Source organism: Ptychodera flava, chromosome 21 (genome assembly GCF_041260155.1).
Source record: "Ptychodera flava strain L36383 chromosome 21, AS_Pfla_20210202, whole genome shotgun sequence".
NCBI lineage: Eukaryota > Metazoa > Hemichordata > Enteropneusta > Ptychoderidae > Ptychodera > Ptychodera flava.
Genome location: NC_091948.1, coordinates 12,398,306 through 13,422,919, shown reverse-complemented (window position 1 = coordinate 13,422,919; position 1,024,614 = coordinate 12,398,306). Strand labels below are relative to the sequence as shown.

General features: G+C 37.6%; 33 protein-coding genes and 3 long non-coding RNA genes across 82 annotated transcripts; 22 read left to right on the top strand and 14 right to left on the bottom strand.

Moving 5' to 3' along the window:
* The first annotated feature begins 68,746 nt into the window (after window positions 1-68,746).
* Window positions 68,747-84,120, top strand: LOC139122208 (fibrillin-1-like). The gene is made up of 11 exons (XM_070687631.1): window positions 68,747-68,750; window positions 69,147-69,242; window positions 70,099-70,296; window positions 71,517-71,633; window positions 73,988-74,128; window positions 75,614-75,709; window positions 78,584-78,781; window positions 79,854-79,979; window positions 80,620-80,754; window positions 81,296-81,419; window positions 84,054-84,120. The coding sequence occupies exons 1-11, from the start codon at window positions 68,747-68,749 to the stop codon at window positions 84,118-84,120; spliced, it is 1,302 nt and encodes a 433-aa protein (XP_070543732.1).
* A 9,547-nt stretch (window positions 84,121-93,667) lies between these two features.
* Window positions 93,668-128,252, bottom strand: LOC139121465 (uncharacterized). 2 transcript variants are annotated; one of them, XR_011549282.1, is made up of 4 exons: window positions 127,331-128,252; window positions 118,213-118,344; window positions 117,434-117,565; window positions 93,668-93,776 (listed from the first exon to the last, which is right to left on the bottom strand). It is a non-coding gene; the product is annotated as an uncharacterized lncRNA (long non-coding RNA). The 2 variants fall into 2 exon arrangements; XR_011549281.1 differs by lacking the exon at window positions 127,331-128,252 and having other exon boundaries at window positions 118,213-118,476.
* A 15,438-nt stretch (window positions 128,253-143,690) lies between these two features.
* On the top strand, window positions 143,691-150,182 carry LOC139121444 (ubiquitin-like protein 7). Its single transcript, XM_070686311.1, has 9 exons — window positions 143,691-143,867; window positions 145,050-145,169; window positions 145,897-145,976; window positions 146,613-146,697; window positions 146,971-147,028; window positions 147,794-147,879; window positions 148,054-148,088; window positions 148,681-148,911; window positions 149,872-150,182. Exons 1-9 carry the CDS (start codon window positions 143,729-143,731, stop codon window positions 149,992-149,994), a joined length of 957 nt encoding a protein of 318 aa, XP_070542412.1. The 5' UTR covers window positions 143,691-143,728; the 3' UTR covers window positions 149,995-150,182.
* Window positions 150,183-152,136: 1,954 nt separating this feature from the next.
* Window positions 152,137-166,823, bottom strand: LOC139121464 (bcl-2-like protein 1). The gene is made up of 4 exons (XM_070686362.1): window positions 166,322-166,823; window positions 159,220-159,364; window positions 155,273-155,503; window positions 152,137-154,655 (listed from the first exon to the last, which is right to left on the bottom strand). The coding sequence occupies exons 1-4, from the start codon at window positions 166,591-166,593 to the stop codon at window positions 154,539-154,541; spliced, it is 765 nt and encodes a 254-aa protein (XP_070542463.1). The 5' UTR covers window positions 166,594-166,823; the 3' UTR covers window positions 152,137-154,538.
* Window positions 166,824-167,072: 249 nt separating this feature from the next.
* Window positions 167,073-199,315, top strand: LOC139121463 (PWWP domain-containing DNA repair factor 3A-like). 3 transcript variants are annotated; one of them, XM_070686359.1, is made up of 14 exons: window positions 167,073-167,201; window positions 168,151-169,934; window positions 170,753-170,807; window positions 171,369-171,523; window positions 172,133-172,200; window positions 174,971-175,044; window positions 186,212-186,272; window positions 187,981-188,047; window positions 188,471-188,518; window positions 189,275-189,449; window positions 189,987-190,053; window positions 190,904-191,032; window positions 191,301-191,408; window positions 192,235-199,315. In XM_070686359.1, exons 2-14 carry the CDS (start codon window positions 168,188-168,190, stop codon window positions 192,421-192,423), a joined length of 2,943 nt encoding a protein of 980 aa, XP_070542460.1. In that variant the 5' UTR covers window positions 167,073-167,201; window positions 168,151-168,187; the 3' UTR covers window positions 192,424-199,315. The 3 variants fall into 3 exon arrangements, with proteins under 3 accessions (XP_070542460.1, XP_070542462.1, XP_070542461.1); XM_070686361.1 differs by lacking the exon at window positions 167,073-167,201 and adding an exon at window positions 167,263-167,388; XM_070686360.1 differs by lacking the exon at window positions 167,073-167,201 and adding an exon at window positions 167,516-167,644.
* Window positions 199,316-201,170: 1,855 nt separating this feature from the next.
* Window positions 201,171-276,320, bottom strand: LOC139121443 (neuronal acetylcholine receptor subunit alpha-9-I-like). The gene is made up of 7 exons (XM_070686310.1): window positions 275,970-276,320; window positions 248,633-248,739; window positions 231,480-231,622; window positions 219,193-219,237; window positions 208,678-208,787; window positions 207,662-208,195; window positions 201,171-207,243 (listed from the first exon to the last, which is right to left on the bottom strand). Exons 2-6 carry the CDS (start codon window positions 248,676-248,678, stop codon window positions 207,739-207,741), a joined length of 801 nt encoding a protein of 266 aa, XP_070542411.1. The 5' UTR covers window positions 248,679-248,739; window positions 275,970-276,320; the 3' UTR covers window positions 201,171-207,243; window positions 207,662-207,738.
* LOC139121442 (neuronal acetylcholine receptor subunit alpha-10-like) lies at window positions 276,095-340,279 on the top strand. Of its 2 annotated transcripts, none has more exons than XM_070686308.1 (7): window positions 276,095-276,468; window positions 308,918-309,041; window positions 325,341-325,486; window positions 331,254-331,298; window positions 332,110-332,219; window positions 333,023-333,555; window positions 334,566-340,279. In XM_070686308.1, the coding sequence occupies exons 2-7, from the start codon at window positions 308,993-308,995 to the stop codon at window positions 335,123-335,125; spliced, it is 1,443 nt and encodes a 480-aa protein (XP_070542409.1). In that variant the 5' UTR covers window positions 276,095-276,468; window positions 308,918-308,992; the 3' UTR covers window positions 335,126-340,279. The 2 variants fall into 2 exon arrangements, with proteins under 2 accessions (XP_070542409.1, XP_070542410.1); XM_070686309.1 differs by lacking the exon at window positions 276,095-276,468 and adding an exon at window positions 286,151-286,281 and having other exon boundaries at window positions 334,566-335,917.
* A 3,651-nt stretch (window positions 340,280-343,930) lies between these two features.
* LOC139121462 (carbohydrate sulfotransferase 11-like) lies at window positions 343,931-348,378 on the bottom strand. The gene is made up of 3 exons (XM_070686358.1): window positions 348,129-348,378; window positions 346,869-346,945; window positions 343,931-345,050 (listed from the first exon to the last, which is right to left on the bottom strand). The coding sequence occupies exons 1-3, from the start codon at window positions 348,355-348,357 to the stop codon at window positions 344,214-344,216; spliced, it is 1,143 nt and encodes a 380-aa protein (XP_070542459.1). The 5' UTR covers window positions 348,358-348,378; the 3' UTR covers window positions 343,931-344,213.
* A 33,633-nt stretch (window positions 348,379-382,011) lies between these two features.
* On the top strand, window positions 382,012-399,821 carry LOC139121441 (histamine H2 receptor-like). The gene is made up of 3 exons (XM_070686307.1): window positions 382,012-382,220; window positions 383,489-383,724; window positions 397,693-399,821. Exons 1-3 carry the CDS (start codon window positions 382,095-382,097, stop codon window positions 398,645-398,647), a joined length of 1,317 nt encoding a protein of 438 aa, XP_070542408.1. The 5' UTR covers window positions 382,012-382,094; the 3' UTR covers window positions 398,648-399,821.
* Window positions 399,822-420,403: 20,582 nt separating this feature from the next.
* Window positions 420,404-478,151, bottom strand: LOC139121460 (coatomer subunit epsilon-like). Of its 2 annotated transcripts, XM_070686355.1 has the most exons (12): window positions 477,994-478,124; window positions 476,489-476,500; window positions 474,519-474,581; window positions 474,171-474,271; window positions 472,887-472,989; window positions 471,036-471,085; window positions 467,823-467,876; window positions 464,781-464,862; window positions 445,612-445,767; window positions 437,161-437,229; window positions 422,162-422,236; window positions 420,404-421,435 (listed from the first exon to the last, which is right to left on the bottom strand). In XM_070686355.1, the coding sequence occupies exons 1-12, from the start codon at window positions 478,090-478,092 to the stop codon at window positions 421,391-421,393; spliced, it is 909 nt and encodes a 302-aa protein (XP_070542456.1). In that variant the 5' UTR covers window positions 478,093-478,124; the 3' UTR covers window positions 420,404-421,390. The 2 variants fall into 2 exon arrangements, with proteins under 2 accessions (XP_070542456.1, XP_070542457.1); XM_070686356.1 differs by lacking the exon at window positions 476,489-476,500 and having other exon boundaries at window positions 477,994-478,151.
* Window positions 478,152-478,652: 501 nt separating this feature from the next.
* LOC139121456 (tubulin polyglutamylase ttll6-like) lies at window positions 478,653-512,332 on the top strand. Of its 19 annotated transcripts, none has more exons than XM_070686332.1 (21): window positions 478,667-478,827; window positions 479,540-479,590; window positions 491,717-491,959; window positions 493,370-493,410; window positions 493,722-493,840; window positions 494,457-494,587; window positions 495,123-495,279; window positions 495,772-495,915; window positions 496,298-496,383; window positions 496,627-496,852; window positions 497,294-497,475; window positions 497,872-498,060; window positions 498,567-498,753; window positions 499,505-499,717; window positions 500,695-500,742; window positions 500,978-501,136; window positions 503,187-503,628; window positions 504,702-504,990; window positions 505,589-505,641; window positions 507,027-507,078; window positions 508,826-512,332. In XM_070686332.1, the coding sequence occupies exons 3-20, from the start codon at window positions 491,727-491,729 to the stop codon at window positions 507,047-507,049; spliced, it is 2,922 nt and encodes a 973-aa protein (XP_070542433.1). In that variant the 5' UTR covers window positions 478,667-478,827; window positions 479,540-479,590; window positions 491,717-491,726; the 3' UTR covers window positions 507,050-507,078; window positions 508,826-512,332. The 19 variants fall into 19 exon arrangements, with proteins under 19 accessions (XP_070542446.1, XP_070542447.1, XP_070542444.1 ...); XM_070686334.1 differs by having other exon boundaries at window positions 508,702-508,942; XM_070686338.1 differs by lacking the exon at window positions 500,695-500,742 and having other exon boundaries at window positions 498,567-498,744.
* A 968-nt stretch (window positions 512,333-513,300) lies between these two features.
* LOC139121461 (pygopus homolog 1-like) lies at window positions 513,301-520,876 on the bottom strand. Its single transcript, XM_070686357.1, has 3 exons — window positions 520,473-520,876; window positions 519,248-519,357; window positions 513,301-518,858 (listed from the first exon to the last, which is right to left on the bottom strand). The coding sequence occupies exons 1-3, from the start codon at window positions 520,507-520,509 to the stop codon at window positions 518,325-518,327; spliced, it is 681 nt and encodes a 226-aa protein (XP_070542458.1). The 5' UTR covers window positions 520,510-520,876; the 3' UTR covers window positions 513,301-518,324.
* Window positions 520,877-520,905: 29 nt separating this feature from the next.
* LOC139121458 (uncharacterized) lies at window positions 520,906-544,193 on the top strand. Of its 5 annotated transcripts, none has more exons than XR_011549279.1 (10): window positions 520,906-521,045; window positions 525,282-525,582; window positions 527,768-528,753; window positions 530,469-530,641; window positions 530,908-531,107; window positions 531,792-531,839; window positions 536,525-536,661; window positions 537,570-537,639; window positions 537,838-543,622; window positions 543,979-544,193. XR_011549279.1 is itself a non-coding variant. In XM_070686351.1 (10 exons), exons 2-10 carry the CDS (start codon window positions 525,295-525,297, stop codon window positions 537,934-537,936), a joined length of 2,049 nt encoding a protein of 682 aa, XP_070542452.1. In that variant the 5' UTR covers window positions 520,906-521,045; window positions 525,282-525,294; the 3' UTR covers window positions 537,937-539,329. The 5 variants fall into 5 exon arrangements, 4 of the variants coding, with proteins under 4 accessions (XP_070542452.1, XP_070542451.1, XP_070542453.1 ...); XM_070686351.1 differs by lacking the exon at window positions 543,979-544,193 and adding an exon at window positions 534,024-534,071 and having other exon boundaries at window positions 537,838-539,329; XM_070686350.1 differs by lacking the exons at window positions 520,906-521,045; window positions 543,979-544,193 and adding exons at window positions 523,340-523,473; window positions 534,024-534,071 and having other exon boundaries at window positions 537,838-539,329.
* A 995-nt stretch (window positions 544,194-545,188) lies between these two features.
* LOC139121459 (putative zinc finger protein 66) lies at window positions 545,189-554,998 on the bottom strand. 2 transcript variants are annotated; one of them, XR_011549280.1, is made up of 3 exons: window positions 554,837-554,998; window positions 549,878-552,093; window positions 545,189-546,110 (listed from the first exon to the last, which is right to left on the bottom strand). XR_011549280.1 is itself a non-coding variant. In XM_070686354.1 (2 exons), the coding sequence occupies exon 2, from the start codon at window positions 552,041-552,043 to the stop codon at window positions 550,247-550,249; it is 1,797 nt and encodes a 598-aa protein (XP_070542455.1). In that variant the 5' UTR covers window positions 552,044-552,093; window positions 554,837-554,983; the 3' UTR covers window positions 545,189-550,246. The 2 variants fall into 2 exon arrangements, 1 of the variants encoding a protein (XP_070542455.1); XM_070686354.1 differs by having other exon boundaries at window positions 545,189-552,093; window positions 554,837-554,983.
* An 8,276-nt stretch (window positions 554,999-563,274) lies between these two features.
* On the bottom strand, window positions 563,275-581,667 carry LOC139121455 (DNA-directed RNA polymerase III subunit RPC3-like). The gene is made up of 12 exons (XM_070686327.1): window positions 581,435-581,667; window positions 574,976-575,097; window positions 573,935-574,068; window positions 569,651-569,830; window positions 569,081-569,184; window positions 568,795-568,899; window positions 568,333-568,506; window positions 567,697-567,748; window positions 566,348-566,475; window positions 565,031-565,266; window positions 564,258-564,407; window positions 563,275-563,428 (listed from the first exon to the last, which is right to left on the bottom strand). The coding sequence occupies exons 1-12, from the start codon at window positions 581,579-581,581 to the stop codon at window positions 563,356-563,358; spliced, it is 1,605 nt and encodes a 534-aa protein (XP_070542428.1). The 5' UTR covers window positions 581,582-581,667; the 3' UTR covers window positions 563,275-563,355.
* Window positions 581,668-581,678: 11 nt separating this feature from the next.
* Window positions 581,679-594,806, top strand: LOC139121454 (uncharacterized). Of its 3 annotated transcripts, none has more exons than XM_070686323.1 (4): window positions 581,679-581,776; window positions 586,597-589,904; window positions 591,627-591,753; window positions 592,101-594,806. In XM_070686323.1, the coding sequence occupies exons 2-4, from the start codon at window positions 586,614-586,616 to the stop codon at window positions 592,139-592,141; spliced, it is 3,459 nt and encodes a 1,152-aa protein (XP_070542424.1). In that variant the 5' UTR covers window positions 581,679-581,776; window positions 586,597-586,613; the 3' UTR covers window positions 592,142-594,806. The 3 variants fall into 3 exon arrangements, with proteins under 3 accessions (XP_070542424.1, XP_070542427.1, XP_070542426.1); XM_070686326.1 differs by having other exon boundaries at window positions 591,627-591,764; XM_070686325.1 differs by lacking the exon at window positions 581,679-581,776 and adding an exon at window positions 582,391-582,506.
* A 9,418-nt stretch (window positions 594,807-604,224) lies between these two features.
* On the bottom strand, window positions 604,225-618,770 carry LOC139121439 (uncharacterized). Of its 4 annotated transcripts, none has more exons than XM_070686303.1 (9): window positions 618,500-618,770; window positions 616,604-616,730; window positions 614,752-614,829; window positions 613,829-613,906; window positions 611,885-612,717; window positions 610,766-610,875; window positions 610,251-610,307; window positions 609,730-609,795; window positions 604,225-606,754 (listed from the first exon to the last, which is right to left on the bottom strand). In XM_070686303.1, the coding sequence occupies exons 1-9, from the start codon at window positions 618,756-618,758 to the stop codon at window positions 606,404-606,406; spliced, it is 1,959 nt and encodes a 652-aa protein (XP_070542404.1). In that variant the 5' UTR covers window positions 618,759-618,770; the 3' UTR covers window positions 604,225-606,403. The 4 variants fall into 4 exon arrangements, with proteins under 4 accessions (XP_070542404.1, XP_070542406.1, XP_070542403.1 ...); XM_070686305.1 differs by having other exon boundaries at window positions 609,730-609,792; XM_070686302.1 differs by having other exon boundaries at window positions 611,885-612,720; window positions 618,500-618,766.
* Window positions 618,771-633,548: 14,778 nt separating this feature from the next.
* Window positions 633,549-661,778, bottom strand: LOC139121453 (glutamic acid-rich protein-like). 6 transcript variants are annotated; one of them, XM_070686321.1, is made up of 6 exons: window positions 661,649-661,766; window positions 641,875-644,038; window positions 638,372-638,737; window positions 636,367-636,513; window positions 634,149-634,257; window positions 633,549-633,696 (listed from the first exon to the last, which is right to left on the bottom strand). In XM_070686321.1, the coding sequence occupies exons 2-6, from the start codon at window positions 643,819-643,821 to the stop codon at window positions 633,611-633,613; spliced, it is 2,655 nt and encodes an 884-aa protein (XP_070542422.1). In that variant the 5' UTR covers window positions 643,822-644,038; window positions 661,649-661,766; the 3' UTR covers window positions 633,549-633,610. The 6 variants fall into 6 exon arrangements, 2 of the variants coding, with proteins under 2 accessions (XP_070542422.1, XP_070542423.1); XR_011549275.1 differs by having other exon boundaries at window positions 633,674-633,696; window positions 636,354-636,513; window positions 661,649-661,778; XR_011549276.1 differs by having other exon boundaries at window positions 633,674-633,696; window positions 636,354-636,513; window positions 661,491-661,771.
* Window positions 661,779-665,579: 3,801 nt separating this feature from the next.
* LOC139121450 (transcriptional regulator ATRX homolog) lies at window positions 665,580-671,072 on the top strand. Of its 2 annotated transcripts, none has more exons than XM_070686318.1 (2): window positions 665,580-667,329; window positions 668,030-671,072. In XM_070686318.1, exons 1-2 carry the CDS (start codon window positions 665,580-665,582, stop codon window positions 668,035-668,037), a joined length of 1,758 nt encoding a protein of 585 aa, XP_070542419.1. In that variant the 3' UTR covers window positions 668,038-671,072. The 2 variants fall into 2 exon arrangements, with proteins under 2 accessions (XP_070542419.1, XP_070542417.1); XM_070686316.1 differs by having other exon boundaries at window positions 665,580-667,445.
* Window positions 670,040-701,412, bottom strand: LOC139121449 (protein mono-ADP-ribosyltransferase PARP6-like). The gene is made up of 22 exons (XM_070686315.1): window positions 701,198-701,412; window positions 694,435-694,527; window positions 688,831-688,920; window positions 686,549-686,655; window positions 685,217-685,285; window positions 684,225-684,328; window positions 683,975-684,035; window positions 683,580-683,670; window positions 682,870-682,936; window positions 682,275-682,436; window positions 681,522-681,656; window positions 680,855-681,020; window positions 680,159-680,308; window positions 679,482-679,700; window positions 678,421-678,557; window positions 677,948-677,996; window positions 677,335-677,447; window positions 676,731-676,803; window positions 676,242-676,376; window positions 675,857-675,920; window positions 675,167-675,251; window positions 670,040-674,886 (listed from the first exon to the last, which is right to left on the bottom strand). Exons 1-22 carry the CDS (start codon window positions 701,280-701,282, stop codon window positions 674,784-674,786), a joined length of 2,358 nt encoding a protein of 785 aa, XP_070542416.1. The 5' UTR covers window positions 701,283-701,412; the 3' UTR covers window positions 670,040-674,783.
* Window positions 701,413-701,660: 248 nt separating this feature from the next.
* LOC139121451 (BTB/POZ domain-containing protein 2-like) lies at window positions 701,661-712,109 on the top strand. Its single transcript, XM_070686319.1, has 4 exons — window positions 701,661-702,931; window positions 705,388-705,475; window positions 707,381-707,527; window positions 708,227-712,109. Exons 1-4 carry the CDS (start codon window positions 701,928-701,930, stop codon window positions 708,383-708,385), a joined length of 1,398 nt encoding a protein of 465 aa, XP_070542420.1. The 5' UTR covers window positions 701,661-701,927; the 3' UTR covers window positions 708,386-712,109.
* A 3,387-nt stretch (window positions 712,110-715,496) lies between these two features.
* On the bottom strand, window positions 715,497-722,233 carry LOC139121448 (UNC5C-like protein). The gene is made up of 7 exons (XM_070686314.1): window positions 722,111-722,233; window positions 721,237-721,460; window positions 720,615-720,968; window positions 719,155-720,132; window positions 718,171-718,323; window positions 717,488-717,694; window positions 715,497-716,235 (listed from the first exon to the last, which is right to left on the bottom strand). Exons 2-7 carry the CDS (start codon window positions 721,447-721,449, stop codon window positions 715,621-715,623), a joined length of 2,520 nt encoding a protein of 839 aa, XP_070542415.1. The 5' UTR covers window positions 721,450-721,460; window positions 722,111-722,233; the 3' UTR covers window positions 715,497-715,620.
* A 3,741-nt stretch (window positions 722,234-725,974) lies between these two features.
* On the top strand, window positions 725,975-740,214 carry LOC139122207 (stimulated by retinoic acid gene 6 protein-like). The gene is made up of 18 exons (XM_070687629.1): window positions 725,975-726,030; window positions 726,403-726,469; window positions 727,410-727,495; window positions 728,414-728,556; window positions 729,221-729,387; window positions 729,949-730,077; window positions 730,617-730,705; window positions 731,185-731,261; window positions 731,883-731,944; window positions 732,386-732,473; window positions 732,699-732,774; window positions 733,514-733,607; window positions 733,880-733,928; window positions 734,275-734,383; window positions 734,812-734,913; window positions 735,646-735,809; window positions 736,245-736,403; window positions 738,908-740,214. Exons 1-18 carry the CDS (start codon window positions 725,975-725,977, stop codon window positions 739,096-739,098), a joined length of 1,908 nt encoding a protein of 635 aa, XP_070543730.1. The 3' UTR covers window positions 739,099-740,214.
* Window positions 740,215-753,765: 13,551 nt separating this feature from the next.
* Window positions 753,766-755,824, top strand: LOC139121438 (uncharacterized). The gene is made up of 4 exons (XR_011549274.1): window positions 753,766-753,834; window positions 754,229-754,314; window positions 754,554-754,684; window positions 755,656-755,824. It is a non-coding gene; the product is annotated as an uncharacterized lncRNA (long non-coding RNA).
* Window positions 755,825-759,030: 3,206 nt separating this feature from the next.
* LOC139122206 (uncharacterized) lies at window positions 759,031-762,375 on the top strand. The gene is made up of 5 exons (XM_070687628.1): window positions 759,031-759,145; window positions 759,694-759,782; window positions 760,502-760,578; window positions 761,308-761,369; window positions 762,283-762,375. The coding sequence occupies exons 1-5, from the start codon at window positions 759,095-759,097 to the stop codon at window positions 762,373-762,375; spliced, it is 372 nt and encodes a 123-aa protein (XP_070543729.1). The 5' UTR covers window positions 759,031-759,094.
* A 2,354-nt stretch (window positions 762,376-764,729) lies between these two features.
* On the top strand, window positions 764,730-794,263 carry LOC139121430 (stimulated by retinoic acid gene 6 protein-like). Its single transcript, XM_070686289.1, has 7 exons — window positions 764,730-764,969; window positions 765,822-765,870; window positions 766,269-766,377; window positions 767,028-767,109; window positions 784,292-784,311; window positions 790,346-790,507; window positions 791,851-794,263. The coding sequence occupies exons 1-6, from the start codon at window positions 764,883-764,885 to the stop codon at window positions 790,377-790,379; spliced, it is 381 nt and encodes a 126-aa protein (XP_070542390.1). The 5' UTR covers window positions 764,730-764,882; the 3' UTR covers window positions 790,380-790,507; window positions 791,851-794,263.
* A 39,758-nt stretch (window positions 794,264-834,021) lies between these two features.
* LOC139121429 (receptor for retinol uptake STRA6-like) lies at window positions 834,022-837,380 on the top strand. The gene is made up of 3 exons (XM_070686288.1): window positions 834,022-834,178; window positions 835,004-835,171; window positions 836,016-837,380. The coding sequence occupies exons 1-3, from the start codon at window positions 834,085-834,087 to the stop codon at window positions 836,243-836,245; spliced, it is 492 nt and encodes a 163-aa protein (XP_070542389.1). The 5' UTR covers window positions 834,022-834,084; the 3' UTR covers window positions 836,246-837,380.
* A 7,356-nt stretch (window positions 837,381-844,736) lies between these two features.
* Window positions 844,737-866,330, top strand: LOC139121431 (stimulated by retinoic acid gene 6 protein-like). The gene is made up of 19 exons (XM_070686290.1): window positions 844,737-844,865; window positions 848,271-848,331; window positions 849,573-849,639; window positions 850,804-850,889; window positions 851,826-851,965; window positions 853,369-853,535; window positions 854,061-854,189; window positions 856,043-856,131; window positions 856,433-856,509; window positions 856,948-857,009; window positions 857,558-857,654; window positions 858,216-858,291; window positions 859,198-859,291; window positions 859,981-860,029; window positions 861,888-861,987; window positions 862,529-862,630; window positions 863,189-863,352; window positions 863,614-863,772; window positions 864,597-866,330. The coding sequence occupies exons 2-19, from the start codon at window positions 848,318-848,320 to the stop codon at window positions 864,788-864,790; spliced, it is 1,866 nt and encodes a 621-aa protein (XP_070542391.1). The 5' UTR covers window positions 844,737-844,865; window positions 848,271-848,317; the 3' UTR covers window positions 864,791-866,330.
* LOC139121436 (stimulated by retinoic acid gene 6 protein-like) lies at window positions 858,422-900,107 on the top strand. 3 transcript variants are annotated; one of them, XM_070686300.1, is made up of 19 exons: window positions 870,583-870,676; window positions 879,020-879,080; window positions 881,817-881,882; window positions 883,058-883,143; window positions 883,367-883,507; window positions 884,331-884,497; window positions 887,034-887,166; window positions 887,411-887,495; window positions 888,156-888,232; window positions 889,859-889,920; window positions 890,348-890,444; window positions 891,051-891,126; window positions 893,075-893,167; window positions 894,036-894,084; window positions 894,374-894,473; window positions 894,956-895,057; window positions 896,275-896,438; window positions 896,816-896,974; window positions 897,791-900,107. In XM_070686300.1, the coding sequence occupies exons 13-19, from the start codon at window positions 893,159-893,161 to the stop codon at window positions 897,988-897,990; spliced, it is 783 nt and encodes a 260-aa protein (XP_070542401.1). In that variant the 5' UTR covers window positions 870,583-870,676; window positions 879,020-879,080; window positions 881,817-881,882; window positions 883,058-883,143; window positions 883,367-883,507; window positions 884,331-884,497; window positions 887,034-887,166; window positions 887,411-887,495; window positions 888,156-888,232; window positions 889,859-889,920; window positions 890,348-890,444; window positions 891,051-891,126; window positions 893,075-893,158; the 3' UTR covers window positions 897,991-900,107. The 3 variants fall into 3 exon arrangements, 2 of the variants coding, with proteins under 2 accessions (XP_070542402.1, XP_070542401.1); XR_011549273.1 differs by lacking the exons at window positions 894,956-895,057; window positions 896,275-896,438; window positions 896,816-896,974; window positions 897,791-900,107 and having other exon boundaries at window positions 870,603-870,676; window positions 887,034-887,162; window positions 887,407-887,495; window positions 894,374-894,444; XM_070686301.1 differs by lacking the exons at window positions 870,583-870,676; window positions 879,020-879,080; window positions 881,817-881,882; ... (7 more) ...; window positions 890,348-890,444; window positions 891,051-891,126 and adding an exon at window positions 858,422-858,473.
* Window positions 900,108-905,837: 5,730 nt separating this feature from the next.
* On the top strand, window positions 905,838-929,049 carry LOC139121435 (stimulated by retinoic acid gene 6 protein-like). Of its 3 annotated transcripts, XM_070686298.1 has the most exons (18): window positions 905,889-905,996; window positions 906,550-906,615; window positions 907,925-907,991; window positions 908,616-908,700; window positions 909,326-909,465; window positions 910,969-911,135; window positions 916,489-916,617; window positions 918,935-919,023; window positions 919,429-919,504; window positions 921,853-921,914; window positions 923,520-923,604; window positions 924,251-924,326; window positions 924,809-924,902; window positions 925,724-925,772; window positions 926,080-926,179; window positions 926,727-926,828; window positions 927,670-927,832; window positions 928,891-929,049. In XM_070686298.1, exons 10-18 carry the CDS (start codon window positions 921,885-921,887, stop codon window positions 928,975-928,977), a joined length of 786 nt encoding a protein of 261 aa, XP_070542399.1. In that variant the 5' UTR covers window positions 905,889-905,996; window positions 906,550-906,615; window positions 907,925-907,991; window positions 908,616-908,700; window positions 909,326-909,465; window positions 910,969-911,135; window positions 916,489-916,617; window positions 918,935-919,023; window positions 919,429-919,504; window positions 921,853-921,884; the 3' UTR covers window positions 928,978-929,049. The 3 variants fall into 3 exon arrangements, with proteins under 3 accessions (XP_070542400.1, XP_070542399.1, XP_070542398.1); XM_070686299.1 differs by lacking the exons at window positions 921,853-921,914; window positions 923,520-923,604; window positions 924,251-924,326; ... (4 more) ...; window positions 927,670-927,832; window positions 928,891-929,049 and adding an exon at window positions 922,649-923,013 and having other exon boundaries at window positions 905,838-905,996; XM_070686297.1 differs by lacking the exons at window positions 905,889-905,996; window positions 906,550-906,615; window positions 907,925-907,991; ... (4 more) ...; window positions 918,935-919,023; window positions 919,429-919,504 and having other exon boundaries at window positions 921,603-921,914.
* An 8,529-nt stretch (window positions 929,050-937,578) lies between these two features.
* LOC139121432 (stimulated by retinoic acid gene 6 protein-like) lies at window positions 937,579-968,864 on the top strand. The gene is made up of 18 exons (XM_070686291.1): window positions 937,579-937,644; window positions 942,871-942,931; window positions 953,644-953,729; window positions 953,977-954,116; window positions 955,765-955,931; window positions 956,500-956,628; window positions 958,460-958,548; window positions 958,931-959,007; window positions 960,330-960,391; window positions 961,074-961,158; window positions 961,777-961,852; window positions 963,391-963,484; window positions 964,102-964,150; window positions 964,552-964,651; window positions 965,169-965,270; window positions 965,799-965,962; window positions 966,393-966,551; window positions 967,564-968,864. The coding sequence occupies exons 5-18, from the start codon at window positions 955,833-955,835 to the stop codon at window positions 967,755-967,757; spliced, it is 1,479 nt and encodes a 492-aa protein (XP_070542392.1). The 5' UTR covers window positions 937,579-937,644; window positions 942,871-942,931; window positions 953,644-953,729; window positions 953,977-954,116; window positions 955,765-955,832; the 3' UTR covers window positions 967,758-968,864.
* A 389-nt stretch (window positions 968,865-969,253) lies between these two features.
* On the bottom strand, window positions 969,254-973,917 carry LOC139121434 (uncharacterized). Its single transcript, XM_070686296.1, has 3 exons — window positions 973,445-973,917; window positions 970,331-970,915; window positions 969,254-969,852 (listed from the first exon to the last, which is right to left on the bottom strand). Coding segments are annotated over exons 1-3 (876 nt in total). The 5' UTR covers window positions 973,446-973,917; the 3' UTR covers window positions 969,254-969,562.
* A 182-nt stretch (window positions 973,918-974,099) lies between these two features.
* On the bottom strand, window positions 974,100-984,924 carry LOC139121433 (cyclic GMP-AMP synthase-like). 3 transcript variants are annotated; one of them, XM_070686294.1, is made up of 3 exons: window positions 984,414-984,924; window positions 977,901-978,073; window positions 974,100-976,612 (listed from the first exon to the last, which is right to left on the bottom strand). In XM_070686294.1, the coding sequence occupies exons 2-3, from the start codon at window positions 978,019-978,021 to the stop codon at window positions 975,543-975,545; spliced, it is 1,191 nt and encodes a 396-aa protein (XP_070542395.1). In that variant the 5' UTR covers window positions 978,022-978,073; window positions 984,414-984,924; the 3' UTR covers window positions 974,100-975,542. The 3 variants fall into 3 exon arrangements, with proteins under 3 accessions (XP_070542395.1, XP_070542393.1, XP_070542396.1); XM_070686292.1 differs by lacking the exon at window positions 984,414-984,924 and adding an exon at window positions 982,019-982,647 and having other exon boundaries at window positions 974,148-976,612; XM_070686295.1 differs by lacking the exon at window positions 984,414-984,924 and adding an exon at window positions 981,080-981,340 and having other exon boundaries at window positions 974,148-976,612.
* A 9,070-nt stretch (window positions 984,925-993,994) lies between these two features.
* On the top strand, window positions 993,995-1,007,379 carry LOC139121452 (alpha-N-acetylgalactosaminide alpha-2,6-sialyltransferase 2-like). The gene is made up of 11 exons (XM_070686320.1): window positions 993,995-994,374; window positions 995,038-995,109; window positions 1,000,008-1,000,133; window positions 1,000,513-1,000,942; window positions 1,001,726-1,001,894; window positions 1,002,913-1,003,090; window positions 1,003,701-1,003,839; window positions 1,004,766-1,004,869; window positions 1,005,314-1,005,394; window positions 1,006,097-1,006,187; window positions 1,006,860-1,007,379. Exons 2-11 carry the CDS (start codon window positions 995,084-995,086, stop codon window positions 1,007,013-1,007,015), a joined length of 1,500 nt encoding a protein of 499 aa, XP_070542421.1. The 5' UTR covers window positions 993,995-994,374; window positions 995,038-995,083; the 3' UTR covers window positions 1,007,016-1,007,379.
* Window positions 1,007,380-1,011,400: 4,021 nt separating this feature from the next.
* On the top strand, window positions 1,011,401-1,014,687 carry LOC139121428 (uncharacterized). The gene is made up of 2 exons (XR_011549272.1): window positions 1,011,401-1,011,636; window positions 1,012,530-1,014,687. It is a non-coding gene; the product is annotated as an uncharacterized lncRNA (long non-coding RNA).
* Window positions 1,014,688-1,017,989: 3,302 nt separating this feature from the next.
* LOC139121427 (uncharacterized) lies at window positions 1,017,990-1,024,284 on the top strand. Of its 2 annotated transcripts, none has more exons than XM_070686285.1 (3): window positions 1,017,990-1,018,211; window positions 1,019,703-1,020,932; window positions 1,022,952-1,024,284. In XM_070686285.1, the coding sequence occupies exons 2-3, from the start codon at window positions 1,019,705-1,019,707 to the stop codon at window positions 1,023,269-1,023,271; spliced, it is 1,548 nt and encodes a 515-aa protein (XP_070542386.1). In that variant the 5' UTR covers window positions 1,017,990-1,018,211; window positions 1,019,703-1,019,704; the 3' UTR covers window positions 1,023,272-1,024,284. The 2 variants fall into 2 exon arrangements, with proteins under 2 accessions (XP_070542386.1, XP_070542388.1); XM_070686287.1 differs by having other exon boundaries at window positions 1,017,992-1,018,211; window positions 1,019,436-1,020,932.
* Window positions 1,024,285-1,024,614: the final 330 nt, after the last annotated feature.

The following is a 1,024,614-nucleotide window of genomic DNA, read 5'->3' as shown; positions in this document are numbered from 1 at the left end:
TAATTCTAATGATACTGGCTTCCAGATACATGTACTAACATGCATATCTCTCTACCGATGGCGTAGGCTCAGAAATGGCTTTCTGTACTGTACAATGATATTCAAAAGAGTAGACTTATTACAATAGTGATTCAGCCTTTGAGAGAAAAACACAACAAATGAAACATCCCATGATTCATCATCGAAAGCTAATTCGCCACGGTTATTTGGCGCTATAGGAAGCTACGCTCTTTAAAGCTCACGCTGTTGACGTCCTCTAGCGCCATTTGGAAAGCGAACAAATATACCAGGTAAGAAAGGAGGGTGATTTCAGTCCGTGTCGTATTTACGTCGTGCCAGTACTTCGATTTCCAATGTGGCAAAGAGTTCGGGAGGACCGACCAATCCGAGGTATTCTTACGGCATAGAAGAGGAGCATCTATAGTCTGCAATCTGGCCTGAATTGCTCAAATTCTACGCGCAACAACCCCGGACGGTGCACGCTAATTGAGATACGCATTTACGCAGGTCCCGAGGTCCCATGTATCGCGTTTTAATCTCTAAAGCGAAGGACCGCTTTGTCAACGCGACGGTGATAGAATACGAAAATACAAAGCGCCTAATAACCGTTGACGGCATCTCATCAATGCCATGTCAAGACGATTTGTTGTAAACCCAACACAGTCAAGATGAACGTGACGATTTTTCGGTACAACTATAGCTACGAAGATCGAACTAGCGTTTATCAGGGAAAGCCAAACAGCTGATTTTCGGAAACCATGTCGAGGAGATTTTCATTTTAGGCATTTTGTACAAAAGATCGTTTTTTTTGGAGGGGTAGAGGATTGAAAGCTGTTCACAACTGCTCTACCTACCGTAACCACTGCAATATAAAAATTGCCGCTCCCGCCCGCTAGGTTTTCCCTTTCCTTATTTCCCGATCAGAAACACGCCCCGCAGCGGGGCCCATGCAGTTGGCCATCTCCCTCTTGCACGAAAATGCCCAAATGCTCTCTCCTCACTACAAAAGCCATCGTTGATTTTCTCACCATCCCGGGATTTTTGAAACCTATGGACAGGTTTACGGCGAACAGACACACGCTAAAAAACGTATAAGGTTCTTGAAAGACAAGCTACTTCAAAGAATGATTTTTCTCTGCGAACTATCAATGACTGTGTAACAAATTACTCCTGTGACAATGAAGGTAGAAAAAATTTGCACTTTCCGAGCCCAAGTGGCTTGCCTTTTACAGATATTTCCCACTGACACCTTTGCGCACGACAGGTTAAATCTTCAGTTCGATAAAGGATACGAGGGGAAGAGGATAATACAAGAGTCAGTGGTGGACTGGTTGCTCATACTCTTTGAAGTTTTCAATAGTCATTCTCACAAACTGAATAAAATGTCCATTAAAAGAGTCATCACGAGTCACTATGTCACTGACCGATAAGATATAAGATAACTATTTCATCAAATCGATGTAAGGCAGGCAGCAAATTTGTCACCCAAAATTTAAAGAATATTTACGAAACAAATTATTGATGAATCTCTCTCTCTCTCTCTCTCTCTCTCTCTCTCTCCTCTCTCTCTCTCTCTCTCTCTCTCTCTCTCTCTCTCTCTCTCTCTCTCTCTCTCTCTCTCTCATTACTAAGTCGTCAAATAATTTTTTTTCTGTTTGCTAAGAGGTAGAAGTTTCAGAGGTGGTGACACAGTCGCATCAGAAGTAATGCATCTCACTTACTTACTGAATGATATTCGACAAGGAATAGATTATATTTTCTAACAAAGGACTCTCTGAATACCCCCTCTCCTCTCTCAAGGACTTCCGGAAATAGATTACTATCTCTTTTCTGATAGAACTACATGACTGCTCTGCCTGTCTCTCTCTCTCTCTCTCTCTCTCTCTCTCTCTCTCTCTCTCTCTCTCTCTCTCCTCTCTCTCTCTCTCTCTCTCTCTCTCTCTCTCTCTCTCTCTGAGAATGTTATCTTTCTTCTTCACCATGCTCATAACTCAAACAAATGTTCCATTCTTTGGTTTATTTTGATAGGATAAAGTTTGACTGAATCACATACATTTCAACGATTCTTTTTCTAATCGTAGCGGGACGGCAGCTACACACAGCTACTATTCCCCGAATTCTGATTGTTTTCGAAATACACTATAATGACATGTAAGCGCACCTCTTTAAAATTTCCGATTGGCTGCCTCTAGAGTTTATTCACTATCAAATCGTTGTTTTTCATGAACACTCTAATTGCAACCCAGCTTTCACCCATATTGCTGTTGAATGCGTACTGTCGGAATCAAAACCTGCACTACATGTGTGTCTCATCGATACTTAGAACTACTGAGCGGCGAGCATAAAGATATTTTGTAATATGAAACGCCAACATTGATATTAGCGAAGGCCGGGAAATTCAATGATACTTGCAATCAATTATGAAGGAAAAGATAACACCCATCTGTTTAAAACACCACTGACCAATTTTATGGTCCAAGGTTATTGCAGATGACATTTTACTTTGTTTACTCGTCCTATAGCCCACAAATATGGAGCTCAGCTTTCATCCAGGCAAGTGTCATGTGATTTCCGTTGTCATAGAAATAGCAATTTAATGTGACAACAGTATCGCTGCTCCTTTGGCGTATTCTGAGTGTGAATAGCACTCACCACGAGTATGTTATCGAAACAAGTGGAAAATAATGTAAGGCGAATTTCATAAAGTTATGTGTTTGTCGTGGATGAAATGATGAAAGTAGACACGGTGTTCACGTTATCATAAATCAAAAATGTCTATTTGCTTTACCTGCTCAAATAAAAACATTGGAAAATTAGTATCATTACACGTATTGACATTGCTTTTTTCAGTGTTTGTTTTTTTGTTGGTGTTGGGAGGGGGGGGATTTTACGTGGCAGGAGGGTAGGTTTTAGGAAAATTTGATGACGGCAAACAAAGAATGTTGGAAAAGGTGCCTAAACAAATTTTGTGTTATTTAATGTACAAATTCACCAAAATTGTCATTCTAGTTACTGTTCAATCGAAGAGCGACATATTACGTTTCACTTAATAGTCTACTAAAGCTTCCGTCTAAATTCAATACGGTCATAAACCTCATCCACTGAAGAACGTCTGAACTCTTTTGTGATCTTATATAATATTTATGACGGTGTTCACTGATAACACAGTAACCTAAAAATCCGCATCATAATGGCGGCGAGTCATCTTCTCGTCGAAGCGCGTGAGCACTTTGCTAGAACACAAGCTTGTCAGATCGTAGTATGTGCACAAAATATGCGATTTGATCTAAATTTATTACAGCTTTGATAAAAACGCGTGGCAACATAGCACATTTGCGGTCGCCAAATCACTCATTTCACTTATAAATGTACTTTCCTGCTGGATTCACGCAGGTGAAAGTACGAACATGTCACCCTGTGGGGAAAGTCTGATATCTGATTGGTGCAATGCATGCATATGAACAAAGGAGGTACCCGCTTCTACCTCCAGGGTTTCAAAGAAAGATACAATGTATGATGGCAAAGTCACAACTTCAAATACCTTCGACCCTCCCCTGCACGAGATACTTCAATTTGATCGCGAAGAAAGAAAAACACGCCGTGCAATAACAAGATTATTATATAATAGCAAATCGAAGTTCATGTTGCTTCAGTAAATAGGGCTGCACACATAACAATCAAACAGTGATCATCGTTGCTTTACCCTGTAAGGCCAAAGTAATTAAATTCTGTTTTGCGTCCACTCTAAATGGGAAAAGGTACGCGTCTAAGCGGCTGAAAAACACACACAAGAAAATTAACACAATTTAATTTGATTGCAGCAAATAAAAAATTGTAACAAAATTTTAGTTCAGAAAAGCTAAGCGGTCATGTCCTAAAATTTCCTATTCAAATACATTGTGTGTGTTGTTCATGAAAACCTTAAAAACCTACGCGGGTGGGGACGCAAAACAAAGAATTTAATTACTTTGGCCTAATGAATTACAAGAAATCGATGCTCTTTGATGAAAGACTCTATTGCAACGATGTTTTTGATTTGTAATGAACAAAGCAATTAGTAGGATCGGAGTTATTCTTCCGTCCGCTTTTCAAAAGCGACAACTTGTAAATGCACTCATTATTATGCTACTCAGAGTATAACCAAAGTTGTAAAATAGGAGTATTTCAAAACCGATAACGACACCGCATTTGTGCACAGAACACAAAATACGCCACAATGGTTAAAAAAGTAAAACCTTCCGGGGACAAACTCTTATAAAACACAATATTGATTATTCATAATATTGAATGAGTTAATTAGCACAAGTCGATGAAATCTTGTTTGATATAAGTGTAAACTTGAACACGTTCTCCATAAATCTATCGTTTAATAAGCTTCACTATCCTGACATTATAGCTGATAAATAAGTTATTTTTAGGGTTCTCGTGCGTTCATTTCAATTTATTCATGGCAGGCGGGTGGTACTTTTCATTGAAATTTAGCTTATGAACATTCACCCAACACAGAGATTATAATAGACACTTTGCAAAGGGAGAAAGCGGACATTTTCCTCGCCATCAGCGTCTTGATTAATTCTAAAGCAATTAGAGAGGAAATTTACATTAAGCAGGCCATTACAAGTGTAAATAGAGGTATGATATTAATCACCCAGCTAAATATTTGCTTGAGGGCGTCGACGTCCTATTGGTGGACGCATCATTTTCCGTACCAGGAGACGCAACGGTGGAGTTAGTTTTGTACAGAATCTGTAAAACGTCTCCATTTTTATACGGCACCGCTTAAGCCTATCATCCTTTTTCCAACTATTTTACGGCGCCTCTGAACACTTATTCCCTTTACGATTTGCTTTAAATGGCAGACAACCGCGCGGAAAACCGAAATGTAAGCCAATATGCAAATATGTCCAAGTTAAAAGGTATATATGAAATGGTGAAATCATCTTCCATCCAAATTTTCAAATTGAGGTTATTAGGGTAGTACGCTTGCATTGAAATTGAAAGAATTAAACTTTTGCCCTAACTTTCCCCCAATAAACTCTAAAGGCCGCCCTTTCAAAATTAAGAGTACAAATTAGGAGTCAAAATGCAAAATTTGGGACAAGAGAAACGAATTACCCAATACTTACCAACACTTGAAATTCAAAATGGCCACCATTCCTGTTTTATCACTATAGGAAAAAATGAATTTTCGATTTTCACAAAAATTTACGTAAGTGGGTCAAAACTTTATTCATTCAATGAGCTTCAAGATGAATCTCCACGAGAAACATACCAAAAATGTACTCATAAAGTTTGAGAGTCGGAATATCTATCCCCTAGCTGCATTCTATCTTAAACACGATTGGAACTAATTTGGGATAATTTGATGGTGAAGTAATGTCTATTTAATCTGCCAATGTAAGCTCATCTGCTTTCCTTTTCACGTTATACACTTGTTTTTATGAGTAATTTGTAATATTGTAACATTCAGCTACTAGGGCACCTAACACTGACTTTTGGGAAATTTGAAAAATATGAAGATCCAATTATTCCAAATTAGTTCCAATCGTGTTCTTAATAGAAACTGTATTTAGATTGCATTCTCTTACTCGCTCCCCCCCCCCCCCCCCCCCCCCGGGCCAAGCGCAGAAATCAATTGATACAGTGCGGATACGAACTTGATTCTTTTCCACAAAGAGAATTATCTAGGCCCTAGTCAGGTTCTAAATGAATTGTAAAGTTCACTTTTCTCATCGTCTACCTATAGACTAACCACAGAAATATAAATGACTTGAGCAAATAAGTGACCCACTGCCGGTCGAGAAAAAGGGACTCATTTTTCATTAGAGGTTAAAGAGATTGGCGCATGTCAGGTACTAGCTTTGACTTCGGCAACGCCACGTACGTCACGAAGAGAATGAAAGCTGCAACACTGTACAGATATGACTGGTAAACCAGCAGCGCTATGCTATGGCGTCTCTTTCTGTTTTCCTATTGTGAGGGCAACACGGAACATAATAAGGGGTAAGCCTAATTCAAGCGCCACGAGCGACGTGCCACGTGCCGCGTGCCAAAATTCACGATTAACAGTTTGCATTTTAAGCTCCTCACTCTAATTCACTTTATCGATTCAGCTTCACTGTTAAATCACATTTAATAGACGCCCTGTATGTGCATAAAGTGGTGACCTGCGATATGTGTGTTCACGAATTCAACATGTGCTGGCCGGTAAGGGATTGTAAAAAAAATTATAGGGAGGGAGGGCGAATTTTCAAAATGATGCTGGGAAAAGTGACTCTCCCCAATAGTTATGTCCAACAAACATTGACCGTCCCTGTACGTCCCATAGTCAACATCAATGATATTTTATTTGACAAATATTTACTGATTCACAGTGTGACGCCTCATCCCACCAAATATGAAGGCTGTTGCACTAATATACTGGCAAATATGTTAAACTCAGGTCAAAGGTCATCCCAGTTACTTGATATTTTTGCTGTAATCTTTCCTCCCAAGATGGCCGTCCAGCGAAAATCAGACCTGTAGCCATATTTGATAGTCGTGAATAAGACATGTGCATAATTAATAAGATAGGGGATGTTGCACCATTGGTTGCCTCATGCCCATAAATATCAATGGTAAAGAACTTGTAGTTAACGATTTATTGGAATATTCGTTAAATCGAGGTCAAATGTCATCCTGGTCGCTTGACATTTTAACAGAAATATTAGTAACATAATCATCTCCAACCACTAAACTTCAGACCTCTCCCTCTGTTAGCTAGCCTATAATTTAAAGATGTGCATAATTAGTAAGGTACAGGATGATTTGAGGGTCGAAGGTCGGTGTCCCATACCAGTCATAGTTCGATAGACACCAGCCGTCTTTGACTCTTACGTAGGATAAGATATTGCGACAGCTTAGTTGCAGAGAGGGGATAGGGCAGGTCAAAGGTCATTAATTCTCAAATATAATATTGTAAAAATCTTCTTAATATTATCATGGCTTAAGACCTAGATATTTGAAATATAGCAACCTTACCATATGGTCTACAAAATTAATGTACAGAATTTTGATTGATCAATTTTTAATGTTACAATTTTACGTGGTGTTATTTTGAAAAATACTGGCCCTCCCTCCCCATAATTTCTCTCGAATCCCTTTCTGCATATGCCCCTTGATGTAGAATTCGTAAACACACATTCGCTGGTCACCAGTTTATGCATTTAGAAGGCGGCGTTGAAGCCCGAATTTTGATTTATCCATGAAAATGAATCAATGAATTAAATTAGAGTGAAAATGCACCTATTTCTAACTTAACATGCTAATCGTGCATCGTGAACTTTGGCTCGCGGCACGTGGCTCGTGGCGCTTGTATTAGGCTAACCTCATATTAAAAAAGGAAAAAACGGCAATGGCTAGTAACCAAAATTATAGAAATAATCGTTGCCTGGGGGAAAGATGCCCCGTAAACCATCTCAACTCGCAATCAATGTAAATTCGGTCTTCATTGATGGCGCCTATTTTCATCATCTGCTCATCTGAAACACAATTTGCGAAAAAATCTAACATGATTGGATGTAATTAAAGAAAAGATATCACTTACTGTTAAGGATAATGAATTATCCGTAACGTGACGTTAAGCTGCAATTAGATGGACAGGCTTCCTCATCAAGCTGGAACACTGCTGCTGAACCATTTCGCCGCTGTTCACTTAGGTGGCTACTGATCCCCGATGAATCGAATCAGATAGATAGTAATGCACAAGAGTATCGTTCCTATGACCTATACCCCGTCCAATTTATCAGGAAAGACTTTCTTCATCTTCGAGTAGAACACCCTATAGGTATCGACATCTGATCGATAACACTTCGCGGACTACACTTTACGTCGAAATCGTTTTCTTGGTTTCTGTATATTTCACCTTGGACGGTGCATCGTTTTATTCTTCCAATTTTTTGCACCCAAAAGCGGACTTTCCTTTACTCAACATGTTCATCTCCTTTTTGTATGATCACTCATTGTACTTTTTGGCTGATAAATACACGTCTATAGAGGTACGGGTGTAAGACGTTTTTCAAATAGTTGAAAACGCCATTCCGTAACGTCTTTCTGTGTATTCTTTTAGACGTTTTAATGATTAACAATTTTTTAGTATTTTATATCTGGTATTTTATAACTGGTCTGTCTGTCTTTTTAGATTGTACTTTTGTTTTGTTTTTATTTGGCTTCAGACGGGACCAGAAAACGACAAAGCTTTATTCAAATGCCGTAAGTGCCCCTTTTAAGCTTTTAATTGTGTTTACTCCTTGAGTTAATCGAAAGGGATAGTTTTTGAATTGGCAATTGAGAGCGTAGTAATTTAACGTTTACTGTGATTAGCCTCTTTGTGTCAGCGTGTGAATTGTCATCTTGTGAGTATGAATTGAAACATGGACATTCGATAAAGTGATAAATGGTGAAAATTTTCAACGCTTTTGTATTTTCATATTATTTTCTTGACTTTAGTAAAAGTTACGCCATGTAATTATGATTGTTTGTTCTGTGATTATGAATTTTACTTTCCGTAAACACTTATCATCACCCTAGGCGCTCATTTAAAAATTACTTTGGAGAAACTATAACTGTTAAATTGTATTCGTTTGGATTTGATTTTGCGTTCTATGATCAACATAAAAGTAATTATAACTACTGCAAACGAGTTAATGTATCGATGACACAACGCATGGTATATTTGAAGAAAGCAAGCCAGCACGCCGTTCCTTATATTGACAAGTGCTTTTATTTGCATCCTTGTGAAAACTACGGAATTCCGTACACGTGTCATTTTCGTAATGAAATATTTAAGAAATCGTAATTATGAGTTTTCTATTTTCATTATTGCAAGGTTTTAATTCTCGTAATTAAGATAATTAAAATCCCGTAATAACGAGGATCAACATATATACCTATGCAATAATGCCAATGGACGACACCCTGACCATTAAGCTTAACGTTTATTCATGGGCAACTTGGGATGAGAAGAAAGCCAAAAACTAGAGTGATTTTAGCTGGTTTGGTCTCGAACAAATATTATTAAAGTCCATAATTTTTTAAATGTTCAAGAGTATCAAGGGTGTAAATAGTCACTTTCTGCCATCTGGCCATGGAAGGAAACAATGTTTACTTTTCCCTATACGGTTTCTGAGTTAATTGTTGTATGTTGAAATTTCTCCATGTATCTGGTGTATGGGCAAAATGTAAGCATTGGTTGCATGTTAAGTATTTTACTCTATGTCAAATATTGTTCATGAGAAATCAAGAAAAGTTTGCTGTGTCTGTAAAAGATAAAACATTCTTCAATGCATATTAGCTGTCTTTCTGGTTGATAGTCTTAAAATTATCACATAAGTGGAAAGAGGACAAGAAACTAATCAAATTGATGTAATATATTTACCCTGAGTGCCTGTATACCAGCTGTTTGTTATATCTTTATCACTGCCCATGGGCTAAGGCACACTAGGAGTACTAGGCGCGCCAAATGTTTCAAAAATATTTATCGATTCTGTGCAAAAATAAACTGTCTTTCTCGATTGAAATAAAAATAAGTGTCATTACGGAAAGAAATAAGTAAGAAAAGTATAATTAAAAACCAAAAGACAGAAATGTCATTTAATACTTCATTTTAACTTGAGAATATTCGTTAAAGTGTAATTAGGAAATAAACAATTTGCAACGATTTGAAAAAGTCATACATCCATACCTATCGACATACATACACGTATAATAGTTCGCGTAAAAGGTACAATTAGTGCTGATTTTACAAAAAAAGTATAAGATGTTTACAGTGTACGTACACAAAAATCACAGGAAAATCACTAAAAACCTCTACTACCACTCGGAAAAAATATTACAAAAAATTAAAATGTGAACCACATACAGAAAATCATAATTATAAAAGAAAAGAATCAGACAAAAAAGCCATGCATACATAAAATTATTTATGTACTTAAGAAAATTAAAAAGCAGTACGTCTCATAAAAAAACGTATTGTAGATTAATCAAAAATATAATATGAACCACCAGCCGCTTTAACAGTAAAGAGAGAAAATCAGAGAAAAAATTCGGCAGTGATGGCTCTAGACAAAAGTGGACATCCTGTACTAAAAAAAAAATAAAAAAAAAATAAAAATAAAAATAAAAAATGCCATGGACACAGCAAATACAAAAAACGCGTGGGCCTGTGGAAAGAAAAAACAAATGAGCACTCGCCACAGCAAAAAAAAAGAAAAAAAGAAGAAAAAAAATACCGTCAAGGACAGTGTGCTCACATTCGGTTTGAATTGGTCCATTCGAGAAATATTTAAACCAGGAAAAACAAGAATGACAAAAGCAAATAAGGTCTCCAACTTAGGTACTGGAGGTCATCTTTAGGAACATGCATATCAACTTCTATAGCAATGGGACAGGCAGATCCTAAATACATAAGCAAATGTCAACAACAAAAAATAGACAGAGAAGGTTTGATAAGAAGAAAAGGTGGGAGTGGGTAAAAAAATGTACAAGGGATCTGGTACAAAAGTAATGCTACCTCATCAATCTTCTAGACCCTACCCCCTCCTGAATATCAAATGTTCCATCCCTTGGTATTACATAACGCAAGATGACAGGAAATATATTTACAACCTTGGGGAGTTTTTAATTAATGCCATGAGTGTTATCATTCTAATGTAAACAGCACTTAAGTTAGTTACAGATCATAGTGGTGAAATGCCTTCCACTGTGGATGGTGATTACAACATCTGGAATTATCCCGGATCCAAATTTCTCATCAGTTCTTGTATGTCTTACATAGAAAAGTTGCAAAAATTGGTCCGCAATGAAAAAATTCAACTAAGCTTTGTTTTCTGGATCAAATTTTCCTACAAATTGATACCAAATATGACAAAATTATGTTCACAGCCTTCAAAACTGTCTCACAACATATCCTGGGTTGGTGTAGGTCATTTAAGGTCACAAACTGAGAAAATTACCTAAAATATACAAATTTGGGGGTTTCCCAACACTTTGAGCAGAAAATGTATCTAATAACATCCCTCGGGACTTTATACCAAATTACAAAGCTATCAAACAAGTAATTTTGAGATCAAGTTTTCTTGACCAAAAATGACAATATTGTCTTAAAAATACAAATTTGTATATTTCAGGACAATTTCCACATATCTAACTATTGTCATCTCTGTACATCTGTGTACCAAATACAAAAGCTGTCTGTCCAGGGTTTTAAAAAGAAAATACTGTTTAAGATTTTTTGACCAAAAATGACAAAATTGCTCCAAAATTGTAATTTTCCCAATTTTGTCATAATTTTCAACAAATTAGAAGCGTAACACCCTCGGAAAGATCAAACCAAATTTGAAAGCAATTGGGCTGGCGGTTTCAGAGAAGAATTTTTACTGAAAATGAGAAAAATCACCAAAAAATTCAGTAAAAATACAAAATTAAGGATATCTTCACAATATTCATAAAACTGTATAAGGTTCACCTAAGGTACTTGCACACAAATTTTCAAAGCAATCAAAACAGCGGTTCTCGAGATATTAATTCTTGACCATTTTCACATTTTGTAAGCTCATTTGCATAATTTTGGCAATGCAGACTTCATTTGAACAAAATCCCATCTATAGCCCAGGATGCATCCACACACCAAATACAAAGCTGAAATGTGCAGCGGTTTGCGTGTTTTTGATGTTGACGGACATACTGTACATACATACATACATACATACATACATACATACACACATACATACAGACGCCATCGACTTCAGCTTATACGATAAACTCACATTGGTATAACCAAATGTGAGCTAAAAACGAAATAAAAACGAAAAAAAAACGAGCACTCGCCACACAAAAAAAACCCAAACGCGTGAAATTACAATTAAGGGAGCGTTCAGTTTTTACGGCTTGGGGGGGGCGGCAAAATCTTGTCGCCGGTGTTCAAAAAAATATAGACCCCCCTGCATTTTTCGTGAAAAAAGATGACCCCCCCCTTTGTCAGACGAAAAAAATTGATGACCCCCCCCCCCCCCCGCTTAAAAATAACTAAAACCCATACGTCAATTTACCCGCATGGTTTGGATTTGAACTCCGGTACGCCGCGCACTTTATTCGTGTAGCAGAGATGCCAGTGCACAAACTTTTCAGCCACATCCATTGAAACGTCTGTTAATTAGGACGACTGTAAGGCAATTTTTAACTTCATTTCAACAGACAACTCTTGTCCATGGACATTGTATAAAGTGAACTTTATTGGAGTGGTTCGCCAAAGGCAGCCCTCCGGTTAAGAGGGTCATGGGCCATTACGTAAAGTCAACTTTATTCTAGTGGGCCACCGGTACCACCGGTAAAGAGGGTCGATCATGGCTATTGCATAAAGTAGACTTTACTGGACAGGGCTGCTGAAGGCGCACGGCCATTAAGATTGCCGTGGGGTATTACATAAAGTCAATTTATTGGAGTGGGCCGCCGTAGGCGGCCCGCCGGTAAAGAGGGTCGATCATGGCCATTGCATGAAGTAAACCTAATTGGAGTGGGCCGCCAAAGGCGTCTGCCTGTTAAGAGGGTCATGGGTAATACATAATGTATATTTATTGTAGTGGGCTGCCAAAGGCAGCCCGCCGGTAAAGAGGGTCGATCATGGCAATGGCATAAAGTGAACTTTATTGTTGGTATTATCTTTTTGAAAATGTGGTGACCCCCCCCTTTCTTACCAGTGAAAAAGCGATGACCCCCCCTTTGCGGATTCCAAAATTTTGATGACCCCCCCCCCTGGATTTTGCCAGCCCCCCCCCCCCCGGCCGTAAAACTGAACGGTACCTAATTTATTCAAAAAAACTCATGGTTCACGTTTCCTTCGATCGATGAATCCCCAACAGCTGGGAATCCGATCACCACATACTCATATGTTTGACGAAATATTAATTGAGCATTTCAGTGATAACTTTGACATCTTGAATCCTTGCTCTGTTTGGCTGGGCCTGCCAAGCAGAGCTACTTGAAACCGTACTTGATGAAGTGAAGTGCAATATCACCTAAAGAACGTCCAGGTTAACAGTGAATAGTTCCAGAGAGTCAAGTTAACTGAGCCAATTTGAGACAGTCCACAGTTCAGATCACGAGCGAGACGTACAACCCATGTCCCTTCATAGCAACACTGCGAACATATGGATGCCTTAGGTGCGGTACGGCAGGGAGCTCACTGCAGGCCTCCATCGCGCCGCTCTGTCATCGCCGTTATATGATTTCTACACGGTTTCGTGTGGTTCGATACATAGCGGCCACCGCGTGGTATGCATACCACGCGGCGGCCGCTATGTATCGAACCACATGTAACCGTGGATTTCTACGATGGAATGAATTCAAATACCATGATAATAAACCACCTCGTTGTTTGGTAATTCCTCGTCAAAGATCACCCAAATCATTAAAAATGAATAGTTTTGAAGAAATCTGCCGCGTGTTGAGAGAACGTCCATCGTTATCCGTGTTCGACAAGACGAGCAACGCAACTATAAACACGCACTATGATGCAACCGCGATCCCTCAGGACCGGTGTTCTGCCATCTATACTCGTTGCCATCTACACTCCGTTTGACCTTTGATACATACACTGGCATGTCACTCTATCGTTATGCAAATAACTGCCAGTGTGAGTGTTGATGGCAGTGTAAGGTGCCATCTATGCTCTCTTGCCATCTATACTCCACTTTTATTAACAGAAAAAAATATCGTTTTCCCAATATTAAAGAAATTGCAAAAGGATATAAAATGTTTGATTTCATTGCAGAACCCACTGCACTGTGCACACCTAAGCTCACCAGTTTCCAGATCGGATCTCTATGTACGAACTTCACAGGGTGTACAGTGCATGGGTAGTGGCCCGGGTCCCGTAGCTATACTGGCGATTGGTTGATCCGTGATATTTTTGTGTGAACTCACATTCTGAAGTTTGGTAGTTTTTTGTGTTGTCAGTCATGTTTTCATTGTTTTTTTGTTTTTGTTTTTAGTTTTGTCTCCGTAATGTACTAATACTTTAATATATTTCAGATCCATTTCTAACATTTTTTTCTTGCAAAACGCCCGAAGTGAAAGGCATTGTTTCTAGTTTGTAATCTTGATTATTGAAAGCAATTGCCAACTATCCATTTACTAAAATCGCTGACTGGCAGAATTTGTCAATGATTCAGTTTTTTTTATTTATTATAAAAAACACACCTCATTGAAGTTTTCATTGTTCTGAATCAAAACAGTATATGATTTAAATGAATTGGCCTTAGATCAAATGAATTAAGTTTAGAATACATTGTGTACCTTTCCAAAACCTCTCTCTTGTCATGGTAATGAATAGAAATAGCAATGGAGTAAAGATGGCGATGGAGTATAGATGACAATGGAGTATAGATGGCAATGCACTTGCCATCTATACTCCTGCCATATATACTCCATCCATTGCCATCTTTACTCCCTGCAACCATTTCTACTGGCCATAGACTATACTAGCCTTTGATTTGTTGAGTCACTGTCAAACATAATGTCTAAAATAAATTGAATCTTCAGGCCCTTGAGCAAGGCACTTTACTTCTCAGTGCTCCATTGGGGTAGAGGGCTGTGGGTACCTCATCCTGTAAATGGGCTAGCGCGTTGGATGATGGACTGAACAAAAATTAAAACAAAGGAATCTGTTTTACTTGTTATAGAAATAAACCTCAGTGAAGTTTTCATTGTCTGAATCAAACAGTGAATGATTAAAATCAATCGGCCTTAGAGCAAATGAATTCGTTCCTTTCAAAACTTCTTTCTCGTGCGCAATAATACTTGTTTTATTGTAATTTAAATGGGCGGGTTCGAGGCTGTGCTGGATATCGTGGGAACGAGGCTACCTTGAGTATTCATGTAGCTTTGACCCTCGAGCGTTCGCACGTACATAGTACTTTGTCCACAAGCTATTGTTCCCGCCAACCAACCATTCATAACTTACAACAATGGGAGACACCGAACAAACTTTCCAAGCATGGTGCGAGGCAGCAGGCCTTACGGAAGACACATTCAGGATACTAACGGCACAGGCCATCCCATCGAAGGACGTACTCAAACGCCTCAGCGACGAAGACATCATCGCTCTTGAATTGCCTATCGGTCAACGCGGTATGCTCCGCCACGCACGGACCAACTTACGCGAAAACCAAGCTCCTCTGGATCCCCAGCAACAGGCAATTCCAGACCAACCTGCAGGTGCGGCGGCGACAGCAGAGGTGACTACGAAGTCCCTGGCGTATCCGTACTCATTGTGTACCTTTCAAAACTTCTTTCTCGTCAAGGTTTAAAAATATAAATAGCAATGGAGTATAGATCGATAGCAATTGAGTATAGAAAGCAATTAAGTATAGATAGCAATGGAGTATAGATAGCGATGGAGTATGGATGACAACAAAGTATCAACAGCAATGGAGTATAGATGGTAATGGAGTATAGAAAGCAATTGAGTATAGAAAGCAATTGAGTATAGAAAGCAATTAAGTATAGATAGCAATGGAGTATAGATAGTGATGGAATATAGATGACAACAGAGTATCAACAGCAATGGAGTATGGATGGCAAGTATACTTGCCATCCATACTCCTGCCATCTATACTCCACCCATTGCCATCTTTACTCCCTGCAACCATTCTTCTGGCCATAGACTATACTAGCCCTCGCTTTGTTGAGTCGTTGTCATGGTTCTGCTTGGGCAAGTCAGCCCGTTGATCGTAAATTCAACTTGTAAAAGATGTTTCCTCCCGATTTTCCTGAGCCGTGTCAAGGGCAGAGTATAGATTGAATGCGATATTATATTTGCATAACCATTGAGTGATGTGCCAGTGTATGTGTCAAAGGTCAAACGGAGTGTAGATGGCAATGAGTATAGATGGCAGAACAGGTGTTAGGTGTTGGGGCACAAGCCTTACGAGTATGGCGAGAGTGTTCGGCCTTCGCAACGCCGGACACTCTCACTATACTCGCAGGGCTAGACCGGCACATACACGACATGTAGATCCCCATTGCAGAAAGCTTTATTTCCACACAGTCCAATATATGGAGCTACGATATTTGTGCAGTAGCCTATACATAGCTCTGGGTGGCAGGGCGGTGAGTTACCGGCGTTATACGGCCTGGCCGTGTAACGCCGGTAACTCACAGCCCTGCCACCCAGAGCTACATTAATCAGTATACAGAGAAATAGCGGCTGCTTGATCAGTGTTTGTCAAGTCGGGCGCGTTCGCGTTCTACATGTACTACAGAAAACGTTGCCTCGAATCTAAACGGAGTGTTTTAGCCTGAGTAATTTTTCCTTTGCCACACTCCGTTTAGAGGCTAAACCCACGGTTATGTGTGGTTCGATACATAGCGGCCGCTGCGTGGTATGCAATTTTACAATGCATACCCACACGGCGGCCGCTATGTATCGAATCACAAACGTAACCGGCAGCTAGCCATCGTTTTGTTGGGGTAGGACTCCATGGTTTTGGCACAGACTGTCTATGGTTTGGGAGAATCGGCCCTACTCTGTACAGCGAGGGAGGATCGCTGGTCGCCGGCGTGTACTGTACTAGCGACGGGGCCGCCGGCTTACCACCTCAGGGGGGTACATTGAGGCACGCCATGAGCGAGGGGACCGCTGGCAGCCGACGAACCACCACGAATGTTTTGTCCACTTGTAACTGTTTAACATAGAATGGGACGTGTCGGTAACTTGGACGTCCATGAGATGATATTGAAGACTAGAAGCTGAGAGTTAGCGCTGAAATACCCAAAATATCTTGTCGACGTCCAACATCCGATTGTGATAATCCAAAACCCTCTGGCACTAAACTCTAACAATCAAGTTGAGAATTATTCAATTTACATGTTGGCTTTTTCTGCGGGTATCCCACTCTGTTTTCTTTTCTCGAACGGGTCTATTTTTTTTCTACTGGTTTTTTTTTTTTTTTTTTTTTTTGGTAACCTCGTTTTCGTGTTTTTTTTGGAATTTTTTGTAATCTCGTTTTGGTTTTTTTTTCAAGCTGACCTCGTTTTGGTTTCTTTTCAGCTTCAACGCCCGCGCGATCTCGGTCGACTTTTCAGTTGTGATCTCTTTCTTTTTTAGTCAGACCTGATGGTGGTTCGCTTTGTTTTTTGTAGTAGTGAAAGTACTATTTTTGGTTTTGTTTTAAGCATTTCAATATTTTTTGTGTGTGCTTGATTTTTTTTGCTTTTTTCCCTTGTATCAGTATTCATTGCACCTTTATATCAAATACACGTGTATGTACGTCAATAAGTATGGGATTGTGGTATTTTCAAATTTTTGCAAACAGTTTATCTTCTCATTACGGTTTAAAGAGTATTTTACAATTAAGTATTACATAACATTCTCCCCTTTTTTGCAATAATACCTTTCTCGTTTATTTTCTTCCGTAATTCCATCGAATTTTTATTTCAATCGAGAACGACGGTTGCACGTCATCTTTATCTGTACAGACACATTCAAATATTAATTACACATATTTTCAAATGAATGTTATTTTTGTGAAAAAGTACATTAATAAAATACAATGATATGGACGAAAGAAATGTTTTCTTTATTATTTATACACATTTTATACTTTATTTAGAAAGAAAATTTGACAGTTTATTTTTACTTTATGACGATAAATATTTTTGAAACATTTGGCGCGCCGTACTAGGAGGTCAAGATGAAGTTTTTGGAGCTTATAACGTAATAATTTTTGCATTAAATGTGGCCAGCTTCAAAATGTGGAATGCTGCTTAGACGGTGATCTATAAGAGAATGGAATCTTGTAGATGTTGATAAAGGAATAAGAAAAAAATTCTTTATCTGCAATATTTCTATTGTTGTGAGAGTTGTTACTTTGTTATTTGGTACATATCTCGGCAATGACAATATATTTGATATTTTTGTTGACAAGCATAGTATTGGTATTTATGTATTTTTGAGTTTTTTTAATTTTTGGTCTAAAGCATTGTGTTCAGGAATTACATATCAGGTAGCAGGTATCAACTTTGGATTTTTAAGTTTAAAATATTGGTGAAATTTGGCTAAGTAAAATTAGAAGACAGAAGTTTTTTTTGTTACATGCAATATTAACCAGTGCAGCTGACACACTGTTTTACAAAAACTTATCATGGAAATATCTATTTGTTGTGTTTAAAAGAAGTTTTTGGGCACAGATCTGGTAAAGTTTTGACTGTTCTATTGAAAAATGTGCCATATATGATATTCTTGAAGTCCCTGGTCTAATTGCAACAAATTGAGAATTGCTGCACATTTTACCTGTGTATTTGTGGTAGATACATGCTTAACAATAAATGAGTATTTGTTCAAATGAAGTCAACATTACCAAATAAAATTGCTAATAAGCAACAAAAGTGTAAACTCAGTGAAAATCTCAATAAACATTGGTCAGATTGTCTTGGCACGGCAGCCAACATACCATATTTTACAAAAAGTGTTGCATTGAAGTCATCATGAGTGAGTCTACAAGAAGTGGTATACAGATCTTGTGAACAACAAGCACTCACGAAAACACTACAGAAAACTGGAGTGATGATGTAGTCTCTCGCACATACGATGGTGGGGGATGAATCGCACGCGTAGCGCTAAAGCCTGCAAAGGCAAGCAAGTAAGGCAGATTATCAGATTGTCGTAAAGGCGTCGTCTTGGTGCATTTTAACCCGATTGTTGATCGTTACCATGATTGTTTGCGCTAAAACGGGCGGTAGCACGTCTTTCAGACCGCTTAGAGCCTCAATGCAGAGGGTGATTATCAAGTACAACAGTCCGATATTTGTCTGCTTCCTTGACGCAACGAAAGCCTTTGACCGTGTGAACCACTGGACCCTTTTTAAGAAGCTTATTGACAGAGGTGTTCCGTGGTATGTGATACGTATCTTGCTTGTTTGGTACCGGACACAGAAATTTTTCGTCCTATGGGGTACTGTGAAATCCTCTTTGTTCAATGTAAAGAACGGTGTTCGCCAAGGAAGTATCCTTTCGCCGTTGTTATTTAATGTCTACATGGATGAGCTGAGCACTCGTCTTAAATCTTCAAAAAAGGGTTGTAATATAAGGGGACAAATGATAAACCACCTCATGTACGCTGATGACCTGTCACTTCTATGCCCATCTATCAAAGGTTTACGTGAGTTAGTCGCAATCTGTGAGAAATATGGTATCCAGCATGACATTATCTATCATAAAATGAAATCCAAGTGTATGTATTTTATACCGCGTAAGAGTTCTGTCAAATTAGGGAAGCTCCCTTTGGTAAAAATCGGAACCAGCCAACTGCAAGTTGTGCAACACCATGTGTATTTGGGTTATGACATGACTGATGATTTCCTTGATGACCAAGCAATTATGCGGCAAAATAGGGGCCTTTATATCCGCGCAAATACCTTGCTTCGTAAATTTTCTTACTGTTCAGATCATGTTAAACTGTTTTTGTTCCGAATTTCTGTACCAATATGTATTGTTCGAGTCTCTGGTCTTCTTACACCAAGAAAAAACTGAATTCACTTCGTGTAGCTTACAATAACGCTCTCCGAATTATTATGGGCTATGCTCGTGACTGCAGTGCCAGTGCTATGTTTGTTTTCAATAGTATACCGACATTTGAAGCTCTCAGACGTAAATCGATGTACAATTTCTATGAGCGTCTTAAAGACCATCCTAATGCTCTTATTTTAACCGTCCTCAAGTCGGATGCTCTATTGCATTCTAAAATCTATCTGATGTATAGGCAATGGATGTATTTTTAATAGTTTTAGCTCTTTTTTACTACAGTCTAATGCCTCTTTTTGTGTGTTGTGTATTTTTAAAAGTCTATGGGATTGCGTACTTTTTTTGGTATGATATCCTGAAATAAAGCTTAAATTAAATTCAATTAAATTAAATATCAGCGTTGAGCCTCAAGATCGAAGGTCAAAGCATGTATAGAAATTCATTGTGCCATTTTCCACCAATCAACATGATCGACAGAAAGACCTTCCTGTAGATATGTGTAAAATTGCAATAAAGCTTTCAAAAGCAGTTCACTGATTGGCTAATAAATTAACTCATTAATATTTATTATAAGTAACTTTCCTTTTATGGCATTATCGTAGACTTATTAGGTAATTACCAAGCAACTTGGCTGAGTACTTTGCTATTTGACCTGGCGTTTACCTAAACAAGAGTCTGTTTTATTGTCTGAAGACTGATAAGAAATCCACCAAACTCAGCAGGAAGCTCCTCCACCGAGTAACCTGATTTGCCTAAAATGGAACAAACAATTTTCGACTGGCATCTAGTTCACGGGGGAGTCATGAACGGGGGGAATAAAGTGTAAAATACAATTTGCCGTCGTCATTCTGTGTTGTCTTTTTATATATGCATAGTATTACTAGTTTTCGAATCAGAATTACATACATCAATATGGGACTGTGTGCTAAAGATCTGAACCAAGTTTCATCAAATTTGCTGCAATATGTCTAGACTTATCACCCTAATTACAAAATTCATCAAATATGCAAATTAGCAATTAATTGTGCAATAATGACTGTATGCTATCAGAGCTCTGTGTGAAGAATATCTTTACAAAGTTTCATCAAATTTAGTGCAGTCGCTCTAGAAATAGAGCTCTTTTTTCAAAAAGTCACTGTCAATGACATAGTCCCTGCTTTTTTAATAAAATGTCCGTCACACAGACATATGAGATCGGATCACAAAAAAGTCGACATGCATATGTATGACATAATGAGTAATCCCTGTACTAAGTTTGAATAAAATCGCTCCTGGAATCTCTGAGATATCTGCGTGAACGGACGGACGCACGGACACAAGGACATGACCAAACCTATAAGTCTCCGGACGGTGTCCGTGGGTACAAAAACCATACAGACAAATGGTTTAAAAAACTAAATATTAAGTAATATCATTTAAACGTCAAGAGAAATAAGTCCCCGGACGGTGTCCGTGGGTACTAAAACATACAGTCAAGTGGTTTAAAAAACTAAATATTAAGTAATATCATTTAAACGTCAAGAAGAAATAAATAGAAAGATGTTTCAGACAGATGTTTTTGCCGATAAACAAACAAGTCGATCAAAGGTTATTGATGTACTAATTGTTTATGAATAGCAAAACATATCACAATGATTGTTAACTATAGACATAAAAGAAAATGATGATTTATCCTACGCATTTCTTTTGTAACTTTTTTGAAAGAAAAAAAATCGAAATTTTGTATTTCACTCACTAGCACATAACGAACAACAAGTAAAATTAGTACACTGCTCTAGTCAATAAGCTGATTGTAGCCGCTTTCACGTGTTGGCTGATAATAGGTAATTTCAAAAAGCAGGTGCACGGTTGACCCGAAAGTCCTTGTCATTGACTCCAACAAATCAAGGTCCACACATAGCTTACAGTACAACCGATCGATGCGTTTCTAAAAACTGATCTATGCACACTAGGAAAGTTTTGATTGCTGTATCGAAAGCAAAATGACAAGAAAATAATAAGAAATGGAAACGACGTCTTTAAGACTCAATGTCTACTGCACATTATTGTGAAAATGTCTTTGGACACATCAACAAGAATAAAGTGACATGTACAAATATAGCCAGAACAAAAACATTTTTTTTTTCAGAAAGGTATGCCTATATTACCTAATTTGACATAAAAATGGCTAGTTTACAAATCTACAACATCCGATTTAAAGGCTTACCTGCGTAATTTCAACATGTGGGCAACTGATTTATACAAATAGTTTTTTTTAAATAGACAGTTATCGGTCTAAATCGCAATTTTGTACGACATTAAATTGTAGATACTTAAATCGACATAAGTGGTGTCCTTTCTTTCCACGGCACAAATGCCAACCGTTCTCATTAGGAGTGGTTATAGGTGATACAGGAAATGAAAAATTAATAATTTGCTTCCCACAACCATATCTCTGATATTATTGTTTGGCATGCTCTGAATAAATACCTTCCAACGAGAATCAATCCAATGATTGGGATTAAATTTAACACATTTCACATGGAATCCCCCAAGCTACGCCGCCAAGATTTTCACAACATTTCGCCTTGCTATAACCAAGCCACCATAGCTTATCCTTACAATAATGGCGAAAAGTCATGTAGCAAGGACCTCCTCTGAAATCTGTGGAGAAAAAAAACGCGAACGCTTCAATAAATATATATATATATATATATATATATATATATATATATATATATATATATATATATATATATATATCGAAGTATACAGCTGTCCTCAGTGCTCGATGCTAAAACACAGCGTTATAAATAATACAAGAAATTACTTCAAGTACAAAGAAATGATAAGTGTCAATGCATCCTGCAATCTACAGATTTCAGGATGCATGAAACGTAAGTCACAGACATCATTACTTTTTGCTTGAAATAATTTGTGATATATATATATACATATATACATATATATATATATATATATATATATATATATATATATATATATATATATATATATATATATGTATTATATATGTATGTATGTATGCATATATAAGCAAATATGCATACATACATACATACATACATACATACATACATACATACATACATACATACATACATACATACATACATACATACGGGACACACAGAAAGACAGACACATACTGAGCCAATTCTCTCATTTGTACATACGTACAGTCAATGGTAGCTAAAATTTATCTCTTCAAAAAAAGGTTACAATATGAGGGTGGCATTTACAGAAACATGACTTAAGGAGCTTCAATATACATTCCTTGCTAACGGTGCTTACCTGTCTCACAACTTCTCCCAGAGAAACCATAAGAGCAGCGACATCTCTGTGGACGAATGCATATGCCTCCATTCTGGCAAGGAGGGGTGCAGATAGCTGTAGACCAAATGAATAAATTTTATGTGGGGAATATGACCAGGTCTGAGTAAGCAGTCGGGAGACGAAGTCGTCTAATACTATAAATGACTACTTTATTCTATACTAATATAATAGACAGTGGCTAATACAGTGAAGCATAACACTTGGGTGAGAGACCGTACATAGAGTCCAGTGACGTGAAGTGTCTCTGTCGAGGGTGGAAAAGTCTCTGATTAGGGAAGGCGAGGTTCCCGTAGATAAAGCACTTTTGGCGGGAAAAGTGTCTATGAGTCATGAGAAAGGCACATGATGGATTAGAGACATATTGTCATATTGGAATCTCTGGTTGGTAAAATAAACAGTGATAGGAAGCGGTGCCTCAAAGCTTAGTCTTAGCAGGAATGTTATCAGAGTATCTATAGTAAGACACTGTACTAATAATGACGTAATACAAGAATATATTTCCTAACAAAATTACACCATTGTTTGAGCAGTGATATTATGAGTGTTCTCAAAGAACAAAACGGCACAGTACTATATTTATGGGCAAGGGCGAGAGGAAAGCTTAACGCGTCTGGCTTGCCGAGCTCGTTAATTCTGGCTTTCCTCTCGCCCGCGCCTATAAATAAACGTCCATAGTCAGCGCGGAGTCTGTTATTCCTATTATTTTATCAACGGACCCAAGAAAACTGACAAAAAGTTACGAAAATTTCCCACGCGTAAGACAACAGGGCCCAAGATCTTTTGCAATACGCGACGCATGGTCACGCGCTCTGTAAAAAAAAAATGAAAAAAGTGCCTTAATCAGGCCCATATGCGCTTCATTTTTTGTGATTGATTATGATCTTGTACAAACCACACTTTATGTTTTAGCTGTAAAGTTACGATGTCGACATTAGTATTCATATTCGAGGGCATGTAAACAAACCATTACTGAGGTGTATATGTGGTTAGTCATGTGGTTAAGCTCGACCAATAATACTGCGACGGACAGAACATGGTAATATAATATAACTTCACTGTTAGCATAGGAAAGACCATCAGACAATATCGACATCATCAAATCGAAACAGAATAAAACATAAACCTGAATGCATTAGTTTGTAACCATGCAATAAGTTTGATTATTACTAATAGTCAAAGTTCAACTACTATTTTAACACAAGTTTAATACAAATTGAAAGAAACTGTTGATGCTATTTGGCCATGTACATTCCATAGATATGTAGTCACAGATCCGTTTTGGAAAAAAAAATAAGAAAGAGTACATTTTATTGTCGCACTTATCAAATACGGAGTAAGTCATTTATAGACATCAGCATACCCAAAATTTAAATCACACGAATTGATTCAGATAAATTGCAACGACCAAAAGGGAGGGAAATCGATCATTAAAATTCCGCATCGATGTATAATATATATATATATATATATATATATATATATATATATATATATATATATATATATATATATATATATATATATTTATATTTATTTATTTATCACGTGAACTGGCCCGTATCTCCACCTGTGTGACGTACACCAGCACAGATAAGAAATCCATATTACCCCTGTTGTACGTCATCAACCGGAACTTTTTTCCAGCATGGTACCGTTCACATCTTCACGTACCCCTGTTGTACGTCATCAACAGGAACTTTTTTCCTGCATGGTACCGTTCATATCTGCACGTCGCGACGGACACAGACCGATTTGTCGTGATCGATGCCATGCTCTCATTACAGTTTTGCAAAAAGTGACCCGACAAATCCACACTTGGAAACATTGAAGGCATGTCCGACGAAATTTTGAGTCGCTAAAACTATAGATATTCCCGAGAATCGAATGGGGGATACCGTCGATCGTTTTTTAATGGCTCAGTAACGTCGTAGCTAGGCTCCAGTCGAGTCGTAAAGGCAAGGCTCAGTGTGGACGTCGTACCTGGCGATCCCGGTTGGCGATAAACCTGAAATGTACACCTCAACGTAAGTTCAACTGAATAAATAAGTACCGTATTATCTTCGGGAAAGCGACATAGGAGGCAAAAGCATAAGGTCATTCGACTAACAACGATAGATGTCCTTCATCACACAAAAAGTTCCGTAAAATTCTCGCTCGGAATCAAACCTGCAGCGTAAGGCTGTCGAGCTGTAGTCTAACTCTTCAGTGCAGCGCTGTGGAATCCGATGTATTTCCAAAGTTGACTCAGACAACACTGACAACAGAACAGAGTTTCCGCCAAATAATAAAATTAGGATGTATCTACGGGCGAGATACGTGTGACTGCAAACATCAAAGTCCGTTAGACGAAAAAATTGACGACCGAGATCGGGATCCGAGTTGACACCGGCGGAGACTGGTGACGGCAGCGTTGTGGCCACAAACAAACATGCAATGTGGCCTTCTATGTGTGTCATCGAACTGAATCTTTCGCGCTCGCGAAGGTCGAAAACTTGTGTGATTTTTTTCAAAAGCCACGGTATCTCTAAGAATGAGAATTACTGTTTCGATCGTGTCGTTGCATTTTACTTCATAAATTTAAATATTCTAAATAACTATGGCTATCCGTCGCTAGCGCGGTGAAAGCCATGTCCGCCGATAGACGACTTGCCTGGCATCGACAGCGCGAGACAATGATTGACACGTTCACGTGACCGAATCCGTATGTCTGATTGGTAGAGATACCGTTCGATGTATCAAAATTTAAACTAAATGGGATTTATGAATGAGAGTATCTCCTGGGTGACGGGCCGCTTTACCCGTTAAATGAAAGTAATCCGCGTAAAGAAAACATAACTCGCGACGAAATTCATGCAATTTGTTACAATAATTTTGATCAATCTACGTCAAAAGAAAATTACGAAGACTGCTCATGTGATAAATATGTAATCCCATGGTATTTTTCTCTGTTTGACGTCATCGTACACTAGTGGTCTTCGCGGAGCCGCACAATTTTTCGCCGTGGGCTAGAAATTGTACGGCTCCGCGATGACGTCGTATGATGGCGTATACGATGACGTCAAACAAAGAAAAATACCATGGGAATATATATATATATATATATATATATATATATATATATATAATATATATATATATATATATATATATATATATATATATATGTGTTTGTGTGTGTGCGTTTGTGTACTAGTACTATCGAGACCATGTAGTAAGGAATTCACGTACTTATCGAGACCAGACTTGCGTAATAAAGCCAAAAGCCCTGGCTTTATAATGTTAGCCTTCCAATGGCCTAAGAACTGCCTAAATAGTGCTTACTAACGTTTTTATCGACTGGCCTCATTTTTCTACGCACCGGGAAAATGAGTGTGAAATTTTGTGTGTGAGGTGCGTGCCTCGCCAGGATCTACGCACCCGTAGTTTGCCTGAACGAGCGCCACCATTCGACAACGGTGATGTCAATACGTCCGCCATATTGCTATACTGCTTGCAAGCGTACAGTTCGACACGTCTGGGATCTGCCTCTCCTGCGCTGTGTGGTGTGCTTGTTGGACACGTCGTAGGTCCAAAGAGCTTCTTTCGTTACAGGTTAGTACAACATCATATTTAACTTGAACTAATGTTGTAAATTTCGCCGATTTTGCTTTTTTAATTAAATATGTGCCACCAGCTCTCAACCAGCGATCGATGACTCCTGACCAGCGCGATCAAGTTTAGTAGGGGTACAATTTCGGTGAACAATTTTGTCAGAAAAATAACTGAGTTTATCTCATTTTTGTCCGTTATAGCAAAGTTTGATACCTGATGTGTATGTCTATATACGAGGAACTGCTCGATGTTGCATGGTCATCATTTGAGCACAGTTCTGTGACAGAACTAGCTTCTAAATATAGGACAATGCGCGCGACATTGGCACTTTGCATCAAAATGCAGACAACTTTGCTTCGGTTCATTCTGCGGCTATGTCTCAACTTGATGCAGGAGTTGCAAGCATTTTATATGCTTGCTTGCAGTGTTAATGTCGTCGGTTTCGATAGACACCAAGCCCAGTTTTCAACATTGTCATATTGCCAGTACAGTCTGAGTGTTTTGTCTAAATTTGCAGACAAATGCCGATTTGTATGTGGTCGATGTATACTCTGACTTAAGCAATTACCATGTTGGACTAAATCACATTTATTTCTATGCAATACACTGTACAACTCAACAGATTTTGAAACTAAAGTTGAACAGTATTTACAGGGGTTTTCGTTAAAAGCCGGCCACCGGTCATACGGCCGCCTGTTATTACCTGAAAATCGTGTAATTGTTGTGCTTCCTACAGAAATGAATAGCTAGTAACAAACAGCATGTTGCCAAAAGTTTACAATGATCTGTATCCTTAATGCTGAATTACTTGTTTTTCAACACTTTTGGGGTGTTTTCAACGAAAATTTTGTGTTCATTCGTTCGCATTTGTCGATCGCGCAATGCCTCGCTAAGCTTGAAGATGTAGGTACCGATAGTACCGCACGGAATCACAGGCGCTCCTTAGCTGGGTCGTCTGCCAAGTAGATCGATTTTCGGATCGATCTATTGATCCCGTAGTCGATATGCCCGCCACTGCAACCTAAATAGGTTAACCTAATTAGGTTGCAGTGGCGGGCATATCGACTACGGGATCAATAGATCGATCCGAAAATCGATCTACTTAGCAGACGACCCAGCTAAGGAGCGCCTGTGCATGGAAAACGTCAATACAACGTACACAGCTGGTTGGAGGTTAGAGGTCATTGAGCTTGTGCCATAACGCAACATTGCGTTGGCCATGAGATGTGAGTGAAGTGATTCATTGGGTCGAAATGGAGAAATACAGACGGTTGATGACGAAAGGTACAGTTTATGGCAATTTCTCAGATCATATTGATACTTATGCGGCGTTTTATGAATATTTATCAGGAAATGTTTCTTCTGAATGCATCAGCATTCGCCCCTACAGCGATCCACCAGCCTCGGGTTGTAAAATGTAAACAACACCTTGGCATTGGTGGTCGACGTTCGCTCTCGGATTTTAATGATTTTCTTTATGTTTGACTTGCCTTAACTCCGTGGGCATATAAATTTCAAAACTGAATAAATGAAGGTGTAAACTTCAGCAGACTGTGACGTTTAGCGGTTGGCTGTAGCACAGTCGTCATACACGGCAATGCAGGAAGTCCGGAAATGGAATAAACCGGCCATGGCTGCTATAGCCTGCACCTATCACTAAAGTTCGAAGACTGCTTTCCTGCACCAAAAGCCGCAATAATTCATTCAAAAACCCCCGTATCGATGGCTTCCAATACATCTCTAAATTCATATCTTGTATGCTTTTTGTGTTGAAGACGATGCATTTTGAGTGTGGTTTCCAAAAAACGAACACTTTCATAAAACGAACACTTTTTTACAACAGCTGCCGTTGATGATTTTAAAGTAGATCCAGGCTGTCTAATGTTGGTCCCTGATCCTTTGAAAAATGTAAATAAAGTAGAAATGCGGAGCGACTGAGGGCTAGTGTACTAGGGTCAAAGTCAAAATTCATAGAAATTTTCATTCTGTTCTACCAACAATCACTTGAAATGACTATTTTCAGTGGTGAACCATAGAGGAAAACTGCATCAATGTTGACCACCAAGTTTTCGGAGGTCACACTAGTGCTGCAAAGCTGTAAGTCTTACATTCCTCTCACAGTTTATTGCTAGGAGTATCCAGAAACAATATATTATCCTCAGAGATAGATATAGCAGTTATCTAGTAGTACACATCTTGTCTGTTCAATCACAGTCCCTCCACTTTGGTTTAATGTCAGTCCTTCAACCCCACTCCAATCTACCCAAGTGAGGCGTTCCTTTGGATAGACAATGTCTCTCTTTGTTTTACTGTTTACTGCTATGATTATTGTGATTAAGTCTGCAAATGTTGCATAACATCTCATTGTACAAAACTCTGACAAAACTTCATAAGTTCAAAAAATGCAATAATTGTCATGTTATCAGCAGTAATTGTCATTTCTTGATTACTCAGTTTGTAATTCTGTCAAAACTTACAGTCAGTCAGTCACTCATGCACTCATTTCAAGTTGTGAAAATACTGAAAATTTTCTAGTGGATTTTACTGGGCATCCAACATAGACCAACGTAACACGAGTAGCAGCATAGTGGAATGGTTCCAGAACAAGATGTCAGCCCACTATTCACCCCTATGGGCCTGACCTCCACAAGAATTACACTCTGACAATGAAAATTATTTTTGACCACCAGAATTTTGCAATTGACCACCAAAATTTGAATCTGGTGGTCAAACTTGACCACCAAACAAAAAAATAAATTTCGAACCCTGTTTGTAGATGATCATAATGACATATTTCTGTAAGCAATGCTTGAAATAAAACTTGTAACTTACCGTTTGGTTGATGAACTGTTTTGTCCAGTTTGTAAAAAGCTAATTTGGAACCGTGTATTGGTGGGTGAGGGGTGGGGGTACGTACCAAACATCCACATGTTTGCTGGTTGGTATGGCTTGGCCCCCTGTAATTTTCATATGGCCCCCTGTTTCAAAACTTAGTGAAACCCCTGCATTGTCTTTTGCAAAATCTTTTTTAACATCACCATGATTGCTATAATACAAGAGGTCCAATTGATGGCTTTAAAATATTGGTTTCACAAAGTCTGTTGTTGAAAGGGGTATTGACATTGAAATTGACAGTTTATGAGCTCAGCTGATAGATAGCACACAGCCATCTGTGTTTATACAAGAGATGAAGTATACCGGTATGTTCACTGCGGCCCAGCAGCGCCCTGTTTTGTCCAATGCTTCGTGGAGCGCGTATACCTATATTGGGGTCATGACTGAGGTCATTTACCGTAGTTACTGTAAATCAATATGGCAGCGCCCATGTTAGTCATCGCTACAGCTGTCAAGCGTAAGCTACGCAACGCAAAGTTTGAGCTTATGAGAAGCAAGGGCGATTTCCATTGTGACCTACCGGTACATGGCCTTTTCGATGAACTAGATGCCAATGTTGACCCTGCAATCAAGAAACATGATAAAATCACAGCTGACAAGGTAAAGCTCCGCCAGATAGAGGTGTACCCAATATTTGAGTGTGAAATGAGACATTGGCGATCAGCAGTGACCCAGAAATTGAAACCCTCTTGCTCAATGCGGAATCCATGGAAGGGAACCTTTAGCAGAAATATCCCAGCAGAAGTGTTTGAGCTCATTCGGCTGTATTCAACCCGCAATTCAATGCGCATTGAAGAGTCTGAAACACCGTGTACAGTAACTCTGAAATTTACCTGGTTGAACAAAGTCAACTATCCTTGGCCGTGGAGCCCGCTACGAAAATCAGCAGCTGTTACTGAGGTCAGTAAAGGTTCAGTGTATGGAAGTTATCTGTACCGATGACAAGCCCATGATCGTGCGGTATAGGAAGACATCAGAAACAGCGACGATCAACTTCCACTATGGCTGTTGGAACAAACATGGGGTTCCTCAACATGTTTGAATGGTGAGATGTCCTGGAGAAATTTTGAACTGCTGAGGTTTGACGTTCTTGTTCAAGTTTTGAAATCATTTCATAGCTGTGAAGAGTTCAATTTTTTGGCCTTTTTTCAAAGCATGAAATCAGCAGATGTTTCTGCACATGTTCAATCATACAGAAATAAAAAAAAATTGATATTTCATCAAAGTTTGTGATCTTTATGACTTTGCTTGAAAGTTAACTGTGGCATACAGTAAATTACAGTCCATATTCCTTACATACAATGGTGGTTTCAGAATGAAAGGCATCCTAAATATTAACAAGATAACTTGTCAATAAAAACACTACATGCATTTATTTCTTAACCATTGGTCAAACATGTATTCGAGTATCACCTCTTTGAAAGCTCTGCTGCAATGTTCAACTCAGCAAATGAAGTGAACTTTTGCAGTCCCATGAAGAAATTTTTTTTACACTAAATTTTACAAATTCAGACTTTACAATTTCCATTAAAATGCGGCCAAAATATTAAAATTACATTACTTCAAAAACCTTTGGATATAGGCTCAGCAGTGATTGTGAAACTAAATTATGATCTCACGTAATTCTAAAAAATTGAAATTCTTTTATATATTTATCAAAGCACAAAGATCATTCTCAGACAAAAACTGAATTCAATCTTACACTTAACTGTTTAAAAATTTCATTCTCAGCTGTTTATGATTTTCTAATAATCCTACAAAATGTTTAACAATTAGCTTCTAACTTATATAGGCAAAACTTATCAACATCTTTGTATACCTATTATATCCATTCAAATTTACACTGTGAAGGCATGCACAATTTTGCATCCAAAGCTCATCACTTCAATGTATTTTCAGAATTTTACTTATTTTCCCACTCACTGCAGACCGTTTAATTTCCCCCATAAATTTGCTGCTGCAAATTTCACAAGATTCAGAGGAACACTGCTTCTCATTGCCACAAAAACAGTAACTCGGGTCATCATAATATCTGTCTGGAATATATTTGGCATTCTCTATGGCTTTCAATCCCATATGACCCCCCCCCCCCTATAATTATCAGAACAGGGGTCTTGTGTGCGTAGCCAATACAGTAGTACGTATTCATGCCTGAATATGAGAGACCATCTGTTCTGGGGTGTTGATTTACAACTGTATTCAAGTAAGCGCAAATGCTTGGCTTCTCTTCCCTCCATTGTATTAAGACCCAACCCCATATTGAACTTCCTTTGTAACCTTCTGCTTTTTGCATGAAGCACTGTACTATATATATATATATATATATAATATATATATATATATATATATATATATATATATATATATATATATATATATATATACAGTGTGTGCATGAGAGAGAGAGAGAGAGAGAGAGAGAGAGAGAGAGAGAATTATCTTACCTCGGATATAAGGGTATACATATATATATATATATATATATATATATATATATAATATATATATATATATATATATATACAGTGTGTGCATGAGAGAGAGAGAGAGAGAGAGAGAGAGAGAGAGAGAGAGAGAGAGAGAGAGAGAGAATTATCTTACCTCGGGATCCTGCCTGAACCTGTCTGTTTTCTGACTAAGTAACACACAGCCCTGCCATGCACAGCTTACATACATACATACATACATACATACATACCGGTACATACATACATACATACATGCATACATACATACATACACACATACATACATACATACATACATACATACATACTAGCTCTGCATGGCAGGGCTGTGTGTTACCGGCATTATGTGGCCTGTCAGCCTGTGGTGGGAGGCCGTATAATGCCGGTAACACACAGCCCTGCCATGCACAGCAAACATGTATACATTCATACATACATACATACATACATACTGGCTCTGCATGGCAGGGCTGTGTGTTACCGGCGTTATGTGGCCTCCCACCACAGCCTGTGGTGGGAGGCCGTATAACGACGGTAACACACAGCCCTGCCATGCACAGCAAACATACATACATACATACATGCATACATACATACATACTAGCTCTGCATGGCAGGGCTGTGTGTTACCGGCGTTATGTGGCCTCCCCGTGACCACAGCCTGTGGCGGGAGGCCGTATAACACCGGTAACACAGCCCTGCCATGCACAGCTAACATACATACATACATACATACATACATACATACATACATACATACATACATACATACATACATACATACATACCCCCGGTACATACATATTAGCTCATGACGGGACGCTTGCATCTAAAAAACAGTGCACTTTTTTGAGCTCTTTCTGCACTGATAATATGCAATCTACAGTAGTTATATCAGATATAATCAGACATTACATAACGCTTAGTCAACAACTTCAGATACCAATAGCTTCGCTGGTACTACTTTATGCCATTGCAAGGTATTGTACAGCGAAGCGGCACAAACTCAGTCTCGTGTAAACCTTGACAACAGTATTATCATTTCAGGACATCGGAATTTGTTCCTACTTTTATTAATTTGAACTAAAATATGGCGTGTAGTATATTTATAGGTCCTATTCTGTGAAAATTAGGGTACAATGTTCAAAGAAGTTCAAGGCGAACGATTATCTGTATGAGTGAAGTGTGTAAGGCAAAGATGTCTGCCCTGTACACCCACTTAATTGCTATCTCTAATCACATATTGCAAACAGCTTACGAGATGGCAAATAACTTTAATTAGGAGCTCCATACCCCTTCAAACCCCTATTTCAAGTGGTGAATGTGCATTGAATATGCATTGTTTTTAGATGGAAACGTCCACTAATGTCTGCATGGCAGGGCTGTGTGTTACCGCATTATACGGCCTCCCACCAGAGGCTGTGGTGGGATGAGACATAACGACGGTAACACACAGCCCTGCCATGCACAGCATACATACATACATACATACATACATACATACATACATACATACATACATACATACTAGCTCTGCATGGCAGGGCTCACTGTGTTACCAGCGTTATCACTGTATGAAATCGGGCGTTTACACTTCCGGTTTAGCAACGGTTTGTCAGCGGTTCGTCACCGGTTCAATGGCTGATCCGACTGGACCGGAAGAGAACCGTCGGTTGTTTACTTACCAATACGTTACTTAACCGTCAGCTTATCCGCTTTGTAGGCCGACGTATACGACATGGCTTAAATGTCCTTTAACCGGCATGGTTAAGCCCAACTTATACATCGGTTAGGGCCACGTCGGTAACGTTGAATCAAATACTCGTAACCCGTTCACAACCTCAAAATTCTGCCGAAACTTTTGTAAAACCGCAGTACTTGCTAGCATAACGTCATTTACCACTGATACCAGTTGTGTAACATAAGCTAGGTATCCGTATCTGCGCGTGTGATTTTTACTGGGATTTACAGGACATGGTTCATGATTGCATTATCAATGGAGGTATGGTACCTCCATGCTACCTCCACGCTGCATTAATGTAGAGAGTGGCAGCGAGACCTGACTTCTACTGTAGCCTATATTCGCTAAAGAGTGAGCTTATCTAGGCATGGATGTCTATTTTTACATCCATGATGTAGGCCAGTTTGTGGAGGGACAGTGTGTAGGCCTACGTTTCGAGTATTCTTCAACCAACGGAACGGCTATATGCCGTGAAACACACACGTTTCATAAATTACAACATTAATGTTTGTCAGTCAGGCAGTCTGTAAAAGAAATCTTACACTGCATACCAAACGTCGGTTTCGAAACTATCGGGAATCGAGCGCAGTCTTATATAGAGCGCTCAATCTGGGGGAAAGCTTTATGACCACAAATGTAGTCGACTTATCACTTCAGACTAACAGGATTAATGTGAAAAAGCAAAAAGCAAACAACGCTACCAGGCGGCAACCGGTAACCAGCTAATTTCATATGCATTTATGCAAGGAATGCCGTGACGCGGTTCAGCTTTGATGCAAAGGGGCAAATAAAAAGCTGTCACTCATGGATCATGTGAGTGATTATTTACTTCGATCATAGACGTGTTTTAGAGGGTCTATGCTTCGATGCGAAGACAAGTATCAGTGACAAGCGTAATATACAGTATGGCCACATGGTTCGTTGTCCACACGTGCAGCCTCATCAGCTTGATCTGTCGAAGGTGATTAATATGTGTCTGATTAGCCTTAGCTATCAAGTGTTGGCACGCACAAAACACAAAACTTTCAGATGATCACACCACAGATCCAATTTTAAATGCTGGGAAAATGCCAGGTACGCAACAAATATGCATGAGTTAGGTATATAGACTGGTCCGCAGCACAAAATCTCATGAACCAAACTGCAGGGACTGACGCAAAATTTATCTCTTTACTAATTGTGTCAACAAAAAAACACATTGATTACACAACAAACAAGGATGAGCGCAACAAATCTCTAAACCGAAGCAATCCGGTTGTTTCGTATCAAAGGCATTTTTCGTTCGGATGTAAAATTTTCGAAAAACTGACGCCAAATTTCTCTCCCTACTTGTGCTGTCAATATTAAAACACATTGATTGCACAGCAAACAAGATAAAAGCGACACACCTAACCGAAGCAACCCATTTAAATTCTCTAAATGCAACTTTATTTCGTAATTCACAACACTTTGTAAAATTGTGTTAAGTCTTTTGTAAACATGGAGTTTTTACAAATCCCTGTTTCAGATTTTCGACTATTCATCAAAGTTTGGGTTGACGTTATGATTGGGAAATGAATCGGATAAGCATGAAGACATGCGTTTACGGTAGTTCTCTTTTTGGAGGAGGTGATTGCCCTGTATGGCCATTTACTCGGTTTCAGATAAACATAGGAGGTGGAGCATGCAGACATATTTGCAATCGGAACTGCCGATTCTTTATTTTGTTTTGATAGTCCTATAGAATATAGTTGCATTTTGCCAAGGTCGGTGCCATTAACTTTACCGAAAGCGACATAGCCATTCAGTCGCCCGAGATATAGTCTTAAACTGCAGAACTTGCAATTGTTTCTTTCGACTTGCTGATTCCTGCTTCTTCAAGGGCACGTGTGACAACGTAATTGTGGGATGAGCTACTACTAGCCCTGCGTACGATGCTGTGTGTTCCGCTACAGCTAACCGCCCCGCTGTGGTGAGCGGGGCGGTTAGCTGTAGCGGAACACACAGCATCGTACGCAGGGCTAAGCTAACTACAAGATCGTGTTGAAATTTTGCATCAATGGCGACGTCATGACTCAAATTATGAAAAAAACCCGCAAAATGCCTTTGCTCAAAACCCTATGGCTTGCCTACGAACCTGACCTAGTCCGACAAAGCTGCACGAAAACAACGTTTTCAACGCCAGCTTTTTCATTTACCCGTGATAACCAAGCCTTGCCATTCCGGGAACGTTACTCGGTTGATCTTCGGCATTGTTCGGCAATGGTCGGTACCCATAGCTACAGGGTATCATTCATACTCGGATAGACACGATTCAACCGTCGGGGGAAATCGGATGGGGATCGTGACATCGTCATCGTCGCTTGCATCATGACGGCATCGGAAGATATTTCAATTCACAAAAGGTGAAACAGCCCAAACTGCGGTCAAATTTAATAAGTAGCCATAACTGTCAATTTTACTTGTGGTCAGCTAATCATAAGCTTGCCGCACCGGACGTTGTCAGTTCTTTTCGCGCTGGCTTTGCTCCGAGTCATCTATTTTGCATTGGTCGATCTCTCATTCACATTTTGGAAATGGCATTGTCACTGTGTCAATCGTTCAAGAAGAGCAAGCTTTGAAAATGCGAACACTGACTGCAAAATTAAAATATGATCATGGAGGTAACTGCGCGATACGATATTAAATTGTTCAGTACAAAAGACACTGACGTGCGGATAAAGAAACAACGACGGACGTGAAAACTTGAGTAAGTGGAGATTTTTTGGCTATCGGATATGTTGTCGAGTTGATTAATCAGATATCGGCACATGAAAACGGTATCGGGCTCGATACGCTAACAAACCCCTTTGAGTGAACACTACATACGTACTGCCGGAATCAGTATAGGAGGGCTTCGTATCTTGGCTAACCTAAAACAGGCAAAACATTTACACTGTAAGAAGTACCGGGTCGTTTGTTAAAACACGTATTACCACCCGACAAAATCGCTACATTTACGAATCTCTGAGTAGTTTCCCAGTCTACCCATCATGGAAAGGAACTGGCGAGTGAACAAAAGAGAATAATCGATCTGGAACAAGCCTTTGTTTATCAGCTAATCCCAATTAACGAGGATCAGTTAGCACCTCCCGGCAACTGAAAGAAACTGTACTTGACAGTCCGACGTCATAGGCTAACCTGCCATCACACTAATTTATGTGAATACACAAACTGCCATGTAGACGGTTCATTTTCTGGCGGAAACGTACTTTTTTCATGAAATTTGAAATAATTGTGACATTAGCCGTCTCCGCAATGCGATTTTCACATCGTAGAAATTTGGATAGGAATCCTAACTGATAAGGGCACAAAAGTAGTTTTAAGGGGTACACCCACCTTCCTTGAGTGATTTTGGTCATTTTTTGTTTTATGATAAATTTTGAATCCGTGTAATATATAGCCTTTGAGTGGACGATAAGTTTGAAATCATAACATACTCGGAAATGTGTTAGATTTTAACAAAATGAACATTGTGAGCCAGTTCGCGTGCCATCGTTTATCTTATGTCTTAAGGTAGATAAATACTAAATTGGTCATTTTTCTGTCAAATTTTCGAAATTCTCAGAGAATACGCCTTGAAATCAAGGCCATCATTGAGCTGTGTCGCTCATTCATAATAAGTAATTGTTTCCGTGTAATACACGATTTTTAAAATTCAAAACATATGCACGTGGCTATCCCGGTCAAATCGGGGAGCTTTTGTAAACATTGTGGACACATTTGCATTCCTATTTGCATAATTCCCCTTGAATGACACAGCGTTGCGTAATTTACATAGTACGTTGTTGGGCTTCTCCAAAACCCATGATCACTCCCACCTGTCAACAATAAACCGTAACAATAATGTTTGTTGAAGCACCGTCCCTCCACCCAGGAGGGACGGTGGTTGAAGCCTAGTCCAATAAGTCAGTTTTCGACATACGGAAGTGTCTCCGCTCAAAACGCATTGCGGCCAAAAACTACCTGTTTTACCGGTATGTTTCACGTCTAAGCTTATCCATACCCGATAAGAGACAACTGTTCTCCATCCAACTTAATATTACGACCTCAAAACCCCAAAATACGTCCATTCTGTTAACATTTTACATGTGAGTCGACATGCAACAAAGTTCCACACTCAAAATTCTTCGATCCTGCTCTGAATGAAATTAGGGTCGAAAAACTACCAAAAACCACGACTTTTTCTGGTATATTATTATGTCGGTCAATACAATGTCTGACATTCAAAAACTGTTCCCAGAATCCCAACCTATGATGCAGAACACCAAATTATTATGTCCGTTTCTGAATATATTTAGCATATCTGCTCAAGTCCGACATCCAAAATTGTACCTACTCCGGACTAATTGGAGCCGAAAAAAACGAACATCTTTTTCTGATGCAGTGATTGTGTTTTACACATCGGTCAACCATGGTCAAACTCGGTAAACTTCGCGTTGTAAGCTTATGCACCTTCCTCAATGCATCTGAACGTAATCACGGTGAATAAAGATTACGTTCACGTACCTCACCAAGGGTTTCAGTGTCGTTTTATTTTGGAAATGGTTGCGATGTCATACAATTTGACAGTCGATCGGGCGACATCCCCCACGAACTCTTTTGAACTCCCCCGGATTGTACGCGAAAAAATATGCCGACCGCTCCTCGGACCCTATCGGCAAACGTTGCCAGGGTATTCGTCGATTGTTTTACATTACGTTCGAATGACCTTGCTTTGGTTTGGAATCTCCACCCTCTGACCGGAGCTCAGAGCAATTCAAAAACCTGTTTGTTGAAGGCACGATAAAGTTGCTGCGCTACTTGCCAAAATACGGAAACATCAGTCGGTACCCTCCAAACTTCGTATGATAACCCTAATTATACAAGTAAGTTTAGGCTATACCTCGAAAATACCGATAGTTGTGGTTGGAGGATGAACTAGCCGCTTTGCGGTGCTTGACGGTTCTAGTCATTTATTAGATTACTTCTCACAACTTGTGAACAATAAACATTAGTCCGATGTATCTGGGGAACGTAGGCAAGCTTATATTATGAATTAGGACACGTCCGATCTCAGTAATGACTCATCGTCATTTTTTTTGCCTGGTAAAGCCATTAGCTCTGGCGACGTGCCGAAACGAAGGCTCCAAAAATCGGTAGTTTTCCGTGATTTATTTTATTTATTTATTTTATTTTTCTCGGAACTTTTCTTTGAACAATTGTCATTCCCGATCGACATTATCACTAGGTAATAAAATATGCCTGCGTTTAGGTTAATGCACGTTTAATTATCAAATACCGTCGCGTCGAAGTAACAAAACAGGTTTTTTGCGTTTTTTCTCGAATTGACGTGGTCTCTATGCAAAGTATAGTCTGACATTCAAACTGACCCCGTCTCAATCAAACTTGGCCTACTTCGAAAATCCAAAATTACGTCTTTTTCTGATAACACTTTACATGTTCGTCTGCACCTAATGAAGTCCGACATTCAAAATCGATCCGCTCCGAACTAATTGCGACTGACGATAAAAATGTCAGATGACTTTTATGTCTGCATATGCCCAGTGAAGTCTGGCAATCAAAACTGTTCCCGCTTTATACTGTACGGTTTAAAGCATGCAATGAACATTACGTTCCTGTACGTCACCAAAAGTTTTCTGCCTTTTTTGTGAGAATGGTTGCGACGTCTTTTTGTTTCGACAGTTGAGCGAGCAACATGCCTCTCAGTAGAAATTAGAAATAATATCCAATAGTTCGAACTTTTAAAGCGACAAAATATCGCACCGGTGTCTGCTCTGCCCGGTTTGGAAAAGCTTATTGTTATGTAAATTCTATGCGGGTAAAGAGGGAACGTGATACGGGTAACGCACGTAAAGTTTTGCTATATTACATTAGAATGATGCTGTGATTTACAATGTAAACACAATGTTGACCTAGCATTTGTTTTTCAATTTGTACCGGCGCTCTTATAGAGCAGACCACGGTCCCTCTATCACGAACAGTTATATAGAGCAGACATAATTTGTCATTGGCGGACTGCTTATGAAATGAGTCGAAGTCCAGGGTCGAAGTAAATCTCGATTGAAAAGTATGCGATATTTCACAGCACAAATTCATGTCAGTATAGCTTGAAAACGATATTGAATAAGGTAATTATACACTTATGCAATAAATTTAAAGAAACCAAAATAGAAAATAATAGAATTATTTCCATGAACTTGAAAAAACTTAAACAACCACGAAAGTGCTTTTTTCGAATCACCAACTGCATTTTCCTGTTTATAAACTCAATCACGCGGACAAACAGCGTGCTGCTGGTTGTCTATCATCGTTATTATAGTAGTTCAACGGCCAGTCGCCACCGAAGAACGACGAATGCTCGATTCAACATATCAGAAAACGCGATATTCAACTGTTTGACTGAAGTTCACGTATTTCTTTACTTGTACAAGACTCGAACCTCACGATTTTAGAATGACGCATTCAGTTATAAGCAGTGTGCGAAATTAACGTCGGTCCGACGGTCCGAGACCGACAGATTTCTCGTCGGGCCGAAGGTTTTTGGCAACATGTCGGTCCTTATGACCGACTGAAATTTGGAATAAATGATGAAATTTCTCCGTCAAGACCTGTATCAGATGCAGATGATGACTGACTCTGAATCATGCGATTCAGACTTGAATGTCATGCACCTATTAATGTTTTCCACCGTGGGAGTGCGGGGCAACAGGGATATTGATCGCACTTCGTGTCCTGGTAGTGGGAATTTGATCTCTATGGTACACCAGACCGGGGTGGTGGGAGTTGACAATGTCGCAACATAGTAATTTTTTGTCTTGCGACTTTTTACATTTACAAAAAGTCTAACCCCTCCGATCGACGCGCATAGCACGGTGCAACTGATTACATTCAGATCAGTATGAATTACGTCCGTGCATGCAGATTCTAGCAATGATGGAATGGATTGATTTTGGTGCAACAATGTGATATTATAATAATACTTGTCTAGAGAGTGTAACCCTGGTAATGTTAGCATATCTGTGTCATATGATAACAACACCCAGTACTACTTCAATAGTTCCACACTTTAAGTGTTCGGAATTTACATGTACACAAATGTACATAATACAGCCCTTCGTTTTATCAAACTGACTCTATTTTCTTTGCTTTGATTTTCCATTGAAGCGTTCAAAACATAAACGGTTCATAGAAGAGTTTAAGACAAAAACCTACTACGAGAACAGTGCTGTTGACTAAACATATTTGGTTTTGAACATGGAGGTATTTTTTTACCTCAAGTTTTGAACAAGGACTAGATGTTACACGACAGCCCAATTGCACTACCTGCAGTCGACAGTCAAGTTCAAGTTTCGCTGCGTTTGTTTGTGGACCGCTAGAACATCTTGCTCGCTTGTTGGTTTTTAACCAAAGTTCACAAGGCCGACTCTTACCACGACATATCGTGATAACAAGTGTGCATTTTATAAAACAGAGCGACCTTATCATTAACAGTTTTGTCGAGTTGCACTGTCTGTCGTGTATACTCTCAGAGGCCGAGAGTAGGGCTTCAAATTGTTTCGATGTATACCGTTTTACGACAGGCAGGCAAAACTCAGCGTCATCATGGACTGTAGGCCTAAATGTCGCAAAAATTACGTCTTTTAAGATTTTACGGTATCATTAACTGATTGTGTCGATGGTTTTCAGCAGTATCGAGGTCTGTCAAACTTTTCAGAGTCATTTTAATAACTTTACGTCACTGTTCTTATTAATATGCAAAAATTAATATTTGTCCGCATTTTTAGAAATTGAAATTGCGCATGCAAAATCGACGAAAACAAATCTTAGTAGGCGACTGCTAGTGTAACAATGAATAATAAAAGGCATATTCAGGACTCAGAGTACAACCTGCAAAAACGGCCATGTGTGCAACATTGATAAAATTTGTCCGCATTTCAAGCTGTGTGTCCGATGTCGCGCGCGTACAGCTATATTTAGGAACAAACGTGTAACCGTGAACAGCGCTATTGTACACAGCAATGTAGAGAACACCATTCCCCATAGAAAGTTACGATAGAAAAAATTTCTCGCTATCATCAGCCACATGTAGCCATGCCAGTGCATGAGCCTGTATTCCCCGGCCCCTGGGTGTTTGACATCATTTTATAGTCCGAGAGTAGGGGATTTGACATGGCTAGGAAAAATGTCAAATTCTCCTGTTAGTCCCGTTGTCTCCCCCCCCCCCCGGTGATGGAAAACATTGATAAATGTGTGCGCATGACCTTGAGGAAGATGAGGGCTGTGATCTTTTTCAGATTCCTGATCATGTAGATGAATATTTCATGATCATTCATTTACACTATTCTGCAATCTATGTGAAAAATAGTCCTTTGGAGTGAATACTTACTGACTCTATTGATAAAAGGATATGAAAAATTAAATATTACAACATTCAAAAGCATAGTATCGGTGGAGAAGTTGACTTTAATGGTCGTTAACAACTGCATTTATTGAGGACCGGCAGTTTTCTGTAAGGACCTGAAGCTTTGGCTTGGTGCAGGTCCTTATGACCTGAAGCTATTTTCTCTTAATTTTTTACATGCCTTTCACAAAAGTAATATAATTATTTCTGTTCAAGGGCGACACGCTTCCTCCATCGATAGTAGTCGATCGCGACCTTTCACAGGTAGCTTGTAACTGCGACCTTGTTGATTTTTTACATGATTCCCATATTCAATATGTTTTAATTTGTGATTTACGGCATAGAAATACCTGATGAAGAATTAGTCGATGTCGGGACCTCAAAATAATACTCTAATTAATGGGTGACCATCCTTTGAAGCAGTCTCTTCTACCGCCATGCACTTGATTGACCTTTCTATTTTATATCGGTGGCGTTATTTTCTTATTTACTTCGACGATTTTGAATTTCAATCGTATTTTGTGATACAATCATGTAGCGTTCAACAGTAATATTGGGTCAGTACAAACTGAGTACGCTGGGTTTTTAACGCCCAATTTGGCAATAAAGTGAATACGTTTGTCCATTGACGCACATGCATAAATTTCAGCCTTGAGACAGGAAAGTGAACATCCGCGTGGCCCGACAAACGAAACTAGCTATGAAATGGCCACGACGTCGATGGCTCCTGAAATCTTTATCACATGATAGATGTTCTAACAACTACTAAACCGCGATTTGTTATCATAAACAGTACAGTTGGCTCCCTCTACTGTCTATAGTTGAATTGCGTTAATTTGGGCATCTTTAGAGGGACGGTGAGAGGGTAATAGAACCAAACTCATGATCTGTGACACAATTTTGTTTACTTTACTATTTTACCATGGGTTTGGTTTGTGTTGATCTGGTTGGTTAGCCGTCCCAGGGCCTGGGAACAGTAGCTGCAGGCTTGTCAAACACTAACTGGTGTCATCAACAGATTAGTCAATTAGGGGCTACTTATCTAACCGGTACACTGTGCCAAAAGTGAGAAATCCATTGAGGATTCTTCTGTATATTGTTCTGGATACTTCAAGAATCCACCAGAATACTAAAATATACATTATGTATGCCAGTGGATTCTGGTGGTCAATGGATTCTGTCGGATACGGAACAGAATCCATTGCTTAATCCATTGCAGGATTCTGCTGGATTCACGTGTTATCCATTATATATGTATTTCAGGATACTACTGGATTCTCTAATTTATAGAGAATCAAGGGACCAGTACTTTTGGCTTGATTGATTACATAATAATGGAAGGGACAGTTGCCGCATATATCCATACTTATTATTCACCAATTTTTACATAATTATCCAACACTGGCTTCGGGGGACCTGGGGTGTGGGGGTGGGTCCTCAAATAACAGTAATGCTTTGTAGCTTTTGACTCATGTATTTCTACTCATACAGGCATCACATACACTATATATATATAAATATATATATATATATATATATATATATATATATATATATATATATTATATATACATATATATGTGTGTGTGTGTGTGTGTGTGTGTGTGTGTGTATACGCAATGAGTATTCTTTTACAAGTGAAGACACCAATGTAATGATGCTTTCTACAGCAAAATAGAGTACAGATTGCATCTGAAAACTATACTGCAATTTAGATACACTTAGATACACAAATCCAAGATCACTGTAAATGATTCTTCTTTATTCCAAACGAATGTGTAAATGTTAGTAAAATAAATAAAAAATACAGACAAAAAACATTCAGAACAATTTTCCTGAGACACATTCAAAGTTATCTTCAATACTGTAAAAAAAGAATTTCCATAGCCTTGATAACTCTAATATCAATTAATGCAGTCACTTTTAAATATGCCTGAGCCTAACAGGGAGAAATATGGTTCATCAGAACAATTTGATATCTTACCATTATCATCCCTATTGACCTGTATACAAAATTTTGAAGCAATCTGTTGACCTGTTTCAGAGAAATTATTTTAAACAAAAACAGGAAAATAACCCAAAATACAACAAGCAACTAAAATCAGCTCAATTAAACCCATATGACAATTTTAAATTATAATAGAATTCATTGTTTCACGGCCTGATCTGTGAAAATAAAAACACAGTGAATCATGTGTCCCAAACAGCAAAATAGTGAAATTAAATCCTGGTGAAAATTAATGCTCTTTACAGTATGCTGTAAATTTTGGCATACGTTAAAAGATATACATGTGTAGTATTCCTAAGTTTTGTACAGTAAGTTTGTGTCAATTGAGATGTGTCAGCTAATGACTGTGTAATTCACCAAATTACAAGATCAACTATGTGTACCTTTAAATATAGGAAAAAAATCATTTCAAGAGTTTCTTGATTGAATATGAAGCACTCAAGCTATCTACACAGCAAGAAAAGGCAGACACATGCCTGTAACAGAGGATAATCATTACCTGTAACAGGCCAAGAGAAATAACCTTTTTTGCAAGACCAGTAAAAACCTGTCAAATTTTAGGGTTGTGTAAATTCTGATTCATGGTGGTACAGGATTGTATACAATGCTGTAAATTCTGACTGTATCAAGACCTATAATTGCAGCACTGAACCACCGGTGTGCGTACAGTGGTGTGTCAGCTACAGGGCCTGAAAATTTGGATGGATTTCAGGGTGTAAATTTGTTGTAAAAATTGGCAAATTTTGATGATTGAAGCAGAAAGAAATGTTATTGTTTGAACACTGAAAAATTTCAGACCCTGTTAGAGATCAGTGTTCACAGCACTGTGTACAGGTGCTGTAATTGGTAGAAATACAGCCATGTGTTTACAGTACTTGATACAGACATGTGCATCAGCCCCTGATAGAACTCCTTCTGTATTTGCTGACACAGACCTGTAACACAGTTTGTATCAGGGCCTGTGCAGGAACTGTCTCAGGGGTGAATTTTTTGTAGTGTATGTTTAATTAACTCTTACTTATCACATACATGTATGTGCACTGTTAAATTGTAGCTTTTGTTCAGTTCATCAAAATCTAAAAAAGTAGGAAAAATTGCTCTGAAAAACACAATATTGCATATCTCAGGACAACTGATTACTGCTTCAATTATATTATCCTAAGAGACCTGCATTTAAATTTCAAAGCAATCTGACAAGCAATTTCAGAGAAATTTTTGGACAAGAAATAGAAAAATACCATCAGTAACACGGTGTGGCTCACATTTGTTTCAGCATGTTTAAACACTGTAACTGCACCTTGATAAATTCTTGAGGGCACAAATCCAGATACGTCAAAGTGACAAATTTCAGCAGTACTTCAAAGATGTACTTGTGAAGTATTTGTAAGTTATGCCTTGGTTATACTAAACTTTTCTTGGTGTAACTGACCTGTGCCAGCTAATGACTTTATATTTCACTGAACTTACAACACCAGCTCTGTGTACTACTTTTCAAGTAAAGCAATTAAAATTGAGAACAAATCAGTTGTTGACCAACAGAGGGATGATGGATAATTACTCAGAAAAGCTATGCATCACTGTTCTGTCTCACACAATTGTCACTGAACTGTTTTTATCAGGTGGTCTCTCACTGGCTCTGCCATACTTCCTCTGCAGTATGTAGTGTCTTGAATTAGAGTCATTAAGCATTCGCTGATTGAGTGTGTCTATCCTGTCAGATCGCCAAGAAGGCCTGGAGGCAATTATCCTTCCATCTGGTGGGACCTCCTCATCAGACATCAGGTCTGCAGTTACATCATTCCAGAAACCCTTCTCATCTGCATTGATCACTGCACTTCTCCTCTTTAAAATCTGTAGGTAGAAATGATAAATGATGGTTATTTAAAATAATGCAAAGAGTGAGATAAATGATGGCATAATACTTACAGTCACTGCCATAACTAACAATATGGTACATTTGATATTTTAAGATCAACTCTGGTATCATGACTTATTACTGATTTGAACATATTATGTTGCCTTCCATTCCACCTATGCTTAGGAACATAGGGAAATTCATGTATCATTTTAACATTGTCATCCTTGTCAAAGACCTTTGAGCACATCAGAATGGAACTGTCAATTTACATAACCCTCAACTAAAGTAAGTCTTGCTTTGTTAAATTTTATTTGAACCCATTAGTACATTTGTACAATTATTGTGACAAAATTGTTGACTCTGTATATCTAATAGTGCTAACTATGCAAAGACCCCAACCCATACTACAAATATCCCATGATTCATTCTGATTTGTACCAACAGAGATTCCCTAGTCAAGCCAGGCATAGCTCACATGTGTAGAGAAAACTGTAGACTACTAAAAATAAAAATTTTGAAAAAATGCTTTGAAGGAGACTCATTGTCAATAACCATTTCAAATGATTTTTCAATATCATGCATTATTTAGAGTACATATAACACAATGGAACTAATTTGGGATAATTGGATGAAGTAATGTCGATTTCATCTACAAATGTAACCTCATCTACTTTTCTTTTATGTTATGCACTTGTTTTTATGAGTATTTTGTAATATTGCAACATTCAACTATAGGGCACCTAACATATTTGAGAAATTTGAAAAATATGAAAATCCAATTATCCCAAATTAGTTCCAATCGTGTTATATACATTTTATATAATTTTCAAGAAATTATATAGACAGCCATACAGAAAAGTTTGAAGTATAATAGAGATACTTGAAGCATGGACTGGCTGTTGTTGAATACTGTTCAATAACTGTCAGTTCAGCCACTAAGTAAATACTAGTTCAAAACTATATCCTTGTTCCCAGCGGGTGCAACACTGAAGCTGTTTTGACTATGCAAAATGTTTTTATGAAAAAATGTATATAAGTTACATTTTGTGAAATAAGGCAAGAGTTTTCTTGCACACAGTTGGTTGTTCCAAAAACAGTTTCGTATAATGTTAATAAAAGATAAAACTATGGTTTTTTAGCACATCGTGTAATCTGGAACATGTTATCAGAGCATAAGCTTGTTTCATCTTTCAATATTAAATTTGCAACAAACTCTTGGACATGAGTGTGTCTTGTGATATTGTTTCAAAGTTGTGTTCCCTGGCAAGGTTCATAAAATACACTTCATGGATTCCTTCAACAATATTTTGGCCAGTTAAAAGCTGTTAAAAGTGTTAAAAGCTCATCCTGAGTTTGACTATGCTATTATTGTATGTTATGTTATGTACATTTGTGTTTTGAACTCAATCTAAGAGCCCCTTTAGTTGTTTCAACACTACAGATAAAGTATGGCATAAAACTTCGCCTCAGATCGCCTCTGTATCGTTTCCGACATTGCTGTCGCCTAAGTTTGTTTATTTTCTATATCGTTTCATTACCGCCTCTGTATCAGCCTTGCATTGCTTCCGCATCGTATCAGCCTAAACATCGCCACTGCATCGTATCAAGTCAATTATGGTCCCAATTGGCCACGGCATATTATTCACTCAAAAATGCCACAGCAAAGTTGCCGCCTTCGGAAATTTCGCCGCCTGGCATTGCCCATGTTTTTGAGAGTAAAGGTATACAAAATGAAAGATCAAATACATGTGTCCAACCCCATATGTCCAACATTATCCATTCATGAAATGTTGCTTCAACACACAAAAATGGGAACAAAGTTGAAACATATTGTGATTATAATGCGCTTCTTTTACGAATTGCTTTTATTTGATATGAAGTTTGTATACCGTTTTATTTGCGAACATTTTTGTAACAAGATAGCACTCTACCAGGGACAGACATTAACGGTTGCAAGTGAAAGTCGCGTTTGGACAACTGCAACTGAAACACCAGTACGGGTTGCCCGATGAGACAAGTGTCAAAAAGTGACGTGGGACAACTTTTCCACTGACTAGAAACCCAGAAATGTGTGGTACTGTGTGCGGATTACCATTTTAAATGACTGAAATTAGTATTTTTAAGCTTAAATACATGTACGTCCTTGAAAGCGCACAAGAAAAACTGGCCGTACAAAGTAAGGACAATTGCTAAAATAATAACTGCAGTGTATCATATACTAGGTTAACACATATAGTGATGCCGCCATGAATTCTCCTAACGCTTTACACAGTGACCTTTAAACCCGATTGACGTGAATAAATTATGATGTAGAGGAAGTCCGTGACCTTTAGTCACAACACATTGATAACACTCTGATAGCGGGAACTTCCAAGTGTTTCAATAATTGCTACGCAATTCATACTATAGAGTTACACTCCGCAACCAATTATCCATCACAAATAAAATTAATTTTAGGCAAACTATCGCACCATGCGCATACGGTATAAATCTGAGTTGGCCTACATATGTCACGCCGCGCCAATCACTCTAAATCACGTACCCACATCGTCCAAGACGTTCAAATTCATGATTATTAACCGATCATTTACCTTCAACTAGATAAAATCTTGTCTATATTCTCAATTTTCGATGACTTTTGACGAAATGACATCGACTTTTCATGCCCGATATCTCATATCCGATGTCTTTGAGTTCCGTGAATGAGGCGATGCGCTAGTGAACGATACGGAAACGATACCAAACAACCGAGTGAGCGATGTTGGATTTGGGGTTGGGCGATGCGGAAACGATACGGAAACGATAATGAGGCTAAAAAGCGAAGCTTTGGGCGATACTTTATCTGTATGTTTCTCCAAAATAATTTGCAGGGTTTACACATTTCATTGTGATCTCAAAGTTTGACATTGAATAAGCTGCATAACTATCGATTACATCTGTATCTTCAGGGAAGGTTAACAAGCGACCTAGCGGCCGATATAGCTCCGCTGTGTTTATGTAGAGAATAACTATTTTTGACACTGTTGGTGAAGAAGGTGGAAATCTTTGATAGCTCATTTCAATGGCCAGAAAAAAGAGGCTAAAATATCTGCAAAAATATACAATTGAAGATTTCATCATAATTTGAATTTTTACATCGGATCATTCCAAAGAACACGTCCACTAAAGCTATCTGACGAGTAGTTTTTAGAGAATAAAATTTTCTGACCAAAAATGGCAATGATTGTCCCCTAAAATAAAAATTGCAGATTTCACCATAATTTTAGTATATCACATATTACAATAATCCCTTGGAACCTGTATACCAAATATCAAAGCTATCCACTTGCAGTTTTTGAGAAACAAATTTTTTTAACAGAAATAGCAAAATTGCCCCAAAATATACAAAATTGCAGATTTCATCATAATGTCAAAATATCAAATTTAGTTATTCTGTAGGAACCTGCATATCGAATTTCAAAGCTATCAGACCAGTACTTTTTGAGAAATACATTTTTCAACAAATGGCAAAAATTACCAATAAATAACAAATTGCAGATTTCATCATAATTTCAATAAATACCATTAAGTTCATCGGTAGGAACCTGTATAACAAATTGCAAAGCTAAGTTACCCTAAGTAAACTGCACATCAAATTTCAAAGCAATCCGACGATCGGTTTCAGAGAAGATGACTTTTTTACCAAAAACAGGAAAAATTGCCCCAAAATACAATTATGGAAATTTCACCACAATTTGAACAACCTTGACTGGGGTTACCTCCAGGAACCTCTATACCAAGTTTCAAATTAATCTGACTTGAAGTTTCAGAGAAGAAGATTTCTTGACCAAAAACAGGAAAATTGCCCCAAAAATACAATTATGCAAATTTCACCACAATTTGAACAAACTTGAGTGAGGTCACTCCTATGAACCTCCATACCAAATTTCAAGAAATCTGACTTGCGGTTTCAGAGAAGAAGACCATAGTTGACGGACGGACGACGACAGACAATCAGTCTATCGGATAAGCTCCGCGTCTCTGACAGCGGAGCTAAAAAGGCAGATTTTGTCGCTTAAAGCTGTTAGGTGCTCTGCAAATGTATAACCAAATATCAAAGCTGAACTAAGTAAAATTGATTTTACTTGTGTCATGATGGTTCTACCATGTACATGTACTATAATTCACCAACACTGGTGCTTTGGTTACCTTGTCCTTCAAAGTTCACTGGTTTAGACTAAAAATTATCAGTGCAGACTTTGTAGTACATACCTCTCTTATTCTCCTGTTGTTGGCATGCCTTTTTGTGTAACTCTGTCTTTCCTTGAGACACTACCCTTTTCCTACTTTTTCAGTGCCTAATAAACATCTCCAAGGGCCTGCATCTTGCAAGGATATAAATAAAAGAGTTAAAAATCTTACTGTGAAAAATCAAAATATCTGAAACACAGATGATGAAATCATCATATTTCATGTGACAATAATGACAATGAATAATCATATTAATCTGAATATCAATTGGTATTCACATTTGAATCAGACAATAGCATTCCCATGGCCTACAAAGGCTTGACATCATCGGATTCCCACTGCACTAAGCATGGATGAAAGATTGACTCTTTTTACATCCATGGTTATACAATAATACAAAATGTTCATGTTGAAAATAAGACCATATTTCATTTGATACAGAAATTGCATTAATTTAGAAAGTTAGAAATCATTAATGAAGTGATGCAAAATAAAATGACATACCATGTTTAGGTAAGATCAGAATTATTCTCATGTTTACTTTAAGGCAGATGAGTTGCAACTTTTGACATTATTTTTATGATTTTTATATTTAGATTAAATCAGTTCATAGCAAATTTCTACAACTCAGAGATGTTTACTCTAGTATAATTATTGTTACGTGCAGAGAAAACGAACAAAAGGGTGAACTCAGCAGTTAACGTTTAAACAAAATTTATTACAAAAATAAAACTAATTGCTAAGTTAGGGATAGAGTACAAGCTTTAAAAGTGTACAGACTACTTATCTCAGCTGGGACGGCAAAGCTCCAGTCTCAGAGTTGTAACAGTCAGTGGATGAATGAACAGTCCTTGCAGGCTTGAAGCTGCACAAAGTCCACAGTATAAATCCAGCGTTGGCAGTGAAGGTCTTGAAAAGTCTAGAGAATGACTACTGCTGGAGTTTAGTAACACACAAGAGACACGATCCCAAAAGTCTGACTGGAAGCTGTGCACGTCCCTTTTATATACACATGCATATAAGAACAATCTAGAACTTTTATTGACATGCTAATTACTGTTCTAAAATTATCTCCCTTACACAACTAATCAACTTTCCAGAACATTCCAAACATGACTAATTGAATTCAAGGTTGTGAGGTCATTAAGGGCAGTGACCTTGAGAATGTTCTAGACTAATTGAACTCAGGTCATGATGAGTGTGGGGGAAATGACCTACATAACACACCCCCTCTTCAAAAAAAGAAAATTTTTCAAAGAAAAATCTTTCTTTTACAAATGTAATCTTGAAAAGGATTTAAGTACTCAAATTTGTTGTACTCTAAAGTAAAATTTCTTGAAAGTGAACAACAATAAACTCTAAATACGAGAGAGACAGTCTGCAATTAAATTGTCTCTGCCTTTGATATGTCTAATGTCAAGATTAAACTCCTGTAACATTAAACTCCATCTTAGCAATCTCTGATTTTTGCCTTTGAATTTCTGCAGAAAAACAAGAGGGTTGTGATCAATATAAACCACTATTGGCTGATTTGAAGAAGTAACATAAACTTCAAAATGCTGTAAAGCTAATATCAAAGATAAACACTCTTTTTCGATTGTAGAGTAGTTCTCTGGGATTTGTTAAATTTGCGTGAAAAATAGCAAACAGGATGATCTACACCATGACTATCCTCTTGCAATAAAACAGCACCAGCAGCCGTATCACTAGCATCCACAGCTAATTTGAATGGCAAAGTGAAATCTGGTGCAGACAACACTGGAGCACTTTGCAGTATGGCTTTAAGTGTATCAATGCCTGTTGGCATTGCTCTGACCAAACAAACTTTACTTTCTTTTTAAGTAAGTTAGTCAAAGGCTCAGTAATTGTGGAGAAATTTGGACAGAATTTTTTGTAGTAACCAGCCATACCGAGAAAGCGCATCAGTTGTCGTTTGCAGTTTGGTATGGGAAAACTTGAAATGGCACTGATTTTGGCATCAACAGGTTTTACCTCACCCTGTCCTACAGTATGTCCGAGGTAAGTTACCCTCGCCCAACCAAACTCAGATTTGGCAAGGTTGACAGTCAACATTGCTTTACTCAGTCTCTCGAAGAACTTCCGCATGAGCTTGATGTGTTCCTCCCAGGTGTCACTATACAGGATGACGTCGTCAACGTAGGCTGCACACCCGTCTAGCCCGGATATGACGTCGTTGATCATCCGTTGAAACGTTGCCGGAGAGTTCTTCATTCCGAATGGCATCACCTTGTACTGGAACAATCCGTCTGGTGTAACAAAGGCGGATATTTCACGAGCACGAGCCGTCAGAGGGACTTGCCAAAATCCCTTCAGTAGGTCAAATTTCGTCACATACTTGGCTTTTCCCACTCGGTCGATGCAGTCATCAATCCTCGGATTGGGAAAGTGTCTGTCTTTGTTAAAGTGTTGACCTTCCTAAAGTCCGTGCACATACGATAACTGTGATCTGATTTGGGAACAAGTATACACGGCGAACTCCAGTTACTTTTACTGGGTTCAATAAAGTCATTGTCCAGCAGGTATTTGACTTCTTCCTGGAGATATTTTGCTTTTGTTGGATTCGTCTGTATGGATGTTGTTTTACAGGCTTACTGTCCCAACATCAACGTCGTGATAGATGACGTTTGTCCTCGTTGGAACATCTTGAAACAGGTGTTTATATTCGTGGAGCAGTTCTTTCACCTGTTGTTGTTGTTCTGGCTGGAGGTGTGCCAACTTTGTAGACTCCAGCTTCTCCAGGATTTCTGAGTTCTGAAGCTTGACCGAGCCCAGCTTTGAGTTTAGAGTATTTTCACTCAAGTCAGTTTCAGTATCACTATCTTCATAATGGCTTGAACTGACTGCACTGACAGGCTGAGTTATAGTAGGATTATCCCTATCCAAATATGGCTTAAGCATATTTATGTGACATAGCTGTTTTTGTTTTCGCCTGTCAGGTGTTATTATGATGTAATTTAAATCACTCAATTTCTTATCAATTAGGTATGGCCCAAAGTAACGAGCATGGAGTGGTTTGCCAGGAATTGGAAGTAGAACAAGAACTTTTTGACCTGGTTCAAACTTCCGTTTTGAGGTGCTTTTATCATATTTGGTTTTCATTGACTGCTGAGATGACTCAAGATTTTCTCTGGCTAATTCACATGCTTTAGAGAGTTTTGTACGAAAATCTGACACACATTGCAAAATATTCAGACAATCATCATCGTCTGATAGGAATTTCTCTTTAACGAGCTTAAGTGGGCCACGGACTGTATGTCCAAATACAAGCTCAAATGGGCTAAAACCAAGAGACTCCTGAATTGACTCTCTAACAGCAAAGAGCAAAAAATGAATTCCTTCATCCCACTGCTTCTCTGTGTCAAAACAGTAGGTCCTAATCATGTTTTTCAAAGTTTGATGAAATCGCTCAAGAGCACCCTGACTTTCTGGATGATAGGCGGATGACCTATACTGTTTAATGCCTAGCTGATCCATTACTTGTTGAAAAATTCCAGACATAAAGTTGGAGCCTTGATCGGACTGGACACATTTAGGAGGCCAAATAAAGTGAAAATTTGACTAAAGCTTTCACTATAGTCTTTGTCTTTATATTTCTCAGTGGTATGGCTTCTGGGAACCGAGTTGATGTACACATAATTGTCAACATGTACTCATTTCCTGATCTCGTTTCTGGTAGGGCCCAACACAGTCTATTAGTATCCTACTAAATGGTTCTTGAAATGCAGGAATTGGCTGTAAAGGGGCCTTTGGAATGGTCTGATTTGGCTTTCCTACCATTTGACATGTGTGACAAGTTTTACAGAAATGTGCTACATCCTGCCTGAGATTAGGCCAATAAAAGTGACTGAGATTTTATGATAAGTTTTCCTGACTCCTAAGTGACCAGCCCAGGGGGTTTCATGGGCCAGGCGCAATATTTCAGCACGGTAGGGCTTTGGAACCACAATTTGATGTTTTATAGCCCAGTCGTCATCAACCAAAACGTCTGGAGGTCTCCATTTACGCATGAGAATACCAGATTTTGTATAATAGGAAACAGAGCTATCTGAAGTTTTACCTTCATCATCTACTCTGTCAAACAAAGACAAATATCTGGGTCTTTGTGTTGTTCTGCAATGAGATTTGATCTAGAAAATGTCTGACTTTGGTCAGCAGAAGTTTTACTGGAAGTTTCAAATCCACGAGGGATAACGGAATGATCCGTGTCAAACACCTGACTGAGAAAGGTGTCATTTAAGTCAACATCTGTGACATTATTTTTGAGAGTATTTTGATTCTCGGAAGTTTTCTTGGACATGGCTCGAGTAATAGCACATGAAGGGAAAAGGCCGGGAATGTCTTCCTCTATTGGCTCTGGATTTTGATCTAAACTAGGATTATCAGTCACAAGTGGATTAGTAATGACCTTGTCCCCAGCAAGGTCGTTTCCAAGAAGAAGGTGAATCCCTTCAAAAGGCAAAAAAGGCCTAATACCTAAAGCCACAGGTCCAGAAACAAAGTCCGAAGACAATAGACATTATGGAGAGGAACAGGAGTAAAGTCATTGCAATCTACCCCCTTAATAAGAACTTTAGAACCTGAAAATGACTTTTCGGAAAACGGCAGGGTATCTGCCAACAAAGAGACTGGGAAGCCCCGGTATCTCTTAAAATTTTGACAGGGGTAGCGGAAGAGAAATCACTAGAAAGTGATATAAAACCATCATGAATAAATGGTTCGAAAATACCCATAATGCTATCTTGAGAAGAATTGACCTTGACCTCATTAATTGGGGATAAGAGGGGTTTAACCTCAGAAAATGTGTTGCACACATTATTAGACTCTAATCGAGTTGATGAAGAAATAAACCGGTTGGCTTAGATCCACTTTGACCACTTTGACCTTCACGTTTTCTTTTCAATTTGAAACAATCTGACATTAAATGGCCGTCTTTCTTACAATAATTACAAGAAAGTGTACCAAACTGTTTGTCAGAAGGAGATTGAGACTTGGGATCTGATGATGTGGGAGTGTTACTTGAATTTTGTGAACTGTTGTCATTTGATTTTCTACTGTCCTTTGCGAAATTCTTGGATGAAAAGGAGGAGTTAAATTTACCTGCATTGTTTCTGTATGAAAAGGACTGGGATGGTTTGCTGAGAAATGAAGATTTGTGTGTCAATGAATAATCATCGGCCAAACGTGCAGCAACCTCCAATGTATCTGCCTTTTGTTCATTGATAAATGTCTTGATGTCACTCCGGATGCACCTTTTAAATTCCTCAATCAAAACAAGTTGTCGTAATTTGTCATAATTCTGACTGACCTTTTCAGAAGAACACCAACGATCAACATTGTTCTTTTGTTCGAGCAAATTCAACGTAAGTTTGATCTTTCACCTTCTCACAATCCTAAATTTCTGACGGTAAGCTTCAGGCACCAACTCATAACCCTTGAGATTAATTCCTTCACAGAATCATAATTTGAAGCCTGCTCTACTGACAACTGAATGTAAATTTCTCTGGCTTTACCCACCAAAGCACTCTGCAAAAGCATAGACCAGGACTCCTTAGGCCAATTCAGACTCTGAGCAATTTTCTCAAAATGAAGGAAATATTTATCAACATCCTTTTCTTGGAAAGGGGGAACTAACCTGAAATGCTTAGTGATGTCAAACTTGTCTGAAGGGAAGAATTTTCCTGACTGTCCAAGCTCTAAACGTTTTATTTCTACCTGCAATCGCTGTTCTTCTAATCGCAATTCTTTTTCTCTCTGTCTTTCTTCCATTTCTAATCTTTCCTGCCTTTCTTTTTCTTTCATTTGCAATTCTTTTTCTTTCATTTGTAATTCTTTTTTTTCTTCTGTCTTTCTTCCATTGCTAACTTTTCACGTGCCAAATCTGCCTGTATTTCTAACTCTAATTTTCTGAGTTCAAAGGAAGACTCAGGTTCATAATCTTTTAGGGCAGACTCCTCAAAATGGCCTGAATTAACTAAATGTTTTGCAATCTTGAACTGTATCTCTCGCTTGCGCATAGATCTTTTGACATCTACTTTAAGGAAATTTGCCAGTGCTATGAGGTTGTCTTTTCTGAGGGAATTAAATGTGTCCTGATCAAGGTCCTCCATAAATTCGTCTGGCTTAAATTCCGCCATGATTAAATTTCGCTGAGTTCACAGTATATAGTAGTTTTGAAAAGGTAGGCAAAATGTTGTCAAACGGCTCAAATGTTCGTATCCCGGACAAGCCCCAATTTGTTACGTGCAGAGAAAACGAACAAAAGGGTGAACTCAGCAGTTAACGTTTAAACAAAATTTATTACAAAAATAAAACTAATTGCTAAGTTAGGGATAGAGTACAAGCTTTAAAAGTGTACAGACTACTTATCTCAGCTGGGACGGCAAAGCTCCAGTCTCAGAGTTGTAACAGTCAGTTGGATGAATGAACAGTCCTTGCAGGCTTGAAGCTGCACAAAGTCCACAGTATAAATCCAGCGTTGGCAGTGAAGGTCTTGAAAAGTCTTGAGAATGACTACTGCTGGAGTTTAGTAACACACAAGAGACACGATCCCAAAAGTCTGACTGGAAGCTGTGCACGTCCCTTTTATATACACATGCATATAAGAACAATCTAGAACTTTTATTGACATGCTAATTACTGTTCTAAAATTATCTCCCTTACACAACTAATCAACTTTCCAGAACATTCCAAACATGACTAATTGAATTCAAGGTTGTGAGGTCATTAAGGGCAGTGACCTTGAGAATGTTCTAGACTAATTGAACTCAGGTCATGATGAGTGTGGGGAAATGACCTACATAACATTATCCACAGAGTTGGACTGCATGAGGAGATTCTTGTAAGACAAATAATAAATGGGTGCTGCACCCAAATATGGCTGCCTACATGCAACTACATGATAAACAGCGTAAATGGTGGATGTACACATTTAAATCTTTACAAATACAACATGGTGCAACCCACTGAAAGGAAGGGAAAGGGATTCACTCCACTTAGAGGAAAAATTCTTGTTTTCACCTATTAATTATGGCAAGATTTTGAAAATTGCGGGAAATTTAAAATTAACAAAGATGTGCTCAATTTCTTGTCTATTCTGCCACAACCAAATGCTGTTGAGGCACAGTTAATGACTATATATCGTTCAATTTGTAGATTGCAATGAATATCTGAAGAAATTGAAGGTACTTTGAGGTTGGACAAATTTCACAGTGTTGCAGCTCACGGCCTTTTAAAGCCCCAATAGCAGTATCTTTAAGCATTATTTTATGCGCTAACCTTTTCCTGCCAAGTCCATATTTCACCATCAGGTCAAGATGGTTAAAATTAATGAAACACAACATATTCCATATGGTGTATTTTAACATAATATTGTACATTTGAAGGCTGTAGAAAACATAAATATTGTAAGCTTGATTTTTTTGGACTAAAGATGCTATAACAGGCCAAGCCAAGCAGGTGAAAAAACGCCATGTTTGGGCTCAATACCGCGTTTTACTGACTTGGCTGATTGGGAAGTAATAGTCTTAATACTGTCTGGCAGGAAAAGGGTTAACTTTCAAGTTGAAATAAGTTTGTGAGAGTGTATAAGGTGGTGTGTAAGAAGCTGGGTAGAAAGGACTGATGTAGTGTAGAGCTGTGTGCATGTGACATGGCTAATGAATGTAAACAAGACAAAATAGACTGTGCATAATGGCGATAGGCTAGTTGCGACTTGGATTTTTAATGCCAGTAGTTGATGCACCCCTGTTTTAGACAAAGGTGATGGGGCATGCCCTCAAATTGAAGCGTCTGCAATGTCTACCACCCATACAAAGGTTGAACACTACAAGGCAAGCATCCATGTAGGGCCAGCTATGATCGTTTTGAACAGCAATATTTTAGGTCGGACATATCTGATTTTCCAGAGAAACAGCGCTATGTAAAACCCTTAGGTCAGAACCAATGATCATTAATTTCCAAATACATACAAGTTAACAGTATGTTTAAGAGTTGATATATACTTTATTTAAAGCTCCATAAGCTGTATCTTTTGGCTATTTTTTCAGAACTTTTGTTTTGTGGTTTTCCTACACTTTCTGCATTGAATCCCTAATTCGTAATTTAATGCCAAGTATTTAGCATGTCAACACAACTAAACGAGTATAATATACGAAATTACGGTATTGTTGAAAATTGCATTCAAGCCTGGACTAGAATTCATTTGTAAACAATAAACAATGATCACTACACACATACAAGCTGTGTTGACAAAAAGAATACTTGAAATTTCAGCATGACAAACTTTTTAGGATCAGACACAGTAGTTGATATACAGAAGCAGAACACTGAAAAACTTGCAACAAGTTACAGCTTATGTCCCTTTAACCCTTTCACCCCCAGTTCCCTGTATACAGGTCCAACTTTACCATAGAAAACAATGGATTTGGACAAACCATGGTGGTGAAAGGGTTAAATCCCACATTGACAGAATATAGTAATTTCCACAGAAGATTCAAGGTTTTACATGTGTGTTGATGTCCCCCGAATTTCTAAAATGGTCCCTTGGGACAGGAGTAGGGGTTTACAGTGACCCCGTTTTGACATCCCAGATTGAACACTGACAGAGGTGAATGTTTTCACCTGTGACGTTGCATGTTCTGTTCCTTAGGAATATTACCAAAATCAAAATGACTGTTAAAATTTGAATTTACTCATCATATGTTTCACAAATGTATGGTTTCCTACTGCAGTAAAAGCCAACATCCTTCAGAGCTGAAGTAAGTTTGTGAAAATACAGTAATTTTGGTGTATGTGCAATTTTGCACAAGGTAAAGATTGTGCTGTGATTAAATATTTGCCCAAACATGCAAACACTGAGGATACTGTGCATACCTGCACTGAAATCTTCACATAAAGTGCACAGAGTAGTCTAATGTATAATGCAGAGCGCTGAATGTTTTCAACTTAGACATTGTATGTTCTATGTCCTTAGTAATTTACCTATTTTTGAAAATGGGGAATTGCGAGGTGTAAGTCTTCCTAAAAGTTTATTTTCTAGAATCGATTTTCATTCTAACATTACTCAAACCTAGCGGCCGATATAGCTCCGCTGTGTAACTAAGGGATACTGTCGCATACAGTTGTCTAGCATCATTACTTGCAAGCTCTATTTTGGAGGCCAAAAGAGTACGCGACAGCTTTGAAAAGAAATGAATTTTTAGTATAAAAATGTGAAAGAACCTTGAGGCTCCCACCTCAATATCAAAATGTTTATGTTACAAAATATTTTGGTCTCGACAAGTTTATCCAGCAAAATCGCTGTAGTGAATATCGCCATGCATTCTGGTCATTTTGGATAAAATTAGCATATTTTTAATGCAAATTCACGTACTTGTCACATTTAAGGTGTCAGAGATTCAGAGATTTTTTGTAATTGATATATTTACCAGCAACGCGGCTCGGAGCAAACAGGAGCTGTTTCCAGACCGGTGGGTGGAGGGACGGTGATTCACTTCACATTGTATCTATGAGGAAACCATTAAATCTTATTTTCAATACAGAACTAGCCACATCTGTGTATTTATAGATGCTTGATTATTGATATTAATGTACTTAAATTAGACTGAGCTGGTTACTAGTGAATCATGAATGTTGGTGCACGAAATTTGGTTTTTCGAATAGTACCGGATGGTGAGAATAGCGTTTGAAAGCAGATGTGAACAACAAATATGCTATTGGACTTTCACCAAGTGATTACATGTTTCTAAAGGTTTAGGGTATTCTTTGAAAGTTCAAAGGTCAAATAAGAAATTTTAGGTCAGTTATTAATAAAACATCAAATAAGACTGTGACACAAAAGACAAATGAAAGTTGGGGGCAATCTTTTCTTGAAAACACTTTTGAAGGGTGATTATTCTATATTTTCGAAACACCAACACCAGAACCCTAACCCCCCCCCCCCGTAATTTCTGTACAGTCCCTCGCCACGAAAAGGTTACATTAGCATGAAGTTGCCTGGGAATTAGATGTTCATTGTTTATTGAAATTTTATCAGCAATATCGATGATTTAAACAACACAAACGTTAGACATTTTTGCAAGATAAAGACATTGCTGAACACGTTTATACGAGAAGGAGTAGACGTATGTACGAAAAGACACTTGGGCTGGTTACATATGGCTGGTTAAGAATAAATAAGACAAAGAGGACAAGTTAACTATACATACCTGTACCTGGTATACTGTACACGACCTCCGTCCAGCTGATGCAGGACTCAGCAGCGATCGAGGGGTCGACCTTTCGCTTGTGCGAAAAGAGTTGCCCTCTTCCGTCCAAATTGCTAAAATGGGTTGTCGAGTTTCGTCCCGATTGAACGGAGAATAACTTGCTGCTTGTCGAACCGTTGAGCTTCTGGTAGTAGCTCTAAACGTAACTAAGTTCATGACATCGACACGATTGGACTCTCCAGTTGTACTAGATTAAAACGTACAGCGTAGTCGTCGAGATGGTCCAGGATTTCAAGGTAGACTGTAGACATTCCTAAACACGGGCGGGACATGTCAGTAAACGCTAAAAGATGAACGACTGGAGATTTTGATCATTGTTGGCGGTACGTGTACGCGACGCGACGCCACGCCGACACCACACTGGGTCTTCTGATTGACCTTTGACCAATATGGCTTACGGCTCCTAGGTTTTCAAATATTCACGAAACGAACTGCGAAGAATTTGATGATAACTATCATTTTTTACTCAATCTTGAAGAAAATGTTATTTTTTCGCTCTCGTTAGACAATAATATTGCTAACTTAGCCCCATCTTTGTCTTACACCAGATAAATGTACAAACTCAAGGGCAGCAGGCTAGAGGGTCAAGTTTTGCCGTGCTATCAGACTGCGGCTTGTATTGTATTTACGCAATATTATCCTCATGAATATTCTGTGTTACGCACACAGACGTGCCAAACCCGTGCACAGAACAGGAACATCGAAAAAGCTGTTCCGAGGCGATTTTTGAGGGCAGAGGAAATTTTAATTTTGCTCAGGCAGGGAACATGTTTTTAAGTGGCAGGGGAGCAAATTTTAGTGTTGTTTTGTAGGGCAGGGCAGATATCGGTTGATTGTCCTGGGGACAGAGCTTGGCGAAAAACGAGGAGAGAGAAAGCTACTTTTAAAACGGGGACAGGGGAAGTTGAGTCATGGTGTTTCTGGGGATTGGGACACAGGGCTAGTACTTATAACTTTTCATGTCTGCAGGGGAAAAGGAATGACAACATTTTGAGGGAATTTTTTTCCAGGGCAGGGGAAATTGGCAAGTTTTTTTTCGCCACAGGGCAGCTTCAAAAATTCACAGTAGGGAGGGGAAACGGGCAAAAATAAGTGGGGAGTGGGTTTGAGTGCGGCAGGGTAGGTCGAAAAAGTTTTAGTGGGAGGGCAAATTATGAATTAATTACCCTCTCGACTGAAAATTAGTCAGTTCACACTATATACCTTATCATTAGTAAGGACCCCTTTAAAAGTGAATTGTTCGTTGGCTGCACCTGGCTGAACCGGATATTTGGCGAGGTCTTTTTCAAAATAGTAAAACTAGCAGCAATTAGGCCTAATTAAAACTTTGGGTAAGGCCTGCAATCGTGTGTCAGTCATACTAAGAGGTACCAAAACGACTGAAGACAGTATTTCCTAACCAAAAAACGGGGGTGTCAAAGAAAGTCGATAACTAAATTTTAAAAGTTGAATAAAATATTCATGGTCGTTGCTCACTGTTGATTAATTCGTGGAAAGTATCGTGTCTCCCGACTTTGATTCAACATACCCTCTCTTTCTTTCTTTTTTTTTTTTTTTTTTTTGTCGATCGATAAAAGTATTTAATCTTTAATATTCCATCATTTGTAACCGATGTCATATCCAAACCTACTGTATTTAGTTTCTGACGAAAATACAAGGACGTGTCCAATGCGCCAACGTGGTGCAATATGTTTTGAGACATTGAAGAAATATTGTAGTTCGGTCGCGCTCAACCAGGTTGCTCCAGAAGTAAGGATGTCACAACAAGGTCTAGGCGAAAAGATAACGAATCAGTTGTATAAAACACGGTTTTTAGTTGGATATCGTATCTGTTTCAATTTCTAAATAAGCTTTGGAATCAGCCTGGTATAATAACTATCACCTGTAGGCACCCCCCCCCCCCTATGACGGGAAAAAGCGAAATATAAGCACTTTTTTATGCAATTCATCATCATCGGGTCACGGTCGCGATTTCACATGCGGAACTGAGCTCGGTGTTCACCACAACTTGATGTGGGATTTGATGGAGCTTGGAGGTACCGTGTATGAGTTAGGTAGTCAGAATAACAATAAATCACAAAGATTTATGCATCAAAATGTACAGATTAATGTGACTGAACTATCTTATGATTTGTTTGCTGATTGACGTTTGGGGCAAGGCGGCGAAAGTCCAAGGCCAAAAGAAGAAGTACGCAGTCGAATCACATATTTTGTAAGAAATAACCACCGGTTTCCATAGGTACTGTGCTCAATCCGGCCCTGACTTATGCTCCCGTCCTGTTTCCAAGAATAAGTTTCTGCGTTGCTAAGCAATGTCGCTAAACAACCTTGACTCACCCCCGAGCCGATTTTGATGTCGTTGATGCCCCTGGTGAATGTTAATGAGAGTGTATTGGCAATATTCGAAAACACACCGGTACAAATGTAATGCAGCTCTCCTATAGTTATGTGTCAATTAATCAATTTTCGTCGCAAGTCACATCAATTTTAACAAAGTTGAACTCAGAAGAGAGTGTCGTCTGCTGACTGCACATATTTGTCATATAAATGAGCGACATTTGCGATGGCAACCCTAACAAATCGAAACGAGAGCATTTTGCTAAATATCATGATCTTAGTTGTCCGCGGATTATAAGATTATAAAGTTGTTATAAAACGTGCCTGTCTATAGAATTCTTTGGAAGTCTTGATCGCTTACGTCGTACAATGATTCATAATAAACTGGACAAGTAGAATTCGGACGTCCGTCAATTCTAAATCTCTCATGCAGGATTTTTTTACTTAATCAGGCAGTCTGGTATAGACCATCTTGTAAAACGCTCCATCTCTATATACTCGCTAACTCTTTGCAATTGGAATGCTATGCCTGGGAAAACAATACGAAAAGTTCAGACATGTCGCCATACGGTATATTTTCTATACACTTCGGGGAAGAACAAATATAAAAAGCTTCATACTTCATAATTGATTTTATTGGTAATATAAACAGATGAAAGTCGATGTACATCAGCTCTCCTCAACTTTATTACATTTTGACTGTATTTTGGATAGTGTGCGGTTGTTGGTGTACTCTTTACATGTAGCTACCGAGGGACACATCTGACTGCGTTTCCGCTGTATATCGTAAATGTTCTTGTTCTGTACAAGTTTACGAGCATTTTCGTCTCGCCAGTCGTTAATAACCCGTTCCAAACGCCAATCATGTGATTTTACCCACCCAGCAAACAAAATCTGCCACACATCCAGTTAAAATATTGTTTCACTGCCCTTAAAATATCCACTGCCATTAAAAAATAAAACGATTCCCCTGCCCCTTTTCGATGAACAGCTCCGTTGACTACCTGTACCTGAAAATTTAGCGTTCTTTCAACTGTCACTATGGGTCTGGTCAGTTTCTTCGGCCTGGGGGATCCAGGCTATGGAACTTTACCCGAATAACCGCCGTCACCCCACAAAATGGAGTGGCAATGAAATTAACAAATCACACAAATTGCGTAACTTCTCACCCGTAGGATGGGACCGTTAGAGACTAGTGACAACTGCTTCTGAGAATTAGTCTTTGACTGTTGAGAAGATTTTGCGGTCATGTAACGTCTCTTGTCTTACATCAGATATTGTTCATTTATATGTTTATCATCAAGGGAGGCGTTAGAATCTAGTTTCGCCTTACAGAAGTTTAGCTATGTTTTGTTGATCCTTTGACAAATGCTATCGGCGCGTGCCATGGGACCGCAAAGTCATGCAAACACGTGCTTTGATGCAAATACTGTATTGCTGATGCGTCAGTTTTCGGTGCGGAGCTAAATCGTGGCGATCAACAGTGCTCAGTGAACGATGGCTTGAAGCAGGGGACCTGGGCGATCTTCACCGCTCCTAAAATTAAAGGCTGTTTTTTTCAGTGAAAACCGACTGTTTTGGAGAATGCCCGAAATGTCACCACCATTATCGTTTCACCTCTTTGACACTGATAGTACTCGCACCATACACCATAGGCGAAAGAAATCAGTCCCTGGGGTAGGGAGGGGGGGTTTATTTGTGCAACGGTTTACCTTATTTTATTTTATTAATTTTGACTGTGATATTTCAATAAAGTTCAACTCCAAACCATCTGACTGCTTTCTTGATCATCGAAATCTTTATTTGAAATACCACAGTCAAAATTAATAAAATTACTTTTATTAATTTTACCACAGTCAAAATTAATAAAATTACTTTTATTAATTTTGACTGTGGTATTTCAAATAAAGATTTCGACTCCACACCGTCTGACTGTTTTATATATTACCCGACAAGTCCTTATCTCCTCTCCAACGTGTGTATACACCATTGTAATTGCTCCGAAAACATTGCCAACTTGCTAATCCGTTGTCGGTATCAGCGGATTAAGTGATTGAGTCAACACCACAGCCGCCCTACACATGTGGGACGAATGTGGTGTTGACGTAATTAATAAGCCAATCCGCTGATACGCTGATACAAGTTGGCAATGTTTGCGCAGCAATTAGAGTGGTATGTGCACTGGTTGAAGAGGAGATAAGGACGTTGGAAACACAGTCAGACAGTTTGGATTCGAAAGCTTTATTTGAAATATCACAGTCAAAATTGATAAAATCAAATAAGGTAAACCGTTGCACAAAAAACCTCCCACCCCGGGGACTTTCATCTGCCCCTTGTGCATACACAATGAACCATTAATTACAACACCGTCCTCCACCTAGGTGGGTGGAGGGACGGTGATTACAACATCGCTTCAACCCGTGAAAACGACAGGTTGAAATCTCATTTCACATGCATATGTGCAAATCCAAAGCCAAGACGGCTTCATTTAGATGCAAATGAACGAAGGGTGCAGTTGCTAATCATAATATCAAACAAAGGACAGCCGACTTCTAAGAATACCTAACATTAAACTATTTCCCCATCGATCTGCGTATCATAATATGAAAAGTTCTCTGGAAGGAAATCAATTCTATAATTTTAGCGTAGCATTACGGTGTTTTTGTCCAACAGTAAAACCATATACAGAAACAAAGCCTGTGGTTAAAAATGAGCTTACGCGGACCACGGTCCCTTGGTGGAGGGACTGTGCACGGACAAGTACAATGAGACATACACTGATTTTCTTGATTTCGTTAATGCTTTCCTCTGACTAATTTTTCTTTGATTTTTTTCCTTCTGAGTCCACCAGTAGAATTGAAAGCCATCTAGTCGATCGACACCCGTGACACACTTGTCAGATGTTATCTTCGATACCTCTAATGTCCGATGCAACATTCTCTTCGACAAGCTTGCTTGACTTATTCTACCTGCAACTTAAAACTTATAGTGATTTTGTAGCTCATTCCACTGTCATTCTTTACTATTTTGCGTAGTATTTGATAGCCGGTACGTTCTCTCGATACCTCGACACACTTGTCCGACAACCTCTCAAATGGGTTATATCTCCGGGGAATATATTGGCTATGAAATGCGGACCTGTGAACTTTTATCTCATTTTTGTACTAAATTGAACTGACTTGGCTTCAATGTTTGTCGGCTGAAATATTTTTTTCATGATTGTTTAGAGAGTTTACTGGCGCAATGGTAATTGACACGTTTTGTACAAAGAAAACACCGTTTGAAGGACTTCCTCTGCTGGAAAAGCGTACCCGTTTCACACGATCTACATTTGTTCACCGTCCCTCCACCCACGGAGGGACGGTGATTTGTTGCATAATTGTTCATGTCAGTGGCTTTTCTGCATTTTGGAAAAAAGTTATGTTTCTATCATTTGTCTTTCACTCGTAGTTCTGACGTCGCGAAGGTCGGACGAATTCTGATCGCATGGTTTAGATGTCAACGGAAAGTTTCACAAACGGCGATTTTCAGAAATTCTCTCGGATATTTGAGGACGCCATTAGGCCAATTACCTCACAGCCATGATATAGCTGAATGATCTGGGCCTGACCTACACTTTGACAACTGTAATTACCACGATAAAAATTTGCGTTAAAAAGACTGATAGCTTGTGGAATAAAAGGGTTTGCGTAGCGCTGGCTACCGGTGGCCTCCAGCCAGTCGTTTCAACCCATGTCATTACGATCTCAATTTCCGGCCGCAAGTCACATCGCATCGTGACCTAAGTCGTTTCAGCATCCCTGTTTCGATTTGTTTTGTTTTGTTTTGTTTTTCTTGTTGTTGTTGTTTTTTTTGGGGGGGGCAAACTTATCAGTCATTGACTGACTAGTTGTATTCGTAAGCTTGATTGACCTTTGCCTTCTTACCTTTACTTTTACGTGCATTTTGTTTTTTCTCCAACGGATTCGCCTTCAAGCTTTTGTTTTATCAGCGGCTAGTGCTATCGATAAACTTGTGTCACAGAATTGAAAATGATGTGAAGATATTACTATGTTTTACCATGTTCCCTGTAAGATAGAACATGCTAGAGGCCGACACGAAACGGCTTGCGGTCGGAATTTACGACTTTATGCCGAAACATCTAGAAATTTAACCCGGAAATAAATGTTAAAATACGTGCCAGGAGGGACCGTGGCCAGTATCATGGCGTTTCCAGTCAGTGGACTTTTTCAGGAATTTCCCAGTTTTCACTGAAGCGCCATTATAAATTGACGAAAGTCCATCATGTGTTTTATGATAATTGCTTATTGCATCTGTCTTTGAGGTTGCGGTATTTTGTAAGTATATCATAGTTCCCAGCGATATAAACATTATAGTGCTGGTTTGCTCACAGTGGCAAGAAAATTCATATCATGCAATCGCAGATTCCATCGCGAAACATGAGGTGTCAAGAGGTTAGAACTACATTTACACATAAGTACCAGATACACCTCCATGCTCTATTGTATTTCACATTCAGAACAGGCGTGATCGGCGTTTGCGAAGAAACGCTTTGCGTTGTTCATGTAGTTATGTGTTTAGGGACTGTCGTTGTACATATGATTGTCAAATTGATAAATTGATGTATAAATTAGCGACATTTCCTATAGTATATGTATTCTTGGCAGCTATTCTATTCATTCGAGGAGATTTTCAGGGGGATAATTCACTTCACTCATGGAAACACGGTCCCTTGATCGTTCGAAACGTCAGTCGTACCGGCTTACTGTCACTCACAACTTTTTATCCTGTTCGTCCTGTGAAACATCGGAACATCGTTCCGTCGCAACTTACTGAAACCACGGTATTTAGCGGTTCACTGACCTTCAAAACAGGAACAATTGTTTTCGAAAGTTTGCGTAATATGCCTTTTTTTTCTATAACACGACCCTAACTTACACTAAACTTTTTTTCGCATTTCAAAAATTACTAGTGAACTTTCTTAATTTTATAGTTTTTTTGTGCGTCCCTATTGACCAGCCAGCGTTTTTGAATGTAAGTTTCGGGAAACTTCTTTTAGGCTCAAATCAAAAGTAGCTCGCGCGCACCTAAGGACCACAGTAGGTAACGACATCGTCCAATTACTGATCAACGTCCAGCCAGAATTATTGCCACTTCGATCCTGATCATTCTGACCGCCAAGCTGTTTGTGTGAGCAGTCAATCCATGGCTAATTACAAATCAAATCAGAGTGGGTTGAAATGATTCAAAGTTAAGTACATGTATAGTTATGAGGTAAAGAAGGCGCTAGGCGATAATGCGTGCTGGTAGACACTAATGAATGCCATGCTACCGTGCCTCGGAGTGAGAGTTAACACGTTCTTGAACGTACTACATGTAGTACCTAGAATTAGCTTCGCCTTAAAACGTGCGTTAACATGAAGAAAGGAGTGAAATGAGAATTTCCCTTGTTGGAAGTGACTAAAAAGGGGAATCAATGTGGCCGCGGCAAAACTAGACGTCGAATAACTCCTGTCGAAATGGTCCGGGTGTCCAAGTGAAGCTGGCTACCGTCAGCCTTTAGTTACTGGGAAGACTACATATTTACTGGGAGACATTCTGTGCTAAAATTGACCGAGGCTGCTCCACTATTAATGTTCCTTTATATACCAGAACTAAAAGAGTGTGGTCATAGTATTAGTAAGGCACGTAACCGAAGCGATTCATACTTCCCGTGTGTTACCCGAGCGCGTTGCTTATGTAATCACAACGGACAGTGGTGACAATTGCCCCGCCTGTCCACTGACGCCACTCGCTAGCAACTTCGACATAGTTGAGTAACCCTGCTCAAAACCATATTTTCTATCCAGTTTTAGCTCCGTAAACCACAAAAGTGCATGTTAAAGACAACGTAGATCACTATGTTAGCACTATAGTTGAAAACTGCAACGAATCACCCTGCTGAAACGTACATTTGGGCGTATTTGTAGATTCGACGTACACGGCCTGTAACAGCTTAAGTGTGAGATTTAGGATGTGTAAGTTTCTGCCGGTCACAACCCTAGGAAATATAAGCTGGCTTAATCGACGGGACAGGAAGTGGATAAGGCGCGTTTACGTTAGCTTATAAAATCGTAAACGCCCGATTTCATACAGTGATATGTGGCCTCCCACCACAGCCTGTGGTGGGAGGCCGTATAACGACGGTAACACACAGCCCTGCCATGCACAGCTAACATACATACATACATACATACATACATACATACACACATACATACATACATACATACATACATACATACATACATACATACATACATACATACATACATATCTCTGTCTAGCTAGCTAGCTAGCTACCTATGTAATACTTACCTACTTAAAAGCCAATAAATGCTCACACTACTCAGTGTTTGATTTACTCCATGCAGCTGTCTGCAGTCCACCTTGCCGGAATGGAGGTCGATGTGTTGGTCCACAGAGATGTTCGTGTCCACTTCATTTCTTTGGAAACACTTGCGAGATAGGTTAGTCGCCACAGAAAATGTTATGGTGCTTCATCCCCAGTAGAAATCACTCATTGTGTATTAATATGCACAAACTGACTAACTTTGGCGGCAACAGCTTAAGTTTGTTTGTTTGTTTGTTTGCTCGAGTGCGTAAAACAGTCTGTTTCGTGTTGCCGAAGGCCGAGGGAAACACGTTTCGGCTACTCACAGTCCCGACAGAAATAAACGCATTCTTTTATCCTAAGATGGCCTGTCAAACGTGTAAAACATTCAGTTTTCCTGCTGAAAGACTGATAAATATTCCCTACTTTCCTACTTCGGCGGCAGACGCCGCTGCCATTATCTTCTTTTTACGCGGTCTACAATATTTGTATGCGTACCCGTGAACAAGGGGAATGAAATTCATCCAGCTACTGTTGAACCATAGACCCTATACAGAAACTAAGGTCTATTATCTAACACACTTTATGGCACACACTTAAGTTCAATCGTTATAATCACCATTTTCATCTCAATAAAAATGCTCTTATGATTTAAGGCACAAAAAAGTAAATTTGTAGCTGTTTTTTTTCCAATTCAATTAAATAGAACTTTATTTATCCCAAACATGGAAAATTAAAAAGTGTTGCTCGAATGCAATGCATTAAAATATCAAACATATACAAAAAAAGTACATGGACACAGAATGTTATAAAAAACAATCACACAAAACAGTTTACGAATCATCTGAAAGACCTTCAAATCACCTTCAATCGCCATACAATTATTATTCAGAAATAGTCGTAAGCATGGTTAAAGTTTATAACGTCCAAAGGCGTGTTTGTTTTGTGTCATATAGGCCCTATATAGCATGCGTCTTTATGTTTGTTCGCAGATGATAGGAGGGGCCCGTGCTTCACCAAGGTTGAGAATGGTACTTGTCAAGAGCCGCTTGAGGGCGTGATCATTGACAAGATAATGTGTTGTGCAACTGTTGGCAGAGCTTGGGGAACCCCTTGTGAAGTGTGTCCACCACATCCATACCCATGTTACAGGGGATTCATTCAAAACGCAGAAAACACGGACTGCATAGGTATGGCACAAGTGATAGGAGTCCACATACAGCAATTTATTAGAGTTTATGAGTTACTGACGTGTTTCCGTGCTATTTATGCTGCGTCAGACAGGAGACAAATTTGAATATCTCTGTTGCATTTACAAATGACAAGAACAATGATACGACTTTAAGAACTGGTGATGTGCCCTGATAATCGATTAATCATACACCGACAGTCAGAACTTTACAGATGACCACAAACTTCTAAATTTGAGGTCTCAATTGACCTTTCACATGTCACACAAGTATGGAAATATTCATGCAAACAGCCACCGTAGTATCACCACGTACACGCAGTTTGAAATTGTACAAAATTGTGGTTCGAGCCGCGTTGACCGTATAATAATTACATTTTTTGCAAATTCAATGGTGAAAATATTTATATTTGGTCTAGTTGCTGATGATGACTAGGAGAAGACGAGACTCTGAACAAATTGGGATACTGAAGACCTACTGCTCGCTAGTTTGATGTCAAACAAGATGTTGCGCGCTTTGTTCGATCTATCGTTGCTGAGAAATGCGATTGATCGAGCTAAGACCAAATTAGGGAACCTTTTTTCCCCCACATCAATGCGCGTCGTTGTAAACTAGCCGCGTAAGAACTTTTCAGGTTTGCTAGAGGGAATTCATGGATGAAATAGGCCAAGAATAGTAATTAAGATTTCAAGCTCGAAGCAGCACGTATTTGCACTTTATAGTTCTGGATTGCGAAATTATTGTCGTGATCTTGCTGCCGCTGCATACTCACGTTTCTGTTGCTTTTACTCTGCAGTTGGATCTTGCGAGCTTATAAATAAATAACCCACTTCAAATAAAAATAGTAAACCGCATTGACGTTTAGTTTTTTTAAGAGACATTGGACGACGAACAAAGCTATAACTTTCGCTCGTTAGATATTCAGTCGACCGTATGTATTAAAGTATGTATTTGATAATGACCGTAGCATCATTCGAACCTCTAATAGTATGTGATTTTCTTGGTTTTTTTATATTTGTACAAATGTACATGTATATGAGAGATCTTTTTATAACATCAAGATCGAGATATGTAAAATCTTTAGCTCTCTTTTCTCACAGTATTTCTTCACTTTTTTGGGCTATTTTCAATGAAAAGTATGTATTTCATACTAACCGTAACATTATTCGAACCTCTAATAGGATGTTCTTTTCTTGTTTTGATATTTATTAACAAAACAGATATTGATGAGTGCGTGAAACTCCCTGACATTTGCAATGGAAATCAGTGCATCAACGTGCTAGGATCGTACAGGTGTAAATGCGAAGATAGAACTAGAGATACCGGGGGATGTGCAGGTATTCCTAAAAGCTCCTTAAGAAAATATTACTGGTTTCCGTTTTCACTCTGAAAAGAACGTGTCTGTAGACGACCCTTTCGATACCTCTTCCATAAACACCATTTCGCCCGGTTAACCCTTTCACCACCATGGTTTGTCCCAAATCCATTGTTTTCTATGGTTAAGCTGGACCTGTATACAGGGAACTGGGGGTAAAAGGGTTAAATTACTCTAATGACACAGCACAGCAATTGCTATGCTAACGTTATTATGTAACCATCATTTCTATTGGCTAAAAAGTTATCCTTACCTTTTTGCTCACGTGTTCACAATGTCTTATAGTTTGTCGTCTGTCTGTCAGTGTCTGTCTGTCAGTGTCTGTCTGTTTGTTTACACGATAACCGAAGAACGCTAGAACGGATTCAAGTCAGATTTGGTAGACAGGTACTATATGCTAGCAAGAACTGATTAGATTTCGGTTAGTGTGGCTTACATATTTCATGCGTATTTACATAATTAATGATTTAAAAAAACCCAGACATACAGTTAGAATGGCTGCACAAAATTGGATGGGATCTGCTACAAATGTTGATCACACTAGGATTTATCCCCATGAAAGACATAAAGGTGTGACATGAAAGTTAAAGGTTAATTTGCATATTTAATGAACTTTCCCTATTAGGGTTATATATCTGGATTGATTTGATCAAAATTGACAAAACTAAAGAATCTATAATGACCAAAAGTCGGTTTAGATATTTAAGAACATCTAATAACTAATTTGCATATTCAATGAACTTTCCTAATTAGAGAGACATATCTGGATTTGCTCAATCAAAGTTGACAAAAACGTGCTACGTTCATTGAAGATACTACGATATAACATTGTTTATTTTAACTATTTACTAATTTGTGTATTTGGCGAACTTTCCTAATTAGGGATGTATATTTGGATTGACTCTACCATAATCGACGAAACTTGCTATGTATATTGTAGATATTATGATAAAATATTACCAACAGTCAATTTTGATTTTTAGAACAACAAACTTTTCTAATTAGGGATATATCTTGACTTCATCAAAGTCGGTGAAACCTTATATGTACATTGAAGAAATATGATAAAATATTAATGAAACTTATTAAGCATTTTAACATCAGCAAGTTGCTTATTTGCACATCAACTAACTTTCCCAATTAGGGATATATGACTGGACGGACTCTAAAAATGTAGATGAAACTTGCTATGTATGTTGATGAGACAATTATGTCGTACAAGTGAAAGGTATTTTGCATTTTCATGTATACTAATTTATAATTTGGATATCTCATGAGTTTTCACAATTTGGCATATATAGCTTGAAGGCAATTACATTTGTTATATAAGTGGTGATACAATGACAGCAGTCAAAGAGATTTTGTATTTTTATTTCAGCTAATTACTTATTTATATACACTATGACCTTTGGAATTACTCTGTGGTGAATATTGTTTATGATGTTGATCATAACACTTTCATAGAAGTTGCAAACATGTGGCAAAAGTTTAGATTCACAGACAAATGTCATGTGTATACTGAAGACGTGAGTATTTCCAGTTTATATCTGGTTTGAAATGTTACGGCATTTAGAAATTTAGATTTGAGAAAAGTTGTTGTGTAGTCTTTAGAGGCAGGTTTTCCTTTCAATCCAGCAGTCTACATGCCCGTTGAAGGGTAACTGCCAGGTCAAAGGTATGGTTTACAAGGCCAAGGTATCAGCGGGGGATAAGGCGGAGAAATTTTACATCGGTATCACTGACAACACCTTGAAGACGCGCTTCGCTAATCACATGCAATTGGTCTTTAACGAGAAATACAAAAATAGTACAAAAATAGTACAAAAATAGAGTTGTCAAAGTTTGTATGGAACTTAAAATATAAGGACCAAGTCACTGACATTTCGTGGTCAATTATTGACAAAGCATCGAATTACTCTAACTTAAGCAAGCTATGTAATCTCTGTACATTAGAAAAGCTACACATTATCAATGCTGACAAATGTAAGCTGTTCAACAAACGCTCTGAGATGGTTTCAACATGTCGCCACCAAAACAAACATTATTTATCAAATTTTGACCCCCCTAGAAATAGAATAGTACGTCAAAATCATATACATAAGAGTCGAACTAAGATTACTTTCACTTCTGTCTAAGGATTGCAGGATGCATGAAACTTAATTAACAGATATTATTCAGATATATTACTTTGTAACTGTATATGAATATATATATATATATATATATATATATATATATATATATATATATATATATATATATATATAATATTGTAATTTTATGTATTCTTCTTCTTCTTCTTCTTCTTAATTGCAGGCAGAAATGATTGCACAACAGTCCCTCTTAGTAGTTGTGAGAATGGTGAATGTATCGTTGGACGAGATGGCTTCACTTGCAAATGCCGTCCCATGGACTTATTGAGTGAAGATGGCACAAAGTGTAACGATGGACAAGATCGTAGGTTCAGACTCAGATAACTAACCGCTAGAAAAGAAATGCCTTTCATGCAATATTTGTTCATGTAACATTGTAATTCTCTCATATATGGCTGTATCATGGGCCAATGCTGACCATGAACAAAGTCTAATTCTGTTCTGTTGATTCGAATGTCAACGGCTATACAGAAGTCTGTTGTAAGCATAGATCTGTTCTGAATACGCATCTGTTGCTGCCTCTGACATATCACGTGAACATGGTTTCTCGTTGTAATTATTTTTGGAGAACGCTTGGTTAAGTGTATGAATGACGAGGACGTTTAGATTACCATGCCTCACGCTTGCTTATTGCAAGTTTTATTAAATTACTGATAGACAAGCCCACAAGTATACACTCAACTCTCGTCCCCGCTCGAAATATATAGTCCTTTAGAATCTGCGAATGGCACATGTCATTTTGCCGTGTGAGAGACTTCGGGAGAAAACATTTGCTTATATAATGTCTCAATTCTTAGCTGCATTTAGCTGCATCTTTTGCTCAAAACACAGTTGACGTATAGTGCAGGAAGGTGGGCAGTTGCAATCCTTCACAATCATGTTTCTCCAAACTGCAGTTGGAAGACTTGGAAATGTTGAAAGAGGATGTAAAATTAAGACGTTTTCGGCCGTCTTACTCCATCATTGTTGGATTCGAAATCTTGTAACTGATTATAAATGTCACATCATATCTTACATTCGATCTCTATCATTTGAGATCGATGAAAACATCGCCATACGTAGTTAAACTATCAGTAACTGCTTCCATAATGATATCTTACAGTGCAATGAGTAAACGCTTTATATCGAAATCATCTGAAGAGATGAAGAGTTTTAAGAGTTTTTAAGAATCTTTGAAAAAAGGTTTTGCTATATATGAACAATTTTATGAAATTCACAAGTATAATATATCAGGAAGAAAATGAAAAGATAAAATGAAAGGGAAAAAGTTTAAATACGCTCGATTGGTAAAATGCTTAAGAACACAAGAAAAAACTTGCTTTCTTTATCTTGATATTCATAATATAATATTTGTGATGACAGGATGGTTTTCAAGCACCTCGTAGTCATGACACTTAGGGTACTGGTAATATGCAAAAGGCAATGCTTCATGAAACATGACAGTCACACTCGCTTTGGATGAACTCGTGATAAAGATTTAAGTAATGTATAAAACAGAACGCCAATATGTCAGACATATTTGCTATAAGTGATAGTTAATAATTTCCTTGAGTACTTAACCTGTGTCAAATATATGATAATGGAACTACTAGAGTGAACATCATTGAAATTTTGCTTGCCTTTCTCTTTGGATTAAATTTTGATGATGTCAGATTTGGCTCACAACCAACCCCTTATTCCCACAATCATTACATGATAGATAAGATATAGAGCACAGTGCGATTGACTTGACGGAGTATCCCTGCATCACTGCACACACACAATAAAGTATTTTCTGTATTTAATACAGGTTTCTGCAGTCCACCTTGCCAGAATGGTGGTCTGTGCACTGGTCAAGAGACATGTTTCTGTCAGCCTTATTTTCATGGAAGAAACTGTGAGATAGGTAGGTTAAAGGGACATAGTCGGTCATTTTAGCTCACGTGTGTAAACACGTGGGCTAATGTCATAGCGATGCCTGTCTGTCCGTCCGTGTGTGTGTTTGTGTGTGTGTGTTAGTGTGTGTCTGTGTGTCTGTGTGTCTGTCTGTCTGTCTACACGATAACTCAAAAACGCCTTAACGGATTCTAGTCAGATTTGGTACACAGGTACCATATGCTACTTGCAAGAACTGATTAGATTTTGGTTGGTGTGGCTTGCATATTAATGAAGTTAGGCAATATCGTTTTTTTTTCGTACGATAGTTTCCCTATGGAGAGGTAATGACAATGTAGACATATATCAAGAAATACTACACAAAATTTAATGAAACTTTTCACAGATGACAATCTAAGAACATTATGATGATACTGTGAGTGTCATGTCCATTATCTTCTCATTTGCATATTTAATGATCTTTTGTCATTAGTGAGATAACTCTGAAATTCCTGCACCAAACTTGATGATACTTGCAACAAATGTTGATCTGATATATATCTAATTATACTTAGAAGCATTAGTTAACAAATAGCTCATTTGCATATTTTATGAAGGTTTGTAACTAGTGATATAACTCCAAAATATCTTCACCAAATACTGATCCGACAGATATCTAATTGTGGTGTAGAGCATTTAGTTGTGTGAAGTTAATTAAGGGTTCATTTGCATATTTAATGAACTTTGTAATTAGTGATATTACTCCAAAATTACAGCGTTAAATTTGATGAAACTTGCTACAGATGTTGATCTGATATACATCCAATTGTACTGAGAAGTATTAAGCAGTGTCAAGTTAATAATTTGCTCATTTGCATATTTCATGAAGTCTTATAATTAGTCCTATAACTCCGAAATAACTGCAACAAATATGATGAAAACTGCTGCACATACTGATACAACAGATATCTAACTGTGTTGTAAAGCATTTAGTAGTGTAAAGTTAATTAAGGGTTAATTTGCATATTTAATAAACTTTGTAATTAGGTATATAATTCTGAAATTTCTGCACCAAAATTTTGTTAAACGTGCTACAGATATTGATTTGATAAATATTTAATTGTGCTATGAATAATTGAACAGTGTCAAGTTAATTTAGGGTTTATTTGCATATTTAATGAACTTTGTAATTAGTGAAATTACTCTAAAATTACGGCATTAAATTAAATAAAACGTGCTACAAATGTTGATCTAATGGATACCAAATTTCCAATAAAGCATTGAGCAGTGTCATGTTAATTAACAGCTCATTTTCATATTAAATAAAGTTTTGTAATTAGTGATAAAACTCTGAAAGTACTGTGCGAAGTTGAAAAGACCTGCTACATATTGTCATTGTTCCGTGAAGCGTACTACTATTAATGAACCTCTTGTAAAACACGTGAGCATATTCAGTTCATATCAGGTTAATGAATTTTGTTTGATGCTAGATACTACTTATATTGTTTGACATGTCGAAAGATACTGAATGAATGGATGACCATGCATATATTCGTCCCCGGTTGTACACACGATAAACGAAACCATCGCGAAAATGAATGGTCATAGCCATTAAATTATTGTCATGATGGTTTCATTGATCGTGTCTAAAACAGAATATATGCATGGTCGAATATATGCATGGTCACCTATTTATTCAGTATCTTTCAACATGTCAAAAAATATCAGTCGTAAATTGTATCAATCAAAATTCATGAAAAATGGCCGACTTTATGACTTTAAGAACAAAATGAAAATCTACTTAATCCAACATACAAATATGGCCTTAAGGTTTGCAACATTCTAGTTAATTCTCTTTTGGCGGAGTATAATTTACTTAATATGTTTTTACTTATGATATCCAAATAATTCTATGAGACTATTTATGATATATGAAGCCTAATTCTAATTTTTGCTCATATTTTTCACAAGTAATCGATTTTCTACGGATGTCTGCGTGCGTGTGTCTGCCAACCTCTGCACATATACCTATACCCACATGTGCGTAAATACATACATACATACATACATACATACATACATACATACATACATACATACATACATACATACATACATACATACATACATACATACATACATACATACATACATACGTACATACATACATACACACACACACACACACACACACACACACACACACACACACAGACGCCACCGACTTCAGCTTATATCCTCACATTGGTATACCAAATGTGAGTTAAAAACTTAATCAGCAGAGAAAAGATACGTTAATGAGCGTAAGGTAAATTAATTTCAAACATAACTAATTTACCCTTTCGATTAGATTTTGACGGCCGTTGCTGCAGCTTTAACATTTCTAATAGCTAAAGACTGGTAGTTTATAAGCTGTACAGACCAGTGGCATTCTTTCATATCTGAATAATCACTGCTCACAAAACAGCTTGTTTGCCTTTTGGTGTAGGTATCTGTGTTCCAGTCGTCTGAATTTCTCAGGAAATATTGTGAGATAGGTTTCCGTAGGTTGATAAACACGTGAAATCATTCTCAAACCACACCACAAGCCTAGTCTCATGGTTTGAAGTTTTCTGTTTTGAACCCTTGTGTGACTACAAACCTACAAGGTATATTTCTGATTTTAGAACAACCTCACTTGCCTTTTTAACGAACATTTACAATAAGATATATACAACTGAAAAGACGATACCAAAGTGTATGAAATGTGGCATATATCATCTTTTTCTGAAAGGTTACCTTTAAAATAATGCACAAAGAAGAATTTTGTTTTGTGTTTTTAGAGTTAAAATTAAGGGCTTCAGTTGATATTATATGGGTTTAGCAAAATGTACATTTGTAGAATGTGTGGAAATTTTGTTCACAGATGACAGGAGGGAACCATGCTTTACAAAGGTTGAGAACAGCACTTGTCTAGAGCCACTAGAAGGTTTAGCGATTGACAAGAAGTTGTGCTGTGCAACTGTAGGTAGGGCGTGGGGAACCCGCTGTGAAGTATGTCCACCACATCCGGACGAGTGCCAGAGGGGATTCATGAAAAGCGCCCCAAACACCGAATGCTTAGGTATGACACAAGTAATTGAAGGCTACAGACAGCGTATTATTGGAGTTTATACCCTTAATGACCGGTTTCTGCGTCGAATCAGCGTGATGTTTAATTGTGAATTGTCAAAGAGGAGAAAGATTCGAGAGTCTAATGGGATACAAATGACAGGACAATTGTTATCACTCTTCGAACAGGGGAGAATCTGTAATAATTGATTAATCATACACCCCCTGGTCAGAAGCTAGCTAGCAATTGGAAAAACCAGATGTAAGGGCTCTGCTTTTGTCACTCCACTTCCATAAATACGAAAATATTACTGTAGTGCAACATCTCCACTGTACTTATTAGTACCACGCCTGCTCAATCGCTCAACGTCATACCAGACATCATGAATGCGGTTAAGGGACTCATTGAAGTAATTTTTGTCACAATATTCCATCAAACGCATGGCTGTGATAAAAACTTACACTGTCATGCTGCATGCCCGCTACTTTGTCCACGTATACCTTGATTGGCAGTATATGGAATGTTTTATTCAGCTCTTTGTAGACTGAATTTGAATATTATTGCAATACTTAGCCTCCGAAAAATCATCTTGCGCTGATTCAAGATTCAACCTGTTATGAGTATTTTCATATAAAAAAGACAACACTGTTCAACAATTTGTTTTCATGCGGTCAACACAACGTCACCACGGTTGTTCAGCATCGAATCATGAAAGTAGTTTCAATAAGAATTGTGAAATACAACCAAATAGTCGATTTAATCTACAAATTATCCCCTTCATTGAAATTATGCAAATATTTCAAGCTACTGTCTACATAATAAGTCAAGCGCGTGTATTTACAAACGATACTTCCGACCAACTGGACTACTGATGGCCTACTGCTCGCTATTTTTATTGTCTTTTTAATTTGAATAAGTTGCAGAGCAGATTTTCCGATCTCATTGTGCTGAAATAAGAAATAGATTGTTCTATTAAGTTCGATATCCGGTAGATCGTGTGTAATGCATTTGACATTGACCAATGCGTTATTCAAACCCTTTAGATAGTGCATTTTTTAATTTCGTTTTTCTATTTGCGAGACAGATATTGATGAGTGCATTAAATTGCATGGTATTTGCGGTGCAGGCACATGTATCAACACTATCGGATCGTACACTTGTGATTGTGAGCGTGGTAGACGGAGTTTTTGGGATTCAATTGGGTGCAGAGGTAATCGCGCATGCTCAACTTTGAAATGGTTTAGGTGGAACGCTCCTCGGGGACAAATATTGGGACTCTCAAACTTTTACAATATTTTGATATACTGATATGCCATTTGTAGGGGTTCATTTTAAAGCTCATAATATAAGGAATCTATTCACCGGTTTATTTTTTCGAAATTCAAACTTTTATTTTTCGCCATAGAGTTAACACAAGGATGGCGACCATTTCGAATTATAATATTCGTAAATCTTCTTTATTTGTTTCTCTGGTACCGAAATTTGCACGGCGACCCCCCCCCCCCCGATTTTCTTTGGTCTTGATTTTGAAAGAGAATGGTTGAAAGATTCGTTAAGGAAAATTTGAGCAAAAGCTTGTCTTTCACTTTCGAGGTGCATACTACTTTAAGATTTGTTATGAAGGAAACATAGGAAAAATTACAACCTCGTCAAACTGCTTTCTAAAATTCCAAATTGACCCTTTTCTGCAGTGTACAAGGTGTGATGCAAATTTTAATGGTCAAAAAATCCATATCATTCCATTTGTCAACGATTTTTCTCAACTCCGATGTTATTTTCTTTCTTTTGTTGTCTGATTATTATTAAAAATAGATTTACACGGTATAGGTGATAGATGTTTCCTTTTGCAGATATTAATGAATGTGAAACAATCCCCGGTATTTGTGAGAATGGCGTATGTTTAAATACAGAGCAAGGGTTTGTATGCGAATGTCCGCATTACGGCTATTTTTTGAGTGAAGATGGAACAAAGTGTATAGAAGAAGGTGGGTTATGGAAATTTTCATTTTTTATTGATTGGTTTGGCAAACGATAGCTTCTTTCCCCAACTTGTAAAGGGTTAGCATCGACTTGAAAGATGCAGGATTTTGACGTGTTTGTTGAATGTAGCCATTAAGTATACCACTAAAACAGTTTTGCTTAATATGGATACGGAAAATTTGATTCAACCTCCAGTGAGTAGTGCGAGTCACATTTAATCTTTCGAGGGAAAATAACCTTATTACTATGAATCTCAAAAACACACGATAGGATTGACTGACTTGGTTTCGCTGTTTTGTCTTACTTTATATGGGAAAAAACGTGACTTAAGAACGTTTTCGGTCATAAGCTTTAGGATAGCTATGATGTTTAAAATATAATCTGAGCTCAGTGTAACATACTTGTACATTTACCTATAATAAAAATCTACCGCTGCTATAGCTTTTTCTGCTAAGTATGAATCAGGATTTTGCATCGGACCAATCCTTGTCCATTCATGATCGCATTTGTTACTAACCCCACGGTATTTGCCTTTGTTTACTGCAGCAGTTTGCAATCCGATGTGCAAATATGGAGGAAAATGTATTGCTCCGCAGATATGTTCATGTCCTCGAGGATTCACAGGAAAAAGTTGTGAGATACCTACATGTACGTGTGCAGACAAAGATATGTATGTATGTATGTATGTATGTATGTATGTATGTATGTATGTATGTATGTATGTATGTATATATATATATATATATATATATATATATATATATATATATATATATATATATATATATATATATATATTAGGTTGGTAGGAAGGTAGGAAGCTATAGGTAGCTATAGTATAGCTATAGCTATAGGTAGGCATTTATCATATATACATTTATCATACATTTATCACACACACACACACACACACACACACACACACACACATACACGTGTACTATGACTTGTGAGACGCCAGTTATAATGACACTTATGGACCCCTATGTTGCTTTAGTGTTAGAACCACAAAACAAAATAATTCTAAAGTATTCCAGTCAGACTACACATAAATCATAAAATTTTTAGAAATAAGCATAAATGACATTTCTGTAGCAGTGTAGACTTATGAAGCCATCCTGGGCTGACCTGAATTATGGATCCGATGGGTGTGATTTATATGCACCCCATAAGCAGTAAAAGTGTGGCCATTTTACAATATAGTACATAGTAAGGCCTTTGAGAGTTTATTTTTCTGCATATGTCAAATTTGACAAGAACCACATCAACTTCCATTGTTGTTGCTATTTCCTTGGCAAAATATTTAGGAACTTGATTGGTGGTCATCCACTCTCTTACTTTATCATTTTCCTGGAGTCTCTTAGTACCGCCTTTCTCTATATATAGTCAGAAGAGTGAACATAGGGACGTAGATGAAAAGAAAGCACTGCAGCAATGACTAGTCAATGTACATCACCAATTTCACCAATCTACTTTCTGAGAATCCTTGCCTCACTAACTTTTGTGCTAACGTCCGTGTCTCACTCAAAAGTCTTCATATGCATTGAATGCTCTACTGTATCTAAGATGTTATGAAATATATATATCATAAGCTGGAGATGATGGTATATTGGTTGACAAAAAGGAAAAGTTTATAATTTCAAAATTGAATGTGATATGCAACGAATTTAAGAGGAAAAGTGGGGACATTTATACACTCATGGTATTTATAGTACGCAGTAAGGCCATATGTGTGTATTGGAAGAGGAAAAGTAGGGCCATTTATACACTCATGGTATTTATAGTACACAGTAAGACCATGTGTGTGTATCTGTAAGAGGAAAGGTGGGGCCATTTATACACTCATGGTATTTATAGTACACAGTAAGACCATGTGTGTGTATCTGTAAGAGGAAAGGTGGGGCCATTTATACACTCATGGTATTTATAGTACACAGTAAGACCATGTGTGTGTATCTGTAAGAGGAAAGGTGGGGACATTTATACACTCATGGTATTTATAGTACACAGTAAGACCATGTGTGTGTATCTGTAAGAGAAAGGTGGGGCCATTTATACACTCATGGTATTTATAGTACAAAGTAAGATCTTGTTGTGTGTTTTAACAAGAACATACCAGATTAAGAATAAAATGTAACTTCAACCTTAGACAGCAACCAACTACACACATGATGAATGATTTGTTGGTCTTATTTTTGATATCAGTTGATATGTTATCTTTGGCAGAAAAAAAGGTGTTTCATCCTTGACATCTTTCAACCAGATATGAACTGAAAATGCTCACGTTTGATCACAAATACAAAATATCAAATTTGTTGATAGGAAACTTTGGAGAGTCTCTTCATACAGTTTTAGATAGGTACAAACAATATTCTGGCGTTTTCTTGATTTGCAATGTGAAAGGTCTCTCATATAGTTAACTATGTACACAAACAATATCGACAGGAAGTTCATGGCGTCAGAAGCAAGGGTTTTGATTAAAACTGTGAAAAGTCTATTGATACAGTTTAATAAGTACACAAATAATATCTCAAACGTTAAATGGAGTTCGGAGTAAAGGTTCTTGGTTTTAAGTGGTAATTGCTTAACCCATTTAATATGCAAATTAGCTTGTAGTTGATAAAAACCTGTAACAAAGTCTCTAGCTACAGTTTAATATTTACACAAATAATATCTCTAACAAACTTCATGGAGTTCAGAGGTTTTTGATTTTGAGTGCTAATTACATAATCCCATTAAATATGAAAATTAGCTTGAGGTTAATTATAAACTATGAAATGTACACAAACAATAGCACCAGCAAGTTTCGTGGAGTTTAGAGTACAAGTTCCTGATTTACAGTGCTAATTTGTTAAATTGATTAAATATGCAAATTAGCTTGTTATTAACATGATACTGCCCAATGTCTCACTTCTCAATAAGAATTTATTTGGCATGATGCTTCTTGAGCTATATTGCTATTCAGATAATAGCTGGCATGGTAAGTTTCAAGGTGATTGGTGCAGTAAATCATGCTGTATAACACTATAGTCATCATGCTTCCATACACAACCACGTATCAGAAAAATTAAAACTGTGATAGCTTCATTAACATGAAAACCACGCCCATCAAAACCTTTTAAGTTTTAGCCATTTTGGTTCTGAACATGTGTACCAAGTTTGGTTGAAATCTTTTCAGCCGTTCTTGAGATATCATGTATACACAGACAGACATAGCTAAACCATATGCTCACGTGTGAACACGTGAGCAAAAAATGATGCAGCAACATAGTTTTCTAACTTTTTTTATTTTTCAACCAACAAGAACGTACAAAAGGCATGAAAACAACATAGGAATGAATGCAGAAATTATGCACAGCAGTGATGCCTGAGGGGATTTTGTTGCACAGCAACAGTTCTGTGGTTTGATTTTTTGTGCACTAATGCATAATTTTGACAGCTTAATATAACAGTGAGATATCTGTACAGCTTTTTTTCACTTAAATTTTCCTCTTGAGATGAAGAAATAAAAGGTTCACTTGGCAGATCTATATTGACATGAATGAGGATGAGAAACAAACTTTTCTTTTGGCTGTACTTGAAAAACATAACAGGATATACTGGTATAAACATGAATAACTATTAATCATATATTTTTACTGCAAATTGCCGACGAAGAAAGAAATTTTCACAGCCGTAATTTTCTGTTTTGGAACAAGTCATCGTTGATGACACAGTCCCCACTTGTTAATGGGTACTTTGATTACAGGTCCTGTGATAAAAATACTTTGATACAGATGGCACTCAATGGCCAAGAATGAGTTCCATGGTAATGAAAAAACATAAAACCAATGAAGACCACTATCCAAAGGTCATTAAATGAGTCAACCGGGAATTAGTTGACAGGATGTTGCAAAACATTTTTTCATACTATTCTAACACTAATAGATTATCACCGGTACCATATTTCATAAAAGTTTAATGCAGTATTTACAACACTATGAGATCAACATCTGTATCAAGTTTCATCTAATTTGAGGTTGTATCTGTGGATATATCACTCTAATTAGGAAAGTTCATTACATATGCAATTACAAACTAATTAAAATGACACTGATAAATGTCTTTTCACTGTTAAAGCAATGTGACCTTAACATCTGTACAAAGTTTCATGAACTTTAATGCAGTATTTCTGACATATCAGCCTAATTATGAAACTTCAATAATTGACATGATACTGCTACATGATGTGAAACAAATTGACGAGCATGTATGAAATATGTCAATGTCCTTGTACCAACTTTGAATGATACTGGTGGAAATATGTCTGAGTTATGGCTCACTACATGAGAAAATCGTATCCGCCGCCACGCAGCGATATTTGATCTTACTGTTTAAAAATCAACACGTATATGTATGACATAAGTCAATGTCCAGGTAGAAACTTTGAATAAAATCAGTTGAGACTTGCCAAAGTCATGGCTCTCGACATGAAAAAAACCATAACAAAATTGCCACCATGTGGCCATATCGGACCATATCGAGAAACAAATCAAAGTACATATTTATATCGAAGTACATATGTATACTATAAGTCAATGTCCTTGTACCTACTTTGAATAAATTTGCTTGATACATGTCTAGTTTAGTTCAGGACATGGAAAATCGTAAATAAAATGGCCGCCTGGCAGCCATATTGGATCGTATCACAAAACAAATTGATGTGCATATCTATGACATTGGTTAATGTCCTTGTACCAACTTTGAATAAAATCCGTTGAAACATGTGTGAGTTATGGCTTTGTACATGAAAAAATTCTAATAAAATGGCCGTCTGGTGGCCATATTGGATTGTATCGCAAAATAAATCAATGTGCATCTGTAGGTCATAGTGCTATGCCTTTGTGCCAAGTTTGAACAAAATTGGTTAAGCAGTGTCTGAGAAACTGTGATGACGGACGGACGCACACATGGACGGGACCCAATCTATAAGTCCCAGCCGGACTTAGTCCGCGGGGACTAAAAAATAGTGTCAGGGACACTGTGCTCACATGTTTTGAATTGGTACATTTGAGAGTGATATAAACCAGCAACCTAGCTTTTGTATCCTGAAAAGTTCTTGCAGACATATCAAAGTGTGGGTACTGATGAACGTTCACTATTTGATTTGAACTATTCATAAATATCTATAATAAGATAAAGATGACATCTGGCCTAGAAGCTTAATATCTTTTATCCTTGGCACTGGGCGTGGGAGGCACGTCACATTGGAAGGTGTTATCAACTATCAGTGTACATACTTAGTGGACAAGCGGCCTTGGGACCAATATAGACCCTTTGTGATATATAGGACAATTGAAATGATGACACCCCTAGGAACCTCCATACTAAGTTTCAAATGAATTGGACCAGTGGTTTCAAAGAAGACTTTTAAAACCACAAATTGGAAAGTTGCCCAAACATATAATTATGCAAATTTCATCACACTTCAAACAAATATGACAGAGGTTACCCCTACGAACCTACATACAAAGCTTAAAACCAATTAGAGTGCAGTTTCAGAGGAGATGATTTTTTTTTACCAACAATGGGAAAAATTGCCCCAAAACTACAAATATGCAAATTTCATCACAATGTCATCAATTCCGACTTAAGATCACCCGAAGAAACCTCCATACCAAGTTTCAAATAAATTGGAATTATGGTTTCAGTAAGAAGATTTTTTTAACAAAAATGGGAAACATTGCCCAAAAAATACAATTATGCAATTTAATCACAATATTTGAACAAGTCTGACTGATGTAACCCTAGGGACCTCAATACCAAGTTTCAAATGAGTCAGACTTGCGATAACAGAGAAGAATCTTTTTTACCAAAAATGGCATTTTTAAAATCTAATTTGCATATTTTTGAAGAAATCACCAAAACGAAAATATCATCCGGGCATTTACACATCTTGCATTCACACTCCAAATATCAAGTCTATAGGTACTACGGTTCTCAAATTATTTGAGTGGACAGACATGACATACATACATACTGATGCCAACTTCAGCCTATACAATAAGCTCACATTGGTAAAGCAAAAGTAAGCTATAAAATCTTCATCAACTCCATGAACTCTAATACATAAAAATGAAGGAACAAGAATTAGATAAGGCTAAATGTAACTCTGAAAACTGTTTTACATGTGAAAGAAAACCTATTTGAAAAAAAAAAGCCAAGTGAAGAGTATGGTACTTCATATATTTTGTTTCTACGTTATCAATTGCAAGTTACCTCATGAGGGTTCATCACACGCTAAATTCCTGAAAACGTTGGTTTTGCTGTGTTAAAAGACAAAGTGTTTGAACAATTTTGAGAGAAAAAATTGAAAGAGTACAGTATTTAATTTAAACATTTAATCAGAATTCAAATTTTGGAGTTACCTCATTTGTTCATCACATGGTTAATTCCTAACCCTGTTGGTTTTGCTTTGTGAAAGGCGAACTGTTAAGACAGTTTGAAAGATAATAAAAGTAGAATATGAAGAAGATGGTATTCACATATTTTGTTTTTCAAACTTAGGATTGTGGAGTTACCTCATGAGGTATATCAGATGGTAAATTCCTAACTCTATTGGTTTTGATGTGTTCAAAGACAAACTGTTTGTAATTTTTTGGAAGATAACAAGTGAAGACTATAGTGCCGCTGGTAAACATTTTCTTTTCAAAGTTAAAATTTCGAATAACCTCATGAGGTTCAACACGTTGTAAATTACTAACACTGTTGGTTTTGCAGTGTTCAATGACAAATCATTTGAACTTCTGAAATTTGAAAAGATAAGTTGGTTTTGATGTTTTCAATGACAAACTTTTACAACATTTAAAAAAAAACGAGTGAAAAGTATGGTACTTCATGTAAACATTTTAGTTCAGAGTTAAAATTATTGAGTTACCTAATAAGGTTATCACATGGTAAATTCCTAACTCAGTTGTTTTGCTGTGTTCAAAGACAAAGTGGTGGGATTTTGAAATTTGGAAAAATACAGGTGAAGTGTATGGTATCTGCTGTAAACATTTTGTCAAGAATTAATATTATGGCGTTACCTCATGAGGTTAATCACATGGTAAATTATGAACTCTTTTGATGTGTTTAAAGACAAACTGTGGACATTTTTGAAAGCTAACAAATGTAGTATACGAAGAATATGGTACTTCATGTATTTTTACCCGAAAAATAATAATTTTTGAGTTACACCATGAGATAATCACATTATGAATTCCTATCTCCTGTTGGTTTTGATATGTTCAAAGTCAAACTGTTGGGCATGTTTAAAAGATAGCAAGTGAAAAATTAACATATTTTTCCAAATAAAATTATTGAGTTACCTCAAGAGGTTCACCACATGGTAAATCTCAACTCTATTGGTTTTGCTGTGTTTAAAGACAACCTGTTTGGACATTATTGAAAGATAACAAGTGAAGAGTAGGGCACTTCACATACTTTTTTTTTCAAAGTTACAGTTTTGTCATTACCTCATTAGGTTCATCACATATAAAATTTCTAACTTTGTTGGTTTTGCTGTGTTCAAAGAGAAGTGTTGGGATATTTGGAAGATAACAAGTTGAAGACTAATAGTGATTCATGTTGACATTTTTTTCAAAATTAAAATTTGGAGTTGCTGTAAGATATTCATCACATGGTAAATTCCTACACTACTTTGTCTTGAAGTGTTCAAAGACAACCTGTTTGCATATTTTTGAAAGAAAAGAAGTGAAGAATATGGTATTTCATATCCTTTTTTTCAAAGTTACACTTTGGAGTTACCTTATGAGAGTCATCGCATGTCAAATTCCAAATTTTGTTGGGTTCTTGATATGGCCAAAAAGAATCCTCATGAGGAAACTCAAAAGGTCTAATTTTGAAAAAAAATGTGGTACCATAACTTCACTTTTTATATCTCAAAAATATCCAGTTTGTCTTCGAACACACCAAACGCAACAGACCAAGTAGGAATTTACCATGTGTTGAACGTCAGGGGGTAACTTCACAATTACATTAATTCTGAAAAACATTGTACACACAGAAACTCAGAGTCAAGGTAATCTAACAATCTGAATGCAAAACAGCTATCATTATACATCTCCTACAACTGTTTCTTTGCTCTCCTCTCATATGCTATTGCCCTGCTTTTAACATGTGCCATTTCAGCAATTTCAAGTTTCTGTTGCTCAAAACATTTTTTTATTTGCTAAGCATTTTTCAGCTTCGGCCTTTGTGACTATTTTATTCTTTCTAATGTGTGACATGAAATGGCTGTCAATGGCGGCTTCTTCTGCTTCAGTTAAAATTTGGAATTACCTCATGAGGTTCATCACGTTGTAAATTACTAACACTGTTGGTTTTGCAGTGTTCAATGACAAACCATTTGAACTTCTGAAATTATGAAAGATAAGTTGGTTTTGATGTTTTCAAAGACAAACTTTTTGTAACATTTTAGAAAAACGACAAGTAAAAAGTATGGTACTTCATGTAAACATTTTAGTTCAGAGTTAAAATTATTGAGTTACCTAATGAGGCTAACACTTGGTAATTAATTCCCAGCCCTGTTGTTTTGCTGTGTTCAAGGGCTAAGTGGTGGGATTTTGAAATTTTGAAAAATAACAGTTGAAAAGAATGGTACCTGTTGTAAACATTTTGTCAAGAATTAATATTATGGCATTACCTCATGAGGTTCTTCACATGGTAAATTCTGAATTCTGTTGCTTTTGATGTGTTTAAATACAAACAGTGGACATTTTTCAAAGCCAACAAATGTAGTATATGAAGAATATGGTACTTCATGTATTTTTACCCCCAAAAATTATAATTTTGGAGTTACAACATGAGATAATCACATTATGAATTCCTATGTCTGCTGGTTTTGATGTGTTCAAATACACACTGTTTGGACATGTTAAATTAAAAGATAGAAAAAAAAATTAACAGTTTTCCAAGTTAAAATTATGGGAGTTACCTCAAGAGGTTCATCACATGGTAAATTCTCACATTTCTGGCCGCTGGGAGTGCGGGATCGACAGTGTGGGAAAAATTGATCCCACACTCTCAGAAACCGTCCCACACTCTGCAGTAAATACTACACGAGCTCTGATTGGATGATAAACAGTCTGTTTTGTTCCACGCGCAAAATGTTATCCAATGGCACGACGAGTAACACACAGACAGAACTACAAAGTAAGCAGGTCAAAGTACAGTGGCAAATGATAGACTTGTCACGATTTTGGAAAATGTTGTACATGTCCAATGTGAATTTAACGCATTTTGTGGTCATGTGAGAAAAAGAATCTCACACACCAAGGACCTGGGATCAGATTTCTCACACCAGTTGGGGATATTTTGTCTCACACGAGCCTGCGGCTCGTGTGAGACAAAATCTGATCCAAGGTCCTTGGGGGTGTGAGATTCTATCATTCCCAACTCTATTGGTTTTGCTGTGTTCAAAGACAACCTGTTTGGACATTATTGAAAGATAACAAGTGAAGAGTATGGCACTTCAGATTCTTTTTTTCAAAGTTACAGTTTTTTCATTACCTCATTAGGTTCATCACATATAAAATTTCTAACTTTGTTGGTTTTGCTGTGTTCAAAGAGAAAGTGTTGGGAATATTTGGAAGATAACAAGTTGAAGACTAATAGTGATTCATGTTGACATTTTTTTCAAAATTAAAATTTTGGAGTTGCTGTAAGATATTCATCACATGGTAAATTCCTAACACTATTTGTCTTGAAGTGTTCAAAGACAACCTGTTTGCATATTTTTGAAAGAAAAGAAGTGAAGAATATGGTATTTCATATCCTTTTTTCAAAGTTACACTTTTGGAGTTACCTTATGAGAGTCATCGCATGTCAAATTCCAAATTTTGTTGGGTTCTTGATATGGCCAAAAAGAATCCTCATGAGGAAACTCAAAAGGTCTAATTTTGAAAAAAAATGTGGTACCATAACTTCACTTTTATATCTCAAAAATATCCAGTTTGTCTTCGAACACACCAAACGCAACAGACCAAGTAGGATTTACCATGTGTTGAACGTCAGGGGGTAACTTCACAATTACATTAATTCTGAAAAACATTGTACACACAGAAACTCAGAGTCAAGGTAATCTAACAATCTGAATGCAAAACAGCTATCATTATACATCTCCTACAACTGTTTCTTTGCTCTCCTCTCATATGCTATTGCCCTGCTTTTAACATGTGCCATTTCAGCAATTTCAAGTTTCTGTTGCTCAAAACATTTTTTTATTTGCTAAGCATTTTTCAGCTTCGGCCTTTGTGACTATTTTATTCTTTCTAATGTGTGACATGAAATGGCTGTCAATGGCAGCTTCTTCTGCTTCAGTTAAAATTTTGGAATTACCTCATGAGGTTCATCACGTTGTAAATTACTCACACTGTTGGTTTTGCAGTGTTCAATGACAACCATTTGAACTTCTGAAATTATGAAAGATAAGTTGGTTTTGATGTTTTCAAAGACAAACTTTTTGTAACATTTTAGAAAAACGACAAGTAAAAAGTATGGTACTTCATGTAAACATTTTAGTTCAGAGTTAAAATTATTGAGTTACCTAATGAGGCTAACACTTGGTAATTAATTCCCAGCCCTGTTGTTTTGCTGTGTTCAAGGGCTAAGTGGTGGGATTTTGAAATTTTGAAAATAACAGTTGAAAAGAATGGTACCTGTTGTAAACATTTTGTCAAGAATTAATATTATGGCATTACCTCATGAGGTTCTTCACATGGTAAATTCTGAATTCTGTTGCTTTTGATGTGTTTAAATACAAACAGTGGACATTTTCAAAGCCAACAAATGTAGTATATGAAGAATATGGTACTTCATGTATTTTTACCCCCAAAAATTATAATTTTGGAGTTACAACATGAGATAATCACATTATGAATTCCTATGTCTGCTGGTTTTGATGTGTTCAAATACACACTGTTTGGACATGTTAAATTAAAAGATAGAAAAAAAAATTAACAGTTTTCCAAGTTAAAATTATGGGAGTTACCTCAAGAGGTTCATCACATGGTAAATTCTCACATTTCTGGCCGCTGGGAGTGCGGGATCGACAGTGTGGGAAAAATTGATCCCACACTCTCAGAAACCGTCCCACACTCTGCAGTAAATACTACACGAGCTCTGATTGGATGATAAACAGTCTGTTTTGTTCCACGCGCAAAATGTTATCCAATGGCACGACGAGTAACACACAGACAGAACTACAAAGTAAGCAGGTCAAAGTACAGTGGCAAATGATAGACTTGTCACGATTTTGGAAAATGTTGTACATGTCCAATGTGAATTTAACGCATTTTGTGGTCATGTGAGAAAAAGAATCTCACACACCAAGGACCTGGGATCAGATTTCTCACACCAGTTGGGGATATTTTGTCTCACACGAGCCTGCGGCTCGTGTGAGACAAAATCTGATCCAAGGTCCTTGGGGGTGTGAGATTCTATCATTCCCAACTCTATTGGTTTTGCTGTGTTCAAAGACAACCTGTTTGGACATTATTGAAAGATAACAAGTGAAGAGTATGGCACTTCAGATACTTTTTTTCAAAGTTACAGTTTTTTCATTACCTCATTAGGTTCATCACATATAAAATTTCTAACTTTGTTGGTTTTGCTGTGTTCAAAGAGAAACTGTTGGGAATATTTGGAAGATAACAAGTTTAAGACTAATGGTGCTTCATGTTGACATTTTTTTCAAAGTTAAAATTTTGGAGTTGCTGTAAGATATTCATCAGATGATAAATTCCTAACACTGTTTGTTTTGATGTGCTTAAAACAACCATTTGCATATTTTTGAAAGAAAAGAAGTGAAGAATATGGTATTTAATATATTTTTTTTTCAAAGTTACACTTTTGGAGTTACCTTATGAGAGTCATTGCATGTCAAATTCCAAATTTTGTTGGGTTCTTGATAAGGCCAAAAAGAACCTTCATGAGGAAACTCCAAAAAGGCTAATTTCGAAAAGAAAAATATATATGGTACCATATCTTCACTTTTTATATCAGAAAAATGTCTCGTTTGTCTTCGAACACACCGAAAGCAACGGAGCTAGGAATTTACCATGTGGTTAACCTCATGGGGTAACTCCACAATATTAACTCTGAAAAACATTTTACATACAGAAACTCAGTGTCAAGGTAATCTAACAATCTGAAAGCAAAACAGCTATCATTATACGTCTTCTACAATTTTTTCTTTGCTTTCCTCTCATATGCTATTGCTCTGCTTTTTACATGCCGTTGCAGCAATTTCAAATTTCTGTTGCTGAGAACTTTCTCATTTGCTAAGCATACTGTTCAGCTTCGGCCTTTGTGACTGTTTAATTATCTCTGATGTGAGACATGAAATAGCTGTCAATGGCGGCTCCTTCTGCTTCAGTTCACGGTACTTACTGGCCAACAGGCTTTTTCGACTATAGTGAGGAAATATAGAGAAAATGGTTCATAAAATCAGGCCTTAACAAAATTCAAATATCTGTATTTCTCTGAAGAATGGGACCCTTCCTCACTAAAAAGTTGTAGGGGTCCTAGTGCGAAATAGGGAGTCTGCAAAGCAAAATTTGGGGTTAACGCAATCCCTACATAAATACAAACAAACCCCACAAGGCAGCTCAATATGCTGCACACCAGTATCTGTTTGTCTTTAGCTGATTTAACAGTTGTGGGGTCACAGGTTCATGTGGAAAGCTATTTTCCCCTAGGTATTACACAAGGAAGACAATCAAATAATATTAAACTCTATGCTATGCACATGATGTTCTGTTGATCTACTGTTACATGCTCAAGGAACAGATTTGTGATGTCACCTTCATGGCAAGTCATCCAATAGATGTTTACTGGTTACAGGTACATATATGTCAGTATATCATTGACTATCACTGACCTTCAGAAGTTTCATCATGTTCACATTGCTTCTTGTTCTTTTCTGCAGAGGACTCCATATGACTCCCTGGGTGGATAGTGTTCCTTTGCATATTCTCACTCGCAACTAATAATCATAGGAAAGAGCACCATCATGTAAGACCATGCAACACATAATACTGAACTTGCTTTTTGCAGATAATTTGCACTAGCGAGCGGCTCTCTCTGTGGCCTCTCTGCTAGGTGACTGATGCCGTATGTTGTGGGTTCGGACCCGATTGAAAACTAGCCGTATACAAAGGATATTCAAGATGAAATCTTAATTTCTTATTGCCATCTTTCCGACAGTAATCATAAATATGTGAGAGAGATAAATCATGCTGTCACAAATTAATTTCCAATTATATGACTGCCACAGATTCTGTATATCCCTGTATTTTATGGAAGTATTTAGCTGTCAATTGATATGTCAATCAATCAATCAATCTATCAATCAACCAATCAATCAATCAAAGCAATTTATAAGTGCTAGAATCAATTACACTGTTATTTTTGAAGGCACTGAAGTTAAAATACGTGAATTCTGTTACCATTGGAAGCAGATGGCACCTAGTCCTCACAAAGTAGAGCACAGGGCAGCACTTATTTTTTTTATCAAAGTTAACAGGCAGGCCACTACCTTTAATTGCTTGGTATTTTCAGTTTTTGTGGGTGTGTGTGGCAATGCCATTTTCTTGCTCTCCATAGTGAATTCCAACATACCCAGTTTTTTACAAGTCAACATATGTTGTGTCAATATATTAGTTTCGTTGTTCTCATTTACAAATGCCATCAAATCTGGAATGATAATTTTTCAGACCTGATCTGTGTCAAGAAGATTAAAGCCCCAGTAACTCTTGAAAAACTTTCAAGGTGTATTGTCTCAGTTTTGTGTGTATTATAACAGTGGCCCTCGTTGTATTCTGCAAACAATTGCTTGATGTAATTTATCAACACACCCATTCTGTAGTAATCACCATTGTTATTGTTGAAGTCATTGTCAATGACATAGTCCCCATTCAGAATTGTGACATCAGTCTTCATAGAGCATTCAAATGAAGTCTGTATAATATACGGATAGTTTTCAATCGGATGCGAACCCACAACATACGGCATCAGTCGCCTAGCTGAGAGGCCTGAGACAGAACCAGTCGGCTAAATCTCCACTCCCAAAAAGAGTGGTTCAATAGCCGGCTAAGTTGTTACATTTTTCTGACTGAGACCTTTCAACACGTTGTAGAGTTCGTGAAGCACTCACGCTCGCATGCTCACTATCATACATCGCACATACACACTTTATCGAAGCCAAGAAACAAATTTCATCGCTTTAACTGGGCGAACAATAACCTCGGGGACAATTCTGTCCACCAGCAGTGTTACCGACCCAGGATAGAAAATACGGATAGTTTTCAATCGGATGCGAACCCACAACATACGGCATCAGTCGCCTAGCTGAGAGGCCTGAGACAGAACCAGTCGGCTAAATCTCCACTCCAAAAAAGAGTGGTTCAATAGCCGGCTAAGTTGTTACATTTTTCTGACTGAGACCTTTCAACACGTTGTAGAGTTCGTGAAGCACTCACGCTCGCATGCTCACTATCATACATCGCACATACACACTTTATCGAAGCTAAGAAACAATTTCATCGCTTTAACTGGGCGAACAATAACCTCGGGGACAATTCTGTCCACCAGCAGTGTTACCGACCCAGGATAGAAAATACGGATAGTTTTCAATCGGATGCGAACCCACAACATACGGCATCAGTCGCCTAGCTGAGAGGCCTGAGACAGAACCAGTCGGCTAAATCTCCACTCCCAAAAAAGAGTGGTTCAATAGCCGGCTATTGTACTGTGAATCCAGTGATTGTTTTCATGTCGAGGCATCAATAAATAAGTGTGATTGGATTGTATCATAAAAATGTATGACACAGGTTAATATCCTTGTACCAATTTTGAAAGAAATCAGTTGAGACGTATTGAGTTATGGCTAAAGGCATAAACAAATCATAACAAATGGCCAGCTGGCAGCTATCAATTGCATCATATGACAACAAAATTGAGAGGTACATGTATTACAAAGGTTTATGTCCTTGTACCATATTTGGAAGAAATCAGTTGAGGCATGTCTGAGTTATGGCTTAACCCTTTTCCTGCCAGACAGTATTAAGACTAAATATTACTTCCCCATCAGCCAAGTCAGTAAAAAGCGGTATTGAGCCAAAAACATGAAGTATTTTCACACACTTGGCTTGGTCTGTTATAGCATCTTTAGTAAAAAAATAAAGTTTATAGTATTGATGTTTTCAACAGCTTTCAATTGATGTACAGTATTATGTTAAAATACGCCATATGTTGTGTTTCATTAATTTTAACCATCTTGACCTGATGGTGAAATATGGACTTGGCAGGAAAAGGGTTCTGACATGAAAAAATCATAACAAAATGGCTGCCTGGTAACTCTATTGGGTCGTATCACAATAAATATCAACATGACATGTATAACATAGGTCTATGTCGTTGTACCAACTTCAAAAGAAATCAGTTGAGACATGTTTGGGTTACGCTGTGGGTTACGGCTGGAAACATGAAAAAATCGTAACAAAATGGCTGCCTGGAGGGCATATTGGATTGTATTTTAACAAATAGAGATGCATATGTATGACATAGGTCCATGTCCCTGTACCAATTTTGAAAGATATCAGTTGAGACACACTGGGTTATGGCTCAAGACATGAAAAATTGTAATGAAATGGCCACTGGGCGGCCATATTGGATTGTATCAGAAGAAAAATCTACAAGCATATGTACGACATAGGTTAATGTCCTTGCACCAAATTTGAAAGACATCAGTTGACACATGTCTTGGTTACGGCTCAAGACATGAAAAACTTGTAAAAAACTAGCTGCTAGGTGGCCATCTTGGGTCATATTGTGAAACTATTAAATCAACGTACATCTGTATGGAGTCTGGTGCTATACTTGTGCAAAGTTTGAAAGAAATTGACCAAGCCTTGTCTGAGATATCTGCGTGAACAGGGGAAGGCATGCATGTGCGCGGACTTACAGACGGAACTCAATCTATAAGTCCCTGGAGTTCGTTTGTGGGGACTAATTAATGAGGTATATGATAGTGTGCCATTAGGTGCCTTACCTGCCATACCGGTATATGAACCATTTAGTCCTTTTAGTTATTTAATTATTCACATTTATGTGATATTAAGGGTAATGACCTTTGACCCCAGCATAATTGATGAGGTGTATGACAGTTCATCATAAGGTGCTATAACCTACCAAATATGAACCATCTAGCCGTTTAAATTACCTAGTAATTCATATTTATGTGATATTTACGGTCAATGACCTTCAACCCCAGTTGACATATTGGCGAAATGGTTTGATCCAACGTTTCCGCACTCTCGAAGTTGGGTCCTTCATTTCATGCATAATAAGGGATTTCCTTCAAATGAAGGGCGCCCTCTCTTTAGTTTCGATGACCGTTACACCATGTTTCACGGCTAGAAAAATCGGCAAAAAACACTGCAAAAGGTTAGTATTTATGGAAATTTTCCATATCCTTGCCATTTATATTGCCTCCAGTCGTGACCTATGTAAATTTTTTCAACAATCAGGGCAAATCTTTTGTAGAAATCACCAGATACGATTTTTGTAGACATGTTGACCTCGCCTTATACAGCACTGCGTCGCTTGCGTTGGCAAGACATTTAATTTAATTTGCAACCAGGTTTGGTCGGATTTGAATCTCATGACTATGATTTTCTGCAAAGTTTTGGTGTTCAAAACGGACAAATATGAATTTAACACGCCTTTGAAATGAGGTCTGTTCGGTGTTGAATACCGTTAAATCCAATAAATATGGTGGCCATGCACACGCAAACAGCTTGAGACGCGTTGGTATCACATATCATTGCGTATTTTCAGTATCCCAGTTGTTGTAATTTTTATTTTTTGAGCAAAATTTGTGATCAAGAATATATATAATGATGGTTTTGTTTGTTTAAGTATGATCCAGTTACCGAAATACATGTGTCTTTACATTTTGTTGCAGATATACTGTGGCTGATAACCTACCACAGCCCGTTCTGGCAATGGCACATGGCTTACAATATTCACCGGTATTTTGTACCTGTATCTATGTTTACTAACAGTTTGAGTTTATGGTAACGTTTGGCCACAAGAAATTCACGTACTTTGAAATCATTTGTCATAGTTTTGAAAAATAAGAATTAAATGTTTGAAAGAAATCTATTTGTTGAAAAAAAGGAGAGTGTTTGGATCCTTAGCCATATCAAGCAGTGCAAGTAAGGATGCTTTATTGAGAAGTTGCATAAACTACGGTATGCCATATGCCACAGAGCATGGAAGGTTGCCCCTGACAGAAGTAAAACTTGCGGCAGCAAGTCTTCTTAAATGGAGGGCAACTTAATAATATTACAGGCCAATCGCAAAAGTGGCATATTAAATTTTTTGCCAATTTTGTGACTCAAAGACTGCAATATGCAACAGCACAAAGGTTGAACCATGTGAATATTTCTTTGTCCCTGAAAAAACATCTAAACAGTGTACACAGAGCCTGGGAAATCTAAACAGTGTACACAGAGCCTGGGTCAAGATTTCAAAAGCTGTTTCACATTGTCAGAAACTCCATAGTCGAGGGGTTTAAGTTTGAAACAGGATGCTCAGTGCACAAAAAACACATTCATTGTCAAAGAAATGATACTGTTGAAAAAGGATTGATGCAGTTATGTCATGGAAAGTAAAAGTAACATTGGCCTGCTCTCTGATATTGAAATACGGTTGTCCAGACTTGGCCAGTATGTGCTAAAAAGATGCCACAAATTTGAAAAGCACCATGTAACTGTTGTGCTAGAAGGCAAAGAATTTATTCTTCCTTTAAAATCATCGCTTTCATGTGATATTCAGAAAGAGGTGGCCCACAGTCTCGGTTTACAGGAGACTACCATAGTTTTAAGTTATTCTCAGAAGACCAGCCATTGTATTGCTGTTTCAAGTCACACACATTGCACAAGAAAGTGCTTTTGATCAATATCTCTGGACTTGGAGGTGTGAGGTCACATAAAGCAAAAACTCATCCAGATAAGAATAAGTGTGGTCCATGTGGTAAATGTGGGATAAAAAAACAAACAGATGGTACCATGTTGTGGGAAACCAGAGGAATATGTCCGAGCTGGTTAAAATCTAGGGGCATGAATGAACAGTATGGTTTCTGCAATGCGTGTCGCCTAGCTTTATATAGATAAAGAATTTTCTGGAAGAGATGGAGGGGATGATGAGAAAGCACCAATAATTGATGTCACAGAGGCCAATGGTTCTACTCCGGAATAAAAAGGACGCGATGCATACGCCATTCTACATACTCAGAACGCCCAAATAATCACGTGATGCCGGTACAAACAAACCCACATGTGTACTGAACGCGTATAGAAATACACGTACGTCTGTGCGCGTTTGCGCACATGGCTTTGTTTGTACCGTGGTCGATTCGAATCCGGGTTTGGCCTATTGTTTAATCTGTACTTTAACTGGCCCAGGTTTACACTCCACTGATGTTGATGACAAAAACCTCTTTCTCACACAGTTTAATCTCTACTCCAGTGATATCGATACTTCCGTTCCTGACATAGTGTGTCTTTGTCCAGAACACTTCAATACATGGATGGAAAAAAACTGAAAATACTGCAGCATGCCAGATTGTAGAAAGCGCATTACATCGAATGTGCGGTTTCCGTCAAATGTTGACTTAATCAATGGCTTCTCTCATGATCATGGTGACTACATGAATTTTAGTTTTGATGGAAAAAGTCAACTGTGTGGAAAATGTTACATGCAACTTTACCATATTGTTGAAAAAATGAAAAAAACATCAAGTGCAATCTCTCAAGACTTATAATGACCTTTAGCAAGTCATTGAAGACATTGCCTCCAGTATCAAAAATACAACTGATATCACTGATATAGCCCTGAACAAAATGTCACTTTTTATTGCGCTAAAATTATTAGAAAAGAGTCTGTCCTTCTTCAAGAGGCTAGAGCTATGTTTTTCTTATAACCTCGGTGGTCTTTAATGCTCATACAGAGACTAAATAGAATTTAAACCAGCAACCTAAGGCGTCGGTGTTTTTCAATGTATTTTGGAAGCTGAATTTGTCGATGTCAATCTCGCTCCCATTGCTTCTTGACAGTCATTTTAGAATGGGAAAATTCACAAACAGAGAGGTTACAATGGTCGCCACGGACAAGTAACTTTTGGCTTATTGACCTGAAAATTAAGTCAGTGTTCATTGAAAATTCAAGACTGGACCCGTTGACATCTAAGCTTGCTCATGACTTTCATTGCATGCGGTCTTGCCACGATGCCATCCACTGTCACTCAACAAGTTAACATTGAAGAGTACGTCTTAGTAAAAGTCCCATTTTTGTGGTGATTTTTCACCACTGCACTTTATTTTTACCTTATTATAAACGCTCATACAAAGCACAAAAACTGCTGTGTGTTTCTTTTTTTACCGTATCGACATATTGTGAGACACCGTAACTCACAGTCAATGCAATGAACTATGGTGAACGTACGCTCCACCAGCTGAACAGCTTTTTCATATGCAAAATCAGCGTACGGTATTTAACCGGTGGTATTGTTTGAATTGCATTTTATTGGAAGTGATTATATGATTCTTTTCATCAATTCTTCATGCAATTTTACGAAAAAATCTTATGGAAATGTTCACAATGACATAATATGATACCGTGTTCCCTCGCTAGAAAATCGCTCTCGTGAATTCGATTTCTAGGTAATTACTTTTTTCCACTTGTCCCGTAGGGCAATTGGCATCGGAGGTTCAATTGCCCGAACGTGACTTTCCCTTGCCCTGGGCAATCGGACAACCCTTAGTGTCTTTCCCTACCCTTGTAACTTACGATTTTTTGAGTGAACCCATCTCAGATTCCTCCGACCTCCCCCCCCGGGCCATAAATAATGACGGCTCCCTAATTACCCTACGCAACTCTTTTGGCATGATTTGTTCAAAGTCTAAGGCCAGAGATACCATGAATAGGACAGTTTTGAGTACCCCACAAGGAAAACTTTGCCGGTTGCTTCACCCCAGATAGTTTTGTCATAACAAGTCTTGAAAATATTGATGTAGGTCAACCCAATGTCAGTCCACTTCACTGTTTTAGTGTTTTGCAATAGCTGCACATCCTGTACTCAGAAAACTAGCCCATCAGGGCAGTTTAAAGCAAGATCCTACAAGTCTAGCTGTGTTGAAATAGCTAGAACTTGTGATAAGAAATTATACTGCTGTCTTGCTTGGCAGCTAGTGATGAGACACGTATTTTGAGAAAATATTGCCAAGCGATGAACAAAACATCTTGTTGACCATTGATTTTTTTTACTTTTTTGAAAGGTCACAAAAGGTCAAACTCAGTACAGTACCTGGTGATTACGCAGAGCTGCTCTGTCTATGCTATGCCCTGAAATGTCCTGTTCAGATATATATACCCATGACAAAATGCTATTGTACACATTTGGCTCAAAGTATCAGAATGTTGAACCTTTCGAATCATTTGACAAGGGGATGGTCTGTATTCATTGCTTTTACACACAGAATGGCTTGATAGTGACTAGGACCTCTGTGACCTTGACAATGAAAATATGCCCTTAAATCCATGGTATCAGGCTAATGCCAGATTGGCTGGACTGCAGGTGATACAAAGTAAAATGAATGAGATCTTTTTGTGTGAGATATTGTTTCCCTGAGCACAGAGGTTGTTTTGCTTATATCTCTCTTTACATGGCTTTCCGTAGCAGTAATTGGCAACTGAGAATGGCATCAATCAAGCAGCTAGCCCCTTTGTATCATGCTTTTGATTGGTCAACCTAGTATCTTCGTCTCCTACCAAGGCATCTCCATGATTTGCTGCAAGCACCATCTTGCATCCTAGATCACCTGCAGTCTGGGGGATTTACAACAAGCATAACTGGCTTCAGCTGGAGAGAGCTTGCACTTGATGAAGCCCATGAACAACTTATCAATTTAAGTGTCAAAACTGCAGTTCATAAGCCCTCTCTGAATTGCTTGACAACATGGCAAAGTATTTGCCTTTCAGGGCTTCATGCCTTAAAAATCTGCATTCTGAAATAACCCCCGAAAAGAGTGGCAAAAGTGTACAGATACAGATAAATGCAGAAGGAATGAGGGAGACTGATGAAGGGTTGTGCCGAGTGTATTATAAACAAGCGACCTAGCGGCCGATATAGCTCCGCTGTGTTATGTAGAGAATAACTATTTTTTACACATGTTGATGAGGAAGGTGGAAATCTTTGATAGCTCAATGCAGAGGCCAGAAAAAAGTGGCTAAAATAAGCTGCAAAAATATACAATTGAAGATTTAATCATACTTTGAATATATCACATCGGATCATCCCTAAGAACATGTCAACCAAAGCTATCTGATGAGTAGTTTTTTGAGAATAAAATTTCTGACCAAAAATGGCAACAATTGCCCCAAAAAATGAAATTGCAGATTTCATCATAATTTCAAGAGATCAAATTTAGTTCATAACTTTATCTATAGAAACCTGTATACCAAATTTCAAAGCTGTTAGACCAGTACTTTTTGTGAGAAACACATTTTTTGACCAAAAACGGAAAAAAATTGCCCCAAAAAATCAAAATTGCAGATTTCATCATTATTTTTAATAAAATCATTAGTTCATCTATAGAAACCTGTATACCAAATTTCAAAGCTATCGGATGAGTAGTTTTGGAAATACACGTTTTGACCAAAAATGGCAAAAATTGCCCCCAAAATACAAAATTACAGATTTCATCAGAAATTCATTATATATTACTGAACTCATCTGTAGAAACCTGTATGCCAATTTCAAAGCTATCAGACCAGTAATTTTTGAGAAACACATTTTTTGACCAAAAATGGCAAAAATTGCCCCAAAATTACAAAATTGCAGATTTCATCATAATTTCAACAAATATCATTAAGGTGATCTGTAAAAACCTGTATACCAAATTGCAAAGCTATCAGATGAGTAGTTTTGGAAATACACATTTTTGACCAAAAATGGCAAAAATTGCCCCAAAAATACAAAATTGCAGATTTCATCACAATTTCAATAAATATCATGTAGTTTATCTGTAGGAACCTGTATACCAAATTTCAAAGCTATCAAATAAATAGTTTTGGAAATACACATTTTTTGACCAAAAATTGCAAAAAATGCCCCAAAAATACAAAATTTCAGATTTCATCAGAAATTCAATATATATTACTCAGTTCATCTATACAAAAGTGTATACCAAATTTCAAAAGTATTAGACCAGTACTTTTTGAGAAATACATTTTTTGACCAAAAATGGCAAAAATTGCCTTAAAATGCAATTTTGCATATTTCTGCACAATTTGAACAAATCTGAAATAGATCATCCCTAGGGACATATGTACCAAATATCAAAGCTATCTGACTGGTAGTTTTGAAGAAGAAGATTTTTAAAGATATTTTTACCAAAAATGACAAAAAATTGCCTTAAAAATACAAATATGCAAATTTCACCATAATTTGAACAAATCTGACTGAAGTTACCCTAAGTAAACTGCATATCAAATTTCAAAGCAATCGGACAAGCGGTTTCAGAGAAGAAGATTTTTTACCAAAAACACCAAAAATTGCCCCAGAAATACAAATATGCAAATTTCACCACGATTTGAACAAACTTAAGTGTGGTCACCCCAAGTGAACTGCATATAAAATTTCAAAGCGATTGGACTTGCAGTTTCAGAGGAGAAGGCAATTGTTGACGGACGACGACGACGGACGACGACGATGGACGACGGACGACGACGGAAAATCAACCTATTTGATAAGCTCTGCGTCGCTGACAGCGGAGCTAAAAAATCTGTGAGAGCTCTGTTTTTGCTGCAACCCCTGAAAAAAATCTTTGGAAAAGTTGTTCAGGAAGACTTGATGACATTTATGAAGTAGGTCAAAGAGCTCTAGCAGACTACATCTCTACTAGGCTTTACATAAACCTAGTACAGAAGCTCCTGTGAGGAGGAGAAAATTAAAAACATTTTCAGGGAAGGTTGTAGTAAAAAGGAGAACACGTACAGCTGATGCTGACAAAAAAAATAGTTGACGCCTGTTTAAAAAGGCAAATTGCTCACTCAATAAAATCTGGTGTGCCATAGAAGGCTTTGTGCAATTTATTCCCCTCCCACGTGCAATCTGTGATGCAGATGGGTCTATGCACCATCAAAGCTCAAAATCAAACACAACTTAAGTATTACAAAAAAGATATGACACATGCAGCATCATAAGTGAGGCACTGCCTGAGAATTGGACAGCTGAAATGGTAATACTTGAAGGTATGTTTTGATTCAGTGTGCGCCAATAAGACAGTGTTTTTGCTAAGGTTGGGGAAAAGAGGTAAATGATTTGGGAACCCCGGTAGCAATTCTGTGTCCCCTGATCTGATTGCAATGATACCAAGAGGAACCCCGGTAACATTTACTTGGGTACCAGCCTTAACAAAAACACTGTAAGATCCCATCATCAAACATTCAAAGACTACTTAATCTATACCATAAGGGACTGGACGTAAATTAGCAGGGAGGAGGGCCAGGGGGATTTGGGGGAGGGTCACAAATTTTTGAGCCTGGGGAGGGTCACAATTTTTTGAATCCTCTAAGGGGGGGACACAAATTTTTGGCTTGTTGTCGGTGCACTAAAAGAAGAAAAAAAATTGTTGTGTAGGCAATTATGGTCACATGACATCACTCACACACTGCCTCTTACTTTTTATTAAGTGCTCATTCCCAACTCGCTGTGTATCTCTTCCCCACCATTATCTTAAACAGGATTGTCTCTCTTGTTGCCATTCTTATCGCCATTAAGTTTATAGCAAATCCAATCTATTGTTTCACAGCTGACCCACCATATTAAAAGGATATTATGATTCATGGCATTCTGGCTGCACATTGTACCATGTAGTGGGTTTTGTTAATAAACACTGGACAGTGTTTTTGCTAAGGTTGGGGAACAATGGGAACCCTGGATAAATTTCTGTTGTCCTCTAGTAAGACTGCACAGATATACCAAGGCTAACCCTGGTAAAATGACTGGGGAACCCTGGTAACATTTACCTATAGGTACCGCCCTTAACAAAAACACTGCTGGATATTACCACAATATCTTACATTGTTCTACTGATGTAGTCAATCTTGAACCTCTATTTGACAATATTATTTCTCATTCCACTTTTTGTTGATCAACAAAAGTTCCCTCTCTTGCATAAGTCACTTCCCTTTAAAGTTTAAGGCCAAGCTCCACCCTGCATCAGTCACTTTTTAGGTACATGAATTTAGTTTTTAGAGATACTATCGTTTGAAATTAAGAGCAAGCTTTGGTGTGATAATTGATAATTTGATTCTAGAAAAATGATTTTAGTAAAATTAAATATTTAGGTACAGTCATCTGATTGGTATGGCTACTTGTGGCATTTTTCAAGTTTATATTGGCTTTACTACGTGGGTACTATCTTGGAATGGATAGTGTTCATTTGTGTTGTTGATGGCAGGATATATGACATTTGTTGAAATTTAATGTGGGTAATTTATACAGTGAATTAGCCATGTTGATCACTATTCAGATTGAACTTGGTTAAATATGGTGAAATCCCAATGTCATTTCAGAATATGGAGACTTGATTGATCATGAAATAGTGTTTGCCACTTCTGTGTCAAATCAGGATCAGTCTAATCCTCTCTTATCTAGGCTGCTCTCCGTGATATGTTTAAAATGCAAAGAAACGAGGCACAAAAAATTGACAAAAGAAGACTTGATTATCATGAAATAGTGTTTGCCACTTCTGTGTCAAATCAGGATCAGTCTATCCTCTCTTATCTAGGCTGTGCTTTCTGTGATATGTTTAAAATGCAAAGAAATGAGGCACAAAAAATTGACAAAGTATTTTCAATGTTAAAACATCATAATTTCACACTATAGCATTCAATCTATTACGATACTTTGAATTGTTTGCTTAAAATATTGCATGAATAGGAATAGCCTTTCTGTTGACCTTTCCCCACAAACAGGGCAACATGAACAAAACTTTCATTGTCTACTCGAACACATAGTACATTTTGTAAAATTGGATTTGATATGAGTGCAATGAGCACATGTACATGTATTTTCAGTTCTCTGACTACACAGGTCTATTGGAAATATAATAAATTCAGTGAATAATGGGGTCATGCACACACATGTAGTTGTATATCTGTACCAGGAATACATTTTAAACATACTTTCCATTATTTCCTCCCCACGTAGAGATTTAAACTGCTCAATATATTGTACATTGAACAAATTATATTGCTGTGGAGATCAATATGTCACATCGTGTTTCTGCAGTATTCCCTCAATGGTCAACGTGATACATTCCAAAATTATGAATTTCACTAATATTTTGATAAATGTTAAATTATAATTCATAAGAAAAAATGGCAGGCACAATTGTGCATTAATATAAAAGAAAACATTTGAAGAACATTATTTATTACAATCATTCTTAGTGGAGTATAAGTGTGCTCTACTCCATTATAAGCCAATTTGGGCATTCATTATATGAATTGTTGGACAGCTATTGAATCACAGCATTCCACATCTGCACTTCAAAGCCAAAGTGAAAGGGCACAATATTTACTGCCTACTTTACATGATATATGCCATTGACTTGGTGTAGCAGTCTAAGCCCTAGGAGAATGGTTAGAGTATTCAGCTATTGGCTGCTTTGATTGCCTCCAACAATGGCATACTCATCACACACAGGTGCAACCACAATCGCAACGTAAAGGCCTATGCACCCAGTAGGGAGAGCTCTTCTGGGTAAGTACATGTAGCCTTCGCGTAGCGACAGTGGTGCACATACGGTACAACTGTATCCTCCTAGCATAGGGCAATATTGCTGTTGTACCTCAATATTTGGACTGGTGTTTAGGTAGGACGTCAACTTGATCAAATCCTAAAAACTAAAAGCTTAAATTTGAAAAAAGGCAAAACCTTCAGCTTCGAAACTGCAGCTACGTAAGGCAATATATGATACCACGGTACTACCAAAAGAGTGTGGTAGCTCCTAGCTTTGCTTGGCAGGGCTGTGCGTTAATTACCAGCGTTATACTTTACTTTATTGCTCAACAACACACTTAAGGAGTGTGGTAAAGCAGAAATTGCAAAACTCACCAAACACTGGATGAAGCTGCTGCTGGGAGAGGAAATAAAGTCCAAATATACGGCCTGTGGTAGGAGGCTGTATAACGCCGAACACACAACTTGATCCTTAATATATTTTTCATAAACCAAGAAGTCAATCATTTAAACATACAGACCTTTATTTCCTGAAAATGATAGGCTAAAATGTACAGTGTACGTCCAGAGAACTTCTTGGTACAGCGCGACACTTGTAAACAAACTTGAATGCGTTGAAGTTATTTGTATATATATACAGAATGATGTTCACAGTCACACTTGGAAGTTGTGACAATTTAGTCCAGTTGTAAGTGAAACATATTATGAAAATCATCATTAAATTAAGTACTTTCAATACTTAGACCTCAATCAATTTTGACAGTCAGGAAGAACAGACAGAAATAATTGAGTGAAATTAATGACTTGTATGACGAATCTCTGACTTAAAATAATGTAAAAGTTACTGGCATTTCCAGAATACAATGTACGTACCAAGCTTGCAGGTCAAGTCCAGAGGGTCAAGTATGATATCAAATAGGCCCAGAAGAAAGCTTTTAAATAGCTTTGAAACAAGCAGACTGCCAATCTTGTTAAGCAGTCATGATCTAGTACAAAGACTTTAAATTTTTTCACATAATGCTATGCTTGGTGTCTGCCTCCATGGTGTACAACATACTGGTACATGATTCGGCGTCACTCATCAGAGGACCTGCACTTTCATTGAAAATATTTGTGAGTTCACATGGTGGTGTAATCTTACATCCTGTTCAGAAATGGCTAATATTATGATACTTTGGACAAAGCTATTTTTGTCAACATTTTACAGTACTGTCTGTCAATGCACCAATTTTAAAAAAATATTCATTGCCACCATTTTAATACTTCAATAGTGTAATGGTCATGCTGCTTGACACTTGAATTACAAGAATCTGTACTAGATATGTTCCAAGTTAAAGGGACAAAGTTGCTCATTTTTGACATTATTTTGCCATTTAAATTTCTTTTGATGGATTATTCTCACTGAAATATGCTCACTCTCTGGTTATTGCAATTCAATTTTCATCTTTAATAAGACACATTAACATGTGAAATTAACTATGTTAAAATTTTTGGTAAATACCTTCCATGCATGCATATGAGTTGAGCTGTGACAACCAGAGATTGCAGTTTAGCCTATTTCAGTGAGCAGCAGAAAAGCATATATACAACAGAAATTAAAAGGACCAAAATTTGGTCAAAAATGAGTGACTTTGTCCCTTTAATGGCCAATATGAAAATGGATAAAATTCCATGTTTGCTGTTTTGTTATTTTTGCCTGTCAGTCACTGTTATTTTTAACAATGGTGTGGACAAGATGTTGGTTTTGTTGTTTACTTTGCAGTTCTGAGTTACATAAATGCATAAGATTTCAGAATTTTTCAGTATTAGCTGCTGTATTTTAGCATGATATGCTCTGTATTGATTCAGTTTGTCAGCCTAGCCTGATGACACTTGAGCAGTGGTGTCATTATTTGTGTCCAGTGAAGTCTTAAACTGTTTTTTTTTTTGTGGTTTGTTCCACATTTACAAGTGTGCTGACAACATGGAAAATTGAGAATTTCATCAAACTTGTGCAGTAAATCAAACAATGAATTAATTTAATCATAGAGTGTTTCCTATGGTGTTCCCCAGAACAATCCGCCCCTACCAAAATGGAAATAAGAATACCAGTACTCATTTATCTGGTGATTGGTTACTAAGTTTAAACAGTGTAAGAGTTAAACAGTATATTAAACCATTATCATAACAATCAAAATGCATATTGTGTAGGCAGAGAAATCAGGGTTTCCCTTTTATTAAAAGTACTTATCTATAGCATAGAATTATCAGATTTTTGTCTACAAGATTAGTTTTACCCATGCTGGTCAAATGTGACTGACACATCATTGAAAGTATTCTTAGGTAAGGCTGACATCCATATCTAGACTTGTTCTTGTCACAAGCAGAAGCAAATAAAAAAATTTGCTGACATCCCTTGCTGGTGTCCATCTATTTTGCCGTGTGTTGTAAATCCCCAACTAAATTTTGAACGTTGAAGATCCGATCAATTTGTAATATTATATTTTTTGAAACTTTACCAAGTCCTAAAGACTTGGAAAAGAGCGCGTAGAGATGGTAAAGCAAAAAAAATGTACAGCATATATGAATCAATTGACCTGCAAACAGTACTTCCAAAAGAAAATGGATGTTTTTTTGGTGACGAAAAACTAAGCGGTTATTGGTGAATTTTCTGTGTGAAGAAATTCCAGACTTTCTGAAGCCCTACCTTGGAGTTGACAAGGAGTTTGTCATTGCAGGGGGGTTTGATGGGCAAAAGAAAGACAAAGCAATAATTGTGAGTGGAAATTACCCTTCTCATGAATACCCTGCATATTTTTCAAATCATGAAGAAACTGATACACGTATATGGCGCCATGTCCCTGTTTCAGTAAAAAAGAACATACTTATATACTCGCCAGATACAGATGTTTACCACATCGGATTACCTCTGATGGCATCTGAGCTATCAGACAGAAACATCTTTATACAGCTCAGTGCATGTGCAGATGATCAGTCATATGTACATTTAAATAAATTAATTAAAGCCTTAGCAAATGATCCAGATCTTGCTTAAATTGATCAAGACATAAGAGCAAAATGTCTCCAAACTCTCTATATCACATCTGGTTGTGACTTTTTTGTCATTTTTGTGGCTGTGGAAAAGCAGCATTTCAGAAAGAATTTTTCCAATATTCAGAATTTGTTTCTGGTGGAATTGCCACCGCGACCTCAGGCACTCTTGCAGACACAGAGAGTGGCATCTGGGGAGAAAGGCCTATCTCTCTTTCTTTTAATTGGAACTATTTACTACCAGAAACATCACAGTGAGTTGAATCACAACATGACAGCCATATGACCAGTTTAAAGCCATGAAATGAGATGAAACATTTGACACTGAATTGGAATTACATATTCAGTGGCTTGAAAAAATCAGAAATACCATCCAAGTTAGAATTCAGAGGGAGGAGGATCTAATTCCAAACCCAACAGCTTTAAAATACCATTGGCTCAGAACTTGTTTCATCTCTGATTCATGGTCACAGTCAGAAAGGGGCCAGATTGTCTTACGTGGATATGACAACTCTGGCTATGTTGTCAATGGTAACAAGTTATCACCCATATGGGATTCACCAGAAAATTTGTCCAAGTACAGGAAAGGATGGCATTCTATACCAAAGGGTGTAATGTTAAAAATCTGGGTGCAAAAATAAATTTTGCAAATGTACAAAGTCAAATAATGCTTGTGGCCCAGGGTGCATGCAATTGTTTAAATTGTGCCAATACTGGAGATCAGAGTGACAGCTTAATTGATGACATTGTTTTTGACAAAACCAACAAAGGGCAAACCACAGAAGCATTGGAAATCAAAGAAATTGATGAGATCAATATCAAATGATCTTGCTGAAGAAAACATGGTTGAAGTAGTAGAATACACAGATGAAGATGACGAAGAAGAAGATGGAGACAGTTCGATGACTGATGTATATCCTGATCAATTTTCTGTCATTCACAAACTGTTGTCTGTACAATTACTACCATGGATGTACATCCATGTTACTACTAACACCAAGGTGGCTGATCATTAAAACAAATGATACACATGTGTATATACATAAAGTTCAACTGCGTTCTCATTGAATTTAAACAATTTTAATTTAGACTGAAAAATGACTGCTTCTAAGCTTAATAAATTCATATGTCTAATAGGTATGTCATCACGTATTCACGCATGGAGCCGATAGTCCGGTACGGTTATACCAACACAGTGTGAAACCCACACAGTACATGCTGTACGGCGTACACTTCCCTCGGCGATGTTGCCGTGCACAAATGGTATAAAACGGGTTTCATGACATAAATTCACTAATACTTCCTACCAAGGAAGTAAATAGCAAAACAAGTATCATTGTGAAGAATGATAGCCTGGTATCTTCAAATAAACAGTCGCTAGAGCAAAATACTCGTAGACAAGTTACTTCCGCATTTGCCCCTACTCAGTGCTGCACGCCAGCATTAAACACTGCGTCGTTTTCGTTGGCAAGGTCAGAAAGCATTCAAACTTCCAATCAGAATGCAGATATACACTATGAATATGTATACAAACTATGAACTCTGCACAAGACGATTTACTTGGGGATAAAACCAAATTTACATACCCGAGTATGTAGCCGAGTTCAGCTGAGGCAGCAGCGAGAGACCGTACGCAAAATTCACAAGATAGTTGGATAGTTAGGTGGGGAGCCTCTTTCACAGTTTTACATAAAAATGAGACTCAGTAACGTTTGGTCGCTTTACTTTTGATCAAAAACCTACCAAACCCATCAGACAAGGCCCTACTCTTACGCAGAAAACCAAAGCTCTCAAGCGTCGACTTTCTCTTCCGCGTTTGAGACTCGTTCTTCTCTTTCGCATTTGAGAGAAACAAATGTCGACTTTATTCGGCAATGGTCCGCTATTCGTGGGCGTAAATTGCTAGACTACATATAGCCACATCGGCACTTCTGAAATGTTATCTCCGGCTTGCAAGACAACAAAAATATCAAAATATTATCATCAAAACCAGAATTTCGGGGGCTAGAGAGCGAAACATCGCTGAAAAGTAGCTGGCCAAAATACGGAAGTAGCCGGTCAATTTGGCCGGCATCTGGCTAAAAGTGAACACGCTGCAAACAGAGGGGCTTGTTGCGATGGACAAGTAGCCTTTGGCTCTTTGACCAGAAAAATAAGTGAGTGTTCATTGATAATTCAAAGACTGGATCCGTTGACACCAAAGTTTGCTCGTGACTTTCATTGCATTGCATGCACCTTTCCGCAATACCACTCATTGAGTCTGAACTGAAATTGAAAGAGTACGTTTTAGTAAAGTCCTGTTTTGTTGTGCTGATTTTCGCTACCGTACTTCTTTTATAGGGTAATAAACATTCATACAAAGCAAAAAATCTTCAGTTGTCTCCTTTCGATCGTACAGAGATATTGTGCGACAGGAAAACTTTAGCTCAAAGGGCAATGATCTTTGTGAACGTACCCTCAACCAGCTAAAATAGCTTTCTATATGCAAAATCAGCGTACATTAATTAACAGCATTTTATTGAAAGGGATTCTATAGTACCATTGTTTTTGTAAACTCTTCATGCAATTTTATGAACTAAATGATGACCTCAAAGTAACAGCAAGTGCTAGACGGCACTTTTAACGCTGGTCGGAAATCCAGAATGCCGGACAAGGGAGCCATCATCAAGTCAGGCGCCGACTGGCATTGGCCATGCTAAAAGTAGTTCAGGCAGTGCTAATGTTTTGTTTACACTAAAAGGTAATCTGTTCGCATATGTTGACATAGAGATTAATCCTCTGATAACAAGCTCGGGTTAGTCGGGTACTTCTAAGTTAATGGAGCGTTCCCCTAATGCTTGGATTGTACCTGCGGATGACCAAACCTCATTAACATATTATTTGCATAGTTTAGAAATATGCAAATTTCGGACCCAGATTCGAGAGTGTCTGCATGTGCACCAAAAATTAGTGCACTAGCCTTATTGGTTAGCCTAGAATTAGGTATGTACATAATCTATGAGGTATATGTTAATTTGCAATAGGTGCTGTAACCTATGAAATATTAACCATCTAGCCCTTTAAAGGTATACAACCACCTGTAATCTAAATATCCCCATGTATGGTCAGGGCATTCCTTGGTATTCAAAATGCCCATGTGAGGGCGCTGTTTTTAAAAAGTGGCCACCGCTTAAACTCTGTGGTTGGTTAGATTTCTCTTTGCATAGTAACTATTGCACAATTGGAACAGGTGACAGTATATCTTTAAGTTACCTAGTAATTCGCATTTTTGTGATATTTAGGGTCATTGACCTTTGACCCCAGTTGACATGTCGGCGAAATGGTTTGATCCCGTGCTTCGCACTGTGTACCAAAAATAAGCACTGTAGCCTTATTGGTTAGCCTAGAATTAGATATATGCATAATAATTAAAGGGACATTATTTGTATCTTTTGACTTTTTTTTCATTTTTTCGATGACTGAAATCAACTGTCAAATCAATGGAAGACCTAAATTGTGACTATGGATGGCTTCAAGGATATGTAAAACCACATTCTTGCTCTTTACGGCAAGGTTCAATGTTGGTAAGGGTGTCAGCACGATTTGAACCAACCGCCATGATTGAACCCCTGCACATAACCAATTTACTACGCATACGTCAACCATCAAAGTACAGCTGGAACATAAAAGGCCTGTGACCTACATACTAACTTCAGCACAATGGATATCGAGGAGCACACGGTGCATAAACAAATGCACGTATCACAAACTACTGTCAAATAGTGAAACTAAGCAGGGCATTTGCTTTAAGTTTCATTTTAGTATCGATGACACGGACTGTGGAACAAATGAAACCATAGACGCAATTGGTTCAATGGTAAAACTAAAACGATCGATGTCAGATTGCTGTGGTAATAGTGAAACAGGTACAATGTAATGCATTTCCTGTGCATTTGATCATTAGCAAAACTTCGTCAATTTTTAAGATTTTTAGGACATTTTCTTGTCAATACGTTGGTTCGTTTTACAAACCGACATGATCACTTGTTGAACCTGGAAACATCACACTCGGACTGAACACTGCACGGTGTGTAGCATCGGTGACATTGTGACACCGCGCCGGGCGAGTACGTCATTGATACTGCTCGCGATTGGAGTCACCTCTCGACACACAAGATCTGTTTGAAAGTTGTTATTCTCTGTGCATCGTGTAATTATTTGTATCAGTTGAATCGCATTTCGAACCAAAAGTGAGTACATCACAGTTACAGTTGCCTAGACCCATTCGCTTACGGCCTCTGTGCCTCCGACCCACTCCCAAAAGTGGACTTTACGTAAGAAGCGCAGCTGAGCACATCATGTACCTACATGAGTAAAGCCCTCCGTACGGCCTCCACGCCCTATAACGCTGGGAACACACAGACCTGTACGCAGGGCTAATCGTGCACCCAGGCGAGGTGGGTGTGCTTGAAAACAAAACTCAATGCAAGTTTTGGATTAAAATGGGTTGTTTTTGGTGGAGAAAACTGCACGCCGCAACCGAGGTGCTGCCAGCGGTTTGGCACAGCCCTGCCACGCAGAGTTAGCTTTCACCCAACAATGTACCGGTACATAATGTAAGTGTCAGTCGCCAAAGTACCGGTACATTGCTCAATTTCGCAATCACCTCGACAATAACATGACTGTCTACTGAAGTTAAATATCCCGTCATTTTACTCTGTTTTCACATTTCTATGCACAAAGGCTTTGGGCAAGTCTACATATGCATATGGAGGAACAAACGAGATGAAAAAGATCCGCAATTATAGACCTTGTCGTTGTCAGCTGGTACTGGTAGGCATTTGAAATGCCCATTCTAAAATGTGCTCTGTAGCAGTAAAGAATGGTGTATCTAAGAGCAGGATTGGCCGTCAAGATCTCCATCAAAAAACTGACCGTCAAAATGTAACTGAGCAAACTGGATTAGTAATAGGGAATCCCGAAACTGCAATACTGCACTTTTGACTTTCACTTCGTGTGGTTTATTTTTTTACACGCGGATGCTTACAGTGGCCCAGATAGCAGTTTGCAGTGTGGTTACTGATCGCAGGTCAACCTGCCAACTCTGAGGTTAACAGTAACCTCATAAACCTCAGACCCAAGGGTTTTTTAAAGGTGTACGCAAATGGGATGGAAGTTGTCTGTGGTCGGCTACTGCTTGTTTGCAACAATATGAGGTCAAAGATGCAAATAATGTCCTTTAATAAGGTATGAGATAGTTAACCATTAGGTGCTGTAACCTACCAAATATGAACTATCTGGCCCTTTAAGTTATCTGCTAATTCACATTTGTGTGATATTTAAGGCCAATGACCTTTGACCTCAGTTGACATGGTGGCGAAATGTTTTGACACCATGCTTCGCAATGTGTACCAAAAATTAGCACTCTAGCCTTATTTGCTCTAAAAATTGAGGTAATAAAACTGTGTCACTGCATCATTTTTCCAATATGAATACGATGAGAAAGTAAATTTTTATTTTGTGGCCCTTATACAAGGAAGTCTACGGAGAACTGTCTTATACATAGGAGTCTATGGAGAACTGCCTGATAAATGGAAGTCTATGGAGAGTAAAACTAAAGAGTCCTCTAACACGGCCAAATTTAATTCCATTGTGAAACAAATTAATTGACGTGCATCTGTATGGGGTAGGGTAATATCCTTGTGCAAAGTTTGAAAGAAATTGACCATGGCATGTCTGAGATATCTGTGTGAACGGACGGACGCATGACATTACAAGATCTAAAATGAATTAAAGTCTATAGACTAAAATTCATTTGTCAATAATAATAGTGGCCATTACTCATGTACAGGCTTTCTTAAGAAACTTATGATTGAAGCTTTTGTAAGGTATCAATAGTAGAACAAGAAAATGGAGTTGAGACATGTAAGAAAAATACTGAGAAAATAGCAAAAAGTTGGCATTGCTTGGGCTTGAAGACTAATATGCCTTCAAGTCTGCTTCAGGGAGCAGAACAAGAAACTGGTTTATGCTACGTACAGAAAAAAATATACCGCCAAGGGCATGCAGTGTGATGCTCTCATCAACAAAAAAGGTATTATATGAAAGGTATTAGCTGTTCAAAATCCCGATAATCCTCACTAGAAACCAAGTCAAAAGTGCTACAATGTTAGCAGAGATTAGGTAGCTTTGAATTTTAAATTGTTACAGTTGAATCTGAACACCAAAATACCCTGAAACTTGGCTGAGCACTTAGCAATATGCAGCAGAGTTCCCTAAACCAAAGTCTGTTTTACTGCTTCAGAGTTTTAGACAACTCAGCAGGTAGCCCTACTGAGTCAACTGATAAGCGGCTGTTGCTATAAACCATTTACCACTTACACAGTCCAAACACAGTTGAGCATTGGATGATGTATTCTCAAAGTAACCACAAATTATTGTTTTACTCACAGTATTTACTTCCCCCTTCAAAAATTCTTCCATTTACATTTGTAATATTGCCAGTCAAAAATGGTTTGACCAACATAAATAGATCAGTTTACTCAGAGGGGCTGCCTACTGAGTTGTATCAGACTTCCCACACCCACACACTAGACTTTGTTTTGGCAAATGTCTTGGTATAAAGCTGAATGCTCTGCCAAGTTGCTAAGTAATTACTAACTTTGGTGTTCAGATAACAAGGGCAAATGCTGCAAGCCGCGAGTTCAGATAGAACACAATCTTTCAACTTGCTGGTGAAATTTTTTGCATCGAAAGCTGAAGCTTTAGAGTAATTTTAAAGTGTATTTTTAAAAAATAGCGTCATGGACACTGTTCCCACATTTGTTTTGAACATTTTTTCACGAGTGTTATGAATTAGAAATGTAAGATGCGAATAGCAAACAAGATCTTGAATGAAAATTCATGAAAATTATGTACATTTGCCATTATGTTATTGTGTAACTTTATAATTTATATAAATTTCACTACAATTTTGACAAATCCTACTGAGATCACCCCTAGGTCCACATTACCAAGTTTTAAATGAATTGGACTTGCACTTTCAGAGAAAAGACTTTTTACCAAAATCAAGAAAAAACCATTTCACCATAATTTCAGGCAATCTGACTGATATCACACCTGGGAACCTCTATACCTAGCTTCAAATGAACTGGACTTGTGGTTTAAGGGAAAACAATTTTTTGACCAAAAGTGGCAAAAAATTGCCTCAAAAACACAATTATGTAAATTTCACAACAATGTTGACAAATCAGACTGAGATCACCCCTATGAACTGTGATACCACATTTCAAATGAATTGGAATTTGGACTTGCGGTTTCAGAGAAAAAAAGGCTTTTTACCAAAAAACAGGGAAAATTGAGCAAATTACAATTATACAAATTTCAACAACATTTCCTCTTATCTGACTGACATTATCTTTAGATACCTCCATAGCAAGTTTTAAATGAATAAGACTTTTGGCTTGGGGCCTGAGATGAGCAACTGATAAACAGTGTGACCATACAGTACTGAACATCACACCAGGCCTACATATACACATTTAATTAACCCTACATGGTGTTTTTATACACATAACTGTTAGTTGTTTAATTACATGATGAAACTCCAGTGAGATAGAAATATTATTTATGTGTCGCTGTAGTTGTCACTACTATTTATACACAACAATGACATAAAATTATACCTTTTAACAAACATGTGTTATTCCAAAAAATTTTGATCTAACAAAATCATGCGAGTTTTTGAAAGATATCACTTTACCTTCATTTCATTGTACTCATTAATTAACACAATCAAATTAAACATTTATACATACCTTAATTCTGAACGGAGTATTGGGATGACAAATTGTAATAACCGGATGATAACTACACTGGATTCAGACAAGGAGACATCATCCAATACAGTATCTACACTGTCAACCTGCACAGGAAAGGTTGCGAATAGCCTTCCCGAGAACAAAGCAAAATCAGTGAGAATGTACTGGCCTAAGTGGGTAGCTGTAAATTTCACAACAATTTTGACAAATCAGACTGAGATCACCCCTATGAACTGTGATACCACATTTCAAATGAATTGGAATTTGGACTTGCGGTTTCAGAGAAAAAAGGCTTTTTTACCAAAAAACAGGGAAAATGAGCAAAAATTACAATTATCCAAATTTCAACAATATTTCCTCTTATCTGACTGACATTATCTTTAGATACCTCCATAGCAAGTTTTTAATGAATGGGACTTTTGGCTTGGGGCCTGAGATGAGCAACTGATAAACAGTGTGACCATACAGTACTGAACATCACACCAGGCCTACATATACACATTTAATTAACCCTACATGGTGTTTTTATACACATAACTGTTAGTTGTTTAATTACATGATGAAACTCCAGTGAGATAGAAATATTATTTATGTGTCGCTGTAGTTGTCACTACTATTTATACACAACAATGACATAAAATTATACCTTTTAACAAACATGTGTTATTCCAAAAAATTTGATCTAACAAAATCATGTGATTTTTTGAAAGATATCACTTTACCTTCATTTCATTGTACTCATTAATTAAACAATCAAATTAAACATTTATACATACCTTAATTCTGAACGGAGTATTGGGATGACAAATTGTAATAACCGGATGATAACTACACTGGATTCAGACAAGGAGACATCATCCAATACAGTATCTACACTGTCAACCTGCACTGGAAAGCTTGCGAATAGCCTTCCCGAGAACAAAGCAAAATCAGTGAGAATGTACTGGCCTAAGTGGGTAGCTGTAAATTTCACAACAATTTTGACAAATCAGACTGAGATCACCCCTATGAACTGTGATACCACATTTCAAATGAATTGGAATTTGGACTTGCGGTTTCAGAGAAAAAAGGCTTTTTTACCAAAAACAGGGAAAATTGAGCAAAATTACAATTATCCAAATTTCAACAACATTTCCTCTTATCGGACTGACATTATCTTTAGATACCTATATAGCAAGTTTTAAATGAATGGTACTTTTGGCTTGGGGCCTAAGATGAGCAACTGATAAACAGTGTAACTTGCCAATTTATGCATGAACAAATGGCTCTGACTTTTTGCCTGATGAATGGAACAATACCTATCTAAAAAATCAAGTCTCACTTAACCGATAAGTTGATAAAACAAAATAATCACTGCATGAGTAAAGCAAATACTGTACTACAATCACTCCAACTATCCTGTACTTTGAATGTACAGTCATGGTCTCTTATCTACACTTATTGACATAACTATAGATCTACATGCACACTACAATCACTCCACTATCCCATATTTTGAATGTGCAGTTATGGTCTCTCATCTATACTTATTGAAATAACTATCTACATGCACACTACAATCTATCCAAATATCTAATATTTTGAATGTGCAGTCATGGTCTCTCATCTACACATTGATTTAACTATCCACATACACTCTACATCCATCCAACTATCTGATATTTTGAATGTACAGTCATGGTCCCTCATCTAAACTTATTGACATAACTACATGTATCTACATGCACACGACAATCACTCCACTATCCCATATTTTGAATGTACAGTCATGGTCTCTCATCTACACTTATTGAAAAGTATCTACATGCACACTACAATCAATCTAACTATCCAATATTTTGAATGTACAGTCATGGTCTCTCATCTACACTTATTGACATAACTATCTACATGCACACTACAATCACTCCACCATCCCATATTTTGAATGTGCAGTCATGGTCTCTCAACTACACTTATGAGACATAACTATCACATACACACTACAATCTAACCAACTATCTAATAGCTATCTAATATTGTGAATGTACAGTCATGGTCCCTCATCTACACTTATTGACATAACTGTCTACATGCACACAACAATCACTCCACTATCCCATATTTTGAATGAACAGTCATGGTCTCTCATCTACACTTATTAAATAACTATCTACATGCACACGACAATCACTCCACTATCCCATATTTTGAATTTACAGCCATGGTCTCTCATCTACACTTATTGACATAACTATCTACATACACACTACAATCTATCCAACTATCTAATATTTTGAAAGTACAGTCATGGTCCCTTATATAAACTTATTGACATAACTGTCTACATCACACAACAATCAGACTATCCCATATTTTGAATGTACAGTCATTGTCTCTCATCTACACTTATTAATAACTATCTACATGCACACTACAATCATTCCACAATCAGATATTTTGCATGTGCTGATATGGACTCATCTACACTTATTGAAATAACTATCGACATACACGCTACAATCTCTCCACTATCCCATATTTTGAATGTACAGTCATGGTCTCTCATCTACAATTATTGACAAAACTATATACATACAAACTACCGGTACATCACTCCAACGTTCCCATATTTTGTATGTACAGTCATGGTCTCTCATCTACACTTATTGACACAACTATCTACATCTACACAACAATCACTCCACTATCCCATATTTTGAATGTACAGTAATGGTCTCTCAACTACACTTATTGACATAACTATCTACATGCACACAACAATCACTCCACTATCCAATATTTTAAATGTGCAGTCATGGTCTCTCATCTACACTTATTGACATAACTATCTACATGCACACAACAATCACTCCATAATCCAATAGTTTGAATGTGCAGTCATGGTCTCTCCATCTACACTTATTGACATAATTATCCACCTACACACGACAATCACTCCGACTATCCCATAGTTAGAATGTGCAGTCATGGTCCCTCATCTACACTTATTGACATAACTATCAACATACTGGCTACAATCTATCCAACTATCTAATATTTTGAATGTACAGTCACGGTCTCTCATCTAGTAGATCTACACTTATTGACATGACTATCCACATGCACGTTACAATCTATCCAACTATCTAATATTTTGAATGTACAGTCATGGTCCCTTATCTAAACTTATTGAAATAACTGTCTACATGCACACAACAATCACTCGGCTATCCCATATTTTGAATGTACAGTCATGGTCTCTCATCTACACTTATTGACATAACTATCTACATGCACACAACAATCACTCCACTATCCATATTTTGAATGTGCAGTCATGGTCTCTCATCTACACTTATTGACATAACTATCTACATGCACCCAACAATCACTCCATAATCCAATAGTTTGAATGTGCAGTCATGGTCTCTCCATCTACACTTATTGACATAATTATCCACCTACACACGACAATCACTCCAACATCCCATAGTTAGAATGTGCAGTCATGGTCCCTCATCTACACTTATTGACATAACTATCCACATACTGGCTACAATCTATCCAACTATCGAATATTTTGAATGTACAGTCACGGTCTCTCATCTAGTAGATCTACATTTATTGACAGGACTATCCACATGCACGTTACAATCTATCCAACTATCTAATATTTTGAATGTACAGTCATGGTCCCTTATCTAAACTTATTGAAATAACTGTCTACATGCACACAACAATCACTCGGCTATCCCATATTTTGAATGTACAGTCATGGTCTCTCATCTACACTTATTGACCTAACTATCTACATGCACACACAATCACTCCACTATCCCATATTTTGAATGTACAGTCATGGTCTCTCATCTACACTTATTGACATAACTATCTACATGCACACGAAAATCACTCCACTATCCATATTTTAAATGTGCAGTCATGGTCTCTCATCTACACTTGTTGACATAACTATCTACATGCACACGACAATCACTCCACTATCCCATATTTTGAATGTGCAGTCATGGTCTCTCATCTACACTTATTGACATAACTATCTACATGCACACAACAATCACTCCACTATCCAATATTTTGAATGTGCAGTCATGGTCTCTCATCTACACTTATTGACATAACTATCTACATGCACCCAACAATCACTCCACTATCCATAGTTTGAATGTGCAGTCATGGTCTCTCATCTACACTTATTGACATAACTATCTACATGCACACGACAATCACTCCAACTATCCCATAGTTAGAATGTGCAGTCATGGTCCTCTCATCTACACTTATTGACATAACTATCCACATACTGGCTACAATCTATCCAACTATCGAATATTTTGAATGTAGCAGTCATGGTCTCCTCATCTACATTTATTGACAGAACTATCCACATGCACGTGTACAATCTATCCAACTATCTAATATTTTGAATGTACAGTCATGGTCCCTATCTAAACTACTTATTGACATAACTATCTACATGCACACTACAATCAATCCAACTATCCCATATTTTGAATGTGCAGTCATGGTCTCCATACTACAACTTATGAAATAACTATCTACATACACACTATAATTTATCCAACTATCTTATATTTTGAATGTACAGTCATGGTCCCTCACTACACTTATGACATAACTGTCTACATGCACACAACAATCACTCCACTATCCAATATTTTGAATGTGCAGTCATGGTCTCTCATCTACACTTATTGACATAACCTCTACATGCACACAACAATCACTCCACTATCCAATATTTTGAATGTGCAGTCATGGTCTCTCATCTACACTTATTGACATAACTATCTACATGCACCCAACAATCACTCCACTATCCAATAGTTTGAATGTGCAGTCATGGTCTCTCATCTACACTTATTGACATAATTATCCACCTACACACGACAATCACTCCATATCCCATATAGTTTGAATGTGCAGTCATGGTCCTCTCATCTACACTTATTGACATAACTATCCACCTACTGCCACAATCACTCCAACTATCCAATATTTTGAATGTACAGTCACGGTCCTCTCATCTACATTTATTGACAGAACTATCCACATGCACGTCTACAATCTATCCAACTATCGAATATTTTGAATGTACAGTCATGGTCTCTCTCTATATCTACATTATTGACATGACTGTCTACATGCACACTACAATCACTCCACTATCCAATATTTTGAATGTGCAGTCATGGTCTCCAATCTACACTTTTGAGATATAACTATCTACATACACACTAACATTTATCCACTATCTATATTTTGAATGTACAGTCATGGTCTCCCATCTACACTTATGACATAACTGTCTACATGCACCCTATAATTATCCACTATCCCATATTTTGAATGAACAGTCATGGTCTCTCATCTACACTTATTAAATAACTATCTACATGCACCCGACAATCACTCCACTATCCTATATTTTGAATTAACAGTCATGGTCTCTCACCTACACTTATTTACATAACTATCTACATACACACTACAATCATCCAACTATCTATATTTTGAAATTACAGTCATGGTCTCTCACCTACACTTATTGACATAACTATCTACATACACACTACAATCACTCAACCATCCAATATTTGAATGTGCAGTCATGGTCTCTCATCTACACTTATTGACATAACTATCTACATGCACACTACAATCACTCAACTATCCATACTTTGAATGTGCAGTCATGGTCTCTCAACTACACTTATGAACATAACTATCTACATACACACAATCATCCACTATCCTAATATTTGAATGTGCAGTCATGGTCCCTCATCTACACTTATTGACATAACTATCTACATGCACACGACAATCACTCCACTATCCCATATTTTGAATTACAGTCATGGTCTTCTCATCTACACTAATTATACAACTATCTACATACACACTAAATCACTCAACTATCTAATATTTTGAATTTACAGTCATGGTCTCTCATCTACACTTATTGAATACACTATCTACATACACACTATAATCTATCAACTATCTAATATTTTGAATGTACAGTCATGGTCCCTCATCTACAACTTATTGACATAACTATCTACATCACACAACAATCATTCACTATACCATATTTTGAATGTGACAGTCATTGTCATCTCATCTACACTTATTAAATAACTATCTACATGCATACTACAATCATTCCACTATCCCATATTTTGAATGTACTGATATGCACTCATCTACAATTATGAAATAACTATCCACTACATACTACAATCATTCCACTATCCCATATTTTGAATGTACAGTCATGGTCTCTCATCTACAATTATTGAAAAACTATATACATACACACTACCGGTACATCACTCCACAATCCCATATTTTGTATGTACAGTCATGGTCTCTCATCTACACTTATTGACATCAACTATCTACACCTACACAACAATCACTCCACTATCCCATATTTTGAATGTACAGTAATGGTCTCTCATCTACACTTATTGACATAACTATCTACATGCATACAACAATCACTCCATAATCCAATATTTTGAATGTGCAGTCATGGTCTCTCCATCTACACTTATTGACATAATTATCCACCTACACACTACAATCACTCCAACTATCCCATAGTTTGAATGTGCAGTCATGGTCCCTCATCTACACTTATTGACATAACTATCCACATACTGGCTACAATCTATCCAACTATCTAATATTTTGAATGTACAGTCACAGTCTCTCTCTAGTAATCTACACTTATTGACATGACTATCCACATGCACGTTACAATCTATCCAATTATCTAATATTTTGAATGTACAGTCATGGTCTCTCATCTACAATTATTGACACAACTATCATACATACACACTACTACATCACTCCACTGTTCCCATATTTTGATATGTACAGTCATGGTCTCTCATCTACACTTATTGACACAACTATCTACATGCTTCACAACAATCACTCCACTATCCCATATTTTGAATGTTCAGTAATGGTCTCTCAACTACACTTATTGACACAACTATCTTCATGCACAAACAATCACTTCACTATCCCATATTTTAATGTACAGTATCTACACTTATTGACATAACTATCTACATGCACACAACAATCACTCCACTATCCAATATTTTGAATGTACAGTCATGGTCTCTCATCTACACTTATTGACACAACAATCATCCCACTATCCAATATTTTGAATGTGCAGTAATGGTCTCTCATCTACACTTATTGACATAACTATCTTTACGCACACAACAATCACTTCACTATCCCATATTTTAAATGTCAAGTAATGGTCTCTCAACTACACTTATTGACATAACTATCTACATGTACACAACAATCGCTCCATTATCCCATATTTTGAATGTACAGTCATGGTCTCTCATCTACACTTATTGACAATAACTATCCACATACCATGACAATCACCCCAACTATACCATAGTTTGAATGTGCAGTCATGGTCCCTCATCTACACTCATTGACATAACTATCCATATACACGCTACAATCTATCCAACTAACTAATATTTGGAACATACAGTCATGGTCCTCTCATCTACACTTATTGACATGACTATCCACATGCACGTTACAATCTATCCAACTATCTCATATTTTGAATGTACAGTCATGGTCCCTTATCTAAACTTATTGACATAACTGTCTACATGTACACAACAATCAATCTAACTATCCAATATTTAGAATGTACAGTCATGGTCTCTCATCTACACTTATTAAATAACTATCTATATGCACACTACAATCACTCCACTATCGGATATTTTGCATGTGCTGATATGGTCTCTCATCTACACTTATTGAAAGAACTATCCACATACACACTACAATCTCTCCACTATCCCATATTTTGAATGTACAGTCATGGTCTCTCATCTACACTTATTGACACAACTATCTACATGCACACAACAATCACTCCACTATCCCATATTTTGAATGTACAGTAATTGTCTCTCATCTAAACTTATTGAAATAACTATCTACATGCACACGACAATCTCTCCACTATCCCATATTTTGAATTTACAGTAATGGTCCCTAAACTACATTTATTGACAAAACTACAATCTCTCAACTATCCAATAATTTGAATGTACAGTAATGGTCTCTCAACTACATTTATGACATAACTATCTGCATGCACACAACAATCACTCCACTATCCCATTTTTAAATGTACAGTAATGGTCTCTCCATCTACACTTATGAGACATAACTATCAAACATGCACACAACAATCACTCCACTATCCCATATTTTGAATGTACAGTAATGGTCTCTCATCTACACTTATTGACATAACTATCTACATGCACACAACAATCACTCCACTATCCCATATTTGAATGTACAGTCATGGTCTCTCATCTACACTTATTGACATGACTATCCACATGCACACGACAATCACTCCACTATCCCATATTTTGAATATGCAGTCATGGTCTCTCATATATGCACTTATTGACACAACTATCTAAATGAACACTACAATCTCTCCAGCTGTCCTGTATTTTGAATTTGCAGTCATGGTTATAGGATATCAACTCAAGCCTACACAAATCTGACCATCTGTAAAATGTTTATTGTGTGAGTAAAAATGTGTGTATCCACATAGAACAACACACCAGGCCTACACAAATGTAATTTTCTAGATACATGTTTACTGTGTGAATCAAGATGTGTGTCCACATAGGACATCACACCTGGCCAACACAAAAGGAATGTGTACATGTTTACAGTGCGAGTCAAAATGTGTGACCACAAAGGACATCACACCAAGCCTACACACAAATGTAGTTATATCTATATGTTTATAATGTTAGTAAAGGGGTAAAGGGTGTCCACATAGGAAGTCACACCACGCCTACACAACATCAATTATGGTAACTGTGTAATCAAGATGTGTGTCTACATAGGAAATCACACCTAGCCTACAACATTAACTATTTTTACATGTTTATTAATTGTGTGAGTCAAGATGTGTGTCCACATAGGACATCACACCTGGCCTACACAGCATTAATTAAGTATCTATACATGTTTATTATGTGAGTAAAGATGTGTTTCAACATAGGACGTCACACCTGGCCTACACAATATTATTTATTATCTGTACATGTATACTGTGTTATCAAGATGTGTATCCACATAGGACATCACACCTGGCCTACACAAATCTAATTTAATCTCTACATGTTTAATGTGAGGGTCAAGATGTGTGGCCACACAGGACATCACACTTAACCTTCACAACATTAATTATCTTTCATGTTTATTGTGTAATCAAGATGTGTGTCCACATTGGACATCACACCTGGCCTACACAATATTATTAATTATCTGAACATGTATACTGTGTAATCAAGATGTGTATCCACATAGGACATCACACCTGGCCTACGCAAATCTAATTTAATCTCTACATGTTTAATGTGGGGGTCAAAATGTGTGTCCACATAGGACATCACACCAGGCCTACACAAATCTCATTATCTCTATATGCTGTGTAAGTCAAGATGTGTGTGACCATACAGTACTGAACATCACACCAGGCCTACATACACATTCAATTAACCCTAAACCCTACATGGTGTTTTTATACACATAACTGTTACTTGTTTAATTGTATGAGGAAACTCCAGTGAGATAGAAATATTATTTATGTGTCGCTGTAGTTTATACACAACAATGACATAAAAATTATACCTTTTAACAAACATGTGTTATTCCAAAAAATTTTGATCTAACAAAATCATGCGAGTTTTTTTAAGATATCACTTTACCTTCATTTCATTGTACTCATTAATTAACACAATCAAATTACACATTTATACATACCTTAATTCTGAACGGAGTATAGGGATGACAAATTGTAATAACCGGATGATAACTACACTGGATTCAGACAAGGAGACATCATCCAATACAGTGTCTACACTGTCAACCTGCACAGGAAGGTTGCGAATAGCCTTCCCGAGAAAAAAGCAAAATCAGTGAGAAAGTACTGGCCTAAGTGGGTAGCTGAATTAGCGTGGTTGGAAAAACAGAAACTGAATAGACTACAACATACACAGAATTATTCAAATTCACAACACATGTAATTCTATCAGATGTGAGATTGTCCAAATGAAGTTTCTGGTGACTGTAATTATCCCCATCCATATCGGGGAGATATCTCAGGTAAATATACAGCATTCATCACAACAATACTTCTCTATTAAACTTTGTACATTATTGGAGCCCTGGATGATATCATTCTATTCAGATTCTTCCAAAAAGGCTAGTGTGGTGCTTACATTTTGTCAGAGAATCCCAAGGAAACCAACTTATAACTCACATTGTTTCTGTACCCAGAAAACTGCACATTGGTGAACGGTCAGACACAGTGCTATTTTTTTGGCAAAAGAAATGCCTTTCAGCCATGAAACAGATTTACAGCCACAGTAGCTATAACTTTTGGTGATTTTCAGCATTTTGTTCTGTATACCGGTATTTACTGAACTAGTTTATTGTTAAACGTATAAATCATGTAGAAATGTCCACTATATAGCTTATCAGCACAGCTCATATGTGTATAATGAACATTGTTATTGATAAATAAATTTTAGTCCGGACTAAAATTAAAATGTAAACAGTAACAATGCATTCTACACACATACACTTTGAATTCACAAGCTGAACACTGTGTATTTGTATATCTTTTGTTTGCATTGAGGGTCCGCTTAATACACATTACAGTTAATAGGACCTGTGTCTTTAGTTTTTTTCCTTGGCATTTGGTCATTGAACTGTCACAAGGTCTTCAGTGTTTTTACCTGCAAGATTATATAATGGTTTAGACCTGTGACATGCTCAATGGAGCCATTTTCCCATGATTCAATTTTACAGGACGTTTAAGAAGCCCAGCAAAAGCATTCGTTTTTATGATTTTACGGAAACCCTATGATTCAAAGTTGGTGGAAATGACTGTATTGGGTAACAGCCTCCCCTAGAGGACATTTAAAAAATACCGCCAATAAGACGGTGTCACTCCCATATGATCAGAGTTGTTGTATAATAACTGTGGCACTGGGTCACATAGCCCATGGTGAACTGCATTAAAAATCAGTCAATAGGATTCAGAGATGTTTGCTCAAAAATGGGAGAAAATGACCCAAAAAATACAATCACACAATTTACTTCAATTTGAAACAAAGCATATCTAAACCAAGGAGTTTGAGTATTTACATTCTTGATGGATTTCACAGAAATATTCTTCCAAAAATAAACTTCAAGTTAGAAGGAGCCACGTTGGCCCAGGAGGCACCCTCTTTGTCCAATGTAAACATCCCCCTATTTTCTGGCTCATGAATATTAATTAGGCCACACTTGTCGTGCAGCGGAAGCAAAAACGACTCCGATTGTTGTGAGTGTTTATAATTATTGAAGCCAGGTATGTATATTTACATTGATACTTCAAAGAGTTTGTTAACTACATGTACTTTCCCTTGACAAATCTGGCAATATTCGATTCGGCAGGTTGCCAAATGTCACTATTTCTCACTGCTATTGCCGGTTACCAGGCAAGCGCTAACTTCATAGCAACAACCACCTTCCCAAGAAAACCGTTTAAAATTGATAGTTTTATGCCATGATTCAAAATTTTAAAATCATACGATTGTTGTTTGATAATTCTGATCCTTACAACTATAATTTCAATCACTATTGATAACTTTTGTTGAAATCAAGTCAGGCTGAAATTTCCGTTTTCGCCGTGCAGTCAATGAATATTGCTACCCCATTGACGGCTATGGCAGATTACACATCGATTTCACCAACTGTAGAAAAGATGGTTGTTTTTATAACGCGAGTGCCGAAATTCAAAATTCTGAAACCAACAGTTGTTTTTAAATTCCCAAATGAACTCAAGGACACTAAATTTCGCCATTAAATAGAGAAATAAAAAACTTAACCTGAAAGAATTTTCATATCTTGATTACTGTGCTCGCGTCGAAATGGCCACGCGTATATGCGCTTACAGACCTGCATGCATACGCGTGTCGCCGTGTGTCCCTTGGGAAATATACTATGTTAATGGCAGCGATTATGGATAATGACATACCGGTATGTGCAGGGACTCTTTTTCCCGGCAAACACCTCGCATTTGATCGATGAACTATGTATGTATGTATGTATGTATGTATGTATGTATGTATGTATACATGTATGTATGTATGTATGTATGTATGTATGTATGTATGTATGTATGTATGTATGTTAGCTGTGCATGGCAGGGCTGTGTGTTACCAGCATTATACGACCTCCGACCACAGGCTATGGTGGGAGGCCACATAACGCCGGTAACACACAGCCCTGCCATGCAGAGCTACTATGTATGTACCAGGGGTATGTATGTATGTATGTATGTATGTATGTATGTATGTATGTATGTAAGCTGTGCATGGCAGGGCTGTGTGTTACAGGCGTTATACGGCCTCCCACCACAGGCTGTGGTGGGAGGCCACATAATGCTGGTAACACACAGCCCTACCATGCACAACTAAATGTATGTATGTATGTATGTATGTATGTATGTATGTATGTATGTATGTATGTATGTATGTATGTATGTATGTATGTATGTGTGTATGTATGCATGCATGCGTGTATGTGTGTATGTCTCTATGTCTCTATGTATCTATGTGTGTATTTCATCTATGTGTGTATTTCACAATGGCCCCACAATCGTCACTGTCTCTCTGCACAAGACGATGTCACATATATGATTGTTTCAAATTGCAGGAAATATATGTGCATCAATTTTACGTCCGAATTCAAGCAAAGTGTATATTGTTGGTGAGTCATCTCGATTTGAAATCAGTAATTCTTTTTTCGAACGTTGCGTACTTACGAATCACACATTTCTTGTATGTCTCATGTAACGACCATCCCGCACAGCAATGTGGTCGAGTAGGAGGTCCACATACATTAGGACGGAAAAAATCCAGAGTTATATCTGTTTATGTTTGCAAAAGGGGAGACAACGATGGCAGTATTGTCAAAAGTGTTGACGCATTGTTCAGGTATGAGCTCTTACAAGGAGCTTTTGAACACAGTTCACCGTCTGTGTTCATAAGCTTTCCCTCTATATTGTTACAGTAAAAAGACAGTGGGCAGGAGATAAATCAGTGTTATATCTGGTGGGAGAGAAAAGAAGGCCCGATTTCAGAGCTGGATAAACATTATACTCATAGTAGAGTGGTGATTACTGGTCCACGTGATGATAAGAAGGAGGGACGTTTCAGTTCTGTTAGTCAAGAGGTCAAACCTGTGGAAGAGTGCAGTTGATATATACTCTAAACAATTCTTAATTTTTTCACCGATCCCACCATTTGTTGTTTCTTTACCGTGGAGGAAGCACCGCATTGCATTTTAAGTCACTTGTTCATCAGATCGCTCAAAATCTCGGACGTATTCAGAGTATGTTTTGCAAAGCATCACACCAGCCGCAAATTGCATCATTCAGTTACAGTCTTCGGCCGCCCATTTGGCGGAATATATATTATATATATATATATATATATATATATATATATATATATATATATATATATATATATATATATATATATATATATATATATATATATATATATATATATGTATATATATAGATCAAAGGCCACATATGTCCCCTCGGGAGATCAACGTAATCCTGCAATCCTCAGACAGAACTAAATTGTCCTCTGGTCTTCGCTCTCATTTATATGGTTTGGACATTACATTATAGTGTGTCTTGCCACCTAAATCTGTTCTGGCTAAATTGAAGTATACTCCAATCTGATGTAGAGTACGGCGACGTTTATACTTACGCGGTATTCTCTTGCTGTCCCCTGACAGTGAGAGGCGACAGCAAGAGAATACCGCGTATATACGCGTAAGTAAACGTCGCCGTACTCTACATCTGATTTGAGTATACTCGTACTCTACTTACCCGTTAAGAACTGGAGAATCGCTGCCACTGTTAGAGTCTTGGGAGCTGTTTGTGCTTTGTGTACGCACAATGGAAGCTAGTGCAGCAACCACAAAGACGAGTTCAAGCCATTGAGGAAACATGTTTTCGTACGACCTATTATGGCCCTGTAGTCGAGGAAAGAAACAAGCCAGTTAAAATCCGGTTCTCTGAGTTAAGATTTTGGCATAAGTTTTGGGCAAGTGCATTCGTTTGTCTACTGCGGTTCAACGACACTGTGAGGTCTGTGACCAGGGGTTTGCTCACTGCAGATCTGTGCCCGTGACCTTATTGCAGAGCTGTTTTCTTTAAAGTGACGTGAACCATCGCGTGCCGTGAGTGTAATACAATTCGCCAGAGGCTGGATTCCCGGACTTTACAGCTTCACCAAATGGACTTCAAATCCAAGCCAAATAACAATATAAACATCTCCGATGCGGAAACTTGACTACTTGGCAAGCACCACTCCTTACATCCCGCCTAGGCTATTGCCGTACTGTGAATTCAATTAGTGCATCCATTGCACTTTAGGCCAGTCATACAATTGCCACAAAGTTTGAGACTATCACAAGCTCAGCAATTCGCAAATGTTTACGCCGTAAATGATCAAACTTAGAAGAAAAATGTACTTTAAATAGCCTCACCGTATATTGAAACAGAACCACCGTCACTGCACACCAAATAGTGTATAGTTAATAGTAGATATCGCACGTCGGACCTCAGAAACACACAACAAGTGCTAGTTTTTGGGAGTTCACAGGCCTCGGTCAAAGCCCTGTATGCTTGTGTTGACAGCAATGCTATGCCAACACCGCCAAACCGTGAATACCTATTGGTACGGTAGCAGGACAATGTACGATTGTCTGAGGCGGGTCATCCCGCAAGACTTCACAGTGTCGTTAAACCTCAATGGACAAGTGGATGCACTTGCCCAAAAGTTAACTCAGAGAACCGGGATTTAATGTTCTGTTCTTGCCGTTTCTTTTCCTCGACAACAGGGTCACAATATGTCATACGACAACAAGTTTATTCAATACCTTGAACACGTCTTTGTGGTAGCCGCACTAACTTCCATTGTGTGTTCACAAACCACAAACAGCTAACAACATGCTGAGTATAGGTAGAGTAAGTAGAGAACAAATATACTTTAGTTGGGCCTGAGCGGAATTAGGTGAAATAAGACAGTATAATGGTACGTCTAAACCATATAAATATGAGCGAAGACCCATGGAAAGTTTTGTTCTGTCTGAGGACTGCAGAATACTTACAGCAACATATATCATTACTTTGTATTTGAAGTAATTTGTGTTATTATTTATAATGTTCTGCTTTTATTATCATCGACCTCGGTAATTTCCCGAGGGTACATCTGTATACTTTCATATATATATATATATATATATATATATATATATATATATATATATATATATATATATATATATATATATATATATATATACATATATATCAAATTACTGCTGAAATGTGGGGGTGCTAGAGGCATCCATTTTAGCTTTTTCGCAGCGAACTACCAGTAAGAAACCGTACCTGATTATATATATATATATATATATATATATATATATATATATATATATATTATATATATATATATATATATATATATATATATATAATTATATATATATATATATATATATATATATATATATATATATATATATACAGTGCGTTTCACCTAGGTACCGCAACTCAGCGTATGAGGCGGACACAATCCACGTACGAAACACACAATTAGCTTGGTTATCACGGATACATTTCAAAGCACCGACTCGTCGATTTATTACAGTAAACCAGCATGGGGCAGCCGCTGTCTAGACTGAGAGATAAACAGTTGACCAGACCTGATCTACAATGTAACTTTTTCTTGTACAATTTCAGCTAAGAGTTCAAGAGGTGAAGGTATTCTCAACAGAAACTAACTAAAAAGCCATACATTGTAGATCAAGTGTATCTCTCAGTCTAGACAGACCGGCTGTCCCATGCTGGTTTACTGTAATAAATCGACGAGTCGGTGACTTTGAAATGTGTCCGTGATACCCAAGCTAATCGTGTGTTCTGTACGTGGATTGTGTCCGTCTCGTACGCTGAGTTGCGGTACCTAGGTGAAATGCACTGTGTATATATATATATATATATATATATATATATATATATATATATATATATATATATATATATATATATATATATATATATATATATATATATCAATTACTGCTGAAATGTGGGGGTGCTAGAGGCATCCATTTTAGCTTTTTCGCAGCGAACTACCAGTAAGAAACCGTACCTGATTAAACAATGCACATGGCAATCGAGACTCCTTGTAATTAGGACGTTGGGCTTTATTTTGATCATCGAAAATTGAAATTTCAACGTATAATATATGCAACTGTTATTTTATATGTATTTGCGTGATACCAAGTCAAAGTTTAAGGTTCAAAGTTCATTTTGAAATGTTGTTGCTCAAAACCCTGCAAGCACTTTAAAGTTCTGACAAGTTATGTCAACATTTTATGACGTTTGAGTGACATAAAATCAAACTTTCCAAAACTTTGGTAATCAGATTTTCTCACATTCTAAGTTGTGTTTAGGGTTGGCGTGTGAGGTCAAGTGTGCTATGTTCCGTTTACCATACACGTGTAACGTTGGAGGGGCATGTTAAAGACAGTTCCTGATCTTGGCATTGCGATACTGTAACTTGACGGAGAACCTTCAACTTTGGTCAAACAGGATCATATTAATCTACGTCAATTATCACTGAATAATAAACCACCACCAGCACCACTTCAGCATAAGGATATTAGAGTTGCGAAACATGTATACCAATGCTGACTGAACACTTATAAAAGTTGCAAACTAACTCAGCTTATTCACTGGCATGTGTAACACCTCGCCAAGATTGCCACGATCAAACTCAATATATAATTTTAAATAACGCCAGCACACGTGAATGCCATGTAATATTACGGACAATTATTTTACACAGTGTTGTGATCTTAAAGCTTCATAATCAATGAGCTTTTATGCATTTCACTATATATCATTTTATTCTCTGTTTGTTAAATATACATTCTATTGTATTGCTAAATCATGCTAGAGTTCCCAGTGTTCAGCTTGTCAACACGTTCTAAATAGCATATATGTGTGATGAAAACGGATTCATTATAAAATTCATAGATTTATTCAGATTTGCTTCAATGATGGCAAAATTTCAATGTTTAAATTTTAGGGCAATTTCGACAGTTTCGGTCAAAATGACATTTTTCAAAAACAATTCGTCACATACATTGCAAATTTAATGTGACTCTAGATGCATATTTACCATTCTTGATCCGTTCTCCTAGTTTTGTCACGTGATCACTTCCTTTCCTGTTCATAGGTCAAAGTTGCAAAGCAGACCGTGTTTCTGCTCTTACCCTACTTATTTTCTTATTGGTAATATTATATTTCTCATTAGTTTTTACTTTATTTCTTTATTTTTTTACTTTGTTTCTACATTGTTGTCGCTCGATCTTTGCAAAGCATTCATCGAAATTAAAGGTATACTGTCACCTGTCCCAAATTTGCCAAAGTAAACATGAAAAGAAAAAAAATTACCAATCACAGATTTTAAGCAGGTGGCCGCTTTTTAAAAACATCGCCCTCACATTGGCATTTTGAATACCAAGGAACGCCCCTTTGACCATATATGGGCATATTTAGATTACAGGTGACTGTATACCTTTAAGGAATCAGTTGTCCCTGAGCAAAGTAGACAATCCAACAGCTGTTTTGCTGCTTTATTGGCAGCAACCTGAACATATAGCGACAGAATTGTAAAATCACAATTAACATTGCCGTCAAGAAAAAAAACACACAACAAGAAGAAACTTCATAGAAAAATTGAAAAGAACAATCATATTATAATTTCACCACTAACTTGAGGACGTTTACATTTTTGCTTCAACAGCACATTTTCTCATGAGATTTTGACACAGAGGTAACCTCGCACAAGCAGATCCGATGTGTGTGTATCGTTATACACACGACATGAACATATGTGTCAGGAAAAGCATGACATTTGAATAGGCAGTGTTGAAGAGGTGAAGTATAGCTGACACATGTGCTAAGCCTGCTTAACACAAAAGGGGAGTAATGTTGACAAAGCATCAGAAACTGTGACGTCTCTCTGCGACCTTTGACTATTTGTGCAACAAACGCTGTCTGAAATATACACCAAAACAACGCCGCCTTGCCAAAAATTGAACATATTTATTTACAAACTGCGCGCAGAACAAGTTTTGTGACTCCACCTTCAAATTAACACGTGACCATTGTCCGCATTGCAATCACACCTTGGTACACTGTAGGTCATCTTGGGCGGCGTATTCATATATCAGTGAAATGGAGAGCTCCAATTTCCCTACTCCATGCACAAGTATTCCCAAATCGGAACACGATTACCCAACAGCAGAACTAAAAGACCAGGACATTTTGCGAAGGGAGAAGGGGGCTGAGGAGGAAGACGTTTGCTTCAGCTACATCGTAATTTGTTGACACAAACGCAAAGTCTATGTTTACTTTACAGTATTTGTTGAAATATTTTTTCTTCGGAATCTAAGTTTCGAACGGCGTGTCAGGAAGATATGTAAAACCAAATTTTGTGAAAGGAAAGACTTGACGGAGCTGGTCGACTGGTCGAAATTTATTCGTAATTATGAATTATGGATGTATAGGACCCCAGAGTGTTATCTTGATCTCATATTGCTGTATAGTTACAATATACAGAAATCAACGATTTTAGACGATTGATTTGCTCTGTTCAGTTCGACAGAAATAGCTCTAGAACACAATTGGAACTCTTTTGGAATAATTGGATTTTCACATTTTCAAATTTCTCAAAAGTGTTACATGTCGTATAGCTGAATGTTGTAATATTGCAAATTACTCATAAAAACAAGAGTGTAATGTAAAAAGAAAAGCAGATGAGATTACATTTGGAGATTAAATCGACATTACTTCATCATTCAATTATCCCAAATTAGTTCCAATCGTGTTTTAGGTACCTTTCTTGAATTCGACACAATAAGTAGTTATAGAACCAAAGCCTTAAGAAGTAATGTGCTGCACGTACAATGAACATTCTGCTTTCCTTATAAACCTTAAGTAATTTCTCTCTAGAATTCCGATTATACATCAGTCCTGTTGGCAGGGAAAACCGAAGTACTATCTTCTGCGAAAAAGGCGATACTGTAACCACACTCATCGGACGTATTCGCAAGGAGTTTGATCTTACTAAAGACAGTGATATACTGATTTATGAACGCGTAGAAATTCCGGGGAGTATAAGCAGACCACTCGAATACGACAAAGTGGTACATGAGTGTTCCAAAAAAGACCTTGTCTTCCACGTCAAAGGAACAAACCCCGATCTCAGTAAGTATTCATGAGCATATCTGGTGTATTTGATTCTACATGGTGCTGTACATGTAAGTATACAACTGCAATGCATAAAACAAAGCGGATATTTAGATGAAACAATTGTCATAACAGCGTGTTCAACTTCAATATCCATCGCAAACTAAAATGATAAATTTATAACTTGTTGACAAGATCATTTCTATACAATAATTTAAGCTTTTCATTTGGTGTTTTGTAAGTGAAATAAGGTACTAAAAATTGTATGTTGCTTCTTTTTTAGAGTGTGAATTTTGAAAAAGTGTTTCACTGTCCTCGAAGCACGAGTATCAAACCTTTTTTTTCTGGAATACTGTCCTTATGGATAGCTTTTTGTCAGATTTGGAGATGAATACCTAGATTTAAGTACTTCCGATCGTCTCGTATCAGGACTTGAATTGGAATTATTTGCATGAACATAGTACTTGATTTTATTGGAGTTCATCTTCTATTATTCCAAAGAAAAACAGTATTAAGGATGAATATCATTCTTTGCAGACTTTACAGAACTCGAAAATGCTTCAATTATACAGCAAAGAACGTTAGGATACTTTCTTGACATGTATAGACTGGCACATTAATGAAATATATCGTAGAAAACTGACAAAAAACTAGAATAGACCTCTTGGCAACCCATGAACTACCTGCATGACAGGTACTCTTGGCAATTCCATCTACAGCTGGGGGTCTCTCGATCTTCTTCATTACAAGCAATCTAAAATGCAAATTTACAATGTGCTTTTTAGCAAAAGAATGCAACTTATTCACTCATGTATCATGTTGCATATTGTAAGGTACTTCGGAGAAAGTCCAAGTAAGCATTATCCATATTCACATCTTTCAAAACTTCTTATTTCTTGAGAAGTATTCGCTAATCGGGCACTGCATGGTCTTCCTTCTAGAATATATGTTGCAATATACATCAATATCTTGGCGTTCGCCCAATTAGACAAACACTCTCAATTTTGCAAGCCGAACTCAATTCTATAATAACCTACTGTTTGCCTCGCAACTTTCTTATACATTTGCATATTTCCACTTACTTGTCAATATATCCTGTTGTCATGACAAATGTGACAACCTTCTTGCACAATCATCATTGTCATTAGTCGTATTAGAATTTTAGTTTTCAAGAGCATTTTCATTACTTATAAGAGCGACAACAGTAGCCCTTGTATATCCCAACTGCTTTCTAAGCCTACCCTACTGGTAAATCTATGTGTTTTTGTGGAGATATTTTACCCCCGACAGTAGATAAAATGACAAATGAGCGATGTTGGCTTCTATGGACACAGGGAAGTTAGTAATGTGTCGTTCATATTTATATTGTAACAGTTATACGTTTTCAAGTAATATTTTTTCATATGATATGTTAAAGGCAGATTAGAAGAGTTTTGTTGCCGACAAAATATTGCCATAGTCGGGTCACCGTCACATGGAAAGTCATCAACAATCAATACCATAAGCAAGGTAGGTGAAGGGTATCTGCACAATCATGTCGTCAAAACTAAACATTGCAAGACAGGCGCGCGAGTTCATAGTCACAGTATAAACGCATCGTTCTGGTCACGTACAAAACCATAAATTTGTACATGAAGATCGGACCGTTCCTGTGAGTAAATGTCTTTACATGTAGACGTGTCTAAAACGTCATCGCTCTCAAGTATCATGGCTAACATTTTCACAATTTTGCTTCTTTTGGTCACAGTCTCTGAGACGGGATACTGGGACACCTATTTCACAAACCTACTCAATAGAATCAGCAGGCACCAAACCATACACTAAACACGAACTCTATGTCAACCAATCGTCGTTTAGGCTGTGGGATGTACCTGGCCAAGACGATTCCGGAGATCTGAAGAATACATTCCTCAGCATATTTCAAGGGAGGGAGACTCCAGACCAAAAAATTGGGCAATGCACCAGATCAATAAGTCGCCATCATCTTAAAATTCACACGGTTGTCGTTATTCAGAAGGGAACGGCGAATATTGAGAAGTTGCCAACAATTGCACTGTCGTCTGCGAAGGAATCAGGTAAGATCTAGACATTAGTCCACATAATATTGGCAAAGAAATGCTAAAAGTGCAAACATGAAATCCACATCTTATCTCGAGAATGGGTCTTCAGTTTCCATATTATGCTCTTGAGCTAACCTAGCACCTGGCATTCTCACATTTTCCGTTATGATGAGCTTCAGGAAGAATGCGCCTCGGGCACAGATATTTAAAGTTATACTGTCAACTGTTCCAATTTTGCCACAGTTACCATGGAAAGAGAAAATCTAACCAATCACAGATTTTAAGCGGGTGGCCGCTTTTTTTAAAACAGCGCCCTCATATGGGCATTTTGAATACCAAGGAACGCCCTTTGACCATATATGGGCATATTTAGATTTTGAATACCAAGGAACGCCCTATGACCATATATGGGCATATTTAGATTACAGGTGACTGTATACATTTAATTTAGACTCTTAAGTTTTTCCTATTCTTTGCTGATTTACCTCTTGTTTGGGCTCATTTTGAAGCCCTTGGAGTAAGAAATACTCTCACAGTCTTAGTATTTTGAAAATCGATGATTTTGTTCTCTCCATAGAGTTAACAAAGGGATAGCGGCCATTTTGAATTTCAAATATCGGTAAATTTGGGTAATTTGTTTCTCTAGTACCAAAATTCGCTAGGTGACCCTCGATTTTTATTTTTGACTTCGAAAGAGGATGGTTGAAAGTTTCATTAAGGAATGTTTGAGCAAAAAATTCAAGTCTTTCACTTGGCGGGGGCGCATACAACCTTAACATTCCTAACCATGGCAACAAAATAATTCATATTTGTGCTTGATATACCAAAAACACATACCCTGAAGAAAGTGATGACGGAAAAAGTGTTCATAGCTATGAATACCCTACCGTAGAGAAAACCATCAATAAACACGATAACCCAATACAGTTTAACAAATATTACGTTTGCTTATGGTTTTCTACTGAAATATAAAAAACGATGTAAATCATTGTCGTTATGAAGCAAGTTATCGGCGCTCTTGCGATCGCAGCAATCACTATCTTAAGGTTAAATACGCCTCGGAAACAGATATTCGGACTGTCAAACTTTTAAAATTGTTTTCTGATCTACCATGTGTGAGGGCTAGTGTTAAAGCTTTAGGTGTGTAAGAATAATTATCTCCGTGTAAGTTTTTCGAAAAACGAAAATTTTATTTTTCTCCAGAGACTTAATCAGGGATAGCGGCCATTTTGAATTTCAAATATCGGTAAATGTTGTGTAATTTGTTTCTCTAGTACCAAAATTTACACGGTGACCCCTAATTTTCATTCTTGATTTCAAAAGAGAATGGTTGAAAGATTCCTTGACGAAAATTTAAACAAAAGTTTTTAAGTCTTTCACTTTCGAAGCGCACACTACCTTAAAACAATTTCTTCTTTCAAACAGGGCGAGGAATACCGGTGTTCATTATCATCACCCACTTGGATAAAATAACTCAGGCCTCACTGGCGTCTGTTAAAGAGGAGCTATCGAATCTCATGGGTCTCGATCAAAATGTCATGTTTCCCTTAGCAAATGATGACTTCGAAGACAGCCATGCACCCGAGGATCCACAGAAGAAACAATATGTTATCTCCATGCTGGAAAAAGTCTTGGAAGCTGCCAAGGTACACAAGGAAATGCTTGGAAACGCTGGACTTTGTGAATTTCAATAACCGAATCAAGATGACCACGTCAATGTCATGTTTTTTCTTCACCAAATATGTTGTTTATCTGTCCCGCGCATCGAATTAGAATGTTAATTTGAGGTTATAGAGGATAATATCTTCAGTCTTCAATTTTTCATTCAAGTGCTTTGCTCGTTTATTTTACTTCTTCGGATTTGTCTCTCACATCTTAAGAAAAAAAGTGTGATTACAGTACTTTTGAAAATTTAAAACACTGAGCATTTCCTAGAAGATACCGTCTATTATCATAGGATTTATCTGCATTAATAATCACTGAATGGAAACAAAAACACAATTTCTTTATGAATATTAGGGCTGCAAAATAATTATATCATCACTAGAACATTGTTTTTATAATTACCTTCTAAAATAAAGTCATTGACCAACTGATCCTCTGACATTTATTTGTCCCCATGCAAAAAATTTACAAACATCAATGTGAACAAAAATTTGAATGCACCCAGTAATAACATGAAGTGTCATGTGAAATGACAGGCAGTAGTTTTTTTCAAAAGTATTGTCGCATAGAGCTCTGTGGTTAGTGGTATCTTTTAAATTAGTTCACATTATTTCTGATTTGCTATCATTTGAAATGTATATCACATGTCTTGTCTTGCCCCAAAATGCCGGGATGCCTGTAGTGTACAGTTTGATAAGAGTTCCTGAATCTGTGTGTGTGTGGGGGGGGGGGGGGGGGTGTATGTGTGTATGTGTTTAAATTTGGTGCATTGCCGGGACCAGTGCTTTTGTGGAGGGACCGTGTTTAAGGTTATGAGCTTGTACGTTTGCTGAGTTACATGTAATCATCTGAGTGTAATTCTACAAACAGGTCATCGACCGTATACACGAATCAAGAAATTCATATTGTTCGAATGCCCTGACAGGCATGCCGTATTCATTGGGGTCTTCCGAGTGTATATTATGCTCACAGTGTCTGCAGTGTTGATACCGAATCATGATCACGGGCAGAAGAGCTTTTATGATGGCTGGCTTTGAAAGGCAACGTTGTGAACAAAACATTGAATAAACTTTTACAAAGAATGGGTATTTTTGTTCGTCTCTTTAAACAAATGTTAATATTCAACTTCCATTACTCCAAGTCTGACAGCGTTTCTTTATCAACAGAGAAGCGAAAATAGAAAAGAAAGATGGCGATATTTATCACGGTCTCAAATATATGATTCTTAGATAAGCAATTGTATTTCAACGTTCTGGAAAAGGTACCAAATGGTACAGTCTGATGATTTAATAGACTGAAAGAACATCCTGGCAAGTGAGTAGTGACTGAAGACGATGACTTTTGAAATGGTTCACAATTTCGCACTGACTCGAACTTCCACAATTCTGCAATTCGAGTAGATCAAGCTGTAAAACTCCATTAGTTATGATATATGATGCATTCTCCAGTATTTTTTTTTCATTTGCACGACATTCATGCACTTTCATGTTCAATTGCCGAAATAGAGTCGAGTGCCACGTCTTCTAGTTGTCAACACAGCTAGCATGTGTGAAATGTCCAATATGTTATTGTTGACAATTGAATTTTGGTTCGGACAGAGAATTCATTTGTCGACGATGTCTTCGCATATCGACACAATGCATCGATGTCGCCTAAACACTGCAGATTTTCACTGGATAGCAGGGTTAAACGAAGTTGCTTCACTGTGCTAACTAAGAAAGACAAAAGTCCAGCAAAGATACTTTGAGTTGAAAGAGGGCGCTGTAACTTCTAAAGTGTCTATGTAACCGGATGGCATTGCGCTACAAGACGGGGTTACTGGGGCTGCGAAGACAGATATGCTGAAGAGGATTTTCAGTTCGTTTTGATAATTATGCAGTAAAAGCTCGTTTGTTTTACCGTTGCATTTCACATTTTCGAGTCTCAATGGTTACTTTTAACTACTAGCAGATCCATGAGGAGATCCTTTTCACTAATTGAGAAACAGTATCGACTTCAACAAGGATTTCTAGCTCACCTTTAGCCCACATTTTGTCTCTCATATATCTCTTCGTATTTGACAGCATATTCCTTCTCTTTTAATTCAGTCTCCCTGTAAAATATTACACGGTATTTTTAAAGTTTTTAACAGATACTTGGTAACCTGTCACCAGTCATGTATAGGGCTTATATTAAAGTATGTAATGAATTGCTTGAATTAGGAAACTCATTTATAGAAAGCCAATTAATGATCTTTTAGTGTTTTTACTCACCATTAAATGTAGAATGTTCACCCATTTTGTGTTTGTACTTAGTGTATGTCTTTATGAATGTCCCTATTTCAATCCTTGGTGATGGATTTGGTCGATTAAATCCACGTGCTTACATGTATATTTGCGGTTGAAATACAACGAGTTGCAACGTGAAAGTTATTTGGCTTTTAAAACGTTACCTTTTGCGTTCATCACTAATTTTTCAGAAACGTTCTGTGGTCCCACTTCGGTAAAGCATTTTACGCAAGTTGCACTTGATTTTAAATTATCTTATAGAAAACATGCGGAGATACAGCTAATGCATTGGGCTTTAATTACCATGGCACACCACACTCAGATTCTTATAGCACACTGTCAATTCATGAAGATAGTTCGGGTAAAAAATTGCGCTGACCTTTTGGTTTTGATATCTGCATTGTTTGTTTGGTTTGAACTTGTATCTAAAATACTTTTGCAAAGAGCACAGTCTGCTTGAATTGTCGTGAAAGATAGCTTTTGCATTCTGTGGTAATATATTGACCTATATGGGGCCTAGATAAAAATTGTTGCATCACTGGAGTGTTATTTTCATCACTAACTCAAAATTTCAATGGACTTGCCCACACGAAAAATCAATAAGTACTCAGTTTTACATTGATCTAATACCTGTCAACAAGATTTGTGCCGCTGAATGTTTTAAAATAGAAAAAAATTATGTCAACGCTACTGTGGTGACCTCTAGGAAACTCTTGAGCCTTTTACACAGCGCCCATGTGCTTTTAGTATCGACGAAAGAAGATCCAAAGGTCACCATAGGTCACCGATGGCGCTATGTCGCTTCATTTGTGGAGTCATTTCGAACAAGATGGAAGCTCCATGTATGTCTGTGAAATTTCCTGAGAAATCAGGACGGATTCAGCTGGAAGGTGTAGAATTTTCGAACAACGTAGAGCATTTAAAGGGCATCGTTGCGGACAAGATATCACTCGGCACTTCCCAATTCGGTAAATGTGTATTTAACCCTTCGATTCAACCATAACATTGCTAGAAGTGTGTACGACTACGAGTTAGGAGACATTGTGGACTAACACTTTTGGTGTTTCTGAGGGGTCTTCTAGCCCTACCAGCACTAACACTAGCCCTAATGACTCCCAAGATTACAAGTGATAAATGAAACGACGCAATTCCGTTCGCATTCCGTACTCTCGTCTATTGTAATTGTGTATGGCCATGATGATTTGGAGGATTTAACATTCATTCACCATTGAGGCAGCAAACACTCAGGCCTTGTATCCTTGCCTTGTCCCTGGGTCATGGCGTTATTGTTATTCCAAGTACAGTTTTCTGTGTCTGCGCGTATACAAAGATCATCTGTTGCTTCCACTTTTATTAAATTGGTTTGACTTTAAAAGTACACGGCGAATTTTCCCACAATCTGGGCATGGAGTTCCTTCCTGAATCCAATGATCTGGGTATACCTCGAGTGCTCAAATTAGACTGCCCTTTGTGTAATGGGGAAGCGACACATCTCGCTTTTACTGTCTATGATTTTCAGGATGAAGGATTCTAGCACCTCTTGATTCCAAATAGTGATTATGCTTTACCCTGCATATCAGCTCAGAGTTCATTCTGCCACTTTAACCAACATTATTTTTAATAAGCCCCAAATATCCATCCAAAACAGTTGTACTTTAACTGATCTAGATTTTAAATCTAGAATCTGTACGGCAAGACTGAAGGTCAGTGGACACAAAGAAATTTTGTTTTAAATTAATAGTATAATCCAGGAAGTCCACGTACCATCACTTTTATTGAGAACCCTTTTTTAAGAAAATCCCTTTTAGTTCTCAACCAAAGGTGTGTCCACAAATCTTCAGTTGTCCCATCATAAATACTAACTACAGCACACCAAATGTTATAACTTTATAATGAAATGAAACCCCTTCGCACACTTTACCAGCTGTAGTCTAGATTGAAGGCCGAACATTGCCAGAGAAAGCAGAACAGGTGTACCAAACTGATGCTAGAAGTGGAGGAAATTCTTACATAATTTGCATTTCTTTAATTTGTATAAATTGTATACTGACAAATATCCTGCTGTCTGTAAACACATGTAACTACATGTACTGATGTATTGTAAACAGTAACACTGTTTTTGCTTAATTGCTTTTTTCTTAATTTGACAGATTTGATATTCTGCGGACGATGTCTTCGAGATGAGAACTCACTACAGAGCTATGGCATTAAACCAGGTGTCACTGTTCATGCACTCCGTAAGAAAGAAACAGAGCCTGTGATGGAAGCTGGTGAGTGAGAGTACAGCAAATCTGCCCCCCCCCCCCCCCCCCCCCCCCCCCCCCCCCCCCCGGAAGACAGATTGAAGTAATTTTCTGTACTACTGCAGCTTGAATGTCCCATCATTACTTCATGTGTAGTCCATGTCAGAGTGGTCGACACCTCTCCTTGATATCGCAAGGCGGAATAACCTTTTGTACACATCAGTTAAACACTCTGTCAGTTTCTGAATAGAAAAAGGACAAATGATAGAGTCAAAAGATAAGTGTTGGATGTAATAGCTTGTAGTATTGAGATTTACATTTGAAAGTGATGGGGTCTTGACCAGAGAACTCAATTGTACATATCAGGCAACGTATGTGTATATTTTCTGGTATTAAGCTGTATCAATGTTGTACAGATGTAGTATCACTTATCAAAGGATATGCAGGCTTTAAAGCCAGATGAAATTGAATTGAATTTGAATGTAGAATGAACTTTTGATTTTAACTCTACAGTGTTGCCCTCTGCGCTGTTGAGCTCTACACTGTCGACCACGGAACCAGTGATTCATTCCTAAATTTGTGTGAAATGTCCACATGGGCCCTAGTATTTCCACTAACATACAAATTTCTCTCATAGTCTGATACCAGACTTTCTTGTGCTTACCCAAACATCAAATTTATTATAAGACTATAAAAAGGAAAAAGGACCAAATGGAAAAAAGTTGTTGATGTTTGTATTTCTTGCATTTCACAGAACCAATGGATGAAGCTGGAATTCAACAGTTACTGACCGCCCTCCACGCAGCATTAATAAACCCAACACAAAGAAATACTGTGAGTACCATAAGCAAAGATGAGGCTGCTCTTTACATACAATTTTTCATGTAGATCTCTGCACAAAGTGTAGCTTGTTACACTAGAGACACCGCTCCATCGTCTATGGTTACAGAGATCATCTGAATCACATTGACGGAGACAAACTGCTGCTATTGTGTGATTGTCTGTGCTGCTTGTCGTGACGTTTGTCACGTTTTTTTCTAAATGGGTATTTCTTGTGTATGTTTTTGTGTTTATATTTGCATGTATGGTAGGTGTTCTCGCAAGAAACTTAAAATCAACTGTCGTGATTACCAAGAGTGTGATTATTCAAAAGGAATATTTAGCTGATTCTGACCGGGCCCTCTCGTAAAGAATGTGCAAAATTTTTTATCATTTAATGCATACTAGCTTTGAAATCGCATTCACAGTAATCAGCCCTTTCCTATACTGATAATAACCCTGTCACCCCCATATCCTTGTGTATTGGTTCAACCATCCTTTTGATACAATAGAGCCCTGCTATATTTATTCTCAAAGTGTTAGGCACTCTATATGCCTTTCTAATTATAGTATATTCTGACTGTGAGTTGGCAAGTAAGCCAGTGTGCAAGTAACGTTGAAGGTTTTCACTGTTTTTACTTCTCACTGCAGGTTCTCAAGATTCTTACCAACCGTGAAATGTTGGACAATGTCATTGTCGCCACTCCTTGCTTACAAACAGATCCGCAGGCACTGGGTAAAATTTTTTACTATTCAAGTCGTGATTTACAATGCTTCTTTCACAGGTAGACATTTAAAGTCTGTGACTCTATGAAATGACCTGTCATTCAAAAAAACGAAGAAGCAAGGGGAAAAAATGGCAAATTGTGATGCTGTATGTTTAATTGCTTTGATATCATGGATGTTTAAGTGTGCTAAATCTTGTTCTTCAAAACGGACATATTTATGAACGACCCACACATTTACCATTTTTTTCGCAATTTTAAATTTCTTTTTTGTTCTACATCAGCTATGCTTCAGGATCCAGAACTTCTAATCCAGTTGGCTGATCCCAAGATGGTCCATAAGTAAGTTACTGACAAAGTCTTTGTATTTCATCCACATCGATCAAACTTTGGGAGATTTTACAACAGTTTCTAGGACAGCAGTAAAAAATTAAAGTCAGCCTATGTTCAAAGCATGAACTTTCCAAGGGTTTGCAGTACAGTGTGAATGACTTTATCAGTGAAATGGGCATTTCAAAATCTAAATTACAGCAGTTGATCATAGAAAAAGCCAGGGGCTGTTTTCTTGACATAGTTAAGATCCATTTACCAGTTTGCAAACTCATAGCAACATTGATATAGTACAGTATCATCACTGTTCTTGTGCGAAAGCATGAAGTTCTTTGAATAAATGCCTGTCAGAGACACCAGTGTGTAGGAATGTTGACCTATAGTAGGAATAGTACATTTTTGTAGCTTGTTAGCATCAAAGAATCAATTTCTTTCCATGTGGCACCATGGTCACCAGTTCCTCTGCTCACAGATCCTCGTATAGCAGTAATGATTTGGTCCAGTGTGTTGGTTCACCTAACCATCACTCACTTATTACTGTGTTGCAGTACAGTATGAAATGTGAACAGCTCAACTACCATACGTGTACGTCAAAGTGAAGAATGAATAAAATGTTCAATGTTAAGTGTAGTAACATACAACCAGGGTTTTGACAATGAACATCTATCAGGTAGAAATAAACTTTTATGCCTCATTAGTAATGTGCCGTAATTGTAACACTGTCGGTAATTGGCAGAAAAAAATGTGATTGACTTCCGATCCTTTATTGTTTTACAGAATAGTCAAAGCTCACCCAGCACTGGGACAAGCAGCACTGCAGCTGGCGGCCGCAGTCAATGAAGAGAGTGCCAATGAACGTGGAGGTAATTACAATGCTGATTCACCATTGTGTTGTCCTGGGTTATTTTGTTTAAACACTGCTTAGGGACAACTCTGAACTGTTTCCTGGCTCTCATTTTCCGCTTTCAGTCAAGTGTATAGCAAATAAATATGTTTCCGCATCTTGGAAAAATACCAATTATATTGTTTATTTTCAGCTGCAGGTTCAGATGACGAAATGGAAACTGATGCGGTAAGTGTCATACACATAAATCAGTTTAGTCTCTCATCTTTCATTGACTCCTGTTCCTCAATCATTTTCACCCCTTACACTTTGTGTTCTAAGTAAGTAAATGCAGAAAACAGCTTCACTGTGATCTTTTGATTTGCTTTTCTGTTGTCATCAGAGAATACATTATGTACAGTGCTTGCGTGGTGTGTGTGTGTACTGTGTATAGTATGTGGATTTGTTCTTACATGTGTGCGCTCATGCTGCCCAAACAGATTTGTACCATTCTGGAAATAATTCCCTAAATGTTTGTATGCCTTTGTAGTATGGTGTTTAAAAGAAACTGTAAGCATTTGAATTTCAAGTCTAGTATTTTAACCCTTTCACCACCATGGTTTGGCCCAAACCCATTGTTATCAATGGTGATTATGAACCAGTTTACATGTATTTTGGGAATGAACAGGCTCATGGATATCAGAGGTGCATTTTTACTGCATTTATGCTTGTGAAAGTCACCATAATTTAGTTCTGCATATTAGAGCACCTGTGGAAGACTTTTGACCATATCTTTCCTTTGTGAGCCTGTTTGATTAATTTTCTCACCTTACTCCACTAGGCTCCCAGCCGTCCACAGCGAAGTCAGCAGTCCACCGGTACACAGACCATCACGTCAGCTCAGCTGTCGGCTGCCCTGGCCACAGCGGGAGTAAGCGGCAACCAGCCTTCTACAAGCAGTGGTAGGGGAGCCGCTCCAAGGAGACTTATCACTGTGGATCTCTTCAGTCAAGCTATGGCCCAAGCCATGGCAAGTACTGGCCAAACAGCCGAGAGGTCAGCCCAACTACAGGTGACTATGAAGAAAAATCCCTTCCTTTGCACTTGCAGGGAACATTGTATTTTTCTCAGATGATGTACAGTGTATTTGGGCTGTGGGGGGAGGAAGGGGTAGCAGTGGGTAGAGTGGACATTTTCATCGCTCTGAGTCTTATTTAGTGATTGAGGAAGGTGTGAAGGATAAAGAAGAGTACCACTTTGACATGTAAAACCATCTTAAAACAGAGCTTTTACCAATATTTGGATAGGTCAAGCCAAACCAAAATAAATTCTGAGCATTAGTGACAGTGTTGGGAGTACATAGTATCAATCTTTGTAAATATTTTTCCAAAGCCATGGAGCTGAGAATCTTCAGTGTTGTGTCAGGTAGTTTTACCAATGCATCACCTGTATTCAAAGATTTCATGTTTTATTGTGCAATCTCTGCATATGAGCAGATGGCCTTGAAAAGCAAAAAAAAAGCATTACACAACCAGAAATTGGCTCAAAGTGTGCAGAATGTCTTAAATTCTTGGATATACTGCTACACTATACACTGGTATTGCCTCCAACAACATGGAAAAAATATGTTGCTGTGTTTATACCTTTAATACCATCCAGAATGTTCCAACAGCTGCATGTAAGCCCAGTAATTGTCAACCTGCAAATTACAGAGTATTGTCAACATCAGTCAGTGAGGACTGTAAGAGGAAAACCCATGGTAGTTTGTCCCAAGCTAATATTTCTGTGCCAAAGCCAATGGGGTGTTCAGCTGAATGCAAAAGCGCCCCCAACGTTCAAAAGGAATCAATTTGTTTCATACCTCATTGCAGTGTTGAGGGAGGAATGAAAGTTGGATGCCTCAAACACAAGAGAAAGGCCATTTGAAACTGCTAGTTGTAAACTTCATTAGGGAGAGGCCAGTATAAGTTTTTCTCACCTTCCGTCTGACATTCTAAAAAAATTTCTCTCCGATGAATTGCTTCCTTTGCAGGCTCAGTTACAACAACTTCGAGAGATGGGCATAACAGATGATCGGCGAAGTATCCGAGCATTGCAAGCAACAGATGGCGATGTCCAGGCAGCATTAGAACTAATATTTGATGGAAGTGTGTGAGAGTGCCAATATACATGTAACAGATTAAATTTACATATTTAAAAGATAGAAAAACTTTTTATGGTGAATCTTCAAAGAGAGTAACTTGAATTTGAAAGCTGTAATATATATTCATTTATCATTTCATCACTCATGTACAACCAGTCGAGAGAAAAAATACAACCTTTTTTACCACTATGAGAATAAAATGGCTACTGTTGTTGGTTTTTGCACATGCACATACACACAGATACACACAAACAAAAATAGTGTAATGCGAAAAATGCACCCAACATTTTATATTTTGAGTTCCATATTACCCCGTTTTATGGGATCCTTGGTGTTTAGACTGAACACTATCATCCCCACAACCCTGTAAATAGGTCCATTTACCCTATTGAAAATGATGGGGGATGTACCAATTTCTGTTGGTTGAAGGAGGAATGGCATATTCAGACTCAAATTTTTAGCTCCGATGTCAGCTTATCAAATACGCTGATTTTCTGTCATTGTCTATAGAATCATTGTGAAGCTTGATGAGTAAGTTAAGTTTTTGAAGTCCCATTTTTGTTGAAATGAAAAATTTACTTTTTGCCAATGAAGTCAGATCAGAGATATAGCAGCCAATTTTAATTTCACATATTGATAAATTTTTTGGTCTTTCTTCTCCTGATACTAAAATTTGCAAGGTAACCCCCGAGTTGCTCTTGTTTATGAAAGAGAATTCTTTTTTCTTTTGAGAACGTTTGAGTAAAAGTTTAAATCTGTTAGTTCTGAAGCCCATACTGCCTTAAATGATAGCCAAGATGGAGGTTTTGAGATGCTTGAGACTTCATGTCTTGTTCCCTTTCGTCTTAAAATGCAACCTTTATAAATGTTGCCTGCTCCTGAAACCAACAAATCTGTTAGTTTGCTTCTTAGGCTGTGGGGTGAGGGGGGGGGGGGGGGGGGGTGCTGTCTCGTAGCTCTTTATTTTGATATTACTGGTATACCCCAAAACTTGTGTCATGCTCTGACTTTTCCTTGAAAGCCGTACTGCTGCTTGTTTGACTGTGACGTGAGTCAATCCTAGAGAAATAATGGAACTCGCATCCCCATGTAACTCATTCATACAGAGGTACATGTACATACCGGTAGGACCAGCATCCAGAAGTCTGAGCTGTGTGCCATAATTGGGTGTAGTGCATAAGAACGAAGTAACACTCATGGCATTCATAACCAATTACTATGTTTTGTTCACAAATTTGCGCAAGCTGCAGGACATGGTTACACCATGGAAACCATGTGACATGTGCGATATTCAGTCAACATCCTGATCTTGTTTTGTAAAACTAGTCCAAAACCTGTTGGCAATTCAATTTTCCAATAACGATTTTCTATTGTTCCTGTCATTATTTCGTTGCAAGAATGTTATTCTGGTAGACTCTTTGTTTAGGGAAAGGGTGTTCGAGGCGATGAAGCACAATGTTTTATTTGCCATGGGAGTGTTTTTATTTTGCATTTTCTTTTATAGTCTGGCTTAAAATATTCACATCAATCTCCCATACACTGTCACACGGTCTACAACAGAAAGTTCACATACCAGACTTTGAATTTCAACATTAAATAATTTATTCACCTGCGTATAAAATTCTAAAAAAATTACTGTGATTTTAAGTTGGAATGATGAGATACAATTTCGGAGATGTTGCTACAAAACTAGATTTCATCAAGTATGACCTTATTTAATAGAAAAGTACAAATTTGATTCTCTTCAATGCACAGAAGCATTGAAAGTATATTTTAAGTATAATAATTGATTTAAGTCACAGGTAGATCTCAGGTATGAAATGTCTATCTACAAGTCTCATACAGAAACTCTAAATGAGAAATAAAGAACAGATATCTACTGGCTTGGAATGTCATACTTTGATCAAAAAGTCTCAATGCTGAACTCCTAATGACAACTAAGATAAATCATAACAAAACAAGTAAGCTCAAAGTAGCTGGGACTCGTCAGATGAGAGTAAACAAGGAATTTCCAGAGAGATATTTGCATCTTAAAGAAATTGTCACAGAAACAGTAAGTTTGGATATTATTCAATGTTATAGAATAAGTTTTGATTTTGGGAGGTAGTTCAATTTTGACCTGTATTCACTATCAGAAATTTTTTGGGGGGTTGGGGGTGGGGGGGGGGGGGGAAGGGGTGATCTCAAGAATTTTGCTGATGGATGATAATATATTTGTTGCATGTGTCGTTCACACAGAGCTAAACATTTGAAGTCATGCTGTTAATAGTCCAATGTCAAATCAGAATATATTTGTTGCATACATGTCGTTCACAGGGAGCTGAACCTGTGAAGTAACTCATGCTGTTGATTGTTCAATGTCAAATGCAAATCTATCCATCAAGGTATCTCATGTCAAGCTGTGATAGCGTCAATATGGTAAACAATAGGAGTCCAGGCCACTTGAACTTGCACAGAACGACTTTCTGCAGTTTTGTTATGATCGTAAAAGAGATGAAATAAACATTTTCATTATGGTTGACTAAATGTACAACTATATAAAAAATATTCACACACTAGAATTCAAGAAGGAATGACTCATTGAAATATCCAACACTGTATAATTTCATCTTTCTTCGATATTGGACCCATGAAGTAAGAGTCATTAAAAAAAGTACAGTTTATGTTGAACGTTTGTCAGAATAATGCGATGCTTTGAACACTGTTGTACATGGACTTTATAACAGATTCAGGATAGGGGACAGTCCCACTCAAACCAAACACATATTACATAAATAAATAATTAAGAATCTGGAAAAATACATGAATACCGAGAACAAATACAATGGCAGGCTAAGTAGTGGCAGTATGCATGTAAAATTTGCATAAATTGTAAATATTAATTAATTTTTTTCTTCTGAGCAAGTTAAAATTGAATTCTCAGAATCAGTAATTCATAACTAAAATAACTCTGAATACAAATTATTGAAAATCAGGCAATAATCTGGATATTCATCAATAATGGAATAATTCTTGGACTTGATGTCAATCACTCAACAATTCTAAATGCATTATTTTTCAGAGGAAAACAAAAAAACACACGGAAAGAGATCAAGGTGAACAACTGTCCTCTACAGTTTTTATCATTGTATTTTGTGTAAAGACTAAAATGTACTCTTCTCTTTTAGAAATCACATGCAATATAGCAGGTTTTACCCCTTACACCCCCATTTTATAAATTGGAGAGTCCAACCTTAAGAGTAGAAACATGGTAGGTTGTTCACAAAAATGGTTGTGTAAGGGGTAAACCTCCTTTTTACCTCCCCTGCAAACTCAAGACTACCTGAGTTGTTCTTGGAATTGGACCTGACATATCTACACTTTCTGAGAAGTTCAAAAGGCCTTTTGAAAAATTTACTTCAATATGGAAGGACAGAGTGAAAAAAAGATTTACCTCGGTAAAAGATCTGACTTCAAATACCCTTAAATAGCTGTTACTGTGTTTTCTTTTGAAGTGGTGTGGTCCTTGCAAATAATTAGCTGTAATTAGTTGTGCTTTCGTCATTGCTCTGTTCTCAGAGTACACAACAAAACCCTGTCATAGTGTCATCTTGGAGTGAATCTAATATGATTCCATTCTTGTCACTGTATGGTTCAACCTGTTTCACTTCTCATCTACTCATACATAGGTTTGAAAACACCTCGGAAAACTGACCTGGGTTGTGAGGTTTGAGCACTTTTCCTTGTAAAGCAATTCAAGTTACAAATTTCTAGCATGCTTCGCTCACTGGTTTCAAAATAACGATGCCAGTACATTAAGTGATATTGCTCTTTCTTGTGAATGAGTCGCATAATTTGCGGAAGCAAAACTCTGAGTGACTATTATCTACATTCCATATAAAAATGTATCAAGGCTTTCAGTTCCTTGCTCTACCAGATACACATTGGCTGGCAAAATGACACCAGGAAATAGTTTGGTCTCATTTGACCTTTCACCTTTGAACCTAATCAGATCTAGAAATATAATGCAACCTCTACATGAATACTTGGTATGAAAGGGTTCAGTCTGTGTTTAAGTACTGATAGTTGGAACTGTTAAAGACAGTAAAGATTTTGTATTGCTGTATTTATAGTACCAAATTTTAGTTCGTGAATTTCCACTTTGGTCCTTTCGAAGAGTACTGACACTAAATGACTGCGAATAGCTGTACAATAATGTTGACAGAACATGAAATGGTAACAGAATTGGAAGGATAGTATTAAGCTATATTGAAAGTAATCATTTTTCTGAATAGGCGATCTTAAGTATATTAAAAATTATCATTTTTGTTGAAAATGTTCAAACAAAAGTGTAATATCAATCTACTTTGGCACTTAATCTAAAGCTGAAAAAAGCTATGAACGCCTTGCCAGAAAATGTGACACAAAAGCTGACCTTGATGCTTTTATGTACTGCTGACAATAGATAACGCAAAACTTATGTATGCCTACATATCATGACCACAGGCACTGCACATGGCATAACATAGGCACTGGTCAAAAGTCTGCTGAGTGTTTGTTGTTCTAAAAGGTTTTGTTCAGTTGCCAGATGACCTCTTCTTCATCCACATGTATCCCAGGACAAGAGATCCCACAACGACGGCAGCTGCCGCTGCATACTTCAAGTAGTGGAAAGATCCATAGATGACAGCCTCCTGTGTGCAACAATTTAGAAAGAGAAAAACCTGACGATTTCAGAAGCCACTCTTAGGCACAATCACTTTCGATATTTTGTCTTTTTTATGTGACTGAAACAGGAATGTATTTATATACAGATTACGTCAAACTAGTTCTTGAAAAACAAAAGCCTTAATTCAAGGGGCTAGGACAGTCCTAATAAACCTAGAGGACAGATGTAACATTACCAATTTGAAAGTAATATTTTGTTTTGTTATATTTTCATACATTTCAATGACTTTATGCCGTCGTGATGCTCAGTTATACATTTCTATCCCCACTTCCCTTGTAGACAGGTCCAACTTAGCTGCTGAAAACTATCAGGTTGTACCAACTTTTATTGAACAAAGGTACAATATCCATGATGTAATCAATAAGACAATTAGAATCATGTTTTTTCTAACTCCATGTAGTACACATTCAGAAATTCCCTACACTTTATAAATAAATAGTATACTTGCTATCAACACACACAAATACTAGACCAATATTCCATCATCCAATAGTATACATGTATGGCACTGCTTTGTTGTATGTTGCCTTTTTTTGTTATCATTACTTCTGTATCTTATTTTTGTTTAACAAAATAGCTTACCCAGCCACCATGGTCTCTGACCCATGAGCAGACAGTGTCACTGATATATTGTAGTGACCAGCTCACAATTCTTTGGAAGAAATCTCTCATATTTTGCGACAGCATCAGTATGGCCAGGTCGCTGCAGAAGAAAAACAGCACGAGGATCCTCTCCCTCGTCATCCCACGGGAAAACAATGTGGACAGGAGGTCTCGGAATTGCTCATAGGAAAGCTCTTCAGAGACAGGGACCTGCAGGAAAGCAAATCAGGTAGAATATGAGTTCAAGATGGAAGGAAATGAAAGATCAGATCAGGTCTGCATGATTTTTACACTACACTAAAACTTTTCACTGAAATAACATACATTTACAATTTGACAGATTTTATACATGAATCTTGCAAGAAAATTTGCATAGTTTTCAGGTATGTGAAGTCGTACAAAAGAAATTAATTTTTTCAATATCTGCAAACACAAGGCCATATTCATTCCAGATTTGGGTTGGTGAAGAAGAAAAAATACACTATAATATTATGAGGAAAGTTCCAGTTTCATTTTGTTCAAAGTCCATTTTCTATCTCATAATTTTTTACAGCACCTAATAAAATCAACTTCATTTTGTAGGTAAATTGTGAGTAAATTGAACTTGTAGACAAAAAATATAAAATATGTACTTTTTAGAATGATCTAGATGCGCCAAACATTCTTGAATAAAATCACCATTCATGAAAATTTGTATAACTGCTTTCAATGCAGTCAAGTGGAATTCTTTTAAAATGTACATCACATGGTTCACGTGTGGTCAATCTCATTTTGACCCCAAATAATATGTCTGGACTTTGTATTGAGACTGTCTGGGTCAAAGGTTGATCCACATGACATGCTTCTGTCTACCAGTTTAATACAATTTGCTATTCAAGTTTGCAAGCCAACATATATTTCACAACATAATACCACTATGCGTATTTATCTAAAACCATTGAAACTTTTCAAATATGAAAAACAGCAAGTATTAAACGTTTTTTTTCAGATACCAGTGGCATGAAATGTCAATCAATGCACTGAAATAACTATGATACCATTTTTTTCTGTCAGCTAAGTGTAAGTTTTGATTGCTCTAACGGTCCAGTCTCAGTCCATTAAACATACAGTAAATTGAGACGTTGTTTTATAGATGTAGCTTAAAAAGGAAATTATAGAATCTACCATTTTCTATTAACCCTTTTCCTGCCAAGTTCATATTTCACCATCAGGTCAAGATGGTAAAAATTAATGAAATACAACATATTCCATATGGTGTATTTTAACATAATATTGAACATTTGATGGCCATTGAAAACATTAATACTGTAACTTGATTTTTATGGATTGAAGATGCTATAACAGACCAAGCCAAGTGGGTGAAAATACGTCATGTTTTGGCTCAATACCGCTTTTTACTGACTTGGCTGACAGAGAAGTGATACTGTCTGGCAGGAAAAGGGTTAAAATGGACGAAAAACCTTGAAGCTCTCAAACAAGTTCTCTCCAAAATGATGGAATCCATAATGTTGATTGGATATACAGTATATATTAACAAAACTGAACTTGAATTTTAATATGTTGACCCTATAGAAAATGTTATCTCTGTGGAAATTACATGTACATGTACTTTGTTGAGTAATATATTGCTGTGAATATTTTCAAATCAATTTGCTTTGATCCCACCGAACTCTTTAAACACGTACGCCATGGAGTTTGGACCTTTCTATTTGCATAAATTGTATGCATAAAGCAAACAACACAGCTAGAAATGAATAGCAAACATAGTTTTATATCCTATAAATTGTCTATAGTGAGACTTTCGGACAAGGACAGGACTGGGCTGCTATGCACATTCAAGATGAATATGTCCGGCACACACTATCCATTCATGATGAGTAAATATTTCTGATATACTCTCAGGTATTTAATTTACATTTTAAATTTAGTGATGAAAGAAGCAGAATATTACGAGTGTGACTTTAAAAATCCCTCACACTATGAAGGGAAATTTTCTTCCTTATATGGTGTTGCAATAACACCTTGACTAATTACTGTCATGCCCAAATATGGTAACTGTTTGTCACATCTTGCAAAATAAGGTCATTAATAGTGAGGGACTTTTGTAAATTTGTCATGAGACTTTGTTTTTATTTTATTCTGTGTCCCGCTTCTTGAGGTTATCCTGACAAGAATCTTTGACAAAAATAATCATTCTTACAAGTGTTAATGCGTGGGTGAGGGTGAGTCATTTGTTGAAAATAGCACTTTGTCAACTTTCAACTTGTTTGTGTGGTAAGAGTTGCTGCGAGATGCTATAGATGGCAGTGATGCAATCTTTGTTTTGATCCAACAGGTGGGCTTGGCAGTGTACCAAACTTTTACATTGATCTATGAATTTAACATACATGGGACACAGCACGCAGATAAAAATACAGTACCAACCAACAAAAACATGTCGTGTTACAGAAATGTTTCATTCCAATAATTGACCGATCATTTATATTCTACATGTATATCATTTGCATAAAAGAAATACATTTTTTACAAATTTTTTAGAATTATCATCCTTTTTGTCCTTGAAATACACCTGGTCATTTTTATTAAAATATTAATTTGAATACACAGACAAGTTCGCTTTTCGCTGAGAAATTTCAAGGCCAATTACATCACTCAAATCCTGCTTTCAACAATAGCCTTTTATGATTGTGTTTGTGCATACCCATTGTGTTATATTTAACTCATTATAATTAGCCATTAACAAGACAACAAAACACCAAAGGATGAGATTCCTTAAGACTCGCTCCTAGTGAAAAGTACAAGGACATTATCAGTTTATAGAAAAATAAGTGGATTAATTTTCTATGGATGTTTGACCTTGTCCCCCTGGCTAAGGTCAGGCTGATCTAATGATCATAAATTTTCATTTTAATATGACAGAAATCCTATCACAGACCAGGAAGTTTACACTTTATGGCTTTATTTCTCTTTGTCCTGTCTTAAACCTCTTTTACACACTTGTTGCTTAAGGAAAAAATTGATTTTTAGTGTTTGTATGCAAAAAGAAGAGTTTAAAGCTTAGGGAGTTTTTAATGTACAGTATTATGTCATAGTGTGACCTTTGGTGTGTTGAAATCACCTTGATTTGCTATTTATGGGTTTGACAAGGTTTCAGTCATTCAAACACCACTTAATTTGCACGCTTTGAAGACTAGTAAGATTAAGTCATCAGCTTCTAATATCATCTTTATTATAAACCTATTAACAAGCCAAGAGCTGCAGCTGCAACCGTGTCACGTGCTGAATTAATCATTCAGGGGTATCAATGAGATACGACTGCTCACAAATGTTACAATAATGAGTCATGAAGAGTAATACGTGAAATAGTCATAAAGCTATTCACAACACAAACATGATTAAAAGCTATCACAAACTGTGTGTATAACTGCTCATCCATTTTGCCTCATAAATATATATACAGTTCAATTGTACTTTTGTACATAAAAATACATCAAAACACTCAAAACTCTTTTTTTAAAAGTCCCAAAAGTTTATACAGCACACTTCCTCAGGCGCTAATCTTGAATCACTCCCAAACTAAACTTCAATGATCACAAGACTGAGTTGGCCTGAGTTCTTGTTTGTTCGGTAAACACTTCTGATAGGTTAATTGTACAGAAATATCATTTTCAAGTGGCCTTCAAAAGAATTTCATCGAATTCATCGAACTGAAACAGAGATAAGGGGAAGTACTGATGGGCCATTGTAGGTCACAGGGAAGTGACCTTTCATTTCATTTCAGAAACCAGTAGCCTGTGGTGGCATGCTTATACAACTTTAGAAACAGGATGGTAAACATGGAATGAGCTGCCACACAAATCACTTCCTTTCTATAAATAAAAGTATCCTGCTAGTACAAACGGAATAGAAACCATTTTCATGCCCACCTCTTGTGCTTTCCTCTTTACTTCTTTCCTCTCTCTGGTTTTGGCAAAGTCATCAGCCAGCCTTCGAAGGTCCTTTCCGGTCCTTGCCCACACTGGATGGGTGTAGAACTCTGCAGCTGGTGAGTTCACCCCTGAAGAAGACATCCTATGAGGAGGCAAGAAAAAACAAAATTGAAGAGTGTATACAGATGAGGAACTGAAAAGTCAAATTTAGACTCATCATAAAGTCAGATTTATCCTGTTTGTAAAAAGATGGTGAAATACGTGAACACATCTTGATTAAGGAAATGCTTACACACTCAGGAATTCTCTTATCTCTCTGCAAAAACACATTGGCCCTCAGTCAGCTTTGATCAGTGTATGATGACTGCTCTTGTCTTTGAATCTCTTTACACTGATAGTATTGTAGCATTGCTTTAACTATATGCTTGGTACAATAATGATGTATATCATCACCATCATCACATTTTATATCTACATGTGCCAAGTTTCCCTGCTGCCCATAGCTAATTTCTTAAAATACACACCTAACTTGGGATGTACCCAAAACACAGTTACTTTTATTAGAAAGGACCAAATTCTATGAATTTATACCACTTGCTTAGCTCTGAAAATAAACCCCATTACACCAGATGTTATTTCAATAAATTTGGGGAAAACCACATCTGGGAACCTTGCTGACAACAAATTTGGCCTGTCAAAATGTCAGTTTGGGTCAAGTTTGCTTGTTGTTGCTATGACAGCAGACTGTTGATCAGGCATGACCTAATTGTCCTATTGTGCTATGCCTTTGGCAACCGTCCAAACCATGTTTTCACAATTATCTTTTTCATCATTTTCTTATGATTAAAAATGTCATTCTTTGAAATGTGAGAATATATAGAAGTAATTTCTACAAGGCACATCATCAATATTGAGATGGACTTAGCTTTTTTTCATATTTCTTAGTATCATATACATAAAATCCTTTGGTTAAACAATAATGGTATTAAGGTAGCGACTCAGGTTCATTGTCACTTATTTTCAATCCTCATTTTCACATAGAAGAAGTGGTCACACACTTGACATGTGGTACTTTTTTAATCTGCTCGGTCACCGGTTTCATATATATTACTAGGACATGACTTCCTTTACTTATATTTAGCACAGACAAGAGTTGTGATAAAATCTAGCGCACTTAAAAGCAGTTCAACTTTCAAGGACATCTCATGAACTAATTATCTTGAGTGTTTCCAAATTATCAAGTGATTAGACAAACAGAACAGTACTGATAAAAGATAACGGAGATTCTAGAACAAGAAAAATATTTGAAGAGTGATAAATATTATTCTCTATTAATGATGTTGACATACATCAATAGGTGCTAGCAGCAATTGTTTTCGTTTCAAAATTTGCTCTCATAAATTTGTTTTTCTTTTTCTGTGATGTCATGTTTAACTTGATCACTGGGGTGAAGGTAGTTTGTCTGGGTCTGGGGATTGGGAATACCCATAATGATGAATTACATGTATAGATGTGACAGTGCAAACAAGACAGAGCATGTTCAGACATGTTCTATGCATTCATTATTTTACTGCTTTTGTTTGTAACAAAACATTGGACATAACGATTTAAATATACTTAGAAATTATGAGTCCAGTTGTGTGTATACGTTCAAGTCTATATACGTCCCAAGTCTATCGATTTATCTATATATATATATATATATATATATATATATATATATATATATATATATATATATATATATAAGTATACAGATGTCCTCGTGGGAAATTAGAGTGTTCAATGTGGAAAGCAGAGCATTATAAATAATAACACAATTAATTTCAAGTGCAAAGTCCTAATATCTGTTACTTAAGTTTCATGCATCCTGCAATCATAAGATGATTTCATCTTTTCAAAAATACCTACATATTTTACACAGAAATTAAAACGGAAATAAACATTTTAGTCATTATTTACTCTCTCAATCTTCATTTTACTCGACACCACGGTCCCTTCACAAAAGGGATCGTGTCGACTCATACTATTAACAAAGACTCAGTATGGTGTCCAATCCATGCCAAATTACTACTTTGATTTTGCAACACAACATGCCATTCCGAATTCTATTTTACAATTCAACATGCTATTTCACAACTCAACATGCTATTTGACAACACATCATGGACTTCCAAATCCTATTTTACAACTCAACATGCTCTTCCCAATTTCATTTGACAATTCAACATGCTATTTCACAACTCAACATGCTATTTGACAACACATCATGGACTTCCAAATCCTATTTTACAACTCAACATGCTTTTCCCGATTTCATTTGACAACACATCATGGACTTCCAAATCCTATTTTACAACTCAACATGCTCTTCATTTGACAATTCAACATGCTATTTCACACTCAACATGCTATTTGACAAGCACATCATGGACTTCCAAATCCTATTTTACAACTCAACATGCTCTTCCCAATTTCATTTGACAATTCAACATGCTATTTCACAACTCAACATGCTATTTGACAACACATCATGGACTTCCAAATCCTATTTTACAACTCAACATGCTTTTCCCAATTTCATTTGACAACACATCATGGACTTCCAAATCCTATTTTACAACTCAACATGCTCTTCATTTGACAATTCAACATGCTATTTCACAACTCAACATGCTATTTGACAAGACATCATGGACTTCCAAATCCTATTTTACAACTCAACATGCTCTTCATTTGACAATTCAACATGCTATTTCACAACTCAACATGCTATTTGACAAGACATCATGGACTTCCAAATCCTATTTTACAACTCAACATGCTCTTCATTTGACAATTCAACATGCTATTTCACAACTCAACATGCTATTTGACAACACATCTGGACTTCCAAATCCTATTTTACAACTCAACATCCCATTCTAAAGCTAGCTCTGCGGAGCAGGGCAGTGTTACTGGCTATCGAACAAGATTCAAAATGGCGGACGCGAAATGGTCCCTCGCACAGAGAGAGAAATGCGAACTTTGCACAAGTCTAAAACGCAGCTTAGTACATTGTGTATCTAAACAAAATGAGCGTGCTCGAAAACTAGGATCGATCACGATTATAAATTAAAAATTGCCTGTTTTTGGAAAAGAAACTGCGCGCTGCAATCAGCAGTTTTGTCTATTGTGCACCGTGCGTGGGAGGCTTATCGTGAAAGACCGAGATTTACTATATGGCGCATCTGATATGGTCCCATCGCATAGAGAGATGAAAATAGGCTTTGTCTAAGTTCAAAAGCACAGCTTAGCTCATCGTGCATCTAGACAAGTTGAGCGTGCTCAAAATAGGAGATCGATCACGATTTTGGGTGAAAAAAACCGATTGTTTTCGGTGGAGAAATTGCGTGTTGCAACCAGTGGTTGGTTTTGCCTATGGCGGTCAGCAGGGCTGTGGTGGGAGGCCTTTAGCCGGCAAGGGGTGGACCATTGGGGAGTGGAAAATTTTCGAAAAAAAATTCCCCACAAATTTCAATAAAAATAATCAGCCAAAGAAACTTGAGAAAAACAGATGACGCACTTAGGTAAAGGAAAAAAAATCCGTCAAAATTCTGAAACATTTTTATTTTAGTCTGCATCAGATATACTATGATTCTTTGGCCAAGAAAGGGGGGGGGGGGGAAGGGGAGATCTGAAGGGTATAATCGTGGCCAGTAAATGAAGTAACTTTTTTATTTTATAACTTTTTGTTTTGTTCATCATATGTTTTTCTTTCACTGAAGTTTGGCATCGTAAAGTAATTCGAGATATAAGATAATATAAAAATCATATCTGTGATATCGATTGTTAACAACTGTATTGTGGGTCTTTACACTATGATTAATTAACAAGAATTCAACAATTCAGGCAGCTTGCATCGGTACATAAAATGGGAAATATTCACCAACCATATGACAAACAATCACTTTCTTTGTATTTCACTATTCAACGAAACTGATTTCCATTGTAATGTTTAAACTTTATTTTACAATTAAACATTACAAATCCGTATTTTTCTTTTCAAAATTTCATTTGTACACTTGTCTTGACGGTTTCGCTTTTCTTTCTAATTCCACATAATATCCCTCGTCATATACACAGGCTTGCAATTGAGATATTCATACTCAGCTTGCTGGAGATTGGTCACTACATCATCATTTATGATACCATGACCAGTGCCGTTCAGAACAACAACAAGCCGGAGCAGTGTTACCATTCTTCGGTGTAGCCCATCATAGAATGATCGGTACTTTCTAACTCTCTTTCCAATAGCTGTATTTTCTCTGTGATGGTCTGCCTGATGAAGGCTGTGTTACGTGAACGATTCATTTCAATGATTATCATAAGTAGCGAGCAGCCATGACAACTGACAACTAAGCCTCAGCAAGCGGAGATGTAAAATACGAATATGGGGCCAGACAAGGGTCAAAGCTCTGTTGGAACGGACTTCGCGAGAAAGACTTGTGGATAACAACCGATAGAGGTCGCTGTAATGTCGCTATCCGTATTCTTCTGCACTATTGCATTTCACACGCACGGTATTCAACCGTCAAGACAAGTGTACAAATGAAATTTTGAAAGAAAAATACGGATTTGTAATGTTTAATTGTAAAATAAAGTTTAAACATTACAATGGAAATCAGTTTCGTTGAATAGTGAAATACAAAGAAAGTGATTGTTTGTCATATGGTTGGTGAATATTTCCCATTTTATGTACCGATACAAGCTGCCTGAATTGTTGAATTCTTGTTAATTAATCATAGTGTAAAGACCCACAATACAGTTGTTAACAATCGATATCACAGATATGATTTTTATATTATCTTATATCTCGAATTACTTTACGATGCCAAACTTCAGTGAAAGAAAAACATATGATGAACAAAACAAAAAGTTATAAAATAAAAAAGTTACTTCATTTACTGGCCACGATTATACCCTTCAGATCTCCCCTCCCCCCCCCTTCTTGGCCAAAGAATCATAGTATATCTGATGCAGACTAAAATAAAAATGTTTCAGAATTTTGACGGATTTTTTTTTCCTTTTACCTAAGTGCGTCATCTGTTTTTCTCAAGTTTCTTTGGCTGATTATTTTTATTGAAATTTGTGGGGAATTTTTTTTCGAAAATTTTCCACTCCCCAATGGTCCACCCCTTGCCGGCTAAAGGCCTCCCACCACAGCCCTGCTGACCGCCATAGGCAAAACCAACCACTGGTTGCAACACGCAGTTTCTCCACCGAAAACAATCGGTTTTTTTCACCCAAAATCGTGATCGATCTCCTATTTTGAGCACGCTCAACTTGTCTAGATGCACGATGAGCTAAGCTGTGCTTTTGAACTTAGACAAAGCCTATTTTCATCTCTCTATGCGATGGGACCATATCAGATGCGCCATATAGTAAATCTCGGTCTTTCACGATAAGCCTCCCACGCACGGTGCACAATAGACAAAACTGCTGATTGCAGCGCGCAGTTTCTTTTCCAAAAACAGGCAATTTTTAATTTATAATCGTGATCGATCCTAGTTTTCGAGCACGCTCATTTTGTTTAGATACACAATGTACTAAGCTGCGTTTTTAGACTTGTGCAAAGTTCGCATTTCTCTCTCTGTGCGAGGGGACCATTTCGCGTCCGCCATTTTGAATCTTGTTCGATAGCCAGTAACACTGCCCTGCTCCGCAGAGCTAGCTTTAGAATGGGATGTTGAGTTGTAAAATAGGATTTGGAAGTCCATGATGTGTTGTCAAATAGCATGTTGAGTTGTGAAATAGCATGTTGATTGTCAAATGAAGAGCATGTTGAGTTGTAAAATAGGATTTGGAAGTCCATGATGTCTTGTCAAATAGCATGTTGAGTTGTGAAATAGCATGTTGAATTGTCAAATGAAGAGCATGTTGAGTTGTAAAATAGGATTTGGAAGTCCATGATGTCTTGTCAAATGAAATCGGGAAAAGCATGTTGAGTTGTAAAATAGGATTGGAAGTCCATGATGTGTTGTCAAATAGCATGTTGAGTTGTGAAATAGCATGTTGAATTGTCAAATGAAATTGGGAAGAGCATGTTGAGTTGTAAAATAGGATTTGGAAGTCCATGATGTGTTGTCAAATAGCATGTTGAGTTGTGAAATAGCATGTTGAATTGTAAAATAGAATTCGGAATGGCATGTTGTGTTGCAAAATAAAGTAGTAATTTTGGCATGGATTGGACACCATAGACTCAGTATGGTAACTATGTGGTAAGTTTAACTATACATCAAGATGTCACGATAATCTGCTTAATTTAAGGAAGAATGCACCTCGGGGACAGATATTTGGACTCCCAAACTTGTTCAATTCTTTTCTGATATACCACTTGTAGGGGTTCGTTTTAAAGCTCTTGGAGTAAGAAAACTTTTCAACGGCTTAGATTTTCGAAATTCGAAAAATTTATTTTTCTACGTAGAGTTAACACAGGGATGGCGGCCATTTTGAATTTCAAATAGCGGTAAATCTTGAGTTATTTGTTTCTCCAGTGCCAAAATTTGCACGGTGATCCCCGATTTTTATTCTTGATTTTGAAAGCAAATGGTTGAAAGATTAAAGAAAGTTTGAGCAAAAGTTTAAGTCTTTTACTTTCGAGGCGCGAACTACCTTAAATACAAGCTGCGCGTATTATCTCCAAACTTTTCTTGGTATAAGTTTCTTTAATTTTTTAATGATTATAAAAACAAAAAGTTTTCAAGCATTGAGGTGGTACAAACAAGCTGTTAATTGCCCCCCCCCCCCCCCCACCCCCTCATGTGTTGCGATTGTGCAAGAATATTTGTTTGCCACATGTCGGATCCACCTTGGCTACATTTTTAATATCATTTCAGAAAATAAACCGTCAAACTCAAATTTATGGTGTGAGTATGAATGTTATGTGGAACATTATTTGCAATGTCCGACAGTCGATGTGCAAAAAGATATTGAAATATGCCTTGTGAACCACTCTTTAGCCATATATTCCAACCAATCCTCGACAAAAAAGATCATTTTGATGTACGGAAGAGTACTAAACAAAAAGCGCAACCAAATTTTTTATCTGACAACTCACCCATTACTACTTCCACAACAAGGTGTTGCTGCGCGAGCGCCGACGCCATTAGGAATATTATTCTGTCCACGGTCGTCGGGCATCACATACGGTGTCAAACTTGCCGGTTCATTTAGACCTTCCCGGCGAATCTCGCTCGTCAAAAAGACCTGGAATAGTTCTCTTCCTTCTACGACAACCTCGTCAATTTGTTCTGGGATGTTCAGTCGTAGTCCAACGCTCGAAGTGCGCTTCCTGAATTTACTCTCTTCGTTTGGCCAAGGAGAAGCCATGGCCGGTCGGTGTGTACGTTTGCTCTTTGCACTAAGTTGCAGCAGTACGCTTCAGATTCAATATTACAGATTTTCTGACTTGCGATTGTACTTGGAATGTTTTTGGAATTACTGTCGGTGTTTCTGGAGCTTGCAAGCTTAATAGTCGTTTGGCAAAACCGTCGGCTGCAACGAGATTTTTATAGGAGACGAAAATAGTGATGACGCATCAGTATTCAAATGCCAAATGCGGGAAATCCCTGTCGCTGTGTGTCATAATTTGACCTTTGGCTTTGACCATTTTCATATAGGGAGCTAACAGCAGTATTATTTCATACAATTTGCCATATGGAATAATTTTCCCGGTATACTTTACAGACAGAGGATATACATGTAATTGAAACCAAAACCCTATCATGTCGTAACTACTTTACGCCATTTTAACTCCACTTTCAAAAAACACCCAATCAAAAGTGGAACATACTGACCCGGAAGTAAAACCTAGACGCCATATTTACAAGCAGTGTGAAATCGAAACAGGAAGAAAGAGACATTTGCGAATTACGCTTTTGTCTTGTCACGTTTGTTGGATGTCAGTGTGTGCAACAGATTAAGCACTCCTGCACGAGGTGAGTGAACGTTTACAGGGCACAAAGGGAAGAAGAAACCGTCAATCACGGAATATCTGCGGTGACACAGACACTGTGACATGACAGTCGCTACTTCAAGACATCGACAACCACTTTGCGTTTGCGTGTTGTGTACACACACATACATTGTACATGTAGGCTGGTTCTGTAGCGATTCGGATCAAAGGTTGAGCCTTTATCTTGTTCAAATCTTTACAACGATGTTAAAGTAGAAATGTAGCCGTAATTCCAACAGTGACCAGAATGCTTAATGTGTAAATCTCTGAAAACAGGAAAACCGATCGTGATATCGTTTAAACGTGCAGTGTCGGTGCATCGGAGTCACGCAGATTACTATAAACAAAATTTCTTTGTGTCCAGTCCATATGTAATCCTCAGTCTTGCCAAACGACAAACTGTAAGCACTGTCCCTCAACATGGAGGTAGGTATGTAGAGAAGCCTTGCCTTCCTACCTCTATGTAAAACAAAGATAAAAATATTTTTATTTTTGCAAAAGCAAATTAGGGCGTGTTTGTTTCAATAGAACATAAGCTTATATTTTGGCAAATATTTGTTTTCGAAAGTTGTGCAGAAAATGCTATCTCTGCTTGTAGAAAAGGATTATTGATTTTGTTGTTTAAGTCCTTGGTAACATGGCTTGGGAACGCAGGTAAAATTTACCAGGGTACCACACTGTGCATGCCACTTTTTGCTTAGCTGTGCATCACATACAAATGCTGTTTTTGTTTACTCTGAGAAGATTTGCTCTAGCTTAATGAGGCACGGGCTTGTAAATAGCTCGTACTTTATCCAGCAATAGTTTGGTGGCCTACCCCTCAATATCCCCTTGTGGATAGGAGAATTGTGATATGTCACCTAAGGTTGTGATTGCGAAATTAAATAATGTGATTTCAAAGTTGATTAGTTTATGTTTCATTTCCATTCTAGTTGTGTTAACCGTATGGTTAAATGAGTTTGTGCACCGATGGTAAACACAGCCATCATGGAACAATGTAACCCTCCAGATGATACCACTGCTGTCAAGAATGTAGAATGCACCATTGACAGATCCTCATCTGATGATCAACACACTCTGAAAACTACCCCAAGGAAGCGTGAACAGAAAAAACAAGAATTGACAGGCGAAGCAGCAGATGCAAAAGCAATTCGCAAAAGTCCGCGGAAATGCAAGCCAAGTTGTAGAAAATCTGCTTGTTTCCTGTTTTACGGAGCGAAAAAAGGAAGCAGCCAAAGGATTCAGAAATCACTGGCTTTTGCAAATGGGAAACTGAACAGCCCAGACTTTCCAAACCCCACATCAGACAAACTGCCGAAGTCTGTTCCAGACAGTGACATAGGGAGCACGCAGATTCTGGACGGCTCTGCTAAGAGTGCTGATGTGTTAGCCAATGGCATGAACACAGCAACATGTAGTTCCAACTCCAGAGTTAATATAGACATAGGTAAGAGAATTGGATTGAAGACACCTGTTGATGAACGTGTTTTTGATGCAGATTTATGCGACAGTGAATCAGATGAAGGAAGAAGTACAGGACAGAAGACAAATCTTAACAAAAGTGTTTTTGAGAAAGATTTGTGTGATGATGAAGAAGAAGTCGAAAGCAATAGACTTTTCAATCATTGCGGTTCCCCTCATGGAGTGATTATGGACTCAAAAGAACAGATCAGAGCAGATACTTTACAAAATGAATGCTCTGGCGAGTCAAATGGCATGAAATCACATTGTAACAAGGAATCAGTAACAGAAGTGAAACTTTCCAAAATGAACACAAAGTCCACTTTGACGAAGGAAAGGCAGTCAAAAGCTGAAGGTGGGAGTATGCGCTCTGAAAATCCAGGCAGAGAAGTCAAATGCAGTGATAACAGCCATAAGCATGGAGTGGAGGAAAGCCATACTCCCAATACATCACTTAGAAGGAGTGGAAGAAATTCTGTTAGAAAAACAGAGGAGCAGAAGACTTGTGATGCAGTCACATCCAAGAGAAATGAGTCTCCATCTTGTAAACCTCTGAGAGGGAAAACAAACTTACAAGAAAAAGTCGAAAGAAACCCTGTGAATCAGGTATGTACCAGTACAGAAAATAGAAGGGTTCTTCCACCCAGAGGAAAACGGACATCATCCAATGTTGAGAGTACTGTAGAACTATCAAACAAGAAGGCAAAAACGCAAACAGGCAAGTCTTCATCAATAACTCAGAGAAGCAGTGGTTTTAAGGGCACCAACATGGGAAAGGAGCAGTGTAGCAAGGCCAATTCTCAGTCTTATGATGCAGACAATGATCATCAGAGCGGTAGATTGAAAGTAGCTGGGGTGGCCGGTAGAGGTAAGCAAGAAAAACAAAGCCGGGTTAGACGAAAATCAACAGGCAGTGATAACGGGAAGGAGAAGGAATTGCCATCATCCAGAGGCAAACGAACCAGGTCTGCAAGCTGTTCAGGCGTCAGGAAATCAGCAACAAACTCACAAGAGAGACAGAAGCCAGTTCAAGCGAACAAACCAGTGGCTGGTTCAAGGTCAAGTGCCAGGAAAAGAAAACAAACCAACACAGAAACTGGGAAGAATGACTCAGCAGTTTCCAAGAATGTCAAAAAATGTAGAAGCAAAAGTACTGCAAGGGGCAAACCATCTGACAGAGTTCCTGATTTTCCATCGTTTGATGACAGCATTGATAATTTTGCAAAAATAGCGCTCAGTACTGATCTCAGTAAAGGCAAGTAGTTTATAATATTATGTGAAGACATAACACAAACTGTTGTAAAGATTCTGTGTATTATGTGATATCTAGCATGGGATTGTAGTTGATAGATATATTTTACAGCTAAGAAGTATTGCTAACAACCAAAGAAGAAACTTTCATCTAAGCTTAGCTGTACTGTATGCATGTACGAAAAGAGTGAAGTTTCTTTCTAGGTCTTTTCAAACATTGATAACAAATAAGAAAACTCCAACACTATATGAAACATTTTGATTGTTATTGTGGATACGAATGACTTACAACTGCTTAATAATTTATGTCAGGGACAATTCTAAGGTTATATTGGATTAAGGTTAGTGTAAAGAAGAGCACTCATTTGATAATGTGCAAAACAGTGACGATGATGATAAAATTAAGCTTTGTTTGGGCAAAGTTTTAACGCTTTGAGTGCTGTCATTTTTCCCACCAAATTTTAGTGCAACATTTTACCAAATTTTGTGAATTTTTCTGTAACTTTTTTTGATAATTTTGGACCAAAAATGGAAATCACGTTTTCTTGGCTACAGTTCTTTATCAAAATGTCGGCAAAAATCTGAAAAAATTTGACAGAGGTACATGTATATTCTGTAAAGGAGAAAAAAATTGACTTTGGCGCTCAAAGGGTTAATTTGAGCATGTCAACATCAAAATGTTTGACTTCAAATTTAATTGCAGTACAAGACAAACCTGTTCATATACATGTAGGCAATGCTTCCTTATAGGACAGTAAAATTGTCCATGTGCTTACCATATTCTGACCGCCAACACTAACAGACTGTACACTTGATTTTTAGATCATAGCATGGATGACTTGAATGGAGGAAACGGTGAATCTTGTGGCAACTCAAGGTAGGATTTTACTTTTTCCAAATCTATTCAGTTTTCCCTTTTGTACCCACAGAAAGTACAATCTACAACACAATACGTTACATGACATGTACATAAAAGTAAAGAATTATCAAATTATCCATGTAAATAGTTGAACCATTTAAATTGCCCTTTGTCAGTCGTTGCCAAAAACAAATACAGTAAACATTTTTCTTACCCCAAGAGCTTTAAAATGAGTACTCACATGTGGTAGATCAGAAAAGAATTGTAAAAACTTAGTCTGAATGTTTGTCCCTGAGGTACATTCTACCTTGAGTAAATATGAGAAAAGGCTGCTGGGATGGCTTGCTTGCAACTGAGTCTTCTTCAAGAACTGCATGTACAATAATGACACACATCATAATGCACTGTCAGCAATCATACATATAAGGTAGGCATACGGGCATACCATCATGCACGGCCGCTGTTTTATCAATCTACATGTACTGTACTTTGATCCAAAGCTTACATGTATTTCCATATGTAGAAATAATATCAACAATCAGCTTGAGGTCGACAATTATTTGATTTCCCCTCCATCAGGAAAGAAGATATACCCTTCTACTTGGAGAGAGACTTAAATGACGTCGGCGGTGAGGAGGATGACAAGGAGCTGTACTCACCATCTGTCATGAGTGACGATGACGATGATGACGATGACTTGCCGGATGTCTTCAATACACCAACATCTCAAAAAGGTAGAATTTCATCATTGATTTCAATGGATATATATTTCATATTTTACTACAAAACAAAAACATGACCACATGTTTAGACATAATGAAAGTCATTCTTTTGTAATGTATTTTATCAATTGAAAATATTTGTGATATTGTCATAATATATAATTCATTCATGCCTGACAATTATTACTGAGCTGTGGCACTTGTATCATATTAATAAAGAGACAGTATAAACTAAAATTAATATTAAAGTCTGCAAAGTCTTACTTCCTCTCAACTTCACAAAATATTAATTTTTCAAACTCCTTTTTATTGGTTGATGAAAATATATCCAATACTTCAAGTTACCATTTATGACACTGGCTCAGGAAAATACTTTAAGGCTAAGGGGAATTACAACCAAACTTTCTTCAGAACAACTGAAAGGGTGAAAGTAAGATCTATAGGAAGAATTATAAGTAAAATGTTCAATTTGCAAACCCCAATATGTTGGAATAGTTTGATTTGGTGGTCTGAATAGACTATATTGATTTTGAAATTTACAGTTTTAGATTCTTTGACATGACAGGTAAATCTCAGGATTCTTAAGGTCATGTTCTTTCTTATTGTGTTTCCATCTTTCAGGGTGTGTTTTCAAACCAGAAGAAATTGTTTGGGCCAGAATACGCAAAGCCCCGGCATGGCCCGCAATTGTAAGTAATACTAACAATTGTGATCGTATAAACATATACTAGTATATGGAAAGGTAAACACTGATATTTACGACCAAAAAGTGTGTTCAACCAGTCTCTGTTAGGCATCTTCAGCGAAAAAAGTTGGTGCTTTGAAAGGAGCAAAGAATCAACTATGTAGTGAAATGCAACCTTGGTTCCAAATAACCAGAGGCCTGTGTTCCTCTATCAAGCAAGCAACTGCTATGAAGAGCGCCCTCTACGTCATATGTATTTCCTGATAGCTGTATACCCGGATCACTACTTCCAGCTGGCGCGGTGAGTTATGGAAATAAAATAGGGGTCACGGGGTCATTCATGCCAAAGACGCTCTCAGCGTCCGTAGTTACAGAAGAGCGGCACATCGTTTCGCGGCAATTCAAACTGTGTCAAGGCAAAGTAAGTATCTTTCACTATTTATCAGTACGTGACAGCAAATCTCATGACAACAGATATATCGAACATAACTCCCCTCTCAGAATACTTTCTCTGTGAATCCTAGCAAAATTTCTTTTCCTTTGCACCGTGACATTTCAGATGACGCCGCCTTCATGTCTTCTGCTTTGTTTACATTCACTTTGGGTAGCGCCGGCTACGCCAATATACGGTACGCTCATTACAGAAAACAAATAAATTATATTTTTAATCAAAAGTGTACCGTAACCGACTGACATAATGTCACAGAAATCAGAACATATTTTGTTTACAGTGAAAAAAGCTGCGGTAAACGATCGTGTGAGCACAGTCCCTATAGGGACTGTGTTGCTGCGAATCCGTAGCCTCTGCCACTCGGGAACCACTCGGGTAGGTTGGCCAGCAGAACACGTCAAGGAGTGGCAGGGCTCGTTTTTCGCAGCAAGTACGCTGCGTGCTGCCTACCTTCAGCCTACACGGTTAAAGTTGGTTTTGCACGGAATTTGTAATATAAAATGGTTCAGTATAGCCATAATCATCCCAGGTCAAAAGTAAGTTATGTCAGTCGGTTACGGTACACTTTTGATTAAAATATAATTTGTTTGTTTTCTGTAATGAGCGTACCATATATTGGCGTAGCCGGCACTACCAAAGTGAATGTAAACAAAGCAGACGACACGAAGGCGGCGTCAATCTGAAATGTCACGGTGCAAAGGAAAAGAAATTTCGCTAGGATTCACAGAGAAAGTATTCTGAGAGGGGAAGTTATGTTCGATATATCTGTTGTTATGAGATTTGCTGTCACGTACTGATAAATAGTGAAAGATACTTACTTTGCCTGGACACAGTTTGAAGTTGCCGCGAAACGATGGTGTCGCTCTTCTGTAACTACGGACGCTGAGAGCGTCTTTGGCATGAATGACCCCGTGACCCCTATTTTATTTCCCATAACTCACTGCGCCAGCTGGAAGTAGTGATCCGGGTATTCACTCATGCTCACCCATGCTATGGCAAGTGCCAAACCCTAACTTTGATGACAGTTTTGAATCCAGGTTATGTTTTGACAAGCACCCTTTTCCATTTTTAAATGTTTTTGAGAGGAATGGGAAAGAAATGTCAAAACTACCGTTAAGTGTCGTTCATTCTTCACTTTGGGTTGTATCACTGAGTAGTTGTCACAGTTTGAAATTGAACAAATTTGATGACACATGAACATTACGCATATGTCCCAATTTTTCTGCCTTTTTGTCGCTAACACTGAAACCAAGAACCTCAAGTAAAGTTTATTAAGTGCTTTAAAGCCGCACTTTTCAATCCTAGGTTCTCGCATTAGTGGAGTTCTCCTCCCAGTCAAACACTTGGGTGGTATGATGTCTGATTTCTATAACATTAATTACACAAACTGAACTCAACTAATTACACAAAGTGATCTCAACCTTTTTTCACCTTTTGCTAATCCTGCAAACAGAGTTTATACAAGCATTTGATTGATGGTCGGTTCAAATCGCCAACGGTCATTGATTCCCCGGCACAAACGCTCGAATTTTCTAAAAAAATGTCTTCCAGTGGCGTTAGACTGTCAATATAACCACAGAGTTCGATCGGCAGCAACTTCGCGTTGACCGCTTGGCAGTCTGTCTGCGTTTTTGCGGCCGGGGAAAACTGAAAAGTGGCATTTTCTGGAGATTGTGCCCGCGTGTTGCCTGTTTGGTGTCCACTTACACAATGAACGCCGCCATAGCTTCGCGTCCTTTTAAAGGAGGCTCCGCCTTTAAATGAAATTCTTTGTTTGCCATTGGTGTGTTGGTATGTAGGTTTCCAGAAAAAAATTAAGTAGACAAACACAATGCTAACACTATAAACAAAAAAATACTATTTTTCCAAAAGAAACAAACTAAAAATTGAGCTTAGGAAACACTTGTGTTTTTGTCTGTGTTTGTTTTTTCCCTGGCTGGCTGGTGGGTTTTTCAAAAATCCAAGGACAGCAAACAAAGAATTTTTTTTAAATGGCTTTAGTCCATAACCATCTGCATATCTGGGTCCAAGCAAGCACAAACTTACATGTACCTGAGAAAAATACATGCCCAGGGACCCTTGACGCCTACACCAATAAGAATGGTAGTGTCATTATACTGTGCAGTGTTTATGCAGTGTGAAGTACACCAACGTAGTAATATGCTCTACATGGGATCCTTCATAAACAAATCATTTTCTTTCTGGAATGTAAATTTGTATGTTGTGCAAATTATCTGTCAAAAGGAGTCATGTGATACTCTGAGAGTTTTTCTTTTTGTGAAAGCTTTACGATGGACATAATTTTAAAATATTCTCATTTCAGGTCAAATCCATTCATAAAAAGAAACACAAGGCATCAGTGTATTTTATTGGATATCCCCAAACCAGGAAAAGAGGGTAAGTGGCATAGCTGAATTAATGGATAGGGCTCTTCACAGTTGACATCATTGTTCTCCCATTACCATGCAATAATAGATACCTGTCTGCATTTTTAGATTACGCTTTTGAAAATCACTCATGCAAGAAGGACAAAAATAGATCTTAGTTAGCGACTGCTAGTGTAACAATGAATACTAAAAGACATATTCGCGACTCGGAGTACAAGCTACAAAAATAGCCATGCATGCAACGTTGACAAAATTTGTCCACATTTCAAGCAGCAGTGTCCGATGTCACGCGCGTACAGCTATATTTAGTAACAAACCTGTAACCATGAACTACACTATTGAATGAAATACCCTGTAAAACATGTCAAAGCCAGTTGACTGTGGATGTTTTAAGCCCTTCACCCCCAGTTCCCTGTATACAGGTCCAACTTTACCATAGAAAACAATGGATTTGGGACAAACCATGGTGGTGAAAGGGTTAAGCCACATTCAGTACTTATTTCATGAACACTCATTACAAAGTTTTGACTGGAATTTATTTCAAAGGTGACAAAGAAACTAAGATAACTATTTATATTTATCGGATGAAATTCTCAAATCGTTTTGCAAAAATGTTTTTTATTAGCTCCACATTTGTAATGCCAATGTGAGGTAATCCGTATAAGCTGAATCAGTTTCATTTGCATCCATTTGCATGTCTGTATGTATGTATGTATGTATGTATGTATGTATGTATGTCCGTCCACGTCAAAAACAGCTAAACCGCAGCACCTATGTCTTAGTATTAGGTGTACAAGTGCACCTAGGGGTGGAGATGTGAATTTGTTCAAATGAACATGTCAGTGTCAAAAATATGCAAATGAGGGGAAAAAAGGAAAAACCCTGCAAATTGCTAAAACTCTGTAACCGTTGGTCAGATTGGGTTGAAACTTGGTGTGCAGGTTCCTTTAGGTATTCTAAAGTAGGTGTTTAAAAATTGGGATGAAATTTGCATGTTTCTATTTTTGGGGTAATTTTTTCAGTTTTTAGTCAAAAAATGTTTTTCTCTGAAACCACTCATCTGATTAGTTGAAAGTTGGTATACATGTTCCTCAGGATGACCTCAGTCAAGTGTATACAAATTGAATTGAAATTTTAATATTTGTAATTTTGGGGCAATTTTCCAAATTTTTGGTCAAAACTTTTTTTATTGAAAAATTACTAATCTGATAGCTTTGATATTTGGTATACAGGTTCCTAAGGTTGATCAAAATCAGTTAATGAATATCGTGAAGATATCTTGAATTTTGTATTTTTGCTGAATTTTTTGGTTACTTTTCTCATTTTAAGTAAAATTTCTTCTCTGAAACCGCTAGCCCAATTGCTCTCAAATTTGGATTGGATGTTTGCAAGGGTGTTACCCTTCTAATTGTTGAAATTACGACAAAATTGAAATATTACTGTTTTGGGGCAATTTTGTCATTTTGGTCAAAAAATCTTAAAAGATATATTCTTTTTAAAGCCCCTGGACAGACAGCTTTTATATTTGGTGTACAGATGTCAGAGATGACAATAGTTAGATATGTGGAAATTGTCCTGAAATATACAAATTTGTATTTTTAAGACAATTTTGTCATTTTTGGTCAAGAAAACTTGTTCTCAAAATTACTTGTCTGATAGCTTTGTAATTTGGTACAAAAGTCCCGAGGGATGTTATGAGATAAATTTTCTGCTCAAAGTGTTAGGAAACCCCCAAATTTTTATATTTTAGGTGATTTTCTTTTGTGACCTTAAATGACCTACACCAACCCAGGATATGTTGTGAGAGAGTTTTGAAGGCTGTGAACATAATTTTGTCATATTTAATATCAATTTGTAGTAAAATTTGATCCAGAAAACAAAGCTGAGGTAAATTTTTTCATTGCGAACCAATTTTGCAACTTTTGCATGTAAGACACACAAGAACTGATGAGAAATTTGGATCCAGGATAATTCCAGATGTCGTAATCCCCCCCCCACAGTGGAAGGCATTTCACTATCTGTAACTGATTTAAGTGCTGTTTACATTCGAATGATAGCACTCATAGCATTAATTAAACATCCCCAAGGTTGTAAATACATTTCCTGCCATGCCAGCTGGTCTTATGTAAGGGATGGAACATTTGATATTCCGGAGGGGGTAGGGGATAGAAGATTGATGAGGTAGCGTTACTTTTTACCAGATCCCTTGTACATTTTTTCCCACTCTTTATTTTTTCCCCACTCTCCCACCTTTTCTTTTTGTCAAGCTTCTCTGGCTAATTTTTTTGTTGACATTTGCTTATGTATGTAGGATCTGCTTGTCCCATTGCTATAGAAGTTGATATGCATGTTCCTAAAGATGACCTCCAGTACCTAAAGTTTCAGACCTTAATTAGGGGCCCAAGCCGACCGGCTGGGACCCTATTGTTATTGCTCAAGTTCTACTACTTCCTCTTCTTCCTCTTTTTCTTCTTCTTCTGCCGATTCTTTGTCGACCTAGATCTCTGAAACGGCTGAACAAAAACTTCTCAAATTTGCAGGGCTAGTAGGTATGAATTAGTACTCGTGCACCCTGACCCTTGAAATTTTGATTGGTCACGGTGAACTGGCGGCCATATTGGATTTTCCAAAACCTAAAATGGCTTCTCCAGAAGACCTAGGGGTCTAGTCGATTTGAAATTTTTTGTATAGTAAGCATGACCTAAGGTCTCTAGAATTTGCAAATAAAATCGCATGCGGTCACGTGACCTTGGCCGCCATATTGGATTTTCTGAAATAATCATTTAATCTTTAAAAATCTTCTTCTCCAGAACCGAAACATCGATTAAGCTCAAATTTTACTCATGTCATCCTTACAGTGATGTCTTTTAAGTTTGCAAAAGACATTTCGATTGGTCACGTGGTTTGGCCGCCATATTGGATTTTTTGAAATCGCAATTTAATCTTTAAAAATCTTCTTCTCCAGAACAAATTCACCAATTGAACTAAAATTTAATAAATATCATCTACAGTGTGATCTATTTCAAGTTTGCGAAAAGCGTTTCGATTGGTCACGTGGTTTGGCCGCCATATTGGATTGCGCAAAAAATCGTAATTTAATCTTTAAAAATCTTCTTCTCCAGAACCAAAACACTGATTAAGCTGGAATTTTACTCATGTCATGCTTACAGTGATCTCTTTCAAGTTTGCAAAAGGCATTTCGATCGGTCACGTGGTTTGGCCGCCATATTGGATTTTGTGAAATCACAATTTAATCTTTAAAATCTTCTTCTCCAGAACTAACACACCGATTGAACTAAAATTTTACATCTATCATCTAAAGTGTGATCTCTTTCAAGTTTGCAAAAGGCGTTTGGATTGGTCATGTGGTTTTGGCCGCCATATTGAATTTTGCAAAAAAATCGTAATTTAATCTTTAAAAATCTTCTTCTCCAGAACCAAAACACTGATTAATATGAAATTTTACCCATGTCACCCCTACATTGATATCTTTCAAGTTTGCAAAAAGCTTCTACATCTATCATCGATAGTGTGAGTGTGATCTCTTTCAAGTGTGCAAAAGGCATTTTGATCGGTCTCATGGTTTCGCCGCCATATTGGATTTTGTGAAAATCGTAATTTAATCTTAAAAATCTTCTCCTCCAGAACAAATACACGATTGAACTAAGATTGAACTAAAATTTTACACTTATTTTCTTTAGTGGTAGTCCTTTAAGTTTGCGAAAGCCATTTTGATCAGTCAAGTAATTTGGCCGCCATATTGGATTTTGTTTAAATCACAATTTAAATCTTTAAAAATCTTCTTCTCCATGAACCAATACACACATTCAACTGAAATTTTACTCATATCTTTCATAGTGCGAGCACTTTCAAGTTGCGAAAGGCATTTGGATAGGTCAAGTCGCCCCAATGTTCATAAGGCTGCAGTTTAAAACCTCGTCAGTCAGAAGATCGATCAGTGATGTATGTTATATTGTACCTTGAAAGTCAAGAACGCACGACAGATTGCAATGCCCGCTGTCAAATTCAGCTAGCAGTCACACGAACCCTAATCTCGGCCCCTTGTGTAAGGCAACTTTTGCGACCAGCTTTTGTACGCCAGGTGACGTTGTCGAGTATACTGCGACGGAAGTACTTAGAGGAGTGTGCCACTAGCTTTAAGGGGTGGCCGACCGGTGTGATCGACTGAATGGCACAATTACTGGGGTCTATGCACAGCTGATATGTGAGTGTCAAGGACCATAAATGAAGCTATTCGGGTATTTTATATGTAGGTGTCTGAATGCACGCTCACTTGTTCATCATGATAAAAAAGACAGATACATGACATTGCAAGGTGTGGTGATTTGTTTATGTTTCTCTATCTGACATGCATGGAGTGGCCCTGGTGTGTTGTGTAACTAACAGCATGTAGCTGATTAAAAATGTAAACAATACCACATCAAGTCCAGCCGTTAATGTCGTAAAAATCGCTGATACATATCTATTGAAACAGCACCTTAATTGTTAAATGAAGTTCTAGCAGCTTGATCGAATTTCACTGTAATTGCTTTGTGCAGTTGCATGCCCGGTCTAAGAGATCGCCGAAATTTACCCGATATTTATCAGGGATTTGGGGACTCTGATATCGATACTGGACAATAGTAGAATGACTTGCCCTGTGCTTCGGTACGCCAGATCTGTGAAATCGTCGATATTTAATTGGATGTTTATCGGCAATTTGGGGACTCTGATATCGATAGTACACAATACTAGAATGACTTGCCCTGTGCCTCGGCACGCACGGTCTGTGAAGTCGCCGATATTTACTAGATATTTATTGGCGATTTGGGGACTCAAATATCGATAGTAGACGATACTAGATTCTATCAAATCCCGGTTAAATATCCGATACATATCGTGACCTTGCATTTCTGGTCAAACCCGACTTCCAAGGACTGACTCTACTTCGATACTGAACGATACCAGATTCTGTCGAATCGCGGGTTTAGGCCTATATCCAATATTGAAGAAGTTGGACGCTCTTGCCATAGTTCTAGGTCTAAATAGGTGCGACCTGGCATCTTATGTTTGTTTGCACAACTTATTATAGTGGAAACACTCAGTAAACATCCACTTCCTTCGGGTCTTTGCCTGCTTTGTTTTGTGCGCGACTTCCGCGCTGTCAGTAACTTTACCAGGGCAGACAATGGCTCGGAAATGCGCGATTTACGCAATCGCGCAGGCGAGAGAAAACCATGTCCACCATCGTAAATTATGCCGGTTCCATCACTGTTACTAATGAATCAAAAATAATCCTTATATCAGCCATATTATCGACATGTTTTGTCATTTAATTGTCTACTCTTTGAACAAAATAATTTGTCGCTTTGTCGTACGTCGGCCGATGACTGACGGCAGACTTCTTGGGCATGCAACCAACATAGTGAGTTGATAGCGTTGGAATTTGACAAAAGCTTAAATGAGCATGCGCGAAAAAGTTTCAAGATCCCCCATTTTTATAGTCCGGCCATTGTACGCTTTCGGTAGTTTCGAGACATCCAAACAATGTAAATGTATTACAAATGCACGGTACGATGAGTGAAGTCGGTGAAATGTTAAAAAAATTAAAATAATTTTTAAAATCGTAGTTTCTTTGGTGTCTCTCCTATATCCATACGAACCTATTTGGAATTAGGCAGCGCAGGCCAGGTTTCCTAGCAATGGAATGCGTTATCTGAGTCTGTGCAGTAGTGAGTTAGTTTCAGTCGGGGATTCGATATATTTCGGTCATTTCACCACCTTACATGTACATGTTTTCATAACACCGACGTCATGGACTGACTGTAATTTCGATACTAAACGATACTAGATTTTGTCAAATCGCGGTAAATATCCGATATATATCGGATATTTCACCGCCTTACTGTTCTGGTAAAACCCGACTTAATTCCAGCATGCTATTTTTTACATCCATAATTCCAGGGACTGGCTCTAACCTTGATACTAGGCGATACTGAATTCTGTCAAATAACGGGTAAATATCCGATATATATCGGATATTTCACCACCCTATAGATCTAGCCGAGCCAATCTAACTTCGATATTGTATAATCTAGTAGCCGTAATTATTGGATATCATATAAAAAGTGCAATGTTGCGGTGTCCTCGGGATTCCGGGATAAACTCCTTTGCGTAGCACTCATGCCGCCCGCTATCGCGTTCACCACACTCAGGTGTCTCACATCGCCTTCATCCCACTAAAGCATTCACAAATCACAGTTTACGATGCAGCTAGAAGGCAGCTCCATTTTCATACCAGTTCAAAAGTAAAATACTCATAGACTTGAGATATTTGTGCATGTTAGACTTTCGATACATTCGCTTTACGCTTGAATTTAGCATGGAGCTTTAATGAAATTATATCACTACATAATTTTCTAACTTTGTTCCTGTCGCTTTGAATGGTGTCATTTTGACCAACTTTGGCGAATAAAATCCTGACATTTGAATACCATTTAGTTTACACTTTTAATAAAAGGGTGTTTGGCTGTAGGTGACTGTGTGATTATGGATAATTGCGGTTTCCACCACGCGCGATATATTGAACAAAATCTCCAACTACTATTGCGGAAAGTCTACCGTGAATTTGGAAAGTTAGGTAACGGCAAAAGCATACGACTTATTTTACAAAGTTGAGCGAGTAAGGCACTCCTGAACGGCGAAAATGTTGGTGGTGTATTGCTGGCAACAAGACAATATCTTTACTGACGTTAGGAACTTGTGTTGATTGACTTCCATAAAGATGAATTCGCGAGATTTTTCAGTGTATTGTGACGTGATATCGGAAACAGATTTTCAGAGAAGGCGCTCGCTCGTCTGCCGAGTCAACGTACTTCCGCATTCATATCGTGCAAATGCGCAATTCTTGTCGCGATATTTGAGCATTAAACTTGATCGTCAGTGAAAGAAAAAGATGGTTCGCAATATCAAACATTATGTATTTCATATTTTAGGGTTCTGTTTAAGTAATAGACATGAACATTTGGATTTATGATCCATGATTTCCGCGATCCGTGGCATGATTCAAGCTGGCCGTGAATACGCACTGATTTTTACCTTCTCGTGTCTATTTGGACAGAGAAGGTATTAGAGTTGAAAACCAATATGCTGCGTCAAGAACTTCCGTCTGTCAAGACTTCCGTCTGTCAAGATCCGTTGACGTCATGCCATTGTGATGGGTCATATCATAAACTGGTGGGGGTGTTCATGGTTCAGGTTGAGGTGTGGGAGAACGATTTTGAGCTATGACAAAAATCAAAAGGGACTTAGCGGCATAGCCACAGTGTAAGCCTTTCTCCAAGGTTTCTTAGTTGACTACAATCTATTACAGACTACTGAGCTGACGTTAGGGGTACTCACTTTGTGTTTGCTCACTCTGTGAGCGCTAGTGTTTGGTACTGAGTTGCGTGGATATCCCCTCATGGCCTCACGTGATCTGGGCCTGTTGCATAATCTGCAGAGATGATCATATGCCTCCGAGTCTGAAAACTGTCATTGTGTAAGCCTGTCGGCATTTTCCTTGCATTTTTTCTCATTTAATTTTGCAAAATATCGGCGAGTACCTCAATATTTCAAGATAACCCTTTCTTCCCAATCGTTTCCTGGAGTTTCAGAGTCATATGAACGAAAATGAGTGAAAGTTTTAGACAGGAAAATCGGACGTCGGCCATGTTCAATGTTTACAGTACAATCAGAAGTTTACGTGGAGGAATTAACCAACAAACACAGGAGTGTTCATGATGCCCGGCCCTCTAGAGGCAGACCCTCCTATATGAAGTACCACATTTGATGCTTGTGGAAAGCTTGACCACACAATGGAGCATTTAAACTTTTAGAAAATGACAAACTGAATAAGAAGGTATTCAGAAAATGTCAAATACTGAGGAAAAATGCGCAAATATTCAAAATAAACAGGTTAACTGATTGGTCTGCTATAAAAAACAATGAAAATGTTTATGATCAAAGTTTTTGAGATGCGCACATTTTAACAAATACAGAAATTATTAACATTATAAATATAAGACCAAACTATTTTTTCAGGGATGGGACAGGTTGGAAATGAGGGGTGAGAGACAAAGGCACTCCTATTGCTGCATGTGGATGCAGCCACACCATTTCATTTACAGCATACTTATTCACTGTGTTGTGTTCAAGTTCCAATTGTACTGACTGTCATACAAGGATAACATAAGCAAATCAAATCAAATTAGAAAGGATCAATGCTGTTGTGTGGATTTTGCTGAACATGACTGATATTTCGCCCTATATATTTGGTATCCAGCAAAGGCATATTTTGATGTAAAGTCAAAATTAACACTACATTGCTGACAATATATTTTACCGTTTCTGCATGAATTTTTCTTTTTTAAATTATAGTATATTAGTACTTCAAACAGATTAACAGTTATCGTGATGTCAACCCATAATTTTACATCACAAAGACTGTAATTCTGCCAATTTTTTTTGTTTTTCAGTCATTTTATAAATTTTGCACTGCACAAGATGATTGAACAAATTGCAATGTTTGAATTTGTAAACTCAAAGAATAAAAATCCTTTGGTCACAAATTAAATTATTTTTGAAAAGAAATTTACTCTTAAACACTTTTAGCATATATTCTTTACACGGTCATGTATTTCAAGGAAAATATGCCTATTAAAAACAGTAATTTCTTCACTTTCAATTTTTTTTCAATACTATGACAATTATCAGCCATGAGGTTATACAAACACAAGACCAGATAAGCGTTTTTCATCATTTCCACAGGACTCTTTGGAAAATCCATTAAAAACAGTTAAAAGTGACTGGAAATGATCACTTGGTATACATTTAATTTACAATGCCAGGTTGTGTATTTCACATGCACTCAGGTCAGTAAGGAAGTGTGTCATTACTATTTTGGACTGTTAATTCTTATTTCTGAATTGTTTAACTTTTTTCCACATTGAACTATCTTTAGGCAGTTTATACTGTAGCTTAGAATTTTTTTTGATTGATGTATTTAATCATCTTTTGGGTTCTTTGGGTCCATATCCCACCTCATGCCCCTACATCATCAACTATTTACCAACAACTCCATGCCAACAACCAATTACCTGACCTGGCCACACATTAGAGAAGGTACAGCGTCATTGACGGTATTTTTTTGTGATGACCCTGACCCAAGTGTCATCGATACGTTGTGCGAATGTCGCGCGCTGTCCGAGCATCGCTTGCTAAATCGGAGCTACCAAAGCTCCATGCTAAATTCAAGCGTAAAGCGAATGTATCGAAAGTCTAACATGCACAAATATCTCAAGTCTATGAGTATTTTACTTTTGAACTGGTATGAAAATGGATATCTATTCGTTTGAAAAACTGGTGTGCTGAAGCAGGTTTCGTGCTGTTAAAGCGCGACATGTACAGTACAGCACTGATAGCGATTGCAGGTTTGTTACCAAGGCTGCGTTCACAAAAAAACGGTTAGGGGGGCTGGAGAAATTCAGGAACGGTGATTCGAAAATTTTGAGGGTAGTAGAGAGGGAACTTGAAATATTGCCCCACCTGTAGGGGGCACTTGAAAATGTTTTGGTTTCCTTTTATGTTTTACATTTTCCGATTCCAAGTTTTTGTAGGTAATTTAATGAAAATGATACCATTTTTATGTCATTCAAATGTTGTAATGTTAGTAATAATTTAACAGAATCTACAACCATATTTGTCACATTCCATGACTTTTATCTCGAAAAAATCTAAACATTTGTGATTTGTGATGATTTTGCAAATTTCTGATCCAATATATCAACTACAGTTTCTTGCTGTCTCCCTACAGCATGCTCAAACACACAATGTTCAGTTTCTCGACAAAACCAGTATATATAAATATGTATTAGGTGATGGTTTAATTAGAGTCCAGACTGACAGTCAGTTGTCAGCATTGGTGCATGGTACACATACACTGGCTGTGCTAGCAAACTGAATACTGGACAGTTCAACATGCTGTAGAGAGTAGAACACGAACGCAGTTGTATAAACTGAACATATATATTGTCAAAATTATCAAAGATAATACCACTACTGCCTATGGGCAACTGCCACTATCAGATACTGCCCTGTTACTGGTACAGTAGTGTCACTGTTACTGCATACGTGAGCAGTGACAGAGAGAGCTCTGACTCTCATGTACATGGTAGTTGAAGAATAGTGTGTGTCAAATGACGCTCATGACAGTGAAACATTATACCTAAACAAGATCAGGCCAGAAAGCAATACAAGGAAGAACACATGGAAAAATGTTTGAATTCTGGCATATGAGAATAATCAAATATTACAAACAAAAGATGGAGTCACCATGCTTGATTTTCTAAATTTTCACATTCTTGTCATAAAATTATACAAAAGTAAAACTTTGAACACTAAAGATGAAATGAAAAAATATATGACTAAATGGAATTACAACAAAATTTGCAATTATTACACTCAAAATTTCAGAGATGAATACATTAATTTGATGCAATATTTCAGCCTTCCAATATTGTCAATTTTGAGTAGCATCTAATTCATATATGTCTTGTACTTTTGAAAGACATTTTTGGTAGCTCACCATGCTCAGTTTCAGACTCCACATTTGATTTTGCGAAAATCGCAATTTATCTCTAAAATCTTATTCTCCAGAACCACAACACTGATGGCAATGAAATTCCACTTTTGTCATTCTTAGTGAGAGCTCTTTCAAGTTTGTGAAAGGCAATTTGATCGGTCACGTGGTTTTGCCGCCATATTGTATTTTGCATAAAAGATACGATTACGATTGAAACAGACAGTAAATATGAGATGATGTTCAAAATTGTTCTTTACAAGGACTTGACTGTTTTCAAGCTGAAATTTTGCACATAATAAAATCACTGCACGAACTGGAAACCATGTTCATCGCTTGGGCCCCGCCAACGCTGCTTGCAGCTTTAATTTGCTTTTGTAATTCTTGTTTTTCTGGTTTAAATATTTCTTGAATGGACCAGTTCAAACCGAATGTGAGCACACTGTCCTTGACGGTATTTTTTTCTTTTCAGTATTACCCGTAAGTGTAACTGTAATGTAGATGCCTTACTTGAAGTGATTTTCCTGTAATAAAGTATGTTTCTGTTTATTTCATATAGTTTTGGTGTCAACATCAGGAATTTGAAACCCTATAACTGTTCTGAGCGAGACCATTTCATCGTAAGTGTTGTTTCTCAACGATATCAAAACATCTTCAGATATTTTAAAAGTGGCTTTGCATTTGTTGCCTTGTTGTGCCAAATATGGTATATTTTTCTCATCACTTAAATTGCTATAAGACTCTATCCAGCTGCCAACGCATGCTACTGTATGAACGTTTTATTTCACAATGACATGAAACACTCACAAAATGTATGTAGGCCCTGTATGGAATGTGGAATAGTATGTTGGTAAGGAGAGTGGCAAAATACATGATGAAATATGAAGAAATCATTACAACTAGACTGTTCCACTGTCACCATGGCACTATTTTTTTTATCATCCATGATGTCGTGACATGGAGAAGACGCAGTTCTGTAATTGTCATTTAGCAAACTTAAACAGGAACTTCCCCTATAAAAGCCATATTATCGTAAATCTATGCAAATGTAAAAAGCCATGCTACTGATCAGACGTGCCATGTTTGGTCCCAGAATTACATAATTTTGCCATGTTTCAGACATTCATTGTCATTGAATCTTGCATATGATGTCTTTGAATATATAGCGACTAAACTTGAGTAAAAAATAAATTGAAACCTTGTTCCTTTTTTGTCTGAGAACGCATGTTTCAAAATGTGTTCCCTGTGCGACCATGTGACCCCACTTTGCATATGTGTCAGGAAAGTTCCCATCATGAGTATTCAAATTTATTACACGGTCAAATCCACGGTATTAGAATTCAAAAACTCCCGCCCAGTGTATGCAATTGCTGAATCATCAGTAAGTCCCTATTGTGCGCGACAGTCCTGTAACTTCCCGTTTAGGGTAGTATGTGCCTTGATAGTGAAAGACAAACTTTTGCTCAAACTTTGCTCAATGAAATTTTCAACCATTCTCTTACCAAATCAACAATTAAAATCAGGGGTCACAGTGCAAATTTTGAAACTAGCAAAACAAATTACCCAACATTTTGCAATATTTGAAATTCAAAATGGCTGCCATTTCTGTGTTAACTCTATGAAGAAAAATTAAATTTTGGATTTTCAAAAAATAATATGGTGAAGCTTCTCTTTCTCAAAGAGCTTTAAAATTAGCCCCCACAAGTGGTAGATCAGAAAAGAATTGTAGAAATGTAAGAGTCCGACTATCTGTCCCTGAGGCATGTTCTATCGGTACCTTAATTCATACCAGTGCAGTCATTTGCATTGGTGCTTTTCAACGCCAGGAATGTACATTCAATTACTGATTTTATACTCTCATTGTACTGATTGGCGAAATCCAATTCTTGGCAATGAGAAGAGAGAAAGAAGTTGATGTCGTGGTGGAACAGTTTAACCCTTCCACCACCAAGGTTTTGTTCCAACCCTTTGTTATCAGCAGAGGTTATGGATCAGTTCACTGAGAATTAGGGGTGAGGAGGTTAAGGAAATGTAGTCTTTTAATGCTATCTAATTCCTTGTAACATTCCAGTTTAATACCTGTACATAATACTTCAATGTCAAACTCTAAGAGAAATGTGCAAAGTGAAAATTATTTAGCTTATACCAATTCATCTTTTATGACAGGCAGTCTCATATGAATGATCCTAGGCTTTGGAAAAAGATTTTTATATTAAAAATTGTGAGGTTAGCTTCCCAACAATGATTTCTCAAAGTATCAGCCATTCAGGCTCTTCTGTTGCCATTGATGTGATTATTAATCAGAGATTTGCATCCATTGAATTCTAGGACAGTGTCGACACTGAAAAATTCAAAGGATGTGTGCAGCAAGTGGATGACTATCTCAGGAAGAGAGGTGAGTAGAGTTGTGAGAGAGAGAGAGAGAGAGAGAGAGAGAGAGAGAGAGAGAGAGAGAGAGAGAGAGAGAGAGAGAGAGAGAGAAAGAGATGAAAGCAAAGATTAACCTAGGCCGGTACAATGCAGCATAGGAAGATCTTGAAACAATTGTAGGAGTTAAATCGTACAAACAAAGTCAAAGTAGAAAAGCATTCATTATGACTTATTTTGTATGATTACAATGAGCAACAAGAGTAAACGAAAAAAGAACATTTATTTTATGGATGTAAAAGTTCATCTCCAAAGAACAGGCGAAAGTGAGCTTTTGCACAATAGCTCTGAATTTGTTATGTCACCTGCTTCACAAACCATCAGTTTTCACAAACATATAGATGGGATCTGTTGAAGAGGTCAACATTACCACAATCCTGTTTTGTTCCAGGGCTTGGTACGGTGAATGTAAGCAGCCCTTTGGAGTTTTTCCAAGAAGGTAATTTTTTCTTGTCTTTTATCTTCCCACGAGACTATTTCCTGTTGTGAAATTTTTATATTGAAGAAAGTTTCGAAGTGTACTATATTATTATACAGCTACCATGGAGAACAATAGAATTTTGCCTACGCTAAAAAAGTCTTACGGAATGCCCAGGTGCCCCATCCCCTGCTGCAGTATCTGCATGTTCACTGTTGAACGGTTTCAAGGGACTCCTTGGACGAGTGCCAGAACATGTCTCGCGTATGCTCGGTACGTACATGTGGAATGCACACACTATTCAGAAGTTGCAGAAGCGCATCTGAGATAGCGTTCCACACTTGCGGAAGAAAAATTGTTGACATTGCACGAAAACGGTCATTACTCTGATAATTTGATGCCCCAGTCACGAATGTTAGATGTAATAATAATAAGGTTATAACAAAAAAATGCTGCAAAGGATGCACTCAAACATTGACGCCTCACATCGCCATCCACTTCGCATCGGGCAATACGTGGTGCCATTGTCCTCATGCATTCTTTACAGTATTTTTGTAATAACCTCATATTATTGCTTTTTAGTTTGTGGTGCAGAGAATTTCAGAACATCATGGCAGAATGTCACAAATACAAAAAGGCAATTTTTAGAAATCATTTCCTTGTATCTTTAACATTTATGAAGTTATGTATTAGTAATGAATTACTTTACAGCACTAAAGTGAAATTGTACAACCTGAAGTACAATTTCTCAGAATCAGGTTTTCTTTTTTACATCAGAGGACTCACAGAGTTTCCAAGTAGATGATGATGCATTCTTTGACCTGCCAGAGGAATCAGAAGATGACAATGAACCTGAGATGAAAGAGGAAAGTGTCAACACAAGAGATGGACCGAAGAAGGACAATGTGAAAACACCAATTGCCAAAAGAAAAAAAGTGTATGCAGAGAAACGGTGAGTTGACCTTTTTAACGAGGCAAATGACAGGTAGTCTTTTTGTAACTGGAATTTGTATAAAACAGGGACATACATGGACTGGAATGTTGCTTGCAAACTCCCTCCTTAGAATGGTGGACAGTCACATGGCTTCACAACAGTGACCTTGAATTTGTTTTCTGGTTTTTGAACTGACTTAGGTAGTGAATCTCAAAGAGTGCATCCTTCCAGACATGGAGAAAGTCAAGAATCTACTTTTAGTTTGTCACATTTATTCCACTGGGAAAAGTAGAATGGAATGATTAGGGTAGAATACATGTTGTGAAGCAATGATGTAGTAAAATCAGAGCAAATCAAAATACAAACAGTTAGAACCAGATAGAAAAGGACAAGAACTCCACACTGCCAATTCCCTACACTAAACACCACCCTAACCCTTTCACTATCATAGTTTTGCCCGAACCCATTGTTATCCATGGTGATGTGTGAACCTGTTTACTTGGAATTAGGGGTGAACATGTTAAAATATTATCTTGAAACGTTCTTGCTTTGCAGAGGAACAGCATGTCAGCGCAAGATGCAAAAATTCCTGGATTTCATAATGAAGAATGATAAAGCGAAGGTAATATTATACCATTACCAATTCATAATAGAGATTTTCAATTTAGGTAGTTCGCGCCTCGAAAGTGAAAGTCTTAAACTTTTACTCAAACTTTCCTGAAGGAATCTTTTAACCATTCTCTTTCAAAATCAAGAATAAAGATCGAGGGTCACCATGCAAATTTTGGTACTAGAGAAACAAATAACCTAAGATTTAACAATGTTTAAAAGTCAAAATGGCTGCCTTCCCTGTGTTAACTTTATGCAGAAAAAAAAATTTTTGAATTTCAAAAAACTAAGCCGGTAAAAAGTTTTCTTACACCAAGAGTTTTAAAATGAGCCCCACAAGTGGTATATCAGAAAAGAATTGTAAAAGTTTGAGAATCCAAATATCTGTCCCTGAGGCGCATTCGCAATTTTCCTAAAACTCTATGGATGAACAGGATTGAAAATGGATTTTGTAAGTGGTTCTTTCTGTCTTGAATATTACAAACACTAGTGTTTTGAAGAGAATTTTCACTGCCCTATAACCCTAATCCTGCTTAACAGTGTAACCTCCCTAGGTACCAAGTCAGTAAAGATCGACATTGAGCAAATCTATATGTATTTTCACCTACTTGGCTTTGTATGTCATTATACTGTAGGTATATCCATTAAAATCAATTTTATAGTATCAAGGGGCCTTTTAATACTTAAGTTTTTGTAAATGCAACATTTGGGACCTGTGATGCCTCAGTGCTTTTTAGCCAATTTGACCTGATGGTGACATATGAGCTCTGCAGTATAAGTGTTAAACATGTAGTTATTATTCAAAAATACATCAAACATGATATAATGATCTCACATGAAATTTCACTACTCCCGATCAAAAGGACCAACTGATAGCCATAGCGAATGGTACCCAGTACAGTGAAAGACATCACATCTACATGAATGGTCCGAATTCCAAGAAGATGCAACTCAAGTTCACAGGATTTGGTCCAATAGTGGATGAAAATCAGGTAATTTGTCTCTCTGTATCTTTTAATACACAGGAGCTGTAAATACGGAGTGTTAATAGTCATTGTTCTGTCAAAATGTCTCTTTAACAGGCCATCATTGACATGTATTGTCAAATACTAGCTTTTAATTATCCAAATAGTATGTACAAAATTCAAAGTAAGTAAGGCATAGTATGTGCAAATCCTTTTCAAATGTATTGAAATATTGAAATACTGCAAGATTTTGAATTTTCAGTATGAATTTGGATCTTTTATTGTCATTTCACAGCAAGAGGACTTGTATCACTACCTGCTAGAACTGTATGGAAAACACATTCTGGAGAAAACCGGAGGATTTAGTGGCATTTCTTATGTCACAGAAGTGTGGATTCCTGAGGTAAGGCCAAGAAACTTTTTATCTCAGGTGTGGATTCCTGAGGTAAGGCCAGGAAGCTGCATATCTCAGGTGTGGATTCCTGAGGTAAGGCCAGGAAGCTGCATATCTCAGGTGTGGATTCCTGAGTTAAGGCCAGGAAGCTGCATATCTCAGGTGTGGATTCCTGAGGTAAGACCAGGAAGCCGCATATCTCAGGTGTGCATTCCTGAGGTAAGGCCAGTAAGCTTCATATCTCAGGTGTGCATTCCTGAGGTAAGGCCAGGAAACTATATCTTAGGTGTGGACTCCTGAGGTAAGGCCAGGAAACTATATAGCTCAGGGCAGATTCCTGAGGTAAGGCCAGGAAACTCTATTTCTCACTATGGAGGCTGGACTTTGGAACAGGCTTAGTGTGAACAGAATGTAAACAAGTTCTTTTTCAGCCCATAAGGGCAGAACAACCTTGTTGGTTTCAATAGTGTTGTTGGAACTACGTATGAATACAGTGCTTGATAATGAGGGGTTAATTTATCATTTTATAATATTCCAACAGTACAGAATTTTGAGTTCAGTAAAGGCCGGCACAAGCCAGATTTTTGACATCTTATACCATTGCTTTTTACTGAAAAAGGTGTGTAATTTTCAACTTTTTCCAAAACAAAACTCTTCATGTACTGAAAGGTTATTCAAAGTTTAAATGTTTTATTTTTGAGGTACACGCTATCCTAATCGTGATCCAAAAATCGAAACTTAACCAGACTATGTTGTAGGTCTGTGTTTTTAGAACCTGTTTGTCTTGGGGGCATTCAGTGTAGCCTAACAAATTTCTGTATATTGTTGGTTACAGGCAATCCTTATAGCCATAGAAAATGTCAGAAAAGTCTCTCGAAAGGAAGCCGTCAAGATCTTCTATGAGGAAGGTGACTACCAGCAGTCTCACAATCGTTTGCAGCTGTTTGATTTCCCACAGCAAACAGAACAACAAGAAGAGGTTTTGGACCCTGTCAACAGATATGCCAATGACAGCATAGACTGAAGATGTTAGGTCACTGCTAATGTGTATCAAAAGTTTCTAGTCTGTAAGTTTTGGGAATGGTATTCATTTCACATGGAGATGTTAAGTCCATACAAAGTTTGTGTTTTGCCATGTGTCCAGTTTCATTGTCCTGGAAGTGAGTGAAAGCTTGGAATACGGAATGGGATTTAAGTAACTTGTCGATGGGAAAGGGTTGGCAGAGAGATAAAAGTGGTAATGTACCAAGCTTCATGGCTGTGCCTTATGTGAGTGTTAATTTGACAGAGCAGCCTCAATCAGCTGGGAACCATCGATGCGTTTACCATTACCCTGATAAGATATTTTATTGAGATTTCTGTGAATGTTAGAATGACCATTTGTCTCCATTCACCTTGATTGGTTTGTGCATCGATTGTAAACCATGATTATCAGATCCTTGCTGTAGGTGCATTGCTACGAAAATGAATTTTGCCAACAGGGGAGAAACCCAAAGTTTGCTCCAAAAAGAAAATATGGATCACCTTGCCAACGTATACATTGTTAACAAGTTCTTAAATTTGATTTGTGCAATGCAGTGCCAGTTGGGCAGTTTTTCTGTGTCCATGTTCAATGGTCATTAGCCATCCATTGCCACTTTCTCATAAGGACAAAATAGTGCACAACAGGTGCCACCTGTGTTGCGATTTGAGTAATTCTTTTGTTTTCAGTGAGGGTACATTGAGGACATACGACACTGTTTTCTATGGCAAGCGAGCAAGGTATCTGTAGTTGGTGTTAATAATACAACCTTATTGTTGTTACCCAACCTTGAGTTCTGTTCACAAGTGGCACCTGCTCTTGTGTACGATTGTACTTTAACACTGCTTTGGGATGAAAACTAAAATTACTGGACTGCATACAGTAACTACATGTATTCATCGGTCACAGTACTGCACTGGGAAAAAACCCAGCAACTTGGAATCTTGTTCTGTCATTTCAAATGAACCATATTGATACTTTGGATTCAAAATCTTTTTATGCTCTGCATAGTTTTGTTAAATTTTTTGCGTTAAAAAGGTAAAATATTCTCAAAAAATTCATCTTTCAAAGTTGAAAGTGGTTTCAAAATTAGCCGGTTTTTGACTTTATTAGCTACTATAGACTGTAGTCTATAGAAGCTATTGGGATGGGATCCGTCCGGCGTCCGTCGTCAGTCTGTATGTATGTATGTATGTATGTATGTATGTCCGTTTGTGAGGCGTCCGTCCACTCAAATATCTTGAGAACCGCAGTACTTACTGATTTGATATTTGTTGTGTAGATGAAAAATATGATTTTGAGAAACTGTTTTTTTTAATTTTTTGATATTGTTGAAAATAGGCAAATTAATGCCAAAAAGGTGTTTTTGGTAAAAAATCTTCTTCTTCATAACCACTGGTCAGACAGCTTTGTTATTTGGTATACAGGTCCCTAGGGATAACCCAACTTAGATTTGTTCAAATTGTGATGAAATATGCAAATGTGTATTTTTAAGGAATTTTTTTGTCATTTTTGGCCAAAGTTTGACTTACATTGTATGTAATTCTTGTACTGTATAAACCCTATCAATTCACCCAGAAAAAATAATTAATATGATTTTAAATAATTGAATTAATTAGGAAATTATCAAAGCCAAAATAATTTTAGTGTGGAATTATCAGAAAGTTCAACTTTTTTTGACAGTTCATAGTGAATTGAGGATTAAAACATGTAAAGGCAACTTTCCTGAATCCCAACTTTGATATATTCTGAACCACCATTTATGTTATCTAAAAGTAATTGCTCATAATAGTTTGTCATGATAGGGTGGTCAAATAAATAGAGATAGAGAAAGTTCTAATTTCCATTTATGGTTGACTTGGTAAGGATAAAATAAGATTACTTTTTGAGGAAAAAAATAGAGTGGTCAATTAAAAGAGTGGTCAAAGTGATAGGGTTTTTATGGTAAAGCTGGGCTGTAAGATTCCTCATGTGCTATTTATAGCAATTATGCAATCTGTGTAAACAGTGCAATGAAAGTGTAACATGATTCCTTATAATGCTTTTGATGACCTTGAACTTCTTAAGTTTCAAACATTTGTCTCTTCAGTGTGCTTTCTCTGAGTACGTACAGTCTCATTTTATTCAACAGAACTTACTTACAATGTTAATTTAAAAGTTAAAATGTGCTTGGTTAATAGGATGAAAATACTGATATTAAAAGATAACCAGCTCAAGATTCTTCATAAAAACCTTACAGATATGCTGTTTTTTTATGACGTAAATCTTGATTTAAGCAAGTCTTGTTTACTTTAATTAGAATGTAATGAACTCTCGTTTATTTGCTATTATAGACTAATATAGTCTGATGAAATATGCAAATCTGTATTTTTACGGAATTTTTTCCATTTTTGGTCAGGCCATCCTGAAATGAGCTATCAAAGATATCCACCTTCTTCATCAATACATGTGTCACAAAAGGTTATTCTCTACATAACACAGCAGAGCTCTGTCAACTGTTGAGTCGCTTGTTTTTCAAAACTGCTGGTCAGACAGCTTTACTATTTGGTTTACATGTCCCTAGGATGACCTTAGTGAGATAAGACCATACAGTCAGGAAATACTTAATTTTGTATCCATGTCTGTAGTAGCTTCAGGGACTTTGGCCCTATGTTTTCTGATGCCTGATTGAGGTTGTAACAGTGAACTTGTTTGATGATAAAAGCTCATATGATTTCTTTTAAGAATACTTTCAGATACTTCATGACTTATGCAAGATTTTGTGAGCAATACAGTGGATATGACAGGGATTTTTTGTGTTAGAATTTAGAGTGTTCTCCCCATGATTTTATGGTAGAGTGGTGGCTAATTTGCATAACAGTGAATTCAACTGTTATGGTAATGAGTCTATTGTTTACCAAAAATCAAAGAGTTGTGGCCACCACTCTATAATTGCTCATGGGAGAACACTGATTTAAATTTTTGACATGGATTTGGCTGAGAAACGTTGACAACAAAATATGTGCGAGTTAAATTTGCTAATGACACGGAAGCTTGCATTTCACCTGAATGGAAATCAATACTGTATATACAAAAATAATTACTTTGTGAAGGTAGTGTCAATGAGAATTGTTAGGCAGTTATTATGATACTGTACCTCTATGATTATCAGTGTCGTATCCACAGAAGCTCTGTATACATTTTTAGCTCATATTTGGTTTTATATATAAATACCAAAAAGAGCTTATATGATGAGTCTAAGTGGCGTCTGTGTCTGTATATTTGTGGGTATGTGCGGATGTATGTCCGTCACACACAAAGGCTCCCATACCGCCAAAGCTACCGTCTCAGTATTTGGTGTACAGGTAGATGTAGGGGTTGAGATGTGAATTTGTTCAAATGAACACATCAGTGTCAAAAATGTGCAAATGAGGTAAGAAAAAGCGAAATTCTGAAACAGGCTTGAAACAATCTTACTCCACTGACTTGAGTCATTTCCTGTCATTGTTTATGAACTGTTACATATTAACAGACCTGCTCAAACCATAGACAGTAGAGGGGAGGAAGACCGTCAGTAGAGGGGAGGAAGACCGTCTATGGTCAAACTAGGGGGGGCTAGCTGCCTTTCTGCTATGCATGTTGCTAAAGTTGACCTCCAGTACCTAAAGTTTCAGACCTTAATTACTTTTGTCATTCTTGTTTTTCTGGTTTAAATATTTCTTGTTGTTTTTCTGGTTGTACTGTGCAGAAATCATTGTCATAACATCAACGTAGAATTTTCCTGCACTGAACAGATAGAAACAACATTTATTGTTGATCTTTGGTACCCATACTGGTATTTACCAATTCTGATCAAATTTGAGCGACACGGTATAATTGCGGTATTTTTCACAATTTTCAGTACGACAATTCCATATGCCCAATAGTTAGCCAAGCCCTGTAAACATCCAGTGAAACCTAATTACATTGGTCAATATGTGAAGTCGTGCTACATTTGGTGGAAAAGTGAGGGAAATGTTTTGTGTAAATAGAAGAACACTTCTGTATATTTCAGCATATGTTTGATCTCGATGATAAGAGCTCCAGGAATATTATCCTGGAATGTATCAACAAAATTTCAAAGGTGTTCTTTGGTTCAAAGTTCTTGAATGTGTTATTATTGTCCATTTGATGTAAATTTTTGAATGGGAAAGTTTATAGACAATCAGCTTTTTCCCTACAGGGGAATTTTAACATCGACAATTGTTGCTAGGTAGTGTGAAATATCAGAAAGCAGAGCTCTGAAAAATCTTCAAGCTTGTAACACTCTTGGGATCGAGTGTTATTTTTTTAGGTTTTAAACTTTACCTTTCACACTTTTTAATACTGGGAATACATGCAATCGAATTGCCCCATGTACGGTAATTTATTGGAAATTCTGTGTTCAGTTATACTGTAAATGCGGAAATTTCCCTTCAGTTTATGCAAGCAGTAACCTTCAATTATTCACAGACAACCTTCAAAGTGCAGACATCTGTAGATATGACAGTTGTAGCTCATATGTTTTCTGTAGTTGTTAAGTGTTTTCACCATATGCATAGGTGTTTACTCACGTATATACACATATACTCAGGTGCCTAAAGTAAAGCAAACCCTAATGTTTCACTTTATAATAATTTATTCTGAGAATAATGAAAACTTGCTCTTCAAAATGTTGCCACAATTTTTATTAAAAGAGAGGGGATCATCCCTTCTGCAGCTTGTTGATAAAAATTGCCTCTTCCCAGAATGTAGCTATAAATGTTGAGCAAATTCATCATCTGATGCATGTTCGTAGTTCACCAGTTTTGCAGCTTTCCAATCACTGCAAGACTGTGCCAAATATCTTAAGTTGCATCCCTTCATTTATATAAAGTCGCTTCAGACAAGGTCACCATTTTTGGTACGATCACCATTTTTAAAATTTTGGATATGCACATGGGATGTAGGGATATTTCTCCATATCTTAAGATTCATTGTCCATGGTTGCATATGCAGAGCCACAGACTGAACAACCCCCTCCCTTAAACATTTTGATAATCAAATATGACACAAGACTAGTAGCCAGGCAAGATTTTTCACAAGAGTTCGTTATGACAAATTTTCACTTTTAAGTCAAGTTAGTTTGCGCTATTTGTTTGTTGCCTTTGATTTAGATTGGGAAGTTGCAATCATAATTTCTTCAACATAGTCATATAGAAAGAGGAAGGGCGGGCTTCTTAATTAGATGTTCATCATCAGCTATACTGAAAGATTTAATTGTATGTGGGTCTCTACCAACTTCAACTCCATCAATGACTGAAGCCACAGTGTATGTCACAGAGTTGAACTCAAAGAAATGATGTACCACCCACAGCTAACATAGCAGGTTTCTAAAACAGGGAAAATGGAGTTTAGCAAAATTTGAATAGTTTATCAAGTCCAGTTTACATAATAAGAAATGGATGTTATCATCCACTCTGCGGGGCATGTTAGTGTCACTGCTCTTACCCCCTATATACTGTCAATGGACTCAGCCGTACAATTTGATTGGTTCCAACATAATTCTGTCAGAGTACATATAATCAACACTGCATCTTCAGTTGCGGTTTGGTTTGGAGTTAGCAGACACACCCATACATGACTGAATCTTTCAGTGTATAATGAGCAGCCGCGGTAGTGTTGCTGATGTTTCCGTATGCAAACTCAACAGCGCCCTCTTGAGTTCCCAACCAACATTTAGTGCACCATTGATCAAAACCTTTTACTGCGTTCAATCTTTAGCTTAAAGATGTTTACTTAAAATCCTCAGTTTAGAGGAAACTTTCTTCCTGCCTGTAAGAGAGATAGTAATTTACATTGTTTCAGGCTGTGAGATTCCCGCGATATTAGCAAGCCGTGCACCCTTTCTAACTTTAAGAGAAACTAGTCCAGCAATTTGATGACACCATACATAATAATACACTTTTATTCTGAAAACCAGGCAGCTTTGTAAAAAGCATGTTTACAAGTCCCTCAGAAAAATAGCAATTTGGTACCGTCCTTGATGTCGCTACTTTTTATGACATGCCCCAACAATCTGATGTACCCCCTGATTCGTGCCTTATTTGTTGAATTGTCTTTTATAAGACAATGGTGTAACATTTTCTTGGATTGAACATGATTAGTTATATCATTATAGAAACCTTTCACTGGTACTATTCTTAGGCAGTAGAACATTAGTTCGTTTGATGCATTTTCACCAAAAAAATCAAACAGGCCACAGTCAAAACAACAGAGAATTTCTGTCAAGACTATAATTTCAGATTCCCAGCAATAATCAATGTATAAACAATCCCACAACCCCTTTGTGATTGTGATAAGGGGAACCATTTTGTATGTGCGCTCAACATATTTACTCAACGCTACATTTGTTTCTCCTGGTACAGAATCCATAGACTTGTTTACCAAATTTGCTCAAGGCAAAATTTGTTAACACGACAACTCTGCTCTGCACTCTGACTGTGGATCATTGTGTCTGAAATCAGTCAGCTGTACCAAAATCAAAACTGCAGTTTGCCACACTTATTATCAAGATAACTCTTTTTAAAGTCCTGATGCCCTTTGTAATTCATTTCAGTTGATGTTCAACAAAAAGAAAGGAACAGTTCACAAACTGGTGTGACGCCATCTGTGATCGTAGTACTAGTGATTTTACACAGCGTAGATTTGAAATGTGTACTTAAGGTTGTATGTTTATATTTGTGTGTTGTCAAAAGAGTTGGTACATTATATTTTATGCAAAGAAAATTGTGATATCGCACTGCTTTCAGACTCTGTTTCTAGTTTTGTACATTTTTCACCATTGCCTCGAGGAAAGCCTTTTTTGTAAGAATGCTCATTTTGCTAATAAAATTCGATCTTGGTTGCAAATTGCAAAGTGGTGACAGTGTTTTACATACAGTATTTGATGATTTATATTTCAACCCAGAAAGTGGTTTGATCCTCTTCTCATGTGCCTCTGTAGTGGAAAAACTTGTCCAAGTCAGACCTGATCGTATTTTTTAGTATTTTACCAGCTTAAACTTGATGGAAAAATTCTGTGTTCATTACTTTTCCAAATATAGAAAAATTCAAGTTGAAAACGTACGTGTATAATGTCATGATCGAATGAGTGCCCTCAACGAGTGCATGCTACAATTTGACGGTGTATTGCATGTGGTTTCATGAAGGTTGTTTGGACTGTACAGAGGTGAGATTGAAAAAAAATACAAACTAACAATCAATAATGACCATCAATACTCAAAGTGTCCGAAGGCACTGATTGGTGTCTTTACAAATTAAATGAAACTTGTTAGTCCCTGCTGGACAAAGTCTTGAATGGGGACTTATGGTGTGGATTCTGTTAGTCCGTCCGTCCGTCTGTATGTGGTAGTATGCATGTCTGTCCGGAGCCAAGTCTCAGACATGACTTTACCAATGTGTCTCAACTTTGTATAAGGACGAGAAACCCTGACATACATCCACACATCAATTTATTTCATCATCCAATCCAATATGGCCTCCAGAGGGCTATTTTGTGTGAAGAGGTACAATTTACATACACTTTGACTGGTTTCATTCAAAATTTGCCCAAAGACGATACACTGTCTTTTCTATTGCAACATGGTCATGAATGGCCAATTGATGGCCATCGTGTTTTATATTTTTGTTGGTCTGGAGCAAGTATTCTTACATGACTGAACCGATTTCAATAAAACTTGACAAACGGCATAGCACCATGAAATACAGATACACAGCAATTGTTTTATATGATATGATCCAATATGGCCATTTTGTTTCCATTTTTGTCAGGCTAGAGCCATAAGTAAGACCTGCTAGGGCCAATTTTATTTGAACTTTACAAAAAGACAAGGTACTATGACACACAGCTATGACTATACATGTCTAGGCTTACCAGTCACACAATCTAATTGGTGCGTTTTTTTAATTAAATTCAGTTGCATCTAATAAAATCACCTAGATTACAGGCGGAGACTGTGTTATTTACAATGACTCGTTGAAGATAGGATAAGTTCCAGGGTGCCTCCAGAGGGCGCCCTCTAGCTCTGGAACTTGGTTTTGCTAAAGTTCTTTGGATATTTCTTCGTTTGTCGGAATTTTAACTTCATTATAAGGGGTACCCAGCTCAGTAGCATCAACTTATTGAAAACTGATTTTCAAGTTGTTGAAAATGTGTCACTGTTAATTAAATTCTGTCCTGTAACTGTCAACAGCAACATCAAACAATAGATCAGGCAAAGGGATTGGCCATCGGGCAGAGGGGTTGGCAATCAGGTATCCTTGGGGGGGGGGCCTTTTTAAGGCTTTTGAAACGGAGATTTAATCTTAGCCCTTTCTGGAAGAACGTCAAGCCACTTTTGGCAATAAGAAATACCATATACCAAGAAAACACAACCAATATAATGGTGTAAGGTATGAAATAATCTGTCATACATCAATTTTGGTGGGAAAATGCGTAAGATTATTAGTACTGTACCTAGTTAAAAAAATTTGTGTCCAAAATTAATCCTTTTCATCAAGATGCACAAGTTTTTGATTGCGTAACATTGCAATCACCCATGATATTGAACTTTTTTTACTAATTTGGCAGAAATTCGCTAATGGTGAGGGTCGAGATGTCGGAGAGATTTAGAGTCCCAATTCAAAAACTTGAGCAGGTCCGATTTCTTTCCAAACACACCCACCGTTTTCTGTACATACCATTACAAATCAATTTTCGAAATCCAAATTCATCTTTTCCAAATGAAAATTTATTAAAAATACGAATTTCATGTCCTTTCTGAACGCATTACATCGGTGTGAAAATCGCAACAGCAGTTTAAACAGCTAAAGGCAAGTAAATGAATCAAAAGTTGTAAGTCTGTTACCAAGCTGAAATTGAAGTATGTGCCCGTACAGCTGTAGTCTACAGCGATCAAAAGTGAAGTGTGTGTGATATGTTAAGTTACAGAGATTCTTTGAATTAAATCTACTATCAAATCAATCATATTAAAAATCAAAGGGTTAACACAGCAATTCGGATATTCTGAGGAAATAAAAACAAAATGGGAAACCTGATCGCGCGTCTGGTAATTTTCTTCCTGCTAGTTTTAGGACACGTTCTTGTTGCCAAGTGCGGGCAAAACATATTACAGACAATAAATTCTTCGCAAGTAACAAGATTTTAGTTTTGACTTTTGCAACCGCATCGTTGAGCGCACACTCACTTTTGTAAACTGAAACCTGTGCTGAACTTTCAACGTGTAGCCATAAATGATGACGATGCAAAGATGTTTGGAGAGATCTTTGGCATAGACAATATTTACGCTGTTGATTATGCAAATTATTCTGGATTCAACCCTCTGATCAGTGATAAACGAATGGAAGAATTTTTTTTTAATATTTCAGCCGGTGCTTGAAAGACACATTTTCATGTGAAAAATAATTATGAACATTTCAAGAGATCAGTTAGCCAAGTCAAGTATATTCACTATTTAAAGCGAAAAATGCTACTTTGTATTAGGTTTGAGTTAAAGGTATACTGTCACCTGTTCCAATTTTGGCACATTTACCACGAAAAGAGAAAATTTAACCAATCACAGATTTTAAGCGAGTGGCCGCTTTTTAAAAACAGCGACCTCACATGGACATTTGAATACCAAGGAACGCCCCTTTGACCATATATGGGCATATTTAGATTACAGGTGACTGTATACCTTTAAAGGGTCAGTAGCTGTATTTTTTTATGATTTTCTACTCACTACTTGAACATATTCCATGACTCGCGTCTCGCATCTGCTGCAAGGTAAGCCATTGAGATGTATGGGTAGTTCGCTTTTTCTAAGAATATGATAAATACTTTTGTTTTTAATGTTAACTATACAGTTTCTTATTCTCATTCCAAAAGCATTTTGATGTACACAGCGTTCAGCTTGTCAACTCAGTCTGTACATGTGTAGACTACAATGTTATTGTTGACAAAAGGATTCTGGTCAGGACCAGAATTCAAATGTAAACAATATAACGGTGCATTTTACATGTATGATTGCTATATTGACAAGCTAACCAATGAATGAACAAGAACCTGCAGTTGAAAGAAGAAAAACAAGAGGAAACAAAATCATCAAACATTACAGCTACTGGCCATGTGAGGCCAACATGTAAATGACAACATACAAGAATACCGATGATAGAAGCAATATAAAACAGTACATAATGCCAGAAAAAAAATTAGTAAAAAGTGTGTGTGCGTTTAATACTGGTACAATCACTTCCATTGGTACAAAGTCTCTATGACAAATCAAGTACCGGTAAACAATGGACATGTGGTTCGGTAAAAGTTGCTTCTCAGACTTGGAATTTAAAAACACATGCAATAAGCGTAATTGGCAGAACAAAGTTGTCAGCCTTGTCGTATATTTCATACGGGAGGGGGAGTATACCTATACATACCTATTCGTCTACAAAGACATTGAGAATTGTCAAAAGCATGTGTGAAGCATCAAGTGCGCAGGGAAAGCGCATTTTAAAATGGGCGATCGCATTTTCAACGAAAAGAACTATCCTACATTTTATCCACAAGGCAAAGTCAGAAAGGTTCTTTTTCTCTCTTATGATGTCATTGCCTGGTATATGATCTTGAAGATTAGAGTAAGAACAACTTTAAACTAATCGAAAATTGAAGATGGAGTAATGCAAGCTTGACAATCATGATGACAAGCGATTTGGTAATTTACGGCCACGGTTACACTGTCATCCTGGAAATGACAAATGCCCGCTCTTAAACTTGCACCATATCCAATAATTTGAGCTAAACTAGTAGCAAAGAAATCGCATTGCGCATCATCCACGATGCCTTATTATTTGACACTTTTTCAAATCGCTCTTTTTCACAAAAGAGATAGTGACTCAGCCACATGTTAACATGTTAACTGCACATAAAACCAAAAACATTCTAATGGTTAACATGATTATTACAAACTATGACAAATATTGCAAAATCTAAAATTGTCAAAGGTTCGCGAACACAGAAAAAGACTTTGCTCCAAAAGTTGCGGTTCTGGCTCGGAGTAATGGTTGTAGTTTGCATCACAGACAAATAGAAAGACAGGCTGGCAACGGGTACTGTTCAAGGTGTGAGGTGGTTACGTGAGCCCTCCATGTATGCCTCGCCTCAGGTAGCTCTCGTCTCTCTTTTCCGAAGAGTGCCGACCATGCACCCTTCGGTAGTTTCCGGATTTTCGCCAATTTTTAAGCTAAAGTATGTTCGGCAAAGTTTGTGTTTTGTTGTCGTGTGGCGCTGAGCGGTATTGGCGTGCTGGCGAAAAAACGGGAAAGTTTTGAGCTGCGGAAAAGTGAGTTTTACCATTTTAAAAATTCCTCTCACAATTTTTATGAATATATAATGAGTGTGTTTGAACCAAATTTGAAAGTCTTCCATCGATACTGTCTGGTTTTACTCAATGTTTTACGGTCAGTCATATCGTCTTTTACAAGTTGGTCATGGAAGGACGTGTCAATGAAACTGCTGGCGTGTTATGTTTCGATTTGCGTGAAGCAGTGTTTCCGCCCTGAGAGCTAACAAAGTAAGTATGGTTGCTACGCGACTGGCAGCACGATGCCATCTCGTCGTACTTTTCGCATAATCTCGTGCAATTATCAACCACGAACAAAGTCTCCTAAAAATCTAACACCTGTAAAGCTCATTTTAATATGAAAAGGCCATAGTCTACCGAGACGAACATGGAACAAAAGGCATGCTGCGTTGCTAGTCTGTCTTTCTATTTGTCTGTGTTTGCATGCAGCGTCCGTAGCTTTGAATGTTTGGAAGTGCGCCCTCAAGGACACTCGCCACCTGGTTTCTCTATAAAAAGGAATTCCCATGGGCTTCGTTTCTGTTATAGCTGTCTCAAAATAGACGTCAACTCTTTTCTTTGCATTTTGAAGTGACGTCGTCATTCCTTCCCTATAATTACATATAGTGGCTTAATTAGATACAATGCGACTTTATGGTCTCGTGCCCCCCAAAATGAACCCAGAATATAAATGTATGCCGGGCCGTCAATTCCTTTTTTCGTCGCAATAATACTTTAATAAAATAATTTGTGTTTTCAAATTTTAATGCCATCGACACACTTTCCATAAGTAACGGAAGATCGACCGTCAGTAAAAACAGTCGGTAAAAACTGATATCATGTCTGTTTGGAAAACTGCATTTTTTGCTGTTATGGAAGATTCGGGTCTCTTGAAACTGTGAAATTTTGACTAAACTGACTTGTACAACCACGGCATCTCAAACTCAGTTGGTAGAAGACTTTAGTATCTCTAGGCGCAAACTATTTAAGCAGATTTTATTCCCGTACAATATATACAATCTAAATACCGGGGAAGAAAGTTTACATTCAATATCGCACACTACCAAATGATATACTGGGCTAACGTTTCTTTGGTTTCCCTGGTCGAAAAGGGGGACTTATATTTCGTTTTGATTCACCCAATCATTCTATTCTGCAGCCTACGCTACCTCTTATATATCAAAGCACCACTATAAAGGTCACGTCACTTTCCATGGGAGATAGCTATGCCTATTCCGTATTATATGATATATGACTCGGGTTGATAACTTTTCGTAAGATGGCCTCTTAATTACTTATTACCCTATTCAGGCCTTGATCTAGGAACAACTATAGATAGAAGGGGGAGACATTTGTTTTTACACAGAGACAGCAATTTAGCTACTTTCTATCCAGAAGCCCTATCGTGGCATTAACTCAAATTACCCCTCTCTCTCCCCCCCTCCCCCCCCGGCCATGATGGTTTTGCAGAGATTGGCGACATTAAAACTGCAACTACAAGAACAGTACACGGTGATTACATTGTGTTGGTATTGCTAGTGGAGTTCTTTATAAACTCTTTGGGTTTCTTTGGGTTCATTACTTCATGTTGTTTTGCTTGTACACTGTTGATTCAGTATCACGTGCGCAAACTTGAAGACGTTGTGATAAACATGGCGAAGCAAGTCAGATGAATGTGAATAACATTCCAGTTACTCATTCAAAATTTGTTTTCTCATTTCAAAGGCTGCGATTTTATTTATCCTAGTGCCTTGATCCGTTAAGTGTGAATAAGTTGGGTTACTGTTTCGGAAAAGACAAAATTTCGACGGATTTATTTTAAGAAAGCTATTACCGCATTGGCCAGATTGTTGACCATCGTTGCTATCATTAGCATTGAGGGGGTTCACGTGTACTTGCGTTTTACTGGTATGCTTCTTTTCAAGCGGTATTAATTCAAAAATGATCCATGGAGGGTAATTTTGAAGTATGGGAGACGTAGGACGGGGCTACACCCGACTCATTATCAGTATTCCACGTTCAGTCCCGGTAGGTTAAAACCCAGGTACCTTTCGTTTGACACCAGACAGGGAAACACTGAGATTAAATACCCGACTGCATGTCGACGTCTTGTAACCGGCGTTAAACACAATTTATTGAAGACTGCTACAGTGCAGTGATTATAGGAACTTCCCTAAATCTGCAAATGGAACAAATTTACATTCGAGAGATCCAGTTCCTTCCCTATGCCGAGACTCGATCCCATTGGTCTACAGTAATGTTCCAGTGTGTACCAAGCTGGGGATCTTACATTCAAACCTTTCAATCTAAGAATAGACCATTGAAAGGTAACGTTTACGATTGTGACAGGTTCCAGGTAAGTCTCTTTTTGTAAACGCCGAGAGCCTTAAGTGCACAGGATGTCTGACGTCACTGATGCGAATACGTTTACTACTACATCCATACCCATTTTTCTTCATTGCATGCCATCTTGTGGGCGCAATTCGTTGATTTTACTGACAAGTGACATTTCCTTGTCCAATCATGCGTCGTATTTACACTACATGGGGACAAATTACTGTATTGATTAAGTGTGTTCTTCGTGAAATTTGATAGATTGATGCACAGTTCATATGCCTATAAGATTAATGTTCGTGAGGACTGGCTCGTCACGTGTCGTAAGATTTCTTTTGTTTTCCATAGATGAAAAGTTAGGTTCATCCAAAGCTCTAAATTCTGGCAATATCTAATAGTTCTTGAGTTGATATTTTTGAATTTTCTAAACTATCGATCAGCCGAGGACCGTTAAAGCTCGATTACCCAGAATTCAGCGTGTTGATCAAGGATAATCATGGGGTATTCACCAGTCGAAACACAACGAAAATTTGACACTTAAAACGTCTTTGTCCCATTCCTTTCAACCCTCCAGGGAATCAGTCTTCATGCACGTGTCTATGACTGGCGCTAACTGCAAGCGAGCACAGGAATCCGATTATTAGAAAAACCAAAAGACTGACATAGATCATAAAGAAAGTTCGGTCGAAGATACGCGCCACTTCCCGCCACTCGCGCAGACGTTTCTCCTGTACTTCGAGATCGTGATGGTCGTCGACGCTGTCCGAGTGCGAGAACAGGTGGCTAGAGATGTTGTTCGCTTTGTTCACGCGGGTCTCCATGTCGTTGGTTTTGCCGGTCAAGTGACGTTCCTGTTCCGACATGTTGTTGTGTGGCTCCAGCGGTATCTCCTCCACCGTGAAGGTGGCCACGGCGTTCCTGCCGGAAGAATTTCTCCGTCTCTTTCCATAAATGCAGGAGTAGGCCCCCTTGACGCGGGGCTGGGTGCACGTGACTCTGGACAGGAACAGGAAAGCGAACCTCCTCAGCCAGTTTGGAACCGGTTCACAAAGGGGGCCTTTGAAATGCATGCTTAGCGACAGTGCCGTGCAGACAGCAGAAAGTACAACCAGTCCGATTGATATGAAGAAATATCTCTCTGGATAAAGAAAAGAGAGAAAGGGAAAACTTGTTATTGCACCTACCACACCAAATGTAGTTTCACACAAATGTTGATTTTCTTGCTAATTTAAAAGTGTTTAAAGTATTTTGCTTTTCTCGTAAGAACGACGACTTTTGAAATCATCATCATCATCATCATCATCATCATCATTATCATCATCATTATCATCATCATGAATATCGTCGAGTTACATGTAGCATTATATGTTCCATTTTTGTCGCTACTACTTGACAAATAAATTACACGGTAAATGTACTAATCTTCAAAAATCTACAAAGGGGATACACTGGAGACAGAACACGTTAAATGGTACATAGCAACCTTATACAAAGGGGATATACTGGGAACTACACGGGTCAACAAACATGCAGTAAGATCCTTAGGCAATACTCACGTAGATGAGGTATATATTCCGAATTTGGCGGCATGAAATCTCCCACGATTGTCAAGAAGACAAACTGTGACAGTATACTAGTGACAGCACAGCGTAATCCTCTCCCCGGAATCAGAGGGCAAGTAGAAACCAACCGCCACCAATAGGCAGGCCAGAAATGATGGGAATATGATGTTAAAGACATAGAAGAGAGACCTTCTTCTCAGGTGGATTACATACGTCACATCGGGGAAAGGATCCGGGCAGCAGACATACATAGCAACGTTCCTTCTGATGGGCATTCCCACTAGTTCCCATTCACCGTTTGGGATGAAGCGATCCGTGTTACTGGCGTTGTCCCTCTCCATGTCGATATACTTGATGTCGTAACTCCACGAGGCGAACTTCAACTTGCACTCCTGTTCGTCGAAGGGGAAGAAGGTGGCGTCGATGGCGCAGGTGGCCCGTATGACGAACGGCTGGAGAGACGTCACCAGACCGTTATATTCGACGATGGCATCCGTATCGTAGTGTCTGACGAATTCCTCAGTGACGCTAAATTGTCAACGGAAAAGAAGGTAAACTTTAGCCAACTGCACGAGGAAATATCGTTGTATAATTTGACAATTGTCCTGTCCGCGTTAGAGCATACAAACAGGACTCTGTTTACATCACCATGTATGCATCATGGTCTAAAGTATTCACGAAAGATCATAAAACAACAACAACAACAACAACAACAACAACAACAACAATCATAATCAGTGCCATTTTCACGATCACCATCATGATCATCATGACCTTTATAATCATCTCATGATTGTTTGTGACGTCATGGCAAGCATTTGCGGCCTCATCACCTCAGAGCATCATAAATATATAGATACGGTTCTATCCTATCTTACATCACCGCCACATTGAAGTGGTTTATTGTCCGGTATCGCATAACTACCCTTGAACGCATAGTTAAGTTCCCTATGCAATAACCTCATCATCAACCATATATGACACCTAGTCTGTAGCTTCACTGCCCTTACCTCCCGAATAAAGTAATGTCCGGTTGCCAAATCTCGCTGATCGGGATTTGAATCTGCATCATCCCACCGTAGTAACTAGGGTCCCAAGATAAGTATTCGTCAATCCATTTCTGCTTAATAAAGATGAATGGATGAATAAATTGATAAAAGTATCAAATACAGCATCATATATATATATATATATATATATATATATATATATATATATATATATATATATATATGTATGTATGTATATTCGTTTATAAGGTATTACAAACGTACCAATCTGCTGGTTCACTGGTTCAAATAGTTTATTATATCTGCATAACGTTTCGTCCTAAAAGTAGGACTTCCTCAGGTGCTACAGAACAAAAAGTTTGAATTTGAACCAGCAGATTGGTACGTGTGTAATACCTTATAAACGAATATATCATAACCACGCCACCGACAACACTGGGGACAACCTGAAAAACCACAGTCGAACATATATATATATATATATATATATATATATATATAATATATATATATATATATATATATATATATATATATATATATATATATATATATATATATATATATATATATATATATATATATATATATATATATATATATAAGCGTACAGATTTTATCTGAAAAATGAAAAGTGCTCAATGCAAAGAGCAGAGCTTCATAAACATAAAATTACTTGAAGTAGAAAGTAATAGTATCTGTAACTTAGGTTTCATGCATCTGCTGCAATCATGTGACAGACACCCCTAATTTAATTATCCACAGCCTCTCACGACCATTTTGTCATTGAGCGCCCTCTGTCATCCACTTGCGGTTCCAAGTCTTTGCGCCAATGTCTTCTTGGAGGTGGTGGGAGTGTTGGATCAGTGCAGTGGCACAGAGCTCACGAAGGTCAGCTCAGAATGGTTGAGCACGGTTACCCGCTGGCCAAACTTAACAAGGGTTCCTTCATCTTTAGGGGAGAGGGGAGACTATCAAAATTATTTCAAACATTCTATCAAGAGCTATCGGATTCCAGATCACAGATTCTGCCAGTCGGATGTGTCAATTCCGTTTCAGTCCGACATGAAAGATGACATGGCTCAAATGACCAGATTCCTGCAGACCGCTGAGTCAGCGATGCTCTGCAGAAATGCTTTGACAAATAAGAACACATTAAACGTGAACATGTGGGGGGGGGGGGGGGTTTGTTCCACGGATACCGCTATGTTACTCAATAAGATACATGCCTCAGGAAAACACCGCAATGAAGATTACAGAGAGAATATCCGGACTGGGGTTATCTAAACAGTGAAAATAGTAAAACTCGTCAGGAATTTTGTAACCACGGTAAGGCCGTACGAGTGATCACCGCGAGGCACGCGACCAAAACCATCAATATTCTGCACAGGGGAGACCTGTGCAGCCAGGCGTTCCGTTCATCGGTAAAAATAGCCGTAATCTATCTGTCTGCACATTCTTTTGCTAGCCACTCAAAATATCACTGACAAATGCATGTTCTACTAATAGGTACCTGGAAGTGACTGAAATGCATGGCAAACCTGTTTGTACCAATCACCATTTGATGACATAATTTGTTTTCAATGCGTCTGAACCACTCTCTAAATTAATTATGACAGTCTCGCGCTATGAATGAAAATGAATTCATATTTTGGGCATTAACTGTCTCTTGAGATTTGAATTAATTATGTGTAATTTTCAAATCAAGGTATTGGGAATCTATTTACGGGATCTTCCATCAAAATCGCATGTTTACGTGATTAGATCGGTTGCTGATGTTGAGAAAACGTGAGAGCGCGGGTCGTTAAGTTTATGTTTATTTCATACGATAATTGTCCATAAAAATTGATCACAACAGCAACCGACATATACTATCTACATGTGAACAGTCACGAGTCTGATATATTCTCGCTCTAGAGCTCGGGATTGTAAGTTCCGTCGGAAATTGCGTTCAAAATGATGATAGACATTCCACAAACGTGTTTACAAAAGTCAAGAATCTGGTATACAAGATTAATATTAAAAAATGAAAATTACTATAACACATGAGCATGTTGCATGCGCAAATCCGAACTCTCAACGCGAGCCACACTTGCCTGTGCACTGCACATGCGCAATTTATTTAGTTACTTTTAATCGTGAAATTTTGTTCATTCATTTGAGGTGACGGTCACCATTTTATGTAAATCAAGTGGGAGCTAGTCAGGATATATGCACACATACGAAATTAACCACTACGCATTGCTTATTTTAACTAAATCTAAATGAACTTGGCAAGAATAGGGTGACTGACAGTGCATACGTGTACAAAAACTTTAAATCGGAATTTCACCAAAAAATCAAATCACGATACATTGTGGATTATATTGCGAATTATCATAAATTTCCCTTAACAAAAGTAAAATTTACGCGGGGTGTCACTTTTTCCGGGAGTGAAAATTAGGGAGGGTCACTATTTTTCCTTCAACACTTTTGAAAGGTCACCATTTTTTCGCGCAGCGTCATTTCTGCCTAGCCCCTTACCACTAGAGCTAGCTGTGCTATTCTTTTGTTTTTCTGACAGCGCAGCGTCACCGAGCGACTTTCCTCTAACGTGACAGGCAATATCCAAACACCAGATTCATTATCACTTCACCTCAGATTTCGTCACTTCGATGTCTTACACCGGCCTATATCAGCTAAGCCGCGGAGTAATGGAATCTACCAAACGTCCTATCAAAAGTCCCGTGGGTTGCAACATAAAACTAGAAACTCATCCTTTTGACAAAAGAAATGCTGTTTTTGTTCGCTCGTAAAAGCAGAGAAGCCTTATCACTCATTACATTCTATTAATTCTGCTGGTTTGTGTTGTCCCCGGGAGAGCATGCACACTAATAGATAGAATTTATGCTACCGACGTATTACGATCAAATATATGCGACTTTGCTTTCCTAATCTGCAATATATTAAAAAATTAATAGAAACTTTTTAAAAATGCATATCATCTTGTCGGCGTCAAATTAGCAACTTCACATCGCAGTGTTAGACTCGTTCATGTCTTTCCAGCAATCAACTCTGTAAACGCGTCAGCCCGACGTCAAGAAACCATGCTCGCAGCTATTTACGTTGAGTAATCATTGTATACGAAGGACCAGCCATCTTTAAAAAGTTATCCTCCTAAGCTTTTCTTAATACTGCGGATAAAAGCTGGACAAGACAATCATAGACGACGGTTTGTCGTACAATTGACAGTGTTTCGGTCAGATATGATGATTTCTAAAATTAAGGTAGAATGCGCCTCGAGGACGGATATTCGAACTCTCAAACTTTTACATTTCTTTTCTGATATACCACTTGTAGGTGCTCATTTTAAAACCGAAAATTGTACATTTCTCCATAGAATTAACAAAGGGACGGCAGCCATTTTGAAATTCAAACATCGGTAAATATTGGGTAATTTGTTTCTCTGGTACCAAAGTTTGCACGATGACCCCCGATTTTTATTCTTGATTTGGTAAGAGAACGGGTCAAAGTTTCATTGAGGAAAGTTCGAGGCAACTACGGCCCAAAGGCGCCCCATTTTGTACGGTAATAGCGTCCCGAATTTTCGCCACACATAGGTGGCGTGCGCGTTCAGAGAGTCAATTTCACCTCCCGCGTCATGTAGAAAATCTCGCCGTATTTCCTTGCTGCACATCTAAATATTAATGAAAAAGCAACAGGTCCTATTTCCCGTATATGCTGCCCTAACAATTACAATATTTTGGGAAGAATTTCACGAGGGAATTCCAAAAATACGTAAGCGATAACAGACATATGCAAAATCAAGTAAGGGACGGACCATTAGATCTTGGGAGGGGGGTGGTCAAAAACAGAAAAAAAAAATTTTCAGAGCAAAAAGTTAGGAAAAAAAAAATCTTCAAACTAGTTTGCAAAATAAAAAAAAAATAAATCAGAAGACAAAGGCGTAAAAAAAAAATCTGCAAAAGTCTTTAAAATTTTGAATTTTTTTAGATTTTACCGACAGAAAGCAACTTTCTGTATTTTTAGTACATCCTCCAGGCACATTTTTAATTGTAATTTATACATTTAGAGTGACTGTATCCCTTATACTGGAAGTTGTGATTATCTTAGCTTTTCAGGACTTTGTATTCTGATCACTTGAAAATTATGAAATTATAGAGCCTGTTTTCTACTTGTTTCCTGCGTACAAACCAAGCAGGTACACTAGGTAAAACATTGAAACTATGGTATGGTTGTCAAGACAGAAAGTTGTATTTGCCTTTTAAGATCAAGGTAAACAGATGCAGGCTACATCAGTTTCATTTTTTTCACAGCATTTTATTGCAATGATGAATGCAAGAATGGGTGAACAAGTAGAAACACGTCAATAGTAATAAAACAACATATCAAGTCATTATATAATATGTATTATTTTGCTTTAAAAAGGCATTTTCAATTCTTTTTTCTCAAAAACAGCCTCAAAAACAACAGCAACACATGTTTAACATTCAACAATACACTATGTAGAATGCCATCTATCCAACAAATCCCAACACAAAAACACACAAAAGGGTTGAACTTTGAAAGTTTCTCGATAGCAAATACTGAATAAATCTGCATGAATAATCGTTTTTGTGTAGCAAATTTCAAAGAAATTGGACAAGCCCTTTCAGAGAATACAGATTTTTTGACCATGAATGGCATAAATTGCCCTAAAAGACAAATATTGAAATTTCAACACATCTATACACATCCAATCAATTTGACATGCTGCTACAGCGAAATAGATGTTTTGATCAAAAAGTGCATCAATTGCTCTAAAAACACAAATATGCAAATTTAACTATATTATTTAGCTTATTTTAGCTTCTCAGCTTGTCAAAATCAATTGTAAATCATGAGATATGCATGATGTTTGGTGGGGTGAATGTAGGCATTTCACCACGCAGTAGAAAGGGAAGCCAGGAAACCAAAATAGTCAATTTTCAAAACTTATAGGAAGCTACTGAGGAGCAAGAAGACCATGTTTCAGAGGAAGATGTGTTATCCGAAAAAAATGCTCCCAAAGTGCCACCAAATAACACCATTTTTATCTCTATTTTTCAAAAGCTCCAACAGCAGGAGGGGGAAACCCCTCCTGACCACCCCCCGCAAAAATACTCCCCAAGTGCCACCAAATAACACCATTTTAATCTCTATTTTTCAAAAGCTCCAACGGCAGGAGGGGACACCCCCTCCTGACCCCCCCCGCAAAAATACTCCCCAAGTGCCACCAAATAACACCATTTTAATCTCTATTTTTCAAAAGCTCCAACGGCAGGAGGGGGACACCCCTTCCTGACCTCCCCCCGCAAAAATACTCTCCAAGTGCCACCAAATAACACCATTTTAATCTCTATTTTCAAAAGCTCCAACAGCAGCAGGGGGACACCCCTCTCCTGAACCCCAACCCCCCCCCCCCTTGACCGCTTGCGTGGCCGCTTGTGGTGGCACCACATCTTTGCCCTCATTATCTTCAGACAGCGACGATCTAAAAAAAAATTATAAATCTGAAAATTTACTCTGAAAAAAAAAATTTTCACAGCTAATCTTAATTGGAAAAAAAAAAATTCAGAAATTTACAAAAGTAAAAAAAAAAATTTCACAATGTCATTGTGACCACCCCCCCTCCCAAGGTCTAATGGTCCATCCCTAAAAGCACAGTCAACAGCAAAACTATCTTCAACTCGTCATTTCATAAAAATAAGAGGGAAACTCAAAAAAATAAAACCATAGAGTTTTAGTTACCCTTCATGATATGTGTCATACCAAATATTATAAAAAATAACAGCGAAACGAAAAAGTTAAACCAACGGTTTTTTCAGATGTATTTTTCATTTTACGATGTGTCTAATCTGCTCGCTTACCCATAGAAAACAATGGCGTATAATGTACTGAACAGACCGTACAACTCTCGCTCGTTCAAATTTCTCAATTCTGAACCAATTATAGTGAAAAGTGGCACGGTGTTTCCTTGATATATATACAAAATTGCTGTCGTTTTAGTTTTTTGAATTTCTCGACGAAACTTGTTTTAGTTGCATTTTATTTTTCCGATCGCTGAATTTTTGCTCTTGCCCTCAATAAAATGGCGATCTTACGGCGTTTGCATGTGCAGAATCAGGGTCTAATATTGACCCATTTTACTCGGTTAGCGTCTCCTAAATTGTACAGACCAAATACCAGACAGGTTGTTGTAATTTATAACAAATTTTGGCGAATATCAACTATGAAAATTCCAGTAAACTGCAAAAATAACACAGAACATAGGCGAACGGGCGTAGAGTCTCCACTGTAATCGTGCAGTGAACGTTATCGATCGATATCCTTTTGTCCGAAATTGATACATTGTTGTCTCGCTCACTCGCGTGTAGTCCCCAATTCACAATGGCGCCAAACTACGCCGAGGTGCGCCAAAATGTGCTGAAACGTACGTAAAAGTATCACCAAAACTGAAACAAGTGTCGTAAATTTACTGCCAGTCTAGGAAACCAAGGGATACCTTGATGTTAAAGTGTGTAAGTCAATACATGGGTTATTGTGGAAATGTTTATGACGTGACCTCAACACACGAGCGCCCGGCACAAGCGGCGCCCAAACAGATTTTCGATCGATAATCTATTGAAAATGAATTGATACAATGTTCGCCGTTGTCAATAGCGACCGGCTGAGAGAGCTGTTCGATAGAAATTATGCTTCGCGGAATACCGTACACTGAGGCATACTTTTGGGCCGTAGTGGGCAAGTTCAAGTATTTCACTTTCGAAGCGGGTACTATACCTTAATGTAGTAAATCAAGGTGAGACTCAAGTGTCTCCCTTGTGTATGATATTCCTCAAATCATGAATAACAAATGATGACATATTTGACACCATTTCTAAGATCGAAGGCAAACCCGATCGGATTGCGTGCAATTTCTCTTGATTCATATCTCGATGTGCAATGAATAATTGCTTATGCAACCAGCATTTTTCGTATTTCAAGCACGGCGACATCCAGCCAGACTGAACGTTTTATGTGCAAATCTAAAAATCACGTTTTAACATTGCGTTCCGTTCTTCTGATACAAGGAACTGTGTCCCCAAAAGTTTTGTAAAAATACAAGTATAGGAATTCATTGACAAAGCACCCTACAGTGTCATTAATAATAGTACACAGTGTCATTAATAATAGTACATTATTGTATAATTACCCTAAGTGGGGTTCATCAAATTAGGAACAGATTACTGGATTTACATAATTGTCTTTTTAAAAAGTAAATTATGGAAATTAGTCTTAATCACATATACGTCATACCCATCCAGAAAACTTTAAGTCCATTTTGTCATTAAGAAGTGAGATTTACCAACCACGGAAACAAGAAATCGACTGAACAAGGAAAAACAAAGCATTCCTTATTTCCTTTGGCAATATTGTGATTTTGTATAATTTTTTAATTTTGTAATTTTATTACTTCAAGTCAATGCATCCATAAATGGATTTTCATGCATTGAATAAAATACATGGAAATATACAGAATAAAGATAAATAAATAACTCAATAAAAGAGCAGTAGTTAAAAAGTTATAAAACTACACATCGAAAAATTAGCATAAAAAGTTGGTGAGCATCATACATTCAATTAAAACAAGCGCAAGAAGTTGACATGCAGATCGGTCAAGAAATGGCTCAAAAAAGAATAAACAGGCACAGTAAAGAAGTTTAAATTATAGTATTGGCCATGATTGATGAATGATATTTGAATGAGCGACTGTGGGCTTTAGAAACATGATATTTACTTCTGGTGTTATACTGGTGAATCGTTGAATTTTTTGTGAGAAGGTCAGACAAGTAGACAGGAACTTTGTTGTTGATATATTTGTGAACTAGATTTTTTAAGTGTTGGTCGTGCCTTTCCTGGATAATTGGCTAGTTGACTGAATTTCTGTAAGATGTAACATGGTCTGACTTTTTGAGTCCACAGGTATAGGTTCAGCAAATATATTGCGCCGTTACGTGGTATGTAGAATACTGCCAGAATTGCCAAGTGGTAATCAGTAATACATATCATCTATCCACCCATCCATCAATCCATCCATCCACATACATACATACATACATACATACATACATACATACATACATACATACATACATACATACATACATACATTACACACAGACACACAGACACATACACACATATATATTATTTATTTATTTATTTATTTATTTATTTCGAGAGCCAGCTCATACACCAAAAATTACTATAATTTATATACATAATTTATATATATATATAATTTTAATATGTGATATATAAATAATATATATATATATATATATATAATATATATATAATATATATATATTATATTCAAATATTCAAACAGCCTCTATAGCTCTCATGTCACATGAACCGATCACATTCTAATATCTCACACTAAAATGTTTATTACCACGGTGTTGGTGATGATTATTCTTGTCTTGTACTTCTTAACTTTTCTCATAACATGGATTACGATCGATTATTTAGTATAACAGGCCGTGCTAGCAGTCCTAACGATAACTGATTTGTCCATAGCGCCCCGCCTCAGCTCAACGTTTCTACAAAGTCGGTGATACAACAGCGCACTATACTTTTTCTTTGAGCCCCCTTTATTGCTTGCTCCAAGTTTTTGAATCCGCAATAAAAGGCGACAAGGACGACACGAAAGTCAATAAATGCTTTATTAAAGCGATCTCGTTTTTCAATAACGGGCTACAGTGCTGCGCCATGGGAACAATTTTTAAAAGCCAGGAGATCATAAAACGCAGACAAAAAATCGATTGCAAGGCAAAGCTGTATGAAGATACAGATACCTCAATATTAACCTAGGTAATTTGAGGAAGCAGAATATTTATTTCTATGTGGGAAGATAAACTAAAGGCTGAGTCAATAAAAGCACACACCCTTGGGAACCAAAGACGAAAAGAAATTACTCTTGGAATAACTTTGAAAATCAAAACCATCTAGAAGACGCGTATCCACTATGTATCTGCTGTGTAAGGCAGATAAGAGTGTATTTGCGCCATTAAGTGCATTTTGGCTGGTACAGATATCAAGTATTTGTTCAGCGTGTACTGAGATTACTTTTTTCAGACGGCAGGAGTCGTGAGGAGTACACGTCGGCAAAACAGGACATTCGATCTACTAGTGTCGCGAAAGGGTCTTCTTGTTTGGCACCATCACGAGTCTATTAATTTTTGTATATACCACGTGTTTTGCTTAATTTAAGAGGAAGTTATGAAATTTACTGATATTTGCATATGAAAATCAACGATCAAGAAAGTCGTACAGGAAGAATTTTGCGAAAAAGGAGATATTTTCAACAGCTGTAATCATCGACTTTTCAGAGAGTAATCCGTAAAATAACATTTTATAGAAATTTTGTTCTGGCTCATGATTGCAGTGCAATGATTGGATGTTTTGTCCTTGAAGGTAGATTAAATGCGCGCGTGTTCATTATACTCTAGATCAGATTCTATTTAATATCGGAGAAACTAGCTTTTAAATTAACCCAGCACCGCACCGTTGTATTAAATTTGTTTCCCGAGCAATTTTGCGAATATTATTAGTCAAAAGTCTGAGTCGCTGAAAGGCGCATGTGTACACTCTATTTTAACACTCTATTCCTATTTAATCTCGAAGAAGTTAAACTAGCTTTTAGATTAACCCAGTACCTTTACAGTCGATTCGTATCTCAAGCAAGTTTGCAAATTCTCGATCATCAAAGATTCATCTCACCCAGCTGACTACTTCCTCTTGTTTATTTATCATCATGGAAAGATATGGGCTGATCTGTGATATATGGCTTCCGTTTCGAGTCAGCAAGCCTTCGCTGGTTTACATGTTAACGTTCACCTTTCAATTTACACGTTTGTTACTGGTGGACACAAGAACCTGCCGTTGCCGTCAGATTGCCAGAGAAGACTTTAAATCGTTGAGCTGTCAGTACTGAAATTCAAAGACCTTTAACCTCTTTTGAAAACCAGAGTTTCGATACCCTTTTTACGTACGCTAAAAGGATTATGATGGTTCTTAACTCCAAAGTTGTTATAAAACATTTGAGAAGTAAAGGCGTCTAGGCTGTATGATTGTAAAATAACCAATTCAAGTAGGAAAGAGGGAATAATGTTGGCGACAAAGTGTTTGGAACGAGAACATTATTCATAACGGGGCGCGTATTTATTAACCTACTCAAAATTATTGATGTCATATAATACTACAACACGTAATGCATTCATTGGCAATCATTAATTTTTAGATTTCGTTGACAAATTTTATAAAAATAATGAATAAATCACTCCATGGTTAAAATTTACCATGACATTTCACAGAAGATATAATAGAGTCAGCATTTTTAATGTGAAGAAAAGTTTTGATTGGGGAACAAAAGTTTTCGGGGTGCATTCGTGCTTGGCAGGCAAATGAAACGAGGGTTAAATAAAGACTCGTGATGAAATATTTACTCACCTGACTCAGCCAGCATTTAATGGTTATAATTTGATTCTTTTCATCCTGAAATAGAAACAGAGCAACAAAGAAAACAATTAATTCTAACAGTAATAGATGGCATTAAATGCACATATTCAGTAGTGGGGGCGGTGTTCTCAGTAGGGTAAACGTGGTTGTCTTTTATACTACAGAGGATTGAGTGCATTGTCCGTTTTGTGTGCCCATGTAAGTCATGGCATATTTCGTAGATTACAATAAATGAAAGGACTCCACATGTAATTTTGAAGGCTTTGGAAACCAAAAACCAAAAACTCAATCAGTATGAAAAGTGTACAATGAACTAGTAAGACTTCTTTGAGTCGACGTTGCTCAAAACTCTATGACGTAATTATCTATCATCATGGTTTTCAGGTGAAAGATGGGACATTGTTCTATGGACAATATTCTTACAGGGAATCTGATGTTACTGGTAAAATAACTTGGTCGTGGCTGAAGCTGGACAACTTATTTATAAGTATAACTTGCCGAAATCTCATTTTTCGCCAATTTAAGATTTTGTTATTGTAGTTAGCTGTCAACTGCACAGTAAGGTATAGTGAGTATCACTTCAGAAAGGAGCCCCTTTGCTTTTCAGTTTAAAACTTCTTGGGTATAAAGGAGCGTAGATTATCTAAATGCATGTCTAATAGCACACATTCTTCAAATGTAAGTTTTTGAGTACCCAATGGACCAAGCTAATGTTAGCATTTTGAATTGTTTGCGACAGAGGTGGCAAGAATGCATAACATAGCGCGATTTTAATCAAATGATGGATTTCAATGTCATTAAAATGTCCCGAAACTTAGTCTAGTTATACTCCAATGGGCAATGTTCGCGATCATTTTTGATTCGCTTCGTTTTAACATCCGTTTTGGAGATGTGATTGATTGCAGTAATGTGAAAACATTTATTGCTGGTAATCTGTCGAGATTCTGCGATGGAAGTCGTGAATCTTGACCTTGCGTGGTATTTAGTGTGATTGATGGTAACCAAAGTGGTTAACAAATTGGAGCTATTTAAGGATTATTAGGGATTATTCCGCCTGGTTATTATTCAGTTTAGTACCTTTACGTCATTTGTGGCACAGAAACAGTTATGATTGACATCTTACGACAAGTCTTGACATGATAAAAACATTAAAATGTAGATCAAATTTTTCTGTTGCCATTCATTGCCATCCAATTATGCTAAAATGATTCCAATCGTGCTACAAGTTTAAGTTCAATAAAATAACATGTCGCACAACCGACGACAGCAATGTATGTTATTTTTTTATGTTTCTTTTTGACATTTTACAGGTTATGAATCATGAATTATACCAAGAATGGCATGGCTGTGGTGTTCCGGTATAGACACTACCATAATACCTCGAGGGACATACGTTATGTTAACTTTTGACATTTTGCCGTATGACATGATTTTGAAAATTACTTGCTATCTATGGTTGTATTGATTCCTCTCGTCTCCTCTCAAATTTGTTTTGAAATACTCTTTGTTAGGCTTGTCAACATGTCAGCGTGCAATGTTGAACGGAGCCCGTTATTATTGAAGAGTAGGCTAAATCTTTACCGACCTGAGCGAGGATGTAATTTGTGAATACATACTGCCGTGCTCATATGCGCATACAACCAGATATTTCCACACTGGGCAATTCAGCACGCTTCTACAGAGTGACATACACCGGAATTATGGTAGTATTTGATACGGGTAGAAAACGAGATTACTACAGGCAATTCACCACCCTTCTACATTGGGACATAAACGAAATTGTAGTGTCTGACAAGGGTATAGATAAGGAAGGAAGGACTCATATAAAAATGACAGTGGCATTATTTTGGACATTCCACCCACACTTATGAACATTTTTACTAAAGACCAAAAATAAAAAACAGTAACATGATAGCGTAGAGAGGCTATTGAGCGTAGGCGACGATTGTGAAACGGTGGCCGAAAAGATGTCGATAAAACAACTCAGATTGCCGAATCTGTTTGGCATCTTTGACACGCATCACGGAAAGCCAATTGATCTGATAACACAAACGCAAGACCCGGGCGTCAGATCTATATAAAAGTGATGACGTACTTTAAAAGAACGATTACAACAGATAATGACACCGAAAGGTAGACATTTCAAAGTACACTTTTCATGGAACTTTAAGGGCAATGTACACAGTGTCGGATAATGTGTCACTTAATGACGATTTTTGTCATATACTTTGTTCCGTTTATTAAAACGATGACGGCGATAATTGCATCGGATGATATATAAATGACAACTTGAAGAAACGCAATATATTTTAAATGTTTTGAGTCCATTAAGACGTATGGGAGAAGGGAGATAGTTTGTATAAGGGAGGTACACCATTCAAACATCGCACAATTATGTCTCTAGAATTACTGGTGATGGAGTGTTCGGTTCCGATTGCTGATGTTGCAGGAAAAAACGTGACTGGCCAAAGATAACGAAAAAAAGATACGCTGGTTCAATGTGCGACCATCATGGGGCTAGCAGTCTTTAAGTTAAAATTATCGTTGGAAATTATCAGATGAAACTGTTGAGCATTATACAGAAATTGACACTGCTTACATGAATGATTGATCGACATACGTCACGATAACTCTTGTTTTCCTATGTTTCAGGAATACCTTGGGACTCACATCATGATAGGCGTCTTTGCCTTATTAGTTGTGATTTATATCAAACGCGGCGTCGTATGACAGCGTCGTATGACAGCGTCGTAAACACGCCAATAATAACCAAGGTGACGAGATACTATAATGCTTGGTGCCTCGCAAGAATTGACGTGATATAGAAAGCTTTAGAGAGGTAGCTAATGTGAAATTGAATCACTGCCTTATCGCTTTCTTGCTAAATTGGATAATACCGTGTTATTGATTAGTCGTTAGGCAAAATATCCTGCCATGAATTTTTTAGGAGAAGATGAAAGTGTCCCGACTGCGAGTTTGCTTACGTGGGTTGTGATCTTCGCATGGTTGTCATGAATGGGTATTGGGGTTTGAGGAGAATACCTAAACAAACTTTATGTAACGTTGCATCCAACAACTTGTGACATCAATTTCCTTCTTTTTTCAGCGAATAAAACCTCCGTGATCGATGTCGTCATGGAGACGATGAATGAAAAGTCAGAGAGTCGGTCGCCAAGGGTTGGTTGCGCAACACTGCAGTTGGGCCCCGGGACTAATGTATTTTCCATTGGCATGGTAATCCGTTGGCACGGTACTGCTGAAAACTTAACATTTTTGAACAGCGACTACCATGCCATTATCGTGGGTGTTTTTAAATTAGAAATGCTGTCGATAACTCCATTCTGAAGAAGTTGTTACACTACTTTACCTAGTTTTCTTTTACCTTCTAATTATCAAGTATCATTATCAGCGAAAAGGCACGACCATTTTAAAAACTGATACGCTAAAGGCTGCATGTTGTATCCATTTTTAAGAAGGATAGACTGACTTTCAAATAAAGGGTAACTATCAAACCTATTCTTAATTATATACCTTCGGTTGCCAAACAAATAAAAATCTATGTGTCGTGCAATTATTCACTGAAGAATCACGTGGCCGATACATCAGAAAACCGACAGATATGCGAAGCCTGCGGTGAAAACGCTGCAAGATTATGCACAGAATAAAATTCAATCCGGAAAGCCCTTGTGTGATTTTGCATTGCCTGTAGTCTTAGAATATCGACAAAGAGCCTAAACTATCTGTCAGTCTCCATCACTTTTCTTTTTTCTAATATCGATTACGAAGTCTTTGACTTATAGTTCTTAAGGGAGGGTAGTGACAATACACGTTGGAAATCGATTTTTCATCATGTTTCCCTGCACAGTGGTTTCTCGAAAGGTTACCCTTTCTTTAATTGAAATAAGGACAACCCGTTCATGCTAACGGGCATGTTTTTCAGACAAACGCTCTGGTGAGCAGTGACTGCAATATCGTTTGCGGCTTTGAAAACGATCAATTTCATTTTATGTATGTTCTTAAAAGTTCATATGCAGATTACCTAAGATATGAATTCAGGAAAATCCTAAATTAATGATAGAATTCTGAGCAGAAATCATTCTCTGCTTCATTTTTTTCTGCTTTTGTTTGCTTAAGGTAGAATGCACCTCAGGGGTGTATATTCGCATTTCAACATTTTTCACTCTGAATTTTCTGTGGCTTTCTGCTTCAATGGGTCATTCCATCCATGCATCTGAGGAAGGAGATTATACTTCTTTGAAAGCTCATGCTCTTGTAGCCATTCAGTTGATCACAGCGTGCTACCCAACCTTAGATTATTTGTTTTTTCTATTAACAAATTTTGCACGGTGATCCCTGATTTTTATTCCTGATTTAGAAAGAGAGTGGTTGAAAGCTTCCTTTGGGAATATTTGAGCAAAAGTTTTAAGTCTTTCACTTTCGATGCGCGTACTACCTTAGTACATTTTATGTTTTGGCCTAGCGCCTTTTGTTTGTTTGTTTTTTTCATTACCTTAGCTGCCAAAAGGTTTCAAAGAGTCAAATTGATGTCCAAATCCTTTGCCTGTAATCTTTTCAGTTCACGTAGGTTAACTTCGGTCTTCCCTTCCCGAAAATAGCTATCAATTCTCGATTTGTTACATATATTGGGCAAATTGTACATTTGTTTTCGACTTAGCCGTAAAAATCACATTTTTCGAAAAGGAGACTTCTCTGTTTCAGTCGCCAGCCATCTTTGCGATTTATACTCTTAACGAACAAAGTATACTGGATTGCTAATTCTGAATATGTTCTAGTAATGCACGTATTGCCATAGCGATGACCAAGGCTTTTAGCATAAAGCACAACGAGGCAAAATAAAATTTATCTGTTTCTGATATGCTTCCCGAAGTAGGTGAACGGTGCATTTTATCGGACGTGAGGCAATGAATCGAGATAAGTCGCACTGTAAAAGTAAAAGGTTTGATCTTTAGCCAATGTTTTGATCAAGTTATCTTTACTGCTATTCATTCATTATCAAGCATCAAAGTCCAGAGTCATCAAACAAACTTTTCGAATGGAGAAATAATTTGAGTAAATTAACCTAAATCTACCGGCATTTGAAGATAAAAATTGCGACCATTCGTTGTGTTAGTTTTTATTGGGAAATTAACATTCCGGTCTTACAAAATCAAGACAGCCAAAACTTGACATTTCTCTACTTTAAAATATTCAGTTCACATATCCATGTACATGTATATAGGCCGTAAAAGCTACATTTTTAAACCAGTTGACAGTTGACAGTTGCGGACAGAAATATTACTCGTACAGAAATATTAGCCGACAATTGCATGTGGAGTCGTATGATATTGTGGAAACCCGACCTTTTGGTAACCTGCTCAATGAACGAAAACGACAATAACCTTTGACCCGGACAGAAGGTAGAAATACCTTTATTACCGACATTACAGTATGTTAAGTCTGAGATTATGCGACCATATATACTTTCAGATGAAATGCGTCTTTCCAGACCATCTTCACACATTGTTTTCATTGGGCTGGTCAACCTCAAAAACTTATTGTGCAACGCTTTTGGTGTATAGGATGTTGAAAATTATGCGTCATCATTTTTGCTTTCCCGGGGTATAGCACGAGATTGGCGTCATTCGCTTCCACCATATGGTTTCAATACAATATCATATCTATAAATCTTTTGATATTTTGTAAGACATTGAAGGCATTACACATCTCTCGAGCGACTGGGATAGCTATTTATTATTTATTTATTTATTTATTTATTTATTTATTTATTTATTTATTTATTTATTTATTTATTTATTTATTTATTATTTATTTTATTTATTTATTTATTTATTTATTTATTTTTGTCTGTATATACTACATTTCTAAATTCTTTCGATTCAATTTGTCACCAATTTCCACAAGCCCACTCACAAAATTCAAGATGTGTGTATATCTCTAAGCCAGCAAGCTGTTATAAATCCCTTATCCCAAAATTGTGTGGTTTTAACGATCAATGACCGAAGTGTATTGTGATGCAGACCCCACAGGATATACATCTGAACTATAGTTAATGTAGTCATCTGTGTATAACAGGCTAGCTACCGATGAAGTAATTTGTCAGCGTGATAGAAACCCTTAGATTGGTTGTCGATGGTACAAACTTTGGTATCAACTGGGATTAAGATGAGCGGTTAACGGTTTCCATCTGTCTAATTCCGTATGCAAGGTCAATGAGGTTCCTGCCGAGGCCTTGAACTGCCGGTATAGAAATTGACAAATATCGTCTCGGGATGGACAACAGAAATACAGAAAATGAAGTCAAATAACACACAGAACGGCCAGCCAATCCATTACTGTTGGAGAGTGCGTGGGCCATATCACGTTCAAATGAGAGTTGTTGTTTGAATAATCAGGGGAAAATTAGCGCCATTTGTTTCCTAGAAATTCTACTTTTTCAGGATTTCGAACCTCTAATTTTACCCGCGTTTCATTGTCCTGCTCTTTTTGATGCCATCACATGATACCTGCGCATTCCTTTTTGTAAACCTTTTCAAAATGACTTGAAAATCAACAATTATAAAGCAATGTTGCACATCTATGAACCTCTTGTAATTGCTCCTGAATGTAACAAAAGAAAAGATTATTCTCTGCTGTTCGAATAATTGAACACTGATTGCAAGGTCATTACTTTATTTACATACGGCTATTGATAAAATCCGTGAAGTGACGTCATAAAGTTAATCCGGGGCATTTTAAGTCATAATTTACTATCGTCTATCAAATTTACATTTCTCGGTGACCATGTATTGATCCAAGCAGAGTTTGTTGCAAGGTTCTTTGTGATGAGTGTTACGTAAAAGTTATCATTTGAGGTCAATTGCATTGAACCTAGCTTGAGGCAATGACTTGCCCCGTGAATTTTGAGCTATTTAGTCTGTCAACAAAAGTATAGAAGTAACTTATCACTCACTCAGTCACTAGAGTTCTAACGGTTCTGACTTCATTAAAGTTTGTAGACTTTGCATGGCCACAAGTCAGTACAATTTAGCATACATAACTATGAGTACAATTGCATTACATTCCTGAGTTTTGTCTCGGAAAAAGTCTGAAATTTAAACATTCGGAGTGAAATGAGGAGTTCACTAATGACACATTGGCGGATTTAAAATGTTGACAGTATCCGATATTGCAAACTTCACACTTGCAGAACAAAACACTAAGGTTTACTACAATGCTCGACAAGTGAGACACAACTGAGTTCATAGGCGTGCTAAGCATTGGCATTGGCATAGAACTTTTCCCATTGATCTTCAAGTCGGTAATTTTCTACAAGAACTACTAATATCCGCTCCAACAATCAAATACGCCCTGCCAAATCCGTGACATGAATCAATTATTCATGTTGTTCTTGGAATGTTTTACGATGTAAAACAGAATCTCAGTACCATCTAATCTCAGCGCCGATAACATTTGACAGATTACCAGAGTACATAATAGAAACTTGGCCCGCGGCTTTCTTACCCTATCTGGACCGTAGCTCTTAATCGTGGGCGCTGTGCGTCATCCTCGTACCCTGGTTGCACATTAAAGATTAGAAAACATCATTTACACCGACGTGAGCTGTACAGCAGTACGGTCGTTATTGCCCGCAACAGAGCAGTGAAAGTTGTAACAGGACAACGTGTTATTCATTTATTACCCCATTGATTACCCGTGGATTATCTGTTCTGGGTTTATCACTCGTTAAACTTGGCAACAAAGCTGTAACCCGCCGTTTTTTGAACTCTCTTACCACAGTGCGGCGATCGAGGTCATGGAAGATAGGACAGTAAGCAAACCAAAAGACCAGCGTAACGTTAAGAGCATATAAGAACCCGCCTTCTACGCGGCTAACACCTTCTTTCCCGACAGAGAATATTATCGTCAGACATATTGTCAATATGGTTGTCAGACAGATCAGTAACGCAGGGGCCCATATGTGTGCGCTCAGCTGTAAAGACACATACTATCAAAACATCAAACTTGTGATAAAAATTCTGAAAAAGTTTGATTGAACACCGTAAAATGATCAAGGACACAGCTCATGTATAACCCGTAACAATAAACAACATTCGACTGAGCATTGATCAAGAAAAATAAAAAATATACGATTCGCTAATTCGACAGATCTCAAGTAATACAATAAACGAAAGGGATCCTTTCTGTCCATTTATCCCCATGGTGATCAAAAACTGTTGACAGCTTTCAACAAATGGAAATAGGTTAATTAATATGTCAATGTGAGGTCGCTTAACATTATGCAAATAGAAGATAGTGCTTTGATGTGTTAACGCTCTTGTTAATTTGACGTACACTTTCCAGAAAAGAAAGAATACGCTTTCATTGTTTACAATACCTTATACTCGTGAACTTTTGGTTAAGGAATATGAAATAATTGTTTTTTGGGTTTTTTTCAATTATTGTTGTTCAAAGGGTTTATTTACTTTGTGGTTCATTTCAGGCTTTAAAGTAACAGTATGTCTTTTAAATTTTCAACAGTTGAGTCCATTATTAATGAGGCGAGTCCTTGTTTTTTCAAAGAAAACCATGTATACTTATGATTTGGGCCTCTCAGAATGCTTTCATTGTGTTACATTTGCTTTTCAACTCCTGGCTTCTCTTTAGATTTTATCCCCTACCCTTTTATTTGAAATTAAAAACGTCGACCAGTTGTTATTTAATTTCGGTGAGATATCGTGCAGGAGAAATACTGTGTATTGGAGCATCAACGCAGCATCCATTACGTCATCGTCTCATTCCTCATCGTAATCATTGCAAAGGGAGACACCAAACGCCGATATACTTTTGTGATTATGTCATCATCGACGTCAGCTGTAGTGTGATAGTACAGCTCCGATCTTTTGACTAACTTTTAATCATTAGTCACGTTTGTGTTTATATAAATTGATACAATTATTGGACTTTTAAACGCTGGCGAACAATTAAAATTGTTCGAATATAAATACATTTGAAGACTCACGCAGTGCAGTGGCCTACTGACATGAGCTCAGTGATCCAAATAAAATACTACCAGCATAATTTAAGGTTATATTATTTACGATTTAATGCTAAGTGTAGATACAGCATGCTGATCTATTTCTGTTCTCGGAGAAATGTTTTAGGATTTTACCAAAAATTACGGTTGTCGCTAATATGGCTGCTTTGGTATATCGTTTGCATCCGTCTTGTTTCAAGGACGGCCTGGTCTGTGTTAAAATTGCTACACAGTTGAGGGGTACGCAATGGTAAGTGCATGGGACAATATGTCTTGAAAAACGTATTTATCATCGGGTCTGAATAGTCTGCTCACTGTTAAAATTGCCAATCGTATGCTCAACCTGGGAAAACTGTTAAAATGCAGGCAATATTTACAACAATTGTAGTATCTGTGGGCCGGGTGGAAAGCGCGACATTGTGTAATTTTGCGATCGACGCGTCAACATGTTCGTTCAGTTATTTGGTCCATGTAAACACTGGGTAAGCTTAAGATTACGAATGCTTCTCTAGCAGAATAATAATGATAGACTCAGCCTGAGACTAAAGTATGCTTTTCGGTTGTATCGTCAAGCATCATCTTTTAAAAAAAAACCTTGTGAACTGAGTATCACCTACAGGTTCTTGCTCCGTGTCCCAAAGCTTGTTTAAACGACTTGAATGGAGCATACACACACGCAGAAACGTCTAGTTGAAGGTTTAGTTGGAAAGATACTCATAGAAAGCAATACTCTGAACAAATAAAAATGCTTCATGTTGCATATTGACCGAGGGTAGTACAAAGTTATATTACATACAAAATCATGTTGTCTTATCCCGAGGGTGGTGAAAAGTACAAATTTCATTTTGATACCGAAAGTTGAATATAATATTGAATCACCATAGATCGCAAAACGAGGGTAAGCATATTATCTAAGTTGCAGATATCAGTACTGCTCTGACCTTAAAACAGAAAACGACGGTACGGTCGATGAAAATGCTATTTTTGTTTACGAGGACTCACGGTTGCTGGAATAAACCAAACCTGTGTTTTAAAGCCGGGTAAATTTATTTCATATACATGTATACAAAGGGTTCAAAATTGAAGATTTTGGCGTGAAAACAGCAAAATCATCTTAAGACAAACTCTAAATCCTGGCAGTGTACTAAAATAGTATACATGTACGAACACTTACACTTTAGCCCTCACGAAAATGTAATTGATACGTCATGACCATGTAATTGATAGCAAAGGGCAAAGATGTCGCTTTTAATGAATGTGAGAAGTTTTAAATATACAAGTTACTGGTTGGGAAATAAAGCAGTTCTATGTTTAAAAAGTGGCAACAAGACAAACTGAGAAGGAATGGAAACTTTATATATATGACGTTTGTAAATTTGTCATTTTACAGTTACTTTCATATGGTAATTACACGAAAGCTACGATGGAGCAAGTTTGTACCATGATGGTTATTTTTCATCAATATAGAGTATACTTAGATTTGACATTTAATGGTCAATGAGGTGTCAGGTAAAAGAATTACTACGACAAATCCATTTCATCGCAAGAAACACGTTTCAAAGGTTGTTTGGAAATTGAGACCTCATCAGACCAGGTGTTCTCACGGAGAGTGAAATTAAATCTCAATTCTGTTAACATTACATTTTGATTGAATCATTTCAGAGACAATGGCCTTTCTTGACGAATCACTAGAAGCCAATTTATGAAATAAAAATTGAAATTGGCTCGGAGTACAATTATCTCCTGATATATGATCGGATATGTAGGATATTTCACTTAATGAATCTCGTGATGATGATGTATTTCAAAATTTACAACGTGTCGGACTGTAATATCAATATGGATTTATGTCTCCAGAGAAGAATCAGCCTATGGAATTCAAAAAGGGGACGTAGAACCATTGAACATGATCGACGTAGTTATATGTGTATTATATTGCACATAAGTGTGTGAGTTGTTAATCAAGGCATCCTTACCGATGTTTTGCGTAGGTGTTACTATGATTTATATATTAAGCGGTGGGAAGTAGTTTCTGTTGAGTGGTTGTTAATATTTAAGTTACGTTCTTCGTGAAAGAAAATAAAATCGTTTCATCAGGGTCAGTTAAGTCGTGTATTGGAAGTTAGCTGTCTTTGTAACTAAATGGTTTAGCTAAATGGAATATAATGCTAAAGCAAAACATTTCACTTAATGACGCGATTATTGTGAAAAATAAAGCAAGGAAGGATGAGATGGTGCCTGTAAAAAGAAGAGCTATGTAAGTGCAAGTTCTACTAAGATTTGAAGAAAAATGCGCTATGCCACAGTGTAACTTTTTGTTTCGCATGGTAAAGTCATCTGCCAACATACTAAACGTAAATAAATCATTCACAGTTAAATGATCAATATTTCATGCGAGTATACTGAGTTTATATCCCGAAAATCATTTCACGAAATATTTCTTTAGTTTCGGATGAATTTTTGCGACATAGATAGTAAATGTCACGATAAACTGTATGTTTTATTTATGTTAGCTCAGCCAGTCCCCGCCCCCGGGGATCTCCAACCAGGCAGCATAGCCCCTGTGACAGGAGCACTTAGCTGCGCAGGATCATGGCGACAGTAATGTTTGATAATTACTTTCGTAAAAATTTATTCGAAGCCTCGAGTACCATTCCTAGCTGTTTTCCCAAGGGCACGATGAAATTTCTGGATATTATACCTGCCAGTTCGACCGCTGTAAATGTGTACCGTTACTGTTGTCATGATGAATTTATGTCAAATTTGTTTTGACAGCTATGATTCGTTAATACCTGTAATGGTTTGAGCTGAACAAGCGCGTAAAGCAAAGGGACTTGTCCATTGAATTTTCTATAAAGCTTAAAGGGACCACGGCAGTAATAATTTTGGTTCTAGAAAAAAGACATCTAAGCGTCATCTTCTTTATAAAGTATGACGAGATGCAAAGTAGTAGCATTGCAAGCGTAAAGGCATAGTGTAAAAATGATAAATATGCAACGGTATCGTTGGCAAGTGGATTTGAAGTCCGGACCAGAATTTAGTTGTCAACAATAGCAGACCGGTTTGAAGAGTTGAGTACTGGAACATTTCGATGTGAGCTGGGAGCAAGAACAAGAAACCAGAGTACTGTGGTACAAGCAGATCAAAATCTCTAGAAGATACATCAAAGATTGAGCTAGACAGCCAATGAAAGATGGACAAAATATGTTGTGAAATTATCACCGATATCAAATATTCTACATACCATATCAATCATTTGTATGGGAGTGAGCCGATGTTTGACCATGACCGCTGTGCTCTCGTTCTTGACCGGTCTGATGTATTTGGGATACTGTTCCAGAAGGTCACGAACCAACTCTGCTCCATACTTGGATGCTGTCACTTGCCCTGTGAAACACACAGAAATGAAACTGAAAGTTGTCACATAGTCATTGGATATCATGACTCTGTCAATGGTTCACACGAAATAGTGTTTAATGCCCCGGAGATTAATGTACGGAACAGGACTGTTTCGATTAATTTTGCTGGTTGGCATTAATCTTTTATAAAAGCATGCATCAAACCCTTCGCTTTACATTCAAGCAGTGTGTTGGTCTTAATGTTTCAGCTACATTTCATAAAACACGTTTTGTTGCCAGTATTGAAAGTATCTGTATGGGGTAAATGTCATTCAAAATGCTTGCTGAACCAAGAACAGGTAACAGCTTGATTAGGGCTGAATACACGACTCGTTTGTCGGAACCAAAACAGATAGCGCCCTTATCCGTTGTGATTCTTCGACTTCTACATTGCTTCCGGTGTAATTATGTAAAATTTTATTATGAATTGAAAACTCGGACTGATGACCAAATGAAGAAAATGTTAAAATATACAATATACTACACAACCATGTAAAATATCTACAACATTCGGGCAAGCAAAACGGGTAGGATGGGTTGAATCAATAGGCACGGCAGGAAGCTTGCTCTGATGAAACCTGCACAGTTTAAAACCATCCTCACGGGAAATCGGGCAAATATCAGACTCTCTAGGGAGCATTTAAACAATGACATGAGGAATAAGGTATTCCTCTGTTGTTTTCCGTTGTCACATGCCAGCTCTGGCAAGGTTAGACAAGGTGGAGTTTGAATCACGATCGCTGGGTTAGTCGTCTTCAAATAACGTGATCTTAGATGGTTTTTGCTCATAAGAAGAGTACCAGCAAAGATGTGTCAGCTGAATTTGCCATTTAGAAAAATTGTCGCTAAATTTCGCTAAATGTAACATGTTTTATAATAAATACGTTATAACTTTATTTAGGTGACACGTTTTTGAATGGTAATATTCTTGGGAAGGTGACATGTTAAGACCATTAACGTTCATTAACAACGGAGACAGCTTTGTGTGGTACAACATATAGCGTACAGTGATTCAATAAAGTGTTTTGTGTGGAAGGTCGATATTCATTGATGACTACAAGAATAACAAGATAAATGAGGAAAGACGAAGGCTACACAAGCGCAGCTTCGGTAATTGCGCTGACTTGTAACACTTAGAACGGTCCTTTGTACAAAAGTTTTATTGTCTCGAAAATGTGTCACGAAAACGGAACGACAGAAACGCTTGACTAAATTATCATTTGTACACTCTCATCTTAAGCCAACTATGGGCCCATTTTACTCTCCATCCCCCATCCTCCTCGTTTTTCATTGAGTCCCTTAAATCTCATTTCGCCGATCAATTTGAATCAGACACACGTCCGGATGAGCAGAGGTAAGTGATTTTTTATGTTTCACCGCGCGGAGTTCCAGTATTGGAAATGTCATACATTTTTATTATTTATATTCAGAATATTAACAATCTCGCGTATGATTGAAATTGTCAACGACGGCTAAGGCTGCATAAAGCGATTTAGGTTGAACGTTTTGTCATGTATGACATCAGTGGAGGAAACAGCGGGTCGGCAACACTCAACAATAAAACATCCATGAACTTTTCCCGTCGCCTGGGGATTGTTTCGGATAAATTGTAATCCGCTCGGCCCTGACATCGGGCGCTCCGGGAAATAAACAAGGAATAATTCATCAATTAACACGCCTTTTGATGACTTTGCGGAACTTAGCTCCGACAATGTCGACATTTTCTTGGAGTGAATTGCTCCAAGAAACCACAGCAGTTAAGTCAGGTCACGCTTCACTGATAAATTGTTCAAAAAACGGATGGCTGAGATTTGAGAGCAGAGCGAAAAGTCATCTACTACATCCGGGTGCGAGTGAATGTATATAAATAGGGTGTGTGCAAAAGCTACATCATATTTGACGATCGCTAATTTTTTCTCTTATTCCTGTTTTGTTTTCTAGTTTTTCGATGTGAAGTACTGACATCAACATTGTCACAAATAGCAAATGGCGCGCAATATTTTACGAAGACAGGTTGAACCAGCAGGCAACTAGATTAGTCTCTAACGATAACGATAATTCAAAAAGAATCGTTGCGTTTCGAATTCTTTGGGCGCTTGAAAGTTCCCCGTGCATTCTTCTGACAGAAATATGCCTCGTTAGCTGTTATTGCATATCTTTATCCACCACAGATTCAGATGAATAAGTTATCAATGTTTTAACGATAAAAACTTTGGGTAAAAACTTGAAAATGTATCGATATCATTCATGTCGTAAGTCAAAGATATAAATAAGCAAAAAGATATAAATAAGCATAATGATATAAATTAATAATTGTATTTGATATCCTCGATCATTAGTGTCACTATCAATTTAAAAGTTGTCCGACACTTTCGACATCACTGAAATCGTGTTGTTGTTGTTGTTGTTGTAGTTGTTGTTGTTGTATATCGTTTTGATTTGAGAGTACTATATTCTCGGTCAATTTGGTCGGACTACAAAGAGTCAACATCCGATGTTTGCTTCATGTAGCGAAGTAGATCGAACGCCAGCGGGCACAGTGTTACAGTTTATGCTGGGATCGTTTCCATTGAAACAGAATGCCAATCACGCAACTCGGCATGTATTAATTTACTTGAGTGTGGTCCAGCCATTGTCAAAAGCTATTAGTATGGATTCTGGCAGCAGTGCCGAGTCTCGCTTTAAATTTTCATATTCAGATTTATGTAAATCAGGAAGACTTTAATAATCCTGACATCAGAAAGGCATTAAAGCAATAGCGCTGTCAAGTTCCGCTTGACTAAGAAAACATTACCCTTAAATGAAGCGAATGCGAGCGAAATTCAGTGTCCTGTGACAAAGAAAACCTCCCATGCAAGCTCGTAAATTATTTTTATCTGAATTCCCAATCGTAGGTGCAAACTGAAGCCGGTACGTCTACTTGCTGTGCTTATCTGATCAATAAAATTTATTGCAGCTGGAATATCTGACAGACTGTTTATCTCAAGAGATAGGCAGAACACTTTGTGAGTGGAATTATTACATATCTAATACACTAAGATACATATGCACTTACCGCATTGCGGTACATACCTATCGATGCGTCGATGTGTGTTTTAAGCAGGTTTTGTGAAATGACGATGCTACATCGAATGACTTAAAAAAATAAAGTCACTATCAAAATGTAAGACATATTACACGTATTTAAAGCCAGGTTTTATCGAATCTATCATCTGCGTATGCAAAACATCTTCCAGTAATCCTGGTTTATAAGGGGCAAAATCTCTCCTTCTTCACGGGCCTTTGACGTCAAGAAAAATGAAATAATCTCTTAACACCTACCGCAAACACAAACAAAGTTGACTGATGTTATCGTGAATACCAAACTGAATTTCACTTCGTTTTCTGTCGAGATTTCAAGTTTAGTGAGCAGCAATCAGGTCATTTGCATAAATTTCTATTCAGAAATGCCACCACTTTCTTTATCCATTAACCTGTAAGAGGTACATTTTTCTCCTAATCTGCCGACGACATGCCTTAACATGACAAGCAACTCAACTAATCTCTCTGCGAACTAGTTTGATCTATTTTTGGCGATGCTTTTCATACAAAGGTGGCAGAGGACAGATTCAAGGACAAGTACTGGTCCATTAAAATTAGTTACCAGCCCCATGTCGACACACGTGTTACTCAATTGCTGAACTATGTCTGCAACTTTTGTTGTCAATGGTTGACGAGAAGGTTCTTTATATATTAAACAGTATGGTCATCATCTGATATTTCCCGTACAATACGGGCTAATTAAGTCTGAACACATCTTTTGCAACCATGAATATGCCCTAATCACCGGATGAAAATATGCTATGCTAACCGCGCGCAAGAGACACAAGAAGTAACAGCTGGCGAAAACCGCATTTTAAACGAGGGGGAAATCAATGTTGGACCGAGTATCGCATCTGAGTACTTGCGCTCAAACATTAAAACAAACCTTTCGCAAGATAGCTGAATCAAATACACAAAATATACAATAATCACAGGGTTGAACACCTAAATTAAAATTCTGTGTACATTTGAAATACTGTGTACACGACGTGCTGTCTGGGCTTTTGTCGGATCTTCAGAGGTTTTGCAATAGCAAATGTAAGTTTATCGGTGAATTTTGCAAATGCATAAAACGTCTCAATGAAATATTGCCTTAAGATGTAATGGCTATAACTAAAATGGAATTTCCTGGAAGTATATCGCACACAGAAAGAATATAAGGAACAATACAAATGTTAGAATATAGTTACACAGATTTTTTGAGATCGCTCCTTTATTTTTGTGATGGTTGTGAGCAGGTATTGACGTAATTATAGCCTGCACTGACGGAATGAATTAGAAAACGTCGTTAACACTTTCAGTCAAGGGAATATATCCTTCATTACAACAGGAAACGGTTGAAAATTGGGCCAGTGGCACCCAAAGATATATATACACTGCAAGTACAGCAAGGCTGCCATGACCGTTCTATTTTCGTCTCAAAATAGAGCGTGCATGTAGCAAGGCATCAGGATTTTCAAACAACCTATTTAACTTTTAATTTGTGTATGTGGTGACATTTACAATTTCCATTTGATGCACCTGGATGTACACGTAGTCACCTAACATACCCTACAAATTCATATAAATTGCGACATTCAAAACCGACGATTCGAGATAGCGACCTGGCCTTCTTTCGGTGCAACGAACCATAAATCATTATATTAACGAAGTGGATAAGTTTACATTTAAACTGACCTTGTTTATTTTCTGATACTCGCTATCAGGTAACCCTTTGTTTCGTCGAGGCAATTTCGTCATCAAAAATGATAGCATTCAGTTTTTAATGTCGACCGAATTAAATTTTATTCGAAGCACCCATACAAGCCTTATTAATTCTCTTGCAATTTGCCGGATATTAAAATGTCACGAAAGCTCCTGCTCTCCGTCGTTTGTACAGCCTTATTGTGTGTCACAGTGTCATTGAAGCGATATGTACAGAGGTGAGTATATTCGCTCGTGATACAAAAGTAGGGTGCCAATTGACATTTTTTTCAGTGAGCTGTTTGGCGCGCATACAGTGTTGATTCTGATTTCGGGGCACGGCTTTGGACAAACAAGACAATAATCGATACTTGGAATTGGTAATAAACGTAAATCGAGCGACAGAGAGACAAATTACATGGAATTCAAAGCCCCAAGCTTCAAGGAGCGATAAACCATGAATGTGTACGTATCTTAATTTTATTGATCTTTTATTTTAGATTCATTGTGGTTGAAACCGAAATTAGAGCCTTTTAACAAATGTCGTTGTCTTAGACAAAGCAATGATTCGCGAACCTGAAGGTCGTCGCCGGGACCGTCTTTCTGAGAGAATGTATGATAATCATAATTTTTCCCTTTTTCATACTTAGTTGTCGATTTTTTTAAATTACAACATATTTTCTTAGTTGGAAGTCCGGGATAACATTCATGGTACCAGGTCATGATTGTCTTTACAAATATGGCAAGACAGAAACCGGTATGAGAAGTTTTTGATTGTTCAAAATTTAGACTAGGGGTTATGTCGAGTTGCATCCGGGCTTTTTTGCTCATTTCGACATTGTATCAATTTATATTCGTCTGATATCAGATAATGAAATGCCTAATTAATGCCTAATTACCTGTAACTAGTAAAGAGGTATTTCTGTTCACTCTGACACAGGACAAATGCACAATGACGGAACAAGCAAACCGTCTTAATTAATTCGTCGATGAGCATTATGCTGCTCGCCGTTTGCTTAATACCGCTTCTACTAAATTGAATGGAATTTCCTGCTGACCTTTATGACAATGTGTCTTCTTGAGTCATGTAAATGCAAACATTAATATAAATATCGTCAATTCCGATTCAAAGCGCATCGATTTACATTATTTGTAATACTTTGGACACTTTCCATCATTTGAAATTATTTGTTTTCCTACTTTGAGGAACATGCAGAACACCTGTTCAAACATTAATTGGGTCACGACATCAAAAGACCCGCTAGCATAGTGTCAAAATATCGCCTCTCAGCATTTTAATGCGTAAAACTCCAAAAACGTCAGTAATGAATAGAAACATGTCTAGACGCTTTTCACTCAATTGGATGTACAATCAGTTTGAATGATAAGTCGGTTTCAGGGGTGAAAATAGACATATAGCCAGCGCAAAGAGAATGGCGGACGGAGGACCAAGCTGTAACAGACAGAAACACAGACAGACTGGTAGATGGGGGGAGACACTTTCAACCGTTGCCACAAATAATCTGTGCTAAGTATTTCTATGCATTCATTTCTCATTTCTCAGGGCTTTCAGACGTCTTCCTTAACCAGTTATTCTTGGCTTAGATCTTGTTGACATTTACTATTTGTATTAGCCATTTGTTTCCCTTTGACGTTTTATCGAGCCAATCAGCTTCTGAAATAAAGATTACGAATAACCTGATAAACCTTTGTCTCATTGTACTGTAATAGAGGCCCGGCAGCTATAAACTTTTGGTGATCTTTTTTTTCACTATTTTTGTTTTTTAAAGTCAATTACCCTCTCTTGTTTTACTCGAAAACATGTAGAAACACTCGCTAAATATCTTTTCAATACAGCGTTTATACATGTACATTAGAATAGCATTGTTATTGTGTAGTTTGAATTCTATTCCTCACCAGAATTCACTTGACAACAATTACAGCAGTCTGAACATGCACAGGCTGAGTTGACAAGCTGAATACTGTGTATTTCCGATGCTCTTTGGAGTAGCGCAAGAAACTATAGTCGACATTAAACACGTAATAGTGAACAAATTATCCGAAGTTACAACTGCTGGCTCTTTAATTAAGGCATTGTCTTAATATTTCAGTAAGGTAAACTTATTGCCAGAATACTGCAATCTACTTAATAGCAATCCTTCCCAACCACTGCGTTCGTTTCACTCCACTCTTTACAGTCGAGCGGACCTGCCTCTCGCTCAATAATCAGACTTCTCCTCCTAAAAGTTGGTCTGATTCCAAATATCTCAAAATATCTCCAGGCAATACTGTCTGGCAATGAGAATATAGGCAATCCAAAATTACAAATCGTCACGTCACCGTCTGTGTGTCTGATATTTATCATCCGCTGTCACTGTCTCTGTGATAGCTCTCCCATTGAGCATGCGCAGAATACTGGAAGTATCTGAAGGGGTGTCAGGGTTTCTTTTCAAAAGAGCTACATGATTATTCTGTCGTCTAAGTGATAAGTAATTGCCTAAATATCATTTCTATACCATGTATTATACCTTAAGGGCTATCCATTTTGTTTCTTTTAGGGTCTGATGCTATACAAGCAGTTTTGCTAAAGATTTGAGTTTACAAAATTACTTAACCTGCTCTGAGAGTAGAAAGTATTGAGATGTGTTCCCTGTCCGTCGTTCGAAAGTTCTGTTGTTGTTTTTTTAAATCGAGGTAAAAAAGAACAAACAGATATCAAACATGACATGTAAGAGTCCCGCAAGCATCCACCGTTTCATAACATGTGCAATAGGAATATTATGAAAAAGCAACTGTGTATTATTTTATGACACAGCAACATGCATTATACAGCCAGCACATGCCAGGGTAGTCATACCAGTGGTTGCGATTTACTGAAACACCGTGGTAGGTACGAGTATAATGAATACAGTGTTTGTATTGATAGAAAATACAATAGAATTATGAGTAATAGCACGGATCCTTTACTTAAAAATAAAAATACACCTAATTTGCATATCTTGGTGGGTAGGATGGCGGTGTACATGTGACCAGGGTTCTAAATTGCCCACAGAGAAATTTGTTGCCTATCAGAAGTATTGGGTGTTGTTACATCACAGCAAACTAGTGATGAAACAAAGGTACTGGTTTTGCGACTCCACAACCAAATGTGATGAGGGCGTTACCAAGTTCAAATGACCTCATGGAACAAAGCTGTTTGTGGTTGCCGTTTCCTTTTAAAACTGTATTAAACATGCCTATTAATAGGACTGAAATGTTATTTTAGGAACGAACAAAGGCTTCGATTCAACATTATTCGACCCCTGTGAAAATTAGAATTATTTGTAAAGAGGCCAAGTAGTTATTTAGCGGCCAGTTCAGAGTTCGAGAATTTGTGGGTTGTGCTGTTTTTGTCACGACACATGGGTTTCAAGTGTCGTGAAAACGCGTCACAGCAGAGCGCAACCGCCGCGACTCTTTTCCCATGACAGAGGCAGCTTAAAAGGCAATTGCGACAGCACGTTATGCATGTCTCCCCTAAAGTTATTTTCTGCAATCACGACTGCAAAGTCAAATTCTGTCACTACGTTGTTGGCATTACGTAATCATTGGAAAGAAACCTGGTTAATAGATATTCGTGGTCATTTTAAATATGAAAACGAGGCAGCTATTCTAACTGAAACCGCAGCCATATGATGATAATATCTCATCCAGCCTTGTTATTGTTTTTTAATGAAGGAGTTACAGTCGATATATGCTCTAGTTGTATTTTCTTACGCAGCATGCTCGGGGTGTATTCTACGCTGGTGATCCCAAGTTAAAATCCCCGCTGTTCATTTTGTTTCTCTGCATAAACATCCAGTGTTATATCGTCACCATAAAGTCTTCAAATGTTTAAACGAAGTCTAATTCGTATCGCTTTTTACTCCGCCACTCACCGAGTATGACAACCGTACACGATTTAAGATTGTTAACTGACGTTGTTTGCGCTCATTAATCCATCACCAATCCACTTGACTGTAGATGGGCGTTGACAGTTGAATGACCGATGTCTCGCTCCGCATATTGATACGAAATATACATGAAATAAAATTTTTCCCAGAAAATAGTGCCGTGGGTATTCCTACCTTCATGCAAATTAACAGCTAAAAAATTCCATTCTGCGCGTAATTCAGATGCAGTGTCATTAATTAACCCTTATGTCAATAAAGTTTGTAGAATATGACAAATGTAGTTTTTAAGTTTTTCACCGCAAAGTCAATTCGTGTTCAGAATCAGAATGAGGGTGATGTGTATGTATGCAGAAGGTTCCAACGGTTGTCCATTCAAGTGCATTTCACGATTTCAAAGTAAATCAGTATTTCCCCTTCCGCGAACACACAGGATGATTCTGTCTCTGATTTTTTATTGGATTACCTCTGCCCGTCCAAAAGATGGCGCACTCAATTTATTAAGTTTGACTCTAGCATTTCGGAGAGTGCTCTTATGTGTTGCAGTTCATGTATCACATCGACTCACTTAAAAGTTCATGCCTATCTGTGACAGGATACATCGCCATTACAAGCGCTTTTGACAGAAGTCACGCAGGCTGTATTTCAGCTCTCAAATCGTTGTATGTTACGGATAGTTGAACGTGAATGAACTACACGCATCCCATCAAAAGAAATTAAGGGTTTCAAACGTGAGGGATATGTGCTGTAATAGAACGAGATAATGAACTGTGTAATGAGAGAGAGACAGAATCTCTTCTGACTTACTTCCCTGTCTTCAACTATACGACTTAAATGGAAAAATCACCCTGAAGGATGTTAAGGGTATTTTTAAGTTAAATACCCGAATGTACACCAGTGCGATAGCCCTTGTAGTAATTTTTGCCAGATTCTCACATTTCGCTAAACCTACCGTTATCTAAATTTAACACCGATCAATCAAAATCAATTTTTAATATTTACCATCTGCTCAAATAGTGGAATCTATTTTGGCGAGCTTTGCCCGAGGATGAATACATTTTTTGCTATCCGCAATGAAGTGGACGAATATCAGATCCAATGTACAATGGAGCAGATGGTTCTAGTTTTGATCAAGCGTGCATATATTTCCAACCGTATTCCTCAATTACTCCTCACTAACCTTCGATGATTCGATGGGGTTTTCTTTGTAAAGCTACTTATGTTTGAAAAAACTGAATTCAGGGGCGAAAAAAGGACGAATGGAAAAGAACAGCAAGGTGCCGCGCTCATTATTGACATGCGCACTGTTAAACGTGCATTTAACTGTTCACTTCAGTTGCAAACATGGTAGAAAGAGAGCCGTGATTACATATGTGTACACGGAGCACCAGTTTGCCTTCGCCTAATCTTTAAATGGGCCGAGCGATCATCATGTAATCGGTTGTCTATCTTACGGACACGTTTTGGTGATAAGCTTCAACAGAAAAGAGGAAGCGATGAACTTTAAATCCTTCTCGCTCAAGTAAGTGATCTCGGAATCGGCTGGACAGGCTTTGCCACGCACACAAGACACAGAGTTACCAATTGTAATGACAAGATTGACATGGGCGTCTTGTACGCTGTCTGAACGAGTTACCCTAGACGAGGACATGATACAAACAGCAAAGATAAATTTACTAAGGTAATTGCTATCCAGGGACTGATTTAGACACTCTTAAAGAAAAAAAGAGCTATCAATGAAACGGTGGTGCTGTCAACGACCTGAACTGGCTTTGTATTCTCACTGGCGTGACTTCTCTTGTCCATCGATGACATTTTACACATGTACATCGGCCAGTACTCGATGTACATTGCGTTAGCCGCCAATTAAATCTCAAAGAATCCCCCCTATAGACCAAGCAACACTTAGCTTAAGCATTTGCATTCGATTTTTCAAATTCGCCAATTAACATGCCATTTGGATCTTCATTAAAACATCCTGCCCAGACTGTCGGCCTGTCTACACTAAAGAGCTAATTTATGTGGAACTGTCTTAAGATGCACGTAACGCCGGGTGATCAATGTCCCCCTGATGAAGAACATTACCCGACCTCGGCCAGTTATCGCGCCTCCTGAGCAATCCTTCCGGCGTTGCTTCCAAAGACTTGCCCGTACACCCGGTCAGTAAGACAAGTTCCGCCCAGAAAGTTGGATAATTGTGACGTGATGGTAGAGTCATAGGTGTTTGTAAAAAATGCACTTTGTCCAGTGAAATTTTGTTTCAAAACCCAAAGATTAATACTTAATATTAAACTCAACGGCATTGCAATGAAGTGAACATACTCGCAAATGTATCAACTGTAAAGTCGATTAAAAAGTTTTGCAAATATTAGAGATACGTCATCCTTTAATATTACGATACCCTGGCTTTGGTACATTGTTTTACCGTATAAACGCAAGCGTTTTTGTCTTGAAATGAACGGGACAATATGATATCAATCTTCAGCAGTAGCTGCTTCTGAAACGCCTGTTGGATATTAAACGCCGTATAATGATCAATAATTTAGATGTTCCAATTAGTCAAACTGGCGGAGTGACAGGTGGATATCAGGCACAATACAAGTACACAGGCGCTGTCGGTATTGATACAGTAACTTGCGTTGTAATGACACGCTCATCTCATACATCTGAATTAGCACCGGCATGGTGTTGATAATAAGTCATTATGCGAGGGCGGAAATTGAAAACTAACACAAATTGCAATGAATTGTGCGTGATTCCGTGAAGCACTGCAACTGATCACCTAACGATCGTTCAAAACTGTCCGAAGTGCAAATTACCTTACGGCGTGAGTGTGTTGTGCCGGGTAGAAAATATTGCGGCAACATATATTAATTTTCAGAGTAGCGACACATGGTTGACCATACAGACTCAGAGAACATACCACGGCCTCAGACAAAGAACGCGTTTAACATGTTTAAATATATCCTATATACATTCAGGTAGAATATTTTAACGTTTTGACAAGATCGCAGACACGGCAGCCAAAGGCTGAACATCAAGCTGTTCTTTGTAGACAAGTTGCAAAATCGCACTTCAGTCAGAACAAGTACGTATACCATAGAATGCTGCCATGAAGAAATACTCATGATTTGAAATTCAGTCCCACGGATATACAACATCATGTCTTGAGGGACTTTGTACCGCGGTGCACGCCATGTAATTGTTCATACTAAGAAACCATAATTCGAATAACGTGATCGACTGAGTTTGATCGATATGTGTTTTATCTAGTATAAGATTTGATATACTAGTAATGAAATTCCGGTCACAGAATTCGAGACATAGGGAGTACTCTATATACACTTCCCTCGGTGCATGGATTAGAGTTGAACGCCCTACTAATTAATATTTTTTTAATAGTTTGAGATAGTCTACTGGCAAAAATGCGAGTCTAGAATGCCAATGGCAACCTTCTGATAATTTTCTTTTCAGCGAAATGCCCGGAAGGTTAACTGTCAAATTGAAATTTCGTGTCGAATATTGGCCGGAAGGACAACAAATTTGCTTCGATTTTACTTAACGACTTCCATTTTATTGTATTGAAAGTAGCATGACTCGAAATATCCTTGTCATTCACAAAATTACAGGTTTCGCCCAAGAAGGCTCCAACAGACGCAGTTTGGAATGGACACTTTTTTCTGATTATTCAAATTTGTGAATATGACACAGAGATACTGTATATTTGCTATAGGAAAGTATAATATTACCTATATCCTCTTCTCTTCAATCACTTTTTCCACATTTGCACGCATGCGCGTGCCATCAACGTTAAAATTGTCCATGAAGCAAGAATCGGAATCTTTACATAGTATAATGTAATACGAAATTGACGGAAAATGTATAATTAGATTTTAAGCCGCCAGGTTGCCAAAAACAGGTTAACCTAATTTGGTCATTTAGTGGGCAAAGCAATGACAACAATAGGCAAGGCTAACATGATCTTCAAGGATGTCTTGCACAAATGTTTATTCAAGGCAATTTGATCGCTCTCGAGTGAATGTTTTAGCAAAGGTTAGAATTCGCTGTAGAACGGACCTTTCAGTCTTTAGAATTCAACTCTCTAGGGGCACATCTACATGCTTATAAATAAAATCAAACCTAATGATATTTGTTTTCAATTACCAAGCCGTAATGAAAGAGAAATAAATCGCAGTATAGTATTTCACGTTTTACGCAAAAACTACGTAATATTTCGTTTGAGTTTCCCACCACCGATGCAAAAGTTGGCATATTCTAGACCAAATCGCATATCCTTGATTCAAAATCGGTGATCACTTGAAAGCATCGCAAGCGAATTTTAAAGGAACACAGCAAATTAAACCACAATTGTTGTAATTTGCATGGTTTGTTTAAGCATTGTCCATCGCAAAACTCAGGTCGAAATGTACAAAGAAGCTAATGTGACGCCATGATTGCTATATTAATCGGCGTGTGCAACTAAAGAAATCGAATATGTTGTTTTTCAAGTTTTTATTTTTAATAGGGCCTATCGAAATTTTTTAAAACCCTTTATCAGCCAATTCCACTTTGCCGATGAAATATAGTTGTGTTGTCCGACGTTATGAATGTTGCATTCTGTCTCGCTGCTACTCTAGTAAATGTTTGGTAGACGTGCGAGCAATAGTGTTGCTGGCAAGAAATAATGTTTATGAGAGACAAAATACTATCGTAAACAATAGCAGTTGCAGTCATCGTCGTCATCATCATCATCTTGTTTATGCGCAATGTATCTGTCGAGTTTATAGGGTCGAAGAGAACACAGAACTAAAACTCATATCACAAAATCAGACAAAGTCACGAAAAAAGCACCGCGAATAATTCCGTTGTTGTTTGTTATCTACGTCACACTATGAAATGTTCCCGTCTAGTTTCGTCAGATTTGTTAGATTTTAAAAGATAATGTTGACAATTCCGCTGAAAGAAAAGCCGTTACCCAATCACGAGGAGGGACTTATCATGCATACTCTGCCAATCTTTTCCGCTCTTACAACCAGAGTACGCGAGCGAAGACGTATAGAGGCAGATCAACATGAGTTTTCACAGGAGCACGAATTCTAATACGCAGTGCTGTGTTTTCAATCTACAAGCTTCAATAATATTAGACAGCTTTATTCTGAAGACACAAAACACTAGGAATCATCACAAAATAAGACTTCAAACAATGAAAGCTCGAACGTGTGGTTTATATTCTATCTTCTGAAAGATTGATGATAAATCAGCTGATCAGAAGAAATTGCTCGATCGCTGTAACTTGATCACAAACTAAGAAGCAGAGGCCATTGACTTGCTGTGGAATAAAAGACGCGATGTTTTACGGACGAATTACAGCGAAGAATACTTATCGGCCCCAATTTTCACACAACCACACTGTTCTATTCGATCATAATATCAGTTTGTTTGTTTGTTGTTGTTGTTGTTGTTGTTGTTGTTGTTGTTGTATGCAATCATTGAGTTTGCGGTGCTATATTAATACGACAAAGTCCAAAAGTCACTTAACAAAGAAAGCAAGGAAGATGTTTCCGACAAGTTCGTGTTTTAATATTAATGTCGTACAATTAGCTTTCTAATTCATATTCTTGCATAATTTTGCACCCCGAAATAAATAGACCTGAAGTCTATGTATTAAGTACTGTTACGCGATCTCGTTTTCTGAAGATATAATCGTTCAGCGATATATCAAATCACAATGAAATGAAACGGCAACCGAATCATCACAGTGGAAATACAACTGTTTTCTTGGGACATTCAACCAGGGTTATTGCATATTTGTTCGAGAAAATGTCTCGAGTTGTTGGCTACACATTTCCAGTAGTACAATGTCCGACATTTTTTAAATATTATACCTTACATTACTATATTAAGCGAACTGAATTTCCCACCTATTGTGTACTTGCATTATGACGACAAATTGATACACTGTGCTCGAATACGAGCCTTTGATGGCTGATACCTTTGAACAAGGAACACCTGGATCCGCTGCGGTCATTCGACGCTGCAAAATACACCCGAAACTTGCAGCAGCAGCTGTAGGTACTGCCTCCTTGAGCTGTCGGATCTTGACATTTTTCTGTCATGTCCATGGGTACGCTCGCATTACTGTGTAACTTGTACCGTGTTTTATCATTCGTTCCTATCAAGTGTCAAAGATGAAAATGATACAGCTGGATTTTACCTGGGTAACTGTTTTTTGTATGGAACGCGAGGACCGGAGAAACGCCAATTCGCGACATAAATTCCCGTCCCGATGATAAAGTATATCTGTTTTAGGTTCGTGACATCGCATACGGTGGATAAGATTAATCGCCCCGCGGAACAACAACCGATAACATCACTGTCTATTCGCATGAAACATTGCCTTACTCAAACAGGTCTCTGGAGACGTTGAAATCAAACCGGCGGAAAGTTCTTTTTTGGCTCGACATAGCGTGGACACAGAAAAAAACACAAAACAAATTAACTTTCAGTCAGAAATAGGATGAAATTCGGCATGTGTTCACGCGTGCCTTTATCATAAAACACTCGGTACTGATATTCGAAATAATCTTCAAGGCTCGACATCACATCTTCCCTTGGAATGAAACGCCTGGCTGTCCCAGGGTGTCGCATCAGTACACGCCATAACTTCGTTTCAAATCGCACACTCGGGATTCTGTCGGCCGATTAAAATTACACGAAAGTAAACGCCGCTTGCTCCGGTGTGGATTTGTGTGGCTCACGTTTTTCAGCATCTCGCGTTAATGAGCCATTGATGTCTTATGTTGACTGATATGCACATCATGTGCACAGACAGCTAATAAATTCCAGTTGTGAGTGTCTCTGAGGGTGTTTTAAGTTTTCTGATAAGTTGATAAAGCTTCAGTCACAACTTCTATAAGAACGCTGAAAACATCAAAGGCTTCAGCGTGGCTGCTACATTGCTGCAATGGGGCTTCCAAATGGCTCCCATGCGTCGTATATCAAACACGACAATCGGGGTTTAATTGGTCAGGATGTTGAACCTTCGAGTTATAGCCAAAAGTTCTATTCTTTTGTAGATTCTAAAAAAATAATACCTCTTAAAATTTTATCTCGTACAACTTAATAAAAGCAACTCAATATACTGGTTTCATTTATTCTGAAACAGAAGTTTCTTCTTACATTTTATATAAGTGTAATCAATTGATTTTTTCGAAAAAACTGTCCTATATTTTGATGCTTGGCAACAACCAACCAAATGAAGATATATTTATCATGACGTTTCAATAAATAGTTGAACGTGAGGACATGACAGTTAGTGCTAAATTATGGATGTGTCTAATTCGCACGAGTATAATGATTACGGATCTAGTAGAAAAATTGAAAGTGATTGCAACACTCCCGTCATAGTAATGAGGAAATACTGTGTCAAGACTTATTTATTACAGTACCCGTGAATTTAATTTCTAATTTTACTGTCATATTTTTTATGTGATAATTTATAAATATCGCAAAGACACTTCAATTAGTACTTGGTGACCACAGTGGGTACGGGTCGCTGAAGAATGATGTAAATAACATAAATTTGCTGAGTTTGGAAGTAACTGATCGGCATAGCGTGATAAAGAGTACTAAACGGCGGTACCTCGAGCCCCCGGGCGCCGCGTGCACTTAATAACGAGTTACCCAGGCGCGACAGAAATGAATGCTTGTATAACCTAGCTGCTTGCAAAAGTGCTTTGTGTCCAAATATATTTAAACATTGCGCAATCACATTAGTTTGCTGACACTTTCAGGTGCATCGACTGGCACTCCATACTCTCACTATCTCTCGCTCTCTCTCTCTCCGATTCCAATTTACATAGACCCTATCTCCGGTTGTTGGGAACAAACGGATAAAACTAGGTTACCCCAACGCGGCGAGTTAATCCGACCTAGCCATACTATAAATATTTAGTCAAATCAAAGAAACGTCCCTTTGATATTGTCGTTGCGATTTGCAGCTGTCGTTTTCACAAAAAAGGACAAATTACAAATATGCTTACGCTATCGGTTTCAACGTTTGTTCAAGCTCATAACTTACCACCCCTCCCTACGTTCTGCGACGTGTTCAACGCCAGACCAGAAAGCGATGAATTACTTCACTAAGTACACATGTCGTCGATCCTCGCAACGCTCTTAGGACATTTAGTGACAGCGAGTGAAATAAAAAGTACAGATACTCTCTTTTTTTAATGAAATAGGTCGAGCAGTGTATGACAGGAGCTTTCAAAGGCTGCCCATGCAATGGGATGGTTAGCAATACTTACCAAAGACTATCGTCAGCAGCACGATTTGAGCTATGCTTCTGCACATCTCCGATTGTCGAGCGGGATGGGTCGCGATGCTTGAAGTGAGATATCGCTCTCCAATGCACCTTCAAATTAAAATAATAGAAGCACAAAGTGCAACGTGAGTTTTAGTATCCACAACAGGGGCAATTCGCAAGTGCGGCTAGCTGTGTACAAGCTGTGTCATTAAGTGAAGCGCGGAGGCCCCTCAAGTTGGTGTAAATTTTCACAGCATAAATTTGTGCGGGCTGTTCGCCTGAGCGCAAAGCTTGTAAAATTGGCATTCTTAAAAATAAATTGCAGATAATTCAGGAACACATTTTTTATTTGAACTGATATGTACGGAGCAGCCTACTCTTCCCGGGAAGAAGTAACTGCAGTACAAAAAAGTTGTAGAAGTACAAAGAAACTAAACATCACAAACTTGTGTGGAAACACTGCCAGTGCTATCAAGTGAGCGCTTACATGGGGCGTGGGTGATCTGACAGTAGACACTAAGATGACAAAAACTAACTTAATACCTGAAAACAATATCATCTCGTAGAACAGATGGATGCATTAGAGATGATTGCATCATCCATAAAATTTTGTGCATGTTTTCACATTGCATTGTAACTTTTTTAGAAACGATAACATTACACATTTACCACTGTTAAACAGTTATGTTTACGTTATGTTCAACATATTTAATAATAACCGGCTGCCTGTACCGTTAAACCGCTACCTATATATACAGTCCCTCATTGTGCACTGCTATCTGATTGTATAGAAACATGCATACGTACAAACAGACAGACAGACAATTACACACACACACACATACAAACTCAAGCGGGTTCCTGTCACACTCTCGCTAACATGAAAAATATGATGACCATATGTGGTTTCTGGCCCCTTCAAAACCGGTAAAAAAACAGCAGGGAAAATAAGTAGCCAAGCTGACACATCTTTCTTGCACCAGCCGATATTGTTATCACCACATTATTATGTCAGTTCAATGTCAAGGCACACCATAAATTCAACCGCGTGTTAACAAATGAGCTCAGTGTCCATGCAGCTTTGTGCAGGATATGTCGATTTTTTCCTTCTGAACGCTCGAATGATTTGAACATTTGAATGATCGCTCAAGGCGAGAGGCACAATAAATCTGTAAAAGGAACATCTATATTTCATCATCGCTTCATAGCAAAGGTCTAGAGTTTAAGCATGGAGATTAAGATTAAGTCTTCTTAATACCCCTGTGATTTAAGGATGGTCTTCCATGGTGGCGGAGGGATCTACAAGAAGGATTCAATAGAGGACCTACTCACTGCAATCACATTAGGCCTATCGCGTGTATTATATCCACAGAGAGCAACTGTCACTCACTCTGTAGATTTGAGATACACTTATCCTTCCGCGGGGAATTTATAGTTCGTCGATACACGTACTTTTCATCACAGGGCTATTTTGTATACAGAGATAATTTGGACATTTCGAAACGTGCGTCGAAAAGAAGGGAACCTTGATTCTGATTTCAATAAATAATTCATTAACGCCAACACAGTCGTCAGATAAATGAATTAATAAAACCCAATGGCCTCGCTTTAGTCAGAACATGTTAGGTAATTAGATCGATATTTAAAATGCGTTGAATCATGCAAAGTAACTTAATCCTTGTCTGTTTTGTCGGGCAAAATGTTATCAAAACTTCTGCCTACATTTCTAGTGACGTTACGAGGACATTTTATTCCTACCTTTAGACTAGGTCAATCGATGCAAGGCACTTGATGGATATTATGAATAAATTAAAAACGCGACATGTTATATACAGACTTCAAATCCGCATACGTGTTCGGACTTGTTGAAATCCGTTCAATATTTTAATTTTGTCGCTCATGTGTTTCTATTTGTTTGTAAAAATTACAAATAAACAAACCACACGCTTATGTACGTTCCCGTGTGCAATGTTCCCAGAAATGACCAAAAATATATAAATATACGAAGGGCGCTTTTATGGTAAAGAAACACCACCAGTCGCCAGATATAATTCCTTTCATTGAAGTTATAGAGTCGCTGAACGCATAAATGGCATAATCTATTTTTTTACCGAACGCATAAATGGCATAATCTATTATTTACCGTTTCATTTATGAAAATGTTTGAACAGACAAGAACTTCACCGCCAGCGAAATATTTAAATCCACCCCAGCCTCACCTTCGAATGTTTCTGTTTCTGTCTCATGAATATATTATGCATTTCCGAGTAGATGCACCTTAACATGGTGCATTACGGTCGAATTTTATGTATTATAAAAATTGGCATTAGAGATAACGTTCATCCGTGTGGCACATTAATATTGCAATTGGGATACAGAAAGATGGCCTCATGGGCGCCAAAAACGCCACTTTGAAAAAAGTTCCGGTACCTATCACAAACTCCAATATCACATATCACGTCGCCACCTAGCAAATTAAAAGAATGCGCAAGTGCCTGTTTTCCTTCGTGCGTTACGCTGTATTTCTACATGATAATAAAATCCGATAGGATTTTCAACACGCTTCCTCGAACACAAAGTAGAGATCGGACGTCAAATTTAATGGTAATTTTGCCATTTTTATGGAAAAAAAACCAGGAAGCCTTGAAATTAAGGTCGTCCAGATTTCTTCAATAGACGAACACTTCGTTGCAAAGCTCGAGTAACACATCGGCGAACTGGGAGAAAATTCATAAAATTGGCGCCTTTCCCTTTGATCATTTGACACATTGACATCAAGAAATTGTCGTTTCTACTGCACTCATTTCCCCAAGGCTACCGTGTGATTGCAAAGCAATCTGTGGGGATGTTTTCGTCAAAAGTCTAAAAGGTCAGAGGAAACAAAGGGTTCTTTAAAGATGTTTTCAAAGGAAGTCCTCTCGACGATTTCCCATTCCGAAACTAATTCATCTTACCGTAAATTGAGTTTTATCATTGCCAAGAAGCAGTGTAATGACAACTCACACTTTCCGGTTTCAGAACATCACAATCGGAGCCAGTGTAATTATTCTGGCCTTGACATGTTATTTTGTTAAAAAGCAAAAGAGAACGTCTGCCTTGTTGATCCTCCTTCAATGGACGTATCACAAGAAAGGAGAAAAAGATGACTAAAGGAACAGATCAACACGTCCCCAGGTTGGTTATTTCTGTTGGGTAACTTAGGGAGCCTCAGACATGAATTTAGACCATCAAAAGTCTCTGTGATGTAACCATGCAGTGTAATTAATGGACGGCAACGTTGCATTTCCACAACTGTAAGAACATAACTTTTATTAAACCCATGGTACTTTAAGCCTGGCAAAAACAGTCAACTGAGCTTCGCACTTTGCTCTCGTTTGACCATATATATTACACTCTAAAATCGCATCAAGTATTATTTGCAATATTATGAATATAAAAATTATACAATGTAAAATTTCTCGATGCAATGACAGACTGCTATTACCCTTGAGAAATATCGTATATACTATATCTAGAACAAAGTAACCGTTTTTCTCGCTCATTAAACCATTCTATGAATTTATAAATGTTAATGTAAACACAATCTAATACACCCTGCTATTTTGAATGTAGATTTGGCCAATTAAGGTTATTCTAATTTTCCTTATTACACATATTGAACTGGCATTTCGTAGCTCATTAGTGTTGTTGACACTGCATGGAATAAATTTCACCCGTGCTTGCTTCTCAGTATTTTATTTCCAAAGCACATCTTGACCCTACATCACTATTTGCAATGCGATCTTCTGACTTCAGCGAAGCTCAACTCAGTGACGTCAAGTGTAAAAAGTGATGGGCCCAAAAGTAAAACTTCACTGTATATTTGACCAGCAAAGCACGAGATTCCATTGCTGTTATATCTGCTCTTTCACTTCTGTATTTTCCACTGGATCTAACAAAAAATGGTACGCTTCAATAAAGGGAAAACTATTGCGTAGTTTGAAGGACACTTCTGTTTCGACATACAGAGCAAAATATCCGCGCGGGCATCGTCATGACATTGAATGAGTTCCCCGTGGAGAGATACGCTAATCTCACGGACACTGAACACGTTTTAACAACCCCTCCGGCAACTTTTTGACCTACATACTTACTATTGAAAGTTCATGGCGAGTGTGACTAAATCTGACGATTTACGCAGAAAGCGCTTAGTTCCCTTAAACATTAGCCAAACATTTTGAAAACAAGTTTGATCGAACATCTTACATGTATATAATGAATGCAATGTTCATGTTGAATCAACGAACAACTCACTAGTCGTGTTCTAAGACTTATTTGTGAGCAGGGCATTGAGATTCATTTCACACTTCTTCTTTGACTTAGACCATCCTCGTGAAATAAAGATGACGTCATTAGAAACAGCAGATGTTACCTTATTAGTGGTTTATTTCACAAGGAGACAGGATTCTTTGATATCCATATCATCAGACACTTCTGAAAAGTAGAGATGCTATCGCTAATATATATGATAAAATAAACCGTATGAAATTTGCGACGAAGCACACGTAATATGCGAGCGTCATCTTTCTATGATCAACATCACTGTAATCAGAGCGAATAGGGAATAGACCACTTGAGGCAAGATCCATTCCATTTTATCAAAAGACGGTCTATCACAAAGTGTTTGAACGCTATCTTCGAGTTGATCGAGTATACAATACAAGTATATCGTCACCCGAATGCCATGAGTTAATTACGATGCATGAAGATCTGTACTGATCGATAGTGTTGGGCTTACAAGAAATCATAGGTCGCACACACAAACACAAATCCACTCTTGTGACGAAAAATTACCACTTGGTTTGTAAACTACTCGTACATACGCGTCGACATTCACTGAGGTGCATCGTTTGTCCATTCCTTCACGAGTCACGGTCCAAAGGAACCACTGTGACAAGAGAATTTACAAACTTTTTAAAGAAAAAAATTTTATAATTTGAAGTATAAAACCATTTCAATGTTATTGCAGAGGTTTTCGTGTCAATACAGACGATTGTTTATTCCTTACGTACATCGATGGACCAGAAAGTCTACACAACTTGTTGGAGATACCTTGATGATTTGACATGTTTAACATCTTCCTGAGAAACGTTTGCATCATCAAGACACCAGATTCAACAACTTTAACTAATCATGCCAATTTGCTTTTTCCAATATTTGAATTTTGTCACTTCATCAGGGTTTCCTTATTTTTTGTATATAACTTCAGTTTATACTTACCCAAATGTCATTTAAGGGGGAAACATCGACATTCTTCGTAAAATATTCTTTCGTAAAGAAACTATAACCACGTGACAAGTGATTCATTACTATTCAAATCAGACATGAAATCAAAGACATGGCTACTGACAAATACGAACACGTAAATTTTTACCGGTAAAGAAATCCCTTACAACCACTGAATCTACAATATCACCATCAGCAAACTTTTATCAGCAAAAAAAAATCAAAGTTCGTGATATGTTGATGAAATAGAGCGACAAAAATCGGCGGTGTTTCAGCGACACAAATTTTGGTAATCAGCCTTCGGTATATCGAAAATAAAGGTTAAGTAGCGGGGCCATTATCCTTGATCAACCCGAGCCCATCATTCGATTTATCGCAATTACGCAACGTGTAAGTGAGTCTTGCTGCAACGCGGAACCTCAATAACATCTTGTAATTACCGGAATTTCCTCGTCTACAAATTCTATCAATTGGCCGGATTTCCAACTTCCTAAGGGCGACAGAGCTGCATGGACTTCCGAAAGGCGACAAATTACCGACAATTACTATTGTTTAAACTACGATGGCGCCTTTGCCGAACTGAAGGGACATCGTCCGTTGGTTGAATACGATTTCTAGAAAAGTGAGTAAATGCATGTGTTTTGTCGAGCTCCTTTAGTTCAACGAACAAACGAACCTGCTAACTTTTAGAGTCTTGCATTTGGTGATATTAAGTACCTACTGTCAGTGACCAACTTTACACAGAAAGTCAAGTGCATGCATACGAATACTATCATTAATGACAATAATGATGATAATAATTGGGCCACGTTGCCCTATCTGATGGAAACGGCAGGAACGTATCTTAGATGGCAAGAGCGTCGAAGCCTTCGGGGTATGTATTTCATTTAATTCTAACTTAAGACTGATATGCCATCCTACACTGCTCACACTGCTATAGAACTGATAAAAAGTTAAGCTATGCTGCGGCGCTTTTGTCGGAGTTCATTCATGAATTAGCACTCAGATACCCCCTCCGGTATAATGAGTCGATGACCCAAGAAAGGTTAAATTCAACATCAATTTAAATACTTTTCACATGCCCTCGGTACATACCCTGTTATTTAAAGCTTCGCAAAGCAAGGATGGTGTGTTTGCCAAGACACCATATACCATCTTCGTTAATTGGCTATTCGCAGTGTATTCACTCTTTTACTCTTTTAGCATTCACGTCAAGTGACCAATAGCATCAAATTTTACGAATGGATATATCTACAACAACTTTATAGCAAACGCTTTAATTAAACATGTCAGATTAAGCAAGTTCATTTTGTGTCTTCTTCAGCTGGTTGATGTCTACCCTATTCACCCCCATTCCGCACCAATGATTCCGTCAACCGAACCAGCATAGTTGTCGTCCCAGTGTGACGGTCGAAGAGCGATACTCATGTGTCGTTAATGCGATTAATATGCCTGTCACGGTGAAATGGACACGGGATGCCTGCAGGCACTTTGACACATTTCTTTCAGTTTACTCGACGACAATGGAATTCATATCCAAGAGGGACCCCGGTTTTTTGAAACCTTAATCGAGGCAATACACGACTTTTGATATCTCCCTTTATGAAAATGTGGATCTATCGGTGATTATTTCTAATGTAATGCCAGGGAATTAAAGTGAATTGGGATACGTAAACGTGGTACAAGTCATGTGAATATTATAATAACTTGACATTCAAGTCCTTTTTTGAATTCAAGTGTAGATATATCTGATGAAGATTGAGGCATTTCACAAAACATTATGCATTACAGTAATCTTTGGTACACATGAAAAACTTTTAAACGTAAAATACACAGTTACTGTACTTACTCCTCACGGTTAGTGAGGGTTACTGAACGTGGTAGGGGTTGGCCAGCAGACTTAGCATCTTGATATGGCAACCCATGAAGGAGTCATCCTCTTTTCAGAATTAGCCATTTTTAGTCGACAAAACAGTTGAAGAAAATAAATGTAAATTTTTACTATAACCCAAACGGGATTCGAACCCCCACACACTCACGGCAACATCGCCTAGCTGATAGGCCTCACACAAAACCAGTCGGCCACTGCTTCCAACCCAAAAGAGTTGGTCACAGCAACCGACTTAGATGTTGCAATTCTGTGCGCGACCGAACAACACGGTGTGCGTGGAGCAGACGACACACAGACACAGTACACACATATATAGTAAGAAAGAATCGGAAGAACCTAGTGGCATAAGACTTTCAACGTAATGAATGCATAGTGAGCGAAAAGGTGAAACGTAGCCGATTGATCATTGCTTGATTTTTGCCAACTGATTTCTCTGGAGACGATATATCATGCGAGGTTTACGAAAACATGACACGCTAATGCAATTTTAGGCTGTATTTCCATTGCGCTTCCCCTTACCGTTTAAAGTTACGGGAAGACTCTGCTATCTTTTTTAAAACATAAGCTACAAGTTGTATTTCTAGAATCCTGCATACTTCCATCTTTAGGTTTAAGAGTTTTAGTTACTATCTTTTGTAGATTATATATTTTACGCATTTTCTTGTTCTGAGTTACCTTGCACTATCCATCATACATTCACTATGACTTGGTGTTGTCAATATTATGTTCTCGCTGTTTCACTGGTTACATTATGAATAATAGTAATTAAGGTCGTACGCGCCTCGAAAGTGAAATACAAACATTTGCTCAAACTTTCAACCATGAAACTTTTATCCATTTTCTTGTCAAATTAGGAATACAAATAAGGGGTAACCGTAAAGTTTGGTAATGAAGAAAACAGTTATCAACATTAAAAGATGGTTGCAATCCTTTGTTAACTCTATGGGGAAAAATAAAATTTTCGAAAAACAAAGACGATAATTTTTTTCTATTCCTTAGAGCTTTAAAATGAGGCCTTACAAGTGGTAGATCAGAAAAGAAATGTTAAATTTGAGAGTGAATATCTGTCCCCGAGACACCTACTTTAATTTAAAACGGACTGCTGAGGCAGTTTTATGGACCCAAACCAACATAGACGTTGGCCCGTATTGGTTTTACTAGAACTTTTCTCATTTCCCTTCTTTATTTCTTTGTCAGCCTTGACAGATTATTTCAGACTATGTCAGACTATTTCACCTCATTATTTATGTACACATCTGATTTTTGGTGAACAATTAGACGTCTTATAGGTTCATCAGGGTTCGCGGATTGGTGTTTTGGACATTGACAGAAAGAAGACGAACTTTTATTCCAAACATTTCGGAATGACCCTGAATTCCCTTTACCTGCCTTTCAGTATTTCACATATTGCAACAGGTATAGATAGGATTAGGGTATATACCATTATATGCCTTGTCTACACTATTTCTTTAATGACTATCTAGCCTCACTAATTAAAGCTCACAGTATGAAACATAAATTTCTTCTTCTTCTTTTTCTCCTACTTCAATAAATGTGATTTATGCACAACCTGCTTGGGCCCTTACATTACTGCTTGAAGCTATCGTAATTTGATATATTCCACGGAACGGAATCGAAATTACCAACACGACGTTTTAGCATTGCAGCTGGGGATGACCTCATGAAGGGTAAAAAAATCTGTAACTTTTGACAATCGTTTTCAATAATTTAGTTTTTAGTTTTTGTATTTCTTTGGATGTGTGTTTTTGTGTCTATCTCTTGATGAAATGTCCAGTATTAGCTTTTTTAAAATACCTACTATCTGTACGATAAGAATAGTTATTACCGAAGACAGCGCATTTAAGTTTGGACTAGAATTCATCTGTCAAAATTACAAATGATGTTAACCATTATGCATAAACAAACTGTGTTGAGAAGTAGAACAGCGGACATTATAATATGGTATGGTGATAAGATTAGGAAAATGTAATTTGTAGACAAAAGAAAAATGCCTAGAAGTATTGACAAGAGTTCAAGTCAATGGTACCTGTACGTGTAAGATCAGTATGATCTAAACGATATATACAGTAATAATAATGAAACATAGAAAAATGTGCTCAACATATCAACGTACAGAAACATATAAAATCTATACGATTTACAAAACCGTGTTGCATTCGTAAGTATTGGTAGTTCCTTTCATATTCAGATTGCCTTTGTAGCTCTAAATCCCCGAAGAAGGGGGTCATCGTTCCTAACCTTCCTTCAGATGGGAAGGTCTTCCAACTGAAAATATTTTGATGGGTGAGAAGTTGGTTCGAGGACAACTTTACCGTCGCAGAAAAACAATTAACATTAATCGGCCCTTCCCCTAAGGAATGTAAACGCACAATTTATTGCTAAATAAATAAAAAACGCCACACGTTCTGGCTTAAAAACCAACAATATGTGCATCCGTGATTGATCATGACGTATACTTGATGATGACTTGTGAGTCGAGTTGAACGACATTGTATCAGGTAAATAAGACATGTCAGCCTAGTATAATTTCTCATGCTTTCTCTACCTTGAACAACTCCACTTTCTTTCCAACTGAGTGGTTACAAACAATGAACGCCTAAAAAGAAACAACATTTGTTTCCTGGTAACCTATCAATATGGGCGGGATTTTGCAGTTAAGGTAATATTGTACCCCCTTGGTGATATGTATATCACCCGGACACTCAGCTCTAACGGTAATTCTGACGCATGTCCCACTCTGCAATGCTGTCATGGTAAAAACAGATTCACAGTTGGAATGAACAGAAAAAGCCTAGCAACAGAAAGAGTTCCAGTTCCCTTGCCTCTGTCAAAACCATGGCAACCGATAAATGATGCTTGTCGCGATGGTCCGTCGGGTTCTGCAGCCCCCGTGGGTCATTTAGATTGGAAGGTCAAATTTCCTGTCAATAAATTCCATCAATTATCATCAACTTTATCTATCAATATTACCTAGAATACTCAGTAGAACATTTAATTGCCAGCCATAAAAATTCAATGATACCTTCCTACAGACCGTTAAGAGTGCAAGTGAACTTAAAAGTTCGTTTTCCAACGTATATGTATCTACTGTTATCGAGGGAATATAAAGGACCTTTTCGACCCTTTTTTCGTAGTGCGTGCAGCCTCAAAGGCAAACCTTATACGTTACTGAGCATGACGTGTTTGCATGTAGAAATGCAAGGAAACATCCTTTAATATCGTCATTTTTTTGTAAAATTTAAAACGTGGAATAAAAAATTCATTTTGAACAATGCAATCAAAAATTGGTGTATCCGTGCTAGATTTCACTATAAAATGATGAGATTATTCCTTTGTGTGCAAACGAGCACAAACACAAACAGATAGATCGGTAGTTTTTTATATAGCTTATAATAAAATATAATCGTGTGCCTTCATTCGGTGGTCATCGACAAACTTTTCTCCATACAATCTGAAAGACTTTTTGTAAAGCACTGTTTTAGAAGTCTACACTGCAGAAGATATCAATGCTTCAGTCTTAATCAATATGTCAAAAGGGTGAGATTTGTCTCAAAGCCTGCATAAAATTAAATGGTATGGAGTAAGATGTATCTCGAAAAAGTAAGACGTTGACTCTACATTTGTTATATTTTTCTTGTTTACTCACTCCTGTCTACGACGAAATAAAAATAGTTTTATCTTTGCGTAGTCAACCACCTCAATCATAAGTTATATTAACATATATAGAGAAATATGTGATCTCCCAATTGTTACGAGGGTAGTTTATCTCACATAAAAGTTTATTATCAAAACGGCCATCAGCACTAGTACAATAACAGACGATAATGATAATAATAATGAGTCGGTTTGCATACAAACCGGAAACACAGCATTTTGCGGCAAATGCACAAATATGCTAATTACCCATTAACGAGAATGATTTTGGAGGCTATTTCGCTAATTTCTGCCAACTTGTCCATTACATATTTATGTCACTGAACCAGATTTCCACCTCCTTTCCAGGTAGCATCCATCGTTCGGTACATGCTACCTCTCGTTGTTGCCTTTTCTAACCGAGATCTTGCTCTTTATGTACGGATTCTCCACCATGTATTACAGTTCACAATTGTCTTCGATCCAGATATTGCCATGCGAGAGGTCGTTGGGCGAGGGGTGCATGAACAAAGTAGGGGCTCTCAGTCTTCAAAGTTAATAACCGTTTATTTCATACGTGTAGAAGTTTCATTTCATCGGGGACTGAGATAGCGGAGCCCTCCCTCTCTCCCCGTGTTCGTGTTCGTGCTCGTGCTCCCCCTCCTGATTTTATCAAAACCTTGTTTTTATACAAAATATAAAAGACGTGGTTGAGGTTGTTAGATATGAAGTAAAGACACAACAATACATCCAACTACAAAACATCAATACAGCTCTTGGTCTTCAATTTATATGTCAGAAATAATATTTAAAAGTCACTGTAAACTCGTCACATGAAATTCTCATGTTCCGACAATAAGTGTGCACTATTTTCATTATTTTAATATCATTCAAAAATATGCTGCGTTCAAACTTCGAAAACATTATCATAAATGTTAATTAAGCATCTCTGTGCATTTGACATCGATATATAATGTGTGCCCGTGGATTGTATGCAAAGCCACTCATTATTAAGATCTTCATGCCTTCATTAATAATCGTATTTGAGTACCAAAAGAAGCATTAACTTTTATATGAGATAAACTAAGACTTCGTAACAGTATTTGTAATGTCTTTTGAGTTTTGATAGATTTATATTAAAATATTACAAATCATGGTCACATGGTTCATATAATAGTTCATAAGTTTATTCTCAGTTCAGCTTATAGCGTACTTCCGTGCTTTCGATACCCCGGGATGTGTTGGCGCCATCTTATTAATTAATGTGTGATTATGAATATCCATGGACTATATGCATATTGTTGTAAATCTTCTCCAATGGTACCTATGACCGTCGATGGCGTGCTATTAAGTGGACAGAAATGTACACCATTACATCTCAATGTAAGTTTTAAGCAGCGATTCTGCTTGAAGGAAAGATAGAAAAAACTCCGTTGCTGAAAGAGTGCACGAGGTCAAATCCCTGACTCAGTTAACAAGTAAACACGAAGCGCTGAAAGATAATTTTCTCATTATATTTGTAGTTATTTCATTAAACTGCAGAAAAACACTTTTACACTGTACATATAATGGATAAGAAGTCACCATAGCTAACGTACGTTCCTGAAAAATATGTGCTTTTCCTGCAACATACCTACAAGAAATATGCCTCTCGGGAAGATTGTGATTTCGCCCTGGGGTCGTAGAGACTGAAGGACAGAGGTAATGGCAAAATGGTGCTTTAATAATGAACATGTACACAATTTTTGGTAGGCCGGTCGAAGGATAATTTGAAAACACATTTTGCCGTCAGGTTGACATCGAAAGAGTCATACGTGAGTGAGCTATTGAGCGTGGAAGGGTAGGTTCAGTTGTGGGAACTTGCATACTTTTATTTGGCTTGTTGTAATGGAAATCGACAGTGCTGTGACGGTCTGTAGTGGAATATCAAAGACAAATACAAGGCGCTTTGGTTTCGTGGTAATTAAAGTAATAAGATTTACAGGACACCTGTGAAAACATTTTGATATCCAATTCCCGGCTCTTTAGTGTGTTTTACGAGACATTCCCACCGTCAAAACCACATGTATTAAGGTATTTCCACTTTTAGCAGTTGTACAATCATAAGCTATTTTTCTATGGTCTATGATATTACATGAATGTACTTCTCCCTTCAAAACAGCCAATGCCATCTAGAGGGTATTTTAGTCATTATCTAGAGCTTGCGGTAATGATAGGCGCAGGGACAAGTGGTGTAATATCTGTCACTATCGCTGTACTGTTCACATCAAAATGATGGACTGACACCCATTTTCCATAGAGAGTAGGCATCTATCAAACCAAACATGATTAGGGTATTCAAATGTTGCAAAAATTGATCGAAGGGCAACAAGTACAAGGAACGAGATATACTTAGCCGTATAAAGGACGGCTGGAAGCATTATCATTCAAGACTGAAAACAGAACACACCCATGATAGGATAGATTATGCTTTGCGGTCAATGGCAAAAATTAGAACGAAGTATGAGTAGCGCCAAGCTTAGATGCCAGAATATTTGTCACTCGACCTAGATTGACCCCGTATACCTCAAGCGTGATGGTATTCGCTTCAAAATAGACGCGAACGTCCTTTTTAGGTCACTTATTACTCCAGAAAAGTAATTAACCATACAGTCGCAGCATAGGTCCTACGAACACGCTATAAATGATTGCCTTGGGCCTAATTATCCACTAGAGTCACTGGTAGGGAGTAACTTATTGTTAATGGGCACCTAAAATGTAAAACTGTAACCTTATGACTATTTATATTTTCTTTTGAAGCATATGCAAAACCCTTGGTTTTGAACTTAAAACTGAACTCTAATAGACCCTACGGCAAGATTTGGGGTTCTTTTCTTTATAAGGCGTTAACTGTCTGGCTCTTACATCTTTGTCTCCTTATTCAGTTTGATGAAAAATAGTCGGTCAAATGCCCTGGTGGAATTCTTTAATCTTAAATGGTGGATCGACGTTGCTTCCAACACATGTAACATGAAGAGTATTTGTTTACATGGAGACACAAAATTACAGTTCAGTGTGCTTGCGGAATCAGAAGTGAAATACTAGATATTACATGTCAATCACTGGAACCGGTGTGAACTACAGGACGATGATATCAGGCAGTGGGAGGGGATATATCGCAAAGTTCAAATTTGGCATCAGCGTGACTGTGTGTGTTCACAAACACCGTATCAGTTTAGCGGTATCTGATTATTACTATTTTCTCCTTTAACATTTATGTATGGAATTCATGTAAACGTCCGGCCGAGTTAATCCCAGTCGTATCAGCCAGTTATTCAATGAGAAGAGCTAGTACAAGTTCTTGCTATCGTGTTAGGTTGCATTCGACGGTTTTGGTTCAGAATTAACGGATTACTTATTCTATGGAGAGAAAAAGTATCGTTACATGTCATATTACGGCAATGAAAGCTGCAACAAGGGTTAGTTATCTCTTTGTCCTACCGTCAAAATGCATGATCACATAGTGACAAAACTGCCGTGAAGTGGTACTCGATCTACTTTTACGTCAATTTTACGGCGATCTTACCGTAAATAAAGATTAATGACGACATAATCGAAATCAAAACAGATGACGTCCTATCACGGCAACGCTATTATTAATTTATCAGCGAATCTGATGAAGCATAAATAATGGAGAGGTCTCGATAAAATAATCAAGTTCCGAAATTCAATCTTCCCTCTTCTTCAAAGAAAGCTGTCATCAACAGAAGCGAGCCTATTATGTTGTTAAATTGATATGTGTATACTACTATGTACAATAGAACAGTGCAGTGTTCCTTCAAGCTAAATTCAACATTACAGATTGAAAGATCTCTAACATCATTATGAGTTGGGTTAACAACATTGGATTAACTTTTGATATATTATTATCATATCAGTGTGATGAAGGCAGAACAAATGAATTGTGGCATTGAAGATTGAGTGATATGAAAAGGAAATTATCTGTCAGTATAACGTTTAAGCTTTCGCCATTTCAACTCCTTGTGAACCAACAGAACTATGTTAAACAGTGCAATTGTATAAAGCTCTCCGACGTAAGTTTTTGTTTAAATTCTCAGACCGATTGCAAAATAGTGACAATAGCGTGTTAGCCACAATTCAAAGATCGGATGCTTTTGTTAATTCTAGCTTTAACGCGATATATAAAAAGTCAATGTATGTTTTAACCTAGTAGCTTTTGGACTTATGTTTTAGCTGTTGTGGTAAGTTTTTTTCTGTGTTATGTTCCTTTTTTAATTTATTGTTTATTCTTTTTTATATGGGATGCAACAAATTGTATTTTTAATACTTATTGTGCTTTTTTCCCGAATTAAACTATGTATATGAGGCGATAAACTAAAGTGAGCTTTTCAAAGTAATAAGCATTAGTGTGTAGACCTTAAGGAACTCTGAATGAGAGAAGGGGATTGCTGGCTGCAACAACTGTTGGATGCAAATTGAGGGACGCTCAATACGAGAGGTGATCTTACGTTGCGTACGAATGAGTATCATAACACTACAACATAAAACTGTGTCAGCTACATCAGCAGTCCTTTCGTCACAATTGAGAGGAAGATCACATCCTCCGAGTTTGAAAACTTTAAAAATGAAATTGCCAAGTAATGAGAGAAAATGAATACACTGCTATCGATCAGCGATCAAAATTTACTAACAGACATAAAATAACCTCAAGTGCAAAAATTGCACTTTCTCAGCATTGCTCAGACATGTTATTAAAGATTGCGTCGCCGTAGTTGTTTCTAGAATCCCGAGAGACGTGACAGTAATGAATGATAGCATCTCCCAAGCCCAGCACCTGCTGATACTGTCTTTTCCTTTTGACGACGCTCAGAAGGCGGGAAAACGACGCTGACGCGCAGACGATTAAGGTGCCTTTGGTGGTTAACTATTGTCATGCGTGGTGTGCATATTTAGCGAATAGCTTTACAATGTCATCGCTGAACGATTAATAATCCATGAACCGAGACATCTGACAGTCATGAATTATTTAAGGAAAATTCCATTTACATATTCAATTCATTCAAATTTGAAAAAAAAAAGTGAAAAATATGTAACATGACGACCTACTTGCTTCTATCGGTGTCTTTTATGAGAAGCAAGTAATTTATGAGTATCGGTTTGGGGCCAATATTGTAAAGCAGTCAAATGAATCGGCTTTGCTCCCAAACCCTCTTAAGTTAAGATTTTGATATTACATTCCTCACATTCAACAGAAACTCATCTAACCTTCAACTGAATCTTATTTAATCGTCAAATCGATCGAAAAAAGATTCCTCTCTCAATAGCTCGCTCACGCATGACTCTTTCGATGTCGACTGACGACAAAACGTGTTTTCAAATTATAATTCAACAGATGAAGCAAAAGTAGGTTCCACTCAAATCAAACATCCCTCGAAAAGATTTCTGCATATTGTGCATCTCAGCAGGCTTGAACAAGTATCAACTGCTATTAGAATTCTTTGATTGCTGGCAGATCGACTAACTGAACTAATAATTTGACTCAGAGCTCAGGCCCTGCATCATCATGGAGGGACTCTGCTCAGAAGCTTTATTTTAAGATCTGTAACCACTTTCACGTACATCTCTGTCATGGAATTCGTTACATCTTACATCGAGTTCACCCTTTATCGATAGCTTATGGTGTTTGCTTTTCTCTACAAAATATACGTATACCACAAAGTGGTTAAACACTGACACTGTGAGGCACGTTGTTGGCAGGCTAGATTGGTAACCGAACATGAAACAAAAGGTCGACCAACTTAGAGTATGAACGGGAAGGTAAGGGGAACATGCAGCTATGGCGAGCAACGATCACAGCATTAACATTGAAAAAGTGCAGAGACTACGATGGAAAAGAGGGGAACCGGCAAGATAGGGAATCTAACTGAAGATCTCAGCACCCATCACAATTTAAATAACGATACAAGTATAATTTTAAATGGCACTAGATTTCGGATTACCGATATATGTGACTTCTGGCACTAGGTTTCGGATTACCGATATATGCGATTGGTTCTTTCATTCGCACAAATCATCGCTGTGACCTCTGAACGGAGTTTTTCGGAGAAATCAAACCGTACGATGAATGACGGCAGATTTGCCGTCAGTACTGAACGTAAATTGGACAACGGCTTCCACAAATTCCCACTGGCAGCCGGTGCCCCACAGGGTCGCTTCATCGTATTCCCAACTTGGCAGGAGTCACGTCAAAATACACACGTTTTGATAGAACTCTTATACAATACCAGTGTACTCAATCTCGTCGATCAGGAGGAAGTCACGCGTAAAATGAACACGAAGATAAACCTCATTTCTTATCAAATGTATACACCTATGTTTAATAAACACTGACTATAGAAACGGACAAAAAGAACAGTCGCACTAACAGGTGTATATATGTCTTGTGTAAGTCTTTTTGTACTCGAGTAGTGTGAGCGATACAGATTCCAAGCTATTGCATGGTGTGGCGTTCTGATGGTTAGGTGGGCGTTTTGCTGGTGCACAGCTGTTTATAAAGTATTAAGAAGACAAACAGGCAGACAGACGACAGACTAACAGCCGACAAACAGATAGACAACAAGACTGTCAGATAAACAAATGACGGGACACACAGAAAGAGACATACCGATAGACAAACAAGCAGATACATGTAAGACGGTTGGTATACAAGCACTAGGTAAGTAAGTAGGTAGCTATGTAGATGGCAAGAAGGCAGGTAGTTGTAGGTCGGTACTCATGCAGGTATACAAGCAGGCAGGCAGACAGAGACTCATAGATCGAGCGATCGATCGATAGTTTGTAAGATAGATAGATAGATAGATATAGATAGATAGATAGATAGATGGATGGATGGATGGATGGATGGATGGATGGATGGATGGACGGACGGACGGACGGACGGACGGACGGACAGAAAGATAGACAGACAGACAGACAGACAGATAGATAGATAGATAGATAGATAGATAGATAGATAGATAGATAGATAGATAGATAGATAGATAGATAGATAGATAGATAGATAGATAGATAGATAGATTGGTAGGTGAGTGATGGTGAAGGATGGATGGATTTGGGTGGGTAGGTGGGCGGATGGATGGATGGATTGATTGATGATGTATGGATGGGAGGACGGATGGATGGATGGATAAGTAGGTACATCTGTAGCATAGTGTAATGGTGTCAATTGATGTTGATAAAGTTATTTTCGTTGGATCTAACTTGATAGGATAATCTCTCATTCGAGTATTATGGATATCAGAATCGATGCCCAGTGGTTCAACTGAAACGCTACCATAAATCGAGCGCACAAGCAGAGATGTATCGTCGCGTGGTCTTTTAATTTCCTGAAAGAAGATCAACTTTGGTTGGCATAAATCCTTTAAGTTTGATGAACTGGTAATCCAGGCCAACTACCATGACGTTAATGACCCTGGAGGAAACACACGGAAGCATACTGAACTGCAATCATTCAAACCTTATCCGAAATGTCAAAACTTACTTGTATCCGTCGAGTTGAGAAGATTTTAGGGGAATGATTTAAATCTGCATGATGACGCACGTGTTGGGGGACGAGGGTAATGCGCTATTGCTTCTATACGAGGCTGCTGCTCGTTGGTAAAGAACAAAATCGCGCATGGAGAGTTCACGTAAAACCAAATTCCCTCTCAACAGCCTCGAACTGATATGTTGTGTATGATCTCAGATATTAACATTGACCGCATTGTTTTCAAAGAAATTAAAACTCTCGTTGAGGCTTATTTTTTCTGTTTGATCTTTGGATGACCATAATTCAAAAGTATGATCACCAAACAGGTCCAATAAAAATGCACCCTATATTGATATCCAATAATAGACTTTTAAACAAGAAATACATGATATTTTATGCACTAGAACTTCTATATTTTACGTGTTAAGTTGGGTGAAGGTTATGATTTTGGATTCAATCGAACAGTCATATTAACCATGTGATTTTCACAATTTGGTAACATGTAGGAATTGAGAGACATATATGCGAGTTGGAAGAGCAGGAAGGCAGACTAATAAACACATAAATGTACAGGGAGATGGATACCCTGAAATTTTAATGAAGAAACGAAACATACCTTCTAATGCAGGTACGTGAACACTCTTTCTTGCAATGAGTAGGCCTGTAACTGTATTCTTATTTGATTACCCTGTCCGATACCACAGGTTCATCACTGCACAATATCCCTGTAATTTTGCACTAAACAAATGGCAAGAATAATCAAGTACACTATGTACCCATTGAATTTTCTTACAGCAAGCAGTAAAGTCCCATATGGGTAATTGAAAACATAATTGAATGAATGTGAAATGCAATATTTAGGGAAGCAAGTAGTGTAAGTTGAGGTGAAATGTGTATCAAAGTTTATTGTAAACTTTATGGTATAATCCATCCAGCAAAAGTTTAGAGACTGTCGACTGGCATCACAACATCTACAGAAAATCTAACTTTTTTCGTAGCCTTAACTTTCTATCTTAAAAGTTTCGTTCATTCTTTCGTCTATTGGTTAATGGGGTGTCACGTGAATCAATATCGCCCAACCGCATTAGTCGTTTAACGTGCATGTCTTTCTCGTTGATGTTCGCTCAGCCACAAAGGCAATTGAATGAGTTAGAAAAAAGTTTATTTTCTCAATTTCGAGAACTGATCTCCCCTTTAAGAGAAAAACACAAGCGCTTAATCATATGTAAATGTTGGTGCCAGGGATTTTGAAGAAATAAAATGTGTTTACGCATCACAAGACATAAGACTTTTTTACGCCAACGGAAAATTTTATACGACCACAAATCCCAAAGTAAGATATCAAGAACCAACCCTATTAAAATTTTATTACAATAGTTGCAATAAGAAAACTTTATGGGGTACTTTTGAATGAATATAGTTTACAGCAATTACAATTTTTACAAAACTGGCAAGAAAAGGCAGGATGTGAGCCTATAATAACTCGTAAATGTTCGATCGCTCTTCAAATGAAGGATTTCGCCTCTTGCGTACTCACTCAACGAGCATGCGTATTCAACTCGATTTTAAATCTTGCAATTGTCATAATGAATTATTTAGTTATGCTTTGCGTTTTTCTTAGTCAAAAACCTTTGCTTATTTTCTTACAATGTCCCAGAAAATTGTCTTTTCTTTTATATAGATCCATTAGCTGTCCTGTCTAAACACTGAGGTTGAAAGTCAAAATCAAGTAACAGTCGCTCTTACATCACATGTACAAAGAGATTGGCAACATACTTTACTGAAAATTTCTTGTTATAAACACTTAATGCTTATTCTTTTCAAAAGCGCCTCGGCTGACTTTAAAATTTTAAAATCGTAAATGAAATAAAGCTCAGGTCAACTGTAACTGCCTTAAATTTGACGGTTGACCTGTATTGATCAGATTAGAGGAGTGTTCCAGGAATTGGCTCGAAGATCGCGTTTTGTTGATAAATCGCTCAGTGCAGTGTTATTTTAACTCAGAAATGTTTGTACATGTAAGTCATACATATGTGGTTGTGTTGTACGTCACTCTAAAAACAAGCTACAGGATGTGTAACATATGTAGGCCATTCAATTCCAAATCAAAAGGATGTTGATACGACAGACACAGCGGAACAGTGATTTTAGATATTCATAGACGTGTGTGGACGGCAAAACAGACCAGAGACGTTTGCAAATGTCACAATGTATGATTATAGCAACAATCCACTGGGGAGTTCAGCACACATTTACAAAGTTATTGAGTCGACACCTTAATCAATCACTGAACAATGAACTTGCTCCTGGTGTAAACCGTCCATACCTACGAAACCATTTTTTTCACATCAGCACTGAGCACCAAGGCGCATACCCAGTTCTCCAAATTGGATAATAAAAATTTGTCCAATATTAAACACGTTATAGCAGGATACATGTTTTCCCTTCAGGGACGATGATAGGATTTTTCTTTGCTTGTTTTTTTCTCTTGGCTGTACTTTAGCATTTGATGATATTTGAATAATTCAACGTCGAGAACGATAACTTAATCAAGGATGCTCGACATGAAGAATAGGAGCCAATTTTTATTTCTAAATTAGACTTGCTGTGATCCTTACGGAGATTGTACAAAACGTCAATATTTTATGATTTTGAGGAAGTTGCAATGTCCCCAGTGGTAAGACGGATCGTGAATGTAGGATTGTTGATCGTAATATTTCGTCTTGTCACAAAATAATCCTTGTGAAAATTTCTCATGTCATCATATAATATTGCCGCCGACGAGCGAAGGACGAAAGTGATTACGGCAAGCACCTGGAAGGATAATTTATTCTGGCGATACAAATTGGAGCCAAAGGTGTTACGTCGCCGTTGAGATAAAATTACACACTTCAACGAGACCAGTATGGTCACGGACGTCAGGGTGCATGCGCATAGATAACATCTGCGTTTTTCTTGTATCTTTTCAACTACATATATCTGTTATATCTTACGTCACCAGAAGACATTGTTCGAAAAAACGTATTTACAGAGAGAGGGGGAAGGAAGAGGGGAAGAATGGAGAGAGAGAGAAGAGAGAGAGAGAGAGAGAGAGAGAGAGAGAGAGAGAGGAGAGAGAGAGAGAGAGAGAGAGAGAGAAGAGAGAAGAGAGAGAGAGAGAGAGAGAGAGGGAGGGAGTGAGGCAGGATGAAACTAGACTGCAAATGGAACTACAGGAAACTTGACTTGACTTTTTCCTCCTACGAACTGTCATAGTGTTTTTAATTATATATATATATATATATATATATATATATATATATATATATATATAATATATATATATATATATATACACATATGTGTGTGTGTCAACATTCATGACATATATATTTAATCATTTGAGGTCTAATTTCACACTAATGTAATAATTAAAAGATTGTACTATTGTACCCTTTCCAAACAATCTATACGTAGCTGTGGGGTCTTAAATGCACGACATGTAAATGTGTTCATTGAGACAATTAACCACTTGCCAGTGTGGGTTTGTCATCTTCGATTATCAGGAACCTGCCGCTGTCGAAACAGCGATTGCATCTCTGAGCAATTGTGATTAAGTGACCGATTGGAATTGAATAGCCAAAGACGCACTGAATGCCTTACGTTTGTTTGCAACAAAATGCCAGATATGTTTAGATAGTGTCCTACCATTTCCACAGTAGCAATTATTCTGTTATTCTTGTTGGAGAAAGATTGCAAATTAAAACCTTAAATTACTAAAAGTGGTGGTTTCTACTAAATAGCATTTTATGTAATATAATTGCTCTGCACCTTTTGTGTAAAAATAGCATTTCCAAACCTGTATCTACATACATACATACATACATACATACATACATACATACATACATACATACATACATACATACATACATACATACAACCATACATACAACCATACATACAACCATACAACCATACATACATACATACATACATACATACATACATACATACATACATACATACATACATACATACATACATACATACATACAACCATACAACCATACAACCATACAACCATAAAACCATACAACCATACATACATACATACATACATACATACATACAACCATACAACCATACAACCATACAACCATACATCCATACATCCATCCATACATACATACATACATACATACATACATACATACATACATACATACATACATACATACATACATACATACAACCATACATACAACCATACAACCATACAACCATACATACATTCATACAACCATACAACCATACAACCATACAACCATACATACAACCATACATACATACATACATACATACATACATACATACATACATACATACATACATACATACATACATACATACATACATACATACATACATACATACATACATACATACATACATACATACATACATCACAGATAAAGCTAACAACGGCCAATTACTGTTGAAGTGATCTTCACATGTGCAACTTACACAATAAGGTCAATCATCTGACAAAATGACTCTGTGCATGATTTTTTTAGTATTCTTTGCAAGCTATTACACAGAAAAATAACAGTGATTGTCATGATTGAATCATGGCGTGCTACGTAGCGTTATAATCGGCATAATGTGCCCGATCGTCATGTATTCTGGAAGTGATTGAACAAGGTTTCAAATTAAGTGAATGATTTTTTAATCCTGTCGTATACGTGTTTCAGAAAACAATGTTTTCTCCGCCAATTACAATCCCTCAAATATCCTTCGCGGTCAATTTCGAAACAAAGAAATCTATCCCTATCAGGGCCTTCTTTTGACTACAGCGAATTTATTGTGAGCGAGCACCATCTGAATGACAAAATTGAAAGTCTTGTAACGCGTTAATGCATAAATAAGTGATGTTAAATGCGAGCTTCAAGTTCAACGAAAAGACAATCTAATAACTTAAAGGAAGGGGTCGTTTCGTCTACGGCTGCGCGACTCGCTTGTTGATAAACATTACCTCTTCACAGAAATTGGCGATGAATGTGGTGCAAATAAGAAGAAAATTCAGCATTATATGTATGTTCGTACTTCACCAGTTTTACAGTCTCCCAAGCACTGCGAGACGTTACCAATAAACTTCGCTTGCGTCCCTTTGTGCAGATGAAGCTGCAGTTGCCACTGTCACCAGCTTAAGTACAGCCACCATTATAAACTGCTGCTCCCATACCATGTTTCTGATTCATTCCTTTTGATGCGCTGTGACCACCTAAGTCTTCCTTATAATTCAAATAATTACAACTAATTTGGTTTTGCCTTAATAACATTGGTATAATATTCCTGTCGTCAAATTACCGATGAAGAAAATGATAATACGACTTTCTGATCGATTCACCATAAGGACAATCTCAGAGACTGCTACGGATACCTCTGTCACCACTTTCTTTTTTTATCATGACCAACCCATGGGTTTATTTTATTCTAGGATATATCATATTACATAGGATTGAACTTAACATACTTATAAAGACAATTATTTTCGAAGAATTTTTTCATCTTGGATTTTCCCCTTTTTCCTTCTATATTGTCTCATTAATACACGATACAACAAGGCGAAAGTTAAATATTGATATATAGCCCAATTACAGAAATTAATTAAATATGTAAATAAACTAGTACTAATAATCGTCTGCTCCTAAAACTTAAAAAATAGACCTAAGTGTTATAGCAAAGGTGCTATTAAAATCGGTGCACTTGGTATTGATAGATAGCCTTATTACAGAAATTCATTAGATATGCAAATTAGCTTGTAGTAAGAATATCATGCTCATCATAGTTACAACAAGAGTTGACCTAATATGATCAGTTTAAAGTAGAGGTACGGTCCAAATCCGAGCTCCCAATATAGATATATAGCCTAATTATTGAAATTCACGAAATATGCAAATGAGCTAAAGATTAGCACGTCATGGTTATAGATCTTACAACATAATATATAGCAGGAATACAGTCAAAATCGGTATTACAGGAAATCATTAAATATGCAAATGTTCTTAAAATCTGTATGCTACGCCCATCAAACTTTCGGCAAAGCAAGAGCATAGAACAGTTTTAATACCTGCATATTTTCATTACATTTGGTGGAGTAATTCTTGAAATATCAGCCCAATGCATAGATTTATTAATTATGCAAACGACCCCTAGTTATGCAGATCACGTCTATCAAAATCAAATCAGATCTACGTTAGCTTTCACGTAGCCTGTCGTAATGACAGACACGCCCTCTACTAGAACCTACTCTGAGTAATAGACAATTTAACGTCATCAAGGCGTGATTGTTGTTTGTATTTACTTTATGAAGAATATTCCATATTAAAGCATGAGTAAAGTCTCATTTAGCCACTTTGTCCGACATATTTGGATCAAAGTCACGTATGACTCTGGGGCTGTAACGTAAATACGTTTCGTTTGTATTTGCGAATTTCCTCCGGTGTTCTAAAACCATTTTATCAGATCTGTTTAAGATGACATATACGTTTTGGAGAGACAGGAAATTAACGTTGTTAACGGGAACATACATTAATTATGTTGTTAGAGCTAAAAGGCGATTGGTTGTTCTGACTGCGAATCAGCGCGAAATGGGTAATGGCAGCCAAGCTCACGAGGTTGTCATGTTCGTACTTCACGCTTAAAGGTAATCGCATTATTTCATGTGCCTTTGGATCCTTGCTAGTCTAAGTTCGAAGTAAAATGGAGTGTTACCTTGTTATTATGCCAGAATTGATTGTGGTATGGTAAAAAGCCCCTAGCCAGAGAAAATAGGATTTACTACCTTTCCCAATACTTGGCTCAAGGAAAACCAGCTAAATTGAAAATGAAATGGAGGAAGATAAGATTTGCATTTAGAGTCCTGCACAAGAAAACCAAATCACGCCGAACTTGATTATTTACATGAGAAATGGTTTGCATCTCCTATCGGGTATATGTCCTATTGACCATCATGGATGCGTCTCGGTTTGATTGAAAACGATTTGGATTTCAATTTTCAAGGTGGCTTCAACAAAGGCTAATAAAAATACATAACAAGATTGTTGAGGATATTTACTTTTGTTTTAAATCTAATAAATTTAATAAATGCCCCCTTAATCACTGGTTTCGTGATCTTTTACACGAGATTATGCCCTTCGAATGCCGGAGGCCGAAGATTATTATCAATTTTATCAATAGTGTTGCCTCAATACTTTGAAGCTATAAACAAAGGCTGTAAAACATCGAAATACTGTTAGATTTTGATATGTCCGAAAACGCTTTTAAGACGCGCATTCTTTCCCAAAGGGATCAAAGCACGGTGACTGCCAACGTGTTATGTTGCCGACAATAGCATACACACTAATAAAATAGGTGCCCTATCTCCGATAGAAAAACACTGAGTGATCATACGGTGAATGTACCTTGGTTGAAATCCTATTCCCTGCTCTCTACACTTCCCTAACGCTCCCCATCAAATTATGCGAGGACAAATGTGTCCGCCTTTTCGCATGCAATGAAGTCTGTCTGTTAGCATCACACTTTGAGGCTTTATTGAGTGGAAAATATTAACTTAATTATCATTATTGATAGTTGAATGGATGATTTACACTTTGTATTAAAGCCCTGTTTGTCCCGGCCAATTAACCGCAATTAGGGCTGCCATCTTGACAGTTTGTCAATAGAGGCCTTCGAAAGATACATTTGATGTGGTGATGTAGTGAGATCGTTCAACTTTTCATAAATGATATTTCACAAGCGATGTCTTCTTAATAGGAAAATTATTAACATGTTTACATCTTCAAAATTGTGACCTTGTTATCAAAGAGTATATAAACAGAAAACTTGTAATTGACTTTGACAAATTCTGCGATCTATTAAAAAGATAATTGTTAAAATCTCTTGCCGAAACGAAATAGTCCAAACGCTATAGCAGTTACGTTGGTATGATATATTTTCATATCTTATTATCAAGCCGTCTCTAAAGGCCTTCAAAAGTCAGCAGGGACGGTCACACGGGATGATTGCTACACTAGGACAACGTCAAACCGTCGAAGATGACATCTCGGTGTCCCGCAGGGCAATCACAAAATTGACGTTGTCGAGTTATTCGCTCAGAATGTCGTCCCGTGTTGTGTATTTCACGGTTGACAACGATGCGCGCCGGAGCATGGCCAATGCAGCGGATTTTATTACGAGTGCCATCAAGTCCGTGCGTTAGCTGCCGCTTTCAGTTGCTGGATGCACGCAGGGCTTTCAGACTAAATCGATATGTCCGCATACGATACACGAATATCGGATAGCCGCATATTCTTCTAGTGTTGCGATGATTTGACGAGTTTTGTATAATCGCATGAAAACGGATCCTTGAAATAATCGGAAATTAATATGTACAAGGCTGACTACGGCAAAATAACAGGAACTGGAGACCTTACGAAATTAGGACATGCATATTTTTATGGTCCGTGCTTCAGGCTATATATAATATTCCAAAGAGTCAGACATTTTAGCAAATCTCAGACTCAGGACTGAAGGGACTAAACGTTGTTTCTTGCAATATGTGGCAATGACATGAAAAATTACATCATTTCCTACACACGCGCTTTAGTGTATGACTTACATGCATTTGTTATGGCGGCGCTCTGCAAGAAATTGATCGCACAGGTTCAGCCGGCGCTCTGCAAGAAATTGATCGCACAGGTTCAGCCGTGTTTGGGCCCGAGATCGGTATCCGCTGGAAAATTGTCTGTGACGATGGACCAACGTACCTGTTCCTGTTGTACTCATATATGTATGGAAATAGTGGTAACACTAATTAAGAGTGACAGACCGAAAAATGGAAAAAAAAGAAGTGCCTGCTACTTTCCCGCTTTCCATTTGCTCAAAACGGCGGGACTCTTATGGTTAATTAATATAGTATATTAATCGCCACGCATCTGAAAATGAGCGTATTTGTCAACTCTGATAATATCTACCTACCTCAAATAGTGAGATCACTGTCGTACGATAAATAGTGCGTGACTATCAAAATGAATACTTCGTTTGGTCTTTAGAAGCGGCTGTACGGAGGAGTCACGACTGCAGGACTGTTGCCGCCCCACGTCATTCGACCAAATACAGCGTCTCGGAGAGTCCTGTCCATACAACTCTCGCGCTCATTTAGATACCGCCATCACCAAATAGCAGAGCGGTGACGTCACAGCGCGAAGTCAGCGCGAATCCACGATATCCTGGTAGGGCAAGCTGACGATGAAATTGTGTCGTCGATCTCTCGTCAAAAGAAGGGGGCGATAGCGACTTCCTCGTAACAACTGAAGTTTCGTCGGAGTCAGACGAGAACCGTTTATCATATCCAAGTATATCTCTTACGTGCGAGCGTCTGAGAAAACACTCCCACGCTTCAGTGCGATATCTGTTGACCTGCCGATTCAAACTCGATGGCGTAGATATCCTCATTTAGGAATATGAAGCCTTTCAGGTGAGTAAAGAGCTTTTCACAAACGTTGATGTTTCCACGGCGGCGAGTAACTGCCATACGGAGTACATCACTCGTTGCTAATGACGTATAGAGTCTAAAGAAATGTACAATGAAATTTCTTTATACATAGACAGTGCAAATTTGCTCGGCAGTTCACAATGTATTGGTTATATTAGTAACAATTCCGGGAACACAACTAGTCAGGTTGAAGATTTCACAGAGCTGTTGACAGTCCTAATGCTTTTTACGCCCGAGTAGGTTAAATCGTCGGACTCAATATCTTCCATTGCCACGAATGAAATACTAAAATATGAATCTTTTACGATAGGCATGTGACCGATTTACAACCGACTGTTTTCGAAATGATAAAATCTGTAATATATTTTCCGCTTTCAACAGAAATGTCGCACCATATCAAATAACGACCGCACCTGCAATATAGCTTGGCTTGAGTTTGATCAAATTTAAGTGAGTTGGCGTGTCAAAATACAGAAACATTCAGGTAAGATGCGCCTCGAGAGTGGGAGACTTAAACTTTTGCTCAAATGTTCCCAAATGAAACGTTCGAACATTCTCTTCCAAATCAACAATATAAATCGGGGGTCACCGTGCATAGTTTGGAACTAGGAAAACAAATTACCCAACCTTTTGCGATATTTGGAATTCAAAATGGCAGACATCCCTGTGTTAACTCTATGGGAAAAAATAGATTTGAGATTTTCGAACAACTATAAGACGCTGAAAAGTTTTCTTTCTCCAAGAGCTTTAAAATCAACCCCCATAAGTGGTAGATTAGAAAAGACTTGCAGAAATATGAGAGTCCGAATATCTGTCCCCGAGGCGCGTTCTACCTTAAGGCACACACGACATCTTATATGTAGCATGAAGAGCAATTGAAATTACAAAGTGACAAGTTTAAAAAAAGCATCCTTCAATGAACTTTACAAAGAAAGTTTAATATTGAGAATAGGCAAAGAGGAGCAGAGTGACCTTTGACCTTTATTTGCAAAAGAACAAACTGCATTCTTTTTATGAGTCAGTCTTTATGATGGACAGATATGTTCATATATAAAAAACTAAGAATGAAAAGGCGCGATGCTGCTACAGAATAATATTCATGATATCTGGCAACGCATGCGTCGTAAAGTAATATGTGTATCGGCGTATAAACTTTTGGAAGATGAAATTTCTCACACTTATAACACTTTTGAGGAGTGGTTTCGAAAAGTATTAGAAATTACAGGTGTTGAGCACTTATCATATTATATCCGCAAATCGAACTTTCTGTTTATAATTGGATCTTACGCAGAGAAGACAGCAACTTTTGATTTCAAAATTCGACAAATTTTAGGCGCTGACTTACTGAGTTCACTTGGGAAAATACCTTGTAAATGTAAACTTTGAACATTTCAAAATGTGTCCGAACGAAGCAACGGCACAAACTGGTCAGGATCGCTGGCCGGCGGATAATTCCTCCTTTCTGCGATCTCGCTGAAGAATTACGTTGGAGAAACCGACTCCTGCACATTTTGGTGAAGTCTGTTTAAAATCTGTCTCAATGTTTTCTATATGGTCATCATTTCTTACATGAGCAGGTGTATTTATAATCTTCTTTGCTTGATTTGGACCCAAACAATCGAACGTCGGTGCCTCCAAAAACCTGTTGCAGGGATACGCTTAGAATGCAATATAGAATCGAATTTGAAGAGATGCAGCTGTATAGCTGTTACTGTACATCATGTTAGGTCTCAGTGAAACCACACGACATCAAGACTAACTGAGTCATAACGTGAGATATATAGTTACGCGGTACTACGTTGGTATAAGCTTATCGCTTGACTGTAAATTTAGAAGCTATGTTGTCAAAATGTATTAGACGCCGAAGTTATGCGCGTCGACAATGCTAGAAACGTCGGTTAAATATTTCTGTAACTAGAACCTGCATTCCTTAACAATATCCGTGATACTTTGATTTTTCGAGAGATACAGGATTACATGCTTGACAAGACTGCCTTGCTTTGCTTTTAACCGTTCAAAAGGGACTCGTTGAGGCTACAGAGAGGTTCGCTTTGCTAAGAGATGGTTCGAATTCTTTTAACCACCCACTGCATGCCTGGTTAGGGCCTGACCTTTCACTTGCTAGAGTATTTTTTAGACTTTATGAGCAAAAGTTACATTGGAAATAAAACAGTTAAGGTTTGCCGATGAAGCGGCCACACACGTCTTGTAAAATGGCGTTTTGTAGGCTCTCTTTCTCGGTCGCCCGCGGGGTTCTATGTTCACTGCGTGATCATGGTGAAAGGAAAACAGGTGAAGCGACCATTTCCTTATCTTCTGGGCAAGGTCATACTGCACGTCGACTGGGTAACTAGGCATTCCACAGCAACAGGTGCGACGCCGTGAAATTCAAACGATGAACCGCTATGGTGGTTCGGGGTTCGGGCGGCGTCGTAAAAATTATAGGTCAATGCCCCCGACTATGTAACATAAAATTTATGGTCGCGGGTAAAATAAACATGAAGCCATGAAAATTGACGCTTCCAGCTTCTCGTCAATGTTTTCCAGGAATCGACTTTTGCTCCGCATTTCCACAAAATGAACCTGACGCTGTTTCAAAATTTTGACTGTTCATTTACTGATAACGGTATTCAGTCTGTCGTACGCATTCAACTTGAAAATATTGTGATACCGTTCGACAAGCTCCTGACATAATGATAATATCGCCTGTACTTCATCTCGATAGTTTTGAAACAAGAGTCGTTCCAAAGTGAAAAGTTTGAGGTCTGTCATTTTCATAAGATCGTAGGAACATCAAAATAGCTATGAGGCCGAGAAAAATAAATAGTTTGTTTCTCATGCTAGACATATCGCAAAAATGATGCGGTGACGTGTTTTTTTTCCTTCTCATTTTGTTTATTCTTCAACCAATAAGAACGTGCAAAAAACATGAAAACAGCATAGGAATGCACGCAGAGATAAATGCACAGCAGTGTTGCTTTAGTATTTTTGTGCAGCAACAGTTCTGTGTTTTAACTTTTAGTGCAGCAATGCACAGTTTTGACAGCTTGATATAACAGTGACGTATGTGTACAGTTCTGAATGGAATTTTAGTGTCAGTTATTTTGATTACAGTTCTGTTTCATACAGCACTGTGTTCTGCACTATCGTCGCGTATTTTTGCGGTGTTTTTTTTTCATTTTATTTACTCATGAGCAGAAAAAAGGTTGACGCAGCGGGTCGGAATCGACGCGCGCGAGGATGAGAAACAAACTTTTCATTTTTATTGGCCTAATAGTCTACAATCAGTGAACAACAACGAAGACGACTCATTCTATAAGCTTTGCTCGTTTATCTGTGTCCCTCGGTTTTCTATGCTCTCATAAATTTTCACCGTGCATGTCAAAGATGACTGCTAGATAGAATATCTTTGAAAGTCAATCAGCCTCTTCTTTATTATTTACCTTGGACCCGTCTCTCAAAGGGACGTCCAAGCTTACGTTTGCGCAGAATGCCCTGAAGGTCACTCACCAGGCAATTACAGACGCTAATAAGATTTCCCTGGGTGATAAAACGTAATTCAATTTTCTTGCATGACAACTTACTGTACCTCTCTTTTAACGCACCGACACCTGACCTTTTTGGTTTCTGTTATCTTATCTATCAGCAGAAGCTATATTTATCAGCTAGAATCTTCAACTAAGGAGAATTTCTCTCTTGTGATTTTATGATGGTTAAAAACAGATCTTCACCACCGGGCCTTTCAACTTTTTAATTAGTTCTCACATCAGTGAACTTTTTAGGACTTTAGGAGGGAATGACATGTACGTGTAAGTAATACGACAACTCGGAAGTTTTATACACATTTCTCAGGGCGTTAACCTGATCATGCTATAGCATTTTAAACGATTCAAAAAGAAGCCAAATGGGAAAGGAAAATCTTAAATTTTCCAAAGTTACCAAAGTTTCCAAAGTTCTTAAATAAGTCTTAAGGACTTTGGTATTAATCGGCTGTCTCGGTTGCTTCAAAAACAGAAAATTCTTTCTGTACTTAAAAGCGGTCTTGTACTTATGATTTTTCCTGAACTGAATCTTCAAAGTTGCGAACACGCGCTATCAAAAAAAAAACTATATTAGGCCAGGAAGAAAAAATAAATAGTTCATCGGAATCGCCGCTTCTACTTTGGCATATTTGGATTTTTTTTTTTTTTTTTTGATCGCGGCAAATTCTTACTTCAGCATTACAAATATTTTTAGTACTGCCGCTGGTGGCGCCCTACACTGTGTCGGGTTTTCGCGGGCACGGGATTTTGAATGAGACTTCATACGTGTTCGGACTTAGTTGACCGCCAACACGTTGTTGTGACGTCTGAATTTGGCGAATCACGACGCGAAGTGGGTCGATTTGGCCAGAAATTTGCTCGTTTTGTAAAGGTTAGTACATGTCACATCATGAGTATTAATTTGATCGCCAACATTCGACGTGATGGCCAACAGTTAGTTCCAGAGACGCTATTCAGTGTTTGTCCTGATATTACGTTCGGCGATTTGTTCAACAAGATCGTGACAGCAGATGGATGGTGCATCCGATTGAATGAAAATTGGCATTATTGCATCGAAAGTATAAAATTTACGGCAATGACAAAACACATGGTTGCGTCGATGTTAAAGTACGATCTGAATAATGACTATATAACTTCATTCCAATCACGTGCACAGTACAGTGTTGTTAGACCATTGTGTAAACTGTGTATATATAGACAGTGGTAAAGAGGCCAAAACATGGGGCCAAAGTAAAATGAAAAAACTCAGATGCTAGGTCCCACCAGGACAATATTAAAGGACAATACTGAGTTGTTGAATTTCAGTGATTTGCTGTACATTTCAGTTTTATTCTGAGAGAATGTTGAAATGCTCAGAATATGTTGTGCAAACACTAATTGTGAATGTAATGGCCCATGTTATTGTTGGGAAATATAGTATTGAATTCAGTTACCAGTATCAGTGTTTTTTGTCTGAGATATTTCTGGTAAAAAGGGAAACAATTATCTTGCCTTGTCTGCATCTGTGCAAAAATGCCAGAGAACCGCGTTTACCTTCGGCCTAAAAAAAAAAATAAAAAAAATTTCGCTCGCCGCTCCTGGGACTTGGTCCAAAAAATCCGATGAACAAGATTTTTTTTTCTCTGGCCTTATGACAATGTATATGCGGATTATGGACCGGTTTATATAACCCGGGTTCAAGGTCTTCATGTAAGATATTTTCATATAACATTTTGGGTTTGGAAAATACAATAACAGTTACAGCTTTGTCTTGTCTATTCACCGTGGCGCTGATGCGAACACGACCATAGACCAGTAAAAGTGGTAGTTATTGTCACAGCAAAGCCATTTATGGGAAATAAACCATACATTGTTGCATAGTTATTGACAATCATATAATGTCAACACTATTACAAAGATGGACATTGAATTATGTCAGAAAAGAGATACTTAGACGCATGATCTATTCTATTGAGATAAATTAATGTTTAGTTACTGCTCAATTGACTCCACATATGATTTGGTAGTGGGTTCCATCGAGAGAATAATCCTTTATTGGCGAGCTAAAGAGTCTGGGATCCGGGTTTAATTCGTCTCTCCAGGATGTCATATTTCTCGTACAGCCCACTGCTTGCTAAATTTAATCCCGAACGTGACTTGCCGTTATCTATCTGTTTCACTGTGGAATGAACGATGAAACATACAGCAATAAAGACGATTTATTTTCTAAATCGATAAACCCCACACATAGTTGTGAGTAAGTTTTCTCGGAAAGTAATCTCTTAAGTTCGGAAAAATCAAAACATGATCTCTATTTAGATTCTCTCTGGATGGGTGTCTACACCAGTTCCGTCTTCCCTGGGCGGAGCTCGACTGATCCATTGCGTATGTGAAAAAGATTAAGGGGTCGCCTCTTTTGACATTAAGCAATTCCAGGACTCGATCAACTTTTAATTTAACTATGTGCCTCCGCTCAGTGAAAGTGATAGCGATGTGATTTCCTGAGCGCTAAATTATACCCATCAATGAAGTTTTAGAATGCGATCAAATGCCAATTTTTGTGCTGTTTAATGCAAAATTGACCGTTTGGCCGTTGTGACTGTATAAGGGGCACACGTTGATAGCAATGTGTTGTTCTAAGTGCACGGAACAGACCCAGATAAGAGTGTGATAAAATCGCACAAGTCGTTTGAATGCCACTGAGAGACGGTTTACATCGTTACTGATGAGACGCCGTCGTGTTCTGTGATGCTGTTAACTTATAAGTGCTATCGATGTCCTTTCGGACTGGCTATCAGTGGCGGTGAACTGTGATCGTTGAAGAATAATTAAACCACCGTGGTGATTTTAGAACTCCTTTCCCAGTGAATGTTTACGATCATCACACCCCTTGAAAAGCCCTTGTCTAGGTGTTTTGCTGAGTCGGACGGAGTCAGCGATGTGCAAAAAAAAAATCACAAAGAATCGTTACTTGATTCAAAAACGCAAACGATAGAGTTTTCGGTTAATAATTATAACTCAAAAACAAATAGAAGATAGCAAACTATCGTACAAATTTTACCCTTATGTCAAATGATCATGACATCTCGAGTAATATAGAGTATTGCGTGGTACATCGTTAAGTAACGTGACAGTCAATGTGCCCGGACGACATTGGTAACCTATACAGTGGTGTAATGAAGATTACTGTAGAGCACTTGGACATTTTCCACCTACTTTGGGGGGCTTTTCTTAAGGATGGGGTCAGGGCAGTGTCTTGTGGATCAGTACCGTGTGGTAAAACTGTGCATGAACTGTAACTCAGTGCCCTATATGGTACCAATGGCCACTGTAGCGAACCGAGCGGACGCTACTTAAAACTACTTATCCTTTGATTAAAGTCAGTAACAGTGGTCAGCAGATAATTTCGTCGAGCTGTGAAAGTGTGAATATGACAAAAATTACAGCATCGCAAATAACCATGATGCAAGAAGACTTAGGGATCGTAATGAAGCTGTCCATGATGAAATAATGAGGCGCTCCATCTGGCAAACGCGAGAGGAAGTCGACAATAGGAAATCGATAAATCTTTTTCCCCCGCAGAAGATTGACGATTACATTCCGTGAAAAGCTCTCTGTTTACTTCGACTGGCGACCTTATTTACTGGAGGAAATGAACAAAGATGTATGAGTTACAGACAGCTCTATGCAAATTGTGAAAAGAAGACCGAGCCAATCACGGCTCAAAAGGCTATAAATCCGTTGTTGAAAACGTTTCTTGGAAAAAAGTTGGAGGGACTTGATGATTCTGCGCAGAAGAGTTTGAATTTGGCCTACCGCAGAAGAAGGATATCTTCTCGCCGCTGCATGGGAGACATTTAATCTAAAAAAGTGCTTTTTTTGTTTTTTTTAAACTAATTCTGACACAAACTACAGAAAACGTCATTGTCGTCATAGGTACCGAAAGCATCAGGTGAAACGCGGTTTCCCATTGGTGCATTCCGTGCAATCTGTTCTCTGACACTATTACAGCTCCTACAGCGATACACGTGCAGCGTGGCCTTACCCAATTTACTGTAAGCCACGTGAAGGTGCACGTGGTTAGCATAGCAGTGGAAAAGACTCTACTTTGAAGTAAAAACGGACTTCTTGATATTCTAAATTATATTTCGTTTGCGAGTGTATTCAGTGATACAATACCTTTCTTGTAAAAGTACCATTGCAGTAAAATTGTTTTATCTATTTTCCAAGCAAGTCTACAACCTTTTGTACTTTGCTTCCCTGACAAAATTTTGTCCCCGACCATTATAGAAAGATTTAAACCTTTGCTAAAACTTTCCTCAAGCAAACTTTCAACCATTCTCCTTCAAAGTCAAGAAGAATAAAAATAGGGGTCATCGTAAAAATTTTGGTACCTAGAGAAACAAATTACGCATTGTTTACAGATATTTGAAATTAAAAATGGCCGGCATCCCTGTATTATCTTTATGGGGAAAACACAATTATGAATTTCCAAAAAAACAAGTCAGTGAAACTTGCTTCAAAATGAGCCCCCACAAGTGGCAGGCTAAAAGAATATTGTAAAAGTTTTAGAGTCAAGATACATGTACCTATCCCCGAGGCGCATTCTACCCTATAGCAGGTTGTAACTGTAACCCTAGATGTTTATCCCGAAAGTTTGTTGAAATAAAAAGTACAAGACTTCCCTGTGCGATACAGTGGGTAAATTTTGTTGACAATGAATGAATTGCATTCAAGACCTAAATATAGTCTTTAAACAATAATATAAACCATTGTAAATATACACGCCTTGTTGATAACTTGTAAATTAGGCATTTCGGCATGACTTTGTGAGTAGACAAGATGCTGTATTTCATAAACGTGGCAAAAATACTGAAATACAATAAAACTAAGGCTGATTGGTTTGAACGAGTTACTGGTCCCGTAGTCACAACTGTCAACTCTCGGCAAAATAATGAAACGTGTCCCAGAAGATTACAAAACGCTTCGATAGTGTTCGCGTAGGACTGTTCTCCCTCCGCTTTTTTTCTTTAGAGCGTTATTTGTATTGAGGTAGAACGCGCCTCCGGGACAGATATTCGGACTCTCAAATTTTACAATTACAATACTTTACGGCTGGACGACTTGTGTGGGTCTTACTCTGAAGCTCTCGGAGTGAATAAAGTTTTCACAGTTCTATATTTTGCGAAAATTGAAAATTGAAATCTTTCCATTGAGTTAACACAGGGACGGCGGCCATTTCGAATGTCAAATCTCCGAACTTTAAGGCAGTTTGTTTCTCTAGAACTAGACTATGCGCGGTAACCCCTGATTTTTATTATTGACTTTGAATAAGAATGTTTGAAAGTTTCTTTCACGAAAGCTTGAGCAAAGGTTTAAAGTTTTTAGATTTCGAGGCACATGTTACCTTAACGCTGCGTCCGCCAGAGATAGGTTATTCGCAAGGGTTAATTGCGTGATCATTAATAAGAATATAATCAATATGCAAACATTTATCTGTTTCGGTTCAGTATTGACATTAGGCGATGCTGTTACAAAAGATAAACGGTACCAAATGTGTCTACAACGAGGATGCATGGAAAATCGATAAACGCCCCGAGCTTTTTCATGGAAATGAGGACGTTCCAGTCGCGCAGCTGTTTGATGCATGAGAAATGCGATGGTACAGATTCGTTATATATGTCAAAAAGATTAAAAGTCTTGGAACGCCAACGGCAATTTTTTTTGGTTGGTTGAATGAACTCATACCAGCGGGTATAGCTGAAAGTTGAAATCAATCCGTATATTATCAGGACACGCCGTTTCAAAGGGTTCACGATAGAAAAGCAGTTCAACGGCCTGAATCATCGCCATGATACGCTGAGCCGTTTAGGATAACAGGATGTGGGCGAAGTGAAGTCATGGGGTCGTGTTCCGAGAATCGAAATGTTTGACTTTCGTGTCGACATTTGCGAAACTGGGAACGCGTGGTTTGAAAACTCCCACATAACTTTGAAAGGAAATATTGCGCGGCTCTTGGCTTTGTGAAAATGAAAGAGAGGCCGGCTAATTTGCTTCGGCAATATTCAAAAAAGTTCCGTGTCTTCGTTTTCTGGTTGTGTGATGTACTGACCGCTTGCTTACGTCATCATTCTGTACTGCTGGACCAATAAAACGACTGTATATACATAGCGGGCGGAGCATGGAGGTACTAATACAACGCTAATACAAACACACATGTATAACACTTGGTGCTCGGTTGAATTCAACACTGAATACAATAGTTAGGATTAAGGTAAGAAAACACTTCTTCCTACTCAGATTCGCAACCTCACATTCGAATTGAAATGTCACCTAAATGCTCGGTGTGTTGCGCGGGCATGCACCTTTCCAATAATGTTTTTATTGCAAGGGTCCTCCGAGATTTGTCAAAATATTCGTTGACGCGAGACGGGCATCGTGCTATGAATTACGAAATCATGTCTGTTTGTCTTACCAATATTAAATTTGCACTGTATAAATCAGCTGCTGTACTGATGACGAGGCGTGAACGCTCCAGTGTTATAAAACTACTCCAGTGTAGTTCACTGGAGTAGTTATTTTTGTCCGAATCGACGGCTTTTGCTATTTGACGAATTAGTTGAGAGAGATCTGCGGCGTCGAGCTGTGCAGAGACAAGATGTCTTTAACTCACTAGTAAAGCGAACTACAACATTTGTAGTTCGGTGTCAATTAGGCCGGTGTAAGTATTTTTTTTTGTTTTACGTCCGCACATCTAGGTTTTCGAAGTTTGTTCGAAACAGAACGCAAACTTTTCTCGCAGAATTCCTGGCGAAAGTTTTCTCGCAAAACAAAGCCGTGTCTTTTTATTGTGACAAAATACGTCTCCAAGACAGTCCTATCACAACCATTGTCTATGCGAGAGAACACCGCCACTGAAATTTATATTCTCTGTGACAAGACTGTAAAACAAAGGCAAATTCATTTGTTTGTATTTTACTATTTTCGATTCATACTCACCTACCTGTCTGAGTAGACAGAGAATGTACTTACTCCGGCCTCCGGATAGCAACAGTATGCATCAATATTTGTATATTTTTAATATGGTCTTACGAAATTTTACAAAAGCTAGCATTCCAAGCGCTATGCTACATTCAGCCCTCATGCACCGCACAAGCACCAACTACGTTAATATCGTACGTGCTTTGAATATGTTAACATCGCTGAAATTGACAAGGCTGTTTTGGACTCTAATTCGTTTAAATTGTGAGGTGTATTCACAGTGTCAATAAACTTTACACGCATTATAGGAATATGGGCAAAATGGTAAGTTTTATTCTAATTTTGATGGACTTTCAGTAATACATGAAAATACCAAAGCAGTACTAATACAACTGTTTTGTCAAAAGGGAAAAAATGTATAGTAAGTGAACACAACTAACAATCATTATCTATGACGCTTTTGCTTTGCTCTCCACGGTGTCACAGAGTCAAAATGGATTTCTAGTGCGCATACGACTTCAAGAATTCTCTCTTTTGCGACTTTGTTTTCATCCGTCAACGACCTGAAACACCCTAGGATGTGGCAAGCGAAATCAACCAATGTATATGTTTGTATTTGATCCTTGAACTGCCTGTATATGATAGATTATTCAGTCGTTTACGTGATAAGTGGCACTTTTTGATGCTGTAACCCCTATTTACACTAATAATTGCAGGCTGTGCATTTCTCTACGGAACGAGTGATCTCCACAATGAAACAACTCGTAGAACAACGCCATCAAATTAGTATGCGCCTAGAAAGTGAAAGACTTGAACTTTTGCTCAAACTTTCCTCAATGAAAAGTTTCAACTTTATTCTCTTTACCAAATCAAAGATAAAAATCAGGGGACACCGTGCAAATTTTGCTACAGTACCGCTATAGTGATTGAAACACGTTACCTAAAATTTACCGATATTTGAAATTCTAAATGGCCGCCATTCCTGTGTTAACTCTATGGGGTAAAATTTTCGATTTTCACAAAAATAAACTGGTAAAAACTTGATTTACTCAAAGAGTTTCAAAGTGAGGCCACACCACCGATTGATCAGAAAAAGTCTTGTAAACGTTTGAGAGTCCGAATATCTGTCCCTGAGGGGAATTCTATTTTAAACCAATTTAAGAAAAAACGTCTTCGGAAAATAAATAGTAACAGCGTGGTCCATCTAGTCATATTTTGCGATTAATTTGGCGAAGAAGTTTACAGTAAAACACGTGTTATAAATTAAGCGTATTAACGTTTGTCTAAGATATCAGTATTACTCTGGTTGGTGTTAGTACACTTTGCCTAGGCCTAGATCAGGCAAGGAATTGTTCCCCATTATTGCCTCTTACTCATGCTGATTCTGATTTCATCACAAAATGGTAAAATCTGTTGCGGACACTTAAGCTTCCCTGTTCAATTGCTTTCACCACGTGAGTTTCAAACACTCATTTGTGGTTATCTATCGATTAGCATTGACGGGAAATATCAGTAGTTCTTTACACAGCGGCAACAAAGCTGGGGAAAATCAAATACAGTCTTTTCTGCACATGGCTTTATTGTTGTGCTCTGAAACACATAAACTTGTGACACTAAAAGACCGTTATAAAGCGTAATTTGGTTAATTTCAGACCTAACTCCCTGATCATCTTTTGAATAAATTTTGACAAAGTCAACAACAATAAGACTTTTTGGTTTAAATTTTTATGGTACATTTCATTTATCTGAATTCCAGTCAAGTGGCTGCTTCATTGAATGACCCACTTTTAAAACAAAATACATGGTGTTCCTTATCGCGGCTGGTTTTGCTTTTTGCCCTTCTTTCATTGTAGGTTGATATGTGTACTTAAAGGTGAGACACGTGATATACAAGTCCTGGTAATAGCGCCCATCATATAAATTTTCAACGCATTGTAAATGAATTAGGCGTCTTTTGTGCTTTCAAAATCCAATAAGCAAAAAAGGAGTTCGTGTATGTTACGTCCCGTGGGGGAAACAAAGTGTTTCGTTGTTGAGTCGTCAGTATTATGAGCAGGGGGTCTGCAACAACAATTTCTACGTCGGGAAAGGTCTTCCTCACTGTGTGTCAAGGGTTCGTCGAGTGTGAGCACAGTTTTAGGTCGAAGCCCCATTCTCATTAACTGAATTTGATCCGTATTTTACACGTTCTATTCACTGTTCAGGGTGAATAATTAGACAATCAACGTCCACAAGGCTAGAGAGAACTTAGCCTGAGATCTCAAGTCGTTTTCGCACGGAGAAGATAAATTGTCTTCCAAGAAAACTCTGTTCTGTCACCGGGCGCCGTCTTTCTCGGCAGTGTAGGCGTAATTAGTCAAAGATATGTTGGTATCGTGACCAGGAAAAGCAGTATTGATATTGCTCATTCATCATTTTCGCGGCAGTTAATCATTGCTTCCCAAAAAAAAGAACATTTCATTAACTTAATGAGTTGACTGGGTTATAGTTGTCATAACGTCAGCATTGTATTCAAGAACGAGTGAATAATTGGTCTCATTAAAACTGTTCAACTCCAACTCTAAATGCGACTGTGAAATTTGAAACAAAGGAACGATCGGGTATTTAGGGAATATTATTATCACGATTCCATTGAAATTTAAAATATATACAATCTATTTTGGCTGGATTTCTATTTTGATGAGAATATGAAGGACCGGGACGATCGCAATTCCACAACAGAAATAGTGATAAAACAATTGCTCTGAGAGCGTTCGAATAAGTGAACCTCACGGTAACATAATGCATCGTGAACAAATTTGAGGCAGAATGTTTGTGTCGCCCACCGCAAGGTCGATTTACCACTGTAGCGATAGTGATATTAGATCATAATTCGTCAGTCGTTTCGCAACATTTGACCTCGTATTCTGAATTGAGCGCAATGCCGTCTAATTCCCCGGCTCCAGAAGAATAATTGATGCAACATCTTCTCTCAAAATGAATTAATTTTCAGCCGAAGTTGTCTTCGCCAACAAAGAGAGTTAATGATCCGAATCACCACAACAAGATGTTAAATTAGTTCAACGGAAAATTCTCATCAACTAATTAAGTCATGATTAAAAGATCCATCGTAATTAGTACTGATAAAAGTCATTGCTGTAACGTTTTAGGGGTGACAAAAAACTGGAGCAATCATATCCAAGGTCATGTTTGTTTGCCTATCACGCCATGCTTTGTACAGTACCACTCGTCAGAGAGGAAAATTAAACAAGACTGGTATGTTTGAAGCTGCATGCTGGGAAATGTGTTGAAAGAAATAGCGTCCCGACTGTGAAAAAGCTATCAATGTCGAAGCCCCATCACGATGCAGTATTAGTATAAAATGGGAAATTAGCCTACATTTCGAAATAAAACAGTAGCAGCAACAACAATAACAAAAGCAGTAACAACAATAACAATAACAATAGCAATAACAGCAATTGTAGCCTTACTCTGAGTAACTGTGCTTCCGGGTGCACAGTGAGAAAGCCTCGTTTACACCGAACATAATTGTAATTCTGAACAAATAATGATATTACGTCAGTGCTGTCAACATAAGCAGACGATAATGCAGGTTATATTTGCATGTATTGATTCCTTTTATTCACTGCGGCAGACGTGGCGAAATTGGTACGTGTGAGAAAACCGGATGGAATCATTTTTAAATTAAATTATTTGCATGAGTAGAAATTCAATCACCGATTGAGACAACAAAACGTATCAAAAAAAGACAGTGAGAAATGTTTGCCCCATGTGTCATCAAAGTACCGTTTCGTTTACATCCCGAGCATAATAATAGTAATATTTTTGGTCGGCAAACAAGGGCGACCATTTTGTCAGTTTATTTGACATTATCCAGTTCTGATATTACATATTCATAAGATTAACTTATTTATTACGTTGTTCTTTTTACGTTGAGAATGGCTAATATCGTTCACCAATTGCAGAGATTGCTATCATGAATATATAATTATCGATTCACTTTTTCACTCAGAAAAAATTCTTTGCGCATTGTATGAAATACAGAACATTTTCAGATCTAAAATTCAAACTTTTATTCAAAAACATTTTGTCAGTATCGCTTGATGCAAGTGCCTTATTTTCAGATAAGGGTAGTATTTCTTGCAATGTAAAGGGTGGAATTTCTGTCACTCGCACATGCCACTGGGAATATGCCACTCTTTTCAAAGGCCACCGACATTAGGTCATCACACTCAAACCCCTAGCTGAGTTAACAATATGATACTCAATAATCCGGGAATGTCGTCCCCATTAGCCTATCATTTCATTCAAAGTACAACTGTTCAATCCTAAATTTGCCATCACCAAAATTGAGGAGATTGCAAAATTGCCATTCAAATATTCTTGATGTGTGTTGTCACATCAAGGCTTCGCTATTGCAGGTTACGTAAATTTCCTTTCGAGAAAATTGTATCGTAGTTACAGACAGTTACAGTTTGAAGTAAATTGTACCAATGTTACTTGTTCTGTTTTTCTGAGGAGTTGCAGTAAGTGAAAGGTACGCGAATAGGTCTCAACCTTCAATGAGCCATAACATTTAACTATCATACTTTGATGTAGTTATGGATTATTGTAGAACAGCTCGTAACAATAAGAGTATGGCTCTGTCGTCAAAGACGGTAAGACCACTATTTACTAATTACAGTGTGGTACTGGTTATGTAAATGTCCTCGTGACAAAACACATTCATGTTTAGACATGCTACGTTAATGCAACTAACAATTTTGCAAGTATACGCCATCAGGTTCATGTGTTATGGGGTTTACCAAGCTTTCTTTTGAACGTTTAGAGTGTACACTTCCACACGTTGAGTAGCATTCGCTCGATTCTATCAATGCTCAGGCCACATGCTCATTCCGTGTCGCGATTCGCCAGAATACGTCACGTGACGAGAAAATAGATACGTCTAGTCCCCAGAGAATCGACAAAAGTGACATCAGAGGGTAATTTTTGAAAAACTATATCCCCAGGGAAATAGTTTTGACCAAATTTGGAAAAGTTGCCGGTCACGTGACCGTAGAGTCGCCTGCAGCTTTGACACAATGGCGGGTGACTAAAATGTGATGTGCGCCCGGGAAGAGCGACGAGCCTCTCTCTAAAGCAGATAGACTTTTAATCCCAACGGCGTAGGAACTTGAACAGCTCACAGATGAAAAAGATTCGAGTGCAACCAAGGATTTTGCTCGATTTGCTCAGAATATTTTTTGGAAGAAAGTAGTACCATATGCTACTGTAACCGCTATATCGCCAAGTAAACTTGTCACAATGGATTGTTGCGGTGTGAAATATCAAAACACATTAAAAACTGTAACATAACACAACATGAGCGTGTGATGTGTTATAAAATACCTATAACCTGGTCTTTATTCGGGTTATAGCGCGAGTTTATTACCCTGAGGGGCCGTGCGTTACCAGACCCCGAGACCGTCATGTTTCGCCGCACCCAACTACTTCCGATGGAGCTGCAGTGCTGAATTCTTTGGAAGGTATTTTGGATCCACGTGGCCATGGCATTGCAGCTCCATCGGGAGAGCATTATTATAAAGAGACGGTTCATATACCTTATTGATTTCATCAGATGCAAATTATTTAAATGCTGTGTCGTCACTTTCTGCGTTATTATTATTCTGCTCTGTTTTAGCGGGAAAGACCTGTAAACCGCTTACAACTCTGTCGGGAGTCTCAGAGTAGTTAGAAAAAGGCGGTACTTCTATACGTTTCATCCCTTTTCATCGATGCAAATTATTCAATTGTTGTGTCGTCACTTCCGGCGGTATTATTATTTAGCTCAACAGAAAAAGACCTGTAAGCTACTTTTTGTCGCGGTTAGTTAGCGGTCAGTTAAATATGAAAACATGTTGCAATATATTATAACTTCTGTCTGTGCACACGGCTAGTGTGACGTGTGTACATCAGCTATTGAAGTTGTTAATTCAATGAGAAAGCTTGTATGAAGTTTGATTCAGTAGAGTACTCCCCGCCAATAGATTATTTATTGTCGTTGCTAGTTGAGCAGGCTCTTCGACTTGTCAGCGCCACTGTAATGATACTCTGAAATGGATTATCATGAAACGGGCATCTCTAATTACCCGACTGAATGACACGCGTGTCGCGAAATTCGGCGTTGATTTTGTTAAATTGATAGATATATTGTGTACTTTAACCCCATTAAGCTATTAAAGTCGGGAGGCCGGGGGCCTGTTTTAATTATAGCTCGTTTGTTTTTCCTGGGAGAAATTACGAAATTGTTCTCCGAAACAGCGTTACCGCAAATGATTTTATTGTATAACGAACCAAGAGTAAATTGAAAGTGCGAATTTTCGAAGGATGATAAAAGACAAGAGAACGGTTCAAATTTAACTAACTTTATTCGAAATGCTGCATCGTTAAGAGAATACCGGATTACTCTTCTGTTATCTATCTACATATATGTATATTTTGCAGAGGTCGTCTCGGGAAGATCAACAACCCTGCTGGTGTCAACAAGGCAGAGCTTTTAAGATTGATTGTTCAATAAATTGAAAATTACCATGACGCATCGCGCAGTCGCAAACCAAATGGGCCTTGGGCACGTCTTGTACGTATAGCTAGTAAATGTAAGTTTAAGCGGAATTTAGTCCTCGCTGAGCGATCGTTGGAACCAACGAGGCCTTTCCAATATTCTGCAAGTCGTTCCCTTTTGTAAAATATGTACAACTCTGGACAATCAATGGTCTTGACTCAAGGAGCCAACGAGAAAGCAATGAGGATAAACAAAACACAGTAAAGACTATTTTTATTCGTCGACATGCATCTCTAAAATTACGTAAAGTTTTCAGAATTTACTTTGAAATATTCATGGAATAGATATGAGGTACGTTTTGAAGTGGGAAACCACAGTTCCGTGTGGCTCGATACATAACGGCCGCCGCGTGGTATGCATAGAAAAATGAGGGTAAATCCTATTTTTCTATGCATACCACGCGGCGGCCGTTATGTACCGAACCACACGGAACTGTGTGAGAAACCACTGTTTCGGACTCAAGCGTCTCTTGTGACTATATTTATCAGGTCACTCGAAATGTTGTTTTTTTGTTAGAAACAGGTCGGTGTCATCGAAATCCTCCAGAAATTGTGATTTATTTTTACTTTATATTGGTCTCTGATTGGGGCCATGTTAGCAGTCAATTAGCCCCAAAACCACGCCAGATTTGTGTCACAGTATTTGAATTAAATTCTCACATTTCTACATATCCGTGAGACCAGGGGAGGGAACGACCTTTAGTTGTGGCATGGAACTCGCAAGTCATCGCGTTTTACTATCGCATACTTGATACAGAGTGTATATTGTTACCAAAACTAAGTAGATTTTTAGTCAGTCGAAAAGCGAGCAATGACTGTAAGGCATGTTATTAGGGTGTGAAAATGTCATAATATAACAAACGTAATCGCCAATCAAAATTTCATTTTGAAATATTTAAAACTTCGTAAGGATTTTGTTCTACTTTTGTATGAACACGTAGCGAGCATGTTAAATGTTAGAACCCTCGGGGCTTAAGTACATGCAGCTGCTGGAAAGTCACTTCTGGCTAAGTGAAATGAGTAAAGGTGTCATTTAAGTGTTAAGGGTTGGGTACGCCTTTATTGGCATTGAATAGGTTTATAAAAAGTTGATGAGGTAAGTTGAATTGTGGCAAAACATCTTCGCCAAAGTTACAACAAATTGCGTGCAGTAAAGCTGCACGGGGTGTCACTATTACAATCAATCATCAAAGGCAGGAAGACGAAACAAAAAGCGCGTAGGGATTGTTGGTATTACTCGATAAATCGCGTGAACTGAGTAGAGAAACTGCTCTGCAACATTTGCACTCGACCATCACCCCTGGTCCTAAAGTTCAAGTGTAACTATCTCAGGATGATGACGAGTAAGGCCACAGCAGTAGTGGCAGCTGTAGTCGATATTTTTTACTTCAATTCCTCTAGACTAGCATTATACATATTATGAGGTTATTACGAAAATACCGCAAAGGATGCACAAGGACATTGGCGCAGCGTGTGGCCCGACGCGAAGCGGAGGGCGATGCGCGGCGCCAATGTACGAGTACATCCTTTGCGGTATTTTCGTAATAACCTTATTATTGTACATCTTAAATTTGTGACTGGGGCATCAAATTGTCAGAGTAATGACTTTTTCGTGCAATGTCAACAATGTTTCTTCCGATTTATAGCGCAAGTGTGGAGCGCTATCTCGGACGCGCTTCTGCAAGTTCTGGATAGTGTGTGTGCACTACACACGTACGTACAGAGTGCGCGCGAAACATGTTCTGGCTCTCATCAGTGAACGCGCAGATACTATATACGGCCGCAGGAGATGGGGCGCCTTGAAACCGTACGTGTTATGGAACGGGCGTTCTGTACGGCTTTTTTAGGGCACGCAAAATTCTATCGTTCTCGATGGTAGATGTATAATAATTACATATATTTGAAACTGTATCAGGAAAGTAATTTACTTTTTCTTTCTCTATCTTTGATGAGATCAATTATTTTATCCTTTTTTGCATTATTTTCCCTTATATTACGCGTGTTTTGATTGATTTCTTCACTTGTTTTTGTAATACTTTTCTTCTCTTCAGAGGGTAGTTTTTTGTAAAGTTTAAAGTTGAATCAACAGTATCAGACAGCGACTGACGGATTATAAACAGCGGGACTCACAGGAATTCATTAGCTGCGGAAGTTACCTTCAATAATCATTTACCTCAGCTGTCCTGCAGATTTTAAACCTTTTATTACACAATGACTCACCGGACACGTCAAGTGTGTACGCGAAAGATATTTTTGATATGTACAAGAATTCATATGGTCAGAAATTTAAACGTAAACGCCGTATGTCCGCTACAGCCGCCGCAAAAAAACCTTGTATGCATCAGCTGATGAAGTCTGTAACATGCTTTATTTCTTTGTTGATAGTTATGCCAGACACTTTGAATACAAGATTTATGGCAATCCCCGATTTTCCCACCCCATGCGACGAACACTTGTTTTGCACCGAAACCAACACCATAGCAAGGGTGAATAGACACCCTGAACGTATTTCGCCTTTGGTCCGACGTAAATTTTGATTTTTTTCACTCTTTTGTTTGGCATGTCGACCATTGTTTGTTGTCTTGTCCCTCAAGCATGTTGAAATATCCGGTATGTGGTGCCTACGCATGCCGTGTGCGCACGCATGCATGCACATAAGTAAAGGAGGTGTGATATTACTGTGATCATATTGGTGTATATATTATTAGATTATGAGTTACACTCTTAAGACTATTAACTATCAGTTGTTAAACTGTAGAACCTCAATATTTCCCTCATCATCTCATCAAAGATGCCCAGGAGAGTCATATGGATACAGGCGCCACCCAACAATACTAATAACAGGTGTAATTGCACTGTTGTAATGTCCTCGAGACGTGACGTGGGTTGAATTGTCAACTATAACAATTAAAAACATATATACACATTCAGTCTTTAAAATCTGCGTAACATTATGTGTTTTAAATTACATGTGTTTTTTAGTGGACCGAGAAGCCGTATTTGATACGTAATGAGCAAAATTACCGAAAAGACCACCAAAGTTTATGGTAATAATCAATGTGAGTTTATGACAGTAATCCCCTTGTCTTAGGGTGACTTTATATTGGAAATACCCCTAGGATAATGTTGAATTATAACATGGCTTATTGTAAACCTAGTATACACCTGTCTTGCGTTTCCTCTCCTTGTAAAAGGTTACTCTAGCGTACAGCTAGCACAGATATTCGTTTTTATTTGAACATGATAAAGTGTGCCGTCAAGAGAGCTATAGATGGCGATCGCATGATCACACATATCATTCCGCGAGATGCCAGCAAGTCGAAAAACGCGAGATGATATGATGTGATAAGTGTTTGAGCAAATTCTACAGATACTGGTGTACGAAAGATTGTTCTGATGGTCATTATAAGTGAACGTTAACTTCGTGCTGGTTTTCGAAATCTAGCATAAACCATTTGTGGAACTAGACGAATGCCAGAATGTCGACATCTAGTTTGAGAGGCCTACGACGCAAATGTGACTTACTTAACATGCAGCACAAAATGTTGCATAATGAATAATTTCATAAGTACATGTTGCATAAATAAATGCTTAAATTCGCGGTTTGTGCACATGATGTGTTCTGTGGCACATGGAATCAAATAGGTTGTATCTCATGATCCAATGCGTTATCTGTCACACTGATCTAAGACCACATTTGTCTGTTTCTTCCAGCTGGAAAAGAGTTTATGACGTTGAATGTTGCTTGTTGAACAAACTATATAGGACTATTAAATATCAGTTGTTAAACAGTAGAACCTCAACACTTTGCTCATCATCGCATCAAATTTATTACATGCCTCGATATCAGTGCAAATCAGTGCATTGATTTGAATAGGAACATCCGGGATGTTAGCGGGCCGGTGAATGATGTACTGACCGGTTTCCATGGTTACCCGGTCCAGTTAAGCCTTTCGACGTTTTCGACGTCAAAGTAGACGCTTAACGCTAGATGTAAAATATTCATGCGTGCACTGCTATTTTGACTTTCGTTAAAATCTGTTTGATGCTGGTCGATAATGGTAAAATTGTTTGAAAATGCCCTGCATGTAACTAAATGTTATATAGCATAAACTGTGAAGAGGCATGTAATAAAAATATTATTGCCTGAATACATGGGTTTATGTGCCCTCGCAGCAGGATATAATTTGCCCTCCTGGCGTCGGGCAAATTGTCACCTGCTCTCAGGAACATAAACCCATGTATTCAGGCAATAATATATAATACCTGAGAGTGTCATATTTAGACATGCGCCACCCAACATCAGGACATAAGATTCACAGGAGCAGATCATCCAGTCGATCAAAACGACCATTCAATCTTTACGACTATATAGCGTTCTCAACCCACGTCTCGTTTTTACCTGGGTGAAAGCCCCTTCAAACCTGTTTGACATTTAGTGCAATCAGACGATCAATATCGTTGATCAAATAATGTCATTTGTCCACCGGTACTGAATATGCCGAATGACATAATGCAGACGAATTATACGCAGCTTATTGCCTAGAATGACTCTATACCACTGAACGTATTTTAAGAAATCGTTCAAGACAAATATTGTACTTATCGGATGTGCACTTTAACTATTTCGGCAATTTGGCATTTTAGTTAGGATGGCCTGTGATGAGCTCGTAACAAGGTATATAAATTAGAAGCAGTTCTAACGTCACGCAGTTCTTGTAATACTTTACTTATTTTATTCTATTTCACTTAACAAAAAAGTGAAATATTTTTAATACATTCACTCAGAGTTTTGTAACTTTGAATCCAATCTCTTAATCCAAGAATCACCTTCTGTATCTGATAATTTTAAATATCATTGTTAATCTATTAGATAATTTATAATCAACCGGCTTAATCAACCGGATCGTGTTAAACTGTTTTTGTTCCGAAGTTTCTGTACCAATATGTATTGTTCGAGTCTCTGGTCTTCTTACACCAAGAAAAAAACTGAATTAACTTCGTGTAGCTTACAATAACGCTCTCCGAATTATTATGGCTATGCTCGTGACTGCAGTGCCAGTGCTATGTTTGTTTTCAATAGTATACCGACATTTGAAGCTCTCAGACGTAAATCGATGTACAATTTCTATGAGCGTCTTAAAGACAATCCTAATGCTCTTGTTTTAACCGTCCTCGAGTCGGATGCTCTATTGCATTCTAAAATCTATCTGATGTATAGGCGAATGATGTATTTTTAATAGTTTTAGCTCTTTTTTTACTACAGTCTAACACCTCTTTTTGTGTGTTGTGTATTTTTTAAAAGTCTATGGGATTGTGTACTTTTTTTGGTATGATATCCTGAAATAAAGCTTATTATTATTATTATTATTTGAGCTCAAATATCATTAGATCTTGAGTATTAACGATTTACTAATTGGCAGATGTCCAGCAACAAAATTACGTTTGTTAAAAGTTCAAGGTTCTTCAGTAAAGTAGAATGGTAAGTTTTTACATTTTGAAGAATGGTAATTTAAATTTCAATGCTTCCAGTTAAAGGACAAATGACCTAAATGCAGAATACTAGGGTATCATGATTTTCAAAGACAGAGAGAGACTAAATCATGGTAATACACGAAGGAGCAGTAAGTAAGAGGGCTATTTCTCAAAACTGTTATCCGGGACAGTAATCTTTGGTCCATTGGTACATCAGTGTTTGCGACTTTTGCTTCCCTGTCCCTATTCTACGCTGCGTATGGAGAATAGAGGATAAAATCGCCCTTTTCCCCCTTGAACTTCGTAAGTGTAACATCTGACGCTCACTTTAGTTGTCTTTGGAAGCATAAGTAAAAGCTAAGTGATTTGCTATAAAAATGAGATGTGCAAGTGTTACTCGTGTCATTTAAATATCTTTAGTTACAGAAATAACCAAAGATTCCTGCCACATTTACATTAAGTGAAGTTAAGCTCACTAACTTGCATAACAAAATCTATCATAAATCCCATTAACCACTATCTTAAGTAGCCTGCAGCTGAATATAAATTTGGCTTTAATGTTTGGATTAATGACGTCAATGCATTGTTGTAGTACTAAGCTTCTATCGACCATTCAATTTGTTCAAAGTCAATGTCGGTACCCTCTTTGATCAAGTAACTCCTTATGTGCATTAGCTTGTTATAAAACATTTACCATCAAAGTTATTTGTTCTCCTGACAGCAAAATAACATTGTTGAGGCATTCTGATTCCCTTTTGACATTCATCTCCGAGAAGTAATTTATGTAAATAAGTAAATTGCATTTCAACTATATCTCTGGATTTGACTTCGCGCGCAAATTCGTCTTTATGTCAACAATTAAAATCAAGGAAGCAAAAGAATTGTTATGAATCGAATTTGCATACCCTAGAATACACTGAAATGAATGTGGCAAAAGCAAACATATTGACATGTACTTCGTACGTGATATTACAAATGCCATTACATGGACATGCGATATATCTTACAAACATGAATCATGCAAAAATAAATTACTGAAAGGACTATGCTAATCCTGAGGTAAAACTTCCTCGTTATACGTTACCATGATAACTTGTATCTGGCACTAGAAACTAAACAATTTGGTCAGTGTATAGGGCGCTTGTATATCGTTTGGGACCACTCTCCTTTTTATTTAATCACGTGTTCACACACGTGAGCATATGTCGCAGCGATGTCTGTCTGTCTGTCTGTCTGTCTGTCTGTCTGTCTGTCTGTCTGTCTGTTGGTCCGATATCTAAAAAACGGCTGATCAGATCAGAATCAAATCTGGTACATAGATTCAGTTAGCAAATGGCAAAGACTGATTAGTTTTTGGTAGGTGTGGCTTGCATACTTTTTGCTCATTTGCATAATTAATGATTTTAGAAAACACGGATGTACATTAAAAACAACTGCACACAATTTGATGAGATTTGCTACAAATGTTGATCACATCAAGATATATCAGCAGTGGGAACCATTAAGGGGCGACATGAAAGATAGTTGCTAATTTGCATATTTAATGAACTTTTCTCATTAGGTATATATATCTGATTTGACACGATCAAAATTGACCAAACTAGCTACATGTATTGAAGATACTATGATACAATATTATTGAAAGTTATTTAGCACTTTCTCTTCAGCCAATCACTAATTTGCATATTTAATGAACTTTCCTAATTGGGGATATATATCTGAAGTGACTTAACCGAAGTTGACAAAACTTGCTACATGTATTGGAGATATTATAATACAACATTATTGAAAATCATTAAGCATTTTTACTTCAGCCAATTCCTAATTTACATATTTAATGAAATTTGCTAATTAGGGATATATATCTGAAGTGACTGGACCAAAATTGATGAAAATTGCTATATACATTAAAGATACAATGATACAACATTAGTGAAAGTCATTTAGCAGTTTTACTTCAGCCAATTCCGAATTTGCATATTTAATGAACTTTCCTAATTATGGATATATATCTAAATTAACTTGATTGTAGTGGTTGAAACTTGCTGTATACATCAAAGATACTGTGATATAACATTATTGAAAGTCAAAAGATATTTTTACTTCGGCCAATTCCTAATTTGCATATTAAATGAATTTTCATAATTAGGGATATATCTGAATTGACTCGATCAAAATTGATGAAACTTGCTATGTACATTAAAGACACTATAATACAAGATTATTGAAAGTCATTAGGCATTTTCTCTTCAGCCAATTCCTAATTTGCATATTTAATGAACTTTCCTACTTAGGGATATATATCTGAATTGACTTGACCAAAGTTGACAAAACTTGGTACATGTATTGGAGATACTATGATACAACATTATTGAAAATCATTAAGCATTTTTACTTCAGCCAATTTCTAATTTACATATTTAATGAACTTTGCTAATTAGGGATATATATCTGAAGTGACTGGACCAAAGTTGATGAAACTTGCTATGTGCATTAAAGATTCTATGATTCAACATTATTGAAAGTCATTAAGCATTTTTCCTTCAGTCAATTTCTAATTTGCATTTTCAATGATCTTTTCTAATTAGGGATATATACTGGGATTTACTTGATTAAAGTTTGCAAAACATGCTGTGTACATTGATGATTATACCAGGTTAAAACAATATTGAAAGTCATTTCACATTTTCATGTCAGCTAATTTATAATTTGCATATCTAATGAGCTTTCACAGTTTGGCATATATGGCTTGAAGGACTTGGCTAAAGGTAATTACACTTGCTATATAAAGTGGTGGTACAATGACAGCAGTCAAAGAAGGTATTTTTATTCTAGCTAATTACGTATTTGTATACTTCATGATCTTTTAGAGTTAATCGGCGGTGAATATTGTTCATTATGTTGATCATAATACTTTCAATGAAGTTGCAAACATGTGTCAAAGGTTCAAATTTACACATAACTGCAATAATAATGAAACACGTGAGCATTTTCAGTTCATACCTGGTTTAATAAGATATAAGATATAAATACTGCGACTTAGTGCAATAAGCTTTTAAGTGTAACAGTGTTCAACATCCTTTCACAAAATGTTGGAGCAGTGCTACCGTCGGAAAACAGATTCATGGTCAAATTTTCTCAAGATGCAATCATCAGGATTAATTTGTATAATTAAAGTATTTTATGGCAAGTTTAAGTTACATAGATCAATGCCAAGCGTTGTTACAAATTGCAGAGCAAAAAGGACCGACAGCCATCATCACACCTTTATTGCTTTTTATTCAGAAAACTGTAGTCGTAAAAAGGACTTTATGCCAACATAATTTACGGTTATGACTAATTTTTCTCTTAATTGGCTCAACGTTCTAGATCGGCTCAACAAACTGCATTATTATTTAAACTGCACAAGCGTCATTAATTTGTTCAAACTACTAAGAGAGCACATTGGTAACCCATCGTTCAGATTGTTTCGGATGTCAACTAATCGATTGGTACATAACCTAAGTCTCGCGAGATCTCGGAATAAGCGGTAAGCTTATGTCGCCTGTGATTTTTAATGGTTATTGATTACGTAATCATCATATAAATCAGAGGAAATCTAAGTCATTCAAACAATATCCCGTTTCCTGTCGATAGAACATAATATTTGATTAAACATGAAAAATATATAAAAGAGAGCGATCTCACAAGCGCCATTACACTCGTATCAGCATACCAATACCTCTCGAAAAGCACACGATAGCTAGCGATTTCTACTTGGTACATTTTCTCTTTCATGTCAAGATCATCCAAACACATTAATTTTTCATTACTTGGAAGAAAATAGAAACAATTAAATTACATGCTGTATTGTTAATTTACTGCGCTGTGCATTTTAATGATAATTCGATTGATCTTCGCGTTATCAAAATGAGATTAAAATGTCAGAGAACAGCGGTTAATGAAATTGGTGTCTGTTTGATCCAGATGTGCCTGGACAGTAACTAGAAAATAAGCCATCCTGCGACATTGACATTTAAATTGCTACGAAATCTTTTATTGCTGCCCATTCATCTTGTAAATGACGGTCACTGCCAAGAGTTATCAACATTGTCTCTTTATATTGGTAATTGACCGAAGGTTACCTGTCAATCATACGGTCTTTGTCATCTGAATAGATGTCAGAACAGCTCCAAATGAAAAATGTTGCTCCATGAATTTGGAATGCATCGTTAAATAACAAGATATAAAAGATACAGGTAAATTTGTCGAAACAAATCCCATGTGCATGCATGGAGTCCTACAGTTGTTTGTGGTGCTCTTTTGGAAATTATTTTGTCAGCATCGGTGAAGATCTTGGAGTTGTACGATCTTAAAAAAATTCTGATATTCACTTTACAAAGCGAGATTCCATTCTTGAATGTCAATATAGGTCCCGAGTCTGAATTTCAAATTCTAAAAAAAATACTAAAGCTAAATTCAAGTAAACTAAATATCTGTCTGCCTAACGTATACAGTGGATACAGATAACTTCGCAATTCGTACGTCTTCCTTTCTTTCGTAACTGAGTGCAACCCAGAGAAATGTAAACATTTGGAGCTTGAAATTTCTTTCTGTCAAACTTATTGTAAATATTTGTTTTCACATCTACGCGTTTTTAGTACGTTTTAAGATGCAATATTGAGTCAGCTAGGGAGTCACCATAAATAACAACGGCCGTAAACATTTCACCATTATAGACCGTCCTGGACATTTAATTCCATCACTAAACTTCCTATTGCAGATATATACGACAATTATGACGCCGCTAGTTTAACAAACTCCACTATGATCTTAGATAAAGATGCATAAAATGCCCATTAAATCGTGCAACTCTGGCTTCAGTGCCGTGCATAATGACAATCGATACGTCTGAAAGCTCATCATATATATATGTTCTCAGCATAAAAATTCAGTTGTCGCCACTTAAAAATAGTCACCAAACACTAGGTTGTTGAGACGTTCGATATAGTTTTGGATCCCCTCGAGATTTTCCTTGGAATATTTTCCAGGTTTTTTGAAGAAGAGAACTCTCTAACAACTGGAGATATCACCATACTTGCCGCAGTCATATCAAATTTTGTATTTATTTCCATCTAACCGTCGCTGATATTTGGAAGAGAATTCTCCGGACATTTGGGTTGAAAGCTTGTGTCTTCTTGTGGCTTTTTACCCATTGCACAGAAATACTTGAAAATCTCAAATTCGTCCACTGATTACTATTTCCTGATGATAAGCAATTATTTCCCTTGGCAATGAGCCAATTAGGCCAATAACTCCAGGCGCCCAAAACAGCGTTCGAAGTAGACGACACTTAGTGACTGAGGAACAGCGAGCTCCAGGCCTCACGCACTTAAGTGCAATGACACCTGTACTGACATTTAAATCCTACTATATCGACGCAATGTCCCGTGGGTGTCATTTCGTTTCGAATTTGTCACGCGACAATGTAGGCAAAGGGTATGTGGACAACCTTTTGTAATCTTGTAACGCTATTATTAAAACACTCAAAAACTATTTTAAAGCCAGAGTTATAATCTGCGTCATTAATCAACATACTTTGACAGGTGCTCGTCCCAAGACACACATACCTTTTGCCGGCTTTGAGATTTACAGAAAATGTTTGGTCTCAAAAGTAATCTATCATAGTTTCATACACTTTTCTAGATGATAACTGGATAATCTTTTACTGCATGACCAAAAAACTGTCATTGATCACATGCTTTCGACATTGACTGGAGAAGATCCCTTTGTTATTGATGCACTTACTTTATATCCAGTCCCACACACGAGTTGGCTTAAGGTATCTTCAATGTTCATCATTTCCACATTACATAGATTAGGTTTTGATTGGAGATTAGAATCGGAATCTGAATTCTTGATTTTTGCGACAGTATATTGACACACGTTCAAATGGCAATGTGAGTTTGTGTGCAAAAGCATTAGGGACGCTTCAATCTAGAGTTATGACGGGTGACTGGCACATGTTTGCAGGTACTCCAAACAGTCATTTCTAGCCTTTCGCGCACATGTGCTCTACTCTTGTCATCAGTGTACTAAACATTCAAGTGGCAATTTACCCAAAATGCTGTTCGCCATACTGTCATGGGAGGTCCATTTCAACTTGGTAGTCATAGAGATCTATTTCAGCGTCCCACATTCTTTGATATTTATGGACACCGCCGTGATGTATATCTATTTACTTCATTGATTAGCATTTACATTCCAAAATTCGATCACAGTGACCAGACATGCAAAGTAATGCATTACAAAGCTTTTTAACGAGCGATAAATTTTACTGCCTGTGGCTACCAGAGCTCTCAAGAATTCATTTTTGTTCATTTTTATTTTCGTTTTTATGAGACGGGATCTCTTACGTATCAATCGAGATTAATTACAAAAGCGTAATGTCTAGTTCAGATTGATATTTCATCTGTTTGGGATATTCGTCACTGAACATGATGAAATCGAAATTCAACGACACAAAATTTTCAAGTTGGTGCCCGACACTCACAACTTTAAAGTATGTGCACGTGACGTCATTTATATGTGAACGTGACACACTTTCGTTTTCCTTTCATCAGACATTGGAAGGAAATTCTGTTGTCCCTGAGAAAGAAGTCAGGTCACGGTATGTGGTAGCCCAGAGTCGGGAAAAAGTGTCTTTCTGCTTCCATTCGGACCCTTTTTATTGTACGTCATTGACTGCGAAAGCTTATCCGGTTGTAAATTTATCCAAAATACTGTGCACATACATATAACACCTGGCGCTTAATAGCTTTATTGAAACATCACTTGAAAATTTCAAGAAGCTAAAAGCGGTCTATCTTTAGAATCCAGGGTTGCAATTTTAATCTATAATAATTTAAAGTGAGTTGGTAATTGAAAGACAATGTCTCTTCTCGGTGGTACCATTCATAGTGTCGACATCGAGATATAAAGTATGTATCAATCACATACTCCATAGCACTTTAGTTGAACTTGCGGGTACAATGTTCGATTTCCGCTAGCGTTTTGTTGGTGGCTATGGTTAGTCACAAAGTCATAGTTTATGAAGTTGGCGAGGCAAAACCAATGAGATGACATGTAACCTTGTGTTAACTTATCGCTAACTGTAGGCCAGTCTTTGATACATGTAGCTTCAGTGGCGTTTCATTTCAAAAAATAGAATTTTTTTAAAAGAATGTCTAGACAAGGAAAAGGGCCGTCAGTTATACAAGCATGCGAGTGTCCATAACGTAGGATCCCTTACATGTTTATTTCGATGTTACAGAGTGATATATCGCTTTGCGTGGTATGACTTGAAATGCAATATATGATAAAGTGCAAAATAAGAAAGCTGGCATTTCACTGTGTGAATTTCCCCAGTAATGTTACATGGTAATCACATAGGTATTCGCAGTACAATAGATATCATTTTGCGTAGCCTCATCAGTGCAATCTATTAGGACAAGGATAAGAATTGTTGTCTTGTGTGATTTGCTAAATGATTGTTCCTTATCGAATAGAACCAGATTATCTTCGATCCCTGGTGGCCATTGGCCAATGACGGCGTGGTCGGAAATCCCCAAAGGAACGATTAATATTCAGGTGTAATTGGGACGACTGGTGACTACACACCACTCAACGTTTGGCATTTCTGATGTGACCCTCGAAAAAAAAGCATTTAATGATGAAGATTTATGGTTCGCGAGCATCAAACTAAATTACAAAGTATCGTATGAAATAGAAAGATAGATGGAAAGATAAATTGATGGATAGATGGATATATATATATATGTGTGTGTGTGTGTGTGCGTGAGTGTGTCTGTGTGTGTAGGTAGGTAGGTAGGTAGGTAGGTAGGTGGGAAGAAGATATCTAGGTATAGGCATGCATGTACCCGTTGCACTCGTTTCAATTAGAAAATATGTTCACATTGTCTTTGATGTCAACATTATCGTTCAGATGAACATATATCGTCTTTGTTCACTGCTCTCCAGGGAATGTTTACATATTTTTACACTGATACGAATGAATAAAAGAACCCCACGACTCTGATCTTGATCAGTGTTTGTCGTTACTTGACACCTACCTACCTTTCTCTTTTCCCTTCGACCTTCGGGAATGTTTGTTCTCGTACGTGTAGTACCGAGCAGTGTGTATTGTAAAATGTCGATATTTGCCTACACTCCAGGCAAGAAAACTTCGCATTTAAGAGTTAAATTCTCCTTTGGGTCTGCCACGTTAGCAGAATAAATGTAGCATGAGTCTATGGGGACATTAATGTGTTAATATAATCAGGGGGTACCAGCAAATAATTCTTACGAGTACATCCATGTAATGCAGAAAATAAAGGACGTATATCCAAGTATGACGTCAAGCATACAACCAGCAGAGCACGTATAGAGAACCCAAACATGTCGAAAGACTGGGGCTACAGGTAAAGCAGAACAGAAAATTATTTATGATGGCACTTTAGTGAAACATTTCACTATGGTCATTGCAAGGGATGCACAACAAAAGGGTCACTGATGAATCTTTAGATACCGTCTTCATTTATTTTAATAGACAGATACGTATAGGTATACGGACGGGTCAACATAAACACAGTAACTATTTTTTGTAACGCATAACCAGAGAATAATATCTCATAATTGTAACGTGGGTGCCTTTTTTCTAGGGCTACAAGTTCCCGCCAATCTTACGTTCTGGGGATACACGCGTATGCTTATTAGCAATTTCTAATTAAGTTAAAATGACTGCTGATATCATGAACGAGGACGTGTTAATTATGGTTGCTGTCTCCGTGTGTAGCTTTGTACATTGCAACGTGAAAGATGCATTTAAAGAATAATTTTCTTCTGAATGTAATGTGGCCTTTCAGTGAAGTAAAATTAAATTTTGACAATGACAACAACAACACCTGCAATAACGAAAGGAACTATCGCCATGATTCGAAACGGCAAAGTTTTAAATAATTTCATTTTAATTTCGGTGCACCGCATACAAACTGTATGTATTGTATCGACATATGCGATAAATAATAGCTTTTGAAAGCGCTGATTAAATTAGCCAGTCTAGACAGGCGGTACATAGAAAAGTAATCGCGTAAAACGTTAATGTTATTTTTTAATATGAATTAAGTCGTAAGCTGTCGTTGATACTATATATTATGTTACTATAAATTTTTTGCATTTTGTACATATTTGCGTGCGTTGAAATAGGCAATTTATTGAAAAAGGTATTGACAGTATAATTTAGTAGACAGCGTCATTGCGCTCTCTGCGAACATAAACTTTCAAGCAAATATGACTGCATTAGCAACATAAATCAGTCGTATGTAATAAGCAGATAAACCATAGGGTGACTTATGACTTTCAATGTGTTTCGTTTGTCACATGAATGACCAAGATGGCGCATAAGCTGAATATTTTATTTTGATTCCCATTGTCTTTTTTCCAAATACAAAGTAACATCTGTTCCAAGACTTGTTGCAGATGTCCAAGGTATGTTCTATGGCATTTTTGCTGGTCATTTTTGTTCAATTGTGTGAGACAAAAGCATGCTACTTATATAACAGTTAAGATGGGCACTTTTTCCCAATTGTGGCTTTCATAAACTTGCTTGCGTTGAGCCGCCGCCCCGTCGTGTTAAGCAACAGAACTTTCTATACGAGGACCTTTAACGTACTGATGACATCGGACGAACTAACAAGCGTAATTTGTCACGTTTAATGCGATCAGAACTGAAGCAACTGTTTGCTTTTTGCCATATTGATAATGTTCATTACCCTAGAGGGTTCAAAGTAATTTCCAGACCAGTAACACGTAGTCCGAATATGTGCTTTTCTTCACAGATTCAGAAGCTGATGCCAACATTGCCAAGTGAGCACACGATATTAGAGAAGCCACCACCGTACACTTGAAGGGAAATGTATCGCTATACAGTTTGTTTCATGTTTATTCTCTCCTCCACTGTCGGTAAGTATTCATACATGTATGTCATGGTAGTTTTGTGCATTTGTCGTGTGTCACAGCCGGTAGGTAGGAGTGTAGATGACAGCCAATTGACACCCGTTTGTCAAAAGCGATCGCCTCTATTTAAACGCTTGTGTCAGCCGTCACACTTTTGCTACTGATAACGCGTGTAAATAGAAATGATGGCTATTTAAGGGGGTTTAAATAGAGAAAATTAACAAAAGCCCTTTCGTAACTCATAAACCTTGGAACGAGACCTGGGTACATAGCGACAGCGAACATTGATCACTTATGCAGTAAGATCATGTTTAACAGTGTAATACTTGGTATTTTCTAACAGATACAAATGTGGCTTTACAGTAGCTGTTTGTCCGGATTTTTTGATAAATGCTCGAAATGTGTCAGCTTGTAGACTTGGTCCATTCTAAAGAGATGCTATACCATCAGTGATTTAAGTCGTCATGCATTTTGTTACCTTCTGTTGCTGGCCGATTTTCCCAATTAAGCAAAAAATAACTTTGCGCAAATTCGATCAAGAACTCTGAAAAGAACAAGCGCATTAACTTCGCAGCTCGCCTGAGTCCGAGAAGGTCAAATGCCACATCACTATCGACGGATGTTCTCATGGAAGACAGGCCCGTTAAATACCGTCTTTGCAAAACGTTTCAAAGAAAATACTAATAATTCAAAAGAGTGTCATCACTGACAGCTAAATGTGGAAAACCGGTGAAATTTAATGTAGGTCGTGCCTATATTATCGATTAAATAAATTAAAAGCGTGACATCCATGCTTCGATCATCAGATGGAAAGTTGTCAAGCTCTAATTATTTTTCGATTAGCACCAACCTACATGAATATCGTGTAGGAGAAAAAGAAGATTTACGGTTGATGACAAGAGTAATATAGTCATTGGTGTGTCTATGGTTCTCAGTCATAATTATTCAGTAGTTTCTTGATATCATCATTAACGAAGTAAGAATTTAGTCAGATTAATATATATGCATTTATATATATATATATATATATATATATATATATATTATATATATAACTATAGATAGATAGATATAAAGAATTTAGCCAGATTGATATATATAGCATATATTTATAGTGTCCATACAAAAATATAATTTTCTTAAACAACATAAACAATAACATTTATCACATATTATAGAATTTACTTCAACTACGAAGTAATAACATCTGTTAGTTAATTTTACGTTTATATATATATATATCTAATATATATATATATATATATATATATAATATATATATATATATATATATATATATATATATATATATATATATATATATATATATTTAAAATGCCAAGATTTACAAGAGATTTATGGGTAGAAAATATTCATTGTACAAAGTAAGTGAAATCGTACTCTCAAAGTTGTAATTACTAGGGATATTGACACCAGACTGTTACTTTACTTTCAGAATTAAAAGACAAAGAAATTGTGTAACTAGTCATAATAGACGTATAGTAAACCTTTTCCGGAAATTGCGTTATATAATTTTCATGTACTGAATTTCATTTTAATTGTTTTAATTAATGTAAACACACTTTTCCTTTTAATGAAAACATACTTTTGCGGTTACTTTCTGACCCCTTACATTTCGCTGACATGAATAATTAAATTAGTCCATGGTGAACACTGGCTACAAATTGGGACAACGTTATTGAAGTTGGGTAATATTATCAAGCGTGAAATATTATTAAATGTTGTGCCTGTACAAGATTAATTGCTTATTGATCGTACGTGCTGAAACAGAAACAAACGAACAATGAAACTTATTAGAAGGGGCATTTCTTTGTGTATTTCACTTTCTTTATTTTCCGTTTTAACGTCTATATATTACTCTTTCTGTCTTTGTTCACGGGCCATAGGCTCACAGTGTACCTGTCATTTTCACGGTCATATTTTTAAAGGTATTGAATAGTTAGTAGGTTCTTGAAATGTACACGAAGTTACGTAATACATAGTGTCGTTTTCCATGGGCACACAACAAACAAACACTGCGACTACAAATTCGATTAAACAATTGCATCCTACTTGCATTACAAAAATATGTCCGAGCTCAGGCAATATTTTAGAGTACAGATTCAGCGAGAGTTATACACCAATTCCTCACACGTTCCGAAACCCAGTCACTGCATACCTGCCATATACCTGGAACAGCTATTCCTTCACGTCCTTTCTCAACCTCCATCTGTCTACATTTATCGGAAAGTTAGCATAGACAATTCACTAAGCTTGTTTAAATATGCATATGGCGTTACTTCTACGGTTGATTTGGCACGAAACGAACATAAAGACTTAAAACATGTCAATGATGACCGTATGATAGCTCATGGCGCTTTCAACACCAGACTACTGAATGCATATCTACTCATGGAGGTAGCTTTCTGCCTCCATGATCTACTTAACTTCCGCTCATGCAGCCCCCGCCACACAAAAATGGCCCCATGTACTAATTAGTTGGTGTGGTCGAGGTCTGGTCGATCACCAATCCGTCGACTGCATATATGATTTTCATTAATTAACTAACGCTGCTCAATACCCTTCATTCACATCGAAAACCAAACGCTGGCCTTTAAGTCCAGTCGTTTGCACTCTCAGGGAAAATGGGTACCCTTACTTGTTCCCAAAATTACTGAAAAGGGGCGTATTTTGTTTATCAACACGGTCAATGAAAACAAGAAAAGCGGCTACTTTTCTAAAATATTTCACCGATTTCAAGGGAGGTTGTTTGTTTTTGTTTTTATTTGGGTTTTTTGTTGTTTGTTTATTCAATTTGTCGTTCGTCCGTCTGTTCGTGTCGCCATTGTCACCCACCGACTGTTCCTCTAGGTCATGAAGCTTTGGCTACAAACTAATAAAAGCAACTTGATTGAAAATTTACGACAAGCAAACTTAAATATTTACGAATACCAGCGAAAAATTACGCGAGAAAAGATATATCAATGTAGAGGTAAATATCATCGGGGTTAGTTAAGGCGGTAGCTGTGTCCCCGGAGACGAGTAAACTTGTGGGATTTCTGAGAAGTAATTGGTAGATTTGAGTGACTGTGAATTAGCCCGGGGTGGTAGTAATAGATTGTAGCTGCGCAACAATTACACGTCCCAGCTCGTATTGACTGCAACCCATCTTTAGCTGCACTTTCGGATGGCCGTGAACAGTGAACATTGCCTCGGGTGAAATTCAAGTCTTTATTGAGACTAATATTGATTTACCGCCCGTTAAACACAGCAGAACGAGACTTGGGCAAGGTAATGAATGGCGCATTAGCAAAACCAAACAACGGGAGTGTACTCACGCTTGCTATACTTGCTATTTCGGCGACAAACACGAGATTGATGCAGGTAATCTTTGCGAAATGGATTAATTGATTCGCGGAATTGCTGCTAAGACTTGTCATGATTGACCCCTCCCCCCTACATAACCTTAAATCTTGGTAACTTTGCCGGTACAAATCCACCTGTTTGATATTAAACTCTATGGCAAGTAATCATATTCAAGCCAAATAAAAATATATGTGTATTTCAGGTAACCCGACCTACCCTAAAAAAAACCAACCCTAAACATATTTCTTCGAATTTACATAAAATTTTGAGTGAATTCTCTAAATTTTTACCAAATTTTATGAGTCTCGGCCAACAAACATAAAAATAAAAAAATCTTCAGACCTGCCAACTGTAATTTTCGGAGGCTTGTTTACTTACCGGAAACACTTGTTTTTGTTTTGATTTGATTTTTTTTTGGGTTTGTTTTTTTTCTATTTGGCCTCACTGAAGTCCGTGTTGTTACCGTATTGTTAGGCAAACTTTACTAAAGCACGGGCTGAAATTTGAGTCAGTGTTGGGGTCATGAAAACGACCCATCCGGTCGTTCATCTATATTTTCTCAGCCACACATGCATGCATATTTCATTCATTATCAGTCAGATACCTTCATTTTTGAAGTGTTTACAATATACACAAGAAACAAATATTTTCAACGGCTGAGCAGCCAACGTAAATAAAGTACATACGCAGCTGACCATTGCCTACCATCCAACACAACATCACGAACAGTGTCAAATGGTGTCGCCAATAAACTCACAACATCTACAATTACGACCTCTGTGTATCGTAAATTGGACATGAAGCAACAAACATTGCGGGGCAAACTTGTTTTTGCGTGCCACGAATTTTTAAAAACGCAAACGTTGTTCGGTTGCAAATTTCGCCATGTATACAAGCAGAATCAGAATAGGTTGATGACTGCAAGTGGTGTTTCTGTATTATAAGGAATTTGCATGGACATTCCACGTGCCATGTTAATGTTGATGGCACAGATTATTTTAAATTTTACTTCTGTCGTGACACGAAGGTCCCGTTTTTATTACCTCCGTCTCCATCTGTCACCCAGAACGAACAGACAAATTTGGAACAACACGTTGTACGCGGATAGATCCGATAAATCCGACAAAATGTACACACATTGCCGGGTTTACTATTCCATAAACGAGAAGGATTTCCAAAATATAAATTTTAAGGAGCTTGGTCGATATATCAATCAAAATAATTGTGACCGTGATAAAATGTGGTCGTAGCTCATCAGTTATGATTGATAGTCATAATAAAATTGAGTTGAAAAGCGAACATTATGTGAAAACATTCAGGCAAGATATTGAGTAACAATGACCATGGTATGCAGAAAATGCAAACCGATTTTCGAATGAAGAATATTAAGACCTGCGGTAGTAGAAATAAAAATAATATTCAGTAATTGGTTTGAAAAAAATGATAAAACTTACAGAAATATTGACGTAGATCTGGTACTTTTTTATTAACGTTTTATACTTATTCCAACTTTAACTAACTTATGCCATTGGATGCTAACTTGTGTAGTTATTGCATATTTATTAATTCACACTATTTGTCGTAATTGCAACAGCAAAACCTTTCAACGCGCACCATGAACAAAGCAGTTCACTTCTTATACTCGATTTGCATATTCACTCCCTCCTATTTCGACGGACACGATACGTTAAACAGCCTCTGTAAACCCAACATTGTTAACTGGAGAAATCGGAAAGCTGTATAAAGAAAGGACTGCTCTTACGTGATATTTTACTCAAATCGTATAATGGAAAAAACGACATTTCACCTATAGCATATCTACTTTGTAACTTATTAGCATATTTGATTAAACTTTATGACAAGATGATTTTATTGCTTTCTTAATCAATGTGAATCAGGATAATACTTTCAACCTTGTGATATCGTCAACTTTGGTGGGCTTTTGAAGTTTGTCTCTCGTGACCTAAATGTCTTTTTCATTTTTACTAGTACTACAAAAAGACACCATAAGTAAACACGTGTGTGTTCATTTCAGATATTTCTTTACATATTGATAATGTCCATATTTGAAGTGTTCTCATTCTTTTCATGTGGTAAACTCTATAAAAGCGTATTAAACAAATTGTATTTACTCATGACGGGCATTAATACAGTGTGTGTATTTTGACGTCAAGGGAGCGAAATGTCCCAATTATTCCTCAATTCTAATGTCCAGATGTCTCTTCGAGAACTTCAGTAATTTCATTTTCATGAAATAATTGTGGGTATTTACTGAAAAAAGCAGCTGAATATACCAGATATCATTTACAAGTGTACATATTTATGATATGAATGAGAGAATGGAATCGACTTAAGATAATTAATCAAGTTAATTTCATTTTTTTATCAGACAGCGGGACATTAGACAAACAAATTTATTATATATCTTCGCGTCAAAACTATGGCGTCGGCGACATAATTAGCAAAATCATACATCTCTGTCTTCGCCGAAAGGGAAATTTAACGAGTCGCTCATCTCAAAACGCAGATCTTCTGATATTTGTAGCTATCGCCCAATGCATAGGCAAATAAAAGTAACCAATGGCATTCTCAGTAGCGGTTTGATCGATAAAACTGGTCTAGCGTGCTTTCACCTCATTAACTTACGGCAGAGAGCGTTGTACCTGCAAATTTGTCATTGTTGATGCACATATGGGCTTCGCAAATCAAACCATATTTACACAAATGGTCTCCTCGCTACGAAAGTGGGTTATCTTTCATCTGCTTATATACCATTCAAATATTCAAAGCGCCAATGACCGACCAAAGTATATTTTTTTAATTTGGAATTGCTCCCAATCGGTTAAAATCTGAGGACTTACGTTTCAGCGTGTGGTACTACTACCTTAACAAGCTATCTTAGGTATCAAGGATTAATATCCGCTCACCAAAACTCGCCGTGCGAGAGGAAATTTATCAACCTCTGGCCATCGCAGCGTTAGTGATTTTTCGTTATTGTCATGTTTAACTCCAAAATGGCGATGATGATGTTATTAGTATCTAATAAGCGAAAGAATAAATCTTTATTTTTGAACCGATACGGGCCTTGCAAATGTAAGCGTAAAATCGTGCTTTTTCATGCTTTAAAAGAGATTTGACTCTCAACTCTCGTTGAATAGAGTGAAAACAGCCGCGTCCTAGAGAGTGGGCAAATATTTCATAATAATGCGGGCTATGCGTTCGTTGATGCATCAAATATTGTAGTTGGCCTCTTGACCTCTCTGAAATCATGGGCTGATATTGTCACTGAGGTAAGTCGTTCCACTAAGATTTTTTAATATCTTACATGAATATTCCTATATCTAACCTTTGTTGACACCGATATTATGAATAGCAAATCGCTGATAAACCAAGCTTATTTTGGACATAACGTAGACAACACGTGTTTAAGCTAATTAACCACATTGGCCAGTATATGTTTGAATCATATTGCGAACAATGAAGGTAGTCCACAAGTAATGAACGAACATGAGAATTTCACTTGATGGTTTTGTAACGTGTCATTTATGAATAAGTCACTGTGACACTTGTAGTTTAAAGCCCCATTCGTCGACAGTATGACACGACGAGCACGCGAAAGATGACCAATGTAAACATTGGAGAAGGTGTATTTTAGGCCAGGGCATCTATAACCTTGTGCGCCCAGAAATATAATATTTAATTGAGACGATTTTGGCGTCTTCGTACCGTCCACACTTTGAATGAAGATCCAGAGTACCTCTTATCTAGCCGAACGAATACTCCATAGAGGTCACCTCCTGCCCTATTTTTACTTCAATCTGAATCGTAATAGCATAAAGGGAAATGATGGGTCTAATGAAAATTTCCTGCTGAAAGTCAACATTGATGAGAGATATCAAAGAGAACGTACGGTACCCACGTGACGTTGAACATGTAAGTTTATTGTCACATTTTTTACTGTGGTTTAACTTCACGAATTATGCACTTCAATATCACTTTTATTTTGGAAAACCATGGAAACGCACCTTCTTTGGTGTATGTACGGTATAGAGACATGTGAAGGCTTGGTTTTTTTTCTATCAATTATCCTTACATTTTGGCGGGAAGTGATTCGCGATCGAGGTATTGATAAAACATTGCAACGAAAATTCTCTTCCTGCTAACAGTGTCCGATGAATGGCGCAGTGAATGTTTTATTTTACCCATGGTTGCACAAAAAAGAGCGGATGTAAATTTAACCTTGACAAGTTTTGAAAATTTCGAATAATTCTGCAGTTTGGCGGGAAGCACTGCATTGCTGATGGGTTTGCGTGTTTTCGAAAAATTTAGTTGCTTGTATTTCTCTGACAAAAGTTCAAAGACGTAGATTATTGATAAATACATATAAGTCGATAACGGCAAGATGATTGGCAGAAAACGCTGTTTAATAATAAGAAAAGGTTCTTTGTATTTTTACACGGAATGTTATGGAGTATGTTTGATTGCATCTTGCGAACAATGTGGCTAATTTTCCGATTGAAAGAGAGGCCGATTATTAAACTGAAATAGGCGCATTTATGTGTCAAAAGTCATAACTAGGCTTCTGTATTTCATATTAATCTATTTCCCAAGCCACTTACTGTGACGTGTCATAGGGTTTGCAGTCTATTGAAATTAATGTGACATAAAGCGTTTTCAAAGTGATATGCGTTTTTGTGATAATTTTAATGTAAAATGTTCCAATTCTGTCTTGCAAGAAAAACATGTATCATAATGACTATTAAAATATGACCATCATACTTGAAGCAATCAAATAGCAAAATACCAACCAAAACACAATTAATCATGAGAGGAAAATTGCAAAATAAATGCTTGATTTACGATCAACGCCATCGATATATAGTTACGTGGCTCTTCTCGTTACGCGATTTCGAAAGCGCCTCATGATCATTCAAGGACATGTTGACCTTGAAGAAATATTCCATTTTTCATACTATATTCCTTGCTATTTCTTTGATATCGATTCCTACCGCCCGTACCCTGGGGAGAACACCGAGCAAATAGTAACAGTCAATGCATAAACAGACAAGGTTTTGTTCGCATGGTTACGTGATAGTCAGCGCGCTGAGAGAATGCCTTAATTAGCTAATGTTCGTTTCACTGGCGTCAATCAATACATTCGCAGTGATAATTAAAAGGTGCCTGTGATGAGAAGGTTACTTTCACTGATGCTGCAGCATGTGATGTTTTCAACCTAGCGAAATTGATCTGATTCCCCTCTTCCAAATATGCTCATTTGAAACAAAAGGATTATCCCAAATTGAGTAAAGTACAACAAAGGTTAAGACTAGCACATTAGGAGATGTTCGGTGATCGATCGATACCCGAGACGTTCATAGCCTCAAAATTTATGTATGCCATCGTAGTAGGGACTACACAGTCCGGAAGAGAAATATCAATCAAGCTTGACCTGGAAATGGCTTTCATTTTAATACGAAAAATGTTATAAATATTGCCTTACTGAAGAGCAGATAGGCTAAACCACCGTCTTAAAGACATCTGTTTGTCCAAGGAATCTTTCAATGTAAAAATATTCGCTCGGGTCAATGTGGAGTTGCAATGTACATGGCTAAATGTGATACCCAACTTCGCTTTAGTATTTTCTTTGCAAGCCTGGAAATGTTTGAAGCTACTATGCGCCTTGAAATTGAAGAACCTAAACTTTTACTCAAACCTCACCTAAAGGAAACTTAGGCAGGCAAACCATAGGCATTCCCATGGGCACAAACTGCGCCCCACTTCTTGCAGACTTATTTTTGTATTCGTATGAAGCGGAGTTCATGCAATCACTTCAGAAATCTGGGTGTAGAAGGATTGCCAAGCGATTTAACAACACCCACAGATATATTGATGATCTCATCAGTTTAAACAATCCTGGTATATCCAATTATCTACACCACATCTACCAGATGATTTAGAAATAAAAGAAACAACTGAAAGTGTGGACTCGGCATCATACCTAGATGTATTGTTCGAAATTAGACATAATACACTATGTACTAAGCTGTATGACAAAAGAGACGATTTCATTTTGAAATCATAAACTTTCCCTTTTTGTCGAGCAATATACCATCATCTCCAGCTTATGGTGTGTATATTTCACAACTCTTTCAGATACAGTAGAGCATGCCATTCATATGAAGACTTTCGAGTTAGACACAGCCTATTAGCTCAAAAGTTAGTGAGGCAAGGATTCTCAGAAAGTAGATTTAAGAAGTTCTACGGTAGATACGGAGATGTTGTATCAAAATATGACCTGTCTGTTTCTCAAATGATGAGTGACAGCATACCAAATTTTGACTCACAAAAGTAATTTGGTGAATTCACCAAATAACAATGAATTTGTCGCTTTGGGTCAATCTTGACGGGTGCGGCTAGCTGGCAGGGGTACTAGGTACGCTTACCCATTCCGGACACCTGGTACCACCACTATTTCGTGGTTCAAGATGGCCCCATTGCCTTTGTCATCATCTATATGTTCCTTGGACCTGGTAAATTTTACAGTTTACCTTGAATGATAACGATTATTGGACCTGATTGGATGTCTATTTCATACACTCTCTTTCAAAATCAGAATAAACATTTGGGTCACCATGCAAACTACCATGGAAACGACCACTTTAGATTTACCGATATTTGACTTTCAAAATGGCTGCCATCCCTGTGTTAACTCCAAGGGGGAAATGAAAGAATTAATTTTCACACAAATATATCAGACGATGAAAATTGTATTTACCCCAAGAGCATCAAAATGAGCCCACATGAGCGGTAAATCGGAAAAGCATTGTAGAAATTTGAGAGTCTGAATATCTGTTCCCGAGACGCATTCTACCTTAACCCTTTCACCCCCTGTTCCCTGTGTACAGGTCCAACTTTACCATAGAAAACAATGGATTTGGGACAAACCATGGTGGTGAAAGGTATTGGATAGGCTGCAATTTTTGATGATATTCACTTAGTTTAATCTATGAGAAAATGCTTACTCCTCTATCTTGAGTATGATGAAATATCAGGTATAAATCTTGCAAAATCTTTCTATCGTGTACACTATACAATATCTAGTTGATAAATGAATTCTACTCCGGCCTGAAATTCAGTTGTCAATAATACTCATTATTGGACATATCACATGCACAGGCTTAATTTGAGGGTTGATCACTATACATTTTGACATGATTCCTAGAGAACAAGTCTTCTCATAACGATCGAAGATAGCCGAACCTAGAATGAACTTATCCATATAATTACGTGAGCCAGGTCAAATTGCAGGTTTTGTGAACTGCAACTCGAATATAATAGACGAAAGAAGAAAGACTTGAACGATGGAAATTTAGCAAGCATTCATTGAATTGTCTCCATTTCATCGAATCGTTGCGAACGTAGCTGCGCAATTCTCAGATATTTTGATCCAAATCCTAGCATGCGTGATGCAGTGTGAGTTGTTCAACTTTTTTATGATGAGGATAGATGAGAAAGCAATTTATGGGAGTTTGTCTTATCCAAATCCCCAAGAAATTTCGATGACCCCAGCTCTAATTTCACCAAAATCCTGACATAATCGACATAGAGAGTGCGAGTAATGACAAATAATATTCATTGAATTGATCTTTACTCGGTGATTATGCTTATGCAATATTTCATTTTATTGAAAGAATTACTCGCATTCCCCGAACAAAGCCAACACAATTTACAGCGGAGAAACTTGCCACTTCGTTAACCTTGTGTGCTTAGACGCTTTTGGCTGTAATTTGTTACGATTCGTGTATTATTTGTTCTTCTCATGTTGGCACGAGATGTCACCCGTCACAGTGACTATAAACCCCATCCCTCCATATTACATGTAAAACCGAGTCCGCGTTCCGAAGACAAATTAGGTATGCTATCGAAGCGTGAAAGCGAAACCAACCGAACATATTCTCAACGTCCAACTTTCAGCTATGACCAGAAGTTTGAAATATAAGTATATTGCGTGTCTGCCTCACTCCAGGCAATGACGAGTCCGAGGTCAAGCGAATCGACGAACTTGTTAAGATCGCATGGTTTGCGGTCTCTAAACTTATCAATAGTCACCATACAAGCAATGACGCATAAAATATCTGGCACAAAATCTCCTCATCCGGGGCCTATTTCGATTCTTTCAGATATAAATGCTGTTAGAGAAGAATTAATATTCTATTACAACGTGTGATTGACGGTAGCTTATAATTATCAGCATTCAGAAAATATATACTTTGCATACGCTTGAAACTTTTCTTCCAGCTATGAATGTCGTGCAAAGTTCACTTGATTGGCTGCGAGCGGGTATATATTATTGCTGTTATTTCATAGTTTTGGTAATGCCAGTGAATTTGTTGAAGTACGAAACATCTTGGGTCACAATACTGGATAATCGGATACATTATCAGAAATAATATGGCAGAAAGAAGTCACAAAATTAACTGGTATTGACAAATCTATAATACATGTATAATATCATATAATTTTTTGTATTTAAATCAATATTTACTGATATTCGACTCTCCCGTGTTTGTTTCAATATTGCGCTTCTACGGGCCAAGTTATTTCAAATAGTTTGTTGCCAGTCGAAATTTACCAACTTGTCAAAGGCATTGAACTAATGACCCAGATGTTCATTTACAAAGCAGAAGATCCGCTGATACACAATAGTGTCAATAAACTATGCAAAAACAAAGGCACATCTGCTCGGTATTTCAAATATTATTAGACGAAGACAATAGCCTTAATTTTCCATTGTTTTCGAACTCAGTTTTGTGTTATTTTCAGTGTTGCTTAACTCAGAGTCCGTTACAGATTGTGACAACCTTGCAGTTACAAGGGATACTGGGCGAGAATTGTCTTCACTAACGTAAATTCAGAGTGTCTCGACCTTTGGCAGTCGTCGCATGTACAAGCTGCCGCGAGAGTCGCTCATGTTTAGGCCGAACAAAAAAAATTGTGCTGTGCCGATAACCCGACCTACATTATTTTTACCTGCCAACCCTAAACTTTTTAGAGCTATGTAAACACGGAAGTAAAAGAAAGAAAAAATCCGTAAAATCACGCGTTCGTTACTTGGTATTTGACTTTTTGCTCGAACGAGGATGTCTTTTATGGGTTTTTTTTTCTTTTATATATATAATGCATTTTTCTGGAAATGTTGTGGCCAGTGTTTGACCGCCCTGAACCCCTGAAAATGAATATTTAAAAATAAAAATATTTTGGAAAAAAATTCCGACCGACCTACCTACCCTATTTTTGAAAACCATTTTATCGAAATAGCACAATTTATTTATTTTTGGCCATATCACTGTGCGAATATTTTAATGTCATGAATAGGCTACGAAATCGTTAATATCCTTCTATAAATTATGGACAGTACCTAACTCAGATCAGGATCTCTACGTGATAAACTTGCCCTTTGTCATGTCACATTATCAAAAGCCCAGAACTACTTGATTTATTCTGGGATTAAATGAAACGACCTGACAATAGTAAACAGAGTGTAAGCTATTTGACATGTTTTATGAGATTTCCCTTCCTATGATGTCTACTGAAAAATCAGCATATAAAAAGCGGATTAATTTCACAGCGATATAACAGCTGAATACATTATCTAGGAAATTATTTTAATGGCCCGCCTCAGATAAATGAACACAATATGTTGCACAATTCGCGTATGTGATTTTTATCTACGACAAATTTGACCCGTAGGGCATCCGCATTTTTCACGGGGTGAAAAAACCGCCTTTCATTTTTCCAAATATCTTTCAATTCTATTGTATAAAAAGGGAACATTTCCACAACATACAATGACACTCTCTCGCTGAATTAATAACAGCTGTTGTCTTTGGTACTCGTAAATGTTCTGCCAATGATTGATGAGGCATAATACATGTTACTGTGGAGTAACATTCTCACCCCAAACACGTGTGTGCGACGTTTAAGGGAGAATGCACCTCGGGGACAGATATTTGGACTCAAACTTTCACAAATCTTTTCTAATCTACCAATTGTGGGGCTGCATTTTAAAGCTCTTGAGTAGTGCAAGAAAAAATTTCACCGTCTTAGTTTTTCAAAAATCCAATTTTTATTGTTCTCCTTAAAGTTAACACAGATATGGCGGCCATTTTGAATTTCAAATATCGGTAAATGTTTTGTAGTTTGTTTATCTGGTACCACAAAATTTGCATAGCGACCCGCGAGTTTTATTCTTGACTTTGAAAGACAATGGTTAAAAGATTCTTGAGAAAAGATTAAGCAAATGTTTATGTCTTTCATTTTCGAGACGCATGTTACCTGCATGTTCTTATTCTTCCTCCTCAACTATGGCGAAATACAGAGTATTGTCCCTGCCGACACAGAGCATCCTGTACACTACGCAACGTTATTGTTGCCAACTGAACGCTACCCTGTGCTAGCGTTCAGTTGTCAAAGATAGGATTGATCGTTACTGTCCGTTTTTGAAAAATTTCAGAGTGGGTATCTTGACATGATTCGGGGAGAAGAACAAGAAACTGCATTTTACAGACAGAACTAACACAATGAAACAATTCACTGAAACTTAGAGCTTTTGAGTTTCAAGTAATGGTGATTAACTCGTCTGACATATTGAGCCGATCACAGACGTATGTGTGTCGTGTATGCCAATGTTACAGCGACATCATCTTGTCACAGCGGAGGTGAATATCTTATGCGGATGTCACTGAGATCATAACATTTGCATCTATAAACGAAGTTGAAGCAGAAAATGAGTCAGTAACTCCTAACTGCTGTTGCGGACTTTTCAGAGATCGCCAAATGCTCACTTTGTGTACACTGCTGTGCGATGTTTTGAATAACGTGCACGCAAAGGGGCGTAGTTATACCGAGACTGGTGCATCATGTCTTCAAATGTTCCAAACGCTACCACCAAGGTAGCTTTGTACGCAATGATTCGTGTGTTCTGTCTGCATTCACTTACACGGCACTGGAAGACCTGTTCAGAATGTGAACATTTTAAGTTCACGGAGGTCAGGATGCCTTTTTAATTCGCCTTTCTTTTAAAGAAAGCAACATGATTTCGACATAATTGCAAAGGTTGCCAGACCAATGCCCTCTCCCGCATCGATCCAGATTCCAGCACGGACCTCACTCGGCGTGTTACCCTCATTAAATAATGGAAAAATTGCCATAAAGGAAAGTAATTGACATTCATGTCGCAATTACTAATGGCTCATAAGCTGAAATGGAGAAAAACTTATTATACCTAAGAGATATTTTTTTACAGTTTTATGACATAACGAGAGAAAAACACAGCCAGCCATGAAATTTGAGTAAAGAGAGGGAAATAAGCACAATGTGTTGAACCTGTTCAAGGACACATGCAATAGCCATTTCGTCTGGAACTCTACAAAGTCTTCGTGTTCTGATAACATGATCGGTGGGAATATTAGGACTTTCTGAGAAATGCTAATTCATCTACCATGACGTACAGTAAATGTCAAACGTATTCATTTCCCCTTTAGTATTGTCATGTCTTCGTGATAAGCAGGTCGACGTTACTGAGGCAGTGCCTTGGCGACGTCTGGTAAAAGATTTACACAAGCCAGTTTGAGTAAAGGAAAAATCGAACAAGCAATTCACAGTAAACCCCAGTGTTTGATTAAGTTAGATCAAATTTACTAATAGAAAACTCGTAAATCCTAGACAACCTGAGTGATTATAAATGTTCGAGTGCCGCGCTGCGGTTTTTAAAGCAACAGTTCCAGCAGGTGCGCGGGGGGGGGGGGGGGGGGGCAGGTTTTCTCTTTTCCTCCAAATTTAAACAGCCAAACTTTGCAATTAAGGTAGAATGCGCCTCGGAGACAGGTATTTGGACTCTCAAACTTTTCCAATTCTTTTCTGATCTACCACTTGTGGGGGCTCATTTTGAAGCCCTTGGAGAAAGAAAAACTTTCAGCGTCTTAGTTTTTTGAAAATCGAAAATTTTATTTTTCTCCATAGAGAGAACACAGGGATGGCAGCCATTTTGAATATCAAATATCGGCAAATCTTGGGTAATTTGTTTCCCTGGTATCCCCGATTTTTATCCCTAATTTTGAAAAAGAATGGTTGAAAGGTTCCTTGAGGAAACGTTTGAGCAAAAGTTTAAGTCTTTCACTTTTGAGGCGCGTACATCCTTAATGGCTGTCAACATAAACGAAACAGCTAGCCTATGCGACTCTACTGTGATGGAGGCAGTCGTTTAGCAATGCGTTGGTCTTACAATGCCCATAAACACTGTATACAAATCGCTCAGCCATGTATAACGTTGGACTCGAGTATTGAGCACGCGCAACTGCTGATCCAAACGCTTTATTAACATGATGGTGTGCATTCGTTGATGATAGCATTGTTTTTTAATTTTTTACTATAATACATTCTGGTCGTAATGCACGAATCTAGAGTGAAATCAGAGTGTCAGTAGCAAACAGGAAACTCTATGCCATTTGTGATCTGTAAATTTCAAAGCTTTTAAGGCTGTTCCGTATCGAGTTTTGAAAGTTTATAGTACATTTCACGTAACAACGGTTTCACTTCACGGGGTCATTTCACTTACAAATATACGTAGCCGGGAGTTACTTTTTACAGATATCCGTTTACTCGAGCAGTCTTTCCCAAGATGATATTTTTAAGAGCTATCCATCGCTTCGTGTCAGGTGAAATTTATCTAGTGTAAACTCAATTAGCTTTATTTGTTGACTCTCAAGTGCATGATAAACTTTCAGTCCTTTCTATACCGTCATTCATTGCGCAATCACGGGGTAATCTGACAAAAAGTGCCAAATACAATGTCATCATATGACGAATATCTGACAAAAGTTCAAATATAAGTTCAAAGAAAGAGGAGGAAAACTAACGAGTGGAACATTTTTATCGCAGGTCAAGTCGTCGCATCGCAGGAAGGAACTATGTTGGTGCAACACTTGATGGATAATTACCCAGAGTTCCATGTCCGACCAGTGAACAGCGAATCCAAGCCAATAATCGTGGAGCATCGACTGACGCCCATACAGCTGCTCGACATCGTGAGTTTTTATGAATACCTGGATTTTAATTTATACATATAATGTCATCAGTTTATGAAAAAATAACACAGCAACACGAGTGATGTTTCGCTGTTCTACTAGCATCCTGCATCCTCCCGTTGATATCGGCGCTATGGTCCTTTTATTCACTGCTTTCGATATAAACTACTGATATCTTCTTGTCAATAAGTTTCATCGAAAAGCTAAACCCATTAGTAAAACAACTGGGGACGGAAGAATAGTTTACTATGGAGTTTAGACTCAAATCATTATAGCCATAACTTCACTGTAGCAATTCTGAGCAGTGCAATTGAAAAAAAGTGTGCTTTCCATGTAAACCAAGAAAGGAAATCAATGATGTGATGACACAGACATAAAGTTCTCGTTTTTGATTAAGGGCAATAAAAACCGACAAAAACATGTGAAAAGCACCAATCCAAACAAAACAATCAAACACGTGAACGCAGAGAGTTCGATGAGCTGGAAATGAGACAAAAAACAAAACAGATATCTGATGCATTTTACAATCGAGATGCATCAACGAATCAACAAATGAATTTTTTTAGTCACGCAACCAGTTCCTCCAGGGACAACTGCAGAATGGTCTAAATAATACTGGTCTTAATTTTTTGGTATATTACGTTTCTCTAACCTTGATAAAAACGTAAATATATATATATATATATATATATATATATATATATATATATATATATATATATATATATATATATATATATATATATATATATATATATACGAAAATGGATTGCTTGTCAATGCAGGCAAAGTATAGTGCTCAATGCATTTCTGCAGGGCGGTAATACTGAGAATCTAGGAACTTGTAGTTGTCACTCTACAAGCTGTTTCATGCTAAGCAATTATCAGGAGATGATTGCTTAGCTCATGAAACAGCCTGTAGAGTGACAACTACAAGTTCCTAGATTCTCAGTATATATATATATATATATATATATATATATATATATATATATATATATATATATATATATATATATATATATATATATATATATATATATATATATATATATATATATATATATATATATATATATATATATCATCGGCGACAGAAAGATTGACTTCAAGCTCTGTACAAATGTAGCGGGCTACAGGCCAGGAAAACTTGGCTTGTCTTATCTTTTCCGTTATACTGATCGTTTGCAAAGTTCTACCCAGCTCACTGTGTGTAAGTATGTGCCTATAGTTTATTGTACGGAGGCTTGGGACGATGCTAGCCAGGAGTCAATGAACGGTCTTGCAGCATGTTTATGCTCACCAAAGCTGTTATGTGTTTAAGCGGGGCGCTGTGTGTAATAAATGTACATGAGGGATCTGAGCCCAAACTCAACAGTCATCAATAATTTTAAAGAGTGCTTATATGAAGTACGTTAATGGATTTAAAGGAGTACAGCAGGTGTGTGCTAAGAACTTTGACCCTTTCTTCGTCACCACGGACTTAAATATCATTATTTCATGGCTACAGAAAAATTTGATGATACTATTAATTTCTAGACATTTCCAGGAAAACTGACTTACGCGGAACTTTGAAGTTTGTCATACGGATCTCGTTTCGACTGTTGACGACGCGGGCGGAATTGTTGTCATGGTCGGCAGAAAGGGAATATCTTATTTTGCCCCACATGCATTCAAATCCAACACCTACTGTGACCTATGCTTTTTGCAGATGTTACATAGGCTACGAAAGACTGGCGCCTGCTTTGGATGTCTCCTTGTATTGGAAATCACTTCTGATCCTATTTGTGAGAATTTTCATAAGCAATGAGCGTCTACCAATGCAACGCATTTATCGGTAGTCTGGAAGCAGGGGGTTGCATTGCCGATCCAGACAATGGTACGGAGAAGTCGTGAAAAAAACTTGCATTATACCGACATTTTGTTTCAACAACCTATAAATGTTATTTGGATTATTCAAACTTAGACTGTCTCCACCATGAAACCATTGTAGACTGGAGTTACGTTCGGATGTCAAAGATCAAGTTTTTGAATGAAAAGTACAGGAATACGATCTTTACGTTCATTTGATACGCCGTCAGGTACACGTGCACACTGCTCTGTTTGCCTCTTTTAGGCATGTCACGAGAGGCTAGTGTAATAGTTCCGTTGTGTTCTATCGACTCAGTACGCCTACGAGATCACGTGATGGCGGTACAAACAAACCCAAGTGCAAACGCTAATGGAAATACACCTATTACTGTGCACGTTTGTACACGTGCTTTTTCTTCTCGGTACCATGGTCAGTGGTGAAAACGGTTAGTGCATCCAATTGCAATTTACGCAATCAATGAAATATGCTTGATAAGAACCGGAATTAGCCGAGCTTGATTGGTTCAGTGCCATACAATACGTTTTGTGACATAAGTATGCAGAACTACAAATAAATTCCATAAACAAGTTTTCTAATGCGTTTCGAAAAGAATGAATATAGTGCATGTCAAAGGATTGAACATGTGGCCTTCTTTCATGTCATGAAGGTCGATAGACCTTGGCCCTGTACGCAGTTATTCACACGCAATGAACGTTTAAAAAGTTCCAAAGTTAGCGTGACGTGAATCGATCCCTTGGGGTAGAATGCGCCTCGGAGACAGCTATGCCGACTCTCAAACTTTTACAGTTTTCTTTGGTCTGCCACTAGTGATGGCGCATTGCGAAGTTTATTAGGTAAATAAAATTTTTGTTTGCTTAATTTTGTAAAAATCGTTAATTTAATTTTCCCCCATAGAGACAACACAGGGATGGCGGCCATTTATAATTTTCAAAACGCTGATGATGTCAGCTTCATACATCCGGGTATTGTTAGCCTCTTGCGTGTGACGCTCGTGTTCTGTTGCAACACCGGGAAAGCAACTCTGATTGTTTTCGACCATAGGCCATTGAAATTTCTTTATCACTTTTTGAAAGTAAAATTGATGAACGGGACGCAATTAGACATACTTAACACGTACATATCAGCAGGGGCATCTTTATAGTCTGTTATTTGTCAATAATAGCGTTCAATGCTCTTGCAATGCGACTGAGGACGTTCCTCATAAAATTAATGACAAAATGTCTGGCTTTTCACGGAAAACGTGCACAACATGATATCCATATGCCCGCACGAATGCCACGTAAAATACCTTGACTCCCATTGGGCAAAGCATGTAAAGTTTATGCAGTCAATATATGCTACCCCCTGGCTCCCCTATATCCATCTGAATTTTGGTATTGAATTTGACCTTTTCATTTTTGGGGTCCACAACTATGGTGGCGATCTTGTGCCGCATCAAATGCTGATCAATAATTTGGATGCGTGCATTTTGTAATGCATAGCTCTTCATTTAAAAACTGTTACGAAATTATAAACCTACGTCGAGTCAACTAATGCAATACTTCTGTCGTCACTGGTTGTCTTATGGTCATAAAGAGGTAGGGCAAGGACTTTTAGGAACCCCTGTCTGATTTAGGTGCCGGTTGGTTGACCATAGCACGGTCCCTCTATACAGAGGGACCTTGACCATAGCGATAACGCGCGATTTGACTGGTGAATTCACAGGCCGACGCGGACATCAGGAGTCGAGTGAGAATCAAGTGATATACTAATTTGCCTCATGGAAAATTATCTGACGAGACAAAAAACGAAACTTGGCACAGATAACGTGATCCAGTGATAATTTGTGTCAGCGTGTTCTCAAAATATGTCAAGTAATGATAAAGTTTCAGACCTGCTGCTGTTGACACGAAGCACTTTTCCGATAAAAGGTAGTCGACCGTTTAATGAAATGCATGAACATTACATGATTATATAGCGCAGTGATAAGTCACTCGGGGGAACGAAAGGCGGGTCAAATACTAGAATCCCTCGCTAGAGCCTCACTGAATGTTTGCCGTTGAATTTACATCAATATTAGCGAAATTTGAATTTGTAGTGATTATATAATGACTTTGATGTATGTGACTTGAGAATAGAAGACATTCGCAAAATTTATACAATTGGTAATTTCCGTTACAGCCAAAAACATTAAGCGACTTAGGCAAGCTGGTTTGAACTAAATGGACTTCAAAATTTCATGTGGCACCGCAGAGTAAACACAGCATTGAATTAACTTTATCCATCATGAATGAAAGGGATCTATAAAGACGGGACCGACATGAAAAATGACGACATTTTAATGGTATTCCATGATGTAGTATTCTCCTATATTTGCCTGCAAGTGTCATTAGTGCTGTATTTTAAATTTTTGAAAGGTGATTCGAACTTGTCATGTAATCGAGTCATAAAAAGTTATCGTTACTGTCAAAATCGATTATCTAATATCGTGTGTCCCAGTTAACCCTTTTCTGATTCATATGACCTTTGACCCTGACGATAATCAATCTGACACTCTCCCACTTCAGGTACATATGTTACCTATTAATATTCAATAACGCTCTGATAGATAACGCCAGAACAAGAGGATTAAACACATTTCACGGTTCCATGACCGGGGAATGATTTATAAATTCGCACGCAATGACATCACAGATTGATTATTAATGTGTTGTCTGGATCGCTGATATGCTTTCCGCGCTTTTTTTTATTATTACACGTCGTCTGCGTTAGTGTCGTTCGCTACATTATTACGACATTGAATTTATATGACGTCACAGGCTCATTCGATATACAACAACCCTCAATGCAAATGCACAATCAGGAAATTTGACCAATTTTCGCATCTCAAGTTGGAAAATGTGCAACTGATCAGTCACCGTTGGATTTTTCAAAAATTCTGTAGATATGCAGTCGGTATTGTTGACCATCATAGGCTTACAAGGGCCTATGTGATGTTTACAGATAAATTTAATCTTCTAATATGTCGACACATGAACCCATGAGGCAGAGATTGTGGACAGTTACAGAAGTGCGTCTGCATTGAAGATATTGGGGATTGCAGTTTATTTGCTGGATTAAGGTAGTTCGCGCCTCAAAAGTCAAAGAATTAAACTTTTGCTCAAACTTTCATGGAGGAATCTTTCAACCATTCTCTTTCAAAATCAAGAATAAAAATCGGGGGTCACCGTGCAAATTTTGGTACTAGAGAAACAAATAACTCAAAATTTACCGATATTGAAAATTCAAAATGGCCGCCATGCCTGTGTTAACTCTATGGAGAAAAATAAAATTTTCGAATTTCGAAAAACTAAGCCAGTGAAATTTTTTTTTACACCAAGAGCTTTAAAATGAACCCCCACAAGTGGTATATCAGAAAAGAATTGTAAAAGTTTGAGAGTCCAAATTTGTGTCGTCGAGGCGCGTTCTACCTTAAGGGAAAGAAGGCCCATTTACAAACATGTACATTTATCATGAACGTAGAAGACTCAACATTTCCCCTACCCCGCCCCCTGGTGGAAATTCTGTAAGGGCTCACTACGATACCCATCGCCAATATAAGATCCAACAATGATTTCGAAAGGTATCTTATAGGAGGGGCGGGTACTTTTTATCTTAATTTTTCATTTTCTTCGTTTGGATTTTTTTAATTTGATTTTTATATCTTGTTTGGGTTGACGACAGAACAAATCGCCAGAGTCAATACGTTTCGGTAGGTCTACTCAGTGACAACATATTTAAACTCGCTAAGGGAGTACACATTGTCAAAGGTTCAAATATTATCACCCGGTTCACGATAACAACCACACGTAGTGTTTTCTTAAATTTATCGAAAAATTAAGTTATTGTTGTTGTTGTTGTTTTCATGATCTCTAGGACGAGAAGAACCAAATAATGTCAATAAAGTGCTGGCTTGGGCAGGTAAGTATTCCGACACCGACCCGTGGCGCAAATGAGTGGTGGGCGAGATCATGCATAGTCTCGGTTGCCCAGACTGCTCTGCGGGACTCTCACCCGGCCGTAGGGGCCGTCAGACTAGAGCTCCGCAGAGCATTCTGGGTAACCGAGGCCAGGTCATACGCATTTTACTTTGCCCTCCCTCTTCCCGGACAGTGGCTGGAATGAAGAGTATGGAGTGTGTATTTTGACTGCAATACGAAACGCAATTGAAATTTACGAGATGGCTTTAAAAAGTTTTACAAGTTTTGAGAGCTAAAACGGAATCTTGAATTATTCTGGAGACGTTAATGGCACGGAAAAATTACACACGTACAGCTTATGACGACATCAGCATGTCTGCAATTCGTAGAGATGAATTCAAAAATGCTATTTTTGCAGGAATTCAATTTAACACTAGAAAAAAAAATTGAGTCAGTAATGTGATTTTTTGGCACAAATTCGATAAATAAAGTAAAACGCCAGTAGAGAATAAATGGCACCAAATGATCAAAAGAGGTGGAACTGACAAGCGCCATCTCAGGGCTAGAAGCGGAAACAAGAATTTCTCCCAAGATCCTCTGCCGTGCAGCAAGGCAGCGCCTGCTGTTGATAGATATTTATAGCAAAATTGTAAGCGACACCAACTTCAAAATAGGTTGGTCATTATTTAATAATTCCTTTATCTGTTTCACCTAAACATTACGAATTAAAATTCTCTCTACACCAAAGAAAACACATTTTACCAAACAGAGCATCACCAAAAAAATGAAAATTATTTTCCCCTTTTTACTAGACCTGGCAAGATGATTATCTGTCCTGGGACCCCTCATCGTACGGCGGAGTGACACAGATACATTTACCAATTGATAAGATATGGCAGCCTGACATTGTTCTGTTTGGCAGGTATGTTCATCGCGAAAGGTTATCAGAGACAGCATCAAACGAGTGAAGGTCGTTATCCTGACCATATTGAGGTACTCCGCTATAAAATGGATGATGTACAGGCAGATGGGAAAGATATGAAACAACTGACAAAGCTGTTGGAGGCCTGTGCCATCATAATACATCATATTGTTTGAAATAAAACGCGGCATACTCGTTATAACACTGTTTCTATGACCTTCCATTCGCAGGTTACCTTCGCCTTTTCAAGCTTTATAATTAGATGCCGCTTTGAGATATTTTCTGTACGTTGATTTTTTCGAGTTGGGAGGAGCGTGAAAAACTATTGATGTTGTTTGTCTGGCGGTTTGCATTCTTGAATGTAAGGGCGTCGTACAACAGTCGACAAGTTTTCATGTTTTTCGGAGTTGGTGTTATTGAAAAATGACTGAATCCTCTTTGACAATCAAACAATGACGGTTTAGAGTCTGACATAGAATGCAAATGGAATATTTCACCCATATTTCGGTGATATTATTGGCTCCCCTGAGAAGCTACAGAAATCCCATAGCAACAGAATCTCGCTTTGATATGTTCAGCCATGAAACGGTAGTCTAAATTTTATAGCTGCAAAAAAATATGCAGAATCAAAACGTATTTTGGGCTTTGTCTAAAAGTGTTACTGCGCACCATATAAAATAATAGTTTAACTCCAATTTTGGTTAACCAATCACAACAAAGGTGAATGTCACATAATAATATCGTTCATTCAAAATGGCGCGAAAAACTTACACAAGTTTTACATGACCCAACTTTTTTTACAGCGTGGATGATGAATTTAGACGCCATTTCGACACCGACGCCATCATCACACACGACGGCAACGTGACGGCGCTACAGCCATTCATCCTCAAGGCGACGTGCGGCATCGACGTCTCCTACTTCCCCTTCGACGAGCAGCAGTGCAAGCTTAAATTCGCCTCCTGGAGCTACGACGGCAAGTTCATCGACATGATCATCAGCGCATCGAGCAGCAGCGACCGCTTCATGACCAACGGCGAGTGGGAGCTCGTCCACATGCCAATAAAGCGCCACCTGGAAAGATACGTCTGCTGCCCAGACCCCTTCCCGGATATCACGTACACAATCCACATCAAGAGACGGTCGATGTATTACATTTTCAACATCATCTTTCCGTCATTCCTCGCCTGCATCCTGGTGGCGGTTGGGTTTTATCTGCCTTCGGACTCTGGGGAGAGGGTCACCCTCTGCGTAACCAGCATCTTGGCGCAGTTTGTATTCCTCACCATCGTCAACGAATTCATGCCTCCCAACTCCGAGTTCATACCAAAACTTCGTAAGTATAAATTCGTGTCCAGTCAGTCTCTCAAAGCATTGAAAAGAAATAAGTCGGCCAAACGACGATCAAGAGTGAAAGATGACGACTATCTGCCGGTCTTAATCTGTCTGTAGGTTCTTAGTATACAGGATTTATTACAAAGGAAAAAAAGCAGTGCCACTGGATGTTCATGAACAAATAAAAACCCTGTGAAGAGTTTTCACGTACGCGTCTTCTCTCTTTGCCTTGAGTAAAGTATCAGCAAAATTTGCAAAAACTTTACATGTTAAAAATCGGGTTATTGTTATCACAAAACAAATAAAAAGATGTCCATTTATTTGACCCACTCCATTACAACCGACCGATCATTCGCATTGTCTCGCAACTGAACAAATTTCAGAAAATTTGTGGAGAGAAAATCGATAGGTTTCACTTTTACTCCGGTCACAGAGTTCTAAAATGATGCTAAAGATGAAATGATCCGTACTAATGGAAACATTGGTGTTTCTTTAAATGTCCACGCAAGTTTGCTACGGTCAAGGTCAATATGAGTCAATCAATCAACCAATGAGGGCATAAATTTGACACAGCTATTGCACTCTTTAAAGCTCAGTCTGATGTTAGTAGCTCCTGTAGTCGCTTGTCCTCCTAAACCAAGTCGAAAAGCTTGGCGGTTAACTCGACAGTACAGCCCGTAAGCGATGCCAATTATTGATGATAAAAGTACTTTACAAACATTTAATAACACTGCATGCTGTTTTTATGATTTGTGATGCTAACACTTTTTATTACAACACATACATTATAGGGAAAGAAATAATGTACTTTGCCTCTGGCCGGGAAATATTACTGCAGCCTCTTTGCCTATATCAGTGTCCCATTTGAATTTTCGTCTTTGACCCCGTGTCCAGGACTTTGTGAGAAAGTTGCACAAGCTGGGTTTGAAAATTGCTTCATGTAACTGATATTATTCATCCGATAATAGTAATTTAACACAATTCCTCTCTGTTTTTATTTGTTTTCACCAGAAATCTATTTCTTCATCCTGATCGGACTGGTCATTTTCTCGGCTGTTATGACTGCCTTCACGCTGCACATGCACTTTCAAGGTCCGAACTGCAGGGCAGTGTCCCCCTGGCTCAGAAAGCTAGCCTTCCAGTACCTGACAAAGATCACGTGCATGCACATACGTTGCTGCAAGTGCCCATCGTCCTTCGGCTGTTCATCCTCCAGGCCTCATTCCGCAGCCGCAGTCGGCGAAGCGCCGCCGATGGAACCGAACAACTTCATCGAACTGCAGCCTTCACAGGCGACAGACAACGGAAACCTGACTGTGAACTACCTGCCATCCAAAGAGAAACACAGGAGGGCGCTACAGATCGACGAGACGGACTCAGACGACGACGATCTCATGCAGCGCAAGCGAGTACAAGAATGGCGGGACGTGGCGAAGATAATCGACAGAGCCTACTTGATATTGTTCTGTGTAACACTGTCTTCCATCTTGGCGGGATTCCTTATCGCTCTCTACTTGGGAGCGAGCTATGACGTTAAGTCTGTCGAATATGACGCGTCAGGGGACGCGTAGTGAACCCGACTGACATTGCGTCCTCAGTAGTCATGACTACATGTATGTAACATAGATAACTGTGTGTACGTGTGTGTCCAAGTGTAGGCAATCCACAAACGAGTATTGTAGAGCCGGTTTCTTCATACTACGGTCTGTGAAGTATGATAACTCTTTCCGCGCCAATCTAACCCGCCAAAGCGAAATTTAAAATGCGACATGCATATAGGTGAACATAAACTGGTATCCGTTCCATCTCACCATACTTAAAGGTATGGCAATCGATCCAGGGCCTAGGAGTGGCACATGTAAAACAGTGTGTATCTTTGCATCAGAGGCGGAATAAACTATTGAGTGTATCTATTTACCCAGAAAATCTTAATCCTGACAGCTATGTGTGTACGCAACATAGAGCATAGAGCCAGTCGACTTTAGGGACACAAAAAACACGAGGAGCAAACAGGTAGGCTAGAGGTTTCGAACACAATCAATGTACCCGGTACTTCAACAACGTCTTTAACTCCGCACTTTGAACATAGCTCGTAATGAACAGTGGAAAGCACGTGGGACGTGTAGACCTATAACAGCCACTTATGTAGTTTGTGCACATTGAAGATTTTGCAGATCAACAACTTTGACGGAAAATGCACCGACGTTTCCTACCGTAATTTTTACCTCCTTCGATTCAGCACAAAATTTTCGTATGGACTATTGATGCAGGATTACAGTCGTTACGTGGTGGCAAATCCTTGTCGTATTGATGACTATACTGCGTAAACAGTCACTAAATAAACCGTGCATGCATTTACGAGCACTGAATATTTTTACCGTTTTTACTCTCAAGCCTTCCGTATAAGCGTATGACGGTGGCAAAACAACACAAGGAATCTGGCGTACATTATTACTGAATTACTTTGTCCAAAAAAAATTGAGTTAAAACACCCAAATGCCGAACGATCATGATACAGAACTTTGCAGGTTTCTGGACTGAACGACCCCAAACCGACCGGACCTCAGTCAACTGTGCCGGCCCGACGTCTTCTCTATCAGCGTCAACTCAACCTTTCTCTCTAGACAACTTTACCCAACAAACTGGGAATATACTTAATTTACCTTTAAAAAATTCAACGGTGTATCGTATGAAAAGATTTTACCGGGGCCACGGGGCAAATCATAAAACCAACAAACCCCAACAGAAACAGTGGAATGATCATTTGTGTGCAAGGTCACTGTGTAAAAAATTCTAGCTTTGAAATGTCTAGACGGTACAAAAGACGGGGCAGAATAAGAAAAGATTACGACCAATGTGAACTGCCGATGCCACAGCTGACTCTATAACTTTCAGGGGCGTACATTGGTATAGAACGTAATGTTGATAGCATGGTAGTTCTGCGTCCACTGTGATAAACACGATTCCCAATATACCACGGCTGTTGAAGTTGAGCTGCTGCCTTCGATCGAAAATTTTCAACACAAAGACATAATATCAATAATTTTGCACGATTATAAGAGCCCGCTGTCTTCTCGCCAAATAGCTGTGATCAAGATCATTATGATAGAAGCAATTGACTGCCGAACACCTTGCTCTTCTTATACACAATGCGTAAAAATGCGTTATTCCTGTTGAGAAATACGACAGCAAATATCGCAATGTGAATTTCTTACTATCTTCGTCGCAATGATTTTTTGCTCCCGAGTCTATTTTATCACGGCCACTGGACCATTTCTGACGATTTTTACTAACAGAGAATCAGTTTACACTCATCGTGGAAACACATTGCAAAGACGTTCACAAAATTTTATCATAGGAAAGATTACCGTAATCCCCCTTTCAAAGATGTAAGAAATGTATAATGGGTTGTTATCTTGAAAAATCCCGAGCTGCAGCCGCTAACTACAAAATGCTTTTTCTTCCGAACAACTTCCCGACAATTTACAAGCACACTCCGGTGATCACATGACGGTTGTAACCGTACATGTGCTGCCGCCGATGGAGAATCAAAAGACTTCAAATCAAAAGTAAAAAAATATAGAAAAATATCGATATCCAAGCAATGTAAAAACGAGTAATTTTGATAGGCTAAATTTATTGTATATTATAAAAAATGCCCAGGCTACTCGGAACAGCGTAAGATTATGATCTGAGTTGTTCGAATACTACACTCACACTGTAGGGTAAAAATGGGAACTCAGATCGTTATATACTGCTTCTCCCAAGCGAACCGCTTAGGCTAAAGACGGTAAAATTACCATACATGTAATTATTGTTGCTAATTTCTGTAAATTTTGCCGACTATTCGTTAGGCATTGTCAAATTTCTTGAGTTTGTCCGAAAACTTTTTCAGGTAATGACGTTAGTTTCAAGACACGTGATTGCGAACGCAATATCGATATCGGGATAGAAAAGTCAGTTACAGACAATCGAGGAAGAACAGAAAAGTCAGATAGTATTAGAGCAAGTTAGTAAAAAACAAAGCTCAGAAAAACGTACAGAGAAGAACGACATCACGGCGATCTTCAGACCTTTCATCGTGTTACAGTCTGAACGGTCAACATTTGATGCTATAGTCTATGGCAAGTGTCTCTTTTGGACAACTCCAACAGAGATGAATGGATCGCGATTTAGTTTCATCGCCCCGACCCGACAGGAAATAATGTAGCTTATGGGCACCTGTATAATCGTTGCATGAACGTATCCAATGGCCGGCCACTGCATTGGCCTTTGACCGTGCATCGCCAGCAAACAACGGTTTTGGACGTCACGAGAGCAATTTTTCGCCTTCTGTTAGCGGTTTAGTTATTTGTGTAGGCACAGATCGGAATCGAGTTGATTTCGGCTGAAAGTAGTTATAAAAGTAGTTTTTCGTGCTCGGTCCAAAATGGGTCCGCATGTCGCCGGTTTTGTCCATGTAACTGTTGGTCAAGTATTTTGCTCAGTAGATAGTAAGAATCGTTTATTCATTGTTGACATCGTAATCGATCCGATGTACACAACAAATGTTTGATCGTTTGCACCTTTGCGCGTCCCCTCGTGATTGGCAGCTGTTTGAACGCTTTCATCAATTGTTCTTTGGACGCTTCAACACAGCATCGAAGCAGTTTTAGCATCAAAAAGCAACTTAAAATAGAAAAAATGAGAGAATTTTTCCAACAAGGTGATTCCACAAGTATTCACAAAACGTAATATGTTGGGACAGTGCTTTAATTTACACCATGGTTGTTGAAGGATCCAGATTTTCGGGAGCATTCGTTGACGCTGCTACCATGTGCCACTCATGTTGGATTATGAATGCTCAGGGAGATAGGGGGTATTTATAGGCTCCCCTGCCTTTAACCAAAACCAGTAATTGGTCATTACCTTGTACCGCTGCGTAGTGGTTTTCGTCCAGTAAAGATATCATTATGCCCCCCTAGTGGCGTGCACGTCATGGATCCTGATGCTAATATCGCACTCACTGGACAGAGATGCCCCGTCTGTGGTCTGTATCACCATCGCTTGAGGAAAATGCAATGGTTTTCCGTTGAGGACGTTGAAACTGGTCTTTTCGTCAGTATTTCAAACTATTGTTTGTGTAAATTTGGTTTCGGTAGTTCAATGAACCCTAGACGTATCGAAATAGGTAATTTAAAATTATGAAGCTACACAAAAATACACGATGTAGTTTGATTGGCGACTTGCCTTCACGCTGATTGAAGCGCTTGGCTGGTGAACACTGTCGGTGCACGGAGATATTATTGCCACAGAAAGAGAGAATATATATATAGCCTCAGGCGAGAAGAGATACAGACAATGATGGATATGGGAAGCCAAAAACTCACCACTCTGTAGCGGGCGCTTCAGTATTATTAACACTGAGTCGATATTTTCTGTGGGCTGACAGAGTATCTGATATGGGAAAATTCAGTCTTACAGCAGAGCGTGTACATTTGGAGAATGCTTTGCTGAGTTTATTCGAATTTCCCATAATTCTAATAACATATAGTACATAATGTTTTATAGTGACATGAATTGTATACGCTCTATAACCTCAATTTTATTTTATTTTATTATTTTCACATATTCATGTATATGTTTGGACAACGCACTCACCTTTTTGTTTTGCTCGATGTAAAAGTCATGATCTAGTACCCGATCAAACACTCCACCAATGGAGTCACATCATTGTCATTCCATGTCCATGGTAACCGTTTACCCTACAGTGTCGCAATTGGTACTAACCGAATGGTAATATTAATTGCACTTGAGGTCATGACACCGTTGGGTCGTCAGGTGCGCATGCTCATGTCTTTTTCACATTAAACACCACTTAGCAGTAACGTAAAACACACCCTTGCAAAATGAAATGTCCGACAGCGTTCATGATAAAATTTCGAACCAGTTAATATTTTTTTCCGATCGCTGTGTGAGCGTGCCTTCCAACAATCAAGCTGCATAATTGGGTAAGACTACATAGAAAAGGCCCAACTTTCACAACAAATGTTCGTCGCACTCCAAGGTTGCACATGTGCATCTAACGACCTAATGGCTCTAAGAAAAACAAATTCAACTGATCATTGGACTAGTGTAAGATTAATTTTTTATCTTGTTCGTCTTGTTATTTTTGCTTAATCACAAACCAAATACAGTCGGTTTCAATGCGGTGTCACAACATTGTGTGAGGTAGTTTAGCTGAGAAAACATCTCACTTTCAGCTGTAATTGTTACCGAAGCAGCTACATAACGATTTGTAGACCAAGTACGATCATCTTATCAGCTATCGGTCCAGACAGTTGCCTCATGCTGGTTTACTGTAACTAATTAATGAAGTCGGTGACTTTAAAATGTGTGGTGATAACCAAGCTTATCGCTTATTTTGTACGTACAATGTGTGTGTCTCACATACAGAATTGTGGCACCTAAATGAAACCCACTGTATGTACTTCTGCAGTATACATTACACCTACATTACACTTTTCGAATGCAAGTAGATTACGGATGACATGCTACAGTAGACAGTGGAAGCCTCGCTTCTACAACGATACCACATGTTCTACCAGTAGTGTAGGCACCAGAGAAATCCCGCCGATGCCAGCATATTATGCAAATACGACGCACGCAAGCAGTAGTACAGCCTCAGGCACCAAAAGTAGAAGTATGTGTGAATAAGACAATATAATAAAGGTTCTCTACTCTTTATATACCACCTCACCAAAGTCAAACAACTATTGCCGTCTATCTGGCTCTTACTGCCTCAATAAAGACATTGAAAGGTGAACTGTGCTGTTCAGGTTAGGACGCCCCCAGGTGGACAATTCTCGGCAAAAGAATAGGTGACGACATTATTTTCGCAATGAAACAACCTACGAATGCAACTCCCACCATCATATACAAAAGACATACTTGTGTTGGGCTTATACAAAGATTTCGCAAAATGTAACATTTTCTATCGAAAGTGTCTACGATCTTGTTTTTTATATTTCCTTCGTTATTTCAAGTCTATGAGCAGTGAATGTCAGTTGCAAATGGACATCAAGTTTTAGCGCTTCTGTTTTGTCAGCACACACTTTGTTCTATATATCTGAGTCTAGCTATATATCACAGTCTTATTCTAGTGAAAGTTTCCATGTACACAGTTGATTTGCAAGGATGCTCTGTCGTGGAAGTCCTCGATAAAAGAAGATTTGGAAACATAATATACATGCACAAGTTTCGCTATGGGGTGCAACTTTTGAAAGATAAGTAGCCTACCGCGAGTTTGCCAAAAATCTCGTTTGAACTTGAAAAATGAAACTGCAGATTCGATGTGCGAGATTTCCTCACCAGTAGCTGTCAAGGTTTTGTACTGTAACAGCAATCTTGTAAAAGCAACGGCTCATGAATATAAATTAATGTAAATACCAAACTGTTGACTCGGAATGAGAGGTTCTGAGGAAAATAACCTGTAATTTTAAAGTTTATATGTTGTTTCTGTAAAGTAAATGCTGGGGCAACCTAGAATTGCAATAAATATGAGCATTGTCCAGCTATTTGAATAGTGCCTGTACTGAATCATATTTTTAAAAGCCCCGAATTGGGCCACGTCAAGTGGGCGAGCTGGAGTAAACTTGACTTGCCTACGTGTCCCAGAAATGTGAACAAAGTCACTGAATATATAGCTTTAGGGTTATTTAGAAGTGGCTTGCAACGTCCCTCTTCAGTAATAAGCGTGAAGTATGACTGTTATATCTTGGATCAGTTTATGAACAAGTACGATACAGCTGGTCCAGGATATAAAAGTCATACTTCACACTCATTAAGGTGGGACTTCCAAACTTCAACATAACCTTAAAAATGTTGAAGTAGTATTTTCCATGACTATGATTCAAAATGTACTAATTACATAACATAGATCAGTTGCTCCCAGGATGCCTCGCTGTTGTCCGTGTCGCGCCATCTTGTTTGCAAAAGGCTAATTCAATTTTATCAATTTTCGAACGATTTGAAACGTAGAATATAATTTCAAGATTATTTGTTAAAAATATGCTCCAAAATTATTGAGTAAATAAAATAAGACGCTGATATTTGCAGGTACTAGGACAATTTTCACGGTTAAGTTTATCAGCAACTGAGATGGTCTCATCGCACCATATGTTAGACATGTAAATTTCCTTCATGAACTTTCGAAAATCAGTACTCTTTCTCTTGCCATCACAGATGCGACTTAATTCCTTGGTTTCCTTAAAAATATTGTGTATTGCTGTCAGAAATGTCTGTTGGCAAAATTACAAAATTGCTATCTCCACCTGAAAGGGATGACTTCTCATTAATCAAAGTGCGAAATAGGAAAATCATGATTATCAAAACAATGCTGTTAAAAGTTTAAAATATGGACCGAGCTGTTCTGTAATTTCCAGGTCAGTGAATGATCTGTGTACAAATCATAGAGAATTGTGGGTAATATCTAGACTGGCCCCTACTGAATTGCGTGGCTTTTCTCGGCAGCAGTTACTTGCTGGTCATTGCGTTCACCTCACGATCTTTGCAGCAGCCTGCCACTGATTTGACAGTCTGCTGAAGTTTAGTCCTTCAATTTACTCAGTTTTGATATTTATATACCAGCAAATAAAGAGCAAGTCTTAGTAATATCACCTACTGTGCCACACTCACAGGGGCTCAGGGTTGTGCCCACACTATATGTATACCTTACACTGTTGCCATGCGTGATTTCGCATAATACAGGCTGCAGCATGGATACTTCCTCCTGCTGTCAGAAGATTAAAGTCTACAGATATTTACCAAATCGTTATAAACGTAAAGTTGAAAACCTTTAGCATTTTTCTTTGGTTTTCCATACAAACACGGCTATGTTGGCTGTTCAATGATCGTATCCACTCTACAGTCTCATCGCCACATTTGCCAAATTTTGGCCTTAATGTCTACCAGTCTTAGAGCGCCAGCAACGCCGAAATCGCGGTAGGCTCCACGATGCTGAAGTTGGACTCAGTTTCGGATTCGGTTTCGGATTCGGTTTCGGATTCGGTTTCGGATTCGAATAACTGAGAATAGTTTTATATTTCCAGCTTATGTTATTATTTTTTCGAAAATATGATAACTACTGATATACACAAGGAGATCACCTTACTGCACATGTAGTATATATTTCATGACATAAATGTTTCGCACATAATCATAATTTATACAGTTTAAAATACAAAAAACTTTAGGCAGTAGAGCAAGAAACTATAGTGCATGAATACACCAGACAAAACTGCTGGAAAATTAGTCAAAAGTTACAACTCATGAGCAATTATTGGTATTGTGCAGTTTAGACTATTCAAGCTAACAGTACTTCGCACAATACAAAGAAATGCATTCAATGCAATCTTTATTATACAACATATTAATGATAGTTTAGTCCAGGTTTGGTATGGTACATTTAAAATGAAATCTATGCAGAACAACATCAACCAAAACAGCAAAGTAATACAGCACATTAGCATTATACCATGTGACACACATTGTGACATATAAACAAATTAAAGTATAAATGTTTTTGTAAATGTCGTTGTCCTTGCTCGACACTTCCTTTCAATTCCGAATTAAAGTGCTTCGAAGTTTTCTGTAATGTCAATTATTACTATTTTGATTGTGAAAATATGCACACAATTTATGCTTAAAATATATACTACATATGCCGGTAGGTAATCCAGTAAAAGATTGTTCTTGACGACAAGTATTTAGCTTTTCATACGAAAGTACTGAAGACTATTTTATTTTCACTGGAATTTATTTTAGCTGAAAAACAGATTTTCGTTGTTTCACTGTCTTATTTTCACTTTGTCTAGTCTGATTGGATTTTATTGTAGCAGAAAAACAGGTCCGGCGAAAGTAATGAAAATAAAATTCCAAGTGAAAATAAACTATTCCACAGTATAACTTAATCGGCTGAAAATTTCTTTCACTCGAATTCGAAACCGAATCCGAAACTGAATCCGAAACCGAATCCGAAACCGAGTCTAACTTCAGCATCGTGTAGGCTCCAGGTGTACTCCCACTGATTTTATTTTATTTGCTCATCAACAGCGCCATCAGGCAGTTTCAAAATTTAATGAAAGCTCACAGTGCACACACCCGAGCGCATACGCTCTGATGGCATGTACACATTTGCTTTAGGCATCGAGTGACTTACAAGTATCTAAATTACTAAACACATTTGTCACCATTGGCAGTGCTATAGGCGGCAAACTATTCACACCATGGATATACGCGAGCAGTCGAGAATCTGATCTTAAACTGACCGATTTTTTCTGTAATCATGGCAGCCTTCAAAAGGGAAGCATTTGATGTACAAAAAAGTACTGTGGCACAATTATGTCAAATAATTTCATTTTTATGACTAACATGAAGTACATGTATTGATAATAACAGAATCGATTAATTAAAACTAATTAAACAGTCAAAGATAAGTAATTAAAAAACTTAAATGACAGGATCAAATTCAAAATAGTAAAATTACATCGTATTGAAATTAAAAGAAATCGAGATTTTAATTAATTTCCAACTTAAATGCGATAATTGGAACTTGTAAAACGTCTAAGTTGCATAGTGTCCGTTAGTTTCACTACAACGCAATTGTTCCTCCATGTACCCTCATGTGTAACTGCTGCCGTTCAAGGATTTGAAATAATCTGGGATGGAATACCCAAAAAGCTTGAAATCGTTTTCGTAAACGCGATAGAGTGCCTTTATCTGTTCGACGGATAGCTGTGAAAAGTACCGCAGGATGTTCTTCTTGGCCGAACTGTTGGTGGCGTGCGGGACGAAATTTGGGAAGTCGAACTTGGCGCCAATTTTGTTCAGAATGTAGGCAGCGTCTGCTTGCAGCGATTCGAAATTACCGACGAAATCGTACTTGATGCTGCAAGGCGCGCACAGTGCGTACATGGGCCTGTAATGTGTACCGAGTTGGTTGACATCTTCCATTTTAATCAAATAGTCTACGAATTCAGGGAATGTCAGCTTAGTCGAGTTGGAGCCCATGGCCGATCTAACATTTCTCAGAACGACACTTAAAAAGTTGTCGTCCGGATTGTCGACGACTTTGTCCACGAAACACGAGATTAGGCGGGAAAACGGATGTCGAACGAACATGAATTTAGTATAATCCTCCTCCATCAATTGCGCCCGCTCAGTCTTGTTGTATTGGGAGAGTTTTCTGTACGCGTAAGCCTGTCTCTTCCGGGGGTTAGCCGAGAAACTGATACTATTAGGTTTATATTGACCGTCGAGAATGTCAAACACCCGTAAAACGTTGGTGCTGGCTGCCTTCTCAACTTCACAGTACATCACTTTTCTTGCGGGATCGACAAGTATTCGTCCAATGGCGTGATGGAAGTTGCTCTTTGTAACATCATCCGAGATATCACTGTCACAGACCTCGTCGATTCGTTCCAACCTCTGACGATAGCGATCTTTACTTCTAGTGATCTGCAAATATATATCGAACGTTCGACCTGTCGGGTTAGTATAGTAATAAATAGGAGGACCATGTAAAACAGCCATTCTTGTTAAATGGACAACGCTAATATTTGTACATATTTTTGTTTTAATGTCGCACTAATACCTCCGAACTGCACCGACACAAGACGTTGTATACAACGTAAAATGTTATTGTTGACAAGTCTAGTCCCGGCCGGACTTGAAATTCAGTCGTTAACAATGACATTGGACATCACAAACAAGAAGGCTCTGTTTGTAAATTGAACATTTCGCATTTCGACGTGCATGATTTAAACGAAATGCTATAAGTGCATGTAGAATCAAATTGATGGAAATTACATCAAAAGTTACAGGCAGAAGAGCTTGAAGTATACAGTAAATATGATGGTTAAACTTGGGCAAAATCAGGGCCTCTATTTGAATTAGTGCAACATTTTCCTATATTCGCCAACCGATACTGATAACGTTTGTGATATCTCACCCAATCTCATTTCAATATTAGGGCTGGTGTGCAGCGTCTCGGAAGCAACTATCCAATTGGGGGCTGAATCTTACCGTTATAGTTGAATAATACAAATAGACTCCCTAAGTTTCTGTGAATAGTGAAAATCGACCAATCATATATGAGGTTCCGAGCACGCTGCACATTAAAAGGGAATATCACGTTTTCAAGGCAAAGGTCATTATCGGAAAGGTAATTTTCACCTCCGCTTTTCTCCATCGTTCCAATATCACCAGACTCCTTGTTGAATTTTCAATAGTCTACGTGTCACTACTATACACCAAAGTTTCACATATTGCATTATGTTTATTGTAATGTTCGTTTTCAATATCGACCAGTTAGTTTGAATCTCGTTATGTTTTATTTGAGCGCATGAACTATGACCCGTGAACCAAATATTGCGAGCGAATCACAATGATTTCCCGAAACGTCCGAACCCTAATTGCAACCCTGTCCAAGCCCTCTAAATCAGTGTTATATGACTTCTTCAGAACGAGTCCGCAGATCTTGATGCTCCTATCTCATCTGTCAACATATTCACACGAAGAGCATGGCAGTGTACAATCTAAACAATTTATTGTTGTCTGTGGGGACGTAGAACCATAGACCGTTGATTGTTACAGCAGAATGCGCCTCGGAGACAGATATTAGGACTCTCAAAGTGTTACACTAATTTTTTTTTCCGATCTACTACTTGTAAGATCTCTTTTTTAAGGTATATAGTCACCTGTAATCTAAATATGCCCATATATGGTCAAAAGGGCGTCCTTGGTATTCAAAATGCCCATGTGAGGGCGCAGGTTTTAAAAAGCGGCCACCCGCTTAAAATCTGTGATTGGTTAGATTTTCTCTTTCCATGGTAACTGTGGCAAAATTGGAACAGGTGACAGTATACCTTTAAAGCCCCCGGAGTAATAAAAAATTCTTCCTTAGTTTTTCGAAAATCAAAAGTTTTAATTTTTTCCCCATACAGTTAGTACAGGCATGGCGGCCATTGTGAATTTCAAATATCGGTAAATGTCAGGTAATTTGTTTCTCTAGTCTCAAACTTTGCAGGGCGACCCCTGATGTTTATTGCTGCTTTGGCAAGAGAATGATTGAAAATTCAGGAAAGTTTGAGCAAAAGTTTAAGTCTTTCACTTTTGAAGCGCATACTACCTCAATGGTAGAACAACTATACTGAGACTCCGATAAAATTGCTACAATGTCACAGAATATCGAAAATCATTACATTGCAGGAAGCTTTCAAAGTTGTAATGATCCTGTAGCCAACATGTAATAAACACACATATCGCGATACTTACACTCCTCATAATAGACCTTATCATAACGCCATGCCAGGGTCGTTCCGGTTCTTCTAGTTTTGTAGGGACATCTGAACCTAGAAAAAGATACCATAGGGTAGATCGGTTTGATTTCTGATATCGTGTCAAGTTTATCTTTTTATTTTAAGCATAGTTGATTTTCAAGTAGGCCTATACTTATTGTGTGTATCAAGCAGAATCGCTACTGTTGCAAGGCCCGAATACGCTTCCTAAGTGGTTTAAGAAGATGGTTCCGATGCCAACTATGGTGCCATGGTGTCGGGAGGTTATCTTCATCACTTCATGGTCTCGTGATTCTCAATCCTGCTCTGCCGTTGGCTGCGCTGTGTTACTTTGTCAAAGCACAGTATGCAGTGCCGTTGGCAGTGGGTCAAGGTCAGGGAATCAGCAAACCAAGGTAAAAGCTATATTAGGCATCGCATTCCACTAGATATTTTGTAAAAGGAAGTGATTATTACCAACTTGTTCAAATTTATACAGAGGAATAACAGCTGTTGTTGTTTAATTTTTTTCTAAAATTGTTATCAATTTATAATTATAATCGACTTTGAAATTCAATAGAATCCAAGACCCGTCAAAATACTGGCATTCTTCTCAGAACATGCCGAAATGTTACATTGCCAAGAGGTTCAATCAAGCAAGAAAGCTATGATAAGTTGGTGTTGTAAAGCTATATAAGCCAGACATCACAGGTGACCGGGAGAAACCAAGAGTTTGATCATAATATGGAGGGCGGACTCAGTACATCAAGAAGAATCAAACACTAGTGAAACTACCTTAATGCTGAACAGCATTCTTTGAACTCTTTTTCCGAGCATGATTGTGACAAAGAACAAAGTTTGCATAACACACATTCCTAGGCTCGTTTTCGTGGAAACGTAATTTAATGAAAGAAGGAAAAGTTGACGGCTGAACTTTGGTCAATTCTCATAGCATTCCAATCGCGTTGAATTTAGGATTTATCGAGGTATTGACTTACTGTTTATACAGTTAGCATAAAATAGAAAAATTATCAAGGACTTTGACCAGTCATGATGTATTGCAGGAGTTAATCTTGAAATTCTAGTGGAAAACCGTGAGAGCACAGGAAGTGATGTAAATGTGTGACTGAGACAAGCCATAAACTAAGCAGTATAACGTATGTGCAAGTACTGCCCTACTGGCTCATGTGTTCGTAATTGTCCTGGCAGCATGGTCGTGCCTCTTCGAGAAGGTCAACCTCTCGCGTTTCAAACTCACCGGTTTGTCGGAGAACAGAGATACATGCAACTGCAAGGAACGCGGTCAGAACGACCAAAAGGCGATGTTTCGTGACGCAGACCATATTCCACCTCCTGTTATGCAGACATGGCGTGTGTACCATTTTGTGTCGTTTGCCGCCAGAACCTCGATCTCCCGTTACATTGGGGAGAATCGAAAATCCTGCAACGCTACAAAAGCAACACCACTGAAGAGAGACATCGGGCATGTGCTTACCCCACAATGCCCGCTGAAGCAGATGGTTTGTGTTAATATTCAAATGAGAATATTGTGAAATTTCACAATATGAGTGAGTCGGTCAGCTGCAGCTGCTCTGTCATTTGATAAATGGGACACTGTCGCTCGGTCACAAGAATAAAAGATGACGACATTAACATGACGCGGATAATTTTCCTCAAGCGTGCGTGCAATTCTGGAGCATACCAGTGTGTGCTTATGACGCTACAAGCAATTTTACTGCTTTTATGATTTATCGAAAAGTCCATAAAGACAACTTGTCACCAAGCCGTCTCAATCACGTGACATATTACCCGTACATTGCCTGGTGGCACGTCGAATCAAGACCATTTTTCCTATCTGCCGGCGTCGAAAACAGAAATTACGAGTGCCATCAGACTTTGCGCAAGTAATTATTTGTTTATAGCGTCGTAAAAGGTGTACAAAATAAGCCCTCTTCCCGATCGACGATGTCAAAGTCCGCCTAGGCCAATAAACTGACTAAAATTTTATTCGGCGGATATGGCCCATTTCCTTTGATGTACCTGCAACTTTGATCGCCTTTGAGTTCAATTTCCACCTGTGTACTTTCTTGTACAAGGCCAGATAATTTGTTTTTATGAGACACTCAGTAACAGTTATGATGTATAATGCATGGTGATCATTAGACGTGTTAAGAGTGAACGATAACATACTTCAGTTCCCGCAACAGAAAAAAAACTTATGGAGTGAATGCAGCCATGGCAACTTTTCATCCAAATTTACTTTATTGACAGTCATATTTCATTTTAGACGGATTTCTAAAACATACATGTTTGAAAGGAGAGACTTTCTCAAAGTGACAGCATGGGCAGCAAGCCATTTAGTTTCTTCAAAATAATATTACGGCATTAAACGGGTAGAATAGACATTTAGTATTATTAAAGGTATACTGTCACCTGTTCCCATTTTGCCACAGTTACCATGGAAAGAGAAAATCTAACCAATTACTGATTTTAAGCGGGTGGCAGCTTTTTAAAACAGCGCCCTCACATGGGCATTTTGAATACCATATATGGGCATATTTAGATCACAGTGACTGTATACCTTTAAAACAGAAGGAATGCGTTTCCCGGATAAGAGTTGCAATCGGAAAGTATTTAAGGTCGATTTTTGCGGCAAAACAATCGGGTTATTTTGAGGAACAATGAATAGTCCCTCGCTTGAAGTAAGCATCTCTTCAATGAGAAGACGGCGATGTCATACATAGTCGAAGTTACGCCAACTCCTAGTGGATGCAATTCGGACAAGGTTTTAAACGGTCCATTCTCTTCATTCACCGCTGCGATTGAATATAAATGACAGTTACTGCAAAATGAACATTTCTGAAATGAAACTAAGAATTGTACATTTCACGCTCCAATATGTAGATATTATATACTCAATTATTGATAATACACTAAAAAATGGGGGGGAAAAATCATCTGAAAATCTATTAATTTGCTGTGAATTTACTGTCATTCATGTACATAACAACACTTAAACAACTCTTGACCGGGCCAGGCAAATATAAACTGGAAAAATTTACATGTTTATTACCCTCGATCGCATCGCTACCTTCAAGTTACGAGAATGTCAAGGTTTCGATCATGTTGACTTGCCTGCAACGACTTGTCATCATTTGAGCTGGTGTTAAATCGACCAACACGCTGCATTTTGATTGAGCGCCCGCTATCTCATTAAAGATTTCGCCCATTACTGAACAGTGCTACATTTGTATAAAATACCCATTCCTTTCACTAATGGGTGATTTTCTTGGTTTTGGTTTGGTTTGGTTTTTTTTTGTCCTACCGATTTTCTACGATCAAAGACGATGGGTCACGATAAAAATGTTGGGAGTAATCACCTTCGCAGTTCATATCTTGAAAATACAGGAATTTACGGGGCAAAAAAATTCACCCGGCTGTGGAAACAACTTCACCGAACCAAGGAAATGGCAATACTTAGGTATCAATGCTTTCATGATGGTTTACATTACCGGCACCGACTCTCCATATACCTTGAGTACTCGATGAAATGAACACCGGACTAATAAAACACACGGAAGAACGCATATCAATCGCTTTCTTTCTCAATTTTCCGTATAATTCGAGCCGGGCAAATGAACTCAAAATGACATTAGTAATGAAAGGCGCGCCGCACTTTAAAAAACCTATTCTGAACGCTTAAATGCTGCACTGATGTAAATACTCTCTGTTGGTTTAAAAGAAATTAACCAATGTCCCTTAGAGAAACACGTCTCATACAGTAATTACAAGCACACATGCAGCACTGCTATTCTTTCTATAAGTATGGACAGCGTTGAAAATGACTGTAATAAATCAGAGGATGTAGTGTACTTATTGTTGACTTTCTTAGCAAGAAATTCACTTGAACGTCAACTACAGGAGCTCACGTTTGTTGCCATTCCCTCGCGCAAATCCGTTACACGGTGGACAAATGCAACTAATTCGTCATGGCAGATTTGACCTAGGTTTGACCTCAGAGTCTGTCGATACTTAAAACATAGCTTAGAGGTGTACATGCTGAAGAATGCAAATTTGACCACGTACGACTCTCTGAAATGAATGATACACCTTTCTGTCGAAGGCTGTGCTGAAGTGACTGTGTATATCCAATAACGATTACGTGCTCTGCATAACGTATGCTTGAAGTCCCACAAAAGTGGCTGGCGTCGAGGCATGCTCATCAGAACCATCAAATGTCTAGCACCCCTTTTCTGCTTTTGGCAGCACATTTACTCGAGCGCAGTGGCATGGAAAGAGAAGCAAAGAAATTGACTCAAAATTCGAAGAGTCGCATAAGGTCTTACATACAGGGCCGCGGATACTAGTAAACAAACCAAAATATGCGCATGACATTCGAAACCAATTGCGACGTATTTCGATGATCATGCGCAAGATTGCATTGACTGTAGCCATATTACGCCACGGAAACCATTTAAATGCATGATTCTCGATCACTGTTAAGATTCTCGGCGCCTGTTCTTCAAAAACCCGCCTAAAGTTTAAACTGCCATCACCCTATTTCTGCAATTCGTCCTGTTTGGCGGAAGGTAAAGTCGTCATGTCGTAATGTCGTGTTTTTGCATTTCCAAAAAATTCTTTCGAGGACGGTGAGGGTCTTTGAGGTCAAATCAGTGAGTTCAGTTTACCTGGCGCGTGTTGTACCCATGGTCCTTAGCCATACATTTATCCAATCTATCAAAGCTGTCTGCAACAAATGCTCTCCATAATATCTTTAAGCTTGTCGTCAGTACACTTCTGAAATCGAAAATAGGCCAGTTCGCCGAAGTGGGGATACGACCATACCGTGAATCTAATAGATGAAAGCTTTCTGAAAGCATGTAGGCATGTACAGTAGGCACACACATATTCTGAAGCAAACATTCACAATGAAGCAAAGGTAAATCCATACCTTGAGACTTCCGCCTCACAAATTACCTAGCATAAAACGTTTAACGTCGGAAAAATTCCTACGGTAAGTCTTGGTGAGAGAATGGGAAAAATAAATGTACACACATGTGTGAGTTCTATAGTAGGTTAACATAAGTTATCTTGTTCATTTATCTGTTCTGCTCTCAATGCGTTTACGACATGTTTGAGCTAACGGGAAACTTCTCCTTAATGCGAAGCTAAATCCAGAACACCCTGCTTAAATCACCACAACATGTATGTAGGTAGGGTTGTGTATATATATATATATATATATATATATATATATATATATATATATATATATATATATATATATATATATATATATATATATATATATATATATATATATATATACACACACACACAAACACACACACACACACACACACACACACACACACACACACACACACACACACACAACAGCTTATCAAAACCTTTCCGTCTCACGGAAAAACGCCCAGTCTTTATCTTGAAAGAGTTCTTACTATTTGCTTAATTACGCTCTTCGTCATTTATGGCCTTGAACTGACATGACCGGCGTTTGGGAGTGAATCCTGTTTACTGCTCGATTATTTTGAACTTAGCCGTATGAGCTCTTGATTGATGAAGTGTTGCGTACAAGGTAAGGACTCAAGCCCATGGGAATCCTCACTTGCAACGAGTACACTAGCTGAAATCTGTTCTCCTAACGAGTCAACGATGAGTTCAACCTTTATCTCCCACGAGACGCGTCCTTGTCTGAATGCATTCTGCTCCAGCGATAAATCAATGGTACCTCACACGAATAATATTATGAATCGCGCAAAAGTTCGCACATTAATTCTTTTTCAAGATGAAAATGATAAGTGGAGTTTTGAGTATGCAATGCTTTAATTGACTTTAGAGACCTACAAGCATATCTACCGCAATTAACAGGGGACCATACGGCCACTAATGCCGGAAATGACAGTCGTTTTGTGTACATAGGTTCCTGAGTAAAAACATTTTGGTTGACCTAATTCTTTTCGCAGTTGTAACTACACGTTTCTGTGGAAGCATTTATTAAACAAAGATAACATAAACCTTCGGGACATATCTGTGTTGTATCGTTGTCATAATAACAGACACACCGGAACTTAAAGACAGGCATTGATGTAACATTATACGTGCAAAGAAAGATATACTCGATAATGCGAACAGATCTACCGAGACGTGAAGAATTAAATAATCGCATTAAGGTTTCATAAGATTCAGAACCACAATAGAGAAGTTATGAAGACTCAGACCTTTTAAAACAGGCGTCAGAGCAGATCTAATTTCAATTTTAAAATTCCTTCCGTATGATTAGATAATTTTTACACTTCTACAATCTCCTCCTCTGCGTGTAGCTTATGGTTTATTGGATTTCTCACTCGGTGATTGATCCGTGCAATGACGGTAACTGAGTCAGAACAATTTCTCAGGCGAATAAAAACCAAACAGCAGCAAATCTTTCTTTAACCTCTGGCCCCATTTTTATGCACCTCCAGTTCTCCGGGAACCGCACGTCGTTTCTGCTCAATAATGATTTTAAGGGGCTTCGGGAAAATCAAGTAAACTGCTCAGCGATAGGAGGTAGTCGACAGATAATTGAGCATGTAGGTAATACTTTCACAGCCTTAAGCGACTGGGATTTAAAGCTGCTAAAAGCCGATTGCTTTATTACGATATGCCATCATATTCCATTACCTTTAGTACATCGTACCTTTGTCGGGGTATTAGTTTTTGTCATACGTCAAGCTGAAATGCACGAAAGGAAGCTAACATTTGAAGATTGAACATAATAATGTTATATTAGCTGCGCTTTTCATTCCACAGACGTATATTTTATGACCAAATAACTTAAAGCAGTAAAACTATATTTATGAGGTCCTCACAAATTCACCTTTAGTAGTACACATAAACAAGTTTAAGAGAAAACTTGGCGGACTCAGAATAGGCGTTACATTTTGTTATTTAAAGCCCTATTAGTTGTATCTTTTATGAATTTGACTTATCAAAAATACTATCAAATCTTGGGAGAGATGTTTTGGATCTCCATTGTGAAGCCATGTTGTCTTTGAAAGATCACTATTTCAATCATTGGCAATTGATCTGAATTTTGTTGATTAAATTCAGCCACTCAGGAATAAATTTGCGACGGCCTTATTTGAGTTGCAGCTTGACAATTATTGAATTGATAAAATTAAAGTTGTGCGTTCGTATATAATGTTAAAAAAAACGTTCTGTGATGGTGGTCACTCCGATTATTTTTCAAGGAATTTGTATTTGATTTCAACCATTTAATCGAAAGAAATGCCAAAAGATATAGGTAATGGGACTTTAATGACAGGACACAAAAACTACCGCATCTACAGATTTTACGAGTGGATTCATAGCGCATGGAGAGAAAAACCTTTACTATGAGCGTTCATTGACTTTTAAGCCTTGAAAAGTGGTTTGAGGGGTTTTCATGAGCGCACAGAATCTTTTTTCCGCGTTTGTCTCTTCAAAGGTCAAAGTAACGGTGAACTGATATAGTTGTGTTATAACCCTCACAGGGCATCAAAATTTGTCGTTTGAAGATACATTGAACAATTTTCCAAATTAACAGAATCCTAGGGATTCCATTTTCATAAAATATAGAGGGGACCTCCTCCAAACAATTGATTTCGTTTTGAAGATTATGCCAGGTGTGGTTCGAAAACGTGTACACACAAAGTTTTAGCAATCCGTTCCAGAATACAAGTGCTTTGTTCGACGCAACAAATACGATGTTTACAGTGCTTAATAGTTCTTGGAAAAAAATCAGGCCATGCGCTTCAGGATCAAAAAATACTAAAGTATCCTAGCGAAATGTGGATCAAGCCAATTTGTCTACTCAACGAATCGATTTCCAAAGCAGGGAAAAGTACTTTTACCTTACCAGTAATCGTTTAAATATTCGACCTTAATCCCAAGACAAACTGGAGGAAATTTAAGGTAGTATGTGCCTCGAAAGTGTAAGACTTAAACTTTGGCTTAAATTTTTCTCAAGGAATATTTCAACCGTTCTATTTCAAAATAAAAAATAAAGATTAGGGTCACCTTGCAAATTTTGGTACTAGAGAAACAAATAACCCAAGATTTACCGATGTTTGAAATTCAAAATGGCCGCCATTCCTGTGTTAACTCTGTTGGGGGAAATATAATTTTCGATTTTCGACAAACTAAGACGATGAAAATATTTCAACCCTCAAAAGTTGTAAATCAGAAACGAGTTGTAAAAGTTTGAGAGTTCGAATATCTGTCCCCGAGGGACCTTCAGAGAACTTACTACCTTAAAGAACATTTGTTGTATCTGTCTCATATTTTGTCGAAAGATCGCTGAGATATAAAAAGTGGCGTTTGTGGTTATAACCTTATTAAAAGTCAAATAACCAGACATATTCAAAAAGGAATAGCGAGAGTGTTAGTAAATTTGGTTAGCGATAAGGCAAAATATGAAAAAATGACTCGTGTATAACGTGACTTTGTACATATATAAGTCGACATTCAAAACAAAGCCGGCAGACAAGACGTCAAATGGAATAAAAACATTGTTCCATTTACATTGAAAGATTGGCGAATGAATCAAAAATGGTGTTACGGCCGGCTTTGAGGGTAAAAGTAAAAGGTTTAATAAAACGTTGAAACTGCGAAATTGAAGGTGACGGAATTCTTGGAAAAAGTGAATTATCGAAATATTCTTCATCGACGCAAGTTGTGCCAGAAAATGTTCCAATACTTAAACAATATGACCGGCATAATATGCATTCAACCACAAAAAGTTCGACCATGTAAACAAAATGCTTTGCACTTTTTCGGCGCAAGACATCTACTGGAAATGTCAAAACAGTTGCCGTCAGATTTCAATCTGGGGCATAGCTGAAGCCATTTGAGAAACTCTTGTACGTGCACACAGTGGAATCGTGTGATTGTTTTGGTGTCGCCAAGTACAACAAGATTACATCAGTCGTTGTTTTTAGGATGACCCACATCGTTATTGAACCAAGATTGCTATCGCCGACTGAATGAAAAAAAACACATCTCAACGCAAGTACAAGAGATCCCACCGCCATATACGTCACTGCTTACGGTCGAATGGACACGCATTTCGTTTTAAAGCGCGAGCTTTATTTCTGCTGCAGGCGGGTAGTCTCGTACAGCGCATTTCCATTCAGAGATAATATCTGGCACACACAATATGCTAACGTCGAGAAGTTGTTCATTCTACCGGCTTGTTTATCCCTCCAGGAGACTGCCGTGTGACATTTTAAAGTTCGTTCATTTACGCCACAAAAATGTGTCATCGTCCGGCACTCATCATTGTCCATGCTTAAACCGAATTATTTCGATACCTGCTGTCATGGAAACGATATGAGCCGGCGGAAATAAATACCGATATCCGTGAGAATGAAAATTTTAAGCACACTAGATTTTTTAGATGTTTAATAACCGAGCATAATGAAATTGGATAAGATTATATTTTAGATTTCTAAAAATAAATAAAATAAGTCCATGGAAACTTTTATACAGACGGAGATTTAATTTGTCCACTACAAAGACAAGCTTGTAAGAGCATGTATCCTTTCTTTCGGATGTTCTATGACGCATACACAGACAACTCTATTTTGTCAAGTAACTCTGGTGAATTCACGTGATCCAATGCTGATCATCGCGTAGTGGGCGGTAATCACACATCTTTGTATCGCCAAAGATAAGTACAAGTCAGGATCTATAAATATTCTTTTCAATAATAACACTAGATGATGTTCTAGATCCATAGGATTGAGGAGCCGTAAGCCTACATGCGTTCTATTTAAACATCTTCCATAGAATTGAGCAAGACCATTGTACGTAGAACTTAATCATTCGAAAAAAAAAAGTCAATCCTAGGCTTACAGCTATATGAGTTTATTTCTTTGAATTATTCATCCTGTCGATATTTAATTCAGGTTCCGGCATAAAGTACATTTTATTCCTCAACGCAGCAATATTATCTATCTTCAGCCAAAAGTAAACACCATTATTTGTTCCAAATATACTCAGTCACAAGTTTGTTTGTGCGTTGCACTTTTCCTCAAATAATGAGAGTCACCTTGACTCCAATCGACAGTTTTCAGGAATGTCGAGGCAATGATCCCGATCAACGCACTTGACGTTCTCTATTTACTACTTTTTGCAGTAGAGCGGAATTCTAAATGCAGAATTATATAAGTTCAAGGTCAAGTTTATTAATCGCTCTTCAGATTACACCATACACTCTTCTCCCATCAAATGCTCGATTCGAAATTAGTTTAGTGCTCGTGTTCCGGTTACCGAGCGAGCAAGCGCAGTCTCTCAGGTGTTGGGTGCGGGTATTTTTATCAGTAAAGCCGCAAATAGCTCGCCGTTAAATTGAATGCAGATATTTACAGCATTGCTTTGGGGCTGCTTGAACGTTTAAACGGAAACGACATCTGTAAATAGTGATCGAGTGCATTAAAATACCACTCTGAAATTTCTTCATTAACAAATTAAATAACATGACAAGGTTGAAGGGTATTAGGACGGAAGGTAGGTCGGTTCAATGATGACTTGTTAGGAGAATTGATATAGCTAGGTAGGGAGAAGGTGGTTTGGAAGGCGAGTAGTAATTTCTTGGGTTGCTTGGTATGAAGTTAGGTAGGTAGACAATTGTAAATATTTGTCCTCTTCCGATAAATAGGAAGCAAATAAGGCTGGTCCGTTTGTTGTGAGAGATCACAGGGCATGACATAAACAAAAGTTCTCTTACGAAGCAGGACACAATGACGCATTTTATTCACTACTGATTTCTTTTCGTTGGAGTTTTGCATTCTCTAAAATGCACATTGAAGAAAATCAGATATTGAAATTACCATCCATCGTTCGTGGAAAGCAACCATTCTAAAATGTGTGATAGACATTAATTAATATAACCCTCCCAGCAGTCTCTTTTGGTTATTTCCAATGATTTTGGAGGATTAAACTTTGTATGATCTAAAGTTTCCTTTAGTTTATATTTACGAGATTCCTCGTTCTTCGCGTTTTTTGTCAGTGTCATGGACTTCACCTACGCCATGAACTTCAAAGGTCACGTCTCTATTAAATTTACGCCAGTTTTCTTTGATCGAATTCCAAGGCAATGTTCAATGAAAGTGCCAATGCCACAATTATGGTGGCTTCACTAGAAGTGTTTTCCTTCAACAACAATGTCACTAATTGTAGGCTGTCTTTACGTCGATGAAAGTTCGCCTGAGGTGAAGTTATTTGCAAATAGCTTCTGTGACATTGCTTCACTTCCTGCGAATCTGTCGACTTGGTCGACGCAGAACCATTGTGTGACGCGATATAGTGCAGTCCGACGCAAATTCAGCAGAACACGTTTTCCGAAACTTTACGTGGAAATTTATCCTGTATGACGGCGTTCGCTCAGTTCAAACAATTTCACACAAAACCGCAAGATAAAAAATGTACTTGAATGAGATATGAAGAACATTTAAGTAATAGTACACGTCTCAAAATTTTACTCAAAAGTTTCAGTTAGGAAAAATCATTTCCTTTCGAAACCATGAGTAAAATTCTAGGGTCATCCCGAAAAGTTTGATGCAAGAGAAACAAAACACCGTACCAAATATTAACCAACTCTTGAAAATCAAAATGGCCTCCATCCTTGTGTTACATGTATGGAGAAAATTAATTTTTCGATTTTCTAAAAAACTTGAGCGGGTGAGAATTTAAGTTACCCCATAAGCTACAAAATGAACCCTCATCAGAAGAACATCAAATGTTGTAAAAGTTTGAGTCCCCAGGATGTATTCTGCCTAAATTGCAAGTTGAAATCATGTTGTTACGTGCAGAGAAGACGAACAAAAGGGTGAACTCAGCAGTTTCCGTTTAAACAAAATTTATTACAAAAATAAAACTAATTGCTAATCAGGGATAGAGTACAAGCTTTAAAGTGTACAGACTACTTATCTCAGCTGGGACGGCAAAGCTCCAGTCTCAGAGTTGTACAGTCAGTCGGATGAATGAACAGTGCTTTGGCTTGCAGGCTTGAAGTTGCACAAAGTCCACAGTATAAATCCAGCGTTGGCAGTGAAGGTCTTGAAAAGTCTTGAGAATGACTATTGCTGGAGTTTAGTAACACACAAGAGACACGATCCCAAAAGTCTGACTGGAAGCTGTGCACGTCCCTTTTATACACATGTGCTTACATAAAGGCATATAAGAACAATCTAGAACTTTTATTGACATGCTAATTACTGTTCTAAAATTATCTCTCTTACACAACTAATCAACTTTCCAGAACATTCCAAACATGACTAATTGAATTCAAGGTTGTGAGGTCATTAAGGGCAGTGACCTTGAGAATGTTCTAGACTAACTGAACTCAGGTCATGATGAGTGTGGGGGAAATGACCTACATAACAATGTCTACTGTCATGTTGTCAGTATTCATACCTTTACGCGTTTAAAAACAGAAAAGACCAGTACATTTTGTTTTTGATGCCCAGATACAGTCTCCTCATTAATGCGTTCAATTCTTCACAGCGTGAGACGGTGAATCACAAGCTAGCCTTGTGCGATAAGAGAAAGCCATCGAACGAAATTGTCAGACCAATTCGAAATTCAAGTAACGCGTAGCACCACCTAATAGAAAACCAATAACACCTCAATGATTCTAAATTTAGAGACAGACAGACAGACAGATAGACACAGAGACTTAGACAGACAGACAGACAGACAGACAGACAGACAGATAGACAGACAGACAGGGAAGACAGACAGAGAGAGCGTCAATGGATCTAAAAGTAAATTGTGTCATCAGCTGTTCCGTAAGCAGCGAGATCTTTCTGCACATTTGGCATACGCAATGTATCTCTAGCTGTTGTTACTTTTATATCTAAGTTTGTCTGTTTATCTGCATAGTTTCTCAACGATTTCACACACATCCATCCATCCATCCATCCGATTAATCTCAGATTCCAGACCAAGAATAAATGTGTATTCATTATCAATCAAGGTACACAACGAGTCGGCTTCGTTAAGGTCTCCACGTACCCTAAAAGCTACTAGCCGAAGGGAGAAGTAAATGCAGTCGCTAATTGGAAACTCTAGACGGGACGCTCGGAAAGGCAACGAACGTTGAAGAGCCCCGAAAGGTCACCTTTGAAAGCAGCGGCGCTTTGCATGGTTTATTTATGGCAAGACTGCCTGAAGACTCGGAAATTCAGAGTGGCTGCGTCCACAAGTCCGAAATCAAACCGATGACATGTGCGGCTTACTGTCAATCCCGATGGCTTGCCCTGTCTTTTTGGGCGTCAGGTAAAGCCATCGGCGTGCTTTTATAGTTAAAAGAATTAAGCTAGCACACACGAAAAACACTTGCCAGAATTATATAAACAGTATGGGTACTGACATGAAGCAGAAGAGTTGAACAAAATAATTAACTAGTGTACAGTTCAAAATTCCGAAATTTCATTTCGGTCAAAATATTTACCCTCTCTTAAAAAGATAAATAAGTTCCAAAACTTTTGTTTCACTTAATACAATACTTGAGTAAGCAAATACCAAAAAGGAAAACAAAACAGACAATTTTCTTTATATTGGATTCTAGGCTGGTGAAAATATGGCCATGATCCTGCTTCTAGTTTTGATGTTGTTAGATGTCTTTTTTCATTGTGTTTCTTTGTTCGATTTGATTTGTAAAAAATATTCTTTCGTACACTACATTGCATATACCTAACCAGTTCTCACTTCGGCCATTTTTCCATGGGTAATGGGTTACAAAGATCACATTCACCATTAGGACACAATGCCCGGCGGGCGTAGTATCCTAATGGTGCCTACTTGGAGATTAGTGAACGCTTAGTCGCTTCAACTTTATACTTCTCCATATCCCGGTGCATGAACACGTCAGAAACGAAGCCAAAGAGGGCATAAACTTTGTGGTGACCTTGAAGGATCTGAAGTTCTCGGAATGGTGAACGACCGTGATCCAGTTCTTTTGAAGATGCGCGGCGTACGGTTAATGACATGCTCTGTTTTGTCGAATGTTGTCGACTGCTACATACCTTTTCACTGTAATTTTTAATGGCCTGGGGGACTTTTTGCGGAACGTGTGCTGTCTGACATTGGCGTCGGTTGCCATCGTTGGTACACTGTTCTACAAGGGATATGAAAATAAGAAAAACGAGTAAACAGAGCGAATCAAAAGTTGAAGACAACAACTAGCCTCTCGTCTTGAACATAGTCAACTGATACGCCATTGGACAATCTTGTATCGCAAGCGTTAAGTTTCGGTGTCAATTCACGAATTATCTCACGTTCTGTGAAGCATGAATGTTTGCTTGCAGGGGAGTTGGCTTTTAATATCTACGATAAGCGGCAATGGAGTTGGTCATTTTTTCCTTATTTCCTATTCAATACCTCCGTATTCAGGAATTTGATAATTTTTACTATGGTTTTAGTATAGAATATCTTACATAAATATAATATTTGTTTGTGCGTTCTTGTTCAGGGGATAGTGAAGGTCAAAGATAGCTGTTGTCTATTCGAACTCATTTTCAGTTTGGACTGAAATAAGATGGGTCTTTGGTCCCTATAGTTAATCACAAAACAATCTTCCTGCAAACCTTTGTCCGCTGTAGCGTCACGATAGCACGTCATTGAAGAAATCTTACGTTGTAACTACAGGTAGGTAAACGAAAACCCCTGCACTGGTGAGTGACGGACGCAACATGCTATATTTTAGTGGAGAAAATGAATTAGTTTTAGTGATTGATACAAATGAAAGGAGCAACGTAAGAAATGGACATCGATGATATGCCAAACGATGGAGACTGTCCCTATAATACTTGGGAAACAATTGCGCTTTGTCAGTATAAGTGTCATGGCACAGAGTATTGGCCACCTTCGGCAAATATCACAGGCGTATTGATAGAAAAACGGCAATGGTGTCCCTTTGATGTGAAAAAATGACAGGGCTGTGTCGAACATGTTAGGAATCAAATACTGATTTGTATCGAGCAATACTGTTATTGAGCCATACTGTTATTGTTGTCAAGAATTGGTCTCTGTAAGAGGAAGTATGGTGTCCATTTTAATTACAAAAGTTGACTTTCCATGGGAAGTTGGCGAAAGGGCTCCGTGTTTTGTAAAGTATCCTTTGAATGCATCGATCCATTGATTAGGCCAAACCTGAAACGTCAAGTTGCATCCGTATCCTGGATCATTTTGTAAATTTCTTCTTACACCAGAGTTAATGAAACTTTTCATATTTTCCTCGTCAGGTGTTCATTACGGTAAGCCGATTCTTCAATAATACGCAATGGATAATTTGGCTACTTCTCAAGACGGATAAATTAGGAAATTAATGAATGAGTATGAAATATTACCACCCCGACGAGGTTTCTTTCATCTTAATTCACTAGAAACTTAATGCGAGTCTGTCTTACGTCAAATCACATCTTGGATACAAAGCGTACAGCGCCCTTTAATTTGTTTTCTTCTGCATCGCATCTCTGTGGTCAGCTCTAGCAAAAACCGAAATAATAGGATGAGAATTGTCAGTCACTTTCCCATATTGCGGTACTTCATAGCTGGGGATGCATCATCTTCACAAGCCACGTGGCGTCGTCTACAGTAAGATGTAACAAATGTCCCTAATCAGCGCATTAAAGTGCTCAAAGAGGCGGCGGTTGCTTGAGACTCGTTGCGGTTGCCATGACAGTGATCTGTGTTCACACCGCAAGCTAATTACAGCAACATAAGTCTCAGCAATAATTAGCTTGTTACCTTCGCATCTTCCCGGAAACGTACTCTCTCAAGTATACAAAGACAATTTTATGATCGTTACAGTATGGCTTGCGCTAATCTCCCCCCCTCCCCCCACATGCGCGCATGATCAATACAATGCACCTAATACCAAAACTGTAATATCTCGTATACATAAGGGACCTGTATTTACGGCTCGGGGGTCGTCTCTGCGTGGTTTATTTATTAATTTCGAGCTCAGCATGAGTCACCTTTACATGTATATACCTTAATTAAGAAAATTTAATGGAAAAGACCCTCGACAAAGATATAACATACGCGATGGTTAGTTTGTGGACAAGATTTGTATACGTGAAGGCACACTATACCTTTGTAAGAAAATTTAAAGCACACTTGATATTGGTTGTCAGTGTAACTCAAACATGAGCTCTATATAGTCAGTGTAATTTTTTCAGAGCTCGATGTCTCTGATGTTTTTAGAGGGCCAGTAACTGTAGCTTTTTATTATATTTTCACTATTGTTTGTTTCTATTGTCAATAACATTTTGTGTTTCTGTTCCCGAAAGCACGTTGAGATTCACCATGTTGAGTTTGTGAACCCCAATTGTTATTGTTGACAATTTAGTGAATTCTGGTCCGGACTAGAGTTCAAATACAAACGATGCAGTATATTTACACGCAAACATGTACAGCGCTACGTTGGCAAGCTAAACAGTCGGTGTTCCAAATTGCTTTTGGGCGTGGAACATGAACTTGCAATTGACATACAAAACAATAATAGTGAAAAAAACCATCAACAGATAGAGCTACTGGGCCTGTATGGGAAGGAAGAGTTTTGGCTGGGAAGTGTCAATGTTACAGTGTTGTTCATACGAAACCTGGGCACTTGAATATTGGCATTCATGAAACGAAAATTTGCACAAGTCAGAGTCAAAAAACCTGGTGACGTGTATTTATTCAATGGCTATTATAGCATGGATAGTCTTCCATCGAATTCTCATCAGTGCCCGTACTTTCACGATGTCTCTCGAGATGAAGATACCACAACTTCGCGTGGCCACAACCATTTGATGATTTGCACGACTGATGCTACTATGACATCAGGAGATGGGCACCATTCAAGTATTGGCCTGTTCACAGTCCTGCATCTAACGTCTGTGTCACTTGAGAGACCAGTACAATGCTAAAACCATGATGCGATGATCATCAAGACGTAATGAATCTGGATTCAAACATATTTTCATTGAAATCCACATTGGCAGAAGGATTTGAAGAGTGTGAACTTATGGAGAGAAAAAATAAACAGCTTCAAAGCGTTATTTACTTTTTATCTATTTATTTATTTATTTACTAAGCTATTTATTAGTAATTATTTACCTATTATAATTATATTTATCATTGAGTTAGTTAGTTAGTTAGTTAGTTGGGTAGTTAGTTATTAGTAATTATTTACCTATTTTATTTATCTATTTATTTATTTATCTATTTTATTTATCTATTTATTTATTTATTTAGTACTAACTCGTTCATCTATCTATTTATTACAGTTGATCATTGAACAGAAAATTAAAGATTTCAAAAACCTTTGGTGGGCCCGTCACAAAATTCAAAAAGGGAAAAACGTTTCTATTCACTTAAATCACCCCGGGTGCTAGGATCTTATCAAGGAGAACACGACCGCGTCATTCTTTACTTATATGGCTATTCTTAGACTCTGGGAGGTTTTAAACAAGGGAGATAATTCTTCTTAAGAAGTCTCTTCGAAGAAATCAGTACACCCCGGAAGGAGTTGTGTAAGATGTACCCAAAGCTCGGGTTGAATAGAAGTTAAAAATAGCAAAACACGCTTATCGTGATCCGAAGTGATTTTCCATTATTTTATTGATGTGGCTGTTCTGCTTTGGAGAAATTCATTGTGATTTAATTTGATAACAGCTGTTTTGAACTCCTCCAGACTTCCTTAGCGTCTATAATTACCTAATTAAAACCATAACTTTCAGACCGAATCGGAGAGTGAACCAAATGCAATAGAGTTCTATCATTTGAACTATTTCCTAAACGTAAGCCACATTGTGATCCTTTGCATGCATATAAATACTGGACTTGTGTGCGTCTTTATATAATAGTATGTTACTCGTATACGTACATTCCCTGACATGTTCTGGGATGAATTTCATGATTTCTGGGTACAGACTCTAAGCCTCACTTTAAGACTATGCCTTTATCGTGCACTTTTCGTAGAAAGTGGAGTCCAAGTTATTTATCATCACCTAATATCTCCTGAAAAAAATTATTGATGTAATGGAAAGTAGGAAAAGTGGGAAATTGTTATTTTCTATCTATTTCCAGCAGATCAAGTGCAATTATCAATACGAATATGAAACTGCTCTTGGAAGAGCAAGCTCTTTTAATCGATGAAAGTAAGAGCAACATTTACCGAAAATTTGGCACTGTACTGTTTATAACTTCGAAACAAATATTGTAGCGTTTTAAGTGATGAAAACTTCTCATAAAACTGTAATGTACCGGCAACATAAATCCCTTTGTGTTTATCGCAGACGGAAATGATCCCCATGAACAGCCCTACTAGTGTCGTACTAGTTTCCTTGGGACTTGACAACGCGAGGCGTGTGAAATTTTCGGTAAACTAACTCATCACTTCGAAGGAAACACAAGGAACGAGACAATTGTCAAAGATTGGAGGTCAAGTCCTCTACAGTGTAATTTCAAATGAATCCCGGAGAAGAAAGCCTCGAATTACGAGTGAATTATCATCTGAAGTAGGTGTGATTAGTAAACAGGAAAAGAGATGGAGTTTTCAATGCAAACAAAGGAAGTGTCAGGCAAAGGGTATCAAAAGGAAAATGACTGACATCCTGTGAGTACGAATCTGACAGTGATTTTAAAAGTGACAAAAGCCTAAGAGTCCCCAGTGAGCCTTCTATTTACAGAGTCGAAGTGGTTCATGATATCATTTCCTTGTATTTTCCATCCCCTTCACCGGATTGTATTTGCTTTGAGACCTCTTAAGAACTGCCTCGGTAAAGTCAACGACGGAATATCCCGGTCCATGAAAAAAGCTCGCTTGTTGCTACTCATACTGCCAGAGTTGTAGCTGGAAGAAAATTGAACCGAAACACCACATCCTAAACTCGCTCAGAACCCTTTACATGTAAAACGCTCAAGTAAACACATGCTTGGTAACAGCAATCATGTTGTTGCAGGTTGTTGGCTGACCTGTATTTTCTAGTTTCAATGCCCACGGGACATAAAATTTGTTGTATTGCCGGACTTTTTATGAGATGCATGGTATTTTTGCTACACCCCATGCTGTCGAGTTCGCAAAAATGGTTACCTGTATCTTTGATATGATAAGTGTTTTGACATTCAATGTTTTTATGGTGATGATGACTCCAGCTTTGACTGTGATAACATCAGCGGGTGGTTTTGTTTTTGAACGAACAAATAACGACGCACTATTCTCTTCCCCCTCTTCCTTCCTCGGATGTTCATTCATGCAAGTTGTTGCCATGGTGACAAGAATCACAGCTGAAAGTAGGCCGAGTATTCTGTCGATCCTTCGCGGTCGAAGGATCTTCAGAGACCGCCGAATGATATGATGCTATGAAGGAATGCTGCTTTATTGCTGAAGGCCGATGTCTGTATCAGATTTTCACTGTTAAGGTTGTATGCGCCAAAAAAATTAAAAGACTCTGCTAAAACTTTACGTACGGAAGGTTTAAACCATACCCTTTAGAATTCAAGAATAAAAATCAGGGGTCACCTTGCAAAATTTGGAACAAGAGAAACAAATTACCCAATACCTACCGACACTTGAAATTCAAAATGGCCGCCATCCCTGTGCTCACTCTGTTGGAAAAAATTAAATTTCCAATTTTCACAAAAATTAAGCCGATAACGTTATCTACTGCATGATCTTTAAAATGAGCTCCACCAAGTGGTAGACAAAAATGATGGAATTGTAAAAGTTTTAAAGTCCCAGTGTCTGTATCCGAGGCGTCTTCTATATACCTGAAACACTATTGGAACTAATTTGAAATAATTGGATCTTCATATTTTTCAAATTTCTCAAAAATGTTAGATGCCCAATAGCTGAATGTTGCAATATTACAATTACTCATCAAACAAGTGTGTAACTTCAAAAAAGAAAAGTAGATGAGCTTACATTTGCAGATTAAACCGACATTACTTCACTATCCAATTCTTCAAAATTAGTTCCAATCGTGTTATTAAAGCAAATCGGTTATGCACAGGGAAATAATTCGAAGAAGATGATATACAATAACAAAACAGAAAGGACCGTTCTACAACACCATCTTTTGGATTCGGCGGGCATATAAAGCATCTCAATGCATTGATGACCTATTAACGAGTTTAAATTTAGCTACCATCTTCCCATTTCTTTGCGATTACGCGTGTCTCTCAATCGATAATTCTGAACTATCGAAGCTTCGCTATTGAAAGCTTTCACATCAAAAGACCATTATTCAAGCGAAGAAATGTGATGGTAGGTGATTTTCAAAAGGGGAAGATTCCCCTTTGTGTATTGTGTAATGTAAAACATTGGTGGAATACACAGAGCATTCGCGATTACGCACAAGACATTGAATTCATTTCAATGGAAGTGAAGGGTACCAAATGTCGGATTGAACAAATTACCCTCACGTGTTCAGATCGTGACAGTATCAAGTGAGACGAAATATGAGTGAAAGTGTGTTTCTTTCCGGTAACTTGGACCTATGCCATTTCGAAATCACGGACCTGCAGACCTTTGTATGAAAGCCCATGCACATGGGGCATATCTCGTGCGCACGAGACAGTATCACATGCGCTTGAATTAGTATGTACTGCGCACAATATAGTATCTTGTGCTCATGAGATAACATTTATTTTTCTCTTAAAGATGTCCCTTATCAGCTTTCATAGTTTTGCATTGTCAAACTTGATGCAAGAAATACCCGAAGGTTTACATTGTCTTTGAGTCATTGTACCTCTGTCAATAATAGAAAACAGAAAGTACCCATCAACATCTAATTCCGAGCCTTTTTGTGAACAGTGAAAGTCTGATTGAATTTTTGTCAGCCGAACGTTGGTTTATAAAAAGCAGACACTTGAAGCTAAACAGTTTTACGAGAAAATACCTCGGCACAGCTGCGTTGAACAATGATTTCCCGTAAACGAATGTAGAGGCGAAATTTGTTCAAACTGCGACTTATAGTTGCTTGGTTTTTTACCGGTTCACCGCTAATTCCCTGCGAACCGGTCAATAATCACCACTGGTAACAACTGGTTTGGGCCAGACCATATTGATGAAGGGGTTAAAAGAAATTTTATGATAAATCTTAGGGAGATGTAACCTAGGGAGTAAATGTCGGTGCCTCTAGAAATCCAATCTACAAAATACCAGTTATCGACAAAGATTGGCGATTATCATGCAGCTATATATTGATCATTATAATTGAAAATACCCGTAAATGACCTTCATTAACATATCGTTAATTCAGTATGCAACAAGTTAAAGATTGTGTAGCTTTTGAAGCTATTACACGCCAAGTTACAAATTTATTGGATTCTCAGTAATACCTATTGTGAAGCAAACTGTTAACGGTATATAGATTCTTCATTTAACAGGATTTTATGATTTCGCAATCCTATATGACTGAGGAAGAGTGGTGCCATGGCCAAGAACACTGATTTTTCCGATAAGTGTAAGCCTACCTGCCTAAATTATTTTCCCAGAATCTGAACTTTAAACCCATTGTCAAAAAAATCCCCCATCGTTTCGTGTTTCATAGGTGTCATACCAAGTAAAAACGCCCTTGCTCGACTTATACGGAGATATTGTAACAGAAGACGCATATTTTTGTTTTCGCCATGTTTCATCGTAGCATAAGTTTAAATGCGGTGCGGAAAGATAAATATAATTCATGATTTTTATGCTTTGACAAACGTTAAGGCGATTCTCCTGGCTCTTTTACAGCGAACGAAAGCAAACAAAATTCGATAACACTAATTGTACACCCGTCCTTGATTTGCAGTCCATTTTGACGCCCCTCGGAATCATGCTCCGATTTCGATAATCCCTTTGTGTGAAGCCTCCGTTAGGGGAGAATGACCCCGCCCGGGGGGTATCAGGATTAAACTTTGCTTCCCAATTACGAGTCTATCCAAACGCAAAAATAGACCCGAAAACGTGATCATTGAATCTAATTCACCGTGACAGATTGAGTACGCTTGCTCTAATTGCGTTATCCGCCAAATGGTGAAGTTCCTCCTCACAAAAGGTCGTTGCTTTCGCTTGGACTTGAAGCACAAGAACATCAGTCCGAGTTCTTTTTAACTTAAGCGGGTACTTATTTAGTTGTATTTTAGGACAGTTTGAACGTTTACAGGAACGTAAAGATAATATGCTGAATTTCTGTATGCCTAAAGATACACGGTCACCGTAAATTTGCATATTCCATATATGGTAAAGCTTAGCGTACTACCTCGTAACACTGTCGGTCCTCCATATTTGATACGTCAAAGGACATGCAGACGACGCTGCTAAGTATGCCACGGGTGGTCGTGTGGGGCGCCCTTTTTAAAAAGTGGCCATCCGCGTAAAATCTGTGATTGGCTAATAAAAAGAGGTGACCGAATACCTTTAAAGCGGGTAAATTATCCTTCTCTCATGTTGTATTCACAATGGCGTTGTTCGCCATGCACAAAGGGTATCGAGGAATGCGCCGCGGGAACAGGAATTCTCACTCTCAAACTTTTACAATGGCTTTCCGGTGAACCACTTGTGGAGGGGGCTCATTTTCAAGCTCCCAGAGTGAACAAAGTTTTTTTAAAGTAGGAAATTGTATTTAAAATTTATTTAAACTAAAACTTGCTGTGGTTAGATACGATGACTAAGAGCAGCTTTCTGGTTCCTCTGATTTTATTACGATTAAAGTCCGACATTCAAGGCCTTTCGAGCCCCTGCCTTATTCACACAGACTGTGTCAACAAATATGGGTTGAATTCGCTAATGCTGAGCATTAGCCATATTGCACAATACAACGTTCGATATTTCCCTTTACATTGTGTCCACTGTCAATGCAATCTTTCAGCGATTACCCCATTAGTCAAGGGGGGCCTGGACTTAACTGTAGCATTCATTAAAAATGATAACTACTCTCGGGAAGAAAAGGATCGAATTCATGAGTAAGTTTTTGAGCAAGTCTACGGAAAGAAGCCTGGGCAAACGATCCTTCAACCATATGGATCCTTGTGGCAATTCCAGGGGCGCTGAGCCGCAAATCCCGTGGGAGGGAGCGATTGTTTTTCACATAAGAGCCAAGTGAATATATAAATGTCACTCACTACATTTTTAGGGTAGGTAGATAACATTTTGCATTTCGTATACATCTTCCGGGCGTTCATTTCATCTAGCTGCTTTTTTGAGTAGAAAAGCTCTAAAATATCAAGACGTTTATTAATTATCCATAGTGTCACGTTTACTATATCTTTGTGTTTTAATTATATACTCAAGTCGCAAAAAGTAAAAAAGGTAGAACAGCATGTAGATTCATCCATTAACTAAGGGAGCGTTTAGTAATAATGGCCAAGAGTGAGCCGGTAAAGTATTCTTGTATCTCAGTCAAACTTAGTGAAACCCTCATAGTTTGATAGATAGATAGATAGATAGATAGATAGATAGATAGATAGATAGATAGATAGATAGATAGATAGATAGATAGATAGATAGATAGATAGATAGATAGATAGATAGATAGATAGATAGATAGATAGATAGATAGATAGATAGATAGATAGATAGGTAGGTAGGTAGGTAGGTAGATAGGTAGGTAATAGGTAGATAAGTAGATAGACAGATAGATATGAGAGAGAGAGAGAGAGAGAGAGAGAGAGAGAGAGATAGAGAGATAGATAGATAGATAGATAGATAGATAGATAGAGAGAGAGAGAGAGAGAGAGAGAGAGAGAGAGAGAATCTGTTGAGAATTATAGCATCATCTTTTCCGATATCCTGTTCTTCTTGCAGACCTTGTACACTGTAGTGTACTCCGAATGTTCAAAATGTTCGTCATCAATTGTACTGCCGCCTTTTTCATGAAATAAAGTATCATCATCTTCTTCTTGATCAGCAAATATATCTGAATGTAATGTAAATATAGTGTTTCTGCTTACATACTCAACAGAAACAGGCTGGGCTAAAACCTCTGCGGCCATTTTCATGATCTTTTCTTTCTGTTGATGTATGTCCATCAGGCTGATTGCAAGCGCTGTAACATGCAACCATATTTCCAGAATTCTGTACTGAATTGCCACTTGGTCTTACTTTCAACGCAAACTGCGCATTTTCCGCAACAAAATGTTGAGTTTGGATTTAGCATCATACCTCCAAAGATACCGGGATAGCAGGTAATAAGAGGTCATAAAAATGACCTATTCATAGGCCTAGATACCAACTGCCCCTTGGAAACGGAGAGGAAATGACAGCTAAAAGCGCTTGCGACTCCTTACTAGTGACTGGGATACTCTGATACCATACCATGATGCTATCAGAAATACGTTTTAGAGTCAAGTATGTATATATGCATTTTATATTCATTTTAGGAGTTACGATACTAAATGTATGTTTCAGTATATATCTTCCTCATTGCTAACTGAAATAAAACATAAAGTCAAAGATACTTTTTATTTATATCTTTTTAATGTTTCTTGATTAACGGTTAGAAATCAATAGTACTGCCATACAAGAGCACAAAGTGAGCCTCTGTGCGCTAGAACCATGCTCTGAACAAAAGCCGGGTCTTTGTCTATCTCATAGCGTGCACCTTCTAACGAATTGCCTTACCTCAGCCTAAGGCTGCCAGGGAATTGTTCATTGTCGCTTAGCGAGCACAACTTAAAGCAAGACAAGCCTTTATGGAGTCGACAAAGCAAGATGTTATAAGACGGACAATACATTGCCCTATACTTGCATTCAGATTGCACTGAAATGACTTAAGAGAATGAAAATACGAGGAAAATCACCCGTAGGCCTATTTCACGGAATACTTTGTACACTGGTATTGTTTTTTGCTATGATTGATACCTATCAAAATCACGTGACCCCCCTCCTCTTTTGCTGTTTGAAAAAACATAACGCCCCGATTTTGTCAACCCACCCGAGCAATGATAACAGAAAGTTTCCTAAAGTGATTTCAGTACCTGCATCGAGGCCAGTTTGACAATTGTGTGGGGTTTTTTTCACTGTACATAACAGATATCTCGTTGAATAGCAGCAGCTTCCACAATATCCCATCGCTTTACGTGTGCAGAGTGAGGATTGAATTTTTTTTCGCGGAATCATTGCGTAATTGAACGACTTCATCTTACAGTTCAAAAATAATAAGGTTACTTTTAGCTGATGTTTCGCAAGTAACCCAGTCGGTATTTGGTTCATCTTATATAATTGATATTCCTGCAAATTGATCAACTCTCCGATTTCGTAAATAGGAGTTCCCTTCCCTGACTCTCGATTGCTTAGCCTGTTCACCGCTGGACGTCCTCGGGCTCAGTTAGTCACTGGTAAATGGAAGAAGGATGCACCTGCGCCCTTCCACCAGAACCGGGCAAAACTTACGGGGAAGGTTGGTGGGGGGGCGATTGTTCGAATAATGCAGGCAGCCTGATATGCACAACATCCCCCGGGTTGCCATTGTACTGCCCTCGGCGTGGTCGCTGCGAACCCATTTGGGATATACATTTCACATACTGACATATAAATGTATGAAAAAATTCTAAATACAAGAGAGTGCCTAAATGTTTTCCTAAATAAGTAATTCGTACGTTACTGACACTAAGTAACGCTGACATTCATCAAGCTAATGGAACTATTGCGCAGTCTCGCCGATGTTGCAGGCATCACCGTCAGTTTAAATGTCACATTTTATTTGTTTTATTGCATGCCGTAATTCTAGCTCAAAGTCAATGCAACGACTGCGTTTTGAACATCCTCTACGATTTTCTTCAGTGATGCATAAACCGCTTCGCGACAGGAGACTTGTTTCCAGGGTAACGCCGGGTAATTAAAGAAATTTGGACTAGTTTTTGTACTCTCGGGATTTCTAAAAATACTGCAAAACGATTTTCGTGATAGACTGGCAAATCTTGTTACTACTATCGGGAGATTTAATGTCGACTTGGTTTTCGATGAAGGAGAGCCCAACAAGTATTGTCGCTGGTAAATGAGGTCCTCGGGCAAACATGTCCCCGTTAATGTAAATAATGAGGGTAGAATTTATTACCCAATCAGAGTTGTTGCAATCAAATTACTGCCAGATTCAGACGCTGCACTTCATTACAGAGCGTTTCGTGGAATTGAAATATTCTTGGAGGGCTGTGTTCCCGTGACTTTTGGAAGGAGTCGCAAAATTTTGGCTTGCAGTCGATAATTACAACCTCCGAATTATCACTCTTGTCTCCCGTTCCGTGAATTGTAGTTAACTGTGCTTTGTCAGCTCCGTGAGGAAGACGACTGGTTCCCTTACAGTTTTCGACTATTACTGGTTTGGACCTGTTGAGAGGAAGTTTGGCAGATATGGCGAAAACCGGTTTAAACTGGTTAAAAAGGTGTTGAAGAGCCAGTCATTCCATACAACTCCCCTAATAGCTCCAAGCGGGGTCTCCGGAGGGCTGGTTTGAACCGGTGGTGAGGAAGTTCGATAAAAATGATGAAAACCAGTTTGAACTGGTTAAAAAGTGTTGTGGAACCGTTCATTTTGTAGTACTAATAACAGAGAGTATGTGCAAGACAAATGGTCGGACATAACCCCTCACCACAATCTACCTTCTACCATTGATTTCGTTGGCATAGAGCTAAGGCGCATGCGCAGGGAAAAATAACATGGAATAGTCTTTGTCTTGAAGAGTACTGAAGCGGTACAGCATTTTGCATTAAAACAACAGTTCTGTCATTGTTTTAACAAAATTAAATCGCATGTGGTATGTAAAACTGTAGTCTATCATTTAAGATGAAATTTAACGATTTGTCATCTATAAGACTTTGCTAACTGGCGGTGCAGCGAAACTTCAAGTTGAGCACAATACTTCTAATATCAAGGTAGTAACAGGTCTGATATAATCAAGACTTGTTCAGAGCTTCTGTATTCATGTCACATTATTTTTCTTCCAGTATAACCAACTGCCGTTCAAATCTACCGATAAATTCCCCTCCTCCCTATGTCAGTGAAAACAAACTACATTTTGAAAGATGGACCGCAGTATCTCCAGTGAGGACCTGCGGATAAACAAACTATGCTCAGATTTGGACGCTAACAGAATCGCAGTCTAAGAAACAAATTTAAATACATAATAAAGAGAAAGAAAATTAATGATTAAGCTATACAGAGTATCCATAACATAGCATCTAAGTAGATATGTTTGAATGTCTCGACTCTTTGAGTGAGTATATGTATTTTATCTATGACTCGACATTGTACCTTTCACTTCTTTGGTAGAATACGGAGCGCTCATATTATACAATGAAATTTTCCTTGAATGTGCAGTTTTGAATTTTTTTTTCAAACAAGGTCATTTGATAATTAAGAGGCTAAGCAGGCGCGATGATTAAAATCGGCAATTAAAACGTCAAATGCTTTCCATTATATGACAAGGTTGTACAAAAATTGTGCGAAATGAGAAATGCTGAATTTGCCCTCACTTGCTTTTGACCATCAAAGTGCTTCACCCGTGTGCGGCCGAAAGAGCCTGAGGACAAATATGGAGATTTCGATAAGATGCAACCAGTATGAATCCGTTTCCGTTGCTATCCCGACAGTTCTCACTTATCAGTCACACAGTCAAAGCAAATCTATATGCCACGCGTATGGTGGCTTTGAAAAGCTTTCAGCGAATAAGAAAGTTTATAAGTTTAACTGACCTTGTATATAAGACCTAATGAACATCTCATTGAAACTGATAAAACTACTTTTTCATATATATATATATATATATATATATATATATATATATATATATATATATATATATATATATATATATATATATATATATATAGATAGATAGATATATATATATATATATAACAATGCCTACGAAATGTCAAGTTTCTCATATTCCACAAAAAGAAGACTAAAGATATTATCTATCTGTCGTTGTGCAGTATTCTAGAATGCTTTGCAGAGACGTTCCTAATTTTACATACTCCTGCCAGTGACAATATACTTTCTATATTACATGGAAAAAAGTCGAAGGTTGATGCAATACCATGCCTGGAGACTCATCGAAACCGTCAAGTCCAAGGTATGAGGATCAGATTGATTTGATGTTTATTAGTAATACTTTTATTGCTGTAGTCAAACATTCGATATTAAACAGAGCAGCTGGTGTATCTCCTTCGCCTCCTTTCATCATAAGTTCTTATTAAATTCGTATACGACGGGTTTTCACAGAGTACGCTCTACAGCTAACACGATTGGAACTAATTTGGGAAAATTGGATTTTCATATTTTTTAAATTTCGCAAAAGTATTAGGTGCCGTACAGCTGAATGTTGCAATAACGCAAATTACTCATAAAAACAAGTGTGTAATATAAAAAGAAAAGCAGATGAGATTACATTTGTAGATTAAATCGACATTACTTCACCATCCAATTATCCCAAATTAGTTCCAATCGCGTTTGCTGAAAGTATCACTCGAGCGACCTCTTCGAAGGAACTCCGTTTTCCTCCAAAGCAAAAATTTTCTATATACAGCAGACGATTAAAAGACCACCGGATTCTTTTTAAAACACTTTAAATCGAGTTGAATAGCATTTGACGTGCAATTTGTCAGGATTTTGAAATCCCTCGAGAATTCAGCACAATGTAGAATGTCCCATCATGACAATTATAATATAATCTCAAATTTACAAAACTGCCGACTTCTTGCTTTCCTCCTGTCCGACAAACATGGCGAAGGTGAAATATCATCGTTTAATTTGATAGAAATGGTAAAAAGTGGAAATCTGTGAAACATTTCCCGGAAGAATGCTAGTTAACCATTTAACATGTAAACTTAAGTCTTCAATACCGAAATGCTCTGGATAATGTTTCCTGTCAGATACATCAAACAAAAAAACCAACCTCATGACAGAAGATTTGACCTGCGAGATCAAATACTAAAATATCGATTTCGTCTGGAAATGTTTCTTAAAGCGCAATTTTTATCATAATAAAATGAAATCATTCCACCGCTTCCAAAGTTTCCAATGGAGACTAAAGTCAAGATTAATGTTGGACTTTTAATCGGTGAAGACAGCGTCATAACCTAGAGCTCTCTATTTAGAGTAGGTTCATTTAGGTGAGCTGACGTGGCTATTTTTAGAGGATGCTGCTAACCAACTTGAAATTAATTTTGGCATACTAATCATTTCAGCAACTGGTTGATATTTCAAGAATGATGGGACCGATACGGTATCAATATTGCCCTATTGTCGATGCATTGACATGTGACTGGTTTGACTGCATATTTTCTATTAATGAATGACAGCCACACAAATTAAATTACGAAGAAGTCGCGGTCGGTTCTTTCATGGTAGCGAGAGCTGTCAGAGTGATTTTCGAAAAATGGTCGTCGACAGCATTCGTCTCGATACACTTGGTCGCCATTTTCTCTGCAACCGTTAAGCTTCATCGACAGCGGGTGAAAATCATGAACGGCCCAACAATCCGACAAATTAAATTCTTGTAATGACTTAATTGGTCCCCGTTCACAATTCAAACGACTGCCGTCATGCCTGATGTACTCGCGCTCGCGCCGTAACATTATTAGTCTGGCTGCGTACAGATGCAGTAATAACGCAATCATGATAAAACACTTTCACTCTAGACAAGGGAAGTACCTGTGCATGATGGGTGAGGAGGGCAACATTGACGAAAAATATAACCGTCGGAAACTTACCTGACGCAGCAATTCACTAGTAACTCGGGATAAAAGCGCCCTCACCAACACAAATTCGCCTACTACTCCTATGTCTCACGTTTTCCAAAGTGTGAAGTCTGTAAACATTAAAGTGAGCTATATTTTCACGCTGTCTACGAACCGTTGACTTCATAAATGACGTCCGTAAAAATATACGCGACATTGTAAAAAAATATCGTTTGCATGTAAAAGTAGAGGTCACCAACTTTTACGTGTATAGTCGAGAACGCCTACAAGACTAAAGCAAGCATGCCTTCTAATGGGCGATTAATCCTCGAGGACATGTGGACATATGCAGTTTGAAAGTCCTCGGCACGCGCAAAATCGCTGTAGCCATATCAGAACCATTGAAATCAATGTCAATCCTTTAATTCAAAAATTGTCGATTTAATGTGTAGAGAAAGTGAGACGTGCGGTTAATGAAAACAAAAGAACAGATTTTGAGTGAAAAACAACTGTCCATCGTGTGATTACTCTTCTTGGGATAAGTTTTTTCATCCCTAAACGCTCGGTTAAGGTTGTCAGAAGTCAGCGATCTGCAATTCATTCCAGGACACTGTGGCGCCATGTTACCGGAACTTCGCCACCAAGCGGCGCCTAGACAGCAAGAATTCTGCTTTTGAATTGAATATTCCATAGACATCTATTACCTCAGATATTTATGAGTGAGAGTTCGTGAAGAGCGTACCAAATGCATAATTCTCGAGCTACCATGAAATATAACGTAAAAATTTATAGTTTTGATCGTCTCCTTTTAGTAATTTCTGATATCACCTACTGCGGCAACCAAATAGGTCTAATAAATAGTCATACATTGAATATATATGAATCTTGAAATATTTCAGAATGATTAGAACGCAATCATGCATTGGTATTAAATAGTAGCCGAAGAAGACGACCATATTTCATTTCTTTATGTATACAGTCAGTCACAGACAATGTCATTTGCTGAGAAACTTAGCATAATAGGCCTACAGCCCGCTACACTTGTATTATTTGTATTATTTTCTGTGTTCTGATATAAGCATACCAATAGTTTATAATAACACGATTGGAACTAATTTGGGATAATTTGGTGGTGAAGTAATATCGGTTCAATCTGCAAATGTAAGCTCATCTGCTTTTCCTTTTGCGTTATACACTTGTTTTTATGTATAATTTGTCATATTGTAACATTCAACTATAGGGTACCCAACACTTTTGAGAAATTTGAAAAATGTGAAGATCCAATTCTCCCAAATTAGTTCCAATCGTATTTAATTTAATTCCAAAGCTTGCGGTGTATGTTGTCAGTATTTGCGAGGCCGTGCGAGGCCGTGCTGGAGACTTGTAACTCCATCTGCGCATGCTCGACTATATCTGCGCAGTCAATGAGAAATTTTTAAACTATGCGAGTATGTACGTGTATACAGATGGATCATTGATTGATGGATATATGGATGTGCGAACGTACGTATGTATGTACATTTTTTCTGTGTGAGTCAGTATGTGTTAAATGATCTCGTAAAATTCATTAAGCAATGTGAAAAGTCCGTAAGCTGTAACTTTTGATTAATTTTCCGCTATTTTTGTGCTGTCTGTTAAAAAATTGTTTGTTCATCTCTACAAAATCGTGTCGGAATGCCTAGTGGCCGTACAACCAGCGAATGCGTAACGCCGAATGTTAGCGTTGACAAATGAATTCTAGTCCTGATTAGAATTCACGTTGTCCAGTAAATAAGAACATTTCATTTCGAACTCAGTACCTGTTGTTGGTAAGGTCAATGCTTTGTGCTTTGACAGGCCTTCAGGGGCAAATTAAACTTTTTTTTGTTTCATAAGGTAATAACAATGAAAATTTATTCAATAGTTACAGCTATGCCCCTTCACAGCAAGAGTCGTAATAAATACACGGTAACGTTGGTGTTCCCGCTCACGCGAGAAAAAAAAATCTTGTTTGTGCCATCATACTCGTAGGTTTCGAATGCTACTTGAGAATTTTGTGTAGTCTGTCTGAACACATTTATCTATTAAAGGTCATTGGTTTGGCGATTGAAGAGAGCAAATTAAGCGAGTATTCATTCAAATGTAAATATCCCCGTTTCGCTAGCATCTGTACAATGAAGTTCATATCACAGCAAAATGCTTATTCAATGATAAACGACGCAGAGAGACAAACAACCTGCACATTGTCGATTTTATGCACTCTGTGCATTATTGTGTGTATATTTTCATTAAGACACTTTGGTTTTGTCATCTATTTCCTTTCAATTATAGCCGAATGTCTTATTAAGTTTGCTACGCTCACTCGTAATGAATAATGGTTTCCAGTATTAAAAGTGAAAACGTAATTGTCGCATTCCTAATTGGAGACAATAGGAAATTTTCTAAGAGCGCAATGAAATGAAATATATAGCTATGCACGGATTGCAGTCCACAAATTCAAGTCATTAACGTATGGTATAGATTGGCTTCTAGTCTTGACAACGGTGAGTGTTTGCACGCCACGTTAAAAAGGTCATCGCGGACATCTGTAACATCTGTAAGCTCGACAGAATAGTAATCTTCATCTGTCTGTTTTTCGTAAGCTTTAAATTACATTTCTCGTAATGTGCGACCATCCGTTGTTCCTGTTTTCGGCCACGGCCACATTCAAATGGCTAGTCACGAAGATGGATTCGTACAGTTGGATGAGCACATTGACCTTAAAAATGTCTATAGTGGTAGTATTATTCATAATATTTAGATAAAAACCAACAGTGCAAAGGTGTACCATCAGAATACCATGTGAATTTTGCCATGGATGAAACCCTCGCGTCATCATCAATGACATCTTATCTGTGTGGCACTTGGATATAAAAAAAATTGTCAGTGTACTCTGAGCGACTTCTGTTCCGAAACAAACATTGCAATTCAAAACGATACATGTATTATCTAACTCTGGACTGAGCGCCGCGACGACCATGGCAACGGCAGATCTGTCATGTCAGTCGGAATTTTTGCCGATGAACTTTATGGTCTATATATAGAACAAGCTTTGATGATTAGTTTCTTAATAAAACTGAAATGAAATATTTCGCCTGCGGTAATTTTTTCATGCATTTATTCAACGTGTTAACGTAATAACTATGGTGACGAAAGATAATTGGTGTCATATGTTATCGTTTAAACAAAGTGTTTTTTATTCCCTTCAGCAGATGATTGTCAAATTTCGAATAAACGCTTTGACAAGAACCTAATACACGTGGTGCATTGTTGAGTTTTGTTACGACTTCTATACAAATATATTCACAATAGTAATAATACCTGGGTCTGAGAATCAAAGTACAATCCTAATAATAATACGAATGTTATAATTCTCAATTTTGAAAGTGATTTCTGGTAGGAAATAGACAAAACCGGTTTTGGACCTCTCCAACACACGCCGCCTCGCTAGATGAACAACTGCTTGTTTTCTAGTAGACCGCGTCACAAACGTTGTCGTCAATTTTAATAATCAACATTACTAAAACACTCAAATGATAAAAAAAATGTACAAAACAACAAAAACCCTCAACCTTGGACACGCACACGCCTGGTACATCCCAAAGGACGCAGTGAACATTGGTAATTAATTCCCTTATTTCCTGAAGTCCATCACAATACGTGTACTGCCTCAGGCAATGATTACTTAGATATTTACTGGGTCTTGGTATCATTGCAAAAAGCAAACACCTATGCACTGCAGCTGTGACCGTAAACAATTCTTCAGTTTCATGGATCCATTTGTCCAGAAAACAAACAAGGAATGAGGTTACGGATGGAGGTCGACGTACGTACGGATGTACCCTCACACAGACACGTTGCGATTACATACATACATACATACATACATACATACATACATACATACATACATACATACATACATACATACATACATACATACATACATACATACATACATACATACATACATACATACATACACACACACATACATACATACATACATACATACATACATACAAATGCCATTGTTAATGTGACGCTATTCATGTATTTATTTTTGTTCGATTACCTGGTCTAACATGGCCAGTTTCTCTGAATTCCATAAGACTTGTATCTCTATGCGCTTGGCATAAGTTGACGGTACTAGTTACCCCTAATAAAGAGCTCAGAATTATCCACTTAACACAAGTACGTTGCACAAACTGTTTAACAGTATCTCGATTCTGGGTGCCCAGTTCACGACATCTAAAAATTACTTAACCACTTACACATGGTTCGTGAGCACTGGCCACATTACGTCCATTCTTCATCTATCGATGCAAATTCCATGCTCGGTTTCTTTGCTGTGTGCCTCGTTTCTACAGCTATCTATTTAAGATTATCACAGTCTGTTCATCTTTGTAACATTCTATATGTCTCAAATTCCGTACATCAATTCATTTGCCTATTTATCCGTCTTCCTATCTATATAACAATTTGTGGATATCTACCGATACTTTCTTCCCCTCTACCCCCCCTCTCTCTCCCTCTCTCTCTCTCTCTCTCTCTCTCTCTCTCTCTCTCTCTCTCTCTCTCTCTCTCTCTCTCTCTCTCTCTCTCTCTCTCTCTCTCTCTCTTTCTCTCTCAGCATACTAGATAACGCAATTTTGATGACTTTTATACTTACAATGATAATTTTGTGTGCATACATAGATACATAGATACATACATACATACATACATACATACATACATACATACATACATACATACATACATACATACATACATACATACATACATACATACATACATACATACATACATACATACATACATACATACACACGGCGAAACTTTACTCCACATGTACTTTGTGAAATGCACAATTTCCCAGAATGTTTGCGTTAAATAGATTTTTTTGATTCACGCTATGGAACCATATGGTCACTATCAGCGACACATTATTGTCAGCATCGCACCGAGAGGGGATCAAGATGGTAGAATACATTATAAATGCAATGTTCGATCTCTCACGGACTCTGATTGTACCACTGAGAAAATCATAGGAGTATGAGTCGCGTTTGTATTGCCTTAGGTGTTCTGGAGCAAGCAATTAACATCGACAAGACACTTTATGTAGCATATATTATATCAAATTATGATATGTTAATATATACATCTGTCGCTCAAATATTCCTTGCCACTGCGGTTTTTATCGGCAATTGGCGGTTTTTTGTCTTCTCACGGTCTAGAAATCAGATCGATGCACTACCAGGAGAATGGTGTTGCGTGACTGCCGGGTTTTACATCACAACGAAAACTGGGGGAAAAATCGTACGGTCGCTCATTAAAGGGCAGCTGCGATTTGATTGGTCGAATTTATTGATGAGCTTTTTCCAGTGATCACTGGCTGAGCAGGTAGTACAGTGTTGGCCCCGTTGCGGCGTGTATGTTTGTGTGTGTCGATCCGTCGAGAACGGGAGAGACCACATCGCGAGAACATGCTTCGGTGAAAAAATGAATGATTCGCGCGGACTCGATGAAGGGTTTTACTTAGCCGCCTCGCCATCTCGGACTTATCTTCTCATTCAAGCCGTTTTTCTATCCTTCGTTATGGTCATGACAGTGCTAGGAAATATAGCGGTGAGTTTTGATCCTTAAAATCTTCACATGAACAAATCAGGAACATGTTTTTATAGCCTATTTTAAGTTTTCAATCATTAAGTGGTCTCCCGTTGATATATTACGGACAAGCCATATTTGCATTGACTAGAAAATGTAAATAAACGCTTGAGTAGTTTAAATTTAATTCAGGAATGTCTAAAAGCAGGGCATGTTTTTTTCCGACCTAACGACACACAAAAATTACAGGTAGTTACGAAATGTTCATTAAAGTAAATTTAAAGTATTTTCTGTGACAAAATTAGAGAAGATTCAGAGGTTATTTATCTCTGTCTTATAAGGAAGGACTTTCGATAATACGAGAGCCATGAACGATGTTTAAGTATCATCACCTGCAATGTGCTGTGACTTGATCATCACAGCCTGGCTGTTGTTTTTCAGTGATGTAGTTGAAGATGAAGTCTTTGCACATGTGAAACTTGCATCGTAAAATTTGCCCATCTATTTTGTAGTGTAGTCGCTATTCGCTTATAAATCCGCGACCTTAAACACACGCGTGTGCTTGAACAGGCGTGTAATAGGGTCGGCCGAGCGGCAGGAAAAAAATGACAGGCGAGGCGAATAATAACAACAGGGCAGACAAAAATGTTTTCAAACGGTTTTTCCGGCGAGGAAATTATCGGAAACATGGCATTGCTTCCGATAACAATTTTTACCATTCACTGTGATCGCCTATGTTGGCGCGTCATGTTAGCTGTGACAACGGCGCATCGTGGTATATTTTTTTTTCTGTTCACATAACTATTCGCGTTGATTTGGCATTTACTTTACAGACAATCAGAATGGTAATCCTTGTGTGTCCCTTTTTTAATTAGTAGGAAAGACACTATTGAAACTGGTCGCCATTGGCCGGCCATTTGTGATGAAGGCTTGCGTTCAGTCAGTATTGACTAAATGAACTAGTTCACAATTATTCGGCTTCATCTTCATGTGGTTCTGTAGGAATGTCTTTAAAATTGGAGATTCGTAAGCTTTTCTTTTACATAAATGGGCAAATGTGTTGCGCTATAAATGTTTGTCATGCACAAACTGTCCCCGTTGGTGTATTATTGTGTGCAAAAATAAATAGGTGATGGCTAACAGCCGTTTAGTGTTTCATCGAAAAAATAAAACCTTGCTGAAGGGGAAAAGTCTCATGATGTTCGGTGTCACTTCAACGGCATCGCAATTGTGCGAACCTAGTTTTATCAATCCCTTATTTATCATGCGTACCTTCATCGTGTACACAGGTTTGTTACGTAGTCTATCGGACTCGGAGCGTCGGCACCGTTACCGGAATGAGTATAACGTCGCTGGCGATAGCCGATCTTTTGCGGGGACTGTTGGTGCTACCGTTCGTCATCATCACGTCGTGTCTCGACGGAGAGTGGGTCTTCGGGTCCACGTGGTGTTCGATCAGTGGATTTTCGTACACGCTATTTAGCAGCGCCAGCGTCATGACGCTCGGTGCGGTCTCCATCGACAGGTAAGATAGTCTATGCAGAAATACCGAAGTCCAAATCGAAAACAATACTTGCTTTAATTTTACATCATCGATTTTATATTATTTCGTATGCTTGAAATCACATTCGTGCGTAAAAACACACGACCACGAGTAATAAGTTATATCGCACTAAAATCGCCGTATTGAGTAGGTCTGCTCCTCACATTACATCATTGTAGGGTAAATGGTATTGTGGATGTTGAAATCTCACGCTTGATAAAGGGCGCCGTCATTCTTCAGGCGTGTGTGGCTCTTCTATGTATGTATGTATGTATGTATGTATGTATGTATGTATGTATGTATGTATGTATGTATGTATGTATGTATGTATGTATGTATGTATGTATGTATGTATGTATGTATGTGTATGTATGTATGTATGTATGTATGCATATATGTATGTATGTATGTATGTATGTATGTATGTATGTATGTATGTATGTATGTATGTATGTATGTATGTATGTATGTATGTATGTATGTATGTATGTATGTATGTATGTATGTATGTATGTATGTGTGTGTATGTATCTATGTATGTATGCATGCATGCACGTGTATAACTAGTACATGTAGACAGAGATACACTAATAAATGCACACATATGATTTAGGTGCTAAATCTCAATAAGTGCGTACTCAATGGCTTTATCTGCTGGTCATGTCAATTATATATTCCCATCTGACATGGCTCTCCTCATAATCTAACCAATTATGATTGCAATTGAAGGCAGACGTTTTCCACGGTTAGCATTGGTAGAAATCACTACGGCGCTGTAGCGCCTAGGGGAATTTGTGCCCTAGGCAAAGTGATTTGTGATCGTGTGTGAGGTGTTATTCCAACACGGCCGTTTTAATCGTCTGCGTGAATGACAAAGCTTGGACAGTTTTGCATTATCTTGCCTTAATTTGTACTCATCGATGATATACGCCTGATTGGTTCATTGTTCGGTAACTAGGGTCCATTTCACCCCGATAGCAACGATTCGTACAGCTAGCATACAGTTCACATCATAAGGGACTGACGATTGACGCCATTATTGCATTGGCTCTTCTCATAAACAGGATTGTTTTACGACAACCGACAAATTTCCCTCGCATGGACTCATTTGATCGCGGTTACGTATTAATTCACGCTACCGTTTTGAGGAGAAGGCGGTACACCAGTTTGTCTTCATGATAAAATGAATTTTGGCATGAGAGTGCGTTCTCACTTAGAATGAATGTGTTGCTTGAATAGACACAAAAAAGGAAATTGAAGTATCGCAAAATCCGCGTTTCAGAACAACAAGGAGTCAAGAAGCCAAAGTTTCATGCTGTAAGATGGCACTTCAATTCTGAATAAGTACACAACAGTTCCAATCAAAGCAGATGGCGAAAACTTAAGTTGTACATTCAAATGAAACAAGCTTGTATTTGTCAATAGGCAATTTATTAAACTAGGATGCGACAGAAATGTCTAACGTCATTAAAAGGTAAGCTGGAATATATATATATATATATATATATATATATATATATATATATATATATATATATATATATATATATATATATATATATATATATATGATTAAGCCTGTATAAATCTAAGGAGTTCACTAGAAATCAACAAAGGAAACAAAACAATGATAATAGCAACAAAACAATTATAATGGTAATAAGAATGATTATTATTAGTAGTAGTATCAGTATTATTATTATAATTGTGATTATTACTACAGCGTCTTCTGATTGGCCCTCAGCCCGTATCTACTACAGCTCGTACAATTTAAGAATAACAAAATAGTTGTGTGCTGGAGCGAATTTCGTTAAACCTTTTTGGAATACTGCTGTTCACATCAACCTCACATTTCGATCGTGATTGACATCAAAATCAGCTCTAATGGTAAGAGAAGTAACCATTAATGCAAATTTTTTAGAATAATACTCTCGTAAACTGTAGTTAATACTTAAAAAGGCGCTTTACTTAGTAGCTTTTGGCATTTAATCACATATTCTGTCTTCATAGTTCATTAGTACTCTGTGTGTGTGTGTGTCTCTCTCTCTCTCTCTCTCTCTCTCTCTCTCTCTCTCTCTCTCTCTCTCTCTCTCTCTCTCTCTCTCTCTCTTCTCTCTCTCCTCTCTCTCTCTCTCTCTCTCTCTCTCTCTCTCTCTGATATACATTATTCGATTTCATGATGCTATCGATATTGGAGAAACTCCATGATATAGCCGACTGCATTTCGTAAAATTTCGGGAAAGGCTTCGGTACTTGCTAATGTACTTGGAATGTAAGACAGAATGTTCATGGCTCACAGAGTTTTCAAAACAAAACAAAAAAACTAATGTTCTTTCTCTTTCACTATGCTTTAACCTTAAGGATGCTTTAGCTTGCGTTCATCGTCGTATTTCCTAGAAAACGAAGAATTCAATATTTTAACTTAGAAAATGACTGTTCTTTTCAACTTGACCACGGTGAGGTATTTTGGTGCTCGATCGAAAGGTTGCACGAAAAACCTCTTATTTTAATTCATTCTCCATTACAACCAGAATAGTTTAAAGTTTGCTCAAATAACGTACAAGTAAAATTTCAATTTTGGGAGTTGAGCAAGCGACCTTAGCCGATAAATGGCTAAAAAAATGAGACAACACTATTTTTGGCTTCAGACCCTGTAATAGACTGAAAATTTAATAGAGCAACTCCGATGAAGTTAATATACTCCCTCATCAATATTCATTGAGGAAAGTTAGTTTGGTCCTGTGGTGACGCTAAGGTATTGTGTATGTGCCTGTCTATTTTGTCAAGCGACGACGAGTGATACCTCCCGGATGTGGTCGTGTTCACACGAATATGAATATATCGCCTCTTTCGGTAATCTGATGAATTGTGAACATGAAAGGGAAAGCGACGGGGATTCAGATCTGAGTAAACTTATACGCTTTGTATCTCCGAGCACACTGTTTACTTCTTGTCTTTCATACGGTGGAATAAGATACATGCCTGATTAAAGTCGTGACTATCGAATACTGATAGAAGCTGAATGTCTAGCCAATATTGCAATATATATATATATATATATATATATATATATATATATATATATATATATATATATATATATATATATATATATATATATATATATATATATATATATATATATATCTTGGAAGTATCACAACTAATGCTCTGCTATTGAATAGCATAGCTAGGATTCTTTTTCTTTTGTTTGTTGAATGCTGCCTTTGAATTTTTTACAATATGTTCTAACATTTTTCGTTGTGAACCTAACTTCTCGTGTCTTCATCTTTGATCAATTTCTGATTACAACTTCTCGTGTCTTCATCTTTGATCAATTTCTGATTACGAGAAAGTGTTGGAAGCATTAAATTCAAATGGGGCAACAGACAAACATACAATTTCCAAGAAATCTCTAACATGTAGTAACACGATTATTGAATCTAGTTCCATCATTAAATATGAATTTTTAAACCCCCAGCGGCAAGGAAGTTATGGACTTGGCTTAAAGATTTGAGAAAAAAAGGTTTGAGTGTTTTTAGGCCTTAGGAAGATAAAATGTCCCCGAGATAAGACTGGTATAACGGAATGTTCGGTCTTCTGTGGATATTTGCATATCATAGAAGCTATAGTGTGCGCATATGAGACTTTTCTGTCAATAATGATGTATTTTTCCAACATCATTTGGTGACAGAAGATAAAAATATTACAATGTGATAAGTGTATGACACCAGGAAACAGTTTGTTGTAAGCTTCCAGCCCCCTTCAATGTAATTAGTAATAGCTGTACAGGATACGTACGACCTTTAACGAAGTGCTGACGACGGTAGCTCTTTAAACGATACTAGGGAGTCAAAAGGACCGAGGAGATAAGCTGTTGTACAATGTCTGACGTTTTATACGGTAATCAAGCCATTGACGTACGCCTCAATAAAACTGTTATAGTTCTCGCAGCTGATAGAGTCTTTTTAAGCATGTATGGTTCATTTGCCAAATGCGGTCATTTGGTGACCTTGACGTCATTTGACATTTAAGTGTGCGAGAATAGAACGAGACGATCGTGTCCAAGGTCGGTCGTCACAATCGCTGAAGAACCCACCGTAAATAAGTTAACGTTATTCTGCCGATAGGGGGCCAAGCTTAACTGCCTTGCGACGGTACTCTCGACGGTGTCATAAACAGAAAAGGTTTTTGTGTTTGAAGACAGGGAGCCTCGCAGTGGTCGTCGATGCTTTGAAGTACATTTCAGCTGGTTGTATTTCCCGCAAACACACGTCCGTTCGAGCACGTTGTTTCCATGACTACGTGGTCGTAGAGCAGAAATAAACTCGAACTCCTACTGTTTATCGATAATATCCGGAATAATTTTTTTTGTAGTTGTTGTCGCTGTTTTTGTTTTTAAGGATTCTTTAAGAACTCCGTTGTTTGTGAGGGTTCTTGATTACTACAGTGTCTGATTATGTCATAGATTCTACAAAGGTGAGTCTTGAGTCACCAGGGAAACAGTTTGTCGAAAAGACAACTAAATCACATTTAATAATCCTGAATATAACTGATGCACTTTCCATAACATTTGGAAATGTAAGTAAATTAACGGAGCATGCGCATCGAAATTGAAAGATTTAAACATTTGCCCAACCTTTCCGTAAAGAAAAACTCAAACCATTCCCTTTAAAAATAAAAAATAATATGATGTCACCGACACTAGAGAACCACATTACCCAATATTTACGAACTCTGGAAATTCAAAATGGCCGCCATCCCTGTGATAACTCTATGGAGAAAAATAAAATTTCAGAGTTACAGAAAATAAGCTGCTGAAAACTCTATTCACTCCATGAGCTCCAATGAACTCTCACAAGCGGTAGACCACAAGTGACATGTAAACTTGTGAGAGTCCGAGTATCCGCCCCCGAGGCGCATTCTATACCTTACATTGAAGAAAATTAGTAAAGTTGATTCCAGGCTCAACAGGATGATTAACCAATGCCACGAGGATGCACTCTATGATCTTACCATCCAGTGCAGACGCAGATACCCGAGACGCGCAAAATCGATTTTCCTTCGTGGGTGGTATGGAACACGAAAATTTCAAAAAAAAATCACTAAATCTAGCGCTACACATTGTAAAGAAATATCGCCTGTAGTTCATCGAGAATTCAACTTACGTTAATTATAACTAGGCGAATTGAAAGATAAATAGTTAGATTTACCAAATCGTACAATATTTAGTGTCTTATTAGTTCATATCGCTGAAAAAGCGCGAAGTCAAAATGTTGTCTCGTGCGTTTTGACAGAAAATACAACTCATTCACTCCTGAATTTTCCGGTCATGCTCATTACATGTTTCTTCTCCAAGTTTGATTTTGTCACTATCCTTTTACGCAGACATCCAACTTAAACGCTGTGCCCTCAGTTTTGGCGATAAGGCCGTGAGACGGAAATGTTAACTTAAAATAGCACTGGCAGGTACAGGTAGTCCTTGCAAATCCCTAAAATAACAGCTAAAGCGCATGCGTGAAGGTTGCCATCTAGCGACGATACTCATTGTAGCGTTTCTAAAATATAATTTTTACTATAACCCAAACGGGATTCGAACCCCCACACACTCACAGCAACATCGCCTAGCTGCTAGGCCTCACATAAAACCAGTCGGCTACCGTTTACCGTTTCTCATCCTGAACTTTTGCGCCGGAGAAAGTATCTCCCCTATAAAAGTGCAGAAAATTAAGCTTAAAAAATGAGGCGATTTACTGAAGCCTTGTATCTCTAAAGTGGCCAATATAAATTTACTAAAAAAACATAAATGAACTATTACTGATTGTCACTGATTTTTCTGAAATGCACACTTGCATATTGAGCCAGAAAGGCAAAAAATTACAAGTATCACAGCTTCTAGGCTATACCTGATTCAGTTATTTTAACAATTATTGTTCTAAAAAGTACAGGTTTAAATTAATGATGAGGTTATGCGATTTACCTAAACTAAAATACGTATTTTTTATAAATCTTTTACAATTTGATGCAATAAGTATCTTATAACTCTATAGCCATGATAGGTATACGCCTCTTTTCACAAGGGTCAAACACAAAGAAAACTTATATACAGAAGACAAAGTACAGGATAACAACAACATTACAATACAGACAGGTTTCATGTAAAAGTGTCGAAAACGCTTTGTCGATAAAATTTGTAACAAGCCTGCTTAAAACCTCTAACACTTGTACAACTTCTTATTGCTGAAGGCAAATTGTTGTACAGGTAATTACTCAAAAAGACTGCTTAAATAATTCGGTTCTAGCAAATGTAACTTGTAGAGCTTTATTACTAATAAATCTTAAAATCTTTGTGGATCTTTGTACTTCGTTGTTATATCCCGGATGTATGGAGGAGACTGGCCACAACATACCCTTGTAAACAGACACTACTGGGTTGTACTTATAGCGATGGGATAGCAGATACCATTGTAGAAGTGTAAACATTTCAATGGATGAGGTACCAAAGTTACAATTCAAAATCAGTCACATTGCCCGCTTTAAAAGACAGTTCAAGTGATCCATATCCTTTTGATCACAACAACCCCAAATATCGAGACCATAATCAAAATATGGTAAAATGAAACTGTTATAAAATTGACGCCAAACTGAAACTGGTAAAAATGCTTAAATTCTGGCAAGAAGATACAGATTACTCTTATTTTTTTCACAATACTATCAACATGTAATGTTTATGATAAATGACTCTGAATCTTCCACACCAAGCAGCTTTTCGCTTTCTACATTTTCAATATCATTGCCACCATCTTATGATGGAACTTTGAGTTCATTTTCAACCAAATTCATAAAATTGCAGCAAAACTATATTGTAATAATGATTAATGTCTTTAACGGCAATAAATCATTGTTGTAATGACATGTCAAAAGAAATTTAAATGTTTCAGTCTTGTCACGCATAACGTTCACTGGCCGTCAGTCCATGTAGTGTTGATCTGAAAGAATAAGTTCACACCACTTATTGATATCCATGCATATTAAAAACCAGCAAATTTATCATTTATTATACATATGTTTTAAAAGTATTTGTCAATGATTATTTACCAAGTCCTCAGTCAATTGTTGGGACAATTTAGTGCGTAAATTGTATAAAGAATGACACTCTTTGAAAATTATCACTTCAATGGATAAACATGCATGATATATTAACAGATATCAGTAGCAGATATTGTTATATAAAACAGGATTTTCACAAAACATCCTTCCATATCAGCTGTTCTGTGGAATTGTCCGACTTAAATGCTCCCATTGTTTCTGATAGGATCTCATCTCACAAACTTAAAGCACATCAGATGTGAACTCCCAATAGACTCCCTATACTTGATATGAACTTCAGCCTAGTAATTAGTATACAGCATCGCCCTCTAGACTATCATTTTCTCTTGTATTGCATCGTTAGGAGAAAGTTGTCGGTATTATGTCCTGCTTTCTGATGTTAACATTTCCGTCACACGGCCTTATCTTGAACAATTTTGGTAATTTTCGTAACAGTTTATGTATAGGAATAGATTTTGTGAATATCGCTTCTGGAGGAGGTCAATCTCTTCCGCGGGTCATTTGAAGGGGACTTTGTTTTTTTCATGTTTAATACTATGTCACATTGTAGACACTCAGAGAAAAATCAAGAGAAGAATGGGAAATCGTACCAAAAATGCAAGAAGATCGTTATTGACGATATACTATAACAGGTATGGATTCAGAGACGTATTGGAAGTCATTAATGCTGGTTTTTTAAGTAAACTATAGCTTTTTGTCAGGAAAATCCGTCTCCGAACTCGGCTGTACGTGCGTATAGCGGTTATTCCATTTCCCGACCTCCTATGTTTCTAATGCATACCAAAGCGGTCATCGCCTTGTATCGAACAGCAAGTGACTGTGGCTCGAGGGTAACTTGCATGGTATTGTTTTTGAAATACCGCGACGGTTTATAGCTATTCTGCATGATAATACATTAAGTAAGCGACAGAAGATTGTCAACTTAATGCTTCCCTAACAAATAACTGGATTAAACGACCGTGATACTAAATATGAATATTGTGAACGAAGTTATCATCAATTATATCGCCTGGAAAGTTAATGTACTTCCGGTTTTCAGGTGTCTGCATTTCATACGCTATCGTACTGTCAAATGACCTCCTCCAGAAGCGATATTCACAAAATCTCTTCCTATACATAAACTGTTACGGAAATTACCAAAATTGTCAAGATAAGGCCGTGAGACGGAAATGTTAACATCAGAAAGCAGGACATAATACCGACAACTTTCTCCTAACGATGCAATCCACTATCGTCAGCAATGTCAATTTTCTTTGGGCATATCTACATTATTTAGAGGAGGATTACTGCATGAACGGTCGATTTTGATCGGAGACCAGTATTCTTAAAATAAGATTACTTAAAATATTCGATCTCAAACTTACTTGGCGAAATTAAACGAAAATTTGGAGAGCTCTACCTACCTGAACCGTCACCCAGTCAGTCTGATGTTGCTCTGAAGCGCACGCCAGGACCCCTTGGCAACGATGGAATTTGGCATAAGCATGCTTAGCAACAACGGAAAAATCGCATATCTGCGTCCGCACTGATCTGCGCCAGTGGGCAAATACTGAGTTGTCAGAGGAAGCAGAAAATTCGACGAAACCGAAAAAAAATATCTCAAAATATCCAAAGTTGCAAAACCAGGAACCTTATACGTAAAAAGATTAATGGACAGATAAAATTAGGACGACCATGCGGTTAAAATAGGCATAATGACATGCTACAGAATATCATAATTAACCCCCGAAATTCCAGCTTTTACTGTACCTTTCGCAATATTTTGTGCGAATATTTTTTTCCATGAATTACCCGTTCTAATCGGGAAATGCAATCGAAAACTTTCCCTGCTGCACTACAATTGTTGAACACTCAAGCGGAAAATGCGCAGCTTCGGGCCTCTTTGAAGAGGGTAATTAAAGATACCCCAGGTGTCGTTACGGAATATCGCTATGACGCAAATATGAATACATTTACACAGAAAGCGCTATGATTGGTCAGCCCGTGATTTCATCGAGTCACGTGTTTTAGAAAATAATCAGCCATGACGCTTGCTTTAAACCAGTGTAAAAGGTGATAAGCACAATTTTTATAAAAGGGATTCTGCCTTGAAAATAGTACATCACGTAATTTTTAAACTTTTATCAACGGGCAATGCTGAATGTTAGAGTATTTGGGCGTGCAAATATATAAACCGACGAACCGATGACCTAGAATTTGTAAATATTGGAAATTAAAAAATGACCACAACTTGTCTATGTTCACTGTACAAAAATTTTGTATTTTGCCGAAAGATAACCAAAAGGTTTAGACCTTATTTTTTGCAATTTCAGAATAACTCAATGCACGACATAGAAATAAAAAGGAACAAAATGGTCAGGTTTGTAGGGCTATTTCTCAAAGTTGAAGATTACTAAGAAGTAAAAGTATCCCATTTTGTTTATGATTGCATCTGTTGCAAGCAGCAGAGAATACAACAAATATGATGGGAAAAAGTAATATTCTTAGCTTACCTTTTGATATATTTTATAACACACCATACCGTTTCATTTTACGAAGCTTACTCTGCTCTTTGACGAAGGTGTATAGATCGAGAGCTAATTATATCCTTTATTATTTCAATATAAAGACGAGCATTTCGCGATTGGTAAATTACAAGGTGATCAGAATTATTAAATATGCAGTTTCAAATAACAAACACACCACTTGTCGATCAACAACAGTGCAATTTCAAAAATGACAGAAGCCGCCTCTGCAATGAGATATTCACCTGGTAGAAAATTGGTGAAGAATCCTCACAGCTGAGGGCACAAACGTATTTCTGGACCTGTTTGTGCGGCACATAATTGAGTGATGTCTGGTACTGGACCTCAGTTTAGTGAAATTCCTATTTATTGGATGATATTTGGTCAGTAAATATAGTTGTAGATTCGCTTTTATGGATTTCATGCACATGTCGTTAAAAACTAGAAAATGGTACGCCCAGAATATTCATAGCAGCTTTGATGACACGATTTATCTGATTTTGATCAGAAGAGGTAATACTACCGCCCCAATAGAAATTACAATAACAAATGATAGACTCAACCGTTGATCTGTAAAACATATGCAAAATGTTCCCTGATACATGAAGTCTGTGCAACTTACGGAGAAAATACAATCCTTGTTGACATTTACGGTTTAACGTGTTAATATGGTCATCCAAAGAATCATCCCAATATATTATGACAGTTTACTTTTTTAACCTCCTCACCCTTCATTCTTAACGAAGGTGGACTAATTTTGTTTTTCCCGAAGTCAATTATCATTTCTTTTGTTTTCTTGACATTCAAAAACAAGTTATTACCAACTCACCATGTGGCCAATCCACCAATCTGTTCACTTCTTGCTCGTTAACTGTCTCCTGATCTGCTGTAATGAAGCCAGCTAAAACCTTGTCGTCAGCAAATTTGCCAAGCTTATCATTCCTTTTCGCGTGTATAGGAGTACAGTCAGGTGTGAAAGTGATAAATAAAGATGGTGATATCACCGAGTCTTGAGGCCAGCCGATTTTGTCAATCGCACATGCGATCGCCTCAAGTTGACCTTGACAAACTGTGGTCTGCTAACCAAAAAATCTGCCATCCAACGGATAAATTAACTGTTTATGGTGTATTTTTCAATTTTCTCATTCACGAGTTTGGTGAGATAGTATTAAGCGCACTTGAGAAGTCCACAAATAAAATTAGAACAGACGCATTGGAAATATCAAGGTGTTGCGTAAGGATATGTAGAAGACAAAAAATGCATCTTCCGTATTCCTATGCGGGGGTCTTGCTACGGTAATATTGGAGAAAAATATTTTAGAGGGATTATCTCCAGAGAGATTAAGACTGAAGCATTGCTATTTCCTTTCATAGTAGAATTCTTAAAGGTATACGGTCACCTGTAATCTAAATATGCCCATATATGATCAAAGGGGCGTTCCTTGGTATTCAAAATGCCCATGTGGGGGCGCTATTTTTAAAAAGCGGCCACCGCTTAAAATCTGTGATTGGTTAGATTTTCTCTTTCCATGGTAACTGTGGCAAAATTTGAACAGGTGACAGTATACCTTTAAACGTCCCTTCACTAATGATTGTTTTTAAATTGTATGAAGAAAAGATTGTCGCTGACGAAGAAATAAAGATAAACGATGAGATATTTCTCAAAAGCCGCACTGGGGAAAACTGCTATGTCAGCATTTTCAACAGGTTCTTTTGTAGAAAAGGAATAATCTTGCCATATGATGATAACCTGCGTGAGTCATAGAATAGTGACCCCATTCTTGAATACATTTTTCCAAATAAGTTCTTGAAGGTTTCAAGAAAATTACAATATTAAAAAGTGAGGTTCTTGCATTTCTACATGCAAATCAATAGAATTGGTAAACGCCACACTGCCCATCGGCAGCCCTAGCTACCCCTACAGCATCAAAGTTAGTAGTTTACGAGACAATTATAATATCACGGTAACGTCATAACTCAATTCAAGGCTTGTAAATGGCAATGAGAGGCGTTAGATGTGCTCGGGAAAGACACTATAATGATTCTAAACTTCTGCCGCTGTCTCGACTCAATATACCGTTGTTGTTTTCCCCACCCACTCTTGCTAAGCTTCGCGCATTACTCTGTAGTTTATCGAGAAGAAAGAAGTTGTCGAGTGGTTGACTTACTCAACGATTACCGGTTTTCGTGGGAGTTTGCACAGTCTTATTTTTATCCTTTCGAGAACTCTATTGCGTTTTACCATGCCTCTTACCCGCGGCATGCTTCCTGTTGCGATACCGACAGTAGCTCGCCAGAACGTCAGCAAATAACCAAGATGTCTTCATTTTCCACCTATAATTACAGAAAGCTATAAGCCCTCAAGTAACATTATATCGTTGCACAACGTGATTACAGCGTTAGTCTGAACCGCTGATGTCAGACGTAGGAAGCTGGCGTGGTTCTTAAACGCACCGTACTCTTCCTTCACTGTCACCAAAAGTAGTGCAGAGGAAAGCAATTGCAGATTATCAAATTTAACCCCCAAAAAGTTAGAATTTTTGTTCTGGTCACTTCTTTCCCTTTCATCACCGGATAAACAAACTGATACCAAAACATTGTCATCGCGAGAAGCCTCTGAATTGAAATATAATGATCGTATTCTGGAGGTGGAAACAGCCGTTTGGTAACTTAACATGTTTTTTCCCCATTTTAATAGTCTATAGTAACAATAATATTCCAAGCACGGTTTCCCTAACAGCTATACAGCGAACCTTCAGTAATGTTGCTCGGGATTACTGAGGATCTAGTCCGATTTATCAACAAAGATCTCAAACTTAAATCAGAGACTATAATAGTTTTGGCTCTGTACACTCGTACCCTGTAGCAAGGTAAAACGAATGCCTTTACAAATATGATCGGCTTTACGAATATATGATCCAGGTATAGCTCTTTTCAAAATAGAAGCATGCGCACAATGGTCAACATCGTTGATTTATACATTTTTGGTAGCACGGCACGGTATCTGTTTTTCGTATTAGCTTTATTTTTCCCTATGTATAATCGCTCAGACTTTCTCCTATCATGTTGATAAATAGACCCCTAATCGAGTTAACATCGTGATTGAGTTTTCTAAGCTGCTGATATAATAAGTTGGGCGAAGAAACGTGCTACCAGACAATACTGAAATATTCGGAAAGAATTGACTATTGAAGAAAAGCCACTGGTGCATGGAAGCGACATGCTGATATTTATTTCACTCCCTCCGACTGCGTTTCGAAGATAAAGTAGTTATGAACGAGGGTTTTAATATCAGACACTTTGACCGACATAACTTTCTCGATAGAAATTTTATGGATCAGATCAAAAAACTGAGTCTCCAGACGGTCGTCTCTGACTATGCGATTACTGATACATTTATTGGAGTCTCCAATGTTCCTAATTGACACTAGCAATATATGATCTCATGGAAATTGGAAAGGTTTACACGAAAGCCTAAAATAGAATTCGTGTCTAGAATTATGTCACCATGCCTCGCACACAGGTGAACTAAAATTTTAGTTCAGTAATTTGCTCGCAATATTTTTCCCGATGGGATGACTTTCTCTTCTCGCATTGATTTTTCAGCCATTGCGTCATTTTCGACAAACTTGCAAGCTTGAAATTTTACGAGATCAGATTGAAGTAAATTGCATCGAGATTGCCCGAGGGAGACATACATAGGACCTCAGGTCATCTAGTTTCTTGTTTTTACGGAATGCCTTATACGAAATTTATTGCCCTTTTTCGTATTTCACAAGCATATGAATGCGACTGTATTACGTCGAACAGTGTACGCTTGAATAACGGTTACTCCAGAGTAACCTTGCTTGTATGTAGGTCTGTGTGTATATCTGTATGTCTGCTTGTGTGTCTCTTTGTGTCTGTGTGTCTGTGTGTCTGCGTGTGTGTAGTATGTATGTATGTATATATGTATGTATGTATGTATGTATGTATGTATGTATGTATGTATGTATGTGTGTGTGTGTATGTATGTATATATATATATATATATATAGATATATATATATGTATGTATGTATGTATGTATGTATGTATGTATGTATGTATGTAGTATGTATGAATGAATTTGTGTTTGTTTGTTTGTTTGTTTGGATTGTTTGTTTATTTGTTTGTTTGTTTTTGTTTCTATTGATTCGATGTCGGTTGGTAACAGAGCCCGTCGACGAAAAGTGGACATTGAACCTATTTTAAAGAATGGAGCGTTGTCAACAATTTTTTAACTTTTTTCGTCGGAACAGTTCAGAGTTTCAGATATAATTCATATTCCCTAAAGTACCACTGTTTATCATTACAGATACATCGCCATCGTTATGCCATTGAAGTACACAACTATCGTTACTACATTGCGAGCATCAGTGCTTTTGATAAGCCTGTGGACTCTCTCTGTCATAAACGCCACCTGTCCGGTTTTCGGCTGGTCCAGATACATCTTCCTGCCGCCAAACTGCATTTGCGTGCCCGATTGGACGACCGATCGCTCGTACGCTTACTTTTACCTGAGTACATCCTTCGGCCTGCCATTTGTTGTCCTGGTGTTCTGTTACTATCGCATATTTCAAGTGGCGCGGCAGCAGTCTCGGAGGGTTACCTCCTTGGAGGTATCCAGCGAGATGCCGACGACGCCGATGCCCGGGACATCACGGCAGGGAGAAGCATTCGGGACGCAGACCAGGAAAAAGAACAAGACGAAACAACTGAACATGCGGAAAGAGAAGAAAGCGGCCGTCACATTGTTCTTTGTGATGGGGGTTTTTGTCATTTGCGTGACTCCGTATTGCGTTATGTACTTGCTGATTTCGTACAACCACCGGACTTCGCTGTTGCTCGCGTTCGGCATCGCTTCGATGATTTCATTTGCCAACTCCGCCGCCAACCCGTTGATTTACGGGATTCTCAATCGGAAATTCAGGCACTGTTTTCTGGACGTTCTGCGGTGCACTTGCTGCCCGCGCCAGTCCGTCATCACGGCGACGGAGCTTCACTCAGGGGACTACGCCACGGCCAGCATCAGCCTGCGTCGGAACCGGCTGGTACCGCGTGACGCACGGGACAGTGGCTACATCACCACCAGCACTTTCACGCAGACGACAAGTCAGAACCATCCGCACCGTCGTCCGGGAGAGGTATTCTCGATATCGATAGCCGCGACAAGCAGCATGCTGTCTGCTCTCGGAGGAGTGGGCGGTAACATGAGAGAGCTCGGTAAACTGGCCGGGGGACATCTTCCACCCATTGATGACGTAGTCTGACTTCCCCTTTTTAATCGGATTTATATCCTCTTCAAAGCTTGTACAATCTTACTTGTATCAAGGCCCAGTCGGCAGCTGGATGTGACACCCGCACGAGGTTATATCAACTAATCGTGTTTTTAGGGTGCATTCCTCTGCAATACTGTTGGAATCAAACGGAAAGGAGGGACTGATGCTAAAACTTGAAACCAAAGACATTTTTTGCTTTATCAGCGAAAGTCACGAATGTCACGAACGGGAGGAATAAATTGATATCTACAAGCGCGTTGCAAGAGTGGCGAGTTTAGTGAATAATGGACGGTTACGAGAGGAGATCAGCTCGTCGATTCGTGATTTACGCACGTTGATGCGGATCAAATCCGAACACTTGCTTTCTGACGAAAGTTTATGTCTACACTAATTTCTGAAAAGAAGCTGCGATGTTCCAGTGACAAGAGCTGCATACGGGCTATCACGAGATTGATTCAAACCTCACAGGGTACTAGGACGTCGAAAATTCCTTTATGACCTTGTAAAAACGAATTTTCTGAGTACGCTATTTTCACAGTGCCATTTTACATTTTGAACGGGACCTTTTGTAATTGAATCTATATAATGGATGGGAAATTTTATAATACAAATCGACGTTTAAATAAGCACTTACACCATAGCGTTTTTCTTATTTATATGCTTAACCAGTGTCAAATATATGTGCTGTGTACTGAGAACGTTTGTATCGATGCGTTCTACCATTTGCATTTACAAACAATTTACATTCTTTTACGCTATCTTGTTCCTGAAATCTTTCCCTTAATTTGGTCAGGACTCAAGATGCTCAAGAATTTGAGACTTCACCCTCGCATCTGGTTTCGAAATACTCCAACCAAGGTTTTTTCTAAGCTTTTTTATCCTGGACAGGAAGAGTCTACGGTGTGCGAACTTGAGCTCGGTGGTTGTTTGCTGTGTTGAGCCTCGGCACAATGATTAGATTTTTCCCTAATCTGCCAGGCCGTCTCCGTCGGTGTCTTTGATGTGCGATACAATCTTGACTATGCTAGTTTGTTCGGCATACAAAAAACCGCAATACATCACTTGACCTGCATACAGCCAACATCAACGCACAGACACACAGAAACGTTGCTTTATTGATCAGATGCCACAAATGGTTACATAGGATATTAATACCATGCCACTCTTCTCATCAGAGTATATATATATATATATATATATATATATATATATATATATATATATATATATATATATATATATATATATATATATGTTATACAAATCACTTCAAGTTCAAAGTAATGATATCTATCACTTAAGTTTCATTCATCCTGCAATCTTCAGACTGAGTCTGACTCTCGGTCTGAAGTTTGCAGGATACATGAAACTTAAGTAACAGATATTATTTCTTTGTACTTGAATTAATTTGTATTGTTTACAACGCTCTGCTCGAGCACTGTAATATGCCATGAGGACATCTACATACCTTGATATATATATATATATATATATATATATATATATATATATATATATATATATATATATATATATATATATATATATATATTCTCACAGAGGTGCATAAAGGTATAATTACAAAAACTCTTTATAGTTCGGAACTCAAGTTTCTCATTTAAAGGTTAACATTATTATTTGGTGATAACCTCTATGCGTGAAATTTGAGGTTTCCGACATTCATGACTCTGAAAGTGTCTTGGCATTTTTTTATTGTTTTCAAAAAGTGATTTATTGTTATTTAGGATATTTATGAAAATTTATGAAAAGAAAGCTGAGATATAAATTTTTGAAATATTTTCATAAATTAGCCGTTTACGGTCATGATGGCTACATCGGTATATAACATTCAATGCCTTGTTAAAATGATTGTGTCAACAATTTTGCCAGTTTCGTCCTTCCCTGCGGACACCAGAGAAAGTGACGATAATGCCACACACAAAATATATCTGAGCAATAAATATCCATTCGACGGCATTGAAAACAGCGATAAAGAAGTCATATTATCTGCAAGTTCAATTTTTTATGACACAACCGACATCGCTCACTCTCTTCATTTGTATCAAAATTTGGAAAATAACGTTTAAGGAAATTTTAACTACTCACATCCGGATCGAAAAAATATCAGGTAAAATCGAACAAAATTTATACTTTATAACAGATCGGGTACATTACAGGGGAAGGTATACGATTTTCCAACGCACGGGCGATTGCGCTTTCGTCAAGCTTGGAGAATAGTTGGCAGACGATATTTATTTTGGTGGTTATTTATATCTTCACAAAAACAAAACAAAACATACGTCAATCAAGATTTAAAACATTAATTGGCCAATGTGCTCTACATGATTTTCGCTCCAAAGGCCGTATGTTCAAAAACTGTCAACCCGGTGTTGATGACGTAAACCAAATATGGTGTGAAAATTGTAGTCTCGCCGTCAGTATTGGCACGACTTTGATTTTTTATTCCTATCTTTTTCACGTGACATGGTGAGGAAATACTTTAGAAGGTGAACTCTTAACGTCGTTGGATCTGAATTGACCAACTGTGAGTCAGAAAGGGCTGTGTATGATGAGGCTCGCATATCACATACCTTTTCGATAACATCTCAGTTACGCGCGCTTTGCAGCTAGCGTGACTCCCTGTTTAACGCGCCTTGATGTACCGGCCCCGCCGCAAGATTTTCTCTAAATCCCCCATTATGTGACGTCATTAAGTCTGAAAGCGGTTGTGGGGATGATAAATATGTGGATCGTAAAAAGACCAAGAAATGTGAAGCTAAGGCCTAAACCTTTCTCGAAGGGACATCGAAAATCGTTGCGATGTTTTTTGCCAAAGAAGTTTCTATGCGTCTAACATTAGACCGCCATTAGCGCTAACGCTGTCTAAATTAACCTACCCACTGACAGAGTGGCAAAACGCTATAGCTTTCTACAACATAAATGCTTAGTTGAACAAGGTGAAAAATTCTGATACAATACTAAGTCATAAAGTATATTCTTTGTAATTAACTATCACAGCAACCAACTAGGTTGGACAAGAGAGAACCACAATACATTTTGCGGTAGAAGTTAGCATCGATTCAAAGATGATGTTCCACAAACCTGTATCTGAGGATTTTATGGTTTCGCGGCGTGTTTTGCTACACAATGATCTAAAGATAAAAACCGAAATACGAATAATTTGATATCTTTCATTTACTGTCACCGTCAACTAACTTTATCATCACCAAGTATACCTATATAACCATGCTCGAAAAATCTGATTCTCAATTATATGTGCACAGTATGGCGCGTAAAAGGCATATGCAATTACGTGTGATTGCAGAAATGACGATGGCGTAACGAAAATAAGTGTCAAAGTTCGCCGACTTCTCGTACATAATGTTCAAATGCATACAGTGTTTATAGCATTTGAAATGCTCTCCTCAGTTCAGTAACCCTGATTTGTGAGTCTCTGTTTATCACTATTTTGCAATGCAAAAGATGAAATTTATGCAGAAAAAGCAGATAAGAGTAGGAGAAGAGAGTAGAAAAGCGCTCTCAATGTTGGTTATGCTTATTTTAATCACTCGAATTGTTGTCGCCACCGATTTATGCGGCCCCCGATACTTGAGCAAATGGATCGAATATGTGAATGGATGAACCGCCGATAAATATGGAGCTCGCTGTGAACTGATCCGTTCTTCATGGCTCCGATCGACGGTGGCGATAGCTGTGTTAATGGCGAAAGCCCCGGAGCGTGGTTCATGACGACAAAACATTTACAAGGAGTCGTTTCCTGTACAATAGAATTAGATTTGCTGACTGAGCGCATCGCTTTGTTTGTAGCCAACGTGACATATCTGAGTATAAGTTGGTCGTAAAAGTAAGATTTTTAATTGACCTGTTTATGAACAAGCATGCAAAGACTCGAAAGAATGCTTTGTATCGCAGGTTCGGAGATCGTCAAACAAGAATTATCCATTCGTGGATTTAGAACATCTAATCTATGTGACTTCCATCTTATCACTTGCAAAAGCGATAGGACCGTTTCACTAGCCAAATCTCACGATTTCTACATTTACCCGCTACTAAATATACCTGTTAAAGGCAGGGTTCAGGCGTCAGATTGTCTTGCCAGGAAATTTACTTACTAGATTACAATTTCAATGGAAAACAAAAGGCTATGACACCTTCATAATCCTCTTACAGACTATAACAAACTCGATCCCTTGGATCGATTCCCCTACTTTGAAAGAAAACAGAAAACAAAACGTTGGCGCCTATTGTCCCATTCATATATAAGCCCCATTATGCACATGTCCGTTAATCACACACAATAGATTCCAAAACAGATATGACGCAGTTTCATGAAAATATAACGACATGACACTAGCGGAGGACATAAAAAGTCAATGAAAAATATTATTTTCTTTAAAGTTACTATGGTTGTTAATGGAATCAGTAGATAATAAAATGCTAGGAAAGAGTAATGTGCCGGGCTTATTTGTTTAGGTTATATCGCGTCTTATCCTTTGCTTTTGTGTGGCTTAAGTTGCTCGTTTCTTGAAGAAGCCTGTCCTTTAAGGTAGTACTCGGTTCGAAAATGAAGGACTTAAGATTTTGCTTAACTTTGTCTTGAGGAAACTTTAGGCTTTACCCTTTCGAGACCAAGAATAAAAATCGGGGTCACCTGGAAACCTTTGGTACCAACATTGAAATTCATAATGGCCGCTATCCCTTTGTTAACTGAATAAGGATTTTTTTTTTATTTTCACATGCTTCAAAATGAGCCCCAACAAGTGGTAGGCTAAAGGTTTTGTAAAAGTTTGAGGGTCCCCGAGGCGCATTCTAACTTTAAGAAACACTGCCACACCTCTACAGATGACGTTCAAGTATGGGAAGATACAAACCGACTAGGTATAGCAATGAATAATGGTGTTAAATCACATCTGAATTTGAAAAATATTATAAAAACACCTGCTAAGTGAGAGAGTGTTCACTTGACGTTTTACAAGCAAGGAATGCTCTCGCCAATTTTCCCTGAAATCTCATCGGGCGATGCCAATCTTTCGAAAGGATTTTTACCATGCCCTTCTTGAAAATTTCAATAGAATTACATCATTATTTACGACAGTGTCGCATTTCTATTTGCGAAATGAGCTGACGCCACACCACCAATGGCTGATGTAGTTTTGAGATCAGTACGGGCTTGATGGCAATTACTTGATATGATATTCTTTCGTAAGGTGGGCGTATTCTTTTCAGGATTACAGTTACTACTGTAATCCTAACTCTTGTATATCACTGGGATGAATCCATTCGGTTCACGACAACTGAAAAGCATCTCCTACAGGGTTCACCATCTTCAACCCTTGCATATCGTCTAAAAATGGGAAGTATAATTATCCCAAAGCGAACAGACAGGTGAAACCCACATTTCATTGATGCCTATACAATTGGTTTTTATTACGGTCACGACTTTTGGTGAAAAAAAACATATGTATATTTTACTGTGAAAAGTACATTATATGGTTATCAACTCCTTGTTACACTAAACATGTCGCTATTTTTCCAAAAAAGCTTCGTTTTTTTTAGGTTTTGTAACATTGAATGTGTATCCTCTGCTGTGACAACACACGTGTTGTCACACTGAAATTGCTATTTAATAAACATTTAATAATACCCGATATTAATGAGTTAATGTCCTTCGTTGCACGTCTTTTATGAGTGACAAAGAAAAAGGAAGATAGGGAGACAAGGAACGAGAGAGAGAGAGAGGAAGAGAGAGAGAGAGAGAGAGAGAGAGAGAGAGAGAGAGAGAGAGAGAGAGAGAGAGAGAGAGAGAGAGAGAGAGAGTAACAGCACATAAAAGATTGGTTCTTTCACTGGGCAACTTGAACGAGCAAATATCATCCGCCTTTGATAAGTAACACATGGCGGGCTTCTCACTTCAGATTTGAACAATGTCGCCGACCAAAACGTCAAGTCGCCTAAAATTTGAAAAGGTGCATTAACTTTACATCAGCTACCACAGAGGTTGCAGGTATCCCTTTTATTTTCTGAAAATGCTGAAGTTTCTCACTTTCCCCTTTATTCTTTTCGTCTCATCTTGATCAGCCATCATCCCCTGTCACGTGACATGTGATACATTGCCCGTGGAAACTACCGGATTTTTCAAATATGTTTTCCAATAGCTTGCATCGGAAAAAGGCCAGACTTTGTAAGGTTGGACGTACGCACCCATATGGCCCCTTCACTGTTGACACATCCTTTTGGAATCTTATCCCCCCCACCTAAAGATTTCAAGCCGCTCTCAAGAAGATCTTATCGTCCTGTCTGCAGACCGCTTCGAATCAATAAATTTGATCGTGCGAATCGATGAACCTCTCAAACTCTTCGTTGAAGTCACTAGGGAGAACAAGGAGAAGGACTGATGGATAGCATGCCCTCGAGGCTCAACCAAATTAAATAACAAGCTGACCAACGCACTGATAGCGCGCCGATGAAATCGGGTGTAACATACACCGTGGAATTATCTCGTCCACGTAAAGAATGATTTATTCTCACAATAAAATCACCGCGCAATTGTCAGTTAACTTTTTGAGTGCTTTAGTCTATTCCAAAGAATTGTATAAAGTCATGTAAAATTGATTATTTAAATTCCACCGGGCGTTCGTGTGACCCGGTACAAGAGTCGCACGCTAAGTATATTGCAGTAAGGCCTCTCGGCCTCATGCTGTCGTTCAAGAGCTGATCGCTGAGATTGATATGATCACGACAATGTACATATTCATTTGCTCATTAAATCTGGTGTTCCTGAGGATAAGTGAAAGCAAAGGTGATTTCATTCGATTCATTATGCAGGAAGGAAACTTTCAGTGTTTTGTCAGCGTTGGCGAAGTCAATACCTGTACGTCGGCCAGGTAGCCAAGCATGTTAAATCAAGGGTTGAAAACGTGTTGTGAAATACAATTGATGATTATGATGATAATGATGATATATGATGATATATTATATATGATGATATATTATATATGATGATATATGATATTATGATATATACATACATAACGCGATTGGAACTAATTTGGGATAATTTGATCTTCATATTTTCAAATTTCTTAAAAATGTTAGATGTCCTATGGCTGAATTTGCAACATTACGAATTACTCATAAAACAAGCGTCTAACTTAAATAGAAAAGCAGATGAGCTTACATGTGCAGATTAAATGGACATTACTTCACCATCCGATTATCCCAAATTAGTTCAAATCGTGTTACATACAAACATGTAACATACATACATACATACATACATACATACATACATACATACATACATACATACATACATACATACATACATACATACACACATAGTGCTTACACACGATGACCTTCTTAAGACATCCATTCGGTGACTATAAAAGTCTTTGCACAAAATCTCAAGTATCACCGGCAATCATTTTGCAACTCTTGCTTATACAAAGTCTGATCTCTTCAGATATGATTTACAAGAAAGGTTAAAGGGTCTTTGTCACATTCTACGAATCGCACGTCGCTTTCGTAATCGTAACTTGTGAGTGGTTTCAACGAGTGTTGAATTATTCTTGACATAACCCCCCGTGTTGTCTCCATTATACCAATTTCGTCCACAGACGACGATCAGTGCAATCAATCCCCTTAACCACAATCTCTCCATTATGCCTTATTCAAGGCCGCATTTGTGTGTTGTACACGTCATTTTAACTTCAGTGTTTTGTATTAAAAGTAAACTGTCTCGCTGTTTTCATTGTTATGGTAATATGGTAAACTTTCCACTGGTTACTAAGAAATCTTATGAATAAATTCAATGTAATACTATATATATATATATATCTAGTATTAGATATATTTAGTATTAGATATATATCTAGTATTAGATATATATATATATTAAACCTACATTTTATATATATATATATATATATATATATATATATATATATATATATATATATATATATATATATATATATATATATATACCTACATACGTATCGTTTAAAGTGAATCGTGCTGGTTGAAAATAAATAGTACAAGTTTTCCGCGAAGACAATGCGTCAGAGTTCTTTGAAATGTGCGAGACAATATTACTCAGACTTCAGATACAAATAATGATAACCTCGCCGCTAAAGCAATACGTTTGGAGCTCCAAGAAAATAAATGTAGCTCACGATTCATGCTGTTAAGAATAGCAAGGAGAAGATGGAGTAAAGAGGCGGCCTGGTTATCGTCTGCCTTTCCTATTCATGACGTTTCTGTAACAGAAATCTACTATGAGAAAAAGTGGATGAGTAGCCAATATCGTTTGCCTATCCGGCTATTGTCCATTATGTGCCACGTGTGCATTTAATAGGGGCGTGCTGAGAAATTGTCGGTCCTATGAGCCTGGTAAAGCCCTTTGGCCATGTTTATTTGATCTGATGAAACTGATGACCGGAACTACTTTGCTTCAGCACAAGCCAGAGAAAATAAGTTCTTCGTGTCTCCTTCTGTGTAACAGATGCAATTTTCTTGAATGCCCTGCCAGACTCGACGTTTGACGGAATTTTAGCTTTTAGGCGATCCCATGTGAAATCGTCAGTTTCATTGGTGTCACATTGCTGTTTCGTGTCAAGAAACATGTCCATTTCATACTGATCGAATGAAATGGAGTAGGAAGATAAATTGCCAGGTTTCACTCTTAATGTCAGATAGTTTTTTGCCGTCTATAGCACATGTTACTTATCCGTTATTTGCATGGACTGCTCATAGGTTTCATTTGACTACAATAAATGAACCGCATTCTGGTATTAATTAAATTCGGATGTGAAGTGAAGATGCTCCCATATTTAGCACACTAAGTGTGTGACGATGTCTTTAATGTGACACGCTTGTTTTCGCATACAATATCAGATGTCATCTTATGATCCGTCAATTAATAATGGGTGCAGTCACTTCTGACATAAAAGTAGTCAGTTATCCAATATATTTTGTGTCATTTTTATGAACACGTGTAGCAACATATAAGCTTATCAACTTTGATCAAGTTCTTTTCGCTATATGTATCCTTGCACTAATTGTTTAAATCCGTTAAATATGCTAATTACAAATTCATGAAGACGAAACTGTGACGCAGCTTTCGGTTCAATAGTACGTTGTCATGAGCAATGCTTATGGTAAGTTTAATCCAATTTTTGCCCTGCTAACGTTGATAAATGGCTTAGATAATATATAACATGTACATTACCAGTTGACTTACCTGAAATTTTCAAACAATAAGCTTAAATTCGATCTTTGCGCGACACTAATATTTGGTAGAAATCTCGGTCACCCGAAGAGAAAAATTAATTTCGGCTAACGTCCGGAAAGTTGCCACCTTCGTAATTTGTCGGTAGGAAGAATGATAGCGCAAGAAGGAACGTTTTGTTCATATAATTTCCTCCATGTGCCATTTATAGCATATGTAAGGCAAATACGCCTACATCTCATCAGCTACCCTTTTGTGACATTCTATGAAAAAGAAATATTATTGGAACAAATATGTTCCTCGAAAAGGATGTCTAAACAGTCCGTAAGGGCTACAATCACGCATGCGCAACTAATCCAGATCTCGCTCACAATGCCGAAGAAGAAGGGCGAATAAGGAAAATTCTCCTTTTCATGCTACATGTCTCAAGAGAGGCGAACCGATCTCGCATCCGATCGTGTTCACCATTGCATCAATGGATGTGGATAACTCCCCCAATAGTGTAACCTATCGTAGAATAAATGTCTTGATATTCGAGAACAAAAGCCGAGCATTTCTTGTTCGATGTCACCTGTCCCCCCGCCATCGCCTGGCGCGGTATCTTATTGAGACGTGGCTGACATTTAAGTGTGAACCCGGGTATATAAAACTCCGACAATAAATGATCTTGCTCACTCATTATTTTAGCCAGTGCCGCGTGACTTGAAAGGAATGCCGCGTTGCAAATTTCACGTTCGTTGCCGGTTGTTTGGAGTCGTTGTGGATATTAGGGGAGAATATCGCGGACCCTGCTGTAAAAAGATGATATAAATGGCGTAAATTATACAAAAGAATCTTGCCATCTTGTCTAATTCAGCAGCTACAATCAGCACCTACAAATTGGTATTACAAATACTTTTGCATACATTACAGCCCCGAATTCTTCCCTGACAGGTTTAATGACTTATTGCAGATCACGATGAATTAAACACCGGCTAAATCAATTCCTTGAATGAGCATGGCAGTATTCAATAGGAATAAATAAAATGCTTCCTGAAGAAATTCAGTTTGATATCAGAAGCTTATTCAGTTTAACGATGAAACTAAACCAAATTTTAAAAACGAAACACTTGGTTTGAGAAAATTCGTCTTTCTACAACCATGCATTCGTACTTCTCAATATTCAACTAAATTAAATAAAATGAAAAGTGGTTAATGAAGGGCGCAGGTGATGTTCAGAAATGCACTAATTTGCAAAAATTTAATCATGATAGTCTACTAAATAAATAACATAACGCTATGGTACCGTACTTGGAGTAAATGTTTTCATTTTTTAAAAATCAGATTAAAAAGAAGAAAATCGTTCATTTTCCCTCAATTCTGAAACATTTGATAAAACTGTATATTTTTTTTCTGTTCCCAACCTATTGATCAGCTGATAAATACGAAAGAACTGAACATAAAGAAACTCTATAAACATACAGAGCGGTTGCCACAAGAATTCCCTACGGTAGTATGTTTCTGAACTGTGTACGATGGTGTTATGCAGTTACTGCATGTGCGTGGCATAACATCCAGGTTGCTTTCCTTGTTACTCCCATATAATAAACCTTCGAGTAAAAACAAAAACAGGAAAATTTAAAGGACGAGTCTGTCTTATAAGGGAAAACAACTATTGAGAATTAGTTTTAGTTTTAGTGGTCATAAGGATTAGACAATTTTCCACGCGTCTGGCTTTGGAAGGCATAACGGAATTATAGAACCCGTGGGTCCTGTTTGTACGAGTTGCTAATAAGAAGGAGCCTTCGTCACTCATTTTCTAAAATCTATTTAAATCTTTACAATTAGTGTGATATTTCGAGATTCACAATTAAAGGCTATTACCTGTAATTTGATAACTGCAATGCTGCATTTGGGACCCAGTTAAGTAGTCCTTCGTTTAAAGCAGTATAACAGTGTCGATGTCTAGTTGGTTCATTTTGGGGAGATATTATTAAGGTGAAGTACTACGAATTACGTCAAAATTAGGTTGTGGTGTCATTTTCTTGAAACTTTGCACAAATATTCTTGGAAGTTTTGCAAGTGCAAAAATGAAATAAAAAATGGGGGTCACCACGCTCGTTTCCATGGAAACGGACGTTAAAATGGCGACGTTAGAAATAAATAAAAATGATATAATTCACTTAAACTAAAGAAAGCAATTATAAAACGCTTAGCAAATGAGTTAATTTTAATAAATACCAAGACTTAAGATCCATATCTATCGAATGTGTTATTTTCATGATGTTTGTAAAGAAATTTTAACATAAGTATCGATTACAAAATGACGATATCGAAATTAAATCACGACATAATTTTCGAACTTTCTTCCTGTCGCTTTGAATGGTGTCATTTTGACCAAACTTGGCGAATAAAATCCTGACATAATACCATTTAGTTTAAACTTTTAATAAAAGGGTGTCACCACGCTACTTTTTACAATATCTCCACGTGAATGGGTAATATGCGCCATGTAAATGGGAGAGAAATGTTAATTTTTCGCTCATATTGAATAAAAAACCAGCTTCCTAGGGGGTCAAAATATGACAAGATTACAGGTCAAATGTATTTCTAAGAGATTGGGTCAAAAAATTAGGTAAAAGCGCACTTTCAACAATGACATGTGATGTTAAATACATGCGCTTCAAAATAACCCACTTGCGGCAGGCTGAAGTTAAATCTGCGCAGAAACGTTCTAAACCGCGTGCGCGTCCGAATTCGTCGCCCTTTACCTTAAAGTATAATAACTATTGGCACTGTGCAAAAAAAAATTGCATTAATTTCAAACGTGATTCTGTTCAATACACACGCCGTTCATACTGTACGACTCACTCTAGAAACTAACCAAGTGGTGCGTTTAACAAGGTACCTGTAGCTGAGAATAGCAACATTGCCTTTCAGTGTGGAAAGCTTAAAACTGGGAGTCTATTGCCATTACGCACGTGGGTTTATGACCAGACAATGGACTGATGCAAATAATCGTAAAAACGCATTGTAAAAATGCCTGGGATAATGACGCGTGATAAGTGCGGCAGTCTGCAGACTTTCTTCGCTCGGTTGTGTCGTCACAATAACACTATATACGTCATCACGGCACCCCATTTAACCGGTCAATAGCTTGTCCTCCGTAACATTTAAAGTTCTATTTGTCTTGTAGGACTTCCCGTGAACGAAGATGAAATGAGGAGATCTTGGGATAACCTGCCATTGAAGGCGTATTAAAACGTTTGCTCAGTGATTTATTGTGATACCAAAACTTTTGTTTTTGAATATTTGCATTTTTATGAATAGTAAACGAAATCAGTACGTTTACTGGACATATTATCAGTTTACTATGTTATTCACATAAGTACAAAAATAACAACAAAGTGTGATGACCCTTGTAATTTCCTCTTTCCGTCACATGTATTCGTAATAAACTCATACAAAATTTAGCCCCAATGCATTTGCGTTAACTGACAAAAAGAATGTTTTATATTACGGAATGTAACGACGAAATTACAGAGATGAATGAACGAGCAGAAACAAAATAGTTGAGCTGAACTTAACTTGTCCAAGGTTTACTAAGTCTTACTTGTCTTATAGACTGGAATTGCGCATTCAACTTTAGCTTATCTCGTTCTGGCACTTTAATGTTTGTGTTTTCACAATTTCATCGGCCAATAAGATAAATTAATAAATATTACTTGGGTAAGTAAATAAGGCTAAAAATGAAAAATCCAATAAACAAAAATAAAATACATAGATACATACATAGATACATAGATACATAGATACATACATACATACATACATACATACATACATACATACATACATACATACATACATACATACATACATACATACATACATACATACATACATACACACATACATACACACATACATACATTACTGTTATTAAAGGTGTACACTATCAAGACAATAATAATTCCGGGTTGGTAAAGTATCGGTAGTTTTGATAGTGAATCACCAGAAAGATAGTGTCCTTCGCAGTATTGTCGCTTTTATCTTGTTAACATTATTGCCAGCGACGGCTGAGAAATACTTCTAATCAGACTGTAATTGCCCGATTGAAAGACGATAGCGCCGAACTGCAGATTCACATCTTCAAGTACTAACATTCACAGAGTGGATTACAGCTTTTAAAGAGGCTCTCGGTTGTACACTTTGCAGTCCGGAGACAGTCGATGTTGCACAATTCAGAATATTTACTTTGACTGTACAGAGACGTCTTCGTGTCAACTAAAAACGTAAATCTACGTGGACCCTAGGGCAAGTATATCGGGAATTATTTGGTAAACTAGGTGGGATTATCTCTGTCTGACGATTCGCAACGACATTAGGAACATCCTTTAACAATTTGTTTCACGAAGCTGTGTAATGGAAAGAAATTGTATGTCTCTTGGTATAGGCATTGTTACATAATGGTACACCCGCTCTTGTATTTCGGGTTTCGCTCGTTTAGTTTTCGCTGAGTCATTTCACGTTAAAGTTTGATTAAAAAAGACAAATATTGTAAAATAACGTTTTGATGGTAAATTTGCTTGACTTAATGGTAGGTGTACCCATGCTGAAACGTAAATTTATTCTTTCCCAATGATCGAATTTTGACTGTGATGACTAAGCAAAAGCTATATGAGCGAATCCTACATACATGAGCGGATATGTTTAAGTTCGTTTTTATGATTCGTCTTCCTGACACTCATTCAATTAATCGAATTTCAATGTCATGCAATTATACTCTCGGGGGACACTCTATTGGTTGCCATGGATACATCGCACCAACAGCGCCAGGCGCGGCTAACCAAGGATCTATAGTGCTTTCGTCGCGTAGGAACTGTCTCAGATTAGGAAGCCTTGTGTTGAATTCTTTACGGTCGTTTCAAGTTTATAGAATGCGTCTCGGGAACATATATTCGGACTCTCAAATTTTACAATTATTATTTTTGATCTAACACTTGTGGGAGCTCATTGAAGTAAGAAAATTTTCACCGCATTAGTTTTTAAGAAGTCGAAATTTTTATTTTTTTTACCGTAGAGTTAAAACGGTGATGCAATGGCGGCCATTTTGAATTCCAAACATGGTAAATGCAAAGACAGATGAGAAATGTTTGTTTCTGCAGTACCAAATTTGGCAAAGTGACCGTTGACTATTATTGTTGATTTTGAAAGAGAATGGTTGAGAGTTTCATTGAGGAACGTTTGAGCAAACGTGTAAGTCTTTCACTTTTGAGGCGCCTCGAAGGGTGACTTTGTCATGCGTACATGTAAGTGTCGATGAGACATCGGGATGTCTTTTAGAATGACGGGATAAGAACAGAAATAAAACGGTAGCTTTAAAAACCGATGGCACAAGACGCTTACATCAACTGTCAGACAAGGAATTCCTACCGAAAACATAATAGCCTGCTGCGCGTTGACACTTCATGGTTTTCTGCGGGATCGACTTCTTGAATTTGTCGAAGCTGTTGAAAGCCTTCTAGAACCGAATTCAATAATCGCTCAATGGATTCACCAATAACAATAGCAATGCACGAAGTTTCTCGATTCACTGAGACCTGAGACAAAAACAAACTAAAATGCATTTATTACATGGCCTCATATGATATATCGAATGTCGCATAGGATTCAATTGTAGCTCATTGATGACGTCGCGGGCCGCATAGTCATATCATTTGACTGAAAGTGAACCGAAGCTATTTTGAACTTGACAACTTCGAGATTTAAAAATTATAAAATTACATGCTTTACATAGAAAATACGTTTTTCACAAACTTATGCGAAAAACATATCAATAAACCGCATAACAGTGATTCAAAAATACCAATGCGCCGTTCGATGATGAAAATATTTTTATTGTTTCAACAGATTTTCGTCTAACATGGAAATAAAGCTATGGCTGTCATTGTATATAAACCCAAAAGTATGGAGTAAAAACTATATAACAGAGGCATGTAATAAAAATATTATAGCCAAAACAAGGGACTATGTACCCTCGAGGCAGGAGACGTTTGCCTTCCTTACGTCGGTAAATGGTCACCTACCCTCGGGCACATAGTTCCATATTTTCGGTATGTATATTCTAGTCTGTTTTCGGAGGTCGTGTGAGCAAACGAGTGAGAATTAAGAAGTCGCCCTTTCAGAATAACGCTGTCCCCATACCAGTAGTTTCACGAAGTATTTGTAAAAATGTTGACGCAACACTTGATAATGGTGCTGCCGTGAAGTGAAAATGTCGTCCGATTTTTAATGTATATAAAAGTTTTATTTTTACACACTGCTCTCATTTGAAGTTCGCTGAATGCACGACGCTATAACAGTTCAATCGATTTGTCGAGATTTGAATCAATGATGACACAATGCTGACCCGGTTCATTCACTACCCAGTCCGGGTCACGGAAATCAGGGTATTTTGCATCATTGCATGTCTGTCGACGACTTTTCCTTTTAGCCTAACATCTGATTTTGTTGTAATTCATCCGGGAGCTTTAAACTAGAGATAAATTTGCTGCAGTCTCGATTCTAAGCTTGCTCTGATTCATCGAATACATCTTGTGGGTATCTCTGTAACGAATGTGTCTTTCTGTTTTATGGTCTGCAGGTAGACCCTAATTAGCACGCAAATCAAATTTGATAACCCGATAGGAGGGGGGGGACATGACGAACGGTCACCAACTTGAATCGGTTGCAACATAGGTGTCAATGCAAGCAAGCGTGGCCGATAACTGAAAATGCTAAAAATATATCGATACCGTACCCACTTGAATGATTCACTCTGTCAAGATGGGTGATTTTCCTCTCACCAATCTGGATGAAGTGATAAGTAAAAGACACAAAATCACGACTGCAACACTTGCCACGTTTTTATGATTCATTTGCTGAATAAAATTGTTCACACGTTGAAACTGCCAGTCTGATTGCATGAGGTGTAAACTTGTTATTTTAGTTTCCTTACACTATAGTTGTCAAAACGTTTTATCTTAACATCTAATCACCTTTTCACATTCAATTTCAAAATACTTGATATAAGGAAACACAAAGAAAATGTACCCTGTCTTCTGTCATCGTTGTTTAATTGTCCAAAAATTGTTAAAATCGCGCTTGTTCTAGTTTTTAAAAGTACTTCTTGTAGAGGAAAAGCCGCCATTGACACCTCATTACTGTTTCCTGTAGACATATAAAAGACCCAATATCAATAAATCCGGAGAAAGGGGGAAAGAGTTTTGTTATAGCTTTTACCACCATCTAATTATCCCCAAATAGTTCTGATTGTATCGAATAAAGTCTGGCATGGCGACGACTACTTGTAAAACTAAGACTGACTTGCGACAACAGTAGTGCGCTGATTCGTCGTTGTTGGAAGACCGTTTGTCAGTGCTTTCAAATTTATCGAAATGCTCCAGGGTGTAAACCTAGAAGCAACACATCCTCTAACTTGATGGAACGAAAGAAAATGTGGCTGCTTCGCTGTACTTTATATGTGTCTCCTGGATGTGACCTCAGGAGCTACAACTGCAAACGTAAACCCTCACGATAAACACCCGTTACGTGCCTGCAAATATACAACACATACTTTAAGGTACCCATTGTTTTAGCCATTTAACAATGAAGTGTGGTTTTCTGAGAGTGAATGCTACATTTCTGCAATACTTATGGATAGCCAAATGAAACCGTGTCAGCTGAAAGTGGAATCGGGAAATGTTTTACTGTTTGTCGTCATTACTCATGGAGATAAATTTCTCTTCCGCGTCAGAAGTGGCAGTTACAATTTTCCGCACTGACATCAGCTAAAGGATACGTTTCCGTGTAAGTAGAATGTGTGTTTCTGGGACAGATATTTGGATTTTCACATTTTTCACAATACTTAGCCGATCTACTGCCTGTGTGGGTTCATTTTGAAGTAGGCCTAAATGAGATTTTTACTGCGGCCTTGTATTTTATGAAATTCGAAAATTTAATTTTTCCCCATACAGCAAATGTTAGGTAATGAGCTAGGTAATTGCATGGTGCATTTGTGCTTGATACTGAAAGAGAATAGTTGAAGATTTCATTGGGATAGGCAAGAGTTTTTCAGTTTTGAGGCGCGTACTTTAAAAGAACACGATTGGAACTTAATTGGGATGATTGGATTTTCATATTTTTCAAATTTCTCAAAGGTGTTAGGTGCCCTATAGTTTGATGTTACGATATTACAAATTACTCATAAACAAGTGTGCAACTTAAAAAGAGAAGCAGATTAAATTATATTTGTGGGTTAAATCGAAATTAATTCAGCATCGAATTATCCCAAATAATTCCAATCGTGTTAAAGGTAGAATTCTCCTCGGGGACAGATAATCGGACTCTAAAACGTGTACAAGTCTGCTTTGGTGTACATGTTACGGGGGCTCATTTTGAAGGTCTTAGAGTAAGTTAAGTTTTTTCCCGCTTAGTTTTGTGAAAATCGGAATTTTTATCCCATAGAGATATAAGCCCTACGCAAGGATGGAGGCCATTTTGAATTTCACAAAAACGGTAAATATTGGCTAATTTGTTTCCCCAGTTCAAAACATTGAACGGTCACCCCTGATTTTTATTTTTGATTTTGAAAGACAATGGTTGAAAGTTTGCTTGAGGAAAATTTGAGCAAAAGTTCAAGTCTCTCATTTTCGAGGCGCGAACTACCTTAATGTAATTTAGACTTTTTTCCTCGATCACAATGGTTACCGTCGTAGTAACAGTTCAAGCGATAGTCAATGAGTGGTATTTGATGTGCGTAGAAGTATAAGAAGTAATAGGTATCGGGAATACTTGTCGGGTGGTATTTGATGTGGCGAGCTTTATACATCGACGGCATTATGTCCGCTCCTTGACCGGCTTCCTCGCAGCTTGAAAATTTCGTCGGTGATTGAGTGAAAGTTTATCGCCCTCGGTGAAAGAGAAATGTGTCGCTGCCTGAGGTCATGCTGTCGAGTATCACTAAAATCTCCAAGAAAAGATGGCGTTTAGGGCAATCCCCTCGAGGATTGCAACCATGTTGCTTGCGGGCGACGTTGATTTATTTTCCCGGGGGCATCGATGCAACTACGTGAACCATGGCCCCCGCTTACCTGATAAGCCTCTGAATTGCCAATTCAAAGCGCAAGGCGATAATTTTTCATTTAAAATCCTCCAAGCTATTGGGTTCCGTCCTGCTTGCACCAGTGCAGGAATTAATAACGTGAGCATATTGACAGGTCATCGACCTCTGCACGATTGCAGGTCATGATGACATTAATCCCCTTTCTAGTTCTGATGTATATTGACGATCATAGTCCTAATCTAAATCAGCGCATGTCGACCGAACGATATCAGATTTTGCCATGGTGGAGAATCCACTGTAAGTGTACAAAGGTAACCTCGAATGCTGCTGGTATATAAGTGTATGGCTAGTGATGGATGTCAGCGACATTAGTGCAGAGAGTTTGTGGAACATGATGAAATGATAAAAATCACGACAAACAGCTCTCAAAAGACCCGTCTTCGCTTACTGTCTCTGAAACAGCTCCCGTGTTATCAACTGCGGAGTCGAACCTGTGTCAATACTGTTCACGTGCGCGTTCCCATTTTGATATAGGCAATTCTCGTTATTTTCTTTGTTAGCTACTTTTGCCACATCTAAAACTGTTCGTGTTCGGTAATATTTCATTTTTTCATATTTTACTCAGCATGGTCACAAGAGAATATGCCAAGGACCCAGGCATTGGCGAGAAAACTCTGACACGAAGTATCTTCTCAACACGTTTATTTACGTGTACTACGGAAGTTAAGGTTGACATGTTTTGAGTGCGTCAGACAAATTTAAAAGTTCAAATTGCAAGCGTCAAACAAGTTTGACTCATCCTTACACTTCTGCATGTTTATCTGCAGATATTGCGATGGTTGGATGATATAGTAATTCAGCATAATCTCCCCGTAATTGGGTCTTACACATCATAGGCAACTTTTGCACCGACTACCTTTTCACCTGTTTCCGTAAATTTGCATATGGATGTGTCACGTCGACTGAGGGTCATGATACAATTGATGAATTAAAGAATACACAACGTCAATATAGGGACCAGGTTGCAATGTTTTTGACCATTATGCACTTCATGCAAACAGAATATTTCCATATAAGGAATACACTGCAACATGAAAACTGAATGCGTTTGCAAATATGCCTACGAAGGGAAATCTCTCAGTTGGCAGGATGCCATGTTTTAAATCATGGGTAATTGGTGTAAGATCTGGCTGGGCATTGGAGCGTTCGCCCCATATGGCCTTACCACAAGGAACTGGTGATTATCAAAGAAAACGCTTAAAAATTGAATGTGATAGTAGCCGTTTATTTTCTAAAAGCGTGTACCAATTGACGTTCATAATTTCTCTTGTTGGAATTTGACGTGTTGTAAACCCTGCCCGCGTGTTGTATGTATGTATGTATGCATGCATGCATGCATGTATGTATGTATGTATGTATGTATGTATGTATGTATGTATGTATGTATGTATGTATGTATGTATGTATGTATGTATGTATGTCAATGTATTAACAAACTTACGAATGTTTACGTATGATAGTTCAGTTATTGGAAGTAAAGGTTACATAGAGGAAACGCTTTCTCGCATATAAATTTCGCATATTTAATGCAAACGTTATTTCGCCTTCATCACTAAGAAGCTAGGTATGAGTCAGGATTTTTGTTAGGGATAGAGTGTATAGCAAAAGATCCCTACAAAACTCTTTTAATATTTATGTGCACTTATCTGGCGTGTGTCAAATATTTTACCCTAATCTCCTTTGTTTGTTTTTTAGGTTTGGAACAATAGATGTCACTACTATCGTCGAATGTCTACATATCGTGTTGAATGTGGACACATTATTAAAACGTAAAAAGTAGTTCAAACTGTTTTACAAGTTTAACTCAACAAACAGACTGTATCTGAATAAAAAGACACTTTATTTATGTGCTTCAAAAGCTACACCTTGTGCTCCGCAATGACGTTTCATTAAAATACAGTCAAAACCAAGATTCTTCACTACCTGAAGTTAACGCATCGGTAATCAAACTTGCAACACCTCCTTTTAAGAACATTACCTATACCAGTACATGATATTCGGAGAATTGGTTTTACCATATGACGGTGCCAATGACATGCAAGAGAAGCCAAATCCGGTCCCGAAAACATGCAGAAAATAAACGTGAATGCCTTGTAAACCAATATTCATAGGTCTGTTTAAGAAATAAATTCAGCATCCCAGTCGAGAGTATGGCATAGTGTCCACATAAGTCTTTCAAAACAATGTAATGACGTATTGTTACTATTTCACCAGCTCTATGTTAAGTTAAATATGCCAAATTTAAAAGTTATAGAAGATATTTCTTACGAGAAGATATTCGGCAAAAATGGAAAATCTTGACCAACGAAATTTACAATTTCACAACCATTTCATCAGGCATGGACGCATAAAGTTAAAAAGCTATTGGCCAAATTTACTAATATGCAAATTTAATCATTTGGCCCATCGACGTCAAATCATTCCTAAGCATCTGCGTATGACACATGAAAGCCATACCAAAATATCAGACTAATTGGACCAGCTAATCTCCGTAGTTCACCCTGTTGCCTCTATTTCACTCATTTGCATGTTTTTGAAAGAAGCACAATCATTTGAACAAGATATCAAACACGTTTGTCAAAAGTTCTTAACGTTTTGAATTATGTGGAAACATAAATGTACATCATACCAGTATACTGTATACTCTTTCTAGTCCACAGGGTATGTTGTAATTGTAATATACATATGGCAAAACAAGTGTTTGAAAGAAAAGAGACCATGATGGCTATCACGACCTTGCAATCCTAGTAGTCTTTAGTCAAACTTCATTTATGAAATGGATTTTTAAAAGGAATTTCAATCTTTGAAGGAGTTATGGTAATTTCATAATTTCATAAAGTTCCTGGAAAATTTGATTCACAGAACATTAGCACATTGTTTGGTGATGGGTGACCATGTTTCATTGATGTAAACTCCACTGCCAGAGACAGCATTCCACAAAAGAGTTATAAAAAGAGACTCTACCTTGAGATCTCATGATCGGTAAATCTGCATCTGTTAAACAGGTATGAAAAATATACTAGTATTTTTAAGTGATGACGAACATTGACAAAGTATTTTTTCATTTTATAGATTATGAATGAGATATCTCTAGGTCCTTCGGATAGCAACAATGCTGTAACTTTATTTTGTAGTCATTTCTCATGAGGGTAATGAAATAAATTATTCAATAAATGCTATTGGAAGAATGAATGATGATGACGTTTGGTTTTGCAGTTTCCCCTGCACCACTCACACACTCCTTTAGGTCATAGACAGAAATTGCGACAAAATTGTATGAGGGGTTTTCGGATCATAGGCTTTACGGCATGCTGCAGGTAAAAATTCCCAGAACACAGGACATCATTCATGAATTTGAGATTGAGTCGTGTGTTGACCAACATTTATTTTCGTTCTTATCAATAATGTACACATGACTGATGAGTTTGCTCTGCACAAAAGCAAAGCAATTTCCTTGGTTCAATCTTAGGATTTGATTTCCAAATGAAAACTTTACATAAAATGACTGTTTAACATAGATTCATGAGTGTACCTTTGTGAACCATTCAGTTGTACTGTACGATCTGGGCATGATAAAACAGAACTTCCACAAATTAACATCTACAGAGGTTTTGTGAAATGATGTATGATTTAAATGTACACATGTTAAAGTAACCTTTCCATGGACATACGGTTGTCCAATTAACATTTTTCTGTCAATATTGCATAATTTCCTTTAGTATGTCAGAGACAGGCCCCAAACTTCTTAATGAACGTAAATTCACACCCCAAATGTGTTTCCTTTTACCAAGTTTATCATTGCAGTCTCAGATGCCACCGGAAACTGGTGACTGAAGATGTCTTACTATAGGAAATGAACAACAAGTTACACAATAAATCATATCTTTAGTGGTCTAAAATAATTTAAAATCATAGTACAACTCTCAAAGGTGAATACACTATCCTGAAAAATCCTGGCATTACTACCGTAAACAGAAATGGCTCTATTCCAAAAATGTGATGTAACTGTATCCATTTGACACTTTCCTGAAAGTTGGTTTCTTCATACAAAGAAAGACTACCAAACAAATGAGACCCACATAAATTAAATTACTACAACTAAACATTACCAGCCTGGCTTAGCTATTCAAGGACGAGGGAGATGAAATCATATACTGGTAACAAAGGGGAAAAAACTGTTACTGAGAAAAAGAAATACAGATTCACCAAAAGTCAGGGTTCATCTAAAAGTGCAACTTGTTAAAAGTCTCTTCCTTCACAGTGTTAAAAGAAAATACTTGAACTAAAATGAAGCCATCCCTGTGTCCATCAGATGATAAAATGACAGTGTTGTTGCTTATGATGACACATACTGTGTTGCAAGTCGGTTAAATTCGTCCTCCTGTAAGAGAGCAAAAAATAAAATTACAATCCCTGCGGTAACATGATTGATCTACTCCTAAACACTTACGTATTGCTTGGTAGCAATGAACAGGATTAAGATGGATGATGACCACAATTCAATCAAATGGTAAGTTCTAAGTCTTTCATAAATTTAGTGGGTGTTGGTGAATGGAATCAGTTTCAGTTCTGGACAGGATATAAATGGGCCATTTAAGTTATTGCTTTTTAGAGTAAAGTATTTTGTCTGGGCTTTCTCTTGACCAAGGTACATACATATGGAAGCATCAGGTTGAAGACATATGGAAAAGGCTAAAGAGTAATAATGAGACTATATTCAAAATAACCCTGATGTAAATACACACCTATTGACTAAACAGAGATAGAATTGCACAAGAGACAGAGAAAGAATGATTTAATGCCAAAGAAATTATTCATGTGGCCATAGTCTGTTCAATATGAACTAACGGTTGTCACAGATATATACAAGTCTGTATATAATACACACCTGAAATCAGTCCAACTGCAAATGCAACAGCTTGATATAGATGAATCAATGAACTCAAAGTTCACATAAAACAAATTGGTTTGATTTCCAAATATCCCTTGGAGAATATTACAGACTTCCAGCACTTGAAATAGCAGATTTTGTAAGCTTTTCTACTGTCTCCCTTACTAAGCTTGAAGCACATGATTATCGAATGAGGCAGATTGTTCAATAACTCACCTTGGCAAGGTATTCTTTGACAAATGGATGACTGTTATGGGCATCTTTAAGCTGGGATACATAGCGGTTGCTGACCTGCAAATGTTGGAAAGAAAATTACATCACGAAATGATCAATTGTCTGTATGGGATGATCATGCTATCTCTCTGCACCATAAATAATTGTTTTTTGTTCTACACTGTAGTTCATTTTATACACTGATGTCAGAGGCTTTTACTTCCTTAATGTACTTTGTGTCAACGTGTGCACGTACACTGGGGTCCTTAAATTCAAAGTCACTGGGCATTCTCAGACTTTTCTTTTGCAGTTGTCCAAGAATTCTGTTGAGATGAAAGACTTGTCTCCAGGAAAATTTATGTGGAAAAACGTAAAGTGTCCTTGTGCCAAGTTTCATGGAATTCAGTCTAGTCATGTCTGTGTAATGGCTTACAAAATGACTATCCACTACCTTTGATGGATTATATTGCCAATGCAAATGACTGGTATGTATACGCAAAACATGATGCCTCTTTCTTGTACCAAGTTTGATGAATTCACTTCCAGTCTGCAGACTGACACTGGCCACTTGACATTATAAAAAATTCATGACAAAATTGCCTCAAAACTGGCATTTTGGATCGTATTGCAAAACAAGTTGAGTAAGATATGTATATTTTTGCGTGCTATATTTGTGTCAACTTTGAAGTATCCACGGCTGGTAAATCGGTCAAGGAATATCTCGGTAATTGCTCCTGATATGTGTGGCCTCCAGGTAGCTATATATTAACACATCCATTACTGCACACTTACATGTCATCTGTTCACTTGAATATAATAAAGTAAAAGCTTAAAGGCCTGTGTTGGCACCAGATTGTCTCATCAGAAAATTTACCCACCAGAATACAATTTCAATGGAAAACAAAAGGTTATCACACCTCCATAATCCTCTTACAGACTAGAACAAAGGCAATCCCAGGGATCGCGAACAATGCCTTTAAATCTGTTTCACAAAATGATGACTGTTTGCATCGGCACATCAAACTAACTTCTACACAGAAGCTGAGAGGTGCTTAATTAAACAGCACTTGTCAACATTGACAATTTCTACCAAACCTTGTTATTTAATGGAAAAAATGATAAGCAGTGGAAAGCTGAGGGTAATCACTGTATCGGTACGTGCTGAGTAATACAGAAGCCAAAATAAGCTGATGCTGTGTCACATTTCACAACAGTGGAAAAGGATTCCCTCAAAGTGGAGTGAAATATTACCCTTGAGAAAATCACTTCTTTTGACGGATGACTTCCTGTTTGTTCACAACCCTGGGATCTGAGGTATTTAACAGATTCTGAGAAACCATCCATCCTGTGGACTCACTGTAACATTCATTACACGGAACGGAAGAGCTATGCATGCCCACTGTCGCTGTTTCTGATTGCCTTTACATTGGTATGCAGAAGGTGACATTGATGTGAGTGTCCTCTGTGTGAACTTCAGAGGGATTTGTTGGCATGTTTTCTCTCAGGAGGGGTATTCTCTAGGTATCTCTCACAAGGGGTAATGTCCCTTTCTACTTAAAACTTGGGGGGATTTGGTTCTGATTGAAGGGGACCATAACTTGACAAAACTTGTATCAAGCTCTAAGAGATTAGTTTGATTAAAATGGAAGAGAAGTATATCAATGATTGACATAACTTTATGTCCAGAGGAATATCAAAGAAGAAATTTTCTATTATAATGTTTTTATTTTACCGATTCAAATCATGGAGACAGAGGCAAAGTAACAGTTCTAATCCTTCTCAGCATTTTGATTCAGATGGAAATTATTTCAGCAACTGACATTGATAACTTATGGGCATTTGTGACATTTCTCTCAACAGCAGCAAGGCCTGGCAATTACTCGCATTACTTTATGAGGGTAACATTCCTTGAAGACTCAATTACCATTTCACAAAATCTAACCAGAAGTTATACTGCTCAACTAAGGTTCACGGTGCTAACAAGGAATTCTATGCCTTGAAAGCATTTACACCATATACTCCCCTGAAGATATGGGTAAGCTGCATGTCCTTGTGCAGTCTTAGCTGAAATGAATATTTGTCATTTCATTATGCACCATGTATGGCAGTCGCAATGTACAAAGAGATTGACGGTAATGCTTTCTATATCACCTGAAGGTATTTACATGCTCACCCACTCAACATGCCTTATTAAGAAGTCTCTTATGTCAGTGCTTTGTTGAATGTACAAAGTTATGAGACATGACCTGTATTACTGATATTAAATATATACATATGTTTAAAAGGTGGTTTGACTGCAAACAAACATACTGTCTTTGTGCCAAATCAAGATCATGTAGCATGTATGATGTAAACATCTTTCCACATCCTTTATAGTATGCAATTGTCAAAGAAAAAATTGAATGTACTGACTTACATGTAGCTGTAATAATTCGTTTACCTCATATTTCATTGATACAAGTCCACACACATCATTAGTATCAACAGCTTTGGGCAAAACCATGGAGCAGCACTGAAAGGGTTAGCTTTACTATTTTGTGATACTCTTGTCACACAATACCGTTGAGGAGTTCAACCTGTCTTCCCTCCCCTCAAGTCCCTGTAAACAGGTCCACATTCACCGTTGATGACAATGGCAAAGCGTCAAGTTTGGTATGGCCTTCATATTTCCCATTGCAAAGTGGGAACTTTAAAGGGGCAGGTTTTTTATCCGCTTTACCTCTGAGCAAAGTGACTTACTGTACACAACTTTCATAGGACAACAAAGCACTGAAATCACATGAACAGTCACTGTCTACAGTCACTAATGCAAGAACTAGTGATTGAGGAATGCCCCTTTAAAAGGAGAATTGGGGATGGACTTTTTTGATACTTTCCCTGAAAAGTGAATATAATATGTATTATATATAATATATATTGTAATCCTTTCACTCCGATATTCCAATACACAACAGCACCTGGTACACAAGTATACAATACAAGATACGAGGGCCATGAATATTCCACACTGTTAAAGAATCATTAGCATAAGAATCATTAGCATAAGATTTTAATACTGAAACAATGCTCATTAATATAATTTGCATAAACAAATACAAAGACACCTCCCATCTTGCACTTGCTTGCTTGTAAGGGTCTTTGTTGCTGGATTGGAACAGAACTGCAAATAACAGAAAAATTCGTAAAATACATACACGTAAGCCACTGGGCTATGATTCGAAAACCACAGATGGCTTATTTTCAAAGATATTAATATTTGAAAACAGACTGACATGATACAGCAGCATACACTGCAGAGTGAGATTAGATTGGTAAAAGGCATGTGCAATCTTTCTCTGGAATGACACAGGGATTTTAGCAAAGGATGCCGCATAAATTAAAATACAGAAAGACAGCATCAAAAGAGGTTCCATATGTGTTCATGCTGATATGTACCAGCCATTATGGTTACCTTTGAAAAAAATGGTTCAAAAAGGAGGCCACCCTGGTCAAGTGATTCTTTTGAATATACCAGGCATCCTTTTGTACAAATGCACATGCTGTTTAATATCAATTTACTGTTTTGTAATCGTCCTCGCCTAGCTGGTACAAAATCACTGTTTGGCATTGAGCTCTAAGAACCTTTTAGACATCATAAGAGACACACTTTAATCATCTCCATCCATAGGGTATTAGAAAAACCTGACTTTGACTTTCCAGTAATACAAACAATGTTGAAAATAGTGGCGCACTAAAGTGAGTTTCTATTGTGTAAACTTACACAAATGATATGAAAAAATGACACCAGCTGGTAACATGACCATGAAACAATAAGAACAGGGCAGATTGGATTTCCAAGAATTTTTCCACAGAGAATGGAGGATGTTATTGCCCATTGATGCTGGAGGCACATGATTGTGTCTAGGATAGTGGACAACACTACTAAATTGATTTTAATACCCCAAGCAGTTGTCACATAACAGCCGCTGGAAACATACTGCATGAACTTTTATCACAAACTTGATATAAAATTTTTGTTTGTCATGATATTTTGTACAGAATAGAACATACACTTTGAGAAAATAGTTTCAATGTGCATTTTATATAGGACTCCCTTATCAGCCATGATTCACCCTTTCACTTAAATGGTTTGCCCTAAACCAGTTAAAAACCAGTTGTCATCAATGGTGGGTGTGAACCTGTTAATGGGGAATGGGGGGGGGGGGGGGGGAACAAGTTAATGAATTTAGAATTGGTGGTTGACTTGTAACGGGTATTTCATGACACAGAAAAACACCCACAGTAGCCAGTTTGTCAGCATAACAACCAAGCTAATTTCTTGCCTCAGTGAACTGCCAGTGAACAAATCCGATTTAATACTAGTAATTACTAATGTTGTTCATCACATTTTCTGTAACTCTGCGCCTTTTACATGTATCTTTGATATAATGGAGGATTTTAGTTTAATATCTGATATGAACTTAACTTGCTGCATGGCACCATGACTTTTTAATCTCCGGTCACAATGACGGTGTATGTCTTACACAGCTCTGATCAGATTGCTTCCTGAGCTCAGAGTACATTTAGTATTCCCTATTCCAAGAAAAACATCAATGGCCTTGAAAACACACATCCTGGAGCTGAGCTCATCCTTGCTATTAAAGGGAAAGAAGCTACATCTGTTGTATATGCTGTCTACTGCAAAATTTCCTTATTGAACACTCTATAGGGGCATCTTAAAATACCCAGTATTCAACATACTGACACGGTGGATACAGTGTATGTGTACTTCGTACCATGCAGTCCGGTACTGAGGAACAGTTAAACATCAAACTAGGTGTTTATTCTTTTTAATACCATTACCACAGAACTCCATGGTACAAAAGTATTGCACTATTGCTCTCATCATGGGTTCTGTTATTGTCACATATGTTACAACAGAAACCACGAAAAAATGGTTGTTCGGTATGACGAGTTTCAACATCTGCAGTTTGGTGGAATGATACATTGTTTATTACCCTGGTCCGGATTGGGAAGAGTGTTGTTTACCTGTTTATGGGTCAAAGATTAGCGAATTTGCCGAACAGGTCTCATTCCAGGCTTTTGTTGCAATCACAGAGGGAAAAAGAACAACCCATGTTTTCATGAAAGGCTCCCTCTTAATTTACAGGGTGTTTGAAACGTTGTATTCTTTTACAAACAGGCAGAAATACGAGCAGAAAAGAAACACAGTGGATTTATTATCTCATGAATGAGCTTCAGCCAGTTGGAGCTCACATGACAGTGAGGGAAGGAAACATCGGAAAATGCTGCTGTCTAAAAATATCTGAACTTTCAAAAATGTGATCTTTATCTCTCTTTGATACACAAATATATATCAGTAAGATTTGTTGTAGCTATTGTCTTTCATGCTGAGAAGTATTTTGCTTGTGAAATAGTATAGCTTACGAAGGATCATTTTCGGTTTGGGCATAAAATATGGATAATTTCCAAACAAAAATAGTCCAGTTATATGTATATAATAATGAGTACAACATATCAGATCCTTCAAAACTTCACAAAACACATGGCAGTCCACAATTGCTGTAAATATTAAATGGCTAAAGCTGGGTTGCATTACATGTGACTGTCACAGTACACTCCCACCAAAATAATTAACCATACATGAAAACTGCATGCAAATGTCTGATACAGTAAAACTGGCAAAATACATCAACTTACTAACTTTGTATTAGAAAACTGTTTCAAAATGTAACTTGCTCACGCCTAAATTCCCAATGAACAGCTCCACAATCACAGTTGATAACAGTAGGTTTGGGCTAAATCATGTTTATGAAAGTGTTAATGAACATTTGACATGAAATATGACAGCAAGTTTTGTGTTTAATCTATAGCACAAAACTTTATATCACTGTATTTTTTAAGTTTCATTCTACCTTCTCTCTCTGTTATTTTGTAAAGACTACACACAAGTTTGAAAGCACATCAGAATATAGATACTGTAGATTTCTCTTACTTTGGTAAATTACATCTGCCTCTTGAAATTGATGTTCAATGAATTACAATTTGTAGCAATTTTGCTTTGACCTGTATATTGAAGTGCATTACCTCATGTGAACTTGATCTGACCTCGTAAAAACAGGTTTTTAACATGCATTGAGTGAGTCCTTCCATTTGTTCTGTGAAATCAACACTGGAATTGATTCTTCCTTCAAACTGCAATTCAACACTCTTTGCCAAATGCAAATCACCTTATTTGGAGATTAAAGTGTTACCCGATATGGCTGTGACTTCCCCAGAGAGTTGCCTAGTTTGCAATCTCCACACACCATCTCTGTTGCTTCAGGCTTGTTAGGTGAAAGAAATGTCTCACAATTTCGCCAGATTTTAGGACAGATTTTAGAGGATGAAGAAAGCCATCAAGAGTTGAAAAATAAATCTCTCAGTCACGCAATTATCTCACTCATTGACAGTTTCTTCGATTTTTCTCTCCGATTTCCTGGAGCAAAGGTTAAGCTCTGCCTTCAAACACGCAGAAAAGGACAATCCTACACTCTACATGTGTGACAGTGACTGAATTGATAGATCCTAATTGGCTGTAACATCTGCTAAATTCCCTGGCAAAAAAAGTAACTGAAGACCTAGCGAGAACACTATTCTGGTATTCCTGGAAAGTTTGTGTCACGGCCGTGAACTTCACCTTGAACTTCTCTCTGTGCAGTGAGTGCAGTTGCCATAGGTACGGTGTACTCCGGCAAATCTTTGCGTGATATCAGTGAATTCAGAATCATACATCACAGAACGTGCCAAGTTTTTTGCATGTTCATCAGGATGTAGGTATTCAATGGCTGCCTTTGTACAAAACTCACAAATATCACAAGAAAAAATGAATTCAGATTATAACAAACTCCAAATACACAATCAAAGCATCAGTTACAATCACACTCGCTGTATTTTCCCAAAGTCATGCTGTAAACAAGGGCAGCCTCCCCTTTGGGGTTTGAAGCTCTTTTTCCTGAAAGCCACAAAGGAAAAACTGATCTTGTCAGATACCATGATGCCAATAACAGGAAACTCATATTATCAGACACATCAAGTGCCTTGGAATAACAACACAGCAACTGCCAGAGAAATGGATTTACACACATTTATGTTGGCTGATCCCAACAGAGAGCTCCTGACTCAGTCAGGATTTTACTCTCATGTGATTGACTGATACCGGTATGAAATTTAGCCCTTCACAATATGAGGAATTTCTACATGTACCACATATTGACAAGGAGCAGGCTGTAAGTGCAAGTAATAAGCTGCTTTGACCCCGTGTTTACCATTCAAAGTCAGCTTACAGTATAAATCAGTTGACATTTCAAATTTCCAAACATGCAATATTGTGAGGCAACTTCACTTGGAGCATCCATCACAATTATGACGTTTTCTGATATTTCAATCACAACTCTCCAATCTTTGTATCTAAGCAAATGGCTGGCATGATAAGACACCAAGAAAAATTGGAGCAAGGAAAGAACTTTAGCAAGATTTCCCGTTTATCGGAAAGTCCTACACATTTGCTAAACACAGTGCTAGGTGTTGTACTTTTGATCTTTTATCGTGATGTGATGTATTTAAGTTATATGGGCAAATTTGAACTGTTTGATTCTTCAACGAGACATGAAATGTGGCCTTTTCCACCCAATTTCATGGCACACTGAATTCCCATCTAATCTCAAAAACAATGGATTAACTAAAACAAAACTGAGAAAGTGTTGCATCTTCCTTAAAACTGACAAAGGGGAAGAGCTAAAAGTGCTCTTCAAAACTTGGAGTCCTAGCTGCTGTCATTCACCAATTTTTAGCGAAGAGGTTCACATTTTAGAGACAATGCTGTGCACTCAAATGAATATTATCGTCACTTTGCAAACCACATATCAGTCAGTTCCAATAATGATGCATATTCAAGAGTCAACGATTACCACATATTGTCTGACTTTATACTTTTGCAGAGATGATAGTGGTTTCCACTTTGCCTGATGCTTCGGGAAAATTTGTCTTACAGACCTCTCCTATTGACATGAACGAAAAAAATGACAAAAAGGGGATGTCAAAGTGGACTTGATAGCGTTGTTTGTACTTCTGGGACAGATATTTGGTGCCTAAAATTTTGACCATGCTTTGCTGGTCTAATGCTTATAAAATGTCAACTCAATGTGAAACCTGTGGAGCGAATGAAGTTTACACTATCTTCCCTTTGTTCAAACCTAACCCCTTTTTTTCTTCACAGAGTTACCACGGGCTCAGTGACCATTTTGAATTTCGAACACTGTAAATTTTTGGTAATTTGTTTCTCTAATCTCAAACTATGCATGATGATGCCTGATTTTTTTTAAGATCATGAAAGAGAACGGTTGGATGTTTCCTGAGAAAAGTTTGACGATTAAAAGTATGAGCTTTTCTGTTTAAGACATTTACTATCTTAACAATAAGCACAGGCAGATATACAGTATACTGCTTGATTCAAGGCTAAACATATGTTTCCATGGTATCAAAAAGATATGGCTGATGCCAGCTGCGTAACTTTTCAGAAATTATCAATGGAGTAGACCTCATAAATTAGAAATTACTAACAAAACCACCGGCCATCTGAAGCCCATGCTGCCAAGTTACCAAGGCTATAATTACCATAGTTACAGGCTGATGTAGAAAATGATGGAAAGAAACTGGAAAGTTCCTGCCACTTGCCGAGGTACAATTGCTCATTGACTCACTGGTGTATTCTTCATGTATAAAACATAGACATGATTGGACAATGAAGTACACCACATAACAATATGGCTACCAATTAGCCCTATCTGATCAGAACACAAAATCAGAGTTTCTGTGTGTGTCAAAGTACAGGCATATGGAACTACATTTCATCCTGAATTCTGAATGAAAAAAGATTTACATTATTCAATGAAGTTTTCAAAAAAACAATGCTGGATGAACAGAGAAGCCTTTGATAGAGACTGTGTGGCCTACATACAGCTCCATCTACTCTTACAGTTTATTTCTCTTTGAGGCTGAAAGAGGACCGGGCAGGCACAATCCAGAAGTTTAATTCCATCTTCGAGCTATATTGAGGTTAAATAATGTCCGTCTTCATCGTCTCGAAGACTTCCTTTCACAATATCACAGAACCTGATAAGAAAATGTAGTCACAAAATCCCATTTCCTCAGGCCTTTTCTTCACTAAAACACACCTGAACCAGACAAAGTTGCAAAACAAAGGGCACTGAACCATCTATCAAAGGTAAATTATCAACAATAGTGAAGTCACGCCGCGTGATTTGTTCCGCTCGTTTATCATTGATGTTGTTATCTCTGCATCTCTTGAGGTTGCAGTGACTTGGTAAGGCACTGGTATGGAACAGACAGCTCCTAAGTCTGGTCAATAACTTCAAATTCACACCAACTTCACAAGCCTTGCCATCCCTTGAAATCTCACGGCCTGTCAAAATGTCACCTACTGACTAGCATGTGTGTTAAACAATGCACTGGAAAATGTGAGAAGTGGCAATACTTAAAGATGGCACACATGTTTCGTGTTGAATGTCCATACTAGATCAGGTCTTCATCACATTTTGCATTTGCACAGCCCGGCCTCTTACTACTTCTGTGTTATTTGACAAGCCATGTGATTTCTAAGTGAAGCAAAAAAAAATTCCTCTCTGGGTCATGATGTGAATACTTTACGGTCATCACGTACCACAGCAGCAATGTGAGTATAGAATACCTCATAGCATACAGGTTTCACACTTCAGACATATAATATATCCATGTGACTTTCTCAGACAGTGGAAATTTTCTCCCAAGGACATGGCATGAGTATCACCATGGATTAATACGGCAGCACTCAGAGCAAAGGACGCATCATAGCCCCTGAAGTGTTTACAGGCAGATAAATGCCTCGATTCCGTTTTTCTTTCAAGCCATAGGATTCAATTTACAATTACACCCCGGCAGCCAATAATTTTGTGTGTTGGGAACAACTGACCACTTCAACACCCATCTGTAATACATACACGTACCAGTAGCCTTTGCAGAATAAGCCATCTATCTACATGATAACTTACTAACGAAAGCTAGTTGAGAATCTTTGGCAGCTGCTCCATCAATAAAAGGCAGTTGTTACATCGGTTAGCATATTTTACTGATTAATTCTCCTCAATTTGACATCATGTCACTGTTCCATACACATCTTCTGATCTTGTGAGTGTTAGAGTTACAATGCAGGTTTAGCTTTTGGGGATGAACAATCACACAAGGGTGTAACCTTTCTAACTTTTTATCAAGTTGGCTTATTTTTTCAATTTCCAAAGTGAAAAATTTTGTGAAAACCAACTGCAGAAACCTATTGTCTTTTCCATGAGAATATGCCAAGGAGTGATGTTCTGAAGTTATGAATTGTTTTGCTTTTCTTTCCCCGGTCCATTTCACGGAGTACGATTCAATTTCCAGGACATGAATTATCTGCAAAAACCTGAGCTTGTGACGCCATTCAAGAACATATTTTCTGAAAAGCCTGGATATTGGTGATTTGCAATTTTACTCATTATCTACATAAGGATCATGTGACAGTCAATAACCTCTCAAAAATCGTTTGTTAAAAATCCACTGTACAAAAGATGCAGTGTTTCTGGTCACACTTGGCATCCTCAAAAGTTGTTCCATCAGTCTTGCAAAGTGTGTCTGCGATTTTTGTTTGAGGCTCTAGATAACTTTCTATGATGCAAGAATTTTCCGGCTGCTGATTGATCATGTTCTTAACACCTACAAGAGTCTGTGACAAAAAAAACTACGGCAAATCTGAGAACCTAGATCACTTTCTACGAGCAAGAATTTTTGGGCCACTGATCGATCATGGTCTAAACACCTTTAAGAGTCCATAAACAACAAAACTAGGGCAAATTAAAGAAATCTGAGACACTTTTCTGGGTCATTATGTTGTTAATCTTTGATGCTAATTTCACTGCAGCATTTGCACAGGAAAAGGTAAAACTGAATTTCGAAAGGCTATTCGAAATGACTGTCACATGATCCTCATGTAAACAATGATTTCAAAATATAAATCACAGCATTTGCCAATATCTAAGCTTTCAAAAAATATATTCTTTAATGGGGTTACGAGCTCAATTTATCAGCCAGCAAAATCTGTATGCATCCTAGCACTCAAATGACCTAATATCCTCAAATGAAGGGATTAACATTATGCTAGTCAGTCAATGTGACCTTAGGTGAACTCTTGTTTGAATTTTCCATGGGGCAAAAAAATTGCCTCCTTGAAATAATAGATTGTCTACATTCCCATTAAGCCAGACTAGCCCTGGGCTACTTCTGCTCATGTTTTTTTCGCATTTAAAGACTACTCAATGACGTACGACGTACGATACAGTCGCCTTATTTACCGCACAGTAGAAGGGTGAACAACATCAACTGAATTAATAACATTATTACTGTTTTTTCCTTTCTTTCAGTGTCTCCCTATCTTCCAGGAGGCTTGACATCCTGTGAACCTGCGTTGCATAATTTGATGAAGCGGCTTTTGCGTAAGCGCTTAATGCCTGATGAAAGTGAACAAGCCATGGTGAATCATCGCCTGTCTGTTTGAGATAGCTGTTGAAATATGTGATTGCCTAGTAATCGGGTTTCTGGGAGAAACAAAATGAATATAAAATATCTTTATCCTTCAAAAAAGACCTCTTTGCAAGTTTGTCTTTTTCTTTGCCTTTAAGCAGCAAATATTCTGTTATATTTTATATATTACACTGAGAGTGCCTGATACTTTACAGGTGCGATGCAAAAAAACGCTCCTTTACCTTCTGTTCACTGAACTGCTTGAACAGAATCTGATCCTAACAGTCAATGAAACTCACACTCAACCAGCCAGCACTGATGTAACAATACTCCAAGTGTGTTGCTCATCTACCTGGCATGTTATGTGGATATGCATTTACACTTGAAGGAATTACACACCAAACCAAAATGCACATCATATCTGATACATCCTGTCGTCATGGTAGGATTCTCACCGTCTATGACAACTGTCATCAGGTAATCAAACTTGTTCACAAAACATTATTCATTAGACATCAAAATCTGAAACTCTCAAAAAAGTTGATGATTGTAAGTGTGGTCACATTATGGACAATTTGATGAATGATTGGAATGTACACATCTGACAAGTAACCTGCAAATGTAGGTATGATATTTAAAGGAGTTTCTTTAACTCTCACAACCATCACCATTATATGTAAATAATTTCATACAAAAAGGCATTAAACAGAGATCAGTGGGGAGTTGAGTTTTCGTCTTCTCTTTATCTATACCTCTACATCCTTGAAAACCTCTTTCTGAACTGTACCAGGTATCAAACCCTACTGAGAATATCCTGCCCAGCAGTACTGACTGATTAGAGGCAACTTTCCCAGCTGTGACCATGAGATGACTGTTACCTTTAGCGTAGCAAGCGGATAATCAGCTGTGGTACTCAGCTTGAACATAGTCCTTACATGTTCTCACACTCTGTATAACACACAAATGAAATATTTTATTTTTGTTTGATGAATGCACATTGGTCATTCACTGTCAACATACCCCTATCATGTGTATTATTTGACGAATTGGAGGTCTGCAAAACAGGAACTATATAATATAGTAAGCAGACGACACACTTCAAAGTAATCTGGCGTCACTCACAAATACATGACAAGAAACCAGGACAAGTTCTGATGTGTTATCTTTAACAATGAATAGCAAAATAGTTATGACATAATGCTGTTAGAGGTATAGAAGCAAGAAAAAAACTTTCATCAACGTAAAACACATTTAACACTGCATTTTTGTGGATGAAATGGACTACATTTTTTGAAGGGAAACGATAAATCAGAGAAAATCATTAATAACATTAGTGTTTTCTACAATTTCATACAACATTTGTTTTTCTTGGCAAGTATTAAAGGGACGTGAAAAAAATAATCCCACACCCTAATAGGCTGAGATGGAGCATCTCACATGAGTTTGGGAATTTTTGTCTAAGACAAAGTGGAATGTGAGACATCTCATCTCTGTACATCGGGCTGTGGAAATCTACCGTAGTAATCTAGGGCCTCCTTTGTATGTATTCTTTGATTCGTATGTATGTCTTCCTTGCTGTCACAATCGGATGGGCATTGCATGTACATTCAAGCCCTAAGAATGGGGTGTTGACTCTGCACTGCCCATTGATCTACTATGAATAGACACATTTGGATGGCCAAATTAGCCAAGCTACTAGTCTTGGTTACCCAGAGTACAGTGTCATGTATCTGCAGAGTTCTTATCTGGCCGCCCCTGTAGTCTGGGGAAATCCCATTCAAAAATTTGAGAGCAAGATGGCGCTATATGGATAAGAGTGATGCATCTTGGGAGCAACTGATCCCGATATAATTCTTATGTTTTGAGACAAAGTTACAGAGTAGCTTTAACATTTTCAAGGTTATGTTGAAGTAGCTTTCCAAGTCCCACCATGGTAATGAGCGTGTACTATGACTTTTATATCCTGGATCAGTTAAATCATGCTTGTCTATAAACTGATCCGAGACAGGATGAGAGCCCCCGCAGTGCAGTCTGGGTAACCCAGAATACCAAGCTACAGGAATCAATATGCCACTGAACAAACACCTTTTCAGCCTTGTAACAATCACTGAGTACTTGTCAATTTGCCTCGCAGAGCACGAAAAATTACTGGCAATTTCCTCGATCTCCTGGTAGGGGGCAAGGTTTATAGTCGTCAATTAACCAGAGAAAGTGAATTTCACACGTGGCCATGCTCAACCAATAAAGAATAATTATTTGAATACCACTCATTTGCCATATACCATACAGACCAATATATGTATGAAAGCTATTCACGTACACTGGGTTTTCAACAAAAAGTTTGGCTTAACTTCTGATATATACAGCATGTTGCAAGATCCAGACCAAACTAAATATTTTTGCTTTGTGTCTATAAGTATCTAGCTTATTCTCTTGCCACATATGTGTCAAAAATAATAGAATAAGATAGTATGTGCCTCTGGGACAGATATTTTGACACAAATTTTTACAGTGCTTTTCTGCTATACCACCTATGGAAGCTTATTTTAAAGCTTTTGGAGTAAGAAAATTTCACTCGCTTAGGTTTTTGGGAAATTGAAAATTTTATTTTCTCCAAAGAATAAAGGGGTGGCGGCCATTTTGTGTTTCAAATTTCGGTAAATGTCAGGTACATGAAATTTCTTTCTCTAGTAGCAAACTTTGCATGGTGACCTCCGATTTTTATTCTTGATTTGGTGAGTGTGGATGAAAGTTTTATTGAGGAAAGTTTGAGCAAAAAGTAAAGTCTTTCATTTTCGAGGCACATATTACCTTAGATGATCTGACTATCATACAGGATTCCGTATTAGTACTTAAAGCAATGTTGTACTAGCCTTAAAGTCAGGCCTTTCAACATGGTATGAGACACCTACGAGGAATAAGACACTTGGGGACTAGCCTTTGAAGATTCGTTACATCCAGACCTGCACCACCTCCAAGCGTTCTCATCGTTTGAATAGAGTCATTAAAATCATCAACATCAGCTGTAATCTCCCATTTCTTGTTGTTCGACATACATATCTCTGAGCCAAAAGATCTCCATCTCAGAAGAGATTTGAAACGATGAAGGTTTAAATTTTGCACGAGACATGTCAAGAGTTTGGCTTTTATAAAATTAATTTTTCACAAGAAGTCCAGATGTTAATCCTGAAAGGAGTTGGGTCAGGCTGTCACATTTTTGAAATGCACTTTTCCAAGCCCCCACATGACACGCGCAAAATTCATATTCTATACACTGCAGTTTGGTTTGCTCAGGCCCTGAGGTAAAACGCCGTATTGAGTATTGCAAAGATACAAAATTATATTACACCTGGTGGCTAAGCTTGTCCCTGTGAAGTACATGCCCACTCACTCCCTTACAAAGTGTACCTTACCTCTGGTGCTTTTCCTAGATGTTGGGATAAGACAATCATGTTTATAAGGGTCTCAGGGCTGTTGGAATCCTGTAATCAGATTAAACAGAAAGGTAATGTTATTGTAGAAAATCATCTGAAAGAAGTTTTTAACTGAAAACCTCGGACATCCTGGCATACTGTAAGTTCTGTATTTTAAATATACCACCAGTTAATATTATAAAAATAATTACTCATTGCCCGATTTTTTTAAGTTCACAGAAAGTTTAATTGTTAACCACATGTTGGCAAAGAAGCATTTGACTAATCCTTGGCATTCTCTGCTTGCTGGCACAGTGGCCAGATATTTGCAGACATTTGCTTGTCTATTCGTTTGTTAGAGGAAAAAGCACAAGTAAAAACATGTACATTGCTTAATGTGAAGTTTTTCCCATCATTCCCAGGTGAGAAAAACACTTGAACATTTCAGAAACACTTCCTGATGAAAGGCCAAGATAGGCTATTTCCTACAGCCCTTTGAGACGAAACACTTGTGCAATCTAACCAGAGAGCAAAAACACTGAAAACAAGTTGATTGCAGGGATGAATAAGGTCTTTAGAGATTTCAATGAGAAGTTTATTGAAATTTGATCACAGCCTTTACTCACTGCTCCTGTGATTATATGCCGATATTTTCAAGATCTAGGAACAAACACGCGCGCACGCACACACACACACACACACACACACACACACACACACACACGCACACACACACACAAATATTTAAAGGACGGCTACAGATTCCAAAGCTGAACTCTTGTTCCAAATTTGGACCTACACCACTTATAATGGTCTGTTCTGTTGGACATCTGCACTTCTATTGGTGCATTCAGAGTGACAAAAGTTGGAAAGTTTGAACAAGATGCCCACAGCCATGAATTCTCATGAAACTTACTGTAGATAGCAAATATGACAAAAAATCTACATTTTCTCTCCATTTTGTTGATATACGTGTACTCTGTGACTTGCCTGATGTGGACAGCAGTTCCCTTAACCCAATAACAACTTTCATTATATTCTGCTCTGTGGGTATATACTTCCCTGTGTTCATAGCCTGAAGACTGTGAATAACATCTTGGACGATGCAATCAGCATCTACCGCGGAAAGAAGACCAGCTGGAGGATAGCTCTAACATCATTACCAAGCAATTTCTGTGTATCATTAGGAGGTTTAGCGATTTTACAATAGTGGTAAAAACTCACGAAAAAGGCAGACTCCAGGCTATATATTTACATCATTCAACCGTAAGCTGACATCAGAAAGCTAACTTGGCTATTATGACCAATGTGTGTGAAATCATCTTTAACAATGTCGTAGGTTATTAAGATCTTCCTTTCTTTAATGACAACACACATACATGTAACAATTCATCAACTATCTGGTGAACCAGATGTAAATATCATTCAGCTTGTTACATGTGACGATACAATAATTCACAATATTAATGACAAGCGACCAGCTACATGTATAAATTAGTTTCATTCACAAACACATTCATTACGATAATCGTTCAAAGCATAGTTCTCGTTGGCAACAAAATCATGAATTGGAAAACAAGTTCTTTTGGCGACTGAATCGTGATGAGGGGCACAAGTGAATACAGGGAGGATGTTTAGACATGATGACGTCTATAACTATTCATCGTGCGTTTTCAAACTTCCACTGCCAATTAGGGTGCAAAAAACGCTTTTTGCATATTGTGACCAATTAAGAGAGTTACTGGTATTTGCTGCCAGTTGAGCTATCTCTGAATTTGTCATGGATTCTATTGCTTCTCATGTTTCCCCAAGATACCAGTACTTAAAACTTTTAATTGTAAAAAGTGATTTTGTGACAAACAGTTGATTTTAGATGCCATCTTAAGAAGGATTCTAGAAGTGTATGGGTAGAAATTGGGTAATTTGATAAATTGGTTTGACAGATAGGCAAAGCTAAATCTGACATTCCAAGAAAAAAACAAACTGATACCATGAGTAATGACAGACATACTGAAAGCAAACCCTTGAAGTTTATGCAAGCTAAAAATATTTGCCACCAGTCAGCCATATTTGATCATACCATAAAACAAATCAGGATGCTAATATAAGTGAAAATAGTGTTGCTCAGGGGAAAAAGAGCTCTTCAGAGATGTACATGTACACATCCAAAGGTGGAGAAAAAAGATGTGAGTACCATCCACACTGTGATCACATTTCATTTTTTACATTCCAATAAAGAACTAAGTTTCACATTCTGTGTTCTGTATTTGATTTTGTTCTATGCTGTTGAATCTTGCTAACAAGTACTTTTAAATCTGCATTAGATCTATATGCAAAAATATCTGTGCTTTTGCCTAGACTTGGTGCTCTCAATGGCAATGACACTAGTTTAACAATGCTATGTACATTTGCTAGGTAAACGTGATGTACTGCAAATAATTTTTGGTCACAATGGTTAGATGTGTATCAAGTCTTGGTTCAAGTCGGTGAATGTAAAAAATAAAATCATTTATAATAGTTCCTCTTGTGTCTCTCCTATTTCGTACAAACCTATCCGGAATTTGGCAGCTCACGCCATGTTTTCCCAGCCATTGAATGCGTTTGAGTCTGCGCAGTAGTGAGTTAGTTTCTGCCGGATTCACCGACTTGGACTTCTTGCAAAGTACAGGCGGTGAGACGGACTGTGTACACAGTGACGTAGAGCAAATACAAAATGATTGACAGCCCCCGCCGTTATTCTGGCCAATAAGAAGAACGCATGCTAATAAACCTCTGCATGCATTAAAAAGTTTGTTGTCATCTCCGTGCAAAGCCAGACATCGAGTAAGTTTTATATCTGGGCGAATAATGGTATCAAGTTCGTACATCAACCGCGTTTTACAACTGATCGGTCGACCATCGCTAATCATGCAAGATTACCAAAGAAAGCTTGTTGAGAGTTACATTGAGGGAAAAGATGTGTTCGTCTGCGCACCAACCGGCAGCGGAAAATCACTGACATACGAAGTCGCCCCACATTGTTTTGATTTCCATCGCTTTGGGCACGTAAGAGAACAGGCTACAACTAGACGGTGTCTTTTTCCATCCTTGAATAGCCGGCGACGATTGTCGCATTTTGCAAATGGGCCCCACAAACAACACAGATATTTTCACGCGTTTTCGGTGATACAACAGAGGTCGTGCTGACTTTTGTGGGAGTGATCGCACTCGACATTTTGTCAACAACGCCATGTGAGTTTTATGCACGTCTCGTTTGGGTCAATTGGTAACTCCTCCCAATGTGTAAAATTTAGTGATGTCATCTTATGAATAACATATGAGTAAAGAAAACGTCATCTCATGAATAATTTATAGCAACGCAGATCCTGCAAGAAAGCCAAGTCTGTGATTCCGGGTGAAACTCCGCTGTGTAGCGTTCACTCCACTCATCGCGTTCACTCACGCGCGCGTTTCACATGAAAGCAGAATACAAATCATTGCGTTCACTCCACTCAAACATTCACAAATCACAGACTTGAACCAAGTCTAGATGTGTATCAAGTCTTATTTATACCAGTATTTGTCAATACCTTTTGACTTCCTAACAGTACAATGTTCAGCTGTACCACACAATGTTGATCACACTGTGATTATCTAATTGTAAAATCACTTGAGTGGCATAAAATCAGAATTTCGTAGAATTTGTCGACACCTTCATACCAATTTAATTTAATCACTCGTAAGAACTCAGATTTATGTCATTCCATGCCACATAAAATACAACGAAGGGAATTTTTGAAGAATTTCACAGAGAGACTATAAAGAAAAATTAAATGTATCCTTTGTTTTGAGGTAAATCGCACTATGATTTGAACAGTTATAAAGTAAAATACTGTTTTGAAGTAATAAATGGTGCAATACACACAATGTCAAAAAGCTACTGTTGACATCATCAATATGATCCATGAGCTTTTGACTTCATAAGATTTTTCTCCATCTTTTATCAGGAGAGTCTTACTTAAATCATTCATACAAGGTAAGAAATGTGAGTCAATTCCGGATGCTGGAGCACAATCAAGAAATGAATACCTCACATGAAAAGTGAAACATGAAATGGCATAATTCAAGACTATGTGTGGTTTAGACTTTGACAAATATTGGTGGTGGCATATTGCGTACACTTTGTTTGAAATTGAAAGTTAAAGGGCGGTACATTGCTTTGTAAACACGAGTAGCCAACATATTAACAGTATATGAACGGTGCTTGCTGACACAAATCATAAAGGTTAAAGTAGAATATTCACTTGCTGACACAAATCATAAAGGTTAAAGTAGAATATTCAATGTCAAGTGCACTTTCTCTCACTGATGGTGCATTGTACCAGCCGCAAGGAAACACTGGCTGAGAATGTTGGAGGATTAACGCTGTTTCCGCAATTACAAGAACTGAATGAAGCCTGGTGTTGAATGCGCTGGTTCAGACTGATTGTCCCCGTTTGTTCAGGCCCATGCATCAATCAGACAAACAGTCACACAAAAACAGGGTCAAGTAGACTTCGATGGGAAATATATATTTGCCATATGAAAGGATGGCTTAAGATGCTTCATTAGTGGTAATGTGTACAGCTGTGCTTCTACAGAAATCCAACATATCCACAGATTGTGTCAAGTGTATTAAGTAGACGTTCAATCTACATGTACACTTAGAGCACTGGTCAAACATGGTGATTTCTATTCATTCATTCATTCATTCATTCATTCTCTCTCTCTCTCTCTCTCTCTCTCTCTCTCTCTCTCTCTCTCTCTCTCTCTCTCGCTCGCTTTCAGTAATGTGTAGAGCGGTGCTTCTTTATCAAAAGTGTCGACAGATTGTGTCAACTGCACTGGTCAAGTATGGTGATTCCCATTCATTCATTCTCTTTCTCTCTCTCTCTCTCTGTTTCTTTTTCTGTCTATCTACCTGGTCACCTTTGGTGTTCAACCACCATTTGCCGCTGTCTCTCTTTTTTGTTCGGATGTAAAGTCTCTTTCATGTGGAGGCACACAGAAGAAACATGCCTTATTCACAGAATGGGAAATAGGTAATGTTTAGAAAAAACCAAGTCTGACTTGGACATATCACAGTTGACCACGAACAACACAGTAAGTTACTGAGTCAAAATCATCCAAAGCTCCATTAGCTGTACCTTTTGATACATTAACCATTATTTTTGCTCTCTTTGTAAAATAAACATTCTTATCATATACCTACATTCACGTGCCTGTGTAAAGCTATTGGAAAAGGCGCTCTTACAGGTGTGTAATAAGTTGCCGTATCACGCCCAGGCACACTTTGCCCGAATAAGGTAGTGTGCGCGCTTTTTCGAACTTTTTCGTTGTCGTTGCTACGCGCGTTGCCAGCCACGTACATTCCATTCGAAAGCACGTCAGCGCGAGATTCGAACTTGTTTCTATGCGCTTCGCTCGTAGTTTTGAAGCAAATTGTAGACAGCTCGAATCTTATTCCGATCAAAATTGGTTTAAAACAAGTGCTTGATAGTCTGCTCTCAATGTTTTGCTGAGAAAGTGTATTTTAACGAGCAGGATCAACTACTCATCTATGCTCATTCTGTAGTGACATTGGCGTTCGCATAGAACAAGCTCGTGACGCGTTCAACAACAGAACAAATGACAACATCGTACATATTAATCCGCAAAGTTGCGTGGCTCATGTTTTTTTTAATTTATGCCCATAACTTTATCAAAATTGTATTGATAAATACTGAAACATATCACAACCGTTCAATAAGGTATATGATAAAACCTTTATGGCCCAGATACGGGTTTTGCGGACCTCGGTCGTACAGCGTACGGGCCCTCGCACGCTCGGGCCCTTCTGCCGTACACCCTCAGTCCGCAAAACCCGTATCAGGGCCGTAAAGATTCTTGTTCTACTCCTAAAATCAGGTCAAAATGCATGGTGTTTGACTTGTTGACACACAATGAGTATACATGTACTATGTTATAGTTGACGAAGAAATTATAGTGTACTTTACACTGGAATTTATTTGTCAACTATAACATTGCAGATTCTATGGAATTATGTTGGTAACGCTGATACATGGACTTAGTATTTCATACATACTTTGTATTTCAAGAGAAGAAGAAAATTGAATAAAAACAGTGAAAACATTAAGTAAAGTTACAGCATATATCAGTGTTTTCTCCTAGTTTCCCTCACACGAGGGAATATTCCCCCTCTGGTTAGAAATTGTTTTTGGAGGGGTGATTTGGTCCTGCAAATTTAAGTTGTGCAAATTAAGGTTTTTCAAGGTATAGCAAATTAACAAATATAACATTAAAGACAGTCTCCTATTTCTTGCTCTTATTCATGCTGCCAGTGTTAAATACATTAGAAGCTTACTCTAATTATTCACACTTCGTTCATATGAGTTCAAACACAGTTTTGTAATCTGGGATCAAAGTTTAGATGATAGTCCTCTCAGCTTCAGTAGATAGGAAGCTAGCAGGGCAGAGAGTGGGTTTAATCAACTATGCAATGTTACATCATTGACAGTAATATAATGGCACGGAATGCCTCTATCAATATTCCATTTATATCAACACCTCAAGACGTTTACTTGTAGAAGGTGACATGTTTAGGTTATTTTACGAGAATCTAAATTAAATACATGTAGTTGGGGATTCATGCAACCGCGCTTTCTGCAGAAAATACTGATCTATCCCCCAGGCCTGATTGTCACACATATATCCATTATTTAACAATTTTTCTTTAGAAATTTCTATTTTATCAACCTCTGTATTCCCAAGGTTTTCCTATCTGAATACTAGACCCTTTACATTGCTTGCAGTGTGTTACCCTTTGCAGAACACAGTAATTTTACACTTCAAAACACACCAACATAAAAGCATGTATTGAACGTTAACATGTACATTAAAATGCTGTTTTCTTTTTTTCCCACAGAGATCAACACACAACAAAGACCCGGTTCTACACAATTTGTATGAATTATATTGCATATAGTGTAGTTTTTCACGAAATGCATGCAAAATTCTCAATGGATGTAAACATGAATTAGACGTAATCACATACTATATGAATGGATTTTTCAAAATATGCATCCCTTGATACTTTGCCAGTTATTTTTACATAGAGAGAAGGGTTTTATCTCTGCTATACCATTGAGAAATGAGATTACAACTGAATGGTGTACAAACAGTGTCATTTTTTTTAACCTACAGATCTATCTGTATGGCAGGAAAGCCCAGGTACATATGAAAGCATTATGTGTACTATCTGTTGACTGTTTTATACTGACATTGTGAAATAACAATTTTCATCCCTTTTGATTACAAGTAAATGCATAATTATTTGCGTTAGACCATTTTGATCCTATTTTTGTTTCTCAGACTGGCTGTTCTGGTCTCCAGAGCATAGTTTTTTTGATATTTCTGTTTTTGCACGCACTGAAGCCCAAATTAATTTATTGCTACAGTTTCCCCATCCTCTTGCAGGCTACAAGTTAAGCTCCTAGGTCTATAAATTTTCATTAGTAGTTCAAGAAATGCGATGGTGGTTTTTTCCTTTTGACAGTGGTAATCCCATGCTTTGACCGCTTGTTTATGTGTAGAATTCTGTATTGAATTCAAATGTTCTGCTTGACTTTACCAGCTAGACGAACGGCTTTAATGAAGATACTGTAAAGCATTCACACTTTTTGCAATATTCAAGGGCCAGCAGCCGTGACTTTTGACGATTTTCACTATTTTCATTTATTTAATGTCAACTAGAGTTTCTTTCTCTTCTTCCAGATGCATGTTCCTGTTATTTAGTTCATCAACACAGAGTTTATACGTGTATCATGTATTGCTGTTGCTTACATGTATATTTCAAGAATTCACTTGTCAACAATAACAATGCAGCACACATACATGTATGCCGGCTAGCATTGATAGCTATTAATATGCCCCTCCTGGCACATGAACCACTCTCTATCCAATTTCAAAGATTAGAGATGATACAGATGACTTCAGTTCTTAATTGAATTCTTGTGTTGTGTGTCATCAGAAGCATAGTCTTTTTGTCATTACTATTTATTCATGGACAAACATTCTAGATCATTTGTGTCTAATACTGTCTGGCCATCTACTTTTGTTATATGCGACAATTTTCTGTTTTGGAATATGTTGTGATAATTTCTACATGTAATATTGGTGTCTGTGTTTGTTTGCCTCTGTATTGAATTTTTTCATTTCTTCCTCATGAATTTAATATTCTTCAGGTATGGTATTTGACAATGGGCTGTTTATATACATGCAAATCTGTATTTAAGTAATATTGATTTACATATGCAAATCACATTCCACATATTTGAATGAGCCTCCAGAGGTCACATGTCTCTCTAACTGCAGAAATTTTGCATTTATCACTTAATGTAAGAATGTAAGGAAGAACTTTGCATGAAAACTTACTTTTTCTATAGCTTCTTGCAGAGTACCCTCAGCTTCATCAAATTTTCCTTGAGCAATGTAGGCTGCCGCCATTCCGTTCAGCAGCAATGGTGTAGACGAATTTTTATCAGCTAATTCTTGAAATATGTAGTAAGCATCTTGAAGTTTCTCACCGCCCTGTGAAGTGAAGTAATTAAGATTTGCATCTTAACCCAATTCTTGTCAAACAGACACACAGTACACTGTACAGGCAAAGGACTTTTCTTTTCAATGAGGGAAATGTTTCACAATTATTTGAACAGACAACCTGGTTTATGATATTTTGATCTTATAATGTGATGAAGACAAATATTAAATGTAATTACTACACCATGAAGTCTCCCACACAGGAATCAAAATTTTATTATGACATTGTTTTTACATCTTTGCCTTTTGTAATGTTGTTTTTCAGCATGACCGTGAATGACCGTGAAATTCAGCATCATTCCTTTTCTGTGTGACACCGGTAGCAACCACAAAATGTGGTTTTTCATATTTTGTGAGGTCACATAGCTACCTGAAAATCAGAGTTTAAACTTTGAAGCTTTTGTTTTCCTGTATATTATGAGAATTTTGTGAGAAGTGCAGCAAAGGGTATCGCACAGAACTCTTGACACTCACTTTGAAAAAGCTGTGCAACTGTAAGGTCTATGACTGCTTTTGATTGTAAAGTGGTGTCTATTGTTACACTTCGATGAGACTGGCAAAAACATAAGTGGCAAAAAATAGGCAAAACTCGCACATTTATATGTAAAGTATGTTAGAGAAAGTAATCATTGTAAGAGCAAAAGCTTTCAGGGGGATTAAATATATACTGGCAGAATGAGTTGATAGTGCAGCATGATCATGTTACCCAAAACGCCAAGGAAAAGTTACGGTAGATTTGACAAACTACTTTTTCTTGGTAAACAAGTCAGAAAGATTAATCTTCAGTTCATTGCCACTTTACGGAAAACAGTTTAGCTATTCAAATGTCACTTTCTTTTCTTTCTTCTGCACGCTGTTATTTTTCCTGATCTACAGAAACACTGGGTCCGGTGGGATTTTCCTGGCATATAAATCCCACAAAATGCTGGCTTGATACAAGTTGGGAGATACCCACGCAGCATTAAGATCAACCTGGAGGCGAGTTCAATACATCGAAAAAGCTGTTTTGCGCATGTTAGATAATCTTCATCATCACATAAACAACAAAGGAAATAGAGCGCTGAACTTCTGATATTAAGAATTTTATAATTGTGCATACGTCACTCGAGGTAGAGGCTTAAACAGGAACCTCCCCTATAAAAGCCGGATTATTGTAAGTCTATGCAAATGTAAAAAAGTCATGTCACTGATCGGACGTGTCGTGTTTGGTCCCAGTATCCCATAATTTTGCCGTGTTTTAGGCGTTCATTGTCATTGAATCTTGTGTATGATATCTGTGAATATAAAGTGACTAAACTTGAGTTGAAAATAAACTGAAAACTATCCTCTTTTTTGTCAGAGAACTCATGTTTCAAAAGCCTGTTCCCTGAACGATCATTTGACCACTACTTGTAAATGTCATGAAAGTGCTTATCATTTTTTAAAATTTATCATAGGGTCCAATTGATGTTTACCCTAGCATCCTAGTGGTCAAAGTAAATACAGCGCATGAATGTATAAGCCATAAAAGTTCCGACCAAGTGACCCTTCTTTCCATAGGCACATGTTTTTTTTTCAGTCCAAACACATGATGAAAATGACGTACACCATTTCAGAAGAAGTACGCTACAGCTATACATGTATATATACCCATGCTGATGTCGACGGATCAATGTCGGGCAGTGATTGTATCATCAATTCAGCAATCCGTACTGCATGAGAAAATCCTTTGGGAATATGTTAATGTTGACTTTTCTTTTAGTGCTGTATTTCGTTTCACCAAAAGCCAGTGGTAGATATGTGTCTGTTTTTGTTTATTTCAGACCACGGACAATCAGTACATCGTTGAAATTGTACATTAGTCATTTTGTTTCTTGTCGATCACAGTCTGATGATTTGTGATAAATATTACTTTATCACAGTGTCGAGAGGCCAGAGAGTAGCTCTGAATTTTCACCACCAGCATAGAAGGCCAAAAAAGAACAGACAAACGTCTTCAGAGAATATATGCTGTTCTTGATCGCGTGGTATCCGGTTACACGAGGTTTCTTGTGTCACATCGATGTGAAAACAAATTACAAAAGTTTTGATTGGTCATCCACTACTCCAAAATTCAAAGTTTCAGTATACGTGGGTGACAAAATGTTTAATTCTGCTTTTAGTCACATAAAATTTGTATTGTTTGCTCTCCTATGTTGTATGCAGTCAAAGTTCACCTCACTAATGTACATATCACCTCAATGATGCTACCCTGTGGCCAAGATACTTGTTTTCAATTCTATGGCCAGCATCCCGGCTCGGTCACCTTGGCATAGTCTACCAACTTGCGGCAGATTGTGAGATGCTGCCAGCACTGCCTAGGTTGCCAAATAGTGGGCGAAAATGCGGTCTATGATTCATTCATTCATTTTAGCCACTAAATTGGGTATAAATATGACTATCATCACCCTGTAGTACATGTATATAATGAAACTATACTTCCACTCGGTGTTCGCTCAGACTGATTGGCAGACGGTGGGATGGAGGGGATTTACTACGGAATGATCGTGTTCAGCAGTGATTGCAATTTTAACTGTAAAGACAAATCCCTTGTTGGCCATTCCATATATTTAGACAGAAGGTTATAATTGAATGCTCCAAATCCCCCTAATGTGTAAGAGATAATGTTTTAATACCCAACGATTCACCATTGTTTACACAAGAATATATTAAAAAATTTCTCCCAGTGTGTTCAAATGATCTGCCTTATCAGTAATCCCCTATTGTACACCCATAGTCTAGTATATTACTGTTTAATTAACATGGTTTATTAACATAAAACCATACCTCTTTCATCGGGGGGATCTCTGCAGCAAGTGAGAATATTGAAATTAACTGCTCCTAGAACATGCCTCGGCGACAGATACTATCTCAAACTTTTACAATTCTTTTCCGATATACCACTTGTGGGGGTTCATTTTAAGGCTCCTGGTGCAATAAAACTTTTCACCAGCTTAGTTTTTGGAAATTTGAAAATATTATTTTTCTCTATAGAGTTAACACAGGGATGGTGACCATTTTGAATTTTAAATATCAGTAAATCTTGGTTATTTGTTTCTCTAGTACCAAAATTTGCAAGGTGACCCCAATTTCTATTCTTGATTTTGAAAGAGAATGGGTAAAATATTCCTTGAGGGAAGTTTGAGCAAGAGTTTAAGTCTTTCACTTTCGTGGCGTTTTTTCATTTCTACTTTAATTATAGAGAAAAGTATCACAAAACCTGAACACACAAATTATCATAACTTTTTATTCCAACTGTACCGAGTTGTGCCATATGCTATTGTTAAATACCTAATAGAAGCTGTATCCAACATTGTCATCAGGTTTTTTGGTAACTTCCGGGTTTTCCAGTCGTTCAGTAATAGAAGTCACACCCTTTCTTTAAGCAGTCCATAAGAAACTGTCACGTCAAACATGCCCACTTCACTAATTGAAGCTATTACTCAAGGTTGTACATCAGTTATTTCACAAACAACATTATTTTTAAATCAAGGTTGGGAAGGTCTCCCACATACATGTAGCTAGCATTCACATGTTCAAAAGAATCTATTACCGGTACACATATTACTGTAATTTCTGTGGTGCACAAACTGCACTGTAGAATTCACTGTACAGTGCATATCTTACACAGCGTATAATTTACAACATTTCCAAACTCTTTGAGTCAAAAGTGGAATTTCTTCAGTTGTATGCCATAACATACATAAACGTTACATTTTCTTCCGTCAGAGTGAGAATTTTTCAATCAGTAGCATGTGTCAATTTCTACTCACAAGGAACACAGCTTACAGCTCTGGACTTACCTTGAATTGGTAAAGCACTGTGTATGACTTTTTTGTGAACTGTTTCATTCTAAACGCCGCCATGGAAGTCAAGGATTTTATATACAATGCAAGTAGCCTGCATGTAAAGGCCCATGAGCTGCAACTCAGTGAAATTTGTCCAACCTCAAAGTACCTCCAATTTCCTCAGATAATCATTGTAATCTACAAATTGAATGATATTGTCATTAACTATGCCTCAACAAGATTTGCTTGTGGCAGAATAAGCAAGAAATTGAACAGAATTTTGTTCATTTTAAACTTTCCTCTATTTTCAAAATCTTGCCATTTTAGGTGAAAAATGGAGAATTTTTTGGTAAAATGGAGTGAATCCCTTTCTCGCCCTTTTGGTCGGTTGCATTACGTTGTATTTTTAAAGATTCAATGTGTACATGTGCCATTTACGCTGCTTATGTGCCTTTCACCTACAATACATATGACGCAAATGTCTGTGGCGCACAAACTGCACTGATCCAACATGCCATATTTGAGATCAGACACCCAGTCTGTTGGTGGTGGCAAACATTTTCAACTTTTTATTCCCACAAATTCTACCATCCAGCTCTACATATTTAATGTACCCTATTTGTGCTTGCAAATAAGATCAATTAATATATGAATATGAATGTGTACAAACGCACCACAAGATCCTTTCCAGCAGATGTCTATGGTAAACTGAATGGCTCACTGCCTTCACTGTAAACTTGGTGAATATCTTGCGGCAAGCAATTTTCAAAATTATGGCTCCTAGCTGTGTACATGAATGAGAAGTGTCGTTGCCTTTGATGAAATGGGAATCCACAGAAATGAACTGAGACGACTGCCATCATCAAATTATCACAGATACTTGAAATGATGCTGACTGTGTTTATTATGGAAGATTTGGTGAATAATTTGCAGTAGGCAGTTTTCAAAATTACAGCTTCTGGGTAGACTCTTAATGCGTATGACTGCAAAATTTTGATAGCCTTCATATGATCTAAATACATCAGTTTATGAATAGAGTTAAATTGGTAAACCTCTGAGGCAAATACTTTTTATTTCTGAATAGATGCATATTCACTGCTTTATTGACACACTTTACCCTAAGGAAAGGGTAAACATCATCATACATAGAGACTTCAAAGAAGCAATACAATAAGTTGCCAAAAAAAGTCAAAATCAGAAATAAATAAATAAGTAGATAAAGGTACATACATAAATGGAACACAAACTGGAAAGAATATTTGTTTTTCATCGTACTTGTTTGTTATTGATCTCTCAGAAGTAGACACTTGTTAATGTACATTGCTATGGGAATGTATAATTTCTTGTTATTCATCATGAATTCTAGTTGATTGTTATGTGATAATGATCGGAATGTGGGTGTACTGATTGAATAGTATTGTATAATGTATCTCGTTCTGATTTATAGTATTCACAAATAAATAGGAAATGAGTCTCATCTTCAATATTATTATGTGTACATCTTTTGCAAATTCTTTCGTTGATAGGAGTTTTAGATTGTCTTCCAGTTTCTATGTGGAGTTTATGGTTACTGAGGCTGAATTTTGTTAATGTGTCTCTCAGTTGTGGGTTTTTTATTTCTATAAGGTATTTTTCAAGTGCTATATCCTTCTTGAATATTCTATATATTCTTAACTTGTTTCCATTTCCTTTTTATTTTTGGTGTCACAAAATATATCTTCTTTCCATTGGACTTAAAGATATTACACAACTTGTTTTTAATAATTGATAATTTACTATCTGTACAGATGTCGTGGGAATTTAATATTTGTGATTCTTCCATTTTAGTTAAGAGTGACTCAATTTTAGTGTACCAGTTGCTTTTGTTATTTTTATTCACTATGACGGCTTCTTTTATCAATGGATTTTGGCTATTTAGCACTCTATTATAATATTTGATCAGTTGAGTTTGTACAAAAGTTTCAATTGGGTATCTCCCTAGTTCACTGTATATTGCCATCTTAGGGGTATGCCTTGGAATTTTTAAAATAAACCGGCAAAAACTTATGTGCACATCTTCAATAGACATATTGTATTTACTTTCATCAGCCCATATATCACTACCATATGTAAGAATCGGTCTGATCAATTTGTCGAATAAACTGAGTTGTAGGGGAATGCTTAAGTTGATACCCGGGCCTATTTTTCCCTTAAGAGCAAAGAGAGCCTTCATACCTTTTTTCTTTAATATATTAATGCCTGTTTTAAATTTACCATTTGGTGTTATCGTGACTCCCAGGTAATTAAACTGATTCACAACATTTAGTTCCCTTCCCTCAAAAAAAAAATATGTTGCTACATAGAAGCCGATTTGTCTTATTAAAAATTATTACTTTGGACTTGTCTGTATTGACATGTAATTTCCACTTTTGGGTATATGTTGATAATTTGTCTAAACAATTTTGAAGGCCTGTCTTTGATTTTGATAGAATTACTACATCATCCGCATAAAGTAGACAGCTAACTACTGTATCAAGCAATGTAGGAGAGTCAGAGCTGTCATTGTCAAAAATATTTGGAAGATCATCTATGAAAATATTAAAAGGGTTGGGCTTAAGTTACATCCTTGTTTTACTCCTGTTGTGGACTGAAAGGTTTCTGTTAATCCCTCACTCGTTTTTATCCTGTAATTTAAATTATTGTACATATTTGTTATGATATTAAACATATGACCGCCAATATTATTATTGTTTAACTTTTGATAAAGACCCTCATGCCAAACACTGTCAAAGGCTTTCCTTAAATCAATGAAACAGGCATACAATTTATTTGATTTTGGACCTTTACCATCCTTGGTGTGTTACTATGTAAATGTATGTTGATAATTGTTTTCAGTATAAACAAGTTGTCTGTTGTTCGACAGTCTTTCCTGAAACCGAATTGTTTGTTAGTCATTAGATTATTCATGTTTAAAAAAGATACTAGCCTAGCATTCAACACAATGGTGAACAATTTACCAAGGCAGCTAGATAATGCAATGCCTCAGAAAATTTGAAGTGTCTGTTTTAGACCAAGATTTAACAATTGGTACCATGAGCCCAGTATTCCATTTCTGTGGTATTTTGCTAGATTCAAAAGCAATATTAAATATTCTTTATAGCTTTCGTTAAATGGTAACTTCCACATAGTTTGTCTTCTGCATAGGCATTGTTATTTGTAAGATGACTGACAGCTTTTCTGATTTCGCTTCTCTTTTTTTTCATTTATAAAGTTATTTTCAGATGGCTTGGGGATTGGTCCCTAGTATCTAAAGTATCTCTACTATTGTCAATATCTCTCGTTGGTATTTATTATTAAGAAGGTTTTTAAAATAGAAGAGCCATTCATTAGGTATATTGTATAAGAAGTTGGGCTGGAAGGTGGGATGTCATTCATTTCTTTAAGTATTTTCCAAAATTGTGCAGGCTCATCTTTTGAGAATTCCAATTGTTTTATCTGGGCCAATTTAAGTTCTTTCTTTTTCTGTCTAATGGTTTTGTTATACTGTTTTTTCAAAGTAAAGAATTTTCCTCGTATTATAGGGTCAAGAGGGAATTTTTGAAGTATTTTAGTAACGTTTTGGAGTTCTTTCCGGAGTTGGAGACAATCTTTGTCGAACCATTTTTTATAAACCTTTTGTTTTTTCCGTTTTCTAGGTGCAGACGAGGTTGTTTTTACGCATTTTTCTGCTATACTGTTCAGCATTGCATCAAACTCTGCTGCTGCTTCATTTGCATCAGTATACTTATTTTCGACAAACTTGTTTATTTTATTTATTTCTGCCTGTAAACATGAAACATAATCTCTTTTGGTTTCTTCATTCCAAAGATATTTAGTTGGGAGGGGACTAAGAACATGTTGGGGCTCAGGTGCTTTATTTTCTATTATCATGGCTGAAATAGCAAGGGAAATAGAACAATGGTCTGACATATGTGTTAGGTTATTAACTTTGAAATACTGTACTGCTTCATTAAGTGATTTTGATATGATTCCGAAGTCAATTGTACTGCTTCCATTGTGAGAGTAGTAGGTATACTTTCCCATAGCGTCTCCTATGGTACGCCCATTTAGAATAAGTAAATTACAATTTAAGCATACCTCTATCAGTTTTTTACCAAATTTGTTTACACTACATTTTGATAAAATATCATAATTATTTCTTGTATTAAAATTGTCATTTGTATAGTTAGGTGGGATAGGGATATACTGGTTGTTTGTGTCGTCAATTATGTCATCAAGCTGACCAATTCTGGCATTAAAGTCACCAAGTAGTATTATATCTCCTTTCGAGGAGAAAAATAAAATATCCTGTTCAAGTTGGTCGAATGGATCTATATTATTTTTGTGTATTACGGAATTATCCGGGGGGATATATATACATCCAATGTAAAGATCCTTTGGGTTTGGCTTATTTATGATTTTCTTGTCTATTTTACACCACAGAAAATTGTTAGATTTAGATTTTTCTGTTGAAATAAAAGGCTTTAGTTTGTCATTGTAAACTATCGCAACACCACCTCTCTAACGGTTGCACTTATTCCTTTTGGTTCGGTCTTTTCTTATGATTTCAAACTGATCCAGTTTACTTGGTAATATTATATCCTTAAAATTATCATTTAACCATGTTTCTTGAATACAAACAACATCATGGGAGAGCATATAGTCAATAAACTCATCTTCATACAATTTGTTATATAGGCCATTTACATTCAAACTACCAAATTTGAATGAGGTTTGTTGCTTTAAATCATTATGGGATCTATTATTTGTCCTGTTTTTCATGAGTTAGATTGCACTGATAGATCAAATTAGAAAAAAGTCAAAAAAGTGAAAAAAAGGGAAAAAAGATACTAACAACGACATAAATTGGATTACTTTTCCTTTGAATTAGAAACCTAACAAGCAGGTAAGTAAAAAAAAAAAAGTGATTCAAAGTACGCTCACTATAATTGCGAGAGTCAATGCAGCAAAAATCGTTATATTGTGACTTCGATCAAAGTTCTATTGCCGCTTTATGTAGATTAAAGTTTTAGTCAAAACTTTTGTTTAAATTTTGAGGTAAATTATACCAGAAGTGAATTCCAATTGTTCATATGAGTGAAGGTTATGAGTTCAGGGGAAAAAAAAAGTTTGCTGAAGCGGTTGGCAGAGCCAGACCCTCTATTTCTATGATTCAATTATTATGAATTTATCAAGTTTATATATGTATATATTTTTGCAGTGGTTTCAATAATTCATATACTTTACAAAATCAATTAACTTAGTAAATAAATTAGCTGAATCAGCTAAATTATTGGTATACTCATTGGATATCGGTCGTTCTCTAAAGTCTCTAAGGGCGTACCGGGATCTTCGTTGTTGATAGTGGGCTCTGCCGCGCCAGTGTGCTGATACTGGTTACTGTCTATATAACTTGAGTTATGTCCTGCATTCCACGTCTGTTCTCCTTGTTTCCAGCTGGTCCCCTCTCTGTAATTGTTGAACCGGGAATTCCTATATGGTGGTCTGGGTGGTACAATGGTGGTTGATTCCGAGTCCCTTTGCTGTGGTTCATTCTGCTTACGTATTGACTGCTTGATATCACCCACCAGTTTGGCAGTGCCGTATCGGTTGATGTGTATCCCATCTTCAGTATATAGTCTTCTAGAATTGGACAGTTCACCATGTTGAACTATAATTATGTATTTGTTGTTCTCTGCTAGGGTGTGCAGTAGGCTGTTGAACTCTCTGATTTTCTCTCCCAATTCGGTGTCCGCAGGACAGAGTAGTACTTCTGACAGAATTATTTCTGACAGAAGCATAAATGTATCCTCGTCTGACACAAACTTCATACATTTTAGACCGTGAAAATATTGCTATTATTGCTTTTTTCCATAAAACTGCATTAAAAATAACAGCAAGAACATCAATCATGTTTTATGATTGCGACAAATTTAACAAATATTTGTTTTCTCTTTTGATAAAACATGGAGGACTTTCATTTTGCTTCGGAAAAATGACAGATACAACACATGCAAATGGAGAAGGCACACTTGAGAAAATAATAAGTAAACTTTGCTTTGCAAACAAATAAGCTTTTGGAGAATTATTTCTAAATATGAGGGAACTTAAATGCAGGAATAGAGGGGTGAATGTTTCAACAAATGACCGGAATGCGGTTGGGGACAGATTTTCAAACTTTTGCGATATTCTTTTGCCTATTACTTGTGGGGGGGGGGGGGGGGGGGGGGGGGGGGGGGGTGTGGTTCATTTTGAAGCTTGTTGAGTAAATAAAGTTTTCACCAGCTTATTTTTTTGTAACTCGGGAATTTTATTTTTCTCCATAGAGATAACACAGGGAAGTCAGCTATTTAGATTTTTAAAAATTGCTTAACATTGAGTTATTTGTTCCTCTAGTACAAAAATTTGCATGGTGACAACCGACTTTTATTCTTGATTTTAAAAGAGAAAGGTTGAAAATTTGCTTGAGGAATGTTTGAGCAAGTTTAAGTCTTTCACTTTCGAGGCACTACTTGTAACTACCTTAATATTAGAGGATGAAATATCTGTTAATGTTGGAAGGGTCTTATTTGTAAATTTGGGGTTGGCCTTGTTTTTAACAGTAGTGTGAATTTTTTGTTTATATAGCACTAAAGATATTAATGGATGCAGGGCTAAATTCCTTTATAAATAGAGGACTGGAGTAAATTAATTTACAATTACGAAAGTCAGCCCATCGAAAATGGCAATGAGACTTATTAGGGGCCCAAGCCGACCGGCTGGGCCCCTATTGGTTTTATAGAGTTCAACTTTCTTCTTTCTTCTCTTCTACTCTTCTTCTTCTTCCGCTCTTTTTTTGTCGACCTAGAACTCAAACACCGCTTACCGCAAACTTCTGAAACTTGCAGGGCTAATAGGTACCTATGAGATCTCGTGCACCTGGGTATAGAAATTTCGAAAAGTCGCGCGACCTGGCGGCCATATTGGATTTTCGTAAAATACCAATTTGATTTTAAAATCTTTTTTCCAGAACCAACACACCGATTTTACTGAAAATTTACTAATGTCATCCTTAGAGTGATCTCTTTCAAGTTTGCGAAAGACGTTTGGATCGGTCACGTGATTTGGCCGCCATCTTGGATTTTACGAAAATCGCAATTTAATCATTAAAAATCTTCTTCTCCAGAACCAAAACACCGATTTAACTGAAATTTTACTCATGTCATCCTTAGAGTGATCTCTTTCAAGTTTGCGAAAGACGTTTGGATCGGTCACGTGATTTGGCCGCCATCTTGGATTTTACGAAAATCGCAATTTAATCATTAAAAATCTTCTTCTCCAGAACCAACACACCGATTTAACTGAAATTTTACTCATGTCATCCTTAGAGTGATCTCTTTCAAGTTTGCGAAAGACGTTTGGATCGGTCACGTGATTTGGCCGCCATCTTGGATTTTACGAAAATCGCAATTTAATCATTAAAAATCTTCTTCTCCAGAACCAACACACCGATTTAACTGAAATTTTATCTATGTCATCCTTAGAGTGATCTCTTTCAAGTTTGCGAAAGACGTTTGGATCGGTCACGTGATTTGGCCGCCATCTTGGATTTTACAAAATCGCAATTTAATCATTGAAAATCTTCTTCTCCAGAACCAACTCGCCGATTTAACTGAAATTTTACTCATGTCATCCTTAGAGTGATCTCTTTCAAGTTTGCGAAAGACGTTTAGATCGGTCACGTGATTTGGCCGCCATCTTGGATTTTATGAAAATCGCAATTTAATCATTAAAAATCTTCTTCTCCAGAACAAACACACCGATTTAACTGAAATTTTACTCATGTCATCCTTAGAGTGATCTGTTTCAAGTTTGCGAAAGACATTTGGATTGGTCACATGATTTGGCCGCCATCTTGGATTTTACGAAAATCGCAATTTAATCATTAAAAATCTTCTTCTCCAGAACAAACACACCGATTTAACTGAAATTTTACTCATGTCATCCTTAGAGTGATCTCTTTTAAGTTTGCAAAAGACATTTGGATCGGTCACGTGATCTGGTCGCCATATTGGATTTTCGAAAAATACCAATTTAATCTTCAAAAATCTTCTTCTCCAGAACTAACACCAAAATCTTTTCGCAAACTTTATAGGCCATACTACTAGATGCTATATAATAAATTTCAAGGAAATTACCAGGCAGTTTTTGAGAAGAAATTTTTAAAGTATTATTTTCTGATTTTTCAATGACCTTTGACCTCCCCTATACCTCTGCAGCTAAGCTATACAAATGGCTTATTCTAGCCTATGTAAGAGTCATATCTAATTCTGGGCAATCTAATAGAGCAAGAGGTCAGATTTTTGGTATATAGGGATGACTACGAAAACCAATTTTTTTAACAAAATGTCACATGACTTCGATGACCTTTGACCTCAAATATACATATACGTCCATAACTTAGGAACCACAAGTGCTACATCCTTCATATTTGGTAGGATGGGAGACCTTATGGTGCCATATCCGGTACCTCATTAAATATGCACATATCTAATTCTGGGCAAGCCAATAGAGCTAGAGGTCTGATTTTTGGTATATAGGCATAACTTAGCAATACAATTTTTTTGACAAATTGTCATGTGACCTCAATGACCTTTGACCTTAAATATACGTATATGTTCATAACTAAGTAACCACAAGTGCTACACCCTTCATATTTTGTATGATGGGAGACCTTATGACACCACATCCGGTACCTCATTAAATATGCACATATCTAATTCTGGGCAAGCCAATAGAGCTAGAGGTCTGATTTTTGGTATATAGGGATAACTTAGCAATACAATTTTTTTGACAAAATATCACGGACCTTGATGACCTTTGACCTTGAATATACGTATATGTCCATAACTCAGTAACCACAAGTGCTACACCCTTCATATTTGTTATGATGGGAGACCTTATGACACCACATCCTGTACCTCATTAATTATGCGCATATCTAATTCTGAGCCAGCCAATAGAGCTAGAGGTCTGATTTTTGGTATATAGGGATAACTTAGCAATACAATTTTTTTGACAAAATGTCACGTGACCTCGATGACCTTTGACCTTGAATATACGTATATGTCAATAACTCAGTAACCACAAGTGCTACACCCTTCATATTTGGTATGATGGGACACCTTATAACACCACATCCTGTACCTCATTAATTATGCGCATATCTAATTCTGAGCCAGCCAATAGAGCTAGAGGTCTGATTTTTGGTATATAGGGATAACTTAGCATTACAATTTTTTTGACAAAATGTCACGTGACCTCGATGACCTTTGCCCTTAAATATGAGTATATGTCCATAACTTAGTAACCACAAGTGCTACACCCTTCATATTTGGCCGCCATATTGGATTTTCCGTCAAATATTAAATTCCAAGTGAAATGTACAGTAACTATTAGATGATGTTCAAATCCTACCTTTTTCAAGCTCGAATTTTGCACATAATATCATTAGTGCAAGATTTTTCAACCATGGCAACCGCTTGGGCCCCGCCAACGCTGCTTGCAGCTTTAATTTTGCATTGTATTTTTCACATTTAAACTACCCTGCTTTGAAACTTAAAAAACATATGTTATGACATGGTAAGTGACAGAATATGCTGCAGCAATAAAAATTTACAAAGTAACATGGTGATATCTGGAACACGGTGGTCCCAGGTAAACACTTCATATGTTTTGTTTCTCATATAATCGTCAACTATCCTCCACTGGATGCTTTCTCTATTGTGGGGGAATTTGCAAGCTTTTGTAGTAATATGGAAAATTTCACACTCTCACTGAAATGGATTGCTCAAACTAAATGTGGACTTCTCCGACTCAATTTCCATGAAGTTAATCACAGTGAAGATGAAAATATCAGTACTATTGTAGAGGGCTTTCAGAGTGGAAATACAAGTCCCTGAAGCTGTACAGCAAAACGCACTCAACCACCAATCCATATGGCATGTACGTCCACACACAAAAGCAATACCTTCAACACAACTTCGTACTTCCCTATTCTGCTCTGCATGTTACAAACCACAGTACTGAGAAGTCTAAGAGGTTGAAAGTCATAGTAATCTTGCAAGGGTTCATACATCAACATGTAACGTTCAATCTTAGCCATAACACCTACGAAGTTTGACCACACAAAGCGGCATATTTCTTGGCAATATGTTCATTTCAAAACTTCCTTGAACTCTCACTTTTTTCAGGTAAGCTGAAAAAGTGGGGACACACACATATACAGTACTGAGTGTATTGTAGGCTAATACAATTTTCAAACTACTCAAATTATAAAACCTACATACTAATTGGCATTGACGGTCCATATTTTACCACAGAGAGACAAAAAATGATTAGTTTAATTGATTATTGATGTGTATCAAATCTGCCGTCTCCTTGGAGACACCATTTCGCTAGTTACCTGGAAAAGCATGTCACAGCTAGAGAATCTCTACACCTCTGTCCACAAGGTCTGAGATGATTGAATGATGCCAGACAGGAATGAACTCTGAGAAATGTTACACTATCATGCAACAAATGAAATGGATTGTGGAGAGGTGAATGCGAGACTCAAATCTCATCTCCGCACTGGTGCCTGTACGATTCACAGCCAAGGTCTGGTAGATCTGGGTCTAATAATGTGGAAAGTGAAAGAGTCTCCCGAATTATTTCTGAGCAATTGGACAATATTCACCAATGCTTTTTTACCTTCAGTAATTTCATCATAAGTGGCGACGGTACCTCACGTAGTTGTAAAGTCTTGAAATTCAGAGAAATCTGGAAAAATATGGGATGATTACTTGTAACTACTTTTGATTGATGTCTAAATTTGTTTTTCTCAGGAGCCTTGGTTGGTGGCAGAAATCGTGGGAGAGCTCAGCATGATTACACATTGGAGTAAACATGGGGTACTTTAATTGTACATTTGAAGGATACTTTCTGTATAATAAACTCTTTCTGTGGTAACAAAAATCCTTCCAGTGGTGCAAAAATTATATCAGTATCTAATGCTAATTCCTAGAAATAAAGCATGTGCGTTAAAATTTGTAATTTCCATTTCTGTTCTCTATGATCTGTATGAGGGCATACACGGAACTGAAGACGTTCTTTACTAAAGACACAACACCAACGAAACAGTTCAGAACAGCCAGAAATTTGACAGTGGTAGTTCTGGAAACACCCTCTAGGAAGAAAGCAATGATTCACTGTGGCTAAAGCAGTGATCATCAGCCCAGAGAATAACTTGAAAATGTAGCAAGAATGGCTTCACCAAAGCACTTTAAAACTGTTCACCAATTTCAGTTAAAAGTTTAATACTAGAGGCCATGTTATTTTGACCCTACTGTTGTGGACAACTTTTCAGACAGTCTATTTGCATAATTGACAAAGAAAACAGCATCTGACCTGTTCTAGTAGTGAAATACAATTAACACTTGATTTGTCATGATTTACCACAATGCATATCATGCAAACTTCATATAATATTATCAAAAATGCTGGTACACAGTTTTGTCAACACAGATAAAGTTAACAAATATAGAAATAACGGACGACGCGCTGACCATTAACGTTTATTTGTGGGCAAGGGCAAGAGGAAAGCCAAAAATTAACGGGCGAGGCTTGCCGAGCCTGTTAATTTGGCTTTCGTTGAGCCCGCGCCCACAAATAAACGTTAATGGCCAGAGCCGAGTCTGTTATTTCCATTATATCATCAACGAACTGAAGAAAACCGTCAAAATTTGCGAAAATTTCCGGAGCGACCGACAACCGGGCCCCAGTTGTCACGTCACGCGCGCTGAAAAAAATTGGCAAATCCGGATATATTTTCAGAAAAAGGTATATCAACTTGGCCCACAAGTGCTCCATTTTATTTTGTGATTGATTATGATTTACGTTTGAGCTGTAAAGTTACAATAGTTTGAGTTGTTAATCTTATTATTCATATTCACGGGCATGTAAACAGACCATTACTGTGTATTTGTGGTCAGTCACGTGGTTCAGCTCGACCGATCAAAATGCGACAGGCAGGGCATGGTAATATAATGTAGATTATAGTGGTTTTGTAACAGGCAGTGACCCTGTAAACTTCACCTGCGTTCCTCATTCATGTTACCAAGATTCCACGTAAATTAGATATCAATGAAATCCTATGGAGGGGGTCGGGGCATGGGTGGCAGAAATACCCATTATCAAAAAATCAGTGAGATCACTGTGCAAAAAGTGCAGTTGCTTGTCACAGAAATTAAGTGCTTTGGACAAAATCATACAGGTAAATATTCAGAGATTTTCATCCCTATATCGCGGCATGCAAAAACTGCTGGGAATGCCTTGTTTGGACCACGCAGACAGCTGTTTCAAGCTGAAGCTCAAACTAGCCGATTACACCTTGGTCCTTCAGAAAAATGTGAAATTACATCCACAGTGTACACCAAATCATTTGTGAGGAAAGGGGCAATTTCCTGGACAAATGAATGCAATAATATCGTGAGAGACAATACGTGCAACTTAGTACCAAGAGATTCTGCTCACATTTAAAAACAATTGATTCGCAATCCTTTGTATCAAAAACAACCGTTTGTAAATCCCTCTACAGTTGGGTGAAATTCAATGAGGGAAGATGTTTACACCTGGAGACAATTCTTGAAGTGAAGTGAGTAAATTTACAGTGACAACCTTAAACCTCCACAAAAACAAAACAAAGTACTTCACTATCGGTGAGGACTAAGCAGATTAGGAATAAACCAACCAACAAATGCGAAATGAGTCAATATTATTCACAGCACAAAGTGTCTAATACTCCCCAGGGGTGGACAATACTCAAATTCCCTTACTGAAAGGTACCATTATTCTTGTAATGGAAATTTTCTGACCTAACATTATCTAGTCATTTGATATGAATACACGTAATCAAAGCTGTAATTGCCACCAATAGCATTGGTAGTCTGTCTTCATTTTGATTTTTTTCTGTTTTTGAAAGTAACCTTCTCGGGCATAATTTTCACAAAATATATACTGATTGCATGGACTTAATTTCTCCCTTTCCTTTGAATGTGGCCTAATATTATATTTATAATGAGTTTGAACGTAGGCTAAATTGACAGAAATGTATAGATATACATGATGTAAACATGAAAACTTCAATCTGTACAGATTATCAAACTGAATGTCATTAGGTATGCTCTAAAGAATCTGTTTTTTCTGGAAAGCTGATTTGTAGCGATGTCCACTAAACCCTCTGATAGATGTCAGAGTAAATTTGCTTCTAAAATAACTCCTTTGCCAAGGTCAGCTTGGATTCAAAAACTTGCTATAATAGGTCCTTTGCCAAGGTCAGCTTGGATTCAAAAACTTGCTATAATAGGTCCTAACTTCATTGTACAAATCCCAGCAATCTGCCTGCAGTTGAAATTGAGATGCAAACCAAGCCTTTTCCATGATCAATGAAAAAAAAAGACGTGCTTTAAGTAAGCTCACCCTGTTGCCATAGGGTAAATTTTTTTGCCAAGGACTTGAAATTGACTGGACCCTGAATTTCACATCACAAATATCTGAAATACGACCTCATTGATTCAGAACGACATGTCCAGCCCATTAAAATCTTACATTTCAGCTACTGCCCTAAGGTTACTGTTTGCTCATTCAGGAACAGCATTTCAATTTTGAGAAGACATAATATCGAGTTCTACTTCTGTTTGAGCACTAACATGTCAAATTTCCTTCATAAATTCTGATATGGTGACAGCATTGCACTATCAATCTGTGATTTTCACTGGGTGGTGGCTGGCACTCAAGTCAAATGTCTGGGTGTTCAACAGACAGTGAAGATATATACGCCTTGTTCCCTGGTGGAAAAGTAATGCATATGACACATCCACATGTGAGGCATCTCATCAAACATTCATCATACTCGCAACCCTTCAGAGCAACGCTGTCTGCATCTGAAATTTACCCATGCTTGTGTCCTTTCCATTTTATTTCTGGACAGCTCACTAAATTTTTTTTTCAAATAGTTTGAACCTGTGCCATAAACAGCACCAAACTTTGCATTCAGTGGGTGGAATATATGTAACGAGTCACATAATTAGCATGCTATTATTTTTAGATGATGTTAATTTGATCAAGATCCTACCTACTAGAAAGTATTAATGGAAAATATGTTGCCTTGTTACCCGGGTAACTTTTTTTTACTGTAGATTAAAATAGATGCCCCTTCATTTACAATCTCCATGAAAGAGGCATGGGAATTCTCACTGATGCAATCATGGATGCAATAATGATACATTACATGGGGGAGGGGAATGATGTAAAACTTCATTACAAAAACAAGGCAAATTCTCTCAATTCCAGTGATCATACATTCCTTCCCCCGTGTAATCAGAAATCCTCTGTCCATATCTGCTTTGGTGCCACCCTTGGTGACATTGGATCTGTGATGATAACTATTTCAGACGGTTTCTTACATGTATGATCACGCAATACATGCTGCCTGACCACTGTTGATTTCACCTTTAATAGTGAAATTGACAATAGCATTTTGAAATGTACTCTCGGCTAGCCTAGATAGTAAGAAGAAGAACAGAACTTGCCCTTGACAATAGATTTCAGTATGATATTTGATAATTCCATCAGGGGCAATTGACGGACACATCACAAAGTCTAGACATGTTTTTGAAAACAGCAAAATACCTTTAGGATACATTAACTCATGTTTTATCTGAATCAGAATTTTGCTTCTGAGAGTATTATGCTAGAAATCTCAGTTTGCTTCCCTGTATAAGTCCATCATTGATGGACATTTATACCACAATAATACCGTATGTCAACCTGTGTATTTGACAAATGAATCGCTTAAAGTGGCAGTTCTCAACCCCTGGGTCTCGCATTAGTTGTTGTTGACATTGCATATTTACATAGTGTTAACCCATTGTTTTCCTTTGAATTTTCATCATGTTGGCCAGTTTGCTTTTAGATAAAGCTGACAAATGACCTGCCCCTTTAATTCTTTCGATCAAGATCCTGTTGTCCTACATGTAAACTTGGTAGAATACAAAAATAGCAGAGATGGTGTGATCAATTTCAGGAGAAAATTAAGTCTAAAGCTGCAAGCCGATTTGGGACAGAAAGTTGTACAAAAAAAAGCAACAACAAAAAACTTACAATTGCCAAATTGAACCATGCCTGTGCAAGCTGGGTTAGCGTTGCATCATCATCCAGCTCTTGCATGCTCTTCAACTCTTTCCTGGAAATATTTAAGAATGACAGTATTATCCAAATGAGGTTTAAGGTGGAGCTGCATGTTGCCAACACAGATTTTTAACCCCCTAATACTATATATTTTCAAAAAGCAGAGACTCTAAAGTTTAGTATGGTAGAAGTAGTTTACTCGATGGATGAAGTAGGTGTGTATTTGGGGTAAAAAACCTCAATTTTGGTATTAATGATAAAAATTAATGTAAGTCCAAAACTTGATCCTATTTTCTGAAATGTAATATTTCATTTGAAAGAAGAGTGTATGTAGAAAAAATAGCGTCAATGACACTGTAGCTCCCATCCTGGACTATTTTGTGTTTGTTCTCTGGTCAGATATTTGAACATGTGTGAAAGGGATAAAGTGCATGAAGTGAAAATACCTAAATGTAATGTACTGGAGACAGTGAAATATGTTTAATGTATTTATTCAGAATATAAAATGGAAAAAATATAGAATTAGAAATATCGAATACTGTGATACAACCATTAACTCAACATGTCATTGACAATGACATAGTCCCCACTTGTAATAGGAGTATTAGTCTTGATGGGGCAGGGAAATGTGGTCATTAAGAAGTATCACTGGAGTGTATATGTTGAGATCTATGGGCACATAGGTCTATGTCGTTGTTCCCAATTTGAAACACATGAGGCATGTCTAAGTTATGGTTCTAAATCGGGAAAAAAGATCAGACCTCCAGCAGTGTTGGCCAGCCAAGAAATACATATGCGCACAATAAATGAGGTACAAGATGTGACATCTTAAGGTCTAATATCCTATCAAAATTGGAGGGTATAGAACTTGTGGTTACTGAGATATGCATATATATGTATAATCAAGGTCAAAGGTCATCGAGGTCACATGACATTTTGAAAAAAAAATTATATTGCTAATTAATCCCCATATGCCAAAAAATCAGACCTCTAGCTCTATTCGCTTGCCCAGAATTAGATATGCGCATAATCAATGAGGTAAAGCGTGTGTTGTCATAAGGTCTCCCATCCTACTAAATACAAAGGACATAGCACTTGTGGTTACTTATTTATTGACATAAACATATATTTTAGGTAAAAGGTCATCGAGGTCACATGACATTTGGTCAAAAAATTTCTCTCCTATAGATATCCCTATATACCAAAAATCAGACATCCAGCTCTATTGGCTTGCTCAGAATTAGATATGTGCATAATTAATGAGGTACAGTATGTGGTGTCATAAGGTGTCCAATCATACCATATATGAAGGGTGTAGCACTTGTGGTTACTGAGTTATGGACAAATATGTATATTTGAGGTCAAAGGTCACCGAGGTCACGTGACATTTTGTTCAAAAAAATTGTATTGCTAAGTTATTCCTATATACCAAAAATCAGACCTCTAGCTCTATTGGCTCGCTCAAAATTAGATATGCACATAATTAATGAGGTACAATATGTGGCGTCATAATGTGTCCCATCATACCATATATGAAGGGTGGTAGCACTTGTGGTTACTGAGTTATGGACAAATATGTATATTTGAGGTCAAAGGTCATCAAGGTCACATGACATTTTGTCAAAATATCCGAGATATCTGCGTGAACGGATGGACTCACGGATGGACGAAAAGATGGACATGACCCAATCTATAAGCCCACTGGACTTCATCCGTTGGGACTCAAAATTGTGTCACTGCATCCTTTTTGCAATATGAATACGATGAGAAACTAAATTTTTATTTTTCGTGGCCTTATACATGGGAGTCTATGGAGATCTGCCTTATACATGGGAGTCTACGGACGTGTAAACTAAAAATATGCAAATTTCACCATGATCTGCCCAAATTTGGGAAAGGTCACTTCTATGCACTTCCATACCAAGTTTCAAATCAATCGGACTTGTGGTTTCAGAGAAGATTTTTTGACCAAAAACGGGAGAAAATTACAAAAAAATTCATGAAAAATAGCAAGTCCAAGATACTGACCCAAGATGTGCACAATCATTTCAGGTAAGCCCAAACTACTTACATGCTAATTTTTCATGTAATCTGCTCAGTGGTTATTGAGTTTTTCAATTTTGACTGTTTTTTCACTTAATTTGCATATTTTTGGCAATGACAACTTCATTTGAACAAAATCTCATCTACAGCCCATCATCCATGTACACACCAAATATCAAGATGAAATGTGCAGCGGTTTTGGAGTTTTTGATGTTGACGGACAGACATACAGACATACAGACATACACACAATTCCCTAGCCTATAAGAATAGCTTCCATTGCCATATATACATGTGGCTAGGGGAGCTAAAAAACGACTATTTTGTTTTGCATTATCTATCCTCATTCTAAAATGGCTTGGGTTTAAAGACTGACACTCAAAAGTAGCTAAAAAGTGATTAAAATCATGATTATCAAAATTAAAATGCCTCTTATTCAAAATGTAAGAATTTTATCGCCAAACAAAATACTTGTTTTGTTATACAATATTTAAAGAACATGATGTGAAAATTTCGGAAAAATTGACCCAGCCAGAGTGGAGTTAAATTCTTTGGAAATCTTGAAATTGAGAGAAAAAAGACGCCAAGAAATTGGGTCATTTGCATACATTTACATAAATTAACACTTTTGTATCACACAACTTATGACTGCTTGACAACCTAAAAGGTGAACTCAACCAATATTTTAATTTAAATGAATATTTGCAAAAAACTGATTTTTGAGCAAAATACGCTGTGGTAGGTGCAGCGCCCCCTTAATTGTGAAGGGAGAATAGAAATACTTGCAGACAATGTTAGTCTACTGCACTCATCTTGTGTGTTCATGGTGTGTCAGTATACATGATCACCATGACAACCATCAGATAAGACACGTTCCATTGCATGTAAAGTTTATCTGTGCAGTCACTGATGAATGCTTGTGTCATCCGTAAACTGATTCGGGAAAGCCAATGTTGGATATTTTGTACTCACTTTGCAAGATCCACCCTGTCCATCTTCAAATATATCTGAACGGTCAACGCGGCACTGAAAATAAAAAAGCAGAATGTGAATACATTCATAAATTTGTATGTCTGTTTTCAGTGCGCGTGTGATGTGAGAGTAACTTGCTGTCACTGTTTTTGCCTGACTACTGACAGCAAAGTTGATATTATTCATTCTCTTACGGGCAGCGTCAAATGTTTTACGAGAAAGAAACTCTTAACGTTTTGCTTGGAAGCCAACAATCCATTTTGAAATGTTATCTGATCGCTTTGATGACGACTGTAGTCTTGAGAATAGCGCTGTTTGCAGTTACAGGTCTGTTACTAAATATAGCTGCACGCGCGTGACATCGGACACTGCTGGTTAGTAATGCGGACAAGTTTTGTCCAGTGTTGTATGCATGGCTGTTGTTGCAGCTTGTAGTCTGAGCTGTTAACATGGCTTTTAGTATTCATTGTAACACTGGAAACTGCCTACTGGGGACTGCCTACGTTTTGTAATTGCCAAAAGTATCATTTGAAAATGTGGACAAATATTTATTTTTGCTTATTGATCAGAAATGACATCATTTGCCCAATTTTGAATCCTTTGGAAACCTTTCAGGTCAGAATCCCTGACACTCTTAAACTAAAACCATTAAGGTATTAAGGATCTATCCAACATCGCATTTTGATTTAGTTTCTTCATCATCTCAAATGCAGTACTTTTAATAAATTTACATGGCCAACTAAAACTTGTCGTTCCCCGTGATCATTGAGCTAAGACTGGGAACTACATTAAGAAATACATCACTGTGATAAATTTGACTTGTCACATCTGACTTTAATACACAGAACTCTAGGAAATTACCTAGAACATTATGTTTTCAAAAGTAATATTCATTACTCCGTAGTATTCTGAGAAAATCAAATTACATCGCCTGTTAAATTTACATTCTAATAATACAGTCATACAAATGACCTTGACAGGATATGTTGTTGAAAACAAGATACTAAATTTCACACCACAGACATCACTTTAATCAGACTAATAAACATGGCATGCCTTTGGGCTATTTACACAGCAAGGAACTGGTCATTATGGTTTTTCAAGATTTACTGTTTTTCAAAATTTCAGTCCTGCACTGCTTCAGGGGATGGTATAATCTTTGATGGTGCATTTGATTATGAACATGAAATTCATTCATGAATTGTTATTGCCTTGTTTTGAAGAAAAAGCAATTTTTGACAGCAACTGGGGTGAAAGAAAGAATACCTGCCCATTCTCAAGCAAAGAAATGTGTACTTTTTGATGATATATCTGAACTATAGGCTTTGCTCTAATTCCATTACTTATCATGTGATGACTTCATCAGACTTCCATGAGTAACATGTATATTTGATATTTATCCACAAATTTTACAAAAATTTCAGAAATTTTAAATCACTCATGAAAAGATCAGACCGCAAGCTGTGGTTATAAACACAAGCAGCACAGAGACAAAATTTGTCAGAATTTCTGTCACCAGCAGTAAAAAATTTCATGCATTACTCTTGTATGTAATTTGGAAATGGTGGCAAGTTGATAGGTCTTTACATAGCTTTAGGTACATCACCAATTGACCGCATTCCATTCGATTGCAGTTCTCGACCTAGATATTTTGGTAAGAGAAGACTTATTGACCCAATTGAATTCCCCTGGGTTTTGAGGAGAAGTAACTTTTCCATGTTAAGGTAGAACGCACCTCAGGGACAGATATTCGAACTCAAATTTTTACAAATTTTTACAATTTTTTATCCTGATATTCCACTTGTGACTGTTCATTTTAAAGCTCTTGGTGTAAGAAAACTTTTCACCAGCTTAGTTTTTCAAAATTCAAAAATTTTATTTTTCTCCATTGAGTTAACACAGGGATGGCGGCCATTTTGAATTTAGGATATTGGTAAATCTTGGGCTGTTTGTTTCTGTAGTACCAAAATTTGCATGGTGACCCCCAATTTTATTCGTGATTTTGAAAGAGGATAGTTGAAAGATTCATTGAGGAAAGTTTGAGCAAAAGTTGAAGTCTTTCATTTTCGAGGCGCGTACTACCCTAATGATTCTCTAATGAGCTTTGTTGAAGAATTCAACTGTAAAATGCGCAATCACTGACTTGTTCTTTATTTTTCACGGTGCACTGATTTCACTGGATGAATATTTCCGCATATGCTGGCCAAGCTATACTCATTAGCCACCTGGCAATCACATGCCCTTCTGCAATTTTCCTAAAAATTCAGAATAGCTTCTAATTTCCAAGATGTGACAACATTAATGTGACCCTTCTTTCTTAATTTACTGACTTTGAAGGATGAGTTTCCTTGGATGCTGAGAAAAGACATGTTCATCAGCCTGCCGGGTTATCACTTGCCCTTTTGCAATTTTCCCACAAAATTAATCACTCTTTCCAGAAATGCTGCCTTACAGGTTGGAATGTGCGTGAGAATGAAAAGCCTAAGCTGTTCATAACTTCCCTGCATAATATGGCCTTTGGCTATTTGAACTACACATCATAACATCTGTGAAATAAGCGGGTCATTTATCACATTATATTCTCAGTTCACATGAAGGTTACTATTGATGTAGGGATGAATTTAAAACCACACAACTATGCATGTATTGACCAGGAATGTGACCATGCTGACATGGACATGACCATGAACTCAATCATCGCTGACTAACCATAAAGTTTACAACTGCTAGGTTGAATTTGGTTGGAATTCTTAGATGTACTTGAACTCCAAAGTATTTCCTACATGTTCTGTTTGATTTGATGTTCCATTCAATGTGACCCTACCAATGGTCTGAACATTGATGGTTGACAAATTGAAGCACGACATTCCTCATGTATTTTGTCATAGTCTTCTAAATGTCATGAGCAAGGGAAAAATGTTCAATAAAGCTGTGCTTAGCAAAAAGAGGATTAATATTCAAGACTACACATACAGGTACAAGGGAACACTGAAAACAACTTAATATTCTGATGTTAAAGAATCACCTTTCCCTCTGTGAATTTAACAAATTGATTTTTTTACAGGATAGATTTGGAGATAAATTGTTGCATCTACTAGTCCGGTGAGAGGGATAGCCACAACAATATTTCTTCAAGATTGTCATCTGTAAATCACAATCGGTGCAACTTTCAATAAAAAGAAAGCCGAACATGTTTTGACATTGAACACTAACCATTCAAGCGATTCTGACTGATGAAGGCAACGAAGAGCTGCGTCCGTATTCTGAGGAGAGAAAAACAACAAAAATTAGAAACATTGAGTTACGTAGGCCTTGTATGATAAAATTGATGGTGACCTGAGGTGACCACTGCATCTGTTGAACAGCTTAAAAACCAAAATCTCTTCTGTCAAATGCAGTGACAACTGACATGATAAAATATAAAGGTTCAGAAATCAATACTGACTTTGGCGACATAGAGGCACTTGCAAACAAAACTATCAAGCAATCCAGTTTTTGTTTCTATGATCTCTCTTTATTAAATGATAACAGGGGCACATTATAAGTAAACATCACTTACTGCGCCCTGTATTGTTTCTGTTTAAGTATACCTATCAATCTAAAACTGACATTAGTGTGGCAAATGAGACAATGAAACATCAATCTTTTATGCGATATTACTCACTTACACATGTACTGACACTACGTTTAGACCATTTTGTTATTCAGAGATCCTTGAAGAAAAAAATCACACCAGGGAAATGAACACTGGGCTATCCCATGGTGCAGTGCAGTGTTGTTCTGGACCAATCCTTTTCAATGCCACTGCTTTATGATATACTTGCTTGAAAATTTTTCAATCAAAGACAAGGAATGACTTAGTTTTATAACAATGTGTATATGACTAACGATAACATGATCAAAGTAGTTACTAGCAATAGTGGTAATAAGTAAAATTAATAATAGTAGTAATATGTAGAATACAGATTCATTTTGTAGTTTCTTCACAGAGTTAGGGTGTTTTCTTAATCTGATGGATTCTCTAAAGTCCATTGTCAGAAATCAAATCCAGGTATCTACTGAGACAGCAAACACATGCCGCTCCTTCTTAAAAGATGGTATGACGTGTAGATTTATCACACCAGTTCTCTTCCTTGTTTTTGACTCAGATTTATCAGAACACTAGAGTTGATTATTACACATGGCTATGGATTACTCAAGTATGTGACCTTTATCAGCCTGGCATTTTTGAACACTTCACGTTTTCTACCTTTTCCATTCTCCTATTTCAATGCCGCTGCAAAGCTTCAGTTACGGGCAATCACCAGAGTAATAGCCACTTTAATGATGTGTGTATTTCTCACTGGTACTTTCACTGCAACATTTGACCCGGGGTATTTCATCTATTTTTGCACTGTCAGAACCAATACTAAGCCCCTGACAACGCTAATCTCAACACTGCTTTACAATAACTCCACGAGGCTGTCAATTCACATCGTGCCGTGAAAAGTGCAAACACTCACTATATACGCCACTTCCTTTTCACTGAGGAGAAAAATCTCAGAACTGAGTTGTGTCCTTGAGGACAAGCTTAACAGTTACTATGGAAGATTGGAAAGACATTTTCCTTACATATAACAGTGTTTCAATATTTTAGTTTTTCCTTGGCTATGAAAATCTGGTTTCCAGTAACCTGGGAAAGCAATTCATTATACATACTTGACCTCACGAGTGCAAATTGATGAAATCATGTAGAAAGTAGTTTTCAGGGTAATACAAATAATTATGTAGATGGAAAACCAATAACATAACAGCAGATGGATCAGCTGCAATTCAAACACTTTAGAGGATTTGACACGGTCTAAATTTTACTGATAACGCACTGCAGTAATTTATGTCGACATTTTTCTCAACTGATAAATGTCTCTGAATCTCAAAAGGATGTTGGTGGAGGCAGTTACCTGGCAATGTAGACATATGCGTGAAATTATCAATAGCACCGCCAAGGATTATGTGAAATTGAGCGTGAATTGTTTCCACATGAGACGGCACATTAGATGAAAAGTTAGGAAATGCAGAATGTACCTGTTCATGAAAATAAATAGAGGCTGCCATCAACAGGAATGTATTGTTAGTGATATCGACACTGCCGCTCATCTTGCTCTCAAGATCTCTCAAAATGCCATCACTGCAAGAGATATTTCAAACATGGTGTAAATTACATACATATGCTCAGAACCTGCATGATGCTGATGCTTCGTGGCAGAGAAAATGCAAGAAAAATGACTGTGTGTATGTACAATTTGGATTAAATTTCATAATCACTAGTTCACAGTACGTACAATTTGTTCCAATCATGTTGTTGTCAAATTGCATATGCTGATACATATCTTGAGGCACTGTCCACGATGGCAATGAAAAATTATAGCGCCCTCTTCCCCATCATGATTACATCTCTTGTTTTTATTGGGTTTTTTGTAGGCACAGAAGGATACATGCTGGGATTCTAAAAACCTATTGGTCTCACTTCTTGACTGTATGAAATTACCCGATTTTAGCAACTCTGTATGATCTTGTATAACATTTTCCACATCCTCTACACAAACTCTGCATACAATTGTGAATAAAAGTCAAACTATTTTCAACTCATTGCGTATTTCTAATACCTTTCAAAATGCAAGACATTCAGTTACAAACTTTAAAGAATTTTTTGTACAAAGTAATGTATTAATTCATTTTCCATGAGATAAGATTGTTGAAAAGTTATGCGTACATATGACTGAGATAGTTATCGCAATCTTCTTATGAGACAGGTAATTTTAATCACACCATTTTTCACTGCTACGTACGACAAGTAGATTTCTCATTAAAATTTCTTTTGAAGTTTTGTAATGTTCATCAAAACAGCTTTGGTTCTACACAAATGACAGGTATAACATGTGAATGAAATTTTATCTGACATTGTTTTCTAAAAGACATAATTGCACGTCTGCTTAAAAAAAATCACTGGTACATTTACAATCAGCACTGAAATGCATAGATAAAACATAAATTTGATAAAACATAAATTCCTTATCACATGCCTTTACTTAAAAGTCCAAGCACATTTACATATAAAAATGTGACGGCTTTCAAAATATTTCAATTTTGAATATCATTTATGAATGCTCTTAATGCATAATACATCATTCCGTCCAATCCAATACAGTATTCATGAGAAATTTACTTGATCAAATTACTTTCATCTCCTGGAACCCAGAATTTTCAGCTCAGTTCACCTCAATTATCTTTGGAAAGAAAATAATTGGGAGAAAATCTGAACATTTATCATTGCAATAATTGAGGTGACCAGATCAAGTCGGCACTCACCGCTTGCCAGGGCTTGCTTGGTAGTCAGCAAACATTTTAACTGCTTGAAGCTCAGGTGATGAAGAGGAAAATATCTCATCAAGGACGACCCCAAACTTACGCTGTTGAACATGAATAAGATGAAGCATGGTATTGTAAAATGGTTTATCATTGCTTGAATTGACAAAAGTGAATTGCAAAAGATGATTTTCTACCTGATTAACAAGGTTAAGCTGATTTGTTGAGTTTTGACACGACATCAACGATCCCGAGTCTTTTTCTGGATGCAGCATAGCTACCTACACTATAGCACAATAATAACCTATTGAAGTCTTCTCCACGCTAATAAATTATGAGTTTTGAATTTACCTGAGCAATGTAGGCCCTGTACATGAACACTTCAGCCTCTGCCTTGACATCAGGACTTTTAGGCTGCAAATAAAGAAATACAGTGTAAACTGTTCAATACATATAGATTATATAGATTAGTTTCAAAAAGTTGCAAATTTTCTAGGCACAGACAAATATCTAGCTATGGGTCCATAGCTGTGGTGGTTACAGACAAGATTCCTGCCTTTTACAGGCTGGTTTTGCCTTTTACGACTTTCAACCCCTCCACCACAGCTATGGGACTTCCATACACTAACGTCCAAATCCCCCTCTGCAAGCACCCTTTGTGCAAATTTGTTCAACAATTTGGACTTTAGTCTATGGAAGTTCTCATAGCTGTGATGGAGGGGCTAAAAGTTGTAAAAGTAAAATTTTAAAAAGCAGCCCGTAAAAAGGCAGAAATCCTGTCTTTTAATAACGACCACAGCTATGGACCCACAGCTCACAAACATCATGCTTTTCTGAAACAGTTATTAAACCTTCAAATATTTGATTAAGAAATACCTTTTCTACATCTTTTTTTTGTTATTACCATTTATACCATTTATACATTATCTCAACTGAAACTGACAGAAGGCACATCGAAATCAGAAAATTGTGCAAAAACACAAACACTACAGCATATTTCAAGTTGGTTTAAAAATTTATTAAATGTGAACACCGAGAAATTTCACCAATAAAGGCTCCCAGATGTGGACCTGGTGGAGTTTATATTTCTACACCCTGTACTACTTGTGGCCTACCCATCTTCCAAAGTACATTACAAATACATTGTTCTTTCCTCTTAGGGAGAAAACATGCAACTACTGGTATTCCGTCATTAAGAGTCACGATATCCAGACCTGTGAAAGCTTTAGTATGGTTTTCTTTCCATATTATGTGCTTTTAAAAATAGTTTTTGACTGCTCAAAACACACTTATGCACAGTGTAACATCATGACACTCAATATAGTACTGATATTTGAAAAGTATAAACTTGTGACATACACAGCTTTCACAGGCACATATATCAGACGCATCTGTATTGCACATCATATGCATCAAAGATACTGCAGTATACCGGACCCATCTCGCATCATCTAATAATTTCATATTACACCAATGTATCTGTCTCTGTACACATATTACTACAGAAATTATGGCAATTTGCCATTCTCTAATTGGCTTGGATATTTCAAAAATTTACTTGAAATTACTGAAAGTTTTAATCAAAATTGCTATAATTATCAGAGATTTCCAGCTTGTATAATTCAGCAGTTGACATAAAAACACTTCTTCAGAACAGGCACCTTACATCATATATTGATTTGGACATTGACAGTCACACTTACAGAGAAGAATAAAGGTATGTGATTACAGTTAAAAAGTACTGTAACACATACATCACATTTATATACAATAATATATGAGCTCTAATGCAAAAGGTGTTTTACTAAAGCTGCCAGTCCTGATCCAGCTGGAAGTCATCAATAACTGATGCAATCTTACGTAAACTTTCTGCAACTTCAAGTAAATTTGAAAACAAATTGCAATATTTTTCTATAGTATTATGAAAAACATTATTAGAAAAGGACCTTGGACCCACTATTCTGCCCTGGATATGATACCTTATTTTTCCCTGACACCAACCATTCACATACCGTTCTTGATGACATGGGTGAGGTCTAGGTGAAAATTCTACGTCAAATCACGGTACCTCCACAAATGAAGGGACTGTGATCAAGTCAATCTGATCAAAATCAGGTGTACAATTGCTTCCTCTTATGTTTCATAGATTTGCAAAGCGCTTCAAATAGGCAGTAGCTAAAGACTGAAAGCACATCCCATTTGATCAGATTGACATTAACCATGCAAAAATCCAGTCCAGAACTTTATATGGGCCTCCCCTGAACATTGACTACATCACAGTACATTTACAATCATTCGCAATAACTGAATATTTTCATCACCTCTTCTGCTTCCTTGAATATAAAATTATTACAAAAAAGAGTTAATGGAAACAAGATGAAATAAACTTGACTGGTTTTGGAACATTATGTTGAAGTGAACTTGTCAACATGATGAAAGAATGCCAAATATCGAGTTCTTGGAAAAGGAATTTGTGGATCTGCTCTGCTCTTTTACCTGGTCCTTTCATGAAAACTCTTGCCTATTGAATAAAAAGTATGGGATTAAAGCTAAAAAATGTTTGACTCTCTTACTCTGGGCATGTGAGATGGTACTATGATATGATGCCTCAGCTATTATTGTACACTGGCTCATCTTTTAAAGGGTAGAAAGATTCTGAAACCAAAGTCAATCATCAGCACATATGGTGCAGGGGTACTTCTTAGTTTGATGACAATATACCAAATAAATAAATACCGTAAATTATATTTGTACATATATACATGTGATTGTTTCACATACTGACTATAGGTTAGCAGGTCCTCCGATTGCAATTTACAGCTAACCATGCGGTCACTATGGTCATAAAGTCTGAAAGTTAGTTTAACTTTTGAGTATTTCTCGTCATTTTAAAAGATGGAGAGTGCTTATGGAGCATTCAATGTGTTAAGGATGCTTTACTTCTACCTTACAGGCTGGAGCAGGACACACTTCATGATTTGGTTGCATTTCTCAAGGAAGAATTTACTGTCATACCATAGACTGCCCCACTGTCCACGGTCAAACGTGAGAACTGAATGGCTCAGATGTGTTTCTAATTTTCAGTTCATGAAAACCAATGTTGTTTAGGGTCATGAACATTGTACATATATGTGCATACAGTGACAACCTACCCCATCCCTGGCAAGATTTGGACTAGAGTGTATATTAAAGCATGGAGGTGGAAGGAGAGACTCTCCTTCTACCTCCATGATTAAAGCATTGTCAGTGGTTCAGCAGTACTATTGCAAAACGCGACGACTGCATCATAATTCTCTCAATTTACCTGTTCACTGGCTAAGCTGCAAGATATAATCCTGTACATTTCACGGCCATGGAGGTAGCACACAGACAGAGTGTGCTAGCTCCATGAATGGTAGGACTTTGCTGCGGATCCGTATCCCTACCACTTCCTTTGCTGGCTGTGTTGGGGGAGTGTATACGGCTACGGATCCGCAGCAAGGTGGGACTGAGTAAAATCTTGTGTAAAAGTTCTGTTTATACATGTAATAATTATTTAACTCTAATTGTATCGTTCATTCAACGGAGTCACAGTAATAACTGTAGCATTTTCAGATATGCCCCTTCACGATTAGGTGAAGCACGTCCCTCCATCAGGACTGTGATGGGTGGTAGGGTAGCCCGAGTTCATGCAGTTTACTGTTCAGGACGTCCGAATGTTGACACATGTACACTGTAGTCTACACAAGATGATTCCCGGAAGTGGAAGCCGGTGACCATTAGTCTCTGGTTCTAGAGGTACATTAAGCAATGTTTTACATTTTCTACGGTTCATTTGGGAACTTACCTTCAGTTTCTGGACTTCAGTTATACATTGTTGAAAATTGCCAAGGTAGAAAGCGTTTTTAATTTCGAATAATTCGTCTACGTCTTGATGAGCCGCCATGATTATACCGTCTGCCACGCATGTGCAGTACACGTTGTCATTTACTCGCAGTCTGTGAGAGTTTTGTTGGCGAGATTATAGGCGAGACTTCGCAGTTCCAAGTACGCAAAATCCAAAATCGGTCAAAGTTGCAAGGAAAGTTCAATTTGGATCCTGAATTTTATCAGTAGAGGTAAGGCTATGAAACGCTCTGTTTGACGATGACAAAGTCGGGTTTAAAATTTGATTCAATTCGCTGCAGATGATTTTTCATTTTCTGGCAGCTGCAAAATTGTCAGTTTGCCAGGCAACCAGTGGCCAATCACAGGGCAGCTTCTCCGCGGAGATTGTTTTGGTCTGCGAACAGCCTTAACAGATATATCCTCTCGCGTAAGTAAAAGAAGTTCCCATATTTTTAAATCAGCGATCAACATTTAAGAAAATTTTATTCAGATAAAATGTGTAAAGGGGTAAAATTATTGTTTAAGTGTAACAATACAAAGTAAATTGTGATGTTTTACTCTTATGTATGAAATTCCATCATATTGCGGAATGATTTCATGCAACAGCTAAGGTAAGGTAAACTATGGTCTACGCCATGTTGATGTGAACGAGAACTGTGAGATTGTATTGAATTCGTTGAAACCAACAGAAACAACATGATTTTAAGAAAATAACCCGCGTTTCTTCGGACTTTATAGGATTAAAAGCAGTCGGAGTTCAATCCCTCGTGATATATGTGTCAAATTTTAAAAGGTGAGTTTCGACATTTTTACCCTTCACAAGTTTCCGTGCAACTTGTCACGTAAGTTGGTGGTGCCAAGTCGTTCTCGACAAAACTAATATTTGCCCAATATCGATCTCAGGTGTTTAAATTGTGTTGCCATACGACTTCGGAGCATACTGATGACGGGAAGAATTGTACTCGTGTATTTATAAGTGCAATGGTTTCACTTAATATGCACCGTTATATGCATTGACAAGCAGTCCTTTGAATACTGCTCCCCAGGTGTAGTGTGTATGCCTTTTCATTTCTCGATTTGTGTATGTCTTGACAGTTTGACTTTTTAGCTGACCCTTGAACACGTTCACTTGTCCTAATGAACAGAAAAGCGTTCGAATAATGGCCTGTACACGCACCGGAGTACGATCTATAAGCATTTGTTTACTTGGCAGAAAGACTCACGTAATAGTAGTTTCCAGAAGCCATATTGATACACGTAGCGACCTACCCATTTATGTTTGAATTCATATGTCAATATACTGTACTACTAATAATGTCAATACAGGAAAAGCAACATGTACATACACATATCCTTCCCAAGTTACACTTTTTAGTATTTCCCCTGCTATCAACTATGTATATGCCATAGTCATACGAATACAGAATTATTCTCATTTGATGTTTCATTGTGTTGTGAAATCTGTTGCTAGTTGTAACTCTGTTCGCTTTTCTCGTATTCTCCAGGGTCTGATGTAGTAGCAACAAGAGGAACGTCGTTTCCGTTTGTTTGTAAAGGTAGGTAGCTGTTTATATCTTTAATTTGGTTTACTATATTTGTTTTTCCTTTTTTGTTACAGTAATAATACGTTGAAACTTTGAGAACCTAGATGATGATTCTGAGTATCACAAAATGTCATCAACAACTTATACAGTCCATTTACACAGTGTGGAAACAATAACAAGCTTCTTCAAACTTTTGAAATTTAACAGAAAAAAAGATAAACAGAGATAAGAACTCGAACACTTTTTTTTTTATCAGAAAGGGAGCACGTAACTGAAAGATATTAAGGTGGTTGGAAAGGCTATTTTTGCACCAATTCTTTTCTCAGAGTTAATGTCAAGTTCCAAGTGTTAAAATCAAGATATTTAGTTCAAATTTTCAGGATAACTCCCTTAGTTAATATTTTCTCCAAAGAATATAAAAATTGTATATTTGAAGCCATTATTTTGAAATATGACACCAGTAAATATTAAAATTTAGTTTTTCATATTTTTTTACATATTTTAATTTAATAATAATTGGATAGTATTAATATTACCAAATTAGTTATAAATATGTTGACACTATTTATTGTAAGATTTGTACGGCAGGATTCGTAAATAAAATTTGTTTTTATGATTTTACATGGGTTTATATATCAAAAAATTATTAAAAATTCTTTCAAATTTCAAAATGTGATTTTTCAAAAAGTACTTCAAATACAGGAAAATTTGTGCCGTACAAATCTTATTTGTAACCTTGTTAATAGGCTGTAAAAATTCCATGTCCATATCTCATTTCAAAGTTGGATTAAATTGGTATACAATTATGTAGGAAAACTGTTATTCTGTCAAAAATGTTGAAAACAAGCCATATTTGCACCCCTCGTTTGAAGTCATAGAGCAGTTTTTTTGGTTAATCTCACTTTTGATACCTCTTTGACACTCAAAGAATCTAAAATTGCATTTACAATAGCAGTCACTCACTCTGAATGCCAGCACCACCTTGTCAAACTTTCCTGAAAAATAGCAAAATAATGACTTTCCCTTTTCAAACATTTTATTAAAAGCTAGGGGACCTCTACCATAGTTAATACACTAAGGACTCCCCAACTTCTTCTTATTTGGTCAGTTTTTCAGAAGTTTTAACAGGCTATAACTCTGCAATGCCTTTGTGCCCAAATGTCTAGTTTTTTTATTCCACAGAGAATGTTGACTACTTTTATATTTTAATAGTTTTGTTGAAATTTATAACTGACGCTCTAGCCTTTCCAACCACCTTAAAGTACTTAAATGAAGTGGTTTTAATTTATTTGGAACGTTATATATTGACTGAGCTTGGATATATTATTCCATAAATAATGAAAATCAATTTATCACATATTTAAGGTATATCAGACCAACCGTCTTCGTTTTGCCCATATCTCTCCTTGAAAAGTAAATTTTCTCCTCTCTAAGTCTCTGATATTATCACCTTGTGTGATTTTCGAAGACATCCGCCGTAGTGCCCACTACATCAGGTTTATAACTTCTGCCATATATATATTATTGTAATAGTAGAAAATGCTGTGCTGTACCTGAAGTAAATATTTCATGCATTTTACAGTATGTGAATAGGATAGAAATATTTGTATTATATCTTTTGCTTCCACCAACCACCACTATCCTGAAAAGGCGTCCTAGCAATTTTTAAAGTTCTCTATATAATGCATGGTAATTCATACTCATTTTTACCATTGTCATTTCATTATTTGTGTTAATGTTGTGTACTTCAAAGCATTTTGTAAAGTACACCTTCAGGCACCTTCCATGATGGTTTGATGATTGAAACATGTATTTACCAATAAATTTTGCAGGGCTGAGATTAATGAATGTAGTTATGTAATGATCTTAAGTCAAACAAGGGATATATAATATTATAATATGGAACAACTGGCAACAGTTCCACACTTTTAAATCAAAAGCAAAGGCTTCAGACAAAGAATACACAGTGTATTTATTGTTTTTACAATTGCAAAATTCAGTATGTGCACATTCAGGCAATAATACATACATACCTAACAAACACTGCACATGTGATAATGCTGTGTTACATTGAAACAGTCACTCACTAAGGGTCAGTATTGTCAGTGAAAGACAAAAGTTGCAGAATTTTGTCAGGAATGACCTCTATAAGTAATACACCCATCATTCACATATTTTTCTTTAAAACAATATGAAGAGTTCTCCAAAAAGAACATAGATAAGCCAAATTTTGTAAATCTTCAGACCCTGAGGATAACAACACCAGTATGGCAAAATTTGTTAGAATTGCAGTATATGATATTCAGTATGCAAGAGTCCAATGTGCCTTGTGTATTCAAATTGAAGAACCAAGATGATGCATATGTGTCTGGTCATAGTAGTTCTTTGTCATGTTTCTAAAGTTGTAAGAGATCACAGTTATTGAAATAAAAAAACAAATTTTTCCCTCAGCTATGATAATAATTAGGATCTTGCCACAGTAAAAAGGAAGAAGTTTCACATCTTCTATAGCAGTTCACATTTTCATTGTTGATGAAAAAATATGACGTCATATAATATATGGACAACACATGTTTGCATTATCAAGAAATGATATCAGCCGTAAACTACAGCATTGTTTCAAGCTGCAATTTTTCATGCAGTGTTTCAGTATTTTTACCAATATAATCAAGTACATAGTGATGAAATGTCTTACTCAGGCATTACCATTATAGTCAGCTGTTGTTAGGTTTTGCTTTGTTGGGGAAAAAGACAATGAATTATATATAGTAAGAGCAGATGAGCATCAGCTGGTCCTCAGCCTGCCTTTCCTCAATTGCAAAAAAAGCCTGGGGCTATTTCTAAGTTATGTATACTCTAAGAACTGCCCAGCTAACAAAGCTTGGAAATGCCAGGAGGATAAAAGAATGTGATGGAGGTATTTTGAAATTGCATGAAGGGTTGTATTAGCCAAATAATGAGAATGCATAGCGTTGGCTGCTGGTCTCTTATCGCGGCATCCCTACATTATTAAATCAGTGGTATTGATTTGCTGTCCAGGATGCCAGTGTTGTCAGGGGCATTAAAGATAGAACAGCTATTGAACATGTACCACTTACAGGTTTGATGGCTTTGCCATTCCTAAACTCTCAGTAATTTGCCCGATATAATGTGTTTCATTCCTCTAGATTTCATTAGAGCGTCATGTGTTACAGTTACAACTAATGGAATGCTTATGTTGAATTGCGTCATGTTTGTACGCAATTAAGGAAAGACAAAAGAAGATAACCAGTAATGAACAACAACACTTGTCATGGTTCTGAGAGGCCATTGTTTGCTGACAGGTTTTGAGCCCTTTAAAAAGTAGACTTTGATCTTGAAGTTGAACCTGCCAGATATGACAGATATGGTCTGTCAAAATAGAGCTTTATCAGATAACCTTGATTAAGAGTCTATGCATTTGAACCTACTAGAAGGATAGAAAATCATCGAAAAACAAAAAGGAATAACTTGAAATGTGATTTGCAGAAGTGGTTTACTGTATACCACTATTGCTTGTTGCAAACTTAATATGATTAAGTGTTCCTTAAGTGTCAATAGAATCTACATTTTCTAGTGTGTTACTACAGTATTTTGTATTCAATTAAACATCTTGTGACTCCCAGTCAGTGCCATGAAAAATCTACCTCTTGTGTCAACACTGAAGCATGCCATCCTAGCCTAGAGGACTCTCTGTTCAGTACATGCATCTTGAATGAGCAAAATTGCACAGACCTTCCTTGCACTGTGAACTGACAGTCCTCTGCTCTCAAAATATTTGTCAGTGACACAGTTTTTCTCTTTGAAGGATTATTGTTGGGATACCAACCATTGTGTATTGGCTAGCAACAAATGTTGTAAGTCAGCAATCATGAGATTGATATATATCATTGTGTCCATCAATAAGACATTGGAGATGAACGGACCAAATAGAATCCTGAAATGAAGTTCAATGAAGTTCAAGTAACCTAGGACTCCAATGCATTTTAATCAGTGGCTTGGAAAAGAGTGAAAGCACACAGAGAACTAAACCTGTGTGTTGATAGACTGGACAAATGATATGTGAAAGAGAGTCCCTTGCATTTTAAGAATGCTAATCAAACTGATTAAATAATCCTTTCATATCTGACTGTTACCCAAGAGAGGGTTGTTGTGATTTTCCACCACTTTTGAAGAGTTGCTGGGCAGTACTTCAACATGGAATGTACCTATTGGTGACTATACATTTGGGTGCAACTGTACCTACATTTTGTTCAGTGAAAGACAGACTACTTGAAATGTTAGACAGAACCATAAGTGGTATCAGAAAAATGCTTCTAAGTTGATAATCAAAACTGCTAATTTCCTACCATAGATGTTGGTGATTTATAGCCTGCAAAAAAAAAATATGAGAAGACGTAGTTCTTCTCACTGGCCAGCGAAAACCCACCTTTGGCAAGTACAGTAGAATTTTCTTAAAGGGAAACCTAAGTCCAGCGACTTTGACCGTTTATCCCTTCCAAAATCACCCTTGAATAAAATGCAGCTCAAATTTGCAATATAATTGCACGCGCCGACGACTACGGAGCGACGAAAAGAGACGTTGAAGTAGACGACATTTATGGAAATGAGCTCGGAATCCCATGGGCGCGAAAGGGCTCATGGGAGGAGCGTGCGTGACGTCATCGGCGATACACGAACGTGTGTGACAGCCTACCAAAGCATTGGAGTCTATGACTGCAGGAGTGCAGTTATGCACGTTACGACTCTTTAATGCTCAGTAGCATAAAAAAATAATTAACTGTTGTTCAGTTGAGTGCAAAAATCACTCAAGAAAGAACAAACGGAGTCAGCTTTTACCGTCTTCCCACAGAATAGCTTTTTCAAAGACAGTCAGTGGCTAAAGAAAGTCGGGCGAGTTTTAAAATCTTTAAAAGATACAAAGTTATGTTCTAATTCTTTCATGATGATTGTTCTATAAGGGATTTTGGGACTCTGATACCGATACAAGACGATACTGCACATTGCGGTTCGTATCTTGACATGCTGAGTCAGCCTACTATCGCAGGTTTTAACCAGATAAATATTAATATTGGCGATTTCGGGACTCTAAAATCCGAAGACGAAACTACACAAAGCGTCTCTTATCTTGACATCCCGGGTCTGCCAAATCTCCGATATATAACCAATAAAGATAGGCAATTTCGGGACTATACCTGGTAATATTGATATTACAAGATACTGGAATGACTTCTTGCCTACTGTGTCTCGGCACGCCGGGTCTGAGAAATCGCCGATATTATATTTACCCGATAAATATCTATTATGTCGGAACTCCTAGGGTAATATCAATACCAGACGATCCGAGATTTACTTGCACTGTGTGGCGTCGGCATGCCGGGTCTACGAAATCACGGATATTTATCCGATAAATATCGGTGACTTAGGACTTCTACTCTGATACTGGATTATACTTAGTCAAATTGTGGGTAAATGTCCGATGTATATCGGAGATTTCATCGTCTAACAGATCTGACCACCCGACTACCTCTGTCCGACTCTCAGTTCAAAAATAGCATCCAAGGCCGGTAGTCAAGAATACTGTATGTTTTACATTATTAGATTTATTAGTGCACGAAATACATTTATTACACATAAAGCTTTTTTTTTTCATTAAATGTCCACACAGGACTTCGTCGAGAGGGCCGATCGGATATCATCGGGACTCGGGAGGCCCTTGCACAAATTACATTCTTTACATGTAAACATTTTTACTTGGCGATCGGGACTTGAACAAAGGACATATCGGAAATCATCGGGAGTTTGGGCTGGTCTTGTATGAAATACATTCCTTACAACAACATGTAGATCTGAGTAAGCCCGCCTTCCTAAGTTCGACACCAGCTTCGAAAAATAGACGACACTATAATAGATTTGTCAAATCGCGAATAAATGATATTTTCCGATATATATCGGAGATTTCGCAACCTTAAAGATCTGGCCAAGCTCGACTTACACGATAACACATACAATCAGTCAATCATTCCGTATCATTCACGAACCAAAAATTAATTTTAAGCGACTGATACAGAAAACTCTGTTTTAGGAACGTAGCGTTTAAGGATCGCAGGGTCACTCAGTCTCTCCAATCCAGTTCGGGGTCTGTACAAACACAGTGACTCCCTCCGCTGAATCATACACAAAACGCAAACAACCAAGATATGAACGATGTGTGGAGATGCTTTCCAATTATTACATATCTTAGTTCAAATTAGTATGGTTTGATTTCAGTCAGGGAAAAGTAATACTCGATGTCAGAAATATCGCTGTCCGAACTCTCCATAGTCATCTACGCACGCACTGACAGGGCTCGACGCAAGGTCAAATCATCCACTAGCCCGAAGGACTAGTAGCAGTTCATTTTTAGTAGTCCTAAATGAAATCTACTAGTCCTGCTAAAGCAAAGCCAAATGTTGCTCTCATGTTGTAAAGGGGTGTATATGACCATTCTCATATTTTTTGTCGCAAAGGTTTTTAAACCCAATAACTAACTTTCATGCAAGACTAGCACATTTGCTTACTGCAAAATGTTCACTTTGAATCATATATAAACCACAAAAATAACCTGAATGAAATGTCCTGTGTAGGAGGAGAGGTCATGAAAATAGCCTATTACCATCAAGAATAAAATCAGACGTAGGAATGAATTTGTTGGAAAATTCTTCATAGCTCAGGTAGTGCGCCATTAATTTGCAAAGAACATGTTTGTTCATAATGGGGACAGATTTGTTTCTCCAGAACTGAAATTCATACAGCCATTCACAAATGTTCCTGTGGAGTGCCTTCATATTTTTGACATATATCACATTTTAAAATTGACCAGCTTGTGGGGAGGACCTCTCATTTGTAATAATGGTTTGTGAAAAATTTTGTTTTTAATAGTAAAAATGTTGCATTTTACCATTTCATGTGCTTGTGTCTTTTATGAGTTTTTGCCAGTTACTGGTAACAAAATGTGATTAGCACAAAAATAACCAATGACTCCAAGAAGTGATTGGATACAACAGTCTGATACACCCATTTCATACGTTGTTTTCTCACTACTGTTTTAAGGTTCACTTCACTTTTATTGCCCCAATAATTTACACTTTTCCACTAAAATGGCAAAACAATAAGTTGCTAGCACCAAGTTATTATCGGTGAGGAATTCCCTCACCTGTACAAGCAGTAGCAACTTGCCATAGCACTGTTTTGGCAAGCTAGATGGCTCTTTTTAAGATCAGCTTCAATCAAGCTAGGGGGTCTTGACTATATATGGAGGTCAGCATGTGGAGGCATTCTATCTAAAGCAGGGTCAAGCTGGCTACGAACTATCGGAGGTGTTGTTTGGGAATGCCCCTGAAGAAATCTTGAGAAAAATCTTCTTTGAAAGGCAAGGATACAGTGTTTGAACGAAATTGTGGGGTTGCTCATGTTTTTAGGCGAAGGGAAGAGCTTCAAGCAAACCAAAATACACGACGTGCCAGACAATTCCGTTAGATGCTCAGCGTAGAGCCTTGCTGCAGTACAGTAGCTCGGGTTTTGCCTGGGTATTTGGGTCGGACGGCAAAACCTGGTTTTGCCGTCCGACCCAAATACCCAGGCAAAACCTCGAGCTACTGTACTGCAGCAACGTAGAGCCATGTTTCCCGGGGCCATCTTACTATGGCGTTTACAGTACAATTTTATTCTCCGTAGCAGGTAAACTGTTTCATTTTAAGTTGGTGATCAATAAAGTTTGCTTCACTGTTTCACTGTCCAATTTGTTTGGGTAAAAGTTAGTTTATTTTTATATAAAATGATCGAGGCTTGGTTCATTCTTATCGAATGAGTGGCCTGGCGTCCCATTAGTTTTGTAGCGATAAACTTTCCTGGACAACTACGGAACTTGAAAATTGCACTAGTCCGCAGGACTACCTCCGAAGACATTTTTACTAGTCCTCTTGAAAATTTACTAGCCTCGGGCTAGTGGGCTAGCGCTTATGTCGAGCCCTGAATGAACTGTACACAGTACTCCTCCAGCTGCAAGCTACAATCGTCTGTATCGCCAATGACGTCACGCACGCTTCTCCCATGAGCCCTTTCGCGCCCATGGAATTCCGGGCTCATTTCCATAAATGTCGTCTACTTCAACTTCTCTTTTCGTCGCGCCGTAGTCGTCAGCGCGTGCAATTATGTCGCAAATTTGAGCTGCATTTTACTCAAGGGTGATTTTGGAAGGGATAAACGGTCAAAGTCGCTGGACTTAGGTTTCCCTTTAAGGGTAAGTGACAAAGATAATTCACTTGCCTAATGGACAAGCTTGCTTCTTTCTCTCTGCCTTTTGCTAAACTAGATCACATAAAAACTAGCAGATGTTTTCGTGGAAGGATATATTTATATCATTATCACATTGAAGTGAACTTCAACAAAATTTTCCTTAATTTGATTCTCCATAGAGTTTGGAGCTATTCATCAAGAACAAACAGTAGTGTATCCTAATTCTGCCTCGATTACAAAAGTTTGATTTAAATTAAAGTAAACCACTCCTTTACTGAGAGAATTTAAGAACTGTACGTGAATTAAAATAATTATCAGGAAAGTAGAGTAATTTTACAATTTTCTATTTCCGTGATAATTTTTGTGTAGTTTTAATGAAAATTATTTTGGACGGCTCATGCACAAAGAAACAGCAGCAAATGCATTTTGCCTCATTACAGTACCAGGCTACTACTATGCTATGTAGCATACCATGATTTCATAGAAATATTTTCCTCTGTAATTAAAACACAGTTGCCCAGGTAGTCAAGGTTGTTACCTGTGTAAACTACCTGTCTGATATACCGGACGTCTGCAACAGGTGGTTGCTTATTTGTTGTCAGTGGTAGCGTGTTGTTTACTCAGTGGCCAGTTGCCCGGATTAATTACGCAAACAAATTTGAAATACTAATGCCTGCGCTTGCTCTGTCTCAGTTACGACATGATATGGCTTATGATGTCATGCGAGGGAGGTATCACCCATTCTCAAATTTCAAAGATAACAATAGGTGTGTTTGTGCATGCTCAAATTCCTCCTCCTCATGTTGCTTTAGAAAGAAGGAAAAGGGGAAGGTGGACAATTCTAGTATAACTTTGTAGACATAACTGCTATTATCTTGCTTGAAGCTGTTTGACTTCTCTTCCTATTTGTTTACCCTTACATGTATGTATAAGGAAATTCCACTTTTGAGAAGGGTTACGACGAAACAATTCCAGAATAGAACGCGTACTGGGAACATCCGCCACAATGATGCAACCTTGTGTTGAAAATTAATTTACTGGGGTGACATCTTTCCATTTACTTCTGCTAGTATGTGCAACCACATCAAATTTGATGAGTGGTAAAATTTGTTTCTTTCTCCATAGAAAGTGAAATTATGTTTGTGCTTCAGGATATTCCAATCAACAGAATTAGTGTGACATAATATGATGAAGCAAGTTTAATCCATTTCTCTCAAGCAAGTATCTTCAGTAAATATTGTACCTTTTTAGTTTACCCATAAGGAAATCTCCGGTGACAGTATATCCATGTCCTTTTGGGAGCAGTTTGAAATCACCAAATTGAGACTCCAATTACAGTGTTTTTGTAACCAAATAATCCGTAAATCCCAGTTGGGTTCCCCTGAAAGTGCACAGTCCTTACAACAAACATTAAAATGAAATCTGCTTGCCTTCCTGTATCCATGCATAGAAATATGCGTTTGCAACTTGTAAGAATAGTGCACATACATAGACAATATTTTGTGAAGGCAAAATGATAGGTTTTAACTTTTTCACTTGCTGTTTCCCTCTTCAAGGGTTCTACTTTCAAATAGAAAAGAATAAGATTCAACTGATATCTTGTAGCACTGTATGATTGCGTAGAAATCTGCATTTTTTGTACAATATGCAGTTTGAATACTGTACACTGGGAGCAGACATTCAATAGTCCGATATATGAGCCATGTCTTAGATATTCAATTTCATATCAGCTTTCATGCATACACATGTACTAAACTATTCAATTTTCCCATCAGTTATTCTAGATGGCTGTCTGATAGGTTTGACAAGTATACAAAAGGGATATATTAGTCCAACAGAGCTGAAACGAATGGTTTGTTCATCATATTTGAAAATACTAAAAGGCAACACCATTATAGAGACTCAGCGTGGAGCGAAAACCCATAGCTTGATAACAGATCAGTTCCACAACACAAAAGCCATGTCGTATTTTGACTTTGTACATACATATGCTGATGTGCATGTGTCCTTACATGATAAAATACCACCTGATGGGGATCTTTTCACTGTTCATTTGGAATAACAGATGACGTTAATTTATTCAAGAAATATTTTCTTGCCAAAATATCCTATAGGCAAAATGTTTGCTATTTTCCTGCATTGGCAGAGGCTTTTGTTGAAAGTCATCCCATTTTTTCAAGATAAACATGATCATGTCACATGACTTGTGAACAACTAAGGATTTATTTTTGCTAAAATGCCGGTTGTAACACTGTTTTTAGGTCGTATAAAAGTTAAATTTTCATGCTCTTGCAAACCAATATCCACTTCCATAAAAAGTAGTGTCTTCTTTCAAATTAATTTTTGCAGACAATTGTTACACATGTCATCATCCCATGATGCCGTACATGTAATGAATAAGAACAGCACGTTGTTACTGTTTTTCAAAGATCGTCAAACAACAATGGCCGATTTTTAACTCTGCAGTTTTGGAAATGTAACAGATTTACAGTTTTCACAGTCAAGAATGTAAGAAACTAGTTTAGAACTTTTACAGAGAAATTACACGTATAGATTCTTATTCCGGGTTTTCTATTAACTTCAGTGCAAGTTTTCATCTAATGCTAGGTGTTCGTTAATTAACATGTTATTTTATATACATATACTCGTAGAAGATCATGAAAAAAAAGACTTTTACTCAAATATTGTCTGAATGAAAAGCAAACCCAAATTTTACATAAAATTCATGAGGGTATTATAGAATCCTAAATTCCTATAGGTTAATTTATCCAGAAATGGATCTCACAGTTGGTGATTTTGTTTTCTCATTGTACATGTATGTATGTAACGATGTCATCCTGGTCCGGCTACTTTACATACCATGCCTTCACATCTCTGTTTTGTCATTATAGTATAGCTAAACTTGATGACAAACCACTTCAAGAAGGTGATGTTCAATACATTGGTCAATCATTCATGGCGTACCTGTGGGGTGTTCACCTCATTAAAGTTTGATATATCCAATTAGAAAACATTCTTTAAAACAAAGCCAGTCTTTTGTGAGTCATCAGAGCACTGTAGATAATGAAGACTACACTGTTTGGCTTTGGCCGCTGAGTACCGCTCAGAGTCGGTTTCTTTGGCAACTTGTTTCAGGTTATGAGAAGATCAATATAGCATCTCATTCAACTGGGCATACCTACTATTTCCTGATGGTCACCCATAAATCCTTTAGACCCGTGAACATTTCCAAAGATGGCCAGGTTTAATTTGCCATTCTAAAGTGTAAATGTAGCTACAGGAGATACAAACATTACGTTAATGCATCGAGTTATAACAAGAAAGTTAATGGAAGGTTGATCAAGAAAATCCCAACATACACCTGTTTATACACGTCTTCATAAAAATGTGATTTATATGTGTTGAAATTAGCCACAGGCATTTTATTGACTCTTTCATGTTTAATTGAAAATAGTTGTATTGAGTGTTTGAAAACAATTTCCATTCCAGACACATTATTAATGGTGACATAATGCTTTAAGTCGGAAATTCCAACATTACTAAAATCTAGAACATCCTAATATATTGTTATGTACATTAATGTGTGGGAATTGAAGACACATAAATTAAAACCTGTGAAATGTTAATATTTTCATATTTCTTTCTCACGTCAGTAACTTTGTTTACTGTGCAAAAATATGAGGTAATTGCAGAAATATTTTACTTCAAATATATTGTGTCTCTTATTAGTCTTTGTCCAATAAAGACTATCAGTTTCTGCTGCTATATCGTAGCATGGACATGTCAACTTTCTGACTTTGTTGTCATGTTGCCATGGTTTACCCTCTTTCTTCTCTCTTGCAGCCTTTAAACAATGGTAGATAAGGATAAAGAAAATGATGACAACAGGGACCACAATGACAATGAACAGCAGAGCGACAATGAGGACCAATTAGTAGAGGTTGATGGGGAGGGGGATGAAGAGGTCTTTGGGGAGGGAGGGGAGAGTGATGCTGACGATGGGGGAAAAGAGGAGGAAAAACAAGATAAGGATAAAGCTGAGGATCAGCCTCTTGGAGCTAAAAAGAAGAAGAAGAAGCGGAAGAGGTAAATAGAAAACACCTTTAGAGGGCATTTAAAATGCCAAACACTTGTTTGAAAACAAATTGTCTATGCTATTGTGTTTTATTGTCAATCTGTAGAGATAGCTGTTGTGGTGTTGAAAATGATTGCCTGTGCTTGCATCCCAAGGATGGATCACCTCTTTTTAAAATCAATCATCAGATGAAAGTGAACAAAGTAAATAGGTCACTCCCAAACACAATGGGGCTTCTTTAGCTGTGCGCTGTTTACGAGACACCAGGGTAGAGTGTGTGGTGGCATTTTGCCATGAGAGAAAACCAACCAATTTTGACAAATACAGTCAGTGTTGAGTCGTCTTTATGACTGAAAGATTTACCATCGTAACCTTTGTCACAGGGCTATTGTGTTGATTGCTTTGACATTTTACGCAGTGCCAGCGGATCGCCAAGACATCTGAAATCTTTCAGTCTGGTATCTATGGTGGGGTTGCTGTTCAATGATCATTGTGCTTACATGTATGAAACACCTCGGGGCTTATCAATATTCTTTTTACTGCCCTTGGCCAACTATTCGGCTTCATGGTAATTGAGGTGATGGGGCCAGAACGTGACAGTCCTACCAATGTAGTGGATTTGCTGACAAAAGAAAGGTGTTCCAGTGTACCAGCTTTATCTCCCAAAACCGCCAAAGAAGAATTAAAGCTTAAACAGTGACCTCTTTTTAAGAAGCATATACATGCGTACAAAACCGTAGCTGTCGGGTTCCCATCATATACATTTCAACAGAATATACAGTTTCACACTTTCTCAGTACAGATGCTTGTTACTCTCTGCCAGTACAATATACTGCAGTGAAATACGTACATAGAGCACGGTCTTAAAATCAGACTAGTACTGTATGTCATCGTGACATTGTAGATATTAATGAAGTTAATGAAATGCTGTAGTGTCTGTGTTTTAATGTCAGGAGTTACAAAAAGTCATACTGTTCACATTACAAGCAGTTCCTTGATAGACCAGTAATTTAATTTGTATGTTGTTTTCAGAAATTTCAATTAATTGTGACAATTACTAAATGTGATTTTGATATGCTCCGATAAAAGTCAACTCAGGCAGAATCTTTATAATTTTATTAATCGCTCAAAGACTTTAATATTCTGTCATAAATTGCAAAATATTTGGTAACCATTGGCAACTGAAACATTATCTTTAACTATATTGGCCATTAATGTCACTAAATATGACAATTTCAGGATTAGTCTTGACAGCTGCCTTTATGATGAAATAAAAGCTGTGTCAACATTTGTCACATTTAAATGAAATTTGTCCATAAAGACCCATTAAGTGTGATTACTAGACTGTGAATAATTCCCTTTTTGTGGGAAGTATAATTTCATTAATTTCCCTTTAATTAACTTATTTTCTTTCCCTTCAGGTGGATTGGTATAAATACTTCAAATTGTAAATATGAGTCAAGTGAGTATATTTAAGTTTTTAACACTGAATTACATGTTTGTCATGCAGTTCTAAGCAGTTTGTTTGTAAGAACAGTAAAATGAAGACAGGATTTGTGAGTTGTATGATACAATCAGGATACAGATACCTCTGTCCATGAAACATTATTTGTTCTGATCAAAGCAATGAAATTATAAGTAAACCAAATTCATTAATAATATAATTTTTCTTAAGTTGGTTCATATGTACACTCAGTTTCTATCATTCTAAGTTTCTCATTTGTTTTTCCTGTTGCATTTTTATGAATGCCATGCATGTTCTTTCACGTACAGTACGTAGAGTTGCCAAAAGGTTTGGTTTTAAGGAAGTGGGCGAAGATGAAGACTGGTCACTGTATTGGACAGATTACTCTGTTGCCTTAGAAAGGGTGATGGAAATGAGGAGATTTCAAGTAAGTTTCTGCCCTCGAAAATATCTTGAGAAACTGTAAATTCAGTGCCTTAAGGTACAATTGCTGATGGGAAAAATGAAAGTCATTTCAATCATTTCAATCGCTTTGATCAAATTGTCCACTTCTTGTTAACAATTCAATCATAAAGAGCAGAATGAGATTACAACTCACATGTTCATTTTTAGAAACACATACTTTTTTTTTTGCTGTTTGCATATCTGCAAATTTGATGGAAGGTTTATTGTTGTGTTCATGGAATATTGTAAAATGGCACTTATATTTCCAATTAGGATAGCTGGAAGCTATTATTAAGTGACTCTATTCAACAGAGAAAACTCAATTATTCTAGAGAAAAGCCTTTCCATGTTAAGGTAATGTGTCCATACAATGGAAACAAATCGCAAGTATTTCTAACCACAGCTAAATTAGTTAGCCACCAGTTCTTTATTTGCACTTTTGGATAATATCCTCCATGTTCACTCATTCAATGTAGTTGAACAGGTTGCTTGGTTAAGCAATTTCTAAAGGAAAATCTTATTAGTGCCATTGTTCTCTGTGAAATATGCATTTCTTGCTGAAGGGAAACGTAAATTTTATTTGTGATGTCTTTTTTCAGAAAATTAACCATTTTCCGGGTATGAGTGAGATTTGCAGGAAAGATCTACTAGCTCGTAACATGAATAGACTTTTGAAACTATTTCCAAAGGAGTTTGCCGTATTCCCACGGTCCTGGGTTCTGCCAGCAGAGTAAGTAGGAGAGACGATGCCTTTCTTTTCCTTGAAGGTTTTACGGAGAGAATTTCCCACAAAGTTGCGGTTTTGGTCGCAGCATTTGATTCTAAATTCAAATTCAGTGACCATACAGGTGTTCCTGAAAGATTAACACACATAACATGACAGATTTTCAAATGTTAGGGGAGCAACAGACTAATGTACATAAAGAAGAATGAGAAGTACACATCAAAAGAAATAATCCATGTGTGAAAGTTGTTCTCATTACTTTATTTATGTGTCTGTATACTCATAGCAAAACCTGAATACCAATTTGAAATAAATGTATTGAAAACAAAACAATGAGAGGATATCAGTTTAGTGTCATGAACAAGTGAAATTTTATTGTACATATCTTTTGAACATCATCATAGTAAATATTCTATGGTCATGTTTTGAGTGTATAAAAACCTATATATCATTCATATATATTATAAGGATACATAGTAGCAGGGCAAGGTAAAATGTGAAGAGAGAAGCAATATCAAACTGTGTCCCATATTTTTTTCAGCTATGGTGACTACCAAGCATTCTGCAGAACAAAAAAGAACAAGACTTACATTTGTAAACCTGAAAGCGGGTGCCAAGGAAAGGGTATCTTTGTGACAAAGAATCCAAAAGACATCAAACCAGGAGAACATATGCTATGCCAACAGTATATCACAAAGGTAAAAATATCAGAGATTTCAATACAAAAATACAACAAGAATAGCATAGTGATTGTACCACAGTCTTACATCAACATATTTGTAAAAGTGTAGTGTGCATATTCTAGCACTGAAGAATTTAATTTAGTCATCACTTTCAGTTTCAGTTCCAGTGTTGGGCCTCTGTGAGCAAATTTATATGCAAACTTCCAATTGGTGCAACACTGCTGGTCTAATGGATAGAGAACTTTTAAGAAGTAAAATGCTGTGAAAAACATACATTCTTTTTCTATTGATTATGTTGGTGTTCTGTGTACTTACCCATGATTGTAAACTGAAAGATATCTTTCCGCATGCCACAAATTACTTGCAATGCCAGTGAATCACATCAGTTCTCAAATGCACCGTTGATCACAATGGCAAAGTGTTCATTACAAACCATTGCTAACATATACCTCAGCTAAACTAATCTATCATGGAATAACTTTGTGCTATTTTCATCTCACTTTCTAGCCCTTCCTCATAGACAACTTCAAATTTGATTTGCGTATCTATGTGCTGGTGACGTCCTGCGATCCATTCAGGATATTTGTGCATGCTGATGGCTTGGCTAGGTTTGCCACTGTGAAATACCAAGAACCAAACGGACATAACATAGTAAGTTTTGACTTAAATATTCAAAGACACATCATGGGTAGCTGATCTAGCCAATGAGAACAGTGTTGCCAGATTATTTCTCTTATTTGCACATCTGCAATGCGTAGGAAACCAACTATTTTGGAGCTTTCTTTTTAAAAATCATATTTAGACCACTGTAGTGTAAACCTTTGAATCTTTTCAAGAGAGGTAGCCAGAAAAAATTGATCTGATAGCATTTCATCATAGTGTAACGGCTCAATAATCAAAAGACAAAACATTGGCCTGAAGGACAAATGCTGATGGCATTTGTGACTCCATAATTTTTTCCTGTTTCACAGAAAAGCTTGAGCCAAAATCTAGTCTTATAGTAATAACAACATAATTTTATTTTCTCTTTCAGGAAGAGGCTTGCATGCATCTCACAAATTATGCAATTAACAAACACAGTGACAACTTTATCAGGGATGACGACTGTGGAAGCAAAAGGTAAATTTGCACAGATGTTTTTGTCAGTTAGATACTCTGAAAGGATGGCCACCAGCCCCTACCTTCCACTCATAACACTATATCATCATGCTTTCCAAGTAACAGTAATCATGTAGTGTCAAAAACTGAACAACCAAATTACAAATAACCCTGTCCGGTTGAAATTAGCTGCCGTACATTAGCGCAGGTCATTTCCGAACATCCCCAAGTATAACTAATGTTTGTGTGTTTATCTCTGGACAGGAAAATTACCACTGTCAACAGATGGTTTGAGGACAATGGTTATGACATCAACAAAATCTGGGGAGACATAGACGACGTCATCATCAAGACACTCATATCAGCACATCCCATCTTGAAACACAACTACAGAACGTGCTTCCCCAACCACATGAAGGGCAGTGCCTGTTTTGAAATCCTTGGCTTTGATGTCTTGCTGGATAAAAAGTTGAAGCCATGGCTTCTTGAAGTGAGTTTTGTACATGCAGTTTTGCCTTTCTAACATCCCGATATGCCTTTCATTAACTTTAGGGTGATTGGTTCCCCAATATGTATGAGTAAAGACGATAGTGATTGCCACTGTCATTGTCAGCTGTATTGCTCTTGCAGAAAAGAGAAAACAAAAAACCACAGGATTTGTTTCAAACCTGAAAAGTTTTTCCTGGTCCAATGTGTGTGAGGCAAAGCAGTCCATACTTTTTGGTAAAATGTTCCCTGAAATCATCACTGTCAACCCGATGAATGTGGAATCATCAAGATATGTAGAACTTCATCGTCCCTCGGCCTATTGAGGTACTTCTTGTGCAAATCAATGACTGTGGTAACACAGTGGCTTTAGAAGTTAGTATGAAAGTCTTTTGAAAGTGCAGTCAGCAGCAATTCTACACCATTAACTATTTTGTACCCCTAGGTCAACCACTCACCGAGTTTTCACACAGATGCACCTCTGGACAAGGATGTCAAAGAAACACTCATCTATGACACTTACAACATCCTGAACTTCACTCCCTTCGACCGGAAAAAGTTCATCGACGAAGAGCGGAAGAAGGTCAAAGAGAGGTTGTTTCAGAGGCAAAAACCCAAAGAAGTTAGGTAAGAGGAGTCAAGCCTTTCACTGTTCTCCTCTGCTGTCTCTTGTGTTTTCAATAGTGAAGTCAGATCTGTATAGACAAATGAGGCATTTACCTGCAATGAAAATGTTATTTGATCATTCTCTGCAGGACTGCATAGTTAAAAAACAATTCAGTGTAACATTATCAGGGTTCAGTTAAATGTGTTTTAAGTCTTTTTGCAAGGAGTGCTTTCCTTGCTAAAGTTTCTCTTAAAATGTAGTTTAATGATATTTTCATTATCAACATCTGAAATCTATAAAACCATCCCAGCTGTGCTTCAAAAAACCTTGATAAGAAATGCTGATGGGAAATTAAACATGCTCGAGAGAATGAAATTGCAGATTTCACGAAAGGCTCATCCTCTTCTCCCTGACAGGCAACAAGAATTTGAAGAGTCCCAGGCCAACTATCTAGAAGTTATGCAGAAATGGGAAGACAAACACATGGGCAACTTCAGGAGAATCTACCCGATAGAAGGCTCAGAGAAATATGACAAGTTCTTCCAACACAGTGGCTCTCTCTTTCAAGAAACTGCTGCTTCCAAAGCAAGGGGGGAATGTGCAAGGTAAAGACTTAAAAAAGTCTAGCTGTCAAGAAACCCTCTTATCACTGTTTTTGGTCCAACATACACCATTCATTTAATAGTGTGGTCAGACCTGTGCGTTAGGAACCTGCAGAATTGAAGGGTTCAAGCATTTTTACTGATTTTAGATCGTTATCAAAGCTAAGTAATGATCTCTGGAGAAGGAATTGATAAGTGGAAATTTTTTTAAGTTCTAGCCATCTGGGATTATTAACCAGAATATCATTTGAATGAATAGTTCACAAAGTGCCTTGATTGAGTTGATAATGTAATTGTCAATCGTTCGACATTAGCTTGATTAATAGGATTAGTCAGCAAATTAAAATTACCAGCAAAGTAGTGGAACTATGAAATATGTTATTTGCGTGTCAGAAACAAGCAGTTGACCAGCCATTTAAGAATATGAGAAACTCTTGCAATCTTTCATTGCTCAACTGTGCAATGTGTTTGACCATTCCTGAAGCCATGCTTGATTTTCACCCTTGCAGACAACAAAGAGAAGAAATAAGGCAGAAACAAGAGAAACTTGAAAGTATGCTGAAGAAAGGCAAGGACAGAAAGGACAAGGATGGCATGAGGCCTGAAAGTCCCAATGCAAAACGGCGGCCTAGGCCGGTTACAAGACCCATACCTAGGCGCCTTACTCAGACCAGATCACACAGCGATGTAAGTCAGGTGTGGGCATGCTCTGTTGTGCATTTCACATGGACTCCTGAACACAACCGTATAGTGACAGCAACTTCAATGCATTTCCCGTCCATTCACCCATCAACACGTTTGCAGTGGTGTGTTCATTTACTACCCTTTTCAGTAATAGAGCGCGAAGCCACTGCAGTGAACTGCAATAAAACTGCTCACACTGATTAGTTTCAGCTGTAGCCAGCTGGCAAAGTCGACAACATTGTATGTCCCATGCAGACAGTTTGTCTGGGGAAGTTGAAATAAAAAAAGATTTGTACATGGACCAGTGCATGGTAATGTTACATTGTATCTTAATCTTGAACACAGGGTGCCAATCGTAAACTCTCATTTACAACTCGAGCCTCAGACAGAGCTAGTTTTGCCTTTGTACAAGCAGACTTTTTGGTCTTTATCAAGTAACCTTGTTCACCCCTTGTTCAACACCAAAGTGGCCACGGCTACAGCTGAAACTAATTAGTGTGAGCAGTTTTATTGCAGTTCACTGCAGTGGCTTCGCACTCTATTACTGCAAATGGTTGTATTTGGATGAAAGTTACCCACACAGATGCACTGCACAGACAGAGGCAGAGACATGGAACTGATTTAGTAATTTCATTACTACATTTACATATAGCGGAAATGTATCTCATCAGCAACTGAGAATTTTAATCTCTGTCATAAGTAAATGTTTCAGGACTGTTTTGTAGTCAGTATAACTCAGGGATCTTCTATTTTATCTCCACAGCCAAGCACCCCTACCAGGCCTTTTGACTGGGAACCTGTAGACACCACCATTCCGCTGGACATCTGCGAAGAAGAGGAACTAGAGCGCATCAGTGCCTTGCTACAACGTGACAACCTTGTACGCGGACTCGGTGTAGTAGAACATGTGTACAGGTTATTACATTGTACTCCGGGCACGGTGGGCGTAATGAAGAATGCCGAACGGCAACCAAACGTAAGTCCTGGTCACTGCATGCTTCAACGTGTACTTAAAACTATACCCTGCATGTATTTCTTTATTTTCCAATCACTGCATGAAGCATAGGTTGTAGATTGCAAAAGTGCACCATATACAACAAAGTAGAATTGTAAATCTCTCTAACGTAAAAAAATTTCTCTAGTAGATATTTATCAATTTCATTTGCATTGAAGTTTAGTTTTAACAGGTCTTAAACCTGACATTTTGCATTTGATTGAATACAGGACACTAAGAATGCTAGAGGTGAGGAAGACTACCCAGATTGTATAGGTTACCAACGAGCCGTTAGTCCAAAATGTAACAAACGCTGGCCGTATTGTAAGAGAAACCCTCTCCTAGACCACTTAGAGCCGATTCCACTTGGAAACATTGTAGACAAGAGCCCTCATTTCTACCAGGCAGAAAAAGAACTCAATGAGCTGATCAAGCGAGACAAGAGCATTCTTAGAGTAGCGTCTTGTGAGTTCAAGTCTAGCAAATCGGACAAGCCCAAGGAGGGAGATAGTGTAGACAAGAGAGTAGACACCATTAAGTCACCGGAAAATAGCCTAGCCAGTAGTAGGGATGAGGTAGACTGTGCTGGTGAGAATGTACACCGTAAGGTAGTTGTGTGCCGGGAATGTGGTAAATGCTGGAAACAGGATGCTGGGAAGCAGCATCAGAGAGGGAACGAGGTAAAATTAGAATAAGTTTAGTTTAATAAGTATCAGATGAGCTAGAATAGTGAAATGTTTGGATTAGAAAAAAGCTCCCACCTTGTTAATATCCCTGCTTTTGCATGGCTGACTGTTTCCCTTTAGGTGTTAATTGCATGGGTTTAGCATCTTTGCATGCCTCTAGTATCTAATATATAATTAGTATTTAGTATTCATCTAGTTTTAAAATTAATAAAAAATGATGAAAATTTGGTGAGTTTATGTTTTAATGGTTGTGGTATTCTTTTGCATGAAAAGATGGTCAGTGGCCCCTTGATTTGCAGGGCTTCTTCGTATGTGACCACGGTATGTAATATTTTGCTTTTGCATGGCTTCATTACCAGTAAATCCATTGTTTCAGTTCTACCATTTCTCGTTTTCACGTGGTATGTTGGGTCTCAAGAAACAAAAATGGTCATCATGATGATTGAAAACAAGCGTATGTTTCAATGTTACATTTAGATTGGGTGTGCATGGGTTCATAGTTTGGTCGAGTAATGGATAAGGCATGTCCATATTTGATGATTTTATTTGCATGCAGGCTGAGGGTAACAGCCAACAGGCTGACGGCAACAACCTCAACAACAAACCCAGTCAGTTTAACGTTAGCGAGCACAGCAACATTAACATGTCATCCGAGCTGGGTGGTGGCTTGAAACAGATAAACAGCACAAGTTCTAGCTCACATGGCATGCTGCAGGTGATTTTGATTGCTACTTATTTGCTGTGGTGATCTACATGTGTGTGTTTTTGTGCCATCTTCTAACTGTCAATATGGGAGTGATCAATTGTGTGTTTTGTAATGCTTACCCAGCTAGTGTTGACATTTAATTAACACTGCTTGCTCTTCCACCATCATTCACCCATCACAGATCTATCCATGTTCTCAAACTAAGAGCTTAATCACATTTGACTCCTTGTATCACTGTCATGTTCCCAGATGCTTTCCTCTTACATTGTATTGTTCATCCCAATTTCTCCATTTATTTTTAAATAAACGTTTTCATCTCATTTGTATATACCATTGTCATCATCAGAGAAGTTAAAAGTAAAATCTGTCCACAGTAAGCATATCATTAGGACAATCCTTTCATACAAACATACTGCTTCACAAATGCTTAACAGTAATCTATCAGGCCACTGACTTTGAAGATTCTTGAATATTTGTAAATTTCTAATCAAGCAGCAGCTTAATTTGGACAGGTTTTACTCTGCCTTCATTTTCCTTTCAGACAAACGTGCACTTTGACCTTTACATGGAGAAACTAAAAATGATTTGACTGAGCTCCAGAGCCTGTACTATTGCAGAACAGTTTACAGAAGTCATGATTTCTCTGAAATAGTTTTGCCAACTGTCTGCTCTGTCGTATAACATATATCTAACTTTCTTGAAGACAAATCCATGAGAGATATTAGGCGTTTGCAAGGTTTTATTTTGAAAAACAATACCGATACTCTTGAATTTCATAAAGTAATTGTGTAGCATTTGGAGACGGGGCTACATAACTTTATTGCTCATATTTACATTCAAGGTAATAAAGCTTGTACACCGAAATGAGTATGATAAGTGTTACTTCTGACTGCAATACAATAGTACAAGTTCTTCATACAGTTGAAAGTTGTCTTTGGCGAAAGGGAAGCACCATAATGTCACTCTCCTTTTTCCCACCTGTGTACTTATCAAACCACAACAAATTAAATAGTGCTAAAACTAGTACAATTACAGTAGGTAACTATTCCTGTAAAACTGTAGAGCACAACACATAATTCAAAATCTTGGGATTATCTCAGAGCTAGACAAATCTACCGGGATTATGGAAATCAAACAGCATGTTCAGAAGCATAACCAAATTTGTCAAGGCTTTGTATATCAGCATGGACTATTATTCATTTAAGTTGTCACAAAACCTCTTGTTTACACGAGTTAATTTGAAATCATATGGGTGACATATGTTAAATAAACATGTCACAAACAAATCAGTTGTTTGCCAAAGTAAGAAAGCTAACCTGTAAATATCAGGGACATATTTCATGTCTAGGATGTGATTTCCCATGGCAAACGCTTTTATCTATAAGCAGAAAAATTGTTTGCAGTTGAATTGCCAAACATTTTCACTGTTTTGTTTAGTTGATATGATTCTTCACAAAATGAGAAATCAGATCATCTTTAACATGTTTCTTCCCATGTTGAGTGCACAAAGACAATATCCTATGTATTTCCTATCTGCAGTCATATGTCTTGTTTGGTGTATTGAGCATACTTTCTAGTGTGCATTACCAATGTGCATCATTGGGAAAACTTCACTTCTTCAAGTGAATTTTTCCCAAAATTTTTAATATTTTCTTCCTGTTTCACAGTGCATAAATTACAAGCATTGTGAAATTTTATGAAAAGACTGACGTGTGTTCTTCTGCACATTCTGACCATACCTACTTTGTTCACTGGTGTATGAACCCAGGAAATAGCCCCTTGCTAGTAAATTGTTCTGCCATTTGTCCCCAAATGCACTCAAATGTCTATCTGAATTCTGTCATTTGGAGACAAAATGCAGGCATGATTCAAGGGCTGTTTTCAGGTGTTTGTTTTGACTGTTGCATGCCACATCACCAGTTTTCAATGGTCAACCATGCACGGAGACACAGGTTTGTGCACTGTTTGCACTGGACTACTCTCGGTTTGATGTTTCCTTTCACTGCTGCATTGTGTGGCTTGGCTGTGCATGTGAACTTGACAACGGCTTCTCTTGCAGGGCAACACATCAACTAACACCAAAGCACACATGACGTATAGCAGCCACGGGACGACGGTCTCCTCCCTCAGCAACCAGTGGCAGAACACTCTTGGTAGGAACAGTCGCGTGCTCGGCCAGGTAATGCCGTCCCAGAACCCCGTGCCATCAACCCTTGCACAGCGGCATCGGTTCGTCCCCAGGAAGGGGTTCACATCAATTAGAGACAGTAAAATGATCAGTAGTGTTATGCCAGAGAGCGAGTGGAGGCACATGGCCAATCTGGTTGACATGGATTCCAGGAGTTCTGGCTTGGGTTCCAGGACCAACTCTTACATTACAAGTCAACCTTCCAGTGCTGCAAGTGACTGGAGATGCAACGACTGTGCCACCCAACAGCAGGTCACCACTCAACAACCGAGGAGGATTCTCAGTGCAAATGCTGGTCAACGGCAGAATTCTGGTGAGTCCCACAGTGTGTCAACAACTCTGCAAGACAGCTAGGAAATGTGCGGGAATGCCAAATAATTTCCATGGTGACTTTCTCTTGGACTTCACAAATAGTAGTTTAAATGGATGACAATCTGCCCATGACCCTTGACTTTTGTCAGAAATACATAGATAAATAAATAAATAGGAAAATGTCTTTCAAGCAGACTGAAATATGATTGAAGGGGGTGGACTATAACTTGCAAGAGGATTGTATTTGCTTTGTTCAGCTGTTGTAATGATGAATGCTTTACAAACTTGTTTGGTCTCAACTACCAAGGTGTCCCAGTATAGTAAATCGATTATGGACAAGTAGATTGATTTTGAACAAGGCTTATGACATAACTTGTACATGTCAGGGACACTTGTTAAAGAGGTAATTCTTAATCCCAGGGACAGAGCACACCACCGGAGTGTACTTTTGACTCATTGTCTAATACTAACAAAGGAAGTTCAAGCAAACTCCCCTTTCAGTTTACATTAGCTGAATATGGACAGGGATAGAGCACAGAATTGTGAATGCGCTAAAGGCGATCATAGAAAGATTTCAACTTTTATTCAAAACATAAGTTCTACTATGCATTCCATTCCTCATCCAAGGATATTAATTTTCATACATGCCAAACTTGTATTCATTATGTTGCAAGAAAATTGAAGTGTCATGGGTGCATCAGGCATGAAGTGGCTCTAGTTTTTGGTTCAATGGTAATGCCATCAGAGTCCCTTAAGGTAGACGTGCCTCGGGGACAGATATTCACATAATCAAACTTTTACAATACTCCTGTGGCCTAACACTTGTCTGGGCTCATTTTGAATGTTCTATAACCTTCAAAATGAGCACCCATTTTGAACATCAAATATTGATAAACATTGGGTAAATTGTAGTACCAAAGTTTGAACAAAAGTTTAGGTCTTTCATTTTCAAGGCGCAAACTACCTTAACACTTGTCTTGTCTTTTTCAACTAGACACTGTTGTGCGTGCTGTTGTGTGTCAGTCAGAAGTCAAAATATAATCAATCACATTATTATTTTTTTTCTCCCTCAAGGGTCACAACAATCTAAGTTGAACCAGCGGTTTGTAAATTCAAACAGCAACTCTAACGCTCCAAGTAACATATCCAGCACTACACCCAATGGCTACATCACCAGCGATGTGTATACATTCCCAAACATTCTCAAGATGACGTCCAACCCAGCACCCGGCAGCACATTGAACCTTTCGGTAGTGTCGGGCCCTGCACCTGTGGTTCAGAGACCTGAACTAGTTTCCCCAAACATGAACGTGAGGCAGGGTAGTGGTAAAGATGGCACATCATCAGCAGTAGAAAGTTTGAGGTGAGGAAGTCTGACACAGATATGTGTGCGTGTACATTTATCTGTTTGTGACAGCTAAAACATTATCTTCTCAAAAGTCATATTCTTTTAATAAAATGGTAAACATACGAGAAAATTCCTAAAACTTAGGTAAGAGTAGATGTCCAGTAGTGTTTCTCCGCACTTGATCTGTTTCTGTAAACTAAAATGAAATGAGTTCTAATGTATAACCCAGAGTAATCTTGTCAAAGCTCCCATCACTTCCAAATATTCATTGATCAATTGAGCCAGTTTGACTAATATTATGCTTTTCTTTTCAAAGTCATTAAGACAGGTAAATTTAGGTGACAATTACTTAATTTTTATATGGGTAGAGTGTATACAAAAGGGCAATTGTCTGATATCTGTTGATTTTGTGATCATGACATTTGAACTCTACCCTCAAGCTAATGTCAAAGTTCAAATCTGAGACTGCCATGTCTGCTTCATTTATCTTTGACACAAAGTAGAAGTTGTGTACTTGTATTGTGTACTTTTTATAGCAGATGCATTAACATACTAACATCACCGTCAAATCTTTTGTGTTTTTTTTTGCCCTATTGCGGTATTCAAATTTCAGAGTTATGATAGTATCAGCACCATCAGACAGATTTGGTTATGGAATAATTAGAGGTACCACGGAATCATACAGTTACCCCTCACTCCAAACCCAACATAACACTCTCTCACTTTCTTCTGTGCCTTCTAGACACATTGCCAAAATACAGAGCCCTCACGCATGCAATTGTTAGACACTCATGCACTGCAATTCGTAAATAACAATTTTTTCCCCAGTCTTATACAATTCCTGCAGTATTTTTTCTTCGTTGATAAATATTTTGCACATAGAACATGAAGTAAAATTATGATGGATCTGTGCGTGAGTGTTAATTCCACCCCCCTTACCTCAGAACTTCCCTGCATGAACATAGATACCCTGTTTCCTTTGTCACAAAACATTGTTTTAGGTAGTACTCCGTACATCACCAAGCAAAATGTCAAAGCTAAGACACGTTACAAATTGTTAATTTTACTTTACACCTTGCCTGATGTATCAGAGTGAATTTGTGATTTAGTGCATGCAAGTTGTACGCAGATTGTGTATTTTGTGTGTAGGTGTGGAACATCACACAATCTGATTAAAATCAGTTGAAGAGATGGCATACGTCTCTATTCAAGAAGTAAAAGAAAAACAAAGAAGGAATGATACTATCTCTACACCTGATTTTAATTACGTTGGTATACATCAGTGGTCACATTAAAAACAGAGAGTACGTTACCATCTCTGCTTATCTCGTGTTACGTATGAGAGAAAACTTTTATCTAGTCTGTTACCTTTTTTGCATATCAATGCCAAATTTTGCATCAACATCTGTATTGCTTCATTTTTTGCACTCATAAAAAATCTGCAACTCTCGTTGCTTGCAATGTCTTCACTGCAGTGTCAACTCAGTCATCATATCACCATTATCTATCTCATAGTAAACAGTGCTCTAAAGTGTAATGAACAAAGCTGCTGTAATTGTATGAAGAAACCGTTCCTACAAGTTGCTCTTGGTCGATTCGCCAAAACAAATCTTCCTGTTCTTGTCTGACATTTAGATCTCTGTCATGTTGCTGGTAAGAGGTACCATTGATGACAAGAAGAATGTATACATAATGATTTTGCCAAGCTTTTAGGAAGATAAATGGTTTGGGAACCCATTACCATTCCTGATGTTTTCTAATACATCTGTACAATACCAGGGGGAACCCAGGCAAGATGACTGGGGAACCCTGGTAAAATTTACCTTGGTACCACGCTTAATGAAAACACTGATACAACCAATAGCTTTGGACATTCACATATTCAAATCAATATCCTATGCGGAGTACTGTGTACCATTACCTTGATGGCTGAGTGTGCACTGTAAGAGTATATGTACATATATGCAAACAGACCAGCATGCCATGCGTCTTTGCTGTTATTCATGCATCCATCCATCTGCAGACATCTAACTTACGAAATCGTATTTCAGGTCCACTAAGTCTCAAAGAATAAGAGGAGCCTCTAATAACCTCAGATTAAAGGTGAGCATTTGCTAAAGTTCTTGTCTGACTCTGATCTGGTAATCCTACGGCAGTAACCCAACTAATTTTGGTGACAGTTTTACATATTAACACTGAAAATAACGTGTGTATGTGTAAAGCATGCCAGACAGTACAGTACATGTACGAGTATTCCAAATCAGGTGCTATATTACCTGAATCAAAACACAGATGTTGCCCTTAACCTGTTTACTACCACAATGGTTTGTCCCAAATCCATTGATTTCAATGGTCAGTATGGGTCTGCTTACAGAGAAATGGGGTGAACAGGTTACAGGCAAGTGCTTCCTCTGCCATGTTACTTCTGAAAGAATAGAATTCTGCACAGCAATGTCTTTCCCCGATTAAATTTCGTGCCTCGGGGAAATTACTAAAAGATTGCAAAATTATGTCCTGCAACTGATCATTTGGACAAAACAGTAAAAAGTTTCAGAGTTTTGACAGAAATTCTGATAAAGAGGTTTCCAGAGGTCTCCTCATGCTTACAACATACATTGTAACATTGTATTTTGGTTACATATGTGGTGTCAAAATTGCAGTGGTCGTTTGCCCAAACAAGATAAATGCTTTGTGGAGCGTTTTATGGGAAATATGTGTATTGGTGGGTATCTGTTCTGTAAAGTCAAAGTGGTGCATGATATGCTGTAATGTGGAATTGATTCGGTGGAAGGCCTTGCTGTGCAGTCCATATTAGCCACACACACTGTTTGTTGTCTTGTCCCCTTGCTGTGTCTGTCATATCATTTCATTGCAATCCCCTATGTTGTGTAGTTGTCACTGTATACTTATCATGGATCACTGCAAAATTGACTCTATGCAACAGGACAGGATAGTGTTTTGCTGTATAAAAATAATTAATCATGCCATAAAAATTGAATAGAAAGATTCAGAAATGGAAAATGAAAACAGTTAGGGAATCAAAATACATTAGTAAGTGGTCATAGTAGATAAATAATCAGTCTAACATCTCTGACAAAGATGTTCATCAACATCTTGCTCTTCATGTTAGTGATTTTTGCCCATTTGTCAGCTCAGCCCAGAGTTGTTCTTGAGTCTGTATACTGAAGCTGTGCCAAATTGAAACATGTATTATTAGGCTCATATAATTTCCAGATCACTGTACTCAAAGAGGTCACCAGTCATCAGATCATCTGACCTTAGACTTGACTTTTGAACTTTACCATTTCTTCCAGAAAAGACTAAATTACAGCCTATTATTCCCCGCTTTGATAATTTTATTAAGTGTCGACTTCCTATAACCACTGAATATACCAAAATTTAGGTGAAGAACTGTGTGCATAAGGTCAATGAGCATGATCCTCTCTGTTGCAACAGTTTGTTGTGTTTTGTTTGATTCAGCAGATCTGTTACAGGTAAACTTGTAACATGTATCTGCTGAGTCATACAAACCACACCAAGCTGTCTTCATTTCATTTAAATGTCAGCCATTTCACAATTCAACTAATGATACATTTAAATGTAAGTGCCTTGGTCCCTCCATGTGTCTACACCCACCCATCCCCATCCATCCATCTATACAATCTGTCCTCTTTTTCACTTCGTGTAATTGCTAACACTGTGTCATTTCCCTGTGTGTGGTAGTAGATATTGAAGTTACAAGAGAGAGTATTTTAAACGATTTTCTCTCGTAACTTTAACATCCTCCACTCTTTTTTTTCCCTTTTTTTTTTCCTTTTCTCTTTCTCACCACCCCTCTCCACTGAAACAGCAACTGGAGCTCCGGGAAAACCACGCAGTTGTTCTCAGCTGATGACTTGTTGAGTGTGCAGCGGATGCGCAAGAACCATCGCAAGCGTGGCGTACAGATACCCGACACCCGATAAGGAAAAACAAATTGAAGAAATGAAATAAGAAGAAACAAAAAAACCAGAAAAGGAAAAAAAGCTGCTTGGAACAATGACCGCTGGTCACAAGTTAGCAGTCTCAACTCAGAAACATTCCAAAGCGGGAACTATTCGGAAACAAAATGAGCATACCAGTTGCCAGTAGAGCAAATTGCGTTAGCCCTGTTAAGACTTAGCTATGGTTATTTGTAATTGAAATTCTATTTACAGATTGAAGTGGAGATGAACAAAAATATTATTAACGTATGACACTTTTTTCTTGTGTGTATTAAAGTGTGTAAAATATTTTTCAAATGTGGACTCTGGACTGGTTGAGTTCTTGATCTTATCAAAGTAGAACTTAAACCTTTATACCTAAGTACATAAGGTAACGTAATGGAATTTTAAATTGTACAGAAATTTTACCCTACTGATGTAAATATCCTATTTTGTTTCAAGCAGCTGTCTTGACTATAATGTGTAAAGAGAAAAGAAAGGGCCCTTTGCAGAATATTTTGTATATTTTTATGGACTTTTTGGGAGAAACTGAGGTTTTGTGTGCTTTGTATAAGATTTTTAAAATTGTTGATGCTATGGCTTTAAAAATGTGGAGTCAGTGGTGACGCCATGTAAATTTTTTTGTCCATGTGAACTGTCAACTTCGTGATTTATCGTGGATATCGTGACAGTTCATGCTCACAGTATTTTCTGATCATGAACAATGATGGTGATAGTCCGTGGAAGTTACCATGGATAGTAATTCGTTTTTCTTCTGTGCACCATAGAGTTGTATAAAGAGTCTTTGAATAGGCTTTGCAAGATGTGTAGTCATTTTAAGTGTACCCTGTGATCCAGCGTACAGAAGTTATATTTCAGAGAATGAGAGGAAGAAAAAAATGCACTGTAAAGAAAAGGCTGTGAAAAAGCAAGTCAAGAGAGAATTTCACACTTTTGTCTATCTGTTTTCTCTAATCCGTCCATTGATAGAATTGAATAACACAAATTTTGTTCTGTCAAAAACCAGTCATGCTCTCAGAAGGTGTTTTTGAGTACCAGAAAACCAACCAATTTTTGCTGTAGACACAACGCAAAATCTGTCTAACTTAATAATATTGAATAGAAGGCCTTTTGAGCTTCTGTATAGTGTATACTAAGGTACCTATGCTTCCTTTGATATGGAAACTCTATTACCTTGACAATACAACATCTTGTATGTTTCTTTTATTTGAAGTAAGTTTTATGTTAAATTTATTGTATCGAAATGACTGTGTGTTACTTCAGAGAATAATCTAAAGTGACTTGTGTATCCCATTTTGGCTCATACTGCATATTTATCCTGTGAAAGAAAACTAGCCTGATATTTTTTCCTAATTGTCAGGACCTAGTCTTCCATAATATGTTTAAATGTATCTATCTTATCATGAAAGTAATGAACTTGTTTTGTGTATGCAGAGTGTATACTTTCTGTTATGCACAAAGAGAGTTTGTTAAAGATGCATTTTTTTTAACAATGCAGGTTAGAGATAAAGAACTTCATTGTTTGTTACTCACTACCCACCATCCTTATGCACTGATGAACAGCTTCGTTGATTACCACAAATTCGAATATGCTAATTCATAATTATGGTGTTAGTGATCCCTCCTCCTTGGTGCAGAAGGCAAACATACACTTTTTTCTGATTTCTTGCCGATTTTGAAGATGAAAACCCTCATGCATATTTCAGTAAAATTTTGATGTGTGGTAATGTTCAGTCTTTGTGAAGTTGCTCCCGTAAAAGATAATGTCAAGCATATTTTTACAACTGGCTGTTTTAGTGATTGTAAACGTGAAGAGGAAACTATCAGCCTTGCTTCATTCCAAAAAGTCTGTTCTGTACAATTTTATCATGCAACCAGTCCAATGACTTAGTGAGTATCTAGTAAGTGAAATTTACATCATGCAGCATTTCAAATACCTATCGTCGTTGTTTGCAATTTTAAAGAAATTGTCATAACAAATGTGTTCATGTAACACTTTATACGGTAGAGAGACTCTTTTCAACTCCAGCAAGAATGTTAATTCAACAACATTGATATGCTCTCTTTACTCTGACGCCTTTGTGAAGAGCCTTCAAAATGAACTTCGTGAATGACATCAAGCATAGGACAGAGCGTTAGCTACCTTTGCGTGGCCCACAGCATATCAAAATAGTCTCAAAATAGATGTGTGTCTATGAAGTTTCTTCAGCAAATTCACACCTTGCCATGGCTGTCATTATAGCAGAGCAGAAATGATTCCATCATCCTTCAACATCTTACTCCTGAAATATGCCAATTGTTTGGTTTTATTACAGTGACCCATACTTGACTCATAATGACAAAGCTATTAGTCGATAGTGGATATTATAAAAAATTGAAACACCAATTTTTTTATTGTCACAAAAATGTCAATATGTACCAGTATTATTGTTCAAACAAGGTATTTTGACTTGATTCAAGTTCATTGATGTTGCTTTGATTGTTTTCTTTCATTATTTCTGTACATGTAGATCTGAGATATAAGCTTTCAAATGCTCTATGTGCTGTCATGTGAGAGAACTTGATTGTGAGCAAGCATTGTTTGAGCAACTGTGCCAGGTGTGTGTCATTGCGCGAGTAGATACTTAGAGAACTTACGAATTCACAATTGTCGCTCTATTCCGTCCAAGAAAACTATCTGTTTGTAGGGAAGGATCAACCTTACTTAAACATGTGTATATGTAAAAATTAAATCATATCAAATATATGCATAGAGCTCAATTATGTATATGGGGGTTAACAAGTAAAATGCAAAGCTGTAAACTTTAGAACACTGCATCATGTTAGAGATAAGGACGAGGTGAGTGCGCCCTCAACCAGCCATATCAACTTCTGAAGCCAGTATTTTTGACATAGTAATGAATTACATATACTGTAAAGGTATACTGTCTAGTAATTTGTAAACACAATGCTGTCATATTTTAGACTTATAAATCATTGGCCATAGATATTTTATTTGGGCACAGTCTTAGCAGAAACTGTCGATACTGTGCTGTTGACTTCATGGAAAACCCTGATTTTTAATATTCTGTCAGAACACAAAATACGAATTCATCAATAATAGTTGATGTTATATTTGCACACTGCATACTACAGTTCACTTTAACATTAGAAGTCTATGCATGCTGTGTGTTTCATTAAAATTTGATGTTTCCATATGCTTTGTTATCCAGTTTCACTGATACAAGGAAGGACATTTACCAAGTTGTTGTTTCTGTGTACCTTTTTGAGTTTTAAAAGATGTTTCATGTTTGCCTTTTCTTTTTGAGTGGTCTCACATGTCTACACTTTATTTTGCAGTTTTTCCATAATAAAGACACCTATGGAATATACAAGCATTGTGAGAGTGCATTCTTAATGTCTTTTTATGAAGTCATGATTGTAATATCTTCTGAAACAATAGCTAGAGCTATCATGAATTATTCATCAAAATTACAGTACAACCAAGGATAGAAGAGAGATGAGATGGAAGACATACGTGATTTAAATTATATTTGTGCGGTGGCTGTGTCTTCAGATGTCTGAGACATATATTGGTGCCATAAATTATATTTACCTCACTTAGGCCCAAAAAAATTGTTTCTGGTCCTTGACATTCTGCAAAAGTGATGCGGCGATGCGGTTTTCTTTTTCTTTTTTCCTTTCTTTTTTTTTATTCTTAACATGCTGATTTGGCACTATTTGATGCAACAGTTATTTTTTATCACTGGCTGCATAATACTTGCATTTACTTTTTAGCATTTGTGGACATGCAAACAGGGATATCAAGGATAGCTGTACTGATGAGTAACCCTCCAAAACAAAGAATGTGCAGGTTCTGAAATGACGCGGGCGGCGACCAGAATTGATCTTATTTTTTTTTGGCCTTATTCCTGTAAATGTTGACGGTACACATATTGACTGACCAAGGATGTCACCCCCAAACTCTTTCTAAGGCTGATACAGACTGTTTTGGGCCGACTCGCAGGCCTGAAGGGAAACAAATATTTAACTGCTACCATAAAGTGGCCAGTCAACATGTCTTGTATGGCACAATTGAAAAATCAAGAAATCCCTGCGTTATTACTGCACATTTTGGTGGCGGACGACTCAATCTTTGTTTACATTTTCTAGAATGTGCGCTTCCATTGATCTAACATGAGAGTAACTTGTTGTGACTTTGGTTTGAGAAATTGATGAGAAAAGTTACGATAATCCACAAATTACCCTTGCATACCACTACAAATGAAAAGAGGAACACTCAAGGCAGTGAATTTTGAGGACAAAAAGAACAAAGACGTTGCCAGACTTACCAGTACAAATGTAGATTTTAATGTTTTTTATTTGATACAATAAAAACCTTATGACCCAACTATACACATACCAGGAGTTACATTTCTTTAAAAAAAATGTAATAAATTATCTAAAAAGAAAAAAATAACACAAAAAAAACCAAGATCTTAAATACAAAATGCAAGAGGTATGATTAAAATGCGCCAAAATTTGTTACATCATGAGACTGGTGGGCCATTGTGTCAAAATATACAATCAAAAGAGTCTTTAAAAAAAACTTCATGTCTCAAACATTATGATGTCAATTACACTCTGATTATGTTGCCTATACATCTGACTCTACGACATTCACAGAATGAAATATAACATTCAAGGCAGGTGAATAAAAATGTACTCTCACTGATCTAAATCATACTCCCTTCTTTAGAAGACACTAGAAATAATTGAAACACAAGAGTATGGTACAATTTTAGATGAGCTTTTAAACTGGAGAATATAACCACATTTCCATATGCAGCCAAATAAAATTTCTGTGAATGAACAAAAAAATATTCACATCCCATTGTTCTTCTCACATTGAATTAAAAGGAAACAGCAAAAGCAGACAATCTGTCTAAATTGACTCCCAGATTAAAACCAGAAACCTGCTTAATAATATTGAATATTTTTAAAAGGGTTTTTGGCTAACAATATCAGTAGATTTTGTCCTAGATAACAGAAAAACATTATTCAGACAGTACAGGAAAATTATAAAAGCTCAGAGGAAAGGAAACTCTAGTCGGGTATTTCACAGCCAGTGTGAGAGCCTTCCTGCCAAAGTGCTCAAGTAATTGAATTTCACACTGTTCCAATCTCATGAAAAAGCAGATAGATCTATTTCACACAAAGATAGGAATACCTGTATTTCAACAACGCGATTGACGAGTGTGCCTGTGATATTTCCTGAACAAATTCAGAAATTCCTGGACCAGTGTTGTTTTTTCCAAATTTTCAGCTTTTCTGGGTTTTCCAAGACAAGCTGTAGAGCACTACACTGGTTTTAAGCAATGGCATGAACTACTGGACCCAAACAAACCCTTCTTGTGTCTTGATTGTCAAGCAGAAAAAGACAGAGTTAAAGTTGAAATCTGTCACAAGACCAATGACAAATTAACTCCACTCCTCTGGATATGTTTGCCAGGTTACTTTGCAAAACCTAACACTTTGCAATCATCAAATTCAAATATAAACATGAAATCAAACTAACAAATTGACGAGTAAAAAGTATGCAAATTGTGAAAGGAAACAGTTTTTCTTCTTCTTTCTTCATCAAATCATATTCATTTCAAGTTGGTTAAATATGCGGGATTCTCTTGATAACAGGTTGGAATGTACTCGTAGAAAAACACAGCTCATAAAAGACAATAACCTAATCAGCCTCAAAGAACTGATGCCTCAGCCAGAATTCCAAATCAATTTGATCAGTTCTAAAGTTTGCTGGAAAGCCATGGATGGTACTACAATACAGGTAAGACTCACAAATTACAGTTTGAATTTTGTCTAATGACTAAAATCGTTATCTTTTCAAAGTGAAAGACATGAAAAAAAGAACATAAATGAAATTATTTCACTAATATCTTCTTGTGTATTGTGTACTCGCAGCATAAAACAATAACAGGAATGGGCAACAGAAGTAGGGTAGTATGCTGGCAAGTGTACATAGATATTTCTTAATCCGGCAATGTGAGGGCGCTATACTACATGCTAGAAATTTGATGCCTATCCACAGGTATATCCTGCATAGCATTTGTGGTACTCTTCAGAGTACGTTTGAGAAATAACATTGAGAAATAGCTTGAGAAGTAAACCTATCAAGGATTATCTAAACACTCTGCATCAGTCCATGCCGATTGCCCATTGGTATTAAACCAAAACCAATTCTTTCATATAAATATCCTAAATTGTGGTCACTGCTTATAAGTTTTCTTCGGCAAATCCAAAACTGTGCAACATATGCCAACAGGTGCTGGCAAATCACACCCACACATGAAAAAGGAAAATAAGAATAAAAATCTTTGTATTTGCTAACTCTAAGACAAAAACATAAAATATTTTCAGTCTTTATATGCAAGACAAGTCATACACCAATGTGTACAAGATCAGAAGCTGAAGATGCATGTTGTCATACGAAATGTTTGCTGGCCATCAAATCAAACCAATTTCTGTGTCATACGTTTGATCCCATCCACCATATCAGACTTCTGGTTGACAACATTACAACAAAAACAGAAGAGAGTTTGTTTAAAAATGTTTTTGTGTTCAGACATGCAGTATCAGCCCTTTTTTCACACTTACTTGGAAAAATTAAATGTTACACACATATTGACTCAGCGTAACTGCATTTGGTTTTTTTGCCCAAGGGCCTGAAAGTGGCCCAGAAACAGTCTATTTCATAAGGCCATATGCTGAGGGAAAGTGACTTTTTTAGGCGACGCTCAGGCTGAGGGAAAACAAACATATGCTGTTATCCAAATATAGCCAGTTAATATGCATTTTGTAACACTCACCATCCTATTTTCTCTGTGAAATATCAAGAAATTACTCCGCTGTCACAATAGACATCATAATAAAATAGACATTACAATAGAGTTAACATTGCTCTAGAACTTAATCAGTCTACAATTGTACAATCTCAGAATCTGTTAACCAGTTAAATGTTTTGGAAACTGTTAATCGGTAACTGGATCTTTGCATATATCAGCATCAATATGATGCATACCATGTGACTGTTAATTGGCCAATCATGACACAGATTCTGGATAAGGTGTGTTACAAAAAAATCCTGACAGTGTGCTATGTACACCAGAATATGTCAACATCGAGTCCTGCAACATCCGCTTGGTTACATCTACAAACTATTCAATTTTGAATAGTGAACGTATCGTCATTATTTTGCGAGCTGCCTGGCAGATTTATTGCTGTACTCCAACATTGTCTGAAAGATCCGTTGCTTGAGGACGTTTTCTACGCTCTGGGGGGGTGCAGAGAGCGTCCTCAAGTGATGGATCTTTCAGTCTATCCAACATCCACTATTATTTCTTCACGGCATGTATCTCACCACTAAACTCACAAATAAAAGACAAAGTATGACAAAATCTGCAACACCACATCATCTTTGTGAGAGACTTAGGATAAGGAAACAAGCCTACAATTATTTTATCATTCATTTTTTGAATCCCCCCAAACTCTGTTTTAACTTTCACTACATCGTTTGAAAAAAGCAAATATGTACAAACATGTTTCATCTCATTTGTATCAAAAATAACATCAATCTTCAGAAATATTGGCCAATCTTTCCATCGTCAGCATTATCAAAAGCAATAACACTTCCATGGGAAATACAGTTTAAGGAAACCTTAAGCACCTCACTAGTTAACAAACCTCATGTTCATTTGTAAACACAGAGTTATGTTTCACTTTTTGATTTAAAATAAAGTACACAAAAAAATAACTACTATTCTAGCTGTTTTAAAAATAAGATGGCAAGATAAAATACCCCTCCTTTGGGATCATTGAAGAAGGCAGATTTTGAGAATATTTGGCACATATATTTTTGCAATTCGAGAGTCATTCCACAAACAGCTGCTGGTCTTTGTGAAAGACAAAATCTCTTCACCCTGTCATTTCTCTGTTTCTGTTTGTATGGATCCTTCCCATTCACTGATATCAATAGGACTTTACTAAGCACCAACAGTAAAGGGTGGTCAGACCATATAAGAGGGGAAAATACTAAGACTGCACCAGTACACATCTTTTTAATTTGACAAACCTAGCACAGCATCACACTACATAAACTGTATGTCTTGATTTTGGTAGTGCACTGTGTACTCACCCTTATATTACCACATCCAAAATGATAAACTACACCAACTAAATGCTTGCTCTCGACCTTTGACCTTACATGTTCGCAGCTTTCCTGACATCATGAAATCTAGTTTACAGAGAAAAATGACCTATCATATTTTATCTCTAGTATGATCTATTACTGTTTGAAACCATCATGACATTTTTATGTACCATTCACACCCCATAACTGCTAACATCCAATTACTTCACAGAATACTGTGGTGGTACGATTTCAAGTGCATAATCTCATAGCAAACATGTTTTTGCCAAAACAAGTCAAAAGTGAGCTTAGCAGAAAGGATTGTCTGTATTTCCTGACAGCGATAATTATTTCATTCACTTCTCTTTTATAGTTTTATTGATTTACTTAGATTTTTTAGATTTTTTTTCAAATGGGAACCAAATGTTTACCTTTTTGCAAGCAGATTCAACTTTGAACTAAAATTAGCATCTATAAAAACCGTGAGCATACTCTTTCCAGTACAGAGGTCACCTGTGAACACCAGGTGACCAACCCAAGGCTCTTCAAATGAATCGTTATGATTGTTACAATCCACGAAATGCTCGTGCATTCCACATCAGTGTTAAATTTTACGCAACAAAAGTTTCTGGAAAAAGGGCTACTGAGTTACCTCAATTGCAGACTTTACCAAACTACACTGCTGTATCGGCACCGAGGTAGTGAAAAAGTGTTCATAACTGTGTTGCCATCAGCTTTGAGGCCTCGAGGTCAGAGGTCACGTAAGACCCTTCAACAGGGAAATCAGTTGAAGGGGTTTAGTTCATTGACCAGTATGCAAAACTGGTTTCTAAAATTATTCATAACTAAAAGGACAACAATGTCCTTCTCTTATTAAAATATTATTTTGAAGAAAAGTTGGCATCATGTAAATACATCTTTACAGTTTCCGGTGCCAGACTTTTCCCACATGTACTTATTAAAACAACACTAACTACTCACCTTATTTTCAGTGCAGATTATTTTTTTTGTGCATCTAGCATAAAATGGTAAAAAATAATGAAGGAGAAACTAAGACTTGCCAGTAGCAATACATGAGTGAAATGATTTTGCCGAGATATGAATCATGACCTATGACCCGAAGATATTCGGCCAGCAGGAGCATGTTGTGAAAGAGGAAGTACAAAATTAAAAAGCAAAGTAATTCAATGCTATGTACGGATTTCAGGAATGTTCAGTTTTTTTATCCTGACCATCGGCGTCTTCTTTTTGGCAATGCATTTATCGCAGACCCACTCTGCTGACTGTTCGGCGGTGAGCAGTGTGTACGCTGCCTCTGTCATACCCGTGCACACTCTGTGGAACCAAAAATTGCAGCTACTTTCACAAAGTATCGCATCGTCGTTGTCGTGAACCTCCCGGTGGCAAAGTCCGCATGGATATATCGCCGGCGCCGCCGGATCATTGGGATTAAGGATAACTGGTTGCAGTGGTACGTTGCCATGAAAACCAGTGTGGTTGACGTTTGTCATGGGCGATGGGTGTGACTGTTGCTGGTTGTAGTTGTTGATGTTGCCATAGTTACTAGGTGGGTAGCTATTGACCGTGGCCCTTGGGTTCATTATTGTTTGGGAACTGGAAGGCATAGGCTTGATGTGGCCTTCCTTCACGCTCTTCTTGGTAGCGTGGGATTCAGACTTGATCTTCGAAGGAGCGACAAGTTCAGATGGACTTTTGCCTTGAACCTACGGCAAAATATGCACATTTTAATCATAATTTTAGTGATTTGGTCCCCTTTTGATAAAGTGCAACTGTGTTTATGCATCTGTTTTGGCAAAATCAACAAAATAAATGAAAAATATACCCTTTCACTGCCTCTCAAATGCTCTTTCATAGAAGGGTGTCATGTTTTGGTCGACAGTCACAGTATCAAATTTCTAACATTATCATTGTGCTGCGTTACCTATTTGGCCACTCATAAACTCTTCCTTGAACACTGTTTGGGGGTAAGTCTTGGCATGTCATGGGTAAGCAGGGGTAAATGCTGAAAGTGTTAAGCGCAAACAGTGAATTTACATCAGTACCTACACTGTACTCTCCCTCTTTTTGCTGAATACTTTCAGTTTCATCTCACCTGCTTGTTGTTGGCCTTCTTCTTCTTCTTGCTTGGACTCGCTGGCTGAGAGCCAGATACAGTCTTCTTTTCTACGCTACCGCTACCTTCTTGATCACTATCATCTGAAGCTGTGTGGTCAAAAGATACAGTTTGACAGCAAATGCTGAAATGGTGTTTCTAGTATTTGCTGCAAGGTTTCGAGGGCTGTAAGGGGGAAGTTAGAGTGTAGCATGCCAACACTATTGTCTTTTTCGAATCAGTGTTCCTACTAAGCAAATTTGACAGGCCACAAACTTATTGCGTGCATGTTCCTCTTTCATGTATTGTACGTATGTGCTCCCTTATGAAGAAAGATTGCTGGTTGTATACAATGCTAACACAAGTATATTGATTCATAAATTCATTAAGTGTTGGAGGGGAAACTTGTTTACGAATAATAAAAAAGTGTTTTAAGTAAATCGTGGTTTACTGGTATGGAAAAGTAACCTATGATGAAGTGTAATTTATGTGCTGTATGTTTTCAATGGGTTTGTGCAGAGTTCCTCCACCTCCCTGTGGTTTGTGATTGTACTGGAACTCTACACTATACAATGTCTTTACAGCCAATTTCACACACAACATTTGAATATCAAATTTTGTAGTAACCAGTAGAGATCACCGGTAAGTACCTCAACTGGACAAATTGGTGAGAAGTTGTTTGTGTAGCTACTGTAGCAGGAATGTTACGTATACATTAGCGATCGATATCGACCCTTGATCACACGTAGTGATACTGATACGTGTAGGTATATCATGTATTGTTCTGTGAGCACCAAATTGAGCTTGTGGCAACAGCCCACGATATTTCCTGACAGCCATGGTTAGTGCACATAAGAATCTACAGATGGTGTATCGCAGCTGTAACTGTGCAAGTCTTTTAGGAAAGTCGGTTTTGAGTAAGAAAACACAACACAAACGTTTGGCCTGATGTATATACCGTATGGTCCATGGCCTGGGGAAGTTACTTTCATTTGGCATGACTGGATTTGAGGTATATGCACACATTAGGGTATTTCTTGTGAAATGCACGGCACAGGCATGGTGCGTTTATCGAAAGTCAATGCCCATTTTATACCAAGAATCTATGTCACTGAGGTGTAACGTGACAAATCGAGATCGAGAGGGCCATACGTATTGTGCCGTACGAAGTATACACAATCCGCCGTATGTCTGAAGATTTTGATCGTTTACTTATTATACTCACATCTAAATCTTTTGGGAAGACGCCTCTCTCTTGGCATGAAGTCCAGTCATCCACGTAAGAACGTGAAAACAAACGGGCAGCCTAGCTTCTTCCGCTATCGGTTTCTACTACACGCTCAGTACCTCTGTAGCTCTGCGTTCAACGATGCACTTTCAAGGCTTCGGCAACATGGCTGCTACCTGCATAAACTATTATCAAAATGGGGGCATCTCTTTTACTCAGTCGTCTTTGAACACATATTCAACGAGTTTTTCGCAATACAGTACCTACATTCCTCTAAAACTTACGTTACTAATTAAATCTGGTAAAGAAATGAATGGAATGCTATCTCACGTGTACAATAAAATATATGTTGTGTAGAAAGGGGACCCTCGAAGAAAATGAGGATTACCTCAATATACATTCCACTGATCACATGACAAATAACTTTAACCTTTGCTATCAGCGGTGAAATTTTTTTCGGAAGGAACGCAATCGTCAGTGCAAGTTATGACGAACCTTGAGCTCTTCGAAGGCAGGCGAATTCTGCGTGGATAAATTAACCTGATTTCCTGAGAGGAAACGAATTGAAAGGTTTGATTTCCATTTTATTTTCGTTTTCTGGTGCATTTGCAAACTAACACAATGCGAAGTATATGAAACGCGTCTGTATGCACCGCTGCACAGGCGCGGCAAATCACTGACTTCGTCAGCAGCTATACCAATGTACTTCCCCGGAACGTGAGATCACACGGTTACAGTTGGCGTTCGTGCGTACTTCATTGTAATGCTCGCGAGTTGTGGGTAGTTATAGTATTATGGGTAGTTATAGTATAACTACCCACTAGTCGCGAGCATTACAACGAAGTCATGTTGAATGGTCCTTCGAATTCGTTCAGTCTATGATACATGCACTGTGGACCGTGTGGACTGTGTACTAAAACTAAAGTGTAGTTTTGCTGTGAGTTTATGCTACATTTACGTTCGAGTCCGACGTTACGTAGCCTTACCACAAGGCTACGCATCAGAACGTCGGAACATAGCATAAACTCACAGCATAAACAACAGTTTTACAAACTACCCTGTCCACATACATGTAACGCCTGTGGTTACATGTATGACATAATGTGATGCTTATTCCTTTGGGTCTTTTGCCATAACACACACACACACACACACACACACACACACGCACGCATATATATATATATATATATATATATATATATATATATATATATATATATATATATATATATATATATATATATATATATATATATAATATATATATATATATATATATATATATATATGATCTTTTGCCACACACACACACACACACACACACGCGCACGCACGCATATATATATATATATATATATATATATATATATATATATATATATATATATATATATATATATATATATATATATATATATATATATATATATATATATAGTAACCAGATGCATAGCTTAATACTGGAGTGATCTCCTATAATTTGTTCCAGTTTAGGCTTTGTCCAAGGCATTTTAGAATTGTTTGGGTTAAGACCACAATATTTTTTAAGTCTCCCCATAACAGGTAGAATTTGCAGTGCTCACTTAGGCATAATAAAAGAGATTATTTAAGCCTCCCATCTCTCACATAATTCATCTTTCGTACAGTTTACTTTGATGTAGGTAAAAATTTAGGTTCAGAAAAGATTACCCACTCTGTTCAATGTTTTCTTTTTTACAAGATGTATGGAAAAATGTTTGCAAAACTTTAGAAAATAAAGTACTGAAGTAAACTACTGAGGCAGTGTGATAATCAGGTATCACACAGTTGAAGAAGCAGTCCTTTTGATGTAATGTGGTTTGTTCTTACTTAAACCACCGTACGGTGCTTATACCATAATCTTTCAGTCTAGGTCAACACATCTCCCTCCCCCCCCCCCCCCCAATCAAAAGGACCTTTTACCTGACATCAGTCTGCAAAGTGTTAAAGTTATAAAGATCTCCAGAAACTGACAGAGAAATCAAGATCTTCATAACAAAGCTATTCATAAGCTCTAAATATTGTCAGTGTTCTCAAAACTGGTCATCTCAGGTCCGATGGCATCTGTTACGAATATGAGCAAAACATGTTAATGACAGACATTTTTAGTAAATTCAGATATGTACTAGTATTTACATAGTAACTCCAACTGTCATGTACTCAGTAAAGCAAGGTCTCCAGAGCTGTGGCTACATGTATATAAAAAGAATGCTTGCACAAATTGTTACCATTAAAAATTGAACAGACTGAACAAATTTCTAGTGAGAAGTGTAAGCCCTGATGTGAGATAATTATTGATATTTTCCAAAATATGATTTAAAACATGGCTACTTGTACAGACACCTACATTATCAATATAAAAATGCTAACTATACGTTATATTCAGAATTAATTTGCTTCATTTTTGGGAATTCAACATGTGTAACTTAGTCTGTCGTTAGAAATGTTTGAAAGTTACAGCAGGGGAATTTCCCAAGCAGAGCAGGGAGTCATTATAGTGCATGACAAATTGTTTCAATATAGCTATTACCTGCGCGTTACACTGCAATGACCATCAAAGGATCCACTGATAATGAATCCTGTACACGGATATTTACATTTCCAATCACTGGGGGATTTCTGTCAGTGTGGTTATTATTGGAAGTGATTCTATAATCACCGGCACCGATGACTCTGCAATATTGACTGTGGTATGTGTGAATATTTACTCAAACAAGTGTCACTGTGTCAGTTGAAGTGGCATTGGTGACATCTGTAAAGTGGACAAGTGAAAAATCCTCATTATCAGCCTCCGTCCTGAAGAACAAGTTGATAGGGTCAGTATATCTGCTGTATAATACACTCCAAACTGCTCTGTCCTGTTGCCGGCTTTCTGTCAAACTTTGTCAGCGTATGCGATACACAGCACTACAAAACCAGTCATCATCCGCATCTACTTCTGAATCAGTGTATATATCTGTTTATAAAGGATGCAAAGGTCAGTGTATTGTATGTTCACAGTTTCAGTTTTGTCCAATGTCTGATGCCATTTCTGTGCACAAATTGCGCAAATCGAAATTTGTGATCCAGTCCCCTCATCACAACATAAAACAAATGTGTAACCCTGATGACATAAATTGACACTCGGAACACTGTGCAGTTCTTCCATGATTTTCCCTACTCAACTTTTGTGTTGAATTTTGAAATACAGCACATTGCCAATGATAAAAATTGTAAAAAAAATGCAGTCAATTTGCTCCATTTTATGAAAATAAGATATAGAGATGCGCTTGAAATTTGTGTTGTATGGCTTCACATTTGCTGGGGCATGGGGGGAAGGGGAAGAGGAGGCAAGGACCTACCTAGACCAAACAAGGAGGATACAGAAGAAAGAAAGATTTATCAATCCCTACATGTACATCTGATTTTAATGAGATTGACATTTTACCCTTGGAAATTCAATTTTCAATAATTTTGGTTTGATATAATTTTGATATAATTTTAGGCTCAGCATCAGAGGAATCTTGATTGAAGCTCATATGGTTTCGAATGCTTACAACACTGAGACTAGACACAGATCTTATAAGCCCTCGATGCAGTTTTGTGACGTATTGACAGAACTGACAGTTTATTTCCCCCTTGGCAAAGCAGCCTAGACGCATTGCAACATTAACAGCATTGCTTTTCTCAATGAAGAAGCTTTTCACACCGTACACACTATGAACACTGAACTCTCTGGACAATTATGTAACGAAGGGCATTACAAGAGTGCGTTTTTCTATCTATTAAAGTGCACTCTGAGTCATAGGGGCTTTTTGCAGCCAGCTGTAAGCAAGACAAATGTTGTCTGAAATTTATTCATTAATTGCATAGTTTGTGAGTTCAGTTCATCAGTACACATATGATACCCACGGGAGGCTGAAGATAATTTGAGTTCCCATCAAAAACTCATCAAAAAGTTAACCAGTGGTGTTAATATCAATGAAACTGTGATCTTGTGTTCTTATAGATCTGTTGAAACAGCCAGAAAAATGGGCTTACTGTCTTGTGGGGATGTACAAACATTCCGATTCAATTACAATTTGTAAGTGTACCTAACTGAACATGTATCCTTTATCACTGTTCACTCCCAACTGCTTCGCCGATCATTTTCACTTTTTACAGTATGTTCATATATCATTTATGATTTATGAGGAAAAAATATTCACTGAGATGCAAAGAATTGAAATTAAACATGTGTTTTAGGACAAATTATTTAACGTTAATGAGAATTAATCGAAACTTTTAGTAAAACAAATTGACACCCGTATCAACCCAACACTGCAAGCTGGCTTCTTCAGGATTTAAAAATTCTACAGCTCAACAGACTTATATAACACACAGTAATTATTCATTTGTTTATTGTTTCATATAGGTTTCTAGCTTCTTAATTCACAATTTTGAAAAGATTGTCGATGTCTGCATACCCTATAAATTTCTGATGCAATTTGAAATTTTCACAATTGAAAGTTTTGCAAATGTGAAAGAAAGTCTTGCAAAAACTGTGTAAGTCTTGTTTCCTAAGGAGGGCTTTCATCCTTCCTTCAATCTCAGTATTTAGATGCATTTGAGTTTTCCACTTAGACATAAGTAAGTATCTGGTAGGTGCAAAGCTTATAGAGAGATCTTATCTGTGTTATGTCAAAGCATGTATACCACAACATTCTTTAGTACATCTTTTTTGTCTTTCAGCTTAACATTCAACAGCTTACGCTGACTTCAGGCTTTATCCACAAAATAATATTTATCATAATTTACCAATTTCAGTGATCAATTCAAGATGCTGCGAACACTGAGGAAAAAGAAGGGGGCAGACAGGGACCTCCAAAGGACGGGCTCCCAGAATTTCCAATCCCTGGAGGTGCACGGCAGTAGCCCTGGAAGCACCGGCAAACAAGGAAAGGATGAGTCAGAAACCAACCCAGAGACAGTGAAGAAGCAGGAAAGACCCGCCTCTGCCCAGAGGAGGACAAGATGCGAGGAAATGATAGAAAAGATGAGTAAATTGGTTTCCACGGATATCGCCACAGACAGCGTGGATGCTGTGAATGGTCTGGAAGCCAAAGAGGTAACAAATACCATCTTAGCTTACCTAAAAATTCACAATAGCTTTGTCATGAATAGAAAGTCAAGCAGATGATGTAAAAAAGACATATAGGATACATAATACATATCATGCAAATATGTATTACAATATACACAAATATAATGCCTAAATGAAAAAACTTGCTTGAGAAACATAACATGACGAGTGACGGTAAATCAATATTCAACAATGACTCATGTGATATATGTGTCCTGAATTTCATTCGACAAATTGAACATCCGGGAAAAACCGAATGAATCATCCTTTACACATGGAAAGTCTTTTTCCAGTGAAATCTTCAAAGGCTGCAGGTAGCTCAATGAATCTACATATTGCATTCAAGGTGTTCCCTTTAGAAGATTATGGTAAAATACTCCTTTAAAATATCTATTACTTCTTTTTTTGGGGGATTAGAGTCCTGGGTTCAAAGTTTAAAAAAGGGCCAGAAGCTGTAACTTTTGACAATTTTTGTGCTGTTCTATCTTTAGTATGGCGATTGTAAGTTCTTGTTCTACACCCAGAGCAATATGTTGACACACCTACTCGTTAGCATGTGAACATAGCGTGTATATGTGTAAAATGAACTTATTGTTGTTTACATTTGAATTTTACTTCTTGTTCGGACCAGTTGTAAACAATAACACCTCAGTCTACACATGTATAGGCTGAGTCAAGAAGTTCAACACTGTGTATGTTAACATATTTTGCAAGTCGAACAAAAAACTATGTATGTTTGACATTAAAAACAAAAATTATAAAAAAATCACGTAAAGTTATGGCTACTGTTCCTTTAAACTGTAGTTCTTTATAAATACACGTATGCTACTAAGAAATGCTTTGAAATAGAAACTTTGATATTTTAACTGTTTTGAGAAATATAGGGCCTTCTTGTCAAACACTAAACAGGAAGTGGAGTCATAATAGGAGCAATGCAAAAGCAAAACTGCAAGCTCAGTTTTCTACTTATGCTGAGGTTCTGTTAAATTTGTTTGCTTAGGGGGTCATGTTTGTTGCTATTGTCACGCCATACCAACAAAGCTCTTTTCTGTAATCGGCTCTACAACACCCAAGCATTGACCCCCTATTCCACTCTTTTCTGTAAACAAATACTCGTTCACAATAGTCTGCGGTTGTGTGCTGCTGTGCCTCTGGTGTAGTGATTATTGGCAATGTGCCAATTAACCCTTTCTGATCAACTGTTTTGTAGAACTGTTTTGTAGCGGGCATTGCATTCATACATGTATGTCTCACATACAGGCAAAATTATGCGGCATATACATATACATCTACATATACTTGTTGTATTGACCACCATTTGACCCCATATTCCACATAAAGTTTCAAAGAAAATGGGGCTGTAAGGAAATTTAATGGTGACAGAGTACAATTGTAATGAATTACGAGCAAAAAGTACCTGTTTGTATAAAGCAAGAGTTCTAAGGAAACCATGAATTGACAAGATTCAGAGTAGACTGCAATCATAACATTTGAACTCAAAAAGAACAGTTAATTCTGTCCCGACGATCTTTCCGTCAAATACCAAACATCACATGTTGCTCAACTAATTTCTCAGACATGAATATATCATTTCTAAATCTTGGTGTTCTTCTCAAGCCTTCTGATGAATTCATATTACTTTATATTCTGAGACATCGAAAGTCAGGTGACTGGCTATAAATACAGAATTTCAGTTCTTATCCATCTGTGACAAGCAGCTGATAATTGGGATTTCTTTGACGGTACTGCAAGCATTGTCGTATATGATAGACACTGATGATATATTTCAATATTTTGCAACAATTATAGAAAAATGACGCTCAAATGTTAAGCCCCCCCAAAAAGTTTGTCTTCAGTCAAAGCAGGTGATAATTAGTCTCTCTAATTACACCTTACCATGCAGGTTCCGTTTTTCCATTCACTAACATGATTTAGTCAAGTATAGTGAAACTTTACGACACCAACTTGCAGAGTTAGACCCTCAGACCCAGCCACACATAACAGTGAATCTGTAGGTAGGAGGATTGGGCACATTGCATGGCCAACGTGTTGCTTTTTAAAGATCTGAAATTGGAGGAAACATATGGACAGAGAAAAAAATAAGCATTGCATTTTAACTGACCATTTCCTTTTAATGAGTAATCTGATATTTTGTCACTGTCTTTTGCAGGAGCTTCCATCTGTCGTCAATGAAGTCTACAAGATGGCAAAAGTTGAAAGAAACCATAAGTTCATGAAAAGCGAGATGACAATCAACACACTGCAGCAAATTCCCAATGCGACCGACGACAACGTGGTCAAGACAAAAGCGGTCATGGCCCTCAGCTACCTGCTGGTTGACAGTGACGACATGGATCAAGTTCAAAAAGTCACCGAGAAGACCAATGCCATCAGGCAGCTTCTGAACCAGCTGGTTGGTTTTGTTCCTCCCAACCAACCGGAGAAAGGGGAGATGTCGGAGGTTGAGTTGCTCCAGAGTCTGGTAAACTATGCAGTCGCTGATGACAACAAACGAGCCATCTGTGAGGAAGGCGGAAAAGACATCATTCCTGCGTTTTTGAACTCGGAGAAGGCTGATGTTCAGCTGTTGGCGACTGAGCTGATCTGGAACTTGACTTTCGTACCAAGTAACCGTCCTCTCCTGCACGAGGTCAAGATCGGTGAGAAAGACATCTCTGAACTTTTGAATGACATGAAGAAGTCGCCCAACGACAAGGTCAGGCAAAATGCTGAGGGCGCCCTTTTTGTCTTGCGTGGTCTGAAAACGGTAGAGACAATTACAAAAGATGAAGTGGAGGCCACCGATGGCGGCGAGAGCAAAGATGCTGATGAAGACAGTGACGACGATGACGTTGTCATCCGACCAAGTTCAGCCAAGCAACTGAGCCCTAGTACCACTGACATAGATTCCAAACCTATTATAGGTTTGCCAGGTGGTTCAGCGCCACCTCCTCCCCCTCCCCCTTATGTAGATGGTGCAGGTGGGATCGACCCTGCACCATCTCCCCCACCCCCACCACCAGCCCCAGCATCTCAGCTTTTTAGAGGACCAGCGGTAGAACCTCCCAAATCACAGAGACTATCTGTACCAGTGTCACCAGCAGATACTCAGAAGAAAGGCCATATCATGTTGAGTTACAACTGGAACAACCAAGAGTAAGTGTAACACCCGTACTACAGGGAGAGACTTTCTCCACCTTTTAACCACCGCGGTTTGGTCCAAATTCAGTGTTTTCAATGGTGAGTATGGACTTGAGAATGGGGTGAAAAGAAATTCATGCAGATACCTCAAGAGAGACGGCATACCACTATAATTATATAGTTCCGTAACTCCATTAAGCTTTGCATGGTTGCAGTAGGCCGTGTAACGTTGAGAACACACAGGCCCATACACACTGCAAGTTTTCAGTGTCTGCAAGTCCACTGTACTTGTAACATGGCAAATCAACTCATTCTTGAAACAGATGGAACTCAGATATAAATACTTTGAGTTTTCAGAAAAATGTTGTCATTTTCTTTTGAACTTCAAATCACACAGAAAATGGTATCCAGGCAACGACTTGATCTGAAAATATTTTAATCTGGGCTTATAAAGCTTTGCTATTCCACCTCAACCATTTCAATGACAGTATACTGTAACACAAAGTGTTGCAAAGTATTACAATTTATTGCTTGTCATTACTTTGACTACTTTTGACCCTGAGGTCATGTGTCAGAGGTCAATGCATTAATCCTCCTGTCAAATATTCACCTGACATGACGGCAGTGTATATAGGGTTAGCAGTGGCAAAAAAAAAAAGCAGAAGCCATTTCATTACAAAACCAAGATGGTGAAAACTTTACTTTCTCCAAAACCTTCAAAATGAGCTGCGACAAACATTAGACCAAAAAAGTATTGGAAAACTTTGAGAGTCTGATATCTTTACCAGGGGTGCTGAATTACAAGTAATAGCGCATTACAGTGTATGTTTCAGTAATGCTGTACATCAACTGTGAGCATGGGACATTACGACATATACCAGCAGTGCTACTAGTCATGTCAGGGGGATTACGCAGACACTTAGTAGCTTAGGGTCTCATCCTCTGTCTTTATTACATATACACATCTCTATGGCAACAAAGCAGCTACATGTACAGGGTTTTCTCTCGACTGCGCGATTGCGCAAATTGCGCATTTCGAGCCTTTTTCTGCCCTTTGAAAGTTACTGACTGCGCGAAAATCGCGCACAAAACACAGCACGCACGTCCGTATGATGGTGACCCAAGCGCACTGTGTAGTGACCTGTAAATTTGCCGTTATTCCCCCGGAAAAGACAAAATATCGCCTGTCATTCAATTTTGGTGACGTGATAACGTGGAGTGTACGCATCAAAAAGAAAACACAGTAAAGGACATAGTTGTGCTTCAGTCTCCATGGATACCAGTGCCATGCATTTTATGTTCATGTTTTGATATGATATGATGTTTGGGCCCAATGTCATTAGTAAGCATTAAAAAATACTGCCCCCTCAAATGTCAGTTTGCCCCCTAATTTTGATGAATGGGGCAGAAATTGCCCGCTTCGGTAAGCATGCAGAGAAAACACTACATGTATGTACGGCCATTGTAATACACAATCTCTATCGTGAAATACTGTGAGAGAATGCATGATAAATTCCAGACATCTCCTTCAAAGCAATTCTTACATAGTGAGTTGATATTCGGACTGTGCTGTATGTGCAGCATGCATGGCAATGTAACAGTGTGTATATAACTGATTGTTTTTGTTACCCGGTACTCATCTACATTGCATATGCTTATCAATCAGTCTCCATACTGTTGATGAGAGTCACTTTTTTTCTGTATAATAATTTCGAATCCCTCATTTGCAGGGTTGTACTGAAAATAAACAAGAGACTCAGAGAGGAAGGGTACAACACTTGGATTGATGTTGAGAACATGTCCGGTTCCATCTTGGAAGCCATGGCAGTGGCGGTCCAGGAAGCTAGTCTGATCTTAGTCTGTTATTGTAAAAGCTATCAGAAAAGCGCAAACTGCAGAACAGGTGGGGAAAAAATCAGCATTTTGTCTTCCTGTGGACTTCATGAAATATATAACATTGGAATACATACAAACATCATTACTGTGTAACCTTTGTGTACCTGTGCTTATAAAATCTACATCCTCTAGCTGATAGTTTTCTATTCAATCAATCAGTCAGTCAGTCATCTGTGGTTTCTTTATTTTTTTTATTTGTTTGTTTGGTTGTTTTTTGTGTATTTGTAATTTATTTATTTATTTATTTGTTTGTTTGTTTTGTTTTATTCGCAGAGGGAGAGTACGTCTTTAACTTGAAGAAGGAATTTATTCCGCTGAGAATGCAGAACTTCAAAGCGGAGAACTGGTTGGGAGCTTTGCTGGGCAGTCACCTGTACGTGGATTTCACAGATCATCACAGCAACTTTGATGAGAAAATGACTCAACTGCTACGACAGATTAAACAAAGAAATCACCCTACACTTCCCCAACAGGTAACTATAGTTATTCATTCCCCTGTTTCTGAACCCTAGGGAGGGATGCCAGGAGCCTGCATGGTAACTGTCCATACATTTGTGACTAATATGTGTGCAGGACAAGAGAAGAAAGGTAGGAAGGGTGTAGGTGATAGAATAAATTTTTTAAATCAAAATTAAGAGTACTGCATCCTTTAAAGTTTCATAAGTACCCTAATCTTACTTTAATAATTATCCTTTTTTTCAGAAATACAAAATTACTTGATTTTATATATCTTCAATACTCATTATAGCAGTGGAATGTTTATCTGAATGATGGGTATAAACCTCTCATAGAAAAGGAATCAGTTCCTCAACTTGTGTCACAAAATTATTGTCAAATTCAAGTTCATGAAAAGTGCATTTAATCATTATTTTTCAATATTAATAATTGCTCCTTTTCTTTATAAAAATACTGTCTAAGGTAATTGCTTCAACCAAGAGCAATTTGACTCTCACTTCTAACTAAAATACATACAAAGTCTACAGAATCTCAGCTTTTTTTCGATAATACCTCAATCAGAAATCAGAAATATATTCTTTTCATTCAGTCCCAGTTGTTTATACCCGCGAAAATGTTTTAATATAATCATAAGAATAAACATTACTTTATTCTAAAGGAAAGTGTACATACATACATACATGTAATTATTATTATTTTAGACTCCACTAACAGAAACAGATTCAAAGGATGTTGTGCCAGATACTGGAGTAAGTTTGATTTTATTTGCCATTTTTCAGTTCAATTTCCATTTGTGTCATTTTTGACATTATGTTCTCATTCTATCCTTTTATTTTGCTTGTTTCTCTCCTTTTCTTTCACAGTACATATGTTAATGCCATCTATCATAAAGATCAACCATAACTTTACATCTGACTCTCTGCACTCTTAAAATAGCTTTTAGTTACTTTAGATATCTGTAAGCAACATTTTTGGATGCAGCTTCTGTGTAATTATTTCTACTCTTATAGCACATAATACTTTAGAAATTGCAAGTGTAGACATTAATTTTCACTGTTTGTATTTTAAAATGCAGAATAGAATATTGTCAGAGGGCCTTAGCACTTGCCAACTGGTTTTATGCCATGTGTATCTTCCATGCCACCGTAGTCTATAGTAGCTACCATCCTATTGCACGATTTTTAGCTACTATAGACTATAGTCTATAGAAGCTATTGGGATGGGTATCCGTCCGGTGTCCGGCGTCAGTCTGTATGTATGTATGTATGTATGTATGTATGTATGTATGTATGTATGTATGTATGTATGTATGTATGTCCGTTTGTGAGGCGTCCGTCCACTCAAATATCTTGAGAACCGCAGTACTCACTGATTTGATATTTGTTGTGTAGATGAAAAATATGATTTTGAGAAACTATTTTTTTTAATTTTTTGATATTGTTGAAAATAGGCAAATTAATGCCAAAAAAGGCGTTTTTGGTAAAAATCTTCTTCATAACCGCTGGTCAGACAGCTTTGTTATTTGGTATACAGGTCCCTAGGGATAACCCAACTTAGATTTGTTCAAATTGTGATGAAATATGCAAATCTGTATTTTTACGGAATTTTTTTCCATTTTTGGTTAGGCCATCCTGAAATGAGCTATCAAAGATATCCACCTTCTTCATCAATACATGTGTCACAAAAGGTTATTCTCTACATAACACAGCAGAGCTCTGTCAACTGTTGAGTCGCTTGTTTTTTCAAAACCGCTGGTCAGACAGCTTTAATATTTGGTTTACATGTCCTTAGGATGACCTTAGTGAGATAATTTCATACAGTCAGGAAATACTTAATTTTGTATCCATGTCTATAGTAGCTTCAGGGACTTTGGCCCTATGTTTTAAACATTAGTGTGATTGATATTGTTGACCCTGCCATTTAATGCAGTACTACTGCGGTGGGGGAAAATGTATTATCAGTCCAAGAACAGATCCATCCTTTTGTACAGTTTGTATTCTCTGTTCCTACTCTGTAAAGTTTCAGCATTTTACATATGATGTAATCTCAATATTACACACATACATCAAAATCTTTGAAGATATCATCAAATTAATTACTTTCGCCAGAAGATGCCAAAATCTTGTGCAAAAAATTTGCATGCTATTAAAGTTGAATATAAATATTTTGACAATTTCAAAAATATCCGTTAGGTAAAGCTGGTGTAAGCTATAAAGTCTACGATTAATATGATCATGGATTTCTTTGAAATGGAAAACCACTTTATAGCTACTGTACAACATTGAGCCTTTTAGTGAAAAAAGTGTACTAATGTCTTTAAAGATAGCTGTCACTCTTTCAAAAACTAATCAAGTTTTTTGCAGTGTTCGATTTCAGTTTCAAAAAGTAGCTCCTTGGTTTCTTAAAGTAGTTCACGCCTCAAACATGAAAAACTTCAGCAAACTCTAACCATTCTCTTTCAAAATCAAGAATAAAAATCAGGGATGGGGTCACTGTGCAATTTTGTACTGGAGAAGCAATGTACTCAATATTTACCAATATTTGAAATTCAAAATGGCCACCATCCCTGTGTTACCATCATGGGGAAATAAAATTCCTGATTTTCACAAAACTATCCATAAGCTTCAAAATGAGCCACCACAAATGGTAGGCCAAAAGAATATTGTAAAAGTTTGAGTGCCGACTATCTACATGTGTATATGCAAGACACATTCTACCTCAAACTAATACTGTAACATTTTGGTTCACAGACCCTCATTTCCAGAGGGTCTATGATTGGTCGAACCTAATTTCTCTATTTATTTGTGTTCATGTAAGTTTAGTTTATTTCCTCCTTTTTTATCAAATGACTTTTGGGAGTTCTAAAACGACTACAGTGCAAGTGAGTAAAATCTCCACTCTCTTGGTGTACATTTGCATTTTCTTTCCAACAGAAGAAACGAACTGCCAGCATTGCAAGTATCTCTCCAAACACAGAACTGGTACTGTATTACAGTCATTACTTTGAAATTAAAAGTGTTGTGACAGTGTGCTTTCACCTTCTGTAACACCACATGACCTTTCACCCTTTGTCTCCCATTAACCCAATGGTGGTGAAGTTCAATAACTGTCTTGCAAGTTCATACTGTGATGTACAGTATAATATTTATTTTGAAAAGTTACGTACATCCTGTAAGCTTTCAGTCTTTTTGTGCTAGTTTTATTTTCCTTGTTTTCATGTTGTCGTGCATCTCAAGGGTGTATTTTTGAGAATGTACACATTCTTTAATTTGTTTTCTTCTTCAAAAACTTTATGCAACCCCATTTTGTCTCTTTTCAATCAGGCTGGTGGACCTATACACTAGAAAGCCAAAGCAAAGTGAAATGTATTCCCAACAATAATTTTTGAAATAGTTCAAATGCATTTTTTCAGGCTAATTTGTAACATGTGCTAGCTTCCAAAGCTCTACAGCAGATGATTGTCATTGGTCTTCAACTTGAATTTGAAAAATGTTTTCTGTAGCTTGACAAAGAGAGCTAGCTATCCATGAAAGTTCAATGTAGTCCATCTGGCAACTAGATTACAATGATAATTTTCGAAATAGTTCAAAGAAATTTTCTTTGGGCTAATTTGTAACATGTGCTAGCTTCCAATGCTCTATCAGCAGATGATTGTCAGTGCTCTTCAACTTGAATTTGAAAAACGTTTTCTGTAGCTTGACAAAGATAACAATCCATGAAGGTTCAATGTAGTCCATCGAGCAACTAGATAGTAGGCCATACCTGTACCTTTATGTACATTATTGATACTAGATGTTAGTGTGAAATATATAGCTCTATTTGACATTTTGTAGTTTGATTTTCCTGTATGTTATAGATAGTGAATTTCATGACCTATGTGTGTTTTTATTTCATAAAAAGAGCCAAGATAGTATGTACCACAATAGTGAAAGACTGAAACATTTGCCCAAAAGGGTTTCCTCAATGAAACTTTCAATCATTCTCTTACCAAATCAAAAAGGGTCACCATGTAAAGTTTGGGTCTTGAAGAAAAATTTGCCTAACATTTTACTTGTATTTTAAATTCAAAATGGCCGCCATCCCTGTGTTGGATAATAAAAATTTTCGGTTTCCAAAAAATGACACGGTGAAAATATTTACTCCTGGGGCTTCAAAATGAGTGCACACAAGTTGTGGATGAGAAACGTATTGTAAAAGTTTGAGAAGCAGAAAATCTGTCCTCAAGATGAATTCTATCTTAATGTAATAAAGTGAAGCAAATGATAATATCCAACATGGTAGATCAGGGATCAGGAATCCTGCAATTAATATTCATTATCTTATTATAATATTGAAGCAGATATGAATCATTTTTATCACCATAATTCATAATTCTACCATAATTCAAAACTCCACACATTCTTTATGTTAATGCATCATAATGTATATTTAATTGACATAGCTGTAAATTTTTTATGTTTTCATTATGTTCAGTAATGCATTTTCTTATCCATCTTCCTAAAGCATGTTGAAATACTAAGGTATTAGATTTGACACACAAGACATTGTGTGCAATAATATTCAGTGCTATTGTTGACAGATGAATTCCCGTTGAGACAAAAATTCAGTCGTCAATAATAATATTGGACATTAAATACGAGTAGGATACCAAATTTTGCTGCATGATTTTAGGAGTAGACAAAGTATTTGCATTTAAAAAGCAAACCAAAATTTGATAGAAAATTCATCAAACGTTACACCTGATGTGAAATACATGTACCATATACAGATTCAAAATTTCAACATTTTGCATCTTCTTATAAAGTAGTAACCTATTTCACTAGCCTTATGAATAATTGCATTTTGTTTTTATATGACAAACTGTTTTAAATTCTTTTTTTTCAAATTAACCAACCTGAGTAGGTTTTGTCAGTTGAGATAGCATTTTTCTGAACCGAACCGTGTTTTAACTCACGTTACACGTTATTGCAAAATGTCTCAGAAGATTATTCAAAACTTCAACATTTTGCTGATACAAGAATGTTTTTCAAAATCTTGCTGCTCTTAAAAAATACTCACTCAGCCCAAAATCTGAACAAGTATGAAATTATGATGACAAAGATCAGCAGAAATTGAAGTATGTTAGTCCTTTAAACTCCAAATTTTGGTACAGTCTCCGTGTTTTTATTGGTAAGGACCGGACCATTACAGAAAGATGAAAGGCTTAACACTGCTACATACTCCCTAATCTTATGGTCTGAATTGCATGTGGAGAAAATATCACAGATACAGTACAATATGGTCAGCATCTCTTCACAACTAGTGTTTCTATATTTTCTTCTTAGTTTGCCAAAGCCACTCGATAGAATTTGCTTATATATTCAGTATCTTCAAATAGTTTGTCTGATACAGTACCTGTCCTTTGCTACAGCATATCTGTTTGTTCTCTTTACAGAGTCGACCTAGCAGTAGTGAACTTGATTTCCCAACACGGTCATCCCCCTTGCCTCCAATCTTAACCAAAGAGGACAAAGTCCGAGAGTGGACCTCTGATGAGGTCAAAAACTGGTTTACGACAAGTCAAATCAACAGGTCTGGCTCTGTTCACACTGTACTCACTCAACAGAAAATCAAATTGTCTCTGAATCAGTTGATTCTGTTTTCATTGATGTGGAAAATATTTCATTGGTAATTTTTGCGATATTCTGTGAAAGGTGTTTCCCAAACAGTATCAGAGGCATGATGGAATTTTCCGATGTGAGAAAAGTCTAGTCTAGTCTGTCCGCACTTGCTAAGTGTGCATTATCTATTAAAGAGCATGTACTGTCTCAAATCAAAATTTTTCAAACCCAACTGAATCATAAGATTGTATAACAAGTTAGTCATTTGTTTTACCGTGGAAAAATGATATCAACCATCCTGTTTTTACGAAACATTTGGATGTATTTCAAATTCTTCTTCATTGCAACATATACATTAATTTAATATCTGCCTTTACATTGTTGTGTTACATGATAGTTGTTGCAAGAACTCACAATTCAAGCTTTTTAATATTTGTTTCAATACCCATTGCATCTTTCATAGAATACCAACCAAAATGTTCTCAGAATTTGTAATATTTTTCAGGATTGTTACTTCAATGACTGAGTATACATGCTCATGTAGTTCACAGAATGCCAGGATGCAGCCACAGAGAATTCCAGATGTTGCTTTATATCAACAATATAGTGTTGTCCTTAATTAAACATACTGGATAGTTGTAATATGAAAACAACAGTTTGATGTTTTCTTATGTACGAAAGATGAAATATGCAGCAAAAGTAAGATGCAATAACCCTGTGTTAGATTGCTGTGTCAGATAATGGTTTGAAAATACACCGAAACAACAAGCTGAGTACTGCTTGTTATTTGAACCCAGTTTTCTTTTTCTCACAAAATGTACCAAGCATTGACCTTTGTATTGTGGCTCTTTTCACTAAATTATTTTGCTTCTTCTTCAGATACAATGAAGCCATGCTGAGTCGACTGACCGGCCACAATCTTATTCAACTCCATAACTTGAGAAAAGAGGTAAAATATAATTTATTGTGCTTATGAAAAATGCTTCTTTATAGTGAATACTGAAATGTGTACTTAGGCAGTTTTTTCATCAGAATATTTATTCTCAAAAACAAAAGTGGACTTTCTTTTATCCGAAAACCTTTTGCTGGGCAAATTTTTCCAGGTCGCCTTGACTTTTCCAGGTTTTTTCAATCCTATTTGTTGCAGGCTCCTGAGTTTTTCTACAAGTGTTTGCAGACTGATTTTGGAATGGATCTACTGGACATCCTGAAATTTGCCCAGGAGCTTGAGAACCTGAAATTGTAACACTCCAAAACAGATGAATGTGTCTCTGTCATCAGCTGGATTGCAATAGACTGTAGGTGCAAAATCAACGTACTTTCACGAAACATACATTATCTTTCAATGTCACACACAGTGTATTGTACTGTGGACCTTTTCACAAAACGCAGAAGTATGTAAAGTTAGTTACTTCGCAGGTAGAAGTTTTATCATCCAACAATCATTATAGTGTAAAATCATTAATAATTCAATGGGATTCTAAATTTCACCATTTTCGCTGACACATGAAATCAGCTTAATTAAACCCCCATGAATATTAATGATTTTACATGACACATCTATCAGTATATAGTGGGTTCTAGTTGATTTGAAATTAACAACTATTGCAATGTATATTTCATCCACAAGAGATCTACGCAGGTGATCTATGCATTGTTTGGCATTGTCAGCCCACAAGTGTGGAATAATCATGTTAAGAATTACTGCTTGATTTAAATTATATTCTGTTTTCATCGGTGAAATTTTTAATAAATCCTCCAAATCTGGGCTTTTATCGCTGGTCAGTTTTTGCTTAAAAAAATACATGACATGTGAAATTTTTGTTCTGTTCCTGCTAACTATTAAAATTTTTTTTGATTAAGTTTATTTGGAATCCTGTCAGTACAACAAGCACTTTCTTACAAGAATTCAACAAACAAAACAATTATATGAAATTTGAATTGATAACATCATACTAGGAAAATACGTCAAAAATTCCAGATTTATATTTTTGGGATATGCTTGCAGTTTATGACATTCCTTGCCAATGCCTAACAAACCTAAGTTTATAGACGGTTTGGTTTTATGAAAATCGTTATGTATAGGTGAATAGGTGTTGTACATCATCGGTTTGAATAAGATCAAGGATTTTGCAGCATTCAGCCTCGGTGAACTAACAAAGACGTTTGCGGTCGCTGTCATATGTTACCATATTTGAATATAATGTGTAGTTATTTTCAGAGTCAGTTATTTCTGCTTCACCCGGATGCTTATTTTGTAGATTTTAAATACAGACCTTTTTTCAGTTTCAGTGTGCTGGGTAGAGTATAAGCCTATTATATAGTATATTTTTATCCATTACATTATTTCTCATTGAGCATTTTGTACTGCAACTTAACATCATGAATTACCAAAGATACAGTATACTGCTGTCAGCATCAGTTAAGGCTTTGAACCAGGCTCGGACAGAAATGTCCGATGACGTCATAGAGTACCAGGGGGTCAGGGTGCAAAGGGTTAAGGCCCTGTCAGACCTTGACGATTTAGCCAGCATATGCCGACCTATCAGAGTTTCTCTCAAATGCTGACTTGCTGAACTAACAATGTATTTTTCAATTTTGGGCATATACATAGCGTATTTATAACCTACTCATAGGTTTTGGGTACGCTAGACAATTTTGGCTTATATGTTAACTCATAAGTAACGTGTGTCAACAAGCACATAACCTACCTACAACTTATGGCCCGTGTGTGCAAGGACGTATGAGCCATACGCTGGCATACGTCGAAAAAGTTTGTGCATGCACAAAAGTTTTCGATGACCTTGCCGCACTACGACGTATACCAGAGTACTTCAGTGTGCTCTTAACCTATACAAAACTTATCCATAATGTACTCAACGTATGCTAAGCGTATTTGCCAAATTTTTCATATGTTGGCATACGCTGGCTAAATCGTCAAGGTGTGACAGGGCCATTAGCTTAATTTATTAACCTTTGAGCCTTCTATTTCATATTTTAACATGTCATATCTCCACAGCCAGTAACAACATCTACCAGTATTTGTATTATTACGTAACCTCAAATCAACGTCCATCCATACCTTTATTTTGTACTTACACGACCCGAGGCTGCTTTACAAAAACATATATTTTACGAAAACATATTTTTTTAATATATGTGATTATTTTCATATTTTTTGTAAATTGATTTTCAATTATTATTTAACAACTGTCAAAAGATTTTATTTCTATGGTGAATGAGGTCAAAATGGAATGTACATATGTAGATAATTGTATAGTGTGTCTTTTACTATGTAATAAATTATGATTTACTTTGATGCAGAAAATATTCTTTAGATAAATATTTTGTACAATGTTGATACCCATTTCATTAACATACTCAATGCCTTTATGTTTTAGTAGAATTCATTTACTGAAAACCACCACAGATTAACGCCATGACATAGGGTGAAAAATACAGTCGTATTACAATTCGTGAACTTGATGTCCACGTATATTTCCCACCGGTAGAAATAGTTGATATTGTTTCAGTTTGTTTTGTTAGCACTCCTTGATAGCTGAGCAACGGTTCCTTCCTTGGCTTGTGAGTTCAATGTACATAGTGTAAATGAATGTAAATAATGAAAAGTGATCTGTAGATATATTTCTGATAAACTTGCTTGTCATGGTTGTCAACACGGCAGTTGCAGATTTTCAATCTATTTGACATATTTAAGTCAAAGGTAATGAAATCTGAATTTCTCAGAAAAATAAAATTTGTATCTCTCCTCTGTATATACTTTACTGACACTGTATTACTCTTTCATCTCTTCACCCCTGATTCCACGTAAACAGGTCCATTATCATTTAGGATTTGGACCAAACCATTATGGTGAAAGGGTTTAATTGTATTCTTCAAATGTAGTGTCTCTTTTAACCCTCTGACTACCAGACTTTGGAACATTCTCATTTGTTTTCAATGGGATGAGTGAACCAGTGTACAGGGAAATTGGGGTAAACGGATTGAGCTCCAGTAGATGGTTGTATTGTGTTACAAGGCAGTATGTGGGCTTGTACTTAGCTTCTTAGTATTTTTATATGTGAGTGTTGTATGAACATTGCAACCTACTTGACATTTCAATCAAGCAAAAAGAAAATTTGAAGTCCTTGTTACTGTATATCATTTCTTGTAACATTATTATGTTGTATTTTTTTAATGATGATATTTGGCTGGTTTGTAGGCAGGAACTTTGACTATGAACATGTGTGACATCAAGGGCATACAAACACTCTCCCCATGATATTTTTTTTCTGTCAGTACCTACTAGGCTATTCTGATACATTTTCTCAAGTGCATTGTACAGTACATCAAATTTCCATCCAAAGCAACCATTCAGTTATATTAAAGAAGGATATGGGAATGGATTTGCCAATTGCATGGGAATGAAGGGAACCAGAATTCCATGTTATCCCTGAATCTTTTGAAAGAATCTCAAAGCCAAATTAGGATTGCAAGGTGATCACACAGCATCGCAGAAATGGTAATCATTTGCCGCCATTCAAGTTTCACTTTTGTCCCCGTAAGCATATACACTGTCAGTGAGATAGTTCAATGAATATGCAGTCAAACCTGTGCATAGTGGTCACACATGGGACCAAGATAAAGTGAATGGGTGTATGGAAGTTGCATTTCTATAGAGGGTTGGTGTGGCATTACTTTCAGAGTAGGTGATGTGCTGATCGGTGAACTTACGAAAAAATGACAGGAATTGTACAATTCAATAATCATAGATCTCTTGAAAAATTATGGTACATTCTTTTTAATTTCTGAAACAATTGTGATCGATGCAGATATAAAATAGGTCAAAATAGACTCATTCCTCCTTGCTTTGGATTCATTTTGGGCATTTTCAGACAGAGGTTATTCAAAGTCAGGTATGACGAATATTACACAAAGATACTGTACCAAAGTCAAACAATTACATGCAACCAATGACCATGTAAAAGAAGTGGCTATTCTGTTGAGGGCTTTTTTAGATGTAAAATACTCCAGATTTGACTCTTCAAACATTTTTCTATCATGTATGTAAAGCCATGAAAAATTGCGTGTGGTTACAGTAGAGTTAACCTTTCCCATTTCATACCTCTAACCCAAAGCATTTTTATTCACATTTCAAAATTGACAACTTTAACCCCTTTTTATTTCATCTCAGTGAGCAAACCAAGCCAAAAATTTCCCATATAACAGTAACATATCCCATTTCTGAGCCATGTTACAGGAAAACACCTTTTTTTTGTATTTCTAAGGGTCCGCGTCTCAGATTGTCGCAGAAGTTCAAGAAACGAAATTCCTTCGTTTATATCAAAACCCCCTTCCCCCTCCCCCTAAAGGAAACTTCAAAAGTGTGAAATGTTCATGTCTGCCTGAGAGTACAATGTTGCATTTTGCTATAGCTACTAAAGACGTATTCCCCTTGCCACATTACAATTAAAGTAATCGATCAGATTTGAGTACTAACAGGGCATTTTACTGCAAAAACGTTTCATTTTATTTTACTTTCCCTTTTTGCATCTCTTGTGCTGTTCTTTGTCTTTGCGAACACGCAATTTGTACTTGGTAGGGGTGGTAAATAAGGGAGAAACTTTGACAAGGGGGCCCAGGCATGTTCAATCATATTAAAACGACTATGACCAGGTGCATAACAAGTGAGAATAAAGACTTCTAGTGCTTAACGTCTTTGTATAATTTGATGAATGAAAGGTTTAGGATACAATGTTAATATCGGTAAATTGTGCTTCGGGTACAAACGAGATGAAAACAGTTACAAATTTGTTGGCACGAGTGTGCAGTTTTTCTTTAATTTAAAATAAACACACGAAAACTTGTGATCACAAAATAAAAGTGCGAAAGTGAACTTCATTAACTGAATGGAGGTCAAACCCCCTCCCCCCCTAAACGAATGAATTTCGCTTTTTGAACTTCTGCGACAATCTGAGACGGTCCCTAACATACCAAAGACTTTCAAAAACTAAGGACATCAGGGCTGCATTTCTATTCACAAAATACTGCCATCTTCACGGTGATGTCACTATGTCATCTTTCAGATAATCATGATGTAATTGACAATCAGGCATCTGATATATCATGGCTTGCCAGCGATATTACATTCCTTCGAAGATGATTCAACATTTTTTCTCTTTCCTTTTCAATCACCTCATGAAATTCTACATAACATCATGCACTTACAAGTATGTGTGTTTCTTATCATCACAAATTGAACATGGTCAAAGTCAAGGATGTCACAATGCCTTTTTGATTCAATTATTACAGTCAATGATATGTATATTTCAGTGCTTAAGTCAATAATGTATATATTTCAATGCTAAAGTCAATCATTTTATAGTTTTTATGCACTTTCCTGCATCCTATGTCCAATCATTGATGTATTTGATTCTGTTATTTTTACATGCTATAGGCAATCATAGCTAACTATAGCATGTACAAATCGGGTACTGATTTTTACCAGCTTGGCAATTATCTGTTCATGTCATTGAAATCATGATCATAAGATCAATATCACTTTGTATTGCCTTATGAATCATATTTCATCAGTCACTCCCAGTGATACGATCAGTCTGAATCTTCATGATTTGATGAGCGCTTTTGCATTATTGCCATATTCCCTTAGTTCAACAGGCCAATGCATACCAGCATGCAAAGAAGAGTGAATAATTAATTTTGTGCAAGATCACAAACTTTTGCTGATAGTTGTCCTGATACCACAGAAAAATGAACAAATTTGCTTGTTCCTGTAAATATCAGAATATTCAGTACTGTTGTTAAAATTGCTGTGACTACTAATTGTATTTGCCTTTGGTTGCATCAAGGTGGTTGAACTTTGTAAATATAGATGCAGCTTCTAACACTGTGAAGTTTTATATTTCATTAAGGTAGAACGCACCTCGGGGACAGATATTCGGACTCTCAAACTTTTACAATTCTGTTTTGATATACCACATGTGGGGGTTCATTTTAAAGCTCTTGGTGTAAGAAAACTTTTCACCGGCTTAGTTTTTCGAAATTCAAAAATTTTTATTTTTCTCCATAGAGTTTACACAGGGATGGCGGCCATTTTGAATTTCTAATATTGGTATATCTTGGGTAATTTGTTTCTCTAGTACCAAAATTTGCACGGTGACCCCCTATTTTTGTTCTTGATTTTGAAAGAGAATGATTGAAAGTTTCTTTCAGGCAAGTTAGAGCAAAAGTTTACGTCTTTTACTTTCGAGGTGCATACTACCTTAAGCAGAGTTGCAGCATTTAGTTCAAACCAGTATACATGTATATGTGTGCAAAGACCATATATTTAGTTATTACTGTGATCATTGGTTTGGCATTCAGACATGTTTATTTTTCACTCTTTTCAATATTCTCTTTAGCCGAGGCTGTATTTAATAATTTACTGCAGTTGTCATTTCTTGCCATACTGAAATTAAAATAAAAACATTCCTTCCCAAGCTATCACTCGAAGTCTCTGCTTGAAATTATTTTCTCTGTACACTGAAGTGACTGACGTTTGTCTCTCTTCTTGATGAAATAGGCTTGTAAGTTCATTTATACACAGGGTCTTTTTTCCCTATCCTTTTCGAATATGATAGGGGGATCCAGGAGTGTACATCATCTGACGTTGATATTTGTGTGTCATTGTCATTCATCTGGTACACACACCTTCTACAATTATGAATTTTTATCACCACCTGCATTAGATAGTTGGACATACAGGGTCCATACACTCAAAGTCGCTTCAAATTCAAGGACTTTTTCAGCAATTTTCCAGGACTTTTTGAGGTATTTCTTGGTATCATGTTCACAATATATCATTTTTGCACTATTTTGACCGATTATCTTGCCAACATTTTAAAATCGTGGATGGATTATCACTTATGTAAGACTTTCCAGGATTCAATTTTCATTATCCAGGACTTCAGCTTTTGATATTCAAGTACTCTCCAGGAATGTATATGTGCGGACCCTGGACATAAGTATCGAGTATACAAATATATGGTCAAACATCACAGCAGCCTATTACTGTTCAAACTTTTTTTCGATGAATGACTAAATCTATTTGATTCTGCAAGTCTGTGGTGTTCGATCCAATTACAATTGTGAGAAAAAAAGGATATAAAAAAACAAATGGCACTACATATGCTGCCAGTGGTGGCACTAAGATAGTAGCCAGCATGTACTATATTTGGTATGGGGTGTGTGCAAACTCTTACTTCCACTTTGAAATTAGAATAAAACTCACAGAAACTCACAAACTGTTTAAATGCAAATCATGCTTCTTCATTTGATATGTTGGAACACACACATGGAAAGATTTATGTCACATCATTTCTGGATTAAAACTACAATATACAATAATGGCTGATCAGGTAACATGTAAATGTAAAGCTTTTAAATGAAGAAGTCTTGACCCACACAAAGCAATACCATTGGCTGCATATGCAGTGATATTTGTTCTTTAATGTCCTTTATTAAAACAGCATCTTCATAAAAACGAGGCTACATTTTCTTTTTCAGAAATCAAACCTGTGGAGCACATCCATGGTTTCATTAATAACAAAGGTTAGAGCTACATGTAAAAGAACAAGAGTTTCTAAGGACTTGGTCTGCTTTTGATGGGAACATATTTTGTGGAAAGTCTCACTTAACCCCATAAGATCTCAAAGAAGTGAACATGATATTAAATTTCAAAACAGCCAGCCAATAACTTGTGTAACTTTGGTTATTCAAAAATTAACATCTAGATTCAGGCTGTCGATGTCAAATCAGATAAAGCTTGTGGGAAAAGTCTTAATTTGTAAGTTCATCAAACATTGATCCTACTCTCAACTTCAAGTACATTCAGTCTGGTAGTCCTGAACTACAACTTGCTAGGATGATGTCCAAGATGTTACCACAGATAAGTTGTGCCTTTGTCCCTTCTCATGGAATCTTGGTTGCCTGTAATTTTCTTCTCAAGAAATGTCCACTACTATCAATGTTTGTGTTAAAGGGCAGAAGTAATTCGGTAAATGTTACTGGGGTTCCCCTTGACAGCAGAAAGTTGATTGGAGGTTCTCAAATCATGAATATTCCCGACCTACACAAAAGCTCTACTATCACTACCCTGACCACGGTCCATAGAGGGACCGTGTACTGACCCTGTTGAAAAGTCTAACTTTTAAAGGTATACAGTCACCTGTAATCTGAATGTGCCCATATATGGTCAAAGGGGGCGTTCCTTTGTATTCAAAATGCCCATGTGAGGGCGCTGTTTTTAAAAAGCAGCCACCCGCTTAAAATCTGTGATTGGTTAGATTTCCTCTTTCCATGGTAACTGTGGCAAAATTAGAACAGGTGACAGTATACCTTTAAGAATTCATGATTCAACAAGTCATCGTTGATGACACAGTCCCCACTTGTTAATAATGGGTACTTTGATTACATGTCCTCAGAGAGGATAGAGTCCTCTTCATTAATTAGGTCTGTGATAAAAATACTTTGATACAGATGGCGCTCAATGGCCAAGAATGAGTTCCATGGTGATGAAAACATAAAACCAATGTAGGCCACCATCCTAAAGTTCATAAAATGAGTCAACTAGGAATTAATCAACAGGATGTTGCAAAACATTTTTGCATACAATTCTAACACTTAACAGATTATCACTGGTACCATATTTCATAAAGTTTGATGCAGTATTTACAATACTATGAGATCAACATCTGTATAAAGTTTCATCACATTTGACGTTGTATTAATTTGTGGCTATATCACCCTAATTAGGAAAGTTCATTACTTATGCAATTACAAATTAATTAAAATGACACTGATAAATGTCTTTTTCAATGTTAAAGCAATGTGAGCTTAACATCGGTTAACATCTGTATAAAGTTTCATGAATTTGATGCAGTACATATTTCTTGACATATCAGTCTACTTACGAAACTTCAATAATTGACATGTTACTGCTACATGACGTGAAACAAATTGACGAGCATATGTATGAAATAGGTCAATGTCAACTTTGAATGATACTGGTGGAAATATGTCTGAGTTATGGCTCTGTACATGAAAACATCGTAATAAAATGGCTGCCTAGCAACCATATTGGATCGTATCACATAAAAAATAGCGCCAATGGCACTTGATCACAACTGGCACATTGTGAAACTACTCTATCTCTGGGTACACCTGTACATGAAATACTGAATGGGTAGGTGCTGCGGATTTGGAGTTTGTCAGTAAATGCACACAGAAAACAAAGTCCCGAAGTAGCGAATTCCAGCCATTTTCAAACCACACTGTTTGTCAGTGGGGTAAGCAATATTCGCAAAAATCACATTCCAGGCTATAGACTATGTTTACGAAATCACACGTCCTTATTACAAAATAAAATGATCTTTGTCTTTAAATCAATGCGCCAGTAAACAGGTCCAGCAGCGGGTTATGTCATCAGGTCTGTAATGTTAAGGGTCATAACAAATGTGAGAGATCTAAAACATTAAATATGTTGTTTTATATCAATTTTATTACCAAAAGCGCATGAAAATCTCTGATACTTTGAATCAGCCATCCTGCATATTTGTAACATTCATCAAAACCTCATTTCTGTTCCACAACTCATTAAATAGTCCACAATGCAGGATTGTTGTACATTCCAAAACTACATATATGAAAGACCCCTAAAATCATTAGTTAAAGGGGGGTTAGAAATTTCCCAAAACTATCTAACTGCTGCTCCGTTTGGCTCCATTTTCGGAATCGGAACCTGGAATTAGTCTGAATATCTCTACCAAATATCAATGCAGTCTGTTCAGCGGTTTTTGACTTTTTGTCGTTTACGGAAAATGGACACTGTCCACCACCGGTTGAAGCTAACCCTATATCACAACTTCCAGATGTGATAGTGACCTATGGTCATTATGTTAAAAATACCGCCAATGGCGCTTGGACATTATGACCGCCTAGTATTATCGGCATTTATCAACAACCACACTCACTGTGAATTAGACAGACCACGAAGTCAATGAGCAACATATAGCTGAAAGACTATTTTTCACATTGCGATTTTAAGCTCATTTTTATGAGAAAAGAGACATGTATATGTATATGGAGAAAAAGCAGAAGACATATTTGTAAATTGTTTGTTAAGTGACAATCATACATGTATATGCATCTCTTGAAATTTTGTGGTTGTAAGGTATAACAGTAGTGTAAGAATAATGAGGTATGAATAAGTATGTAAAGCTAAGTTGACAGTAATTAAGATTACAAAATTATACACTAAGCTGGGGAAATCTGATTGAAATAAATGTTGAAAAGTAGCAAAGTCATGGTCACCTTTTGTCTAATACCTTGTGTAAGTTCTAATGAACTTTACATAAATCTTGCTATAGATTTGTTGCTAATGGGCAATAACTGTGTTTCAGATCATTTGAGAGCAATCTATCCATGACAGGTTTAAATTGTAATATACTTCTATTTAAAGGAGAGAAACTTCTCAAATAATTTTTTTCCCTGTAATTTGCTGTGAGAACACATGGACGACGCTCAGGACTCTATGCTGGTGCTACCTTGATAACTAACCTACAACTTGTAACGTCATTGTCTAACCTGTTCACCCCAATTTCCTGTAGACAGGTCCACACTCTCCATTGATAACAATGGGTTTGGGCCATACCATTGTAGTGAAAGACTGTAACATGTGAGGTTGTGGATACTTAATCTCTGGAATGTCAAAGTCTGTATATTGACTCAAGGATGTTTACTTAACAAATGCCTAGGGTCATCTCAAAAGTGAGAATCTAAACTATGAAATATGTTTTTTTTAATGCTTTTGATGCCCAAAAGACCATAGAAATCTCTTATACTTCGAATCAGCCATCCTGCATATTTCTAACATTCATCAAAACCTCATTTCTGTTCAACAACTCATAAAACAGTCCACAATGCAGGATTGGTGTACATTCCGAAACTACATATATGAAAGACCCCTAAAATCAATTAGATAAAAAGGGGGGTTAGAAATTTCCCAAAACTATCTAACTGGCACTCCGTTTGGCTCCATTTTTCGGAATTGGAACCTTGGAACCAGTCTATGTATCGGTATCAAATATCAACGCAGTCTGTTCAGCAGTTTTTGACTTTTTGTCGTTTACGGAAATGGACGACATCAAACACCGGTTGAAACCACCTCTATATCACAACTTCCAGTTGTGATAAAAATCAACGTACATATGTATGACATAGGTCAATGTCCTTGTACCAACTTTGAATAAAATCAGTTGAGATATGCCTAAGTTATGCCTCTGTATATGAAAAAATCGTAACAAAATGACCACACAGCAGCCATATTGGATCGTATCACAAAACAAATTGACGTGCTCATATCTATGACATTGGTCAATGTCCTTGTACCAACTTTGAATAAAATCGGTTGAGATATGCCTGAGTTATGCCTCTGTATATGAAAAAATTGTAATAAAATGCCGCCTAGCGGCCATATTGGATTGTATCACAAAACAAATCGACGTGCATATCTATGAAATTGGTCAATGTCCTTGTAGCAATGTTGAATAAAATCGGTTGAAACATGTCTGAGTTGTGGCTCTGTACATGAAAAAATCATAATAAAATGGCCGCCTGGCAGCCATATTGGATCGTATCACAAAAAAAATTGACGTGCATATCTATGACATTGGTCAATGTCCTTGTACCAACTTTGAATAAAATCAGTTGAAACATGTCTGAGTTATGGCTCTGTACATGAAAAAATCGTAATAAAATGGCCGCCTGGCGGCCATATTGGATCGTATCACAAAGAAAATTGACGTGCATATCTATGACATTGGTCAATGTCCTTGTACCAACTTTGAATAAAATTGGTTGAAACATGTCTGAGTTATGGCTCTGTACATGAAAAAATCGTAATAAAATGGCCGCCTGGCGGCCATATTGGATCGTATCCCAAAACAAATCGACGTGCATCTGTATGACATATGAAGTAATCCTTGTACCAAGTTTGAATGAAATCGCTTCTTGCATCTCTGAGATATCTGTGTGAACGGACGGACGCACGCACACACGCACGCACGGACGCACGCACGGACATGACCAAACCTATAAGTCCCCCGGACGGTGTCCGTGGGGACTAATATAGCATGAGAAATATTGAGTAAAGAGGCTTGATTCTGTACAGGAATTTGTTCTCTGCTTTTGAAACATACTTCTTCTTAGAAGACGCTGGCATTGCCATTTGCTATCATGATCACCAGACCCTGTTTAAAAGACAGGATTCAGATCTTTACAGTACTTGCAGTTATTCTATCAACATGATCCCCCACATATTAAATAAAGCAAGGTTGAGGAATTCTTGCCAAAACTGGATAATTTTCAAATAAATTTAATTCTATAAGTCTAGTTGCTTGACATATCTAGTGTATGCCACCCTAAAAAGACGCAATTGTTTTCGTAGTTCTATACTGAGGGGCACCTTACTAATCTTTGAGCTTGAAAAATTGACATTCTCAGGAAGTGATCACATTCTCTTCATTGGATGGAATCGTGCTAACTGACCACACTGCTCCTCCACTCGGCAAAGTGACTGGAACTAAGCCTTCTGCATGCTGCTTGCGTACATGCTTCTTTAGACCGAAGTTTGTCACGTAGCCACGGTCACACATCTCACACCTGAATGGCTTTTCTCCAGTGTGTTTGAGCATATGAATACGTAGCGCACTACTGGCAAATCCTCGCCAATGGCAGTGTGGACAGGCATATTTCCTGCTTTCAACTGGCAGATGCAGTTTGCTGTGATCTTTCAGCCTGGCCTTGGTAAGCCCGACGTAGGGACACTGAGTGCATTTAAACTCCTTGTTATCATGGTTTGCCATGTGCGTTGTCAGACTGTTTTGAGACTTGTACGCACGTCCGCATTTCTCGCAAATGTAATTCTTGTCAGCCACATGGGTTATTTCTAGGTGTTTCTGCAAACTGGCTTTGTACGTTGTCTTAAAATCGCACAGCTCACAACCGTACCATGTGAAGACTCCGGCTTTGTGTTTATACCTACGATGATTTGAAAGGAAACTCTTGTACTTAGTCCTGTAGTCGCACAGGTCACATTGCAGTATCTCAGCATCATCGTTGTGAGCTACAGAATGCTGCTTTAAAGACTTGGGATGCCTGAACCGTTTGCCACAGACTTTGCACACAAACTGACCGGTTTTGTCGTGCGAATATCCGTGATACCTCAGAGCTGTAGCATCATGGAACACTTTTTGGCAAATGTGACATGCGTGTGTTGCCTTTATCTTGGGTCCCTTTGAACAAACTTTTTTAGTTTGGTGATAAATGAGTGATTTCCAAGTCATACGCTTCTTACAGAGTGGGCATTCAAATTTCTTATTTTTAGGACGGTGAAGTGTATCCATGTGTATAGCAATCTCATGACTGCGGCTGAAATTTATACCGCAAGCTTGACAGGCGTATTTTGAGTGTACTCCAATTTTCATCTGTCTTGACAGTGTATCTCCGACTGTCAGTGTTCTAGGTTGTTGATCTATTCTACTACCAGTAGTTTCAACTGCTATGCCAGTTTCTTTTCCTTCCTTGACAGCATCACTCGCCTGTTGACTTCCAGATCCCTGTTTCTTGATTTCAACACCAGCCACAGCTGGGATCTGCCCTCTTTCCGGCTGTAGATTGTCTTTGAGTTGGGGAGCCACATCACTACTGGTACTAGATCCATCGGCACCATCATCCCCACCATCATCGGAGCCATCATCACAATCTCCAACCTCTCTTTTGTGTGTGTCACAGTCATTTTTGGACAAGGTGACATCATCCGTGATTTTCTCTTGTTTATCACCCTTACAGTCCATGAGGTGAGATGAGACTGGCACACTTACTTGACCCTTGTTTAATTCTTGAGAGAGCCCATCTGTTCTTTGATTAACTTGCCCAGTGAGTGATGCACCCACAGTGTTCAAAGACCCAACCACTATACCAGCAGTGCTACACTGGGACATGACGGCCACACCATGGTTCTGTGAGTTATCACTTGTCTTCCCCGCACAACTTTTGACAGCATTCTCCCATTCACTGCAGTGTTCAGTTCTGAAGTGTTCCATTAGGCTGTTTCTCACCAGGCTCGTATATCCGCTGCAGAGCTTACACTTGTACAGCTCTAAAAGGAACATATCAAAACAGTCTTTGGCAGCCAATTCCAGAAACACCGGTGGCATATTCTGCATTCCTTTGGGGAGAAAGTTCATGGCGGGATCTGCCTTTCCTCCGGTGACTGCCATGTTTACACCAGACATTTTGCGCTATTTTAAGTTTCAATCAGAACTGGATCAATTTCTTCCGGGATCTACAAGGCAAAAGAAGGCAAAATATAGTTTCTTTAGCATCTTTCCTACATAAGAGACAAGTTACAAATGGAATTATAGTAGTTAGAAGTATCAAGACAACTTGGCCAAGACAAAACTTAGGCACAGATCACCTTAACTAAATGACAAACACCACCAAAAAAAATATTTGGGCAATATTTCAGTGGGTCAACAGCATACCAGCCCTGACATTTGAACAGTCAATTTAAGCAAATTAAGCCCTAAACGAATGAAGCGTTAAATACAGTAAAATAAAACAAAAGAACCACACTGTACTGAGATGCTTTTCCTGATCTTTCTTCACTAATACTCCCATTGATAATGTGTAGTACGATAGGTGCAAGGGTCCAGGTAAGCTGATGTCTAGGATTGTATAAACGGAGTGAACAATAGGAAGCAGAGTTGTGTCCTGTTCATCACTGAACTCAAATGCATCATCATATCATACGTACAACACAATTTATCCAATGAGAATCTAACAAAATGGAAGCGGATGACAAATTTATGCGAGGGCCAGTCAGCATGCATGCAGTGGTAACTCAGCTTAGGTGTGTGCCTAAGATGAGGGGGTACATGATTGCTTAACTATTACTTACAATTAATAATTATCAGTGAGTCACAATATTGACTGACCAAACCAAATGATGAAGGCCCTATGACCAGATACAAGGTCCAGACACTTCGCACCAAAACCAGTTCGCCCCACACAACTTCGTCCCAAAACCATTTCGCACCAAAACCACCTCGTCCCAAGTACTACCTCGTCCAACGCCACTTCGCCCCAAGTACCACCTCGTACTAAAACCACTTCACTAAAGTATAGTTCCGTCAACTCGTCCTTACACAGGCTAAAACATCGATGCCACGATGTATCATAACGTTGTTTTCACCTACAACTTGGCTACCACGAATCATTTATTCTTCCATAAAACCATACGGTATATTAGAAAAAAAAAGAAACACGCAAAACTACTAAATGGTACATTTCAGGTGCCGTGCGCGGTATTGCACGATGCAATGTCATTTTCTCGAAATGTGTACAATTTCAAGATTTCAGTCCTGGGATGATAGAAAGGTGATTAAAACTTCACTGGCAGTGGTCGGTTATTTTCAGCTTTTAACGGTTAGCGATAAATTGGAGAGTAAAGTGGCATTGTTTTTGGGCGCAATGGTTTTGGGCGTAGTGATTTTTGGGGCGAAGAGGTTTTGGTACAAGGTGTTTTGGTGCGAAGTGGTTTGGTGCGAAATGGTATGGGACGAGATGGTATGGTGCGAAGTGGTTTTGGTGCGAAGTGTCTGGGAACCCAAGATACAAAGTAACTGTACATATCTATTGGCTTGTCCCTGGATATAAAAGTGCCATAGTGATCTGTTACTGTTAGACTGTGTATAAGTACCACAGTGATCTGTTCAACTATTATACTGCAAACTGGATGGTTCAACCACATGTGCTAGTGGAACTATCCCAGCTGCGGAATGAGCTTTAGTTGCCAGCACCATGTAGCGTTGAGGGAGAGACTTCTAACTCCATGCTTTCACTGAGTAAAGTTTACTTAGCAGGTATTTTCCGTCCTGAAATTTATACATGTTTTAGCCCCAACCACCATCGTCATTCAGACCAAGTGTCTCCCATCTTCCCCAACAGTTTTCTCCATGGTATATTTACAATGGTCATGAAGCAAAACAAGGTAGGGTGCCCCTTTATGGCAAGCAATGAGTTGCAAACTTCAAAACACAAATGTGTTCCAAATTTGGATGTTTGTATTCTAAAATTTCATGTTTATGTTCATAAAAAGCATGCTATAATTTTGACGTTTATATTCAGAACTTCTATGTTCTAAGTTATTTTTGTGTTTATGAATTTAGCTGTTTATAGTCAAAGCCATTCTTATTTTCATAGATTCAATGTTTTCGTTCCTAATATTGAACACACAGATTTTTTTTATTTTGCAACCCTTGGCTTGTCGTTAGCCTTGAATAGGCCTTTGTTGACGCCAGATTGTCTTATCAGAAAATTTACCCACCAGATTACGATTTCAATGGAAAATAAAAGGCTATCACACCTTCATAATCCTCTTATTCATAGACTAGAACAAAGGCGATCCCAGGGATCGCGAAAAGTGTTGTGCTCTCGGCTTTGCCTTTGCGGAAGCTACGCCAATAATCTAGTGCTCAGTCAGAATGCATATGTATGGCCGTGCTGCAGTTGGGTTGTTGGTTGGACGGCAAAAACCGCTCTACTGTTCACCGTGCAGCAAGTCGCTCAACTGGCGCTAGGAGAGCCCTGCGTGCGATCATGGATGTAAAAAAATAGATGCGATGCTGTGTGTTTCCGGCCTGATACGGATACGGCCAAGCGCCTCCCGCCACAGGCGTACAAATAACGCCTTGAACACAACATCGTACGCAGGGCGCTAGCGCTCGGAGTGTTGAGAGTGCAAAAACGACTGTTATGTGAACACTCAACATTCGGGGCACCTTTGGGGTCGATAGCCCTGCATTCATTGACGAAAAGAGGGAAGACATTTCTAGTACTTAAGATCCCGTAGAATGAGTACCAAGCCTTCATGTGTACACTATAAAGGGTTATCCATTACAAGCACTGTGAAACAAGGTTCGCGCTATCGCCATGGGATTCTACGTATCTACTATTCTAGTCTTCGTTATTTGCTTTTGACAATTATTCTAAAATTAATCGGGAATATACTAAATAGCTTTACCTACCGTTTTGAAATGTGTTTGCTTGTACCAACTGATCGCTACCTCGAGATACAGAGTCAAGAGCAGTGACAATAATACCACAGAACTGACAACGGGTTGTAGCCTGTGTCAGAGATTCAAGATGTTGCAGATGGAAAGCGAAAAGTAAACTTTGACCCTGCTGACGAAGTCTCGTGTGATCCGAGAGCAAGCGAGACCACGAACCACAATCAAATTTTCCTTTTGATGGTGTCTGTAAATATTTCAAAGAAAGAACGATAAAAAATTATCAAACCTTTAATCACTTGACCACACACTGCTATTACATTCTTTTCTGAAGAAGCATAAAATAATAACGATAAAGAAAACAAATACAAGTAACACAAATAGACTGTACTATACAATATATGAGCAAGTTTAACTTGATGCAGAGCAAAAATTGCGGTGTGACTACGAACGTCCTCTTTGAACTTATTGAAATCTTTAAACGGTCAATTCGAGGGAAGAACCGCCAAATATCATTAAATGGAGGCTGAGAGAAGTTAAAACAGGAAAGCGAAAAAAGCAGGTGCGTCATAAATTTACCTGTCAACCTGGCAAATTGTAAACGGTAAGCTTATCCGTCTGCGCACTTATTAGATAGACACAATTCCTAAGCTTAGGCTATACGATGTTACTCTTTGTCTTTATATTCAAACTTTATCGTCATCGTTATTTTTATTGTTAGATTTAAAGATAGACTACCATGGCTGCTCCTTTCAGTACAATTATATAATCGTAAAAATGCTGACTCGGCAGTTTTCTTTCTCTTTAGATAACTACATCATTACATGCTTGTCAGGATCATCAACAATTGTTTAAACTCACTGATATACGAGTCCAGTACTAGAAAATACGGTACACCTGAGAAAGCATGGTGCTTCAGTTTGTAGACGAGAAACCGAATGATCCCCGGCTTTGATCAAAGGCCAGTCAAAGTCCTAAAATCTGTATATACGTGTACGCTGACGACCTGCCCTTTCTTGGAAATTCCTGCAAGAAAGTCACCATATTTGATGATTCTGGATTGTACATTGCTTGTAACATCCTTACCAGCTCCACTATTGTTCAGCGTATAGAGGCATACGTCGATGAAATTCGTAATTGGATGATGTCCAATAAGTTGGCACTTAATGACGGGAAGACAGAGGTTGTCTGGTTTACAATCCGAAATTGTACGGTTGGTTCACAATTTGGTTCTATGAATGAACGAATAGGTGAGGCCACGATTTCGCCATCCACTGTTGTACGTGACCTTGGCGTAATGCTTGACTCGTTCGGTCTCATGGACGAGCATATTCGCTATGTTTGTAGGGTGGCATCTCATTCACTTTGGCGGATAAGTAAAATTAGAAAATTGTTAGACCAGTCCAGTGGTTCACGCTTTTGTCACATCGAAGTTAGATTATTGTAACAGTCTACTTTTTGGCCTACCTGCATATAAATTGAGCAAGCTTCAACACATTCAGAACTCTGCTGCTCGTTTGGTAACTGGACGGAAGATGGGCCGTCACATTGACATGACATCTATACTCAAGGAGTTACATTGGCTTCCAGTAGAAGAACGAATCTGTTTTAAAATTCTTTGTTTGGTTTTTAAAATTGTCCATCAAGATGAATTGGTTCCAGTAACAATTGATAGCCCAGTACATAATACGAGAAGGGGTGTCGGTAAGATTGAATCCCTTTTCTGTCAAAGATCACGGGAAACAACTTTCTAGAACATATATGGTGACAGAGCTTTTAGCGTGTATGCCCCTAAACTGTGGAATAGTTTGCCGCCCGAACTTCGGATGATAAAGAAATTCGCTTAAAACCATTATTTTTCGTCAATGCTACTGTTGACTTGGATATAATTTTAACCTGCATTTTTTATAGTTTATTTATTTTTTATCATTTTTAGTGAAATTTTTTAAAAATACTTTCTTTGCTGTTTTTAGGTGGGATCCTTTAGTCTAGATGTTAAGCTTGCTTGTTTCCTCTGAGTTATTTTGTATTTCTTCGTATTTTTTTAGTTCTTCCAGTAATTTTCTGTAATGTACAGACCACTGAGACAAGGTGTGTAGTGGTCTTTCAACAATAAATTATTATTATTATTATATTTCAAGAGATTGGTTTATATAGAATGGTATTTAATCTTACATGTAAATTAAAATCCATGCCATGTTATTGTGAGTTGGTGAATCGAATATTTGTTTTTTATACGATTGCACAAACAATCACGTGCTGAAAAGATTTGCTGATTGACGAAAGCATTGAAACTGTAGAACCATGTCTACACAGATGTGTATATCGCACGTTCTCGGTGATGATATTAGCAAAAAACTTTGAATGTGTAAATCTTGATCCAATTTGAAAGGAAGTGATCAATAAATAAGTTGAAATACTTCCCGAGACCGTACCACCTGTATCCATTGCGGGACTGAGTTTCCCGCCGCTGGTATAGGTGAGTATTCAGAAAGAGTGTTGCACGTGGACACATAATACATGTAAGAGCTTTCTTCTCATCGCAAAGGCGGGGTATACTTTATTTCATAATGTTAGATTGTATAAGAAACTTTTTAAAATAACATTTATAGATTATACTTGTAAACAAACAAACAAAAAACACAAACAAACACCGTTCTTTATTGACAAACATGAATACAAATACAACTCTTTTTTGGTTCTTCATTCATGGGAATAATAATACATAGTAATACACAAACAAACAAGGAACCAGAGTTCCCGTAGACTCTCTCACCGCCCCACGTCTGCTGAATTCTGACCATAATACCGCCCTCAGATGGTGAGCCGAGCCAAGCTACGCTATAAACCCGGCTGGCTCGGTGAGCCTGCGGTGAGCCTCGCTTGCTGGAAAGACCGTTGAGGGTGCCTCACCATATGGTGGAGGATAGAGCTGCGTAGCGGACGAGGGGCTGTGAGAGTCTACGTGTACACTCACTCTATCAGTTAGCTCTCTTCGATCTACGTTATCTCCAGAGATGGCGTACGGGATTACATTGGCAATTGGATTATGTAAATAAAAGTGGTTTGTCTCGTTCCGTTTTTCATCGTGATAGGTATACAAATAATGACGTCATTAAAATAAACGTGAACAGAACCGTAAAGGGGTGTATACAGTATGGTCTTCTCTATACTCTCATTCTTATAAATGAATTACGTTCCACTCCATTCATTCATTAATGATGGATCAGCCAGAGGGGCAGCTTTATTACAGACAAGTAGAGTAAATTATACAGTACACTATAACTGTGTGCGGGAGCTATTAAATGGCGTGGCGGACGCAAATGAAATGTAGTAGGCCTACCCGCGTCACCTGTGCATGCCGTCCAGGAAAAACCAGAAGTAAAAAACCTTAGATATCTTATAAGGGAAATTCTCTGGAAACCTGTGTCCGAAAACAGTGCATAACACAGGACCACGGGGTGGTGTCGGACTTCACCACTTTCGTTCATTCCCTCAATACGAAAACACAACAACATCTTTGTTTTTTGAAGATAACTTGGACGAACCCGTCTGTAGGCTGCTGAAGTGCCTGGCTAGACTGAATACATAATTCCAAACTTCCAACTTATAGCCCACCCACGCATAAATCATTAATGCCACGTGCCAAATTTACGTAACGTGAAGACATCAATTTCTCTGTATACAATCGAACCGCGAGAAATTATATTTCTTGTCGTACAGGGTCTGTACACGTCAGTTTGCACTTGGCTAGATAAAGCACAAAAACTGAGGAAACAATTGCTTCCGACACGATAGATTTGTCAAAGGTACTGCTGTATTATTGCATGGTTAATTTTTTTTTAATATCTAACATGTGTGATAGTTATAAATTAGTATTGACTAAATTATTAATAAAATTCCGGTTACAGTAGCACAATTTCCTTTGTTCTGGTTTTCAACATCACTACTGCACAAAGATTGTTGTTCTCTGTTCTTCTAGTGTCGCAAATATTATAAATCAAGGACGAACACCCATTCTGTAGTAAATAACAGTCAAAATTCATAGGTAACAATTCTTCAAGGGTAAAGCCTTGTCAATTTGGACACAAGACAGATGGGAGACAGTAGTGATGATGGCGCCTCGCACAATTTTATTCTGTAGTCAATTTGAAGAAGAACAATGGAATAATATCATTATAGTTTGTCTCAATAAGCTTATCTCTTCAACGTAATTTGCTACACAGAATGAATTATAAAACTGATAATAAGTACAATTTGAAGTTTTAAGAAGTTGTGATAACTCCGAATCTGTCTTCAAAGTCTACATTTTAAGAGATTTCACCGACAGCAATTCATTTCTCGGTCGCTTCAACTTTGATGACGTCATACACAAACTGCTGCTCCTCTGAGTCGCTGTCGTTGTCAGGGCTATCACAGGTGGCATCTTCAGAGAAGTGTTCATATTCACCGGTCCTCAGACAATGGTGGCCGTATTTGCGGACCAGTGTTCTGTTGGGATAATAGCAATGTTACGTGGCAGTGTCTTTAATAGCGTCACAGTATAGATGTTTGGTCATCTCTGGGGTTTCAGATGCCCATACAACGCGACAAACAAGAATAACAGATGCTAAATACTGGAAACATAAAAGCCGGTAAAAACACTACAACTTTAAAAGTTTTTTTTATAACAATTTCTCGTACATGTAATTTTCTACTTCCAAATTTGACAGTTTCTTTCAAAATCATCAAAGTATTTGATGGTATCCCGAAAAAAAAACCCAGTAAATTGTTCGTCCACACACCAATATAAATCATAGATGCCTATCTTTAATTGACCAAGGGTATTAAAAGCGATTTTATCTGCATTGTTCCCTATTCGTGCACTCTAAGGTGCGCATAACACAACATATTTTGTTCAAACTCTCTTGTGTAAATTTGCAAAGACTCATTCAATTTTCATGAATTTGTTAACTCAAGATTAAAATATTTGTTTGGTTTCTCTTTTAGCATGACAAGCAGTCGTGTTTGGGTGAGAAAGAAGTGTAAATATATGCAAATCATCCGATTTCCTGTGTTCTTTTTTCTCCCGTGTTCAACATTAAAAATAAAATTAACTATGGCAGAGTCAAATTTTATGAAATTTTCACGTTATGTTCTTTCAATATTTCATAACAAAGAGGACAATTTTGTATGGCAAAACAGTCTTACATTTTGAATAAGAGTATTTCAATTTTGCTTATCATGATTTTAATCACTTTTTTGAATGTCGGTCTTTCAACCGCTGACTTAATGAGAATAGATAATGCGAAACAACATGTTCGCTTTTCCCGACATATGATTCATTGTCTCGAATAAGATATTAAATTTCATAAAGTAGTGACGTGACACGCGATTTTTATCATTTATACTAAAATTGACGTATTGTAAATATATACCCTCTTCATTCTTCGAGTAAACTATAAACTGCTACCATAATAAACCTTAGATTCTCTGCTTTTAGAAAATTTAGTGAAAAGATGAGGGTTTTTTATGTTATCTTCGATAGGGCCAAAGGTATTAAATTCTTTGTTTTGCGTCCCCACCCGCTTAGGATTTTTAAGGTTTTCATGAATAACACACACATAGGGAATTTTTGGATATAACCGCTTAGCTTTTCTGAACTAAAAATTTTGTTACAATCTTTTATTTGCTGCAATCAAATTACACTGTGTTAATTTTCTTGTGTGTGTTTTTCAGCCGCTTAGACGCGTACCTTTTCCCATTTTGAGTGGACGCAAAACAAAGAATTTAATTACTTTGGCCTAGGTAATGTTGGTTAAATGCAGCGCTATTGCCTTAAAGGGACATTAGCTGTAACTGTTGACTAATTTTTCACTACTCTGTTTCAATGTATCAACTACAGAATATTACTATAATCCGATCATCATGACCAATGCCCGGTGTCTTGCTTGCCAACACAGCCTGTATATGTGAAATGACCATTGTTATTGTTGATAAATGTATTCTAGTCCGGACCTGAATTCAAAATTTAAACAATAACAATACACATTATACGCATATAAGGTATATTTATGTGCTAAATATTAGGAATTTCTCCATGGTTCAGGGATTCACGCCAGAAACTGCAGATGATACACAGAAACAAACAAAATAAAAAAAAATGACCAAAGTTACAGCTAATGGATCTTTAAATGTAAGATCCTATAGCCGATCGGTGTTCACATCAATATTGAAATACCTGTTGTTATCTATCCATCATGGACGGACACCTTATTCCCTTGGACAGTTTGTTACAGTTTGTTACTTACGTGGTTATGTCTTCGCCGTCGCCATGATCTGGAACATCGTCTGCATGCTCTTCCGTCATCTCTACATCAACATTATTGTCATCCTCCATCGGCTTTTCAGGCTGTCGGGTGGCTGATTTGACACTGAACATTCTGAGAGAAGTTTTTTTTTGTAAAATGAAGACGACGCGGTGAGAGTGCTATTCACATCATGCAACGACAAGGTATAAAGCGTTGTGCGACTTCTGTGGTCGATTGTGTGGTACAGGTGTGTGCCTATCGAACGTCGCGTCGTTCCACATTCTTCATCGTTTTGTGACGTCAAAAACACTCGTTCCGCCACGGCACACGTTCATGATTATATCGATTACGTCATATCTGAGATGTACCCATGGTGGTAAAAAGTTCCTTTCATGGACAAGGTACGGTCATACACAATACCGACAGCCTGAGACTGAAAATACGGTGCTCTTGCTCGCGTAAACAAGCAAAATGATTCCGCAAACTGTTTTTCATGACTGCTAGTCAAAATGCACCGCAAAGTCATAGAACGAGTGGACTTTAGGGAGCGTTCATTTTGTATGATGGGGAGGGCCGTGAAATTCAGGGAGTGGTTTCATTTTTGCAAAACGAATACGGAAAGGATTAAAATTTTACAATAGACAGTATTTCACAATAGATTTGTATGGAAGTAAACTTATGTAAATTACCAAACAAACAATTCAAAAAATGGAACAGAATATGGTTTATTCAGTATGAAGTCTGGTCACAATATAAATAGGATACTATCAGAAACAGTGCTAGTAGTAATGGTATAAGTAAATCAGTATAGTAGGGAGTTCGCTGTGTACCCCGTGCGTGTACCTAAGCACAAGCGGCTGCACAACTGCTTTTTTTTTTTTTTTTTTTTTTTGAAAAAGATAAATTTATTTCAACATAGTCACAAATAAAACAATCTACATAACTGTTGATGCGTTAAAATTACAATGCGTCTTGTGTGAAAAAACAAATAATTAGCGGTTTAATTACAAAGATCATCATATGAATGCATTCAGGATGCATTCTTCTCCTTCCAGTCTTACAAGGCTTGAAAACTTTGTGATAAAATCCTCAGAGTAGCTTTGTAACTGTCAGTAAGACTTAGATTCTCAGCCCATTTTTGACCAATCTGACCTCTGACTGCATGCCATTTCTTATCAACTAATTTCCAATAAAGTGACTTGGTTTTGACCTCACTTTTTGTCAGACCATAATTCTCTAAGTCTAAAATATCATAGTTTTCTTCATTTTGGATGTTTGAAGAGATGATTTGTTTCCAGGAATCTGGAATAGCATTGAGGAGTGTTTCATACTCTGTTTTGATTTCCTCTTGCACATGTCTATTTGTACCTCCTCTAATTTTTGCAATTATTTCCCATTGTTGAAGCCCAATTGCTCACGCACGCAAGATCATGAAGAGCGCCCCCTGGCGATAGCGACAGGACATCATTCTTTACAAATGTGCCATGAAAGTTGAAGGGGCTATCTTAGCTGCAGTACGGTAGCTCCAGGTTTTGCCTGGATACTTGGGTTGGACGGCAAATACCCAGGCACAACCTAAAGCTACTGTACTGCAGCATTCTCCCTACTATTATCGAAGGAAACAACTTATGTCAGCACACTTGGGAGTATGAACAGCCGATCCAAATCATTTTGCAAGAAACTGACATCACCAAAACTGAGTGTCTAACCAGTTTGATTATTTAATGACTTGTGGTCCCACCCATGAGTAGCCCCCTCCCACAGAGGTTTTCCTGATTGACAATGTGAGACACTGTGTACAGGTATAGCTATGGTGAATATGTGAAGTTAATAGAGAAGCTTTTGCAACAATGCAATCCACTATCTATCAAGAGACCAAGAAACAATGCCCTTTGATGACTTTTTTGTTCCCTTTATCAACTGTAGCTTTGTGTACAGGTTATGCTGAGAATGTGACAATTTGTCCATTGATTCCGGCGTTCATTTCAATGTGGCATACACTTGTAAACTAGAAGTTGACCATCAGTGACAAAACTGAATATTGTTGTAACTGTAGTATGCTACCCACCTTTTAAAGTGTATAATAGATAAGTGTGATGACAAAGGTCTTCAAAAAAATAGTGTATCAAATAACTGCCATATAAAGATTGACAAAATCTAATGATCTGGAGATAAATAGTTTTATTTGAAAGTTCTTGAAAACAAATCCACATTGTGCTGAGATGTGACGGCTCTACAATATAGCTGTCATACAACCATATCTACAAAACTGTTGAGAATGAATACGGTTTCGTCAAGTTGCAGTTCCGTCTGCTCCAACCTGAAAGACAAAAAGGAACAGCATCAATAACAGGTGTTCCGATTTGATCAGACCTGATATACTTGCTTGATATATCAAGCATAAAAGTTACAGACAGGGAGCTTTAGTGTCAAGGTGTTGAATCCCTAATTTATCAACTGTCACTATAAGCTATCAAATATGACATATACCATATATGATGCGTTAGTTGTAAATATTCATAATTGAGTCATTACCTTGCGTTACTGACTGAAACAATAGAGTATCAAATCTGCACAAACAAATACTGCAACATTCATATGCTTCAAAAATAAAATGCCATGAAACAAAGGATGGGTTTTTTCGTATCATAAGACTAACAGAATATTATGTTTTTTAAAAATTTAATTCTTTATGTAAAAAAAGCAATACATTTTGAATTTTTATGCATCTCATATCTCATTTAAAGGGCCAGTAATGCTAACTTTTGATGACTTTTTCACTGTTATTGTTTGCAATGTCAACCATAATTCCTTGTTCTACTTCCAAAGCATGTTGATATACGCAGTGTTCAGCTTGTCAACTCAGCATGTACATGTGTAAACTGCATTGTTATTGTTGACGAGTGAATTCTGGTCCGGAATAGAATTCAATTGTAAACAATAACAGTGCACTTTGCACGTATAGATGCTATGTTGACAAGATAAGTAGTGGGTGTCAACTTTTTTTGTGAGTGGAATAAGAATTTGTAATTGGCACACAAAATAAAAATAATGAAAAAATAAAAGTTTAAGCATTACTGGCCCTGTAAACTTTGCTCATGCAAAACAAAGCTACACTGGAGTTCAGAGTCAGTCGAGCATTTACTCACTTCTTGAACGTATTCTTGAGTTTATTCAGCTGAACTCTCTCAGCAGGCGTGATCATCTCTTCAACCTCGGCGGCTTGGTCAGCGTTGGCGCCGCTGTTCTGCAGCGAAGCGGAAATGGCTTCCACTTTCAGGGACTTCTCCAGTAGTCTCCTGTTGGCACGGAATGAAGAAAGCCCATCAACACACAAATGATCAGACTGACATTGATAAAAAATTACTGGAAATGACGAGAAAGGCAAAATTGTCCCCTGCATGGACATAATGTACGTATGGCATACAGACATGGTATACAGACAGGTATCCTGCTGATATAAGTACTCTAGCCTTGCCTGTCATAAAGCTAAAACTATTGATGTAGCTTACACGGGCACCATGACACGATTGCTTTATATATATGCTGAGGTCAATACAGGAGGCCACCCAAATACATACCTAATACCAGACTCTGAGCCACCTGACCCTCTTATGATGATCTCTTATAGTAATGGAATCCAAGTATTGGAATTTCACAATTTCTTGTTTATCTTTAGTATTTTGATTTTCGTGTACAAATGTGTTCAACATAAAAGGAGAACAACATATTTAATCAGATTAAGAGTCCGAAAGAGAAAAAAAGTGATATAGAAAATGCAAGATAAAACAGAACAGTTCAATGTTCAACCTCTTTGTACAGCAAACTTGATTTTGAAAATGAAATACTCTCAAACATTTGTGTCAATGTTGCATACAAGTGTATACCTTCCATTTTCCCCTCCTCTCAAGATTATACTCACTTATTCTCATCATTGTCATGTTCCCTCCTCGCTATCATGTTTGTCTGTGCTTTGTAACATCTCTCCAGTAGCATCCTGCTGACTTCATTCAGATTGACGGAAAACAGGTAAATGGTCCTGGATGGGGCATGGTCTGGAGTGCGTGGGATCTCCTGCAATGCTACAATATGGTCTGAAAACATCCTGTAGAGGAGTTCTTTGGCTTCTTTTGCAGGGATCATGGCAAACTCCTCAACCTGAATGAAAACAAACAGAAATCTGCTTGTTACATATATTTTCAAATCTCACAAAACAGGATGTTACTGATTTATCATCACTGTTAAGGTAGTAGAACGTGCCTTGGGGACAAAAATTCGGGCCTTCAAATTTTTTCAATTTTCTTCTGACCTACCACTTGTGGGGGCTCATTTTGAAGCTCTTGGCAAAAGAAAAGTTTTCACTGTCATAGTTTTTCAAAAATCGAAAATTTTATTTTTTCCCCATAGAGTTAACACAGGGATAGCGGCCATTTTGAATTTCAAATATCGAGAAATCGCAAATCATTTGTCTCTCTAGTACAAAAGTTTGCACGGTGACCCCTGATTTTTACTCTTGCTTTGATAAGAGAATGGTTGAAAGTTTCACTTAGGAAAGTTTGAGCAAAAGTTTAAGTCTTTCACTTTCTAGGTGCATATTACCGTAAATACCCTGTTTTACAGTAATTCTCACATTCATAATGAGTAGCAAACCCTCCATACAGCGTGAAGTTGACCCGTCCTGCGCATTTGTTCCCCAAACAGAACCTTTTTCGCTACTCAATATTGGAAGCAGAGGTTCCTGACTGTTTCTGCTCATGAGGTACAATATCACATTCAAAAATGATGTGCAAGAAATTGAAGAATGACACAGGAAGCAAATCATTTAGACAACAAAAGACTAAAAAAAATTGTTGAGAAAATGAAGCAAAAGTGCTGACAACAAAAGCCATTCATTCAAATGTGGCTGTATGAAATACAAATACATTTGTTAATACCATAAATAGTTTAAGCATACAACTAAAAATGTTCACATGGCTTTTGACATTTTATTGGCACTAAAATTCCATACAACCATCCATCTCCTTCAGCAAATGAATTCATGGCGACAATTTTACAATACCCTGTGACCAGTATTCTGGCTGTAATTTCATTGTGCAAGGAAGTCATTCTTTACCATAACACATACTGATGGTTTCCACATATCAACAACTTCAATGTAATTTTGATTCTCACACAGAACAAAAGAGAAAACAATAAAGATATGAGGTATGTTTTTAACAATCCTGCATGGTGTTCCTACCTGTTTCTGTTCTAGATGTTTCTTGAGTAGTAACAATCTGAAAATCCTGTAACACTTGGATCCAAATCTTTCCTGGATGACAGATTCTACGTGTGCTGTGCACTGAGTCTTGATTGCTTTGTAAATATCTGATGCCATGTTAAGAAATTTTGCTCACGCAGATTTTTTCAGTATCCAAAAACTTATCAAGATGGGTCAATAGGTGGTGCCATAGCAATGTTTTTTAATCAGAGCCCTGCTCAGAGAATACTAATATTCTGTTTTCAAATTTTGACATTTGCTTTGTGATCTTTGCGGTATAGCCTTGTTCACGGTTACAGGTTTGTTACTAAATATAGCTGTACGCGCGCGATATCGGACACGCAGCTTGAAATGCGGACAAATTTTATCAATGTTGCATGTGTGGCTGTTTTTGCAGCTTGTACTCTGAGTCGTGAATATGTTTTTTAGTATTCACTGTTACACTAGCAGTCGCCCACTGAGATGTATTTTCGTCGTTCTTGCATGCGTAATTTTCAAAAGCGTAATCTAAAAATGCGGACAAATATTTATTTTTGCATATTAATGAGAGAACAGTGACGTAAACTGTGAACGTTGCCCTATTGTAACACACTTTCCAAGATGCTCAAATCTATATGCTTTGCTATGACTTGTGGCAAAATATGGCTATTTTGTGCTATTGCTCAGTTCACGCAGTCATCTTCTCTCGAAATTACAACAAATAATCAAAATATTACTTGGAAAAGTATAAGTCTCAACAGCTAGGCATATAGCTAAATCAATCTATTGAACACTCGGGGAATACCATAGATTGCAATCTGAATAGAATCAGATGTAGAGAAATGGCGATATTTCCACCTTTGCTTGTTCTTAGCTGTTTTTGTTAGTTGCCAGTTGCCTCAGTGCATCTGAACCCCTGCCAAAGGATATCACATTCAAATTTCGTAAATTTTTTTAATACAATGCTGCAATCCATAGTAAGTGGCATTTGTAAGCTTCTTCCTGATTGGTCAGCCGTTCTGGCCGATGTGCGAGATTTGAAAGAGATCTTCTATGGAAGTGGTTCAGATGTAAGTAGTCAACTAGTAGATAACAAGAACAGCAACGAACATGCTAGGTAGAAACATCACCATCTCTACATCTGATTTTAATCACACAGCACAGACCACATCCCCCCTCTATCACATGATAGAGGGACTGTGCACAGACTGGCAACTGAAACTTTGCACCACGGTCCCTCTATCACAATAGATAGAGGATCACAATAGATAGAGGGACCATGTTTGCATGCATACATGTAGATGGTTCAATGTGTACATGATATCTATGGTGAGTTACGACAAGGATACTGATTACGTACATACCACCTCCACTTTCACTATTCTTACTGATAAATTCACTCTGAAAACGAAAAGAGGGGAAAGTGAATTAAGCCAATGCTGTTACAAGCCTTCTCCAGGAGAAGAATTCTCAATAGCACCATAGCACAATAGCGCTGTCCTCGGTTACAGTGTTGTTGCTAAAAATAGCTGCATGCACGTGACATCGGACACTGCAGCTTGAAATGCACACAAATTTTGCCATGCTGCATGTGTTGCTGTTTTTGCACCTTGTTGTTTAAGCTGTGGATGTGTCTTTAAGTATTCATTGTAACACTATCAGTTGGCTCTTTAGTTGTATTTTCATCATTTTTGCCTGTGGTTTTTCCAAAATTATTGAAAAAATGTGGATAAATACTTATTCTTGCATATTAACGAGAGAACATTGATGTTATTTGCAAGCAGTCCAATTAGTTTATGTGTGACATACAAATTATGTTTTTAACCGACATGCACAATTTTATCGCCTTTGCATGGACAAGGTTTTGAACGTAAACAGGTCCACAACCACTGTTGATAACAATGGGCTAGGGCCGAATGATGGTGGCTAAAGGGTTAAAAGATATGTCTGTCAACTGTCAATTTAAGAAGGGATAAATACAGCACCCGATCATCGTTAAGGAGCTTTAAATACTGATCAAAGGTCTGCCTTGGAAGTTTCAGTTCTTTGGGTAGAGCATGGAAGATTTCATGGCTTGATATTGGCGTCGTCAGTGTTGCTTTGGGGTCTGTGGTCACCTCACTCATTCGCAGCATTGTCCGCACCACTTCCGCTGCAATCTGTGTTTATGTGAGGAACAATGGCACAAAAAATGATTTGAGAAAAATTACATGGAAAGTCAGCAGATTCTGAGGGGAGGGAAAGTCTTCTGCGTGAGGAAAAAACTTCAACTGTGCAGACAAGATCAATTTATTGATGTATTGAGAAATATGGAAATGAGCAAAATTTGAATATGCAAATAAAATGATAACAAATTGCAAATAAAGAATATTCAGTGGTCTAACATAATGCACTATGTGCTGAGAATGTAACATCTATAACGTGAATGAAGCTGCACTTGAACTTACCTTATCAACTCGTACAGCTACACTTTCTATGATGATTTGATCACGGATATGTTGATGGAATCTGTCATAATTCACTGACCAGTAGATACCATCATCTGGTGCCGCCTGTGAGGACAATTGAAGACAAAAGACTTTTCTCCTTACAACTTTATCATTAACCTATGGTGCTGTGTGTATGTCCATGACTATCTGGCAAGGTTTTTGGATATTAAAGTCTGGCTAGGCCACAAAAAGAGAATACAGGTATAGTAGTTTTAAATCCAAGAGCCTTTCTGCATTGTTTTACCTCAAGATCTTCAGACATTGTTGAGTCAGTGCGTTGTCTTTTCCTTGGATTATCAGAGCCTTCATCTACTGACCTTTTCCTCTTTTGAGTTTGAAGGGAACTACCTGTGGAATATTGAAAACATACAAACCATCATTAAACCTGGATGTCTCAAGCATACAGGACAGACTCATAGAGTTCACTATAGTAAAGCGCCCTCAACCGACCATGACTAACTCAATACTAAAAAGGTCTACATTCAACCACAACTCAATATCTACAGGCATATCATTGCAATAATGGGACACTGAATGTAAAAAATGTATTTTGTGAGCAAAAGTAATAGTACCCTCTACAACAAAGTAAACCACATACATGTATATCAACAGTGTCTATAATTTTTGCACTAAATAGAATGAATAAAATCACCTATTACTTCAAATGACCACTGGTGACCTGATGATGAAGAGACTGGAGCTCTAACACAAGTATGTAAATTGGTTTGTGGTGAACTTTTTGTACACATACACAGTGTTATGACAGTATTAGCTACTTGAATACCAAGGTTTCAAAGTTCAATAAGAAGCTCACCTCCTACCGTCATACACACAGGTATCTTGTACAAATCTTGCTCATTTATTACAAGATTCGGCACTGGAGGTTGGCTGGACCCAGTATCTGCCGGCGGACTGGCCACTCTTTGGAGGAAATGAGTGTTTATCAAATCTATGAACTTCCCCCTCACATAACTCTCCTCAATTTTTTGGTTATCTGTAAATATTAGAATAATATTATAAAGCAGTACAAGGTAAGACAGTATCTACCAGTAAGTAAATATCACATTTATAGTTCTGATTATGCATAAGTATGGTATAGATCAATTTGACCAATCATGAGTAAAATAACAGTAAAACACATTCACTATAGAATTTTTTGAAATACGTAAATCTTCAAAGATTGTATTGCTATACTAGAACATTGAGAGTGCTTTGACTTGAGCTTTGACCTTGCCCTTGCCAAAGATATCATCTTGTAACAAACTTTAGACAAGTTATGTTTTCAACTTTGTGACAAGTGTACAGACCTTATGACTCTCCACCTTGTCACATCCGTGTTAACAAGCTTGTCAACACGCTTGACATGAAACTTGCGCAAGCGTGGGACAAGTTTGAATCTTACAAGCTTGTAACAATTCAAAAGGTTCAGGAAAGTGGAAGGTTGAGAATTACAAGCTTTTAACAAGGTTGTGGAACACTATGTGTGTCTGCTGGTATAGTCATCTATCAAAGGTTGTATCAAGGTTGTATATTACCCATAAGCCTTTGCTTCATTGCCAGCATTATTGCTGCCCGTTGCCATAGGCAACTATATTGAGCCCAGTTGGGGTCATCATGCCACAGGCACTCAGTGCCACATTTGCGGGATATTAACCAGATTTGACTGATTTGATAACACAGTGACTTCATTATTTATTAAAAGAACCAATATTCTATGTGTTACGAGTGTAGGTTTGGCAATCAAGAATGAGACAACAACATGCTAGAGAGTATTTGTACACAAAGTATGTCCTCAATTATGGCTGGAATATGGCTCTCATCACCAAACCTCTATTTGAACTACCCTACCCAAAATCCAAAGTACATCGTTGGACTTAAAACTTACCTTTTACATCAACAGATCTCAATTTCAATTACCTTACCAAAATTTTAGGCCTCTCGCAAACTATTACTTCAAATTTGCCGCAAGCTTTGCAGTAAATTTGCAGCAAACTTTTTTCTGCAAATAAGCCGGTGATTCATTTTTCAGATGCAAATTAGGTTTCTTGTGAACTTGCTGCAAATATGCAGCAAACTCCCTGCTGCAATGTTGCTGCAAACTCTTTGCAGCAAATTTGCGGCACAATCCTTGCAGCAACTTCCGCCAAATTAATTTCAATGTTACTGAAAATTTCCCGCAAACTCCATACAGCACATTATTTTCCATGTTACTGCAAATTTGCTGCAAATTACACATGCAAAATTGCCTTCAAAAGTTGGTATAATTCCACAACAGTCAGCTCTGGATCAGTAATAGTAAGAAAACTGAATACATATTGAAAACCAAAGAAGCGACACAATTAAGAGGCAGCAAAATTTCTTGTATTGTACCACAAGTTTCAAAATTTTTATCTTCTCCAAAAATATAATAAGTTCAGCTCAGATGTGTACACACAGTTGTAAAATCACTTGTAGACATGGCCAATGAAAACCTGACAAATCTTAAGACAGACTGTGGACAGCACAAGATGTGTTTTATCCAATTAAGCTCTGAAATACCAGTTTCACGAGAAACGATGGTCAGCGCAAATAGTTATATATTTAATAAAAAGACAACAGAGAAATAAAAGGTTAAATTCAAATTGTGGTACAATTTATTTTATATGCCATGTTCATTTCATGCCACATAAGTGTCTTCAAGATATTTTCTTTTGGCTTGAGAAGTTTCATTATATTTACATTACTGTCAAAGGCTGCGATTGGCTTTCTGTTTTCTGAATTTCTTGTCCCTTTTAGGCTTTAATTAGAGAACCAGCAATGCATTCTGAAAAATAAAAATCGTTCAGGGAAGAGTGTAAGTCTTTTACCGTTTGACCAAACATTGTAAATTTCATGAAAGAAATCAATAATTATTTGAAAATGAGACAGAGTCAAGTTGAAAAATTGATGCAGAAAAATGCATAAATATTCACGATCGTTTAATGATTTAATGTCCGACAACCGACAACTCGCCGTATGTTGTTTACATACACGACGGCGACAATCTGCAAAAATCTCAGCACTTAGCTACTGCATGGAGTTAGTACCACCTCCATGGTTACTGTAACTGTTGTGAAACGACAGTGAATTCAGTATGAATCAGTTCTCAACGAAAATTTATCTGTAGGTAAACATAGGAATACAAGGATTACAGAACATAATAGCGATGTACAGACGGACGGTACATTGACTTACATTTGTGAACGGCTCGCAGACGCTGGAAGATTTTCGGTTGCAGGTCTCCCGTCTCCGTGCTGTACCACGGTCCCTCCACGACGACCGTGGCTGTACTACATACAAATATAGTAAGCAACTTTACTGCTTTTCGCGTTCAAAAAATTAGAACTCCGTCTGTCCCTGGTACTGTATACACATTTTTCCAACACTGTGATATCATTTGCTGGCGATTCCATAGAAAGATCACGAAATTGTCCACTAGATAACTCCCTGATCACAAGTACACAGCCGATGGTACCAAAATCTAACTTCGCGCCTATCAAGCCTGATGACGTTAACGGAAGTGATATCTATATATCATTACGCGATTGATAATGTAGTTTCGATTTTAAACGCTGGAATTGACTCTACATCTGCACCAATCCGTTATATATCATACTTAATATAGCATTTAATTTATTAGTTTAATGAAAATGGTCATTTTTACCACAGAAAGACTAAAAAGAGAGTACAATTCTTTCAGCACGAAGAATCAATATCAATACGCGAACTGAACTTGATGAACCGTGACCTCAGAGTGTAAACATGTCGACTGGGCTCCTCGTCGCTGGATACACAGGACGTGTTTGACGTTGCAAGTAGCGCATTTGATTTGCGTACAGCGGCTCGGGATGGAGTGTAATCCTAAACCTCAAATTTGTGCTCGGCAATATAATTCTAACGCTGAACACATGGACAAAGCCTTTTACCTCAATTCATGTCATCAGAAGGCGAGATTTTGTTAGCGAAATCGATGGGACACACACTGTGGATAGAGCCTAGAGCCTAGAGGGACTGAATGTACGTACCATGGCATAGGCCTACTATGATGTGATATTTAGCTAGCTTCGAGCACAGCCACTACGCTGCTTGGAGGGAGTAGCGGGTCCTTGCTTATACCAAACATTGAATGCATTGACATTTACTTGTCTGTTTCTACAATGAAAAGTTCTCATCAGTCGATATTTTTAAGGTACAGATTTGCAGTATACAAAAGTTTACGACGTGTCCGTACAGACCATAACAGACGCACATTTCGTTCGAAACTGCTTGCATTTTGGTATCATTCGTAGAACGTACAAGGTGTAACTTGCAAGACAGACAAGTCCCTGTTTTAAAAATTTGTTTTCCAAAAAATTCAGTTGTCGATCCAACCATGATTTACCCAATCGGATTGTCAAAGGTTACTATTATTAATGTCACTACGGTATACTATAGATGCGCTCTTATATCCATGCAATGTTGCCGAGTTATGCCAGCTTAACTGAAGTGTCAATTATATACCAGTCAGTTATTATTATTTTAACAAGAGGATTGTCTGTTACGAAAATAATGAATATAAAATACAAATGAAAGATCAATTTTGTGTTGCTTGCATATGACAGGTCACGAAGTGCAATGGTACACACTATACTCCCTGGTAATAAAATAGTGGGCAATCTGTCAATCATGTGTTGCTGCATATTTGCAGCAATAACCTGGCTTGACTGAAGTGCTTGTGAAGTGCTTGTGACAAACTTGAAGTTACAAACCTTGCAATTTAATTATCACAAGCGTGGTACAAGATTGTAAGTTTTCACTGTGATGTCTTACAACCTTGTCAAACCTTGAAACAAGTTAAGGTCTTGCCTTTAAAACTTGTGTGAAGGTTGTCGCAAAGTTGTACAAGCATGGCACAAGATGATATCTTTGCAGGGTGTCTTCAAACATGCACGGAAACTTTGACTGAGATTTAATTAAACAGAGACAAACAGCTGATGATATTTCACATGCAGACTCTGACATAAAGTTATATTGCCTGAAAAACATATTTCTTCTTTTCCACTTATTTTTTTTTTTAAGTTGCAAGCTAAATGTAATTTACCTTCTATGGCTTCATTCAGTCTTTCAGTAACTCTGCGCACTGCAGCACTCATCAACATTTGACCATTCTGCAAGAGTTCTTCCACAATTATTTCTCCAGCATCTCCGTACAGGGTCTTTGCACAATAGATGTATCTGTCAAGGAAATGTCACAGTGTTTTTTCACAAAATGACAAAAACTCACTCAAAGGAACAACGATTCCTTTTACAATTTCTTGTCAAAGTCAGGGCAAGAGAGGTCTTATTAATTATTGATAAGGTTGCTATCGAAAATTGAAATTCATCTCAAATAAACAGAAGTTCTCCAAGCAATCTTCAGCACTGAAGTATTCTAACAAGGAATTTTTCACTTTTCAATCAAATTTGATATTACACGGCTCTCCCAAAGAATTCTATGAATGGTGGTAAATATCCTAGAGATAATATTGAATCAGTTGGTTATACTCATACGCAAAAAATCCATCATATATCCGTGGCTAGATTTTAAAGACTAAGTCCTATTTCAGTACACCATGTCTTTGACCCCGGTTAGACAGCAGTCAATATAACTATCAAGGAGAGGGCTGGGGGGGGGGGGGAGGACACCTTAGGCTATACAGGACTAATATTACACGAGGTTTGCTATAAAACTGAGCCCTAGGAGGTCACCAGGGACAATGACCTCATTTTGTGTCCCTAATCTGTTTCTGCATGGTTTCATGGACCAATGGTGTTGGGGGATGTAGGCAATTCGCTTCGTTTTTGGTGTGGGATTTTTTTTGTCTAGCTCCAGGGGTAGGGCACAGGTTATCGTAACGTTGCTTGGATAGTCGTTCGAGGCGGGCGGCCGCATGTCGCCGCCCGCCTCGAACGACTATCCAAGCAACATTACGATAACCTGTGGGGTAGGGCTATAGCTGCATTTGGCAGATATTTCACAAGACTGATTTAAAATACGTAAGCGTAACTCTGAGGTGGGGGTTAATATTGACTGCTGCATTAGGGCTTGAGGACCTAGAGCATCCAAAATTACTGAAATCTTTCAGTCTCATCCATTACTTACTTTGGATATCTTGTATGCAGCAGAACCTTCTTCACATCAGCTTGGTATTCCACAAAACCACGTTTGTTGACTGCAAATTTCACTATGTTGTGTTGAATAAGAACACACAGTGCTTTCCGTACCTATTGGGAGATTTAGTCAAAAAAGTAGAAATTGAGTCACAGTGTAGTAAAAGCACTGCTCTCGCTGGATCACAGCAAATTTTAAGATGGCTTAAATTGAAGATTTATTGTGTATTGCTCTATGCTTAGCTGGAATCCGGCAATCTGATTGGCTGGAGCCGGGGTTTATATTCTCAACAAGAAGACCTGCGCGCCGCGTAATATTTTTGAGCTCTTGCAAATTTTGAACGCCAACTTGAGAGCTCAACGCGCCATAATGTCGAACAAGTCTATGGCTTGAGATTGATTTTGATTGTTAAATTTTAGTCTAGTGCAGCTTGACGAACCAACAAATGAAGAGTTTCTGTAAGCAGCGGAGGCTATGTAACAACAACATAATTTTTTTAAAGTTTTTGAGCGTTTTTTTGTAGTAAAATTCTTCAAGTTCGATGTCCAATCGCGATATCGATGCGTTGCGTAACCGTATTTTATGAATTCAACTGTGCACGCGCGCGCGTTCTGAAACGTTCTTTTTAGAGTTTGTATGAGGCTGGGCGCTCCTGAACTCTCGTTCCAACTTCGGCCCTAAATAACGACATTGTCCACTTTTTTATCTTTAGCATATTATAATGAGGTTATAAACGGTGCGCTCGGGTATTTGGTTGCGGATATAAGACCTCTGGGGTGAAAATTAGCATATTTGGGTGAAATAATCACCGAGCGAAGCGAGGGGTTATTTCCTGCCAAAATATGCTAATTTTCACCCAAGAGGTTTTATATCCGCAACCAAATACCCTCGCTTGCCATTTATAACCTCTATTTACTCTACCCACAGTTGAATTCTTCATAAAAGCTGAACCAAAACAGGCGAAACAGGCTTTCAGGATTTGCCTGGACAGATGTTTGGGGACAGAAAATTAGGGCCACCCTTGTGATATGGGGTAAATCTATTTAAATGTTTATAGTAATAACTACACAAAGGAATTTTTTGCATGACATAGATATGTAAATTAGTTATTGTTATGTAGAATAATCACCCGTCCATTTTCCCAAGCTGTGGATAACAGCGTCTCTTACTTCTGCTTTTGATAGTCCAAAGAACAGCTTGACTATGGAATGTACGCAAGACCAACGATACATATACAGTACGTGTTATTATGTTAGGAAAAACTGAAGCATGAGATTTAATTCAGAAAATGGATGTTATTTTTGTGATCAAATATACAGGAAGTTAACAGAAGTAAACATCATTCAGGTGTGTGTCAGGTCAAGGTTTACAATGAGATACACACACAGCATGACGTACTGACGGTTATTAAGCTATCATATCAATAATCAACATTTGAAACTTAGAACCAGCATTGAATTATCACTCTGCTGTTCCAGTCAGTAAAGTATGTGCTATCCATGCTGAGCTGATTTTTTGAATATTATTGATGACTGTACACATAAACATGGAGGTAGGGGCTACCTTTCAGAATATGCAAAGTTTAATTTCACACTTGGCAACGTGACAGAAGGACTGTGGTAGAAGCTCGCAGTTATCTCTGACCATAAAATGTTTGCCATCCTTGGATATTTGAAAAACCTATCAGCCAGCCAGGGAAAAGAACATTCACAGAAAAAAACACAAGTGTATTATCATAAGTTCATTTTTTTATGGTTTTTTTTTGAAAAATAATATTTTTATTTGTAATAGTGTTAATTAGGGGCCCAAGCCTACCGGCTGGGCCCCTATTGGTTTCGTAGGAGTTCAACTTTCTTCTTCTTCTACTGCTTCTTCTTCCGCTCTTTTTTTGTCGACCTGGAACTTGAACACCGCTTACCGCAAACTTCTGAAACTTGCAGGGCTAATAGATACCTATGAGATCTCGTGCACCTGGGTATACAAATTTCCATTGGTCACGTGACCTGGCGGCCATATTGGATTTTCCAAAAACCTAAAAATGGCTTCTCCAGAAGACCCAGGGGTCTAGTCGATTTGAAATTTTTTGTATAGCAAGCATGGCCTAAGGTCTTAAGAATTTGCCAATAAATCGCATGCGGTCACGTGACCTTGGCCGCCATATTGGATTTTGCGAAAATCGTGATTTAATCTTTAAAAATCTTCTTCTCCAGAACCAAAACACCATTCCACTGAAATTTGACATGTAGCATCTTAAGTGTGATCTCTTTCAAGTTTGCGAAAGGCGTTTTGATCGGTCACATGGTTTGGCCGCCATATTGGATTTTTCGAAAATCGTGATTTAATCTTTAAAAATCTTCATCTCCAGAACCAACACACCGATTCGACTCAAATTTGACATATAACATCTTAAGTGTGATCTCTTTCAAGTTTGCGAAAGGCGTTTTGATCGGTCACGTGGTCTGGCCGCCATATTGGATTTTGCGAAAATCGTGATTTAATCTTTGAAAATCTTCTTCTCCAGAACTAACACACCGATTCCACTGAAATTTGACATGTAACATCTTAAGTGTGATCTCTTTCGAGTTAGCGAAAGGCGTTTTGATCGGTCACATGGTTTGGCCGCCATATTGGATTTTGCGAAAATCGTGATTTAATCTTTAAAAATCTTCTTCTCCAGAACCAACACACCGATTCGACTGAAATTTTACATATAACATCTTAAGTGTGATCTCTTTCAAGTTTGCGAAAGGCGTTTTGATCGGTCACGTGGTTTGGCCGCCATATTGGATTTTGTGAAAATCGTGATTTAATCTTTAAAAATCTTCTTCTCCAGAACTAACACACCGATTCGACTGAAATTTGACATATAACATCTTAAGAGTGATCTCTTTCGAGTTGCGAAAGGCGTTTTGATCGGTCACATGGTTTGGCCGCCATATTGGATTTTTCGAAAATCGTGATTTAATCTTTAAAAATCTTCTTCTCCCGAACAAACATTAAATTGACTGAAATTTTGCATATACCATCTTTAAAGTGATGTGTTTCAAGTTTGTGAAATAGGTTTTGATCGGTCTCGTGGTTTGGCCGCCATATTGGATTTTCCGTAAAATATTAAATTCCAAGTGAAACGTACAGTAACTATTCGATGATGTTCAAAATCCTACTTTTTCAAGCTCGAATTTTGCACATAATATCATTAGTGCAAGATTTTTCAACCATGTTCACCGCTTGGGCCCCGCCAACGCTGCTTGCAGCTTTAGTGTTTGTTTTCTTAATTTTCTCTAAAAACCTACCAGCACACAGATGGCAAACAGAATTATATTTAAAGCGCCTAAGCAACAATACTAGTTTGTACATCATTATAATCCTTTTTCTACTGTCTGTGGTACTATACCAGTGAGTTCAAAACTGTCACAGACTATGTTCCATCATAGATCCTTTGGGTCTATGCATGGTTCCGCCATAGAAAGTAGAAGTGACTCTCAATCCATTCTCTGCCTTGTCAAATCTCTTATGGAGATACAACTGATCTTTACCTCTACTAATAACCAGATATGAACTGAAAATGCTCACGTGTTTCATTATATATTGAAGTTAGGTGTAAATTTGAACCTTTGCCACATGTTTGCAACTTCATTGAAATTATTATGATCAACATAATGACAATAATCACGCCGATTAATTCTAAAAGGTTATGAAGTATACAAATATGTAATTAGCTGAAATAAAAATATTTAAGTTATTCGACTGCTCTTATTGTATCACCACTTTATATAGCAAGTGTAATTACCATTGGCCAAGTCCTTCAAGCCATATACGCCGAGCTGTGAAAGCTCATTAGATATGCAAATTATAAATTAGCTGACATGAAAATGTGAAATGTCTTTCGATATTGTTTTGACCTAGTACCTGGTATAATCATAAATGTACATAGCATGTTTTGCCAACTTTGACCAAGTAAATCCCGGTATATATCCCTAATAAGCAAGTTCATTAAATATGTAAATTAGGAATTGGCTTCAGTAAAAATGCTTAATGATTGTCAATAATGTTGTATCATGGTATCTGCAATATGTGTAGCAAATTTTGTCAACTTTGGTCAGTCAATACAGACATATATCTCTAATTAGAAAGATCATTAAATATGCAAATTAGGAATTGGCTTAAGAGAAAATGCTTAATGTTTTTCAATAATATTGTATTACATGTCTTTAATGTACATAGTAAGTTTCATCAATTTTGATCAAGTCAATTCAGATAAATATCCCTAATTATGAAAATTCATTTAATATTCAAATTAGGTTTTGGCTGGAGTAAAAATGTCTTTTGACTTTCAGTAATGTTATATCACAGTATCTTTGATGTATATAGCAAGTTTCAACAACTAAAATCAAGTTAATTCAAATATATATCCCTAGTTGGAAAGTTCATCAAATATGCAAATTCGGAATTTGCTGAAGTAAAAATGCTTAATGACTTTCAAAAATGTTGTATCATAGTGGCTTCAATACATGTAGCAAGTTTCATCAACTTTGGTCCAGTCATTTCAAATATATATTCCTAATTAGCAAAGTTCATGAAATATGCAAATTAGGAATTTGCTGAAGTTAAACGATTAATGACTTTCAATAATGTTAAATCATAGTATCTTTAATATACATACCAAGTTTGGTTAATTTTGATCAAGTCAAATCAGACATATATCCCTAGTTAGGAAAGTTCATTAAATATGCAAATTAGCATTTATCTTTCATGTCACCCCTTAATGGTTCCCACTGCTGATATATCTTGGTGTGATCAACATTTGTAGCAAATCTCATCAAATTGTGTGTAGTCGTTTTTAATATATAGCCGTTTTTTCTAAAATCATTAATTATGCAAATGAGCAAAAAGTATGCAAGCCACATCCACCAAAACTAATCAGTTCTTGCCATTTGCTAACTGAATATATGTACCAGATTTGATTCTGATCTGATCAGCCGTTTTTGAGATATTGGACCAACAGACAGACAGACACACAGACACACAGACAGACAGACAGACAGACAGACAGACAGACAGACAGACAGACAGACATCGCTGCGACATATGCTCACGTGTGTTAACACGTGAGCAAAAAATCCGTGTCTATACCACACTCTGCAGTGAGTCCTAATTAGATTTTATCTGATTGTGTGTATACTGTTTGATGCATTGTGCCTGCTCTACCAATACTTCCAAAAGTGTGTTGTTATGAGATGATTACATTTTATCATTGTTAGTTGATATCACAATAAGATTTATTATCATTATTATCATTTTATTTTCATACAATTATTAAAAGTTAATCTTAGATTACCTACAGATTATATTAATACAACACTAGCATACAAATGTATTTCATTCGTCACTTCAAAATACTATTATATTATATTATATTATATTATATTATATTATATTATATTATATTATATTATATTATATTATATTATATTATATTATATTATATTATATTATATTACAGTGTTTCATCTAGACAGGCGGATGGGGATTCCCCCTCTGGTGACATGTTGGCACCCTCTAGTAATTTGTCAAGGGGGACTAGTCCCTTATGAAATGGTCCCAGGCACACGTTAGAGATACAAGTAGAACACATGAACTGGAGAAATCCCCTCAATTTTCTGGTAAAGGGGTAAATCCCTCCTGTTGATGCCATCCTGGATGAAACACTGTATTATATTTTATTCTATTCTATTGTACTATATTATGTTATGTTTAAGCAATAAAGCACACCCAGCGATGGTATACCGCAAGATTTTGACCAGTTCACGACTTATATGCTTGAGCAATAGCAAGTGCATATATGAAGTGAACTGGTCAAAATTGATTGGTATACCATCGCTGGGTGTGATTTATTGCTATTATATCATATCAGTATATTGAAATTCTGGTGTGGAACGTCATAAACGGATTTTTGCTCAAGCTGAGAGCTAACGCGTATGCCAGCCATGGTATATCGCCAATATACCATGGTTCTGTTCGTGTCTCGACCAATTAGATCGCAGTATTTGCATCATCAATATACTGGTATGATATAATATAATAATAATATAATATAATATAATATAATATAATATAATTAAATTATATTATATAATATAATATAATATTATTAAATTATATTATATTAAATGTCACAACAATAGGAAACCGTTTCTATGATTGATGCATCCATCTATGCTTTGGTGAAAACAAACGGATTGCCAAGGAAGGTGATTGTCTGTTCCAAAATTAGTTACTTCGGATTCAGTCGTGATTTGGTGAGGAGCGTAGGTGTTTTGTGGTTTTAAGTGTGACCGGAAACTCATAAAAATACCCAACTCGTAGGTAGAACTCGGGATACCCCTGTTTACGACTTCCTTTGATAACCCCCTCTTTGGCAGGCAGTCCCGAAAATGTGCAAGTTTCTACCTGGTCGAGTTTAACAGCATTCTCCTGGGCGATCAATCTCAACGGGCGTGCACCGTGCTTTATCAAGTAGGTACCGACCTTTTCCACAATCTCACCATAATGGTCTCGCAAGAGTAAAGCGGCAAGTCTTATTTGTACACCTGACATGTTGTTCCCGTGTCTGTAAGCGGTTCAGACGGCATGAGGTGACGGAATGGGAATTCCTATTCAACATCAGAAAGCGGATAGGGCAAAGGTCAAAACACTGCCCTCTATCATCCTGAGCCGTCGCACTTAGCATGAAACGAAAATGCAGTGTGGATGACAACATGCAGATGTGTCGGTCTTGCTCGAAATTAACAGGTATGTAGATTGCAATTAACTTGCTTTTATTTCTTTATCAAGCACAAATCCTCCCAATTCATTCATACTGTCTAATGTGAAATCGTAAAGGCGAGCCCGGACTCCACTTTTGGCCCCGCAGTCGCGCTAGTCGTAATCTCGATGGCTTGCTGGAATCGTAGTTAGTGTCGCGGAAGTAAAGTTATATTTCAGCCATTTACGTATTTTGGCAGGAATGGTTTTGTGATTCGTCATTACCTGCGGTCAATATCAAGATATTTTAGCAACCAGTTTTTCGAAATTGTCATTTGGATAATGGTTAGCAACGTTGCCCTTGCAATGAGGTCTTTGCTGTGAAAATGTTCAATCTACTCGGAAGTTCAACACTTTACAGCGCTGTCCAACGACAGATTTCGGCCATTGTTCCAGCAAACTCGCGTTTTCATTGCATCAAGAGCAAATAAATCCCCAGTGAGAGAGCTTATATTACGATTCCTAATTTCTTCATTGTCACGACAAATCGACATCATGTTTTGTGTTGAACGGGAATTCCTCGGGAGGGGATTCCCGACGAGCCATGATGTTATTTGCATAATTGAATAGCAGTTCAACTTCGAGCCATAGTTCAGAGCTGTGGGATCGAGGCTTTGGCCATAGCTGAGGCTATACTTTTCTGTTCACCAGGACATATACTTCATTCTCTTATGATGATGTGAGTTTAGTATCATTTCATATCACTGTGTGTCACTCGGTAAGTCTTCTTTTACTTAGTTTTATTTGTTATGAAAACGTTTACACCATATCCTAGGGATTCTAGTTGTACTACGATCCAGGTTCTCTCATGGATGTTCAACCTCAGGTATGCCTCCAGGTATGGAGGTAACACTCTGTTTACTACTTCCATGTGTCAATGTACGGTGGGTCGCCAACCAGCAAAGTTCAACGAAAGGTGTTGTTCAGTGTAAATAAAGCATTTAAAAGAAATTTGAGCAAAAAATTGGATGGGAAACTAAAAGCTGTTCGTCAACTGCCTTCCAACAAGGATTTAAAAGCTTCCCTCCCTCCAAATATTTCCCCTTTTCCCCTCCCAACAACCAAAGCTATGGAGTGACCCTCTCCCCACCAGAAGAACTCCCCACTCTCCTCTTTCCATAACAAAAGTTCCCCACTGCCCTCTCATCAACATATACTTTCAGTGTTTTATCTACACAGGAGGATGGGAGATTCCCCCTCTGTTGCCCCCTATTATGTTGTCAAGGGGGACCAGCCCCCAATAAAATGGTGCCAGTCACACCTTATAGGGATACAAGAAGAACACATGAACTGGTGAAATCTCCCTTAACCCTTTTCCTACCAGACAGTATCACTTCCCCATCAGCCAAGTTAGTAAAAAGCGGTATTGAGCCAAAACATGACGTATTTTCACTGTGACCCACTTGACATGGTCTGTTATATCATCTTTTAATAGTCCAAAAAATCAAGTTTACAGTATTTATCTTTTCAACAGCTTTAAAATACACCATATGGAACATGTTGTGTTTCATTAATTTTAACCATCTTGACCTGGTGGTGAAATATGGACTTGGCAGGAAAAGGGTTAAATTTTCTGGTAAAGGGGGAAAATCCCCCTTGTGTTGATGCAATCCTGGATGAAACACTACTGCTTTTGTCCTTCCCACTGTAAAAGTGTGTTATCTTTTAGGTTCATAAAGACTTTTTACGTTAGACTAAAATTCACGTTCAGAATAAACTTTGATCAGCAACTGTCACCCACTTTGAAAATTGAAACATAAACTTTCCTCGCCCACCAACGGAAAAGATTTGCCCTCTTCCCCACCCACTGATAGAATAAAATATCTGCCCTTACTTCACTGAATGACTTGTGAACACTGTTTTTGAGGATCAACTTCATTGGCTGCCCCTAAGTGTACACTTTTGATTGTAAGAGGTGTAAATTCTTTGTAAAATACGCAGTGCTCCACAATAGAAAATACTGCTTAATAGGTGTACAAAAAACTTTCCTCTTCTAAGAATATTTTTGCTTTCTTATGTTAGAGCAGCTCGGTGCAATCTTTGTATATCAGAAAAAGCTGCACATTGTCAATGCTGACAAATCTATTCTATAAACCTTTAAACAAACTCTCAGAGTTGGTTTTAAAATGTCACCACCAAAACAAATATCATTTATTAAATTTTAACACAACCTACAAATAAAATGGTACATCCCAAACATATAAACGAAAGTTTTGGGCTAAGAATCATTTCACTTCATCTGTCTGATGATTGCAGGATGCATGAACAGATATTATTACTTTGTACGTGAAGTAATTTGTGTTATTTATAGCACTCTGCTTTAGGGGCCGTGGATAATTAAAACACGCGCACAGTAAACGCAACTTCTGTGTTTAGGGGGGAGGGGGGTTTGGCTGTATTTCGAAAATCGCACTACAAGCAACATCTCGCTACACGTTTTTCTGTATTGCAAAATATCCCGCTACATTGTTTGGCGTTTACCAGGCCAGTACGGCACCGGCGCTACACCAGCATTCTTTTGACATACTTGTGATGATCAGTGCACAAGTAAAATAACGTAACAATCATTTTGGATACAAGTTTCATTTTATTCTATTGGTTGCGTCATTGTTAAGTTGACGCTAAACAGAAATTGATTTTAGAGTGGGTATGCGGTGGGGGGGTCAGTAGAGTACTCATGATTTCATAGCGACATATGTAATTACCGATTGTTGGATGCAGATACACTCAAAACAGAGTGAGGCTTGGTTGAATTTTTGCACTTCCATAATTTCTTTTGGGGAGGGGGTGGAGGCCAAACGCACTTAGTTTTGTTTACCGTGTGCATGTTTTCATTATCCACGGCCCCTTAGCATCGAGCACTGTAATTTCCCACGAGGACACCTGTATATATATATATATATATATATATATATATATATATATATATATATATATATATATATATATATATATATATATATATATATATATATATATATATATACATAATATATATATATATATATACATAAATATATATATATATATATATATATATATATATATATATATATATATATATATATATATATAATCTACATAATATATATATATTAATCTACATAGATCACCGTATTGTAAATAAATCATTAAATCATGCCAGTTCCAAATGTATACCGGTAGAGTGAATGTAACCACCTGATTACAATTCTTACCACAATATTGTTGTAGTGAAGCCAGAGCAGTGATGCCAGGGTAGTGATATATTTTTGTGTGGGTGTGTGTTTGTGTGTCAAGCACAATGGAGCTGTAAAAAAAAGCACTGCATTGAATACATTCAAATCTATACTATTCTAAAGAGCTATGAATGACATACTGACTTTGAATAATAAACCATAACTCACCTGTTACATTTGCTTTACGGAATGCAAATAAGCCTTGCAATGATTTTCTTCTTATCACTCCAAAGATGAGCACATTCAGCTGAATATTCCTGAGTGTTGGGTGTTTATTTTGTCATGTCAGGGTTAATTAATTGACTATGTGGGTGGTGAGATCTCTGAATGATAGCTATGAGCTGAATCTCTAGGAACAAACTGTCAACAAACAGGATGCCATGATGTGATAAAAATTGAGAAGTCTATTTGGAGATATGATTTTTTAATGTTGAATTTTTAATGTTTATAATGTCAAAAAAGATGTCTCTGTTATGCTGGGTAACAAACCTAGTGGTATAATGTATAAACCAATTTGTACCTGATTCAGGGCTGGGTAAGAGAATGTCAAAATTTTTAGTGACATTTGGGTAGAATGATTTAGAATTAATGTTAGCAAAGTGAAAATGATTATTTTGTGTTATACGTTTGAGGTGTTTTTAAGAGTAGGCGGCAAAACTAATCATTGCTGCTAAAATATATTAACTTAGGTCAACAGAGTATAATTACTTTTGTTTCAATAAGAGTTGGTATCACTTGTAGTCTTCAATGATATAAATATATGGCCAGCAAACTTAAATCTGTTACAGGAACAGTAGCCTTAATTTTTGATATTGTCATTATCTCTCTATGTAAAATGAATAGACTTTCTTCTTTTCCTCCCATAAATATGGTAAAATGTTAAATATTGTTCTTCCCAGTGCAGCCTATTGTGTGCAATATGGAATGCTATTGTTGGGAAATGAATTCTAGTCCAGACCAGACCAGAAAACAAAAATATGCATACAGACTGTATTGGCAAATTGAACTGTGGGCATTTCAATGTTATGTTTTTAGTGGAACAAGAAACTATTTTAAAGACAATAAAAATAATGGAAAGGTTTATCAAAATTTACAGCAGCTTACGAGATTTGACTATGAAAGTTAAAGTCAAAGCCTTTATTTCCAACTTCAACAAATCACTTTTGAGTTATTTTGATTTGAATTTTACTTTCTCTCTCCCGCTCCTGATCATATATAATTCATCTTCAATGAAAGATTGCCAAGTTAAAATGTTAAAATGTGTTCTGTACATTTTAGCGCATATGTATATAAATACCAAAAAGAACTTATATGGTGAGTCGGTGGCGTCTGTATGTCTGTATGTATGTATGTGTGTATGTATGTTTTGTACATGTTAGCGTCACATCAGGTACTTATGTCTTCCAGACACTTGAATCTCATCTCAGTTTGTTGGATATGAGGAAGGGGAATCTTGGCACAGGCACTTCAAGTGTTCTATTTGCATTCTTTTGAATATTCTTAGATGACCATCTCGTCATTCCCAAATGCTCTTACTTTGTCATTGATTCAAAATAAACAATAGTTTATCTTTTTTTTCTGCATTCACAGGTGACACTTTTTGAGTCATGGATCTGAAGAAGGAAGATCTCGGACACTTTGACTGTCCCAAGTTGGCAGTTCTACCACGGCTTGATAGAGGGCAGCGTGAGGTACTGAATCAGAAGTTACTGGGACAAGAATCGGATCCCGAAACACAGCTTGTTCCCATGAAAAGAAATGCAGTGAGAAATCTTCGGGGAGTAGTGGTATATCTGCTAGGGGACAGAAATGCAGCTCTCAGAATCTTTAAACAAATTTTGAGCTCTGACTCAAAAAATCTGAATGCCTTACTCAATGTGAAAAGGATCTACCATGATGATAAAGGGGACAAAAAGGCTGAAATCATACGTCACCTTGAAAGTATATGCAAAGGCTCTGACAGCTATGGTCAGGCTACTAGTCTTCGTTGTAAGGCACTTGCATTATTTGAGCTGAATGTTGCTTCTGTTTATCTTGATCAAGGAATTTTCAGTGTAGATTCTGCATTGGACAGTTATCGAAACGCTATTGACATAGCCAGGAAATCCGGATTCTCCCATCTTCCACAGTGGACCTTTGAACTTGCGTACTGCTGTTACTTATTCGTAGTTGTGACGGATCTCATTCCTACTGAACTACCGAAGATCCGGGAATCAGAGTATCTGAAGGAATCCATTCAACTTTTCCATGAAATACGGGAAAGCACGGACATGGGTGCTCTATCTTGGCTTTTCCTAGGAATTCTCATAAGCAGGAGAGAAAACTGGAAGACCTTGATTCAAAATGCTGCCATTACAAAGGAGGTGAACAGCTCAAGGAAGTGTTTTCGTAAGGCTATAAGGCTTGCCAAAAGCCAAGATGAGGAAACTATTGAGAATATAATTGACATCGAAGAGAACCGAGAGTCTTTTTGCCGTGATAACTCAAATTCAAGTCGAGATTCCTTTTCCACATCCAGTGCTGATCTGCCAACAGACGTCGTTGCTGATGCAGCCCCTAGTTACAAGGAGTACACTGGAGGAAAAGTTAAAGACCAGACACAACAGGAAACTCAAGAACCTATGATCTCTGAAACACCCGACAGTGAAGCTGATAATCTGATCTCGGACATGTTGAGTGAAATCAAACAAAAGAAATCACCGGAAGCCGATATTGTCACCACAGCACAAGGAAGTCAGGGTGTGCAGGTGAGGAACACGGACACAACAACATCAAGTTCTGGTATTGTGCACCCATCAGGCAGTGAAGGAAGTACCGCATCGCAGGAGATGCCTGTGTCGCCTGAGGACTGCGACTCTGGAATTGTCGTCACCGGCAGAGAAAGCATAGCAGATGCTGATCAGCAAAGCATTCAGGCAGAGCAGGAAAAAATCCTTGCCAATGCAGAAGAATCAAGCGAGCACGAGAACATCAGAGTCAAATGTCTTTCAGAAAGACACGATCCGGACACACCGGCTACAACCAGTCCTCACAGACAGGAAACGCTTTCACCGTCACAGTCATCGTCAACACACAGTGGTGATGAGAAACATGCCCTCCCGGGTGTGTCTGATGAGACTTCTGGCACGGATGATTTCAGCCTTGATAACATTACGTTATCTCCTGATGAAGTAAGCAGCCTCTCAGAAGAAATAGTATACTATGATGTATTTATGCTTGCTAGCAAGCAGGATAAAGACAAGATGGATGAGTTAGTAGATCTGTTTGAAAGCTGGGATCTGAAGGTTCATCTTGAGGAGGATTTTACGGGCGGCAGGTCGCGATTCCGAAATGTCGACAGTGCTCTCAATTACAGTTCCTATGTGGTTGTGGTTCTGACGAAGGATTTCTTGAATGACAAATGGTGTGAGAAGCATATACATACAAGTCTGGTGGAATCACTCGATGATCCCGAGAAACATGACTACGTTGTGCCGATTTCATTTGGCGTGGAAGACAAGGAGGTTCCCAGTGAGCTGAAGAGCATCTCCTGCCTGAGGCCGTCGAATCGTTTTTACAAGAGGCAACTTCAGAAGACTCTCAGCATGAAGAAGAGGATGGCCAGAGAGAGCAAGCAGAGAGAGATGAGAGAGTCAGAAGTCGAGTCGCTGAAGATAAAAAAGAGAGAGAAGTTGTGGGCTAAGGAAAGAATGAAAAAGGAACAGCAGTTGATGTTGAAGAAGAGAAGTGAACAGCATCTCAGAATGATGAGTGCCAGTGAAGACCATATCCTCCGGCAGAGGGATGAGGATGCGCAGTTTCTGAAGCAAGACGCAAAGGAAATTGAGAGAATGAGAGCAGAAACAGAGAGGGCCCGCAGTCAACTCCGCAAGCATGAAGAGTTAACATACACCAGTGAGAAACTTCAGAGAGAAATCAAGGAAAAAGAAAAACTTCAAAGGTTGCAGAGAGAAATTGAGGCCAAGCAACGGACTCTGCAGGACTTAGACAAACAAATGCAGGATTTAAATGTTGGGGAGCCAGCAGGGATGGATACTGGGAAGGCACAGCCTGCATCTAAAGGGAACACAGAACTTAGACAAGGGAATCCAAAACATCTCGGACATAAAGTTGGTATTGAAGGAAAGAAGTCACTCTTGCATTCCACAGGGGCAGGAGAATCTGTTACAGAACAACCCATCGTAAAGAATTATTACATAACAGCCGGAAATGTCCAAATTGGTGATGCAAATGTGATAAACGAGCTCCAAACCAAGGACAGTATGGAGACTTCTGAACCTGAACCTGACATTGAATATGTGTTTGTTCCCAGGATCTCACCAATGGACAATAGTGAAGGTCGATCTTCTGAAGGAGATCAGAGAACTGTCACTAAAAGTACATCCACGGATAATGAATCAGAAGCGTCTCGTAGAAGTGAACCTACTTCAAGATTTGACAGACAGGATTGCCCCGGTAGTGGAGGCTCCACAAATGCCAGTAGGGATGGGTTGTCATCCAGCAAAAATACCTCTATGTATCGAGGCCCACCGAGTTTGAAGAGTACAGGTGGTGCACCTGGGGACCAGCTTTTACCAGCAGGTCAAAGGACTGTAGGAGGAAAGACTTCACTGAGTAGTCAGTCACAGGCCACGCCAGGCAGTCTACACAGCTCCCCACCAGGCGGGCTGGCTGGCCCCGGTGCCAGTGGCACAGCACATGCATCAGCTAGTATAGGCTCTAACTCTTCTGGGTCGTGTAACTTTGCATATCAAGCAGCACCATCTTTACCGGGTGTTGAATATGAACCTGGAGAAGAAGGCAATACAAAAGTCATGCAGCTGTACACAGGAGCAGGCAGTGGTAATACAGAATACCCACCACCAAGACAAATAAAAGAGAAGAAAACTGAAATTCAGGTAGGTTTCTGTCAACTAACTAACTAACTAATGAACTAACTCTCTCTCTTTGTTTTTCTCTCTCTCTCTGTCTCTCTGTCTCTGTCTCTGTATCTCGCCTCATGTAATGAATAGACGGAAAGCTCTGTATTCACTCACTTGTGTTCTTGTGTTATAAATATAAATATAAGCTATATCATTACACTAAAAAAATATATTTACACACACACATATATATATATATATATATATATATATATATATATATATATATATATATATATACCAGTATATATTTAATTTGGCAGGCGAAACATCGCACATACCTAACATTTGATGAATAGAAGGAAAACCTGTTATAGTGTTAAAAATTGATGAGGAAACCCACAATAGTAAAAGTACTTTCCATCCTTAACAAAAATACTTCATGTTTATATGAAGTTTGGTGTTCTCTCTTTTTAGCTGTAAAACGTTAGAGAGCTCATACACTTGTGTTACATAAGCTATATCATTCCTCTGAACTTACAATTGTACACTTTCACTTTGTGTTCGTCACCCTTGTTGAGTGTAATTTTTTTTTGCGATTTTAATGTCACTGAGATTGTCCTGCAAATCTATGTGTTTCTTACATGGAGTATCTGCTTATAGTAGTTGTATGGGGAGCTCTGATCAACATATCCACACACCTGGGACAGATTATTGTCAGTCTTGTTGTGATTTGATGAAACGGTTACATCCACCCAAAAGAGCAAATATCTTGTGATGCTGGTTTGGATAATTCTGTTCTGTTTGAGAAAATATCACGCCCTATCTCATCCATATATTATAAAATACCCAGTACATGTTGAACAATTAGGGTTTAGATCTGTACTGGTACACTTCCTATTGACGTGACAAACTGATAAATACTCTAATGACCTAATTCTTGGTCAGTACTAGGAATGGTATTGTGGAGAATTCAAAATTTATGGTCGTGTCGTGGGCGACGTTACCTGGAAATAACAATAATCCTGCACGCATGTGTTTCAATAAAAACTAAATAATTTAGAAGTGAAACAAAAATCAAAGTAGTGTGGAAAGAGACTGCTTGTAGAGACATGTTTAACACATACAGTACAGTAACTGTAAAAAAGTTGTCAGCTAGTCACTGCAATATCTTGACAATGGGCCGAGTCCTTGAATAAACCTTCTACTGATAAAATACAACAGGCACATTTATATGGTGGAAGTAGCAACACCTGTCACCAACAAACACATTCAATTCAACATTTTTTGAAGATCAATTGTTGACGATCAGGGCTGATTTGATTCCATGACAGTCTTACATGTAAATTTTTAGTTTTTTGTGATCTGTAGCTTGGTAGGTACATGTTATGACACCCAGAGGTGAATAAAAGGAAAAAAATTCCTGTTTTGCTTAGCTCTGTGTCATTTTGGAGTACCTGTACTGTAAGTGTACGTGAAAGTTCAAAGGTCATTTTGCTGACATTTGACCTCTTGACAAATTTTTACAATGGGAATATCTATGGCCTAGTTTACTGAGATTAAACCACTTCCCAGAGGCATGTGTAGCCGGGAAACTAGTTACATGACCTACATTCTCAACATGGGGTATTTTTCTGACTGTCAGTGAAATTCTTTCAGTTTTTGGCAAATTTTCTTCCTCTACTTCCTGAACTTCACAAAGTAAACCAAACAATCATATGAAAAGAAATTTTTCTTTTTCTCTCTGACGTTGTCCAGGATGCAAGAAGGGAAGAGACACATCTACAGCAGAGTGGTGCACGCCTTCCTCGAGATGTGGTGGCTGACACACCTAAGAAGCCATCCCAAGGAAAATTACAGACATCAAAAGAAAGGCCAAGTTCAAGTTAGTGATGAGTAAAGCAACTTTATGAATCTTGCTTTGTTTTCCTAGATGTCTATGTAAAATGTTGGCAAAATATTCAAATCATGAATTATTTTTGTGTATTTTAATACTGGGCAAATTAATGTAGACTGGAACTGTAGTTTCTGTATGGATAGTTCTAACATTTGGAACATAAAATTTTATAGGAGGTGTGAATACAATTATGGTTCTTATAGAATGATGTATGTCAATTTTTAGTGCTGAGAGAAGAAATTTCATAAAATTTTCTCCTTCCATGAAAACCCCCCAAATACTGAAATGTCAAACCATGTACCACAATGTAACAAATGCTTTGTCTAAAATTTCAGCACCTGGAAAGAAACAGAAAACTGACTGTGACATCCAGTGATTCAAACGTGAACAAAAGTTTCCAACAACAAGATTTGGTAGTGTTTGGCAGGATGCAAAGCTGTGATCTGCAGGATCTATACATCTCGCTTCAAGGCTGAATGAATCACGTGTTGGAAATCATCTGTGAACCAATCATTTCACTGGTAATATAAGGGTCCTTGCTCTATCGAAACAACTCAGAAAAGAGTCATTGTGATTGGTTAATGTAACAGGTGGAGGTAGTGAACTTTGATCGAGACAATGTATGACATTAATATTTTGAGACAATGTTTTCATTTCCTTGTTTTGAGCAATTCTAATGTCAATATCTGTGAGATTAATGCTTTTGCTGACTTTATTGTATACATCTCTATTATCTGGGTAGTTCAAAGTTACAAGCATTGTCATCCCTTTGCCACTAACATTTCGGAACATGTCAATTGTTTGTTCTGCATGGCAAAGCAAGAAGGAAATAGGAGTCAAAAAGTAAGTCTAAGTCTAAATTAAAGATGACCATTGGTAGCCACAAACTTGCATATATCTACATATTGTAGAAAGGGTATGTCTACCATTTTTAGTCCTGGAATTTCAAAAGTGCGACATAGTATTGCTGGCGCAATTTTTTTTCTGGTCACCAAAGTGAAAATCAGTGATTGGCTGGTATAGATACAAGTGTCTGAATTCCTTTTGAAGTTATTTCAGAATGTGCAGTTTTATAGAGGATCATACCGTACATACACGTTTACTGTGATTCGTCCAAGATGTTTCATGAATATGTCATTTACTTGTATGGTATGCATCGTAAAGCATGTGCATCTAATAATCACCAATTATTAGCAAGTTTTGGTTAAATCGATCCATTGTCAGTGGCTGTTTGCTCTTGATCACATGGAAATACACCTGTAGGTAACTATTGAAAGTGGATGCTGTTGAAAACTTCCCATTCAATAACAGGATTATTGAGATTTCATTTCTTTCCAGTGGAAAAATTATTTTCTCATTTTCAAGTTGTAAAAAGTTTCAGTGTAACCAAACCTGCTGTACTTTCGATCACAGGACAGTTTTCAATATACCAAATTCATACTCAGTGAGTTGTATATAATGCTTTTCCCGTGAATGCTAACTGGGTTAGAAGAACTATTTTGTGTCAGATTGTTAATGCAGACTAAAAATTTCAAAGTTATCCTTTAAACAGATATACAAAGTCATTATAAATACTAGCCATGAAAAATAGAGAGATATTGAAAGTGCGCACAAAAGTGTATAGGATTAAAGTTCAGAAAAATGAGCACCCAGCTCATAATCAAGCAGTTTTCTCCTATATAGGAGGAAGGATTTCTTTTAAAAAAATTAGTGAAAAAATAGACATGACAAATTTCTGCAAATAGCCATTATGTCATTTTATACATGCATATTCTATGCAGTGTTGTACGGTATTGGAGGATCACCTTAGGGTCCCTAGTGTACTGAATCACTGTGAAATGATGATGGAAGATTGTATTGAAGTAATGAATGAACATTGCCAGTTTGTATGTCAAAGAAACCCATTCAAATTATATCTGACCCATGACTCCTGAACCTGTTGTGGTATGCCTAGAATTCAAAAAATATCAAGTTGACTGGAAAGGGGTGCAAAGTGTAGTTACACTAACTGGTAGAGGCTTTTAAGTTTTGTTTTCAATATCATATGATAATCACATTTGAAAAGCTTTTTTGATTATCCAGAGCTTGATTTTTTCAGACAGGCTTGCAATATCACAGTGCATTAAAATCTCTGAAAAAGGCAGCATATACCAAGCACTGAGAATGATGACATTCAAGAATATTGATAGAAAATATCAAGCCCTTACTAGTAAGAATGAAGTGATTTACCAAAGCTAACCAATCAGTGTGCCCTCAAACTGAAAAACTTTTTCAGTCAATTGAAAGACTTTCTTCAAATTTCTGTGTTAGCCCCAGACCGATACTCGTATATGTAATATGTGCCATTTTCTTTTTGTCACAGTATGAAAGACTTTCATGACTCTGAGGCATATCAATTCACCACAGAGGGCGCACTGCTACTGACAACCAACATTACTGTTGAAATAATGAATTTTTGTGTAAATTTTTTATAATAAATTTCACTATTCATGTTGCCGTAGCAAAATAAAAATTTGTGACTACATGACTGAATATCAGTTAGTTTGAAGGTTTTATCACTTTTATTCACTTTACAAGTGTTTTTAACATGTCCTGAGAAACTTTTGAAACTAGAAGTCCACTGTTTGTGGACACTTTGCAAACCAGAAAGTCCACTGCTTGTGACAAGTGAAACTTTAATGTTGAATCTTTACCATGAGAGTAGATCTGCCACAAGTCTTTGGGCGTATTATATCAAAACAGTAAATTGAAGGAATTTCGTAGGCTGTCACATAGATGGTTAGGTGAATGCAAAACCCCCAGCATGGCCAGCCAGTAACTATCATGTACGCCCGACGGGAAGCCAAGGAACTAGTAGGCCAGCTCCGCCTACCATGAGATGTAATTCTTGCTCTTAAGGTTCACAAGACATTAGATGTTGTAAACTTAAATCTTTTCACCATTATTTCTTGTGTAGTTTTAACTCCTTAAATTATCAATTATGCTTTGTCGGGGATTGTTACCATGTAAATATATGGATTAAATTTTATGTCGATGCCTAATTTGTTTTCTCATTGTTATTTACAATCAGAGTATTGTAGCGCAATCTCACACGATATGGCTTAGACATCAATTTTCATGCCAAATAGGATCCAACTGTATCATTTCTACGTGTATACCACATCTAATGCTCCATTTCCCAAATAAATATACTCATTTATGCAAAGTGTATGAATGAGAATTGTTTGAATATGCAAATAGGCAGATAACGAGTCATTTTCAGTAGAGAATATTCAATGGCCTAAAATCATGTGCTATCAAGCAAGCATAGAGCGGGGAATTTACCAGACATTGTTTTGATTAACTCTACAAGGAAGTATTTTGTGCAGGGAATTGTGACTGAATGATGTATGTCAGAGTCTTTTGTAAGCGGTCTGAAATCACCAAAGTGCGCTGGCAATCTGCGCCGGCGCATTTCAAACTGCGCCCCCATTTTGCGCCGGTATATTGCGCCGCCCAAACTGCGCCCTTACTCTGCGCCAAAACACCTCCTCCGATTGTCACAACATCGAGTAGTCGCACTTGCGTAGCAGGACGCTTTAGCAGTGTAGACTGTAGCTGTGGGTCCATAGCTGTGGTGTTTCGGACGGGATTCCTGCCTTTTACGGGCTGGTTTTGACTTTTTACGATTTTAACCCCGCCACCACAGCTATGGAAAATGCGTAGAAAAGCGTCCATGTTACGCCCGACAGCACCCTTGTCGCAACTTTGTTCGGCGATATTTCGAAAAGTTTCCATCCAAATTACAAATTGCCAACACTCATCGACAGCTTGGTTATTAGGAACTCACCACGACCAGAAATCCGCTCAAAATTCACTGAAATATCACCTTTTTTCTAGCTTCGTCCGACATGACTACCCGGAGATCGCCATTTTGCTGGCGTAAAACTGTTGTTCGAGGCTCTCTGCAGAATGTCACTACAGTGACGTAGCGGTGACCTCTCAACTTATAAAAACAAACTGAGAGATTACAGCCGGCATCCGCGCCGCATAAACAATCACAGATCCCAGGACTGAACTATTTTTTCCCCAAGTTAAAGTTTGATTTCAGTTATGTGAGACTGGCAATGTCCATAGGACAAACGATGGTCATCGATATCACACGATGAAATACTCAGTTTGTTTTCTATAAGTTGCGAGGTCACCGCTACGTCACTGTAGTGACATTCTGCAGAGAGCCTCGAACAACAGTTTTACGCCAGCAAAATGGCGATCTCCGGGTAGTCATGTCGGTTGAAGCTAGAAAAACGGCGATATTTCAGTGAATTTTAAGCGGATTTCTGGTCGTGGTGAGTCCCTAATAACCAAGTTGTCGATGAGTGTTGGCAATTTGTAATTTGGATGGAAACTTTTCGAAATATCGCCGAACAAAGTTGCGACAAGGGTGCTGTCGGGCGTAACATGGACGCTTTTCTACGCATTTTCCCATAGCTGTGGTGGCGGGGTTAAAATCGTAAAAAGTCAAAACCACCCGTAAAAGGCAAGAATCCCGTCCGAAAACACCACAGCTATGGACCCACAGCTATGTAGACTGTAGATATTAATATCCGTGCCCTAAAAAATGCAGCTCGAAAAATGACGTGAATTTGCAACAAGCTTAATATAATAGTAGTTGTTTTGGGACTACGCACATACGTACGTGGACACATGGAGGTAGTTAGCGGACAGTACCATAAGTTACTTCTCAAACAGGAGCTCGCAGTAAAGAAATTTTCTTTCAATAAGGTGTGAAAATATATCTTTCGCCAGTAAGATTTTTGACAAGTTTTCAGAATGGAGTCTCGGAGGTACGATACCATGTTATGTTTGTATGGGACGGATTACACTCACTTGGCGGTATCGTGAAGGATATGGCTTCAGCAGCAGTCAAAATTTGTGAATTTTGCATCTCCATTAAAGCCAGGGACTTGATACCCGGGATCAAGTTAATCCCGTTCACCTTTGACATTCACGGACGGGATCGAGTGTTTATGTCTGTGTAAATTACGGTCACGATTAGTGTGCACAGGAGGTTGTAAACAGGCCAATGTGTTGACATGCAAACAACAGATTATACGACACTGAATATAACGGCGAGACCAGTATACATGTACAGAGAACAACGTTTCATGAAGCCACAATGCATGTAGCAATAATAGGTGGGTGTACTTCAACAGAAATGAAAAAGGTACAGTCAATCCACGACGCCGCTGCAACTGGCGTTATTACGTTCCGAATTCGGCTTACCCGGGGCTCTGGCTGCAACTGAACAATTATTGCAGCTAAACGATAGCTTAGATGTCGTGCCATTGCCAAGATACTCTGCTGTTTCCGATCGTTTTGTCTACAGAACTACTAAAAACTCTCTCAATGCGACAAGAAAAATAATTACAGTTTGAAATCGGTGCAGTAACTTATATTTATAAAAATAATAAAATGTGACATCACCGATCATAAGAAACGTGGTGTTGAAGAACATATATTTTTGAACAGAAGACTACGGCGACCTGTAAGTATACATGTAATCTAACTTTAGCAAACTTGCAAGTCAAACATCCGAAGAGTAACGTCAATATTTTTGGTTTTGTTCTACTCATGTTATAAAATAAGTCAAATTTCGGGAAAGTATCTGTACATTTTCGATATCTGTGCAGCGCAAATGTGTAAACCGACCCTGCATTTATCCATCAGAAAGACCATGATCAGTTCGGGACTGCATAAACCCCTCCCTCTCTCTCTCTCTCTCTCTCTCTCTCTCTCTCTCTCTCTCTCTCTCTCTCTCTCTCTCTCTCTCTCTCTCCCAAAAGTTTAGCCATTTGATGTTTTATTTTGCCGACATTTATTTAACGTTTCACGATCACCGCTCCATGTTGATGTCGATTTTGATTTACGAAGTTTCTTCGTAACTAGAGACATGTCACGGCCTGGAGCTAGTTTTCACTATAAAACATTCTGTGTAAACGTTTTGCTTCCGAATGGAGGTGACAGGTGACTTCGTGTGTAAAATATTGAATGGCAATATGAATGTCACCGTTAAGAAAGTCTATGACTTTCAAACTAGTCGCACAAACAACAATAAACATGGCGGAGCAACGATACCGACATATTTTTTCCTCGACCTCTGATGAGAGCGACTCGCTGAAATTTTCCTACCTGGTATTGGTAAGTATTGGCTTTGCCCCGTGTGCTGGGTTATGTACACGTAACTCATTATACAAAAGTTGTATTCACTGTAAATCAATAAGCCTTTCGAACACGAAAGATATTCGGATATCTGAACCTCAACATCGGTTACGCAGCTCGAAAGTTATCCTCCGAAACAGGACAGGAACATTGCTCAAAGCCGGATTTCGTATGGTATATAGATATGGAAACACGCGGCTCATTGTTAGAAAGCATGCAATGCATGATGCTCCCTAGCTTGGTCCTTGGATTGTTGCCTTCCGTCTCGCCCCTACACACCATCAATTGCCTAACAATCACAGGATTCGGTCACATGTGTCTTCAAATTTTGATACATTAATTCTACCATCATCGAGCACGGAACACATAAAAAAACAATGGTCGCGGCTACGGGTTCAAGGACGTTCACGGGGAGAAACACCACGGATTTGTCGCAGAATTGTTATGACTAGCTTTATGGAGAATATTGGCGATCAGTGGATGGTCGCACATCGAACCGACGCCAAGATAAAAATATGATGTCCGAAAAGTTTAGTTTTGTTTTATTCAATTGAGTTATCGCCTTTGTTATCGCCTAAACATCCTCGGGTTTTGTTTTGTTTTCGGGCAGACTGCAACATGAATATCTTCCAAATGCATAGCGTACGGCCGTTCATGCAATCATAGACCCATGTGCTTTGGCAAACGGGCCAATTTTTTTGTACGTCGGTTAGAAACTAATGACAATATAGGTGAAGATGTTACATCTGTCAAATTAGGACAGAGTATTGAAGATTAAATTACTTTCATCGATCGACAAAGAAGAGAAAGAATGAGTCAGTGAATATCGAATCATAGACGGGAGAATCGAGGGTTTATGATCAATTGGGAACAAAATATTTCGATTAATTGACTAACACAACCAAAAAGGAAATTTTATTCAACTTTGAAAAAAGTCACCGCCTTCCGTTAGCATAGGATTCCATGGCAATGGACCAACACATGATGTCGTTTAGGTCCTCAAAAATCTTCTAAAACGGCACGACGATAATAACTAAAATGAATGAACAATTAAAAGCCCGTATTTAAATGACACGATATCAGTTGTCGTTTCAATTTTTTTCCTTTCTGTTAGAAACTCCACGATGATGTTTTGGAAATCAAACGGGAAATGCCATATTCTCGGTGCTCCGATTGATCCGTCCATTGAAGTAAATTTCACTTCCATGATTCGCCCATGCATGTAAAAAAATAGATGATCCGCCTCAGTAAATATCTGAAGTTTCTACAGGAAATCTCTCGTCCGTTCACGGATCTTTTTTCGTCTTTCATTTTAGTTTCAAGTTGTTTATAGGGTAAGGAAGCTAGAAATCCATCAAAACATCGCTCCAGGGTCTATGATCAAAAGTATGAGCGCGTTTTGTCATCAGCTGTCAGCAGGTCGTTTTCCAAACCGCGACAGGGACTCGAAAACCGCCATAGTGTCACAGGACGGTAGACGTAATTGTGTGCTATCGTTTGGTCCGTTTCAAGGTTAATTGACTCTGAATAACCTAATCACGGTCGTGACTCCCGTTTTTGACATAACTATATAAATACCCATCGGGATTGAGTGTTCATGGCGTCCCCTTTCACTTCGACCAGCACTTTGAATCAGTCTGTGAATCGTACGTCCCATCCCGATCAGTCTCTCGTTGATTTTTAAAACCTGGTAAATAAAGTTCTTCGTAGTCAGATATAATATTCTATTCTCCGTTATGTAAAGATGAATGTCTCATTCATATTTTTATTTAAACGAATATATCAACTTCTTGGTGTTTGGAAATAAGTGTGTTGCAATAATTTCCATCGGGGACTTCAATGATGAATTCTCTCAGCGGTTCGCTCATGATACACAGCACTGTACTTCCATGGAGATCGTATCGCTGTTTTAGCAGTGACTTTGATCGTAAGTTTTCATTCGACCAAAGTGATGAAATAAATGCTGACAAGCACTAACTATGTACAGACCGAGTTCACTTCACATTCTCACTATCGCCCGCACTTTCAAAGTGAGCACGTACACTTCAAGCCCTCACATTCGCTCTCCTAACTTTAGCCTCGCACTTGTCGATTTCCGGTACCCTTACATACCTTACGTCAGAAAGTCAGTCGTAAGGACGGTCGCATTTGCTGTTTGCAAGTTAAATGAGAGTCTCAGACCCGGTCTCAAATTCACTCGCAAACGTACATCACAAAGCGAAATGGGAGTCTCAAGTTCAGTCGCAAACGTGATCGCACTTTGACTCTTCTATGAACTGAGAGTGTCAGAATCAGTCGCATTCCTTATCATTTGGGGTCGTCATGAGTTGGAAGTAGCAATTATTGGACGATTCAAAGGTCGCAGAATTAGAGCAAGAATTACGGTCCAAGAGGTTCCGATCAAACAAGGGAATGAGTATGGAGTGTCCGGTTTACGGCTGCACCGCCTATTCAGACAGTGAGACAGCTAGGACACTCTCGCCATATATTGAGTATAGAGTTACCCTACGAAACGTATAATGGCAGAGATATTTGGCCATGGAAATAGTTTGAGAGTAAATTTAGCGTCTTTTTTAACTGTGAAAGTATTTACCGACAAGGTTCGGGTAGAACTACAAACAGATTCAAAGGTCGATTTACGATGCAAATGACACTCGACTGGCCGAGTTACCTTCCCTTTCGGGTGATGTTATTACATACTTCACATACGTGTCGGAAAAATTACTCCCATCCTCCACATTTTAGTGACAAATTTCACCATATTCCCCACGAAAAACATGAATATTTCTTTGAAATCGCCTGACTAAACCAAAATAGACTATTAATACCGTGCTTGACATTGAAACTTCGCAATGGCGCAGAGTAAGGGCGCAGTTTGGGCGGCGCAATATACCGGCGCAAAATGGGGGCGCAGTTTGAAATGCGCCGGCGCAGTTTGCAGGCGCACTTTGGTGATTTCAGATCGCTTACATAGCTGTCACAGTCTTTTGTTCAAAGCAGTGAATGTGGAAGATTCCATTCTTGTGAATCAGTGGAATTGCCTATAATTACTATGACCAGTGCTCAATGTTATTTACAGCTCAATCTGTTACCTGTTGTATTTCTGATGAGATAGCAATTTTCCTGTTGGCAGCTTTCACTCGATGGATAGTTATATTTCTCGATCTGTTTGCACAAAGACTGCTCGCATCAAGCTGAAGCTTGGCTGTGCTCTATGTAGATACAGCAAATGTTTCGTCAGCAGTTGAATGAAGTAGTTGATGTCTCAAGAAGGGAAGAACTGGAGGACTTTGAAAAAAAATGTTTTTGAAAAATTAAGAGAAAAAAATAATTGTCACTCCAAACAGAAAAACTGTTTGTTGCCATGGAGGCTGCTAAGAAAACTGCTGGGATCAGTTGAAACAAATGTAGGAAAATGGAGCCACCGGTGACATATATCAGGGTTCTCCACCAGGGGACTTTGTGGGCTACTCCTCTTGTTTTTGGGGCAATCTGTCCAAATGTTAATACCCATACAGAAGAATACATTTCCACAACAATAGGATATGTAAATTATGCATCGTTATGGAAACTGGACATCCGTCTTTTTTTTCCTAAGTTGAGGGAATACTGTACATTATGTATATAATTGGTCTGTAGCCTGGTAGGACAGTTAAATTACAGGCAGACACCTCTTCCTTCAATTCTTGAATAGTTCTTACAAAATTGTAGTTTTGAATCCATTTGCAGTGTGTTAAAACATGCAATGCTGATAGCATGGAACTGATATCATTAAATCTTCACAAAGACTGATTGGGTTGCGGGTTTATGGGTACCTCATCCTGTAAATTGGGCTCGCCTGTTGGATGAGTAATAAAATAAAAATATAAAAAAATTTGTCAAAGAAATCTTAAGGTTAGTAGTTAATGGGTATGAAAATACAATTTTAATGTAGACGTCTTCTGTCAGAGTGCCTTTCTTGTAAAACAAGCTGCAAAGTTGTGTATTGTTAGACCAAAGAACAGGGAAAGACAAAAACTGCACTTTTAATGTTCTTCAAAACAAGATGTATGGTGTATATTCAGTTATTTGTATACAGTCATGGATATTCTTATGTGTGTACCTTTAAAGCAGAGTGCGGCTGGGTGATGGCTGTGGTGAACGTTTGTTGTGGTTGATCTTTGTCTGTGAGAAAAAAGGCAATTAGCAGTCAGTGAAGCTGAGATTTCAACCCAAAGGTGGCAATAAAACTTCCATTGATTACTAAAACTACTTAATATTCAGTTGATTTCAACCCATCTCCTCCAGCTCTGCCCTCACAGATCAAAAGATTTCCATGTGATAGAGATATTTTGAAACCATGATGAACCAGATCAGAGGCAGCATTCCACTTCTAGGGCTGGTCGTGAGGCTTTCCTGATATTGAATTGAATAGCTTCTGTCCAAAGTTAATACAGCACAATCTTTCAACCGAGGCAGAATGAATATTTCTGTACAGCTGACACAAATTCAGTAATTTTCGCTCTGGTGCATTTTTGGCAGTCTGACAACGTACTTTCAAAACTGAAATGAACATTCGTGAAACTAAAACAGTGATTGGCTGATTGAAGTGATGTCATTCATCAAAGATACCGTACTTTCTTTGGCTGTTTTCCCCGATATCAGTAGTCGGCCCGAGCTAAAAGGTAATCTTTGTCTAGAATTATCAAATGAAAATTAAAAACCTTGGCTCTATGACCAACTGTTGATAAATTTATCTTCTTTTACTGGACAACAGTATCAATGTATGAATATCAATATCACAGTCTGAGTCGTAGTTTAGTTGGACTAAACAAAGATTTCAAGCAGCCGTCAGTGGTAATTCCTGTGTCAGTTAATTCAAGGTTCTCCAAGGTAAAAGAGTATTTGTTAAAGTTGTGATTAACGAGATCAAAAACCACGTCAGAACAAAATGTTCTATATTTAAGAGAGTTCACTCAGAACAAGCTATTCATGTATTGCCACTTCAATTCCATAATTTTTCCTCCCTTGAATTTTTGTTACTTTATATGTCATAGAGAGCACAGAAATTTGAAACCATTTCATGTTACAGTTCAGGAGAGGGGTGTAGTGGACACTAGTGATAGATTTCTTTCTGAAAAGAGCGAGCAGTGTTTCATCCAGGATGGCATCAACAGGGGGGATTTTCCCCCTTTACCAGAAAATTTGGGGATTTCACAAGTTCATGTGTTCTATTTGTATCTCTTAAGGTGTGACTGACACCATTTCATGGGGGGCTGGTCTCCCCTTGACATATTACTAGGGGAAGCCCACATGTCAACAAAAGGGGGAATCCCCCAATCCCCGTCTTGATGAAACACTAAGCGAAAGCAAGGAAATGAAGAGTTCCAGCTTCCATATAAGTAAGATTACATTAAGCAGTTATGGAGTTTTAGCCACCCAGATTATTTTGAAACTGTTAGTTAACGTCATTGTGAGAGTTTGAAGATATACACGTACTTTGCTTTTATACTTTAACAGGGTATGACATGGCATTATATTATCCTTAGTGTTGCAAAAACCTAGCAATCCAATTGCCAATTATATTTACAAATAATTCCCATGTGCAGCTGCCATCATAAATCAATTATATCTATAGAAATGAGTGATAAAATATTGTTTTAGGGTTTATTTACATCAAATACACTGTAAGTTCTCATTTTAATTAGCGACACATAGATTGATGCTACCTGTACATTGCATTGGAATGCTTGTCAATAAAAATTACTTCAAATCAAGATTCCAACTGTTGTCTGTGTCAATGTTGAACATAAAAACATTAAAAATATTCCTGTAGTTGGAAAGTCTCACATCTAGTAGCAACTTGCTACTAGCCATCTTTCACACGACTTGAGTATGTGACACGTATCCTTGTCCTTTGTTTTTCTGTCTGCTAATATTTCCTAACCAGTGTTGCCAATGTCCAGCATTTTATTCCCTTTGAAAATCGTGGCCTTCATCCAGAAAATCGACATTGCTGGTTCGAAGTGTCTGTAACCATTTATGGTAAAGTCCAAACGAAACACATCAAATAAGAATCTTTTTTCCTCGGACAGAGTTTCTCTCACTGAACCACTGCTCCACATCCTAGAAGTTTGATTTTCATCATTGCTCAGTATCAAAGTGACCACTGTATGTGATTGCCGTCGGTGATTTTTATCACATTTTTGATATACTTCATATGGACTGTACAAACAGTGATTTGAAGCAAGGCTTCTGACAACAAAATAATTATTATTTCACTTTATTTCGGACTAAATCAGTCCATATAATACATGATTCACATGTAGAAAAATTTTCTTAAAGCATTACAAAAATATGATTTTCTGTGTTAGTAGAGAAAGACAAAATCAAAGGTACAGGGAATCGATCCACAATTTACAAATATCAGAGATGAAATAAAGACGATCATGTACCAGCCTAACGATCATATTTTCACTTCTCGATAAGCGTGTCATAAAACCATACATTTGTTTTCTACGAAGTGCATCGAAGTTGTACAAATTATTGGTAACAAACATTTCACTTGCGCTACTCCGTTTGTCAAATCCTAGAAATATCCTAGCCGCATTATTGTAGGCGACCCTCAACTTTCTCAGGGCACTGGCAGTATGGTTAAACCAGAGGTGTGCCCCATACAATTGATGACAATAAATCTTAAATATCGTACATTTAACATCAAAAGAACATGAGCAGAATTTCCTGAGAAGCATATTAGCTGAAACGTAGAACGATCTTTCTGTCGTTCAATGTCAGCATCGTCTCTGAAGTGGGTTGTTAATATATAACCAAGATACTTTTTGTTCTCTACGAAAACAAGTTTAACACCATTAAGATATACCGTGGGCAAACGAACATTACTTGACTTGTCAGTAGTGACACAAAATACCACTGCACTGCTGAATTCTCTATTATTTATATATTTGTTAATATGAAAACACAAGCATCAAAGGAATTCACCACAACAATGCAACAGAACATTTGTCGGAAATGGCAGAACTTGTGATCGCCACTTCTTTCATGGCTTTACAATCAAGGGGAGCCATCACATGGCTTGTAAATTCAATAATCGTTACAGTGTCTAGTAAAATCATTCTTTAAACCACTACTGTACAGCTCTGAACGTTTTCACAGCTCCAAGTCCTAGGAGAATGGTATTACACTACACTGCCCATGCTGGAACATAGGTGTGCAGAAGACAGTACAGATATGTGGACCAAGTGACAAGTGTGCCAACACGTACTTGGCACCATCTGAATTTCAAGTTCAATATGGCAAGTTCTTTAACAATAAAAACATTGAAGGAAATTTCCAAGGAAATATTGTGGAAAGTTGCGAAACACTTCAAATAGTAACATGGAGTGCAGGGTCCATGGCCATTGCCATAACTCTCTCTACTGAAAACCTGAACACACTCACAAAAAAAATTTCTAAATTTTGACACAGGTGTTCTCGTTTTGAAATAATATATTTTCATGTTTCTTTCCTACCATATACACAAGCAGGAAAAACAATTTCCTTATTCTTGCACATATCTCCATGCACCAATCTTGAAAATAGCAATTTGCTAAAACTATAAGTAAACAAAAATGCGACTTTGTGAGAATTATTGGTTGACATGGGTAGGTGGAAGTGACTGGAACTTCCCTCAAGACACAAGTTCACGACAAGTTATTTCAACAGCTGTGTGGTGTGTAATTTCACCCAATCTTTGTGAAGGCTTAAGTTTGTAGTGCAGGAAGATGACCCGTGGAAAGGAGTTGACCCGTGTAAAGGAGATACTGTGTAAAATTTCTATGAATGCTGGTTTGACAACTCAATCATGAAGGGTACCTCAGGTTGCAGCTGCAGTGTGATAAAAAGATTTGTTTAAACATTGTAGCATGTGACAGTTTTCAAGATAATCCCATCGGCAGTTGAATAGTCTCTCAGAATCTGTTAGGTAGCACAGTCAATGAGATATCAAATTTAAGTCTGGATTTTTACATGAAACGGTGATTTTAAAATGTTAAAATACCTATTCCATATTAGATGAAATTGTTTTGATCAGTTTTTCACAATGTCCTTTATCATTTTTAATACTGGTACGTGGTGTCAGTTCAGTAATTACAGCACACTGAACTTACATCCATGTCAACACAGTGTCACTTCGGTACAAACCATTCCCAGTAGCGGAAGTAAATGCAAGTTCCTTTTCAAGAGAGAAAGTTTGACAAAATGTTTGTCTTTTTATGACAAACATAATGAATAATAAATGTGAAATGAATGACTTGCAACTGCAGAGTTCTGCCATGACCATGTAGATTACTGTTATGTGTTTTGCACTGATGAAACCAATTGGCAACCATTCAATCCTGCGATTTGTAGATCTTGCAAAATTTGCGACAATCTAACACAAAGAGTTGAAAATTCTCAAACACTAGAGGGCGCTCTGATTGCCACAGTTAATACCAGGTGTTGGCGCTGCCGCCAAACGTTCAGTAAAGCGCTGAAGCATGTCCATGATTGCGTCCTGTTTTTCTTCTATCCTCCTCAATCTCTCAGAAAGCTGGTTGTTAATTTCCATGGGTGTCGTGCCATCAACGGCATTGACCTGCATTTGGGTGCCAGCAGGTTTCACTCTTCCCTGCGTCGTCCGATATTCCCCGATTTGTCGTAGCAATACGCCCATTTCTTCCTCACTAACGACTATAGGTGCACTCTGCGGCTGAGAGTTGTGTAATTGAACACTGCTGACTGCAGTCTCTCTGGGTTCACTGCTGTCCTTCATCTGAAAACAAGATTGAAGAGCTCTCCTTGTAAATGAGATTTTGCCATGCTGATAATGCATTGCAAATGTCATATATTACAGTGTTTTCGTTAAGGCCTGTACCCTGGTAAATGTTACCGTCGTTCCCCAGTCATTTTACTGGGGTTCCCCTTGGTATATCAATGCAATCCGATTTAGGAACAGCAGAAGTGTTACAAGGGTTCCCAAATCATTTACCAATGTTCCCCAACCTTAGCAAAAACACTGTATCATGATCTTTTCAATTTTCACCAATAACATCACAATTACTAGTATACATGGCCTGATCTGATACATCTTTCCATAAATCAATATTGATTTCTATCACACCACACAATATGTACCTTTTGTTGTGTTTACAGAATTGCCAAAAAAGTGTTTCACAAATAATAAAAGAGAAAATATTCTTCCTCTGACTGTTTCTGCGTCACCGTGGTGACAGTCACAGTGGGTAACTCTTTTCTTTTATATCACACATCAGTAGTGAAACCCTATACTTTGATGACATTTAACTCCCAGTGTTGATGTACAAGACAATGTCCTCTCTACGGAATAAAATGTTATGAATGTACAAACTTTTAAAGAGGCACTCCCATTGGTAACATTTTTAAAACACATTTTTTTGATGCCAACGGTCGATATTTGACGTGGCGACTGCGCGCGGATTGTGAGATATCGATAAAAACATGTCATTTCCCGAGAGTATTTTTCACATCCCGAAGTTTTACGATCGTTTCTGATTATGATTCGAAATCCCCGAAGGTTTGTTGTTGTGCTGGTTGACGATATTCTAGGGAGTCCATAATAAGTTTGAACGACGCAATTTTACCTCCCACCGCGAAGACTTTATGTACAGCATTATGCCTGTACCACAGGTCAGTTTTTGAAAACTTCTTCTTAACTGTTGTCGTTTTCATTATTCTAAATCAGTTGTATTATATTTTTAACCAATACCACATAAACATCAGTTTACGTGTTAAATATTACCCGCCTTCGATGACTACATTTTGTCGTCTGCCACACAGTACGTGTGGTTCGCCGCACGCGTGGTATGCGTCTATGCATACCACACGGTGGCTGCTATGTATCAACCGCACGTAACTGGGCTAGTCACCTATGCGAATTCTGGTGAATCAGCAAAAATTGTTTTTCGTTTATCACAAAGTCAGTAAGACTCAGCTTTCTCCCACGGGGCATGACCGATCACCGAGGCAAGTGGTACTGTGGCGTACAGCGTGTCAGTGTAGACTCGTACTCCATAGCTTAGTTCACAATGGCCCCAGTGCCGAACGTTCGATGTTCAGAAGCTGAATTTACGTGGGCCACCGGAATTCAAACTTTTACTTTTTTGAAGACATGTTTTTATCAATATCTCGCGATCCGCGCGCAGTCACCACGTCAAATATCGACCGTTGGTACTAAAAAAATGTGTTTTAAAAATGTTACCAAATGGGAGTGCCACCTTTTAAGCACAGAGAAAACATAACAATATAAATTGAAGATTTTTGCAGTATTTTCAATAAACCTTGTATGATATTAGTGTTTTCACTAGCAAAGATGAATATAGATAGCAATATGCATTTTCTAAAGTTACCGGCAATTTAACCAGACCTTATCCTGTACACCATCACCTTTTTGACACAAAGAAGATGTGTACCGGTAGTTTTCATTTTTTTCCGAAGGTAAGAATATCATCGTTCAGTCAGCTTGGTTTGGTCAGCATAGCCTACCTAACCAACCCATGCTTGAACACTACAGGTACTATCTGAAGCATCTCGACCAAAGCTTGAATATGGCGGACCAATCACAGCCACTGTCATAAATTTTTGTGGTAAACAGAATTGTAGCCAAATAAAGGTAAAACCTAATGTTGCGTTTATCTTGGTAATGATACAACATATACTTTGCTCGTTAATCATAATGGTTAGACCATCTTCGGATGAAGGGCGATGCACTGATGAACGAATTGTGCTTTGACCTTGGCCATGAAATGTTTCAAATCAGATTCACATGTGACTGTAGTGAGCAGTTTCCATTGGTTTATTTTGACTGCACACTCTCACCAGACACCGCTAACTTCAAACTGATTAGGTGCTAGCAATTTGATATAATTTCGTTTCTCACTGGAAGAATCATCATGGTTTAGCAGTCACAATGATTGTTATCCATGATAATACTCCATTCACTGCAAAGTTAAAGACTCAGTACACAAATTGTACACATCACTGTTTTGGTTGCGTTCCACACTGCAAAGCCAAACGGCTTGCACACGCTCAATTTGCCACCATCAGTTATGCTTGTAATATCGACATATCAATTGATTTTCCTGCTTTCTCTGATAGTTGGTCAAATTATTGGAGGAAACAACTGCCAGTGATCATGGTGATAGGTTCCTCGAGGTCATGTAAAAGTGTTGTCATTTTGAAGTGTAAAGCACAGTAGGAACTGGTAAGGGTAGAATGTGCCTCAGGGACAGATATTTGGACTGTCAGTATAGTGTCATTTTAAGGTAGTACTACCTGCCTCTAATGTGAAAGACTTAAACTTTTGCTCAAACTTTCCTCAAGGAATGTTTCAACCATTCTCTTTCAAAATCAAGAATAACAATAGGGGGTCACCATGCAAATTTTGGTACAAGGGAAACACATTACGCTAGATTTACCAATATTTTATATTCAAAATGGCCACCATCCCTGTGTTAACTCTATGGAGAAAAATAAAATTTTTGATTTTCAAAAACTAAGACAGTGAAAGTTTTTCTTTCCCCAAGGGCTTCAAAATGAGCCCCCACAAGTGGTGGATCAGAAAAGAATTGGAAAAGTTTGAGAGTACAAATACCTGTCCTCGAGGCGCATTCTACCTTAACAGAACATTTAAACTGAAATTGATAATAAAGAAGACAAAGTTTCAGTTGCTGTACTTTATTGAGGTTACATTTCATCAAGGATCCTACTTACTGTGTTTGATGCGTTCACGGTCCTCTGCTTCTTGTGTTGCTGAATTCTGTTATCATCAACAGCCTGCTGGAGGCACATGTTAAAATGGTTATAGCTATGTTTCTCACTTGAATCTGGACGACGTTACCATGAATTGACTAATACTAGAGTGAAAGTTTTTTGAAAGCTAGGCAGACTGGTACACAGAAACCAATGAGTAGTGTCTAATACTTATTGTATTACGGTAGGCTGTTTGTGGAAATGGTGATGTCCATGCATGGTCCAGTCTTATGCATTGGCATATCACAGACTTGGTAGAGAGCAATAATATGGTAATTAACGATGTCCACTCTTGGCCTATGAGCCAACTTGATGCACCGCTGACAAGAAATTTTCTCTTTGATGCAAGAAATTGTTAGAGTGCTGTTGCAAACACATTTCTAGATATTTCTCAATTGGCTGCAAGAGTCCATGAATGATAATTGGCATTTGATACACTGTAGCGAGTCACACACATTTCTGACAAATTTAAAGCCACTCACCCGTTTCTGTGTTTTAGCATTCTTTGGCTTTGATTTCTGTGCAGTGTCATCGTGAATCTGTTTACAGAAAATACAGAGAGAGTTAGCATGGTAATATTCAGTTTGCTTTTCTTACTCAATGCAACCAGTTCAAAGGGTATGTGACACACTACAAAGGTGTGAGAAATCAGTCAGAGGAAGAAGATATTTGGAAATGAACATCAGCTGTTTGTGCTCCACACCATTAAATGGCTGTCTGTTGAAATATTCTCACATTTCACTGAATACTTGGATGTTTGTTCCGAGCAAACCAAAAGAATGAAATAATACCACTGCTGAAACTTAAAGAGGCGGGATTGCTCAACATAAACCTACACATGTCATGTAGAGATAACTTGACTGGATTCTGAGAACAAGATCTGGACTCAAGGTGCAGTGCAACAGAAATGTGATCCAATGACCATATCTGTGAATGTGATAACAGGGGACATGCTGCTTGGTGGCACAGGAAGTTGTGCGGATCAAATGAACGTTACCTTTAGTGGAGAATTACATGTACTACTCTTCCCATTGGAAGGGTCCTCCTCCGTCAATAAAGATCCAATTTCAGTTTGTTGGGATGGTGCCGGTACTTCAGTTTCAATGTCTATGAGGTGAAAACAATACAAACAGGTTTGTGTACAGGCTACCATCTACTCTGCACACAGGACACCCACGCACACACCACGGTCAATGCAAAACCCGTGTCAATGTTGCTCAATCAAGACTGGTACATATTTGACAAAATAGCACTTATGATAGCTTCTGCTACTGCCTTGTCTTAAGGTAGTATGCGCCTTGAAAGTGACAAACTTAAAATTTTGCTCAAACTTTCCTCAATGAAACTTTCATCTATTCTCTTACCAAATCAAGAATAAAAATCAGGGATCACCATGAAAAGTTTGGTACTAGAGAGACAAATTGCCTGCCATTTACCAGTATTTGTAATTCAAAATGGCCGCCATCCCTGTGCTAAATAAAATTTTGAATTTCGAAAAACTAAGATGGTAAAAATTTTTTTACTTCAAGACATTTAAAATGAACCCCCCAAGTGGTAGATCAGAAAGGAATTGTAAAATTTGAGTCTGAATATCTGTCCCCGAGGCATATTCTAGGCATGAATGCATCAAGAATACCTGTAGGCTACCTGTAGGCATGTCAGTTGCACTGAAGAAAACACATACTGAAATACCTCATTATTCATGATACTGCACAAGACAAGTAGGTATCTGCAATCTGACTAGAAGCTTGTATGCCCTCATATCAAATTGATCTGTCAATACAACTCATGAAAGCTCTTTTGACTTGAGAAAATTTCACATATACTGTACACAATGTATGGGTAAAGTGCTTAGACAAGACCATTAAAGTTACTGATACCAGTTTGAGTATTGCAGCCTCAGCACCAAAGCACCTGTACCGCGACTTGACTCTCTGTATCTTATGTCTTTCAGAAGGTGATCTTACAGGTTAAAGGTGGTTTCAATACCACAAGACCTGAAAGAATGGCTTGTACAAAAGAAATACCTATCTGAGCACATTATATGATCTATATGGACAGACTTTGTCACTTGTAATGTTCGTAAATACCCTGTTCAGGATTCTAGTGCACTTACCAGGGTAGGGTGGAGCACTAATCTGTTCAGCAGCTTTTTCTGTTTCATCAGGCGGAATATACGCATCCTCTCCATCGTCAAAACCACAGTCTTCTTCGTCGTCATCTTCTTCTTCCTCTTGTTTAGGTCTTGTGAGAAGGTGCTGCTTCTCTTGATACAGAAACCACTTGCAAATGACTTTGTGGGGACACTCTTCCTTCTTATGACAGCATCTGCAAGATATCTTCTTATTGCAGGTGTCAAAGGTCACCACAGTTCTCTGCAGCTGGCTGGAGGAACGGTCAGACGGCCAGTCAACAGAGAGGAACAAGAACCGTTTATCTGGAAAGGCGAGTGTACCGGTGGGTAGATGCACAACGAAGGGTACACCTCTGTTCTGGGCAGAAACTTGCAGAGCCAAGGCCTGGACTGCCATCGCATGGTTTATGCTCCTGGACTTCACGAGGCAAGTCAGAGTGTCTTGTCTGAGGAGAACTACCTGGCCCGGTTCAGCGTATGCGACAGACATCAGGTGTGGACACTCGTAGGACATATTGCCATCACCGTGTTCAGTTTCCATTTTTCCCTTACAGGTGTCACTCTCGCATACAAACATTCCATTTTGTCCGGTGATTTTCTGGACATGAATTGGGTAACATGGCCCTTTCAAATTATTCCCAACAGCATATATGCCTCGGTTAGCATGGACGATGAACGCCCGGTGATGCCTGTGTACGTTGATATCATCGTTCTTTTTTGCGTGATTACGAATGTGGACAATCAAGAATCTTTTATTCAAGTACTTATCGCATATAGGACACTGCTTCCTTACTTGTCTTCTCCTAGCAGGTGAGCTACTGGAAATGAAATAAGTTTGAATATTGCAACTTCAGGAGTAAAAAGATCAAAGATAGTGACAGTTTCAGCATTTGACCATCATGGTTACCGGCCCAAACTCATTGCTATCAAGAATGAGTGCACAAGTGGACCAGTTTACAGGGAATTGCGGTGAACTCCATGGTTAAATCATACAATCACATTTACAACAACAAATCAATCAATCAACTCATGTCACATGCATTATGATTCAAGTCATTAGACTACACTGTACGTGTAGCTATTCACGAATAGCATCCAGGCATTCACTGATTCACTGACAGCTACCACTGCGAAGTATAAACTTTGATTTAAAATTGCCTCCCCTGAATGACCTGGCCTCTTTCATGAGCATGGTATGTCTGCCTCCAATGGGTTTAACAGTTTTTTCTCTTTTAAATTATAATTTTTTATCACATTCATGACTTAGAAACGATGGTCTTGTCGGGTATCAGGGCATTTATGCCCCAGAGCTTTACCGCTTTCTTTCTATCCATCAGTTGATACAAAGGTTTCGGGTCGGGCCAGGGTGAGTGTCTGGAGGGCAAGTGTCCCAAAAGTACAACTGTCCTTGATCACGGTAACAACATATCAACCATGTTGAATGACACCTGCCCCTCCACCCTACCCCCCCATCCCCCACCCCCAGCACTTCTAATGTTCTACTAGAAAGCTTTTAATCACACTTGTCTCAAATAAAATTTTCACTGTCACTAGGTATATTAACAAAAATCGATGCGCACGCACACGGATGGATGACCATGCCTTGGAGTATCTACGGGGACTTTTCTTGCTGTTTTTCTGATACATAGGCTTTCAAAAGGTTATCACTACATTCAGAGTTTTTGTTGCAGGCAGGTAAATGTTATGGGGTTCCCCTTTGTATATCAATACAATCAGATTCATGAGGACAGCAGAAATGTCACCAGGTTTACAATAGCATTATCCAGTCACGTGTCATCTTGTACTCCAAGGTTTGGCAGTACACATGCAGTAACAATATCAATTTGGGCATGCAATCTGGAACGTGTATCTTGGTTTACAAAGTTTTAAGGATATCTTTGAAACACCATAACTACATATACTTACCTGTTTAGGTCATTATTTATACCAACATTTACACCACTGCCAGCACAGAGAGGACCAGACTGACGTGACACTTGATCGCTGTTGAATTAACAAAATGACAATCATGTACAATTTTACATAAATCCCATCAAATATCAGTAGTATTACTCAAATATACAAGAAACACAGTAACACATAAACAGAACCATGATTTGTCTTACAGTAAAATTATCTGCAGTAAATAGTTCATATGCAAATGTTTTGAGTTCAAAAATCTGTTTTTTTTATGTTGATGGATAAATATAAATATTTTTGTTGTATATGATTTTATTGAGCATATAGACTATAAATAGCTCAATAGTTAAATTTTGAGGTCTATTGTGGGTTACCATAAGGTAGAATGCAACTTGAAAATGAAAGACTTAAACTTTCACTCAAAATTTCCTCAATGAAACTTTCAACCATTCTCTTAAAAAACCAAGAATAAAAATCAGGGGTCACTCTGCAAAGTTTGGTACTAGAGGAACAAATTACCTAAAATTTTGGAATATTAGGAAAATTCAAAACTAAAATTTGCAGTTTTGAAAAAAATGAGGGAGTGGAAATTTTTATTGCTTCAAGAATTTTAAAATGAGCACCCCCCCTCCATCACCACTTAGAAAAGAATTGAAAAAGTTTGAGAGTCCGTATATATGTTTCTGAGGTGCATGCTGCCTTAATTTTTCCTTCCTACAGGATGATTGCAAAGGCCATGACTTAATATGCCAGTCATAGTGCTTCAAGCAAATTACGATACGCCATTTTGCTCATTCATTATTCTGGACAATTTTTTCCAGATAATCAGAATACTAGTACTAACTGTCGGTGCAATCCAATTATCATGTATGTATCTCAAGCTTTTCAATTAAAATGGATAGAAAGATTTGGAATGGTACGATACTTACCTGGTCTTGTCATCATTTCTATATACATCTACATTTCTAGCAAATTCAGCGGCGGCTTGCTGTGCAGCCAGAGTATTGCTGAATTCAAAATAAAATATCAATGGAGTAAATTAAACGCTTGCAGCATCATTCAACCAGGTCATTGGTAATAATATTACGGGTATATGCATCTTTGTGCTGCCATACGCCTGTACCTACTCCACTTTTTGAACAATTATTTTTTGGGGGGTTCAGATATAAAACCATATCATAGGTATTTGCTCCGAGAGACTTTGCTTGTTAATGTGTTATCATTCATTGATTGAAATGGTCCTTGACTACAGCATAGAGTGAATCTGGGGTTGTTTAGTGGTGTAACAGTGCAAAAATAAATATTTGCACAAATATTTGACAAAGGCTTTGTGAAACTACCCTGGCAGGAAAGTTGAAATTGGTACTTTTTGTCACCTTCAATTCCAGTTAGTACTATTAAAGCTCTATAAGCTGTATCTGGGTTCGAAATTTATTTTTTTGTTTGGTGGTCAGTCAAGTTTGACCACCAGATTCAAATTTTGGTGGTCAAAAATATAAGTCATATCAGAGTGTAATTCTTGTGGAGGTTGGGGTCCATGGGGGTGAATAGTGGGCTGTACATGCTGTTTTGGAACAATTTCACCATGCTGCTACACATGTTAAGTTGGTTTACATGTATGTTGGATGCTCAGTAAATCCACTGGAAAATTTTAAGTCATTTACAGATCAACTTGACTACTGCATGAGTGACTGACTGACTGGTTATATGCAAAGGACTTGAGTTACAGATTTTAAGTTTTGTCAGAATTACTGTGTAATAAAGAAATGACAATTACTGTTGATAACATTACAATTATTGCATTTTTTTGGACTATTATGAAGTTTTGTAAGAGCTTGTACATTGATCTGTGTCACTTTAATGACTAGACGAAATTTGCTAGGAGATGTTATTCAACGTTTGCAGACTTTATCACAAAATCATAGCAGTAAACAGTTAAAAAGAGAGACATTATCTATCCAAAGGAACACTCACTTGAGTAGAGTGGAGTGGGGTTGAAGGACTGATATTGAACCACAGTGGAGGAACTGTGATTGAACAGACAAGACATGTACTACATAATTGCTAAAATATTTATCTCTGAGGACAATATATTGTTTCAAGATACTTCTAGCAATAAACTGTGAGGAGCATGTAAGATTTACAGCTCTGCAGTACGTGCACTATACAGGTATAGTGTGACCTCCGAAAACTTGGTGGTCAAGATTGGCCACTCAAAATAGAATCTGGTTGTCCAAATGAGATAATTGGTGGTCTTTTGACGCATGACCACCGGGTATTTCGAACCCTGTGTATATTTTGGTTATTTTTTCAGAACTTTTGTTTTCTGGTTTCCCTACACTTTCTGCATTGAATCCCTAAACTGTAATTTAATGCCAAGTATTTAGCATATCAACACAATATTATGAGAATAATCTCCATTGTTATTGTTGAGAATTGTATACAAGTCCAGACTAGAATTCATTTGTAAACAATAAACAATGATCACTACACACATACAAGCTGTGTTGACAAAAAGAATACTCAAAATTTCAGCATGAGAAACGGATTAGGGTCAGACACAGTAGTTGATATACAGAAGCAGAATACTGAAAAACTTGCCAAAGTTACAGCTTATGTCCCTTTAACTATTTATGTTTGCATTGATGTTATAAGCTAAGGGCACTTGAGCTGAATCTACATACTCCAGTATCATTTTTTAAGATTTTCCAAGAAAAGTTTTGTTCACAACCCTCAGGTAAATGTATTTGAACGTTGCATAAAACTTTGCACTAAAGTTACCTTTTGCATTTCCTCATATGATGTATGGCATCTTGTCGTCTTCGAAGGGTCCTCCAGCAGTGGACACAGTGGAAATGTCCTTTTTCCACATCTTGATGAGACAGATGACACTTCAGAGCATTTAATCCTGAAGGAGAACACAAACATGGATATAGTTAGATGAACACACTGTATGTGGATGGTATACATAAGCACAAAGGGGCACTTCACAGAAACTCAGACTAACTCTGGTGAAGTTTCGGACCTTGTTTAGTATAAGTGCCCCTCATATCCATCAGCAACCCCTGAAAAATAATGGTACAGTCTGCAGGGTACTTCCGTGTTACTAACTTGAACAAGTCTGAAACTCCACAGGTGTTCATGAGAAGACGATAAGGCACAATTTTCAGCATACATTTGGTTTTGGAATAACATGAAAATTACACGCAATCAGAATGCATGTTTGTCTACTACAAGCAAACGGGATGGGATAGCGGATCTGAAAATCTACTCACCCTTGAACAGCAGCTAAATAACACCTTGATTTATTTCAACGATTGAATTTATAGTTTTGACATACGATATGTATATGACATGATCACTATAGTTTGAAATAACTTTGATTAATACTGCATTAATTTTTTCCCAGTTTTAGCACATCGCAAATGACATCATTTTTTTCTTTCATTAATATGCATAAATATTTGTCCGCATTTTCAACATAAACAAAACCTGCCAGTGTTCCAATTGCGACTAATAGTCACACTAATTATGGCTCAGACTACTCATGTACAAGCTGCATCAACAGCCAACCATGCAACAACAAAATTTGTTCGAATTTCCAGCAGTGTAGTGTCTGATATCGTGCACATGCAGACGTATGAGTTATCGGCACACCAAATTAGGTAATTACCAAGCAACTTAGCTGAGAAGTTTGTGATATGATCTGTTGTTTATCTAAACAAGTGTCTGTTTTATTATCTGAAGACTGATCCACCAAAGTCAACAGGATGCTCCTCCACTGAGTAAATAGCGCTGATCGCAAATGACGTCACTGTTCTTTCTCATTAATATGCATACGTAAACATTTCTCCGCATTTTCCGCATAAACGACAAAAATAAAACCTGCGAGTGTTAGAATGTCTATTTAGCGTCACACTTATTCGTAGGAATTGATGACTGAGTCTACAAGATGCAACAACAGTCGCGGATACAACGACAAAATTTGTCCGAATTTCAGCATGTTTGTCCGAAAGTCGCACGCGTGCAGCTATATTTAGTAAAAAATCCGAAATTGCGATCAACGCTATTGAGATGCCCATACTGGAGAGTTTTGGAAGGGGAAAATGTTGTAGAGTGTAAAACATGAACTGTTATGGTCACCTTGTGTCTTGTCTTTACTTTGATACATGGTATTTGAATTATATCTACACAAATTGTGTCCCCCCCCCCCCCCCTTTACACTCTTCAGTATTTAGTCCCCCTTTCAAAACTCTTGAATGAACTGGGTGCTAGTAGAAAATGATTTGTTCTAGTAATACAGGCCTATGATCAGTTTACTCAGTGGGGGAGCTACCTGATGACTTAGGTGGATTCCTTTATCAGTCTTCAGACAAAAACAGACTCTCCGCCATGTCTCGCCAGCAACACACAGCATCGTACGCAGGGCTGGGTCATATGACCGCCTAGCTCTGCGTGGCAGGGCTGTGTGTTACCGGCGTTATGCCGTATACGTCTGTATAGGACAGCAGGTCCCTTCCGTGGAGGGGGGGGGGGGGTGGAGGGACCGTGGCTATAAAACCTGAAATCGCATTAGTGCTGATCGCGATTGTGCTTTGGAAACAAATCTAATAAACATAAAATACTGAGAAAGCATTAGTCTTCCATTTGCCATGGAGGTACTAGGTAGGGACTTACCGTCATCAAAAATTCTGTATTTCCAATGACCTACAAGCAGATGCTGCTTCACCTTTGCTTTTCTACTGGGTTTAAATTTTTGAACCGGACAAAGTGGGCAATGATGCGATAAATGATTTTGCTTCTTAGCACAGCAACTTTTGCACACTTCTATTAAATTAGTCAGGTCATTCAGAGTTTCACACACAGCGATCGGTCTTACAGCCGCGTCTGTCACTGTTGTTGTGGAGTTCTCGGAGTCTGCTAAAGAGGACGCCATTTTAACTTTTACACATGCGCAGAATAGTTTTCCAGACAATCCTACGGGCGCGGAGGGGGGGGGATAAGCTAAACAAATAGACTTGGACACCTCCGATATTTCCGATAAAAACGTCTTGCAACCAACGGCCTCATCTTCCTTTACGTATAAGATAGGCAGATATTCAGACCCACAAGTTTTTACAATTCTTTTCTGGCCAAACTTATGGGGACTCATGATGAAGTTCTGGGAGTAGGCTAAGCTTAAATAAATTTTCCCTTGCTTAGTTATCTAACGGCGGCGATGGGGGAAGATAGTTCGGATGAATGAGGAGAGGGATTTCACCCAAAAAACTGAAAGCTACAAGGTGGGGGGGGGGGGGGAGGTTGCTGAAAGTGCGGAGAGGAGGGGGGGGGGCTATTCAATTTATTTGAAATGTACTGACTCATTGGTGCAACCATGAAATGATACAAAAATAGGCCTAATAGAAAAGAATCGAAAACACTGCTAATTCTACAAAGTATACAAAAATTGTACTGCCTTGATAACTAACCCATCGCAGGAAAATAATTTGTCACAGTCCAAAAATACCCAATCGATAAAGATTCCTTGTATCTTTGAACCACATCTTAATTTAGTCTGTATATATTTTTCTGGGTCTTGTTTTTTTCCCCTCTGTACTCTTTGACAAAAATTTTGGCAATTTCTTGATAAACACAATATTGCCGAAACCGTTTGAATATATGCATGTACATGATTATTTGATAGGGTATATTTTACTCTTACAAATGTCAGATATCAAGCAAATAAATACATAAACAGAACAAAAGATATAGACTACATTAAACCAAGCAAAAAAGACCAGGGTATGGTATGTGTAAATTCTATTATGTCTCTCAATTTTTGCAGTTGATATCTTCAAATTAGCAGTGTAATAAATAACCATTTTTACTCATCTATATCTATATTGTTAGATACTGATTATAGGGTATGTATATATATTTTGCTGTGACTTTGAATTCCACTTTGTTACTAGTTTTACCTTTTTTCAACCGTCATGAGGCAACTGATGATAGTCTAAAGCAGTGTAAACAAGAGTCTGAAAGGCCTTTTATACTATTGCTGTAAATTATACAAATACATGCATTGATGTCTAACTTATCCAAGCCGGAGGGGGGTAGTGAATCAAAATTTCTGTGTAAGAGAGGGGTTACTGAAATTCATCATTCTGAGTTTCTAATGTTATTTCTCCTCATCCAAGCCGTAAATAACGACAGCTCCCTAACGTTAACGTCTGTGAAAATCGAGGTTGAAGGTCGTACGTCACAATATTCCCCATATCACTAAAAGCTCGCCTTCAGCATCGGCTAACGGGCTTCTATATTCCAAACACATTTATCCCGGCAAAAAGTGCCCAATGCCTGTGAACCCAAGATCCTTATGATTACACAGAATATATATTGCATGAGAAGGTTCCAGCTACATTTTTAGGGCGAAGAATTGTAAACATTACTTTACTTTATTGCTCAACAACACACTCAGGGAGTGTGGTAAGGCAAAAAAATTACAAAACTCAAAGATGCAGACTTCAACAAACACTGGATGAAGCTGCTGCTGTAAAGGACAGTAAAGCATTCCTTGAAAGCAACGTTTGTTGATGTCTGTTAGTCATAGAAAGTGATGAGAAACTAAATATTTATTGTAAAACTGTTTTCAAATATGAGAAGTATCTGTCACTTGTTCAAAATCCCGGGCATTAACAAAAAAAAGAATTTCAAATCATATTTTCCCATGGTCGTTATAAGAATATTCTTAGACACCTTAGACTTTGTACTTTGTGCAAAAGTGATGTTGGAGCGAGATGAGTTTCATTGTGTTATGATTTGTCAAAGTGCACCTGTACAAGGTTTAAGAGATACTTACTGTAATCTTTTTTTTGATAATCAGGCTCAGCTGAAACATTTTGACAAGATGTCCTTCTTCAAATACATAATGTCTTCTTCCGATGATTCGTTTGTGCATATTACTGCAAAGTTCTTTAATGAGTTGATGAAAGCTACGTAATTTTGAGATGGCTTTTTTTCATCTCTTTCTCGCGAAGTTTTTCAATCTTGCAAACCTTTTGTTTTGTATTTCATTTTATGCCAATGTCATGTATGTGTACGCGACTAAATAAATAAATAAATAAATAAATAAATAAATAGAATACTCTGAATATAACACATTTGTTCTCAAATGTCTTTTTGCTATCCTTCTGTGCTCGTGCAGCACAGGCGCTAGTGGGCTGGGAAGTCTGCTAGAACGATCGATTTTCTGCTCGATCTATTGATCCCGTACTCGATCTGCCCGCCACTTCGGTTGCAGTGGCGGGCAGATCGAGTACGGGATCGATAGATCGAGCAGAAAATCGATCAATTTCCCAGCTCACTGGCGCCTGTATCGTGTCGCGGGTGAGTACAATCTAGTACCCGACTAGACTTTGAAAATTTAGTCAAAAATCTGATTTTTAACCACCCACCTTATTATGTATGTCCATGAAAATTCAATTTTTATGCATGGCATACTCAATTTCGGAGTGCGCCCTCTCTATATAAACAGACTGAAATCTTTCGTTATTCATTCGGTCTGAACTTTCGATTTCCACAGCATCACTTTTTTTTCTTCATACATTAAAAACTTTCTCCTTGATAGTTGGGTTTGATTTTCTCTGACATGCTCACTGGGAGTTTTCCCCAGTATCTCCTGTGCCTATCTCATGGTGTAGTTATTACATTTCTAGCTCCATGGTTATTACAATAGCATCACATAGTAGCTATACATGGCATGTCTTTTGTAACATTCTAGGTGTACAATCCTGGAAAATCTAACAGGCAGAGTTGTATCCATCACATACTCCTGTCAAGTTCTTTTGATGTAAACATCTTTTGCTGTTCATTCTTTGACATGGCTTATACCTATCCCACTTCTTGATGATCTTATTGCAGTGATTTTCACTTGATTATATCTTTTAAACTCCCTCGTTAAAAAAAGTCAGACTCAAGATCTTGAGGAAAGACACATGATACATGTTCAATTTATTGATTTTAACATGACACATTTAGGACACTTTTCAAGATGAAAACGTTTAGTCTGATGAATTTCTTAGACAGGCAAGGCACTTCATGTAAAAAATGGTTAACAATTTCTACCTGTTGTTATGTAGGTCATTTCCCCCACACTCATCATGACCTGAGTTCAATTAGTCTAGAACATTCTCAAGGTCACTGCCCTTGATGACCTCACAACCTTGAATTCAATTAGTCATGTTTGGAATGTTCTGGAAAGTTGATTAGTTGTGTAAGGGAGATAATTTTAGAACAGTAATTAGCATGTCAATAAAAGTTCTAGATTGTTCTTATATGCCTTTATAAAAGGGACGCGCACAGCTTCCAGTCAGACTTTTGGGATCGTGTCTCTTGTGTGTTACTAAACTCCAGCAGTAGTCATTCTCAAGACTTTTCAAGACCTTCACTGTCAACGCTGGATTTATACTGTGGACTTTGTGCAGTTTCAAGCCTGCAAGCCAAAGGACTGTTCATTCATCCGACTGACTGTTACAACTCTGAGACTGGAGCTCTGCCGTCCCAGCTGAGATAAGTAGTCTGTACACTTTTAAAGCTTGTACTCTATCCCTGACTTAGCAATTAGTTTTATTTTCGTAATAAATTTTGTTTAAACGTTAACTGCTGAGTTCACCCTTTTGTTCGTTTTCTCTGCACGTAACAAATTGGGGGCTTGTCCGGGATACGAACATTTTGAGCCGTTTGACAACATTTTGCCAGCCTTTTTTAAAACTACTGTATACTGTGAACTCAGCGAAATTTAATCATGGCGGAATTTAAACCAGAGGAAATGGATGACCTTGATCAGGACACATTTGATTCCCTCAGAAAAGACGACCTCATAACACTGGCCAATTTCCTTAAAGTAGAAGTCAAAAGATCTATGCGCAAGAGGGAAATACAGTACCGTATTGCCAAACATCTAGTTGATTTAGGCCAATTTGAGGAATCCACCCTGAAAGATTATGAGCCCGAGTCTACCTCTGAACTCAGAAAATTAGAATTAGAAATGCAGACAAATTTGGAGATCAAGAAACTAGAATTACAAATAGAAAAAGAAAAAATACAAATGCAGTTAGAAATGGAAGAAAGACAGAGAGAGAAAGATAGGCAGGAAAGATTAGAAATGAAACGTTTAGAGCTTGGACAGTCAGGAAAATCCTTCCCTTCACACGGTTTTGACATCACTAAGCATTTCAGGTTAGTCCCCCCTTTCCAAGAAAAGGATGTTGATAAATATTTCCTCCATTTTGAGAAAATTGCTCAGAGCCTGAATTGGCCTAAGGAGTCCTGGTCTATGCTTTTGCAGAGTGCTTTGGTGGGTAAAGCCAGAGAAATTTACATTCATTGTCAGTAGAGCAGGCTTCAGATTATGATTCTGTGAAGGAATTAATTCTCAAGGGCTATGAGTTGGTGCCTGAAGCTTACCGTCAGAAATTTAGGGATTGTGAGAAGGTGAAGGATCAAACTTATGTTGAATTTGCTCGAACAAAAGAACAACTGTTTGATCGTTGGTGCTCTTCTGAAAGGTCAGTCAGAATTATGACAAATTACGACAACTTGTTTGATTGAGGAATTTAAAAGGTGCATCCGGAGTGACATCAAGACATTTATCAATGAACAAAAGGCAGATACATTAGAGGTTGCTGCACGTTTGGCCGATGATTATTCATTGACCCACAAATCTTCATTTCTCAGCAAACCATCCCAGTCCTTTTCCTACAGAAACAATGCAGGTAAATTTAACTCCTCCTTTTCGTCCAAGAATTTTTCAAAGGAGAGTAGGAAATCAAATGACAACAGTTCACAGAGTTCAAGTAACACTCCCACATCATCAGATCCCAAGTCTCAATCTCCTTCTGACAAACAGTTTGGTACACTTTCTTGTAATTATTGTAAGAAAGACGGCCATTAATGTCAGATTGTTTCAAATTGAAAAGAAAACGTGAAGGTCAAAGTGGTCAAAGTGGATCTAAGCCAACCGGCTTTATTTCTTCATCAACTCAATTAGAGTCTAATAATGTGTGTAACACATTTTCTGAGGTTAAATCCCTCTCATCCCCAATTAATGAGGTCAAGGTCAATTCTTCTCAAGATAGCATTATGGGTATTTCGAACCATTTATTCATGATGGTTTTATATCACTTTCTAGTGATTTCTCTTCCGCTACCCCTGTCAAAACTTTAAGAGATACCGGGGCTTCCAGTCTCTTTTGTTGGCAGATACCCTGCCGTTTTCTGAAAAGTCATTTTCAGGTTCTAAAGTTCTTATTAAGGGGTAGATTGTAATGACTACATTCCTGTTCCTCTCCATAATGTCTATTTGTCTTCGGACTTTGTTTCTGGACCTGTGACTTTAGGTATTAGGCCTTTTTTGCCTTTTGAAGGGATTCACCTTCTTCTTGGAAACGACCTTGCTGGGGACAAGGTCATTACTAATCCACTTGTGACTGATAATCCTACTTTAGATCAGGATCCAGAGCCAATTGAACAAGAGATACCCGATTTATTTCCTTCATGTGCCATTACTCGAGCCATGTCAAAGAAAACTTCCGAGAATCAAAATACTCTCAAAAATAATGTCACAGATGTTGACTTAAATGACACCTTTCTCAGTCAGGTGTTTGACACGGATCATTCCGTTATCCCTCGTGGATTTGAAACTTCCAGTAAAACTTCTGCTGACCAAAGTCAGACATTTTCTAGATCAAATCTCATTGCAGAACAACACAAAGACCCAGATATTTTGTCTTTGTTTGACAGGGTAGATGATGAAGGTAAAACTTCAGATAGCTCTGTTTCCTATTATACAAAATCTGGTATTCTCATGCGTAAATGGAGACCTCCAGATGTTTTGGTTGATGACGATTGGGCTATAAAACATCAAATTGTGGTTCCAAAGCCCTACCGTGCTGAAATATTGCGCCTGGCCCATGAAACGCCCTGGGCTGGTCACTTAGGAGTCAGGAAAACTTATCATAAAATTCTCAGTCACTTTTATTGGCCTAATCTCAGGCAGGATGTAGCACATTTCTGTAAAACTTGTCACACATGTCAATGGTAGGAAAGCCAAATCAGACCATTCCAAAGGCCCCTTTACAGCCAATTCCTGCATTTCAAGAACCATTTAGTAGGATACTAATAGACTGTGTTGGGCCCCTACCAAAAACAAGATCAGGAAATGAGTACATGTTGACAATTATGTGTACATCAACTCGGTTCCCAGAAGCCATACCACTGAGAAACATAAAAGACAAAGACTATAGTGAGAGCTTTAGTCAAATTTTTCACTTTATTTGGCCTCCCTAAATGTGTCCAGTCCGATCAAGGCTCCAACTTTATGTCTGGTATTTTTCAACAAGTAATGGATCAGCTAGGCATTAAACAGTATAGGCCATCCGCCTATCATCCAGAAAGTCAGGGTGCTCTTGAGCGATTTCATCAAACTTTGAAAAACATGATTAGGACCTACTGTTTTGACACAGAGAAGCAGTGGGATGAAGGAATTCATTTTCTGCTCTTTGCTGTTAGAGAGTCAATTCAAGAGTCTCTTGGTTTTAGCCCATTTGAGCTTGTATTTGGACATACAGTCCGTGGCCCACTTAAGCTCATTAAAGAGAAATTCCTATCAGACGATGAGGATTGTCTGAATATTTTGCAATATGTGTCAGATTTTCGTACAAAACTCTCTAAAGCATGTGAATTAGCCAGAGAAAATCTTGAGTCATCTCAGCAGTCAATGAAAACCAGATATGATAAAAGCACCTCAAAACGGAAGTTTGAACCAGGTCAAAAAGTTCTTGTTCTACTTCCAATTCCTGGCAAACCACTCCATGCTCGTTACTTTGGGCCATACCTAATTGATAAGAAATTGAGTGATTTAAATTACATCATAATAACACCTGACAGGCGAAAACAAAAACAGCTATGTCACATAAATATGCTTAAGCCATATTTGGATAGGGATAATCCTACTATAACTCAGCCTGTCAGTGCAGTCAGTTCAAACCATTATGAAGATAGTGATACTGAAACTGACTTGAGTGAAAATACTCTAAACTCAAAGCTGGGCTCGGTCAAGCTTCAGAACTCAGAAATCCTGGAGAAGCTGGAGTCTACAAAGTTGGCACACCTCCAGCCAGAACAACAACAACAGGTGAAAGAACTGCTCCACGAATATAAACACCTGTTTCAAGATGTTCCAACGAGGACAAACGTCATCTATCACGACGTTGATGTTGGGGACAGTAAGCCTGTAAAACAACATCCATACAGACTGAATCCAACAAAAGCGAAATATCTCCAGGAAGAAGTCAAATACCTGCTGGACAATGACTTTATTGAACCCAGTAAAAGTAACTGGAGTTCGCCGTGCATACTTGTTCCCAAATCAGATCACAGTTATCGTATGTGCACGGACTTTAGGAAGGTCAACACTTTAACAAAGACAGACACTTTCCCATCCCGAGGATTGATGACTGCATCGACAGAGTGGGAAAAGCCAAGTACGTGACGAAATTTGACCTACTGAAGGGATTTTGGCAAGTCCCTTTGACGGATCGTGCTCGTGAAATATCCGCCTTTGTTACACCAGACGGATTGTTCCAGTACAAGGTGATGCCATTCGGAATGAAGAACTCTCCGGCAACGTTCCAACGGATGATCAACGACGTCATATCCGGGCTAGACGGATGTGCAGCCTACGTTGACGACGTCGTCCTGTATAGTGACACCTGGGAGGAACACATCAAGCTCATGCGGAAGTTCTTTGAGAGACTGAGTAAAGCAATGTTGACTGTCAACCTTGCCAAATCTGAGTTTGGTTGGGCGAGGGTAACTTACCTCGGACATACTGTAGGACAGGGTGAGGTAAAACCTGTTGATGCCAAAATCAGTGCCATTTCAAGTTTTCCCATACCAAACTGCAAACGACAACTGATGCGCTTTCTCGGTATGGCTGGTTACTACAGAAAATTCTGTCCAAATTTCTCCACAATTACTGAGCCTTTGACTAACTTACTTAAAAAGAAAGTAAAGTTTGTTTGGTCAGAGCAATGCCAACAGGCATTTGATACACTTAAAGCCATACTGCAAAGTGCCCCAGTGTTGTCTGCACCAGATTTCACTTTGCCATTCAAATTAGCTGTGGATGCTAGTGATACGGCTGCTGGTGCTGTTTTATTGCAAGAGGATAGTCATGGTGTAGATCATCCTGTTTGCTATTTTTCACGCAAATTTAACAAATCCCAGACAAACTACTCTACAATTGAAAAAGAGTGTTTATCTTTGATATTAGCTTTACAGCATTTTGAAGTTTATGTTACTTCTTCAAATCAGCCAATAGTGGTTTATATTGATCACAACCCTCTTGTTTTTCTGCAGAAATTTAAAGGCAAAAATCAGAGATTGCTAAGATGGAGTTTAATGTTACAGGAGTTTAATCTTGATATTAGACATATCAAAGGCAGAGACAATTTAATTGCAGACTGTCTCTCTCGTATTTAGAGTTTATTGTTGTTCACTTTCAAGAAATTTTACTTTAGAGTAAAACAAAATTTGAGTACTTAAATCCTTTTCAAGATTACATTTGTAAAAGAAAGATTTTTCTTTGAAAAATTTTCTTTTTTTGAAGAGGGGGTGTGTTATGTAGGTCATTTCCCCTCCCCACACTCATCATGACCTGAGTTCAATTAGTCTAGAACATTCTCAAGGTCACTCTAGAACTCTCAAGTCACTGCCCTTGATGACCTCACAACCTTGAATTCAATTAGTCATGTTTGGAATGTTCTGGAAAGTTGATTAGTTGTGTAAGGGAGATAATTTTAGAACAGTAATTAGCATGTCAATAAAAGTTCTAGATTGTTCTTATATGCCTTTATAAAAGGGACGCGCACAGCTTCCAGTCAGACTTTGGGATCGTGTCTCTTGTGTGTTACTAAACTCCAGCAGTAGTCATTCTCAAGACTTTTCAAGACCTTCACTGTCAACGCTGGATTTATACTGTGGACTTTGTGCAGTTTCAAGCCTGCAAGCCAAAGGACTGTTCATTCATCCGACTGACTGTTACAACTCTGAGACTGGAGCTCTGCCGTCCCAGCTGAGATAAGTAGTCTGTACACTTTTAAAGCTTGTACTCTATCCCTGACTTAGCAATTAGTTTTATTTTCGTAATAAATTTTGTTTAAACGTTAACTGCTGAGTTCACCCTTTTGTTCGTTTTCTCTGCACGTAACACTGTAAACTTTCTTTATTAATTATTATATTACAGCTTTGTCAATACCATCCTGCCAGATTATTACTGACAATGTATCCATCCAGCATTGTGGCCCAAGATGTTTTCTACATCTACAAATTCACTGGCATTGCCAAAACTTTAAAAGAATAGCAAGGATGTACCCCTTCCAGTCCGTAATAGACTCAAGCAAACTTTGCATCATATAAAATACACTGCTTTACCTCTTGCATTATATTGTGCAATGTTCACTTTCATTCATTATGGGCCGGGAGTGGGTACATTATTGCTTCAACATATTGATAAACGTCAAACTGAAGCGCTCTTTGCCAAGGTAAATGTCAAATTTACTTTGAATTCCTGACATGAAATTCTAGCAAACGACTTTTGCCAAGATAATTCACAGCAAACCTAAACAAATCACTTTTCCATGATCAGAATGCTACACTTGATGGCACATAAGGTGATATGTGTAATATTGTTTCAAGTCCAGACATTTTGTGGTTCCTAATGCATCTGTGTCACAGTATAATCCAAGCAGTCCTCAGTCAAGAGTGCCATTCGTACATGAACTTACAACAACTAGTATACAAACCGATCCACATAATTGCAATTTTCACATGAACATGACTTTGCATTCTACATCCAGTTTCATTGATAAGTGATAGAAAAAACACTGGCTCTCATACTTCTTGAATCAGTCTTTGAACTTTGATCACTATATATAACCAAATACCAGAATTAATGCGAAAGTCATGTTTCTGTTAACCCTTTGAACCCATCCCAGACAATAATGTCCGCCTGATGTCATAGGTCACCAGGGGGTCAGGGTGCAAAGGGTTAAAGTGTTTGATAGCTCCCTTTGGTCTTTAATAGATACACAGAGTCAAATGGGAGCCAAGCATTTCTTCAGTTTGTTCTCTCATGGTCTTTCCAGCAGAGATTAAATCTTGATAAACATTACAATAATACAAATACATATGGCTAGTTTTCAATCGGATTCGAACCCACAACATACGGCATAAATCGCCTAGCTGAGAGGCAACAGAGAGAACCGCTCGGCTAAATCTCCACTCCCAAAAAAGAGTGGTTCAATAGCCGGCTAAGTTGTTACATTTTTCTGACTGAGACCCCTCCACACATTGTAGAGTTCGCGAAGCACTCACGCACGTACGCTCACTCAAAGTATCACACATATCATACATCAATACATCAACTTAATGAATACATCAACTTAAGATCAACTTGAAATTTGATGACACGGATTCATTACAGGGACAAAGTTGCTCTTTTTGAGCTTTTTTCATGAATTTTGTTTGATATGAGAAGTAGTGTGTGTTGTTTGACTTCTTGAGACATGCTGAAGTACTGGTCAACAATTCACAACCTCAAACCTGCTTGCTGCCAGACAAGATTAAACATTCAGTGAAACATTTTACAGTCTGTACCAAAAAATCAAATAAAGTTATACAACTCTCACCATACATGGCTGGACATACACTGTTCCATAAAGTTTGGAGTTCATTCAAGCTTGTGTCATGAAATCTTAATTGGCAGTGCCTTTCATATAGATAGGGATAGCAGCTTTCCATTTCACTGAAGAAATGTTCATCTGTCGTATTGAAAAATTAATTTTATCTAGAGGTCACAATCATCATCTGTTTGCATTCAGCAAAGGAGTAATTTTTGACACTTTTGCAGTTATGTACCATCGTTATTTTGTACACTGAATGACTTTATATGGGTATTTCATGTTTTCTTGATATCACAAAAAGATCAAAAAATAAGCGACTTTGTCCCTTTAATGTAAAAGAAGTTTCTGGTAAGTCTACTGCCTCTTATTTCTAATATTGTAAAAGCAAAATACAATTCTTTCACTTGCTGTAAATTCTTTAGCTTTCGACAACGCCTAATTCTACAGAGTTTAATGGATTTGTCGAATGCGTACTAAAATATAACAGTGCACTGTATTAGAAAACACTTAAATCGAGAAAGTCTAGGAAAGGAACCGGGAAGCTCAGAAAATTTATTTCCTGATTTTGAAAAGAAATGTAAGCATAGAAAGACAGTGACAGTAGTCCATATAGTATAAGAATATAAATTATTGAGATAGAATTTGTACATATTGACAAGCCTTTTCCCTACTTTTCTGAGTAATTTTTTTTTCAATTATTAACATTAGTCTGTAAATTTAGAGGAAAAGTTCAAACATAAAGAGTGAAGGGGTTACTATGGATAAATTATTTCTCTGTATTCTATCAGTTTTCCCTAAAATTGAGTTCAAGGTGGGATCAAACACAATGCCGAAAATGAAAAGGTAACTGTTCCACATCTTTGAGGGGAAGACAAGAGTGATGGGCTATAATCTAAAATAAAAAATATGAAGATATTAAGGTAGAATACGAATGCGCCTTGGGGACAGATATTTGGACTCTAAAATTTTTACAATTCTTTTCTGATCTGCCTCTTGTGGGGGCTCATTTTGAAGGTGTGACAAAAATTTTTACTGTTAGTTTTTCAAAAAATCGAAAATTTCATTTTTCTCCATAGAGTTAACACACAGATGGCGGCCATTTTGAATTTCAAATATTGGTAAATCTGAAATGCACTGAAGTTTGGACACAAAGCTTGGACATCAACTATGGAACAATGGACATTAATTGCAGTTAAAACTACATGGAACTAGAAACTTTAGCTGTATCAGACTGTAAGAGCAAATAAAAAATGTTAACAGAAGAGTATAAAAAAGGAAACATCACTATTACTTTGTAATGTGACAGATAGCAACAGCATTCTTACAGTAAATCACAATAAAAATGTATAGAAAGTTTGCAAAATGCAGACTGCATAATCTTTCATTTTTTTCATGAAGACTTTTCAAAATATTGTAACAGCTGTACCCAGGCTCATTCAGTTCACATGTGAAACTTAAATGATTGTTTCTGTATAGAGTCTTTATTTTCACTTTTTTAATTTCCTTGATTTTATTTCTATAAAATATGCCGAAGTCACTGTGAGCCAAGTGCAAGCTGGACAATGTTTAATAAATACTGTGGTCTTACTACAAATACATTGTTTGCCATGTAAAAATAGAGTGTCACTCTGAGTATCTAAACTTGATGGCAAAATTCTCTGTATTACTAGTACATTTTTTGAAAAGCCTTTGTTGAGTATCACAAAACATATAAAGCTATCAAAAAGGCCATGGCAAGTATTACAAATAGTAGCCTAATTATATAAAGAGGTGATCACAAAATATTTGTAACTTTGTGGTCTATTTCATGATCAGGATAAAGCTAGTGAGAGCAGGAAGGTATGCGATAGACAACTGTTGTAGTTAATGATATGTGACTACTGCATTTCACTGTCTCTGTTCTCGCTTGGTCAACGGTTCATATTGTATATACAAAAACATTTCTTCCTCTTCAAAACTGACAATGATAAAAAGGCCAACAAAAAAAATTGTTTCTGGTCCTTGACATTCAGCAACAAAAAAAATTGTTTCTGGTCCTTGACATTCAGCAAAAGTGATGCGGCGACGCAGTTTCCTTTTTTTTTTTTTTTTTCCTTTCTTTTTTTTTATTCCTAACAATGCTGGTTTGGCACTATTGATGCAACAGTTATTGTCTTTTATCACAAGCTGCATAATACTTCCGTTTTCTTTTTAGCATTTTTGGACATGCAAACAGGGATATCAAGGATAGCTGTACTGATGAGTATGTAACCCCAAAAGAAGACACGATGCACTGGTTCTGAAATGACGTGTGCGGTGACCAGAAATTATCTTTTTTTGGCCCAAATGCCAAATGTGATAATATACATACTACTATGTACTATGCACATCCCTGTATTATAAAAAGGCAAACATTTGCCTGCTAATTTCACTCACGATTATCATATGCTAAAATGACAATATTTTCATTTTTTTATCAAATCAAATTTGAGCACCAAAGTAAAAAGGCAATACCATTAAAATTATCCATTTGGAACACTGATTGACACTTCTATGCAATTAAAAATTTTAGCATTTGAAATTTATTTGCTACGGTAATCACATTTTTATTGCCTTTAGTAGTACACAGATACAGCGGTCTCTATTTTATGTTACAGCTTGCATAAAATTCCATGCAAAGCAATATTTTTTCTGTACTTCAGTATCATAAAAGAAGAAAAAATAAGAAATGACAGGCAAAACTATTTCTTATCCACTCCCTGTCAGGCGTGCTGTGATAAGCGATGACCTAAAGTGTTTGTTTTAGCGTGTTAAAAGCCCCATTAGCTGTATCAGATGGCATTTTGCTTACTGAAGAAATATCATCCAATCTTCAGGAAGATGTTTTGAAATCCTATAATTTTTTTTCCTTTTTTTTTACTATTTTTTTTTCACCTTTTTTTTTATTGAATTCCCATAATATCAAGCCATATTTTCCTTGTAAATGTCACCGTTTCAATGCTTGGTGATAGATTTGCTTGATTAAATCCAGGCGCTTAAATATGTGGCAACCTCATTTGAGTTGCGAATCAAAAAAAATTATTCAGTTGTTAAAATCTAAGTTGTACATTTATCACCGGTGTTTGAAAAACATTCTGTGGTCAGAGTTCTGTAAACATTTTTACATAAGTTGCATTTTATTTCAAACCATCATCTTGGAGAAAATGCAAAAAAGATACAGCTAATAGGGTTTCAAGGGTAATTGAGCCACTAAATTTTTATTTAAAAAAAAAAGGGTCACAGATTCCCTCCTTTAACCCTTTCATCTCCATAGTTTGGCCACAACCCTTCATCATCAATGATGAATGTGGATCTATTTACAGGAATTTGGGGGTAAACAGGTTACAAGACCTGACCATTTGAAGACCCTTAAACATACATAACCTTGTTTTTCACTGACATGTCTTTTATATATATATATATATATATATATATATATATATCTCAATCAATCAATCAATCAATCAAAAGCATTTATATAGCGCCAAAATCCATTACGAGGTAATGTTCTAAGGCGCTGAAACAAGAACACAAAAATCAAAAAGCTCTCTCAAAGAGATGCGATTTCAAGCCCTTTTTAAAGGTGATCAACGTTGGCGACTGGCAAAGTTCCAACGGAAGACTGTTCCACAAATCGGGAGCACATCTTGAGAAGGAGCGTTTCCCATACGTTTGCAGGTTACACCTTGGCACATGAAGAAGACTTTTCTCATTTGATCAAAGTAAGCGAAGTGAAGGTTTGATGTGAAGCAGATCTGATAAGTACACAGGAGCAGTGCCATTTAATGCCTTGTATGTAATCAGAAGAATTTTGTAATGGATCCTGTATTGTACTGGTAACCAATGAAGTTCCTTAAGTGTAGAGTTGATGTGGTATATATATATATATATATATAATATATATAATATATATATATATATATAATATATATATATATATATATATATATATTATATATATATACACATATATATATATACACGTTGCAATATATTTTAACAAAGGCAACCTTCACAGCTATGCTGCATCTTCTGGGTTACCTTGGTTTTTATGACGATTTTGAACGACTTAGCCTCAAACGCGAAAGAAACGACTTTTTCTTTTTCTTCTTGGTGTCACCATTTTCATCTTCCTCTGCAAGTAATGTAAAAGCACTTAAATTATTGCCGGTGGTATTAATGATAAAATAAAAATACAGATTTTAGACTTGGTGGTTTTGATATTAAACTTAATGTTGGCAAAGTTAACCATTTTTCCATGTGTGACTTGAGACATCATGAACATCAATTGAGGCAATATATTCTATTTCTTATAAATAATTCAGCGACCGTGAGTTAAATAGATTCTGCTTATTTGCTATTTTCAGTCAAAAGCTGTAACAGTATTTTTCTCAGAGAGCCGTTACGGTCTGTCTGACGACGTAACACTAGATTTTCAGGAAAATATAAATTCACTGAGTTTTACAAGATTTCATAGTGCCAGTCTACCATATTAATTACTTTCATTGGATCCAAAATACGGTATTTTTCGTCAATCGCAGTGGTGCATGATAAAAAGTAAAAATGTTTGTATGTATTTGCTCTTACCTTTCTGTGGTTGCTGCTTTTCCTTTTTCTTACGTCTGAGACTTAGCCTTTTGAAAAGGTTCTTTTTCTTGGTTTTTTGCTTCTCTACGGGTAAATCATTTTCTTTCAGCTGAGAAATAAGTGAAATATCTATGGTTAACGTCAGAAATATGAACTTCATTCATAAACTCGGCTTTACTGTTCGGGCACAGGAATAACTTGAATATCAATCAATGAACATTAAAATTGAAAAGAAATTTATAAGGGGTTTTTAAAATACATTTTCTATCATAGAACATAAAAATGAAAAAGTTTTTGCAATACATATTAAGGTGAAGTACTACGAATTACGTCAAAATTAAGTTGTGGTGTCATTTTCTTGAAACTTTGCACAAATATTCTTTGAAGTTTTGCAAGTGCAAAAATGAAATAAAAAATGGGGGTCACCACGCTTGTTTCCATGGAAACGGACGTTAAAATGGCGTCGTTAGAAATAATTAAAATGTTATAATTCACTTAAACTAAAGAAAGCAATTATAAAACGCTTAGCAAATGAGTTAATTTTAATAAATACCAAGACTTAAGATCCATATTTATTGAATGTATAGTTTTTATTATGTTTGTGAAGAAATTTTACCATAAGTATCGATTACAAAATGACGATATCGAAATTATATCACTATATAATTTTGGAACTTTCTTCCTGTCGCTTTGAATGGTGTCATTTTGACCAAACTTGGCGAATAAAATCCTGACATAATACCATTTAGTTTACACTTTTATAAAAGGGTGTCACCACGCTACTTTTTACAATATCTCCAGGTGAATGGGTAATTTGCGCCATATAAATGGGAGAGAAATGTTAATTTTTCGCTCATATGGAATAAAAACCAGCTTCCTAGGGGGTCAAAATATGACAAGGTTATAGGTCACATGTATTTCTAAGACACTGGGTCCAAAAATTAGGTAAAAGCGCAATTTCAACAATGACAGGTGATGTTAAATACATGCGCTACAAAATAACCCATTTGCGGCAGGCTGGAGTTAAATCTGCGCAGAAACGTTCTAAAGCGTGTGCGCGTCCGAATTCGTCGCCCTTTACCTTAATTAAGCTGTGGTACCATTGAAGTTTTAACATGGCAATTAAATTACTGAACAAGTGACCTACCAGCCAATTGAGCTCAGCTGTGTTATGTAGAGAATAACTATTTGTGACACATGCTTGGATAAAGAAGGTGGAAATCTTTGATAGCTCACATCAGGATAGCCTGACCAAATATGGCAAAAATAGCTGACAATTACAAAGTTAAAGATTTCACCATAATTTTATTATATCACTTCTAGATAATACCTAGGAACCTTTATACCAAATATCAAAGCTATCAGACAAGCTGTTTTTGAGGGGAAAAAATTGACCAAAAATGGCATAAATTGCCCATAAATACAAATTTTACAGATTTCATCATAATTTGGACATATCACATTTGATCAACCCTATGAACCTGCATACTAAATATCACAGCTATCAGACAAGCGGTTTTGGTGAGGAAAAGACAGTTGACCAAAAGATGACAAAAATTGCCTTAAAAATGTGCAATTTTGCATATTTCATCACAATTTGAATAAATCTAAATAAGGTCATCCCAAGGGATCATACCAAATATTAAAGCTGTTGGACCAGCCATTAAGGAGGAGAAGATTTTTGCCCAAAAATAGCAAAATAGCCTCAAAAATATAAAGTTAATATTTCATCACAATTTGAACAAATCTGATTAAGGTCATCCCTGGGGACCTGTACTCCAAATATTAAAGGAATCGGACCAGCTGCTTTGAAGAAGAAGCTTGGAATGTTTAGTTGACGGACAGCTGACGCCGCCACCCATCCACCTATTAGATAAGCTCAGCGTGGTACCAGTAGTACAAGAAGGACAGGGGGGATGGGGGAGGGAGGGATGGGGTTAACAGGTAGGAATTTCAACAAAGTCTACACCTCAGAGTCATCAGGAAAATGGAAATAAATGATACCATTCTTACACAACACAGATTTTTGCAGTATCTTTTTACAATATGTAAATTCATAAAGTGACTTGTTTGTTCGTGGAAAGTATAATTATTCCGCAATTCCAATTTTATTTAGCCTGCAGCCAGCCAGCATGAATTTACTGTTATCGTTCATGATACAGGTAAAAGGTTTGTATTGTTGTTGGTACATTACAGAAAGACAACTTTTCTCGTTTACCTCCTCAATGGCATCATGGTCAGCATGGCTGCCATTTTGTTTCTCACTGACTGCTCCTGCATCTTGACCGTTGGAGGAGATCTCATCACCCTTTGGAGTTGCACCATAGAGTTGTGCTACCTTAGTGTCTTCTTGAGTTGCATCTCTCTGCAAAGAAGCACTAATTATTGTTAACTACAGTAACTTTCTTTAAACTCTTTCATATTTTTTCTTACTGAAAGTGTAATACCTGGTGAAAAACAGAAATACCACAAACATTTTTTTTCATATAGGGGTTTAATCATATGCTGAAATACATATGATGCTGTAATAATATAATACGCAGTTTGTAAATTAATTTTCTTTTGGAGAATAACAGGAACGTATACACTGAATTCTTATACCTAAACCTCGAAACATCTCTGGCTGTTGCAAAAATCAAAATTTTGTCACTAAAAATCAACCACAAACACAAAGAGAAACAATATTACTGCAGATCAAGAAGACAATGTGAAAACAATCCAGAAAAGGAACAAATGAATATTTCATGTACACTAGTAAAGTGATCATGGCTTACAGTTTTATAACTTTATTCTCTTTTACAATGAGCTGTATAGATTATTGTATTGTAGCATTGACATGATGCCCTTCCAAGACTTAAATCCCACTCTTTTTGAACAACTCATACAACTCTAGCTTGGAAAAACGCCTTGCAATTGGCCTTCCTGACTTTAAGTATTGGCTTGACCAATGATCTTGGTGTCATTCAAATCCGGAGAATACTTGGTGTTCATGTAATTCAGTACTGTAAGAATACATTTACTATGGTTCATGAACAGATGTTATATTTGTACATCTCTAAGTAGTCACAGCTCAGAGTGTGTCTGTCAAGGCACAGGCACACGACGTCTTTTAAAATCACTTGTCTGTAATTTTAATGTTTAAACATGCATTTTATTAAAATCTGTGCAAACGGAAATCGTGCGGGCAGCTATTGAGACATACAGTGAACAGTGCCCCGTGCACGGCTGTGGCCGCTCAGCTCTACTGTTAACGTTACTAACTTTATACAAATGGCGACTTTAAAATCACTTGTCTACAATTTTAATGTTGAAACATGCATTTTATTGATAACTGTGCAAACGGAAATCATGCAGGCAGCTTTTGAGACATACAGTGAGCAGCGCCCAGAACACGGCTGTGGCCGCTCGGCTGTCTTGTACACATTACTCTAAAGGTACGAAACTATTGGGAAAATAATTTTTAAATTAGACAAAATTAACGGTTATTGGCCATCCTCGAGATTCAAACTTCAATTTAATCAAGGGAATACTTACAATAATCGATCGATTGACTTCCTAACTTGTAAAGTCAACATCGGCCCTATCTACGGCTGATAATTAGCGCAATGTTTCTTTACGGACAAGTCCCGTGCCAGCGCCATTTTCAAAGTGTGCAGCTTGAAGTTGACGCATGCGCATACTTTCCTTTTAAACCAATACGTCATTGTTATTCGTACTGAGGAATAGCCTTCAAAATGGCGGTGTCATGGGATTTGTCCGGAGATAAAATTTAGTGACTTACCAGCGATTACATGGCCCTGTGCAGTTTTTGTTTCAAGAACCCAGTCGATCGATTTAGTACCACGCATGCGACAACACAGAGAAGTTTGAATCCCCAGGGTTGCCAACAATGTTTTATTTTACGGATTTTATTTAAATTATTTTCCAATAGTTTCGTACCTTTAGAGTAATGTGTACAAGACAGCCGAGCGGCCACAGCCGTGTTTTGGGCGCTGCTCACAGTATGTCTCAAAAGCTGTCCGCATGATTTCTGTTTGCACAGTTGTTAATAAAATGCATGTTTCACCATTCAATTACAGACAAGTGGTTTTAAAATTCGTCGTGCGCCTATGGTCAAGGTGTCTGGCATTGAATGTATTATTTAATAGTTGTGTGAGATTCTACACTTCTTTGAAAAACTATTTGTTTATAAATAACACGTATGACTTAAATTATTATCTTACCTGCTGTTCTGAGCCAGGGCTGTTCGGTGGTACAACTTTAATACTAATTGGAATGGGTGGAGTTGAATGAGTACGTTGATTCTCAGCACTTCCATTGATTTTACCATTGACATCACTTTGTGCTGTGCTTTTACAACCGTTGTTCTCAGTCACCTTGCTGCTTTGATTCATGGGCTCCGTTCCAGGCAGAAGCTCTGAGTCGATAAATGGTATGTTTCCTCCGGCATCTCCAGACTGACCAGGATCGAGCAGATTCCGTGGATCCGCATACGCTGGCACGGATTTAAGTCCAGAGTAACGTTGCAGGTCATCATATTCACTTCCATAATCATAAACATCTTGGTTTGATGGGGGAGAACAAGATGCCTACATTGCAGAATCAGAGAATAGTCTTTATGATATAGTTACACACAGTAAATGTACACCTAAGAATAAATACCTGGTATATCAGATATAACTATTTGTTTTAGACAAACAGTACTGTGACCTCTCTTTCATGAATGAATCCAGTGTTCTCCCCAGGATTTTGTTAGAAGAGGGCGAAGACGTGGTGCGAAGCACCACAAGCGACCGCGTAAGCGGTCGCGGGGGGAGGTCAGGAGGGGGGTGTCCCCCCTCCTGCCGTTGGAGCTTTTGAAAAACAGAGATTAAAATGGTGTTATTTGGTGGCACTTGGGGAGTATTTTTTTCAGATTTTTTTCGTATAAAAAACTCAAAGGAAAGGAGATCTGAGACAGTGTTCCATAATTTTTATTACAGTTCACTGATTTCAATTATGAAGATTTCATTTTTTGAAAACGAAAACATAGCGAGAGACATACATTTATCATTGATGTCAAAATTATCACCATAACACTCAGGCTTGGGGAGCATTTTTTCAGATTTTTTTCGTATAAAAAACTCAAAGGAAAAGAGATCTGAAACAGTGTTCCATAACTTTTATTACAGTTCACGGATTTCAATGAAGATTACATTTTTTGAAAACGAAAACATAGCAAGTCTAGAGACATACATTTATTCATCGATGTCAAAATTATCACGTGTTCTCACATCCTGATACATGTCCGACCGAGCCTAAAATTAGGTTGTTTTGCTTTGGGAAGGAATACACAAACGAAATTCTAACCTCCTATAAAAACTTCAGTGTACTCTGCTGTCCTTGGTTACCCTCCAGCTCCTTGCCATGTTTACTCAGCTAAGTCGGTTACCTAATGCACGGTCCCTATGGAGGGACCGTGGCTAACGTAACGTTACGGACTGAGCCATACAAATATGGCTGCCTTCGATGAGTTGCACATGGGCTTATGATCTCGGATGACATCACAAACTCGCGAGATTTGCAAGATCGATGAGAATTACGTTTGCAGTCTGCAATATCGACGCTCACGCTCGCATTTTGCTTGTAAATTACTGTCAACTTTTTTTCCCGTACATTTTATTATTTTATTTTTCAAAAAAATAAATCTTTTTCATTTCTGGCAAGGGGGCGCTCGGAATTTACAAGAGGGCGCCACGCCCCTGTTACCTTATTCAGGGAGAACACTGGAATCATACGTATGTATGTGATATGTACACACTCAGGAATGATATTTAGGTCACAAGCTGAGATGTATAGGGCCTGCAGAAATGCTTGGTTTTTGATAAGAAAACCAAAGATTACCTTTCTTTGTCAAGTCTTTTAAGAAAACATAGGGCCAAAGTCCCTGAAGCTACTATAGACATGGATACAAAATTAAGTATTTCCTTACAGTATGAAATTATCTCACTAAGGTCATCCTACGGACAAGTAAACTAAATATTAAAGCTGTCTGACCAGCGGTTTTGAAAGAACAAGCAACTCAACAGTTGACAGAGCTCTGTTGAGTTATGTAGAGAATAACCTTTTGTGACACATGTATTGATGAAGAAGGTGGATATCTTTGATTAACATTGTGAGTTCTGTTTAATAAGTTGAGACTGTACATACTCAGAGAAAGCACACTGAAGAGACAAAGGTTTGAAACTTAAGAAGTTCAAGGTCATCAAAAGCATTATAAGGAATCATGTTACACTTTCATTGCACTGTTTACACAGATTGCATAATTGCTATAAATAGCACATGAGGAATCTTTATACAGCCCAGCTTTACCATAAAACCCTATCACTTTGACCACTCTTTTAATTGACCACTCTATTTTTTCCTCAAAAAGTAATTTTATTTTATCCTTACCAAGTCAACCATAATGGAAATTAGAACTTTCTCTATCTCTATCTCTATTGACTATTTTGAGCAATTTCTTTTAGATAACATACAGGGCACAATAAATGACGGTTCAGAATATGTCAAAGTTGGGATTCAGGAAAGTTGCCATTACATGTTTTAATCCTCCAAGATGGTAAGCATTTCACTATGAACTGTCAAAAAAAGTTGAACTTTCTGATAATTCTACACTAAAATTATTTTGGCTTTGATGATTTCCTAATTAATTCAATTATTTAAAATCATATTAATTATTTTTTTCTGGGTGAATTGATAGGGTTTATACAGTACAAGAATTACATACAATGTAAGTCAAATTTTGACCAAAAATGACAAAAAAATTCCTTAAAAATACAGATTTGCATATTTCATCACAATTTGAACAAGTCTAAGTTGAGTTACCCCTAGGGACCTGTATACCAAATAACAAAGCTGTCTGACCAGCGGTTATGAAGAAGAAGATTTTTTACCAAAAACACCTTTTTTGGCATTAATTTGCCTATTTTCAACAATATCAAAAAATTAAAAAAATTGTTTCTCAAAATCGTATTTTTCATCTACACAACAAATATCAAATCAGTAAGTACTGCGGTTCTCAAGATATTTGAGTGGACGGACGCCTCACAAACGGACATAAACATACATACATACATACATACATACACATACATACATACATACAGACTGACGACGGACGCCGGACGGATACCCATCCCAATAGCTTCTATAGACTATAGTCTATAGTAAGAAAAAATGAGTGCGAGTGGAACATAATTTTGGATTTCTGATGCAGAAGTGAAACTGCAGAATCTAGCTGACCAGAAAGCTGGCTTTTGCATTGCATTGAATAAAAACCCTTTGGATATCAAATTCAATTTTTGTCTCCTCTATAGAATATACTTAAGCAAGCCAATTTTTTGTTAGCTCCAAACAATTTTTTTCGATTTTCCCAAAAAATTTTGATTAAAAACAGCATGCCATAGGCCGTAAAATTTGATGTCCATTTGGTCCAAAATTATTAAAAAATTATATATACAGAAAATTTCACAAAGTTGGTGGAATGTTGCACTAAACTTCATTGGGAAAATTACAGTACTCAAACTGCTTGACAAACTGATACATATGTCCTTGCTTTTCCATAAAAACAATAATAAGGCTGTTATCTACATATCTACATCTGTTCTAGCAAATGCCTTGATTATTCAGCATATGTGTTAATGAATTGAATGAATGAATGAATGCTGACTTTTCCTTTTTTACTTACATCTCCTTGTCCGTGGGGTCTTTCAAATCTACCAGCCATTGTGGGATCTTGTGTGATTTTTTCATCATCATCTGCTTTGCCATTTCCAGCCTCCTCAGTGTCATGTTGGTCTTCAACTTTTGTATCGAAATCTCCACTCTTTGGTGAATTTTGAGTGAAAGAATCACCACAACTTGGTGTCTTTTGCATTTGCTCACCACATTTCATCCCAGGAACTCCTTGCGGTGAGTTAGTTCCTGAGGTGCGTCTGGCAGCACCATGATCCTGATCCTCGTTGTTAACATGATCAGCATCATCGATGTTACCATTGATATGATCTACATCATCATCTCCATCAGTAAAAGCCTTATCACCGTCATCAACCCAACCATCATGCATACTGTTTTGATCCCTTCTACAAGGGTCATTACAGTCATTAGTGCATTTTGGCGAGAATTTATCACTCTCACTTGATTCTTGTTTTCGTAGCTGTTGTTGTAGGGCAAGCTTTGTTTTTATCAACTCGTCCATTCTCTTTTTCCTCTCCAACTGCTCTTCAAGCATTTTGATTTCATCAATCAAGTCCTCCTCCTTCTTCTTCTCTTTGGCTTCTTCCAGCTTTGTCAGTTTCTCTTGTATTCTTTCACGTCTCTTATTCTTGTTGATGGATTTCAAGAAGGTGACATCAAAGAACCGATTATCCTTCTTAAGACATGCAATGCTCTTGAAAGCTGTTGGAATTTTTTGATCCTCTAGGTCATATACAACTGGAATGACAAAATCCTTTTTGTCATCATCTTCAAGAGATTTGAGAATGCTTGTATCACCAAACTTCCTCTGTTTGTCATCATTGACAAATGCCTTGGTCAGCAGCACCACTATATATGAACAGCGATCCAGTTCCTCTTGTAGACTTTGAAATATGGATTTGCCAGCTTCAAATCCTTCACGGTATGTGCACTTCTCATGATCCAGTAATTCTGTCAATTCAATAGCCTTATCTACATCACTGTTACTGTAAAGCAAGAATACATCATAGAATTCCTGTGAGCATTGCCTTTCCATTTCATTCCAATCAGATGGTGCACCTATTTGCAAAGATTGTGAACGGGAAGTTCGTGGATGTCTGGCTGTTTCTGATTTTCGGCATGGAGGCGGTGCACTGATTTGACGACCCATCCTGTGCTGACTTTGGGTGGACTTCTTCTGCTTCTGACCTACTTTTGGACTCTTTTCCTCTCTTTGCTCCTTCACTTTTGGAATGTTGTTTCTTGAAAACTGAGATGTACTGGTACCTGGCCCACTGCCTTCCGAGTCACATACATTCAGTGTTTCTGAAGAGTGACTTAGTGTCTCTGTGGATGAACCCTCATTTAGCATCTGCATATCATCAGAAACTCCACTGGTATTGCGCAATCCTACAGCTAATGACCCACCTTCAGCATTACTTTCTGATGATTGAAATGAATTGTCCTCTCCATGTTCAGCAACATTAACCTCGAGACTTTTGTCTGTAACACTAGTCACCAGTTGCTCCTGTAGCCGTTTGTCTTTGGCTTGTTGTGAAATCATCGAGCTCGTTCTCTCTGACATTTCTTCGTACGTCGATGCCTGCCGGTTATTTGGAGCGTCTTCATGAAGGTTTTCTTTTGATGTCACTGCTGGCTCTGGATCAACCTCACCACCACCATCCGCCATCGGCACTGCCTTTGCGTCTCCTAACGATGTACTCTGATCACCGTTTGTGTTTCCACCCATGCCAGGGACTGTTTGTTCCTGCAGGTTTCTGATTGCCATATGCTGCTGCTTCCTCGATGTATCTTGATTTCCATCAGCTTTCATAGCATTCTCGTAATCTCCCTCCGGGGGTCTCCTAATACCAAGGATACTAGGAGCACTACCAGTGTAACGCTCTGTTTCAATTTTCCTGATAGGCTGATTATTGGGTTTTCGTTCACTGTAGCTCATCTTGCTTTTACCACTTAATTATTTACTTCAGCAATGAGATAGAATTTACTATTTCGAAAAAAGGTAAGAGAGTCTTTTAACAAGAGATTATTGTTATAACCTTTGTAAGTTTGTACTATATGTTTATCATTAATCGGAAGAATGTATGTTTTTCTGACCAGGGACTTGCCAAATATAAAAAAATGTCGGTGATGTATATGATTCCACCATCCAGAATCTGTGTGAAAAGAAAACAAGAAATTTGAGCCATGATTTTGAAATATGACACCAGTAAATATTAAAATTTAATTTTTCATATTTTTTTTACATATTTGAATCCAATAATAATTGGATAGAATTAATATTACCAAATTAGTTATAAATATGTTGACAGCATTTATTGTAAGATTTGTACGGCAGGATTTGTTAATAAACTTTGTTTTTATGATTTTACATGGTTTACATGTCAAAAAATTATTAAAATTCTTTCAAATTTCAAAATGTGATTTTTCAAAAAGTACTTCAAATACAGGAAAATTGTGCCATACAAATCTTATCTGTAACCTTGTTAATAGGCTGTAAAAATTCCATGTCCATATCTCATTTCAAAGGTTGGATTAAATTGGTATACAATTATGTAGGAAAACTGTTATTCTGTCAAAAATGTTGAAAACAAGCCATATTTGCACCCCTCTTTTGAAGTCACAGAGCAGTTTTATTGGTTAATCTCACTTTTGACACCTTTTTGACACTCAAAGAATTTAAAAATGCATTTACAATAGCAGTCACTCACTCTGAATGCCAGCGGCGCCTTGTCAAACTTTCCTGAAAACAGCAAATAATGACTTTCCCTTTTCAAACATTTTATAAAAGCTAGGGGACCTCTACCATACTATTAATACACTAAGGACTCCCAAACTTCTTCTTATTTGGTCAGTTTTCAGAAGTTTCAACAGGCTATAACTCGCAATGCCTTTGTGCCCAAATGTCTACTTTGTTTATCCACAGAGAATGTTGACTACTTTTATATTTTACAGTAACGGCACCAATGATTTTGATGATGAGATACAGCTGGATATTGATACACTACCTAATTAGGTTTGTCAGTTTGCTCTCAAATTTACCCTCTTAGTGGTCAACTTTTACAACTTTGCGCCAACATCAGACAGACTAAAACAGCAGGTGACGCAGCAAGATGTCTGTAAACTAATTTACTATGTAGTATGTTTATATCTTTACAGCAGCTATCAGTTTCAATGGTGACACACACAGAGACTGGTTGCCAAGTTTTACAAGCAGTTCAAATTCACCGAGAGGTGGTAAAGAACTACGTTACTGCAAATTTAGACTCGGAGGACAGTCTCTGTGTGTGTCACCATTGAAACTGATAGCTGCTGTAAAGATATAAACATACTACATAGTAAATTAGTTTTAATACAGGTACAGACATCTTGCTGCGTCACCTGCTGTTTTAGTCTGTCCGATGTTGGCGCAAAGTTGTAAAAGTTGACCACTAAAAGGGTAAATTTGAGAGCAAACTGACAAACCTAATTAGGTAGTGTATCAATATCCAGCTGTATCTCATCGTCAAAATCATTGGTGCCGTTACTGTAAAATTAAAAGTAGTCAACATTCTCTGTGGAATAAAAAAATAGCGCCAATGGCACTTGATCACAACTGGCACATTGTGAAACTACTCTATCTCTGGGTACACCTGTACATGAAATACTGAATGGGTAGGTGCTGCGGGTTTTGGAGTTTGTCAGTAAATGCACACAGAAAACAAAGTCCCGAAGTAGCGAATTCCAGCCATTTTCAAACCACACTGTTTGTCAGTGGGGTAAGCAATATTCGCACAAATCACATTTCCAGGCTAATAGACTATGTTTTACGAAATCACACATCCTTCTTACAAAATAAAACGATCTTTGTCTTTAAATCAATGCGCGCAGTAAACAGGTCCAGCAGCTAGTTATGTCATCAAGTCTGTAATGTTAAGGGTCATAACAAATGTGAGAAATCTAAAACGTTAAATATGTTGTTTTTTATCAATTTTATTACCAAAAGCGCATGAAAATCTCTGATACTTTGAATCAGCCATCCTGCATATTTGTAACATTCATCAAAACCTCATTTCTGTTCCACAACTCATTAAATAGTCCACAATGCAGGATTGGTGTACATTCCAAAACTACATATACCGTATTCCTCCGATTCTAAGACCCCCTTTTCAGAACCAAAGATGACGAAAAAGATATGGGGGGTCTAATAAACGGATGTCACCGCGAAATCGAACGTCAAAGTTAATTTATGCTAATTTATGCAATGTTATGCAAATTTTTATGCCAATGATTTTTTGATTCACGCTACAGACAACTCATACTTTGTGATATCGACTCATGGCCATGCTGTGTAGATACTGGCAGTCGAATTTGTACAAGTATAAATTAATGGAGATCCACAACAAGTCTTGAAATATAACGTATTTGCCATACCTTCTTTTACTAAACAATACGATAGCAATAAATCTTTGTATTTCGTGAATAGATAATCACCACGAAACTTTGTACAACAAGTACGTTCCTCAGCAGCAGCTAGCTCCCCATAGCATGGCCACAAAGGTCAGACAATGAGTGAAGGGAAAGTCCCTGAAGTTCCGCTGGCTGTGATTGGTCAATTTACGCAATAGGTCAAAGGTGTCAGTGCATGAGGTCAAGGTAAAATTCTGTTCAGTGGGATGGTGTCCGTCCGATGTTTTCTATGTACGATTTTCATTTACTGTACTCCTTAAAATAAACGACCAATTACACGTCATGAGTTTTATTATTTTGCTCCTAGTTTCAAAAAGTCTAACCGTATCTCGAAACGATCTTACGAACAGGCAGGCTCGAACAGGTAAAGTGTTGAGGCATCGGCTGGCCGAGACGAAAGATTGCTGCGCCAATCTGCTTTATATTTGATGTGTTGAATTTTTGGCAAACACCCTGAAGTTTTTTTATTACTTGTATCGATGACCGAAATGTCTCCTGATGTGGAATTCAGTCATCTATGATCAACTGTTCGGAATATGGTACTATCACGCACGTTTTTGTTCTAACTGTAAGTGTATAGGGCCGTTTAAGCTTATGAAGTTGGTATTTTTCCCTCGCAAGACTTCGAAAGCGTGCATAATCTTGACAAGTCATCGTTGATGACACAGTCCCCGCTTGTCCATTTTGTTATAATCTTTGGTGTCTAGGTAGCTGTGGTCTAGGTCGCTGTGGAATGACATTGATGCAACGGGTGCATCAGGCCTGTGACTTGCATAATGAAGTAATCTGAGGAACGTTCAATAAATGACTCATCTCTGCCGGTAATGACCACTGAAGGAACTTTTGATTACATCACACATAACGATGCCCTCACTGCCTCTAGTGTCATGACGGCACATACTATACACATGGTTTGGTGGAATTTTCGAAATGCTATGGGATTGGGTATGTTGTTGTAATCAGCCATCAGCCATTTCGGATCATATAATGAAACAATTTAATGTGCACAAGAATGCAGCCATAGTATTTTATCTTCGTATCATATTTGAACAAAATCAGTCCATCAAAGGACAGTAACCTATGTTTATGTTTCAAAGACATAAAAAAATCACACCAAAATTGAAATCAAATGGCTGTCTATTGACCATATGGATCATAGCACAAAATTAGTAGACATGCATATGTATGCCATAGCACTTTATCTTTGTACAAAGTCTCAACAACATTGGTTAAGGAATATTTGCATATGATTAAGCCTCAAAGACATGAAAAAATCCAAAATGACCATCTGGGCAGAGATATTGGGAAAAAATTTACAATCTGGCAGCCATATTGGAACATGTCACGAAGTAAATTGACATGTATGCCATAGTGCTTGATCTTTGTGCCAAGTTTGGACAAAATGGGTGTAATGACCTTGAATTATGCTTCAAAGACATGCAAAATTCCAACAAAATGGCAGTTCTGCAGCCATATTGGATCCTATCGCAAGGTTAATTGATACATGCATATGCATGCCATAGTACGTGCTTTGCCTTTGTGCCAAGTTTGAACAAAATTGGTTCAAGGATGTTTGAGTTACGGTTCAAAAACATGAAAAAATCGCAAACAAAATGGCCACCTGTCAGCCATATTGGATCATTTCACAAAATAAATTGGTGTTCATATGAAGGGCATACTATTTTGCTTTTGTGCCAAATTTGAACAGAATTGGTTCAAGAATGTCTGAGTTATGGTCCATAGACATGAAAAATCGCAACAAAATGGCCGCCTCACGCCCATATTGGATCGTATCGCAATATAATTTGACATGCATATGTAGGCCATAGTGTTATGCCTTTGTGCCAAGTTTGAACAGAATCAGTCTGAGGATGTTTGAGTTATGGTTCAAAGACACGAAAAATCGCAAACAAAATGGCCGCCTCGCGGCCATATTGGATCGTATCGCAAACTTATTTGACATGCACATGAAGGCCATAGTGCTATGCCTTTGTGCCAAGTTTGAACAGAATCTGTTCAAGGATGTCTGAGTTATGGTCCAAAGACACGAAAAATCGCAACAAAATGGCCGCCTCGCGCCCATATTGGATTATATCGCAAAATTATTTGACATCCATAGTGTTATGCCTTTGTGCCAAGTTTGAACATAATCTGCTCAAGGATGTCTGAGTTGTGGTCCAAAGACATGAAAAATCGCAACAAAATGGCCGCCTCGCGGCCAAATTCGATCGTATCACAAAATAAATCGACATGCATCTGTAGGTCATAGTGCTATGCCTTTGTGCCAAGTTTGAACGAAATTGGTTCAGCAGTGTCTGAGAAACTGTTGATGACGGACGGACGGACGGACGGACGCACAGACGGGACCCAATCTATAAGTCCCCGCCGACTTCGTCCGCGGGACTAAAAATCTGTTACACTATTGTTCTACTCATTGCTGGGACTAGTTCAGGAAAGGACACACACAAATGCCGTTCAAACAATAAATACCTTCATTACATGAGAAAAACTACGAAATTGATGAAACATAAACGGAAGAAATTCAAAGAATTTTCAGTTCATGCGCGGAAGAAACTTTGGATATCGCGTTTCGTTTGTCAACACAATAATTGCCCTCTTCATCGAAGTCAAACCAGTCGAAGTCGATAACGTCGTCATTAAGTCTTTTTGAAAGATTTTACGATGCCAATGATATTTCTATTTTCACTGGTTGCTTATACGGTAAAGTTGAACGTAAGAGAAAACTTGCAGCGCTTCACAATGATCACAAAAGAAAACTTACGTGATAGAAATCTGTTGAAAAAATCTTTTTATACTTTAATGGTAAATTTGAACGTAGAGAAAACGTACAGCTATTCACAATGATCACAAAAGATACCTTACCTGATAGAAAACTGTTGAAAAAATCTTTATAAGCACATCATTTAAAGAGCAACTTTTTCATGTGCCGTAGTCTTTTGCCTCAGTAGTATGAAAACAAAAGTGTAAAAGTTGAGCGAAGCAAGTTCAAAGCTCGTGTCATTCACACGTCCCAAATTTTCCATTGATAACGGCAACAAAAGGATTTCCCGACATCGTCACAAGATCCTATAAAAATGCGTCGATTTATCGTAGACTTCTTTTTCCCGAAAAGTCATAAGACAGTGCACGGTCGTCATGGGCAAGGAAAAAAAGTAATTATTAAAAACATTCTCGCTGTCGGCATGCCTAACTACCGTCGCAATCAGCTAGAACTTGGTTTGCCGTATGAACTTCGCCGAGATGCAGACAACATACACGATCGAAATGCTGTAGCCGTTGTTCAAGATAGTTGCAAAGTTGAAAGTTTGAAGCGAGATGCAGCACTCATACCGGGCACGGTTACTTCGAATATCATCGATCAGCGATCATGACGGTCAGTCAAGCAAAGAAGAAAGCATTCATCCATTCTCCAAGAGTTGGCATGGCAGAGAAATGTCACGTCAGGTTTTTGGCAAATAATGTGGCTGTACCTCTGCTAAAGCAATCTGTCCGAGGTACTGTTTTCACCGTACATATTCACTAAAACAGACCAAATCATGCCGCTGACCAAAAAAATGAAACGGCCCTTTTAAGGGCCACAACAGTCTCCGAAAAGAGAACTACTGATACCCAAACTTTTTTGTGTTTGTATGAGTGTAAATTGTGTTTGTTTGATCGTGATGAAATGAGCGAATCGTACTTGATCGACAAGTCCGAAAACCCGACTATCCTAAATGTTCATTTCATGGAAGCCAAATTGCATCGAAATGTTCGATTCATACATATATATAATCAGATGTTGAAAAATCTGCTTATTTTGATGGTAGCAAAATGACAGTAACGAAAAGACGACATTGTACTAGATCGAGACGCTAAAAAATCAAACTCTTTTATATTGTTCATTTAGGTAGTGAAATCCAAGTGTAGTTTTATCGCCAGGAAATGATAGAACTGTTCCCGATTGACATGTTCCAAACCCCAACAATAGTGTGCGTGTGTGTGTGAGGTTTGATACTTCACTTTGACACTTGTTTGTGACTTTGATAAGCAGCGTAGGTGTTGTGGATATTCTGGTCTCATTACATGACAATGGCTCTATTGTTCCAGTCAAAATTCGGGTGTACCCCCCTGGGGGGTCTTATAAACGAACTAACAGCTAATTACGAATTGATAAAATAATCCTGGGGGTCTTATAAACGGGGGGGTCTTATAAACGGAGGAATACGGTATATGAAAGACCCCTAAAATCAATTAGTTAAAGGGGGGTTAGAAATTTCCCAAAACTATCTAACCGCTGCTCCGTTTGGCTCCATTTTTCAGAATCGGAACCTTGGAATTAGTCTGAATATCTCTACCAAATATCAATGCAGTCTGTTCAGCGGTTTTTGACTTTTTGTCATTTACGGAAAATGGACACTGTCCACCACCGGTTGAAGCTAACCCTATATCACAACTTCCAGATGTGATAATGACCTATGGTCATTATGTTAAAAAATACCGCCAATGGCGCTTGGACATAATGACCGCCTAGTATTATCGGCATTTATCAACAACCACACTCACTGTGAATTAGACAGACCACGAAGTCAATGAGCAACATATAGCTGAAAGACTATTTTCACATTGCGATTTTAAGCTCATTTTTATGAGAAAAGAGACATGTATATGTATATGGAGAAAAAGCAGAAGACATATTTGTAAATTGTTTGTTAAGTGACAATTATATATGCATCTCTTGAAATTTTGTGGTTATAAGGTATAACAGTAGTGTAAGAATAATGAGGTTAGAATAAGTTAGTAAAGCTAAGTTGACAGTAATTAAGATTACAAAATTATACACTAAGCTGGGGAAATCTGATTGAAATAAATGTTGAAAAGTAGCAAAGTCATGGTCATCTTTTGTCTAATACCTTGTGTAAGTTCTTGAACTTTACATAAATCTTGCTATAGATTTGTTGCTAATGGGCAATAACTGTGTTTCAGATCATTTGAGAGCAATCTATCCATGACAGGTTTAAATTGTAATATACTTCTATTTAAAGGAGAGAAACTTCTCAAATAATTTTTTTCCCTGTAATTTGCTGTGAGAACACATGGACAGATGCTCAGGACTCTATGCTGGTGCTACCTTGATAACTAACCTACAACTTGTAACGTCATTGTCTAACCTGTTCACCCCAATTTCCTGTAGACAGGTCCACACTCTCCATTGATAACAATGGGTTTGGGCCATACCATTGCAGTGAAAGACTGTAACATGTGAGGTTGTGGATACTTAATCTCTGGAATGTCAAAGTCTGTACCGGTATATTGACTCAAGGATGTTTACTTAACAAATGCCTAGAGTCATCTCAAAAGTGAGAATCTAAACTATGAAATATGTTTTTTTTAATGCTTTTGATGCCCAAAAGACCATAGAAATCTCTTATACTTCGAATCAGCCATCCTGCATATTTCTAACATTCATCAAAACCTCATTTCTGTTCAACAACTCATAAAACAGTCCACAATGCAGGATTGGTGTACATTCCAAAACTACATATATGAAAGACCCCTAAAATCAATTAGATAAAAAGGGGGTTAGAAATTTCCCAAAACTATCTAACTGGCTCTCCGTTTGGCTCCATTTTTCGGAATTGGAACCTTGGAACCAGTCAATGTATCGGTATCAAATATCAACGCAGTCTGTTCAGCAGTTTTTGACTTTTTGTCGTTTACGGAAATGGACGACATCAAACACCGGTTGAAACCACCTCTATATCACAACTTCCAGTTGTGATAAAAAACTAGACATAGTTTTATTGAAGTTTATAACTGACGCTCTAGCCTTTCCAACCACCTTAAATGGTACATTAAATGAGATATCCTTTTCCTTCAAGATATCATAATGTTGATGCATATGACCATGGTCAGTTGGCGCAACGTGGTGTAAATCCTCAGTGTAATCGTGTACTATGCAGTGGTGTCTGAAGCAATTGGAATGCACAGCGCCGCCAGTGGTGTTACGGCAGAAAATCGCCAACAATCAGACGCATGCACATTAAATTTAACACTTACTGTTCAGGTGTTGATGTCTACGATTAAAAGTACATATAAGTAACAGTCTATTTTGCTTCATGCGTATGATTCTTACTGTTCCCATTTCTGCCACTAGTGGCGCTGTGCATTCCAATCACTACTACCGTAGCCGATTACACTCAACATGCTCAAGATTTTATACACCAAATTGCGCCGGCCGACTGTGCATACAACGTACTCTCAATCAAAGTATGAGGTGGTCACCCTGTACAAAGAGGAATGCATTAAGATGGGCTAGTACCTAAAATGACCAAAAACATACTGTCAATGATACTTGGCTTGCATTTGGTTTGATGTACAGGCAAGAGTGAGTATATTTAACCCTTTTCCTGCAAGACAGCAATACTGTATCACTTCCCCATCAGCCAAGTCAGTAAAAAGCGGTATTGAGCCAAAACATGACGTATTTTCACCCACTTGGCTTGGTATGTTATAGCATCTTTTATCATATACCCATGCCCATATTGCTACATCCTAGTGACGTTCACCGTAAAATATCAGCCGTGATATTTCACGGTAAACGTTGAGATATGCACATTGAACGTCATCAGTTTTAGAGTTTTCCTGAACTACATTAGCAGTTTGTTGGTAAACAACGTAAACAACAAAATGGCTGCCGCTCCCCGCCTGCAAAGCGATGTCGCCGACGTAAAAACTTGAAGGGCTTCGAGGAACACGGGTATTTCTGGTTGCAAAATACGGAAATATCACATTGAGTCTCGAAATATTTTCCCATGGTATTTTTTTTGGTCAAGTTCTAGCAAACATTCTGCTGTTCGCACGGTGCCAGCACTGTGCACGCTCTCCACCGAACAGGTAGTGAGTGCGTGGCGTGACAGCAATGTCGTGCGCCGCAACGACTGTTGACATGGCAACTCTAAGGGTAAACTAACAAAATGGCGTCCTCTCCGCGCGAGCTCCGTGCCGTACGACGATCGAAATCAGGATAGATTTAAAGCTGAGCAGTTTTTGATCGGTTACAGTTGTAATAGCATATTGGACCTTAACACGAGTTTTGTATCTGGCTGGTGTCTTTCTTCTTGGGTTTCATTGAGATATAGACGACTTGCAGCGATGTCGCACATGATGTTGACATCTTCGTCGTATACTTTATCAATGAAGCCTGTTCACATAAACATTCTGTATTTATGCGCAAGGCGTAATAAAGTAAAGCCTCAAAATTTAAGGTTTTTCGTTCTATTAGTAAAAATTCCCTAAAATTATGGGCATGGGTATATATTATAAATCGGTTATTACCCAATATCGCCTGTTCCTTGTGTCGTATCAGCATTCGTGTTATTTGTGCTACGTCAGACACTCGACTTCGTCTCGTGTCTGACGCAGCACAAATGACACTCATGCTGATACGACACAGTAACAGATGATATTGGGTAATAACCTCTAATTGTCCAAAAAAATCAACTTTACAGTATTATGTTTTCAACAGCCTTAACTTCAAATGTACAGTATTATGTTAAAATACATCATATGGAATATGTTGTCATAGTTCGCGTTTACGCAAAATCGTGCGTATTTACGCATTGAAATTGACTCTCTACGCATTTTTTTTCATCGTTATGCGTTTTCTATACGCAAAGGATAACATCGGATGCACTCCCCACGACTGAGCTTAGGCGACAACCAGGCGAAATTTGTTGCAACACATTTCTGTCAATCACTCATTTTGTGTGGAAAGTTTCGGATTCTCCGGTCGTTGCCTGAAAAATCGGCATCGTAGTCCACACGTTATCACGTTAGGCACGTTATCATGTCAGCTATGCCTATGAATTACGTTGCTAATTTTCAGGAGAGCGATAGTTTCTGAAAGTGAGTGATTGACAGAAATGTTGCGACAAATTATATAAATGCCAACCGTGCACGATCATCACGTCTCGCTGTTCCCAAATTTTGATCAAGCACACATGCAGCATGGCGTCGAAGCAGACAAATCTGTTTTCTTTCGACTTTGCTCTACGAGTCCGTGAAAAAAATGATTCATCGGTAGAGCTCGTCAGAATCTCGATAAATTTCGAACACTGCAGAAGTGTCTGGATGGTAACTGGTCGTTCAGGCACCAAGTCGTTTCGGCCCAAGTCGTTTCGGCCTCTCATTTCCGGCCCAAGTCACTTCGGCACCGCAACCCAAGACGTTTCGGCATCTGTGTTTCGATTTTTTCAAACTATTTAGTAATTGACTGATCCGTCATATTCGTAAGCGTGACCTTTGCGTTCTGACCAGTACTTTATGTGCATTTTGTGTGAATTTTGCCGTGCTGTTTCGTCACCGCTTTCAAACTTTTGCCGTGTCGGCGGCTATTGATATCGATAAACTTGTGTCACAGATTTGAAAATGATATGATTTTTTTTACGGTCTCTTTCCATGTTCTCACAAAGATTAAAGCATGTACGTGAATGTTAGTTGACACTATACTTTTTAGTGCTTTGATTTGTAACATTACGCTCCAGCACTAGTTCCCACAGGTAGCCTTCAGCGGTGCCGAAACGTCTTGGGTTGCGGTGCCGAAACGACTTGGGGCCTGAAATTGGAAGGCCGAAACGTCTTGGGCCGAAACGACTTAGTGCCGAAACGTCCAGAAACCGTCTGGATAAGCTGCCATAACTCTAACTTTTGGGTTGCCCGATGTGTTTTGACGGTCGCATGTATACCCTTCGCTGTTACGTTTCAACATTGTTCAAGTTGTTCGTTAAACTGTTTTCATTAAAATAATGTTACATCGTACAATCCGAATATGTAGTGTAGGTTTATTCAACGGCACATTGTATTTTGCAGTCAGTTTTTCATCAATCGAAAGCGGAAGTGAAATTACGCACTCAAATCCAGCCATTACGCAATTTTAGCAGACTATGCGTATGCCGTACGCGAGGAGAAAAAAGTCACCGCGAACACTGTGTTGTGTTTCATTAATTTTAACCATCTTGACCTGGTGGTGAAATATGGACTTGGCAGGAAAAGGGTTAACTAAATTTACCCCTGTGAACATGCATAGCAGTTAACCCTTTTCCTGCCGAGCGCCCTTGTCCGTTATCCTGCCAAGTCAGTAGAAAACCGCCCCATAATATGTGCCTGCAAAAGATTGGCTCTCCTGCATGTTATCCTGCCAGGCATTTTGGCAGAAATCGCCCATTTTCAGGGTTGTTTTAGCCGTATACTTATACGTGTTAGACTTCGATAATTTCTACATGCCCGTAGACTGGGGAAGGAGCTCAAGGGTTACTGCAGAAAAAAATTGAGGTCACCGGCTTTGTTTGCCCCTGGGAGTGCGTCATTTTATTGCCGTTTCATGTTTATTTTTTCTGAAATAAACTCCTTCAGTATCGCGCACGTCCGCTAGGCACAAACATCACCTCATTCCTCTGTTAGTCAGAGACCCTGGGGGTCGTGCTAGGTTTGCGGCAGCACCGGCAAACCTGTCCTGTTTCCCCAGGGTAGGGTCATTGAATACGTACCTCCAACGACTTGGCAGTGTAGCACAAAAACTACGTTTTTGCCGTTGTATTAACGACATGGCTGAGCCATTGAAGCACAGCTCCACGTATTTGGCCAGCTCATTTGGGAGTTGGCTTACGAGTGTTACCGTTCATTACCGACTTAATCGAGTGGTCCTCAGTCAGGTACGGGTTTGTACCGTCATGGCTTGGGCTGCAGCTAACCAGTGATAACCAGTCACTACACCCAAGTCGTCAGTCTCACTTTTGCGATGCACGGGTACAACGCAATATGCTTCCATTGTTCTAGCCATCGACGTGTCCACATGCCTGGCACCATATTGTACTACTAGCTGGTTTGCATAACAAAAGCAGTCCCTGCTAAGTGCAGGCGGTATCCCCGTATCATTGACCTCATGTCCCCTTTTGAATTCTCCGTACGCAAACAGCGTACATAGTTACCAATGCGTCGGCAAGAGGATACGTTTGCCTGCAAACCAGAGCCAATACTTCTGACGATGGAATAAATAAAAATCCAAAGCCACGTCCATTGAATGGCATGGCCAAGGCGGTGAAGGACGTTGCCTGGCTTGAACTTGCAGAGCTGAAGCCCAGCTTAGTACGTCGGACACCAGTTTGTAATGGTATTTCCGAGTCGTTCATATCCGTTCCATCAGAGGAACAAGTCGAGCCGTCCCGTCAAAAATACGTTCTCATTTTCAGTCACGCACAACTGAATAAGTGACTTTCGTCTCGCACCATCGGCACCATCTGCCAAGTCGTTTGCAAGAGGTAGCCTTCTAGATTAGCATTGCCGAGTTGGTCAAGTTCGGCAGCAATCTCTATAGTGCCAGGCAGCCAAGTACGTCCAACTCCGCCAGAAAACGTCACCATGCTATCCTGCCAAGTCCGCTAAAGAGCGGTAAAAAAAACCAGCCCCCCCCCCCTCAGGTGTGGGGACTGGCAGACAGGTTTCTGCACCTTTCCCTGTCTATCGACTTCCTGCGAACCCATTTCCAGGGGAAAAGGCGTTCCTTGTCAGAAAACCTGTCCTCAGATGACCCCTAAACACATAGGGGTTAGCAAAACGTAGTGCCGTCGACTTGGCAGGAAAGGGGGTGCCCAAAAAGGGCCCGATTTCCACCGAGTTGGTAGAAAAACGGTCACCAGTGCTTAGATTCTGGCTACACCAAATTTCAAGCGGATTTTCACCGACTTGGCAGGAAAAGGGTTAAAAGCAATCGGACAAGTGATTTCAGAGAAAATGATTTTTGAACCAAAAAGTGAACACTTGCCCCAAAATTATACAAATACGAAAACTTCACCACAATTTGAAGACATTCATGTATTAAAGGTTGCCTCTAGTTACATGCATACCAAGTTTCAAAGCATAGGACAAGTTTTCAGAGAAAATGATTTTTTAACAAAAATGCAAAATATTGCCCCAAAAATACAAATAATAAGAAAATTTCACCACAATGTTTACACATCTGACAGAAGTCAAATATATAATCAAGAATATCAAAGCAAGCCAACAATAATTTTGAGAGAAAATGTTTGTTTGACCAAAATTGGAAAAATTGCCCCAAAAATACAACTTAGAAATACCGGTACAACTTAGAAATACAACTTTCACCATGATTTTGGACAAGTCTTACAGAGGCTAGGATCATGCAAACCAAGTTTCAAAGCAGTGGTACCAGTGGTTTCAGAGAAGATTTTTTGACCAAAAATGGGAAAACTTGCCTCAAATATTAGCAAACTTACCAGTATCAAAATTTCACCATAGTTTGAACAAATCTAATTATTAAAGTCACTTTCAAGAACCTTCATACCAAGTTTTAACAAAATATGGCCTGTGATTACAGAGTTTCTACCTTTTGCAGGATTTTCCCCTTGTATACCTCATTTGCATATTTTTGACACAACTATGTTCATTTGAACAAATTTTGATCTCCACCCCTGGGTGCAACTGTACACCAAATACTAGGATTGTAGGTGCTACGGTTTTGGAGTTTTTGACGTGGACAGACATACCACACACACACATATACATGTATACATACACACAAACATACAGACGCCACCCACTTACCATAAGCTCTCTTTGGTATATATACATATACCAAATGTGAGCTAATAAATGTTTTCATTGTAGTGTGTCTATACTATGCAGAACTTGATACCTTTTGTATCCTCATAATGTTTGAGGTGAACACAGGTGATTTCAGTGCAATCAGCAATTGGTATTTGGCCTGATTACAGAATTTCAATAAATGTGCAACTGAGCTAATTATGATATGTCACACTTATGTAGAAACTTATTGAATATGCAAATGAGCTCATGGTTATATGATACCGGTACTTACCATATTGCCATCATACCAGTACCAAAATTCTGAATATTACCATGTACCTCAGAAGTCTGATAAAAATTCAGTGTATTCCGCATGAATAAAAGCGTTATTATGGAAATTCATTAAATATGCAAATGCGCCAATACTTAGAATGTCATGTCTGTCAAACTTTCAGCATAGGTAGACCTAAAAGTTAAATCAATGAGTTACAGATGTCTGATGAAAATCAGTGCATTCAGTATTTTTATGTACCCTATAATTACAGAAATTAATTAAGTATACACATTAGAATGTCTGGATCATCAAACTCTCAGCATAGAAATGGACCAAAGCATGTTTGATCATCATGAAGGCGCTTTCCCCCTAAGTTTGAACATTTGGGGGGATTTACCGGTAGTTCTAATAGAGGGGGGATCATAAAACATTATGCATATTTAAGTTGTGCAATTCAAAGTTTTTCAGGGCATGAATAAAATAAGGTTATTGTGTTGATCAATGTCAATTTAAGTCACCCACTGGCACAGTTGCTTGTTCTAGTTTCATCCAGTTACAAGTAATATTTCAAAGCAGCCACACAAATCATTTTCACTTCACCCACCTTAGAGTTCAAATACAGTTTTGAAATTGGAAGGCAACTTCCAGAGTTAATCAAGAATGTGAATATGCTATGCCATAGGCACCAATCATGTGCAGGTAGCCACAAAAAGATCATCATACTGTTTATCAATAATATATCAAGATCATAGGGAACACAGCACAATTGTTTGTGTACAGGGGATTTTTATGGCGGATTCATACATGTTGTAGGATAAATACTGACACACATGGGCATAATGTGGCGACATGGACATTGTGTGGTCCATCAGACCATCAGAATGGGATCAAATGATCAAACCCAAAACTCTTTCCTGATAAAGTGATTGCAAGTATAAGCTGATAATTTTCTCATTATACTGTCATTAGCTATCAATTAGTACTGATCATCGGAACACCAAATTAGGTAATTACCCAGCAACTTAGCTGAGCACTTTGCAATTTGACCTGGCATTTACCTAAACAAGAGTCTGTTTCATTTGGCAGGTTCAGATTGACGACTTTGCGTCGGCCCAGGTCCGGACCTGGGCCGGGCCGAAGTAAAAAACCAATGTGGACACGCTGAGTCGGCCCTGGGCCGACTCAGTTTAGGTCCTGGTTAGAAGGGGGGGTTCAGGGCCAACTCAGGGCCGACGCAAAATTTGGTCCGACGCAAATCGCCAGTGTGGACACGTTACGTCGGCCCTGGTCCCAGTTGACCAGGCCTCCGCCATGGATCGAAGTTGAACTAGTCACCCTATTCGCACAAAACAAACGACGTTTGAAACTAAAGTTTACACCTATCGAAAGTTTTCAATCCAGTCTTTACATTTTAACATCATCCCATGTACGCAGAACTTCCCACCAACCTTTGTTCCGCAAACGAGACCATGTCATTCGATTCCACAGTGCACGTAATAGACTAGAGAGGCATGTCGAAAATGCCGCGCACTGGTTATTTCTCCACCGCGATGTGAACTTGAGCGTGGCAGAGATTGAAATGGACGAAAAATAGCTTTGAACACACTGATGTGCGCATGGATAATGACGTGGAAAGGGTGATGTAATTTGTTGAGATAACGGTAATCGGGGCGGTTGGTAGATTAGGTTACGTCTCAAATGCATCTAGAAGTGTAAGGTAGGTGACGCATGGTGACCCATACATGTCAAGGTCTAAACCCTTCCCCCAGTGTCGCTCCAGACGTTAACAATGATTATAGCAAGCCATAATCACCCAATATGCTCATCCAATAAATAGTGAAGATCTCTCCGATGATTAAAAGGGTGAGTGGTAGTCATATTTGCCCTTCTTGTGCGTAAAAACACAGGAAAATCATGAACAGTAGAAACAGCGTGCCATATTCAAATGCGCCATTTTGAACTTTGACAGGTCAGAGGTCACAAAGGAAGGTAAAGTTATGTCGGCCCTAATTCTGGTACCGGTAGGTGTGGACACGGACCAAATTTAATCCCAAAAGGACAATTATTTTGCGTCGGCCCAAATTTCAGTTGGGTTGCCAATGTGAACAAGATAATTGTCTGAAGACTGATAAGATATCCACGAAACCCAGCAGGCAGCTCCTACTGAGTAAACTGATATGCCTACACTGGAACAACCCATTTTCAACTGGCATCTAGTTCATGGGAAAATTGTGAAAAGGGGGAATAAATATTATGATGTAACACAATCTATTGTACTCATTTTGTGTCCTGGGCCTGAACCTGACAGGTTTTGCCTCTGTATGTTATTTGGAATTGAAACATCGCAGCATCCCTTGTAAATCTAGAGTGTACAAAACTCGTCAAATTTACCACCTTCCATGAGCCCACCACCGACGTTGATGGAACAGTCCATTTTTATCATATGATTGGATGGTTGCTCTGACAGTCAGTGTTTCTTCAATGTATGTAATTGTGATTAAAAAACTGGTTGAAAACTGTTGCAATGGACACACATATGGTACATCAAAATTAGTACTACCACACCAAGCTACAGATGTCGTCTTGTGATAATTTACATGTGATTAATGTAAACAATACTTGCTCATTCATCAAGCAGTAATGTTTAAGAAAACAACTTATTAATGGCCTTGGAGGTCTTTGGTTGTGTTTCTGTAAAAATATCAGTTATATATGTAAAAAAACAAAGTTTATACTTTTGCTGCTCATTATTTTTTATTCAGCATACTTTTTGCCGATGATAACTTCATTCAAAGCGTTTTCCATTCAAAATTTGGAATGCATGCACCTACATGCCAAATGCAAACTTTGGTGTCACAGTGATGTGCTGCCAGCAGTTCTCAAGTTTTCAATTCGACTAGAGAATTCAACAATGAGATATTTGGCATTTTTGGACCAAAACCAGCAAAAATTGTCACAAAAATACAATATTGCATATTCTAAGTCACAATTTGAACATACTCAACCAAGTTAATCCCTAAGAACATGCATACCAAGTTTCAAAGCAATTGGACACACTATTTTAGAGTGGTTTTTACATGTAACTGATCTTTTACTGTGTAATGGATTGAATTGCTTCTGAACTTTACCTACCGGGCAATAAAATTAGAAACCGGGGATTCCAAGGCAGTGTGAAGACGGGTCTACGCAAGCGACGTGCTACAATACAGAAGTGACTTTTCCGATCGGTGCGACAGCGACAAAAACATAAGAATTGTAAAGCAATTTGTTGGAATGGAAGTTACCTGTCTGTACAATGCACCGCGGGATACGGTGGCAAATATGTAAACTGGGATTCCCCTCTATAAGTCAATGCAGTCACATGACGAGGATGAAATGGTTATAAGGTTTCAAAACAATTTATCTGTGTTCCCAAACCCTAGCAGAAGCGTTGACAACCTACCTCAACATCGCAACCTTTCAAACGAACAGGTATTCCAAGAGGACTTTGATCTTCATCTTCTGTTTCAATCTAACTTGAAGCTCCCAATCTTAACAAGCTGGAACACCGAGGCGGAAGGGAAATTCCCCTTACGTTGTCTTGAACTTTGACAACTAAGTATGTTTAAATACTTCCGGTAAAATGTCAGTCATCATTTAAGATTGTCTTAAATCGGCTGGAAATCGGTTAAACTTCAGAACTATCTTCGTTCAACTTCCATCAGTAATCGTGTGTATCCGTAAAGCCACGCACAGGCGCGGCACGTAAACTTGATCGCACAGCCACTTGAATGACAGCCGCCCTCTTGTGACGCCATATCACAGCGCGTAGACACTGGACGACATGTCAATCAATATTGCAATGCATGATGAGGTAGGTACCAGTATACTTCGTCCCTTTTTTGCCAATATCGTTTGTCAAAGATTTACTGTTTATGCTGTTTGTGCTAACAATGCACGATGAACAACGGTTACAGTAAATGCTCTCAGAGCTCGATCTTGACAATTTTAAAAGTTGGCTCCATCGAAATACTAGGCTGAGGCCAAAAATGTTTCCATGAGTAAACCAGGGCCCAGTGTACCCAAGATAAACCTACCGACTCTAGACATTTTTTTTTCGCATGTTCAAACATTTCAGAGTAAATTCTCTAAATTTACCGTTACGTATTTTATGTGTCTGAGCCAACAAAAAGGGAAAAAATCCTCCGAATTACTGCCCTGATTTTTTGAGGCGTGTAACTAACCGGAAACAGTACAGCTAGTTAAGGTACAGTTTAATACGAAATATCAACTCGCAATTACAAATTACAATTTATGTTCAATCACAGTCACATGTGGTCAATTCAGCTCTGCGTCTATGCACTATAGACGTGTGTACATATGCCTGAGACGTCTATGGGTGCATATATATAGAAGCAGTGCACGTGCGGAATAGACCACAGGTGACTGTGGTTCAACAGATGTTGATTGAGATCAGAAGCGAACCATGAACTCAACACTACAGCCTGTCGTTGTTCCATGAAACCAAATGATGGTGGAAGTGCATAATTGATATCAGCCTGAGTATCACATGAATGTGACTCTGATGGCAATAGATGTATGTAGTTGAAATACGATTATGGTGCAGTCTCATTTAAAAATGCGATACTTTGGCGCAATGTTAGTTCTTAGTTCAGCTAGAACCAGATTTTGTCATTTTTGTTTCTCTTTGAACTCGGAAGTGCCACACACACATTTTTAAATACAATTGTTCCATCATTATACCAGTACTTCAGCATCGTGTGTAAATAGGGTTGTTCACAGTTGACGTCATTGTTCTCTCATAAATATGCAAAAATAATTATTTGTCCGCATTTTTAGATTACGCTTTTGATAATGACGCATGCTTGAATGGCGAAGACACATCTTAGTAGGCGACTGCTAGTGTAACAATGAATACTTAAAGGCATATTCACAGCTAAGAGTACAAGCTGCAAAAACAGCTACGCATGCAACATTGATAAAATTTGTCCGCATTTCAAGCAGCATCGATCGTCTAATGTCGCATGCATACAGCTTTATTTTAAGTAACAAGCCTGTAACTGTGAACAGCGCTATTGTGATGCAGACCTGAACTGTTAAAGGCGGAGCCTTCCTTTAAAAGGCGCCAAGGTATGGCGGCGTTCATTGTGTAAGTGGACACCAAACAGGCAACAAGCGGGCACACGCTCCAGAAAATGCCACTTTTTAGTGTTCCCCGGCCGCAAAAAGACAGCACAGACTGCAAGTGGTCAGCGCGAAGTTGCTGCCGATCGAACTCTGTGGTTACAGTCTAACGCGACTGGAAGACAATTTTTTAGGAAATTCGAGCGTTTGTGGTGGGGAATCAATGACCGTTGGCGATTTGAACCGACCGTCAATCAATAGCTTGCGCAACTCTGCTTGCAGGATTAGCAAAATGTGATAAAAGGTTGAGATCAGTTTGTGTAATCAGTGTTATAGAAATCAAACATCGTACTGGCCAAGCGTTTGACTGGGAGGAGAACTCCACTAATGCGGAAACCTGGGATTGAAAAGTGCGGCTTTAATACTTCAGAGTTCAACAAGAAGGGGATGTGACAGTATCTGGTGTTGTTGTATAAATGCTGAAACTCCCTATACATACAAATATGTAAACATGAAGTCAATCTGTTGTAAATTTTAGAGAAAATCCTTATGTTGATGACATACATGTTGTGGATTAAATATGAAAGTGATGGTCATGTCACAACCAAAGTTTTGCCCTACAAAATAATTGCATAGGAAAAATATTTGTATAGCTAACTCTGCTCTTCAATCCTGAAAATTTTCCTGTATCCCCAAACCCTCGGCCGACCCCCAGCTATAAATAATGGTGGCACTGTTTTACTTGATACACTGACTTACACTCCAAATTTTTTATTTGTTGCAGATGAACCGATCAACAGACACCCTGAGCCAGAGAATGTGAACATGGTATAAAACAGATGAGCAAAATGTGTAAGTAGTGTACAACTAGTTTGGCAGTGAAACTATTTCAAGAATAATGTAACAGTCTCCTAGGCACACAACAAAGCATCTACAGAACAAACAGTTCATGGTAGCTGAGGCAGCAACATGGCAATGTTTACTAGGAGTACATCACTGCAAGTTGATGCAGAGCCATCATCACCAGATAACTCACCAGATAAAGGTGTAGGTATAACAAAAGAGGGGAAGAGTTACTCACCTGTGAAAAAAACTGGGAGAGACAAAAAGAAACAAACTCATCCTGTTAGTTTGGATAGCTTTGAGAACAGTGCTTCAGTTCCAATTCAAGCAAATGACACAGGGAGAGAAGAACAAGTCCTCAACAGCCCTGAGTTCAGGAATCATACCGTCTTTGGAGAAATAGGATGCATCAATGAAGACATTCACTTCTATGATGCGCTTATTCTTCACAGCAACAGTGATCATGACTTACAGAAAGTTTTAAAGCTGAAAGCAGAGCTAGAAAGATGGAAACTGAAAGTTTACCTTTGTGATCAATTTCATCCGGGAAAGGGTATCTTCCAAAACTTACAAGATGCTCTGGATAGGTGTTCTTTCGTGTTGGTTTTATTGACCAAAGATTTTATTCGCGATAAGTGGTGTGAGAAACGAGTACAAACTGGTGTAATAGCATCTCTTGAAGATCCGGAAAAACAGGATTTTGTGATCCCCATCATCGATGGGGTTGATGAGAGACAGATCCCTCTAGAGTTGAAAAGCATATCACACATAGCATGCAATAGCGAGCATTACCTGCCTGCGTTGAAAGCAGCTGTCACGCCAAAGTTAAGACTTTCCAGAGAGGCAAAATATGAAAAAAAAAGACGTGAGGAAATGTTTCTCCTTGAGGAACAGCAAATGGAAGAGGAAATTGAAAGACTCCGGCAAGAAATTGAAAGGAAAAAGCGGATTGAAAAGAAGAAGCAAAGACTTAAAGAGCTGCAGAATTTAAAGCATCCTGATGATATTGAGACTCCAGCCAAAGCCATACCAGAAACTACACATGGGGACACACAAAGACAAACAAAATCAAAGATACAAACATCCAATAGAGACAAAGAATGCAAAATGAAGGAGAGTGATGATCCAAAGTTAGAACAGCAAAAGACAAAGACAACGCCACTACAGGAGGCAAACCTTAAGAATAACAGAGGCAATGATCATGACAGTCCCAAAATGAAGTCAAGGTCAAGTAGAGAAGGCAGTGGTGCACAAAATGGTCAAATAACTCCCCAACCTCTGAGTGTGATGCACTGGGATCACAGGCACGAGGCTGTACAGCCAAAAGTGGAGCTATTCCTAAGCAAACTTCAAAAAAATATGTGGCTAAGGTGGAGCCTCAAGTAGCAAATGCCAGCAAAGGAGACATGCCAGTTGTCAAGACAAATGACAAGGCAAAATTAAAGAGCACTCAGAGAGGTGAGACAGATGTGAGGCAGAGGGATGCCAAACTCCATGATAAGTACGGTGGAAATGTTGATTCGTTTGAAAGGAAAGTTGCCAACGAGGGCAGTGTCCGTGTTAATGAGAAGCTAAGTAGATCCGAAAAAAGAGAACGTGTACAACAGTTTTCAAACTTGAAACTCCAGGATAATTCTGAAGTAAAGAGCAATAAGAATGAGACAAAATACACTGAAGGATTTGAAGTTGACAAGCATATCAGTACAAAGGATGGAGGAAGGGAAGTTGCTTTCCAGAATGATGCCAGTACCTCCTCTGGAAAGTTGAAAGATTTGCCAAGAGCATCGCAACAAGGCAAAAGCCAGGAACCAGCCCCTAGGGGTGCAAGTCCTGACAGTAATGGTAAAGAAAAATCAACATCGTCGGTTCCTGATCAAAGAGAAAGTAATGAGAGAGTTCACGCTGGAAATACAGAGCAAAGGGACAGAAAAACAGAAAAGAAAGAGCACACTCATGATGAAAGAAATCAGTCTGAGATTTGCGAACAAGATGATACAGAGAGAGAGAACGTCCCACCTCAAACGTTTGATAATGCTGAGGGAACAGCAAACAATAAAACTTCAAAAACTGATGTTACATCTGAAGAAAAAAGAATCAAGGAAAATGTTGAAGTGGAATCTTTTTTGAATGCCACGGAAAAAGCATCAGAGCCTCACAGATTGTTACTAGACATCATCACTGGACAATTTGGTAAACAAAGCCAAGATCTGTTATCCTTGATGTCAATAATCGCCGCTGGTCGGACAGAAATGACGCATGAAAGTATTTCTGAGGCTCCTGACAGCCATAAGCCAACAGCTAGGTCATTTGGAGCATCACCAAAGAGAGATCAGAGGGCAACAGGTCATGACACGACCTTTGACATATCCAGTACAAAGGATAAACGTGATAGTTCTCATGAGGGACAAGGTAGAGACGGTGCAACAGTGGAAAAGCCAGAGAAAGAAGCAATTTTTGGTGACGCAGAGGAAAAACAAAAAGCAACTAAACTGTTGCAGGAGCTTTTTCGGATGATAAATCCAGGATCTTCACAAGCACTAGAAGGACTTGCACCCAAGGCAAGTAGCCATGGAGATGTGACTGAACCAGAGGGGGCGCCATCCGAGAAAGTCAGATCTTGTGAAAACACAATAAGCCCATCCACCGAGAAAGAAAAGACTGATGATCATGATATTCAAAAAACTACATTACCTGGTGATGGCAATGATGGAAATAACCGCGGCAATGACAAAAGAAGAAATGAGAATAAACCTGATGAAGATACACCCAAGGGATATTTTCAGCTGCCAAATCAAAACCAGGGACAAATAGGCAAGGAAAATGAACAAAGACCCATTATTCAGCACTTTCACTTTCATGGGCAGAATATACAGATAGGAAATCACAATCTTGTCAAACATGTGAAAAAGATCTACAATGAATTCGATCAACATGTTGAAACAGAAACCGATCAAAATATAGACTTGGAAGAAGATGATGAAGAGATGGTGCAATCAACACAACTTGATGAAGAGGTTATTCTTTCTGATGTTGAAGATTGTGAGCCAGGAAATGAGCAAAACATATCTGAGACGGCTTCTCAGACTCAGACAGCCATGGATGCTAAGACATCAATGTTACAGGCCAAGGATTCAACTTCCCTAATGAAGTCCAAAGGTGAGGTCAAGTCAGAAACTGATGACATGAAAATCTTGAAACATCAGTGCTCCGTAGATGACATTGCAGATGGATATAGAGTCCCTTCACAAAGTGGTGGGCATCCAAAACTACAGGTATGCAGTCAAACAGTCTGAATTTTTGTCAAGATTGCAAAGTGATGAGTCGTCATTGAATTCTGGCAATGATTCTGACAGGGAGATAAAAGTTATTTTATATTGTAACAGCAGATATGTGATGCTCATGAAAATCAGTGCCATGCGGCGGCTGATCTTCACTTTCAACAAGAGCTCTGACTTTGTCCACAAGCTATGGTCTTGTAAAATGGTCTATTTGAATAAGGATGCACAAAAAGACACTGCTTGTCTGCGTTTAAATTGAGTACAACAAGGCACAATGTGTTTTAGACTGAAAGATCCGTTGCTCGAGGACACTCCCCCTATCAGGAGGGACAGCGTAGAGAGCACCCTCAAGTGACGGATCTTCCAGTCTAAATGTGTTCCAGATAGTAGCATTCCTATGCCATTCCTAAATTGTAGTTTTATCAAATAGGTAAAATTGTGGTTTTAAATTCTTTGTCGTAATGTATAAAAAGCAAGTGTGTATAGATTTGTGGCTGAAAGTATGTGATATATATGCTTCATGTTGTTTTCATTATTCTAGGTAAATCCTGTTTTCCTTGTTTTTTTTTTTTTTTCAGGAATGTGATAAAGAGATTGACAAGCCTGGCACACTCAGCCTAGGGAAAGAGATATGAGTTGATAATAAGATTTGCTTACGAAGAAAATGAATACTTAGCATGTATGTAAAATTTGTACGTAAGATTTGTAAAATTGTACATTGCTATGCATAGACATTTTCAAAATGTTATGGTAGTTTCAGTAATTTATATCATATGTAATATGAGAAGCATGTCTGACAGTCAATTTAGAAGGGAGTTCTGATCATAACCTAATTAATTACCCATGACATAATTTAACTCCAAGTAAGAGCAAACTCCTTTGGCAAATATATTAGCATTTATTGTATTCAAAAACTACTCTAAAATATGTAAAATTTTAAATAGGAACAGTATACATGAGGTTTCTGACAAAAAATCCACAATAGTGTTTGTTAATTTTATGCATTTTAATTTCAATTATCATTGACAGTTTGCGTTTTCTGTACATGTCACACATTCAGTGTCATCCAAATGTCTATAGTAAGGAGGGCATGATTTGGGTTTTAAATTGCAAAAATCACAAAGACATGATATTACTTTTCAAATCTTGCCATGTACACATTTGTCAATTGTTCAGATCTATAACAGAGTTTGGAGTGAATAGTGTTATATTACATAGTATGTAATGCATAGGTACTCATCGTTTGTTTTTTCTTTGTAACAAATATTTAATCTGGCAGTTTCACTAAAACCCCCCCATAATGACGTAATAGTTATTTCTTGTGTACAGAGGCATCACCAAGCTTGAATCAAGATACCAGTCAACATATCTTAGGGCATACAGTTCGTTGAGAATGGCGTTTAGTCATATAATCATTGTTATCTGTTTTTCTTCAAAAGACCAATGAGGGCGCTTTGGGCATATCAGATGATTGGAAAGCACCAATCACAGCTGTGCTCCCAATCTGTCACCATCTTTACCAGTTTTTTCACTCTACTTAGAATTGTTATTACACTAAACCTTTTGTAGGGTTTTGAAATTTATGTAATTTATTAAAAGCTAGGAACTCTGCATTTGCTGACAGCATACTAACAGTAATTTGTAAGAAAGCAGTTCATTTCATATTATGCTGACATTATCCTAGCAAATAGTATCAGTTCCTATGTGACAGTTAAGGCGATCTGTCCAGAGTTCCACTGTCACATATAATCAAGATATGTGATAATTTCCAGATTTTGGATCCTTTTCTTTCAAAGTGAACAGAAAACAGTGTTCATATCTCACTCATTTCTCGGAAATCATGTTTTAAGGACTCCATATCATATTTCATATAAACAATGTTATGAATAATAAAAATGAGCAACTTGTGTGATATATTTTTTGGCAACCGTACTGGCTGCTTTCAAAGAACAAACAAGTGTTGATGCTCCCCTGAAGTTGCTTGTCAGATGTACTTGAGTGGGTACACATTTTAATGCCTATAATACATGCAGACATGCATTACCATACAGATACTTTTTATATACACATACTGCATGTAAATGTACAAGGAGTAAATAATGTGCATACATAGTTGAAGCAATGCTTATCAAGTCTGCTTTCAGTTTGAGTTGTGTCCATCGATGTATTCAGATGCGCAGAGGAAATGAGATTTTACATAACTTTTCCATTTTTAGCTCATATTTAGTATGTATATTTCAGTAACCCCTCCCAAAGTCTAATAGTTCATCCCAAAGTTGTATTTCTAGAGTCTCCTTGCCATATGCTGATCCCTTACCCTTACCATAACAACCCCTTAGGTTTCTAGTGATGAACATGAAAAACTGTCCTCCAATCTTTACTCTTGATGACCATTTATAAGAAATTGGAAGCTCCACCGATCAGGCCTTTCGCATATGCTCTTTCACTGTAAAGTTTAACCGTCAGTAAATTGTTTTATTCTATGTCAAAACCATAATTGAACAAAAAATGTCAACTAACAATTTCAGTAAATGCCTAAATTGAAAAAGTAGCACAACTATGGAAATAAGGCACAACGTAATCAAAGCTTTGTATAAAAAGTTTGTAAAATCTTTTATTTGCCTATATAGCACAGACTCTGTTAATAATGGTGACAGAAACAATTCAAAGATACAGATTACATAGTGCTGGCAAGGCAGAATAATACTTTGTACAACCATTGTTTGCACTTCCTAGTCTTAACTTCTCACACTATTCTGTAATCAGCTTTTGACATTCAGCCGATCCTTCCAGTTTCTCCCAAATCTTGGAGTACCATTTCTCCATTAATTTCATCACTATAATATACACTGTGCAAGAAAAATCACAAATATTATCCACTGCATTACGGATGTTTCAGAAAAAGGTGAATTTGTCCAACGTGTCAAACACTGTAACTTTTTATTTCATTGAGAGTTGACGTAGCACTGTGATTTACTGTAACTGTGCCAGTTGATGATTCAAAATATATGATTTGGATGCACACAGGTGTCTTGATGTTGCAAATTGCAGAACATGTTTTACAAAGAATGTCAAAAACACAAACTCAAAAAGTCCAAATTTTGGCTGGACACATATTGATATTGCCTTGTTGGATAAAATTCTCCATCAACTGTTCATTCTTGTTCTACCTTTACGAAGTGATGCGGTGTATCATATTGCTTACGTGAATTCACTTTGTGTCTATTTTTTTAACCCTACATGTAAGTGATGAATGTTGGCAAAATGCAAACACATTCATCCATATGTTGTGATCGACAGGAAGTGCTTTTAAATATTTTCACAAGAGCTATGACACTGTTTTAATGAAAGGGTAAGATTGATGACACTCATGAAGTTGATGAATTCATTGAACAAAAACACAGGAATGATAATATTTACAAAAGCTTTCCAAATGTCTCTTCTGTGCTGTACAATGCCATGAGTGAGGTTATAATGACTGTAAAACAACATTACATGTCTTTTTTTGAAATTAAGGTGTACTTGAATGCTTACAACAGTTGTGATACTTTGAAATCGTAAGACTGAATTTGCACAGCAAATAAAGTTCTGAATCAGAATAAAAAATATGAGAAACTTCTAGTTTATCTCTTTTTGGCAACCTCTTTTTCATTTACAATACAGTATTTCTGCAGTGCGATTTGATGTGAGTGTAATGGACGACTCATATGACAACCAACATGTAGAGTATCAGGCTTTCTGTACGTGACACACATAGTATGTCAAGTTTTCATTGAACTTCTGTTTCACACCTGTTACAGTGGTATGATATTTCACATTTGGGTATAGATCACATTGAAAATCTTGCAGTTTGAAAATCTTTCCACTTTGCTTTACTAAATCCATAACCAAACCTTACAAATACTTTTTCTTTTGAGGAATCTTTGGAATGTTGACACCAACAAGCACATGTACTTTGATGCTCATCTTAGACCTTTGAGCTGCATCAAAAAATAAGCCAGCCTTGTGACATACCCCATTACTATTAAATATCCAAAATTGGGGTTGACATGATATATCAACCATACATTTTAATTGTCAATGCATTACTTTTTTACAGTTCAATATGTCGAATTTGCAAATTGCCATTTCCTCAATTCTCTAAACTGAAAGATTCAGTCACGTGAGGGCGCTCTAGGACCTTGCACCCTATACTGAAAAATTCAGTCATCTGCAATTAGACAAGTCTATGGGTTAGGTCCGCACAGCACCCTTACATTACTGAATCTGTCAGTCCACATCACCCTGAGCAGGTGAATATGATTAACAACAAGGCCAGGCTGCACATTGCTGATCTGGTACTCACACACCCGCCAGAAAAAAATTTCTGATAGGTCTGGAGTCAATCAAGACACAGACAAGGAACTAATAAAATAGAATTTTCAACATGTTTAAAATTGTCAGTGAATAAAAGAGTACAGAGCATCCATGGGAGTTCTGAAAACACAGGAAAATAAATTAAAAACACAGACATAACGACTGATGACAACGTATCAGGTATGAGAGAAAAAGGTTTATTTTGGCTTTCATAGAGAAGTGTTTTTGTTTGAACAACTTTTCAAACTGATAGGTCCTGTTTTGTTCTGGCTTTTGTAGAGAGGTTATTTTTAGGTAAACTTCTAGCTTTTAGGACTGGCAGGTCAGCTGGTGACCACAGGAATCTTACAGAAATAAAACAGAAACACATTAATATTGTCAATTTATATGGCTATAGATTCTGTTGAGTCAGATTTTCCTTTAACTGTGATATGTCACAGTGCTAGAACTCCATATTCAGAGCTATAAAGCATTCATCTCATGAGATGAAAATCATCCCAATCAAGCATTTGAAATATCTGTCTTGCATTTAAAGGCATCTTTTTCCAGCAATATTGTATGATTTCACGATTGCTGTCTACAAAGTAAAAACTTTCAGAGAACTTATCCAACACATTTCCTCCATATAGGGACTGTGAGACAAGTATCACATTGTGCCTTCAGAATAAACCTACTGCCAGCTGTCACAAGGTGATGTGGAAATGAAATGTGTCTGTACATAAATCATTAAAAATTTGCATGGAAAACAGTCCACTGTTGCTTTGAAGTCGCCCTGCAGAAATTTTACATTGGCAGATTCTAGTGTTACAACTCATGTAAATGGAAGAAACGTTACCCTCTGCAAATACAGAATCTGCAACATATCAGATACTGCTTGTAAGGCAATATTGATACCAGTGACCTGTGACAACGTGACCAGAGCACATTAATAGTGCTCTCTATCCATTGCAACAAATCCAGGCAATCTAGTGATCAAATTCATCGTCTTTGTCACATGGCTATTTCTCAGTAACAGTCTACGGTACACGCTAAATGAAATATTTACAGCTATGTTGAATGGGTGTGTCTGTGGAATCATTACATTCCACTTTGAATTGCAATTCACTGCTACATCATTCTGTAAATAACTGACTATAATCTCAGGCTTCTGGTGCTTGATGCAGTCGATTTCTCAGACAAAGTGTTGAAGTAAAGCTCAAGAAAAACAAAGGCTTGGAAAAAACAAAGGAAATTTATGACAAATTTCTACCAATGTTCATATTTTGGGTTGAACACTATCATTTCCACTTGTCTGCTATCGTTTCAGTTGTAAATGTGATCGCATTTTATCACCTGGTAGTTCTGCAGTTCACATCAAAACACTATCCCGTCTCCGCATGCTCTGGAAATGTTTAACTTTGCAGGAGAACTATTACCTACTTTATTGGTGATGCCTTGAGTTGTGCTGTTCAGTGGTTTGTGGCAAACTAAATCATGCTGTGAAAGAATGTACTGAACACTAAGGAAGTTGTGTACATTTATAATTACCAAAAGATTAAACATGGGATTGACTTCATGTAGAATATAGTGCATCATTTGCTACCATGGCATCTCTGTCTGATTTCTCCTCATGCACAATTCCAAAAGAAGGAGTATGAGGCCATGCAAACTGATATACAGATACTAGACAAGCTTGTTGTGGAATTTCTGCATTTCCATCAGCTGGTTTGCCCACACCAAACTCTGTTGATTGCCATGAATAGGTAACAATGGTTGTCTTGTGTATGCAGGTTGTGCCTCAGTTTGCTGTGATGTCAAAGGTCACCCATCCAGTACTTTATTGGTCAACCATGTGTACTGACCTCTGTTGGTCAGGTCATTTAAGGTCATCTGATGTTCAACAGATCCTTCTACCAGCTACATGTCAGTGTTATTTACAGTTTCACGACTGGAAACAAGTACTTGTCAACCACCTGATATTTGTAACAACTTTTTTACTACACGAGTTTCAACACCCTGAGGCGACTATTTGTAAATAGGTTCGAGGCAAAACTACAAACTGGCACGAGTATTCAAAAACATGCCACATTATATGTCAGATGTACAGCAAGGTTCTCGACTCTGATAACACGAAGGTAATAATGATAGCGTATGCACACGCCGTTGATTCTCATTTTTTGCGGCCAGTTACGAGTCCCCCTCACACTGAATGCCAATGTAATATTGGCTAAACCCTCCAAGGGAAAATATAATACAAACACAGCAATGCAACAAGTCATTCTAGTGCTTTCTAAGTTAGTCATGACTTTGCCTTTGATTTTGATGTAAGGTGTAGGTCCCAGAATTGGTGCTTTTTCAAGCAAACAGAAAACACAGACAAGCATTAGCGAGACAACACTGCAAATACAAATATATTGAATTGAAGATTGAAGATAAAATATAAGAACAGTGAGGTAAAATGAAGGCGAACACAAACTCTTAAAATCAACCTCTACGCTGAAATATCACTGTGCAACAGAAATGCTAACACTGCACTGGTCACGTCCATGTACATATTCACCACCAGAAATTACATGGCCATGTTTCCATAAAAGATTTCTGACAAATGCAGATGACACAAATACCAAAATGTGACATAACATAATTACTCACAGTTTATCATTTAATTGCTTGTCTTTGAAAAGTAAATGTCTGAACTGATTTGAGACAAAAAATTCTCTATGCAGTGAATGGTCCAGAATTACAAGTGTATGTACATAGTAAGCTTCTGTTCTGTGCTGGCGGTAGGGCAAAGCTCTTCCCTGAAGCAACATTGTCTGAAGAGGGCGCTCTGTTTTCCAGGTCAGGGACAAGGACCAGTCATTTTCTCTTGAAAGCTCTTGTGAAAAGGGAGATGTCTGCAGGTAAGTTTTTACAAAGTTTACAACACTCGGACACACACTACATGTGATGGGTTGTATTATGAGTTAACTCTCAGGGAGAGAGTGAAATCGTTTCTCAGCTGTCGTAAGTCTGATTGCCGATAGCTTTGAGGATCTCCCGCTGGAATCGTTCAACCGTGGTGTCCACTGATGAATCACCGACTTGTCCATCTTCATAGCTGCAACAATGACAAAACCAGTTGGTTGTAAAAACATGAACTTACCTACATGTATACATGAAAATGCAAATATACAGGTAACTATAATATTTTAATTTTTTATCCTTCAATACACGAAAATGCCAGTGAAACAACATTTGGTGGCCATAGAGGGACCTTGAACAAACATAAACCCACTTCCCTCTTCACGGTATCAAGCAGTCAGATGCTGACACACAGATGAAGAGCAAAACACTGATTACATTTTGTGTGACATTAAAGTCAAAATTATAGTACTTACACAAAGAAAAACCTGGTACACACATGGTCTTGGTTTGGACATACCCAAATATTGCCATTTTTGCGCAGATCTTTAGAATTTATGACTGAAAGTGAAGAAAATAATTATCCTAAGTTTTCTAGAGAATTACTGTGCAAATATACATTTAATTTTGAAATTCGATCACAAGGGAATAAAGAATTCTTTGTGCTGTTTGTGGTGAAAAAATTTGTGATAAATTGAAAAACTTTGTTGTTCGTGTTTCTGTTATTTGTTTTGCAAGCCGTTTGTTTCGATACTGTTGTTGCTAGTATCTGTTATCGAGCAGCAACTTGGTCAGCGTTCAAGCGTACACATTGAACTTAACAGGTATTGAACTACATGTAGCGACCTCTTCATATCCGACTGATTGAGAAAATGTTCAAGCGTGAGAACAGATACTTATAGTTATACTGAGACAGAGTTAACACAGGGATGGTGGACATTTTGAATTTCAAATATCGGTAAATGTCAAGTAATTTGTTTCTGTAGTGCCAAACTTTGCATGGTGACCCCTGATTTTAATTCTTGATTTGGTAAGTGACAGGTTGAAAGTTTCATTCAGGAAAGTTTGAGTAAAAAATTTAAGCCTTTCACTTTTGAGGTGCGTACTACCTTGAAGTATATTACAAAGCCAGACACTGACATAAACTGTACAGTTGTACCACTCACCTTCACATAGTGCTATACATGTTAAATTTTTACTCTGAAGGAACCTGGACGATTTTTGTTTTGACTGAGAAAAAAACAGAAGAGGAAACAAATATGTTTATATTGTAATTCTATGTTGAATTGTGTGCATATATTAAACAATCTACAGTTAACTCTGTAAGAACTTACTGTTTTCAACTGTAGTATGTTTATGATATCTTCATTTTCTCGCTTCAAATTTAAAATAACATGACATCATATTGAAACCATGCAAATGGCAAAAACAGGAAGACAAAGACACAAACTCACATTTACGCACTTTTTCCCTCTATTCATTTCCAGTAGCATTCTTTAATGCGCAGAAAAGGTCAAACAAAGGTCATACGATGTGGAAATAGTGTCATACCTTTGAAGGGGCACTCGATGATTGGGTCTTGCCCCCTATTGGCCGATGATAACCGTGTCCCATCCCTGAATATCCAAAAGACACGCTGGCATTTGGACTTAGGTAGATGCCTTTACCGTACGCACTGCCATGCATCTGACATAACACACAAAATGGAAAATTACTTCAGAGTGTTACTGTACTGAATGCAAAAGAGAATAAAGTAACAATGGTTCTCATCGACTGTTGAGAATGTATTTGAGAGTGAGAGATGAAACATGACAAATCCTGCACCCTCCGTTGAATACTTCTTCTGCGTCTGTGTTCAATGATTTCCCTTGGTGATACTGTTAGCCTGCCTCAAATTTTTCATTTCCTTTCTTTAGAATTGAGGTACCAATGACGAAACACCCTGCGTAACTGATCTTTTCAGGTGTAACACTACAGGAACCAGAGTTTTATGTAATCGATTGCTGTTCTCAGGAACTGAAAACAGTGACGGAGCCCTACCTGGTGTTTGGTGCCAGAAGCATTGATGAGCCCATGCCTCATGATGGAATGCCAATTTTCAATGTGTGAACCACTGGAAGTGAAACGGACAAACACCACGTGTCAAATGTAGCATGAAAGGGAACAAGGAAATGAACATCATGAGATGAACAGACACACTAATTCATGTCTTTCTGTTTTTTGTTCTGATGTTTTGCTTTCATAAATTTCATGTGTGAAAAGTTATCTTTTCGAAGAGCATTTCACAACTTGCTTTAGGTTTTCCCAAGGCTGTAGCCTCTCTGTGTGTAATGCCAATAAAAGTTCTAAAGTGTCCTTTCCAATATTCAAAACAAAAGAGTTTTAAGGATAAACATCTTTGAATGTGTTAATTAATGCCATTCTCAAGGAAGTGTGCCGAGGATCACTGCAGGTTAATCTCCATGACAGATAGTGTATGACAGAATTCCAACTTTTGTATTTGTGAGAGATATGGAAGCCCAAAATGTGTAAAAAAGTTAGGGTCCTTCTCAAGAGTAAGGAGTCTTGGAAGAAATTCTATGTGACTCCCGTTCTCTAAATATGAAAAATATTGGCCACCACTAGAGGGGGTCCTTCAACTTACTGGAATGCAAAGACACTTCCGAGTTCTTTCTTGTGTGTTCTAAATGCAGCTTCTTTAGCAGGCGGACTGCTGCACAGTAGAAACTGATGTGCAGTGTGCATGAACCTTATTTGCTGTCAGGAGAAACACAACCACAGTATTGAGATGGTTAGGAGGAAATCATTCAGTATGGAGACACAGAATGAGAACACCTTTTCCGTTTTCAAAAATGGTGAGTTCTTTTGGGAATCAAGGCACTAAAAAGCTGGAATATTTTTAATGTTCAGCAAATCCTGTTCATTTCCAGACATGTAATTTCCATGGTCAAGATAAGACATCTCGCATGGCAGGATGGCACAAGGATTTGTCATACAGCATGTATTGATTAATTAAACGTCAATGATGCAAGATCATTCAAATGTGCAATAATTTGCAATAATTTGCCGTATCATGCCCAGGTACACTTTGTCTAAATATGGGCTAACAAAACATATGCAATTCTGAACTGCTTTCATATCCGGTTGTTACATGCCTTGCTATCTGCAAACATTCTGGGCCCTTCTGTCATACAACCTCGGCCGGCAAAACCTGCATCAGGGCCAGAAAGATTATTAAAATATAGTTGTGTACTTACTCTACTTTCTGGTAATTTGACTATGTGTGATCTATTACTGGATATAATCCTGTGGAAGGGAAAAAGTATGAAAATTGTCAAGACTAAAATTATGTAAATAAGTATTGGGTTATTAACTTGACCTAATAGACTACACTTAATATAGGATTCAAATCCATACAATAAATTTGTTACTTAATGAGTGTAGGATCAGTGTTTATCATCACTAAACAAAATCAAGTCACAAACTGTCTGACGTCATGTGCTCACGCAATACCTGCAACGTCTGATTTACAATAGGATCAGTATTATACAGTTATACAGTGAATACTACACCCTACCTGGTTTTTGAGGTAAAAGTTTGGCAGTTTAGAAGTTCCCAAGAACAGGTACCTCTGTTCTGTACAAAAGATCAATTCTAATCACACTATAAGCCTCTGGATAGTTTGCCAGGGGAACATCTTGCAAAACATTGAACATGTACTGGCACTCACCATTGGAATAATGGGTAAGCTAAGGGGTCTTCTTTGTCCATACGTTTCTTCATCTCCGTGGAGCTTGATATCTGCATCATCTCTCTCACTGAGATAAAATTGTCTAAAGCTTTAGTTGCCCTATTAAAATTCTTTTTCTGTGTTGGAAAAAGAGAGAGATACACAAGTTACACATTAATAAAACACAATAAAAGAACATAAACGTAGAGAACTACTCTACGGCACTATGTTTGTTCCTGATAAGCATTACACTACAGCACTATGTTCAAGCAATTTCAACCTATAACTACACTTCAACAGAACACAAAATTTGCTCAGCACTACTGGTGTACACTACAAAACACTGACAGTTACGGATCACTGTATTATTGATCATACTAGAGAGCATCAACTTTAACCACCTTGAACTATATACTGAACCACATTACTTTGCATCACATAATACCACATAACAGCACGACAGTTCACAAAACCACCAGCACTACAAAAGTGTACATGTACATTGCAATATTGTGTCAACCTAGCACTGCACTACGCTACGCTACACTGCATTCCAAAATCATAGTTTTAACACTGTTCTGCCCTACAACATTATGAGATGTTGCCTCATTGTTTTTATAATTGGATGCGACCCCTACTTCTAGGGAAGTTCGTGCTGTGAAAATGAAAGACTTTTTGCTCAAACTTCCTCTAGTAAACTTTCAACCATTCTCTTTCAAAATCAAGAATAAAAATCAGGGGTCAACTTGCAAGTTCAGTATTAGAGAAACAAATTACCCTTTGGCAATATTTACTGATATTTGAAATTCAAAATGGCCCTATTCCATGTGTTATCTCTATGGGGGAATATAAAATTCCTGATTTTCAGAAAAACTGAACCGGTGAAAACTTTATTTGCTCCATAAGCTTCAGTATGAGACCACAAAAGTGGTTGGCTATGAGAATAATAATATTGTTTGAACGTCCAAATATCTATCCCTGAGGCGCATTCTACCTTAAGAAAGCCTCATAGCGTAGTATAGATCACACTAAACGTCTGAGTCAAACATTATCACTCCTACCTTTGGATTAAAAGCAAACTCTCTAGGGTTCTGTGGATCCACAATCATCGGGTAGGGGTCAAATATCAGCTCCTTCCGGGCTGAACGTACCGCGGCATTTGCCATGGCAACCAGTAAATCGACAACTTCAGCCCCCGTTGCTATGTCATCAGCAGCATCTTGCATGACGCCAAGGTTTTGGAAAGCGAAGACACAGAGTTCCCTGGCACAAACAGCAGGCTGCCGAGAAATAAAAGGTGAAATTTTTTCATAAACCTTTCTCCTCATCTCTGAATGAATATGCTTCATCTAATAAATTTTGAGAGTCAGTTCAAACCAAAATGTTGTGCAGACATGGGTAAACAGCAGATAGAGTACCTATCTCTTAATTGTTACTGCCGGTATTTGAAATGTGTATCAAATACAGTATGACAAAACGGTTTCACATTTAAATGTTGTAAACTTCACAGAATGGTGTTACTGTTAGCATGTATTTAATTTTGAAGCAGCACATGTGAATTTCTGTCAGTTTAAGAGATTTGGTAAAACTCCGAATCCATTACAGTTCAACATCATTCTAGGGGAATATGTTTTCTTTCATTTATGATGAAGATCACCCTAATCAAATTACTACAATAACAGGGTCTGGGCCCACCACTCTGCTGTTTCACCAGACATTCAACAAGTGGCAGCTTTACCTTCAGCATAGCACCATTTTGAAAGACATGAGGTTCATCGCAGACCACACAATACTCGTTCAGCGTCGGTATCCTGTTCCTGACATACAGCATTGCCTGGACCAGGAAACCATACTCCAATGTTGGAATATTCTTGGCATTTTTACCATTCTGAAAAAAAGGAAAAGTATGAAACATGACATCACAAATCTATACACTTGGAACAGAAAAATTTACCTTCAATAATGCTCAGCAAAAAAATGGGCAATATCAGAGATACTTTGTCGAATGTGTCTTTCTGAAGCAGAAAGCACATTTCAAAATTGGCTAGATGTGATTGCGATGATTGTTTTGAACTCTGTGAAAATTTACAATATTCAAACTGCGTATATGATGCAAATTTGAAGGTGACAACAGTTGGAATCAATAAACTGCACAACCAAATACCTGTGACAATGTGACATCACAGACAATGGATCATTTTGACAAGCTTTTGAGTTGGTTGAACATCATAGCTAGCTCAGTAAATGGCTGCACATGTTACTTGGACATAAACAGCAAACACTGCAATGCTGCGACCCCTTTGTCAATATATACATGGGTCCAACCACTCCATTGAAAATGATATCTTTGTACCATAATGGGGGGTGAAGATGTTACAAAGAGGATCATTTTAACAGACAGACTTTGGCGAGACACACACTCATCTTCACTTACTTGAGTCAAAGAAGGCAAAAGGTGGATTTCATCGTTCACTCCGAAATTTGGATCTACAAACATTGCACTGGTACTCGAAGTCGGCACTGACCGCTGACGGGAAAATAGTTTACTTTTGTTTCTCTTGTTCATGGCACTGTCTTGTGGAATTTGTACATCTATGATGCTGTGGAGATCAAATGGAAATATTTGAGTTTTTACGAGAACACATACGGACATTGTCAGTACGACTAAAATTATTACTGTCAACACATATGGCACATCTGAAGGACATTGGACCATGTCCTCAAAGTAGAAATCAGCGCTTGTCTGATGGTGCATGCCTTCAACATATGAACCAATACAACCATACCCCTTAGGATAATGTTGAATTTTTCTACAGTTTAGCACAGGCCCAGTATTCCTGTGTCCATTTTATTGGTGGTCACATGACTATCTGGCTGTGTCAAAGTTGACTTCTTACTGTAGCCCATCAGTAATATATGCAACAGTCACACTAGAGAGTCTTCATAAATAAATGACAACCAACATTAAATCTGAACACTACAAGGTAGGAAGCAGCACTCATTTTTCATATTGTGTATTGAGTGAAGGAATCTGACACAAATTCGACAGCTTTTTAACGGGAGGTGCCCCAGGGAAGATACAACATGAAGGAGGTGGATACCTTTCTGGCTGGTTAAGTAGAAGATTAACGGCTTCATCAATATTGCTTCTTGTAACGATGAGTGCTTTGTGCGCCACCTCGGCACTGAAACCCATGTCTGTCACTTTGTGGATCATACCATCATCTACAGACACACTGTGAAAGATAGCAAAGGAAAAAAACAGACATAACTTGTTTTCAGGCATAAATGTGATATCAAATATTGAGTCATCCTCCGCACATAATTTCATATTATCCGCGTGGGCAGATATATCAAAACTAACTTTTTTGCATGATATATACTAATTTACAATATAAGGTGAGAAATCTGCTGCCGTATTGAGTAAAACTGTTCTGATGGGACACCCAGACAGAATCCAGTGTGCCCTGCTTTGTATTGCATTGATTGGATGACACTGGATTATTAAAACACAAATGTTTAATTTGCAAATGTGCCAAACGATTTGATTGGTTAATCTACTGAATGTACCGGTATTTACCGCTGATTAGGTCTAACTGGCTAACTGCTGAGATATTAGTTTACTGTGCTTTGAGCTGTGCTCCTAAAATTTTCAACGGTGAATTTTATTTTTGAGCAAAGGAAATGTAACCTATCGGTCTCTATTGTATATGCACATGCACAGAGTTTACGTTAAAGGAAACATGCAACATACACCTAAGCTGATAAAAACAGAAGTATCACATCATATGTTTAAACTTTTCATAAAATACATATTACTGGAGGTATAACTGCGAGTAGTTGTCATGCCTTACCTGTGGCTAAATTGTGGTTGTCCTGTGTTTAGTTTCTTACATGGAGGTGATGAACTGTGTGTAGTTTCAAAGTTGAGTCCACCATTCAAGGCATTGTGTTTGGTCTGAACAGAGTCATTGCTGAGTTCCTTCCAGTGATCCGACAAAAACTGCTCCAAAATCCTGCAGGTCAGAGAAGAAGAGTCAAGTATTTTTTAGATAATCAATACTCGTCAAAGTGACACTGTAACAATTGTGTACAGGGAAAAGGGATGAAGAATGAGAAACTACAAAGTTACACAGTGTAGCATCTACGACTTGAATTTTAGCATGAAACTGTAACATATAATTAAAATAGTTTATGTCATCATTTGGTTTGTTACATATGCACATGACAACAGCAAAGTTACCAACAAACAATGAAAACTATTCTCAGAATAATTTGTGCAGTTCAGTTACTAATTTAGTCTGAAGGGCACTGACCTTTCCAAGTTTCTGTTTTCTTACAGAAGTTGAATTTCAGCGAGTTAGTAAATGCTAATGCAGGAAACAATATGGTATGGCATTTTAGTTTCGATGGCTTCATGACTCATGGTGATCAATGTGAAATACTTACTTCCTGAGTTGGGCACCAAGTCCAAATTTTTCTTTATTTGAAGGCTGAAACACCTCAACTTTAGGCTCTGTGAACAAAAAAAAAAAGGTTTATGTCTTTCCAAGTTTTTACCAGATACTACTAGCCTTGATCACTGTTGTAGGTTTGTCAGTATATAAAGTATCATCTAAACATTGGGTGCTGTTGACAGAAATTTGAACAAATTTCTCCAATTTTGAGTTAGTAATTATTGCTGCTGTTTGTGCTTGATTCCCTTGACACCTGGTTTGGGGGTGTCATAATAACACTGAGGGTAAAAAAGAACCATTTTTGTCATTCTTAAACGTCTGGCCAAACTGTCAAATAAAGTCAATGTTTTTGTTGTGCATGGATGATAGAACAGCGCTGTAACTAAGAGGGGGGGGGGGGGGGGGAATGATTTATCACATTGTCAATATGTAAATTTATGTAAATTGCTAAAATCCTAGGTAAGTTAGGTTCTGCCCCTTGGCGATTTGGTCAAACTATGACCCTGTACAACTGTGATGTCATTTGGAATCAGCCCTAAAGAAATTTGTCTGAGATAAGGAAGTGATTCAATTGTTCTACTAATCCTTCAAATTACCCCTATTTTTATCACCTTCCACATCATGAAAGATGGACAAGACAAATTAAAAAAATGATTTTTTTGAAAGATCAGAGCAAAAGGAGCAAAAGTTGATGTGGCTTACCCGTCGCATCTAGATACCTTGACAATGAACAATGTAAGCGTACAACCACAGGTTCATGTCTATTCACTTTCCATGCAGTTGCAATCTCCTCCTGTTACATAAATTATGAAAACAAAAAAAATACCTTTCTATATCAAAAGTGGTAGGGCTCTGAGAATTCTTTGATTTTGTTTAATATATCATTCATTGGAATTCTGGCACATTTCACAGTTGAACACATGACTTGAAATGTGGCAACAATGAAATTTTTCGACATCTCTCTAGATGAATGTGTTATTAGTAAGGTATTTCATTTGATAGATCCGGAAAAACACAAGCAGCAGTTTCAAACTCATTCTGAACACGCTGTTTCCATTGAGATGAAAGATAAAGATCTTAATTCTAAAGCTACTCACATCAAGGAAAGAGACATCCAGATTCAATTCGACATCAATATCATCAATAGCACCAAATGTCCTGAAAACAAATTAATATCAAAGTGAAGCCACCACTTTCATGAAGCCACAACTTTCATGTCCAATGTTACGCGTGCATACAGTACATAAGGGGGATTTAAACCCTGATTCTGTACAATGAAATTGGTGAAAGATTATGAGCCGGGATCTGAAAACGAATGTGAACATTTATCTGTGTTCCTCTGATTACCTTGTGTTGACAGCGTCATCTCCGAATCTTAACCTGACTTGATCTAGGTCTTGAGCTAAGACTGGATTTGTGTGGATATCTTCATCTTCCTCTGTAGCATACGCCTTGGATTTCAAAACACAGAAAATTATTAATCGACTGATGTCATTATGTCAAAACAAAACATTAATTTTTCATAACTTCAAATGGAACTTGTTTGTGCAGTCTTCCTTACATGAAAATTAATAATAAAATGATCATAACACCTTGTGACAGCACAGTTTCCAAAACCTCTACTTGTTTGCTATTTTAAAGATACACATGCAATACCAATGTTTCAGTTGACTTTTGCCTACAATTCCTTTCCAGATACAGATTTTCTATCCACAGGGCAAACATCAGTGTAAAACGCTGACAATTTAACCTTATCAAGAACAACCATTTAGAGATAGATATTTCAATTTAATATCAAGAAGAAATTTACAGTTATTATTTTGCACTTTGGAACATCCAATTTGCCTACAGGCTATATCAACCATTTCGTATCCAACTGTTTCTGTGTCATTGAAACTGTCTCATTGAAACAGTCTAAATATGACCAGTCTTTTCTTTGGTTTTTTCAACAAGAGTGCATACCAAATAAATCATCAGATACAAATTTGTTGAAATGATTATACATATACAATATTTGTACAAAAGTGTCTGTATGGCACACTGGTGGTGTTAACATTTCTGCTCTAGAATAATACAACATTGGAACCAACTCATGAATGCACCAATGTTTGGATAGTGTGGCAATAATAACAATATTTTTGCTCAGGTCAAGGAACAGATGTAAATGACTTTCAGACAATAGCAATATTTTTTCCTACTGAAGCATGACATCATATTGAGAAGATCTGTGGTAAAATGACTCGAAATTTATGCATATAACATTTTATGGACTTAAACTTTATATTGGCTGGAACTACAAATACTTAAAATGCAGCTGTAGCTGAGAGTTAAGGTCTCACCTCTATTTCAAAGTCTTCTTCATCATCAAGATCATCGACATCTTCAACACAGTCACTGTAATGGCTTTCCTGAAAAGACACAAACACTCTCAGGAGATATTTCTTGTGCTGGTGATGTTAGTTGTTCAAATTTTTCCTGCAACTTGGAGTTCTTAGACAAAATGGCATATTGTTGGAAGCCATATCTCTGGAAATAATGACTAAATATTATTGATCTTGGTCTCATTTTACTCCTTATAATATATATATTTAAATGATGTTTGGCAAAAAAAAATAGAAATATGGGAAAAAAACTTAAAGAATATTTGTCCAACTTACTGAACACAGAAATATGGCTGTTCTCAGATGCCTTAAGTGAATTTTAATTCCCAATGTACATGTGCTGTGTAATTTTATTTAATAGGTATGTACAACATCTCATTGGAAAAGGTATTTTAATTAATGCTTCATTGGTTCACAGCCTCGTTTGGTAATAAATGGCTTCCGTACACTTATGAGACAGCGTTGAAAAGTTTTCCTTTGATTTTTTTGACCTAATGCAACACAAAAACACGGAAAACGAACCTCCCAATGTATTTTTCAGAGATTTGACAATAGGATTAAAGGTATACTGTCACCTGTTCCAATTTTGCCAAAGTTACCATGGAAAGAGAAAATCTAACCAATCATAGATTTTCAGCGGGTGACCGCTTTTTAAAAACAGCGCCCTCACATAGGGATTTTGAATACCAAGGAACACCCCTTTGACCATATATGGACATAATTAGATTACAGGTGACTGTATACCTTTAAGCTTATTGAGTTTACATCAAGAAAGTACATTATCATACTCCTCTATTGTGAAAGTTATGCCTCTCCCAACTAAACCTCACTGTGACCACACAAAGTGCATAATAACCTCGAAGGTTCTGTACACGTATCAAATTGTAGATTTTTTTATTGTGAACAGCTTAATCACAACAATTTGACAAAGACGTCATCAACCGCATGAACATGACAAAACCACAGAAAGCATTACCACACATGAACAGGGAGATCTGATACTGGCATTGAAGCATGACGTTACAAATCATGAGATATTTTTTCCATGAAAGGAAAAGAGAAAGTGTAGAAACATAACAGACAGTAAGTGAGGACTTCTGAAAGAAGAAGCTATAGACACAACAATATCATATTACATATGGAAGAGTTTGCTTACATGTATATCAAGTAAAATTCTCAAAAATCTACAGCAGGAACATAATGGTAATTTTAATACCACCATTTCAAGGATGGACTTCTAAAAGTTTCACTTCAACAGTTAGAGCTGCGACTGATTTGCCTGCATCTTACCACAGATTCCATGGTGACGAAGTCGGGTCGGTTTTCATCCTTGGATTCCATGCTATCATCGTTCATAATTGTCGTCGGCAGCTTCAGATCCATTTTTTTCCACAGGTCTGGAGAGAAAATAAGCAGCTTAGTCATCTCATGTTTGGATGAATGCTGGGAAGTAGAATGGTTCTGTATTCAACCACCTGTACCTTGATATATATATATATATATATATATATATATATATATATATATATATATATATATAGAACTAGAAGACAGCAGGCATGTGTCAAGGCTACATGTGAACGTATGTTGTAACCACTGCTCCGAATATATATATATATATATATATATATATATATATATATATATATATATATATATATATATATATAAAACTAGAAGACAGCAGACGTGTGTCAAGGTTACATGTGAATGTATGTTGTAACCACTGCTCCGAAGGTCAAGCTCATCATTTGACGTTTTTAAACTTTTTAACTTTCCTTCAATATACCATATAAACTCTACAATGCCACGCTTATCAAAATCCCGATGCAAGGTTTTCTCAGAAAATTTTCTATCCTAAATCTTAGCTGATATACTACCATATATACAGTGCCAGTGATTATTGTACTTTGGTTTATATTGGTTCCTGGCCACCAAATCAAAACCTCAAGTGAATGGAAGATCAAGTATCTTTTATGTTTTAATATTCTGATTAGGAAATGAAATTCACACATAATGGGCTGATAATCCACTGAACTGTGGTCAAACCTAGGATTCATATACATTTGATGTTTAAATATCGTCCCTTTTTTATATCGATTTGGTGGCTTTATCCAGAAGAACTATGAGTCATTTTTTCTTCACAGTATGTAACCCTTTTGACCTGATGTCTTTTCCAACCCACATTCCCTGCACACTTCCCCATGTATACTGACTAGAATTATCAGCAATGGCAAACAGGGTAAAACTTCATCAACATCAGTTTTGGCCAATAATTTTGGTTTAAAAATTCATTCCCCTAATGATATCTAAGCAATGTTCGTCTGAATAGTAATCGAAATAAACGCTTTGACTGTTACATATTTAGACATAGGGAGAAACAATGAATAGATTGTTTAGCAGTCTCCTGGTACATGGTGGTATTACAACGTGGTGGTCTCCTAATGGCACTGATGATTTATGCTGTGTGGCATAGCTCAATAAACTGATGATGTTTTGAGATGCATCATCATGTGGGTATTGCCTGGACAGATCAGTGAGGGCACAGAAACGTATAGAGAGGTTAGAAGTTGCATGGGATTGTGAGAAAGTCTAACTGGAATGCCAACTTTCAGTTTCATTACGTAAAGGACAGTGACAGTCAGATATTTGTTCCGGACAAAGAAGGGCTGTAGTTGTTGCAGAATTTTAACTTTAAAGTCACTTTGTGTAAATTCCATTGAGAGATGCAAAGGGTGAAAGAGTGTGAAATGCTATAATGAATAAAAAAAATCCTCCGAAAACAAACAAGAAAGCATAGAAGACCATCATGATAAGACATACATGTGGAACAAGTACATGTAGTCCATCTATAAAGTACTGAGATCTCAGACAGCAATGAGCTGTTGCATGAAACAAGCTGCACAGTAAGCATAGTGAAACATCAAGGAAATACTTCAAAAGTATTTTTAAATATTACTTTGAAAATTTTGGTCACGAAATATCTTGGAACATCTGACCTCAGTTGGGAACTTTTCTTTTATTCTTATCTTTATTTTGGTGTGCCCTACTGAAAATCAGGAAAATTTGCCAAGATCATGCGTGATTTTTGCAAATGTGAAAAAGTTAGTGGTGGGCGTGTTTTAAATAGAGTAGGTCAGGTTGCTGGAAACATATTTTTTTTCTGTTTGGCCTTATTGGAGTATTGCACGTGATTGATGAATGCAGCTTTACAACCCTAAAATGTATATACAAACTAAGTTATAGACACCTACTTTATCAAAGATTGCAAAGCACAGGTGTTGCAACACAGAAATGTTTCAGGACATTGTCAATTGCTTTTTCACTTGTTACAGGTGCTAGAGTTTATTTTAAATATTACTTTATTACAATCAATTTAATTGAGATGAATCTAAATATCAATACAATTGACAAAATATTGATCTTAAAATAGGAAAAACACAGAGAGCACTGTATCTGATAACTAGTACACCAGATAAAATATACTAAAAGGACACTTTTTACACTCAGCAAGTATTCAGGGATTAAAAAGAAAGCTTAAAAAAGTACGTTTTCAATATGTCGCAACTTACCTGCAGCGATTTCAGCAAAAATAAGCGGGATTCTTTCGTTCTTGACTTCAGGATTATGAGGATTGTCGGAAGAGGACAGCATAGTATGATCTGAAATTGTTGTAATGATGAACTGAGTTTAAATTTCCTGTGAATGAACGCACTGTCGTTTTTTCTGAGAAATTCCCCTGAAAGTACCGGTACATGTATTATGCATACTACATTTTTCTGAGAACTGGATGATTACTGCCCTCTGTGATGGCCATGCAGGCACACACTGACACAAAATAGATTCAATAATACCACTACGTATCTGGATTTTTTTAGCATTAAAAAGCTGATAACAGCTCTGTAAATTTTGACGACAGGATGTCATCATACAATCTCGTCAAACCAAGCACTTTGGCAGTGTCTAGCTGAGAAGTCTATATCAGTCATTTAGCTGTCAGATTCTGCCCGTTACTGTTACCGTAGTTTACAGCGGGGTCAGTTCATATCAGTGACATACATCAAATTATCATTCTATAATTTATATCCCATCAACACATTTCTCAGAAACTCCCTGCCAATATAGAGGTACAGGTTCTGCAGAAATATTGGTTTCAAAGATATACCTTTTCACTCAATTTTATCATTTGTGATTTTTATTGCCAGCATCTTTTGGCAATTGAAATTTGTAATCATTAGTTTTTCGTCTTTTTTTAATTATCCCTATCAACTCTCTATTCATGATACTAACACTTTTTTGTTACGCAATCTTATTGTCTGTTGGCATGTTATGGACCGGTAATTTTTTTATATACAAATTACTACACATTGTGTAATTGACTAGGAAAAATTTGGTGAAACACATCTTCTAAGTAAAGTGCAATGATGGTAACATCTGGCGATAGCTGACACAGTTCACATGCTTTTAGTGTGCTGGTTGTTTCTAACAGCATTTGTTCAAACATTTTTTCTGTGATTGCGACCACTATTTGAATTTTGGCATACTTTCACGAAAGTAACTTTTTCTTTCCTTGCAGTTTCAGACAGACCAAGACAAATTGACCAAAGTCATTCACCATCAACTTTAAGGTAGGATGCACCTCAGGTACAGTTATTTGTACTCTCAAAAGTTTACAATATTTGTCTGGTCTACCACTTTTAGGGGCTCATGGAGTAAAGAAAGTTTTCACTGGCTTACTTTTGTGAAAATCAGGAATGTTTACATTTTCCCCCATAAAGATAACATAGGGATGGTGGCCATTTTGAGTTTTAAATATCGGCAAATATTGGGTAATTTGGCCCTCGAGTATCAAAATTTGGACGTGACCCCCGATTTTCATTCTTGATTTGATAGAGAATGGTTGAAAGTTTGTTTGAGTAAAAGTTTCAGTTTTTCATTTCAGAGACATGAACTGCCATTACGGGCATATGGAAAACTGTATGTCATAATGCTGTATTTTGCTTTTAAGACACCTCCTGACAGAATCTGTTATCAGCAAATACTGGACTGTGGACAGCCTACTTGTCAATTCAGCTTCAAGCGGTTAGAACAAACGATTGAACTGACTGCTAAGGTACCTTTAGCACTTGAAGCCCATGCCTCCAACCTTCAGAAGTCTACAGTAAATTGTGAGCAGCACTTTAATACAATAAACGCTTTACAACCAGTCACTACGAAAAAAGGCACTATGGAGAGTCCACCGAGAAACATAAAGTTTTCAGTACTGCAGTGTGCATAAAGGTGCTGTACTGTATGTGCATCTTGACATATGCACAGCCTCTTTGTCGTCATTCAAGCAAGGAAATAGATGAACACAATTGAAATATTAGTAAGCATGAACACAACGGGAATATAAAGGCAAATTTGGATGGTAAGGCCAGGAAGAATAAATGACCTGTAACTCGGAATCGCCCCTCTTCTCTAGCCAATTTGGATTTTTGTTGAAATTGTGGGAAATATACCATACATACTTCCTCACTGCAATTATTTTAGTGTTGTTGGTTAGTCACTTGAGTTTTCCCATCCATGGGACTTCCAACGAGAATTCTGTATGGAGTCAGGGCAGGGCAAAGATCAACATGTTGAATAGCAGTATAGTATTTTTATGTGGTACCGTGTAAAGGAAGTCAATTTTCAGCAGTAATATCCCTGTTTCATTAAGGTTAGTGCATCATGAGTATTAATTCGATCACCAGCATTCCATGTGATGATGGCCGCCAGAGACATTGCTCAGCTTCAGTCATGATTATACATTCGTGGAATTGTTCAACAAGTTACTGACATGTGATAAAAGGTGTATCATCGGACTTTAACAGGAAATGCATTGAAAGCATAAAGATGCATCACGATGAAAGATCTCATGGTTGCGTCAATGTCAAAGCTCAGTTGAAGGTATCTGTCTGCAATTTAAGGATGTACGAGCGGTATGCGTGCGTGGAATTTGTCACTTCCCATAGGATTACATTGAAATTTGCAGGAAAATCAATTTCTACTATTGTCATTTTCGTAAAAATTTGCAAAAAGCTCAGTCTAGAGAAATAAATGATAGTGATCAAATAAAATGATATGGTCACCTTGCTAAATTTTGAGATAAACAGAATTGAATTATTTCGTGCAAAGAAATGCATTGGTGAAAAAATGCTGACTCAGCAATTTTTCTTATAAATGGCAAAATTCATGGTCATGTATCTCACAAACGAGCAGGGTGACCCCTATATTTTATCACACATTTTGATAATACTTACAAAGGAGAATCCAAAAATCGACAATTTAGAGAAATGACATTACTTTTAATTTTACCGATCGTACATCCTTAACATTAAGTTTGTCATGTTCACTGTGTTTTCTCTGGTGGTGTGTGTAGGCATTCAATGATCGGGTGAATTACTGAATGAAAAATGAAAAAAGTGCACATGTTAGAAACCAAACTTGAGGAAGTTTGAAAAGACAACACTGCAACTGCACAGAATTTGTTCTGTAAACACTGCTTGTGTATCATGTAATGTCTCTATTATTGTGGACGGTTTGTAAAACCTAGACTCCAAGTCATCAGTAATAATGTAACTTGTGGAAGATTTGCTGGTTTGTGAAAAAAGATTTCATTCTGCCTGCCATCTAAGTAGCTTTGACAAAAACATCTAATGAACAACAACAGTTTTCTCTCTGGCCCAAAGTACACTTGTATGAACACCCACAATCACTTCCAAAACAAAATTCACAGGAAAAAAAATGGATGAAAAAATAGAGATTAAAATTTTGAAAGGTTAGCTAGCTATATGAGTTTAGTATTTATTATTAGAGCATGACATTTTGCACAGAAAAATGCTCTAAGCTCTTTTTCGTTTCCAAGATACGATGTGTTTCCACGTTCTCATTGAAAAGCTTTGATAATTGCCATATTCATTGTGCATCTTATTTAGGAAAAAAGTCATTTCAAAATGTCAATCGTGCTGAACAGATTATCCATATTATAGCAAAAAAAAAGTCTGCTGATGGGTGACCAAAGATTGAGCACTGACTTTCTGAAAATGCTTTGGTAATTAAAAAAAATGAAAATAACTAAAACAGAAATAGCACCATTTTGCCAAGGTCACACTTGTTTTTAGAAAGGTCCATTCTTTTTCTCTGTGTAAAGGATCAGACACTATTGAAAGTGATGGGTTATTCCAAAGGTTGGTTGAAAAACAGTATGTTTTTTTACTTGTAATATTTATCATTAACAAACAAAACTTTTGAGGTCAATTTGTTTACCAGTGAGTACTTGTCAGCACAAATTGATATTCATGCAACTTAAATAGATTTTTTGCAAACCAATGACTTTGTAATCAAGAAGCTAGAGTATAGACACCGAATCTGATGGTGTATAACACTTTACACAGCGGTTGCATACAGCGCAAAGATTCATCTTGTATTTTACCTGTGAGATCCTATCCGGGCATCATGACCACTTGACCACTTGACACTTGATTTCAGAATGGACAACAAACACCGTCGTGCGTGTTGAATTCAAAGAAGCTTATGCTTGAAGACGCAATGCAGCAGCTCATAGAGGAGCCACTTGTTTGTGGAGGTGTGAAGATACAGGATCTGAAGAGGTACTGTATGCTAACTTGTAAACATGTAGCTATTCTACACCTTAAATGGCGAGGAAGTGTCTGACAGCACAAACATGTATCCCATCCAAACTCAGTTTCGATTCCATCACGTGATACTGACCTCCAAAACAAGATTAAGCGTTCAACCAGGCAGTTAGAAATCTATGCACAAACACTCCTCTGACAATGATTAACAGCTAGCTCAGCTGATCAGATGGAAATCTGGTCAATGATCAGTTATCTCAACAAGTTGTTTTCTAGTTTTAAAGATAAACAAGTGCTTTATAGCTCAAGTTATCAACAAATTAATATTGTTATTGTTGGGGGTTAAAGAGTTGCCCTTTCCTTAACAAGTGGTGCGGCTTAACAAATCTATTGTGCTTTTTGATATAAGCACCAACTTTGGCTCAGATGTGTTGTAGTATGTACTGAACAAAATCAGGTAGTGAGTCACTGAATTTCTGCCAAAGTGTTGTCACGGCAGCCATTTTTTAAGCTCCAAAATCAGCCCCTATATACATGTAGAGGTGGACCAGAGCTGTCCCAGAGGCATTTTTCTAATACTATAGCCAAACAGAGATTTACAGGTATCCCAGAGGACAGAAACTAAATAAAGGTTTTCTGTGGTTTCACTTTCACAATGACCAGTAAACCTGGGAAGCGAAACTAATGCCGTTACTAGTGCCTACCAGAATGGGGTTGACAAACTACAGGGTCAAAAGTTTGCCATGTCAAGCCAGGGGGCAAAATCCCATAAATTTGATAACATGATCCAAAGTAGGCAACACAATGGACACATTGATCGGAAATACCACAATGACATTCTGAAAAATCCCATGCTGACCGATGCATATATGTAGTCCACTTTATCTGATCACTGGACATTACAATCTGATATACTGCACTATATAGTTTGAGTAGACCACGTAATCAAAAGTACTGTGAAAATTACCATACTGACAGTCATCATCAGGATGTTTAATATGAGCTTGAACCAGAGAAAGGGCAACATGGAAATTGAGAGTCAAAATCTTTGCTAGAACGAGTATCATTGCACTAATTGATAAATAACAAACTCACCATGAAATTTTTAGGGTGTCATTGTAAATTGTAATTACTGTACCATACATGTACCATAAAATATTCATGATACTTATAAACCCTCTCCAAGTTAAAAACCAAAGAGTGGTAATCTATTATGTTTAAGAATTTTTGATATAAGCACAAAACTTGCTCAGATGTGTTGTACGTAGTACAGTATGTACTGAACAAAATCAAGTAGTGAGCCATATACTTGATTTTCAAGAATAACTCTATGGAGTCTACATTTTGGGACAGATTGTTTTTTGAGTTTCCATTAAATAGTTGATACAAAGTTCACTACCTGTTTTCCTCGAATTTGTACTTGATAAATATAACAATACACTGGCTGTATGTAGTAGATCGCACAACCTGCATGTTTTTTCCGACTGGCACCATAGAGTCAGTTACTGTTGATGAGTATGAAAGAACGTACTTGACAGAGAATCAATATTTACTTACCTGGGTAGTCATCAGACATATGGAATGTAAATACAACTTTGTTATCCTTCTTGGTACATGTAAAGCTAAAAGTATTCTCTCCGTGCTCAAAATCTGAGAGGAAGAAAAACAGAACAGGATTTCACAAGTAAAATCTGATGTGGTACTATGACCTTCATACAACAACGGTGACTACATGTACATGTATCAAGGTAACTAGGAGAAGGGCTGCTTTTCACTTCGGCCTGAAACAGACGTCGGTTCAGCTCTAAGCCAAGATTACACACACACTGGTATACAGAATACATGATACTTGATCAACATTCTGATATTTGTCTTGAAATGTTGATTGAAAAACCTTTCAGCACTTTTAGGCTTCCATCGACCTATTTCAACAATTTATCATGTTTTGAAAATAGTTCAAATCACAATTTCGTCATTCCATTTTGTCTCTTCCAAACGTTCATCCAGGTGAGAAGGGAGGGGGTTTGAGGTCAAAGCCAGAGAGTTTCCTTTGTGCTGTACGTGTTTTAATTATTCTTAGTCCAACGCTCTTGATAAGCATATATGTGATACACTGTTATGCATAGAAAATAAGCAAAAAGCCCAAAATCTACAGTTTTGAATCTTTTGGGATGATCAACAAACAGTAAAATGATCAACGACTTATGATACAGGTAGGTTTTGTCTTCCAATATTTATCAGGAGGGGGAAATGTCAGGTTGTATATGTACACGTACATGTAAGTTGCAATGTAACCATAACCTGTATCATGTGATTGCCGATGCATGTTACTGGCACTACATGTACATGTCGCATATTACAATCTACATGTATCAATCGGGAAGTGATGATTACCATCAAACAAGGTACACACATGAACTTGGAAGTACTACTATTAAAACATTCATCAATGGCAGTAACATATTATACATAAATGTTAAACATGAATTAAATCATTACACCATAAAATGTAAATGGACATCAGGCCAAGGATTACATTGAAGAAAAATATCAGCAAAAATTAGTGAATATTAGAAACTGTGTGAACATCTGGGAAAAATGTACAGTGTACAGTTATATCACACACTAGGAACTACAGAGTACTGGTACATTTAGGTATCAATTAATGACACCTCTATACAACAGTCAAGATACATCCCTCAATGATTACACTGCACACACTCAGTCAAGCAAACATCTGCCAACAACACTGTTGTACAGTAGTAGATTAATGTTAGATGATAATAATATCATACAACTGTGATCAAATATCCTTCAAATATCTCATTATCATTTGCTAGTAACTATTCGTCATCAACACAAGGTACCACATCAGCTGATGACAATTCTACGAAATCCAAAAACAGATATCCGGCAATTGCAAAATTACATGCTTCAAGCTCAAGAAAACATCAGTTTCAGCACTTCGAACTTCCAGTGTTATCACAGTACTGTTTGTAAATGAATTATCAGTCAATTTGAAATAGTATGCATAATTCTATTGTGCCTAACAGTTAACGAATAGTACATTCACCATACTTGTATTATAAACAATTGACTACGGTATTTCACACTTGTATAAGGGAACATTGAGTTGTACCGGTACTCTCTCAATGAACATACATGTACAGCGTATGTGCTAATATTTGTAATTATCAACACAGGTGGGGGGATACAGCACCAGTTAAAATGTAGGCATATCTTTGGGATTGATGTTCTGATAAATCTAAATGTCATTTTGTTTTCAAGGGAAATGTAAAATTCACTTTAATGTATGCTGGCTATAAACTCTCATTGCATTCAAATTGAAAGCCAGTCATATGGTCTTCTTGTGCAGATCAAGCTTGTACTGGATTTCAGAATCGGAGAAAATTTGACATGTACATGTACGTTGCACTTGTAAAACTTGGAAGATCAAATGCAGTGTCACCGGTTTGATGAAATGAATTTGTGTATGAAGACATCCCTGCATGTACAAGGCCATACTGATTAAATGGCTTTTGTAAAATTGGGCCATCAAGAGGAATTGATACTCCTGTAGACAACCTGTACACACACTTACACACATTCATACTGATACTGCGACATCGTATGCGAATTTCTCCTTGTGACCATAGTGTTACATGATGGAGTTTGAAAGAAGGAATCTACGCAGAGTAGTCTTTCTATCTCATGAACTGCAGCATAAATTCATGAGCACTGGAGTGATAAAATATGAAGTGCTGTGCATTGGCATCATCAATTGTGAACATCACAGCGCTACAGCTGTGAACTCAAGCAGTGAAGCTTATCAATGATAATTTACTGATGATGATGGTTACTATTGTAAATTTGTCGAAAAGACAAGGGTTTCAGGCTGGTTTTCTCAAATTTCTCATTGCTACATTTATATGTGCATGTGCAATGCAGGGCAATGTCCTGCTTTGCACAAAGGCAGTGGAAGTCAATAACAGTGTGTAGATACCCAGTTCTACTTCTCCATTCTGTATGGTTAATGCTTTACAGAGAACATACAGGGTACTGTTTGATGTGTTTAGGTTTAAGGTATATGTGGAAAGAGCCAGTAGCTATAACTTTTGATGATTTTTTTTTTCATTATTTTTGTTTTGAATATCAATTGTAAGTTTTTATTCTACTCCCCAGAGCTTCTCAACACAGCAGCTACATGTGTACGTGTATAATACATGGATTTTGATTACATTTGAATTCAAGTAAGGACCAGAATTCAACAATAACGATAGGAGTTGACAAGCAGAATGCTATGCACCTCAACATGCTTTTGGGAGTAGAACATAGGAACTGTGGTAGACATTAAAAAAACAAAAGCAGTCAAAAAATCATCAAAAACTACGTACTGACCTTTTAAAGCTGTGTATTATTAAAGCATGTTCTTTCACATCATGGCATGCTGCACAAATGTTAGATAACTCGACCTTTGCCACCCGAGGGAAAAATCAAGCTATTAACTACTGGATCCATTGTGTATGTAAATTTTAGTTAAATCACTGCCTGCAATATTAACTGCATAGCTATATTGTGGATCCTTGGTACACGTGCATTGATAACACTAGTGACTCCCCAATGATACTACAGTACTGAGTACAAACAAGTACACTCAATATGTATTTGCCTAGAATGGACAGGTGTTTAACACTTTTCCTTTTAATTTCTGAGACCTAAATTATTTCATGAGATTTTGACTGACATAATTCCTAATACAGATACCAATATCGGCAAAACTTATTCAATTAATTTAATTTTAACCCTGTTCTGATCAAAGTATTCAAAATCAACAAATGATCAGGGTACATGTACCTGTGAGTTCACAGTGGCAAACTTCAATGTCATACAGTGGCATGTACACTGCTGTGACACACGTCATTTCTTATCTTGTTCAGTCAACAGCAATGACCACAGTTATGCATGTATTAAAGTACATGTACATGAGTCAGTGAAAAGCATGCTTGTATGATAACAGTGTCACCAGTCTTGCAATGGTAAAGTCTGTCCAGATGATTCACTACATGTATACATGTCATGTGACAAAATGATGAAAGATCCCACTTCATTATCAGATTTATCTGACCGGAAATTTAATTATTGTCATAAATATTTCATTGAAGAACAAATGATTTACAAAGTGTTTACCACATCCACTAATGAAAGTACAATGTAATGGCACCCTTCTAAACCCAGGTTCTTGTCCTTATATTAACAAGTCATTGTTGATTGCACCCTACTCAATCCTAGTTCTTGTCCTTATAATCATCATTGATGACACAGTCCCCACAGTCACATTGTATTTGTTGGTTGATCAGATGTAAATTAGTGAGTAGTGGTCATGATAACGGACAAAGGGTTGACTTAATAGCTCACCTAATGAATGCTATGTGTGAGTTGCACTTAGCTAGCCCCATGTTGTGATGATTTACTTTATCAATCAATGACCTGACAGCTGTTTGTATGTCGATCTAAACAAAATGACTGAAACTGAGACAAATATACCAGAGTCTGTATTCGTGGTACGGTGGTGCATGCTGCCATTTGGCATTCTCGTGGATCCAAATTCCTTTCAGTGTTTGGGTTTCCTCTCTGAAGATTTGCTTAATGGTCAACTAGGTCAAAAACAACCTCCAACGGATAGGGATTCAGATTTGTGCATAAATTCAAGTTTAATCATATTGGTTAGAATACTAACATTTTTTCTCATGCATACATGTGTGTAAATCATAGTGTATTTTCCTTGCATCAATTTTCAAAGAGTTAAATCAGCAAGGCATGTCTGAGTAATACCTCTTGACATGATCGAAAAATTTATGACAAAATGGCCTAAAGGCAGCCATATTGTATGACATCCAAAAATTAATTGGCGTGCATGTTGGAGTCATAGTGTATTGTCCTTTACTAACTGTATATGAAATTAGTCCAGGTATTCCGCAAAATGCCTTCAGACATGAAGAAAATAGAAACAAAATTGGTGCCAGACCGCCATATTGGATTATATAACAAAATCAATCAACATGTACTTGTATGCCAGAGTGTAGGATCCTTGCTCCAAGTTTAAAAGAAATTGGCCTTGGCATGTCTGAGGCTGTGTGGATGCACACACGCACACGCACACAGAGCCCAATCTAGAAGTCTCCATCCTCCATCCCCACCCCCCCATTTACTAAGACAGATAAACTTGGCAGGATATAGGTTACATGGTCACCAAAGAAATTTAATGTGTACAACAACAACTGTGGTCAGAAACAAACACCAATTTTAACAGGATACAGTTTGTATGATTTCATCAAACAAATTATCATTTTGTGGATGGTGTATTCAATTGGTCCCACACTGTGTGGGACCAACTGAATGCTCCATCCACACTACATTTGTAAATTGCAGAAATAGTGTAATCACTGAGTAGAGCAATATTCCCCTGCGCAGTATATCGAAAAAGTTCCCTCCAGCATTCAGATACGCAAAAGAGTATATCTGCAAAGTAATCTCTGACATACCTGAATTATTCATAATCTTTGTCACTAATTAATTACACATTAATGAAGAACTCAAAGTCAAGGAGTGTACATATACACTGTACATGTATGTGTATTTAGGATTCAATTTGAACTTTGCCGTTATAAGAAGATTGTCATTGCCTCATTTTGCACAGTGATTTTGAAATTACGATACACAGCAGTAACTGATGATGTACATCTTATGTTGGAAAACTTGGTCAACCAGGTCTTGTCATCGAAGCATCTCTTGATACCGCTTGACTGGAACTGTTTGTTATCATGCTTCTGAAATTTTGTATGGTTTTCAAATTCTCTAAAACATTAGGTTGACAAAAACTGGCTCTTTGCTTGGTGATGACATAAGTGATATTCTTACTGAAGTGAAACATCCAAGTTGCCTCCATAATTATGACCAGTGACCAAATGTGACCTATATTTGCATAACAACTGCATACTTGGCAATGTCAGTCATTATTGATCTTTGTGGGTCTGCATCATCATCTACTATGGGCAATAATGAAACACAAGATTGAAAACAAATACCTCTGAAGGCTGACACCATTAAACTTCACCAAGACACATCACACAGATGCTATGAACATGTTAATTTGACACTGACAGACCCCCCCCCCCCAATTACACTGTATTTTAAAAGGCTTTACTAGTAGTTACAGTTTCTCTAGTTGGGTCTTGATATTTCACTTCAACTCTCTTTGCTTGGGGATCTACGGCCACCCGTATTATAGTCAAAATCTTCAAAATGGAGGTCATCAGTGGCCATGATGTTGGTGGTGCAGCCACCGAGAGACCACCTCTCATTGAAAATTGCAGAAGTTTTGGAAGGGAAAAGCTGAACGCATTTTAAAACTGACAGCATGCTGATGATAATAACTTGTCTTTGTTTTGTGGAACATCGGTATTTCAAGGTGTTCATGTATTGTGTATAGTGAATGTGTTGCACTGCGTGTACTTGTAATGGCTGTGGTTGAGTGTTTGCTGAAATGTGCATGGTACAGTCAAGGAGGTACGATGAACATTTAGTTCCTCTAACTGGTCAGCACGTGTGACCTGCAATATCAATGGTTGTTTCATGAAATATTCTATGACAATTAAAATTACTCTGCCAGTATGTGTAATGCCCAGGATATGAACGGCTGGCCTGTGAATAATGACAAAATCAGGATATTAGGAAATATGTTTAGCGTCTGGAGAGTAATCTGTCTTTCCATCGATAATTCTGCAGTCACATCATCAGGAACTCTGTACAAGTATTGATGTCATAAAGTTGTACATCAATGATTCAGCACGAAACACATACGTGTGGGTCTGACACAGTCTAATGATCTGCGAAACCTGACAATCGAGGTGGTGGGCCACCACATTTTTACACCAATGCTAGCATCCGCCAGACAAGGCCAGCGGGTGATTATGTTCATGCAGAATATGAGAGTAAATCAACCCGGACATTGTGCGGATGTAAACAATAACAAACTAGCACATCGTAATCATCTTCACACTCTTGATGCCGTGTTGGCGCTATATACTAAATTATTGTCACGTTTGACTCATGATTTCGAACGACAACGGTGAACGGTATCATACTTTGACAAAAGTTTTTGGAATATTGTAAACAAACCTAGGTCATTTTTCAAGGATGACGGAACAGTATCGATAAAGTGTCGGCGAGGTTCGAATTTCGAAGAAAACAGCGCACACATCAAATGTGCAGTGTTGGACCAGATTCCTGTACAGACATCGATGATCAAGCGACAACTTACCGGTAAATGGGCAAGTGGGGTCCCCGTTGCACGCGTCTTCGACGCATTTTATATCTGCCTGCATCTTCTTATGACGATGAGACATTTTGAGTTTCCTCTTGTTCCTTCGTCGAGGATTTACGAATACATTTGTTTCAAAAGCAGAACCAGAGCCGTATTTACGTTATTGCAATGGGCACTGCAAGTTACCCGGAAGATGCAAACCATCACTCCCCATTGCGCAAGCGTGGGCAATCGGGCCATACCATTATGGCCTTCAGGTAAGAACGCCTGTGATTATGGTGTTGTTTTTTATCTGAACAAGATTAATTAAATGCAACTTTACAGAGACTCGTTGATTTTAGTACAAAAAAGTAAGGTTTAATAGTACTCTATAGCAGCAATAGAAAGAACACGTTTGCAATTACAAACTTTCATGTACGAGAGACTAAATATATCCCTTCATATGTCTTGTGATTACGGCGCATGCTCGAAATAAGCTCACCAGAGACGGTGTTTGTGAACGCGGGTACGGGTTTGGCTCAATGTCAGTGTCTAGATGCGTTGTCCCTTATTCATAGCTATATTTGGATGCTCTTCTCGGCGATCCGTTGGGTTCGTTGGCAGCGGTAGTATAAGCAGTACCCATAGCTCCTGACCTAATGCTTTTAATGCACATTTCGTCAGATATCTTCGAGATAAGTCCGCACGCATAGCAAGTGCATTGCTGGTGGAGTGTGTATTTCCCAAGATGGCCGGAGCTGTTGGAGGAAGCCATCCCATCAACGCAGCTCAACAACAACGGGCCCACATTGCGGCTCCATCAGCATCTGGCACATCTCAGTCGATCCCGTACAACTGGCAAGCTACGAAAACAGCGGTAAAGGAACGGTTTGCATTCATGTTTAACAACGAAATTCTTAGTGACGTGCATTTCATCGTCGGTAAAGACATGCAGACGCAGCGAATACCTGCCCACAAATTTGTCCTATCGGTAGGTAGCGCTGTATTTTATGCTATGTTTAACGGCGGAATGGCCACACAGTCCGCTGAAGTGGAACTACCAGACGTGGAGCCAGCTGCATTTTTAGCCCTGTTACGTTTTCTGTACTCGGACGAAGTTCAAATAGGACCCGAAACTGTAATGACAACCCTCTACACAGCCAAGAAGTATGCAGTACCAGCCTTGGAATCGGCGTGTGTCGATTTTCTCAAACGGAATCTCAGCGCAGACAATGCATTTATGCTCCTGACCCAAGCGAGGTTGTTCGATGAACCCCAACTTGCAGCTTTGTGTCTTGAGACCATTGACAAAAACACAGCCGAGGCACTCAGTGCAGAGGGTTTCACAGATATTGATTTAGACACTCTGTGCGTAGTCTTGGAAAGGGACGCACTTGGCATCAAGGAATGCAAACTTTTCAGTGCTGTCGTACGGTGGGCTGAGGCCGAATGTCACAGGCAGCAGATTAGCCCTACACCTGAGAACAGGAGAAGTGTGCTAGGTCGTGCCCTGACGCTTATTCGGTTTCCACTGATGACTGTGGAAGAGTTCGCATCCGGAGCAGCACAGTCTGGGATTCTGCAAGACAGAGAAGTAGTCAGTTTGTTCCTGCACTTCACTGTGAATCCAAAGCCGCCTGTGGAGTTTCCCGACAATCCAAGATGTTGTCTGACTGGCAAAGAACAAAACATCCAACGTTTTCAACAGATTGAAACACGTTGGGGTTACAGTGGAACCAGTGACAGAATCAGGTTTGTGTATTTATGCACCTTGAGAAAAATGAAGCATGATGAATAAAGTTGGTGTTCTAATTTCATCCTGCCAAAAATGACAAGCTGTTCTGAGTTGCTAGGCAACAAATTGCAGCGCAGCATTTGAGGTCAACTTAACATTTAAATTGAACAAGTTTATGTCTGTCAGCTGACTGACTGCACGTCAGAAATGCAGTGTTAATATAATATCAAATAATATTTGACTTCCAAATAACATATGCTAAATATGCACAAAATGTCAATATGACGTACAATAGAATTGCAAGCTCCAAAAATAGTGATACTCTGTATGAGTATTCGTTATCACATTATTCTTGCATGGTGCACATGTAAGACATGACAAGATTTTCTCGTTGTTGTACATGGAGAATTTATTAAATACATGTAACGATATCTGTGTGAAGGCATGTTAATGTATCGATCTACAGAGCTACATGTATGGTGATCTGGTTGGCTAAAGTTACCAACCTATCAAATGGTTGGATGCTTGTAAGTTTTTGTGAAGGTAACTACAATAGGATTCATTCCTACGACATCACAGTTCCAGCATAAGTATGCAAAAAACGAATTATTGTCAGAAAACTGAGCAGACTGTTGGAAATTGCTCATACAGAAAGAGGACATTAATACCTTGTTACCATCGATATTCAGATTGAAAGTATGAAAAATGTGCAGTAACAAAGACAGACTTCACAAAGACAAAACCCATCCAAATTTCTATAGGCAACAGCAATTGTCTCATACATGGCTGTATTTAGTGATAAACCTAAAAACTTGTTCAGTGCTTTTTTCATCAAAGAATGAATAAACAGCTCTCAGTGCATTCCCTCAACCTTGCATGTCAAAGTCACATTGCAAGAAACTGTCAAACATTTTTGTCTGAGTTTTTCATGTTAGCCAGTAAGTGTACCTCTCTCACAATCATCTACTGGTATTAAGCATTCTACAGAAAGCACTGATTAGAGTTCAAACAAATTCAAAATATCTGCTAACAAATTAAAATGGTCAGTCTGAAGTTCCTTCTTATGCATTTGTGGAACATACTGTATAGCCACGTTTGATCTTCTGAGTCTTTCACCATCTTATTCTTTGCACTGAAACTTTCAGTTGCCGGGCCAAAAGTATCTTTAATAATTAAAGTGTGGAATCAAATTGTGTTTGGCCTACAAACAGTATAATGTCAGTAAATTTTCTTTTAATTTCCAACAAAACGAGACATATGAAAAATATGGTGGTCAGAACAACCACAAGCAGACTGATAGACTGAGAGCGTATGTAAAGATGAGAACATATGCTTGTGTTTTCAACATGACGCAGTGTGCACATTAGTCTGACAATCTACAATGTACCTGCATCAAGGTAGAATGGATGTGTGCAAGGGAAGTGTACAACCACCAGGTATTTTATATCTACCAGAAAATAGTGCTTACAAGTTGAACCTTTAAACTTTTGAACCTTTAAGGCGATACCGAAGGATTCAAGTATCTGGGCAATGGTTACTGAGGAAAATTTGTCAAATCCACGAAAATACAAGTTTTTGTGCATTTATTGACCCGAAGATGCAAAACATTGGCACCAAAACCAAGCAGACACATGGTTGCTGGTCATGGAACGTGTGATGTCATAGATATGCAGATTAGCACAGCATGTTTTTGAAAAGATGAAGCCACTCCAAATATGCTCAAAATCCCCTGAAATTTTACAGACTGATACTTGACATACTCTTTCACAGTCCTGGGCATGGATTTGGTCAGCCATGAAATAATCTAGTTTGTAATTTTGTACAATTTTTAATCCTATTACTGCCATATCTTAAAAATTAGTGAGAATTTTCTAAAACGCATGCTAAGCCTTATCTTGGCGGTGTCTACAATTCTTTTGAAATTCATTTCAATAGATGGAAAATTGGCCGACTTGAAAGCTTTTAAGCATTTAAACAAGAGCAGAAGGTGATAGTGCCTAGAAAACCATGTAAATGGTAACAATGTTCACGTGCAATAGCGCACATTTAGAACACTGCCAGCTTCAGCTATCACATGAGCGTTGAATCCTGTGGTATTGCGTTAAACCATACTGTACAGCAATGAAAGACGTTGTATGTAACTAGTCTAGAACCGCTCCTCGGTTACAGTGTACACAGCACTCTCATAGGTGTCAGTGGGAATGTAGCATACACTGTTACTGATGAAGGTCCTAGACTAGTATGTTACACTCAGCAGATCATGCACCAATGTGATTTATTTGAGTTCATGATCAATCTGCAGCAAAATTTTTAATTTCTCCTTGAATTGCTGCTAACGAATAGCAACTTTGTCCTTCAACATCGATCACACATAATGAACTGTTATTTGACAATTGATAATTATCATCCATTACTATACAAGGTTTTGCATTCGTGTTGCTCACCACTTGATTGTCTTTTTCTTTGTCTTCAGATTCAGTGTCAACCGTCGTATATTTGTGGTGGGTTTTGGACTCTTTGGGTCAATTCACGGCCCTGCAGATTATCAAGTCAATATTCAGGTATGTGTTACAGTATTTTTCACAGATGCTGCCAAATCCACAAAATATACAGTTACCATTGAACAAATAGTAGATGAAACAAACTATTATTATTAAATAAAGATAATTTCTTGAAAGACTAATAGGTGTAATTTTAGATGATAACTTTTATTTTATTCACTTGTCATGAATCGTTACATGTATGCAGTCATGTACATAGTTAACAGTTAACAGGCTTTGAGCAGTTGAAGAAGGCATTGCGGTTTGCCTGCAGAACAAATATAATTAAAAAGTCATTAAGGTGGTTGGAAAGGCTAGAGCGTCAGTTATAAATTTCAACAAAACTATTAAAATATAAAAGTAGTCAACATTCTCTGTGGAATAAAAAAACTAGACATTTGGGCACAAAGGCATTGCAGAGTTATAGCCTGTTAAAACTTCTGAAAAACTGACCAAATAAGAAGAAGTTGGGGAGTCCTTAGTGTATGGTAGAGGTCCCCTAGCTTTTAATAAAATGTTTGAAAAGGGAAAGTCATTATTTGCTATTTTTCAGGAAAGTTTGACAAGGCGGTGCTGGCATTCAGAGTGAGTGACTGCTATTGTAAATGCATTTTTAGATTCTTTGAGTGTCAAAGAGGTGTCAAAAGTGAGATTAACCCAAAAAACTGCTCTCTGACTTCAAACGAGGGGTGCAAATATGGCTTGTTTTCAACATTTTTGACAGAATAAGAGTTTTCCTACATAATTGTATACCAATTTAATCCAACTTTGAAATGAGATATGGACATGGAATTTTTACAGCCTATTAACAAGGTTACAGATAAGATTTGTACGGCACAATTTTCCTGTATTTGAAGTACTTTTTGAAAAATCACATTTTGAAATTTGAAAGAATTTTTAATAATTTTTTGATATATAAACCCATGTAAAATCATAAAAACAAATTTTATTTGCAAATCCTGCCGTACAAATCTTACAATAAATAGTGTCAACATATTTATAACTAATTTGGTAATATTAATACTATCCAATTATTATTAAATTAAAATATGTAAGAAAAATATGGAAAACTAAATTTTAATATTTACTGGTGTCATATTTCAAAATCATGGCTGCAAATATACAATTTTTATATTCTTCGGAGAAAGTAATAACAAAGAGACTTATCCTGAAAATTTGAACTAAATATCTTGATTCTAACACTTGAAACTTGACATTAACTCTGAGAAAAGAATTGGTGCAAAAATAGCCTTTCCAACCACCTTAAACAAGAAGTTATGGGACTGTAGGCGCACAATAGGGGGATTACTGATGACGCAGCCATTTGCATACACTTGGCGGGAGTTTTTGAATTGTCATGGCATCGCTTTAACCTTACGATAAATTTGAATAATCATGACGGCCACTTTCGTGACATATGCAAAGAGGGGTCAAATGGTCGTACAGGGAAGACATTTTGAAACATGTGCATTCTCCGACAAAAAACGGAACGTTTTTTTTTCAGTTTATTTTCGACTCAAGTTTAGTGGCTGTATATTCACGGACATCAAATGCAAGATTTAGAGGCTCCAGTATTTGTCACAATGGCCACTTCGACCCAGTGACCATATTTTGGTAAATTTGTTGGATGTATTGATGTTTTCCATACCTTACTTGTAACCAGCAGTATTTGCCAATACCAGTACATTGTGTGTGAGCTTGACATAGAAAAGCATTACATCAAAGGTGTAGGTACTGGGTATTTTGTAAAACCCATAGTACACTCAATTTCAGAGCAGAAAACTCAAAACCTTGTCCTAGAAGGCAATTGTAATTAAAAAGGGATTCCTTAGACAACTCACTAAGTCTTGTGACAAAAAAGGTCTCCTTTAAGACATTGTATTCATCATTTTGAGAGAATTCTGATTTTATCTTGTATTTGTACAGATAATTCATGTGGATTCAACAAATGTTTTGGGACAGAATGATACAGGGTTTAGCAGTGATGGATCGGATTCAACTTTTAGAGTAATGTTCAAGGAACCGGTGGAAATCTGTCCGAACGTCAACTACATAGCGTGTGCAACTCTGAAGGTAAAGTGACATCCATAAAATAAAAGAGCTTTCTTCAATTGTTGTCTATATTGAGGGCAGTTGGTATTTGTAATCACAAACCACAAATATAGATAATCATCAAATCATACAAATTTTCTTATATACTTACATGTATATCTGGGAATTGGTAGATTATTTATGAATGTCATATTTATGAAGGTCACAAAAATTGGAATGTAGATATCTCTGGCTGTAATCTCACCGGTAGAACCCAACTTTTCAAAGTTACATGAACAGTGGTTACTGTCAAGGTTCAGCCGTCGCAATTAATTCTGAAATCACACATACACATGACCTTCACCGACGTGTCATTCCAAGTGAAACGTACACAAACATGGCAATTTTAACCAACTTGACCTGAAGGTCATTGTGTATTTTACTAGTGCATGTGTAACAGTGACTTTCCATGTATCATGATTTTCTCAGCTTATTTTAATGACTTGACCAGCAAGGGATAATATAAACACAAGATGAAATTTTCCATAGGAAATTGTGAGGATTTTTCTTTACCTTCTTGCATGTCAAATTCAACCTATGCCCACCAAAATGGTGTAAACCCACGCTTTATTGTGTCAAAGTCTGATATGTATAGTAAAAGTGACTATGCATGTCTTGGCCTTTCTTTTCTAGTTTTCTAAAGGTGTTAATCTTTATTCACTTTTCCCTACTGTCTCTCAGGGACCAGACTCTCACTACGGAACGAAGGGAATGAGAAAAGTAATCCATGAATCAATCAACAGTGGCAAAGTATCCTTTCAGTTCACCTATGCCGCTGGCAACAACAACGGAACATCAGTGGAAGATGGACAGATACCGGAAATCATATTCTTCACCTGATTATGACTTTTTACGTGGGCTTTCCACTCCCAATTCAATGGTATGGTCCAAAGATTGTTTAACACAATGTTGGGCCACTTACATTTTAATGCGGGAGGGAGAGAAAGAGGGAGGGGGAAACGAGAGGAAGGCATGATGAGCTTAGACCATGAAGTTTTCATCAGAGTCTTCCATATTGTGCATGTGTGGCTAGTAAACCCAAACTGAAGACGAGTACTGTATTGACTCAAAGAGCTATTCTTAGTGGATGATTGCCAAAAATTCCAATGGATGTCAGTGCAAGCAAAACACGGTCAACCTGTTCACTCAAGTTTGCTGTGGAGAAGTCCACAATCACCATTGATAACAATGGATTTGGGTCAAACCATGGTGGTGAAAGGGTTGAACCTGCATCTAAATGCAAGTATTCCCACCTGTATTTGTGTAGGTCTTTTGCTAATACTGCTAACTTGGGACTTTTGGAGAATCTATGATTTATTCGGAGCGACAGTAAGTCATACACATATCCCTTTTAGTTTCATTTTTTGTCACATAGTCCATGAATAAAAGTCATAATCTTCTTTTAGGAAGCAAAGGGGTAGAAAGAAAGATTTAAAAGAGTTACACCAAAAATTACCCAACAAAATGGAAATGGTAGAGTCTTCCCATGATAACAATGGGGATATACCATTGTTTTGTTAGAAATACGCAGAGCCACCATGCTGGATTATGAAAGAATCTGATGAAATGTTTCTTCATGACGATATTTACATGGTATAGAGTTTGCGATACAACTACATGCAGCTCTCAATGCCGTTATTTTCCCTGTTTGACTGTCTTCATGTAAATTATGTATAATGTATATTTAGTGGTGTCCTGGAAAGTGTGTTGTACACAAGACTGTACAGACGTAATGCCAACTGAAAAAATATGTCTCAGTCACATGTTTGGTTTTATCTGTGTTTGTCTGTAGCTATCTGTTTGTCAAGTCTTTTCAATGGAATTGTGAAGTCCAGTGAAATGTATGAGTAATAATTGATGGCATGTACTTTTAAATCTGTGTTGGTCGTTTACGCAATACAAACTGACTCTAAATCTGTATTTGGCATTGATCGCATAGCAGACCGCTGCTTGCAAATTGCTTTAAAATTGTATAGTGTGAAATTGCAGTCGTAGCCCAGGATGTCTGGTGCAATCAGCTGACTTCATTTAGAATTCAGCTCGGGCACCAACCAATCACAGAACCTGGGCTGGAAATGGTTGGTGTGATGAGGATACAAAGTTACAGCCGATTGGGTCATTTACCCCCCAAAAGGACAAAGTTCTCATGGGATCGGTCAGATGATATACAATTAGATTACTGTTATCACACGAGTAAGAGACCAGTTTTTCTGGCTTTAGGAGAAACACTGATCAGGTGAATGCTGTCGTGCACCCAAGTCCATTATCAATGAATTTATGGCGCTTATGTAAATACAGCATGCCGTAACGCAAGACACTGTTCAGTCAATTTTGTTTTAGAGGTACATGTGTTCTTATCAACAGCAATTCGGTGTAAATCAGTATAAAATGCATTGCATCTCCAGAGACAAATGTGGCTTGATTAGAGGAGTGAAAATAACTGCCATTATTTGTTGCTATTGAAGCCTCATTAAGGTAGTTCGTGCCTCGAATATGAAAGACTTAAACTTTGCTCAAACTTTCCTCAAGCAAACTCTCAACCATTCTCTTTCAAAATCAAGAATAAAAATTTGGGGTCAACCTGCAAATTTGCTGTTTAATTTTTAAAAAATTACCCAATATTTACTGGTACATGTATTTGAAATTCAAAATGGCTACCATCCCCGTGTTATCACTATGGTTGACAATAAGATTCCTGATTTTCACAAAACTAAGCCTGTGAACACTTTACTTACTCCATACGCTTCAAAACGAGCCCCCCCCACAAGTGGTAGGCCAGAAGAATATCGTGAAAATTTGAGAGTCCAAATATCTCTCCCCTGAGGCGCTTCCTACCTTAATAATTGTCAAAGCCAACTGCAGTCTGCATGTTTGGTGTGCATGTTTGGTTCTTACACAGTCAACCTTCATGTACAGGGATGTCATTTATTGTACCCATATTAAACATTTTCATGCATCAGGTAGTGACAATACTTGCATGGAACCCTATGATGTCAAAATTGTACTCGCTGGCAGCTGTGCTCTGGGGCTTGTTAGAAAATATATAGTGTCTAATGAATTTTAAAACAATTGTCAAATGTACAAGGTTCTTTGAAACTAATTTGTCACTGTCATCATCATCATCAGACATAGCAAAGAATAATAAAATTCCAGTCGCCAGAAAGTCAACAAAATATTACAATAACAATTGGAAAATATGTGATTTCTCTGGGCTTTTTTACAAAAAAAAGCTTGTGAAATAGGATTGTACAGACATATCAGTGTTGAGTTAATTTATCAGAATCAAAGTTTGCCATTGTAACGAACAACATTCAAGCAAGGAAAATCTGAGATGAGCTTCAGAGCGTTTAGCAAGGTCTCTTTTTTTGAACCCAAAATACCAGCAATGGTTCTCCTGAATAAAAAGGGTGTGACATGTTCTACAGACTCAGTATGCTCAAAAGATTATGCGATGGCAGTACAAACAAACCCATGTGTGCAAATTCTTATGGAATTACTTGTATTTCTGTGCGCATTTGCGCATGTGGATGTGTACCATGGTCCATTCAAATTTCAAGTTTAACCTTTTGTAAGCACTAGATGACACCATGGTGTGTTTGGATTTTAGTGACGGCTAGCTGTCACTGTATATAGAGATAGGAAATGTATTTTCACCAGCAATAGGTGCTGCCATAGTTGTGTCACCACCCCCACCCCCAAACAACTACAACAACAACAACAACTGTTCAGGGATTGAAAACTGCATCATTATTAAGGTTCAGTGTCAAGTTCTAAGTCACTCTTACTGCTTGAAGGATTGTTTGACCCCATAATATAAACGTTTCCGCAGGATTTGCCGATATAAATGTAATAAGCAAAATTTAAATCACTGGGTGTGTTTTAATCATATTACACTTTGTGAACACTGCTTATTTACCAGTATGAATATGTAATTTAGAAAAGTAAATATTGTGTCAATATAACTTTCTGCAGAGTTTAAGCCATGCTCTGTGTCCTCATACAAATACTTATAAATTATGCTGATAGATCTGTGCATATCATTCATGTGTTTGTCCATGGTTCAATATCCAGGGGATGCTGAAAGAAGACTGCTCCAAACATGCTGTGAGTGCACATTCAGTGATTCGGGTCAGAATGATAAGTTGATGTCAAACAGAATTTTCGTTCACACAGCTCTCTGTTGTTACAATCCAATAAAGACATATACTGTAAGCTATTTGATATTCTTGGAGTTCATTCTATTCACCCCCATTTACCCGTTTATGTCCAACCCGCACATTGTAAAACAATAAGGATGTTCTAAAGTTGTGGGGATGAAAGGGTTAGTCAGTCTCACTTTCTGTCAGGATTTTTTTGCTAAATTTTTGAAGAACACTGGATTCTATTGGAAACGATACTGTCTAGTCTACCCATTTTGTCAAATTCTGTAAAGTTCTGTTTTACCGATTTCTGTCATTTTTTGCTCATTTTGATTTCACCACTATCCTTCTCAAAGAACAACCAATATGACAGTGAAACAGCTCAAACATTTAGACCAATAAACGACATTGTTGCGTTAGTCAAATTTGTTGTGCACGTGTCTTGCTTGCATCTTGTTGTGCTGATCACCTCAACGGTAGACTCATATATTGTTTTATTCATTGGTAGTAGCTGAACATACAAACAGGATAATGAATAAAAGCAAAAGTCTTAGGTAGTATGCGCCTCGAAAAGGAAAGACTTACACTTTTGCTCAAATTTTCCTCAATGAACTTTCAACCATCCTCCAATGAAATCAAAAATAAACATTAGGGTCATCATGCAAACTTTGGTACTAGAGAAACAAATAATATGACATACACAGAAATTTGAAATTCAAAATGGCTGCCAACCCTGTGTTAACTCTATGAGGAAAAATATGATTTTCAATTTTCAAAACACTAAGATAGTGAAATAGTTTCTCACTCCAAGAGCTTTAAATTTAGCCCCTACAAGTGGTAGGTCAGGAAAGTGTTTTAGAAATTTGAGATTCCAAATATCTGTCCCAAGGCACATTCTACCTTAAAGCGTTGATGTGGGCATTTTGTAATACTCCACAAATCTGATCCACAGAGCCACACTTTCATGACCCATTCGTGTCCTGATATTCATGTTATTTCATTTGCATGTAGCTTCCTCATGGGAAAGTTTGCTGTCAAGAAAAATGCAAAATTATAATTTTGAGAGGAGGGGCTGGTGAAGAAGGCCTAGTTACTGCAGGATGACCAGAGTTGTTGTCTGTGACCAGTGTGGTTGTCTGTGTTACAAACATTGTAAGCAAGTTGATCCAGTTGCACTGATGATAATACCAAAATGTAAGGTCACACAGAGGTCAAACAAAAGTGTCCATTTCTCATAAAATTTGCCAAACATCCCGTAATTTCTTCCTTGTTCACATTAGGATGTTTCACATTCATGCACAATGCGAGCTCCACAAGTATAACTTGAAGGAACACTAATTTTCAGACACTTGTGTCACTATAGGCAGTCTGGAAAACAATAACACAAAGTTGATCCTGTTGCTGTGCAATCTTCAGATTCCAAAGTGTAATCCTTATACGCTTGTCCTTAAATGCTGAGATCCACTCGTACCGTCAGCCCATGCAGACTATTGAAAGTGTTAAATAACCATGCATTGAACATATTGTGGGTGGCAGTACTAGTGCCATGATGTGTCTACATGCCCTAAATATGCACACATGCACCAAGACTTTCTCTGTTTATATGCTATGCATAACCTTTTGAAGAAACCTCAGTGGGGTTAAAGTACTGTAAGTGTAATCCTATTTAGAAAGACCTTGCCGAGATTTACCTTAAAGGTTCTCTGCTTCTTTCTTTGTGATAGAATCAAGAAGCTCATTTAAATGCATATGGAGTTGTACAGTCTTGCTGGAGGGGCTTGTCACCCTGCTTGGTTGGTTTGGGTAATTTCAAACTCTCAAGTGTCCATGGAATGAAGCACTAGTATATGCAATTTTGTTAGAATGCATGATGTGCACAAGGAAGGAAGTCTTGTTGCAGTTCACCATCACAAAACTTGAGTACTTTGCAATTTGAGAGTATGGACTCCCAATTCCAAGGTGTGATTTCGCCTCGACCTTTGGAGTTTTGGACTAATAAAAGCTCCATCAGCTTCAACAGGGAGAAGTGTATCGTGCAGGAAAGCTCTCGTCTGAGCATTGAGTCGCACGTTACATGTAGTCATTGCCTTGGAAAGTGGAGATGTAGAATGCCCTGCTTCTTACAGAACGTACATGCATAGATATATACATACATAGATACATATATAGATACATACATACATAGATACAAACATACCAACGTACACATACCGCACACACAAATATATAAATATATATATATATATATATATATATATATATATATATATATATAAGCACCTGGGGCAAATTTCAGACAATAAAATCTACCAATCTAACAATCACATGAATGTGTGAAACTCAAGTAATAGGTATCAAACATACTTGATGTGTTCTCATTTTAATATTATTATATACCTTTAGTATTCACAATATTTATTACACTTGGTGCAAATTTTAATTTCGTATCATCAACATTCAATATTTATTACACTTGTCGTAAATTTAATGTCAGATCATCAACGTTCATTTACATGTTACATGCTTCTGCATATTAAATATACATGCCCAGTCAACTAAGTAGTTTCTGTTTAATAGCTGTCCTGATGGGGAATAGAACGGAATAAAACAACAGTTATTTTAGTTATATTGTCCATTTGTGAAATTTATCTCTCGCTCCACAAAGTAGCGCAGGGAGTATTTGATAATGTCCATTTCGACAACAGCTGATCGTAGTCTCTTTCATCAAACGCGTTTGTCAAAAGCAAACGGATTCCCTGCCACAGGAAAGGGTATACACGTCCGTACTGCTGTTTTGAGCCCACGCCCCTTTTCGCCTCAAGTGGACTTTTGACCAAGAAAGTGTTGATAAAATGTTGACTTTTGACCCTTGTTTCCGACTCTGGCACAACTTTTGGCCTATTATTTTATACTGAGAAATTACAGAATTTTGACAATGGATTTTATAGCCCAAATCTAAACTTCTAACACCCCTACATTTGTGCCCAAATCGGGGGTGCGTGTAACACCAGCTCAATGACATGTATTTTTGGTTTCCCTCATTTAGTTTTTGCTAACCGAGTCACCACAGTAAAAATTCGATTATCAGAGGAAAGGAATAAAGACATATTGCAGCACGGGCACGCCTACCAGTAAGTCGAGCAAATATACTGTTAAAACGTTATTTTACATAATTTTTCTGTTTTAATCAAACTTTTAAGTTAAATGACTCAGCGAAACTAAATGAGCGAAACCCAAAATACACGAGCGAGTGTTATGTACACATTTTTAAAGTCGCACAACGGATTGATGTTGGCCATATTTTGTAATAAATTGTTTCGCTTTGGTAAGTCGTTCATTTAGATTTTATCCCCCCCCCCCAAAAAAAAAAACCCAAACAAAACAAAACAAAGGAAACGGAAACCATAACAATACAAACACAACAACAAAGAGTCACATCCCGGACTTTCTGGTGTGCTATCGATCACTTGCAAAGCAGTATTTGGCAATCTGTCATGGAGGGCGCCATACCAGTTGCCTCGGCACATGGGACAGGGTTTCCGTTTTCAAGAGGCCGTTGCTTCACCAATGAACTGTAATATTAGCTTGTAACGATGGAAAGAAGTATGAATTTAAAAGAAAAGTAAGAGAGGCTATTCCATAATAATAAATCTTTCTTCGTGGCCTATGTACATGATATAATTGTCTTTTTAGTGAAGGTTGAAAAAGCTGACGACTTTGCTGGAGTATGAGTAGAATTAAAATTTACAAAACTGATTTTCACTTTCACTTGAAAACTTTGTTGCAGAGGCCTACAATTAAAATATTATACTATTTAGAGTCCATAAATTCCGCTTGCAAAATTCTAACGAAGTATAATTTGTAGGGAACGAAGGTGAAGATAAATTCTTCGAGGTCGACTAGTACTGGTAGTTGTAATTTTATGTCTCAAAGCTCCTACACCGATGAAACCCGTTCTATTTCCACATATTCCTGACTGTCGCCAAGAAATATCCCAGAATCTCTGCTTCCAGTTGTCAGGCTTTCCTTGACCAAAGAAAGAGAGGGGGATTTCCAAACTCTGGCTTCAGAGATTTGTCCCTTTATGCCTCCCTTGTCATCGATAACAGATGCATCTTCGCCGGTCGTATCAGCACTGCCGCCTCCATCGTCTGCAATCTCCATCACTTCACACACGACTCCGGCTCCGTCCTCTCGGCCGATTTTCTCCATTAGTGCTTTGAGGTCGGACAAAACACAATGTCTGGGTTGGTCTTTCTTCAAGTAGAAGAAGACGTCCAGAACTCGACGCGAAGGTCCGTTCACACCACTTCTGAGCCAATGAATAGTGCTCGTCTCCAGGCCGATTTCCGACGCGAGCGTGGCGTATCCAGCGGCGTTCGTGGTCTCTTGGTCGAGCAAACAACATAGTTTCCAGTACGTTTCCAGGGGGACAGGGATGACTTTACGATCGATTGGTTGCAGTTCTTGCTGTCTTGATAAGAATATCTCATCGATGTCATTGCTACTTGGATAATGTTGACTTGCACTTGCCTCGCCACCAGGGGTTTCCTTCACAATATATGCACGGAGAGGAAGATGTAATGAGCATAATTTAAGACCTCACTTACAATTTTCATTTGTCTATAAAATACATCTATTTTATTTTAATGGCGGATGATCGAAGCATGACTTTGGGAATCCTCAAAAGTCTGTTAGCTCTAAAGAAAAATAGCAACACATACATACATACACGATGACTTCACGGCTTTTGCCACCTGGTACTAAGTAAGATGACAAACTGGTAGCATATTGCATCACATGTGCTGTAACTGCTATAGAATCTATCTATCTATCTATCTATCTATCTATCTATCTATCTATCTATCTATCTATCTATCTATCTATCTATCTATCTATCTATCTATCTATCTATCTATCTATCTATCTATCTATCTATCTATCTATCTATCTATCTATCTATCTATCTATCTATCTATCTATCTATCTGTCTGTCTGTCTGTCTGTCTGTCTGTCTGTCTGTCTGTCTGCCTGCTTGTCTGTCTGTCTGTCTGCTTGTCTGCCTGCTTGTCTGTCTATCTGCCTGCCTATCTCTGTCGACCTGTCTGTAAATTTTGCAATTTGAAAGCTATCGCGCACATAGTTCGTATTCCATTGCTGTTTCTCAAATTCTCACCTATTGACACGGTTTTACTGAATAATCTCTGTAACTGCTATAGAATCTATCTATCTATCTATCTATCTATCTATCTATCTATCTATCTATCTATCTATCTATCTATCTATCTATCTATCTATCTATCTATCTATCTATCTATCTATCTATCTGTCTATCTATCTATGTCTGTCTGTCTGTCTGTCTGTCTGTCTGTCTGTCTGCCTGCTTGTCTGTCTGACTGTCTGCTTGTCTGCCTGCTTGTCTGTCTATCTGCCTGCCTATCTCTGTCGACCTGTCTGTAAATTTTGCAATTTGAAAGCTATCGCGCACATAGTTCGTATTTCATTGCTGTTTCTCAAATTCTCACCTATTGACACTGTTTTACTGAATAATCTCGATCATTGGATCGAAACTTCTGTCTGTCATTTTTACTCAGTAAGTGTGAGGTTCCTTATTCATAAGTATTTGAATTTTTTTCATTTACTAATGAAATTAAAAAAGGTGCGCATACCACGCACAAAGCCTAGGAACAGAGTGAAATTGAAATGGTAAATATCGTATTTGTTAAAATGATTTGCAGAATTCTTTTCCTTCCTCAAAATGATTAATAGGAATTCCTTCGCCGCATTGCTACGCAACGTTTACCTGTTCTTCAAGATTTCTTAAACTAGTGGTGACCGTAAAGACCGTCTTGAAATCTTCCTTGCTTTCTTGGAAGCAGACGAAGATCAGTTGGAGGATCGGATTAACGTCTGCTACATCTTCAGCTGTCATTCTTCGGAAAGCGAATTCACGACACAGATCATCACTGTTTACCTTGTATTTTGACCAAATATCACAACTCTCTATAGTCTGCGGGGAAGGAAGAGGCACAAAACAAAAATACCGACATCACCTTTCTTTCCGCCCCATCCCCCCCCTCTCTCTCTCTCTCTCTCTCTCTCTCTCTCTCTCTCTCTCTCTCTCTCTCTCTCTGAGGGCGCGCTGATCATCTCAGAAACATGTTAATCGTCCCTCATTGCTCGTTCTCTGAAAAGCTCAGTTAGCTGTGACTTTTGATATACGAGTATTTTGTATCACCTGTTCTGCCTGTGAAATGCAGTTTCTTACTCTTAGCGTGTTGTATTTGAACATACTTTAAGGAAAAATGAATGCACTTGCTTTCTTGAACAATAGCATTCACAATATCATCAAAAGGAACGGCTTTTGTAACATTAATAACTGTATGACTACTCACATACCACCTCCAGGTGTGTATGAAATAATTTCCTCAAAGGCATTCACAGGAAATGATTGGAAAAAATTGAATTTGTTAAAGGGTCACTTACTTGTTCAGTTTGACTGTCAGCTGAAACCCAGTTACTTGGGTGAATCTCTCTGACATGCAACTTGATGTCTTCCTCGTTATCGAACACACGAATCCGTCTGGAAGTAGCCGTTTCTAATCCCACGTATCTAGACTTCTCATATTCTTGAATTGCCTGCAAGGAATATACATTATTTTGAGAGTTTTCTTTTGTTTAGACGTCTCTTTTACGTATCGTTAATTCACTTATTCGCCCGTCTGTCCGTCCATCTATCGGTCTATCCATTGCAAGGATCTATCCATCGATCCATCTATCCAACTATCCATCAATCCATTTCATTCATTCATTCATTCATTCATTCATTCATTCATTCATTCATTAATTCATTCATTAATTCATTCATTCATTCATTCATTCATTCATTCATTATTCATTCATCTGATTTTCAATCCGTCCATCCAGTTCATTCTTTCATGACTCATTTTATTACGATAAACTTGTGTATTATCCGCACGTTTCTGATGACATTTGTTGCCTCCTATTATCATTTAACAAGTATGCATACAGTTTTTACGCCAATAGATGGTAACATAAGGGGTCGATAGGGCTAGGAATAATTAATGTTCACCAGTCTCCAGTATCTATTTGTTACGACAAAAACAAAGCAAAACGAAACAGTTATTCTGAACAGTATAAAAACTGGCCTCTCATCATGGTAGTCCCACAAAAATATTTTTCTTGTATTTTATATACCTTGCCCCTATATACAAGATGATATTATGATATTTTGTGTAGGCTCCGTCGACTCACATTTTGTAACTGTAGGCTTACTAAAAGCTCAAGCTTTTTTGAGTCAATTTAGCAGACAAAAACGGTTCGAAGTTACCGTTTAATTTTAAAACGAGCTTCTGGCACTTCATATTATGAAATATAATGCTATTGTATTTCCGGAATTGATAAGCTTTGATCAATACGTCAAAAAAAGAGAGAAAACTACAACATTACCTTGGTTTCGTAGTCATTGTCGTTCCAAAGCCTGGCTCTAAACTGAGCATGCTGTGTGTCACAATGTTGACGAGACATGAATAGTCCGATTCTCATATTTCTATGGAGAGTCAACTGTCTTGCGTCTTTAGGCTTTGCACCGCCGACTTTGTCACTGAAATCAGGTAATAGGGCTACCAAATATTTCCCTAGCACGAAAAAGTGACATTTAGGGTCGGATCGTAAATTTGCCCACATAAAACTGACGTCATCGGTAGTATTCGACTTTCTGGTAAACATTGCCATGTCCCAGTCCTTGACGTCATCGGCGATGAGCGGCAGAGACAGGACCACTGGGCACTTGAACTTGAGGCCAGGTGGTCCGCAACGGACCACGGGTGTCACTTGACGACAACCGTCCGGCAGATCTGCAGAGAAGTCGCAAGGCTTGAAAAGATATAAGTAAACTATCTGACGCTGTCCTTCTTCTATGGCCCCAGGGGGAACATACAGCAAGATGTCCTGTGCCGAGATACTTAAGTATCCCCCGTGGTGGTCGAAATAGCCGCAGGCAAACCTGTCGTTCGCAAGGTTAAAGCGAACCATCTTAGACTCGTCGCTTGCGCACATTTGTCGAAACTTCGTAAGAAGTGATGGCAAGACGCCGTTGCCATGGTGATTTGCTCTATAGTCGAATTCGCCCTCGATTGGGTGTAAGATCCTGAGAGGATCACATTGCACTATAGATGGTTCAAGCTGAGGCAATGTTTCCAAAGGCGCGAGATGTGAAGTTTTAGATTTGAAGGTCCTTCTATCACTGACACACGATTGACAATGAAGTTGCTCTTTTAGGTTGCTTCCTGCGAGTACTGGTCTCTGCGCATCGGTACGTCTATCACTTCTACCGCCTGAGGTATATTTCCTTGGTTTTGAAACTTGAAGAGCCTTTTGCTGGCGATCTAACCAACCGACTTCACTAGGTTGGCGGTTGCACTTTGCCTGACAAGTAATGGTGTTATGTTAATTAGCGTTATTTTTTGTATTTTTGAGAAATCTCACCCACTGTTACAAAGCAAGTATTGGATGGCGATTGATCGAAAAAGCATATTTTCAACCCCGCTTAAATTTCCGGTAACTTCCAGATACATGGTATATACTATAATTTAACAAATTGCAGCCAACCCCCATATAATCACCATTCTGAGTCCATTGTAGATTTTGAGACGATATTTCACGACACAGAACACTCTCAAAATGTAATAAGCTTACTGTGTCTTTTTAACCTAACCCATTGGTTTTGCTGAGAGAGAGAGAGAGAGAGAGAGAGAGAGAGAGAGAGAGAGAGAGAGAGAGAGAGAGAGAGAGAGAGAGAGAGAGAGAGAGAGAGAGAGAGAGAGAGAGAGAGAGAGAGAGAGAGAGTGGGGCTTCCTACATAGAGCTATATCAAGACATTCCGAATTTGATTTTTGAAAAAACCTTACCTTTTCCCGTTGATGAGCTGGAAGTTGAACAGGTACAACGTTGGCATTAACAGGCATACGATGATCCAGTGATGACTCACAGTCTGCCAAGATACCTTCACCTTCAAATTCCGAGTGTAGACCCTTCCTAAAACGAGCAGGAGTTTCGCAAGCGTACTCTGTGTTGTGTTCTCCACCGTCGGGACCAAGGCAGTCAAATGGCGCGGAACCTCCATTCGCCGTTTCCCCTTCCTTGTCATCAGGAAAGCCACAGTCAGCATCTTCGCAATCTTCGTTTCCGTGAACTATTTGCGGAACGACGTTGTAGTCGCCACGTGATACCGACGAGTGGGCCGTAGTTCCGAGTCCAAGGTTCTTGTCAGGGAGGAAGACAAATATTTAATAAATAATTACAAAATATGGCAAATGGATGATGATGATGATGATGATGATGATGATGATGATGAGACAACAACGACGACGACAACAATGATGATAAACAAGGAAGAAGGACAGGGAATACTGTGAGTCTTAGCGGTGATGACCCTTTTTCTCTTGATAAACAGTCACCATCTTTTAAAAATAAGTACTTTTTCGCCTTTGAGTCACAAAACAATTCAAGCTTAAGTATCAGTTCACTTACTCGATGTTTACCCTTCTTTCTACACCAATAGACGACAGTAATGTTGACGACGATTATTAAGAGGAGGAGCAAGAGACAGCCGGACGCGATGTAAATCGGCAAGTGCTTTCCGTTGACAACTTCTGACCACCAGTTGCCATCGTCGGCGGTGTTTTCAACTTCTTCCAATTGTAGAGATGGTATCGTTCGATTCCCTGGTAATGTGTTCTTCATACTGACTGTACCTGAGATCAGGGAACACATACGAAAGAAATAAAGCGGAGAGTGGTAAAAAAACTTCCTTCCCTGCAGCGGGGCTTGTCATTAAACCAAACGGCTATCGTCACAGCACTGTGTCCGCGCTGCAGAAAGCAGATTTCACGTACTTGTAAAAAGCTCTTCATGTACAAGCTCCAGTACGCACTTCATTCAGTCATTCTCTCACCAAATCACAAATAAAAATTGAAGGTTGACGCTACAGAAACAAATTGCATGTCAGTGACATTCACCGATATTTGAACCCAAATGGCTGTCATCCCTGTGTTAACTTTATGGGGGAAAAATAAAATGTTCCATTTACGAAAACGTAAGAAGGTGGAAATTTTCCTACTCAGAGAGATTCCAAATGGGCCCCAAAGTGGTAGATTGGAAAAGAATTGCGCGATTTTGAAATTCCGAATATCTGTCCCCGATGTGAATTCTATAAAGTGTCAAACTATGTGCATGTCAGGGGCGTTGAAACAAAATACGCTTGAGTTCAGACTTGGAAGACTTGTAAGACTTTTAAATTCATTCACGTTCACGATCAGGATCAGCTGTGAAGAAGAGAAAGCGAGTTTGTTGTTTTGGTGTCTTAAGGGTATGGTGTCGAAGGAATTGCTGTAATTATACTTACTAAACCGTCCTGGTCATAAAAAGTCAGACTTATGAGCTAGTTCTGTCTATATTATCGAGGAAAGACTTCGACATGCTGTCAGTCAGACCTTACAGCCTAACATTCACAGCCAAGACATCTCACTCTGATGTTATATTATGCGGTCTTGGCATAGAACCAGCAATTGATGACGTCATTCGCAAAGATGACTCAAATGCGGCACTTTTCCTAAAAAGGTAAAGCAGGAAGTTCCTGGAAAAAATAGCAACTGTCACAAATCATCTGAGTAGGTAGGTCTAATATTGAAAACTTGCTTGACCAAGCAAAATTATACCTGCCCTGATAATTAATTAGTATTTCACACATTCTGTATCACGTCTTTTCTCGCCCACGCCTCAGCAAAGCAATATATCCCGTAAGGCATGTGGCTGTGAAATTTCACAAACCAAACCAAAATCTTTACCTGCCCCAAGCAAAAAGACGTTACCTATTCTTCTGGTACGTTTCTCTGTCAACATACGACCTGGGCCACAGGTGAATCACTAGACATGGTGTCGTGCGTCCGACCTCAGGTTCGTGGCTGTGAAACAAAACAGTTCTGTGTGGCTATTCAAACCACCCGTATATTGAGGAAGTATTGGAGCGTTGGAAATGCCCCTTGTCATACGTTTTGCGTAATCTTTTTAAAAGCTACGGTGTTACTAAGCTCTGTGCAACCTTTACCTCTTGATTGGAGTTGATTCTGAAGAAACAGATTTACCGAGACGAACTTTCGAGTTTAATTTCCTTGAATAAAATCACTCTTAACAAGTGATCGTTCCGCAAAGATGGTGAAAGCATGCATTCTGTAGAGTGAATGGCAACTTCATGAAAGTTGCAGATGAAACGACCTAATTTTCCCCGAACTGGTTCACAAGCGCGTGGAATTTTCAGTGCTGAGTAACTTCAGGCGCATACTACAATGGTAGGCCTAATTCTAAGCACCTTTGGACTGGTAATGAACACAAATTGACTGCCTCCAGTTTGTCAAAAATCCACCCGATATTGTCAGATACCTACTTGGAAAGACAGCTATGTCGTAAATGCGGTATCTGAAATTCTAATATTCCTCGAGATAATCACTTTCCAACATAGACTTAGTACAAGTTTGTGAATAAAACTAGATTTGTGAATGGTAGTGGAGTTATCGCGCATCCAGCTGAAACTGACCTTCAAGTACATGGCATTCACCCAACACGCTTTAGGCACAGATGCCGTGCGGCCACTCAACACGGTGAAGACGGCGTATGATAAGACCAGGCGCACGATTGTATCTATAGCGGCCATTCAGATCAAAGTTTTTCATAGAAAGAGTAACAGTAATGCGTAATGGCCTGCTGAAATGAACTTATTTTATAAAATCACCAACTTGAACCAAGTCTTTTTCTACCAGTCAAAGGAATACATGACAACACGATATAAGAGGCATCGGTACGTCACAAACTTTTTTCAGTGACAACATTCACCTTACAGTGCTAGAAGTGGGTCAGCAGTGAGTAAGCTCATGCCATTGGTACTGACACTGCTTCAGATATGTAAACTTAATACAAAATAGTGCGATGAACTTAATATACTGACGCTTTAGGATTTAGATAATCTATACCTGTAGCCAATTACTAATTTTCGTTACGATGGCGACAAAAGGTAATGATTCATTGGATTAAGGAAGCAACATTCTCGCGAGTCAGATCTTTATTTCCGCTCCACGATTCTGGTGACGCAGAACTTGAAGTTTGTTGCCGTAAAGAGGCACGGGTTTTACGACGATTAGAAACAAATACATTCGGTAATGCAAATCATATTGACAATTCTCGATGTTATGTTCATTGGAATGATTATATTTTCATCAAAGCGTGACAGCGAAATTTAAGTTTCTTTGCAAGTTTCAAAATGAGCCCATACACACTGTGGACTAGCAACGGATTGTAACAAAAGTCCAAAGAGTCTGCTTGTGAGTCACATATATTCCCTTCTTGATTAACTTCCGCCAACGTCGTGAAAAGCCTTACGTCGCTACTTATACGGACCAACGTTTAACATCTTCGTAACCACTGACCACTTCTGATCGGGGCAAGGTCTGGCAAAATGAGTTTACCTTGTAAATTACTGAGTAAATAATCCGTGTCAGAGGTCATGTTCAAAAAAATTCTGCATGCCTCAGTCTATAATGCAGGGTCGACGATACATCGATTTGAATCAATAGTTTTCTACAATGCACTGATGTTATCACCCTTGTGATCGAGACTAGGAGCCGGAGGTAAGATCTAATGCAGTTCAGTTAAGTTCAAAATTGGATTGAGGCATTATAGAGTGAGTATTGAATGAATCTGTACTCTAGTGAAAAGTACACGAGTTACTCGAGATACAGTTAATTTTTGACAGCCAAAACGTGATTATGACTTGTGTATGACGTATAACTTGCGATAGATAACATGTTAACAGGTCAACATTCGTCCAAAAGTTTGAATACGACACGAGCACTATTCGAGACACAAAATGATTATAACTTTAACATTTCCGGTCAGACTGCGCGCAATAATTAGATATATGGACGAGACATAGGCACCAAGACAGCGGACACTTTCCTGTACGCGACTCCGCGTCACACAATCACGCAAATGACTTTGGCACATTGCTCTTTATTTCGGTTTCTTCCGCATAAAACGGACGCACTGGAAATGCATTGGGTATCGAATTGACAAAATTGTTTTTGTCTTATACAGACCACAAAGGTCGTAACACAGTTAACTGAATATCTTTGTGTATATCCCGATTAAGTTCAACTGCGGATGTTGAGAATATAGTTTTTCGAAGTGTCGTATCGCAACTTGCAACTAAATTGCTGTTGTATATGTATGAATGCATTTGCGTTATCCAAATGCCTAAATATTAATATATTGGTACAACGCCTTTTCATCGTTTTTACTGGCCTGTCAGTAGACCCATTATTATTGCATTATTTCATACAAGTCAAGTTCAAGAATGATATCGACGTGCAAATGCCTGACGAATAATGGTGTTGGTGTGTCCCCAACAATAAATCGCAACGCAATCTGTCCATTTCTACAATTTGCCTTTTTGATGTATGATCAGTGGATTCGAGATCGATATCAGCTCAATTTTACAGTCATTAGGTGTATCGTGTGATACAAAATACTGACATATGGTAACCATGGTTCCTTGGGAGGCGTCGGAGCATTCTCAACAAATATTCAACGTTGCAAAAAGTTACGTAATGCCAGAAAGTGTTCATACATTGTATGCTCGCAACAATTACCATGGTACAATTGTACATTGCATAAGATTCCTATTTCCGTGTGTGTTTTTTGGTAGTTCTCAGTGATACATTAAAAGCTGGCGTTAAAAAAGGCGAAACGGAGTCCAGGCAATGTTAATTAACTGATCGACCGTTGAGTAATATCAACTGACAACCACTGCCATTCCATAATTTGGTAAGATGTATGATCCAAGAAACAATACACTTGTCTCCTTCATCCGACAAAATATAGCTGTCCTCGTTTTAAAAACTTTGGAACCGAATGTAGGCCATTTTGTCTCATTGATAAGAATAGTGTATTCACTTAGCGTTAGACGGTGGTGAAGACGACATAAGATTAACCGAGATGGTTAGAGTATTCGTTATTTCATATATTACAGCGAAAAATTATGAAACAAAATCAGAAATTTGATGATTATCAACATGGATATTACTATTTTTGTATAGTGACAGACTGCATGGAAATTCGATTTAGATCGGCGGAACACTTCGACTTGGTGTATTCGCCCAATGGAGACTACTAGGTCTGTATTCTTTATACAACCCGTTACCATGGGACAGCTTCCCTTATGTTGTCACTCACGCGTGCACACCTGTTTAATCAGCAGCATTTCATAAATCTCAAGTACACACGAATGCATGCATCACCTTTATCACAAATCACATGATGTCATGGAACGGAACCACCTTCGTTTTAATAGGGAACTGCTGCACTTAAATTTCGAGATAGTTCCGTTTTATACATTTGTTTGTCAAATACAATTTATATACCTTTCTAAATTAACCATGGCGGCCATTTTGAATGTCAAAATATCTGTAAATGTCACGCAATTTGTTTCTTTAGCACCAAACATTGCATAGTGATCCTCGATTTTTATTTTTGATTTGGTAAGAGAATAGTTTGAAGATTCATGAGGAAAAGTTTTTGCAAAAGTTTAAGTCTTTCACATTCGAGGCGGATACTACCTTAAAATGACACTATACTTACAACCCACAGCAAACCAACTATCACACCATGTAGTTTACCATCAGAAGACGCCGAAAACTACATACTGATCCTATCAGTAAGTACAGTTACATCTGGATAGGCACTTCAGCCAAGCTGCACAAGTAACAACTTACCTGCGTCATCACAGAATATTACTACAGTCATCCATTCCCTCGAAAATGGAACAATGTTTTGTTTTTGTCTTGGTTCATCTTAGACACAGGCCAAATAACAAGAGCAGCGGCATTTTTGATATAAAAGCATTGGGATATGGGAGTGTTCCTAAAGCAACGCAAAATAGATAGAATCAAGACACTCTCTCAAATCAGATTTATTCATAATTTGGAAGCTACATAGCGTTCTGTTTATTCTTTATTCTTAGCTGACAGGTTTACTCTGATCCATTAAGGTTGACATCTTTGATATTGCTCTGTATATTTTTCCTCAGTCTGAGACCATAGACTAGACGAGCCCAAATAGACTTCATATATGTTCAAATTCCTTATCAGAAAATACTTGAACTAAAGCGATGTATTCGTTGGAATAATAATTGTTTGCCTGTTTTGTCGAAATTAAATGACCAGTTATTTTTGCTTTCTACTTTTTTCTGGTGAAATAAAATATACATACAGATTCAAGAGAGAAACTTGCGAGTGACAAATTCCAAACACATGTAGTACATTCAGAATTAGACGCTAGTTCGCAGTGATACCTTTTGATTAAAACGACTATCTTGTGCTCTGTGAATAAAGGTTTGGTCGGGTCCGAGTAAAACAACCGATCTTGACATCGTGCCATGCCTTGTTTAGTGTGGTACCCACAAATGACATTTGCAGTAGCAACGTTATAGAGAGATTTCCAGAACCGCTCTCCCTGTAACCTCCAGTTCTTTACGGATCCTGAGATCTAAACTGCCATTACAGCATTATGAAGCCATACCATAAGAAAAGTGACCGATTGTAAATAATTTGTGGGAGCTTGGTGATAATTTATGTTTCAATTCTTTGTCATTTTAGATCTTGTTCATTGTACTGTTGAGTCTATTGCGAAAACGGAAGAGGTTGTGGCTAGGACGGTTTGATGGTCGACCGGGTCTCATCTAGTACGTATTATCGAGAAAATATCTTCTCCTTTCAGGACTTTGACTGGAGCTCTATTACCTCTTACAGTTGATGTATTTTCTGTTGGTTGTAAAACACAGTTTCTCCCCCCAACGCTCAAACTCATCTCAAAATGCCTATAGCTCATTTCGTCAACACAGCCTCCAATATGCATAAAGTCAAATGTTATCGTAGACAATTGAGACGGCAAAACTTTTATTTTTCATCGCCTGCATCCAAAATGCAAGGTGACGAATACACTGGAGTCATTTTATATTTCGGATACAAACACGTTCGTTTGCAATTTTGAGAGAAAATTGCACAGAATATGACAAAAAGTCCCTCCTAAGTTTGATTGATACTGACAGAAAGACTTGGAATATTTGGTTGGTTGCTCGGTTGTCATTCTCACATGGTTCCCATGTCAGAGAGGTTATGAACGACCTTTTGCTGTGAACGGCCTTTGCTGCGACGATTTCAACCATAACATACGTGTAAAATCAGATTACCGTATGCCACATAACACGCATCGAGAATACAAAAGGCACAAGTTGGCGTACGCTTGTTCACGGAATATCTTGTGAGATAAAAGAGGAATGTTAACAGCCCCATCGATGGTTTTACATCTTACAGCAATGTCTAAAGTTTTCGAATTAACTCACCGTACTTTTCCGTATTATTGAAAAATATCCATTTTCAAGATTTTCAAAAGACGATCACTTCCAAGCTGTGGCATTAGACAGGATTGGCAATTTAAAAGATATTGAATTTCGTTTTGTAAATGTTAAGCCCCTCAGCTGAGGTGTGGTCCCTCGTACTGATACCATTGGAGAACTTGAACTATCAAGAATGGAATCTTTTTTCGTTCAGTGAGACTGTTATAATGTCCTTCTTTATTAACCCCCTTATCATTCCTACAGTCCTGTGAATCTGCTCGACGACAGGAGGAATCGCTTGGCCTACGCTGCGGCATTCGTCCTGGCATCGGCAGCACCTGTTACAGAATTAATATCGCAGCTCCTACTCGGGAAATCTCCGGAGTATTCAAATGGATTTATGATAGGTAGGAGGTAGCTGCAATAATTGTAGCCCTTGGTTGGTGGGGCTTGGGTTTCTGTCGTGCGGCTCGCGCCTTGCCCCAACCAGGTTGGGGCAAGGCGCGAGCCGCACGACAGAAACCCAAGCCCCACCAACCAAGGGCTACAATTATTGCAGCTAGGTAGGAGGTGACTAATACATGACATGTCTGTCTATGTTATTGAAATCTAATGCGACGTTATCGGTAAAATGGTTTTAATCACTGGACAGTTGCATTCCTATTTAAATGGCGTCAAAAACAATTTGAAGCGATTTTACGGGCCTTATTCTTCTGACCAAATATGTTTTCATACTCAAGATAAACTTTGGTTAGATTATGAATTGAAATTTCTGCCCAACAGAACAAATTAACATAACTCAAATAATTACACTGGTCCGCCAAGAGTCTTATGCAATTGGTTGGTTAAGTGTGATGCGACACCGTGACACCACCAGACTTTTCCTGACATTGACGCTTGAATTGCGAATACAACATGCTTAAATCATGGTCAATGAACGCATTGTACAGTACTTTGTTTTATTGTAACATGTTATAGGACCAACAAAGCAATTCAATATAATGAATAAAGTCAAAGAAAGGTTATAGCAAGCGGTCGGACAAACATTAACTATAATTGAATGTTATGTAGTTGTTGTCAGGATATTGAAAGCATTGGTGTATTGCCTGTACTGCTATCCTATATTCGTGGCTGTAACACTGGAGTCTATCGTAACGTATGGACTAGGAGTTATGTACTCTCTCACCCTTCTTGCTCTGAATATCGCTGACGTATTTGCCTGTGACGTCGATGAAAGGGTAAGTCTCGAAGAATGAACACGTAACGTTTTTCGATCTTTTTAAAATGTCTATTTTTGATCTATAGATGGGGGGGAGAGAGAGAGAGAGAGAGAGAGAGAGAGAGAGAGGAGAGAGAGAGAGAGAGAGAGAGAGAGAGAGAGAGAGAGAGAGAGAGAGGTTAATAAGTGAGCAACGACCAATGCACTTATCAGACAAAATGAAAAGGCTTTTTTGATAATGGTGCACTACATATAGTCATAATTCACTCTTTAAATGATATAAATGCACTAAGACTCAAATAGGTGTGTTTTTTCATAAATCTGTGTCAGGTAGTAAGTTTGCTCGATACTTCCGTCAACGCCGATCGTTTCATTAATTGTTTACTTATTTATGTTTAGCATATTACTTAAACGTAAGTTTTGCATGATATATGTAGTTTACAGACAAATTAACTTATTTATTAGATGTTATAAGTACTACATACGTTAAAGAGTCGCTCGAAGAAAGAAAATATGTATATTTATTTATCATCTATATATTAAACACTTATTATAATTTGATATTGCGTTGCTGTTGCAGACACGAACTTTTGCAAGTGTAATGAAAATCCCCGTGTTCATCTCATTGCTGTATCTGTCGGTTATATTCATTTACAAACTCGTCAGATCTACCATAACCGCAGTGAAGTCTCGGAAACTTGATATTATTGTAAGTCACTACCTAGTACCATGGAAAGGTTGAAAGAAAGTGCCAAAGAATATAGTTTCCTACGGTGCATGGGATATCTATCGCATCGCTATTGTTCGCTAATGCCACACGGCGTTGTGGGAATGGATAGAAATTCTTTCTGAGCCGAATCGATAATCGTTTTGATGTCTTTGAAATTTGCGTAAATTACTGATTTCTTGTTCAGATATAGTCTACCATACATTCTTTTATGTGAATCGATGCGGCTCTTTTATTAGCCTATATGATGCAGGGGCAGGGCAATAAATACAGTTGAAACAAAAATGTCTTATGGTCACGGGGGTCAAAGTTTACAAAGTAAATTTAATCTCTTGAACTCACTCTCTAAATCTGAATTTTTGTCAGTTGCACACCGTCATTGAAAACATGCTTACAATTCCAGTGAGGAGGATATTGTTCTTGAAGAGTTGACGCACACCGTATTTTTATTTGTCATGCCGCCGTAAGTCGAAATAAAATCTACCATGATTGTTTTGTTCATCTGACGTTGTGATTACCAGCTACACGGACATGTATACGATGCGTACCAAACTCGCCATGTGAGAAAGTTGTTGCTATCTGTTAACAAAAAGATGGAGTTAACTATGAGGTGAGTGACTGTGAACAGGCGAATAGCTGTTTCGGTTCTTTATCTTGAGAAAAGAACTGAATTAGCTCCTTTAAATTAATCTCAAGTAATGTATCGTATTATGGATATCAATTACAATTTCACCGTAGTGTACAGTACTGTAGGCTAAGTAGTAGTCGCACCTACTGTATACAAGTTATATCATCAAATCTGCGATACTTGTGAATTAACAACTGATAATGAGGCAAAATTTCATGATCCTCAGCAGACATTATTTCATACAACCAATCACAGTGTCTGAACAATGCCCCTTTTAAAAGTTAATGTCCTGTGGTCACCCTATGGATTCTTGGCGGAGTAGATGATCAGTCAGATACATAGGTTACAAAACTTCGCATTACATATCATTTATTGGCTGTTACTAAATTGCCATCGTCTCTCCCTTTATTCGCTAACACTTCCCTTTCTCAATTCTCAACGTTTTGTGGTTTTCGTTGCAGTAATGATATTTCTGCAGAGTTGGGCTGGCGTGGAAAATTGAAACGTATTCTTCATCGAATTTACAAACCAGAGCCAGGTAATGCATGTATCATTAATCTCAGAGAGAGTCATTTTGTTTTCCTTTAGTTAGTTCAACTATTTTAAGTATAGGCCTACGTGACTGCTTCAATGTTTAACGATCAAGTGAAAAAATCATCAAAAGTAATGAATAGACTCTTGCATCTTGCATATGCACAAGTCCGTGCAGATATTCTGTGTAGCTTTTGATTTATCATTATATATATATATATATATATATATATATATATATATATATATATATATATATATATATATATATATATATATATATATATATATATATATATATATATATATATATATATATATATATATATATATAACGACACCCGAAGCTCAGTTGAGACAACTGGAGAGTGCACACACACACACACACACACACACACACACATATATATAACACACAACATATATATATATAATATATATATATATATATATATATATATATATATATATATATATATATATATATATATATATATATATAAGAAAGGTGCACTCTCAAGTTATCTCAACTGAGCTTCGGGTGTCGTTTCATAGGTCTCGTTATTTCTTTAATACAAGGGCTGAACAATGTTAAATTTAAACCACTTTATGGAAATTTATATTGCAGGATTCAAGTACTCTACCCGATTGGTTTCTACAGTAGTCGTGTCATTAGTAGCCGTTTATACCGTGAGTTATATCGAGAACTTATGCAAACAGCACCAGATAATTACTGTCTTATGATCGCAGGATGCATGAAATTTAAGTAACAGATGTTACTCCTTCGTTTTTGAAGCAATTTATTTTTATGTCCACTTTCATTACTTTCTGCTTGAGGATTGAGCACTTTAATTTCCTTTCGAGTTCGAAGACATATATATATATATATATATATATATATATATATATATATATATATATATATATATATATATATATATATATATATATATGTATATATATATATATATATATATATATATATATATATATATATATATATATATATATATATATATATATATATATATATATATATATATACACACACATACACACACCATGATCATGTATAAAGCATGGTTATTGCGTAATATTGGTGCTCATTCATATGGTACCTTTTACTGACAGGTTTTTGTCGTTTTCATATATCTTTGGGAACTCCGAATGGTGGCTCTGTTGGCTGACTTGGACTCACATGCAATATATGTCCTGAAAGGTGAGGCAGAAAGAGTCTGAGATCAAGGTCGAAGATCACACTCGCTTCTTTCTCCAGATAAATAACTGTGATATGAGAACGGCTTCTCACAACGTTGTTCAAATTTGAAGTACCCGGGAGGGGCTAGTCAAATGACCGTTTTCTCTTGATGATAAATGTCAGTTGTAAATGACTATTCGACCATTTAATTGAATCGTCTGAACAACCATGCTTCATTTTTTCCAGTCTGTTGGAACCTATCACTGTCTATCACGTTCGTCATATTCCTGTTTACGATACCCATGATCCTTCAAGGCTACAGGTAAACGGAGCTTAGAAAGTGTTCGGTAATGAGAAGCAGTTGACGTAGTTGGTAAAAACATCTCTGATTTGATAGGAATTGTTTAGCTTCCTTGTCTTGTCTGCAGATTGATTCACCTGAAGTAGTTGTATCATATAAAGCAAGAAAAGGACGGTCTTTGTTAATTTTTTGAGGCTTGTAAAACTAGCTTATGCATATGAGAGGCTGTTGGGAGAGATTGGAATACTAAAGAAGAGTCACTGTAGAGTGTCAAAGAAAATGTAAGCCTTAATGATCGATTAATTAACATGATATTTTAACAGAAATCTTTATATAAGACACGTTTAAAAACTTATCAGTTCATGACAAGTGAAATTTAAAAATCGAATTAAGAAAGACATTAAAAATATCGTCTCGACATTGTAGCACAACAAGCAGGTATTGACAGTAATCGTTGTAAGCCCTGTCATTTACAGGTCAAAGATCAATATTCATTTTAATACATGGAAGAGTGAAATTTTCTGATTCTGCCAAAGGTTCATACGAATAAAATGTCAAATGTTAAAAATTCAATTTTGTCGGTCAGGACAAGGATTACTATTAATAATTAATTTTCATTCACTTTACTTTGTTTAATTTGTTGATTTTATCATTTTACCTACGTATCTGTGTCTGTCTGTCTGTCTGTCTGTCTGTCTGTCTGTCTGTCTGTCTGTCCACTTCCTTCTCTATTTCTCGTTCCTTGCCAACGTTGAACCAGGGAGAATATGTTATCGGTTTTCAAAGGCGACCATTCCCTGGTGACAGCAGTCGCTGAAAATACAAGTTTTTCAATCACGCCCGCCATGAGAGTGGTAAGTACAAGATATGTTTATTCATGCATGATTTGGTAACACCAGTCACTTTTCTCATGTATGATTATTAGCTAGATACACCACGATAAGAACTAGATGCTTCCGTTTGATTCACAAATCGCTAATCCTTTCAATCACAAATCTGTCAAATAGCATTTATTCCATGATCAGATTGCCATTTTAGTGTCTTCGCGTTGCAAGTGAAAATGATGTGCAACAGTGGCAAATCTTTAACAACTATAACATTATCTGAATATCTTCTGCGTCTACAGGTTTCAGCGACTCGTTACGGAGGCTTCCAAGTGGCCTACGCCGTAGTTGGTAAGCTCTCGACCAACCTGTTTTTAATACAGTATCGCATATTTGCGACGGCAGCTATAGCACTGCTAACCGAGTTCAGTTTTCTTCTCCACTGTGTTCGTGATCATGTTTTATCTGAAAATCTCCTTATCTATTTGTTTTTGTTGAACCACTACTAAACTGTGTAAGTCGGTTAAACTACGTACAGCAGTACGCTTTTCCAAGAAAATTTTCATTTCACCTTTGAAATAATATTTTTCTCGCCGCGGACGAGAAAACCGCGGTAAATACACAGACTAGAACTTTTTCAATCACTTTTGGAGCCCTTATCGTTCGTTTAACGCTGCCTTCTGTAATCAACTTTCAGGTTTCGTGATTCACTTCATTGTTATCATGGCTGTCATCGGTCTCATTAGCTGGATAATCGTCAGTAGTGAAGCTCAGGGAATTTTCCTCGACTTGCTCACGCTGTTTTGGTGAGTGATCACAACATGCACTGGTTCTCGAGACCACTGTCTACATCCAGTGCGTGTAGTATTTGCGATGGTGGGAATTTGTGAGGTTTTAGGAATACGTTGTATATTTGCCTTGCAGTTACTAGTAGGGGCAACGGGAACAGTGTACTGCTGGGGATAGTTGACTCTCGCGTCGGACCTCCCTACTCATGATCGCCAGAGCTTGCTGTGTCTCAATCGATAAATACAACAACAACAATTTTCTCTGTTGAAGTACATATTATTTCGGCAGCAAGGTCATTTTACTGTGAACATTGATTTTCGAATATAAAGCATTTTCTGGAACAACTTGTTTTTCAACCAAATAACATGTGCCCTTTTAAAGTACATTCTTGTGTAACTATTTAAATGCTTCGATATGGTTGTATCTATATACGTTTCTCTTTCAGGCCAATCGTAGTGATCGGCCTATTCATAACACTGCTGCAGTATCTTCTGGCGAGGTTTGTGTTCTTGCAAGAACGAGGACGTGTCTTCGCACTCGACAATAGGTAGGTTCTCTTCTTACTGAGAGACGCACACCTGATCTGACCAATTGATGCGACGTCGTCTATATCGTTTCGGATAATATTATATTCAATGCCACAATTTGCCATCATGTCTAGCTCCGCACCACAGTATAGTTTTTAATACTGCACCCACAATGCATCACGGTACTACCAGGCGACATAACGGTGCAAGGTATGCTTCACAGAAAGAAATACACAACATCTCATCATACAGAACCATTGGATATCCACACGAAACCAAGTCACACTACTTCACACCATGGAAGAACTACAAGTTCGTCTCTAGTACAAACAATACACCACACTGCACTGATACAATACCGCACCACACAACACAACATAACATCACACTATAGTGAACGGCATCACATCAGATTAGGCGAGACCACACTACAACTCGAATCACCTGCCTCATCGTATGTACCAAAGCACCGTTCACTCATTTCGTATCCTCTGTTGAGACTGTCGATGGGAATTAAAATAGCATAATGGAAGCGCAAAAAGGAGAAAACGGTGACAAAAAGTTTGCCGTTATTTGTTTTATTTTTTTGGCCTTACTTCTTCACTGATATGTATTCAATTGGAAGTTATACGAAATAAACTGTGTTTTCAATTTCTGAGTATCGGATAGAATTTCCATAGAGTAGCATGGTCCACTTTTCACTGACACAAGTCTTTTATCGATCTTCCCGCCAAAATGATGCATAATTTCAGACGTTTGTTCCACAACTGTACCTTCTTCACATTCTTCTACAACATATACCTTGGATTATTCTCGTCGCTGATGAGACTGTTCAAAGGAATGTTCTTTGGGGCTCTGCTGTTTCCTCGTCTCGATCACAGCGTACTGCCGAGAGTCGTCGAAAGATTTGATCCGGGTAGGTACAAACTAGTTGATAACCGAAGAACGGCCGACGTGCAATCTCTGTTCAGCAGCTCTAGCTAGTATCCGAAAGAGTGCCAGGCAGCGCCCTCATACTCCTGTTCGGTGTACAGGGGACATTGATCAAATGATAACGTTATGATTACCATCCTCAAATATTAAAAGAACGTATTATTATTTTGATTCCACATTTCAAAGACGTAGTCTTCTCTCTACACACACTATATATTTCTGTCGTTCTTTCATGATCAGTAACACACATCCGTCCTCCATGAGTTGTTGCAAAGTTTCGATGCGAGGGAAGAATTCATCTGAATAAGAAAATCTACACAAGAGAAAATTATGTTAATGCCGTCTATACGAGGCGTATAACAAAACTACATGGGTAATGTTTGATGACGTCAGTGATATTATGCATTTAACTGAATAGGTTTCCGTGCTTACATCGGATTTCTGCAACTGGAAAATGCCCATACACATCCCGTATTGGTGTGTTTCTGTCGATTGCTACTGTTAAGTCTACAGCCGGAATGTGGAAATGGTAGTAAAGATGAAGCTGTCATCAGTGCCGACAGAGATGACGACAAAGGTGGGATATGTGTGCACCACAATATTTTTTCCATGTCCGTATGAGTTGGGCTTGTGCGTGTAGTTAAGAAAGAAGGAAAGAAAGAAAAAGAGAAAGATAGACAGACAGACAGACAGACAGACAGACAGATAGATAGATAGATAGATAGATAGATAGATAGATAGATAGATAGATAGATAGATAGATAGATAGATAGATAGAGGGGCCTACTATATAGACATTCAGACAGACAGACAGACTCAGGGGTAGAGACAGTATCCAGCTACTATATACATATAAAATAGACAGTAGGTGGATGGGTGGATGGATAGTAAACACCCATTGCCTGGTCATGAGGGCTATAGCGCCCGTCTATTACCCTGAGGGTACCAGAAACACATCGCTATACCCCGAGGCCGTAGGCCGAGGGGAATAGCGATGTGTTGCTGGTAACACACGGCCACGAGGGGTAATAGACGAGCGCTTTAGCCCGAATAAAGACCAGGCTATAGGTGTTTTATAACACATCACATGCTCATGTTGTATTGTTATATAGTTTTTAATGTGTTTTGATATTTTGCATCGCAAGAATCCATTGTGACAAGTTTACTGGGCGATGTTTCCACAGCGGTTTCAGTTGTACGTGGTACCACTATCTTTCAAAAAATATTCTAAGCATACCTAGCAACATCCTTATAGTCCACTCATGCACAGAAAAAAAACTTAAGGTCTGAAAGCTTTTCTGAAGTCATGCGTAGTGTACAATTTTAAGGTCTCCTCGACTAACTTTCAGCTTGTTGCTCACTTTCTACTATTTTTATAGTATTTTCTGTCGATGAACAGTTCAAGTTCCTACGCTGTTGGAATGTTGGAAAATGTTGGAAAATTGGCGTGTTTAATAAATACCTATTGCCTGGTCATGAGCACTATAGCGCCCGTCTATTACGCCGAGAGGCCGTGTGTTACCAGAAACACATCGCTATTCCCCGAGGCCGTAGGCCGAGGGGTATAGCGATGTGTTTCTGGTAACACACGGCCACGAGGGGTGATAGACGAGTGCTATAACCCGAATAAAGACCAGGCTATAGGTTTTTATAACACACCACATGCTCATGTTGTATTGTTAAACAGTTTTTATTGTATTGATATTTTGCACTGCAACAATCCATTGTGACAAGATTACTGGGCGATGTTTCCACAGCGGTTTCAGTTGTACGTGGTACCACTATCTTCCAAAAATATTCTAAGCATACCAAGCGACATCCTTAGTTGCACTTAAATCTTTTCTGTCGATGAACAGTTCAAATTTCTTACGCTGTTGGAATGTTGGAAAATGTTGGAAAATTGGCGTGTTATAATAAACACCTATTGCCTGGTCATGAGCACTATAGCGCCCGTCTATTACGCCGAGAGGCCGTGTGTTACCAGAAACACATCGCTATTCCCCGAGGCCGTAGGCCGAGGGGTATAGCGATCTCTTTCTGGTAATACACGGCCACGAGGGGTAATAGACGAACGCTATAACCCGAATAAAGACCAGGCTATAGGTGTTTTATAACACATCACATGCTCATGTTGTATTGTCAAATAGTTTTTATTGTGTTTTGATATTTTGCACGCAACAATCCATTGTGACAAGATTACTGGGCGATGTTTCCACAGCGTTTCAGTTGTACGTGGTACCACTATCTTTAAAAAATATTCTAAGCATACCTAGCAACATCCTAGTTGCACTCAAATCGTTTCTGTCGATGAACAGTTCAAGTTCCTACGCTGTTGGAATGTTGGAAAAATGTTGGAAAATCTGTTTAAAACGCACATCACGTTCTAGTCACCCGCCATTGTTGCAAAGCTGCAGACGACACTACGGTCACATGACCGGGCACTTTTCCAAATTTGGTCAGAACTATTTCCCTAGGGAAATAGCTTTTCAAAATATACCCTCTGACGTCACTTTTGTCGATCCGGTTGGGATTAGACGTATCTATTTTCTCGTCACGTGACGTATTCTGGCGAATCGCGACACGGAATGAGCATGTGGCGTGTTATAAATAATATTATATATTATATATTATAATATTATATATTATTAATAGACGGGCGCTATAGCCCTAATAACCAGGCAATAGGTGTTGAATATACTACATATGTATAGTATTATCCATCCATCTATGTGTACATTTATACATCCATCCATGTGTACATGTATACATACATAAATACATACATACATACATACATACATACATACATACATACATACATACATACATACATACATACATACATGCATGCATGCATGCTGCATGCATGCATGCATGCATACATACATACATACACACACACACACACACACATACATACATACATACATACATACATACATACATACATACATACATACATACATACATACATACATACATACATACATACATACATACATACATACATACGAGCGTGTTAGCTTACATCGATGTGACACAGGTTCCTTGCAGTGATATTCATCGGTTTGTTGATTTCAGATATGTTCAAAACAGCTGAAAACGAAAGACGTCGAAGACTTGCACGTAATCGCTGGTTTCTTGGCTTTACTTTGATGCACAACCCTGGTTTACAGCTATTGCGTCATCCTACAGACACAGTGCTGCGGTCTGTGGAAGATGGAGTTGATGCCGCACAAACCAGTGATAGATGCAGTGAGTCTGACGAGTAGGACGTTACAACGCGTAGAATTCGAAGTCTTTATCTCAGGGCATCTTCCGTTTAAACATCTATGGTGAAAAGATTGAAGAGGAATAACTTGTCGATTTCATTTCTGTAAGCTATTGCGTCTGCGCCGTCGCGGATGTTCAGATAATACGGTATGCGACTAAGTCAAAAAGTATTGCAATAAATTTCATTCGTGATCCCAGGCAGCAAGTGACACATTTACCCTTGTTTGCTCTGTTCGGGGTTAATTCATTCACAATTGCAAGAAGTAAGCTTGGTGATATAGCACTGTGCATGAATTAACTCCCCAGTGGAATGAACAAGCGTAAATGCATCTACTTTTGCAAGGGATTACTAATGAGGATGTTGGCCCTTCACTTTGGACAGTCCTTATTCAGGGTATTCGCACACATAGTCTCGTAGAGATTATCTTGTATCCTAAAGACTATATTTGAGCTAGGAAAACACTTTTCCTTCTTTTGAGACACCACCTCGAAACACAACAATATCTTTTATGATTCTTATAAACAATTGCATTTTTCTGTCGCTCATATGGACAATTCTGACATCACCGTACAAGCAGTAAAACTAATATCTTGTTAATAGTATCGCCGTCGGTTGTTCATGCACCCTTCGAACATCGTTACACTAACTGGCCTCGCCTTGACATGGTAAGCTGCCGAATTATCTTCTGCTGATCTCCTGCGCAATTTTCAACCAGATTGGCATAGCGACTTTTCTCGGCAGCCGTGACCTTCCGCACAACATTTGTACGAAGTTCTCTATATACCTAACGATGAATTTCCAGGTGAGATTTTCTCAAGACTCTCTCGGCTTTCATCCTTGCTTTCCGTGCCTCAGTGATCGAATCCGCAATCCATGAATGAGGTTGCAGATTACCAACCAGTCGTTTTCGTTGAGGAGCATGATGACCAAGTGTGTCAGGTTGGACGACAAATCAGCGTTATCTAGTGTCTGGCTACAACGACAAATAGCTGATGACAGGTCCGATGCAAATGAATTAAATAAATTAAATAAAGGAACAACTTCGAAACTTTTTGCGTTGATACATTTAAAAGTCTCCTGAGTAGAGACAGTGACCAATGGCAGGTGGAGAAAGTGTCTAAGGTGTCAGAATAGAGAGGTTTAATTACACATAATTTCGTGAACGTCTTACCGCAGCATCTTGTTTATTCACTGTACATGGTAGTCTATGAGGAAAATATGAATAAATAATCTTAACTAGCTAAATCTGTGTATTCATAGATGTTTGATAATTCATTTTAGTGTACTTGATTAGACTAGGGTGGTTACCAGTTGATATGTGTGCAAGAAATTTGATTTTGGACTTTCACCAAAATGTTGATTCACCGCACATTTGAGTCTAGGAGAAAACTATGACTTTTATACAATACCGAACTAACTAAATCTGTCCTTTTATAGGTGTTTGACAATTGATTTAAGTTTACTTTATCAAATGAGGTATTTGAAAGTTCAGATGTGGACAACAATTATGATATTAGAATTTTACCTAAAAGTAATATTTCACTTTTCATGGTAGTCTACAGGTAAATGTTAAATATTTGCCCCGACAAAACTTGCTATATCGCTAATATATAAGTAATAGGAATTGTTCATTGCCCTCAGTGAGCTCGATTTACAAAAAGACAAGCCTCAGAGTTGCTACGTTAAGATGATCATGTGACAGATAATTATACTTTTATTCAGATTTACAGTGAAATGACTTCAGAGAATGAAATCATGCAGCAAATATTTTTATTTCCCCGAACATTTTTGAAACTTAATCTGCCTTTTCATGGGACGGATACTTATGAAAATTAAGTGACCCCTTGTATGCTGTTTGAAAAATATATGACCCCCCTTTTCAGTTTTGAAATTTTAGGTGAACCCCCTCCCTGGATCTTGCCCCGGCCGTAATAACTGAACGCTCCCTACAGCTGTTCGCTATATGTGATGTAGTATTGTGGAGCTGAACAATGTGCCTTGTTAATTAATTTCAATAGACATGAAGTCAACATAATAATTATATATTCTATAATGTGTTATTTTATTCATTATTAGCATTTGTATAAATGATCGCCCATCTGTGATTTTGCAATGTTAAGCCTGCCGCGCACGAGAGAAATTCGCTGAGTAAACTTTCATTCGAGACTGTTCTCTCAGCCATTTTAATTGTGCTGGCAATTTTTTCGTGAGTATTTTCCTTCTGTGCCGCTGAGCAAAATATTCAACATGTTGATAATTTTGCCCCGCGAGGAAATTCCTCACCGTGTGCTCCTGAGCTAGTGGAAATCACATGACTGGGTATAAAATAATCACCCATAGCGTTGTAAAACACAGCCGCTTGTGGTTCGATACTCAGCGGAGGCTGTCAAGAAACATGGCAGGCAGGATAGATTGGCCGACCACCCCATTTGCAGTCTGCCCTCGAACCGAACAAATAAAGGCGTTCATAGTTGAAAGAAATCGCACAGCTTTCTGTCAGCCATAGCCCCTCTCCTTGCTTTGCTGTCATTTTTTCGATTGCTTTTAATTTCGCGTCAAGCAACTCTGAACTTTGCGAAGTCTTATCACCTCATCGACCCCCCCGGGCGAAATTCGAACTATCAACAGGCATACAAAGGTAAAGACAGCTATCATAACCACCTCACTATGCTTAGTCGAACCACAGGGGACTGTCTAAATGTCCGTCCCCAGGGGTGGGTAGGTGTTTCGTTGTATCGCTAATAAAGATATATTCTACCAACCCTTGGTGTTTTGGTCTTAACTTAGCACTGCCCTTGGCAATCTTGCGTATACGTTTTATCAACATGCTGCGTCTATAATTTGATGAGTTTGAGTGCCTAATTAGCCAAAGTAATCAAGGGTAAATTACTAATCTGTAGACGCTCTCACCAGATTATCACCGGATTAAATATGACAAAGTCAATAACGAACGCACCAGCAAGGTATAACTGAGTTAAACCTTGCTGGTGCGTTCGTTGTTGACTTTGTCAAATTTAATCCGGTGATAATCTGGTGAGAGCGTCCACAGATTAGTAATTTACCCTTGATTACTTTGGCTAATTAGGCACTCAAACTCATCAGATAATAGACGCAGCATGTTGATAAAACGTATACGCAAGATTGTCAAGGGCAGTACTAAGTTAAGACCGAAATACCAAAGGTTGGTAGAATATATCTTTATTAGCGACACAACGAAACACCTACCCACCCTGGGGACGGACATTTAGACAGTCCCCTGTGGTCGAACCCGGTCTACAGCGCAGTAAATATAAACAAGGTTAGTAGGTCAGGCCGTCATCCCTGTCATAGAAGGGTCCGCTGACCTCCCTCCGAGCTCAGACATTATCTCCGTCCTGTGGCGGAGCAGGTCAAAAATTTGCATAGTTCATTGCGCATGCAAGGTAGACATGAGCAATATGACGATCTATGTAAGATGCAGTCTTGGCAATATGACAAGCCAATTAAAACTGTGTGGGGACTCTTGTAATAACACAAATAAATGTTATTCACTGTCCAATCTGCCCGGCCTACGATTTCCGGCCAAACAGGCTACAAAAAGTCAGAAGCCATCTCGTCGCCAGTCATTGGCAACACCCGATAGAGGACGCTACGGACTGAGATAGATTTGAAATTTCTTATCGTGGACATAGTTTTAACGATAGTGCTGTTTGCTTCGAGCTGGGACATTTTAAAAGTTTCGTCATATGCACAGCGTGTTGGATATTGCATTTTGTTGGAAACTCAGCGTTTTTTTTTCTTAAATGTTGACTATAGATGGAGACTCGAGCATATTGGACGATACTACGGACTAAGCTAAGACGTGGACGGAATTTTAATCTTACTGCAGTTTGCTCCGAGCTGAGACATTTTGATAATTAAGACACATAGCGTGTCAGATATTCCGGCAAAGTAATGACATTTTTCGTAAGCATGGACTTTAGATATTATTAATATTATTAATCTTTATTTAAACTCGATAACTCCATAGATGAAACACCTCTTTTCATTGAGGTCGAATAGACAAAAGAAAATCATATTACAGAAGTACAAATATCACAAAAAACTACGAAGAAGCATCAGACAAGTAAATAGAATACAGAAAGTTGTTACAAGATTTCTTAAAGCTATGATTGATTTGGGGAGATTGTTATATTCATCCACACCCGCAACAGACAAAGTGTTTTGATAAAGAAGTGTACGTGCTTTGGGAACTTTAAGGAGGTTCTGATTGGAAGAACGAAGTGATCTGGAAGGGATATAATTATTGAACATACTGGCTACATAGTCAGGGGTTAGATTGTGAGTTGCTCTGTAAATTTGGGCCAAGATATAGTCCTGAGATTATTGTGGATGCAACCAAACGTGAGTGATTGGTCATTTTTTGGCGTGGACGGAGTTTTAACGTTAGTGCAGTATGCTCTTAGCTGAGACATTATAACCGTTTCGTCATATACACAGCGTATAGGATCATGCACATTGCTGCCAATGATTGACTTTTCGTATCCATGGCCTTAAGATAGAGTTATGAGCTTATAGGAGGATACAACGAACTAAGATAGATTTTAAATTTCGAAGCCTGGATGTAGTTTTCGTCTGCATTTTGCTCCGAGTTGAGACATTTAAAAGTCTCGTCATATAGGCCTACACAGCGTATTGGATATTGCAGTTTGTTAGAAACTTAGCGTTTTTTCTTTAAAATGTTGACTAGAGATAGAGTGTCGAGCAAAATGGAGGATGCTACGAACTGAGATAGATTTGAATTTTCTTATCATGGAAATATTTTTAACGTTAGTGCAGTTTGCTCCGAGCTGAGACATTTTAAAAGTTTCGTCATATTCACAGCGTAATTGATATTGGGGTTTGTTGGGAACTCGGCGTTTTTTCTTAAATGTTGATTATAGACGGCAACTCGAGCATATTGGAGGATGCGACGGACTGAGATTGAGTGGTAATTTCTTGACATGGACGGAGTTTTATATTAGTGCAGTTTGCTCCGAGCTGAGACATTTTGATAATTTATGTATTACACATATAGCATGTCGGATATTGTGGCAAAGTGATTAAATTTTTCGTAAAAATGGACTTTAGATATAGTCCTGAGATTATTGTGGATGCAACCGAACGTGCATTGAGTGATTTGTCAATTTTTTGGCCTGGACGGAGTTTTAACAGTTTTAAACGTTAGTGCAGTATGCTCCGAGCTGAGACATTATAACCGTTTCGTCATATATACAGGCGTATTGGATCTTGCACATTGCTGCAATAATGGTTGACTTTTCGTATCACTGGCCTTTAGAGAGAGATGTGAGCTTATTGGAGGATATAACGGACTGAGATAGATTTTAAATTTCGAAGCCTGGACGTAGTTTTATCTGCAGATTGCTCCGACTCGGAGCTGAGACATTTTAACTCGTCCTAGGCCTCTACAGTGTATTGGATTTTGCAGTTTGTTGGAAACTTAGCATTTTTCTTAAATGTTGACTATAGATAGGGTGCCGAGCATATTGGATGGTGCTACTTACTGACTCGGAGATAGATTAGTAATTTCTTAACATGGATGGAGTTTTAACGTTAGTGCAGTTTGTTCCGAGATGAGACATTTTGACCGTTTCGTAATATGCATAGCGTATTGCATGTTGCAGATTACTGCAAATAATTGACTTTTCGTATCCGTGGACTTTAGATAGTCCTGAATTTATTGTTTTTGTACTATTCATAGCGTGTCGGATATTGCAGATTGCTGCAAAGTGAATGACTTTTCGTATCCGTTGAATTTCATGTTGCAGACCGAGATAGAATGGTAATTTCGTAGCCTGTACGGAGTTTTAACGTTACTGCAATTTTGCTCCGAGCTGAGACATTTTGACCGTTCCTCATACACACTGCGTATTGCATGTTGCAGATTGCTGCAAACAATTGACTTTTCGTATCTGTGGACTTTCGATAGAGTCCTGAATTTATTGTAGATGCAACGGACTGAGATATACTGGTCATTTCTTAGCCTGGACAGAGTTTTAACGTAAGTGCATTTTGCTCCGATCTGAGACTTTAATAATTTTATACCTATACATAGTGTGTCGGATATTGCAGATTGCTGCAAAGTGAAAGATTTTTCGTAACGGTGGACATATAATAGAGTCCTGAGTTTATTAGAGAATGCTACGGACTGCGATAGGTTAGTAATTTCCTAACACGGACAGAGTTTTAATGTTAGCGCAGTTTGCTCCGAGCTGAGACTTTGATAATTTTGTACCTACACATAATGTGTCGGATATTGCAGATGGCTGCAAAGTGAATGACTTTTCGTATCTGTGGATTTTGATAGAGTCCTGAGAGTATTGGAGGATGCTGCAGACTGAGATAGAATTGTAATTTCGTAGTCTGCAATTTGCTCCGTGCTGAGACATTCTGACCGTTTCCTCGTACACATTGCGTATTGTATATTACATATTGCTGCAAACTATTGACTTTACGTATCCATGGACTGTAGATAGAGTTTTGAGTTTATTGTGTATGCAAAGGACTGAAATAGATTTGAAATTTGTTAACATTGTCAGAGTTTTAGTGCAGTTTGCTCCGAGCTGAGACAATTGATAATTTTGTACTATACATAGTGTGTCGGATATTGCAGATGGCTGCAAAGTGATTGACTTTTCATATCTGTGGACTTTGATAGAGTCTTTAGTTTATTGGAGAATGCTACGAAATGAGATAGATTAGTCATGTCCTTGCCCGGACGGAGTTTTAACGTCAGTGCAGTTTGCTCCGAGCTGAGACTTTCGTACCTACACTTTGCGTGTTGGGTATAATTGCAGTTGGCTGCAAAGTGAATGACTTTTCGTATCCGTGGACTTTGACAGAGTCCTGAGTTTATTGGAGAATGCTACGGACTGAGATACATAGTAATTTCTCAGCCTTGACGGAATTTTAGTGTCAGTGCAAGTTTGCTCCGAGCTGAGACATTTGATGATTTTTGTACTACATATATATTTCAGATTGCTGCAAAGTGATTGACTTTTCATATCTGTGGACTTTGATAGAGTCCTGAGTGTATCTGGAGAATACTACGAACTGAGATAGATCAGTAATTTCTCAGCCTTGACGGAGTTTAACGTCAGTGCATTTTGCTCCGAGCTGAGACTTTACTAATTTTTGTACCTATACATAGTGTGTCGGATATTGCAGATTGCTGCAAAGTGAAAGATTTTTCTTACGGTGCACATTAAATAGATTTCTGAGTATATTAGAGAATGCTACGGACCGAGATATTTTAGGAATTTCCTAATCTGGACAGTTTTAACGTTAGTGAAGTTTGCTCCGAGCTGAGACTTTACTAATTTTTGTACCTACACATGGTGTGTCGGATATTGCAGATTGGTGCAAAGTGAATGACTTTTCGTATCTGTGGACTTTGATAGAGTCCTGAGTGTATTGGAGAATGCCACAGACTGAGATAGAATTGTAATATCGTAGCCTGGACGGAGTTTTAACGTTACTGCAATTTGCTCCGAGCTGAGACATTTTGACCGTTTCTCCATACACACTGCGTATTGCATATTGCAGATTGCTGCAAACTATTGACTTTTCGTATCCATGGACTGTAGATAGAGTTCTGAGTTTATTGTGGATGCAACGGACTGACATAGATTTGAAATTTCTTTACATGGTCGGAATTGTTACCTTGGTGCAGTTTGCTCCGAGCTGAGACATTTTATAATTTCTGTACTATACATAGCGTGTCAGATATTGCAGATGGCTTCAAACTATTGACTTTTCGTATGTATGGACTGTAGATACAGTTTTGAGTTTATTGTAGATGCAACAGACTGCGATAGATTTGAAATTTGTTTTCATTGTCGGAGTTTTAACCTTGGTGCAGTTTGCTCTGAGCTGAGACATTATTTCATTTTGTACTATACATAGCTTGTCAGATATTGCAGATGGCTGCAAAGTGATTGACTTTTCATATCTGTGGACTTTGATAGAGTCCTAAGTGTATTGGAGAATGCTACGGCCTGAGATAGATCAGTAATTTCTCAGCCTTGACGGAGTTTAACGTCAGTGCAGTTTGCTCCGAGCTGAGACTTTAATAATTTTTGTACCTACACTTAACATGTTGGATATTGCAGATAGCTGCAAAGTGATTGACTTTTCTTATGTGTGGACTTTCATAGAGTCCTGAGTGTATTGGAGGATGCTGCAGACTGAGACGGATTGGTAATTTTTTTTAGCCTAGACGGAGTTTTAACGTTAGTGAAGGTTACTCGGAGCCGAGTCATAGATTGTCGGATATTGCAGATTGCAGCAAAGTGAAACTGAAGACAATAGATAGCCGTGAGCATATTGAAGAATGCTTGGAATTGAGATGATTTCGTCGTTTCTTAACAAAATAGGAGTTTAACGCTATAGTGCAGGTTACTCAGTTCTGAGATAATTAAATAATTTTGTTACACGCATAGCTGGTGCGGTCAGATGGTACAGATTGCTGCAAACTATTTTCGTGTCACAACTACACGCTACTGTAATCTTTTCAAGGTATTCTTGTGTCAACTTTTTTATCTCATAATTCGACGAGCAGCATCGGAAAGTTGGTATCTATTTGCGTCACAATGTATGTTGTACAATGGAGAGAATGAAATGAAAGCCGTGGAGGAGTTTCTTTAATCTTCGAACACTTCCTTGACAAGTGTTCACAAAGTTATGACTCTATTCGCAAATACTGTTAACTTTTAGAAATCTCGTGATGTTTTCGTTGTAAATATTTGCTTAATTGCCATGGAGATAATTTTGACCCTCTTATCAAAATTGAAAATTAAGCTTGTGAACTTCATAAAGTATCTGTCTGCCGAGCTTTAATAAAATATTAAAACTTTTTGCAGCGGAAAATATGTGTTTAGCAACACCTCTAATATGGCTTTCAGCTGGCGTTTCCTGTCCTGTCAAAATGTTAGTCTTTTTCGTTTTATGTAAGCTTTGGAAACCACAAAATAATAATAATAATAATAATAATAATAATAATAATACAGGAAATCAGTACGGAAGAATTTCCTCTCTGGTTTTTGACCGCAACGTACAACTTTTAAAATATCACTGATTAGGTATTTTGTTGTAGAAAAATAAATAAATTCCTTTCAGGGGAAAGTTTTATTTGGCGACAGGGTTTTTCCTCAGCTTCCTAAAGGGTTGGTATAGTAAAACAGAATTCAGTCAACTCGCACTTTTTCCAACCCGCCCAGAACCAACTCGCCCGATTCAAACTCGCCCGATACCAACTCGCCCGTTGTTTTGAGATAGGGTGTTGTAGATTCCATGTACGCTAACCTAATGGCCCGAGGCCAGCTATTTTCATGTCATGCCAGGCCAGTAACTCGTGAAAGACGGTCCTGCTGTTCCTAAAGAAGTGAGCCAGTACGCAGTAACTATCCTTATACGTAAAGAAGCCGAACGAAATTTATTCTTTCAAGAGATTTGCAAAACGTGAAATTCGCAAATAAAAAGTTTTCCGTGTTGGCACATATTTCAAGCCGCACCTGTGGTTCTCTATGTTAGAAATATTTGTTGTTGAAATAAAACGTTTTATGCGTACCAGTTGCTGCGAAAACGAGCCCTGCCACTCCTTGACATGTTCTTCCACTCCAATGACCAAGCTACCCGAGTGGCAAAGGCTACGGATTCGCAGCAAGCGTACCAGTAGCCCTGCATGGCAGGGTGCGTGTTTACCGGCGTTATACGGCCTCCGTATAACGCCGGTAAACACACAGCCCTGCCATGCAGAGCTGCTTACCAGGTACTCATAAAATTGCAAAATAATATCGGGCGAGTTGGCATCGGGCGAGTTGGAATCGGGCGAGTTGGTATTGGGCGAGTTGCAATCGGGCGAGTTTGTTCTGGGCGAGTTAGAAAAAGTGCGAGTTGACTGGTGCCCGTAAAACAAGGTTCTTTTACAAGGTAAAGCGAAAAAATTATATTGGCAATGTCTACTTAGCATGCGCAATGAACTATGCAAATTACACGACCTGCTCCGTCACAGAACGGAGATAATGTCTGAGCTCGGAGGGAGGTCAGCGGATACTTATGCTGTCATGAGTGGTTCGGTAACGCAAATAGACTCGTCAAAGGTTATGTGTAACTGTAGACACATTGTAAAACCCTCCCAGTACAATTTTTGTCAGAAAATATTTCATCGCCGCTGGTGAATGTGAACGTCTTGGTTCGTTGCTGCTCCGAAGGTAGGGTTTTTTGGGTTTTTGCTACTTTTATTCTGGTCGTTTTCTGGGATTGGACTCAACATCTAATCCGCCGTCTCGTCCCTCTGTTGGCAGTGCCTTGCAGTCCCGGTGATATTTGCAGTCTGATTTCAGGTTGTTGCAGACTATAAGGGATCATCAACCTGTATTATATACTAATGCCTTCTTCGAGGCATAGCAGACTGCTGGGGCCCTGAAAGATTGAATTTTAGAATCATGAAATTTAGTACACAAAAATCTCACCCTAGCCTGTGTTGTTGACAAAAATTCCACACCGTGTCTCTATTCAAACCTGTGTCCCTCTTTTGTTCCTCTGTTCACGAGAAATGAATGTCGGTTGTACACATTATTTGTGCGACAAATACAGTATATCAAGGGATAGTTACCGTTCCTTCAATGTTACGGCTGACAAAACACTGGGTTAATTGTGGAAGACATATTGTAAAACCAAACCTGAAATCCAAGTGCTATGAGATTTATCTTGTATTTCAACATATCAGATATAAATGACTCGGTGTTTAGCGCTAAATGAAATGCCCTGGACGCCAGAATAAATGCACAAAGAGTAAATGGTAACGGAGGAATGTAGCAATATGAATATTGATATATACCCGTGCAATTAAAGAGCTGTCAGCTTGTTTAAACAAAGGTTCATTCGTCTGTCATTGCAACAATGACCTTTGCTGACCTAACGAAGGCGTTTGACAATTTTACACGACATTGATTGCCCAATGTTAATACCTGTTCGCAAAAGCTCATTGTATTCGATTTTCAGTAATTTGTTCGCCCAAAATAGAAATATTAGTAGGTTTCACTTTGTAGCATGACAAGCAGTCATTTGTTCGATGAGAAAGAAGTGTAAACTTCTGCAAGTGTATGCAAATCACTCCATGTTTTAAACATTTCAAAAGAATGTAACTCCACTCTGGCAGGGTCAAATTGCAATAGAATTATTACATTTTAAATAAGGGTTGTTTCTCATGATTTTGATGACTTTTTTCAATATCAGTCTTTCAATTCCTACCATTCAAAAATGAAAATATATGATGGAAAACAAAATTGCCGTTCTTTTTCTGTACACACTCGTTCCATGAACGACATTAAATTTCATAAAACAGTGAAAATAGTGTTCAGTTTTTGCAATTGAGACCAAAATTAAGGTTTACCCTAAATATGCTCCCCTTCATTTTAGAGTAAACTATTGCTACCATAGTAAACTTTATATTCCCTGCTTTTTGAAAATGTATAGAAGGGGTGGGGTCGGGTTACATGTCATCGTTAGTGAGAAATATTGCTTCATAAACGTGATGTTACGTACAACGCCTATGAGGCACCGAACGTAAAATAATTAGTTTACACATTTAAAAACGATTTTCAGGTGCACATTGAAATGAGATGGGTTGAGAATACACATACACATGATACGTGTACGTGTAAATACGACACACATGGATGTACACGTATGCATGAACGTAGCCATGATTTCAGATGTGTACGCGTTACAATGCAACAGACACATATATCCATGTAAGCACCCATATGTACATGTACACACACGTATATCACCCTACATGGATACATAGACAGACACATACGTACGTATATACACAAAGGTATATATATATATATATATATATATATATATATATATATATATATATATATATATATATATATATATATATATATATATATATATATATGACTCACCATCACAGACAACACTGCAATTTTGAGTCGTTTTACTGTAATTATCGTACTGCACTTTCTACTTGTTAGTTTAAGTGTAGATAGTCGTGATTCCCTGATAATGCTCTGCCCTAAATCGTTGATCAAGTGTGGCAGAAAAAAATTAACTCACATCCAGGGTCATTTACACGGCTGACAATTGTAGCAAATGTACCTCTATTATTTACATTTTTTCGACTGATCAGATCCCTGTATATGCACCATCCATAGACCGGAGACTGATACTGGCATAACAGAATTTGTGTCATATTACGGTCCACTCATTCTTATTGTCAATTGTAGCAAGTATGTTACTCTACCCAAGAAATGATGAATTCCTTTCAAATGTAAAACCTGTTTTACTACCAAACGCATTGACCCTTATCGCTGCATGTGTAACGTGTAGATAATCAATTATCGTCAGCGTATTTCTACTGATAAAGATATGTGTCAAAATGCCAATGAGCCACTTATCCTATAGATGGGGATTGGCCTGCCTCAAAGCATTGAGATATCTCAACTAGCACTCTTTATAAAGCCATAATTCTTCGTCGAGTACCACTGAAGTTGATATCGAGTTTCGCAGGCGAATTATAGTGAGCATTACATTGGCATTGCATGTAACCAACACACTTTTTATAAAGTAATAGACATCACCAAAGATGACACGAAGTCTCCCTCACACTATATATGGTCAAAAACAGAAAGAAAGTATACTGCTGAAGAAATACTTTAATCGAAGGATGTAGGGGTACACATTTAGGGTCAAAGCTCATCACTAGTATAAAAATAAAAATTGAATTTAAGTTGTAAACTTGACACTGCTTTATGAAATTTAACGTCCCAGTTGAAACAAGAATTTATGTAGCAAAAAGGCAAAGTTTGGTTTGCATTTTATCTAGCATTTTATCTTATTCTTAAATGGCAGGAGTGGTAAGGCGGACATTCAAGAAGTCACTAAAATTAAATAAGCAACATTTTAATGACTCATTTAAAATATTTGAAATTTATTGTCAAACAAAATTGTCGTTTTGTTTCATAGCATTTAAAGACAGGAATGAGAAAACACTAAATAGACATATTAAAAATGTTGAAAATGCAGAAGAAAGAAGTTAGCATATCGGATGATTAGCAGAAATATACACTTCTATCATTACAAGCTTATGACTGCTTTGAAATCCTACCAATATATATCTCTGGTTTCAGTTAACAGGAAATGGAAGTTTTGTGAATTTTTGCAAAACTATGACACTGTGTAAAATAAAGGTATACAATGTGCGCGCAACTTTGTGATCAAGAATGGTGGTATTACGAATTATATAAGATTATCTTTGTTTCAATGAACACTTAACATTTTCATAGTTTTATCAAGTCTGCCAAAATGATTGTTACTACTCTTAATTTCTAAAAGTTTTCTTTAATTTGAAGCCACTTTTAATGCCGTATTAGATATGAATGTCATTAAAACTCCCACCTGAGGTTCTTGAACATTTTGCAGATTTTCCTCATCGTTGTTGGTTGGTGCGGTCTTTCAAAGCGAAAAAATGGAGTCGCCAAGGTTGGTACAGCTTTGCCTTTCTTAAACGGCCCAATGAGCACACGAGAACTAAGTACACTAACAAGTTGTCAGCTCTGTTTACTTGACTGATGTTTGCATATGGCTTTAACAACTACAACTTGATCACTTGCTTGCGACATTTGATCGCACTCAAAATAGAAATAGAGAACCTGCTAGTAAATAGTAACTTTTTTATATTATTCATTTCTCTTTCTTCGTGGTAGTTTTACTGAAAAGAAATATATGAATATACGTGTCTATTTTTGAGCTGGCAAATAAATGGATCATTAAAGATTTCATCACTGATACAGTTCACTTGCATCGCAAACACTATTGGGAATAATTTGACATAATTGGATTTTCATATTTTGCAAATTTCTCAAAAGTGTTAAGTGCCGTAGCTGAATGTTGCAATATCGCAAATTACTCATAAAAACAAGTGTGTAATATAAAAAGAAAAGCAGATGAAATAACATTACTAGATGAAATCGACATTACTTCACCATCCAATCATCTCAAATTAGTTCCAATCGTGCTCGCAATAGCCAGTATAAATATTCCGCTCCATTCTAACCAAAGCTTTAACAAAAGCTGATAGTTGTTACTGTTTAATCCGCTGTGATTCGACAGTGACAAAAGACATTGCCATTGCGATTACCATAACCAAAAGTAGACATTGTCTGCAAGGCGAATGTCTATTTCTCAACTGTATTTCCCCTACATCTTACGAGACATTTTTACTTCATTCCAAATTCTAGAAACAGGACTGTATTTATACATGCAAGAAATGCTTCGTTCCATAACACATACATTTCCTCAAAATATAGCGAAGTTGAAGTGAATCATGGTACAACCGGCCTGGCTGCAAATGGACCGTAGTCAACCGGTTTTAGCAAACAATAACGTACAAGTTTATCGTTTAAGTGACATTCAAGTTGAAACTAATACATAACGACGGCAACAAACTAAGGTACACAGTCAGGGATGTGGGATGATGCAGATAAGAGTTGAAGTATAAGCATGTATTGCTGCATCTCAGAAAATACATTCCTCCATTGAATGACCATGACAATGAAAATAATCAACAAACTTCCTTACCACTCATAATTACAGCGAAACTGTGACTCCGAAGTGTCAGTTACCATCTGACAGATCATTCTATTATCTCCTGTCTCTATCGGTAGGTATGCGTCACAGAGTGCATCGATTTTTAAATACACCTAAGTGACGTTGTTGCTTTGGTAGAAACATTGAAGCTCTGAACTGGAGATTGCACACGATGAATTTGGCTTGATGATAATACAGTCCCTCTATCCACCGGTCGATGATAGTCAAAATATGGGAGACGACTGTAATGCCATGTTTTCAGCTTTCTAACGTTATGAAAACTCGCTTCAATTTATTCGATTATTAATTTGATTTGGTTTATGTATTGAGAACTTTGGTAGAGTTTAATTTCACAAAAAATGGCTTCAAAGAATGTTTTTGTCATTAATATTTTCTAATGGTAGGTTAAAACCCAAAGAACTAATAACACAAATTATTATATTTGTTTACGTTTACGCGGGATCCAGATATTAGTGACTGCGTTGTTAAGCCTATTACAGAAAAGGAAGAGGCTATGGCCAGGACGATTTGACGGTCGGCCAGGAATTATATAGTAAGTTTGTCTTCAGCTTTTTTGTGGTTTATGTAAATAAAACATCAACACAGTTCATAACGTAAATGAATTCAGTCCAGTGAATAAAAAAGTGGCCCTGATAATATGATACTAGAGGTATTGCTAGATTTCAGTAACAATTCTTACAACTGTGGTGAATAGCGTCATTATTACCAACTTGCAATAACACTTTGGTAAGTTGTAAAATACCCTTCGTCTTTTCACACTTATTGTTACAGTCCCGTGAATCTGCTTGACGATACAAGCAATCGTTTAGCATACGCTGCGGCATTTGTTCTGGCATCAACGGCGCCAGTTTCTGAAATTATTATATCTGAAGAGTCATTTAGCAGTGATCCATTTGTCAGAGGTAAGAGACTGTATTTCGATAACATTCTGTGGTAAAGTGGGTTACCTGCTTTGTAGGGATACTTAGGACGCCGTCAAGTAATGTTCTTTACATATAGAGATCACCAAGTTCTTCCTTCAAATACTTTATTTTTTTGTTTTTCAAGGAACGATGGTCAGGCCTTCAGTGACATCAGTTGAAATTTCTCAATCCCTCCCCACTGCGTTGCTACCAAATGTTTTGTCTCTAAACGCGTCCTGTGTGGAATATTCCTTCATGAATGAAACTATTCTATGGTGACTCGCACATAACTTTTGAAAACTAGCCGTATTTTGTGAGCAGGGCAATAAGCGTCAAGCTTCTTCAAGAAAAAACCCAGAATTTTCTTGATGTAGCCAGAAATATTGAAAAGCGGCTTGTGTTTGACCTGTTATGATGATGATATTAATGCCATCTTTTTATTTGCACTGTCGGTTCATAACTTTAGTATGCTAAACAAACAAAGCAAATTTACAGCAAACGAAACCCGAAAAAACCGTACATACATAACTAAATTCGCTCAATCTTGAGTTTCTTGGTCATTGATATATCTATGTCATTAGATTTGAACAGATAATATATCCAATTAATAATACTTCGTGCATCGTGCTACAAGTAACCATTTCATCGTAACTCGTCATATAAAAGGTACACCAGAAGAGAGAAGAATTCATCTCCAACAGTTACCAATCGTAGTGTTTTGCAATGCTGGCAGCGTTACCGTTTATCTTACTAACGTGTGCACACGAGCCTGTGGATTTTGTGGTTGACATTTTCAAGATTTTTAAAAGTTATTTCCGTAATGTTTAAAAGTTCGCTGGTATATAAATACTGGAGTAAACAGCTCGTAATATATAAGCAGGAAAGGATGTCAATTTATTTACTTATTTATTTATTTATTTATTTATTTATTTATTTATTTATTTGTTAACTGTATTGTTTGAATAAAATAGTTGGTTACAGAATTCTCAGCGTATTGGAGTATTGCCTTTACTACTACCCTTTATTTGCTGCTATCACGCTGGAGTCGATTCTGACATTCACCGTTGGACTGGTCTACTCGTTGATTCTGCTTGGTCTCCAAATTGCAGATGTATTTTCCTGTAACGATGGTAACATAGTAAGACTTATGTTTACAAGTCTGTCGGCTCATTTATGTCGATAAATGTTGTTGTGTTACGAACATATAAACTTTCAATATTCATGTAGTTAGATATCTTTTGATAGATATTTGATGGGTAGAAAGACAATCATGCACGTAATGCACTCCAACATAGTGGTTAAATATTGAAATTTAAATGTTTGAGAATGTCATTACTGTGTGTCAAATATATAGATCGATGATTGAAAGACTTAGGAAAACTAAACAACCAGATGTGAAGTGAAAATGCTCACTTGTTTCAGCATATATTGCATTTGTCTGTGAATTTAAACTTTTGCCACATATTTGCACCCTCATTGAATTCATTCAAAATTATGAACAATATTCACCACAGATTAATTTCAAAGTTCCTTAAGTATTATATACGCAATTAGCTGAAATAAAAATACTAAATTTCTTTGACTGCTGTCATTGTATCACCCATTTATATAGCAAGTGTAATTCCCTTTGGTCAAGTCCTTCAAGCTATATATGTCCAACTGTGATAGCTCATTAGATATACAAATTATAATTAGCTGAAATGAAAATGCAAAATATCTTTCAATTAAATGACGGAATTGTCTCATCAATAAACATGGTAAGTTTCCTAATTTTTAGAGTCCCCTCAGTCTTATATCCATATATAGCAGAGTTAGTTAAATATGCAAAACAGTGTCTTCCTTATGTAAAAACGCTTAGTATTTTATCACGTTTCATCAATGTCCATAGCACGTTTAATCGACTTTGATGAATTCAAGCAAGATATATCCCTAATTAGAAAAAAATCGCTCGATATGCAAATTAGTAATAAAATGTTTTACAAAAATAAAACTGACTTTTGGTAATATTATATCATAGTATCTACAATATACATAGCAGGTTTCGTCAACTTTGGTCAAGTCAATCCCGATATACATTCCCTAATTAGGAAAGTTCGTTAAATACGCAAATTAGTAATTAGCTAAGTAAAAATGCTAAATGACTTCAATAATATTATATCGTAGTATCTTCAATGTACATAGCACGTTTTGACAACTTTGATCGAGCCAATTCAGATATATATCTTTCGTTGAATATGCAAATTCATTATTAGATGTTCTAAAAATGCTAAACCGACTTTTGTCATTATAGTTTTTTCATTGTAAAGAGCAAGTTTCGTCAATTTTGATCAAGTCAATCCAGGTATAAATCCCAAATAAGAAACTTCGTTAATATTCAAATGGTAATAAAGTGTATATAAAACTGCTAAAACAACTTTCATGATTTTATATCAGTGTATCTCAAATATACGTGGCAAGTTTCGTCAACTTTGATCATGAAAATCCAGATATATCCCTAGTTGTGAAACTTCGCTCAATATGCGAATTAGTGATTAGATGAAGTGGAAATGCTTAATGACTGCAATATTTTTGTAACCTAGTAACATCAGTGTACATAGCATGTTTCGTCAACTTTGGTCAGTCAATCAGATATATAACCCTAATTCGAATGTTCATCATAAACCTGTGTCTCAGTTGAAAATCAGCGTAGGAATCACTAGCCCTACAATATCTGAGAAGTTGAGACATGTACACACCATAAGCAGGTGCAGATGGAATATTACTTGACAAGTGGGGATAATTTATGATTTCAAAATCGAAATCATCCCTTTTGTCATACAGCTTAGTGTGTAGCCCATTAGTACCTACTTGTAGAAACAGATCAAGATATGAAGCAGAGTTCCTACCTCTCTTGTTTCTTTCATTTCAAACTCATCAGGGTAAATTTGATGTAAGTAATTTGATATGTCTGGATTGTCTAGACTAATCAGATCATCAATATAATAAATTTTAAAACAATTCTAAAACATGTTCACTATTAATAAAGTGGCTATTCCTCATAACAAACCCAATAGCTTTTCTCGCACCCCGAATCATGCTATTTACATGGTCACAAAGATTCAATCTTTGGTCAATAATTACATCGAGATCTCTCATGCTATTAACTCTACTCAATGCATGGGTATCGAGCTTTCAAGGGAAAAGAAGGACATTTCTTTTCTATGAAACAGTAAGAACCCTACATTTGATACAATGTAAATAGCAAGTTTCGTCAACTTTGGTCGAGTCGATCAAGACATATAACCTAATTAAGCGGTGACATGAAAGATAATTGCTAATTTACATATTGAATTGACTTATCAAGACCGATGAAACTTGTTATGTACATTAGAGATACTATGATATAGCATTATTGGAAGTCATGAAGCATTTTCACTTCAGTCAATTCCTAATTTACATATTTAATGAAATTTCCTAATTAAGGATATATATCTGAAGTGACTCATTCAAAATTGACAAAACTTTATATGTATATTGAAGATTCTATGGTTTAACATATTGAAAGTCATCAAGCACTTTTACTCAGCCAATTTCTAATTTGCGTATTTAATAAACCTTCCTAATTAGGGATATCCACCGGGATTAATTTGATCAAAGTTGGCGAGAATGCTATGTACATTGATGATACCAGGAAAAAAACAATCTTGAAAGTCATTTCGCGTTTTCATGTCAGCTAATTTATAATTTGCATATCTAATGATGAACTGTCACAGCTGGCATACTGAAGGCAATTACACACTCTATATATAGTGGTGATACAATGACAGCAGTTAAAATACTTTAGTATTTTAATTTCAGCTAATTACATATTCATATACTTAATAAACTTTATAAATAATCTTCGGTGAAAATTGTTTATGATGTTGAACATAACGCTTTCAGCGAAGTTGCAAATATGTGGCAAAAGTTTAAATATACACACAACTGCAATATATTGAAACACGTGAGCATTTTCAGTTTATATCTGGTTGTAGTAAGAGTTTGAGAATGTTTGTCTGGGTATATAAGTGTGTAAAATACTAGTCGATGACAGAAAGATGCATAGACAATGTATCAATGTTCAGGAGCGAAGCACTTTAAGTTAGATGTAATTTCGATCTAAGTATGTTTCATGATCTGATGATTCTGTTTTATAGAAGAGTGCTGAGACGTTCGTGAATAAAAGAGCGCCCAGCATACACGGCTTATTTGTGTTATTACATAAATACCTGCTTTCACTTCCTTAAACTTGTATTACTTCGAATGCGATGCTATTTCAGCGTATTTCCGACGTATTTTGTTTCTTTTTAACAGGAACTGACTTTCTCGTCGATACTTGAATTTCCGGTGTGGATTTGTCTGCTTTATCTGGCAACGATATTTTCTTACAATATGATTAAAGCTATCATCAAAACTGTCAGAACCCGAAAGCTTGAGATCAAGGTCAGTATGGTTTTTCTCCCTAGTAATGCTTATAGGCCTGTAATAGAGTGATCAAGCCAATTAGAGCAATGGAAATGAATTATTGGCCAAAATCGTGTAGGAATAAAACGTCTTGACGGATTAAATGCTTGCAAAGTTTTCTATCGCTTGTGAAACATGACGGCCTACATTAACCGTGGTCTCGACTTTTTCTTCATAGTTATGCTATCCCGTATTAAAGGTGAATATGTCGATCTGATATGGTTGTGTGAACGCTAACAAAGTTCCTTTGCCTTTGATTTCAACGTCAGTGGCGTTGTTGTCAAAGAGAGAGGACCTTCTTTGATTGTTTATATAGAACGCTGCAAATTTAGTTCATAAACTGAAAAGTGACAATCTGTAATACGAATATTTAAACCTTTCACAAACAATACCTCTACTAACATTTTGCAATGAAGGTCACTTGGATAGGGCAAAAGGGACAAGGATGTGTGATGCACTTCAAAATTGAGTTAAATCAATGTAAATTATTTGCACGTGTCCATTGTTGGTTTGATTATCAACACTAGGTTCAGGAGCAGGCATTTGATGAGTACCAGCTAAGTCATTTGAGAATGCTCTTGTTATCTGGCAGAAGACTTCAGGAAATGGCAGTGATGTAAGTGATACCGAAAAATATGGGTAAAAGTATCAATATTGTCATTTTTCTTTATAATTGCATATGTCGTAGGTAACGATGGGTAATCGAAAAATATAATACGAATAAAGTGATCTTTCCATCTTACTTTTTGAGCAACGTCGTATAGAATTACGTCGTAACTTTTGATTCTATACAGCTCACTTTGGTATATGACAAATTTCAGCCCTAAAAGAGGTAAGAAACCTATTACGGCAGAAATATCGTCATATTATTTCAGCATAAAATTCAAAACTTTAAAAAGTTCACAAATGACCCTCAGGTATGTTAGAAACAACCATTGAGATGAACTAATGCAAATTGATCGACACTAGTCAGAAAACCAGACGAGTCAGTATTTTACAAGTTTATATTTGTACAAGCAAATAAATAATCTTTCCATCTTGAAATCTAGCATAGAAACATTACATTTGTCAAAATTGCTGCTCTTACTGGGCCTTTGGTTTAAGTTTCAAGAAAATGGCAACAGCATTACATTTGTACTGACTGGACTTGCAATTTCACATGCACGTCAATGGAATTTTTCGACTCTGTACTAACCATGTAGTAGTTGTCTGTGTTAAGGAAGATAGTCACTGTTTGTCATAATATGTACACCAAAGATCATGGTTTTAATCGTAAATCGTAAAATATTATGAATATGGATGATGACAGCTTGTCACTTATTGTTCCTTTCACAGTGAAGATACGGATGAATCAATTGGACGGTTTCGGAGATTGAAAAGAATTCTCCGCCTGTTTTACAGGTCTCGGCCTGGTAAGTTGCGCTGATGTGTAGAATTGGAGAAATATTTCAAAAGCCATGACATGCCATTATGAGATGCAAAATGCGAATATTTAGACATGAAGACTTGACATTCGTAATTACGACATTCCATGATGAGGTGCAAAATGAGAATATTTGGACATGCAGACTTGACATTCATAATTACGACATGCCATGATGAGATACAAAATGCGATCATTTGGACATGAAGACTTGACATTCGTAATTACGATATGACATGATGAGGTGCAAAATGCGATTATTTGGACATGCCATTATGCGATACAAAATGCGGACATGCCATTATGCGATCCAAACGGCATAGCTTGATTTTGGCAGGATTTCAACGCCATAGTCAACCTCTTAGCAGGAAAATGGGGGGGGGGGGGGGGGTGAAAAGGTTCAGAGAGTAAAGGACAATGTGGTCGATAATACAGAACAGACAACCAAAGAAGTTGTACCGTCATACATTACAGCTACTCTCCCTTAAAGGAGAATTAAGACAAGACCAGTTTAACTCTATTATCTTATCATGATAATTTAGTTATAAAAGTTTATTTTTAGTGACAGTACATTATTTCAATTCTCTAAAACCACAGAAACATGATGGACCCAATGGATCAACCGTCCCTACCTTATGAGACTGACCAGTTCCGAAATGTAGATACATTTGTAGCAATGATATTTAGCGAGTTGAACTTGTTTATGTTTATACTTTAGGTTTTAAGTATTCTACCCGTTTGATTTCAACCATGGTTGTCTCGTTCTTTGCCGTATACATGGTAAGGCAACTCATAGTACATACATTGGCACGTAGCTTTACAAATCCATACACATAGATGCAAATATTGATACACAGATTCATACATACAAATTGATACAGACAAACACATAAACATTTTGCTGTTTATTGCACGTAAAACACCTCGTCACAAGGTCTGTAGGGCCCATTTATTGCTTCGAGGGCCAATGCGTTACCAGAAAGACGTTGCTATCTCGGCGATGTTTTTCTGGCAATGCATGGCAATGCAGGGTAATGAACAGGCGCTATATACAACAAAGACAAGATATTATAGTGTTTGTAGTACGACATAAGTTCATATTGTTCCATGTGAGCGTTTTTCATATTTTTGGATGTTGGCTCTGCAATGTACTGTAAAAAGTTGAATTGACAAGTTCTCAATGACGGTCATTACAGTCCAAATTTGTTTATACTAAATGGAATGTTATGGCATTGTATTTAAATCTTTGTTGTCAATGAGCTCTTGAAGTTCCCTAGCTAGTGATATTGAAAGTCTACTTGTTGTCAGAGACTTGTCGCTCATATTGGGTTACCACCGTCTAACACCCCACATACATACATACATACATACATACATACATACATACATATATATATATATATATATATATATACATATATATATATTATATATATATTTATATATATATATATATATATATATATATATATATATATATATATATATATATATATATATATATATATCGAGATGTATGGTGTAAAATGTATACTACATACCTCTTTAAGCTACGGCTGTTGTCATTTGTGGGTATTTGTAAAGATTCTATAACTGCAAAATATTTAGCCGTTTGATCCATCACATTAAAAAATATCAAGAAATTAAGCAATATACACAGAAGTAATAAATTGATGGTATCATTCCCAAACAGGTTTTCTTGATGTTAATATACCTTTCACGAGAGAGAGGCGAACATTTGTTGGAGAGATTCGGACTCAGTTCCAAGATCAATACGCACTCATAGGTATGTCTAAAAATACTTGCATTTGATGACTTTTAGCTCACATAGGGATCACACCGGGAGAAAATGTACCAATGTCTCTGCTTCTGTGTTTCTATGTCTGCCTGTGTATTGGTACGATACTTCAAGATCGGCCACCGATTAGAATCTTATCATAGATTTTGTTTGAAAATACTATGATCTGTTTAGTTTTGTATTAATCCTAATTTGCATAATCATTTGTTCAGAAATCAGTAATTCTCAGAATGATAGTATCATCATATATTATGAATCTTCATCATGGACCAATAAGACAGATTTTTATAGCAATGGTTCTACTTATTTGCAGATTTTAATTAACTTTCCTAATTCGAGATATTTCTGGATTGAGTCGACCAAAGTCGACGCAACGTGCTTGTAAATTGAACATATAATGATCTATCACTGCTGAAAGTCGTTTAGCATTTTTCTATTGGCTAATTTTTAATTCACATATTTAATGAACTATCTTAATTTGAGATATGTGTCTGGATAGACTTGGTCAAAATCGATTTAACATGTACGCTTAGGATACCATGATACATATGATCAAATTTGTTAAGTGCTTTGAAGATACTATGATATAACATGTATGAAAGTCATTCAGCATTTCTACATAAGGCTATTACTTATTAAACGAATTTTCTTAAGGATATGACTCAGGTTCATAGGTCAGTGGTGTATAGAGTCTTCAGTCAATCCTAGCAATTTTTTTTTTAATTTCAAATTTTAAACAATGACATATAGTCTTTCTCTTGGGCGAAAAGCGTTAGGCCACATCGTACTGGGAAATTCCTAAAATATTAAATAAAGTGGCAAACTATCAGATACACCACGTTGAATTACTTTCCTTTCGCCTCGCATTCGAGGGTCACAAACCACGATCGATATCTTCGATAAACATGCAGCGATTATGTAAATTATTCCCGAAGCAAATTTGTCATTCAATCTTGTTACATGTTTCGAGTGTAATGCCGGGTCATTTTCTTCAAAGAGCTTGCCGAGGATATATTAACACTCACAACAGCTGTTCTGACCTATTCATGGGGAATTGTTGCCATCTTACCATTATTAAAAGAGATTTCGAGGAACACGATTGGAACTAATTTGGGAGAATTGGATCTTCATATTGTTCAAATTTCTCAAAAGTGTTAGATGTTCTTTAGCAGAATGGTGAAATTACAAATTACTCATAAAAACATGTGTATAGCTGAAAAAGAAAGGCAGATGAGCTTACATTTGCAGACTACAACGACATTACTTCACTTCACTATCCAATTATCCCAAATTACTTCCAATAGTGTTGAGGTAAACGGGAATGTCACTAGATGGTTTTTGGTCCCCTACCCTGCTCTCGAAGAATTTTTGTTATACCTGCCTAAATTCTCGAAAAGTACTTGGGTCTGTAAAAAGTACAATAACAATTGTTATAATCATTATCCTAATTATCATCAAAATCAAATAATGAAATACAAAATTTGTTCTCTTTCAGTTTCTTGGAATTCGTCCGCAGCCATTGCTTTCTTTATCTTTGTACTCATGATTCCTTTAATCCTTCAAGGCTACAGGTAAAATGTGATACTGCTTACAAGATTTTACTAGTTTAATTTTGAATCTATCTAGTCGAGTGTTCCCTACTCCGCTCGCGGATTCCTATCTAGGACAGTAAATTCGGAGTATGGAACGTCTAAGAACATTTGTATTCTTGGAGATGACTGCCACGTCTACGTATTCCATATTGCTTTTGTATATGAGATGGTTACTCTGCGAGGCCACTCGAGCATTCTACTGCATGCCGAAAAAGCGCGAGTTCGAGTTTGACCAAATTTTTGACTAATCTCATCATTTTCGTGAAGGACTTAGCCTGCTGAAATTATATTTCCCAACACGAAAAACACCCACTTTACACCCTCGAGTCTATGTTTATATCTCCTACTCAAATTGAATGTAAACGCCCCCCCACCCCCATTTGGAAAACATGTGTTTGTATCTTAATATTTAACTTGTTCGCTCTGAATCCTTTCACAACCCTTTCTATGAAGTGGAATGGCTCAACTACGGAAGAGTGATACTCCTTAGCAACCAAGCTTCTACTAATACATCAAGCAACAAGCAAGAACGTTTCAATCGATTTCGCCACTAATTTCGGAACGTCCCTAGGAAAACTGCCATGACCAAAGTATGTATGTATGATAAAGGGGTTATTACATGAAGTTTGGTCGATATCGAGTCAAATTCGAGTGACGTGTCCTTATTTTGACGTGTTGCGACGCGATATCGACTAAACGTCGTGTTATAACCCCACAACAGTTTATGTACGTGTATTAAGATATGTAATGATAAACGAATATGTGGTATGTTAGTGTGCAGAATGATATTTGATTATAAGTTCTGTGAGCATAAGCTAATTATATTGACAAAAGACGCGCATTGCCTATTGCCAAAGGCAAGTAATCAAATTTGGCATTTCTCATCAACAAAACAGGGAAAATATGTTATCAGTGTTCAAGGGAGACCATTCTGTAGTACCAGCAGTCGCTGAAAATAAAATTTTTTCGATTACGCCTGCCATGAGAGTGGTAAGTATTTGAAGAGTCTTAACTTATATTTACAATTATAGCGCTGCTAAAATGCCTTTTTTGTGTTCGTAACAAACAGATTTCTGTAAAAATATTGTAATAAGTTGTGAAATTTTGTCAAAACTTTCGTTATCTATTCCTTCTTGAACTATGGCCGCGTGTTTGCTTTGAAAATCAAGCTCTGAATATTTAAAATGCAAAACAGTATAAATCGCTCTCAAATACTACGAACCGTCAACAGAAAAATCCAAGATTTGCCATTTAGATAGGTTTAAAATATATAATGTTACGTTGACTCTTAAACTAATAATTTGGGGCTTATGATTCTGAACTTTCTCATTGAAGTAATAAAATACATGTGTTTTTACTGTTTACTCCGAAGCAAACCGGATGGAGGTTAATAAAATGTCATGGTATCGCATTGTGTATTTGACTTATGTAGAATGCATCTTCGGTACATATATATACGGACGGGGTTTACGCCTTGTATGGGCTCACTTTCAATTTCCTGGAGTGAATAAAGTTTCAAAGTTTTAGTTTTGTTGTAAGTCAAGAAAGGTTATCTCCCGTGGAATGAACAGCGGGATGGCAACTATTAGATAATTCTCAATTTCTAAATATCGGTAAATTCATTTCTATAGTTCCAAATTTGCACGGCGACCCCTACTCGTTATTTTAGACTTTGTGAAAAAGTGGATGACAGTTACTTGAAGCAATGTTTGAGCAAAAAGTTAGGTCTTTCAATTTTGAGGCGCAGACTATTGTCTGTTAAAACTAACTGAATGCAAATTCGCGATACTACGTGAATTTAAAAGGTGATTTCATATCGTGTTCATTTGTTCATATGCTTAGGTTTCAGCTAGTCGGTACGCTGGCTTTCAAGTGGCATATGCTGTGTTTGGTGAGTGCTATTCATGGTCATGTCTACACTTTCTTCATGTCTTCACCTTCTTTTCAAACCACGTAATATATACCGTATACGTGTAATATATATATATATATATATATATATATATATATAATAATATATATTATATATATATATATATATATATATATATAATATATATATATATATATATATAATATATTTGCAGTTAAACAAATGTGTGTGTTGCCGCATCTCTAAAGCATCCCAAGAAGTCCTGATTAATTGATTTTTAAAATATCCTCTTATCTTGGAGTTTGGTCATATTTCTATCGGATTGCAACTCCAGTCAGAAAGTCCACGATCAAAACTACTCTGCTGCATGCCTACTTCTAATTCCAATCGTTTTGAACTTCTCATCTTCGAAACAGGTTTCTTCATTCACTTTTCGGTTCTCTTAGTCGTGTCCTGTTTCATAAATCTTGCCGTACTTGTACCGGAGATATATGAATTCTTGAAGGATATTGCTTTATTGGCTTGGTGAGTGAATTTTTGAAAACTAATAATTTGTAGCTAATTTGTTGGGGTTTTGGTTTTAAAAAAAATTCATTCTTTACATTCATTTCTGGCAACTTTTTAAAAGTTTTATTCTCAGGGGAATCTTTGGCTAATATAATTTTGAGTATTCATGAAAACTGCTGAGTGTTTAACACTCACTTTTCGAGGAGACTTAAAATTATATTTGACACAAAATTATTTCCAATAATTACCTTGTTTACGGAGACAAGTGACTATCCCAAATGGAAAAATATACTTGAAACTGCAGCTTAAATAAGAAAACATTGTCAGCACCCCCTTGAAAGAACCGAATCATCAGCTATATAGCGCAAAAATAATCCCGGCGGAGCATATGCGGGATAAGATCGGAAGGGTGTAAAACGGCACTGCATCAGAAAACTATCCCGCTAACTTTATCTCACTTAGTAACTACTTTTTACTAATATAATATGATCCTAAAAATTGGAATGATTCTGTCGCGAATATTATTTTCGTCACGGTGAAATTGCAACCTATTTGAAACATATTTATTTTACTCTGTGATATTCTGTGCAGGAGTTTACAATACAACCAAGTCTTTGCATTTATTATCTCAATCTCGTCTTTACCCCCAAGTACTTGTCCCTTTTCAGGCCAGTTGTGGTGATAGGTCTTTCATTAACTCTGATACAATATTTGCTGGCAAGATTCGTCTTTTTGCAAGATCGCGGACGTAGTAAGGAATATTTGACCTCCAGGACAAAATAAGAATTTTACACCCATTTTATTCATTTATCTACAGAAGCGAAGGAAAATTTAACCATCCATGTAACTAAAGTGTGACCCTGACCTATATACGAACTCACGCATGCGCAACAGGGTTTGGCGCAGCCTGAACTAAGCGGGAAATTCCCTGCTGAGCATGTTTATACATGTACGGGAAATTCCGTGTGAGTCAACCGGGTCATCAAACTAGCCTATATAAAGGAACCCGTTGTCAGTCCGGCCGGTCGCGGAGTCTAGCTGATGTTGAACACGAAGTTCCTATCGGTGCGAACTAAATTTCATATCCATTCAATCCATAATGTCTTAAATATCTTTCCAGAGGTGGACTAAATCCTTCTTGTTTTTGAATTTCTAGCGCCTGATGAAATATGTCCTGAATAAGTTCTGACCCCGGAGCCTCCTCGTTCCGAAGGGTTGCGCCTTTTTCTTGTATTTGTGTAAGCAGCTGTTTATATTGAACATAATAATGTTATATTTCTCTCGTCTCTTTGCTACACCAGTTTTCCCTTGTATCACATCAATAACAACACCTGGTATAGGAGTTAAGGCTAACAGTACCGGAACTGTCGGAATTGCTGCTATTACAGCAGAGCTTACAAGAATTCCTTTAGTAATATTAAGAGCCATATCAATTCGACCCATTAATTTATAACTTCGTCGATATGCAGCACTTGTTCTTTCTATGTAATCAGCCAATTGTTCAACGCTTTCAACAACTGAGATGTGCATTTTTTACTGTATATGTAAGGGGGGGATAAAAAATAATTGTAGTAATATAGAAAGACATATGGCAGAAGGAGGAGAAGAAAATATAGCACTCCAGGATATCAATGATGCAAATGTAAATGACGATGACGATGTTACTGCTGAAACAACTTTTTCCTATGATGATGATACCTTTGCAGAAGCCGGTCCTTCCCAGGCTGGCTCACGCGATAGCCCGCAGGTGGGTCGTTTGGATGAACTTAGAGTAGGAAGCAAAATATATAAGGTTAGACAATTCTTAGACTATAATAAAATTACTGATCCGGATGCACTAAATGTATTGGCTACGGAATCTGAGGTTAGGGATGGAAAGCTGTATTATAAAAACCTCAAGCTGTCTAAAGATAGAGGAGGTGGATTTTATAAGCTGTCCACATTAATGAGAGAAAAAGGAGGACATGAATTTATGAGAGAAGTATTAGGGGGCCGCTCTAGCGCAGAGCCCGAAAATGTGAGTCGTGAATTGCATTCTAAAGATGTGATAGATGATAAAATACCAGCTGAGAAGATGACGCCAGAAGACATGGGTGTATACAAAGATGAACTGACAGAGTTACGGCGAGATGCTTCTGGTAATGCAGATAAAATACAAGCTTTTGAAAATAAAATCGAACAATGGAACAATCTAAACCCAGAATATAGAGCTATTAATGATGAATTAAGGATTGCGAATATGCGTCTTGGCGAGCTTAACAACGAAAAAGTTAAAATAAGGCTAGAGAAAAGAGAAGTTGAAAAACAGTTAAAGGAAATTCCTGAAGATCACACCCAAGCAAAAGAAAAAGCCAAGAAACTACTAGCTGAACTCATAACAAGAGAAGCTAAAATTGACAATCGAATTGAATACGAACATGGTAAGATCAGTGAGGCACGTGAAAATCTGGCTACGACTAGGTCTCTTCGTGATGTAATTTCCGATCCAGAATTGTCACTGAGACTGAAGCTAACAGAGTTATTTAAACGAAATGGTATAACAATCGCTGCAATACTGACTGCCTTGGAATGGCAATATCAACAATTGCCCTGGCTGTAACTAAAGGAGGGGGAGGAGGAGCGGGAGCAGGGGGAGGAGGAGCAAACGCAGGAGGTTCAGGTCCGCCCAAAGTATATACAAAAGCGAAAGAAATTGTAAAGCAATTTGGTGAATGGTTAAAAACATTGGCCGCAAAAAGTGCTGCTGCAATACCAGGTTTAATCGGTTCCCTCGTCAGTTTTCTATTAAAAACAGCAGGATCGGTTGTCGGATTTGTCGGAGAACAGCTATGGATATTTTTAACTGGATTAACATTAGTCATTATAAATAAAATTATGTATTAATATATGACACTCCCTACGGCATCAACATGTTTGGTGAAAAGAATATTGCAAAGTTTCTTTCTAAAAATAAAGACCTGTTTGGTTTCTCTGTCGAATTGGAATGGTGCAAACTCCGGCGGGTAAATCGACATATCCTTCGAGCAAATCCAGGTGTCCGACTCAAAGATGATAATCTATATCATAACATTTTAGCTTTCGTGAAGGAATGTCAGAAGACTAACTTCTTTAAGCGACTAGAATTCATAGCTGTATTCCAGGATACTGAGGATGACCAAGAGGCTCATCATCTCCAAGAATATTGGGTTCTTCGATTGATTCGCGACACAGGCAATCGATTTATCTTTCAGGCAGACGGAAATATTTACGTAAAGATGTGATTTATTTTCTTTTTTTCTTCTACTATATACATTACACGAAAATGGGGTACGATAGAACATTATCACCGACTTTCACCAACCGAATACCGAATGGAACGAAGTCAGAAAGAACTCATCATGTGATTGCTCATAATCCAAGTGAGGCAGATCCAGGCCAGACACTTATCATACGATGTCCGAAGTTAGAAAGCGGAGTACTCTTAGTTCCAGATACTTTCGACCTGGTTTTTGATCTCGAAGTAATGGGAGGTGGAACTACCCGTGTAGTACAAAATGTTGCAAAAAATTTGGTGGAGCGTATGAAACTCACATTTGAGGGCCAGGCACTTTCCGATTTGAGTAAATATAACCTCATTGAATGCTATCGTGATCTCTTCAAACATAAAAAGGAGAGATCGAACATGACACTGTACGGAATTCAGAACGAAAATCTAAGAAAATTGAGAAGTGGCGCGGCCGATGCAGATGCCGCCGTCGTGGGTGATAATTTACTTTTCGACACATATAAAACAAAATATGCTATTCGTCTCACTCATCCCCTCATAACAGGTCATGGAGTTGCATATCCAAAAGCGTTAGGGAGTCATATCGAATGGGAAATTACGTTGGCACCCGCCCCCCAATTAATTGTCAGTAATAAACTGATTACAACCAATTATAAATTAAAAACATTCAAATGGAATACGAGACATTTCTGACCTCGATCTCGCGAGGTCAACTGCTGGTTATTACAACAATGGGAAAAGTTTTCTCTACGAGCATATACATTATTTTAGAACAATCCCATTCAAAGAATCGGACACGGTTATCAATGAAAATATAAATGTACCACGACGTAGCATTAGAGGTATCGCTATACTCTTCACTAAAAATCAGAATCAGTCAGAACTGAACAGTGAACTTTTCTTTAACCCCTCCATTGAATCTGTGTCTGTAATGATTGAAGGCATTGCAAATAAAGTGTACGCTCAGAAGATGATACCAAGACAATTTTGGCGAGAGGTGCGACGGTATTTTGCTGAAGATAAAGATTGGTGTGAAATTGATATAGATGAGGCCGATTATTTGAAGAATAAATTCTGTCTGTTTATCGATCTGCGTAGTTTTAAAGATATTGAGTTTCATGGAAATGGTTTAAAAGTAATGAACACAAAGGACGGAATTCAACTTGAGATCCTGAAGAAAGATACCGCGTGGTTGGCGATGACGCTCACAATGATAATATATTTGCCCACATTTATGTTATCAGTGATGCCCTGGTCTCTATTGAAAATAGTAGATTAAAGTCTTTACAATTTTAAACCCGTCGTCCGTCCTATCGGCCATGTTTCTGCCAGCCATTCGTCCGTGTCTGGATTGTATAACTGCACACGTTTGATATCATTTGGCGCCATCATGATTTTACTACGCTTTTCACTACGGATTTCTCCAGCCTTTTCCCGTACAAACTGTGTAAATTGTGCCGGCTCGGGCTCCTTCCCAGTTTCAAATAGATCTTTATAATCTTCAAAGTTCAAATGTTTTCTAACACAAACATCTTTCACCCCTTTATTTTTTTTCGTCTCGGAAACGGGAGTTCGAAAAGCATACACTTTCGAGCGTATGCCGACAAAATCAAGAATAGGTTCACCATTCAACTCATCTTTAAATTTACCTATCACTTTTTTATTAATCTTCGGAAAGTTGGGCCCTATTGCGGAGCTCATCCCACTAGTATCATATATAGACTTCTCGCCATTCTTTTCAACATCTTCTCGGACTATATCATTGAAAGTGCTGACGCGTGAGCCGTCCGGGGAGGCGTTCGGGATCGGCACACTGTAAACAAAACTGTCAGTATCCATGTAGGCTAATCGTATTCCAGGGAACTTGACCCGAAAGTAATTGTAATGCGTCTCATACATAAGCAGCTTAGAAAGTTCCAGTACTGCGGCGCCGATGAAAACTGGTTTTACATATCTATGCTCATCCGTTTCAGTTCCAGTAGGGCACTGTCGCAGGAATCGCCATCCTCTTCGGAAGTTATGAAAGTTATATGTTTCATCTTTGGATTATACTTCTGAATCTTTTTACGGCCACTATCCGTACTACTGTGGCCCGAAACAAATTTAAAGTCTCTGTACTTTCGAACATCTTCTATTGTCTTGCCGAACATTGCATTATTCATCAGCTTATAGAAATTCTTTTCGAAATCTGTCCTCCCCTTTGCCCTCATTTTAGTGTTAAAGTCAATATATTTCGCGAGACATGGAGCTTCATCGAAAGCAAGCACCCGATGAATCTTTTTTAATCTCATTCCCATCCGAAGATAGAATTCCAGCAACTTGTAGTGTAAGACGTATCTCTCTCTGTCCATCACACTTGTAATCAGTCGACCGCCCTGCCTCGGAAATTCATAGTGATGCGGTGCTAATGGCAAATCGCTGTGTTCTTCATGTAATTCGGCTGGGTATTCTAAGTCTACTTCTAGAAAACTTGGTGGAAAGGTGGGACATGGCTCCACCCCTCCGGCTCCGCCCCCCCCTTCTTCCCATTCCATCCAATGAAGTCCGCCCGTAGGCATTGCCTGACTCATTGCCCAGCCGTAGAGATTGTTTGCATCGAGATATTTTATTTCGGTCACCGGCTTCTCTGGATCGTAATTCCCGCCGGCGGGGCCAGCGTAAGCAGGATGATTTGTCTGTAAATAATGAATATTACACTGGCTGATGCCGCCTCGAATTCCCCGTTGTACGAAAGTCATCTGCTCAGCATCTTGAATGAGTTTAAACTTATTACCCGTGTAAAGTAACATAGCATCCCATGTCAAGCCAGGCGCTGACATATAGTGGGCTGGATCTAACTTGTACGCTTCTAAACATGTGTCACGGAAATTTTCAAATATATTTGCAAGAAGTAGAACGTCAGTCTCACAATAGAATTCCATATAATCGCGGATCGTCTTACATCCAGCTTCGTCCCATACTCGCAATGCATGTTCGTAATCAGACTCTGAAATCCCCTCTTCCGTCAATTCGCTATAAAATTTGCCCCTCTCCGGGAGCCGGCTCTCTTCTAGTCTGTCAACCGAGTCTAAATATTCGTAGGGGAAGAAACCTTTCGCCCTTTGAATGTCCGGGTACGTAAGTGGTACTGCCGTCCATCCGTGGTCCGGCACAGTTTTTGCCAACTTCGCCAATGACCCAGACATCAACTGAGCACTATCCATAAACTTTATAGAAAAGTGGCGTCTCTTTATCTCCATCTCCCCATCGACAACAATTGAGGCGTGAAAAATAAATGTTTTCGAGAGACCCATAATTCCACCATTGCCCGTCTTAGCTATGATTTTAGGCTCTGGTCCCCTCCGACGTCGATTTCATGTAACTTTTTCAAAATAAAAGAACCATCGTATCCCTTGAGGTTGTGAAAGTAGATAGGAATGGTTCTCAACGGACGGCACTTTTCACAATAAAAAGTATCATCACCGTCTAGGTATCCTGCCGGCTCTCCACATGCAATACAGACTGGATTGCTGTAATTAGAAGGATCCCCCATTGGTTTTATTTTCAAATAATACGATTTCGAATAATTCTCAGCTCGTTCTTTCATATCCTTTAGAAAGTCTGTAACACAGGAGAGCACCTGTGAATGTTCTTTTACCATAAACAGTGGGTGGTCGCCCCGTTCCGAAGGCGCCCCACCGTTCCACCATAACATACGAAAGACAAATTGGAATATGTCGACCGGTCCCCTTCTCAATAATTGCTTCAGTATCTGCATAGACGACGTAGGGGGCGGGGACCTTCTTCCGATGTCCTTCGAATTGACATACTTCCTTAGGAAAAACTGGCTGGGCAGTGTCTGTTCCACAATAATTCTCATGTTCTTCCAACTCTCCTGTTGACGCAAATCCTTTTCCACAAATCGTACAAATACACTTCCGTCTGTGCACATTCTTACGATTTTTATTAGAATTAATAAGGCGATTTTCCGCAGTAATTGGTACATAGTGACTCCCATCTGCGCCGACTATTAGTAAAATCTTGCTGTCTGGACGATTCCGGAACGGTTCCACCTTCCCCTATCGGAACCGTTCCGTGAGGGGTTCTGTTAGGGGCTCCGTAAAACACAGTTATACCGGACGGATCGGGATCGGACTCGCAGATCTGAAATACTTTGAGTCTGATGCTCGGATTTTGTCGCTCAAAACGCTCGAAAATAGTATCATCGGCGGGTGTTGGAAATGGAATGCCGTCCCAACAGTAATCGGCTATAAATGGAGAGTACGTATTCCAATTTTTTCTGGTATTACCAGCCTTCTTTTTACGAAACTCGGGGTCGGCTAACTTTAAACTTGCTACGACGGCATACTGGAAGCAGTTCTCGGCGCCTCTGAGTAGCACAAGATCGCTCACACATTTCTTATTTTTCAACCATTCCGGCAGTTGGGGGCCGGGGCCAGCCCAAGTAGTAATTCTACCAGTCTTACTTTAAAATTAAGTATCTCCTCGAGAACTAGACCAGAACCCTCAACAGCTTCAGTTTTATCAAGCCATTCTTTGTAGTCTTTTACTAATTGTTCTTTCACTGCCGCCCCTCCCTTATCTTTTGTGTATATACCCCCTTATAGTTAACATAGTGTGTACGATTTTGCACACTTTGATCTTTTGGATTTTGAATTTGACTTCCATTTCTGTATAAACACGGTACATCTTTCTTTCTTTGGCATACCTTCGATATCAATCTGCGCGATATCCTCGACTCGCTTGACTTCGTAGGAAAAATCTTTTTCTATAACTACATCTTTGAATGCTCTCCGTAAGCGACGTTTTTTTATGCTGTAATGCACAGTAAGTCTCCTTGGAATAAACTGCGGCGGCACCTTCTCCCATTTCTTCACCAATTCTTCTCTAAGATCATTGAAATCTATCCATGGTTTTTTACCGAAGGGATTTTCTAGAGTAAAACCTTTACCTGAAGAATCTGTTAAATCTGTGTGAGTCATGGTATACAGATAATTCTGAGTGTCTAGCCCTCTATTTAAATCGAGGTCAAGTATATCGACCAATTGGTTTATCTTATATTCATTCACGATTGGATCCATTGTACTGTCCTATATATATCATAAATAAATTTATTAAAAGAAATATCTATTCTAATTCATCAAAATCCACTATAATATTTTTGTCAGCATTTATTTGTTTATATATCTCACCTAATCTTTCTAAGTCGACTAGTTCTTCCGCATCTTGAATTCTGGTTTATTAGGCGCAGCACAAAATATTAATCTCTCAACAGTGAAAGAAAGGGCACGTTTATTTAAGCGCGGTTTAAATGCTAAGAATTCTATCTTACTACCTTTTCGGATATTACGAGGTACAATAGCAGGATTTTCTCGGACTGGTAGTAACGGGCTCACTGTTTTAAAACCGCAGTCAATTTCTTGAACCATATCAATACATGTAGCGAAATCGTGAGCCCCTCCCCCTCTTTTAAACCGAAATTTAAAATACCTCATGCCCGGCTGAGACCCCTCGCTCCCTCGCTTCTGATACACTTTAGATGGATTGTAAAATCTGCAGGTCGTTCCGATAGGATTCCCTTCGGTGACGGTTCCGATAGTATTCTTGGAGTGAGCGGCCAGGCTTGCAGCATAACTTTTAGCCCCGCTTGCATCGAAACTTTCACCTAGGGTACGGAATATTATTAAATCGGTAAACTTTTGAAGACTCGGTTGCCAACGGACACACACCCCATCGCATGTAGCAGGATCTCTAGAACCATATTTAGGTCCGATGTTGAAAACTACTTCTAGCTCACTGTCTACGTATATGAAAGGATCTACATATTCACCAAATACTAATTTGCCTCCATCATCAATTTTGATGTTTTTCCGGTTTCAAGTATTTTATTGCATCTGAAATAGAAAGGATTGTCATTGTCTTATCGTATATATCTTAATAAAAAAATTTTTAAAAAAATTTCTATGATATAGTATCCCCAAAATGTCATACATATTCATAAATGGACCAACTGGAAGTGGTAAGAGTTACGATGCAGTAAATTTGGCGGAGGGACCGGAGGTGTATCACGTACCAGAATTTGACACTAGTTTTTCCAGCAACATTGCCGACTTTTATAATGGGCGCCACGTTTCGATTGCCGATTTTCAGAATCAGTTTATAGAACATACTCTTAGTTTACAATGTCAGGCTGGGAGGAGGAGGGAGGAGGTTTCCTCCTCCCCCCTCCCTTCGGAACGCTACATTATTTGTGACTCTTCCATAATTCAACATCTAACTTTTTCTAGAATCCGGGGCGTTTCCACGGAGTCGGAAGAAAAAAAGATTGTTTCTAGAGCATTTGACCATTTACCCAGTTTCATTATCATATTCAAAGATATGCCTTGGGATTATTGCAGGCGGAATGTGTTGACTCGAGCCAGGTCGTACGAAATCACCGGTACCGCCTTAGAAGAACTAGAAGAGATTCACAACAAGTTCAAACAGACTTTCTTAGAAATTTGCCACGACTACAGGCTTCCATGTTTGGTAATTAGTCAGCCCCTTACGCCTGAAGTTCTCAAGAATATACTTAATCCAACGATTGATACAGAGACAGTCGGACCAGTAGATTTTCCACAAGCTTTTGACTTTGGAATTGCATGGGGCAGCCCTTCGGCACGCGGCTCACGCGATAGCAGCGGCAGCCAGGGATTTTTAATAGACGGTTTCGAGGAGGAGGAACTTGAAAAAGCGTACTTCCCACCTGGTCAAGAACAACTAGAACAACGTCGAGTCTCACTCAAGAACCTACACAAACTTCTTAATGCTTGTGAAACAGTGTGTGCTTATAATGCTCCGTTTGACTTACGAGCACTTGATATGATGAAAAGGGTGGACTTTGGAGTTACTTGTCTATGGCTCATGTCAGTTGTGTACATTATACTTCAGCCAGAACTTATTGATAAAGCTGAAAAAGGGGCGCTCGAAAGAACGGACCGTGGCAACATGAGAAGTCGCTTTGAAGATCTTGCAAACTTAATATGTTCAGGAACTGAGGGGGTACCACCTCATCCACATACGGCCGAAAAAGATGCAATAAGTGAACATTACTTACGACAGTACATGATAAATACTTGGCCAGGTGGGTGGAAGCGGGGTGGTAAACTGACACTTTCTTCTTTCAAGAAATTAAGACTTTTTCCATGGTACTTATTGAATAACTTTCGTAAATACTTACGTTAGTACTTGACAAGTACCAGCACAGGAACTTACGTGTACTTGACAAGTACCAGCACAGGAACTTACGTAGTACTTACTAGAACCAGCACAGGAACTTACGAAGTACTTACGTAGTACTAATAACATTTTCCTCCGGCTCCCAACTATTGAAACTTTCTGGATAACCTTTCCATTTTATCAGATAATATTTCTTTCCTCTAATTTTTTTCGTCTTCAAAATTCGTTCTACTCTGTACAGCTCGTCGCGTTCTGAAGGTGCGCTCTGAAGTTCATCGGAGTAGAAAGTGCCGAGTATTTCCTCTCCATTCAGATCTTTTATTTTGTAAACTGGTGGTGTTCCCAAGCCAGCTGCGTACACAACTTTTGAAACTACGAAAATCTCCTCTGTCCAATTTGGCAAATATCCTTTCTTAAAAGTGGTCTTGTATTTTGTAATTCGGACACGTTCTCCCGGCTTGAATTCAGGGTTGGCTCCCCCGGCTGCCAACTCAGGACCGAATAGTGTATAAAATGCCTGCCAATCGTTCTCCTCTGTTACGTCCCTGGGTTTCATTTTGATACTTCCGTGTACGGTGTTATTGTAATTCTCGAGAAGGTGGGGTAGAATAGAAAGCCAGGAACGTGTCTGTTTATATGTAAAGTATTTCCACATCATCGTCTTAAGCGTCCGATTAAAACGTTCAACGACGCTAGCTTTTTTATCACTGTAGGTGTGAAACCAGTGAATTCCCGCCTCCTCCAACCACCCCTGCATTTTTCGATTAGTAAATTCCCGCCCCTCATCTGTCTGAAGTTTGTCGGGCCTTCTCCCAGATTTCTTAATCACGTCTTGTAGCGCCTGTAACGTATCATCAGCCGTTTTTGACTGTATCGGCCTGGCCCATGCATATTTGCTGAGCACATCGATTACTGTTAGCATGTATCGAATGTTTTTATTCTCTTTTGCGAATGGTGAAGGGAATTCCACAAGATCCGCTTCCCACTGGGCGTCTATCGATGTTACGAAAACGCGCCGGCCCCTTCGGAACGCGCCACGAGTACGAGGGACCGGTTTATGAAGATTATAAGTTAGCTGAGTTTTTAACCAGTCCTGTACCTCTTTCTTAGTGACGTGGAGTCCGCTGGCCCGTGCTGCGTCATACAATTTTGTACACCTCCAAAACCAGTTTTCGGGTTGTAATATAATTCTCTAAGAGTGCCTTCGGCTTCGGCTTCAGCTTCCATAATTGCTATATTATATGAAAAATTTTATGTCGTACGGATGCCGTAAATGAAATACTAGTTTACTGAATGGCCTACTTTTCAATTGTCTGACCAGGTCCGTGGCCTCCCGTTCTGACACCTCCATTCCATATTCTTTAATAATAGTTTTGTTGTCTGTCTTGCTCGGCGTGTAAAAAGTACTAACATCTGTATGTTTTCCCTAAATGGTTTACTAATACTAGTATATTGCTGAGTCAGAACCCAGACAGATAGTCCGTCGTGTCTTGCGCTGAAACCAAGTTTGACTAAAACGTCACTGCGCTTCTTCATATCTTGGACGCGGCGCAGTCATCGAGGATTATTAAAGTGTTTGTACCGGCCCATTCGTTCCGTACGAAGGCTAGTGTATCATCCACAGCATCGAGTCCGACTGGAAACACAAACACATTGTCATCAGTGAAAATGAATCTTTTATTATACGTTTTATTGTTCATGAATGTCGGACAAATGAAAACTATATATTCGAATTTTCCTAGGTACGGACCGGTGAGGAGATCCATTACATATTCCGTTTTGCCAGAATTTGTCGGTCCAGTTATAATCATGTTGAATGGTACAGTTGCATACATCGGATCTATATACTGTACATAAATGTAATGAATATTGCTAAAGATAACAAACCAATTTTACCATATTCATGAATAGGGTCTGCGCCGGTCACTGCTGCTGCCCGTTCCGAAGCGTTCCGAAGGGCCTTCGGGGACCGAGTCGTGTCATTGTGAGGTGACTCTCCGGGCTCGTCCTGCCACTTCACAGGATCCCTCCCCTCCTCCCCCCCTTCCATCTCATGTATAGCACTTTCTCGAACTTCCGTGTTTATATCACCATTCACCCCGAAGGTCATAGATTCTGTTGCGTATTGCAATTCATTATTATAACCTGAGATTGCCGGGCCGAAAGGATGACCATCTCAGACGGCAAGAGAAGTAAATTGGTGAGACTGCCATATCAAGTTTGACACCAGTATTCATTATTGTGTCTTGATATCGCCTATAACTGATTACTTTGTCGGTATTGCGAATTTCATCTTCGAGGAGAACGCCGAATTCTTTTCGGACTTGCTCTGCGCTGCCAGTATCACCCACTATGGTACTACGAATATTTGCTTGTGCGCCAAGTATGCAATATACGTAGGCTTCAAGGCTTTCATTGAGGCGAGCGAGACCGGCCTTTGTTAGTCCCGAGTCTCCCTTCAGAGGAATGAAACTATTATATTGTCCCTCCGATCCATCATTTCGGAAGAAATAATAGTGTGGTCTATCTTTGTCAGACAATTTATGTTTTTTCTTTCCAAAAATGGTATGTGTATAGAAAACGCCTCCGTCGGCGGAGAGGAAAAAGTCCCGACCATTGTATATTGCTTTTGGCTGTCGAACGGGGCCACGGTTAGTGTAATATTCATAACCATAACCAAGACCTGAGTTTTGGCCTTTGCGATATCGAAAGTCGGACTTCGTTGGACTTATATTTCCAAATTCTGTACAGAGAAGTTCATATTGGACGAGATTGTATGGATTGTCGCCCGCTTTGAAGGTGGGGGTATCGTCTGGAAGTGCAACGCCCATTTCGTGAAGGATACGACGTATTGTAAAGTATACATGGAAACGGCAGAATGATCGTATTTGGGGCGGAAATTTCTTATCAAAGAGATGGGCGAATGATATACCACAACCAGTAGTGCTGCACCATACAGCGAAATTCAGTTGCTGGTCCCAATATTTCATGTTTGGACCGCCCAGCCAGACATTACTTTCTTTCGCTGATCGATGAGTGATTACGTTATCTTTAAATATATCCCGTGGATGAAAAGTAAATTTATCTGTCGGCGTTACATATATTTCTAAGTCCATGAGAATAGGTTTTATTCCCCCGTCCGGTTTGGAAGGGGGGGTATCAGCATGCTGTACTGTTGGTATGCTCGTCTTATTCAATTGAAAAGCAACTGGGAATAAGTCTGTACTCATTATTCGTGTTTCTATATACAGATAGATTTAAATGGAGGAGAATTTTCTCGGAATCCCTGTCGGAATCCCTGTCGGTACGGTTCTGTTAGGGGTACTAACATTCCAGACTATGTTAATACTTTATTTCGGATTCAGGTTTTAAACGAATTTTTTATTTTTTACTAAGAATAGATACATACTGCAAACAATGGAGAATTTAATAAAGTCATCGGCAGCGGCAAATATGGCAGCGCCCTACCGGAATGGTTCCGAAGGGGCTTCGGCACCTTCAGCGCCTTCGGACAATAATCGATCCATAATAGAGACAAAACGTGAAAAAATACTCTGTGTCATCGCAAGTGGTCAAAGTAAGTTATTTTTTGGTAAGGAGATTACAGTTAGAGAAGTGGAAACTTGGAAAGATGAATTCATAACACGAGCCTTTAAAGTCTATGAAGCGAAATACAGTTCTCTTATAAGTGATACCATCACTCAAAGTTTCATAGATCTAGGAGCCCGTGCAATCAGTCAGGTAGTTCCAATCGATGATCGAGATAACTATGCCACTGATCTTAAAAAGGATTTTATTCTAAACAGTGAAATAAAACGATTATCAGGGCGGATAGCGTACACGTGGGGGCCCGTGATTGCTCTAATTTCCACCGGTTTAATTACGGGTAACATTTAAATTTTAAAAAAATCGGGTTTAATATAGTACCTGAAATAAATGGATTCAACTTCGCCGACTCAGCAAACGACTCCGGCCCCGCCGACGGAGCCCACACCGCAAACGACTCCGTCAGGGACGACCTTCCCTACGCCACAGCGCAACATAGAGAAAGTGACGTTACCGCCGAAGCATCCAGGGAGAGTTGCTGCGGGCAAGAAATTAGCGGAATGGAACAGGAAAAACAAGGAGAAGAAACTAAAAGCAATGAAGGGGGAGGGAGGGGAGGGGGGGGATAGCGATGCGGTAGCGACAAACTGTATAAGCCTACCGCCTACAATGAAAGAACAGTGTGATAATAATTCACGCTGGTATAATAAATGTTATCTTGTTTTAGGAATTGTGGGAGTTTCATTGACTGCATTAGGGCTATATTGGGGGCGTGCTCGGCATACCCCCTGTCCCGTTAATCGATCGAGTTCAGATCGGAAAGGGGCTGCTCCCCAAAATAAGAAAGCGGAAAAAACAGAGCCAGTAGCGGCTCCGTAGGGGAACCCAGCTCCTCTACATTGTATGAGATGGATTAACTCCCCATATTTTTTATTTTTATTTTTATTTTATATACTAGTCAGCAATCATGGATACTAAAACAGTTGTAAACACAATGTACGATGGAATTGTAATCGCAGGACTTGCGATGGGATATCTTATGATCTCCAGCAAATTTTTGAAGATGGATATGGGCGATCCAAGTCGACCAAATTTGACTCGATTGGTAAAATTAGGCGGTGCGACTGCTGCCGCGGTAGCGACCAAAGATCTCCTTGAACAGAAAAATATTATTCCTGCAGAACCTTATACTTCGTAATGGGCACCTTCGGAATAATATTCATCGAACATTTATACTTAGTAATATATACATACAACGTACAACGATGATCATTTGGATTGAAAGCAAAACAGGTGAACCTGTTACTGTTAATTTTTACCCTTGTATTGACACGACACAGTTTACGAAGATAAGACTGCTAGAGTGCGGACTATATAATTCATGGCATAACATAACATCGACGAATAATGTAATAAAATATCAAGAAGGTGACCAACCGAAGAAGACTAAATCAATACGTCCAGGTAACTACAATATCGATACGTTAAACAAAGCAATCGGGTTGAAGCAAAAAATTAATTTTGAAAAACATCTGCCGACAAACCATGTTTATCTAACTTTGGCTAAAGATATTAAAGTCTATTTCAATGCCACAGGTAGCTTCGCCAACGTCGTTGGCTTTTCAGATAAGCCAGAGGACAACCCAGTTATAAAAAGTACTATGAGTCCGAAGAAAGTGGATTTCTTAACAGTCACTAAATATATAGTTCATTCAGATGTAGTCGATGTTACTGGAAATTATGTTTCATTTGGCTCCGGAGGATACATACAGGGGAAAGTATCGAACTGTTTACAAATACTTCCCATCCGGGATACGAGAGAAATAAGTGAAAAGGTTACTTACGATTTTAAAAACGGAGCAATTTCTATGCCATTGAGAAAAGGGGGAGATTATATGAATTCAATGCGTATCTGGATAACAGATCAGGATGGGAACATGATCGATTTCAATAACTGGCCAATTAGCTTTTGTATTGAATTATTGTAGTCCCGAAGCGGGCCGGTGCGTTCCGCCTATCGGAAGATAAACCATCCCACGACTAATCCTCCAGCAATATAGATCATCTCATATTTCTTTTGCTCAGGGCTGGGTTGATAATAATCTGAGAATTGCGCTAACGCTTGCGCTGGACTTGACGTAGAGTTGCTTTGCACCGCTTCTGCTTCTTCCAGGATTCTGCATCTGTATCTCTTAATTCTGCCGCAGCATGTGCATCCTTTGCCTGATTTTCTCTTTCCCAGTCAGCCTGGAGTAATCTTTTTTCTGACCAGACGTTGCGATCATGTTCAAATTTTTCTAATGCTTTATCATGTCGGACCTTTTCTTCAATAAGAGCCTCACCATTCCCAGAAAGCTTTTGTCCGATAATATTTCCTCCTGTGAATGCCGTTGCATTTAATACAGCACCGAGAACTGTCATTCCTATTGCTGAAGCCATGACTGTGTATTGTATATTACAAGGTATTATTTTAATTTTCACTGTATATAGGTCCCTACGGAGTATGTCTGATCCAAGTGGCTTCGGTCTAGGTACAATTCGTATGCAAAATCTTGAGCTTGAAGATCTGAGTGATGTTAAAGTTAACAATAATACTAAGATGGCTGCTAATCATAATAAGGATTACGTCCTTCGTTTAAAGGACCGCGAAAAATATTCGTTTTAGCCAATGCCGCGGCGCCACCCCACGAGCATGCTGTAGAATTTTCCGAACTTAAAGACATTGATGAAACTGTAATTGACGCCACAAAGGCTTCGAATGATTCTACTCCTTTTGCTCTGACATGGGATGGGATAGTCAGAAATTCATGCCTTATAATGTGCCGCGTAACATCTTAGATATATTGGATAGTGAAATTGCAGGAGGTGTTGCTGAACCACCAGGAACTCCGAATGTGATTTATTTTGATAGCAATGTAAACAAATATAAATTGTTAGATTTTCGTAGTTGGCTACTCCTACAAATCCATACATTGCACTTCTTGGTATACCAATTCATCTTAAAATTAGTCCTCTTAATACAATAATGAAGGCAGATAATACACTAAGAAGGTGGATAAACGAGGGGGAGAATTATTGCTCGTATACAGCTAGCGGAGTTCCAGTTAGATTATTTTGGGACACAACTTTAAAGAAACTGGGTCTTAAAAGTGTCGGTGATGAGGCAGCTGTTCTCACTTTACAGACAGTAAATCAACAGATGACAGATAATATGAAAATACTTCAACATGGTACAGTTCTCATTAGATGTGTAAAGTTAGCTACTGGAGATGAATTTGACGATTTGGTTGGATATTATGCTATGAAAACAGATAACAGAACAACTTGTGATATTATCATAAGTATTGATAAAGATCGGGGAGGGGAAATGAGTATTGAATGTTTTGTTGGTGGGAATAGAATAGAGAACGACTTAGGAACTACATTTGTACGTAGAGATAAAAGAGTGAACACTTTAGATATCAGTACCATTCATCTGAAACGTCTCATTTTGTTTGAAGTAATGGTCTTCCGTCACATTTTAAGTTCAGAGGAAATTACTAAAATTTTATCTATCGGGTGAACAAGTTCGCCCCGATAGGAACTTCGTGTTCAACATCAGCCAGACTCCACGACCGGTCGGACTGACAACGGGCTCCTTTATATAGGCTAGTTTGATGACCCGGTTGACTCACACGGAATTTCCCGTACATGTATAAACATGCTCAGCAGGGAATTTCCCGCTTAGTTCAGGCTGCGCCAAACCCCTGTTGCGCATGCGTGAGTTCGTATATAGGTCAGGGTCATACTTTAGTTACATGGATGGTTAAATTTTCCTTCGCTTCATGTAGATAAATGAATAAAATGGGTGTAAAATTCTTATTTTGTCCTGGAGGTCAAATATTCCTTACTACTCGCGGACGTGTCTTTGCACTCAATAACAGGTAGGATCGCAGAGATTCTGCGCTATTGTAATAACAAAGATCAAATGCGACCGCTGAGATTACATTTAACATTTTAAGAACTAAACGTCCAGAAACCACAGTCTCCCTGTATTCCTTACACGAATGGTACCGCTAATTACCGAGTCACACAACATTGGATACATATTCTATTATCTAATTCAAAGAAAACTGAGAAGGCGATATCAAAATCAATCTCATAGCCCAGCTGTGGTTACAATAGTGAGCCAGCCCCTCAGCTGGCCCCTTCTTGTAACTTCGACAGTAGAGCCAAACTCGGCGTGCAAGACTATACAAGTAGACATCGAATGGCTAAGCGACGTCTACTTAATGGAAGATCCTGAATGACTAATTACAGAAAATAGGTTAGAGGGCCCTTCTATTGTATACGGTTAATTTGAATAAGATCGCGGTCGAAGGAGCATGGCAGTTAGCTCCTCGTATCCCTTAAATCGCGTTCTTTAAAGTTGACCTTTTTAAGCTAACAATTCTCTAGTGGTTAATAAACTCTGAACTCCCGTAAATTATATGTTTTCGGAAAGCACAGATATAGGGGAACATTTAGGTTACCATAGTGTCACCACTGTCTACATAACTATCACGTGTCAGGTAATTTGCATTACCTTTCAAAAATCGGTTTTCCATATGTTTTGTTTCAAAGCTTTGAGATATGTATCTCAAATTTGCGTGAGTGCAAGCTGTTTGAAGGATCTTCCAAAGTACGTCTCAGAATATGTTTAAACCTTCTTAAACAATTTTATGCCCGAAAAACTTCCAGTGCGGTGAATTTAACCTTGTTTTCTTTAAAATTGAGCTCCAATAAAAACTTAGCAACATATAAAAAATCTGAGACATACTTTGGAAGAACGTTGTTACAGCTTGCATTTCAGCCAGTTTGAGTAAGATATTTTGAAGTATTGAGACAAAACATTGGGAAAACCGATTTTGAAAGGTTATGCAAATTACGTATCACGTGATAGTTATGTAAACAATGGTGACATGGTGGCCACCAAAATAGTCCCCTATATCTAGACTTTCAGAAAATGTATAATTTACGGGGCTTCTGAGCTTAGTAACCACTAGAGAATTGTTAGATTAAAAGAGTAAATTTCTTGTCTTGGAATCTTAACAAATTACAAATGACATCGAGGCACATATTTTGTCAATGAAATTCTGAATGCATGATGCTAATACGGCAAAACTTTAACATGCAAACTCCAATGTATCAGTCGGAAATGTCAACTGAGAAATCGTGGACCGTGATACCATCAATCTCCTTCCTGGCGTTTGTTCCACAACTGTTCGTTCTTCGCTTTCCTCTACAACATATACCTTGGATTCTTCTCGTCGCTGATGAGATTGTTCAAAGGAATGTTCTTTGGCGCTCTGCTGTTTCCTCGTCTCGATTATAGCGTGCTGCCGAGAGCCGTCGAAAGATTTGATCCAGGTAGGAATGTAGGTAGTACTTTGCAGAATATAGTAACGGTAGGCTGAACGCCCATATATTATAGGCAAACATTTCCATTAAACCTAACACATTATGTAATTATGTTCAGTGTTTGAACGTTCTTTCAAATTTTCTCGGAGGGACCGTGCTCGGAGTCAACCTTCCACTTTGTCAAACGCCGTAAATACTGTTGTTCGACTGTAACGATTGGAAGTTTAAGAGTTAGGGCATCCTATGAAATTAGGGTAAATAGGATTCGCTGAAAGAGCATGTTACCATAACAGGAGTCGTTCGGTGTCCCTGGAATTCGAACGATTTACTCAGCCTTTAAGTGTTGATCCAGTAAACATGAAATAATAAACATACTTCGTTCATACAGGCAAAAATTGAAACGTTTCAGCGACTTTATTTGTGATTTGTAAACACAGGGGATTAATAGTTTGGGTCCGCTCGTGTCCATACTCACAAAATTAAGCCACTGTTTTGATATTTAAGACGTCTTAATGCGCCCTCTCGAGTTCAAAAGGTGTGTATGGCCAAGCATACTGCATAACAAGATGGCCGAAACGAACGACGTCGTACTGGCTGTAAAGAATGTGAAAGAGGCTCCCCACCGAACTATCCAAAATGTTTTTGTGTCGAGTTTGTGTTTTATTCGTTTCTAAATTGTGTTCCTACATTCTTATCCGATTGTTTGTGTTAATAAAAATTTTGTTTCGCCTCGCCATAAGCTTTCCTCACACAAACAAAACATTACCGTCCACACTAATCCAAACTTCCCTACAAATATCCGAGGCGAAACAAACATTTTTATTAACACAAACAATCGGATAAGAATGTAGGAACACATTTTAAAACGAATCAAACACAAACTTAATGACTCAATCGAATATTTTTGTTCCCAATTAATAAATCATATAGACAATCTCAATTCTCGGTTTATGGCAATTTTTGTCGAATGATAAAGTCTTTTCATCTTCAACATTCCATTCTAATTTCACCTACGGTATATAATACCCTAACCTCCTGTGACTTTCCTTCTAAACGTTGATTTGCCTTGTGCACCAAAGAGATGCTGTATTTTATGCCAAACGATGAAAAAATATGTGAAGAAATAACCATGTATCAGTCAGTACGGCAGGCGAAAACCGGACGGCCATACCGATTGGAGACAGAGCAGAGTAGATCGAAACGCAAACGGGGTGTTATTATAGGAAAGGCGGTGACTTATTTTACAGCTGAATAAAATGCTGTCTCTGGTTGTGTAAGTCTGTTGGTCGAAATATATATTTTTTTCCCCGTTGATTAATCATGGGGGATGGCAGTCTCGATCTCCCCTTTTTGGTTCGATATTTACTGACTCGTTCCCTCTCATTTTGTCAATCAATGAAAGCATTTTCGTCTTCCATATTCAATATTACTTTGACCGATGTTACATCCTGACCTATACTGTCATTAGTTTTGACCAACGTACAAAGATATTGCCCATGCGTCCGGCTGATGAGATGTTTTGCAAAACGGTGAAGAAATGGGGGCCCGGGAGACATCGATGTCAGTCTTTCCGGACTGTTTACATGTAGCTAATAGGGGATATCAAAGGAGATGAATCAGTTAGTTGAATAAAACATAACTTTTCGGACTTATTTTATGTCAATTTTGTCAATGTCGGACTTTTGATTCAAGAGAAACCAGAATCACCTACAGAGATGTCTGTATTAAACACGACGCACAATTGGGAATAGTTTGTTATGCTACTGTCGGTCTCAGTCGTGGTGTCTCTCCCATAAAATTTCGAAGCTATAGGTCTACACTTGTCGTTTCGATTCACAGGTAGCGGTACACCGATGACCAGATATTGTACTGTTCTTAAAACTAGTCTAAGCAATTTTACGACACTGCACTATTTGCCATCGTGTCTCCCCGTGAACGTCCTTGAATCTATGGACGTGACCATTGTTTTACTGCGCCCATTAGAGTGTAAACCCCTGTTCGTTACCAGCAGAATACTTTTTAAAGTTCTGTACATCAGTGTACACTGTGTGTATAAGCCCTAAACCTAGTTTAATTCAATTATGGAAAGGTATTAAAGAATAAAGGGTCGTTACAGTTGCTAAAATTGCGAGAAAAACGGCACTTTTTACTCAAATAGTCCTATTCACAAGCTCTATTGTTTTAAATCACGTCCATGGTGTGCTGTTGATTTTCATTCTTTCGTGCAATTTCATTCGCTTGAAGCAATTATCCTTTCATTTGACTGCTCTGTGGGACTCTTCTGAATATGTGTTTTGGATAAAAAGAACTCTACAGTGAAAGACATAAACTTCGACGGTGATAGGTATACAATATCGGTTCTCGACGGTGCATGATAGGTATACAATATCGGTTCGATGTGTGAAGATATACAGATTACAAGTTATTTTAGAAGTTCTCAAAACCAGTAAAAATAATTCTGCGCGCCACTTATTGATAATTTCTTCTTGTGAACGTCCTTGAATCCGTGACCGCGACCATTGTTTTCGAAGTGTTCGACGGTGGATGATCGGTAGATTAATGAAGATATATGTTACTGAACTATCGTGTGATTGTTTAATAGCATGGTTAGGTAATAGACGGTGTAGTCTGTAGAGGCGATACGGCGAAATTCACGGCCCAAGGGAGCGTACATCGCATGGTTTCTTACAACGAACCATAGACAGAGCCGTCGGTTTCCATAGCTACTACGTGAAATCCGGCCTCACCCGATGTCCCGGGCCGATGTCCCTGTCCTGATTCGGAGAACAACTTTCAAGCTGCGTGTTGAGGTTCAGATGTCCGATTTTTTCATATTCAAAAGGCTTATTGATTTACAGAGAACGCCCGTCTTGTTTTTAGCTTTAACTTAGCGCAAGATGGCAATTGAAAATTCAAAGCCAAATAGCCAGTGGGAAAAAAATAGACGACTCGCTCTCACCAGCGGTCGAGGTCGCAATGAAAAAAAAATCGAAGTCTCTGAAATCGGTATCATTGCTCCGCCATGTTTATTGTTGGTTGTACGGCCAGTTTAAAGTCACAGACTTTCTTCAAGGTAAAGTTCATATAATTGCCATACCGCGAAGTTCCCTGTGCATTTCAATATGTCTATTTGGAAGCAAAAGCGCCACGGACATTCGATCGATGGTGATGAACTTTCTCCAGGGCGTGACATGTCACCAGTTACGAACTTTACCGGTTTCGATACGAAATATGCAATATATTATCAGCGTTGTTCACGTTGTGTTTTGAGTTTGATATGGAATATAACAGGAAAACACTAACAATTAGAGTGACGATAGAGACCATGCCCGATACGGAAAAATTGACATCAACTACTTGCAATGAGCAGTGACCTGAAACTTCAGACTGATATATAAATGTCGACAATATAAAACATTGAAATGCCGGAGAGAGAGAGAGGGAGAGAGAGGTTTACGCGGTCGCGAACTGATTATACTCTTTCGGATATGACTTCGGTGTAGACGATACACAGACATCGAAAATGTACACCTACTTTCCAGAAATTCGACTAATCTTATAATAAAGAGTGGAACAAATCCAAAGTGTTGGTGGAAGTAAATCTTCAGATGTTGGTTTTCTAAAGTTAGATAATACTTACAGAAATATGGTCGTCATAGTCTTCTTTTAAAAACTATTATCTTCAACACCACGTTTCTTATGATCGGTGATGTCATTTTTTATTATTTTTACAAACTTTCAATGCATCAAACGCTATAAGACTATCTCATCTGCCTGTCAAGGAGTTACAATATATTTCCAAGGGCTGGCACACGATGTCAACTTACGTGTCGTCCGTCGAGCGGCCGGTGGCAGTCTCACAGATTGTTCCGTTTGTAATCGCGGCCACTTTGATTTTGATGTGACACCAACGTGCGTTTGAGGTTTTTTTGTTACGAAATTTGTCGACCTCACAAAATTTCACAGTCCATGCTTTGAAGCAGTCTCAACATGGCAAACAATGTCTCGCTTAAATTTCATCCTCGTCGTTCCAAATTAAATTCGACCACTAAATTATTTCGGCAGTTTTAATTTCCTATTAATTCGACGTTTTTCAAATCGTAATGAATTTTTTCTGGTCGAATTGATAGGGTTTTTGGTAGCAAGCTTATCTCTTCGTCGGACCAGTATACCGCGAGATGTAGTACTGTGTTCGGCAGCCATGGCGAAAGTGAATATTGTATATTGGTTGTTGTTTGTTTTATGTTACAAATACCTGTCGCGTGAGGGCGTTTGAAACGCTTCTGAAGCGGCTCAGTCTGTCCACACAGCGATTTGCGGATAGAGTTAATCCCTACAACGGCTCTGGTCGGGCCGACTAAACCGTCTCAAATCTGAAACGCTTCAGAACCACTTCGGAGTGTCCACACATAACTTTCTGTGTCAGTATTGGCCCAGAACCGTTTCAGAGACGTTTCAATGGCCTGTGTATGAACGGCATAAATAAACAGACTGTGGTAATCTGACTAACATGACTGATTCTAATAACCTGATTAATAGTTCTTGTCTTCTGTTTTGTATTTGTATGGGATTATGAAGGTTTTCGTGCGTACGTTGGATTTCTGCAACTTGAAAATGCCCACACTCACCCAGTGTTGGTGTGTTTCTGCCGACTGCTGTTGTTGAGTCTACAAGTGGACGAACTCGAAGATGACACCGAAGGTGATGGATCCATTAATGACACATCGGAAGACTATCAAGGTTGTAGTGTGTACTAATTCCATATATTCTTGAATATCGATTAAGGACATTTTCTGCATCTTCTGTGTATGATGCAATATTGCCTCGTGTGATACGATATTTTTACTGCTGCGGTAATTTTTTTCCGAACACCAAATGTCAGCGTTGCTGTAACCTTTGTCCGAAAACACGTACTTTTGAAAGTTCAAAAGATTTTAATGTATTTATACTGCAATTTGAATATACTACCATCACAGGGGGCAGATGAAAGTCCTCTGGGGTGGGGAGGAGGTTTTCTTTGTGCAACGGTTTATTTTTAATATTAATTTTATTAATTTTGACTGTGATATTTCAAATAAAGCTTTCGACTCCAAACTGTCTGACTGTGTTTCCAATTCCTTATCTCCTCTTCAACCAGTGCACATACCACTCTAATTGCTGCGCAAACATTGCCAACTTGTTAATGACTGAGCGTATCAGCGGATTAGCTTATTAAGTCAACACCACAGCCGTCCTTATTTTAATGCGTGTGGGACGGCTGTGGTGTTGACTCAATCACTTAATCCGCTGATACCGACAGCGGATTAGCAAGTTGGCAATGTTTTCGGAGCAATTACAGTGGCGTATACACAAGTTGGAGAGGAGATAAGGACTTGTCGGTAATATATAAAGCAGTCAGACGGTGTGGAGTCGAAATCTGTATTTGAAATACCACAGTCAAAATTAATAAAATTACTTGTAGTAATAAAGAAAGCAGTCAGACGGTTTGGACTTGAAGTTTATTTGAAATATCACAGTCAAAATTAATAAAATAAAATAAGGTAAACCGTTGCACAAAAAAATCCCTCCCCACCCGAGGGGACTGATTTCTTTCCCCTATGACTACCATTGTCGTTTCTCCATGAGCGTTCCAAGATTCCAGACATATTTGTGAAGGGAATGTCCACTCATTCTTCGGTCAGAGGTCGGCTAAAACGTCGAATAGTTCTCAACGTAGGCATGATTCGTTTAACTTGACTTTTGATGTATTCACAAGTTGTGAGTCCACCTTGAGTCCATCTTGGCATGTAGACATAAATCGTGAAAAGTGTTTATTGGCAGTTGAATTTAGTTGATGTGAGATGTCCCATTGTTGCAAAATCATTGCCGGTTCTGCAGGCCTGTACTGGACTGTATTGAAAAATCGAGTAATTCGTTTTGCTAAGACCAGCAGAACAATTGATATGACGGTCGCATTTGAAAGTAAAATTGATTTAAACAGTAAAATATCTCCACATGCCTGCTATGTCCTTGGACGCAGTCCTTTGGAGTGCCGTTTAATCACGTTTTGTTGACAATGTTCCCTTTTCTTCACAAATCTTCAGCCGCGAGCAAGACTGGTCGGTACGACAAACACCGAAGTTTACCGAGCACGACTGTTTGGTACGACAGACGCCGGTGTTTACCGCGTAATCGTTGGTTCCTGGCTTTCACACTGATCCGTAATCCTGGTTTGCAACAACTACGTCATTCCAGGGACAGAAGACCACGACCGAGAGAGCTAGAGGGAGACTTTGATACCGATCAAGTCGTCATCGAAGGATTTGGCTCAACCGCCTAGGCTGTAGTTCACTCGATTATTTGCAGACTCAGGTTGTTATGCTGAATTTTCTGATGATAGATCAACTATTTTGTGTCAAGGTTTGAAATACCTAATCATAAGAATTTTAGCCAAGTTTGAACTCTATCTATATCTTTTTCATTTAAGAAGCGATTGAGTGTAGTTCTGATGTTTTTGATTCACCGGCAAAATCTCATAATCCTACTGATGGTATCCAAAGAAATTTTGTGAAATATCCCTTTTAGACTCGTAATGCTTTCTTTCCTGATCAATATGAAACTCTCCGCTCTGTCTTCAACTTTCAAGTTTTCAGCTACAGCGCTTCTAAGATAGCAAGATATTTACTTTGTTACCGTGCAATTGCAAGTACAACTCTCCTGATGTAGCTCAGTCCCTCCACACTGTGATTTAAATAATGTGTTAGTGTTCATGGCAAACGTTTGGGCACTTTTGTCATCTTCAGGTCAACCTCTCGTTGCATTCGATGTATTGCATCTCACTTATCACCTAACAAATGATGTATTTAGACTTTAAACGATTTGTTACTTCACAATCCAAATATTAATATTTTAGTATTCTCAAGCTCACAGTACACATGATATTTTAGAAGTCTGTCCCCTCAACTATTTTGAACTTTTTAGTTCCTTTTTTATTGTCACATAAATTGTCAATATGTAATTTCTTCTAATTTTAATATGCAAATTCTCTGACTTTTTTATGTAGTTTTGTATATTGACGTGTTTGACCTTTTCGGATACTGTTCATGGAATTAGATTCCGTAGGTATTCCGAATAGATAAATGATTAATTCCAGTCCAATGCTAATGACACGGTCTGTATTTGTGTGCATACAGCTGGTTAGACTCACATTAACTTTGTAGTATTTGATCAGACAGGTTCACAGGCGTATGTCGTAATATTTCATTCACAGATATATTTTTATATTTTTTAGATATCATCAAATGGAATGATGTAATTCTTGAGTATACCAAAATCCTCTTGCATGCACGTGGAGCTGATCGATCGTCAGCAAACACAGCGCCCTCAGTGGTCTAGTCTAGCATGACACATTGTATAGTTATTTTTCTGACAAATTTGACTTTTCAGCAATTTTCAAACACACACACGCTGCTTGTTTGAATACCTATGGTACCTCAAAAAATTCGCAACACGTTGATACCTTTTTCGCAGATTTCATTGGCATAGTTTACTGACTCCCCCTTGCCACCGAGGGCGTGATAGTATGTAGTGACTATGGAATCGTGTGCCTTCAAATCATTTGAAGAGTCAGCATCCTTCCATATTGCCAATTGAACAGCAAACGTCCAAATTCCCTGTACTAAAATATTAGAGCACAGATATGTAGGTCAAGTGCAAATGTTTAATGCCAAGAATAACATGTGTAACCCTTGGGATGAATTATGGATATCACGCGCATGTATGCATGTATTTATGTGTATTCATTATATATTTTATATCAATTAAACCGGAAGCGAACAAAATTCAAATTACTTGAAAGTCAAATTTGTCAGAAAAAATAACCAATTAAGGTGTGTCATGCTAGACTAGACCACCGAGGGCGCTGTTCTTTGTTGACGATCACAAACTATACAGTCACTCTGAGTCTTACCACCTGTATGCACACGAATACAAACCCTGTCATTAGCATTTGACCGACATTATTTATCTATTTATTTATTTGTTTATTTATTTATTTGGAATACCTACGGAATCAAGTTCAATTTACAGTATCCAAAAAGGTCAAACACATCAATGTACAACTATATAAACTAGTCTGAGAACCTGCATGTCAAATTAGAAAAAAATTACATATTGACAATTTACTGAAGGTAGAAATTTCAAAAGAATTAAGGAAGCAGACTTCTAAAAATAGCATTGTGTACTATAAGCTTGAGAAGAAAATGGACGATTCCAAAGTCACTACTCTAATGTACACCGTGGCAAGGAGGGGGGAGTCAATAAACTAACTATACATGTACTAATGAAATCTGCGAAAAGTTATAAATATGGGGGCCCGTTCTGGTCAAAATTATGTTTTATTAATTTTAGTATGTTAGAATTAATTTTATGTAGACTGGAATTAATTTACTAGCACCTCGAATTAATTGTATGTTTCTTTTAATTGATTTTTATATGCTTTAATTAATTTTATGTAGTCATGCCGAATTAATTTTATGTGTTCCAATTAATTATTTCTGCTTATCTTTGCTGTAATTAATTTTATGTAGTCTAGAATTAATTTTGCTAACATTTCAAATTATTTATATGTTTTTATGTGCCGGAATTAATTATGTGTTGTCTTGATTTAATATATTAATTCTTTCATTGATTTTGGGTTCAAAATGTTTTCACGTGCTGCAATTCAATTTGTGCCGAATTAATTTCTACCAGTGTCTTGAATTAATTTTGTGTTCGGTCGAATTAATCATGTGTGTTCGCATTAATTAATTATGTGTTTGAGCGAATTAATTATATGTGTTCGCTCGAATTAATTATATGTGTTTGCTCGAATTAATTATATGTGTTTGCTCGAATTATTTTCGGCCGATCCCACAGTCCTTTGCGCACGCTTTCTTAAATCAATATGGCGACTCCCGATCGGAGTGGTATAGTTATTCAGGCGCTCGAACCGTGATCTGTGAAAATGGAAATCAATAAACTGATCACAAAAACTTTTGTAGTGTCTCCTGTCTGAGGGATCGTGTATGTGATTGCCCATAGAGCGAAGACCGACCAATTTTGTGTTTACGTCAGATGCGAACGTTCACCCTTTCTTTCAATCATCGTGTACTGTAGGCCTACATGTAGTGTACTGGTGTGTACCGTAAGCGTACGCAGCATTCGAAAAGAAATCTGCCGAACAGATATCTACGAATATGAAAACCAACAATGACCACCAGGAAATGTCTCCATGCTTGATTACTGTCAAATGTCCCTAATTACAAATATAGCATTCGGCAGTTTCACCTCTATCTGTATATACATACAGATAGACACAGGCGCTAAACTGTCGCGACGCGAAGCCGGACTGTTTTCTCCTCCGGTATACAGGCCGGCTTTGCGTAGCGACAGTTATATAAAATGCCTGTGTCTATCTGTAAAAATATACAGATAGAGGTGAAACTGCCGAATGCTATATTTGTAATTAGGGACATTTGACAGTAATCAAGCTTGGAGACATTTCCTGGTGGTCATTGTTAAGTTCTTTATTGGTTTTCATATTCGAAGATATCTGCTCGGTTGATTTCATTTTCGAATGCTACGTACGCTTACCGTACACTGCACTACACTACATTATACAGTACACGATGATTGGCAAAGCCGATAGAATTAGAAAGGGTGAACGTTCGCGTCTGACGTAAACACAAAATTGGTCGGTCTTCGCTCTATGGGCAATCACATACACGATCCCTCAGACAGGAGACACTACAAAAGTTTTTGTGATCAGTTTATTGATTTCCATTTTCACAGATCACGGTTCGAGCGCCTGAATAACTATACCACTCCGATCGGGAGTCGCCACATTGATTTAAGAAAGCGTGCGCAAAGGACTGTGGGATCGGCCGAAAATAATTCGAGCAAACACATATAATTAATTCGAGCAAACACATATAATTAATTCGAGCGAACACATATAATTAATTCGCTCAAACACATAATTAATTAATGCGAACACACATGATTAATTCGACCGAACACAAAATTAATTCAAGACACTGGTAGAAATTAATTCTAGCACACATTAAATTAATTGCAGCACGTGAAAACATTTTGAACCCAAAATCAATTGAAGGAATTAATATATTAAATCTAGACTACATAAAATTAATTCCAGCACATAAAAAACATATAAATAATTTGAAATGTTAGCAAAATTAATTCTAGACTACATAAAATTAATTACAGCAAAGATAAGCAGAAATAATTAATTGGAACACATAAAATTAATTCGGCATGACTACATAAAATTAATTAAAGCATATAAAAATTAATTAAAAGAAACATACAATTAATTCGAGGTGCTAGTAAATTAATTCCAGTCTACATAAAATTAATTCTAACATACTAAAATTAATAAAACATAATTTTGACTAGAACGGGCCCCCATATATAAACGTGTCGCGATTTTTCGGGGTACCATAGCTATTCAAACAAGGCAGCATGTGTAAGTTTCTGCAAGTTTCAGGAGCGTCGTTGAATGTGATCTACTGGGCTCAGTTTTGTTGTTTTAACCTTGTCACTCAGATTCATACAGTTGAATAAAAGTTAAGTTTTAAATTTCTGTTTACAAAACTACATTTTTGCAGTACCAGAATAAAAATATCATTACAAGTTTCCCCTAAGGATCTTGGACATTTATTTCGGACTTTCTTGTTAATGCAGTACATTCAAAAGTGAAGAATGGAGTCTCAAAGGTTGGTAAGTTTTTCATTCCTTAGACGACTCCAACGTAGACATGAAAACTTAGTACAGGTACACTATGCTGTCACACTCGTATGAAGGAGAACATCCTAGCATATGATATTGGGTAACGTTGCCGAATTTGGACATGAATTTGCATGAGAACGTTTACAGGCATATGAATGGATGATTAATTAATGGCACCACAAATACGACACGTATTCAAGGTAATTTGAGCATTTCAGGTATTTTCATAACCATTGCTTTGACCTCACACAAACGTGGTTATCAGTAATTCAACTGTTTATAGCCCCTCAGAAATGAATATGTACAACAGCAGCAACACAATAAAGTATACAGTTTACTCATTTGCGTGGCAATGTGTATTTTGTACTTGATTTCTATGGCAAATAAAGATTACTTTGTGTTACCAATACCAATTTGATATGCAATTATCCTAGCATTAAAGCATCGCCTCATACATACAGGTGTTTTAAAAACTATCAGTTAAAACCATGGGACAGAAGAAAGCACTGGCCTCAGCATTTGTACACTGGTATCACCTAGGGCACTGCAAACAGTAAACGGTGCATTTGACTCTTACACGGCCCCATGTTGACTACTGCCCTCTGCGATTAAAGCATAATGGAGTACATATGCAAAAAAGAATTACTATGCTAATTTATTCAGCGTAAATAATGGTAACAATATGTGGAGTGTTGTTAATGAATTGCTTGGTAAGAAAACCAGCCCTGATAAAATACCAGACCGCCTACAGGTTGAGGCAAATGGTGTTGAACACATTTTGACTGACCCAGCTGATATTGTACGGGGTTTTAACCACTTTTTTGTAAATGTTGGTGAAAATTTGGCAAAAAATATTCCACATTCTGCAAACGATTTTAGGAATTACCTTAGTCAGCCAATGACACACTCATTTTTTCTCCAACCAGTAACAGAGTAGTATGAGGTTCACCAACTTTTAGTAAATTTAGATGACAAAAAAGCAAGTGGATTGGACAAGTTGCCCCGAGACTTCTCATTGATGCAGCCATTGTCATTTCAAGACCTCTAACCCATATTATAAATAATTCTTTTTTAACAGGTGTGTTCCCACAGCTTTGAAAATTACCAAAGTTACGCCCATCTTTAAAAAGGTAGAACGAGAACTTGTTGGGAAGTACAGACCAGTGTCTATTCTATCATTGTTCAGTAAAGTCATCGAAAAAGTAGTTAACAAGCAGCTTACCTCATACCTTAATAAGTTTAACATACTGTACAAACATCAGTATGGTTTTAGAAAGAAACACAGCACAAAGTTATCTTTGATTAACTTAGTAAATTATTTGTTGCATGAAATTGACAAAGGAAATTCTACTTTAGGGGTATTTATCGACTTCAGTAAAGCTTTCGACACCATAAACCATGACATTTTGTTGTCAAAACTTCAGCATTATGGGTTTAGGGGCCCCTGCCTACACTGGATACAAAGTTATTTATCAAACCGTTCTCAATTTGTTCAATTAAATGACAATGTGTCAGAGAAATTTAGCATTCATCATGGTGTGTTGGGTCCGACTTTATTTTTAATATATATAAATGATCTTCCAAATGCTTGTCCTTTTTTTGATTTCCGTTTATTTGCTGATGACTCCAATCTTTCCCATACTTACTCTGGTTCAGATTTTATAGACCTTACTGTTGTATCATCTTACTTAAACGATATACAATTGTGGTGTGATTCCAACAAACTGACAATAAATAGGAGTAAGACAAGTTTTATTATATTTAGAGGCCGACGTAAGAAACTGAATGTCTCGGGTTCTGTTTACATCCGTGACGAGCAAATCAGAGAGGTTGATGTTGCCCCTTTTGTGGGTATTTTGTTGGATAAGCATCTCTCTTGGTCTGAACATATTGATAAGATAAATAAGATTATTCGGAAGAAATGTGGAATTTTGTACAGACTCAGATCCATTTTACCTTTACACATTTTGTTACTTTTGTACAATGCATTTATACTTCCCCACATCAACTACGGCCTAGAAGTCTGGGGAAGTACGTACTCTACACGCTTAAACTGTATCTTAGCAGCCCAGAAAATGATTGTTCGCACGATGATGTTCAAATCAACCACAGACCACTCAGCTCCTTGTTTCACTCAACTTAATATTCTCGATGTTTTTAAACGCCATAAATTCCTTCTAGGTACCTTCGTTTACAGCTTGATTCACAAGCATTCACCACATATATTATCAGATTACTTCAGTGTCAGTTGCCATGACTATAATACTAGAAATTGTCAACTTCAAAACCTACGTCCATATCATGCAATGACAAATTCAGGCCAGTTTGCTGTTTCTTTTTCTGGAGCAAGAGTTTGGAATGACATACCTTTCCATATACAGTCCACACCTCTCTCCATAACTTCAAACACACTTTTAGACAATATTTGATCAATCAGTAACAGATTTCACTTTTGCCATGTAGTAATTTAGTGATCTTCTACGATATTGTAATTATTTCAGCACTTTTCTTTTATTTACTTAAAGAACTATTTGTTATTGTTATCATGAGCCCCCTTTGCTAACTGTTTTTTCAGACAAGCTACCATGACGGGGTTCGGGCTAGACTAGCTGTAAGCTATTTCCCGACTCCCCATTTACCCTCTACATTGTTATTTTCTCCCTCTCGAGTTCATGTGTCATGTAATTGACTTTTTCAAATCGGGTAAATAAACCAATTATATATATATATACACCCGATTCACCTTCTACCGAAGTGAGCGATGGAGGTCGCTATGCAGTGCGATTTGACTACCTCCTCAGACCATTAGTGGTACAGCAATTCAAAACTGCAAGGTTGTGAGAGAGTCTAAGGTAGCTATAGGTGTATTAATACCTTTAGTATACACATATTAACTAGTCATAGGGTAACAGTATTGGCTTGTTTCCCCGAGTGCCTGTGGGTCCCCAAAACAGGCTTATCTATTATATATAATCTTAGGAATAGGGACAAGCATTTTTCTGTTCACAATAAAATTAGTCGGCTTGATTTTATGTGCAAAGGCAGATTACAGGGCATGCCATGCATACCTGTAAAATGATAAATGAATAAGAATATTTCTATCACAGCTAGCAAGATTTCCATGGACCTTCTATAATATAGTTCTGATGAGGGGATGAAGATAAGATAAATACAATACATCAGTGGAAGGTACCTTAGCATCGAACATGACAAAACGGAAGGCTGTTATGTTTTGATAGTTTAGGAATAAAAAAAAGTACTTCAAAACCGGAATATTACCCATGTGATTAGCTCTGCATTGTTGACAACGGAGCTAATTACATATAAATATGTCAGACAAGCATTTTCTGAAAATGAGATGTTTTGAAGAATGGAAACGAAAATTTGCACAAAAATATTCACACCTCGAAAAGTCATCATTAGTTTAATATTTGTGCATGAGGCTAACCTTTTGAAGTGAATATCAAATTTGAAACCTGTGACACCTTTACGCTGGACGCTTACCTGCAAATGGATATTCAGTAACGAATTTCACAATTCATTTTCATGTCCCCACATTAAAGAGGCACTCCCATTTGGTAGCATTTTTAAAACACATTTTTTAATGCCAACGGTCGATATTTGACGTGGCGACTGCGCGCGGATCGCGAGATATCGATAAAAACATGTCATTTCCCGAGCGTATTTTTCACATCCCGAAGTTTTACGATCGTTTCTGATTATGACCCGAAATCCCCCGAAAGTGTGTTGTTGTGCTGATTGACGATATTCTAAGGAGTCCAAAAACGTTCGAATGACGCAATTAATTTACCTCCTACAGCGATGACTTTATATACATCATTATCAATGCCTTTACCTCTGGTAATTCTTTTTTAAAACTTCTCCTTAGTTTTTGTCGTTTTCATTATTCACAATCAGTTGTATTAAATTTTTAAACAATACCACATAGATATCAGTTTTTACGTGTAAAATATTAGTTGCCTCTGATGACTACATTTTGTCGTCTGCCTCACAGTTACGCGTGGTTCGAGACATAGCAGCCGCCGCGTGGTATGCGGCGGCCACTATGCATACTATGTATCAACCGCACCTATCTGTGCTATTCACCTATGCGAATTCTGGTGGAATTAGCAAACTTTGTTTTTCGGGGTTTTTTGCTGAGTCAGTAGGACTCAGCTTTCTCCCACGGGACATGACCGCTCACCGACGAGAGTCGTACTGCTGTGGCGTACAGCAGCGTCAGCGTAGACTTGTACTCCATAGCTTAGTTGACAATGGCCCCAGTGCCGAACGTTCTATGTTCGGAAGCTGAATCACAGAGTACCATGGACAGAGTGGCAACACTTGCATGCCTTTTGTTCCATGGTCGTCTCGGTAGACTATTGGCTTTTCATATTAAAATGAGCTTCAAAGGTGTTAAACGTTTTGGAGGTTTTGTTTGTGGTTGATAATTACACGAGATTATGCGAAACATACGACGAGATGGCATCGTACTGCCAGTCGCGTAGCAACCATAGTTACTTTGTGAGCTCTCAGGCCAGAAACACTGCTTCACGCCAATCAAAACATAACACGCCAGCAGTTTCATAAACATGTCCTTTCTTGACGCACGTGTAAAAGACAGTATGACTGACCGTAAACCATTGAGTAAAACCAGACAGTATCGATAAAAGACTTTCAAATTTGGTTCAAACACACTCATTATATATTCATAAAAATATGAGAGGAATTTTTAAAACGGTAAAACCCACTTTCCTGAAGCTCAAAGCACTTCCGTTTTCGCCAGCACATCAATTCCGATCAGCACCACACGACAACAACAACACAAACTTTGTCGAACATACTTTCGCTTAACAATTGGTGAAAATCCTAAAATTACCGAAGGGTGCATGGTCGGCACTCTTCGGAAAAGAGAGCCAAAAGCTTCGTGAGGCAAGGCAAACATGGATTGCTTACGTAACCGCTTCAAGCCTTAAACAATAGCGGTTGCCACTCTGTCTATGGTACTCTGTGGCTGAATTCAGGTGGGCCACCGGAATTCAAACTTTAACTTTTTTGAGGACATGTTTTTGTCGATATCTCGCGATCCGCGCGCAGTCGCCATGTCAAATATCGACCGTTGGCATTAAAAAAATGTGTTTTAAAAATGTTACAAAGTGGGAGTGCCTCTTTTATTGACTGTAACTCATCATTGACACAGAAAGATGTAGCCCAGTTGATTTTCGGTGTAAGACATACTAAGAGAGGAGGCACGATGCAAAAAAGTGGGTACAGTAATAGCTTAAACTTTCGAGGACACGCAGTCTCCTTCACACCGTATTACGTGCTTTCGAACGCTCATGCTTTTTAGCACAGTTTTGTGGAGGGACTGTGTTTTTAGTTAGACTGGAAGATCCGTGGCTCAAGGGCGCTCACCTAGCCTCGAGGTCCACTTTTAGCGCCGTAGCATAAAAACGGCTCGTTTGAAAGTGAATGGTCTCATGTAGAGATGATGATGTCACTGGCGTCCGTTTGAAAGTTGTTACGTTCCTCTCATGATTTGCAAATGATTAAATTTGTGTTGCTCATAAACAAGCCAGAGAACGTTTAGTTTATGAGCCAGCTTATCAGCAACACCCATTTAATCATTGGGCAATCGTGAGAGGAACATTTGGACTGATTGACTTTCAAAGGGACGCCAGTGACATCATCGTCTCTCCTGGAGACAATTCACTTTCAAATAAGCTGTTTTTTATGCTGCGGCACTAAAAGTGGACCTCGAGGCTAGACGGAGTGGGAACGAAGACTGAAAGCGACGAATAGGGTCTAAGCTAAAGATCAAGGGACCTGCAAATTTCATAATATGCCCTACAAACTGAAAATGATAGCAAACGTTTATAACAGCTTTCACGCTCACAGGAGAGTGAACTTTAGGTGCTAGGTTAGAAAGTTACATAAATTATGATAATGAGATAAAAATTTGAACACAATTAAATGGAAATGAAAACACAATTTGAGCACGTGATAAAAAAGCTAACACAATCCGCGAACAAATGAAAATGCTAACACAATGACATAAAAATGCTAGCAATGGGTTCACAAAATAGAAATGCAAACATAATTACGTGGAAATTCAAGCAAAATGGGTAAACTAACCAAAAATGTTTAAATAATGACTTTTTTTTCGTTTTCTCATTTTGTTTGTATTTTTATTTCATTATGATAGTATTTTATGTCATTCTTCCATTTTATTTATTTTTTATATCATGATGTTTATATTTTTATTTCATTTTATTATTTTGATGGCATTTTTATTTTGCTCTATCATTTTTATTTCATTATGTTTACATTTTCATCTTATTTTCTCATTTTGTTTGTTTTTAGCTCACGTTAGCTTATGTCGCAGCGATGTCTGTGTGTCTGTGTGTCTGTCTGTCTGTGTGCCCGATATCTCAAAAACGGCTCATCAGATCAGAATCAAATCTGGTACATGGCAAGTATTGACAAGTTTTGGTTGGTGCAGCTTGCTTACTTTTTGCTCATTTGCATAATTAATGATTGTAGAAAAAACGGATATACATTGAGAGCGACTGTACACAAATTGATGAGTTTTGCTACAAATATTGATCCCACCAAGATATATCAGCCATGAAAGGTATTAACGGGTGACATGAAAGATGATTGCTAATTTTGCGTATTTAATGAACTTTTCTAATTAGGGGTATATATCTGAATTGACCTGGTATGTATATTGAAGATACTTTGACTTAACATTATTTAAGTTAAGCCAATTCCTAATTTGAATATTTAATGAACTTTTCTAAGTAGGGATATATGTCCGAATTGACTGGACCAAAGTTGATGAAACTTGCTAGATATATTGAACTTACTATGATACAACATTCATGAAAGTCATTGAGCAATTTTACTTAAGCCAATTCCTAATTTGCATATTGAATAAACTTTGGAAAAAGGGGATATATATTTGAATTGACGACCAAAATTTATGAAATTTGCTATGTACCTTGAAACTAGTGTGATACAACATTCTTGAAACTAATTAAGCATTTTAACTTCAGCCAATTCCTTATTTGCATATTTAATGAACTCTCCTAATTAGGGATATACATCTTAATTGACTCGACCAAAGTTGACGAATATTGCTACATGTATTGCAGTTACTATGATACAACATTCATGAAAGGCATTAAGCATTTTTACTTCAGCCAATTCCTACTTTTGCATATTTAATTAGATCATTTCTATCAATTCCTTATATACATATTTAATGAACTTCCTAAATATATATACTGGGATTTACTTTATCAAAGATGGTAAAATATGTTCTGTACATTGATGATTATACCAATTAAAACAATATTGAAAGTCATTTCGCATTTTCATTTCAGCTAATTTAGAATTTTCATAGCTAATGAGCTTTCACAGTTTGGCACATATAGCTTGAAGGACTTGACCAAAGGCAATTATACTTGCTATATAAACTGGTGATACAATGACAGCAGTCAAAAAAATAGTATTTTTATTTCAGCCAATTACATATTTGTATACATAATGACCTTCAAATTAATCTGTGGTGAATATTGTTTATTATGTTTATCATAACACTTTCAATGAAGTTGGAAATATGTGACAACAGTTCAAATTAACACATAACTGGAATATATAATGAAACAGGTGAGCATTTTCAGTTCATATCTGGTTAATTCATTATGTTTGTGTTTTTATTTCACTATTTTGATATTTTTATTTATTGAAACAAAATGAAAAAAATGAAATAATGTAAAAATAATGAAATAAAATGCAAACATATTGAAAAATGCAAGAAAACGAAATAAAAATGTAAATATAATGAAACTAGAATGCAAACAAAATGAGAAAACGAAACAAAAATGTAATCATAATGAAATAAAAACACAAACAAAATGAAAGAATGAAATAAAATGTCAACATAATGGAATGAAAATCAAACAAAATGAAAGGCTGAAATAAAAATGAACAATGGAATAAAAATTTAAACATAATTAAATAAAAAAGCAAACAAAAAGAGAAAACGAAATAAAAAATGTAAACATATGAAATAATAATGCAAACAAAACCAGAGAATAAAATTAAAAACACGAATATAATGACAACATAAGACAATATCTTCAAAATGTAAACACAACGGAAAAAATCCATCGAAATGAAATAATGTTAACACAAGTGTTTTGGTACTGATCTCACCCAATACTATCAACCACAGTCCCTCTATCTGTTGTGCTTTCACTATTTCTTGTTACCTTTTGATTTCGCGACAAGCAATTTTACTTTTTGTGGAATACTAAATACTTTTTACCACCCTCTCCCAGGGTAGAACTATCAACAGATACTAAGGTAAAGCCAGCTATTAGGCTATAACTACCTTATCATGCGTATATCACAATGCGTTATGAAACACAGACCACTTCGCCTCGCCATCCCTAGTAGCGCAAATAGGCCTTTCTAAAGGTTATGTATAGGTTATTTCAAAGGTTATGTATGTTTAACCATGGACACTATATACTTCATATAGACATAATACTCGTTGCCTCGCGGTCCGAGAACACATAAAATCAGGTAACATATTAAATTTTTCTTGGTGTTTGTTTGTTTGTTTGTTTGTTTGTTTGTTTGTCTGTTGTTGCAGCTTCCGAAGCTAAGGTTTGTATTCTCGTGTACTGAGATATGACTCAATATCTAATCGTCTTGTCTCTCAGTTGGCAGTGTCTTGTAGTGAGTACTCACACTAAATTAAGGTGTTTGCAGACTAAGGGTCACATTATATCACATGTATATGTAAGTGTCTTCTTCAAGGCGCTGCCGACTGCTGCCTCTTAAAAACAGAATTCCAGTATCGTGAAATCGGGTACATAAAAATCTCACTCTAGTCTGTATTATTGACAAAATTCGGCGCGACGTCTGTTTTCAAACCAGTGACCCTCTTTTTCCCTTTGTTCGCGTGAAATGAATGTATGTCGTCTTTGTAAGACCAGTCTTTTCTGAGACACACTTCAGTTTTTAGATCGCCGATCACTATTCTTGTGAAATCCGTTGTAATGGATATTTCTTTTGGACGCCTTTTCTGCCAAACCAATTGTGCCACACCGGAGTGACTGCCCAAATAGTCTCTAGTAACTGAAAAATGCAGCCATATTAATCTCGTAAATACTGTGCAACACAGCTTGTTTAAACAGATTTTATTAGTGCTCATCAAATACATGTAATTCATCAACCCCGCTTTTATAGGAACAATGACATTTACTGACCTAGCCAAGTAAATATGGCATTTAAGCGGCGTTGCACATTGCATAACATGTTTTGCCTAATATCAAATTGTTTTTACAAAACCGATTCAATTTTCTGTACTTTGTTAAACCAAGATTAATATAGACAGTCGGGAAACAGGATGGGAAGCTGCGGTATTTCCTTCGAACGAACTATGCTGGAATAAATTACGTTGGATTTGCATACCCATTGATAAACAAATCCAATTACCATCCAACTGTCGTACAATCTCGCAAAACATGCTTGTAGGCCTTACATTCAGTGTGTCCTAAACACACTTTTTTCGTAGCAGAGAATAATCCCATTCAGAAGGAAAGCAATGTTTCTTTGTCGCATCTGGGAATAAATCAATGCTTAGGATAAGGGAATCCGACTTCAATCGGAAAGACAACTTTACGCTGAAAATACATTCAATGAAGTTTTTTCACTGCGAACTATCGGATGTCGAGCAGCAGCTATCGCCCAGCTTATAATTATGCAAAAATCGATTCGCAAGTTGGCTCGTCGCTTCTTCACAGTTCTTTTGTTCTTTACGGTAGCTTCCCATCCTCTTTCTCGACTATCTATGGGGGCACCTAATGTAAAATGATAAGTTCACACATTTACGGATGTAAAATACATTTTTACGGAAGTACAGTCAAATTACTTAGTTATATGTACATTATACGTTTACAACACCACCACCACCACCAACAACAACAACAACAACATACATACAACAACATCAACAACAACAACAACAACAACAACAACATACATACATTCATGGATGTACATGCATGAGCAAAATCCGTGGCATTTTCAGACCAACCGAATTTTAATGTCCAAATCGAAAAAGAAATTCTGAAATACCGTTCCGTGATTGTCGTTTTAGAGTTGGCATATCAAGCATCGGACTTTACATGTAACGCCGTGCACTACGCGGCCAGTTTATATTTGATGATGATATTGGAGAGCTAAACGCGTATTGGCTCGAAATCCAGAACCATAATTATGCATTGTTCACATGAGTTAAGTGAGAAGATGCAAAGACCAATGCTTTACAATATGCTTGAAATAAATCGAATGTCGAAATTTGGTGTTAAACATGAAGTTCAAGTTTGATTTGTCAATTTTTCATATTATGTTGACCTTGACCTGGCGTCATAAGTCGGACGGCTATGCCAAACATTCTAAGCTTTACATTAAATGAACGTTTCAGTCAGGTATATCTATTTACTTACAAACAAGTTATATACTCTGCTTTGTTTCTGAAACAGAGACGTTATATGGTCACCATGCCCCCCTCCAATAGAGCTGTTATGGAGTTGCGTGTGAAAGAGTGGACAAAGTTTCAGGGTAACTACTTTTCGGCTAGATGCGTTCCTTATTCAGAATAAAATAATTAATTGATTGGGGTTGATAAATACGTAATTGATTTCCAGTTCTCTACAGCTCGATGTCTTTTCTTACTTTCTTTTTTCAATTTTCCCGAGATCAAGAAGTGCCTTTATGCAACTATCATCGACTGACAACTTTTCTAGATCCATAGCTGTCCTTGTGCCAGACTTTCAGATCAGCCTCAGGCTGAGTAAATCGCGTCTCAGCATAGACACTACCGTTTTATCAGAAAGTATCACAACGGCAGGAAGAAGCGAGCTTTTTAGGCGTCAGCTATTAAGGAAACCGTCGACACTATAGGCGCGGGCTATGTTTTGTCTAAAATGTATCAGTCTGAGTGAGACGGGATTATCACTTAAAATGTAAACATGGTCGAGTCAAAACCAATATCGAAAAATCTCATATCCAAAATAAGGGACTGTGTATCAAATTGCAATATTCGATTTTGTTGCGCACATAAGACAGAACACGTCGCACAAGAGCAACTACTTCATGCGCAATATTGCTAGTCAACACTCGTAAATATCATTTTTAAAGCCGATTCAATAGAAATGTTTCTCTCTCACCAAACTAAAAAAAGGCCTGGTCGCAAAATTTATTGCTCACCTCACGCAAGATAAATTTTCGAATTCGTTCACAAAGTCACAGCGATTTATGTAAAAATTGCTGAAATCCTTAACAAAATGCAATGTAGATATAACTATCATGTCTTTCTGTGATTTCCGCATCAAAATACGGTTAGCCTAACAATGCCACGATTGTGCAAGTTGTAAAGTATTCAAACGCATACATGTTAAACTGCAACATGCGCATGTACACATACCAATGCATACATACCTATACATAGATGCGTTCATATATACATACATAAATACTTAGATACGTACATTACATAGATACAAACTACATACATAGACACATACATTGATACATACATGAAACATAGATACACATACACATACACATAGATAAATAGATAGATAGATAGATAGATACATACATACATCATACATACATACATACATACATACATAGATACATACATATACATACATACATACATACATACATACATACATACATGTTGGTCGCATAAGACAGAACACGTCATTGTAAATTATGAAAAAACTTCATTGAACGTATTTTCAGCATAAAGTTGTCTTTCCGATTGAAGTGCATGCATACATACATACATACATACATACATACATACATACATACATACATACATACATAGATACATACATACATACATACATACATACATACATACATACATACATACATACATACATACATACATACATACATACATACATACATACATACATACATACATACATACATACATACATACACAAGAATATATATAAGTCATTATCAATGAAATTGTCTTTACTTGGTTCATGAATTTTTAAACCTTTGACTGGAATGATTGTGAAGTGATGTTAGGCAACAGATATCCAGAAAATGATGAAGAAAACGATGTATGTATGTATATGTACAGTTGATGTCTGATGAATTGATGAATTTAGTTAGCTAAATTTGAGAAATAGTTGGGTATGCAATCCATGGTTGCAATGTGGCTATATGAAATATAACTGTTGGTTTGTGACAAAGATGGATATGGGTGGACAGATGTAGAAGTCCCTCACACGGAATATGTTTGTAAGTATTGTAACTTTGTCCTAATTGTGACCTGGGCAATGTATGAAGCTCAGTTTTATAAGCACAGGAGTAAAACGTGACTTGACTTCAAAGCATTGGGCACAGTTTTCCAGTAAACGATGTCCTACTTGGATCCTGCCAGTTCATGTAAGCCATTATATCTGAACGCTTACTCAGCTCGCTTGACTGGTGCCCTCTATGTTTGTTCGTAATTAGTGCTGTTGTCAGCTGGTTACTAGGATATAAAATTCTCCGCAAGCTTATGATAACACACGTAGAACACGTTTTTTTAAACAGACAGCTCTGTTTACTGCCCCGTGGCGCTTGAAATAAGCTTTATACCCGAGAAAAATTTAGTCTGCGTTCACTGTTCAACTTGTTTCGGCGGGGCTAGAAACGTAAAAGTCAAAACCAGCCAGAAAGGCAGAAATCCCGTCGAAAACACCACAGCTATGGACCCACAGCTACGTTCACGCTGTAGAATTTAGGCCACCTCTGAGTTTGGTCTAATTCAAACTAACATGTGAAAGTCTAAAAGAATTAGAATTGGGCTATTGTTGACTGTTGCCGGACCATATCAGAATGTGTTCACCTCAGCACCACAGAATAACACAAAACGGCAGGGAAGACCTCAAGCCACCTCACAAAGAACAGAAATAAAACGACAATTATTTTAGGGCATAAACTAAAAGCTGGCATAGTATACTAGCATGAAATTTTCCAGTTCTCGAAAACTAAATGACATCTCGCATCCCATACATGAATGCTTTGTAAATTTATCTTTTCTTGATGATCCATTTTCTTTCCTTAAATCCACGGACAAGTCCTTTTTGTACAGATGTCAGAATATCAATATCACGACGGCATCGCAAGTTTAACTGACATTCTAAACCATTAATGCAGAACCGTTTAATTGGTCTACAGGAAGTATCGCTTTTCATGCAAGAAGAATGGAGTCTGCAAGGTTTGTATTCTTTTAATTTTTCAAATGGACTCAAGGTATACATACAGCATCTGGTTACCGGCATACTGACTTTCAGCCACGTTTGGTGGATTGATAATGTTTTCCTTGTCTTAATATTCACAGTTTAGCGATAAATTGTACATATCTTACAAATTGAGTATTCATTCTCCAAATGAATATCATGTTCAACTCTTATTTGATTGTGATAATAAAATATTAAAAATATCATCTTACTAAAGTTATTGACTCTTAATACTTTATCCATGATTTGCAGTTACCAAACATGGACACGCTCATCGTGATTCTCAAATGACGGTTGTATCACTAAAAAGCGTTTCATTTTTGCCCAAAAAATTAAAGACTAAAGTCTTTAAAAAATTCAGGAACACTTGAAAAATATCATTTGTTACAACGCAAACATTACATTACTACAATGCCGCTGTGGCGAGCTTTATACATTAGTGGGTACATACAGATTTTGGTATTAATCACTAGTAACCTAGGGAGTCTTTGAGGTCTGGGCTAGGGACACAGTGCATGTGTATATGAGGCCACAAAGAAAGCCCTTGTCTTCCAGAGTCTAATCATCTCTCGCCCATAGTTATTGTTGTTCGTGGCCTTTTGTATATATCATCCGGTGTATTAACTCAAATGGTCATGGTCATTCCATTACTGAAACTAATCTGTGAAAAATGCTAAGTGCAATATATTCATCAAATAATTATTCACCCGTCAACTCCAATCGACGTGATGATTACTCAATACAGGGCTTCGTATGCGAAAATTGATTATCCGTCTCCGTTTTTTTTAATTTATTTTTAAATGAAAAAACATATATTCGAAGTCAGAACAAATTGCTTGTGCTCCTCACACTTCGGTAGCATGTGACCAATCGTATACATCGTTTTTTAAACTCTCTGTAAACGCAATATTATTAATGTATACCTTTGAGTTGTTCAGTTTTTTTGATAGGATTTGGTTCAACAAGAAAATTGATTCCTTCACTCGCCTTTTTTCTGTCGTAACAAGAGGTGACAATTGACGAAGACTTAAATAAAATAATGCGATAAACAATGTAGTCAACGAGAAAACAATATCAAATTTGTACTTCATTTGCAATTACAGTAATTACAGTGAAAACTCGACCGAGCCGTGTGAATCTGGAGGTCCATATAGAAGAGCTTTCTACTATCTTCTTTCTCTGTCGGTGAGTATCATAGAGGGATGCGTTTTCTCATTATAATATTAATATTCAATCATTTTTAATTACTTCACCTTGCTTTTAATGGTGTACACCTCTGTTCTGTGTTTTCAGTCAATTATTCGATGCGGACCTCATAATTATTGCTAAACCATGTGATCGCGATTAAAATGTCTAAAAAAGTAATGTCAATATGTCATGTGAAACTTCATGATAAGAATAGCATCGATGATAATGTAGTTCCTACTGGTAGATGAAGGAGATCGAGGGTAAGACATAACGGTGATTGTTTTCAATTAAAAGAGAAAATTATGCGAAAATTTAAATTACACTTCAACAAGGGAATACTTAATTGAAGAGTAGTATCTTAGAAAAGAAGAATTTTTCTCGAGGCGACAGCAACTGCTTAGAAATACAATTTTGATAACGTCAATGTAACTTAATGAATCGAACTTAGCTCACTGCTGCGGACTAGTACACCACGAAAGTCCAAAGCTATACATCAAGTAAAGCAGAACATTTTAACAAACAAAAAAACAAACAGACATAGTTACGTACATACATTCATGTACAAACATGCACACATACACGCATGTGGTAATATCTCTGTCTTTCTATCTCTGTCTATCAGTATGTCTGTCTGTCTCTTTTCTCTCTCTCTCTCGATATATATATATATATATATAATATTATATATATATATATATATATATATATATATATATATATATATATATATATATATATATATTATATATATATATATATATATATATATATACACAAAATGTATACAATGTGCCCTCCCGGTTATCACCATAATGGCTTTATGGCAATCTCTGAACTTGGGCACAGAGAGTATAAATACATATAATATATATATATATATATATATATATATATTATATATATATATATATATATATATATATATATATATATATATATATATATATATATATACACAATAAATATGAGAACACATCAAGTATGTTTGTACCTATTACTCGAGTTTCACGCATACACGCGATCGTCAGATAGGTAGATTTTATTGTATTAAATTTGCTTCAGGTGCTTACATATAAGTATCAGGTTGGGTCAAACCATTTGGTGCGGTGGGTTGGATTGAAATTTGACAAGTAAAATTTGTTTTCGTGTCGGCACTCGGAGACCAACTCGGAACGCTTGTTTAAAAGGCTGGAAATATCACTGCATGCCTTGTTGAAGAGACTCTAAACTCTAAACTTGAGCAACGGCCAATACCCATGCAGAAAATCTAACGACAACACGGTATATGTCAATAAGAAATCCAACCATCCTCCCGCCATAATTAAATACATCCCGATACAGTTGGAAAGCACATTTTCTCCATATCAAGCGATGAGAGTCTGTTCAACAAGGCATGCAGTGATATTTCCAGCCTTTTAAACAAGCGTTCCGATGAAAGCGTTCAGTGATATTTACAGTGAGGCACTTAAGGCTAGTGGGTACGATGACCAGTTAAATTACACACGTGTTGACAAGCCGGCAAAGAAAACAAGAAGCAGACAGCGTAGAATTACATGGTTCAACCCACCCTACAGTAAGAGTGTGAAAACCAACGTCGGAAAGGAATTCTTCCGTCTCCTTGAGAAACATTTCCCAAAGGATTGTAAATTACATAAAGTTCTCAACAGAAATACAGTCAAATTAAGCTACAGCTGCATGCAGAACATGGACAGTATTATAAAATCACACAACAAACGGGTCACCCAGCGCAATGATAAAAAACTCACTGACGTATGTAAATGCCGCATCAAGACCAATTGCCCACTCCAGGGAGCTTGCCAGTCTAAATCTATAATCTATAAAGCTACTGTTACAAGCGACGCCAATGAGGCGAAACATTACATCGGTCTAACTGACAACACATTTAAAACACGCTATGGAAATCATGTCCAATCTTTCCGAAGTAAGGCATACGCCAACAGCACAGAATTATCAAAATATGTCTGTCACTTGAAATCTCAGGACAAACTATTTGATATATCGTGGTCAATCCTATCGAAAGCAAGTAGTTACTCAAATGTGTCAAAGAAATGCAACCTTTGTCTTACAGAGACGCTTTTTATAATAAATGCAGATAAGTCCAGCCATTTAAACAAGCGTTCCGAGTTGGTCTCCAAGTGCCGACACGAAAACAAATTTTACTTGTCAAATTTCAATCCACCCCCGCACCAAATGGGTTGACCCAACCTGATACTTATATGTAAGCACCTGAAGCAAATTTAATACAATAAAATCTACCCATCTGACGATCGCGTGTATGCGTGAAACTCGAGTAATGGGTACAAAGATACTTGATGTGTTCTCATATTTATTGCAATATTGCTCTGCATCCCTGAATCGAGCACTTTACCCCTCTGAGAAGATACAAACAAGTTTTGGTATTATACTCTCTGTGCCCAAGTTCAGAGATTGCCATAAGCCATTATGGTGATAACCGGGGAGGGCACATTGTATACATTTCGTGTATATATATATATATTATATATATATATATATATATATATATATATATATATATATATATATATATATATATATATATATGTATATATGTATGTATGTATATGTATATATATATATATATACTGTATATGTATATACATACTGTATTATTGTCATTTGTTACTTATAAGAAATGAATGACAATAATATTGATATCTTGGTAATTTTATGGTTTTCGTGACTGAAATTTTGTTCATTTGGTTTTATCTCGTAATTTTATTTTTGTTTATCCATGCAGATATTGGTTACAGCTCTGCTAAGTTTATTACAGAAAAGGAAGAGGCTATGGCCAGGACGATTCGATGGTCGGCCAGGTATTATATAGTAAGCGTATATTTAGCTTTTTGTTTCTTTTCATTAATGAAAACGTAACATAGTCCTAATTTATTGTGAATTATTAGTTCAGTGCAGCAAAAAGTTTGTAACAATACGAGAACTTGAGTAAATTTGTCTTCCATTTTTATCTTTCATCGCTGTCGTAATACTCATCAATATCATTCACAATAAGTAAGACGTCAATACTTGTTTCGATTCAATCGATTATTATCGCCACTTTCGAAACTTTTATATTTCCATTGAAAATGTATCAATATTAAGGGTAATGAGGCGGTATAACATTACCATTCATTGTCAAAGTAATCCCATAGAATTTGTAGTGTAGGAGTGAATGAAATGTTAACTATTGGTATTTTGTTTACCTGAAGTAAATGTGCGAAGTGCACTCTACCGGAATGCTCATAATATTACCACACTCCAGAAATTAAAATTTTCTTTCTCTTTTGAACTGATATGATGTCATACATTGTTTGTCCCTGAACATTCATCATTCCTACAGTCCTGTAAATCTTCTCGACGATAGGAGGAATCGTTTGGCCTACGCTGCGGCATTTGTCTTAATGTCAATGGTACCAGTTTCCGAACTCATTAATCGACAAACCGATTTCGGTAGTGTTGGTCCATTTACTCGAGGTAAGAGATACACTTGTAATATGTCTAGAACAAGAAGTAATTGTTTTCTGATTGGACTGATGTGCATTTGAGATCTTTCCCCTCGTATGTGGTGATGATGATTTTTATACAGAACCATAGAAAGGTATTTGAACTTCATCTGATATACAGATCTTCTCAGAAAGAGTCTAAGTATCGAAAATGAACAAATTATTGTGCTAAATCAGATTCAGTTTTTAACCTCTTGGAACATACGAAGTATTGAATATCTGATTATATGAAAGACAAAATGTCGTGAGTGTTGCATTCCGAAAATATATATTGCATGGAGAGTTTCTGTTACAATTTTTAAATAAGGCAGTCGATCGTGCGCCGTCAAATATAGATGATGTTTGTCAAAATATTTAAAGACGGCCATTGTGTCTTTCATGCTATTAGAAAACTTGCGATTTTATTGAATTACAGAGAAAAGCGCGAATTAATAGCGTCAGTAACGAATTTGAACTTGCGGATTTACAATATTTTATACAATTTCAGTAGCCATATTCTCAGAAAGTGACTATATTTCCACTGTTTGAAATAATCGATCATTACGAATGCTCGATACCAAATACTCTTGAAGGAATTCTCTGTCAGAAAAGATTTCAATAAACTGATTGTTAAAGAGTAAATGCAATATTCAGTTGGTTTCAGAATTCTCAGTGTATCGGTTTATTGCCTCTACTCTACCCTTTATTTGCGGCTGTCACTCTGGAGTCGATTCTGACCAATGCCATTGGAATGCTGTATTCGTTTACTTTATTGGGACTCTACATTGCGGAAGTATTTTCCTGTGATAGACATCAACGAGTAAGTCGAAAGTTTAAGCAATATACATGCATTTGTGTCCCTATAAACAGTATTTCTTAGGCAGCAAACCAACCGACTTCGAGAAAATTTGACCAGACTAGGAGTTTTATTTTACATCTAGGCCTAAATATATGAAATATGTGAAAGTAATCCCCAACTGTTTTCTTGCTGTGATTTGAAAAAGTATCCCCCGTCCAAAAGTTTTTCCCTCTCCCCATTTCACAATCACAAACCCAGGCTGACCTTCAACTTAAAAGCTCCCAAAATGGGCCCCGCTCGCAATTTACCTTTGGCGCGCCAAATCATCAAATGCCTAACATCTGACATGTGATTCCTTCTCTGCAGCTGGGCGTGTTTTAACTTGCTCAGTAAACGAAATAAAAACGTTAATGATAATAAACTTTTCCCTGCCTGCCATTACAATATTAAAATGCCCACCATCACACAAAGAAACATTTTAAAAAAACACTCCTTCTCGTAAGCTACAATTTGTTGACTGTCTATGATATACATCACATGTGTACATGGGGTGTAAAATGGTGCGTTTAGTTGGAATTACCTGAGGTGCTTACGTAATAATGACAAGATAGGTTGAAAAGTGCGTGTTTTTTAAATAGGTAGAACAGTTAGCTGTATTTAGAATAAAACTTGTTTACAGGGTTACTTTCTGCAAAAATCCTCTTTCTGTCTGTCTGCCGCAAAGTTTGTCTATCTGTATCCTTTAGATTCTATATCGGTCTGGTATGATGTAATGTATTTATGTGTGAATATATCCTGTTTATGAAAGTACGTTATTAGTTGCGCTTGCAGTATTGAATAAGATACCGATAAAAGATCTCAGTACGTAGTTAATGAAATTATCAAGTGTCATTAATTTCTTTTGATATCCAATGGGAAAGATCATTGATGTGCCTGTTTAAAAAACCTCCATATCGTATGTTTCTTTTTTCAGGTGTTGACATTGAAGTTTTTTCTTGAAATACCTTTGTTGATATGTTTGATGTATCTGTCAGGTTTTTTTTCCTACAAGTTCTTTAAAGGCATCATTAAAACTTTGAGACACCGCAAGTTTGACATCGGAGTAAGTATACTACCGTTGAGACATTTGAAATAGCAGATAGCGTATAGTTTATTGAGACTGTGTCGGACGGAGTTACGATGGCATTCTATCGATTAAATGTGGCATATAGTCATTTATGATTTCTTGAAAGCATGTATATAAAATATACCATGTATACGAAATATTCTTTTTACGACTTTTCGATAAACTGATGAAGAATTCCCAAATGGATTCATTTCACAATTTCATCACAGTACTAATTATAATGCAGACAATGCGATTTGATTGAGTAAGCCTTTCGAGCTATATGGAATCAGATTGATCATGTTATCCATGATAAAAGAAACAAATAAACACGAGAGCTCAACTCTGCCATGCCACCCATGATACGAAATCTCGAACATAGGAAACATTCATATATGATAACATTTGGTATTATTTGTAGGAGGTCTATTTTCATTGGACCTTTCTTCCCAACATAATCCAGTTTATCCGTAATTAATAATGACAAAGTATATTAAAAAATCTCATTCTGCTTTGTTAATTGTTGTTGTAACAGTTACAGAAGCAGGTATTTGATTCATACCAAATCCAACATTTGAGAATGCTACTGTTATCTGACAAAAGACTCAAGGAAATGAACATGACGTAAAGTCATAACGTGTGCTTTGTTTCAGACTATTGAAGGTACATACATTGGATAAATCTGCATAATCGAATCGTTTCTATTTTGTTTGTTTGCAGTACGTATATAATATTGGATGCAAATACTCATAGCAGTCAGAGTAGGTCCACCTTTGCTGTGTAGATATTCTGTCATACTTTAGGGTACACGGCTTGTAAATTCTATTGGGTTTCGTTTTACAGTGACGATACTGAAGAGTCCACGGGACGTTGTGAAAAATTGAAAAACATTATTCACCGATTTTACAGGCCTCGCCCAGGTACGTCGTAACGTTTAGTCTTCAGTAACGAAGATATTCAGAGAATGCTTTTCTTTTAAAAGTCATGAATATTCATAAACATTATTTTCAACAACTAGTAGCTCTATTCGAATCACTTACAAAGGAAGTAAAAGCACAGGCGGCCTAAAAAACTATTACTGAGTTCTTCTCACTGTTTTCTCCATCATTTTTTCTCCTTTTCTTCATGCTCCGACTGATCGGAGTAAATAATATAAATGGTTATATAACCTAACCTGGCCTCTTTATTTATTTTGCACCCCATTAAAGGACGTATATCTCTCAAACACACATGTTGTAATTAATTATTCAAACACAACTAATTATGCTAATCCGTGGACTTATCAAAGGTTGGTCAACATTGGAAAGATAGAGATGTAAATGAAAAAGGAGCCAATTTTAGTAACCTTTCCTATCTTTCGCGATGTTGACCAACCCGTAAAATCCCTGATAAGTCAACGGATGAGGTGTAAAATAAATAAAGACTCGCAGAGGCTAGGTTAGGCTATAGAACCATTATTTTATTTACTCCGATCAGTCAGAGCATGAAGAAAAGGAGAGAAAATGATAGAGAAAACGGTGAGAAAAACTCAGTAATAGTTTTTGGGCCGCCTGTGGTAAAAGCTTACCCTTTTAGCATTTTGATCTACAAATAAACAACAGATTCAAATCAGTAGCATATTTTTCTTGAGCTTCTTTCACTCTTAAGCAACAATTTTGAAGGTTTCTTCCATAATCATTGCAGGGTTCAAGTATTCTACCCGATTGGTTTCCACCATAGTCGTATCATTATTTGCTGTATACACGGTAAGAGAATGTACTGTCGAGATTTATGTATTTGTAGATTTAATCAATACCTAGCTGATATTTGAATAATTGATGAAATTTTGATCGGAGGGAAATTCGGAATGAATGAAAATGTAGCATCCAGCAACTTTATACAGTTGTAAAGTGAATATTCTCCCGACCCGTATTTTGGCATCGGGCAACCGATTTGGATCATATAACAAAATATATCGACATAAATCTGTGTGTCACAGTACAATGAATCGGTCCTCAGTGTTAAAAGAATGCCATTTTTAGCTCACGTATTCACACACGTGGGCTAATGTCATAGCGATGTCTGTCTGTCTGTCCGTTCGTGTGAGTGTGTGTGTGAGTGTGTGTGTGTCTGTCTGTTTACATGATAACTCAAAAACGCCTGAACAGATTCATATCAGATTTGGTACACAGGTACCATATGCTACTTGCAAGAACTGGTTAGATTTTGTTTGTGTCGCTTGCATATTTATGAAGTTATGCAATATCATTTTTTCCCTTACAATGGTTTCCCTATGGAGACGGTAATGACAGTGTAGACATATATCAAGAAATACTGCACAAAATGTCATGAAACTTTTCACAGATGACAATCTTAGGACATCATGATGATACTGTGAGTGTCATGTCAATTATCTGCTCATTTACATATTTAATGAACTTTTATTATTAGTGACATAACTCTGAAATTCCTGCACCAAACTTGATGATACGTGCAACAAATATTGATCTGATATATATCTAATTATATTGAGAAGCACTTGGCAGTGTCAAGTTAACAAATAGCTCATTTGCATGTTTTATGAAGTTTTGTAATTAGTCATATATCTCAGAAAACACTGCAAATATGATGAAATCTGCTGCAGATACTGATCCGAGTGATATCTAACTGTGGTGTAAAGCATTTAGTAGTGTGGAGTTAATTTAGGGTTCATTTGCATATTTAATGAACTTTGTAATTAGGTATTTTACTCCAAAATTACAGCATTAAATTTGATGAAATTTGCTACAGATGTTGATCTGATAGATATCTAATTGTAATGAGAAGCATTTAGCAGTGTCAAGTTAATAAATAGCTCATTTGCATATTTTATGAAGTTTTATAATTAGTCAAATGTGATGAAAACTGCTGCATATACTGATCCGACAGATCTCTGATTGTGGTGTAAAGCATTTAGTAGTGTAAAATTAATTAAGGGTTCATGTGCATATTCAATAAACTTTGTAATTAGGTATATAACTCTGAAATACCGGCACCAAATTTGGTGAAACCTGCTACAGATAAATATTTGATAAATGTCTGATAAATGTTTAATTGTGCTATGAAACATTGAACAGTATCAAGTTAATTAAGGGCTCATTGGCATATTTAATAACTTTGTAATTAGTGATATTGCTCTAAAATTACAGCATTAAATTTAATGAAACGTGCTACAAAAGTTATTGTGATGGATAACTTATTGTCCCATTAAGCATGAGCAGTGTCAAGTTAATTAACAGCTTATTGCATATTAAATACAGTTTTGTTACTAGTTATTAAAGCCTGAGAGTACTGTGCGAAGTTGATAAAACCTGTTACATATAGTGATATAACAGTTATCTGATTGTTCTGTGAAGCGTACTACCATTAATAAACTTTTTGTAAAACACGTGAGCACATTCAGTTCACATCTGGTTAACAACTTCATTATTCTACAAACCGTAGGCATCAATGGATCTGGGATCAACATTTCATTTACACATATTAGGGGCCGTTCTTTAGATGCTGTACAAACATAGATACAAATAGATACACACAAACAAATGCATACAGGCGGACGTGGATATGACAATAGTCCCCATGTGTTAATGTTGAGAGACAAAACTTTTATGGTTGCAATATTCACATCCTATTACTCAATCTTTTCTCCTTTTTTTCTGAAAGATGCTCATCCTTTACATACATTCGTTGGGGTACCTTAATCTTTTGCATTATCAGAAGTTAATTGTGAATATCTTTGGAACGCACTTGAAGGTGAGACTAACGCAATATCCTATTTTGTAATCACACTGGTAAACAGTCTCATTCAAGTCATTGCGGCAGTTTATCGGTTCCAAAATAATGCAGAAAAATGCACTGTTTTTGCCGATCATTTTTCTGTCAAATCGTCCGGTGTTCTCTGACAATGAAATTGACAGTCATACCCATCCAACTCGTTAACAATGCTTTATTTTTCTTCAAACCTACATATCACATTAGATTCATTAGCATTTACACTCATGAAAACACTGCAGCGAAGATGCACAGGCATTTTAGTTGATGAATGTTACCTTTTTTACTCTTAAATAAGTATGTGTACTGAGATAAAGCATTTAGACGACGACACAAATGACGATCGATAGTGAACCAGGAGACGTAATAGATCAGTACACCTAAAGTGAAGGACAGCTGTGGTTACTGAGCCATAAACACCTAAATTTCAAAGAAGATCAGACTTAATACGATTATCGTCTGCAACTGACAATAGTAGACAATTAGGATATAGAAGTTTGATTCATATGGAGGATGTTAGACTTTATAAACAACCCTTTTCTAAAAATCAAAAGCTTCATTTAATACTTCGAAATAAGATTTAAAAACTTAAAATAACACCAACAACATATAAATAAGCAGTAGTAACATATTATTATTATTATTATTATTATTATTATTATTATTATTATTATTATTATTATTACAAGTTTAGGGGCTATAAGTATTATATAGAAATCTAATAACAGTTCATTGAAGCTGTGGGAATTCTGAAAAAGAGGTGTTGTTTATTTTAATTTTGTCAATAGGGGTGACTTGTAATTGCCGTACGTGCAGCGCCGTTATGCATCATACTGTGCGGAGAGAGGGGGATATGATTAAGCAGGGGTAATGCTTGTCGGAAAAGTGACACTAAGCAGTTTAAGCGATACCAGCAGGTATTGACGCGACGCGAATCGCGACACCAATCCCAGGGTCTGGACGTTCTTGAAAGCGACCGGTCGGATTTCAGCCTGATCCGTGTACTTTATAGAACTCAACACATCCGTTAATCAAAGAGAAGTGACAAGTACCACAGCCAAATAAAATGAAAGTGAAAAATAAAAACATACCGCGTATACTATAGGTCTACCAGCTAGTATATATTCTCTCCGCCCAGTTAGATAGGTGCTTCTTTTGACGTCACTACCCTATGAATATTCATATACTTGCAAAAACCGACAGTCGCTGTGCCTGTCCCTTTGATATAACACATTCTCATGATTACCGGATTTAGGTGGAATCTTTGAAAAACTGGTAATTTTTACTCCTGAATGGTTGCCATGGAAACATTTCACATTAAAATGCGTGTGATTTTTTTGGTGTGCTAACCAGAAAAACCCTTATGATCAATTTTTTACATCAATCAATAGTTCTTTAATAGGAATTAGGAAAAAAGTAACATTTTCAATCCCAAAATAGTTACCATGGCAACTTGAAACATTAAAATAAGTCTGGTTTTTGTGTTCTCTGACCCGAACTCCCCCACTAGATAATTTTCATATCAATCAAAGTAACTTTTCATGGGATATTAGAAAAACTGAAATTTTCAACCCCTAAAATGGTTACCATGGAAACATGGGGCAGTGAAATCGATATCATATTTGGTCTTTTCGACCTAAATTACCTTATGATGAAATTTTCACGGAAATTTAACCTATTGTTATTCGCGTTATTATTTCTATATAATACTTATATTATATTATATTATATTAATTATTATTATTATTATTATTATTATTATTATTATTGTTATTATTATGTGATTATGATGATGAGGATGATGATGATGATGATAATATTGTTTACGGTGGAACTCCGTCCTTTTTCAGTCTCTTGAAGGTATCGCTGGGTGCAAGTTTCACCCTGTTCCTGCTTACAATACCTTTGATCCTTCAGGGATACAGGTAATGTAAAGCGTATAAAAGCATCTTCAGTAACTATTTATATCGTGGCATGTCAGATCAGTTGTTTCCACTCATGTATATAAATAGCGCACACTGATATAATATTTCTAGAAAAAGGAGTTTGTCGCTCACTACAGTTAGATGAAACGTCAAGTGTGCATTTAAATATTAAAACAAAGCTTCCGAGGCCTTTCCGATGGCAAACCTAAAACTTGGTGTCGGAAAACTCAGTTTTTTCATTTTATGGGGAGTAGTTAGCTAAAACTTCCCATCCACCGTGGCACAATTTCCCGGTAATATCAGTTAAGGTTTAAAGTCAATTTTCAAGGTTTGAACGCTACATTGAAGTTCTGATGCTGTCCCTCCTCGTACCTGAAACGTGATCTAAGACTTTTTCTTCAACAACCAGAGAGAATTTGTTATCGGTTTACAAGGGTGACCATTCAGTGATACCAAGAGTCGCTGAAAATACAAGTTTTTCGATCACACCAGCTATGAGAGTGGTAAGTCGTTGTTCAATCTTTTGAAAAGATTTAGACACATTTACTCGTAATATGACATTATAATGGTCCAATAATCATTTCCATTCAAGGTAATGCATTACCAGGTCCATGGGACATTTGAGATTTACAAATTTAAGTAGGACTATCCTGAACCACTGATAGTTAATGGTGGTACCAGGTGTCCGGAATGGGTAAGCGTACCCTGCTAGCATGCTACACCCGTCAGAATTGGTCCCAAAATTGTCTAAATATTGTATGAAGTGATACAGTATATGAATCACTGTAATAAGTCAAAGCCGGGAATGCTGTCGCTAATCATTTGAGTGACCGAGGTGTCATATTTGGCCACAATGTCATATCGACCGTAGAACTTTTTGAAAGTCCTCACGAGTCTTTTGGATGTGTATCCCTGTCTCACTAGTTTTGATACCAATAAGCTGTGTCTCATTTGAAAATATGTAGATGTAGATCATTATATAGACACATGTAGGCTCATATTCTTCCAAAACAGAAAAAACGCAATACATTGGTGAATCTTTCAGATATTCATCCACAATGCTATGAAACTATCCACTGGCAATACTATCATGTACTGTACTGACGCAACTACTGTCGAACCACAAAGTGAAATCACCTAATGAATTTATGATCTTCTGTAAGTTGTTTAATACTTTGTACCCTTTGAAGGTTTCGGCTAGTCGGTATGCTGGCTTTCAAGTAGCATACGCAGTATTTGGTAAGTGCTTGTAAAGGTTTTCTTAAACTTTAAACTTTCATGAAGATTTTGTCACAGACATCAACTGTTTCTCAGATCATGAAAATGTACACAACGTACGACACTTCTACCAAGAAATCACGAACCCAGTTAGGAATAGTGGTTGTTCGAACGCGTGGTTGTACCTTGTAGTACCCCTATTTGTAACAATCAACCCTATTTGTAACAAAATTTAATTTTCAAAAAAACTTTGCCATATATGTTGAAATATTAATAAAATATGCATATTTGTATGTTTGAGGGCAATTTTCTTTTTTTTCCTTGTCAAAACTCATTTTTCCGAAACTGCTTTTGTTACAAATTGGGTTGATTGTTACAAATAGGGGTGACACGTATCACCCCTATTTGTAACAATCAACCCTATTTGTAACAAAATTTAATTTTCAAAAAAACTTTGCCATATATGTTGAAATATTAATGAAATATGCATATTTGTATGTTTGAGGGCAATTTTTCTTTTTTTTCCTTGTCAAAACTCATTTTTCCGAAACTGCTTTTGTTACAAATTGGGTTGATTGTTACAATAGGGGTGACATACGTCAACCCTATTTGTAACAATCAACCCTATTTGTAACAAAACCTAAATTTCAAAGAAACTTGGCCGTATTTGATGAAATCTTGATGAAATATACATATAAGTATGTTCGGGGGCAATTTTCTTTGTTTTCCTTGTTGAAACTCATTTGTACGAAAATGCTCGTGAGATTAAATTTCTTTGCGCAGGTTCCTAGGGATAAGAGCCCTACTCGTAAGATATAATCAAGTCGTGCAGATACATGCCAAAGGTTTGTTTCGGGGCAATTTTCACCATTTTCGGTCAAAAATGTTTAAAATCTTGTTTTCTGACCGAAATCATACTAAACCTATATGGGGTTAACTTTTGTTACAAATTGGGTTGATTGTTACAAATAGGGTTGACGTGTCAACCCTATTTGTAACAATCAACCCTATTTGTAACAAAATTTAACCAACTTGAAACAAAACCTAATTTTCTACAAAACTTGGCCGTATTTGAAGAAATCTTGATGAAATATACATATTAGTATGTTTAGGGGCAATTTTCTTTTTTCCTTGTCGAAAATGCTCGTTAGATTAATTTTCGTTGTGCAGGTTGCCCAGTATAAGAGGCCTACTCGTAAGATATAATCGAGTTGTGCAGATAGGTTTGTTTCGGGGCAATTTTCACCAATTTCGGTCAAAAAGTTAAAAATCTTGTTTTTCTGACCGAAATCATACTAAACCTATATTGGGTTAACTTTTGTTACAAATTGGGTTGATTGTTACAATAGGGTTGACGTGTCAACCCTATTTGTAACAACAACCCTATTTGTAACAAAGTTTAACCAATTTGTAACAAAACCATATTTTCAAAGAAACTTGGCCGTATTGATGAAATCTTGATGAAATATACTATTTATATGTTTGGGGCAATTTTTATTTTTTTCCTTGTTGAAACTCATTTTTTCCGAAAATGCTCGTTAGATTAAATGTTGCTGTGCAGGTTCCTAGGGATAAGAGACCTACTCGTAAGATATAATCAAGTCGTGCAGATATATGCCAGAAGTTTGTTTCGGGCCAATTTTCACCAATTTCGGTCAAAAATGTTTAAAATCTTGTTTTCTGACCGAAATCTTACTAAACCTATATGGGGTTAAAGTTTGTTACAAATTGGGTTGATTGTTACAAATAGGGTTGACGTGTCAACCCTATTTGTAACAATCAACCCTATTTGTAACAAAATTTAACCAATTTGTGACAAAAGCTAATTTTCAAAAAAACTTGGCCGTATTTGATGAAATCTTGATGAAATATACATATTAGTATGTTCGGGGGCAATTTTCTTTGTCTTTTCCTTGTCGAAACTCATTTTTTCTTAAACTACTCAGTAGATAAAATTTCTTTGTGCAGGTTGCTAGGGATAAGAGGCCTACTCACGAAATATAATCAAGTCGTGCAGATACATGCCAAAAGTTTGTTTCGGGGCAATTTTCATCAATTTCGGTCAAAAATGTAAAAAATCTTGTTTTCTGACCGAAATCATACAAACCTATATTGGGTTAATTTTGTTACAAATAGGGTTGATTGTTACAAATAGGGTTGACGTGTCAACCCTATTTGTAACAATCAACCCTATTTGTAACAATCAACCCTATTTGTAACAAAACTTAACCAATTTGTGACAAAAGCTAATTTCAAAAAAAAAACTTGGCCATATTTGATGAAATCTTGATGAAATATACATATTAGTATGTTCGGGGGCAATTTTCTTTGTGTTTCCCTTGTTGAAACTCATTTTTTCTTAAACTACTCAGTAGATAAAATTCTTTGTGCAGGTTGCTAGGGATAAGAGGCCTACTCATGAAATATTATCAAGTCGTGCAGATACATGCCAAAAGTTTGTTTCAGGGCAATTTTCATCATTTCGGTCAAAAATGTAAGAAATCTTGTTTTCTGACCGAAATCATACAAACCTATATTGGGTTAAATTTTGTTACAAATTGGGTTGATTGTAACAATCAACCCTATTTGTAACAAGTTTAACCAATTTGTGACAAAAGCTAATTTTCAAAAAAACTCGGCCGTATTTGATGAAATCTTGATGAAATATACATATTAGTATTTTCGGGGGCAATTTTCTTTGTTTTTTCCATGTCGAAACTCATTTAACTACTCATTAGATAAAATTTTCGGCTCGCAGGTTTTTAGGGATAAAGGCCCCATCTCACACGTAATCATGTTTTTCAGATACATGCCAAAATTTGTGGGCGGCATCAGTCACTAATTTTGGTCAAAAATGCAAAACAAATCTTCTTTACTGACAGAAGTCATACTAACCCTATTTGTATCAAAAGTTAACGCTATTTGTAATTCGTAAAACCAAAAAAAAAATTTTGCTCTTCCAATAACATGGTTTCAAAACAGGGCAGGTAGGTCGGCTGGTTTTTTTTCCCCTATATTTTCTTTTAAATATGCACTTTTCAGGGGTCCAGGGCGATCTAATACTTACCACAACATTTCCAGAAAAAGCGTATCATACATATTAAAGACTAAATACATAAAAGACGTCGACGTCCCAAGCAAAAATCAAATATCAGGTGACGAACACGTGATTTTACGGGGGTTTTCTGTCTTTTTGTTACTTCCGTGTTTACGTTGCGCTAAAAAGTTTTGGGTCGCAGGCAAAAAAATAGGGTAGGTCGGGTTATCGGAACACGACAACTTTTTTCTTTTGCCTATCCTATCCATCTGCAGGCCACCGAGACTTTGGTCGGCCTCTGTAAAGGATGCTTCATAGTAACTTAAATCATCATCAAACTTTTATTTTAAAAAACTTTCAATCACGTCGGCCTTGAGTTCGATATTTTCCTCCTTCAGTCGTATTTTTCTCAATATTACCTCAATAATAATGCCGTACAGCAATGGCAATGCCGTAAAATCGATAATTTTATCAAGCTTCAGCAGCCGAAAACCACATGGAATTAAGGCAGAAAGGACCCATCATGTAGTTACTCATAATCCAAGCCAGGCACAGATAGGTGAGACACTACACATATGGTGTCCAAAGCTAGATAGTGGAGTCGTTTATGTTCCAGATACCTTCGATCTGGTATTTGACCTTATAGTATCGGTCACCCAAATAACCGAGTAGTTTAGAATATCACAAAAAATATAATCAAGTGCATTGTTTTAGAATTCGAGGGACAGATACTTCTGGAAGTGAGTAATCATAATTTTATTGAATGTTATCATGATCCCTATAAACATAAAAAGTAGAGACGAAACGTGATTCTGAAGAGTATTCAAAATGAAAATCTCCGAATCTAAAAAGTGGTGCGGCCGATGCAGATAATAACATCGTTTATGATAGTCTACCTCTTGAGGTTTATGATACGAAATATGCCATGCACTTGACTCATCCCTTCATCAAAGGTCATAGGGTTACTTATCCATCAGCGCTCGGCAGCAACATCGAGTGGGAAATTACCCTTGTGTCTCTGTCTCCCAGTTAATTGTCAGTGAAAATCTCCCTACAGCAGGTTATACAAACTGACGAATATTCAATTTGGATATTAAAATGGTGGTAGACTTCACGACACTCCTGACACTGGAAATGCATTAAACATTTAAATTTACAGTTGAGAAATACCTAAAAAAACAACATATTCCGACGTTGAAATATTTCAGGGCTCAAAGCAAAACTAAGAAATCATTCTTGATATTAAAACAAATGCAAAACCAACCGGAACGTTCCAATGCCTGCTCAGAGGATCACCCAAAAACAACCTTTAAGGGACCCATCAAAGGCGAAATTCTTAGATACTCGCCTACATGCAATACCCAATCGATTTCAAGAAAAAAGTAGAATTCTTCACAAGCAAATTGATAGACACAATATGCACGGCAACATAAACCAAACAGAAACCATACTCAAAAAAGTAAATAGAAAAACAAACAATCAAACATTCACAACATAAAATGACTTGATCTTCACAACAACATTTAGGCTCAACACATATCAAAACAAAGGATAAAAAAGAAAGCCCGTCAAAATATTTGGAAGAACTTGATAAGTGGGAAGCAATTAAAACCCTTTTGCCGAAACAACCAACAAGAGCCTACAATAAAAACAAGTGTATAAATTAAAGCAGCGGCATTGAGGGTTCAAATGAATCCAAACAAATGCCAAAGCCGTATCTGTGATGAATTATCTGAAAATTAGGTAAAACGTCACCACAAGGAACCTTCATACAAAATTTCAAAGCAATTGGACGAGTAGATTCTAAGAAGAAGATTTTTGACCTGCTTTTTTAGCAAAAATGGCGAAATTGCCAAAAAAGAGTCGTGCATAGATCAGCACAATTCAATACGTCTTGAAAGAATTATCTCCAGAAACCTGTATACAAAATTTCAAAACAAACCACCTCGCAATTTTAGAAAACATAGTTTTTTTCAAAAACGACATATTTCCCCAAAATATAGACCTAAATACGCATATTTCATCAAGATTTCATCAAATACGGCCAAGTTTTTTGAAAATTAGGTTTTGTTACAAAATTATTAAATTTTGTTACAAATAGGGTTGATTGTTACAAATAGGGTTGACACGTCAACCCTATTTGACACGTCAACCCTATTTGTAACAATCAACCCAATTTGTAACAAAAGTTAACCCAATATAGGTTTAGTATGATTTCTGTCAGAAAACAAGATTTTTAACATTTTTGACCGAAATTGGGGAAAATTGCCCCGAAACAAACCTATCTGCACAACTTGATTATATCTTACGAATAGGCCTCTTATACTAGGCAACCTGCACAACGAAAGTTAATCTAACGAGCATTTTCGGAAAAAATGAGTTTCGACAAGGAAAAAATAAAAATTGCCCCAAAACATACTAATATGTAAATTTCATCAAGATTTCATCAAATACGGCCAAGTTTTGTAGAAAATTAGGTTTTGTTTCAAGTTGGTTAAATTTTGTTACAAATAGGGTTGATTGTTACAAATAGGGTTGATTGTTACAAATAGGGTTGACACGTCAACCCTATTTGTAACAAAAGTTAACCCCATATAGGTTTAGTATGATTTCGGTCAGAAAACAAGATTTTAAACATTTTTGACCGAAAATGGTGAAAATTGCCCCGAAACAAACCTTTGGCATGTATCTGCACGACTTGATTATATCTTACGAGTAGGGCTGTTATCCTAGGAACCTGCATAACGAAATTTAATCTCACGAGCATTTTCGTACAAATGAGTTTCAACAAGGAAAACAAAGAAATTGCCCCGAACATACTTATATGTATATTTCATCAAGATTTCATCAAATACGGCCAAGTTTCTTTGAAATTTAGATTTGTTACAAATAGGGTTGATTGTTACAAATAGGGTTGACATATGTCACCCCTATTTGTAACAATCAACCCAATTTGTAACAAAAGCAGTTTCGGAAAAATGAGTTTTGACAAGGAAAAAAAAAGAAAATTGCCCTCAAACATACAATATGCATATTTCATTAATATTTCAACATATATGGCAAGGTTTTTTGAAAATTAGATTTTGTTACAAATAGGGTTGATTGTTACAAATAGGGGTGATACGTGTCACCCCTATTTGTAACAATCAACCCAATTTGTAACAAAAGCAGTTTCGGAAAAATGAGTTTTGACAAGGAAAAAAAAAGAAAATTGCCCTCAAACATACAAATATGCATATTTTATTAATATTTCAACATATATGGCAAAGTTTTTTTGAAAATTAAATTTTGTTACAAATAGGGTTGATTGTTACAAATAGGGGTAATACAGCCCCTTGTAGCACCCTCAATTTTATGACTGACAGTTTTGCTGTATTTTATCTCGTTCCTTTCCAAGAGAGAAAAGTTTGTAACCAATATTTTATTTAATGATCTTCTTACGACAGGTTTCTCCATACATTTCATAGTTCTTTCAAATGTGACCAGCATCTTCACTCTTGCGATCGTCACGGATCTAGGTCGGCAAATTCTGCTGGCAATTGTTCGTGGGGCATGGTGAGTACTTTTCAACGTATCAAAGTCATGGTTAATGTCTTATTCAGCTGTTCATGGAGATGCTCTTCAGAGGATGTTATGCGTTCAAGTACGGATGCAAGTCTTCTTCGGCAATTGGGTAATCTGACGGGAAGGTTGACCATTAGTAAGAGGTCAGGATTTAGGTTGAGACCGGGATTTTGTGGTAATGGTAATACAGAAAATCATGAATACCCAGGGTAGTTGCATTTAACACTTGTATGACGCGTCGCTGTTTGCTTTTGACAAGTTTAGTATATCATTTTGCGATATGAATCGCACAGTAAGAGAAGTTAACCAACTTTGAAGTGGCTGTTAATATCATTAAATTATTATGGAAATCCTTGAAAGATTATTTTGGCATCTAATCATGCTAAAGTTCTCTATTGGAACTCTTTTACCATAGCAGTTGTCATATTGACACGTGTCTTTAGCTGAACACACTAATCTTTCTTTTTTCAGGCCATTTGTAGTGATTGGCATTGTTTTAACCCTGATACAGTATCTGCTGGCGAGATTCGTGTTTCTGCAAGACCGTGGACGTGTCTTTGCACTCGACAACAGGTGCATCTAATTTATCGTACCATCTGCAATCACGTTTTAGCATTTAACACGAGCTTGTACGCCTGAAATCAATTGTACCGGTTATTGTCAAGGTAGAAACCATTTGAGCCATATCATTTCATACAAGAAAGCTTGGAAGGCGATATTTGTAGACACTCACACAACCTCTTGTACGCCTTGTCTACCCTTAAGGGAGTGTTCAGTTATTATGGCCGGGGTGGGCCGGCAAAATCCAGGGGGGGGGGGGTTACCTCAAATTTGAAAACTGCAAAGGGGGGTCATGTATTTTTCAAACAGCTCAGAGGGGGGTCACTTAATTTTCATAAGTATCCGTCCCGTCAAAAAGCAGTTTCAGTGTTCAGAAATATTCTGGGAGATAAAAATGATTTGTTGCATGATTTCATTCTCTGAAGTTATTCACCTGTAAATCTGGACAAAAGTATAATTATCTGTCACATGAACATCTTGACTTGACAACTCTGAGGCTTGTCTTATTGTAAATCAAGATCACTGCACTGAGGGCGATGAACAATTCCTATTACTTACATATTAGAGATATAGCAAGTTTTGTCAGGGAAATTATTTAACAGTTACCTGTACTGAGACTACTAGTACCATGAAAAGTTAAATAATACTTTTAGGTGAAATTCCAATATCATAATTGTTGTCCACATCTGAACTTTTAAATACCCTATTTGAATCAAGTACATTTGTATCAATTATAAAACACCTATAAAAGCACAAATTAATTTAGTTTAGCATTGTAAAAAAATATTCTTAGTTTTCTCATAGACTCAATGTATAGTGAATCAACATTTCGGTGAAATTCCAAAATGCAATTTCTTGCACACATATCAACCTTTAACCATCCTAGTCTAACTAAGTACTTTCAAAAATTATCAAATGTCTATCAATACACAGATTTTGATAATTTTGTATTGGAAAAAAATTATTCACATTTTCCTCATAGACTCCCATGTACAGTGAATCTACATTTTGGTATAATTCCAAAATCCAATTTCTGGCGAACACATCCATTTTTTACCACCCTAATCTAATCAAGTACATTAATATCAATAATCAAGAGTACATAAATACACGGGTTTACCTATTTTTGTATTGGAAAAAAATTATTCATACTTTCCTCATAGACTCCCATGTATAGTGGATGAACATTTTCAGTGAAGTTCCATAATCAGATTTCTTGTACACATAATATGCACCTTTAACCATCATATTCTAATCAAGTAAAATTATGTTAGTTATTGAACATCTGTATATGCTCAAGTATACCAAGTTTTTCATTTGGAAAAAAATTATTCACAATTTTATCATTGACTCCCATGTATAGTGGATGGACATTTTTGGTGAAATTCTAAGGTCAACGTTTTGTCCACATGCCAGTTGTAACAAGCCTATTTCATTTAAGTACATTTATGTAAATTATCAAATATCTATAAATGCATAGATATAGTTTTGCATTGAAAAAGTATTCATAGATTTCTCATACATGTATGAGAAAATATATGTATACCATGTATGGTGAATCAACATGATCAACAGCTGATTTTTAATTAAATCCAAATATCAAAATTTTGTACACACACGCTTGCGCAAAAATATTGCGATCCACCAGTACTTTCTGTCCAACCCCTTTGAGGGGTAATTTCAAAACTATACCAGTTGCAAGTAAGAAGGAGAAATCTGAGAATTAACACCTTTTGGGTTTTGTAAGGAAGGTCATTTGAAAAAATCTAAGCTCTTTTTGGGGGATTCTATTGCTCCATACCCCGAGGTGTTTGTGTGTGCAGCTTTACTCAAGCAATGTGTGTGTGTGTGTGGGGGGGGGGGGGGGGGTCATGAAATTTTTGTCATCTTGAAAGGGGGGGTCATCAATTTTTTGGTACAATGGGTAGGGGGTTCACTTATTTTGACTAATGCGCAGGAAGAATTTGCCGGCCCACCCCCGGCCATAATAACTGAACGCTCCCTAATAATGAAGACCAGATCAGCGAGCCATACAATATGCGTGGGCGATGCCAGTCAGGCTGCGCAAGGCCTGGTAACATTGTAGCGAACGTGGTGCCGTTAGAGAGTCTGAAGATATTATTGTTCTTCGTTAAAAAGGGGAAATTTACCCTGAACATTGATTTTGGAATATTAAACTGATATGGTCATTGAAAGGCTTTCGAGTCGATTTTATTCACTTTCACTCACTGGCTAACAAACAGCGGTGTACTAAAATACCGAAAGTGACGTCGTAAACTTGGTCATTGAAGCAGTCGACGTGTGCAACTGTAAGCTTTTCCACTTACAGTGTAATGAATGGCTACAGAATATAGGGACCAAGCACTCGGTGTCGATGTTTAAGTCGAGCAGAAATAAAGTTTTCTGCGAATACCACTTTGAGAAGGGCTGCTTTTTTGCGAAAGTTGCAAGTTAAACAACTGAACTACAAGCCTAAAAGAAAACTGCCCGGGGCATATCCAGCCCTAAGTGCTTTGCTTGTACATATGGGACTGTGCGTACGCTCCGCTCAGGTACTAGAAACGGAACGCTGTAGACAGGACCGCTGGTTCTAGACTAATCTTGGCTACATCAGGGTGTTCTGTAACACATTAAAAATGCTTGCACTTTTAGAATTAATGTCAATCTCTTTAGAGCATTGGCATTACTTCGGTGTCGGCATGATTTCACAGCGATTGGATTGACAATGACGTGACAGGCATGATTGATCGTAGCTGTGGAAACGCAGCTATCTGTTGGCGGGGTAGCGGGGATCGCTATGCGGGTCAAAGGTCAACCCCGCCACGGATATAGCGATCCCCGCTACCCAGCCAACAGGTAGCTGCGTTTCCACAGCTAGATTGATCGCCGAGAGTAATTTGAACTTCGTCATCGGAGCTAGAATAGTCACTTTCCGAACTCGAGTCGCTGTAACTTTCTGACGATGTCAGTCTTGGATCATCGATTGCTCGTTCAGGTTTTCAGTTATACCGATTATCTTCGCCATTATGATTTTCAGTCGAGCGTTGAGGTGTGCGTACCGCGCCGCGTACGCATACTGTACTTGGCGTAAAAGAGCTTGGTTATAAGTGACCTCGCTTTGAACCCGCTGTGACTAGCAAGTTTGATACGTCACTTCCGGTTTCCGTGCGTTCAGCTTGTGGCCACTACGCTAATACGCGCAAGTGAAAGTGAATGAAACCAACGCTATTTAGTTTATTTTTCACTAAATAACGACCTGATTACCTAAGAAAGTCTGGGTAAATTTCCCCTTTCACAAATCACCTCGAGGCTTAAGGTAGGCCCATAAGTTTCTATAAACGTAAAGATAGCAACGATAGGATTTTAACATGCACATTTGAAGGAATATGTTTCCAAAGGCAAATATGAAAAAGCATTGATACCATTAATCTCCTTCCAGACGTTTGTTCCACAACTGTTCGTTTTTCGCTTTCCTATACAACATATACCTTGGATTATTCTCGTCGCTGATGAGACTGTTCAAAGGAATGTTCTTTGGTGCCCTGCTGTTTCCTCGTCTTGATTATAGCATCCTGCCGAGAGTCGTCGAAAGATTTGATCCTGGTAGGAATATAAATAAAGCTTATATAATATCAAGGGGTCATCCTTTTCGGAAGAGCATATTCAGTTTAATTTAGCAGGGGTCGTTTCAAATAGCTTAAAGTCGAACAATGTACCCGACCTTTCAGTTGAGTACGATAGATCTGAAATCCTTATACTTGCATAATAAATGCCTTGCTAGCTGCGTTTGATCTCAGTTCGGGACAGAATACAATAATTTTAGAAGTGTACTCAATACAATGCAATGTGATGACCACATGGTGAGGGAAACAAAAACCCGACAACTTTCACTCTAGAATTGTCGTGAGCGTAACAAATTTCTGCTGCAGTCCTGACCAAATCTTAGAGAATTAACTAACAGAACGATAAGACGAAACATCATGAACATAAACAACAATTTGTTGACAACGAGAGAAGTCATAGTGAACAAGAGTGAAAAGAGTTCCCCTTTTTTGCAGATTGCGCCGCGGAGATGGATTATTTTCGATACGTCGCAAGCTTTCGCCGTCCCTTTTTCTATGAAAATCGAATCCATAAAGTTGACCTGGATAGCGGATATTTTTAATTTCAATATCGGTAAATTTAAGGGAATTTGTTCTAGTACCAAATTAGTATTTATTTTTTATTTCAATTTCGAAAGGGAATGTCTAAAGGTTCGCCGGAGGACGTTTGAGTAAAACTTTAAGTCTCCTGGTTTACAGGCGCGTATTACCTCAAGGGGAAAGTCCTTTTAAGGCCTATCTCAACAACTTCACATAGTCACATTGCAAATGATCTAAATTATGAACCAAACGTAATAGGCACTGATTCCCTTTTTTATTTAACAAGGTTTTCGTGCGTACGTTGGATTTCTGCAACTTGAAAACGCACACACTCACCCAGTGTTGGTGTGTTTCTGCCGACTGCTGTTGTTAAGTCGAAAAGTTGACGACGATGAAGTCGAAGATGACACTGAAGGCGATGGATCCATTAATACCATAGCAGAAGATGCTCAAGGTGAGAGAATATGCAATTTTCTTTTCTTGAATATCTCTGGGGGTTTTTCATATTCGATCCAATGCAACATTGCCTCATGTGATACAGTATACTGGCTTTCGTGACTGTTTTCGGAACATCAAATTGCCAACTTTGCTGTAACAATATTCGGTCGGCGTATACTCTTTGAAAGAAATGTAATTTTAAACCAGAACAAAATGAAAGTTCAGAAGATTTGGATGTATTTCTGCTTAATGCAAGCTATTTTAACAACACAATTGTCGTTTCACTATCATGAGCATTCAAAATTCTCCGACAAAATACGTTGGGAGAACGACCATTCTTTGGTCAGAGTTTGGCGAAAATGTCGAATAGTTCGCAACATGGGCGTGATTCGTTCGGCCTGACTTTAAGAAGTGTTCAAAATCTTTGCTATACTCACTCAGTGTTCCCAATATGTCATGAAGTGTGCAACCAACATTAGAGTTGATTTCATACCATTCTCGGTAATGGTAGGGGATTAGAATGTAATAACATTGTTTTTAGCCTACTCAAAAACCCGAAATCCATGTTGCATTTCGTAAACAGGAGTCCACCTTGGTATGCAGATATTATTCATGTTTATTGACAGCTGAATAATCAGCTGGTGTGAGATCTCCCGATGTTGCAAAATCCTTGCCTGCAGGCGTGTACTGCATAATATTGAAAAAAGAGAACACTGATATTCCGGCCACTTTGGTCGGTTAAAAATCAATGTAAACTGTAAATTATCTCTGCATGCCTGCACTGTTCTTGGATGCAGTCCTTTGGAGTGTGCTTTAGTGACTTTTATAGCTTATGTTTCCTTTTCTTTATAAATCGTCAGCCGTGAGCAAGACTGATCGGTACGACAAACACCGAAGTTTACCGAGCACGACTGTTTGGTACGACCGACGCCGACGTTTACCGCGTAATCGTTGGTTCCTGGCTTTCACACTGATCCGTAATCCTGATTTGCAACAACTACGTCATTCCAGGGACAGAAGACCACGACCGAGAGATGAAGACTTTGATATCGATCAAATCGTCATCGAAGGGATTGGCTCGACCGCCTAGACCGTAGTTCGCTCGACCATCAGCCGAGACTAAGGTTGTTGTGCTGAATTTTCTCATAATAGATATCCTATTTTGCGGCGATGTTTTTATATATTTTTATTTTGCACAAAATAGTATACAACACAGTAAAAACTAATACAAACATAGATAACAATAGCAAATATAAAACAAGTCACGATCAAAAACTATTTGTGTATGGATAACGTAGAATAATCCTATCACTTATTTGCATTTCGGTTCAAAATAATACACGACCTCAAATGACAGTGTACAAAACACATGCAAAATTGACAGTTAACAGAGAAACGAAATAATCCAGGTAAGAATACCAGAACACGGGACAAAGATGAGAGAACTCGATGTTTGATCTCGCGACAAGAATGTTGTGTAAATATTTCTTTACTTTTCCTTTAAAACCACTATTTGAGAGAACGTTCCTGATGTTGGCTGGTAAATTATTTCAGAGTTGTGATGCTGAATAATGAAACCTATTTTGAGAGACTTTAGTTCCAAAAGTGGTATATAGGCAGACAAATTTCCATGTCGAGTGTTAAAACTATGAATGTATTGTCTCATGAAGTTTGAAAGATATATTCTAGAATTTTAACCAAGTCCGAGCTCTATCGATATGTTTCTCTTTTAAACAACGATTGAGTGTAGTTATAATGTTTTGAATTACAGGCAAAAGTCTCATATGCCTACTTTTTGAGGTATTCAAAGAAATTTTGTAAACTATCTCTTTAAGACTCTTAAGGATGTACGATCGGAAAAATATAAGCGTACTGCGCCGATTTCCGCGCAGAAATGTATCCATAGTAACCACGCGCGCATAGTGACGTTCCGAACGTTTTTGCGTTGTACAACATGTCGTCTGCAGGTAAAGGAAAATCGCGCCGAGAAAATGTTCAGCGTGCCCTCAAAACACGCTGGAAGGTACGAGAATTCAGCAAAGAGATAAAAAAATGCAACATGACCGTAGCCTGTACAGCGTAAGTCAGAAGTATGACGTCTGATTCGCTATTCGTGGTTATAATGCGTCAGTCAATGTAAACCCCCACCCCCCACCTCGGGGTTTAGTGGGGATTTGGAAATTAGTCCTGTGAAATCTGCCAAATGCCCCACCCCCTGGGGCAAGACAACCTGGAAAACCCCCACCTAAACCAAGTAAATCCCCCACATACGGGGGTGGGAATTTGTAAATTCCTACACACAACCACTCTTGGAATTTTCATGTCGTAAACAACCTGCATCAATATAAAAAGTTCATGTTCAACTTCAGAACAATTTTAATCATTTAAAACAGGGTTTTGTGACATTTATGCTGTTCACAAATGTCTATCACAATCAACACAAATAGATCCAGGATAATGACATACTTTCGCATTTGTTTTTCAGCCACTTATACTGTGACTTTAAGTGTTGAGGTGTCACTGTCACGTCACCTATTTTGGAGCAAAAAATTACAATATTTTTCAGTCTAGTTTGCTTGTATGTTGTCAGGCATAAACATATTTCAGGCTAGAACAATTAGATCAAAACACCAGATGTATCATACAAGACCTGTCGCCTCAATAAACTAATTAAAGCTGATAATTAAACAAGATACATGATGTCCAATCTCACAAGTGCAGCTTTTTTGTCTTCTCGCTCTCATGCTACAAGCACAATGACACATTCTACATCAGTCATGCACTGATTTAAAACAAGCAGAGGAATGAAAATTCACAATGGTCCGTGTTTATTCATCACAAAACACACCACAAAGATACTGTGTAAAACTTAACAGAACAGATGATCAGAATGATCACACTGATGAAACAGAACTGTTTCCCTAGCTATATGGGTCATCATGAATAAATTTGATAATACATTTAGCGGACATAAAAAGGAATCCCGTCGTGACCGAACATGTTTTCCAAATACACAAGCAATTTAAAGGGCCATTTTTCATGAATTTTGTTTGATGTGAGATACTACTTATGTTGTTTGACATGTCGAAAGATACTGAATGAATGGGTGACCCTGCTATATTCGACCCCGGTTTTAGACACGATACATGCAAACCATCACGAAATGATGAATTAATGGTCATGACCATTAATTCGTTTTCGCGATGGTTTTACTTAATTTGTATAAAACTGGGGTCGAATATATGTATGGTCACTCATTCATTCAGTATCTTTCAACATGTCAAACAAAATAAGTAGTATATCGCATCAAACAAAATTCATGAAAAATGGCTGACTTTGTCCCTTTAAGCTTTATCAAAAATAGAGTTGACCCGGAGGTCTTTTTAGTGCTGGACCATGTCGATGAGGCATCGTGAACATCCGAAATGTCACGCTCACGTGGGAAAATGTGGGAAATTTTGCGTATGGTATGTTCAGTTTTCCAAAAAATAAGAATACACGGCGGATGAAAATCATTTATTTAGTTATCGATATTTAAGCCATCAATCACAAATATACTTTCATGCACACCTCTGAATATTGCTGCATCGCGTTCATCAATAGCCAGTTGAAAAGCTGCTTACCGGCCCACATGGCCTTGACATCCACCTTTCGCCATGCTACCGCTCTGAACAACAACATACCATTACCAGGGCCTGAAAATTTCTGTTTTTTCCCACTGGTCCCAGGACCAGTGACCTGTTTTTTTTTTCACTGGTCCAAAGGTAAAATCCACTGTCCTCAAAAATTTGCATAACAATACAAGAATGATTCATTTCTCATACTCATGTTATATATGCATTTCTATCAGATTTGCTTGGGATTTACATACAGCATAAACTGCCAATCTTTTTAATATAGACACACTGCATAAACATTTACTTGGTAATTTTCTCAAGTTCTTGCACCACATACTTAACATGTTTTTTACTATTGCTATAAAGTTCACTTCATTTTTATAATTGCCCAGCGGTTGATTCTTTCCCATTTAAATTGTAAAAAATAGGTTTAAAACACCAAATATCTGAGAGGGACTTCTTTTTCCTTTGATAGCAATATTAAATTGCCATAACGCTGTTTTGACAAGCTAGGCGGTTCTTGTTAAGGTCAACTACAATCGAGTTAGGGGGTCTTGACTATATAAGGAATTCAGCATGGTGACCTTCTAAATTCAGAAGCTTGCTTGCCACGGACGATCGGAAAGTTGTAATGAGACTCCTTCCAGAGAATTTTACTGCAAAATACTACTTTGATAGACAGAGATATAATATTTTCACACAATTTTGGGGTTGCTGATATTTTTAGCTGAGGCTATGGTCTGGTTTTTACCACATTAAATTTTACATGTAAAATGAGTACGTGGCCCGTCATTTGATTTTTGCAGTGCAGTGGCTAGTGGACGCTCATCGCCTGGCTCATATCATGAATCGCAAACTGTAATAGAGTAACTGATTTTCCTTTAGAGTTTATGTTGTGATGAAAGAATAGACTAAATTTTAAATGTTTGATTGACTTAAAGACGCGATAATTATTGTAATTTGTAGCTAAAAGACGTAGTTCTCAATGGAATGGGCCTCTTGGTTTTAGTGTAACTGGCTTTAGTGCGTCTCTGCTACCTCCTTGGTTTCAGTAACTTCGGTATTTTGGGGGACGTTAGTTTCTAATTTTTCGTCAAAAGACACTAGAACACAATCTGGGAAAAGCACTGGACATTCCCTTGCAAAATAAATTGGCTCCTTTTTTGTATTGGTCTGCGGACTTTTTAGGGGTAATTAGTACTGGTTCGGGATAAAAAATCACTGGTCCGGGACTTCGGGTAATTTTCAGGCCCTGCATACGTGCGCATTCGTAGTTATTTACGAACATCTGGGCCTGTCCGTCAAGGAATAGGGGGATCAAAACGAGGCAATTGCCCCACCCCCTCGGGCACAGTTTCATGGCACACACGGTCTAATCCCCCACATTTTTCCCGTATCGCCCGAGGTGGGGGGGGGGGGGTGGGGGTTTACATTAACTGGCGCATAATTACGATGATAGTGTCGCTAGTAGACCTACTACCGGAGAATGGAAGAATGGCTGTCGCATTGTCGATTTGAGTGAACTAGCCGAAAATCTTGACACTTGTGTCATTTGCGGGCTTGCCTTTACGATTGTCATCGTGTATTGGAGAAACGCCAAGTTCACGGCCTCGGCTTCTGGCTCCACGTAGTGTGTGACAACTTACTTAGCCTGCAGCGAAGCGAAGTCAACCTAATCCCCACCGATAAGCGTCACGGCAATAAATATTACGTGATTTTTTGTATGCTGTATAGACTCTAAAAAGTAGAAGAACCTTAAAGTCTTTGCTTTGTTCTGTCATTTCCCTCTCATTAAAGTTTAATGGTAGGCTTGAATCATGACCATACCTGGGGCCACTGCAGGTAGCCTAGCCACGGCAGGTCAGCAGCATTTGAAGAGCGCCCTCGTGCGACGAACCCGGGAGAGCATGGTTTATCGCCAGAACCTGTAAATCCTAGTTAGTTTTTGCAAAATTGTGAAAAATCGAGCTCGGCGACCTACTAAACAAAATGTGGTTTTGAAAAATTCACAAAAAGTGCTATTATTTGGCAAAGTTTGAGAAAATTGACATTAGTAGAACTATCAATAATTAATAAATTACCCTCTCCCATTCCTAAAATTTGGGGCATATTTGTTGCAATTTTGGTTAAAAAATAAATATGATGACTTTTTAACTCAATTTAATGTAAGTAAAATCTTTAAAGGAGCTTAGGTTTATAATTTCTTTATTCTTTTACAGTGTAAACGTGAAAAATGCAATCATGATATAAATATGAAAATGATGACCTTTTATTGATTTTTAGTGATTTTGTGAAAAACCGTGAATTTTTAATGTCATTTTGTAAAAAAACAAGCACGGTGACCCCATGTTTTTTTTGCAGTTTTGGACTATTTGGACTATTCACATATGTAGGTATTCAAAAATCCCCATTTGAAAAAATTGACATTACTTTTACATTTTCCGATCGTACACTCTTAATGCTTTCTCTCCTGATCAACATGAAACTCCACGCTCTTTTTCAGACTTTCAAGGTCACTACTACGGCGCTTCTAAGTGAACAAGTCATTTATTTCATAACCATGCAATTGGAATTCAACTTCTCTGATGTTTTTAATAAATAATGTTTAAGCGTTCATGGCAAACGTTTACGCACCTTTCTCATCTTCAGGTCAACCTGTCGTTGCATCCGATGCATCCGATGCGTTAAGACTTAAAATAATTTGTGACTTTACAATCCAAAATTAATTTTTAGTCAGTATTCTCAAGATTACAGTACATAACTTGTTTTTAGAAGTCTGTCCCCTTAATTCTTTTGATTTCTTTACTTTCTTTTTATTTAAATGGAACTAGATTCTGTAGGCATTCAAAATAAACAGATATAATTCCAGTGCAATGCCAGTGACGGTGTTTGTATTTGTGAGCATACAACTGGTTAGACTCACATTAACTTTGTAGTTGATCAGTCAGGTTTACAAAATTACATTTTATGCAGTATTAAAATAAAAATATTATAACAAGTTTCATGTGAGGTTCTTGAACACTTATTTCTGACTTTCTTGCTGATGTAATACAGTGAGCGGTATTTATAGCGAAAGAATTGAGTCCCCAAGGTTGATAAAATTTGTCATTGCTAGATGGCCCTGAGGTAGACATGAAAACTGAGTAAAGGTACACTGCACATATGTTGTTAGTCCCGTTTAAGGGGTTCCTCCTAGCATATAGGTAACGATGTCGAATTTGGAGTTTTATGGTTTTTAAAATTTAGTAGTATTTTGATTTTCACTTTGAGTTCTGTATGTGTAGTTTTACTGGCAGCGGTACTGAATATGCATGAAATGTATGCAGTAGAACCACAGTTACCACACTTAGTCAAGGTGATTTGAGCATTCCAGGTATTTGCATTAAGGCGACATTTTTAATTTTTGTGTTTTTCATCTCCCGACCGACCGTAAATTTCAGCTCCGACATAAAAAAAAACTGTTTTATTTGCGACGCCTCTTAGGCGATCATCCTAGCATGTACTTAAAAATTGTAGAGAACACTGAACTGAAAGACAAGAAATTGCAGTGACTGAACAGACAGAACATTGAACTGAAACAAATAGAGTTTTTTTTGGTACTTGTTTTTTTTTATTTCGCCCGCCCGCCCTGCCTGAGTATTCCTCTGGAGATGAGAAACAAAAATAATAGGGTCACCCTTATAATTGCTTGATCTGACTCAAACGTGGTTTCCAGTAATTCAACTATTTATAGCCCCTCAGACATAAATATGTAACAGTACCAACGCGACAAAGTACACAGTTAATACATGCGTGCAATTGTGTGTTTTTGTTCTTGATTTCTATGGCAAATAAAGTTGAAGTTGTGTTACTTATACCAATTGTTTTTGCAATTTATCCTAGTAATAAAGCCACGCCTCGTACACAGGTATTTAAAAAACTATAACCTTAAAAAAAGCTGGACAGAAGAAAGCTTCTGCTATATGCTAATGCTTCTGGTATTAGCATTTGTAAGATTCATGAGGCCACATGGATTTACACCGGTATCATCCAGGGCATTGCAAACAGTAAATGGTGCATTGTACTCTTTCAGGGCCTCTCGTTGACTACTGCCCTCTGCGACTAAAGCAGATTAAGTACATCCAATTCACCAGCTATCGCAGCAAGCGATGGAGGTCGCTATGCAGTGCACCTTGACCGCACCGGGCCGCCTCAGACCATTGGGGCACATCAATTCATATAGTAACTGACAACAGCAGCTGCGTTGCGAATGACGGGCTGCATGGTCGTGAGAGAGTCTAGGGTAGCTATAGGTGTGTTAACACCTTTAGTATACACATACTAACTAGTCAAGGGAGGTAACAGTATACGTCTGTCTCCCCTGAGTGCCTGTTAATTGCCCCAAAACAGTCTTATCTATTACATATGAAATTCTTGAGATCATTTCGACGAACAAATTAGCAAATTTGATTGAGGGCGATGAAAGGCTGTAATATGATTGATCGTCAAATTGCAAATGAAAGTTGCAAAATAACTCAAACAATTGGCTCATCGATCACTTACCTGGAGTAAAAGACTACATTCGCAGGAAAAGTTGATTTTCATACAACCCTGCCTGAGCTAGGGCAATCATAGATTGTTACTGCCGACTTCACACACCCGGTAGTACTGGTCTCCGAGTGAGCAAGGCGAAAATAGTACGTGCTACTACAACCAGTTGCACCCTAGTTACCTCGGCTTTGTTTGTGCTAAGCGTCGATGCCCATGTGAAGATACGAAGATACATATATCTTGGAGATGTATTATTATTACACTTTATTTAAAGAGGGTAATCTGATTACAATTCAGTAATTGTAATTTACATCAGAGCCCTCATGATTAAAGAGACAAAAGTACACAAACAAATCAAATAAACAAAATATGCATTGGGCGAATAGAAGATGTCGAAGACAAAAGAAAATCAGGCTAGTCTAAGTCAGAGCCTCCATTACAATATTTCATGAAAAGATAACCATGTAATTCTGATTTCAACGTCGATAAGGCTTCACAGTTATGGGTATATTGGGGAATGGAATTCCAGATTTTAGTAGCTCGATATACAAATGATCTTTGACCCATGCCTGTCCTCAACATTGGTGGGTAAAGGTTACTATTACTACAATCCAAACAGTTTTCTCGGGGGCGGTCTCTGCTATGTCAAATCGTAATGATTTTATAGACTACAAATGATTGGAGTAGAATGCACCTTGGGGATCAGTATTCGGACTCCCAAACTTTCCTCATTTTATTTTTGATCTACCACTTGTAGATGCTCATTTTAAAGTTCTGTGTTACTTTTTCGAAATCGACAATTTGTTTTTCTTCAGGGATGGCGGCCATTTTAAATTTCAAATATCGGCAAATATTTTGGTAATTTTTTTCTCTAGTATCAATTTTTTGATCGGTGAGAGAATGTTTGAAATTTTGAGCAAAATTTTAAGTCTTTCACTTTCTGAGCGCATTCTACCTAAATGCGAATGATTTTGGCATAGACTGGTCTTATTCTTGTCGAGAGTGATTGCGAGGGCGGTATTCTTTCGCTATATCTGCTACCCGAAAGAAAAATGAAGCTGCTATGAGGGTCCTTACCGAGAAGTGGCGTAAGAGCTTTCGTCGGAACGCGTTGAATGAGCTCTTTCTTTGGGTTTAATCTCAGACTAAACAAAATATTAGGGTTCATAGGGCATACAGTAAAACGAAAGTTGAAATACATGTTTTATCGACATTTATCTTGTATTTCGGTTCGTTAGATGTCAGTGATCTTACACCCAGGGTAGAAATAAAAAAGTATGATTACCTTTTCAAGGGAAATAGCAATTCAAACAGGAATTACTTCACAAAAAATACAATGACATGTACTACGCAAACAATACATTATTGATAAGAGGCTTTCTACAGAGGTCGAGCTTTGGCATGTTTACATATATAAATTATGTTCTACTGAGAATGCGCAAGATTTCATATTGTCGGCGCACAAAGTCACCTTTACACACCGTTTGTGAAGACGACAAACACGAGTTTATACTGCCGTGTTTGGAAACAGTGTGACTGTCTCTCGGCTGAAGTCAAGTTGAGGTAGGGATTACTTTTTAACCCAGATATTAATCGACAGCTTGCCGTCACCTTCTCTCAGAGATACCAAACAGAATTATATGTATATCGACAAAGTACATGTTGTGCTTTACCTTTAATCAACTACGGCGTGTCATGTGCTGGAATCAGATATTACCCATACCCGGCAATAAATCAACCAAGAGACGTATACACCACGAGATTTAGACCATTCAGCTACAACCGATCGAGGGGTCCTATATAGGCGCCTATAGTGAGCTAGCTTGCCAAAATCGAACCTGGATGGTTTAATGTTGTTAATTTACACCTGCAGTCCTGCAGTGTTTCTTAAATGTTGTATACGGATTTCTTATTGGCTTGATGGTTTGCCAACATGTGTGTTATATGGCTCACGAAATGTAAATTCTTACATTTATCCATAGTACGCTGTATCTGAGGAAGTCGGACAACTACGGACCGAGTATTTCTATTGCAAACATTTCACATTTGTCATTCTTACGTGCACGGCTTCCAACTGTGACATATCGCAAATGTAATTGGCGCCATTTACATGTCTCGATTTTATCGCTATCATGGTATCTGACAAAATATGATTAGTGCGTCATAAAATAGTCTATATATTACAGTGAATTGCTTTGAAGCATTGGCATTAGACGAACTAGACATATTGTCTAAATCGAGGTGTTGCCAACACTGTCAGGTGCAATTAACAGCTAAGCGGTAACATGAGTCGATCATAAAGAAATCAACTCTGCAAAAGTTGAAACATTGTCTAGCTGGAGGTCAGACTTAGTCAAAACAACACCGCACCAGACATATCCACGCACTGCACTGGCAGGTAACTGCCCAGGACGTATGCAATCAGGTTTATAATGCCCATCATATTAACAAATTTTTGAACTTTTGAATTTTTGTGTGCCGGACCGGGTTGAAAATTTTAATGTTGTAATGTAATTGTAATTCGTCGAAGTATTATATTTTGTTGAATTAAGCAACAAGTGACTGCGTTAAGGGCAGACGTGGTGTGTGTGGATTTGGTGGTGTTGTTTAGACTACGTCTGACCTCCAGCTAGACAATGTTTCAACTTTTGCAGAGTTGATTCCTTTATGATCGCCTCATGTTACCGCTTAGCTATTAATTGCACCTGACAGTGTTGGCAACATTTCGATTTAGACAATATGTCTAGTTCGTCTAATCAGTCTGAAAGGAGGGTACTTCATTTGCATGCATAATTAGGGATTTAGTTCAAATTCGAACAGCGCCCTCTAGCCAGTGAGTGACGGTTATGGCATTTTTCGCCAGAATTTATCCGCAGATATCTCAGCCTTCGTTTAGCATCCGTCCTGTTTCAAGTTAGCGGCTGAATTGTACTCTTAGTTAGTTTTCGCCGATGAATTTTTGTGGGGTTTTATCGATTCGTTTTTGCGTTAGCCTAATTTTCATGGTTTTCGAGCGACCGAAAATGCCGTTCACTAAACACTGCCGCAAAAGCATATCCAAAGTCAAATTTCCATGAGAAGTAGGGAGGAGACGTATCTTGAGTAGGTCCATACGATCTGAAAAAATCTCAGTGGCTTAAGCCTCCGTTTTTGAAACACGTCTCGTTGAAGTTGACTATGCAGCGCCGTTCATGTGTTAAATCTAACATGGCGACCAGCGTACAGCGCAGCGTGAGGTGTACACGTAGACTCTCTCAGCTCTTTCTCGGTCCTAACCGGCTAACTTAGCAGATTTTTCGGTTCTACTTATGTTTTCAATGATTGTGACGAGGAAGCCAGACGGCAAGCTTGTGTTACCTCACTGGCCAACACAATCTGCCTGGCTAGCTTCTCGGTAAAGTCGTGGACAGCTCAAATGGAAAAAAAAACACTACGGTGACACTGCGACAGAAGGGCTACGTTTATCACTGTACATGCGGCCGTCATTTTAGTATAGTGGAAGACACCCGTCGTACTGACTAGCAGTGCTGTTTCGTTTATGAGTGATTTTTTCCGTTTTCGCATTCTAGTAGCTAGCAATCATACAAAAACTGTAGGAAATAACATCGGCCGCAAAAAATCTCCATGGGTAAATACGGCTACCCTGTATCCCGCACACGAGTACGTGAATATACAATGGATGCGGCTAGAATGATAGCCGGTGAACAGCTGCGCACTGCGGCCGTCCCTGCTAGCATTGCCGGCAACGGTGCGTGCTCGAATTAGACATGGCACATTTTATAACTCATGTAGGCCCTAGCAAAAATTTTGGGTTTTTTTAAAGTATTGATGGTCATAATGTGACATTAATTATATACTTTATTTATATATTACATCAGTGACCCGATTATAGGAGTAAACTTTGAAAAAAATGAAAGATTAATCGTGTAACGCCCGCGCCGTGTGAACGACAAGTGGTTTGGTCGCAGTAAACAGCGTGGAGTGTACGTAGCGTGACGGGTGTTCGTATACTCATAGACCCTCGAGATCTACGTACACAGCGATATGGTATCTGCATGCCAACATTCAACACTGCCGCAAATACATGTCCATGGTCGCACGGTCATGAAAATTTCACCAAATGTTGATAATAGTTAAATGAATATTTTCTGAAATTTTCGGCTTGGCTTAAGACCTCTAAGGTCATTATCGAGCTGTTTTACGAAAAAGGTGAAGTTTACTTCCGCATTGGCGGGTCGACCTCGCCACCCACTTTGTAGCGATTTAAATAAAATCTTCTCAACTTTTGTGAGTTTACCCTAGGAAAACAGATCATTAGTATGTATGCTACAACTGAAAGCAAAAATTATAGTTCTAGCTATTGTACGTTTTGCTGCACGTCGATATTTAAAGCCCGCCCTTTCGCCGATTTTATCCCTCACTGCAGTGGCGGTCAGCGTGACGAACACGAGGCTCTACAACACGAACTTTTATGCAAATTTCATAGGCTCCTTTCAGACTGTAATGCCAATACTTCAAAGCATTTCACTGTAAATGTGTGACCGTATGTATATTTCTACAAGTAAAGATATAAATGTACCATTTAGCTGTTGGACCTACTAAAACCACTGTGATATCTCAATCATGATAAAGTCACAGTTCTTCGTAAACTTAGCTATAGTTGCAGTCGCTAGCGAGTTTCTGTGCGCATAATTATCATCAATGATCAAGAATTGTGATGTCACAAATTCCCTTGTGCATAACAACATTAGAACTAGAATTTGTTTGTTGTATCATATCGCACGTGAACTTCAGTCGTGAGCTTCATAGACTGTTTTCATTTCAAGAACAAATAAGACAATCGTGTCTCTTTCCCATCGGGTCTCCATTAAAGCTTGAATTGCAGAAGTTCAAAAGTTTGTTTGCAAAATAAATTTAAATGTAGTATAGTTAAAGGTTTCATTTAAGATTCTTGCACATTTATCACAGATATTTCTCAGTGGTGTACGTGTGGTGCGGTATTTCACAAAGGAAGAATGGAGACTACAAGGTTAGTAAATGTTGTCCTTAATGGTCCAAGTGTTAAAACGAAAACCGATTTCATGCATTGATCGATATTTGCACAGACCCTAACGACCAACACTGTAACAGAGGCTCGTATAACATACATTTGTTTGACTGTTATCGTTGTTGAGCAAATGCCACATTTTATCTCAATCAAACTAGAAAAGCGGAATATGCAATTTCAATTTTGTAGGATTTTGATATACTTAATTATTTAACCGAAAACAATAGACTGGTATGCGTGGTTATGTACACAGGCATATAACGGATGACTAATTGGTAGAACCACAGTTATGTCATGTAGACAAGGCACTCTGAGCGTTCTAGGTATTTCGTTATCATTGCTTAGCCAGACACAAACTCGGTCTCAATTTATTAAACTGTTCGTAGCCCCTCCGATATGAATATGTACAACAGAAGCAGCAGCAGCAACAAGACAAAGTACAATGCACTGTCCATTGCGCAGCAATAGCCAACAGCAGTATTTGCGTGGCTTTGATTCCGGTTCCTATAGCCTAAACACTGCCATTGCATGCATTGGGTACATGACGAATTAAAATTTCTAATCTATCTGATTTCTCCACAGCTCGCGAGAGATTCTTCATACTATAATTAATAACTTTAAGCTTACTTATAAGCTGCGTTCAAAATAAAAACTAGCTGAAGGCACGGTCCAAATTGCGCGGACCTTTATTTCTAAATTCATTCTCGTTTTTGTTCGTAACTTCAACACTGAGTGAACGCACATGCGCTTGGCACATTGCTGGGATAATAATCGTATTTAATATGTAGAATGTCTATATACGACTTGATTTAATATTCAATAAAATAATCACCGTACGTGATATTAGTATAGGCCTATAGGCCTACATGTTGACTGGCATTATACCGTCGTGAAATCGGTGATTCTTTGATTGAATATTAAATAAAGTCGTATATAGACATTCTACATATTAAATACGATTATTATCCCAGCAATGTGCCAAGCGCCTGCGAGTGAACGTACTAGTTTCAGTGACATTAAAGTTTAAATCTCACAAATGACTGAACAATTGATAAACGTCGGGCAACAAAACAATTTAACAAATAGCCAAGTCTAGGCAAGAATTGTGCAGATACGGGTAAACTTTTTAACTCAATATCTAAAACTAAATCGCAAAACCACATTCCCCCATGAACATTAGGACCTATAAATTAAACTTATCCACTTACCTCTCATAATTACAGCGAAACGGTGACTGAGACGTGCCAAGCTCCATATGAAAGATCGTTTTATTATATCCTGTCTCTGTCGGTACGTATTCCAGACATCCCTGACAGCACCATTTTTCTTAAACTAACACCTTCATCATGGCTGGACATAGCAATTCCTGAAACTTAGCCGATCATGATGGAGAAAATATGCTAGTCGATTGAAGTGCCTTATTATTACATGGCTTATGTATCGAACGCCGTGCGCTCCATATGATTCATTGGTATCTCATTGAAGACGTTGAGGGCCGCATAGTCATCATTTTGACTGAAAGTGACCCGGAACTTTGGTCAAAAATGATCCAAACTACATGTTTTACACAGGAAATACTGTTTTTTATAAAACTGTGCATAAACAACTTAATAAGCCGTATGACAGTGATATATATCAATGCGCCCTTCGATGATGAAAATCGTTCTATTTTTCAACAGATTTTTGTCAAACATGGAAATAAAACATATAATTGTCATTTGTATGTAAAGTAAACTTTTGGAGTAAAAGCTATGCAAGAAAGGCATGTAATAAAACATTATAGCCCAAACAAGGGACTGTGTATCCTCGAGACAGGAGACCATTTGCCCTCCTTTATAAGTCGGGAAAATGGTCACCTACGCTCGGGCATGTCGCATGTTTGGGCTATAATATGTAATATGCAACGCCGAGCCTGTAAGCGTAGTATCTGACAAGACGACTTATGTAACAAAACCCATTATAATAGTAGACTAGGAGTCTTTTAGCCGTATCGCTGCATTTCAGGGAAATGTATCAATACACTGGGTTTGTGGAGATTTTCCTTTTGGATTTTCCTCTGCCGCTATTGCAGAATGTGCCTTGGGGACAAATAATCGAACCCTAGAATTTTTACAATTCTTATCTGACCTACCAATTTGAAGCTATCGGAGTAAGAAAAACTTTCACTGTTTTAGTTTTGAGAAAATCGAAAATCTTATTTTTCTCAATAGAATTTACACAGTGACGATAGCCATTTTGAATTTCAAATATCTGTTAATGTCAAGTGATTTATTGCGCTAGTATCAAACTTTGCACGATGACCCCTGATTTTTATTGTTGATTTGATAAGAGTATGGTTGCAAGCTTCATTGAATTTCATGTATTTACTATTTCTCAACAATAATCGGTGCTCAGTTAAATACCAAGAAATAATCAAATTTTTTTATATTTGTTTTATGATTTCACTGGATCCAGATAATAGTGACTGCGTTGTTAAGCCTATTACAGAAAAGGAAGAGGCTATGGCCCGGACGATTTGATGGTCGGCCAGGAATTATATAGTAAGTTTGTCTTCAGCTTTTATATGCCTTAAAAGGAGGCGCTGCACCCAACATATTATATTCTGCTCAAAAATCTTTTTTTTGCAAATATTCATTCAATTTTAATTGATTTGTTAACCCAAGATTAAAATATTGGTAGGGTTCACCTTTTAGCTTGTCAAGCAGTAGTAAGTTGCATGATAAAGAAGTGTTAATTTATGCAAATGTATGCAAACCACCCGATTTCCTGGCTTTTCTTTTCTCCCGATGTCAAGATTTCCAAAGAATTTAACTCCACTCTGGCTGGGTCAAATTTTCTGAAATTTTCACATTCTGTTCTTTAAATGCCATATAAATGAACGACTATTTTGTTTGGCTATAAAGTATTTACATTTTGAATAAGAGGCATTTTAATTTTGCTAATCATGTTTTTACTCACTTTTTTGAGTGTCAGTCTTTCAACCCATGCCATTTTAAAATGAGGATAGATAATGCAAAATAAAATGATACATATACTCTTCTTTCCAGTGATATATTATATTTCAGAAAATACTGTCAAGTTTTTGACTTAAATAAATTTATATCATTAATACCAAAATTGAGTTTTTTTACCCCAAATATACACCCCTTTCATCCTTTGAGTAAAGTACTGCTACCATCCTGAACTTTAGAATCTCTGCTTTTTGAAAATATATAGTATGAGTGTTTCCTCGTCATCTTTGATGAGAAATACTGCTTTCAAAAAACTGTGTTGGCAACATGCAGCTCCATCATATTTTATGGTACCAGTGAGTTCAAAATTGCCAGTGTACTGCGTTATGACTAAAGGTATTGTTTCACTTTTGTTGTTAACATTGTTGTGAACAGCATCTTGGTTACCGATGATCAATACTCAGGTACACAGTTATTTTATTGAGATAGTCTACAATCATCGGCTTTTGACACATGTTGTTACAGTCCTGTGAATCTTCTCGACGATAGAAGAAATCGATTGGCATACGCTGCAGCATTTGTCCTGGCATCGACGGGGCCAGTTACTGAACTTACTCTAGAAATTTTATTTGGAGAGTCAGGTAGTAGTAACCCATTTGTCAGAGGTAAGATACTATTTTGACATGTTTTATCACTCCTTAGTTATCGTTTTGGCAGATATACTACAAATACTTGTGCATTTTCTTGGAACAGAGGACATAGAATTTCTTTTTTAAAATGAAGGACATCCCTTTTAAGGATCATAGTTAGGGCCTTGGTAACATTAGCTGATACTTCTCAGACATACTTAGATTCTCCCGATTTGATGTTTCCTCCAAGCTACAAAAATGTTATTCTTAATCAGATCCCACTAATTGCTCACTTATCAAAAGTGCAACGGGCAGTATATCGATTGTTTTGTGTGAAAAACGCGCCCAGCGTGAACTATCCTACAGCTATCAGGAATGAAATAAATGAAGAATAGCGTTTGCGAACCAGTATATAATCTTTCTATTCCGTGGAATACACATCATGCTCCAACAAGATCAAGGCCCAAATATTTTATCTATATATGTTAATGACATCGAAAGACGGTTTCCATATTTTACACCTTTTTATGGTGATGATAGTGTCATATTTATTTTCCACTCATGGCTACTGTAAAAGAAAAAAATGAGAATACGTGCACAAAAGTGAAAGTTAATAACATAAGATCACGATCTGTTGCCTGCACTCAGGATGGTGCTGATGACGTAATATTGATGATACCTTTGCCTTCTGCTAGGGCATCATCGATATTACCGTAATGAGCACCACTCCTTAGGCAGGCAACAAATAGTGATCTTGCCTTTTTATCATGAACACGATTTGAACTAATTTGGGATAATTGGATGGTGAAGTAACAGTAATGTCGGTTTTATTTGCAAACGTAAGCTCATCTTCTTTTCTTTTTACATTATACACTTGTTTTTATGAGTAATTTGTAATATTGCAACCTTCAGCTATAGGGCACCCAACAATTTTGAGAAATTCGAAAAATATGAAGATCCAATTATCCCAAATTAGTTCCAAAGCAATGGGTTTCTTACTACTGACACTAACTATGGACTAAATTTTAATGCATTAGCTGCATAAACTTTTATATAGCGTATATAAATAAAATACATAAGTAAAAGTACTAAATGCTTGTAAAATGTTGGCAAGTGATGGTTGTGTCAATATATTGAATTATTTATCAATCGTGTAATTATCTGAATATATATATATATATATATATATATATATATATATATACCTTACGAATGCAGCTCATGCATTAAAATTTAGTCTATAGTTAGTGTTAGTAGTAAGGAACCCATTGCTTTCTTTACTTTTCATATAAGGGACACACAAGACGTAAATTGTCTAGACTTTATTGCAATGTTTTGCCTTTTATACAGCGTATAATTATTTAATTAAAATACATAAGTAAAAGTACTACATGCTTGTAAACTGTAGGCAAGTTTAATTTATTGGTCTGAATAAATAGTTGCTTACAGAATTCTAAAAGTTTTGATGTATAGCCTGTACTACTACCCTTTATTTGCGGCTGTCACTATGAAGTCGATTGTGACCTTTGCCATTGGAATGGCGTATTCATTCATTCTTCTTGGTCTCGATATTGCGGATATATTTTCCTGTAATAAAGACAGAGAGGTAGGTTAGTACTAGTAAGCACAATTTACATGTCTGTTCGTTCGCTCATGGGTACAAAATCAGTGCGCGTGTATTTGACGACAAATGCTTATTAAACGTAACATAATATCTTAATTCACTGACCTACATCACTTTAGGGACGTGGGTCAGAAGGCTACATGTCAATGAACAGTGTCATGTATGCACCTTTTGCTTTCACGCTATTACTTCGACATTTATTGCATATGTATGGTTGTTTGGGTATAGAAGTGTTTTTCAAACATGGGTCCATGCCAACAAGACTTTGTAAAAAAATAGTAGAGTGTAGACTGGACGTTCACCATTGAACGATTCAATATATGATAAACTCATCTCACAATGTGCGAATTGGAGTTTTTGTAGAGCAATACAGAGTCTTTCTGAAATTTACAACTTGGTGACCAGGAAACACAGTGTATTTCGTAAAGTAATAAGGATTTCACCAGTAAAATAACGAAATGCCATGCTATATCATTTTATTTCAAAGTGTTTATCTTTGTTTTGCAGGATTTGACTTACGAGTTCTTATTTGAATTGCCAGTTTTGATTTGCCTGTTGTATCTGGCGGCCATATTTTCTTACAAGTTCGTCAAAGCCATTATGAAAACCGTCAGAACACGCAAGCTTGAAATCAAGGTCAGTATACTGTGTTTGATACTTTCAGAATTCTGCAATGCATAAGCTTAGGGAGCGTTCAGTTATTATAGCCGGAGGGTGAGCAGTCACATTCTTCTTACACCCCAATCGAAATAACAGAACCTCAACCCACTAAAATAGACCCTGCAGCATATGATAAAACTTTGATAACCCCTCGTGCCATTGCTTGATGAATTTTTGATATTTTGATATACTCAAATTTTTTTATCTTTGTGTTGACAGTCTTTTGTACCCTTTTTCCATGTACCAATCACAGTTTGTTTCACTACTTCCTATAGCATTTTGCCATGCCCCGTATTGTTCATGAAACTTGCAAGAGTGTCATGTGCATTATAAGTAATTTTTATCATTGAAAACTAAAATTGAAATGTGGACCTGGATTGATTTTCAGCACCAAAAACTCAGAATACAGAAATGCTGTCAGTGTCAAGCTGAGTAATGGGTATTTTAATATTCTGTCTGAAGTACATCAAGAAGCTGTTGCCAACGTATGCAACAAATCCTGAAAAACAATTTGCAAAAGTTACAGTTACCAGGCCTTGAATTAAACATATGTTGCAATGAGCATTATTTGGCTTGGAATAACAGTCTGTGGATATATCTATTTATAGTCTAGTTTAATATACATACATAAATATATACATACATAAATATACATCTTTGATTGAGATCCATCATGGAGGAAAAAAAATGTGTCAAGTACATGCACATTTCGGTCGTTGCCCACTGTATAAGGTGTATGCTAATCCGTTTCTCATAGGTAAACACCTCCCAAATTGTTATCAGCAGGCGGTTACTATTGACACTTGAAATAAATATTATGTACGTCATGAATAAATCTAATTATATCTTACTTTGATACAGATCCATCTTTCAGTAAAAATAACATAAATTGTGTTAAGTATTATATCTTTTGTGTTAACATATGGGTCCATGTATAAGGTATATGTTATTAAGCCATGTCTCATAGCTTGCATCTAAATTCAGCAACAATATGCTAAGAACCTGCTATTGCAATTCTTCTAGTAAAAGCTTTTGGAAGTCAAATCTGTATAGACCTACCAAGATAAAAGTTAATTAGACAGAAATTAGTTGTATTCTGACCATAGTGTACTGACGTCAAAGAATGTAAACACACGGAGAATCGCTTTTATTTCCTGGAATGTTTTTGTACAATGAAACAAGGCTTTTTGACAGGGTGGATGTTATGAAAATCAAGTGACCCACTTCTCTGCCATTTAAAAAGAGCATGATGTCCCCCTTGCAGTTTTCAAATTTAAGATGCCCCGACCCCGGTTACGATAAGTGAACTCTCCTTTATGAGAGTCAGGCTTAAGACTTGTTGGTTGGGAGGTAGTCGGCACAGAAGTTCTTGCCTGATTAAATTTTGGTATGGGAGAAAACAATTCATATCCCGGAAAACCTCAAGGCTCACATTAACAGTGTTACTTGAAATTCAGTGTAACATCATGCTTCAGTATGCACGTTTGCTTTATAAATCTAAATTAATTAAATTTATCTGTGTTATAAAATCAAAACAAACAAAACCAGATACATCTATTCCGATGTCAGTAAAGTCGTTGGCGAAGAATAAACCTTTGTGATTTGCTTGCGTACATCGACATCGAACGTTTAAAGGGTAGTTTGGAATCGTCGCAAAGTAACAAACGTTTAATATGAAAACTTCGAACTTTACCGTAATATATCTTTGTTAATATTTTATGGTAATGGCCACAGGGAAAAAGAGGCGTGCATATTAAAAAGGAACCGCATTAATAAAAAAAAGGTAGAACATACGCATGTGTGCATTTTTATATGATTCTCCACACCAGGTAGAGGAACAGGCATTCGATGAGTACCAGCTAAGGCATTTAAGAATGCTATTGTTATCTGGCAGAAGACTTCAGGAAATGAGTGTAGTGTAAGTTGTATTTCGTAAATTTTTTGATGTTATTGAAGATATATATATATATATATATATATATATATATATATATATATATATATATATATATATATATATATATATAAATTAATGGTAATGGTAATATATCTGTTACGTAAGTTTCATGCATCCTGCAATCTTCAGATAAACAGTCAGAACTAAGAATTTCCTTAGCTCTACATTTTCATTTATATGGTTGGGACGTACAATTATAAAATGACACAACAAAAGCCATTAATAATGATGGTTTATCCGTCGTTTACTATTACATTCACAGTGAGGATACGGATGACTCCATTGGACGACTTGGGAGAATTAAACAAATTCTTCGCCGATTTTACAGGCCTCGGCAAGGTAAGACATACTCATATGTAGAGGTAGGGAAAGTCTTGTAACAAGTATTCTGTATCGGTTTAGTATCACCAATGCGTTTACTATTTTACTTTGCATTTTTTATGGTTTGACTACTCGCGATCACTGCAGATGTTCATGCATTGCACAGCTGTCAGAACGGAATGGTGAAGAACTGACGCTAACAGTATGGCCACACGATTTAGTATGCGTTTTACATTTTGAGAGATATGATTAATATTCAAACGAAAGTACCGAATCAATTCCATCACACTGGATAAAAGTAGTAAAAATGTAAATAAAGATGTAAAATTTCATTTTAATTCCTGATACAGTTGATTTAAAACGACAGTTAAGACAACATATCAAGATCATTGTTGTCAAAGATTTCAATTTCAATTAACACCTGATGATATTTTGGATGAATAGTTTTTAATTTAGGTTTCAAGTATTCTACCCGTTTGATTTCAACAATGGTTGTCTCGATCACTGCTGTATATATAGTAAGTGATTAATATAATACATAACTACCTACATACACAGATATATACTTAGATACCTACCTACCTACCTACCTACCTACCTACCTACCTACCTACAGTCCTACTTACATAAATACGTACACTTGTACACACACACACACACACGCACACACACATACATGTATGTATGTATATATATATATATATATATATATATATATATATATATATATATATTTTCAGCGCAAATAACTTTAAGTACAAAGTAATAATATATGTAACGTCAGTTTCATTTATCTTCACCAGACTATATATATATATATATATATATATTATATATATATATATATATATATATATATATATATATATATATATATATATATATATATATATATATAATCATCATTATTACTGTTTGTCTTACGGTCTTTTTTGAACAGAATATATGACATTTAGGCATTTTACCTCGACATGCGTTACCTCTTAAAAAGATAGTATATTCGAGAGATGTAGAAATACTACACTTTTTGGGAAATAATCTGTCAATCGTACTATTCCCTTAACAGATTCTGTTGATGTTAATTTTGATCTGGCAATACCTATTTGGACCCATCTTGGAGCTTTCTGAACTTTTCAGTGCCCACACTATGTATGTTCTTGAAGGTAAGGCTAACCCGATTGCAATTTGATATATTTAGTCATGAAAGTATCCAAACTCGGATGGTGTTGTTTATAGAGAATAACTGCGATCATTCTTCAAATTACAAAAACGCCTCTACACTGTATAATTTGATTCGTTCATAATTTTCTTTGAAAGAAATATTGTCGTTATTTTCCTAAAAGTAAGATGTGTAACTAGCATTCGACAATAATAACTGAATTTATTTCCTGTATTTGTAATGTACAATTGTAAAACGTAAAGGGTTGGTCAGATAAACTGTACACAGTATTTTACAAAGTGCTGTTCTATGGTGTAAAGATGCTCCGAAGAAACGACTGAGTTACCGTAGTTAAACCACCAACGTTGATAATAGTAATGTGAAATGATGGTGCTCCCGACAAAAAAAAACAGCTACAACAACAATGATAAAACTATCAATAATTATAATAATATTAATTAGACGAACAATTAAACAACAATGACAGCAATTTGTTTATTATTTAATAGGATGAATTCATTGTCTTTATGTTTATTTTATTATTATCATTTTGTTCTACTTTCAGTTTGTTGGAAATTATCGTTAGCTATCGGCTTCCTTATCTTTGTATTTACAATACCTCTTATTCTCCAAGGATACAGGTAAAATGCGATGTCATCTTTGAGCATCATACGTTCTATTACACACAAACCATACACCCATCCATCCATCTATCCATCCATTATTATCATTTTGTTCTACTGTCAGTTTGTTGGAAATTATCGTTAGCAATTGGTTTCCTTATCTTTGTATTTACAATACCTCTTATTCTCCAAGGATACAGGTAAAATGCGATGTCATCTTGAGCATCATACGTTCTAATACACACAAATCCATCCATCATCAATCTATCTATCCATCCATCCATCCATCCATCGATCCATCCATCCACCCTGCATCCCTCCATCCATCCATCCATCCATCCATCCATCCACATACATACATACATACATACATACATACATACATACATACATACATACATACATACATACATACATACATACATACATACGTGGCATACATACGTGGCATACATACATACATACATACATATATACATACATACATACATACATACATACATACATACATACATACATACATACATACATACATACATACGTGGCATACATACATACATACATACACATACATACATACATACATACATACATACATACATAGTATACATACATACATACATCATCATACATACATACATACATACATACATACATACGTACATACATACATACATACATACAGTTTAAATATTGATATAGACATTAGGTATTTATAATTTATATATGTTACATATTTTATACATTTATGTGAGAATGTGTGCTATGTCACCATGTAATATAACACAATTATACCGTAGTGTACAGGGACATCTAAATAATCTGAAATCACGATTTTTTGGCTGCTTTGGTGAACATAAATTGATTTTTATGGATATTTTACAAACGGAAGAATGCATGGTTGGTGTTTCTCACTTAAAACAGAGAGAATATGTTATCAGTGTTCAAGGGTGACCATTCTCTAGTGGCAGCAGTTGCTGAAAATACAAGTTTTTCGATCACGCCCGCCATGAGAGTGGTAAGTATATTTACAGTGTCCGGAAGGGTTTTGAATGTTTAGTTATATCTAAATTATTTATAAAGTCGAAGAGACAGTGTGACTCCTTTCAACGCTTTGTTAATAATAGAAAGAGTCTTCACTCGTAGGGTCTATGCTTCATCAAAGAACTTCAACAATATAGATAAATGAAGTGATAATAGAAAAATGTGAACTTTTGTACCTTATTTTTAGACAGGGGTTTTAAATCTGTTTTATGTTTCAGTGTTCAAAGTAGACAGATTTCTTCACTGCGATTATAGTAATAATACCTTGTGTCACAAAAATTTTGTTATCAGTTCATGTTCTTGTTGTAAATGTGGTTTAGCAAACCCCATTAAATTATTGAAAAATGCAAAAACAGTATAACTTTCTTCTAAAACAATACAAATTGTCAACAGTATCGTCCAGAAGGGTAGACTTTCCCCGTGATGTTAACCTTGGAAACTGTCCGGTAGAAATATGTGAATTTGACAATTCATCCAATATGTAATTTCATAAATCTAGAATATTTGTTGCATCAGCTCGGAAGCAACGTTAGGTAGAATTGAATAAAATGCCATATCATATAGTATGTTGAAGTTTTTAAAACTGAATATAACGGCTTATGTGAAACTATGTAAGTTGAGAATTTGATCGCATAGACAGTAAAGATTTATCGCTTTGCTTAGGTTTCAGCTAGTCGGTACGCTGGCTTCCAAGTGGCATATGCTGTGTTTGGTAAGTGCGCTCGATGGTCACTTTTCCAAACTTGAATTAGGTCATATTAAAATATATATATATATATATATATATATATATATATATATATATATAATATATATATATATATATATACATAATATATATATATATATATATATATATATATATATATATATATATATATATATAACAATTGAAATAGTACGTTAAAAATTGAACTGAATGCATGGCTATTTTGAAATATGTTGTAATTAGCTTGACGTTTTTGACTGGCTTATGTCCAGTTTTCCGATTGGCGATGTACTTATATTCTGATGAGATTCAAGCCTTGTTTTGAGTTGTACCACTTTGTTGAAGGTATATCAGTAAAGGAAAGTTGTATTTAATCAGTAGGGAGATGCTTAATTCTGTTAGTGATAAACATTAGTTTGTAGGTGGAGATAGAGGCACGTACAAATACTGTAAGCTTTGATAATCGTTAGGTTGAATTTAAAATGTCATTTATAAAAGGCCTAACACAGTGAGGACTTTGACACCTGTACCAGAATTTGGAATGGGCCAGAGTAAATATGGCGTCCAGTGATTGCACTTGAGCAGCGATACTAACTACTTATTCTTACTGCCTCATGCAATTAATTTTCTAAGTATCTTTCTTCGTGATTCATATTTGAAAGACATTCTGTGTGTGTGTCTCTAGATTAGTTGAGCAAATATTAATGTGATTGAGGGTGGGAGACAGTTTTACTGGCAAGATCGATTGCTACGGCCATGGAAGTATTATACTTCCATGCTACAGCTGTATACAGCTGTACTGCGTGAGGGGCGCCCTCAAGGAATCCATCAGATTTTGTAATGGAAAGTTTTACTTGTTGGTGTACAAATCTAATTAGTACGCATAACACCAAAATAAAAATATCAAAAACTATAGAAGCTGATAAAAAGGATCTTCAGACTGATTAATAACGGTAGTCAGAAGGTTTGACAAACTTTACAAATATAAATAAGGGAGCCTTCAGTAATTACAGGGGGTGGGCCGGAGGAATTGGGGGCAGGGTCACTTTTTAGAAAACAATTCAAGGGGGAGGGTCACTTTTTATGAACCTATCTTGGGGGGAGGGTCACTTTTGACAGAAGCTGATTTTATGGCCAAAACTTTGATTGTCCATGTGATATTTCCTGAACAGCAAATCACCAACAAAATACATACACATTATAGACCGCTGAAAAAATCATAGTTTCATCATAGACCATAATGCATAGTGAATCGACATTTCAGTTAAATTCCAAAATCAAATTTGTTACACAACCATAGACTTGTAACCACTCTAGTCTAATCAAGAAAATTAATATCAATAATCAAGCATACATATATGCACAGATTAATCTAATTTTGTACTAACAAAAAAATCATTCATAGTTTCATCATAGACCGCAATGCATAGTGAATCGACATTTCAGTGAATTTCCAAAATCAAATTTCTTGCACAACCATTGACTTGTAACCACTCTAGTCTAATCAAGAAAATTAATATCAATAATCAAGAGTACACAAATGTAAAGATTTACCTATTTTTGTATTGGAAAAAACTATTGATAATTTTATCATAGACACCATGAATAGTGGTGTGCGCGAAATTCCCCCGGCCCAACTCTCCCTTAGTTATTGAAGTTAAGTTACTTTTTTCAATATTACAACAGATATATATATATATATATATATATATATATATATATATATATATATATATATATATATATTATATATATATATATATTATGATACATCTTGCTTCTAAAGAAGTCAGCGATCAAAACAACTCGATTACATCCCTATCTCTAATCTTCATCTACTTGAACTTCTCTACCGAAACAGGTTTCTTGATACACTTCACCGTTCTCTTCGCCATAACGGGTTTTATGAGTCTTGCGATACTTAATCCTGACATCTTGAAGAGTATTGCTTCATGGGCATGGTGAGTAAATGTTTTTCAAAATCATTGAATTTAAGCCTCATTTGCTCTAGTGAAATGTCACAGGAAGTATTTCATTGAAGCACTTTGCTATGATTTTGTTTCATTTTATAAAATCAATCAGCAAAGGCATACAGAAGTAGGGATTCCGAGATACAATTCTTGAATTCTGCTAAACGCTGAAAGCTGACTATTGAGTGTCAAAGTCAAGCCCGAATGGCGTCAGCATGTCTTTGTATCATTGTGGTAAACATATAATCTAGCCCATTATTCAAAGCAAAAGCTCGTGCTTCGTTTGATCAGGGTCCTTCTCCATCACTGGACCGTGATCGAATTATGTTAAGTGATCTGTGGTCTTTGCCACAAAATGTTCTGAAATGATTCTTCCGTGATTCTAACTTACTCTTTTTTGAAATAATTCAGATTTCATTCTGCGATTTAATTATTACACTCTTGTATTTATGCTATCATGTAACAAGTTAACTTTTTCAATGACATTCATCACCTAAATCGTGTCTTTATCGCAACATACTTGCCTTTTCAGGCCAGTTCTTCTGATCGGTCTGGCAATAACTCTGGTACAGTACCTGCTGGCGAGATTTGTCTTTTTGCAAGATCGTGGACGTGTCTTTGCACTTGACAACAGGTGAAATTTTTCTCTCGTAACCTCTGCATGGACAAACAGGACAAAGTGACATCTTCTCTGAGCAAAGCCAACCGCGTCAATGAACACAGCCAAATGGTTCACATTTGGCTTAGCTAGTATTTTCACCTCCTACCTTGTGTTTGCGGTGTCTGCTATGCCATAGCATATCAACATTGTCATATAAGTAGTGCACCAATAAGATATTACTTCTTACTTTGTGGTTTGCCTGATTATGACATACGGTATTATGTAACGACATGCAGACTTTCTCTGGCTATTACAGAGGTATACATCAAAATATACATCTAAACAATATGCTTGCTTTTCGTGAAATGAACGGAACAGAAGAAGTTGGCCAACATATCAAAGCAGGTGTGATCTCACCATTTGTTGAGCAAATAGATGTGGCGGTGTCATGAAGAAACGTTATGCTTCAGATAAAGTTTTGCGATCTACCAACATGCATTTTCAAAATATTGTCACGGATACTAATTAAAAGTGCATAATTGTACAAAGTCAAATGAGAAATCAATGATATCATAAATCGTCCTTTTTCAGACGTTTGTTCCACAACTGTTCGTTCTTTGCTTTCCTCTACAACATATACCTTGGATTCTTCTCGTCGCTGATGAGACTGTTCAAAGGGGTGTTCTTTGGGGCTCTCCTGTTTCCTCGTCTGGATCACAGCGTACTGCCGCGAGCCGTGGAAAGATTTGATCCTGGTAGGAACATACATACTGCAGTCAGTGCAACATAAATAACTGTTGTGGTAACGATTATATATTATGTCCAGTAGCAAAAAAGCAATTAAGTGAGATAGGAGATATTTATATGATCATTTAATTTTTGCCAAATAATGATACCCCCAACATGATAGACATTTCATTTTTACATAGAATATTTGAATTTGTAGTAAACGTTTTACAAAATGCCGTACAAGTAGTGCATTATCAGACATATTTTATCCTCTTTCTTTAAACAAGGTTTTCGTGCGTACGTTGGATTTCTGCAACTTGAAAATGCCCATACTCACCCAGTGTTGGTGTCTTTCTGCCGACTGCTGTTGTTAAGTCGACAAGTGGACGATAAAGAAGTTACTAAAGGCGAAGGACCCATCAACGCCACAACGGAAGACGCTCAAGGTGAGAGAATTTCATCGTCTTTGACATTTACATGGTATAGTCACTTCTACCGTGTACAGCATCACAGTATTTCTGCTAAGGCTATGATTAATTTTTGAGCACCATGAGCTATTGTTACTACAGTAGTTCATGATGCTAAGTTTTCTACGTCATAAGGAAATAGAAATTTGAAACCCTAAATTTTGAGAAGTAAGTTAAGGTGGTAATATTTCGTACATTCGTGAATTCTTCAAACGAATAATTTTCGCTTCATCTGACCTCCTGAACAACATTTTAAAGATTTCTGTATAGATCAATGGCAATTTTCTGTTTTAGCCTCACTGAACGTCCTTCTCTTTGCAACGTTTGCCGCGGCCTTACAAGTCTTCTTTAAAAGAAGAAGAAGCGTTTGCAGCGGTTTTGTGTTGTTAAAAGATTGATCGGTGGTATGAAATCAATGGTCAGGGTCCCATATAGGATTTGGATATTCATCTCTTTATCATCTTATTTTCGTAGTCATTAATTGGGTCAGTATTCGTCATTCGGTTTACTGTGCCACCTTTAGTCTGTATATTCCGCACTTTCCATATTGATAGGTAAGATATTCCGTTCACCCTCAGCCAGTGAATTTGGTATATGTGTGAAAGCCTTATCGACGTCTTTATTTTTGTCAAGGTGAACAGATTTTCAGTCAGCATGAAGGACCACTGATATTAGGTCAAATGTCACAATATTTACTGAAAAAAGTAAACCTTCTAAGTCCATTCCCTGACATGAGAGTTGCCATGACATTGAAATGTTGTTGCTGATGGTACTTCTGTTCCGTGTCCTTTACAAACCGTCAGGTGCGAGCAAGTCTACTGGACACGACAGATGCCGAAGTTTACCTCGTAATCGTTGGTTCCTGGCTTTCACACTGATCCGTAATCCTGGTTTGCAACAACTACGTCATTCCAGGGACAGAAGACCACGACCGAGAGATGAAGACTTTGATATTGATCAAATCGTCATCGAAGGAATTGGCTCGACTATGAGTTAGTGCTCGAATACGTTTAATGTTCTCATTCTTAAGTTGTCTTCACCACAATTATACTCATGTATTCATATTTTGTTGGGTGACAAATATTGTTTAGCGGAGATCTCTCAATATGCCACCAGTTCCTAAGACCGTATTGTACATCAGACTAGATTATTGTGATTGTTGGACTCATAATCTCAGTGAGTATTTTTGCATAAATTTTCGCCTACTTTACTAATTATTTCTTAATCTTGCCTACGTTAAAGATGGCAAAACCATAAATTTTTGTTATCTTATGTACATCTAGGGATGCGTTAATCACTGTCATTACCGGACTCATTTACCAGGAGATGGACCTTTACCTCTTCGGGATCTGTACATCTCGACAAAGAATTTCCTCCTTCCAAACTTTGACAATTTTTTGGACATACTTGTTTTCACCTCAAATGTTTTGGGCCAAACTTCATGTGGATTTTTTCCCAAAAATAAGTAGTATAACGTCTTATGATAGAATAATTTTATTAATGTGTGTGTCAGACGTATAACTGAGACGTTATAAAACCATCATCATTTGAAATTGTCATGTCCATTCATCAACGTCACACTTCAAATAAACTAATATGTATTGTTACGTCATTTTTCCTTAATTTAATTCAACACATTTCGTTTGTCAACACTCCTAATTTACTTTTACATATGTTGTCTTTGTCAATGTTCTGTTGATTATGTAGTGTTTTAATTTTAAATGCTACCTGCATTTGATGTTTCGTCGATATGCAGTCAATGATTATGTACTAACCTTTGTGCGACATATTCTGGAAATCTTGGAAGGATGACTTACTTCTGTTATAGTAGTATGGCTGTACTTTTTATGAGCAAACTTTGCTCTGCAGAATTCTTTGCCGTTTGTTTTGCCTTTCCAAGATGAAATGAAGTGGTCGACCCCTTAAATGCCCTTCAATATGAAACTCCGAAGTGACATATATTTTAAACTTGCTCTTTTTGGCTTTTTACGGTCTCTCGAAATAATTTAATAGTATGGAAAGCCCAGGAAGTAGACTTTTATCTGTAATGTGTAAAATATTGAAATTTGACTTTTGGTTATCTTGTGGAAAATATTGTAACAGGATTTTAGGTTATTTAACCACGATTACAAAAGACTTACTGTAATTTTCCCATATTCATACGTTTTTATATGGAAACTGTAGGCGGAGCATATGGAATTTTCTTTCTACTTGTAGCGAATTTTGAATCTTGGGTTTTGTTTATATCAATATTTACCTTATTAGTTCTTATGATTGCTGTATGTAGATGGGGATGTTCAACGCCGAAAGGCATACTAGTACTGTAAAGAGTCTGTAACGAGTGCAAAAGTAATTTTAAGTTTAAATCACATTTTTTCGGAGAATATTCGGCGAAATTTGTTCCTTAAGATATACTGCCATGCACGGCAGACACTTTTGTATATTCGGAATATAATGTAAATAAAGTTTAGGTCATGTAACATAGACAAATTTGATTTGAAATTAATCATATTAATAAAGCCAATAAGCTTTTTGCTATAAGATTGTTTTAAATCAAAAAGCAATTTGTGTAAGAATGTTTACTGAAGTGTGACAGCAGAGCATTTTTTTAACATTAGCGATAGACGCACAACTTAGATTTTAATGACTGAACATTTTTTTACTGCAAGTCATATACGGCAGCCGAGAGCGAGCTTACCAAAAATGTGCTCAATCAACCGAATCAATCACGAATGATTGAGACTGCGAAATTTAAAGAGATCATGCGGCTTAATAACAGAAGTGGCTATTGTCCAGGCACAACTCAATTCCAACACTCTCAAGTGCCCAGGTCCTGTATTTGCATTTGACGACTCTTTTTTTAAACACAAGGTCCCCGGATATAAAACTACATGAACATTGCCACATCTACTTTTAGCTGCGATTATGGAGCAGTGCTGTGGCTTATTGATTGCGCTAGGGTCATTTGCGTCAAAAAGTCTCCCATCATACCAATATGAAGCGTGTAGCACTTGTGGCTACAGAGTTATATATATATATATATATATATATATATATATATATATATATATATATATATATATATTATATATATATATATATATATATATATATATATATATATAATCTCCCAGTATTTCGAACGAGTGTATTAAGTATCTTGAGTATCGAAAACTTCAGCCCAAAGTGACCAGGGCTTACGAAAACATCAACATGCCAATGGAGACAGATGTATAGTTCGTCTATACCAGCGGTATAATGCACTGTGGTGAGTATTATAACTATGGAAGTTTTGTGTATTTTTCACCATATCTGCAGTGCCAGCTGTTCTAGTGAGAACTGTTTTCCTCGATACATATGCTTGATAACCAATACAGATTCAAGCACAAATACAGTCCTGACTTTATATTTATGCTGTAAGTGGTTTCTTTACAGTTAGTTATCTACACTTTGTTTTGCAGTCCTATATGTATCCCTCTACAAATTCAACTGCAACCTGTGGGTATACAATCACCTAGTGGGACGCAATGCTCTAAAATTTTCTACTGTCGCCGGTCTGTGCGAGAAAACTGGACTTGAAGGATTCCACACAAACCACTTCTTGAGGACCACAGCAGCCACACGACCGTATGAGGCGGTTAGAAACTGTAAACGAACATCACACAATTCTACAAGGTCTGTCAAATTGTAAACAACTTTAAACTTTAGCGTATACTAGTATCATTTTTTTTGCCTTTATAAAATGTTACCTAAACAATGTTTTTCTAGATTTTTGCCCAAAGCTTGATTTTAAAAGTCCAGCCAATGCAATTTGATGTCCATTCGGTCAAAAATTACCTAAAGATTTCAGAACAATTTATAATAATTGGTAAAAGCTGTTCTAAAATTTTAGCGGGAAAAATAACAGCACCCAAAGGATTAACTGATGTCTCCGCAAATGTTCTTATAAAAATAATCGCAATCATACAAATCCATTATCCAATGACAGTATATCAGAATTCGTAAGACAGTGGTTGTAAACATAGACACAAAACAGCACAGAACAGACAGTAAATAGACGGTACACAAACAAAGTCATATTCATGAAAGAAAGATAATATGGATCTCTGACCAGAAGACCAAGAAGTAATGTCAGGTGTTTCGAAAATAATAAGCGCATCCTGCCCCACATGTGGCATCCGCCATATATCAATTTATAAGTCAGATAGGTAGTGGTCACTAACTAAGGCCCAATGTCACCGAAGCCATCAGTGATCATTTGTCGAAGAGAGATATTGTATTTATCTACCAGCTTCCGATACCTGCCAAAAAAACCGTTTGAATGTAGAGACAAGTCTTGCTCTGGTGTAACCTTGATTTAACAGTTTGTAAGAGAGATGGCCATGTCTCTCTACAAAATCACCATATGAACTGCATGCTCTGCATATCGAATAAGCTGGGAAATGTATACCCCATTAGCTGGTGAGAGTGGAATATTTTTTATGAGGTGTGGAAATTGATGATACTAAAGTTGAAATCATCTCTCTTGTCATATAGCCTAGTAGAAAGGTGACCATTAGAGTCAAATTCAAGTAAAATGTCCTGATATGAAGCCGAAAAGGCCATTTCTGTAGTTTTTAATCTCCAATTCTGGAGGATAAATCATAGCGAGTATTTACTGAATTCAGAGTTATATTTCACATGAGAAATAAATGACTAGAACAAAATTAATGCGAATGCGATCAAATGTATGCAAGTTAAGTAATTTCTGAGTGATTGACTATACGGACAAAGAACCTCTTACTGTGCCGTGCTATATTTACCATTACTAAAGGAATGTTCTTGAAATTCGATTGCAGGGACTGAACAACAACACCATCAACAAGTCATTAACAATGACATAGTCCCCACTTGTAATAGGAGTATTAGTCTTGATGGGGCAGGGAAATGTGGTCATTAAGAAGTATCACTGGAGTGTATATGTTGAGATCTATGGGCACATAGGTCTATGTCGTTGTTCCCAATTTGAAACACATGAGGCATGTCTAAGTTATGGTTCTAAATCGGGAAAAAAGATCAGACCTCTAGCTGTATTGGCAAGCCAAGAAATACATATGCGCATAATAAATGAGGTACAAGATGTGACATCTTAAGGTCTAATATCCTATCAAAATTGAAGAGTATAGAACTTGTGGTTACTGAGTTATGCATATATATGTATAATCAAGGTCAAAGGTCATCGAGGTCACGTGACATTTTGAAAAAAAATTGTATTGCTAATTAATCCCTATATGCCAAAAATCAGACCTCTAGCTCTATTCGCTTGCCAAGAATTAGATATGTGCATAATTAATGAGGTAAAGCGTGTGTTGTCATAAGGTCTCCCATCCTACTAAATATAAAGGACATAGCACTTGTGGTTACCTATTTATTGACATAAACGTATATTTTAGGTAAAAGGTTATCGAGGTCACATGACATTTTGTCAAAAAAAATTGTATTGCTAAGATATCCCTATATACCAAAAATCAGACATCTAGCTCTATTGGCAGAATTAGATATGCACATAATTAATGAGGTACAGTATGTGGCGTCATAAGGTCTCCAATCATACCAAATATGAAGGGTGTAGCACTTGTGGTTACTGAGTTATGGACAAATATGTATATTTGAGGTCAAAGGTCACCGAGGTCACGTGACATTTGTAAAAAAAATTCTATTGCTAAGTTATCCCTATATCCAAAAATCAGACCTCTAGCTCTATTCGCAGAATTAAATATGCACATAATTAATGAGGTACAATATGTGGCGTCATAAGGTGTCCCATCATACCATACATGAAGGGTGTAGCACTTGTGGTTACTCACCGAGGTCACGTGACATTTTTGTCAAAAAAATTTTTTGCTGAATTATCCCTATATACCAAAAATCAGACATCTAGCTCTATTGGCTCGCTCAAAATTAGATATGCACATAATTAATGAGGTACAATATGTAGCATCATAAGGTGTCCCATTACACCATATATGAAGGTTGTAGCACTTGTGGTTACTGAGTTATGGACAAATATGTATATTTGAGGTCAAAGGTCACCAAGGTCATGTGACATTTTGTCAAAATGTCTGAGATATCTGCGTGAACGGATGAAGTCACGGATGGACGGACGGACGAACATGCCCAAATCTATAAGCCCCCAGGATTTCATCCGTGGGGACTAAAAAGTCATTAATTATGCAAATTAGCAAAACATGTGCAAGCTACACCCACCAAAATCTAATCGCTTCTTGCCAATCAAAAACTGAATCTGTGTAAGAGATTGATTCTGATCTAATCAGCCGTTTTTGAGATATCGGGCCAACAGACGGACACACACACACAGAGACATACATCGCTGCGACATTAGCTCACTTGAGCTAAAATAACTCTGACTTGGGGTCTCTACCGAGAAATAAATAAGATCTTTCGTCTGAATGCGTTGAATGAGTCCTCTCTTTCCTTTATTCTCAGAGCTAAACAAAATAATTGGGTAAATAGGGCATAGGGCAAATCGAAAGCTGAAATAGAAGTTTCATCGACCTTAATGTTGTATTTCAGTTTGTCATGTCAATGATCTTGCACCCAGGGTATGAATGAATATTATATAATTTATGGTTACCTTTCCGAGGGGAATAGCGATGAAAACAGTATAATTTCACAAAAATGTCATGACAAGCAGAGTACACTACACTGTCAAACATATCATTGATAAGTAGTGGCTTGCATGATTACATACTTAGACTATTTTATATTCTGAACGTGTAGGCCTAAAGTGACCTCAATACACCCTTTGTAAAGAAGACAAACACGAGTTTATTTTCCGTCTTTTGAAACGGCGTCACTCTTTCTCGGCTGAACTCAAGTTGAGGTAAGAATTACTTTTAAACCTAGATATGTATCGACAAGCTTGCTATCATCTTTTCTCAGAGGTACCGAACAGAAATATACGTACATCAACAGAAGTTGATTTGTACTTTTCCTTATATCAACGACAGTGTGCGTTGGATTCAGGTATTTGCCATACCCGGCAATAAATCAACCCAGAGATGTATACACAACGAGATTTAGACCAGTCAACAAGACAGTAAAACTGTGTGTCGTGTATAGGCCTATATAGAGTGAGTTGTCAAAATCAAACCGTATACTTCGTGCCCCTGAGTGATTTAATGTTGTTAATTTATACCTGCATCCTACACTTTTGCAATGAAATGTTGTCTACGGATTTCTTATTGGCTTGATGGTCGAATAACATTTGTGTTATATGGCTCACGAAATCTAAATTCTTGGAAACATTTCTTTATATTACGCTATATTTGTACGGAAGCCGGACAATAACGCACTGGTGACAGCACGTCCGTTTGAGTAGAGTGCCACTTTGCATATATTACGAGAAGTTTTGTGGCAAAAGTCGCCATTCCCTGACAACCGCTCTCCCTAAGATTGATCCAGTATTTCTATGGGAAAAGATTTCACATTTGTCATTCGTAATTCAAAGCTCTAACTGTGACTTATCACAAAGGTAACAGTGTTATTAACTTGTCACGACCGAGCAGATCGGTGTATCTGCATATCAACAGACCGGCATCATATAATTTGCATAATAAAATGATTTGTAAGACCAAAACGAAGAACATTGACGCAGAGTGAAGGACTACGAAGGTGTTTCTGAATACAGAAAGGACGAAAATGGTATTTTCAGTCCAGAATTAGGTAGAATCAAGAGTACAATGGTTGACAGCGTTATCCGTATAAAATGAGTTGAAGGCGTCCATTTTCACTACACAAAGCGAAGGACACGTGATATTTTTCCCTGCGAAAGAGGACAGAGGACTATGTTGTTAGTGCAGAATATAGTGAAATAAAATAGTTCCAATGTAGATGGAAGGACCATTTGCACTACAGAATAGGGTGAAGGACGTTATTGTCATTGTGAAATAATGCGAGGGACAGTTATAGTAAACACCTATTTGGAGCTATAGCCCCAAAATATTACCCCGAGGGGCCAACGCGTTACCAGAAACACATCGCTATTCCCCGAGGCCGTATACCCCTCGGCCGAGGGGTGTAGCAAATGTGTTTCTGGTAAAGCACGGCCACGAGGATAATGAAAGGGCACTATTATATATTATTGCCTGCTGAATACATGAGTTTATGTACCCGAGAGCAGGTGACAATTTGCCAGGAGGGCAAACTGTCTCCTGCTCCAAGGGCACATAAACCTATGTATTCAGGCAATGATATTTTTATTACATGCCTTTTCACAGTTCATGCTATATGACATCTAATTACATGCAGGGCATTTTCAAACAATTTTACCATTATCGACCAGCATTAAACAGATTTGAACGAAAGTCAAACCAGCAGTGCGCATGGAAATTTTACATTTTAGCGTTAGGCGTCTACTTTGACGTCGAAAACGTCGAAGGGCTTCACTGGACAGGGTAACCATGGAAACCGGTCAGTACATCGTTCACCAGCCCGCGAACTCCCCAGATGTTCCTATTCAAATCAATGCACTGATTTGCATTCACATCGAGGCATGTAATAAAGACCGAATAAAGATCTGCTTATAGGTGTTTCATAAGATGCCGCACGCTCATGATGTTTGTAATGTGTTTAGATATTATGCACTGCAAAAATCCATTGTGACAAGTTTACTTGGCGATTTCTCCACAGAGGTAACAGTAGTACCAATGTCTTACAATAATATCCTAAGTATTTTCATCATCATCCTTTATTCAGTATTGCAGGCCTCCGGCCTTTTATACAATAAGTGACAATAAATATACAGACAGATACAGTGGGGCTTACTACTTGAAAATGGTTACATTATACAAAAAATTGAGAAAATCCAGAAAATCCATGTGTAATATCAATTTGTCTGCAATAGACCATCCCGTAACTTGAAACTATGATAAATAAACTTTGACAAGTTTATTAAAGTATGAGGGTTCTGGGAATTTAATAGGCTGGTATATTTAATCACTGATGGTTGTTCATAAAAGAAAGGCGAGAGGAATTTTTTCCTTAAATCGTCATACACGGGACAAATAAAGCAGAAGTGAAATTCTGTTTCAACACATTGCAAATTACATAACTGGCATATTCTATTTTCTCTGGCTAGACCTTCAAAACGGCCACTTTCAATAAGCAGGTTATGGTTAGAAATTCTAAATCTACAAAGAGCTGTTCTAAATATTTCAACATTTACACAACTCAAATACTTTTCGAAAGTCAAAATATTTTTAAAAACCCGATATGAGTCCAGCTTTGAGGAGTTGGCTAGATCACATGACCATAGTTGACTACCGATATCAAGGCACCTCTGTTAAAAAAGTAGAAATGAAAACTAATTCATTGCCTACAGTCTGCATATCCCATGCTATGCCAAAACCAAAATTGAACAAAAGCTCTTTGACCTTTTTGGCCCAACAGTGGTAGCCCTTCTCAGCCATTTCATATTGATAGTTGTAACATTGTTTAATGTAACTATCATTATCACTGTGAAGTAATTTCAACCAATACTTCATAATACGTGGAAGGCGGAGTGTTTTCAAAGATTGTCGACCAAGTTCACCCAGGACAGCAAGATTGCTTGCACCTGAACTGACCTTTAGAATGTGTTTACAAAATTCTGTATGAACCCTTTCAACATCATTTCCATCATGAAATCCCCAAACCTCGCATCCATACATAAGTATCGGAAGGATTTTACAGTCAAAAATACGTAAAGCTAAATTAATATTTACATTTTTAAATTTACTAAGATAACTTTTAATACTGTACATAGCCTTTCTACCTTGTTTAGCTAAGTTTTCCTGTGCCTTTGACCAAATTCCATAACATGACAAGGTCAGGCCAAGGTAGTTAAAATACGACACAGTTTCAACGTGCACCCCATCAACTTTCCAATTTTCTTCATTTCTTCATTTCTTAACCTCCCTCCATTCCTAAATACCACAATTTTGGTCTTAGATACGTTAACTCTTAACTTCCACTTGTTACAATAAAGGCTCAATTTGTCGAGTTGCCTTTGTAATCCAATTACAGAACTACTTGTGACGGATAAATCGTCAGCAAAACAGAGATACAAAAGCTTAAACATTCCTACATAGATACCATTATACATTCCATTCTTAAGAGCTTCACCTATGTCATCAATAAAAAGGTTGAACAGAAGAGGAGATAATACAGAGCCTTGTTGAACACCATAAGTACACTGGAAAAATTCTGTAATCCCATGAGGTGTTCTAACACTTGATTTGACAGTTTTGTACATTGATTTTAATACTTTTAACATATTACTTCTCATACCTAGTTTTAAGAGTTTGTAAAATAAGGAGTTATGATCTATCCTATCGAATGCTTTTTCGAAATCGATAAAAGCGCAGTAAAGACGTGATTAATGTTTACACAAATATTTCCAGATAGCCGAGTCTAAGATGTAAATGTTGTCAACAGTGCTGTGACCCTCTCTAAACCCAGCCTGGGCTTCCGAAATTGGACAGTTAAGTTCAACAAACTTTGTTAAACGCTTGAAAATAACATTACAAAAAATCTTACTTATAATAAGAAGTAAAATTATACCCCTGTAATTACAGACAGAATCGTGCGCCCCTTTCTTAAAAAGAGGGACAATCATACCAATGACCCATTCTTCGGGGAATACACCTAAATTGAAAATTCCGTTGAACAAGTTTAACAAAATCACTCTGAATTCTCCACATGAGGTTTTAGGTTTTAAAAAAATCTACAGGAATACCATCAACCCCTGCAGCTTTACCTAATTTAAGTTTATTAATGGCAGATTCTACTTCGTCAGGTGTGATTTCACAATCAAGAACACTGATATCAATATCTATGTCTTCATTATCAGTATTTACAGCATTGTGTAATGAAAAAGAATCATTTACAAACTCATCAACTTCCTTATAAAAATCTTGAAAATCACTATGTAAATTGCCAGGTGTGTTAAATAAAACAGAAAAGTAATCGATCCATTCCTTTGCAGTAATGGTGTCTGGAGGACCTGGATAGTAAAATCTCAACATGGACCAAAACCTCTTGAATTTGAATCTTGTGCAGCTTCAGCAAATCTTCTCTGGTTCAATACTTCATAGCTTTTCTTTTTTTGTTTAACAAGTTATGATAAGAACGTTGACTTGCTTTAAAGTCGTCAAATGTGGTAGAAGTAGGACTAACCTTATGGATTTTAAGAGCATTCGTAACTTTCATTTTAAATTCACAACACTCGTCATCCCACCAGTTGTTCCGTCTGTGACCTTTTTTAATCGTAACATTTTTCTTCATGCAGGCAAGTGATTTTTGGATTGTGTCCCTCAGACAAATGGCAGCATTTTGAATATTCCCATCAACGATAAACCCATTAATTTCAGTCACAATGGCATTTGTGGAGGCACTTCTCCAAAAATTATTGACAGAGGTACGCAGATTATCATTCCATTTGCAACTGAACACGGTTGCATTGTTAACATTGCTGTGTTAGAACTAACCATTTTGTATTAACACGTGGTGACAAATCCAATTGGAAGACTAATGGTTGGTGGTCTGACTCGACTCTTGTATCAATATACATATCTGATTAAGTGAAGATCTTGACAAGATAGCAAACGATAATCTATTACACTCCCACCATTTCTTGTAATATATGTGTAACCACCACTTCCATGGTCTTTGAAATATCTGCCATTGACGATTTTAAAATCGGTACATTTACAAAAATCCAATAAACGTTTACCATATTCATTGACAGTAGAATCTTGTGACTCACGAGTCGGCAAGGGTGGATCTACATCACAATCATCGACTGGTAAAAATCTCATATCACACTCCATGGTATCGGACAGACAGCCAGTACGGGCATTAAAATCACCACATATAATAACAGGACAGTCTTTGTGAATGGCTGAGAAATAAGCCAGTTCATTTTCTAGCACTTGAAACATTTCCACATTTGCATACTGTGATGAGCCTTCTGGCGATAAATAAACAACACAAATTAACACTGAATTAATTAAATAGCCATCCTGTAAAGACAACTTTGCCCATAGAAAATCCTCTGACGTGCTTGGTAACTGTTGAATACTTTTACAAATAGTATTCTTTACAAAGATCGAGATACCACCTGAAAATCTACCCATCTGTGAGATCTTTTTTCTCACTAAATTGACAGATACATAATTTGGAATGTCAAACTGATTCTGAGTACGAGCCCAGGTTTCTGTCAGGCATAAAATGTCAAAGTCTGATCTGGTTAGATATGACATGAAGTCAATATCTGAGAATTTTGACATCAAACCATTAATGTTCCAACAAATAAACTTTGTGTCCCTAACAGACTTCGTAGTATCTTTGTTCACATTTTCAGGCTGTAGGCTGGTATTTCTCGTGTCTGTACATAAATGCTGTGACGTTTGGCTTCGGCCTGATCCCTAGCGATCGCGATTCTTGCGAAGAACGCGTATATCATTCACAGATTCATCGAATATATACAGAGTTCCATCGATCTTGAGCTTGTCAAAATTCAGATAGGCACGTTTCCCTTCTTGTCTTGCTTTCTGAAGAAACGGACCCAACTTTTTCCTTGTCTCTCGCACCATTGGAGAAAAATCTTCAGAAATCCTGAAGTTGGTGTCTTTCAAGGCCTCTCGTGCTCTCTGTAAAACTTGTTCCCTTTGTTTGAAACGTGCAAATTTGGCAATGATTGGCTGTGGACGAGATCTAGCGTTGGTCAGACGATGGACTCTGTCAAATTCAAGGTTGCTTCCATCCATGTCTAGTTTCTGTGATATAAAACTTCTCACTTCGTTTTCAGAATCTTCCCAGGTCTCATTGTTGGATTGTTCGATGCTGTGAAACAGGAGATTGTCTCGCTTCAACCGGCCTTTGACATCATCGAGTTCTCTTGATATAGAACTTAAACTGTCCTTTAACCTTTTATTTTCTTCTGTCAGTCTCACAGTTTCTTGATAATTTTGTTTTAATTCATTTCGCATACTAGCAACTTCTTCCTTTAATTCGTCAACTCTATCTTGGACGTTGTGAACAGATGTATCGATTTGTCGCTTTAGGTCTGTTTTGAGCTCTCGAATTTCACGTACAATGTCTGTCAAACTGATGTCGTGCATAAAGCTTACCTCTTGTTCAATCGCATTAGTAGTTGAATTCGATCTCAGTTCTCTCTGACTTGTGCAATCTGTAAGTTTCGTCTGCTTTGTCTGCTTTGGAGGTCCAGGATTGAGTTCGATATCGCCACTCATAGTCAGCAACAGCGGTACGAATACATTAGTAAAGTTACCTTGTAATCCTTCAGAGACAACAACGCCGGTGACATGGATCTGATCGAAATTTACGAACTTCTCGTATTCCATGTAAATATTGGAATCTTCATGAGCAGGAAAGTCCACAAGCTTGGTTGTGTCTACTTTTGACAACGCATACCCTGCCAACAACGTCAATGCAATGATGAATAAAGTTGCCGTAACGCGGCACAACGAATCAAGCCCAGGTGGCCACTCTGCATAACGTGTGGAAACGTCACCACGGCATTCAACGCCCTTCCAAGAAGAGGGTTGCAAAAACACGCCAATTCGCACTCTCCAAAGTTGTATATCAATGCCCATCTTTTCGGTTTGTTGTTATGCTTGGTCTTGACGAAAAATTACCAAAAGAATAGTGTTCTCTCCCGAAAACTCGTGAAAAGTTTACGAGCAACCGAAATACCCTGCTAGCACATGGAAATCAATATGGTGCCCCCTAATATCCTAAGTATACCTAGCAATAGCCTTGATTGCACTTGAATCCTTTTCTTCGATGAGCGTTTCAAGTTCCTAAGCTGTCGGAAAGGGAAATCTTGCTGCCCGGGCGATCATCATGTTCTAGTTATCCGTCAATGTTTCAGAGCTGCATACGCCATTACACGTATGGTCACATGACCGAGCACCTTTCCAAATGAGGACAAAATATCCCTAACTCGTGTGAAAAATCTGATCCCAGGTCCTTGAGGTGTGAGATTCTATTATTCACTGTCTAATTGGGCGAATGACAATGCTATCAGTGTAGAATATCATGAAGGGCAGCATTTTCACTGCAAACTCGGGCGAAGAAAAATGTTATTGGTGCAGAATACGGTGAAGAACAATTTTTTCGTAATAGGGAAGCGATATTTCATACTGCTCAACATCTTATCCTGCGCCGAAAATGTTGTCCTCCGCCTAATTATGTACAGATTTTTTTTATCACTTTATTAACTTTCCTGTTTAGTCTTTTTTGCCTTTTACCGTCTTTCTATGTCCTTCCTTTCTTTCAAATAGTACATCTAGTGAAACAAGTCTGCTACTCTAACCTTGAAATGATAAACTTCATTCAAATATTTCAAAATTGAAAATTTATCATTACAAGTGTAAATATTTGCAACAGACTATTCAACCAACTCAGTACGAATTATTTTTGGCGTCAAATTACAGCGGGGCAAACGTTTACCATACACTTTCTGCAACAACATTCAGGTCTTCATTTTAATTCGGGAACTCTATGAAGAAACAAGTAAATTAAGTCAAAAATAAACTTTTTTCTCCTCGCGATGTCAGGAATCACGACAGTCTCTTCAGCATTTCCAGTCACATGACTGAAAAAGGCATTATATAAGCTTAAGGCATAGCAAGAGAGTACAAAAATAATAATGTATGATTATGAAGACTGTTGATAATAATTTATATTTCTATCATTATTTTATACTCTCAAAAGTACCCTACTGCGCTCGAATCCTAAATGATAATATTGTATTTATGACAAATTCATGCAGTTATAGTACAGACCCTCAGAATTATAGTCGTGTGTAAATCAACATCTCTGTAGAGTAAATTTTGTAGTGTTTCAGGTTTTTGAGGCAAGAACAAAAGAAAAAAAAACTTTTATTTTTAGAAAGCGATGGAGTTCCGAAATTGAAATAAACACCAGAAAGAAAACTTTGATGATGTGTGCAGTGTCAGACTTGTTGTGAGTGACATGAGCTGAGTTGAGTCACTCTATCTGTTGCAAATGTTTACTTTTGTGATGATATAAAGCAAAATGTAGACCTCAAGTTGATGAGCTCTACTAAGCAAACCGGATTCAATCGAATTCCAGTGTAACTTAAATGCAGTATAAAGATATGAATGTAATATTAAGTTTCACTTGAGATTTATCACAGATATTTGTAATTGGTGTACGTGTGGTACGGTATTTCACAAAGGAAGAATGGAGACTACAAGGTTAGTAAACAGTTGTCTAAAATGGTACTAATGTGAAAACGAAAATTGAGTACAAGTGCATTGATCTTGATTGCACAATAACCACCAACACTTTAACAGGTATCCGTACAACAAACACTTAATCGACTGATATCGTTGTCAAGCAAGCAAATACCACATTTTATCGCAATCAAACTATTAAAACGAAATCTGTAAAGTTTTGTTGCAATTTAAATTTTGTGGGATTTTGATATACTTCCTTAATTCGTGTATTTAACCGACAACAATACACGGATATGCGTGGTTATGTACTCAGGCATATAAATTGATGACTAATCGGTAGAACCACAGTTATGTCACATAGACAAGGCACTCTGAGCGTTCTAGGCATTTCGTTATCATTGCTCAGCCTGACACAAACGCGGTCTTCACTAATTCATCTGTTCGTAATCCCTCAGATACGAATATGTACAACAGCACCGACAAGATAAAGTACATATGTCTATTGTGCAGCAACCAAAACAATATTTGCCAGGTGCAGCCAACGAACAATGCACTTTTAAAAAGGTCCTTACTATGATAAGATATATTGTGGATGACAAATAATGTGAACTGACTAATTTTAAGTCAAGAGGGTAATTAATTAGCTGTTCATAATTTGCCCTCCCACAGAAAATTTTTCGACTTACCCTCCCACACTCAAACTTCATTTTTACCCACTTCCCACTTATTTTTGTCTGTTTCCCCTCCCCACTGTGAATTTTTGAAGCTCCCTCGCCCTGTGGCGATAAAAAAACTTGCCAATTTCCCCTGCCCTGGAAACAATTCCCCTAAACAAGTTTTTCGCCAAGCCCTGTCCCAGGACAATCAACCGATATCCGCCCTGCCCTACAAAAAACCCCTAAAATTTGCTCCCCTACCACCTAAAAACATGTCCCCTGCCCTAACAAAATTAAAATTTCCCCTGCCCTCAAAAATGCTCCTGGAATAGCTTTTTCGATGAATGGCTCCGTTGGCTGCACCTGTATTTGCGTGGCTTTGATTCCGGTTCCTACAGCCTGAACACGACCATTGTCTGCATATCTACATTGTGAACTCAAATTTCTAATCTATCTGTTTCTCCTCAGGTCGCGAGAGATTCTTCATTGTAAAATACCTATAAGCTTACTTCAAGCTGGTGTGCGTTTCCTCAAAATAAAACTAGCTTCAGGCACGGTCCAAACGGGTGTCACTGCTCGAACAATTGCGAAGACCTTTATTTCTAGGGTAAGCCTAATTCACGTGCCGCGAGCTACGAGCCACGATCCGCGTGCCGCGAGCCAAAGTTCACGATGCACGATTAGCACATTAAGCTAGAAAGAGGTGCATTTTCACACTAATACACTTTATCGATTCAGCTTCACTGTTAAATAACACTTAATAGACGCCTTGTGTGTGCATAAAATGGTGACCTGCGATATGTATGTTCACGAATTCAACATGTGCCGGTCGGTAAGGGACTGAAAATATTATAGGGAGGGAGGGCGAATTTTCAAAATGATGCTGAGAAAAGTGACTCTCCCAATTGCTATGCCGTCCCTGTACGTGCTATAGTCAACATCAATAATATTTTATTTGACAAATATTTACTAATTCATAATGTGATGCCTCATCCCGCCAAATATGAAGCTGTTGAACTAATATACTGGCAAATAAGTTAAATTCAGGTCAAAGGTTATCCTGGTTACTTGATATTTTTGCTGTACACTTTCCTCCCATGATGGCCGTCCAGCAAAAATCAGACCTATAGCAATATTGGCTAGGTCAAATGTCATCCTGGTCGCTTAATTTTAGCAGAAATCTTAGTTAACATAATCATCTCCGTCCACTAAACTTCAGACCTCCACCTCTGTTAGCTAGCCTTAATTTAAAGATTTGCAGAACTAGTGAGGTATAGGATGATTTGAGGGTCGAAGGTCGGTGTCCCATACCAGTCACAGTTCGATAGACACCAGCCGTCTTTGACTCTTACGTAGGATAAGCCACAGCTTAGTTGCAGAGGGGGATAGGGCAGGTCAAAGGTCATAAATTCTCAAAAATAATATTGTAAAAATCTTCTTAATATTATCATGGCTTAAGACCTAGATATTGAAATATAGCAACCTTACCATATGGTCTACAAAATTAATGTACAGAATTTTGATTGATCAATTTTTAATGTTACAATTTTACGGGCAGTGTGATTTTGAAAAATACTGGCCCTCCCTCCCTATAATTTCTCTCGAGTCCCTTTCTGCATATGCCCCTTGATGTAGAATTCGTAAACACACATTCGCTGGTCACCAGTTCATGCATTTAGAAGGCGGCGTTGAAGCCCGAATGTTGATTTATTCATGAAAATGATCAATGAATTAAATTAGAGTGAAAATGCACCTCGTGCATCGTGAACTTTGGCTCGCGGCACGCGGATCTTGGCTCGTGGCTCACGGCACGTGAATAAGGCTTACCCTTATTTCTAAATTCATTTTACTTTTTGTTCGTAACTTCAATATGGCGGAACGCAATAGTTTCAGTGACATTAACGTTTAAATCTCACAGAGGACTGAATAGTTGATAAACGTCGAGCAAAAACAGTGTAACAGATAGTCAAGTCTAGGCAAGAATTGTGCAGATACCAGTAAACTTGTTAACTTAATATCTATAAATGAATCGCAAAACCTCATTCTTCAGTGAAAATTACGGCCTATCAGCTAATCCACTTACCTCTTACAATTACAGCAAAACTGTGACTCAGCCGTGCCAGGTCCATATGAAAAATCGTTTTACTATATCCTGTCTTTGTCGGTACGTATCCCAGACAGCACCATTTTTTTCCTTTTTGTAACACCAACATCACGTCGCTGGACACAGCAATTCCTGAAATTAAGCCGATTATGATGGAGAAAATATGCTAATCATCTGAACTGCCTTATTCTTACATGCCTCGTATATGGAACGTCGCGCGGTCCATAGGATTCAATGGTAACTTGTAGAAGGCCGCATACTCAGCATTCCATTAAAAGTGAACCGGAACTATTTTCAATTTGGCAACGTTGGGATTTAAAATTGATAAAAGTACATGTTTTACACAGGAAATGCTGTTTTTACAATCTTATGCATCAAGAATTCACTTAAGTAAACCGCATTACAGTGATTTAAATGTATCAATGCGCCTTTCGATGATGAAAATTGTTCTGGTTTTTACAACAGATTTTCTTCTTACACGGAAATAATAAATAGGATTGTCATTTATATGTCAAAACAACAATTTGGAATGAAAATCATGTAAGAGACGCATGCAATAAAAACATCATAGCTCAAATATGGGATTGTGCACCCTTGAGGCAGGAGACCATTCGCCCTCCTTACGTCGGGCAAAAGGTCACCTGCCCTCGGGCACATAGTCCCATTTGTGGCTCCAATGTATAATATGCAACACCGCGCCTGTGAGCCAAGTGTCTGACAAGACCTACCTATGTGACAAAACCCATCATACTAATAGCAGAGAAGTCATTTAGCCGTATCGCTGAAGTTCAGGGAAATGTATCACTACACTGCGTTGTGTAGATTTTCCTCTTGGGTTTTCCTCTGCCGCTATTGCAGAATGCGCCATGGGGATATATAATCGAACCCTAGAATTTCTAAAATTATTATCTGACCTACAAATTTGAAGCTATTGGAATAAACAAACTTTTTAGTTTTCAGAAAATCGAAAATCTTTTTTTTTTCCATAAGCTAAGAGTTTACACAGGGATGATTGTCATTTTGAAATTCAAATATCTGTATATGTCAAGTAATTTGTTTCTTTAGAATAAAACTTGATACGATGACCCTTTCTTTTATTGTTGATTTGATAAGAGTATGGTTTCGAGTTTCATTGAGCTTCATGTATTAAGTATTTCTCAACACTTTTCGGTGATCAGAGTAAATACCAAGAACTAATCACGTTTATATTTATTTTATGATTTCATTGGATCCAGATATTAGTGACCGCCTTGTTAAGTCTATTACAGAAAAGAAAGAGACTATGGCCAGGACGATTTGATGGTCGACCAGGTATTATATAGTAAGTTTGTCTTCAGCTTTTATGTGGCTTAATGTAAACAAACACTCACATTTTATACTACCAGTGAGTTCAAAATGCCCGTGTAGCGCGGTATGACCAAAGGTATTGTTTCAGTTTTGTTGCTTATATTGTTGTGAAGGGTATATTGGTTAACAACGATCTATAACATTCAGGTACGAAATATCGTCCCACACTCATCGGCTTTTGGCATGTTTTCTTACAGTCCCGTGAATCTGCTGGACGATAGGAGGAATCGTTTGGCATACGCTGCAGCATTTGTTCTAGCATCGACGGGGCCTGTTGTAGAAACTTATGCAAGAAATTTTTGGTGGGGGGACATCTAGCCGTGACCCATTTGTCAGAGGTAAGAGACTATTTTGATATGTTTCGTCACTCCTTAGTTATCGTTTGGTCAGATATGCTTCAGATACTTGTGCATTTTCTTTGAAAACAGCACCGAGTAATATCTCTTTTAAAGGAAAGTCATCTCTTATTTAAGGATCATAGTTACGGGCTTAACTGACACTTCTCAGACATACTTAGATTCTCCCGATTTGGTGTTCCTCCAGGCTACAAGAAAGTTATTCTTAATCATTTCCTACTAATTGCTCACCTATCAAACGTACAAAGAGTATTCTTTCGCTTCTTTTGTCGCAAAAAAACGTGTTCAGTACCCTTTCAGGAATGCAATGAATGAAAAATAGCATTTGCGAACCAGTATAGAATCTTTCCATCCCGAGGAATACACATCATACTCCCACAAGATCAAGACCCAAATATTTATATCCATTTATGTTAACGATATCGAAACACTGCTACAATTATAGTTAAAATTTACTTATGGTGATGATAAAGTCATATCTATATTCCAGTCATGGCTACCGTAAAAGAAAAATGGGAATACGTAAATATGCGATAAAATTCCCTTTCCCTGTGTTTCTGTGTGACTCCGTGTCTCAATGACGCGACGGAGAAAATAAATAATACAACATCACGATTAATTTGTTGCTTCCACACGGGCAAATTTTAATGTAGCTATGCCTTAGAAGTTTAAATCTTATTCCCACGTTTACGACATTACAAAAAGTCAAAATAATGGATGCCGGTAAAAATGTTGACCAGTAATGGTTTTGTCAATGTATTGAAATATAATATGTAAATGTTTATTTGTTGGTCTGAATAAATAGTTGCTTACAGATTTCTCCGAGTGTTGATGTACTGCCTGTACTACTACCCTTTATTTGCGGCTGTCACTATGAAGTCGATTCTGACCTTTGCCATTGGAATGGCGTATTCATTCGTTCTTCTTGGTCTCGATTTTGCGGGTATATTTTCCTGTAATAATGGAAAAGAGGTAGGTTAATAGCAGAAAGCAAAATTACATGCTTGTTCGTCCCCTTAGGCTGCAGTTAGTAACACCTCTGGGGCGGGAGATTGTAAAAAAGAAAGTTTTTTTTTTTCAATTGCCCCTCCCCAAAAAACACTAAATGCTTTCAAGTTTCCGCTTCTGACTTTCTATAACTTTGAAGTTCCCCTCAAAGAATGGCAAAATGTGGCCGATATAGTGCTTCGTACAAAATATCAAATCATGATACATCGGAGTCTATTGGGTAAACTATTAACATTTTTCCCATAGAAATAAACTATATCTCCGAATCTACATTTATATGTGTTTGACGATAATTCATAAAAATGTACTTTGCTCGCAGTGGCAGGTAAAAAGGGGATTGTACATAAAACATTTGATGATTTCATTTAGAATGGGGATTGGAGTTCATCGACAATGTTGATTCACTATTCATGGTAGTCTATGAGGAAACCGTGAATATTTTTTTCCAATATAAAACTAGCCTTATCTGTGCATTTCTAGATGTTTGATACTTGATATAAATGTACTTGATTAGCATACGGTCGTTAAAATAGCAAATGTGTACAAGAAATGTAATTTTTGAATTTCACCGAAAATATTGATTCACTATTCGTGGTAGTCTATGACAAAAACGTGCATATTTTTCTTCCAATATAAAACAAGCCTTATCTGTTCATTTCTAGACGTTGGGTAATTGATATAACTGTACTTGATTAGAATAGAGTGGTTACAAGTGCATATGTGTACAAGAAATTTGTTTTGTGAATTTCGCCGAATGTTGATCCATTACACATGGAAGTTCCTGTGTTTTCAGTCAGGTTCGAACATACCGTATCCAGTCACCTATCTATCAGAGTGGCAGAAGACAGAACCACTCGACCAAATACCCATTCTAAATAAAGAGTGGTTCAGTAGCCGGGTTAAGTTGGTACATTTTTCTAACTGCGACTTCTCCACACGTTGTAAAGTTCAGAAGCACCCACGCTTGCACACTCACTATTACGCATCGCACAAACTTTGTCGAAGCAATGTATACATCGCCTAAACTAGGCGAAAGACAGCCTAAGGGACAATTCTGTCCGCAGCACAGCTATCAACCAAGGGGTAGAAAATATGGCGTTTTCAATCGGGTTCGAACACACAACATACCGTATCCAGTCGCCTAGCGGAGAGGCATCAGACAGACAATGATGCAACTTTTCACACCAACCAAACAGGTGCCGACAACAACGAAAACCAAAAGAATTGTTTCCCCACCAAACAACATATGCAATCAGCAACCTAAACGTTTCAGTCGACCACGATAAACTATAATAATGCTCTCTATACAATTTCAAGCCAAACTATAAATGAAGGTAGACATTGCAGCTGTTTTCCCTTTTTCGATCACATAAGAAAAGTTTAGAAACTTAGAAACAGGATGACTTCCCTCTTCTGTCAGGAAAACTGGACACAATTAACATGTTTGTATAAAAGGGACAATCAAGTCTATTAAGTTCTGTGTATCGACTGAAGTTTCTTGTTCTACTCCCAAAACATGCTAGAATAACAATTTTCTGTTTGGGAAATACTCTGTATATGCAAGTATAAAGACCATAATCATTTTTATTGATGACAAATGAACTCTTGTCTCGAATTGGATTTGAACAGTAACGATGCTGACTGTACACGTATGGCTGTGCTTGACTTTTCATCACGCTTGAGGGAGTAGAACAAGAAACTGTAGTGGACATACGAAACAAAACCACCAAAAAATTACCCAAACGTTACAGCTTAAATTGGCAACCCAACACATCTTTAATTTCAGTCAGAGACATTTTGTTTCAAATCCTCCCTTTTAAGTCCCCAAATCGTTTCAAGATGCCCCAACATACCCTTGATATTTGTTAAAGTCCCCACGTTAATTCTACCGCCCTCTAGAGAGGTGTTTGTGAATGCAGCCTTATATGTACAAAGTCGGCGCAAGTATATTTGATCGACAAATGCCTATTAAATGTTATATTAAATGTGAGTACACTGGCATACATAACTTCAGGGTGACAAATGCCTATTAATTGTGATATTAAATGTGAGTACACTGGCATACAAACTTTAGGGTATATACAATGTAGCTTATACGTCGATGAACAGGGTCATGTATGCACCCTTTGCATTCACACTATTACATTCGACATTTAATTTACATGTAATGTTGTTTGGTATACAAGTGTGTTTCAAACACTGGTCCATGACCACTCGGATTATGTTGAAAACAGTAAAGTGTAAACTGAACTTTCACCATTTAACGATTCAATATATGATAAACTCATCTAACAATGTGCCAAGTAGAGTTTTGTAGAGTAGTGCAGAGTCATTCTGAAATATACAGCTGGGTGGCCAGGAAATGCAGTCCATTTCGTAATATAATAACTATTACAGCAGTAAAATATCGTATTTCGTTTCTTAACATTTCTTCACTCCAATAAAAACAAAATGCCATGCTAATTCAATTTATGTCGAAGTGTTTATTTTTATTTTGCAGGATTTGGCTTACCAGTTCCTTTTTAAATTGCCAATTTTGATTTGCCTTCTGTATCTGGCCGCCATATTTTCTTACAAGTTCGTCAAAGCGATTATGAAAACCATCAGAACACGCAAGCTTGAATTCAAGGTTAGTACACTGTTTTCGATACTTTCAGAATACTGCCAGGCATAAGCTTAGGGAGTGTTCATTATTATAGCTGGGGGTGAGCAGGCAAAGTTTTCCTGCACCCCATCGAAATAATAGTACCCAAAGTCATTCACAAAATTAGATGACAAAATCGATGTACACGTTTGCTACTTATATATAACATGAGAGAAATAAAGGCAGAATATTCGCGTGCGTGCGTTTTTATATTATTTTTCCGTTCAAGGTAGAAGAACAGGCATTCGATGAGTACCAACTACGGCATTTAAGAATACTCTTGTTATCTGGCAGAAGATTTCAGGAAAAAAGTGTGGTGTAAGTTGTATATCGTAAATGTTTTTTTAATATTTTATGATATATATATGTTATATATATATGTATATATATATATATATATATATATATATATATATATATATATATATATATATATATATATACATGTATATATATATACATGAATACATATGTCCTCGTGGGAAATTACAGTTCTCGATGTTAATAGCAGAGCTTTATAAATAATAACACAAAATTAGTTAAAGTACAAAGTGATACTATATGTTACTTAAGTTTCATGCATCCTGCAATCTTCCGACACACACAGTCAGAACTAAAAATATCCTTAGCTCTACACTTTCATTTATATGTTTGGGACATACCAGCCTCTCAGCTAGGCGACTGATGCCGTATGTTGTGGGTTCGAATCCGATTGAAAACTATCCGTATTGTAAAATGACACAACTAAAGCCATTTCAGGTTATTTTTTATCATGAAAATTATGTACTCAAGGAAAACTGGCGGGACGTGTACATTTACAGCATTCGAAATATCCATGGCCACCGGCTTCGTCTGAAGTATTTTTGTTTCCAAATTCACATAACACTGTTTGTCTGATTTCTGCACCAAAGATAAGGGTTTTAATAGAGAGATATTATTAATAATGATGGTTTATCCGTCGTTTATTGTTCCAATCAGTGAGGACACGGGTGACTCCATTGGGCGACTTGGGAGAATTAAACAAATTCTTCGCCGATTTTACAGGCCTCGGCAAGGTAAGACATACTCATATGTAGAGGTAGGGAAAGTCTGGTCAGTTTCTTCGGCCTGGGGGGACGATGGATTCATAGGGGGTCACCCTGTTTTTGATTTTGGTGATAGGGGGAGTCACCATGTTTTTGAAATGCCCAATAGGGGGTCAGTGTGTTTTTGAATTTCGACACAGGCTCATCATTGCCTAAAATGCATCGTGTCAGCCACAAATTTCATCCAGTTGCATTTTTCGGCGCGCCCTTCGGGCGCGTAACTTTAATGATCAGACATATTTTTCAGCACGCCCAACTTTAACATATCAGGCATACATATATCAGAGATATATGTATGTTCAATATTTTTCAGCGTGCTTTTCGAGCGCATTACTTTAATATATCAGACATTTTTCAGCACACCCTTCCTGTGCATTACTTTAATATACAAGACATATATCAGAGATATCAGGATGTTTCACATTTTTCTCCGCGCCCTTTGGGCGCCATACTTTAATAAATCAGAGATATATGCCAGGGATATCTTGATGTTTGCTAAGTGAAAGTGTACTATTATGAAATCTGCATTTCATATGAAAAGCATGACAAATTCCTGATACTTTTCTGTTCTCTCTATGAGAATTCAGTATGAGAAAGCAACATGCACAAATATCAATGTTACAAGAAAAGGTCATGTCAGACTCTGCACACATCAGATTTGGCTAAAATGCCTCTCTATGGTTCCTCAGGAGATTTAATTGGATGGCTGGCAAGTCTTAACACCCATCAAAGTTTTTGATTTACTGCTTTTTCCTGTTTGATATTAATAATTGACATCCATTCTGTACAACAGTTCAGGACATCTGGTTAAGCATAGAAAGTGTGAAATACATTCACAGCTCTTTCAAAATGTACTGTATTCAAACTTTAAGATTGACACTTTGAAATTCCTATCTTACAACTGACATGCCAACAATTTCATTAAAACACAGAATGACTTAAAATATAAATGTATGTAAAATATAACATATATATATATATATATATATATATATATATATATATATATATATATATATATATATATATATATATTACAGTATTATATTATTACATATTACAGTTGTCGCGTGCGGGGGGGGGGTCACCCTGTTTTCAAAATTTGGAATAGGGGGGTCAGCCACTTTTTGACATCGGCAAAAAATAATCCACCGCCCCCCCCCCCAGGCCGGAGAAACTGACCAGTCCCTTAGGGAAAGTATTGTAACAAGCGATTCTGTTTCAATTTGGTATCACCAATGCGTTCACTATTCTGTTTTAAGGGTTTGCCTTTCAATGACAGGCTGGTAGCGTCAATGTGGATGTCCATGCATTGCAAAACTGTCTGAAGGGAATTGTAACGCACTGACGCTAATTTTTTCACGCGATTTTGAATACATTTTTTTCATTTTGAGAGTTATGATTGATATGCAAACGGAAACACTGAATCCATTCCCTAGCACTAGATTAAGTAGTAAACTGTAAATAAACATGTTAAATTAGATTTTTATTTCTAGTATAGCTGATTTAAACGACAGCCAGGACAATATATCGAGATCATTGTTGTCAGAGATCTCAAGCTCATCTAATGATGATGAATATCTTTTTCAACCTTAGGTTTCAAGTACTCTACCCGTTTGATTTCAACAATGGTTGTCTCGATCACTGCTGTGTATATAGTAAGGGATTAAAATATTATATACATACACACACGCATACGTAAATACATAGATAGATACATAGATAGATAGATAGATACATAGATACATAGATACATACATACATACATACATACATACATACATACCCACATAAATACCCACATAGATACATAGATACCTCCCTACTGTACTGTACGTACGTACGTACACTTGTACACATGTAGATAAATGTAGCATAAATGACTTCAAGTACAAAGTAATAATGTATGTCATTTATCTTGCAACCTTAAGACAATATATAATATATATATAATATATATATATATATATATATATATATATATATAATATATATATATATAAATATATATATATACATCGAGAGATGTAGAAATGCCACAATGTTTTGAGAAATAATCTATCAGTTGCACTATCCCCTTAACAGATTCTGTTGATGTTAATTTTGATCTGGAAATACCGATTGGGACCCATCTTGGAGTTTTATGAATTCTCTAGTGACCACATTATTTACGTACTTGAAGGTAAGTTAAGCCCTATTTAATCGTTATGACATTATACAAGCTCGGACAGTGTTGTTTATGCAAAATTACAAACCATTCTTAAAATCACGTAAACGCCACTACACATTATCATTTGTTCTTTGACAACTGTATTTCTAAAGCAAGATATTAGTTTATTTCCTTACATTTGTAATGTACTACTGTAACACATAGCAGGGTAGTTCAGACATTACAGACACTGTACTTTTACAACTTGCTTTCCTATGGTGTAAAGATGCTCCGAAGAAAAGACCGAGTTACTGAAGTTATAACCATTCAGGAATTGTGCTTATTGTACTGCTGACAAGAGCAGCAGCAACAACAGCAATAAAAACAAAAAATACAACTACAACGATGGCATCAACAGCAGTGACAGTAACGACAACAAAAACATTGATAAGAGAAATATGAAATGATTGTACAGCCGACAACAAGAAACAACCACAACAATAATGACAGTACTAATTATAAGAAGAAGAAGAACAAAAAAACATAAACGACAACAATCTGTTATTATTTAAATGGATATATTCAGTCTCTCATTCTCTTCATGTTCATTTCATTATTATCATTTTGTTCTACTTTCAGTTTGTTGGAAATTATCGTTAGCAATTGGTTTCCTTATCTTTGTATTTATAATACCTCTAATTCTCCAAGGATACAGGTAAAATGCGAAATGTCATATTGAGTATCATACGTCCTTACACATACATAAATACATACATACATACATACATACATACATACATACATACATACATACATACATACATACATACAAACATACATACATACATACATACATACATACATACATGCGTGCGTGCGTGCGTGCGTGCGTGCATGCGTACGTACGTACGTACACACACACATACAAACATGCATGCATTCATGCATGCATGCATGAATTCATGCATACATACATACATACATACATACATACATACATACATACATACATACATACAGACATACAGACATACATACATACATACCCACCAACGCACTCATGCACGCAAGCACACATACATACATACATACATACATACATACATACATACATACATACATACATACATACATACATACATACATACATACATACATGCGTGCGTGCGTGCGTGCATGCGTATGACATACGTACACACATATACATACATGCTTGCATGCATGCATGCATGCATTTATGCATACATACATACATACATACATACATACATACATACATACATAAAACCAAACAAACATAAAACCATACATACATACATACATACATACATACATATATAAAATCATACATACATATATAAAATCATACATACATACATACATACATACATACATACATACATACATACATACATACATACATACATACATACATACTACATACCTACATACGTACGTACGTACGTACGTACGTACGTACATAGATACATACATACATACATATATACATACATACATACATATATTTCAAATATTAATATAGACATCAGATATTTATAATTTTATATATTTCACATATTATAAACAATTATTTGAGTACGTCTGCTAAGCTTATGTCAGAGTGTAGTACAACACAAATATATTGTTGTGTACAGGGACATCTTAAAGTGGCACTCCCACTTGGTAACATTTTTAAAACACATTTTTTTAGTGCCAACGGTCGATATTTGACGTGGCGGCTGCGCGCGGATCGCGAGATATCGATAAAAACATGTCTTAAAAAAAGTAAAAGTTTGAATTCCGGTGGCCCACCTAAATTCAGCTTCCGAACATCGAACGTTCGGCACTGGGGCCTTTGTCAACTAAGCTATGGAGTACGAGTCTACACTGAGGCTGCTGTACGCCACAGTACCACTTGCGTCGGTGATCGGTCATGCCCGTGGGAGAAAGCTGAGTCTTACTGACTTGGTGAAAAAACGAAAAACAATTTTTGCTGATTCCACCAGAATTCGCATAGGTGACTAGCCCAGTTACGTGCGGTTGATACATAGCGGCCACCGCGTGGTATGCATAGACGCATACCACGCGCGCGGCGAACCACACGTACTGTGTGGCAGACGACAAAATGTAGTCATCGGAGGCGGCTAATATTTTACACGTAAAAACTGATGTTTATGTGGTATTGGTTAAAAATATAATACAACTGATTTAGAATAATGAAAACGACAAAAGCTAAGAAGAAGTTTTCAAAAACTGACCTGTGGTAAAGGCATAATGCTGTATATAAAGTCTTCGCAGTGGGAGGTAAAATTGCGTCGTTCGAACTTATTATGGACTCCCTAGAATATCGTCAATCAGCACAACAACAAACCTTCGGGGGATTTCGCGTCATAATCAGAAACGATCGTAAAACTTCGGGATGTGAAAATACGCTCGGGAAATGACATGTTTTTATCGATATCTCGCAATCCGCGCGCAGTCGCAAAGTCAAATATCGCCCATTGGCATTAAAAAAATGTGTTTTAAAAATGTTACCAAATGGGAGTGCCTCTTTAATAATCAGAAATCACGATTTTTTTGCTGCTTTGGCGAACATAAAGTGATTGTCTGTATGTGTATCACAAACGGAAGAACGCACAGTTGTTCTTTCTCATTTAAAACAGGGAGAATATGTTATCAGTGTTCAAGGGTGACCATTCCATAGTGGCTGCAGTTGCTGAAATACAAGTTTTTCCATCACGCCCGCCATGAGAGTGGTAAGTGTATTTAAAATGTCCGGAAGAGTTTTGCCTTTTCTATATACATCATGTATTTCGTCAAATGTGACTTCTTTTGGCGTTTTGTTAATGATAGAAAGAGTTCACCCGTAGGTTCTATGCTTCAACCATGAACTGCAATAAGTTACATTCATGAAGTGATGATATACGACTGTGATCCTTTGTACCTCACATATACACAGGTTTCATGCAGTAGAGCAGCTCTTTGAACTCATATTGACTATGGCAGAGATGTTAAATCTGTTTTATGTTTTAGTGTTCGTAATGCTATTAGACAAATTCCTTGACAGAGACTATTGTAATAATTTGTGAATATCTTGTGTCACAAATGTTCCTGTTCATGTACAAGTCTTGTTTATTTCAATTTCCCATGACACACTGTCTGCATGAGACATACAATTTTACATGATGCTATAGCAGAGAACTCATAAAAGTGTGTTGCCTAAATATACAACTTTCCCAGACAAACTGTCTGCATGGGAAATACAATGTTTATACTGGCTACAGCTGAAACTAATTAGCGTGAGCAGTTTTATTGAAGTTCACTGCAGTGGCTTCGCTGTCTAATACTGAAAATGGTTGTACTATGTGGTGTGATATTAACCTTGCAAATTCGAAGAGATGTGTGAATTTGAACATCATCAAAACTGTAATTTCAAAATCTAGAATATTTGTTGCATCGACTCGTAAACAACGTTAGGTAGAAGTGAAGTGAATCAAACGCCATTGCATCACATTGTGTGCTGGACTATCTTAAAAAACTGATTATAACAGCTAACAAATAAATGAAACTATGTAAGTTTAGAATTTGATCGCATAGACAGTAAAGATTTATCGCTCTGCTTAGGTTTCAGCTAGTCGGTACGCTGGCTTTCAAGTTGCATATGCAGTGTTTGGTAAGTGCATATATATATATATATATATATATATATATATATATATATATATATATATATATATATATATATATATATATATATATATATATAATATATATATATATAATTACACAGATGTATATTTATCCCCTACATACAATTTGTAATAATAGGGCAAATATAAAGTCATATTATAAGAACTAATATCATTTGTGTGTAGATGTTTGTAAATAGATGAATATATATATATATATATATATATATATATATAATCTTCATCTTCTATAATGTCTCGTTATCGAAATAGGTTTCTTGGTACACTTCACCATTCTCTTCGCTATAACCGGTTTTTTGAGTCTTGCAATACTTATACCTGACATCTTGAAGGATATTGCTCTATGGGCATGGTGAGTAAATGATTTTTAACCATGGAGATTTAAAGCTGACTTTCTTTAGTGAATGACACAGGAAAGGACTCTGTGAAGCATGTTGCTATGATTTGCTTCATTTTCTAAAATCAATCAGCAAATTATGCAGAAGCAGGGATTCCGAGATAAAATTCATGAATTCTACATACCTTGCTGAAAGCTGACTATTAAATGTCAAAAGCATTTTCTGGTTGCGTTGGGCGTCTTTTTATCATCATGCTTCGTTTGATTACGATCCCAATCACTGGACCGTGATCGGATCATTTTCAGTGGTCTTTGCCATAAAATGTTCTAAAATAATTCTTGCACTACTATAACTTGCTAATTTGAAATAATTCAGATTCCTTCTGTGAGTTAATTTTTACACTCTGTGTATTAATCTTATCATGTAACAATTTAACGTTTTCAATAGCATTCATCGCCTTAATCGTGTCTTTATCCCAACATACTTACCGTTTCAGGCCAATCGTTGTGATCGGTCTGGCAATAACCCTGGTGCAGTATCTGCTGGCAAGATTCGTCTTTCTGCAAGACCGCGGACGTGTCTTTGCACTTGATAACAGGTGACTTTTTTCTCCTGACCCCTGCAAGGACAATCGGACATATTCTCTAAGCCAACAGATCAATGAACACAGCTAAACGGTTCAAATTGGGCTTGGCTAGTATTTTCATCTCATATATTATGTTCACAGTGATCACGATTGGAACTAAATTGGGATAATTGGATTGGCAGAATTTCTCAAGAATTTTAGAAATTTCTCTAATTTTACACCATATTTGCTTACCATCTTTAAAATTTTATACACAATTTACGATGCTGTTGAAATCTTATGAGTAAGAATCAGTGCATGATAGTATCTAATGCAATATTGTTCAAAACATATGAACAATACTCACATTTGAATGAAAATATGAGAGTTTGTCTGTAGTTTCTTCATTACTGAAACACTAGTAATAATGTCAGATTGTCATTTTTCCTCGACCAAAATGAAGCTTTTCGATTGATTTACAGTTAAGTCAGTCAGGGTCTTTTAAAATGTGCCCTGACTCAATTTTATGTTTATGAAGCCTTAAATTCATGAAAAAGTCAGGGGCATTTCAAAAGTGCCCTGACTCAAAATTCGTCAATTAGAGAAATTTTAAGCATTTTGTCTCGTTTCTTTAGTACATTTAAACAAAAATGAACTTATTTTCATGAAAAAGGATCCGATTAAAGAGGTATGCAATAATCGCTGTGTTTTCGTTGTTTTGTCCGATGAGAACAATATTTCAAATTTTACACTATTCTATCATTTTGTAAAATTTCAGCTGTAAAAATTTCGATTTCGTTATATTTTCCTAACACTTACTCTCATCCAATTTTCCCAAATTAGTTCCAATCGTGTTAGTGTCTGCAATGCCATAGCAGGCCAACAATTTTGGTGCATAATTACGATATTACTTTTTATACTATGACTGTTGGTTTGCCTAATAATGACATCGTGTATCATGTAATGTAATGCAAACATTCCCTGGTCAATATAGAGGTTTATACAAAAATATACACCCAAACAAGCTTTTCGTAAAATGAGCTACAAAAAGACACCAGCAAATATCGAAACACGTGATCTTACTAATTTGTTTAGCAAATAGATGCAGCGGTGAGATGAAGAAACGTTATGCCAGTATTGCGATCTACCAACATACATTTTCAAAGAATTGTCACGGATAAAATTCAAAAGTGCATAATTGTACAAAGTCAAATGAAAAATCATTGATATCATCAATCGTCCTTTTTCAGACGTTTGTTCCACAACTGTACGTTCTTCGCCTTCCTCTACAACATATACCTTGGATTATTCTCGTCGCTGATGAGACTGTTCAAAGGAATGCTCTTCGGTGCCCTGCTGTTTCCTCGTCTTGATTACAGCGTATTGCCTAGAGTCGTCGAAAGATTTGATCCTGGTAGGAATATAGACACTGCAGTCAGTAAAAAATAAATAACTGTTGTGGTAACCATCACATCGCAGGCTCTGTAGAAAAAAAGCAATTAATTGAGAAAGGTGATATTCACATGATAATATCATGTTTTGCAAAACGTCAAGGACAATTAACCATTGTTTTTGCCCAAAACTGAAGTAAACAAAGGCCTGCATCACGAAGTCATACATGGAAGATCTTTTGAACTTGATTCTAACTGTTAAACAAGCTAAAAAAATTTACCCCAACGTGATAGATGTTAAATGAAATATTTGAATCTGAGTGTTCTAACTCCAAAAGGTTTACAAAATGACGTACAAGGAGTGTATATCATACCCATTGCTCCTATTTCTTTGAACAAGGTTATCGTGCCTACGTTGGATTTCTGCAACTTGAAAATGCCCATACTCATCCAGTGTTGGTGTGCTTCTGCCGACTGCTCTTGTTCAGTCGACAAGGGGACGAAAAAGAAGTAGCAAAAGAGGGAGGACCAATCAACGGCACAAGACAAGACGCTCAAGGTGAGAGAATATTATCGTCTTTGACGGTATGGTTGCTTTCACATGTGCGGTAGCACATGTTGAAGCAACTGTGGTTATGTGAGCTATTGTTCGTAGAGTAGTTTATAATCCAAAGTTTTCCGATAAGAAAAAGAGTAATTTGCAACGCTCAATTTGAATAGTGCAGTTAAGGTAGTAATATTTCGAGCAGTTCGTTGAGATCTTCAAACGAATAAGTTTCTCTTCAGCTGCCCCCCCCCCCCCCCGAAACAGAATTTTACTGATTTCAGTATCGATCGATTACCATTTTCCAATTTTAGCCTCATTAAACCTTCTTCTTCTTTGCAACGTTTGCAGGAGCCTTATCAGTCTCTTTAAAAAGAAAAAGGTTTGCACCGGTCGTGTGTTGTCGAAAAAATTAATCAGCAGTGTAAGTCAATGATCAGGGTCACATATGATTTTGATATTCGGTTCTTTATAATTTGTTTTTCGCAATTATCTATTCTGTCAGTTTTCGGTCATGTTTGTTTATGGCACCTTTACTCTGCATGTTCTGCATCTTCCCCTAGATAAAAGCACGCCATATTCATGGGTAAGGTGTTCCGTTCACCCTAGCCAGTGATTTAAGTTCGTGTGTGAAAACTTTATCGACGTCTTTATTTTTGTTAGGCTGAATAGATTTTTAGTCAGCATGAAGGACCACTGTTATTAGGTCAAGAGCCGCAATATTTACCGGAAAAAAGTTAAACTTCTAAGTCCAGTCCCTGACATGAGAGTTGCCATGACTTTTGGAGTGTTGTTTGCTGATAGTATTTCTATTCCTTTGCAAACCGTCAGGTGCGAGCAAGCCTACTGGGCACGACAGACACCGACGTTTACCGCGTAATCGTTGGTTCCTGGCTTTCACGCTGATCCATAATCCTGGTTTGCAACAACTACGTCATTCCAGGGACAGGAGACCACGATCGAGAGATGAAGATGAAGACTTTGATATCGATCAAATCGTCATCGAAGGGGTTGGCTCGACCATGCGTTAGCGCTCTGACCCGTTGAATGTTCATATTCTTTGATTGTTTTTACCACATTTGCACTCATGTATTCTATATTGTTGGCTGACAATATTGTTTGGCAGAGAATATCTCTCTACGTTTGTTTCCGAGGGCCTGTTAGTTGCTCCAAAACAGGCTTATTTATCATATATAGTTTTATGAATAGGGACGAGTATTAGACAGTACTGCATTCAGAAAATGCCTCTTGAGGGGGACCAGGAGAATTGCCGGAGCGACTTGAAAATGTCAAGGGTATGTTGGGGCAATTGAAACGATATGGGCCTTAAAGGGGACTCGAAACAAAACTCTTTCTCTGACTGATATGAAATGTGTTGAGTTGTCAATTTAAGCTATAACGTTTGGCTAATTTGGGTGGTTTTGTTTTGTGTACCAAATGCAGTTTCTTGTTCCACTCCATGATGTATGATGAAAAGTCCAGCACAACAATATGTGTACAGTTAGCATTGTTACCGCTTAAAATTGAATTTAAATCCGGACTAGAATTCAATTGTCATCAATAACAATAATTATGATCTTTACACTGGCATATACAGAGTATTTCCCGACAGAATTTTGTTATTCTCGCATTCTGTGGGAGTAGAACAAGAAACTGTCGTCGATACACAGAACAATATGTTAATTTTGTCCAGTTTTCCTGACAGGTAAGGGAAGTCATCCTGTTTCCAAACCTTTCTTATGTGATCGCAAAAGGGACAATTGTCGTAATGTTTATCTTCATTTATAGTTTGGTTTAAAACGGCACTAGCACTATCACTGTTTATCTAAACACTTATTACAGCCTAAAAGTCAATGTTACACTTGAATTTATACACATATACTTATATATTACAGATATAGCCAGTTTTGTCGGGGAAAATATCTAATACTATACATGTAGACTACCATAAGAAGTGAAATAATAATTTGGAGTGAAATTCCAATATCATATTTGTTGTCCACATCTGAACTTTCAAAGACCATTTGAATCAAGTACCCTTGTATCAATTCAAACACTTATAAGAGTACTGATTTAGTTAGACAAGTATTTAAAAAATTATAGTTTTTTCATAATAATCAAATGTAAAAGAATCAACAGTTTCGATGAAATTTCAAAATCATTTTTTTTGGTACACATATGCATTTGTAACCATCCTATTCTAATCAAGTAAAGTTATGTCAATTATCCAGCGTATATACCTGCACAAATATTGTAAGTTTTTATATTGGGAAAAATTATTCATAGTTTTCTCATAGACTACCGTATACAGTTGATCAACTTTTCGGCGAAATTCCAAAAACAACTACCTTGCACACATATGCACTTGTAACCACCCCTATGTTAATCAAGTATATTTATGTCAATTGTCAAATGTCTATATTTGCACAAGTATAGTAAGTTTTGTATTGAAAACAATATATATATAGTTTTCTCATAGCGCACCATGTACAGTGAATCATTATTATTGATGAAATCCAAAATCAATTTTTTTGTACACACATGCCCTTTTCACCTGCCACTTCAAGCAAAGTACATTAACATGAATTATCACACACATCTGACTGTAGAGATATAGCTTGTTTTAATGGGGAAAATGTTAATAGTGTTATGTAGGTCATTTCCCCCTACACACATGGCCTAGTCTTAGTAATCTAGAACATTCTTAGGTTCACTGTCCTTCATGACCTGGAAATTCAATTAGTTACAAGTGGAGATATTTTAGAGCAGTGATAAATACATAAATAGAAGTTCTGGATTGTTCTTTGTTCTCTTATATAATCATTTAAGTATAAATACTAGGGCGGCATGGTTCAATCAGACATTTTGGGATCCTGTCAACACATATGTTAATTCAGGACTTTGGAAACTCCAGCAGTATTAATTTCAAGACTTTTCAAGGCCTTCACTGCCACGTTGGATTTATACTGTAGACTTTGCACTACTGTGCACTCAAGCCTTCAAGCAAGCCAAAGGACTGTCCACTTTGTCTCACTGTCTGACTCAACTCTTGAGCTGTGTGCCGACCCAGCTGAGATACGTAGCCTTGTACTCTATCCCTTTACTAGCAATTAGTTTTATTTTTTGTAATAAATTTTGTTTTTAAGGGAAACTGCTGAGTTCACCTGTTTTTGTTTTTTTTTTCTCACGTAACAACAGTTTGCCAAATAGACTCCCATGTATGATTTGATATTTTTGGACGAAGCACTATATTAGCCACATTTTGCCTTCCTTTGGGGGCGGACTTCAAAATTATAGCAAGTCAGAAGAGGAAATATGAACGCACTCTAAGTTTGTTGGGGGGAGCATTTGAACAAATATCCGACCTTTTTTAGAAACTCCCGCCGCCGCCCCGGAGGTGTTTATGAACGCAGCCTTATATATTCACAATATAATTATTCGGCTCGATCGTATGTGTAGAGGCAGATTCAGGGCACGCCATGCATACCTGTAAAATGGTAAAATGAATATTATATTATATCATGCTACCATGCGCCATTCTTATTGGACGAGAGCTCATTCCACCGTTGCTAAAATACTGTTTTAGCAGTGCTAAAACGGGCCCAAAACTAGCATTTTCGAAAATTGCTCGTCGGTGCATTTTCTAAACTTAATCCAAAACAGTCCGCTTTGTTTCAAAGACCGAAGTCCGAATTTCGATACACAGATAAAAGTATGGGTCTGTAACTCACCTCTTGGTGAAAATAAGTTGGGGTCAATGACGAAAGACACCTCTGAAGCAGCACATTTGGGTTTGATGTACACAAATCATTGCATTAGGGCAACGGCACACCGTGCACTTTTGCTTGATTCAGCGGGAGTCGAGACGCGACACACAGCTCTTTAAAATAAATTGACACTTCCTCACAGTAACGGTATGTCAGACATTCTTTGCCAAAGTTTGGGCTGTAACAGACGAGGATGTTCTAACGATGTAGACCAAGAAGTTCAAAATAACAATGGGATTACTCCTGGTGACTGCGACGAAAGTTGACATCAAATGCAACGAAGGAGTGTCAGCGTCCAGCTCTCGCTGAATCGGGCAGCACACTCTGCAAAACTGTTGTCACAGTTGCTGTCATCCTAAGTCTGGATTATTTCAAAACTGCTTGTGTACTGGTACAATAACCTCCAAATTATCCATCATTCAAAAAGGCGTCTGTAACCTCACTGTACCAAGACTGAATGTTGCGATGGTCGACGCATCAGTACAAAATGAGACAATCTATTTTTAGTATGCCAAAACAACCAGGACTATTGTTCTCTTGTAGATTTACGAAAAAGTTGTTGCTTTTCTTGTGATTGGAACTCTTGACCCATTTTCTATGTCTGCAGCAGTCGCAAGTTGGTGTTAGCGTGGCATGTGAATAAAATGCAACGTTGATGAACGTGATGCGTATGTTATCGTAGGATACTGTGTGCGTCTGCTGTCAACGTAATTCAAACTTTATATAAAAACGCTCGGTCTCGGGCGCTGATTTTCCGACGTTCCATCTCTCATGTCTGTTTTCTGCATTTTGGACGAAAATACCCAAGCAAGACAACAAAGACACACAAGTTGATATAATATAATAGCAGTAACCCCCGTCGCAGTCGGGTATACACTCGATTTTGGTACACTTCGCTCCACATAGCACTCGCCTATCGGCTCGTGCTATATGTCGCGCATTGTTACAAAATCTCGTGTATACCCTCCTGCGGCGGGGGTTATTTCTCAAAGAATTCATTAGATTATTCTATGCAATACACATAGTAAGATTTCCGTGGACCTGACGTAATATACTTCTGGTAATGAAGATAAAATAATTGCAATACATCAGTGTAAGGTACCCAAATATGAAAAAACACGTAAGGCTATTTTAATTATATTTTGATTGTTTTGCTTCAAAAATACTTCCACAACTGGAATGTTACCCATATGATAAGCTTTGCATCGTCGACAACGGAGCTCATTAAATACGTCAGACAAGAAGGAAAAGAATATTTGCAAACAAAAACATTACACAACGAAAAGTCATGATTATTTGGGCATTTCATTTGTGGATGAGACTACCCCATTGCAACTGAATGTTAAATTTTGAAAGCCTTTTTCACCTTTACGCTTGAAGTTTACCTTCCCATGGATATTCATTGATAAATGCTACCCTTCACCTTCAATGCTCCTACATTAATTTACAATAACGCATTATTGATACAGAATGGTTTAACCTCGTTGATTTTCGGTGTAAGACATACTAACAGAGTGATGTAACTGAGTAGTAACAGCATGAACTTTCGAAGACACGTTGGCTGTCATACGACATTGCATATCTTCGAACGCTCACGCTATTTCACTACCTTGTTGATTTTATTTTGCTGCCACTCCATTTGAATGACTCATTAACTCATCTACACGTTCATTAACAATATGTACTCATCGGGTATCAAACATTTTTATAGGACTGAAATTCAGAATATCATTTCCGAGGGACAAAAAACCCAGCTAATTTGATTGATGTATCAAATATTTTTTTCTTGAAATTACTCTGATGTTATTGACATTTCAGAGCGACGAAAACTTTAGCAAATTTGATTGAGGGCGAGTAAAGGCTGTCATAGAAGTGATAAATTGCAAATAAAACTTGTAAAATGACTGAAACAAGTGCCTTATTGTCAAACGACTCAAAGTAAAAGACTATATTTGCTGGAAATTTGACTTTCATATAACTCTGCTGGAGCTAAGGTAATCATGGATTCATACTGCCGACTTCACACACCCAGTGGTATCGTCTTCAAGCGCTAGCGAGCAACAGAAAATAGTGCGTTCTTCTAAACCGGCTTAGGGACTGGACACAAATTACAGGGGGGGGCGGTGTTTTCGAAACAACCGCTGCATCAAAAATAGTGACCCTTCAAAAGTTCATGCACAAAAATTAGTGACCCTCCCCCTTATCCGTGCATGAAAATAAATGACCCTCCCCTGTTACTCAATACCCCCAACAAACCGCAATGTGTTCAAGACCCCCTTCTGACTTGCTATACTTTTGAAACCCCCCCCCCCCGCAAAAGGAAGGCAAAATGTGGCTGATATAACGCTTTGTCCAAAAAATTTCAAATCATATGTGTGTGATAATTCATGTAAATGTACTTTGCTTGAAGTGGCATGTAAAAAGTGCATGCGTGTACAAACAATGTAATTTTTAGATTTCATCGATAATGTTGATTCACTATACATGGTAGTTGACTATAAGAAAACTATGAACGTGTATTTTCCAATATAAAACTAGCAATATCTGTTCATCTATAGATGTTTAATAACTGATATAAATATACTTGATTAGCATGGGTTGTTTACAAGTGCACATGTGAACAAGATATTTGATTTTGGAATTTCACTCAAAATGTTGATCCACTATACATGGGAGTCTATGACAAAACTGTAAAAAAATTCTTTCACAATTAATAATATGCACTTTTTGTGCATATATGGACCCTGAATAATTGACATAATTGTACTTGATTAGAAGAGGGTGGTAACACGTGCATCTGTGTACAAGAACTTTGTTTTTGGAATTTCGCATAAAAAGTTCATCCATTATACATTGTAGTCTATGACAAAACTAAGAATAATTGTTTTAAAATACAAAACTTGGCAAATCTGTCTATTTATGTACACTCGATTATTGGTATAAATGTTCATGATTAGACTAGAGTGGTTTCAAGTCTATGGTTGTGCAAGAAATTTCATTTTGGCATATCACTGAAATGTTGATTCACTATACATGGCAGTCTATGACAAAACTATTAATTTTTTTTTCCAATACAAAACTAAGTAAATCTGTGCATTTATGTACACCTAATTATTAGTATTAATGTTCATGATTAGACCAGAGTGGTTTCAAGTCCATGGTTGTGCAAGAAATTTGATTTTGGAATTTCACTGAAATGTCGATTCACTATGCATAGCAGTCTATGACAAAACTGAATATTTTTTTCTAATACAAAACTAAGTAAATCTGTGCATTTATGTACACCTAATTATTAGTATTAATGTTCATGATTAGACCAGAGTGGTTTCAAGTCCATGGTTGTGCAAGAAATTTGATTTTGGAATTTCACTGAAATGTCGATTCACTATACATAGCAGTCTATGACAAACTATAAATATTTTTTTTTCCAATACGAAACTAAGTAAATCTGTGCATTTATGTTACACCTAATTATTAGTATAAATGTTCATGATTAGACCAGAGTGGTTTCAAGTCCATGGTTGTGCAAGAAATTTGATTTTGGAATTTCATCGAAATGTTGATTCACTATACATTGTAGGCTATGAGGAAACTACAAATAACTCACAAGGTTATCTGATCCTAAATTTTATTCAAAAGTTGTTCGACCTGAAGCTTCCAGTTGTTATTGATGACATTTTGCACTATTCTGAATAGTTTGTATTCAGTCAATGTCCTCAAAAATAAAAAATGTACATACAGCGACATGAACATTTGAACACCGACCTATACCAATGTATTGCCAATGGGAGAATGATATCAAATAAGTAATCTCCCAAATTGTTATTTAAAGAGTCGTAATAGGGGACAGTTATGCACAATAGAGGAGTTGGATAAGTGGAAATCATGACAACTTCAATCAATGTGGCTGCTTGGATCATCAATACATTGTTTATTATACCCTTATTATTGCGCCCGAAGGGCGTGCCGAAATGGAAATGGCAGAAAATGAAAGTGCCAGGAGGTATTTTTTCTTTTTTCAGCATTCCATATTCTTCAATACGTGCACATGCCATTTCAGCTTTGATGCATAAAAAGGTGACCCTCCCCCATAGGCATACACAAAATTTTATGACCCTTCAAAAATGCTTGCGCGAAAAATAGCGACCCACCCCAAAAAACACCGGCCCACCCCCCCTGTAATTTGTGTCCAGTCCCTTAGTAACTTCAGCTTTGTGTGCTCTAGAATGATGCCCGAGTACAGATTCGAAGATAAGGAGATTTTGGAGATGAATTGAAACAGCTCCCTTGGGGCGGCCTTTGCAAGTACTCTATCCCTAAGTCAAATCGTTATGTCTTCCTAGGCTACAAGTGATTAAGTTAAAATGCGCATCGGAGACAGATACTCGGACTCCCAAACTTTTACAATTATTTTCTGATCTACCACTTGTGGTGGCTCATTTAAAGCTCTCGGAGTAACAAACATTTTTCTTCATAGACTTAACACAGGGATGACGGCCATTTTGAATTTCAAATATCAGTAATATCGGTAATTTGTTTCGCTAGTATCAAATTTGCTCGGTGACATCTGACTTTTATTTTGATTTGGTGAGAGAATGGTCGAAAGTTTCATTAAGGAAAGTTTGAATAAAGACTTTAGCCTTTCACTTTCTAGGCGCATACTACCTTAATAAGTGCCGTTCTGCACGGACTGGTCCGATAATGATTGCGAGGACGGGGAAAGAAGACAGAAGGAACATTTAATCTAAGTCTTTTGCTATTATATCTGCCACCTGAAAGGAAATGACGCTGCCGTAAGGTCCTTCCCGAGAAATGGCATAAGAGCTTTCGTCGGAACGCTTTGAATGAGCACTTTCTTTCTCAGAGATAAACAAAACACTAGGGTTCACAGGTCATACTGTAAAACGAGAGCTGAAACACAGTATATCGACATTTATCTTGTATTTCAGTTCGTCAGATGTCAATGATATTGCAATCAGGGTATATCTAAATAATTAATGCCTACCTTTCCAAGGAAAATAACGATTAAAATAGGAATAATTGAAAGAAATATCATGATACAGAGAGCACGCATCTCAGATAAACAGGTTTCTAAGAGGCCAGGTTTGGCATGTTTACAAACATTCATTATGTTGTACCGAGCATGCGCATCCGCATGCGCATTTGTTGGCTCATAACCTTTCTACACCTTTTGCAAAGGACGACAAAGACGTGTTTCAATACCGTCTTTTGAAACAGTGTGACTGTCTCTCGGGTGAAGTATAGTTGAGGTAAGAATTACTTATCTTTTCAGCTTGTTGTCACCTTCTTTTAGAGATACCAAACATTGTATGTACGTCGACTGAAGTCGATTTTGTGCCTTTCCTTAAATTAACGACAGCGTATCATGCGTTTGATTCAGATGTTTTCCCCTCCCCGGCAGTAAATCAACCAAGCGATGTATACACCACGAGATTTAGACCAGTCCATAACATCCGAACGATGGGTCGTCTGTATAGGCCTATATGGATTTAGCTTGACAAAATCGAGCCGCATTCTTCGTCCCCTTGTGATTTAGTGTTATTAATTTACATCACTATACTGTACTTTTGCAATGAAATGTTGGATACGGATATCTCATTGACCTAAAGCTCGAATAACATATGTGTTATTTGGCTCACGAAATGTAAATTCCTATACATTTCTCCATGGTACATTATGTATCTAAGGAAGTCGGACAACCACGCACCGATGATAGCCTCTATAGAGGGACCGTGTGCAGTATAAAGATATGAATGTCATAGGCCTAATAGTGCATTTGTGATTCTTGATCATTTTTCACAGATTTTTCTCATTGTGTACGTGCGGTGTAGTGCGGCTATGTCATAAAGGAAAAATGGAGTCTCCAAGGTTAGTAACAGTTTCCTTGAATGGGTCCTAATGTGAAAACGAAAACTGAGTACAGGTACGCTTAGAAATGCACTGATCTATGTTCGCAATGATAAGAATTGAACAGGTTCCCTAGTGTACAACAAATACTAATTTTGTTCGACAGTCATCTTTGTTGAGCAAATGCCACATTTTAACGGAATCAAACTAGAAAAGTGGAATCTTGTTGTAAAGTTACGGACTTTGTAGAAATTTTAATTTGTAGGATTTTGATTGAATTCCTTCATTTAACCGTGTTTGTGTAAAAAGGCATAATGTATGATTAATTGGCAGAAGCATAGCTATGACACGTAGACAGCACTCCAGGTATTTTTCTTATCATTACTGACACAAACGCGGTTTCCGCTAATTCAACAACAGGCGACCCAGAAGCTTATTATTGAGTTTTTCTTAGTTTTCTCCATTAGTTCCTCTCCTTTTCTTCATGCTCTGAATCGTAGTAAATAAAATAAATGACTATATAGGCTAACCTAGCCTCTTGACTCTCTATTTATTTTACACACCATCGTTTATCTCTCATATACACATCTTGTAATTAATTAGTCAACAAAACTAATTATGCTAATCCGTGGACTTATCAGGGATTTTATGGGTTGGTCAACATCGTGAAAGATAGAAAAGGTTGCCAAAACTCCTTTTTCATTTGCATCTCTATCTTTCAAATGTTGACCAACCCTTGATAAGTCCACGGATTAGCATAATTAATTGTGTTGACTAATTTATTACAAGATGTGTATATGAGAGATAAACGTCCTTGTAATGGTGTGTAAAATAAATAAAGAGTCAAGAGGCTAGGTTAGGCTATATAGTCATTATTTTATTTACTACGATCAGTCAGAGCATGAGAGGAAATGATGGAGAAAACTGAGAAAAACTCAATAATAAGCTTATTATTAGTGTCTGGGCCGCCTGTGTTGTAATTAATAACTATAAGCTTACTATAAGCCACGTTCCCTCGAAATAAAGCTATTCAGACGGTGGCTATGCTAAAATAATTCCGCAGGCGTTTATTTCTAAATTCATTGACGACTTTGTCCGTAACTTTAAACCTGACAGAATGTAATAGTTTCAGAGACATTAAAGTTCAAATCTGATAATGACTGGATAACTTTAAAACGTCGGGCAACAAAACAATGTAACAACAGCCAAGTCTAGGCAAGAATTGTGCCGATACGACTAAACAGTTTAACTTAATATCTATGAATTAATCGCAAACCCTCAATGATGATCAGGGCGAATCATCTAATCCACTTGCTTCTTACAATTACAGCGAAACTGTGACTCAGACGTGCCGGTATCCATTCGAAAGATCGTTTTATTATATCCTGTCTTTGTCGGTACGTACGTATCCCAGAGGGGGCCATTTTTTCATGACGGAGAAAATATGACAGTCGACTCAAGTACCTCAATATGCAAAGCTGCGCCAGTAGCCTAGTATTCGACAAGGCGTGCCAGTGACAAAACTCATAATACTAGTAGCCGAGGAGTCTTTTACCAGTATCGCAGCTCAGGGAAATGTATTACTACACTGTGTTTGTGGAGATTTTTCTCTCGGTTTTTCCTCTGCAGCAATTGCAGTCAAGGTAGTATGTACCTTGGGGACGGATAATCGACCCCTAGAATTTCTACAATTCTTATCTGACCAACCAATTTTAAGCTATCGGAGTAAGAAAAACATTACAGTGTCTTAGTTTTCAGAAAATCAAAAACATTGTTTTTCTCCATAGAGTTTCCACAGTGATGATAGCCATTTTCAGTTACCAGTGTCAAGTAATATGTTTCTTTAGTAACAAACTTTGCACAATGACCCTCTGATTTTTTTTTTGATTGATAAGAGTATGGTCAAAAACCTAATTAAGCTTCGTGTATTTGTATTTCTTGATAATTTTTCGATGGTCATCTTAAATGTGAAGAATTAATCACATTTATTATACTTTGTTATATGATTTCACCGGATCCAGATATTAGTGACTGCATTGTTAAGCCTATTACAGAAAGAAAGAGGCTATGGCCCGGACGATTTGATGGTCGGCCAGGAATTATATAGTAAGTTTTCAGTTTGTTGTTAAAGGCCCAATAGCTGTATCTTTTAGCATTATTTTTGTGATTTTACTTCCAAACTAAAACAAGTTCGTGGGAATGTACTCTTTGAGGGGTGTTTATACAAGTATAATAAACTGTCCACTGGGACTGCATGTGCAATTTTGAGCAAGATAAATAATAAGTGTTTGCCCAGACGTAAAATGGCGCCCTCATGCAAATAAAGCAAAAACACTGTACGTCGTGCATATATGCATTGGAATCTTCAAAGAAACAACAGAGTAGTCCAATATAATGCATAGTGCTGAATGTTTTCCACTGGGACATCATATGCTTTGTTTTCTTTGTAATATTACCAGTTTTTAAAAATGGCGGGAAATCAAAATAACGATTAAAATTTAAATTTACTTGTCCAATTTTTCAGTAGTAAAAGACTATATCCTTTAAATTTGTAGAATTTAAAGAAAACCAGAGAAAATAGAAAGTCTTTTTGAGGTCAAAAATTCCAAGAGTTACAGCTACAGGGGCTTTGAAATTGTTATTGATTAACATATTGATTAACAATGATCAATAACATTGAGGTACACAATATCGTCCCACACTAATCTGATTTTGACACGTTTTGTTACAGTCCCGTGAATCTGCTGGACGATAGGAGGAATCGTTTGGCATACGCTGCAGCATTTGCCCTGGCATCGACGGGGCCTGTTGTAGAACTTATGCAAGAAATTTTTGGTGGGGGGACAGGTAGTAGTGACCCATTTGTCAGAGGTAAGAGACTATTACGACATGTTTTGTCACTCCTTAGTTATAGTTTGGGCACAAATGCTTCAGACACTTGTCCATTTTCTTTAAACACAACACATAGTAATTTTCTTTTTTTTAAAGGAAAGTCTCTTTTTTAAGGATCACGGTAATATTAGTTGCAACTTCTCAAACGTACTCAGTTTCTCTCGATTTGATGTTTCCTCCAAGCTACACAAATATTATTCTTAATCAGTTTCAACTAATGCTATCGATTGTTTTATCTAAAACGCGTCCAGCGTTAAATACCCTTTCAGGAATGCAATAAATGAAGAATAGCTTTGCGAACCAGTATAGAATCTTTCTATTCCCAGGAATATGCATCATACTCCCACACGATCAAGACCCAACGACGGTTTCCACATTCTACAATTTCTTATGGTGATGATAATGTCATATTTGTTTTCAACTCATGACTACTGTTAAAAAAGAAAATGAGAATTCGTAAATATTCGATCAAATTTCCATACTTTTAGATTCTGTGTGATTCCGTGCCTTACAGACACAAAAGAGAAAGTTAAAAATGTAAGATCACGATTTGTTGCCTGCACTCGTGAATAGTGCTCATGAAGTAATATTGACGGTACCGTCGCCTTCGCCTACGGCTATTACCGTAATGAGCACCACTCCTTGGGCAGGCAACAAATAGTGATCTTGCCCTGGACATCATGTGCAATTATTAAACATACCTATGCCGTACGACTGCAACCAACGCATCAAATTTAGTCCATAGTTTGACCATCGTGTTATTAGTTGTGTGCATTCCTTTCTTTACTCTTCATATAAAGGACACACAAGACCTAAATGGCCTTTGTCCTTTATACAACGTAAATATCGTCAAAGTTTCAACATTTCACGTATACATGCGACGAGTGAACTTCAATGCTTTAGAATTTAAAGGGACATATTAAAGCTGTAACTTGCGGCAAGTTTTTCAGTAGTCTGCTTCTGTGTATCAACTACCGTATCTGACCCTAATCCGTTTGTCATGCTGAAATTTCTAGTAGTCTTTTTGTCAACACAGTAGCTTGTATGTGTGTAGTGATCATTGTTTATTGTTTACTAATGAATTCTAGTCTGGACTTGAATACAATTTTCAGCAATAACAATGGAGATTATACTCGTACAGGTTGTGTTGATATGCTAAATACTTGGCATTAAATTACAGTTTAGGCATTCAATGCGGAAAGTGTAGGGAAACCACAAAACAAAGTTCTGAAAAAATAGCAAAAAGATACAGCTTATGGAGCTTTAAAATCTTATTCCCACTTTTAGAAAACCAAAAATAATGCATGCTGGTAAATGTTGGCAAGTGTCATTTATCAAAATGTGTAATTTATTCTTTAGAATTTCAAATCTTACTCCAAGTGTAGCGTAAAAATGCTGCATGCTGGTAAATGTTGGCAAGTGATGTTTTCAATATATTGAATTATTTATTTAAATGTTTCTTTTCTTGGTCTGAATAAATAGTTGCTTATAGAATTCTTAGGGTGTTGATGTATAACCTGTACTACTACCCTTTATTTGCGGCTGTCACTATGGAATCGATTGTGACCTTTGCCATTGGAACGGTGTATTCATTCATTCTTCTTGGACTTAATATTGCGGATGTCTTTTCCTGTAACGTGAATAAAGAGGTAGGTTAGGAGCAGTGAGCCTAATTTACATATCTATTCTATTTATGTGTACAAAATCAGTGTACGTGTATTTGACCGATAATGTCTATTAAATAATGTATTTAATGAGGGTACACTGGACTACATAAATATAGTAACGTGGGTTTCCGTCGACGAAGATTTTAATAAATGCAACTTTTGCATACACACTACAATTTTTGTAGTTAATCATGTGTACATGCACGGGTGTAAAACGTGTTTCAAACACTGGTCCATGCCCACACGGATTTTGAACAAAACTTGTAAGATGTTTGTACACTGGACTTTTACCATTGAACATATTATAAACTCATCTCACAATGTTCCAATTGGAGTTGTTCGGAGTAGTGCAGAGTCATTCTGAAACATACAGCTTTGTGACCGGGAAAAACATAATCTGTATAATAATAATAATTAATAAAGTATTATATAGAAATAATAACACGAATAATAATAGGTTCAATTTCCGTTAAAATTTTACCATAAGGGTATTTTGGGTCGAAAAGACCAAATATGATATCAATTTCACTGCCCAAAGTTTCCATGGTAACCATTTTAGGTGTTGAAAATTTCAGTTTTTCTAATATCCCATGAAAAGTTACTTTGATTGATATGAAAATTATCTAGTGGGGAACTTCGGGTCAGAGAACACAAATGCCAGACTTATTTTAATGTTTCGAGTTGCCATAGTAACTATTTTGGGATTGAAAATGTTAGTTTTTCCCTAATTCCTATTAAAGTACTATTAATTGATGTAAACAATTGATGATAAGGGGTTTTCTGGTTAGCACACCAAAAAAATCACACCCATTTTAATGTGAGATGTTTCCATGGCAACCATTCAGGAGTAACAACACCTTTTTTTCAGAAGTCCCACAGCTTCAATGAACTGTTTTTAGATTTCTATATAATACTTATAGCCCCTAAACTTGTAATAATAATTAATATAAGTATTATATAGAAATAATAATGCGAATAATAATAGGTTCAATTTCCATGAAAACTTCACCATAGGGGTATTTTGGGTCGCAAAGACCAAATATGATATCGATTTCACTGCCCCATGTTTCCATGGTAACCATTTTAGGGGTTGAAAATTCCAGTTTTTCTAATATCCCATGAAAAGTTACTTTGATTGTTATGAAAATTATCTAGTGGGGGAGTTCGAGTTAGACAACACAAAAAAACAGACTTATTTTAATGTTTCGAGTTGCCATGGTAACCAATGTGGGATTGAAAATGTTTCTTTTTCCCTAATTCCTATTAAAGAACTATTGATTGATGTAAAAAAATTGATAATAAGGGTTTTTCTGGTTAGCACACCAAAAAAAAATTACACTCATTTTAATGTGAGATGTTTCCATGGCAACCATTCATGAGTAAAAATTACCGGTGTTTCAAAGATTCCACCTAAAATCCAGTAATCAACAGAATGTGTTATATCAAAGGGATATTTTTGATTAGAAAGACCTAATATCAGTGTAAAAATCCATTAAATCAACAGAAATATTATACCAAAGGGTTATTTTAGGTTAGAAAGACAAAATATGATATCCATTTTTACCTCTCCTGTGTTTCCATAGTAACCTATTTGCGTTTTAAAATTTCATTTTTTTTTCAAAATTCCATTAAAAGTAATCGTAGTAACTATGCAAATGCTCTCCTAAGTGTATTTATCACAGCATGAACTCAATGTTCATTTTTGTTTTATGTTGCCATGGTAACCTATTTGGGAACCACAACTTTTTTAATTTAAAACAAAAGACCCTTGAGTGGTCTATGTTAAAACACAATTCACTGTTTAATGTGTGTTCTATAATAATAATAATAATTGTAATTTCTTTGCCTTCATTCTAGGAAGAATAATAAAGATAATGTACATTGAGGCCATTCTTGTCAAAATTGTTTTCCGTTTATTATAGTGTGTTTGAATAATTTTTATATAGACCAGAAAAAAACTTTTCAAGCATTTTTAATTTTGTTTCATGCAGTCATCCCAAATAAGTGTTATAGAGTATTGTACCAACTTATTATGCAGTCATCGAATTAATTTTATGCCTTCAAATTAATTTTATGTGCTAAAATTAATTCTACTTGTATCTCAAATTAATTTTATCAACCCAATTCCCCTTATCACCCAATGTACCATTATTTATCAGAAGCAGTAACAGTTTTTTTTTGTTTTATTTAAAACATAATTCACTGGTACTTATTTATTTTATGGATTTATAACTAACAACGTATAATAATGTTCATTTTATAATAATTTATTTTGATTTCTTTGCCTCATTCTAGGAAGAATAATGAAGACAAATTATTTCTGATTCTTTAACTAAAGTAAAATTATGGCCATGTAGTGGTGCATTTTTTTTGTGTGTGACCTGGCGTGACCCCATAAACTCTATGATTCATATGATTAGCTAGATCTCCCCTTTCCATGGTAGCAATGGCTAAATTTGAACATGGTCCCTGTATACCTTTAAACATTTTTTTAAACCCAGCAGGCCAAGACAAGGGGAAATATTACAAGTTAAATGTTTCATGTTTAATATTGCCCAGGGCTCGAAATAAACTTTTTTTCCCTGGTCGTCCACTTGGGCAACCATGTTCTGAATGTGGTAGGCCGGTGACACTGGCTGGTAGCCCATGCATATTTTAGATCAGGGGTATCTTTTTTCGTTAACCAGACAAGAAAGGGCTATTTTACAAGGTTCTGCCCATGAAGTGAATTTTCTAGTCTTTTGATGTGTATACTTGCACACCTTTAATGCCCAAGGAAACAGGTGTAATGGATGACAGTGGGACTCAAAAGTTTTGTGGCCTATAAACAACCCGTTTCACTCTAACAGTTGTATGCAAATTTTAAAAGTCGCCAGGACAATATGACAACAATAGGGCCGTTCACAGTTAACGTCACTGTTCTCTCATTAATATGCAAAAATAAATATTTGTCCACATTTTCATATAACGCTTTTGAAAATTACGCATGCAAGAACGACGAAAATACATCTCAGTGGGTGACTGCTAGTGTAACAATGAATACTAAAAAACATATTCACGACTCTGAGTACTAGCTGCAAAAACGGCCACGTATGCAACATTGATAAAATTTGTCCGCATTTCAAGCTGCGTGTGCGATGTCGCGCGCGTACAGCTATATTTAGTAACAAACCTGTAACCGTGAACAGCGCTATATGGCATTTTCAGCACTGAGATATACTGTAGCAGGGCTAAAAATAGACCTTGGCCCTTCTGTTGGGAGGAGGCATAATTTCCGTGTCATTGTGATTGATACATTATTATCAAAATGCAACGAGAATGCATTTTTATTGGCCATCGTTTCCTGTGCCTGTCATTCAAGTACGTCAGTTCAGATATGGAAACTTTGTTGCAAAGTTCCACCGCACGGCCGGTCGTCTCTAGAACAAAGTCATAATATGGCAAATTTCTACGCCCAGCTGGGTTTGACTGCATTTATCTAGCTCGTCCCAAAGTGACGGACGCATCTTTCAACCTTTCAGCTTGGTGAAAAACGCATTTATTGATTCGCAAAAGGCCTGTGGACTCGCTTATTTTTTGCACAAGTGCTACATGGACATAGGGAAAAGTTGTTGAATACTCGTACTCACTGTTTCAGTGAATCCGTCATGATCAGAGTTCTCAAATCAAAACATGTTGCCGAGCTCGAATACAAAGGTCTTCTCATTAAATTACGTCATTGTTATACAAGAGTTAGCCAAAGTCTGTCACCCTAATTTTTTCAAAGTTTGGAGAAGGCCGGCATTTCCATCTGAATGATTGAACGACGTGAAACGCAAAATTCCATCGCATATTATCTGGCAATATTTACAGTAGAAATACCGTATAGCGTCGCTCCAGTCCAGGTTCGTATAAGCTTATACTCCACAAAATGGCCACAGGCGGCGTGAACTTTCTGAAATGATTTCCTAAACGTCCTACTTGTTACCTTAGGGAATCAAAGCTCAACGACAAGATTATAGCACGAGACGTAGTGTACAGACGACACATTCACGCGCATGCTCATATTGGCAGAGTACACTGGCAAACGAGTGCGCATGCGTGAAGTTATATTTGCAGCACAGATTTCGCGGAAAAACTCATGCTTTTTCCATCCCAAAACTTCCTCGATCGCTTACAGTAAATGCACATGAACAAAATAAAACCCAACAACGTCAGCACAGGGAGAGGGTTTATGGTTTTCGCCACAACTACAAATGCCACGCTGAAGATACATTTAACATTCCACTGGCATAGACTCTCCACAGTCGCTGTGCCTTGTTTGTGGGCGCCCACGACTGCTACGATGGGCCTGCGATCAAAGGCTACGCTGTGCAGCTCAGCAGCTGTGAGCACGCGCTGCCAGAGACAACGACTGTTGGTTTTTGCAAGTATATGAATATTCATAAGGGTAGTGATGTCAAAAGAAACACCTATCTAAGTGGGCGGAGAGAATATACGTACGACAATTAGAAGTCACCCCTATTGACAAAATTAAAATAAACAACACCTTTTCTTTTTTTTCAGAATTCCACAGCTTCAATGAATTGTTATTAGATTTCTATATAATACTTATAGCCCCTAAACTTGTAATAATAATAATAATAATAATAATAATAATAATAATAGTAATAAATCAATTATTGTTGTTGTTGTTGGTGTTGTTTTTGTGTTCATCATCATTATCATCATCATTATTACTATTTATTTCTTTATTCATTTACTTATTTATTTATGTATCCCCTTCTTAAAAGCGCACTACACTACGTCTTAGTGTTCTGAACAAAAGCGAAATTTTACTGATCACAAATACACACTAAAACAATCTCGAAAAAGATTTTGTGACGCGTTTAAAATACGCAATTGAACAATCTCGTAGAGTAATATCAAGGGCAGTTCATTCTGCGACATTTGGGCAGCAACTAAAAAAGCAAGAAAGCCATAATTTGTATTTGTAGTATTTTGCCTTTCATTACGTCAAGTTAAAAGAAGTTCTTTCAGTGAATGAAGAGTACGACATGGAGTCTGTATATCAAACAACGACCTTAAGTAATCCGGACGATTGCCACTCAAAATTTTAAATACATGGAGGACTGTTTCAATCTTTTCTTTAACAGATAGCCTATGAAGTTTCAAAGTAACAGATCTTATGTGCTCAAATTTCCTTCTGCTAGTAATAAGGCGTGAGCAATTCGTAATGCAATAAGGGTTACACCAGAAAAATGTCATGTTTCACTACCTACAACTACTCACTCCAATACGAATGAAATGCCTTGCTATTTCGCTTTATGTCAACTTGTTCATTTCTGTTTTGCAGTTATTAATTAACAAGTCCTTAGTTGCATTGCCAGTTTTGATTTCTCTCCTGTACCTGGCCGCCATACTTTCTTACAAGTTCGTAAAAGCCATTATGAAAACCGTCAGAACACGCAAGCTTGAAATCAAGGTCAGTATACTGTGTTTGATACGTTCAGAATACTGAAATGCATAAGCTTAGGCAGCATTCACTCATTGTAACCGAGGGAAGAGCAGGAATTTTTTTTCTGCCTCTCCATCAAAATAGCAGACCCCAAACCCACTCAAACAATTTGATGACCTTTTAGAACATAATAAAAATTTGATGACTCCTCTTTGCCATTGCTTGAGCACATTTTGCTATTTCGATATTCAAATATTTTATTCCTTGTGTATAAACTGCGGTAATTCTAAATTTTGACAGATTTTGGTACTTTTTCCTTGTGTCAACTACAATTTATTGTTCTACTTCCTGTAGTATTTTGTACTGTTGATGTGATTTTTAGCTCACGTGTGTAAACACGTGGGCTATTGTCATAGCGATGTCTGTCTGTCTGTCCGTGTGTGTGTGTGTGTGTGTGTGTGTTAGTGTGTGTGTGTGTGTGTGTGTGTCTGTCTGTCTGTTTACACGATAACTCAAAAACGCCTGAACGGATTCAAGTCAGATTTGGTACACAGGTACCATGTGCTACTTGCAAGAACTGATTAGATTTTGGTTAGTGTGGCGTGCATATTAATGAAGTTATGCAATATCGTTTTTTTCCATACAATGGTTTCCCTATGGAGACGGTAATGACAGTGTAGACATATATCAAGAAATACTGCACAAAATTTCATGAAACTTTTCACAGTTTGCAGTCTCAGAACATTATGATGATACTGTGAATGTCATGTCAATTATCTTCTCATTTGCATATTTAATAAACTTTTGTTATTAGTGAGATAACTCTGAAATTCCGGCACCAAACTTGATGATACTTGCAACAAATATTGATCTGATATATATCTAATTATACTTTGAAGCATTAGGCAGTGTCAAGTTAATAATAGCTCATTTGCATATTTTTGAAGGTTTGTAATTAGTCTTATAACTCCGATATAACTTCACCAAATGTGATGAAATCTGCTGCAGATACTGATCCGACTGATATCTAACTGTGGTGTAAAGCATTTAGTAGTGTTAAATTAATTAAGGGTTCATTTACATATTTAATGAACTTTGTAATTAGGTATATAACTCTGAAATTACGGCACCCAAGTCATTGAAATTGGGTACAGATATTGTTTTGATAAATATCTAATTGTACTGAGAAGCATTTGGCAGTGTCAAGTTAACAAATAGGTCATTTGCATATTTTATGAAGTTTAGTAATTAGTGATATAACTCCAAAATAACTGCACCAAATGTGATGAAATCTGCTGCAGATACTGATCCGACAGATATCTAATTGTGGTGTAGAGCATTTAGTTGTATGAAGTTAATTAAGGGTTCATTTGCATATTTAATGAACTTTGTAATTAGTGATATTACTCCAAATTAAAGCATTAAATTTGATGAAACTTGCTACAGATGTTGATCTGATAAATATCCAATTGTACTGAGAAGCATTGAGCAGTGTCAAGTTAATAATTAGCTCATTTGCATATTCCATGAAGTCTTATAATTAGTCATATAACTCCGAAATAACTGCATCAAATGTCATGAAACTGTTGAACATACTAATACGACAGATCTCTAACTTTGTTGTAAAGCATTTAGTAGTATAAAGTTAATTAAGGGTTCATTTGCATATTTATTAAACTTTGTAATTAGGTATATATCACTGAAATTTCGGCACTAGAATTTTGTGAAACGTGCTACAGATAGTGATTTGATAAATATTTAATTGTGCTATGAATCATTGAACAGTGTCAAGTTAATGTAGGGTTTATTTGCATATTTAATGAACTTTGTAATAAGTGACATTACTCTAAAATTACAGCATTAAATTAAATAAAACGTGCTACAAATATTGATCTGATGGATATCTAATTGTCCCATAAAGCATTGAGCAGTGTCAAGTTAATTGACAGCTCATTCGCATATTAAATAAAGTTTTGTAATTAGTGATTAAACTCTGAGAGTACTGTGCGAAGTTTTAAAAAACCTGCTACATATAGTGATAACATATATCTCATTATTCTGTGAAGCGTACTACTATTAATGAACCTGTTGTAAAACACGTGAGCATATTCAGTTCATATCTGGTTAACTAATTATTATCATTGAAAACTAAGGTGAAATGTGGACCTTGATTGACTTTCAGCACCAACAACGTTTAATATTAAAACTTTGAGCTTTACCTCAACATACCCTTGCTAATACTGTGCGATGAAGATCACAGGGGAATAAGAGATGTGCATATATAACAAAGAACCGCATTTTGAGTATTTGCATATATGCATTTACTTATGATTCTCGGCACCAGGTCCAGGAGCAGGGATTTGATGTGTACCAGATGAGGCATTTGAGAATGCTTTTGTTATCTGGAAGAAGACTTCAGCAAATGAGTGTGGTGTAAGTTGTATCTCGTATTTCGTACCTCGAATCTCTTAATATATATATATATATATATATATATATATATATATATATATATATATATATATATATATATATATATATGTGTGTGTGTGTGTGTGTGTGTGTGTGTATATATAAATATATATATATATATATATATATATATATATATATATATATATATATATATATATATATATATATATATATATATATATATATATATATATATGGGACATCTACACTTAAAACCTTTGAAGTATCCATGGCCACCAGCTTTGTTCTGTTTAGAAGTCCACATAACACTGTTTGTAAGATTTCTGTATCAGAGATTATAGTTTTATTAGCAAGACATTATAATAATGTTGGTTTGTCGGTCGTTATTTGTTTCATTCGCAGTGAGGATGCGAATGAGTCAACTGGATCGCTTGGGAGATTGAAACAAATTCTTCACCGATTTACAAGCCTCGACCGGGTAAGTCATACATACATGCAGTTGCAGGGAAAGTATTTTAAAGGCATTTCTGGCGATCCCTGGGATCGCCTTTGTTCTGGTCTGTAAGAGGATTACGGAGGTGTGAAAGCCCTTTGTTTTCCATTGAAATTATAATCTTGTGGGTAAATTTTCTGACGAGACACTCTGGCGCCAATACATGCCTTTAACAAGCGATTCTGTTTGGGTTGGTATCAAAACGTGTTTACTATTCTCTTTAAAAGGTTTGCATTTTTATTGTTTGACTTTTAGCGGTCACTGCGGATATTCATGCATTGCAAAGCTGTCTGAACGGAATGGTAACGATCTGACGCGAACAGTACGACGGTAGCAAAACGATTTTGTACACATTTTACATTTTTATACCACTCCAGGTTATGTGACCTATTGTTCTTGCCATCCATTTATCCCTGAAAACACGACTGACACCTATTGTTCTAATGCAAAATAAGTAATCAGTCATACTTTTATTCATATGTAAATAAGTAATCACCACACTTTAATGAAAGAAAATCATTATAATATCAATAAAAGTGTAGTGATTACTTATTTAAATATGAAAAAAAGTATGACTGATTTCTAATTTGCAAGAGAACAATAGGTCAAGTCAAGATGTCTAAAGCATTCACACACATTCAATAACAAAATGAAGACAATTTGTTCAACTGATATGTTATAGCATCACATTTTATAATTCAATTTTAACTTTCTTTGGACCATGCTCAATGTAAACAACATGATTTGTTGATGAAGACTGTCCATCTTTAGATTCGTCGGCGTCTTTGGTTGGACCAATCTTGTCTGTTTTGTTACATTGTTTTGTCGTAACTTGAGAAACTGGTTTACTTACAGATTCCTCTGATTTAACACTAGATGGAGGTGGTAGTAATATATTCGACACATGCTTTTGTTGTGCAGTAGACATACATTTGAGGCGCGTAAACCGTCATCTGATCTGTGACCTGTTTGTTCTTTGATAAGCTGCTCATCGAATCCCTGATGGTACAGAGATGTTGCCGCATTCACCTGAAATTATCAAACACAAGACATATGTGACAAATATCATGGAAATAAGTACATCCTTTTTGTAACGTTTGTGGAATAGTCAAAAGAAATTCTGTGATACTGCCGCACACACAACAAATTGTTTTGGTCAATGAATTTAATTTTATAACTTTACAGAATTCGTTTTGTGTATAAATATTTTAGTAAAAGAATAAATTACCTTGCCAGAATATCCAGTGTGCTGGCAGTCTGGCCAAGCCATCTTGCACATTTGCTTTGTGTAAAGACGTATATTTTCTGGCAGGAGAACTTGATTTTCCCTTGGCAAGGGTCATCGATAGTACAATCCCGTCCGGTGTTATCATCGCCAAGTACTTTAGTTGAAGTACACATCATGGATTTTATGCGCTCCGTAGTAGCGGCTGCTCTTATAGGGTAGTTTGCCCGTGTAAAATCCACTTTGGTTGTTTTTACATGGCCGTCCATGGAACTCTGGGAAGTCTCTTGGGTCATCAGATCAGACAAGTTGACAAGGTCCATCTTGACCAGTCGAAAACACGAAAATGGTATTGAAAGCCTGATGCATCCACGAGGCAATCACATGCATCTACAGATTGAATTCCTTCTCGCTAGCCAATAGCCAACAAGATAGAGTAAGGCAAGCCATTTTATTTAACCAATCAGACTAAAACAGTTTCCTTCTACACAGGTGCATTATACCACTCTGTAGCCCTTATTCAAATGCAGATTTGCAGTTGACCGGAGCCCTTGTCCTACTTGTCTGGGATAGGTCATTCTCCCAAACTCGCATGCCAGGTGCATAATGACCTCTGTGAACCTTTCGACGTACAATTGGTCGCTCCATTCCATTATGGGTGTTCAAATCAAAAGTCGACGATTTATTGACAGTAATTTTCAAATTTTAGAGAAGATTGGCCTGTTTTTCGTGGTATAAGTTGTTAATCGCACCTCGTAGGTGAGCTGTTACAGTTGTAATCACTACACTTATGGTCAGGAACTTGTAAACATCACTCGGCCTTCGGCCTCCAGATGTTTACAAGTTCCTGACCATAAGTGTGGTGATTAAACTGTAACAGCACACCTACTCGTGCAATTAACTATACTAAGAGAGGTGATTGATATTCAAACGAAAACACTGAATCAATTCTATCACACTGGATAAAAGCAGTGAAACTGTATATAAAGATATAAATGTGATTTAAAACGACAGCCACGACAATATTTCAAGATCATTGTTGTAAGAAGTTCCATTCGAATTAAAATTCGATGATATTTTCGATAAATGGGTTGGTTTTCCATTTTAGGTTTCAAGTATTCTACTCGTTTGATTTCATCAATGACTGTCTCGATCACAGCTGTGTATATAGTAAGGAATTAAAATACAGCATACATACACACACACACACAACTACATCATACATACATACATACATACATACATACATACATACATACATACATACATACATACATACATGTGGCACGATTACTTTAACTACAAAGTAACAACATCTTTTACTTAAGTTTCAATCATCTTGCAATCTTCAGACGAACATTGTGTGTGTTGTGTGTATATGCATATATATATATATATATATATATATATATATATATATTATATATATATATATATATATATATATATATATATATATATATATATATATATATATATTATATATATATATATATATATATATATAAAACCAAAATTTGATTGGTTTGGAGAGCTGTTTGGTTTATAGAGGTCCTTTTAACATTGAGTTCTATATGAACGGGACTGAAAAAGGGTTCAGTTGAGACAGGTTTCCAGTTTAAACAGGGTTTCGTTTAGAGAGGTTTGACTGAGAGGTTTGACTGAATATACATATATATATATATATATATATATATATATATATATATATATATATAATATATATATATATATATATAATATATATATATATACCATTGCCATATATATATATATATATATATATATATATATATATATATATATATATATATATATATATATATATATATATATATATATATATATATATATATATATATATATATATACCATTGCCATATATCGTTTTACTTCCACGTCAGGTTCTGTTTATATTAATTGCTAGCCGACAATACATCTTGATGATTTTTGAACCTACCAGTTTCTCCACTATCAACGTACTTGACGGTAAGGCTACCCAAATTTCCATTCGATTATTTTTCAGCTCTGAAATAATTCCACCTCGGATTGCTCTGTCGATGCAAAATAACTGACCGTTCTTCAAATATATGTAAACGCCACTTAACTTTATATTTTGATTTGTTCATATTTATTGTTGATAACTTTTTACATACATACATACATACATACATGTGGCACGATTACTTTAACTACAAAGTAACAACATCTTTTACTTAAGTTTCAATCATCTTGCAATCTTCAGACGAACATTGTGTGTGTTGTGTGTATATGCATATTATATATATATATATATATATATATATATATATATATATATATATATATATATATATATATATATAATATATATATATATATATATAGATATATATATATATATATAACCAAAATTTGATTGGTTTGGAGAGCTGTTTGGTTTATAGAGGTCCTTTTAACATTGAGTTCTATATGAACGGGACTGAAAAAGGGTTCAGTTGAGACAGGTTTCCAGTTTAAACAGGGTTTCGTTTAGAGAGGTTTGACTGAGAGGTTTGACTGAATATATATATATAATATATATATATATATATATATATATATATATATATATATATATATATATATATATATATATATATACCATTGCCATATAATATATATATATATATATATATATATATATATATATATATATATATATATATATATATATATATATATATATATATATATATATATATATATATATATATATATATACCATTGCCATATATCGTTTTACTTCCACGTCAGGTTCTGTTTATATTAATTGCTAGCCGGCAATACATCTTGATGATTTTTGAACCTACCAGTTTCTCCACTATCAACGTACTTGACGGTAAGGCTACCCAAATTTCCATTCGATTATTTTTCAGCTCTGAAATAATTCCACCTCGGATTGCTCTGTCGATGCAAAATAACTGACCGTTCTTCAATATATATAAACGCCACTTAACTTTATATTTTGATTTGTTCATATTTATTGTTGATAACTTTTTCTCCTGATATTCCTAAAATAAGTAGGGTGGTCAGCATTCGACTACATTAACAGAATATATAGCCTTACATTTGTAATTTACAACTGTAATAAGAAAGGCCACACATGGAAGGGTTATTCAGACAATGCGGACACTGTATTTTTACAAATTGCTTCCAATGGTGTGAAGATGCGCCAAAGAAAAGACTTTGTTACTGAAGGCATTGTGCTAATGGTACTGCTGACAAGAACAACAGCAATGACAACACCAAAAACAACTACAACGATGACAGCAACAGCAACGCCAGCAAGACTACAAATAACATTCATAATAAAAATGTGAAATGATTGTGCTGTCGAGAAACAACCACAACAATAATGATCAAACTAATAATAATAAGAAGAGCAACAAAACAACAACAACAGCGATTTTGTTTATGATATTATAGAATACATTCAGTTTCTTCATGTTCATTTGATTATTATCATCATTTTGTTCTACTTACAGTTTGTTGGAAAGTATCGTTAGCTATCGGCTTTCTGATCTTTGTATTTACAATACCGCTAATTCTCCAAGGATACAGGTAAAAGGCGATATATTTGAATATCATATATACATACATACGTATACATACATACATACATACATACATACATACATACATACATACGTACATACGTATACATACATACATACATACATACATACATACATACATACATACATACATACATACATACATACATACATACATACATACATACATACATACATACATACATACATACACACATGCATACATACATACATTTCAAATATTGATATAGACATTAGATATTCATAACATATATATTTTACATATTTTGTACAATTATATTAGTATATGAGCTCTGTCACAGTGTAATAAATACAAATATACTCTGGTGTACGGGGACATCTAAATATTCAGAAATCACGATTTTTGTGCTGCCTTCTAGAAAATAAAAATATTTTAATGAATACCAGAAGCACATCTCCTATTTGACAAACGGAAGATCGCACAGTTGCTCTTCTCACCTAAAACAGGGAGAACATGTTATCAGTGTTCAAGGGTGACCATTCCCTAGTGGCAGCAGTTGTTGAAAATACAAGGTTTTCAATCACGCCCGCCATGAGAGTGGTAAGTATATTTAAAATATCCGTAAGAGCTTTGCCTGTTCTATATACATCATATATTTCGTCGAAGAGACAATGTCACTCATTTTGGCGTTTTTTTAATGATAGGAAAAGTCTTCACTAGCTCGTAGGGTCTATGCTTTAACCATGAACTGCAATAATTTTGATACATTAGGTGATACACCTCGATTTAGATACTGAATATGTCTAGTTCGTCTAATGCCGACGGGTCAACGCAAACCACAGTAATAGAACAATGTGACCTCTTGAACCACATATAAACTCAAAGGTTCCATGCAGTATAGAGTAGCTGGCTTAACTCATATTGACTATGATATAAATGTTAAATGTGTTTTATGTTTCAGTTTTTGTAATGATAGATTTCTTGACTGCGATTATTGTGTCACAAATGTTGATTTCTGTGTCTGTTCTGCCTACAAATTTGGTTTTGTAGAGCTCAGTCGCAACATTTTAAAATGCAAAAACAGTAAAACTGGCTTCTAAAGTAATACAAACCGTAAGCAGTAACGTCCAGAAGGGCCGACTTTCCTCATTACAATATGGTGTGCTGTTGACACTGCAAACTTTCCTGAAGAGATCACAAGTTTGAATTTAAAACTTAATCTACGCTGTTTGTTCAATCGACTCGTAAGAAACGTGAGGTATAATTGAATTAAATGCCATGGTATCACATTGAGTATTGAGCCATTTTAAAGCTGATCACAATGGCTTACAAATAAATGACACTATGTTCGTTGAGGGTTTGGCGTGAGGGTTTGGCGCAATATAGGCCTTTTGAAAGTACAGATTTGTCGCTTTGCTTAGGTTTCAGCTAGTCGGTACGCTGGCTTTCAAGTAGCATATGCTGTGTTTGGTGAGTGCTATTCATGGTCATGTCTCACTTTCTTCATGTCTTCACTTCTTTTCGAAGCACGTATATATATATATATATATATATATATATATATATATATATGTGTGTGTGTGTGTGTGTGTGTGTGTGTTATATATATATATATATATATATATATATATATATATATATATATATATATATATATATATATATATATATATATATATATATATATCCGATACTTATACATCTAGTAAAAAAGTCAGGGATCTAAACCACTTTATTTCTAATCTTTATCATCTTGAACTTCTTGTTACCAAAACAGGTTTCTTGATACACTTCACCGTTCTTTTCGTCATAACCGGTTCTATGAGTCTTGCAATACTCAACCGTGTCATATTGAAGAGCATTGCTTTATGGGCATGGTGAGTAAATGTTTTTTTTAACCATGTGATTTAAAGTTCATAAGTTCATTTTCTCTAATTGAAATAGAAAAGAAGGATTTTTATAAAGTATTGCTATCATTTTGCTTCAGTATCTAAAACCAATCAGCAAAGGTATAAAGAAGTCGGGATTCCGAGATACATTTATTGAATTCTGCTAAATTGAGCAGGATGCTAATTATTTAGTGTCCAAGGCATTTTGCGGATGACATCTGCATATCTTCATATCATTGTGATAAACATATAATCTAGCCTTTTATTCAATCAAAAGCTCACGCTCCATTTTGTTACGGTCCCCATCACTGGACCGTGATCGGATCATGTTCAGTGATCTGTGGTCTTTGCCATAAAATGTTCCTCTGCAATGAGTCTTCCGCGACTCAAACTTACTCATTTGAAATAGTTCAGATTTAATTCTGCGATTTGATTTTTACACTCTTGTATTAATGTTATCATTTAACAATTTAACGACTTCAATAGCGTTCATGACCTTAATCATATCTTTATTGCAACATACTTGCCTTTTCAGGCCAATCGTTGTGATCGGTCTTGCAATAACTCTTGTACAGTATCTGCTGGCGAGATTCGTCTTTTTGCAAGATAGTGGACATGTCTTTGCACTTGACAACAGGTACGCGAAGCCAACTAAGTCAATGAACACTGCTAACTCTTCACATTGGAATTAGCTAATATTTTCATCTCATATTTTATGTTTACAGTGTTTGCTATGCCAGAGCATGCCAACATTGTTGGTGCACAAGTATTATATTACTTCTTACGTACTGTGACTTTTTTGGCTTGCCCGATTGTGACATACGGTATCATTTAAGGTAGAATGCGCCTCGGGGACAGATATTCAGACTTTCAAACTTTTACAATTCTTTTCTGATACACCACTTGTGAGGGTTCATTTTCTCTTGGTGTAAGAAAACTTTTCACGGCTTAGTTTTTTCAAAATTCTAAAATTTTATTTTTCTCCGTAGAATGAACACAAGGGTGTGGCCATTTTTTATTTCAATTATCGGTAAATCTTGAGTTATTTCTTTCTCTAGGGCCAAAATTTGCATGGTGACCTCCGATTTTTATTCTTGATTTTGAAAGAGAATGATTGAAAGATTCCTTAAGGAAAGTTTGAGCAAAAGTTTAAGTCTTTAACTTTCGAGGCGCATACTACCTTAATGCCATGCAAACGTTCTCCGGCCTATACAAAGGTTTACATAAAAATATACATCTAAACAATGTACACGATTTTCGTAAAATGAACGGAACAGAAGACGTTAGCCAAAATATCGAAGCAGGTGATCTCACTTTTTGTGGAGCAAATAGATGTGGCGGTGATATAAAGAAACGTATAGATAAAGTGATGCGATCTACCAACATTTTCAAACAATTGTCACGTATACGAATTCAAAGGTGCATAATTCTACAAAGTCAAATGAGAAATCATTGATATCATAAATCGTCCTTTTCAGGCGTTTGTTTCACAACTGTACGTTCTTCGCCTTCCTCTACAACATATACCTTGGATTCTTCTCGTCGCTGATGAGACTGTTCAAAGGAATGTTCTTGGGGCTCTGTTGTTTCCTCGTCTCGATCACAGCGTATTGCCGCGAGCCGTTGAAAGATTTGATCCTGGTAGGAACATAGATAGGATACTGCAGTCAGTGTGAAATAAACAACTGTTGTGATAACGATCTTATATCATGTCCTGCTGGGGAAAAACAATTAAGGGAGCGTTCAGTTTTTACGGCCTGGGGGGCCGGCAAAATCTTGTCGCCGGTGTTCAAAAAAATATAGACCCCCCCCTGCATTTTTCGTGAAAAAAAGATGACCCCCCCTTTGTCAGACGAAAAAATTTGATGACTCCCCCCCCCCCGCTGAAAAATAACCAAAACCCATATGTCAAATTGACCCGCATGGTTTTGATTTGAACTACGGTACGCGGCGCACTTTATTCGTGTAGCAGAGATGCCAGTGCACAAACTTCTCAGCCACATCCATTGAAACGTCTGTTAATTAGGACGACTGTAAGGCAATTTTTAACTTCATTTCCATAGACAACTTATGTCCATGGCTATTGCATAAAGTAAACTTTACTGGACAGGGCTGCTGAAGGCGTGCGGCCATTAAGATTGCCATGGGGTATTACATTAAGTCAATTTATTGTAGTGGGCCGCCGCAGGCGGCCCGCCGGTAAAGAGGGTCGATCATGGCCATGGCATACAGTGAACTTTATTGTTGGTATTATGTTTTTGAAAATGTGGTGACCCCCCTTTCCTACCAGTGAAAAAGCGATGACCCCCCCCTTTGCGGATTCCAAAATTATGATGACCCCCCCCCCCTGGATTTTGCCGCCCCCCCCCCCGGCCGTAAAAACTGAACGGTCCCTAAGTGAGAAAGGAGATATTCGTATCATCATTTAACTTTAAAATTTGCGAAACGACCAAGACCATAACAATTGTATTTGCAAAAAGCTGAAGTAAACCAGGGCCAGGAGAAATAGAGCATCTCGTAGTCATTGGCTTTTGAACTTGATTTTAGCTGTCAAAGGGGTTAAATAATGTTACCCCCACATGATAGACATGTCATTTTTAGATAGAATATCTGAATTTGTAGTACCTATGAACGGTTTACAAAATGCCGTACAAGTAGTGCATTATCAGACACATTTTCATCCTCTTTCTTTTAACAAGGTTTTCGTGCCTACGTTTGATTTCTGCAACTTGAAAATGCCCGCACTCACCCAGTGTTGGTGTCTTTCTGCCGACTGCTGTTGTTAAGTCGACAAGTGGACGATAAAGAAGTCACTAAAGGCGACGGACCCATCAACGCCACAACAGAAGACGCTCAAGGTGAGAGAATTTCATCGTCTTTGACATTTACATGGCATAGTCACTTCTAGTGTGTACAGCATCACAGTATTTCTGCTAAGGCTATGCACCATGAGCTATTGTTACTACAGTACTTGATGATGCTAAGTTTTCTACATCATAAGGAAATAGAAATTTGAAACGCTAAATTTTGAAAAGTACAGTTAAGGTGGTAATATTTCGTGCATTCGTGAATTCTTCAAACGAATAATTTTCGCTTCATCTGACCTCCTGAACAACATTTTAAAGATTTCTGTATAGATCAATGACAATTTTCTGTTTTAGCCTCACTGAACGTTCTTCTCTTTGCAACGTTTGCCGCGGCCTTACAAGTCTCCTTTAAAAGAAGAAAAAGTGTTTGAATTGATCGGTGGTATAAAATCAATGGTCAGGGTCAGGGTCACGTAGGATTTGGATATTCAACTCTTTATCATTTGTTTTCGTGATCATTAATTGGGTCAGATTCGGCATTCGGTTTGTTTGCGCCACTTTTAGTCTGTATATTCTGCACCTTCAATATTGACAGGTAAGATATTCCGTTCACCCTCAGCCAGTGAATTTGGTATATGTGTGAAAGCTTTATCGACGTCTTTATTTTTGTCAAGGTGAACAGCTTTTCAGTCAGCATGAAGGACCACTATTATTAGGTCAAATGTCGCAATATTTACAGAAAAAAACCCATTAAACTTCTGTGTCCAGTGCCTGATATGAGAGTTGCCATGACATTGAAGTGTTGTTGCTGATGGTACTTCTGTTCCGTGTCCTTTACAAACCGTCAGGTGCGAGCAAGTCTACTGGACACGTTAGACGCCGAAGTTTACCGCGTAATCGTTGGTTCCTGGCTTTCACACTGATCCGTAATCCTGGTTTGCAACAACTACGTCATTCAAGAGACAGAAGACCACGACCGAGAGATGAAGACTTTGATATCGATCAAATCGTCATCGAAGGAATTGGCTCGACCATGAGTTAGTGCTCGAATACGTTTAATGTTCTCATTCTTAGGTTGTCTTCACCACATTTATATTCATGTATTCATATTTTGTTGGGTGACAATATTGTTTAGCGGAGAAGATCTCTCAATATGCCACCCGTTCCTAAAACCGTGTGGTACCTCGGACTAGATTATTGTGTTTGCCGGACTCATAATCTCAGTGAGTCTTTTTGCATAAATTTTCGCCTACTCTACAAATTATTTCTTAATTTTGCCTACGTTAAAGATGGCAAATCCATAAATTTTTGTTAACTTATGTACATGAAAGGATGCGTTAATCACTGTCATTACCGGACTCATTTACCAGGAGATTGACCTTTACAACAACGGGATCTGTACATCTCGACAAAGAATTTTCCTCCTTCCTAACTTTGACAATTTTTTCGACATACTTGATTTCACCTCAAAAACCTTCAAGTGGATTTTTCCCCAAAAATAAGTAGTTTAACGTCTTATGATAGAGTAATTGTTGTGTGTGTCATACATATAACTGAGATGTTATAAATCCGTCATCAATTTCAACTTGTCATTTCCATTCATCATCCTTCAAAATAAACTAATATGTATTATGACCTCATTTTTCTTAATTTAATTCAACCTATTTCGTTTGTCAACACTCCTAATTTACTTAAACATATGTTGTTTTTGTCAATTTCCTATTGAAAATTAACATTTGATTATGTAGTGTTTTGATTTTTAATGTCGCATTTGATGTTTCGTCGATATGCAGTCAACGATTATTGAGATGTATTAACCTTTGTACGACATATTCTTGGAAGGAGTTACTTCTGTTATAGTAGTATGACTGTACCTTTTGTTTGCAAACTTTGCTCTGCAGAATTGTTTGCCATTTGTTTAGCCTTCCAAAGATGAAATGAAGTGGTCGATCCCTTAAGTGCCTTTCTCAATATGAAATTCAAGTACTTCTGAAGTGACATAAGCTTATATTTGAAACTTGCTCTTGTTGGCTTTTTACGGTCTTTCGAAATAATTTATCAGTATGGAAAGCCCAAGATGGTAGACTTTTTATCTGTAATATGTACAATATTGAAATTTGACTTTTTGGTAATCTTGTGAAAATATTTTAATAGGACTTTTATTGCTTATTTAACCACGATTACAGAAGACTTAACTGCAAATTTTGCCATGTTTATTCGTTTTTATATGAAAACTGTAGGCGAAGCATATGGCATCTTCTTTCTAAACGTAGCGAGTTTCGAATCTTGGGTTTTGTTTATATCGATATTTACCTTATTAGTTATTATGATTGCTGTATTTAGATGGAGATGTTCAACACCGAAAGGTATACATGTACAGTAAAGAGTCTATAACGAGTGCAAAAGTACTTTTAAGTACAAATCATATTTATTGGGAGAATATTCGGTGAAATTCGTTCTTCAAGATATTCAGCCCTGTACTATTCTAATTCAGACATGGGAATATGTTGCAAATAACACGATTGGAACTAATTTGGGATAATTGGATGGTGAAGTAATGTCGATTTAATCTACTAATGTGAGTTCATCTGTTTTTCACTTTACATTATACACTTGTTTTTACTAGTTATTTGTATTATTGCAACATTCAATTATATGGCACCTAACACATTTGAGAAATTTAAAAATATGAAGATCCAAATATCCAAAATTAGTTCCAATCGTGTTAAATATAGTTTAAGTCATGTAACATAGACTAATTTGATTGAAAATTGATCATATTAATAAAGCCAATTAACTTTTTTGCGATAGGATCGTTTTAAATCAAAAGCAATTAGTATAAGAATGTTTATTGAAGTGTGACTACAGAGCATTTTTTAAACATTAGCGATGGACATACACAACTTAGATTTTAACGACTAAACAGTTATTAATTTGCAAGTCATATACGGCAGCCGAGCGCGAGTCTTCCAAAATGTGATCAATCAACCGAATCCATCACGAATGATTGAGACTGAGAAATTGGCAGAGATAATTTGGCTTAATAACAGTAATGGATGGTATGATTTTAGAAAGCAAATTGCATAAAGATAAAGCTGACTGGGCTTTAAGGTCATGCCTATTATATACAAGTGTTTAGAAAACAAATTTAAAGCATGGGACATAAAGACGATGTTGGCACGATAATTTTTAAGTTTCATAAGGTGACATGACCTCGTACTAATTACGTCGATTGTGGTATTAGACACTCATAGCCCCTCTTTGGCTGTGATTTTTGCCGGGTAATAATGGGATCATAGCTGGGAGCAGCTGATCAGCCAACTCTTGACGACCAATATCAATGTAAAACATAAACATAGGTACGATAACCCACTATATTGGCTTGATATACTCGGAGGTAAATATCAGTCGCTCCATAATGTGAAGTTGCAGTGGTCATGTGATATTTTGCGTCAAGGTTTGAAAAAACCAATCATAAGAATTTTAACCAAGTTTGAAGTCTATCTCTATGTTTATCTTTTAAGAAACGATTGAGTGTAGTTCTGATTTTTGGAATCACTGATAAAAGTCTCATATGCCTACTCTTGGAGGTATCCAAAGAAATTTTGTGAAATATCTCATTAAGACTCGTAATGCTTTCTTTCCTGATCAATATGAAAGTCTCCGCTCTGTTTCAATTTTTAGGTTTACAGCTACAGCGCTTCTAAGATAACAAGATGTTTATTTCATAACCGTGCAATTGGAATTACAACTTTCCCGATGTTTTATTTTAAGCTCAGTCCCTAAACAGTGTGATTTAAGTAATATGTCAGTGTTCATGGCAAACGTTTAGGCACTTTTCTCATCTTCAACCTGTCATTGCATCCGATGTATTTCATCCCAATTCTCACCTATCAAATGATGTATTGGGACTTTAGATGATTTGCTACTTTACTATCAAAATATTCATCTTTTATTAGTGTTATCAAGCTTACAGTTCACATGCTGTTTTAGAAGCATTTCCCCTTAACTGTTTTGAATTTTTTACCTTCCTTTTATTTTGAATGTTACATAAATTGTCAATATGTCATTTTTCTTTAACTTTAATATGCAAGTTCTCAGACTATTTTTATATAGTTGTATATCGATGTGTTTGACCTTTTCGTATGCTGTAAATAGAACTAAATTCCGTAGGTATTCTTTCACTGCCTCTCGTTGACTACTCTCCTCTTCAGCATATAGAGTATATGTATACCCGGCGCACCAGCCACCGAAGCCAGTGATGGGGGTTGCTCTGCAGTGTACCTTAAACGCTCTGGGCCACCTCAGACCTTTAGGGGTACATCAATTCAAAACCGATAACAGCAGCTGCGTAGCGAATGGTAGGCTGCATGGTTGTGTGAGAGAGTCTGATGTAACTATAGGTTTATTAACACCTTTAGCATACACATATAGGTTTGTTTCCCCCGAGTGCCTGTGGGTCCCAAAACTGGCTTATCTGTTGTATATAATCTTAGGAATAGGGACAAGCATCTTTTTATTTACAATACACTTATTCAGCTTGATCAGGGCATGCCATGCATACCTGTAAAATATTAAAATGAATAAGAATATTTCTATCACTGTTAGTAAGATTTCCATGGAACTTCCATAATATACTGAAGATGATGAAGATAAAATAAATACAATGCACCAGTGTAAGGTACTTAAACATCAAATATGACAAAACACCGAAGGCTGTTATATTTTGATTGTTTAGGAATAAAAAATACTTCAAAATTCGGAATATTACCCATATGATAAGCTCTGCATCATTGACAACGGAGCTAATTAAATGTGCCAGACAAGCATTTTCTGAAAAGCAGCTGTTTTGAAGAAAGGAAAAGAAAATTTGCACAAAAACATTTACACCTTGAAAAGCCATCATTGGATGGATATTTGTGCTTTAGGCTAACCCTTGGAAATGAATATCAAATTCGAAAGCCTGTGACACCTTTACGCTGAATGCTTACCTGCCAATGGATATTCAGTGACAAATTCTACAACTCATTTTCATTCCCCCACGACAGTAAGTCATTATTGGCACAGAAAGGTACAGAAAGGTGTAGCCTCGTTGATTTTCGGAGTAAGAAGAACAAGGAAAGCGGAAGCACAATGCAATGCAATAAATAACAGTAATAACAGCAGTGTGTGAAACACGCAAAATCTCTACTGGCCAAGAGGGCCAGCAACTTTAAAAAATCACTGGCCCCGAAGGAAATCAACTGGTCCGATCCTCAGGTCAAATCCAAATAGAGTTCAGACTTTTTTTAACCGCACTCAGTATAGGGGCTAAGAACATGCGATTGAAAAAAATAAAAAGACACCACTTCAACATCCTAACATCAAAGTGTTTTTGTGTCTTTTAATTCTTTTAAAGGAAAGCAAATGAGGATGACTATCAAAACCAAAAGTTGGAGCAACTGATCTCAGTGCAAAAAAACATATGAAATCAGTGAAAGGTTAAGCACAAACACATAAAACGTTTTTATTTCCTAAAATAGCCTTTTACAACAAATGTTTCTAACACTGAGAAAACAAGCACAAGCGTGGGCTTGAAATATGTCCCAACACGGAAAAGCTACGCGTCCAGAACTCCGATCAGGAATAGCTAAGTTTTGGCAGCATAAACACCGGGTCACACCCAAATGGAGTCAATACAACTGTTGACTTTTTCAAAAACGGTTGTGGCTTCTCCACTTTGAGGGACTCGTCGTCAAATTCAAGGAAGGATATACAAAAGTTAGGGCAACTGCTGAAGAGAAATATTACTGAAGTGTCGAAACCTACGTTAAGAGACGAATCACAAATTTAAAAAGTAAGCGTAGTCTTTACTGGTCACCAAGGCAATGGCTATCAAGGTCAAATGGCGACTTTGCATATCAGACATGTACTTTCTAGTATCGAAGTTTGACGTCCAACATATTTCTGCCATACATAACAATCTATATATCGGGTTTTATATCGATACTATACTTTACAAGAATGACTTGCCTTCTGTCGCGGCACGCCGGGTTTGCGAAATTGCCGATGTTTTAACTCAGGCTGACACATATCAGCAATTTTGGGACTCTTCTGGAATGACTTGCCTTGCATCTCGACACGCCGACACTAGAATGCCTTGCCTTGTGTCTCAGGCACGTCTGCTCTAGGCAAAATCACCGATGTTTATCGGCGATTTCGGGACAAATGTTTGATATTTATGTCGGAAATTTTGCCACCTCACAGATCTTGCAAAGACCGACTTCCTCAATCCGGCTCTAACTTCGATACTAGACGATACTACACTTGTCAAATCTCGGGTAAATATTCGATGTATAACGGGGATGTCACTACCTGACAAATCTGTCACTACCTAAGCCAAGCCCCACTGCCCTAGTCCGACACTAGCTTAGGCCAAGAAAAATAAAAAGTTTGTTTCTCATCCTAGACATATTGCAAAAATGATGCGGTGACGTATTTCTCTTTTCTCAATTTTTTTAATTATTTTTCAATCAACAAGAACGCGCACAAAAACCCATAAAAACGACATAGGAATGCACGCAGAGACAAATGCATAGCAATGTTGCTTTAGTATTTTGGTATAGCAACAGTTCTGTGGTTTGACTTTTAGTGCAGCAATGCACAGTTTTGACAGCTTAATATAACAGTGACATATGTGTACAGTTCTGAATGGAATGTTAGTGTCATTTATTTTGTTTACAGTTCTGTTTTATACAACAATGGTATACACTATCGTCACGTATTTTTGCGGTTTTGTTTTTTTCATTTTATTTCCTCATGAGCAGAAAAAAAAAGTTGACGCGGCGGGTCTGAATTGACGCGCGCGAGGATAACTTTTTGTTTTTATTTGCCATAATACGATACTATACTTGTCTAAAACGGTGAGTAAGCATCCTATATCGGAGATTACACCACCTCACATGGCTGATCAAACAATTCTAATTTCGATACTGTTGTCCAATAGCTGTAAATATCCAATATCATATAAAAGTGCAATGTTGAGGTGTCCTCGAAATCCAGTTTATCTTGACGCATGCGACACGGTCTGATACGCTAAACAATAACTCTTTTATGACCACAACGAGATCTCGAACCTAATACATGCTTAACAAATGGGGATCATATTGAATAGCGCCACTACTCTCGCGAGAAAACGTGAGGAAAGGTCTTTCGCATAGATGTAGTACCGATCAGTCTGTTCACTTTTATCTGCAAAGTCCACTTTTTGCAAATCTTTTGAAAGAAGAAATTTCGTATCTTTGTATAATTTTGTCAGGTATTTAGCTTAGCAAAACATTCTGGTAAACTTCTGTACATATAGGGAAAGTTACTGGTCCGCGACTTTAGGAACAGCAGGACATCTTTCACGAGTTACTGGTCCGGCATGAAAACTGCTGGTCTCGGGCCATCGGGTTAGCGTGAATTTCGCACGCTGATAACAGCATTAACTTTCTTAGATACGCAGTCTTCTTCATACGATATTTAAGCACTAAAGCACACCCAGAGACGGTATACCATGAGATTTTGACCAGTCTACGACATATATGCACTAGCGATAGCTAGTGCATATATGAAGTGAAATGGTCAAAATCGAGTTGTATACCATCGTTGGGTGTGCTTTAGTGCTAACATAACATTATACCTTATTCTCTCTTTCTTTGGGGCTAGGCTACAAGTCGTTAAGGTGAAATGCGCCTCGGGGACAGATACTCGATCGGACTCCCAAACTTTTACAACTCTTTTCTGATCTACGTTCAAGTTTCTGAGACTCATCTTAAAGCTCTTGGAATAGAAACATTTTCACCGTCTTAGTTTTTCGAAAATCGAAAATTTAGTTTTTCTCAATAGATTTAATACAGGCATGGCGGTCATTTTGAGTGTCAAATATCGGTAAATCTTGGGTAATTTGTTTCTCTAATACCAAATTTGCACGGTGATCCTAATTTTTTTGATTTGGTTAGAGAATGGTTGAAAGTTTCATTTAGGAAAGTTTAAGAAAGAGTTTAATGCGAAGTACTTTCTGCCCTTATTCTTGCCGAGATTGATTGCAAGAACAATGTAATCTAAGTCTTTGGCTACATCTGCTACCCGAAAGAGAAAATAACACTGCCGTGGGGTCCTTACCGAGAAATAACACAAGAACTTTCGTCTGAATGCATTGAATAAGTCGATTCTGTTGATTTATTCTCAGAGCTTAACAAAATACTAGGGTTCATAGGTCATACGGCAAAACGCCGAGCTGAAATAGATATTTCATCGACATTAATCTTGTATTTCAGTTTGTCGTGTCAATGACCTTGCACCCGGGGTATAGATAAATAGATAATTTATGGGTACCTTTCCGAGGGAAACAGCGATCAAAACAGGAATAATTTCACAAAATGTCATGACAAACAGAGCACACACTACATTACACTGTATGCATTACGCAAACACAACATTGATAAGTGGTGAGTTGGCATGTTTACGTGCGTAAACTATGTTATACTGAGAATGCGCACGACTTCATATTCTTGGCGTGTAAAAAGACCTTTATACCCCGTTTGTTTAGAAATCGACAAACACGGGTTTATTCTTCCGCTTTTTGAAACAGCGTCACTCTTTCTCTGCTGAACTCAAGTTGAGGTAAGCATTACTTTTAAACCTAGATATGTATCGACAAGCTTGCCGCCACCTTCTTTCGGAGATACCAAACAGAATTATATGTACATCGACTGAAGTTGATTTGTGCTTTTCCTCAAATCAACGACAGCGTGCGTTTGATTTAGGTATTCCCCATAGCCGGCATAAATCAACCCAGACATATACACCACGAGATTTAGCCCGATCAACGACAGCCTAACTATGTGTCGTGTGTAGGCCTACACTGAGTGAGCTTGTCAAAATCAAATCGTATACTTCGTCCCCCTGAGTGGTCTAATGTTGGTAATTTTTACCTTCATACTGCAGTTTTTGCCATGAAATGTTATATACGGATTTCTCATTGGCATGATGGTTGAATACATATGTGTTATATGGCTCACGAAATATGAATTCTTACATTTCTTCATAGTACACTATTTTTGTACGGAAGCCGGACAACAGCGCACCGGTGACAGCGCCTCCATTTTGAGTAGAGTGCCACTTTGTATATACTAATAGTGTTGTGGCAACAGTCGTCATTCCCAGACAACCGCTCTCCCCAAAATATTGATCCAGTTTTTCTATAGGAAAAGATTTCACATTTGTCATCAGTACGTTCACAGGTTCAACTGGACCGTGACATATTGCAAATGTAACAGTGCCATTAACATGTGTCGACCGAGCAGATTGCTGTATCTGCATATCAATAGACCGGCATAGTGGGTAAGACCAAAACGAAGGGCATTGAAGGAGAGGGAAGGACTACGAAGGGCGGTGTTTCTGAATACAGAAAGGACTAAAATGGTATTTTCAGTCCAGATTAAGCGAAGGACAGCGTAACCTCCTAAGAGTAGGGTGGTTGACAGCGTTATCCGTACGAAATGAGTTGAAGCCTGCGTTTTCACCACACATTAGGCGAAGGGCATATTTTCACTGCAAAAGAGGGTATTCTGGTGGAATTAAATAGCTTCTTTACAATGTAGGTTGAAGGCAGCGTGCGAAATTCACGCTAACCCGATGGCCCGAGACCAGCAGTTTTCATGCCGGACCAGTAACTCGTGAAAGATGTCCTACTGTTCCTAAAGTCGCGGACCAGTAACTTTCCCTATATGTACAGAAGTTTACCAGAATGTTTTGCTAAGCTAAATACCTGACAAAATTATACAAAGATACGAAATTTGTTCTTTCAAACGATTTGCAAAAAGTGGACTTTACAGATAAAAGTGAACAGACTGATCGGTACTACATCTATGCGAAAGACCTTTCCTAACGTTTTCTCGCGAGAGTAGTGGCGCTATTCAATATGATCCCCTTTTGTTAAGCATGTATTAGGTTCCAGATCTCGTTGTGGTCATAAAAGAGTTATTGGTTAGCCTATCAGACCGTGTCGCGTGCGTCAAGATAAACTGGATTTCGAGGACACCTCAACATTGCACTTTTATATGATATTGGATATTTACAGCTATTGGACAACAGTATCGAAATTAGAATTGTTTGATCAGCCATGTGAGGTGGTGTAATCTCCGATATAGGATGCTTACTCACCGTTTTAGACAAGTATAGTATCGTATTATGGCAAATAAAAACAAAAAGTTATCCTCGCGCGCGTCAATTCAGACCCGCCGCGTCAACTTTTTTTTCTGCTCATGAGGAAATAAAATGAAAAAAAAAACAAAACCGCAAAAATACGTGACGATAGTGTATACCATTGCTGTATAAAACAGAACTGTAAACAAAATAACTGACACTAACATTCCATTCAGAACTGTACACATATGTCACTGTTATATTAAGCTGTCAAAACTGTGCATTGCTGCACTAAAAGTCAAACCACAGAACTGTTGCTATACCAAAATACTAAAGCAACATTGCTATGCATTTGTCTCTGCGTGCATTCCTATGTCGTTTTTATGGGTTTTTGTGCGCGTTCTTGTTGATTGAAAAATAATAAAAAAAATTGAGAAAAGATAAATACGTCACCGCATCATTTTTGCAATATGTCTAGGATGAGAAACAAACTTTTTATTTTTCTTGGCCTAAGTTAGTGTTGGACTACGGCAGTGGGGCTTGGCTTAGGTAGTGACAGATGTGTCAGGTAGTGACATCCCCGTTATACATCGAATATTTACCCCCGATTTGACAAGTGTAGTATCGTCTAGTATCGACGTTAGAGCCGGATTGAGGAAGTCGGTCTTAGCAAGATCTGTGAGGTGGCAAAATTTCCGACATAAATATCAAACATTAAATCACCGATAAACATCGGTGATTTTGCCTAGAGCAGACGTGCCTGAGACACAAGGCAAGGCATTCTAGTGTCGGCGTGTCGAGACGCAAGGCAAGTCATTCCAGAATTGCCTAGTATCGTTTACTAAAAAGAGTCCTAAAATTGCCGATATGTATCAGCCTGAGTTAAAACATCGGCAATTTCGCAAACCCGGCGTGCCGCGACAGAAGGCAAGTCATTCTTGTAAAGTATAGTATCGATATAAAACCCGATATATAGATTGTTATGTATGGCAGAAATATGTTGGACGTCAAACTTCGATACTAGAAAGTACATGTCTGATATGCAAAGTCGCGTCTTCATCGTCATTTGACCTTGATAGCCATTGCCTTGGTGACCAGTAAAGACTACGCTTACTTTTTAAATTTGTGATTCGTCTCTTAACGTGGGTTTCGACACTTCAGTATTATTTCTCTTCAGCAGTTGCCCTAATTTTTGTATATCCTTCCTTGAATTTGACAATGAGTCCCTCAAAGAGGAGAAGCCACAATCGTTTTTGAAAAAGTCAACTGTAACAGTTGTATTGACTCCATTTGTGTGTGATCCGGCGTTTGTGCTGCCAAAACTTACCTATCCCTGATCGAAGTTCTGGACGCGTAGCTTTTCCGTGTTTGGACATATTTCAAGCCCACGCTTGTGCTTGTTTTCTCAGTGTTAGAAACATTTGTTGTAAAAGGCTATTTTAGGAAATAAAAACGTTTTATGTGTTTGTGCTTAACCTTTCACTGATTTCATATGGTTTTTTGCACTGAGATCAGATGCTCCAACTTTTGGTTTTGATAGTCATCCTCATTTGCTTTCCTTTAAAAGAATTGAAAGACACAAAAACACTTTGATGTTAGGATGTTGAAGTGGTGTCTTTTTATTTTTTTCAATCGCATGTTCTTAGCCCCGGTACTGAGTGCGGTAAAAAAAGTCAGCACTCTATTTGGATTTGACCTGAGGATCGGACTAGTTGATTTCCTTCGGGGCCAGTGATTTTTTTAAGTTGCTGGCCCTCTTTGCCAGTAGAGATTTTGCGTGTGTTTCACACACTGGTTGAAGGACCATTTTCACTACAGAATAGGGTGAAGGACGGCAAAGTAATGCGAGGGACAGTATTGAAGTAAACACATATTACCTCGTCATGAGGGCTATAGCGCCCATTTATTACCCCGAGGGGCCGTACGTTACCAGAAACAGAGGCCGTAACACACGTCCACGAAGGATAATGAACCGGCGCTATAATCCGAATAAAGACCAGGTTATAGGTGTTTACTATAACACTGTCCGCCTGCTCATGTTTCTAATGTGTTTTGATATTATGCACTGCAACAATCCCTTGTGACAAGCTTACTTGGCGATTTCTCTACGGCGGTAACAGTGGTACCAATGTCTTCACAAAAATATCCTAAGCATACCTAGCAATATCCTTGATTGCTTTTGAATCCTTGTCTTCGATGAGCTGTTCAAGTTCCGACGCTGTTGGAATAGAAAATCTTGCTGTTCAGAGAGAGGCTCGTCGCACATCCCGGGTGCTTATCATGTTCTAGTCACCCGCCATTGTTTCAGAGCTGCAGACGACACTACGCGTATAGCCACGTGACCGGAAACCTTTCCAAATTAGGCCAAAAACTATTTCCCTAGGGAAACAATCTTTCAAAAATACCCTCTGACGCCACTTTTGTCAATTCAGAGGGGACTAGGCGTATCCTTTTTCACGTCACTGACGTATTCTGGCCAATCACTACACGAATTGAGCATATGGCATGTTATTATGTAGAATATGGTGAAGGACAATAGTTTCATTACAGTATATAGAAAATGACCACTTTCTCTGAGAATAAGGTAGAAGGCAGCATATTCACGATAGAAAAAAACTGAAGGGTAGTAGTTTCACTACGAATAGGGTGAAGGACACACTTTCACTGTCTAGTTGGGCGAATGACAATGCTATGATCAGCGTAAAATATCACGACGGACAGCATTTTCACTGCAAAATAGTGCAGATTATGCTAAAGGACAATATTTTCGTAATAGAATAGGTGTGATAGTGCTCAGCATCTTATCCTGCGCTGAAAATGTTGTCCTTCGCCTAATTCTGTACAGAAAATAAAAAATTTTCACCACTTAATTAGCTTTTCTGTTCAGCTGTTCTGTTCTTCACCGTCTTTCTATGACCTTCCCTTTAAAAAGTCCACCTTGTGAAACAAGTCTGTTACTCTATACCCTTGAAATGAAAAACTTCACTCAAATATTTCAAAATAGTTTATTGTTAGAAGAGTAAACATTTGCAACAAATTTAGTCAACCAACTCAGCACGAGTTATCTTTGATGTCAAATTACAATGGGGCGAACGTTTCCCATGCACTGTCTGCAATCACATTCAGGTCTTTATTTAATTTCGGGAACTCTATGAATAACAAGTAAATTACAACTGTAAATAAAAAGAAAACGTTTTTTCTCTTCACGCTGTCAGAAATCACAACAGTCCCTTCACCATGTCCAGTCACATTGGTGAAAAAGGCGTTATAAGGCACAGCCAACTTCATGCAGTTTTAGTACAGACTTACAGCAACATCTCTGTTGAATAAATGTTGTAATCGTTTCATGTATTTAGGCAAAAACAAAAGGCGAAAAAACGTTTATTTTTAAAAGCATTGGAGTCCTAAATTGAACTTAACACCTTAAAGAAATCTTTGATGATGTGTGCAGTCTCAGACTTGTAGTAAGTGACATGCAGCAACGTTCACCCCACTGTAATCTCATACCGCAGATAACTCGTGCTGAGTTGGGTCACCCTATTTGTTGCAAATGTTTACTTTTCTGATCGTAAGCAACATGTCGACTTGGTGAGCTCTACAAGGCAAACCGGGTTCAATCGAATTCCAGTGTCACGTAAATGCAGTATAAAAATATGAATGTAATATTGGGTTTCACTTCAGATATTTGTACATTTATCACAGATACTTCTCAGTGGTGTACGCGTGGTACGGTATTTCACAAAGGAAGAATGGAGACTACAAGGTTAGTAACAGTTGTCTAAAATAGTACTAATGTTAAAACGAAAACTGAGTACAGGTGCATTGATCGATGCTTGCACAGACCTTAACAACCAAACCTTGAACAGGTGCCCGTACAACAAACACTTGTTCGACTGTTATCGTTGTTGATCGAGCAAATACCACATTTTATAGCAATCAAACTAAAAAAGCGGAATCTCAATTTCAGTTTTGCAGAATTTTTATTTACATTCTTAACTCGTAAATTTAACCGAAAACAATAGACGGATATGTGTGGTTATGTATACAGGCATGTGAATGATTAATTGATAGAACCACTGTTATTACACGTAAACAAGGTTTTCTGAGCGTTCAAGGTATTTCGTTATATACGGCTAGTTTTCAATCGGCTTCGAACCCACAACATACGGCATCAGTCACCTAGCTGAGAGGCCACAGAGAGAACCGCTCGGCTAAATCTCCACTCCCAAAAAAGAGTGGTTCAATAGCCGGCTAAGTTGTTGCATTTTTCTGACTGAGACCGCTCAACACGTTGTAGAGTTCATGAAGCACTCACGCACGCATGCTCACTATCATACATCGCACATATAAACTTTATCGAAGCGAAGAAACGAATTTCATCGCTTTAACTGGGCGAACGAAAACCTCGGGGACAATTCTGTCCACCAGCAGAGTTATCAACCCAGGGTAGAAAATACGGCTAGTTTTCAATCGGATTCGAACCCACAACATACGGCATCAGTCACCTAGCTGAGAGGCCACAGAGAGAACCGCTCGGCTAAATCTCCACTCCCAAAAAAGAGTGGTTCAATAGCCGGCTAAGTTGTTACATGTTCTGACTGAGACCGCTCAACCACGTTGTAGAGTTCGTGAAGAACTCACGCACGCATGCTCACTGTCATACATCGCATATATATATATATATATATATATATATATATATTATATATATATATATATATATATATATATATATATATATATATATCACAAACGCGATCTCCACTAATTCAACTGTTCGTATATGAATATGTACAACAGCAGCAACAAGACAAGTACACATTATCTATTAACTTGCCCAGCCATAGCCAAAACAAAATTTTTACAATATTCCACATTTGCATGTTCTTAGGGATATTTTATTGTGTATTCGTACGTAGATGTCTTTTGTCACATTTTAATTGTACAGATAGATTTTCTCCATGTTCCTCGTTTGAGTGCCAGACGAAGGGACCTAATTTTTATACCTCATAATAGAGTCGACGTTACAAAGAGAGGGTTCATTGGTCGCATTTTCCGCTGATTTAATTCACTTAACAGTACTAGTATTCAACAAACAACTTTGCGATCTTGTCTGTGTGATTTGTAGTCTTTCTGTCGTATGCTTCTTGTATGTAGTTTCTTCATTTTCAATTTTGTCTTTTAATGGATTTATGTTTTAAACACGATTGGAACTAATTTGGGAAAATTGGATGAGAGTAATTATTAGGAAAATGTAACGAAATCGAAATTTTTACAGCTGAAATTTTACAAAATGATAGAATAGTGTAAAATTTGAAATATTGTTCTCATCGAGCAAAACAACGAAAACACAACGATTATTGCATACCTCTTTCATCGGATTCATTTTCATGAAAAAAAAGTTCATTTTTGTGTAAATGTACTAAAGAAACGAGACAAAATGCTTAAAATTTCTCTAATTGACGACTTTTGAGTCAGGGCACTTTTGAAATGCCCCTGACTTTTTCGTGAATTAAAGGCTTCATAAACATTAAATTGAGCCAGGGCACATTTAAATGACCCTGACTGACTTATCTGTAAATCAATCGAAAAGCTTCATTTTGGTCGAGGAAAAGTGACAAACTGAGATTATTACTAATGTTTCAGTAATGAAGAAACTACAGACAAACTCACATATTTTCATTCAAATATGAATATTCTTCATATGTTTTGAACAATATTGAATACGATACTATCATGCACTTGTTACAGAGTTCATTGACTCTGACGTCAATTCTGCATAAAGGTTAATTATCAGGTTCAGACAGGTTCAGACTTATTAATTATGTGCGATGATTATACCTTAGGTGAGAAATCTAGCAAGTACATACTGTTACGTCATGTGAGAAATCTAACAAGTACACACTGTTCTCGTGTTTATGGTCTTGGCGATTGATACACGTAGGTACCTTGGCACCAAATACGTCAGGGAAAGACGTTGCATTTTATTTGTATGTAAATAAGGATTGTATGCATTGAATTGTATATACACGGTGTCTTTACGTACACCAGCTCAGACGAAGGGACAACATCTTGAGAGAAGGACCTATCTGGCAATATGTAACATCCATTTATAAGAAATAAACGGTGTTATCTTTGAAGACTTGGAGTCTCTACGCTGTTTCTGTATCCCGATATCCTCTCGCATGGCGATTCCCCGAGGAGGATAATTGTCGATGGCAACACATGGTGGGAGAATCCGAACATACAGAGCAAGCTCCAGTTGGAAAAGTTAACACCGAACGAAAAATACGTACAGCACGATGGATGCAGCGAGAACGAAGGTATAAATGTGGCTGAATGGGGCAGCGCGATGTCACGGCCAGGTTGGCAGAGTTACAGGACATCGTCTCTGGAAACGGCGATTGTTTAGGACCGGGCATTTTCCACGGTCTCGAAAATGAGAACGCGCTTCGATGGTGGCAGTGATATACTAGCTTTGCGGACTTTCGATGCTGGTCAGATGAAAAAAGACTCAAAGGCTTTGGCCTTACTTATCAGATGAAGCCGAGAGGTGGTTTCGGAATTTACCTGGCGATCGACGGGCTGACATGGAAATCTTAGGAGAGACTTTCCTTGAGCGATTTGATAAGTGTGGTCCAACATGGTTGTACGATAAAATGCTTTTCAAATTGAAACAGCAGTCTAACCAGACAGTCGACCAATACGCATCACTGTTACAGCTGAAGGCAGAGAAAGCCAGGAAAACCGACAAAGAAATTTTGTCGTACTTTATGAACGGACTGAAACCTCCACTACAAGCATTCGTCGCAGGAATGAATCCCATGGATTTTACAAGCGCCTATGAACACGCGAAGACGGCCGAAGTTGTCAACAAAATTGCAACAGGAGCCAGAGGAGGAGTCAGCAGAGTTAACGGAGGAGATCAAAGAAAGAATCGGACAATTGAAAGAACTTGTGAAAGAAATGTCGGACATTGAATCGAACTTGCATGAACAATCGCGTCAAAATGACTCACAGCAGACAGGCAAGAGACGACGGAAAGTACAGAAATACGGAAGAAGAAAGGCTGACAGCAAAGCAATACGGTCTAATCGCCGTCAAGGTATTTTACATAATATTTCGAAATGTTTTAGAAATTCAAGAGACTATTTCGATAGTAGAATATGTTATAATTGTGGGAAACCAGGGCATATAGCCGTCAATGTGTTAAGAAGTTTGTAGGGTTTCACCAGAGCAAATTTACTAAGCCAGCTGTTTGTGGGATGTCATTTACTGAAGGTGAAACTCGTAAAATTTCCCATACAGATTGTTCCTCTGGGAAAGATAATACTTTTGAAGAAAATTTAATTCCTGTGTCTATCTGTAACAGAAAGGTAAATTCTTTGATTGATACAGGGGCTAGTATTACAGTGGCTCCCATGCGATTATTAGATTTAATTCCTGAGTTACGGAAATATCCAATTTTGAAATCAAAATATAGTTGTGTACAAACAGCGGGGAAGGGAAAATTGAATGTTGTTGGGTTTATGAAGATACCTGCTTATGTTGGAAATAAGCGTGTAATGTTGAATGTTAACTTAGTTGATATTCTCACTCATGATTTAATTTTGGGACTTGATTTTTTGAAGCGTTATAGAGCTGTCATTGATTTTACTGCAAATAGTGTCAAGTTACAATCTGATGTACCATTGAGAACTACGGTCGATATGATAATTCCCCAAGGGCGTGAAATGATAATTCCCGTTAAGGTGCCGTATAAGTATGCAAATGGAGTGTTAGGGTGTTGCTGTGATAAACGGACCCGATTAACGCCTGGTGTTTTAGTAGCTAGTGGTTTGGTGTATTCGAATAAGAAATCAATGCCAATGAGAATTTTGAATACATTAGATACAGATGTTAAGATCAAGAAAAATAGTATTGTCGGAGCATTTTCACCACTTCATTTCTCAAGTGAAATTATTCCACTGGTTGAACCCATGATTAATAACGTTGCTAGCAGTCACAGTCAATCACAATATGAGAGAGATTACTTGCTTGGTCAATTGAAACTTGATGAGTTAGACATAACTGATAATCAACGTAATCAACTTAAAGATATTTTACTGCGTAATGCCGATGCTTTTGTAGATTCTAGTGGTAAACTGGGTCACTGTGATTTGATTAAGCATAAGATTCAATTGCAAGAGGGTTCTGTTCCGTTTCGTCGCGCCCTTACAGAGTGACCCCTGATAAAAGGCAGGAAATAGAACGACAAATTGACAACTTATTAGAACAAGGTATTATCGAACCATCTACTTCTCCTTTTTCAAGTCCGGTGGTTTTAGTTGCGAAATCAGATGATCATTCTTTCAGATTCTGCACGGACTTTAGGCTTTTGAACGAATTAACTATACCTGATTCCTTTCCCTTGCCAAGAACAGATGAATCTTTAGAAATGCTTGGTAAAACAATCCCAAGTATTTCTCGACTTTAGATTTGCAATCTGGCTTTTTTCAGTTAGAATTGGATGAAGAAAGTAGGCCAAAGACAGCTTTTGTCACACATCAAGGGTTATATCAATATCGGAGGCTGGCTCAAGGGTTGAGAAATAGTCCCAGTTGTTTTCAACGCACCATGCAATATGTCCTACGTAACATCAATTGGCAGTACGTTTTGTGTTATATTGACGACATCATTATTTTTAGTAACACCTTCGAAGACCACTTACAACACATTGACACCGTTTTGACGAGATTACGTGAAGCAGGATTAAAATTGAAGCCTAGCAAGTGTCAATTTATGAAGCGTAGTGTTAAATTTTTAGGACATATCATAAGTCAAGATGGAATTTCGGTTGATCAAAGTAAAGTAGAAGCTGTAAAGAATTATCCCCGCCCTCACACAGTGACACAATTAAAGTCATTTTTGGGAATGGCAAATTACTATCGGAAGTTTATTAAGAATTTTTCAATAATAGCAAGGCCTTTACACAAATTATTGGGAAAGGATGTCAAATTTGAGTGGACTGATAAATGCGAGGAGGCATTTGAGAAATTGAAACAGATACTATGCGAAGCACCGATTTTGGGGTACCCTGATATGAGTAAAGAATTTATTTTGTATACTGATTGTTCGACTTATGCCCTTGGATTTGTTTTGGCACAACAGCAAGATGGCGTCGAGCGTGTAATTTTGTATGGCGGACGGAGTTTAAACTGTCATGAACGGAATTATTCTATCACAGAGTTAGAAGCCCTGGCCGTTATACATGCTATAAGATATTGCGATCCGTATGTAAGGAGCAATCACATTGTTATTGTAACTGATCATTCCAATCTAACTTTCATGTTTAAACAAAAGATACCTAAAGGTCGAATTGGTCGTTGGATAATGACATTGCAACAATATGAGATTATTTACAGGCCTGGAAAGAAACACATGAACGCTGACGGGTTGTCAAGGCGACCATATCGTCAGTGTGAAGGTTTTCCTTCCGACGTCACTGATCTTGAGAATGCTCCTGAAATAAATTATCGACCTGATCACAGTCCCAAGCTGGTTGATAAAGCAGTCAATACAGACTTAGTTCAGCCTCCTACCATTTCTAGTTTGACTGTTGAGAGCAAGGAAAGCTTAACCAAAGGTTATGTCACAGGCCAAGACACTTTCTCAAATCAGGAAACCCACACGGACAAGGCAGACAATGAAATTGACAAAGAAGTTATAGAAAACTTACGAAAGGAACAGAGAAATGATTCGTATTTGATTAACCTTTTAAATTATATGGAGAGTAACGAACTACCTGAGAATGAACAGTTAGCTAAGAAATTAGTAAATATGGCTCCTAATTATGATATTGTTGACGGAGTTCTATATCACTATTGGAAACCCACTGGGAAAGCTACGACAAAAACTGATTGTATTAGGCAGGTAGTTATCCCCAAATCTATGAGGAATTATGTGTTGAAGAGGGCCCACGATTGTGTCCTGGGTGGACATCTTGGTTACACTAAAACACTAGGAGTTTTGAGACAAAGGTATTTTTGGGAGCGAATGCCTCGAGATGTTAATATGTATGTTAAAACGTGCGCCCATTGTCATACTAGGAAACGTGCTGTGCCCCCGTCCCGTGCTAAATTACTGCCGATTCCAGTTTCTGGACCATGGGATCGACTAGGAATGGATATCGTTGGACCATTACCCCGAACTTATGATGGTCATAAATACATTTTAGTGCTTACGATTATTTTTCCAAATTTCCCTTAGCCTTCCCTCTGAGAAATGCCAGAGCAGAAACTGTGGCCAGAATATTGTTTGATGAAGTAATTTCTACATATGGAAGTCCTAGAGTTTTGTTGAGTGATCAAGGATCAAATTTCTTATCTCAGGTAGTAAAAGAAACATGTAAATATTTTAATATAGAGCGCAAAGTGTCCTCCCCGTATAGACCGCAGACAAGCGGATTAACGGAACGTTTTAACTGTGTGCTAGTTGACATGTTATCAATGTTTGTAGACAGCAAACAGAAAGATTGGGACCGATATATAACTTCTGTGTTATTTGCTTATCGAGTTAGTCCACAAGAAGCAACAGGGCTATCTCCCTTTTTCATGTTATACGGAAGGGAGGCTACCCTCCCTATGGATGTAGAATTTCAACCAGTTGAGGGTAGAACACGAAATATAGATACCCATTTGAAATTCTTGGCAAGTAAAAGAAACATAGCCTATCAGTTAGCAAGAGAGAATATTGAGAAATATCAGTGTGAAATGAAAGAGCGTTATGATCGCCGTATTAAGAAATCTCAAGAGTTTAAGATAGGAGATGCGGTGTATTTGTACAAGCCGTCAATTAAGCCAGGAGTAAATAAGAAATTTGTTCACAAGTGGACGGGCCCCTATATAATTGCGGAACAGGTATCTCCTGTTAATTATAAGTTACGACTTTTGAATAGCAATAAGAATTATCGTAAGGTGATCCACGTAAATAGGTTGAAGAAAGCTTATTTGCGTCCATCAGAGTTTAATTCGTCGACTTCCGATGAGTCTGAAGATGAATTACAAGTTCCGTTTCAATCGTCAGTAGCTGATGAGATCAGGAATTCTCCTGATGACGATGTTAGTTCAGCTTACAGTCAGAGTGTGCATTCTTACAATGATGATGACAATGAACATTCAGTTCACGAATATTTAACAATTGGTGGTGATCATGACAATAACGCTCCACAATCAGTGGGCTCAGAAAGTGAACAGGCACCTTATTATGAAGTTGAGAAAGTTGTAAGGGGTCGATATAGAAACGGCAAATTACAATATTTAGTCAAGTGGAAGGACTATTCACACAAACATAATACGTGGGAAGATGAAAATAATTTGAATGATGCCGCACGAGAGTATTTACGAGAGCACCCTGTGAAAGTTACAGGCAAGGCATTGTTGTCTTTTTTACGAATTTGCTAATTGGTCACATATAAAGGTGAAACGAATGTGTGGTCACAAGTTAGTCTGGGATGAATGATTGGTGTGTATGCAAGGCCGGCCTAAGTATGTTAGAACTTTGTGAGTGGCGTGACTCGATTCGTTTGCCCCTGAATGTGATCAAATTAACGAAAATATGAATTTATAGTGTTGTATTTATCTTCTGAAAGTATCGAGATTTAGTCCTTCCACTTAAAGAAACCAAAAGAAAGACGTAACTGAGACTATTTAAATTTAGTACGCCCCCTAAAGGGAGCTACACGAGGTGAAAAGGACGGGAATAGTTTAAGCCGTCATTCTCTGAAATTTGAATTGAAAAATCGGCGATAAAACCCACTCTGCCTCCTATAATGGTGAATTTTGTGTGACTGAAGTTGTACAAGATATGAAATAGAAATGCAAGTTTCGAAAAAGAGAGAGATTAATGATGGTTCTGTAATACGTAGTGATACAAAAAAAAGATGAAACAAAGGAAGGATTTACTTTTCAGAATGAAGGGATATGACCCTTCCACTTTGGGTTTGTAAGAAATTATGAAAATATTCTGTGTAAATTGTAGTTAGAAAGGGCCCTTATTACTCATTATTCATGTATATTTATGACGAAGTATATTAACTGTTGTGTAGAATTATTTTAAAACGCTTTCTTGAGTTATGTAATTTTTCTTCTATTCTTTATTTTATTAGTAGTTGTATGCTTTTCATTTTACCGTTTATTTCTAATTGAAAATTCATGCGGGACGCATTCATAGAAAGAAGGGGAATGTTACAGAGTTCATTGACTCTGACGTCAATTCTGCATAAAGGTTAATTATCAGGTTCAGACAGGTTCAGACTTATTAATTATGTGCGATGATTATACCTTAGGTGAGAAATCTAGCAAGTACATACTGTTACGTCATGTGAGAAATCTAACAAGTACACACTGTTCTCGTGTTTATGGTCTTGGCGATTGATACACGTAGGTACCTTGGCACCAAATATGTCAGGGAAAGATTGCATTTTATTTGTATGTAAATAAGGATTGTATGCATTGAATTGTATATACACGGTGTCTTTACGTACACCAGCTCAGATGAAGGGACAACATCTTGAGAGAAGGACCTATCTGGCAATATGTAAAATCCATTTATAAGAAATAAACGGTGTTATCTTTGAAGACTTGGAGTCTCTACGCTGTTTCTGTATCCCGATATCCTCTCGCATGGCGATTCCCAGGAGGATATTGTCGATGGCAACACAATCATTCATAATCATAACATTTCAACAGCATCGTAAATTTTGAATAAAATTTTAAAGACGGTAATAAGCAAATATGGTGTAATATTAGACAAATTTCTAAACTTCTTGAGAAATTGTGCCAATCCAATTATCCAAAATTAGTTCCAATCGTGTTTTTATATTTCATTTTTGACTTGTCTGTAAGTAGCTGCCAGCTGGCGCTGTACAAAATTACTGCTCTAAAAATTTTTACATTCTGCCATTTGAAGTTGCGAACAAAAACGTCTGATATTGGTGTAGTCTCTCGCACATACAACGGTGGGGGAATCGCAAGCGTATACGCCGAAGGTGCAAGATGGGCATTTCCAGAGCATACATTGACACAAGGGACTGTTGTCTGTTGCAGGAGTTGAGTTGCTGTTAATTATTCATGGAAAGTGACGTTAAGAACAGGGCGGAGGCAAAGGTAGAAATTTGCTGTCGCCATGCAGGGTTGGGTTGTTTCCAGCTGCCCATGCCGTGACCGGTGACCTGCGACCCTCTTCACCTGTCAATCATTTCGTCTGCGTTAGGTTATAATAAGGGTTTTCCTGTTGTTGTCGTTGAGGCCGCAGCGGAAGACAACAGTCCCCCGTGCCTTACGGCAATCGCTGCTCGCGCCTTCGGCGCTGCACTGCGATTTCCCCACTCCCGTATGTGCGAGAGACTACAGTACTAAGAGACAGAAAAGGCACAAGGAACTGTCGACAGTCTGGCAAAGTCCAAACGGGTGATAGTTCTCAAAACATTGGGCAGACATTTATTTCTAAATTTATTTTCGTTTTCGTTCGCAACTTCAACATGGCAGAACGTAATATTCCAGTGACATTAAAGTTTAAATCTGATAAATGACTGGATAATTGATAAATGTATGGCAACAGAACAATGTAACAAATAGCCAAGCCTGAGCAAGAATTGTGCAGATACGAGATCAATCGCTAAACGACATTCCTCAATGAACATTAGGGTCAATCAATTAATCATCTTACCTCTTATAATTACAGTGAAACTGTGACACAGACGTGCCAGGTTCCATATCAAAGATCGTTTTATTATATTCTTTCTCTGTCGGTACGTATGCATCCCAGACAGCACCTTTTTTTAAAGTATCACCTACACCACGTCGCTGGACATAGCGATTCCTGAAATTTCATGATGGAGAAAATATGCCAGTCGACTAAAGTGCCTTAATGCAACGCCGCGCCTGTAAGCCTAGTATCTGACAAGACGTACTTATGTGACAAAACCAATAATACAAGTATAGCCTATAGATTAGGTATCGCTGCAGCCCAGGGAAATGTATCACTAAACTGCGTTTGTGGATATTATCCACCGGTTTTTCCTCTGCCGCTATTGTAGTTTCGATAGACTACGCCGTGGGGACACATAATCGAACTCTCACATTTTTACAATTCTTTTCTGACCTACCACTTTGAAGCTATTGGAAATAAGAAAAACTTTCACTGTTTTAGTTTTCAGAAAATCGAAAACCTTATTTTTCTCCTTAGAGTTCACACAGAGATAAGAACTATTTTGAATTTCGAATATCTGTAAATGTCAAGTAATACGTTTTTTTACACTTGACACCAACTTTACACGATGACCCCTGATTTTTATTGTTGATTTGATAGGAGTACGGTTGCAAGCTTCATTAAGCTTCATGTCTTTTGTAGTTCTCAATAATTTTCGGTGGTCAGCTTAAATACCATGATCTAATCACATTTATTATATTTGTTTTATGATTTCACTGGATCCAGATATTAGTGACTGCATTGTTAAGCCTATTACAGAAAAGGAAGAGGCTATGGCCCGGACGATTTGATGGTCGGCCAGGAATTATATAGTAAGTTTGTCTTCAATTTTTATGTGGCTTAATGTAAATAAACACCATCACATTTTATAGCGTCATTGATTTCAAAATTACCAGTGTATCGCGTTATGACTAAAGGCTGAAGGTATTATTTCAGTTTTGTTGTTTACACTGTTTTGAACAGTATGTTGGTTAGCAACAATCAATAACAAGATCAGGTGCACACTTATTTTAACGATATCGTCTCACACCCATCGTCTGTTGACACGTGTCGTTACAGTCCTGTGAATCTGCTCGACGATAGAAGAAATCGTTTGGCATACGCTGCAGCATTTGTCCTGGCATCGACGGGGCCGGTTTCTGAACTTATTCTAGAAATTCTACTTGGACAGCCAGGTAGTATTAATCCATTTGTCAGAGGTAAGAGACTATTTTGACATGTTTCGTCACTCCTTAGTTATAGTTTGGGCAGATATGCTTCAGACACTTGTCCATTTTCTTTAAACACAACACATAGTAATTTCTTTTTAGAAGGAAAGTCATCTATATTTTTTAAGGATTATAGTTTTTTCCTTGGTAACATTAGTAAATCTTTCTCAGACATACTTAGGTTCTTCGGACTTGATGTATCCTCCAAGCGACAAGACTGCCATACTTAATCAGTTCCAACTTATAACAAAAATACATTAAAGTACAGTCTTTCGATTGTTTTGTGTCAAGAACGAGTCAAGGGTGAAATACCATTTCAGAAATGCACTGATGGAACATAGCGTTTGTGAACCTGTGTAGAATCTTTCTATTCCAATGAATATGCTTTCACAAGATCAAAGACGGCTTCCATATTTTACATTTTCGTATGGTGATGATAGTGTAATATTTATTTTCCACTCATGGCTACTGAAAAAGAAGAAAATGAGAATACGTAAATATGCAATCGAATCGATATACCCTGAGTTTCTGCCTGATTCCGTGCCTCGAAGCCGCAAGAGAGAAAGTTAATAACATAAGATCAGGAATAGTTGCCTGCACTTGGGATGGTGCTCAGTGACGAAATATTGATGATGCTTTCGCCTTCGGCTAGGGCATCATCGATATCGTCATAACCATCACTAATCAGGCAGGCAACAAAGTGTAATTTTATCATGTGTTTCCGAACTTATTCTAGAAAATTCTGGGACAGTCAAGTATTAGTGACCGATATATATATATATATATATATATATATATATATATATATATATATATATATATATATATATATATATATATATATATATATATATATATATATAATTTATCATATACCTATTCCCATATCGCTTCATACTAGTGACGTTTACTGTAAAATGTCAGCCATGATATTTCACGGTAAACGTCGAGATATTCACGACAAATGTCATCCGTTTCGAAGTGTTCCCGGACTATATCTTCAATAAGATTGTAAAAAACGCCTGCGAAGCGATGTCGCCGACGTAAAAATTTGAAGGGCTTTAGGGAACACGGATATTTCCGGTTGCTGAACACGGAAATACCATTTTGAGCCTTGGTTTCCCATGCTTTTCTGTTAAAGTTGTATTTTTAGACAAGCTATAGCACGGTCTACCTGTGTTGTCGTATCAGAAATTACACTCGTGCTGATACGACACAGGAACAGGCGATATTGGGCAATAACCTCTAAATATGACTGCAACAAATGCATTGAAATTTGGTCTATGACCGTCGTGTTAGTAGTTACTGTGAGAAACCCATTCCTTCCTTTACTCTTTATATAAAGGACACACGAAACGTAATGGTCTAGACTTCATCTTCAATATACACTTATCGCAATGTTTTGCCCTTTATACAGTGTATATAGTGTCAAACGTTTGAACGTTCAATGTTTACATGCAATGTGTAAATTTTTTATGTAGCTATGGTTTAGAATAATTATTTTAAATCTTATTCCAACGTTAACGATGTTAGATAGAGTAAACATGGTCTATGCTGGTAAAAATGTTGGCAAGTGATGGCTGTGTCAATATATTGAAATATTTATTAAAATGTTTAATTTACTTGTCTCAATAAATAGTTGCTTTAAGAATTCTCTCAGTGTTGACGTACTGCCTGTACTACTATCCTCTATTTGCGGCTGTCACTATGAAGTCGATTCTGACCTTTGCTATTGGAATGGTGTATTCATTCATTCTTCTTGGACTCAAAATTGCGGATATATTTTCCTGTAACGTTGGCACACAGGTAGGTTAGTAGCAGTGACCCGAATGTACATGTCTGTTCGTCAAAATATATGTAAAAATCAGTGCACATATATTTAACCGACAAATGCATATAAAACGTTATATATTAAATGTTGGTACACTGGGCTACATGACTTCATTGAGGTGGATATGTGAAGACTATACGTCGATGAACAGTTTTATACATGAAACTTTTGCGTTCAAAGTACTACGTTTAGCATCTGTAGATGTAACTTATGGTTATTTGGGTATAAAATTATGTTTCAAACACCAGTCCATGCCCACACGGATTTTATAAAACAAGAGGGTTTAGACTGAATTTTCAGCATTGAACGATTCAATATATGGTAAACTCCTCTCACTATTTGCCAATTACAGTTTTTGAAGAGTAGTGCATAATCATTTTTAAATATACAGCTTGGTTGCCAGAAACACAGTCTATTTCGAAATGTAATAACGATTACATCAATAAAGTATCAGGTTTCATTTCCAGGCATTTCTTGACTCCAATACAAACGAAATGCCTTGCTATTTCACTTTATGTCGACGTGTTGATTTCTATTTTGCAGAATTTTACTTACCATTTCTTTGTTGGATTGCCAGCTTTGATTTGCCTCCTGTATCTGGCCGCCATATTTTCTTACAAGTTCGTCAAAGCCATTATGAAAACCGCCAGAACACGTAAGCTTGAAATCAAGGTCAGTATACTGTTTTCTGTACTCTCAGAATACGGCAAAGCATAAGTTATTATAGCCGAGGTATGAGCAGGCATATTCTTCATGCACCGCCGTCAGAATATCAGGCACCAACCAATTTAAATACATTGATGAACATTTAGCTGATAATGAAGTAAATATAAATGTGTAAGCTATCGTACATTCTGTGTCATACGGCACTGAAATGTAGGGTGTAGCCTTAGAAGCCATGTCGCATAGGTAATAAGTCCCAAAAATGTTATTGTGGGGCTGTTGATACTTACACTTTAAAAATATACTAAAATGGTTTATTATCCTAGATAGATCTAACTTTGATACAGATTCATCATGGAGTATAATCTGTGTCAGCTTTCGTATCATATATATCGTATGGCCTTATAGGCTAAGCCATGTCTCATACTATTAGGTAAACATTTGAAGGCTATTGCAATTGAAACTTCAAATTAACATAATGCAATAAATGTGTTATCCTAAAGAGATTTTCTTTGATCAAGATCCATCATGGAGAAAAAGATAATTTGTGTCAAGTACATGCACATTTTCCGTCATTAGCCCGTCAATAGGATAAACCATTTCACAAAGGCAAACACTTTCCAAATTGTTATTGAAAGGCGATAACTATTTAAACTACAAATAAATATTTTGTACTACATGTGTTAACCTAATTAGACCTTGCTTTGATCCAGATCAACCTCGGAGTAAAAACAACTCAAGCTGTGCTAGTATCATATCTTTTGTGTGCATTGTATAAGGTAAATGCTATGCTATGTCTAATAGCTTGCACTTAACTTCAGCCACAGAATGTCAAGAACCTGCCATGCCACTCTTCTGGTAAAAGGTTTTGTTAGACAAACCTGTATAAACTTGAGAAGTCAATAAGTTGATAAGACAGAAAACACTTGTACTTGTATTCCAACCATCGTGTACTGACGTCAGAGAATGCAAACACACCGATAATCACCTTTATATCCTGGAATGTGCACGTACACTAAAAACGGCTTTCTTACAGGTGACCAACATCTGTGCTGTTTGAAAAAGCATGACGACCCCCCCCCCCCAACCTTTTCTAGGTTATATGCCCCGCCACTAGATTTTGCCAGCTCACCCTTATAGCCCATTCTTAGGCCCTTCCTTATGAGAGTCATGCTGAAGTCTTGTTGGTGGACTGTGTGTCTGTACAGACGTTTTTGCCAGATTAAATGCTGTTGTCGGAGAAAAACAATCCATTAGCCGGAAAACCTGAAGACTCACATCAAAGTAGAATGCGCCTTTGAAACAGATATTCGGACTCTCAAACTTTACAAATCTTTTCTGATCTACCACTTGTGTAGGTACAATTTTAAAGGTCTTGGAATATAAAAACTTTTCGAAAATCGAAAATTCCATTTTTCTCCCTAGAGTCAACACAGGGATGGCGGCCATATTGACTTTCCTAAAATCGTTAAATCTCTGGTAATTTTTGTCTTAAGTACCAGAGTTTGCACGGGAACAACGAATTTTATCTTGATTTTGAAAGAGAATGGTTGAATTATTCCTAGATGAAAGTTTGAGCGAAAGTTTAAGTCGTTCACTGCCGAGGTTCATACTACCTTAACAACAAAATTGGCATTCAGTGTAACACCATGCAACAATACGCATAATAACGTCGCTGATTATAAAATTGTTGAACTTCAACTGAATATACCTGTGCATATATTTTACGACGGGGGGCACAGGGGGGGGGAAGGCGTGCATACATGACAAGGAACCGCATTAAGAATATCAAAGGTAGAATATTGGCATATGTTCATTTTTATATGAATCTCCGCACCAGGTACAGGAACAGGGATTCGACGAGTACCAGCTAAGACATTTAAGAATGATATTGTTATCTGCCAGAAGACTTCAAGAAATGAGGGTGGTGTAAGTTGTATCTCGTAAACGTTTTGTTTGATGTATATATATATATATATATATATATATATATATATATATATATATATATATATATATATATATATATATATATATATATATATATAATGGCAAGAATGACACAACTGTGAAGAAAATGGAGGATATTTTTCATGATGAAAATTATGTACTCAAGGAAAACAGGCGGAACGTGTACACTTACAGCATTCCAAGCGCTAGCATCCCTGGCCAGCAGTTTCGTCTGAAGTATTTTCTGTTTCCGAATTCACACAGCTCTGTTTGTCTGATTTCCGCACGAAAGATAAGGGTTTTAATAGTACGATACTATTAATTCTGATGGTTTATCTGTCGTTTATTGTTCCATTCACAGCGATGACATGGATGACTCAATTGGACAGCTTGCCAGATTGAAACAAATTCTTCGCCAATTCTACACGCCTCGACCGGGTAAGTTGTACTCATATAAAGAGGTAAGGAAAGTATTTTAACAAGCGATTCTGTTATGATTAGATATTATTCCCTAATATTTTTCTTCGTTCAGCGAAGGAAAATATGAGTGACGTAATGACCGTGTCACCACGAGTCGAAGACGAATGGTGACACGGTCATTACGTCACTCGTATTTTCCGAGCTGAACGAAGAAAAATATTAGGGAATAATATACTTATCACATGCACAAGCCAAGAATTCGTTATTTTTTGCAAAATAAAATAAGTTTTCCATGATGATTCCGCGTTTAAACTTTTGAACTACTTTAGGAATAAATATCAGTACGCCGTGCACAAGTTGTCAATCATTTCCAGTCGTCCGTCGTGTGCGTTAGCGCTCACGTTCGTTCGTGTGTGGAGCAAATGACAGCTCTCGGTCTACACGTAGGCTACCTTCCGCAAAGTTATACTCTATTTCAAAGATAGCATAGTCCTGGAAATTTATCACAGACGAAGATACGCTATTTTTCGGGAACAAATATCGACTGAATCTCGACGGCGCGAACACTGTAAACGTCGCGCCTGACCCTGTTTGCAATGCGTACGGAACCCACGGTATACGCGACCAGCTTCGAGTTCGTTGTTTCCGCAAATTATTCACGTAATTTCTTCGGAGTATACAGGCGGTACACTCTTGTGTTTACATTGTTCGGATTAGTAATGTCGTAGTCTGTGAAAATATCGATTTCATTACATGACTTTTGATCGTGGGAGAAACATCGGCCGCCATGTTGTTTGTTTACATATTTACGAGCACACCGAAGATCGACAAAAAAAAGGTCCGACGCACCAAAATTGATGACATAGACGCGGGTTGTCGTGACGTAGAACGACCAGAGAATAAATCCCGTATTTTTTGTTCGGAGACGACAAACTTGGCTTGTGCATGTGATATTTGTATTATCGACGCGTTTTACTATTCTACTTTAAAGGTTTGTATTTCCATGTATTGACTGATAACGTTCAATGCGGATGATCATGCATTGTAAAGCTGTCTGAACAAAATTGTAACGAATATGCGAAGACATTAGCAACACGATTTTGTGCACATATTTTTATTTTAATAGATGTGATTGATATTCATTAAAAACACTGAATCAAATCCATCATACTTGATAAATGCAGTAAAAATGTAAATTAAGATGTAAAATGTCATTTTAATTCTGAACAAAGTTGATTTAAAACGACAGCCATGACAATATATCAAGATCATTGTTTTCAGAGATTTCATTAAAATTAAATTCTGATGATGTCTTAGATAAATGTTTTATTTTATTTTAGGCTTCAAGTATTCTACCCGTTTGATTTCAACAATGGTTGTCTCGATCAATGCTGTGTATATAGTAAGGGATTAAAATCATACCTACATACCCAAATGTTACATACCTACCTGCCTGCCTGCCTGCCTACCTGCCTGCCTACCTACCCACCTACCGACCTTACCACCCAACCATCCACCAACCTATCTACCTACCTGCCTAAATACATACATACATACATACATACATACATACATACATACATACATACATACAGACATACATACCAATGCGTGCACTAGTAAACGCTATGTTGCATAAATTACTTTTAATACAAAGTAATATAATGTCTTTTGCTTGAGTCGCGAGACCCACTCATCAGGATGATGAGTGAGTCTCGCGACTCACGAAACAACGTTGAAGAGATGAAATTGTATAATCAATTCTCCAGCAACCCTTATATACATATATATATATATATATATATATATATATATATATATATATATATATATATATATATATATATATATATATATATATATATATATGAATGACCATCATATATACAGAGACAGAGACAGTGAGAGACTATATATATAGAGAGAGGGGGGGGGGACAGACAGACAGACGGACAGACAGTCAGACAGACAGAAATTTAATCTCGAGATGAATTACAGTATCAGCAGAATAGCACATTTGAAAGATGTACAAATGCTACAATATGTTTAAAAACAATCTGTCTTTCGTATTTTTCCCACAACAGATTCTGTTGATATTAATTACCATCTGGCCAGACATCTCAAAGTTTAATGAAGTCTTCAATGCCTACACTATGTACGTACTTGAAGGTAAGTCTTACCAGAGTTCAATTCGATAATTGTTTGTAATGAAATTATCCAAACTCGGATGGTGTTGTTAATGCAAAATTACTGACCATTCTTCCAATAATATAAATGCCACTAAACTGTGGTTTATCGTCGTGACATTCCTAAAAATAAGATGCGTAGCTATAGCATTCGACTACATTAACCGAATTTATTTCCTTATATTTGTAATGTACAACTGTAACAGTAAGGGTTGTTAAGACAATCCGTACACTGTATTTTTACGATTTGCTGTCCAATGGTGTAAAGATAATTCGAAGCAAAGACTGGGTAGCTGAAGTTAAACTAAGCAGGAATTGTGCTGATGGTGTTGCTGCCAAGAACAACAACAATAAGAACACCAAAAACAACTGCAACGACAGCAACTACAAAAAAAACATCGACAATAAAAATATGGAATTCTGGTGCTGCCTACAACAAGAAACAACAACAACAACGACAACAACGACAACAACAACGACTATGATAAAATATATAATAATAATAAGGAGAAGAAGAAGAAGAACGTCATCAATGTGTTTATTATTAATGGCTTCATGTCTTCACGCTCATTTCTTTATTATCATTTTGTTCTACTTTCAGTTTGTTGGAAATTATCGTTAGCAATTGGTATCCTTATCTTTGTATTTACAATACCGTTAATCCTCCAAGCATACAGGTAAAATGCGATCACTCGTGCTTGAATATCAAACGTCCGAAAATACACACATACATAGACGCACACATAGATACGTACACACGTGTATATATATATATATATATATATATATATATATATATATATATATATATATATATATATGTGTGTGTGTGTGTGTGTGTGTGTGTGTGTGTGTGTGTGTGTGTGTGTGTATACGCATACATACATATACACGTAGATCATACATACATACATACAGACAGACAGACAGACAGACAGACAGACAGACAGACAGACAGACAGACATACATACATACATCCATCCATCCATCCATCCATCCATCCATCATCCATACATACATACATACATACATACATACATACATACATACATACATACATACATACATACATACATACATACATACATACATACATACATACATACATACATACATATGTTTAATGGAACTGGGTAGATATCCTCTAATTGTTTCAAGCATAACACAAATGGTCAAATATGGTTAAAAATAAGTAAGAAAGCAGATACAACACTGACTCGTGAGGCTTATGATCTGGGTTGTCAACTGGACAATGCACATACAGATAATTGGGTGTCAGGAATTAAACAATCGTTGCTGCTCGTAAATATTGGAGATGCCATGAATGTAAAGATAGAAAATGACAAACAGTTTAAAACATAATTTCAATGAAAAGTTAAACAGCTATTTGAAAAATGTGCATTTGAATTGATTCATGATGATACCAGACAAGGGCACCATAAAAATAAACTTCGCACATACAGAGAGTTGAAAAAAGATTTCTCTCTCGAAAGCTACCTTCATGTTATAAAAAACCCAGATCACAGATCAGCCCTGTGCAAGTTACGCATTAGTGCACACATACTACACATAGAAACAGGTAGATATAGAAACCTTGATGTCATAGACAGAGCATGCCCAATTTGCCAAAACAAACAAGTAGAAGATGAGATACATTTTCTTTTTCATTGCAAAGGATACACAGACATTAGACATGATTTTTTCAGTAAACTAAACATTTGTAAAAACGCATTCAGAGGCACACAAGACCTTGTAAGCATCTTTTCAAGGACAGATAAAGCATCACTATGTGAATTGGGAAAATACATACATACATGTTTTAAACTCAGACAAGACAAAATGAAAAAGACAAAGTAAACTATTTATTAACCTTTAATATGTTGACCTCATGTATAGATATTTATATTTATATATATATATATATATTATATATACTCTTTCGTTGTTGTTTTTGAAAAACCTTTATTGTACTTTATGATCAAGATCCCAACTGGGATACGATTTCAATAAAGGCTTACTTTACTTTTACATACATTTCAAGAAATGACATAGACATCAGATATTTATAATTTAGCTATTTTATATATTTTATGCAATTAGTGTACAGGGATATCTAAATAATCAAATATTGAGATTTTTTGCTACTTTGGTGAACATAAATTGACTTTCATTGAAACGGAATTGAGCACAGTGTTTGTTTCTCACTTAAAACAGGGAGAACATGTTATCAGTGTTCAAGGGTGACCATTCCCTAGTGGCTGCAGTTGCTGAAAATACAAGTTTTTCAATCACGCCCGCCATGAGAGTGGTAAGTATCCAAACATGTACGGAAGAGTTTTGCCTTTTCCATCTACATCATTTATTTCGAAGAGACAATATCACTCCTGTTGATGTATTTTTTTCAGTAATAGGAAAAGTCTTCACACGAAGGGTGTCTGCTTCAACCATGACTTGCAATAAAGTAGATACATAAAGTGACAATAGACAAATGTAACATTTGGTGCCACACAAACGTTCCATGCAGCAGAGCAGCTGTTTTAACTCATATTGGCAGTGAAAGATATGCCAAATCGTTTTTATGTTTTATTATTCACAATATACATATTTCTTTGCTGAGTTGTTGTTCTAAATTGTGAAAATTTCATGTCACAAATTTGGTCATCAGTTCCTGTTCTGCATGTGAATGTGGCCTTGCAAACCTCATTCACAACCTTTCAAAATGCAAAAGCAGTGACTCGTAAGCAACATAGCGTAGAATAGAATAGAATCAAAATGCTATGGTATCAAATTGTGAGCTGGATTACCTTAAAACTGAATAGACAAATGTAACATTTTGTACCACTCAAACAATATTTTACAAATAAATGAACAATGTAAATTTAGAATTTGATTGCATAGACAGTACAAATTTGTCGCTCTGCCTAGGTTTCAGCTAGTCGGTACGCTGGCTTTCAAGTGGCATATGCTGTGTTTGGTAAGTGCTCTTCATTATTTTCCAAAAATTATATATATATATATATATATATATATATATATATATATATATATATATATATATATATATATATATATATATATATATATATATATATTATATATATATATATATATATACATATATATATATATATATAGTGCTCAGAATGGGGATCTCTACTTTGTACTTGTTATCAATTTTTACAGTATATATATGCATATATATATCTATTATCTATATCTATAATATATATATATATATATATATATATATATATATATATATATATATATATATATATATAATATATTATCATATATATATATATATATATATATATATATATATATATATATATATATATATATATATATATGAATTTCTCGTTACCAAAGCAGGTTTCTTGATACACTTTACCGTTCTCTTCGTCATGACTGGTTTTATGAGTCTTGCGATACTCTATCCTGACATCTTGAAGAGCATTGCCTTATGGGCATGGTGAGTTAATGATTTTTTTAACTGTTGGATTTAAAGCTCACTTTCTCCCAGTAGTACAGGAAGGATGTCTTTGAAGTATTGCTATAATTTTGCTTCAATTTCTAAAATGAGTCGGCAAAGGTATACTGAAGCAGGGATTCCGAGATACAATTATTGAATTATGCTAAACCTTGCTGAAAGCTGACTATTTAATGTCCACGGCATTTCCCGATGACGTATGCATGTCTGCGTATCATTGTGGTAAACATATAATCTTACCTTTGATTCAAATCAAAAGCTCCCGCTTCAATTGATTACGGTCCCCATCACTGGAATGTTCACTGATCTGTGGTCTTTGCCATAAAATGTTCTGAATGATTCTTCCGCGACTCAAACTTACTCATATCAAAGTTCTGATTTCATTTTGCCATTTAATTTTGACACGCTGCGTATTAATGTCATCATGTAACAGTTCAACGTTTTCAATAGCATTCATCACCTAACCGTGTCTTTATCGCAATATACTTGCCTTTTTCAGGCCAATTGTCGTAATCGGTCTGACAATAACTCTGGTACAGTATCTGTTGGCGAGATTCGTCTTTCTGCAAGATCGTGGACGTGTCTTTGCACTTGATAACAGGTGAAATTTTTCTCTCCTGACCTCTGTGAGGACAATCAGACTTATTCTCTAAGCGAAGCGATCTGAGTCAATAGACACAGCCAAACGGTTCACTTTGGGCTTAGCTAGTATTGTCACCTCATATTTTGTGTTTACGGTGTCTGCTATGGTATTGTCAATAATTTGTGCAAATATATGATATTACGTTTTATACTATGACTATGTGGTTTGCCCTTATATGACATTACGGTATCATGTAATGCCATGCAAAACTTTCTCTGGCTAATAAAATATACATAAGAACAAAATACATGCTTTTCGTAAAAAGGAACGGAACAAAGACATTAACCAAATATCGAAGCAGTTGATCTCACTATTTTGTTGAACAAATAGATGCGACGGTCTTGTAAAGCAAGATTATGCTACAGATAAAGTGTTATGATCTACTAATATGCATTTTCAAAACATTGTCACGGATACTAATTAAAAGTGCATAATTGTAGAAAGTCAAATGAGAAATCAATGATATCATAAATCGTCATTTTTCAGGCGTTTGTTCCACAACTGTACGTTCTTCGCCTTCCTCTACAACATATACCTTGGATTATTCTCGTCGCTGATGAGACTGTTCAAAGGAATGTTCTTTGGCGCTCTGCTGTTTCCTCGTCTCGATCACAGCGTACTGCCAAGAGCCGTCGAAAGATTTGATCCTGGTAGGAATAAAGATACTAAATTCAGTGAAAAATAAATAAATATTGTGGTAAACATCACATCTCATGTTCTGTAGAAAAAAACAATTAACTGAGAAAGGAGATATTCACATGATCAAATAACTTTTTTCAAAACGTCAAGGACAATAAACCGTTGTTTTGCCAAAAACTGGAGTAAACCAAGGCCAGCGTGAATAGAGCATCACGAAGTCACGGATGCATGATCTTTTGAACTTGATTCTAGCTGGTAAACGAGTTAAATTGTTACTCCCACATGATGTACATTTTTCTGTTGCATAGATTAAGTCCATGATATGATAGATATTTCCTTCGTGAAATGGAATATTGGAATCTCAGTGTACTGACTCTAAGGGTTAAATGTCGTACAAGAAGTGCATATCAGACCCATTTTCGTCCTGTTTCTTTGAACAAGGTTTTCGTGCGTACGTTGGATTTCTGCAACTTGAAAACGCCCACACGCATCCAGTGTTGGTGTGTTTCTGTAGATTGCTGTTGTTAAGTCGACAAGAGAACGATAAAGAAGTCACGAAAGGCGAAGGATCCATCAACACCATAACAGAAGACGCTCAAGGTGAGAAAATGTTATCGTCTTTGACATTTATATGGTATGGTCGCTTCTATACGTGTGCGGTAGCACAGTATTTGTGCTGTAGCTAAGATTACTTTCGGAGAACCGTGAGCTATTGTTGGTAGAGTAGTTTATGATGCTAAGTTTTCATGATAAGAAAAAGAGTAATTCGAAACGCGCAATTTTGAACAGTGAGGTTTGATATTTATATGATATAGTTTCTTCTACATGTACGGCAGCACAGTATATCTGCTGTAGCTATGCGTACTTTTTGAACACCATGAGCTTTTGTAAGCAGAGTAGTTTATTATGCTTTGTTTTCCTGATATAATGAGAAAAGAGTAATTTGAAAAGCTCAATTTTAACCAGTACAGTTAAAATAGTAATATTTCGAGCAGTTCATTGAATTCATCGAACGAGAAAGTTTCACTTCAACTGGCTTTCCCAACAGAATTTTAAAGATTTCTGTAGACAAATAACCATTTCCATTCTTCGCCTCAATGAACTTTCTATTTCATTGCAGCGTTTTCGGAATAATCCTTTCAGATCTCATTAAAAGGGGAAAAGTGTTATTGCACCGTCGCCGGTTGTGAAAAAATTAATCGGTTGTATAAAATCAATGATCAGTGGTTTCATAGGATTTGGATATTCAGCAGTTTTATAAATTTATTTTTCGTAGACATTAATTTGGTCAGTTTCTGTTTCTTTGATAATTCCGGTGATATTTGTTCGTGCAACCTTTACTCTTTACTATTCTGCGCCTTTCCCAGGATAATAAGGTATTCCGTTCACCATAACTCAGTGAATTCGGTTCGTCCGTGACAACCTTATCGACGTCTTCATTTTTGTTTATAGGTGAACATATTTTTAGTTGGACCTCTATTATTAGGTCAAGTGTCGCAATAATTACTAAAAAACACATTAAACTTCTATTTCCCATGCCTGACATGAGAGTTCCCATGACTTTTGGAGTGTTGTTTACTTATGGTATTTCTGTTCCTTTACAAACCGTCAGGTGCGAGCAAGCCTACTGGACAAGACAGAAGCCGACGTTTGCCGCGTAATCGTTGGTTCCTGGCTTTCACACTGATCCGCAATCCTGGTTTGCAACAACTACGTCATTCAAGAGACAGAAGACCACGACCGAGAGATGAAGACTTTGATATCGATCAAATCGTCATCGAAGGGGTCGGCTCGACGATGAGTTAGGTCTCGAATACGTTGAATGTTCACATTTTTAGATTGTTTTCATCACATTTGTACTTGCGTATTCATGCATTGTTTAGTTATCATATTATTTGGCTGATAATATATCAGACATGGTTCCTCCACTGAAACCGCATGGTACACCGATTAGATTATTGTGTTTGCCGGACTCATAATCTCAGTGATAGTCTTGTCGTTTGAATCTTCGGCTATATATAATAAAGACTGCGTTAAAGATGTACAACTATAGCTTTTTGTTGAATTATATGCATGTAAGGATGCGCTAATCACTGAACTCATTTGCCAGGAGATGGACCTTTACATTTCCGGGATTTTACATCTCGACAAAGCAATTTTCCCATCCAAGCTTTGACGAATTGTTCGGAATTTGGGTTTTCCCCGCAAAATTACATACATTTTTGGCCGACCTTCCTGTGTATCTCTCTGCTTTGTGTGTGTGTGTTTGTGTGTGTGTGTGTATGTGTGTATGTATGTATGTATGTATGTATGTATGTATGTATGTATGTATGTATGTATGTATGTATATGTATATATGTACATATATGTATATATGTACAAATTACTTCATGTACAAAGTACTCAATATCTCTTGCTTGAGGTTCATGCATCCTGCAATCTTCAGACAGACAGTCAGAACTAAAATATCCTGAGCTCTACACTCTCCTTTATATGGTTGGGACGTACCATTTTGATAAATAATATTGTGTTTTCATGGCGACATTTTGAAACAAACTCAGAGCGTTTGTGTAACAGTGTAGATTTGTAAGCATTGATAATGTGTAGCTTTTCTGATATAATGATATCAGACATAATATAATATTTGTATATTTGTATTTAATATGGCACTTGCATTATGTCGAGTTTGTGAAACTGTGTTTTTGTTTTTCTATGTCTTGGCATTTTAGAATTTCTGAATAGACAAACATGTCATATAAAATGTTGTAGCGTTTTTTGACTTTGTGTGTGTTTAATATTGTCTGATGCCAACTATATAGAAATAGTCTGTTTGTAATTTCTGGTTCTGCAACATTGAGAATAAACGTTCTAGTACACTGAAAACAACGTTGCTGTGGGCGTTTTCCTCAAAATTTTGGCACATTTAATGAACTGGTCTACCTTGCATTCTTTCGAGAAAATACTGAGTGCTTCTGTCGCAAATCAACAGGTGGTACAGCTGATAACACGGAGTTACATTTGTCCCTCAACGTCGATGCACCAAGACTCTTTTGTTTATAATTCCGGCATGGAAGATTTCTCACTGATGACATTTCATGCAAGTCGTGCAAGTCTCTCTGAATATTCTCAAGAATATTGTTTTACAGGTTCCATAATATTCACAGGTTTGTGCCCACTGGGTGCTGGCATATAACCTGTTTTCCGGTGCCTACTTATGTAAACATATTTCATGTAGAGATAGACCAAAATAAAAGTGAGCGACTTCATATCGCTCTTGCATGGTAGACTGACACCTCGAAGAGTTAAGATATCAATGAACTCATTTATTATAACAAAATATAGTTCTGCACTACATCAGCCGTTCTCTCTGTACTCTTGCTGTTTTTCCAACTAAATGACCATACAATGCGTCAAATATCTCATTATTGTTTATACTATACTTCAGAAGTAAGTTTTACAAATGTTTTGTTTATTTAAAAGATTCATTTCAGGGTAAGTTTGGTTATAATCCTTGATATTTTAGTGAGATTGGTTCGATACATAGGTCTTGTCCGTCGTCGCTGCAATTCCAAAGCGGTGGGTTGGTGTATCGTGGCCATGATGTCCATAGTTTAGTTCTTGAACGAGTTTGAGTCTGATTGTTCACCTGAACATTGACTGCTTTGCGTATTCTCGCTGACGCTATCCTTGGACGAGCCCGGGTCGGGAGGTTCTTCGTGACCGCTGCTTCCTTCCGTACTGCTGTTCTTCAACGAGCCCGCTTCAGAACGGTCGTCTGAGCTGTGTCCGCAAATCGTTTTGTTGTTTTTTGAGTGAGTTGTCACTGTCTTCCGGAGTTTACTAATCATTTTCTGATCATCTTCCCACGATGTGCAAAAGCCATCCTTTGTTCTCGCTGTCGCTGTAACGTAGAGCGCAAAAGAAGACTAAGAAATAATGTAAACGTAAAAGTACAGTGAAAAGGGCGAAAATCAATAAATTCATTATTGTTTGATTTGGGTTTTTCATTCACCGTGTTTAAGGTAGAATGCATCGGGACAGATATTAGAATTCTCAAATTTTTACAAGTTTTTACTAATCTGCCACTCATTTGAAACCTCTTGGAGTAAGAAACATTTCACCGTCTTAGTTTTTTTAATCTAAAATTTTATTTTCCCCACACAGTTAACACAGGGATGGCGGCCATTTTGATTTTTAATATCGGTAAATGTTTGGTAATTTGTTTCTCTAGTATTAAAATTTGTGTGTTGACCCCTGCTTTTTATTCTTGATTTGGTAAGAGTGTGGTTGAAAGTTTCATCAAGAAAAGTTTGAGCAAAGTTTAATTCTTTCACTTTCGAGGCGCATACTACCTTAGAGATATGTTATTAGATGCTCACCTGCACTTGCGCTTATTCTTTCTTTCTTCCTTGAACTAGATGACCTTGACCTAGCGTTGTCGTCCATATATCGCGTGATGTTGTGTTCGCGTAGCTGCATCTCGTGCTCGAACCATTTCTGGAAATTCCAACTTTCGTCCATGACTTTCTGATGATTGTTCCTGAGTGCCTGTAGCAGTTCACTCTTAGCTAAATAATCTTCAATAGTCTTATCCTTTTGCTGTTTTTGCCTCTCTTTCCTCCCCTCCTCGCGCTTCTTCGCCTGCCAGTGTTTCATAGTCTCCTCGGCGGCGCTCTTCCGCTCTTTCTCTGCCCTCGCCTTGGCTCTCCTCTCGGCAATGTCCGTAGCCTTGGCTGCTAAATGTTCCACCAGGAGTTCAAAGTCCCTCACCATCTCGTAGTATTCAAAGTCTAACTTCCGCTGCTCGGCCACCTCTTCCATGTGCTTCTGTTCTGCCTCTCTCCGTTCCCGCTCTTTTTTCCTCTCCGCGGCCAACTGTTGTTCCTTCTTCACTTTCCATTCTTTGTATTTTTCGCTGTCCTTTATCCTAGGGTCGTTAGGACTCAAAATTCGCGCGTTTGGCACTGCGAAAAGAGATGGGAAAGACACGAGATAAGATGGGGGCGTAATAGTCGAACGACAGGGGTATTTGCACGTGCTCGTAAAAACATGACTGTTAGTATGTCAATAACGCATAATTTTACCTTTCTGGTTCCGCTTACCAAGTGAGTGCTGTATCATGATCTCTAACACTATTGCAAACCAAAACATTGTCAAATATTAATTTTAACGGTAAAACAACACCAAAGAAACTCTGCTTTTCCCACTTGGTCTTCATGGTAGTTGATCTTTTGGAGATCAATCATAATTCTATAAAATTCAATGCGTCGGACCTGATGAAATTCAAATGTTTTGAACTTTGAATACGTCAGTACTTCATGCGAAGTGCGTTGAAGTCACATCGAGTATTACCAACATGTCAGTGCCGTCTTCAAACCGATACTTCGTTCCTCCGTGGATCCTATCCCTCGGTGCTCAGTTTTAGTGCACCGGGGTAGAATCTGGTTGCTTCAGTGCATTTCAACAATATCAGAATTCTTTTCTTAAATCTGTTGTTAGGTTATGACAGTGATCTCACGAATGCGCGAAAGCCGAGTAAATGAATAGTTAAGAATAGTCGGCACGGTGAATTCGGTGACTACCCTAGAGAGCACACATTTAATCAGGTCGAATGTATTAAATTTGATTGATTATCGTTTGATTGATTGATTGCTCGAATGACTAAGGAATTGACTGACAGAGGTTTAAGGTGACGACAGTGTGTTTCGTTTACATGTGCTCAATCTACTCCAGATTGATTTTTTGTGATTATAAAATACGGAAGAAAAGATAGAATCCAAAACACGTTTTATCTTATTATGATAAGGACGATAAAAGACATACAGTTTATTGAGACGACTCGGAGTTCACTTTACGGATAGACGAGTGCGTGTTCGTTTCCCTGTTCGGCGACGGTGGATGTCATCTAGCGATTAGCGTTGTCAGGGAAGTTCCAGATTAAAAATTACTCGGTGAGTCGTAAGAGGACTGATATGATAACAATACGGTCTTACACGGATTAAGTCAGTATCATTGATCGATGAACTTTCCCTATGTTGCATAAAGTTCTTTGCCAGGGATTTATGACAAACGGTGAAGTAGATTGTGCCTATTTGTCTTGCAATACCAAGAGAAGATCAAATAAAACCTGTGCTGTTTTATTGTACAGCTTGGTAATGACAATTTGCAATACTTAAGTCATGAATGCTGAACTTTTCTGATTTCCATTCCAGAATTATGTTGATTCTTTAAACTTGTATGCCCTCTGACAACCCTACACACATATAATACCCTGGCTAAGTGGGAGGGGTCAGCAAGAGACCTCCATAAGGTGTAATGTAGTACTCATCGTTAAACTGACAAACGGCGACCTCGGCTATAACTTATATAGGTATAAGCTGAAGGGTAGGGCAACTATTGGCTTACTTAAACGCACCTTAGTGATACACTGTATTGTTTACACAAACAACCCTTAGCGATAAAATATGTGTAACTGTATGGTCTGAGTATCATGATATGTATTATGTTTGCACCAAATATTTTGCAAGTGTATATTGAATAAGACTTATTATGAAGTATCGATTTTCGACTGTAAGTTCAGTAAGTTCAGAGCAGTGAAATTGACAAGTACATGGATGACTGGTGAATAAGTTGGTACTACGTACTCTGAAATCTATCTGGTTCTGTCAGTTTTGGAAGTGTGAAAATTGCTGCCTATTTAATACGGCTTAAAATATTATAATAATATCTATGTTGTGGCTTCATGACATTTTCCCTACATTAGAGACGGCTGTTTCAGTGTTTCAGTTCACGTGCGATGTACTTTAGTTTTACACTGTTTGACAAACAGACTCTTACATAATACTGAACTATAATTCCACATGTCTATGCACAACATGGTGGGACCATGATTAACGGTCAACAATAACAACATTAACGCAACTCAATTCACACCTTTGGTTGTTATGGCGGGGAGCCGCTACACACATATCTGCTTGAGGTGACGTGATGTGGAAAGAGTGTAACCTCCTGTTGGCGATAGGTGTGTACTCAAAGGAAGGCCATTTCGATCTCTCCTAGCTATGAACAGATTAAAAGACATAAGCTTGCGGACAGACTTTGACACACCCCCACAGTCACACCGACCTGAGATTTCGAGAAATTAGGAAACTTGCAATTCAAAATGGTTATGCGAACAGCTACTTAATTTGGAGTGCAGGCCGCCTCGGTCTATGGCCAAACTACAGTGGGTGGAGGGACTATGGTCAAACGAAACGAATGAGCCCCTTGGCGTGACACGACAATCTTAGGCTTGTGTATCCAGTAGTCATAGTCCATACTGGCGTGTTTCTGTTGGTATGATAGCAACAAAACAGTTACATGATCGAAGGCTTTTGTTGGAAACACAGAAACGTTGTTTGGACAATCCGGGGTCGCTAGCCTGCTGCGAGTTCGACGTTATTCTGCCGACAATGTTGAAAGAGAGGGGAGATATAGATTCTGTTTATACTTACTACTGCGCTGCCTTCATTCAGCCGTTGTTTGTTAAGAATTCGGTCTCTTGGACGACTCGCGCTTCCCACGCCTCTTAACCGTACAAAAAGCACAAAATCAATAACCTTATATACAGAATCGTTAAAACAAAACGGGCGCAAAGTCCGCAGAGTGCCAGGCAGGAGATAGCTTCTGAGGTGCGCCCGGGTTTCCGCTCCGGTAAACAGTTGCTACATAAGACTAGGTTTTTTCTTTCTTTCGCATGCGACCTGGCTAAATTAGAATGTAGGAATGCTTTGTGCCTTCTCGGTGTTTGTCTTGGAGACACAAAATACTTAAAAGAGTGTGGAACCTTTGTCATGATAATTTCAGGTCAGTCGGGTTTCAAATCTGACAATGCGAGAGGTCACGGGTGAAACGACAGCGATGCATGTAAAACGTGCTCCCGGGCGTCTTCATCTAAAACCTGTCCAGCGTGTGTTGACGAGATGTTTACACAACAGTCGTATGACGCGTCTGGTGATCTACCTTCTTGTTTTTGTTTTGTTTCCATCATGTCGTTGTCAATGAAGCGTGTTTAGTACTAAGTGGTATACATCTAACATTGGGCTCTTCAGGGTCATGGCGGGGAAAACTGATCCAACAGGTGCAATACCGAGGACACCCGGTTCATAGATGTCAGTCATTTCGAAATCGATCATTTGCACTGGGAACGGTATAGTCACAGCTGATGTCTCCTTCAGGTACATCGACACGCTATTGACATTTTATAACAGAAACGTTTCACTTACTGCATCGACCGTCCGGTACCTCTCTCTGGACTGCGTTACTATTACATCCATACTTAGTTGCCCTTCAACGCCCAATATGCAGCTATACGCACTTAATTCATTTACGTTCAACGGTAACTATGCATAGTGGATACGCTATGTTTTGTCACAGTCCCTCCATAAATTTGAGTCGGACCTGGATGTTGTGAAGGAAAGGTCAACGGACAACAGATCCGATACTCTATCGATGAATTTCCCGTCGAAATGGTATTCATAAAAGAAAATTCTGAGCGCACACATTGATTTGCCTCGGTGAAAATAGTGTCTATGATTGATTTGACTACTCAGTCTGTTGTTTAGAATGTGGGATAAATCATTCTTTTAATCCGTTAATCCGTTTTTGGCTAATGTAATCATTGAACCATTTCTTAAGTAAAACGGGTTGATGGTCGTTCACTGTGCTGCCACGTCCAAAGATGACAGCTCTGCTGTATTTATAGATGTAAAAAATATAGAAATGTTTCTAGATATCGTTTCTTTGGCAACTTGTCTGTTTGAAAGTACCTTGAAGAACAATAAAAGGTGTAGTACAATCATTATTTTTCCTCTCTACTATTATGAAAAGACATTGATAAATTTACCGAAATTTAAAGCATCGGGTTATAAGAAATTTCAGCACGGTCTCACTTCTGTCAACAGATCAGGATATGCTCAAATTTGACTTCCACATTTTTTAAGCCATATTCAAAACATTTAAATACATTGACAAAGATAGAATTGTCTTCTGAAATTAATCCTCGGGTGTAATATTTCCATGGGAAAACCATGACCGCACAAATTGGGCGGTTAAAAAGAACATGACAGCTTTGCACGGGTGTTGGACGGAATGCCCGCTAGAGGGCGTGTGGGTAAATATGAGTTCCGAGTCAAGTGTGGTGGTTTTCGTAAATGTGAGAAAGGTGTGCCAGCCAGTGTTTGTGAAATCACGTCTGTAACACATCATTGTGTCACTACCTAACTTATTCTATCACACAAATGATCCAATATATATTAGACATATTACTCTTGGCCTAGAATATAATTCAATTCTTTGTGACAGTCATATTAGTTCTAGTCTCCTTACGCTTATCAACTCTCACTTGGCACGTTTCGCTTTGTTTAGGTCTATATATCAGAAAGGTAGCGGTAAAATTCTTGGCTTGTATAAAACAAACACGATGCTGACTGTTGCTTTGGCAGTGATCATCTCTACACTGGAAACATATAAACTAGAACACTCTCTGACAATTAGATTGGCAGCTTGTTCTTTGCCACAAAGAGAAGTTCTGTTCAGTAGGCGCTATAGCAGTCACTTATCAAGAAGCCGACCCAATTCTCTTTCTCTTGAGCAGAGAATCTTCAAGCGGTTGCCAATAGCTACCATGACGTTCTCCGGAATATTCTCGAAAATGTCAACGTCGGTGAGGACGAAGTGGCGAAGGTGACGCTTCTGGACTGCTTCCCGTAATTGTTCAAGAAGGGACATGAAGCAACACTCGGTCTTGTGTTTCTGCCACTTGAAGTTGTCTACCTGTCCATCGCACATGTGCAAAAGCACCGTCTTCATGTGGTACGTGGTCAGGTGTCGCAGAGCTGCGTCGTCGTGTCGCAAGGCCTTCAGAATTTTCAGCGCCTTGAAGCGGTAGCCACCGTCGGCTCTTTTTATCGTCTGCAGCAGCTCCTTCTCGCGTTCGAAGCACGAGATTCTCCAGTAGTATTCGGATTTGGGTTCGCGCTCGTATCTGAAGGGTTTAGCTAGGTAAGGATAGGGGTCCTCTTTACGCTTTAGGTCGATCATCGGGGTGATGTCTATGCTGATTTCGTCGCCAATACGAATACATATGACGCTGCCGGGTTCGTAATCGTCCACGGCGATATTTGGCAAATCGCGCATGCTCATCCACTGCAGAACAAACTTGTACATCATCTCATTGGCCAAAATCGGCGACAGGAAGTTATCCGGCGATCTCCAACCCGCCCATCGATCTTCCTTAGCCCGGCCCGAGGGCACGGGAGGTACCCGCATAGTGACAAGTCCTGATCGCACGTGCTCGACTGTGACCCGACCAACGACGCATATGGGGACTTGCACATCATAGTGAATATGCGGTTTCACCATGAGGTCGTCGACCGAGCTTCCAACGTACACCGGGTCCAGGCAACGAACGCGTGACGTGTTTCTCTGAAGTTTCGGCAGTAAGCTGTTGATTATATCAGAGAATATTTGGTTATACTCCCTGAGGGCGTCTTCTTGGATGGACACTTTCCGATCGTAGCATTCTTCGAGCTTTGAACGTAGAAACTCTGATTGCTTCAGACCATTCAAATATTCTTCATCGTCGTCCGACTTGTCCCAGTTTGGGAAGAGCAACTTTCTCCCTGAAAGAACAAACGTCAAGCAATATAATGACACTTATTTATTTGCGACGAATTTGAGAAAATTGTGAGTGAGGGGTAACCTTAAACGTTTCTATAAGTAGACTAAACTGGAGTTGTGGTTACAATGGGCGACACTCTGTAATTAATGCTTATATAGACACATTTTATCTTTGGAGCCGGAATACTACTATAGGCAAATCCATTCAATATTTGTTAAGCAAGAAAACAGTCAAGTAAAGTCAAATGGTTCTGGTGTCTGGTTTGCTGGTACTTAAGAAGGGGGTTTAACCGTAGATTACCAGACTTGTCTCTTTATCGACTCATTGCCAAGGTTACTCTATTTAAAGCCCATGTCTCCAAATCGGTGCATGCCTTTTGCAGTTGGACCGACGGCAGTACTTTTTATAACAAAGTCTTGCTGGTTCTGCATATAACCTTCATAAAAAATGACATTGGTATTCGACCAGGACTAGGTTAATAAACTGTAGCAAATTCACAAGTCAACTCAAGCTAGAAAACATTATTGGGAAGATGTAGTCCAAGATCTCACACCACCGGATTTACAATATAAACCAAAATTGCAGGTACCCAGTAGACTTGCCCAAAGTTTGTGGGTACACAAATATCAAAACAGTGTAAATTAAAGGAACAAACTTCAGCAGACTTTCGCGTAGATGGTGAAGTGATCGCCAAATTGAAGCAATATAAATTGGCAGACTGTGTGTTGATGATAGAATGAACATCAGCCAGCAACTACAGCGCATGCCCGAGAAAAGTCAAGCGATTTGTGGGCCATTCTATAGCAGATACCCTCTGGCTAGAGGTAAATACAGGGCCCGATAAAATACCCATATGCAGTAGCAAATCACATTGTTTGATGTAGAAATAATTGTCCTTATATGTCTTAAATCTCATTAATTGTAACATTCGCTTTATTTTCTAGTATTTTCGGACCGGCCGAAATGCTTATTGCTCAACTTGTCTATTCTGAATTTATTTGTTGACGACTGAAGATTAGTGTGGACTAGGATAGAATTCAAACAACAACTATATTGCGTGTTGGTTCTTTATATCAATCCGCAATATGCTAATCCTAGTGCTGAATTATATCATCACTCATGTAACAAGCAAACCAGCTAACCTATTGTGAGTCACATGCCGGTTTCAAATCCAGAGCCACAATGACAAAGCCCTGCAGTTTAAGAGGTACTTCAACCGTTATCTCAGACACACTACACACTAAGTACAGCCATGGCATTTTAGCATGCCCTCACAGAATCCCTCTTACCTTTCTTTTGTTTAGTGACCGTCCCATTTGAAGCACCACGCTTGTCTTCTTCACCTTTGACCTTCACCTTCTTCTTTGTTGCTACAGCAACACCGCCCTTGCTCGGCTTAGCTTTACTCATGCTCTCCAATGTGGGCGATTATTTTTCTTGCGATCACATGATCAATCTATGTCTGAACAGAAGAGAAAGGAAAACGCTTTCACTCAAATTTTAAGACGACTAAAATGGGAATTTGGAATTCCCGGAATTCGTGTTGTCCATACAGAGATGCATAATAGGCAGCGTATTTAGTCAGCAATAACCAGACCCATTATTTCTAATTGTCTCTGTGTAATGTATCAATCTTCTTGGCGCAAACACGAAAAGACAACATTAACCGGAGTGTCAACACTCCTACTCATTGCTAAACTCATTAGGGCTGTCACACGGCCATTCTGTGGACTAATTTTGTTTCGCGAATTTTTACTTTTGGAAAATTTTATGCCGACTTTGTCATGTTGGCTTACACATGATTCTTCGGAGACTCAACTTTTATGGAAAGGCCTTCTATATAAGTGACGTTTGTCTGTCTGCCTGTCTGTCTGTGTGTCCGCCTACCTGTCCTTATGTCTGCTTGTCTGTCTGAGATCTCTTTCCCCCCTTTTTCCCGTGTCTTGGATATTTCTGTCTTCTGTCGATTTCAAAGCACGCTCGTAAAAATAATTAGCCACTTTCGAAAACACCAGATATTATTAGAATTGCCTAGTACCCCTTAAAGGGACAAAGTCGGCCATTTTTCATGAATTTTGTTTGATACAAAATACTACTTATTTTGTTTGACAAGTTGAAAGATAATGATTGGATGACCATGCATATATTCGACCAAGACACGATCAATGAAACCATCGCGAAAATGAATTAATGGTAATGACCATTGATTCATTATCGCGATGGTTTCGTTTATCGTGCCTAAAACCGGGGTCGAATATATGCATGGTCATCCATTCATTCAGTATCTTTCGACATGTCAAACGACGTAGTATCTCGCATCAAACACAATTCATGAAAAATGGCCGACTTTGTCCCTTTAACTTCTTGTTCATGAAGACGTTCGCTTGCTGTCTCTGAGGATGTTCCAACAATTAGGTGTATGTCCACATATGCAAATTAAGCTGCACTCGGATATTTTAGCAATCTCCGATCACCCATACGCTGCTTGTCAATGTTTCCAATTAATCTATAAATGTCTTCAATTTATCAATTAATCAATGAAGCCAATGACCGCCAGATGTATTGACCTTTACAGAAGATTTAGTAAAAGTCCCGGATGAACCAATTACCTCCGTCAGGTCTAACATGTCTAATGACATTTTACATTCCAGACTGCGGTGGATTAGCATGGAACGTTATCAACCTATACGCAGTATGTTTGAAAGAAAGAATTTCAAAGTTTAATGCGTCGTGAAACGGTGAGAACATCATAGCCGGCGGTCCCTGGCTCCGATATCAAAATGAAGTAAAACAAGGACGAAATAATTGAACAGAGCTATTATGATAATTTTCTATTCAATGGAAGACACCTTACAGGATATTAACGATGATCTAATTAAAGAAAGGTTTGTGTCGGTAGACGAGTTGAATGTTGTGCTTCGGGTGTAAAATACAATAGTGTAAGGAACTAGCTCCCTTGTGTCACAAACACACGTCGAAGACAGCATTTCAGGCGAGTATTCCTTTCTGCGCCGCAGCGGTTTTTTTTCAAAATTAATGGCAATCACTTAGAGCTATTTTCATTCTAAACGATCCGACGGATGTTTATAGAGCGCAAAGAAACTGTAAAAATTGGGAAGGCCGTGGATTACACACAATACCTTCGCTGCTCGACCGTAAAATATTAGGTGCATAAAACAGCTTGCACTTGATTACTCGGGAAAATATTTGAGATGTTGCTAGGAGATATGTATACTTGAAAAAGAGCCAGTTAATAACATTAAGCCCGGCAATCAAGCAGACTCCAAATTCAGACAACAGGGTTTCCATCAACTTCACGCAGGTGCCCGGTGTCGAAATTCGACGACGAACATTCAAGCGCTGTCCCGCCTGTAAACACGCTGTGCGCCTTCCGACTAGCTGAACGCATAACATTTTCTAGCGAAAATTAACTCAATCGTGCTACGAAACTGTGGTTAGGCGGATATTAAAATAATTTCTAACTTCCTTTCTCTGTTATTGGTACAAATGGAAAGCCACTCATTGTCATAAAACATGGAAATATAGAAACGTCTGAAATCGCATACCAACGAATATTAAAATGTCTATATTTTACAAGCAGCGGTAAAGGTGAGAACGCTGTTACTATGCACGACCAAAAGTTTGTGTAATTTTGGTTAATATTATTTTGTTGTTGTTGTTTATGCTCGAGGATTTATTTACCTGTTGAAGTACATCGAGGTTTTCATCACACAGGCCAGTTATGAATCAGAGGGGAAAGTTAGCATTGACTAATTCTCCTTGTTTGTAATAAAAGGACAACAGCTATAGCTTTAGATAAAATGTTCATCATTTTTTTTGTAAAAAGCAAGCACGTTCTCTAATTCTTCACTCCAGAGAATATTGAAATACCAAGTATTAAACCCTGATAACGCAACGCACTGTGTAGAATTAGCAATGCTACTGTAGATCGTTAAATTGGGGTCCGGACAGGTATTCAGTTGTCAACAGTTATACCGGACATCACAGACACATACACAGGGAGAGAGAGGGAGAGAGAGAGAGAGAGAGAGAGAGAGAGAGAGAGAGAGAGAGAGAGAGAGAGAGAGAGAGAGAGGTTTCACTGTCAAGTTGAGCACGCTGCACATCGATTTGATTTGGGGAATCGTATAAGGATGTGGTCTACAAACAGAACAAACACTGTTACTAAAGAAAATGTTACCAATAAAACAACTTAAATACAAAAAAAACACTAACGTAATACTATAGTGCGTCAAAAGTCACACCTGTAATGAAGCTCTAAAGTTTTTACGACGATGTTGACATCTGACGCTGCCACGCCGAAAGATCAATATACACACGGTATGCTACAGCAGTGTCCGAACGACCACAATGTAATGAAATCATCGTAAGAAATGTATGTACAACCAGCAAATTGTAGAGATTCAAAATAATGATACGAAATATGTGAAGAATGGGTAAAACATACTCTCACCGCGTCGCTTGTGTTGTATTTTGCCTCCGATACCGTCGGACAGGGGCCGCACAAAACAATGGACAGTGTTTGGCACACACCTACACGATGGCGGCGATTGTCGCACACAATCTCAAATATTAACATTTTATGCCTTTTACGACGGTGGAATTTCATCGGTGTTGAGTGCAACTCCCGGTACATCAAATCGTGCGATTAACTGTGCCTTGGGAATGTTAGATTCCTTGCAGACACTTCAGGTATGTCTTTTTATTTGGCTTAGTCTTTAATCCGATGTATATTACTCCTTTATTCTTGAGACGAAAGCAACTTTGTGGATTTCAATACACAATCGCAATGCAGGGCGTTGCGTTCGGGACAGACTCGGAATGTAATTTGAAAGGCATTACTAGGTCGTGACATTGGAGTCAATAAGTAAATGTGGGTGCTTGGACGATATTGCCACGTATTGCCGAATTGTCGTGCCAGCGGTGAGTGAATTTTAGGCACAATGACAATATCGCGCCAATGCTACTGTCACAGCGTTTTTCAATGCCACTTTCCCAATAATGGTCTAATCTATATTGAAAACGTTAGGAAAGTACTAAAGTCTGTTGGTTGAACGGCTAAAACACCAGGGCGCGAACCTTTGCTGACCCGGTTTAGGTGGACTGAATTTATGAATGTGGTGGCAACTTCGCCGTATCACTTTTACAACAGAACTCTTCCAACATCCAAGACAATGATTAAACTCGGCTTTGTGTATGAAATAGATTCCCCGATAGATGAAAAAACAAAAACAACAACATCAACAACAACAACAAATCTACCTTGCATAATACGTAACCAATCCTACAATGTAAGCCAAAAAAGTGTTTCTGGAAAATAAAGCTGACAATGTCGCAAGGACGGACACGAAAATGCAGTTCAACAAGAAAACTACAATGAGCTCACCAAGAGTATCGTACTGTTGTTCGATCAGGTGGAAGTCCCCGTCTGTGCTGGTAACCAAGCGAACCCTGTGAAACAGTATACGTTATGCGTACGATGTCTTCGGGCGAACTGGACAACGTATCAGGCGAAGTCGCACCAACCGCAAACTTAAATACGCCTTGGCGATGGTTCAATTTGTAGAAAATGCGCACCACAGTCGAAGACGGAGTCAATCCGGGTATTTGAAAACAGCCAATCCGACTTGTTGTACGTCAATAGGCTTATACGTAGAGGGGATTATTGGTAAGAATTAAAGGGGTAGGACCGACACACCAGCAATGTTATCGGTGTTGCCGTCGACTCACTTCAGTTTACCAAGGGTGATGTGATTATTTGCCGTCTTCCAGCCAACGCACAGCAGCTAGGGAAGAGATGAACCTCGGACCCCCGTGCGTTTTCACCGTGATGGCTCGTTTCCCTGGTGACAGTGGTCGCTGCGTGTGACGTCAGCTAAAAGTGCTCTATACACGAGTTATCAAATAGAACTGAAGTGATATTAAAATGAGAAATCAGCTTGACGACATATGGCGCTGCTTTTCACATTGACATTGCAACATGAGGCAAATTATCATCGCCGGTGAAATGAGGTCAGAGGTCAACTCAGAGATTCATTACCCACACTGCCCCTGTTGTTGACGTTCTTCATAAATCACACACCAAGCGCTCTTCATTCGGCATTAGCTGGGGTCAACTGTTCAATATACTCTGACAGTTATAGTGGGTAACCCAGATACTCTTGATAGAGTGATATATATTGAATGAAGGATTTTGTTATTCACAACTAACTAGAACTATGTTAGCAACCGCCGATAACGGCCATCTGTCACGATCGTCATGTTCCACGCTTATCCGTAAATCTGCCATATTTCAATATTACCTCATTTAAGGCTAATTTTACCCATTGTTGTTTGATGGTTTTTATCAGTTCTCACTCGTCCGTAGTGACGACGGTGCAATTTGTTGAAACCATGTATGACCTCAGAGTTGACCTGCAACGGAGCTGTAACACACGTAGATATTGTTCGACAATTTGTGCGAAACACCAAATTGACATGGCTACAACCTATTGAATATTTCTGGATCATACTTTGAATGGGTTTCGGAAACTAATAGATATCGTTGACGGACCGAAATTTGCCCTAGAAAATATTCCATGGTTCTCTGACGATATGAAGCTATTTACGTGACCGGAATTTAACATGTAACAGTCGAATAAGTGAACATTTCTGCCCATTGTAAGGCGGGGGACGCGGCTGGTGGGGCGTATTTTTTACCGAAATTTCGGTCAAGGATCTGTTGACAAATCGGATATCACAGGAAAGTTTGTCTCCTCCGCAGTGTGCAATCGTAAATAATCTTATCCGTTACCATGACAGCGGTGCTTTAATCACGGAACTTCAAGGTAAACAGTTAATCTGTCGCCCACCTCTGGAATGCAATATTTTAAAGACTGCATGTTTCTGTATGTGTTCCCAACAATAATATTTTTATTTCTGTTTGAATAACTAGCGACATACTTCATGCTCATTAAAATTGTCAATTTCAGGACAATGTACTTGCCACCTCATAATGCTCGTACTTCAACAATTCTCAGGTTCATATATCTAGAACGGGTCAAGTTTTCAGTGAAAAGAAATATAACTGTGAAATCAATGGTCGAACGTGTCGGTTTAACAGAAGTTTCCTTTTGTGTTAGAGCCCTACAACACACATTTATTTACGGGTATTCATCATCTGTACTTTAAGAACACGTCTGCCATCGGTTTTGCAATTTCTAATTTCAGAAAACACGTCAATGGCCATGGACTGATGATATATTCGCTTCGGGTGCTGGGGGTGTTTTAGCTTCGGGGACCAGACAACAATAACACAAACCACACGCAACGGGTTTCTCCACTTGTCGAACAAAAAGCCGGCTGCAACTGACACCGCTCACGACTCAATTGCTTCCACGGGAGCCGTGAAAGGTACATTACGCCCAGAGTTTCGCAAACAATTGGATCACGACGTCTTCACAAAAATGAATAGGGAACGTTATCCAGCACACTTATGCCATGGGATCGAGTTATATCCGTCAAACCTGAAGTTGTGTACGCTGCGTTTGTCATGGTTGCCGCTGGAACTATGGCAAACAATCAGAAAAATATCGGCACGGGGAGTGCGTTCGGTAGTCATCTCAACTGTATAAAGACAACAAATATCTGTATTTGTATTTAGGTTATTGGACTCTAGCTACTGAGTAATGGGGAATTACAATATGGGATAGATCGAACCAGTAACCAATAAAGGATTTCTTTAACTCAGTAAAAGTTTCTTTCATAGTTAGAAAATGTAAAGACAGAAAACGGGACCTTACCTGTTGATACGGTCAATGAAGGCGTGCATGGCGTGAAAATAACTCGGTTGTCAGGTGCTTTGTGGACTCGACTACCCCAGTATACTTCAGGGTATATGGCTCATCCGTTGTCGGTTAGCTACTACGCTTCGCCACAGATTATGACAAACTTTGTTGCGTAAAAGATAACCCGATGTCGTGGAAATTAACGGGTTTTAACGACAGTATTTCTCACCCTGAGTGCTAGCTAGACTTCGCGACCGACGCGAGTTTTACCGTTGCTTGCAAACCTTGAGTAAACAGGGCAAGGCCTCAGTCTTTTTTCGTTTACCGTGTGCTCCGTGCGAGAACAATAGTGAATTTGACTACAATGTGCGTCTAGGACAACTGAACACTATCTTACATCCATAATGTGCCACCTCTGGCTTACACCGGGGTGTTCCCTTGGCTTGGCAGCTATCCAGCACCGTCTGGATTCCAAAGTTGTGTGAAGGGTTTTGCCAAGAGAACCGGGTGATTTAATTAAACTGGGACACTCGCACAGAGGGTCATGCACGAACATCGGTACCATATAGAGGGGCAGCACACCTAGTGGAAGAGGCACTGTAACATATATTTCAGTGAATACAGGTGATTCAAATTGACAGATATTAAAATCTTGGTCGTACACCCTGATTGTGTAAACGCAACCTCTTACAATAAACCCTACGGCTCCCAACTGACAATCAAGTGTACTTTGAAAGACAGCTTGTTGGCGAAGTTTTGTACGTTTGACACACAATGTACATCGCCGACACGAGAACTGTAACGATGCGTGTGCATGGGCGACAACAGAATGTATGACCCGGTGGCCTTTTCTCATACGTTCAGCGTACACACTAGAGCATGAACATAAATTGCAATCAATAAAACACGCTTTGTTGCCTTCTCAGAAAATGAGAACACCATTTCATTTTGCTATGCGCGCTATGAGAGCTCTGTATCATCATTAAGGCCACCAATGTTTCTGGGTTTTAGACGCTGCATTCATTTGTGAAAAAAAGACTCCCTTATGCGAAAGATTATTTCTTTTAATATATCCCAGGAACTCGTAAGCCTGACGCCTGGCCTGAATATCTTTCGAGTTCCATTACTTGTTACGTGTAATTTGTTTCTCTTCATTAGACGGGATTATCCTTGATGAAGATTCTTACTTCAAGGCGTAATTTTACGTAATAGTTAGTGGGTTAATTGTTAAATCTTTCCGAGCTAATTATAAAGGTCATTATTGTTAGGGCAGTAGTGAAGAAATCACACCGCTTACCTTGCATGGGTGAATTTGACACCGGCTTTGACACCTGCGGGGTGGTCGACACAGCGATAAGGCCGCAATTTGGTGTCAGCTACCCGCGATAATGTTGAGATACTTTCATTTCAATTAGCAACAGAGAGATTGCTGCGTCTCTCTGAACCATTACAGAGACGGAAGACTCCCCAGTCACACTGTTTTTTACTGCGAAGGAATGACAGCATGCGAACTGAAGAGATAGCATGATGAGGGACCGCCATTACCGGATATCGATACACCGAGAGTAGAAATGGCAATTGGCGGTCACAATAAAGGACTGACTGTATGAAGTAGTAATGTTGACATCGTTATAATGGTTCGGATTGGTTTGACACGGGACAAATGCAGTAAGATCAATACGACGATAGAACGTAGATCGATTAACGTATGTTCTTCACTAAAGTTATACATGTCGTAGATATGCGAAATTGAAGTTCAAGTCTCTTAGAATTTGTTGTTGTCTGCGATTATTGCCATAACCTGGTCTAAGATAAATATCGATATAATATCAGTTTCATTGCCATGAATATCATGACCTTGGGTTAATTATGAGAGCCTTCACTTATATGTGTTTTATCATATAAGTCTATTTGAAACACTGAACAGCTGGGAAGGTTGTAAACATCCTTGGTGGAAGTTTGTTGAAGGTTATTGCTTGTTTTCCCGAAATCTATGGCCATTGATGAAGGGTGCGGCCACTCTGTGGGCCACTGCACCGTGAGGGCGCGATGTCATGGAATCGTATATAGTATAACCTGCAAGAAATTATACTGAAAGCTTCTTTAGCTGTAATGTTTTGTATATCTTCCAGCGTATTGCTGGGTTCTTCAAGTAAAAATCATTGTATTCTTTCCGCCCAAAGTTGTTGAATTCCTTGTTTTACTTTTTGTCGACACAGTGATCGTCTGCTAATGACAGCCGAATGACGGTGTCGCACACTGCAGAGAATTGCATGAACGCGGCAAACATCTTGTATTTCAACATATTCTAAAGGTAAGAATAAGCAAATACATTTATTTTATAATTAAAAGGACGAAAATACTTTGAATTAAAGATGAAGCCATCGTCTTTTTCAATAGACTTCTACAGTGACAAGGTTCAATGCCGCATAGACTATAATTTCGATGCAGATTTCATTTGCTGAACTGTAATAATGTTGTCCATTAATGTCACAAAGACAGCAAGACAGTGCCAAGGCAGTGTTGTCTGTCTCGTATGCTGCTGTCATTACTTGAAGAATTGGTCAACAGATCGGAATAAGAGTATTTTGACTCCCTGTGCATTGACTGTTATGAGTTCATACCCTCATTGCAGAAAGTCACACACATTATTTTTCAAACACAAGACGGTCGGCGAGATTAAGAAGGGCGCCACCAAGGTTTTGTGCTGTGGACGGAGATGGCGCTGTACGAAATTAATCCGTTCTTGGTTTCTGAAAAAGTTGGTTTTTACTCGACAGAGAGGGACGTAACAGTGAAAGAATAAATTGCAACAGATTACTTAAGTTTCGGGTCGGTGAGACTTGGTGGTAAAGGAAGCGCCTTGAACTCATTTTGACGGTTAAATTGCACTACGAACATGTAATATCACTTTGTTATTCAAGATATTCTTTGTACATTTTTCGTTTGCTTTACTTATTTACAGTTATGTAGACATGCCGCTTAGTATTGATAGTAAACATATCTACCATCAAAGTCACTATTTGTGAATAAATTTTACTTTGCTTGAAAAAAAAGTTTCTGAAAAGACCCATGAGGGTGAAAAACTGAAGGAGTCTTGCGATTTTTAATTAAAGCACGCGTTAAAGTGTTACGTTCAAGTTCAAATTCATAAAATTCAAAAGTTTAAATCATTCAAATTATTTTATATCCTACAGCTTTAGATTTCTTATTGTCCATAAATGGGCTCGCGCAAAACAGTGTTTTGAAGTTTAAGTGTTGAAGATGAGCCACAACATTTCAATCAAAAAGTTCGTAGGACCGAATGTTCCACCAAGGCCACGCTACTCACTGCAAGGCACATAATTGACAGAGGGTCTTGACACAATTAACACGGGGGGTGGGTATGCGATTTTTGGGGAGGGTTACAATTTTTCGTGCAACAGTTTTTAGGAGGGCCATTTCATTTCGTGCTTACATCAGGGGATGGGTCATTATTACTTGTGCAAGAATATGGAAAGATCACCACTAATATTTTAAAACACTGCGTTGAAATGTGAATCACAAAAGCAAGAAGTTTCAAGTTCAGGAAATTATAAAAGCATTCTATTCATCTTCGCAATCCTTCTCCTCGACTCTTTTTTTCCTCCTCCTCCTCCTACTCCTCCCCCTCCTCCTCCTCCTCCTCTTCATCATCCTCATCCTCCTCATCATCATCATCATCATCATCATCGTTATTATCATCGACATACATTGTGTAACATTGATATTGATCAACAGATGTCACCCGTATAAACTTTTCGTAGTTTATTACAGTTTCATGGTATCAAGGGCAGGAGATGCATGGTTTGATTTTTTGTATTTATGTTCTTAAAAACTAAAGCGTATGTAATAGATTACAGTGCCTATTATCCCAATACATCATATATGTAGTCAGCAACATTATTGTTGACATTCAAGCTGCCTGTGTAAATTGCTTTGTGAGTACATGTATATCCATAGACAGTGTGTTGACAGGCAAAGTATTCGACTGCCTCAAGTACAGTACTGTCCGTTGTTGTGGGTTTTTCCCTCAATATTGCTGCACACGCGACACTAGACACTGCTGGTTTAAATGCAGACAAATTCTGTATTGCATGCATTGCTGTTGATGCTGCTTGTAGTCGCCTGTTAAGTAGTTTAATTTCTAAAACTAATGTAAATTTAGGACAAATATTAATTTTTGCATACTAAAGAGACAAAGATGACGTCATTTGTAACCAGGCTCATTAAAATGCAAATTGTGGCATAAGAGGTCAGTTGCTATTGGTCAAAGAGACGGGGTTCCTTTTTTTGCACAAGCAAAGGGAGGGTCAGATTTTTCATACATCCAGTTCTTGAAAAGCACCAATCTGACAATTTGCCCTCCTTGCGTCGGGCAAATTGTCTCCTGCTTTGAGGGCACATAAGACCATGTATTCAGGCAATAATATTTTTATTACATACCTCTTCAGAGTAAACGCTATATGACATTTATAAGTTACATGCAGGGTATTCTCGAACAATTTTACCATTATCGACCAGCATCAAACAGATTTTAACGAAAGTCAAAATATCAGAAAAAATAGTTCCGGCCGCTTGTTTTTCTGTTGGCTTCACCGGATAGGTAACTATGGGAACCGGTCCGTGCATCGTTCACACTGCCCGCTAACTCCCCGGATATTCCTATTCAAATAAATGCACTGATTTGCATTCACATCTGGGCATGTAATAAACTGCACAGAGAATGCGAGAGAGCTGGAACTTCACGTTTGGCATCTCGTAAGAAAATTCTAAAGTGATGCACTACATCTTGGTGCGTCAGCTGAGTTACTACTATGAAAGCATTATGATCCAGACTGGTACCTCAGCTCGTATTCCCCAGACTACCAGCGCAAAACATTGTCCAATTAACAAATATTTGACATTCAATATCGCTTACACGCATTTTTTATTTTAGTCGGACGAATATGCCCCGTTTGTATTTTTGCACGTTAATTCGTTCATGTCAACGAACTCAACATTTTAGTGTTCTTACACTGGCAATACAAAGTCTACACATCAGATTTCATAAAAATGAAAGAGAGTACTTCATATCAAAATCAAAATTTACCGCAGAAATTATCATAGGTTTCCGTTTTGAAGGCTGGGGCTTTTTACAATTTACTTGAAATTGTGACATTCAGGCTTTGCTGAGACTGGCAGACTCCACGAAAACACCCTTTAGGCTTCACAGAAGGGTTCACCATACACTGCATATCAATAAGTTGCGGTAACGGTACGTTCGATCCGAAAGTGTGAATATGTACAGTTCAGTTCATTTTATTTCAGTACAAGGCCTTAGTCCAAAATACACAACAGAAGATGGTCAGTGACAAAAATATAACAAAGCCAGCAAATAAAGTAATTGTACAATTATATACATGTGTTTCACTAAGAAATATGTTACAAAAGCTATTAAGTTAAGACAGTATGGGGACACATTTCTTTCGTCTATGAAAGGCTTTATTACGTAAATAAATGGCATAAATTCTGATTGTATAAATATTTGTATCCCGAAGCTTCTTAATTACACCCCAAAACTCTCTAGAGTCATTACATAACGCCACAAATAAATCTCTTTGTTGTTCCTTATATGAATTTAATTTTGCTTTGGCAAACATTTTTATGCTGATTTCTAACTAATCTGTAATTGGTAAGATCCTTGGTATTATTTGATAAACGGAATTTCTGAAGCAGCTCAAATTTGTCCTTCGTCATGTCTGAACACTCACTCACCAACTTGAAGGTTCAACAGCATTTCATTCGTGACTTGGGTTAATACCTTTAATAAGTAATCTCATGTCTTTACATGCATGAGATCATAAACCCTCGAGAAAAACGTTTTTCTCGAGGGTCTATGATCAGATATAATGTCATTTAGAATTAAATAAAAGAGCCTTAATTTACATTTCTGTTTTCAACTTCATGATGTGAATAATTTCTGAACAGTTGTTGTGTCGCTTCGCTTTGCAGATTAATCAGGTATGTTGTCAGCCAACTCTGGTTTCCAAATGTATTTAATATAAGGTGAAACCGTAATCTCATTGGCCGAGTCGATGACAGCATTTACATTCGAGGTAAAAGAAAACTCGCAGTGTATAGGGAAATGGTCTGAGAGATAAAATGTATTGACCGTGAAGCTGACAATAGAAAAGCGAACTTGACGTAATGATATTATCTACAATGCTTGTTCCTTGATTTGCTGGGCATGTATATTCACCATTTTGTCACCTTCAAAGCGACCATAAAACACAATTCAACAAGACTTCTACCAAAATTATCAACTACGTCGTCTTTCGAAATTCTACATAAAAGTATATATATATTCACTATTTTGTCACAATAACTCGAAATGATCCACCCCGTAATCAAATAAAGTGTGCTCATTTGCATCTGAATAATCAGTTATGTAATCCTGGAGATTTCCGTCACGAAACTTCATAATTATTAAGATACTTTTGAGACCGTTGGCATTCCATGATACAACTGACAACTTTTTTTTTATGTCCATCTTCTCTGACTTGGTTTACTATCGTCCGGGCCTGGCCAGTTCCCTATAATTTCATAATTGTCCATTTTTCTTCGTGAAACTTGTATCCTTCTCCTTCAATCAGTATAGCGTATCGTAAATGAATGTCGCTCTTTTCCCCTCGTCGATAAATTTCTGCAGGTATGGTGTTAGCTTACGGCATTTAGCACGAACTAAAGGTGAAAAGTCTTCCCTTGATCTTGAGATTTGAGTTTTTAAGTAACGTTCTGCCTTTCTGTAACACAATCGCGCGAACCTTGTAAGACACAAATTTGACGATAGCAGGATTGTTGGTAGCTGCACGATCTGCCGATCTATGAGCCCTTTCTATGATTATTGCAGACTCATCGAAGGCGTTCTCGATATCAAGTTCCTCTTTCTGACTTTCAGCACTTTTCGTTTCTTTCTTCGCACTCTTCCCATGCTTCCTTTCCACTTTCACTTTCAGGTATGCCTTGGAAAATTAGGTTGTTTCTCCCGATGTAACCTATGATTTGTCGCAGTTCACTTCAAACCGTTCTATTCGAGAAATTTCTGGTGTTTTTCATGGAGAGTTGATACAGAGTCGTTAATTTTACCAATTTCCTTTCTCGTATCAGTTAAATCTGCTTCCAGTTCTCGTCTCAAAGTTTGCATTTCGTTTTGAATGTCCGTAAGTAGATTTAACACCTGACTATTTTCAGGATATGTCTTACTGTTACAAGGCAAGAATTATGTAGTTATTATATTCATACTTATTTACTCTTATGTATCGATATATTTATATTTATTTACTCTTATGTATCGAATGACTACGGAGTCTTATTAGTCATTGTTATAGGTCAATCACCTTGCACTTTAACGGACTTCAAAATGAACAAAGTTCAAGGAGTATCAGTGATTCAGCAAAACATTTATCTTGTTGGAGATATCTTGCTTTAAATAGAAAGTATATCTTAAGGAACAATCAAGGACTGTTACAAAACCGGCTTTAATTAAGTGCGAACCAATCACTCGATGTAAATTTCAGACTTTAACATTGTATGGAAATATATTTTAATCTGTGCCCAATGGACGACCATTTTAGTAAATCAATATGATTAGATTGTAGTTTCGCTCATTTAAGGGAGAATTTTATGAGAAAGAGCAGAACACGATCCTGCTGGGCACGTTATTGTATGGTGAAATCAAGCCAATAAACCCTCCTCATACCAGTCTAACTTTGTTGATCGTCCGGTACCTCATCGCACGCATTCCCCCAGGCAGACGATACGTCAGTATCATTACCATAACCATGCTGAGGACTTGAGGGTCCACTTTTCGGCGGTGTGACTGTACCACTTGCCGACAAAGTTGCCTGTTTTCTCGTTTCTGCACTGGATTCAGCTCAATTTCCCCACACAACTGAAGAAGTCGGACGATTCGCGGGGCCGCCATTACTTCAGAAAAATCCTTCCCCGCTGCTTACAAAGTGAACGTTGGTAAAATAAAGTCCGTTATTGAGGTTATCATATTTGGTTTCCTGCATTTATATATGTCTATCTGTCAAGTGGCTTCCTGCATCCATGCCTGTTTGCTGTGCAGTAATGCCACTATGGTACGTGTCGCTAGCAGCACATAGCTAAGGACAATGAAGCGACACACACACAACGGTACCTGTAAAATAGCTCGTTTGCATAGGATCATTCTGTGTGTGACGTGTAGTACGGTTCAATCGACACAGCTCGCCAACTTTTCGGTTGTAAAAACCTGCCGACGACTAATACTGCTCTCCATGCAATGACACCAATACCAATGGTTCCAGACTTGTATATGCAAGTCATAAACGCAATTGGGGACAAAATGTTTGCGTTGTTATGAAAAACAAACTTTTTTGCAGAGCGACGTATTCGGTTTTAAGATGTCTCGTGACCTCTGAATATGTACAATCGATATATGATGTAAACTTTGTAGAAGTGTTTTATGACGTTTCGGACAAGCTTGAAGTCACTGAAAATTATTACAGTTTGGATCATACTTTGAACAATAACGGTATGCTGCGATAATTTCTTACGGGGATGGTCTCCCCACAGTAGACCTGCCTTCAAGGCTTTGGCTCGTGTACCCTCCTGGTCTGGTTGCACCATAGCCAGTAGAGAAACTCTCGACTGTCTATGCGTAAACCAAACAAATCCTGAAAATTTACAGCATGTGCTGTGACATGAATGATTGAAAATAGCCCTGTCGCGGTTGATAATAGTCGCGCCAGCGGCTTACTGACTACGCATGCGCTTATTCATAATATACTATGCGAGTAACCGGAAGTGTACCCTTCTTTCATGGGCGCCGCCATGTTTTTTTTTTGAATACTCGTAAATAAACAAATACGAAACAAATTACTATTATATAACATGCCTTTTATAAAATATACCTCTTTTATTAGCCAGTAAATGTTATTATGCACCTTGTCACTGATACAAAATATCGTTAATATAGATAAAGGGAGAAAACTCGTGCATATGAACGGGGGGGGGGGCATACGCAAAGAATGCTGGGATTGAATTATAGAAGAGCGCCCCCTGTGTCAATAATTAGCCAGTTTTTAGACGGAACGCTATAGTTTCCGTGTAGTTTTCAGCTTGCAAGTGGAAGTTGGGCAGTGCGGTTACCATTGCAATGATAATGATTGCATAATACGTCCCTTGTTTAACGCAATAGGCTGTTATCATTGTAAAAATTGCCAATTTTTCCAAAATTTTTACACGCTACAGAAAATCTATACCTGCCCTGCTGCAGGGTTTGACGTCGTGTACGTACGTGAACTGCTTTCATCAGAGGGAAACTGGGCATAGTTGTCATATAAACGTTTATGAAGTAACAATTACAGTTTATCATGAATCAATACAAATAACATTGCTAATCTTTAATAACCCCTGGCGCGACACCAAGGGCTGAGCCCTATATAATATTAGTATTATTTAATGTGAAGCGGTTACACACCGCATCCTTATGACTGCGCAGTCAGTCAGTCGGTTTTTTATCTTTCGCGCATCAATATGCTAATTTCTTTATCACCTTTCAACACAACGCGACGAACGAACGTGTGGCTTGTATGCCCGCACAGGACGCAACCACACAAAAGCAGTTGACTCGACGTATATCGCACACGTCACCTTGTCGTTACACATCCATGGGTTTGTCTTCAGGGGTACTGTTACTCGACAGCACCGCTAGTGTGATGTAGAACAAGTTACTCAGCATTTCAAAGCTGCATCTTGACGCCGTAGCCTCTGTAGCCCTGAGCTGTAGGCTTTCTGCCAACCAACATATTCTGGCCGGGTGTTCACACGTCGATCTGCTTTTCGTGAACATGATATTTCGGTCTGTCGAGATGTGTTGCCAATAGTTGGTGGATTGGGACTGATCCACCCCCTTCAATACTGTCACAAGGTGAGCAAACCATATTTTCGACTAACACCCTGATCCAACTTCGCTTCTCATTGCCACCACCTACAGCACGCAGAATTTGACAGAGGAATCTCCCATGCTCTCCACATTTGCTCTATGGCCCTGCAGTATCATGTTATTATATGTCTGCGGACATATCTTCACGAACGCACTCGAAGTCCGACCACGTTGATCACAGTACGGCACGGGCTCGACAAAAGCCTCCGTTCAGTGACCGCCATTTAGCAGCGATCCTTCTTACTGCAGGCCTGGTATGAAGTATTAAATAAGAAAGTACAGGGGTCTTCAGTGAATTGTTACAGCTATCAACATGATCAATGGTCAAGGGAAGGTTCGCCATGATACGGGTTGTTAATCTGACTGCAAAATATGTAGATACGCCTCCCTTATCTGTACACAAGTATTGAACGCCCTCGACACCAGTTGACAGGAACTGAGCTGAATACGGCGGAACCAATATGGTTCAGAATCAGAGTTGACCTTGGTCTGGCATTCGTCTAAGTGTCACATGTATATTAGCTTTCCGCTATTGTTTTCCGTTTTTGTGCCGGTTGACAAAAGGTTGCCGCTTTTATTTACCACTGGGTTCTGACATAACATTTCAATGGCTTCTTCGTGACCCCATATTCTTCCTTCTGCACGCAGCACCTGATGCACACGTGGAACTCTGTAGCAGCGCTATGATGATACAATGATAGCCTCCGAAAGGAAATGCAGGTGAGTTTATTGCCATCTATCGCACGTCATGCAGCTGAAATTCTAGTAGTGGTACAGATTGTAGGCCAATTACTACTTGTAAGCGTACAGCTACAACATAATTTTCCAGCAAGCTTATTAAAATCTACACCCACGTATTAAATAGTATCTGATTCGAATGATCTCGGCTGTGTGCACACACTCACTGTGGGGCGCCAGTGTCAGCGAACAGTCATAAAGCCTCTGCACCACGAGACACAGAGTGGCCCCGCAATATTTCAACACAGTGTATGATGAATTGCCAGGATAAACACGCATAAGCTTCCTGTTCTTACTACACACACTCGTGCGCGATTCAATGCATGATGTTCAGGTCGAAAACGGTCAACACATGTGCCTTCTCTGCGAGTTCACAACGTCTCATATATTAGGAGAGCGGAGATCACGACGGAATTAGTTCAAATAATGAAAGACGAATTAACTGTCCGATGATTTTTTTTCAATTTATTAAGCACAATGGTGAACTTTTAAACCATATTGGCATACGTGATCCTTTAAAACGGCATGGGAATTGCCAACTAAATTGAATATCAAAGTACCATATGGTCAAATCACAAGCAGCATTGGAGGAGCCCCGATTAAATATCGCATAAATACTAGTATTAATGGGTTCAGCAGTCGACTCATGTCTACACACGCTGCAGTATGGTGTGTTGTGACAGGCTGTCATTTTCGAGTTTCTTTGCGTTATACATGACACGTCGAAATCTCACTCCGGCAATATTTTTGTGTGACAGGGTATTGCGTACCAGTAATTTTCGTCCAGGTGTTATGATCAATATATATATATATATATATATATAGAGAGAGAGAGAGAGAGAGAGAGAGAGAGAGAGAGAGACAGACAGACAGACAGACAGACAGACAGAGAGAGAGAGAGAGAGAGAGAGAGAGAGACGTATTATGATTGCAGACTGAACGCAAAGCATTGTTTTGTGATAGACAACCTACTGTGTTCCCATGGTGCATCATGTACGTACTATATGATGGAGAAGAGGAAAATTTGCCAGTGTTCTATAACCGAAACAATCTACAGCTATAGTGTCTCTCTAATCGATCGTTCGGTTAATTTTACACACTAAAAGGTCAAGATCTATTAACACGATGGAACTAAATTGGGATAATTGGATTGGCAAAATTTCTCAAGAATTTTAGAAATTTGTCTAATATTACACCATATTTGCATACCATTTTAAATTTTTATTCAAAATTTACGATTCTGTTGAAATGTTATGAGTAAGAATCAGTGCATGATAGTATCTAATGCAATATTGTTCAAAACATTTGAACAATATCCATATTTGAATGAAAATATTAGAGTTTGTCTGTAGTTTCTTCATTACTGAAACACTAGTAATAATCTCAGTTTGTCACTTTTCCTCGACCAAAATGAATCTTTTCGATTGATTTACAGTTAAGTCAGTCAGGGTCATTTAAAATGTGCCCTGACTCAATTTAATGTTTGTGAAGCCTTAAATTCACGAAAAAGTCAGGGGCATTTCAAAAGTGCCCTGACTCAAAAGTCGTTAAGTAGAGAAATTTTAAGCATTTTGTCTCATTTCTTTAGTACATTTACACAAAAATGAACATTTTTCCATGAAAATGAATCCGAAGGAAGAGGTATGCAATAATCATTATGTTTTCGTTGTTTTGTTCGATGAGAACAATATTTTAAATTTTATACTATCATTTTGTAAAATTTCAGCTGTAAAAATTTCGATTTCGGTACATTTTCCTAATAATTACTCTCATCCAATTTTCCCAAATTAGTTCCAATCGTGAAGATTTATTACTATGTCAATTTGCAAGATTTCTGTAATAATGAGAGCGCAAGTGTAGTTGTTATACGGAGAAACCAGTGCAGGTTAGGAGAATGTTCTGAGCACAGCCGTACTACTTTACTGAGGTCGGGGCTTGTTCAGTAGCGGCAGCCGGGCCTATGTTGGTTAGAAAAGAATTGAACGGTAAAACATTAACAATACAACGAGGCTTTAACATGCAGCTGCCAAAGTTCAATACATGGTAGCACATGTGTTATGAATTGGCAGATTTGTTCATGTGAAACTATGGACCATGTTTATCATGTCTATTTGCTGGGTTTTCATATTTTTGTGAGACGCAAGACCGACTATTTTTGCATAGTTTTGTTTAAAAACATATGAAATTTCGTCGTAAAATCAACGACGAAGTCAAGCGATATCAGTTTGTAATGTCTGCAGTGAAGTATAAGTAACATCACTGACTGAATCATGAAATGAACGCCTGTGGAGGTTTTCAGTTTTGCACACTGAGCTCATTAGCATATATTTCTGGCAGACGAGAATTTGTGTAGGCTTATTCGACATCTGTTTTGCATATTTTGTCGATTACTCTGTCAGCACATTTTAAAGTATGGAATAAAATTATAAATTTAAATAAAATGATAAATTATCTCTATTTGCAATGAGCGTGTCAATGATAAGAAAATCGAACGGAGCGACGCTGTCCCCTAAACCACGCAGTAAGTTTGGTTCGAGACGGAATCTCTGAGGAGACACAGCTTTGGCAGGGCCTGGCCCTGGCGGTTCAACCGGACGATATGGATATTCATTACATGTCACAACGCGGCCTAAGACCGAGGTCAAACGCTATAAAATCGCTCTGTTATAAACTTCCTGTCTGCAATCGGTGTATATGACATCTGCATGACTCATGTTTTCTGCACCGGTGAATATCACTAGCGAAGTATTGTACTTGTAGCGACGTCGTGGTGCATGAAACTATTATGTCGTGGCAAACATGTAAGTCTTATGTCTGTCCCTACATTCATGAAAAAATGACGATTAAAAATAAGCAACATACCATACAGACTGTGTGTATATTTTATTGAAAGTGTGCCAGGCTATGTCTGCCTTCATGGTACGTATGTAAGTCTTTGCGTATGTATCTATGTATCTATGTATCTATGTATCTATGTACATGTATCTATGTACATGCATTGTATCTGGTACCTGCGTTCAGTATTATGTTCATAAGGTGTGTACACGGCTGACACGTGTATTGATATAACCCGTTTATTTTGCTAGCAAGTCATGTGATACGTGGAGCATGCCATGCCCTCTGCCCTCTGATGTTATTTTCGCACTGTTCGAGTCATTAGTCTCCTGGAAATGACATGGTACTGTGGTCAATGAAAGTAGGACGTATATATATACTACAAGGCTACATACCGGTTATCCTCGCCAATTGTATGAGTCAGGACTGGGCCATTGGGTCTTTGGGGTGCCAGAATCGACAGCAATCTGTAGAGCGAAAATTGTGGAAATCGTAGCCTGGCTCGGTGCTCAAGTACGGAACGTGATCCACTTTCTGACTAGGAATTTCTACCAAAATATGGAAAGGCTTAAAATATTGCATCTACTCGTTCTAAGCACCCCGAGATCGAATCGCCTGCCCCAATCATAAGTTTCTCCAAAATTCTCCCGTTTGGCAAAACGTTTTACTCTCATTAGACTATATTTGCAACTCCACCGATCGAAGATTCTACCCTGTCATGCGTTATAAAGTGCAATTTATTTTTCAAACTCAGAGTAAAACGATATATCATTTTCCGAGATTCAACTGAAACATGATCGCGCGCAATAAATAGCGGCGTATGCCATTCTTTCCTCTTTTTCGACAAATTGGCCTCTCGACCATCGATAATTACATGATGCGCCGTTGGCGATGAAAGTAACGGGCTTCAGTTTAAGTACCGTAACCCCTTTTTCACAGTTAATTGATGTTAACCAGTGAACCTGCCAAAGAAATGTCAGGTCGTTTGAAACGTGCCAGTGGTCCGAGTGTTACCACTTGAGTGAATGCAAGGTCGAATCCAAGTACGCCAGGCTTGTGCAATGTCTTCCGCGTGCGTTTAGGCATCACGCGCTCCGCACAGCTTGGTTAGTATATAGTAATACCTGTCCTTCGGCGTCGTCGTTTTCCCAACCACCAAACTATGGTCTCGTATCGTTTTCACTTCGGCAGAGGGCGTGCACATAAAAAGCAATGAAAAGACACGAGTACAAACTATTTACTATACACAATGGAAAGGATGACGATTTTCTGTCCATAATCATACGTTTACCAAAATGAATGGTTATTGATTATTGATCATTGTTTATTGTTTGCCAAAGATTACTGATATACGTTTTTACAGACATAACTTTTCATAATATGTTGATAAATCTAAAGAGCGAAGCCATCGATGGTGATTTCCGAACGCATCATCTTTCGAAATTCGAAAAGTCTCAATTCATTACATCTGCATTTCATAACAGCTTCTGAGAATGATGTGTGTAGGCCATCTTCGCTTGCAAAGGGCTCTTGTCTTGGCAGCTGGTATAGTTAGTGGGAGACTGTAGTCGAAGTAACGGAGCCGTACGAGCGGACGATGTGCGTATAGGCGCACAGGCCGGGGCTCAGTAATGATTCCATTGCATGCGCAGAGACAATTATTATTTACGGCAGCACATCCTTTGACTCCCGTGGTTGGATATTTTTACTTCAAAGAAGTATGATATCGATCCTTTTATGTCATGTAATAGCAGAGAAAACGGATAGTACATGCTCGCTGTTTCAAGAGTGTAAATGATAACTTGCAAACAGAAAAGCACTTTATATCAAGGTGCTTGTAAGAGAACGTTTTAGTCAGTAGCTAATGACTTGAACGGTACGCCATTTCCAGCCCATCACTCGCGAGACATCTGGTAAATCCATCAAACCTAAATGTACCGACGTTCAGTTTTTATTTCTCTATTAGTAGTAGTAGTCTTGGTGGTGATTGTGGTGTTTTTTTCACTATTATTTTATTGTTACTATTTGACTTGTATTCTTCTCAGTTTCAGTTCATTGTACGCCATCAAAGTTATTTTTGGATTGTGCGTGTTGATAAGTTTAGTCTACTTTATCGGGAAGACTGTACAATTTAAATCTTACAACTCCGTGACCCAAAACCCTATAGGCAGGTAAGTATATTTGTGGGTAACCCTCAACGAATCAGAATATTTATTAATTTACTAAATCAAGAGTAACCATCCGTGTCGGATCATAGTCCTCGCTGATGCATCAAAAATGTACGCACCTTTAACAATTTCAGAGCTACAATGGCAACACACCAAGACTGTAACTTTTCGAGGCCACGTAAAGAAATTACTGTTGGTGAGATAATACTGGATTGTAAAGAGCGCTCTCGTTTACGGCGATTGGCAGGTCTCTTTCTACAAATTATGCATTTCAAATGAGACAGACAGACAGACACACAGACAGATGCATAATAGACAGATTACTGCTAGTCAGTCGTATACCCGTTGTGTAAATGTATCATATCACTCTGTATACTTTCAGATCAAAGTCAGAGGACGACTCCCCTACCCTTCGTGTCATATCTTCCAATCTTAAAACTGTTATAAGCAAATTAAGTTTGGGATCAAACGTAACCGGCGACAACGACACACAGACAACGCTGGAGAACACTTTAAAACTCGTTGAATCGCTGCAATCCAGCAAATCCGACAACCACACGATAGACTCCGTCCACGGGCGGGAAAATGACAGTAGTGCAAGAGCTACCAATACACTGTCAAAATTTCTGGGTTATTTTACGGGCCTAGGGAAGAAAAAGGATCTTGGACTTGGTGAGAACACGGATGAGATCCAAGATCTGCTAGAAAAGGCGCGAAAACTAATAGCTGACAAAGCCGCAGCTTTGGACAAGACTGATCAATTTTATGAGGAGAAAAATTACTTCCACGACGACCAGTATCAGTACTACATGGTAAGCAGAAAGAAACGAACCAAAGCAAACAAACAAATGTCAACAAGTCATTTCTTCAGTACTAAAGTTCGGTTGGTTAAAATACTTGATGTAAATTGTTCTTTCTAGACTGAACAGAAGCAAATGCAATTCAACTGGCATACACTTGTTTTACTGTAGTCAATATATTAGTAACTTTAAAAGGTTAGGGTTCGCATGGTTTCAAGAAAATACTGTATTTCTGGGGCAAAAACAATAATGTGTGCTACCAGTAACTGAATGTTCCGGAGCTATCAATGGAGCATTATTTAGTTTACTTTGGCCCAAGCCTATTCCTAATTAATTCTACAACTCATCCGTCACTTTGAGTCGTAACACGTCATATATGTAGGTTAGCTGTATCATATTTAAGTATTACAAGGATCTGTAGCACGGTGAGACAGTGATGTTCAAACATCCCCTTGCTTTGTTATAACCTGCGAGTGTGGGACTATTCGTAAGTGGTATACAGGATGTTTACTCCTCATGAAATCAATATCATATCTCCCCACGAAGTTAACAGGAACACGACAGCCGCGTGAACAAGCGACCTGTCATCGCAACTTGGCGCTCTCATTCAAAATGTGACCGACAAGGTATCAGAACAATTTTAGTCCAATGACCATCGATCGTCTCAAAATAAAGTCGCTGCCGTTAAGAAATCGTGTGCACATACAAGGTCTGCCAGTTTCAGCAGCGAAGAATACACATTCAGTAATAGTCTAACCCCTTCCTTTTTTCATCATTTTATGCGTTACTTTCCAGAGATGTCCGACTACGTTGAGGAAGAAATTTTTAGAAATTCCAGAACTGCAACAGTATTACATTCCCGACGTTCCTATATTGATGTGGGATAAACATCTCAGCCTCAAAGAATACGACAGACTATCAAAATTCAAGACTCCACTCGGCTGGAGGAATCTTACATATGAAGGTAAGAGCATATTAAAGACATACTTTTGAAAGGATCAGCGACGCATAACTAGTCGGAGGGGGGTTTGATTCTTCGTCGTCCTCATTCATCTTCTGTCGTCCTTCAGGCCGCCATCTTGTTTCTTCTCTGAAATCGCCTGACGGAAAAAAATGATCACATAATAGTCCATTACAGGTCGAATGGTGTGTTAACTTAGTTTTGGGGAAGAATGTTTTTAATATCATTTCATGATCATCATATGTGTTTTTTAACAAATGCAAACATACTGGTATCCACCGAACGGCACGACCGACTAATTGAAACGGCCCATAGAAATCATGCAAGGACTTGTACCAATGGTGATATAAGCAAAATTTCCGCTCAAATGGCCCACCGGTCATTGACTTTCCGAAATGGGTGCTAAAATCACGTGATCACCAGTAATTTCATGTGCAAACATTGTGGGACACAGGTACTGCATCGCACACGCGAATATTATGTTGATTAGACCTAAGATTCTTCAGAAGAAATAAGGTCACAAGACCAGCCATAATGTCAAGATTTGGGCATTTTCATTGGCCCTGAACCCTGTGCCAAGTGTCAGAAGCTTAAATGCAGCGACGGTTTTCCTGGTCAAGAGTGACAAAGAAATTGGTGGAAGATGACTCGGACGAAGAAGAGGGTGGTTTGGGGGATGAGAGAAGAAGGATAAAAACTTCAATAAAACCAACAGGAGCCCTTGCCCATATGGGCTTGGGTCCCTGACAAAAGTGTATCGACTCTTTCGACAACCAAAGATAAGCTGAGCAGAGCTAAAACCGAAGTAGGTCTGCTGATATGTAATTCGAGTAAGAATGCATATGGCTAATGTAAAAATAAACCACTTTTATATAAAATCATGGAAACTTAGATTTCCATGACAACGACCCAAAATGATATTTCGAGGGGGAACACATAGACGTAGAGGAACATAAACAAACAGAGTTATGTCCATTTGTAGTTATCAATTTAATGCTGTAAATATTATTCTCTTTTACAGAGGTCTATGACGTCGTTTCCAACCTGAATTCAATAAACGACCGATATTTATTTGATAATCTCCTAGTCAACGGAGAAGTACCCAATCGCTGTATACGGTGCGCTGTCGTGGGAAACGGAGGGGTCTTACGAAATTCAAAATTTGGGAGAGAAATTGATTCACATGATTTTGTGTTCCGGTGAGTTCGCCTCAATTAAGGTTCCTGCTGTAGCTGTGACTTCCAATGCGTCCCGTTCAATGTGTCCAATGTGCCAATTCTGTCCTTTCCGTAAAATTTATTTTCTGTGTAATTTACAACTCCTGAAATTATGTAGAAATGCCCCATGTTCAATTTGTCAACACAGCCTGTAGGTTTTATGTCAAATGTGGTTGTATGAATTTTAGCTCGAACGAGAATGCATTTGTTAAAAGCATCATCTTATACATACATACATATACATACATATATATATATATATATATATATATATATATATATATATATATATATATATATATATATACATACATACATACATACATACATACATACATACATACATACATACATACATACATACATACATACATGCATACATACATACATACATACATACACAGACAGACAGATAGACAGACAGACATATAAATACAGACAGGCAGTGGACAGGCAGTCAAACAAGCACGCTGGCAAGAAGGCAAACAGACAGACAGACAAAGAAACGAAAATGCTCGTATACGCATACAATCGCTTGGAAGCTTTAATGTAACTGTATGCCTATATGTAATTTCGAAATTCCCTATTTCAGAGTGAATGTAGCTCTTGTTAAGGGTTATGAACCTGACGTTGGCACCAGAACTTCGTATTATGTGTTTTCATTGGTCACGTTAGACAACTCAATACGAGGTCACACATCGGAGGGTTTTAGCCAACCGCCTTACGCAAAGGTCTGTATTCATGTGTTATTGTTTTCACTTTTCGAGTCAAAAGTGCATGCAATGTATATTTACATGTAACATCTTTGAAATTCGACCAAGATGAGTGCAAAAGCTTTGTACAATTGATCAATCTATACCAGTTTTACGCGGTTATTTTAAAAAGTCCTCTGACGTCAAGTAGTAAGAAATTTCCCCTTTCGCATCAAACATTTTTGTCCAAATCGTTTCGACCAATGATGAGTTTAAACCTACACGCCAGGAAACTTGAGTGCCAGTGTTTTAAAAATTTTGAAAAGTTACCCTAAGGCCAAAAAAAAATGTTTCCGGTCCTTGACATTCTACAAGAGTGATGTAGCGACGTGGTTTTCTTTTTTTCTCTCTCTCTCTCTTTCTTTTTTTCCCTTTCTGTTTGTTATAATTCCTAACAATGCTGGTTTGGCACTATTGATGCAACAGTTATTGTCTTTTATCACTGGCTGCATAATCCTTCCGGTTTTTTAAGCATTTTTGGACATGCAAACAGGGATATCAAGGATTCCTGTACTGATGAATATGTACCCCCCTCCCCCCCCCCCCCCAAAAAAAAGGCTATGACACGCAGGTTCTGAAAGGACGCGCGTGGTGACCAGAAACGGTCTATTCTTTGTTTTCAAAGAGAATGGTTGGAAGCCTTTTTTGAGGAAGGTTTAAGCAAAAGTTTAGATGTTTCAATTTCAAGGCACCGTAATGAAAATCGCGTTACAGAAAAAATAACGCGGTACCTCTCCTAAGTTGGCATAACTCGATTAGTATTGCAAAACTAAATCTGGTCTCATACAATCGATACATATTAATTGTGCATTCTCTCACGTATGTCTTATTTGAATTTCTTAAAGAAAAATGAAAGTAAATGTAATCTCTTCTGAAAAAAATAACTAATAAAATTGTTATTACAGGATATACGTTATGTGTTGGCGCCATGTGAGCAATGGAGTTATCAGTACATGGGTGCAGCCCTATCCAACAAACCATTGCCGGCTAGCAAAGATAGATATCACAGGTAGACACACGATTCTATTTTTGGTCATTTATGTAAAATTCAGTACGAATCCAAATCTTAAGCTAGTGAGACATCACGATCACCCTTTGCGTACGATAATACGCATGGGTTATGAGACTAGATGGATCTAAATACATTTTGGGGAAATTTAGACTGGACGATCATTGTAATTAGTTCCGAACGATTTCCATGTTATGCACATTTGCTCCTAGTTGACAAAGGATAAGTGATGACATTGATTTTGGGAAAAACAGAAGACGTACCATTTAACCAACCGAGACAAGATTGTATCGGTTCGCCTCAGCAACCATCTTTACAATGTCGAAGTAATCATGTATACTGCCATTCGGTTACTAGCTCTGAAACGTTAAAAATTTATTTCTCAGTCATGGTATTGCGTAATGATTTACAAATTTTGGCAAATATCGCCTTTTCTTTACAGAGCGCCGCCACATTTCCGGTGAAATTGAAAGGCGACAACGTCAAGGTGCTTCACCCAGATTTTTCAAGATACGTGACGTGGAGGTCAGTACATGACCTGAAAAGGGGTCTTTAAAACCGCATCGCCCTCGAGCTTGTGAGGTATTCTCGCATGAGGAAATTGAGTGGCCATATACATTGCCTTGCGGTAACTGCTTCAAACACACAAATATCGATGGGTCGACACTCGAATTGGAAATTTTACTGTCTTTTGATGTCGTACATTTTATATCCACTTATACCGAAACCACTCTTCTATACTCAGCATTCAAATGTCCACTTAACAGTGCAGGTGTACTCGAGCACTTTCCATTTTTTCAATCGATAAGTCGCTCACTCTACATGCACCATAAACAATTTAAAGAGAGATATCTAAAATTGCATATATACTCATTGATTATTTCAGGGTTTTAATATTTTTTTAAGATTTGAAATTGTATAAACAACAGCGTTTCTACCGTTCATTGCACGCAAACTCGTGTTCATAAAACCTTCAATACTTAGGCCCAGGCGAGAAGCAATATTTGTCTTTTCAAAAACGGATGTTTGCCAGCGAAAATAAATCGCATACTCAAAGCAACCGGAATGTGTTCAGCTCATAAATTTCCGACAAAATATTAATTATGACAGCTTTTCGCGCTCAGCTACTTGACATTTTTGTCACGTAAAAATTATATTTTGACTGTAACCGACGTTTTACATATTCAATTTAATCTTTCGACAAACCAAAATATGTTCATTCTGCAGCTGGACGAGGTCTCCACGTCAACACCAAGAAATTTATCGACTACAGACAGGTGCATTTATGCTGTTTCTTGCCTTACACACCTGTGACGAGGTAAGGTTCACTTGACACAGTTTCTTTCCGCCTAGGTAAACAGCGCCACGCCATGCGACAGTCTCCTTTATACTTTGCGTCGTACTTGTCCTCGTGTGTATTTGTTTCTCATGATTTTTGTTGCCGACAATTTCCGACGTATACACGCACGACCAATCATGCACGTAAACACTGTTTATTCCTACAAGTTTATAGATTATCGTTTAAGGATTAAAGAACAGTCTCCTTAATGTACCACTCTAGCCTTAAAGGACGATGTTTCTGAAGATCTGGATTTTTCATCGCAAATGGAATTTTTGAGGATTTTCTGTAACCACGACGTTCCTGTTTATCTCAAACTATGTTTCCAAAACTCAAATACTTTTCCCCCGAACAGAGATTATGGATGTAGTACGTTCCGAATGTAAAGTAGACGAGTTAGAGGCCTCCAGGCACAGGGATTACACTCTTTCAAAGGATACCCGTTAATACTTTTTGGTTTTCCACAACTCCCAACATTTTTCACTCAAAAATGCAGGAACTAATTTATTATCGCTAACAGAACAAACATAGCTGATTCCAATTCATGATTGATCAATCGATTAATTTACTGATTTATTCGGTTTTTAATTTGTTATTTCTTTGATTATTTATTTGGTTTTTAATTCTTTATTTCTTTGATTATTAATTCAGGTCAATGTCTACGGCGTCGGTGCTAGTTATAAGAAGTACACAGATCACTACTACGACCACATCACACACGTCAATTACGCCAACCACGATTACGACACCGAGAACAAGCTATGGAGTCGTCTCCATGACCTCGGCGTCATCAAGCTGCACACGTGATGACACCCAACAACTGTGATTGGTCAGATTTGATGCTTCAAGCTCGTTCCAGAAAGAAGATTTGCAAATGTAACCTAGAGCCAACATACCGTGACCACATTTTTGCAACTCGCCACTGAAGAAAGTATTCAAGCTTTTATATTCGATGAATTTTTTAGAGTTTTATTTCATTTTTAACCGAACTCGAAAAGTTTTCCATGCGTACGTTTAGCAATCGGAGATGAGTAGGCTATAGGGAACGAGCATAATTCCTATTGTGAATCGACACATCACACAGTAATGCAACTTGTCTAACTTGGATGTCGAGCTTCATGTTCTGTTATCTGTCGATATCTCAGATAAATATCGAAATTTCTGTATCAAATCCCAGAAGTGTCACTCGTCTTAAGCAAGATGTCAACCCAGAGCGATCAATATTCTCCACATCGCGGAGTAGCTATCAAAGGTGTAGGTGTAGCTATCAAAAGTTTTCTGGCGTCAGTCTTCCAGCGGCTTGAAGTGCATTTCGCACCCAGTCGCTTTTTCAAAATATTTTCCTAAGTACTTCTTTTGGTAGAATTTCTAGGAGGGAGAATTATTTAATATTTCGGTCACGTCCAACCTTTCCACCGTCATTCCCATTATCTTGTATCTGACAAGCCAATTTGATGCTGTTTTCATACAATTTTACCTTGCATTTTATTGTAAAAAACTGCATAATAATGTTCGGACAATTTGGGATCCCGTGCAATTCATGGTAACTATTTTCGAATAGTATTCTTTTGAAGGTGGTCTTCATAAGTTTGTATTGAGAATATGTAGAAATGGTTAGGTGACTGGTTTGGAGCTCAAAGCACATATCATTGATGGGATTGATGTTGCGGTCTTTGACACAACATCGTCGAATTATTTGCCCAATGGGTTATCATCATGTTCGTGCTAACGCCGGCACTATGGCGTGCATCTTGCTTCGCCCAAAATAACCTCGATCGCACCGCGGCATTTCAGTAGAGCATTTCCACCGGAATGCGCCATTTATAATCCAGCTCTTTTGAGTCATTCGCATTAAAATGCGGACCTGGAGCTTCGAAGCCGTGTCTGATCTGATTCAAATGAGGCGTAGCGATTGGAGCTTTTCGACGTCTGCCCTTGGCACAACATCATCGAGGAACCTAGATTTCGAATAGAGACGACTCCGTCTGTACCACTAATTTTTATCAGATTCAGTCATTTACCACCTTTCTGTTCGTGATAGTAAGTAGCCTTGCTGTAATTCACTGGCTCCGAATTGTACACGCAGCTGTGCTGGCAGTTCCACCGGCTGCGTACAATCACCCTGCACACCGTGACGTGGCCACCTTAACACGGACCGGTAGACGACACTTTAACCTACAATAAAACGCTCCTACGGCAAGAAACTCTGTTTCTGCTCGATTTACTGCACACGTATTATCTGTGTTGACTCTGCGCATCCGATCATACTTCACCAGAGTTTAAATTGTTACGTAGGCCTGCATGTAATGTGGCAAACATTAGGTTCATTTGAACTGATAATCATAATTTTTCGTGCAATTTTATATTTGATATTTGAATGACGGCGTATTTTTCGACTAATATGCTTGTGGCAAAGCCAACAGACTGATAAAAAACATTGGATTTCACGATCAACGTGCTATGTATGTCAAGAATTCATATAAATGTCATCATATTTTCATATGAATAAATCGTTTTTGACAGAGCTATGTTTATACTTTGAAATGTGTTTCGCAGGAGAAATCATGCGTCTGACAATTGTACGTTTTGGTTGAATGTTGAAGGGTTTGTTTGGTGATGATATCGAGTCGCGTTCATACTTGACCCAAAACTTGACTTGTTGGCGTATAAATATCAAAACACAATAAATGGAACGAATCAACTTCAGCAGAATGCTGTCACGTTAGTGATGAGGTGATCGCGAAATTGAAATATTATAACTCTGGCACGCTGTTTATACGAAGATCATTTGGTTAGTGCGATGGCCAGGTCCCGGGGGCCAGCTAGCAGGTGCAGCCAACGGAGCTATTCATCGAAAAAGCTATTCCAGGAGCAATATTTGAGGGCAGGGGAAATTATAATTTAGCTTGCGGAGGGGACATATTTTAGATAGCAGGGGAGCAAATTTTAGGGGTTTTTTTGTCGGGGAGGGCAGATATCAGTTGATTGTCCAGGGGACAGGGCTTTGCGAAAAACAAGGAGAGGGGAATCCACTTTGAAACGGGGACAGGGGAAGTTGAGCCATGGTGTTTCCAGGGTTGGAACACAGGGCAAGTACTTATACCTTTAAAGGTTATCCAGACTACTTAGCATATCGCGATTGACCTGATGCTGTTATCCTATTGGTTGGCTGAATCTTACCAGTATAATTAAAACAATACAAATAAACTCCCTAAGTTGCTGTGAATAGTGACAATCGACCAATCAGATATAACCTTGCAAACACGCTGCGAGTCAGCCGGCTAATTGACCCCACATCTCACTGAACATGAAATATAGGTAACTATAAAAGGACTTTTGGCAGTCTCTGTGTGATATTTTCATAGAATTTCTTACCAAAATATGAATGAAAATAATATTACATGTAGGTGAACCGATAAAAAGTCTGGACCAAGCAAGACCTTTGCTAGGGGGACTGTTCAATGAACATCGACAACGTATATCGACATATTTGTGACGATAGAGGGCGCCTTTCAGAAAACTTGTGGAGAAAAGATCTGAATATTTCTATGGGCACAAAATGTTTTTTTTATTTTTCTGTGGATATATGCATTGAAAATCAAAATACAATTTTCTGGGGGTGTCGTGTTATATAGGAGACGCATGTAGGAGCCAGCCAACCATATCATTCGGGATAGAAGGCCATTGCAGTACTGTATGATGTCTGCAGGGGAATGTTAGTTTTCAGGGGAAATTTTTTCACAGGGCAAGGGGAAAATCAAAATTACTTTTCATCTCAGGATAAGGTAGCTTCATGTCTGCTGGGGAAATGGAATGACAGAATTTTGAGGGGAATTTTTTTGCAGGGCAGGGGAAATCGGCAAGTTTTTTGCCTCAGGGCAGGGGCGCTTCAAAAATTGACAGTGGGGAGGGGAAACAGGCAAAAATAAGTGGGAAGTGGGTAAAAATGAAGTTTGAGTGGGGAGGGTAAGTAAAAAAAAATTTAGTGGGAGAGCAAATATGAACAGCTAATCAATTACCCTAATGACTTAAAATTAGTCAGTTCACATTGCTTGTCATGCACAATATATGATATCATAGTAAAGACCCCTTTGAAAGTGCATTATTCGTTGGCTGCACCTGAGCTAGTCCAAGTAGCAGCTGCCGAGAAAAGCCAAGTGACTTGGGTCAGTCTACATCGCGGTATGTTGTTATGTCATATCGTTGGGGGCGCATTCCTACGCTTCCCTGTCGACCCTGCATAGATGTTGGTTATAAAAACGTTGCAGCAACGATACAAGCTCGTCTTTTAACCCTCTCCCTCTCTCTCCCTCCCCCCCCCCTCTCTCTCTCTCTCTCTCTCTCTCTCTCTCTCTTTTAGAAAATTATAATATATATATATATATATATATATATATATATATATATATATATATATATATATATATATATATATATATATATATATATATATATATTTCATGCCATCCTGTAAAATGACCGTTCACAACGTGCACTCTCAATAGTTTTAGAGCTGGTAACCTCGATTCTTTTCTTTCAAGGAATACTATTTGTGAAATTTTAACATCTACAGGCTCGCCACATGATGGACTGTGACGACACCTTCAATTATATAATGCTGAAAATTGTCAGTTGCTATTGCATTCAATATGATCATAGACCGCAGTTAGTATGCAAGGCAAAACGGAATGTGAAATTTGAAAGCTCTTATCGGTGGTGACGTTGGTGGCAGTGGTTGCCCGTCGTCGTGACGATGATGATGATGACTAATGTGGTGGTGATAAGGATGATCATGAGAATTACAACGGGGATAGTTGTAATTGAAAAGGACATGAACTTTCAAAAACGCCAAAATGATAAACATTGACGTTATAAGTGGAAAGTGTGTAGGATGAATGGTCTTCCTCCGTCAAGAAGAAATCTGTACAAGTTATGTGAAGATAGATTTGGACAAATACTGACTTCAAATTTTGTCGGCGTTAAGAAGATGGATAAGGTAAGATTCATGGCCGAAATAGCAAATATTAAGCGACAGTCCGAGTCTTATGTTCGATGCTGCAGATGCTTCCGGCATCTATCGACCCATACAGGTCTGTGGTGGAGCGCAGTACGGTACAACGCCGGGATGCACATAGCTTATAATGTTTGCAGAACTACTATAATGGTAAGCTTACAGCTTTTATCGCAGTTTCAATCTGACCATTGAAAGACTTGTGAAGACATCCCATGATGCCTGCATGGTGACGCCACCGTCGATGAAGTGGCCTTTGTAATCGGTGCAACGAACAAGTGGTCAAGGTACAGTAATAAGTATCTTTTTCAGAGTCAGATGCGAGTTCACGAGAGCCATATCTGGGTTGATTGGCACACTTCAGAGTGACACGTCACCGCTGTTACATGTGCTTGAAACTGTGACCCCGAGAAATCGGTGAGTGGAAAACGTTTTAACATTTTTGAATCTTAGTTCAATCTCGGCAGAGACCATTGGAATTCGGTCTGAATATGTAGACTTGGTATCTAGTGCCCAGTGGCTTGTATATTCGATGCGCCCGGTGTACGTTGTAATGCATCTCGATGCAGTGCTGTTATTGTCAAATACAATTTGAATTTCCTAGTAAATTGTTCCTCGACTGGCCAATGTCTGGGACGATTAGGAATTGTTTGTCGTGCATTTCAAACATGGCAAAAAAATTCCCGATCGTCCGATTTGGTAAATGACCTTTCAACCTGTTGATGGAATACAACTCGATGCATTATATTTTATGGCCCTGTAAAGTAGTACATAACAAAATTGTGTAGTACGTGATTTGATTTTACATCGCTCTTAATTTGAAGTCATTCATTTTGAATACTGTTGACGTGTCACTGCATTTTGTAGTAACGGGCAACACCCAATCAGTTCACTTGAGAATCGATTCAAAATTACACATGATCACACGCGATAACATCATGATCGTTGACGCGTGGCCGAGACTTTGCACCACCTTCGATTCTCTGTTGAACTTCTGTGGATTTATGTACCTCTAATGGCCGTCAACTTCATCAGTCTGGTCAACGGACAGTAATACGAAATCAAGGCACAATGAGTCTTTGAACAAACCTAATATATCTATTAAAGTTTGGATCCGGACGACGAATCACTGTTGCCTCTGCATGCACTGTGTGCGCGCATTGCCGTGATAGTCATACTGTGTGAACACTATTAATATTTGAAAGACTACAAAGATATATCAGATAGTACAGATAAGAACAGTGAGCGAATGGTGACCTCAATATTTGATTAAAGCTCATTAATTAAACCTTAATTTGTTTTCATTGCAGCTAAACCTTCCCACAACAGGTGGTTGGAAAATTACAGCGAGCCTTGCAGAATATATGCTAATGTGAAAGGCAGAGGCCTTGTGAAGCTTTGAGATAGGGTGTCCATAGGATTATAAACTTGTGAACGACAACCATGAACTTTTTCAGTTTTCTCCGCTGTAGCAAGAGCACGTTCTTCTTCCTGCTAATCGCATTAATTGATCTGGTTGCGTTCATCGTGTTCCTGGCCTGCCCGGACGGCTGTTTTGTGGCCTTCAAGATTTTCCCAGTGTTCGTCGCCGTCGCGTCTGTAATCTTTGCCATCGTAGAAATAGTGTGGTACATCGCCTGGTGTCGACGGAACGAGGCTACCGATACGATGGCTGCCGCACAGCTGAAATGAACACTTTGGCGGACTGAACCTTCTTCGTTTATCGACGCCACCAACGTCAGATGATATAGACTTCATTTTTTCATAACAGTGCAATTTATCGTCTTTCGATGTGACATTGAGAAAGCCTGCGTTCCTAATGTTTGAAGTGTCCCGAAGACTAATTTACACGATTAGAACTAATTTGCGATAATTGGATTTTCATATTTTTCAAATTTCTTAAAAGTGTTAGGTGCCCTATAGCTGAATGTCGTTATATTGCAAATTACTCATAAAAACAAGTGTGTAATGTTAAAAGAAAAGCAGATGAGATTGCATTTGTATTATAAATCGACATTATTCCACCATCCAACTATCCCTAATTAGTTCAAATCGTGTTATTGTAGAATTATCGCTAGACCCAATTTTCTTAGTAAACACCATCTTTTCATCTTTTCGTGTACAAACATCAGTGTTACTACAACAATCTATGGTGTGATTATATTCCCAATACCTGTAATAGGATCTATCAATCTAATTCATTCGTTTCAAATGGAAACCCCTTTTGTTCAAGAACTTCAATTTTTAGAACTAAAATTGACTGTTCAACGTTTGTTTCCACACCGATGCTTCGTTCACGCCATAAAATGAACGAAATTCTCGCGCCCTTGTCGATGTAATTGATTTATGCGGAGGTGGGGGGGGGGGGGGGTAAGGCATCGTCCGGTGCCATTCCGTTGGGAAGAGTCTTCTAACCTGTCCTAAGAAACATCGCTTGGCTAGCGAAAATTGGGGATTTTTTGGCGAAAGTTTATACATTGAAAACACACCTACTTATTTCTTCTTCGATTATCAAACTGAAGACGACTTCTGAAGTGTTTCGAAACAAATTTTAAAAAGTTTGAAGTACACTTAACACTCGCTCACGTATTTCGGGTTTCGCTCATATAGCTTTTCTTGCTGAGTCATAGTCCAAATTCGATTATTTGAGGAAAAGAATAAAAATATATTACAGCATGGGTATACCTACCAATAAGTCAAGCAAATATACCGTTAAAATATTATTTTAAATTATTTTCTTTTTTAATCAAACGTTAACATTAAATGACCCAGCAAAAATTATATGAGCGAAACCCACAATACATGAGCGGATGTTATTTTGTGAAGGGTCCGTATGGTCAAATATTTGTGAAAAATGAAATTACCTGACAAAAAAAATGTCCAAAAAAAATCATCTTTGTGGTCATCAATAGCTCATTTTTATCATTTCTAAGTACGATAAGGAAATTAATAATTATTTTAGTCGACGCCTCCAGGTATAATATCTGTCGCTGTCAGGTCGAGCTGACTGACACCAGTGGCGCATAACATGACCCGTGTGACGATCTTCAACGTTCTGGACCATTTGAGGACCCGAAAGACGTCATATAGTTTCACGCACTTGTCTTGCGGAGAGATACAAGAGTGTGAACTGTTTTGCTAGACTCGACCCGAGAGTAACAGGTCGGCTTGACCTGCGATGAACGGGTTGACTTGACCTGATGGTAATGGGTATGTCACGATCGCAGTGGTGTATAATCACGGCGAAGGGTCTACATGTATGATCTTTGTGATCTTCTGAGCACCTACTTTATTTTTGTGCTAATTTTGAATGACGATTATGACCAAGGCAGCTGGTCTGCATCTCAATCTTGAAGACAGAACTTTTAAGGATAATTCTGAGATGAAATTGTTTGTCACTTTGTACGACTTTCGGAACAAAACTCTGTACCTGAATAATCCTTGACAATAAATTGTTCATTTTTAGAACCTCTCTTCCACGATGTCAATGACTAAATAATTATATTTTGGAAAATTCCGTACAGTAAGAAATGTAGATTCGGTTCTTAGCATAAATGATAATTCTGGACTGGGTGATGATCATGTGTTTCCGCTGGCGCATGTATCTTTCGAGTGTTTGTGAACATAGCGACGAAGCAGTCCTATTTTAAAATTTATCTGTTTTTGAGAAATACAAATTGTCAACACCACACCAGAAATATGGCCAAACTTCCCGGATAGACTGGGCTGCAAAGTGTACATGTCTCCTTCACTTGACCTGTTTGTTGGTAATTTGTTTTCTCCATCGGTCCGAGGCGTTCACCTTGATGCCAAAGGTCTAATATATCTCACTGGAGGACAGGTAGATAATGGAGACGCCACGCTTTTTGCGCTGTCAGAGATCAACTGCCTTTCTGCTTGCCGTAGCGTTGGTGGATTTCATAGCATGGCTTGTGTTTTTGTCATGCCCTGATCATTGCAATGTGATCTTCAAGATTCTCCCAGTTATCATGGTGACGCTGGTGATTGTCTATGTCATGATAGAGCTGTATTTTTTACACAGTGCACGCCGGAGGGGTAGGCCTCGAGCTCAGGTAACGATGGACACAGGACAGTCTATGACGGATCCGTACTCGATAGCTAATTATTAACTTACTCTCGTCGGGCAGACTCTGTGAAAACTGTGAAAACTCTGATTGATTGAACACTGATTGAGTGTCCGTGTTTGACCTCAGCTAACAACCTGTGCCTGAATTAACCTTTGACCCTGGTTACCTCGGAGTTGAAATGCAGCTTGCTTTCCAGAGAAAGGAAAACGACGTCATGGGGTAGTCGCTGCTGAATTCCCCACAATATCATCGGAGGAAGTTTCGCATCCTGGAAAAAACCCACCCGAAGAAAATAAGTGATTATGTCTGTTGCAGTCAGCAAGCTTTTACAGCCCGAATTAGCAAAAACTTTTGCATGCACTGAAAAACTCCAACATGAGCGTCGGAGGTGCAAATCCAAGCCTGGATAATGTTTACCAAGTTCCCGCTGATTAAAGCGCGGATGAAGGGTGTCTTGTTTTAATCGAGCATGCAGAGTGCCGATCTTCGATAACCTGGCTTACAACACAGGATTGCGAACACTGAAATAGCGTCGTTGCCATTCGCCATCAACGCGCTTAATTTCCCACAATGGGGGGGATATCACCCGATGTTTGCTGCTCCTTTTGGAGGGTTGAGTCTTCGAATATTTTTATTGACATAAAAATTTAAAAAAAACGTGATATAGGGTTTTTCAAATCACAAATCGTCAGTTGTGTGCTCAAATTGAAACTCTGCCAAGTAAGAGGGCATACAACGTTGACAAACAGTAAGTGTAACTACATTCAGTTTTCTCGTCTCAGTATAATAACGAACACGATTGGAACTAATTTGTGATAATTGGATCTTCATATTTTTCAAATTTCTCAAAAGTGTTCGGTCATCTATAGCTGAATGTTGCAATATTACAAATTACTCATAAAAACAAGTGTATAACGTAAAAAGAAAAAATAGATGAGGTTATATTTGCAGATTAAATCGACATTACTTCACCATCCAATTATCCAAAATTAGTTCCAATCGTGTTAACGATTTTGTCATAGTTCAATGGTCAAAGTCATTCTTAAGTGGGCGTTATTCATTCCAAAATAAAATCCAAGTTTATGTGGTGCGACTTTGAAGTAATCAATTGAAAATATTCTACTAGGTCGATTACAATTTCAACGAAAAACTGATATTATTGATATCTGAAAACTCATAAGAAAGTATTTTAAAGTCGGCTCAATTAGCACTTTTGATATGTCGTCCCTTTGTTCTGTTTGTTAAATACAGTTTCTTATTCAGTAAAAAATCATACGTATCTTGACATTGTTCAGTAGTATGTAAGCGATGGATGACGAAACATAGCGACAGGAAAACGCTTTCTGTAGATCGGCTGACCAATCAAATCATCGGTTGGTGAATTGGGTGGTTAGAAATTGCATGGAGTTGTTGTCATTTAAGCCCCAATAGCTGCAAATATGTGATAAACCGATTTCAAAATATCCCCATTTTCCAAGATTTTTCTTTGAATAAGACCCATCAAAGACTGGAAAAGTGTATAACACTGTCATCAAGTGTTGAAACTGGTATGTAAATTCAAACATTTTGACATCATTTTAGATTTCCTGCCATTTTCAAAAAAGTAATCATGTGTCAGAGAAAATAAATATTACAACAACAAAATGTTGGCCATCGTGTGTTGTGCATTCAAGTAAATGGCATCATGCTTGTTTCTCTATGATCATTATGTATGTGTGTAGGAAATACTGCACTTTTTGTCCTTTTCCGCGGGGGTGCCATTTTAGGAGTGTGGAACCCGTTTTTTATTTAACTTGCTAAACACATAGGCATGGTCCAAATCAGTGAGCAGTGATACTTCTATACATGTCTGTCAGTTAGCACATTTACACAAACCAACTTTGGTTTGAAAGTAAAATCATGAAAATAATGCATAAAATTTGCAGCTATTGGGGCTTTAACATTTGCTATCCGGGGTGTGCCCTTCAATGTGTCCGGGGAAGAATCACCAACCGTGGTGAACTTTACATCACACGTTATCCGTGAGAGAGAACTTCAAAATGTCCGCTGAAAGCTATGGTGTTATCATGACAAGTTACCGTAGAAACCAATAGCAGCCAGGTCAGTGGAAGAGGCGGAAATCAGGAATCACGATACGAGGTGCTGTAAAACTGTCCGTGGTTGCTTGATGTCCATACTATAGACAAGTTTCTGGCGACACGAGCATATTTTGAAGATGGAGCCATCAGGATAGTGAAGAATCCTCGAATGCGAAGTGTGACATTGTGAGATGTTGACCTAAAAACCAAGCGGACAGCAGCGTCCACACCAAACCGCATTGTAACTTTACACTATTCAGTTTAGCAAAATAATGTTTTTCCATGGACTTTAATTATTCAAAGTTTATCAACCCGTGATTAAATAGAAGTGTCTTCGAAAAAAAATATTTAAAAAAATGTCATTTATAAGCTCTTGCTGGTTGAAATTTCGATCGTTGGTATTCTAAGCATCATAATAGCGTTTTATTGATAATAATTCCGTTAAATTTAGCAGATGATGTACAAATGTGCCAGCATTTTCAAAGACACTGTTTACGATGCATAAAATATGTAAAGTTTTATTATGGCTCTCTTTCCAAGTAGTAACGCTGGCGGCGCACTGCCAACGTTACTTTGCCTGAAGTGTGACAATACACTGATAACCGCAGTAAATATGTAGCTAGGAGGAAGTATGCAGGCGTTGGAATATAAATGAGTTTTTGCGGTAGGGTTTGTTGGGTCAATATTTAATCGGAGCATACCTTGTCCATGATTGCGCATACAGAAAAAAAACGCAAACACTGTAGAATATGGGATATTTTCTTGTTTTGAAGTATTGACGAGTGTTCACCCAACGATTTATGAGAGTGCCGTGTTCACGTTCAAGGTAAGTCTGCTCAATTTCGCCATTCCCACAGACAAATAACTACGTCATAATCATTCAATTTTGTAACCACCCATAGCGCCTATACGACTACAGAGCGATACGGTCGTCAATCTCCTGCATATGGGTTTTGTAAGGAGTTTGTATATTACCCTCTGACAGGTACTTCCAATTTTTCAAACAATATGATTCATACTTCATAAATATGTCAAATTTACGAAAACAAGTTACAGGAAAGCAAATTTTGGGGACTAAACGCAGAATGACGTAGCGACCACTGTGTTGACCTTTGCACTTAATTGCCGACGCTGTTCACAATTAACGGATGAGCCTTTCATATTGTTTTTAGTGTTCATAGTTGGAATTCGCGTACAGTTTTGGGGCCTTTGACCGCTTTTTAGAGTTCTAACAGAATGGGGTTGAAGACTTCCCCTCCACTGTCGGTGGTTCAAAGAAACAAACACGGCACGACTGTTTTTGCCAAACTTGTCCTGTGGTACCTGCATTTGTCCAGTGATAACAACTACAGCCGGCGCGACGGCGTTGTGGCCAGTTTACAGTTTGGAATCATTGGACGTAGGTAATGCAAGAAAATAATGTGACTCAGATGTATGGTTCGTGTTCTGCTTATTCATTTTCAACATGGATGCAAAATTTTTGATAGCGCGGTGAACTTATGATAAGTAATGAGACGATGTTGTCTCAGGTTAAAGGTCAAAGATACCAATGAACAAACTAAAGCTACATTTATCGGTCGATGGGATTGTAAAACGTAGAAAAACCAACTTTATCGGAGTTCTTCAGGTCTTCTTGGAGCGGACACGATGCATGATGTCCTCTCCGCTTTGGCAGAGGGTTCAGTCTTGCGTACTTACCGTCGGGACAGAGTCGACCTGACGTGGATAGACAGATGCTGCATGGGTCTTTGCCCTAAATAGCTTAGAGCATCGTTGCAGAGAGAGAGAGAGAGAGAGAGAGAGAGAGAGAGAGAGAGAGAGAGATAGAGACAGACAGACAGACAGACAGACAGAGAAGAGAAGAGAGAGGGACAGAGAAGAGGAGAGACAGGCACTGACACAAAGGCCAACAGACAGACATAGAGACAGACAGGCAGACAGACAGGCAAATAGACTGAGTCAGAGGGAGAGAGACACACACTTCTGTAAAATCAATCTTTTACGTATATCATAGACTTCCTTCATATTATCGAATTTTATTTACTTACAGACGACCATACGAAATCGTCATAGCAACAAAAGGGCTGCCCTAAGGAGTTTCAAATTAATCCACCACTACCGTACATCGCTATGCGTAAAGATAATATGGAAAACATGGATGAGCGCCATTGTTAAAACAATGCTACTTTTGATTTCAAAACCGATAATAGTCGTCAATTATGGAAGTGGACTAATATTCGATTGTACACAATACTGTCTGTTCATGGCCAATGTCTTTTTAAACCGACAATAAATTGTTACTGTAATTGTACTACAGGCATGAGCGAGGAAGACGGCACGTCACCTGCACACAGCGAAGCTACTGAAGATGTAGGAACTCTCTCGCAAAACGAGGAAGGCAGCGAGACAAGAGCACGACAAGAAAACACGACGACAGACGATAACCAACGACGCGAATTCGTCTGCGCACTGGCAGCAGACGATCGACAAGAAGATGGAGGCGACAGTGGCCGGCCGGAGGAGTTCGCTCTTCAGGAGATCCTGCCGTTATCAGAAACCGGAGATTTAGAAACTCCCTCGCAAAACAAGGAAGGGAGTAAAACAAGTGCACGACATGAAAACAAGACGATAGACGATAACAAACGAGGCGAATTTCTCTTCGGCATGGCTGCAGACAACCGACAAGAAGATGGAGGCGACAGTAACCATCCGGAGGAATTCGCTCTTCGGGTGATCCGCCCGTTGTCAGTAACTGAAGATTTAGAAACTCTCTCGCAAACCGAGGAAGGCACTAATACAAGTGCGCTACATGAAAACACGACGATAGACAATAACCAACGATGCGAAAATCTCTCCGGCGTGGCTGCACACAATCGACAAGAAGGTGAAGGCGACAGTGTCCGGGAGGAGGAATTCGCTCTTCAAGAGACCCGGCCGTCGACAGAATCTTCGCGCCATGCCAATGACGACGACAGAGTAGAAAATATTGATCAGCAGGATAACCAGACGAGGGAAGTAACAATGACGAGTAGTCACGAAGACGGTAACCAGGCGGACCACAGCCAAGATTCTTCAACCCGGGATCTCACTACAAATGCTCAGGGGAGTGGCCAAGGGCGTGCGCGTCGACCGAAAAGGAAGATGCACTGTATCGCCAGGACTTTTCTGGTGCTGAATATATTTTATGTAACCGTTTCAATTGCGTATATAGTATGGGGTGCAACAGCAATCTTTTCGGACGCACTACCCGCTGTCTTGGGACTCGCCCAGGTGAACATCACTTTGCCCGTTTTCATGATAATCCTCTCTACTTGTGGAATCGTGGGGGCGCTGCAGGACGAGCACGGACCTATTCTGCCGTTCAGTTTTTTCGCTGCTGCGCTCATACTATTCCACGTGATGCTTTGCAACGCCTACCTACTTTGGAGTAACAACGATTCGTTGCTAGAACATATAGCGGCGCAGTGGTGGGAACGGGCGACGTCTGAAGAAAAAGAAGATCAACAAAATAGTCTGGAATGTTGTGGACTGGATGTCAGAAACAGAGGTAGGTGCAGTCTTCGCTGCTAGGTTTTATTTTACTTTACATGAATTCCCATTCCTAATCAGAAGCCAGCACACGTATAAAATCATACCATACGTATTAAAATGTGGAAGCAGAGAGAGAGAGAGAGAGAGAGAGAGAGAGAGAGAGAGAGAGAGAGAGAGAGAGAGAGACAGACAGAAGACAGACAGACAGAGAGAGAGAGAGAGAGAGAGAGAGAGAGAGAGAGAGAGAGAAGGGACTGGTCAGTTTCTTCAGTCGGGGAGGGGGTAGATCCATTGGGTTGCAGTTTTTGAAGCGCCCTCCGGATGCGTAACTTTAATATATGAGGGATATCTGGATGTTTACAAATCCTTTTGCAAAGCATAATACCAGCCACAAATTGCATCATTCAGTTATGCAGATTTCAGTGCGCCCCTTTGCCACATAACTGTAACGTATCAGAGATATATATCAGAGATCTCTGGATGTTTGCAAAAATTTAAAGTCCGTTTTGCAAAGTGTACTCTTCATTATGAAATTAATATAGAAAGCATAATGGAAACCCGATCCTTGACCGTTCCTCAATGAGAACTAAGTATGAGAAAGCAACATGCACTAATATTCAACAATACAGTGACATATTTTACAAAGAGAAAAATCACAAGATATTAATTATCCTCCTTAATGCAACTATTTCCTTCTTGTGTAAGGTTTTCAAAGAAAAGGTGCGTCTTTTATAGGTAAAATGATAGTTAACAAAAGAGAGTTTTGGTCATTAGTAGTGTGTCTTCAATGATAGTGTCAACGCTATAAGAACAGGTCCTCTCAGACACTGTGCACAGCACATTTTGCTATATCTTATAAAACTAGCTCTCTACTGCTTCTCAGGAGATGAATGGAACCAAGCTAGACTGGAACATCCGTCGCTCGAGGGCGCTCTCTACGCTCCCCCCTCCCTTAGGGAGCGTCCTCGAGCAACGGATCTTTCAGTCTAGAACCAAGCCAAAAAGCCCAGTTTTCTTTTCTCCTCCAACCATGGTTTTGGTAAAGGCGTGATTCTACTGAACCTGTCATTAAAATGGTAACATGGAAAACCAAGATAGGAAAATTCGTATTCGAAACTTTAATGGCTATATTACAAAGGCGTTTCAACGAGGAATTTTCAGAGAACTGAAATAATGCATACATATATATATATATATATATATATATATATATATATATATATATATATATGTGTGTGTGTGTGTTATTATATATTTATATTATATATAAATATATAAATATATGTATATAATATATATATATATATATATATATATATATATATATATATATTATAATATATATATATATATAATATGAGAACACATCAAGTATGTTTGTACCTATTACTCGAGTTTCACGCATACACGCGATCGTCAGATAGGTAGATTTTATTGTATGGAATTTGCTTCAGGTGCTTACATATAAGTATCAGGCTAGGTCAAACTATTTGTTGTGGTGGGTTGGATTGAATTTTGACAAGTAAAATTTGTTTTCTTGTCGGCACTTGGAGACCAACTCGGAGCGCTTGTTTAAAAGGTTGGACTTATCTGCAAAAACTAATCCACCACACCTCAGGGCGAAGAAAATGACCAGTCCCTAAGTACGTACAAACATTGATAGATAGATAGATAGATAGATAGATAGATAGATAGATAGATAGATAGATAGATAGATAGATAGATAGATAGATAGATAGATAGATAGATAGATAGATAGATAGATAGATAGATAGATGGAGATGGATGGACGGATGGATGGATGGATGGATGGATGGATAGATAGATAGATAGATAGAGAGATAAATAGATAGATAGATAGATACATACATACATACATACATACATAGATAGATAGAAATATATATATATATATATATATATATATATATATATATATATATATATATATATATATATATATATATATATATATATATATCGTCAAATTGCACTTGTTCATGACAATTGTCGTTTCCAATTATCTCATCTTTAGAAAATGACCCAAGTTGCTACCACCTCGACTGCTGTTCATCCGAGCCAACAGCGCCATCAAACATATCTGCCGACTATAATTTCGCACTCGTCGTGCTCTCCAATCAATCCTTGCACTGCCCCCAGTGTCAGACGTGTCAAGAGGCTATGGTTGGTTTGTCCGCTGCCGTTGTGAGGATACACGTGTTTGTCTGGCTCATCGTGTGTGTGCTGGAAATAATCGGACAGGTGCTCGGCTGGATGATTTGGGTCTGTCCAGAAAAGTTCCACTATAAATATCTGCAAGCGAGTGGAACTGTCGTCGAAATACAAATGGACTGACAAAAGACTACCGGTGGAACTACATTATTGCAACCACAATTTCGCAACCATTGTATTGCAATTGACATCGTTTCAGTAATTGGAACTGTCTTTTAAGTGGTGAACTATTTCACATTCCGAAGGGAGGGGCTCGACGTCTTTACGCAATAATATATTCATGGAAAAAATAGTGGAATTTAGGTTTTTGCTGGTTACCCCAAAATGTAACCACTATTTGATTATAACCCTTCTCGAAGGGCAGCAACTGTCTCTCCAATATACCAGTAGAAGGACTTTCCAAATTTAATCTTTTTGCTGCTTTTAAAATGTTATCATGTTATCACTTTATCCCCTATGTAAAGTTACTTTAGGAAGGAGAAGGGTGGATTCCACGTGTATTATATGTCCCATTAACGACAAAGATAATCCTTTGATATTTGAAACTGGAGTCTCTGATGAAAGCCTGCCCTCTCTGCTGCGCAATGCTCTCCCATACTTGTGCCCATATATGCGCCAGAGATTGTGACACAATCTGCACAAGATCTGAATTCTAATATTACTGCCCGGACCTCACTACTGTTTACGATCTCGTGGAACTTTTTTTTTTCATTGTGGTTAAATCGAGACAAATCTTGAGGGACCTCATCGTTCAAATAAGTATTCGTGCAATAACCAACATGCGACAGCAATTAATTGCAACCGTGTTCATATTAAACATCTGTTTGAAAGATTATCCAAACGGGAACTGTATCATGTGCTTTTTTTTTAAATTACGTTCGATGAATGGCCACCACTCGACCTCAGATGAAGTTTCAACTGAAAACTGAAATAAAAGGAGTCTCGAAGGAACGCATCTGCACTGTAAGTGTTTTTATTGACGAAATTAATTTCATTCTGATATTTGAAAGTTTAGTCACACTTGTTGACCTTTCACTGCCAGGAAAATTTCAGAGTCAGTAAGCCATGTTACAAAGAGTACGACTGGAAATGTTTAATTTGATGACTGCATAAAAGTAAAAGTTTTAAGAAATTTACACACTTAATATTTTCTTTGCTTTTTATCATGTCTGTAGACTCAGTATTATGCGCCTGGAAAGTGAAAGACTTAAATTTTTGCTCAAACTTTCCTCAATGAAACCTTCAACCATTCTCTTGCCAAATCAAGAATACAAACCTTGGATCACCGTGCAAAGTTTGGTACTAGATTAACAAATTACCTAACATTTACCGGTATGTGCCATGATTCAAAATGACCGACATCCCTGTGTTAACTCTATGGGGGAAAAATTAAATTTTCGATTTTCGAAAAACTAAGACTATGAAAAGTTTTCTTACTGGAAGAGCTTGAAAATGAACCCCCACAA

What these genes read in the sequence shown, in the direction of transcription:
- LOC139122208 (XM_070687631.1), top strand. An exon ending in GTGTAACGATGGACAAGATC is followed by an intron (nt 74,129 to 75,613) that starts GTAGGTTCAGAC and finishes TATTTAATACAG; the next exon opens with GTTTCTGCAGTCCACCTTGC. An exon ending in ACGTGTGCAGACAAAGATAT is followed by an intron (nt 81,420 to 84,053) that starts GTATGTATGTAT and finishes TCAACCAACAAG; the next exon opens with AACGTACAAAAGGCATGAAA.
- LOC139121444 (XM_070686311.1), top strand. Translation starts at nt 143,729, where the DNA reads ATGGAAGCTCCATGTATGTCTGTGAAATTTCCTGAGAAATCAGGACGG. An exon ending in ACTCGGCACTTCCCAATTCG is followed by an intron (nt 143,868 to 145,049) that starts GTAAATGTGTAT and finishes TTAATTTGACAG; the next exon opens with ATTTGATATTCTGCGGACGA. An exon ending in AGAGGTCAGCCCAACTACAG is followed by an intron (nt 148,912 to 149,871) that starts GTGACTATGAAG and finishes CTTCCTTTGCAG; the next exon opens with GCTCAGTTACAACAACTTCG.
- LOC139121464 (XM_070686362.1), bottom strand. Translation starts at nt 166,593, where the DNA reads ATGGCTTCTCCTTGGCCAAACGAAGAGAGTAAATTCAGGAAGCGCACT. An exon ending in TGTTGTGGAAGTAGTAATGG is followed by an intron (nt 159,365 to 166,321) that starts GTGAGTTGTCAG and finishes GCCTCCTCATAG; the next exon opens with GATGTCTTCTTCAGGGGTGA. An exon ending in TCAGAGACCATGGTGGCTGG is followed by an intron (nt 154,656 to 155,272) that starts GTAAGCTATTTT and finishes TGTTGCACACAG; the next exon opens with GAGGCTGTCATCTATGGATC.
- LOC139121463 (XM_070686359.1), top strand. Translation starts at nt 168,188, where the DNA reads ATGGTAAACACAGCCATCATGGAACAATGTAACCCTCCAGATGATACC. An exon ending in CAGTACTGATCTCAGTAAAG is followed by an intron (nt 169,935 to 170,752) that starts GCAAGTAGTTTA and finishes CTTGATTTTTAG; the next exon opens with ATCATAGCATGGATGACTTG. An exon ending in TTTGGAGTTTTTCCAAGAAG is followed by an intron (nt 188,519 to 189,274) that starts GTAATTTTTTCT and finishes TTTTTACATCAG; the next exon opens with AGGACTCACAGAGTTTCCAA.
- LOC139121443 (XM_070686310.1), bottom strand. Translation starts at nt 248,678, where the DNA reads ATGTGCAGAAGCATAGCTCAAATCGTGCTGCTGACGATAGTCTTTG. An exon ending in GCTGCTGACGATAGTCTTTG is followed by an intron (nt 231,623 to 248,632) that starts GTAAGTATTGCT and finishes TGTGTTTCACAG; the next exon opens with GGCAAGTGACAGCATCCAAG. An exon ending in CCATACAAATGATTGATATG is followed by an intron (nt 219,238 to 231,479) that starts GTATGTAGAATA and finishes TTTCTATTTCAG; the next exon opens with GATGAAAAGAATCAAATTAT.
- LOC139121442 (XM_070686308.1), top strand. Translation starts at nt 308,993, where the DNA reads ATGTATCGCTATACAGTTTGTTTCATGTTTATTCTCTCCTCCACTGTC. An exon ending in CCATACAGCTGCTCGACATC is followed by an intron (nt 325,487 to 331,253) that starts GTGAGTTTTTAT and finishes CATGATCTCTAG; the next exon opens with GACGAGAAGAACCAAATAAT. An exon ending in CGAGTTCATACCAAAACTTC is followed by an intron (nt 333,556 to 334,565) that starts GTAAGTATAAAT and finishes TGTTTTCACCAG; the next exon opens with AAATCTATTTCTTCATCCTG.
- LOC139121462 (XM_070686358.1), bottom strand. Translation starts at nt 348,357, where the DNA reads ATGCCCGATGTCTCTCTTCAGTGGTGTTGCTTTTGTAGCGTTGCAGGA. An exon ending in CTCTGTTCTCCGACAAACCG is followed by an intron (nt 346,946 to 348,128) that starts GTGAGTTTGAAA and finishes ATCTTTTTCTAG; the next exon opens with GTTCAGATGTCCCTACAAAA. An exon ending in TAAGGTCTATTATGAGGAGT is followed by an intron (nt 345,051 to 346,868) that starts GTAAGTATCGCG and finishes ATATATTTGCAG; the next exon opens with ATCACTAGAAGTAAAGATCG.
- LOC139121441 (XM_070686307.1), top strand. Translation starts at nt 382,095, where the DNA reads ATGAATGATTCGCGCGGACTCGATGAAGGGTTTTACTTAGCCGCCTCG. An exon ending in CAGTGCTAGGAAATATAGCG is followed by an intron (nt 382,221 to 383,488) that starts GTGAGTTTTGAT and finishes TCGTGTACACAG; the next exon opens with GTTTGTTACGTAGTCTATCG. An exon ending in GGTGCGGTCTCCATCGACAG is followed by an intron (nt 383,725 to 397,692) that starts GTAAGATAGTCT and finishes TTATCATTACAG; the next exon opens with ATACATCGCCATCGTTATGC.
- LOC139121460 (XM_070686355.1), bottom strand. Translation starts at nt 478,092, where the DNA reads ATGGCGGCTCATCAAGACGTAGACGAATTATTCGAAATTAAAAACGCT. An exon ending in CAAGCAAGCCCTGGCAAGCG is followed by an intron (nt 472,990 to 474,170) that starts GTGAGTGCCGAC and finishes TATCTCTTGCAG; the next exon opens with TGATGGCATTTTGAGAGATC. An exon ending in CATGGTTCAATTTGGCAATT is followed by an intron (nt 445,768 to 464,780) that starts GTAAGTTTTTTG and finishes TTCACTTCACAG; the next exon opens with GGCGGTGAGAAACTTCAAGA.
- LOC139121456 (XM_070686328.1), top strand. Translation starts at nt 491,727, where the DNA reads ATGGTAGATAAGGATAAAGAAAATGATGACAACAGGGACCACAATGAC. An exon ending in AAATTGTAAATATGAGTCAA is followed by an intron (nt 493,411 to 493,721) that starts GTGAGTATATTT and finishes TTTCACGTACAG; the next exon opens with TACGTAGAGTTGCCAAAAGG. An exon ending in CACACAGCGATGTAAGTCAG is followed by an intron (nt 498,754 to 499,504) that starts GTGTGGGCATGC and finishes TTATCTCCACAG; the next exon opens with CCAAGCACCCCTACCAGGCC.
- LOC139121461 (XM_070686357.1), bottom strand. Translation starts at nt 520,509, where the DNA reads ATGCCAAGAGAGAGGCGTCTTCCCAAAAGATTTAGAT. An exon ending in TCTTCCCAAAAGATTTAGAT is followed by an intron (nt 519,358 to 520,472) that starts GTGAGTATAATA and finishes TTGACCACACAG; the next exon opens with CTTCAGATGATAGTGATCAA. An exon ending in AGAAGGCCAACAACAAGCAG is followed by an intron (nt 518,859 to 519,247) that starts GTGAGATGAAAC and finishes ATTTTGCCGTAG; the next exon opens with GTTCAAGGCAAAAGTCCATC.
- LOC139121458 (XM_070686350.1), top strand. An exon ending in ACGACAAGTCAAATCAACAG is followed by an intron (nt 536,662 to 537,569) that starts GTCTGGCTCTGT and finishes CTTCTTCTTCAG; the next exon opens with ATACAATGAAGCCATGCTGA. An exon ending in TCCATAACTTGAGAAAAGAG is followed by an intron (nt 537,640 to 537,837) that starts GTAAAATATAAT and finishes TATTTGTTGCAG; the next exon opens with GCTCCTGAGTTTTTCTACAA.
- LOC139121459 (XM_070686354.1), bottom strand. Translation starts at nt 552,043, where the DNA reads ATGTCTGGTGTAAACATGGCAGTCACCGGAGGAAAGGCAGATCCCGCC.
- LOC139121455 (XM_070686327.1), bottom strand. Translation starts at nt 581,581, where the DNA reads ATGTCAGGTGTACAAATAAGACTTGCCGCTTTACTCTTGCGAGACCAT. An exon ending in ACTGAATGAAGCCATAGAAG is followed by an intron (nt 569,831 to 573,934) that starts GTAAATTACATT and finishes TAATATTTACAG; the next exon opens with ATAACCAAAAAATTGAGGAG. An exon ending in AGGTGGTATGTACGTAATCA is followed by an intron (nt 566,476 to 567,696) that starts GTATCCTTGTCG and finishes ACATGGCATCAG; the next exon opens with ATATTTACAAAGCAATCAAG.
- LOC139121454 (XM_070686323.1), top strand. Translation starts at nt 586,614, where the DNA reads ATGGATCTGAAGAAGGAAGATCTCGGACACTTTGACTGTCCCAAGTTG. An exon ending in AGAAGAAAACTGAAATTCAG is followed by an intron (nt 589,905 to 591,626) that starts GTAGGTTTCTGT and finishes GACGTTGTCCAG; the next exon opens with GATGCAAGAAGGGAAGAGAC. An exon ending in AAAAGAAAGGCCAAGTTCAA is followed by an intron (nt 591,754 to 592,100) that starts GTTAGTGATGAG and finishes CTAAAATTTCAG; the next exon opens with CACCTGGAAAGAAACAGAAA.
- LOC139121439 (XM_070686302.1), bottom strand. Translation starts at nt 618,758, where the DNA reads ATGGCGTCCTCTTTAGCAGACTCCGAGAACTCCACAACAACAGTGACA. An exon ending in AGAAATGATGACAAGACCAG is followed by an intron (nt 613,907 to 614,751) that starts GTAAGTATCGTA and finishes TTAATTCAACAG; the next exon opens with CGATCAAGTGTCACGTCAGT. An exon ending in TAGTGCTCCACCCTACCCTG is followed by an intron (nt 610,876 to 611,884) that starts GTAAGTGCACTA and finishes TTCACCTCATAG; the next exon opens with ACATTGAAACTGAAGTACCG.
- LOC139121453 (XM_070686321.1), bottom strand. Translation starts at nt 643,821, where the DNA reads ATGAGCTACAGTGAACGAAAACCCAATAATCAGCCTATCAGGAAAATT. An exon ending in GACCCCACGGACAAGGAGAT is followed by an intron (nt 638,738 to 641,874) that starts GTAAGTAAAAAA and finishes TCTGCAATGTAG; the next exon opens with GCATCTTGTTCTCCCCCATC. An exon ending in ACCATGATGCCATTGAGGAG is followed by an intron (nt 634,258 to 636,366) that starts GTAAACGAGAAA and finishes CTTATTTCTCAG; the next exon opens with CTGAAAGAAAATGATTTACC.
- LOC139121450 (XM_070686316.1), top strand. Translation starts at nt 665,580, where the DNA reads ATGCCAGTTGTCAAGACAAATGACAAGGCAAAATTAAAGAGCACTCAG. An exon ending in GTGGGCATCCAAAACTACAG is followed by an intron (nt 667,446 to 668,029) that starts GTATGCAGTCAA and finishes TTTTTTTTTCAG; the next exon opens with GAATGTGATAAAGAGATTGA.
- LOC139121449 (XM_070686315.1), bottom strand. Translation starts at nt 701,282, where the DNA reads ATGTCTCATCGTCATAAGAAGATGCAGGCAGATATAAAATGCGTCGAA. An exon ending in CCCCACTTGCCCATTTACCG is followed by an intron (nt 694,528 to 701,197) that starts GTAAGTTGTCGC and finishes TCTTCCTCTCAG; the next exon opens with ATTTTGAGCACGGAGAGAAT. An exon ending in TCGTCACCATGGAATCTGTG is followed by an intron (nt 685,286 to 686,548) that starts GTAAGATGCAGG and finishes GTGTCTTTTCAG; the next exon opens with GAAAGCCATTACAGTGACTG.
- LOC139121451 (XM_070686319.1), top strand. Translation starts at nt 701,928, where the DNA reads ATGGCCGGAGCTGTTGGAGGAAGCCATCCCATCAACGCAGCTCAACAA. An exon ending in GGAACCAGTGACAGAATCAG is followed by an intron (nt 702,932 to 705,387) that starts GTTTGTGTATTT and finishes CTTTGTCTTCAG; the next exon opens with ATTCAGTGTCAACCGTCGTA. An exon ending in TAGCGTGTGCAACTCTGAAG is followed by an intron (nt 707,528 to 708,226) that starts GTAAAGTGACAT and finishes ACTGTCTCTCAG; the next exon opens with GGACCAGACTCTCACTACGG.
- LOC139121448 (XM_070686314.1), bottom strand. Translation starts at nt 721,449, where the DNA reads ATGAAGAACACATTACCAGGGAATCGAACGATACCATCTCTACAATTG. An exon ending in ACAATGACTACGAAACCAAG is followed by an intron (nt 718,324 to 719,154) that starts GTAATGTTGTAG and finishes TATTCCTTGCAG; the next exon opens with GCAATTCAAGAATATGAGAA. An exon ending in TAAGAAATCTTGAAGAACAG is followed by an intron (nt 716,236 to 717,487) that starts GTAAACGTTGCG and finishes TATATTGTGAAG; the next exon opens with GAAACCCCTGGTGGCGAGGC.
- LOC139122207 (XM_070687629.1), top strand. Translation starts at nt 725,975, where the DNA reads ATGTTGTCACTCACGCGTGCACACCTGTTTAATCAGCAGCATTTCATA. An exon ending in TTCAAATGGATTTATGATAG is followed by an intron (nt 728,557 to 729,220) that starts GTAGGAGGTAGC and finishes AATGTTATGTAG; the next exon opens with TTGTTGTCAGGATATTGAAA. An exon ending in AAGATGGAGTTAACTATGAG is followed by an intron (nt 730,706 to 731,184) that starts GTGAGTGACTGT and finishes TTTTCGTTGCAG; the next exon opens with TAATGATATTTCTGCAGAGT.
- LOC139122206 (XM_070687628.1), top strand. Translation starts at nt 759,095, where the DNA reads ATGATTAAAGCTATCATCAAAACTGTCAGAACCCGAAAGCTTGAGATC. An exon ending in CTTCAGGAAATGGCAGTGAT is followed by an intron (nt 759,783 to 760,501) that starts GTAAGTGATACC and finishes TTCCTTTCACAG; the next exon opens with TGAAGATACGGATGAATCAA. An exon ending in GTTTTACAGGTCTCGGCCTG is followed by an intron (nt 760,579 to 761,307) that starts GTAAGTTGCGCT and finishes TTTATACTTTAG; the next exon opens with GTTTTAAGTATTCTACCCGT.
- LOC139121430 (XM_070686289.1), top strand. Translation starts at nt 764,883, where the DNA reads ATGTTATCAGTGTTCAAGGGAGACCATTCTGTAGTACCAGCAGTCGCT. An exon ending in TTACGCCTGCCATGAGAGTG is followed by an intron (nt 764,970 to 765,821) that starts GTAAGTATTTGA and finishes TCATATGCTTAG; the next exon opens with GTTTCAGCTAGTCGGTACGC. An exon ending in GATATTGCTTTATTGGCTTG is followed by an intron (nt 766,378 to 767,027) that starts GTGAGTGAATTT and finishes GTCCCTTTTCAG; the next exon opens with GCCAGTTGTGGTGATAGGTC.
- LOC139121429 (XM_070686288.1), top strand. Translation starts at nt 834,085, where the DNA reads ATGAGACTGTTCAAAGGAATGTTCTTTGGTGCCCTGCTGTTTCCTCGT. An exon ending in CGTCGAAAGATTTGATCCTG is followed by an intron (nt 834,179 to 835,003) that starts GTAGGAATATAA and finishes TTATTTAACAAG; the next exon opens with GTTTTCGTGCGTACGTTGGA. An exon ending in CATAGCAGAAGATGCTCAAG is followed by an intron (nt 835,172 to 836,015) that starts GTGAGAGAATAT and finishes ATAAATCGTCAG; the next exon opens with CCGTGAGCAAGACTGATCGG.
- LOC139121431 (XM_070686290.1), top strand. An exon ending in CACGCAAGCTTGAAATCAAG is followed by an intron (nt 854,190 to 856,042) that starts GTCAGTATACTG and finishes TCTCCACACCAG; the next exon opens with GTAGAGGAACAGGCATTCGA. An exon ending in AGTATTGCTTCATGGGCATG is followed by an intron (nt 861,988 to 862,528) that starts GTGAGTAAATGT and finishes TTGCCTTTTCAG; the next exon opens with GCCAGTTCTTCTGATCGGTC.
- LOC139121436 (XM_070686301.1), top strand. An exon ending in AGTTGCATATGCAGTGTTTG is followed by an intron (nt 894,085 to 894,373) that starts GTAAGTGCATAT and finishes TTATCGAAATAG; the next exon opens with GTTTCTTGGTACACTTCACC. An exon ending in GTCTTTGCACTTGATAACAG is followed by an intron (nt 895,058 to 896,274) that starts GTGACTTTTTTC and finishes GTCCTTTTTCAG; the next exon opens with ACGTTTGTTCCACAACTGTA.
- LOC139121435 (XM_070686297.1), top strand. Translation starts at nt 921,831, where the DNA reads ATGGGTTGGTTTTCCATTTTAGGTTTCAAGTATTCTACTCGTTTGATT. An exon ending in CACTATCAACGTACTTGACG is followed by an intron (nt 923,605 to 924,250) that starts GTAAGGCTACCC and finishes TTCTACTTACAG; the next exon opens with TTTGTTGGAAAGTATCGTTA. An exon ending in AGCATTGCTTTATGGGCATG is followed by an intron (nt 926,180 to 926,726) that starts GTGAGTAAATGT and finishes TTGCCTTTTCAG; the next exon opens with GCCAATCGTTGTGATCGGTC.
- LOC139121432 (XM_070686291.1), top strand. Translation starts at nt 955,833, where the DNA reads ATGAAGTCGATTCTGACCTTTGCTATTGGAATGGTGTATTCATTCATT. An exon ending in AGTGGCATATGCTGTGTTTG is followed by an intron (nt 964,151 to 964,551) that starts GTAAGTGCTCTT and finishes TTACCAAAGCAG; the next exon opens with GTTTCTTGATACACTTTACC. An exon ending in AGCATTGCCTTATGGGCATG is followed by an intron (nt 964,652 to 965,168) that starts GTGAGTTAATGA and finishes TGCCTTTTTCAG; the next exon opens with GCCAATTGTCGTAATCGGTC.
- LOC139121434 (XM_070686296.1), bottom strand. An exon ending in AAGAATAAGCGCAAGTGCAG is followed by an intron (nt 969,853 to 970,330) that starts GTGAGCATCTAA and finishes TCTACGTTACAG; the next exon opens with CGACAGCGAGAACAAAGGAT.
- LOC139121433 (XM_070686294.1), bottom strand. Translation starts at nt 978,021, where the DNA reads ATGAGTAAAGCTAAGCCGAGCAAGGGCGGTGTTGCTGTAGCAACAAAG. An exon ending in GGTCACTAAACAAAAGAAAG is followed by an intron (nt 976,613 to 977,900) that starts GTAAGAGGGATT and finishes TTGTTCTTTCAG; the next exon opens with GGAGAAAGTTGCTCTTCCCA.
- LOC139121452 (XM_070686320.1), top strand. Translation starts at nt 995,084, where the DNA reads ATGATAGCCTCCGAAAGGAAATGCAG. An exon ending in TCACATGATTTTGTGTTCCG is followed by an intron (nt 1,003,091 to 1,003,700) that starts GTGAGTTCGCCT and finishes TCCCTATTTCAG; the next exon opens with AGTGAATGTAGCTCTTGTTA. An exon ending in CCTTACACACCTGTGACGAG is followed by an intron (nt 1,006,188 to 1,006,859) that starts GTAAGGTTCACT and finishes TTATTAATTCAG; the next exon opens with GTCAATGTCTACGGCGTCGG.
- LOC139121427 (XM_070686285.1), top strand. Translation starts at nt 1,019,705, where the DNA reads ATGAGCGAGGAAGACGGCACGTCACCTGCACACAGCGAAGCTACTGAA. An exon ending in ACTGGATGTCAGAAACAGAG is followed by an intron (nt 1,020,933 to 1,022,951) that starts GTAGGTGCAGTC and finishes TCTCATCTTTAG; the next exon opens with AAAATGACCCAAGTTGCTAC.